At 45.9% G+C, this 1,153,433-nt stretch overlaps 1 protein-coding gene, 1 long non-coding RNA gene and 1 pseudogene across 4 annotated transcripts; 1 reads left to right on the top strand and 2 right to left on the bottom strand.

Annotated features, from left to right (window-relative positions):
- Window positions 1–472,390: 472,390 nt before the first annotated feature.
- On the bottom strand, window positions 472,391–512,697 carry LOC138488722 (uncharacterized). Its single transcript, XR_011274703.1, has 4 exons — window positions 512,592–512,697; window positions 511,309–511,400; window positions 504,198–504,383; window positions 472,391–474,099 (listed from the first exon to the last, which is right to left on the bottom strand). It is a non-coding gene; the product is annotated as an uncharacterized lncRNA (long non-coding RNA).
- Window positions 512,698–517,784: 5,087 nt separating this feature from the next.
- MLPH (melanophilin) lies at window positions 517,785–1,050,722 on the top strand. 3 transcript variants are annotated; one of them, XM_069615980.1, is made up of 17 exons: window positions 517,785–517,862; window positions 545,453–545,582; window positions 655,935–656,156; window positions 683,536–683,672; window positions 765,659–765,697; window positions 774,220–774,317; window positions 811,940–812,065; window positions 818,998–819,199; window positions 836,221–836,441; window positions 860,428–860,511; window positions 867,193–867,375; window positions 961,534–961,689; window positions 972,503–972,595; window positions 974,038–974,145; window positions 995,937–995,994; window positions 1,042,197–1,042,294; window positions 1,044,512–1,050,722. In XM_069615980.1, the coding sequence occupies exons 2-17, from the start codon at window positions 545,473–545,475 to the stop codon at window positions 1,044,533–1,044,535; spliced, it is 1,959 nt and encodes a 652-aa protein (XP_069472081.1). In that variant the 5' UTR covers window positions 517,785–517,862; window positions 545,453–545,472; the 3' UTR covers window positions 1,044,536–1,050,722. The 3 variants fall into 3 exon arrangements, with proteins under 3 accessions (XP_069472081.1, XP_069472083.1, XP_069472082.1); XM_069615982.1 differs by lacking the exon at window positions 811,940–812,065; XM_069615981.1 differs by lacking the exon at window positions 860,428–860,511.
- LOC138487420 (large ribosomal subunit protein uL11-like) lies at window positions 519,980–527,150 on the bottom strand (annotated as a pseudogene).
- Window positions 1,050,723–1,153,433: the final 102,711 nt, after the last annotated feature.

The raw sequence follows: 1,153,433 nt of genomic DNA, 5'->3' as shown, positions 1-1,153,433 counted from the left end.
AGAGGAGAGAAAAGGAGAGGGGATGAGAGGAGATGAAAGGAGAAGAGAGGGGAGGGAGAAGGACATGGAGAGGCAGAGGGAGAGGGGATAACTGCATTGAATGGTTTCAGAGTGACTCATGTGATATTTACTTGTGATTTGTCTTTGTGAGAATAAGACAACAGTGACTGGGTCACTGAAAGAAAGGGAGGGTCTGTGACAACTAATAGATTACAGGCATGTTGTTTTGTCAGGGAACAGAAACTCAATGACTGAAGGATGTTGACTCATGCATTATTTTCCTAAAGGAGCAGAATATCTTTCACTTCACATGTAGACCAAATCAAAAGAACTATCAGTTCGCCAACATGTACAGAGACCCCAAATGTGCAATCAGAAGTGTCACGGTTGGGATGCACCTAACTGGCATATCAAACCACCACTGGGGATGCTGCATCCAGGCGGGATATCCAAATGATGCATAGCATGCCTCCGCCTGTGAAACAATCTGTACTCTTTGGCACTGCACTAGTCACTCTGGTTTGCAACAAAACAAAGCAGTACATGCAGAGGGGCTGCATCCTGATCACGTGACAGTGAGGCAGGGTCAGTATACTTTGTCAGGGTCTGAAGCAGAAGAAACAAACTGTGTAGAGGAGTAGGATATCACAAATTTGCCATGTCGCTGCTCCACAAAGTCCGGCAGTGGTGATGGATAAGACAAATATTATAATTCTTCCTCTAGGGCATGCCTACACCCCTGCATTGTGGATACCACTGATGCTGAGCAGTGGTAAAAGTGTGCCAAAAAAAGTAGTGTGGTCTCGCAGGGTAGAGGGTAGGTGGAAACACAGTGCAACATGTGGCCGGGGCATTGCAATAGTCTAAGTGACTAGTAATTAAGGCTCCTATTACAACTTTACACTTGCACAAGAACATAAATGGACAAACACTAGAATGGTGAATATGGTCATAAAAAGTAGAGGAATGGTAAACAGAAAAAAAATAAAAGTAGTGGAACACCGCTCCCGACCGCCCCCGCTCACTTCCATCACTGATGCTGAGGTGGAAAATTCCACAGACAGCAGGGACTGGTGGATGAAGCAGTAGCACAACCTGATGGTTCAATCACGGTGCCCGGGCAGATACTCGTCCACCTGTATACAGTCTGCTTTATAAACAGCACCACATATCTGACAGTGCTAGTGCAAGTTGTTGGCATGTGACATCAGCACCACCACTGCAACATGTGCATATTACACCAAAGAGAACTCCCAGATGAGCCTTTGGCATAAATCAGCCCAGGACACTCCATCACCGTGTGGAATTTCTTTAAACTGGAAAAACAATGGCTGCATATGCCACCAGAACCATCACACACAGTGTCCATTGCTAAGGAACATGAATGGGCTAATGAGTCAGAAGCCTCCTCGAGTCTCATGTTGAATGCACTGGCATGCCATATAGTTAATCGACAGCACACCACGGCAATCTGTGGCAAGAAACTCTGCTCTAACCCAACAACATGACAGCAGAGAAATCGCGAAATTGGAGCACGATGATTCGAATGTTGCCTTGTTCAAGTCAGGTACAGACAAGTGGAGCAAAGGGGTTGGGTAGCGGTAGTGACAGTAATATCAGCAGCACTGGTTTTTGGAACAGAGTAGTTTGACAAAACTCCTTATAGCATTGGCAAATGGCAAGCTGCCTACCTTATTCCGACTGGTTCCCTGGGCATTTACAATACAGTTACTCTCTCAAAGGGTTTTAGAGGCTCACCCATAGGGCACGCCTACACCCTCAACATTTTATGGCACGCCTGCTGGAAATACATGGAGTGGTGAGAGCAAAGGCTGACGCGTTGCTGAGGCTCATTTGCAGAGGATGATGGCCACTCGGAACACCTATTGGGCCATGGCAGAGAGCTATACAGGGAAACAAGAGGCCTAGACTGGAGTAGGGAAAAGTGGCAAGGGAAGGTGATGGAGCTCACGTGACCCAGAGGAGATGGTAACATGGTCTTTTATTGCTAGTGCCAGACCGCCTTCCAAGCCTCCTGATTAGCTCCTGCGAATTCCAAGGGTGGTCATCTCTTTTAGCACCTGCAAGCAGGGGCGCAGCCAATCAGGTACTGCAGATTGCTGAATGAAACCTGTAATCTCAGCCCGCGTTTCACATAACCCGCAGGCTGCCTCCCCCGCTGCGGGGTGCCATCCCCACAATGTTGTAAAAAAGAAACCATCCCCAAATATCTGCTTGTGGTGGCGGCAGAGCGGCCTGCCGCCACCACAGCAGCTTCCCTTTTCCAGCCGCCATGGTTATAGAAGAGGGGCTCCGTACAGAGCCCCTCTTCTATGACCAAGCAGCCATCTTGATTAAGTATTTTTATTCATTTAAAGTGACACGCGCAGCATTCCGTTGAATGAATGAAAATACTATTTTCTTTAGCACCCCGGTTTACCGTTTTGGTAACCCGGGGTGCTAAAAGCGTTAACCCCTCGTTCCGAGGGCTCGAACGGGGCAACAGGCCTGTCGTAATTGGGCTGCTGGCGCGTTACAGCTCGTTCTAGTCCTTGGAACGTGGGGTTAACGCTATAGTATAATTCTTCTCCTAGAACATTCATTTTGTCTCCTTTGTGACTTGCTTTTTTAAAAGGAACATTGCACCTTCAAATGGTGCAATATTTTAATGGCATTATAGCTCTCTGCCTCTGTCTACAGCGGCCATCAATGCCATGGCACACAGACTTACAAGTGTGTGCCAATGAGTACACGGAACCATATGCACACTTGCGACCACATCCCATTTGCATTCAACAACTCTACAGGGTTTGCACCGGCATATTCCTCCAACCCACTTTGCCACAATCGCCCATCCACTGTTGCGTGGATTGTGGATTTCATGTTTCATAAGAGATGGGTTGTTTCCCAGAGGTGTACTTTGCACTGACATTTTACATTTCAGTGCAAAATACTGCATAACTTTATTTTGCACTGCCAACACTCGTTTTGAGACCTCCGAGCACAAGTCTCCACGTGTGTCCGGCAGTTCAGAAGAAAAGCCTTGTGAATTGCACAGTAAAGTGACACGCTGTACAAAAAAGATGCCTTGTTCGTGTCAATCAAGGTGCGCGGGGGAGGGGGTGGAGAAGAGGAGGGCAGGGGCCACGGCAATCATTGCTTTTGCACGCTCCACCTCCCTTTGTTATGTTCCCGCGGCAACGCCGACCCCCCCCATCAGTCAGTCCTTAGAAAACATGCGGCCCGATCAGCATTTTTTTGGTGAGAAGGAACTGAAAGGGAGATGCATAATTTCCCTATGTGGCCTTCCTCACCAAACAGATGATGCACCACGCCCACAGCATGAAGCGTCATCCGTGTGCACTCCACTGCTGCCACGGGCTATTGTGCCGCTTCTATCAGCCCCGGCCAACAGGGGCTCACGGCCCCCTTTAGGAGACTGCTGGTGTTCGGCCCTGGCTAACTCGTTACCCCGGCTTTAAGAGGGGTAAGAAATCGAGGGGGGGCCCTCATCTGGGGGAGTGGCTTGTGGGATGGGCGTAGCCTTAAAAAAGCACACAAACCATAGTAGGGTACACAAACAAATTTATGAATGCATGCAAGCATTTATATATTTGTATGCTTACCTTACTATGGTTTGTGTAATATGCAAGGTGAGGTCGTTCTTGAGAATCTGCCTGTCCACCGCAACCACAACAGTCCTCAACCTAGGCTTCCCCCAACTGGACATCACCATGAAATTAATGCAAAATGTCCATGTATTCTGCACCATCAGTGTGATATTGAAAGTCCCATCCTCCCATTAAGGCAATTCAGACTTACGTCCTTCGTTTATTAATTTTATTCCATGGGCTACTGCATAAAGCTCTATTATGGCACAGTTAATGAGGAGCGATTTTGGTCCCCTATATAAACGTTGGAGGGTAAAGCAACGGCTACATCTACTTGGGCGAAAAAGAGGACAGGGATAAAAGCCCCACAGTCTAGATTGGTTCAGCAATACCCATCTAGTGAGTATTGGAGACCGTTTTTAGATGAATCATTGTATTGACTGTTGACTCGTTCTTTCTTGTTCCCAGTCCTATCATGGAATACTAGTGGATTTCGATTGTTTACCTCGCAGATAACCCGCTATGCTTCTCTAAGTCAGATATCGTTCTCTTGCAAGAGACTTGACGACAACCTTCATTATGGATGGCTACCAAATATTCCTACAACCAGCAACCAGAGCTCAGAAGGGGAGGACTAAGGGTGGTTTATGCATTGGCCTTCGACATGGTTCTGAGGCAGTGTGTTACAGTACTGGGGTAGAATGTGAGAATGGCTTAGCTGTTGAAATTAAACACTTCCCTAACATGAACTGTTGCAATTTGATACTTATATGATACCCCAGATGGAATTCACACCGATTTTTTGTTGAAATGGGTGACAGAGGTGGAAGCTAACCAATACAAATGGATTTAGGATGATAGCTGGTGATTTTAATGCTCAGTGTACAGACGTAGAACGTGGAGTGATAACTGATGAACAATGGAGATTATTTCAGAACATGCCCAAGTATTAATTCAGAAGGGCTTGAGGTGGTCTCATACCCTTGCTGCCCTGGAAGAATGAAACAATGCGAGAGGCTGTCACGTGGACTAATGGCACCAGTGCTTCATGCCTGTATTGCACTTTTGTAGTATGAGGTTATATTTACATTGCTTAGTGTCCATGCAATGCTGAATGCTATGTTTCACCTGTATAATCAGAAGAAGAGGAAGGTAGAACTAGGAAAAGTGTCAGTCAATTCCCAGGGCAATAGAATTGTATGGACAGAGGCTAACCTAAAAAGGGCCAATGAATACATTGCAAATGTAGCTTGTCCTCCAGTAGAAATACTTAAACACTGTAAAAGAGATCTGCTTGAATTATTTGCAATAATAAAGCTTGGGCTTCATATGGCAGGTAAAATAAGTGTTCAAGGAAGGGATAACTCCCCAATTTTTTATTATAAAATATATATGGAAAAGTGTCATTTGCATAAGAACTCACAGGAGGATCAGTCTTGAATATCGAACTAACTGATATATTGGACATCTTGGCAAGGCTAACACCTTCCAAGACCCCTGGTCCAATCCCCAATTTTGGGCCAGAATATTGCACGAATTGTACACTGAAATGTTCATTTTTGGCACGCTCCCCCCTAGTTGGCTTAACTCAATACTGGTCCCGATACATAAAGGTGGTTCCTACACAGACCCCAAAATAAACGTGCTGGATAAGTGGACTAGCGCCAAACAGCTCCTTAAACCCGACCAGTTAGGATTTAGGAAGGATTAGTCCACAATACAAGATATTTAGACATTGCGCTTTTTAACAGCTGATGTTCTAAATGGGTCTGATGGAGACCTTTACTCATGTTTTGTCGATAATATGACTGCATTTGTCTGTGTTGATCGGTATATTCAATGGTCCTAACGGGAAAGATGGAGTATTGACAAGCACTTATTATACTTCACATAGACCCTTTATACTGACACAACAGTCACAGTCTGACACTCCTAAAAGGGGGCTATTTCTTCACCCATGCCCACAAATAGGGCTTTGCAGCAGGGGTGCGTTCTTGCACCCCTGTTATTCAAACTCTATGTGGCAGATATGGGAGAAAATCTTGGATTGACACAAACGTTCCCTCCTCGTATTGGTGGGGTGAAGGTGCCATGGATCATGTAGGCTGATGACACGGTTCTAATTGACCGTACGGCCCTTTTATTTTTCATTTATAATGCGCACATTGAACCCATAGCCGTTAGGCGCAGACAAAAAAACAACATAAAACATAAACAGTGCAAAAATGAAGGGTAAATTCAACATGGGGAACACAGTAATTAACTGCAAACATGACAGCATGTCATGTTTGCAGTTATCAGCTAGTTATCAGCTGTTTGCAGCTAGTATCAGCTATCAGCCAATTAATCATCATCACAATTGAAGGAATAGTAGAGAGCACAAAAGAGAGTTCCTGAAAAGGATAAAACATTTTAAAGAATTAAATTGCAGTATGATGCACCTTTGGTTAGATAATTACACCTTCTGAGAAAGATAGGTAGGGTACTAGCCCCACAGCCCACTATTATACAATCAGAGTTAGGTTGAGAGCACCAATCGCTCAGATCTATCCTACGAATGATCGTCAAGTCAGAGCATCTGACCACCCCTTGCCCTGTTCTCTGATGAAACCAGGCAAGAACCTTGTTGCGCAAGGCTTCTTTCGACTCTTTAATTTTTGGAATGCTGGTAATGATAACATTTCTCTGGTCCACAATAAAGTCATTTGTGTTCGTATCCTTTAGTGGTGGCATTTGTGACTTTTTTATTTGAAAGTTCCGTGAGAGAGTTCTCTTAAGTTTAGTTTTCAGTGTTGTAGGCTGTTTAACCTCTTTATGATCATGATTAGACTTTAATGGCGATGACGATGGGGAGGTTTCCTGTATTCCAACTACTTTGGGGATGAAAACCTTTTCCTTATGAGTTGTGCCAACCCCAGAGGGCATCAGAGATTCCTTACTATAAGAGTCAGTTTGAGTGGCCTGGTCTATCAATTCCCTTTGAATGAGGGCTTGACAAGCCATATTCACTCTGGATGCCTGTAACGGTACGCCTGTCCTCATAGGCTCATGCGTCTGGGAGGCAGTGTTCACTTTAGGTGGCCATAGGCTCAGTGCCCAATCATTCAAAGCATTGGCCAACAAACCAATGTTAAATGAATACTTGCATAAGAGTAATTCTTTGGCAATGTTGGCCATAAGCTCAGGCCACTGGTGTCAACCAGCGGACTCAAGTTAAGCTAAATTAGGAACAACCCTCCCTAGGCAGGCAGGGGTTTTTAGTGTTGTAGGCATCTCATGTCTTACCGCGAGTGAGACATCTAAGAGCGATACTGGCACCATGTGGTCCATGGTGCTTGTTGAGGGTACTTGTGCTACGGGACTGGACTTCGCAAAGGGGGTATCCGGATCCTGCATAGAACTTAATACTTCATGATGGGAAACAAGGTCTTCACAAAAAGACATTTTTATTTTGCACTCTCAGTCTCCTGCGCTCACTAAGCGCTAAGACCTCCTATACCCAATCCCTGTTAATCACTGGAGATGAGGCCATAGAGTCTGCTAAGACCCCCATAGCCAACTTTGTGATAGGGTTAGCCCCAGTCTTCTTGTATGCAGCCATCCTAGTATTCATATTAAACGTCAGCCGGACGCTTAGCCAACATCATCCATGGATTTTAGCTGTAGAAAAACAGACTTAAAACTACCCTCCTACAGGGAGGGCTGTGACCCCAGTAAAAAACAACAATGCAGGACTCTTACCTCGGTAAGACACACCATGCCATGCGGCCAACAGCAGGTCCCCCCGGGCAACCCAGCAGAGAAGTTCTGCATTCCTCCACACTCCGCCCAGGCAGGTGTCCGGAATGCTGGTATACCGGAAAGCCCGAGCTGCCAGGGGTGTATGGTGGTGTATGGGGGACGAGGGGATAACTCCTTGAAATCACGGCACTCCCAGGATTCACCGCCCTAGGCGAGCAACAACAGCAGCATGCGCCCGCCGCACACAGCCGACGTAAAAGGCTAGAAGAAAGGACCTAACCTAGCATCAAACCGCACGGCAGCCGAGAGCTACCGCCGCTTCGGACGTTGCATCTTGCTTGCAAAGAGCCATTGATATGATGGCTCAATTTGAGGAAGCTAACCAATTAAAAATTAACTATGTAAAGACCAAGGTTATGCATATACAGGGAAAAGCCCATTCATCTACCAGATTTAAAAGGCAAATTAATGGTATTGGACTGGAGCAGGTTAAAATGTACATTTACCTTGACTTACCGCTCTTTAGTGCCCCTACATCCTCGCAATAGCATGCCTATATTAAAGCCAAAGCTTTGCGCCGATGGCTGGTGTGGAGGAGCTTTATTAAAAGAATGGGTCGAAACTCAATAGAGGGACTCATTGAAGTGTATACCAAAGCAATTGTCCCCTGTATTTTATATGGCACAGAAACGATCCCAGAAAAGCATGTGGGCTGGCTAAACCAATTGAAAGGGAAAATACTCAGGTCACTTCTGGGCCTTCCGACGTCAGTCCCAGTGGCTGCTATCAGAATGGAACTTGGTACTAAGTCCTTATATACCATTAGAAAATGTACCTATAGTAAATTATTCCTAAAAATAAACAGAGCCAGCACCACATTGGATACATTCAACATATTTTCAATGTTTAAAGCACATGCTTAATACCAAAGGGGTAATACAGCACATCTTGAACTGGTTGAATCAGTTCAAGGCCATTTGGAATATTGGATTACCTCTGGTAGGGGCAGTTAACATTGGTTACTACTTACAAAAACTAAAGTACAAAACACAAGAATGAGATAGAGTGAGATTTAGTGAGACACTTGTGAAAACACAGTGCTATGGGGAGTGTGTATAGCAAAGTTTTTAATATCTTAAGGCTCGTAATTATTTGATTAAGGCCTGTACCAGTGCTCTAAGGTGCTTTATTATGTATTTGCGCCTACATATTTTGCCAGTTATGGAGTATATTGGCGCTTGGCAGAAAGGTCCTTATGAAAAAAGATTATGTCACCTGTGTGCAAAGTTTGTTGCAACTAGTAGACACATATTGGCTGCATGTGAAAAGTCAACAAAGCTTTATTTTAAAGGATATGAGTGTTTTTGCATGCAGCCAGCCTTAATTGCAACAGATATGTTTCGGTCCACGATTCTAGTCGCTGATACTTTAGAGATTACTGCTGCAGCAATGCACATTTGGGAGACCATTCAACGCACGCTATTAACTAAGAGCCACGGATTTGACTGAATTGTGTAATAGTTAAAATGTCCCATGACCATCATGTATAGCTTTGGCACAGAAATACATAACAGCCCAGTATGCTTATGGTTAGAGGGGTTTGTACATTTGGTGAATAGATTCTTAATAACAAATGTTGGGTATTACATAACAGTAAATTAGTTGTATTTGACGATTTTTAGTTATTGATGCTATTACATGTATTTTTAGCAGTGCATGAAATGTTTGATTATTTTTTCTTGTATTGTTGATTTTAGATGCAAAGTATATTTTGCTGTTTTTTGAACTGCTCATTATTCTGTATTGTATGAAAAAGGCTTAATTTATTAGCCAAAAGCATTAAATAAAAACATTTAAAAAATTGATAACAACTTTGGCATTAAAGCAAGTGGTTCGAGGACAAAACCCAGGATTGTGCCTCTAGTTTATCAGTCAATACTATTTTATACCTCTTGCCCTCTCCTCCCAACTCCACTTTTACCTCTTCTCCATTTATATGATACGGTACCTGGAAGAGATTAGTTTGCTGTAGGTGCTTTACAAATTACAGTAAATAAATACAATATGTGGGGTATGTGTTTTACTCTTGGGATCAGAGCTTTCAGTGCCCCTGAATTATTTGGGACCCAGCACTAAACCATATCAAACCTTTATGCACGTCAGTGTGTGCAAAGGTACCAGCAATTGTTTGGAAATGTGGCTGTGCTCTTGGCCACATTGTCCTCTTTTGGGACCACTATCCTAGGAAATCACACTAGCCTTCCTTATATTTTATATTCCTATTCTCACAACAGAACCGCAACAGACCGGAACAGTCCACATCTAGGCTACTTTCTAGAGTATTTCTTAGCATTATAATTACACTTATTTACTTTTTTTGTAGTGTAGTAATGTATGACTGAGGTCCTTTGGTTTGCCAGATCAGCATTGGTTAGTATCTCTGTATGGGTTCAGCTCTTTTCTTTCTTTTTGGATAGTAATTCCTGGGCTAAGTGGATTTGTGGGTCCCTTCACCCCATATAATATACATCTGAATGGATTCCGCTCAGGTACTCTGACCTATTTCTGGAGGGCGGATTGCAGCAGCATCAAGAAGAGCTTGTCCAGAAGAACTCTCTATCAAGACTGATGGAATGGCTCCACTAAACAAGAAAACCCACTGCAATACGGTGGATCCAAGAACTCAAGGCTCCAGAAGATCTTCGCCAGTTGACTTGGCATGAGCTTGATCTAGCACCGGTGTCTGCAACCTGAGGCTCTCCAGATGTGTTGGACTACAATACCTCACTGGTGAATATACTGGCTAGGGCTGGCAGGAGTTGCATTCCAAAACATCTGGAGAGCCAAAGGTTGCAGAACTGTGGTATCACAGAAGTAGTGAAGAAGGGAGAGAGGTAGCAGTAAAAGTCCAACACCACCCTCAGTTCCAAGCTGTGACAGGAACAGTACGCTGCATCTACAGCCTGTCAGCCTGAATTGTGGGCTGAGGCATCTCACATCAGGCACAACATTACTCATGAGCATTCACATCGCAGCTGTTTTGTTGACAATGTTTTTCACATTTTGCAGAAGAACCAATATTTTCTGAAGAAATCAACAAACCTTGCTCTTAGCGAGAACCCAGCTATAAGAGTCTGCCGACTTAAGTCTTGTTTTTCAGCATGCAAAGCTCTTCCATCACCACTCCAGTAATAGAACCCAGCATTGGAGTAAACAATAAACCCGCTGTACCTTTTATTTACTGACAGCACCCAACACTGCAGCAAACAATAAACCCTCCCTACCCATTATTTTGTGACAGCACCCAGCACTGGCGCAAACAATAAACGATCCGTACCCATGACAGCCCACAGCACAGGAAGAAACAATAAACCCACCCTACTCATTATTTAGTGACAGCACCAAGCACTGGCACAAACAATAAACCCTCTCTACCTGCACACAATTGTCCCAGACATGAGGGGAGACAATTCACATATAATTTAAAAAGCAAAGGGGCAAGTACGCGACAATGATGGACTCTCATGCCCACTGCTATATGCTATACTGTCAGTTACCGTGCCATCATTTCCATATCGAATTCTCGCTCTTGTGTCATCTTGGAGAATTTCTAGGACTCTCAGCAGAGGACCAGAGGACTTTCATCTCATCCAAAGATCTCGAGTGAAGACTCCTATCTATGTGGTCAAAATCGGAGCTTAAATTCATAAAGGCCACGCAGACGGGAGTACACAGAATGGTAACACACTTAAGAAGTAAGCCCCAAGAAGGGGGGGGAATGACCACTTCAGGTAATGCCCCGGGGCCCATAGTTACCTGAAGTGGTAATGCCCCCTTTGAGAGGGGCTTATTACTATTAGTAGCCCGGCCCATAAGACCTGGGTACTAAAAGCTTTTTTATTTCTGTTCGAAACGCCCTGGCGTTGTGGAACAGAAAAGAAAAGTTACAAAAATGGCCGCAGGGGAACGGAAAATGAATTCCATTTTCCCTTTCCATGGCGGCCATTGAAAATAATAAAAAAAGTAGACAAAAAATGGCTGCCATGGAAAAGGAGAAGGGATTACACGTGGTCCCTTCTCTCTTTCCATGGTGGCCATTAAAAAAAAAAGTAAACAAAAAAAATGCCCGCTATGGAAAGGAGAGAAGGTAATAGGTGTCGTCCCTTCTTCCTTTCCATGGTGGCCATCGCAGATCGGGAGTGGACGTGCTGGAGGCAGAAGTGTTTCCAGTGCGTTCAATCCTGAAAATCAGTTAAGTGTGGGTGGGTGGGGGAATGTTGGAAAGGGCGAGGATTAAGAAGGGAGGGGGAAGGTGGGGGTAGAAAACGTACCTCATTCCCCACCGATACGAGATGGTAGCCACCAGCCCTGAGGAGGCTCAGGGCGGCAGCATTACCATCTGGTAACGCCTGTGTTCTGACCCCTCCCATAGCCTGGGAGGCCACCACACCCCCCTCACGGGTACTAATATAAAGTAATCAGGTAAAGATTAATACACTGGTCAATCAGCCCCAGTCCAGGCCTGGGTGCAAGTTGGGTATCTAATATAATATCCTCATACTAAAACCGAAGAGTAGTTTGGAATTTCCATCCAAAAGTGTGATTGGTCGATAGGAGGACAGGGTACATTTAGTTTCCTTTTTTAAAATAGGAACGATAGTTCACACTTTCCAGCTCTCTGGCAGTCAACCAATGGACAGCATGACGTTCAAGACCTGTGTAAGGAAGGGAGTCCAGAGCCACACACAGGTGTGACAAAGATCATTGTGCACTCCCAGTGACATTTAGCAATCCCCCGTTCCCGCCAACTAATTCCTTTTTGTGTTCCATTATTTGTTGCCTAATGTTTCTTTCTCTTTTTGCACTCAGCGGACAGCCAGGACTTACAATATTGATTACAGTTCTTCATTTTAAATAGTTCCCACATGATGAAATGAGTGAGGTAAAGACCCAAAAATCAGATGTGGTAGAGTAAAGTTTAAAAAGATCCACATATTGTCCATATTGCATTTCACGACTTTAATCAAGTAATCTGTGGCTAAGTCCGGCCTCCAACGAAGAGAGTGCCCCTTGGTACATTTTGTCAGTGTGACAGGGAAAGGGGCAGCATTAGCAGGGGTTTTGCCCATTTCCTATAGCCCTAATGACCACTGTCACATTGGTCGATAATATCAAAACCTTTGATGATTTTCCAGCTAGACATTAGAAACAAAATATAGTCAATAATACTTTTCCAATGACCGTTATTGAAAGTGTAATTCCCTGCAGACAGTGATTGAAACCTTCCACACATGGCACTAAAGACTGAATGAATCATAACATTCCCCTGAAATGGTCTTCTGCTGCTGCCCACCCAAGAAGAGTGTTTGATCATTAATAAATCCTCACCTGTTGTGAGTACTGTACCACAGATATTTTTGGCAAAAAAGATGACTTTATTCATCGGTCATTTTGCTTCAACCTCGAAACATTTGTTAAAACCACAACCAGGGAAGCCGCTTGCAGTGGCAGTTTCAAAATAAACCCATTACCGTCCAGGATGATAGGGGGATTTGACTTTAAAAGAGGCACCTGGGAACTTTGTCCCTCAGTTGACCCTGGTCTAGCCCCCCTGTGTTGCCAGGAAAACCTGCAATGATTGTATCGCCACATTGGGCAGACAATGTACTAGTCAGGTCAGGTAGGTGGGGACATTTCTTCAACCTTTTCCCCAACGGTTACGTTCCCTTAAGGGCCCCCTTTATAAAGAGCAATCCCCCCCACATCTCTTACAGCTAGCTACATTCACAATCAGCATCGGATCTTGTATGTTCAGTGAGAGGACTGGATTGCCCGGTTGGCCACCCTTTTAAGGATGAACTGTCATGTCACTATTTAATGGTTTACTAGATGCATAAAGCTCCAGTAGTTTGTTTATCTTGGAGCCTAGCCTCAGGAGGACCTCATGGATGCTAAGAAACTCCTTTTCAATGATGGCCACACGTTTGCCAGGTACATACTCAGGGTAGGTTTCCCTCCGGTTATTAGAGCTTTTGCTGGTCATATCACTCACCCTCTGCAGATTAGACGGTTCACAGTGCTCCTTACGACCCTGCGTCTTCCGTTATTCACCAATCTAACCCCCCACAATCATAGGGATAGTGGCAGTGCTCAAATTATCTAAATATTGCAGAACAACTTCAAGATCATCAGAAATCAATTCTGAGGCCACATTTTGACTAATCGATTGTTCAGCTAGCATCATTATTTCCTGCTCTTCTAAGAAAGGATTCAAGGGTACCAGGTCTATTGGCCTTAGTGATAGTTACTTTCTTTCCCGCCAGACAAGTAGATTTAGTTTTAAAGCCCACGACAGTTTTGGCCAATTTATACCTTTTTGTTGCTGATGGCCCTGAGTCAGGCCCCATGACATCACAAGCCTTGCATTTAACCATGATGTAGAAAGTACAATGTGCAGGGTACACAAGTAACATCCTAAAATGATAATATACTAAGGTGCTGAGGTGCTATGGTTGTGTGCAAGAAAGCGACAATAGCTGAAATGACAATTCATATTTAAAAAAAACACATTAAAGAACAGATTACACTTTGAACTATAGTACTAAGGTGCTGTGGTTCAGAGCCTGATAGTGTGCAAATAGCGTTAGTCTATAAAGTGGCAATTAATATTATAAAAATAACACATTAAAAGAAAATTTAATTTACAGACAGTTTTGAGTATACAGTTCTCCAAAACAAAAGGAATAATATTAATCCTTATCAGGGACAACTGTGGTGAGGAATGCTCGACCAATTTAGGGGGCTGCCAAAGTCTGGCTCCCCCCTCACACACAGGTTAGCTTGATTAAGTTCAATTGATTGTTAGGGGAACAAGGGTAAACTGTTTAATCGGGTAATTCAGGAATACAAAAGAGTAACACCCTAGTGATTACAGCGGGAGTACTCTGGTCGTACGCAAATCATTTCTCCTTCTCAAGGGTGCCACCAGTTGATAATTAAGGATTGACTTTGCCACCTCTTCCGATCCGAATGAAGAGAGAAGAAGCCTTCTGGTACAACATCAACTCATCAAGTGCCCTGAAAAAATCAGGGGTTCTGGCAGAGGTCGAAAAGTCACTAATCAGTACAAGCAGAAAGCAGCAGAAAACAGCTTAAGCGCCAGACCAAGCCAAGTCAAGCCAAGGCCGCTGCCCATAAGCTTCCTCAGCCTCCTTGGCTCGCAGCCCTCTGGCGCAGGAATAACCAAACACCTCTGAGAGAGCACCTATAATCAACAATGACGGGGGCGATGGAATGACGGGGCAACAAGAAAGCAGAACAACAGTGCACTAGTTAATTTGCCCAAATGGCATGAGCCGGCGCACAGGCTATTATAATCACACGGACCCAACAGGTGCCACTGTCTCGACAGGACAGTCACCAATTATCACGGACCAGGACCCCATAGGGGGCTAGAGACTTTTTACAATAGCCTTGATAAAGACCCACGGGTCGAAACACGTGTCGGCTGACAAACAAGGGACACAATTGTTTAGCAGAGCTCGAGACAAGGATCATGGAGTCCCTTCAGGAACAATTCTCCTCCTTATAGTCAGACTTTAAGGGAGCATTGCAGGAGAGTAAGGGGGGGACTCTCAAAACTGGGAGAATGAGTAGACACAAATGAGAGGGCCCTCCAGGAATTGGCAGAGGATTCTAGAAAGAACGATGAGGTGCTGGAAAATCTGGCAGGGATGTCGCACAACCTAGAGCTCCAGTGTGAAGACCTTGAGAATAGGTCACAACGGTCAAATATATGCCTCAAGAATGTCCCAGGGATAGACAAAGAACTCAAAATGACAGTTCAGTTCCTTTATGCCAAGTTCCTTCCGGAGACGCATCCACCCTGGATGGGGTCCACTTGGATGAAATTCACTGGGTGGGTCCTGTAAGGAAAGAACCAGGAGCTCGCCCGAGGGCCGTTCTAGAAGCATTTGCATCCTACAGCCAAAAGGAGGAAGTCTTGAGAGCCGCCTGTACCACCACCTCAATGAAAATCAACGGCACAGAGGCCCAACCTTTTCAAGACCTGGCACAGTCCACTCTGCATAAAAGGAGACTGAAGGGACGAGTTGTTAAGATCCTCTACCAAGAGAAGATCCGAAAAAAAATGGACCTTTCCATTTGGCTTACTGTTCACATGGAAGGAAAGACAGTGCAGGGTGACCACTTGTGAAGAAGAGCTCAGTGTGGTGGCACCTGAAGGTGGCAGCAGGGCCATGGTCCCAGATGACTCGGGTGTGGGCAATCAGAGGAGACTGCAATGGGAATGGACGGTGGTGGCGAGAGAGAATAAGCACTCCCGAGCAGCAAAAGACTGGAACAAACCAGCGAACATGCCAAAGGAAGGGGGGCGTTAATTGAGAGGAATCAGAATCGTAGCGGCCAGGGAGGTTTTCCCTGGGAAAATTGGGCAAAGCAATAGCACGTATGAGGGGATTGAAGGGTATCACTCCAAAGATTGCTATTCAGGGTGGGCTGCAGCGATGGAGCTTGGGAATTCTGAGTGGTGATATGAGTTGAGGGCGGGGGCAGGGATCCAGTTGTGGGAGGTTGCATTTTTGGATTCTAATAGAGAGGCTTAGTCTGATCTCGCTGCAGTTTTTGTGCATAGGTATTATATCGCTGCATGGTCGGGGGAATGCCCCTATGTTGTCACTAGGATCCATGGACCCGGCCTGCGCGGTTCCTATGGTTTGGGGAAGGGGGTAGAGGTGATGGCGGGGGAGCTGCCGAACGCATGGTTTAACAATTTGCGATCAGGGACGCCAAGAGGAGAGGAACGGGGTGGAAGGGACTGACACTCGGGTCTCGGCCACAGCAAAGTTGGGGGGCCGACAACCTCTGAAGGGTCATGGGAAGCGGCAGGAAAGGGAGGTCAAGGGGAGAGGTCGGGAGCATGTGACTGGGGGCTAAATGTAGGATTCAAAGTCCTCACTTATAACATGAGGTGATTCAATTCCCTGCAAAGCGAATTACAGTGGATCATTTCCTGAGGTTCGAGAAACCCGACTTTCTCATAATCCAAGAGACCCACATTTGTGAGAGTGATAAACTGATTTTCCAATTACAGAGGTATCCCCACGTCTACCAGTCAAATGCACAGGACAAGACAGCGGGGGTCCTGATAGCTTTCAGGCACAGGCCACATTTGGTGGTCCTCGAGTACAAGGGGGATAAACAAGGGAGATACCTCTTTGTCAAATTCTGCATTAATGCGGATACTTTCACCCTAGCGATGGTAAATACACCGAACTCCGGACAAGACGGGTTCCTTCGGAGGATATTGGCAGAACTCGAAGGGATGGCTGACGGGTATGTTATCTTGACTGGATATCTGAACATGGCATGGGTACCGGGGGTGGACCGCAGCGGGACAGGGCACACAACCCAGGGTACACCATCTCAAAAGTTAAAAGAGAGATTCAAGGGAATGGGCTGGTGGATGTCTGGAGCTCAAGCAAGGGTACAGAATCAGGACAATTATTCACACATCCATAGGGTACAATCTTGCATATATTACATATGGGTGTATGCCCAGCAAGTGGGGTGGGTTTGGGAGGTCTCCCTGGGAACCCTGGCCCTGTCTGATCATGCCCCCTGAGCGCCACAAAAGATATACCCCAAGGAAAGAGGGAGCTCTGGCATTGTTCCCTTCCAGACGGGATTCTGTCAGGCCAGGTCATATCGGCAATGGTAGAGGGAAACACCCAGACCTACTTTAAGGAAAATGCCATGTCAGATACCTCCCCGGGAATCTGGTGGGATGCATTTTAAGCAGTTATTAGGAGGGAGCTGATTGCTTTCAGAGCCTCCAGGGACAAACAGAAAGGGAGACTGGAAGAAGAGTTGAAATCTCAATTTAAAGATATGCCTAAAATGGGAAATTGTACAGCGAGAGCCACGTTGAAGAGCTATAGTGCAATCAGAGGCCAGCTGGTTCTGTTAAGGGCCACGAAGGCAGAGAGGAGTCTCCTTAATGCAAAGCAGAAGTACTATGTTAGGGGGAATAGAGCGGGGAAGCTACTGGTGAGGCAACTTAGGCAGAGCGGAGCGGCCCAGACAATCCTGAAAATACGGGACAGAATTGGAGGACGTAGTGGATACAGAGGGAATTCTTAGGTGCTTTGGGTGCTTCTATCGGGTTCTCTACACCTCGGACAGACCTACAGAGGATCCACAGAAAGCATGCCTGAGCATGTTAGCACTATCGACTCTTACAGGGGAAGACAAAGAGGCACTTTAAGGGGATATCACGGAGGAGGAGGTTTGCATAGTCATCGGGGAAACTCCCTCTGAATAAAGCCCCAGGCCCAAATGGCTTCACTGCCGCCTTTTATAAGAAATATCGATCCATTCTCACCCTGCACTTAACGCAACTATATAATTCCTTTGAGGGAGCAAGTGGCACCACGGAATGCATGGACCAGGCTAAACTGGTGGTATTCCCAAAGTCGGGTAAAGACCCGGGGGAACTGTGGATTATATCGCCCGATAGCTCTCATAAATACTGACACATCGGTATTACCCAATCTGGTTGTTTCAAACTGATCGTATGGTACATGTGGCTGAATTCGGCCAGTACCATTTGATCGCTTTGAAACGATTAAATTGCGTAATCATTAACATGGGGACAGTGGGTTGCGGGGGTGTCCCCCGCTTGCAATGTTTGGTAGTGATGGCCTTTGGGAAAAGATGAATAAATAAGAAAAGAGGACCCTGCGGCACTAGATCTGACCCATGTCGGATGGACGGAACTGACACTCCAGGGTCAGAAGAAAAGCAGACTTCAAAAAGGTAAGTAGTGGGTTAGTGGGGGGATGGATTGGGGGCCGTGGGAGGCTAAAGTTTTGCTGGATTTGGCCGTGGCAAAATTGTCTTCGCAGCTAAATTGTCCATGGTCAATTCGGCCGTGAAGAATTCTGCCACAGCCAAATTGTATACATCCGATTTATCAAGTCCTGCCAGACTTTCCACAACATAAGGCGGGTCAGCCATCTGGCGGAGAAGGTCATGAAGCAGGGGATTCCGGCGGGATGCCAAAAAGGCGTTTGACCGTATTAAATGGTCTTTTCTATTCCTGACCATGCACACATGGGGCTTGGGGAGCAGCTTCTTCGGCATGTCTGGGGCAACTATCAAATGCCAACTCTATGCCTGTCCATTAATGGACAACTTTCACATCCCATTGTTCTGGAAAGGGGGACCAAACAGGGCTGCCCATTATCTCCCCTACTGTAAGCAATCTTCCTAGAAACTTTCTTGTAGCGCCTCCTCTCGTTTAAGGGTATCCTGTTTGAGGGGACAATCCATAAGACAATGGCATTCTTGAATGACATGCTTCTGGCCCTCTCAGAGCCGGTGGCCTCAGAGATAGCGCCTTTTGGGAAAGTGTCGGGGCTAAAAGTAATGTGCACAAATCTGAGGTGCTGAACCTCACGTTGTCGAGGGAGGCCCTGGGAGAAGCACAAAAGCATTCCCTGTTCTAATTGGCAAAGGAGAACATTTAATATCTGGGGGTCCATATAACGAAATTTCTAGATTCCTTGTATGAAGCCATATGAAGCCAACTACCCTACACTACTTAGCACTCCTTAAACAGACCTGACATGTTGTAACCCTCTTCACATATCCTGGATGGGGCGGATGGCCTTGATCAGAATGATGACCCTCCTGCACTTTCTCTACTACTTTCAAGTCCTGCCAGTTTCTCTACCAAGGAAATCCTTCAGGTCCCTCAATTGGCATCTTTCTGATTTCATATGGAGTAATAATAAGCCGACCAGTAAGGGGGTACTGGTGGTACCAGACTTAAGACAATATTATCAGGCCACCCAACTGTGTATACTGAAGCAGTGGCTGACAAGGGATGAAAGTAAACTATAGGTGGGCATGGACAGAGAGTTGGTGGGGGCCCCGCTGGAAGAGGTGTTATGGTTGGATAAAGGGGATCGACCAGAAAGCATACAGGCATCCCAGATCACAGCATTGGTTGGGGAGATGTGAGATGGTCTAAGAAAACAAGGGCGGATATCAACAAAGCTGGGCCTTTTCACGACTTTATTTGGGAATCCACAATTCACACCAGGATTTTAAGCAGAGGCATTTGGGAAGTGGAAAGCAGCGTGGTGTAAGAGACTCAGAGATATTCTGCAAGGCCAGAAATTAAATTGTTTGAGCAGTGTAAGCAGTCCTTTGGCCTCACAGAGGGACACAGGTTCTGGGATTACCAGCTCAGGCACTGGGTAGTGCATCCTCCCTCCAACCAGGCGGCAAGGAGGCAATTCACAATTTTCGAGAAATACATTACATACAACTCACGGGACACACACTTCATTTTTGCAGTTTACGCCTTTACTGCCAGGTGGGCTACGAAGACCACATGGCCATACATGGGCAAATGGGAGGGAATGCTGGGTCGGCAAATTTTGCAGGAGGAATGGGAATTCTTGTGGGGTAGTATCCCCAAGCTTACTCGGTCTATCCAGCTGAGAGAAGCGTGCTAGAAGGCTCCTATCCAATGGCACTATAGCCTGGTGAGACTAGGGGCTGTGTATACAGAGTCTTCAACGATCTGCTGGAGATGCAGCGTGGGGCTGGGCAACTGGGCTTATATTTGCTGTTCTTGTCCAGCTATAATTCCCTGTTGGGAACATGTGCAAAAATACATCAAAGAGATATTAAACACAGATCTTTTGCTGGGGTTGGAGGTTTGTATGTTGGGTCTCTGGTGGAGGGAAACAGCACCACACGGGAGAGCTCAGTTCAAAGCTTGTATAGTTATGTTGTTGGCGCCCTTGCTCGTGGTAGATCGTAAATGGAAAAACAAGGACCCCCCCACACTTCACGAGTGATTGTCTAAGATATGACATATTCTAGCAATGGAGTGGGTAACGTACAAAATTCAGGGGGATTATACGAAATTCGGGAGAATTGGGGGTTGGCATTGACATAACTGCAGGAGGACTACCACCTTCAAATGTGCCCTCAAAACCTACGGATTTTGAACACTGGCTGATGTTGTCGCAATGGTCATGAGATTTGGGGCTAAATGTTACATCAGAGCACTATGGGGGGAGCATCTCCGGGTCAGGGTGTGGGGGGGTATGGGGAGGGACAGAATCTGGGCATGGGGGCACTTTCAGTTTGTCATTTATTGTAAAATGTTAATAAACACATTTTTTTTAAAAGATTAATTATTCAGTTACCTGGTTTGCCAATCTCCCCAACTGAGTCTGCAGATATTATTATTATTTTCATGCTTCCCATACAAATATTTGCCATCAAACCTTCCACAAACACCAAACCTTGATGGGTGATTTGTGTCATCTGATGTTTTTAGCACCCCTCAAGTGCTTGCATATTAGAATATATCGCTATGCAAATTAGTCGAGAATATGTGCTCTTAGCATTTATGGGGCTACAACAGGATCTGTGCAGGAACTTCAGTGATGCCAACCTGTGAAAGAATTCTAGACCAGTCGGGATAAATAGAAAACAGTAACACCAAGTAACAACCAATTATCCTCTGGCAAAAGGAAAGTTCTCAGCTGTGAACTGGAGATATTCCCTTTGCTGTCATGGAAGACGTGTCAGCAGGTCAGTCAGTCAAAAGTAGACATTGCCAGGCAATTTGGATCCATTGTCCCCAACAGACAACCTGTGTTCTTAAAATATGAATGTACATTTTTCTAAGCATCTATTACCTCTGAAACCAGAAACGGTGCTCTCTGAATAAAGCTAAGATATGCGTCTTTCATGGACTGCTTAAAAACAAGTACAGTGACACACACAATGTTATGTCATCTCCAAAATATGTATTGTTCCTAATAATTATGACACCTTTTAGTCTAGCTTTTTCTTACTGACAAGTACATAACGTTCTTCCTACAAACATAAAGACATATTCCTCTACCTAGGTCCTCCAATAGCTTTCTGAAAAGGAGGTCGAAGAATGTGGATTCAGGCGATCTTGTGTCTAATAATTCTTCTAAAACATTTTTTAACTGTATTTATATTTTGCATTATTTTTTATATTGTACTTTTTCTTAGCTGTTGAATGATTTAATTCTCAAGATGCACCCTGTTTAGAATGTGAAACATATTCTGAGATTCGGGCAAAATATATTTAGCTAAAGGAATTCTTTAACCTGTTAATTTGACTTGATTCGCTTTACTCAAGAAAATCTCAAAATGTAAATACATACATTCTGTTTTGCTGTGAACTGCATGTTGGAGATCACTGTAAACATGCTTTTGAACTATGCCCATTTTTATGAAGCTAAAATAACTTCTCCCTTTCTTAATTTGTTTTGAAAGTGTTAGTGCAACATCCTCTGTGCAGATGATTTTAAACATAAATGGGAAATTTAGGGGAAGCCCGAAATACGATGTAGGGTTTATTTTCTATTGGTCATAATTTTTCCAAGTTGAACTTCTGGAGGAGGCTACCCACTGGAGGGCTGTGAAGTTCTCGCCTGATGCATTTGATCGCGAGGGGATGTCACGGGACTACTAACAATGCATTCAATGCAGTTTTGTTCTGCCGAAATAAAAGGATTTTCTGAGAAACCATCAAAAAACCACCATTTCTTCAAAGCGTTTGCGAGTTTATATGGCTCCAAAGGAAGTTGTGAAGGAGGGCAATGGATATGGATGATGGTCGTAGGTTGAGTATGAGGCGGTTGGCCAAGGCAGATACAATGAGAAAGACATTGGTAGGGCAGATGGAACATAGGCTGATTGTTGACGAATGCTATGGTGGTGACTGAGAGTAGTCCACAGAACTGTGAGGGTGGGTATATTGCGGGCACTTGGTGGCTGGAGGTGAACGGGATGGGGAACTGTAGAGCTGGGGGTTCACTCTATCGTTCCAAAGACCACCATTTAATTTCAGGGACTTCATAGTTTTTTAGTGGACTGGGTTCCCGGATGCCATTAGTGGGTAATCATAATTGCACTTTGTGATTAGTGTATGATTTATCGAGGGTGCTGTGTTGCTGCCACGGGATGTTACATTATTGGAGTGTTGCAGGCATGAAGGGTGTTATGCCAGGCTAGTGGGTTTTATATCTCACATTGCTGCCATTTGCACGAACAATCCCTTGGGTGAAAGGGTGGAGATTCTGTAAACTGAGGAGTTTTTTTTTGCAGATCAAACTTTTGTCAATTGCTATGTTGAGCGTCTTCTACATGGCCTTTCAAGGTATGTCTCTACCAGTATATGTCATTTTTACCTATGGTGGTCTCTCCTTCAAAAATCCTTCCAGAGTCAACTGACCTTGGATGAAGCAAAAAAACTCTTGCTCTGGTTACAGGAAAATGGGGAAATTATCTTGGTTTACAAAGTACTGGCAAATTTAAAAAAATCACTAATTAGAAATGTAATGGCTCAGAAAAGAGCCTCCTCCAAGACAATATATAAACCCTGTTCCGTGCACTGTGTCTAGGTAACACCTGGAGAGTTGCTAATAACCAATCACAATGCTGGAATTCAGTCTTTAAAAACCGTTAAAAATATGCTTTGCCTGCTTGAACGCTTCTGTGAACTGTGCTATATATAATTCACTACCGACGTTTTCCATCTCGCTAGAACGACTTACTTTGTCGCTGGTGCATCCTACGCATGAGGGCTGAAATAGGAAATAGCAAGTGGAGTTGTCATGTTTTAAAATTAATCGTTTGCACACAATTGGCTGGCCTAACTCAAACCTGGTCTCTTCTCTTTGAACGTTATTTTCAAATATGTCCGTTGGGGGTGGGTCAGACCAATCATTTTGCGAGTCTGGCTTTTATGGGACCACTGTACCACCAGCTTGTACTCTGTATTCTGCCGTTAATATCCACGCATTATTGAAAAACACCAACGAGCCTCGTGCTCTGTTCAACCCTGGCACCGAGGGATGTACGTCACCGGCAAATTGAAACATTCTGCTCACTCAAAGAACGAATTCTGCATCTGACAAGGCCAGCGCTCCTGGAGTAATTCTGGCAGCAGTCTCTAGCCCCATATTTTATGCGGAAAATTGAAGCCATATTTCCACTGGCTGCCGTCGCCGTTGGCCTCAAACGGTCGGAAAATAGAAACGGTAACCAAGGCAGCAGTCATCCCCCTCCTCTGCTGGGGCCGGTAACGGCCACTGATTAATGTACAGTTGACCTACGGGGAAATGTGGATATTGTCTGACAGGCTGGGGTCTCTGAAAGGCTGCTGGGCTGGGGCAGAGTCATTCACACGAAGCACTCATGGGAAAGTGCATGGGCAGAATCATCACATGGGAGTTACCCCATTGTAGCCTTTGCAGCCTATCAGGGGCACCAGCCTCCGAGTTCCCCCCTAGGCCAGCTCATTGATGGTGCGAATGCATTCGTTCCACAAGCCAATAGAAAAGCATTGCATCGTTGTAGGCGAGGATCATTGACCATTGAGTATCTCCCTCCTAACTTCTCGTCCTGCTCTCCCTAACTCTTCCTTTCTTACATTACTATCTTGTACCTGCCCCTACCGGCGTCCTCAGCTCAGGACATTGCCTGCTTGGGCCTGCTTGGGCCTGTTAGGCAGCAAGGGCCAGAACCCCTGCCTCCCCAACATCAGCCAGACATTACAATGTGCCTCCACAGCCACACTCCATTCCCATACCCTTGAGGACAAAAGTTCACAATAAATAGGTGCACCAATGCACTGAAAAATCCTCACAATCACACCCACATCATCCACAGTATCCCAGCGTGTCCGCCACCCCACCTCTCTCGCAAGCAAACTCACACATCCGTCATGCTGCCCACATCGCCAAGCTCATCACCATGCACAAACTCAATGCCAGTTTTATCACAGAAACCTCTCCCCGCGTCTTTGATGTCTATTCATCTCGCCCGGGTACAGCATTGAACGTGTTGCCCGCAGGTGGGTAGAGGAAAGAATAGCATTTATGCACAAATCAGATTGGGCCTTTACCACGCACAGTCAAACAGGCATCATAAACTCCTTAGAGCTTCTCTCATGCCATCCTCCACTATCCCATAAACAGGCAGCCACTTTCCAGCTAATATACTGCCCACCTCATAGGTGGGGCTCAGTTCTCAATGACATTTACCAACCTCATACCCTCAGCATCAATAGAAATACAACAGACATATTTGATGGCAGCCTCCATCTGCCAGTTAAATAAGCCGCTAAAAGCACCACGGATGCTCTCCTCCATCGTATAGATCCCGTGGACATAAATCAACACATTCTAAAACCCACCATCACCAAAGTAAACATACACACACTTGTCTTCTCATCATTCTCTCGATAAAATAACTTAACCTTATCCCTCTTGAATGGATAAGACCACACCGCCATCCTCATTCTCTTTACACACACCTTCAAGTCCATCAAGGGAGTTTGTAAGCCCATCATCTCCTTGAGTCACTCCTTGGAGGACATTTCCTTGCAAGTACTAGAACTACCCCCAGCAACTCTAACCAAACTCACCACACCCACCGTAGATGCTACCTTATCAATTCTCAACTAACCTATAATGGAACTTCTTAATGCATATGCTCCTTTGAAAAGACATTGCCTCTGCCCCGGGTACATGGAAGAATTAACAAATATTAACAGCATCATCTGCTCACTCAAAAAACACTGCTATAAAATACAACGGAGAAAAGACATCCCCACTCTCATGCATTACATACCGGTCCCATGTCATAGAAATGGCAAATCCTCAAATTAATCATCAGTTATCTCGGTGGCAGGAGTAAAGCTCTCTTCATGGATGTCAGACACTGCTCAAATCCACTGGCCAACCCAGTAATCCCTGTGTTTACAGAAAAATGTAATGATATTTCATCACCAAGATAGATAACATATGGCAGCAGATCAATACGGCAAAATTGATTGCTCCCCTGGTCCTCATTTTACAGCCTATAACACAAAGCTGGACATCCTTCATTCTTCTAACCCACATGGATCTACCAACAAACCACTAGCCTCCATTCATTGGAAAAATCATTGAGAAGGGAGTTGCCCTCCAAATCTATGATTGGGTTAGCCGACACGGCCTGCTCCATGATTACCAGTCTGGGTTCAGACCAAAACATAGCACTGAAACAGCCACAATCCAGGTCATAGATGATACTTTTCAAAACATGGACAAAGGTGACTATACCTCCTGGTCCTCCATGACTTCTTTGCAGCGTTTGACCACCTCTCACTGACCAGCCTACTCACAAATAGAATAGGCCCCTCAGGGAGAGTTCTCAACTGGTTCACATCTTATCTCTCTGACAGGCAGGCACCAAATTATCCAGATGGACAACTTCAGGTCAGACCAGTGCCCAGTCAACTACCAGTGCTACACAAAAAGATGACTGCCCACCTGTGCAACGCACCCATAATTTTTCTACTTTGGCTTCCTGTGAGTGATGTGACATGCTGCCCCAAGACCTCACCACACCAAAGAGAATGTGTTACCTGAAGCAGATCAACGCACATGTGAAGGTGAGTTTCAAAGTGCTTGTATGCGTGCATGCGTGTTTTGATTGTTATGTCGTTTATGTGTATGTCTAATTTTTAAGGCGTGTGTGTGTGTGAGCAAGTCAGCCTGTGCTCCTGAGTATATTTTCGTGTGTGTGTGTGTGTTTATGCATCTCTGTGTGTGCGCATGACTGTATGATTGTGTGTGTGTGTGTGTGTGTGTGTGTGTCTGTGTGCGTGTGTTAGAGTTCTTGGGAGAATGTGTTTTGGTTGGGGGGATGGCCACATGTCACATACGCATCTTTCAAATCAAAAACAATGACATTGCATACATAAATTGTGAGCACAATTTCTTAAAAATGATATTTTAATGACAATATTCATACATAATGTGGGCACAGCATCACAAAACAGAATAACAGTGACACTGCTGATGCATACTGTGGGTGAAGCTTCCTGAAAGTGCAATGCAGTGACAAGGCTATCTTTTATTGTGAGCACTGCTTCATGAAAGTGAAATACAGTGACAATATAGATAGATATGTTATGCGTGACTTTATGAGAAATATGTACCCTTGCAATGTTGGCATATATTGAGACTGCAGTATTATGAATGTGATCTAGAGTAAGAATGCCTACATACATTTTGAACGCATTTCATGACAGTGACTTACAGTGACAATGCTGACATATATTGTGGTGGAGCTCAATGAAAGGAATTTCCCTTGGCAATGCTGGCATGTACTGTGGGCGCAACAGCAACAAAGTGAACGATCATGACAAAGCCAGCATATATTGGGAGTGCAAAATAGTGAAAGTGATTTACAATGGCAATGTTGGCATATATTTTGGGTGCATTATCATGACCATGTTATAAAATGCTACTGTGTCTCGGTAGGATAGCTCAGGGGCAACGTGTCGCCTTGGAAGCAAGACAACACGGAGCACCACAGGTTCGAACCCCGGATCCGTGCTTAGAAACCTCTGGGTATTAAGCGCGTTATAAATAACCTATCATATCACATCATACTGTGCAACAGTTGTTGACCTGCCAGCTTTTTGATTTGTTCAGATCTTACCCTAGATAACACCTTATATATTCAAATGCTTTATACATACATTTTCTCTGAAATGATGCTGTCAAATGCACAATTTCAAACCAGTATTTCCAAAACGTTTTTTTGGGCTCTCTCACTATGCTTGGTTGCTTACTCTAATTTGGGGAGATAGGTCCATAATCCATTGAAAATATTTACCAGCAGTGACTGACTATAAAACATTTACAGTGCTGTTCATGGTACCCAATCAGGATCAGCCCAACCCCACCTAAAAGCTGGCTCTGCCACTGAAGCAGTTAGAATATGGAGCAGCTTTGAATGCATGCTTCCTGTGAGCTCCTTTGAAATGTACATACATAAGAGGGTTTCCTTTGCTACATGAAGTACAGATCGCCCTTTCAAGGTTTGCCATGCACTAGAGTCTGAAGCCCGCAGATGAAGGTGCTTCCATGAGCGGCAATGCACACACAGAGGGAAAGGTGAGAGGTGTAGATCCGGTGGGCAGAGGGCAAGGAAAATCATTCCTGGGACCAAGGGACAGACAGGTCTGGGGCTTGGTAGTACTCACGAGAAGGGTGCATCAGCCTGGCAGCTGGGCCAGAACGATCTGGAATGGCCTGAATGCCTTTGCCACTGGAACACACCTTTCCAAGGAGATGAAGACACTCCAAGAATGCTCAGTGGTGGCTAAGCTTCTTTTGTAAAACAATGAGAGACACTTGCCATCTTCGGTTGAGTGCGCGCTGCCCGATACAGCACCGGCTCAGGGAGAATATCATATGAAGACAGGGTGTGAGAGAAATGGCAGAGTGGAGAGACTGGCCAGTGCACATCAAGTGCAAAGGACTGCTTAGGCCAAACATTACTCATCCGGCAGCAACAACATATCATTGCATCCTAAACAAGAAAAAAGAAGCCCAGGCACGCTGCATAGCCAGAGCAATGTATGGGCAAGAAATACTTAATTATCACGATAGGGCATTTAATTAGCGGGTATAGAGAAGCCCATGAAAAGGAAAGTGTGAAGACAGGTTAAGAGGTGCACGACCACACTGCCCCTGCATTTCCCTCACATGGGTTTTCATGGGAATCCCAGCGAAACTGGTCAAATACAGTAACAATTTTAGGCACAGAGGGCCAAAGTGCCAATTATGCATAAGATTAACCGTTATTACGTGCCTCATCAAGGGCCAGCCATTGGGATTTGAGTAACAAACCGGGCACTGGTGAGGCAACCACAGGGGCCAAGCCTGGTGTTGGAAAAAATAAAGCAGACATCACACCGAAGGACACAAAATATTCTTCAGGCATGCAGAGTCTACTGCAACCCTCCACACTCCTACCCATGCCACGTGCATACATTCGGCCTGTGTAAAGAAGTACAGTGCCAAGAGGAAGAAGTTCCTGCTGATGCCATGTCTGCGGATGGGGGCAGGAAGCATTTGAAAACATTCTTGGCCTCAGTCAAGATGAAGCGGCAGGTCTCAAACAATTCAAAGATTCAAGTGTGCAAGAAAAAGCTGGATACAAATGCTTCCCTGTGTAGGGCACTACCAGGTAGTGCCCGGGCCAGTTGGCAACTTCTTTGAGGGAATTTGCCCTCATTGCACTCTCTGTACTCCCATCACCTCTGTGATCTTTGTGGCAGCCACCTTAAAAATAGAAGGTCCTTGATAAGAAACTGGTGTCAACACTATATCACTTTATCAATACACAAGAAGAAGAAATCAAATGGACATACATGAAGAGATGGGAAGACACGCTGGGGGAAGAGATATCCAGACAGCAATGGGCGGAATTGTGGGCGGGTATCCCAAAACTCACCCGGGCAGTCCAAACCAGAGAAATGTGGCTTAAAATAATCACTGAATGGCACTACACTCCAGAGAGGCTCAAAACTATGTATCCGAAAACATCTGATCGCTGTTGGAGGGGATGCCCAGAATCAGGCACGTGGAGGCATATTTGGTGGGACTGCCAGGTGGTCAAGGGCTTCTGGAGGGAAGTGCAAACGGAAATAACAAAGATATTCCCTGAGGCTGACCAAATGGGGGAGCGGGTGTGGTTAAGCGGATTCAAGGACCCACAGGCCAAGAGTCTACACAAAGCACATGGGCCTAGTCATGGGCCTAGTCATCGCGGCTTGCAACGATTGCTCAAACCTGGAAAAAACAAGACCCGCCAATGGTATTCACCTGGCTGCAGAAGGTGTGGTCACAAATGACCATGGAAAATATTACGCACCACCTACAGGACCAGAAGACCTCCCTCACGAAGGAATGGGGGGCAGTTTTGGAATACTTTAAGTCGGACTATATGGAACAATGGTGCCCGCATAACATCAAAATTTCAGACATACACAGCGCATAAACTTTCCAGAAGCAAAACCGAATGGGGCCCTAATCGTCCGGTGGGGGGAGGGGGTGAGGGTTGGGGGGAGTTAGGAGGGATTAATGTGTTGATGTTTTTTTTTTTACATGGAAAACAATAAAAATATGTTTTTTAAAAAAATGGAAGGTCCTTGGTCCTGGATGGGAGAAGAGTGGGCCACACACCAGAAGCAGCTGCCGAGGGCAGGAGCCCCCGCCGCTGCAAGTGCTGACTCCTGGAGGAGCAGCTGCGTCTGCCCGCACCCTTCATTACGCTGGGGGTAAGCTATTCAGCATAATCTGCCTCCCCTGCATCTGCCGTGATATTTCATGTTTGCCTGCCCATCCACGGTAGAATCTGCGATCTGCCCAGTTCATCTGCAGGGCTCAGATCACCACGAGGAAGCCTAAGATGGCGGCGTCCCGACCTGCGTTTTGCTGTTTACTAGTTGCCTAGCAACGAACCCATGGCAGCTGATTGCCCGCACCGAAGCTCTCTCGCATACATCTGGCCTCCACCAGCATCGGAAGGCATGAGCCGTGTCCACATACCAAGGACCACTACAAAGGACAGCATGCCTGTCTTTGCCTGTCCTTGCCTGGATGTGAGAAATATAAAGTACAGATTGACTACCCCTCTCTTTTAGTCCTGTATGGAACACAGGTAAGGGTAAAAGTGCACTTTTTTTGTTTTATTGACAAGGTGTTTACCTTACTGAGAATAAGTTGTTCAAGCAATACAACTTTTACAAAAAAATCAATCTCTTTTTATTTTCATAAAACCATATTAAAAAACATTACAAACATCTGTCAATAGTGATACTCAATCATACCATTCAGTCATCATATTTCTGTTCTAACAGGGGAGTGCTAAAGTTTGAAAAAAGTTTTGGCATAACAATAATTGTGAATATGCGTACAAGACATAGGAAAAAGAAAATGCGATTTTCCCTTATCAGTCGACATATGTTTCGGCCCATTATAGTATACCACTTATGTCAACAGTGATTACACAAATAGGTGTTAGGCCATCTTCAGGACAACGGTTAATTCTAGAAGATCAATCTTGTTCCCCATTTCACAAAACGGCACATCTGTGATCCGTAAACTGTGATTTGGACTATTGAGCTTAATTGGACACTTGGGTGTTGCAGTAATTTGACATTGCGTGTCCACTTTCAAAAAAACGCGCTCGTCTATTTAAATGTCTTTTTGACCCGTCTCGATTTATGCCGGATTCAGCAAGGGTCCATTCAATGGCATGTAACCTTGATTATTTGAAACAGCACGGACAATGGTTCCAATGGCTGATGTTCTGCCTTTGTCAGTAACGAATACACATCAGAGTGGAACAACGTCTCTTCTCTCGACCGGCGGATGTGCCATTGGCCGGACACCATGCCGATCTTTCCCTTGATCTATATCTGTGAGTATTGCCCGCAAGTCCTGCCCGACTTATTGTGCACACAGTGTCCGCACCTACTCCTCGTCTACAGGGCGATGCAAGTCCTGCTCTCCCCACACTCTATCTCGCCTCCTGCGGGCCCCTGTGTGGCCGTAAAATCGCACACATAGCCTCACCTACCTATGCATCTTGTTGTGTTCATGTTGACCTGCACTGTTTTATACCAACCTGCCATTGCCCCAAGTTGTGATTAGATAGGCTGTCCTGCACCATTATATGCTAGCTCACCTACCTATGCATCTTGTTGTGTTCATGTTGACCTGCACTGTTTTAAATCAACCTGCCTTTGCACCATGTTGTGATTAGACAACTTGCGCTTCATAGCTGGCTTAATCTGTCTTAGCCCAAGCCTATGTTTCATGCCACATTCACCCAGCTTTCGAAACTCACAATGTTTATTTGCTTTATACCTTGCTAACTTGCTTACACAGTGTCTCGTGCCTTTCCAGCCATCTGCTACAACATAAGGATCTCAGACCTTCAATTGTTATCTGAGTGTTTACTTGCCATTACTAGCCAATATATTTTCTGGGTTGCGCTTAACTAACCTGTGCACCATGATTTGAACCCTGACATTGTGATGCACTAACCTAGCCTGTGGACCACGCCTTACTTGACTAGCCCTTGCTTCATACTATGTTGTCCTGCATCAGACTATGCCAGATCTCCTAAGCACCTTGCTGTGCCCAGGCTGTCCTGCTTTGTACTATACCTACATAGCCCACAACTACCAAACTGTTACACTCATAGGTCCAGCACCGAGATTGTGCACCCTGACCTTGATCTACACTAGGCCTCCCAGGACACCTCCCCAGCCAACAGCCTATGTAGTGTCGCCTAACTTAAAACCCCACCCAAGCTCCTCGCTTACCTCACGATGAACAGGGCGTCATTAAGGACCAGACTAGTGCAGTCCACCCCCAAGACATCTCATCTGCCCTCATGGCAGCCCTTCATAGAGTGACTCTCACTATGGCCTCAATTCTCCCTCTATTCCAAGGCATCTCGCCTACCATCTTCCTCCCACCATTCCAGACTGCAAAAAACCACACACATGTAGTCAACACCTATCTCAGTGATACCCTTACCTATCAACTTAGTCCCACAGAATGGATCCAATGCTTTGCCTCACACCCTACACCGCTATTGCAATGCCCCGTGAATATCAGAAATGAGAGACTGGGATATAGATTCTCCAATCACACAATCCCCACAAGACAGCATCCCCAAACACCTACCTCCAAATCTAAAAAGTGTTTGCCCACCACTCACTCAGCAGATTCTACAGAGAAACCTAACCTACCAACTCAGGCCGCCCATATTAGGGAACCATCACCCCCTGATTTAACAAGCCTGCATGGATCTATTACTGCATCAACGCCATCCATCAAAGGTGCACTGATCAATGCACAATCCCTAGTTGCCCATGCTCCCAATATTGCAAACATCATCTCTGAGAACAGCCTGGACTTTTTGTCCATCACAGAAACCTGGCTCCGCCAGGCAGCAGGCCCTGCACTTTCCCTAGCCCTCCCAGAGGGCTATACTATTATCAGAGTCGACAGAAACACAGGCAGAGGAGGAGGACTCGCCCTCATTGGAAAAAACAGTCTGGGCCTCAGAGATACCACTCTCTCGAGCATACCATCTGCTGAGCTCTTATCAGTTAAATTCCTGCTGACTGCCATCCAAACCATACTATTGCACCTTACCTACCGCCCTCCAGGTCCCATCTCCTCCTTTGAGGAAGACATCACTGGCCTCCTAACAGCCAATGTGAAATTAGGCTCCCAAATCATACTACTTGGAGATCTGAACCTTGGGTTCCAGGACCATAATGATCTCATCGCCTTAACTCTTGAAAACTCTATCTCCCAACTCGGCTTTAAGCACCGTATTACGGAACCCACACATGTCAAGGGTAGAACCCTAGATTGGCTATCCGACCTCAATTACTCCATTAAAATACTCCAGAATAAGCCCATTGCTTGGACAGACCACCACTACATATCCTTCGATATCCCCCCCCCCATCATTCCCCCCCTTCTCTTTCCAGGAACTCCCGGAACACAACACTGCCCAATTTATGACCATTAATCAATAACATCCTGGATGACACCATCTACAAGAACCTAGACCCCATCAATCTAGTAAACCTCTATAAGAACACCTTAGAGTCAGCTCTGAACAATATCGCACCACTCAAACTAAAAAAGGCTAAACCAACCGCCCACCTGAACAAATGGTTCACACCAGAACTAAAAACCCTGAGGAATGAGGAAATAATGGTAGAAACCATCTGGCGTAAATCACCTACCTCTCACAATAAAGCACTGTACAACATAGCAGCAGCCTCCTACAAAACCTCCATCCTCACTACCAAAAGAGAAACCTACAATAATAGAATTCTCAATGCTAAATCAAGGTCTAAGGAGCTCTTTAGCATCCTAAGAGAACTGGGATCCCCAACCCCACGTCAGAGGACTGCAAAAAGGATGCGGCCGGGTGTGCCAAAATTCAAGAAGCCCTAGCTGACAAAATAGCTTCCCTTCAAACTAAAATAGAAGCAAAAAACAATAGCCTCTCGAGCAGCATATCCTTTAAGCACTCACACGAGCAACAAACCCCGCAATGCCCACCATTTGCATTCTCCCCGGTCCGTCCTAAAGAAGTGGAAGACATCATTAGAGGCCTAAAACCCTCAAGATGTCAAGGAGATATCTGCCCGGCTCCCATCATAAAGGAAGCTGCCAAAGTGCTGTCCCCCTTCATCGCCACAGTGATAAACGCCTCCTTTAATACCAGCCACATCCCTAACAACCTCAAGAAGGTCTGGGTCATGCCCCTGCTAAAAAAAAACGCCCTATACCCCAACATACCAATAAATTATAGGCCTATCACAACTGTTCCCTTCTTTCTAAAAATTCTGGACAGAGTTGCATATCTGAAAATCCAGAAACACTTGGAGGACAATAATTTACTTGGCCTCCCCCAATCCAGTTTTCGACCCAGACATGGGACTAAGACAGCCCTCCTGGACATGAAAATACAGATGGATGAGGCTAAAGACAAAGGCAAATTGGCTATCCTTATCCTGTTAGACCTTTCAGCTGCATTTGATCTGGTTGATCACCAGATCCTCACTGAACACCTGACTACGGCAGCAACGTTCTCCATTAACGCCTCCAATTGGAAAACATCCTTCGTATCCAACCGCACCACCAGAGTCTTCTCACCCTCAGCCTCAGCAGATCCGATACCCATCCACTGTGGAGTGCCCCATGGCTCACGTGTCTCACCAACGCTATACAACATTTTCACGAAGCTCCTCTTCAACCGCCTTGACAACATGGGTGTCATCTACACTAATTACTCAGATGACACTGAGGTTCTCATCACGTTGTCAGGACGTTATGAAGATGACTCCAAGTTAATTAATGACATCTACTTAGAAATTCAGGTATGGATGGGTAACCACAGCCTCTGCCTCAATGATGGAAAAACTGAGCTCTTGATTGTCAGCACACAGGCTTGCCTAAACAAACTCGACCCGCAATACTCATCCTTTATCATAGACGGGAACCCGATGAAAGTCTCGAAGGAAATAAAAACTCTTGGATTTTATCTGGATTCAACCTTATCCTTACAGAAACAAGTCAGCTCCATTGCATCATCAACATCCTACACCAACAAACTGATCAGTGCTTGTAAATCATACCTGTCCCCCACCAGCTGCTCGACGTTAGCCAGGGCCCTAGCGCTCTCTAAAATAAACTACTGCAACATGCTCTTCCTAGGATCCTCAGAACTTAATCTCAACAGACTCCAAGTCTTACAAAACAACTCACCAAGATCTGCACTAAGCATTCCTAGATCCAGCCACATCTTGAGTCTGAGAAAGAAATCCAACTGGTTAGAAGTGCGTGACAGAATAGCACTACGCACTTTGGCAATCACTCACAAATGCCTGTCAAAATCTGCTCCTAGATACTTGTCAGACAAGTTCTCTAAATACCAACCAACCCGCACTACCAGATCCGCCCAATCACATCTCCTCGCAGTTCCTAGGTTTAACCTAAAAACTGCAGGAGAGCCAGTGTTCCAGTCCAAGCTGCCAAATATTGGAACTCTTTGCCTCCCACCATCAGAATGGAAATCTCCTTGTGTGTTTAGAAAACTAGAGTAAAGAGCTGGCTCACAGATAAGTCTAACATCTGAAGCCTTAGTTGGTACCATCAGTAAAATGAGCCCAGTTGCTCCATTTTCATATCTTCATCACTTTTGATTCTATGCTACCACTTGTTTTTATTACCGTCATGTCTTCACCTCTCTGTATTTGTTGTTTGCCAGACCTACCTGTAACCTTGATCGACCCTAATGTTGATGTCCTATGTATGTATACCTGTAACATGCTGAAGTTTTTCCAGTGCCCAGTTACCTCAGGGTTAGGTGCGCAATATAAATAATAAACAAATACAAAATACAAAATTTTGCTTCAATATATTCACTGCATTGTTGTGAGAGACCGAGTCCCATAATTGGTGCCCTGGGGGATTTCAGTGTCACCAGAAGTCACTGTTGCGTTAACGAACACTGAGTTGGACGGGAAGTTATGCAGCGGAGCTACCAGTTGGCAGGGGGCCAGCCCTACACTTCTCTCCTGGTCAGTGAAGAGCATCAGACAGGAAATGAAGGAGACATGCATTGAGCAAGGGGAATTTAGTTGGGGCAGGCCCAGCACTTAATGGGCCTGCAGCTCCTTGGCCTGTAGTGAGGGATGAGATTTCTGACCACCCAGAACATTTGGGGAGTGGGCTGTGTTGTAGGTGAGATGAAAGAGGACGACCTTAAGGGAGGAACAACCTTAAGGATCAAACAGGAAGGGGATGGCATGGGAGGAAGGGAAGAAGAGGAAGGGCTAGCAGAGTCTGGTAAAAAGGCAGTATGCTGTTGAGGGAAATAAAGAATGGTTGTAACCTCCAATGTCTTTGTCTGGTTTGTGGTCCTAAAACCGAGCCGTCCACTGCGTACTATGCTGCTCAGTTAGAAAGGGTGGCAACAACTGTCGACGAGGAGAAACGTACCCACATATGCCCACATGATCCCAAGGGCATCCTGGTACGAGTTCCGCTGATCCCGGCCTCCTGATGCAGAAGAAAGGGGTTCTCTGAACCTCAGCTGATCCTCGCATCCTTTGATGGGTCTGCCAATCCCAGCGTCCTGAATTTCCAAGGAAAAAGGGGTATTCTGCCCCCCGCTGATCCCAGCGTCCTGTAATGTTTCCCGGCAATCCAGGCATCCTGCAATGAACTTCACCAATCCTGGCGTCCTGCACCGAACCTCGCTAATCCTTGTGTCCTGCACTGAACTTTGCCAATCCTGGCATCCTGCACTGAGCTCCACCAAAAATAGAGATCCCAGCTGCAGGACGGATACCTGCTTCCACTATTCCAGCACATTATATTTCACAGTTTGTTCATGTTCCTTTTTCGAGACAGGAAGTGAATACGATTAAGCTATCTATTCCAGATATCAGAAAAAATCCTATGGGGTTCTACAAAGAGATGGGATCAGTTTTGAATCTGTCCGTTTTCACCTTAGGGGATATTGACCTATTTTTTCCCGTGATGCTATCTGCAGATTTATGGAAGCAGATTAGGACTGTAGATGACCAAGCAGGTATGGGCGATACTTGGGATTCCGTAACACAAGCTGATATTGATATTGCCTAATAATATAGTGACCAACCTAAAGACTTTAGTACCGGAGAAGAGAATTATATGGAACAAATTGATAGCATGCATGCAAGGAAAAACTGAGGGTGCGACTGAGTTTTTCAACAGGTTTGAACAAGTGTTCTTGGATTTTAGTGGGCAAAATTTGAGTACGGAACCGGAAAAGAGATTATTTGTTGACACATTTTTACGAGGATTGATGCCTGACATCCAAACTCAGATCATGACATCTGAAAGTGCATGGCAAGCAAAATCACAATCCGAAGTGCTGCACATGGCCCAGTATTATGAGAACAGAGTAAATACAGAGTAGGAGAAGTCCCTCTGCAGCAAATAGCACAAGGATCGAGGGGCAGGAACACTCAAACAAGGGGTCAGTTTGTGCCGCAAATGGGACCACAAATGGGTCCTGTACACATGAACCAATGTGCGTATTGTAGACAGGAAGGTCGCTGGAGGGCACAGTGTCCGTACCTCCAACAGCGAGCTAATAACCCATATGGTACGATTCAGAGGTGGTCAAGGTGTCGTCTGGTATTGGGGGTCCTGGTAGATGCCAATTTACAAAGAATCAGCAGAATCAACCACAATACATGAATGTGGGTAGCCAGGAAGGTGGACGGCCACTGAAATCGAGTAGTGGGAATGTCTTTGATAATCCTACTCATGCATATTTCACTGAAGATTTTACGTCTGATGATGTATTGTTTTGCTAGGACAGCCTGAAGCAGGGTCTGGAACCAATACCTATTCCCGTAGATCAGAAGGGGCCCTACGTTGAAATGAAGGTGGGGAATAGGGAGCATATCTTTCTAGTAGATACCGGAGCACAGAAATGTTCCATTGACCATATGCAGGTTCCAGATATTCCACTGTCAGGGCAGAGCAATGTTTCCATAGGATTCTCCGGTATGCCAGTAGTCAGTCCGGTCTCTCGGCCAGTAACAATCACGCTAGGGCCATTTACTGATTCATGTCCATTCCTGTTGACAATGAATTGCGGCAAAAACTTGTTGGGATTAAATTTGTTGAAGAAATTGAATGCTGTGATTTATTGTTCTCCAGATGGAGTGTATTTGATGATCCCTCCTCAACAAAATTCTGCTTCGCAATTCTTATTTATGCCTTTGCCGAGTGAGTTGAGTAGAGTACCCACACATTTATGAGTGGTGAATGATAATGATGTGGGGATCTTGAACGTTGAACCGGTACAGATAATCTTGAAATCAGGTATTACGCTGCCACATATTCCACAGTATAAAATATCAGTAGAAGGTGAGTGTGCTTTGAAGAGTATTGTTTCAGATTTTAGACACTGAGCTGTGATTGAAGAGATTTCTGGGAGTGTGTGTAATAGCCCGATTCTACCTGTATATAAGAAAGGAGATAATATCTTACCCTACCGTTTTATAATTGATTTGCGTGCGATTAATAAAATTGTCGCTCCACAGTTCCCGATTGTCCCTGATGTTATGACTATTTTGACTATGATTCCGGCTATGGCCACATATTTTAGTGTTATTGATTTGAAGAATGCTTCCTTTAGCATTCCCGTACACACAGAAAGTAGGTACTTGTTTGCATTCACTTTAAGAGGGCGCTCTTTCATGTTCACACGTGTTCCTCAAGGTTATACTGAAAGCCTGAGCATATATAGTAGGGCATTGAAAGAACAACTTGATATGCTTGTGTTGACATTAACTTGCATGTTGCTGCAGTACATCGACGATCTGCTCATTGCCGCAGATTCTGAGGATGCTTGCAAGGAGGGTACTATTTTGCTGCTTATTCACTTAGCTACACATGGTCACAAAGCTTCATTGAAGAAGTTTCTGTATTGTCGACAGGAGGTCGCCTATCTCCTGTCAAAGGAGGGAAGGTGTCTGACACCTGAACGCATACAAAGCATTTCTGACAAGTCTGTTCCAAACACACAGAAGGAAGTCAGAACTTTGATTGGCATGGCTTCTTATTGTAGACAGTGGATTCCGAATGTTTCACTTTTGATCAAACCTATGCTGGCATTGACAAAGAAGGATGTTCCTGTTCCGCTCACCTGGCTCCCACAGGGGCGTCGATCTGAACTGGAGAGCTGTGGTCTCCACCAATGTGACGCGCAGTGCCGAGATGACGGACTGGACTGACCCACCTAGCTTCGTTTGCTTGGCCCGTAGGAATATTCTTCTGCAAATGGACAAAGGGAATTAACCACCCGTGGAGCTGAGCGTTAACCTCCCCCCACTCCCGCTGTTCTCCCCACTGATCACCTTTGATGTCCCCTCTTATAGTCTCACCTGATGGTTTGGAAAGATGAGCTCTCCATCCTGCATTGAGCGCAGGGGCGCGTAGATAACCAGTTGCTTCACTGGCTCAAAGGAATTGTTGAGTTCCAGAACAATATTGACTCTGAGTTTCCCGGCAGGACGCCGTAAGTATGTAGTTCGTAAGAGTTCAAATGTCTGACTTTCACTCTTGTCCGATTCCTTGCAGGTTGCAGCTTGACCCTAGCAAAGAGTTCCTCGTGGCAACCGGTAATATTCAGGTAAGGATTGGTATTATCCAACACAGTTCGATAAAATAATGTCAATATGTAACCTGTTGCTTTCTCCCTTATTCAGGCACTGAGAGAAAGTATGATGTCTCGGGGAATAATGCCTCCGGCGGTAAAATCAGGTAATTCTATTGTGGTGAGGAGGTTTCCCCTTGTTTGTCCCTTTGTTTCACCTTGCTGTCCTTTTGTTTCCCCTTAGGGGTCGGGGTTCTGCGAGGATGAAGTGGAAGCTGTGCCGACCCGTGAAGAGGAATAGTACCCCCGGTGGTAAAATCAGGTAAGTCTATGGGGGGTAACTAGTATTGCCTCTGTGTATTCCCTTGGCTCACCTTGCTGTTCTTGTCTTCCCCTTAGGTGCCGGAGTGTGGCGGGAAAATGCAGAAGGATGCGGTGGAATGTGAAGATGCTGCGAGGCCGGTAAGTTCAGCGCGGCGCTGCAGCAGGCGAGGTGATGCGCATAAAATAACTTCTTTCTTCCAGCTTGAAGGCGGGAATTCAGGTAAGGATCAAAGGTATTGCTCTTGTTCTAACCTTTTCTCCTTCTTTCTCCCTTTTTCTAGGAGCTCCAGACTCGAGGCGGGCGTGGCAGAAGACTGGATGCAGACTTGCAGGCACGGTGAGCGTTATGCTGCTGGATGCAGAATAACGCAAAGCGTGTGCTGCTCTTCGGGCGTGGTTTAAATAGCCTCCAAAGTAGTCCCAGGTAAGTATTCCTCCACAGCCCCACCCGAGTAAAAAAATAGTCCCTAGGTAAAGTAGTCCCTTCCAAGCCTCTTTTGGCTTGGAGCTCTTGCAGCATGGTCTGCATCAGGTGAGTTTGCAGCATGGTCTGCATCAGGTACGTTTTAATCTATGAGCCTGGGGCCTATGGCGCCAGGACTGACTCTCCATATGTGCCTGGCGCCATAGGCGCGAGGACTGCACCCAAATAGCCCCTAGCAGGGGTTGTTGGGCTGCTTAGAATAACTTTATGCCTGCTTCCGGGGTTGCTGGACTTGGTCTGGGTCCCCGGGGGTAGGCATCATGACAGTTCCTTTGCCTTTGCCATGGGACATAGATTGTCAGAATGCTTTTTATCTGCTCAAAGCTGCATTGTGTTCCGTGCCAGTATTGGGCACACCAAGTTATGGAAAGAATTTTGTTTTGTATGTGCATGAGCGAGAGGGTTACGCTTTGACTTTATTGACACAGGAACATGGGGGAAAGAGCAGACCATGCAGCTATTTTTCCTCCACGTTAGACCCTTTTGCATGCGCTTTGCCAGAAATGTTTGAGAGCTGTGGCTGCTGCTGCCGCATCAGTGAAACAAATTGAGGGTATGGTTCTAGGTCATTCTTTAACCGTGATAGTATCTCACTCTGTTGACATTCTACTAAACAGAACACAGACTCAGCACCTCACTTCTGCTCGATTAATGAGATATGAGTTGATTCTATTTGCACCGCACATCCAAATTAAGAGATGCTGTACTTTGAATCCGGCTGAACTTTTCACATCTCCACAAGAGGAAGATCGCACTAATGCCATGTCCCACGATTGCCTATATGTTACAGAACAAGATACAAAAGGCATAATTGATTTGAGCGATATAACTTTGAAGTCTCCAGATGGGGAACTATTTTGTGATGGTTCCTGTTTTAAGTTACCTGATGGTACTTCCGCTGCCGCCTATGCAATTACCACATTAGACACTGTTGTTGAGAGCAGAAAGATACCTCATAATTCCGCCCGGACTGGTGAGATAATTGCATTGACCAGAGCATGCAAGATTTCTGAAGGACTTAGTGTAAACATCTATACTGACAGTCAGTACGTGTTTGGAGTGGTTCACAATTTTGGTCGATTATGGGCAGAGAGGGGATTCTTGACATTGGATGGCACCAAAATTCAAATGGTACTCTGATAGTACAATTGTTATCAGTTTGCGCCTCCTACACAGTTAGCAATAATGAAATGCACCGCACACCAGAAAGTGATGGACGATGTAGGAAAAGGAAACACTTTTGCCGATAAAATTGCCAAGCAGACGGCTACCGATACACACTCAGGAAAATATGTGTTGGATGCGGCTAAATGGGTTACTAACACTATTTCGATGGAAGAAGGGGTCAATAGTGTGAAGGAAATTCAGGCTGAAGCAACAGCAGAAGAGATTAAACAATGGGGTAATGATCTGGCAGGAGTGGATGTTGAGGCTTGTTGGGTAGACAATGAGAAACAAAGATGGATGCTGCCCAATGCTTATGTCACTGCTGTAGTTACTATGACTCATGGTCCAGCGCACATATGTGTGAAAAAGATATGTTAGCATTTAGATCACGTACAATGGCAATATCCCAAAAATTGCTGAACGTTTAGTTCAGAATTGTATGATATATCTGCAACACAACATTGGGAAGGATACGTCTGCACCGAAGGGGAGTTTTGGGCCTCCCTCCATGCCATTTTAAGTGATTCATTTTGAATTTATCGAGATGGAACGCTCCCAAAACTACAGACACATACTGGTTGTGATTTGTGCCTTTAGCAAATGGGTTGAGGCTTTTCCCCTGAAAGACAACACTGCACTATAGACGGCCAAAGCCATGCTAAAAGAATATTTTCCAAGGTTTGGCCTGCCGAGAGTCATTTAGTCCGACAACAGGCCGCACTTTATCGCTGATGTTATCCTGCAAATATGTGAGGGACTGCAGATTGATAAACATTTTCTCTAAGCAAGACATCCTCAGAGTGCCGGTTTGGTGGAATGCCACAACGGTATTTTGAAGAATAAATTGGCCAAGGTGTGTGCACACAGTAATCTAACATGGCCTGACACTTTACCAATAGCCTTACTTTCAATGAGAACATCTGCACAATCAAAGACAGGACTTTTCCCATACGAGATTGTTATGGGAAGACCTGCAAATGTATGGAATTCACTGAAACCTAAAAAGTTGGCTGAAATTGAGTATCCATTACTGTCTGACTATTATGACCAGTTGACTCAAAACTTATGTTTGATTCACCGACAGGTTCGAGCAGCCTTGTCTGAGAAATATGAGGGCCCGGGCCATCGAATTCGGCCTGGGGAATTTGTTCTGTTGAAGAACTTCGAGAGGAAAACGTGCCTTGCACCTCGCTGGAAGGGGCCGTTCCAAGTGCTACTGGCCACACAATATGTGTGTCTGGAAAGCTTCATTGGATCCACGCCACGCACATGAAATGAGTGCCACTGCTTTCGCCTCTCAACGAGTGTGACAAAAAGGAAATCTATCATCATGTGCCTGTTCTGTACGCCACCAAGAGTAATACGAAACCACTTCCTGAGTCTATGGGGTTTGGGGAAACAGTTCTTTCTTCTTCCTCTGCATCGACCAACATTGTTTCTTCAGAGATCAACAACCCTTTGTTCATCAATCATTCGGTACCTGGAGCTTTAAAGTGCAACCTTCAATCAGAAAATCAGATTTAGTTCAGGGATTGACATTACGTTTTGTAATACAATAGGAAAGTTTGGTAGGACTACTGCACCAACAAGAAACCAACGTTGTGCCATTCCCTCGTCATTCCCCTCCTGACAAGCTAAGGGGCAGGGAGCGGCAAAGAAGACTACAAGCAAGATTGGCCACGTGGTCAGGTGCCTCCAACGGATGAACTTATAAAGCCTATCAGTGAGACTTCTTAACAGACGCTGAAGGACTATGCCCACGTTTGGGGATGCTCGAATAAATGAGGACATGGTGTATTTTCAGATTGATGGGCCTGTATATCAAGGGCCATGGTCCCTGAGGACAAAATGGATAATAATTTCTGTGATAACCTGGTCACATTGATACCTGTACTATGGTATTTGGAAAGTGCGCATCCACTCCATACTCTGTTACCAACTGTCAGTGCATCCACAATGTCTCCCCTACACGTGTACGCCCACACCCCTCGTCCACGTGACCTCAGTCATAGAGGGGGTTATCGTAACAACACCCTCATGATGATAATGAATGCAATACAGGCTATTCTGAATAAAACAAATTGTTGGGTTTGCTCACATCTGCCACAGCATGGTGAGAAATGGATAGGTTGGTATATTCATCCTCTCCCTCTGTCTACTGCATGTTATACCTCATTTAGGGCACTGTTCTTTGGACAATGGAATGACAATGCGACTGGTAACTTTGATGGTACAAATGTTAATGAATTAGATCAATTTGTATTATTGCCGCTAGGATGTTCGGTGTTCACAAACAAAAGCACCCTCAATACTGCTACTGCCAAACATTCTGACAAATATTCCAGACCTTACCAATCGATGATCTCTTTTAAAATGACTCCAGTAGGAAATAAGGAGGTCACTCCTCCATCATACACCATCACTCATGATCCTGAAACTGTCCCGTTCTGTTTGCGAAAGGAATGTTCCCGGCCTATGGGTTCCTATGATAAATACATGAACACAGATTTTCTGGTAAAAGAGGATAGACCCCTGTATATAGGGGTTCCATCTATTTCGTTTGTGGGAGTGAAGCTTATCCTTGGTTACCTAAAGACTGGCAGGGTACATGTTATTTGGGAATACTTTTACCTGTGGTATATATCACTTCTACTGCCAATCTATTGAAAACTCATCCTAGAAGGAAAATAGAAGGTGACACTCCTCTACAGGTATTAGGGGACATTGCTAGTTCTATTCTGTTGCTGCTGTATCCAATCTTTACCTGTCCTGGGTTCCATGATAGGGGATTGTTCTGCATGTTCAGTGGTCAAACTGAAGCCAAGCCCACACTTGCCCGTACACATCACCAATGCACTGATCATGCAGGACGTTGCTATAAAAGAGTTTATGGCCATCAGTGTTTATAAAAGTGATGATTCAGGGAGTTCTGATGATGACACTGCATTCTGGTCATCTGAGGATGTCATGTTTGGATAATGCTCTTGGCTTGGGCCAAAAGAAGGGTTTGTGAAGATGTATTCAGTTTAGTGTCCTATGCAGTATGCATATTGGCCTAAGCACATTCACATTCACATCACACTACAAATCTTATGCTGCAATAATGATGGTCATGTTGCCATTTTGTTTTATTCGCCATCTTGGATGCAATGTTCAGTGCCCTGCTCATTTAGCATTTTTCGCTCTGAACATGGTAGAAGACTGCGGCATGAACCTTCGGACAATTACGATACAGGAATGAATATTCTGCTGAGCGTGTGTTTGTCTTACACTGTAGAACCTTGAAGCCTTTGCAGGAGCATAGCTAATCTACAAGTAGGTGCCCGCCTGTCTCGACCATGTTTTCCCAGCTGAACCAATAGGTGTAATAATGTTCATCTGAATCCGTGTTCCTCTAATGAAAACCCTATTTCCAAGCTTCAGAGCCGACTGACCTTAGGCTCTAGGAGCAACTCAGATAAGCTGTACAGCAAATGTTACCTTGTACCAGGGAACACGATATGCCCCCACGCACTGCTTTGCCCTGCTGCCAGACCGTAAATTGTCAGTAGGAGGACGGGGGAAATATTCTAAACCGTTGTCTTGGTAATGACATCTGCATGGAAAGGTCATGAACCCTATGAACCCTATCATATAAGGGGGCTGGACAAGTGTTTCATATGTGATCCTGAATGTATATATGTGTGTGTTTTTGGTGACTCAGGGCTCTCTCCCGCCACAGTGTTTGTATGCATGCATCGTGGAGTACTGAGACCCGGTTGCGACTGTAATAAACTTTGTTCTATGACCTTGTGACTGGCTATTTCCATGTCTTTGTAGTAAGCCTCATTTTGTGGTCTTTCACCTAGAGCTTGAAGGATACCCCCAGTGGCTGCAACAATCGGTCAACCCAGTAGATCTACAAGGTTCTTATGAAGTTTGAGAAGCAAATATAAGCCACATTGTATACCGATGACATCCATCCGGCATCTATACTCAAGACCACCCCAAAGGAAGCTCTCCTTCCCTACCTGGAGATCATCAACAGCTGCCTAACTCAAGGCACCTTTCCATCGACTAAAGAAACCCACTCTGAATTCAAATGAGCTAGGTAACTATCGCTCCATCACCCATTCTAGGTAAGATAAGCAAGAAAGCAATTGCCGCGCACCTGCAGCATCACATCAACATCAACAATCTCCTCCATACCTACCAAACTGGGTTCAGACCCAGATGCAGCATAGAGATGGCAACCATACAGGTGGGCGACGATGCCCTCAACATCCTTGATGATAGCCACCCCTGCCCCCTGGTTCTACTCGACCTCTTGGCTGCTTTCGACACACTAGACCACCAGGTTCTCACGACACCCTACATCTGTGCTAGGGGATCAGCAACCTTGTCCTACACTGGTTCAAGTCCTACCTCACCAACCACCAGCAGTTTGTTCAGATGGACTCCTCTAGCTCGCCAATGCTACCTGTCACCTGTGGAGTCCCACAGGGTTCCATTCTCTCCTCAGTAACCTTCATTCTATCTATACATGGTGCTGCTGGTAGCCCTCCTAGCCACACACAACATCCACCAATACACTGACAGCACACAGCTACACCTCAAGATTGACTCCATCAAGGATATCCACAGACTCAAAACCTGTCTCTCGCTGATCCAGTCTTGTATGTCCAGTGTGTACTTGAAGCTCAACCCCTCCAAGACCAAATTCTTACTCGTCACCAACAACACTGAACACCCAGACATACAGACCTGGCTATCAATCATGAACCGTGAGGGCGTCACACCCGAGCTCACCTTCAAGCCATATCCCTCGGGTTCCACATCAACAAATGCCTCTCTTTCAAGACACACATAGGTAAGAAAACTCAGACAGATTAGTATCAGCTCTCCCTCATGAGCATTTCTTTAAAATGTGCTACCATTTGCGTACAAACTCCAAATTTTCTTTACAGAGGGTCGGTTTGAGGGGAATGTGTAATCCACAAAGGATTATTTGGGCTCTATAATATCGTCCTGAAGAAAGCATGTGAAATTTACGGTTAATTACATTACATGTTGACAACTTTTTTCTTTACTTCTGCTGTCTTTTATTTCTTATCTTGTTTACTTCCCTCTTTGTATCATTGTTATCTTTTTCTTGCTTAGTTACTTTTTATATTGAGCTCATGTAGGACAGTATTCATTTACGGACATTGGTCGTGCATAATCTGGAGGTAGCTTGTCTGTGTGTGATTTTTCAGATGTTTTATAATGGAGCTATTGTGCAGAGGTTTACTTGTGGTTGTCCTTTGATTTCCATAAAGGAGCATGCTTTGTTGTCAATTACTCATTTAGTGGCCTTTAATTGAACTATTGGGGCGATGTGTTCTCGTTCACAGTTAAATTTTTTGTTTTGTCATCGCAACATATGAACCAGGTGTCACGTGTCTTGGGTTTTTTTACACCAGCGCTACATTCATGTAGCTGCAGTACAGTTTTTCTTGCCGGATCACCACGCAATGTATACAGCGTGCATAACATGATTACGATCACATGATTTGTAGTATATGTATACCTGGAGATCTTTCACACAGTCACACTTAGCCCAGACTTACTGTGGTGTACCACAGAGTACTTATTGTTATCTATGCCTCCAGGTAAGCGTGTGCCAAACATTTTCCTTTTTACCAGCACCGGCCCACTGCAGAGGCTAATTTCATGCTCGTTTTTCTTGCAGAGTGTATTCTCAGACCAGCGTCCTGGGTACTTGATTTCAGTTTTACTGGCATGGTAGTTGTTATTGTTGCCAGGCAGTCCTTCCGCATCATTTTTTCATTATATGTAATTTCACCTTTAATAACACGTCTAATGGTGTTTTTTTCATGCTATTTCAGATCTTCCTTCTGGTGTCTCGCAAGAGCGTACACCAATCTGGCAGCAAGTTGTTTTCTATTCTTCCATCACATTGACTCTTCTTGTTTTTCTCAACTTTATTGCCACTGAGTGTGACCACTTTGGTTCATTAGGAACTGACAGGTCAGTCCTTCCTTTATCACTCAGTCTGTACTACGGCTATGCCTTCTTCATTCCTATACAGATGACTTTGACCCTCCATTGTTTATAATTTTTAGCTTTCGTTTTCTGCAGAGTTCCCTGCGGATATTGAACAGAGTTTGTGGGCCTTAGAATTAGATAGGAGCAGCACTAGTGTAGCTGTCCACTTTCTTGTTAAGATTGTTAAAGTTGTTTTTGTAACATATTACTTGAAAACCATGTATTGATTATCTGTTTTTTCTTTTTGTTGTATTTTGCCCATTGGGTTGGCCCATATTATGTTTTTATTACTGTTTGCGCCATTCCTTGAAATGTTACATATTCTTGAAATGTTTTCGCTGCTAATGGATCATATATATTTGCTCTGTCTTTGTCATGATTTTTTAGGATTTTGCCCGGATGATGGACCAGAAACGTGGATAGTTTGAGCCGGACGAGGAGTGCTCCAAAGAATTTAGAAAGGTGAGAACAATCACCGGATAGTGTTCCCACCGCAAAAAAGACCAAATGGAAGCAGAACCATAATCAGCACACGTGTGAGCAACATACGTCAAGGAGCAATTTTAATGCTGGTGGCGGACAGCAGATAAGAACAGGTAGTAGCTTTCACATCAAGGCGGATAATGGGGGCCGAGTGAACATATTCCATAATTGAGAAAGAACTATTGGCAGTGAAGTGGCGAGTGGAAAGGTTTCATTGATTCATGTAGGACGTGAATTTTGAATAACTGGTGAACTATAAACTGCTTTATAAAATGTGTTTAGTAAAGAGCTGGACAAAGTGTCATTCCATATCCAGAAATAGGGTGTAGCTTTACAAGAAATACATTTGATGTGGACTACATTCTGGGCTTAAAGAACGCGTTGGGTTAATGTCAAGGGAAAAAGAGACCTCAGTGGAGAAACAAGCAGGTTTTGATCATAAGGCTTGTGGTGACCAGACAAAAATGAAAAGAAGCCATACAGTCAATGTAAGGGAAGCCTTTTACACTGGAAAGATGTCAAAAGTATCAACGAAACAGCTGGAATGTGAAAAATGGTGGCCAGTAAAAGACAAACTACATAAACGTTGACGATTAAACAGTCTGGAGAGGGGAGATGGTATTTCCTTCTGGAGGTGTGAGAAACCGAACTATTTAGTTGGGATACAGGGGCTACTGAGGTAGAGTGAATGCCAAGCAGCAGATCAGACTACTGGTAGTCAGGTACAACAAACAGAAGGAGCGAAGAGTATGGGAATGTCTAAGTGTGAAAACAACAATAAGTCATTTGTAGACCTCACTGTGCCCATTACAGTCATGAATATACCTGAAATTCTAAGGGAAAGGGTTGTTCAGACACTCTGGGCCCCATCTACCACAATGATCTGAGTGAGCAGTGCCTCAGGCAGATTGACCATCTATCGCCTTGGGAGAAAGTGAGGTTCACCAAAGAGATCTGCACCAGTAACGTGATCAAATTCTTGGATTCTTGTCACTGAGAATGGGGTGCAATTCATGTCTGGTGAGATCGAGGTGTGTGTGTGCATAAACAGAACTGCCCACAAGTGTTGCAACATTTACCACCCATTGGGGAATGGTACTGTTAAGAGGTAAAACAGAATGCTGAACGATTGTATACACAGAGTAATTGGGTCCAGGCAGAACAGGTGAGGTGAACTGATGGAGAAAGTCACAGTCACTGCCTCACTGAGCACTCAACCATGCGGGTGAGCCCATTTAAAACGCATGACATCAAAGAGCAAAATTAGTTCTGTTTGATTATTGGGCAATGGGTAACATAATTCTTAATATCGGAAAGAGAGGTGGTTTGACCGACAAAAAGCAATAATAGCGACTAAACAAGTAGTGGACGAGTGGAAGCAGATAAAGCTACCCAGTGTGTGCAAGACATTCGCAGGAAATTGGATGAAGGAAGTTAAGGTTATAGGGTGGTTTTATAATTCCATCAAAACATCTGGTATGAGAGTTTGGAAACACAGCAGGGTGTCCGCACACAAAGAGAGCCCCGGGGGCATGCATACGCATTCCCCCATCGGTATTTGGGTGCTGCACAGGATGCAGCAAGCTGTCTCCTGGGGCTAGAGAGCCTCTGCACTATAAGAAGGGCTGGGGAAGGTTCGGAAACAAGCTTTGGTTAGTGAGAATGTTGCGAGTTGCCAAGCTTTCTCTGGCCCGTCTGTGTAATTGTGCGGCTGGTAGGAGTTTGCAGGGGAATTGCTGTTGGTCTGTTTTCCTTTCCATTTGTCAGGTTGGTTTGTTAGGGAGCCGAGTGGGGTTTATTATTTGATTAATAATTGGTTTGCGCGGCACCAGTTTGAGTGGGTGGTTGTTTCACGGCGGGAGCGGTGTGATGGCCGTTGCTATCTTATCCTGTCTTGTTGGGCTCCACCTTCAGGGTGCGTCAGGGCCCAGTGTGTGGCGTTGGGTTTCAGCAGGGTCTGCCCTGCCCTGCGTTCTGGGCCAGCATTCGGCAGGCTCTTCTCTTTCATACCGTTCATGTATCTTGGGGCGAGGCAGCTCTCATATTAAGGTTCATTTTCTCCCAATAGGGTAATATATTCTGCCTGCCGAGTCCGGCAGTTTAAGATATTGTTCCTGGCAGCATTTACCTGTTTCGGGTGTGTTGGGTGTGGTGCGTCCTGCACACCAGCAAGGGGCAGTAGTTGCTCCTCACCATGCCGTCCCCATGTGTTGCAGGGTGGGGGATGTACTTCCAGGATCAGCAGGGTGTGTCCATGTTGTGCTGTTCTGTTCTTTGCCTTTGGGCACTGTGCACATTTTTCAACAAGAGGGGCAGCTGCCCCGTTTCTCCCGTTCCAGCCTTCTCGGTTGTTGGGTAGGCTAGGTTTCATTTTTGGGGGGTTTAAGTACATGGACATGATTGTAAAGGTTTTTATGAGTTTTGGGTCATTTGAGTCAGTGAGATATGACAAGAAATGTATGGCACGAATAGGAGCGGATCAGAGTGTGGTGTGGGGCGAGATTGACATGGATCCGTGGCTGCAATGGATGGAGCCAACGCTCCTGCTTCCAACATTGAATACAGCAAATGGTCTGCCCATGCCTTACCGGTCCTTTCCTAGTTTCCCAGTACTGGACGGAGTGGAAGCAGTAGGCAGGTGGCAGCCACCAATAGCATGCTGGGCCTTCAATAAGGAGGCTTCTTTCATCGTGATTTGTAAATTCTGACATGAGTGCAGCAGCTGTGCGGGACGGCACCCTGTTACTCAATGTTTCACGGCAGGAGAGAGGCGTAGGTGATGGGTACAGGTAGAGTGAAGGGCCAATATGCCATTTAAATAGGAAAGGTTGGAATAATGGCTCAATCTCTAGCCTGATAGAGCAGGTGCAGAGATTTTGGGGGATGGTTTTAGCAAGGGATTTAGGTTGGGGTATCAGGGGCACAGGGTGCGAAGATGGGCAGAGAATTTAAAGTCAGCAAAGGAGCAACCTGAGAAAGGCTGGGTTCCCAAGGGGTGTCACATTATTTGGATGATTTCTTGTTTATCGTTAGGGCGGGAAAGGAGGAAGAGTGCAGGGCTATGTTGACTTCGTTCCAGGGAGTAATTGAAGAGTTGGGAGTTCCCCTGACGGAGGAGAAAACGGAAGGGCAGTCTTCGGTACTAACATTTTTAGGGATAGAATTGGATTCAATGGCTATGACATCCCACTTGCCAGAGGACGAAGTTAGCAGGTTAGAGGGGATGTTGGAGAGTGCTGTAGTAGCATGTAAAATGGCATTGAAGGATATGCAGAAAGTGCTTGGACACTTGAACTTTGTATGCTGAGTGATTGCTCGGGGCGTATGTTTTGCAGGAACATGGCACATTCCATGTAAGGGGTTAAGCAACCGCACTACAGAATACGGTTGTTAGGTGCCCTTACGGAGGATTTTAAGGTTTGGTTACAGTTCTTGAGAATTTCAATGGTGAGTCTATGTGGCTCCCAGGTGACCAAGTGTCTTAGGATGTGCAGATCTTTTCTGATGCATCAGGGGTGCGAGGTTGTGGTGTGCAATGGTGAGGGAGGTGGTGCACAGAGGGGTGACTACTGCAGTAGCAGGGCATTGCCTTTTTGGAGTTCTGTGGTAGTGGTGGTGGTGAACAGGCAGTCTGCCTGGGATCAGAGAGTGCCCAGACTGTTGAGAGAGTGTGTACATTCTGCATAATATTTTGTGTAAAGCTAAACATGTCATGGGAAGGATATCGGCATTGCTGATGCCTTCTCTTATTTTCAGTGGCAGAGGTTCCATATGTTCCGGAGTGACTTACATGAGAGCATGGTTGGAATGTGTAAAGGGGGGATGTTGCAGATAGGTTTGGAAAGGGGATGCAGGGGAAAGAAGGAGAGAGGAAGTGTTGAATTACATCATGGATATGATTGATAGAGGCTTGTTAAGGGTAACTATAGCGAGGAAACTGTCAGGAATTGCTTTTTATGGAAAATGGTTTTGATGCGGAAGAGGAGGGACGCCATTCCCACCGGTGAGCTGCAGTGCGGGAGGAACTTGGGCATATCCTCCGGAGACCGATAATGAACAGCGGAAAGGGTGCAGTGTGGCCCTCAGGCATGCAGAAGGAGTGGAAGAGGGTGGGACACCCTTATCAGTTGGCATGGAGGTTGCTTGGATGGCTCCCTCTGGTGGAGGATGCAGGAGCATTGGGGTGGATGCCCCATGCTGGGAAGAAGAAGACCAACCAGAAATTGGTATACAGCAAGGGGTTAAAGCTGGAAAATTGGGGCAGGAGCAGTGTGGACACAGTGGAGGTCCAGTTTTTCTGCACAAGAATGGGGCGGTTGTAACTACAGGGCAGGATTTGGGGGTAATGAGGAAAGACCTGTCAGCTTTGGGGGAAGATGGGAAAGCGGTTGGTACTCACTCGTTTAGAATAGGAGCAGCATCCGAGGGGAAGAAACGGGGGGTGAGTGGCATTAAGAGATTGGGGCAATGAAATCAGGGAAGTATAAGGATTGCATTAGGGACTTGGGTAAATGTCAGGATTAATGTTTGAGGTAAGGAAGTCTGGGGATTATGGCACAGGTCTCACAATGTATCTCTATTCACAGATGCGGCATGAGGGAGTTGGGAGGTTCCTCGAGTTTGGATTTGAGGCCACTCCTCCGGGAAATCAGCAGGGAAACAACCAGGGAAGCCGGTGTTTTGGATGCAGTTGGGGTGTAGTTACAATAATCTATTGGTAAAATGGTTGGGGTTTGGGCGGCTTAAAGCGGGACCAATTGTTACCCATGTTGGCAGGGCTGCAGAAAGATAATGGAGTGCCGGCGGCAGTCGTTAATCATGCAGGGGAGAACAATCTTGGAAGGAACCAGGGGTGGCCCTACTAAAGAAGATAAAAAGGCACTTAATGTTTTTGAGAAAAGGCTATGCTATATTTGACAGAGCTGTTGCCAAGGAGAGTGTGGAGAGGGGCTTTTAGAGAGGTGACAGTAGAGGAAACAAGGAATAAAATTAATTGAGAGATATGAAAATGTTGTGCCAAGTGGACATTGTGCAAACTGAAGCATTCAGAGATAAGATATGAGGAGTTTGATTTATTTAGAGAGGATGGCGTTCACCTATCCATGAGGAACGAATACTGTGTGCTAGACATTAGAATGGCAGTGGAAGAAGTAGTGAAGAGTTGGAAATGAAGGTTTGGGGGTGGGCCAGAAAGAACACCTCTGTTCTGGGTTTTTCTGTGTGCCGGGGACATGCTCTTTTGGAGGATGGTTGAGGGATGGTGCCTGGGTTATTAGCTTGGTAAGGGAAGTGTTAGCGCTGTTTGGACCAACAAGCTGGCCCAGGTGTACAAGAATGGGGAAGATGTATGGAAGAAGGACAGGCGTTGGTTCAGGAAGAGGATGGGGGAGAAAGGTGCGAAGACTGGTGAGGGGTGTTGTAGGGGGAAGGGAGGGGTGAGGAAGGCCTGAGGGAGAGTTGATGAATTCCTTGTTTTGGTATATTTGTTAATGGTTTGTAGTCTGTAAGACCAAGGAGCCTGGTTAGTGTGGTTTGTAAGCTGTGGCCTGTCGCATTAAAGCAACCTTTTCCCCTATACGTCTAGTCGAGTCTGGTGCTTTTGTCAGTCTAGACCAACGGGAGTCCCGGGGGGGATTTGGGCATTGCACAGGAGGCAATGAGCAATCCCCTAGGGCAAGAGGGCCCCCACACTATAATAAGGGATGGGAAAGGTTCGGGAACAAGCTTCAGTTAGTGAGACCGCTGCGGGTTGCCCAACCACTCACCACAGTTTTTTAAATCCCCCTTTTAAGGGTAGAGTTTTTTCTAGGTGGTGAAAGTAGGCAAGGGAGGGAGCAATAAAAGGGATGGCTGATGGCCTTATTGTGACAAGCTTGGGCAGTAGCGGGGTATGGTCATTTATGAAGAAAGTTATTTGATGCTGATGCGGCAGGTTAGTCTGGCTGTGCTGCCAAGAGTAGGTCGAAGGAGGACATGTAAAGAAATGTGGGGTGGGAAGAGTGGGAAGGGAGCCAGGGAGCCAAGGGCACGGTCCTTTGGAGGATGGTTGGGGGAAGCCGACAGGGCTATTAGCACGGTAAAGGAGGGGGTTAGTGCTGTTTGGACAGACAGGCTAGCCCGGGGGTGCAAGAATGGCGAAGAAGGATGGGAGTTGGCTGGGAGAGACAATGGGGGAGGAAGGTGGGAAGGATGGTGAGGAGAGTTGTAGGGGAAGTGAGGGGTGAGGGGAGCATAAGGGGGAGTTGATGAATTGTTTTGGTACATTTGTTAATGGTTTGTAGTCTGTAAGGCCAACAAGTCAGGTTAGCATGGTTTGTAAGCTGTGGCCTATCACATTATATTGACCTTTTCCACTATAAGAGAGTATGGTGTTTTGTGCTAGTCTAGACCAGAGGGAGCAGGACTGAAGGTGGAAATAGGTGAATCAACTGACCCTCACCAAGGTGCTAATAGTACATTAGTGCTAATAGTACATTAGTTTCAACCTGCCAAGAACTGCCAGGGGCCGTTACTGAGAGAGGCCGTTATTGCCTGAAGAGGCTACTCTAGGTCCAAGGGCAAGAAGTGTGATTAGGGGGCCCAGCACATAAAGGAATATATGTATGGTACAAAACCCCCAAACAAACTCACGCAGCTGCAGAATGCAAACTACATGTTATTGTGTATAGCTTCTTGTGTTTTTTTGTTTAATAAACGGAGAGTAGGCTATGAAGAGGGGGTGGACTTTGGAGAAGAGGTTTGAAGTGTGACATATTGCTGTTGTCATAATATGATATGAGAACATGTGTGCCTACCGTACTCAAAGTAGTTAGATGGTGGAGCAGCTGTGAGCATATGCTTCCTGTGGGTTCCATTGTAAACATGTCTGCAAACAGTCTTGCTTGGAAGGGTGGGAGTTCGCTTTCACACTTCACGTTCCATGTGGGAAGCAGGAGCAGCCTTTAGCTGGGCTGGGTATAACAAGGAAGGGGAAGCGCCACAGGAAAAGGACATGCAGACGCTCTCCCCAAATCACTCAACATGCCAGGAAGGGTCTTACGTGGACCGGGACTAGCTAGAGTATAGCCCAGTAGTTTATAAAAAACTGCTGTTGAGCTGGGGATCTCCCGGTGCTCCCGATGTCCCACCAGTATGAAGTGGGGCATTTTGTTTCTCCAGCATCGTGCATGATAGGGAGCACGCTGAAACTCCCACGAATCATGCAGGCCCTACACTCCGACTTCCCCCATTGAACATCATTTTTTCACAGGGGAGGAGTTGCTGCTGGATCATTTACGCCACCCGAGACCTGGGGACAACAGAGCACCATGTGCCAGTTTGCCACCATTAATTGGCCCGACGCCCCCCCCACCGTCTGGGTGAGTTTGGCTGGAGACCTGTCCAGTTCACTGCTGTGTGCGTAACTGGTTTGTTTGTGTCCTGCAGACCAGTGTGTTTGGGGTACCTCCGACGTGGTGGGCTCAGCAGGCGAGGTGGTGGGGCATCCCAAACCTCACAAGGACACATGCCATGCGAGGTTTGGGATGGAGGCTCTGGAACATCACAAGGACACATGCCACCCCTGCCACAGCTGATGGTGTCAGCAGGTGGAACAGGTGGAGCACTGCATGGCACTTGTTCAGCTGAAAAAGTGGAGAATGGGGTCTAAGATCTGGCAGAGGGCTTTCCACAGGGTAGGGTTTATTAAAATGGTCAGCAATTGAGGGTCCCATAAAATGAGCAAATAGATATATTGAGGCTAATGAGCACTGTGGGGTCCACTGTAGATTCCCAGACTTACGTCCACGTACACAGTATATGCACAGCCGACCTTCCTGGAGTAACATCACTTCTACAGAGAGTCTACAGACCGTGCACATGGCAGTGGTGTGTGGTATAAATCCTAATAATACAGCATAACATACTTCATTCAGAGTCTTCTTTCATAAAGATATGCAACAAGAGAGCTCTCAAACAATTTTCTGCAAATCCTGGCTCTTTGAGCACATTTCATTTTGGATACACATTATAAATGTTCCAGAATCCAATCTGATATTAGCCTATAGTCAGGGAATGAGTGACATTTTCACAGCTGGCATTGAGCAACACGAGCTTTGTGTAAACTGCCCCTTGGTCTTACTGAGTTCAAGACTTAAACACACCACAGAGGAGCCTGTGTGATAGAATCATTTGCTTGTAATCACTCTTTCACAATGTCACGCATCTTGTTGTTATGCTAATGTGCACACAATGTGCACATCAAACATTCAGCATTAACACTTACCCGGGGCTGAGACTGAGGGCCTCATTACACGGAAGGCGGTAAGGGTTAACGGTCACCGGTAATGGTACCGGTGACCGTTAACCCTTACCGCCTGATTACGAGGTCCCTTTGTGGGTTGGTACTTTAACGCCTGCTTTTTAGCAGGCGTTAAAAGCCAACCCGCAAAGGGACCAGGTTGCTAATTACGGTACCGCAATTTGCGGTACCGTAATTAGCACCTTCCCCATTCCCATTATGCCCTATGGGGCAAAAATGGGAATGGGGAAGGGCAATGGGGGAAGGGGGAATTACCGCCCCGCCAACCTTGGAATAAGGTGGTAATTCCCCTTTCCTCCAAGGCGGTGCCGGTATTTTACCGGCATGGACCAAGGTGCTAAAAGCACCTTGGTCCACCGCCTACCGTGTAATGAGGCCCTGAGGCTGTTAACTTCCCTCTATGTGAAAGGCAATCAGTGTTGTGAAGAAGGTGTTAAGTTCTGGTAACACCCTAGCCTGGCTGAGGCCAGTGTTACTGAATCAGAAGGTACTGCTGGCAGACATCAAGATGACACCTATAATTTGGAAAAGCTCTGAATGATATGAAGGTCATATAATACTGTTAGCCAACTTTCTAACAATGACTTAATATTTCCTGTCAAGCTGTGAGATTGGCCGGCTTTTCCACTAGACTCTCCATCTCCATTTTAAAGAGAGCTCTCTAAAACATACAAGTCAATGAAGTTGCATGGCCTACTTTCGACAAGGAGCTGGGAAATAACTCCTCCATCCTGTGTCAATTCACTAACATATGTCTGCACTTTTGATCAGTATTTGAAGAGACAGTGTTTATCAAATCCAGGTTCAGTCCTCTTACTGCCCAACCCCATCTTCCCCTATAAGAACCTTCATGAATCAGTAGTCAACTGTTCACTATGTTGGCCAAGAAGTTCCATCTCCTGGGATCACCCTTTGAATTTTCGCTGGTCATTAATTCCTTCATGAGTGACGAGTCCTCAAATTCTTGTCTGTGCAGGCCCCTACCCTCTGAGCTTACCCTTAGACATTGTTTGGAATCCTGGTGTCTCCTGCTAGTACCTGGGAGGATTTTCTCTCACCATGACTGTTGCCTCCAGTGCGATCAATCCACATTTGACTGCTGTCCTCATTGTGAAAGAACCTTGACGTTCTGATCGCTGTTCAAGAGATGAAGATAATGGCACCTGCAATCCAAATGTGTGCAACACAGCCTGCCCCTTGACACAGGATCTGCAACACACTTCATTTAGATTGAGAGCTGGTGGTGTTCTCTATAGTTTTTAACACAAAAGAATGGTTAATGGAGCAAGTATTTTAACACAGAATAGCATTATCATTCGTACAAGCAAACCGATAAAACATACACGCTGTCCCTGAAAGAAGCACAAACTGACCCTGTCAGGGGATGCTCTCCCTAGGTGGCCGGTGGTGCGCCACCTATCTAATAGGCATAGCAAGAGAAAAACTGTCCCTCATCGCCACATATCACATTAATTGAATCGTACTTTCGATAAAAGTCCAAGAAGGACCAAAGAATAATGGGACAGGACTTATCATTAGATCGTGTCTCATCTGCGTTGGTTGGAAGCGGCGCCTGCCAGGGGATTTCCTCTAGATTTTATCCACCCTCTGGGCTGGAGACTCCAAACAGCGTCAATTGGTACTCTTGGATGCTAAAATATCCCTCTGTGTAGGGACAACCTAAAAGGAGTACTCACTACAAGTGAGTGTGTCTAATTTTGAATGAATCTTAGATCTACTCTCTAGATATCGTAATGATACACCCTTTTAGCCCTGTAGTCAACTTGGACGTTGTCTTCCTTTTGTGAGTTTTGCTTTGAGTCATTGGGCCTCATTACGAGGCCGGCGGTAGCTGTGCCGGAAAAACCGACAGGCTGCCGCCGGACCGGTAATACCGTTCCGTCTCCGTGATTGCCGGAATCACCAGGGCATTACAACTCTAGTGACCCGGTAATTCTGGAGTCGGAATTCAGTAAATCCTCATTCCCATGGAGTCTCATAGGTCTCATCGGGGATGGAGACCATGGAAACACTGGTCCCGTCCATGACAGAGCGGTGTTTCCATGTCCGCCCGCAGGCGGGTAGTGTTACTTCCGCCAGGTCAGACCTGGCGGGAGGGACGCCTCCAGCCTGCAGGACTCGGAATCAGCCGGTCCGGAAACAACGGTGGCGGCAGATTTACCGCCACCGTTGTTTCCGGACTGGCTTACTTGTAATGAGGCCCATTGACTGAGGTGTTCAGTTTCAACACAACAGCCTAAAAAGGCTGTACAATGCATAAGTGAATACCAGGGGTTTGCATGTGCTGTATTTGCAAAACCCCTGAAACTATGGGTAGTTAAAAGACAACCCTAACTCACTCTGGAAGTATCAACAACTAACTCTGGCACCACTCCATAAATATCCTGAGTCTCCAGCGTTACTAGAGACTGCTTAGGTGCTTATAACTGGCGTGTGTGTTTGGGAGACGCTGTTCACAACCACTATTGTTTAGCCGGATTTCAACGGTAAAATGCATTTGTATTTTTAAAGGTTATTTTAAGACCAGTTACAGCTTTACAGATTTATATGGGCTTTGCTAATCCATAGTTTTTCTAAAGTATTGTCAATGTGCCAGTCCCTTGCAAATCCCTTGTTTGACATTAGATTAAGAGTTGTGTATTCTGGGGCATCGAGATGTTTAAGAATTCATATTTTTGGGTCTCACTGATGCCATTCCCACAGCAAGCACTGGCTACAAGGGTTCATATTCCACTCCAGTGCCCAAAGTTTACAACAAGGATCGCTGGGGTATGGAAGCTGTAGCTGGGCCTTCTTTTCTGGCATTGGAGGCCAGGGAGCAGAAAATAATATTGGGCCTCATTACAAGTTTGCCAGTCCTGAAAGAAGGGTGCCGGTAAACTCACCGGCACCCCTGTTTCCAGACCGGCAAACTAGGAGTCTGTCTGCTGGGGCTGCTGCACCTGACAGGTCTGACCCTGCCGGGTGCAGCAGCCATGGTAGGCGGATCATTCACGGAAGCACTAGCACCGTTAGCAATGGTGCCGGAACTACTGAGTCCCCACTCCCATAGAGTTCTATTGGACTTTATGGGAGTGGGGATTTACATTTTACCGGCGCCTGATTTCCTGCGCTGCCGGATCTGTAATCTCCCCGTAGCACCATGAAGTCAGGCACCAGAAAAACTTTAAGAATCCGGTGGCAACCCGCCGGTAGCACCGGCAGGGTTACCGCTGGACTCGTAAGCAGCGCCATTGTCTTTGATATACTAAAGAAAGTAAGCTCTCTCTATATACAACAGAACATCTGTTAGTTCGTTCCTTATACAATTCCACACCTTTTCACCAATTTGCACCAAATTTTGGAAAACATCTGCGCAAAACATCAATGTGTTCATAGAAGGCCCGGACAAAGCTCATTTTAAGCATTTCATGATGAACGAACCTCAGACCTTGAAAACCACGTTTCAAGGCCTTACAGTGCACCGTTTCAGAGATATTTGCATCGCAACGCACTGCACAGCGACAGGGGCTGGCGACAGGTGGGGAGCGCGCACAGTAGGTACCAATATGTTGCAGCAATCCAACTCTCTCCTCCCTTCCACGTCTGCTCTGGGGTAAGTCAGCCAGCCACTCGCGCCCATTCTCACTGCAGTTTACTTCAGAGTACAAGATCATTGATTTTTAACAATTGATGAAGAGTTTTATCATGTGTGTTTAAAGAACCTGTGCAGAGTACGGGTACGTTTTGCTTGTTCTAAATACATCTGACATGTGTTTAAGGGTCTCGCATAAAGGTATTTCGAAGATCTGAACTGAGTGTTTCTTATGTTATTCCCAGCACAACTAAATTGTAATTTTGGGGCATTTTAAGCAATAGTAGCTGTGAGAAGAAATTTCCAAGTGTTCACAACAGTTCGCTATTTTACTGTCTGCTGTCTAAGCCATTATTGCAAATTTGATTAGCCTCATTAAAGAACAATGGGCTGTCACCCAGCCTACACCTGGTGACTGTTAGCCCCCTTCACAGCAATTCCCCATAAACTCTGCACATTTTTTAGATTAGTTGTACCGCATGCATCAAAGATGTGGCGTTAATTTAGTGCCGGCATTGCCTAAAACTCACCCCATCGCAAACATCTTTCGCTGGCTGTTTTATAACACATGTGATATGTGTTTCTAACAAACTCACATAACCCAATGACTGTCGAGTTGGAATGGATCCCATCGCTGATCATGTGGAGCCACATAAGGAAGGGCAGGCGTCATCGCTGAGCTATTAAGCAGGGACCCCACGGGCACTTGTGCTCAATGCTCTGCGATGATGTAAACCACATCAATGTACTGATTTGCTAGGATCCCAATAGATCATCATGTCTGCCCATCTTCTATGGTGCAGGGATCAGTGCTTTATTGTAGCAATCATCCCCACATCAGGGGGTTTACAGTGCCAGGTAGTATAATGTCAGTTCTCACCTGCCTCAGCCACCTGATTGGCTGAGAGCCCTTCCCCGGGCACATATAATCTATGAGTTCAGCATGCATCATGTACAACTTACCTTCAGTGCTGCAGGAACATCCCCAAACAACATACTAGATCTCTGTAGTTAATCTGCACCAATGGTCTGCGGTTCTGGACTTACCTGTGCACATATCCCATTGCTGTACTGATGCCCCAGAACCCCATGGACCATCAAGTGCAACCCCTGATGAAGAAATGGAACCATCACTATATTATTATACGTATACCCTTGAATAAATAGGTCCAATGTCCCCTCGTGATGCAGGGGCCCCTGATGTACTTATGCACTCGCGCCCCATGGATTTTTGTAATCATCTACTTGCTGCGTTGAGAAATCATCGGCATAGTAAGATGTTGCATGAATGCTATGTTGAAGCTGTCACCCTTCAGCATCCTTGCATCAGAGGCTCCTCACATGCAACTGATGTGGTGTTGTGCAAGTGGATTGCTATGGAAGATGCCGGGAACAGACAAATGCCAATTTCTGGTCAGAGATATTTTTTCATTGGGGAAAGGCAGAGGACACGCCTACTCCTGTCTCAGAAGAAAGCCACAGAGTATTTCTGGCCTAGTTTTGCCCACCCTGCAGTGGAGGCTCAGGAATATGCGTACAGCTGAAGGCAAGCATAGCCTCCTCTATTTAGACCAAGCATTAGAGCAAAGGGTGGGAGCCAAATTGTGTCAGGAAAGTGTGGTTTTGGAGGGGATCTCTTCCTATAGAAACCATGAAAATAGTGTGGGGGGGCCGAGGGGATTAGCAGCACAATTTGAATCCATACTATAGAATGTATGAGCTGCTTTGAAGCCGAAACCAAGAGATGTTACACAACTTGAAAGGCCAGGTATGGGAACGGGAGCATTTCACAAAGGAAGCCAGTCATGTCTGAGCCCCTCACACAAGGGTGCACCTGATAGTACAAATGTGTGTGACATAGCACTGAAACAGTTCACAAAAGAGTGTGTCACTACCCCCTAGTAAAATAATGCTCAACAACGCATCGTATTGCAATATGAAATATTGTTCCAGGAGCTATAACTCCACCAATCTTAAAACCATGCCAACCGATATATAAAATCTGTGATTACACCTGAACTACTTTTTAAAAAAACGAATAGCCTCCAGAAAATAATATAAGAATTTCTGTCATCCCAGTAACATAGCTTATTATGTGTCAATGTGCTCCCACAATGACAGGTTAAGTCCAGGCTGTCGGAAAATCTGAGTGCTACTCAACTGGGTGATGTTAGTAACACCAGGTAGGGCGGGGGGAGTGATGTTTAACTATTAGAGAGTGATGCTCGGTGTCCTAACTTGCCAGCAATGCTGCTCAAAAGTGCCTTGGTTGTCCCAAGTTATGTCAGAGTACAGCTCAATGTGGAAGCGTGCCTATGTCCACACTGCCATGAAAGTTTCATATTGCCGACGTTAAGCATATTGTCATGCCACACCATTGCCCTCAGGAAATCACCAAGCCAAATTTACTTTGTGAACAAAAATGTACAATGCCAGTTTCACTTTGCATAACCCGTGTTGGTCAGCATTGTCTTGCATCCAAGGGAAGCACGCTGCCCATGAGCTATTCTCCCTTTGCCTGTAGAATTATGTCATGCCAGTTTCTCATTACTTTAGAAAATGCAGTTTCACATTGTTTCCCACATTGTTTCCCAAAAGATGTTATGCCAGTTTCAACAGCCGTGACAGGGTAGTTTCACATTTCTTCAGTTAAGCAAATTGCAATTAAACGTCATTGTCCAGGAATAATACCTTGTCTGTTTCACATTGCCCTTAGAAAATTACGATGACAGTTTCTCATTGCCCTGAGAAAATTGTTCCATGCAGTTTTGCATTTTCTCTATAAAATTACCATGCCAGTTTCAATTGTTACATGCCATTTTCACATTTCCGCAATTAAGGATTCAGTCATTTTACTTCATTGTCTCTGACATAATAACCATGGCAACTTCAGTGTTAGTTATGGAACGTGTTATATATGAAATCATGTAGAAAATACTTAGTTTAACTACCATTGCCTCTGCATATTGTCAATAGTGGGTGCATGACTTGCTGTAGTGAGACACAAGCAGACAGAAAGGTTGCTGATGTTTGTCGTGCAGGCAATTATTCATTTGTAAATCATGTAGGCTATAAATCCCTCTGTGCCACCCTGATGGATGGACTGCTTTCTGATGGCTCGAAGATCTCTGGGGACATGTTTCACATGATGGTTGCCCCCCACTATCCTTGCTTAGAGCAGAAAACAGTCTGTGGCACTGATGGGGTTCATACAGTATAATGGACACAAAGAAAAACAGCCAGTGGTTAATAGCTGCCGATTATCATGAGACAGCCAGAAAGCAGGGAGCTAGAACACTAAATGCCCATTGGAAAGCTATACACCCTTCATTGTCAACAAGTGGCTGATGTGGAGGAACCTGGGTTAAAAGGCATCGACCTGATAACACTTCTTTTTTTTTACTAAAGTGTATTTTTTATTAAAAATAGCCTTTGACACTATATAATATTACAAATACCCATTAAAACAAATCACAAATATTTCCATAAAAACATCATAAAAACCATATAATTTCCCAAACTTAATCATATCTCACAGTAAATATCTAAAAAGCATACCTTTTCCTCATTGTATTATCATCAGTATCTTCTCTATATCAATCTGTATATAATACATCACATACTTCAATATCTGCCATAGTAAAGGAAAGCCCATGTCTGATCTGTATTAAATATATCCAAGGGATAAGAGGTGTATAGGGGGTTCTATACCCAATTTACACAAACTGCATCAGTGTTCCTCATAGAGCATTTTAGACCAGGCTCCCAATCTGGATAATGTGGGTAGTAGTTCTAATCTCAATAATAAAACAAAATGTCTCACTCTATTATCTTTAGTGTATTTCAAATAAATGATTGGTTCTTTATAAGGAAAAGCCTGGAATACATATTTTTAAACTGAATCTTAGCAGACAGCCAAACAAAAAATCTTGTCTGTATCTCAAGTATAGGCTTTCTCTTTAATCTATCTCATGGCAAGTGTCAAATTATTAAATGTATTCATCTCAAAACCAATATCATCTAAATAGGTTACTATCTCCTTCCTACAGAGAGCTATAACCGGTTTGGAGGCATCTTCCTTAATAAGATTTTTAAAATGAATCACTGTTATTTTCCTCCAATCACATTTTCAAATAAAAAACAGCGCTATTAATTTTCTTTAAAGTGCTGAGTGCTGTGAGACCAAGTTCACGCGTATTGCTTCCAATGGCGTACATTTAGGCAGGCCCATGCCATGTCTCCACATCTTTGCTCCCAAGGCTCTGAGCTAGCTTGTTTCCTTACCTGTGTACATTTCCAGTCCATATAATATTCCTGCTGCAATACTAGCATTATGTATTTTGAGTAATCCTTTAACCGAAAAGCCTCCTAAATGTTTTATATAATTTTACAAGTCTTATTTATAACTGAGCATCCCAGCTTATCTGCGTAGAAGGGAAAGCCCATATATATATATATATATATATATATATATATATATATATATATATATATATACCTGTCAAGCACCTCAATACATTGTTTATGGTCCAAAGGTATTGTGTAATCTGCATATAACCAAGATATATGTTGTGAACCTATGTGGGGCGGAGGGGGGGTTGGAAATTAGGTCAATCTAACATTTGTTCATTTAGATACGCAACATACAGATTATAAAAGAGGGGGCAAAGGTTTATGCTCTCACTAAGTTCACCCTCCTGATTTATGCAGATTCTAACTGCTGTGTTAGTAAACAGCTCTTTTAAATAATTGAGTATGACTGGGTTAAGACCCCAGCTCTAAAGTTTCTGACATAGGCGAGATATAATTATAGTATCGAACGAGGCTCTGTAGTCCGCAAAGCAGACATACAGAGGCCGGCTACTGTTTCTTTTGGTCCTCCACGTATTTCAGTATTCACAGGCTCGATAGGGTACCAAAGCCTCTTCTGAAGCCAGCTTGTTGATTTTTAAATATGTGCTGTTGCTTAACCCACTGGTTTATTCTCTCTGTACGTATTTGCGCAAATATTTTGGCGCAAGCATCAACCATATGCGATACTTTGAGGGGTCAGCTCTGTTCCCTTTCTCATAGATTGGGATCATAATTGAGTTTTTCCAATTTTGAGGTACAGCTCCCGAGATAAATATTATGTTATAAAGATAGTGTCATATTTTTGGCCAAGGATCTTGGTCTGCTTTTATTACAATATTTGGACTCCATCTGGTCCGGGGGCTTTGGGTGTTTTAAGTTTTAATATTAAGGGTTTGATATTATCAATCCAATAGTCAAAATTGGTAATCACTTTGCTTCCCCAGTGGGCTTGAGAAAGGGCCTCACTTCTGTTGCAGAATTATACAATATAGTTATATACTCCATCCAACTTCGAGCTCGATATGGGATTAATTTATTTTCCATTACCATCCATTTTCACCCACGAGTTGTATAGTCACTGAAAACATTGTGAATCTTTTTCACAAAGAACTCTATAGAAATGAAACCATTGGGTAGTGGCTAATAAAGCTTTATGCTCCTAAACCATGTTTTTATATTGCATGTGCTTTTTCCTTAGGATTTCAGTCTCAATTTCCAGGACCAGCTTTAACCTCTTTATATTGCGTATTTCTTTCTTAAACATTTTTTTCTGTCTAGCTATAATCTGGTCGTGGATACGATGTTCATCTTCTCTGCACACATACCTCATCTTTTTCCCGTATGTCTGCGTGTATTCAAATGCTTCCTTCATTACAACGCTAAAATGTCTCTCCTTCTCTTGTTTAAATATTTTGTTTTTGAAAAGTAGAGATGACAGGGTGGAATTACATGTTTTTATATTTTTATCTGTCCAGCTAATTTTATTTCCTGTCCTATTAGTCGTGTGACTGCCTTTTAATTGGATTTTCCCTATTAATTCATAATTCAAGGTTAATTTATTAATAACTTGATTGGCACACCCCATACAAATCAATTCAAATGCCGTGATCCTTAGGAAAATGTGCCACGGTACCAAAAAGTAGTCCAACCACGAAAAGGATCTACCATTTGTCCAGGTGTATGGTATATTACCGTTCACTTTTAGTGTTATAGAGTTGGTATAAGCTATATAGGTCTATAAATCTATTCCAGTAATCCTGGTGATCAATCTTTTTGGTGTCTTCAGGGATAACAGCCTGATCCCCAAATCTATTCATGTAAATTGTATCCACATCTGATATAGAGGGTCTTTGGTAGTTCAAATCTCCCACAACTATAAATAAGCCCTTTTCATTATCTTGTAGCCATTCATGTATTATGTTATCTATCACCTGAGTGTTTTTGATCATGGCTATATTACCAGGGGGTTATAGATGTTTTGTAATAGTAGATGAATCTCTGTCTCAGACGCCATCATCCTAACAATCCCCACAGTATATGAGGGTTCGGAACATTCTGTAATACTTAGATCATTTTTGCCCCTATAATCAAACCCACATAATGTCTTCCTGTTGAGTTTCGTCTGGCGGTCCCTGGATGGTTATTTTTTCTCTTGACCATGTTTCTTGTAACAAGAACATTTCTGTATTAAATAGCTGCTTTAAACCCTTTCCCTCCAGCAAAAATGAATTGTAACCCCTAGTATTCCAAGATAACAGACACAGGTTATTATGCGGGGATCAATCGACTTCGGTCAAATCATCCTTACATTGGTTATCATGGGTCGGAAAATTTAGATTTTTATTGGCTTCATTTAAAACACCAGCCACCCTAATGGGAATTTTATCTATGGCCACCTCTGTTAGCTTAGAGCCATTTCCCTCATTTTTTGTATTTTTATGCAGTTTCTTATTAATCACCAATGGTTCCACATATATCTTGAACTCGTAAACCGAGCTCAAGGAAATGTGTTGCATAATGCATTATTAATTCAAATACAATCAGAGAATCTATGTGTAACCATGCCCAATTGGCTTCCCCGGCAGTCAGGTATTTCCACAAGCACAAAATCAATGGAGGTTACCGCTCCAAGTTGAGGTAAACAGTGGATAGGGTCAGGCATATTGGCCCAATTTACAAAAGGGATATTATTTGTAGCATATATGTAGACAAATTTGATCTTCCTTATATTACATTTATTAATATCTATCTGCTTTAAAAAATCATCTGTGCTAGTCTTTGTCTCCTTCGGTATCCAATATTTCTCCGCAACCGATGCTCCAAGCCTCAAAAGGTCTGTCTCTAGTGTGTCATCCTGCCTAATGTTTGTGCTCATATCAATAACTCTTGGTTCGAAATCTCTGTGTTTGTCTAGGGGTAGTCTATTTTCTCTTTGGTTACTTATCCATTTATCCATTGGTCCCACAATATTCCTAGGTCCCATATCTTTCCAAGAGACCCTCCGTTGTCGAGCTGCAGTTAAGTCAAACCCATTTTCGGTCTCCTCGCATCTTATATCTTCAGTTAATGTTGTTGCTAGTGACTGCCTCACATTAGAGAATGGTTTCTTTATTAGTCGAGTGGTGCTAGTGCACTGAATCAAAGAAAAATTCCTTTCATTCACTTTAGTTCAGCATAATAGGTATGGTACACACAAATCCTAAGTTTAGTTTAGTTAGTGAATTATTGAAGGTAAATTGGTTGGAGAGAGTGCTGACACAACATGTTTCGAGCAACAAACAGGTCTTTATCAAGCCTGGGATGGGTATCTGGGTCGCAAAGTAGGTGGAGGCATTTAGCCTAGGTCTGTGTTGTTGCAATATTCATGGTGCTGAATATTGCAATCACAGATGGCAATCTCCGCACCAGAGGGAATACTCTACCATATACAGATGACCCTGAGCCAATAAGGATTTCTTCTACCTCCAGGCTACACAGCACCATGAATACTGCAACAACACAGACATAGGCTAAACACCTCCAACTACTCTTCCTACCCAGACACCCATCCCAGCCTTGATAAAGACCTGTTTGTTGGTCGAAACATGTGTTGGCACTCTCTCCAACCAATTTACCTTCAATAATTCACTAACTAAACACAACTAAGGAATTGTGTGGACCATACCTATTATGTACAACTAAAGTGAATTAAAGGAATTTTTCTTTGACTCAGTGCACTAGTGCCACTCTAGTAGAAAACCAACACAGTTAACCTTACCTACGCTTTGGGCTCCAAGAGCACGGGCCCTGCAGTTTCTACTTACAGCAGCAAGTGCAACGCAATCAGTTTTAATACATTGAGTCTGGGTGCAGCCATCTCTTCTGAACCTGTTTTCTTTATTATATTCGTCTTCTTTTATTGCCCTTTTTTTGGAATGTTTTCCTGTAATTTCTTACCTCTTTGTCTTCTTGTATTTTTAGGTTCATTCTTTAAGTAAGGATTTTTTGACACATCTTGATTGGCCTCTTCTAAACTATCTTGTGGTAGCTGTATATCCACAATGCTTATAATGGCAGAGCCTAAATTTGGTTCTGCAGTGAGTCTCCCCGATTCACCTTGTTCTCCCTTAATGGTTATATCACGAGTCAGTACTACATCTCCCAGTTTAAGCAGCCCTTCTTTTATTATCTGTTGTTCTCACCCCATTTTAATACATAATGTTAATAGGGCTTTCAACACTGTGCCATAATCGGGTGTTGGAAGATGAGGAAGACTCATTTCCTCTCGGACGTGATGAAACAGACGTTGTCGCTGCTATAGCTTTTAAGTCCAAAGTAAGGGAGAGATCATTAGTAGGACATGGTACGATATCAGCTAATACCATTGGGTCATTGTTTCGCTCCTTGGTCAACACCCTCTCGGATGAAACCCCGGCGTCGCCTTGCAGGCCATGTACCAAGTTCAATAGCAAATTATTGTCAATAGGAGGTAAACCTAGGGAGTTCTCAATGTCTTTTGTGTGTGGTTCCCCCGCTTCATCCATTCAATCGTATGTTGTGCCAAAAATCTTCCTACATTCAGCAATTGGTTTTAGAAATCTGGTAATTTTCCTGTATGCCGTGTTGTTATTACTTTGTTCGTTACCAACACTGTGAATCAGGTCAGTTGGTCTGACCTTTGTTCTTAAGTTTTTTGCAAACTGTTTGTTTGGTTTACTAATAGCATTTTGGCATTCATTAACAGTGTGTTTGTCCCTGCACAGTTGGTATCTTTTGTTGCAAACTGGCATAGCAAGCAACCAAGATACAGGGTACTTTTAAACCTGCTTACTTGTGTGTCGTTCGGTTCGCTCTTCCCACTCATCATCCGCAAACCACTGCAAAATGACTAATGCCTCCACTTCTCCTGCATGCCCACACTACCCACAACTATTCCAAATAGGAACCACTGGTACTTAGAGGTTTCAGGTCGAGTGTCGGCCAAGTGTAGCTTCTTCCTGCGCTATTGTAGAGCTATTGTAAAAACAAAGGAATACCTTCCTTAAAAATATTAATGGCAACAGGAACTGCCTGCTCCAAGGCAAAAGTGAATTGCTAAGGTAATTCAATGAGTAAGGAGGGGGGGGAATGGTTCAGAGCCAAGAGGGTCCTAGAGAGCAAAGTCTTCCGGCAACGCAGGACCACCTCACTGTGGTGCTGCCCCTTTAAGGGACTAGCACGCGGCGGAGTGACTTTGCACCCTGCCGCGTGCCCTAAAAATAAAAGAGGCCTTCCCGGCTGCAGCATTGCGACCGGGGAGCCCGAGCCTGACGCATGTCTCACTGTGAGTGCTTGGTACTGCGGGGGCTGGGGGCTCACGGAACAACGCAGTGGGAGCCTGGGATTCCCCCACAACAGTGGCAATGAAGTCAGAGACATGCCCAGACCCGGCGGTGATCTTTTTGATACATTTTTTTCACCGAACAAGGGACGGATCTCTCGTTCTACGCTTGGGGGAGGGGCAGCCCACGCGGCAATGGTCATTTTGTCCCTCATACACAGACATTTCACAGAGCTCCGGTGGGGCCTGTGAGTGCCATCCAGGCACAATTTTTGGACATATGGATAGCGGACCGCTATCCCTACAGGGACATACCTGAGATTTGCAATTATTATGATTTTTGAGGTATATTTCACTGAGTGAAGATGAGGCACTGGGGGAGACTAGCTATTCTGGAACTCCTACCCTAGGCCTCGCTGGCTCAAATTTTGGACACTCCTCAATGCTGGACAATCTGGTGACTGGCCACTGGACCACTGCTAGTCCTGGATGCTGGTGAGTGCTGTGTGCACTAGTGAAGGACTGGTGGGGAGTTTTGAAGATCAAGGAGGCCTGGAGGCCTGTGATCCTGGTGTGGAGGTTGGAAGATCAAGGTGGCTGTGTGAAGAAGAATCAAGCTGGGTGAGTTGCGGCCCCTATGCAACACTGAAGGGGTGCTCGTGCGCTGTGATCCATGAGAGAACCAGCAAACCAGGACGGGGCACAGGCTGTCCCGCAACAGCAGGGATTACACCCACCCCCACCTCCAGCAATGATCCAGATGAGGGCCCCGGCAGCTCTCCCACCCATACCCGAGTTTTACATGTCTGGCCCCCCATCCAGTCTGGGGCCTAGGTAGAAGCAATGGATTGATCGCCCTGACATGTACTTTCGGGCAATGATGGAAACCAGTGATGACAGCAAGCTGGCCATGTTACTGTATGCTGCAGGACCGGCTGTATATGAGATTTGTGACTCCCTCCAGCCCACAGACACCACCTATGCCACAGCAAAGACAGTCCTGCACAACTTTTTCCTTCCACTGGCTAATACGGACTACAAGAGGTTTGTCATGCTGTCCACTAAACAGAAAGAAGACAAGACCCTTGACACATTTCATGGTCCTCTCAGGAGACTCTCAGTGGCATGTGCATGGGACAACGCCGATGACATGGTTAGAAATCAGCTCATCCAAGGCTGCTCCTCAGGCAAGTTGAGGAGACAGGTGCTGAGAGAACCAGGGATCACCCTTCCTCGCATCTTGGAGCTGGGCCGCTGCCAGGAGATTTCCAAGGTATGTGCATCAAGGATGGAGGCGGGGTCCTGCGCGGGAGAGGTCCAAATCAGAAGAGGTTTGCGCTGTAAGTCATGGCGGCAGGGGTGCCCGGAGGCCGGCTGGCAACTTCCGTGACAGTGGCGGTAAGCCGGGAGAAGCATGCCAGAAGTGCAGGTGCAACCTGCCCCACCCCGGTGAGTACCCAGCTGCAGGGAGGCTGTACGGACAGTGTGGTCAGATGGACCATCTCGCAAGGGTGTGCAGAGGGTCCCTGCCGGTGTTGGTACCGAGAGGCCCAGTGCAATATGGGTTTTTCAGACAGTCTCACCCTCCAAATGTTGCACAGGTAGATCAAGGGGAGGAAGGTACCTAACCTGACGAGGAGGAGGAGGAAGAGGAAAGCATCTTCTTTGTTTCAAGCATTGACGCCCTCCAGTTCGAAGGGCTGAAGACAGCCGAGGTGCATCGTGGCAGTCAATGAGTGGGTGCTGGTGGACACGGGGGCATCAGTCAACTTCATGGCCCGTCAGCATTATGATGCCATGCCCTGTCCCCCCCAGGCTATCAACCCCGAAAGCTTGCATTTTCACATTTGGGGGCTTGCATCCTATTCCCCTGCACAGTGCATTTGTGGCTCAGGTGGGGCATGGAAGCTCGAAGATCAAAGCATGTTTTTATGTAACGCCCGTCAGTACCAACACCGTACTGAGCTGTGCGGCGGCCGAAGCCCTCGGACTGGTGAGCTTTGCGCACTCTGTATATGTGGAGGACATTCAACCGCTGCTGGAGAAATATGCAGGCCTGTTCAAAGGGATTGGCCACATGGTGGGGGATCCAGTGAGACTGCACATCGATGAGTCGGTGCAGCCAATTGCCCTCAAACACTGCAGGGTGGCATTCCAACTGAGGGAGTTGGTGGACAAAGAAATGGACAACTTGGTAAACCTTGACATCATCAAGGAGGTGGAAGGTCCAACACCCTGGGTGTCCCCAATTGTGGTGGCCAGGAAACCCAAGCAACCCGATTCGGTAAGAATCTGCGTGGACATGAGGCTTCCCAACAAGGCAATCAGGAGGGAATGCCATCTTACACCAACTATTGATAATATCGTTCCAGAGCTGCAGGGAGCTTGCTTCTTTTCGAAGCTCGACCTCAGGGTGGGAGACCACCAAGTCCTCCTGCATCCAGAGTCGAGGTATATCACAACATTCACGACCCACCGGGTTCTATACCAGTACAAGTGACTCAGCTTCGGAGTCTCCTACGCGGCTGAGGTATTTCAAAACATTATTAGAGGGGTGCTGGTGGCCCTTTAGGGTGTTCTGAACATCAGTGACGGTGGTCCACTTCTGACCTGGTGTTCACCAGGTCAGAAGTGGACCACCTGCAGAGACTGGTGAAAACCTTCGAGAGGCTTCAATCATTGGGCCTAACACTCCACCGTGAAAAATGTGAGTTCCTGAGGACGAACAAAGAGTTCTTTGGATTCATGTTCAACGAGGGAGGAGTGTCTCCATACCCCAGGAAAGTAAAGGACATCAAGGAAGCGAAACCCCCAGAAAATGTGTCTGAAGTGAGAAGCTTCCTGGGAATTGTCACCTATTGTGGCCGTTTATCAAAAATCTGGCATCCAGGTCCTAGCCGCTACGTGCCCTCACAAAAAAAGAGACTGAGTGGCAGTGGGGTCCATTGGAACAGGCGGTGTTCGAGGACATTAAAAGCACCCTCATGGAGGAAGACACAATGGCCTTTTTCTGACCCTGCTCTGCAGTTGGAGATCATTGTAGATGCCAGCCCATTTGGCCTGGGTGCAGTACTAACGCAAGGGGGGCAAGACTCCTGTGTCTGGCCCGTGGCCTATCCCAGCAAGGCTCTGTCTGACACGGAGCAGCGGTATTCTCAGATAGAGCGAGAAGGAGAAGCGCTGGCCGTCCTCTGGGGGTGCAGGCATTTCCGGCTGTACATCCTGGGAAAGCCGGTGACCGTGGTGATGGACCACAAGCCCCCACTGTCGATTCTGGCAGGCTCATCCTCAAAACCATCAGCAAGGATTGAGAGGTGGATGCTGGCCCTGCTGGAATACGGGGTCTCGGTGGTGTATTAGCCTGGTGCCTACAATGTACTCTGACGATCTCTCTCGCCATCCGGGGAGTCGCCAGGATGGAGAAGCTGATGGCTGCGCGGAAGAGGCCAGTGATCACATCCAACTGGTGGTGGAAGCGGCCACCCCGAATGCCCTGCCACTCGAAGAACTGGAAGTGGCGGCTGCAAACGACGAGTGCTTCTGCATCCTCAGAGCAGCATAGGGGTAGCAGGGGTTGTGGAAGAGTGTCTTGGAGTCGCTGGCTGTGTGCACACAGGAAGCAAAGGTGGTGCTCGAGCAGCTGTGGAGAGTGCGGGAGGAGCTGTCGTTCTCAGAGAAGGGACTATTGTTGAGAGGTGATTGGATCATGGTCCTGCAGGCTAAAGTACATGAGGCCTGGCATACCAAGGCCATCAAGGGGCTGCAAAGACCAAAGCCTGGCTATGCCTAAAGGTGTGGTTCCCCGAACTTGAGAAACGAGTGGATAACATTGTCGCCTCATGTGTGTGGTGTCAGGCAGCGTCACCCCCGCCCAGAGGGAGCCTGCCATCGAAGCCATGCCACTTGGCTTGCAGCCCTGGGAGGTTGTGCACGCTGACTTTGGTTCCACATCACAGGAAACGCACTTCCTGGTGGTGGTGGATGAGTACACCAGATACCTGCAGGTGGAGTTCATCCAGTCGGTGGCCTTCGAACACGTGGTGGTGGCGGTAGAAAAGGTATTTGCGGCTCATGGTCTCCCCACAGTACTCTGCTCTGACAATGGGGCTCCATTCCAAGGAGAACGGTTTGCTGCCCTGATGGAAGGCTACGGTGTACATCATAGGAAGGTCACCCCCCTGTGGCCGAGAGCCAATGGAGAGGCCGAACGGATGATGCACATGTTAAACAAAGTCTTTCGGATTGTGCAAGGTCAAGGACAGTGCTTGGAGAGGGCCCTCTACCAGTTCTTGCGGGTCTATCAAACAACCCTGCACACCTCAACGGGAGTGGCCCCAGACAAAGCCCTCTTCAAGCCGTGCCCGAGAGGTTTGCTGCTGGATGTGAGGGAGAAGGAGCCGGGGGTCATCAACACTCAACAAGTGGAGATGGAGAGCCAACTACGGACTGAGCAAGAGAACGAAAGGAGGGGTCTCCGCCCTCAACAACTTGTGCCTGGGGATGAAGAAACAGGCACCCCTATGGGAAACTAACCAGAGCTGCTAGACGTGATAGCAGTCAAGGGTTCCATGGTGACTGCGTCAGACGGCTGACCTTCGGTCACAAGGAACGTCAGTTTCTTCAAGAAACTGGGGGAGCCCAGGACCGAGGCGCCCATGGACCAGTACGTTGCAGACATACCGGATGACGGCGGGGGTTCAGAGCCCCCCCTCGATCCCCTGTGAGAATGCCAGCTGAGGGCGTGACTCCCACCCCGAGGCGAGCAGTAGGTACCCCCTGAGGACAGGGTGAGGGAAACATGCTTGTGACTTTGTCTTGGAGCCACAACGTAGTCCGACCCGGAGGGACCTTCCCAGCGGGGAAGGGGGGTGGCTATGAATAAAGGGGCTCATTGGGGATATGGTTGTTTAGGTTAAGGGTGTTAGTGTGTTGTAGATTTTAATTGTAGTCATGCCATGTGTTGTTTTATTATTTGTTGTCCTCATAAAAAAGGAGGCGTGTGGTGCTGCCCCTTTAAGGGACTTGCACGCCGCGGAGTGACGTTGCACTCCGCTGTGTGCCCTATAAATAAAAGGGGTGTTCCTGGCCGCGCCATTGCGACCAGGGAGCCTGAGCCTGACGCATGTCTCTGTGTGAGTGCGTGGTACTGCAGGGCCCGGGGCTCACGGAACAATGCAGTGGGGGCCAGGGATTCCCCCACAACTCTCACCAGCCTCCCCCACGATCGCCAAAGTCAGAGATAAGTCCGACAGAAATCAACTAGCTTTATTTACCATTGCACTGGCTTTAGTTATTGAACCAAGCAGCAGAATTTCTTGTTCCTCGAAGGTTCAAATGCACAGCCCTTTCCCTGTTAATAGTAATTGGCAATGTTTCGTTATATCCAATTCCTCATGTAGAGTACCTTATGACCAGGCCAGCATCAAGCTGCCTTACTGCCAAACCGATATGGGTCTCACAGGAGGATAGCACAGGTATCACAGGGGTCTACAGGACAGAACGGGGGCACAGCAGTGAGATAAGACACCATCGATATTTGTTAATCTTTTTAATGGCTCTCAGACTCACAATGCCTATAATGTGGGCACACAACAGCGTACTAGCGCGGGTACTGCAGCGAGGTTAACGAGTCTGGCGAGGTTGACATGGTTCATCTCCACAGCTTCCATGACTCTTTTGCAGCAGGGGAAAACCACGGCTCACACCACACAGCAAGCCCACGCCGCTAGCACACGGCTCTCTGAGTCTTCCGCAATCTCCAACAATCGAGGAAAGAACCTCTCAATGGCGAGTGCAGCAAAGCACACATTTAAATTCCTAGAAGGAAAAGAATATATTTTCGTGTTATAAGACTGCTGCCTGGCAACATTGGGGCAGTGGCTGCCCTTCCACCCCCGAGGCTTCAGGGCCCTTTCAATAGAAAAAGCTGAAAGGCCGTCGCTGACTTCTCCCATCACAAGACCTGTGTTCTCGGTCAAAATGTTGGCCCAACGGCCGTGAACACCAAGAACTAAAAGTTGGCATGTTTGCATGTGCGCGCGCACGTGCAGTGGAATTTGTGACACCTCTGTGTGGAGTGGTGTGAGTTTGTTTGCGTGCATGCATGTGGGCGCGCTTCAACCTCTACTGTACATGCATGTGATGTAAAACTCGCAGAAGTAAAGGAACCGCTGGGCTGCATGTGTTCGCACGACAGCTATTCACGGAATACATTAATTTGAACAATGTGGTCTTGATTTAAAGAAGAATTCGAGTTTTTTTGAAAAAGGGAAATTATCTAAAAAACAAACAGCTGTTGGTAGCCGTGAAGAAAAGAGTCTGCAAGTATATTATTTTCCAAATAATTAAAAGTTACTTCTTTATGATGGCCCTTAATCCGGAAATATCTCCTGCGTCACTGCAGCTCAGTAGTGGGCATTTTTCTTATCAAAAATGAAGGAGCCTTCATTTCCCCCCAGGAGCCAACATCAAGGGGAACTAGATGAGCGAGGGGAGATAAATCTGCCTCCCGAGGCCCGGCTTTATGACCTCTTCACATGGACTTAAAAGTTGGCAAAAGAGAGAGATGACAGACGGCTCTAAGACTTTGAACTAGGACATGCCTAAATACTTTGAGCAGGCCAGAAATTGTGTGCATTTTTCAACTAAAAATAAAAGAAAGACCCAAAGCTGACATGTGGGTCCCAGCTGGTGGTGAGGTGATGCTGTGAGCCAAGAATGTTAGATAGGAGCAGGGGGGCTCTGCTGTACGAGAGGGTTGTACACCAGGAGGACAGCCACGGAGGAGGCTGAAGTGGGAAGGGATGATTAGAGACCTGGGAGAAGGGCATTTGAGTGGGTTCATTGCTTCAGTGGGGCAGTGATGGCGCAAATCTTGCAGAGAGACTGTGGTGAGGAGATGTGTGGGTGCATTCAGCGCTTGAATGGGGCAGTGTTTGCAGAGAGAGGGGTAACATGTCGGGTGCAGTCAGGTTTGGGACAGCGCTTCGATGGGAAGGTGCTGACGGGGAGGTTAAGGGACCTCGAAGTTGAGTGCATTCATTGTTTGGATGGAGCTTAGATCAGAACGAGCTGTGGCAGTGCCCACATGAGGTGCAATATGTTGGGAGCATTCAGTGTTGGATGGGACTCAGATAGTGAAGGGCTGATATTAGGCCAGGAAGAGGAGAGTTATGTTTGGTAATTCAGGGATTGTGTGAGGGTCAGATTGGAAGAGTCTGGGGTACAAGCCAGGAGGTGCTGCAATATGTTGTTTGTGTTTTGAGGCTCAACAGGGATCAGCTCTGAGGGAGAGAACTTGAAGGATGTAATTTGTTGGGGGCCTTTCAAAGCTTTCATTTGGCTCAGATGGGAGCACACTGGTGCAAAGAGATTCCTGAAAGCGGTGTTATATGTTGGTTATGTACTTGGGTGAGGCTCAGATTGTAAGCCTGGTGGACAGAGCTAGGAGTGTTAGACTCTGTTGGATATTAGGCCTTTGGTAGGTTTTACATAGGAAGAGACTGGATGGGTTGTGTAGAGATGTATCATCTGTGTTTTAGTTGTTTTCAGTTGTTTTCAGTTGTTTTAGGTGCTCAGAATGGATGATGCTGGAGTACAGGCAGAAAGTGATTCAACGGCTTGCTTGACTAAGGCTAACTAATGCATCAGACACATTAAAATCACCGCCTTTCCGAGCAACTCCCAAAGCATGCCCCATGTGTGTACAAACACAAGGATTTTCTGACATTTTGGTCTCGGACTTCCCATCCCATCCCTCTCTCGATCTCACTATCTGCCTATTTGTCTGTTTTTCTGTGTGCATAAACTCTGCCACCGGTGGGTAGTTGCAAATCTAGGGAAATGTAGGTATTGTATAGCAATAACAACACAAAAATGTTTTTAAAACAGAAATTATGACCGGATAAATATCAACATGTTCTTGAGCCTGTCCAAATCCTCAAAAAATATCGAAAGCAAGCATAACGTAAACACACCCTAGACAAGCATACTATTTAAAAGGTAAATAAGGAAACAAGTGACTGACATTTGAAAAAAACAAGATATTGTTTTTGTAGTTGTGAACCTTCCATGTTTCTCTAAAGGCCACCGAAGAGGAGAGGATGGAAGACAGAAATTGCGGAAGGTAGGGGGAGGTGAGACCAGGTGGGGCTGCTGAAACTGAAAAATAGTACCTGTTAATATCTGTGAACCTACTCCCAAACTGAAGAGGGTACAATAACACGTGTTAGCACATGAGGACCATTATTGACTAACTCTCAGCCAATCAGAATGCAGGTATGCAGTCAGTAACTACTGGTATTGACTGCATTCTGAACACTCTCACTGCCAAAGTAGAGAAGGAAACAACAATTCAATTTCCAGAACACAATTCTAGCAACAAGACGCTCACTGTTGGGGAGGATCTTTATTTCACTGCAATATCATATTTAATGCACCAAAAAGAAAAGCTGCAGAGAAAATGTTTACCTTTTCATTGATCCTAATACATGTTCATGTTATACCTTTTTCAGTTCGACCAAGTTTGTAATTAAAATGCTTATATTATGAAGTCAACCTTATTATTCAAATAGGTCAAAATAAAACCATATTTAAATTTGCTAGCAGAGTGTGCTATTTTCATTAATTACTATTTAGCTAATGCGTATTACTTCTCCAACAAAACTGCAAACCATGTTTTACTATTACCACTATGTTCTAATAGCCTTATAAACTTTGTGAGGGGTAATTATTGCTTGGGATACTGGCACTTCCCCAATTTATGGCACGAGCATAACCTGTGGGTGGGTCATTATCATGCAAAAATGCCCCCTCCCTCTGTCCATAAGGTTAAAATCAGTAGAGAGAGCAGGTCAGCTCTTAAAAATGGTAATGATTTGTCTGGAAGGTAAATATTCTCACAACCCCATTCCCAAAAAAAAGAACCTTTTGGAAAAACACCAAAAATGGGGTGTCATCAACTTTTTCTCCTAACATCTCTTTCCTTAATATGTAGTCAATATTATCAAATAAAGTCTTCTTAGTTCCTTTAAGAGTAAGGATTATCAGTTGATGATAGAAATGTCACTGCTGCCTATTCTCTGTCGTGGTTTTTAGAAGGGGTGCTCGAACTTCCCTAAATGTATCCTGTGGGAATCCCCAGCATTTGTGGTTGTGGTCAACCTACACTGTGGGATTCCCTTGGGTTTTCTTAAAGATTGGAATCCTGCTTCAGGACTCAAGACAGGGTTTGCGTCCCGCCATTCAATCAGGAAGCCAGGCTTGTGAGAGAAGTTCAACCATTCAATTAGAGGTCTTGAGCCACTCGAATGAAGTTTTGAGAGCCTTCAAAATGCCCAGCTTCCTTCCTGCTTCCTTTGTGTGGTTTGGTTGACGGTCGAAATACATAACCTGTCCTCGAGAGTTGTAATATTCATCAAAATATGATGCACCCTTTGCCTTAGTGTGAGACTTGCTGTCTTGACAAGTGACCTCTGCTTGATGTATTGCTTTTTTACCATCACCAATATACCTAGAGAGAAGGCATCGCCACAATGTGGCACTAGATGGAAACTGTGTTGTCCATGTGCAAATGTGGGCAGTAAAGGTGAGCAAATTGGTGGCTTTGGAGGAGTTCTGGAGTGTTTTCAGAGAGTTTTGGAGAAGTTTATTTTTTTGGTGCTTGTGATGTTTGTTGAGTCCTGCTTGAAGCTCTTTTGCCTGAATATCATTTTATGTTGTGCATTGGCTGTTTCCTTTTTTAACCTTAACCCTTTATAAAATATGGTAAACAACGCAAAAAAGTTCTTCTTATTCATTCCCCCACTGCTTTGTGTCCCTTTGTGTCCCCTAAAAAAATAAATGTCCTATTGTACTTTCCTTTTTTTAATTTTTTAATTTTTAAAATTTATTCTTGTGTTTAATCAATAAGATTTTTACAAGTACAGTAAAAGAAGAAAAATCTTTGGTACTGTGGACACCACTTGATTAATGAAAAACAATCTGTTTTTAGACAGAAAGAGGAATCACGATGCAGGTAGTTCTGAGAGTATCGTTTGCTGTTTAGTCTTTTTTAGCGCTAATTCTAGCAATTTAGCAGTCGCCATGGTCCATCTGGCACTTTCGCCAGCCATAAGGCGACTCCAGTAAACTTCCTCTTCCACGATGATCGAATCTGTAAAAAGCGGTGCCAAGTATGCAGCTCTCTCCTTACTCAGTTGAGGGCATGTCATGAGGAGATGTTTTACAGTTTCTGGTTGCTCTGGAGTATCACATATTCGACACTGATTCGAGATCGTTGATGATCTAATGGCCAAGATTTCCTGCATCGGGAGCAAGTTCAAACGTGCCCTCATAAAGAGATTCCTCAGAGGTTTATCCTGGAATTTGCTGCAGTACTTAAGTGGAGTTTTTAACTTGTTAAAGGTCGGAGGAAGATGCTTTAGCAATTTATTGGCTATGGCTTTCTCATTTGTGATAATCCAATCTTGATATTCTATTTTGGACTTTACTCTTTGAGGGTTGCCAATAAGAATGTTTTCCATACAAGCTAAATCATTTAGCTTGTTTTGTAGGGTCTTTACCTATCCATTAAGCACTTTACAATGTCCACTCTTGATTTCTTCCGCAACCACCTGATATACTGGTAAACTGTCGACCAGCAAAGTATTTCTATATAGTTGCATTGAACTCAGCTCCACCACTGCTGCAAGGGACAACAGTCCAAGCTCACGCCTAATTGCTGCCATAGAGGCGGACTTCGGCAGACCCAAGACCGACTTCCACAGATAGCCCTCCAGTTGTAGCCATATTGATCTAGGCATATTAAGGGTAGCGTTCCTTCCGTATGCCAACGATAGAACCACTTTGGACTTGTAAAAGTGAACTGCAGGAATTAGGGAAAATTTGCCAAATTTTTTATCGACTGCTCTTGTTTAAGCTGTGAGAGTTCGAACTTTGTCCCAGAGTTTTCTGCATTGTGGTCTCCCTCAAAGAGCTGTCAATCCAAATACCTAAGTATTTGAAATGGTCAACGACTTTGATTTTTGTTTTGTCCAAGAACCAGGTTGAGTGCTCTTTGATGTTACTTTTTTTCCTTTTTTGTTGCGTTTTTTTCCATCACCATAATTTTGGTCTTAGATTTATTGATTTCCAAGTTGTTATTTTCCATATAGTTGGCCAAGTTAGTTAGTTGGCGTTGTAGACCAATTTTGGTCTGATCTAATAAGATCAGGTCGTCGGCATACAAGATTCTTGACAGGGTGACCTTACCTACTTTAGGGGGAAAGGATCTGATTTTTAATTCTGAGTCTTTGAAATCTCCCAAGAAGGCAATGAAAAGTGCCAGAGCAAGAGGACAGCCTTGCTTTACTCCTCACTCAGACGGAATAGTCCGACAGTAGGCCCTGTTGGTTTAAACGGGCATGCATGGTTGTATTTGAATGGAGGGCTTTCATTGGTTCTAGTATTGCACAAGGACAGTCCCAGGCTTTTAATTTGGACCAAAGTTTATAACGGTCTACTTTATCGAAAGCCTGTGAAAGGTCGACGAAGGCAAGGAAAACCTTAAGAGCACCGGTCTTGATGTTAGATTTTATTATATTCAAAAGTAAGACGTTTACCGCAGTGCTTGCATCTTTTTGGAAGCCTGTTTGGAAGGGGTCTGCACTAGGAGATACTCTAACCTATTTTTGAAAATGGGTGAGCAAAAGAGTTGCATATATCTTTCCAATTATATCCAGAAGAGCAATCGGTCTGTAATTGGCCGGATCTTCTCTGCATCCCTTTTTGAAAATCAGAATGATTACTGCTTCTGTCCAGGATTTAGGTACCAACTTTGTTTTCTCACATTGAGTGAAGATTTTGCTAATCAGAGCCGCCCATTCTTCCAGATGCTTTTTCACGTCAATATTTGTTAGGCCGTCAGGGCCTGGTACTCTTGATGACATGAGCATGAGTATGACTCCTTTAACGTCCTCTCCGTCTGTTAGATTGACCCATACTGTTTGAGGCACCAAAACCGGAACTTGTTGTGATCAGAAGGGTGGCCAAACAGCGCAGAGAAGTAGTTGACCCAATTTAGTTCTGAAACAGAGTTGAGAAGAACATTATCTTTCTGGCAGTTAACTCTTTTGATCAAAGCCCAAAGTTCACGCAATGTTTTGGTATTTAGTGTCTTTAGCATATCTTCTGGGTAATTTTGATAGAGAGTGAATCTCTGATGTTTAAGCCAGGACTTATACTTCTTTGTTTCGCTCCAGAATTGCTGCCCACGCTTCTTCTGTCCTACAGGTCAATGCAGTTCTTTTCAGTTTTCTCAATGTTCTACGATTCAAAACCACACTCTTATCAAAGACGTGTTTAGTTGTGTGTGGATTTCTGTTGACTCCAGAAAATCAAACTCTATGTGCCTTAAGGAGGGGCAAATAGTCTGGTCTTGATGTTTCTGCCTGAGAAGAGTTCGCCGATATAGCAGAGATGAATTTCTCATTTATCTCTAATAAATTGTCTGCTGTTAGACACAAGTGAGTTTGCTGCTTATTTGTTACAACACTTGATCCGTAGATTTGTTTTTCTGAACAGTTCCCAACCACGACATGGTTAACAAATTATGGTAACTTTCAGTAGGTCTCTGCACTTCAAAAGTAGCTACATAGGAGATCAAGGTGAGAGTTATGAACATATAGTCAAGAGTGGCTTTTGAATTTTGTCGTTCCCATGGTGGAATCAAAGGCTGATTAGTTATCAGCCATGCCGCATTGTGAACGTTTTTGGATTTCATTAATTTCATCCATACCTGGCCCCTTTCGTCAGCTGAAGAGCGCGTTGTCAAGGTGTTTGTGTAGGTTGTGTGGTCTACGCAGTTTGCATTAAGTTCACCACATATTATTATGGTGGTGACGTCATGCTCCAAGTATATGGTGTCAATGACATTGGCCACTGTTGCACATCATTTTTTAGTCATTGATCTCTGGGGATTCCAATATAAATTAATAATAGCCAACTGCAAAGTGATCCATGATTTCGATCCTGGGTCTTGATGGAACCACAATGTTAAAATTGCCAGAATTTCATAAGATTCCACCAGTTCTTGTCTTATGGTAATCCCTGAGCCCACTCGAACCGCAGTCAAAAGACCCAAAGAAGGACAGCCCAGCATTGCCCTTGAGGCTGGAGAAAATTCAATGTTGAAGCTGTCCAAGTATGTTTTCTCCACCAGCCAAGTTTCTTGGAGGTATAAGATGTCGTAAGGCCCCAAGTTCACGTCACTTGGACTTGTCAGGTGAGTGTATCCTCTGGTGTTCCAAGAGCCCATATATGTTGGTTTCTTGAATACTTTGGCTGGCGCCAGTTGGTGTGGGATGTTAACTGTAGAGGCCTTTGGAGGTTGTTGCTATCTGCCTTATTTGGTGTTGAAAGCATCTTGGAACCAATTACACTGCCCTTTTGAGGAATTCTCATCAGAAGATCTTCTCATAAATTTAGCTGTCGATATGTTTTTTGATTTGTCAGCCACTGATTCATTCGATGCAAATTTCTGCAGTTGGCAGGGCAAGGACACTTTGGTACTTAAAGTTCTTGTACATGTAGGGGTCTGATTGGTCCGGTGTCGATCTCTTCTTCTGTAGTCAGCTTCGTCGCCTCTGTGGAAGCTATGTGGCTTTGGCTGATCTTCCTGAGATTTACTTGGTTTGCGGTAATAGTTTTCTATACGACTGGCACTGGAAGCCCATCGTTTGTGCTTATACAAATCTTCAGTGCGTGATACAAAACGCTGGTTTCTAGGCGTTTTATTGCTGGCGTTTTGAGGTTTAGGGAGTTCTGTATCGGAATCTCGCAATTCCAACAGAGAGAAGCCCTGATGTTGGAGTTCTTTATGGACTTCTGTTAGGACGTCTCATAAAGCTTTTTCCTTGACATGCAGATAGGATTTGGCTTTATGTTCTCTGTGGTATGGTTCAATCAATATGAAAGCGTTAGTATTCAGTAGTCGAAGGTTGTCGATTTTGCTTAAGATTTTTAGAACTGTTTTCCTATTTAGAACAATGTATCCATCTTTGCTTGAGATTTGCTCAAGTTTAAAAATGCAGATTTCATTTGACTTCCCGTCAGTCATGTTTAAGGAAGGAGTTACTTTACTACTACTTGACGAATCACATGACAATTGCTTTGTTGGTTTTTGAATTTTACGATGTTCAAGAGGTTTTGAAGGCTCGCCACTTGAGTTCGCCGGATGGTTTAGCTGCAGAACCTTTTTAGGTAAAATGTTTTCAATAGGCCGATCAGTTGTAGACTTCGGTTGGGCCGGTGTATCAATTTCAAGGCCTTTGATGAGATTATTATCTTGCAGCGGAATAGAATGTAGAGGACGGAGGCTTTCTTCGGCACTGTCACTGTCGGATGACCTTTTTGGCTTATCGGTTGAAGCCTCGGGGGAGTCCCAATGCTGAGACAAATGTATCAAATTACTGTTAGTCCTGAAGTCTTCTACTGATCTGGGGGACTGTCCTGGCATGCTCTGATTCTCGGTTATTTTGATTGAGTTTTCTTGCCTGCCCCCCGTGTTGACTGTTTTCGGCTGACAATCCTCTTTTCGGCAGCTCGAGCTACAGCGGCTACTTCATTTGACTGTTGTCTCGATTTCTGCTTTTTATTACTGTCTTGTTTATCCTTTATTTTAGGTGTGGCTGAGATCTTGTTCAGTGATGTGCATGTCGATCTAAAAGCCCCCATGGTGGGTTTGGTGAAGATGGGGGCCAATTCACAATGAGAGTGGTCAGTTGATGTTTGTGTGTCCCTCGTCACTTTGTTTATTTGAATTTGAGTCATCACGTTTTTTGTATTTACAAAGGTAGCGGGCGCCCCTCTCTCGCAAGAACAGACATGATAACCTGTTCAGTGGTTATTAACCACTTGAGAGTTCGCAGCCACTGCTTTTACTCACTGTGCCTTTCACAGATGGGTAATATCCATTTGCATATCAGTCTTTGTCCTGCCCAGGGGCAGTCCAGCACCGAAATACAATGGCAATTCCAATCTGAACGAGAGTACCACCAGCAACCCCATACACGTGTTTCACCCTTGTTGGGGATCATCAGTGAGGTGAAGCTGATGCCTCTCTAAGCACAGTGAGAGGGAGACCACGTCTGGTTGCCCCCAGGAGACCTAGGGTTACGAATCCCAGGTTCCTTAAAAAATAGTTTTACAAAGGTAGCTGGCGCCCCGTTTTTTGTATTTAGTTTTTCTTCAAGTGTGGCGATTTATGATTCCAATAGGCTTTGGTGTTCAGTGGCTTTAGTCTCCAGAGCTGTTATATATCCTTCTACGAAGGTGAGTTTGGAGGTCATCGTGGCAATCATTGCTGTATTGGGCCTCATTCCGAGTATGGCGGTAAGGGATAGCGGCCACCGGTAACGAGACTGGTGGCGGTATTCCCTTACCGCCATACTCCGAGTTCCCTCTGCGCCCTCGCCCTTAACGCCTGCTTTGAGCAGGTGTTAAAGTCGAGGGCGCAAAGGGGCCTGCAAGCCAATAACGGTGACCGTAATGAACGGTCACCGTTATTTGCATCTTCCCCATTCCCATTGAGCCCTATGGGGGCTCATTTGGGAATGGGGAAGAGCCTTGGTGAATGGGGAATCACCGCCCCGCCAACCTTGGAATGGGGCAGTGATTCCGCCATCCACCAAGGCGCTGCAGGTCCGGGTACGGCGACAACCAAGGCGTTAATAGCGACATTGGTTAGCGCCGTACTCGGAATGAGGCCCATTGACTTTCAAAGAATCATTGATTGCTTCATAAAGTTTTCTGAATGGAGCCAAAGTGATTGTCACCGCCAACATGATTGTTAATAAATCTGGCTTTTTGCTAGGAGAATCCTTTTGCACTATCGATGATATTTCACTGAGGCGTCTATTTTTCACAGTGTGCGGACGGCCGATGTCCAGTGGTTAGATTGTAGAGAATCCAGTGCTGCTGTCTTGACTTCATTGTTTACCTCTGGGTCTAAAATGTGAAGTGTAGATACTTTGAGATTTGTAGTTCTCTACAGTTGGGCCCGAAGCTTTAGTTCCGGGTCCCACCTGTATATGTGCTTTAGTCCATGCGTAACAACCTTTGCTGTTCGTGTACTCCTTTGCAGACCTAATAGGTGTACTTGTTTCAGTGGCTGCAACGGTTGGTAAGTTAGTTGCAGAGCCCAAAGGAGACGGTAGGCGTTCTTTGTTGTAATTTTCATTTGCTTCTAATGTATCTGCGGGATTGTGTTGGTTTTTAGTACACTTTCCAGTTTGGGAAGGTATTTGATTTTCCAAGATATCGACTCAGAATGTCTCGGCTTGATGTTGTGCATCAAAGTTGGTTGGTACTTGGTTTAGATCTTGGTAGTTCCCAGTTAGATCTGTTTTACGTGATTTATTTACTGGTGGCGTTTCTTGAATCGCCTCCAAAATCTCTGTGTCTGACAATTCTGCCTCAAGGTCAAATTTCCTTTTGTGCTGTTTAATAAAGTAATCTTTTAGAGACGACGAAATCAGCGGATTTGACAAGGACTTAGTCTCTGCAGCAGGTTTGTTGTGTAGTCTATGATATTGTTTTCTAGAAGTTTTATTTGTTGCAATTTTCAGCACTTGCATGTCGGACTTAGAGATGTTTCCCTTGGCATTAAGGCTCTCCTTTCCTTTACTATTCTTTGAGGTTTTTTTGAGAATGGGCGTGGTTCGTGTCTTTGGTCTTGAGAGAGACTGTTTGGATGCCAACGTAGAGGGATCATGGTTAAGGCAAACGTCATTTTTAGGTTTATCAGGAGTGGCAAGATCAATAGAAGCCTCCTCTGGTGAATCAGATTCTACCTCTAATTCTGCTGAATCTGCAGAGTCACTTGTGGCAGACTGGTCCGAGGCATTGCCCGAAAACAGATAAGATCCTCTGTGGTTTGTTCTTCTATTTCATTAGTCTGATCCGTAGCCATCAGAGTGCCATTCCCTACACTCTTCCACGCCGCCCGACAACGGTTCAGCTGAAGCCGCCCCCCGATAGCTTCAGGCGGGACACCACTAGCCACTGGGGTAAGCGGGCGGGGTGGCAATCAGGAAACACAAGCATATGCCGAGAGGCAGGATTCACTAATTGAGCCAGCACTGTTTGGCTGCAGCTAAGCAATGCGACAGGCGTTGCTTCTGCCGGAGCATGCTGACTTGCGTGCAGACTTACATCAGCACCCTGAGCGGGCGGGGAAAGAACAGGAAGCGCTGCAGGAGGAACAATGATTTCCGGTAAGAGGGGGTTAAGTGGGACAGCTACAGCACACATATTACCCTTTCCTAGTGTGGGTACCTTCTCTGACAAGGTACAGTGACTTCTTAATCAGCGCTTCCCTGAGTCTGCATCAGCGCCAGTAGTCGTAGCAGGTTCTGCTGGCTCCTCGATCGGGGCGGGAAGGTCCATTGTGCCCTTGGCTGCCGCAGACTGCAAGAGACTGCTCACCCCTCTGCCCACGGCTCTGCGTCCCGCTCCATGGTGCCGTTGGGGTTTATGACGAAAAGTTGCAAGTGAGGACAGACTTCACTTTACAGGAACACATGCCGTATCAGACTGCCTAGTACTTTCACCTGCTGTTCCAAGAATCTTTTTGCCTTGTGTGAGTCTTGTGCAAATCCCTTCATTTGTCCTTGTCAATTTTTATTCCGTTTTGCTCATTGTCACCCTAAGCAGCATGCACCTTAATTTGGAGGTAGTGCTGGGAGGAGAAGATGAGGGGCTGCACTACTCCTCAACCTCCCTGTTAGAGGGCAAGACAGAGACTGAGACAGAGCATGAGGTGGTTGAGAGGGGTCAGACAGAGATTGAAAAGGGGAAGGCAACGTTTGAGGACAGACAGGGCTGAGGAGGAGAGTGTGGAAGAGGCTTGTTCTTTGAAGTGGGTCATGTCTAGGGGTGGGAGAAATGGCTGAAATGTGCTCAGTGAAGAAAATGCACAAATTCTGAGCAAAATCCAGCTGCTCTGACAATTCCTCCCACAGAGCAAAATTGGCCAGCTTTCCTGCCTGAAATTTCATTGGTTGCCTATAATTTCAGATTCTTCCCTGAAATGTCAGCCAATTAGGACCCTTCAACATGATTCACACTCCTATTTGGACACAATTTCAGGCAAAAAACTAAAAACGAAAATTATGGATGGAAAAGGTCATTTCACCCACTAGTCATATCGGGGCAGGCAGATGTTTCACCAGACTGGTGTTCGAATGAGCTAGTGAGGTGCATGACAGAGAGGTTTTTGTAGCTGAAGAGGCACACTTCAAAGTTTTGCATAATCTGAACAATTATACTGAACTTGGAGCTGGCAGGAAGGTAGTAGTACTCAGGCTCAGTAGGGAGAAGTGGCTCAGAGATTAAGGGGGACAATGGGCAGATTGGAGAGCAAGGTTGATGGTGCTGCAGGAGTCTGATTATCAAGAAGAGGTGGAGGCAGAGATGGTTCCGCAGCAGATGTCTCAAGAGGAGGAGACTGGAGCCAGTGCACCATTACCCTCCAGTGTGGGAGGGACAAGACAGGCACAGAATTTCCACATGGAGGTGAAGGTGGGCCAGAGATCATCCCTGCATGTGACACCACCGCTCATCTGGTCATAGGTGGTGGACTTCTTCAGTTTGGCAGGTTTAAGACTGTCAGGGATGGGACAGGGCAGAGTAACACTCAACCACTGCCAGAGGAGAGTTAAGCTGGGTAACCGAACCAAGCAGGCTCTGTAGGATGTGACCTAATGATGTGTACAGAGAGCATGCATCACATGCCATATACCCAGCTACTAGGATTTTGAGAGTTGCACTGCTGGTTGGCAGAGCCAAATAAATTGAGACAGAACTTCCAGTTTGTGAGCATTCTACTAAAACCTAGTAAGTGGCCCTGTTGATTGGTACTTGGCAGAGACAAAAAGATTGAGACAGAAGGAAAAACAAACCTTTACTTGTGCATTGCACCCAAGTGCCTCAGAGTAGCTGACCCCACTGAGTGTTGCATGATCATGGATTTTTGTATATCAGCCACTACTGTCTGAGTCAAGTTCACAACCATCTTTTCCCATGCCCTCTCCATGCGACTGATGGCTTGCACATGAATCATCATGTGAAGAGTCTGTTGTTTGGTCTCTTAAGTGATGGGCCTGTTTTTCTTCCCACCAAAGTCTTTGACAATAAAATGCACAGTAGTTATTTTGAAGGTATGCTCATCGAGGCATGTGTCATCAAGACATTTCATGAGTCTGAGACAATAGCCACCCCAATAGGTCTAACAACTAATTTACACTGCATGCTAAGTAGGGGGCCAGCTTCGGCTACAGAAGGCTACAATGACTGCTTGCTAAGCCAGAACTGCAGTGAATTGTCATCACTCCCCAGGTGGCACATGACAAGAACATAGGCATCAACCATCTTGTGTGTAGTGGGCCTACTTAAAACAAAACAGACCGGAAGACATTTTTCCACTGCGTAAAGAGCATCATAGTGCCACATGAAATATTGTCAGACGTTGTGGCGAATGTGTCTGCATTGTCCGATAAACTTTCTTACAATAGTGGAGGCCTTCACTAAGTTCATGATCTCTGAGCATTGGTTAGAGTTAGATGAACTGGGTGAGGATAAACAGAGGGAGTATGGTGGGTGGTTCCAGTGGGGAGGATGGGGTAGGTTGAGTAAACTTAGAGAAGGTGGGATACAAAACAGTCACAAAGGTAGAAACACTACCCATGGCCCCAGTAATAAGTACACAGTGATTACGTCAGAATTTGCACTACAAAGAAGTGGCCTTTAAACTGTTCCATCACAGAGCATGGGTACATCTGTTCTTATTAAACCTCTACTATAGGTCCACTACAATAATGTTGAAAATGCATAAAGGAAGGCCCATGAGCACACTAATCTGAGAATGCATGCACCTCATTCGTTATGCCAGCGAGTATCTGCACCTCCTCCATCAACACCTCCATTCACCATCGCAACACCTCCAACCAACATCAAAGCCACAACTTCTACTAGTACCTCGAATCCACCTGCTGCCATTCCACCGGCACTCAATCTTTCAGAAAATCCAATGCACTATATGCCACGATTGGATTGTCACAGCCATGGCCACAGTACTATCTGCATATTGATTATGTCATAATTTGCGCTTCGCCATCTGTAAAAGAAAATATATATAATTAGTTAGCCAACACACTTTCTGATTGCAAAACATGTCTACAATACTGGTCAGTAGAACTTGATGAGAGCAGCTTTACTATAGTGATACAACATGTAATCTATTAGCAGTGCTTATAAAATAGTGTAGCTTTATATATAGAGAAACATGCCAGATTTTAGATACAGCTATTTTATAAGAGCATCGGAATATAATACTGCCAATGTGTAGCTCTATGAACAAGAGTAGCTATATTAATAGCAACCCAGTAAAACACTGTCAATGCATTGGTGCATGAGCAGCAATAACATTTTTTCAATGATATAAAGGTGAAAAGAATGCACTTTCATGGTACAATAAACTGCCACTTAATCTGAGCAGGTGGAAAACAGTGGCAATATATACCATTTGAAAGCAGTGGTTAAAATAGCTGACACACACAGCACTGCAAACAAACCTTTAAATAAGTAAATATTTACAGGCACTTGCTTTTACAGCAGCCACACACTCGGAATGTGTACAGTATGACTTCTGCAAGCAAAATGAGAAAATTGGCCAAGAGTGGACAAATGGCGGTTTTTATACTTATACCAAAAAAAGAGGACTGCATAATAAGCAAAGTACTAAAATGGCTGACACATTTTCAATGTAACCTATCACAGAAAACTACTCAAGTACGACAGTAGCAGCAACCAATTACAAACACCAAAACACATAGAATTCCCCTCCCACCATCTTTGGTAGCCACAGCTATTCAAATGCAGCTACAAACAGTCTCTTGTAGCTGCGGATGCCTGCACATTTTTTTTCTAACTAAAAAACAAACTTTGCCAACCTTTAAAAGTTCAAATAAGACAAGGGTAAAATTGTGTGGTCTAACATCCACAAAATAATATGATTATTGCACAGAAAATCTATGGCTTAATACATGCAGCTATTCGTATAGCTGCGTCTAGAACAGCAGCCAATCAATTGATACGTTAACCCGACTACGCACAACTGCCTGCCCACTGTATACCCCATAGAGAAAAAAAATAGATTGCAGCCGTTTCATTTCTAAAAAGCCTCTGTTTATATATATATTGAACAAAAAGGAGGAAAGATGAACCGCACTCCCGTGAGCCAGACATAGGTTGCAAAACTCCAAAATTCTGGATGTAAACAAAAAAAGCACGCTGTGTATATAATACGGATACCTTTAATGTTCAACAAGAAAAAATATACTTGTACACACAAACATGTTGCACAAAAATGCAACAAAACACAGACAAACAGAGGCAGGACGCCATGGTATGCGACCTGCAAACAACGTGTTTCGCGCTACACTGAGCGCTTGATCACGTATCGGGGAAGAAAAAAAGACTGGTTAAAATGCACACTGTGGAAAACAGTCCTATTACTCTGTTAGTTACAATGACAAGTCATAGCTGAGGATAGAAAAGCAGGCGGCCATGATGGAAAGGGGTAAAAGTGCATGACATAGTATAGTTGAATGCATGGGCGAGCTAAACACAGCCAGTGTTGAAAATCAGCACAGCACAAATAATAAAATAACAGACTAAACGCATAGTGCACAATAATGGTCGGATTCTGCATGGAGTTAGAAATCAACGACCCCCACGTATATTCTGATGTGCAGATGTAAGTGCGTAGTCTTTGGATATAGCTGGTCTAATGCTCGAAATGACAACATTGCATAAATACAACTAAACATGCACATAATGAAATATAGAATCTCAATTTGGCAACCAGGACAGAATAATACACGGTGGGTGAAAGTTAGATACTAAAAAAACATCCCATCTCATGCAAGGCATATCCATAATCATAGATTTGTACAAAATATATGATGGGTGCCAACAACCAAAATAAAACCTTTGTTTTAAAAAGGAAACATAATGCTAAAGTGCAAGTGCATGGATGACAGTAAGCTAATTATCATGGAGGGTAATACAGTACTAAAACCAACATGCAGCAAACAGCAAATACCAAATATAGCATTGCTAAAATTAACACATATATATATAAACAGTTGTAGCAAAAGATTAAAAACCGTATATATAGATAATAAAAATCCAATCCCTAATCATATAGAGAAGCCAAGATTTCAATGCCTAGCAACCTCAAAAGACCACCCAACCTCGGCTTCTGACACATACAGAGGTGGACGTTGTTGTGTTATATGGTAAAGGCAAGTGTTATGTGTTGTATAAAGTGCAAGTCCAGGTAATATTACCAAATAAAGTGCATATATAGCAAGACAACAATGTGTCTATCAAGCCTCATGGTGGCGAAGCCACAGTAAAGTGTGAGTGCAAAAGCAGCAAGAACGGGTAATATTCCCAAAAAAGCAGCAAGTAAAGTGCGAGTGCAAAAGCAGCAAGAACAGGTAATATTCCCAATATAGCAGCAAGACACCAAAGTGTCCATCAAGCCTCATGGTGGCGAGGCCACACTAAAGTGCAAGTGCAAAAGCAGCAAGGACAATCCTAATTGGTAATATAGGATGCACACAATAACACACTAAGCCAATGATAACATTAGATAAATCAATTGATGAAATGGGCAAAGCCAACTGCAAAGAGCAGAAACACAACACAATAAACATAGACCACCAGAGAAAGGAGAGATACAAAAGACCGCAGATAAAGCCCAAAGTGGGACCACAATTATGTGCAAAAACAATCCCCATGAATTGCAGAGTGCATGGCCAAATCAAAATTAGAAACAGCAAATATTTAAACAGATGAAAGAAAATTTAAACAAAACATCCCAAAACTAAAGAAACTAGTGAGAAACAAGAAATGAAAGTCCAACGGGACATGCAGATCAAAACAATAAGGAACAAGAAACAACAGAGAAAGGAGACAATTCAAGAGTGGTAAAAGAATGCCAAGGATGAAGGGCCTAAGTGCCCAGGAAAGTGTATAACTCCTCATCTATATTGTGACCCCTTGGGTACTTGGTGTCGAAATCCAGAATAAATCTGGTTTCTAGCTGTCTCAATTTCAAGACCCAGTCACCACCCCTGGGATGAGCAGGTACATGCGCCACTGCAGAAAAGGTTAACAGTTTAAAATCATTCTGGTGTTCCAGTTTAAAATGCTTGGCCATTGGATACGCCGGATCAGAGTTCCTAATGGCTCTCAAATATTGCAAAATTCTCAACTTCAATTTGCATGTGGTGCTCCCAACATACCATCTCATGCACGGGCATGAGAGCACATATACAACAAAGGTGGTATCACAGTTGATCGAGAATTTTATCTTCTGCTGGATTTTAGTCACTGGATGTATAAATGATTTCTGTGCAGTGGCATGTGCACAAACTTTGCACTTCATGCATTTTGTAAACCCAAAGGTGGAGACAGGTAGCCAAGTCGTAGATGACAAGTTTTTGCCACCTGGCGATAAGAAACTGGACACTAGTTTATCTCTCGGGGAGGGCACACGTTTGTATGTAAGAGTAGGACATTCGCCAGAATAGGCCTAATATCATTGTCTAGAGTGAGCACATACCAATGTTTCTCAATGATTTTCCGAATGTTATTTGAGGCAGTATCAAACGTAATGATCAATCTTGGGTCATCATTGATTTTGGCTTTGGGAGTGGTGTCATGTAGCAATTTGTCTCTGGACATTTCACGTGCTCGGATATATGCCATTTCGATGTTTTTCTTATTATATCCTTGTCTCGCAAAGTTAGCAGCTGTCAGTGCACATTGGTCGTCAAAACACGTAATATTGGTACAGTTACAGCGGTACTGGATAAATTCACCATATGGAATAGATTTCTTACATGGCGGAGGGTGGCAACTATTGGCATGAAGTGGCAAACCGGTATTGGTAGGTTTTTTGTGGAGTGCTGTATAAAAACCTGTACTGTCCAGTATGACAATGACGTCCAAATAGACAATCTCAGAATAGCTGTGACATTCAGTAAAGCAAAGGTTGACCTTGTTGTTGTTAATGCTTTTGACAAAAGATAACCACTCATTTTCTGAACCCTTCCAAATAACAAACACATCATCAATGTACCGCCACCAAGAAACAATCTGTGTTGGAAAACAAGATGAAAGCAAGTCAGAAAGAAAAGTAGCTTCCCACCACCCCATCGTAAGGTTAGCATAAAATGGTGCGAAGGTACTTCCCATGGCAGTCCCTCTGACCTGCCGATAGAAAGACGCTTCAAAGAGAAAGACATTGTTTTGTAGACAGAACAAAGGCATATCTAAAATCATAGAACTGTGCCCAAGATAGTTGAGAGAGCGAGTGTCCAAATAATATTTGCATGCATTAACACCGACAGTGTGGTTAATCGAGGTATATAAAGAAACCACGTCTAGTGTAGCCAAAATTAAACCCTCTTCCCAAGGTGTGTTAGTGATATTTTGAAGAAAATCCTTAGTATCCCTCAGGTAGGATGGCAACACTGATACGAATGGAAATAAAGTTTCGTCAATGAATTGGGCCAAATGTTCCAACAGTGAGCCACATAAAGTAACAATAGGCCTGCCTGGGGGATAGTTAAGTGATTTATGTATCTTCGGAAGGAAATAAATCTTAGGTATGGTGTAACATGCAGGGGTGAGAAACTTAATTAGATCATCCTCCATTAAATCATCACTCGCCCATTTGGTACACAAGGCAATAAGTTCTGTTCTTATTTCTTCAAAGGGGTCCTTAGAGAGCTTACTATAACACCGATGATCATGTAATTGCCGATGTGCCTCTGCCACATATTTAGTTCTATCCTGGATAACAATGTTTGAGCCTTTATCGGCTGGCTTAATGACAATATTCGATAGTTCTTGAAGTTCATTGATAGCCAAACACTGTGCAGCAGTGAGGTTCTGCTTAGAAATACTGTTTTTTTTGTCGCAGTTTTCTGAAATCACTGATACAAAGGTCTTGAAATGCCTCAATGTATCCCCCCCACCGGAAATTGAGGGTTGAATCTCGATTTGTTCTTTAATTTTGTTTGTATGTCCCAATTAGGATTAATATCGAAATAAAAGAAATCAACATTCGTGGGGTCAAATTTATCATCATCGAGGCATGCCAGATCCATGAGTGAAGGAATATCCGAAATGAGAAGATCAGTACCTCCAGTGCGGGGTGTAGAATATTTAGGAGTGATTGAATTGATGGCAAAAAAACATTTTTAGTTTAATTTTTCGCAGAAATTTGTCAAAGTCCATGCGTGCTTGTACATAGTTGTAGGTCATTGTTGGACAAAAGTTGAGCCCTAGAGACAAGAGCGAGGTTTGTGGTTTAGTAAGGACATGGGATGAAAGATTAATAATTTGGCAGCACTTCATGTTGTTGGTTATTGATTTTTTGCCCCAGAGCGCGTTGATCTGCCCTGTTGCTGCCCCTTCAGACCGGTTCCCACGTCGGCCTCGGCGAATAACTTTCTTGCCTGTGATTTCTGTCCTTTTCCTTTTCCTGTTGGTTTGCCGCGACCTCTGCCTCTTTTTTGATTTTTCCCATCCTGACACAGAAGTCGCATCTCGTCTAAAAAATTCATTTTAGGTATAGGTTCATCGGTCTCTGATGCAGAGATGTCCGACTCAGATGTGGCAGGACCTGGGTCGCCAGACGGTGCGAGTACAGACTGTGTAGCATTAGTTTTACGGAGAGAGTCAAAACGTTTAGCAAAGGTGAAAACACGACCCGTCTCATAATCAATTTTATCTCTGAGAAATTTCCGATGTTTCCGTTGTTTTATCTCATCTTCATATACAGTTAAACCATCCTCAATTTTAGTGCGCAATTGCTTGCCTTCCTCTGTGGTAGGAACTTTGGTCAGTTCAGTCTCAATTCTAGCTAGTTCCTTAAGTGCCAACTCACGGTCTAATTTGGCATATTTAACCAGAATTGTCAGAAACTTAGCAGAACAATCCTTGCTGGCTTCACCCCATTCCTGGAGCATCAAAGGATCTTGATCCTCAAAAGAGGGAGTAGTCATGAAGCGCAGGCCTCGTGGTATCCTACCGATGTCCAAATAATTTTGGAGAGAATGCTCCTCCCACCACTTAGATATCTCCTTCCTCCGAAGTTTCTCAAGTTCCTTAAGTAAAGTCACTTCTTTGCTAACATTAATGTTAGCCTTTTTGTTTGCCTCAGTCATTGGCAACGTGACTGCAGACTCTTGTTCCTCGCTAGATAATATATATACATATTCCCAAAGTACACTTTATTGTGCTGTAATTTCTTTAAAGTTAATGTATGGTCCACAATGAGAAGTACATACAAAAATGAGTACAAAATGCAAAAACTATGTTACAGTATGTAAAGATTCATTTCCCTTGGCTTGTTATCTGTTAGAGTGCGACAAAAGTCAAAATTAATTTAGAAATGAAATAACTGAAAGTAATATAAATGCAATTACATTTCTAAAAGTAAATCTTCAATTTCTAAGCTTCATTACTTATGTATATATGTATTTATGTAGTATTGATATTTTCTTAGAATACCCATGCTTACAATTCTTATAATATATCACAATACATAAGTGCATATATATGTGTTTTTTTAATCCTACTAATTTAGAAAACAATACGTTTATGTACTATTTTATAATAAGCACAATAGAATATTGAAATGTGTACATTTAGCATTTTCCCAAAACTCTGGATTCAACATGCTTCTATTTCTATCTACTCCTATTATCATATATATTTTTACTACTGTATATGCATATTATATTATCTTACAAAAATCTAAAGTTTATTTGCCGCAATCAGGTACATTCTATTGAATGGGCTATTTTAATTGCTTGCTATTACATGAAATGAAAGATATTTCTAAAATATTTAATATTTATATTTTAAATGTAATTCTTTAATAAATACTACAAAATAATGTTGCGAAGTATCGATATCGTACATGTGTACCCACCTAGTGTTCTATGTCATGTCCTTATTGTTATTAAGTATACTGAAACAACATGTGTACATAGAGTGACCCAAAAATATGTTAACATACATAATGAGTGATCACATGTCTGATGTCATCAGTGATGCAATCAGTGATGTCTTATATTATGTCATTAGTGATGTCACCAATGAAGTAATCTCTGATGTCATCAATGTGGTCATACGCAGTGCAACAGGGTGCGAGTAGTTAAGGTGGCTTTTCCTGAATTGATGGCTTGATTTCAATGATTTTGTTGTGTTAACTTTCACCTTAACATCTCTTTGACTAAGGCTTTTTCACTGAATTTGAAAGGTTTTGTTGCAATGTATTGTTCATCATAATAGTTTCAAAACTAAAAGTTTTTCACTGAATTGCAAGGGTTCTGTTATACTATAGTTTCTTTGGGGCCCACTAGCCATGGCTTTCAGCCATGTTCAGTAGCCACTGTAGACGTTCCACAAATAGGTTTCTTTGGACCCATAAGCCATGACCTTTTCACTTGGCCACTGTTTGTTGAACCAATAGCTTTCTCTGGGACCCACTATCTATTGCCTTTGGCCTTAACCATTGGCCACAGCTGGCGGCCTTCGCCACTGTCCATGTTGTACCAATATTTTTCATTGGGGCCCACTACCCATGGCCTTCTGCCATGACCAGTGGCATGGCTATAGGCCGGGGACACTGCACATGTTGCACCAATAGGTTTCTTTTGGGTCCATAGCCATGGCCTTCGGTGTAGCCACTGTACATGCTGCACCAATAGGTTTCTTTGGGGCTCACCAGACATGGCCTTTGACCTTGGCCACAGTACATATTGCACTAATAGGTTTCTTTGATAGCTATGGCCAGTAATCACATCACACATGACATCACCAATGACATCTCTGATGGCATCACTGATGACATCACTAATATTCGTGGTTTGATTAATTACATTGTTTCTTTAAATGTTGTGTACAGTGCACATTATGTACTAATTTGTGTTTGTATATTAACCAATCTTTTAATTCTTAGATTCTATAATATAACATTGCACATGTGCACACATTTTATATTATATGTGATTATGTGTTTAATAAAATGTGTCATTTAGAAAATGTGTTCATGTAATCTTATTACAGTAAGAAGAATTGTAAATTTAAATATGTACATTGACTATTTTCATAGTCATAACACTTACTATTAAACATGTTTGGAATACCGGAAATAGATGTACCTGACTCATGCACCTTCCCTGTAATTAAGTATTGTAATTGCTTTCTAATACATTATATTCAAATCATTTGTATAGCATTACCTATTTGTATTTTACATTTTCGACAATTTTTAAGTATTATAAATATAATAATCATATGATACATCTGTATCAGTGTGTTGTCCTATGCTATTTTGTTATTATTTTGAAGTGTAATAAAATAAAATATATATCAAAAAAGATAAACAGAGATTTTCAAACCAATATGAACAATAATGTCATACATGATGTAACTGTTGATCTCAACAGCAATTTATTGTATGATGTAATTAGTAACACCATCAGTGATGTCATCAGTGATGCCACTTGTGATGTAATTAGTGCTATCACCAGTGATGCCATCATTGTGGGTATATGATGTGCAATAAGGGCCGCATAGTTTAAGTGCACTTGCTTGAAATGCAAGTGCTGAATTTTAGGGGTTTTGTTGCGTTAAAGATGATCACCTTAAGTATCTCTTAACTAATGTGATTTCACAGAATTTCAAAGGCTTTGTTGTATTATATTTTCCTCAGGGCCCACTAGCCATGGGCTTTGGTCATGGCCATGGTCCACGTTGCACCAAGAGTTTTCTTTTGGGCCTATTAGCCATGGCCAATGGTCACAGCTGAACATGTTGCATAGTTTCTTGAGGTCTCTCTGGAAAAGACCTTTGGCCGTGGCCTCTGTACATGGTGCACCAATACCTTTTATTTGGGTCCACTAGCCATGGCTACTGCCCATGTCAAACCATTAATTGTTACCAAGCACCCATTGCCCAACGCACAGTAGATGTATGCACTGCATATGTGCAACCTTATTCCCATACATACTCCATATTCCCTCTATAATTTCACAGCAATCATTTCCAAGAACAGAAATTCCTGCGGTAGAGTGGTGGTTCGACGAATCCTGTGGTAATGGGAAAAATGGCTTGGAATTGATAGGTTGTACGTCCTCATGTGCACACAACATGTGCCCCCTTCTTTTGTCCTTGTCCCCTGGTTCCACTCAATTGTGTTTACCCTCCTTAACTCTCTCCCATTATCCCCATCACTCATCGCTTCGTGTGACGCATATTGTATTCTGAGAGTGTCTTGCAGCAGTGCCGTAGTAATCTTGTGAGATTCCTGTGGTCATCCCCAGATAAACCAAAAATGTTCTACCCGTACCTGCCCCCCAACCAACCCCCAAATCCCAAACTTCACATGGTGTGGCGTCTTCTTCGCCACTCTCGATCTCTAGCCTGATGTGATTGCAAATGCTATTGCTATTGGTATTTAAATAGCATCTATGGCCAGGTCATTGAAGCACTTTCGCTCAAAACAATCAGTGTTCCCCTAAACAGAAGGGTTTTGAGTCTCTTTCTGAAGTCAATAATGTAATTAGACTCTGTAAGTTCATGGGGAGTTCATTCCAATGTTTGATGGCATCCTTTATCCTGCTCCAAATAGCTTTTTGAGTTCTTTCATTTGTGGCTTCTGCCAGTGATATAGAGGGAATCACTTGCATTGAACAAAAAAGAAATGGTGGATTTTCATTTCTGAAAAGTCTCAGCTTGAAAGCACCAAGACCGATATGTATGAAGGTTTTAAGGAACTTGTCTCTGTTAAATAATTTAAAAACTACTGGATGGATTTAACCCAAACCAGTCAAGGAAATTAAGTCAATGCTGTGTGCCCAAATGGTTTCTTATTTGGTCCAAATCTGCCAAGCGGCATTTGCACTAACCTGTTCAAAAACTGCATTTTTTCTCTAAGGGAAAATTAATGGGAGTAAGCTGAAAACTGTGTTTTTAGGTTTTCTTAACAACATTTTCATTTGTTAACAAATTGTTCCCAAGATTTCCAGTTTGGGGGGCCCTTAACAAACATTTTGTTTGGAAAATGTCATCCAAATCCTTCCAGAAAGTCAAAGGTTATTAGCCTCGCTCAGCCTCTCTGCTGCAAAGCACCAAGGCCGATATAAAGTTTTTAAGGAGCGAGGGCAACCCCTTCTCTGTCAAATGTTTTAAAAACTATAGGATGGATTTACCACAAGCCAGTCATGGAAATTAAGTCAACACGCTGTGCCTAAATTGTTTCTTATTTGGTCCAACTCTGCCTAGTGGTATTGCACTACGGCTGTTCAAAAATTACACATTTTATCTATGGGAAAATGAATAGGCCGAAAACAGTGTTTTTTTATTAATAATGTTTTCATTTCACAACATATTGTTCCCAAAATGTATAGTTCGAGTGGGACGGTGGTTGGCGGGGGTGGGGCTTGACATACATTTTGTTTGGAAAATGTCATCTAAAAACATCCAGCGGAGGCCACCAGGGGGCGCGGGCAGGATGGACGCCTGAACGTCGAGCTCCGCACCCAGCCCCGGGTGAATCACGATTTATCGGCGAAACGAGGGTCCCATATACTACGCGACCCCCCCCAAAAGACGTGGAAGCCTGTGGCCCCCACCTGGGTCCAACTTTGGTTCCGATCCGACGCTCCCGTGCGGAGTTACACGGACCAAGGCGATATCGGCTGCCCCTCCCCCACGACCTGGCGCGGAGTGGCGCAGGAGACAGCACGAGCCGCGCCGCCCACGAATAGGCCCGAGAGGGTGAGCCCGCGGCGCTTCCTCCCCTGGGCATCCTCCGACTTGAAGAAAACCGTCCACCCACACAGGGAACGCACGCCCGGCGCCTCTGGTGCCCGAGGCCCGGCCTGACCCGGAGAAAGGCGGCGTCCGTCGTAAACTGGCCGACACGAACCCCTCATGAACTGGAGAGAGAACTTGCTGAAATATCAGTTTGTTCCCAAAGAAAGGACCATGGCCGCCGGTAGCCCCACCGTCCCACCCCCGGATCTGGGGGCTATCCAGAACAACATCCAAACGATTCTGGAGGAGATACGAGGTATGAGGACAGACATGGGGGCCAAACTGGCCGACCTCACCACCAAGGTCGCCACCCTAGAAGACCGCGTGGAGGGCGTCGAGAATAACCAACTTTCGGCGACACTCCTCGAAACCCAAATGGACATGAGACTCCGAGACATGGAAAGGCGCGAGGAAGAGCTTCGGTTCAAGGTTGACGACATGGAAAATAGGGAGAGGAGGAACAACCTTCGAATCTTTGGCCTGATGGAATCTGAGGGCGAATCCGTACAAGGACTTGAAGGCAAAGTGCACGATATCGTGAGGATCGCCCTGGGAACGGAAGACGTGGGGGCGACCAACTTCGACAGGGTGCACCGAGCGGGGGGGGGAGGCAGAGGCCCACGCTCGGTTCTGGTTCGGCTGCACTACTACAGGGACAAGATCAGAATCCTGGAAAAGGCGAGACATCTTGGCACCATACAGTACGGTGATTCAAAGGTATCCATCTTCCAAGACCTCTCGGCCCTAACCCTGTCAATGAGGAGGAAATGCGGCACACTCACAAGATGGTTGCAGGGAAAAGGAGTCCGATATCGGTGGGGTCACCCCTTCTATTTGGAGTTTGAGTGGCTAGGTGAGAAACACCACCTGGTGTCGGAGGAGGACATACGAAGAGCCACGGACGATCTGGTGAACGACCAGGCGGGCCATTCGGGCGCCCAGGAGGGAGGACCACGGGACCCCCCTAGGGGTCCCGACGGCCCAGGAAATCACAGTGGGAAATCTAAGGTCAAGGGGGCCCGAAAGTTTCGGAAAACCAGACACCCGTCGATGAACCCGGAAAATCACACTGACTCATGAAAATGACGTTCGATTGGAAGGAGAGAAAATCATGAGGTGAGAGACGATTCAGGGTACGGACGCAGGAGGCCCCGGGCCCACGAACTGCCTTGAACGGACACCGCGGCGGTGTTGCGTTTGGCCCACCGGACCTTGGGTCGGCAGACCATTATGTTAAAAAGTTAACTGTTTATTTGTGTTGCCCCGCGTTTGGGTTTCTGGTTGTGGGTTGAGGGCCCGGGCGGGGTCTCTGGTTTTTGTCTCGGTTAAGTGCACCGAAGGCCTGCAGGGGCCGACCTGAATCGGACTTGCGATCTGGGACTCTCCAGACACACGAAAACCCCGGGGCTGGGGTTGGAGTCCTTGGTGGTTCGTTGACCGGCCCCAACACATGTTGGGGAGGGTGGACGGACGCCTCAAGGTACAAGGGTGGGGAGGGGGGAGGGAAGACACGGGGAGGGGGGTCAGTTGCAAGGGGGGAGGGGATGGGGGGGATAACGGGGTAGTTTGGGGGACTCAGGGGGAAATTCAGTTCAGACCGCAAGAATACGCTTGGCAAGGGGCACTAAAATTCAATCACCACGAGGGGTTCAGAATACGCACACGGTATGATGACAACGATTGAAGGGAAGGTGGGCACGTTAAATGTCAAGGGTCTAAACTCTCAAAATAAAAGATCCCTCACGGGCAACATGTTCCGAAAACAACACCTGACGGTCCTATTTCTACAGGAAACACATTATAAGCGCGGGAGGGAATCCAGAATCAAGGGGAAAGACATCGGTAGCAACTATTGGGCTTCACACCCGACCTCGAAGAAGGAGGGGGTGGGCATTCTCCTGGGAAGGGCTCTCCAACTAACGGGGGTGGAAACCAAGAGGGGGTTTGGGGGTCGATTTCTGGGTGTCAAGGGGCTTTGCGAGGGGCAGCGAGTTACTCTCGCCACCGTATACGCGCCCAACACGGGCCAGGTGGAGTTCCTCACACGGATCTTTGGTGTCATGGATGAATGGGCCGAGGGGGCCATGATTCTCGGGGGTGATTTTAATCTCATAGCCGACCCCCAACTGGACTGGTGGTCCGCCAGAGGTGGGGTACCCAAGGGGATCACGAGGGATAACCTGGCCTTGCAGAACCTCTTGAAGGATCACTACTGGGTAGATGTTTGGCGCAAGGCGTACCCGGCCCAGGGTGGTTACACATTCTTTTCTCCCCCGCACTGCACCTACACCAGAATCGACCTTCTGTTGGCCTCAGAGGAGGGAGATGGGGCGATGACCCAACCAAAAGTCGAGACCATAACGTGGTCGGACCATGAACTACTTATAGCTAACTGGTCCCTGCCCATCGCCCCGAGATCGGCTCGATGGCGGTGCAACGACACGCTCCTTAGGGATCCAGTATTCCGTGAGTTCATGAAGCAGGAAATGCTGGCCTACTTCGAGACAAATGACACGGGGGAGACGGACATGTCCATGGTATGGGAAGCGGGGAAGGCCACCTTCAGAGGCCTCCTCATAGCGGAGGGCTCGAGGCGTAAAAGAGAGAGGGGCCTGATCGAGAGCAGACTCCGAGGGGAGCTGCAGATCTTGCGGGCCAGACTGGGAGTCCCGGGAGTGGACCGGAGGGCACTATTGGACGAGATGCAGGGCAAAAGACAGGAGCTCCATACGGTTCTCATAGGGGAGGTGGTTAAGAGGATGCGATATACCAAACAGAGATACTACGAACAGGGCGACAGGGTTGGCACTCTGCTGGCTCAGAGGTCGAGGGGGTGTAGAGTGGAGAGAGGGATTACCCGGTTGACCGACGAAGAGGGCAGGGTTCATGGGAACCGGCATGAAGTGACGGAATGCTTTGCTGAGTACTACAGCAAACTCTATTCTAGGCAAGCGGGCGAATCTCGGGAGGACATTGCCTCCTACCTGGCAGAACACCCCCTCCCCAAACTGACCGACCAGGACTTGGAGGCCCTCGAGGGGGAAATTTCAGAAGAGGAGGTGGAGGGAGCCATCAAGAGACTGAAGGCCGGAAAGGCTCCTGGCCTTGACGGCTACACAGCGGATTTCTATAAACAGACCCAGTCCACCTTAGTGAAGCCCCTGACCAAATTGTTCAACCAAATTAGAGGCAACGACACGATCCCCCCGACTTTCCTACAGGCCCTCATCACCGTCATACCTAAACCTGGTAAAGACCGGGCAGCTTGTGGGTCTTACAGACCCATTTCACTTCTCAACTTAGATGCCAAGATCTTTGCTAGGATCCTGGCCTCCAGATTGGAAAACTCCCTCCCACGCCTGATACATCCTGATCAGGCGGGATTCGTCCTCAATAGACAGGGTTCCGATAATTTAAGGAAGACCCTCCATGTATTGGCCACGACCGAGGCCAGGAATGAAGGCGCTCTCCTACTGGCTCTTGACGCGGAGAAGGCCTTTGACAGGGTCAGCTGGGCTTTCATGAGGGAGGTTCTCTTGTCAGTGGGGATGGGTCCAAGGTGGTTGGGATGGATATCCGCGCTCTACTCCTCCCCCTCGGCCAGAGTGGTGGCTAACGGGATTGAGTCTAGGGAATTCCCCCTTGAACGTGGCACGAGGCAGGGATGCCCCCTGTCTCCGTTAATCTACGCATTGGTGATGGAACCGTGGGCAATCTCGATCCGCAATGATGCGGACATCAGTGGTGTACAGATGGGGGATATGCACTGCAAGATCTGCCTCTTTGCGGATGACGCCCTGCTCTATGTCACCAGACCGTCCCAAACAATCCCTCGGGTTCTGCAGGGCCTCGCAAGATATGGAGAACTATCGGGGTATAAGGTTAATTTGGACAAATCGGTCGCATTCATGGGTGGGAACCTGCCAGACACGGAGGTGACCTTTGTGGAGGGTCTCCCCTTCAAGCGGAGCGATGAGGGGTTCCGTTACTTGGGAGTCCAAATCACACGTAACCTTGAGGACCTGTATGGGGCCAACTTCCCCCCCCTCTGGTCAGCAATCAGGAGAGACATAGAAAGGTGGGCGGGAACGGGTCTCTCATGGATGGCACGCCTTAACCTTATAAAAATGGTTATCCTCCCAAAATTTCTGTTTCTCTTTCAAATGCTCCCGGTCCAAGTCCCCAAGGCCTTTTTTGACGAGACAAAACGCATCCTCCTTAGATTCCTCTGGCAGGGCAAAAAACACAGGATTTCATACGAGGTTCTGACTAGGACCAAGGAAGATGGAGGGGTGGGCTACCCTGATCTCGAGACGTATTATAGGGCTTCCCAGTTGAGGATCCTGGTCGATCACTTCTCACCGGGACCGAAAAAACAGTGGGTAGCCATGGACAATAGGCCCCTGGCGCCCGTCACACTAGAGGAATGGCTCTGGGTCCCAAGGAGAACGATCCCCAGATCAGTCTTGAACCACCCGATTCTAAGAGTACTGTGGTCCCTGTGGAGAGAGGGAGGTTACTATAGATGGCTCACGACATGGCCCTCCCCCTTGAGCTGCATCTGGGCCCCTCCTTTCCTGGCCAAAATAGCGGAACCAGCAGCCTACCAGACATGGTTCGAGGCGGGCCTTAGTAGGACCGGCCAGTTGTGGGTGGGGGGCTCCTTCCTCCCCTTGAAGGACCTTGAGGAAGCCCTGGGAATAGGCACGCTTTCCCCGTTCCGATATCTTCAGCTTAAGGGTGCCCTCACGGAACCATCTTGGGGTGATACCCTCAGGAGGGAACTCACAGACTTTGAAAAACTCCTTCTGACCGCAAGGGGCTCCAAGGGGATAATCTCCCGCCTATACAAGCTCTTTCTGTTCTCCATCCCCCGAGACCCGCCACCAGCACGCATACAATGGGGTAGGGACCTGGGCGAGGAAGTTGATGACGAGAGATGGACAGAGATGTGTAGACGGGCCAATCGATCCACATCCTCCCTCCAATATCGCCATCAGGCCCTCAAGATATTACATAGATGGCACTACCCCCCGCAAAGAATAGCCAAAATGCGTCCAGGATATGACCCACACTGTTGGAAATGTAGGACAGAGAGAGGTGACTATATCCACATGTGGTGGGGATGCCCAGTGGTCCAGAAATACTGGGACAAGGTGCGGACCTGGATCAAAGGGGTAGATGGGATAGAACGAGTATCCTGCCCGTGGCTCTTCCTCTTCGGGATTAGTAACGAAGAGGACCGGGGTAACACTCATGATCACATGCTCCAGGTGATGCTGGTAGCAGCTAGATGCTGTCTAGCGCAGAAATGGAAACACCCGAGAATGCCAGGGGAAAAAACCTGGGTGACCAAAGTAAGGGCCATCTACGACATGGAGTTCCTCACACACCTGCTCGATGAGTCTAAGTCCAGTATCGAGGAAATTTGGCTCCCCTTCTTTGATAAGTACGGCCGAGTGGTCTAGGTCCTGAAGACTGAGCTGAGGGATTCCCCTCCTCCCCACGGATGTGGGACCATGGGCCAAGGACCCGGCTGAGAACTGAACTCGTTTGGCCCATATGACTTTGGCGTGCCACACGCATATTGTATTGACGCCTCCATCATTAAGAGAGCCCGTTGTGCAAGTGTTTATCAAGGCTATGTAAGCGCGAACTGAAGGGGGGTGGGGGGAGGGAGAGGGAGGGGGGGGGGCATGGGGTGTGTTTCGTCTGGTTTTCTCTTTATGTTAACTCACATTAATAAATGCAATGCAAGAATGTAACCTCGTTATGCACCAAGGAAACTTAATAAAATTGATTTTCAAAAAAAAAAAAACATCCAGCAAGTCAAAAGTTATTAGCAACAGAAGTTTGGGAAAATATTGCTGCTTTTTGTCATTTGTGATGTCATCTTTGATGTTCTGGATGTTAGTCTTAGCAGTGCATGGCGGTAGTGCTAGTTATGGTTGCATAGCAAACCATAACTGGCGTATTTCTTGGGATTTTTGATTTCACTTTGTAACCATAATGTCCCTTTAACAAAGGTTTTTTCACTGAATTTCATGGGGTTTTATTAGTACAACGTAACCATAATGTCCCTTCAATTAAACCGCTTTCACTGAATTTGATGGTTTTTACCAGTGCAACTTAACCATAACGTCTCTTTAACAGGATTTATTTCAGTGAATTTGATTGGTTTTTCTTAGTGCAACTTAACCATATCGTCCATTTAACAATGTTCTTTCTGGACATTTCATAGGTTAGTGCAACTTAACCATAGTGTCCCTTAAGCAATGTTTTTTCAGTGAATTTCAATGGTTTTAATAAGCGTAAATGTTTCATGATTTTAGACCACTGTATATGAGTTATTAATAATTCCTCTTTGAAACTTATATGAAAAGACTATAAACCTCCTTTAACAAACATATGTTTTGCAAAGCATAGTGATGTGTGTCGTTTTCAGCAGTGCATGCTGGAGCTGCAAGTTGTGTTTGAATTGCCTAGGCCATGAGGCTCGACCATGACCCTTGCCCCACCAAACCACCCCCGTTATCCATTGCACCTAGCCTGCATCCTAGTCCAGTGTCCACTATACCCGCATAATGTAACCAATAGCCAGTGATCATGCCTTGCAGCCATTGCCATCTCAACAATCCATGGGGCATGGGCTTCAACCATGCCATAGGCCCCAATAACCAAATCAAAGGAGACAACCCAATTGGCATTCCCATAATTTTATTCCCATTCATGTCTATCCCGATTTTGAGCATTTTACCACATACTCTGTCTCTGGTGGCCCTGCCCCCTTTTACCCTATTGCCATACCCAGAATCTTTTTTCCCATTCAAGCCTATCCCGATTTTAAAAATGTTACCACTGGTGGTCCATTACCTTTCCCAGGTGGCCATGGGAAGTGGCCAGAATGTCCAGGTCATGGCCAGAGGCTATGCCTCAGTCTACACTGTTATTTCACATTTTTTTGTACCGATATTATGACACTTTTCTTATAATAAAAGACGGACATATTTGCAAAAGCATGCTTGGGACCCCCTCCAATTGAACCCCTTCCTGACAGAATCCCACTAAGGTTTGCAAAAACATTCAAAATTGGGTCTAAAATAATTTTGTAAACGTGTGTACAGATTCATCAAATGGCACCAAATTTATAAGCCATTCAATCATTTTGGGACCACCCCTAACATTGCCCCGTATTGGCAAAACACCCAATTTTGGGGTTTTTATGGCTGTATCCCATCCCGTCCTCATCACTCCTAACCTCCGCAGAGATTGTTTCATTTGTTTAACAGCTGTAATGTTGTGTTTTTAATATGTTTTTACTGCGATGTCTGCAGACTATGGGCGCAGTTTGCGAATCGAACATGGCATCCATTTCAAATGTTGTTATGCACCTCACATATTTAATCGACCAATCAGTGGGTGCATACGGTGTCTGAAAATATTACGCAGCTCACTGAGTAGTCCTGAGGTGTCCACGGACACTGAATCAGGTGTGAGTCCATGGACCGGATGCAGATATCACTAATTTTTTTACTTATCTGTTGGCCATTTTTTAAAAAAATCTACTGGACAGAATAACACCAAATTTGCAAAAGCACACTTTTGGGACGAGGCTGCCGTATCTCGCTCAAGTTTGGTGAAAATACGTCCAACGGTAGGCGTGAGCAAAAATGTTTCCCATTCATGTATATCTGGATCTCAAAAGTTTTGGGACCCCGCCGTAACTTTGTCTCCCCTTAACGAAACCGCACAACACTTTGCAAAATAATTCAGAGGTGGCCATACACAGGTTTTGTGCAAATTTGTTGAACAGCACCAAAGTTATAAGCCTCCCAAAAACTGCTCTTCATAGGGGTTGAGCAACTTAACCATAATTACAGGCTGCTACCGCAGACCCTGTTTTATATTTATGTAGTACTTTGATCATGTATAAAGAGCATTACACCAGACTCCTCCAGCTTTTAAGTGCTGAAATAATCAGTCACTATTATTTCCTACTCCTCGTGGGTGCTCAATTTATAACTCTTGGGGAGGTGGAGGGGGGAAGGGCAGAATCTACCATGCTGGAGTATCAAACCTATGAGGCGCGGCATCATCCTGTTAGCAAGGCGAGCATGTTGCGCTTGAGCTATCCTCCCAAGAAGAATAGTCAGCTGGTGTGTACTATTTACCCTCCTTTGTCTGAAGGTCCACCAAATTTCTGGTACTGACAATGTCAGAGGCCTGGAACTGCTCTAGGCTAAAGATATTCCAGAGAGAAATGAAGATCCCCACTTACTGCCTTTTCTCATCCTGCTGCAGCAACATCTTCTGTCCCCTTTGTATCCTCTGGGGTGTCCCCTGATAAGGGCAAGGAAGATGACCCAGAGATGCACAGAGAACCCAGAAGGAAATGTATAAAGACACCCACCCAGTGGTGGCACTCTCAGTTTAAAGTTGTACCCATGCTCGACTCAATTTTTTTAAAACACGCCCTTTCATTGTTTTCAGCATTCATTTTAGAAACCCCTTATGCTCAAAATCAAGGAGTACGCAAAATGCTTGAAAATGTCTAACCTGCACAAGAGAACCAGACATCTCAGTGTATTCGCCTACTCGTCTTGACATCACAGAATTGTTTTACACAAGCACCTTCTGAATAAAATGTGCAAGTGTGCATGTAATACACTGTCTCAGGCTCATGTGGTGCAGCCATTTACTGTGGCAAAAAAGGTAGAATGAGGGGCTTTGGATTGCCCCTTCTCAGTGAGATGTGAATTGTCTGGGAAGCGGGCATTTAGCACTCTCCAATTCACACAGGTCTGCCCCGGCCAATAATAAAAGATAAGACATCAAAGAAAGAGGCTGGGAGAATGACCTGGGGACTTGTGAAGCTCAGCTATGGCTTTTACCATAGCTTGGCTTTGTTACTTCAAAGCCCTTGTTAGTGCCAACCTGCATTAAGCACAGACAAACAACCGTTTTGTTAGGATTTCAAGGAGGCAGACCTCTGTGTATTACACATCAAAAAGCACACTTTTCCTCATTTTCGGGGACGGAATGCGTACCACACAGCAGTTTAAGTGCCACCACCGGGAGACATTCCCTCAGTTCTTTCCTAATTGGAACTGCAACAATATGATCCTCAGCCCAGTACCAGTGTACTAGCAGTTTCCTCATCATTCCACACTAAAGCTACCAATGAACGCTTTGATCACGGGTGCTGCAGTCCCCATTGATGATGCATAGTCCGGACAGTGACTGAAACAATCCAGGGGCATCCTCAAGTCCCCTTTTCATGGGACTCCATATGCTTTATTGAGCCATTAGACTAAGTTTCCACAGACTTAACGAACTGATCACATTTTTGCCATCTTGGCAAAGCAAACAGAAGCCTCTGTAAAGCATCCCCCCTGCTGATCTATTGGTCAAGATAGCATAGGCATCCTTAAAAACCCATATTCTGACCGGTGCGACATCCTTTCATCGCAGGATGACATTTCGCTGGGTTTTTCTCTGCGGATATTTTTTAGGGGGGGTAAGAAAAGTATATATATGGGTTGTAGGGGTTTGGGAATAGATACAAAATTAAAGGGACTGGGGGTTGGCAGGGGCTCAAAAATAAAAAAATAAAAAATGTGATGAGTTTTTTCATTAAAATATCCGCAGAGAAAAACCCAGCAAAATATCATCCGCGATGAAACGACATGGAACCATTCTGACCACAGCCTTACTCCTTGTTCAGGGACCTATGTGGTTTAGACCTTCCTGTCTTTCATGAAGTGTTTTCAGACCCCATTTGCAGGTCTCAATGGCATGTTAGGCCTGGACAGAAGAATTGTCAACCATCACAAGGCTACCACCATCTGAATTGGGTTTGTTCTCCCCAGATTCATCTGGGCTTGTGGGGGCATTAGTCCAAGGATGTACAGTTTTATCCACCTGCAGAATACAGCCCCAACTAAAGGTCTCAGTCATGCAGTTGTGATCTTGGGCATTTAACTGATAGCTCAGGACTCCATTTATTTTTTTGCTCCGAGATGTTTTCGAGTCTTAGTTGGATGACTTGGTATATAAACCCCACAAGGACCGTAAGCCTGACAAGCCTTTCAGATGCAAGACCGTGCCCTCAGCCGGAAGGTATTCATGTCCCACCAAACAAGCAAAATCCCTATTATTTGTGAGATTTCCTCACATCATTTTTAGAAAGGACTGACACGTGGAAATGGGAATTGGAGTAATGAAAATTCTAGGGAGTAGTCAGAGGCCTGCGTAAAATACTTGGTGCAGAAATAGTTCTATTTGTGAAAGTTTCTGATGTTATACCTGAGATTCAAAACAAAATAAATATTATTTTTTTTAAATAGTTGACTGCTATTGAGACTAATCAGTCAAGTTCTAATACGCAATTCTTTAATAATGCAAAAAAGTGATTTCATATTTTTTGAAGAGCACCGTTTATCAGGATTTTCACAGTTGTCTGCTGCAATTCTTCAAACCCTATGCTGGCGAGACATTTTAAAACGAGTAAGGTGCGTGGCAAATATCCCCTTCCCAACTCCCAAGGACTAGCCCTGCTTCTGTGAAGATGTATTTTCAAAAGAATCAATTATTTTTGACCTAAGTCTCCATGCACAACCCTGAATAATTATGTACTTTCCCAGGGCAGTAATGAATGCTGGGTAAATTATTACGGTTGCAAAATATCCTCAGAAATACTGTTTAAAGCAAGAATCTAAACGTGTAACATCTGCTTCTGTTTGTGTTGGCCTGCCACAGTGATAATAGGAGGGGATGCACATTTAATTCAGAAACAACCGGAATAAGAGTGCTAAATACCTCCCCTGCGCTAATAGAGTCCATCATTCTAAGCCCCGATATTACCTCACTGGCCGCGACTATATAATTATCCTGGATTCACAAGATGAGATGAAACAGCTGGACCATCAATTCTTTCCTGCTATGAGTGCTGAGTCATGTTCCCTAAACCTTCCTTTCCCTGTAATTTACAGAATAAATCCCCACCTAGCCATCTATATATGCCCCTAGCCCTATTGGAACCCTCCACCCCCTTTGGCTGTAATTGCTGACAGCCTCCCTGTTGATAGATCAGCGTGCATTAGGGCCCAGTCACCGGCACAATTGTGGGGCAGCACAGAAGGGCCACCTTCAGGAGGTAGGGCTTCTATGCCCTTCTGTGCCTATCATGCAACGGTCACAATAGAAGGCTGACAACCACCCGCTACGCACTAACAGGAGGTAGTCCTTCTATGTTGGATCTGCGACAGGTCTGGAGATTGGGCCCTGATGCACGCTGATTGATAAGTAAAGCTGGCGGTATCGGGAAGCATCTTTAAAAAAGATGCACTGCGGTCTGGCCTCTCCTTATTTATTGATGTATGTATAGGTGCTTAACCTTGTAGGCGTCAAAGCCACTGTAGGGCTTATAAAAATAAAACAGAAATTCGGGTCGGGGGTTCCAAATACTTTGTGAGCTCTAGGCATCCATGAATACTCACAAGTTGACCACATTTTGAGGGTCAGACTCAGGAATACTCAGAGATTCTTTTTTCCAGAGTCTTCATGGTTTCATGAAAAGTATTAATGAATGAAGCAATGCATTATTCCAACAGCTCTTCACTTTAAAGAGAGATGTCTCTTATTTTGTGTTCCTTCCAACACCTGCGATGAAGCTACTTCATTTGGCAATAAGTGATTAATGAAAAGAACCTGGTGTGAGGAAGGACAGAAAATGTCACCTACCATTACAAGCAAAGATTCCGAAATCATCCGCTGTAAACGTTTAAATACTGTGATCTCTGCCTTTGGTTGATAAGGAGTGGCATAACAAGCTACAGAACTGACATTGAGGATCCTGTGCAGGTCCCTTCCACTGTTGCAGTGAAGGCCAATTGGATGGTCAGTCAGCAATGGTACAGTTCCTTTACAAGGCAGAATTTAAGAGGTATGACATCCATTCTGAAGGAGACACTGGTCTCTATGAAGTTGTGCCATAAGGGCGAGTTTGCAATCAAAGTGGCAGCCAGTGCAGAAAGCAGTGCCCTTGTCATTGAAATTTGACGATATATGTTGTGTGTCAGTGAGCACCCAGAGGTCAATGTGTCCGCTAGTGTGTAGAGTGTGGTGCTCTTGTCATTGAAATTTGGGGCTTGGTTATGCGTCAGTAAACACCTGGAGGGCAATGCAGAGACAGTGTGCAGAGCGGTGGTCTTTTCATTGATGTTTGGTTGCACAGGTCATCGACAGTGAGCAGCAGGAGCCGGCCATAGTTTGGCAGCAGTCTGAGAAGCGAGTGTCTTTGTGGTGGTGAGGCGCACCTCTTTGCCAATGGCAGATGGATTGAGAGGCTGGCCAACACGATGCAACTGGAGAATGGTGCAATCTATCCAGGAATATTCAAGCTCGAAAGCAAGTTCAGCCACCATGGTTGGTTGTCCTCTTCAGCTAGTGAGGAGGCAGCATCGGAAGTACAGATGGAATAATCTACTTGAGCGTGCAGTGCCATATGTTGTTTCAGTGTTCCACAGTGTTACTTTAAATACACACACCCCAGTGTTCTCTCCCACTGGGGTGTGTGTTCCAGTGTGTAACAATTCATAGTGTCTTGATAGTTGAAGTAATGTGGCAGAAGTCCACTGGTGAAAAGGACGCCATTTGGTGCGCTTTCGATTCTGTTCGAAGAAGCTGTATCTAAGTGCGCACCAAGCTATTTTATGAGCATGGGACAGTTGTGTGGTGTATTTATTATGCAGCTTCCAGAATTTCTTTAATGGCTCTGACATGAATTACTACAGCAGTTGTTTAGATTTTTTTGCAGGCTTACTGAAGCTTGTATTTTAGAGAATCACTGACAGATAGGTGTGCATAATTTTATTGTTACCTGTTAATGTTATTGCAGCATTATATGTTATAGCTTCCCTTGGTCTACAACGTGAACACCCTCTTCCCTTGATACAATGGCCATATGAAATTTCACCAAGCCTTTTCTTTCCGACATTACTTCCCTTTTAAAGTATGTTTCACATTTATTCGTTCCACACTATTACACTGATTACATGCTGTTTCAGTTTATCTAAATTCTCAATGATTATCAATTATTTGGCAATCATGCAACACAACAATTTCAGACTTTCAGATTCTTCTTACGTATTGGGTTATTTTGATTTATTTTGCATTTGCAAAAGCGTTGGTGTATTCTTTGTTCCTTGTGTAAAATGCTTTTTTAATTGAACTGGGTGTGGTCTTGCCACGATCACAGTTGCTGTCCTTGTGTGCAATCTTAGTCTCCAGATCGTATGTTCCCTATACATTGTGGGGTACATTTAAAGCCCTTGCAGACATCCCCTTCAAACAGAAACTGCATGGAAATAATGCGTAAACACGGTGGCGCTTTTCTTTCCATGGCGCATATGTGTGGCGAGCACTGAACACAAGAATGCCACCAAAAGAAGTGCTTTGCATTATTTTACCCCATTTAAATCATCTGAAAATGACCTACATGCAGAACAGAACCACATTTGCTGTTCTGTTTTCTGAATACTAAAGCTGCACACATGACATCCAAGATGGCTTTGCAATTTGCTCTTGATTTCATTTTAAAACCTCACAAAGTCGTGCCCTTCCTGGAAAAACATCCTGGTCTGTTTTATTTCTGCTGAGTATCAAGAAGTGAGGCAAATACATTTTTAGAACAGCTGATGTACTAGGAAATCACTTGAAAGGCAAAGAATTCGACCTTCCACTTAAACACGGTTTGTGTTTTCTTTTGCTATAAACCATCACGCACAAACTGCAGTAAATGAAAGAAAGAACGCAGTGTTTCTTTTTCTTATGTCAATTTCAAATAAATGTTTGGCAGTATATCTCTCTGTGTCCAGAAACTGACCATATCTGTAAAAGCGCTCCAGAAGGTTAATTAACAAAAAACTGTGTGCTGTAAAAAAACACATTGGTAAGCTCAAAATGAACTGAAATAAACACACGTGTGAATTAGCTCATCTGGAAAGCAGGAAAATGCAGCTTAAAAGTGTAATGACAAATGGCAGCATTGCTCGCACAGAAACAGTATTATATATGTGGGGATGAGGGGTTTGGCTCTAAAATGTATATTAAATTTATTCCCAAAAATACTTGGTTTCTGAAGAGAGAAAGAAAGAAAGAAAGAAAGAAAGAAAGAAAGAAAGAAAGAAAGAAAGAAAGAAAGAAAGAAAGAAAGAAAGAAAGAAAGAAAGAAAGAAAGAAAGAAAGAAAGATCTTTGAAACTACAGAACAGGTTTGGCCTAGGCATTCACTTCAAAGGTGCTCTGCCCCCATGGGAAAAGGATTACCTCAACAAGTGGGCGAGCCCTCATCTGCATATGAAAGGGCCTAAGTGTGGAAGTTCGCGGCCTCGTCAGACTGACTGCCAGCCCTGCCAGAATGAACAAAGGAGGCCAGTTGGGCTGGGCCTAACAGTTAGGTGTGATTTCCTCCAGCACTGCTCTGAAGTCAGAACTGTCAAAAATTTCAAAATACATCATAAAAGCTCTTTGTTTAGTCCATATCTGTTAGTGCATTCCTTTTATAATTCAGTTATCTGTGTAAGTCCTTAGTAACATTTTGCAGTAAATGAATTATTTCCCCTTTAAGGAGATTCACGGGGTGAGCTTGTTGTCATTTGAACTCAACCACCTCATGTCCAGTACTTTTCTTTAATCATTAAAGCCATTAAAATATTGCCTCAACTAAAATAGTAAGTGAAACAAAACCGAATTTGCCAGTGTATTTTGCTTTTTTTTCAAAATCCGATTTGCATTTCCCACAGAACAACCCATATTATCATCCTATAAAGAGTCATCACTTCCCCTAAGTATCCTATCTGTTCTTTTCCTGCATCTCCGACCTTAAAAAACGATTTCTGATTTTGCCAGCTAAGCCCATTTTCTTACCTGCTTGTCATTCTAAAGCCCCGGTCAAATAAGAAATTGCAATTCTGCCAAGTGTGTTTTCTGGTGCATTGTCTGCCTCCCAAAATAGATTTTCGCATCGGTGTTCACGTTGCTTTGGTGCCCAGCTCCGTAGCCTGTAAGCTTGCTTGTCTCTTAAGTGCGGCCACACACATTTCTGTCCTAGCTATCCTACCACCACGGTAACTGGTCTATAAGTAGCAAGTGAAATCCGGGTATGTCAGTTTGCTCTTTTTGAGGGTTTTCCCATTTGCCATTTCCCCGGCCTCCCATTCTGGGGTGCTGGGCTGAATCTTAAATCTGTCCCTCTTCTTTATGACTCCTTGCCACTGCTTTCCATCCACAAAGAATTTAGTCAGCATGTGTTTGGGGAAGTGCTGCAGGGGGGTGCATAACCTTTGTGCCATCTGTCATGCAGAAAAACGATTGTGCTTCTGTTTTCTATTAAAGATATTTGTATATCTTATGTTAGGAGTTTGAAGTAACTGTTGTAGGAATCTTTTGAATTATATTGTCACCACACTAGTGATTGCTGCCCATATCGATGATTTACTTGATTTTCTTTGAATTCGAAAAATTAATAAATATTTCATTGTTACACACTGGCCTGGTTCATAGTCCCTTGCGACACAGGGTATTTGTTAAGGTAGGTGTGAGACTGGCTGGGTGCCTTCTCAAAGTAGAATCTGAGAACCAATAAAGATAAAAAGCATTTTTGTGGGCGCCACATTCATTGTCAATGGAAAGAGTCACTGACGGGGGTGTGCCATGTATAAAACCTTTACAACATTGGTAGTGAGTAATATGATGGAACATCTTGTACAGCACACCTCTGCCATTTCAGTGGCCTAGATGCACATAGCGCTGCAAGAAAGGTAAGGCTGTAGTTGCTGGGGGGTGGAGGAAAGATGTGAATCCTTTAGTGTTGGTACTTACACGATGGGGACCCCTCCCAACCTGGGGCAGAATGCCTACCATGGGGTTGGCCAGAGCCAGTCCTGCCCAAGAGGTGGTGTGAGAGATTGTGCAGGCCGGAGTCACTAAATCCCCTTGCCTGGTGCCTGGCTACAAATGAATATTAACACTGGCAATCACTCAATGCCTGCCTCACACCATCCTCCCCAGTGTTCTCTCTTTGCATTTTTGGAAGTACAATGGGCAGAAAACAGGGCCTGAGAGACAAAACCCTGACCCACGAGAGTGGTGAGGAATCCCGAGCCGACAGAACATAACTTATAGTGCACAGGCCGAAAATACACCTCACCGCAGCAGGATATGAACTCTGAATCCCACAGTTACTATACCGAGCCACCATCATGAAAAGCCAACAATCCCACATTGACAGAAGGGGCAGCACTTGAAGAACAGGTAGAGAATGGCCCAGGGAAGTAGGGGAGCAAGCGAGCCAATGGAAGAGGGGGAAGAAGCAATAGACAGAAAGTTGGACCACTGGGATAGGGAATAGCCAAATCAACACATTTATCTTTTTGCATATATCAATAAATGCCACATATTAGATTTAAAAATCTTTTATTATAATATCAAAATATAAAATTAATTTCCTTAAAACATTTCAACAAAAAATAATTACTTTTTTTATATTCAACTCATACTGTTTCACTCCTACCATTCATTCACTATTATTATCAAGGTCAAACAAGTTTATTCGGATTTTCAAAGAAATCCATCAAACACAAAAAAAAAAAAAAAATGCAAAAACATCACGAATAGGCAATTACAATCACTACTCCCGAATAGAAACAATAACTCAACAGTTCATTAAATCCCTAATTCTGTCCCAAAATGACCCTTTACGGTGGCCTCTCCCTCAAGGTACTTGACCGATCACGACCCAGAGGGATAAGGTTAGCGCCGGACAGTGGAGATGACCTCACAATTGGCCGCCAGGTGCACCCGGACCCTGTATCCGGATATGGACTAATTAAAATCCCACTCCTGGGTGTCCTGCCGGCTCCCTCACGTTGTCCCAGCACTTCGTTTGCGACACTCGGGTCCCTAAAGGCCAGTACCACAGTATCCCAGGGCTGATTCCCCCGACTAGGTACTCTGACACAACCCACCATGGATTCCCTCTGCACTGAAGCACAACCCTTAGTGGACCGTAGCCAGTGTAAGGTTTTATTTAACAGGGCATCCTTTGATTCATACACATCCCTCGCCAGTTTAGGAACCCCATGGAGGCACACCCTAGCGTGTTTGAACTGACAATGAGGTAGGGGCTGGAAGGGAGCCCCACTACCCCGTGGACCATAGACTTTCTTTTTCCCTGGGTAGGTGCATTGTGGGCCCTCTCTTTGTGGAACATAGGCCCGCAAGGGGGTAGGCTTTACCTTGGAGTCGGGCAACCTGTGGGGCTCTTTAAATTTAGCACTTCTTGCACTGGGGTTGATGGCCGTTGCTGGTCCCGCGTTCCCCCGCCCCAAGCTAAGGGAGGCGATTGTAGGAACTACAGTAACAGGGATCAGGCTAACCTGTTCCCCCTGATATACCCAAGGAGGGTCGGGGGGACCCTTGCCCATGTTTGGAGTAATCAGAGGCACCCCATCCCTCAAAGCCCACCCCTTAGATTCTAAGAGGGATGAGAGCAATGTTCTGATAGCTGCTAGCTCCACCAGCACCTGATTACATTTACAGCCTGCCCCCCTAGGTATAGAGACACCCCAGACTGGGGTGTTAGTACCTGTTCCAATGTCAATGCTGGTGCTACTACATGGTCGATCGATGGGCCTGAGTGGGGAGAGATGGAGATAAGGGCTGGCTACTGAACAGGATGAAGACCCTTGCTCATTACAAGGGTTACGAGAGCGGAGGAGATGGTTATGCATGGAGCCGTCGATAGGCTGTCCCTCCTCTGTGGGAACGGGGGCAGGAGAGGAACTGGACAAACCCACAACCATTCCAGAGCCAAGGTTACAATCGCAGTCCTCTACAACATCCTCTACAACATCCAAAGCATGAGCAAGTTCTGGACAAAACGCACCCAATGAGGTACCAGGGGAAATGCCAGAGGGGAGGCTGGATGGTTGACAGCCACTGGTAAACTCTGAATGTCGAACCAGTTCCCCCTCCGTCCCCGGGCATGGTTCACCAAGGGCAGGAAGCGGAAATGATGGGCAAGATGACATAGTGGGGGCCCGGAACTCCCCTGCAGCGCGGGTTGGACAAACTAACGTGCCGCCCTTGTTTCGGCTATATCTGCGAAGTCTCCCAAACTCAGCCGTCCGTCCGTGGTAACTTCTATGGTTAGAGATGGCTCCTTGGTTACCACCTTAGTTGCTACACCCCCTCCTCCTCCGAGTAGGTGAGACAGGCCAGCCTGACCACCAGCCTCTCTATCACCTCCAACACAAAGACCTTCCAGATCAGTTTTGCTGTCCCTTATGTCTTGGAGAGTTTCCTGGGCTTCTATTTCTGGCGAGAGAGAAGTGGGGTGGCTAGAAGTCACTTCCTCAACAACAGGGGCAGTGTCGATGAGCGAGGAGACTGCAGTAAGGGCCTTGGCTCCAGTTGTTCCTCCTTGGTGGCTCAGTCTCTTAATAGCCACAATTTTACGTACTAATGACTGCTCAATACTAATAGGGGCGGGCTCAGAGCAGCACAGGGGTGGGGTGAGAGGCAAGGAGGGTGAGGGTTTCTTGAGTACAACATGGCCCTTGTGGGACCTTAATGACTTTAGTAGGCGCATGGCGGATCCCCCCAAGCCAAGACCTCAAACACGAAACAGTTCCTGGCTTTTACTCCTTTACTCCTTCGGGCACAGTCACAGAAGCACTCCCCTGCACTTTACCTGCTCCCCAGCTGCGCCTGGAAAGAGCCTCCCACCACGAACGCCGAACACCTGCGGCGCCAAACACCGCGCCCTTGCCCCGCCGCGGGCTTCACCGCTGCGGGGCCGTGGAAGAAGGTTTATGAGCCTGGGGGCGTGGCCTGGGAATCAGGAAGCAGCTGGATGTCCCCGGCGCCAAACACTGCGCCCTTGCCCCGCCGCGGGCTTCACCGCTGCGGGGCCGTGGAAGAAGGTTTATGAGCCTGGGGGCGTGGCCTGGGAATCAGGAAGCAGCTGGATGTCCCCGGCGCCAAACACCGCGCCCTTGCCCCGCCGCGGGCTTCACCGCTGCAGGGCCGTGGAAGAAGGTTTATGAGCCTGGGGGCGTGGCCTGGGAATCAGGAAGCAGCTGGATGTATTATCCAAAACAGACAAATAACACATATCTTTCTGACCAACTAGTCAGCGAAAAAATCTTCTTGCACTGTAAAATGTCCTCCACCAAATGGTCTGATGGTTCTATCCGTGTACTCCTAGTCACACCGATCTTTCTGTCTACACGTGTTTCAGTTGTCTATTGGGATGTCATACACCTCTGCCCACTGATTAATGCAACCTTCGTCAGGACCAATATAGGGAGTTTCCTCATCCCCATTAAAAAACAAGTAGGCTGAGTTACACCACCTAAAAAATAATACACAATATCAAAATCTAGAAACATATTGTACAAATATTCAACACCACAAATATAACAAATATATGGCCATTTGTACAATATGTTTCTAGATTTTGATATTGTGTATTATTTTTTAGGTTGTGTAACTCAGCCTACTTGATTTTTTAAATGGGGATGAGTAAACTCCCTATATTGGTCCTGACGAAGGTTGTATTAATAAGTGGGCGGAGGTGTATGACGTCCCAATAGACAACCAAACCACGTGTAGACAGAAAGATCGGTGTGACTAGGAGTACACGGATAGAACCATCAGACCATTTGGTGGAGGACATTTTACAGCGCAAGAAGATTTTTTCACTGACTAGTTGGTCAGAAAGATATGTGTTATTTGTCTGTTTTGGATAATAATAGTGAATGAATGGTAGGAGTGAAACAGTATGAGTTGAGTATAAAAAATGAATTATTTTTTGTTTAAATTTTTTAAGGAAATTCATTTTATATTTTGATATTATAATAAAATATTTTTGAATCTAATATGTGGCATTTATTGATATATGTAAAAAGATAAATGTGTTGATTTGGCTATTCCCTATCCCAGTGATCTAACTTTCTGTGTATTGCTAATAGATTAAGCCTGGAGGACCGGGGATTAAGACCAGGCACCCCTTTTGTTTTGAAAGAGTGGGAAGAAGGCAAAACCCCCAAAAGGACATTAGAAAAAGGAGCAAGCAGAGTGGAGGAGAGGAGTGTGGGTTGTTCAGGCGAGGTCAGGTGGAGAGTTAACGGACCAAGAGACCAGGCGAAGGACAATGGAGATGAGCGTACAGGCAAATGAAGGAGTTTTTTAAAGGTGAGGTATTGGGTGTGAAAGAAAGTGGTAGTTGAATCTGAGAGCACATGTAAGATGACTGAGGTGTATAAGTGAGGGTAAGTGAAAGAATAGAAGGATAAGTGCGTGAGTTACCCGTGTAAAAGAGAGGGTGAAAGAAGCCAAATGTAAGTGGGAGGTGAAGTGTGGAGGAGAGTGGAGATTGGGAGTAGAGGAGAGTGGAGAGTAGTGAAGAGGGGGATTAGAAGAGAGTGGAGAGCAGTGGAGAAGGGAGAGTGGGGGAGAGTAGTAATTTCAGGGATTTGTGACACTAAATGGTTCATGATTTACTGTTGTACCCTGTTAAGATTTTTTACCCCCGAGCTCTTAAACCTACGGGTGATTTAATCCACTGGGCCGCATTACGAGGTTGGAGGTAGCCTTGCCTGTTTTACCAGCAAGGCTACCCCCAAACTCGCATCTGGTTCCGGCAACCACGAAAGAAGAATCACCAGGCCATTCCGACCTCAGCGGACCCGGTAATTCCCCTTGCGTGGGTGCTTTGCGCGGGTGCCGGAGCTGGTACGTCCCCATTCCCATTGAGCCCCCATTGGGCTCAATGGGAATGGGGAGGATGGTAGCAGCGGTACAGTTTATAACGGTACCGTTGCTACCATCATGTGCAAGGGCACCCGCGAGCAGAAGTCCTAGAATGGCGTTACGGTAGCAACGGTGCCGGTAGCGATAACGGCGCCGTTGTTGCCTTACCGCCATACTCCTAATGAGGCCCACTGTTTTGTAACTACACCTATGCAGTTTGTGTTTATCATTTTCAAAACATGTAGGCTCACAACATCTTTTATGGATGTTTTTTAGTTATTATTTTCTTCCCTTTTTTCTATTGTCTCTACTCATGTTCCAGTTTCTTTTAATAATGTCTGTTTAATTATGTTATTTACCTCAATTTGTTTTGCTCTTATGCAGTAACACTTTTGGCTAACCCAGACCACAGAAAATAAGCATGTCAAAACATTTTAATGATTACGGATTGCGTTCCAGAGCATTTTGGCTTCAGAAAGCGGTCCTGCTCGAAACACGGGACACGTGTCAGCACATTTCTCTAATCAGGAGATGTTAAACCTTTGGAGCATCTTTTCTTTGTTGGCCAATTACATTTTGCAATAGAAATTGTAGGCCTTCATTGCTTGGCTTTCATTTAGGTAGTACCTCTTGTAACGATGTCAATATTGTGATTTTGATTCAGTTCAAATGGGCGTAACTGTATTATGTATTGCCCATAACAAAACTGCCAATTATAAGCCAGCTGTGACTAATTAGGCACTTTGACCTTGTTGCCACACCATTTAAGTACTATACATAGCCAAATCTAGAAAAGTCATCACCTTAATTCGAGCATAGATCCGGCTATTGAATGCAAAGAAATAGATTTTTGACTCTAAATTCCAGCATTTCAAGTGTCTTCTCATTGTACATTAGATAGCTTGCTGACCTGTTTTGAAAAGAAATGTATATTTAATATTGAATCTCTTAACCTGGCTCTCTTCGGTGTGTCTGTCTAGCTTGTTGAAATGTGTAGTGAATATAGAAAATCGATTACTAACAATACTTTTAATAGAAATAGAAGCTACAATTATAGTGTCAGACTTTTCTAGCTGGCTGCCATGTTTGTTCAACATCCAAAAGGTGCTAGTCATGCATGTGCATTGCATGTTTTTCATAAACATAGCAGTTAAAACTGTACTTCCAAATGTAGTTGTTATGATAAGAAACGAAAACAAGAACAAAATGCATTTGAACACTGTGTTAAAAAAAACCCGACAACCTGATATTACACTAGGAAATACGTACTAATAAAATAAAATACTGATTAAAATGCAACATTACTCCACAAAAGCATAAATAACTCGGAATATAAGGATGGATCCCATCATGATGAAAAAATAACAAGAACCTGAAAAAGGTGTTAGCATTCTCATAATGTAAAGGGCAGATTACATTAAAGACGAAATCTAACCACTGAATGGCTCAGAATGCGGCGATGACAAGGCACTGGTTCTAAAACAAAAAAGTGACATGAAAAACTCGGTAACGCGGGAAACTTGCATGCAAGCATAAAACATACTTAAAGTATCTAAATCTGTACTATATGCAAGAAATTGATGAAATCACACATGTGTGTAGCATAAAGGGCCGACCTGTTAGCTAACAGTGGCCAGCCGAAGGAACTGGTTCAAAGTACCCCACACGTCTATCAACTAGGTGTGAAACAGAGGGATGCTACATACATCATTCATGAAGCAATCCTTTGCAAGCAATAGGCCTGCAAACACGGAATATGAACACAATAAATCCATGGGGATTTAAGTAGATCTTTAACTCCCAGCAATAGTATAAGCCTATAGGATCTATAAAACATTCACAAGCATTGACATATTTTAATTTAATCACTATCTTCTATAATCTATCCCCAGTATCCCATCAATATCGTATTTATTTGCAAAAAAACAAATGTTGTGTTTCACTGGTGCCAACAATAAAAATCACACCAGGCACATGGCTTTCGCAACTTCAGGCAAGTGTTTACTGATGAGGCTCTCCAAAGCAAAGCCTGAAGCTTTCTCAAAAGCAACATGTGGCTAAGCAAAATGCGAGCGAAGTCACTTTCATCTATTACAAATCTGGTCACGTGATATATGCTATTGCATGTATTGGCCAACATCTTTATTTGGGAAGAATCCTCTGACCTCTGAAAGAAAAAGGCATGAACATTACAAAACATTAAATCAAGGGAAGATGAAATAATGAATAGCTGCACACAGAAACATGGTACAGCATGCATTGGCAGCCGGCTTGAGCCGGATCTCCGCAAGTTCCACAAGCACCTCAAGACTTTCCTCTTCTCCTCTTCCTTCCCTCTCTCCCTCCCTTGCTAAACCCCCACATTCTGAGTGATTGGTGGCCTGGGCCCTTATGTGTCCTTCTGGGTCCTGGCCTTCTGTTCCATCGCCCGCAGCATTGGCCCTCCCCCTGCACTTGCCTTCAGGCACTAACTGGCTGTGATGTCTATCAGGCCCTGCACTTATTGTATTGGCTGATGACCCCTCTTCCACCAAGTGGTCACTGCCTGGCATGTATATGTTGCCTTTCAACTGGCTCTCTGGCGTTTCCCCCCTCAGTTATATCCTCTAGCACTTACCACCCTGCCTTATCCCTTCTCTCTCTCTGCACTTGCACGCTCCGAATGTTCACAAGACCTAGTAGAACCACTATTGTATTTGATCATCGCTGTTATCATATTCCATTGTTGCTGCTCCCCTGTTCCCTTACTTTTGCCTGTTCAAACACAATTTCTTGATGTATAAGTGCCTTACAAATAAATAAATCTAAAAGAAAAAATTCATTAACATTACAAAGCATTCAAGCAAGGGGACATGAAATGCCTCGTAGGCAAACCCAGGCATTGGAACACCACAGAGGCAATCTAGTTGCCATACAATTCATTGGGATTGCGTGTGTTCCCGAGACAGGTAAAGGATGCAACATATCTTTACAACTGTGTGAATGAGAAGCAGTCTGGATCCGTCGACATAGGGACACTGAATGAAGCCTGAACCTGGAAAGTGAATGTCAGGACATTCTGCACTCATAAACCGCAATGCTCATATGTATATATGCATCTGCACGTTTTCCTATAGCAATTCCCACCTTGTGCCTGTCTATACTGTCTCTACAGATCCATTGATTCACAAACGTGTGCAGGATAAATAAAAACGCTCGTTCTGGTCCACAACAACATTATGTTCTGTAAATTAACTATTTTCTACATACATAAATCACCATAAAACCTATGTGTCTGCACATAAACTCTTTTCTACGTATATACATCATCATACAATACATGCTTAACATCCTTCAGTTGACAGTCCAAAAGCAAACCACAAAATGTTTCCAATCTACACTGATTGAAATTAAATCTTTTCCCAAAATAAACTCTTTTTCCACATGAAACGCACAGTAAATACTAAAAAAAAGAATATTGAGATAATACACAAATACAAAAACCCACTTTTTTTTAATCATAATTAAGAATGGTACAATCATTCTAAACATGTTTGCCTTCTTCTTTACACAAGAGTGCTAGATTGATTTTAAATACCAATCAGCATGGTTACCTTGCCCGATTCTGTACCCATGATGTCAGTTACTGTCAATTCAGTTAATGCGTGTCACTTCCTGTTGTATGGTCAAGCAAGTTAAGTAAAGGTTTAAAGAAAAATATATACCAACCAGCACAGTGCCCTATAAACGATTTAGAAATGTAGATTGGAAACATTTTCTGAAGCAATGTGTTTATGTTCATGGTGTAGAAGAAATCATGTATCTTTTTTCTTCTAGCAAAACGATATCAGCACTGCAATTTTACTTTCTACATCCATGAAAGCCGTGCTACAGACATGTACAAAGAATAACTTTCTTACATTAATCAAAAAGTGCTGCTCAGCTAGAAATGCCCAGCCTCAAAATGACAATATTTTCTATATCTATTACACGTCTATTAAACTTTAAGAGATAAGACTGAATGCAGAGAGTTTTCTTTGAAACAGCAGTTAACTTTATTTCTAACTGTTTTATCTAATGCTGTGCAGGTGTTCTGTTTCATTTGGGAAAGACTAAAGTCAGGACACTGTTCAACATCAAATTAAAAAGCAATTATTTTTTTCCCCAGAACGTTTTGCATTTACACTCCACTCTAACCTTCTTGGAGTACTCTCTGTAAACACAATGACAATGCTAACACCAAAGTCAGTAAACTTTGTATATTACATTTCTCTTCTACTGTTATACATTCATGCAGTTATTCCAATGCAACTATTTATATTCATGTTTTCATGTTTTTCTTACACATCCTTTATTGTCAAATTGTATACATTATTACAACGAGCCTTGCGAAAGAGCATAATGTGTGAAACATGTGTTTGCTTAGTTTTTGTAAAGAATATGAATTAAGTAAACTCACATGGATGAAATCTAAAATGTATTCATTTGCTAAATTACGTGATCCTGTGACATATTTGTTATATACAAATATTCATGGATATTGGGGTAAAGGATAACATGTTGTGGGACAAGTCCAAAATGCTATCAAGCTGCATTTGCATTTAGAGAAACAATGCAAATGTAAGGACTGGTTGACAAAGTGACAAATATTTACATAAACATATGAACTGTTCATTTCAAACATTTCAAGTGACCACCTTAGACACATTGAATGACAATCTAATGCTATGTGCACATAGAAAAGATACTTCCTAGAAGGTCATGTACCAACATCAAAGAAGCCAGAATGATCTGGGGCCACAAGAAACACATCCTACAGTGGCTTGTGAACATATTGCTGATATAGCAGCAGGGGTAAGCACCCCATTCTGAAATTCAGTATGGATGTAGTCAATAAAATAGTCCATTTAAGCCTGAGGAATGTGGCTGCAGGAGACTCCCCAGCATTGCCACCCTCCTCCTGTCCTATTGGCTCGTGAGAGTGGGGGCAAGAGGATTGGAGTGGCCATAGCCTTGCTGGTCTGTGGCCCTCTGCTCCTACGCATGGAGCTGTAGATAAGTCAAGAGAACTAGGGTAGATCCCTCACCGGTGCTCTTCATCTCTCCATTTAAGGAAAGTTGGGAGTAGGGGCCAATGTTGGAGGGATCATTAAGTGCCTCATCCTCCATTAGAAAGCCGTAAAGTAGTGATAATGTATTAACAGAATGTCTGTGAAATGTTCTGTAGTGCAGTGCAAACGGGATGAACGCTGCAGGACAACTTCTGTGGTCATTTTACCAAGATTCACATTATACAGCAATGGATGCAACGGGTCCCTAGTAGGTTATATTATTTACAATTGCTGACCAGGTACATTCTGACAAATTGTAGTCCTGGTTTGAATTAACACCCTCCCACCATAACCCTGCTTCAATTCAATCTGACAATGTCATTACCCCAATTCCTATCTCAAAACCTAGTTCTTCTATGTCCATATATATCACTATGTATGTACACACCTACAGCAAATGTCAACACTGTATGGTGCAAAAGATGAACTCTGCATGTGGCTTCGCTGATATAGAAAACCTGACCTGTATCAAATTCTATTTCACAAAGAACCCGAGACACACCTGTCAAGTGTGCCCAGAAAAGCTGACCTAACTGTTGACATTGTTGGTGCCTTCTCCCATATAAACATTGTAGGTTAGGTCCCGTGCCTTTGCCATTTTTAAAAAGCAAAGCATAATCACAAGCGTTCTTGCATGTACTGACAATGGTCGTCTGGGTGTTCATTCATATGTGACAGACAATAGCCACATAAAGACCTGCAGCTCTTGGCCACACAATGTGTCACATATGCCACAGACATGTAGGGTCAAGGTCAGTGAACAAGGCATTTGAAATCATTGCTTCACCTGCCTGCACGGCCAAAGCCAACCACCCTATAAAACAAAACCAGCTTTTCCTCCTAGTTCAAACCATACCCCAATAATCAACAACATCTGTGCATACACACAGGCATCCACAGACAAAAGCACCCATACGTTGGCTTGCTCCCTTCTGCAAGATTTCACTTTGTATCTGGAGCAATGGTAGACCTTCATCAACGACATTGCAAGACCTCAATCCGCATCCGTTGCCTGGCCTCCACTATATCACCACGGATATTTTTTCACAATCTCGTATCTCCTCTCCTTCACCAATGAGCCCAGCAGGACAATGCACAATGTACGTCCCAAATCCTCTTCATCATTCACAATTACATGCAGTGGTGGTTGTGGATAGGTGTAGAGCATGACTAGTTCATGTCATAATATAATGGTGGAGACTCTGGTGATCTTGGCTGTTGTCCATTGAGTGGCCATCCAGTACCTGCCTGATAGTGTTTGTTCTCCCTTTCAGTAGTGAGATTATGCCTGGGAGAAGCTCTTCCATCTGTGTGGGGATGGGGATGCGGGGTGTGAGGCGGCAAAGATTGCTTGTTTTCATTCTTCAGTCTAATGATGGAGGGATGCATTATGCAAGAGTTCAAGTTCTAGGGGTTGAGGTACCGGAAGGGGACCGCTATGTGAATCTCGAAGTTATTACCTGCCATGTATTAAGACAAAGGGCCTCATTACGACCCTGGCGCTAATGGGTTAACGGTGCCGAAAAAGGCTGTGGAGCCGTTAACCAATTAGCGCCTAATTACGAGGTCCCTTTGCGGGACCCGACCTTAACAGCTGGTCTAGACCAGCTGTTAAAGTAGGGACCCGCAAAGGGACCTTCGCGGTAAGTATGGTACCGCAATTTGCGGTACCGTACTTAGCGCCTTCGCCATTCCCATTATGCACTATGGGCCAAAAATGGGAATGGGGAAGGGCCATGCCGAAATGGGGAAATACCGCCCCGCCAACCTTGGAATGGGGCGGTAGTTCCCCATTTCACCATGGTGGACACGTTACGATACCAGCACCAACCATGGTGCTAATAGCGCCATGGTTTAGCGCCGGTATCGTAATCAGGGCCAAAGACTGATATTACCAGGCGTCAATGAGCCATTGATGTGTGGTCTTAATACTAAGAAGAGTTATGAAGACAAGAGGTAGTACACGTTTGGTACAAGTTTTGTCAGTGTGGTAAAATAATTAATTAGTGTCTATAGTGATTCCAATATCATTTAGTTGCTTTAGTGTGTAGGCAGGAATAGGGGACTTGTATTGCAAGCAAAGTGAGGAAATGATTGTGATGCTGGAATTGGTTTGTCATCCAGACAACTGTGGAGGGAGAGGTTTGGATGATGTTCCTGAAGAGCTGACACCTTGAGAAGGGTTGAGTGAGACCACAAGAAATGTGTTCCACCTTTATACAAGGAATGGGCCGGTGGTTGGGTAACCTGTAAATGGGTACCTAGGACTTGGGTTCAGAAGATGCAGTGTGGGGGGCTCATCGTTTTTTATTAAGAAGTGATCTTCTCCTCTCAGGCCCCCCTCCCGCTCCTAATTAGCCTGATTGCTCAGTGTCTCATGAAGCCCATTTCACATTAAATAACGCATCTTTATACCAGAAACAAAAGCTTTATGTCCTCCAACGCGACCTTACCTTGAGATTCAGAAAATAATAGCGCTTATCTATCTTTACATTAAAACGTAGCTGGACGCAGCCCTGGATGGATGGAAGATTGTTTTCCCAGCCCACAATTAGCTTCTTAATGAAGCCCCACCACCCACAATAACAAATTAATATTATTATAATTTATAAGCCAACTACATGCCACCACTGTACTGAGGGATTGCCCTTTTCCTGAGAGTTAGGGCCTGTGCACTGTTCTTAAATAGTTTTGCTGGCTACTTTGATGTTCCAGGCATCTTCCTTTGGATGCTGTTGGATGGTGAAGACTCTCAGGTCCTGATTCATGCAATGTTTAGCGTGGAGCAAAGTGACTTTGCACTGCCAAACAAACACCCTGATTCACAGAGCGGTGCAAAGTGTAGTTTTGCTGTGCAAAGTCACTTTGCACTGCAAAAATACATGTTGGCGTCACCGCAGTACATGGGGTGCAATGCTGCTTTCGCACAGAGCGCAGATGGGTGGAGCTTTATCCATAGCGGCCATTGTTATCCATTCAGCATGATATTAAAAGATTTTACAGGCATTAGATTATCTGGTGAATTCCACCATCCTGCCACAGAGAAAGGATCAAAGAGGGGTAGGCCCCGTCTGTTTGCTTCTGAGATGCCCAAGCAAGTGCACGTTTTGGGCAGTACGTATAGCAAATCTGAGGTAGTGAACATGGGAGTTCACCAAGGCAAGCATTATGTGTGCTGTAAGATTTGTCCTATGGCAATTGTGGGTGAGCAGGTGACCAGTGCAGAAGGCCAAGGGACAACATGAGTGTAATGCTTATCTGTCTACGCTGCGAGAACATGACCCGGATCCATGGGCGCTCTATCAAGAAATTAAATACTTAAACATTCAGGAGGAGTAGTACTGTTTGAGGTTAGCAGATAGTTGTGTGAGGCTGGTGATATAAAAGTTCTGTTTGTTTTGTTAGGGATCTGCTAGCTTCCATGAGGAGGTTAAAACTTGATGTTTACTTTAGCGAGGCCTGTAATATTATTTTGTTGTGGTGGGGTTGTAGTGACCACATGTTAGGTTAGGTTGGGATTGGAGGATGGACAAAGTCTCATTCAACATGTGTTTGGATATGTGGGTGTGATATGGCTCGTATTATATCATAATCTGGAGTTGTGGGTGCAGGGAGGTCTGCATTTATCGGGATCAAAATTGCACTGAGGGGTTGCGGAGTTGATTGCACTGGAATTCTGAGGCTAGTGTGTAAAACACATGAATTTGGACTTGAGGGTGAGGAGCCGACCGCACAATGGATTTTGAGGGCTGAATATATTATTTCTCCTTGCATGGGAAATCTGAGAATTTGTTGGGAAAGGTTGAGCATTGCTGACAGGTGGTCTCATGCCCTACTGTCCGCCTCAGGTGAATGCCGGATAAGTCCCCCTGGCGGATGATGTTTTGTATGTTCCAATGTCAGTTGTATTTTGGGGTTGCAGAGGTGTGCAATAATGGATACGGAATAACCGGTTAAGGTCTAAGTGCTTTGGGATCAGGATATGGTAGCAGCCACATAAATCAGTAGGGTGAGGCCTACATGGTTTGCACGGCTGGGTCAGCGACCTGTCAAGCGGCAGTGAGGTGCTCCTAGGAGCCTAGTAGGCAGTGTCTACAAAGTTTATGGTTGGATTCTGTGTGGCCAAATGCCACACGGATCACAGTCAGTGGTTTACATTTGCTTAGCATTAAATCCACATAGTGTATGATTGGATTGGATGTGAGTTACAGACAGTGGTTTATGGCTGTTTAGCCTTACATCTACATAGTTTATGGTTGGATTAGGGCGGCCGAATACCACATGGATCACAGGCAGTGGTTTATATCTGTTTAGCATTAAGTGCGTCTGTTTGCTATGGTTTATGTCTGTTAGTGAGGGGGAGTGGGTTTGTTGTATTCCCGTGTATGCTAATGCATGTTGTAAGTTCATGTTGCAATATTGTTGCTAATGTGTTTCTGAAAAAAGTGCAGTGCAGTGTAATGTGGGTTACTGCACCTTACTGTGGTAGTGTTTTTCTGGATGCACGTGTTCTGTGTGTGTCATGCCTTAGAGTGTGTGACATGTGTTCAGGATATCATAATCGTTGGATGTAACTCATTTGGTGGCCTCTTGTGAGTTGATATGTGGGGATTTGTATGATATGTTCTAGCAGGTGGTGGAATAAGTTATATGTAAGCTCATACACTGGTTGTGTCACCAAGGATGTTGGTGTGTATGCGGAGTTCTGTGTCCTGTGATAGTGTTGTGGTTTAGTAACACCTTTTTGTAGTGTGTTAGCATAACCGAGGCAGAGGTGTAGTGGTCTCACGCATTTGGTGGCATAACTGAGGCAGAGGTGTAGTGGTCTCATGTATTTGGTGGCATAACAGAGGTAGATGTTAGTGGCTAACATGGCAAGGTGCACATGTCTGTGATGTCAGTGTGGAACCCTGGATGCGGGTGCAAGGGCAGATTCCAGGAGTGACAGTTGGAGAAGCAGTACTGGACTGGCAGGGGTTGGTGGCCAGTGGTCTGTAGCCCATAAAAGCTCATCTGGAATACCTGTTTGTTTTATCTTGGACTTACCTTATGTATCTGCAGTACCAGAAATACGCCAACTGTATACTGAAGCTTTGATCTTGTATCTTGCGTACCTATCATACCCACATTACATCACATGGTCAATTGAGAGCCCAAACAAAAGCCTAGATATTTTACAAAGGTGGTAAACAGAAGGCATCCACGGCTCAAGGGGCACATAAAACAGACCTTAATCTTGGATTTCAATTTCAATAAATAGTCTGCTGACCACCCCTGGACTCCGTCCGAGAAGGCATGAACATCTTCTGCCCTAGAAACCCAAATGTAAAGCTGGGTGTCCCCCACACACTGTGGATCTGGGATTCTGCACCCTGATCAGATCTCCCAGAGGCGCTGTGCAGATGTCGAATATAAAGTGCAGACAACATCTACCATTTGCTGCAATGAAGGGGCGGGAATCATTCAAGACATGGGCTGTTCCATTCAGACTGATGGTGACAGGTCCACTAGGAAGTAGATGAACAGCGCCTACATGGTGCTGCCAAGTCCCACGTGGTTCTGCATGCTTTTCAGCAGGATGCCTTGCTTGAGTGCATCGGCGGCTGCTGAGATACGGGATATAAGTAGGAGGCAGGCGCTCATCTGCACTCTTTTCACAAGAAATAAATTCGATAGTTGGCTTCATTGATGCTTCTGGGTCTGAATTAGGTGGTCCAGGCTGAAGGGTCAGCTAAATAGCAACCGCTCGCTCCAGAGCCTTGCCCAGGAGAGGCAGGGCAGTGACTGCGGAGTAGTTTTGGTTCCCAATGGGTTTCAAGTGTTTTTTTTTTTCAAGGGGTTGGCCGCTACGGCAGACAAATGTGAGAAGAGGGGGTGTATGCTAGATGCAGGTAGAGCGTCATCAGCATAAAACCTTTGTTTTATGGATGGCATAATTGTTTGCAAGATCCTGCTCACTCCAACGTGTGTGTGATGTCCATTGCTGGTCAGTTTTGAGTTCATAATGTGATCCAATGTGTGTTTACAGTGTTGTCATGTAGAAGATAAACATGTAACAAGCCACAGTGCAAGTTCATTGCATTTTTTAACAGAAGCAGGAACTAATTAGGCCGTATGGCAATGATTCAGTTTTACGAAGACTGGCGCAATATTCAAAGTCTGGGCATAGAATAAGGATTTGCCCAGACTATCACAGTCTTGCATTCGGGAATAGATTCCAGAGTATAGAAAATTATTTGATCAGATCTCCAATTTCGCTTGTGCTTGCATTCTCCTTGTTTAGGACCATTGGTTGGCATGGAGAAGGCCAAGTAGGGTACTGACGTTTGCGACCTTTGGGGGCAAGGGATTCAACCATAGGCAGCCTTTAGATGGTGTTATCTGATATGACCATAATATGTGTATCCCTTTGGGGATATGCACGAGGTGACCAAAGCACATGCAGGGCAGGAGACAATGCATTTTGAATTATTTTAGGACACTTCCCCATTTTAGATGGCATCGGCTGAACCTTCACATGGGACAATTCCCAAAAGAGAGGAAACAACAGATCAATTGGACAAGTCCACTAGGGAGGGAGTCCATGAATAAGGAGCGATGCGTATTATAAGACTCCAACCTGGCCAGATACACCCGAGTCCAGGGAGTTGTCCTGTTAGGGATGCGGTCACTCTTGTATTTTAGGATTGTCTTTATGCCAGGGGACACTTTTCAGCGCAACGTAATCTCCAGTGTTAAAGGGCAGCTGGTCATGCAATCAATCCCTGTGTTCCATTATTTCCAATGGGTATTCATTCCTAACGATGCTTTAGTCCTTTCAATTCGTACACTGTTGATACATTCTGATGCAATATCATCCCATCGCAAACCTTCGAGTCAGTCGCATTATCCCTCATCTCTCTAGGCCTGGAGATCCTAATATTACTCCTATGTGCCCCTGATCCCAATGGAGTTTAAGAGGAGCCTTTATCTAAACCGCTCTGGTGAGCGCAGGTAGAATGCATTGTCCCTGTGTTTGCATTGGAATCTCTCCAATGCAGCATTTGCAATGCACTGGTAAAGCAGACATAGATGGGATGCAGTTCCCCTACTGTCTCGAAATGTATACCATATGCAACCAATCCTAACGCTACCATTCCTTTAACATTGAATATTTTACGCCACTTAAAGGCCCTTAATGTATATTCTGATTCGTGTCTTGGTGTATGAGTGCTTATGAAGCACACAAGTTAATGTTCAATGTAATTGATACTAATTTGTATCAATCTGGGGACTATGAAAGCCTGAATAAACCTCAGCTGGAGATCGAGCTGTGCTGGAGGAGTTGGCTTGTCCTCACTCTAACAGCTGATGTTATGGTGATGGGATTTCAACCTACACATCATACACTCCCTACGTTTGGCTTATTGCAGGGTTTGGTCCAAATGGTTATGATAATCTAAATCAGACCAACTTCTTACATCTCAGAATTCACATGTGTCATGCCGAACACAAATTGTCACAAATCCACATATCACAAAGATCACCATTTGGCACTCAATGCAGACCCCTGTCTCTCCCACTGCAGAATGTGAGCTGCCCCTCTCTGAACAAAAACTCCCTTTCTCCCTAAGTGTGGGATGCGATTCATGTTGCCTCCCTCAGGACAAACTCTTCGCAGGACTGCATGTCCCAACATGCACTGTAGATGTATCAATAGAGAGCTTTGCATGACTACATGACCCAGAATACAGTTGCTTTACATGGCGGAGTGTCACCCTTCACTCAGTCTCATTAGACCCTCAGCCCTGTCCCAAAAGCCCCAGCAACCCCCAACTTCTATTGGTTAACATCCCGGGCTAGGGGTAATATGAAGGCAGGGCTAAGAAGGCCCTGCTTTAAAGTTCTCTTGCTAGGAAGGATGAAAACTGAACTAATGTTAGGCAGAAACCTGTGCAGTTCCCTTAGGGACCACTGCAAAAAGTTTAAGACTACAGGAGTAAGAAGTAAACCCAATTGGTAGCAGTCTGCACCACCCAGATTTACCTGGTAGCTGTGGCTGAGCAGTCAGACTTCTCTCAAGAAGAGTCAGGCAGTATATAGAGTATACACAATAGGGCTAAAAATACAGTAGCACAAGCAAACACTGACCAGAGCTTTGGTATAAAAGAATATTATTATTTATTTAAAAACACACTTGTAAAAATACACTGGCACTAATATGTAAAGCAAGTTCAAACACAGTCACTATAAGTATATACACCTCCCTAGTTAATTATTTGACAAGTCTAGGTTAAGACACCACTTATTTAGCCAAGAGAAGGGCTCTTCGTGATTTTACACCTGTGGTTACGGGACAAGGACCTGAAATATTTATGAGGATTTCCTTTTCCAGTCATCTGTACCCTTAATGGAGAGCACTGAACCATCTCAACAATGCAGGAAGCAATGACTATCATGAATCCATCTTCACGCTCTCCATCAACCTCCATGCCAACCCTGGAAGAGGACCAGCCTAATGGTCATTCATCATTTTCAGCTGCTTGGTCTAAGGTCGGCAGTTCAGGGGGTCATAGCAAGCCGATTAAACCTACAGCTTCTTCCTGTGCTCACTGTATGTAAGTTTATTGATGAAAAGAGGCTCCTAAGGTTGCAATTCCGCATACAGTGGAGCTGACTTGATAACTGCTCCTTGGGTGCCGATATACTGTCAGGCTTCGCCTCGAAGATGTTGCAAAAATGGATGGAAAATGGGGCACATGGATTATGTTTTTCGATGCCTTAAATGTCAAACATTTTGATAAACAATTCTAATTATTTTTTCAAATAGTACGTGGACCAAATGCCGGCCCTACACGTGCTACACCCATGGCACACATTTGTGACTGGCGGGTTATAGGCTTCCTTAGTTGGGATTGGGGTATGGGCTGGATTTGTTGGGTTTGGTCTATTTGATCAGGTTTGTGGGTGTTGTGTGCAGTAAATATTTGGCCGATTGCCTATTTTAGTGGTTGCAGAGTTGGTTCTCTTTCCAGGAACCTGCCTAATGTTCTATGCCCTTGCAAAATGGGCTTGAATGGCTGAGACAGAAACGTTTAATTTAGCGACCCTCAACACACAGGCCTACACTCCGCTGTCAAAAGAGGAGGTTGATGTTGGGTAGGCTCCAGACGTCCCGCGTTCACATAGTTATTGTCCAGGAAATTCATTTGACTCAGCAGCATCAATGCAGGCTGAGATCCGGAGCATTACCAAAACAATACTTTGCCACACCCGCAGTAAAGAAAAGAGGTGTGTTAATTTGTATAGCGAAAGACATTGCCTTTGTCAAAAAGGATATTTTGAGGGACGCTATGTTTCTTTTCCTGAAGGGAACCTTGTTCAGATGCCTAATGACCTTGGGTTCCTTGTACCTCCCAAATAACAACCAACTGGAGTTTTTGAAAACTTTACTTCCTACCCTTGCAACAATTGTAGAGGGTGAATTAATAAATGGTGGTGATTTCAATTTCATTCTAGATCCTGCATTGGACAAAACATTTCCCCCATCAGTTACAGACTATTCTATGTCAGTTGGGTTTGGCGGATGTCTGAGGCTTCTCCACGGGAACAAAATGGAGTATTCACACAATGCGCATGTGCACAAAGGTTTTTCCAAGGTCAACTTCTTTTGCTTTCGGCTAATTTATTTCCCTATGTTTTGGGTTCTGATATTGGCCCCACATTGTTTTCAGATCACTCGGTGGTCTTGTTACAGATCAAGGTTAACAGATTACGGCCACTTTGCAAACGCGAATGGAAATCTACTATCCCCTGCTTCAGGATGCCATAATCCACACAAAAATAGCTTCGGCCATTGTTAATTACTTTACAGATAATGATACCATATGACATGATGGATTATGGGTGAAAAATAAGAGTGCTACGCGACCATACGAACCCTCAGGCATCTGAGCGCTGCTTATTGCTACCCACAGTGTGTGGTGTTCATTTATCGACCTCAGAAGGATAAAAGGAAGAGTTTGACTTTGCCAGGATTGGAACCAGCGTTGGCAGGTTCTGCACGGATGTCAAATCAAGCGCCCTACTCACGGTGCTACCTGACCGGCAACAGAATAATATGATACAAGATGTTTGTGTCTAGGTCTACTGTTCTGTTCTGCTGTTTGCACCAGGCTGTTCCGATATTCATCCATGAGGCACACCTCATCAAAATATGCCTGATAACACTATCCCATAATCCAATTCATGTCATGATACAAAGTGCTATCCCAATATGCATCCCACCTATAATCCTCTACAGGGAGAATGTGCTGCACCCTATGAAGCTGCTGCAAACTGTTTTGGCCCCAGTGGGAGGGAGGCGTGGGTTCATGGTGGGCATTAGGTTCTCTGATCTGAGCCCTCCTTAATTTCTCTTGCTTTGTTCACGCCTGTTAAGTCAGGATCCCGGCACCCAATGTCTGCTATGGGGGGCCAATAATGCTTAAGTATACTTTTAAAAGACTGTTACTCAGACATGACATTGCATTGCTGCCAGGGACACTTACAAATAGCATTCTTATGATGATAGTTGACGCATTCATTGCATTGTTTTACCAGCCAACTCTGTGCAAGGCCAGTAATATTAGGCACAGTAACAATACTCTAAGAAAACGTGTTCATGCTGGCTCTGCCAGTATATGCCAATGTCCCCAGGTATGAACATTCTCTTGTCGACTTGGCGCTTAATGCCAGAAAAATCTACCGCCACAGGACAAAACAGGTTATTGCTGCTGCACAAACTCATACCTAACCCCATACCACAATGTAAGAATAATCTTCATCTTGACTTTGCCCTCAAAGCCATTAAAACATGCAATGCTACAGTGAAGAACCAAATCCTTGTTTGACTGCAAGAATGCCTCCACCCATGACCCTTCATGTAAGAACTCATCATGTTCACTTTACCTTTAACACCTGTAAAACAAGCAATGCTGCAGTAAGAAATCATGAATTTGCTGACTGCACAAGTGCCCCCAACACACTCCATGTAACAACACACATCATGTTGGCCTTCCCCCTTATGTGTGTAAAAATGACATGCTACAGAAAGAAAATGCCAAGTCTGCCTTCCCAATTGTCCTATAAACCCCCACCCCAAACCTGCCTCCATGTAATAACATTCATCAAGTTTGCTTCGCCAAAAACAAAGTAAGACATGTAAAAAAACATCCATGATTAAATACCCCTACTGGGCCCCAGACTTGCATGCACACATTCAAACCCATTTACCCACCAGCCACTCACCAAGTGGTGGCTGGTTATTTTTTACTTGGAGGGGGTGTGAACATTACCCACAAATATGACTGAGTGTCTGAGTGTAGTGAGACAGCCCAAACCAACCAACTAGGGGCCAGGGGGGTTTCCCCCACTAGAACATGTTTTATGGGTTAAATGGTGCATTTTAAAGCACATTTTCTTTGACAAATTGGGTAAAAAGCCAGAGAGTTTGGAAATTATTTTATAGGGTAACTCCATCTTAAAACCCAATAGATGCAATTCACCAACAGACATCTCACAGGAGCATTTCTCAACACATTTTCATGATACTTTTGCCCACAATATATGCCAATATTAAAGCATTTTCAAGCTGGCTGTGCCCGTTCATGTCCATGATGGCTGCACCAATTCATGCCGGCATTCCCATAGAAGAACATACTCAGCTTTGCTATACGCATAATGCATGTAATGATACTATAGGAAAACATGTATGACTGACTGCAACCCCATGTAAGGACATACTCCTTTTGGCTTTGTCATTAAAAAGGCGGTGCCGCAACAAGAAACATGTCCAAACTGGCTGCATCAAAATGCCAATCTAGCCATGTAATTACACATATCATGCTTGCTTTATTATATATTCCCAGTAAAAAATGCTGTGCCATGGTAAGAAATGGTTAGACTGGCTGTACCAAAATGCTATTCTTTCCAGGTAATAACACATATCGTGGTTCCTTTACCATGGTTGGATGGCCATTAAAAATATCATGCCACAGTAAGAAATGGCTAGAAAGGCTTAACCAAACTGCCAGTCTAGCCACGTGAACACACATATCATGCTTGCTTAATCCTGGTTGGAAGCCTATTAAAAATATCATGCCACAGTAAAAAATGGCTAGACTGGCTGCAAAAAATGCCAGTCTAGCCATGTTAAACACTTATTATGCTTTCTTTATCATGGAGAGAAAATACCATAGCAGTGAAACGCCCCCTGCTACCCTACTCATTCTCCTCCTGCCCCACCAGGCTCTTACCCCATACCGAAATCATCTCCCCGATAGCCCACCCAGCACAAGCACGCACACAGCACACATATTCACACATCATTCACTCACTCATTTATTCACAACATTCAATCGCTCATTTACACAGGCACCCATTGAATCGCTCATTCACACCTGAACCAGTCATCATTCACACACACATTACAGAATACCTAACACACCCTTGCATGAATGCACGCATACATACAAACATCATAAACGTCCAACATCCACGCACACACTTTAAAGAAGATATTTTTTCTTACCAGCTGCCCAAATCCATCTTCCCTGAGGGACTCCAGGCCTCTGGCTCCCACGCTCCAACACACAGACAGGAACCAGGAAGCATGATGAGCATCTTGGCTCTGCACTTGCGCCGCGTAGGTGAAGCCAGAGCACCTCAATCCCATACCACAACTGAAACATTTATTGTTGAAGTCAGAGTGGAAGCACTCCATATTCAGAAAGAAATCATTTCTTTCTGAAGCTGGATGGGGCAGGATCCCAGGACATGGTGCGGCAGGGCCCTCCGCACCATAGGGCAGCGCGGGCCCCACTACACCAGAGCTGTCACTAGTAACATTTGCTCAGACACCTTTCTTTAAAGGAAATATGAGTTTGTGATTGGACCTCATTAGGAGTTTTGCAATCAGGCTGAATCCACCTGATTGGAAGTGGCAGAATAGCAGCGTTCATTTCATATTTTGGGGTTCATAGGACTCCATGGGATTTTTGAGGAATTAATGCAGGTGGTAATTCGGCCCTCTGAAATTCCTCCAATTTTTGGCAGTAAAGTGGAGGACTCCTCCCCATTACCACCAATCACTTTGGAGGAAATTGGTGATGAGGCAAAAGTGACAGAAAATTAGTTACTGCCAAAATAGTGGCTGTAACGGAATTGCTAACACTTTTTTTTTACTGCACCACGAAACTGGTAATGAGTGTGGTTAGTAGGCAGAATTAAATAGTTATTTCATTATTGTCAGGGGCGCAATACGCTCACAGTGTATTATAGCGAGGGGGATCTATTCACACATGATAGTGTGACTAGTCCAGGGACATCATTTGGGGGTCGCCAGAGGTCGCAAGTGCGACCTCGGAGGTCTCCCTTGCGACCCCTATGGTCTCACTTGCGACTTGTAAAAAAAAAAAAAAGGGGGGGGGGGGGTTTTGCAATGCAAGCTCCTGGGCTGTGGCCAGCACCATGTGGCTCTTTAATTCTGGAGTGGCTGGCTTTCTTGTGCAGGTCCCTTAAAAAAGAAGAAAAATAAGAACATGAGGGCCACACGTCTAACACTTTCAGCACTGAACCTAAATAAGAAAGAATAGGAATGCCAAAAAATGTGTCTTTCTGGAATTCTATACAATAATTGCTAGACTCAATAAAGGTTTATTTCAGGCACACTTTAGGGGGTGAGTCACTGATTTAGTCTGTTCTCAAACGCCTCAACTCAGTCTTTCATCCTTCTGAGGTCGATAAATGGGTACCAACACAGGTTGGGTTATATTGGGCGTATATTTCTTCTATGTAAAGCGTTTAGGCGTAAGTGCTATATAATAACAAATCATTATCATTTGGTCATGGACGTCTGCTTGCAATCACAGCAATTTGGCAATATGGGCCTATACACACTGATCTTAACTATATATATGGTGATCCATTCAGGTATGAAATGTACATCACATTATAGTGATATCGTAACCATATTTTTCGTAGTGTACAATGCTATGTGATGCCACTTCCTGTTTTGTCAACGGGTGAAAGGTCGTGTTCCATCGCTTCCCGAGATATCACTTCGGGGTGGAGTCAAATGACATCACTTCCTATGATGTCATCAGGGGGTCAAGGGTCGTGTGCTGTCACTTCCGCTACCCCTGGCATTTTGGTGAAATGACGGCCCTGGACTAGTCTTATTTGCGCACCCATCCTTTTTACTATGACCCTTATTCAAAGATAGAGAGCCTGATTTACAAACGCGGCTTTAATGGGAATTTCCCATTGAAAAATGCGTTTGTAAATCAGTTTTTTACAAGGGACGCATAGATTCACTGTCAGGACTCTCGGTGCACTAGCAACTGGGGCACTTAATAAGGCACAGCGCTGTTGCTATGGAAATTCGGACTCGTGTGTGTCCTTTAGGGCTCCGGGTTGTTAAAAGGGTTGTAACCCCCACCCCGTTCTCATCCTCTGCTTGCCAGACCATAGACACATGATGATTTCACTATCTTTCATCCCTTTCTTCTCGAACTCAGGTTCCCACTAATGTGACCTGAATAAGAAGCAGATGCGAATCAAAGGCGCCCCTTGGTTGCCTCCTCCATATGGGGACCAGGCCTCACCTTCCGTCACTGGGGCCTGGAAGCAATCCACCCAGACGAATGTCCAAGTGAGAGGTTTTCAAACCCGGCTGGATCAGGGCGGCAGCCGCCGGAGGCCTCTGCCAGGCGGCCATGCAGCCCACGTGTGTCAGCATTGTGCAACTACAAGGCACCATTCCCCCGTCCTGAAGGAGAATGTTAAGATTACAAATGCCATTCCCTACGGAGGACAACTGCACTTTCAGCAAAGGGGGTGCTTTGCCAACAGACCAGAACCCCAGAAATGTGGGAAGTGATAAGGCGGTGGTGGTCACCTCAGGGCTGCCGAACATGTGACTGGCTTTGCTCCAGCCTCACCGGTCATTCACAGGCACTGGCCTCATTACAAGTATGGCGGTAAGGCAACAACGGTACTGGTATCACTACCGTACCGCAATACTAGGAGTACTGCTTGCGGGTGCCCTTGCAGCCGCCATGTATGACCTGGTGGCCGTACCGGCACCCACGAGCAGAACATGATGGTAGCACCGGTACCATTATTTAACGGTACCGGTGCTACCACCCTCCCCATTCCCACTGAGCTCGATGGGGCTCAAATGGGAATGGGGATCTACCGGGCCCGGCACCCGTGAAAGGGCAATTACTGGATCCGGCTGGGCTGGAATAGCCCTGTAATTGCCCATTCGCAGGTGCCGGACCCGGATGCGAGTTTGGAGGTAACTGCTACCTCCAACCTCCTAATGAGGCGCACTGGCTTGTGTGTAAATCAGCCGATGTTACTTCTGTAATAGCCGTGTCAGCACTACAATGTTAAGTTACAGAAAGCCATTACTCTAAAACCGTCTGTATTTACAGTATGCCTGTTTAATTATATATATCATTCATTTTAGTTCAAAGCAACAAGATCGTACATGTTATGGGGGGCTGGGGGCCCCGCCCCCCTCACGTGGTGAGGACACCCAGTCGCGCGAAGCGGCACGGTGAGTGCATTGTCTACATGCCACTCGGCGCGGCAATAACCAGATAGACACTGCTTCGGCTTGCAACTGAGTGGAAGCCTGTTCGAAACCTTCATTGGTGCGGGCACATGCTCATGCATGTGACCCTGAACATGTGACTCAGTAGGAGCAATGTGGCTCATTGCTGATGTTACAACATCCCATGCCAAGGGTAAAAACAAACAATTGACACAATAACAACAGCATCACATGGCATGCGTTGTAGAGACTTCTAAAGCTCACACTGCACTCGGGTGTCATCTTAGAACACTGCTATATACACTCTTTACAGGGGGTCGACAACTAACGTTTGGCCGGTTCAGTGTGTTATTTCGTGAGTGATGGTGGTAACTACTGGACCCACTTGCAGATCTGGCCAGCACTGATGACATGCTATTTTACTGGGCCTACTTTGAGCCGGAAAATCATACGCAGGATCACAGCTTCTAGTGCACATTACTACTGAGTCAATTTTATACGTAGCATCTTTGCAGTATCACTGCATTTTACACGCCTTGTTGTCATGGTATAAATGTACTGTGCAATAGCACCTTGAAGTGTTTATTATGCGCAGAATGGAATTACTAAACTAAATTACCCTAGACTCAAATAACCGGACGGACCCAAAGAATATGGATAAGTTCCTCTTTATTGTCAGTGCAAAATAAAGTAGGGCAATCTGGCGAACCACAAGCAGCAGTCACACTCACACACAATTTTAATTACACAAAAGCTTTATACCTCGATATGTGTCAGCTATGACACCATCCTACGTGGCAAACTTAAAACGTATTGAAGGGCGGGGTTGATTAGGGAGCATATTTACCTGTAGTAGGATATTTCAGGGGCAATGTGTTTGTCTTGGAAGCAAGACAACGCAGCGCAACACAGGTTTGAATCCCGATCCTGCGCTTATAAATCACTTGCTGGTATTAAGCACATTATAAATAAACAATTATAATTATAGTATATGTAAGTGTTAATAACTTCATTGGCTGCCCCATATCTAGTAAGCACCTTGAATTACCTCTAAATACTTTAAATACAGATTATAACAAAAAACAGTAGCGGATTGTCCTGTGCAACTTTGTATAGCATGGACTCATATGATTGTTTGGCATCCTCTCCCAACCTTGGACTTTTGCACGTGAGCAAAACTTAACCCAGGTGCAGAGAACAACTTCAGAGTGCTACCCACTTGCTCCAATTAGTCCATCATCTATCATCGATCAGGCCGTTAGTCAAAGTTTCTCCTTTGTAGTTGACCTTGCAGCCTGTTCCTTGCTCTGGGATATTTGAGGGAGTGTGGGTACACCCTTATCTTCATCCGGAACTTAATGATTGGCCCTTGTTTTCACCCTCTGAGTCACGTGTGATGAGACCACAAATATGTCCTTTTCAACCTCTTATTTACTGCTATTTGATTTAATTGTGCTAGGTGCTATTACTCCTCTTGGTCTCTGGAGACTTGATCACTCCATCTCACATATGCTTTCTGCATTTTTTATTTTCCAATACTTAGTTTAAGGCTTTTGGCTAAAACATGGCGCCTGTGTGTAGTGCATTTTGGGTGTGCCCAGAGCCATTATGGACATTTGCACCAGGCCACAGTGGAAGCTGCACTTGATGCAAACTCTTCTCATATTATTCCACTGGTAAACATGTTTTCAGCGCTGTCTATTGTTTATGCTATTTTGCATTGCTACATGGACACGTTGGAGATAAGATAAATGCATAGGCCGATGCCAGCTGGTACCTGATAACATTGTTATGGAATTTGCTAAAGCCGAAGAGCTGTTATGTAGTTGTTTTTTGCTGCTTTCTTGAGAAAGGGAAAGAGTTTTGCCTCTTGGGGTTACCATAGGTCAATCTGGCCGGGGGTCCATGAGAACTGTCAACAGGTAGAGACTTGAAAAGCCAGTAAGTTCTGGAAAATGGCATTACGCATTTGCGGATGGCTTAAAATGAAGAGTGCTAAAGCAGGCAGACAGAAAGGTTCACTGGAAGATGGTCGCTTCGCTCCAGGCCGTTGATGCCAAGATCTCTCTGCCTGCCTGTTTGGGAGCATTTAAGGGACTGCTGGTGAGATGAGAGTGTGCCTTGCAGCAGTGTTAATGATGATGTATTTTATTTAGACTTCTTTAATTCATGTATTCATTTATTATTCCTGTTGCCTTTTTATTTATGTATGCTTTTGGTGGATACAGAGGCCATATAAGAGCCATGTTACAACCTAGCTGAGTGTCTTTGTGAGTAGATACTTGCCCTTCAGTGTTCACATTTTTCATTCAGTGTTCTGGAGAGAAAAATAGAAATACATCTGTGCACTCTGTGAAAAGAAAAACATTTGGCGCTTTGAGCAGAGTGCCTTGTGATGAAGAATTCCAGGCATCAAGGGATCTGTGCTTGAATGCTAGTGGGCGTGATTTATAGTGAAAGTTAGTTTTTCTCTTTGTACTGGGAGTCAGGCTGCGTTAATAAGTGTTTTGTGTGTGCATTTTGCGTGACTGCATTCAGGTTGTAGTGAATAAGTAAATGTAGATAGATTATTGTAATTTATTGTAAATATGAACACTTTGTTTAAGAAAAAATATAAGGGGTCCTTTGCTGGAGGAAACTGCCTTAGTGTTATGACCCGAGGGTGGGCAAGCATATGATATATTGGCCCAGGAATGAGAATGCAGAGCAGGATTGAGTGAACAGAGGGATGAAAGTCCATGTGAGGCAGGACCCACGGAGGTCGTGTTTTGTTTACATCAGGTTTCAGTGGAAAAGGGAAAGGAATTTGCCGCATTAGGGAGGCAGGGGTGGATTCTATTGCATGCCCACATACAAATGCACCATAGAAAGGTTGAGCTGAATGAAGATATTTTGCATTTAGATAAAGAGTTAGCTGCTGAAAAGCACATCTCACTAATGCAGCAATTACAAATGTAACTTTGGCATGATGAAGCAGATAAATACAAGGCAGTCGCTGAGCAGGCAGCTATCAGGGTTGCTCAATTTAAAAACAATAAAATGACGAGGTCATTTAAACAAATGGAAGGTGGCAGGTGTAATTGCCACAGTATGGGTGGATTATGACCCCCGATCAGTGGGATGGTGATAGTTGGAATTCCACTGACCCAGAGTGTAGCCCAGAGGTGGATGCAGAATCTAAATCGAAACCTGACAAAAGACACTGGGCCTCATTACGACCCTGGCGGAAAGTGACTGACCGGACCGCAACAGCGTAAATAGCGTTTCCGCCATTGCACGAAGGAGCAAAGTGCGGCTAATTACGACCCATCGGGCACGAGCATTACGCCATGGCGGAATCCGAAAGGCTGCGATGGCGGAAATGACCCCAAAACGGCCCTTACCGCCGCCGTACGCTGCACCAGGTGCAATACCGCCACCCATCTTAGCGGTCACCGTAATGAGCGGTCACCGTAACGAGCGGGCACCGCAAATTACGGGCACCGTAAATATACGGAAACGGAAGTAAAAGCATGTGGCCGGAACGGGAAACAGCACGCCGCACAACTATAAAATCCGAATCCCAACACAACCATTAAAAATCCGACCCTGACACACATCCCAACCCGTTAGCAACCCCAGTTAAAAAAACAAATATGGGAAAGGTAGCCAAGAAAGCGTGTGATCGCAAGCGGCAGGTACACTTCTCCTGAGAGGAACTGACCGTGCTCACCGAGACCCTCCAGGAAAATGCCGCCGTCGTCTTCTCCAGTCAAATGACCAGGACGGCCCTTGCCAACAAGAAGGCCATATGGGCCCTGGTGGCACAGCGCGTAAGTGCGGTGGGGACAACACCCCGCACGCCACAGCAATGTCGCAAGCGGTGGGACGACCTGCGGATCCGCGTACGCAGCATACTTTCTGCGAACAGGAACATCGCCACAGCTACCGGGGGGGGTTCAGAGTCGCCCATCAAGTTGACCCCCTGGGAGGATATCTGCGCCTCCACCATAGGAATGGAGAGCATAGAGGGAGTCGGAGGGATGGAGAAAGGAGTGCCGACATCCGGAGAATCAGGTAGGTTGGCCAAGAGAAACAATGCGAAATCCACAAAACACGAACATGTGCAGTACCATGTGACCCCATAGTGCAATACATACTTTGCCCTGACAGCGCCCTCTAAAAGTCAGAATGAATAAACAAATCAATCAAGATGCCATAAACAACCCCTACATGTGCAGCATGCACCCCCTAACTGCAGGCAGCCAAATGAATGCATCCTCAATCCACACGAAAATGAGACCACCTCCAAGGCCCAGTCCCAAATCAGCCTCATGTACCACCCCAATGCATTTGATACGTTGCCATTCCAAATCCGACAGACCCATAACTAACGCTCGCCCCTCTTTACTCCACCACAGGGTCCGATACCAACGACGAGCTGCAGGACACCCCTACCAGCACGCCTGCAAAGAGGGCCAGGACCAACGTCCCAAGAGCCTCCACCTCAGGTGCAAGGATCAAGACACGGCAGCAGCAGGAATCAAGTGGCAGCACACTGGAGGGGACTGCAACAGGCACCCCAGCAGCCAGCAAGTCCACAACCCCAGCACCACAGGTCCCCCCAAAGAACGTATCTGATGGCACTGCCTCTGGTGGTAGCAGCACCATAGGTGACACAGCTGTCATGCCAGCATGCTCCGACACGGAAAACAGTGCTGGCGACGTAGGTACCATCCATGACCTTTCCCAATCCCCCTGCATGTTCCATCCCCTACACCATGACGAAACCACGCAGGGGCACCCTGAAGACGACGACTGGCCAACCCCCACAAGTCCTGTGCCAAGGCAACATGTGTTGAGCAGCCCCCCTGTCACACCACCGCAAATGTCCATGGCCCAGCAGAGGCAACAGTCCCTCGACCTGCTGATCGAGCAACAGCAGGAAGTGTCCACGCTACTCAAGGACCATGCAAATGAATGCGGGGGTTCCAGGGCAGCCATGGAAACATCCACCGAGACACTCAGGGCACAAATAGAGAAAAGTAGTGAGAGCCTCAGGGGAGAAATGGAGAGAAGCACCGAGAGCCTGAGAGCACAAATGGAGAAAAGCACCGAGAGCCTGAGAGCACAAATGGAGAAAAGCACCGAGAGCCTGAGGGGGGAACTGCATGCGACGTCCAAAGACGTTTGTGCTGAACTTGCTGCTGTGCGCCGTGTGCTCTCGGAGCTCTCACAAACCCTCAGAGACATGCATGGACGCGAGCAGGCAGAGACATCATCCGTGGCAAGTTCCGTCCAGGGCAGCCCCCAACGCAGATCTGGCAGGAACCTGCGCTCCACGGGCAGGGGTGCCCCTGATACCCGTAGAGGGGGCTTGCAATAGCGTCTACCCACGGACAGCATGCATATTTGGACACTGGTGTTGGGGGGGGAGGTAGTAGGGTGGAGGGGGTGTGTTGGGCTTCACTGGGTGGCGGGTCCATAGGGTGTATAAATCAAATCACATTAACAATACAGCACCTCATTATCATCCAATGACATGTGTGGACATTGATATTTGCGTACGAGGCCTTCATAGGCGTACAGTCCACAATGTGCCTGTACTACACACACACAGTGCCACAGGTCCCCTTTCCGTGTAATAGGCACCATGCGTGGTTGCTAGAAGCATGCATCTATGATGCTCTGTCGGATTGCACGTGCATCCTGTGCCTCATGGACTCCTTGAGGTGCCTCCACATCCCCACCCTCATCATCATCATCATCTTCAGGTGCATGCAGTACAGCGTCAGGGGGCATGGGCACATTCCTACGTATGCACATGTTGTGCAGCATGACACATGCCATGACCATCTTAGAAACCTTCTCATGGCTGTACATGAGTGCCCCGCCAGACCTGCTGAGGCTGCGGAAACGAGCCTTCAGTAGGCCGAATGCCTGTTCAATGACCACACGGGTACGTGAGTGGGCATGGTTGTAGTCCTCCTCATGCTCGTTCTGTGGGTTCCGGATTGGTGTAAGGAGCCATCTCTTCAGTGGATACCCGGCATCACCTGTATGAGACGAATAAAGGGTGTCAGTGGAATGATAGTGCTAAGTAGCCCCCCCCCCTCCTGCAAGGTCATTGACGCATCAAATGGGCCACGATGTCATGCATGGAATGAGACTCACCGAGTAGCCAGGATCTGTGCCCTGCGTGTCGCTCCATGTAGCGTGGTATTCTTGTGTTCCTCAGGACCATAGAATCATGGGTAGATCCTGGAAATCTGGCACAACAATGCGTAAAGATCTTGTTGGAGTCACACACCATTTGCACATTGATTGAATGAAATTGTTTCCGGTTGCGGTACTGGACCTCCATGGCATGTGGGACAACCAATTCAACATGGGTGCAGTCGATGGCACCAATGCAACCCGGGATGCCGCCAAGTGCATGGAATCCCACTTTTGCGTTGGTAATCTCCTGGTACGTGCGTGGTAGTGTGATGTGGTCGTCGGCGTGCTTCAGGAGGGCATCGTGCACTTGGAAGAGTGTCCGTGAGAACAGTGGCTGTGAAATGCCATGCAACTGTCCCACTGTGTGCTGGTAGGTGCCTGTGGCCAGGAAGTGGAGTGCAGACACCACCTTCAGTAGGGGTGGGATGGCGGTTGGGCTATCTATCATGCTCACGAGGTCAGCATGTGTCATGTCCACAATGGCGATTATGGTGTCCCGGTCCAAACGGTAGAGGGTGTGGATCTGCTCAGCAGTGAGGTTGAACGGATCGGCTCGGAGGCGTGGGATTGCGGGCCGCCTGCGTGGTGGTAGTGGCAGTGCTTGTGGGCCTTGCTGACCCTGCCTTGCCCTCCTCCTCCTCCTTCTCCTCCGTCTCCCCTGTGCGCCCGGTTGTTGTACCTGTTGTTGTTCGTCGTCTTCTTGTAGTTGTAGCACTTGCAGTGCTATCTGGTCCCCCAGGCCCAACATCGCTAGTCCTGCCGGTAGCATTTTGGAGTGGGAGTGGTTGTGGGAGGGGTTTGGGTCTGCTATATATGTGCTGTCGGCCTGTATGGCCTCCACCTGTGCTGATTGAATGAATCTGTGGCAGATGCAATCCCTTCTGGCCGAGCACGTCCCGCACGTAAGGCTGCATTTGGCCGCATGGCATCTTGGGATTGGAATCATGTATCAAATCCCGATGGCAGTGTGATGTACTTTGACTGATTTTCATGCTATGCTCCCATTGTTACACATGCTATGATTGCAGCCGCTTACATACCTGTGAAGAGTCAGTGGTATGTAGGGCTCGATCGATGGCCGACCCTCATGCAGCACAGTAACGTACTTCACCGACGGGCGTGGCGTCCCATTTGTGATTGCAGCCAGTTAGCATTATGACACACAGCCGCACTACATTGATGTAATTGTGAATGCAAGCGTTCACAGAAGCCTTTTCGACGTAATGTTGCAAGTGAGGAATTCGAAGGCCAGCATTTTTGGTTTTGAAGTAGCGGCGAGGATACGCCCACAGGTCTGGCTGGATATGTAACGTTCTATTGTAGAATGTCCTTGGGACATGGCCCATAACGAGCAAGCAATGAATGATATGAATTGAATGGGATGCACAATAGCGTAGTGGACGATAAGGCAGGACGTTCCCAAATCCATCTTGCTTCACAACACTACAGATCCGGCCAGGAGCACAGTGGTTTTTGCAGACTGCATTACGCACAGACGCGATGGAAGTTTCACATATTATGTGAGTGAATATTCATGCGTTTTCATTGCGGGATGAGGGAATGATGAATGGATGCATGGACAGATGATTCCGTTTAGGGTCTGCCATGTACATGGGTTTTTTGAATCACTCCCCTTCCCCTGCGCTATGTGATGCAAGGCTGCCATAGTGGGACTTACGTCTATCTGCCCTTGTCGGATCCTCCCTGTCTCGACGCGCCTTCATACACTTGTGTCTAGGCACGTTACTGATCCCATGTCATGGGTTCTATCTTGACGGACGCATGCACAGTAACCGACGTTGCCAATGGTGTATTTACCTCGATTGATTTCGTTATGAATCGATACTGATTTAGGGGTCTGTATATTCCTTTGGAGTGGGCTAGCATGCATATGGGTGTGGATTTGGTGTGTTGAATGAAGATTGTAATGCATCATGAGTCCCGTAATGCAATCGGTTAATTTGTGTTTCATTTGGGTGACAGGTATCTCCTGCCCTATTGCAGATGCCATCTCTACGCCACTCCTCCAGATGGGTTTTACTCTCGACACCTGCAGCTTCGGGTGAATCAGTGGAGCACCATTTCGATCTTATGGGACGATCGCCAATGGGCCACATGCCCTTACGCTGTACTGGTGGCTAGGTGCAACATTTCGGCCTTTCAGCTCGACTAGTGCCTGCCTCATGGGACGGACCTGCGGTTCTTGCCGCTTCCATGTTGCCTTTTGGAACGTTGATGTAGGCCCTGTGTGCCATGATGGTACAGGGCGTCACACAAGTGGAAGCTGGTCAATTATTGCAGATGCAGCCCTCGGTGATGATGGATGTTTTGGTGTTATTTTGCAAATTGCTGTGGGGCCTTTGTCATTTGGATGTGCATTTAAATTGTATTCCGATATTTGTCGTGTTGCGTTATTCTTTGCAGGTGATGTGGCGATTTTCGATTTGTGGCGGTATGTATTGCGAGATGATCTGCATTGTGTTCCGCCTTCTGAGTTGAGTTGTGTGGTACAGTACTGGCCGCGTTTGCCTACGTAGCACAGTATGGTCACGGATAGGGGCTGCCATTGTGACTGTTTACATGATGTGCTGTTCAGGGGCGGGGGATTGGCTTTTGGCCGACTGGTGCCTGTCAGCCAGGTCGATTGGTGGAATGATGGGATGTTCAGAATGTGGCTGGTCACAGGTGACTGTGTTTGCGTGCGTTTGTTGGAGGGGGACTGGGGTCATGTCCATTGGAATAGCTTCTGTATTCATGCCATCTGTGCCCTGCAGCTCCCATCGGCCCCTCTTGGGATGAGCCTGGCTGCTCAGTCACTCTGCCAACTTGTGTGGTACATGCTTCTGCTGATGGTTGGTTTGTTTACTGGCAAGAGTACAGGGCTGGTGCAATCCCCCTCAGGATGCTGTTTTGGATGTTGCCTTGCGCTGGTGGCAAGCGATGGGGGACTACTGTTGTTTTGTGTCATGTGTTCTTGATTTTCATTTTGATGTATTGTACCTTCACATGCCTGTGCTGAATCAGTACGGCTATGGTGACATGCCGTACATGGATGCCCACTCACGGGGCGCTTTGAGCCCCTGCATGCATTTCTACGTTGGCATGCATGGGTGAATTGTAGATTTCACTGGTTGCATAGTGTGAGTACATTGCGCCTGCCAGGAGTTGTGCAATGTGGCCAGGGAGTGGAGTACAGGCACTCAGTGGGCCATTTACGGTTGGTTCACGATGCCGTATTTCTCGCCATGGCGGAATGGTACTTTACGACGTGCTTGATGGCGTTCAGTACATGTCCGCTAGGGTCAGAATTCGCGTACCGTTGCGCCATGGCGGTGATTCCGGTTTTGCAAGGCGCGCGTGCGCGTGCTTGGTGCAGTTAGCGTTGCCGTTCACTGCGGTGTCGCTAATGGCATCGTACTTTACGGTGACGGGTCATAATCGCAACGAGCGGTGTTCGATGGCGGTATTGCATTTCCGCCATCATTTTTCCATTTCCGCCAGGGTCGTAATGAGGCCCACTAACTGTCAAACCAGTAACGACGCGTAGGACTGGCCCCCACTCCCATAACCCAGGAAGGGGAGTTGTGGATTTGATAAAGCTAGAAGATTACACACAACAAGAGGTTGGGGAGATTATTACTTGGTTGAGGCAGAGAACAGGCGAGCCCTTGCTTACATGGATGATGCAAATGTTTGATAGGGATGCCGGGGGCCTCCAGATGTAGATGGCCAAGCTTTGCAGGTGTCTCTGTTGCACCTAGTGGCCCAAGGGTCTAACCGTAAGTATCCTATCACCACTGACCGGCCCAGTGAGGAAAATAAGTGGAACACATTGAAAGAGGCAACTCAAAAAATAAGGGAGCATGCCATGAAGGGGGCATTCATGTAGATTAATCAGTAAATATGGGGTGGTGTCACCTTCAGTGTCAAACAAAGATATGGTTATAAGAACCACCCAACCATCATATAAAATTGTCATTATGACTTTGTTAGTAGGTATGACTGGAAAACCAACTGATGAGGTGGATGATACAATTCGGCAACTATCAGACCTGGATGAATGGGTGTCATGACCCTTGGCCCTGGCCCTCACTGGCAAGTCAGCCTTCCAGTTAGGGCCAGGTCAAAGGCCTTAAAACCTCATCCAAGACTCATAACCATCATGAGGACCAACATTAGAATGGTACTATTTACTTGGGACTATTGAACTTGGGGGGGGGGGGTTCAGCCAACATGGAGGCACACACATAGCTCAGTAACAAGGAACTGAGCTATGCAGTCTAGTCTTTTGGGTGTGGCAGGCCTGGGACTACTTTACCTGGACTACTTTGGGTGTGGCAGGCCTGGGACTATTTTACCTGGACTTCTTTACCTGAGACTATTTAAATCGCACCCAAACAGCAGAACATGCCTTGCGTTATTCTGCTGTGGGCAGCGTAATGCTCACCAATGTCCAGTTCTTTGATGCCAGCTTACATGAAACACAGGACCTGCAGAGAGAGAAATAACACTACGAAACTTACCTGGAACAGTGTCCTGTCTTCAATCCATCGCTGACTTCAGTTCCACTCACCTGAAGGCAGGAACTCCATCATCCGGCACCGCATGCATCCTGGAATACCATAACCTGGAAAGAGGAGAAAGAAAGACAGGATTAGTAAGCGTTTACTCACGTTTCCTCCTGAATGAAGAAAGCCACACAATTCTTACCTGGGTAGTCATCTCCTGGTCAGTATCATTGCTGGAAGATTATGGCGCTCGGCGAGGAACATCGCAACCTGCAAAAAGAGAAAAGACACAGGTTAGCAATATAAAAGACGAAACAGCGCAGCGCATCGCGCATTACTCACCGGACAGCATCGCGCACACCGCGCTTTCACCTACCGGCCCATGCTCATTTTCAAACTGCATGACAACACCAAAATACCTTTCCATACCTAAAAGAAAAGAAGCAAGACATTATTATTCGAACTAAGAGGAACATAAGAACTGCATATAAAGACTGTAAAGCAGCAAACCTACAGAGTCGCAGCAGGCCTGGATTCCCACAGGGGAGGCTTGCAACAGTGAAGTAACTTGGTCGCTGCTCGCCCCCCACATCTACATGCCCCTGTCACGAGGAGCAGGACGGAGAATCCACCTTTCACAATATTAATACCCATCTTTAACCAGAGGCCTTACCAAGGGACCAGGAGAGGGTTCGAGAGTGCAAATCATCCAACCAGTGCTGGGTGGCGTCCCTGTGGATACCAGGTGAGCATAACAATGGGACGAAGTTAAGGATAGACAGAGAGAGAGAGAGGGGCACAGTGAGAGAAGAACGGAGGGCGGGAGACAGGATAGTAGAGACTCCTGGGTGTCAAGAACAGACATGCATTAATTTGTACACCGGTTATTGTAGGCAAATTGAAAATGTACCGGTGCATGTGCCTTTAGCCACAAAGTGTGTTTCTATGAAGCAATACCGCATTCCCGGTGGACTTAAGGAGATTTCAGACTCCATTAAGGGATATGTAGAAGCAGGAGTGTTACGCTCTGTTACTACTGTTTGGAATAATCCAGTCTGGCCTGTGAAAAAGAGGGAAGGGAGCTGGAGAATGACAGTGGATTATAGAGAATTGGAAAAATACACTCCTCCTTCAGTCCCTGCAGTCTCAGACGTTATCACTTTGAATGAGAAAGTACAAAAGTTTGAGGGAACCTGGTATGCCGTGCCATATTAGATTTAGCACATGCCTTTTTTCACTGTGCCAATTGCTAAAAAGTGGCAGGAGCAGTTTCTATTTTCTTGGAATGGGCCTCAGTATACCGTCACAAGGTTTCCTATGGGGTACTTGCACAGCCCAACCATTTGTCACCGGTTGGTGGCAGAACATTTGGAACAAAAAACATGTAAACCTGATGTACAGATTGCACATTACATTGATAACATTTTGATTGAGGGCAAAGATGAGCGAAGTGTGCGAAATCAGTTAGAAGTAATCATTGATGGGTTGAAGAAGGAAGGGTGGGAGATTAACCCTAACAAAATTCAAGGATCAGTTGAGACTGTGGCATTTCTGAGAATTCAGTGGCATAATGGGCATCGAGAGATGGTGCCCAAAGCCTGACAAAAGATACTTGAGTTTACAATGCCTGTGAACAAGAAACAAGCTTAGCAGTTCATGTGGCTGTTTGGGTTTTGGAGACATGCATATGCCACATTTAGGGCAAATATTTGCTCCACTCTAAAAAGTGAGGCGAAGGAAGTATGAGTTTCAGTGGGGAGAGGAACAACAGAGAGTATCTGACTTGGCAAAAGACACTGTGCAGCGCACATTTGATTTGTGGCCTTTCAAGTCAGGAGAAGTTGAGCTGAATGTGTCCGTACATGACAATTATGCTAACTGGAGCTTGTGGAAAAAGGAAGACAGAAATCAGGATCCCTTGGGATTTTGTAGTTGCAAATTACTCGAGGCTGGTTATAGATAAACTCCATGTGAGAAGCAATTTCTAGCTTGCTATTGGGCTCTTGTTGATACCGAGCAAATGACAGTGAGTCATGATGTACTGATCAGGCCTGAATCCCAATTACGCAGTGGGTTTTGAGTTCACCCTTAATGCGATTGTTGACGCTTGCATTGCAGATGCAACCTAATTCAGCTGAAGAGACTTTGTTATACTGGGAGATAACACCAGGTGCTTTAGCTCCATTTCGCACAACCTCAGAATCTTCAGGGGTAGAATTGCATTATCATCAAGAGATCAGGTTAGAACCAAGAGGTACAATAGCAATTGAAAGTGGGATTGGAGTACAGATTCCACCAGAACACATGGGATGGATTGCCCCTAGATCCGGATAAGCATTAAAGGGCATCCAAGTACTGGGAGGAGTAATAGATGCAATGAGAAATTAAAGCCATTTTAATGAACAGCAGAGACCAAGTGCTACCTATTCATAAGGGAGATAGGATAAACCAACTCATTGTCATACCTGTTAAATTGTGCATGATCAGAAAGGGGGAACCCCCTACACTGTTAACTACTCATGGGGATCATGGTTTTGGCTCATCAGACAGCATAGTACTGGGTGCGAAGGTGTGGGTGGAAAAACCAAGTGACCCACCCGTACCTGCGGATGTCATAGCGTCAGGCAAGGACCAAGTAGTCTTGGTAATGAAGCCTGGCAAAGAGAAATGGGACTATGTGCCAGAAGACAAATGTTATTTAAGAGAATGATTATTAACACTGATATGTCTTGCCTACTCGACTGGAGACTGGGCCTGAAACACAGGATTGGTAGAGTTTAACTCCCTATTGTCTCTGTGTGCTTCAACCCCTTCTTCTCCGGGGTCCAACCCTTCTCTTTGATCCACAGCTCACCTTGTTTTCTTGGAAAGTGCACTCTCCATCCTGCTTTCAGCGCAGGGGCGCGTTGATTGATGTGGGCTCGTTGCTGCCTAGTTACTTCACTGGCAAGAGTCTGACAGGTAAGTATAATGAGTCTTTTGAACAGTTCTCTAACTTTGTTCCTTTCCTTCCTTAGATGATGGCCGTTGTCCGGGGATGGCGACGTGCTGCTGAGATGAGTAGCTCTGAAGGTGAGTGAGAGCACGATGCGCGATGCGACCCTTTCGTATTTGTATTGAACAGAGTTCTTTTTCTGTGTTGTATAGGTGCTGCGACGTTTTCAGCATGGATGCCGGTTATGAACAATAAATGCGGTGGGTAAGCACGGTATGCGGCGCCTCTAGATGTTTCCACGCTAACCTGTAGTGACTTTTCCATCTTGCAGATGGATGAGAAGTTCCGGAGACAGAGTTCCCCCAGAGCGACTGAGATTCAGGTAAGCGTTTGAAGCTCGTACAGTCTTTAAAAAATAAGCGAAGATTTGCTGAATGCTTACTAATGCCTTTTTTCTGTTCTTTTCCCTTTTCTTTAGGAAGCGGCGTGCCGGGATGGGAATGACACCGCCGAAGATGCACGCAGAACAGAAGGAGCGATGAATGATGGGCAGAAGCGCCGCAAGGTGAGGCTGTTCCTAACGGTGTTCTTGTTCCTGCAGGAGCTGAGCGCAGAAGAAAGATGCAGGCCTACTGGAGACCGATCCGAACACGGTGAGTGTCACGCTGCAGGTGCAGAAAACACAAAGCATGTATCTCAGCCTGGGCATGGCTTAAATAGTCTCTGAGTATCCCAGGTGTCTCTGGGCTGAACCACACCCAAAAGACTAGACTGCACATGCAGTTCTGGGAACCGAAATATGTGGGGGCATCCAGCTTGTCCCCATCAATGCACTACAAGTCCAATCCCCAATGTTATCCTATGGGAGTGAGTAAGTCTGGTGCCACAAACTCCAAGTCTGACTCCAAGTGGGTCTTTGGAGGGATGGAGAGGCCCTTGAGGGCCATGTAGGTGATCGTGGCATGGCTCCAGCCTGACATCTTGTAGGGCTGGGGACATGAGGGGCAGGGATCATGACACTGACGTACAAAATGCAGGTGACTTGCTGACCGCATATCTATTAGCGGTGCTAATGCCTGCTTCAATTTTGAGACAGATTTTTTTTAGTTTTGCAGAATGATTCTTTATTGGAGGATTCCAATGTGCGCCAATCATTCTCTGTTTACAAATAGTGTAGGTGTTGCCAAGAAATAAACCAAAAGTGGAGAAACCTTGCTCAGATAGTGACATACAATGGAGGTGATTACGACCCAGGCGGTAAGGGTTAACGCCGTCGTTAACCCTTAACGCCTGATTCCAATTTTAACGGCTGCTTTAAATGTCATACGGCGTCTCCATTACTATTGATGCCTGGACGCCTTTGAGCTGTCAGGAAGATATAGTGTTCCCAACAGGTAACCAGTTGGGGACACTTTAAATCTTCTATCGATCTTCTGTCTATATCTATAGTTGTCAAAGTGTGTTTGTATGTTGGGGTTGGCTCCAGGTTGTGCATGGTTGTAATGCATTTGAAGGCATCTGTTTAATCCACCTAAAGACTGTGGAGAATTCATCAACCTTGTGGTGCAATTAGATCACAGATTACAAGACCGAAAAGTGGACCGGATAAGGTTAGACACTTGAGCTATGTATGTCCGGTCAATGGATAATGTTTCACGTACATTGGAAAACACGGTAGAACCCATGCAAATCCGAGGTGTACGGCCCCCTTTAACTAAAACTGAAAGAGACAAGAGAAGGCAACAGCAATTATGCTTATATTGCGGAAAATCAGGCCACTTCCTCAAAGAATGCCAAGTGAAACCACCAAGGGGAACTGTTGGAGCCACAGAGAAGGAAGATAATAACACAGAGTTGGAAAACTACCAAGCCCGGCAAGCGTAGGGGTCCGCTTGTCGAGCGAGAAGGATGAGCCACAGACCTCACACTTTGCATTACCAGCAATTTTGATCAATCACCAACAACCGTCTCGGATGCATGCTGTCGAAGCATACATAGACAGCGGAGAAGTTGGGAATTATGTAGACCAAGATCTGGCAGCAGTTGGGGCTTCCCATATGCTCTAAGTCGACTACTGAAAAAGTTACTACTGTTGATGGGACAGAAATAGCTTCTAGACCAGTAACCCAATGCACAGCAGCACTAACCCTACTGTGTCAGGATGGACACCGAGAATCTATTGCATTCGATCTCATCAAAGCTCCTCAGTTTCGACTAATCTTAGGGATGCCATGGTTGGTAGCTCACAACCCTCTAATAGATTGGCGTGCCAAGAAGTTGGCCTTTTCCGATTATTTTGCTTGCACTTGTTATTACCAAGAAAAGGGTAAAACAGACTTATGTACATCTGCTACTCCCAGTACGGCAGGCAATTGTACTAGGTGTGACTAGTACTCTACCAAATTGTGACTAGTACTCTACCAAATGAATACCAAGATTTTCAAGACGTGTTCCAGAAAGAACAAGCCAATACAATACTCTACCACCGCACAGGCCCTACGATTGTCAGATCGTCCTCATACCTGGTGCGCAAATTCCTTGTGGTCGAATCTATGCACTTATTGAAACAGAAAACTTCCATTTGAAATCTCATCTTGATCAGTACCCGGCAAATGGATTTATCCGCCCATCTAAATCACTGGCAGCCAGTCCCTTATTCTTTGTACCAAAGAAGGAAGGAGATTTGAGGACTTACATTGACTATCACGCATTAAACCAGATCACAGTAAAAAACCGTTATCCACTGCCCCTTATTCCCGAATTATTGGATCAAGTCAAAGACACCCAAATCTATACCAAACTGGACCTTAGGCGGGCGTATCATCTTGTTCGAGTGAAGAAAGGAGACAAATGGAAAACCGCCTTTCATACCAAATACGGCTTGTATGAATACCAGGTAATGCCTTTTGGACTTTGCAATGCTCCTGCTGCATTCCAGTACTTTATGAATGATGTTTTGCGGGACTTAATAGACGTTTGCGCCCTGGTTTACATTGATGACATCTTAGTGTATTCTGCTACAAAAGAAGACAATGTCAGGCATGTCGGCTCCGTCCTTACTAAACTCCGCCAACATAAACGGTATGCTAAACTTGAAAAATGCTCTTTTCATGTCACCGAAGTGGAGTTCCTCGGTTTTATCCTCACACCAAAAGGTATCAGAATGGATAGGCACAACACAAGGTAGATGCCATTCCTAACTGGCCATCACCAACTTCATTTAAAAGAATCCAGAGTATGTTGGGCTTTACAAACTGTTACCGGCGATTCATCTCAGATTTTTCCCAAATAGTGCATCCAATTACATCACTATTGAAAAAAAAAAACAATAAAAAGTTGCATTGGACCAAAGAAGCAGAGAAGGCCTTTCAAGAACTTAAGAAAAAAATCACTTCTGCTCCAGTTCTATGGCATCCTCGCCCAGACCTCCCTTATATAGTTGAAACAGATGCCTCTAGCATGGCATGGCTATGGGAGCTGTTCTCTCACAAAGGGACCCAGGAACTGGCCAGTTACACCCTGTGGCCTTCTGGTCACGAACATTCTCACCTCCCGAACTCAACTATGCTATCACAGACAAAGAACTCTTGGCTATAAAATCAGCTTTCAAGGCATGGTGGCACTATCTCCTTGGTGCTAGACATACTGTCACGTTCATAACTGATCATCGAAACCTGCAATACCTAAAAACAGCAAAGGCTCAATCATCCCGTGTGATCACCTATCGGCCAGGAGTCCGAAACGGAAAGGCTGACGCCTTGTCCCACATGGGTGTTGATGAAAAGGTATACATAACTCCAGATCCAGTAGCCATCATTCCAGGAGACAAACGCCTGGGTCTTACGACAACATTGACACAGGGTGAACTCCAAAACAAGATCCAACTCTTAATGGATCCCACTTTCTCACAAGAGTGGTGTACTGAAGCAGAACATTACACCATTAAAAACCAGTTACCTTATTTTAGGAACCGTCTATACTTGCCAAGTAAAGATTTACAAGAGCAGGTTATTTTGAGTTATCACGACTCCCTGATTGAAGGTCATCCTGGAATTGCCAAAACTCTATCTAAAGTAAAATGAAACTATTGGTGGCCCACATGGTGTAAAGACATCATACAATTTATCCAATCTTGCGGTGTGTGTGCACAAAACAAATCCCAAAGGCAGAAACCAGCTGGTCTTCTGCAACCATTGGAAATTCCTCCCGCACCATGGCACACACTGTCCCTTAATTTCATTACAGATCTACCTCCCAGTCAAGGATTCAACACCATCTTAGTAGTTGTAGACTTGTTCTCTAAAATGGCACACTTTATTCCTTTTAAGGGTCTTCCAAATGCATCCAATTTAGCAAAAGTATTCCTGGAGGAAATCGTATATGACTTTCCATCGGTCTTGATCTCAGATCGAGGTAGTCAGTTCATATCCAACTTCTGGAGGAAATGCTGTTCAATGGCCCATATTGACATTCAACTATCCACAAGTCACCATCCTCAAACAGATGGCCAAACAGAAAGAACAAACCAAACCCTCGAGCAATACTTACGTTGCATGTTACATCAAGTGGAAAGAAATTGGAAGGACTTGTTTTGGATAGCTGAATATGCCTATAATAATTCATTACACACCAGCACTGGACAAACCCCTTTCTACACTATATATGGTAGACATCCACGTACTTCAGAATTGGATCACCCAACCCCTTTGGAAAGGCCAGCCGTTAAAACCCTACATATGACTATTTCCCAGGCCTTCAAAGAATCAGCAGAACATTTACTCCAAGCCAAGAACATACAAAAGAAATTCGCTGACCAACATCGTAGTAAATCTCCAGACTATCAAATTGGAGACAAGGTCTGGTTAGCATCAAAATATGTGCCCATAAAAGGGACTCAGACCTTTCGTCCCCGATATCTGGAACCTTATTCTATTGAATCCATAATAAATCCAGTGGCAGTTAAATTAGCCCTACCACCCACTATGCAGATTCATCCTGTGTTTCACGTATCACTCCTGAATCCGGTACAAACCGGGACTCAGGTTACAACACCACCAAAACCAGTATTAGTTGACAGAGAATCAGAGTTTGAAGTAAAGGATATCCTAGACTCAAAATATACCAGATCCAAACTATACTACTTAGTTGATTGGAAGGGATTCGGTCCTCAAGACTGATCATGGGAACATAGTGAATACATCCATGCACCTCGCTTAATTAAAAAGTTCCATCAGAATTACCCAGCCAATCCAGGACCAGACAGATGTGCCACCGTGAGAGGGGCCTTGGGGGGGTGTGCTGTCATGACCCTTGTCCCTGGCCCTCACTGGCAAGTCAGCCTTCCAGTTAGGGCCAGGTCAAAGGCCTTAAAACCTCATCCAAGACTCTCTTGGAGTCAGTCCTGGCGCCTTCGGCGCCAGGCTCATAACCATCATGAAGACCAACATCAGAATCGGACTATTTACTTGGGTATATTTAACTTGGGGTGGTTAAGCCAACATGGAGGCACACACATAGCTCAGTTACAAGGAACTGAGCTATGCGGTCTAGTCTTTTGGGTGTGGCGGGCCTGGTACTACTTTACCTGGACTACTTTGGGTGTGGCAGGCCTGAGACTATTTTGCCTGGACTTCTTTACCTGAGACTATTTAAACCGCACGCAAACAGCAGAACAAGCTTTGCGTTATTCTGCTGTGGGCAGCGTAACCCTCACCGTGTCCAGTTCTTTGATGCCAGCTTACCCGAAACCAAGGACCTGCAAAGAGAGAAAGAACACTACGAAACTTTCCTGAAACGGTATCCTGTCTTCAATCCATCGCCGACTTCAGTTTACTCACCTGAAGGTACGAATTCCATCATCCAGCACTGCATGCATCTTGGAATACCATAACCTGGAAAGAGGAGAAAGAAAGACAGCATTAGTAAGCGTTTACTCACGTTTCCTCCCGAATGAACAAAGCCACACAATTCTTACCTGGGTAGTCATCTCCTGGTCAGTATCATTGCTGGAACATTATGGCGCTCGGCGAGGAACATCGCAACCTGCAAGGAGAGAAAAGACACAGGTTAGCAATATAAAAGGCGAAACAGCGCAGCGCATCGCGCATTACTCACCGGACAGCATCGCGCACACCGCGCTTTCGCCTACCGGCCCATGCTCATTTTCAAACTACATGACAACACCAAAATACCTTTCCATACCTAAAAGAAAAGAAGCAAGACATTATTATTCGAACTAAGAGGAACATAAGAACTGCATATAAAGACTGTAAAGCAGCAAACCTACGGAGTCACAGCAGGCCTGGATTCCCACAGGGGAGGCTTGCACCAGTGAAGTAACTTGGTCGCTGCTCGCCCCCCACATCTACATGCCCCTGTCACGAGGAGCAGGACGGAGAATCCACCTTTCACAATATTAATACCCATCTTTAACCAGAGGCCTTACCAAGGGACCAGGAGAGGGTTCGAGAGTGCAAATCATCCAACCAGTGCTGGGTGGCGTCCCTGTGGATACCAGGTGAGCATAACAATGGGACGAAGTTAAGGATAGACAGAGAGAGACAGAGGGGCACAGTGAGAGAAGAACGGAGGGCGGGAGACAGGATAGTAGAGACTCCTGGGTGTCAAGAACAGACATGCATTAATTTGTACACCGGTTATTGTAGGCAAATTGAAAATGTACCGGTGCATGTGCCTTTAGCCACAAAGTGTGTATCTATGAAGCAATATCGCATTCCCGGGGGACTTAAGGAGATTTCAGACTCCATTAAGGGATATGTAGAAGCAGGAGTGTTACGCTCTGTTACTACTGTTTGGAATAATCCAGTCTGGCCTGTGAAAAAGGGGGAAGGGAGCTGGAGAATGACAGTGGATTATAGAGAATTGGAAAAATACACTCCTCCTTCAGTCCCTGCAGTCCCAGACGTTATCACTTTGAATGAGAAAGTACAAAAGTTTGAGGGAACCTGGTATGCCGTGCCATATTAGATTTAGCACATGCCTTTTTTCACTGTGCCAATTGCTAAAAAGTGGCAGGAGCAGTTTCTATTTTCTTGGAATGGGCCTCAGTATACCGTCACAAAGTTTCCTATGGGGTACTTGCACAGCCCAACCATTTGTCACCGGTTGGTGGCAGAACATTTGGAACAAAAAACATGTAAACCTGATGTACAGATTGCACATTACATTGATAACATTTTGATTGAGGGCAAAGATGAGCGAAGTGTGTGAAATTAGTTAGAAGTAATCATTGATGGGTTGAAGAAGGAAGGGTGGGAGATTAACCCTAACAAAATTCAAGGATCAGTTGAGACTGTGGCATTTCTGAGAATTCAGTGGCATAAGGGGCATCGAGAGATGGTGCCCAAAGCCTGACAAAAGATACTTGAGTTTACAATGCCTGTGAACAAGAAACAAGCTTAGCAGTTCATGTGGCTGTTTGGGTTTTGGAGACATGCATATGCCACATTTAGGGCAAATATTTGCTCCACTCTAAAAAGTGAGGCGAAGGAAGTATGAGTTTCAGTGGGGAGAGGAACAACAGAGAGTATCTGACTTGGCAAAAGACACTGTGCAGCGCACATTTGATTTGTGGCCTTTCAAGTCAGGAGAAGTTGAGCTGAATGTGTCCGTACATGACAATTATGCTAACTGGAGCTTGTGGAAAAAGGAAGACAGAAATCAGGATCCCTTGGGATTTTGTAGTTGCAAATTATTCGAGGCTGGTTATAGATAAACTCCATGTGAGAAGCAATTTCTAGCTTGCTATTGGGCTCTTGTTGATACCGAGCAAATGACAGTGAGTCATGATGTACTGATCAGGCCTGAATCCCAATTACGCAGTGGGTTTTGAGTTCACCCTTAATGCGATTGTTGACGCTTGCATTGCAGATGCAACCTAATTCAGCTGAAGAGACTTTGTTATACTGGGAGATAACACCAGGTGCTTTAGCTCCATTTCGCACAACCTCAGAATCTTCAGGGGTAGAATTGCATTATCATCAAGAGATCAGGTTAGAACCAAGAGGTACAATAGCAATTGAAAGTGGGATTGGAGTACAGATTCCACCAGAACACATGGGATAAGCATTAAAGGGCATCCAAGTACTGGGAGGAGTAATAGATGCAATGAGAAATTAAAGCCATTTTAATGAACAGCAGAGACCAAGTGCTACCTATTCATAAGGGAGATAGGATAAACCAACTCATTGTCATACCTGTTAAATTGTGCATGATCAGAAAGGGGGAACCCCCTACACTGTTAACTACTCATGGGGATCATGGTTTTGGCTCATCAGACAGCATAGTACTGGGTGCGAAGGTGTGGGTGGAAAAACCAAGTGACCCACCCGTACCTGCGGATGTCATAGCGTCAGGCAAGGACCAAGTAGTCTTGGTAATGAAGCCTGGCAAAGAGAAATGGGACTATGTGCCAGAAGACAAATGTTATTTAAGAGAATGATTATTAACACTGATATGTCTTGCCTACTCGACTGGAGACTGGGCCTGAAACACAGGATTGGTAGAGTTTAACTCCCTATTGTCTCTGTGTGCTTCAACCCCTTCTTCTCCGGGGTCCAACCCTTCTCTTTGATCCACAGCTCACCTTGTTTTCTTGGAAAGTGCACTCTCCATCCTGCTTTCAGCGCAGGGGCGTGTTGATTGATGTGGGCTCGTTGCTGCCTAGTTACTTCACTGGCAAGAGTCTGACAGGTAAGTATAATGAGTCTTTTGAACAGTTCTCTAACTTTGTTCCTTTCCTTCCTTAGATGATGGCCGGTGTCCGGGGATGGCGACGTGCTGCTGAGATGAGTAGCTCTGAAGGTGAGTGAGAGCACGATGCGCGATGCGACCCTTTCGTATTTGTATTGAACAGAGTTCTTTTTCTGTGTTTTATAGGTGCTGCGACGTTTTCAGCATGGATGCCGGTTATGAAGAATAAATGCGGTGGGTAAGCACGGTATGCGGCGCCTCTAGATGTTTCCACGCTAACCTGTAGTGACTTTTCCATCTTGCAGATGGATGAGAAGTTCCGGAGACAGAGTTCCCCCAGAGCGACTGCGATTCAGGTAAGCGTTTGAAGCTCGTACAGTCTTTAAAAAATAAGCGAAGATTTGCTGAATGCTTACTAATGCCTTTTTTCTGTTCTTTTCCCTTTTCTTTAGGAAGCGGCGTGCCGGGATGGGAATGACACCGCCGAAGATGCCCGCAGAACAGAAGGAGCGATGAATGATGGGCAGAAGCGCCGCAAGGTGAGGCTGTTCCTAACGGTGTTCTTGTTCCTGCAGGAGCTGAGCGCAGAAGAAAGATGCAGGCCTACTGGAGACCGATCCGAACATGGTGAGTGTCACGCTGCAGGTGCAGAAAACACAAAGCATGTTTCTTAGCCTGGGCATGGCTTAAATAGTCTCTGAGTATCCCAGGTGTCTCTGGGCTGAACCACACTCAAAAGACTAGACTGCACATGCAGTTCTGGGAACCAAAATATGTGGGGGCATCCAGCTTGTCCCCATCAATGCACTACAAGTCCAATCCCCAATGTTATCCTATGGGAGTGAGTGAGTCTGGTGCCACAAACTCCAAGTCTGACTCCAAGTGGGTCTTTGGAGGGATGGAGAGGCCCTTGAGGGCCATGTAGGTGATCGTGGCCTGGCTCCAGCCCGACATCTTGTAGGGCTGGGGACATGAGGGGCAGGAATCATGACACTGACGTACAAAATGCAGGTGACTTGCTGACCGCATATCTATTAGCGGTGCTAATGCCTGCTTCAATTTTGAGACAGATTTTTTTTTGTTTTGCAGAATGATTCTTTAGTGGAGGATTCAAATGTGCACCAATCATTCTCTGTTTACAAATATTGTAGGTTTTGCCAAGAAACAAACCTAAAGTGGAGAAACCTTACTCAGATAGTGACATACAATGTCAACCAAGGCGATGTTTGTTATCGTATGACCTGTGAACCAAAAGAGGTTTGCAAATGTCAACAGCTGAACGTAACCAAAGAGAAAAACCTAACTGTTTTTGAGAAGCAGCTGTGTTCACATGCTCCAAGCTCATGTACCAGTGTCAATAACACCATGTTTTGCAATCATACAGTTGTAGCTGCTAGCCAGTTGAACCATGTGAAACTTCTGACAGAATGGCTTTTTTCATGTGGCAACACTAAATACATTTACATTCCAGCTAATATTTCCAGAGGACCATGTGCTTTTGCATGGCTTGGTGTAATTATGTTTCCTTTGCAATCAGCATTACATCGAATGTGAAGATCAACTTTTGAATATATAAGGATATGCCTAGACTGTGATTCAAATGGGCACCTGTTGTCAGAATCCAAAGTTTTAGCTCTTGCATATTAATTGGTGGGAGTTTGGGAATTAGCTGTTGGGGGATATAAATCATTAATTAAGCTAGCATTTTTAGTGATAAAAGGACTCAACCATACCTATCAGGTTTTAGAGGAACTGCTTCAAGATAACCAAACTACCAGAAAGTCAGCCTTGCAAAATCAAGCTTCTATTGATTTGTTGTTGAAACATAACCTAGGTTGTAATGCATTTGAAGGCATGTGTTTTTTAAATCCAAGTGACCATTCCCACTCTATTGAAAATCACATTCAAAGTGTGAAAGACTTAATGCAAGAGGTAACCCAACATCATACTTGGAATTGGTGGGATTGGTTGTTTTCTTGGATTTCAGATGCTGGAGGGACTCTGCGTTATGCCTTTGCTTGTATTTGTGTGATTATAATAATTTTTTGTTGTTGTTGTATTCAATGTATTTTTAACTTAGTTATGATGTTTTGTCGGTTTTAGAAGCCAACTCTAGTGCCACTGAGTTATGGAAGTCAAATGTCCAAGGGTGGATTGTAATGCTTTTAACTAAAAGATGGCACCTATGTGTAGTGCATTTTGGGTGGGTCCAGATCCATAATGGACATTTGCTCCAGGCCTCAGTGGAAGCTGCAATTGATGCAAACTCTTCTCGTATTATTCCACTGGTAAACATAATTTCAGTGCTGCCTATTGCTTATGTTATTTTGCATTGCTCCAAGGACACGTTGGACAGAAGATGCACACATAGGCTAGAATTTGCCGATGCCAGCTGGTACCTGATAATGTTGTTATAATAATAATAATTTAGCATTTATATAGCGCTACGAACCCTCAGGTATCTGAGCGCTGCTTATTATTACCCATGGTGTGTGGTGCTCATTTATCGACCTCGGAAGAATGAAAGGCTGAGTTTGGCCCAGCCGGGATTCGTACCTGCATTAGCAGGCTCTGCACAGATGTCAAAACGAGCACTCTACTCGCTGTGCCACTTGACCAGGAATTTGCTAAAGCCGAAGAGAAGTTATGAAGTTGTTTTTTGCTGCTTTCTTGAGAAATGGAAGAGTTTTGCCTCTTGCGGTTACCATGGGTCGCTCCGGCCGGGGGTCCATGAGAACTGTCAACAGGTAGAGACTTGGAAAGCCAGACAGTTCTGGAAAATGCCATCACGCATTTGCGGATGGATTAAAAGGAGGGGCGCCAGAGCAGGCAGACAGAAAGCTTCACAGGAGGATGGACGCATCGCTCCAGGCCTGTTGATGCCAAGATCTCTCTGCCTGCCTGTTTGGGAGCTTGTCAGGGACTGCTAGCGATATGAGGGTGTGCCTTGCAGCTGGGGAGGCTGGTTGCAGCGTGTGCCAGCGAGACCAGCTGCAGCGTGTGGATCCCAGCGTCATCAACAGTTGTCATAGCGGCAGGGGTCTCTTCCCCCCCATCCGCATGGTGAGGATGCCCCGTTGTGGCATAGCAATAACCATGCAGTCACTGCTTTGGCTTGCAACTGCCGAGCGGAAACTCGCTCGACACCTTTATTGGTGCGGGTCATCCTGAACATGTGACTCAGCACGAGCGCAGTGGCTCGTTGCTGACATCACAACAGTATACAGGACTGAACACGGAACAAAAAGTGGCCCTAGATCTTTTTTTCCCCAAGTGGCCCCATCTCACACTGTGGGAGTGAAAGTACTGAAAAAGATCTTGGGAAGAGTTAGGATGTTCTCTCTCCATGAAAAAGGGGCTCAAATGCTGAACAGTAATCACATGTGTCTATATCTATATGGATTAAAAGTAGCATGGCGTAACAAAAAATTGAAATGTAACATCTATTTACTGAGAGGACGAACATGCTGGAAGCTTCAAACACTTTGTTTAAAAAAGATTGAAGGGCATTGTGCAATGAAAAGAGGGGAAGGAAAGTGTTTTTGATGGGAAGAGAGTGTAAGAGGCACAGAAAAACAGGCAGCATCCACCTTAGTTTGCTGATGCAGCACTGAACACTCCTGAAAGGCTACTTTAAAGCGCTAACCAGAAGAGTGCTCAGAGAAAGATCACAGGCCTTGCTTGTAACCAGTGGACCCATATGCAGACAGAAGGAAAGAAAACACAGACCTGGGTGTAACATACATATCCCCCTCCCCAGGTAATACACGACAACATAGGGTGAGTGTTGGCAATAAAAGTCTGTGAAATTTTGTTGCACAAATTGTGGTAATAACCAACATAATCATAATTACGGTAACCATAATATGATGTACTTTTGGGCACCGGGTCCTGAGGTTGCCCCCTCTGACCCGTGCCGCCTTCCTTGTCCCATGTCAGTGTGGTCACCGTACGGTGTCCTGACTTCTTTCTCTTTCTTCTCTCCCTTTTTCTAGGGTGGGAGAGTAATGGGAAAAAGAAGAGAGAGACTCTGCATGTGCAGTGTACCTTATGTTTGGGTTCCCCGTGCAGGGTCCCAAACTGATTTCTGCCTTTCTGCTACAACAGCAGCTCCCTAGATTGCACCCAGGGGTTGGCCCTGGGTCTTTGTTGTACCTGTGTGGGGTGCTGTGTAGCCAGCCTCCCGGCCGGCTGGCGCCAACGGCATCTGCACCCTGGGGTGCTTGGCCTAGTTGCTCCCTGCCTATTTCCTGGCTCTCTCCTGCCTCAGGTGCTTAGCACCTCTTTGTGTGGAAGGGCAAGGTGTTGTTTTCACCTTGCCCTTCATTCTTCCTGTTCGGGTTGGCGGCGGAGTGGCTGCCCTCAGGGGGGACATGAAAGCGCGATGATGGGGAGAGGGGGAGCAGCACCATGTGGTGCACCCATGCTCGGGCTGCCCCCGCCCTCTCCCTGGCTTGTGATCCATGGGGCACAGGTTACCTGCCCCCACCTGGTACCCTTGCGGCGCTGGCTAGTAATGTGATTTAAGGCTATTTTCCAAGTGTCTGCTAGTCATGGGCCTAACCTTCAAAGTGACCCCAGAGAGACTATATCTGCGGTAAACTCTGCCCGGAGATGCAATAGCTGACAGTAGAGACTAGTGATGATGGGTTTAAGTAATAATAACAATTGTGAAATAGGCAATCCCTGGCAGAAAGTGAACAATGACTGATAGTTAAGCAGTGTGTGTTTCAGAGCAAACAGTGTCTGTCTGACATGCTAGACTTGTGAATGTGATGCATCAGAAGGCCTTCAAACAGGAAGTCTTCCCAATGCAAACTCCAGCCACTGGAGGAGTAGAGTGACAGGTTTCAGCTAAACAGGGGCTCTACTTTTGGCCTCATTCCCAGTTTGACCCAGCGGTAAAAAAGTGACACTAATTATGTTACCAACACTTTTTTGGCATTAACAGAATTACCACAATTTTTACTGCTCTGCCAAATTCCGAGTTTGGTATTAAAGTGAAGGATTTAACATGGGTAAATACTCCACTTTAACACAAACAATTGGTGGAATTACCGGAGTGAAATTACTGCTCACAGTAATTCTGGCAAAATCCCCATGGAGTCCTCTGGGCTCGAATAATGATGACTAACACTGCCTTACCACCACTTGTAATCCCATGCTAAACCTCTGGGACCAAGTGGCAGTAACGGTAACAGATTCTGGCGATAATTCAACACAATTACCATGGAATTGCTACCAAACTCGGAATGAGGCTTTTTGTCTTGGTATCGCTGTGGTTCATATCCCATAAGTGTGCGCTTGCTCATTGGTCCCACCTATATTTCCACTCTTTAGGGCAGGTTCAAAGATCCTTCTTCTAGCTAGGGGTTTGCCAATTGGCCTTGTTTGTATGGGTAGAGGTGTCCCTAACCAGGGATCTGCTAGTTTAGGCCAAGCCTTGGTTTTTAGTAGGTCAAAGTACCCTTCTGACTATTCCTCCTAATAGTGCTTGGTGCTTAATGTCACACCAGGGAGTTCTAGAGCAACATGCAGTAGCATGCAATTTCTGCAAACTGAGCTCATGCATGTAGCACTTGTTCTCTCTGTGACAGATCAATGGTTAAATGATATCATTGGTCTTTAGTGTATCACACTATGTGTGTTTGCATTTGCATCTGCTACAGCCACACACCATCCTCTTAGAAAAGGTGCTTCGCATGTTCCCGTGACTATAGTTCAGCAGCAACGTGCGCTCTGTGGAAGCAAGACGACACCAAGCAACAAAGGTTCGATCCCTGGGTCTGCACTTAGAAACCTCTGGGTGTTTAAGCACATTATAAATATGCAACTAAGACACACACAAAAAAAACAATTACGCAACTAAAATTTTTAAAAAAACCATTGCTGTAACAGCGTTAAAAATGTAAAATAAATAAATAAAATGGTAGGGGTGCATCACTGCTAAACCGACATGATTTGTCTACAGCGGTGCTACACTCCACTCGACTCCACTGCACTGTTCCCCGCAAACAGCAACCACCAATCTCCCTCAACCAAGGGCTCAATACTGTATGCATGTAACAGATTGCTTTGTTATATACTTGCTCTCTGGCATAACCAATTGGTGTTGGGGGTATGAAAATATGAATAGATGTCTGACTTAATAAACAAACTAGATTCATGTGTGTGGAAACATTTCATTATGTCTACAATGGGCCCTATTCTTGTGCTAGATGGCATCAATTATCAAAGATGATAAGCAATGTTATTATGTGTTACTTAGGGGATGAGTCTTGCCTTTGTATTATACACTTGAGTTAGCAGTGTACAAATAACTCAAATCATCTAATACAAGCAAATTAGTTTGCAATACAAGTATGTTCCAGGCTAGTATTTGGATTCCCATTTTTTCTGAAAGCTCCAATTGATATAAAGATTAAATCCTGCTCTGCACCGCACAGAAACCATCATCCAGGCTCTCCACTAGTTTTGCTCTTAAGTATCCCTCTTTTGCAGGGCTGCTGAAAGATTGCCTACCGTAGCAAGTTAGGATCCATCAAAGGACAATTCCCTTCCTTGCTGGGGTCCACACACAGGAGGTTTGTAATACTTGACTCAGTTGTTTCGGTGGATTTCTAAAATCTGTCCTGGTGGACAGTTTTTAGGAGGCCACCCTAGTTACAGTGAAGAGGGGCACTCTGGGAGGTTAGCCAAACTCAATCAAGGTAAGCGTGGAGAGTAGACAAGGCTAAGTCTCAGGGGAGGTGAGTGGGGTCAGGGGTCCACAATGAGTCCACACAGTGAAATATGATTAATGTTGATGAGTCTTGAACCGCACATTGTTGCCACTTGTGTGGTCCCTTCACGCCTTGGCAGCTCTGCAATGGAAGGTTTGTTAGTGTGATTGAGAGGGAGAAGATCTAGAGAACTTTGGTCTGCTGTTGGCAGCTTAAGTTCAGAGAAACCGGTGATTGAGCGTGTGACAAATCAACTTCCGGGGCACCAGTGCTCCAGGGATAAATATAGGTTTCTAAACCATCAATCATCCCTACACCTCGAGTACACCAGAAGGGATCTGAACAGATTGGAACACAAGTCAATTATAAACCTCCTTGTACAATTTTGGTAACGTGGACAGAACGGCAGGCTTATCTCTGCAAGGTCGTGGATCGTTAGTTAGTTGCAACACAGCAAAAATACAATTATTACCCAATGATAAAAGGGACTGTCGAGTCAAGGTTTTACTACAACAGACAGTTCTAGCATATTACAAGATACAACCAACCCTTTAAAGGAACACAGAGGACAGACAGTTTCACGAAGGAAAGGGATGCACTCTGGATACTGACAGGAGGGTAGTTGGTAAAGTAATCAGTCTTACTGTTCAAGGTTATTTGGTTTTAGCACCAAGGGGCAAAGGGTCGTAACTGTCTCATGGGGCCTTCAGAGAAGGACCAGGGGTCAGAACCACAATGTGCCTGGTGCTTAAGATGTTCTTGATGCTCAACAGCATTGAGGCGGTTTCACTGCGCTTTGCAGCTCTTGAGACAGAATTAGAGGCAGGGAGACAGCTGTGAGCATCAGGCAGCAGGCAGTTCGACAAGCGAGACTGGACGGACGGCCATATGAGTCCTTCTTACTCCTTTCAAAATTGTCGATGATCTGCTAAGTGAGGGGTTCAGCCCCATTTTAAAGCCAAATGGGCCGCAGTGATTGGTACTGGCTATCTCAGCCTTAATGACCCATTCCTGGGTCCCCTCCAACAATCTTCTGTTAAGCATGAGGTCAGGACCAGAGTGCTCTGCAACAGGAAAGGTAAGGGGTGACAACATATACCTAAGTCCCACCCATCTTCCTGTCTGTTGTAGATCAAAGTGTCTCGCTGGTTAACTGAGCCCTCTGTGACTTTTGATTAAAGCCCCGGTCTCTCTTGAAGTTTGTGACAAGAGCAGACTTCCTGTCTCCCTCAATTCACATATTTCTCCCCTCTGAAAGGGGTCCACTCTGCAGGGGTACCTTTCAAACAGAGGGGTGGTAACTAGCTTCAAGTTGACACATAGCATACCAAAGGGGTGTTAGACCCACTGACCTGTTGTCTGTCCAGCAACCAAGCACCTTCCACCAGCTTGCCTCAATTATGTCTCATTAGTATGCACTGCCACCAGCCGAAATAAACAATAGGAAAGCAGATCCAGGGAGCCTTTGGTATTTTAACTAGGCTACCTATGGCTGGAGGAAGGTGTGCCTTCCCCCTTCTTGAGATGCTTTGATGTACCCATGGCTGTCACATTCTAGCTGAACGTGACAGGGGTGGACGGCGCCTGTAGGCTGTGTCCTCCCAGAGTACACATGACTATGCATTTCGTGCGGTGAGCAGAGAAAATGTGTCCAGAGTGGTCTCACACATTTTTGGAGGTTGAGCTCCCATCATTCATTTTCATTATCATTATCAAAAAGCCCAGCCGAGCACACATTCCCTGTGCAGATGGTCGAATTCCTCACAGAGCGTAGGTGCGTTTTCAGATTGGTAGCCGTCATGTGGTGGTGAGGTATGTTTGTCCATGGTTTGGTTTCATATTGGGTGTTGTGAAATGTGTGTGGTTTGTCGTGCGGTAGAGGTATGGTTTTGTTTAGTTCAGAGTTTGAGACCGAGTATGTAGAATGGTGATATTTTAGTATGGTTAGTTAGGAACAACACAGTTCCAACCTTCAACAACGCATCCAAGAGCGATACATTTCCTACCCCCAACAGCCAGTTAAGTAAAGTGCAGCACATTTCCTGCCCTCGGTAAACCATCCAAGTGAGATACATTTCCTACCCTGAACAACCAGTTAAGTGCATCACATTTCCCACCCCCAGCAAACATCTAAGTGCAATACATTTCCTGCCCCAAACAACCAGATAGGTACAGCACATTTCCTGCCCCCAACAATCCATCTAAGCATGATACATTTCCTAGCCCCAGCAATCCATCTAAGTGCGATACATTTCTTACCCCCAACAATCCATCTAAGTGTGATCCATTTCCTACCTCGGCAATCCATCTAAGTGAGATACGTTTTCTACGCCCAACAATCCATCTAAATGTGATACATTCCCTACCCCCAACAATCCATCTAAGTGTGATACATTTCCTAGCCCCAGCAATCCATCTAAGTGCGATCCATTTCCTACCTCAGCAATCCATCTAAGTGCGCTACATTTCCTACCCCTAGCAATCCATCTAAATGCGATACATTTCCCACCCGCAACAATCCATCTAAGTGCAATACATTTCCTACCCCCAACAATCCTTCCAAGTGCGATACAATTCCTAACCCCAACAATCCATCTAGGTGCGATATATTTCTTACCCCCTGAGAACTTTACAACACCACAAGCTGGGACTTTGTTTTATATTTATATCTTGGAAAGGAACTGAGACCTGGGGAAGGGAGTCATTCTTCTTGACCAAGAAGATACACTACCTCTTTAATATTAGTTACAAGTGTGATGGACAGAAGAAGGCATTTTGACACATGACGGTGAACTCTTTTCATTTACTTGGACATTCTGACAGAATCCTTAGTTTATTAGTTGAGGAAGTGAAACTCCTCTTGGAGTCAGGGAGGGATAGGTTTCCTCTCTATTTTTGCAAAATAAAGGTTTATGCAACAAGCAGGCCACCTGTGTGTCAGTCTGCCCGTCTGCACACTTACAACTGACTGTTGCTGTAGTGTTCCCTTTCCTATTGGTGTCTTGGGCAAAGGTTCATGGCAGAGTACTCTCATCTGCCTTCAACTATCTCAATTGGTGGCGGTTCATGCCCACCCAAACCAGTGGCTGGCTCCAACTATCTTATGGGTGTATATGCTGGTTTGAAATGTGGTTTTGCAAATTGAGTTAATATGGAAATTTTTACTTTACCAAAACAGACAAAATGTAGTTAGGAGCAGTGGAACAAAATGTAGTTAGGAGCAGTGGTAGAGTGCAGGTTTCGGGGAGTAATTGTCATTCACTTCCAATACAGAGCATGTAATTTTATAGGTTTTGTTGGGAGGGATTTTCAAAGTCACTATCTGGGATAGGACCTGGAAAAGTCAACCAAAGGTTAGCAAGTTTTGTTACAGCCCCAGTTGAGCAAATTCATGCTCTTAGGTAGACGTGACCAAGCTGAACTAAGGAGGAAGGGGCACTATTGTGTAGCACAGCTACCACTCACCAGAACAGTTAAGTTAAAGACCCACACAGAGAAGTTATACAATAACAATCTTGTATTACTCTATTACTCTAAGGCACACTTTAAATATCATAAGGTCAGTAAAAAATACTTTAGAGCATGTACATAACTCAGGTTACTCTACAGTGGGTTACACTCTACTTTAAATTATCATCGCATAAAACACATACATTACATGCAATCTATGAAAGTAGGGAGCAAGTGATGTTATCTCATTGTATATGGTGTTTGACTTACATAACTTTGGAAGTCTAGCGCAAGTTTACCCCAACTCTGTTTTATGGGTGTCCCCAAAGGTTCCGGAAGATGGAGGCGAGTTGCCAGGAGCACACACTCAGTGGAGGTACAGTACCAAAGTTCAGTTACTGTAGGGCACTTGCAGCAATGCAAAGATGCAGACTTGAGGGATTTAAGTTCAGCTTCAGTGAAGGAAGGAGCAGCAACCATCCTGGGGGTTTTCAAGAGGACCCCCAGAAATACTGACCTGATCAGGACATTTTGCCCAGTGCAAGCCCTACGGGGGAGTGGGGCAGGGAAAGACATATGAGGGCCCTCAGGCCCCGAATCCCCTAGAAAGTTAAGAATGATCCCAAACAACAGTAAATCGCTGGCGGAAGCAAGCCTCACTCTTGATGTGCAGGGTTGCCTAGTCACGTGTTCGAGTCTGTAATCCCTGGTCGTCTTGAGAATACTCTGGAGACATCACATTGTAGTGAAAATGCACATGGTTCACAGCGAAAAGGGACCATCACAGAGATCTGCACGGATGCACTTCTCATGTTGCCTCTGGCCAGGGTCAGGAGGCACTCTGCAACCGAGAGCAGGAACTTCAGTTGTACTGCAGGGATTACTCCTGGTGGAGGGCATCAGAGCGGATCTCCAGAGCCCCAGCAGAGCCTTGGAGATGCCCAATATGAGTTCCAGCCATTTGGCCAGCAGGAAGTCCTTGCAGCATCAGATGTCTGGTTTTGGGCCTTGCATAGCAAATGCAGCAGTGCACTCTCCATCATCGAAAAACAAGTGACAACCACAAGCAGGACAGCTGACTGGTTGATGCCAGCAGTTTTAGGGAGGAAGGCACACAGTGGTACTTACTCGGCCAGTACTGGTCCCTGCAACAGTCCTCTGGTGTCCCTTGGTTGTCTTCTTTGGATATCTTCAGTTCCAATGGTTGACTTGGTTCCTGGGTCCTGGGTCCAGCTAGTCTCCTCATATCCAGAGACCCCAGCCCTCCAATAAGGACACTCTGCAACATTATAACCTGGTGGTGGCTGTCCAATTGGGGACAGCCAGCCTCCCAGAATCATCCAGCAACTTCAAAGTCCCTGGAGGAATGTGAATTGGGTGCAGACAGGCCCCTCCCCACTTCCTGCCAGCTCACACACAAAAGAGAGCCTTTGTGGGCTTTCTACTAAAAGCCTTCAAGGTGCTTGAAGGAAGAGAGCCGTCCCCCGCCTGGAAAGGAAGGACAGCTAACAAAGGACAGGACATCTTGAACGGGGCTGAAAAGGATACGTGGTGCCAAAATGAGTATATTGTCCCCTTTAGTGCATTATCGCAGCTGCGGCAGCAGCCTGGGGTGATGTGCTCAAGCCTGTTTGTAGGATGCCTGAAAAGTTGCAAAACTGCTACTTAAAAAGAGGATAAGAGGATACAAAGTGTCGCCACTGCACTCCAAGACGGCTTGTGCTTTAGTTAGCAAAATGCAACAGACACAAAAAGAGGACTATTCCTATACTGGGGAGTCCAGGGACTCGCCAGTAAATCCAAAATGGCATTGTGCTAGGGACACTGGGGGTACCTCGCAACACCCCACATAGGGTGGGGGCTGCTACCATAGGAAAGCTTGAGCCACAGACAAAGGGGAGATGTCTCCCTTTCAATGGATCCTAGTAAAGAGGGGTCCGGTGGTCCCAAAACTAAAGAGTCCAGGAGTATTGCTGGGAGACTCTGGATAGAGAGGTTAATACTTGCAAAACAAAATCTCCCTAACCAGTTTCGATTTTGAATAGCTTAATAAAAGAATTCAAGACATTTTAAACATACAATGGGTGTCACTCACTGGTGAATGGCAGATGTTGACATAAATAGTTACAAGAAAGATGTTACATTGAAGAAATAAGGAGACTTCTTAATTCGTGTCGGGGAGATCCTTGACCTAGCAATGGTAAACGTGAGATCCCAAGTAAAGCTATAAGGGAGTCTAGAAAGATTTGATAATGCACACAAAAGGTAATAAAAACTGAACATACCCTTGTGCCTGAAAATAGCTCATTGCGTAAGTGAAAACTATTGATTGCAATTCTTTAAAAGCTTGAGCTGGCAGATCCTAGGGAGAAACTGCAGACAATGGATTTGATTAACGTGTAAGTAGAGAATGTTTCTTTAATTTTGAATTAATAGCTTGGACAGAGGGCGTCTTGAAAATTATGTAATAGAAACTGCTTAATTATCAGCCAGGTAGCCCTATGGAGTAAGTGACACCTCAAGTCAGGCCAGGTATTTAATATTGCATGCCGGGAATTATATGAGTATTGTTGTACAAATGCCATCATGCAATGGGGAAAACTGTCTTCAGGTTAACACAGGAACACTTATGCAGCTATTGCGTAGAGACAAAAGACTTGATTGATTTGTTTAAGGGGGAGTGGAGCAAGGAGAGGTTACTTGTATTTTTTGTATTTTATTTATTTGTAAAGCGCACCAAGCCCTGAGACATCTGGATGCATTTCTTGCATATACATAAGTTACGTAGTTACATACAGGTTAGTGAAATACAGCAGGACCAGTGAGAGTGCAAAACAGGATTACAGGCAAATAAACAAGTGGAGCGAAGAATTGCTAAGTCTCTTGCGCCAAGAGCCACATTTTTGCATTTTTTCTGAATATATGGTAGGCAGGTTCTATTCTTAAAGTTATTGATAGAGAGTTCCACAATCTAGCTGCTACTACAGGAAAGTTACTACCTCCTGCCCTCTGTAGTTTGAACCTGGGGATCTTGAGGCAATGTGACTTGTTACATGTGCCAAATCCTGTTATTTTGTCAACGAATACATCCTGCAGACTTGATTGTGCCAAGGTCTTACCGATCCGCCCAACACTCTTCAGCTACCATTGGATGACATTCATTCCTAATAGCCAAATGTTGTAAGGGATTACAACGGATGCTGAAATACCTGTACAGCATTTTACAATGGTTCCATGTCGTTTCCTTGACAGTAATTACTTTGTGGTAATTTACTACGAGTTAATTACTTTGAATAGTTACTTTGAATGTTTATTTTTTATTTTTGGGGGGTCCCTCCATGTCCCTCTTCCCCTTCATTACTACCCCTATACAAAACTCTCCTGCCCCCGTTTTACCTATAACTATCCATATTTTTCTAAATAATTGCTTAGACACTTAGACAGTAAGTACACAAATGCTCTATTTATTATTGGCCAACAAACACACTATAAAAATGAATCAAGCAGGTAATATTATCACACGACACTCTACATATAAAACATATATACTGTGATAGTTAGTTCATGCAATGTATACAGTTCACCATATACCTGAAAGGAAGTCTAAGTAGTTATGCAATTGTATTAACAGTCCACAGAAATAGAAGCCCTAATTTTATGAGTCCAACCCTAAGTGGAATGGGTCCCTGTGCCCAAAAGTCCACAAAGTACCTTTAGAAGTTGGAACAAAGTTAGGAAATGTTCCTGTGGTGTGCAGATTGCTCCAGAAGTAGTTCAGAAGGATTTACAGGTGAGTAAATGACTTGTCCTAGCTTCTAAAGCAGCTTTTTCAACAAACGTTTGAAAAGCAATGGAAAGGAACAATAAATCAAAGTGCTTCACAAACTTAATAATGGAGGAGATGGGGTAACTGGTAAGTATTGCGACTACTCATCGTCCACACTTGATTTACCCAAAGGACTTGGGGATCGCTGGTGGTAGGTGTTCCCGCTGGTGGCTCCAGGAGCAGGTGCCCAGGAGCTGCGGGTGCAAGCAAGTATCCGGTCGGGTCCAGGAGCTGATTGCAACCCTTTCAAGTGAAGAAATTAAGCAGGCACCAATGCAGGACTCTTCAGGACACTCTACCAGACGGGGAAGGCTGGTTCCAGCGACAGTCACCCGAATGATCACATTCCCATTCCTTCTTCTATTTTCCTGCCCCACCTCCCTTTTAATCCCTGTTTGTCTTATCTGCACCCATCTCCCCCCACTACTTCTCCCCTTCCATCGTTCCTGTTATTCCACAGACAAAGGTGTAATGCCATGGGTGACTTAGTACTCTGAGGCCGTGACAGCCGTAATTTAGTACAATACAAAAGATTTTTGACATAATATAACCATAGTTTAATGGGAATAATGATGGCACCTGATGTCATCCTTGCGTGAGATGGTGTCACATGGTTCTTTCATGACAGTAGCTCTCACCAGGGAAGAGGAGAACGATGATATCTGGCAGTACACCCTGCCCGTTCTCAGTGGTCCCCTGGGTTTTTGCAGATCCAAAAGTGGGTGGATTATGGAAGTTACGGTAAACACCATCTTCCTGAATCGGTTTGAGTTTCTGCTGACATATGTTCTTACGGTTATATGATTCAAACCCAATGTAACAAACATTCTATTATGTTCAACCTCTGTTAGTAAAAAGATGCATTGGAATATTGGAGCTATTTATCATGTCAAATCCTGACATAGAGCAATCGCATAGTGTTGAGCATTGTCATTATACGGAACATGTACAGGCCGACCTGGATATCCAGATTTCTTCTGATGCTGCAGTAAAACCCAGGGGAAATCAAGTTCATTATTTGGGGGAACTCTTGATGTTCTTTCCATTACCTCTGTGCCCGTCTTCCTCACCACAATCCTTACTCTATTAGGCGAATTCACATTTCAGAAACATGTAATACATGTGTTGTTTATAAAAAAAAGATATACTTACTGAGTTTTGTTTAAACTCTCCCACACCCTTCTCCTTAATTTGGCTTGAAACCGTTATAACTTACTGAGACTTCCTGTTTCCTCTGTCTCCCTTGAAGAAAATGTCCTGATGTGCTGCTTTCAATGAAGTTACACTGGCTGGCCTCCATCAGGCACAGATTGCTCTGTCAAAGGGACCCGGAGAATTGTGCAGTGGACCTGGCCCACCTGCCGACAATAGGGCATGACATATTCCTAATAAGTGCTTTTGGAGCCCTCAAGAGGGCCGGGTGTTACTAGCAAGATGGAGTGATATTCATGAGTACACTAGGTATGCGGCATGGGGACTTTACAGGAGGTCCACCTCCAAAGCATGGCAGAGTTACTGGGAGATCCTAGCTGAGAAGCATGATGCCGCAGTGGGGAGCCGCAAGGATTACCTGCCGGCGGTGAAGGCCGCGGCAGGTGTGATGAGCGCTCCAACCTTTAAGGACAGTTGGACCCTCAACAACTGCCGAGTGGCCTGATTTGCACTCCGTATGGGAGTAAACAGATGGTTCCTAGTATAAGAGACTACCAGAGGCGGAGTTTTAAGCTGGAAGGATTTATGCCTGGCATTGACGCAAAGTCACCTGGAAGTATTTTACATTGGGAGGACATTCGTCCCCAGATGTGATGCAGGGGAATGGCAGAGAAGGAATGTTTACGAGCCTCGTTCACTTGTAACCAGGCAATTACTGGGATTGCGTGTAAGTTGACTTCGAAATAAATGTGGCTTGTGTTTGAAACCAATAAAAATTAGTGCTCCCATTACTAACTGGTTGATTTCTACCCCCACCAAAAGGGGACTAAGTAGGGTCTAGCCTTGCTAGGAAGACATCGTAGGGGGTTATAAAGGTGCAGACTACATAGTGGGCTGCCTCTTTGTCCATGGGAACTGCGGGAGTGGAAGCATCAATGGACCATGATCCGGGGGCGTGGCCCCAGCTTTCTGGATAGTTGACTTCAGGGGTGGGGGACAGTTCACCTACCCACCAGCATCCTGGGGAAGGGATTTATAGACACATTATGACACTACCCATTGTAGGGAGTGTAACTTGGTCATATCTTGTTCTTTCTCTTATGGCTCAGAAGCAGAGTTGCCTGGTGATCCCAGCTGAGGAGTGCGTTTCCACGGTGGGCAGCCACAAGGATCAGCGCCGGCTCAAGGAGCGCAACCGCAAAACGGCGGATCCACAATAAAGGGCACATTACTTCCAAATTAGTGTCTTGTAAACAGCGCCTATTTTTGAATCACGTCCTTATTCTTTAATAGGCGCTATTTACTTAAGACTGAGCGGTTGGCAAAGCGCCCTTAAACACACTTTACAAGATCAGCAGGGGGCTCAGTTCTGTTGTTCGATACCCTGATGTCCTGCATTTGTGGTGGGCGGGACAGGGATTGGTGGGCGCACCAATCTCGCACAGGGCGATGACAGGCCTAGAGCCTGCACTGTCAAGGATTAACCCTGACCGTGGAGGCTGTGGTGGGTGTGACGGGTGCGCTCAACCTTCATGATAGTTGGATCCTCAACAACTTCATAGTGGCCTTGTATCGGGAGTATGGGATAGTTCGTGGTAGGATTGACTACCAGAGGCGGGGGTTTTACATCATAAAGCCTTATGCACGGCACTGACGCAATGTCACCTGGAAGTAATTGACCCTGGGGTGACATTCGCCCACAGATGTGATGCGCGAGAATGGTGGAGGACCACCCGGAAGGAATGTTTAGAAGCCTGGTTTGTTTTTCATGTCTCCTCCACCGCAAGGGGCCTACATAGAAACGGGCCTCGCATTGATGACAAGACGTCTTTCACCTCATCATGAGCCATTTTCAAAATCTCGCGAGACAAGGAAGGGCATCCGAAGTAGACCATCAACACAAATACCGGGCCCTTGCAGGTACACTTAGCGCGGAAAACTTGTTTGCTGGACCTTGGATGTAATAAGGTCCGCTCATTGTTTCTTGGTTTTTTTATGCATTCATTCTTTGGAAGCCGGCAGGCGGGGGCACAGACAGGCGGCAGGAGAGAGTCCGTTTTTACCTGGTTGGGTACTGCAGGGATAGATTGTGATGGCTGGCACTTGGAGATACTTATGATTGTGGCGTGCACTGCAGATCCCGTGTTTACGCGCCGCTTCCACCCTTGTTTCCACACGAGACATCTTTATTTGAGATTTCCACTGTTTGGCAGCTGCTGCCCTACCATACCCTGTGCTGTTGGTGGCGCACAAGCTGGAGGGGTGCGCGTCTTCTACTGCTCGCCGAAGAGTCTCACTGTCTGTGCAAGGCCTGTGGCTACCAGGAGTCTTATACATTAAAAGAGCTGCCAGTAACATCAGCTGAATGCTAAGCTCGTCTGCTATTTCAACAGAATGCCTATTATTATTATTACTACAGTATTTATTGAGTGCCGACCTAGCTCCTGGAAGCAACAGAGCACTTTACAGAGGTATGCAACAGTACAGATGCATAACGTAGCGCATCATGAATAAATAGGCTTGCTGGCCAGAATTCCTTCCTTGTGTTTTCCCGTGTCGCCCCTCAACTTCCCTTTTCTGCCCCCTACACACATCCACAAGGTACCCGTGCTTCTTTGCAGACGAATCCCAGAGGAGTTTAGTCGTGAGCGGTGTTATGAGTTGGGGGCTGGCTGCAGGTACTCTGAGGCTACTGTCAGCCAGGGAGAGCTGGTTTCGTTTTGTGTAGCTGAGGCCTTCCATTTCTTCTAAATGAGATTCCCTCCTGTTTACCAGGTGACCTGGCCACTCCAGCAGCTGCAATGAATCTGCTAATTAAGCATGGTCATCGAAAGTTCAAAAGGTAAGACTTGAATGCATGTGTGGTTTGATTAGTCTTGCTTCCTGCTAAGGTGTTATGCGCTGTCTTCCTTCGTTCCATAAATTCATTCCCGTGTAAGGCATTAGTCGGCTGCTGTGTTATATCTTTTAAAGTGTTCATTAGCGCACGAGTTATTTTGAGTTGTAATGTTAGCTTAAAGGGTTGAGAAATGACTGTGCCTGGTGTCTGCTCAAATGTGTGCTGGTACAAAAACTCAATGCTCCAGGGTAAATTCTGTAGCTCAGTGAGGTGAGCACGTGTTGCTAAATTCGGTATCTTAGCCGATGGTCAGAAATGTGACTCCAGGCTGACTGGCTATGTGCCCCCCCTGTGCCCCTCCAAGAGGATACCTTGAGTGCAATTACATTGTTAGACCGCTTATATGTGACAAGAATTCCGCCTGCTTTTCTGTGCACCGTATTTAGTGGATGCCTCCAGGGCCTGGTCGTCCACATCCCTAGTAGTCAAATTGCTAATTCGGAGCGCTATATTTCCAGGGATGTAAAGCAGCAAGGACTGTGGTGGGAGGTGATGAATGGAACACTCGAGTGGCATTAACAGCCACACAGCTTCCAGTGATCACTGATAAGCATGTCCTGCCTTAAACAAAACTTGCAGATGTTGTGGTGTTAACAAGACGTGTTCGTGGGTGTTCATGGCATGTATAATTTCATTTTGTGTATAGCCAGCGGTATATCCAGGACACCTCGATTCAAGTCTTACCTTCCCTGGGTGACTGGGGTGTTTAGGACAGGCGTAGGTGGTATTGTAGTAGCGTGTAGTCCTCATGCCAAATAAATAAATAAATGAATGGAGGCTGGAAGACAGGTGTGGCAGGGTTCCGTTTCAGGGATATCTTCCTTATGCACTTTTCAGATCTCTTTTCCCTAAGATATCAGCCCCACTCAAATCCATAGTGTTTATTCATGTTCTTTTCTGTTGGCAGACTCTGGTTAGGTGAAAACCCTTTTCCCTGTTGGCAGTGGACAAGTAGCATACTATATAAACTCATGGTCGGACTGAGACAAGAAATAGGCCTGGACACCCAAAAAAACATGGCCCACCCCACCTCAAAAAGTGGCCCACCCCTCAAACCATCATCCGTGTATCGCGTCAATTCACGACTTTACAGAAAATGCTACTTATCTAGGGTTCATGTGTCTGTTGCATGTTGTTATGTTTTGTGTAAACACTTGAGAAAGTGATAACATTGCTTTTGTTCTTTTTAAAAAGAAATCATCATCACGTAGTAAAATAGTTATTTTGCAGAACCAGACTCAAAGCATGACTACTCGTTGCCACCAGTAATGAAAATAGTGTTGCATTAAAAAAGCAGTACAGTCAAATGATGACACAAGAACAACACAACTCATAAAATAACATAACTTTGCATACATTTCTATGACAGGGTCCACAGCTCCTGGAAATCCTGCTTCCAGCTTCATGAAAATCCTGGAAATCACTCAATCAAGAGTTCCTGCAACAATGCACTTTTATGTGCAAGCAGGTCGATTATGTCTGGATTTTGCAATTGGACAAGCACATTCCACTCCACAGACATGAGCATAAAGGCTACGAGGTTGTCCTGGCAGAGGTGGTTTCTAAGGCGGGTTTTAATATTCTTTAATTTCAAAAAACCTCTTTTACATGCTACCTGTGTGCAAGATAAGATCAAGATGAACTTGTATGCCAAATACAATTGCCAGTAAACATTATTAAAAAGTTCATACCTTTTTAGAATTGCATAGAAACATATTGCACAGTTACGGCATGTATTGTATTTCTGAACTAAAGGTAGCTCTCTAAAGTCTTGTAGTGCTGTATCTTCACTATGTAGGGCTTCAAAGGCATACTCTTCTGGTAGTGTCCTCCTCAGTTTAGTCCACTTGCTTGCAAAGTTATGGAGTCATCCAATCTTTCAAGCAAAGAGCAAATATTTGTAAGAGCATTGTCGGGTAGACTTTCATTGAAATGTTTGGTATCCAAGCATGCTATATTTGCGGCAAGAGAGGAGTGGGTTTTAAAAGGACTAGTTAGGCTTTGAAGAATGTTGTCCATAATGGCATTATGTACAGTAACTCTAAACCGGTCTTTAGCCAAGGTGATTGGCTCATCCCTTGCATTCATTCCAGGCATCCTCTTTTTGTGGGGCACTCTCCCCTCTGGAAGTGCAGTTTCCACTCCTTTATCATAGCCTCTCTCTTTCAAGCCCACGTTGGCCCATTCTGCAAATTTTTCAGCTGCAGAATACACAGAATCAAAATGTCTTGACAGTGCAGCAAGCACTTTTGTAGTGTCCGCGACTATTCTTTGTGCCTTGAGGATGTCTATTCCACTTGTCGGGAGGTACTTAGATAATGGGGTTGTCGAATTAAATACTCTGAGATATAACTGGGCTGTGAGCACAGTTTGGAATTTGCACGGAGCCTCAGAAAAGTTTAAAGCTTGGTAACGGACGTTTGCATTGAATTTATCTGTATTTGAGCCAATATTATTGAGTGCAACAACCACATCAATGAACATTGCTTTGTTTGGTTTATTAAAGGAGCCAAAAACTTTCCGTAGTGCTGCATCCTTTGCCCACCACCTTGTTTCTCCTATTATTGGACTGTGTGGCCTTCCACAGAAGCTCACGCCACACATCCGTCCTTTTGTAGGACTCCCTGAAAAAAACGGCACAGGAGTTTAACAGGCCAAACAAAGACGTGGATTGATTTGATGCTTGTGTCCCTTCTACAAGTACAAGATTTAAAACATGCGCATAGAACTAGACATGTATTTGACCAGGGGATTCCTTACTGAGCCAGGATGTGAGACCATTGTACTGCCCCTGCACATTGGATGCACCATCGGTTGAATTTACAATGCACTTGCGTAGGTCCAGACCATTATGTTTAATAACACTCTGCACCAACTCAAACAGCCCCTTTCCAGTAGACAAAGTGCAGCTGGTTACTGCTAGCAGGCGTTCATGTACAGTGTCAGTAACATATCTAATAATTATAGAGCACTGATCGGTAACACTCACATCTTGGGTTGAGTCTATCTGAATGGAAAATATTCCTGCTTCCTTTATTTCTTGACAGATTACCATTTTGATCAGTTTGGAAATTGCTTCAATCACATACCCAACTGTAGTCTAGTCATGAAGGTCACAGAAGCACCCCGTCCTTGCCCAGTTTTCTTTTTGGATTTGGTTTGAATGGCCTCAATATGTTCCTTTAGAGGTCTGTCATATTTACTTAGGGGCAGAAGGATTTCAAGGAAGTTGCCATGATCCAGCTCTTCGTTATCCAGCTCAGACATGGACTCTGATTTCCCACGAAAAGTGAGTCCCCTTTTCCCAATGACTTTTACAACGTCAATAACGCGCTCCAATATGTCTCTCCTTTTTCTGATTTGCTCACTTCGAGCTAATTTCTGTCGGTGAAAGAGTAAACTGCCTATATCGACCCCAGAAAAGGTCCGCATATATGAATCTCTGCACCTCCGGTGACCTTGGCCTGCCTCATGTTCTGCAATGCGCTGGTAAATACGCCTCTAGTTTTTCATCCCGTTGATGAAAAGACGCCCCTCTCCATGTTTAGTAAACGCTAAACAAACTGTGCAAAAAAGGGCCTTTTGTATTTCAGAGTAACTTAACCAATCCGTTTTCCCCCATCTTTCCTGCAAAAGGCTAAACTTGCTTTAATGTGTCTATGTTTGGGAGGTTGAATTGGATGGTGCTGAAAGAAATAGGAAAGTTGATCTGGTTTTGGATGTTGAAACAAATAATCTGCCACCTGTAGATCATCTTTCTGTGCTCTCTGCTTCACACCCCCATTCCCTGAGTCTTCAGTATGTTGTAAAGCAGATAAAGATTCTTCCGAATGACTAGTACCTGCCACTCCCCTGGGGGGATGATGTTGTCTCCAATTATTTCTGGCAATCTTCATTCTGACACTTCTTCCTTGGGAGAATCTTGAATTGTTTGTGGCAGACTGGTACCACCACCGGCTGCCACTCCCTTGAGATGGAGGGCCTCAATTATTTCTGGCAGACTTGATTCCGACACTTCTTCCTTGTGGGAATCTTCAATTGTTTGTGGCAGACTGGTACCACCACCGGCTGCCTTTTCCTCGAGATGGACAGCCTCAATTATTTCTGGCAGACTTGATTCCGACACTTCCTCTCGGGGGGCACCTTCAATGATTGCTGACATTGTAGTTGCTGCAGCATCTGCCTCTGTGAGATGTCTGCAATAACTGCAGAGACTCTGGTTTCTAGTCTTCTCACATCTTGAGCTCTCTTTGATGGGTCCGGTGAAGAACCAGGTTTAACACTTGTACCTGAAGAAGATGACAGGTCACCCTCATCCACTTCTCTCTCAACAATACCACCACGTGACATTTTGATGGTCTGACCTGTAAACAGATCTTCCATTTTTTGTTTTGCCGGATTTCCTCTTCAATTCGCTTTTTATTCTTTTCTGTTCCTCCCTTTCTTTTTTTTTAATCAATTTCTCTCTTAAAAAATAAAATTAGCTTAATTGTGCATCGGATTCCTACCTTTATAACAGTAGGTCTAAGTAACCTGGCTGCCAACATCCAAAATATCATTTCATTAAGAGGAAACAAGTGCTTGTCAGCATTTTCAGATTTGACTGTTCCCCAGCCTCACCATAACCTCCCTCCCAAAAAAGAGAACAATATCCAGCTGGGTCTATAAAATGCTGAGTCTAACAGTAATCCAGTCCCATGGCATGGTAAATTAACTGGATGCATGCATGTTATTACTCCAGGCCACTATGGTATGACATCTCAGAAAAAAATAGTAGCCAAAAAAGGAAAGCTGCATTGTAATTAACTTATGAAAAACACCAAGGGTGCATGCAGCAACATACATATAGCAAGTGAATTCCTGCTGCATGCACACAAATGCCCAAGTTTGTGTAATCATCCTACCCTGCACCCCAGTGTTTGAGAGAGGTATAATCCAGGTTTTCCTTTTGCCCTAGCACACATTAGGTCTGGATGCAAATTCACAATAACAAAACGTGGCCAGATTGAAAGAGGAGGAATAGGATCTGCCTGGTCACTGTGCTGCTTATAGGCTGGACTGGAGCCTAGGGTGGCCGTGCTTCTGGGGGGATACAATAGGTGTGTATAATAAAGGCTGCCAAAGTGGTTTGAGTGTGCTATACAGGTCCGCCTTACATTGCACTGCATTGAAGATGTACAGTCACTAGTGGTTACTTACCCACAGGGATGGGCTCTCTTCTGGCTGGCTGTTGGTAGCTCCGCACTAAGGCCTGACTAGAGTGTATACTTGAGCAGCAACCTTCCTGCAAAAAGAAACAAGGTAAATATGATGAAAACCCAATAAACACAGTATATAGTATATAAATACAGTGCAGGGCTTGTAACAAAGATATGATGGGTGCCGAAGCACCCCCCAATAGCTAGGGACTAAACCACAGTCTGTCACAAAAAAGGAGTAGAGCATCCAGGTCCATAAAGGCTGTATACAAATTGAGCTAAAAAACAGTACAGGATGATTTGTGATGTGTTGTTGTATTCCTTGTTTCATTTGGAGGATGCAAATTGCTAAAGAATTTCCAGATAGTAACATGCTAGTGAAGGGAACTGGGATTGCAGTAAACAGGTAAAGGTCATTTGAATATAAGCTTTAAAATAGACATCAAATGCACGGGCTTGTAAAAAACAATGTGTGTGAGTGAGACTTGATACAGAGTGAACACTGACTGAGGAATCTGTGCCAGCAAAGCGCAACGCTATGAAAAGGAATGCAGTGCCTGCCTACCACGGTTCTCACTGCGCAAACACAGACGTTTCTACAGAATCAGTGCCATTAATGAAACACTACCTTTCACCCCTTGACAAAACAGGAAGTGGGCATCAAATAGCATTGTTCCCAAGTACACTACAAAACAATATGGTTATGATTTCACTAATGTGATATACATTTCATACAAGAATGTATCACCATATGTATCATTAATATCTGTGCGTATAGATCCATATTGTCAAATTACTTTGAATGCAAGCAGACGTCCAAGGCCAAATGATAATATGTTACTGTATAGCACTTACGCTTAAGCCCTTTTTTATAGAACAAATATTCATACAATATCACCCAACCTGTGTTGGCTGAGATGGCCTTGCTGGAATTCGAACCTGCAACCTGCAGATCACACACACATCACAGCAGCGAGCGCACAACCCACTAAGCAATCACATCATCTATAGTAAATGAGCATCTGCGGTCTGGTGCAAATTTGGCCGCATGTGAATAAGGCAGGCTGAGCAGAGAACGTGGACGACTTGGTAGTGAAAAGGTGAGTTGGGTACTGAATGAGGGAGGCTGGCAGTAAATGGGGTATGCTCAGCAGTGAATGCTGCAGCGAGAGCAGAGACTGAAGCAGGTTTAGCACTGTGAGTTAGGCAGTGGGCAGCGAATGAGGACAACAGCAATGGATGATGGCGTTGAGCAGTCGATGAAGCAAGATGGCTAGTGAATGCCTACAATGTTCTACTCTTGATGCCCATCCCCACTCAAAATGTGCCTGACAAGCCACGTTTGAAAAATCTATTTAAGATATGATAGTGAAAAGAGTTCTTGTAATACAGATTCATCCTTGAATGTTTCTCTTAGGTGAGCTATGTTATAATTCCAGGAAGTTAGTGGGGGAAATGTATGTAGCAAAACAAAAAGGTGCCACTGATGGCTGGACAATTTTGCATGAATCATATCCACTGGAAATGCTCTGGGAAATCCTCCAGACAACCTTTTTTCAGCCTTCCATATTATTTCAAAAGGGGAAAGACCATATGCAATTCAGGCATGATCCTATCCAATAGGGACAGCCCAGCCTAAACTGCTTGGTTATGTCTCTTCTGCACAAGGCCACAAGGCACAAACAAGCCCAGACAAGTTTCAGGCTCATTGGCCATTGCCAGCGAGGTGTAGCTTGGGTCTTGAGGCCCAGCAGGTTTGGGGGAGAGTGAAGCACACTGCCTTTGACCATGGTACCTCTCTCCCTTGCGGGACCCATTTCTGGGAACAACCCACATCAGTGAAGCAGGGAGCCTTGTTGTTCATTTGCCTAGCCAGTGCCACCCTGTGCAACACTTCAGGAGCAGTGGGTTAGCCCTCCAGCTGAGCCCATCCACGCAAAGGTAGGCGCCCTGCCTATTTTCCAGCCCCTTTCCTGCCCCTTTGAAAAAAAAATATTCTGCACGAAAAGTGCATCATCCATGCCCATAATTAAATATCAGTAGCACAAAATTTGTTTTAAATGCAAAAACGAGCTACATAGTGCAATTTTAGCACTTCTCTGGAGTCTCCATTGGAACACACAAGGTGTTCCTTTCCATCGTGGCCGCCGACTTCCTTTCTGCTGCTACAGTGACCACATGACCTGCATCTGTGTCCCTATTGGCCCAATCTACCTATTCAGGGCCAATCACGCGCCAGCAGGTGAACAGCCGGCCCTCGGCCTAAGGATCCCAGGGCAAGAATCTTTTTCCTGTCTGGAGCCTGTCCGGAGGCGACTGAGGCCAGGGCCAAGGACCCTGCCCGCATTTAACCAGCCCTGCCTACCTGCTTACACCCTGGTAAGCTTGCAAATCCCCCTACCATCGTAAGACATTGCTGACTATCGTGCATCTCCACTAACTGATTAGATGCTCAACAGAACCTTGGGGCAGCTGTTACACTAGTGCACAGCCTTAACCCGCTTTGCATCCTTGTAATTATATCCCTGCATCCACATGTCCCACGTCAGTGACCCCAGCCTCGCTTATGGCATCGATTACAAATGCCCTTTGTGACCCTTGATACATGTGAGTCTTTATTTGAAATACTGCATGCCTATTTTCAGCCTAATGTATTGCACTGTGGCCTACCTGAAGCTCAGCTATATTGAACTGCATTATGCCTGCCCAAGTTGCCTCTAGCTCACATGTTGCCTTCCACTTGACTGCTGCACCTAGCTCATATGTGCCCATTAGATTGTTGCACCTAGTGCTTATGTGCCTATTAGATTGCTATAGTTACTTCATACGTGCCCATTGATTGCCGCACCCAGATCATATGTGTCCATTAGATTGTTGCACCTAGTGCTTATGTGCCTATTAGATTGCTATAGTTACTTCATACGTGCCCATTGTTTGCTGCACCTAGTTCATATGTGCCCATTAGATTGCGGCACCTAGTTCATATGTGCCCATTAGATTGTTGCACCTAGTGCTTATGTGCCTATTAGATTGCTATTGTTACCTCATACGTGCCCATTGATTGCTGCACCTAGATCATATGTGCGTTGATTGCTGCATTTAGCTTAAGTGGCGCCCCATTTGACTGCTGCTTCTACTAAGCCCGGCATGAGGTCTTAGCACTGACCTCACCTTTCGGGAGTGATCCTTGCCTCTACTCAATACCACTATTAGCTTGCCACTCACTTTAGCCATATATCCCATAGTAAGCCTATCTCCACCACTTACTAGTATGATCCTTACAGCTAACAGCCAGACTGTATATTTCACAGTCCTTATACATAGCATTACGCCCTACAGTATGCTATTCCACACAACTACCTCTAGGATTCCACCTACATTGATGTCTCCCATTACCTTAAACAACTCCTCCTCCAAATTAATCTCAGATATGAAAGCATCTATACACCCCATACCAAGCAATCCCTGCCCTACCACGGTGAGGAACTTACGCCTCAGAGCTAGGCAAGCCAAAATATATGAGCCCCCTATCAGCTCTCTCCCTACCATTATAGGAATAAGAACTCCTAAAACCTTGCATACCCGAATGACCACAAGTACTAACCTAGATCACAACTGTGGCCCTAGGGCAATAAACAGCATAACCAAGTACGGCAAACCTAAACTGTCACAAGCCCTCCAACCTACAACAACAATTGCCATGAGCCCTCAGATCAAAGGAGCTCTCATAAACTCTATATCCCTTGTAGCACATGCCTCGGAAATTGCTGACCTGATCCAGAAAGATGACCTAGACTTCATTGCCATCACTGAGACATGGCTACACCCCGCTGCAGGTCCTATGCTTATGCTAGCAGTCCCTGACGGCTAAGCTATTTTGAGACAAGACAGATTAAAATCCAGAGGAAGAGGCATTGCTATCATCCACAAATGTAGCTATGAGATTAGCCACCCCGATTGACGTCCATTCATATGAATTATTGTCAGTTAAATTACCTCTTACCAATGCTCAAACCCTCAACATCCACTTGATATATCGCCCCCCGGGCCTTCCCGGGACATTTTAGGATGATATTAACACTATCCTTTCTAGCAATCTCAAAAGTTCAACGCAAGTACTTCTTCTTGGAGACTTCAATATGGGTTTTAATGGCGCATCAGACCAGCCTGCCCTAATTACAGCCAATATCCTCTCAGAACTTGGATTCACCCAAAGAAGTAAATCCCCCACCCATAACAAAGGCAGAATACTTGACTGGGTGGCAGACCACAACTGTCAGGCCAACATCCACGCAATCTCACCTCTAATCTGGACCGACCACCACCTTGTGTCATTTATACTTTCTACTAACAGACCCCCACCGCCTCCTGCCATTAGGGCTCCACCCACACTAACCAGAAACAAAAAGAATATCACTGTGGACCGACTCATCCCGGCCTTACTTCCTACCCTCAGCCTGCTGCCAGACAACACCGACCCTGAGAGCCTGGTCGAGGAATACAACAAAATTATGAGCACCTCTCTGGACCAGACGCCCCCCTCAAACTCAGACCAAGTAAGTTGAAAACCCACTTGAATAAATGGTTTACACCCTTCCTAAAAAACCTAAGGCAACAAAAAAGAAACTGTGAGGCTACCTGGAAAAAACTTCCATCAGAAGCCAACAAGACTAAACTCACCAAATTGTCCTCCCTTTAAAAAAAAGAAATATGTCTAGCCAAACGAAAATCCTTCGACACGCGCATATCCAAAGCCAAGTCCAACATGAAAGAACTGTTTACTATTCTTAAAGAAATTGAGACCCCTATAGCATTACCTGACACCTGCACTAAAGATATAAAATGGTGCTCAGATATCCAACACACGCTAGTCAATAAAATACAAAACCAAATCTCCTGTAAAAAAGCTTCTCTAAACGACCTCCCGCCACCCAAAACATCTGAAAAGACCAATGCTGATGAATCCACAAGATTCAATTTTACCAAAGTTTCTATTCTCGAAGTGGAAAGAATCATTCTGTCTCTTAAACCCTCCAACTGTCAAGGTGAGCTCTGCCCTGCGCAGCTCATTAAGGATGCGGCTAGAGATTTATCACCCTTCATAACAAAACTCATCAATGCGTCCTTCTCTACTGGCACCATCCCTACCAACCTTAAACAATCCTGGGTACTCCCTCTCCTAAAAAAACCTACGCTTGATCCATCTACACCTACTAATTATAGGCCAATCACGACAGTGCCCTTCCTTCTACAAATTCTGGATAAGGTTGTGTATATACAAATTCAAAAACACCTGGAACAACACTACCTACTAGGAGCCAGACAATCAGGCTTCTGTCCCCAATATGGAACGGAGACAGCCCTCATTGATCTCAAGACCCAAGTGGATGAGCTTAGAGATAATGGCAAATATGCCCTACTCCTCCTCCTAGATCTCTCAGCTGCGTTCAACCTTGTTGACCACACTATTCTATGCAACCATCTCGGCACAGCAGCACACTTTTCTGATGACACTATCACCTGGATTCGATCCCTCCTAAATGGTAGAACAATGAGGGCCTTCTCGCCTCTAGCAGCGGCCGACCCCATACCTATCACCTGCGATGTGCCTCAGGGCTCTTGCGTCTCGCCTACGTACACTCTACAATATTTTTACCAAGCCCCTTTTCGAGGATCTGGATCATCTCGGTATCTCCTACACTAACTATGCAGATGATACCCAGATCCTCCTCCCGCTTTCAGGGGATTATGAAAAGGATTTGGCCTTGGTGAATAGAGTGTACATCATCATCCAGGCATGGATGGCCACGCATGGTATAGGCCTGAATGAAGATAAAACCGAACTCATCATCCTGCGCACCCCCCAACCTAAAACAATTAGGCTCTGACTGCTCTGCATTCATAATTGATGGCAACAGTATCAAAGTAGAAAACAAGGTAAAAACACTAGGCTTCTACCTTGATTCAAATCGGTCTTTTACCAAACGGGTTAATTCCCTAGCATCGTCCACTGCGTACACGTGCAAACTCATTCACAACGGCAAGCCATTTCTCTCTGACAGCAGCTGCACCATCCTGGCCAGAGCCCTCATCTTATCTCACCTGGACTACTGCAATGCCCTCTATTTAGGATCAACCAAAGCTACCATCAGAAGAATCCAAACACTACAAAATAATGCCCTCAGAGCTGCACTAGGCATTTCCAGAAGAGACCACATCTCCAAGAGTAGCCGACAAAACAACTGGCTACCAACCAATGACAATCCTTCTAAAAACCTTGTCGCTCACCCACAAATCTCTCAATAATGCTGCCCCCAGCTACTTGGCCGAGAGATTCCATAAACAGACATCCTCGAGACCACTTAGATTAGCTAACAGAGATCACCTCCACATACCTAGCTTCAAACGTTCCACAATCGGAGGCAACAGCTTCCCCGTAAAAGCAGCCAAACTGTAGAACTCCCTCCCCCCAAACTGAGATCAGACCAATCTTACCATAACTTCAGATCTAACATCATCTTGAAGCTGAAATCTAATGGCCAGTAAATGTTAAATCTTGCTCAACCTTTGTATATATTGCTTCTGTAAAATCTCTGTATCATTTGTATATTACCCTTGTAATTAGGTACTGTCTGTATATACCTTCTTGGATTAATAACCTGTATGTAGATTGTATACCCTCTCTGTTATAACCAAGCTTTGCATATACTTGTAACCGCTGCGCCCTGTTACCCCCGGGTATGATGCGCATTATAAATAATAAAACAAACAAACAAACAAACCCTCCCCAATCCCACCTGACCTCCTATGGCAGTGCAGCTGGTTTGCTTGTTGAAGCAGGGGAAAGTAAGTAGGGACGTGTGTGTTCGATTGCCGCCTCCACGGTTCAGTCGGTCCATCTGCCTGGCTTTGGTTGGTTAGCTTTATTTCAGGTGGGTCTGCATAATTGCAAAACAGGAAGGCACAATGTGTGGCAGGTGGCAGCAGCATCCTGACAGAGGGTGGGGCGACTGTGGTGGATTCACTGTATCTGTTGCAGGCCTTAGGCTAGCCAGTTCTCTCACCTGCTCGCTCTGCCTCTGGTAATGCAAAGGAGAAAGGTGGGGGGACTGTTTGAAGTACCAAATCACCGTGAGGCTCTCTCTGTCAGCAGACAGCAGAGCTGGAAGTAAGGGAGGAAAAGACCACCGCTGCATGGATTGGGGGACTGCTGCTGGCATTGGTAGGGGAGGAAGAAAGCATGGCTGCATCCTGGCCAAAAAGTAAACATGGGCAAGTAACATAACAAGCCTTAGCACAAATGGTAACTGAATGCAAATGATCCCATTGCCAAACCTGGTGCCCACTTCCAAACGCTCTGATCCAAAGGGTGATCTATCTGCTACCGATTATCACCCATTAGATATTGTAAACTCCTGCATAGTACTGAGCATAACATTGCTGGCAACATCTAGTAGTTATATAATCAAGGACAAATGGGTATATTAACTGCAATTCACAGTACTTCAATTCTCAAATTGCTGATTACACCTGCTAAATATGATGCATTTCTAAAGGCAATTAGAAATAACTGATTTATGCGAGTAAGCACAAGCCACATGTGTTATGGCAATCAGTAAACACTGCAGCACACGAATATTAGGGCACCCTAAATCACAGTTAATTCTGCTGCGAATGATGCCCGAATTGGGTGCATTTCGGCCATTGAGCACTGGGCAGGCACCTTTAAAATGATAATCATCATGAAATGACGATAGTTGCTTCTGAAGAAGAGACGGCCAAGATTGATGCATGTTCGTGCATTAGCAGATTGCTTTGATTATGCCCAGCTGAGGCTGTATAAATGCACAAAAAAAGACAAAATTGGTTCCCCATTTAGTACTACACTTTGTTGCCCTGATAACAGGTGGGCCTCACCCTGCTAGGCCAATACCATCCGCCAATGATAGGTTTTGAAGTGCAATTGTGCAAATAAAATACACCAAGTTAGACCTGGTGGGACCCTGTTCTCTCTTCTCTTGCATAGCTTTACTTTGTCATGAGCAGCCTATGCACTCCTGGGCTCAGGATCCCTGACAGATCTATATTTCGAACAGCAGGCATTCACTCCGACTCACTTCGAGTGCGAGTGGCACAACACTGGTCGCGGGCCGCCCGCGGCCGGGCGATCTGTCACCCGTCACGCAGCCTGACAGTAGCCGGCAGTGCCAGTGACAGAAGGAGCCACTGCTTCAAGCTGCAGTGCTGTTTATCGTTATTCAGGCTATAATATGGCCAGAAAATCATATACATATAATATATTTTTTCATTCTATTATCGTCTTGTATCACGTTCAAAATCATCTGCTACAAAACATTTGTTATCTCCATGCAGACCACAATGTAGTAGTAATGGGTGATGACATGTGTCTGCATCACGGGGAATTCTGTGTGTGAAAAACACAGTGAGCTTACTCTGATGTGGCTTGTAGGGAAACGGGTAACACGGTTAAACAAATGTAGTAGAGGCATTTGTGGCTGGCTGCTGGCATCTGGCATGGAATGTCTTACCTCAGGTCCAGTGTGTGTGTCCAGTCAGAAGAACTTCAGTCTCCATTTGCTTCATTCAAGTCGTCTCGTCGACGTCGGTCTCGTTGTGGCTTGTCTCGACTCCAGACTGTCTTCGGGCCAGGCACGGCGCGCTGACTTTGAGCTTGGCTGCCTGGGTTAGTTCTCAGGACAGTCTACTGCTGCCTGTTGCTGCTGTGGTGTTCTCAGCCCGTGACCCACTGACCGTGACTGGGCTGGGTGGCTGCTGCTGCCTGCTGCCGCCGGTGTCACTGTGGCCATAAGGCCCAAAATCATCATGCCCAGGGTTTGGAGGAGGCCCAACTATATCCTCTCTCTCAGAGAGTCATGTCACGTGTGGTAATCAATTGCGGCGACGCTGAGTCTGCGTGCGGCCTGAGCTGCATCCCCATTCCCAGGGCCCGGCCAAGCCCCCCCAGTCACAAGTTGCATTCAACTTTGCAAAGGAGGGCAACACATACGTGGTTGCTACTTCCTGCAATTGCAAAGTTGAAAGCAACGTGTTTTTTGATAAGGTGCTGGGAAGAGAGGCCCGACTGTGTGCTTTGTCCCGGGGCCCAGGGCCAGCCCCCCCAGCCCAGCCCTGTCAGGAGGCAACCAGGCCTGCCTGCCGAAGGTGTTCATTTTTTACATTAGCACTTCAGAGGCTTGGTTTGCTAATGTAAAAAACTAACAGCGAGCCAGGGGCGGCTCGGGCCCCGAGGTGAGCTGCGAGCACTCAGCACACTGTAGTGGCTGGCTGCACGGCCGCCACAGCAGCGCGGCCCTGAGCTGAGAGGGCGGGCTGAGCTCTGAGCCTCTCAGTCATGCAGATGTTTGATGACCATTTTTGATGAGCCTAGTTGTTGATTTTGTTGGTTTTTCTTCAAGTAATTCAGTTCTAGTAAGAGGATCTGTACGAGTTACCGCTTTTTCCAGGATCTCATCAGGGAATCCTCTCGCTTTGAATCTCTTCTTCATGTCCTCATATTCGCCTTTTAAATCACCTTTACTGTAACCTACCTGCCCTGTCACCTGCCCTCTCATTTTTAATTTTCCACAATGAAATCTTTTCCATGTTCGACAAATCTTACCCAGCCCACGCCGATGTAAGACTTCCCTTATACTTCACAGCACACATTATACTTCGTTTGCAGTATCTCCACTTTACATTTTTTACAAATACTTGAAGAAAAACCAAACAAAATCAACAACTAGGCTCATTCACACCATGAAGTTTTCAAGTCAGAGTTATCAAATTAAGAAGATTATCACGAAAAATTGGGACCTTATAAAATCTGACTCAAATTTGAACAGACTTTTTCCAGAACCCCCGATGTTGGCCTACAAAAGAGGGAAGAACTTTCAAGAGAGCCCCATCAAAGCTGAAAGAAGGAAAATCCCTAGTCATACTACATTGACAAAACAAAAATTGAGAATCCACCCATACCACTAGTGCCAACACTGTCCCAACATCATCAAGGGAGACCACATCCACCATCCCAGTAATGGCAAATAAATCTTTCTGCATGATTTTGCCACATGTGATAGTAAAAACATAATATACGCCCTCAGATGCCCCTGTGGAAAATATAACGTCGGCAAAACAATTAGAAAGGCAAAAGAATGTTGGACGGAGCACAAGTCCAACATCAGAACCAAAAACGACAAGTCCCCAGTTTGTTTGTTTATTTATTTGGTAATGCGCGCCAAACCCTTGGGTAGCTGGGCGCAACAGTGTACAAGAAAACTTAAACTTGTTACAGTATTTGGCATGAGTATGTAAAACACATAGGCAAGACAGAGCAAATATATACAGAAATATATACACACATATGTACAGGATTAGGGCATATTTTGGGATATCCGAGGCACTCTAGCGAGACTGTCTACATAGATGGTTGTATGATCAAGTTTATAGGTCAGGCTTTAAATCTGGAGTCATATAGGCTAGGTAGGTAGGGGGGATGTGTACTCAGCTATTTTTAGGAGTGGGGAGGTCCAAGTGAGCCCAAGATACGGTATGGGCAAAGGTGGGAATATGCTAGGTGTTAGTCAGGTTATGTGTCATTGGCACGCAGCCATTTAATTATCTTGAGTCTGAATTTAGGGTACGGTTGTTCCGTTCTAAGGTCGAGTGGTAACTTGTTCCAGCAGTGAGCAGATTTGACCGGAAAGCTAGTTCCTCCCGCAGTTGAACATTTAAACCTGAGAGTCTCTAATTTAAAGGTGTTGGCAGATCTCGTGGGTCGCGTGGAAGTTTTCCTAGTGATTTTTCCATAAGGTACGGGGGGGCTAGGTTGTTTAGACATTTAGAGGTGAGGGAGGCTGTTTTGAGTAGGATTCTATCAGTTGTTTTAGCCAGTTAACCTCTTTCCTGTATTTAGTGATGTGCTCTTTGTAGGGGATGTTTAGTGCTGCTCTCAGGGCATTATTCTGCAGTCTTTAAAGTTTGTCAGTGACGTATTTATTGGCTCCAGAGTACAGGGTGTTGCATTAGTCTAACCTAGACATAATAACAGCATTGGCTAGGGTGATGCAACTGGCACTGGATAGGTACGGTCTGGATGCGCGGATAAGTTTGCAGGTGAAAGTAGTAGAAGAGGCAAGGGAGTTGACTTGTTTCTTGAGCGTGAGGGAGGTGTCTAGATAGAATCCAACGGTTTTAACCACAGACATCACCTTGATAGGGTTGTTATCAATGCTGAAGGATGTGTAGTTGGGGCTTAATTTTTGGATGTTGGCTACAGAGCCTAGGATTAGTATCTCCGTTTTGTCGTCATTCAGGCAGAGGCCATGTGAGGCCATCCATGCCTGAATGAGGGTGTATATCTTGTTCACCAAGGCTGAGTCTGCCTCGTAGTCGCCCGAAAGGGGTATGAGGATCTGAGTGTCATCTGCGTAGTTCGTGTAGGTGACACCCAGTCTGTCCAACTTGTCAAACAAAGGCCTGGTGAAGATGTTGTACATGGTAGGGGAGACACAGGATCCTTGTGGGAAACCGCAGGTTATTTTGATAGGGTCAGCAGAGTCAGAGATGAAGAAGACTTGCATGGTGCGATTAGCTATGAAGGATTGGACCCAAGCTATGGCGTCTCCTGTGAAGTTGGCGGCAGATTGGAGATGGTTGCATAAGACTGCATGGTCCACTAGGTCAAAAGCTGCCGACAAGTCCAGTAGGAGGAGCAAGGCTGTCTTTCCATTATCCTTTAGATCCTCAATTTGTGTCTCGAGGTCTAAAAGAGCTGTTTCCGTGCCATGGAGTGGGCGGAAGCTAGATTGCCGTGAGCCAAGCAAGTGGTTAGCTTCCAGGTAGTCTTGGATTTGTATGTAGGCAGCTCTGTCTAGGATTTTAAGTAGAAATGGCACAGTGATGATAGGTCTGTAGTTGGTGGGGATGGCATGGTCCAGGGTTTGTTTTTTTAGTAGTGGGAGAACTCATGATTCTTTGAGGTTGACGGGTACCGTGTTAGATTTAAAGGAAGAGTTTATGAGCTTGGAGATGAAGGGAGCTAGGTCCCTAGCTGTGTCCTTTATTAGTTGTGTTGGGCAGGAGTCGCCCTTGCAGTTTGAGGGTTTGGAGGAGAGTATTATGTTTTCTGTGTCAATTATGGAGATAGTCTTGAATCAAAACGGTGCAGTAGTCTTATTCTTCTGAGATTGGGGTATTTGTTGGTCCAGTGGTGACAGTGTGGCCTTTTTTTTGCAATTTTACATTGAAGCGAGGAGATTCTGTTAGAGAGGGGGTTTTGTATGTTTGTGCACCAAAGGGCCTCATCACGACTTTGGCGGTAACCCTTAAATCTGGCGGTCGCGCTATTACCGCCGGATTTAAGGGTCCACCAAATCAGGACTTCGGCGGATTTCACCCTAGCTCTTGCCTGGGGGGAAATCCACCAAAAATTTGCGCTATTACTGCCGGCGGGAAATCCGCCGGCAGTAAGAGTGCCAATTTTCCCCATTGAGCCCAATGGGGAATGGGGCATTCCCGAATGGGCTCAATGGGGAATGGGGAATTACATTACTTCCGAACTTTTGATCCGGCGCTATTAGCCTGGGGAGTTCGGCGGTAGGGCTAATACCGCCGGCGGTAATGATCAGGCCCTTTGTTTTTAGGGGCATTGTCTATTGGTTGAATAGGGGATTCCAGTTCAAATGGGATGGCGAAAAGCTCTTTGGTATTAGAGTTAGCTTTTGCGATCCTGTCATTAAAGGTATTCTTCTTGGTTTTGATTATTTCTTTTTTATAGGATTTGGCAAATTCAGTTAGGTTATTTTTGTTGTATTCAGTAAGAAGTTTGACTTTTTGGAGACATCAGAGATGTGTGCAGAGAAGGAGTGTGGAGTCAAAGATGACCCCAAGGTTCTTAGCTTTGCTGGTAGGGCCAGGAGAAGGGCCAATGGAGGCCGGCCAGAGAGTGACGGGAAAGGATGGAGGAGGTCTACCAATGAGGAGGATCTCAGTCTTGTTGGCGTTTAAACAAAGATAATTTGCGCCACACCAATTTTGAATGGCGATTAGGCAGTCAGAGATTAGGGAAGGTGAGGAGGTGGCCGAGGGAAGCCTGAAAATGAGTTGGGTGTCGTCAGCATAGCACTGGAAATTTGAGCAGAAAATGGAAATGCAGTAGGCGAGAGTTGCCAGGTATTCATTAAAAAGCCAGGGTGAGAGGTTAGACCCCTGGAGAACACTGCAGGTAGAGAGGGAGATAGAGGATAGGAAGGACCCAAGTTGTACCTGGGAGGGTCGATCAGAGAGAAAAGAGGTCAGCCAGGCCAGAGCCTGATTGCTGATACCCAGGTTGTCACAGAGACGATTTAGCAGGGTGGTATGGTTGACCGTGTCAAAAGCAGAGGAGAGATCAACTAGAATGAGGACAGAGGAAATGTTAGAGTCAAGGTTGGAGAGCAGGTCTTCACGGATGTTCAGGAGAGCAGTTTCCATACTTCTGGCAGCTCTGAAGCCAGATTGGCGGTCATTTGTCCCGGGAGGATAGCTCAGTGGCAATGTGCTCACCTTGGAAGCAATATGACACAGAACAACACAGGTTCGATCCTCGGGTCCGCGCTTAGAAACCTCTGAGTATTAAGCGTGTTATAAATAACCTATCATATCATATATCATGGAGAGAGCCAACTGAGTCAGAATGAAGGTTAAGCTGAGAGATGGCAAGCTTTTCCAGGAGCTTACTCAAAAAGGGAGTAATGGAAATTTGGCGATAGTTAGCCGGACAAGAGGGATCTGCTGCTGTGGGTTTCTTGAGGAGAGGATGCACAAGGGAGTGCTTCAGAGGAGAGAGGAAAGTTCCACAGGCAAAGGAGAGGTTGCTGAAGTCGGCAAAGGCTGGAGCAAGAGTATCGATGTGGTCCTAATAGTTTTTGGCGGAGCGGGGATGGACCTGTCTTGAGGAGGCTTTCATAGATCGGACTTGTCTAGCACCTCAACAGGGTAGAAAAGAGGAAAGGCAGAGAAAGAGGGAGGGGGTAGCTGAAGGTGGGTCAACAAGCAGAGAGGGAGAGGAGCGGGGGAGGAGGAGAGTGAGGACAAGATGTCCTGGGTTTTAGAGATAAAGTGGGAGGCAAGGTAATTGCAAAGAGCCTGAGAGGCAAGAGGAGGGGTGGATACTGCCTCAGGGTTGGCCAGCTCCTTACAGATTTGAAAGAATTCGGCCGAGTTGTTTGATGCCGCAGAGACATGGCTTGATTATGGACTCGCTTCTTGGTACGTACAGAGAGACGGTATTGCCGTTGGAGTAGGTGGCAGGCCAGTTTGTCAGAGGATAAGCAAGAGGCCCTCCATTTCCTCTCGGCCGCCCTACACTTACGTTTCAGTGTAGCTAGGTTGGAGTCAAACCTAGAATTATACTTCGTTTTGCGCTTAAAACGGATCCTCATGACAGGGGCAAGAGCATCAAGATTATCAGAAATAGAGGAGTAGAGGAGAGACAGGGCTGTGTCAGGGTGTGAGTCAGCCAGGAGTGGAGGAGGGGTGAGAAGGTGGCAGCGAAAGCCTCGTCTGACACACGTTTCTTGGGCTGCATGTCCGAGAAGGTAGGTGGCAGTCTTGGGGTAGGCTTGGCTTGAGGGGAGGAGATGGGAAGATGATAGGAGAGGAGGCAGTGATCGCTCCAGGAAAGAGGAGTGGTGAGGGGAATAGATAGGGGGAGGCCAGAGGAGATCAAGACATCAAGTGTGTGGCCAGCAGAGTGAGTCAGGCCAGAGGGGAGGATAGAAAGGGAGAGTGAATTGCAGAGGTCATGAAGGAGCACAGGTGAGGAACAGGGAGAATCAAGATGGATGTTAAGGTCACCAAGGAGGAGGAGTTGAGAGGTAGAGGATAGGCGGGCGGAGGAGAGATCTGCCCACTCAGAGAGAAAAGAGGTGAATTGACCAGGTGGCCGGTAGAGTGTAGCAACAGTAAGGGAGTGGCTTGGAGAGAGGGAAAGCCTACAGACAAGGCATTCAAAAGAGAAAGAAGTCTGAGTGGGGATGATAAAGGCAGGAATCCACTCAGGGAAGATGAAGGCTACACCACCTCCAGGCCTGGTGGATCTGGGGGCGGAGAGGATCTTGTAGCCATCAGGGAGGAGAGTGTCAAAACTTGTGACAGAGCTGGCCATGAACCATGTCTCGGTAAGACCGAGGACATCGAGGTCAAGTTCTTCAAGGAGGTGGCAGATGTCAGAGGAGTGTTTGACAGCAGAGCGAGAATTGAGGGTGGCAAGATGAAGAAGGTTGCTAGCCTTAAAGACCTTCGAGGGAGGGGTACATATTAGGGGTACGCCCTGCTGAGGTGTGGAAGGAGTAGGAGATGGGGCAGAGGAGGCAGGAGAAAAGGGCAAGGTAGCCAAGGGAGAGGAGTAGGGTACAGCTGGAGATGAGAGGAAGTTGATGAAGTGAGGGAACTGCCTATCAAAGAGATGGAGATTGGCCTGAGGGCCTTGCACCATGACAGTGCTACTTAGGTAGACATTTATGATGACTCTGGAGGAGTCGAAGGAATCCATACGCACTTCCCAGCACGTGCCACCATTAATGGGAGAGGAGGAGACAGGACAGAGCACAGAGATCATATGAGGGGTCCATAGATCTGGCGAAGGAACGACAAAGAGGATGTTGGTAAGGGTTTTATATGGCAGAAGCGCTGGAATAAGTATCAGCAATGGGGAGTCCTGGGTTGGAGGCCAGGATATCCTTTTTGAATGTTTTCTTACCATACTTAGTGAAAAGGGAAGGATAGTTGATAATGTAACAGTTTGAGTAGATAGGAGAGACAGATAGTGCCATGGTCAGGTAGAGAGGGGGCAGTAGGAGGAAAATGCAAGTACAATGGTAGGGAACAGTCATTACAATAGCAGGTTACAGTTAAGGTTCAAAATGATATAAAACAAAAATGAAAACACATCCAAATTTTCTCACAAAAACACACCCAGATTTGACTTTTTAAACACACGCAAATTTGCTTACAAAAACACACCCAGATTTGACTTTTTATACACACCCAAATTTGCTCACAACAACACACCCAGATTTGACATTCAATGGCATAGGCTGGGGTAACAAAGGTAAGTGAAATTATGTAATAGTAGAGGAGAGTGTTAGAGTGAGAGCATTAAAGAGCAGAGCAGATAGAAAGGTTGGAATAGGCAGAGGGGAGAGTGAAGGTTCAGGAAGAGAAGAGAAAGGGTAGGCAGAAGGAAGAGGAAGCTGAACCCAGGAGAGGAAAGTAGGGGTGTCTTGGTAGTCCAGTTACATAGCTGAGAGAGATGGAGGCCCCAGGAAAGGGTCAGGCTGGTGTAGTAGCGGCATCATGCGTACCGGTAAGCAGACAGGGCCCTTAGAAGTGGTCCTTGGAGTAGGGGGCCAGCTACAAGCCTTCGGTTCCCAGTTGGTTGGGGAAAAACACTCTGATGCCCAGTGGGAGTACAGGTGGAAACCGGGGAGGCCAGCCACAATGCCTTCAGCACACAGGGAAAACGGACGCCATCTTGGAATTCACCCAAGAAAACACAGAGAAAGTAGGCAGCAGGAACACAAAATGCCTATATGCTGCTAGGCATTCACTTTGAAGTTGCAGCATACATATGGAGGGTGGTGCGGTAAAATGCGCACAAAGTCCCGTTGATTTATGACAAAATTTAACTTCAAAATGTTTCTTTTTTCCTCCAATCTTGATTCCATAATTCCCCACTAGGTGCAATTGGTGGAAATATTTGGAGATACGTCAAGAGGGAACCTCAGATGGCTGACAAGGACTCAGGACCGACAGAACAGCTGTTAGGAGGAGGAATGGAGGGCTGGAACCTCGCGCTCCGTGAGGCAGAAGAGGTATGCATACAGCAAGGCAGTAACCAGGATGAGGGGACCAGCTACAAGCCTTCCGGTCCCCAGTTGATTGGGGAAAAACACTCTGGTGCCCAATGGGAGTACAGGGGGAAACCTGGGAGGCCAGCCACAATGCCTTCAGCACACAGGGAAAACGGACACCATCTTGAAATTCTCCCAAGAAAACACAGAGAAAGTAGGCAGCAGGAACACAAAATGCCTATATGCTGCTAGGCATTCGCTTTAAAGTTGCAGCATACATATGGAGGGAGGTGCGGTAAAATGAGCACAAAGTCACGTTGATTTTTGGCAAAATTAAACTTTTACTTTTTTTCAAAATGTTTCTTTTTTCCTCCAATCTTGATTCTATAATTCCCCACGAGGTGCAATTGGTGGAAATCGGGGTACATACCTCAAGAGGGAACCTCAGATGGCAGACAAGGAATCAGGTCGACAGAACAGCTGTTAGGAGGAGGAATGGAGGGCTGGAACCTCGCGCTCCGTGAGGCAGTTCCTATGAACTGTTCTGGATTGTAGGAGAACAAAGAACTATTGCCCGATGGGTGGGAGTTTGATTCTAATTTTCTGGGTTCGGCTTGTCTTTTTTCTTCTTTTTTAATTTTATCATGGTTAGTAATGTGAATAGTAAGAGGAAATATTTTATTTACGCTTTTATTCTTCTTTATCCTTTTTATTTTCATTTTTTGTGTTGCTTTTTTTACTCTATGAGATTTAAATGTAAATGTGTAAAGGTTTGATTAAACCAAATACAATAAAAAAGTAATTTAAAAAAATGATCCTCTGTGAAGCTGTTATGCGAATGTTCCTTTTGTGGGATTATATGCCCTTTTATGCTCTGCCCTTATATGCTGTCCTGGAAGGATGCACTGCTTGAGTAAGGCTGAAAGGATTGGCAGCAATTACAGCCGCGCATCATGGCTAACAAGCTATTTCATATTCATTTCCTCCATCCAAGGGACAACCTTCTTTCACTTGTGATTTTAAAATTAAGCAGTGGCTGTTGTGTAAGGGACATTTTCACTTTTCACGACCCTTAAAATGTCTCTGTTTTGAGATATATTAATCAACGGTTGATTTTGGGATTCAGACCTCTGTTTTCTCAATGATATCTAATTGCATCATATTATTATTATTATTAGTATGATTATTATGATTATTATTGTCATCAGGTTTTTGGGAGTTGCAACTCATGCCCTGTATGTGTTTTCTGTGGTTGGTCAATTAAGTTAGATTCCAGGGTTTAATGTTCTCTGTATTCCACAGGGGATCACTCTGGGCAGTGACTAGCCTGGAAGTTCAGGGTTTGCACAGATCACTGGGACTTTGGTCTTCATCCTTGCTTTTTGCGACCTTGGCGGGAACATGTTTTCCTTTTCTGAACAGGTTCTTTGGTCACCAGAAGACCCTGTTTACCTTCTACCAGGTTCCCTTGGGAATTGTCTTCAGGTGTTGTGATTGGTAGCAATCCTAGATGCTCATGGCCTGGCGAACAAGGGGCACTTGTTTCATATATGTTGTGCATACATACGTTTATCTTCTAGCACTGAGTGTATGTTCTGTGTGCTGGGAGTTTCACTTCTATTCCGACCAGTGGCAGGTCGAGCCTGGCATCACCCAGGCAGTGGAAACGTGTTATCAAAGAGGAGGTGGACAGCAGATCGTGAAGCAAAAGGTAGGGTTATTGGAGGAAGACCCCCAGGTATGGCTGCACTAACACTGCAGGGGACGCCGGTTACAAACTGCTCCCCTATATCATTTGTGAACGCTCACAGCGATTGAACGATACAGGAGGTCAAACCACAACACTTTCCCCCATAACAAACAAAGAAAAGGGGATGCAAACCGGAGGAAAAGAAATAAGGTAAACCTGAATGGAGCGGGGAAAGCTTGAAAACTTAGCATAGCGAGGATAGAAACGGCAGGACTAAACACACCAGTACAACCAAACAGATGAGCTCAGTAATAAACAAAACCGTCTCTCAAATTCAGTGTGTTCTTCCTCCCTTTGACAGACGCATCCATGAAATTGGCACCAAGACCAGACTCATTTGGAGAAGTCTCATCAGATGACAGGTCACAATCAGACGATGGGTCCTTGCTTGGAACATCTCTCACATTGGGGGAGCATTGAACAAGGTTGTCAAAAGACCACTTCTTACCATTCCAGTACCATATTCTTCTCCCCTACATTTTCAACTCTCCATGGGCTCCCATATTTGGACAAACCCTTAAGCACTTTCCTAGGTTTTCTTTACTCTAACCAATTCCCCTTCCTTAAACAATACACCCTGGGTGCCTCTGGGGAGATCATAATGTTCTTTGTATTTAGTGTGCTTCTCTCTGACTTTCTTTAGCACCTCCACCATGTTCACAACCTACGATATTCCTTGTTGGCAACCAAGCTGGACTCAAACGGCTGCACCCAGCTCTCCCTCTCATCATAACAGTTCAACCCCAATGGTGGAATGCTGAGTCATCCAATGGCCATTCAATGACTCCTTGAGACCCTTTCTCGATGGTAGTGAGTTTGCAAGTACCTGCTGTATCGTACCCTTCATGAACCCATTCATGCGTTCTACCAAAGTATTCGTCATGAGGTGATAAAGTGTGGTGCTAATTTGTCCAGGTAGTGGTCTTGAGATGGGACGTTTGGTTCTGCTTCATGTACCCTTATGCCAGAGGCCTGCAACATGTGGCTTTCCAGATGTTTTGGACTATGACCCCCATGGTCCCTCAACATTGACTAAGCTGAATAGGGCTGCTGGGAGTTGTAGTAAAAAACAGCTGGAGAGCCAAAGGTTGCAGACCCCTGACTTAGGTGTTAACATTATTAGAGGCTATCATTCCGGAGTCTCTGGGTTGTGGATGTATCTTACAAAGAGTTGTATGAATGCCATGGCAACGTCTACATGCGTCTGTTTTAGCCACATGTATGATATGGTCAGGATTCAGGCAATGCGTGCCATACCCTCTTCAGTATACCAGGTCCTAGACCTCCCTGTTACAACTCTAGGCTACCTTCATACCCCACGCCCAGTACGTTTCTTAAGCTACATATCATATTACTGCTTACAGGAAGTCCCGGTGAGTCAAAGGGATTTCCATTGCCAGAAAAAGGGAATCGGGGAAGTTAGTAAAAAAAGAAAGAAATCAAAAAAGTTTAGAAAAATATTTTATTTGAATGTAAGAGGGAATCAATTGTCAGTCTCGAAGTGATGATGATGACGCCCCACAGAGTAAAGAGTGACAGGGAAGGGTTGGACTTAGAGTAATGAAAATGTCTCAAAAGTAATCAGGGCAATACAGCTCACCCAACAGGTGACTGCGCTTGCACTGGAAACATGCACACCTTGATCATAGTTGAAGTCCTGTGCACGTGAATATCCAGCCACAGAAAGGACAGCGGTAAAGATAACTCTGAAATAGCCCAGTGTGTAAAAGGGACAGAAAATATAATTTGATTTGATTGTATATGACTTATTAAGTGCCTTACACCAAAGTACTGGACAAAACGAGCGGTACAATAACAGAAAGTGTAAAATGAGCATGAAAAGTCAGGTCAGGAAGATAGAAGGTAGTCCTTGAGATTAATTCTAAACAGAGAAAGGGAGGAGATTGAGTGAATTGAAAGGGGGAGATTATTCCAGAATTTTGGAGCAAGCAAAGAGAACGTTCGGAAGTGAGTGGGTGGGGATGGGGGACAGATCGAAGAAATTGGAATTGAGACAGAAGAGAGCAAGTAGGGGAGTAGGAAGAAACAAGAGAAGCAAGATAAGGAGGGGCAAGGTGTTTCAGACATTTATAAACTATGCAAAGAAAATAAAACCATAAACGCGATTCAAAGGAAAGACAATATAGAGAGAAGAGCAGGACAAATTGATTGGCGAGGAGAGAAAATTAGACGAATTGAAGAGTTTGTAGCAAGGAAGGCCAAAGAGGATAGAAGGGCAATAGAATAAGCAGGGAAAGTGCAGTGAAGAGAGTAGTAGTTTATTAGCATGAGTGATAAGAAATTAGTGAGCCTTCCGTATATTATACAGCTGATGCCAACATGATTGTAAAATAGAATATGTATGGGAAGCAAAGGAGAGAGATAAATAGAAGATAATGCCCAGGTTACAGGCCATGGGGGAGGGAGTAATAGAACAAGAGGGGGAAAGATGATGGTAGAAGGAGGACGCGGGCAGCAACAGTGGAAGCAGGTAAGAAAATCACCTTTGTTTTTGAGGGATTAAGTTGAAGAAAGTGAGAAGCCATCCAAGACTGGATAGCAAGTAGACTAGCAGAAAGATTACAATTGATTTCAGAAGAAAAGGAAAGAAAGATGTAGGGGTCACCACATATAGGTGATGGGAGACTCCAAAGGAAAAAGTAATAGCAGCAAGGGGGCTGGTGTATAAAGAGAACAGAAGAGGACTAAGAACAGCACCCTGTGGAACGCCATAGGTGAGTGGGTTTATAGGGGAAGATTGAGCCAGGAGACAGAGAAAGTACGGCATGATAGATAAGAAAAACCGTACCACAAAAGCCAAAGTTATAAAGAGAGGAAAGCAGGATATAGTGATCCACCATGTCAAATTCGACAGAAAGATCGAGAAGAGAGGAAGCTTGGAATATCAGGCAGTAGGAAGAGAATTAGAGACCACAAGAAGAGCTGTTTGTGAATTATGAAAGCTAGATTGGTGAGGGGGTAGAAGAGAATTAGAGAGGACACAAGGAGAAATCTGTGAGTAAACTATGTGTTCAAGGAGTTTTGATAGAAAAGGCAGAAGAAAAATAGTGCAGAGGTTTGCAGGAGAGGCGGGGTCCAAAGAATTATTATTATTTTTTTTTGGATAAGCGTGTTTAAAGAGAGAGGGGAAAATGGCATGCAAAAGAGAAGAGTTAAAAAAGTCAGTGAGAAAAGGGATGTGAAGGGGATAGACTGATGGAACGCTGATGAAGGGAGAGGGACTGAAGGTGCAAAAGTGGGACTGGCCCTTGAGAGAATGGTAGAAACATCAGAGTCACAAAAGGGATTAAATGAAGACATTTGCATGGGCGGAGAGGGAGAGTTGGGAGAGGAGAAAGATCCAATATGGGAACATAATAGAAAGATTTTAGAAGAGAAAAAATTAGCAAAGTCAGAGGCTGCAAGATTAGAAAGAACAGCAGAATCAGGATCAAGGGGAGAGAGGATGCGATTAATGGTGCGGAATAGGTAACAGAGTTGAGACAAAAAAGAATCAAGGAGGTTACCGAGGTATTCAATTTTCTACCATCAGTAAGAGCAAGTTAAAGGTAAACTGGTGAGAGCAAAGAGAGTCAGATCGGCAAGCAGGTGGGCCTTACACGAGCTGCATTCAGTTTTTCATTGATGCTGTTTAAGAAGACGGACAGAGGGGTTCATACCGGGTAGAGAAGATTTGTGGGGAGGGTAAAAGGGAGAGGAATGATCTAGAGAAACCAGAGTGTCAAGAAGTGCCGAAGATAGGATGAGGTAGCAGGGTCAAAGTGAGGAAATAACATCAAGAGGGGGAAGAAGAGAAAGGAGAACAGAGATCAGAGATGAAAGAGGAAAAGTCAAAGGACCGGCGGTCCCGACAAAGAATGATCAGGGCTGGAGATGGGACGTCCAGGGGCAGGGAGATCGACAGGGAGAAAGAGTGATGAATATGATTGGAGCAAGGGATTGGAAGAGCAGATATGGAAAAAAAGGTGGAATAGTGGATACTAATCAAGAGAAGGGCCAGAACGATGCAACGGAGGGGTGGGAATATAAAGATGATACAAGTCAACAATAGATGGTGCAGGAGAGTTAGGGTGAAGGGTAGCCAGATGCAGATAAAAGTAAGCCTGGAGAGTCAAGGGTGACTCAAAGGGAAGAAGAATAGTTAGCAGAGAGTCAAGATCATCGCAAAAGGACACACAAGTTCCTGGGGGACGGTAAATAGTTAGAAAAGCGAAAGGGGATGAAGAGGAAAGTAAGCTAACTGGTATTCAAAAGAGGAGAAAGCAGAGAGATTGGGTAAGGCAGAAGGGGGAGTAAGAGCAGGAGAAAAGAGGGTACCCATGCCCCTATTGGGCCCAGAGGAACGAGTGGTATGATAAAAAGAAGATGAGGCAGATGATAGAGCAGCAGGGGTTTCGGTGTTAAATGATGACAGACAGGTTTCGGTTAGGCAGATAACATGGAGATGTAGGTGAAGGAAGGTGTCCAATACAGTATGCACTTTGTTGCACAAAAATCGCACGTTGCAGAGTGCTATGTTGAGAGTGAGAGAGGGATCGATTGAGGGTGGGTAAGAGAATTTTCTTTAATTGTTTTTATTTTAGTATCATACAGTTAAATTAATAACTTAATACATTCATCATCATTACATTACCATCAATTCATCACTTTAAAAAGATGTTCACGCCTCTAAAACTAGTATAGCTTCATATATCACTTTCTATAATTTTCTAAAAAAGATAACACACCCCTCATATTTCCAGACATAAAAAATTCCCAAAACACATCAGAAGGAGCAGGAATGTCAAACCCTGACACTCTGGTCGCTTATCATAGGGCTATCATTGCCCTACATTCAAAACGAAGATGACGAACAGATTCCAATTCTGATTCACTGCTGAACCGACCAAATCTGTATTTTCTAGGGATTTTATGCCATCCCCCAGTAATCTCAAAGGGTTTTACTATATTGAATTTTAAGCTCAAGTAGTCCCAGACAAAACTGTTGCCAATTAAGTTATGATGTATGAGGGAACCAACTGTCTTTCAGTTATTTATGGAAAGAACCATTCAGCTGTGGATTTAGCGGCCAAATGGATGGTCAACTGGTCATGGATGGAGGCATCCAAGGATGCCCTCATAGTTCTTTTGTAGTGATTAAGGTCCATCTCTGATGGATCACCCAAGGATCTCTTGATCCATGTATCAGTTAATCGCTTGATGGTTGCTAAGGGGCAAGACTTCATGAAAGCAACTTTGGTGAAAAACACCTCAAACAGCTATCCATTGAGGGTATTTCTTGGCGTATATGGTAGCTTCCTGTACATCACCAAGCAATTCAACCTAATGCGTTCTCTGATTGGGAATAGACCTAACTCCATATAAAACATTTCAGATGAAACATAAAAGGGTAATCTTAAAATCCTCTTGAGAATTGTAATTTCAAGTCTAGAGACAGCCTCCAGAGACCCCAAAGCCCACATCTTTGCAGCATAGGAGATAAGGGGGAACATTTTCATGGAATGCAATTTTACCAGCAACCCACAGAGTAACCCCATCCCTTTGGAGGGAGCAAGTGAGCAGATGGCCCCAGATGATTGTGCAGAACGCACCTTGAGTTTATTCAAGTGAAGAACACTCATAGGTTTCGCATCAAAGAAAATACCAAGGTAAATATACTGAGTGACAACTTCAAAAGTTTCCAGTTAACTGGGGCCGCTCGTTTGCATTGGAACTCAAACATCACGATCTTAGTTTTAGAGGTGTTCACTTTAAGTGAGTTTTCCGCTGAGTAGGAATTAAGATTATCCAGTGCTGTTTGCAATCCACATGGAGTTAGATCAAGGATAACAATGTCATCTGCATAACCCATCCATTGTACAACTTGATCCCCAAGTTTAGAAGGAATGCAATTCGGATCGACCAAGGCTTTCCCCATGTCGGATAGATACATGTTAAAAACAAGGGGGCTACTATGCAGCCTAGCTTGAGTCCCCAATTAGTGTGATTCCAGCACAAAGTCCTATTGCCCTCCAATCGTACTTTAACCTGAGTCTCGTCGTGTAGCATCATGATTATTTTTAGTAGGCCAGATGGAATCCCCCATCTAGTCAACTTCCCCCACAGCCTTGCACGATCAACCATGTCAAATGCGGCACTTTAATCTATGAATGCCATGCTACTACAGATCTGCCATAATTGCTGGATAATTCCTGTGAGTGCTAGACCGTTGACAGTGGTGGAACAGCCCTTTCTGAATCCGGTTTGGTTCCGTGGTATGATGTTTTCGGCCTCAACCCAGCTAGTCAGTTCCTCAAGAAGAACTCTAGTGAACACTGTAGATGGGACATCCAACATCGCCAAAAGGCGATAGTTGCAGGGTTCAACATGGGAACCTTTATTTAAAACCAGAACCAGGATGCTGTCATGCCAGGATCAGGGAAGTGTTTGAGTGGCGGCAATGGAACCAAAAAGTTGATGAAGGACGTCTGTCATAAGCTAACATCAGTTTTAATCAAAAGATTGCAAAGGCCATCGGGGCCAAGGGCCCGAGATGTCTGTAACGCTCACCTGATTCCCACGGAGGCGCCGACCCGTTCTGGACTGCTACAACTTCTTCCACGGTAAAGCGTAGTGCTTGGAAGATGGACTGGATTGGACCCCCAAACCTCGTCTGTCTGGCCCGTAGAATAATCCTTCTGTAGATGGGAAAATGGAGTTAACTGTCTGCTAGATTGTGTGTGAGATTCCCCCCTTTTTCCCCTTCTCACCCTCCTCGAACCCTAGCTGTGCCTTCCGCAGAGTCTCACCTTAATTTCTGTATGGACGAGCTCTCCATCCTGCTTCTGACGCAGGGGCGTGTAGATTTCCAGTTACTTCACTGGATCTCGGATTTGGCGAGGGTTCGATTTCTGCTTGTCTTTACCAAAATCCTGCCGTAAGTATATAGTTCAAAAGATCAAGTCTTATTTGTCCCTTGGCCTTTGTTTAATTTTCAGGGACTAGGTGAGGAATCCGTGTGGAGGAATGGATTCACTGAGGTAAACTTAGGTGAGTACTTTTAATGAAGGTGTGCCGTAGTGGTTTGCTCCGACACCTTAATGAGTGTGTCTTATTTCCCCATAGGGGCCGGGGTACGGAAAAGCCAGAAAAGCCGCTCCGACCCGAAAAGGGAACTGAGGTCCCAACAAAATTCAGGTAAGACTCAAGGTGAGTAGTCTGTCCTTTTGCAATTAGTTCGTTGCTCACCTTGTTTTGTCCTTTTTCTCCGTAGGTCTTGAATGCGACCGATGTCGACTATGGGCGCTGAAAAGGTTGCCGGCGCCACGTGAAGGTAAGTGGAAGCAGCGCGGCAGCGTGAGAAGCGGAGCGCTTCTAAATATTGTCTTTCTTTTCCGTAGGTGCTGGGATGCGGCCGATGTCGCCCATGACCGCTGAAGAGCTAGACAGTGCCACGTGAAGGTAAGTGGAAGCGGCGCTGCAGCGAACGATGAGATGCGTTTCTAACCCTTGACTTTCTTTTGCAGGATCGACGGAGTGAAGAATCCGGATGCTGGATGAAGGTAGGTAATGTCCTAATGCTTGCCTTTCTCTCCTTGCAGGTGTTCCAGGTGCTGGTGGGCGTGGCAGGAGCCAGGATGCAGGAGCCGACTCGGTGAGTGTCCTGCTGCAGATGCAGAATAACGCGAAGCACGTGTGGCCATCCGGGCGTGGTTTAAATAGCCTTGGAAGAGCTTCAGGTGAGTGTTCTTCCACTGGCCCCACCCGAGTAAGAAAATAGTTCCTGAAAGAAAATAGTTCCTCCCCAGCCTTAGTTGGCTTGGAGCTTCAGACAGCATGGTCTGCCTCGGGTGAGTATGCAGCATGGTCTGCCTCAGGTGAGTTCACCCAAGCATTACCACATGTTCTGCCATGATGAGCCTGGCGCCTATGGCGCCAGGACAGATGCCTTTTATGTGCCTGGCGCCAAAGGCGCCAGGACAAGGTCCAAAAGAGCCCCTATAGGGGTTTGCTGGGTCCTGCTTGGTGAGTATGAAGTCTGCTTCCGGGGACGCTGGGGTGACCTGACTCCTCGGGAGCAGGCATCATGACAGCACTCCCCCCCAAGGCCCCTCCCAAGGTTGTTTTCCCCAGGGATTTTGGTTTGTCTGGGAAGGTCCGGTGAAATGTTTTAATTAACCGAGGAGCATGTATATGGTCATGGGATTCCCATGACCTCTCTTGAGGCCCGTAACCCTTCCAATTGATTAGATAGAAAAGCCTTGATCTTATCATTTTAGAAGCTAAAATGATCTTCACCTCAAACTCAGGTTCTCCCTCCACTTGAATGGGTTCTGGAGGCTTGATTAGTCTGGTTCCAGGTTGCACAGGTTTCAAAAGTGACACATGAAAAACAGGATGTATTCGCATATGAGCTGGTAAATCCAGTTTAACGGCCACAGGATTGATTATGGCCGTAATGGAATATGGTCCCAGGTATTTGGGATTAAAAGTTCGAGGTCCTTTGAGTGATAAGTGTCTGGTAGCCAGCCAGACTTGGTCCCCAATCTGCTACTGAGGTGCCTCAATTCGATGCCGATCAGCACTTTTCTTGTATCTTTTCTTGGCTTGTTGTAAATGTTCAGTTGCTTCTTTGAAGGCTTTGGTAATTGCGGTATGCAGCTGGTCCACTGCGGGTGTTCCGAGATCATGAGGTGGATCCAGGTCAGAGGTTCGAGGGTGAAGCCCATATAAAGTGTAAAAAGGACTTTGCCCAGTTCCAGAGTGCACAGAATTATTATATGCATATTCAGCTATCCAAAGAATGGCTTTCCAGTTACTTTCAGATTGTTGCAGCATACAACGTAAATATTGTTCGAGAGTCTGGTTCGTTCTTTCTGTTTGACCATCGGTCTGGGGGTGAGGACTGGTTGATAGTCTTACATCGATTTGTGCCAATTGACAACATCTACGCCAAAAGTGGGAAATAAATTGGCTTCCTCGATCTGAAATCAGCACAGACGGAAATCCATGTAACCGGACAACATTTTCAAGGAATTCTTTAGCTAGAACCGAAGCTGAAGGTAAACCTTTTAATGGAATGAAGTGTGCCATCTTGGAGAATAAATCCACAATAACAAGAATAGTGTTATATCCTGAACAGGGGGGTAAGTCCGTAATAAAATCCAATGACAGGGTGTGCCAGGGCGATGGTGGAATGTCTAACGGTTGAAGAAGACCGGCTGGTCTTTTCTTTTGGACTTTATTTTGGGCGCACACACCACAGGACATCACAAATGATTTTACATCTTTTCGCCAAGAAGGCCAACAGAATTGTCTTTTCACCTTTTCCTCAGTTTTGGCAATGTCGGGGTGTCCCTCTATTAGTGTATCGTGATAACAAGAAACAACTAGCTTTTGTAAATCTGTGTGTGGAAGAAATAATCGTCCTCGGAAATAAGGTAAATCGTTATCTATAGTAAAATCAGATCCCTTTTGAACCCAGTCCAGCAAGTCTGTTGGGCCCAGGAGTTGTTTAACTCTAGTTTGGATATTTTCTAGCCATTGTGAAGAAGTCACACCTAAGATCCTCTGTTCGGGAATTATCGGCACAGGATCTCGGATTTGGCGAGGGTTCGATGTCTGCTTGTCTTTACCAAAATGCTGCCGTAAGTATATAGTTCAAAAGATCAAGTCTTATTTGTCCCTTGGCCTTTGTTTAATTTTCAGGGACTAGGTGAGGAATCCGTGTGGAGGAATGGATTCGCCAAGGTAAACTCAGGTGAGTACTTTTAATGAAGGTGTGCCGTAGTGGTTTGCTCCGATACCTTAATGAGTGTGTCTTATTTCCCCATAGGGGCGGGGTACGGAAAAGCCAGAAAAGCAGCTCCGACCCGAAAAGGGAACTGAGGTCCCAACAAAATTCAGGTAAGACTCAAGGTGAGTAATCTGTCCTTTTGCAATTAGTTCGTTGCTCACCTTGATTTGTCCTTTTTCTCCGTAGGTCTTGAATGTGACCGATGTCGCCTATGGGCGCTGAAAAGGTTGCCGGCGCCACGTGAAGGTAAGTGGAAGTGGCGCGGCAGCATGAGAAGCGGAGCCCTTCTAACTATTGTCTTTCTTTTCCGTAGCTGCTGGGATGCGGCCGATGTCGCCTATGACCGCTGAAGAGCTAGACAGCGCCACGTGAAGGTAAGTGGAAGCGGCGCTGCAGCGAACGATGAGATGCGTTTCTAACCCTTGACTTTCTTTTGCAGGATCGACGGAGTGAAGAATCCAGATGCTGGATGAATGTAGGTAATGTCCTAATGCTTGCCTTTCTCTCCTTGCAGGTGTTCCAGGTGCTGGTGGGCGTGGCAGGAGCCAGGATGCAGGAGCCGACTCGGTGAGCGTCCTGCTGCAGATGCAGAATAACGCGAAGCACATGTGGCCATCCGGGCGTGGTTTAAATAGCCTTGGAAGAGCTTCAGGTGAGTGTTCTTCCACTGGCCCCACCCGAGTAAGAAAAGAGTTCCTGAAAGAAAATAGTTCCTCCCCAGCCTTAGTTGGCTTGGAGCTTCAGACAGCATGGTCTGCCTCGGGTGAGTATGCAGCATGGTCTGCCTCAGGTGAGTTCACCCAAGCATTACCATATGTTCTGCCATGATGAGCCTGGCGCCTATGGCGCCAGGACAGATGCCTTTTATGAGCCTGGTGCCAAAGGCGCCAGGGCAAGGTCCAAAGAGCCCCTATAGGGGCTTGCTGGGTCCTGCTTGGTGAGTATGAAGTCTGCTTCCGGAGACGCTGGACCTGACAAGGCTCCACGGGAGCAGGCATCATGACATGTCTTGCTGATGTCAATCAATTTGGTTACTACTTCCTTGCTTTTTTCAAACGTCCAGGCTCCAGGCAGATGTGGGATGTTATTCTGTTCCAAACTGGGACCACCTAGAGTTTCAGAGACACATGTTATCCATTCAGGCTCGGAAACTCCATTGATAATGGAACAGATCTTATTATTTCCATTAATGATTTGCCAACATTTCCATGGATCATTGGTTAAGATGGTCACAAGGGATTCCCTCCACTGCTGGCATTCTCTGAACTTTCAAAGGAGTCTGAGCCATTTATTATATTTTGCCCTGCCAGTTCTCCTGCCAATAGCGTACTTAGCTTGATCCAGAACACAAAGGGCCAAACTACATCACTCTTTTTGGATGATTATTTGTTGTCCCTAAATTATTTATCATAGACATGTTTGTGAGTTTTATTCGGTTTGGTTGCCCGTAGCTTGTTTCCCATTATTTTAGGGAAGATACTCTTGTTTATCAATAAAACACACTCCTCATATTTTGCCATTGTCAGGAGGCTCAAATGCTGATCCCTGGCAGGTAGAGAAGTAGACCCGAATGGAATAAAACCTTCAAATACCCTAAGGGCGGTATCCGAGGTGGCCTCTTTTTAGTAGAAGTCCATACTACACAAGTCAATGCATTACTAATCAAGATTGACCCCATTGTGTGGTCTCCAAAATTGGGCTTCTCAATATCGAGACTCACAACAATTGCCAAATGGTTTCTTTCCGTATGGTGGCATATACCCATATCAATAAACAGAGAGGGGTTGTTAGCCACAAAAACATAATCGATAATGCTGGAGCTTGTGGTAGTTGACTTTGTATACTGCGGAGGGCAGTCAGAAGGATGAGCTCCATTCATCATGACAAACCCTGTGGGGTAGAGCAATGTCACCCAGTTGATGCCACGTGGGCAAGAATGATCAAGGCTAGATTCAGCGACTGGTCCTGAGCAATGTAAATCATTTGCCTCGGCCACTGAGATTAAGTTACTAGGGATTTAAGAGTTGAATTCACCACTCAAAATAATGGGAGAGGCACAAGGCACAGAATCGAACCATCCCTCAAGGTCCTTAAGGACTGCTGCATGTGACGCAGCATAGAGGAGGTCATAAACATTAACAATGATGGTTTCTTTTATCTCAATTTCTTCAGTAAACGTCATTCTACCTACAAGAATGTTAGGAGAGTTGCAATAGATTTCAGTAAGTATGAGAGGCTTGTTTACACCCGGACTAGGCCACCCTTCGGTCAGCCTATTTTCCCCTTAGGTGCATGTTTTTGAATTACGGCCCACCCATCCAGACCCAAAGGTTCCACAAGCCAAGTCTCCTGCAATCCGGCGTGTTGCCCATTGTAGTTCCAATTATACAGAAACAATCAAAATGGTCTAGCAAGCCATCTTGTTCATAAAGATGTTGGTGCCCCATGGTATTCCAGCTGAAAAATAGAAAGATGCTGTTAGGGGCCCTGAGATGTTCTTTGGGGTGGGCAGTCATAATTTCGTAAAAAAATGTCGACAGACAAAAATGTCGACAAAAAAATGTCGAAAAAAAAAATGTCGACTTTCGTTTTTTTTTAATTATATATTTATTTTAGGGGTTCGGGAGTTAAAAAAAAGGGAAAAATTTAAAAAAAATTAAAAAAGGGGGGTTGGAGGGGGAACCCCCCCATTTCGAAAAAAAAATGCATTGGAAAAAAAAGTCGACATTTTTTTTTTTGACATTTTTTTTTCGAAATTTTGACTTTCGACATTTTTGTAGTCGAAATTATCACTATGAACCGTTCTTTGGTGAACCAACCCAGCCAGCCATTCCCAATGTGCATCGCCGCCTCCAGCCTCTGTCCCTGAGGGACTAAATAAGAGCCCCCAGAAACAGCTGATGAAGATGTTGATGATCGTGAGGAGACAGAGGGTTGGCTATATTGTCTTGGGCATCTGTAGCTGCCTTGCGCCGTCCACCTTGGTTCACCAGATTAGGGAGTTTTTTTACAGTGCAAAACAAAGCATTCGTATCCAGCTCTAAAAAAGAGCTGGATATTTTCAGCAACATAGTCAGCCATCCCATCCAAGGAGAAATACACTATAGATGTGACGAATTCAGCTTCCTCGCATTGGTACATGATTTTGATATTGCCCCAATGGTGCGTAACGGGATAATAGAATGAAACAGCTCCAATACCTGTGCCAATTCAGGTGGTCATGCCGATCTTTCCGAAAAAGTCTTCTACTTTGCAAAGCCTTCTCCGGATTATCAGCATGGGAACCAAAATCAGATGTGTGAGATCCAGCCAAAGTAGAACAGATGTTGGTTTGGACCTCTGTAGTAGTGACAAATCTGCCCTTGGTTCCAGTAATGGTGGTTGTTGGGGCGGGACCGGTGGCCATAACCGCCGGGGGATTATTAAACAATTGTTTCAGGCTGTAGATAGGAACTGAGTCACATTGGCGTTTGCTGCCAATCACCCCAACCTTTTGTTTATTTTGACGTGCCTAACTCCTCTTCTTACCAACGACCAGCGGAACAGAGGGAGACGAAGTCAAATCTAAAGTATTTGTCTTTGACGGCAGAGTGTTCATGTGGAAGGCCGCACCGATAGAGGCAGTCTGGGGGGGGGGCGCTCAGGTTCATGATGGTGAAGGATGGCCGCAGAGCACAATTAGACCTGGGTGCTCCTTCATAAGTGCCTTCTTTGTTTCGGTCTACAGGCCCTCTATCCAGAGTTACATCCTTACTCATTACATCCAGTGATCCAGTCAAAGTCATGTCGGAGCATTACTCTTTTTATGGATTTTTAGAAGCTGGGGTCCTTTGATATCTTATGCCTGCAGTAAACATTGCCCGAGAAAGACTTCATTTTTTTCGGGAGATGTTTCCAGGAATTGAGATCTTTATAGTGAAAGCAAGTAAATCTCTGAAGGTCAGATGGAGAAGGGGCCTGGTCTCACTGGTGCATAAGTCACTGTCATGTGTAGCAGCAAAATGCATAGAATCCAACGTTGTACTACAAAATCTTGGTCTGTTTAGTGCAGAACTAAGGGAGAAACGGCTCCTCTTGAATATGAATGGATATGTTCCTCCAAAAGTAACAGAGTTGGGTATAACTGGGGAAGGATGCTCCATAAGTTCATCCATTGAAAAGACACTGGAGGTCAGTTTACTAATACTGGGGGATCTAAATGCTAAATTGGAGAGTGAGTTGATGGTGAGGGAAGAAGTAATGTCACCAGAGGACATGCTGGGGATACCAAGTAGGAATTTGCCAAATGTAACATACGATGCAAGGTGGGGGGTCATAGTGCACTTTATGCATTCCTTTCACCTGATCAAACTGAATGGCCGGTGTAAAGGGGACATGCTGGTCAAATATACATTTAAGTCTGGTGACAGGAAATCAATTTTATATTATACTATTGGGGACTCTCTTTCTTTTAATAAGGTCAACTCCTTCCAACTCATAGAGAGGTATGAGAGCGATCCCAATCCTCAGTTATAGGACACTAAGGTATTATACACTCAGCAGCAAGCTGTACTGCTCACAATTTACAGAATGGGGAAAGTGGGGAGAGAAGAGCTAGCCCTGCCTCTACAGAACCCAGAAGTACAAAGGCTAAGCATGCTGATCCTGAATGATATGGATCAAAATCATCTAATATCCCCCTTCGATGCCTTATAGGTTACATTCGAGGCAAATTAATGGTTCCCTTGGGTTGGTGTTATGATACGGAAATAAGGGGCACAGGCGATGCCCAATGGTTTGACACTCAACGTAGATATGCAAAGTGGTGTCTAAATCAGGAGGTAAGGAAAGGCTTCATTAACTCTAGGGCCCTCAAGGGGAAAAAAGTAGCTTATAAGAAGTTTTTAAAGGATAAGAAACAGCAATATACAGGAAAACAGTGGGATTAACGACATGGGGCAGTTGAAGAAAACAATGTTAAAACCTCCTGGGGGTTTGGTGGAAATGAGAAAGAGGACACTAGTTCTGTCTGACCTGATAGCTGGATTGCACTTTATAGTTGGGTGTTGAATGACCATGAGAAACCTGAATTGTGTGAAAACCCCAGAAAGAATAGCATTAGAAAGATTAACCTTTCCCCGCGAAGAAATAAAGAGGTACATTTCTTCCTTCAAAATTGGTAAAGCAGCCGGCCCAGACGAGGTTCAACCAGAAATATGTGTCGGAATGGTGGGCTCCTATATTGACACAGGTATTTAATCCGATAGTCATCGCGCAGAAGGGTCCAAAGTCTTGGAATAGAAGTTTATAAATATCAATCTTTAAGAAAGGCAAGATTGGGGTGGTAAACGACTGGATACACGCAGAGCCCACACTCCCCCACATCCGCCTTGAAATAGAGAGCATGACCCCACTAACCCCACTACAGATTCTGTACGCCACCCACGACCAACCTCCGTTGTTACCCAAAATGACACGCCACATTAGCCGGGCCTGGCGGGACGCGCACAAATTAATAGGCTGGAAAGGAAAACCAACACTATCCCAACCCCTATGGCACAACGCACTCCTCCCGGAAATTGTAAAGATGGGCCCCTTCGGCCACTGGTGCGTGAAAGGGATACATACACTAGCGCATGTGATACAGGACGGCCACCTCCTTGACTTTGAGACCATGCAAGAGCGATTCGACCTCGCACCCATGGACCGGTTTCGACATGCGCAACTGGCCCACGCCATCCGCACACAATTCCCTGATACGACAAAATACCCCCCTATACTCCCATTGAGACCAACATCCTTTCGCAACACATTGACACCAAGGTCACTTCCACGCTCTATCAAGCCCTCAACTCCTTTGGGGCGACGCAGCTAGATGGGCTCAAAGAAAAATGGGAAAAGGACATAGGTCAAATGGAACCAGAAGACTGGGTAGAGCCATTGATGTCCCCTAGAGAAATAGGCATAGACTCCAAGCTCAAGCTTATACAACTGAGGATCCTCCACCGCACATACTATTCACGCACTGACATGGCCAAATGGGGGGGACTGGAAGACGGGACATGCCTCAGGTGCAAAACAGAACCCGCCACATTTTACCATATGTTATGGGACTGCCAAGTCTTACAGGTTTCTGGGAGAGCTGTATCAACAAGATCGCAGACACCCTGGCGACAACAATCCCCAGGGACCCCAAAATGATACTGCTGGGAATCCGAGGGGAAGTGGACCTCTCGAAATATGAGAAAATATTTCTGACACTGGCATTGGGGGCAGGCAAAAGATTGATCGCGGCTAGCTGGGGCTCTGCCGACCCTCTATCCGTGAACCGCTGGAGCAATGAGCTGGACAGATGCGCGGCCGCGGAGCGCCGGATTTATAATGCACGGGGTTGCCCCCGCAAATTCGGGAAAATATGGGGTAATTGGTTGGACGCTAACTGAAATCTGCCGTTGAAAATAGACTGCCCTATCCCACACATGCCTGATGGCTCCTGACCCGACTGGGTTTCTTTTGCCTTTTGTAAACTGCCTTGCTACCATGATCTGATGTATACCTTTGATTCATGTTTGTTTGGTTGTTTATGTTCCTAAAACGTAATAAACAGAATTATTAAAAAAAAAAAAAAGAAAGGCAAGATGACGGATCCACACTGTTATCGTCTAATTACCCGTTAGATATCTCAAGTAAAATATTTATAGGCTGTCTGGAATCTCAACTCCAGACATGGGCAATGGACAGTAACAAGTTACTTTCCTGGGCCTGACCAAAGCATTTGATTCAATTAATAGAAAGCATTTATGGGAATAATTGGTAAAAATGGGCATTCTGACAGGTATATTAAAGATGATACAGCTGGCGTATGATGACATATCAATAGCAACTGTGAGGGGGCAAATAAATATTCCAGACGCAGCAACAAAATCAGGGGAGTCAGGCAAGGGTGCCCGTTGGCAACTCCTCTTTTTTCTCCGATTCTGTTCGGCTTCGACCTGCATGACACTACTCTTAAAATCATGCCGGCACAATTGAACGAGCCTCGTTACAATGCCCTGTTATATTCTGATGATACAACTTTCATAGATCTTACTGAAGGTGGACTCCAGCAGAGCCCTTGGAATGCAGATGACTTTCTTAAGAATCATAACTTGTCATTACATTTATCAAAAACAAAGACTATGGTCTTCGGAAGAGGTAAACCTCGGGGTAGCTGGAGAATAAACGGAGAAAGAATAGAGGTTGTCAAAGATACCTTGGTGTAGTGTTCTCGATGGAAGGGCGATGGACGAAGCATGTCAAACAGAGAGCTAAACAGATGGAAACAAGTTTAAGGGGACGCCAGAGATTCTATCACATTTATGGGGGGAAAAGATTAGATAAATGCATTGAAGTGTTGAATGTAAAGAGAAACATAGCAACTTTATATGGAAGTGAGCTATGGGGTTTCACCCCTTGCCCAAAATTGGAAACCATACAGAATGTCTTTCTGACGAGGCTGGTGGGCTGCATTAAGGAGTGAGCTGGGGTTAATATTTTGGGAAGCTAGGCCTGTATACACTTTGCGCAGTTCGTTTTGAAAGTCCACTTAGATACCCCAACGAATCCCAATATAAAGAATGCTCTGATGGAGATGAGAGGTTGCACCGGGAGGGGCAAATATAGTTGGTTCTCAGAAGGAGTGACATTGTTAGAAAAGTGGGGGTTCAGCAATCGAGAGTACTTGAGACCATTGCCCAATGGGCAGCCGAGAAGGTTGATCTCAGAGCAGGCTGGTAAAGAGGAACAGATTAATATTAGGAAGGCCATCTCGAGATTTCCGTCGATGAAAATGTGTAAGGAGTATTGTTCCACGGAAGACCCAGGTCATTTTATCACAAAGATGAATTCACATGAGTGCAGACACATCCTGCTAATGGTTAGGTTGAATGTTTTCCCGGTACGCACAAGAACCCCATGGCTGGGACTGGATGGGGTGTGCCCATGTGGGCGAGGAAAACATGGAAATCTCATACATAGAAGGAGATGGCTGAGGCCACACTTTGTAAAGAACAATAATAGACGTTGTGTGAAGGCCATGTCCACGAAGATGTTATATTTGATATGTTCTTGTTTGTGAAGGAATCAGTGGCGGGAGTTACATATTTTTTTTAAAAGAAGGACAACATAATTAGGACCGGTCCTTTTATCAATTGTAGACATATCAAATGTTGATGTTTTTATTGTTTTTACCTTAAGTCTGATTGATTTTTTTGTAATTTTAATGGTGAAAGCCGAATACACTTTGTTTTAATATGACCAAACATAAAAGATCATTGGCTGCCAGAGGCGAGTGCCAAGTAACACCATATTTACTTTGTGACACTAGGCGACCTGTTAGAATCATTGAGGTTGGAAAGCTGGAGCTCAGAGACCGCGCGCGCATGGACACTGCTTCTGCGTCTTCCCTTACCTGGGTGAAAGGCCACGGTGTGCGGCAAATGGTCTCTGTGCCATCTGAATAGCCATGGAGCATGTACAACCCAGTTCTACCTATATTGATCGAAGTGTGACGATCGTAAACACGCCCATGTGCTGACTACGTTTTGCCCGACATTTATCTGTGAAGTTCCGGTTCCAAAGTGTGACTGCTGAAGGCAGAGCGTCAACCATTCACACATTTAACAATAGCAGCGATCAAAATGTTTCTATGTGCTGCTATTGCCCTCTAGTGCCCATCTTTTAGAAGTACATCACCGTGGCTTCCCTTTCTCTGCGGGCACGTTACAACTTGCCCTTAAACATCGTAGAAAATATGTTCGACCGAACGACTTATTTCTTGCCACAATAGTGTCACCTGGAATCGAGAAATGTATGCAAATTACAAAGAAGTATGTCAGGTTCACGCTGTGACAACAGGTGAGGGAAACTGGTTGCAATAATTAGCCCCATGGACCTTACCAGCCATGTATCCCTCTGCTTCTATGCATGCCTGGGACTATATCTCCATGCATGTATGTATTTGTGTTTCCATGGATCTCTCTGACTACCCGTCTATCTATATTGGGACTCGGGTCTACATGGAACGGCGCTCCAGTAAGACCATTTTTGCAGGCGCACACCTCCATCTTGTGCGGCCCACTGTCTTCCCTAGCTATCTACCTACAGGTGTATCGTATCTATCTCGATCTCTCTGTCACACTCCATCTGCCTTCCTGTCTCTCTCCTTGTCTGTCTCTCTTCTGCATGCCCATTTGTCTCTCCCTGCCTGCCAGTCTCTCTGCATGCCATCTGGTCTGTGTCTATCCATCTATCACTCCGGATGCCTGGCAATATCTATCTGACTGTCTATCCACCTGTCTATGTATTGGTCTCAGTCTTTTACTTGTATGTCTTTTCCCTGTGCATTAATATCTGCATACCTACCTCGTTTCAAGCTACAAAAATCTGGCGGGATCAGTTTCCCAGTCCTTGCTGCGAAACTCTGGAACTCACTCCCAAATCCTCTCAGAGCTGAACCATCCTTCCCGCCTTCAAGAGCAAGACCAAAGGCTGGCTGTCTAGCCAAGACACCTGCCCGGCACTAACCTGCCTTCACCACTGCTGCTTTACTGGCTCAGTGCACAAGCTGCTCTTATCATCTGCAACCTTACTGTACCTCATGCATTACCAGTACTTACCTGTTGCGTACTTGGTGCCTGATAACCAACCTGTTATCACTATTGTTTTTGCTAGCCTACCTGTCTGTACATTTCTTGCGAGCGTCTCCTCCCCACTGTATATTACAATGTTTACCCTGTTGTTGCTCAATCTGCTACGTATATTGTATTATTGTACACTTAATCCATGTTGTAACTCAAATTTTGCGCCCGGATGCCCTTGGGCCAGGTGTGCTTTACAAATAAAGAAATACAAATACACGTGTATCAAAATCTGTCGCCCTGTCTCACTGTGTCTCCATCTTCCTGCTTTTCGGTCTGTCTCTCTGGCTGCGTTTCTATCTCTCTGCTTGCCTACCTCTCTTTGCCTGTCTCTGACTGCCTGATGGGGCAGTTTGTCTGTTTCTCTGCATGACTCCGCCTGTCTGTCTGCCTCCGCCTGTATCTCTCTATATAATTGGGCTTCAATATCTACCCACCTGTGTATAGGCATCTAGCACTCTGTCTCACTGTCTCTGTAACTTCCTGCATGTCTGTCAGTTTCTCTGCCTGCTTTCTGGCTCTGCTTGCCTACCAGCCTGTTCCTGCCTGTCTCTGCCTGCCTGTCTCTGCCTGCATGTAGCTGCCTGCCGGCAGCTTGTGTGTTTCTTTGCCTGTCCGTCCCTCTGCCTGCTTCTCTATCTATCTATCTATCTACATTTGTATATTTCCATATACGTAAGTATATATCGGGTTACTTAGACAGGTTACTCCCGGTGTAGGCCCAGGTGATCTGTGCAGGAAATCTGCCGCCGAATCCACTTGAGTCAATCTGAAACAAACAGAGGAAATGGCTCCACGAGGACACATTGATCGCCTCATCGTCGTGGCACAAGTCCTAAAAAAATCAGTAATCGGCCTCATAATCATATGCAATACGCAAAGCCACAGGAAGTGATGTCAGAGACCGGACGCCACATCAAGGCTAGGCCTGCCCTTGGGTGCTCCTAGCCCCTTGGGATACTTTTACCTGACTGGTAGTAGAAAATGTTTACTCTTCGTCCCACAGCAGTAACCTGCATGGAAAGTCACTGCCGAGGAGGCCATCTTGAAATCCAATACACCTAGTAATGTTTGCAAGCGACTGGTCACCATTCTCACCTAACATCACTCCTTGATCATTCACACGTATTGATAAACTATTCAGAGTCTGCAAGTGATACCCTGAGCATCCTGAATGTTGCTGCTTATGCTTTTTATTCCAGTAATGTACTGGTAGTATTAATTTCCCCATACATATGCTGAGGAGTTACCAGGATGCAAGGTTACATGCTCTTTAAAGCCAGGACTGCCTCAACAGCAAACACCCGACAAAGGGCAACTCCAGATCTCTGTAAAGTGTCCTCTATGTGTAAACCTTTTAAAAGAGCGTGCAATATAGTCACCTTGAAGGGTCAGACTGAGGCTTAAAATTGTCTCAGGAACCAAGGAAAAAGTGGCCCACAGTTGCCAATGGCTATTCGTTCCTTTTGTGACAGACTGTTTGAGTAGTACCCTAGGGGGAGGTTTTTGATAAAATGTGATGCAAATTGTTTATTTTAAAGAATATTCATTCAGTAACACTGGTCAAAACTACTAGCTGCATGGTGAAGTAATTTATTTCATTTTATTTAATATAGATTTAGCCAAACCGGCTTTGTATATACAAAGACATACATATCTCATTCCATTAAAAAAAAATATTGTATACATTAAAACCTAAAATAACATGGGCAGTAAATTCTCACAAAGATAAATAGTTTTAGACAAGTTAAAAGTGTGCTTCATGACAGTATTTCAAATATGTCTAAACATTTTGAATAAAATATGACTATATGGTATATACAGTTGATGTTGTTGCCCTCTAATAACATTTCCAACATGTAAACTGAGTCCCCACAATTTATTTTATTGGCATAGGACTTCACATATTTGTTTAGACTCTCACAATAGATGAGGATATGTTTCAAAGATTCAGTTTCTTGACAGCCACACAAGCGACACATCCGATCTTCTCGGGTAAGGCCAATTCTGGGCCACTGGATCTCAAGAAGAGGGGTAATATTAAACTTCAGCAGAAGGTATTGCCTTCCTACAAAACTATCGGGATAGGCTATTGTGTAGCTGGGTACCTGCTCACGATTCATCAGGTACTGAATAAAGGCACCACTGGTAACATGTGATGCCAGCTGTGTAAGATCAGTAGCATATCCATACATGCAAAGACGGTATTTCAGCCGTGAATTTATTGCTGCTGAGCTAGTTTCAGATGATTCTTGGTCAGAACTAGATTGCCAGGTCGTGTTCACTCGCATGACGTTATTCAGGGGGCAAAAACGATCCACATTATCTAACTTCGTATAGGCTTTAAAAATGTCTACCATAATGGTTACATTATCAAGATTTTTTCTTTTCTGGTAACACATAGCCAACCTGTAACTGTAGTCAACGACAATACCTTTCTGTTTGAATTCCAATCTAAGATATTCAATAGACAGATTGTGTGGCATTCTAAACAAGATCTTTAATATTTTTGATTCATGTTTGTTTAGTCGTGACTGGAAGTTCGCGCCCCATGCTTCAACACCGTATAACATGCAAGGAACAATTTTCGTCCAGTACAGCAACAGAATTGTTTGAATTGACCAGCCAACCTGCCTGCCAATAAATGCACTGACGGAATAAGTGATCCTCAGACAATTTAGTACATTAGCGTCCCAGTGGTGATTCCATGTAAGGTTATCATCTATATAAACTCTGAGGTATTCGTAAATACTTACAATTTCTATACGCTCTTTATGAATGTACCATGAGGGGCGAAGTGGCGTTTTTTGGGGTTTTTGAAAGACCATTATTTTAGTTTTGCTCGTGTTTATTTTAAGCCCATTTTCGGTGGCATAACTTCTGAGGGCACCAAGCAAACATTGAAGACCCTTCAGAGTATAATCGAGGAGGAGCAGGTCATCTACGTAACCCAGCCAGTTTAGTGAGAGCCCTCAGAATTTTACTGGGTGGACATCAGTTCGACAGATGGTTTTTGCCAAGTCAGCCAGGTACAAATTAAATATCATGGCGGCGAGGATACAGCCATGTTTAACTCTTCGATTGGTGTTAATCGGGTTTGAAAGACACCCTTGTCCGTCCAAGCGGACTTTAATGCTGGGGTCTTGATATAACAATGATATCATGGTTAATAACCCGTTTAGAATATGCCAGTCTATCAGTTTCTCCCATCGCTGACTGCGCAAGATGGTATCAAAAGCTGCACTGAAGTCAACGTATGCTGCCTATACCAGCAGTTGGCGTCTCTGCCAGGTATATTCCACTATTGACACCAATGTAATGAGCTTGTCAAAGGTCCCTGATTTTTTTCAGAATCCAGTATTATTTTCCCCATACAAATGCTGAACGAGTACCAGGATACAAGGTCACATGCTCTTTAAAGCCTGGAGTGTCTCAACAGCAAACACCCGACAAAGGGCAACTCCAGACCTCTATAAAGTGTCCTCTTTGCTTAAACTTTTTAAAAGAGCGTGCAATATAGTCACCTTGAAGGGTCAACCTGGGGCATAAAATTGTCTTGGGCTCCAATGAAAAAGTGCCCCACAGTTGCCAATGGCAATTCGTTCCTTTTGTGACAGGCTGAGTGGTACCCAAGGGGGAAGTTTTTGATAAAATGTGATGCAAATTGTGTATGTTAAAGAATATTAATTCAGTAACACTGGTCAAAACTACTAGCTCCATGGTGAAGTAATTTATCAAACTGGCCCACATGGGCCAAAAAAGTGGCACACTTTGACCAAAATAACTGTCCTACACTAACATATGTGTTTTTGGTTCGGGCATTGCCCTGTGGCCCTATAGGCCGGTGAGAGCCTGCCTTCTTGTGATACTACATTGACACAGGCATGCATTGTGTTATGCATGTTGTTATGCATGGTCAGATAAAACCGACAGATCAACAGAGCACGTGTTTTAACCTTTGGAGCAAGCAGGCGTCATAGAACTAGCAACATGAAACTTTGAGGAGCTTATTATGTGTATTCAGCCTGTGTTTTCTTGAATGATGCGACCTACTGAGAACATGACTTGGACTGTGGGGCGTTTGACTTTGAGATGCAGAAAGGCAGAAAACAGACGCGACCCAAAAGACTGATTCAATAGTTCGAATTGCAGCCTGTATGAGACTCTGCTTGGGATGCTCGCCTCCACAGACTCGCTCTATTGGACATTGCCCTCTCCTCCGTTTGACTGCCTATATTGGCGGACTGTGTTCGCTCTCTAAAAACAGTGCTGTGGCTCCGCCCACTTGCATTTGCGTGTACCTGCGAGTTGCGCGCTGGATACCGTGCAGTTCATTTGCTCAGTGCCACGTGACCAGAAAATGAAAAGGTCCGCTCCTCCTCCACTAGTGCTGGAAGCAACGTGCTGTGCTGTGGCATCCAGCCCTCAGATGCGGAACGTCACCCAAACCCTAGCGTCTCAGACAATAGTTCCACTTCTCTTGTTTGAGATTATTTCTGGAAGCAGTAACCTCCCCCAACAACATGATTATCCTCTCAACTCCCGCAGTCGTTACGTGGTAGGAATTTATGTCCAGTGTTTCTCTGTTTTACCTCCTTACAGCATCTCTGGGGATGGGCGGGGCTACGCCAATTTTCATCTATTCTCCTCCACACCTGAATGCAGAGGTGTTGCTAGGTCTGGAAAAGATCGGGGGTATGCTAATGTCGGGACTGTCGGGACTCGGGGGTTGGTAGCCTTTTGGTTGTAGCCCCTGAGCAGGGCCGGCCTTAAGGGCAGCAGCGCTCTGAGTGAATTGGTGCCCCCCCCTCACCCACCGCGCCCCCCTGGTTAACATGGGGAGGGGCGGAAGGGGGCGGGGCCAGGAGGGGCCACTTTTTATTTTGTTAACCTCCTCGCTCCAGTGAGGAGGTTAAATAGGGCGCGTTAGCACCCCATTGCCATTGAATGAGCCCGTCGCCGCGGCAATGAGGTGCCTGCCACTACGCCAGCTCGGCCCGGAGCTGGCGTGGTGGGGGGCTAATGGCGCCTATTCTTGTGAAAAATGCCTGCGGCGGAGGGGCGCATTTAAATGCACCCACCACTGCGGGCACATTTTACAGTAAAAGGCCACCTGCTGAGCCTTCTCCCACAACGCCAGCTCTGGGGAGCCCTAGAAAGACTCCCCCGAGCTGGCGTGGTAGGGGCAAAAGGTGCCCTGGGGGGCGTGGCGCCCCGGGCGGTCACCCGGCTCAACCCCCCCTAGGGCCGGCTCTGCCCCTGAGCTTCTATCTGGGGCTTGAACCAAAAGACCCGGGGCTATAGCCCCCCAACACGCCCCTAGCGACACCTTGGCCTGAATACTAGGCACTGCAGTCAGTACTCAAGCATCTTGCACAACCCATCAAGGTCTGCTCCCTGCTCAGCATCATGGGCTATATTGAACGTGAGCACCTCGGCATATTCCACTGGTCGTCATTCAACAGATCACAACAGCCATATGCAGCAAGAAACGCTAGCGTTAGGACCGCGAGGGTCTGATCTGCAGGCACCGCCAGGCAATGAGTTAAACTCCACACACACCGATCAGCTGACAAATAGCTCTAGAGAAAGTGAGCATCACCTGCTTAGCCCACACAGCGATCAGCCGATAAATAGCTGTGGAGAAAGTGAGCATCACCTGCTTAGCCCTACATTTTGTTCTACAGTTTATTTTATTTTATTCTACTTTGGGTGTTTATTGAGCAGTATTGTATTGCTTCAAGGTGCATTGGAGCACTGTGGAACAATGGGTCAATAGGAGTACCGGCAAAGTAGCACAAATTCCTGCAGGCCTGTGTTACGTTACAGTTATGCAACAGAAGCAGTAATTAGAGGTTCAGGCCAGAGCATGTTTGGGTTGCATAGAGTACTAGGAGCTGTGTAGGATTGCCTGGCCTTGTCCAGGTGTCCAGCCCTAATCAAGGTCCCCCCTGCACATTGCCCTCACTTCAGGTGACATCTGCTAAGACAGGTGGAGTAGAGCATATTCACTGACCCATCCTCAAACTGGGGTCAGAACACCTAACCATCAATTGCCCTCCCCTACCCCCACTGTCACCTCGAGAACATGTGCTAACTCTCTCTTGGACCATCCGTCACACCACAGTGGGCAGCCAAGTTGATGTATGTATGCTGCATGTACTCTTTTATATATTTAGGTAAGCATATATCTATGTTTATATATGTGGAGTTTGGTTACCTAGTACCATGTTAGCCAATGGTAAAGTAAAAAGTTTTGCTCCAAAGAAGACAAGATGATACCTTAGGCTATCAAAGTCATTTATCTGCAAGCTTCCGTACTTTTCAGATTGCTTCATCAGGCCTAGGAAGAGAATGATGATTTTAGGAATAGCAGGGCAGCTCAAGGATTCACCTCTGGAATGGTGTGTCTGTTCGTGTCTGCTTCTGATTGGTGTCCTTCACAAGGAGCCTTACACCTCAGAAGTTCCCCCCAAGCATTCTAGTTGCAAAGATGTAAGTGGGGCACTGAAAACTAGATGCAAGCAGGCAAGAGAAACAAAGAAACAGTGGTGGGCTGCTCTCAAGGGGGCGTGAAGGATTGGGGGTAGTGCCAGCCATAGCATGCATGTTTTAGACATAGTCAGTTGCGTGTCCATCTCCACTAAGTCTGTTGCCCACCATGCCCTCCTACGTTGGAGCTTGATTTAAGCAGGATAGTCCATTTGTGCCAAGTCACACATTCCGCAACACCACCTGGTAGCCACTCCTGAAAGATCACCTCCAGTTCTGAGCTGCATCAGCAGGGCTGTGTGGGTATACAAATTATCCCAAATGCTCACTTTTTTTCTCCAGGAAAACGCCTCTGCCTTAGAGGGCAGTGCTACTTTATACATAGATTAATCGACCCAAGACAGTATTTTGCAAGGCTCTCATGACAACTGGTTTCAACCTTATTAGGAATCATCACTGCAGTACAGTCCTGACAGCCTTGTGGTTGGAGCATTGGGCCGTGTTTCAAAACACCAAGATAGTTATGGTGGGTTTCAAAAGACTTGGAAAATCAAATATTGCACCTAAAAAAAAAAATTAAAAAAAGATATATATATATATAACAATATATATGTTCGCGTATTTAATGTTACTTCTCGTGTATGTTTTTATGAATTTAGTTTAAATTCCTGCTGTGGGCTAGTTAGCAATATGTGTTGGTATGTTCAATGTTTGACTTTTTACAAGATGGACAGGGTTGAAGATTCTATATTTGCATTAAACATATGCAGGCAATGATGCATCTATGTTGCCTTATATGTGTGTAGCCAGTTGTCAGTGTCTGCATATTAACTAATGTATCTGTCTTTGCAGCAGCGTTAGGGGAGGTTGGTCTTTGCTCAGAGTGTGGGGTATCCTGGGGGGAGGAGGCAGCGGCATCCCATCTCCAGAGCTCAAGCAAAATCCTAACAGTCCCAAGGGGGAAATGGATGTGGCGGAAGTTTAGTCTGGGAGGTCAAGGGTCAGGACACGCACCTTTAACCTTTTCAGAGCGTGTCAAGAGGCCCCGGGCCCCTGCTGCCTCTAACCTTGTAAATGGTGAAAGGAGACCTGTCTGGAGCATCACGAGCTCCCTGGGGTGGCTCTGTTTTCTATTTTTCAAAGACTTCTGCTGCTACTTAACCCCCAAGTGAGAGGGGTTAGCATAACTCGTAAGCAGAACAGCCCTTCGGCTCAGCTGCTCTGGGCCTAGTCGACCTGCTAAACATGCGAGCTTTACTGCAGCTTCACACTGGTGTACATTTCCCACGCGCACGTCCTTTTGCTGAGCCGGTGATGATTGCCTCACCTCCCCCATTAACACTTTCTCTATGTCTGTCTCCCTCGCTTGCTCCTTATTGTATTTTTCCGTTTCTTCTGTTGTTTTTCGAGTATTGAATCCCTCCCCCTGCCTCATTCTGTCGTCCTCTCTCTCTCGTGTGCATCGCATTCAATTGTTCGCTGTCCTTTTCTCTTTCTCCCTGTCCCTTCTGTATCTCTCTCTTCACATACACACACTCTCTCTCTTCCAACGTCTCCCTCAAATATTTCTCTTTCCCTCGCCCTGTTGCCTAGGGATCTAGGCCCAAATGAAGGACGCACACACGGAGAGATAAGAGGAACTTCTTTATTCTTTCACAACCAAACTGGAACTGGCACTCGCAGCGCACGTGCCCCATAACCCCCTTGCCCAGTCAAACTCCGCCTTTCCAACGGAGGGGGCTCACGAGCGTTAACCCCTTGAGTCCCGGGTAACACTACCCCCGGACAATATGTCCAAACATCAACTTGACACGCTGTGTCTCAACAAATAACTCAACACTCTTCAACAAGTCTCATCGGCTTCTTTATGAGCCGTCTCGGCCTCTCACCTCGAGTCCCCAGATCAGGCTCCTCTTCAATCACTTCACTCTGGGCCATGTCCCGGGGGTCCCCTTCCGGGGGAAACCACTCATCATCCCTCGGCATCCGTGGTTCCGGTGAAAGTGCCCTTTGGGTTCCTTCCGTGGGCTCTCTCCTTGTATATGGCCTGAACTGCTGACAGTTTCTGGTGATGGTCCTGTTCTCATCTTCCGCCGTCACCATCGTGCCTTTCATGGCAACAATCCTCATGGGGCTTGGAGCAAACCGCGGGTCTGTCTTCCTGCTTGCCGGCTGCTGTACCAGGACTTCGTCTCCCACCTGGAGCTCCGGCAGCACCGCTCCTCTTCGTGCATCGGTGCGACGCCTCGCAACCTCTTTTGCCACCGCATCTCTCTGGAGCAGATCTTGGTCGGCCGGCTCAGCCTGCACCGTACTCCTCGGGATGCGAGTTCGCACCACATATCTGAACATGAGCTCTGCAGGCGTCTTATTTGTGACCTCGTGAGGAGTGTTCCTGTAGTCTCTTAACAAGCGGCATAGCGCTTGGTGTGTATCAACGGCGTCCAGCCGTGCCCTCTGAATGGTCTTCTTAATCGATCCCATAAATCGCTCCGCCATTCCATTAGCCTGGGGGTGACGTGGTGTGATCTTCATGTGCCTGAACCCCAGGTGCTCTGCCAATGTCCCAAATTCGTGTCCACAGAACGGTGGTCCGTTGTCGGATTTGACCCACTTGGGGATCCCCCACTCACTAAAGACCTCTTCTATCGTTGCCGCAACTTGAGAGAACGCTGTGGAACTGACTCTCTTGGCAATCGGGAATCTTGAGTGTTCATCCACGAAGAGCAGAATGTAGTCGCCCGCTTCAGTGGGCCCGTAAAAATCCATGGCTACTCGTTCCCATGGGTGCTCAGGTATTTGAGTGTGTTGGAGCGGGGGCGGACGTTCTGCAGGGGCTGTGCACTGACAGGCGTGGCAGTTCTTCACCCACTCGTCCACAGCTGCGTCCAGGAAGGGGAACCACACATGGCATCTGAGCTGCTTCTTTGTGTTCTCCGCTCCCCTGTGACCTTCGTGCGCTATGCTGACCACCTCGCTCCTGAGTGTGGCAGGGATGACGATCCTGCACCCTCTGAGCAGAATGTTATCGTCCTTTACCGCCAGTTCACCATGGACCCTGGCTAGCCGTTCGATTTCTTGCTTGTTCACGCCCGGGTGAGCTAGGGTGGCTCTCTGGTGATCTTTCCACTTGTTGGCCGTCGTGAGGCTGATCGCCAGGGCTGTCGTGGGATCGGCTGCCGATGCGGCCGCTACCCTTTCAAGTGATAGTGCCGGGGGCAGCGCCTGAGCCGCCACATATTGCACATACGCAACGTCACCCTTCCGTGCCAGCGGGGCCCCTACTGGGTGTCGGGAGAGGTGGTCAGCGGGGTTAAGGTCGCCCCCCGGGCGGTGTACGATATCGTAATCATATTCCTGGAGGCGGATGCCCCACCTCTCGATCCTCGGTGGCATCTTGGTATGCGGGTTCCCAAACAATGAGAGGAGTGCCTGATGATCGGTGATCAGCGTAAACTTCTTTCCGATTATAAAGTTATGAAAATGCTCACACGCCCAGACGGCTGCCAAGCTCTCCTTCTCGGCTTGGGAGTAGGCTAGTTCAGGTGTTGATAGCGCTCGGCTCGCGTATGCAATCACGTGTCTGGGGTTAACATCCGCGCCACTGGTTTGGGCCAGAATGGCGCCGAGGCCTACGGGGCTGGCGTCGACTACCACCTCGGTGTGCCACTGTGGGTTAAAATATGCGAGGCGATGAGCCTCGGCGAGGGCTTGCTTGATGTCCGCGAAAGCCTGTCGGCAGGCCTGTGTCCATTCAAACGGCGACTCCTTCTGTAGCAGTTTCCTCAGCGGGTCTGTGATGGAGGCATAGTGGGGGATGTACCTCGCACAGTATCCTGCCATGCCAAGGAACGAGCGGACGTCCGCCACTTGTCGGGGCTCGGCAAGGTTGGTGATCGTCTCGACCTTCTCAGGGTCAGGCAGCATGCCGTCCTTGGAGAAGATATGTCCAAAGAACTTGAGTTTTGTTCTGCTGAACCGGCATTTTGATATGTTGAGCGTGAGGCCGGCACTCTGAAGGGCTTCGCATGTGTCGTGTAGAGCCCTGTCATGGGATTCCTTGGACGATCCAAAGACGAGAATGTCGTCGCTGTAATTGAGAGCCCCCTTGATAGGTCGGATGATCTGGCGTATAGTTTCCTGGAAGATCTCAGCGGCAGATGAGATTCCAAAGTTCAGCCTCCGGTATCTAAAGAGCCCATCGTGTGTCGCAAACGTGGTTATGGGCCGGGAATCAGGGTGGAGCTCCAGCTGATGGTATCCCTGATTTAAGTCCAGTTTGGAGAACATTTGGGCACTGTTCAGCAGCACAATCATGTCCTCAATACATGGTCCCGGGTGTCGCTCCCGTTGAATCGCCGTGTTGGCCACCCGCATGTCCACACACAAGCGGATCTTACCCCCTTCCTTGGGTACCACCACAAGGGGGGACACCCACGGCGTCGGCCCCGTCGCCGGTTCAATAATGTCGTCGCGGAGCAGTTGCTGGAGCGCCTCCGAAACTGTCTCCTGAAGGTGGAATCCGACCCTTCTGGGATGTTGCGGCACTGGACGCACGTTGGGGTCAATGTGGAGCCGGATGGGGGGTCCCTGTAGTTTTCCTAGCCCCACGCAGAGCTTGGGGAAGGCCTCCGCGATGTCTTCTTGTGAGACGAGCGATTGAGTTTGATGATAGGCAATCGCATCTACCGTGTTCCCCTGGCCGGGTTTGGCCGCTGCGGCAGTGATCACGTCTCCCGCATTCACGTGAATTTCGATCAGTCCGAGGTGCGACGCCGTGTGGTAGCTAAGGAGGCATCGGCTCTTGGCGAGGGACCGTATCACGTGAATGGTCGCATCGACTTGCCGCCCGTTCAGGAGAAGGCACTGGGTGAATTGACCCACCGTTTGGAGCGGGGTGGCGGCACCCCACTGGAAGATTCTGGAGCGAGACGGACTGAGCTGTGGCGGGCATGGTATCCTGGCGTAGTCTTGTTCACCCATGATGTTCACTGTGGCCCCAGAGTCGATCATAAATTGAAATTGGCAATTCGCCATCTTGAGCGGGATCTGCGGGGCCTCCCTGGCCTCTTTGTTGTCGAGGATGAGGTTCACGAACTCATCCTGGTCGTAGTGGTCCTGCGGCGCGTAGTAGGCCGCCGCCTGGTCGTCTTGGCAGAGGGTTTCCGGCCTGTATTCTGCAGGCGGGTTGTCGTATTCGTCTGTGAAATGTCTGGGCTGTTCGGCCTGGTCATACGGAGGGGCATATCCTGCCGCTAGGTATTCGTCCATCGCACGAACGTAACGCCTCTGGCCGAGGCCCTGTTGATATGGTCTCGGCTGGCTGTATTGCAGGGGTTGCGGGCGGAACGGCATTCTGGGGGCCGCCTGGGGCCGCATCGGTGGAAATGGTACGCCCTCCCTGCAAACGGAGTGAAAGTGTCCTTCTCTCCCGCAGTTGGTACATCGCTGGGACAGGGCTGGGCAAGACCCTGAGTGGGGGAAGGACATCCCGCAGCGGTAGCACTGTCTTTGCAGACGCGGGGTTGACATCGACGGGGCAATCGGTGGTCTATATGGCTGAGGGCCCCTGTCGCCTTGACGGGGGGGCAGTATGGCGGCCACGAATTCCCCTGAGTCCACTTTCGCGTTGTTGGAATGGCCCATGGCTGAGGCCTGCGCATCCACCCTCTCGTGGATGCGGGCGAGTTCACTGACCTCGGGCATGGTGAGCGGTTTCTTGAGGAGCTGTTTCTTGAGTGCGGGGGAGAGGCATCCCCCGATCACCCTCAGCCGGATAGCTTCCTCTAACGAGAACGCATCAAATTGGCAGTTCGCCCCTTTCACCCGTAGACGTGTGATGAATTCGTCGACGGTCTCTTGCGGGAGTTGGGTGCATTGATTGAACAGGTATCTTTCATAGTCCCGATTGACTTCGATGATAAGCAGTTTGTCCAAAGCGCCGATCAGCTTGGGAAAAGTGTCCTGGTCTGTGGGCGGAATGGCCTTGACGACCGTTTTGATCTCTCCCCCTACCAGGTTAAGGAAAATGTCTCTCATATTGGGGGAGTCCCCGTCGCCGGAACCTCTCACGAAGTGTCGAAAATCGTCCATCCAGTCGGTCCATCTGGGGCCTTTGGTGGCCTGAGGAGTCATAGTGAACGGCGGGGGCAGTCGTAGTTGAATCGACTTCGCCACCCGTGGCAGTTGAGGCGAGCCCTGGCTGGACCCCGGGTTGGAGGTGCTCATGGCGCCTGGGAGAGAAGGCCCACGGGTGCGCGGGCGGGGTCGCTTCCGCGGAGGTTCGACGGAGGAGGTCCGGCAAGGCGGATTCGGCGGAGTGCCGTGTTGCGCGGAGGTGGAGCAGGAGGAGGGGGCTCGCTGGATCGGCCACCACAGGCGGACTGCCGTAGGAGGAGGACTCCGGTGCGCGGGAGAGATCCTCGTCGCCAAATGTTGCCTAGGGATCTAGGCCCAAATGAAGGACGCACACACGGAGAGATAAGAGGAACTTCTTTATTCTTTCACAACCAAACTGGAACTGGCACTCGCAGCGCACGTGCCCCATAACCCCCTTGCCCAGTCAAACTCCGCCTTTCCAACGGAGGGGGCTCACGAGCGTTAACCCCTTGAGTCCCGGGTAACACGCCCTACTTTCCAGAGCCCCGTGTGTTGTGTTCATAAGTACAGCCTCTGCTTGGCAGCATCTTAATTCGCTTCGCAACTGAGATGATGCAGCTGGCCGCATCATAAATGACCGAAGTGTAAATACAGATCAGGCGTGGCCGGAACCATGAAACTCTGTCCGTGTGCTTCCTTTGTGCAGCGACGTGCTTAGAGGCGCACTCGCAACGCAGCAACGATGACCCTGGTCCGGATCCACTTGAATGCAGTGGCCGAAGTGTACAAAAAAAAAGTAGTGGAACGATGTTCCCTCTGCCCCGCCCCCTTTTCTGCTCCTTTCACTCCCAAATACTCACCACCATTCCCCCCACTCCCCGGGACCCCAATTCATACCCCAAACGGGGTTCTTCCATTCCTCCCCTAGACCATACACCATGCTTTTTTGAAGAAAACACAGTGAAGGAATATGCATTTAAATGGACTGCTATTAGTGGGTCATTGTCCTCCGCCCCCTCACCATGCAGTTTTATGCAGGCCCCCCTACCAATCACTCACGATTTACACCTCTCAAATGACATGCCCAGGACTATAGCCACTGCCACACCCTGCCATTACCTGCATACTCCTCTCTGCCCACACGGCCACTGCAGGTGCCTGCAGCAATTCCCATATTGCTGCCTGACTGCTTGGGGATGGGCTTCAAGCACAAGCAGTCCATTGCAATAAACAAAGCTTAGCCAGCACTTGTGAAATGTCCAATGAGGTTTGACACAGGATTGTTACTGGCAGAGAGTAGGATCTGTAGAGGAGGAGTCAAGTACCCCCACCTAAAGCTCCACCCCCATGCTGACTATAAGTCGGGAGCCGGAAATTGCAACACGGGCAGTGCCAGTAAGGATGCCTGTACCGCAGAGAATCATGGAAAAAAGGTATCCCTTGGGAAAACCCTACATACATGCACAAAGACATAGTGTCCTTTTGGATAAAGTCAGAGGCAGGTGTGTATTTGAATAATAAAGAAGAATGGTGACGTCATGCGGAGCAGAAGATGACGCACCTGGAGAAGATGCACGAGGCAGAAGAATATAGACATTCTATAAGCTCTGAAGAGAAGATGGTAAAGATGAGCAACATTTCGGGCTCGAGATGAAGATGCTCATGCTACAGAAACGCCAAAGAATATGTAAATCAGTTTACACTTGTACAGACGCAGTAACGCAAATAGACAAAGTGATCTTAAGGCTGGCTACGTAGGGAATAGTTTTGCGGCAATGCGCCAATGTATATCCATAGGAATGTATAGAACCTGGATATTCCACAGTGCACTTTAAGCAAGGCTGAAACCCCGTGATTGAAAAGAGTTTTCAGGGTGACGTAGTTGTAAAATTACTGATGGCAAAAGAGAAATTCAAGAAAGGCTCGGCTGCCCAGCGCCAAGAAGACGAGGCCACTGTGAGCCTGGGTGTCCATCCAGTAGTTACATGAACGCGAGAAAGAAACAAACTTCTGATTGAAATGGAATGGAAAAACACTCAAGGCGTCAAGAGTTCACCATTTAATAGAACAAATGCTGCAAAAGGCTTGAAAATGCAGTCTCTCAGTCACATGGTCAGATCAAAATTGACATTGGGTCGAGCTACACGGAAACCAAGAAGATACTCCCTTTATTTCTCAAGCGCAGAGAACCTCTACAAGGCCAAGTTCAAAGCCTAATTGATTGGCAGACTGCAAGAGTGATGATAGATGTGGGGTTAATTGGAAGGGGAGTCATGATCACGCCGACCTTCCATGCACCTGGTATGGTAGCCTGCGTGCTACTAGTGTGTGGAATATTCGAGGAGGGTACAAAGGTGCCAAACCAAAGGTAGGGGGCCACGTATCAGAAAGCCTGATAGTTTGTATTACCAATGAAGTGTTGAGTATTAGAGTGACACGAAAGATGGTTTGCACTTGGGATGGGCTTAGTTGCCATCCTGTCAGTAGACTCCCAATGACTTCCCCCGTCAGTATGGAACGTTAACTTAGATGTTCCCTGTAATCCTATCACATCCCTAAGTAGGTTGTTGTAGTTTGTCACGTAGTGTGATGTCACTTATGACAAGTTTTTACTATAAAAAGTGTTTTTTATGATATGCTCTGAGAGAAATCGAGCAAAAAGTCTGTTGATGTCCATTGTACCTCCCTGTTTTAGACAATTGTAAATAAAACAGCAGCCAGTTTTGCCAACTTCCTGAGTCGGTTTGATTATTGATGTTTGAGTAACTTCTGAATCCCCATCCATCTTAAAGTATTGCTACCTCGTCTTAAAGGGCCCTGGGTCACTGGGTTCAGATCCATTCCTGGGGCGAAATTGTTTATAAAAAAAGGGGCCTTTCCCACCGTCCTGGAACAGTACTCCAGGTAGCATAAAGTAAGGGAACTATGACGGATTTCCATGAGAAGTAATGAACGTCATACCCTTTAGTTCCCTCCCATTTTGACCTCTGCTTGTATGCTGCTTCGCAAGCGTTCATCCACACAGTCTGGAGGGAGGCCCCCGCATTTGTTTGTATTTGTATTTATTTGAGGAACTGGGTTGTCAATTTCAAACAGAAATGACTCAAAAATTCATTTACGAAAACATTCCTACACAGGGTGCCTGTATAACCTTTGGTGCGGCCCCAAAGGGGCTGAGGGTGCCAAAGCTTAATATTGCAGAGAGGCGGAGACCCCCCACCCACCTTCTTCTGCAGGGTGAAGACACAGGAAGTAGGGGGTCACTGAGGTGGTGACCCCCAGAAAGGTGGTGGTAACAATGGCTTTTTTGACCAGTAGGGCACCTGGCTTATCTTCAGCATCCAGCTGGAGGTGACCCAGGTGCCCCACTGGCACTCCCGTAGTCGGGCAGTCCGGTAAAGTGTCAGTATCATCGGATACCAGCACTTTTTTACCAGACCACCTGACTCAGAATAAGCCGCAATGAATTGACACTCAATAAAAACAAAAGACTACATTTTTGGCTATATCTTTTAAGTCACAGACATAGCACCTTATCCTAAAAGAGTGGACATGGAATTTGCTGCTCCATCCACATTGTCAATCAAATTCAAAGGTGTCATAAGGATGGTGATATTTGGGGGCGTGGCCAGCACGCATGGAGTGAAGACGCAAATCCACGCAGCTCCCGTTTGAGATCCTGTAAATGATCCTGTAACGGCGGACATAGACTTATCCGGCTGCAAGCAAACACAAATAAAGTTGGCGGAACCATTTTCCTACCCTCCGGTGCCCTCCCGGAGAGAAAACGGACCAGGGAAACTGTGGTAGCGGCTGTTTTGCAGGACCCCCCTGCGTCCTCCAAGATGGCGCAGAGGGCTCCCCGAGGCGCATAAGACCGGGCGGGCCATCTCCGTCACCCCAGAAGCCGACCGAGCGCCTGAGACAACAGAGGCGGCGGGGGGCGAGCCCTGCAGACTTCGGGCCCGGGTCCGACCACGCGCCTGCACCTTGCGGCCGTCGCCGACCCGCAGGCTGACGGGCCTAGGCGGGCTGGTGGAGAGGCGGTGACCGAGGAACACACGAACGACACGGCGGGGAACAGTGCCCCCGGGGCGAGCGGGCTCGGACGGGCCATCGCTGTCACCCCTGACATCCGGGAACCGACTGAATGCTTGAAGCAACAGAGGTGGCGAGGAGTGAGCCCCGCAGACCCCCGAGCCTGGGCAATGCCTCCTGCACCTCGCAGCCGCCGCGGACTTGCCGGCTGGCGGGCCCGGGAGGAAAGGCGGCGGACGAGGAGCGCATCAACGACACAGCAAGGAGCGGAGCCCGCCCTGGGCCGCGGTCTCGCCTCCGGTGGAAGGAGGCGGAGGGAAGACGCCCGACCGAGGAGAACAGATCGGGATTGCAGGTACTCGGAGATCCGGATCGCCCGGAGCGCCTGTCTTGGGGTGGCGTGCCCGTGTGCTGCAGCCCCCTGCTAGTTACAAACCGGGCAGTGCGTGCCGCGGCCCAGGGGGACACTAAAACACCTGGTGGCAGCGGGCGGGAGGCAGCTGTTCCCCACCCATGACAGAGCTGGAGGTCCCCACGAGATTGCATACGAGACTATACAACCCCCCGGGAAGAACGGGCAAAATCTGTTCCCGCAACCTCCACCCTAACGGCGCAAGAGACGAACAGGACCGCCTCACCCGCCAATCCGGCTGCCACGGCTGATAACAGCGGTTTCGAATTGAGAGCAGATCATGGGTGAAAGGGACGGGAGCAGAGCCATACCTAAATGCCCATATACAAACAATGCCTACCAACAAGAAAATAGAAGTGAAATCTAAACAAGCCACCATGGACACTTTCGCTACAGCACCTGGGAATAAGCAACCAAACGTGCAGGACGTGGTGGCGGCGGAGGCGAGCGCCCCACGCCAACTAGTCAACGGGACAAACAGAGAGGTCCTGGAGGCAATTGCTTCCCTAAAGACGTGTCTCAAAACAAAATGGACATGGCTAGAGGTGCCCTGAAAGCATCCCTGGAACAAAAACTGGACACAGTCTTGGTGGATGTGGGCCTCCTTCGGCAGGATGCCAGGAACTTGGTGGACAGGGTGTCAACAACAGAGCAGCAGTTACAACAAAACACTGCAGATCTCACGGTTACAAGGACAGAAATGTCAGAAGTGCTGCAGAAAGTCAGGCTCCTAGAGCGGAGGGCAGAGGATGCGGAAGGCAAGGCCAGGAGGAACAACGTCCGCATATTTGGAGTTCCGGAGGGAAAAGAGGGGAACAACCCCACAGAATATGTAGAAAATATTCTCCTTCAGGAAATCAGAGCGGGGTCGTTATACCAGGGCTTTGTGGTGGAACGAGCACACAGGGCACTATCTAGGAGGCCTCGGCCCGGGGCCCGACCGAGAGCAATGATCGTCAGGATAATTAACTTTAAAGACAGAGAAAGGATACTGGCATTCTCGAGGGGAGGGGAGAGATCATCAGAAATTTCTCCAGGATCACAATATATCCGGACTATACTGCCACCGTCCAGAAAGAACACCTCAGAAGGGCAGAGATAACATACATGCTCCTTTTTCTGGCCAAACTAAAGGTTGCCCGAGCAGAAATAAAACAGCTTGAGGGAGAGCCTTTGCTCCGAAGGCCACCAAGGAGTTGGTAGATCATATCCATTTTTGCCTTATGAGAACTGGAGGATCCAGGACATTTTACCTCCTCATCAACCCCTAGGTGGACACCCTATCATTTCAGCTCCCTGACAACAACCAAGAGAAGGACCGGGGGTTTCCCATCTCACTCTGCTTGTGGCAAAAGGGATTCAGGTGGGATGTAGGGAATTTAAGAAGAGAAGAAAAAAAACAGAATATGTGGGGAGGGGCCTGTTTTTAATCCTGGAACTGTAGGTCTATTAGAGAGTCTTGCTTTGAACCCTGCACACCAAGGCCTATGAGAGGGTCTTGCTGGGAATCCTGGAACTCACGTTCTATGAGAGGGGCCTGCTTGGACCCCTTCATCCCTAGGCATTTAAGAGAGTCTTGTGTGAATCCATGAACCCAAGACCTACGGCCGAGGTCTTCTGTGAATCCTGAAACCCCAGATCTATAAGAGAGGCCTGTTGTGGATTCTGGAACCTAAGAGCCTACAAGAGAAACCTGCTGTGAATTATGGAATCCAAGGCGTATGAGGGAGGTCTGCTGTGAATCCTTAAACGCAAGTCCTTTGAGAAAGGCCTGTGTGAATCCTGAAAACCAAGGCTTTTAATAGAGACCTGCTGTGAATCCTGAAACCCAAGACCTATGGGAGAGGCCTGCTGTGAACCCTGGTTCTCAAGATCCATGAGAGAGACCTGCTGCAAATTCTGGAACATGAGGCCTATGAGAGAGGTCTACTTTAAATTAGGGAACCCAAGAACTATTAGAAACACATGTTGTGAATCCATAAAACAAAGGCCTGTGAAATAGGACTGCTGCAATTCCTGAAACCCAAGGCCTATGGGGGGATGCTGGGTTTGGCAGGCAGGGGGCAGCCAGGAGAGAAGGAGCAGGCGGATGCCTGTTGGAACCGGCTCCCCAGTGGAGGGCCGGTGGAGGCGGTTACACAGGCTCAGGTGCGGAAGGCGAGGGTGCTTAAATAGAGCTCTGGGGGGATGGGGTGAGCATAGGTCTTTGCCTCATCCTACCAGATTTCCGCCACCATGCCTGCACCACCAGCTGGAGCCCTCGAGACACTTTGAAGTTCTTATCTTCTTCGCTGCCCTGGACATTGACCCCGTTGCCGTCGCTGCTGCGCTGTCCCCAGACATAGAAGGAGCCTGCTTGGAAGATTTTGTTTGTTTTGCTGATCTCTGTGCCAGGGACAGTGGTGCAGCGAAGAAAGGAGTGGTCGGGGGAGGGGGGGAGGCAATAGACTTGGAGTGGTGTTGTTGGGTCAGGGCTGGGGGCGCTGTGCTGGGGCTGGGTATTTGCTTTTGTGCTTTTGTGTGGCGCGTTGCTGATAGGCCGGCATTACCATTCAGTTTACTCTGGGGCATTATTTGTGCTGCGCGTTGCTTGTAGGGAAGCTTTGCCTTGTCAGTTTACCTGAGTTTGGGTTAGGTTCATTGTTTCGCCTGGCAAGAAGGGACACATTTGGCTTTTCATGCGGAAGGGAAGTTGCATTGAAGTACAGAAAGCAAAGTTGGTGGTTTGTTTGTGCGTTCCCACATAGACACTATTAATGTTTTTTAGGGTGAGGCAACTCTAGGCAAGAGAGCTAGGTTGTCTTGGGAATGAAGCACGGGTCTTGGTAGACCTTCTTGTGTTAAACAATTAGGCTGCTGCAGGAGGTGGTGAACAGATATGTGATTAGCCCAAGAGGTGAAGGGATAGTTAGTTGTACATTTGTACAGGAAGGAAGGAGTGCTGAGTCAGTATATGAGCTCGCATGTGAGAGGCAAACAAAGTGGTCATTGTGTGCGGTCATATATTTCGGTAAAAACACAAAGTGGGAGGCTTGTGAAGTAAGAATGAAATAAAAATAAAAACAGTTAAGGAAGAGATGGACCGGCAACATTGGCAACCATTCTCGCTCTGCTGCAGGGAAAGGAGTTGGGATCAATGCTGGGATCTCTGCCCGGTGGTGGGGGTGCAGGACAGTCAGTGGGTTACAACTGGGACGGGGTGTGAAACAGTGGATCCCCCACCCTCTAGGCCACGGAGGAAGAATGTGGCCCCCAGGGTGGATTTTCGGCTAGCAAAACAGATGAGGGGGTAGGAAGGCTATAACCCCTACAAAAAGGGCAGCAGTGGTGGAGTCCACTCACACTCAACCTGCCGGCATTGGGAATATGGCAGGGTGCTCTGGCAATGTCAGGATTGAAGTATTGAGGGGCCAGGTGACCCAGGCAGGCAGTGCCCCAGGGGCAGGGGCAAGTAGCCCAGCAATGAATGCAGGGGTCATTGGAAACGTAGGGGCTTCAGGGTCCCATTGGGGCCAGGGGTGCTCGGGACAGGTGGACCCCAGGGAGATAAGTAATGGGTTGGGGATGGGTTTTGAATGGGGCTCCTGACCTCAGGTTCACAAGATATGGAGATGGGGGGCCACCCGGAGGAAATTGGGAGGGCTGGCAGGGAGGGCCCCAAAAGCAGGACTGTGTCGCTCCAGCCGGGGTTGTCCCATTGCCATAAGTACAGCAACAGAGGGGGTAGAGTGCTCAGGGTAAGCTTGTCACGGGGTGGTAAATCCAGCCCCACCGGTGATATCAGGAGGGCCGGATAACCTCATGAGATCAACGATGAGCATGCATGTGGGAGCAGGTGAGCATTTCCAGGTATCAGGGAGTGTGGTCAATAATGCAGGAGGGGTGAGAGCACAGGACACAACAACAGCGGGCGCTGGGGCCATGCTTCAGGCAGGCCTCCGATCCACTCCAGGCAACTGTCCCGGGTTTACTGACCTGGCACGTGGAAACCAAAGAGAAAATATGGAAGGAAAAATACATTGACATATTCTCACTCTTGGATTACAGAAGGGTGGAGGAGTGCAAGAAGATAAAGAGTGAGGGGGAAGGACAAAAGATGCTCTGTGGAGAGCTCAATGGCCAAGTGGGTGACTGGCTTTTAGATATTTGCAGCCATACTGTTGGAAAAATGTACGGAGCTTAGTCAGAAGTCAGGGTCATAAAATTATCTAATTTCGTCAATGTCCAATGACAGTATATTTGGTGCTTGGTTGGTGTGTGACGAGAGATTCAGGAGTGCAAAGGCAGGCAATGCTGTGCTAGATTGGGGCTCTAGGGCAACAGACTTATGGGCTAGCTGCACGGCAGCATGCCCAGCCAGCAGCAAGGGGTTCACACTGGGGAGTCCGGTGCAGCCCTTTGAGAACAGCGGGGAAGTAGGGACAAAAAGGGGACATGCTGGGCATACAACAAATCCTTGTGATCTTGGCCAGTCTGCATATTGAAGCACGTCTGTTAATTCTGTGCGATGTCGGGACATAGGGAAGCAAAATGCATCAAGTGCAGCAAAGAGCAGATGTAGGAGCGTGGGGCTTGGTTTGCCACAGACAGGACTACCCTCACCCATACGTGTGGAGGTGTTGAGGGCATGGGCAAATGGGTACCCTCGGGTGAGTGATGCAGGATGGTTAGTAAATGGGTTTTCACAAGGCTTCTGGGTACCGGTGGAGGGTTTTCACTCACCCCTCCTCCCCCCGGTGCCGGAGAATGAGAGATCTGCCAGGTCACTACCATCGATACTGATGGACAAAGTTGCAAAGGAGGTCAAGTTGGGGAGATTTGCAGGTCCATTTACGGGACTGACTCTGCAGGGGTTGGTATGCGCCCCACTGGGGATTGTCCCAAAGAAAGAGCCTGGGAAGTATAGGCTGATACATACCTTATCTTTCCCAAAGGGGACATCAGTTAATGATGCCATTGATAACGACTTTTGCTCTGTAAGGAATGCCCCTTTCGACTCAGCGGTGGCACGGTTGCAACAAATGGGTAAAGGAACACTATTGGCAAAGGCGGACATTGAGGCCGCCTTCCGGTTGCTGCCAGTACACCCTGAGGACTATCACTCGCTAGGCTTCAAGTTGGGGGAACATTTTACTATGACAGGTGCTCATCAATGGGGTGCTTTATTTCATTTGCTTGCTTTGAGAGATTTAGCACATTTCTAGAGTGGGTGGTAAAGAAGGAATGTAGGGGGCAAAGGTACTGCATTACCTGGATGATTTCCTGTTCATGGGAGAGAGGGGTGCCGAGGAGTGTGTCACAGTCCTGAGAACATTTCAGGAGGTGGCAGAAGAGATGGGGGTGCCCTTGGCAGCTGAATAAAGAGAGGGCCCCACCACCTCTTTGGCTTTTCTGGGCATTGAGATTGACTGCGAGGCGGGTGAATGCTGTCTACCGGTGAGAAAGTGCGGGACTTCAGGGGAGCAGTATCTGACTGCCTGAAGGCCAAAAGGTAACCCTTGTGTAGCTGGCGAGTTTGGTAGGGCAGCGGCATTACGCTCTCCGAATCATTCCAATTGGGAGGGCCTTATCCCGTTCCATAGCAGGGTTGAATTTGGTCTTGACAAAACCACATCACCACAAAACAGAACAAAAACAGGACGTGGTAACTTGCGCCAATTTTCTAAGGGAGTTTAACGGGGTGCGGGTCTGGCCGCGAAAAACGGAATACAATGGTCAGTTAGGCCTATACACAGATGCAGCAGTGAGTGTGGGTTTTGGGGTGGTCTTGGGCAACAAGTGGTGCAGTCAGAGGTGGCTAGACAGCTAGAAGAAGGAAGGATTGTACAAAAACATAAAACTTTTGGAACTCTTTCCCATTATAGTAACACTGATGATCTGGGGAAAGGAGTTAAGGGCCAAGAACGTAGTAGTATGTAGGTGGTCTGCTCAACCAACAGCCAGAGGGCAACATGCCCAATGGTGTTGAGGATGCTAAAGAAATTGGTGTTACTGTGTTCAAAGGCAAATATTTGCTTTTGGGCAAAACATTGGAACGTGTCCTCAATAATGCAGCTGATGCTTTGGCCCGTTTTAATTTAAAATGTAGGAGTTCCATCGATGGTTGCCTGGGGCGAACCTATTGATGGCAAATTTCCCAGAGGCTCTTTGGGAGCTTGGTGCCCGGAACTAGCATCTCTGATAAATGTATCGGTATCAGGGAGGACAAAGAGGGTATATGAGAGAGCATTTGTGGAATTCTGGGACTTTTGCGGTGGACAGGACCTTGTTGATATTTTCCACAAACATGGCGCAAGACATTTTCTGGGTCACTTGCACGCTGGGAGGGCAACAGTTGGGGTAGCCAAAACAAAGATGGAAGTCATTCATTTCTTTGCAGGGCTACAACGAAAGTCCCCGCCTTCCACCGATTTCACGATAAAAAAGGCATTAGCCAGTTGGAGAAGGGCAGTGGCACCAAGGAGGGATGGCAGGATACCTCTAGACCCGAATAAGATAGCAGCAATAGTGCAGGTACTGGGGGAATCTGTAGGGATGCCTGGGAAAGGGTGCTGTTCAGAGCAGTTTTTGTAACAGCATTCTTTGGGGCTTTCAGGATCGGAAAACTGGTGGGGGGTCCACGACCGACTTTACAGGAGGTTTGTCCAGGAACAATTTATCATTTGAGGAGGGGGGGGGCTGGCACACATTTGGGTGAGGAGGTCAAAAACACCAGGAGGGCGAGGGGGTGGCGCTATTGAGCAGCCAAAAATGGCTGCCTAGCTACTTAGCTCTGTGTTACGCCGCAGCAATCCAGCTGTAACTGGGGCATCGCTGGTCATTCTTCCCTGAAAAGATGACTATTTAACAATTACAGTGTGGATCACTCCTGTGTGGAGTTTCGGGGGTGTCGTGCGCCCTGGGTCAGAGATATGAGCTCTTCCTAACGAGGCGCGGCCTGTGCCTGCCGTCTCCCTCTGACCGTGCTCTGCTATGGGAGCGGGTCCCGAGGGGACGCCTGTCCGCATACACAAGCTGCTGCTGCTGTGTGGCGCCGAGATCGCCTGCGGCTGTCGACCCACTCTGGAGGGCCGAGACTGAATCTACTGTGGCCTGCCGAGGCAGACCACCTTGGGCTGCGCGGCCAATGGGTGTGCGCGCCTGCCCTCTCGCTTCGCCCCCGCAACCCACGCTGCATCCTCGCCGGGTGGGGAGAGGTGAGCTGGCGCTGCTGATCCATGGCATACATGCAGCTGCCATATACCTGCGCCTCTGGACTGGAGCTGCTCAGAGAGGCCTCGCCCAGTGCTGGACTTCCGTGGTGCTGCGGCGAATACTCGGCAGGAACCGGGGCGCCGACAATGATTCATATTAAAATTAAGCAGGTGAGCCTGGGGGGCTGGGGGGTGGCCCACATAACCTCCCACCATACACTGGAACTGGCCTGAGCTGTGGCACCTGTCGCCCATCTGGGACTCTCCAGGGGCACTGGTGCCCGCCCTGAGGCAACACTTTGAGTTATAAATATAATAGACCTGGACACCTGCTAAACATCCTATTCTGGGAAATCGGGGGGCCCGCGGGCGAACACTGTTGGCCCGGGCTGCTCTACTGACCTTGACTGGCCCTCCTACGGCCTTCTCTACACTGTAATCCTGAACTGAGCGGCACCAGCCCACTCTGGACTGCTGCAGCCCTCCACATCACACGGACTGAGGACTACATACCCCATGGTAGTTGGCACATCAATCCAGCCTCTGTGAGCCCCGAGACCACCAGAGGCGCCACAACTTCATGTCTAGCCCACCGCTGGGGCCCCACCTCCACTATGTAATCAAGGGGTGCAGAGTATTCTGTGCAACAAAAGGTGTGACAATTAGGGGTGCCTGGGTGGTTTGGCGATTGTGCCCCCAATCTTTGGCCTGTGACTGATGCCTCAACACATATCATCTTGACCTCCCCACCGCTGGTGCTAGGAACTCCGGGCTGGCCAGTGTTACATCATCCTACGCCCGTCTTCGCAGGCAGAACCTGGCCGCTGAGGTGCTACTGGAAGACCATCGGCTGACCCTACACCACACGCACAGTGCCATGCTCCTGATCGCCCAGCTGCCCAATCTCTAACCAATCCTGAACCCCTGAAACGAGGCCACTGCGCTGCCTCCCGCCTTGCGCCACTCTGAGGGAGCCGGAGTCCCGAGGCTGTGCTGAACTTCTGCGATACTCCAGAATGCCCCACTCCAACCACGCTGTCCTGTGCCTCCCTTAGCTTGCAACATGGCCCGGCCGTTGCACTCGTGGAGACTAGCCCAGCTCAGTCACTATACGCCCAGCTGGTGTACCTTTGCCTGCCTCAATAATGTCAAACAGGTCTTGGGGGGCTAACAAGGTTGGCACCATGGATAAATTTGCCAAAGCAACATTGAGGCCAGATCAGGGGCAATCCTCTGCCGGCCAGGAGGACGAGTCAGCACCTGCAGAGGCTCCAGCTCCAGATCTAACTACTATGATGGAATCCATGGGCAAAAACTTTGCATCTTTCCACGAAAAACTGGACGACATGAATGCAAAAGTGGCGTCACTCAAATCTCAACTAGATCACGCAGGCACCAGAATCACAGATGCCAAAACTAGAATCGGAACGAATGAAGATGGAATACATACACTTCAGGAAGTGGCCTCCCTCATTAAGGATATGAGATTTGTCAAGGCAAAATGCGATGATTTAGAGTCCAGGTCACGTAGAAATAACATCTATATTATTGGCGTGCCTGAGAACGCACTTAAGGGAAAGATGGAGCTTGCAACGGAAGACCTGCTTAAAAAAACAACCAGACAATCCTGCACTATCTCCCTTCTTCACTGTTGAGAAAGCTCATCACGCTCTAACTGTGCCGCCTAAAGCAGGAGATTTCCCAAGACCTATAATTGCAAAATTGCTAAGTTACAGAGACAGTGATCACATACTCCGCCTTGCGCGGGAAAAGGGAGAACTCAGATTGGGCTCGCAAATTATCAGACTCTTCCCTAATTTCTCTGGGGGTGTGTAACAAGAAAGACGCCAATTCACTGGCGTGAAGAAGATGCTTTGTGAACGGAACATCCCCTACGCAATACTGTTTCTCAAGTTCACTTTCAGCGATAAGCTCTATTTCACCGTTCCGGAAGAAGCAGTGAAATTCATCGAAGCACTTGTCCCTCTGAACAATCCTGCCATGGACCTAATGGACAATGACTGAATTGGGGCCCCCTTGTCCTTTGTGCCCCACTCCTGTGCCCATCATTCTACATCACTTGTGCGATCCGCTGCTTGAGCAAACGTCGCCCATTCACCTGTGACACACTGGGGGCCTGGAGGTAGGCTGAAACCCACAGAGTTGTACCTTGTTGGAGACTTCCCACTGTACTATGGCCCATATGATGTCACAACTCGCATTGATACTTAATACTCGCCGTAAACCGCAATGTTTGTATTGACTAACAGATGCAAGTTTTGTACAATGGCTCCGCATTTACACTGTACTATCCTTCTTCTCATGAGTCTACAGAAGAACCCTAAGTGTATATATCCAGCATATGTATCAATGTGTGGTGTTCCGCCATGGATCCTAAATAGCTGGCCGCACAGCAGCAGCGCACCCCGGTGCGGCTGCAATGTTTGTCACTGTCACTGAGGTTTTGTTACACGGGAGCCCCTGTTGGGCCCGTTCCACAGGTGTGCCAAGTTGGGGATGGACCGCCGATACCTGTACTGAGGGGGAGGGATATTACACTGCTCGTTTTGGGGGGGCGGTGAGGGAGGGGGAATGTGTTTGGGAAAGTTATGTTAAAAATGGCAGAGGTGATGCAACCCTGCACATAACTGGTAGACTATCTGGTGACACGATGGAAACAGTACTAGATGCACACAGGCGTGGTAGCTGGGATGTCCCCTAGGAGCTAACATGGCGTTACGATTGATGTCATGGAATGTCCATGGTATAGGCAACTTCACAAAGGCCCGTAAGATCACGGTGTACGCCCAGAGACATGGGGTTAAGATATTCATGCTACAGGAGACCCATGCCCGGGGTCACCTTGCATCTGGGCTTGCCCCTTCCTGGGGACCGAATAGGTTCCATATGACATATTCCATGCAGGCTAGAGGAGTCTTGACATTAATCCAGAGTGGCTTCGTCCCAGCGCGCTCGACTGCGCTTAACATCAGGCGTCTTTTCAATGTTATGTCCAGGATCGATCAAAATATAGAGGCCGTGGCAGTCACGTTGGACGCCCAAAAGGCCTTTGACATGGTCTCATGATGATACATGTGGGAGGTCCTGGGGAAAATGGGGGTGGGTCCAAATATGATAGGATACGTTAAGCTGCTGTACACATGCCCCACAGCTAGGGTCCTGGTCAATTCCCTGACATCTGCATCCTTAGCCCTATTCAGGGGCACCCGGCAAGGCTGCCCCTTCTCTCCTATTCTCTTGGCATTGGTTATTGAACCAGTGGCTGATTATGTTAGAGCGCAATATGCCCGTAAAGGAATACAGCTGAGGGACACCCATGAAATAATATCACTCTACGCAGATGATGTACTGCTTCATGTCAAATCCCCCGCTACTCACCTGGACTCCATCCTGCGTGATGTGACACGAATAGGCACATACTCCGGTTTCACAATATCTACTCTAAATCTGAAATATTCCTGCTCACGAGCATAACGCAACAACCCATGTGTGAGTACCCTCTGCGCTGGTCCCCGGGAGGAATGAAATATCTGGGAGCCCAAGTCTCCCTATCTAAATCGAACCTGCTGGCTGATAACTACACTGCAACTGTAAAATATACTGAATCCAAAATAACGCGATGGCATTCCCTCCCACTTTCGAGTGGGGAAACTTTCATTGGTCAAGATGGTCCTGGTCCCTAAGCTGCTCTATATATTTGCAAACGTACCGGTCTGGCCAGGAAAACAATACTTCAACAAGTTAAACAAATTGTGCGCACAGTTCCTGTGGCATGCCGGTGTGGTTTGTAAAAAAGTGGGTACACATGACTTTGCCCTACGAGAGGGATGGCTTCACTGCCCCCAACCTTGCATTATACTGGATATCAGCACAGGCTCAATATGCCACATACTGGTACTCAACGGTATTTGCCCCGCCTCATCTTAAACTAGAAAAACTTGTAGCTGCCAAAGTGAATATCATGTCCCTAATTCTCCATCGCAACTATGAGGTTGATTATCCTTCTGATACTGTTTCAACCACCCTGCTGGCATGGAACCGGCTACTACGCCCAACCTCAGACCCACGCCCCTATTACAAATGGCTCCCCATCTGGTGATTCCACAGGCTTGAGCCTACACACGATAAACTCCTGACCCAGCACTGGTTGGCACTAGGCTACCAGACCCTGTTCCCAGAAGGGAAATTCATCACTCCACAAACGTGGTGGCCTGGCCATTCTGGGTCAGCTGTAGAACTCTTGAAATACTACAGACTCCGGGCAGCTGTTAGGGCCATGTGGTCATCCTACCCGAACGAGCCCCCCGATTCGCCCGAAATATGCTACATAGCTAACTCGGGAGGTGCCCGCGGAGTGGTCTCTACCCTGTACAAAATGCTGCTAGCAAAATCCCCAGACCAACCCCCCGCTGCACGTGATGCATGGGCTGATGAACTCGGGACCGAGATCTCAGATGACGCATGGAAGAAACTCAGCCTCCACACTCGTCGGGTTTCCCTCAACTTTAGGTTTTGCTGCATGCAGTACAAGCTACTAAACAGGTTATATTATACCCCACATAAAATTGTCAAGTTCACTCGAAACCGCGCACAGGCCTGTGCAAGGTGTCATATTGAAGGGGCTGATCAAATGCACATGTTTTGGTCCTATGCTGAATTTACCCATTCTGGGACGAGGTCCTGCAGGCCCTCTCTGACATTGTGGGGGCCACGGTTGAACCAGACCCGTTATCTGTGTTGTTTGGTCTATGGGGAAGCGATAGTACTAAGAAAATGTCTACATTTTTTAATGTCAGTTGCATGGTGGTCAAGAAATGTGTGTTACAATGTTGGTAGCGCCCCTTCACCCCTACCTTTGACATGTGGCTGAAAGCACTCACCCGGGCTCAGACTTGTGAGGAGGAATACGTCAACTCCCTCCCCATACACTCTCGCCCCAAAAATGTATGGTCTGCATTTTGTGCCTATATCATCAGGCTGTCCGAAGGTAACTCAGAACCAACATCACCGGGAGCACCACAAGGGTAACCCGTATTGCCAGGATATCATGTAAAACTGTGCTATATTCAATGCATTCAAGAACGTCTGTTTGTGTTAATTGCCACTGTGACAAGTAACCTGCGTCTACCTAATTGTATGGAAAACTTTCATTGATTGTGATTGTTGTAAACCTATAAATAAAGGTTTTAAAAAAAGCAAAAAACACCAGGAGGGTAAAGGGGCCAGGGTGATTATGACAGCACATAAGATAGTGAACATCTGCCCGATAGGTGGGCTACGGGCATACCTGGGGTACACAGATGAGCTGGCTGGCCCGTTATTCTTGCACAAGGGTCAAGCCTATCCAGGTTCCAGTTCAGAAATATCTTTCGGAAAGCGTTGAAGGTAGCTGGGCCAGAGGGGATGGGTTTTGCCCGGCAGGGGAGTTGCTGGGTCTGGAAAAGACCCAGGGCTAAGCTGATGTCAGAACTGTCGAGACTGGGGGCTAGCTAGTCTTTTGGCTGTAGCTCCTGAGATTCTATCCGGGGCTACAACCAAAAGGTCAGGGGCTATAGCCCTCTTAGCCCCCCTAGCAACGCCCCTGTTGCCCGGGATTCTTTTAGAATAGGGGCAGCCACCACAGCCACAAGTAATGGGTACGGGGAAGGACAAATAAAGGCATTGGGGCAGTGGAAATCCCATGCTTAACAGGGATACATCCGACCACAACTCCTGTATTAAAGTGGCAAAGAGGAGATTGTGGGGATCAGGGCACAGACGATGTGTCGAAAAATAAATACACATGCACTGTGATATTTTGTAATGCACTGTCCTTTCTGTCATTCTAAGGAAGGAGATGGTGAAGCCAGTTGTATGGGTCCTGGGGCACTCGTTCATTCGGAGAATGGAGCAGAGGGTGCGAGAAAGACCTGGGTTGCTGTCTGAGGTGGCGTCCATAGATATTCACTGGATTTTTTGTGGAAGATTGCAAGTGTGCCAAGTGCCTTCATTGGTGGAAGGACCAATGAGGAGGGGACTGCCAAATCTTGGGTTGGTGATTGTGCAAATTGGGGGGAACGACCGGATGAGATGGGCAGAAAAGAGCCCATCAAACATTTGACTTTCTTGTTTGCCTGGTTTGGTCGGGTATGCCCAGGGGCATTGCTCACTTGGTCTCAGATAATTCCCAGACTATCCTGGAGGTGCCCAGGGCCGGCATGCATGTTTAACATGTCGGCACGGAGTAATTGAAAAGTGAACTATCCTGGTTGGCAGGCAGCCAGGGGGATATGCATATCATCAGGAACGGCCTATTGAGGGGCCCAGGAACTTCTCACCAGAACAGGGTGTATCTATCTCAGCATGGAACTGAACTACTGTGGCAGAACATTGTGGCCTGGATAAGGACATTTGCAGGTGTTCAGAGGGGTGGGGCAGTGGGGGAGGACCATGGGGACACTGAGTTCTCCTTACGGGGAATCTGGAGCTGGAATGGGGAACAGTGACCAGAGGCTGCCAGTGGGGAAAGAGGGCGGCGGGACCGGAGGCAGCTGGGCGCGGTAAGAAAGGGGGCTGCCTCCCGGTAATGCCTCCATGAAGGGCATGGTGGGAAGGGGACAGGGCCTCACCACAATGCATCGCTCCGGTGCCTACAGGAAAGGTTGTGAATTATGTAGGAATTGTTGATATTGCCTATATAAGTAACGTAACATTTTGGGAGTACATTTATTATTTGCTGTGAGATTAAAAAAGGTGGTCGGTTTGGCATCCAAAGAAGATATGTGTCACGTGTGTTCACTCTTCGCCTAGGCATAGCCCCTTGCTCAGCCCATCCGGCAAGGATTGTGGGAAGTGCACCCAGAATTGTTGTGCTAGCCTTGAATAGGGTCACCCAGACGTGGACCCCGTGCTCACTGGGCTCAGAGAGGCACAACTCCACTTCACTGATGAGGCCCAACAAGGCTGAAACACGTGTCGGGGGTTGCTGTTAGTACTCTTGTTCAGAATAGAATTGCCATAGCATTTCAGTGCTGGACTGGCCATGGGGCCGGGACAAAGACTGATATGCAAATGGATATTTCCCTTCTGTGAAAGGTCCAGAGAGCTAAAGTGTGGCTGCGGATTCTTGAGTGGGTAACTTCCCAAAGAACAGGTCATTTAGCCGTGTTCGTTCTCAAAGAGGGGCGTCTATGGACTATATTATGATTGTTTAAGGAACTTAGGTTTAGTCACCCTAACTTTCCTAGGGTCATCCAGACGTGGACCCCTTACTCACTGTGCTCAGAGAGGCACAGCTCCACCTCACTTATGAGGCCCAACAAGGCTGAAACACGTGTCTGGGGTTGCTGTTGGCACTTTTGTTCAGAAGAGAATTAACATAGCATTATGGTGCTGGACTGTCTATGTGGCCTGGACATAGACTGATATCCAAATGGATGTTTCCCTTCTGTGAAAGGTACAGTGAGCGAAAGTGTGGCTGCGGACTCATGAGTGGGTAACTTCCCAAAGAACAGGTCATTTAGCCGTGTTCGTTCTCAAAGAGGGGCGCCTATGAACTATATTATGATCCTAATCCAGACACGTAGAGTTTTGTGCTGTATGGCGCAGGACACTGGGAGATCAGGAAGCAAAAGGAGCCAGTTGACTGTAGTTGGCAGGGAAAGGGAGACAGTGTTGGAATTGCCGGAGTTTGCGAGGAAGCGTCAGTGGTCCTCTGGCTTTTGGCGGCTCCTTGCATGTTCTCTGCTGCTTGCCGGGCAGTGCTGGGGATGAACTGGTAGGCCAATGAGAGCCAGCCGAAAGGGGTTCCCAGCTACAGGAGAACACTGTCGGTTTCCGCCAGGTGGCCGTGTCGGGTGGTGGAGCGCAGTGGTCTAGGCAGGGGGGCCAGTTGGAGCTAGCCGGAGGAAGTTTTGAGCTTGCTGAAAGCGCAAGTGCTAAAGCGGGGGCAAGGCACTCATGGCATCCAGGGGCATCACGCTGTGGCAGAAAAGGCCGACAGTTGGTTGAAGGATGAAGTCTGTGATGTTCCGCTGCTGAAGGTGGACTGATGACATTGTGTAGTACGGACGGTGCGCAGCAACATCATCAATTAGAGCATGGGCCTTTGTGTTGGATCACGGATTAGGTACTGCCTACTGTAAGGATAGAGAGGAGATTTCAGCATTTTTGTACCTGGTGGTGACAGAGGAGTGGCAGGTTTCCCCAGTCTGTGGCATGTGTCTGCAAGGGGAGTGGTTGATTTCTGAGGTGTACGACAGGTTTCAGCATGTTTCAGCCAGAATGAAGCAGCTGGATTTCGATCTCTCTCTGGTTGAGGGTTATGAACCCCGGCATGTTTGACTGTGGGTAGTGCAAGCCTGTCAGTTTAGTTATGTTGGCATTGTGACGGTTTTATTTGGATTTTGTTTGTCTGTGTTTTCGTGTCATAGCCTGCTGTTTGGGTTTAGGTCTAGTGGCCCCTTGGTCCGGTGTATGTTTAGGTTTCAAGGCCTGTCTTACTTGAGCATTGTGATGCATTTATGTTGTTGCCTTCATTCAGGGAAGTTAGGAGTTTCTCTATTGAGACTTTTTACCATGGACACAAGGGTGCCGGGTTTGCACAAGGTTTGTCAAATATGTGATACTAAGGTTGTTAAGTGTTTTTCCTTTACAGATAAACTTGGACTTGTAGGTGGGTGGTGTTTACTTTCTCACTTCGGTTTCAGCAGGTACATTTATGCCTGTGACCTGGAGTTTTGCTCATGCGGTTGCGGGGTGGTGGTTATGACTAGGGGATTGTTGAGAAATGTATATGATGTATGGTATTCAAAAAATGTATCATCTGTTGTCTTAAATCCCAAGACTTTGTCATCTGTGTAGGTTTTGCATTTCTCTATGGAGTAGGGAAATTCCAGGAGGGTTTCCTGTTTTCCTTATGGCCATAGCACAAGGATGTGCAATGTGGTTGCAGCATGGCTGGTTTGGTGGTTTTGTTCTGGCCGGTTCACAAGTTATATGTCATGGGCCAGCAGGTTCCGGCACAGCGATTTTGGAGAATTTGTTGTGGCCACAGCACTAGTATGTGCCATGTGCCAGCTGTTCTAGCATAGCTGGTGTGGCAGATTTATCTGGGTCTAATACATGGATGTTTCTATGCACCAGGTGGTTTCAGCATTGCTGTTTGGTGGTTTTGGTTTGGCCATAGCGCTAGGATGTGCCGTGTGCCGTGGTTTTACTCTGCGTTGTTGTGGGTTCATTTGTCCAATTTGTAATGCTTCAGCGTTACTGGTGTTGGATTGGGGCGTGTTATCTGTGCCGTGTTTCCATTTTCTGCTCTGTGGTTATGCATATTTTTGTGCCCTCTGTTGAGGTTGTTGGCTTCAGGCAATGATTGCAGTTTGCTTTCCTTGGTATGATTTCCCACGGTTTTAAAGTTTGGCTGGATAGTTATGCTCACAGGAGAGCATTTAGTTTGTGCTCGGATGTGACAGGCCTGAGGCTTTGGGAGTGGCAGTCCCAGGCAGAACGAGGGTCAGTTCTTTTGGTGGTTAGGTTTGTTAGATTGTCAAGTTTGTGCTCGGACGTGGCAGGTCTGAGGCCCTGGGGCTCAGCCAAGGGCAAAAGGAGTTTTGTCTATTGTTGGTCAATTCTCTGTCGGTAGCGCTGGCAGTTCTGCTGTGCTTTAGTTATTTCGGTGGGCATGGTTTCTGTCGTAGCTCCTTGGTAGGTGTAGGAGGGAGGGATGTTGGTTTTGGTGTCAGTCTGCGGAAGTTGTGGTTGGGGTCAGCTCACTGTGTGGTATTCTGGTTGTGGGAATGTTTGTCTTTTGGGCGTTTTGGTGCTTGTGTGTGGTGATATTTTCATCTGGTTATCTCACACCAAGTATCACGTCAAGAAGTGTAGTTTCATCTTGTTTCACATTTTCTTGGTGGCTACTGTTGTGTTGGGTCACGGTCTGATATTGTGGTTTGCTTTGGGTCATTGGGCTCCTAAGCATATTCCTACATTGGCAGCCACTTTGTATTGGGGTGGTCAGGTGTGTCATGTTCGTGGGACAAAGGGGGTCTTGGGGTGCTGGTCATGTGATGAATCAACTTCCGGGGCATCGGTGGTCCAGGGATGAACATCGGTTTCTAAACCATCAATCAACCCCACACCTCTAGTACACCAGAAGGGATCTGAACAAATTGGAATACAAGTGAATTATAAGACCTCATTGTCCAATTTTGGTAACGTGGATGGAACGGCAGGCTTATCTCTGCAAGGTCGTGGATCGTTGGTTAGTTGAAACACAGTGAAAATACAATTATTACCCAATGATAAAAGGGACTGTCCAGTCAAGGTTGGATACAAATATCTACTTTATTATTACTACAACAGACAGTTCTAGCACACTACAATTACAACCCACACTGTAAAGGAACACAGAGGACAGTTTCACAAAGGAAAGGGATGCACTCTGGATACTGACAGGAGGTAGTTGATAATGCAATCAGTCTTACTGTTCAAGGTTATTTGGTTTCAACACCAAAGAGGCAAAGGTTCGTAACTGTCTCTAGGGACCTTCAGAGAAGGACCAGGGGAGCAGAACCACAAATTACAATTAAGACGTTTTGGTGCTCAACAGCATCGAGGCAGATCCAGGGTGCTTCACAGCCCGTGAGACAGAGTTAGTGTCGGGAGACCGCTGGGGGTACCAGGCGGCAGGCAGTTCGCCAAGCGAAGCTGGACGGACATCTACAGACTGTCCGGCGTGGTTGTTCCTGGCAAAGAATTGCTGTCTCTCTGCTGTTTGGTGGATATGGAATGCTGGTCGAGGTGTCTCGGACGGCTCTGGTCACTGTGGTGTGACAACAGTCTGTGGTGCAGCCGGATGTGGTTCGAGGACTCCACTGTCTCGAAATTGTCCTTACAAAGGTGGACGCTGGATGATGCTTGTGTGGCACTCCTCCTAGCTTCTTTTCAGGGCTAGTGTCCTTTCAAGGCGGACGTCCCAAAGCTCAGGAGGTTGTTAGCAGGCAACAGCCTTGTCCTTTGTCCAGAGTCTCTCCAGCACTTCCCACCTAGGAAGCTTTGTAGAGGAGCAGTTACATGCCTCTGCAGGAAATCCCGCCCCCTACCTCCTATATGTTGGAAGTCTGAGATTGGGCCATGCTTAACACCAGCTGTTGTGACCATACCACGGTGAGTATTCGAAAGAAGGTACCCACTGAGAAAGCCCTATCAACTCTATCCCCGAAGAGATGATAATCGGATGGAGGAACTCCCTGAAGGAATATGAAAAGGACCAAAAATAGGAGCTGGTGATGTCACGAAAGAGGAGCGTGACGGACTCAGGAAACTGGAATGTGTGGATCTTACAGAAACTGATGACGTTAAGTTAAGAATCAAGTAAGCTTTCATATGCAAAAAGAAGATTGCACGTGTGCGAAGCTCTGCAGAAAATGCAAGCCGTTCAATAACTGTACAGATGCTGTAACGCAAGTAGATTAAGTCATTTTAGAAACTGGCTATACGTAGTGAATAGACTGCGGGCGAAGCCGCCATTGTGTAGAAACTGGGCATCAGTGTAATGAATTTAGTAAACCAGGACCCATGGAGAGAAAAGGCGAGAACTGTGTTGCAGCAATAATAAGCTGAAATCGTGAAAACGAATGGCGAGGATGTCTGGCCTGGTATCAAAACTGTAGCAGCCAACGTCGGTTATCTATTCTTGCAGGCAGTGAACATACAAACCTAAATCATCCCTTGTAAAGGTGCAAAGAAAGAACACAAAGCGTGTCAAGTTTTATTCATTTAATACATTTAAATGCTGCGAAATTGGCCAAATCGTGGTCTCCTGTCACGTGAGCCAAGGATGGAAATAGAGTTGAGCGTGCTGTCCTAGAAGAACGATAGTGAATGCATGCACTACCATATATTCCCAGAGACAAGAATACTTTGCAAGGCCATGTTCAAAGACAATCTTCATGTCAGAAGGCATAGGTGATGAGAGATGTTGGGCTAATTGGGTGGAGAGGTAAAGTCAAGTCCACCTCCTGGCACCTGGGTCTGAGCTTAGGTGATGCTAAATGAACCGAATGTTCCAGACATGGCACGAGCGTGCCAACCAATTATAGAGGGCCGTATAACAAAGGGCCTTATAGTTTGAAGACCAATGATAAACTGTGTAATTAATAGTGTTGAAGATTACATGTTTTTAGAGGTGGTCATCATTTGTCCACCTGACAGTGGGCAGCCAATCACAATCCTAGTTCCTATGAAATGCATACTTACATGTTCCCCTCAAGCCTATCACAGCCTTTGATAGGTTTTCTATTATTTGCCACATAGTATGATGTCACGTCTGATGTATTATTTGCATATAAGGATTTTTTTATGAGAAATGCATTGAGTGCTCAAGTGAACGTCCATTGTAACTCCCTGTTTTAGATAATTGTTAATAAAACAGCACGTTTGCCATCTTCCCGAGTTGGCTTGATTATTTGGTGTCTGAGTTATTCTGCATCCTCATCCATTGCATGCACGTTACTAAAAGTGCCATATGCTCACATGGTTGGAAAAGATCAAAACGAGTTTGTCTCCAGATTTTCGGACAATCTGGCCTCCTCCACCATTAACCAGAAGATTGTGGGATTTCCAGTGGAGAGCTGCCGATAGAAATAAACTTGCAAGAAAAACCTGGGCGGTGGGCAGGTCCCTCTTTGACGAAATCCCTGCCCAGTTTCCACGGGCGCTCTGTGGACGAAAGGCAAAGTGGATGGATTGGAGGAGGAGTTGATAGCAAAGGCCTCGAGTCGATTAACAAACGAAAGGTGAGTAGACTAAGTGGAATAGCAAATGAAGGGGATGGGATTGTGATAATGTTATGAGCCGGCGTTGGGGTTGGCAGCACGATTGGTCGCTATGGAAATGGCATTACGTTGCCAGTGTAGAGAAGGTCCCAAATATAGCCTGCACTCCAGTCACCCATTTTGAAGTACCAGGAATGTTCACAAAAAAACCACAATTTGTCATTAAACAGACTCTCCTTTGCCAAACCATTGAGTTGTCCTTATTGATTGGTTTTGGAGTAAGAGACCCTGCACCCTCATCCATCTCGAGATGCAGCTATCTCGTCTTAAAGTACTGTAGGGCAAAACCCCGACTTTATGGGCTGGCTGGGGGCCCCTCGGTACACCAGTATCCATACTTTCCTTCCCAAGATGGCCCCTGTGTGTTGTGCAGCATTCTATGCACTCCGTCAAGGTCGGAAGTGGTAGCTCCTCCCCCTTTCCCAGGACACAGTATTTCAGTTCTGGCATACATCACAACATTGCGTTGCTACTGCTATCAGAGGCTACGCTCCGTAAGTTCGATACTTAGGTTTAAGTCCTGAGCTACGCAGACTCTGTCACGCTAATACTCTCACCCCTTTCTTGTGTGTTTAGGGTTTCTCTTTTTCTCAACGAGGATTCACCGTCCACTCTCACTCTCACTCTCACTCTCATACTTCAAAGCAGCCCGACCTCCCCATGCAAAGTAGGTGTTCTCATTAGTCACTCTATTTTCCTGTAGAGCCAATCCCTTTCTGCAATAACATTGCCTTGTCTTCCGCAGTCACCCTGCTCCCTCAATTCAGACAGCTCGACATCTCCTGCTCAGCTCAAAAAATCCGCGGCACTGACGTACTCTACTTGCTCCTCCCCAACCCGGTAGGTGAAATACTACGGCTCTTACAGGGCACAGGATTTTGTAGTACAAATCCTACTAACTCTGACCATTTCTACAAAGGCGAGCTCCTAGTCAGCAGCTCGACCGCCGCTCCACCTCCTTTCACTCCTACATGAGTTTCGGAAGTTTCGTAAGCAACCTAATAGGTATACATCATTCTACAAGGGTGTAACATGTGTCACTTTCCCTTCTAACTGTTGTCTCTTTTCTGCAGTCCATACCTGTGATTAAACTTTACGAGTCCTGACGGTTTCCTGACTACTATACCACATTCTCCAGTCGTTGAAGCCGTTCCCAGACATCTCGTCCTACGCACCCCAGCCTCACAGGGTTTCCTCCCCCACAAAGGTTTCCCTGGGGCTTTCTCACAGTGGCAGTCTATTTAGGCATGTTGAGAGAGTACTAGGTGAGCTTTCCTATCTTCATTTTCTACACAGAAGATCAGGTTAATGGTTTTGCTTACTATTGCATATATATTGTCACTGTGAAGGTCTGTCATAACGTTTGTCTAACCCATAGACCAAAGGAGTCAATCAGGTGGCATAAGTAACAGATCATTTTTAAGAAACAGGAAATATTGTGTGAAGAAAAGGTAGCGCCTAGGAGTCCTGGCGCAAGGGAGTTTCAGAAGAAGTTTCAAATCCCAACGGGGTTAGAGCAGAAATATATAACGCATAAACAGGTTTACGTAAGGTGACGTCTCAAACCCTGTATGGGGTATAAAGTAAAGGCGAGGGAGAAAAAGGTGATCACTGTGTTTATTTATGTGAAATGTCGACTAGTCTGTATGTTGTTTTTTTTGAAAAAATATCAAAGAGCGATAGAAGTTGTGAAGTAATTGAAAAAGTTGAGGAGCAATACTGATTGAGCATAGCGAAGTGATTGGTACCAATCAAAAAGTAGAGATACCTAAGCAAGAAATTAGAAGCTTGAGCAGTGATTTATGGTGCATGCTCATATTTGTTGTTTTAAAAGCATTGAAAAAATGGTGATTTAAGCAAATGTATAAATGTTATTTCATAAATCTTGCAAGCATTGACAGTCAATTGAGACTTCTCATTATGGGAGATACTGCTGATGCACTTAAGCAAAACTTTAACAAAGCATATGCTCAAGCTCAAACAGTATAGTGCGGCATGGATGAAAGGTACGGCAGATAAAATGTTCATGCCATGGCCACAAGGGGGATCATTGTCAAAAGCGGTATTGCAACACATGACCACATACTTGCACGCTGCGTACACAGGTAAGAAATTAGAGAAAAAATTAGCGATTTTAAAGCTCTGGAAAATATACCAGGAAGAAAGGGAAGACCATCCACCTGAGGAGTGGATGTTTAGTCAGAGAAAGGAGGAAGGTATTGCACCTTCAGCTCCCCTTACCTTGTCCGAAGTAAAAGGCGCTAGCATGGAAGAAATAGGGATGTACCCTTTAAAGGACACGGGGTATAGTAATCTGATATACGAACCCCCAGTTTACAATAGTGATGATAGTCCAGAGGACAATAAGAGGAAAGGAGTGAGCGGTCGAATCTATCAATCTGTCAACAGAAATAGACAGGGAAATTAAGAGTTGGGAAGGAGAAAAGGATAAAGCTGATGAGAAAGCGGTCGTGCAGAATGAATGAATGGGAGGACAGATATTACTTAAAATAGATGGGAAAAGCACTGAGGAAGTTAGGCAAAGAGAAGATAAGGACGAACAAGAATGAAAAGACAAAGAACGAGAGAAAAGATTGAAAGAAGACGAGCAGAAAAGGAAGAGCAAGGAGCGATTAGAACATATATATCCAGAGGAGTAAGAGAAAAAAGAAGAACAGACAGAAGAACAAAGAAAGTATGACAATAGACAGAGAGCGATAGAAGATAGGGATAGAAGAAAAAGGAAGAGAGAAAAGGAGGAAGCACAAAGATTAAGTGACAAAAGGTTACAGAGACGAAGGGAAGAAGAGGAAAGAAGAGAAGGAGTAAGGAGAAGAAGAACGAAGGCAAGAGGAAGAAAGAATTAAAAGGGATGTGAGAAAGCGAATAGAACTAGATGAAGAAATAGAACGAAGAAGAAGACAGTGGGGTCTTGATACCCGTCTCATTTGCAAGGAACCAGTAGGGCCAAGCCAGAAATATGATGGGACAGAATAGAAGAGATTCCGCTGATGAAGGAAGCAATGCCAATGGCATCTAGAGTACTATTGGAAGAAGAAAGCTTTGATGTGGTGAGCATCGGAGAAAAGATCGATAAGGCCTATCAAGAATTATTGGAAGGAAGCATGTATGGAATTCAAGGGAAGAGGGATCAATCCCTAGCATTTAAATCACGAAGCAAAGAAGAAATTCCATTCAGTCACGGATGTCCTTAAGCAGACTGAACCTATACAAAGGTGAGGAAGATAATAGTCACACTAGTTATGGACAAGATATGTCAGAAAAATAAGGGTGGTCCTGGGAGTCCCTCTGCTAGAAATTAGTTTTTGTTACAAGGGCCTTACCCAGATAAATATCCAAAGCATATCAGTCTTTGTCCTGCACTGGACCAGTCCAGCACTGAAATGCTAGGCAATTCTCCTCTGAACAAGAGTACCAACAGCAACCCCAGACATGTCTGGCAGAGGGACTCCCAGGGCCCCCCTTGTTAATTTGACAAGATATGTTAGACACGGAAAGAGAATTCAGTCTTGGGGTAGAAGGAGGGAGCGTGTGCGTCCCAGAAGGAAACCTGTAAATGGATAAAGAAGTAAGATGGTCAGATCTGGAACAACCTAAGGATAGGATGCCAGATCCCATAGCTTATCCAGTGCATCCCCAAGGACGATCATCATATGTGAGCAGGTTAAGGTTGTTACCGAGAAGGAGACAGAAAGCGATTATCGTCCTTGCCATGGATACACTAATTATGGTATGGGTTGGGATTCACACAGTTTCCCTTATTGGAAAAAGGGGGAGCAAGACCACAGTATATCCCATGGTCGCAGATGGGCAAGGATAATTTAAGGTGTAAGCACCTGAGTTTGACTTTCAGACGCTGGGAAATGGATATATGAATTAGAAAAATGACAGGAGGAAACATGCTGGCCATAGGGGACCTAAAAGGTCTCCTGGCAGCTATTCCTGGGGAAAGGGCTCATGACAAATGGAGGAGAGCAGGATATTCAAGTGTGACAGCACAAAACAAAGTGCATGACAAAGCGCTGTTTAATAATTGTAGAGCAGACGTGTGGAGGGCTCTCCAATACGTCAGATATGGGTGCAATTATAACACATAAGATGAAGGAAGATGAAGACCCTATTGCTTACATTCAGGATATTCAGGAGGAATGGCAACTTGAAACTCATGAGCCATGGGAGAAGACAGTGGACTTATTTTACCACATTTTATGCCAGGGGTTGCCTGAGCCAGTACAGAGGCAGATGAAAAAACAAGTAGGGATGGAAGCAAAGCCTTGGACTGAGCTACAGTTGACAATAGCACACCATTGTTGGTTATTACAAGAGGGAAATAGGAAGAAAGATGACACTAGGAAAATAGAGGAAGCCAGGTTAGTTCAGAAAACATTGTCTAAATTTGCCATCGAAGGGGCCGTATTGACAAGTGGAGAAGGATTGGGAATGCAGGAAGCAATGGGTGCATCGCAGGTGAGAAATCAATGCCCGATGGATCAAGGGGGATATGGGTTCGTGCCACGAGGCATAAGTATGGGCTATAAAGGAAGAGGAGGTGGATTCCAAAATAATCAAGGTGTGTTTCAGAATACACAGAATGAGAATCAGAGTACCCAGCAAGGATATAACCAAGGGGGACTTGTCAGACAGGCACCCGCAGTATGTTGGACTTGTGGGATGACAGGGCATGTTACACGTGTATGTGGAAGCCAATGGAATGTACAAAAGGGTCCATATTCAAGAGGGAGGACAGTTTATCCTCCACCATATAGTACACAAACTAGAGAAGGGTTCGCCCTAGATCACACATTTTATCAGACACAAGCACCGTGAGTACAACAGGTACAGCAACAAGAGTGAGTGCAAATGAATCCACCACAAGGGCAGTCGCAACACACCCCTATGAAGACACAGCAGTATGTAAACACAGGACAAGTGCGGACACCCAGTGTAGGAGGTGTCACTGTGGTACGAGGACATTCTTTCACAGGGACAGGGATGAGCCTGTACCCACAAAAGGAAAGCTCACAGGGTGACTTGATGTGTTTAGTACTATCTGTGACAACAGACCCCCAAGAGGAACCAAGGGTCGATGTGACGATAGGAGGCATATCCTTTTCTTTTCTTGTTGACACTGGAGCAACTCGTTCATGTATATGTGAAGGAAAATATCCAATTTAAGGAATTGCAATGAATGCTCAAGAGTTCTCTAGAGCTATGAGTCCAGTTCCTTTTACCAATTAATTACCAATCGCTATAGAAGAATGTGACATGTTTGTTCCTTTGTCATATTTACGACAGACACCGGTTAACATTTTGGGAAGAGATTTGATGACAAAACTAAACATGACAATTTCATTCACTAATCTAGGAATAGTGTGTTCCACTCCAGGAATAGACTATTTAAACATGGGCACATGTATACTGGTATTCACAGGACCAGTGGCTCTGCGAGGCGTTCCAGTAGATCCAGAGATTTCTCTATATGGTGTGAGCATTCTACTGGCATGGCTATCTGGCTTGGTGGGAAAAATTGTGAGGATACCTGATGAGTTTTTGTATAGACCACAAATACCTATGGATGAAGAGGGGGCACAGACTATCCTTATAGAATTGGAAGCTGCCATAATACGAAGGGAAATGGCAATGCTCAAAGGAGTAGATGATGAGGGTAGACCATGGAGAACAGTAATTGCTCTCAAGGAAGGGTACAAATTGACTGACATAATGGATGACGACATGTTCAGGGAAGACCAAAGAGATGATGAAGTGGTGTTCTTTATGAGCATCACATACTGGATAAGGATGGAAAAGTGCGAAGTCCCACAGCGAATGGTGATAATGCGGCAGCGTCCAGCATTTTTTCAGGAAGACTTGGAGAAGGTGGCAAGCGTCCTTTGGACCACAGTCCCTTATGATGTAGGTTTATTAAAGAGAATAGCGGAAGTTAAAATAAAGTTGAAGCCAGGAGCGATTTTACCTCGAGCAAAACAGTACCCGATGTCTCGAGAGGCTGACAAAGGTATATTTCAGACCATTTCAGCATTGATGAAACAAGAGATTTGGGTGCCATCGGAATCATCATGTAATAACGCAGTGTTTCCTATCAAAATATCTAAAGGAGGATCATGGAGATTTATACAAGATAAGAGACCGATTAACCAGATTATGGATGCAAAGTTTCTTCTAGTTCCTAATCTGGCAACAATACTATGCAGTATCCCGGTGGTAGCTCGATTTTTCACAGTGATTGATTTTTTAAAAAAAACATTTTTGTAATCCTGTTGCACATAGTGTCACAAGACTTGACTTCCTTTACATTCCGCCAAACTCGACTGAAACATATCATGCTGCTCCAGGGGTGCTGTGAGTCCATATTGATCTTTAACAGAGTCTTACAGATGGATTTAGGCAATATTGATCTTAAGAATGCAGTGATACAATACGTTGATAACATTTTAATTTGCAGCACCACTGAAGATGAGTGCAGACAAGATTCTAATCAAACTAGTGGAAAAAGGCATTCAGGGGGCGCAGTAGTGAGACACAGATTAAATGGAGAATTTAAAGTTGTAGCAAGTGCAATGCTACTCTCTCACTTTTCAGCGTAAGCAGCAGAATTAATAGCGCTTATTGTCGCGCTCGAGAAACACGAAGGGCAGGAAGTGACAGTGTACTGTTACTCCAATTATGTGACGTCAACTATACACGCAGGATTAGCATGTTGGAAAAGGAGGGACTGCATGTATGGGGACGGCTTTCGGGTGCAGCACACATCCTAATTGGACAGGCTTATTAAGGCACTACAAATACCAGTGGCCATAGCGGTCGTTAAATGTGCAGCGCATACTAAGCAAACAGATTTTATCTCTTGCAAGAACGAAGCCGCAGACAAAGAAGCAAAAAGGGTTGCATAGCCCCCAAATATTTTGAGTTTTGATACTGAGTGTATTAAAGAAAATGTAGTTATAACCATGTTAGTGCAAGAAGGGTTTAATAAAATGTCGATAACACAAGTAATGGAGATTCAAGGGAGTGCACCACAGGAAGAGCAGTTATTGTGGAAATGAAGGGGGTGTTCTTTATCCCCCAAAAAAGCATTATGGAAACAAGACAGCACTGGAATGCCGGTGATGCCAGTAGCATTATTAAAGGTCATGCTTGAACAGCTCCATTACCCCGCACATGTAACTAGGGAGAGTCTTGCTGCTACAATTGCGGAAGACTGGTTCATTCTGAATTTGATGGAGCATGTTGCACTATTTATGGTAAACTGCATTGTGTGTCGAAAGTGTACTGCTGGGCATACACTTCGAAGAATTAGAGGATTAATACCTCGACCAAATGGTCAATTCCAGCATTTTCATATTGACTATGTCGATATGCTACAAATATATAATGGATATAGGTATCTATTAGTGATGGGGTGTCCCTTCTCTAGATGGATTGAGGCAAGCCCGTGTACACACCCTGATGCCACTTGCGCAGCAAATTTTAGTGCGCAATGTTTTCCTGAGATGGGGTGTGTGTGTGAAGTTCTGAGATCCGACAATGGGCCACATTTTGTTAATGAGATATTTGAACAAATAGAGCTTCTATTGAATATAAAGCACATGTTTTCTTCTGCTTATCACCCGCAAGTGTACGGGATATGTGAGAGGTGCAACGGCCACCGTAAAGAAAGGATTGCCAAGGTTAAATTGATTTTGAAGAAGGGATGACTATATTGCCTACACCGAGCTTTATATGCCATTTGGAATTACACAGGATCAGACCACCACCTCACCCTGCATGAACTAGTGATAGGGCGTCAAATGAGAACTCCCCTGACTCCTCCATCTAGAAGTAAAAGTGATGCCCAGAGTGTAGCTAAAACCTTAGGTGATGAGATGCACGACTATTAGACATGTACGGCCTCTAGCATTTCTCTCATTTCAGATCAAGTCAAAGGCAAGGGGGTTGGTCTCAGAACACAGAAGAAGACAATTCAATAACCAACCCAATTCAACTACTATCGCCACCTAAATTATATTTTGGAGACCTAGTTCTCATTATAAACTTTACTAGAAAGTGGCATGAGCCACGATTCAATGGTACCTTTTGCGTTGAGAATATAACCCCTTCAGCTGCAAAGGTCCAAGGAAGATGAGCTTTGCTTCACCTGGGTGATGTAAAAGTCTATAAAGGTGAGACCTGCCCTCCCACGGTTGCTGATCCAGAAGCAAGGAAAGAAGAAGAATGTCAGTGTGTGCAGACTTGATCGATGACGAACAAGAAGGACGATGAAGCAACAAGCTGATAATACAGATTTCGTGGTGAACTGAAATTCTGTGGACACTCCTTATAGATATTTTAGCAGGAGTCCAAAGACTTGCCGAGAATTTCAGGAATTTTTAAAATTAACTTTTAGAATCACATTGAAGTATCAAAGTTCTTGATCAGAAATTGGAAACGAGATCAGTATCCAGATTCATTTTGGGTGAATACCTGTTCTAAGCAGTTAAACATATGGTACTTATGGACAGCGATGTTCATCAGCTTGTGCTTGCTGTGTTTATACCTCAAGCTTATCCTGCTCTTGTCAGAATAGACGTTGATATTCACACTTTTTTACCGGATCCTAAAAGTGGCCCAGTGATAAGAAGGCTTCTCATTGCAATAATTGAGCAGATTTTACAGTTGCAAATATAAAGAAATTTGAGGATTGTATTAAAGATGAGAAATGTAGGAGCCAGCACAGTTCTAGAGAATGAACAAGTGCAACAAGTACCAGGATGGCACAAAAAATTGATGCTTATATATATGCATGTACGATTACTCGCTTTGTCTTTCTGTTCCTCATTTTTCATAGTCTCTATTATGTTAGTACTTCCACTGAGGTAGAAGTTGCTATAGTTCTTCTTACTATGAGAACTTCCTTTGATATACTTCATGAATGGTACAAGGCCTCTAAAAGACATAGGAGAGGTGCAGAGGAAGATAATGAGGGGATAAATACCTATCTAGATAATGCAGCACACTTGTGTAATGACATGTGGTACCAACACGTGAGGGAAGTAGGGGAAAAACATCTAAGGAGAGTTGCTGGATGTTGGGAACAAATTCAAGTCTTTGTCTATGGACGAGTGAAGTCCAAGAAGGGATGAGAAGGAGGACTGATGTCCTGTGCAGCTCATCTACGGAAGTCAGAATATGTGCAAGAGGTGCAGAAAATGAACAATGGATGTCTGAAGTCATGGGCTGAACATGCCAAACACTTGTGTATAGGTGCGTTATAAATGCCATATCATATCACATCATATCATATCAAACTGACATGGGTAGAAGATTAATCAAGTTCAATGGCTGTGATCCCATTATCGAATGCGACATTGTGCTTCCGAAGACACGGAAAGAATCCTGTGGGAGATAACAAAGACTGCAAAACTACAGTTGAAATTTCCAGGATAGGAGAAGGGACAGCTGTCCTCATGGATCAAAATTGGGCTTGTGGTCCTAGTGCCTACATGAGGGTACCCACGGATTGAAGTGGAGTATGCTCCTTGGTGCTCATCCATGTTCCAGCATTAGTGATTCCGCAGAGTGACCTGAACATTGTAGAATTTCCAAAAGTAGATGCCCATTTGAGAAAAAGAAGATCGCTTGAATTTCTCAATGGAACCTGAAGATAGAATAACTCCTCAGCCAAGTCAATCAATAGATGTATATAACTCCATTCCGTATGAACACAGGATGTTCAGCAAGACTGCTTCAATATGTATGACTATATTCATGCCTGGGATCCAGATAATGGCCAATGCCACGTGGTTGTAGATTACGAGATGGGAGCTTCTGCAGAGAATCAACACCATCATAAAGGGATTCAACGCTATCAAGGAAGAGATAAGGGCCATACGACTAATGACCCTGCATTTCAGATATGTCCTTTATATGATCACAGCAATGGAAGGAGGAGTTTGCACTAAAATCAGGCCATCATGTTGCATATTCATACCTTCTCACAATGACGAGAATGGGACCTTGACAGAGGCCATAATGTTGCTAACGAACCTGCATAACAAGATGGAAGACATTACGGATGACCGTTGGTTTGCATCCATATTCTCATGGATTCCGCAGTGGATGGAAAACATCTTCAAGTTTCTCAGAGCAATATTGATGATGGTGATGTTTGGATTCTGTGTAATCAGGATAGTGATTGCCCAATGCAAGGAGATGGCAAAGAAAGAAAGCAGTAGGAATGAAGATCATGATCGATGTTGAATCTGGGTTTGGACCTAAGGAATTGACTGATGAAGATGTCAGAAAATACAAAGAGGCCATCATCGTAGCAGACAAAGGAACAAAGCTCCTGTATCCAAAGAATCATAAGAAGTATGTGGGATGAAGGGTCTATTGTAATCTGAATGGACTGTGCAACTACATGACCTGGAGTGTAGATGAGCATGTCAAATAAGCCGGCAACCGGAGGGGGTGATGAAGATCTTTACTCCAAAGAAGCGCTTTTTCAAGAGAAAATATCAAGAGGTGGAGACAATTGAGGAGGTGGCGGAGGACTCGACCAGAGGGGGGAATGTAGAAGAGCAGTTACATGCATCTGCAGCAAATCCCGCCCCTACCCCCTATATGTTGGAAGCCTAAGATTGTGCCATGCTTAACACCAGCTGTTGTGACCACACCACGGCAAGTATTCGAACAAAGGTACCCACTGAGACAGCCCTATTGGATGAATCCCCAAAGAGACGATAATCTGATGAAGGTACTCCCTGAAGGAATATTAAAAGGAGCCAAAAGAGGAGCTGGTGACATCATGAAAGACGAGTGTGACACCCTGAGGATACTGGCTGAAGAGAATGCATGGATTTTACAGAAACTGATGACGAAATTATGAATCAAGTAAACTTTCATATGCAAAGAGAAGATTGCATGTGTGCGAAGAACTGCAGAAAATGTAAGCCGTTCAATAACTGTACAGATGCTGTAAAGCAAGTAGATTATGTAATCTTAGAAGCTGGATATATGTAGTTAATAGACTGCAAACAAAGCAGCCATTGTATAGAAACTGGACATCGGTGTCATGAATTTAGTAAGCCAGGACCCATGGATAAAAAAGCAAGAACTTTGTTGCAGCAAAAATAAGATTAGATCGTGGAACGAATGGTGAGGCTTTCTGGCCTGGTATCAAAGCTGAAGCAGCCAAGGTCGGTTATCTGTTCTTGAAGGCAGTGAACATGCAAAGCTGAATCATCCCTTCTTAAGGTGCTATGAAAGAACATCAAGCATGCCAAGTTTTATTCATTTAAGACATTTAAATGCTGCAAAATTTACCAAATTGTGGTCTCCTGTCACGTGAGCCAAGGATGAAAGTAAAGTTGAGCGTGGAGTCCCAAAACAACGATATTGAGTGCTCACAATCCCATATATTACCAGAGAGAAGAATATTTTGCAAGGCCATGTTCAAAGACAATCTTCATGGCAGAAGGCATAGGTGATGAGAGATGTTGGGTTAATTGGGTGGGGGAGGTAAAGTCAAGTCCACCTCCTGGCACCTGGTTCTGAGCTTGCATGCTGCTAAATGAACCGAATGTTCCAGACATGGCAACCAATTAAAGAGGCCTGTATAACAAAGGGCTGTATAGTTCGAAGACAAATGATAAACTGTGTACTTAATAGTGTTGAAGATTACATGCTTTTAGAGGCAGGCATAAGTTGTCCACCTGACAGTGGGCAGCCAATCATAATCCTAGTTCCTATACAATGTATACTTAGATGTTCCCCTTAAGCCTATCACAGCCTTTTATAGGTTTTCTATTATTTGCCATTCAGTATGACGTCATGTCTGATGTATTTTTTGCATATAAGGTTGTTTTTATGAGAAATGCACTTAGGGCTTGAGCGAACATCCATTGATGTCCATTGTAACTCCCTGTTTTAGATAATTGCTAATAAAACAGCACCTTTGTCATCTTCCTGAGTTGGTTTGATTATTTGGTGTCAGAGTTATTCTGCATCCCCATCCATTGCATGCACGTTACTAAAAGGGCCATATGCTCAGTTTGCTCAGAGCTGCTGGACGGGTCCTCTGAGTCCGGTATCTCCCTCAGTTCCCTGGGAGATGTTTAGGGGAACTCCTGGCCTCCCTTCACTGGTGGTAGATGTAAGGTAGACAGTACCTTCAGCTCAGGTCCAAATGAGTCCTTGTTCTTACTCCTTGTGATGTCTTCAGATGATCTGATCAGTGAGGGGCTCAGCCCTCTTTTAAAGCCAAATGGGGTCCAGGGATTGGTGTAGGCCAAGCCTAACTTAAGTGAGCCAATCCTGTGTCTCTAGCAACAATCTTCAGTGATTCTTCAGATCAGAACCAGGGTGCTTGGCAACAGACAGGGGAAGGATGACAACATATACTTCTAAGTCCCACCATCACCCTGTCCGCTGCACATCAAAGTGTCACCCTAATTAAATGAGCCCTATGCAGCGCTTGATCACAATACAGGCATCCTTTGACGTAGGGGGTGGCAGGCCTGCTAATGAACATTCTTCAGTAGTTGCCGCCACCAGCAAGGTTTGACAATGGAGATGCAAATCCATGGGGCCTTGAAATTCTAATCAGGCTGCCCATGGCCCAAGGGGTCAGCTACACATGACAGAGGAGGGTGGCGCTGGTAAGCTACGTCCTCCTAGAGAACATGACTATTCTTCTGCTGTGTGGTGAGCGTGAAAAATATGTGCGGGAATGGCCCCATCATTCATTCTATTAAAGCAACAAAAAAGCCCCCACTCCTCCCGTGCGGATGGTCGAATTCCTCACAGGTCATCTCTGGCGTTTCGTCCTCATAGTTGTAATGTCAGTAACAGGGGGAGGTATGTGGTTGCCTGGTCTTGGTGGTAAGGGACTGGGCTGGTGTCATAGCGTGGAATGTTGTGGTGACTGGGGTGACTGGAGCGTTCAGGTCGAGCGGTCGTTGGGTGGACGGTGGACGGTTTCGCCATGCAGTTGGAAAAAGAGCTGGCTCAAGGATGTGAGGTAATCTGTGTTTGCTGTATTTTACCATCCATCTAAATGTCTCTCTCATGTACTCATCCCACGTGCTTGTAGGCCAAGGGGGCAATAAAGCAGCACTACTATTGCACTTACCTGGTGTAACGTGTCTTGCATGTGGCAGCGGCGAAACCACAGCTACCATTCAAAAGATATCCATGGAAGGTGATGACCGCAAAAGAGCAGCCACGCCACTATCACGCTTGGGTCATGCAACCTTTGCAGCGATTGTATGCTGGGTTATGTTATTATTTGGTATGCTAATTTATGGCTGGCATGTTTTGCTATGTAGAATTTAAACCATGCACAGTCACACTGCGCTGACTTGAAATTAAATGTAATCTAAACACCCAGCTGACACGTGTTTCGACCTTCTAGGTCTTTTGTCCAGGATCGATATATCCTTTAAACACATAAGTCCACATTGTACACAAATTCATAAATGTATATAGTATGTCCACCAATAATTCCATTGCCATGGCGATTAGGCCCATGAGCAAACATAAGCAGGCCAAATCAGAACATAAATGACATCATATTGCATCATTTGAATATAACTAAGGGCATCCAATTCAGTTGCATTTCCATGTGAGACAAGGATAAAATATTGACCCGCAAAATTAGACGAGAAAAAAGGAAAAAATTAGAAAAACAAAAAAACAAAAAACACAAGAAACACTGCATTTATTTTTCCATTAAATACAGATCGTTTAGTTCAAGTGTAGTTTTCCACCTTTGCCATTGCCACACCCTTCGTGTTCATGCATGCCTATGTTCTATCATACATTATGAGTTCCACCACCTTGACGTGCCTTATGCGATTTCACCATAAGTGTGGATTAGGAATTCAAGTATCAGTCTATGGTGTGCCATGTGTCAATGGATGATTCCCTCTATAATGCAATACTAAAACCAAAAACAAAGGGTGAGGGGAGACAGTATATAATGGGGGTGGGGGGTTGACATAACTACCCATTAGCTCTTATGATGAGGTCTACCATTAGGTAATGATTCACCAGACATGTATACATTAAGTCCAACTTGCTGAAACCTGATAGTGAAAAGACCTGTATTAAAACCTGTATGGGGCCGCCAGAAAAGTCCCCCTTAGTGATATGCCAAAAGTTAATTGTAATTGTACCTTGAAAACAAAATAGTTAAGGGAAGGTTTCCAATCCCAGCACTGCAATTTCTGGAAAACATGTAAAAAATGTTTAAGACCAAAGGAGCATTGATTAGGATTAAAGTGAACAAGAGCGCCATTTTAGCGTGGAGTGCTGGGTCCCAATCTGTTAGTTGATGGATCAAATACCATTAACTAATGAATAACAATGCCATAAAATCTGAATACTTCTCTGTACCTATTCAACATTTACTATGGAGTAGATCTCGGAACCGTGCTCGGATGGATAATCCAGACCGCCATTGCGGGTCACTAGGACAATTAAAATCGCCTTTTTGGCATGAACTAAATGTTAAAGTCCCCCTGCATTAAAGTGGATCGCACAAACCTTTTGTGCCACCACTTTCTTGGCCATGAGTTACAGAATCGCAAATAGGGGGACTCTCCATCACAACCTCACAGATTCCCTGAGCTTGTGACCCTGTAGTCGGGCACCCTGACATTGGCCCAGATGTAAGCTATGATGATCACACCTTCATAAATATACATAATTGTAATAGAAATTCATACACACTTGCATGGCCCAAATTATTCTTTCTGATATTATGAGGGAAAGGTGAACATTGATGGTGCAACCTTGAACCAATTTCCAAATATAGCCATATAAATGTTCATTAGGACTCCATAATTAACTTCTCTGGCCATTCATGATTGTGGACGAACAAGCAGTACATCATGTGTCCTATCTATATGCATCCACAAATAACAGTTTACTTGTACCAACAAACCCCCATTATTAAAGGAAAACTGAAAACGTGTGGTCAGTGTTCAGACCTTCATTAACATCTTGTATCTGCAGATTAATCATGCTTCCAGTTGTCTTAATATTAGCTCACAATCACCTCCTCTCTTTGGCTTTGAGACTGGCATAAGTCCCACAAAACAATCCTCTTTTTTATCAATTTGATGACACTTTGCCAATGCGAGGCCAGTGGATATTTTACCTTCTGGTGGCCAATTGTGCTGAGATGCTCCCGAATCCTGGTCTTGAGCTCCCAAATGGTACTCGCAATGTAGTGAAGTCCACAAACACAAATGATACAATAAATCACAAACTTGGTCATGCAATTAATAAAATTGATGAATATGGTGAGACCCCAATTTACCAAAATTGACAATATCAGTGTTAAGCACATACAAGCTGTGAGAAACCTGGAGGTATTCTCCCATGTAGACCCCGAGAACCTTCTATTCAGATGTCCAAGAGAGGGCCATCACTTTTGGATCCCACCCCTGGGTGTGGACAAGCGAGGGAGGATCACCTGGATTGGGGAGTCCGGGGTTATACCCCTGGCGATACACCAGACGAGATGTGGTATATACAAGGGATAGTAGGAGAGGAGGAGGAAGTCCGAGAGGCCTTTATGGAATATGCTGGGTCTGTTGTCCCAGATCCAAAGGGGAGATGCAAGAGGTACAAGTACATGACATGGGTGTCTATTAAATGAGGAATGGGAAGAACCGGAAGAAGATATTGAGACTAGGAGTGCATGTTACTGTGACATCCCCACTACATCTACCCATGAACCTGCTATAGTGAATGGGACTCCAGTACAAGCCCGTATGGATTTAGGGAGAAGCAAACTGCAATTCAGTGTGTTTTGATTCCCCTTGATAACCTTAAGAAGACAAAAAAAGTTAGAATGACATGTGTCCATGAGGATCTATATTACTGGCAAGAAGAGAACCTTTTATTCCTGATTCCGATCTTTGGACACGGCGTACAATTGAGAAAGATAATCCAATCACTCCATCTTTAATTAACAGCCCTACAGCGGGTGGCTGGTATTCTTGGGGAATGGTATGTGAGAAACCTGGGGGTATTCTCCCATGTAGACTCCACTAACCCTCTATTCATATGCCCATCACTTTTGGATCCCAACCCTGGGGGTGGACAAGCAAGGGAGGATCATCTGGATAGGGGAGTCCAGGTTTTCACCCATGGGGGTACCCCAGGCGAGATGTAGCATATCCAAGGGACAGTAGGAGAGGAAGGAGAGGATGAGGAAGTCCCGGAGGCATTTATGGCATATGACGGGTCCGTTGTCCCTGATCCAAAGTAGAGACATAAGACGTACATGTTTATGAAACTGGATAAAAAGGAAGATCAAAAGAGACAGAGACATGGCGTTAACATTAATATCCCTTTATATCCCAGTAACCCAGACTCGTGCTGGCAGAACAGGATGTCAGGGGTAAAGAGTAATCTACCACAAAAGGAAGCCACTCTATTCAGTAAACACAAGGCTCAGAGATTGCCCTCTCACCTCTGTCAATCATACAATGTTTCAGTATATAGACCTACCCTCCAATCTCATTCCATCTCCCCGTCCCCATTTCAAATAAGTACTGGGATGAGGAAGAGGTGATCAGGAGCAATGAAGATCACCCACAGACGCAACATGGGAATAACAAGTGAAGTTTACCATCTAATGACTTTGAATTGTCCCACTATTAGAGTCAGGCAAGGTCAGGCACTTTTCCCCAACTGTGCACACCTGACTCCAATTGACTCTCACTTGCAGTATAAAAAGAGTGGTTCTGCCAGAATCCATGAGCTAGCTGGGGTTGCTGGACGGAACCAGGAGGCCAAGGAGCAGAAGGCTGCAAGTAGAGGAGCCCAGAAGGACCGGTGGACTGTGGGACATCGAGATGCTGGCCCAGTGTGTGTTAGGGGCTTCAGAGTGGCGAGGGAGCCCTGTCTTCAAGAAGCCGGGGAGGGACTCAGGGCAGTCTATCGGCCTTGTTTAGGCCAGTGCTCATTCACCTGGGATGTGTGTGGGTCCAGGGATGTCTGAGGGGCAAGTAGTGAGACCCTGACCTCGACCCAAACCCATTTGACCTGCTTGCCAGTGCTGTGCTACTGTTGGTGAGTTTCGTGAGCCAGAAAGAAACTCTGTAACGTACAGGTTGCTGGAGCGGTAGCGTTGTTGAAAGTGAACATCCCGCGAGCGAAAGCGGGAAGAAAGCAATTGAAAGCTAGAAAGTGGTGAAAGAAAGCAAAGCAGAATGACAGAAAAGGTACGCTAGAGGTGTGGAAGTAAAGAAAGACAGAACAAGTGCACTGGCAGCACGGAAACAGCCAAGAGTGACTGTGAATTACCCGAAAGTAAGGAGAGGGGTGCAAGAGACCCGAACTCGAGAGAGACAGCAAAGAGATAGAGAGAAGGAAAACGGACAGTCAAGAGAGGGTGAAAGTAAGCTGAAAGTGATAAAGAGGGTGCAAGCCAAAGAAATACAGAGAGTGCAAGAGGCACGTTAAAGAGAGAATGAAGGTGCAAGAGAGCATGGTGAGAAACTGAAGGTACAAGAGAGCACAGTGAAAAGCAAAGGGAAGTGTGCAAGAGACACAGAAAGGTGGAAAGAAGGTGCAAGTGTGCACAACAGGAAAAAAAGGTGTGCAGGAAGCACACTAAAGTGAAAAAGGACAGAGAGAAAGAGGCACAGAGGAGGAAATGGTGCAGAGAATAAGAAGAGGGGCTAGAGGTCAGAGTTGTCGTGCCTAGGAGGAGCAAAGAACCCAGCATTCTCGAAAGTCTATGACACTACCCATGTGAAAGAACTGTACAGTGAAAGGTACATCCTGACAAGAGGAACACTTTGTTTGTTTGAGGCGATGGGGAAGGGAACCTTAAAAGGTCCACAAGAGACATTGGTGAACTTCTTAAAGATCTGCCTAGGCTTGGGAAAGAAAACCCTAGGAGTCCCGCTAAAGACATTGGCCCTCATTACGATACTGGTGCTAAACCATGACGCTATTAGCACCATGGTTGGTGCCGTTGGTGCCGGTATCGTAACGAGTCCGCCAATGTTCAATGGGGAATTACCACCCCATTCCAAGGTTGGCGGGGCGGTAATTCCCCATTGAACATTTGCCCTTCCCCATTCCCAATTTTGCCCCATAGGGCTCAATGGGTCTGGGGAAGGTGGTAAGTACGGTACCGCAAATTGCGGTACCGTACTTACCTCGAGAGTCCCTTTGTGGGTCCCTACTTTAACGGCTGGTCTAGACCAGACGTTCAGGTCGGGTACCGCAAAGGGACCTCGTAGTAAGGCGCTAAGTGTTTAACAGCGTCGCAACCTTTTTTTATGGCGCCGTTAAACACTTAGCGCCAGGGTCCTAATGAGGCCCATTGTTGATCTTCGTGAAGCAAGCCCTAGACATAGGGAAGGGAACCCTGAGAGGCCTAACATGAACTTTGTCTTTTGTTTGGAACTAGAAGGATTGAAGCTTGGGTAAGGGAATCCCAAGAGACCCAGAGACATTTTGAACTCTACTGACGTACTGCAAGAGCCCTTTTGAGTTGAACTATTTTGAACTGGCAGAACTGCACCTATTGGTAAAACTACCTTAAACAAGCTGTGGTTTACATTTCTTTCTTTTGAACCACTATTTTTCTTTAAGAAGACTTCCTGTCACATTTTGTCAAAGAGCGAGGGCAAGCATAGGTTCAGACACAGACGAATTTGGTTTTGTACTTTCAGAAATCGACGGGCCTTAGAAATATCAGTTGAGGGAGCAATCCCTTTAGAGTTAGGGCCAGTTAGGTATTAGAGTAACGCCAGAACTTTATTAAATGAAGGTGTTGAAACGGTCACCTTTGAGTGTGTCTCTCTTGATACCATGCCTGTCTCACATAGCACATAGAACAAGTGCCACATTTGTTGAACCTTACAGGTTGTTCCTTCTGTAGCCAGTGCATGGTACCTTTAGGTGAATCTGACATGAAAGAAGGACTCAACATTCTCCTTAGAGTAGGTGCTTTACTGTGTGTGATGCTAGGTTTTTCTTCTATCCACCCTTTCAGGTCTTTGTCAATTAGCAGAAGATGGCAAAGTGTTTTCAAAATATTATATTCTTGATTTCTATCGGTCAGCCCTCCAGATAAGGGGCATAAGAAGCCTTTTTACGCACTTAAATAATTTGACTATGATGAACTGTACTTGTATATGCATATTGAATTACGCACAGAAATTCTTAATGAATTACTTTCCTCGTTTCTCCAGTAGATGGCACTGCAGAGCCAGTAAATGACATTGCAGCAGGGCTTTGGTTAACTGTGCAGTCCCACTTTCAAATTCACTGTTGGACTATGGAGCAGAAAACAGGTCCTGCGTGTGTGAAGGACTCTTTAAAAGGCAGGTATTTAATGTCAGATGCAGAGCAGGCAGCAAAGCCATGTATGCAAACATTTCTGAATTATGCCTGATAGGGGTTTTAAAAATCTGACGGACGTTATAGGCCTCCTGTTTTACACATTCTGAGGGAATGTCAAGGTGGAAGGCTTGGAGTGATGGCTGTGTCTTCTCGAATGAAGCTAATGGCAGAAGAGGGATGAATGTAAAGCTTGGCTCATGTAACGAGAAGTAGCCATAAGGTATGGCACAGATTCCATCCCAGTGTGAGACCAATAAAGAGTGTGGCGTGATAAGCCTGCTGGGCCCGCCTAATGACAATCCCTATGCAAACGGTTACTTTGCAAATGGCGCTGCTCTGGTCAGATTGGCACGCCACCTCAGCCGTGGTGCACCTGCGGCCTGGTCTCTTACCAACAGTCATCCTCAGAGAACCAGTTGTAAGCAGTGAAACGAGGGGGGCCGAAAGTATGAACGGAGCAGGCAGAGTAGAAACAGGCCATGTTGCTTGTGATTGCTTGAAGTTCACCCTTAGAAAAAATGATGTTATTACAAGTGTACAATATGAGCTGTGGTGTTACATCTAGACTCCCACCCCTATGCTACTGCTTTGCTCGTGGAACATCAGCAAACTGCTGAAGCTGGAATATTTTCTCAGATATACCTCAGGCAAAGCATCTGAATTTTCCAGGCTACTTCCCACAACGGCATTTACAACTGGGACGTGGACCTTTGTGTTGGGTTGTAACATCAATTTCAGTTTCTGTATTAAGGAACCCATCCCCCAGATTATGTCATTGCATTTGTCTTTCATGTAAGAGTTGTATATCAATGCACAGCTTGGAAATAAGTGCATGGAAAAGGAAACACGAGGAGCAAGATATGTAAGCTAAATGAGACAGAGCAACACCTGCAACTACTCTGGCTCACTTCCGGCTGTGGCAGGAGGACGCAGGCACCCATGCATCAACCAAGGCTTGACTGTGAATTTGCCCATTCATCCTGTTATAACAAACTTGGCTGTTTTTGTATTCAAGCACAAGAATTTGAACCTTCTTCAAGGTGTCAGTATGAAGACACCAGATCACACTGCACCGCCTCTGGAGTGTGATTTCATTCGGTGCCTTTTTGGAACGTGTCGCTTTAAATATTTTACTTCCTCTGGATACCCATAGGTATCTGTGGGACGGATCAGAAGCATTCTGCAGACGAACAGCTGTTGGGGGTTCTGTTTTTCACTGAACTAACTTCCGTGTTTTTTTAAAGGCACATACACTTTTTAATAGCCTTCACTCCTAGGGCAGAACAATAGGTTTAAAGCCTTCATGAGAATCTGTACAGGGCTACCAAGCTTCCTCGTGCCATGCGTGAGCAAATCATCCCGAATTCCTCTTTTTCTATGCATTCTTGTAATCCTAAATTGAAAATGGGAAAATCATACTACAAGTTCTCGACTGCAAAGAATAAAACGAGGATTGGAATGTGTGTTCTTACAGCCTTTGTGTATTCAGCAATCCTCAAAAGGTGCAGTTGGTAGTACAGTCAAACATACCCCTTAAGCCTCACCCGCAAAGCCAGAGGGTCTCTGCTTGAATTACGGCAAGATAGCCTGAAAGCGGGTGTCAAAATCAAGGGTGGATTGAGAATGCAGAAGAGGCTGGGTGAAAAGCATGGCTGCATCCTTCATGCGTCGTGGGCCCTGGCACCTCTCCGTATAAGAACCAGAGGCTGGGTACATTGCGCCTGGGCTTAGGGTTGGCATTATGCCTCTTACCTTGGTTTGTTGCTGCAAAGCGCGGAATAAATACTGTGCCCAGGAGCTACTGCACTGGAGAGAAGGAGAAAGCCTGACAGTAGGGTAGTCTGGGATTAAAATGTTGTGTAGTCCACAGTGAACAAAACATCTTCCATTGTCTGTGCAAATTTCTGCTCACATTCATGAGATGTTTTAACATTGAATGTATTCACCTTATGCCAGCATTCCTTCTTGACTGCGCTTCTTTATGGTCTTTCTTTGGTCCTTTCCTTCTATGGCACTATGGCTCCTTTTATCTTCCCTGACTAATATGGTGGCCAAAGCTATGATTCCCAAAGTCAAGATGCCAGTGCAGGCTTCATAAAAGGAGGAGGCCTAAGGGAAGAGGACGGACCTTCGCTTGTCTCGGAGCAATCCATTAGGATTGAGGTCAGTACAGAAAGCTGACAAACTGTCTTTATGTCATTCTAGGGAGTGACATTATTTGCAAGGTCATAGTGGAGAAAGAAGGTATCAGAACCTTAGGGAGTATTGTCACACAGAATAGAAAATGGCCATAACAATGTACAGTATTTGTACATATTTTTGCTCCTTTGGACGTATTGCAAATACAGCATTTGCACTTTCCATCAAATGAAAGAAAGTCTTCTAAGTGCCTTGTGCTGCATCTGCACTCAGCACCCTAACAGCAAACGGCATGGCTGGGTCTCCCTTCACCGATGAGCAGTAATCAAGCTCTGCAAATTTAAGGGCCTGGATGGCCAGTCCTTATCCTCTGCGCTGTCACACTGTTGCGTATGGATCTCCCAGTAGGAAAGAGCTGCCAATGGTATCTTTATGGAGCATCCGCTGAAGGGGAGCATGGCAGAGAGGAACCAATCAAATGAGAGACTGGTAAAGGAGCAACGCATGAAGGAGGAGGGATTCAGACCAACAATAGATGGGAAAGAAAGCAACACAAAGCAAATAACAGGAGACTTACAAGAGGGAAGTAAGAAGTGAAATAGAAAGAGCCATGACAAGATGTCTTGAAAGCAAAGATGTAGCGACTTAGGAAGAGGGAGATCGATAGATGGAGACAACATGAAAGAGAGAGAGACTGCTACAACAGTAAATAGGTTATAGATTAGCTGGAGACCAGCAGACACTGCTAAAAAGACAGCAGCAGAAACAATGAATAGAGCAATAGGAAAGGCGACATGTCTACATGTGCTTCTGTTTTGTTAACTGCCTTGCCTACAATTTTATTTCAAACTGTGACCATAAACTAGCCTACATCTCAAGTAGTTCTTAATCAAACTCCTGTGCCCAGGCATCATGAAGATGCAGCTGTGTAGCAAGCAGCTACAAGTTTTTGTGCGGACAATGTTTTCGGTGAGAGAAATTGATTATTGAAGAAGGATAACATTGCTATTCAGCACTTTTCATTCTGTTGTTTTCTAATAGTTGTATTCATGGATTTGATGTTGTTAGATACTTTTTACTCTCCTGTGAAGGAGAAAACTAATTTGTACTCTCCAGAAATGAGATTTACTCTCCAATTCTAAAATAGGTAGTAAAATACCCCCACATCAGAATCCTAGCTGGAGCACTGCTATCGGTGTTATACCTATTAATGAACATTAGCTTATTGCTTTCTGAGGAGACCCCTTTTTCTCTAGGTATCAAAAGAGTGGGTCTCTATATTCTTCCACTGTTGCTCCACCGTGTTCAAAATGTCTCCAGAGTAGCCTCTAGACAAACATCTACTTCGTATATTGTGACATTCCTCCTCGTAGACCATGATCTGATATGGCTACAGTTACGCTTGGCTCTAATATATTCCCCTTTGGAGATATTGCACACAGCTGACCTACTGTGGTAACTGGTCACATGCAATAATGAGTTCACAGTAGTAGCTTTATGAAAAGTATGTGTAGAAAAGCCTGTTGGTGTAATGGTTAGCGTGAGGTCTAGAAAGTCAATATTAAACCTGCTTGACAAATGAGTAAATGCTATGCCCTCACAATTGGCATTCAAATACGTGACACATTCAGATAATGCATCCTCAGTACCTCTCCAAATCGTTATCACATCATCTATGTATCTCTGCCACAATTGTATGTATGGTAAAAATGTGATTGATGATCAGAGAATGCACCCCAGGCCCCGTTTTTGGGTTTAGTATTGCATTAAAGAGGGAATCCTCCATTGAAACAAGGCTCTCGTAACCAGGACTAATGTCTGGCAGAGGGCCTCCCAGACCCCCCACCCCCTTGTTATTTGCATATTTTAAGTAATGTTGGGTCTCACCCTAAGTTACTAGGGGAATACAGACTTGGACCCCTGGCTCACTATTCTTAGAGAGGCACAGCTCCACCCTACTGATGAGGTCCAACCAGACCGAAACACGTGTCTGGGGTTGCTGTTGGTACTCTTGTTCAGAGGAGAATTGCCTAGCATTTCGGTGCTGGACTGCCCCAGAGCAGGATAAAGACTAATATGTTTTGGACATTTCACCTCTGTGAAAGATAGTGAGCCAAAAACCCTGGGTAATGTTCTCATAACCAGGACTAATGTCTGGCAGAGGGCTTCCCAGAACCCCCCTTGTTATTTGCATATTTTAAGTAACGTTGGGTCACACCCTAAGTTACTAGGGGAATCCAGACATGGACCCCTTGCTCACTATTCTTAGAGAGGCACAGCTCCACCCTACTGATGAGGTCCAACCAACCAACCAGACCAAAACACGTGTCTGGGGTTGCTGTTGCTACTCTTGTTCAGAGGAGAATTGCTTAGCATTTCGGTGCTGGACTGTCCCAGGGCAGGACAAAGACTGATAGGTTTTGTATATTTCTCCTCTGTGAAAGATAGTGAGCTAAAGACTCTGGGTAAGGCTCTCGTAACCAGGACTAATGTCTGGTAGAGGGCCTCCCAGGACCCCCCTTGCTATTTACCCCATAGACTGATACTTGAATTCCCAATTCACACTAATGGTGAAATTGGGCTAAGGCACGTCCAGGTGGTGGAACTCATAATCTATTATAAAACATACACATTGCTTGAACATGAACGGCGTGGCAATGGCACAGATGGTACACTACACTTGAACTATGGACATGGTAATGATCTGCATTTAATGGAACAATAGTAATGGAGTGTTTCTTGTGTTTTTTCCTTTTTTTCTTTTTCAAATTGTTCTCCTTTTTTCTCATCTAATTTTGTGGGTCAATATTTAACCATTGTCTCACCTGGAAATGCAGCTGGTTTGTATGCCATTGTTGTTATATTTAAATTATGCAATATGATGTCATTTATGTTCTGATTTGGCCTGTTTATGTTTGCTCATTGGCCTAATCGCCATGGCAATGGAATTATTGGGGGACATACTATATACATTTATGTATTTTTGATGTAGACTATGTTTTTGAATGATATATCAAGCCTGGAAAAAGACCCTGAATGTCGAAACACGTGTCAGCTGTGTGTTTTGATTACATTTATGTTCAATCAGCGCAGTGGGATAGTGCATGATTTAAATTCTATTTGACTATGGATACTGCTGGACACAGGGACCCAACAGGCACTATTACCCACAGCAGATTCTTTGCATTGTATATATTCAGACTTGACAAGCGCGGCTGGTTCAACACCTGAGTGCCACGTGTTTTGCTATGTGGATGCACTATCCTATCTTGCTTATGCTCTGCCTTGCTTTGAAATGCTATGCTCTTTTAGGTTGGACAGGGTACACTGTGTCATGTTAAGCTATACCATGGGTGTCATCAGGGGTTGGGTAAGCGGCAACAATGCGTCAGTAACGCTATTACCGCTGCATTAACGCTCCGCCCAATCATGAGTTTGGGCCGAAAATGGGAGCTTTTTGCTGGAGGTAAAAATCTCCACTTTCCGCCCATTTGTGGCGCTATTTGCGCCAGCAGATTTGCTGCTGGAATACTGCCATGGTCGTGATGAGGTGTAAAGACTGGAGGGGGTATCTGTACTTCTGCCCTCTATATTGTAGGGTAAAGCCACCGAACACCCCAGCAAGGCTCTCAGTTTGGTAAAATGTGGCGAGCAGCCAGGCTTAAGCTTTCAGCAGGTGATGCAGGCAGGTTTTTAAGTACAGTGTTTCCCCAAAGCCCCCACAAAGTAATGTCCACACACTATGTTAGGTGATAACACAGCTTCTTTATATAAAGTAAGGTTCAGTAATATATATATAACCATTTAAATAATAACACTTTGTACTTTGGCAATACTTATTCAAAGAATTGCAAATATATGTACTTTATGCTGTACCACACATTACTTGAATCCAGTAATAGATGCACTGCTGACAGTTTTAAATAGGCAGGTGGATTCTTAAGTTAGGTGTAACAGCATAGAATAGGAAAGAAGGGCAGGTTAGTTATTAACGGAGGCAGAATGCTTTCCTTCAATTAGACAAGTAATTCTGTGTGAGGATCCCCTCACCTGGGCAACCTGTAAAGGAAAAGTTAGGGAGTCACTTATGTTGTCTTTTGAAGCCCAGTCCAATAATATTCAATAACTTTGTGCTTTCTTTTAAAAGGTTTTACCACCCCGAAAGTATCTGAGAGGCCACAGGAGAACAGGATCCAAGATGAATCTGGGGCCCGTGGACGACTCCTAGCCTAGAAGATGCCCCTCCTCGTCACAGGAGCTTTGGTGCCTTTCCAGGTGAAGTGGCAGAGTTTCTCGGTTTCACTCAACTATTCTCCCCGAGGATGGCCCCCGCTTGGAAGAAGGAGCCACTGGGATGCTAAGTCCAAGAATAAAAAGGAACCAAAGTCTTTCTGAAGTGCAGGAGTTTGGCTCTTCGCTGTGCTCTCCTTTGGTAGACGATTTCTGTGACTGTAGATTTCAATGAAGATGAAACTTGCTGAGGGCTTCTTAAAAGCTTGGCAGATGAAAGTTAGCCCCCTGGAACCTTCAATGATTTCTGTCGGCGACGGTGATAGGTCACTTTTGGTGTGGGGTTTGGTAATATCGCGTTTTTCTGACTTTCGGTTCTTAGGTGCTGCAGCATGGACCTCTGGGTGGCTTCTAGTGACCTGAACTCAACCACTGGAGTGCACCACAGACCCCCACCCAGTCTGGACCCTCGGTACATCTTCGTTACCTTCTGGTGGCGGGAAACCCACCGGGGGACCTTTCACTGCACAACTCTGGGCTCTCTCGGGAGGAAAAAAGTGGTCAGTGGTGATGGCAAGGAAGCCCTTTCAAATGTTCTTAGCCAGTTTGGAACTTTCACAGCTCCAGGTGTCCAGCAGCACTTTGCCGCCAGGGTAACCCCTCTTCCATGCGGTAGACAGCAACGGCTTCCAGCAGTCACGAAATGCACCTCCGGACTCTGGGTGACAGCAATGGGCTTCTCAGGCTTGAGATGTCTGGCACTCCTCTTTTATACTTCGAAGACCCCTTCTCCGGATGGCAGGCACACAGAACTGGCTTTCAGGATACTTTGATGAAGAGTAGCAGTTTTGCAGATGGTCCCTCGTAGCTCAGGGAGAGGTCTCCTTTGCAGGTCCTCTCTGGATCAGTCCTTGGGATACACAACAGCTTTCGGATTACATTTAAGAAATGCAGCAGCAGACTTCTCCTCCAGCTGCACTTCAAGGAACAGCTTATTCTTGCTTCAGCTTTGGCTTCAGCTCCTGAACAAATTGGTAAGTGAGGGGTCTCCAGTTATACACATTTCCTCCTCATTCACTCTGGCTGAGCCAGGCTGAGTCAACCAGTCACGCAGAAGGGCATTTATGCAGGCAGGCAGACAATCAGGCTCATAGGCATTCAAGCCATTCACTCCACCCAGACATCCATAACAAAGAATGTGGATTGGGGCAAGTACCCAGCCTTTCAGCACACTACACTGCATTCATGTAAGACATTCATTGTGTCACACACACAGAAACCAGACACCCACAAATGAGAATGTGAGTTGACTCCCAGCTCCATTCACACAGGTCCCACAGCTGTACCCACAACACACAACACCTGGGAAGGCTCCAGTCAGTCGGACAGGAGGCAGCCCCAGAGCCATATGTGGAATTTCCACCAAACAGCTAGTCAGGGGAAAAGTGAACAACAGAGATATATATGGTCTTTCCACCCAACAACCTTTCAGGAGGAATGGACAAAGTCTGAGCTTCCCAGGACTTTAGGAATCAAGGTAAAATGCAATAGAAACTAAGAGTCCAAGGGTGCCATCTTGCCTTCTTGCAGGAATCCATTGATTCCTATGGCAGGACCTGGTATCCCAAAAATGGAGGACAATCAGAGTCACTGCCAAGTCAGCATGTCGCTGCCACCAGCCCATAACCTGCTATGTGGGCAACACACAGCTGCCCAAAAACACACCTAAGAGGTTCAAGGGTGTATCCCCAGCCATGGGTGCCATAAGGGTATCCCATGGTTGTTGTTCACTAAAAGGTAAAATGAAGAGCTGCACTGCCAGAGGTCAAGGCTGGACATCAGTGGCAGAAAACATAAGGAAAACACAAACAGAGAATTGGTAGGACAAGGACAGGAGGCCCTGTCCCTCCGTACAGCATTTCCAGCACCACATGAGGCCTTGTCATGATTTAAGCTGTAGGAGCATGTTGTGCAATGTTTATCTGTTAGGGTCTGTGTGGTTTGTTCGCAAACCTTAATGCCCGTTAATTGGAAAATTGCCTCAGTTTTGCTTGTTTTTCAGTTGTAGTTTTAAGTTTTTATTTACCCCTAATTGTTTATATATTTGTACTTTTTTGAGGCATGATTCCAGTTCCCATGTGTACTAGCTGGTAAGTTCATGTTATGTCAGGTTATATTATCTGATGTTTGATTATGTCATTTTGCTTTAATGTCTAACGTTCAAGCGCCTAGAACAGGGGTCTGCAACATGTGGCTCTCCAGATGTTTTGGACTACAACTGCCATGATCCCTCACCACTGACTATACTGCCTAGAGTTGGTGATATTTGTAGTCCAAAGCATCTGGAGAGGCAAAGGCTGCAGACTCCTGGCCTAGAAGCATCCATAAGGTGGCAGGCAACACTTCCCAAACGCTCAATTAAATAAAAAACAGAAGAGCAGAAAGTACATGTGGGAAGGTAATCTGGTAACCGGACTCTGCGCCTTTATTTTGACCTAATATTTGCATGCTGTCATCTACTAACTAACCATAGAGCCTACTCCTCCCAGAGTTGGTTTTAACTTGGGTCTACACAGATAAAATATGGGGATACATATGTGTCCATAAGTAACCACTTTGGAACATCTACCCAGTGTTTTACTTGTAAAAATATTGTTAATTAGGCACTTTTGGAACAACTAAAATACTAAACCCAAATGGATGGGATGTCCTGAGTTACAGAACAAAATTATCAGGATTGCGTGTTTTGCACAAGTATGAGTGGTGTCTTTTGTATGTATGGGGATGAAAGAGTAAGTAATGAATAATATGTGATTTGTGAGCTTTTTTTGTTGATGTGATAAAATATGTGTTCTTGACAACTGGTTTTTTATAGATGTGTTATTAATATATTTGATATGTTCTTTTGTAAATATTTTCCATAATTAAAAAATGATCAAATAAACTTTAAATAAATGAATTCTGACATGCTTTCTTGTGTCTAAAACATACACCCTTTAAATAGGGTTGCTGTCTTGGAGGGGATTATGCAGCATCTTCACGCATGAATTTACATGAATCAATAATAGGAGGGTGTGCACTTATCCATGGATAACTGCAGTTTCTGTTTGGTCATCTACTAACAAGACAAGGGACCTCATTCTAAGTTTGGTGATATTCCGTCAGAAAATCCAGCAGGATACCACCAAACTGAATTACCATTACCGGCACTCGGTCTGGCAGAATTTCTGCTGGTGGACTGCCCAGCTGGAGGGGATTCCGGCCACCCCACCAGCAAACTCGGAGTTGGCAGTGCAGTGATATGCTGGTAAACAGAATTACTGGCACATTACTACTGCACCGGCCAACTCCTAATGAAGCCCACGGTAACTGCAGTGCAAGTTGAGAAGGATATAAAAAGGCTGGTTTATGCAGATTTACTCCAATAAGAGGTCAACCTCAGCCTGATAGGATTCCTGCATCGCATACCACTACAATCCTTCTCATAAAGGTCCTAGCAGGCCTGAAGAACTTCCAGGATACCTGGTGTGGGGCTTTGCTCCCAGGCTAGCCATGGCTGCAAACCCACCCCCCTTTTAAAAAGGCCCATATTTCCTTTCGGCTTTCCTGTCTATACACGCTGGCTGTTTGTGTCCCAGGGGAGTAAATATCAGAACCTTGACCTCTGTGTCTGCTTGGGCATGGGTTTATTATGCCAAGGCTCATAAGGGCACCCTGGCTCTGTCAAAGGCTAAACGGTCTCACCACTCATGAACCACAGACATTGTTCATGTCCTTAAGGGTTTTGTGTAAAAGAACAAACCTTGATTGCTCTGGAATTACTGTGTTGGTGACTTGGTGCAGTGTAAAATCGTTCTTGTTAACATAACATAAAGGGGAAAACACAGAAAGAACAATTTTCCTCATTTTTCAGGAAATTGCAAGCATGACAAATTCACATTTTGGATATACAACCCCTCCCGTATGTTGTTATTAAAAGGATTTCCAACTGTCAAGCTCCCCAGATCACTATTTCTCTTGCTTGTGAGTCTATTTTGGGACACATTCACTACTATTTTATGATGATGCACTCCACTTTGTCTGGCTGAGAGGCCCCTCAGTGCTAATCTTTGGTCATACTAGTGTTCACGTTTGTTGGCTTGTGACCTGAAAGCTCCCCCCTCCCCCTGTCCCTCAGCCCTGTGAGGTGGATTTAATGTGGCTCACTGTGCTGTACAAAGCTTGCCATAGCCTCATGTTAAAGGACCACGCATAATAGCATAACATAAGAGAAGGGTACTAGTGTGTCACTGCATGCAGACAAACAGAAATATGGCCCTTCCCTTCCCAATCCCTGTTTGCTTGACCCTCCACCTTTCTGATAGTCTAATGAATACAACCTACATAGGGAACTCAGGGTATACGTTCTCACCCTCATCAAGAGTTTGCCGGTATTCCGGTTATAAATCTGCCAGAATACTGCCAAACAGAATTACTGGTACTGCCACTTGGTCCAGCAGATTTACAGCTGGACTACAAGTGGTGGTAGGCAGACTGAGCCCCGATTTCCTGGAGTCCATAGGACTCCATGGGGATTTTGGCAGATTTACCGCTGGAGGTAAATTTGCAGATTTTGCTGATTTTATGGCATAATTTCTCCACTCCAAGGCCAAACTAAGAATATGGTGGAGTGGTAGAAGTGGCAGTAATTCCGTTATTGACACTTTTTTATCATTCCACCATACTCGTAATCAGGGCCTAAGTATTACTATACTCCAATAGCTTGTTTGCAAGTAGGGCACGAACCTGTCACACTGCAAACTAAAATTAGGTCTACCATGATGTGGCATGGAGCAAACTCTTAATAATAACCATTTTGCTGTCAATTTTCCAGTCCTTTTTTTAATTTTACTGTGACAGTAGTTGACCACGGCGCTCCCTTATCTTCTGTTACCAACAACCTTCGCCTTTGCACCAAGTCCATTCTTGACTATGGCACTCTTGTCTCAAGCTTGGCAGTCACAGAATTAACATTCTGGTGTTTGCCCAGAGGTGCAAAGTATGGAGACGCCCGGGACATATAAGCCAGAAAACTTCCAGGATTGCCACTCCGTACACTCCGAGCCCCTCATGCATCCAACATTACAGTGTGTACTAACTCACAATTCTTCAAATCACCTTTGGAAATACAGCCCAATTATTCCAACACTTAAGAACATATTCACACCCGCTCTTTTGCGGAACAATGGTCCACCTAACAGGAGTAAGCTACAGCATGCTTTCACACAATATTCTTCCACACTGCATCTCTTCCTGTCTGTGTTTGTAGCATCTACATCCGGCTTTCACATCCTACTATCTTCCCCTCTCTCATTTTACTTCTTCCAGCACATGGCTGGGCCACAGGACACCACTCCACGAACAAACATATGTGCCCTGATACTAAGACAGTGGTGATGTGGTGAATTAAAAAAGAAAATTAGTTTAACATAACGTAAACAGCTCCATGTTAATTGCAACTGACAGGAAACAAAACACACAGAGAAAGGCAATTTAGTTCTAGAAGTCAGCTATTAGCCCACAGCTGGAACAGACAAATCAGGACAGTAAAGATGACATAAACACAAGAGAGGCAACTGCTGAATCAGAGAGAGGTAACCCATAGAGGATGCCAATTGACCACAGAGAGAAACAACTTTTAGACCACCCGCTGAAGAAGAATTGAGGGAGGGCAAAAGTCCCAAAGCGGTGAGGCGGGTTGTTATCCAAGGCGCACGCTCAGGTCCCACAGAGGTTTTAAGGATCAAGGGTCATTTTCAATTCACTTGAATCATAAAAGTAAGGCTCTGAATCAAGGCATAAGTGGTTTAGTCCCTGCTCTTATGCTTAAAGGTATGTTGAAGGTGTTTTGCAGGCACAGTGGGAGATGGGGGAGGGGCATGATTCCCCCTGCCTGCAAAAAAAACCTGCGGCCTCATTTTATTGCAAAAGTTGCTTACATGCAGGCGACCATTAAGGTTAGCACGTATACTCGGTGGAGTCCCCTGAATGCAATTATTAACATTCACCTGGTAGAGGGGGAAAGGAAAGAGTGAAGTGAGGCGAACTTGCTTTTAATCTTTCGTTTTCCTGTCTTGTGAAAAAGTAAACACTGCCTGAAAAGTACACTTTTACCGACTGCATTTACAAATGGATTCCAAAAAAATCCACCTGGTCTATAGCAGGCGATAAACCAAGGCAGATTCCATAGAAATACATTTGTTTCGCGTCTGCATGAACATTTCATGCAGGCGTGCAACCCAACACACTGAGTGGAAAGAGGAGGAATGCACAGCAGAGATCTCGAGCCTCATTACAAGTGCCAATGCCGGAAATAATGCTGTTACGGCCGGCTTCAGCATTGTTACCGTACTGGCTTACTCCGAGTCTGACCTGCCGGTAGTTCAGGCCTCTCTCGCAGAGAATTCACTGAAGCACCGGCACTGTTACAACAGGTGCTTCAGTGGTTCCATCCCATGCAGTACTATGAGACTCCATGGAAATGGGAATTTACCGTTACTCCACTGCCCGTAACATCTTGGTAATACCGGGATTGTGGGCGGTGGAAACATTAAACCGAGATTGACGGTAAACCCAGCAATCTTGGAATTGCCCCCTCTCTGCACTCCTTGCATTCCCCTTTCTCAATGCTGTTTGAAAATGGGCTAGAGGATTCAATGGATGCCTGAAATCAACGTGCCTTGCTTTTAGGCCACCATTTAATGCACCAGTCATTTTAAAAAGAGGCTGCTAGTTTTATGCTTGCATGAGTTTTTCAGATGCCATAAGAATAAAAGCAGAAATATGCCATAGGAATTCATTTTCAATGCTGTCTACCAAGTTTAATTTGCTGGTAGCATCTACATTTGTGACAAATGGAGAGTAAAAGGAAAACCGGATTTGACTGATTTTAATCTTTCCTTTTGCAATACATTTTGTAAAAGTTTTTAAAAAATGAATGCAGGGGAGTGATAAGTGATAGAAGCAATTTTGTGTATGCTTTGCAGAGGGCTATTATCTTCACGAGTAAGGCCTCCAGGTCGCAACATGTTGATGGATTACACATGCCAGCCTGATGATGCAAGAGGCATCATCACGCTATAAGTTTAAGTAAAGGGGCAGACACTTTATTCAAGCAGGCACCTCAGTCTGTGTGGGTCCTCTGGGGGGCTGCGTGAGCCACCACCTCTTCCCCAGATTTTACAGTAGTTGCTGTCCATCCAAGTGCTAATGCAATGGAATTATGGTGTCTGTTACCCGGAAGTGCTCCCAGTGTCCATTCCTTCCAGGCAACTCCTCAGGATTAGCAGAGTTTGCAGTGGGCCTCTTTCCAAAATGAAGACATTTTGGTGGTAAAGCTTCCGTTACCTCCACTTGGTCTGATGGGTTTACCACTGGATTACAAGTGGTGGTAGGGCAGTGGTGGTAGGGCAGTGCTAGTCCACATTGGACTCCACTGGGGATTTGTAGCAGAATTACCACCTGCAGAATTACCTTATGGTTATTCCAAACAGTTTTAGAGGAAATGTGGAGGATTTACCTCCAGCATCATTCACATTTCCTCCAAAAATCGACGGAATTACCACGCGGTATTTCTGCGGGTGGTAATTCTGACAAAACGTGTAAATTGGCAGTGCGGGAAAAATTGAGGTCATTCCGTTACCACAAAAAAAGTGGCAGTTACGGAATTATTGCCACTTTTTTTTCTGCACCACCAAACTTTGAATAAGTCCCAGAGCTTTTAATGTAACCTTGATATTTCTGGAGGTCTCCCACACCTAATGCACTTAAGGTATTTTGAAGGACAATGCACAGAAGGCTGGCATTTGTTAGCACGTGGTATTATTAATGTGTTCCTTGAAGTGAGAAACGCTGTAGAGTCTGGAAAGCAGATGCGAGGAGTCTGCAGCACTCACCTCGTTTTTGAAGTATCTTAATGGATTTTCCAGGTTTTATGAACTGCAAATGTCATTTATCCCTCACGTGTCTCTGGGGGATCAAAGCACTCTCCAGCTACACGAGGGCGGATGCTCTCGCCCAACAGTCCTGAAGATCATTTATCCAGGAATTAAATGAGGTGAACACACGCATGGCATTCTTGATTCCTATCAGCCCTCTCTACAGTATAGTTTCGGTTTTTATGGGGATGTACATTTAGGGGGTCATTACGACCTTGGCGGTAAGGGGTTAACGGCACCGGTAATGGTGCCAGAGCCATCATCCCCTTACCGCCCCATTACCAGTCTGCTTGCAGGACCCGCAAAGGGTGCCTGGTAAAACCAGGATCCCTTAGTGGGTCCCGCTAGCAGACCAGGGTGCTAACAACGTTCCGTTATTACTGGCCCCATTATTAGCTCCCTCCCCGTTCCAATTGAGCCCTGTGGGGACTCGAATGGGAATCGGGATGTACCGGGTCCGGGTTCCTTGAATAAGGAACCCGGACCCGATACAGGTCGTAATGACCCCCTTAGTCTGAAAAAAACAGTGATGACTGGTGGTTTAATTGGAGGTACATGCTTCCCAACATACTAAAGAGACCGAGCAAAGCAAGGGAGCCTGAACTACCCACCAGGGTAACACAATAATGGGTTAAAATTGTGTTTTGCAGAATACATTTGGTGAATAATTGGGTCAAAAGCCACACAGTTTGCATTTGCATTTGTAGGGTAATGCAGTAGATGCAAGTCACAAACAGTTCACAAGAGCATTTTCTGATTTGTTTTCAGGATGACTTTTCCCTTAATATATGCCAACATAAAATGTTTTCCTGTTAACTGTGAACATACATGTGCAAGCAGGCTGCACCAAGATATGCCAGTATTGTCATATAAGAACAAACTCCTGTTGGCTTTGCCAATAAAAAAAGCCATGCTCTGGTGAGACAAAATATCCAGATTAGCTGCACAAATATAGGCAAGTCTAGCAACATAATAACATTTGGCCTCATTACGAGTCAGCCGGTCCAGAAAGAACGGTGGTGGTAAATCCGCCACCACACTTCTTTCCGGACCGGCTGATTAAGAGTCCTGCAGGCGGGAGGTGTCACTCCCGCCAGGTCTGACCTTGTGGGTTTAACACCACCCACCTGCAGGTGGACATGGAAACACCGGCACAATTACAGCATGGTGCCGGTGTTTCCACTTCCCCATCCCCATGGAGTCCTATGGGACTCCATGGGAATGGGGATTAACAGAATTCCACCTCTGGAATTACCGGGTCACCGGGGTTGTAATGCCCCGGTGATTCCGGCAATCACGGAGGCGGAATGGTAATACGAGTCCGGCGGTAACCTGCTGGAATTTCCGGCACGGTTACCGCCGTACCCGTAATGAGGCCCATTGTGTTTGCTTTACCCTTGATGCCCAGTAAAAAAAAATGCCATGTCACAGTAAGAAAATATATCCAGACTGGTTGCACCAACGAAAGCCATTCTAGCAATGTAATAACGCTTATGTTTGCTTTACCCTTGATGGCCAGTAAAAATGGCATGCCATAGTGAGAAACTGTAACTGGGCTGGCTGCAGCAATGTAGGCCAGCCTAGCAACATAATAACTCTTATAGTTGCTTTACCATTGATACCAGTAAAAGATTTCATGCCACTGAAGAAAATATAGCCATACTGGCTTAAAATGTTATGATACAGCAAGAAAAAATAATACAGCTGGCTTGCACAGCCTGCTGTACAAAGGTAATCTTCCCTCCCCCCAAATCAGAGGCCCAATCCCCACCACACATGCAAGCAAACAACCACGCACATTCATTCAGCATTCACAGGCATTCGCTCGCTCACCCACACAGCATTGATACATTCTCTTGCAGCCCGGAACCCATACAACATATGCGCTTTCATTCGCAAGCAGGCATTCATAGATTTCTTTTGTACCTACAGCCCTGGTCCAGGACCTGCTCCAGGTCAGAATCCTTCAATGGCTCTGCAGCCCCCGAACAGCACCAACTTCAATCAGGAAGCAGGGAGAGCTTCCTGCACATGAACAGAGGAGCCAGAGCACTCCCTTCTTGACGCATGAGGCAATCTGAGAGGGAGCGGATGTGCAGGAGTGCCTCCTATGCAATTCAGAGCTGTCGTACCCCACGCTGGGTGCCCCATGGGCCATACAAGACTGGGGAAGCAAAAGGCCCCAGTATTGAATGGACAGTCAACCTGAGGAACAAGGACTGTCAAAAGACAGCAAAAGCCAGCCCAGGTGCACCCCTCAGCTGCTTGCTACAGCCTCGGGAGTGCTCAGTGTGAGCTGGTTTAGCTCCTCCATAATGAGTGATGGGCTGGTGCCCCGTCGGCCATTATGGACAAGCCACCCCTGGTAAGAATACATTATGTAAAACACAAGCTAGTTTTCTTTTTTAAAGTATGCACCATGTTAAAATCTCACTGCTATTTTAAAAACGACTGGCTACTTGTCCTGTGATAGTACCCATTGAAAATGTTATCACTTCTTATTAAGTTATGCAGGTGACATAATTGAAAATATAATTCAAGCAACATTGCAATGGTTCATTCAAAATGAAGGGGGTGCTAGGCAATTGTTTAGGGTGCAGAGAGGCACTCCTTGGTGTGATTATAGGGATCACGGTCAGGGCGCAAAAATGTTTTATGGCGTAATGAGCCTCTACCAGTTTGACACTATGAGAAAAGTCAGCATAAGTAAAATGGTGGCAATTCCATTGCTACCATTTACAGTCACTTTCTCGCACTGCCAAATTCCAAGTTTGAAAGTAACGTGGATGTTAAGATATCTCCTCTACTTAGCTCCAAAACTGGAAGTCATACAGGCCGATTCATGGAAGTAAAGTGCGCCAAAAAAACGGTGCATGCATGCGAAAATGTGCGATTCGCAGTGAAATAGCGAAAATCGCAGTGCAAGTGCGATTATCGCACAGAAAACATCGCACATCAATTCATGGAAGTCCGTGCACGCGCGAAATGTGGGGTGTGCGCTGAAAAAGTGCGCGGCGCACGCTGGCGCACGCTGGCGCACAGGTCATCTGACGCCGTGCGATAAGGCCACAGCGAATTCGCACATAGCGCGGCGCACATAACAAAAGTAGACGTAACACGGGGCGTCACACGCAGAATGGGGAACAACTCGTGAAAATGTGGGCGTCATAGGGGAATTACAGGAGGCAAGTGCGCAGAATGCCCACACGCTCGCCTACAACACGTATTCATGGAATCGAATAGGGAAAAACAGCGCACGGCCAAAGACGCACACAGGCCCATACATGTCCGCCACACGAAAGCAGGCGGTAGCATCCCTGCGCAGGAAAAAAATGTGCGCCAAAGTCCTACACGCGCGAGAAGGCCCACACGCGATCGGGCCTGGGGGAGCGTGTGCATGTATTACAGAGGTGCGCGAGAAGTTCCACACGCGAATGGCCTGGGCGCGTGTATTCCAGAGGTGCGTGAGAAGTTTCACACGCGATTGGCCTGTGCGCGTGTATTTCAGGGGGGCGCGAGAAGTTCCACACGCGATCGGGCCTGGGGGAGCGTGTGCGTGTATTTCAGAGGTACGCGAGAAGTTCCACACGCGATTGGGCTGCATGCGGGTATTTCAGGAGTGCGCGGGAAGTTTCACACGCGATTGGGTTGCGTGCGGGTATTTCAGGGGTGCGCGAGAAGTTCCACACACGATCGGACCTGGGGGACCGTGTGCGTGTATTTCAGAGGTGCGCGAGAAGTTCCACACGCGATTGGTCTGCGTGCGGGTATTTCAGGGTGCGCGGGAAGTTTCACACCCGATTGGGCTGCATGCGGGTATTTCAGGGGTGCGCGAGAAGTTCCACACGTGATCGGGCTTGGGGGAGCGTGTGTGTGTATTTCAGAGGTGCGCGAGAAGTTCCACAAGCGATTGGGCTTCGTGTGGATATTTCAGGGGTGCGCGGGAAGTTTCACACGCGATTTGGCTGCGTGCGGGTAGTTCAGGGGTGCGCGCAAAGTTTTACACGCGATCTGGCCTGGGGGAGCGTATGCGTGTATTTCAGGGGTGCGCGTGAAGTTCCACACGCGATTGGCCTGGGCGCGTGTATTTCAGAGGTGCGCGAGAAGTTCCACACGCGATTGGCCTGGGCGCGTGTATTTCAGAGGTGCGCGAGAAGTTCCACACGCGATTGGCCTGGGCGCGTGTATTTCAGGGGTGCGCGAGAAGTTCCACACGCGATCGGGCCTGGGGGAGCGTGTGCGTGTATTTCAGAGGTGCGCGAGAAGTTCCACACGCGATCGGGCCTGGGGGAGTGGGGTACGTGTATTTCAGGGTCTCGTGGGTGTTTTTACACACGATCGGGCCTGGGGGAGCGGGGTATGTGTATTTCAGGGGCCCGCGGGTGTTTTTACACGCGATCGGGCATGGGGGTGCGGGGTACGTGTATTTCAGGGGCTCGCAGGTGTTTTTACACGCGATCGGGCCTGGGGGAGCAGGGTACCACTCACCGTCTGCCTTGCGTGTAGAAGAACGCGTAGCCAACACCCACCCGCTGTGAAGTAATAGCATGTGAACCCCAACGCCTGCAAGACACACGCACCGCACCCCACGAAAAGCAACGCCCGTGCGCGATACGTCACAGACACGCATACGTGCTAAGGGCCTTTGGTCCAATGGAATCGCGTATGCGTGCTGACGCGCTTACGCGCTAAGGGCCTTTCCTCGATTCACACGCTGACGTGCAGAATTTTCACGTGCCAAATCACTCCGTATCAAGCTGGCCACGCGTAAGCACACAGAAGACCACGCTCCTGCCCAAAAGGCTGAATTACTGCCCCCCAGAGCCCCGAGCAGCCTCCCACGAGCCATCTGCTGCTGCCTGCCTGCCTGCTGCCACCGTGCCCTGCCATTTGGTTCCTGCACATCAGCCATCTGCAGGGGTCCAGTTGCTGTGTCCACCCCTGCTGGAACAGAACACTCCCAACTGGGATACCATCGCTCCACAGCCCAGCCCCAGGACCCAGTTGCCCACCCACGCCTGCCTCGGGGGTCGCCATGTCGGGGCAAACACCATCCGAGACCACTGGTGACCCCCAGCCAGAGGGGCAGAGGGCCACCAGCTTCAGTCAGAAGGAAGTTGGTGTCCTGGTGGAGCTTGTCCTGGCGCATTATGATGCCCTCTTCGGATCACCACGCGCCGACAAGGAAGGACAGGACAGGATCTGGGATGACTTTGTGGTTGTCATCAACGCGGAGGGGGTGGCAACCCGCAACATCAAGCAAGTCAAGAAGCGCTGGGAGGACTTCAGGTCCAGGACCCTCATAAAGGCCCGGCGCCTCGTGGAGGGGGGCCGGGGCAGCATGAGTACCATCCAGCTGAGGGTCCTGGAACGCGTACGCCCAGCGCTCCATGCCCAGATCCTTGAGAGGCAGACCCGTCTGGAGTCGAGCGGTAAGTGGGCAAGCATTGCTGTGTGAGACAGGGCATGTTGCAGCGTGCTGGTTGTCTGATACTTGCCTGTATGTGTGACATAGGCCATGTACGCGTGTGTGTGTGCAGGGACTTCATGGTCATGCATGTGAGACCAGTAATGTGTGAAGCACCCGGTTGGTGTATGTGTTTAAATGCAACATGGGGAGCTCTATGCGGAATGGACACATGAGAGCATGCCAGTCTCTGTTCCTGGACATGGGTGTGGGTGAGGGATGGGTGCTGATGCCATGTACATGTATGCTGTCCATGTCTGTGTTTCTGACCTGCGTGTCTGTGACTTGTGGATGCCATGGATGCATGACACATGTCTGTGACAATGTTCAGATTCACTGATGCAGCCTAGTTATCCTTGCATCCACTGTGTTTGGGGTGAACGAGTCCAGATGGATGAAAGTACATTGAAGTGTGTGCATGTGATAGGCATGACCCATGATGCATGTGAGTCCAAAAACAACATTGTATGCTTCAAGAGTCCCTTGGACATGTTTGCTTATGTCCATAGCATGCGCCATGCCTGTTACTGCATGTGTTTTGCCTGCACTGACCCATGTGTTGTGGAGGGACATGATGGAAGTGATCTTTGACAGTGCCACTCATCTGCTGTTGCTTGCTGTCTAGGGGACCATTGTACAGTACCCTGATGCTTGTGTTCTATGTCTCCCTCTACACAGCGCAAAGTGAAGAAGAGGGCGGAAACGGCACTGTGGAGCTAAGCGGCGGGGATGCCCCCACGGCTGCAGCGGAAGGGGTGGGTGAGCCCCCACAGGGGCTTGCAATGGCGGAAGATGGTGTGGAGCCATCCAGGTTGGTGGTTTCCACAGAGGAGGAGGAGGCCGCTACTGAGCCGCACATGGGGCCTGGTGGGGGCATCCCTGCTGGTGCAAGTGGTGCAGTCCAGGGGCAGGAGGCAGCACAGGTCGCCGTGGAGGTGCCTGTGCATGTCACTGTCCCTGACACTGTGACTGCACCACCATGCACCAGCAGGGATGCCCGATCCCAGGCCCGTCCGCAGGTAGGGGGGATGTCCATGTCATCTGCGGGCAAGGGGACCCCTGGCCGTATGGAGAAGGTCCTGATTGGTGTCACGTTGCGCACGGCTGTCATTCGTGATGAGGTGCGTGCTTCCCGGGGGGAGCACGCACGTCATCACGAAGAGCACCGTGCCAACGTGGCCCAGTTGGGAGCGGTCATGGTCGGGGGTCTCGTACATGCGTCGGGCACTCTGGCGACCCTCTCCTCCTCTGTGGAGGCTATGCGCCAGTCGTACTCCATGCCATCTTCCGGCCCAGATGCCACCAGGGTCCTCTGTGGACCTGCCCCGACCAATGCAGCCACCTCGGTGGGGATCCCATCCCTGCCACAGTCGGGAGTCGGAGGTCCAGCAGGGGTGGACACACCAGCAACTGGACCCCAGCAGATGGAGGATGTGACGGCATCATCAGGCAGGGCACGTGCACGACGGCGTCGGTGGTTTCCATCAGCCTGGATGCCGTTGTGCTGGCACAGGCAGTTGCGTCGGAGGCAGCGGCAGGCTCGACGTGGGAGGCATCATGGCTCGGGGCCATCAACATCAGGGGTGCAGGCATCGGCCGGAGGGCAGGAGAACCCTGGAATGGGAGTGGCTTCCGTGTGGGAGCGGTTGGGCCAGCAGATAGGTGCGGAGCGGCAGCGGGCAGAGGAGGAACGGCTCACAATGGTCAGGGCGGAGAACTCCATGCGGAGGGCGCTGAGGCGGGCTGAGTGCCTCGAGGCTCTTCGCAGGGAGTTGGAGCTGGACACTGCATTATCCCTGCGGGACCTCGGGGCCAGGGAACATGCCCGCCTCCAAGCCATTGAACAGGAGTTCGATGATGCCCTGGCCCATGACAACAACCAGTGAGCCGTCGGACTAGCCCGCTGCCCTTGTAAATAGTTATGTAGTTAGTGTAGGTTTCCTTTGCTTTTTTATTTATTTTGGACCTTTTGGACAATGGGCCACATTTTTGTATATAGTTTTATTTTATTAGGTAGTATTTTTATGTAGGTTTCATTTCTTCAGTTGGGATCATGGACCCTGGTTTGTTTATCTGTATATAGTTGACTGTTGGATTTTTTTATTTTTTTTGGATTTACCCTTGGAGCAATGGTTTTCGGTTTTGTTTTGACCTTGGATTTACTTTCTTGAACTGTGACTTTGGACACCTTTCCTTTGGATTATGATTTGTCGTTTTTCATTATTTTACGGACATGCTGCTTTTGGTTTTTGATTCCCATTGTCATTTGTTCATTTTTGGTTCCATTTATGCTGTTTTTAATACATTTTTTTCATCAAACTTCAATGTGTAGTATCATCTCATTGGTATCATGCATATCATGATATGGGTTTTGACATTCACCGACACCCATTGGGTGTATGTGAGGGCCATGTGTTCATTTCCAGACTTGCTATTGGGGTTCTATCATGTCATTGCCAATTCTAAGTGGGTGGATGCAATACTCGAGTGGGTGTTTTGCATTTGGAGGCTAACCATAAGGGCCAGGGATCTAGATTGTGATGACATGTTGGCTGGGGGACATGTGTGGAGGCCTGCTGGCAGGTGCCCCGCAATGTTGGGGGGTGGGGGTGTAGGGGGACATGAGTGGGACATGAGTGGGGGCCTGCTGGCAGGTCCCGCAATGCTGGGGGGTGGGGGTGCAGGGGGACATGAGTGGGACATGAGTGGGGGCCTGCTGGCAGGTGCCCCGCAATGCTAGGGGGTGGGGATGCAGGGGGACATGAGTGGGACATGAGTGGGGGCCTGCTGGCAGGTGCCACGCAATGCTGGGGGATGGGGGTGCAAGGGGACATGAGTGGGACATGAGTGGGGGCCTGCTGGCAGGTGCCCCGCAATGCTGGGGGTGGGGGTGCAAGGGGACATGAGTGGGACATGAGTGGGGGCCTGCTGGCAGGTGCCCCGCAATGCTGGGGGGTGGGGGTGCAAGGGGACATGAGTGGGACATGAGTGGGGGCCTGCTGGCAGGTGCCCCGCAATTCTGAGGGTGGGGGTGCAAGGGGACATGAGTGGGACATGAGTGGGGGCCTGCTGGCAGGTGCCCCGCAATTCTGGGGGTGGGGGTGCAAGGGGACATGAGTTGGTGATCATTAGTGCAAGGAGACATGTGCCTTTGCTGGGGGGCATGCCCATGTTGGGTGGGCTGCCTGCGGCACATGACCAGGGATGCAGGGTAGTCCCCTGTAGTGTGGGCTGCCTGCAGGGGCCGTGGAGGGTGTACAGGGAACACCTGGGAGGATCCACACTGGCAAATCACACGTAGGACTTCCCGGCACCCCTGAAATACACGTACCCTGCTGAAATCGCGTGTAAAACTTTCAGCGCACCCCTGGTATACACGCACACGCTCCCCCAGGCCAATCGCGTGTGGAACTTCACGCGCACCCCTGAAATACACGCACACGCTCCCCCAGGCCAGATCGCGTGTAAAACTTTGCGTGCACCCATGAAATACCCGCACGCAGCCCAATCGTGTGTGAAACTTCGCGCACACCCCTGAAATATCTGCACGCAGCCCAATCGCGTGTGAAACTTCCCGCGCACCCCTGAAATACACGCGCACAGGCCAATCACGTGTGGAACTTCTCGCGCACCCCTGAAATACACGCGCCCAGGGCAATCGCGTGTGGAACTTCTCGCGCACCTCTGAAATACACGCGGCCAGGCCAATCGCATGTGGAACTTCTCGCGCACCCCTGAAATACACGCACACGCTCCCCCAGGCCAGATCGCGTGTAAAACTTCGCGTGCACCCATGAAATACCCGCACGCAGCCCAATCGTGTGTGAAACTTCGCGCGCACCCCTGAAATATCTGCACGCAGCCCAATCGCGTGTGAAACTTCCCGCGCACCCCTGAAATACACGCGCACAGGCCAATCACGTGTGGAACTTCTCGCGCACCCCTGAAATACACGCGCCCAGGGCAATCGCGTGTGGAACTTCTCGCGCACCTCTGAAATACACGCGGCCAGGCCAATCGCTTGTGAAACTTCTCACGCACCCCTGAAATACACGCACACGCTCCCCCAGGCCAGATCGCGTGTGAAACTTCTCGCGCACGCGTGTTCCCGAAACACGTAATATGTGTTCCCCGCTTTGCGTTTGCTGTTTGCCAGTCCGGTAAACTGGTACAGGGTTGGCACAGCCCTTTGCGATGGTTTTGCGATCTTGATGGCTTTTCCTTGCGCGAGGGCATTCCTGGGGGCGTAACTGGCGCTGCTGCAGGGTCGCTGCGCCACTCTGCGCCACGTCTGCTTTTGGAGGCGAGAATCCATGAATACGCTGTGCGCGGAAATTGATTTTATCGCACGCGGCTGGCGCAGACATTCGCACGGGCACGCTGTGCGCCAGCCGCGTGCAACACTTTTGAGAGGAATTACATGAATCGGCCTGATAATGTGGGCAGAATTACCACAAACGGTAATTCCTCCACAATCCCCATGGACTCCTGTGGCCTCTGACAATGGGGATTAACATCACTATTCACCACTTGTAATTGGGCAAATTTTACCTGATTACAAGTGGCATTAACAGTAATCAAGTTTGATGTTAATTCCTCAGACCCAATATGCTTAGAATGTCATAAAGGTTCTTATGTCCCATGCTATTATGGTTTATTATGGACTTGGGTCTTTTAAGAGTGGAGAGGCTGGTTATTAGGCTTCTTCCAGTTAGATTGCTTGTCTAAAGTTCGCCCATTCCCTGGCATGGCTCCAGGATTCTATATCTGGGTGGGGGCATAGGTTTCAGCATAAAAGTAGGTCTCCAACATCTACAATTTTATTTATTTATTTTTTTATTTGTATTTAATCAAAAAGATTTTTACAAAATGACATTTTGTCATAAAATTCACATAAAACGGATGGTCTCACTAAAATGTGCCCTTGTCGCGGGCTATGTCCGTGGCAGATTTACTGATTCCAATATTTTGTACGTAGCTATCTGCCATTTTGTCTTGTCTCCTCCCATTAAGCGAGCCCAACAAGTATCTTCATCAGCTATAATAAAGTCTGAAAAAATATGTCTTAAGTAACGACTTCTTGTTGGTTTGCGGCACATTTTAGAAGTAAATGTCGTATCGACTCTATTTCATGCGCATTGCAAAAACGACAAAAGTTTGATGCGCCTTTGCCTCTTATTGCCAAGATCTCGTTTGTAGGCACGTAACAACATGTCTCTCCCCTTCCTGCAAGGGAATTTTTTGATATATTCTTGTAATTCGTTTAATCTTTTAACATTTGGCGGCAGGTGTGTAGTTAATTTATTTTTTCCTGCGATTTCCAAAGTTACTATCCAATCATATTCTCGTATTTTTTGAGGACTTTTTTTCGGATTGGTGATTAGTGAATCTTCGTTCTCCTGTATTTGTTCCAACACTCGGATGTTATCTTTTTTCCATTTCATTAGGCTTCCGGTAGTTACTCGTTCAATTTCCTGATTTATCAAATTATCAAATTATAAATTGATGGAGGCTCCACAATCCGGCATTTCCTGTAAAGCATCAATTACGCCTGTTCCACAGAGCTTTTAAGTGACGGCAAACTAAGCTCTTTACGAATTGAAGCACCAGGTGTTGAGTTCGGCAACGTGAGGACTTTCCTCCAAAACTTTGCCTCCATTTTGGTCCAGATATCCAATGGCAAGTTTATCATGGCGTCACCACCATATGATAGTGTTGGCATCACCTTTTCCTTATAAAATTCTCGCACTGGCATCAGCGAGTATCTGCCAAACTTTCTATCTATGGCCCTGGCTTGGGCTGCCATTTTATTTACTTTCGCTATTAATGATGTTTGCATAGCTTTATCTTGTTTTGTGCTGTCTAATGTGACTCCTAGATATTTGAAGTCAAAGACTGTTTCAATCGGCTTGCCCTCAAGATTTAAGCATGTTCCTTTTCTTTTTCTGGTCGACGTCTCGAATCTCAGCAGTTTTGTTTTTTTAACGTTAATTTCCAGCATATTTTCTTGCATATAACTCTGCAAACTTGCCATTTGTCTCTGTAATCCCACGGGATTAGGTCGTCCGCGTAAAGGAGCCTCGTGATAGGCGTTTTGCAGAGTTTTGGTGGAAAAGATCGTGTTGCTGTATCTGAGCTATTTATGTCACCAATGAATGCCAAGAACAAGGCCGGGGCCAATGGACACCCCTGTTTCACACCTCTTGCTGTTGATATCGGGTTTGATAGTAATCCGTTTTGGTCCAAACGGATCCGCATGTTGGTGTCTGTGTACAGTGCCTTAATTGGATTTAGCAGGGTAGCTGGACAATCCCACGCCTCCAGTTTTGACCAGAGCCTGGACCTGTCTATGCGGTCAAAGGCCTGGGTCAGGTCGATGAATGCAACAAAAATGTTTGGACCACCTTCCAGGACTTTGTTTTTCAGCACGGAAAGAAGTAGAATGTTGGCCGTCGTACCCATATTTTTCTTAAATCCCGTTTGAAACGGGTCTTCGCATGGGGCGTTTGCTGCCCATAGCTTAAAGTGATCTAACAACATTGATCCAAACACTTTCCCTATGACATCAAGCAACGCGATTGGTCTATAATTCGCTGGGTCCTTTTTGTCACCTTTTTTGAAAATTGGTACCACTGTTGCTGATTTCCAGGACGGCGGTATGGTTCTCAAATCCGAGCATTTTCTGAAGATTTTAATCAGTAAACTTGCCCACTCTTCAGGGTTTGTTTTTAAATCCACGTTAGTGACCCCATCGGGCCCTGGGGCTCTTGAGTTCTTTAAACTTAAGATCTTTAGTCGGATCTCCTCACGATCATCCACTTTTAGCCATGGGCCAGGCTCACATCCAAAATGTTTGGTAGTGGGTTTCGTTGGAGCCAAATACATTGTTTCGAAGTGTTTTACCCATGTAACTTCACCAACCTCACTTATTAAGGATTTTTCTTGTACATCCATCGTGGCTCTCAAAGTGCTCCAAAATTCCCTTGTGTTTCTCCCACCTATAATTTTTAAGATGTTTTCTGAGTCTTGTTGATAGAGTTTTAACCTGTGTTCTCTTACCCAGGATTTGTAGTGTTTTGCTGCCGCCACTGCTTCTTCGTATGCCGCAGGTGTATCTTTTGTTTTTGCTCTACGTTGAATTTTTGGAAGGATACAGCGTTTCTCCACCAGAGATTTATCGAACACGTGTTTTGGTGGATTTCCGCCAAACTTTTTTACAAATGCAGTTTTTTTGTACTTCGTTAGAAGCGGGATATAGTTAGTTTTATTTGCATCCGCTATCTCCGTCATGGAATTAAATCTGTTCTCTATTTTCACGATGTGCTCCTTTGATAGTTTTAGACGATTTCCTTGTCCATTGATTGCAATGTTGGCTTCCATATGGTCGTTCAAGGGGCTTGATGCCTCCCAAGTGGTTGAGAGCGGATTATGGTCACTGGTACTTGTTCTAATTATTCCAAAATCTTTCGTTATGGCCAAAATCGGTTCTGTAACAAACATGTGGTCTATTGTTGCCTTTGAATTGTTTCTTTCCCATGATGGCAGACGCTTTGGGTCTGGAAAGGCTTCATGTAAATTGTGTAAATTTCTCGATTCCATCAGACGGGTCCATAGTTCTCCACGCTGTTCTCCCAGTGATCTATTTACTTGTCTATTTCCAGTCCCTGGGAATGCTGAGCAGATTGCATTTAAGTCCCCACAGATCAAGAAGTGTTTTACTAAGTGACCTGCCAAGGCTTCATCCATTGCTTCTTCAACTTTTTCCAGGAAGGTAGTTGTTTCTGTGGCCGCTGGATTCCAATAGACGTTTGCTATTATTAATGGTGTTTTCCCCTAACCCTCCTTGTTATTTGTCTTGCGGGTCCATGAGGCTTTCACCATCAATATAGCAAGGTTACTGATCAATGTCTCTTCTAGTCTGATACCGCATCCATTTTTACAGACAATCAGAAGCCCTGAAGATGGTCTTCCCAAACGACCCTGCTTAGCGGGTGCCAGGATTAAATCAAATCCCCTCATGGAGGGTGGTTCACACAACCAGGTCTCCTGAAGGCATATTAGGTCATATGCTCCCAAAATCATGTCACTTGCAGATAGGAGATGAAGATGTCCTCTCGTGTTCCACGAGCACATTTTTATGGACTGCTTCTGTTGTCCTAACTTACATTTTCCTCGTTGAATGTGCTCGTCTCCAATAAACTGCTATTTTTGCTTCTTTTCTGTTAACGCTTTTGGCAACCAGGACCATATTCCTTTCATTGGGACACATTTTGGTGGAAGTTCGCTCTCGGTTTTGTTTTGTTGTTGTTCCTGATTTTGTTCCTTTTGGGCTGTTGTTTTCCTAACTCTATGGGTCTTTCTTGTATCTTCTTGTTTTTGTTCCTGATTTTGGTCCTTTTGAGAGGATGTTTCCCTGACACTATAAATTTGTCTCTTATCTTCTCTCTCACTTCTTCCGTGGTGGATGGTTTCCTTCGGGCTCAATGGCTTTTGCCCTTCTCGCTTTTGCATTACTCGCGTCTTTTCCTTTACTCCGGTACTTGTATGACTTTTCTTTGTTTGAAAATTGAAATTCCGCTGTTTATTCGACTTTATGTCCGGAGATTCTTTCCTCTTCCTTTCTTTACTTTCAGGGTTCTGCCCTATCTGCGTCACCGGATACACTCTTAGGTCGTATCCCATATTTTCTAATTCTCTTTTATTTTCAAAGAAGGTGTTTTTTAGCTTCGTTGACGCTATATGCAAGTAAGTTCTGGCCTTGGTGTTTCTATGGCTTGGCTCTACCACAAGTAACTCTTCTGATTTGATATATTTTAAGTTTCGGATGTGTTTGAACAATTTTAACACCGAATTTCTATTTAGTGTTACCTTGTCCTCATTTTCTTCCACTTGAGTTAATTTAATCTGCCATTTCGCTTGATCCCATTTCCTTGATTTTTGATTAGACCATTTGGTCCTAGCTCTGTACTGTAAACTCATTTCCCCTGAGACCCTTGATGAATTCGCAGAGGTCTTTTCATTTTCTCCACATTTGCCATGTTTGGGTTTCGTGTAGACGCGAATTGGCGTATGCCCTCTTGAGCTTTTACTTTTATGCTCTTGCTCATCTTGGCGATACTGAAAGTCATCACGCTGTATCCGGTTGGAACGTTCACCCTCACGGGCCTCTGATCTTGCATGGGAATAATGAACTACCTTCTCTAAGTTTCTGCTACTCCGATTTTCCGGTGTTCTTGATCTACCTCTTTCTCTCTCCTTTTTTGTTTCCATCATTTGTTTTAAAAAATTTTGTCTCGAAGTTTCAGTTACCTGGGTTTCTTTTTTGTTTTGACTGCTGATCTTTACCATTTTTTGTTTTTGGCGTTGTTCATTTCTTTGTGAATTTACCTCTATGTTGTTATCTGCTTTATTTGTTTTGCTGGCAGATTGTGGGTTCGAAATATTAGAAGTTTTCTTTGGGCTCATGCCTGATGTAGAGTCTTCCGACACATATTGACTCAGGTTCATCAATTCCTCGTTTGCCAGAAAATCATTAGTCGTCGTAGGTGATGGTGTCTTGTTCGTTTCCGAGCTTTCTTGCCTTTTCCTGTGTTCTATATTTGAATCTGATCTCTCCCCAAGACATACTTTGTCTTTGTGGTTTACTGGCCTCTTAAAAACTTGAAAAATCGCTTCTACTGATTGAATACCAGGCTTGGCCAGCCTAGGTGACAGTGTCTTTATTCCCATTTTTTTTTGGACGGTTTTTCGCCCTTGAAATTTTCCTCCTGGTACTTCAATTATAATTTCTGGTTTATTTGAATTCAGTATAGTGTCTGAATGGCCTGGTTGGGTGTTCGTCTCTGCTACTTTGGTAGCATCTTCTACTAATGATTTACTCTCTGTTAAATCTATCATGGTAATTGTTTGAGTCTCTATAGTTTTCTCGCTACTGTCTGAGCCTCACCTTTCCGGCATGCTTGTTTAGGTGTAACTGATGAGTCTTGGTTCGCTTCTCGGTGGTTTGTTTTTCTTGCTTCTAGGGCCATGATGTAGGCTTCTAAAAAGATGACTTTGCTATACATCATTGCTTGAATACTGGTGTGGTCCTTCAATGAGTCAGCGATGGCTTCATAGAGCTTCATAAATGGAGAGAGTGCTATGTTTACCGATGACATAATGGAGAGTAGATCAATCTTTTTGTTTAAATGTTCCGCTGGACTCGATGAGTGTTGTTGCATTGAGGATCTCCTTATTGGGGCATCAGTTATAATTGTTGTCATATTTCCCCGCTGATTTTTTAACGGCCCAGCTATGTCCAGTGAGCACCTTCGGTTCCCCGTCATATCGAGTCAGGGGCTAAGTGGTTCATGGCCCCACGGGTTTTGATGATGGTGCTGCAAATGTTTCTTCGTTTCAGCCTGAACTGGTATTGTGAAGTTGGACGGGGTTGGTAGGTCTACTGAATATATATTTTTCTCCATCTTGCTCAGATGTCGTTCCTGTCTAGTCCCATCGATTAGTTTCGAATCGGGCTCCTGAAATGGTTTAGTAGGTGTTACGTAATCTGGTTCAAACATACCTCCTTTATCAGGCTGTGAAGATGATGTGGTATCTCCTTCCAGCAATGTTTTATTTGACTTGTCCGTCCCTGTTGGTGTGCCACCAGAGACTTCTACTTCATCCCCGGTGTCCGATTTTTCATATGGACTTTCTATTTCCAGTTGGATTATTGATTTTTCCTGCTCCCTGCAATCGAATTATCCAGTTTCTCCCCCTCTTTTCCCTTTTCTGTGTCGGTTTGGGGATGCAAATCGCCATTAGGCGTCGCCGTTTCTTGTGAAGTCGTTAGGAGGAGTAGTGACTTGGATGTCTCCGGCTCTTCCCTTACTCCTTTTTCTAGTTGGTTCAACAACCCATCTTTCTCCTCCAGTGGTGAAACGTCCCTGGCACTTTGCTTTTCACTGTTTTTACAATCTAGTCTTCGTAGTGTAGAAGGGGGTAAGCATTCATTTAGAGCATCGAGAATCTCCATATCCGATAGCTCCATATGATGTTGTCTATTAACTGCTTTTGTGTTTACTCGAGACGTAAAATAGTTTGTCACTGAATTTTTTTCATTTGTTGTTGGCCTTTTTTTTTTAAATGTTTACCACCATTTTTACTTTTGGTGGTAATTTTAACCATTTGTCTTTGCCTTTTTTTGTAATTGGGCGTTTTGCTGACTTTACTGGCCACGAGAACTGCTTCTGTGTCAGTTTGATCGTCCTTATCGTCTATGCTGCCCTCCGCCTCCACGTGGATCACCGCCACCACTTGGACCCGGGCCGGCGTCACCTCCGGAGGCAGAGACCGGGGCGTGGCCAGCTCCCACACGGCTCCCGCCGTCCGAATCTCATCCCCAGGGACCCGCTCCTCCACGTCCTCCACAGATGTCGTCTCACCCCTCGAGCAACTCCTGCCCTCTCCCCCAGCACCCGACACGGATGGGGGCCCTCCTCCGAGAGACTCCGCCATGCTGCGCGGCTCACCCTGTTGGGCCGCGCTGGGAGGGATTCGGCTCGGCTCGCCGGTGGTGCGCTCTGCAAAGACTCCACAACCTCCCCACCTTCCCCGCCTCCCTGGTTGCTCCCCTCCCCACTCATGGACGGGGGACCGACTCCATGCACCCCCGGCATCCAAACCGAGGGATCCCCGCGCAGGTCAACCAGGTCAACCAGGACCGGGACCGGCTCCAAGACGGGATCGGGATCAGGCTCAGGTAACAATTGCGATGATCGCGATGACTCCGGTTGTAGTTTTTTCATTTCGTTTAGTGTGCGCGCCCATTATGAAGTCTGTGACGATTTTGTAGATTCTGTTTGTTCTGTTTGTACAGTTTGTTCCGACTGCGTGGCCAAAATCTGCTGTACCGTTCACTGAGTCTGCCATTTTCGTTTATCTTGGGACTACATGTCAGTATTCCCTCCTGACTCTTAACCCTTTAAATGCGAGCAACGAGCCGGCTCGTCGGTAAAAACCGCTCCAGGTTGCCACCGACGAGCCGGCTCGTCGGTGGCACTTAAGGGGTTAATGAGGGGGGAAATGTTGGCGGGTTTGGGCGGTGAATACCGCGATTTAAAAAAAAAGCCATTGGCACTGGGGGGAACCTCAATGGCACTTAAGAGGTTAAGGGTAATTCCCTGTTGTTTTTGTATCATTTTCGTACTTCTCAAGCACCGACCTTCGTCTTCTTCTCGGGGGGATTCATTTAGCTCAATTTTTCTGTTTGCTCTTGCAGCCCTGATTGTCATGACTGCAGGACTGCCACTCGTTGTCCACTCCGCGTCCGCTCCGCGGGTGGATGGTGATTTTAAGCAGGACCTCCCACAATAGTCCAGCAACAGAAAGAGGAGAAAGACTCTCCCGCACAGCACTGCAGGACTGCCACTCGTCGTCCACTCCGCGTCCGCTCCGTGGGTGATGGTGATTTTAAGCAGGACCTCCCACAATAGTCCAGCAGCAGAAAGAGGAGAAAGACTCTCCCGCACAGCTACAATTTTACACAATCAAAGAATACATGAGCAATTTTAAACAGGCCTAAAATTCAGTCGCCCATTAAAAATTATATTCACACATCCATAAATGTATAGTATTTCCATGTTACTGTTCCATTTTTTAATAAATGTGAAATCAACTCTCTATGAATACTGGTACGCAAATATGCCATCATCAAATCGGAATTAATATTATATGAGGCTGTGACAAGACATATGATCTGCAGCATTGACAAGCAATTGGAAGCACTGTGAGCAGCAGTGTTAAGCAAAATGAGGATGCAAGAGCAGCAACAGATATAGCACAATAACCAGTAAATTGGAGGTGTGGGATTCCCTTAACATATTGTGCAATAGCAAATGGAGCATTCCAAGTGCCGAATGGGATTACCATGATAAATAATCTCAATAAATTGGGAAACCTGACGAACAAACAGATTGTAGCTCAATCACTCTCAATGCATTTCAGTTACACAAAAGGTGTTATACCTCGACATATGTCAGTTATGATGTTATCCTATGTGGCTAACAGTAAAAACCTACTGGGTGGTGGAGTTGGTTAGGGGAAACGTATACATATACTTTGTATAAATGTTAGTATCATCACTGGAAGAACCCTTATCTGGTAGGCATGCCTTGAACTACCTCTAACTACGTAAAATACAGATTATAACTTACTAACAGCAGCAGAGAGGCCCGTGCAACAATGTATGGTCCACCATTACAGAGACCATCATGGTTGGTTGGCACTCTCTTACCAACCTGGACATTTGGATTGTTAGCAGCACGTAAACAACGAAATCTAGGTGCAAGGGAACAATGTCAGGCAACTGCCTGTCTTAGCTCATTAGCCTATCATCTCTCATCAGTTAGGCCCTAGCCATGACTTCCTCTTTGTAGTTGACCTTGCGGACTGTTCTCTTCTTCTGAACTTTAAAGGGAGTGAAGGTATATTGCTCTCTTCGTCTGGAGCTGCATGAATTGGCCTTGTCTTGTTGTTTTATATCACATTTGAGTAGACAATGATTTTGTCCCTTCTGTCCTTCAATTTAATGCTATTTCATTCAATTATATTGGGTGCTCTTACTCTCCTTGGCATCGGAGACTTGGTTGCTCCATGTAACATGTACTTTCTGCATCTTTAATTGTTCAATACCTGACACTCGCAACTGTTCACTCCTTTACTTAATCTAAGAGAACTATGTCATGCGTATGTAGCTTATCATCTTCTACTCCTTTCCCTTCTCAAGGCTTCTTGATTACTGTTATACAATGCCGATGTCCATTTTCTCAACATGGCTGCTTAGCAAGCTTCTACCTTGTCTTGTCTACCTTGCGTTCCTGTGCATATACATCAGGCCACATTATAAGTTTGCCGGTCTGGTAACAACTGTATCAGTAAGCTTGCCGGTACTGTTGTTACCGGACTGGCAAACTACGAGTTCTCCTGGCGGGTGCCTTCGCACCCGCCAGGTCTGACCTGGCGGGCGTACCGGCACCAGCGAGCAGAGCTTGTCGGATGCACCGGCACCATTCACGAATGGTGCTGTTGCATCCAACCTCCCCAGTCCCATTAGAGCATTTCATTCCGGCTCCCGCGAATGGGCAATTATTGGGTCTGGCAGGGCCGTAATTACCCGGTAATTGCCCATTCACAGGTGCCAGAAAATAAATGATACCGGTTTTACCAGCACAGCTACCGACGGTCTCATAATGAGGCCCATTGATTACATCTCTTAACACTTATCTTCTTTGTGTAAATGGTTTTCCTTTTCATTCGTATATAGGTTTACTTTGTGGCTTCAATTACATTTGAATTCTTTAGATATCCATGTATCAGGTTTAGTGTCCACATATCTTCTCTCTTTAGTGGCATCACTATACATCTGTCAGACTTTACTTATAGTTATTCTATATTCAGTGGTGTCTACAGGTTCATGTCTACCACATCAGTTTGAGGGAACATTCGGTACTGTTGCCTGAGCGCATAACGTCTATCATACATTTGATGTGGTATTGGGATGATACAAGGTGTCAAACATGGTGCTTTCTTGCAGTTGTTCCAATATGACGGAGGTGAGGGGGTGGGCACTATAAATGACATGTGCATCTGCCACTCTATATTACCCCCCTGGTCGAGTCCTTGACTACCTCCTGAATTTTCTTCACCTTTTCTTCACACAGTGGTTTCTTTAGAATCCATATCTTTGTCACCCTCCTCATGTCACCTGCATTCTTTGTGTTCATCCACACTCCAGGTTATATGACAACACTCCCCAGTTGGAGTACAGAACACCCAACATCCCACATAGTTCTTATGGTCCTTGGGATAATTAAACTTTGTTTGTGGGGGTGCCATAGGGCTTTCTTCCAGGTGCTCACGGGTGGTGTTTTTCGGTCTGTGTATGCTCCTCAGCCACAGGATTTACATTGATCATTATTTTCATCCCAGCAGATTTCTTTGCTGTCTTCTAACACTGTCCTATGATTATTCTTAGAAGACAGAATCCCAGCAACACTAACACTAGTATTGCTCCCAACATTTTGAAGACATTCACCAGCCAGGTTGGAACCCATGATAACAGATATTGAACTTTAAAGTCCTTTTGGTAACAGGCATGCAATTGATGGGATACAGAATAACTCTAACACCAAATAATCAAACCAACTCAGGAAGATGGCAAAGTCTTGCTGTTTTATTAACAATTATCTAAAACACGGAGGTTACAACAGGCATCAACAGACGTTCGCTTGAGCTCTCGACTCAAAGCACATAAACCCAGTTTTGTATACTAAAAATGACTCAGAGGTGACATCATACTACTTGGCAAATGAAAAAAACCTACGAGAGATTGTAATATGTTCAAGGGGAACATCAAGGTTGTAATAGGATCTCTATTGTCAGGTGGACAACTCATGCCTACCTCTAAAACATGTCATCCTTAACCTTCTTTAAGTACAAGGTATACCATTGGCTCCCAAACTATAAGGCTCTTTGTTATGTGGCTCTCTACAATTGGTTGGCACGCTTGTGCCATGTCTGGAACATTCGGTTCACTTAGCAGCACGTCAACTCATATGCAGGTGCCAGGGGGTAAACTTGGCTTCACCTACCCACACAATTAGCCCATCTTCTCTCATCACCCATGCTTTCTGCCATGAAGATTGTCTTTGAACTTGGCCTTGCAGTGTATTCTTGTCTCTTGGAATACAAGGGAGTATGAGCAGGCGCTATCGTTGTTCTAGAACGCCAAGCTCAACACTATTACCATCCTCAGTTTACGTGACTGGATACCATGATTTGGTCCATTTTAAAGCATTTCAATATTTTAATTGAATATTACTTGGCATGCTTGGTGTTCTTTCTCTTCACTTTAAGAAGGAATGATTCAGCTTCTCATGTTCACTGCTTTGAGAATAGATAACAGAGCTTGGCTGGTTCAGCTTTGACACCAGGCCAGCCAGCCTTGCAGTTCTTGTCCACGATACTCAGCTAATTCTTGCTGTGAAGAAGCCTGTGGCCTTTCTCCTCTGTGGGTCTAAGCTTACTAAAATGTGTGAACTCAATGTTCAGCTTCCTATACAATGGTGGCTCCTCCTGCAGTCCATTCAATACATAGCCAGCATCTATGATTACTTGGTCTACTTGTGTTAGAGTGTCTGTACAGTCATTGAACAGTTTGCATTTTCTTCAGTGCATTACACATATGCAATCTTCTTTCCGTATACAAAGAGCTACTTGATTCTCCACTCCGTCATCAGGTTCTATAAGATTCATATATTCTCTTCAGCCAGTATGCTCAGGGCGTGACTCTCATCTCTTTTGACATCTTTAATGTGCACTTGGTCTCCAGGATATCAACGGAGTAGTTTCAAAAGTTCAGTATGGTTCATCGTTTGGCTGTCTTCTTCAATCTTCTTTGACCCTTCCCTACAATTTTTGATCTGTTGGGAAATAAAAGAAACACTAGCGGTCATATTTGTCAAATAATCATGCATCTCATCGCCTAATGTTTTTGCTACACTATGGGCATCAGTTTCTATTCGAGTGGGAGGAGCAAAGGGTACTCTCATGTGGCGTCCAATCACCAATTTACGAGTAGTCATGTGATGATCTAAGCCAGGCTGGTTTCTTAATGCAAATAGGGCAAGGGGTAGGCAATATAGCCATCCCTTCTTCAAAGTCATCTTTATCTTTACTATCCTTTCTTTGAGGAGTCAGTTTAAACACTCACAAATACCATTCACTTGTCGGTGATAAGCAGATGAAACCATATTCTTTATGCCTTTTAGAAGAGTTATTTGGTCATAAATCTCATTTTGCAAAATGTCGCTAATTATCATATCGTAAAACTTCACATTCACTCCATATAGGAAACTCCTCACTGACGAGAAACTTGGCAGGACATGTGGCATCGGAGTGCGTGCATAGACCTGCCTCAATGCATTGAGAAAAAGGACACACTACTATTAACATATATCTATAGCCATTTCATGTTTGCAACATATCCACATAATCTATGTAGATGCTGAAAGGGGCCATTAGGATGGGTTATTGCTCCTCTCACTGTTCGCAAGGAGTGCCCTGCTGTGAATGTTTGAAAAACAATGCTATTCACAAATAAATTGTGCAATGTGTTCTAACATATTTGGTGAAAACCAGTCTTTGGCGATCATGGCAGCAAGACTCTCTCTGGTTATAAGCGCAGGATAGTGAAGCTGATCCAACGCAACTTTCAAAAATGCTAGATGCATAACTGGCTTTCCAGCACTACCTGGTCTCCATGTAGCCTTGTGTGGGATAAGGAACACCCCTGTCTTTTCCATAAATCTTGTTCTTCTTGTGGAACTCTGCCTTGCAGCTCGATTAGCTGTACATTGGATAACATATTAAAGCGTTCTTTTATCATCATGCATCGCTGTGTGATTTTCTTAACACTTTCTTCTTCAAAATTATAAATGTGCGGAAAATATGCTGCTCTTTGTGCTACAATGTCTGTGGCTTTGTCACTGCGAGAAATCATATCTGCCCTATTAGTATGAGCTGTACATTTTATCATGGCGATAGCAAACAGGAGCTTTAGTACCTCAATAAGTTGGTCCAATAGTGATGCATGTTGCACTGGAGTGCCATCTGCATGGAGGAAGCCCTCCTTTTCCAGCGGGACAATCCTGCATGTACGGTTGACGTCACATAGGTGGAGTCAGAATTCACTGTCACTTCCTTATCCTCGTATCTTCTGAAGTGCGGCGATAAGCACCACTAATTCTGCAGCCTATGCTGAACAATGTCGAGGCAATCTTGCACTTGTCAGTACTTCAAATTCACCATTCGTTTTTAACTTCACTACTTCCGATCCCATATGTCTTTGTCCTGTTATTTTATCAATTTTCAAAGAGCATTCAATTAATAGAATTGCCCCCCCCCTCCACAGCATTTACTTTAATGTGGGGAAAATCATCTTAAACCTCAGTATAGTTTGTACAATCATTTATTTAATCCTGTTTTTCTACTGGTTCTGCTATAAATGTTGCTGGACCAGCTAATGCTTGTTCACAGGTGTAATGCCCTCTAATTACTAGGACAAAAATCCCACTGTAATAAGCTAATGGTTTATGCCCATGTCCTAATGTTGCCTTCTGTGGAAGGACTGCTGTCATCACCACTCCATTTCAATGTGAAAATAAGTAAATGTACTCATTATAATCTGGAATCCCTAACACAGGGGCTGTGCAAATTGCCCTTTTTAACTCTTCAAATACTTCTGCTATCTTGTATGTCCATATTATCTCGATTTTATCTGTGCTTCCTTGCGTCCTTTTAAAAGGGGGCTAAAATGTGTAGTGTAATCAAAATCCCAGGCCCTATAATAATTACATAGGCCTAAGAATTGCTGCATTTCTCTCTCTGTCTCAGGTTGTACAGTTTTCCTGATTGTTTCGGGTCTCTCAGGTGTCACTTTCCTCCCCTCTTGAGAGATAAGCTGTCCTATATACAGGAGCTCTTCCTGGCAATACTGTAGTTTCTCTTTGTCCACTTTGTATCCTTTTTCCGGTATTACTGTCATTAAGGGGAATCCTCATTAATTGGAATTTTAATTTTAAATCTACTAATGTAAAAAAAGGCTAGCTGTAGCTGAGATGTTGCATAATATCGCAGCTGGGTTCAGAACCAAAGGAAACTCTGCTTTGACAATATGATTTAGGGGGCATGGGTCCTGAATAAATCTCCATGACCACCCCATTGATTTCTTAACTGGGTACACAGCCGTGTTACATGTAGAATCTGATGGTACCATTATTCCCTGCTGTATTAAATCAGAAAAAAAAGTCTCAAATACACCTTCATCTGCTTCTCTGGACACACGGTACTGTTTTGCTCATGGTAAAATTGTTCCTGGCTTAAGCTTTATTTGAATTGCCCCATCTCCACTCAATAGACCCACTTCATATGGACTGTTGGTCCATAAGATGTTTGGCACCTTTTCTAAAACTTCATGAAAAAATGACGGTTTATTTTTTTACCAATGCCATTCTGTGCCTATTCTCAGTTTGTTTTACAAAGGTAGCGGGCGCCCCTCTCTCGCAAGAACAGACATGATAACCTGTTCAGTGGTTATTAACCACTTGAGAGTTCGCAGCCACTGCTTTTACTCACTGTGCCTTTCACAGATGGGAAATATCCATTTGCATATCAGTCTTTGTCCTGCCCAGGGGCAGTCCAGCACCGAAATACAATGGCTGTTCTGCGAGAGATATACTGTTCTTGCGAGAGAGGGGCGCCCGCTACCTTTGTTAAACTATTTTTTAAGGAACCTGGGATTGGTAACCCTAGGTCTCCTGGGGGCAACCAGACGTGGTCTCCCTCTTACTGTGCTTAGAGAGGCATCAGCTTCACCTCACTGATGATCCCCAACAAGGGTGAAACACGTGTATGGGGTTGCTGGTGGTACTCTCGTTCAGATTGGAATTGCCATTGTATTTCGGTGCTGGACTGCCCCTGGGCAGGACAAAGACTGATATGCAAATGGATATTTTCCATCTGTGAAAGGCACAGTGGGTAAAAGCAGTGGCTGCGAACTCTCAAGTGGTTAATAACCACTGAACAGGTTATCATGTCTGTTCTTGCGAGAGAGGGGCGCCCGCTACCTTTGTTAAACTATTTTTTAAGGAACCTGGGATTGGTAACCCTAGGTCTCCTGGGGGCAACCAGACGTGGTCTCCCTCTTACTGTGCTTAGAGAGGCATCAGCTTCACCTCACTGATGATCCCCAACAAGGGTGAAACACGTGTATGGGGTTGCTGGTGGTACTCTCGTTCAGATTGGAATTGCCATTGTATTTCGGTGCTGGACTGCCCCTGGGCAGGACAAAGACTGATATGCAAATGGATATTTTCCATCTGTGAAAGGCACAGTGGGTAAAAGCAGTGGCTGCGAACTCTCAAGTGGTTAATAACCACTGAACAGGTTATCATGTCTGTTCTTGCGAGAGAGGGGCGCCCGCTACCTTTGTTAAACTATTTTTTAAGGAACCTGGGATTGGTAACCCTAGGTCTCCTGGGGGCAACCAGACGTGGTCTCCCTCTTACTGTGCTTAGAGAGGCATCAGCTTCACCTCACTGATGATCCCCAACAAGGGTGAAACACGTGTATGGGGTTGCTGGTGGTACTCTCGTTCAGATTGGAATTGCCATTGTATTTCGGTGCTGGACTGCCCCTGGGCAGGACAAAGACTGATATGCAAATGGATATTTTCCATCTGTGAAAGGCACAGTGGGTAAAAGCAGTGGCTGCGAACTCTCAAGTGGTTAATAACCACTGAACAGGTTATCATGTCTGTTCTTGCGAGAGAGGGGCGCCCGCTACCTTTGTTAAACTATTTTTTAAGGAACCTGGGATTGGTAACCCTAGGTCTCCTGGGGGCAACCAGACGTGGTCTCCCTCTTACTGTGCTTAGAGAGGCATCAGCTTCACCTCACTGATGATCCCCAACAAGGGTGAAACACGTGTATGGGGTTGCTGGTGGTACTCTCGTTCAGATTGGAATTGCCATTGTATTTCGGTGCTGGACTGCCCCTGGGCAGGACAAAGACTGATATGCAAATGGATATTTTCCATCTGTGAAAGGCACAGTGGGTAAAAGCAGTGGCTGCGAACTCTCAAGTGGTTAATAACCACTGAACAGGTTATCATGTCTGTTCTTGCGAGAGAGGGGCGCCCGCTACCTTTGTTAAACTATTTTTTAAGGAACCTGGGATTGGTAACCCTAGGTCTCCTGGGGGCAACCAGACGTGGTCTCCCTCTTACTGTGCTTAGAGAGGCATCAGCTTCACCTCACTGATGATCCCCAACAAGGGTGAAACACGTGTATGGGGTTGCTGGTGGTACTCTCGTTCAGATTGGAATTGCCATTGTATTTCGGTGCTGGACTGCCCTGGGCAGGACAAAGACTGATATGCAAATGGATATTTTCCATCTGTGAAAGGCACAGTGGGTAAAAGCAGTGGCTGCGAACTCTCAAGTGGTTAATAACCACTGAACAGGTTATCATGTCTGTTCTTGCGAGAGAGGGGCGCCCGCTACCTTTGTTAAACTATTTTTTAAGGAACCTGGGATTGGTAACCCTAGGTCTCCTGGGGGCAACCAGACGTGGTCTCCCTCTTACTGTGCTTAGAGAGGCATCAGCTTCACCTCACTGATGATCCCCAACAAGGGTGAAACACGTGTATGGGGTTGCTGGTGGTACTCTCGTTCAGATTGGAATTGCCATTGTATTTCGGTGCTGGACTGCCCCTGGGCAGGACAAAGACTGATATGCAAATGGATATTTTCCATCTGTGAAAGGCACAGTGGGTAAAAGCAGTGGCTGCGAACTCTCAAGTGGCTAATAACCACTGAACAGGTTATCATGTCTGTTCTTGCGAGAGAGGGGCGCCCGCTACCTTTGTTAAACTATTCTCAGTTTGTATCCAATATGTAAGGCTTATGAAAATTAATAGTTTATCATCTGAATTCTCATCTCCGAGCAATTCTTCATCAGTCAAGCCTGTTAGTTATATCCTTCGTCAAGAGCTCTTACCGTTCTCCATGCTTTTCCTTCATCATCCGTCCCATGAACAACCACCCTTTCCTCTCTTATTACGGCTGCTGCTAGTTCTATGGGAATAACCTGTCCTTTTTCGTCATACATAGGTATTTCTGGTCTATACAGAAATTCATCAGGTATTCTTAGCATTTTACCTATCAATCCAGGAAGCCATGTCATTCAAAAATACTTCTTGGTCTTAATTAACTACTTGCAATGCCATTTAGCCTGTAAATGCTAATATAAATTCTCTTACATTCATATAATGTATCCCTGCAGTGGAACATATTATTCTCTTGTCAGTAAAGAATATTGGGCATCATTAAAAGTTTGGCGGTTACCTTGCCGGTAAAACCGGTAGGCTGCCGCCAAACTTGCAAATTTTTCCGGTGCCCAGGAATGAGCAACTACCAGGGTATTACAACCTCAGCAGACCTGGTAATCGCCCATTCCTGGGTGCCAGAAAATATTCTTCCCCATTCCCATTAAGGCACAGTAGGGCTCAATGGGAATGGGGAAGCTGGATGCACCGGCACCATTCATGAATGGTGCCGGTGCATCTGACATGCTCTGCTCGCGGGTGCCGGTCCATATGCCAGGTCAGACCTGGCGGGCATAATGGCACCCGCGAGCAGAACTTGTAGTTTGCCAGTACGGTAACAACAGTACCAGCAAGCTTACCGGTACCATGGTTACTGTATCGGCAAACCTGTAATGAGGCCCATTGTCATGTTAAGTTTGCTCATGAAATCATCAAATCATGTCCTAATATATTAACAGGTGTCTGCTGAGAAAACATTAGTAGCATAGACATGTCATATTCTCATATTGAAATTGGTAATTCATCAGTAAAAGAAACCAAACTCATAGCCCTACAGAATCACCCCACTTTCATGGCACTGAACAAATCAAGTCACTTTCTGGGCCTTCCTATTGTGGATATAAATTCATCCCGGTACCCGTAAAAGGATTTCCTCATACTACTGTCACATTCCCTATCCTGGCTAGGTGTTTGTAGGGCTCCTGTATTCACCTTCCATTGTGGCATCCTCACCTTTTGTGTATGTATTTGTTATGTTTGCATAGGTGCTTGCTGTGGTTGCCCCTTTGGCGATTGTGATTGCAGCAGAATCTGCTGCATTTGCTGCATTTGCAGAGATTTTGTCTGATACTGCAAGGTTATCTTGGGCATAAACCTCTAATGATTCTGTACTACACGGTGGAAAATAACCTGTCCCCCTTCTCTTGGATTTTGCCAGTTCTGCTGCATGCCTCCTCTAATTCTACATGCTTGGGTAATATGTCCTGTGCTCCCACAATTTCAGCACTGTTGTGGCTGTCTTCCGGTAAACCCCCCCTTGAGGGTTTTACTTTACTTTACTTTACTTTAATCATTTCTACCGCACCCCGAATGACCCAGAGGCTTATGAGCAAAACACAAACAACACAAATCAGACAGAGGGGTTCCTAATAACATCCGATTAGCTGGTCCAAGAACACAATTAAAAACTGATGAATCCAATCTGAACAGCAGAGTCTTCAATGTCTTCCTAAATAGTTCAATAGAGCACTCCGCTCTCAAATCCGGAGGAATGGAATTCTAGGCTTTAGGGGCGGCAGGGAAAAAAAGCGCCCTTATTGATATTATTAGATCTGAGAGTTCTAGCGTTTGATTTATTCATAGGTTCTTCCAACAGGTAGCATGGGCTTCCACCAATAAGACATTTGTGTGTGATTACCAGCAGGCGGAAATCAATCCTAGCCTCAATCAGAAGCCAGTGTAAGTCTTTTCTTGCTTTAGTAACATGATCTCATCGTCCAAGGCCAACTATAGCTCTGACAGCATTATTCTGTCCAACCTGTAATCTGGCACTTTCTGCTTTCTTGATTCCTACTAACAGGCTACTACAGTAGTCTATTTTGGATCCTACAATTGCTCTTGCTACTGTCTCACAGGTAGCCTTAGAAATATATGGGCATATTTGAGCTAATAACTTCATTTAATATGCCAAGGCAGAGACCAGACTATTCATTTGGGCATTCATGAGCATATATTGATCCAAATGAACCCCTGAGGTTTTAACTTTCTTTTTAGTCTCAATCTCACAACCAGCCACCTCAAATATCTGCTCCTAGATTTATGATTTTGTTAGGAGTTCCTACAACCATCAATTCGTTTTTTTTTTCTTTATTCAGTGCAAGGCCATTCTTAAACATCCATGATTGAATAACATCATAGACCTCAATGACCCTTTTAACCTCTTCCTCTTAAGAGTCAGATAGTGGAATGACACACTTGGTGTCATCGGCATAATTTGTAAAACCAATGCCTTTCTCCTCCAGAAAGTTAAAAAAGGGAACTATACAAATGTTACAGAGCTGTGGCAAAAGGCAAGCTCCTCGCAACAATGCTGGTGAAGCCTCTGCCATTTCGCTGCAGACCCTACACAGACTATTGCTAAGAAATTAACAGATCCACTCAGCTGCCTTATTTGAAAAAGCAGCAACTTCTTCCAACCTGGTGATAAGTAGTGGATGGTCCACCAGCACAAAAGCTGCAGATAAATCCAATAACATAAGTAGAGTTGTTTGTCCATAACGTGTAAAAGTCTTGACCTCTGCTCCAACACTGCCATTTTAGTACTGTGTCCCTGCCTAAAACCAGATTGCCTTTTGTTTAAAATGTTAAAATCATGAAGATGTTTTAAAATCTGCCTATGAGCTACACGATCTAACATTTATTTTACAGAAAATTGAGTATTAGTAATAGGCCTGTAGTTATATGCCTCTAATAGGCAAAGGCATGGTGTTTTAAGTAAAGAGGAAATCCATGCGCTCTTAATTTCATCTGGAACATGGCTTTCCCTAAAAGAAGCATGACAACATTTTGCTACAATCCCTATCAAAAGGAGAGAACATGTTTTAATAATACTAGAAGGGCAAGTATCTACTTTACAATTAGTTGGTTTTAGATTACCAATAATGTCTGACACTTGAAATCCGCCTCCTCATCCTCCATACAAATTCCCTCTACCACATGGCCAGAAATGGTACCCACCCTGATCTACGGGGTACCCTACATTGATTGGTTGTGTATGCAGTAACTCCTGTGTGACCACTGCTTCGCCGCTCGTCAGTACTGCTTCTTCTATGGTGAACTTCAACAACTTTTTCTGAACTAAATTTGCTTCCCCAAGCTTCCTATTCGTGGCATTTTTCTTATTCTTCTCTTGTAACAATCGACAATGATGTATGATAGTCAACTGTATTTCTGCCCATGGCTTGGCTTCCATCCCATGTTTTTTCATCTGCCTTTGAACTGGTTCGGGCAGTCCATGACATAGAATATAATAAAATAATGCTACAATTTGATCACACAGTTCCCTTGTCTCAAGACGCCAATAAACTTGAATCTACTGAATATAAACAACAGAAGCTTCATTCTCACCTATTTTCCACTTCATAATTGCACCCATATCTGCCATATCAGGATACTGTACTCTAAGTGCTCTCCATACGTCTGCTCTTCAATTATTAAATGGTGCTCCATCATGTGTCGTGTTTTGTGCCATCACACTTGCATATCTCGCTCATCTCCAAATGTTGTCAGCTCTCTCCCCTGGAATAGCTTCTAGCAGGCCTTTTATGTCAATGACTGCTAATGTCATTCCTGCTGTCATTCTTTCTAACTCATAAATCCATTTACCTGCTCCTCATGTTAATTTAGGTAGTTTGCATATCAAATTATATTTATCCATCTGCAGCCACATTACATATTGTGGTCGCTCTTCCCCTTTATCTAATAATGGGAATTGTGTAAACCTTTTCTACAATTGTATCGACCCATGCATGCTTCTTGTCTTCCAAGTCAGGCTACTTTCACCTGCTCATCTTCGTCCTGGCTATGGCCTCAATCTACTTATATAAGGCAGGGACAGTTCCCTTATGCTATGCGACCATCCTTGTGGACCAACAGGATATGATATAGGTTCTGGTGTTTTTCTTTCTAGTTCTCCTAAATCAAACCATTTTACTCCTTTTCCTATGTTTAGATCTATCAAAGATCCACATGCGCTCTCTCCTTGCGCACTCTCATTTTCTTCCCTTTCTTCGGCTGACATCATTATACCCCAATGATAACGAAGCCCACATGATATCATTGTGAAGAGTAACAAAAACAGAAACATGTTTTTACATTGCAGTGCAATACGGGAGGAAAATAGCACCATATCCCACTCAACTTCAGTACAGCAGCTCAAACCACCCACCTCAAATCACACCTTTGTATACCATATTTATGGTGGATGAATGAACATCTTGTCACTGTGAGTTAACGTGGCCTCGAAGTGTCTAAAAGCCCTAAGAACAAACCATCTTTTGCCTCGAGAACAAAACTCTCGGGTGTCCATCTTTGCTCTAAAGTGCTGTTTCCATTATTTACCTCCATAGCTAGATTACCTCACTGTATTCGCCTGCGTAACTAGATTGCCTCTTGGTGTTCACTTGCGCAGCTATATTGTTTCAATTTATTAACCTGCATAGCTAGATTACCTCACTGTATTCTCCTTCATAGCCAGATTGTCTCAATATGCTCACCTGCATAGCTAGATGTCCTTACTATATTCCCCTGCATAGTGAGATTGTCTAACTGGACTCACTTGCATAGCTAGATTGTCTCAGATTTTTACCTGCCGAGCAGGTCTACATCATTGGGTTTACCTGCATAGCGATATTGCCTCACTGTGCTAACCTGCATAGCCAGATTCCCAAACTGTACTTATCTGCATAGCAAAGATTGCCTTATTGTGTTCACCTGCATAGCTACGTTGATTCATTGTCCCTCATTACGAGGTTGCTGGTTCCGCCGCCTGATATCACAGTAAACCGGTATATTATGGGTGGCGTAGGAACGGTAAATTCCCATTCCCATGAAGTCTGATAGGACTCCACGGTAATGGGAACATTGAAGCACCGTCACCATTAGTAACCGTGCCGGTGTTTCAGTGAAAAATCTGCTGGTAGGGGCTTGAACTACCGGCAGGTCAGGTCTGCTTTTAGTTCACTGCCCCTACAGGCCGACTTGTAGTTTGCTGGTCTGGAAAAGGTGCCAGTAAAATTGTTACCAGCAACTTATTTCTGGACTGGCAAACTTATAATGAGGGCCATAGTGTCCCTCTAGCTAGCCAGATTGCCTCACTGTAATCACCTGCATTGCTCAATTACCTCACTATGTTTAATTGCTTAGCTAGTTTCACTTATATTGCAACCTGTATAAGTAGACTGCCGTATTGTGTCCCCCTGCATAGCTATTTTGACTCAATGGGCCTCATTATGAGTTTGTCGGTACAGAAACAACGGTACTGGTAAACTTGCCGGTACCGTTGTTACCATACCAGCAAACTACGAGGTCTGCTCGTGGGTGCCTTTTCCGCCCGCCAGGTCTGACCTGGCAGCCGGCCCGGCACCCGCGAGCAGACCATGTCGGATGCACAGGCACCATTCTGAATGTTACCGGTGCATCCGGCCTCCCCATTCCCATTGAGCCCTATTTGGCTCGATGGGAATGGGGAGCATTTTTTGTCCGGCGCCCGGGAATGGGCAATTACCGGTTCCGGCGGGGCCATAATGACCCGGTAATTGCCCATTCCCGGGTGCCGGAAAAAAATTATACCTGCGGCAGCCGCCGGTCTCATAATGAGGCCCAATGTGTTGACTAGCACAACAAAATAGAAGTACTGTCCTTCACTTCTATAGATAGATTACCTTTTTGTGCTTCCCGCACCGCTAGATTGACTCATAGCACTGCACGCAAATCATACCACTTATTGTATGAACCTGCATAATCAGATTTGCCACATTGTGCTTGCTTGCTAAATCAGACTGATTCATTGTGTTCACTAGCATTGCTAGATTGACTGATTGACTCAATATCCTACCTGCATATCTACATTGCCTCAATATTCTTACCACGAAAACCAATTGACTCATGGTGTTAACCTACATAGCTAGTGTTGACTTACATAACTAGATAGACTCATAAATTCCCCAGAAAATCTAGGCTGATGCAGTGTGTTCACTGCATAAACAAATTAACCCATTGTATTCACCTGCATAACCGCTGTCAAACTAGAAATTATATCGTGCCTCCTATTGCTATGAATATATGTATATTGGCCTACGCCAAGCTGCTAATAAGCTGCTTATAAACTACATGTGAATAAACTCGCATTGCAAGGTCCTGACCTTAGAAACCATGTAAACTGTCATTTTGGGTCAAGCCGCCATTTTAGGTTTTCTTGCTCTATAAAGTCACCATGTGAGCTAAAATGGTCGCCTATGTTATTCAGAACAGAACTCGATTGTCATGACCTCTGTACAGCTAATGTATAACTTGCCTGCAGGCCACTTGTTAGGGTCATGAGCTGAGACCTTGTCCTTCTGCTGACCTGTGTGCAATGGATTACCTGTATCACCGAAACTGATCTAAATTGAATGAGAATACCTGCTTAACTATATTGTATAAATTAAGTCCCGCATTGTAATGTTAGGCCTAGAGCATATATTATTACCATTTCTTCTTGTTAATGTATAAACCTAAGATGAACTAGATTTGACCTGGCAAGGGACCCTAGAGCAGTAACTTATTTATGGAATGGTTAACCTGAAGAAAGGCTGGACAACAGGCTGGAGAAATGTATAAAAGCCTGACTGTTTCAATGAATATTTGCACTCAATGAGCACACCGAACCACGCCGGAGTTCGCTGTGTTGTACTGAGGGTCGATAGCTATCTGAATTTTGTTCTATTCTTTTGTAACTGGATTCAGTATAAAATAAAGTGCTTTGTATGTTCCTTTGTAACCTGTGTTTGGTGTGTTTCCTTTTTGGTTACCCTGCCTCATATTATTTCCTTCTTTTCACAGTTGGCGCCCGGAACAGGGACCCTCAACATTGATGATGGATTATTGAAGGTTGACGCACGCTATCGGACGGGGATCGGATGGTGTGACATAACGGGCCCGACTGAACGAGACGCGACACCTCAACAGCGCTGCACGATCCGTTCCCTGGACGATAGCCGTGTGGTCTGAGACGGCATCTTGACGAGGGTCAATTTTTTGAGGCGGGCAGATTTGCCGAAATAACCATACACAAGGTAAAATTTGTTAGGTAAGTCCTTTGTAAACCGATCGGTCCTCCTTAGGTTTGGTCAGGTGAGTCGTTACCCGACTATTAATTCAACCCTGACAATTTGAATTTGGCGCATTGTATCTGCAGACACAATTATTGACCAGGTAACACCGAGTATTTGAGAAATGCCTGGGAAATTGTCTAGCTGCTTTAGGGCATTATTCCGCAGCGATAGACAATCTTTGGAATTTCGCCGTCCGGCACCACAGGAGGGGTCACCGGCATGTACTATGTACTGTAAGCATGGCATTGGAAGTGTAGTATTTAATAAAATTTGGCACAGACAAACCGGACATGCCTCCGAACTTCAGTAGCCAGTCAATGGTAGTTTTGAGATCCCTCGTATTGAATATTTAGAGTCAGTCTTGTTAAAAAAGAAGGCCAGACCTGCAGCATTTGATGTTTTGCAAAATTGGAAAAGAGAAGCGTTGCAGCAGCTTAAAAGTAGGGAAAAACATGTGCGCCGTCATAAAACAAATGCTGAAAAGGCGTTGTTATATGAGCAGGACAAACAGTCTGAGTCGGTTAGGAATATGGACAGGGCTTTCTCACTCGGTATTCAGAAAATCTATCCTTCTAAAGATCTTCATGTACCTGATGAGTTTATCGACAAATTGTTAAATGAACGAAGGCCTGGTGCCTCTGCACCACCTCCGTATGTTCCTCTTCCTCCTGCTGTACCTCTTCATGCTGTTATTCCTGCTCTTCCTGCTCAACCTGTTGTTCCTATTCCTCCGGTTGTTGTTCCTCCACCTGCTCCTCTGCCTCTTCCCATTGCACCAGTAATAGTACCTCCATTGAATTTGCCTGCACCTCACTCCCAAGTAGTTCTGTACTGCTTGTAGTTGATCAGGGTGCGGGGTCAAGGATTGTTACTCGTAATACTGTTCCTACAGAAAAGAAACAGGATTTGTTTGCATGGGCTAAGCATTGTATGGAGAGAGATGATCGAGCTAATGTTCTTGCCACACTTTCTAATATGGATAATTTTCCTGAGAAAAATGTTTTCATTGAAGGTTTAGGGATTCATTTATGTGTAATGTGGGGTAAATTAAATAATGCAGACTTCCCACAAGGGTTGAGGGACCTGAATACTTTAGCGTTTTCAAGAGACACTGTGGAGAAGGTACATGAGCATGTTGAGAGGATATTTGAGTGTAGAAAGGAGTTGGAAAGGTTACGGAATGAGGATGACGAAGAAGAAAGTATGTATGCACAGAAACGATTTCTTCCGTGTCGTAAATCGACATCTGAGGAGGCGCGAATTTGTACAAAAGATGCGATTAGATGGATTTCAGACATATCGATAACTCCAGTTGAGGTATATGACGCATACAGTCAATATATGCTAGAAATGCAGAGGAAAGTGATACAGGTAATGGTAGAGTACCTGCAGGATGAATGTTTAAAGAGAAAGGTTAGTTGTCCCACAGAGTTATTGAGCATTTATAGGAGAGCTTTTTCACTTTACACTTCTTCAACTGCTTTAGCGGTCGACTTAGCTCTGTTGCTTAGTAAGCGTTCGGAGTTGCCTACATCTCAGGTGCCTATGAGAGAGGTTCCTACAACATTTGTCCCAAGGGTTGAGATTCCTGCTAATGCTGCAGCAGGTACACCTGCTGTGGACATTCCTGCACATTATGTATCGCAGTTTGTTCACGTCCCGTTTTCACGACAGGAAGTGAATACTATTAGACAAACTATTCCTGACATTAGGAAAAATCCAACAGGCTTCTATAAAGAGATAGGGCCTCATTACGACCCAGGCGGTAAGTTACCGCCTGGGCCGTGACTTTACCACCATGGCGTAAACTACGTTTACGCCATGGTGGTTGGCGGATTTACCGCCCCATTCCAACCTTGGCGGGGCGGTAAATCCCCATTTTCCCATTTACCCTTCCCCATTCCCATTTTGCCGCCAGAATTCAGTAATGTACCAGAGTGTTTGTGGGCAGTTGATGACAATGATGTCAGTGTTTTGCAGATTGAGCCTGTTAAAATAGTTTTGAAACATGGAATTAAGCTGCCCCGTATTCCACAGTATAAGATCTCAGTTGAAGGCGAGCGAGCTTTGAAGAGCATTGTTTCCGATTTTGTGCATCGTGGGGTGATTGAGGAGATTGCAGGAAGTTTGTTAGTCCGATTTTACCCGTGTACAAAAAAGGTGATAATGCAATTCCATTTCGTTTTATAATTGATTTACGTGCCATTAATGAAGTTGTTGCTCTGCAATTTCCAATTGTGCCTGATGTGACGACAATATTAACCATGATTCCAGCTACGGCTACTCACTTCAGTGTTGTGGACCTAAAGAATGCTTTCTTCAGTATTCCTATACATGAGGATAGTAGATACTTGTTTGCGTTCACCTTAGGGGGACGCTCATTCACATTTACTGGTGCACCCCAAGGTTATACTGAGAGTCCTAGTATTTATAGTAGGGCTTTGAAAGAGCAGCTTGATACCATTGGATTGCCCCCTACTTGTACGTTGCTTCAATATGTTGATGATTTGCTTTTAGCCGCTGACTCTGAGAGCTCTTGTAAAGAGGGCACTGTGTTGTTGCTCATCCATCTAGCTAAGCATGGTCACAAAGCTTCGCTCAAAAAGTTTCAATATTGTTGCCAGGAGGTCACCTATTTAGGCTATCTCCTGTCAAAGGATGGAAGAAGATTGACACCTGAAAGAATAAAACACATTTCTGGCATGTCTGTCCCAAATACACAAAAGGAAGTTAGAGCCTTGATAGGTATGGCTTCTTACTGTAGGTTATGGATCCCAAACTTCTCACTAGTGATAAAACCGATGTTGGCCTTGACGAAGAAGGGTATTTCTTCGCCATTGCCATGGAACACGGAGCATCAACATTCATTCGAGTTGCTCAAGACTGCATTATGTTTGGCGCCAGTTTTGGGCACACCGAACTATGAGAAGGCCTTTGTGTTGTTTGTGCATGAATGTGATGGATGTGCTTTGGCTGTATTAACGCAGGAACATGGAGGGAAGAATAGGCCATGCGGTTACTACTCTTCCGACCTTGATCCTGTTGCATGCGCTTTGCCAAGATGTTTTCGCGCTGTCGCTGCTGCTGCTGCATCTGTAAAACAGAGTGAGGGAATGGTCCTAGGCCATGATTTAACCCTGATGGTGCCTCACTCTGTAGATATTCTATTGAACAAAACTCAAACGCAACACCTCACTTCCGCACGACTGACAAGATATGAATTAATCTTGTTTGCTCCCCACATTCAAATTAGGAGGTGCTGCGTTCTTAATCCGGCTGAACTCCTACCTTTCCCGCAAAATACTGTTTGCGGTGACGAAGAGTCACATGACTGCCTGTATACTACTGAACAAGATACAAAAGGCAGAGTTGATTTGAGGGACACTCCTTTGGATAACCCACAAGGGGAGCTGTTTTGTGATGGCTCCTGCTTCAAACACTGGATGGTACATCCACAGCTGCTTATGCAGTCACTACATTGAGTATGGTTGTGGAGACCAAGAGAATTACGCATAACTCTGCGCAGGCCGCAGAGATTATAGCATTGACTCGAGCTTGTGAGCTTTCCGAACGGCTAACAGTAAACATATATACTGATAGCCAGTATGCCTTTGGGGTGGCTCACAACTTTGGGAGACTTTGGTCAGAGAGAGGGTTTTTAACTTCGCATGGCACCAAGATCCAACATGGCTCCCTGATAGTACGATTGCTTTCAGCGCTTCCGCTCCCTAGTCAGTTAGCAATCATTAAGTGCGCAGCACATCGCAAGATTATAGATGATGTAATGAAAGGGAATGCTTTCGCTGATCAAATAGCTAGACAAACTGCCTCTGATCTCTTCACGGAGATGTATGTTTCAAGGGAGACTGTAGATGCCTATGCAATGGATGAGGGTGTTGGGTCTGTTCGGGATATCCAAGCCGATGCCACATTATAATAATCCAAGAGGTGGGCTGAGGGCTTGGGGAAACTCGATGATGATGGGTGTTGGGTGGACATGGTTGAAGGGAAATGGTTGCTTCCTAATGCCTATATAGTAATGTTGGTTACCATGGCACACGGTCCCACACATGTGTGCGCTCAACAGATCACGAGAATGTTAAAGAAAGTCTGGGTAAATGATAAGATTTCAAAAATTTCCCAGCATTATGTCCAAAATTGCGTGATTTGCCTACAACACAATGTGGGAAAGGGGACAGCAACTCCAAGAGGTAGCTTTGGGCCTCCTTCTGTCCCGTTTGAAGTGATTCACTTTGACTTTATTGAAATGGAGCGATGTAACAATCTAAAATATGTCCTTGTGGTCATTTGCGCCTTTAGTAAGTGGGTCGAGGCTTTCCCTGTTAAAGACGCTGCAGCCATGACCACTGCAAAGACCATGTTAAAGGAATTCTTCCCACGGTTCGGTTTGCCGAGAGTTATCTGGTCGGATAATGGTCCGCATTTTATCGCTGCTGTAATTCTACAGATATGTACGGCATTGCAAATTGACAAACGATTCCATTCGGCCAGACATGCTCAGAGCGCCGGATTAGTGGAAAGACACAATGGTATCATAAAAAACAAGCTCGCTAAGACGTGTGCCGGCACCAAACTAAAATGGCCGGACGCCTTACCGATCGTGTTACTTTCAATGCGGACAACCCCTCAAACTCCGACTGGGGTCTCTCCCTTTGAGGTGGTAATGGGGAGACCTGCTAATATTTGGGGTTTGCCTAAAAGCTGCGCATTGCGCGATGTAGAAAATGTACTTCTCTCCGACTACTGTAACCAGTTAACTAAAAACCTGTATTTAATTTATCACCAGGTGTTTTCAGCTTTACCTATACAGTTCACGGGCCCAGGACACGATATACAGCCTGGAAGTTGGGTCCTAGTAAAGGCCTACGAAAGGTCTTCCTGTCTCGCTCCTCGTTAGAAGGGACCCTACCAGGTGCTGTTGGTCACTCGGACAGCAGTGCGGGTGGCTGGAAAGAAACACTGGATCCATGCGACGCATGTCAAGAAACTTCCTCACCCGACGCCACATGTTACAGAAGAAGCAGAACCCCTCGCTGATGCTACAGTCCCTGATCTTGGAGTAGCAAACAGCGCTGTGAGTGCGTCGGAGAATTTCTCTGAGCCGTGGAGCTTGGGGAACAGTCCATTTCGTCTCCGCACTCTTTTGAAAAATCACTTCCGGAAAATACTGTTTCAAGCTCTGCGAATTCCGTCGCCTCCGATACGTCGCTTCCCTCAGGAAGTGACGACACCTTATTTTCAGACCAAACAATCTTGGGTACCACCAGGTACAACCTTCGACGAAGAAAATAGAACTACGGCGCAGGTTTTTCCGTGCATTTGAGAAAGAGAAGTGATCAAAAGTTTTCCTTTGTATAAGAAAGTTTCTGTTGAACAAAAGGGAAAAAAAGGGATTCTGGTGGCTAGGGTTGGGAAGGACTAAGAAATTGCGCGACCTTAGCGTCGCCAGCAACGAACATTGGGGTCGTCGATTGAGGAACTACAATGCCTGCCACCTCCACTGCTGCTCCCCGCACTGGACTTGTGAATAAGGGGGGTGACCAACTTGGACAATGAACAATGTGCCTGGGCCCCGAAAACGTACTGCTGTGTTTTGATAACGATAATTGTTATTTTTTGCAATTACTGCTGTAGGACTTTGGTACTTTGAAGAAATCTATCCTCTAAAACCTTTACTACCGACCGAGATTGTACCGACTGCTTTGACTCCCTCTGTACACCTTCACACTCTGTCCCCTAGAGACTCCCAACATAGACAAAAGTATCATAATAACACTCTAATGATAGTAATGAATGCAACGCATGCCATTTTTAATAAGAGTAATTGTTGGATCTGATTGCATTTACCGCAACATGGGGATAAGGGGCTAGGTTGGTATATTCACCCTTTACCTTTGACAACTGCTTGTTATGCTTCACTTAGAGCACTGTTCTTTGGCCGATGGAACGATAGCATCTCGGGAAACTTTGATGGCACTAATTTGAATAGTTTTGAGAAACGTGTTGTGACTCCCCTGGGATGCTCACTTTTGGCAAATAGGAGTAAGCTCAATATTGCTTCTATTAGGCCTTCTGATAGACTGTCCCGTCCTTTCCAATCTTTGATTTCCTTTAAAATGGCTCCGATAGGCAATAAGGATGCCTTGCCTCCTTCTTATACTGTTAACCATAGCCCCGATTCAGTTTCTTTCTGCATAAAGAGGAATGGCACCCGGTCAATGGGAGATTTTAAAGGTTGTGCCAACGTTGCAAATTTGACTGGGGAAGACAGACCTTTGTATGTAGGCGAACCTATCTATTTTGTTTGCGGTAATGTAGCATTTCCATGGTTGCCCAGGGATTGGCAGGGAACTTGTTATCTAGGAATCCTGTTACCTGGGGTGTTTATAGCAAGTACTGTAGAGGTTTCGAAGGCTCGTCCACGGTGGGACGAGAATGGCGACACTCCAGCACAGGTTTTAGGAGATGTAGCGAAATCATTCCTTCCATTCTTTGGGCAGATAGCGAATTCCGAGGATATCAGGAAACTAGCGAGAGTACTCGAGAGAACCATCAACGGGACCACAGATATACTCTATAATATGACTTTAGAGCAGAAAGCGATCAGATTGGTAGCGCTTCAGAACCGGATGGCATTAGATGTCATTCTGGCTGAACGTGGTGGAGTATGTAAACTCGTGGGGTCCCCTTGCTGTGTTTTCGTACCGGATTCCTCCCCAACTATTTTTAAGGCAATACAGAATCTGCACATTCTTAGTTCAGAAGTGCATGTTCCCGAGGGAAAGTGGGATCTTAGCGCTTGGTTCTGGGACTTCTTGCGGTCTTGGGGTTGGAAAGTGCTTTCAGTCTTGCTGATTATTTTGGGAATTCTGCTATTTCTTTGTTGTTGTATCCAATGTCTACCAAGTATATGTTCAATGCTAGGGGGATGTTGCGCTCAGGCGATAGGTACAATAGGACATAAAGTGTTTGCCCCGGATAAAACCTCTAAGGAGTATGTACTGAAAGAGATCTTAGGAAAAGATCTAATGGCGATAGATATTTCTGACAGCTATTCAGGGTGTATGGACGATGACACATGGAGTTATTTGCAGGGAGATCAGAAGTAGTTTAGCACTTGGCATAGGCCAAAAGGAGGGTTTGTCAAACTAGAAATTATATCGTGCCTCCTATTGCTATGAATATATGTATATTGGCCTACGCCAAGCTGCTAATAAGCTGCTTATAAACTACATGTGAATAAACTCGCATTGCAAGGTCCTGACCTTAGAAACCATGTAAACTGTCATTTTGGGTCAAGCCGCCATTTTAGGTTTTCTTGCTCTATAAAGTCACCATGTGAGCTAAAATGGTAGCCTATGTTATTCAGAACAGAACTCGATTGTCATGACCTCTGTACAGCTAATGTATAACTTGCCTGCAGGCCACTTGTTAGGGTCATGAGCTGAGACCTTGTCCTTCTGCTGACCTGTGTGCAATGGATTACCTGTATCACCGAAACTGATCTATAATTGAATGAGAACACCTGCTTAACTATATTGTATAAATTAAGTCCCGCATTGTAATGTTAGGCCTAGAGCATACATTATTACCATTTCTTCTTGTTAATGTATAAACCTAAGATGAACTAGATTTGACCTGGCAAGGGACCCTAGAGCAGTAACTTATTTATGGAATGGTTAACCTGAAGAAAGGCTGGACAACAGGCTGGAGAAATGTATAAAAGCCTGACTGTTTCAATGAATATTTGCACTCAATGAGCACACCGAACCACGCCGGAGTTCGCTGTGTTGTACTGAGGGTCGATACCTATCTGAATTTTGTTCTGTTCTTTTGTAACTGGATTCAGTATAAAATAAAGTGCTTTGTATGTTCCTTTGTAACCTGTCTTTGGTGTGTTTCCTTTTTGGTTACCCTGCCTCATATTATTTCCTTGTTTTCACACCGCATCCACTCATTATATTTGCCAACATTACTAGATTGACTCACTGTTCACCGGCATAGCTAGATTGTCTCATTTGTTTCGTTGTGTTACCTGCACACTGAACTGTTCCATATTGAATTCCGGATTCCTGGTTCTATGGGCTCTCAGACCTAGATCATACCTCTGCCCCTTAGGTTTTCTTTGCATAGGTCGCGCTCTGTCGCACTCTGACACACCTGTGTACGAGCGTGATGCAAATAAAATATCATATCATATCATAGGCGTGCTGCGCTGCTCCACACTATATTTCTGCTTATGGGTATTTTTTTAAGTAGGCACACTGCTTTGTCCAAGCTCCTACTCTGGGAAACAGACACACTGGTTCTATATTGCATTCCTGCTTCTGGTTACTCTCAGACATAAGCACACAGTCATGCCGGAAAGGAAATAGGCATGTTGGGGGTGCTGCAGCACCTCCTGCATTGATGGAGAAAGGTCAAAAGGTAGCTGAATAAAATGCTCCCTTTGAAACGGTCGTTTGTTTAAGGATAGTGAGCTGCATATTGGCTGTAACAAGAATCAATAAATGGTATCTTCAGGCAAATTGCTGGCACTTCGCTTTTATCTTTCAGCTCTCTCTTTGGTTAAATCTGGGCATTTGGGATCTCGATTCTAGGCCACTTTTGCAAGGCTCTGGCCATGGGGAGGGTGTACAAAAAGAGGATCTTTCAACAGGTTCTTCATGCATGCTGCCTGGCACAACAACCCACTCACATAGGCAACTATCTGTTTTTATACTGAACATCTTTTCTTAATATGAACATGTACTCTCTATAGTTTTAAAATGTTACATACCTGAACGGGTAAATGCAAACTTTCTGAGTCTCAGCTGAGAGGGCAAGGACTGACTGAGCATGCAATCCATACTCACATTTTATCATGGTAGTGTGAGCCTACCATCTCAACTTAGAAAGGAAACTATGCATTTTATGTGATAACACCTGCAATTTATAACAAGGCTCCTAAAATGTGCGTGCTGTTCTTTCTGCAAACACTAAATAAGATGAGCAGTGCGGTTTGCATTTGTTTTGGGTGTCAACATTTCTCAGAAACTCATAGCTGGATTGATGTACCTCTTAATGTAACAGTACATGCGCTTAACAGAGCTGACTTAATGGCAGACTGCCACCGCTTACAGGCAATCGCAGCAGTGAGTCCAAGCAATGAATGAGCATACTGTTTGATTTCTCTTCGTACAGTCTTGGAGAAGTATAACACACATCAATAGATGGCAGCAAGCTGTTACTGCTCTGGGAGACTTTAGGTTCTAGTGCTTTCAAGCAGGCCCTTATCCTGGCCTGTTTCGCTATCCTATTGCTATTTGAGCCGTATCAGCCTTTCATATGCATATGTATTGGTCTGTTTGTAATGGATTTTGCCCCAAATAAATGTGGTGTGGGTGTGTGGCTTCAGACTACTATCTGATGTAGGAAAGTTAAGGAGGAGGCTGCAAGGGGTCTCCCCCCAAATATTTGCAGCAAAATCTACCAGTTAAAAAAAAAAATCGATATATCTACTTCAATTAAATGTTTTCAAGCATATCAGAACTGTTGGGAGGAAATTATAGCTGACACAGGTGTCCAATTGTCTGACTATTAAAATCTATGATCTGATATTTTCAGATAATTTTTGCAGAATGAAAGCACTTGCTTTTAAGTGGTCAGAAGTTTGGCCGTATTCCGGCCAGTGGATTGTATTCTAACCAGTTTTTTTTGCTGGGTAAAGTTAAAAACAAAAGAATAGCAATTGCTAATGTTAGGGTCTTGTATGGGAATGGGGGTGTCCGCTTCACTGACTTCAGGTGTTATCACAATGCTTTTCTTCTCAAACAATCACATACATGGTGTACTCCATCTGATGTTGATGACTTCCCTGCTTGGTTTTCCCTTGAGAAACAATTGGTTTCCCATGTTAGATTGTGTGATCTGGTGTATGTTTTTGGTCCTTTCATGTCCAAACTCTCAAGTACCATTAAAGCCTCCACAAATGCAGATAGGTGTTTTTTATTCACGGCCAGTACTTCCCCCTCTCAATGGTTCTCGACGTACTCATGGCATAACACATCTATCATTCATAATGGAAACATTTTATATCCGAAACTATGGATAAATAAAAAGATTCGATTTTTTTCATCATATTTTTCAAGATTCCAGCTTATATAAATTCCATTTTTATAACAGTCTGGTTAATGCTTGTCTTGACAAAATGGATCATTTCATGATAAATTAGCTTGTTTCTGACCCTGCTAGACTACTTATGTTAATTATGTCTCCCGATGCTAAAGCTGCCCTTATGTATAAAATCTGTTTGGTGGATACAATTCCCATTGTAATATAGTCTATTCAGCAAGAATGGGAAAATGACTGTGACATGGTGTTTGATGACAAGACATGGTGTTTGATCTGGACTAAGGTGAACCCTACATCCACTTCCACTAACATTGCACAAAATGTGTTTGTTTTCTTACAGAGAGCATTTATCATCCTGTTGAAGCTATATAGGACTGGTCATGGGTCTGATGGCAATTGTTGGTCCTGTGGCAATACTTTGGGATCCTTCAAGCACATGTTTTTGATTGTCCATTTACCTCACACTCTCCTTCGCCAATGTTTTAAAAGGCAGGATCGCTTTGCGCGCGCATCTGGGTGATGGTACATGTATATTATATGCCTTATGCATTGCCATAGCTATTAAGTTTATTACTGCTAACTGGAAACAATGTCACAACATTTATCTTACAGGTTGGTGGAACAATGTGTGTTGGGTACAAAAGTTGGAACAGTGTATGGCTAAGCGCCTTAATGTAATCTCTAAATTTCACACCACATGGGCCTCTGTCAACAATTATCTGGCATATCACCACATATCTGCTCCTAGCTCATAAAGTAGTATCCTCTCTTATGTATTTCAAATTATCTCAGGCAATGTTGCATTATCAGATGGTTTGTGCACCAGTTTACACTTAAATAAGCCTAACATCCCCTTTCCCGTTTTTCTTATTGTATCGTGTTAGTCTCTTGTCGTTTGTCTCCCCGTTAGTCCATTTTAAACTCCATTCTGATTGGTAGTCCCGAGTTACTGGCTGCAGTTAATTCTCTTCTATTTATCCCAGTTATAGCTGCATCCTAATTAAGACAATTTAGGATCATTGTTTTTCTGGATGCTGACCCGACTGATTCTTCATGTTTTAGATGTTTTATGAGTGTTAATGCTATTACAATTCATTCCCATGATGTATAACTTTTTTAAAATTGTTATTGCTAGATTGCATTGGACTTATCCTCTTTTAATGAACTACTGTTATGATATGATATGGCATTTATAACGCGCCTATACACAAGTGTTTCAAGGTGCGACGAGACAAGGGAGGAGGAACAGAGTGAAGACAGAGACAACGATCCTACTAGGCCAGGTGTCATTCAGATCGCACATGGGAAGGGGGAAGGGGAAAAGTGCAGAGGGCAAGGGGGAGGGAACAGTGCAGTACATGGGATAATAGAATAAATAAACAATAAGTACAAGTATGGCAAGCTGGTGGCAAGTGCAATGGTAAGTGCAGACATCAGGTATCAAGTACTGGTAGTGGGACTGTAGGGATACAGAAAACAGTCCCCAAGTGCAGGGGTTTGCCGGGAGGCAGTGCAGGTGTGCGACTGGCATGGGAGAGGGCCTGGGCCCGAGGTCAGAAGGTGGCCAGGTAAGCAGTTCAGTTTCAGTTAGGAAATTGAGCAGGGGAGACAAGGAGAGAAAGCAGAAGCAAAGAGGAAGGTTTTGAGATGCTTCAGGAACCGGAGATGGTTCTTTTCAAGTTTCAGGGATGCAGGGAGGCTGTTCCAAAGGGAGGCCCCGGCTGAAGAAAGAGATCTACCACCAACTCGTTGCTTGGAGAAGCGACTGACCCATAGGGAGTTGGAGGCGGATGAGCAAAGAGTTCGAGAAGGAAGATATTTAGGAAGAGGGAGGCCCCAGAAGGCCTTGTGGACAATGCAGAGGGTTTTGAACTTAATCCTCGCAGCCACTGGGAGCAAGTGCAGAGATTTCAGTCCTGTTATTTCATATATCTTTTTGCTTTAACTTTAATACTTTTATAAAAATTATTAAACAAAAAAAAGTGATTGGCTCACGCTTCCCTTGTTCTGACTACTTGTATAAGGCGTTCCTCTCCGGAGCATAACAGTTATAAAAAAAATGTAGTTTGAATAGTAATATTCTCAGTACATAAATCTTTCATCTTTGCTTGGAACTCGGATTCAGCCCCACTTATTAGAAATTGCGGTATCCAATTAAAACGGCTGTGTGGAGAGGAAGGCAAAGCTACCGTACAATGCAGGCAAACTATATGATCGATGTATATGATGATTATTCTGATAGGTAAAGCTACCGGTGTGTTTAGTCAAACATTGGGATATCAGTCTGTTCTCTTATATTGTGCTTCATCCATCCGACAAATCTGATTTGCCAGAGAAGTCGATAGACTCAAAACCATTGCTGCAGGGAGTCTGAAAGAATGTACTGATGTTCCATTCTTTCTGTCCAGCCACACAGAGACACACACAGGACTTTGTCCTTTAATGGGGACCTTGAAAGGTGAATTCTCAATGTGCCCTGCGGAGGTTGCAGGCATGGTCAGGCTGACCCTTAAACAGATTGGGCCTCATTACAAGCATGGCGGTAGCCATGCCTGTATGGCAGGCACAGCTACCGCCATGCTCGCTACCGGCACCGCCTCGATTGGGCAATAACTGGCCCATTACGAGATGAATGGGCCGGTAATTGCCCATTCGCGGGTGGCGGTAATGCCGGGCACCCAATCCCCAGTTCAATCATGAGTTCTGCTCGCGGGTGCCGCACAGGCGGGCTGTCAGGAACCTGTGAGCAGAACTCGTAATGCGGTGGCCCGGTATGAATGGTGCCGCTGCCTTACCGGCACCGTTCATACCGTGGCCGCCACCCTTATAATGAGGCCCATTGTGTGTTCACTTGGTGGGCCGGCAGCATCACCGACTTCAGAGCTGGTCCGGCTGCCTTGCTTCATGCGATCGCCACCCTCGCATCTTCCCACGCAAGACAAGGGCTGCCTCAACAGAGACAAAACAACTAAAATAACACAGGAGCAAAACTTAAAGACCTGTGAGACTTTCTCCCGCACACCCCTCCTACAGCCATCGATGTTAACACTAGCATTTGCACAGCCCTTGCTCACTCCCAGGGAAAGTAGCTCACTGTGTGCGCCGCTGAGATGCATCGCTACACTGCAGATAACATGTTAAGGTGCTTTAAGGTGCTAATCGGTCTCTCTTTCTGGGATTCAGGACATGTAAACCTTTAACATGGCTAATGTGAACACCAGTGCAGTGTAAGAAGGACGATGTAGAACCATGATCGATTACATTTATGTTCAGAGCAAAGTGTTTGACAGGGAACATCAATCAATACCCTTGTGTCACAGCCATTTTATCAATGGCTGTAGAAGTCTTCTTTTGTGGCAGTGCTTCTGAGAGCAGGGGGGTTCACAATAGTGTGTATGTATGTAGGGGAATATTTTATAGGTTTTAGACCTGGGCTGGAGACCCTTACTCCATGGGATACTTGTGGCAGCCCATCGTTGCAGGGGTGTCAATAACGCCCCTGATTTCCAGACATCTGCCTCCAGTTTAGCAGTATTAAAAAAATGTAACTGTTGAAAAGCGGCCACAATCACTTTTGTAATAATGCCGTTTAACCAATAGAGGGCGTGCATGCTCCATCTTTCCACTAGAGACAAGGCGACCTCCGCAGAGTTTACGGTGGGTTCGAGTTTTGGGACTTCATCATCACATTCAATGTTGTGCCAGCCCAGGGCAGTTTCTAGACAATAATACGCTCAGGGCAACACACTGGAGTAAGATACCCCCACACCTTGGTCCCATACTGCAAACCCTGCACTGCAATCCCACCCAACACCATCAAATTATTACAATTTCAAGTTTTATTGAGCTAGATTTAAAAGTAACAGACAACATAAGCAATTTAACAAACGGAAATTCATTTTCACCATCTCATGTTTACATTAATTTTCTAAATTAAAGGCATGCTTCAAGCTTTTGTTACCTTAAAGTTATCTATTGCTGTTGTGTAATATATTTCCCCAACCATTTTTGTCTCATTTGAAAGTTTAGTTGAAGCAAATAACTTCTCTTCAGCCTTTGAAGGCCACAAATATGTTTTGTTTCAATTTGATCAAATTCTCCTCACCGCAACAGCAATTGGAAATGTTCCCAAGCCAAGACAAACCTCTCCCAAGTACATGTGTATGATAGACTGATTAATACATCACCCATAGGCCTTTCAAATGCTCCAGGGGAAGAAAGGAAGGTTACAGAAAACATGTCTGTACCTTACAGGCACATCTACCCTTCTACACATCACTTTCACAGAATAAAGGAAGTGTACAATGCCAAACTAATACATACACACAAGAATCTCGGGCAGAGTTGGTACTTCATGCAGACGAGGTTCTCTGTGGGCCAATGTAGATGCTCTGCTCATCTCCACAGTCCAGCCATTAACATATTTTCTCTCATGTTTTTGTATAATCCGTTGCCTAGGCTACAACTATTACATGTGTGCAGTATCCATCTTATAATTACTCCTGTGCTTGCTCCAAAAGGGCACCTTCACACTGTCTCCCTTTACACTGCACAATGTTCAGCTCTTCGGTCCTGACGGGCTTAAGTGCCTCCCCCCTCTTTTTAAAACATGTCCCAGCATTTTCTCTTTCCCTTTCGCCCGTCATGTGGAAGTGGCTGAATGAATGCAGAAAACATCCTTTCCTATTTGACTCTTTCTCTCCCAACATGTTTTATGAGTGCTCCATTCCTGGGCTTCTTTAATGCCCACACCAGCAACTGGAGACAATGGCCTCTGCTCTACATGACGCTCATGGCAGGAGACGTCTGAGGGTCAGCATAGATGCCAATGACAGTGTTCACTTCTTTGCTTCCCACATAAGGCCTTGCCAGAAGAGAGGTAAGTGTCTGTCCTTCTATTTGGCAGCCAGGGAGAGAGGGAAGGGCAGAGTCCTTCCCCCAAGCTTCAGTAGTGTGACCAGGCAGGGCAAGAGAGTGGGGATAGGGTTCCCTTGGTGTGACCAGAGTGGGTGCCTGCCTCTCAAGCTGCCCAGGGGTGGCCAGCCAGGGGGAGAAACTAGGCACAGAGTCTTTGTCTCCAGCTTCTCGGGGAGTGCAGACAGGTGTAGCTCAATGTTGCTTTCTCAGAGAAGGCCTTCCCTGAAAGGAAGGCATTGGCAGAGTCCTAACATGTTGCAGCTACCCAGAAGTTGTTAAGGTTGAAATATGCCTTTCGCCCCTGCCTTTTCTTCTTCCCCCAAGTACTAGCTTCCAGATCATTCCTGTACAGCATTATCTCCCACGTGGGTGAGGGCATGCACTAGCTTCCAGGGTCATTCCCGTACAGCAGTAGTTTGTTTGTGCCTACACCTCTTTGCGCCAAATTTCTGATGTAAATGAATAAAAGTACGTAGTCAAGTTTCTTCAAGTATATTTTCTTAATTTATTTGATATATGTTCTGCCCATATGGATGACACGTGTTTCGGCGTTCCATTGGCGCCTTTTTCAAATCCGGGCTGAATGCAAGCGTAACATGTAATAAAACAAAACACAAAATATAACATATGAAATAGCATTTTAGCATATTTTATAACACATTTAGTAGTTAGAATAGTGACTTAGGCTGTGTAGTATATCCTTTTAGCATTCTCAAATTGCATGAACACCTAAAAGTGCAGCACCTCTTAGTTACCTCAAATGGTTAAAAATAAATCCATTACAGTGACTATGTTAGTTTTTTAAAATTAAATTTGTGCAATCCGAAAAAGAAGTAAGTATGGGATGGCATGGACCTAACAATTTTTGGCTGTCAGAAAAGCATGTGAATTTGTTTTCTTACCCTTATTGAATGTAATGCGAATCTCCCTTTCCTTATTTCCGGGAATTCGTTTTTAGTTGAAGTGTATCACGGTAGTTCCAGGGTTAAATCCCACCTAGAACAAATTTGGTTGTTCTGTTATGCTAACATTAGCCTTTTAACCTTCTATCGGATTGATTCTTTATGCATGATTCCCTAGCATATATTTAGACACATTTTAAACTCTAGTAAGCATGACTAGTAACATCTTTCTCATTGCATTTGTGTAAAAAGTGCTATTCATATTTACAATCCTCCAATCGCATTACATATCCTTGGTCTCATGCATTCTGTTACTCTAGCGGTCACTAAGAATTACTTTTTCAGTTACAATGACTGGTAACCGATTTGCTCCCCATTTGTGTTTACCAAAACACCCTTTCGCGTGAGTTTGAAATCCCAACCAAAATATATTTTGTTTATGCCACTCGGCATCAAGCGTGCTGAATTCTACATTGAGCATGCTTGTAGCGGTGGTCTTTCCACCCCTTAAAAGCGCTTACCTACAAAATTCTCTTGCTCATGCCTCAAGCATCGGGGGTCCTGTTATGGTTCTGGCAAATCCTTGTTCATAAAGAGTTACAGATTGCTAGTCCCTCTTTCCTTTTGTTCATTTACAAAATTCGGCGGCCATACTTTGGGCTGAGTTTTAGTACGTAAGTCCTTTTTTCCTTTTTGATGTTTAAAATGATCTGTTGCATTTGTGTTTAGTGTAACATTGATTTGAATTTAAACTTCCGTATTTATCTTGCGCGGCTGATCTGTTACTTATTATTATGTCCAAATTTACAAAAATTAAAGTTAAAGGAGTAACTAATTTTTCCTTTATATTATGTATACCTAAGACAGTTTCCTGTTGGGAATGGTGCATTATGGTAACTTTAGTTTTCTTCATTGACCATTATTTTCTCACTATATTTTATTAGCATTCTTTTCACAATTTCAGAATGGTGCATTGTGGTACCTGTGGTTTGATGTAAATTTCGCCTCTCTCATCTGTTTGACTTTCATCTGATTAGCGGTTTCGCCCATTTAGGATCTCCCCATGTGTATATCTAAAACATATGATTTAACAGTGCACATTCTTTTCACAATTTCAGAATAGTGCATTGTGGTACCTGTGGTTTGATGTTAATTTCGCCTCTCTCATCTGTTTAACTTTCATCTGATTAGCAGTTTTGCCCATATATAGGATCTCCCCATGTGTATTTCTGAAGCATATGTTTTAACATTGCAGTGTTCAATAATATTTTTCTATGCAACAAATTATAATTGAACAAAATAGAAAACAGGAAAAAACATTTTTGTAATTAATGAAAACATTTGCGATATTCATAACAAGAGTCCTGTATATTATCATTTTTTTGGGTTTTGTTTCTGCTATTTCTCTGCTACTTCTCCAGCATCACAAAAAGTGAATCATTCCCGTACAGCATTACTTCCCACGTGGGCGAGGGCATGCACTAGCTTCCAGGTCATTCCCGTGCAGCATTACCTCCCACGTGGGTGAGGGCATGCACTAGCTTCCAGGTCATTCCCTTGCAGCATTACCTCCCACGTGGGTGAGGGCATGCACTAGCTTCCAGGTCATTCCCATGCAGAATTACCTCCCAGGTGGGCGAGGGCATGCACTTGCTTCGAGGTCATTCCAGTGCAGCATTATTTCCCACATGGGCGAGGGCATGCAGTAGCTTCCAGGTCATTCCTGTGCTGCATTATCTCCCAGGTGGGTGAGGGCATGCACTAACTTACAGGTCATTCCCGTGCAGCATTACCTCCCACGTGGGCGAGGGCATGCACTAGCTTCCAGGTCATTCCCGTGCAGCATTACCTCCCACGTGGGCGAGGGCATGCACTTGCTTCGAGGTCATTCCAGTGCAGCATTATTTCCCACATGGGCGAGGGCATGCACTAGCTTCCAGGTCATTCCTGTGCTGCATTATCTCCCAGGTGGGTGAGGGCATGCACTAACTTACAGGTCATTCCCGTGCAGCATTACCTCCCACGTGGGCGAGGGCATGCACTAGCTTCCAGGTCAGACCCGTGAAGCATTACCTCCCCCCACGTGGGCGAGGGCATGCACTAGCTTCCAGGTCAGTCCCTTGCAGCATTACCTCCCACGTGGGCGAGGGCATGCACTAGCTTCCAGGTCATTCCTGTGCAGCATTACCTCCCACGTGGGCGAGGGCATGCACTAGCTTCCAGGTCAGTCCCGTGCAGCATTACCTCCAACGTGGGCGAGGGCATGCACTAGCTTCCAGGTCATTCCTGTGCTGCATTATCTCCCAGGTGGGTGAGGGCATGCACTAACTTACAGGTCATTCCCGTGCAGCATTACCTCCCACGTGGGCGAGGGCATGCACTAGCTTCCAGGTCAGACCCGTGCAGCATTACCTCCCCCCACGTGGGCGAGGGCATGCACTAGCTTCCAGGTCAGTCCCTTGCAGCATTACCTCCCACGTGGGCGAGGGCATGCACTAGCTTCCAGGTCATTCCTGTGCAGCATTACCTCCCACGTGGGCGAGGGCATGCACTAGCTTCCAGGTCAGTCCCGTGCAGCATTACCTCCCCCCACGTGGGCGAGGGCATGCACTAGCTTCCAGGTCAGTCCCGTGCAGCATTACCTCCCAAATGGGCGAGGGCATGCACTAGCTTCCAGGTCATTCCTGTGCAGCATTACCTCCCACGTGGGTGAGGGTATGCACTGGAGACTTTGCAAATGCATGGGTAAAGCTGAGAGAACAAACACCAATTTTAGGATTTGATAAGTGTTCTCTTGAAAAATGCACAAAGCTTTCTCATAGATTCACAAAGTGTTTTTCAATTGGAGAATCCCATTAAAAAACACGTTGTAGATCAGGCACAAAAGACTGCACAGTTCCTAATGATGCATTAGTAGGTACCATTCCACACGCAGTTTCGATTTTGCTCTTTCATTTCACTGCAGCCCAACATTGAGGGAAGACATTTTCTGCCCCCTGCCCTCTATAATCTCACTGTTTCTTTTTCATGGGTGTATGTAGTGTGTGCACCTATGCGAATGGCTGGATTGTGGAGATGGGCAGAGCCTTTATGTTGGCCCACAGAGAACCTCATCCAGATGAATTGCCAATTCTGCCCGAGATTTTTGTACTTCAAATCACAATTGAAGAGGAGAGAAGCAGGAGGGTTGTGAGGTAGAGAACCCATGTTATCACAGGGGAATTCTACAAATATCTGCCACCTTGCTTGAGTACACTGGCATTTAATGGGAAATCCTGGCATATAGAGGGAGTACCTGAGTATATGATGCAATTGTCTAGACAATGCTTGTGAACCTGGGATCATGAAGGCAAACTTGCAAATTGTGTGATAATCCGGGCCTAGAATGCCAATGTACACCAAATGGAGGCCATGCCTAGCATAGGATGCATCTACATATGGAAATCATAAAAATACCGAACATAGTGTGTGCCCTGTTGGCATCTGATGGCAAAGGTTTGCAGTTTGAGTGTGTGCCTGGTAATGATATGAGTACCATGCTAGCTAAAATGGCAATACCTGTCATATATCAAGGCAAATCCTGACAAATGATGGTAACCTCATCGGATATTCATAAATAGATTAGATGGACAAGATCTCTGTAATAATTCTACCAAGATGGGTGCACTGGCCATACATACATGTGAGAACCCCTAGAATGCTGCACTCTGGCTGGAACTCTTTGCTGCCTGTACAAGTCCTTTTCCTGCTGTGACGAATCTCAGGGTTAATATGGATTCTGATTTGTCTATGGTACGATTAGTCTCCTCAGTAGCGAAAACATGTTTCACTTACAAAAATGTAAACATATGCTCCCATTTCCTCTTTCCCACACAAAGTCACGGCTGTGAAAGCCTCTGCATCGTCAAGGTTTGACTTCAGGGATAGCATTTATCTGGGTCACTATCACGATTGGAGAGTGCCCACAATGCTGCTGCCAGGCTGATGCAGTGGGATGCTATCTGCACAGAATATAACATGCATTGACAAATATTAAATAATGAAAACACATTTAATGAATGGGCCTCAAAATGTAAATCATGTCAATTATATATTATGTGTGCATGTGTGTATGTATGCTAGATATGTATATGCAGTAATTTCAAATACAGGCTTTGTAAAATACACAGTCAAGTGCCAAATGTATATTTAATTTTAAAATGTCTGTTCTTTAAATAACCATTTGTTCTCAAAGAAAGGACCCATACATTTAGAAAACTATGTAAATAAGTGTTTCTGTTCAATGGAAACTGTCCTATTAAAGCTCATTTGATGTGTAGGAATCAGCATGACATCAAGATAACATGGAATTGGCATGTTCTTTTTCGAAGGCAAAACAGATGATCTCATAAGTAGCTTAAGGCTTGGTCCAATGTTTAAAAATATGTTGATTAAATCGCATCTTATTTTTGTCATCTATATGCTTGACAGGTTAAGTTTTATTTAATGACTGATTATGTGTGGAAAACCTGCCCATACATAACCTATTCATTTTCTATTAATTGCAGGTCAATAACCAAAGATAAAAGAATTCCCGGAGCGCAAATAACTTTTCAAAGCAAACCCTAATCGTAGAGATGCTGTGTATCGATGCCACATGAGAAGCAGCAAATAGGGAATGGGATGAGAGAAAATAATTTGAATCTTAGCATATTGTGGGGTCAACACAAGATATGGTGAATTTAAATCTCTTCAAATTTTAGAACCACCTAAAATACCATATCTCAGCCTCCCAATGTCCTCTTCCAAAAACAAACGTATGTGCAGCATCGTGGTGTAGTAGGCCATCAATTCAAAGGCATATTATTGGCATGAAGTAAGGTTTAGACACTAAGATATTAAAAGCATAACTTTGCAACTGTACATTCTAGAGAGAAGGTGCTGATTGGGATGTATTCTACACTGTGAGCGGTCAATAACACGTTATTTTATAAGCTGTGAGAACCTATATTTCCCAAGAATTAAATAAATCTGCGACAGCATTTCAAGCTATATGTAAGCCCTGTTTAAAAGTTATACCACTGAAAATGGAACATAGCACAAGGTGTATGTGCTTTGTTATTATAATTTTTGTATTGAATTTTATTAGTTTTACAACAGAGTAAACTTAAATGAGCAACTTCACACTACATGAGCACATTATCTGACTATATCCAATCTTGCAAAGAGTAGATGCAACCGTGCTATTAAGTCGTGAGATATACATATCTCTGAAAGTCAGCATTAGATTCTTCCTAGTGCATCTGTGCGGTTAGTGCAAGTTCGGATAAGCGCTTGAGAAAAGAAGGAATACAAATAAAATGGAACAAACTGTTTCCCTCCCCCCACCCCCCTTCGCCCCTATGGCGTACATGTAAAAAATAACCATCCTGAGTCAGGACCAAAGGTTTATTCGGTATGAGCACACACCTAAACTGCGAGAAATGGTTACGGTTTGAGCCTCAGTTCGTTCTTGTTGGACTGGACTATGACATTATCATTACTATATTAAAACTTATGACAATACATATGACTGTTCAGATATGTCCCTACTTTGGTCTACATTCTTAGAGAGAAACGATCATAATCTAATATTTTATAGAGTGACATTTTATTGGAAATGTGCTGAAATCCTGAAACTACTTTGTAATAGATTTTAAGTCTAACACTATTTATCCCTTTTTACTATGATATGTTTTAACTGATCTTATGCTGCTTAGTGTTTTTACGGCTTATCAATTCTATGCTATGTCTTGTCTTATGATTGATGCCTGCCATAGAGAGTAAAGTAAGTGTCGTCTATTCTCTAATTAACACTTAGAGCCTTGGTGCTCTGAGGCGAATTTTGATTCTCAGGGAGTTGTGCCACATTGTTCCTGCATTCAAAAGAAACAGAAATCCCGAGATACCCAAGCGTTTACAATTGTTTGCACAAATTCAACATTATAGAAGATGCAGTCAATTAGTGTTTGTGCCAAGATAGGAACCAATAGTTTGTCATAGATGAGTTCGAACTGCATTAAATAGTGGCTTTAAGGTAAGCATAGTTATCTGCTGCTGTAGATTGTTGATTTACATTTTGGTAAATCCATGCTGGTCAAGTTGTCTGCCCACATGTAGAGAAAAGCAGATTTTTAGATTTGATTTACATTGAGGTGTGGTAGCGATGCCATTGCAAATGAAGAGGGGAATCACCTGTCAGAAAATTGTGATGCTATTTTATTCACTAAAAGAAACTGTTATTTCAAACCAGCTTGTTTCTTGCCCCAAAATGTAAGGGGTTCATTTTTTCATGCAAAAGTATTAAACCCAGGGTTGGCAGGGACGGCAAATTGATAGATGGTGATTGCGCTGTTCTTATTCGGGGTGGGTTTTAAGCTTCATTGAATAGGGTGTCACCCAGTTGATACATGTATATATTTATGTTCTGACAATAGCACGGGTTATGACATTTGAACACATCTCATGAGGACCAGTATCAGTATACTGGTAGCCAGTGAAAAACAGGTTGACATTCAAGGCTAGGGGCCTAGTCTACACGGCCATCATTTGCAGCAGAACATCCACATTATCTCACAGATTGCACCGGTACCATTCACCAAGACGTCTGAGATCACAATTCATATATCTACTCATTGTTCCCGGATTTAGAAGGACAGGAACAAGAGGTGGATTCTTCTCATAGCAGGCCTCCTCCCACCAGCGTCGGACTGGCCGCATCGGCCATCGGCCACTGGCCGATGACCTTTGAGGTCCTGGGGGGCCAGTTTTCATGAGGCCACCCCAGGGCCGTTTTTTTTGCCGGTAATGCAGCGCTGCTCACAGCGACTGCTGTGGGGCGCGTGACTCAAGCTGGGCCTTTTTTTTGTTAATCAGCCAGCTCATGCCTCGTTGTGGCGCTGGCACGACATAAAGCGGATGTATTCATTAGAGAAAGGTAACATGCAAGTGTTACCTCTCTTTAATGAATGCATCACCTAGGCATGCTGGCCTGGCAGTGCCCTTTGCCCTGAGCCGATCTGGCGACGGCGTAGCGGTGGTGCCAGTTCTTGCAAAGGCAATGAATCGCAAAAGAAGTGGCTCCTGGGGAGCCGCTCCTTTTGTTGCGATTCATTGCCTTAGCGGCAAGGTAACAGTCAGGACTCTACTCTCAGGGAGACAGCTGGTGGGGTGGGACTATTAGGGGAGACTGATCCGGGTAGGGGCCGGGCAGACCCAGCTGGGACGGTTGTGTCGCTCTCGTCTCTCCATCCTTGGTCTCTCCATTCATTTACGTGTTGGACTCTGCTATCACTTTCTGCAGACTGCAGGTGTGGAAATGACCCCGGCCCCCGGCCCTCCCCCAGATGAGGCGCATTGCCCACTGATCCTGGACTGCCGAGCTCGGCTGCAGGCAGCACTGACGGGAACTTTTCAGGAAAAGTCTCCCGCCAGTCCCGCAGGCACCTTCTGCAGTGCCGACTGCCGCCCATTTCCTATCTTCACATTTATGTTCCTGACTCTCTCAACTGTTCCCCACTTCTCCCCGATAACTGAGCATTGCATTTCCATCCTGGTACCGGAACTGGTGGATTTTTTGGAGCTGGACTGGTTGCAGACTACAGTCCGGAGCTGCGTGGCGCAGGTTGGTCATTAAGGTAGAGTCTAGGATCGCCTCTCTCTGGGGTGAGTCCCGTCCATGGAGCTGCAGGTGCTGTGTTGTGTCCTCTACTGGCTGCTGTTACCCCTCTCCGTTCTGGCAGGTAAGTCATATGTCTTCAATGTTTCTTCTCCGACCACACCAGTGGCGACTACCCTGAAAGCCCCTTGCTCCGACATTATTTAATATATTATATAAAGCACTCACAACATTGTTTCTAAGCACTATAACTGCCAGGGAGAGGAAGCTTGACACATGGGGTGGCACCCTGTAGTCGAGTGGTAAAGCCGGGCTTATATTCTTTGATCCAAAGCTTTCCCCACAGCCACGGGATGACCCAAACCAGCTTCCTTACAAACACCATAAACAAATGGATGTGGGGTAATGCAGTTACCGCAGGTTCAAATCCTGATAGGTAAAAAAAAAAGTAAGACAGCCCAGGTGGTTGCTGCGATGAACTTTGCAAACCGTGTGAGGCTGACTAAATCTTCCCATCGTCACCCAAAGTTGATTAGAATGTGTGGCAAGTGTCAGTGCGCACTATGCAATAGGGCTATAAAGAGAAAGTGGTGATTGTCTGATATGCAAAGAACAATAACTGAGTGGGTAAATACTCCTGTAGAAGATGTTTGTAACGTGTTCCTCATTGGCCTTTTACCATTCCACGAGTGGTGAAACGTACCCTGCTGCGTGAATGGGCAAGAAAATCACATGTTAGAGAGAGTTGAGTTTGTGATGTGCACTGTATAAAGTGCTTGGCAATGATATTGTGTTGTCAGGATGTTCTGTTTCTGCAGAGGGAGCATATTGCATGGGATTAAGCATACAGGTCTACTGCTGATGTTCTAGGGCGTGAGGGAGAGGGCATGTAATAATAAGGGCACTAAAGAGCTGTGGATGAAAAGGAAGACAAAGAAACAGGCTGGGTATGCTGGAGCAGCCCTTCAACTCATGAAGGCTGCTCACACTGCAAAGTTTGACGGTAAGGCTTGATTAAAGCAAGATGAAAGAGTTCACATGGAGAGGTGTTTTGGGCAGGCATGGGCAAGAACTGGGTGGTTATGGCCATAGTGTGCAGGGAATGGGTGTATGGGTTTGCTTGCTGGTGTAGCAGTGCATGTGTATTGTATTTGGTTATTTATATAGCGCTCTTTCCCCATTTGTATGGCCTCAATGCGCTTTGTGATTGGAACGTCCTTGGTGACCGCAGTCAATGTGGTGGTAGGTTCTAAGAGTTTACATTCAGAGATGCTTGTGTGAATTTTCGCTGGCTTAGGACTTAGGTGGCTGGCTAGGCTCCACTAAGCAGCCCAAAAGGTCAGGCACGTGTGTGTAAGGGAGGTTTGTCTAGTGGTATGCATGTTAGGGTGTGTCTGCTTTACCAGCAATGCCAATGGGCCCGATTTACAAACGTGTTTTTCAATGGAATTGTGCCATTGCAATACGCTTTTGTAAATCCGGCCAAATGTGTTTCCAGCTAGGCGTGTGTGTGTGCTGGGGACTTGCATGACTGACTGCAACTATTCCAGGCACCTGTTTCTGACGAGGCAATTATCTCACAGATGTGCGATAACATTTATGTTTCATGAATGTCTACACCGTCAGGTGTGCTTTGATAGGTGTTATGCTATTTTAAAATGCTTTTATATAGCGCCAAGTCACCACTGTAGTACTCGGAGCGCCCTGGCTTGTCCGTTGAGTGACGTTTTGTACCCGCGCGCCAGGAGTATGTTTTTTCTTCCTGTGTTTTTAATAGAATGTGTGCCCAATTGCGTCAGTTTTGGGAATGTATATTTGTATTTCAGCATTCAGAATGTGTACCTTTATGTGCGTGTGTGTTTCCGATACGTGTCGGGCTGTGTGTATGGGTGTGTGTGTCTTTGCGTCAGGAATTTGCGTGTAGCAATATGAGTCTGGCTCTGAGTGTGTTTGGAATGTTGGTTGGGAGTGTGTTTCTGACTGCCTATGCACACCGTGTATTAGAAATGTGTTAAATAAGCGAGTTTCCCAGACCCCTGGCACTCTGTCTTCACATCCATGGTACAGTTTTAGCATTTCCCAATCATATTTCAGTATTTCCCTGATATTTCAGCTCATTTGTATTTCTGTTTAATTTGCCACAAACAGGGTCGGGCGTGCGACTGGGCCATAAAATTGTCTCGGGCACCAATGAAAAAGTGTCCTACAGTTGCGAATGGCAATTCCTTCCTTTTGCGACAGACTGTTTGAATAGTAACCAAGGAGGAGTTTTTTTTATAAAGTGTGATGCAAATTGCGCCTTTTAAAGAATATTCATTCAGCAACACTTGTCAAAACTACTAGCCGCAGAGTGAATTAACTCATCAAACTGGCCTAAACTGGCCAAAAAAGTGGCCCAATTTGACCCAAAAAATGGGCCCACACCAGCATTTTGTGTTTTTGGTTCGGCCATGGGCCTAGTCCCCTATAGGTCTGTCCCAGCCTGGCCTCAAATGAAGTTGGTCCAGCTGGTACACGTTTCACGCGGTAAGGAACTTTTTCAAGGCTTGTGTTATTTCCTTTGCTCTCAGGAGAAGGAGTTCCACTGTGGACCTGTCGAGTCCTGCTGGACATGGCACTAACCCAAAGAAACCCGTTCAAGGTGACAACAGCACAGTAAAGTATACAAGTCTTGGAAAAGTGCCCAAGTGCGCAAAATGCACGTCCTGTGTGGAAAATCAAAATAAAAAGCAAGTGAGCTTAAAGGAGGGGTGTCAAAAAATATATATTTAAGTAAACATCAGAGGCATACTGTAGACTAGCAACAGAGTATATGTAAATGTGTATATACGCCCCCAAAAAGAGCTCCCAAGTTGACTCCTGTGGGGGGCGATTCCTGAATGAATCTGCGCCACTAGGAAGCTGCCAAGGCTGCATCTTGGCTCATCGATAGACATTACATGTTCAGTTATATGTTCTACAATGATACAATCTGCCCCTGTGCCCTTTCAGACAGGGTTTCGCCTCAGCCGAACAATGTCAGGAGTGCTCAAACTGGGGGCCAAGTTATGTATTTACATATAGTCTGTTGATATTCTCCAAGGTGCCCCAGTTGTTTTATTCAATATTTTCTTTTTTTTTGCTATACTTGACACGTTCAGTAATTGATATTTGAGAAATACTCAAGCGTTACCACGGATGCTTGGTTAGAGTACTTGGCTCGGGAGCCCGGCCACCTGTCCCAATTTGTGATTTCCTTCCTTTTCCTCAAACTGTCATGCGAGGGAATGCAGACAAGTTGCGTAGCATAGCCATGGGCAGTCAATGGGTGAGCAAATAACTAAACAACACCTACAAGCTGTGTTTTCGTCCTCATTTACCATTCTCCCTATCTGTACTCTAATGCAATAGTTTTGGCTTAAAGCGGCACCTAATAGCCCAAACTAAAAGAAAAACAGTGAGCTCACAGCACACGAGATATGGACAGTGTATGCTATGCTAAGTACTCAAATCATAAGGCCCACCCCCCTCTCTGCCACGCACACATAACCACACTGTCTCTGGTGGATCAGGGTGCTGGGGCAACACCATTTTGCCTCAGGTTTGTTTCCCCTGGAGTTGTGGTGTGGCCCGAGTCCGGAGGGCACAGGCATTAATGCCCCCTTCCATGTATTACACACCCATGGACACATTATGGCAAAACGAGACCAAAAACACACCTGAAACGGCCAGGCCTAAAATACATGTGACATACAAGAATGGCTAAGCCTATAAATAATGTGCACTAGATGTGCAGTCATCAGTCAATGGTCGACTGCTCTGCACCCAGAGTGGACAGGACTTTTAAACATCACAACAGTCATATCTAAACAAAAGTATCCATATGTTGGTGCGAACAAATGGCGCTGTATAAAATCTTGCGTGCTACAATTTACAAACCATTTTTGGAGCCTCTGCGCGTAAAGTGTCCTGCAAAGCCATTTTGAAAATGTGGCCACCCTATTGCAAAGGGCAATTTATCCAGGTGTGAGTTTTTGGGATAGAATTTCTGTAAAGTTGTGAATTGATGCGATTCATGGATAATGGTTTGAGGGCCACTTTTTTGAGGCGAGGGGTGGGCCACTTTTTTGAGGCGAGGGGTGGGCCACTTTTTTTTGGGTGTCCGGGCCTATTTCTTGTCCCAGTCCGACCCTGCCTCCCACTGGAACAAGCTTCTGTGACCTCTCCGATGGTAATCCTAGTGCTTACAACCTAGCTACTTAGAAACTAATATTCTAAACCCCTGTTATTGACTTCTGTTTTACTGATCTGCTTTTACAGTGCTATGTTAGTTTTGGGTGACACAAGGGCTTTATAAAAATAGAAAATAAACGAATACAATTACAACCTGTCCATACGATACTAACACCAGGATAATAATGTGGGTATCTTGGCTTGTGATGTCGGCAGCAACAAAATAAACATTTTCACTGTTGAAAAAGTCAAAACTGTGGCTATTGTTATTGCTTGTTTTCTACTCTCAATAAGCAGCACCTACTAAGCCAAAAAATTGCAGTTATCCATTCTCGCAACTCTCTTTTGTAACCTTAATCTGTTATATTCCACTAACGTTCTATTTTTGCAACTCCTGGCCTCTTCAGCTAATGTTTGATGAAAATCAACAAACATAATAGGTTAGCGCTTTTTTCTACGTGTCGCCCAATAAATAGCATAGGGTGGTCAGGTGGTGCCATGCAAGAGGAGACCTGTTTTCCCAATCCCGGGCTTACATTTAACAAATAAATCAATGATATCTGGAAGTTGTAGCCTTGCTGGTTTCAGCTGGAAGAGTACACCACAAAGCAATGATCTTCAAAAGAGACTCCATGTTTGCAGATGTGGTGTCCAGATGTCAATGAGTGACTCATCAGATCACCCTGGGCCAGCAAATGCAAAAGAAAAATGAGCCTTGTCACCTTTTACAGGAGCATGCTATTTTAATCTTTCCTTATTTATTATGCCTTTGTAAGGCCCACTGCTCCTCTAGGCAACACATGGCCCCTTTGTTTAAGCCAGCCACAAAAACAAAAGCTCTTGTTAGCTCTCCCTAAGCCTCTAATCCATGGGTCTGCGTGTGTTGGCTCTCCAGATGTTTTGCACTACAACCCCCAATAGCACTTGATAGTGCTGATGGTGGTACGGAATCATGGGAGCTGTAGTCCAAAACATCTAGAGATCCACAGGTTGCAGACCCGACCTCTAACTCTTCATTTGGTCAGGACATTGGGCCTCATTACGAGGTAGATGGTAAGGGATTACTGGCACTGGTAAGGACCCCGGTGCCGGTAATCCCTTACCACCCTATTCCGAGGCCCTTTAGCGGGTCCGTTCCTTAACGCCTGGTTTTATCAGGCGTTATGGATGGGACCCGTTAATGGACTTCAGAGCTAATAACGGTACCGCAAATTGCGGTACGGTTATTAGCTCCATCCCCATTCCCATTGAGCCCTATGGGGGCTCGAATGGGGAATGGTTCCCGGAATGGGGAGTTACCGGGTCCTCCAAGGTTGGAATGACCCGATAAGTCCCTATTTCGGGAACCCGGACCCAGAATGCGGTAAGGGGGTAGCCATAGTGCTAATAGAATGATTGCCATCGGAAAAGCAGCATTATATCCTTTCATACTGTTTGTGATTTTGCTGAGGCCTGGTTGTAATGGTAACAAACATTGGAAATGCTAAAAGTTTTGGCTTTTGTGTAGACATGGGAAAGGCATTTGCCAGGCACTGCTGTAGTGGTATTAACTGACCATTGATGGTAGCAGCTGCAAAATGGTGCGCACACCTGGGCATATACTAGCAGTGCCTAACAAATGCCTAATACTGGCATACAAGGCAATCAGTTGGCTTTGCAATGCTTGTTTTTAACAGGATTTCAGTGTCGGATGCATATAGTGCTTATACATAGAGTGGCTCAAGGTAGCCCAGATTAAGACATTTTTATTACACCAGTAGCACCCTTACAGCTCCAATTAAGTCATTCACTTTCAGAAGACTGTTTTAAAAAAACGCTTGCAGGCACATTGAGCTCAAAGTTTGATTGTGAGGCTTGATAAACATTGATCAAAGAGATCCTAGGAGGATGTGTTTTGGGTTGGGAGGGGAACAAAGTGTGTGGGAATGGTCACAGGGATTGACATGTCCGTGGGCACAAAACAATACCTACAAACGTTTTATCCCTCTTCATATGTCATTTCTCCATAGCTATTCTCTAATGCGTTAGTTTCACCTTACTCGCCACCTAATAGCCAAAACTACAATTGACAAGCTCTCTCCTCTGCTAGGTGAAAGATGCATAAGGCTGTTGTAACAGCGCCCCCTCCTGAACCTGCCTCTTCCGCTTTGCCCGCCCCTAGAAGCAGCTTGTGCCAGCCCCACTATTGTCGAGCACACAGAGACTCCAGCTGCAAAAGAATGAAATGAAGCTGTCAGTCATTTTTATAAGTAGTAAGTACTCCCAGTTTTGGCATTTGAAGGGACTGAGGCACACAAAAATAAATTGACATGCCGATATTCACAAAACGTGGTTACAGAAAACCGAATTCGGAAAACATTCTATAGTTGGCTGGCATTTTTTACTGACTAAAAAGCAACCGCAAAAACGCAAGAGGCTATTTGAAAAAATAAAAACTGTGGAGTATTTGTGCCAACAAAAGCAGTGACCTGTGGTTGGCCCTCGCTGCTTCCTGGACCCATTGTGTTTGCTGTGGATGGCTGCTTCTTAAAATGGTGAGAAAATGCAGACAAAGTATAGCTGAAAGAATAGAAGACAGAACACATTAAGAGTTTTGTTCAACCGCTTCCCACCATAACTTCACACATCATAACAACATGTTTTTCTTTTTATGTTTCTTTTTTATTGGTGCATTGTTTTTCTGAAACTGAAAAAAATGATTATTAAATAGTTCATACTATGTATATAATGTAAGCACAAACACCAGTTTAAATAGAATTTCAATTTTAAGTTTTGCAAAATGTGTTATTAATCATCACCATCAAAAGTGTTATTTTGGGAAAACAAAGTATACCATAATAACACAACAAAATTGACAATCAACAATATTACAAATGAAAATGAAAAATGTTTAAAATTACTTTGAAAAATCCTTAAAATCACAAAATTCAAAATCCAACAGATCTTAGTGGAAAATTCTCTCAAAAACAGGGCACGCCTTAAAAACATCAAAACAACCCAGCCCACCTGAACAGAGTCCACCCGTAACAGATAATACAATGTGAAGTCGTAGCATCGAGAGCCACGACCCTGCAATACGGGTTTCAGCGTGTGCTCTCTGATCGCTGCAAAAGCAGGACAGAATTTAAAGAAAGTGTGCCATATCTTCTTTGGGCATTCCACAGAGAACACATGACTGTTCCACAATCCCCTTAGACCAGGCCTTCAACACTGCTCTCAAATGTATACAATTAAATCGTTCCCTTGAAACAAGAAAGTGCTGGGACGGATGGAGAGCACACCTCAGATATTTCTGAAGATGGGGAGATGAAATAATCAAGTGTTTCCTATTAGTGGCTTCATAATCTCCAAAGTCTCTTTTCTAGCCAGAAAAGACTGGAGAAACCTACCTTGCTTTCACAGATTTTATAACCTTGGGGAGAGTAAAAGGGATGCATACTGATTGACTTTTTCAAAATTGATCGTGGGAGAATTGACCTTTTCACAATTGATTGTGAAATTAAGGTCAATTAGGACATATAAGTGGGGGGAAACCCCCCGCAACCACCCACTCAATCCAAAACCCCCCGCAGACCCCTACCCAATCCCATTATATTATTTATTCCCCAAACCCACCCCACACATATGTATAAAAAGTAAAATAAAGGTAAAGGTCAATTGTGCAGAAGGTCAATTGGGACCACTATTATTAGGTCAATTAGGACAAAAGGTCAATTGTAAAAGGTCAATTTGGGTATTACCGAGTAAAGTTGATGTGGAGAAACAGTAACCCACGCCCGTGTCAGTCAGCGAGGCGTTCATGTACCTGAGCTAGGGGATTTTTAGATGGGAATCTCTAAACACCAAATAACTAATTAATTCCTGAGTCAATGTCGCTTTGGTGTTCCCCCAGATTCGTAGCCAATGACTGACCAGCAAAAAAGGCAGCCATATTATCCAGAAACTAACAACCCAGTTCTTGGTGAACTGCGAAATTGGGGGTAGTGCCAGGCAGCCCCAGGATGCTCTTAAAAGTGCATTCTTAGCCACCTGCATAGCCTCCAGCTACCCCCCCCCCAACAGCCTGGATAAATATTAAGGACTGCTTCTTTACATGTGCCTCCACCCCAAGATTTGCGGAGAATCTCACCCCCCAGATAATCAAAATGGTCCACTCTTGGGATTAGCTCCCCCTAACAAAGAAATATCTGAACTCCTCGGGGGACACCTCCCGCTACAACAGACCATAATGGCTGATTTCTGAGCATTTATGTTCAACTGCAGAGTATCCATAAAACAAGAATAATCATCCACAATGTTGTAAAGGTCCGGGGGTGCGAGCTATGAGAACCGTATCATCTGCATAGGCGAGTAAAGGCAAACGCCTGTTGGCCAGCCTAGGAAGGTCAGAGGTTGATTTTAATAAGTGGTCATATGGGGCATTAGCATAAAGGCAAAAGAGCAGAGGGGCCAACACACAGCCCTGGTGCACCCCACATTCCACCTGAAAGACAGGGTTACACTGACCGGCCACTCCACTCTTGACTTGAGCCACTATAGAAAGTGGTAATCTCTCCACGAGATCCACCACAGAACCAGGGCAGTTCATGAATCTGAGCACACTCCACAACACAACACGATTAACCTTTTTAAATGCAGTGGTCAGATCCACGAAAGCCCAAAAGATAGGTGGCTCCTTAATAAATAGGGAATGCGCTGCCACTAAATAAAGATTCAGGACCTGCTCTGCTGTCCCCAAACCCAGTCTCAAGCCCAACTGAATAGGGGAGAAGATGTTTGTGCTCTCAGACTAAGACTCCAGTCTCCCTAAAATGGCCCTCCCTAGAATCTTAAATACAGAATCGAAAAGGGAGACAGGTCTATAAGACGCTGGAAGCTCCCTTGGCCCCTTTTTTATATATTGGGCAGATTGTCGCACGAAACGAGGAGGCGGGGATAGAGCCTTCAGCACAAACAGCATTGAACCCCAAGATCAAAAGTTTGACATTATTACTAACAGAGAGTTCATCCATTCTTCCCAGGTCTTTACTTCAATTTCATACTTTCTGCAAGAAATGGCTTTTTTATACGCAGCTCGAGACCTGGCTATATTGAGCTTTGTAGACAAAGGGTTCTTCAAAGTTCTGAAAAATTAAGACTTAAATTTTGCGCACTCTGTTGTGAACCACCTAGGATGCGGGGCTGCCCTTCCTTTTGCCCTCCCTCCGAGTAAACATAGCCGACAGATTGGATACAAGAAGTAAGAAGTCAGACCAAAGAGCATCCTAGTCTGCATTATCACAAAAAGAAAAATTCCATCTGCCAATTATTTTTGACCATATCCCTCAACATGGTCTCAAGGTCCACTGATTGCCATTCCTGCCGACACTGCAGAACACCCAGGGACACCTCCCGGGAACAAAATGAGCCTGCGGAAAATACCTGCCCTGAGGCCTGCATTCCTGCTAAATAGGGAAGCGAGCACTACCTAGATCATCCAACACCCTAAACCCACAAACATAATCCCAGAATTCTACTGGGACACAGAAATAATCAATAGTGGAGCCCCAGAGCCTGAGCCCCCCTTCAGGTTGTGACATCCCTCATAATGGGGGGCAAAATGCCAGCCAAGTCATCTTCGATAGGGTCAGATAAAGTATTGCCAGGTGCATTACCCAACATAACATTGAAATCCCCCCCACCCCAAAATAAGAAATACATCATTTGCAGCCACCCAACTAACCAGACCCTCCATCACGGAGGCTAACATTGAAAGGCACTTCTTACCAAATTGGGCATGGGGGCTATTATAAAAAAAAATTACCACCAAAACGTCACAGCCGACCACTCTGTCAATTCTTACTGCCTGCAAAAAAGGTAAGGAGGGCTCTAGATGAAAAAGTTTACTCACAAGTAGTGATTTAACCAAAATACACAACCCTCCATGACAGCGCCCCCACTTACTTCTCAATGCCGGCACAGAATAAGCCATAAACTCCTCCATAACCACAGCCTCCTTCACCCAGGATTCCTGCATTAAAATAATATCTGCCCCTTCAAAGAGTGACAGGGATTTGGGGTGGCTTAATCTAGTGTTGATACCCGCCACTTCCAGGAAACACACACCAGAAATTCTGTGAACTGGGGGCAGAGTGATTGGGCAGTCCACACATCAGAGAAGCAGGCGCTTATCGGGACAACCCCGAGCCCCCCTCTCCGCTATGGTCCTGACATCCCTAAAGCTGCTTAGTTGGGAGGGGGTGCTGAATGGTAAAGGCATACACGCTATCCTGGGCCTGCTGTGAAATCTGGACGGGTACAGAAGAAGGCTGGCTCGACCTTGTATCCAGTTCAGATCTAGTCAGATCAATGAGGGGGAGATAAGGATCAATAAAAAGCTCGGAAAAGCAACCAGGCCTAAAATATTGGGGACCCACAACCGGGAACCTAGAAGAAGGCGAAAAAGCACCCTCTCAGCTTCCCCCATATCCTGCCAGTGATACCCGGAATCATGAATATGGCACAGTTCACCCTTGGTATGTATCTTCAAAAACTTCAATCCCCTCGGATGCCAGAACCTCAGGACAGTTCCAGATGCAAGTACTGACATTGGCATTTACAAAAGAAAACCGGACATTGCACCCTTTACAGAACATACAGTCAGATAAGAGGCAGACAACAGGAAACAATGTAAAGGAAATATCATTCACCCTCAACACCTCCGCTAGTAGTCTTTTGTCTGCGTTTTTATTGCCATGCGCGAGTTCTTTGAAACAGCATATCAGGTTCAGATCTCGCCAGCCTCTCAGGGGGTCCTTCTTTGCAGTTCTATGACCCACACACAAAACAACACGGGGGACAGTCTGAGGAACCTGTGGTCAAAATGTTAGTACTTTTAGGACCTTGAAGTGTTCTACTAGACCTTTCCCAACACCCAACAGCCGGGGTATCAATGGCCAGATCTGGGCAAATAGAGCAAGAGGGGGCCCATGTGGCTCACCACCGGGCCATCAGTCTGAGAAGAATTGGACCGTAGCCTCCTGGAGGGCCTCAAAGCTGTGGAGCGAATAACTCTGCTGGCACAAGCCCTCCGGCACGCATCTGCCTCTATGCCCTAAGCCAGCCCCCATAGCTTTCCCAATCAGCTTACAGGCTGAAACTTGATCGAAATATCCAGTAGCAAAATTAAAAACTTCAGGGGCCCTGGATGCTGTGACAGAGTCAGTCAGAGGTTTCGCCCTAAACAGGAGTCCATTCTCCCTGCATCTCTATCGCACCGATCCGTGAGAATCCTGAATGCCTCCTTCAATTCCCCAAAGGTTCTAATAAGTTTGTTAAGATGCTGAACAAAAAAACGTATTTGAGCTGTTTAAAAGAGTGGTGCCCAAGAAATTCTGGCCAGCCTGTAAATGCTCAGAACACTCAGGTTGAGGACTGCCGCTGTCCCTTATGACTGATGAAATACACTGAAGTTCCCTGAACTGGCTACTCCCCTGGGAGCCCACATTACTAATGGAGTCTACCAGGCAGCCTGGCTGAGTTGAATGGCTAAGGCCCTTTGGGGAGTTACAATCCGCAGCTCACCCCGAGACCGCCTGAGTAAAAGAAACCGCCTCTAAAACGGTTTAGGGCAGACAGACCCTTGCCTCTGTTCCAAGGTCGAACAGCTCGGGCATGCAGTTCTTTGCGTAATAGCGGTGAATAGAGCGCTCAAGTGCCTCCAAAGACGCCCTAGACCAGTGGTATTCAAACTGTGGGGTGGCCGCGGCCGCATCACTGGGGGGCCGCGAGAGCCCAGCATGAAATGTAAAAACATTTTTTTTTTTAAGATTGGAAGAAATGGGCAGGGGCGGCTCACATGGTCGGGCTGAAGCATGACACTGTCTCAGGCACCAAGGAAAAAGTGGCCCGCAGTTGTAAATGGATATTCATTAACAGACTGAATAGTACCCAAAGGGGTGCTTTGGGTTAAAATGTAAGTACATTGTGATATTTATAGAATATTTATTCAGCAACAATGGTCAAAATTACTAACTGCGTAGGGAAGTAACTCATCAAACTGGCCCACATTGGCCAAAAAGGTGGCCCATTTTAACTGGCCCACACTAGCATTTAGTATTTTTGGTACAGCCATTGCCCTATATGATATGATATTTTATTTGTATTGCGCTCGTACACAGGTGTTTCAGAGCGCGACCAGGCACAGGGAATGGGAACAGGCCAGTAGGCCAGTCCGAGCCTGGCGGCTCATCCACATTGGCGAGGGGGTGCCCACCCAGTGGCCCCCTCACCCATTATGGAGGAGCTAAGGAGCCAGCCCAGTGAAACAATGAGCACTCCCTCCGCTGCTTTTTCCAGCTGAGGGAGTGCTCCTGGGCTGGCTCTAGACGGAAGGTCAGTAACATCACCCAGGGCGGCAGTTTGGCTGCTATCAATTGCAGCCTTGAGCCCGGAATATTCTGTGGAGCCACTACAGATGATTCCCGGACCAGGGGTGGAGGCACCCGTGAGAAGAATAAGATCCCATTCACGCCTGTTTGAAGACTCCTCTGATACATCCATAACTTCGGCAAAAAACGCCTCTATGGCACTTGGATCATCATCTGGGCCCAGACAAAGCACATCATCCACTTGAGTGTCTATTGGTGCCATCACCAGGATTTCATCTCTTTCCTCCACTGTGGAACCTGAGGGTGCTCCTGCAGCCTGATGGCTAAGAGCCAACTAGTCAATAGTGGTCTGCCTGGACTGCCTAGATGAATTACAAAGCCCAGAAGCCTTGCTGCCCAATGGGCTAGCTTTTGCAGCATCCTTCTTCAAAACCTTGTGAGCATGAAGTTTGGCCACCATGGCACCCTGCTAGACCACCAGAGAATACCACCAGGAAATAATTTACTGGGTAGGAAGATGTGCTAAAGCAGAGGAAAACGGACAACCCCCCTGCCATAAAAGTCTGGATGCTCTCCAGCAGATGCACATACCACAGAAACACCTCCCCCCCAAGCTGGTGGCGATAGCGTCACTGGAGCCACCAGACACAGAGTGAGGCAGTGTAAGGCAGAGTAGGGCAGAGTAAGTCAGATTAAAACCGGTAGTGTGAAATAAAGGACTTCAGAGGTCAGGGCCTCCCTGCAGCCCAACTGCCACGGCCACCACCCTTTTTTGTTGCTCCCCTAGAGGCTCTGGTCTCCCATTATGATTAATTACTGAGCGGGAGAGCAAGGAAAGTAGGAGGACAGTGGACAAACCAAGCAACAGACTCGCCCAGTGCACGCCAGGGGGAAGATTGAGATCAGCACAGCAGCGCAGGGAGCCAGCCCATGCCACCAGTGGGTTTCCCAGAGCTCAGTGACTGACTGTGCTGCGATGATTAGGTCAAGCATCTCGCCCTCTCTCCCTGATGTGACCTGTCGGCACCTCTCTGGCATACAGCGGGGGTGGGGGTATGGCTTGTTTCTGCACCTCTCAGCTCCCAGCCTGCTGCACTCCCGGCTCATTCTCTCGCTCGCTCGCGCTTGTAGGACAGAGGGAGAGAGTGCAGCAGCACACGCAAAGAGCATAAGCAATGAGCGGCCGCTTCCAATTCACAAGCTTGCTGGTTGATCAAGGTTCACTCCCTTACACAGCCACGGTATTATTACTCATTGGACCTGATTTACAAAAATGTTTTGGTAAAGTACTCTGGCACGCAGAAGAGAGATAAGAATACTTATATTTATTTAGTATTTATAATTACAGGAAATACGTTATGTATTTAAATGGAAGCCCCATCGGCATTAGCCCCTTCAGGCTCCTTCCAACTGTCACTCTCTGTCTCTGTTCCACCCTCGCGGACTCCTGCATGTGCAGGTCCTACAGGATTGGCTGACGAGGAAGCCGACGCTGACCCTACACATCCCCTCTTCTTAACAAAGACTCTCCAACAGTATGCAACACAGAAAACAAAAACTTAGTGAATGTAGTCTCTGAGGTAAGTTGGTCTGTGGGAAACTCTTCCATTCCTGGACCGCATCAGTTCTGTGGCTGGTTCTGTGGCTGCACCAATTTGTCCAGGGCTGCAAGCTCTTCTACCATAGATAGGCCTCCCATCTGAAACACTAGGCAAGGAAGAAACACCAGAGCGCTTGGACCCCACCCCTTTCTCAATCATCACACATTCCAAGTTTCATAGTCTGTTGTCCTCAGTCTTAAGCGGAAACTTAAACACCTCTTTCACTCTGATGGGATCAGACCATGTACATGCTCCAACCTGAAGTGCCAAAGGCAACTTGATTCTGACCACGTCCCTAACACATGGCAAAACTCTCCCTCTTACTCCACTCCGATCATACAATAACTTGTTCCTCAATTGACTCCTTTTAATGTTCTCTCTCACACTACCCAATCTCTCCACCATCATAACAGGCCGTCCCATCCATGAGGGAAAAAGTTTAGTATTGGCTGTCCACCCTCTGCTGAGCTCAAACAGCGAAACACCAGTGCTACTGTGTGGAGTGAACCTATGAGCTTTCACAGCCTCCTGTACAGCAACTTTCCAATCGTGACCATTCACCCATGCCCACCTGATCGCTTCCTTCAACACCCTGTTAAAACGCTCCACCACCCCATTGGTCTGTGTGTGGTAAATAACACTGGTATTGTGCGTGATAGCATACACCCGACAGTAGTCACTCTATTCCTTTGACCAGAATTGGGTACCATTATCAGTCACTATCACTCTGAGATAGCCCTCTCTGGCACACAAATATTTAAAGAAATCCACAACCTTCTTCGATTTCACACTATCGGTCACTAACACTTCTGCCCACCTAGTGAGCAGATCCAACACCACCAAACAAAAGGATGAACTCTATTGTACCAAACAGGACCCAAAACATCCATTCCTATTGTGTCCCAAGGTTGTGAGGGAATGTCAGTCATTGCCATGGGGCACTTGGCCCTCACACGTACTTGATCACTTCCTTTGCAAAGGATACAATCTCTAACTGCCCTCTGAATGTGAATATCGCAGGCTGGCCACCAGTAATCATTGTGGATCCTTTGTTACGTTTTCACTATCCCCTGGTGTCCTTCATGGCCCTGCTCTACCAGACGTTTTCTGATGCCTTCTGGTAAAATGATTTTATCACCTCTCCACAGATGTCCACTCTGGATTGACAACTCGTCCTTTTACCTCCAATAAACTCCTTAGATTCAAAAACTCTGCTTGATCCTTGCTGAGGTTCTGCTTGACAGAGCATCCATGAATCGTACAAACCTCTCCTCACATTGCATTTCACTCTCCCATTCTTCTCATGAAACAGAACTCTCACTGACATCGAACACTACTCACTACTCACTACGTTTCCTGCATTCTCAACTCCGCCCTCAACAATACATGACATTCTCGATAGACAATACGCTACATGGTTCTCTACACCTGGGAGGTTTTTTACAACACAATCGTCCTCTGGCAGATGGGAAACCCACCGTCTGATTCTTCCTGACACTTTATCCAAGCCTTTTGATGTAATAATCTCAACTAAAGGTTTGTAGTCCATGTGGAATTCAAAACGAGTGCCCCATACAAAACTACAGAACTTTTCGGCAGCCTACATAACAGCTAAAGCTTCCTTCTCAATAGTGGAATAGTTCTTCTCCGGCCCTTTCAACAGCTTCGAACCGAAAGCTATCAGGTAGTCTGTGCCATCTACTGCTTAAGTGATAACAGCGCCCAAACCCATGTTGCTAGCATTAGTCGTGATGACTGTAACTCTACCTCTCTTATAGTTCTGCAGAGCGAGAGCGCTAGCTAAGGCATCCTTTATGAAAGTAAATTCTTCTTTGCAGGCATCATTCCAAATATATCCTCCTTTGCTCTCGAGAGACTCCCTCATATTGACGGTACGAGAGGCAAATTTGTTCATGAATTTCGAATAATACTCAGCCATACCTAAGAATCTCTGGAGCTGATCTCTGCTCGTCGGAGCAGGCATACTTCCAATGGCATCTGACAATATTTTTTAGGGCCAATGCCCTCCTTTTAAATGACATGTCCAAGATATTCAATTTTAATTTTGTTAATCTTGCACTTTTCCTTACTGAAAGTCATTGTTGCTTTCGGTAGTTTCCTAAGCACCTCTTCAAGGATTTTGCTGTGCGTCTCCAGATCGCATAGACCAGAATGTCATCCTGGAAGAACAGAACTCCAGGATCTCCATCAAAAATACGATGCATGACCTTCTGAAACACTGATGCTGTGGAGATGAGCCCGAAAGGCATCCGTTTGTACTGAAATAGACCTTCTGGCGTTATGAAAGCAGTTAGATGTCTCGATGTCTCGATATCCTGTGCAATTTAACTTGATGATAGGCTAAATTAAGGTCTAATATGGAAAATGAACCCGCTGGCCCCATGATGGAGATGATTTACTGGATGTTGGACAATGGATGTCTTTCTTGAACAATGCACTTGTTTAACTTTCTCATATCCACACAAATGTGTATCTTCCCTGAACGTTTTCTCACTACAACCAGTAGTGAAACCCATTCTGAAGCATCAATACGTTCGATTATGTCCTGCTCCACCAACTTTTTAGCTCTAATTTGACTTCATCTCTCATAGCCAGGGGTATGTTCCGCTTTGTTTGTGCTACTGGTGTACAGTTATCGTTAAGTATGATTTGATGAACAAATCCCTGCAGGCAACCATTGAAAAATCTCTTCCAACACCTTTGCACCAGTTGATGCACCTCCCACTGCCAGAACGAAATCCTTAGCATTAGGATCAAGCTTGACTGATAACCTTTTTTTGGTGTGTCCAACTTAGCAGAGGCACAGCACCCTTCTTTGAGATGTAAACCTTTCCAGTGGTATTCCTCCCCGTGAAACTCAAAGTGGCCGGGAACCAACCTACTATGTCTATAGTGTCTCTCCATAGGCTCTTGGACATAGGTTCACTTCATTCAAATACTTGGGTCCCATATTTTCCCAGACCTTCTTTGGCATCAAAGTGTATTTGGCCTCGGAATCAATCATCATCAAACTGGGCACTCCATTTACAAGAACAGACGATTTCGGACTATCTAGCTCTTCATCTTCATTCATGACTAAATGAACAGTCTCTTCTTCTTCTCCCTCACTGTGATCACTCCCTATCCAATTAGTGAATCTTTTGACCTGACTGCATCTCGCTAAATGTCCTCACTCTTTACAAATTCTGTAAATGATTCTTATGGCCAGGCATTCTGAATCATTCGCCCAGTGGGATGCGCTGTCACACTGGAAACATCTTCTGGAGTCGCCCTGATCTCTTCCTCAGGAGTTAAATCTTTCCCTCGTTGCAATATTTCTTCTTCCTCTAAATGGTCTCTCATACAAACTCCTCTTTCCATCAGCACAGCCACTGCTGCCCACGTCACCAACAGCATCTTTCGAGGAAACTGGGGTGCTTAAAAATTAGGGAGTCTCGGCTTTCACAGATGACTACCAGAACCTGGTTTCGAGGACTGTGACACAATGCTCTGTGTGCTCAACTTCTTTTGCAATTCTTATCACTGTATCAAGGGGTAGATAATCTTCAGACCATAACTTCTCTCTGACTTTACCACTGCTGCACTCCAACATGAATGGGTGCCTTAATCTTTCGTCTAACTGTTGGTTGAATTTACATGTTCTTGTAAATTTCCTTAAAGCTGTAATATGTTGTTCCATGGACTCTCCTTCTTCTTGACTGCGCTTCCCAAACTTATAGCATTCCAAGATGCTGCTTAACTTTTTCTCATAATGCTTTTCTATCGTCTTGACTGACCTTTCATATTCATTCAAATTTAGACTTTCACCAGGTGAGAGTTCAGGTAGGTCCTCAAATTTGTCCTGACCTGCTGAGCCCAGACAATGCAGGAGAAGTGACTTTCATCTTTGCACGCTATAATTCATCCCACACACAACATTGGCAAAGTGGTCAAAGGACTTAATCCATCTGTACAAGAGCAGATGTATACATCCACAGGAGATCACGCCTCCCTACCTCCTTTGTATTGGAGACATGAGACCGTGCCTTGCCTGACACCAGCTATCGTGACAATACCGCAGCGAGTATTTGAAAGAAGATATCCATTGAGACAACCATATCGAATGTATCCTCAAGTTGATGACTAGCTACAGGAGGAACTTCCTGAAGGTATATGAAAAGAACTAAGAAAGTGGACTGATGGCGTTATAAGAAAGTGTGCACAGCATTCCAAGATATTGAATAAAGACCGTGTATGGATCCTAGACAACGGATGACGAAGTAAAGAATCATGTAAACTATCAAAGTGGAAAAGAAGATTACACATTAACAAAGTGTTGCAGAAAACAGAAGTTCAATGAATGTACAGACGCTGAAACATAAAGTAGATCAAGTCATCGTATAGGCTAGCTATGAGTAGTGTATAAAATGCAGGTGAAGCCGCCATTGTATAGAAAATGGACATTGGTATCATGAAATAGTAAGCCAAGGAATCATTAAGAATGAATGAAAAGCTGTGTTGCAGCAGAATAGCAGGCAAGTGGAGCTGTTTGGCAAGGCTGCCTGGCCCGAAGTCAAGATCTTAGAAATTGAGGTCAGCTATCTACTTTGAAGAACAATGAGTGTGCAGAGGATGAATCCTCTCAAGTTAAAGTGCAAGAAAGAACACAAAGGATGCCAAGTTTTAATTAGTTTAAGACATTTAATATCTGCAGAATGGACCAATTCATGGTCTCTCGTCACGTGAGCCAAGGATGGAAATAGATTTTGAACTTGGAATTCCAGACACAATAACAAGTGTCCTCACGCCCATGCATTCCCAAGATGAGAATACTCTACAAGGCCAAGTATAAAGACAATTTCATGGCAGAAGACATGGGTGATGAGAGACGTTGGGCTAATTGGGTGGTGAGGTGGCTTCATGTCCTATCTCCCCGCACCTGGATCTTGGATTATGTGCTGCTAAATGAACCAAACGTTCCAGACATGGTACAAGCATTCCAACCAATTGTATTAGTCTGTATACCAAAGGACCTTATAGTTTAGAAGATCAATGAAAAACAGTGTAACTATTTTTTCTTAAATGACATGTTTAAAGAGGCATATGTTGTCCACCTGATAAAGGACAGCCAATAAATATCCTAGCTCCTATATGATTGTATATATAGATGTTTCCCTTAACCTATCCCAACCCTTTGTAGGTTTTTCAGTATTGCCACACAGTATGACGTCACTCTGATGCATAATGGAGTAAATGAAGTGTATTTTTTGTGGAAATCATTGAGAGACTGAGTGTACATCCGTTGATGTTTGGTGTAACCTCCCTGTTTTAAATAATTGTTAATAAAACAGTAACTTGCCATCTTCTTGTGTTTGTCAGGTCATTTGGACTCAGAATTATTCTGGTGTAATCCCATCCATTATAAATGCACGTCCTAAGGGCCTTAAGCTCACCTCTTTTGCATGGGATAGCTGGTCCCCCCGCCTCTGGCAGGATGAAAGGGGGGACGGGGGAACACTGTGGAGAGACACGTCTCCAACACCTGTACCAGACAACGTGTTTGCAGGCTCACATGCTGTTGGTTGAGTCCTGTGTGTCCCATGGAATGGTTGAACCACAGTAAAACCTGGTATGGGCGAGTAAAGTTAGTGGAGGAATATACATTGCACTTAAAAAAGGTAGCTGGAGAACAGTTCAGTACTGCGACAAAGATGATTGGATTAATAATCAGTATATGGCCTTTCCTCTAAATCATGCAGACGAGAACAGTTCAGTACTGGGATGAAGAAGACTGGATCAGTGATCATAATATGGCCTTTTCTCTAAAGTATGCACACGATGGGCAAGAGCAGTAACGTGATTCGCTGGTGAACAGTTGTTGGTTGGGACTTTGCAAAAGTAACAAGTGGTGTGATTATTGTTGGATCCCCCACCCTGCATGCACTATCACAGGGTCTGAATCAGCTGCTCGGGGAAGGCGAGGCACTTTGGATTCCGCCTGTACAAGCCCTTCAGGCTACTTCAAACCGTCACTCTACATCTCTGTTCCATCCTCCGTTTCTGTTCCATCCTCGTGGGCACCTGCGGATGCCAGGCCTGCAAGGCTGAAGGATCGGCTGACGAGGGAGCCACCACCGACCCTACAGTTTTCAATGGGTCTTTTCCATGTTAAAACATGTTTGTAAATCAGGCCCATTGTATCAACCTCAGAAACATGAAAGCCTGTGCCAGCCCTGTTGCTTTTAAACCTGTGACCTCGAAGTTGCACCTGCTGTTCAACCTGGCTGTCTCGAGTCTTACCATTTAGGTAGAGTCTGCATAATTGAAGGGGCAGATCCAGCTGCCAATGTTTAGGCTTGCTTAGAGGTAAAGTTAAACGTGCATTACAAATAACCAAACAGTACCCCTTAAGAGTGTCCACAAACAGCTCACATTGTCATTAAGTGCTCTCATGTACTAATGTCCCACATTCTCGTGCACCACCATAAATGTTGGGTAACACTTAATATGCCCATGTTTTGCTCAAAAACAGTAATCTGCATATGAAGTAGCATGGCATAACTGCTGATTATTAAAATGCAAAAGCACCTAAAAGCTTGTAATTCTGTCAAATCACTGCCCACTTTTCGCACCTTGCATCACCAGTCAGAAGCGGATGTTGATGAAACAGCCTGCAGAAAAGCTGAAATGTCTTGTTTTTTTATTTTTTTATATGTATTGAATATTTATGAGCCATACTATACAGCAAAAGTGTTTCCATGTACCACAAGGAGGAAAGGGGGAGGGAACAGGGGATATAAACAACAAAATAAAGGTCCTGCTAGGACTTTTAACATTCGGATCATACGAGTGCAGTAGGGGGTAGGGAGGGTAGTGATGGTCAGGGAAGGTGCATAAGGGCAAGGGGCTAGGCAAGTGCTAGTGGTGAGCCAACGGGTGGAGGAAAAGTACAAGGGGAGGGCAGGGGTGGTCCGCCCTCTAAGTGGGAGCACAGCGGTTGACTGTCAGCTAAGTGCGAGGAGCAGGGGGTGGACCAGACTCAGGAGGGATGCCTGACCCACCAGACAAGTTAGGGATGGGGCCTGGAAGGGGAGTGCTAGTTAGGGATGTGCTGATAGACTGGTCAGGGAGGACATGGTACTCTGTGCGACTCGTTAGTGACCATGCTGCCAATCGGAGCAGCAGGTGGGGGTTTTAACAAGGTGGGGGGAAAGGGAAGGAGGTAGAGAAGAGCAGGGTCTTGAGAAGCTTCCGGAACTTAAGAAAGCCTGGCTCAAGCCTGAGAGGGGCAGGGAGGCCATTCCAGAGGGATGTTCCTGCCGAAGAGAGAGATCTACCCCCCCACTCTCTGTTTGGAAAATCATCTGATCTGCAAAGAGTTCGAGTTGGATGAGCGAAGGGCTCCTTCAGGGAAGTATTATGGGAGAGAGAGTTGGATGTAGCGGGGTCCCAGACCCCAGACGGCCTTGTGGATGATGCAGAGAGCCTTGAATTTGATCGTTGCAGCAACCAGGGGCCAATGGAGAGATTTATGGCTGAAGAGATGCGGTCCCTGGGCTTGAGGCCAAGGATAAGTCTTGCAGTCCTATTCTGGATTAGTCGAAGAGGGCAAAGATCGGAAAGAGGCAGATTGAGGAGGAGGATATTGTAGTCAAGCCTATTGGAGAAAGGGACCGTTAAGAGATATTGCAAGCAGCGAGGTGGAGGGATTGTGAAGGCGCAACCTGGGAGGGGCACTTAGAGTAGGAATTGGAGGGGACAATTAGAGGGGGCCCAGTAACAAAGTCAAGGTGCCACGGTGCCACAGAGTGAACGTGTAGTCTAACTGGGTCAAAGTTATTGCAGGAATCTGGATGAGTATGAGTTCATGGAATGCTGTGGCGAGCAGGGAGCAGAGCCCCCTCCCGCCCCGGACAGGTTAAGCCTCTGCCCTTGAAGGTGGCCCTTAGAGGAGGACGGCTTCGCCTGCCAGCTCCTGGGCCCATATGTGAGATAAGTCTCACAAGACCCAATCAGGGGGTGGCTGGAGGACATGTCGGAGAGAAAGGGAGTTGGGTGTCTGCTGGGAGAGTTTGTGGAAGTGTCTGGTGAGTGCGGTGGGTGGGGAATGTCTGCTACAAGGGTGTGTGTGGGGAAGGTGTCTGGCAGAATAGGATCGTGTCTGGCAACGGGGGAAGTGAAATCAGGATGGTCTGGGTCTGCTGGTGGGACTGGGTGGAGGAGGTCTCCGGAGGAATAGTGGGATTGTTAAAGGGATGGTCTAGTAAAAAATGTTATTTCAAAAATAGATAGGCCACATTAAAAAAAAATACTAGCATCCTCCGTTTTAAAACTTCCTATGTAAAATTTTGAGCTATTCAAGCTCAAAATTCGAAAAAGCAAGCACAGGGGCGCCGCCATTTTGTGAAATGGAGGCCCTCCTGTGCTGGCTTTTGCTTTTGCGGCACTAATGAAGGAAAAGCCAGCCAGCTGTAGTAAACAAAGTCTACCGCTGGGTGGCTTTCCCTTCATTAGTGCCTGGACTCGGAGGACGCGGACCGGAGACCAGAGCAGGAAAGCTGCAGCTGAATCTCGGTAAGTGCTATTTATTTTTTTTACAAAAAATAAGCACTAGCTGCGGTTTTTTTTCTAAGTTTTCCGGGCTGGAGGAGCCCGGAAAACTTAGAAATAAAACCGCAGCTTTAAAAACGTTGTATTTATGTTTGCGGTCGCTTTTGAAGCGACCGCAAACATGAATACAACGTTGTGTTGGAAAACGCTGCGGTTTTTCGTTCCAAGTTTCTCAGGCTCCTCCGGCTCGGAACGAAAAACCGCAGCATTTTCCAACACAACCGCGTGTGTTTCTGCCTGCTGTGGCTATCACTTTGGGTCTCCGGTGCTCCCAGGAGCACCGGAGACCCAAAGTGAAAGCCACAGCAGGCAGAAACACACGCGGTTATGTTTACATGCCGCGTAGTGTTTCTACCTGCAGCTGATTTCCCATTTGGGGCTCTCGGGCTCCCCGTGGGGAGCCCGAGAGCCCCAAATGGAAAAGCAGATTCAGGCAGACACAACGCGGTTGTTTTCTGCAATGCCGCGTTGTGTCTGCCTGAATCTGCTTTTCCATTTGGGGCTCTCGGGCTCCGCCCCGAGAGCCCCAAATGGAAAAGCAGATTCAGGCAGACACAACACGGTTGTGTTGGAAAACGCTGCGGTTTTAAAACCGCAGCGTTTTCCAACACAACGTTGTATTTATGTTTGCGGTCGCTTCAAAAGCGACCGCAAACATAAATACAACGTTTTTAAAGCTGCGGTTTTATTTCTAAGTTTTCCGGGCTCCTCCAGCCCGGAAAACTTAGAAAAAAAAACGCAGCTAGTGCTTATTTTTTGTAAAAAAAATAAATAGCACTTACCGAGATTCAGCTGCAGCTTTCCTGCTCTGGTCTCCGGTCCGCGTCCTCCGAGTCCCGGCACTAATGAAGGGAAAGCCACCCAGCGGTAGACTTTGTTTACTACAGCTGGCTGGCTTTTCTTTCATTAGTGCCGCAAAAGCCAGCACAGGAGGGCCTCCATTTCACAAAATGGCGGCGCCCTTGTGCTTGCTTTTGAGCTTAAATATCTCAAAATTTTACATAGGAAGTTTTAAAACGGAGGATGCTAGTATTTTTTTTTTAATGTGGGCTATCTATTTTTGAAATAAAAATTTTTACTAGACCATGCCTTTAAGCAAGCAGAAGGGCAGCCCTCTAGGGGAAGTGCAGCGTTTGGTGGGAAGATATGGGACGACTTTTTTTTACTCCATGTTCTTTCAGGGGGAGGGTTTACCTGGTTCAGGGAAGAAAAGGTGACTGGCAAATCCTTATCCATAAAACAGAATACAACTATTATTTCTTAAATAGTAAATATTCTCCCCGGACACCAAAAGCAACAAATAGAGATAAAGCATATGTTTCTTTGCAGGTTTTGTAGTGCAGTGAGCTACTTTCAGAGAGCCATCTAAGTTCTCCCTATTGCAACCTATCAACTGAACTAGGCAACTGCAGCTCAGGGAAGTGCTTGGAAAGGGGTAGTATACATGCAGATTATTCCCAGAGGAACCCAGCAACTTCCTAAGAGGGGCACAGTCTCATCAACGTCCCATAAATCCTCATATGTTTGCTGGCAGTCATCCAATGACTGTTCGGGCAGCAGCCTCATGGCTTTATTCTCAGCAGGAGACATGCATACTGAATATCAGCCGAACATGGCAGTGTCCTCAGGGTCGCTTACTTATTCCTACTAAAGAACTGGTCGTTCGGGACCGGTCTGGGCCGAGGGGCCAAGGGGTTCAAGCGGAGCACACCTATGGGAGCACTAGCCAGGCACCTCCCCTGTCAGATTGTAGCGATTTCCCAAATGCTAAAAAAGGTGCAAAATCGGCCGTGGTTGAAAAACTGCAAAAATGTCTGTTTTTCCAAAACTGATGTTAAAATACACAAAGCCTTTTAAACAATCAGTTTAAAAAAAAGTAATAGCTATGCTATGGGAAGGGAACAAAAGAGTGAGGGAGCCGGTGGGCAAAAGGCCAGATACGGAGCAATGGGCAAGAGGCCAGAAAGGGAGCAATGTGCAAGAGGCCACGGACGGAGCGATAGGCAAGAGGCCGGCGAAGAAGCAGTGGCCAAGAGGCCAGTGAGGGAGAGATGGGCACAAGGCCAGTGAGGGAGCCAGAGATGGAGCAGTGGGCTAGAGAGGGAGTGATCAGCGTTGGGCCAGAGGCCAGATTGGTAGTGAAGGGCCAGAGAGGTGGTGACTCAGGGAAAGAGGGAGCCAGCAGCAGATTGGGAGAGAAGTTCATTTTAATGTTAAAGGTAGTTGTATCAGTATTGTACTTTTTTTACCGAATCTAAAAGTTTGCATGTACAAAAAACCCGAAAAATGCTACCATCAAAGGTTGGAACACCAAACGTTTGAACCTTTGGTGGTAGGTAAGTAAAACATTTAAAAAAAGACTGCAGGGGCTGCGGGGGTGTCCCCCGCAACACCCCGCTCACTATATTGTATGGTACAGTGAGCGGGGTGTTGCGGGGGACACCCTTGCAGCATACCCGAGAAAAACAAAAAACAGGGGCTGCAGGGGTGTCCCCCACAACACCCCGCTCACTATACTGTGTGATATAATGAACAGGGTTTTGCGGAGGACACCCTGGCAGCACACCCGGGAAAAATAAAAAAAAACGGGGCTGCGGGGGTGTACCCCGCAGCACCCCGCTCACTATACTTTGCACTATAGTGAGCGGGTGTTGCGGGGTAACCCCTGCAGCCCCGGTAAAAAAAAGAAAAAGAAAAGGTGCCTGCAGCGCCGGTTCCCGATCAGGGAAGTGAAAGGGAACTGGCACTGCAGGGACACAGCATGAAGAGAAGGTAAGTAGGGTTTGTTTGTTTTGGGGGCCTGGGTGGGGGGTGTGTTGAGGGAGTTGGTGGGGTGGTTCATGGTTGTGTTGTGGGTGTGGGTATGTAGGGGTTTTGTACGTGTGTTCGCATGGGAAATGTATGAACCTTTTGTAAAATCATCCGTGGTCGAATCACGTAGATCCAGTTGTATCACGCACCGTCACCACCGGAGTGGTCCCCAGGCACTCTGGGAGATCTGAAAAGGAGAGAGTGGAAAAAAGTGGGGAGTGGAGGGTTAGTAGGGTGTAGTGGGAAAAGGAAAGTGAGAGTTCTGATTTCCTGTTGGCAGCTTCATTTCGGTTTCCAACGTTCGCTGAGTTTAAGGGCAGTGTTCGGGTCGGTGCGACTTCCCATGTGCTGTTGTGAGGGATTCTGTGTTCTTAATCTGTTGTTGCAGTGTGGTGAAGTAAGTGTGTATTGCTTTGCAGAGATGTGGTTGTGTGAGTTTCTGTATGGGAAGTGTATGTGGAAAGTTGAGGTTTTAGAGTTGGGTTAGCAGGTTTTTCTTACCTCCTTGTCTAGCAGTTGTTTGAGCTAGGTTTGTAGCTGGTCAGGGCAAGTGGGTCGAGGGAGATATTCTTGAGGAGAGGCTTGATGTAGGAGGTTTTAAATTCTGCTGGGAAGGAACCAAAAGGGTGTGGAGTTGACCATGGATCTTGTGAGATGGCCATTAAGATTTTAGCGGGGGGAGCTTGTGTCCCCAGGGGATCTTGCAGCCCACCCGAGTAACAGCAACTTAAGGAATTCAGGGAGGGGAGAGTGGTGAGAAGGTAGAGAAGAGTGGGAGGATGGAGGGTGGTTCTGAAGGTGTGGGAGAGGTAAGTGGGCAGGGGAGAGAGCAATGAGTTTTTAGAGAAGATGGAATTGTTTTGCTTGGACTGGGAAGGAACCAAAAGGGTGTGGAGTTGACCATGGATCTTGTGAGATGGCCATTAAGATTTTAGCGGGGGGAGCTTAGGTCCCCAGGGATCTTGCGGCCCGCCCGAGTAACAGCAACTTAAGGAATTCAGGGAGGGGAGAGTGGTGAGAAGGTAGAGAAGAGTGGGAGGATGGAGGGTGGTTCTGAAGGTGTGGGAGAGGTAAGTGTTCAGGGGGGAGAGCAATGAGTTTTTAGAGAAGATGGAATTGTTTTGCTTGGGCTATATATTCTTTTTAAATTAATATATTTATTAATTTTATGTACATTAAACCATTAGATCAAATGCATTAACAATTGAACATTTAAATTCATCACAACTGGTATCTCAAAATCCCACCACCCCCCTCCAAATGGGAAATTTTCAGGAAACGTCAAAGAGACAATAGTATTACACATCCAGAAATCTACCCCATATTTGATCAAACAAGTTGATCTTTTTATCTCTGCAAAGAACAATCCTCTCAAACCTGGAAACTCGTCTCAAATCCTCCACCCACTCTGAATATGTTGGTCTCTCAACACATTTCCATTTCCTCAAAATGACTTTCTTAGCAGAACTCGCAGCCCTGAAAAACCAACACCTCTGTGGGTAAGTAAGTTCTTCCACCATATCGTCCTCACCCAAGATGACAGTATTATAGTCAAAATCTTCTTGCAACATTAGGACCTCATTCATCCTCATGGTGACCCTCCTCCAGAATGACCTCAATTTGTAACAGTCCCAGATCATGTGTTCAAAGGAACCAACGGCATGCTTACACCTCCAATATGCCTCTGAATCAACCATTCCTCTTGCATGAAGTATCTGGGGTGTCCAAAAAACCCTGTTCAGAATTTTTATTTCACGGCTTTGCTCTTCCAGATTAATAGATGTCAGAGCCACATTTTTACAAATATTCCTCCATCTGTCCTCAGACATCTCCGATCCAATTATCTCTGACCATTTTGATAACAATTCTTTATTTGGCTCACAGTGTTGGCCCAGATTTGTATACACTTTAGATGCCATACCACCTCCAGATTTATATTCAGGTAACCAGATCTGCCAACCCTTCCCACCAACTGCACCTTCATTCCGCAGTATTTTCTTCAGCTTCCTGTATTCTCCCATAGTGCAGTCCCTGAGGTCTTTAACTCGTGCAAGTCTCTTAAAACAGACCCATTTACCATCTTCAATAAGATCATCCAGCCACTGTACTCCACCCAGGAACCAGTTCAACCACAAAAGCGGCCTTCCATTCAATTTTATTTCTGGATACAACTATTATCACAAACCACTCTTTTACTCTTCTTCCAGAGCTCCTTCCAGCATGATCTTAGAAATGCTGTTCGTGGAAATGATTGATATTCAGACCCATCCATCGTGGACAGAATAGCCCTAGGCAAAAGTGGAGATGATCGACTTGACTCCGCCAGCGTCCAGACATCAGTTGAATTTTCTACGAAAGGAACCAGATGTCTAGCTCCAAACGCCAAGTGGTAATTTTCAAAGTCTGGAACCCCTAAACCTCCACAATCCTGAGGTAATTGCAATTTCCCCAGCTTAAGGCGTGGTTGTATATTCTCCCATATAAAGGACTGGATCAGATTCTCAATTTTCTCCAGAAAACACTTTTTTAATTTTTAAAGGGATCATACTGAGCACATAGTTAACACGTGGTGTTGCTGTCATTTTGATTTCATGCACCCTTCCCCAAAGACTCATCCGAAGTTCACTCCATCTCTTCAAATCAAAATCCAAGGATTGAACCACATGAGTTAGGTTGACATCCATTATTTTAGATACATCATTAGTCAACCAAATTCCAAGATATCGCATCTTGACCGGACACCAATTGAAACCAAAGTTCCTCATTTTCAAAATAGCATGAACTGGATGCTGGTAGGGCTTCGGTTTAGACATATTGATCTTGTACCCAGATATTCTGTGAAACATATCAATTTGCTCAATTAGCACAGGAATGGAATTCTCAACATTTTGAACCACTAGCAACATATCATCCGCATTTAGCCAGACTTTCTGACAGGCCTCACCATATTGAATACCTTAAATTCACTCATCTTCTCTTATTTTCACAGCCAGGAGTTCCATAGCAATAACAAACAAGATCGGCGATAATGGACAACCCTGTCTTGTCCCTCTTTCAAGTTCAAACCTGTCTGAGACCAAACCATTTGTTCGAACACTTGCTATTGGTCGTCTCTTGGGCTATATTGTAAAAGTGATCTGAGAGGATTGGGTGTGGTTGGGTGTGTTGGTGGTGCAGGCAGGAGCATTGAATTCAGAGAGCAGCTTGAAGAGTTCCTCGATGGGTGCAGGGATGTTGACAATCGGTTACAGTAATTCAATATTTTGGCTTTGTGTATTAATGCGTAATAAACTTGACCTGGGAGGCCATTCTGATGGTGATCGAAGTTAGAGATGGTGATCTGTCCAAATGAAGAGGGGTAGAGGTCACGGAGGCTAGTAGGGTCTCTGCCAGGTCCAGAGTCAATTTCCTTCCAGAGGCGGATTGGGGCAGTGACCCCAGAGCTGCCAAAGGCACAGGTGGGTCCACAGAGAGAGTGATGAGGAACGCAGAGTGTCAGAGTAGACAAGCAGTCATGGTGGTACTGAGGCGTGGTCTGGTAAACCGAAGATTGAGTATAGGGTGTGACCAGCAGAGTGGGTTGGTCCTGAGACTAGCTGTGTTAGATGGAAGGTTTCCAGGTTGTCCAGGTGGCATGTCAAACCAGATGTTAATATCCCCCAATACTGTGAGGTGGGGGTGAGATCATGAGGGCTGCCATGGAGTCGCTTAGGGATTTTACAAAGCTTCTATTGTATCCAAGGGGTCAATGGAGGTGCAAGAAGCTGTGAGTGAGCAGGAATTTTACCAGGAGGGATTTGCAGTCTATGCTGTGGGCTAGTTCATCAGAGTGAGGCGGATCTGGGGGCTTTGTGGGGGATGGCAATGCTGCCTACCCTGCTGGCCCCGTTTTGCACATTAAGTTTGTAACCCTGTGAGAAGGCTTCATGTCAGCCGGAAGTCTTGAGAGAACCAGGTTTCGGTGATGAAGAGGATGTCGGGGAATTCAGATGAGATTAGGTCATATATATTGTGATTCTTTGTGACGGATCTGGCATTGATGAGAATGCAATTCAGATGACTTTTTTTTTGAAGACATGGGTGGGGGTTAGTTTCTGGGAGGGTGCTGGGAGAGAAGGCGTGGCTACCAAGGGATGGGGGTGTCCATGAGGAGGCAGGAGAGGGTAATGGCTGGTGCAGTGATTGAGGATGTGATGGGGAGGGAGGGCTGCAAGGTGCAGGGGGTTGGCTTGCGGTGTGGCCGTAGATGGAATCAGTGCCTGGTCCAAGCTGTGTGTGTGGTAGGGGTATCCGTAGGGGGAGGCAGTTGGTTTCTGCTGGAGGGTGAGGGGACAGAGGCTATACACGTTATTGGTGGATGTGTGGGGAGGGCTAGGATGGTGAATTAGTTTTGGATGTTGGATGGCAATATGGCTACAAGGGATGGGAGTGTATGCGGGGCAGGGAGATGATTAGTGAGCCGGCACTGGGGCCACGTGGGTTAGTGGAGGTTGATTCTCTAGTGTTGGAAGGGAGGTGACGGAAGGTCTCTTGTGATGGGGATGGAATTCAAGTCACGGTTTGCGGTGTGGTGGGGGTAGGAGTCTGGTGACAATCTCGAAGTGCGCGGAGAGGAGTGCTTCGTGTGTGGGCCTAGCGGGGCTATTTAGCAGGTTAAGGAACAAATGTCACAGGGTTAGGGAGTGCCGGGAAGGAATTGAGGGTGTAGGTGAGCTATTTTGGAAGGAAGAGTTCAATAGACTGGCAGAAATTGTGTGAGGTGCAGAAGGAGCAAGTGCAGGGGTGGACTGGGAACCACAAGAGGCCCTGGAAATCATTTTCAAAGTGGAGCCATATTACACACTTTCAGCAAGCCCAACCCTTTTCCTATCAGCAATGGTTGAAATAAAATAGGTTACCTACCACACAGGCGAGGCCCAGGGTGCAGAGGTCTGCCAGGAAATCTCCATAGTTCCCTATAGTTCCCTATAGTTCCCTATAGGCCAGTGCAGCCACTAGTTAATCTTGCTATGGAATAGGCATGCCTGCTAGCGTCGTGCTGACATCACTGAGCCCGGCATGGCTATGCTATGTTGTGTTATGTTACTGAGGGCTTTACTTGTAAAGAGCAGAATTGGTCGTGTGATGTCTCCTGGATTCAGGCGGAGACACATGTGACCAGAGAAACAAATGAACAAACAGGTGTTCACCACCCGCCTCAGTCACAGCAGGTAGAAAATCACAAACTATAATGTGTGAAAACAGGAATATAAATAACAGGCAAAAAACCTAGGAACACATGTAGCTTGTAAAAATAAACATCAGGAGTTCATTTATCAGCCCACACTGTCGGTTGAGTTTGATTAAAAAGCATCACCACAAAGAACCAAGCTTGTTTCCCTTTGCACTCGTTTATATTGGGGATAATTATAAATGCCAGGTTGTGCTGCTATCACGATAGCTTTTATTTTTGGCCTACAGTGAAAGGGGGAGGCTTCAGGGCAGGCGAGGGTCTCTCTGCGCCACTAGATTTCGAGCAGCGGGTCACGTCATAGGCCGATTCCTCGGTTACAGTGCCATGGAAATCTCCCTGTGCGTGCGGCGGTCACACGGTGGGTGGAAGTTGCCCCAGGCCGGCTCATGTGATGCCTGCCCCCACCAGAGCAGGTCTGCCTTGTGCGGATACCGTCAGCAGCCTTCGCATTTCATGGGGGTCACGAGGGGCGGGTGGGGAGCAAGTTACAATGTCCTATTACTTAGAACATTCGGGCCACGGGGTACGTCTGCCTGCTCATAGAAGTGTAAATAGTGGGTGGGGGTGCGTGCGGGGCTGGCAATCTGTAGGCTCGTCCATAGTTTAGGGGTTCAGGCATTGGGGTTAAATAGATTTTACGTCCCAGCTCCTCAGTGTCAATCACTGTGCCTTTGGACAATTCCAGTTAGTTTCTTCACACCAGTACAAGTCTTGGGTCTCCAGGTCACTAGTTACAGGGCTGACCGTCTGTGCGGCTGGCCAGTGCCTCTCGCGGTCATGGGGGCCCCGCAGGCGCCAGCTCCCTGCATCCAGCATATAAAGGGGCATTGCTTTCAAAAGGGTCTGTGCTGCCTCCATGTGCGAGGTTCCCTTTTTTGTTGTCCTAGTGAGGCAGTCTGCCATCCCCCCAGCCTCCTGCTGTGATGCGCTGGAGACAAGCACCCCCTCCGCCAACTGCCCCCACATAAGTGGTGCTCATCACTTCCTTCCTTCAAGCACAGCATTCAAAGTGGGAGTGATCCACAAGTGATGGCCCGTTTAAGAGACCATTGTTTTGGACAAGACGTTCTTAACGTTTCCGTGTTAAGAACTGTAAAGGGACATTTTTATTTTGAAATCTCAAGCAAAACACCAGTTCTCGACCTAACTATATGCCCTCCTCCAGGACAATTACATATAGCACACAAAACAGTTTAAAACGATCTACTTTATTTTCACAAGTTCATATTTAACACGCCAAAAAACGTTTGCATTAGGCAGAATATTTGTGTGATCTTTTTTAAACAGTATTGTTGAAAGCCAAACGTGCAGGTAAGAGGGAAAAAAAGGATGAGAGGGTAAGTGAGTCATGAATAATTTGCCCAGGATGTGGAGAGGTTACAGTCCGGTAGACTGAAGGGGTATTTTCTTTGCTTCTTACCCTGTGCTGATTTTCAGGGCACAAGTCGAGGATCCATGTGGGGTGGACATTGTCCACCCACTTTTTACAGAGGGCAGACGCAACCCCTGTAGACTGTTTTTGAGGCCAGCATTATAAACAAAAAGAAAGTTTGCTTGCTCAAGTGTTCGGCTACTAGGATTTCAAACCAGGCTGTGATGTTTCCAGTGCAGACGCTTACTCACAAGACCACATAAAAGTGTCATTAAAGCACACGTCTCATTTTTGGATGCATAAATTGTTGGGTTTGAAAGGTGGGGCCTTTTATACTTTGCCAGCATACTTATTGAAAATTCTCCTCGCTCAGATTATTTTTCCAGTTTGATAATTTTTTTTGAAAGACAAATGCTAATTTGTCTTCTGCACTTTCTTCTAAGGGGAAGGATCAAATCAACTAAATTTGTATATCTAATGTTAAGATCTGTTCACTTACTGTGTATATATTAATGGGGGGCAGCTTTTGAATTTGTGCTGCAAGTGGCACAGATCCTCACACTGAGTGATGCAATGTAGCTATAGTATCCAGGTTGAAACAATACATTTTTCAGCACATTTTGTAGCAGGAATTGGAAAAAAGCCAAACGATTTAAAGGAAGGTCTAAAATTCAGTCTCTGCAACCGTCACCTAACCTTCTGGGTTGTCTTTGCAGCATTTTGCTATAGGATATAACGTTACTCGCGCACCTGCAATACAGATTTGACCTGCCAACCGCAGCCAATCAAGGGTCAGGTGGTCCATTAATCAGGCCCCCTTTTCATTTTGAGCAGCAGTTGGAGTTTTGCAAGATGCATGCTAACATGTCACCAAACCTGAACCCGACAGAAGAGGATACAGAAACCATGCTTAAACCAGTGATTTAGATGAGCATGGCAAGAAGAACGGGTGAGCCTACACCCTCTACCCTATGTGATCAGTGCCTACACATACATTATTGAGAGTCCCCCCACTTGTTTTCTTTAGTACTGGAGCCCTGGTAATTTTGATAAAAATTGAAGACCTGAAAAATTGCCTACTTCGCTGCCTCAAGATCTCTCAGGTAAATAGGCTATATCACAATATAAGGCAATCCTGCAGAAGTGTGTGCAACCTGCCCTGTCGGCCCCAAACCCATTCCCTACCCTGACATGACATCCTTAGAACTTGCTTGGAGTTTATTTAATTTGACAGCCAAAACAATCCTTATCTTATTCTGAAATAAAAGCATATTGCTAGTTTGGACAATGTGGCCAAATATATACACAATAAAACAAAATTGGGAAACATCTGCAAAAACAGTAGCAAACTCCAATCACCAAATCTTTGCAATGCCTTCCACAGTCAGATGGTGTTTTCAAACTAAAGTTAAAAAAATACCTTTTACAAACAATATTTCTACCAATTACATCTGGGGAGAGATGTATGTGTTCAAGTTCCTAAATTGCAGACTGGTCTCAAATCCCAGCTTCTCCACGTAACCAAAGTGTGTGCTCCTGGTCAAATCCTTTATCCCACTATGCCTTATCTGCCAAAATGTAAACGTCTATTTAAGATATCCCCACACTGTCTGCTACTTCAAAAAAAAGACTCACATAGGTAAATATTATCAGTGCCAATTGATATATCGGAGGTCACAGTTTACTTCTCTCCTACCTTACTCATGGCAACCTGTTCTTAATTTAACTTCCCATGATACCGTTGCATATTGAAGACTCATTCTATAATATATTTCTGTAATATCACTAGTTATGCAAGCCCTGCACAACTTTTGCCTCCCAGGCCCCTGACTTGAACACGTGGGACTAGCAATTTCTTTTCTCAAAGTCCCATTGCATTTCTAATGAAAAATGAATGGCCCGCAGCCTTTATTTTTCACCAAGTAGCTACAGTGTTCAGTGCTTTCACCACAGGTAGACACAGAACTCTCCAGCGCCTTTCCTGAAGGAAGGCGCAGGGGAGTACATGGAAAAGAGTCCAGAGTGGGAGGCATGTGAGTGGGGTGCTGGGCCACCCACTGAAATGTTGGGCATGGGGCTTTTACACCATGGTTTGTGAAAGGTCGGGTGGTCCCAGTACCCTGAAGGCCGGGGTTCTGATTATCTGTTGGGTTTTATAGAGCACGACCACCGCTGCTTAGCAACGGAGCGCTGTAAAACAAGGGGGAACGGAGATGGGTGTACACAAATAAGGAAGTGATTGGAAGGATAGCCTATTAAGGGTACAATGGGAAGGCCATGGGGAGAGGGGATGCAGAGGGTGACAGGCATTAGTAATCGTTTGTAGCAGTGCTGATAATTGAGCGGAGGCATGTCACACCAGGGGCCAGATTACAGAAACTTTGCACCGGTGCAAGGGCAAAGTTGCATGGTATGAGCACTAGGGCAAAGTTTGCCCTATTTTTAAAAATACTAGGACATATTAGAAAACTATTGCACTATGACAAATGCACCTTGGCAATGTATAGGCACCTGGGAAAAAATTGCCCTAGTGCAAGAAAGATACATTTTGGATGTGTTTTTTCACCAGGGCAAAGTTTGCCCTAGTGCTAATACCATTCCGTATTAGCACTAGGGCAAACTTTGCCCTGTTGCAATAATACCGTGAAAATCTATCTTTTTTGCCCAAGAGCAATTTTTGCCCTATGCCTACACCATGCCCAATTGCACTTATCATGATGCAATCGTTTTCTAATATGTCCCAGTGTTTTAAAAAATAGGGCAAACTTTGCCCTAGTGCTAATACCGTGCAACTTTGCACTTGCACCGGTGCAAAGTTTCTGTAACCTGGCCCCAGATTTGCCCCTCGTGTAATCCCAAATGGAGGAAACAGGTTTTGCCCCAATCCATATCGCAGATATTTTTGAACTAAGGTGAAAATTAATCTTGCTGATTTTTTTGATTATTTTTGCTCCATAATAAAAGGACCTTTGGGCAGTATTGCAGAAACTTTGCACTGGTGCAAGTCCATTTGCCACTAGGGCAATTATTATGATGATTATTATTATGCCCTAATGCCAAAAGCATTTTTTCAATGCATTTTTTCACCCCGGAAATGTTTGCCCGGATGCAAACATTCATTGAAATAATATGCTTTTTGAGCTTCAGCAAACTTTACCCTAGTGCTTTTTACACTTGCACAAATGCAAACTTTCTGTGATATGGCACAAAACCGTTTAACAGAGTCTCATCTTTCACAATGGAAAAGTAGAGCAGCATTTGTTGTTTTTCTTGTATGAACAAAAAACTGAAAATGAAAACTCAGATTCTGTGCCCAGTTTACTAGCCTAGGATCAAGATTGTATGTAACAAGGTCCTTGTTTAATAGAAACCGAGTCAAATTTGCTCTCTTCCCTGTCACACCGGCAGAAAAAATGGGCAAAAACATTTCACCGCACTGAAAACATTTTTATGCAAAATGGATATGGGCAAAACCCTTTTCCGTATTTCACTACCACTGGAAGGATGAGGCGACTGAGGGATTGCGCAGCTGTGGAGCGGCAAAGGGAGTACATGACAGCACCTCTTTCAAAAGATATACTTTAGAACCCCTATTAACTCAGGTGAGGTGCTCCATGTATTATTTGTTTAGAAATTGGTAAAAACAAACACGCATCTGCATACAGTGGAAGGGTCATTGTAATGTGCTGTGTGGGCAGAGGCCCCTTCACTACCACTGAACCACTGCTCATGAACGCTCTTCAGTGTGCAGTGTGGATGTTGCAGTGAGTCCCTGTATATCCCATTGGACTGCAGGGAGGATGGACCTCCTGCTTGCAGAAGTGCATCAACTAACGTGGCTAGTGTGTGCCCCTATGCCACTCTCATATTAATTCCCTTTGTTATGCCTGAGTGGCTGGAGTGTGTAAGTGATGGAGTGCACAACTCATGGGTCTATTCTCCAATAGATGTCTGAGTGGCAGAAGTGTGTAAGGGATGGAGTGCAGACCACATTGGTCTATTCTCCAATAGATGTCTGAGTGGCAGGAGTGTTTAAGCGATGGAGTGCATAACTCATGGGTCTATTCTCCAATAGGTGTCTGAGTGGTAGGAGTGTGTAAGGGATGGAGTGCAGCACTCATGGGTCTATTCTCCAATAGATGTCTGAGTGGCAGGAGTGTTTAAGCGATGGAGTGCAGAACTCATGGGTCTATTCTCCAATAGATGTCTGAGTGGCAGGAGTGTTTAAGCGATGGAGTGCAGAACTCATGGGTCTATTCTCCAACTGATGTCTGAGTGGCTGGAGTGTGTTAGTGATAGAGTGCATAACCCATGGGTCTATTCTCCAATAGATGTCTGAGTGGCAGGAGTGTGTAAGTGATAGAGTGCATAACCCATGGGTCTATTCTCCAATAGATGTCTGAGTGGCAGGAGTGTGTAAGTGATAGAGTGCATAACCCATGGGTCTATTCTCCAATAGATGTCTGAGTGGCAGGAGTGTGTAAGTGATAGAGTGCATAACCCATGGGTCTATTCTCTAATAGATGTCTGAGTGGCAGGAGTGTGTAAGTGATAGAGTGCATAACCCATGGGTCTATTCTCTAATAGATGTCTGAGTGGCAGGTTAATGTCAGTGGGCATAACCCATAGATCAGCTCCCTGATTGATGTCTCAGTGGCTGGTGTGCCTTTCAGCGCCAGCGAGTGCAACTCTTCGATGTTATTCCTTCATTGATGACTGAGTGGCTGGTGAGTGTGTGTTCATACTGAATCCTCCAACTCTCTGGGATTGGCTTTTCCTGTATATGTGCATTACACTCACTTCGGCAATGGCACCTAAATCGCACCCCATGTTTTAACCTGGTCAGTGAAGCGTGAGGTCTGGTAGCTAGTTAGTTATGTTATTGGGAAAGGCTCCCAAGATGAGAAGAGTGTGTGAGGTGTTAAATTGCAAGGGAAGGCACTTTCATTGTGGCACCACTGAAAAAACGCTACCAGAGTTGCACCAACTCGTTGTGCATTTCCTCTTACAGGATGCATGCGAAATGGAGCATGTGCATGCAGAATAGGGTAACATCAAAGATCACCCCAAGCAATGCTGTGCTTGGCAATACCGACTATTCAGTGTATGTATTAAATAAGGGTTTCTTCTTCAGTATGTCGAATGTTCTTTATAAAAAAAAACACACACACATATACATCTTTCTGCTCAAAACAAATCCCAATTTGTGTCACATTTTCCTATTTCCTTGGTGATTTACTATCTATCTATCTATCTATCTATCTATCTATCTATCTATCTATCTATCTATCTATCTATCTATCTATCTATCTATCTATCTATCTATCTTTCTCATTATCCATCTATCTAAGGACAGGGTCAGACTGGGGAATACAATCTGTCCAGACACCAATGAAAAAGTGTCCCACAATCACACATCACAATTCATTACTATCCAGAACAGACTATTTGATTACTATCCAATGGAGTGCTTTTGGTCAAATATGTTGCAAATAATGCATTTGAAAACATATTTGCTTATTGGGTAACACTAGTGTAGTAACTTATGACCCTGGCCAACTCTGACCAAAAATGTGGTTCATTCTGTCAAAAACAAATGGCCCATGCTACAATCATAGGCTAGCACTTCTGACATTGTCCAATTGCCCTCTAGATCAGTTTCAGGTTGCATACTCTAGTCTCTGAGCCACTAAGTCTCCTTTAAGAAAGCATCATTTTTTGCATTATGGCATGGCGGTCAAATGTGTGATGGATGAAAATGCATCTGGGAAAGAGCAATGCCGGATAAGATCCGCAAAAACGTTGGTCTCTCGCTCTCTGAGCCATTTGTAATGGAAATACAGAGAAACAATATTTTTATAACAGTAATGAAACATAAAAAATGCTTCCCAGTTCCTCCCCAAGTGCAGCTCAACTTAACAGTTTTAGTATTTTCATGCTAACAATGAGATTTGAAACTGAAACCTTGCCATTGGTAAACCCATGCTCTAACATCTGAGCCACTCTGTCTCTGTATTAAAAGTATAGCTTTTTCCCATAACAGCATGGCAGTCAAAGGTGTAATTAGTGAAGATGCATCTGGAAACTAGTAATGCCGGTTGGGATATTCAAAGATGCTGGTCTCACTCTGAGCCATTTGTAATGGAAAAAGATAAAACAATATTTTTATAACAGTAAAGAAACACTGCCATGTTTACCTATTTCTTCGCAATGCACAGCTCAACCTGCCAATTTCGATATTTTCATGCCAATCAGGGGTTTACGTACAACCTTGTGAAGCACGATTGTCTGTGCAACACAGTGTTCTTTCTTTTGGCATCCGTTTTCTTTTTAAAAGTGCCCTGGGCCGAGAAAAGCTTCTTTCTACATGTTTGTAGGTGCTTTGTGGGCACCTTACAAGATGTTATATTATGTTATGTTATCCAGATTTATAGAGCGCACAAAGGCCCAAAGGCACCCTGGCGCTGGAGATGTGAATAGAAAAGCCTAACAACCAGATTAAAACACAAATGTCTTTAGCAGGCATCAGAAGGCAAGGTGGTCACTGGTCTTGCACAATACCAGAGGGAGGGCATTCCAGGCCTTGGCGGCAGCAACCCAAAACGCCCGTCCTCCAGTGCGCATCAGTCTAAAGCAGGGAATCACAACAAGAAATGAAGATTGAGAGCGGAAGCAACGAGTTACAACATTGTGGGTAAATTTGTCCTGGATGTATTCAGGTCCCAAGCCATTAAAGGCACGGTGCACCATACACATGGCCACCCCTGCCTAGTCAAGAGGAGCCATTGACTGCCTTCAGGCCTACCCCCTTCACCTATGGCTACCTCTTAGCATTTGGGCCAATCACGGGCACTGGCAGGTGGAAGCCGGCCCCTACACCAAAGGACCACAACTAGGCCTTGTCTGGGCTCAGATGGGCCCACACCTTATTGCCCCTCCACAAACAATGCTTCAGCCTCCTGTGCACGTCTTGCTGCTGAACGAACCTGGACCACAGCGCCCCAGGCTCACCTTCCTGGGCAAATGTGAGTGATGGCTGAACTGTACCATTGCCTCCTCCAGCTATCCCCTTGAAGCTTTATTCTATATCTATTCTGCCATTCTCCTTTGACCACCTTTTTTCATCACTGCAGTCTGTGTTCTACAATTGGTAAATTCACTCAACTAGTGTTTCTCCTTTTCCTCTCGCATCCCTGTGTGTTCTACATTCAGATTGTGCCTTACGTCTCGCATCCTTTTTTGTGCACTGCTTGTAATCCATTTTAAAATCGAATCTAGGTGGGTGTGCTTTTCATCTCGCATCCTTTTTTGTGGACTGCTTGTAATCCATTTTGAAATCGAATCTAGCTGGCTGGGCTTTTCATCTTGCATCCTTTTTTTGTGTGCGCTGCTTGTAAACCATTTTGAAATTGAATCAAGGTGGGTGTCCTTTTCATCTCACATCTTTTTTGTGTGCACTGCTTGTAATCCATTTTAAAATCAAATCTGTGTGGGTGCGCATTTAATCTTGCATCCTTTGGTGTGCACTGCTTGTAATCCATTTTAAAATGGAATCTAGGTGGGTGTGCTTTTTATCTCGCATCCTTTTTTTCGTGTGCGCTGCTTGGTATATATTTTAAAATCAGATCTAGGTGGGTGTGCTTTTCATCTCGCATCCTTTTTTATTTTTGTGTGCACTGCTTGTAATCCATTTGAAAATCAAATGTAAGTGGGTGTGCTTTTCATCTCGCATCGTTTTTTGTGTGCACTGCTTGGAATCCATTTGAAAATTGAATGTAGGTGGGTGTGCTTTTCATCTCGCATCTTTTTTTGTGTGCACTGCTGTAATCCATTTTAAAATCGAATCTATTTGGTGTCTTTTTCATCTCGCATCCTTTTTTCTGTGTCCACTGCTTGTAAACAATTTCAAAACCGAATCTAGGTTTTGTGATTTTCATCTCGCATCCATTTTTGAGCACTGCTTGTAATCCTTTTTTTTTTTTTTTTTAAACTTTTATTTTTATCGGCAAAGGTTCACAAGGTACAAACATCAAGGCAACAGGCATATGAATCATATACAACATGGAGGTGCCTACAGGCTACCTTATCAACATTACAGCAGTGACTACAATGTTTTGCAAATGGGGGAGGAGAGCTGAGGAGATCATGATGCAGGAGTGATGTCCGGGGACAGACAGGTCTCCGACCCAGCCTCGGACTGAATATTGAGATATGTGTGAAATTCACTCCAAATGTTCTTGGGACGAGACTGGGCCGGCAGCATGGTCAAGTAGTCCTCCTCACAGTTCCGTGACCAAGTAAGCAGGCCCAACCATCTCTGCGGGGTCGGGGGAGAGGGGCACCTCCAACTCTGGAGTATACACTTCTTGGCAATCATACAACTTATATTTAAAAACTTTTTCAGGCGTTTAGTTTCCTCAGTGCTCCACACCCCAAATAGGACTGCCATAGGATCGGGATCAATAGTGGTCTCAATTACTGCACTAAGTGTCTTAAGGACCCCGTCCCAAAAGTTGAACAAGTTCGGACAGGTCCAGAACATATGTAGATGATCAGCGTCCGAGGCCCCGCACCGTGGGCAGAGGTGCACCTCCAAACGAGCAAACCCGGAAGTCCTGCGCGGTGTATAATACAGCCTATTAAGGAGCTTATATTGCATGGCCCGAAAGCGGAAGTTGAGAGAAACTTTTTGGGTGTGGAGACACATGCTCTCCCATAGCTCATCAGTTATTTCTAGGCCCAGTTCATCTGCCCATTTGTTGCGCGCTCCGAGGACCGGAGTAGAGGGGACGTCTTGCAGGATATGATATAATGATGAGATGACGCCTCGTGCTCCGCCCGAGTTAGCAATGTACGCTATTGCTGGGTTATCAGGGGGCTCATCAGGGAAAGAGGGCCACCTAGAGCGGAACGCAGCGCGGAGCCTGTAGTACTGAAGAGTTTCTAAGGGGGATCTAGTGTGACCCGGCCTCCAAGTCTGGGGGTCTATGAATTTACCCTCTGGATAGAAGTCTGACAGTGCACTATACCCCAGAGCCTCCCAGTGGCGGGCCAAGGCAGCGTCCAGCGTGGGCTCTAACCCGGGACAGGCCCATGCGGGCAGCCACTTGTAGTACGGGGAGATCACATCAGATGGGCCTAGTATGCGTGTCCAGGCAAACATGGTAGCTGCGACGGGATCAACTGGGGAGTCCGGGGCGTAGTGTCCCTGTAGCACTAGGGACATTAAATTAATGCCAGCGGTTGCCAACCGTTCCAGCTTAACATGAGGGCGCACTGGGGCGCCCGGGTACCAGTGAGTGGCATATTGGGCTTGGGCCGCAATCCAGTATGTAGCAAAGTCAGGGGCAGCAATACCCCCCCGTCTGTATGAGAGTGCCATGTCAGTCCACTTCTTGCGCACCGCACCTGAGTGCCAGAGGAATTGTGCGCAGAGTGTGTGCAATTTAGTGAAGTATGCCCTCCCAGGCCAAACGGGTATGTTACTAAAGGTGTAAAGGAGCTTGGGGAGCAGAATCATTTTAATCAGTGACAGCCGACCCGCAACGGATAACGGAAGAGTGCGCCATCGTGAGATTTTGGCCTCAACTATCAGCGCTACCGCAGAGTAATTCTCAGTGAGTAGGGTGGGTTTAGTCAGGGATACATGTACACCCAGGTATTTAATGCCCTCAGGGGCCCAGCGCAGGGGATATTCGGAGACGGGCTGTATGGTAGATTGAGTGAGCAGGAAGATCTCTGACTTGGAGTAGTTAATTGTAAAACCGGAATGGGTGCCAATGCGGGTGACATCTCTCAATATGGGATTGAGATGATTTGTGGGATCTCTAATATAGAGTAGGACGTCGTCTGCGTATAGGGATATAATTTCAGGCTCCTCTGTCAATCTTATTCCCTTATGAGAGTGTCTTGAGCGGACATAGTCCGCCATTGGTTCTATCACTAATGCGAAGAGAATTGGGGAGAAGGGGCAGCCCTGGCGGGTGCCTCTGAATAACGTGAAAATCTCGGATGTTAGTGAGTTAACTCGAACCCGCGCACCGGGGGAGGTGTATAATAGTCTGATAAACCCTATCATGTTTGGGCCAACACCCATTGTCTCGAGAACCAGCCACATGTATTTCCAGGAGACCATGTCAAAGGCTTTCTGGGCGTCCAACGTAACCGCTACCGCCTGGGCGTTCTGATCTATGCGGGACATGACATTGAACAATCTCCTGATATTGTGGGAGGTGGACCTACCCGGGACGAAGCCCGCTTGGTCCTCATGCACCAGGTGCGTCATGATTGGCAAAAAGCGATTGGCAATAATCTTGGCAAAGATCTTTGTGTCGAGGTTCATGAGGGAGAGAGGTCTGTATGACCCGCACTCATCTTCAGGCTTACCCGGTTTGAGCAGCACCGTGATGACCGCTTCGCGCATGGAGGGGGGGAGGATGGAGGCCTGGAGGGCCTCATTCCATACCTCAAGCAGCCGAGGGGCCAGAATAGCTATGTGCTCCTGGTAAAAGTCTGCGGTGAGCCCATCCGGGCCAGGTGCTTTGCCTTTGGGCAAGTCAGAGATGGACGACACTATCTCGTCTAGCGTGATTGGGGAGTCTAGCTGGTCCCTGGTCTGTTGGGAAATCTCTGTAGTGGGGATCTGCTCAAGGAGCTCGCGCATACGTTGCTCAGTGTGTTCTACGGGTCGGGAGTAGAGGGAGCTATAAAATTCAGTGAATGGCCCTCATTACGACCCTGGCGGTAAGGGGTTTGCGCCAGCGTTAGCTGCGCCGACCCCTTACCGCCAACTACGAGTTCCCATAGCGCCATGGTCACTTTTCCGCCCGCTTTTTTGCGGGCGTAAAAATCCATGGCGCTATGGGACCTTGGTGTTAATTACGCCACCGTAATGTACGGTGGCGTAATTAACGCCTTCCCCACTCCCATTGAGCCCTATGGGGCCGAAATGGGAATGGGGAAGGGTAAATGGGTCAATGGGGACTTACCGCCCCGCCGACCTCGGAATGGGGCGGTAAGTCCGCCATCCGCCATGGCGTAAACGGACTTTACGCCATGGCGGAAAAGTCCGCCGATGGCGGAAAAAATCCGCCAGGGTCGTAATGAGGGCCAATGTGTCTAGTATTTCCCGGTCCGCCCACTTAACCTCACCATTGCGATCTTTGATAGAAGAAATCTGTGTTCGACCCGCCTCCCCTCTTACAAGTGTCACAAGCGTTTTCCCAGGCCTGTCGCCCTCCCCATACCTCCTGGCGGCCTGAGGGCGGCTAAAGTAACGGACTTCGGAGGTAGCCAGTGTGTTGTATACCTGAAGTTCATCAGAGATTTGGGCAAGAATGGTGGGGTCGGATCCGGTAGTGTTGCGCTGCTCGAGTTGTTTCAGTTTGATCTCCGATTGCCCCAGAGCAGCCCTGATGGCCCTCAGTACCCCGGCCTCCCGAGAGATGGACATGCCCCTTATGTATACCTTAAAGGCCTCCCATCTGATCGCGGCAGTCGTGTCCCGAAGTAAGTTAAGTTCAAAGAACAACCCGATATCAGCTAGTATTTCGGACTTAAACACGATGTCTTTTAGGGCTTCGGACTTAAAGCGCCAAGTGCTGGCTATTGGAGCAGGAGTGCCCAGTCTTAGGGACAGTGTGATTGGAGCGTGATCCGACAGCGTGCGGGCCAGGATGTCCGCACCCTCCACTCCGCCCATTACCTCGCTGGAGGCCAAGAACAGATCTATCCTGGACGAGCTGTCGTGCACCGATGAGTAGTAGGTGTATTCCCGCTCCTGGGGATGGAGAGTTCTCCAAGCGTCACAAATATTGAGCGACTGCATGTGGCTCCGTAGCCTACGCGCCGTGCGAGACAATGCTCTGGGACCCGTGGCGGTTCTGTCAAGAACAGTGTCCAATATGAGGTTCAGATCCCCTCCCCATATAATATGCACCCCCACAAAGCCCAGTAGTATGGTGGCTATTGTGTCAAAGAATTCCGGAGAGTCCACGTTGGGACAGTAGGTGTTAACAAGCAGATATTCCCTGTTGGCTAGTGTACAGTGTAGTATAACGTAGCGACCTTCGGGGTCAATGTAGCTTTTTTGCAGCCCAAATTTAATCGATTTGTGAATAATCGTGAGAACTCCCCTTGATTGCGTGGAATAGGAAGTGTAGAATCTGGCGGGACCCCATGCCGGGGCAACCGCCCTTGGTATAAGTCCATTGGAGTGTGTCTCCTGTAGGAGCAGGATCTTACAGTTATGCCTGTTGGCATACGCCATGATCTTGCAGGCTTTGGTGTGGTTGCTCAACCCCCAGACGTTCCAGGACATTATGACAGTAGACATTTCAGTGATAGCCATCCCCCTAAACAATCTCCATCCCTAATGAACGTCCCAACACCAATGACCGTGTGAGCTCCCCAAGCAAAAATAGCATGTGTGCTTGTGCCACCTCAGAATGCACCTCGCGAAACCTTGTATGCCTTTTTGTGAAACAACCCCATTTCCACCCCCCACCCGCACCACTAACCATGAATCAGCAGTGTAAACATCACCCACCCCTAAAAGCACGCAGATGGGCCAACACCCACCTGGCCCGCACTTCCCCAAGGCCCAACAGGGGCCAACCCATAGCAACAAAACGGAAGAGAACAGTGCAATCGCAATGGGGTGCGCCGTTGCCACGCACCAGCACGCTTAGAGTCAAGTGGCTCTGTTGCAAAACGAACAGTGGCAATGGACTCATAACGCAAGTCCCGACCCGCAGGGCGGGATGTCGGGGATCGCGCACAAGCCTCCGCGGTTCCCGTAACTACCACAACAGTGTCGACAGTCATATATCATCTCCCCCCTGTGTCCCAGAGAGGGGAATTGGGCCAGACTCAAAGAGGTAAAAGACCTGCCGCTGTGCAGTTGGAAGAGGAAGAAGAACAATAAGGCATCAAAATAATGTTACATTGGCTTCGCGTAAAGCATCATAAATGTCCCCAGAAGGATGGGCACCTGAGCAATGTAGCCAGGGCAGTCAGTAGATACGTAGGCCCTCTCAGGGGGGAGCTGGCCCCAGAGTAAGTATCCGGCTCACAAGCAAGCGCAACGCCAACAGGAGATGGCAGGATAGAGCGTCTCATCGTGGCCAGCCACATGGGCATACCACGAAACAGCGTGCACTAGGTGAGCCGAGTAGTGTAAACAGTAATAACTTGTAATTACAGAGTCAACAAATGCAGCCAATATCCCCACTTCATGACACTCAATTAACCTTCCTCGGCGATAGCATCTCCAGGGCCCTAAAGCGGTATCTGCATCTCAATAAATTTTACCGCCTCGTCAGGGATGGTGAAGAAATAGAGTTTGCCCCTGTGGGTGATTTTGAGTCTAGCAGGAAATAGAATGGCATATGGGACTTTGCGCTCCCTGAGCATCTTCTTAACGCCAAGAAACTGACGCCTCTCCTGCTGCACAGCCATTGAGAAATCCGGGAAAATTCGAACAGTATTGGCCTCCAGCCGCAACTCCCCCTTCTCCCGTGCCAGGCGGAGGATAAGGTCTCTGTCACGATAATTGAGAATCTTGGCTATGATGGGCCTGGGCCTGGGGCCGTCTCCAGGCCTGGGACGCGGAGACAGGGCCCGGTGAGCCCGCTCGACCGTGAAGTAGGGGGAAAGGTCAGGATCACCAAGCAGGTCCTTGAGAAGACGTTCAACCGCCTCCTCCATACGACCCTTCAGGGCAGTCTCTGGTACCCCAATAATGCGCAGGTTGTTCCTGCGAGAGCGGGATTCTAAGTCGTCGCATTTTGCCTTTACATTCTTCATGTCGCGTGATAAGGTAGCCACAGTATCTTGTAGTGTGTGTATCTCATCCTCATTGGTGGATATACGGTTTTCGGCCTCCGTGATTCTGGAGCCAGCCTGATCGACGCGTGTTTTGAGTGAGGCCACGTTAGCATTGATACACGGTCACCTCCCCTAGGATGTGGAGGTACATGTGCCACTGCAAAGAAAGTTAACATTTTCAAATTATTATCATGTTCAGATTTAAAGTGCTTGGCCATTGGGTACGCCGGGTCAGAGTTCTTAATAGCTCTCAGATGTTGCAAGATTCTAAGCTTCAGTTTACATGTTGTACTACCGACATACCATCTCGAGCAAGGGCATGAAAGCACATACACAACAAATGTCGTGTCACAATTAATAGCAAATTTGATCTTTTGCTGAGTTTTCGTAACTGGATGAACAAATGATTTCTGTGCCGTGGCATGGGCACATGCTTTGCACTTCATACATTTGGTGAACCCCAATGGAGAGACTGGAAGCCAAGTGGTAGAGGACTGATTCTTGCCAGCAGGAAGTAGAAAACTGGACACAAGTTTATCTCTAAGGGACGGTACACGTTTGTATGTCAGAGTCGGGCGTTTGGCCAGAATAGGTTTCAAATCGTTGTCTAAGGTGAGGACACGCCAGTGTTTTTCAATGATTTTACGTATGTTGTTGGAAGCAGTGTCAAAAGAGATGATGAATCTGGGGTCATCTTTGGCAATATTTTTAGAATTAATGTCATAGAGCAGTCTGTCTCTGGACATGCCACGTGCTCGAAGATAGGCCATTTCAATAGTTCTCCTATCATACCCTTGTTTCAGGAAATCCCTAGCTGTCAATGCACAGTGATGATCAAAACTGGCAATGTTTGAGCAATTCCGTCGATATCGAATAAATTCACCGTATGGAATGGACTTTTTGCATGATACCGGGTGACAGCTGTTTGCATGAAGGGGTAGGCCAGTGTTAGTCGGTTTTTTATGAAGCGCCGTGTGAAGACCTGAGTTATCCATCATTACAATGACATCAAGATATACAATCTCAGACCGACTATGACATTCTGTAAAGGCAAGATTGGCCTGATTACTGTTGATGCTTTTAACAAACAACAACCAATCACTTTCCAAACCTTTCCAAATAATAAAAACATCATCAATATACCGCCACCAAGAAACAATTTGTGTTGGAAAAGAAGATAGCAATAAGTCTGACAAAAAAGTAGCCTCCCACCACCCCATCGTGAAATTTGCATACGTTGGTGCAAAGGTGCTGCCCATAGCAGTGCCCCTCACTTGTCGAAAAAAGGAACCCTCAAACAGAAAAATGTTATTTTGCAGGCAAAACAAAAGCATATCCAAAATCATAGAGGTGTGCCCAAAATAATTAAGGGAGCGAGTGTCCAAATAATATTTGCATGCATTAATCCCAACCGTGTGACTGATGGACGTGTATAAAGAAACTACATCCAGTGTGGCCAGCAGCAGACCTTCCTCCCAAGGTGTATTTGTCACATGTTGTAAAAAAATATATATATTTTCAAACGAAAATTGTGCCCCTGGACAGAGCAAATCCAGCGGGTTGCACTCCCAAGAGCAGCTGAGAGAAGGAAGTCCATCCCAGAAAGGAAAAAGGCTTGACAGCAAAACCAGGCAGCACAAAGTATTCTTTTATTAGTAAAAGTGCATGAAAAAGCCTGAATAACAAACAACGCATTTCGCGGTGCTCCGACCGCTTGTTCATGTAGGTAGGGAATGACACAGAAAAAGGACTCCTTAAAAGAGCTAAACAAACTCTATGGTAGCAGTGCATAGAATGTCCCTAAACACAAGTCAGTACCATGTAATAGACACTTGGCGGCCATGTCGTAGCATTAGAAAGCACCACACTATTGTCTGTACCATATAAATAAAGTACATTCCATAGTCATCAAACCATTAAATAACTGCTTAGTAATTGAAAATACTTCAACAAGTGCCCTGGAAATCAAAAAAATCAAAAATGCGGGAACTGAAGAGGAGACGGCGAACGACGCGAGGAAATGTAAAAGGGAAAAAAGAATACAGTGAATTCGCCGCTCCGTGAGAAAAGACACAATATGTCAGATGTCTCAGAACACCAAAGATATAACAAGATAAAAATATGGTGTTAGTCACAACTAATATCTGTGAGTGGCAACAGAAAAGTAAAAATAAATGTAAAAACTCCCACTATAACATGCCTCTAAACGATGCAAAATGCAAAATATTAATAAGTAAGAAGCCTAGTCCGTAAATGCCTTCCATGTAAGTAAACATTGCATCTACACAAAAAAATCTGCGTCCATGTCGTTATACAACCATCTCCTCAGTTCAGTCCCACAGTCTGAATATCATACGTGCCATTTACTGACTAACGTGTAAGCATGCTCCATAATTATCTTAAGTCTCAAGAATGCATAAAAACATGGTCTACATCATGCCAATACAAAAATACAAATGGGACATATCAAGCATGATAATACAGTGTATAAGCAGTGTAAAGTGCATAGCGCTTTAGCAGCAAGGAAAGTGTAAAAGAGCTTAGCAGGAAAATAAGGGAGAAAGGGAATAGAGGGTAGGGGATGAAGGTTGAAATCTCTACAGTAGTAGTAATATGCACAGTGCTCTACGTCCATGGATGCACTGATGTATTCCTTGATATGCTGGTAATGAAAATCATAAAACCATACAATGAACTACCAGAGAAGAATAAAAAAATCACTGAATATTAAAATGACATAGTATCTAAAATATTCAAAAATACTCTCCTCTCTGTAAAAGGATACATGACAGAAAAACCGTGCAAACATGGACAACTGTAGAATAATCAACAAATTCATCCACCATAAAGTGAAAAATGCATACAACCACAAAAAGGCCAATATTTAAGGGTAACTAACTTACTAGTAAACCTTCTACTGCAAAAAAATAATACACATGGGCTAGAGCATCCCAATAAAGATATTAGGCAGGGTGGACCCACAAAGGAATATACCATGACTGGGTGATCCCTACGAAATAAATATCTGCATCTAAAAAGATGTAAAATATCCTCCAATATGGAAAGAAGGAAAAAAAGGGGGGGGGACAAAATAAAGGGCAGAGTAAGAAAGCATAAGGAATCCAAAAGACATTCTGTGTAAAAATATTAATCGCAATGATCAATATTAAAAACAAACCCTACTACTGACCATGTTAAAAACAATGTTGTACAAGATAAGCTGCACAGTATCATGAAAAAACAACCTGAAAGAAACGTCAGAACAAAAGTAAATGTACATGGTAGCTAGAATCAGGAGAGAATACTCTAGGACAAGAATGGACATTGAAGGGGTCATACAAAATCATTAAAGGTACCTGTAACATCAAAGTAATTCATCAAAGATAAAAAACAAGTGTATACTGTTAGGTGCCTAAAAACGTGTATAACTCTTTGTCAAAATTATGACCCCTATGTTTCTTAGTTTCGAGGTCCAAAATGGACTTCGTCTCCAATTGCCTCAACAGTAACTCCCGATTACCGCCTCTGGGTGATTTTGGCACGGTCTGAATACCAAAGAAGGAGAAACCCTCCAATCTGCTGTCATGTTGGGACTGGAAATTCAAAGCCATCGGATAGTTTGAATCAATATTTCTTATGGCTCAAATGTGTTGGCGTATTCTCAACTGCAATTTGCCTTTCGTACTGCCCACATACCACATATTGCATGGACAGTTCAATACATAAACCACATGATCCGTATCACAAGTGATTCTGGATGCGATCTTAATATTGCTACCCAGGATAGGTTGTATGTAACAAGTCTTGTTAACAGCATACGTGCAAGCTTTGCATTTGGAGCACTTGTAGAAGCCACATGGTTTGGTGTTAAGCCAACCATTAGTCAATGCATTATCAATAGGCCTCATAAAGCTGGGAACTAATGTATCCTTAAATGAGGTAGATCGCCGAAAAGTAATGTTGATACGATCACCCAAAATTGTGTTTAAATGTTCATCAGATTTAAGGATATGCCAATGTCGCTGCATGACTTGTCGAATGTTATGGGCATTGGCTCCATATGTCAAAATAAGCCGTGTTTCACTGGTATTAGTCGTTATGTGTTCCGAAGTGTCTGCTAACAGAAGCTGAGAGCGGTCCTTGTTTCTAGCTTTCAAAAAAGCTCTCTCCAAAACTTGCTTAGGGTAGCCCCATTGCTTGAATTTATTAGCCATGAGGGCGCATTCGCAATCGAAGGTTTCAATCTTAGAACAATTTCTTCGTATGCAAATGAACTCCCCATAGGGGATACTCCATTTAAGGGCTGTGGGGTGGTTGCTCTTGGCATGAAGTGGGATATTAGAACTGTTGGGCTTTCTATACAGGCTAGTAGTCAATTCACCCTGAGCCATAGTAACAAGAATATCCAAGTATGTGATAGCAGTCTTGCTGTGGCTCTCAGTGAATTGTAGATTAAGATTATTGGTGTTAAGAATAGTAACAAAATCCAACCATTCTGCACTGGTTCCTTCCGAAATGATACACAAGTCATCAATGTATCTTAGCCAAAGAGCAATTTTGGATGTGTGTTGACTGTTTTGAGGATGCCATACCACAAATCTCTCCCACCAACCCATCAGCAAGTTCGCATACGATGGGGCAAATGTAGAACCCATAGCAGTCCTCTGTAACTGCATGTAGAACTGCTTATCAAAGAGAAAACAATTGTTAGTTAGACAAAGCAAAATCATCTCAAGAATCATTTGAGAGTGTTGGAGATAATTCAAGGATCGTGTATGCAAGAAATATTCACAAGCTTTAAGGCCATCAGTGTGTCTTATAGACGTGTAGAGAGAGACCACATCTAGTGTTGTTAATAGATAGGTAGATTCCCATGGTATACCATCTATGCGGCTAAGAAAGTCTTTGGTGTCCCTTAAATAAGAAGGCAGAGTGGTAACAAACGACACCAAAGAATCATCTGTAAATCTTGAAGTATTCTCCAACAGGGCCCCGCATAGTGTGACTATAGGTCTGCCCGGAGGTCTAGTGTGACTCTTATGTACTTTAGGCAGAAAATATATAGTCAGAATCACCGGGAACTTGGGATGTAAGTAAGAACAAATGTCCTCATCCAACAAGTCTTTCTCCTTCCATGTCTGCAAAAGATGGCCAAGTTTATCGCTCATGATTTCTGATGGATCTTCAGTTAATTTAGCATAACAGTCCATGTTCAACAATTGTCTATGAGCCTCTTTGATGTAGTCGCCACGATTCATAAGGACGATGTTCATGCCTTTATCTGATGGTTTGATAATGCACTCAGTCATCGCACTCAAACGTTCAATGGTGCATTGTTATATGCCATTTGTCACCCCTCATGTACAATTGCTGTTGGGCACATTGGTTCAGAACCCTGAATAAGTTAGGATATAGGCAGTAGAAATGAACACTTGAGATGTCTGAGCTCAAATGATTACCGAGCAAGTCCCACTCAGCTAACATTGGAGATTTCACCATTCTAACAGTGGTAACATAGTTTTGTATTTGCACAATAGGATAACATTGGGCATTGCAGCATATAAGCTTTGCAGACATTTCTGTATAGGTACATTTCTGTTCCATCATATGCAGACCAATAGGTATAAGTAGCTCTGGTTGACCCACTGTACGATCCTAGCACTGCATGGAGACTGGAAATATATGTGCTTGCCTCTGACAATGTTGTACTTTCAACACACTTGTTCCATGTGCCATTCATTTACTGTACAACAATGATTGCAGATGATTGTTTGGGTGTGCCAGGAAGATGCAAACAAACATTGTATTTGGAGAAACTAGAATTTGGTTGAAGCCTTGGAATTGTAAGCCTACTGTATATGTGAATGATTTTAGACTGTCTCGGGTGAGATAGGTGTGAAACAGCACATGTTATTTTGAAACTGTGTGTTCTTGAATCTTTGGGAGTGGGACTTCTCTACAATACCATCAATGTTTGTTTCATACTGGATTCCACTATTTAGACTCATGGTTAGGTGTTTGGATAGATTTCATGCAAAACAAGGGGTGAATAACATGGCCCTGCTTAAAATGTAATTTCACCAAAACATGAGGTGATGGCTATAAGGTTTACAATTAACCATAGCGTCTGGCATTGCTCTGGGCAACCCTCCAGACCATCGTTTCCTCACCTGTCAAGCCATTACAGAAGGGGAAAGACCATATGCAAATCAGGTTTGGTCCCAACCCCAAGGGAGCAGTCCAGCCCGAACTGCTGTGTGCATCTCTGCTGCAACAGACCACAAGCATCTCCAAACAAGTTTCGGCCTCGATGGGCATCATCAGTGAGGAGTAGCTTGGGTCTCTCGGCTTTCACAGCACTGGAGTTAAGAACTGTCTTCCGATTGGTTCTAGAAAAGACTCCATCCCAGGACTGAATTCCTTGCATACGGTTTCATGCATCCACTGGAGTTTAAAGGGTAAGATTATTCTTTCTTTGCAAAAGATATTTTGCGTTACCGTAGATTTTGGTGAATACCATTTCACCTAATGAGATTTCACCAAATTTATTTCCCCGGAAATGGTAGGGGAAATGGTATATGTGTAATGCATAATAGGTGGGGTGTGGGGTAAGCGTATAAGTTACAGTAGGGAGGGGTGAGAGGGGCTGCGGGAGGGTCTCCCTCGTATTAAAAAATAAAAAAAGAAGACAAACTAAAAAGTAGATTTTGTTTTTCAGTGAAATGGGTTTGGTGAAATCTACATTAGGTGAAATATTTTTGAAGCAATCACATACATCCTTTGTTTCGTTGGTCATTTTACTGTGTGACAACCAACTATTGAAGAAGTCTATGGGACTGTGAAAGCTTATGCATCTGACCATCCCAGCAAAATATTTTCAATCAGTCAAATAAAAGGAATCAAAACCTGAATTTTGTTTGTTGCAGTTTTAAAAATATTATTTGAAGTGTTTTGTTGAAAGATTAAAGAAATATTGAGGCTTAATACCACTTGTAGAGGAGGTCCCAAGTACAGCTGCACTTCACCGTCCCTTTTGACGTACCAGGAACGTTCACGCCGAAATATGTGACGTTTGATGAACAAATAAACCAGCAGAGAGCCGCAGTGGGGCTCTGTCCAGTACCTATCAGAAGAGCAGCACCTATTGAAGTACCTATACCTAAGAAACAATGGATAGTAAGGTACCCATTGAGGAAACCATATCAACAAATGAAACAAAACGAAGATCGTTTGAGTACAATCCCTGAAGAAACCAAAAAGGTTTTGATGGAAGACGAATGGTGACGACACAAGCATCTGGACTGACTCACATATAGAAGAGATGACGACCAGAGACTGACGTAAAGAGATGAAACGCCATGAACAAAGGTCATCGTGGATCTACAGTGAAAGGACAATGTCAAATGTAAGAAGCTTAAGCTGTAAGCATGACGAAGATATTCAACTAGTTTACGAATGTACGTATGCTTGGAACCGCAAGAAAGCTAAGGAAATCGTTTGGCTTGCTATGCTTAGTAGAAAGATAGAGTGCGGCAAGCACCACCTATACATACCTACCTCAATAGAAGCACGTCATATAAGTATACTACTACTTTGCACAAGAAGAAGAATTAACCAGAGGTTACTAAAGGCCACTCAAGGAGATATTCATATTTAACAAATTGAGAATAAAAGGAAGAACGAAACTCAGCAGGGGAAAATCACGCCAGGAAAACCAAGGACATATCAGCTAAAATAGAAGAACAGTAGCTACAGTTAATGAAGCGAGGAACAGAATATCCTGCTCTGAAAGGTCGAGATAAGAAGCCTAAGGCAGGTGGTGGGCAAAATGCAAATCAAATACACAAAGTACATGAAGAAGAGGCAAATTCACAGTGTCTGAAGCACGTGACCAGCCGAGCGAGGAGAAGTGAGACTTTCACACCTACACATGGCAGTGGGCCAGGCGAAGATATTAGAACCTTTCCAGACAGAAGATGAAGTCTCAAGGCAAACCACAGTGAAATAATTGACACATGGCCACTAAAGTGATGATTGATTGTAACAATAATTGGATGAAGGCCGGGGGAGCTGAGGGGCACCCTGTACCTGGTCGACCATGCTGCATGCTGCTAAGCCAAGGGGAAAAGTATGAGTGGAGTTGATGCCAACCCAGTCATAGTGGACCAAGTAATCTTGGGCCCTATAGTTAGCAGAACCAATGAGACGTACTTTTAGTGACGTTTAAAGTAGCCATTTTAAGGTAGGGCTTAGATGTCCCACCTGACAGTGTTTACCCAATCCCCATACTCTGTTACCATATACAGATATAGTAACTATATTAAAGTTACCTTTCTAGAACCAATAGAATTGCCTGCTAACTTTTAAGCGTTAAACGTCAGTGTTGATGAGTTTTTAGTATAAATGATGTGTTTTTTATGAAGTTCGTTGGAGTTGTGAAGCGAGAGAGAAGATCACACATCCGCTGATGTTCATGAGACTCCTTGTTTTTTGTACTTGTCATTAAATGGACTCCCTTTGTCAAACCGTTGAGTTGTCATTATTGATTTGGTGTTGGAGTATTAATCTGCACCCCCATCCATCTCATGGGTGCTGCTATCTTATCTTAAAGTACTATTGGGCAAACCCCAGCTCTATGGGCCGGTTGGGGGTCTCAGTGTACACTTGGTGGCAGAGGATGGTTATCGATGATCGATTAGATAAGACACCCATTGACCGTCGACATAAAGTAACTCTAGGTCCTCGGCAATATATCGAGTCCTTTGCCATCCGGCTGAGTAGACCGTGAAGCTCCCCGTAGACAGTGGTTAGAGTAAAAAGCAGAACCTGCAGGCAGATGTCTGAAGGGACCTATGTTTCCCCACGTAACCCCTTCCCACTCCTACGGGCAGCTGAGCGGGTGAACGGCAGGAGAGGCGGTGACGAAGGCGGTGATCCAGAGCATCCAGACAGGAAACATGCGAACGGTGAGTGAAAAAGACTAAATGCTTTGGCCAAAATATATATGGGAAAGGATATAGATATCAGAGGGTGACTAAGTAATAAAAGAGGATACCGTGGAGGACACCCGAGAAGAGAGAGGATACGCCCAAAATTCCTACACTTTAATATAGCGGCAAGAAGAGACCTGCATCCATAGTCCTGAATAAAAAATAGGAACAACTAGAAAATCACAGCGGTTAAAGACTCTTGTGAAAGGGATGGGTTTACACCCCATGTCGGGGTAAACGTTAGGGGCTGAGGTGTGTTAACGGATGTCTTATGTGTTGTTTGTTGTGACTTCATAGGATGACATTTTTCCTTCGAGGAACTAGCATAAAAATTAAGCAATTAAGTAACTAAGACATTGTGGAGTACAAATTGATGTTTGTTGATTAAAAAAGGAGATATAAAAACTTTGCGGAAAAACAGAATTGGAGCTTGTGAAGATTGGTGCTCGCTCATATTGTTGAAGTTGTTTGAAGAAACGAAAAAAACATTGACAAGTGTGATATAAAGAGAAGGTGAATAGATTTAAATATGGAAGACATTACTCCATTAGTACATCTGTGCAAACAGCTGCCAAAACATGCACCTAAGCTGAAAAAGTACAGTGCAGAATGGGTTAAAGGAACCGCAAACAAAATGTCTATGCCATGGCCCCAGGGTGGATCGTTATCTAAAACGGTCCTACAGCACATGCTGACATATTTGCACGTCACAAACACGGGCAAAAAGTTAGACAAACGCCTAGCTAGTCTAGAGCGTTGGAAGATGTATCAACAGGATAAGGAGGAGGAGCCGCCATTAGACTGGATACTTAATGTATACACAGAGGGGGGTGAGACGCCTTCAGCGCCACCCGCCCCATCTGAAACAAAAACTGAGGGCAGTAAGGACAAAGGGTTATACCAGCTAAGAGAACTTAAAGCAGCTACAGGGTATGGGGTATGCAATCCAGCATATGAGTCACCTACGCAAAGTAGTGACGAAATCCTAGACAAGGATAAAGATAGAGATATCACCTTCAAAGTCCCGAGGGACAAGGAGAGATGTGAGAACAAGAAAAAGACCAGGCACAAGCAAGTGCATCTCTCAACACGGAGAGAGAAGGCAAAAGATGGAAAGGAAGTGAGGATAGAACTGATGAGATAGCATTCACACAGAACGAATGAACGGGAGGGCAGATTTTATTGAAACTCGATGGCAAAGCCATAGATGACGTGAGACAAAAAGAGAAGCTAGATGATTTACAGAGAAAAAAGAAGGAAAAAGAGAAAGGATTGAGAGACGAAAGAATAAGGAAAAAAGATAGGCAGAGACAAGAACAGTTATATCGCGAAGATCAAGAAAGACAACGTGATCGTAAACAGAGAGCAGCCAATGATCAGGACAGACAGGAGCAGCGAAGGATAGAAGAAGAGAAAAGGATACAGGAAAAAAGAATAAAGAGACGAAGGGATGAGGAAATCCGAAGGGCAAATGAACGTAGAGACGCAAAGAAAGAGGAAGAGGACAAGGTCAGAGAAGAAGCGAGGCAACGTAGAGAATTTGATGAAGATGTAGAACGTAAGCGAAGACAGAGAGCACGCGATCTTGAATATCTTGAAAGGGAGGTTAAAAAACCAGAGCCAGTAGTAGATTGGGAAGACATAGAAGAATTATTTCCCAAGTGCGATTCAGCACCAGGCACTTCTAGGGCGAATATCGAAGATGACGTCGACACCAGAAGCATCGGAGAAACGATCGATAGAATATATGATGAAATGGGGCTCGAACAAGTACCCTAAAGGCAGGGGGAAGACGAGCGCCTGGAGAGCAATCAGCTGTACGATGCTGAGGACATCTCCCGAAGTAGTAGAAATAGAGAATTGTCCCTAGATAGGTTGGAAATCATTAGGAACAGAGAGGATGCAAGAAGTTGCATGAGTTGGGCACAAACAATGTCAGACACAGAAGGAGAGGAGTCAGAGGAAAAGGAGGAAGAGAGAAGACATGAAAAACAGCTCTCAGGAGGGAAAGGGATAAGATGGTCAGTGGGTCTGCACCGAGGGCATCAGAGTCAGGTACATAGTCAGACCGACACGAAGAAGTATCTCACGGTCAGAGAGGGGTGTTCTCACCACCCTATGTGAGCCGGTTAAGGACATTGCCAGGGAGGTGCCGATGCAGGAATATTACTCCTGCGATAGACAGAAGAACAATGAGAGAAGAGAGAGAGGGGCCATGCGTCCCAATTTCCGTTGCTCGAGAAAGGGGGAGTGAGACCACAGTATATTCCATGGCCACACATGGATCGGGAAAACCTGAAAAATAAGCTTCCAATGTTGACATCGGGAGCCGGAAAATGGATACACGAGCTAGAAAAATTGACAGGAGGGAACAGTTATAGGGGATATCACAGTTCTCTTAATCGCCATACTCAGTGACAGAGCAGACGATGTGTGGACACGGGTAGGTTACCCTGGTGTGACCACAGTTAATACTGTGCATGACAGAGCTCCATTTAATAATTGCAGAGCTGCGGTATGGAAAGCATTACAATCGCTATATCCGGATGCTTCCGACATGGGAGCTATAATGAGACCTAAGATGAAGGAGTCAGAGGACCCTTTGGTTTACATCCAGAATTAAGACGCTTAGGTACTCGAGACTTGGGAATCTTGGGGGAAATCTATACCCGTGTTTTACCATATATTATGCCAAGGGATACCAGAACAGGTACAGAAACAGCTCAAGAAATTTCTAGGAATCAAGGCCAAACCGTGGTCTGAAATACAGTTGACCATAGCACACTATTGCATGCTGCTGCAAGAAAAGAATTGCAAAAAAGAGGCTGCACAAAAGGGTGAAGAGGCAAAAAGAGTGCAGAAGAAATTGTCAAAATATGCCATGGAAGGGCAATGATAACTAGCACAGGCGGGTCGAGCATGCAGCAAGTCAATAACCCACTGCAGAATAATCAGGGCAATACGGGCTTGTATCCCAGGGGAAGAGGATTCAGAGGAAGAGGATGGCAGAGTAATCAGGGAGGTTTTCAGAATAATCAAGGAGGCTTTCAGAACATGCAAAATGGCAATCAGGATATGTCAAATGGGCAAATAATCAGACCACCGCCAATATGTTGGTTGTGTGGGATGACAGGACATCTAGCACGCACATGCAGAAATCAAGGCATGATGTAAAACAACCAAGGATCAGGAGCAAGTATGGTAAATCCATCTGTGTTTTTACAACAGGGAGGAAATGGGATTGCACAGAATCACACGGTGCAACAACAAACGCCAGGAGCACAGCAAAGCTTGCAACCTCAGAATTCGATATGTTTTCCACAAGGACAGTCTCAACAGTCACTGATGCAACTGTCACAGACAGTAAGTACAGGACAGGCCGTGAACGCTGGAATGAGAGTCAAAACTGGTGATGGGGGAGTCCATTCACACAAGGTGGGACAAAACTATATATGGACTAGGACAGCTCACTCAGAACCCTGATGTGTTCTATCCAATCAGTGACACCAGACCCTCACCAGGAACCAAGGGTGGATGTTGTTATAGGGGATAAAGAATATTCCTTCTTAGTTGTCACTGGTGCAACACATTCCTGTATACATGAAGGCAAGTTTTCCTTGTGCGGCGATGCTATAAATACTCAGAGTTTCACAGGAGCTACAAGTCGTGTTCCTTTTACAGACACACTTCCGGTCTCGAGAATGTGATATGAATGTACCGCTATTATATTCACGACAAACCCCAGTAAACATCTTGGGTCAAGATCTAATGACGAAATTAAACATGACAGTCCCGTTCACGGAGGAGGGCATAGTATGTTCAACTCCAGTAATACACTATTTGAACATATGCAAAATGATTAGAGCATACGCAGGACACACAGCTATGAGGGCTGGGCTGTACTGTTAGAGCCAGCAATATTTGCGTATGGAGTATGCATGCTAATGGCAGGGCTGCCAGGCTTTGCTGAGAAAACCATGAGGAGCCCAGATGAATTTAGGCCAAGAATACCTATGCACAAGGAAAAGGGACAAGTCTTTCCCTTGATGATACACACAGCCGCGAAACAAGGGAAGATGGCTTTGATTGATGTTGTGATGATGAAGGCCGACAATGGTGCCCAGTAATCGCCATTGAAGAAGGGTACAGATTGACTGACATCACTGATGACGATCTGATTGACGTGCATTTTGGGTGTATTTGTATTTATTTATTTGAAAATGTATCAAAAAGTGCCTCAGAGAATGATGTTGGCACAGAACCGTCCTGAATATTTCGAGGATGACATGGCCCAGGTGCCTGTCTCAGTGTGGACCACAGGCCCCTATGATGTAGGCTTATTTAAAGGAGTCGGAGAAGTGAAGAAGTGAAAATTAAACTGAAGCCAGGAGCAATTCTACCAAAAGCACAACAGAGGAGAGATGCAGACACAATTCTGTTCAGCTTTTGACTATATTGGCTGAAAAAGGATTTAAGGTTGACAAAGAAAAGTTACAATACTGTCAACAAGAAGTTGACACTATACATAGGTCAGCTGATCTCACATGAGGGGAAAAGGGTTACCCCAGAAAGGGCTGAAGCCATACTGAACACAGCCAAGCCACACACGATAAAACAGATGCAGAGCTTTTTAGGTCTTTGCAATTATGTCAGGGCATGGGTCTTCGACTGCAGCTCATATACCAAGCCCTTGCTACAGGCCCTAAAGAAGGCACAGGTGACGAAAGAAAAGATTGAATGGTCTGAGACCATGGAGGAAGGGTTTGCCAAACTCAAGAGAGCCATCTGCACGGTGCCAGTTTTAGGGATTCCAAATTATGCAGAGGAATTCTACCTGTTTTCACACACGAATGGCAGCGTTATGACGGCAGTGCTCACACAGAGAACCACATTGGGGTACAAGCCCCTGGCATATTATAGTGGAAATTTGGACCCAGTGATGAGAGGTCATTTCCCTTGCGAACAAAGTTTAGCTGCTGCCGCGTTCGCCATAGAGAAAGCTACAACCATTGTGATGGGATGCTCCATGACGTTGTACGTCGAGCACTTGCTATTTGCTATTCTAGAGAAACTGAAGGGCACATTGACATCTCAGAGAGCTTCTGCCTATGAAGTGATCATATCAAATCCATCGATTAAGGTTGTTCGATGCAAGACAGTGAACCCAGCTATGTTTGTAGAAGAACCAGTCACTGAAGGAGAGCCAATAGATGACGGTGCAAATTATGAAGAATTTTATGACGAAATTCCCAGAGTAAAAGAAAATGCATTGGCAGAAGGAGAAATTGTCTTCGCTGACGGTTCCTCGAGAATCGATCAAAATGATGGACAAAGATATACAGGCGCTGCTGTGATGAAGCACACAGCAAATGGAGAGTTTTGAGAGCTTCTTGGTGCATGATTACCATCTCATTGTTCAGCACAGGCTGCAGAATTATTGGCGTTGATACTCGCGATTGAAAATCACGCAGACCAGGAGGTAACAGTGTACAGTGACTCCGCCTATGTGACATCAACAGTGCACGTAGGCTTAGCGTGCTGGAAAAGGAGGGGCTACCTCTGAGCGGATGGCACGCCAGTACAACACGCAGCCCTATTGGATAGGCTGATTAAGGCACTACAGCTCCCAGTGGGCATAGTGGTTGTGAAATGCACCACCCACATGAAGGGGACAGATGTTATCTCACGTGGAAATCAAGCAGCAGACACGGAAGCCAAACGTATGGCATCCAAGAGCGAGACGATCATGAATGTGGAAGTCACTAATGTAAATGAAAAAATTATTGTTGCACGGATTGAACCTGAAAGCTACAATAACAAGGGACAAACGCAGTTAATGGAACTCCAATGGGAGGCACCACAGGAAGAGAAAAATCTTTGGAAGCAGCGAGCGTGTTCTTTAAACCCCTCCGAAAACTTTTGGTGACAAGACAGCACTGGTAAACCAGTAATGCCTATAGCCCTGTTAAAAATAGCACTGGAGAGTTGCACTATCCAGCACACATGACAAAAGAGAATCTCGCAGCAACATTCGCTGAAGACTGGTTCATACCGAACTTAGCAGAGCATGTTGCATTTTTTCATGGTGAACTGTATAATTTACCAACAGTTCACGGCTGGGCACACACTAAAAGTAATTAGAGGAATCATCCCAAGGCCCAAAGGACCTTTTCAGCACTTGCATGTTGATTACTCGATATGATTCAATTATGTAACGGGTACAGGTATCTAATTGTTGTGGTGTGTCCATTCTCTAGATGGATAGAAGCAGGTACATGTACACACCCAGACTCTACCTGTGCGGCCACATTTCTAGTGAGAGGTATTTCCCAGGTGGGGAGTATGTGAAGTCATGAGATCAGATAATGGGACTCACTTTGTAAACAAAGTTTTTGAACAGATTAGCTTGTTGCTTGGTATAAAGCACAGGTTCTCGTTAGTGTATCACCCGCAAGGTAACAAGATATGTGAGAAGCTCAATGGCTTGTTAAAAGAAAGGATAGCCTTCCTTTGGCACTGTATGCTTTCAGAAACCAGCTTGGTTCTGACCACCATCTTACGCCGCACGAAATAGCAACAGGAAGAAGAATGCGTACTCCCCTCATACCCCGAGACAGAGCTAGATGTGATGCCCAGCCGATAAGAGAAATCTTAGGGTCTGAAATACAAAATTACTTGAATTGCATGACATCTTGTCTTACTGTAATTTCAGGCCGGCTGCAGCGACGACGAAAAGGGTTCAGGGCAGCACGGAACACAGAAGGAGATACTACTGCAGGCACAGCTCAGAGCCAATGTATTCCATCAATCTTCCCTGGAGACACCGTCCTGGCAAAGAACCACACGAGAAAAAAGTGGTACAAGCCGAGGTTTAATGGTCCCTTTATAGTGGAAGACTGCACTCCCTCTGCAGTGAAGCTAAAAGGAAGAAGAGCTTGGATCTTTTTGGGTGACATCAAGCCATACATCGGAGAAGGCCCCCTGTCTGCACCCCAATGCGAAGAGACTACAGACGATGGGGAAGAACCACAGCACGTGCAGACGTGATCCATGACGAGGAAGAAGGACGCATGACCAGCAGCAAAGCAAAGACAAAGAACTTTTGTGCAAAGTTGTGGCTTCCTATTGAACATTCCACTGAGCAAAATTGAGGATAGAAAAAAAAACAAAAAAAAACATGAAGGGTGAAGAAGAAAAGTGTCTGACCACACGTTAAGGACGGGACCCACTGAGGGACCTCGTAGTAGGGCGGTAGGGGATTACCAGCACCGGTGCCCTTACCGGTGCCGGTAATCCCTGACCGCCATCCATGTAATGAGGCCCAGTGACTTTGTTCGGAATCACTTATGGGCCCTCATTACAACACCAGCGCTAAACCATGGCGCTATTAGCACCATGGTTGGTGCCGGTTTTGTAACAAGTCCGCCGAGGTGAAATGGGGAAATACCGCCCCATACCAAGGTTGTCAGGCGGTATTTCCCCATTTTCCCATGGCCCTTCCCCATTCCCATTTTTGCCCCATAGGGCTCAATGGGAATGCGGAAGGCGGCAATTACGGTACCGCAAATTGCGGTACCGTAATTGCCTGTGAGGTCCCTTTGCGGGTGCCTACTTTAACGGCTGGTCCAGACCAGCCGTTCAAGTCGGGTCCCACAAAGGGACCTCGTAGTAAGGCGCTAAGTGGTTAATTGCACTGCAGCCTTTTACGGCGCCGTTAACCACTTAGCGCCTGGGTCGTAATGAGGCCCATGGTGTCCCACAGTAGCAACATCACCAAGGAAGTACTGATATATTTTGAACTAGTACTGAGATCATACCCATCATTGGTGGGGACACTCACCAGTATCACTGACTTTCTTCAAGATCCTGAAAACGAAAAGACAATAAGGAGGCTGCTCACTGTAATTGCAGCGCAATTCCTCCTACTTCCAGAATACAGCGAAGAAAAACCAAATGTCCCAAGCGGAGGAAGAAGCGAATAGGCTTATTAACGTACTGTTCTTTCGCCTAATTGAAGACTGTCCGGATCTTGTCTGGAGAACCACGGGCGTATTGACATTTCTTCGAGATCCAGCAAACACAGAACGTTTAAGTATAATCCTGAACGGAATTATTATCCAAGTTGCACTCCACGCACACCAAAATTGTAGAAACTGTTCACCGTGAGTGAGGGCCAAATAGGTCCAAACTTTAGCAAGGACAGGACAAATGCCCCTGTCACCAGAAGATAGCAGACTGGCAAGCAACGTCTTTTTCCGCCTAATCGAAGATTTCCCAGAACTTGTGGGGAGACCCGCCGGTGTTGACGTCCTCACATTCATCAGTTACCCAGCCAATTCTACACAGATGAGCATGCTCTTGCATGGTATAGTGATGCAAGTCGAACTTTCTAACCATCAGCAGAACTACCTGAGAAGATTTTAAACTTTCCGCCGAGGGACAGATCGAGAGAGTAGTGCAAGAGACTTCGGGCCTCATTACGACCCTGGCGGAAATCGTGGCGCCAAATGCACCATGGAGCACGGCGGAAAGCTGCCGATAGCGCCATGGGGGTTGGCGGATTTACCGCCCCATTCCGACCTTGGCGGGGCGGTAAATCCCCATTCCCCATTTTACCCTTCCCCATTCCCATTTTTGCCCCATAGGGTATAATGGGAGTGGGGAAGGCGTTAATTACGCCACCGTAAATTACGGTGGCGTAATTAACAACAAGGTCCCGTAGCGCCATGGATTTCTCCGCCCGGAAAAACCAGGCGGAAAACGCTCCATGGCGCTACGGGAACTCGTAGTAGGGCGGACGGGTCTGCCGCGAATACCGCTGGCGTAAACCCACTCCGCCAGGGTCGTAATGAGGCCCTTCACCTTTTTGTTATACTGACAAGGACATAGCATGTCTTCAGGAATGAAGCAGATCAGAGGCACCGACTGGGAACTAGTGTATTTTGAACATGCACAGTAAAGAGACTTGCTGAATTATTACCTGATTTTGACATTGTCGTATACCAACAGGAGAACTGGTTCTAGAGACAAGAGACAATATATTACTGAAGCAAAGAAGGACAATTGTTCCCATACCTACAACTGACACACAGAAGCAGCAGAATCCAGAGATACTAGTACATAAATGTATTAAAAGTTATTTTCCTTTCCCTAAAATGATAGAGATGGGTAAACTAAGGAGAAATGTTGTCATCCCTCAAGGGGAAAGGCGCTCACACTGCTCCAGAACGAAGTGTTGCCGCCTAAGCTACAGAAGCATAATGTACATATGTATTGGCCCTCATTACGACCCTGGCGGAATCCGCGGTGCTAAATGCACCGCGGAGCATGGCGGAAAGCCGCCGATAGCGCCATGGGGGTTGGCGGATTTACCACCCCATGCCGACCTTGGCGGAGCGGTAAATCCCCAATCCCCATTTTACCCTTCCCCATTCCCATTCTTGCCCCATAGGGTATAATGGGAGTGGGGAAGGAGTTAATTACGCCGCCGTAAAGTACGGCGGCGTAATTAACAACGAGGTCCCTTAGCGCCATGGTTTTCTCCGCCCGGTAAAACCAGGCGGAGAAAACCTCCATGGCGCTAAGGGAACTCGTAGTACGGCGGACGGGTCCGCCGCGATTAGCGCTGGCGGAAACCCACTCCGCCAGGGTCCTAATGAGGGCCATTGTGTTTATTATTATTCTACTGTCACTGACAATTCGAACTGCATTTTTTATTGGTGCACAAAGCGTTCCGATTTCAGTGCACCCACCTAATGATGTATGCATGACACCCACCAAAGTACCCAGACCTTTTACAATCCTGCCAGTACCTAGACAAGCTGACAAAGGGGTGAGTGAACTTGAAATGGATGTGATTAGCAATGACACACACACACACTTATGGTAACAATATAACAAACAAATTGAAAAGCCGGAGAGAGGGTTGGCAGAGTATGAATAGAGAAAGGATACTGACAACCACACGCATGCAAACACTGAATGCACACACACCAGGCCTAGAGTCAATAACTGCAAAACCACAGACCAAAGAAAAAAGGAAGGTTGATACACCAACAATGAGAAGCTCCACTAGTAGTGAAGTTAAGAGTCACATGAAGGAAGCTGAGCCCCTGAAGAGACAGGTGGAACTGGAGAATAAACCAACAGAGACAACATTGACAGGCACACGTAATCCAATGAAGGGGACAAGTACAAGTTCTACACTACAGCCATATACTGGACCAATGGCAGAGTGGATGATATGGACATTTCTAACCAGAAGAAAAAAGATGCAAGAGGACAAGGAAAGAATTGCCAGACTCTTGTCTACTCAAATGGTACAGATGAAGAGGCCTGCACCATGGACCAAGATACCTGAGAATCCTCCAGCAAGAAGGAGCCATTCGGATGCATTCAGGGATGTAGTCATAGCGAACTGCATGAAAACCTTAAGGATCAAGAGAAGCATACAAGGAGACGACAGTGAACTAAAAGATTACTTGGACAGCTCATTTGGGAAACAACATCTGGTACCAGCACATGAAAGAAGTTGGAAGATGCAGTTCAGAGGGGGAATGCTTTGTTTGTGCACTCCTACCTTACAACATGGGGAAGTCAAAGATCTTTGTAGCTGTAGAAATTGATGTCCAGACAGCATACTGTCTATCACACGTGGTAATGTGCAAGACCAGTGGCCAGTTCATGGAAAGTGACGCCTCGCTGAAGTGGGCAACTGAAGCGACCAATCCAAATGAAAATGATCATGTCCAGGACATAAAGTGCAGAAACAATGGAAAGACGAAACACATTGTGATAACATAAGAGAAGCCTGGAGTTAAAGGGGCAGAAATCAGAAGAGAAGCAAATCAAAAAATGAATGTCCAAGGGAAAACTCCAGAAGAGGCTCGAAGTTGGAAGAACAGAGGCCAAATGTAGATTTGGGGAACAGTGCTTTCACGAGATGAATGGTAAAAAGGAGTAGTGATTTGGAGAGCCTGGATGGTCAGTGGAGCCTGCAAAGAAGTGATTGAAAATTCACAAAGGTTATGCAAGCCATTGTGGCCAAAGCTAGCTAAACTATTAACATGGGTCGAAGATAGAGGAGGCCCCCTGCAGATAGTACCACTGGAAAGCTCGAAATTGTGCTTCAGGAATAATGGCACAAGGAAGATGGGAGACAATCAGAACTGTGGGCACATTTTTGATGCTCCAGGAATTTCACATGGAACTGCAGTAATTAAGGATCATTACTGGGCATGTGGATCCAAAGCATACATCAGACTGCCAATAAACTGGGGAGGTGTATACACATTAATGAATGTCCATGTTCCAGCATTGGTGATCCCAAAAATTGACCTGAACATTGATAGTTTCCCGAAAGCAGATGCTCACCTGAGGAAGAAGAGATCTGTGGAACTGCTAAATCGAATGAACAGAGAGAATTACTTTTCTGCCAAATCAGAAGAAGCTTTTCATGCAATCCCATATGAACACAGGCTGTTCAGCCTCACTTCATCAGTGTTCACGCCATCTTCGTGCCAAGAATTCAGGTTGGAGCAAATACTAAATGGTTGCAGATAACCAGATGGGAGTTACTGCAGACCATCAACACAACCATACAAGGATTCAACGCCATAAAGAAAGAGCTAAGGGCGATTCGATTTATGACTCTCCAGAACAGATATGTCCTTGACATGATCACAGCTAAGGATGGAGGTGTTTGTGCAAAAATTGGAGAATATTGTTGCACATTTATACCATCTCATGACGAAGAAAATGGAACTTTAACAGAAGCCATAGGTATGTTGACAAAACTACAGAATCAAATGATCGATGAAGCTGACGAAGTTGATGATAACAGCTGATTTGGATCACTATTCTCATGGGTTTCACAACGGATGGCAGATGCATTCAAATTCCTAGGAGCCATGCTAGTGATAATATTGCAAGGATTCTGTGTTATCAAGATAATAATCTCTCAGTGCCAGAAAACTGCGAAAATGGCCATAGGGATGAAGATCATTATTGATGTCGAACCAGGATGGAAGCCCAAGGACCTGACTGATGAAGAAATAAGAGACTTTGTGAAGGCCAGCATTCATGCACCAGAAGGAACAAAGTTTCTATATCCCAGAAAGCATAGAAATTATGTAGGAAGATGGATTTACTGCAGCCCAAATGGACAAGGTCAACTGATGACTGGAACAACGATGAACACGTGAGAACTGCAGAAGTTTAAAAGGAGCCATAAAAATATGGACCCCAAAGAGACATTTTTTCAGACCATCATGTACAGACCCAGAAGATGAGGGCAGAATGGACCCAAGCAATGAAGCAAAATGGAATATAGAGGAACCAAAGAAGATGGATCCAAAGAAAGAGGTGAAAGTGGTCGATGCATCGCCCAGAGGGGGGAGTGTAGAGGAGGTCCCAAGTATAGCCGGCACTCCAACCGTACATTTTGAAGTACCAGGAACATTCACGCCGAAATATGTGACGTATGATGAACAAATAAACCAGCAGAGAGCCACAGTGGGGCTCTGTCCAGTACCTATCAGAAGAGCAGCACCTATTGAAGTACCTATACCTAAGAAACCATGGACAGTAAGGTGCCCATTGAGAAAACCACATCAACAAATGAAAAGAAACAAAGATCGTCTGAGTGCAATCCCTGAAGAAACCAAAAAGGTCTTGATGGAGACGAATGGTGACGACACAAGCACCCGGACTGCCTCGCATATAGAAGAGATGACGACCAGAGAATGACATAAAGAGACGAAACGCCATGAACAAAGGACATTGAGGACTTAAAGGGAAAGGACAATGTCAAATGTAAGAAGCTTAAGCTGTAAGCATGACAAAGATATTCAACCAGTTTACGCATGTACATATGCTTGGAACCGCAACAAAGCTGAGGAAATCGTGCGGCTTCCCATGCTTAGTAGAAAGATAAAGTGCGGCAAGCGCCACCTATACATACCTACCTCAAAAGAATCATGTTATATAAGTATGCCTCCACTTTGCACAAGAAGCAAAATTAACCAGAGGTTAGTAAAGGCCACTCAAGGAGATCTTCATATTTAACAAAACGAGAAAAAAAGGAAGAACGAAACTCAGCAGAGGCAATTCATGCCAGGAAAACCAAGGACATATCATCTAAAATAGATGAACAGTAGCGACAGTTAATGAAGCGAGGAGCAGACTATCCTGCTCTGAAAGGTCGAGATATGAAGCCGAAAGCAGATGGTGGGTAAAGTGAAAATCAAATACATGAAGTACATGAAAAAGAGGCAAATTCACGGTGTCTGAAGCATGTGACCAGCCGAGCGAGGAGAAGTGAGACTATCACACCTATGCATGGCAGTGGGCCAGGCAAAGATATCAGAACCTTTCCAGAGAGAAGATGAAGTCTCGAGGCCAACCACAGTGAAATAATTAACACATGGCCACTAAAGTGATGATTGTTTATAACACTAATTGGAGGAAGGCCGGGGGAGCTGAGGGACACCCTGCACCTGGCCGACCATTCTGCATGCTGCTAAGCCAAGGGGAAAAGTGTGAGTGGGGTTGATGCCAACCCAATCATAGTGGACCAAGTAATCTAGGGTCCTATAGTTAGTAGAACCAATGAGACGTCTTACTTTTAGTGATGTTCACAGTAGCCATTTTAAGGTAGGGCTTAGATGTCCCACCTGACAGTGTTTACCTAATCTAGAAAGAAAAGGCATGTATTACTACCTGCCAACCCTTAGTGCACTCCCAAGGGAATACAATCCCAAAATGTATTAGGGTCGCAGGCATGTGAGCTTTAATGGGATTCTCACTGCTTGCAGTTCTGAGTTTAACTGAGGATATAGTTTCTTTTCTCAGGGTTTTAAGTTACTAAGGTACGAGGGGGTTGAAGTGGGTGTGTAGCCACTGCTTAACTGTTGAGTTACCAAACAGTTGTGTTTTACTTTTTTGATTCAGTTCACAGGGTTTCACAATTCATAGATCAGTTATTTGATATAAAACATTACAACTTTAGGAAAAGTAGAAAAACCCTTCATGGGTTGTTTTAATCAAAATATATAATTTTTTCAAAACCTTATTGTTAGACACACTCTAAATCATAAGACTTTTTTTCTCTCATACATGAATTCACAAGATCCCTTTTTAAGTAACGACAAAATAAAGTCAACAAATTTCTTGGTTAAAGTCACCAAACCAAAATAGTATCAAGATTTGTCAATGTGTTGCCAACGCGTTTCGGACTTTTCTGACAGTCCATCTTCAGGGCCAATGACACTATTTGTTCCAACAATACATATGTTCTTGAATTCAATTCCTACGGTAAAAACATAGACAGTATTTCACTATTAGGCCCTCATTACAAGTCATGCGTTAAGGGTTTAACGGCGCCGTCGGCGCCGTTAACCCTTAACGCCTGATTCACACTTTAACGCCTGCTTTTTGCAGGCGTTAAAGTCCAAGGTGCTAAGCGACCTTGGTGCTAATTACGGCACCGTAATTTACGGTGCCGTAATTAGCGCCTTCCCCATCCCCATTATGCCCTATGGGGCAAAAATGGGAATGGGGAAGGGCAAATGGTGAATGGGGAATTACCGCCCCACTCACCTTGGAATGGGGCGGTAATTCCGCCATCCACCATGGCGGAATCCGGCTATTAGCACCATGGTCCACCGCCTGACTTGTAATGAGGGCCTTGGTGTTTTATCAATTGTTCAAAATTGGAAAACTCAACTGTAGGAAATGATAGCTTGAAAATTTACATTTCAGACAATTCAAAACATTTCTCTTAACGCACCTTCTTCTGATGCCACTGGCACCTTGCTTTCTGATTCTTGGACACCCTCTTGTTGATAGGTTTAACTGCACCTAATCTGCTCTGTAGCTGGACAATAGTACTTCAAGGAGATTTGTTCTCAAAGAGTTTCTAGAGAAAACAACAGGGGGAAAAAAATGTACACTCAGTATACTTTTCTCAGGAGTGTATTTGTAAATTACTGTAGTGAACCGCTGTGTGTTAGTGGAGTAGAAACAGGGGGGTACCTCTCCCCCATACTGTTGGTCTGGCTGTATCATTCTAACTAGACCAGTGGTCAATCTAACCTCTTAAAATGTGCATGGTATTCATAAAGTGATACGGTGTAAAGACCAGGGCTTCACCCGTTAAATCAGTTCTGAAGCTATTTCTCACCTCTATGCACTGCGTGCGTGTGTGTTGGAAGTCCTTGGGTATCTGGAGCATCAAGCGGTTTTCTCCGGTCCATAGCGTTTCCCAGTGATTACTGTTCTAAATAGTATTTAGAGAGTCTGTGCGCATGCCCTTGAGCGGGCCGGACCGCTTCATTCTTGCGCATGCGCATGGTGGAAGCTCGTTTTTAATGTATTGATTAGTGTATTCGTATACGCGTGAGCAGGCTGGACCGCTAACTTCTCGCGCATGCGTGTAGATAGGAGCTGAGTGGCATCTCGTAGGGCATGCACGGGTGAACAGTGTGAAACCTCCGCCGCGCAGACGCTGTCAGCGTCCAGTCGCAACTCGGTTCAGGCACACTGTGCCTCCACGCATGCGTGTATGCATTCCTGATGTTACCCTGGAGGGAACTACACCGTATCCTGACTTGCAGCTTCGGGAGCTGACGGTTTCCAAGTAAGACCACTTATCTCATCCATTGGGAGTGATAAGATGAATTATTTTAGTCGATCTGGTTGTATTGAAAAATTGACATTTAAAAGTCCTAACAAGGATATGTGTCGTAGGGCCACAGCATGAATGAGTGGGGAGTAACGCAGACGACTAGTCTGCTTGGGTCCCCTTGTATTTCATGTTGCGGCTGAAATGTAGCATGATTATATGTGATTCCACTGCAGTTATAGAAATAGGCTACAAAAATAGCCTGTTCTGTTCAAAAGTATTGCCTGGTTTAATTCTTGGTTTGTGTCGTGCTTTGATCTAATGAGAGTCTTTCTTGTCTCGCTCCTGCCTCTCTGCTACCTGAAAGGCCTGTCGTTTAATATTTAATACATTGATCTCTGCCAATTTGATGGCTCACATTCTAGAGTGGCAGCTTTTGTGCCTTAATCTCCCAGTCTCTTTCCTTTAAACAAAGATAATCTATTGCAACTAGCATCAAGACATTTTAGACATATGCATCAGTCAGTCACCATATGGCTTCAGGTTAAGGTACATTTATACTGCCAAGTCCGGTATCAGGAGATAAGCTAAGATATGTTAAGGAGAGGATACACCTTCACATATTTCTTGCTTTGAACCGAATTTTGTTTTTACATATAATTAAACATAACTGGCATCAACACATTTTGGGCATGTGCATTAATCAGTCTATACTACCGAATCAGGTATCGGGAGATAAGGTAGAGTATATTTAACAGAAGAGACATCTGCACATTTTCTTGCTTTAACCCGAACTTTGCTTATACATACACTCAAAAATAACACATTAGATCAAACTCTACGTTCATGCCTTTAGGGCTAAGGCAGTCAAGGGTATCAATCCATATTATCTCCCTCTGATGGAGAGTTCTTACAATGTCTCCGCCTCTAGGGCCAAGTTTTACATGTTGAAGTATCACACATTTCATTTGTGCTACCGAATGTCTAGCTTCTGAGAAATGTATTGCAACGAGTGATTTTTGACTCTTTGTTCTGATGTTAGATTTGTGCTCCGACCATCGGATTTTAACTTTTCTGGTGGTCATGCCCACATAAAATAGGCCACAAGGACACTTGAGTCCATACATGACGTTTGATGCATCACACGTGCAAGAGTGTTTCAGGGGGATAGGTTTTCCTGTGTATGGGTGGCTGATAGTGTTGCCCTTTAGTATGTTGCCACAATGCTGGCAGTTGTGGCAGGGGACAGTACCCTTGAATGTATTTCCCAGTTCCCATGGTAGTTATGTCTGCTCTAATCAAGCTGTTACGTAAGGATTTATTGTTCCTGTAAGCGAACGTTGGAATCTCTGGAAAGAGTTGTAGAAGTTTCGGATCCATTTGCAGCAGGTGCCAAATGTTTCTGAAAAATCCTTTTAATCCTCTTACTCTGGGTGGAATATGTCGTAACGTATACCAGTTTTTGTTGATCTCGGTTGGTTCTGGGGGTAAGTAGAGTATCTCTTTGGGTCAAATTTACTTTCTCTTCGATTTCAGAAATTAGATTTCTGTCATATCCCCTCTCAATGAACTTCATCTGTAAGGTTGATGATTGTCTGGAGAATTCTGTCATTTGCGAGATGTTTCGCCTGTACCGTAAGAATTGGCTCAACGGTACACTATCCAGTGTTCTTTGTGGATGAAAACTTGTCGCTAGTCGTAAGCTGCTCCTGTCCGTCTCCTTTGTGAAGATCCGTGTTTCTAGTTTTCCTTCTTTCGCGTAAATTTCGACGTCCAGGAAGTGTATTCCTGTAGTGACTCACTAGTAGCTGATTTGAACTTAATTCTGGGGTTCAACAGGTTCATCATGGTGAAAAATTGTTCCAACTCGTCCACTGGACCTGTCCAGATTCCAAAAATGTCGTTGATGTATCGTGTGTAGAGTGATAGATGTCGAGACCACCTTGGAGGGGTTAGGACGTTTTCATATTCTAGATAGAACATGAATATGTTGGCATAGCATGGTGCCATGGCGGCTCCCATGCTGGTTCCTGATACTTGTAAAAAAGTGTTTACCTAATCCCCTTACTCCGTTACCATATACAGATATAGTACCTATATTAAAGTTACCTTTCTAGAACCAATAGAATTGCCTGATAACGTTTAAGCGTTAAACGTCAGTGATGACAAGTCTTTAGTATAAATGATGTGTTTTTTATGAAGTTCGTTGGAGTTATGAAGCGAGAGAGAAGATCACGCATCCGCTGATGTTCATGAGACTCCCCATTTTTTGTACTTGTCATTAAACAGACTCCCTTTGCCATTTGTCATTATTGATTTGGTGTTAGAGTATTAATCTGCACCCCCATCCATCTCACGGGTGCTGCTATCATATCTTAAAGTACTATTGGGCAAACCCCAGCTCTATGGGCCTGTTGGGGGTCTCAGTGTACACAGTAAATAGAAATACGCCAGGCATGAGCACAATGGTACAAATACACTTTCATTTTGCAGAACATCTGTCTAGTCTCTCAACACCTCGCAATGTGTGGTAATGGACACCGTGAGATGAGAGAGTGATGGACATTACAAAGGCACGGGTTTATATACAGTTTTCCTCAATCCCGGTTACATCGCCTAGCCTACCTTCGTGGCCAGTTCACATCACCACTAGGGTTCGTGGCCAGTTCACATAACTAATACAGGTTTAAACATTATTGAATAGCTAGTTGTTTTCTGTTAAACACTTCATATGCTTTTCAACCATTGGGCACAAAGGTAACAGTCCTTGTTTCATTTACTCATATTTGTCTACCGTTTGTTCTTAAGTTTAAAGTCAGCTTAGTTTCAAGGAGCAAAAAACACAGATTTCTGCAAAAGCACATATTCAGCTATTCAATATTCTGTTTTGCTGTTTGAACGGAGAAGATACTATTGATACAGAAGGTCTCTAGATTACTGTTTAAATACGGCTCTTGTTTAGTTCGAAGGTTTCTTAGTGCAGGACAAACAATTCCCCCTTAGCAGCTTCAACATGTTTAGCTATGTTGCCATAGTACAAAGTTCATTTTGCTCTCCTGAGACAAAAACACAATTTCTAACAAGGGGCAGAAAGCAGGAGTTAATCAAAATGGCGGATAACCTAAGATGGCGGCGTAGACAGCTTATTTCCAGGTTCACGCAAATGTGATTTGTAGTATGATGCAAATGCGCTTAGGCCAATGTTCATTATCAGGCGGTAATATGCGAAACATGCTTTTACAAACCCTCCTTTTGGCCTAAGTCAAGAGCATTAAACATTAGCATCATCCGAAAACCATATCTCAATGTATGAACATCATTCGTACAACCCTCAAATGTACCCATTCATTGGGAACCTTCTCTTTGTATGCAGAATGGAACAGAGTTTGGAGTACGGTTGATGGTATAAGGAGGGAGGCATGGCATCCCTATTACCTACAGGACCCATTTTTAAGGTAATCATTGATTGGAAAGGTCTAGAGAGTCTGTCAGAAGGCCTAATAGAAGCAACATTTAGCTAGCTCCTATTCACAAACAGAGAACATCCTAAAGGTGCTAATACTCGTTTTTCAAATTCATTAAGATTAGTTCATCGAAATTCCAAGTGACACTATCGTTCCATCGGCCAAAGAATAATGCCCTAAGCGAAACATAACAAACATTAGTTAAAGGGAGAGGATGTATATACCAGCCCAGTCCCTTTTCCCCATGTTGCGACCGATGTGAACATACCCAGCAATTGGTCTTATTTAAAATGGCATTAGTTGCATTCATGATCATTAAGAGTATGTTGTTATGATAACCGCATCTATGTTGGAGGTCTCGAGGATGAAGAGTGGAGATACGTGCAGTTGGCAATAATACATCAAGCGGATGTGCATTTACCAGATACCAAATCCCAAATGTCAATGCAATTGTAATACAAGCTGCTATTGTAACCACTATCCATTTGATCCTACGGGACCATGACTCTCGATGAACGGATTGATTATCAACAAAACGAACAAGATCCTTTTTAGTACAAGTGGCCTCTAAAATAGCCATAGTTTCTCAGTGTCCGTTAAGAAGCCTCACTGTTAGGCTCTTTTAGTTCATCCGTGGGTGGCACTTGACCATGTGGCCTATGTTGATTGAAGGTAACTTTGCTGGTCCTTGCCTCTTAATATATGCAGCAGAGGAATAACGAGGGACTGGCTCAAAGGTGGTTTCTTGTGGGTTTCTTGTGTGCACAGCCTAACTTTACTTTCCTATTCTATTTACATTATTGTAATGTCAGCAATATCTAAATCTAAATCTGGTTCCGTGGTCACAGATCGTACCTTGTGACTCCGGGTACGGAATGATCAGTGAACAAAGCATCATTGTGTCCTGAAGAAGATGAAGAAGCAGAAACAAGATTGCTCGACGATGAAGAAGAAATTTAAGAAGAAGCAACAATCTCCCCAGGCCCCACAGGCTCATGAAGGACTTTCAGAGAAGTAACAACAATCTCCCCAGACTGCACGGGCTCAGGAAGAATTTTCGTGACACCCTCAGAGTCAATCAAAGCAGGCTAGTTGTGAGCGTCGTGATCATCAATTCCCTTCTCCTCCCCTTTGTCATATGGTAGAGGAAAAGGAATCCTCTTCACGTGTCGCATGGATCCAGTGCTTATTTCCAGCCACTCGTACAGTGGTTTGCATAGCCAAAAGGATCTGATGTGGTCCTCTCCAACGAGGTGCAAGGCAGGTGCCCCTCTCAAAGTTCTTCCGTAGGGCCCACTGGCCAGGTCAAATTCGATGACCTTGACCCTCGTATTTTACAGGGAGGGCTGGTCGTACCTGTTGATAAATGAAACACATGTTTTGAGTCAACTGGTCACAATAATCAGACAAAAGCGGATACCCATTGTCTTTCAACTGCTTGGGGTTTGGAACATTGCATATATTTTCAGGTCTTCCCATTATAATTTCATAGGGGGACCAAAACTGCACTTTGGTGTCGGTGTTCCTTTCCCAATGTTATGTTGCAAGCATACCATGCAACTTTGGACAAAACGTTCAGCAGTTTTCTGAATATTACTATTATACCAGACAGGATCTAACTGTTTGCAAATCTTTTTGGCACATATGTGTGTTTGGCCATGGGCCATAGTAACCATAACAGTGACATAGGCATTGGGTAGCATCCATCTTTGTTTTTCACTATCCACCCAACAACCCTCATCATCTAGACCCGCTGGACCCTCAGCCCACTGTTTGATTTCTTCTGGAGTAGCTTCAACCTGAATTTCTTTTATACAGCTAATCCCTTTGCTATCATACAAGTGTCAGTGACCCCTTTTTTTGCATCCAACACGTACATTTTTTAAGGTTCAGTAGCAGTCTGTTTGGCTATTCTGTCAGCAAAAGCGTTTCCTTTTCCCACATCGTCCGTCACTTTCTGGTGTGTGGCACACTTCATTATTGCTAACTGTGTAGGAAGCGCAAGTGCTTAAAGCAACCGGACTATTAAAGTACCATGCTGAATTTTGTTCCATGTGAGGTCAAGAATCCTCTCTCAGCCCATAGTCGGCCAAAGTTATGAACTACCCCGAAGGCGTATTGGCTGACTGTATATATATTTACACTAAGTCCTACAGAAATTTCACAAGTGCTGGTTAATGCAATAATCTCTGCGGCCTGTGCAGAATTATGCGGAATTCGTTTAGTTTCCACAATAGTGCTCAATGTGGTGATTGCATAAGCAGCAGTGGATGTACCATCCGGAAGTTTAAAGCAAGAGCCATCACAGAACAGATCCCCTTGCGGATTCTTTAAAGGTGTATCAACAAAATCAATTCTTCCTAGTTTCTTGTTCTGTGGTATAGCGGCAATCATGTGACATTTTGTCACTACAATCTGTTTCTTGTGGGAGAGGCAATAGTTCAGCCAGATTTAATGAGCAACATCTCTTAATTTGAATATGCGTAGCAAATAGAATCAGCTCGTACCTTGTTAGTCGAGCTCATGTGAGATGTTGCGTCTGCGTTCTGGTTTACAGAGCGGGGTACCATCACGGTTAAAGAATGACCTAAAACCATATCCTCACTTTGTTTCACGGATGAAGCAGCAGAAGCTACAGCTCTCAAACATCTTGGCAAAGCGCATGCTACAGGGTCTAACGTGGAGGAAAAATAGCTGCACGGTCTATTCTTGCCCCATGTTCCTGTGTTAAAACAGCCAAAGCACATCCATCACATTCATGCACATACAACACAAAGATCTTTTCGTAATTTGGTGTGCCCAAAACCGGTGCTGAACACAACGCAGCCTAGAGCTAATCAAAAGCGTTCTGGCAATCCATGTTCCACAGTAAAGGCAAAGAAATACCCTTCTTTGTCAGTGCCAAAATAGGTTTTATCAACAAAGAAAAATGTGGGATCCACTGTCTACAATATGAGGCCATGCCTAATAAAGCTCTGACCTCTTTCTGTGTATTTGGGACAGACATACCAGAGATACTTTGTATCTGTTCAGGTGTCAGTCTTCTTCCCTCCTTCGACAGGACCTCCTGTTGACAATATTGAAACTTCTTCAACAAAGCCTTATGCCCATATTCTGCTAAATGAATAAGCAGCAACACAGTGCCTTATTTGCAAGCAACCTCAGAATCAGCAGCTAGATGTAGAACATTTTCAACACTCTACTATAAATGCTTGGACTCTCAGTTTACCCTTGCGGCACACAAGTGTATGTAAACGAGCGTCCCCCTAGGGTGAAAGCAAACAAATATCTGCTTTAAACATATACAGGAATACTGAAAAAAGCGTTCTTCAAATCCACAACACTAAAATGTGTAGCTGTGGCTGGAATCATAGTCAATACTGTAGTAACATCAGGTACAATTGGAAATTGTGGAGCAACAACCTTATTAAGTCAATAATAAAACGAAAAGGAATCACATTATCCCCTTTCTTATAGACTGGCAAAATCAGATTATTACACACGCTCTCTGCAATTTCCTCAATTACGTCTCGATGTACAAAATCAGAAAAAATACTTTTCAAAGCCTGTTCACCGTCAACTGAAATCTTATACTGCGGAATACTCAGCAATTTAAAACCTGGTTTCAACACAATTTTAACTGGTTCAGTTTTTCAAATTACAACTTCATTATCATTAACCGCTCAATTCAATTCAGTTGGTAAAGGGCTAGACAAAAATTGTGGAACAGAACTTTGCTGGAAAGAAATCGTTCTCTAGACTGGAGAACAGTAAATCACAGCATTCAATTTCTTTAATAAATTCAATCCCAACAAATTTTCCCCACAATTTGTTGTCAAAAGAAATGGACATGAATCAGTAAATGGTCCCAGTGAAATCGGTACGGGCTGAGAGACCGGACTAACCACTGGTGTACCAGAAAACCCTACAGAAATGTTGCTCTGCTCTAACAGTGGAATATCAGGAACCCGTGAATGATCAATAGAACACTTCTGTGCTCCTGTATCTATCAAATGCAAGATCCTCAGAAAAATAGACAGTCGAAGGATTATCAAACGTTTTCCCACTATTAACATTCTGTTGCTGACTATCTTGTGAAGGTGTCTGTTGATTTTGTGCAAACTGACTTCTACCAGGACCCCCTATCGCAGGAAGGCCTCTGGATCGTCTACCCATGGCACCATATGTGCTATTTGATCTCTGCTGTAGGATTGGGCATTGTGCTCATGTGTGCAGGACCCAGTTGTGCGCTACCCTGTGGTGTAAATTGGCTTCTGAACTGTGTATTCCCACCTCTGGCTCCTCCAGCTATTTGCTGCAACAATACTCTAGTTTTCAGCTCTCCCTTCTTTTCCACCTTCTCCTTCTCTGTATTAACCCTATTCTCATAGTACTGTGTCATATGTAACACTTCAGATTGTGATTTCGCTTGCCAAGCACTCTCAGAAGTCATGATCTGTGATTGGATTTCAGGCAATAATCCATGAACAAACCTATCTACAAACAACCCTTTTCCTGGCTCTGTACTTACATTTTGACCACTCAAATCTGGAAATAATTGCTCAAATCTGTTAAGATATTCTGTTGTACCCTCTGACTTCAATTGTATGCAAGCCATAAGCTTATCCCATATGATTCTTTTTTCAGGAACCAGAGTTTTCAATTTAGTCCCTATTCTGTCTGGCAACACCAGTATCACCTGTGGCGGTTTCTCACCAGCATGTCTTTCCCTATCTATTCATACTAAAGCATCCCATGTATCACCCATCCCTGCCTGATCATCTACAGTTGTAATCTGCTTCCACAAATCAGCAGGAAGTATCACGGGAAACAACAAATCTATATCACCCAGCGTGAAAACTGACGAATGCAGGACAGATTCGATTTCTTTATAAAATCCTGCAGATTCTTCCTAATATCTGGAATTGATTGCCTTATGGTATTCACTTCCTATCTAGAAAATGGGAGGAACCTCCCTCATCAGCAATTGTAAAGTAGGCAAATCTGAACGTCTATTAAGCAACAAGGCTAAATCAAATGACAAAGTAGTCAAATCAGTCAAATCAGTATCGGGCGAAAATGCGTTTTTATAAATGACCATCAAATCTGCGGGACAACAAACCTTTTGCTTCATAAATTCATCTTGAAGATACTCTACCATCACCTGTAACACTTTCCTTTGCATTGCCGGAGCATACTGACTAAACGTGTCATGCACTTCAATGGGAGAAATTGAAACATCTGAAATCCATCTAAGAGCGTCTCTTATGCAAATGCACATTTCTTCACTCATTGGTTTCAATGGAGGGAGAAATCGCTTCTGCACATATGAAGCTTGCCATTCATTATCATCCATCTCATCTTTCTGTAACCGATCTGGCTCCCTTTTAAACTCAGATACCTTCTCTACATGCTCATATACTCTCTCCGCAGTGTCCCTTGAGTGGGCAAGGACATTCAAATCCCTCAACCTCTGTGGGACATTCATGTCCGTCAAATCACTCCATATATCAACTAAATGCATTCTCATCCGTTCTATCAAAATAGTCTGTTCAGGAATACACCTTGGACAGGAATCGCAACTAAAACAGCTGATTCATCACCCTCTTCTATGTATTTTTTAGCCCATGTATACAATTCTCTCTTTCTGTCTTTAGATACTGTACCACGAGTCACTATTCTTGAATCAGTTCCCGCCCCTTTAACCACTACAGGTGGAGCAGAACCTGGTAAAGAATCAATAGGTAGCAGAAGTAATACCGCTGGCGGTGCAGACGGAATTATGGGGACGGCAACTGTCGGCAAGGGTGGAGGTGCAGGAGGGGGAACAACAACAGGAAGAGGAACAACAACGGGAGGAGGAGGAATTACAATGGGAGGAGGCACATAAGGAGGCGGTGCAGTTGAAACAGTTCTACGTTCATTTAACAATTTATTAAGTAACTCATCTGATGTATGAAAATCCTGAGAGGGATATATTTTTTGCACATCGAGTTGAAAAGCCCTGTCCATACCTCTAATGTATTCTGATTGTTTCTGCTGATCATGCAATAATGCTTTCTCAGCATTCGTCATGTGGATACGTGCATGCTTTCCTTTACTTCTAAGTTGCTGCATAGCTTCCTTTATCCAATCTTTAACTTCATCAAATGCTGCAGGCCTAGCCTTTTTTCTCAACAATACAGATTCTAAATGGTCTAGGTGGGCAATTTCAAAACTACCATAGAATGGCCACTGAAGTTTGGAAACATGCGTGGTCTGTCTGTGCCAAATTTCAATAAATACGATAGTTCCTATGCCATACTTACAATACATTAATAAAGCCAGCAACCCATCGGGTGGCACCGTTTGGCCTTGTTCCAAAGATTGTCTATCTCTGTGGAATAACACCCTGAAACAGGATGACAGTTTTCCAGGCATATCACATCACTGTTCTTACTTGGCATCGTTTGTATTTGCAAATACAAAGCTGCAATCAATATCAGGGTTTTTAGGAATCGGGGTACGACTCACCTTATTTCTAACAAAGGGGTTCGATTGGATTACAAATCGTCGTGACTGGCTTTTTCACAAAACTTGCCTCTATACGGGGACCCTTGTTGTGATGTCTCACCAAATGCTGCTCAACGTCCAGGGATCGGGTTGTGCAGTACTGCGGAAGAATCGCATCTCACTTTGCAGGGGCCCCCTTCACTCTCCGATCCCGGTCCGGCAGCCTCGTCCTTGTCTTAGCGATGTGACATCAATCCTGACGGTCACTATTTGGGCGCCATATGAAAGATTAAATATCGATGCTTAATATAACTTAATAGAAATATGGCAGACACAAGTACAATGGTACAAGTACACTTTTATTTTGCAGAACAGCTGTCTGGTCTCTCAACACCTCGCAATGTGTGGTAGCGAACACCGTGAGATGAGAGTGCTGGACATTACAAAGACACAGGTTTACATACAGTTTTCCACAATCCCGGTTACGTCGTCCAGCCCATCTTCGTGTTATCTATTCACTAGGGTTCGTGGCCAGTTCTCATAACTTATACAAGTTTAAACATTATTGAATAGCTAGTTGTTTTCTGTTAAACACTTCATATGTTTTTCAAACATTGGGCCCAAAGGTAACAGTCCTTGTTTCATTTACTCATATTTGTCTACCATTTGTTCTTAGGTTTAAAGTCAGCTTAGTTTCAAGGACCGAAAACACAGATTACTGCAAAAGCACATATTCAGCATTCTGTTTTACTGTTTGAACGGAGAAGACACTATTGATACAGATGGTCTCTAGCGTACTGTTTAAATACAGCTCTTATTTAGCTCCAAGGTTTCTTAGTGCAGGACAAAGGATTCCACCTTAGCAGCTTCAACATGCTTATCTACGTTGACATAGTACAAAATTCATTTTGCTCTGCTGAGCCAAAAACACAATTTCTAGCATGGGGTAGAAAGCAGAAGTTAATCAAAATGGCGGATAACCTAAGATGGTGGTGTAGACAGCTTACTTTCAGGTTCACTCAAATGCGATTTATAGTACGATGCAAATGCGCTTAGGCCAATGTTCATTATCAGGCGGTATTATGAGAAATATGCTTTTACAATGTCTGCAACATAACATATGTGATCTGACAGATCCTAAAGGTTATTAAGGAAACAATCTCCATTTACTAGGACTTTGAGAAATCAGGAAATCTGCATAAACTGGTGTGGCGTGTCCGGTGGGGTTAGGCTGCCCACGTTGAAGGCCTGAGGGAAAGTGAGGTCCATTTGTCTGCCTGGAGGCTGAAGTAGTTTAGTGCTGTGCTTGAGGTAGAGGAAGCTGTCCCCTGTTGACAGTCTGTAGCAGAAGGAGCTTGGCAAAGGGCCTGGTGGAGCTTGAAGCTGGGCTGACTCCACATCTCTTTGGGATTGGGGGAGTGACCTTTCCTAGCAGTGCATGTCTGTGTCACCTGCTCCATGAGTACCATGAACACAAAACTCTTAGGGGCAGATTCTCAAAATGTAACACAAATGAAAGGAGTGCAAAGACTGCGCTCCTTTCATTTGAGCTACTTTTAGAAATGTGCAGGTCACCTTATTCTCAAAGGTGTCCTGCGCATTTCAGGAGGGGCTGCACAGTAGCGCAAATATGCGCTGTCCAGACCTCTTGCATATGCTAGTGTTGGGAGCATTATCCCAATACAAATGTATGATAGGCTCCAAACAACCGTGCATGTCACAGTGACGGGCTGTAAACGGCCCACCTCTGCGAAATGCTCGGGGAGTCTTCTTTTGGGCAAGTTATGAGATGTGTTAGCGCATCTCATCGCTTGCTCCAAAAAAGGTTTGGAGAATATGGTCCATTGTGTCTCATACAAGAACATACTCTACCAAAAACGAACAGCTGTCTGTGAACCTGCTACTCTCTGCATCTCCTGCCAACTGAAGCACTCATCAAAAAGTGCAGAAGCGATTGAAGTGAATGCCTGTCTGTGAATGCTCTGCAGCAAGCATAAACTGTTCACTGAAAGTGCACATTTGACCAGTTGCTACAGACATTCACATCTTTATAGCCAGACAGATAGACAGATAGAACAGAGGTTCACACTGATATAGCTCTAAAACACTGACAGTGTATTTCCAGAGGAAGCACGCAGCTGGGGAACTATAGAGCTCTTTACTAACCTGCCACACCATGTCAATTGCCTTTCAGGCAAGAACTAGGGCTCACAATCACTGTTGTCAGAATGAGACAAGAGACATTCAGCCTGTCATATTCAGTATAGTAATTCATTGGATAAATGGTCAATATTATTCTCACCTATCAAGCAAATGTGTAGTCCACAAGTGAGTCTTTTTGGCTAGTGCACATTTAAAATAATCAATTTAGATTATCTCAAGGTTGTCAGCCATGGACAATTGGGCACATTGATTTAAAGTGGTTTTGATAATGATCACATGGTTCAGTCAAGTGAGGAAGCTGGGATCTGAGCCCAGGTTTCCGGGTTCTACTGTTGACAAATTAGGCAGTAGACTACATTTACTGATGTCCCCTTTTTATTTTTAGACCGACATACAATGCTTATGCTTTGGCCATAGCTAAATAAGTACTCTGGTGAATAAAAAGGGCTTGTAAAGCATCAAACCACATATTGAATACGTCTCACAATGTATAAGAAATCTTTATACTAACATTTTCAGTAAAAAAAAAAATATTGTATCATTAAAAAGCCAAAAGAGCTCAACGGAGAATTCATCTCTACAAAATGAATACATGGTAACCCAGCAATGTATGTGCTTTGAAATGCATGCATGTCGTTCTAACACAATAACATGTCAAAAACAATCAAGGGAAACCACTGTGTTCATTGTTTCAGATCAGCGCTGTCTTCGGACACTAAAAAAAGTGGTGAAAAAATACTTGAACATGTGACCTAGTGGTCATTTAGTGTGGTATGTTTAGCATATATGCGCAGCATATAAAACGCTACCACAAACCAAATCCTCACTCAAGTACCATCTCCTTACCCTAGAAGGAGCACCTTCAACTATCCCTCCTCCCCGGCCATAATATCCGGCACTGGCACACCTTACTTTGTACATTATATCCTGTATATAGCCAGTCCTACTGTCATCCTGGCTACTGTTGTCTGTCTTGTCCCCCAGTTCCGCACCATGTTTTCCCGATACCCACCGTTCAATTATTCACTACCCATCCCACTAATGTAAGACGCTGGATTCAGGACTGCCCGGAGACTGTTTCATTTGCAGGTGTTTCCAGGCAAAACACCATGTATCCTCAATACATAAAATAATTGCAAATACAAATCTATCCTAACATGCATGATGATGATGGTAAGGTAATTCAGTGGGTTGAGGGCCTGCTGAAGAGATGTGTGCAATTTCTAGGTCACAGGTTTGAATTGCTTCAAGGCCAACATGTTGTTTCAACGTTGGAGGTCGATGAAACAATTACCATCATGTCAACTAATATTAACTTACTTAAACAACTTTATTTCGGAACCATAAAAGTGCATAGAAATAGAAAAATAAACATTACATTCATGATAACATGGCAATGTAAAATTCAGGCTCAGGCTAAAACAGCGGCTTTATGTAATCAGGCATTTTAAAACAGTCAGACCAGAATATTATAAAATCAGTTCATACAATAAAATGAAAACAAAAGTGAGAGGTCATTCCCACAAAGTGCAAGTGTTTTTTTTTTTTTAAAAGAAAAGAAAAAAACTGGAAAAGAAATCAGCGGTTGTGGCGAGGAGAGAATTAATCTCGCAGCCTCACCTACATAACATCAGAATGCAGATTTAATACCTAACTATTTCGGAGAAGATTGCACTCTGGGCAGCCAGGCTCTGTGAATGTACTGGGCAGTTAGTTGCATAGACAACATGCAAATCTGAGCATTGGCTCAAAAACCTCACGGCCAAGGTAGAGTGACGAATCTCCGACTCTCTCAAAATCGGTTTTAAATACATTCTTGTCAGATGGATGGCCCTTCTACAGAACAGAAAGCGCGTCATTGTCTCTCTACCAGCCTTACATCATGGACACAAACCGGAATTAGTAGTAGCCAGTTCCGGGAAAAAGAGGCCACCAGAAGAACGCCCAGTCTAAAGCGCAAATATAATGCCCGTTCGCATGAGGGAAGATTTCATCCAGGCATAGCTTAAATCTGGGATGGATCCTCCATTCAAGATAATGCCAGCCTCGCTTGAAATAAGGCATCAGCCCTAAAACATTAATTGCTTCTCAGGTTGCCATTCTCTTAAGGTTCTTTATCAAAGGATAGTTTGCGGCACTAATATTAACACCTATTCGTGTAATGAAGAAGTAGCAAAGACTTGGGGCCTGTTTATAATGGGAACAACCCACACACATGCAGGCACATTACTTTCCACAAAACGCCACCAACCAAGACTGGTCACCAATCGCCAAGGCTCATGGGAACACACCGAAAGGCGGATCCCTGAACACTCCTGCCGAGCCAGGCACTTTGGGAGGGTCATTTGGGTAATATTTCTCAGCTAGCAATGCGGTACTGCAGTATCTCTGGCACTGATTAGCCACAAACTAATAGTCTACATGTAAAGAAACTACTGCCTGGAAACATGCTGAAGGCCAGGGAAACTCGGCCTGTTAAAAAAGGGGTGCAGACTTTGTACTCTGGCATTACTCCTTCTTATACATTGTTTTCTTACAAATGTGCAGAAACAGAAAGCTTGTGCTGTCCAATGTCAATGGCTTGTTCTGCCAGTGGCATTTCTTCTCACAAGATTGTGCTTTCTTACAAAATATTTAACATTAACCAGCTGCACCCGACATATCATACACTGATCTGACCTAGCACACGCTCGCGCCCTCTCTCACTCTTTCTTTCAGTGCTCTCTTTCTCTCTCTCTCTCCCTGTAACACTCTCTGTCTCTGCCCCTGCCTATGTGGTAGAGAGTAGCTATTTCAGGTGTGTGTTTGCTAGAGCCAGTCCAGCTAGAGTTGCCACCCATCTGGATTTAGTCCCGACTAACTGTATTTTAAGAGCTGGGTCCGGTTTAGAGACAGCACATCTAGACTGTGGGCCTCATTACGCGCAGGGCGGCAGGGATACCGGCACCGGTAAGGAGACCGGTGCCGGTAATCCCTTACCGCCCTACTACGAGTTCCCTTAGCGGGTCCCTCCTTTGACGCCTGGTCTGACCAGGTGTTATGGACGGGACCCGTTAAGGGAAATCAGAGCCAATGACAGTACCGTAATTTGTGGTACCGTTATTAGCACCTTCCCCATTGCCATTGAGCCATATGGGGGCTCAAATGAGAATGGGGAATGGTTTGTTGAATGGGGACTTACCGGTCCAGCCAAGGTCGGACTGGATGGTAAGTCCCCATCCCACCAAACCGGACACGGTACCGTTATTGGTGGTAGTCATGGCGCAAATAGCCCCATGACTACCACCAAACTCGTAATGAGGGCCACATCTCTCCCATAGGTCTGCAGCCTTAGTTCAAAGGCTCGGAAAACCAGAGATGTAGCAACAGGCGCCTGGGGTTTTAAGGTGTGTGACAGCCTGCCAGGCTGCACCTTGCATTTTAATTCTCCGTGTTCTCCTTGGAGCTGTCATTGAGAACATGTAGTAAGATAAAGGTTACCAAGCAGGCAGCAATTAATCGAGAATGGATCGGGGGGGCAGGTTCCCTTTCTGTGACCTGTTCATGTGAATAACTTGGGGGAAGTTAATGTCGATGGAACACATGCTTTGTAAAGCAAAGCCCAGGCAACATGTCCCACCAGCGGGTTGGTTTATTTGTGAAAGGAAAAGCAGCCTTTGTATGTATAGAATTTAGAAAGTCGCCTGCTTGTTTGAAAGCAAAGAAAGTGCTCTTTTTTGCAAAACTGCACATTTCCTGTACACCTATGCACAACAATATGTTTGATGCCTGTTTCCCATAATTGAAAAAGCAAGCAACGTGCATTAATTATACCACCAACCTGCAGCAGACCTCGGGCACCTGAAGTTGTTGCAATTTCATAGGGAATATACAGCTCTGCTTCACAACCACCAAGAGCAAGGAAGCATGTGTTGGTAAGAAGCTGAGCGGCATAACATTGAACACTTTGCAACCTAAAGAAGCACATTTTGTGACACAAAAGTATATTGATTGCAGCATGTTTGCTTCACATTTTCTCATTGACAGGAGGGTGCTAGAGAGCTAGGGTGTATGAGAGCCAGGTTGCAAGAAAGGAGTAGTGTGCGAGAGGCTGCAAAAGAGCAAGATCGTCATTAATTGCACCTGTTATATGTAGTTTCTGCTTTCAAGTTAATAGAGTCCCCGATGACCCAGGCGAGAAAGAACAGAGCTTGTTTTGCTCTACTTTTTTGGTTTATTGCACAAGCCTATTTTCACTCTGCCAGTCATGCGCATACTTATTTGCTCTTTCACACTGCTAAGCAACAACTCACACTCCTCAACACCCTGCTACACTCCCAATCAGGTTACCAGCTCAACTTACACTCTCCAGTTCCTCCTGCAGTCTACAGTGCTTCATTCTTTCCCACTCCCCCTCCCTCTCATATCTTTCTCCCAATCTGAGGCTGGCTCCCGCTCTTTCCAACCCACTGCTCGCCCTCTAACCCACCCCTCTCTCTCTTTTTTCTGTCCCGCTGCTCCCCCTCTTTCCCACCGCTCCCCCTCAGACCCACCATTCACTCCTATCTCATCTGACAAAATGAATATGATTCTGGATGGAAAATATTATCTTGCTCGATGTCATGCCTAGCCTATGTGTCTAAATGGTTGGTAGAGAGTGGGAAGTGCTAGCCCAATGCTAGATGCACCTAAACCAGCTTTTAAACTTCCATGCTCACATACAATTTATTTGTTTGGGCAATAATGGCAACGTTTCTTAAAAGTTGCAGCAGACCCTTCTGTTATTGGTGTCCACTTTATGAATGGTTAAGGAATCACTCTCGCCTTTTCTCCCCGTAAGATTCTTTGGGAATGTTGGCTTGGTGGGTTAATGTGCCTACTGCAGTGATTTATGTGATACCTGCAGCTAGAGTTCTGCTAGAGCTGTGCTGCATCTTCTTAAACCACTCCGGAATCACTCTCGCCTTTTCTCCCCGTAAGATTCTTTGGGAATGTTGGCTTTGTGGGTTAATGTGCCTACTGCAGTGATTTATGTGATACCTGCAGCTAGAGTTCTGCTAGAGCTGTGCTGCATCTTCTTAAACCACTCAGGAATCACTCACGCCTTTTCTCCCCGTAAGATTCTTTGGGAATGTTGGCTTGGTGGGTTAATGTGCCTACTGCAGTAATTTATGTGATACCTGCAGCTAGAGTTCTGCTAGAGCTGTGCTGCATCTTCTTAAACTACTCCGCTATTCAAAGGACTCATTGCTTTCAAAGCTTAAAATAAATCTTACAGAATGTTTTTGCAGATGCTTTAAAACTACAAACCTTTTCAGAAACAAATAGATCAGTGTCCCCTATTGATCTGGCAAGGTGGACAAGTAGGTTAATAAACATCTTGTTAAAATCTGAACAGCTTGACAGTCACTGTATCCAATTTTGTCAGAACCAGCTTAGCCTTTCAGCTTTTCTAGGTTTTAAAATGTATGGTATATAATTTAGTGAAATGTGAATTCATCCTTAAATAATTTATTTTAATGATTCAGATTGCTTTTAAAAAAACGAAAATAGGTATATTTAAAAAAATAAATGCAATTATTGTTTTTTTTCGTCTCTTGCTATTATTGTACTACAGTTTTCAAATCTATTCAAAGGGCGTGTTATGGGGCGGGGCTTCAACAATGTGGATGGGGCTTCAAGTCCGGTTTTTGCTTCAAACAAAGGTGGCAACTCTTAAGTCCAGCCGTTTCTGGCAGCGGCATGATGAGAAAAAACACTGCTATCTTAGGGAAGAGTTGTTTTCTTTGTTTGCAAAAGCAGCTGTTAAAAGACAAAGAAGCATGCTATTGCATTGCAAATTGGCTCTTTTAAAAATGTTACAATGTTAATTTCTAAAATTCACTTCCAATATATCTTTTAGTTATGAATGCAATGTTACACTTCTCTTACTGAAAAAAGCTGATTACCAATACCTAGAATAACAATACACATTATTTTATGATAGAAGGTTATCATTCCAGTATGGACAGTGGTACATAACTATTGTGCTCTTTCAAAATGTCCTCATGAGCAAGGGACCGCTATCAACTAGCACCAGTGAGGGTTCCAGGATGCTTTGCATCAATAAAAGACCATGAGCCTCATTACACGGTAGGGGTTTACCGGTACCGGTAAGGGCACCGGTACCGGTAAACCCCTACTGCCTTACTACGAGTTCCCTTTGCGGGACCCGACTTTAACGGCTGGTTTTACCAGCCGTTAAAGTAGGGTGCCGCAAAGGGACCTCGGAGCTAATTACGGTACTGCAATTTGCGGTACCGTAATTAGCACCTTCTGCAAGGTTTAGCACCTATGGGGCAAAAATGGGAATGGGGAAGAGCCTTGGTGAATGGGGAATTACCGCCCCGCTCACCTTGGAGTAGGGCGGTTATTCCGCCATCCACCAAGGCGGACACGGTAAAATACCGGCGGCAACCATGGCGCTAATAGCGCCAGGGTTACCGCCTACCGTGTAATGAGGCCCCATGTTTGGAAATTGGAATGACCACAGGTTTTATATCAGGTTAACATGTCTTTCATGAATCACTATGTGCATAATGCACAGAGGACATGCTGCTAATTTCACAACACTAATCCTAACATTAAAATGTTTGTAACAGAGGCCACCTCCGTCATCCAGAACACGGAAATGTAAGTGAGCCCCAATTTATGGTCCCCCCGGGACTGAAAATAGTGTGACATGCAGAGAGAATACCCAAAAGGGCGCATTTGACCCTAACAACCAAAAGAATTGGACGCATACGAGGCGAGATCCGACTAGCAGAACATAACGTTAGAAAGTGAAAGTGATTTCTCTGTTGCGCGGCTCTCGCTTGGTTTTCAGTTTACAGTGTAAGAGCACTGGAGGGCGCATCCGAAAGATCCTGTGATGCCTATACGATCAAACCCCCCCCCCGCCCGGTATACCCAGGTCGGACCTGGCGGGCATACCGGCATCCGCAAGCAGAGCATGTCGGAGGCAGCAGCACCATTCTGAATGGTGCCGGTGTATCCGACCTTCCCATTCCCATTGAGGCCTATTTAGCTCAAATGGGAATGGGGAGTGAAAGTTTCCAGCTCCTGGCAATGGGGAAATACAGGGTCTGCCTGTGTTGTAATGGCCCTGTATTTCCCCGTTGCCTGGCAGCAGCCTGCCGGTTTTACCGACAAGGCTACCCCCAAACTTGTAATGAGGCCGATCTCTGTTAGATAAAACACAACGGCAGGCACGCCAGATGGTAGAAAAGCAGAAAGGTGCCTGTAGTGGCTAAATCTGCAGCGTGCAGGGGACGTATGAAAATTGGGAGCCCAGGTGGAAAAGGGTGCAGACACCACAGTGCCTGGGCCAAAGCTGTTGTGAGTCCATAAGAGAGGTACTTCCTGGGAGGTGTGGGCCCCCAGAATTGGGGCATGTGCCCGCCTCCCCGTAGCCTGGGTCGAGGAGGTGTAAATTACTGAGAAAATGTCTGGAGTATCAAGTTGCGGAGTAGGAGGTGACGGATTATGCTTTTGGAATATCTAGCTTGCAGACTTGGAAAAATACCAGAGGGGCCTGGAATAACCCATTGGAGATAGGTATCGAACCTTGAATACAGTGGGTGCCCAAAGAACCCAGTGACTATGCAGGTGACTCTATACTGGGTCCACATTAGAGGAGACTTTGCGGCAGGTGTGGGTCCATGATTTAGGGGTATGTGCCTGCCTCGTCTATGTCTCAAACAATTAGAAAGGGTGTTCTCGAAGAGGCCATCTTGAACTCTGCAGGAGCCAGCTCGGAGTGAGAACTAAAGATTTCGGGATGGGGGATATAGTTAGGAGAGAATAGCTCACTCCTGAAAACCAGAAGAGGCCACTGGGAGTCCAGATTCGGGTGAATGTCGGGTTGACCCCCCTCACGTTGTGACAGACGCCTGCGCTAGACAAGTGGTAGGGAGAAAGGATCTGCCTCATTGAAAACTCTGTAGATCTGTGAGCCTGGCTGAGTCACGAGAGCCATAACGTGTCTTCCCCCAGGACGAAGGGGGTACTGGGTGTGAACTGATCCTCTTGGGTGTTTCACTTTGGCCCAGTGTTATATGGAATTTAGATCAAAGCTGGCTGAATTTGCATACCCGGGCAGACCTGACTCTACAGACAATAACACAGGGAAGAAAATGGTGGCTGGAGGGGATGACTCGATGGCACCCAAGAAGGATGTTGTCTTGTTACTTGAAGAGATCAGGATCATGAGGGCTGATATTTGCGGTAAAGTTGACAAGATCAACACTAGACTTGATAAATTGGAGGAGAGATTACAGGAGGTGGAACATAATCAATACTCATTGGACACCTTGGAGACTCAAATAGATGTGAGGATGCATGAAATGGAGAGGAGAGAAGTGGAGATTGGACTGAAAATGGATGAACTTGAAAATCGCGAAAGGAGAAATAACCTCAGACTCTTCGGGATACCACAGAAGGAATGGGAGACTGAAATAGGCCTCTGGAGAAACATACACAAAGTTACAAAACTCCTCTTTGATGATAATACGATTGATGAAATGAAAATTGAAAGAGTTCACATGGCTGGTGGCTCAGCTAGAGGCCCGAGTTCAGTTCTTGCTCGTTTCCACAACTATGCGGATAAACTCAAGATTTTGGAGAAGGCTAGGTCTATGGGTCCGGTGATGTTGGGCACAGTGAGAATTGCAATTTTTCAGGATCTGTCCTCACATACTCTCACAAAGAGGAGATTGTGTTTGCCTCTGACAAAATGGCTGAATGGAAAAGGAGTCCGATATAGATGGGGATTCCCGTTCTCTTTGAGTTGGAAGGGCATAAGTACAGGCTGGTTACAGAAGAAGAAATAAACAGAGTGTCAGGAGAACTATTTTGGGGGGATGAATCGACTTCAGGACCACAAGGGGAAAATGAAGGATCAAGATAATTTAGGAATCTGAACACTTCCCCCGGCCAACACATCCTATACACACTTTTGCCGATGAGGTTGTGAGAGTGACACTGGTCATATTTTAGACATGATCATGGCATTATCATGACTTAAAGGGGAGGGGTTGAATGTAAATTGAAATTGATAAGTATTGTTGGGGCATGTAGAATTGCAGAGGTTCAAAAGCAGTTTGTGGCTATTGCGTTAGTTTAATTTGCAGGGTTTTGGGGTGGGGGCTTTGAGGATTGAGGTGAATATCGCCTAGTGTTGCTAAGTAGGAGGGACTGGGCACCTTTTGGGAGGAGGGAAGAGGGTTCAGTGGGAATGGGGGGAGAAGGAGATTTAGAATTTGTGATATGGCTTTTGCAATGTTCATTTACTGAATTGTTCAACACATTTTTTGGGGGTTAATTTTGAATTAGAGAAGTGGTTTGGGTGAAAGATCTTGTTATGGCTGCCTCAGGAGAGGGGACTAAGGGAGACAGTTTGCGGCTATTTACATTGAAAGTAAACGGCCTCAACCCTCCGACTAAGAGGTGTTTGGTTACTAGGGAATTTAGAAGTTGCAAAATCAACGTCCTATTCCTTCAGGAGACCAAGTATCTGAGGGGCGAGGAACGTAAAACCAATAAGGCCATTCCCTGTGGCCTTATTAGATGTGAATACTGGGGATCTGGGATAACGAGAAAAGCGGGAGTTGGGATTTTGGTCCATAAAGGACTCAGAATGGATGTTACTAAAATATGGTCAGATGCTGAGGGACGGGCCATGTTGATCTTGGGTTTGATTAAGAAGATAAGATTCACATTTGTCACAATTTATGCCGCTAATCAGGGTCAGATGAGATTCCTACAGAGAACCCTAGTGAAAGTAATGAACAAAGGACTGGGACACTTTATAGTCGTGGGGATCTTTTTTGTTTGATGGATGTTACTTTGGACAGGCAGACTATGTATTCATGGGCACAGGAATCCCCAAAACAGGGCTGTAGGGAGTTCTGTACAGCTATGCAACTATACGGGCTGTGCGACATATGCCGTTTCTTCCAATCACAAGAAAAGGGGGTTTCCTTCTATTTTGCCCCACATGTAACCTCAACGAGAATAGACTGTCTTTATATCTCAAGGGATTTATGGTATTTGGCACAGGGATCAGCGATTCATCCAGTTAGTTGGTTCGATCATGAAGTCGTATCAGTCGACCTTGGATGAAGTGGTTGGTGCCCTAGGAATTCTAAATGGAGGTGTAATAAATCCCTCTGGAAAGACCCCATGTTTAAAGAAGAAATAGAGAATGAAATTAAAGAATTTTGTATTATTAATGACACAGGTGAGGTGTGAAAGGGTTGCAGAGAGGAAATGGCGTGCTTCATGTTCATCCTCTGACAAACTGGCCTGCCGCCTGCTCCAAAGGCAGTACCGGCTCTCCGTTCTCACCAAGAAGAGAGCCTTTATCCAAGCCCGCATCTCTGCGGCATCTAACAACTCCGCCGAACTCTTTAAAATCTGCAAGGAGCTGGCCAACCCTGTTGCAGTCTCTACCTCTCCTGTCCCCTCCCAGGCCCTCTGCACTGCACTGGCCTCTCACTTCATCTCTAAAACTCAGGACATCCTGTCCTCGCTCTCCTCCTTTCACCTCCCTCCCTCCCTTCCCGGCTCTTCCTCTGGCCCTTCTGCAGTCACCCCTCCTCCCTCTTTCTCTGCCTTTCCACTTTTCTCTGCTAACAAGGTTTCCAGACAAGTCCGATCTATGAAAGTCTCGTCTAAACAGGTTCACCCCTGTTCCTCCAAAACTATCAAGGACCACATCGACTCCCTGGCTCCTGCCCTGGCTGACTTTTGCAACCACTCCTTCGCCTCTGGAGTCTTCCCTTCCCCCCTCAAGCACTCCCTTGTGCACCCTCTTCTCAAGAAACCCTCTTCCGACCCCTCCTGCCCGGCTAACTAGCCCTATCTCCATCACTCCCTTCCTGGGCAAGCTCCTGGAGAAACTGGCCATCTCCCAGTTTAACCTCCATGCTGAATCTGTTGGTAGTCTTCATGACCATCAATCTGGCTTCAGAGCTGCCAGAAGCACGGAAACTGCTCTCCTGAACATCCGTGAAGACCTGCTCTTGAACCTCGATTCCAACACTCCGTGTGTTCTCATTCTGCTCGATCTCTCCTCTGCCTTTGACACTGTCAACCATGCCATCCTGCTCAACCGTCTCCGTGAAAACCTGGGTATCACTGGTCAGGCTCTGGCGTGGCTGACCTCTTTCCTTTCAAATCGACCCTCCCAGGTCCAACTGGGGTCCTTCCTCTCCAACATCTTTTTCTCCACCTGTGGTGTCCCACAGGGATCTAATCTCTCTCCCTGGCTGTTCAACCAGTATCTGGCACTCCTTGCCCACCGCATCGCCGCTCTCTGCCCTAATTTCCAGTGCTATGCGGACGATACCCAGCTCATTTTCAGGCTACCCTCAGCCTCCCCCTCTCCTTCCCTCATCTCTGACTGTCTGTCTGCTATCCAGGAATGGTGTGCCGCCAATGACCTCTGCCTTAATGCCAGTAAGACTGAGATTCTACTCATCGGTACACCCACTCCCTCCTTCCCTGCAGCTCTCTGGCCTGCCTCCCTTGGCCCCCTCCCTGCTCCTACCTGCAAGGCAAAAAACCTTGGGGTCATCTTCGACTCCACACTCTCCTTCTCTCCTCATATTTCTGACGTCGCTAAGAAGTCACACTACCAGCTGCACCTCCTCAGAGGTATTCTTCCCTTCCTCTCCTTCCCCCAGAAGCTCACTGTCTCCCGAGCCCTGGTTCTCTCGAAGCTGGATTACTGTAACAGCCTCTATCTTAATCTGCCTGCCTCCACTCTCCGCCCTCTGCAACTCATCCAGAACAGAACTGCGAGACTTGTCCTTGGCCTCAAGCCCAGGGACCGTATCTCTCCAGGACTGAAATCTCTACACTGGCTCCCAGTGGCTGCGAGGATAAAGTTCAAAACCCTCTGCATTGTCCACAAGGCCTTCTGGGGCCTGGGTCCTAAATACCTTCAACTCTCTCTTCCCAAATATCTTCCTTCCCGAGCCCTTCGCTCATCCGCCTCCAACTCCCTCAGGGTCAGCCGCTTCTCGAAGCAACGAGCTGGGGGTAGATCTCTCTCCACGGCAGGGGCCTCCCTCTGGAACAGCCTTCCTGCCTCCCTGAAACTTGAGGAGAACCATCTCCGGTTCCGGAAGCACCTCAAAACCTTCCTCTTTGCTTCTGCTTTCTCTCTCCCTCTCCCCTGCTGAACAGCTAATATCCTTCACTGAAACTGCACTGATTCTGCAACTGGACCACTCTTAACGGCCTCGGTCCTGGGCCCAGCCACTCTCCACTTGCACTGATGCACTGGAACCCCTCTGCACTGCGGGACTGTCTCTGTATCCCTACAGCCCCCCCCCCTTTCCCACCACTTGTTCTGCACTTACCTTGCACTTGCCACCAGCTGGCCCTATTTATTTATTACTTTACGCCACTTACCTTGTACTGCACTTCCCCCCTCCCCTTCCCCTTGCACTTTTCCCCCTCCCCCACCCCTGCACTTGCGCGATCTGAATGACACCTGGCCTAGTAGGATCGTTGTCTGTCTCCCCTTGTTCCTCCCCTCCCTGCCTCGTCGCGCCTTGAAACACCTGTGTATAGGCGCGTTACAAATGCCATATCATATCATATCATAAATGTTTGGGATGCTGCGAATGCCACCTGGAGAGGCATGTTGATCAGAGAGGGGGCCATACAAAGACGGAACATACCCTATTCGAGAATAGACTGCAGAACAAAATAGGAGCTTTGGAAAGGCTTGCACAGTCATCCACTAATAGAAGGGAGGACCACATTATGGAGGCTAGAGGTATGAGAGAAGAGCTGAGACTGTTGGAAGAAGGGAAGATAGTTTGTAACTTAGTTTCTGAAACAGAAATTTTATGAAAAGGGAGATAAAAGCATCCTTCTTGCCGCAAGGTTAATGTGACAACGTGCTGAGAGATGGGTTTCAGAGATAGAGGGACGAGCCTACGGAGGTTTCAGTAGAAGGGATCCAGGAGGCATTCACTTCATTCTATGAGTTTTTATACACGTGTGAAGGGAAGGCCGATATGGAAGAGATGAATAGTTACTTAGAAGAGACACGCCTCCCATTGTTAACTGAAGATGAGACTGGTGCCTTGGATACTCCACTCACAGGAGAGGAAATTAAGAATGCTATAGGCCGCCTCTGGTTGGGAAAAGCACCAGGTGAAGAGGGTTTCACCTCTGGATTTTACAAATCGTTCTTGTCTGTCTTGCTCCCTTTTTTTACAATATTGTTTAATGATATCATGGAAACAGGCAGAGCGTCAGATTAATTTTTCCAGGCCCCCATTACAATAATACCAAAGGAAGGCAGGGACCCAAGGTCATGTGTTACATACCACCCAATTTCTCTTTTGAGTATAGATGCTAAGATATATGCTTGGGTCCTTGCGGCCAGGTGGGCGGTGTACTTACCGAGACTGGTATATTCTGACCAGGTGGGATTTGTTAGAAGGCGTCAGGGGGCAGACACTATAAGGAAGTCATTGCATTTGATAAAATGAGGCTTGAGATTGGCCAGGCGATTTCATGCTCCTCTCCATTGATGCCAAAGAGTCCTTTGATAGAAAAGAGTCAGACTTTCTAGAGTCAGCGCTTACTAAATTTGGGATAGGCAGGAGATTTATATGTGGTATAATCGTGCTCTATTTCTCCGCGAGGGCATGTGTGGCTGTGAATGGAGGTTATTCACAATGGTTTGGACTTGGCAGAGGGACAAGACAAGGTTGTCCTCTTTTCCCAGCTCTCTTTGTTCTTTCCTTGGAACTCCTTGCCCATATGTTGAGAGAGGGCCGCTGAGTGGAATGATATGTGGTGGGAGGGAAAGAATACAAAATTGGATTATATGCAGATTATATGGTGCTGCACGTGTTAAACCAACTGACATCGGTACCAGCGGCGGTTAGTTTGCTTGAACGATATGGCCAGAGGGCAGGGTTTAAAATTAACACAGATAAATCAGTCCTTTTCCCCCTTGGACAGAAATAAAGATGATGATATGGGTCGTTTCTCATGCCTAGGAATGAAAGTTAACCAGGGAATACTATGTAACTTGGGTATTAACGTCACAAATTTAGGGGACTATATGAAGCAAACTTCCCCCTCCTGATGTCTGAATTGGATAAAGAACTAGAGAAGTGGAACAAGCTGGCAACCTCTTGGTTGGGACGTTTGAATGCGAAGATTTTAAACTTATTCCAGATGCTGCCCATTCAGATTCCAGACTCCTAGTTCAGAGTAACAAAGGGGACCCTCTTACAATTTTCGTGGCAGGGGAAGAAACCCAGGGTTTCTAGTGATGTCTTGAGTCTTCCCAAGGAAAGCATGGGGATGGGATTGCCAGACATACATTTGCACCATAAGGCCACTCAGCTTAGAATTCTGATTCCACAACTTAAAGCTCAAAAAGACCTACAATGGGTGGGATTGGACAATTTTCATCTACGACCGGCCACCGTAGGAGAATGGTTATGGGTACGTAGGGCGTAGTTACCATGTAGGGTACGGGAACACCCTATTCTGGGAACCATCTGGAGTATTTGGCGACAAGGAGCGGGGTTAATCGGCGTTACAACGTGGCCTTCACCGCTGGGACACCTCTGGGTAGTGGGAGTTAGGGATGCTATTCTGAATGCAGATAGGTTTCAAACCTGGTATGAAGCAGGACTAGAAAGGGTTGGACAGATGTGGAGGGACGGCAGATTAATTACAATAACAGAACTAGAGGAGGCCTTAGGAATAGGTACGCTGTCTATTTTCTCATATTTATTATTGAAGGAGAATTAATGAGCGAGGCTTGGAGAGAACAGATACAGAGGGAGCTCAAATCCTTTGAGGCGCTCTTAAATACCGTTTCTGATTCCAAGGGAGTGATTTCTGCATTATAGCTGGCTCTGATGGAGATAGGAAGGGGCTCGTCTGACAGGCTGAGAGAGTGTTGGGAGGGAGTCTTGGGAATGGAGCTTGACCCTCAAACGTGGCAGAGACTATGCAGGGATGCCTTCCAGACGTCAATTACCTGTTAGTACATACTGCATGCCATTAAATTATTACACAGATGGCAATATGGCCTGGTTATGTTCTCCAGAATGTATCAAAGTGTGAGCCTGATGTGCTGGCATGAGTGTGGATCAAGGGCTGACTATTGCCACATGCGGTGGGGATGTGTTGTGGTTCAATCATATTGGGATGAGGTGTTCAGCAGGATTAGAGACCTGGACGGGATTGAGGCAAAACCGTGATGTTGGTTTTGTTTGGTTTATACGAACTTGAGGGAGAATATATTAGGCTACTGAAAATGGTCCAAAGCTTACTCCTGGTGGGAAGGGCATGTCTGGCGACACACTGGAAAATAGTGTTGCCACTCGGAAAAAAAGAATGGATGAATACAGCTCGAAACCCATATATAATAGAACGCTTAAATGCGGCAATCCATGGAGATACCGATCTGTTGAAATGGAATGGTCAGATTTGTGTTGTAGATACATTCACCCAGAGGGAAGAGAACCCAATCTGACTTCTGAATTAGGGGGACAGATTTGACGCATTGTGCAAACTATACGAAAGAAAATGGTATTTAAATTGAAAGTGGTATTTGTTTGTGAGAATAATGAACCCACAGAAAAGGTTGGAAAGGGAGAATGAATATGTGAGTGCCAGATAGAGGTTGTTATAGAGCTGGTGTGGGGTGTAGATACGAGGGTGGTGGGTGGGGAGGAGTAAGTTGAAAGATGCATGTTGTATTAGACTTGGAGACATTTTTAGTATCTCCGTGTTTACTGATTTATTGTGCTTGAAGTAAACTGCGTTTTTCTTGCAAATGTAATAAAGTCGAAATAAAAAAAAAAATCTCAAATTGTTGGTAACATGGATCCATGTGTCGTGATTCGGACAGCCTTAAGACTAGACTGTGATGATACAGTGGCTGCACCATCTGCCTGCCCAGTGGCGTTCACATAGAATTGTGGCCTGGTCTTGCATAAGAATGACTGTACACATGCTCAGTTTCTAAATACACAGACTTCTTAAGAGAATTATATATTTGATTCCCACATTATAAATGCAATACTTTAAATGGTGATTTAGACCTGTAGGTCTGGGCTTCTGGGGTTTCTCTCACTTGTCATGAGGCAACCTGAAACATCTACAGACAGGGGACTGCATTCTAACAAAGGTTTAAGAATTGTTAAGTTGTCGCATTACATGTCTGACACGTTGACATAGAAATGTTTTTTAAGTCTACACTTGTTTGTTATCACTGACTTGTAGATTTACTTTTCCAATACATGTTTGGTCTACAAATACTGTGAAGCTAAAATGAAGACAGCCAAGTCCCTACCTCTGCCGTCTTAAACTGTAAGGGGGCTGTAGAGCAGCAATGCATTCTCTCCTACTATGTCAGTCATGTGTGAAACAGTCTGACTTTGTGTTATTTGTTTGCATTAACGCACCAGTGTGTCATTCCTATGTCATTGTAAATGCAGAACAAGAGGTGCCAAAATGCATAGGAAATAGAAATTCTGGACTGGATGGGCTGGTCATATGCGGCCGCATTGGGCTACTTGTGCTGTCTGTAATATTCGGCAGGAAATGGTGCAGAGCACAATTCAAAATATGGTGGGTGTAGCAATTTGATTACCCAAAGGTTCTAACTATGCCCCATGTCAGAGCGAGTGGCATATCCTCTATTGTTACTTTGCATTGTGGTATTCGTAGTTTTGCTTTTTTTAAATAATAAATGTAGTTACTGGTCAAAGAACGCAATGGTAGGAGGCTGGCTGGTGGTGCTATTAAGAACTAAAACGAGACAAAATTAGATGTTTTTTTAATTCTCTCCAGGTTGAATTAGCAAAACACGTCACCTGCGTTTATCATTGCTTGAAACGGGCATACAGCTTGTTGGTATTTATAGAAAACGTGGTATGACAAAAATATGCAGGACTAAAGGAAGAGTACGCTTGCTTGGTGAACACCATGGTCAAGTGGGACAGATGATCCAATACAAGTGACGACGCTATCTGTGACCCTACATTGGGTACAGACGCGAGACTCTGTTCCGTATCCAAGTACCAGAATGCACCACTGGCGTCCAGAGAAGGAGTAGCTACACTTGATTCAAGAGTGAACCGGAAGAGAAAGTTGGGTCCGTCAGGACTGATTATACCCAGTTTTATCGAGTTGAAGATATTGTAGGATCGTTTGGATTAATAAATAATGTCCAGAGACTGTCGACAAGGAAAGCAGGCGACAGCAACCCCCTGAAGAAATTCCTGTAGATTATTTTTAGCAATAGAGAAAGGAATGAACCATGTTGGGTGCATAGAGTGTGATTTGTATGAGAGGGCATACTTGAGTGTCTTTGAATGAATGTACAGTGTTGTGTAATTAACCATAAAGTATTGTATAGCACAAAGCACTTTGTTTATTCTATCGTGTTGTATTGCTGCAGTGACTTCCCTGTTTGTTTTATCTTAGAGAAAACGAATCAAATAAAATATATTTTTGTATATTAATAAAAACGACTTGACTCAGTAGCTTTGTTGTTTTAGTAAGGTTAGTAACTTGCAGAGGGGCTGCTTAACTGGGTTGTTAAATTTCCCTCCTGTCGCAATGTTGTTGCTGTAGAATGACACAAATATGTAAATCGAGCAAACATAGAGAATGTATCTAACCTTAATTCCACCTGTTGGCTGATCAGAGTGTTGGCTTTAAATGTCAGCTGACCAGTCACAATCATAAGAACAGTAGTATTAGCACTTTCTTACGAAAGGGTCACTGAAGAGGAGTTTGCTCTCATGGCCTGTTTCCCATTAATAACTGCCTTTTGGACAGCCCTTAACTTGCATACAACCTCGAAAATATAGCACAGAGCAAATCAGATAGAATGGAAATGGCATTGAGTTCACAGCAGGAAGCGTTGATGGAGGGGCACCAGTCATGACAGCTCTGGATCAGACCACAAACCTTCACAGGCCTTACTTCACTTGACTGCCAGAAATAAGGGGGAAGGGTGGGTGGAAAGGGGGGCACATTATCAGTGCTCTGCTGCAAACAGGAAGCCATGTTGAAGGGGTATTTGCGCTGAGGTCCTGCTGCCAGGGCCAAGGGTCTCTGGCCACAGCAGTGAAGGAACGGGTGGAAGAGTTAGGCAGGCCAAAGGGTACCTTTCTAAAATGGAGGGGCACAGGCTCCCCTTATCTGTCCACCCTGATGGTTGTGCTTATGGCTAAGGCTGTGCTTTCTTATAAATTAATGACACTCAGGTACTGAGTCACTTCTCTCTTTGAAGGCTGTGGATGTTAAATGTTAGATATGTGTTTTCGCTGTTTTGGCTGTTCGCAAACATAGACTGTTAAATTTCAACAGTGAAAATATTAGATGTATATTTAAGTGGCTGCTCTGGACTAAGGGGCCTGAAGGTTTTCTTGTATTACTCGTGGTCATGCTCCATGATTGTGGAGACCAAGTATTAAAGGATGTGAGCTACTCTCCCTTTTTGAGACTCTGGATTTTGGCACTGTCCAAGAAAGGTGGCCAACTTCAGGGACGGGGAGTCTTTTCACGTGAAGTGGGGAGTTTGCACAGCTAACTCAATGCATGGCTACATCCTGCTGCACAACAGTGACATGTAGGGTACACTTTTTAACCCCGATGCAGGCGCCCTTGTCATGCTCACTGAGACATAGTCACAGATCTCGTGCCTGAAGCGCCTAACAGCAGACTGGCTATCTGCAATCATGTTTTGATGGGACACCAGCTGACTGAGGATGATGAGGGACCTACCTTTGGTGCAGCCATCTTGGTGGGACATTACATTGCAGGGGCTTTCATTGGGGGAAATAGTATCTTCTTCAATTGGCCAGAAGGAAATTTGAGATTCAATGGTAAAGACCATCAAATCTTCAGGAAATAACTTTATATGTATCTCTACCCTGAATAGTTTAGAAGGGTAACTTACTTACTGTTGGTGTATGTTCCCAATCTTAGCACAGAGAAGCCACCCAGCAGTTTCTGAGCACTGCAAAAGTTGGATGACATAACATTGAGAATCTGTTTTGAGGAGGAGATGAACACCACACCGACGATTTCACCGTGAAGGTTGCTCTGGAGAGGCCGCTGAAGGTCCCCCGAGCTTCGCCATATGGTTCCCCCCTGTAAGAACCTCTGACAAATAATGTGCAGCTTCATCAGCAGCTCATTCCTGGGTCTTCTACACATCAGGACTTCTTAAGAAAGCTTCTTCCCAAGACTTCTTAAAATGACTAGTGCAATGCCTCAGTATGTATAGAGAATCAGAGTGGAGGGGGTGCCTCAGGCCACAGTTAATTCAAACGCACACATTTGTGTTCAACCAGAATGCAATGGAGCCCAGCATCACTACTGAATCCTTGCAGGAGTTTCTAACAGGACTCCATGGATTGCAATGTTACGTGAATTCCACCAAGAAAACCGTACCATGTCAAAAACATAATAGATGTAGTTTGAACCAGTCTGCATGGCCATGTATAGCCAAATACATATCTTCATGTAGTATTTTGTAAGAAACAATGTACAGCTTCTGAGAGAATCAGGATTTTAAGGGGGAGGGGGTTGGAAGGCATCACACCAAGGTCAAGTCAAGTCTGAACCACCAAAAGCTAGTAATTCACCCTATTACACAGGAATCCACCTAAAGTTAGTCCTTTTGATACAAGGAGGAAAGACGGTGTACAGTGGAAGCCTAGGCATATTGAGGATGAACACTAGGAATCTGTCAGAAATCGGTCCCAGGTTCGCAACATCCCTCCAGTTACCTTGTCCGCTCGCAGGCAGCAGCGGGTGCTTTTACCGGATGAAAGACGGGGGGCGGTGGTGTCTTGTCCACGAACTACCTTTTGCAGACCCCTTCGTCGGAAACCGTGTTTCCGACGCTTTGTGTGGAAGTTACCATGGAGACTACGGCAGTGGACGCGTAGTTTCCCACGTGATTCTTTACGCAGTGGGTCACGTGATTGACTTACTGCCGGTAGCTCGGTATTTAATTCTCCCTCGCCCTCCAGTCGCTGCTTCTGATCGTGTTTTGACAGCAGCTTTTGTTTATGCTTGGATTTCTGGTTTCTTCTGACCTCGGATTACGTATTTTGGATTTCTCGCCCGGATTGCCCTTCTATATTGTTTCTAGGAATTTTGACCTTGGATCGTTCTAGGATATTCTTGCCCAGTGATTTGTGTTAGTAGGTTTTGGACCTTGGAGGCTGGTGACCGCTTCCTCTCTGATACTTCCTTCTGTTTTCTAATCTCCCTGGGGATTACTTGCTTTCTTGTTTTCTTACTCTCCTATCCTTTGTACCACTGTCCCTCCTTCCCGTGTTGTCTTTAGGCGTCCTCGTGCCGGCGGGCACAGGTTAGGTGCTGGACTAGAGACTTCCCTAGCACTCTAGGCGTCCTCGTGCCGGCGGGAATAGGTTGGGGTGCTGGACTAGAGACTGCCTTGGCACCATAAGCGTCCTCGTGCCGTCGGGACAGGCGATTGGTGATTTGGACACAAACCCGGAACTGGATTGGAATCCTGAGAGACGACAAGGACAAGTACTCGCCTGGGGTCTCACACATCCTGAGAACACTGGTAAGAAAACATTCACTCTCTTGCCATTTCTCTGTACCTCTTGTTACCTTATTGCTAAATACCTTTTGTTTTCTTGTGGTCTCCAGAACTCATCAGTCTTGAGGATCAATTTGTATGGGACTTCTTTGCTTAATGCCACGTTTCTCTGCAGGTTAGTCTTTTGATGATTGTAGATGATTGTAGATCTTTATTAGAGGGTTTCTATATTAGCTGGTAATCAGTTGTACTTCTCTGCAGTTATCTGGAGTACCTGGATATCCTCGAGAGCGTGAAGCAGTTGCGGTTTCAACGAATTTACACCATCTTTCGATCAATTAGTTTCTCAGTTTGTCCTCTTGTACCCCTGAGAATCACATTGATAGGAAGAATTAAATACTTCACGACGTGTGAACAAGGAGCACTTCGTCTAAGGGTTCTGACAGAATCACCACACTGTTGGTTTCGGGAAATCAAATCCAAACAACACAACACTGGATACCAGGACGATCCAAGAGGGTGAAAAGCAAAACACTACAGGGGCGATGCGAGGTATATCACACTTTAGTATTTTTGTCATCACAGTCAGGAACCGATGACCCGTGGTGCAAGCTATCTCCCAAAAGCCCCCCTACTCATCATAAGTTCTTCCAGACTAGTTTATCAACATATTGGCAGAATTTTCCATATTTCATCCTCCTTGACAGGGACCCCAAGCAGACACAAAGAAATGCCATTAACGACTGGGACCAAGAATCCTCCCCAACACCTAAAACCAACCTTCACCCCTTGCCCACTCGTTCCCCTAAAACTAGATACGCAGTGCTGTTACAGCTCTGTATTTGCATCTAATCAAATTACATACAGAAATAATGTTCCAACCTCAGCCTTAAGCATCCCAGGCAGAGGATCTACAAGCGATTTACATTCCCCAGACCTTTTGCCGCTGCCACGAGTGACGAATGCTGAAGCTTAGGTTTTTGGGAGAGGGCCTCTGGGCAGCATGCCCTCACTCTGAACTTTGAAGACATATTTGGACTACAATCGCACTGATTCATGGGTAAGTGAATGCCCAGTCCCATGTCGCTTGCTACTGTTTCCTCTACCATTCATTTGTAATGCAGTCACCTGCCATTTGTATGGTTTTGCAGCACTGGGGGCAATCGTGGAGTGCAGAATTGTTTAGATCGGGTATTTCTGAGGGACCCTAGTCCAGCTTGTGTATAAGTAATGGCCTTTCTTGCGGAATGGCATGCAATTCAGCAATTGAAGTTGGGTATTACACAGTCATCAACCAAACAATGCATGAACAATTTAATGACAGGGCTGTGTCATTGAGGGCTATCACCCATGTCTACTTGAATAAACACCATTTGTGAGCACCGCAGTATTTACAGAATCTGCCGGTATTGCCTAATAAACATAGTGATTTCAACAAGAAGGTATAGCAGGCAAATATTTGGAATTGAATGGTACAGAAAAATCAAAGGTGTTAAGAGGGATTTAGGAGATGATCAAGTTGAGGGAGGAAAAAGAAGAAGCAGACGAAATGAAGGGTGGAGGGAACATGGGGCGAGAGAAGGAGGAGGTGAGGCAGAGTAAAAGAGAAAGAAGGCAAGTGAGGTGAGAAGTTATATGTGGAGTATGGGGGATTGTGAGTGCGAGCAAAGAAGAGAAAGGGAGGGGAGGAACTGATGAAGATGGAGGAGGGTGGTACGAGGCAAGAGCTGGGAAGAGGTGAAAGCATAAAGGTATAAAATGCATGAATGGCATAAAAGGCGTAGATGGAATAACAAAGTACAGACAGCATTAGAGGACACAGAAGGCCCTAGAAGGCATGGGAAGCAGACGAAGGCATAAAGGCACATTAGAATGCCAGAAAGGAATGAGGGCATAAAAGGTACAGTGACAGATCAGGGAGGCAAACCAGGGCACTGGGAGTGTGAAAGTCATGGTAAGCATAACAAAAAAGAGGCATAACCCCGCAAAAAAAGTGTTTTTGGAAGGCTTGGAAGTAATTAAAGTCTTGAATGGCCCCAAAGGCATGGAATACATAAACCTGAAGAGGGCATAAAGGAACTGAAGGCATATAAAGGCCTGGGGAAATGTCTGACCTTTGTGCAGTGTGCAATTAATGCATCCCTTCACTCCAAGAGGCCGGTGGAGCAAGAATGTCATTGCGCAATCCAATTAATAATTAATGCGTACTTCCTTTTATCACTGTCAGCCATTTTAAGACTCACTGCCCGTAGAGAGGGGTCACTGCATTGGCTGGAACACAGAGGGTTATGTGTAGATGTTATGATAAGGCACCGAATAATAATAACCGTTTACATGTGGAAAGAGTGGAGGGTGTTGTGGAAATACAGGATGCGTATGCCTTGGTGTCAGGACGCAGAGAAGATATTGCTCTTATGACGTGTTAAAAAATGCTTATATTAAAAATGAATACTTTGCTGTTGTTCCTCCTTCCCCTTATCTAAGTAGAGTAAAGCAAAGCAACTCTAAAAATCAAGTTGAAAGCTCTCGCCTTCCTGATGCTTGTGCGGAAACTAGCAGCAAACCCGTGACTCATTTTAGACTTCAAACCTTTGAGCTCGAGATGTAATCTTATTCTAATCCTGTTTGGTTTTTGGAAGAGGCCAGAGCTGGGGATTAACAGCGAGCTAATGGCGTAAAATCTTTTTCTGTCTCTGTCTTAAAAGTTATGGATGACGTATGCCAAGTTGAAGAGCAAAAAGAAAAGTAGATGTTGATGTTTGGAACGTCTATCGCAAGGAAGGAAGTCGCTCTGGGATCCGGAAACCAAAGGACTGTAAACCCACCCACATGTACCAGATAAGGCACAGAGCTTTGCATTCAGACTACTGCAGCCTGTTGAGACCTGGTAAACCGCGTGACAGAGTGATCTTGGCCAATGTATGCTTTTATATTGTGCCTCAATTTCAAGAAACGCTACTTATGTTTATGTTTATTGAATTTATATAGCGCTTAAAGCCAAAGCGCTTTACAATATAACAACTGGTACAAGAGTGAGAGAAGCATATTTACAAACATGAGACAAGTCATTAGAACAACATGTAGAACAATTTACAAGGAGGAGGGGGATAGTGGGGGAAGGTGAAGGGGGTTCCAGAGTCTGTTTAGTGGTCTGGGAGTGGGAGGAAGGGGGAGGGGAAGGGAAGGGGGAGTGGTCCGGTGTCCTCAATGGTCATAAGTGGTATCAGTGGTGAATTTGAGGTCCTGAGGGAGGGGAAGGAAGGGGAAAAGGGTTAGAAGGGGACAGGGGTAGGGAAGAGGAGTTAGGGGGGAGTGAAGAAGAAGGGCTTTCAGGGAGGAGCGCAAGGATGAGTAGCTGGGGTGGAGCGGATGGAGAGCGGGAGGGAGTTCCAGTGTAGGGGGGCCAAGAGTTGGAAGGAGCGGAAGCTCGAGGAGGCAAATAGGGCTTGGGGTACAGTGAGGAGGTAGAGGTCTGCTGAGCGGAGAGAGCGGGAGAGTGAATAAAAAGAGAGGAGGGAAGAAAGGTAGGGGGGGGGGCAGGTCATGGAGAGTTTTGTAGACAAGGCAGAGGAATTGAAATGTCAGTTGTGAGAGGAAGGGAAGCCAGTTGAGTTGAGAGAGAGAGGAAGAAATGGAGTCTCGAGGGCCGAGGATACAGAGTACGAATAGAGGAGTGGTAGATGGATTTTAGGGGAGTTAGGTGAGAGACAGGGAGTCCAAAGAGGAGGGAGGAGCAGTAGAAGAGGCGGGATAAAATAAGGGAGGAGATTAGGAGTTTGGAAGCATGGAATGTGAGAGAGGGGCGGATCTTGCGGATGTTGAAGAGGTGGTGATGACAGGCTCGAGAGATTAGAGAGATGTGGTTGGAGAAGGAGAGAGAGGAGTCGAGATGGAGGCCAAGATTGCGGGCATGGGTAGATATGGGGAGGTTGGAAGGTGGAAAGTGGATGAAGGGAGGGAGAGGAAGGGAGAGAGTGTTGGGAGGGAAGAAAAGCACCTCAGTCTTGTCAGTATTGAGGGAAAGAAAGTGGGATGACATCCAGTTTTTTATGGCTGTGTGGCAGGGGGAATGAAAGAGTTGGGTGTCATCAGCGTAGAAGTGGTGGGAAATGCTGAAAGAGGAGATTACTTGTGAGAGAAAAGAAAGGGTCCCAGCACGGATCCCTGAGGGACACCATAGTTCAGGGGGAGGCTGGAGAAGGTACGGTCGCCCCAGGAGACAGTGAAGGATCGATTGGAGAGGTAAGAGGAGAGCCAGGAGAGAACAGAGCCTTTGAAGCCGAGGGAGGACAGAGTTCTGAGAAGTAAGGGGTGATCTACGGTGTCAAAAGCTGCTGAAAGATCAAGGAGGATGAGAATTGACGATTGCTTAGCATAGTGAGCAGTAAGGATAGAGTTGAAGACGTAGGTGAGGGCAGTCTCAGTGGAGTGTTTAGGGCGGAAACCAGATTGAGAGGTGGGGAGAAGGGAGTGCGATGAGACAAATGCAGGAGGCAAGAAGAGGGCTAGCAGAAGGTTTCTTCAGGATAGGGATTATGGTGACGTGTTTGAAAGCTGAAGGAAAGGTGGAGGAGGAGAGACAGGTGTTGAAGAAGGCGGTTAGGTAGGGAATAAGGAGAGGGTACATTTTGGGGATGAGGGAAGTGGGGATGGGGTCAAAGGGGGCGGCAGTGGGGTGAGTTTTGGATAGGAGAAAGGAGACGCATGCAGGGGTGATAGGAGAGAAGGTGGACAAGTTGGCAGAGCTGGGAGAGGGGGAGGGGGAACGGGGGGGAAAGGAAGGAGAGGAGAGGATGTTCTGGCGAAAAGATAGAATTTGGGATGAGAAGAAGTTAGCAAAGTCAGAGGGAGAGAGGGGAGAGTTAGTGGAAGGGTCAGAAGTAGGAGGGTAAAGAAGGCGGGAAAGGGTCTGGAAGATACGGCGGGGATGAGAGGCTTGTGAATGGACGAGGGAAGAGTAGTAGGAACGCTTGGCAGATGAGAGGCAAGAGTCGTAGAGAGAGTGATATGAGAAATAAGAGGATTGATTGGTCATAGAAGGGGATTTGATCCAGCGTCGTTCGAGGCGGCGCATGGACAGAAGGTGGGAAGAGAGCCAGGGTTGGGAAGGTTTGTGTGAGGGGGAAAAGGAAGTAAGAGGATAGAGTTGGTCAAGACCGGAGGTTAAAGAGGAGGACAGTGAGGAGAGGGCGTCGTCAGCTGAGAGGGAGGCGAAGTCAGAGAGAGGGGGAAGGGAGGGAGAACAGAAGTCGAGGAAGAGAGAAGGGTTGAAGTTGCAGAGGTCACAACGAGAAAAGGAAGAGGAGGAGGGGGAAGATATGGGGGGGGGAGTGAGGGCGAAGGAGAGCAAGGCGTGGTTGGAGAGATAGTTGGGGAGAGACGATACAGGGGAGGAAGAGTGAGAAGAGAGAAAGATGAGGTCGAGCGTGGAGCCTGAGAAGTGGATGGGGGGTGGGAAGGGGAGAGAGGCGGTAGGAGTAAAGTAGTGATAGGAGAGGAGAAGAATGAGATGTAGATGAGAGAGGGAGGTTGAAGTTACCGAGGACTGAGAGAGGTGTAGGGGAGGGAGAGACGAGAGAGAGAAGATGGTCCAGGTCTTCATAGAAGGAGGAGAGGGGGGCAGGAGGTCTGTAGATAATTAAGAGGGAGATGCATGAGGATGAGTGAAATATTTGAAGAGAAATTCAAAGGAAGAGAAGGTGGGGATGGTAAGGGTAGGGGATGAGGAAAGACATTTAGGGTGATAAATGAGGCTGACACCGCCTCCGCGACCAGAGGGGCGTGAGACATGAGAGAAGGAGGAAGAGGGGTTGGAGAGACGCAGGGACAGTGGAATTGAAGAGGGGGATCCAGGTTTCGGTGATGCAGAGGAAATGAAGATTGAGTCGGAAGAACAGGTCAAGGGTCGCAGTGGCTTTATTGCAGATGGAACAGGCCTTCCAGAGGGCAATGTTGATGATACTGGAGGGGTTGGCAGTGGGGAGATGGATAAGATTGGGGTGAGAAGAAATTGTGTGGGGAGGGCAGGGGGGGAGGATAGAGGAGGGGGTGGACATTAGGATGAGGGGAAGGTAGAGGAGGAGGGTGAGGGGGAGGGAGATGGAGGGAGGCCGACGAAGGGAGAGAGAGATAAGGTGCATGACAGGGAGGGGAAAGGGGTACGCGCTGGCGGATGTAGGAGAGGTGAGAGCAGCAGGGGCCTAGGATAGGGGTTGCAGCAAGATGCAATCAAGGCCAGTTGGGGAGATCAGCAGAGCAGCAGAGCGTCTAGGGCATTAGGCAGCAGAGCGTCCAGGTTAGAGAGGTGGATAGCAGAGGCCAGGAGGAGGCGCAAGGGGCAGGGGCCTGGAACAACAACAGCAGGGGTCGAGGATAGGGGTTGCAGCAGGATGTGATCAAGGGCAGAAGAGGAGAACAGCAGGACAGCAGAGCGTCCAGGGCAGATAAGGAGAACAGCAGGGCAGCAGAGCGTCCAGGGCAGAGAGCATCAGGGCGTCCTTGGTAGAGAGGTGAGTTGCAGAGGGCAGGAGGAGGAACAAGAAAGCCAGTCCGGTGTCCTCAGGAGAACTGGGGTGAAGGCAGAGGTGGTCAGGTCTGGTTCTGGAGTGCTGGCCAGGAGAGTACTGTCAAAGAAGTAGGTTCGGTGTCCTCGGGAGGAGGAGGAGGAAAATCTCTTAAGTAGCGGCCCAGCAGTGTAAATAAGGCGGTCGGTCGTAAGGCAATTGTACCTGCAGGTGGTGAGCTCAGGAGAGCACCAGGGGCAGTGGTGAGGCGGCCCAGCAAGCGGGCGAAGGAAATCCAGAAGGCGGCCTGGAGGCAGAGCTCAAAGGCACCGACAGCACCAGACACTGGTGGATCCGGCGAGGGACTAATAAAGTGCACAGTCCTAGGAGGGCAAGGCAGTCAGGAGGCGGTCATCAGGTGAAGGCTCCTGCAGGTGGTGGGCTCAAGAGAGCACTAGAGGCAAGGGTGAGGCAGCCCAGCTGGCAGGCGAATGAAGACCACCGACAGCACCCTGATACTGGTGGTTCCAGCGAGGGCCCAGCAGTGTGCGCAGTTCGGGGAGGGCGGGTGGCCCAGGAGGCAGTCGTGAGGCGATAGTTCCTGCAGGTGGTGGGCTCAGCAGAGCGCCGGAGGCAGGGGTGAGGCAGACCAGCAGGAGGGTGAGTGGGTAACAGATGGTGGCCTGGAGACGGAGCTCGAGGGCGCTAACAGCACATACAACCCGGATACAGGTGGTACTATACTGAGGAGGGTGCAATAACACCCAGACACTGGTGGTTCTGGCAAGGCGGCACAGTGTTGGGAAGGGTGAGCTGTATACTGTATACTCCAAGGACTCAGCAGAAAGCAGAAAGAAGAGAGCAGCTCAGCAGGCGGGCGATTGGAGCCCAGATGACAGCACGATGCAGGAGAAGCCCAGATGGTGGCCCGAATGAAGCACAGGTGGTGGCCTGTAGGCAGAGCACGAATGCGCAATAACACCCAGGCACTGGTGGTCCTTGCGAGACGGCACAGTCCTGGGAAGGGTGAGGCAGCTCGGCAGGCGGGCGATTGGAGCCCAGATGGCGGCTCAGTGCAGGTGAAGCCCAAATGGTGGCTCTGTGAGGGTAGAGCAGCCGAGCTGCGCGCCCGGTATATGCAGATGACCAGGTCGATCCAGGACCTCGCGGGAGGAAGAGGTGGACGGACTACGGTCAGATTGCAGCCTGGAGGCAGAGTGTCAATGCCGTCAGGCTCTGCGCGGTGGCTGTCCGGGGCACGGTGGGGCGGCAGTCCGGGGCGCAGTGGAGACAGGTGCGGGTTGCAGCTGCGAAGGCAGATCCAAGATGGGACAGAGGAGAGCTCCCGAAGCGGGCAAATGACTCAACGGCAGTGCGGGTGTTCCGGTGGAGGGGGCAAAGTCACGAAGAGAACAGTGCTAGAGGCAGGAGAGAGGCAGCATGGCTGATGAGAGTTGGAGTCAGGCTGCGGGAGGAACTCAAACAGGCAGGAATCCAGGTCCGGCGCGGAGAGCACAGTCGAAGCTGGAGATGACTACGCTTAGATTGCGGCCTGGAGGCAGAGTGTCAAGGCAATCAGGCTCTGCGCAGTGGCAGTCGAGGCTGGAGATGACTGCGCTCGGATTGCCGCCTGGAGGCAGAGTGTCAAGGCTATCAGGCTCTCCGCGGTGGCTGTCCGAGCACAGTGAGGCGGCCGTCCGGGGCGCAGTGGAGACAGGTGCGGTTGGCAGCAGTGAAGGGAGATCCACGATGGGACAGAGGAGAGCTCCCGATGCGGGCAAATGACTCACCATTAGTGTGAGTCAGGTTGCGGGAGGAACTCGAGCAGGCAGGAATCCAGGTCCGGAGCGGAGAGCGCGGTCGAGGCGGGAGGCCGTAATGGCCTGGAGATGGCGGGAGGTTGTAATGGCGCCGGTGCAAACTCCAGATGAGTTTGTGTGGAAGGAGATAGTGTTTTAGGAGGAAGTTTGGTCCGGTGGTGACAGGCGGGGTGTACTTCGATGTATATATTTACAAGCTCAACCCAAAAACAATAAACACATACCACCAACATTCCTCAATGCAAGAAAGACAAAGAAACATGAATGAAAAACAGAAACAGAAAGGAAAACGCACCCCAACATAACAAACTATCCACCTGAATTCACAACACCCAAAAGCCCTGTGGGGACACCACTAAATGGACTAAGGATATGGACCAAGAAAAGAGAAAACACAGAAAACATCCATGCTACCTCTTCACTTACAACTCCAACTCAACGGAGAACAAACAACCAACAAAGAACCCACAAGAAAGAACCCAAACAAACTTGGATTCAAACAGGATGACAAACCAAACATACCAAAACACAAAACACAGCCACCCACAAAACATCTTCGGCAAGACCCCAATAAGAATCGGGGGCAAATTGAATCCATAACCCTTCACAACCCCTACATAATCATAGACCGGAAAAAATGCCCCCACATGCAAACAACCAACCACCATGAACCACCAGAACTAAATAACCCTGCAGTCAACCTAATAGAGCTCCTAAAGGAAGAGACAGTGCACCCAACAACAATCTCTGCAAACAGTCTCACCTAACGGAATCCCAAGAATCGAAAACCCGACAAACACCACCCTGGCAGGGACTCATGAAAGGATACACAACAAACCACAAGGGAAAACAGACACACTGCAGTGCAGTGTCCTCACCGTAAGATCCATGGTGAAACACAGAACAGAAATATACAAATCCTAAACGAGGGTAGCAGAGGCACATTCTTCTTCACAGAAACATGGCTATCAGACAACTATAAGAAAATCGCCCACAAAGTCATACCAGACAACTTCCAACTATTACATGCCAACAGAGAAAACTGAAGAGAAGGCAGAATCGTAATGGCAAAAAGACCACATCTGCACCACGTCAGTCCCCTCAATGGACATAGAAGACTGAATCTCTCATCAAGATCAAACTCAATGACCAAGCCAACTTAGTGTTCCTTCTGACCTACAGACCGCCATCCTACAACCCAAACTTTGCAATGAGGCTCACTGACTCCATCGCCAACCTTTCCACCTTATCATGATAACCTTATCATCCTGAGAGATTTAAACATCTGGTTCGAAAAAGAGACTGAAGCCAAGGCAAACTCACTCTGTGCCCTCCTGGAAACACTCCACTTCAAGCTAATTTTTAACGGATCCACCCACAATGCTGGACACACCTTAGACGCAACCTTCTGTAGAGACAGCAGTCTCTCTACCAGCACCCCACCAGTACAAATGATATGTAGTGACCACCACCTGATACCATTCTCTGTCAAACTACTTACACAAATACTGCTCACAAAGGAAACTGGAACAATCTGGACCTGGAATCCTAAACAGAACTGTTGCAATCAATTCAACAAAACATCACTGAGCTACACAGAATGACCCCTGACTGGATGGAAAAAAAACATGACGCCTGGATCACCGAAGCCCTAGACCAATTAGCACCATCACAACTTTTCAAAGCTGCTGCAAAAAAATAGCAGCAAGGTGGTTCACAAAAGAGCTGAGCGAACTCAGAAAAACAAACCGCAAACTCAAAAAAGTATGGAGAAACCACTACAATCAGTCTGACAAAATAAAGTACCAAAGACAACTCAGAATATACAAATCAGCAGTCTTCAAAGCAAAAAAAACATATTATGCCACAAGAATCCAAGCAGCAACAAACCCACAAAAAGAACTCTTCAAAATCATCAAAGAAATCAAAAACCCTACATCCTACAACAAAGGCGTCATCATATGACAAGCACTATGTTACAACATCACTGACTACCCATGAACAAAAATAGAAGCAATCCAGCAGACCACTGAAGCAAACCATGCAACTGTAAACACAAATACAACCACAGAACTACCAACAACTGACAATCTACCAACAGCAGCAACACTCAACAGAATTGAACCCATAGATGAGGAGGTTTTCTCTACACTAAAAAATTACACCAGCCTCGCTGGATCCCCAAGCGATCCATGCCCCACAGGCATTTACAAAGAAATCCTTAAATATAACACCCCAGCATTTTACTTCCAGCTACTGAAGAACCTATCCTTAAACACAGGAAAATGACCTAAATATATCAAAACAGCTTACATCAGGCCACCCCTAAAAAAATGAAATGGGAAGCGCGGAAGACCCCACCAACTACAGGCCTCTATCTAACCTACCTTACCTGGAGAAACTACTGGAGAATCACAGATACAAAATCCTTCTCAACCAGATAGAAATTAATGGAATACTCAACCACTCGCAAGTCGGTTACAGACCCATGCGAGGAACCGAATCTGCACTCCTATCCATATGGCACGAACTAAAAATAAATGCAAACAACAGCACATAATCTGCCTTTTTACTATTGGACATATCAGCCGCGCTCTACATAATCAGACACGCAACACTAATTGAGGAGCGCGGTGTAAAAGACTATGCTCTACAATGGCTAAAATCTTTCCTCACCAACGGAACCAAAAGAACGTACCTACCGCCATTTACCTCTAATACCAAAAACATCTCCTGTGGCATTCCACAATGCTCAAGCCTCTCCCCTCTCCTCTTCCACATCTACATGTCCCCCTTAATGAAAATCATTGAAAACCACAGACTGACCTACAACTACACAGATGATACCCAACTCGTCATCAAGATAGCCACAACCCAAGACTCAAACAACACCCTCAACGACTGCCTCACCGACATATACAGATGGATGACAACTAACAATCTCAAGCTAAATCCAACCTAAACAGAAATAATGGACCCACCCCCAGAGGAAAACGCAACTGACACATACCTGGACTTGCCGTCAGCATGGGAACACAACCGGAAGCATTGGCCATGGTAAAAAATCTAGGAATACTCATGGACAATGGACTCTCAATGGAACCACAAGTCAACGCTATAGCAAAGAAATGTTTCTACCACTTGACACTACTTAGAGAGTTACTCCTGTAACTCTCCTTCCCACACAGAACAGCCTCTACCTCGGAATGCCAGAACGGCTTACCCAAAAACGCATCCAAAATACTGCAGCAAGCATACTCCTGAGACTAAACAGAAGAGAACACATCACACCAGCCCTGAGAAGTCTACACTGGCTCCCAGGAAAACAATGCATCAACTTCAAAGCCCACTTCATCGCCCACAAATCACTGCACGGACAATGAGCTGAATTCCTCCAGGCCAAGATCAACCATTACCAACCAGGATAAAACCTAAGATCAAGCGACGGCCTCCAAATCGAACCAAAACAATACGAAAAAAGGGAATTCAGGGGGAACCGCATTCTCATGTCTAATCACTAATCTGTGGAACACAATCCTGAAGGAGCTAAGAATGACAGAAGACCACCTCACCTTCAAACAACAACAAAAAACCTGACTATTCAACTCACAATGATTAAGGTAAAATGGGCACCACCAGTGATTCCAAAGGGGACCCAAGATAACGCAATGACAATACTAATTGCGGAAACTACAATAAAACTAACACAACACATCAACTACTAACTCTCCCCGTTCCTGACTCCTGACTCCTCTCCAGCATACCCTTCGCCTACCTCACACGATCTAACTGATCAATCTAATCTCACAAAAACACACAAAACACACATCCACCACAAAACTAACTGCCGCAAACAAACATGCCAACCACTGGACGTTGCCCTTCTATGAAACAATAACCCAAATGCATACAATCAAAGCACACCTAGAAAGCAGCCTTGCACCATACGCCTGTTGCTTCTGGTTCTACAAGCACCAACAGAAAAGGGCAACCTCTATCAACTACCTCTGCCCCCACTAATCTACCCAACTCACTTTGTTACAGAACCACGTGAGTGCCTGGAGACCATGCCAATGCTAATGGTGCACGGTATAAGACAACTTAACATACCATAACATATTTAATTGACACAATGTACTCCTCACAGAAAGAGCCTTTGCTGTGCCCTGTCCTGCAGTCACAGTGGTACCCAGCTCGTCCTTGTGTATGCACATAAGCTTTATTGATTGACAGGAAGATGGCGTTCTATCACATCCATCCTCTCCCATATTTGAAAAGGGTGGCCACACTGAATACTGCAGAAATAATAGAAATATGACATTCGGGTCAGTTTAGGGAATTTTGTGAGAGTTGGCCATGTGATCTACCACTGCCCCCCTCTGTTTCCTCCCCTGGTTGCTTGAAGACCCTTTCTGCCAAATTGCCCACCATCCCCTGTTGTTATCTCACCACTGCCATTATCTCTGCTTTCCTCAATGTGTTTTTCCCCCTATGACTTGTAAAGCACTCTGGTGCTTCCGAAAGATGGGTCTCACTCAATAAATACCCTAATAATAATAATAACAACAATCAGTTGGACACCTCTAAATGTCAGGAGACTAGGATTGCCCAATTGCTTACAGTTTCGGTTTTTCCACTTAAACCACTAGGTTTATAAAATACAGTCAAGCATTTCTCTTTGGGGTTTTAAGATGATATGCTATGTCAAAAGGCTGTTGCATTGCACCAAGTCACCAGTGTCAAGGCTTGTCTGGATTGTCATATTGTGCCCTCGACCAGGGTATCCTGACCGTATAATGAGGAAGGGAGTTCAAAAGAGTAGGGGTTAGAGGAGAGGGAAAAGCGGATAGAGGGGTGGTATTAGTGATAGGTTGGTTGCATGTCAACCTAGCTTATGAGGTCCTGGTGATCTTGCATATTGACTGGGGTATCCACCGCCTCACAGGGCACCTCACTGTTCACTTGGGCCCCCTCAAAGTGGCCACCTCACTGCAGCTTGCTTCATCACTGGCTCTGGGAAATGTAACCACATCACCCCACCCTGTGCGAATTACACTGTCTTGCCAACCCAGCTAGGATCTTGTTCAAAATCGTGCCCATCACCTGTAAGGAACCACTGTCAGTATGATGGCCTACCTGACAACAAAACTAAAAACATTGGCCAGCCCACAGCCATCACATAGTAAAACCAGGCTCGAAACTAGACTGTCTCGCAAGGAGAAAACTAGGAAACAGTCCTTCCATGCCAACCTCCAGTCCTCAGGAACCCGATCATAGTGGCAAGCCTCACTGCTCCAACTCTCCTTCAGTGTAGGAAAGAACTGAGGAGCTGGCTCTTACAGTAACACATTGGTGTAACCTAGATTCTGCCTATCTTGTGCACGCCCCATCTGTATTTTGTACTATGATAATTACCACCAATGTTTGCTTGATAGCTTGTTGAATTCTCACTACCAAGGTTTTGTTCTGCTGCACCGGAACTAAGCTTGCAGTACAAAAATATAATAATAATAATAATAATAATAATAATAATAATAATAATAATAATTATAATAATAATAATAAATATGTACGAGTGCCAATTATAGGAAAGTGACCCTGCGGTTGTGCATCATGTCGCTGAGTATCCAAAAGTGTCAACATTAGATACTTGGTTCTAAACAATTAGCTGTCTTGAACTTTGAAGTGTTTTAGGCCTCTCCCATGCCCTCAACTTGCTCACCACTATACCTATCTCATGTCCTCAACTCCTCAATTCCTTAAAGTGCCCCTTATCTGGTAGCTCATTAAGTGTGGAGGATGTACAAACAGATAGGCCCAAAATCGACAATACAGTTTATGCAGGCTTGGACTGACCTTTAAGGTACTACTCAATGAGCTGGCTTCCAAACCTAGTGTGGACCAGTTTGGTGGGCCAGTTAGTACACTGTGCAGCTGGTGATTTTAACCAACCTTACTTTGTTTGGTCCCTACGCCTAATGATGTCCTTTGTCTCTTCTGCTACCATCTTTGAAGCCTCTCTCAATGCAGATTTTGGGAAGTTTTATTATTTAAATGTTTTTATTTATTTGTAATGCGCTGCAGCCCGCAGGAATCAAGGTGCAACATTTAGACAGAGACGAACATGAAAGGCAGACAGGACAACTGGGTTCAAGAGGAGAGCACTGCCTAACTCCAGATTACTTAAAGAGCAGGGTCTTCAAGGTTCTGCGAAATGCCAATGTGTTTTTCTCTAATCTCAGAGTCATGGGAAGTGAATTTCCATAGCTTTGCAGCTCTTACTGCAAAGCTATGGAATTCATTCCCCATGGCTCTGGGAAGTCTGGGAAGTCTCCCTAAATGATAGCATGCTTTGCTCTTCTACTACTATTACTCCTACTAGCGATATGCTGGAGGCACCTGCCGAAAAATGCCATTCTTTTCGTTATTTGTAGTTCTCAGAGAATGTCTCTGCACATGGAGTTCGTCAATGGTAGATGAAGAGCTATTTGAACAGGTTTTAGGAGCTTTTTTACTACATTTAATAGTAATGGTATGGATATTTCCAGTTCACCAGCTGTGGTACCCATCATGGCACCTTCCTCATCCACTTGCTGTGACCCTGATCTGGTTACGGCAGTACACAGCATGGGGCTTGTGACCATGATTTACACAAATCAAATGTGTAGACAAAAAATGAAATATGGCAAATCTTTGCCCATTTCTTGGGAAGAAATCGTAGAGTAGTCTGGGAAATAACAATATTAAGCTGCTACAACTTGAAGCACTCCCGGATGGATGTACTATCATTTGAACTACTGATGGATCTTATTGACCTGATTACCGTCAGTCAGCCAAAATAGACTTTTATTCGGCATTTTTACGTTCAAGTTCTAAAAATACAGTTCATACAGAAAAAAATACTAGTATAAAAGTATTAGCAGTTGATAAAAGGATCCATACAATATATTATATTTATGACATACGGGGGAATAGAGCAGAAAATTACCGTACACGGGAGTGTAAACGCTGGACTTCAGGGTTAGAATCCCTGCTGTAATGGGTTGGTATACGGCTGTATTCCTGACAGGATAAAGTGCAGTAATTGTCGGGGAGAGCGATACTTGCAGCCACCGACTCTTACTCACCAATATCCATGTTGTCAGGGCCAAACTTGATGGTCCCGTCTCTCAGCAACCATGCCCTATGAATAAAACGTACAGTGCCGGATACCACATATGGGAGGAGATTCTCTTAAAAATCGCACAGCTGGCATTACTTGACAAATTCCTGCACTGTTCAGAATACGTTGCAGGTACATGGGTCTCAAAAGGTCATTTTTTTTACATAGTAATAAAAAATGCAGCATATTTTCTGATCCAGAACCACACATTGGGCCCAGCTCTGATTGGGACCCCTGCCACCTCTTAGTTAGACAGGCTACCGTAGGGATCCAAGCCTAAAGCGGCTGTAGAGGGATTTCTCAAAGGGCACAAGGTTGAAGTCAAGGTAAGCCCTGAACCCCAGTTCTACTATAGTATCAGGGTATTCCACACCAAACTTCAATTTTGGTGCATCGATTCTAAGTTTATCATACATGCGTTTTTTAACCTTGTTTCTTAAGTCAATCAAATGCCATACCAATGGTACCTGGGGTTTAATCCATAGCTCAGCCAAACCCAATTCTAGGAGACAGTCCTTCACAGGTGCTAACCACTTTAGGCTTTCCCCCCCCTTCATGGCTCATTACATGTGACAACGCATTCCTGTGTATTTCCAACCCTTCCCCATTCCAGATCCTGGCCCAGAACATAACAGGTCTGTACAAAATCCAATCTGTGACCCTGTTGTTATCTAGTTCAAGATGGACCAGGACTGATGGTGCTGACACAGGTAGGAGTAGCAATTTCTTTAGAAATCTATTTTCGAGTAGACATAGATCACGGGTGTTGGTATGTCCCCATAATTCTGAGCCATACATAGCTGCTGGGACTGCTTGTTTATCTATAAAGTTCCAGGGCAGGGGAAATTGCCCCCCTACTATGTTTCATAAAGAAAGATGAGATTACACCACAGTATTTGTTGAGAGATAGTAGTGATATTTTAACCTGTGGTTCCCAGCTTACAGATTCCTCAAACCGCACTCCAAGGTAGTCAAAATGTGTGACTTGTTCAATACTGTCACCACAAGCACGCAATCTTAATATTCTGCTTTTTGCGTGCTGCGGTCTGAAGACCATGACTTTACATTTTGACGTATTTAGTGAAAGGTGTAATTCAGAGCATGTGTTTTAAAAAATGGCCAAAGCACACTTGAGGCCCTGGGGTGTTGTAGCCAGGAGGACCACATCAGAGCAGAGAGCGGGATATTTATCTGTGTCTATCCTGGGGCTGTCCTAACACCCACGCATCAATTCATCGATCATTTCTTGTATATAACAATTGAATAGAAAGGGGGCCAGGGTACAGCCATGCCTTATTTCAATATTGACCCCAAAGTCATGTGTCTGTTCACCCCTAGCCCCACATCAAACAGTAGCAGCATTGGCGGAGTATAGTGAATGTAAGATAGCATCCAGGTCAGACGGGGCATTTCGCTTCAACAGGATGTTCCACAATTGCTCTCTTGAAACGGTATCAAAAGCGGTTTCAGATCTAAAAAGACAGCATGAAGATACATTTTCATTAATAAGGTGTATTTAGCGATGATCAAAAACAGGATAAAGCAGTGCTCTATCTTACCCCTGTTTGACCTGAACCGCGCCTGAAGATAAGTGATTACATTTTCACGGTCTGCCCATTCCTGGAAGGAGTTTTAAGTATTAATTTACCAAAAAGCTTACTGACTCCACACGAAAGCGAGATGGGCGATAATTCCCTGGGGAATCTCTGCCACCTTTCTTATAAATGGGTACTATTGTTGCTCTACGCCAAGAGGCTGGAATCTCACCACTGCGCAAGTAGCATCAAACTTACACAGAACTGGGGCCCATATCCCAACCTCATCCTTAAAAAGGTTGACTGGGTTCAAATCAGGGTGGTTGCTTTATGGTTTTTCAGATTGCTAAGGGCAACCTCCACCTCCCCAATAGTGAAGACAAAGGGAGCTGGAGTGAGTGGTTTCTAAACTATTGAGATGCAGGCTGTTCAATTTCATTTTGATAGAGATTAGAAAAATGGGTGCGCCATCCCCTCTCGCCGATATTACATGACGGCTCACTAGCCTGAGTCAGGTTCTTCTCACTAATCAGTTTCCAAAAAGAACCAGCATCCCTGGATTGCAGGGCGCCATATTGCTTGTCCCATTGCTCACGTCCAAATTCTCTCTTTTCCACCCAATTAACTCTTTATAATGTGTCCTTAATGCTCGTAGGAGGACTCTGTCACACCCCTGTGGGTTGTCAAATCAAACCACAATCTCTTTTTTTGCACTATGACAGGCAATGACAGGCAATGTCATACCAACCCACATTCAACCGAAAGTCTCCCTTTGTATCATAAGCTGGCTGGGATACCAAGGGAGCTAAATTCCTTATAAGATGTTCAAAGATGACCTCATTACTTACTGGGAATGTTCATATCTTCCTTGTCCTAGTTCTAACAAATGAGGGGTCCCACCCCAAGACATCGCCAAGACAGAACTCTGGTAACAAGGAACATCTATAGTCTCATTGGGCCTCATTACGAGGTTGACGTTAAGGGGTTAACGGCGCAGGTAATGATGCCGGTGCCGTTAACCCTTTACCACCGCATTACGAGGTCCTTTAGCGGGTCACGCTAAGGGTGGCTGGTTTTGCCAGGCTAAAGGACCAGGGAGCTAACAACGGGCCCGTTATTAACGGGCCCGTTGTTAGCTCCTTCGCCATTGTTAGCTCCTTCGCCATTCCCATTGAGCCCTATGGGGGCTCAAATGGGAATGGGGATGGGTATTTTGAATGAGGAATTACCGGGTCCTCCAAGGTTGGAAGGTAATTCCTCATTCAAGGAACCCAGACCCGGTATGCGGTATGGGGGTAGCCATGGAGCTAATAGCACCATGGCTACCTCCATACTCGTAATGACCCCCTTTGATTGTATAGTTTCGTCCCCTGTGATGTGGGTCCATAATTTTGATCTTCCCCCTTTATTTCCTGTACCTTGCAACTCAAGTTCGAAGTCTTGCAGTGCACCAAGAGGGGGTCAGGGAAAAGAACTAGGAAGAGAAAGAAATGGTCTCAGAGTATCAAAGATTTCCAGCAAGTAATCAGGCCATTACCTCATCACTCAATCCTCCTTGTCCCACTGCACCTAGACAAGTTAGGATGTAGCAAGGTCCTAGACTCTGATCTAGAGGACCAAAGAGAGACAAATAAAACCATTTGTGCTGACACATTTCATATCTGACTTCCAAAGGAATAACCTTCATAATTACAAACAGAAACTGCCCTGCAGTACCAGTTATGATGGCAAGAAAACCTCTCCTTCAACCAAAAGGGGAAGAAATGTGTTACTTATATGTAAGTATAAAAATCAACATAGAAGGGAAAACCCATGATGGCGAAATCGCATGAAATAGATGGCAGTACAGTTCGTAATACGTCATATGATGTGACAGATTCCTCTGTACAAAATGCCAGCATGACCCACTATTGTGGCTGGGTCAAAAGTCCTACCATGAAAACCCTTCCTGAAATTCTCCCCATTGCCTTGGCGAGGGGGATATAAGCATTCAAAAATCTCAAAGATGAAACCCAGGGAAGAGCCGTTTAGCCCTAAAATACCCTGACAAATGAAGTGCTCTGGGCACCAATTGGGCAGTTAAGAGCAGGGGTGGAATGGCCTATAGGGAACGTTGGAGATTTCCCTATAGGCCTCTGCACCCTGGGCCTTTTTTGCGTGATAACCAAATGCTCTCATAGTTAAAGGGTGGGGCCACTTTGAACATTATTTCCAGGGCTTCTTTTGGTTCTCAGTCCACCCATGCCTTCAAGGGCTAATACGATAGCTTGACCGCAAAGACTTTAATGATAACATTAAAAAAGACATGACCCTGGGGCACATATAACCTGCAAGGCCAATCGCACAGGAATTAGAGAGGTGTGCAGGTCTGCAACATATTACAATAGCTAGAAACAAAAAACATTGTCTCAACATTAGGAGGGGCCTTAACAGTAGTTTCAATGCAGCCCACACAGCTAGCATTTGCAGCATTCTGGAGTGAAATGATGTCTCTTGACGTGACCGTCTATCAACAGGAGATCCCCAGCGCTACAGCAGTCATTATTCCTGTCAAGAGAGACCCAGAGGCCTTGGCAGACAGGGAGTCATTTGTGAGGACAGACACCAAACAAGAATTATTGATGTTCCTAACATCATTAAATCAATGTGTACAGTGGACTGTGTCTGATAATCAATTTTACCAACAGAATGCCACAGGTAATTGGCAGAACAATGAACCACAGTGATCAGTAACATTGTACCAATCCAACTGCCTATGGTGTCTTAGAGCCAGCTACATTTCAGCAGACAAGCTAAACTTAACACACCCCATGCCCCACTGAGGGACATAAACAACTATAGTGCTGAATGGCGCAGTACAAATACAATTTAAAGTAACACATGTAAAAGAAACCAGGCATGGATTATTGAAATTCATTTATTTATTTATAAATTAAGAATCTAACTTGCAATGTTACCCACTCTGCTTACACATCTCTGGGTGACAAGGGTGTACAGACGCGCCTGAAATTATTACTATATAGGCCAAGCAGTACCCTTACTGCCTGACTTACACACACGTTTTCAATGGGACTTCTCCATGTTAATTTGTTTTTATAAATCTGGCCCTTAGTGTCCTCAAAGACTGCTAGCTCCACAGACATGCAAAGGACCTATACCTCTAAGGCACACATAGAATCTCATAGATCGAGAAAAATACACCCCCTGGCCCCAGTGTGCCATCTCCCAGCCATCTTGTGCTACAAAAGGAATCGGGTAAACTGAAAAATTGGAGATCTTTATAAAGGAGCATAGCTCTCAGATGCAACTACTTTTCAGAAGCAATCCACAATACACAGAGAAACTTGGTAAATGGTGCCACCCAATAACAAGGCGAATGCCTCGTGTTCATAAAAGCGTAGAGATGTGGTACCTGGGCTTGAGGCTTGTTGATGACTTGGCATCTAATTAATTGACTTTTTCATGTCTTACGCTGCAAAACTGATTGCAAACTGTGTGGCTTTTAACCTAATGTAACATAAAAGGTGTACTGTAAAATTCACCATTTCAACACCTTATTTATATATTTTTCTCGAAGGATGGGGGGTCCCTCTCAACCCGCCTTGGTCTATATGCTCTCTCGCTACGCTTGGTAGCTCCTATGGATTTGGCCGGGGCAGAACAAGCCCAGTTCCCTCTTCGGGCTCCCCTTAGAGTGAGCCCCACTACATTAGCTCCGTGCCCCGGTTGTTGCACAGTCCTGACTACTCCCCTGGTGAGTTGGGGCGAAAGATGCATGCAGGCCAAAGGAAGACGTAATATCTATTCAGCCTCCTGGCATCGGGTGGGGATCAACAGCGCAATAGGTTTAATGGCCACACTCACTACCAGCTTTCAAAACTGCCATCCAGCCCAGGCCCCCCAAAAAATGGGTGGCTGGCACTGGCTCCGCCCCTGCGTGCCGCCACGACTTCCACCGTGATCATCATCTCTCTTTGCTGCCAACACTGACAATAGGGTGATAAACTGAGGTGAAGGACTTACTAGCAATTCAAGGACGGGCACCGCAGGAGCTGTTTAACCCCTTTATAAACCTTGCTACTGGGGGCGAATAAAGAGCGGAGCTGCGCTCTCCTGACACAGATTGCCAGCCAGTAATTCTGCCGTTCACACCCGTTCCACATACGTAAACAGTAGACACAGAGAGTGTGCTGAGAAGTCATACACCAGGGGGGCCCTCTCAGGTGTTTAAGATACTTGATCGGGACAGTGCCGTGTGATGTCTACGAAAGAATCCACCATACACGAGACCCGCTGCCAGGGGGTGATTGTCACGTGTCAAAATGTCTTAATGTTAAGTAGGGCTGGAGAAAAGTCGGTCAGTCACATCACATGTCAATCGGGGTACTGCTCGGGCAAGGTAGGGTTGTCACAAGCTTTCCTCTGGAATGGAGGTAGGGCCAGTCGAAAACCAGACTCATGCCTGTAAAAAGACAGCAATGGGCTGGGCAGAGTCAATGCCTGACATAAGAATGGCATTGCACCAGACTGCCAGGACTTTCAATATCTTCCCGGTTTCCTTGCAGGCAAGTCTCTCTTATCTGATTTCACCGTGGCTGTGACAACACCCCTCCCTCTACTCTGCCATTCGCAGCAGGTGCCTCCTAGCTAATCCCTCCCACCCCTCCTTGCCTGTTGCCAGCCTTGGACGGTCCGGACACCAGCTCCTCCTAGAGGAGTGCCCGCAGACGCTCCTGGCCCTCTCCCGCCGTGTTTTGCTCCACCAAAGGAAGTGCGTTTGAGTGCCAGACTCGGGCTAATCAGGTATGTGACGTGGGTGGGTGATGTGCGAGGTGGACCAGCACAGACTTGGACATGCTAGTGATTGCGCCAGCCGCCGACTGCCACCGAGCCAAGGTAGGAAGCACGTCGGGCACAACTTGCAGCCAATCGATATACAACCCCGGGCAACTGCATGCCGTTTAATGCAAAGCGGGCACGGGTTGCAGCAGGCTCACAGCTTATGCATGTGCACTTCTGAGCTATGGCATTTCATATCGACCCGCTCCGGTGCCCTCGGGCCGGGGACTCGGCTGACACAATTAACAATAATGCAAACACCTCACCTGTAACTCTCATTGGGAGCAAGGCACAAGCTAGAAGCTGGAGCTTTTCACAGTACTTGTTTTAAAGGTATACAGGCCAAGTTGGTAAAGTCCCCTGGTGATTCCTCCCGAATGCTGGAAAATTAGTACAAAAATATATGTTTTTAAAGTCCCAATTGACACCTTTAATAAATAAGAGAACGCAGAACTTCCAAGGCGGTAACGGAACTCTGTCTCGATGCAGTTAAAGAGGGCGATGAACCGGGGCAGGGGTGAGAATGCTCATGAAAGTCGAGTCTATGGGGTACTAGAGTTCTCTCCATGGGAGCCTGTGTGGGCAATACATCTCTCTTGTTCAATTTCTATAGAGTAGCAGAGTTTCCTCTTAGCATCTTAATACACATATTTGGGGGAATGGAAATCTGTGGGGCACTCGGGTACTCTTAAGGAGTCGGTGGGAGCAGTAGAGCTCTCTAATTGCGAGTCTCTGGAGGCAGTGACACTTGCTCCATGGAAGTCTATGGGGTACTAGAGTACTCTTAAGGAGTCGGTGGGAGCAGTAGAGTTCTCTCAGTGGGAGTCTCTGGGGGCAGTGATGCATGCTGCATGAAGTCTATGGGGGCACTAGGGTTCCCTTAAAGGGAATTTATGGGATCAGTAGTACTCCCTAAGTGGGAGCCCATGGAAGCAATGAAGCTTAGTCCATGGAAGTCTACGGGGGCACTTGAATAGCAGGAGAGCTCTCTGCATGGGTGTCTATTGAGCCGGTGAAGTTTCCTCTCTTGAAGTCTATGGGGACACTAGCGTTCTCGTAAAGTGAGTTAATGGGATCAGTAGAGCTCTCTCATTGCGAGTCTCTGGAGGCAGTGATGCTTTCCCCCTTGATGTCTATGGGGGCACTAGGGTTCTCTTAAAGCGAGATCATGGGAGCAGTAGAGCTCTCTCAATAGGAGTGTCTGTGAGCACAGATGCTTTTTCCATGGATGCCTATGGAGGCACTAGGTTTCTCTTAAAGGGAGTTGGTGGGAGCAGTAGAGCTCTCTCAATGGGAGTCTAAGCGGGAGCCCATGCAAGCAATGAAGCTTACTCATGGAAGTTTACGGGGGCACTTGAATAGCAGGTGAGCTCTTTCCATGGGAGTCTATTGAGCCGGTGAAGTTTCCTCTCTTGAAGTCTATGGAGGCACTAGCGTTCTCTTAAAGGGAGTTTATGGGAGGAGTAGAGATCTCTTTGTGGGAGTTTGTGGCAGCAATGCAGCTTTCTGTGTGGAAGCCAATGGATGCACTAGATTTCTAGAGTCTACCGGGTCAGTGAATCTCCCTATGTGAGAGTCTATAAGGGCTCTAGAGTTCTCTTGGTGGAAGTTTATGGAGGCAGTAGAACTCTCTATAAGCCTGTTCACAGTGTTGTGGGGTTCCCTCCTTGTGGGGAGCATGCCCCTCTCTGTGCAAGTTAGCACACAGCTCTTGCTACGCGAGTCAAACGATAATACATTTCCCAGAGTGAAAATGCAATGGCGAAGAGCGGAGTGAGAGGATGCAGGTTCAAATAGACTAATTATGTGATAAGTGGGAGTGCATGCCAACATGGGGCCTCACCGAGTAGCATAACTTTGGATTTTGGGCACATGTGCCCGGGGACATCTCTACCAGTTAATCAATAATTTCTCTTGTGAACAAAAAAGGTAGAGCCATTTTCATATGTAGTTTGGGATTTCATTTGTTCTTAGTTCATCTGTTTCACATAGTTTATATTGTGAGCGAGTTTATATTATGTTAAGAAAGTAAATCATTTCAAATGTATGTCATTTCTTTATGTCTAAATTGAGTATAAATTAATCGATATCACATTTTTTAAAATAGTGACACTTTTAAAATGTTTTTTGTTCGTGAATTGAACATTTATATACAATAATTCCATCAATAAAAGAAAGATATAAACAGAGCTAAGTCCTTGGTGCCCTATAAAACCTACAGCACAAAAACAGGCAGCGGGGGTTTGGCGAACAGACAGCAAAGGGAACCCATATCCGTTCTACTGCCACTAATCCTTGTCTTGTTAAACATTTGATGATGGGGTTCCCCTTATTTTGGAGAATGTGTCCCCTAAAAGATTTCTATAGTGAAGCACTTTCTCTTATTCTGATGCGAGGGTTCATCTTGACTCCTTCCGTCCCACCGGCTCTCTGCTTCTTTCTATCCAGCTGTCATGAGGCTACGGGTTACCAAAGCCCTTCCCAAGACAGCTGTTTCTTCCCTGTTTTCCCATATCAGCATCCGGGTACTTTGTATCAAAGCTATTAATCCCTGATACCAAAAATTAATATTCAGCCACGCTCAGCTTTTTGCCTAATTTTGAGGCCCTTTGTGAAAATATGCCCCCAGGTGCCTTTTTTAGCTTCACGTCTCAAGTAAACAATTTCGGCTCCTGGGAGCATTACTGAGATGCTCTCCAGGGGAACCACATGGCAGATATATTGAAAAGAATTGGATCTGCCTTAAGTGGCGCTCAATGGTATGGAATGAGAGTTGATACACAATTTCACAATTTTCACAATTTCCACCATCCCTCGGCACTACACTGGATCCTGATGAACGTAATACCTCTTGAAGTTCTGACCTGTCCACTGCCTCGGATCTGCCAAGATCTGATAGCCGTGCGAGTTATTACCACAGTTATCTACCTCGGATGCATATGCAGGAAGTCCCGGGGAAGCGTCAATTTTCACCACGCTTTCTTGTAGAAAGCTGCGCTGTTGCAAATCCCTATAGAATGGTAAACTCCGACCTCAATCCGGACCAGCTAATCTCCTGAGTGGCTTAATTTGTGGATCATTATATAAATCCCTGACAGCATTGATGTCAGTTGCAGTCTACTTTGGGTCCGCCGGGCTAAATGCAGATGGAAAACTGGGATTATCCAGGGTGAGGTGGAGGTTTAATAACGTTTACCAGGGCTCTCATCTTCTGCCTCATTCTTCTTCAAGAGTAGGCATATTCCTTGATCAGCCTCAATTTAAATGTTCCCCTTTCTTTCTGACAATCGACAGAACCGCCGTAAAATTCCCCAAAATCAGTTTTATCATCTGTGGAGACCTTAATATACATCTGTATACTGCAGAAGGCGTAAGGAGACAATCACATTTACTATCAACAAGAGCTCTTCGCTGGTCAAAAGAGATTGGCATGAGGGATCTAGAACTAATAAATCAGCCCTATGATAAACACAACTATCTATTGCTGGCTGGAAACTGCTTTTTTGGAACTTAAGCCTACTACACGTGCCCGCAGCACTGCAAGCTTTCCTCTTGCTGCTGGCCGCTCGCTTCCTCAAGGGGCGGAGCTTCACTTTGTCACGTGACGCATCACGTGTCACGCACCCAGTGAAAAGAACTGCACAGCCGCCCGGGCGGTGTATCCATTGCTGGCTGGAAACTGCTTTTTTTTAACTTAAGCCTACTACACGTACTCGCAGCACTGCAAGCTTTCCTCTTGCTGCTGGCCGCTCGCTCGCTTCCTCAAGGGGCAGAGCTTCACTTTGTCACGTGACGCATCACGTGTCACGCACCCAGTGAAAAGAACTGCACAGCCGCCCGGGCGGTGTATCTATTGCTGGCTGGAAACTGCTTTTTTTTAACTTAAGCCTACTACACGTACTCGCAGCACTGCAAGCTTTCCTCTTGCTGCTGGCCGCTCGCTTCCTCAAGGGGCGGAGCTTCACTTTGTCACGTGACGCATCACGTGTCACGCACCCAGTGAAAAGAACTGCACAGCCACCCTTGCGGCGTTAAGCCCTGGAGGCAGTAAGGGCTGGAGACGCTGTTATGCTGTTTGGCTGTGACCTGTGAGTAAACTGGTCTGGGTTCGAGAGTTGTATATACCTCTATACCAGCATTACAAGGGTTAGGGGTGGAGAGTCGGACTCTGCCAGCTCCATAAGCTGTCAGGCGTTCCCTAACCTGTGACTGAGTGCTGTAATAACCTCTATGGAAGAATGGAGTCATTTTAACTTGATTATGCTCTGTTGCAAGGACATTTTGAATATCAATTTATTTTAGACTATATTTGCCATCACAATTTGCTATTTTTACACGCAGAGATCCATTTCAAATTGGTATCTCTGATCATAAGAGTGCTTACGGGGCAGTTTTAGATTTGCTGATGCTGTATTTAGTTTCAGTGCAATATTTTATATATTAGTGTTTACTACCCTATTGACTACTTTATATGCTATTCTCTGTTTATCACTAATCTAATTGTTGCATACAGAAATTTTTTGAGAAAGTGTTACTGTATAAGGGTAGTCTGTGGCTGTCTTGGGCTGCTGGAGGGCTACTGAGGTTCTTTGTTTGATTTACTTATTATTTTTTGTGTTCCTTCAACCTTGAATTAGATTTTTCCTATAGTTGTATTTTTTTTTCTTCTTTTTTTTAAAACTTTTTTTCTTTTTGCAATCATTCTGATTTGTGTTTATTGTAAAGGTTAGCAGTACAATGCAACATGTACTTCCGACGCTCAAAACATGCATGCCACCCACAAATATTCTTCAGAATAATTTATTAAATTCATGTTCTCTAGCTCGTACTAGCCAAAGACCCCTGTTCAAGGCATCGAGTTCCACGCCTAATAAAAAATGTACGCCAAAGATAAAGAAGCCTCTTTCTAAGATTGAGGTTATGGCGGACATTCGTAAATACTGTAAAGAGTCCCCAATAGCACAGAAGTCACATCCAAATGCGGCAATGGCGATGTGTAAGTCTACTGTAATAACAGCGCCCCACTCAATACTAACAAAGGCGACTGTTCCAAGTATTACGGAAATAGGTAATCTGGCAGCTGCCTCAATAAAAGAACCAGCTGCAGTTGTGCATCCCTCACCGTCGGACAGTGTAATGCTGATAAACGCAGGTGACTTAGGGGAGTCAGATGAGGTATTACCAGTAGTATTGCCAGTGCCACAAACTGGAGAAGAGCAAGTGGCTACTGACATAGAGGCACATAATATTAGCCATTTAAACGAAGGATCCAACCACAATCTGTCTAGGTCTCCAGTGATGTTTCCAGACACCTCAGACTCCTCTATCAGCTCTATTGAATCTTATACGGCACCAACACCCCATAACCTAAAGAAGGCGGGAGAGGTAGCTAAGAGTGATCAATTTGATCCAATAACGAAAGTGCTGGAAGTGACGTTCACTACGATGAATTTAGCACTACAAACAATGACAAAATTATTTGAATCACTAGAGAGTAAAATAGCAGTGCAGCACACACAAATGGAGCAAATATTACTTTGGCAGAAGGAGACGTCTGTGCTATTACAAAACAGGAAATGCATGTGTCACAAAAATCATGATAATGAAGGGAAAAAGTTGCAAACAAAATCTTCTCAAACCATGCAAAAAGCGGTGGAAAATACAGATATGTTCTGTGCTGTACCTTTCATTCCCGGAAACATTTATGAAGTACTTGAAAAATCTAAACAATCTAAATCAACGAATATGTCTGAAGCAGTGTTACCCCAATCAGAAATAAACTTTAGCTGTGTGACTGTTGATTCACAGTCAAATACAGCAAGTCCTCTTACTTCTAACATAAACAATAACAAAAAAACAGCATACACAATGTTTTCCAAATCCAAAGCTATAGTTAATAAAGCACCGAATCCAAGTAAGTCATCAAAAAATCTAAAAGATCCTTAAAAAAAGAATACGTCTATGTCCAAACAATTCTTTAAGGCATTATCCATGCCAAAACCAGCAAAAAATACTATCTTGCTTTCTAAAGCAATCTCCAAAAAATATCAAAAATTGGAAAAAATTAAAAAAACAGTCTCTATTTGCATCCCAGGTGGGGAGAAAGTGATTACTGCCTATGCTCCACTAGACAATTTGGTGGAAATGTCAGAGAAGCATAATAAACATGTGTGAGAACCACCCACAACGAGCTTGGGGGTAACAGATTCAGTATAAAGCCACAGGTCGTAAAACCTCTAGACAATGCAACTTCCAAGAGAACCAAGAACTAATTGGAAGGGGAATCGCCTAGAGTAATCTATACTTCAGAACTAAACGTGATTTCTGATAAAGTAGATCCAAAACATGTACTCACGTAAAGCAAGCCAAGCAACGTGAAGGACCAGGAAAACCAGGAGAGCTGATTCGATGTTGATTCGATGTTGGACGGTTAAAGGCTTTCTTAATAGAAGTCCGTCTGATAATGCCAGTTCCAGGGTAAGGACAATCCAACCTAAGCCTATACCCGACGGCACGAGGACGCCTAATAACAATCCCAATTCCTTATAGCAAGTTCCAAAGAAAGTCCAAAGCAAAGTTCAAAGCAAAAGTTCAAAGCAAAAGTTCAAAGTGCAGAAAAATCCAATGCGCCAAATCCAGAAATGTCAGACAAGAAACCAGGTCGTTCGTTCCGAGTTCAAGGGAATATTCAATCACAATCCGAGGGACAAAACAGGGTACAAGATAGATAATGCGAGGACAAGGTGGTGAGCTCCAAAAATCGTAAATTCAGAAGCAGCGTTCCGACTACCGGGTGGAGATTTAAAGAAATCACGTGACTCTGCGTGAAACATAGTTACGCCGCAATCGTGCGCGAGCGTGCTCAGGCAACCAACGTCTCCACGGCAATCCCCAACGTTGTTTGATCCGCTGGAAGTGTTTCGACTCCGAGGGTTTTGGGATTGTGGAACGTGTAGTTCTGCCATAACGCTTGAGGGGACGTGAAGCAGACGCTGATTTCTTGACAGTATCCTCCCCCAAAGATGTCTTCACCCCCTGAGAGGCCAGAAAACGAGCCAAAAGCAACGGAGCATGTACATTGGACTCAGGCTCCCAGGTACGATCCTCTGGACCATAACCCTTCCAGTCAATAAGGAAATACCGAACACCTCGGGAAACCTTAGAATCTAGAATCGCCTTCACCTCATACTCCTCTTCCCCCTGTACCTTGACCGGAGGCGGACGAACGGGGAGCCTGGTTCCCTCCGAACAGGGTTTCAGAAGAGAAACGTGAAAAACTGGATGGATCTTCCAATTATACGGCAGTCCGAGTCTCACAGCAGACTGATTGATTATATTCTTGATAGGATACGGACCAACGTATTTAGGCTTTAAACAACTCCTCATGGGAATACGGAGATGTTTGGTGGAAAGCCAGACCAACATACCAGGACGGTAATCGGGCGCTGGAGACCTATGCCGATCGGCGTATTCCTTAATACGGTCTTGAGCTTCCTGTAATCGGGAATGCACCTGTTGGTGTAGGGAAGCAATATCTCTGAGACTGTTTTGTACCGCAGGATTGTCTGAGAAGACTGGAGGATCCAATGGCAAAGAACGAGGATGAAAACCATACAAGGCAAAGAAAGGAGAAACACCAGTAGAAGTGTGGACTGAATTGTTATATGCAAATTCAGCAGTAGCCAACGCCGACAACCATGATTCTTGAAGCTGCATGGTAATGCAACGTAAATACTGCTCCAATGTAGCATTCAAGCGTTCCGTCTGACCGTCCGTTTCCGGATGATAAGCAGAAGAATACCTTGCGTCAACACCCAGAGAAGTAGTAAGATGTTTCCAGAACCGTGAGGTAAACTGTGAGCCCCTGTCAGATATAACAATATCCGGAAGACCAAAACGACGGAACACATGGCGAAGAAATAGGTCCGCCAAAACCGGAGCCGTGGGCAAACCTTGACAAGGAACAAACACAGCCAGTTTGGAAAAGTAATCTATGACCACCCATATGGCGTCAAACCCCTGAACGGGCGGGAGTTCTGTGATGAAATCCATAGACACCATGGACCAAGGTTTGCTTGGAACGGGAAGAGGACACAATAGACCCACTGGTTTTGTGGTTGAGGACTTACACTGGGCACAAACGGCGCAGGTAGAGATATAATTCGAAACATCCTTCTGCATTGATGGCCACCAGCACCATCTCTTGAGTTGTTCCACAGTCTTGCGTACACCAGAATGAGCTGAAACCAATGAATCATGACTCCAATGTAAGGCAGTTTGTCTGGAATCAACATCTGGAAGATAAAGACGATCTTTGACATAAGGCAAAGAGTTGATTATTGTCATATTCAATTTCTCAATCTCTGAAGGATTCTCCGAAACCCATTCTCTAATGGATTCCTGTAGTGATGGATTCAAGGTACAAGAACATATTACCTGATTAGGCAATAACAGACCACCAAATTCCCTGGAGGAAGAGTCATTCCCGTCCCTCCTTGAGAGAGCGTCTGCCTTAGAATGCAGAGCCCCAGGACGGAATGTGATCTGGAAATTGAATTGCGAAAAGAATTCGTGCCACCTGGCATGCCTGGCTGTGGTGCATTTCACTGACTGCAAGGCCAGCAGATTACGATGATCAGTGTAGACCTGTACTGGAACAGCAGTACCCAGAAGATGATGTCGCCATACCTTAAAAGCGTCACGTATGGACAATAATTCACGCTCGGTGATAGTATAGTTAGCTTCATATTTGGTAAGCTTCCTGGAGTGAAACGCCACAGGATGAAGGAAACCTGTGTCTTTGCAAAACTGAGACAAAACTGCCCCAACCGCTTGATCAGAAGCGTCAGCCTCCACACAGAATGGCAATGAAGGGTTAGGATGTTGGAGGACCGGTGCGGTGGTGAACGCTGTCTTGAGGCTCTCAAAGGATACTTGTGCTTCAACCGTCCACTTGAAACCATTCTTAGGACTAGTAAGGGCAGTCAAAGGAGCCACTATAGCAGAAAATGAGCGTATAAAACGTCTGTAAAAGTTCGCAAACCCTAAAAAGGACTGCAAGGATTTAACAGATGTAGGAGCTGGCCAGTCCAATACAGCCCTTACTTTGGTATCACTCATGCCGACTCCCTGATTCGTGATGTCGTATCCTAGGAATTCCACATGCTGGGCATGGAAAATGCACTTTTCTAGTTTAGCATAGAGATGATGGTCTCTGAGCCTTTGTAATACCGTAGAAACATGTTGTACATGAGTCTCATAGTCTGGAGAGTAGATCAGGATATCATCGAGATATACGATGACATATTGGTCGAGTAAATCACTGAAGACATCGTTAATAAAAAACTGGAATGTAGCTGGTGCATTGCACAACCCAAAGGGCATGACTAAGTACTCATACAGGCCATATTTGGTTTTAAACGCCGTCTTCCACTCATCCCCCTTCCGTATTCTGACCAAATTATAAGCGCCCCGCAAATCCAGTTTGGTGAAGATGGTAGAAGAGCCCAACTGGTCCAGAAGAACCGAGATGAGTGGTATTGGATATTGATTACGGATGGTGACAGCGTTTAATGCACGGTAATCAATACATGGGCGCAGATCGCCTTCTTTCTTTGGTACAAAAAATAAAGGCGATGCCGCTGGAGAACGTGATGGTCTGATGAAGCCTGAAGCCAGTGACTTGTCCAGATACTCCTTGAGCACTACATCCTCCTTGTGGGTCAATGAATAGATGCGGCCAGATGGTATATCGGCATTTGGAACCAGATCAATAGGACAGTCATACTGACGATGTGGTGGGAGGGTCTCTGCACCTCGCTTGTCAAATACATCTTTGAAGTTACGGTACTCCCCAGGTAACACTGTGTTCATGACTGTCCCAATAACCAGAGCGGAATCCAAGAGATGAGTACTGGGTCCCGAAGACAGGGATTCTGCTGTCCCACAAGATTTAGCACAATATTGAGACCAAAAAGAAACCGTCCCTTTAGCCCAATCCACTAACGGATTATGCCTTCTTAGCCAAGGTAGTCCAAGGATTAACTTGAACTGAGGTGCTGAAATAACGTCGAAGGCTATGGCCTCAGTATGCCCAGAAGAAGTAGTCATGATGAGATCTACCGTTTGTTCTGTGACCAGACCAGATAACAAGGTTGTGCCATCAACAGCATTGACCAGTTCCGGCGAAGACTTGGGAATAAGAGGAATACCAAGACTCTTAACAAACTGGCTGTCAGCATAATTCCCAGTAGCCCCTGAATCCAATATAGCATCCGCCATACAAGAAACCATGGAAGAGGCACAGACTTCAACAGATATGGGAAACAAAACCATGGTATTAGAGCCCGTATTTGCGGGACTCGACAACGGGGCTCTCTCTATTGCCGAGCTTTGGAGTTTCCCTGTTTTCGTGGTTTTTTAGAACACTGTCTTAGGAAATGTTCCGAGGAGCCGCAGTAATAACACAAATTGTTCTTTCTACGGTGCTCTCTTTCTTCAGCCGAGAGTGGAGCTCTAAGAGTACCTATCTGCATAGGCTCGGGCGAAGTATGGCTCTGCTCCGTGGCTACGGGTGTAGGATAGGGAACCGGACTCTTTTCCCCTTTGCGTTCTGCCCTCCGTGCGTCTATTTGCAGGACTAGATCTACCAATTCTGAGAAAGCAGTAGGAATCACTGGGACAGAGGACAAAACATCCTTGAGAGAGTCTGAAAGCCCTTTGTAAAACAGAGCCCCTTTCTTTGCCTCAGGCCAATCCGTTTCTGCGACCAATTGGTTGAACTTGGCTAGATAGGACAGCAAGGGCAAATCCTTTTGTTGTAAGGAGAGCAGTTCCAAATCTGAAGCCTGGGATTTATACCGGGTGTCAAAGACACGAGACATCGCTGATATGAGAGCATCACAATCATACAAAAGATGACTCCCTTGTTCCAGTAACGGGTTAGCCCAGACCGCAGCGGTACCCCCAAGGTAGGACAAGACAAACGCCGCCTTGGTAGTGGCATCAGGGAAAGATGTAGGACGGCACAAGAAATGCAGTCTACATTGATTGATGAAGGTGCGGAACGTTTTGGGATCCCCCATAAAACGTTCCGGAGGGGCCAATGGAAACTGGGCCGTCATGTACACGGGCGCATTGCCCTGTCGAGGAGCGCCCGCTCCAAAGGCAGAACCAGAAGGAATAGCACCAGCACCATCACCCGCCTGCAATCCGGCCTGAAGGGCGTCGATCCGGCGCTGGGTGGCATCATGAGCCGCAGTCATGTCTGCGCGTAGACCAGCAACCAACTGAACCATAGCTGCCAACGGATCGTCGGCAGTTTCCATATTATGGATATAAGGCTTCTGAATATGTGAGAACCACCCACAACGAGCTTGGGGGTAACAGATTCAGTATAAAGCCACAGGTCGTAAAACCTCTAGACAATGCAACTTCCAAGAGAACCAAGAACTAATTGGAAGGGGAATCGCCTAGAGTAATCTATACTTCAGAACTAAACGTGATTTCTGATAAAGTAGATCCAAAACATGTACTCACGTAAAGCAAGCCAAGCAACGTGAAGGACCAGGAAAACCAGGAGAGCTGATTCGATGTTGATTCGATGTTGGACGGTTAAAGGCTTTCTTAATAGAAGTCCGTCTGATAATGCCAGTTCCAGGGTAAGGACAATCCAACCTAAGCCTATACCCGACGGCACGAGGACGCCTAATAACAATCCCAATTCCTTATAGCAAGTTCCAAAGAAAGTCCAAAGCAAAGTTCAAAGCAAAAGTTCAAAGCAAAAGTTCAAAGTGCAGAAAAATCCAATGCGCCAAATCCAGAAATGTCAGACAAGAAACCAGGTCGTTCGTTCCGAGTTCAAGGGAATATTCAATCACAATCCGAGGGACAAAACAGGGTACAAGATAGATAATGCGAGGACAAGGTGGTGAGCTCCAAAAATCGTAAATTCAGAAGCAGCGTTCCGACTACCGGGTGGAGATTTAAAGAAATCACGTGACTCTGCGTGAAACATAGTTACGCCGCAATCGTGCGCGAGCGTGCTCAGGCAACCAACGTCTCCACGGCAATCCCCAACGTTGTTTGATCCGCTGGAAGTGTTTCGACTCCGAGGGTTTTGGGATTGTGGAACGTGTAGTTCTGCCATAACGCTTGAGGGGACGTGAAGCAGACGCTGATTTCTTGACAACATGCTTCTCAAAAAAATAATAAGGACAAGAATAACAAAGTGCAGTCCGTTGATGAAAAAGCTTTACAACGAAAAGAGATACGAAAAGCAGTGGACGCTTATATGACGGAACGTGTCCTTACCGAAATACCGTTCACTCGCCATTTCTTAACTAATACAAAGCCTGCTAGAGTAATTGAAACACGTGATGAGAGTTTCAATGATAATGCTGATTCACAGGGCAACAACGGAACACACCCGTGTAAGTCTGTCCTCAGCAAGTCCGCACTGGTGCAAAAAAAGCAAGTGAGCAAGTTATCAAAACAAACAATCGAGCTGGAGCTCACTCCAGATCTGGAAATGGACCCCGGATCAAGAGCTGCTTTCTCTCTGCAGAATGAGACTAATGCTGTACAAACATCTATGAGTTCTATGCAGGCATTACAACTTTTGCAGACGGCACTTGCAGGGCTCTTACCTTGTGAAATCCAAGAGAATTTGAGAATGCCTAGTGCTAAGAATCCAGAATTAACACAAACAAATCTGTTTCCAACTGGTATTAAGCGTCCGGCGGCATATGCATTGATTCTCTCATGCCGTCCAGCGCCTTATCCACAGTATGATATCAACAGACATACTGCTTTAGCTATTTTTTCTGATTTACCGCAATTAGAGGACATATTGTCCACTGATTTAGCACTAATAGAATTCCCTAAAAACAAAATAGCAACTACAGTAAAAATCTGAATGAATTCGAGAGTGGTGCAAAACACAATATGGATGGGAAAAGAGGCTTTATTCAATTTGGGTTTATAATTTCAACAGAGGATCCACAAGAAACGATTCCTAGTACAAAACATAATAAACCCTATAAAGGCATTAGCCAAGAGCAAATGATATTTGAGGAAAAACGATTCAATAAGCATCATTTGCCCACTAATACTGAGAACTAGCTAGGCTCCAAATTTCCATGTGATACACTTGCATTAATTAGTTGGAACACAAGGGGCTTCAAGCATTTAAATCAAAGCTTTAGTGATCTAATTAATTATGACATCATTATGCTGCAGGAAACATGGTTACAGGTAGTACCTTTGATGGATGACTATAATGTATGTTTAAATCCAGCTCATAAAGCTGAAAATGGTCGCCCTATGTCAGGCCTTCTCATTGCAATTAAAATTGTTTCAGATTCGGTTATTGATCCATGGTTCAATCCAAATAGATTTATTCAAATGGTCAAACTTAAAACATCTGAATATACAATAGCCATCATTAATTTGTACTGGAATTCGGCTGGTATTGCTGAGACACGATTTATTGAAGATCTGTCTGATTTAATGCTAAAGATATCTCAAGACAAATCTATAATGCATATAATTATGGGTGGCGATTTGAATTTGAATTGTCTTTACGCAAGGTCATCTAAGTCCCAACCAAGACTAAAAGCATGGAACCAATTTATAAAATGTTATAATTTTGTGATGCTTAATGGCTCATGCGCGTCTGATATCCCCGCACATCCAACATGGAGGCGGGGGAAAACAGAATCTATAATTGATTATCTATATGTGAGCACTTCAGTATTCCCATGTATTGTTGATTTTTGTGTTTTGCAATCGGATTATAGTGATCATGATCAGCTAACAGTTAAATGGACAACGTGCAATCCATCTAGGCAGACACAAAGAGAGCATGGTCTAACAAATCTGACCATCAATGCGAGAAGCACAAGACTATGATGTTCGGATAGGCAGCTGCATGAATATCATGATTATGTACAGAATTGTGTGAGCTTGACCAAACAGGGTGAGGCATTGGATGATGATTATTATACAATGATGCCTTATTTTCTTCATGATAAGAAAAGAAACTTGGGATTTGCAAAACCATTTATACACACATATAATGATGAAGTAAAAAAGCGGAAAACTTTGTTTAGGATGGAAAAAAGAATTGCTGGCAAGCTCCCTGTGATACTAAGAGGGCCCACACTAAACAAGATAAAGACACGGTATAAAAATTGGCTGAGAGCTAGACGGGCTAACCTATATCAGATTGATGGTCAAAACATGCTTAGTTTAATACAATCTAAAAACTCTGCAAAAACATGGTCAATCTTGAATGGTGCTGTGAATGGACCACAGGGGCTCATACAAGGCAATAGCATTATGGAGTCTGACTGGATATCTTATTTCACTAACTTACATGCTAAACCAACAAATAATGCAAGTTTGGATTCAGTCGAGTTCACAACTAAATTTAATCTGGAATTTGATTTATTAGATATCCAGCTGTGCATCAATTCTATAAGTCGGTCGAGGGCGTGTGGTCCCGATGGGCTGTCAAATCAGACACTAAGACAAAGCCCTCAAATATGGGTCCAAATACCTTTATGATATCTTTACTATGGTGAATGTTTCTCAAACTATCCCCCAGTTATGGAGACATTCAATTACAGTACCAATTTACAAAAAGGGTAATCGTCAGGCTCCTAACAGCTACCGGCCAATAGCATTACTAGACGCACCAGGGAAGATCTTTACACGTCTCATCTTGAAAAAACTTAAACATTGGGCACAAAAAACACAAATGGTGGATCCTCTTCAAGCTGGCTTTGTAACAGGAGTGGGCACAATTCCTAACATAATGATATTGAACTTAATTAAGGATAAGTGTGCAAATCTTGGTCAACCGATTTATCTAGCATTTGTTGATTTCAAAATAGCTTTTGATTCTGTCGACAGTTTGCTACTATACAAAAAGCGCTACAAGTGTCCCGATACTCTATTGGCTTTGATTGGCTTGCTCCATTCTAATACTTTCATGTGAGTAAGATTGACTCTAGATGGAATTCTATCAGGTTATATCCGTATACAGAGAGGTTTGAAACAGGGATGTATTCTGGCATCAACACTGTTTAATCTGTTCACTCTAGATATAGGCCGTGTGTTTCAGAATATAATTTGTGATGCTCCAAAACTGGGTTTGTATTCGATAAATTATCTGCTTTATGCAGATGATCTCATTTTATTATCCAGACCAGTGGTTTACAAAACATGCTGAATGCATTAAACTTATATGCAGTAGACAACAATTTGGTGATTAATACAGCAAAGACGCAAGTATTGGTGTGTAAACCAAAAAAGCAGTTGAAGGTTAGCTCCTATCAGTGGTACCTGGGAAGTGAACAACTTGAAAAAGTCAATACGTATAGATACCTGGGCATTATGATATCCAACTCTCTGAGAAAGAATGAAAATTAAATAGGAATCACTCAGAAGTTACTTCCATTAATTGCCCAGGCAAGGTTATTAACATATAAATATGCACAATTTTCCTACTCCCATATACTGCTATTCTACAGACAAAAAGTGACTCCTAACCTCACGTATGGGGTCGAATCTACACTACCTAAACAACGTAACTTTTCGGACAGGAAAGAATCCAAGTTTTGGAAAATAATCCTAAACATTCCTATGTCCATGTCCAAAGCTATATTGCGTTTTGAACTGGGTTTGACATCTTTGTATGCACAGGATCAATGGAAGAGATGTGCGTTGTTTAGGAAATGTTTGTTAAATATTGGCTCCTTAAATGTTGTTGGAATATTAGCAATGTATCTAGCCACCACAAATGATTCTTACTCCAAGGTATGGACACAGAATATTATAAATATTCTAGCAGATGCTGATATTTCTTTAGACATTCTGCTGACTAATCAAGCTAGAGCAAAAATTAAGTTATTCCAAATGAATTGGATTATAACAATAGAACAATGCTCTAGAATGAAAGATTTTGATATATCGATATTTGGGCAGAAAAAACTAGGAATAATGGGTGAGTATCTACAGAAATATCCTTCTCCGCAGATGCGCAATCAGTATCTGCGCTTTAGATGCAATTTATGGCATACTAGATCGGTATTGGCAACAAGAAAGTAAATTCCGGAGAATGAACATTTTTGTAGATGGTGCAAAGTACCAACACAGGAACAAACTCTAAAGCATTGTTTAATTGAATGTCCGAATCTTGATATTATAAGAAAAAAGCATTTTTTCAGAATCACCCGTGATCTATTGCCTATGAACCACTCTGATGCATGGAAATGGTTATTTGCGACTAACAAACTAACGGTTCAAATTGCCACTGTTCAATATCTGAATGAATTATTTAAAAATGAAGAAATTGTGAATTAAGAAATATACTAAGAAATGTAAGATATGATATGATATGGTATTTGTAACGCGCCTATACACAAGTGTTTCAAGGCGCGACAAGAAGGATCTAAGCTAGATGGAAATCGTTTTATAGGATGTAGATATGATGTATAAAGCAAATATTTGATAATGTTTCTCAAAAGGGAATTGTAAATATGAAATTAATTTTATAAGATTGCTATGATACTCTCTGATGAAATTATGTATTTTTATTTTTTTATTTTTTAATAATGGATATAAATTGATAAAGCTGTATGTTTGACTATGCTGAAAATAATGTCTTTTTTATGTATTTTTGAAAGGTTCAATGAAATGAACTAACCAAATAAAAAAATAAAAATAAAAAAAATAAACAAAACTGCCTTCTGCCAACCTGGTCATCCAGAAAGACGACAGCAATTATTTATTACATATACCTGACTTCAGATATAAACAATAAGTTAGTAGGATTGCAAGTATTCCCTACCATCAAAAGCGACCACTCAATGCTCGAGATCTCAGTGGCAGGAGGAAATGTAACATATGCGGCCCCCCCTCCTACCTTGCTGGAAATAACAGGAGCAACATCCAGATTAAGAATCAGCAACAACCAGTTGGCCGCCATCCCACAGCTCTTTCAACAAACAGATGCCAGACGAACTTAAAATAAACTATGACTGGACCCTTATTCTGTATCAAATGAACAGAACACTATAGAGAAACCAACTCACCGTCATTATTATAATCCAGAAATAGTATTAAAAAAAAAACCTTTGACAAAACATTCGGAAGTGGTCAAAAGATTCCACCGAAGAAAATCTTAAAAAGATTAAGAATGCTAAGCAAGCCTATAGAAATTGGAATAAAACTAATGCGTTTAAGTCACAACAAGATGACGCAGAAGCTATGCTAGATACACTGCTAAACAACAATACAAGACAGCATCATTTGATGGTAGCCAACGTCACAGAAAACCACAGGATCACACATTTCGCAAATCTCTATAAAGATCGAACCCAAATTGAACACCTGGATAAAATTCCCAGCACAAACAAATGGACCATTACCTGGGAAAAAGAGCCATTTGTAGAGATGATCCACAATCTAAATGTATCCAGAGCACCAGGTCCTGATGGATTATCTAATGCCGCCTTGAAACGAGATCCAGAGACTTGGGATAACATTCTGGACCACATTCTAACTTTGGTCAACTCACTAAAGGTGCTACCCACCACCTGGTCTAAAGCGGTATTGATACCGATCTATAAACAGGGCAACAGAGATGATCCTGCCAACTTTAGACCCATTGCCCTGTTAGACCCTTTAGGCAAATTATTTGAAAGCTATCTCCTTAAAAAGCTGTCCGCCTGGGCTAAAGCGACCAACCGCTTCGATTGTCGACAAACAGGATTCACTCCAAAAGTTGGGACGAACGTGAACCTGTTTATTCTAAATGTTCTAAAACATGAAGCATTAACATCTAAAACCGCTCTTTACGCGGCCTTCATAGATCTGCATATGGCCTTTGATGCATAAATAGGAATATCTTGTGGAACAAGCTTGCGAGTTGGAAATGCCCTCCAGAGATATTGGAACCCATTAAGTTACTCTATTCCAATACTACAATTTAAATTAGATTAACGAAAGAAGGAACCACTACTGACTCTATAACAACTTGGCATGGTCTAAAACAGGGCTGCCCTCTGGCAGCAACATTATATAACCTATATACAGCGGACTATTCTTCAAATATCAAATCACATCTTCTGAATCCACCGAAAATCAACTCAGTTCCGATCCCATATTTGATGTATGCTGATGACATAGTACTCCTTGATAAGACACCCTCAGGATTACAGGAAAATCTATGTATGACAGAAACATACATGAAAGCTAACGAATTACAGATCAATAAAAAAAAAACTAAAACTATGTCATTAACTGCCTATCAAAATACAAAGCATCGATATAGGACACTGAATCTCACACTAGATAACAATCTACTGGCCAGTGTAACTACCTTCAAATACCTAGGTGTTGTGCTGAACCAACATAAGGCAGAAATAGCCTGGGCAACTACACTGGAGACTAAAATTCAATTGCTAGCCCGACAAGGGGTGATGCTACACAAGCGCTTTGGCAAATTTTCGCTCAAACCAATTGTAGCCTTTTATCGCCAGAAGGTTATCCCTATAATTATCTATGGGAGTGAAGCTATGATTACACCTACCCTCATAAACTGGCAAAAGCTTGAAGCTATTTTCTGGCGTAAGATCTTGCATCTCCCCAAGAACTTTCCTATGCCCCAAATTTGCTTTGAGGTAGCATTGCAATCTCTCGCCTCACTAGTTCTTTGGAAGCAGTTAGATTTCCTACGAAAAATCATAAATGGGGAACACATTCCAGCCATACAAATTCTACATGAAATGCCTCAGGCGATGAATAACAGTGGAAGTCAAGACTTTTCTTGGCCATGGTAAAAGAAGACATTACTGTCGAAATGCTCATCAAACGGCCACAACATGCAAAGATTAAGCTGCAACGCAATGATTGGACAAAACAACAGAAGAGAAAACTAGGTATAACATGAACTTACTTTCTCCTTTTGACATACGAGCCCTGAATGAACTTCCACAGTATCTGGCACTCTTTCCTGATCCTACTATCCGGACAATCTTCATGAAACTTCGCTTTAACATCCTGCCGACGCGACAAAGACTAGCCCACATCCACAAAATAACAAAAGATGAACAATTCTGTCGATATTGCAAGGATATAGATGCCACAGAATCCCCCAAACATTTAATCATGGTATGCCCTGCACTATCCGCCAAGAGAGCCTTCTACGGAGAAGCATTTAACATTGCCCAGCATCAAGAGGAGGGAGATAACAGATGGCTAAAGCTTCTTGGAGGCAAAAACAAAAAATTAATTTTCACAATCGTCCAATTCCTGGTTGACATTCTAGATTATAACCAAGAATGAAGCATATAGTCAGCACTGTGAAATGTATTTATTTTGTTTTTTCTTTTTTTTTCTAAATCTTGTAAACTAACGATAAATGAAATGTGTATGATAATTTAAATGAAAAGTTTATATATAAACTATATCATTTTAATAAAAACTAAAAAAAATGTTCCCCTTGTGCTATGGGGTGCGCAGCAAAATAGGAAGCCCTGTTTTTCATAGGGCTGTACTAATCAGGGATCAGCCAATGAATCCTTAAATGGGATACACTTACTGGAACAGATTAATCTGCGTAAATATCCAGCGTCCATCACTGAATAATATCTCTCAAAATCTGGACGTGCCCAGCCGCCCTGATCAAAGAGGGTACCAGTCTGCCCCTGCTGATCTGGCTGTTAACCAGACTGTATGAAAGTCATTATTCAATGAGTACATCAAATAAGAAAACTATTTTTGATAGGGATTGTTTGGAATCAAAATAGGCATCAAGGCAACACTGCCCATTTAATTATGTGAATATGGCCGATCAAAGCCAAGTGAATCTCCTGCAACCTAAACATTTGCATGTTAATCTTTGCAAACAGTAATCATTCTGTGTAAACACAACCTCATTAGCTTAAGAGACCTTAAATCCCAGATATGTTTTGGGAGTTTCCAAAAATCTCCCAGCTACAAAGGTGCCTTTTGTGTGCATTTATCAAGTTGGGTTCTGTCTTCAGTGTGTTTATTCCAAACGCTGCAACAGATGAGTAGGCCCAACCACTTTTAACATGTTCCTTAAGTTCTGTTCCACATACTTGTACAATAAGGAAATATCATCTGCATATAACTTTATCTCGGGGGCAGGATCGAGTAGGAAACCTTTGATCTGGTCATCAGGGGTAGTGCCTCAATGTAAATTGCAAATGTAGAGGCGAGAGAACGCATCGCTGTCAAGGGCTACACTCTACCAATGCACCTCTGGCACGCTTGCCGTTCGGCAGGATTTCTGCATGAGTCCCATGGCACAGAAGGGGCCTGGTGAACCGTGAGGGAAAACTAGATCTTTTCAGAACTTGCCCTTCACCAGGTCAGATACCTTCTCTGGAGGGGTTAAAGTATGTTCATCAACCTTCTGTACTCTTTAATAATGAGAATTTGCTGCCAATTGTCGACCGTGTATCAACTCTGCCTGGTCTTTCCAGATCAGCGCAGAGACCGCCTCTGATGAACGATCTGCTGAAATCTTACTGTATATTTTATAGTCTTCATTCAGCAGAGTTGCAGGGTGGTAAGAGCCCCCCATTTTTCAGATCTCTCTCTCTTGCTTCACAAATGAAAATCATTCTACCTGTTTAAATGATTCTGGAACATAATTGCCTACTAATAGTTGGTGAAATAAGGAAGATAGTCTCGGAGCCAGGGGGTTGCTGAGTTTTTTGGATACGTCTATGACGTAACCCACCAGGGCCTTGAGATTTACCTGCTAAGTATTTGACTAGGTGGACTCTGCCATAGGATGTTTTAGGTATAACTAGACTGCTTTCACTCTCTGAAAGGAGCAAAGGTAATCTTACTTTATCCCAAAGATTGTAAATCTGTTCATAAGTAGCATGTGATGTATTTTTATTAAGTTGATTTTATAATGTTACAAAAGTCCAGTCCATCCAACATCTTCACTCATCACAGCTCGAGAGACTGGGCCAATAGCTCAGTTTCCCAGGTACTAGTTTGCCATGCCATTGTTTTGCTAACTTTCAATCCATCCTTATAGCCCTTTGTATTTCTATATGTTTGTTCAATGTTCCTCTCTTTAGTAGTAACTCCTTTAATGTGGACCGAATATCCGTGTCCTTGATTATACCTCCTTTTTATGCCCCTCATTAACTTTTTCCTGGAGTAGCACAGCCCGTAGCTCTTTTAACTTCCTCCTTCTTTTTACAAATATTCTGTGTGATCCCCACTCCCCTATACTTGCAGCGTGACCTTGTAAGCACTTTAGGTCTTTAACACTTGCTAATTTTGAATGATTCAAGGCCTAGCAAGAATGTTTCTACTGTAGTGACCCTTTCTTCCCTTCCCTGCCTTGAATCGCTTACACACACTGTTTTTGTGTAAAGGCGATTTACAAATGACCAACAAAATAAAATAAAAATAAGTGTCACTCCAGGGAAGAGGACGCATTAAAATGGAAACACATTTATGGATCAGTTTATTTAGTTCTTCTAATTGGTATTCTCCTCAATTCCTGAAGGGTGCACACACTGGGTGCCTTGCATTCCCTTATAGTTAATTACTACCTCCAGCATAGAATGGTTTGACCGTAATTTTGAAAAAAAGCCTCTGTCATCAAAGACCCTGTATTATTTGACATAAAAACAGGGTCGGACTGGGACAAGAAATAGGCCCGGTCACCCAAAAAAAAGTGGCCCACCCCTCGCCTCACGACCCTTGACCTCTGATGACATCACCAGAAGTGATGTCATTTGACCCCACCCCAAAGTGACATCCCGCGAAGCGATGAAACGTGACCTTTTATCCCTTGACAAAACAGGAAGTGGCATCAAATAGCATTGTTCCAAGTACACTAAATTACTGTGAATCCAAGCAGACGTCCAAGGCCAAATGATATGTTATTGTATAGCACTTACGCTTAAGCTCTTTTTTATAGAACAAATATGCATACAATATCACCCAACCTGTGTTGGTACTCATTTATCGACATAAGAAGGATGAAAGGCTTTTAGAAAAAAAAAAAAAAATGAAAACGAAAATATTTTTTTAAAAAAAAGAAATGTCTTCTTCCAAACCGGCCCAGGCAGGGCCAGACCCGGCCCCCACTCCCCAGGGACAATTTCGGCCCGGCCACGGGCTGAAAGGCCGAGGGACCAATCAAACCCTGCATAAAAAATAATCTAATCGTGTGCGGCTAGAAGGCCTTTTGGTAAACAACTAATTGTCCAGTAAGTCGGGTACTGAACCTACCGAGTGCTCTCTTGCTGAAAACCTCTGAGCAGTTTAATAAGCACTGCATGGACTTGCTTGCAAGGGCCACCGAGCCATGTGGATGATCTGTCTTTATCGTTTAAAGTAGTATGGTTGTGGGAATGTCGCAAGTGTGATCAACCGTCCATTTAGTGAGGAAGGGTTGTCACAAAATTGACCCATAAAATGAGCAAACCATACATTGTTGCCCATCAAAGCTGCCACCCATCTGCCACGCCGAAGCGTATCAACTTTAATTTAGTGCACCCGACTGGAGGCCAGTGAACTTTGGGAATGATCGGCCAGCCCAAGTCAAAAAGGAAGATCTTCCTGTAATCATTCTTGAGTCATCAGGTGACTCCATCCTAGAGTCATCCATGACTAGTTCAGGGAGATCTTCCGAAACCATCCTGAAGTATGTGTATAGACCGAAATATTCAAATGAGAGGACTCTAGAGTTATCACAGAAACTACTCCAAGAGGAGTTCTGATTACTTCCAGTGATGATCTTGTATTACTCCAGGATGACTCCCCATGACAACTTCAAGATAGGCGGGGTATTACTCCAGGATGACCCTGTGACAACTTTAGGATGGGTTTGAAATTGTGAAAGATTATTGCAGACAACTTCAGGAGGATGTTGCTTTCAAACAATTTAGGAAAAGGGTTTTGATTCCTTGTGTGTACGATGGGTGGTATTACTATAGGGTTAGACTTATGGATAGTGTAATGGAAAACATGGAATTTGCAGCCGTAACTTGCCATCTTTGGCTTCTTTGCTAGAGCACTCAAATGTCATTAACTAAAGTTTGCTGATTTAGTATACAAAACTAAAAACCACCCCACAATGTCACAAACCAACCTCTAAACTCCCTCATTTCATATCTCACACCCAATAAACTCCCACAATTACAAATCACTGCACTAAAATACTTTGTGATCTAAAAAGAAACCGTTAAAGGTCTACCTGCATGAGAAGACTGCTGATCACTTCACCCAATTTCACTTTGAGCAGCTAGCAATTAGTTCGACCATTCTCTGCACCCAAGAAAACATTAGCTGACCACCCCAAAAGAAATCGAATAGTACAAAAACATGTACAATTTACAAGTTGGCACCAACCTACAAATTCACCATATCAACTATAATAGTTCTACACACAAGAGCACTTGCATCTTCAGTTTCACTGAGGAGCGTGTGATCTACAATTACATTGTAGATTAGTAGTAGGGGCTGACATAGCAACCAAACTCGGTTGTGGGGATGATCCAATTCCTTTTTGTTTTTTTAAACGTAATCTGAAAGATTGCACAGGTGTGTGGTAACATGTAGGTGTCACTTCATTGTCCAAACAGGCATGGCCGTCTTACTGTAACAAGAACACACTGTTAAGAAGATGTGGTGATTGAGTTGAGTTTGTCAAATTACATCTGTCCGACAAAAAAAATGTGTAGCAGACAATTGACGTGTTACTTTATAGTCCAAAATGTTGCAGTTGTTGCGCAGCTACATCTCTGGGAACTGCAACATTACACAGACATATGCCGATTTAATGCTGTGTCTATCAATTGTCCAGGTGAAATAAGAGGCAGGTTCTGAGGAAGGAATGTAGGAGGAACGAAGAACACTAGCCATCCCTGCCAAAAGACTTAGGTTTTCCAGCTTTTGTGAACAGCCATACGTTTTGGAATAGTCAGTTTTCACCCATCAGCTTTGACAATATAATTCTCTTCTTTTCTTCACTGCATCTTCTTTTTCCAGGTTCCACCAGTAGCTAATTTTTCTCCTCTACCTTTATTTTTAAAGCCTCAATTATAGTTTTTCGTTATTTCATCAAATGTTTCCTGTGTACTGTTTCTTGGCTGCGGGTATGAACAAGGCAAGTTGAAACTTCATAATGTGACTACCAATACAACAAAAATGTTGCCTGAGCTGTACACTGGGGTGATTGCCCTTAAGCGCAATCCTATCCGCCCCCTTGGAGTTTTGCTAATTCTTGCTCTCCTTGGCTTTTTCCCTCCCTCGCCATGCAGCTACCCACAACTCAGTGTAGCTGCACAGTTTGTATGGGTACATACCCTTGAGAGTGCGCTGTGACCACGATCATTTATAAATAGTGGCGAGCTGCCTCACCAATTCCACAAGGTCAACGCATAAAGACCTTGCATGAATAGGACCGAAAACGGACTGGTATTTGCGAATCGCGCTCTATTGGTTCCCCAACCCGTAGACTAAATTTTCAGGATTGCATCCAAGGTAAAAAAAAAATCAAAAAAGGTAGTTTAGGAATTTCGATTTGGGGAACCAATCCAGGATGTCCAAGCACCACTAAAGACTTTTAGCACAACGCGCCAGCCATTGACAGGTCTCTTGGGACTCAACCCTTTATCATCAAGTACTATCAGAAAATTGTTTCAAGATATTTTCACAATCAACTTCCAAACCTGGTCACCATACCAGGTGTTCAATTTCAAGGCCTTGAAGACGGCTAAGGCCGAAACATGTGTCGGCTGACTTTATGGGACTAAATTCACCTACAGATGAATAACCTGATGATATTGTTTTACTTTCATTCTAAAAGACTGTATACCTAACTTTAAGGATGTAGAGTGTGATTCGCCAATACCAATCCATTCTCTGTCCTAGCTGCACACATTCTCTGACCTGGACTATGGTCCCCGAGGGCGTTCCATATCACTTTCCAATAACATAAGAGAAATCAGTAGACCATCTATACTTTAGAGAGTTACTCTAGGGGAAAGAGGTACTGTAAATGAGGTGGGCATTTGCAGCATTCATCTGTATGTGTGAAAAAAGGGAATGACTGCCTAGGGACGTCAGATGTACCCTCCTCCCCCAAACACCAAATAGATGAACAAAAAAAATACATTGCTTACCTAACTAGAAAAGCATGACTGCGTTGAAATCCTTTTCTTCACGTTTTGCTCTTCTACATTCGTCGATACCCTCTATCAGCAATTTACAATTAACTTCACCAGGAATTGCAAAGGCTCAAATTCCCCATCCTTTCAAATGCACAGATCATTGTCGGAATGAAAGAGTGGCATGATTTGAGTTATTGTCTAAAAGAAGAAATAAAGAAAAGTAAATTTAGCATGCGCCAAGTATTTGTGAACCAGATCTGTACCCAAAACCATCAATTTATAGTGGGCCTGCTATAAAGCTAGACACAGCACTCCTAGACCCACCAGAACGCCCTACTTGCACCAGCTCAAGGTCCCTAAATTCAATCTAAAAACAGCAGGAGGTTCCAGCTTCCCGGTTCTTGCAGCTCAATGTTGGAACACCCTCCCTCTTGCAATCAAATCGGAAGCTTCCTTCTGGCCATTCAGATCCATGGTGAAATCCTGTCTCTCTGCCTAACACCGTACCACTTACTCACGCATCCTAGGTCTTAACTATACCTTGAAACGGATCACCATGTACCCGGGTTTGCCATTTTCTATTGTATTTTTTGCTTATTTTTTTCTTCACCATCTGTCTGCACCATTGAATGTATGTACTTTTCCTGCTGTGCGCAACGATATGTAACTATGTTGTCCATATGATTATGCGCCCAGCTACCCGAGGGTTCGGTCGCGCTCTATAAATAAACTAACTAAACTAAACTAAACTAAACTACGGATATTCCTGCTTGACGTGTCCCGATTTATGAGTGAAGCGTCTCTTCGTGCTTGGTGAACTTCCTCCAAGACTTCCACCCATTGTGGTTTTAACTAGTTGCATCTGTTCGCAAAATTAGAGGTGGGTCTTCTGGAGAGGCAATACGTTCTTAACTGCAGAGCTCTTGTACCTAAAATGCTGCAGTCATTTTGTGTGTGTCCTTTAAAAGACAAGCACCTGTTTCAGTTTCTTAAATGTAAATATCAACCATAGAGAGCCCCAGCTTGCAGACAGCAACATGCACAGGAAATAGGAGGGTATGCAGGGACAGAACCCATGACCAAAGTGCTCTTTACTGGGGGAACAAAAAGTAAATATTATACCTTAGCAGGAATGCCTTTGCTAATATGAGCCAGGCACTATCCTCCAGAAGGGTCTGAAGTCTCCCCCAAACCCCATAAGCATCGCTAATGTGCAATAAATTATGCACTACCGCTGAACTAGTGCAGCGCTCAAAGCAGTGGAAAAATCCTGCAAAAAAGTAAACCAAGCCATGGGTAAACTTTGCAGAGGCATGGTTTCTCACACATGCACCACAGCTGGATACATGTAGATAACCTATTACATAGAGGGTTGGGTGCACCTATCTGAAGCAGGCATGGACTATTTGTGTGGAACATTGTGGGGTCATTGGAGCAGCAACAGCATTAAAGCCAGAGAGGGGCAGCCAGTAGGAGCATGTATCCCCTACTTGGCTACGGTTTGAAAGCAATCAGCCTGATCAGTACAACAGTCACTGTGTGGAACAGGGAAGCAGTCGCCCCACCAACAAAAAGGGGGCCTCTGTATGCTAAACAGCTAGGGCACCTTATGGCAGAGGCCTTCAAACTGGGAGGCCCAAAGGATGCCCGGTGGTGGGGGGCTTTAAGGATTATGGGGAAGGGCAGACATTTTTTTACTCAAGGGAGCGCTCAGCATAAAAAGGCTTGAAGACCACTGCCTTAAGGGAATACAGTGACCTCCCACTTTCAAATAGCAAAGCGATTTACAGCACTCCTTTCACGCCCAGGTCGGAAAACTCCTGCTACCACGCCAGTCCTCTTATACACAAGGCTGCTGAAAAATCCAGACAAGCAAGAAACTAGCTCAACATCATCTAACGAGAATGAACTATTCCCATCATTAGAGAAAAAGAAAAACCATAAAAGCATTCACCCCAGATCATCATAAATAATTATCAAAAAAGATATCTTCGGGATCACTATCCCTAGCAAACATTCAATAAAGTTTACAGGCAAACTATCTTCAATTAACTGATGAGGTCAAGTGGTTGGAAAAAAACAAACTGCATTGAAGGGGCAATAAAATCCCTCCGGTGTCTTCATCAACCCATATAGAGAATGTGACATAAGTAGAACTAGAACATGCAGTAATCCTGAGTCCCTGAAACGTACGTTTGTATCTATTAAATCATGTAGCGATTTCCCCAAGGTGTTGACCAAATTAAACGTAGATGGAGTGGAGTATGAGTCATGGGAGGAATTAGAACACAGTCCCCTGCGCATAAAGGCTGGCACAACTAGCCCTACTGTGAACCGAAAAGGCAATGGAAAACAGGGGTAAACAAGCCATCTATGTGCTCTTTAAAATAAATGGCGTAAAAAGCTCTGCCTTGCGGGTATAGCATCCGTAACTTCCAGCAGTGAAAAAATATTCAAAAGCATTACAATACAAAATGAGTCTTTGAATGTCAGACAGTTCACTTTTTATGGGGGGCAGCTTTACAGAACCTCTTTAGGGGTGCTTTGACCTTGAACTTCACAGTGTACCTGCCCTGTACACTTTTCACATTACACAAATCTCAACAATCTTCCCAGCTTGAAAAGGGGAGGGGTGTTGAGACTCTCCTTTAATGCAAATTCAGTTGCTGGACAATTAATGGATGCCACTTTTTTTGAGTTGGCTGGTGTTCAATGGCTTAAGTGAAAGCAATTATCAGGTTGGAAAGCATGGTTGAGAGGAATAAATAGATGGGGGGGGCGCCTCTGTCCAATGTTGGTTAAAGGAGTCTTTTTCTCTCCCTTTTTCATGAGAGCTTGGATGGCCAATAGCTGCAAACATTCTATGTGTGCAGAATCACAACAGCAAATGTAAGCCCAAAGCACCCTGTGCCACCAGAAGGAGGAATGCAGGAATTAAAGAACTCATTCATCAGGGCGTTTCAACCATCCCCAGCCTGAGACTACACCTGGCAATGTGTGCATCACACCCCGTACCACACAGCGGCTCAAACAATCTGCCACACAGTTCAAAACTTAGCCAGCCTTCATTCTAGCCAAACAAAACTTTGCCACTTGGCACCCTGCTTCAGAATTAAGCAATATTAAAAATGCTGTTAAAGTCACACACGCTTCACACAAGCCACACATCAACAATCCCCACACAAGGGAAATCTATGCCAGCGGGTGTCTGTGCACTGGCATGCAGCTGTCTGGGCAACCTATTGAAAATTACAAGCATTGTGCCCTCTATATACAATAAACACATTCTGACAGGGGCTATGTGACACTGCAATGTTCTTAAGCAGACGACAGAGTCAAATCTTGAGTATCGCTGGGTTCATGCAATTCTTTCCTTGACAGTAAAGCACTGGAATGATTTTGTATGTACCCACTGAAGGTGCGGTCATGTGTACAAGTTGTATATGCACCTTAATGGACACATAGCAACGTCGCACACAAGGGCACAGCAAGCATGTGGCTAATGGACCACTTTAAAGCAACCAGGGATTTTGCAAAGGTTTTTTTAGTACATTTAGCGTCTGCTGTTTAAGCCCACACATGCACTGTCCCCTAGGGACCAGGGAGGATAAGTACTCATCCAAACTAGCAATCAAAACATTTGTAACATATAGCAGTGCCAGCAAGATAGCAATTAGGTTTTTTGCCTTTTTTAAATAAAAATAAATAAAAAACATTCTTTATAACAAGATAGTCACTCTACAGGCAGTGGTCATCAAACTTTTTGACCCCCGAGCCCTCCATAAGAAAAAAGGTACCTGGCTTTGGCCCCTCTACACACATGGACTCCAAAATGTTTATCTGATGTAGGATGGTGCCAAATTGAGTTGTGGGTGCCAAACAGCATTCTTTCAAAATCCTTGCTTGCAATAACTCAAATTAATTAGAGGGCAAATATTTGTTGCTACAGGGGACTTAACTAAAAGTACAACTTGATTATCTATCAATGCAGTCACTTGCAAGTTGGACAGTGGCATACTGGAGAACTAGTGTGAAGGGTGGGCCTGCCTTTCAGCAGCCAGCCATCACTATTGGGTTACATTTTTTCAATAACCAACCACAGGTTTTCTTCCAGCTTTGACATATATTTAGTCTTTAGGGCTGCAAGTGTTGAAAATCCAATCTTGCAAAGGTACGAGGTGCTGAAACGTAACAGTACATTGATTGTGCATTTGGATAAAGTAGGAAACAGCATTTTGCCAAAATCCACCCAAGGACAATTGTTTTAATTGGCTCTCCAGTAGGCGGTCACTTTGAAGTTCCATTAGTTCCTCCTGGAGGTGTATTGGGAGGTGGGCAGGCTCCTACGTCTGCTAGAAAAGGCTGAACCACTCAGTCATTGATGCTACAATTATCCTCTGGAAAGTACTTTTGAGAGTGGTTCTGAGATGGTTTCCCATTAGTTCAGCAACACAAGAAAAGATCATACTCCTGACTCCTCAAGAGCATCTGCTAATAATGGAAACGCATCGGAATGCAGACATTAACCCTCCTCCTCCAAAGCTCCAACTTCTTCTTGAATGCTGACATTTTTGTGTTCATAGCTAATGATGTAGTTTCTTTTCTGTGCCTTGCAGGGAGAGTTTTAAAAAATGTAGCTTTTCAAAGAGGTCCCCATAGTAAGCTAACAGTACAAACCAGTGTGAATCACACAGAGGCTCTTCTTTCGTCTGGTCTAAACCCAGGAGAAAGCATCTCACTTTGTTCCCGGTGTCCAAACACAATTTAAACCCCCCCCCCCCGGAGAGCAACCTGACCTCCGTGTGAAACAAAGCATCATGTTCAGCTCCCATTTCTGCACATAATGTGGCAAACAGACGGCTCTTGTGCGGTGCATCTTAATAAAATGCACAATCTTTACAACAGAAGTCAGCACCTCTGAGAGTCCATTCCCCATACTGCGCACAGGCAAAGCTTCCCGGAGGAATCACGCAGTGCGTCCACAATATATGTGGAGCTACTACCAACACTTCACTTTTAACCCAGTTCCAGCACCAGACATTGGGCCTCATCACGACTTGGGCGGTAACGGTAACGCTATTGGCGCGGGCGGTATTAGCCCTACCGCCGAACTCCCCGGCGCTAATAGCGCCGGATCACGAGTTCGGCGGTAATGTAAGTTCCCATTCCCCACTGAGCCCATTCGGGAATGCCCCATTCCCCATTGGGCTCAATGGGGAATCTTCGCGCTAATACTGCGGGCGGATTTCCCGCCGGCGGTAATAGCGCAAATTTTCTGCGGATTTCCCCCCAGCTCAGAGCTGGAGCGAAATCCACTGAAGCCCTGATTCGGCGAACCCTTAAATCCGGCGGTAATAGCGCTACCACCGGATTTAAGGGTTACCGCCGAAGTCGTGATGAGGCCCATTGAAGGAGCACCATCCAAGCAAATAACAACACACGCCAGTGGTAACTTAGGAAGTAGTTAACAATGTCAATGACTATAGATGCAGTTGCTCTGCCCTGAATCGGTTTACACAATATTTCTCCAATATTTCAAGCACGATATCAATTCTGTACTTATAGAAGAGGACAGGTCAGTGATGTGGCGGAAAATTGTGGTGTCAGACATGAGGATACTTTTGCATTTCTCTCCTGCACCGTCACTAAGCATTACCCGGTTGACAGCGAGAATTGTTGGCAGAATTACTCTCAGCATCTGTAAAGGGCTTTTTCCCCCCAGATAATGTGGTAAGAAGGTTCCAAAGCTTTTGCAGGTACTGAGGCCACATTTTAACAGTGTCTTTTTGCTTGTGTATGCCTTGCAGCTGCCGTACAAACAACTCCCTGGTCTGCTTTGCTAATGTTTTGTTTCCAAATGCCGCCTTAATAGTGTTGGCTTCAGGCTTGCTAATGCAGCGCCACAAACCACACACTACAGCTTCACAGCAACTGCGATCCATGTGAACCCAAAATGCAAAAAAAATACATATTTCCGTGTTTTTGCATTTCTCGTGTGCTTTTCCACCTCTCCTTCCGCTTTTCATTTGAGATTGCTACCATCTTTGGGCACTAGGAAACTATCCAGCTCTATGTGTTATTTCTGCATTTTAAAGCCTGAATACAAAAAAGAGTGTTTTTTTTCCAGCTGTTTTTGTATGAAATCACATGCTGCCTCCCTCCTTCCCCACCTGCTCATTAACTCGTCAATCAGGGGGAGACCCCCCAGAACACCCAATTTCCCCACCCCACAACACACGCATCCTACCCACATGCGCACACACATACAGTCCAAAACTCACCTTTGCCTCCTGTGATGACTCTGCTGGGGCTCACAGCAACGGGCAGCCCCTGCGCACACTTGTGTGCGACTGGGGTTTGACAAGTATGATAGTTTGAGTTAGAAAGACTGCTCTGTGTGGTCACAAAGCGGTCTTTCTAAATCAATCCCCCCCCCCAAATCGTTACAGTGAAAAAGATATTTTCACTTAGTACCAACGATCCATCTAAAAAAGGAGCCTGACTCTGAAAACATTGCAAACCTCCACGTTAATTTATATTATGTTATTTTTTTTAACCCTTTAAATGCCAGCGACGAGCCGGCTCGTCGGTAAAAACCGCTCCAGGTTGCCACCGACGAGCCGGCTCGTCGGTGGCACTTAAGGGGTTAATGAGGGGGGAAATGTTGGCGGGTTTGGGCGGTGAATACCGCCAATTTAAAAATAACCCATTGGCACTGGGGGGGAACCTCAATGGCACTTAAGAGGTTAAACCATATCAAGTTTTCAAAAAATAAAAATGCTTTAAAAGATTTAAATTGACAAACACCACATAAGGTTTCAAACAAACCATGTGAAAAGGCTGTTGGGGGGGGGGGAATCCCCGAACGAAACCATGTGATCCACTTGGGGGGAAAAAACTCGGCAGAAATGGGTCAGAAATGCTGCTTCGATTAAAAAACACCACATTAATACAAGTCTCAGAAGACTCCCTGTTCAGATCGTGAAGTTCTAGCTCAAATTTTTTGTTGACGTGTGGGGTCCTGGACTAGGCCACAGACTGGCAGCGAAAACCCCACCTGGATGCACATTGTACAGGGCTGATATAAACCTTCAGCACTTACATAGGGTAAAGAAATCCTTACTTGCCTGCGTGACTGGGTCAAGTGCTTCACTGGATTTTTCTTGCTGCGACACAGGTGGTTAGGTTGACACACCGACGCTTGGAGCGATGCTGCTGCAATGACAACAGTTAGTCAAGGATACATGGGTCTACCTGCAACCTGACCTGACCTAGGATTGGTCTCTTGATAAACTCTTGATAAACTCCCACAAGTTGACCCTCCAAGTCATCAGGAGGACCTGACCTCTGGCATCAGTTTGGAACCACACATGCCCTGGGCTCCAAACCCGAGGACCTGACAATCGGTCCTTTGGCCGAGGCCACCAATACATCAGACTCCGGTGGGGGTCGCATTTGGTTGCTTTGCCCTATTACACAAAATCAGGATGTGTTGGGATTCTGCTTTTTGTTGTTTTATTTTCCTCATTTTGTTTTTTCAACTCATCATATAGATTGTGGATTTAATCACACATTGTGTGGATGGTTTTTTGTTTGAAAATGTTTATTTCTTGTCAAATACCAGAATGTATGTTCCATAGTATTTGATGTAATCCACTGTGCATTTTAATGATCATGGTTTCGATTTTTGAAAGTACCACTTTTTTGTAAATGCTCCTTTGGGAGATCATGTTTATTTGTTAAACAATAACTGCATAATTAAAAATAGCCATTAAGCTATCACAGCAGTTTTCTCTATATATTTTCTTTTGCTCCAAGGTAGTAACACTCGATGCTCCGGGGTAGCCTGAGATATCAAATTAATTAGATATCCAGAGCATTTGGGTTCAACATTTACTGTTTTATAGGCGTACTAGTTTTCAGCCTTTGTTTGTAGAGCACCACACGAAAAAACAGTGTGTGTAAAAAGAGTAATATTTTTGATGGGATATGGTCAGTTCCTTGTTTGTATAACAGCAGTTTTGATGCCCTTAACCTGACCTTCCCAATACTTAGGGTTTTCCCTCCAGTTTACTTCTTCCTGCTGCAATGACAACAGTTAGTCAAGGATACATGGGTCTACCTGCAACTTCAAAAATGAGCAGGGGTAAAAACCAGCTCTTGGGCATTAGACATCAGCTAGTAAGCATGACGCAACGCTGGGAAACCAGGAGAAAGTGCACAGTGCACTGTAAATGCAACTCCCACATGAGACGAACTTTCAATACTGCCCCAAACTGGACATGAGAAAGGAACAGCCTCAATCATAGGTTTGAAATCCCCGATTGTGACTCCTACAATACCTTTAAAATTACCTGACCATCACCCACAGCAAAATACAGTTGTTTTTAAAAAAGACATCCTTACCGTCGGCAAGTCCTAATACAGATGTCAGGATGTTTTTATGGTGCCACTGCTGCTGGGGACTTTGCTGTCCAAGATGGGATGATTGAGACAATTTGTGTTCCTGCACTTGAAAAAGTACAATAAAAAATTATTATAGACTTACCAAATTGACCGTACCAATATTTCCGCACTACACTCTGCCAGTCAGCACACATCCTCCCCTGCACACAAAAGGGACCTAGGGTGCAGGGTCCAACCAGGAAATCTCCAAAGTTCCCTATAGGCCAGTCCACCCCAGTTGGCAGAGAGAGCAGTCAGGGCACATACCTAAAAACGTGACTCATACTCAGTCACAGAGACAAAAAAATAATAGAGCGAGCGAGCGAAAGAGCATCAGCTTGTTATATTTTACCCTTAACAGTTGAGACGTCCAGCCTGCTGGCATTCAAATCATTCATCTACATATCTTGCATAGAATACGACACAGTAGTTCTTAACTCACCGAGCTAACTTTCAGAAAAACATTGAGTAATAGCCATGTAGCTTATGCTTCACTTAGGTGAGAGCACTGACGTAGCAGCAGACTGCCACGGCTGGCATGTCACACACGAGGGCCCCTGGCTTCTCTGCAACATATGGTGCCACATGCAAGCAAACGCCTGGCACCCACAGCAGGATGATATACATGAATTCCACTTTAAATCACTTCTATGGCAGCGGTGCACTTAATGTACTGTTGGTAATGCAGTGATTTTAGTACATCAAGGGATGCATAGACTTGCTCTATAGTAGATGGCTCCCGGGGTAGCTCAGCAGGTTGACAGACCATTGCTGCGACTGTGTTTAAGGTTGAATTTAACCAAAACAATAAAAACAAAAGAATATATGCAAAACTTGAATAAAATGACTTTTTGCAAATACTCATAAAAAAATAAGGAAGTGCTATAAAATGTGTTTGGTCAAGGGATGGGTGGGGTATTTCTGTCTCTGTTTGGCACCCATGAACCCAGTTTAATTTCCTAATTTATTTGTAAAAACATAACATGTTTATAAACATAACCTGTGATAAAACACAAAGCAAGGGGCACACAAATTAAAGAGAGTATTGGTGTGGTGCTCAAAGAAAACTAGTGAACGCAAGTTTCAGCAGCGTTATTGAGTTTGGAAATTACTTTTTTCCTTTGAATGTGTAAAACGCACATTTGAACAATAATGTGTTCAGCATGTAGGTTGCCTGCTTTCAACAGTGACCACCCCCCTCCCGCCAAAGTGATGTTCACGGCCCATTGATTTCCGTGGTGTCCCCTTCAGGATAGAAAAAACTAACGGGATGAGCAAACAGACCCAGGAAATGCGAGTATGACGGCTGGGGAAAGGAGCACTGCTTAAATTTGGCCACCAAGTCCCCAGCTTCCCTCTTCAAAGCTGGAGGCTTGGTAAAGCCTGGTCATGGCTGAGGCAGGCCGGGTCCCGAGATCCAGCCAGACATCTGATGCCAGATCTCGGAGCCGGCCAGCGCCGTCCTATGTACCAGAGGGGTGACGAGGCAGAGGGACAGCCAAAGCAGGGGGACCGGTGTTGTATGATATCTGGATCCCCCATGACAGATTGCTGAAGAGCCCAGCCATCTGCTGTGGGGGAGCTGGATATCATACAGCACTGGCAATGTGTGCTTCCGTCGCCGTGCGCCTCTTCTTCCCCCATGGCCAAGCAAGATGGGGAACAGGGGGGTTCAGTGGGAACCAGCATTGCAGTGATCCAGACCCCCTGCTCACCTTTCCCCACGAGTTAGTGTTTGTGGGTACAAAGGGGGAGAGGGAAGCAGAGGGACTGACAAAGGCCTGAAACGCTTGCTTCCCGGCACTCCCTCCAACTGTGGTGTGGCGGTCTGAGCCAAGAAGCGGCATCCCTCACCAGGCAATAAGACGCTGACGGCACCAGCAGGAAGCAACAACGCAGCGTGGACACGTGATCCAAATGCAGGAAAGCGCACTTCCAGGCTGCATTTATTTCCCGCGCCCCCATCACGTTACACTGACTATGTATTTTCTCTTTTCTCGCTGTCCTGGATCACAAGCCCCACAGATTGAAGACCTCTGCCTACAGTATGGCTATTTTTTAGGGCTAAATACTCATTATCTTGCTGGCAAGACTACATAGTAGTTTGCATTTTCATTGTATACTAGTGAGACAACAGAGGTAAATCAAGGAAGTTCCAGGGAAATGAAGGAGGTCGGTACTATACAGAGAGAAAGAAATATGGGGGATCAAGAAAGACATCTTGTGGTACAGACTCTGGCCGGTACAGCTCAATGCTCTGCCGGGCAGCACTGAACGGTAAAGTCAGGCACATCTCCCTGCAATGTTCAGAACCGCTCACCTCGTAAACGGCAGTAAAGTTACAGAAATCATACCAAGGGAACTGCATGTCGATGTAGTGCGCTCATTGCTGTTTTAACATGGAAAGCTGTGTTGCGCAGATAACGCAGCACTGGTCATAGGTCCGGCTCTCGCCGGATCCGAGATCCGGCACCAGATGCGTAGCCGGATCACAGGATCCGGCCAGAGTCAGCCGCCGCAAACCCCAAACCATGCTCTACAATGGGTTACTTTGGAAAAAAAAGAAAGCAGCGGCACATAGTAGGGGGCCGGAGAAGGTAATTGCCGCCATGAGCACTCTGATGGCTCTGCCCCCCTACGTGTACACAGCAGGACTTTGATACAGCTCAGAGCTGCAGGAAAAGCAAACTAACTTCCTCTGGTGACCCCGTGCAGGGTGCATGGGGTCACCAGAAGAAGTTACAGACTACAGCCACGACCCGGTTTATTTATGCAATATTTGTTGGATACTTGTATCCGACAAACATTGCATTAAAAAAAATATACAGGTATCCGACAAACATTGCATGAATAAATCAATGCCCCTATTATCATTGAAACTATCCCACACGATGCAACCACCCAACTGCTTTCAGAGGGGAGCTGCGCCGGGTGTGGTTCAAATGAAAGGAAACGTGCTTATGACGAACAGAAATCAGCAGGTTTTAAGAATGAGGTTGCAGGACAATCCCTCAGTTTAAACCAGGATTTCCCCACATTTATCTGTTCTTTAACCATTAGCTAGAGTAATTGCTCTTCTTAACGATTCTTTCACAGTCTGCTTAAAATACTCCTCTGCATGAGCTCAAATCACAGTGTAGACTATAACGTTGCTGTTGGTAGTTTAAGTGCACAGATGGCTGGTACGGTTTGCTCCCGTGTACATGTGCGGTCGGACTGGCCATAAAATTGTCTCGGGTACCAATGAAAAAGTGGCCCATAGTTGTAAATAGCAATTTGTTCCTTTTCTGACCCTGTTTGAATAGTACCCAAGGGGGAGGTTTTTTTTAATAAAATGGGATACAAATTGTGCATTTTAAAGAATATTTACTCAGCAACACTGGTCAAAACTATTATTCACATAGTGAAGCAACATCACCAGTGCCATGGAAGTGGAATTGATATAGTTTGGAAAAGAAGCAGCATGAAAGAAATTGCGCCGTTTTAAACTATTATTTTGGACATTTCCTTTGATTGGAGGCCAACTGCCAGCTCCGTCCCCCCCAAACCCCGCCTCGTTGGGTACTGCCCCCTTCCACTCTGCCCCCACGTCCCTTATGGGACCCCCCACCAAATTGTTTCCATTTCCACCACTGGATAAGGGTGAAGATGGCATACAAACCGACTTTCTGCTGGCAGACGAATCTGCCCTGAAATTCCCTCGGTGTGTGCGGCACGGCCATAAAACACTTCTGTGGGGGTGGGGGGAGCTGAGGATGGGTATACCAGTCAAGAAGACACACAAAGATCCGCTGTTGCTGCAACTAAAATCAAAATAGGAAAAACAAACCCATCAGTGTTTTGTTCCCCCCTCTTCCCCTCTCTTGCCATGTCGCGCTCTGAACCACCTGTGTATGAGCTCGATATAAATAAAGATATCATCATTAAATATACCCGCCGCTTCTCCGAGATAAGCGCATTATAAATGCGCAGTAAAAAATAAATAGCTGCCCGTGCACGGCATGGAGCGCTGCTTCCTCTGTAATCCTCTTCCTAAGCACGTAGAAGTCCCAGGTGAAAACGCCACGATGACGTAACAGAAACACGTCATTGCGCCGTAAAGGCATTTCAGAAAGTATCTGCAAACTTTTAAACAAACACACAATGCTATCGGGTCTCATAGGGACTTTAAATGTGTGATTGATAATGAAAGCAATACAAGGTCTCTGTTTAGCCTTCTCTGCCACACATCGCAAAGGGGTAAATGAACAATCCCCTCCCGGGGAATGCCAAATTGCCACCCATGCAGGAGAAATAAATAAATTAACTGTTATGCTGGAAATTCGTACCCAAATGCGTCTGTCTGCATAAGACACATGTCCCCATCTGCTGCACATACCAAATCCTCCAACCCCCTCCAGCGGGGGGAGGATAACGAACTGTTCGCTGGTACAGTGGAAGTCCCATTGGGAAGAGAGGAACGCATTGTGCCCAGCCCCACTCCATAAAACACATCTCCCCCTTGCAAATCTCACACATAGCTCTCAACCATTTGTGCCGCAAAGGCAGGTGAAAACACGCAATTTTGTTTTGGCGGGTGAGAGGCCATTGAAACGAATGGGCGTGCAGGAGGCTTGGCGGGTGAGTCAGCTGTTTACAAGGCGGGTGACACACGCCAAAAGCGTGTGAGTTGCGAGCTATGTCTCACGTCTGCATGAGAAAACCCCAAAACGAACTGAATCCACCTGTACTTTAAATAAATATGAACCGATGCACATTACAAACCCCAAAATACACGGGAATAAGCCCTCCCCAATGTCGCCTCACCCCTTTGATGCACATTACATATCCTCAAAATACACTGAAATAATGAGAACAAAAACTGAATCCACCTGTACTTTAAGTAAATCTCACCCCATGCACATTACAAACCCCCAAAATACACAGAAATACCACCTCCCCAATACTGCCTCTACATGAAAGTAACAATCAACAAGAGATAACTTTAAGACTTGCCAGAAACCAAATAGCAATCAACTATACAAATGTGCTTTGCAACGAAGTAATCGCTCCCACAACGCCTTGCCTTCCCGCTCGTGCCAAAAAGATGACATGTTGAACGTTCAAACCCACGTGATGCAGAGCAGCCCACGTGATGAAGTGGGGGCGGGCCTTGCTATGGTCCGTTTCTCGAATGGGAACTAGACACAACCCTTTGCGAGCTGCTCGTGTCCAGTTTCCAAGCAGCATCAGGTGAGTGCATGCGATCCAGCTCGTGTAGTGAATTTCATATGCATTTATTTTAGCATCCATCAACTTTGACGTTATCACCCCTTTGTTGTTATATTGTTAAGAGGAGCCCTTTTACAACCTCTAGGAATGCACGTTGAAGCTGTAATTCCCTGTATTGTACTTATCACTTGTTGAAATTAAATATTGTAAGTACGTGATTTTCGAAACATCTGGTTTTGAAATTACACGGGCAGCCTGTTGTTGGCATTATAGACACAGCAGCTGCTCCGAAGCTCATTTACCGCTGCACCATGCACAGGTACCCACGCACGGGATAAGATCTTTGGTTCATTTGCCCACTCGGGCAGTATTCTAACACTCATACCAACAACAACAATAACGATAAAGCCGCGAGAATATAGATGGGAGTTCCAGCAGACCTCAGTCGCCTGAACAGTAACATTCTGACATGCCCCAATAGCATTTTGAGTTAACTATTGGGCACTCGAGTATGCCTTGGTGCCAACAACATGACCACATGTGAGGTCTTTCCTAACTGTATTTTATGCACTTTAATACAACACAGACCAATGCCCAGGCAATATTGACAGCACTTTGCACCCGCAATCAATGGTACGTACATCTTGCACTTTAATTGGTAGCTTATATGTACTTGCACCTAAACTACAGTATTCATCCAAGCACCATTGTCACGTATGCGTCTATGGCATGACACCGACAGAGGTATTTTTAACGGTACGACGTCCTTTCATCGCCAGGCATTTCAAAGCCTGCAAATTAAACATGTATAATATAACGAAAAAGTTCATTGAATTCTTTTTTGGGGGTGGGAAAGGGCAGGTAAGTGGTTGGTGGTGGTCGGGTATAGTTCAAAATAGGTGCAGGAGAGTGGGTTTGGTGGGGAACCCCCCCCCATAAAAATAAAAAAAATGGATGAACTTTTCCGTTGTTTCATACACGTTTAAATGCCAGACTATGAAAGGACATAGAACCTTTTTAACTGTACCTCCGGGGCTTGCACTTTAATCTCGGTTCGCAACAATGTGGTATTTTCCGATGCATTGATAACATGGATTGCACCGGGCATTCGCAAACTATGGAATTCTTGCATTTTATCTAGCATACAGTCTGCACTTACACTTTAACTATAGCACCCACACCAGGTTGATTGATACGCACATAACGTCATTCGCTCCCGGCATTTAGATCGCGCCAGAGCGCATCGCGGGTCAAGTATGTATGATACGCCATTGTGTCATCGGGTCCAATGGAAGTAACCCATGAAAATGCAGCCATTGTTTTGCGTTATGCAGCAACGAAGGCTTCAACGGATATGCCCAATATAATGGTACACCCCTATCTCTTCGACTATGGGGGCTCGCGAATGCCCAGTGCCTTTATTGCATCCTAACATTTTCATTCTGGGTAATACTTTTCTCCTGCGCACTTTGCACCTTACACTGTTTCAATACGGATATAATGTCCCAAATGGGCAAATAATTATTCAAGATGTTGGCTAGCGATGCTGAGGAAACAATCCATTAAGCAGTCCAGGCTTTAATGGTGAGTGATATCAAAGGGCGACAAGTCGTACTATGTAAATGTGATCTGTGTGCATTGCAAACAATGAATCTGACGTAGCCCGTGTACGTGAAACGCGTTGTTTTTCTGCCCCCCCCTTATCCACCGTGACTTGAATAAAGGACTTCTTTTCACATAGGAGTCGGTCTACATTTGTTGGGAACCCATTGCATGGGTGCGGCTGTGCTTTTTGACTGCTATGCAGCCTATGTTCACATATTTGTACATAGATGCATAAATACTCTGTAAGGCACTCCAAGGGTTAATGCATTCCTTGCTGTCTTAGTAGTTTTAAACGTTACGACAGTATAAATCCAGATGATGCCTCCAATTTCACTGCTTACTTTGGGCGAACCTCTGCCTGGCACATCTCATGAATCAAACGGAACACGGTAGCCAGTTCAGGAGATCTCACTGAATCCAACTAAAACGACTCTCAAAACTCATGTGTGAGTTTGGTGGCTTGGGTTCAACTTCAGTATATGTTTTCTTTTTTCTTAATTCCTCTTTATTTATCTCTGCATCTTGTGCCAACTTCAACTAAATGCGCATTCGACTGCACCACTATTTATTTCGTCAGTAATGTCATTCTGTCATCTATCTGCAACATTGCAGCCAACTGATTGAGTAGTCGCACAAATTTCTGTGACGGTAACAGAAAGTTCCCTGGCAATGGACCGGTTCCTCATGTGTCGGGCCGTTGAAATGATCTTGTTAATGCCGACACTACCACTGTGTTTGTTGTATTTTCTGCTTCTTTCTGTCACATGGGGGCTCCTTCAGGGCTTTGATGATCAGGGAGGAGGCAGATGGAACAACTTCGATCTGAGCTTGCCTGTTCTGTATCATGAGTTTGATTGTGATCCTGGAACCCTTCCAGTAGCTGGTCGCCTTAGCAATGTCATCACCACATATTTTGAGAGATAAACTCAGGGAGGCGATGTTAGGTGCCAGAGCAGAAGTGGCCCCCACCTCACCCCCAGTGCATCTACATTGAACGACTTTGATTTCGGTGGAGTCGAACTTGGGAGGCGTGGTGTATGGATACTAATATTGTCAATGGCAGGGACTTTGGTTGTGTTGTCAGATGAACCCAGACTCGGGACTAACAAAATACAGTTGCATCTCAACCAGCTAAAGAGTGTCAGAGAAGGAAAAACCTCAGTTTATCTGTCTGAACCACTGAATCTCTTGCATGGATTTGGTGGGCTGATGAGAGCCGTACACTCTATAGGGAGTTGTGTAGGACCTACAAAAGACTCCACTCGCTTTCACTTCCTTTTCTGGCTGTATGAGTGGGATTGTACTGGGCAGATTCGCACCTAGATGTTTTTAGTGCTTGTTCATTCTTATTTGCTCCCCAGTTGCTGTGTTTTGTAAAACTCCCTTTCTCATTCTCTTTTCTTTACCTCATAAATGTTTTAAAAAACATAAAAAAAACATTTGATCTGTCTTTTCCCCTATTTCATGTCTCATTCAGGTCATCTAAGAAACTATTAAAACTCCTGCAGGTTTCCCAATGACTTTCACTTTACACCTCAAAAAGAATAAAATCTGATTTGTCTGTGTATAATTCCTGCTAAGACTTGTGGACTTCATCCATTTGTTTCTCTTGCCCAGACTTTTTCACATTTCCTTTTGTATTCTTTTTTTGTGGTAAAAATAAAAGAAATTGCCATTTGCTACCCGTCACCAGTGGAGTTGCGCAGGGTTCCATCCTCTCACCAGTGATCTTCAATCTATACATGGAGCCGCTGGGAGCCCTCTTAGCCATACACAACATCACATCCACCAATACGCTGACGAGACACAGCTACACCTCAAGATCGACTCCATCAAGAACATCCACAGGCTCCAAACCTGCCTCTCACTGATCCAGTCTTGATGTCCAGTGCATACTTGAAACTCAACCCCTCCAAGACCGAATTCCTACTCCTCAACAACAACACCGAACACCCAGACATACAGACCTGGCTATGAACCATGTACCCTGTGGGCATCAAACCCGAACTCATGTCCTGCGCTAAGTCCCTTGGGTTCCAAATCGACAAACACCACTCATTCAAGGCACACATAGCTAAGAAAACTCAGACAGCTTGGTATCAGCTCTCCCTCCTGCGGAAAGTCAATCCCTTCCTCCTTTTGGACAGCTTTAGATCCACTGTTCAAGCACTGATCCTATCCCACCTCGATGGGGACAATGCCCCCCTTGTAGGCCTCCGATTGTCCTCCCTTGTGGCTCTGAGAAGTGTCCTATATGCACCTGCACGCCTCATCAATGGTCTACTCAGATAGAACCACATCCTCAGCGTCCTTCACTGGCTTCAACTGCGCGCACAAATTACCTTCCACTCTTGCTGCATCATCTATAAGGCGCCCAGCTACCTCGCGGAGAAACTCATCATCTCCGGTGGACATTAGACCACAAAAAGCCAGGACATGCACAGACTTGAAATCCGCTGCTGCAAAAAAGAAGGCACCAGAAAACAAGTGTACTCAGCCTACGCCCCAAGACTATGGAACCTCCTCCCCATCAGCATCAGACTCGCCCCCACGCTCTGACAATTCAGACAAGAATTGAAGACCCACCTCTTCAAGGAGTCTCTCCTACTCAACACCTAGGCCATCATGTTGCCACCCGTGCCACCTAACTCTCTAGATGCCATCCGCCCCTCTCTTCCCGCCACACTGTACTGCTGGAACCCTCCTCTGCGCCCCGCTGTATGCTACCCCCTGCTGTATATCTGTTGTTACCTCTGAAAAGCACTCCATTATACAAATGTACTGTTTTATACCCCTGTAAAGTGCTCCATTGTGTATCTGTATTGTTATATACCTATGTAAAGCGCTCTGTTGCTTCTTGGAGCTAGGTCCGCGCTCAATAAACACCATAATAATAATAATAATAAGTTGTTTGTGAACAAGAGTATCATTCCTGATTTTAGTCACGTTTTCTGTGAGCCTGAGAACCCTTTTCAATTTTTGGTCTGAGTATTATGTTAATCCATGTTTTTGTCAAACTCACCTATCTTTGTTGTTATTGTCTTGAGTACTTAGAAAAAGGAATTGAAATCATGAATCAGGAATTGTACACGAAGGGAGGGGGGGAACAGGAGCTAAACGTAAACATTTGGGAAGACTTGAATATTTGACAGGTTGTGAAGGAGGGTGGTGAATATGTTGTGGTTGTGTGGAAGGTGGTACTGCCCATCAGCCGCAGCTACAGAAGGTTTTGCTTGAGGTGGGGGAGTCATAGATGGATGTGAGGCGAGGCAGAGAAAAGGCCTGGCTGAGAAAAGGACGGTTTGCCATTGCCAGAGGAGGAGGTAGAGGAGGAAGGATTGTCTAGGTGCTATGCCAGTGCAGATAGTCTTTGTGCCAGTGGTGGTGGAAGAAGCTGGCAAAGCATCTCGGTAGGCTGTAGCAATAATCGCAATGCAGGTGGGGGGAATGGTAGCTGCAGATTCACTCAGGAGTTTCTGGAGAGTGCCTCTCAGTGGTTGTGCATTGTAGTTGGAGAGAAGGTGCTGGTCACCTGGTAGGGATAGGGTGCTGTAGAGGTGTGGGCACATTCGGACAGAAGAAGAAAGGGTGCAGGTGATGGTGATACAGGGGACGGAAGAGGTGATGGAGACAGGTGTGGCTCAAAACAAGGAAGAGACTGAGGCCGCAGTTCCTATTCCTCCACTTGCAGATGGGTAAATGCAGGCACAAGTGTCCCCTCACAAGTTTCAGGCAGGGACGAGGACGCCCTCACCCATGATAGTGCCCACCTCATCATGGTTCTTGGGTTACTTTAACTTTCTGGAGCAGACAACCAGACAACTGTCAAAGGGTCAGAATGAATAATAAATACTACCTGGGAAAGAGTATAGTCAAGCTGGATAGGACTGGGAAGCATTGTGTATTGAGAGCCATGACAACAACCGCATTGGATGGTAGCATGTTTCTGGCTACAGAGAGCACATGTCAACTTCTACTGACCACACCTCCTAGCACCCCCAGCAAAACACCTCTACCCCCCATGCACACCATACCAGTGGCATATCCACCGGCAAGGCCATGTTGCCACAACCACAGCAGCCTGTTGGTTATGGTTGCAGCATTCAGCGTTGCGCTATTGTCTGCACGGTTGAAAAATTGAGTCAATCAGGATCAATTTAAAGGATGCAATTTCACCGAATCCCATCATAGGTCCATGGAAGCACATGCTTGTGATACTGATATAATGTTCTCTGAAGACAGACATCCTGTACATTATATCCTCCCTGTTCTGACTTGGTTGCAGTTTTCCTCTGCAGCATGCAAAACACTGTCAGCTAAGAATGGGAAACCTTCATTATAGAAAACACAATGAACATTTGAAATGGTGTAGACTTCATGAAGTGCACTAAGACACCAAATCCACTATAGATATTAACTAAGCTGAAAAAAGGAGCCAACGTGTAATACTTTGAAGAGAATGTGATGCAACAGTCGTAACATCAGATAGTGTATTAAGACCGCATGAACATCATACTTGATTAGTTCTGTGAATGTGCTGTTTTGTCATTGATGTTGCTGACAGGGTGTTTTCTGTAGCAATTATTCCAATGTTTGCAATTCTGGAAGTGTACAAGAAAGCAGGTGATGCCACAAAACAAACAAATGAGCTGCAGCAAAATACTGCAGTTAAAATTAGATTGAATATACAATTAGATAATGTTGCCTTAAAATATTTGATCAACTTGTGTTGTGATAACAAGCTTGACATAAGCACCAGCTAAAAATCAGACGAACTTTACTGTTAGGTACATTTCTACAGGATGTCAAATTCTAGTAACTTTGGCCGTTGTGTAGCTGGGAGAATCACAATATGTTTATGTTTTCAACTCTCATTTAATAGGTAGAACTCAAAAAAATAGCATGGGGTACTGGCTTCCTGTTGGAAGGTGGCTGCCTGTGCTCTAATGTGATTGTAAAATAGGAGGCACATGACACTAGAGAAGAACAATAATAACAAAAATGCTAATGTTATCTCATATAAATACACTCACCAGCATTTAGTCATTAGAGGTGTGGCCCAGAAGCAGCATTTTATGAGGTAACATCACAGGCTACGGGTAGTCTGATGATAGGCTGCTGATAGAAGTTATTTCTGGATTCACGCCAGTCTTGTGTTTTATCATATGGCATGATATGATATGATATGGCATTTGTAATGCGCCTATACACAAGTGTTTCAAGGCGCGACGAGGCGGGCGGGGGGGGCAAGGGGAGACAGACAACGATCCTACTAGGCCAGGTGTCATTCAGATCGTGCAAGTGCAAGGGTAGAGGGGAAGGGAAAAGTGCAAGGGGGAGAGGGAGAGGAGAAAGTGCAGTACAGGGTTAAAAGCATACAGGATAAACAACAAGGGCCAGCTGGTGGCAAGTGCGAGGTAAGTGCAGACAAGTGCTGGGAAGGGGGGCTGTAGGGATACAGACACAGTCCGGAGTGCAGGGGTTGCCTGGGAGGCAGTGCAGGGGAGTGTGGCTGGGCCAAGGACCGAGAACGGTGAGTGGCCCAGTTGCAGATTCAGTGCAGTTTCAGTAATTTTAGCAGTGGAGAGGGGGAGAGAAAGCGGAGGCAAGAGGAAGGTTTTGAGGTGCATTGCAAATATGTGATACCCAATTTGAACCAAGCGTTTCCTCGACCTCCGTTTTCATGTGCAGAGTGAAAGTTCCAAGATGCTGTTTTTTTTTTGTCCTCTATAAGAACCGTCCATGCTTTGGGTTTTGTTGTTGGGCCAATATACACATTCCTTGATACACCTGGCCCATGGTGTGGCTGCCACACAGACATTCCACAATAACAGATCTCCTAGCCTGTGTTTCAAGACAAACCCTGTGTAAAGGTGGAGGAGAAGCTTTGTCCTTCTCTTCATTCTCTGTAGCTGTGGCTTTGTTCTCCTGCATGGCATCACTGGTACTCCAGAATCACATGTTGTGGCCTGGACTTGGTTAAGTCATAACCGTTGCATGCTCATCATCATCATGCACAGACTCATCAGTGGTTGTGTTTGGTGGTGGTGAACACTATCTTCCCATATCCTGATCTTCAAAATGGTGGGTTGTTTGTCCAGGCTCATCATCGGTAGATATCATCTTCAATTTTTTGCACCACTTCTACCCAAGACAGTCGGCAGAAACTAAACTCCTCCTTCTCCAGAAACAATATCCAAGAATGTAGTACCGTATCTTGCACACCAGACTGATTTGTGGCAGGAACCGCTATTGCTGAATTCAATACTGATGCCTTGAATTTACCATACACATTTCTGACATCCCTGATCACGCAGGATCAAATGTGGCCATTGAAAACCCCCCTATAGCCTCATACTATTGCTCCGCCCTGGCACGTGTAGTTGCTGTGGACATGTTGGCACTCAAATTGGTCACTTCTCCTTTCTAGCCGCAGGAAGGTTCCGTTTGTGATGCACACTCAGCCACAACCACTGGAAGTATATCCTAACTGCAAACAATTCAAAGATTTGTTTTTATTCAGAGCTAATATATTGTCTCCTCACACATCTTCACAATAGTGTGATGTCTGATCCAGCTCAAAATGTTGGCACACTTAGTTACAGCCATTAATGTATATTCTGCTTCCAAACATCTCTAAGCAATTTTCTTCACAACTAATATTTTTTCTCATCTATCACAAAAGGTAAGTACAGTCAGTTAAAGCCAATGAATATACACCCTGTCACAAAACAAAGCAAAGTATTTTTCTTGGCCACTTAGTTTTGTCATCCCACAAACCTACACAACTAGAATTTGGTCTTCTCCATCATAAAAAGTTGGCACACTCAGTTATACATTCTAAATAAATCTCCTGACTCCAAACAGTTACAGGGTGTTGGAATGGATCCCTACCAACAGGTGGGTGAAGCAGGGATGCATTCTGGCCCTGGCTCTATTCAATCTGTACCTTGCTGACTTGGATGCTGCTTTGGATTTACAAAATACCTATCCAGTAAAAAGATAAAAAGGAGTTGGGCTAATACCTCATCGAGCTTGATACCTTGTATCTTGTTCTGCAATTGCTAGTAATTCAGAACAGGTGGGTGATCAACATGCATTGGTCAAACACGAATGACACTAGGCCTAGGTCATGAAATTGATATATTCGAACAGTTGTTGACCAATTGCGCAACACCCTAATTATTGAGAGAACAACTGGACAATGCTCTTTTCCTTTGCTAGTACTTTGGCGGACAATTAAACAAAGAAACAGTGCTCAGTATATTCTTGGTACATATTCTTCTTTACTAGGTTGCCACCAACACGTGTTTCAACCTATACAAACAGGTCTTCGTCAGGACTGTTATACCATTGATCCAATCCAAAATTTAACATTGGTACCACAAACATGAATTGCAACAAAATAAATGATTGCATATTATACATTACCACCGAATTTAGAAATTGAGATCCATATGTAGAGGTACATCCATAATTGTTTGCAAAGCGTGGATCAATTATTATTCCCAGTGTAGGTTACAGGGAAAACGGAGAAAGCAAAGAAAAGGCTCATATTACTTTTCTGTGTCAGCATTGCATAATATAGAAACACGTGGCACTTACGTTAGAAGAGGCCGGTTTTTCAACTATTTGCAAAAGGTTGAGCGCTCCTCGCCATCCCATCTCTTCGGTCTCCGCTGTGTTTCCAGGTATTGTGCACATCGAGAAATCCTCCCACTATGTACGACATTCACTGCATCATTGAGGAGCTGTGCTGCAACACCCTGGCTTCCCCAGCGCATAACCTTGAGTCCTAACGCCAGAAACATGCGAAAGAAATACTGGCAAGATTCAGTGTGGCAGAAACTCTGTCCCTTTCTCCTGCCCGCTCCATCTCAAAGGGCTCCATCCCTACAAAGAGGACGGATATCATTCCTGCTTACAGGAACGAGGGTGCGCAGGTTGATAAGGCTCCCATCACGCCCTCCGAACCACTGTCTTGCAGAAATATTGTCCCTTCACTGATGCCCACCGACACCTGTGTCTTAGGCAATGTCCATCTTAACAGCAACACTATAAACCCTTGGAATGATCATACTCTATCTAAATTAGACCCCAACATCAGTATCCAGGATGCTAAAGGGTCCCCCGCATTCAGGTCTAACATTTCACCTGCCTCCTCCTCTGCAACACCTTACATCTCAGGCAGCCCAATCCATTTGGGTTCACCTCTATGTTTCTCCTCACTTAATACATGCTCCATTCTTCAGAATGGTTTGGAAATAGATGGCACCTCCCCTGACCTTCTTGCTGTCAAAGATACCTAGTTGAGCAACTCGAAACCCACTGGCCATTCCTTCTAACTGTCAAATCTATCACGCTGACCGCATGGTACAGAGGGGGGAGGGGTATCCCTCCTGATTAACAAACAGCTGAATTGCCATAAACTTACCCACGTTCCCCAAGAAAGCTGTGAAATTAAAGACGACATAACCCTGATTATCTTAGTTACTTACAGACCGCCCAGAGATATGCCACAATTAAAAAAACAATTCCATGGCCTTTTGAATAATGTCACCAAAGTCAACACCCCCTTGATCATTCAAGGTGATCTCAACTTTTGGGCCGACGACCCACAAGACTAACAAGCTGCCTTCCTTCTTGCCTCCCTGGACACCATTGGATATACACAGTGGGTCAAAGGGTCAACCCACAAGGGGGACAAATGCTGGACTGGGTTTTGTTGCACCGCCTATCCATTTCAAACACCACCACTATCGACTGGCCCTGGTCTGATCACTACATAGTGAACTCTTTAGCTCACCTACCAGCACCTCCAGGAACACTGGATGTGCTACCCAGAAACCTTAAGAAAACGAGAAACTTGAAAAATATAACACCTCTGAAATACTCCAATGCGCTTGTGGCCAGGCTAGAGCCACTAGACTCTTTCAGTAATGCCACCTACCTTACAATGCATCTCAGCCACCCTTGATCGCACCATTGAGACCCTTGCCGCACTACGGACTGAAATGATTAAACCCGGGATTAGTAGAAACTCCTGGTTTAATGACACTATCCTACAACTAAGACGCATAAAGAGGGCGTCCGAAAGGGAATGGTCGAAGCACCCGTCCCCTCAATCTCTCCTTCTTTATAAGCAATCCGTCAAAAATCTTAAAACAGCCATTGTTGAGGCAAAATCTACCAGTTTTAACAACAGCATAGCCCAAGCAAAATCCAGCTATAGGGAGCTCTTCACAATTTTGAGGGAATATGAAGGAAAAACCGCCAGGAAACCCACACCTAATAGCCTCAGCTTGGTGTCAGGAGAAACATGACAAATTCTCCTCGAAAATCTTAGGACACCAGCAGACCATCCTTGTCCAAAACGAGAGTCTCATAAACACAAGCAAATTTCACCCTGCATCTCTCGGTCCCTCCATGCCCCAAGACAAGAATGTTTCCACTAAATTCGAATTCAAACAGTGCTCCTAATTCGGAATCCGGCCGATATTATTAGATATGAAACCTACCTCCTCTCATGGTGACAGCTGCCCCTGCAGTATTTTTAAATGCTGCCTTGATGTACTGGTCCCCTGGGCCACTAAATTGGTTAACTTCTCGTTCAGTGAGGGCAGTGTTTCGCTCTCATTATAGGAATTATGGATTACCCCCTTACTGAAAAAGAGAAACCTGGACCTGTCGATAGTCAAAAACTACCGACCAATAACTAACGTAACCTTCTTGTTAAAGATTATGGACCATGTGGCACATATTGAATGTAACAATATCCTTGGCCCAGGGCAGTTGGTCTTTAGAGCCAGGCGTGGCACTGATACCGCCATGCTGGATCCCAAGTCCAACCTCTGCAGCATTGTGGATGGAAGTCAACCAGCCCTCATGCTTCTGGATCTCTCAGAAGCCTTTTGATCACTCCATGTTGGTGACCAGATTGAGGGACCAGGGGACCAGGTCGCTTGTTCTAGTTTGGCAACACAGAGTAGCTACTAGAGTAATGCTAGAGTCGCTATTTCTGATGCCAGCTCCTCCCCAGTGCCCATAACCTGTGGTGACCAACAGGGTTCATTTATCACCCCCTCTCTATTCAACATTTACATCATGCCCCTCCTGGATGACCTGGGTTTGCAATAGACCAACTATGCCTCATTGAGCTGTCAGGTACTTACATACAGTGCTACCATGCCATTAACATTATTTATAAGTCCATCCAGGCGTGGATGGCATCCAACTCTCTTGTCCTTAACAGGGATAAGATGGAGCTCCTAATTGTCACATCAGGGTCATGACTGAAAAAACCATCCTCCGAATATAAATGTTTCAACATTGCTGGCAATAGAATCACAGTGGCCAAGAATGTGAAGATGCTGGGCGTCCTTCTTGACGTCGAGCGCACAATGAAATCACAGGTCGCACATATTCAGGCCACTGAAGAGTAGGTCCTGAGTTCCTTCCTTCCTGAACTGTAAAAGCATTGGTGCAGTCCGGATTGCCACTGGGGATGCTGTTTCAGTATGCAGTGGTGTAGCAAGAGAAGACTTGTTCTATGTGTGTCAGTTTCTCCTCAAAGCTAGCAATGACGTGGTTCCTGGAGAAGCACACGCTTTGCAGGTGTGCCAGGTGTGTGAGGAGTGGTTCCCATATAGGTAATGCAGGCAACTTCTGGTAAGGATGGAAAGCCAGTGTAGTTCCCTTAAGATGGGAGAAATGTGGTTTAATTTCTTGCTTCCCATTGTGAGTTATGTTGCAGTGAGTTGGGTGACCCTACATGGGACAGGGTGAATCACTGGAGCATCAGGGAATAGGGGTTTGCCCCATAAATGTGGGAGATTAAAAGGCCCTGGACTGTGGTTCTGAAGTCCTTAGGTTTCAGAAAGGGATTGATCTGCTGGGGCTTGGTGGGGTATTTATTGGTCCTCGGGGGATTAGGAGATTTGGTTGTAACTTGGTGGAAGGACAGAGTTCTGTCTATTGTGAATTCAAAGGTTCTGGCAGTCGGCAGCAGGTGAGGTGTGAAGTAGTCAAGGTGCAGTTTGTTTAGCCACAATACACACATAAGTGCATGCCGTTTAGCAGATCCATACATATGAAAACTGGTCATGGAAGTAGAAAGTGTAAATGCTGGCCAGATTCTATTTCAGAAATAACATGTTCGTTGTTCTTTGAAACTTTTTAAAGTAACGTATGATGTGAAAATGCTTGCAGTTGTATTGGTGGAGCCTCCAATCAGATTTTAATCAGCTTCAGAACTATGAACAATATATACTTAACATACTGAATCACCCAAATTTGTATGATTCAGCAGATCTGATTTTCCCAAACATCTTTCGGGCAACTTGGAGCTAACATGCTTTAAATAAGACATGTATGGTGCAAGTTCAAGATCAGCTTTGTGGGCAGAGGCAGTGTCAGGAGGTTGCTAAAGCAAACTTGGGATTGGATTCAGCTGAGGGAGAGTTAGAAAATTAAAATAGCATTTAGTTTAGAGCGACGTAGATACATAAAATAAGATAGGTAATATTTGTATTACTAGTAGGGGAAAGAATCCCAGCGACCACCTTGCATGAAGGAAGGCTATGAATTGAACTGTAACTGTGTATGACAACCATTTGTGATGCATAAGACAAAATGCTAGTTGTGATGATTTGTGGGGAAACAGAGTACTAGTTGTATTTAAACATTATTTAAATTGTTTGGTGGCAGGTGTTACAATCAGAGGCTGTCAGTGAGTCTGCTAACTTATTGTGAGAGATGAGATAAATAATTGTTGTGAAGGTTTTTGAGGAGGCAAAATGCATGTCGCAGAAATCATTTTAGAATTGCTTGGTAGCATATACATTCCGTGGCAGTAGTATATTCAGGCCACATGTGGGTATATCACTAAACTACTCAATCACATATGTCCCTACATTTCTACTAGCAGCAGGCCCCTTCTACCATTGACCTAGTGAACTCACAACTAGACTACTGCAACAGCCTGTTGCTTGGCATGTCACATGCTAACATCAAAGCCCTCCGAGTTACCCAAAAAGGTGCTGTTTGTTCGATTCATGGTCTCTCTCGAGGAGACCACGTAACCAATGCTATGAGGGACCTCCATTGGCTCCACATAAAGCACAGAATCACACACAAGCTCCTAATCCCTGCCTACAAATGCCGGAACAACAAGGCTCCCAACTACCTCACAGACCTCCTCAAGGTTAGTAAACCAAGCCGTAATTTACAGTTTCAAGACCAGTTCAAACTGATGCAACCTATGTTTAAGCTAGCCAGATTTGACGGCACCAGCTTTGACGTCCAGGCACCCTCAATGTGAAACAGTCTCTCTTTGGGTCTGAGAACAGCTAATACCCTCGAAGAATTCAAAAGAATGACCAAGACCCACCTGTTCAAACTTAAACTGGGTCGATTGATTGATTGATTTGTTATTTATTATGCACCTATACACAAGTGTTTCAAGGTGCAACAAGGCAAAGGAGGTGGAACAAAGGGAGGACGTGACAATGATCTTACTAGGCCTTGTGTTATTGAGATCGTGCAAGTGCGTAACAAGAAGTGCAAGGGGAGGGTACAGGAAGAAGTGCAGGGCGTCTGAGTTAATTGCAAGGAAGGCTGGGACTAGAGGGGGGCAATCCCAGCCCGGTAGTGCAAGGTTAGTCAGGCGGCAGTGCAAGTTGGGCCAAGCGGCAAGTGCAGGAGACTGGTCGGGGGGGGCTGGTGACCTAAGACTCAAAGGACACTGAGAAGCCAGTCAGCACACAGGGCAGAAGCAAGGGAAGGTTAGCGAGGGGGCGAAAAAGAAGAGGAGAAAAGGGAGGTATTGAGGAGCTTCCAGAAATTAAGGAGATCCGGCTCATAATGGAGAGCGGCCGGGAGTCCATTCCAGAGGGATGCACCTGCAGAAGAGAGGGATCTACCCCCCCATTCTCTGCCTGGAGAAGAGACTCACCAGCAGAGAGTTGGAAATAGACAAGCTAAGGGCTCTAGGATGAAGGTACTTAGGACAAGAGAGTTGAACGTAGTGAGGGGCATGACCCCAGAATGCGTTGTGGACGATGTAGAGGGTCTTACACTTGATCCTTGCAGCCAAGGGTTGACTCCTTTTCTAGTAATAAGACTGCCCCCCTTGATTCCGCTATCTCTCTCTGTTGTCCCATCTTGTCTGTGTTTTTCGTGCGCCTTGAGTCCCATCAAAGAGGATGATGATAATGATGATTTTTTATGTGGACAAAGTCGTTTTTATTGACTGTAAGTACATTAAATAAATAAACACAATCTTTACAGTTAGTATTTAGTCGTGTCCATCACAAAAGGTTGGCACATTCAGCTACAGTTCTTATATTTAGGTCCTGGATCCAATAGAATTTGTATTCAAAATTAGCATCACAAAATGCTCACACACTCCGTTACAACCACTGGATGGATCTCCTGACTGTCAACAGTTTTAGAAATGTATCTTTGCAACTGGTATATTGTCTCTGTGCAAATGTTGGGAATTCATTTTTTGCCTCATCTGTCAACAATGGTTGGAAACTAAATTACATCCACTAAATGTATCTACTGCTTCCAAACCATTCTTAGGTTTATCCATTGCAAATAGTACGTTGTCTTCTATTAAGTACATCACAAAAATGTATTGCCTGCTTGAAACCAATTGTTTACACTTTTTTCTTAACAATTCATATGTTTTCTCTTTAACAATCTTTGCAACTCATAACAGTGCGCCTCACTCAGTTATACCAAATGAATGTATGTAATTCCTCAAAAGAAATCTGAGGATTTTTTCTGTAACTAGTATTTTGTCAACTCAGAAATCTTTACAACTATAATTGTATCTTATATGTTACAATACGTTGGCACAGTTACTTACAGCCAATGATTGTATTACCTTCCGCCAAACAATTCTCCAAATGTTTAATCAAAATTAATATTGTGTCTACCTATAAATCCTGCTACTGGTATTTTGTCTCATCCTTCGAAAAACGTTGGGACACTCAGTTATAGCTAAAGAATGTATCTCATGCTTCCAATCCACTCTAAGAACATGTCTTTGAGGTCACTGTATTGTCTTCTCACAAATCTGTGCAAGTCGTTTTTTGTCTCATCCATCAAATAAAGTTGCCACACTAAGCTACAGCCAGTGAATGTATCTTGCCCTTCCAAACAGGCTTGTCTTTTCAAGTCGTATTGTGTGTCCTCACAAATCTTTGCAACTGGTATTTCGCATCATCTGTCACAATTTGCTGTAACCCTCAGTTAGAACAACTGAATGATTTCCTTCTTCAAGGAATTCTTAGAATTTGTATTTGCAATTAATATTTTGTCTTCTTACACATTCTGATACTGGTATTTTTTCTCAATCATCATAAAAAGTTGAAACATCCAGCTGCAGCCACTAAATGTATCTCCTGCTTTAAAATAATCATACGAATGTTTTTGTTCACAACTAGTATTTAAAAAAAATTTATCTCAACTATTGTGTTGCTTCATTAATCACAGCGGGGTGGCATAAGCAGTTACAGCCACGGAATGTATATGCTACCAAGCAATTCTAAAATGATTTCTGCGACATGCATTTTGCCTCCTCAAAAACCTTCACAACAATTATTTATCTCATCTCTCACAATAAGTTAGCAGACTCCCTGACAGCCTCTGTTTGTAACACCTGCCACCAAACAATTTAAATAATGTTTAAATACAACTAGTACTCTGTTTCCCCACAAATCATCACAACTAGCATTTTGTCTTATGCATCACAAATGGTTGTCATACACAGTTACAGTTCAATTCATAGCCTTCCTTCATGCAAGGTGGTCGCTGGGATTCTTTCCCCTACTAGTAATACAAATATTACCTATCTTATTTTATGTATCTACGTCGCTCTAAACTAAATGCTATTTTAATTTTCTAACTCTCCCTCAGCTGAATCCAATCCCAAGTTTGCTTTAGCAACCTCCTGACACTGCCTCTGCCCACAAAGCTGATCTTGAACTTGCACCATACATGTCTTATTTAAAGCATGTTAGCTCCAAGTTGCCCGAAAGATGTTTGGGAAAATCAGATCTGCTGAATCATACAAATTTGGGTGATTCAGTATGTTAAGTATATATTGTTCATAGTTCTGAAGCTGATTAAAATCTGATTGGAGGCTCCACCAATACAACTGCAAGCATTTTCACATCATACGTTACTATAAAAAGTTTCAAAGAACAACGAACATGTTATTTCTGAAATAGAATCTGGCCAGCATTTACACTTTCTACTTCCATGACCAGTTTTCATATGTATGGATCTGCTAAACGGCATGCACTTATGTGTGTATTGTGGCTAAACAAACTGCACCTTGACTACTTCACACCTCACCTGCTGCCGACTGCCAGAACCTTTGAATTCACAATAGACAGCACTCTGTCCTTCCACCAAGTTACAACCAAAAGTCCTAATCCCCGAGGACCAATAAATACCCCACCAATCCCCAGCAGATCAATCCCTTTCTCAAACCTAAGGACTTCAGAACCACAGACCAGGGCCTTTTAATCTCCCACATTTATGGGGCAAACCCCTATTCCCTGATGCTCCAGTGATTCACCCTGTCCCATGTAGGGTCACCCAACTCACTGCAACATAACTCACAATGGGAAGCAAGAAATTAAACCACATTTCTCCCATCTTAAGGGAACTACACTGGCTTTCCATCCTTACCAGAAGTTGCCTGCATTACCTATATGGGAACCACTCCTCACACACCTGGCACACCTGCAAAGCGTGTGCTTCTCCAGGAACCACGCCATTGCTAGCTTTGAGGAGAAACTGACACACATAGAACAAGTCTTCTCTTGCTACACCACTGCATACTGAAACAGCATCCCCAGTGGCCATCCGGACTGCACCAATGCTTTTACAGTTCAGGAAGGAACTCATGACCTACTCTTCAGTCAAAAACTACGTTCACGCAGGCTCACTGTGTTTCCATATCACCTACTGCCACCAGAGGTGGAACATGCCATATCACACATTGTAACCATAATGTATATTCAATAAGGCTGACTTGGCCCAGGAATAATGTTGCAATTTATTTTTTACTTTGGAGCCAAATTTGTTTCTCCAAGTCTGGTCTATCTACAACACTGGGAGTAATTAAGAGCTGTTAGCAGTCCTTCCACTCTGACAGCTCAAGTTCTTGATGTCCAACCTTGTATATATGCTTGAAATGTACAAATGCGTTATTGTTAGGGTGACTTTTCTTTTAAAACGTTTTTTAAAAAGCAAAGTCTTACCAAACCCAGCGTGCTTTAGGTATTTAGTAATTCAGTCATACAACTCTTGCAGATGTATATGACCGATATAAAGCTCTTTGGTAATTCTTTTTCTTCCCAAAATGCTCTTTAATATGCAAACAGCCAAAACCTCATTGGTGTTATTGGTGCCACTTCACATTTTCTTTAGAGTTCTTTCTAATCAATACACACATACACTATGTTATACAATCACTTTTATATTCAAATGCATTACATGCATTTTTAAAACCGTTGCAAATATGAGGGTGTTCGGTTCAGAAAAGTAAAGGTTAAAAATGATGCATCATTTTACAATATTAAATGCATGCATATGCTTAAGTCAAGCACAGAGTTTTCACAGTTGGCCCTAAAACGATGTTAAGAAGCAAGAACTAATTTCCCTCCCCGATCCCACATTTCGGACGTCTGTGGCCGCCCAAAAGGCACAAGTATGAGAAAAGGTGCATCAAGAAACCTATGAAAAGATACCCAAAGCCATAGAAGGGTGAGAACAAAAACTGTGTGTCCAAGGTACACACACTGTTTCACAGCAGTGAAGGTGTCCCGTACAGTCATCCATTCAGCCATCCTTACAGAAGCTGCTCAGTGCTAAGCAGGCAAATGGCATCCCTGCTGGATTTATCATGTATCTTTGATGACATTCTGCTGCACGCTCAGTACTATCAGGAGAACCAACTGCAAAGTATGTCACATAATGCATAATTGTGATGTTTATAAAAAATCTTTACATACATAATATTTTGAATACAAGGTAGGACTTTTACTGCAAAACCTGTGAAACAGTATGTCCAACGACAGCAAGACGTCTATACCCACAAATCTCAAAATGTTACTATGTATTGTACAGTCCAACTCTATGGAGTTAACAAACATTTTAAATCACCTTAAACAAAAGCTGGCAAGAGCCAAAGCCTAAACCACAACCACAAAGGTAATATTGTGCGAGAATGCCCGATCTGTTGCTCAGTTTTACTCTTGTGGGGTTGGGTATTTTGACCAATTATACAAACAGTGATGATGTAAACATTATGTACCACTTCATTTGTTCTTAAATGTGCCTGCATTGTGCAGCTACGAGGAATGCTCTTGCTGCCCACACAGTGAGAATGCTCAGCCAGAAATTCCAAGAACCTTCTCCAGCTGTCTTTACTCTACTGAGGTGTTTATGCCCAGGCAGAGTTCACAAACTTCACTTGTACATTTTCCATATTCTAATGGCGTTCCAGCCCAAGGGATTGGAGGTACATCGGCTGCAGTGGGTAACTTGCCTTATTTCCATTTTGCCCCTGCTAACACCAGAGCTGTAACCATAAGAAGGGGGTTGAGTTCATTTTATTCAACATTTGTATAAGATGTGCCTGTACCACTTGCATATATTTCATATGTAAACTTTATCATTTGACAAGACCGGATTTACACATTTTGTTATGTGGCATTGACAGGCCAGTCTAGGCGTATCTCATAGAGTAGCAGCAGGCAATTTGTGTGAGAAACCAGATATTAGCATTGAAACCAAAATTCCTCGTTCCATCCTCCTCTCACTTGTGTCCAGTTGGCAAACAGCTTATGTTCTTATCACTTCCTCTAAAAGGTTGTTTTTTGACCTAACCAAAATTAGATAATCAGCCTTAACAATTGCCTTTATTGCACTCAACTGTAGAGCACACTGCCTTCTTCAAATCTTGGGCAGCAGAGATCTGAAAACACTCTTTTAACTAACATAACATAGAAGATGGCATGCTTGTATTAACAGAGAAAGCAATAGGTTTCTAACGTCCTTTTATAATGTTCTGGAGCCAAAACGGGGGCTAAAATGGCGCTGAAGGGGTGTAGTTTGGATAACGTGGACAGAGTTTGTTGAAGGGGTGGAATCTGCTGACGGTGCAGAGTCTGGCAGAGGTAGAGTAAAGTTAGGGGGGTGGGCGCATGCACTTATTTTGGCCTAGGGCAGCAGAAAGCCTAAATACGCCACTGATTGTAGCACCCCTATCCTTACCTCATAGGTTACCTTTAATGTTTGCAATATATAAAACCCAAATAGAAATTCAATCTGACAATTTGATACTGTGCTAAAGCCTCGAGCAGGATGGGTACATGAGTATAGTCCCTTCCTCCCATTGAACCATCTGTGCCCGCATGTATAGATAGATAGATAGATAGATAGATAGATAGATAGATAGATAGATAGATAGATAGATAGATAGATAGATAGATGCTTACTAAAATCTTTATTCTCTCTTTGCCTTACTCTCAGTGAGATAGTTTACTAAGCTGTATGAAGACAAGAAACCTTATGCTCTTTGTAGATCTCCCGTTTGGTCGAATAAGACCACTTTGTTTGCATACATTAAAGTATAAGCCGTGCCTATCCACTAAATGCGAAGGGGAAATGTACCCTTCAGATATACATTTGATCGATCAGAAATGAACATGTTACACTGTAAGAGACTAAGACACACCGGTATCAAAATAAGGTTGTCTACGTAAGTCACCAGGAACATCTTCATTAGAAGAAGAAATTAAGAAACTTGAGGGTTATGTTCAACGAACAACATCGCAGAGTCAGTAGGTGATCAATTTTGTTACACAGTTAACAGTGTTGTCTAAAAACTGTGAGCACGAACACGTGGTAGACATAATAATTGGGTATCAAATTGTGTTAAGAATAGGGAATATTAAGACCAGCATAAGGGCGCTACAAGAATGACATTGATCTTGGCACACATGCATCGATACTTGCAGAGCCAGCGATACACCATAAAAGACGATTCACAGGCCACTGGCCCCATTAAGGTACAACTCCAGGAACAGACAAATTGTTACTCCACTACCAAAGAGAGCAAAGGGGCGGGTAGTGTTGCCTGTGAGGTTTGCATGGGGGGGCTCTCCGTGCCCAAACAGGCTAGCCATTAAACCCACAACAAATTCCCCTGCAAGCACAATGCTTCTGGAATCGCTCTATGTCTCATAATATTATCAACCAAAGCCGTTTTACGTTTCGGCTCTAAGGTGTTGCTTTAGTGACAAAAAACCCTATTGTTATTGATAGTTGTAGATGGCAATTGTGTAAGAACATAAATCCCCCTTAGGGATGTGTCGTTAGTCCCTCCATATGTATGTTTCTGCAGTGTGATTTACTGAAAGGTTACCATGTTGCATGTGCCTTACTTGTTGCCTCTGCTGTCAGTCTAAAACAGAGAGTCCTGGATGTCCAAGGTTTGAAAAAACAGTCTGTGTTTTGTTTTACTTTTAGTTGTATGGCGTGTGTTCCTGTTTTGTTGTTACATACGTTAATGTGTGTTACTGCTTATCATGGTGTGAATGCTATTGGTTTCCTTTACTCGTGGCATGAGGTTTAATGGGGCATCTAAGGCTGCACTTGGCACCTGACAGCCAGACCCTATTGGCTTTTCCAATTCTTGTTTAAATATGGCACCTTGTTTATGTAAGTGCCAACAGACAGTTCTATTGGTGATGTGTGCTCTATAAAAGGGCGGTGTGCCAACATGTGATTCAATACTGGGCAATTCACAAATCCCCAGCCTGGCTACAAGTGTTTAGGTTTTATGGGCACCCCACGCCCCACACAGGATGAAGCCTGATGCTGGCAGACATACAGTTCTCGGGTCCTGTCCTGCAATCAATAGCTTCCTTTGAAGGGAAGACGGGCAGCTGAGGATCAGCTGAATTCCCTGCCTGCTAGCAGTGTCCAGGAATAGCAAGCTAGGCTGCGGCCCTCCGGGGCCCTTGAAAAACACCATTGTTTCGGTGCCCTGAAAGATGCCATTTATGGTGTTTGCACTGAACACGTAACCCATGCCGCTTTCTGGGATCTTGAAGACCAGTGTCCTCAAGCATGCCCAATGCTGGGAGGGAGCACTTTGCATCTTCCCCCGCAGGATGTATGGTTTATCATACATCTCTTGTTGGTGGATCAGATACAAACTGGCCTGGAGCAGGATCCTGAGATCTCCTGCAAGCCGGGGTCCTCTGACAGCACTTTTCTAGTTGGTAACATGTTGAGCTCTTATTACATTAAGAGCCAAACCCGAAATGCGCCCCAACATTTCAATTCACTGATGATTATGTTGCTCCCAACACTATGTGTCTTACAACAATTCACACAGTTCTTTATGCATAACACAAAGGATAATTACTAGGAGGCCCAATGTCACCTGGACAGCATGATCTGGGCTTTCCTTTTACTAACTACTATAACATGACACTTTTGCCCACTTGAATTTGGTTGAAATAAACAAAGACCACAACTCAAATGAATAAATGAGGTTGTTAGATAATAGCCGAGAATTTTAAATAGGCACTTCCCGAGAGTTTATTTATTTTATTTTTTACATTTGTATAGCGCACATACAGCCCTTGGGCATCGCGGCGCTGTTACTTGTGAGTAGCTTAGGTACATATAAAACATTTGCATTTGGCTCATATATACATTACATACAGTTGCATAACATGCATTCCCTCATTCAGATCATGTGGGAATGAGTATTAGGTCAGCTATGGTATGGTGAGTACTTAAGAGAAAAGCAGTGTTTTAACCTCTTTGCGGAATGCCAGATGAGAGGTTTCTCCGCGAAGGGGTGGCGGTAGAGAGTTCCACTGCAACGCTGCTAGGTATGGGAAACTGGCTTTTGATTTTGGGTACTGTGAGCGTGTTTGTGTAGGGTGTTCATGTCGGTCTTGTGGAAGAGTCTGTCCTTGTTTGGTTCCCGTAATATGATACGAAACAAACTTTAATATGATTTAGTAAAAAGTAACAGAAGTTATTTTGGTAGGAAATAAATATGCACAAAATATTCATTTTTAAGAACAACTCCCTGTGTGTTAAATCTCAAGCACATTTTAGAAATCTCACTTTCACAAAGTGCATAGGTAAAATACTTCGAACAGTACATGTTTTGCACTTGGAATTTACAAAGGTATTGGACTGACGCATATGTGATTAATCCTACTGTATGAGAAAAGGCAGAGGTGGTGAATTAGTGAGCTTACTGCTTTCAGAATGGTAGGAGTATGACAGACAATAGGGATCTTTGGATCTTCATATGTCCATACTGCTTATGGATGTACAGTAGTTGCAATTAACTTTACAAATGCGGCCTTCTAGGTGATGGCCTAAGTTACTGGATACTAGTCTAGCATCTATCTAGCATCTAGCTAGCATCTATCAACTACCCTTCTCATTCTATCAACATCTTGCTGAATGAGTGTCTTCACAAATCGCTTAATTGCTCAGGATATTTGCACTGATTGCTAAATGCAGTAGCCATCTTTACTTTTGAGTTCATCTGCTATTGCAGCTGCTCTGGATAGTGATGTGTGTGACTTACAGTAGTGAACTACTCCCTTTTTACCCCAAACGTCAGGTCCACCTACTTGATATTGATATTTTATTTGTATCGCGCTCGTACACAAGTACTGATACATGAAGTAGCTTCTGTATTCTGTGGCATAGCTTTTCATTTAAAAGTACAGTTCATAAACCTTTAAAGTCTCTCACAAAATATTTCCAAAGTATGCCTAGCAATCTCTGCAGGAAACATGTTGTTGGAAATGCACCCGTTCAAGCGCATTAATGCATGTTGATTTTTGAAGATGACGAACACCTTCTATTCCTTCATCAGTCATTTCGCTTGCATGCTTTATGGAACCATCTTTCTGTGTGCCATTTATCTGACAGTGGATAAGAATTGTACAGTAGTCAACGTAAGGACACAGAGACTTGGGGAGAGAAGCTTCTTAGACATGAACAAGTGACACGGTGATGGCAGCTACCACATGGAGCAAAGTGCTGGAGATTTCATCCAACGCTTTGGTTACGGTAATGTGTCAAATCCTCCAATATGTTGTTGGATAGTAGTGACACCACTGGCCCAGATGAGATAGTGTGAAGCAACAACAAGAACTTCATTGATACTTTAAACCTTTTTCCATTGACTACACACGTTTAAATACATCTTGTACTTGCAATGGAAAGAGCGGTCCCCGGCATTGTCCTGCCTCCTCTCTTATTAGTGATATGATATTGTCAAAGTTTTACAGCGTGCTACTTGCCGATGTCCCCCAAGAATCACATTTCAGGGAATACATCTTTTTAGAGGAAGACAAAAGATTGTCAGCAGAGCCAAATCCGCGCTCACTTGATGTGAGGTTGTTCCAGTTGCATATCCAGAGCGATAGGAAAATGGACATACTGTGAATGATCACTCACGCTTGTTGGACCCAATGAAAATATGAGTTGTGGGATTCTTCACTTGGGTTTATTTGATGGCATGCCCTACAAAGAGAAGAAGACATCATGCGTGTCATGCTTTATTTTCACACTTTATCAAGGCTGAACATGATATAATATGATATTTTATTTATATCGCGCTCATACACGAGTGTTTCAGAGCGCGACGTGTTTCCTGTTGATCAGAATAATTTCAGTATTGTGTATTGTCATTATTCTTTTTGTTTTTGATGTTTAACCCATTCTATGAGAATCGAAATCCCAGTACTGGTGGTACTGGTTTATATTCAGAAGAGGTGTTTTTCATCACTAAGACAGCAACTACTGTGCAGACCCCAATGATCACATTTGAGGATTTCTGCTCTGTCCGAGCTCTTGCTAGTAAGGTAATTGAGCCCAACATTCGTGTGGTGGGCAGTAACATGCCTCATAAGCTTACATCTAGTGCTTCACAGGGCACTATGCTAGTTGATCAACATTAAGATTCGCCATTAATAATGTCAAGACGATGGCATTGGACAAACGTTACTGCGACAAGACCAGCATGTCAGGCGAATGGTGCTCTATTATCATTCCAGTGTGGAGTGGGACTTCTTATCGCACCTCTATTATCATTCAAGTGTGGAGTGGGACTTCTTATCACACCTCTATTATCATTCCAGTGTGGAGTGGGACTTCTTATCTCATCTCTATTATCATTCCAGTGTGGAGTGGGACTTCTTATCACACCTCTATTATCATTCAAGTGTGGAGTGGGACTTCTTATCACACCTCTATTATCATTCAAGTGTGGAGTGGGACTTCTTATCACACCTCTATTATCATTCCAGTGTGGAGTGGGACTTCTTATCACATCTCTATTATCATTCCAGTGTGGAGTGGGACTTCTTATCACACCTCTATTATCATTCCAGTGTGGAGTGGGACTTCTTATCAGACCTCTATTATCATTCCAGTGTGGAGTGGGACTTCTTATCACACCTCTATTATCATTCCAGTGTGGAGTGGGACTTCTTATCAGACCTCTATTATCATTCCAGTGTGGAGTGGGACTTCTTATCACACCTCTATTATCATTCCAGTCTGCATAATGAGCCATTTCCCCCTGGGAGACTGAATTGTGGAGTGTTGCCACTGTAGACTATATATGTGGCTCAGACAAGCTTTACAGATGTTCCCTATCGGTGCCACAGAACTGGTACATTGGGAATTTGGCCTGTCTTTAAGTTAAGCCACGGCAAACGTACTCTTAAGTGATCCGCCGACTCCTGCGAATCTCATACTGAGATACAGGTAGGTATGCAGGTTCCTGAGGACACATAATCTGTACATTTTTTATTTGCGTGACTTTTTTGCGAATTTGCCACTAAGTGTTTTTTAAAGATCACAATGTTTTGCGAGCTGCAATTAATAAGTTAATTTTTCTTTTCATATTAACAAAATAGGTACAAGGCATTATTCGTTTAGACACTTTGCCTTATTTGAGCATCCCTGGCAGGAAACACCCTAAACTTCTGACCTTTTCCATTAAGTTTATGATTTCTTTTCTTTGAACATGTACCAGCAGGAAAAGGTCTGACCTCCTGAACCCGATGTGTACAGCAACCTTTAATTAGCTTGAATGTCATCAGCGAAACCCAAATCTGTCATCGGAATCTCTTAGTTGTTTGGCCAAACCCAAATCACCAGAATACAGTGAAAACGTGGGTGATTTGGGGGTTCAGCCGAATGCATTCACTCAAGCTTACTTTCACTGATGCTGGCCTTTCTGAGGCTGCTCATATACTCAAAATCAGAAACCCAATAACTTGCCCCTTAGATATTAGCTAACCTCCTTTTCACAGTCCTGCAGTGTAAAAGTGAGGAGTAAACCCGAAATGTAAGCTATGTACCCTTTACATTTACACTTCGGGAGATTTGCATTTAATGCTCTGCTTTGCATTGTTTCTCATCCTTCAGGTGCATCAGGGTTTTATGCCTTTATGAGATTTTTCGAGATTTCATGCGACCGTAAAAGCAATGGCGTCCCTTAGAATCTGACTATTTTTAGCACCCATTAAAATCGGGAATATTCCATAGGAATCCATGGTAAATGCTGCCCACCAAGTATATCCGCCAGACAGCGTTTACACGTTTTGCAAAACAGAGTACAACAGCAAGGCGTTATACTAGTTTTTACTCTTTGATTTTCCACTCCATCTTGCAAATGATTAAAATTGCATGGCACGGAACAGCATGGAACTGCTAACGTTGGAGGTCCCTCCATGCTCCAATGGCTTTCCTCAATAAAGGAGCACATCATACAGCTTGTTTTCGATTCCTGCACCGCAGATAGGAAAAAGATAACCTAAGATGCTATAAATCAGATAGAATACATGTGCCCTCATAAAGGTCTGATCAGAAACGTTTTATTAGGGTGGGGGTTATATCTTCACTGGCACATATGTTCAGGTGAGCACTTCCGGCTGCAGGTCGCCAGGCTCTGATGTCACCAGTTTTAGGAGAGGGAGAATGAGGGAGAGGGAGAAGGAGTACCTTTGCCCTCATCCCAACTCTCGACCTGACTTTGTTTCTCTCCTAACACTACTGAATGTTCTATGAGACTCCTCCTCTGCCTCTCCGACAGGCAAAGCATTTCGACGCAATAAACTATGTCCGGAGGCGCTAGAGAAATACCAGGTAACATAACATAAGCAAGTGGATTTTAGTTGGCGCAACTGTCCTCAAAAACAAATATCTGAAATGGCTTTCATGGTCCAAAACAGCGTCATTTTCGGTAATTACAACATATCCAAATCTTCACTCGCCTTTGTCCCACCTCCCAGGATTACCACAGGCTATTGTGCTCCATATCTGAATGGAAGGATTGTTTTTTAAACTATAGCGACCAATTCTAAAATGTCTCATAAGGATCATTTGCCTAAACCTGGAAACTATCTTGTAAAGGTTCCCCACTTGGGAGAGAACAGGCCAAAACATATTGGACTGTGAAACTACCGCGTGGTGATGATGGAATGAGCTGTGGTTAGCCTCTTTTAGGTACTGTATTATGTGCATGCATTTTATGTAATCATCCATATTGTGGATTACTATAAAGGCATTTACAGATTACATACAAATGCACTTTATTGGATAGGGAGCGGCGTGCCCACTGCTTATTATGTAACCGAATACTGCACAATTGTTTCATCTACAAATTACCCCTTCTCTTTATTTTTATGTTTGATTGAAACCAGGAGTGCATTGCTGACATTTTATTAAATCTTCTATGATTTTCTGCTCCACATATTGAATGTTTAACTGGAGGGCGTGCTGAAAATAGATGTATTCATTCATTCATTCATTGCAAATGTGGCCCCTCTCTCTAGTTTATCCTGTTCCAGTTTTCAAACTTGGCCACTAGTGATGATGGCTGACCCCTTTGCCTCGCCTTCACTTTGTAATGCTCTTTTCAGGGAGTTCGAGCTCCTCCGCCATGGGGCGCAAACTGGACCTATCCAAGCTGACGGACGAGGAGGCGCGACATGTCTGGGACGTCATTCAGCGCGACTTTGACCTGCGGAAGAAGGAGGAGGAGCGATTGGAGTAAGTGTATCCAGTGATGAGAATTTGTTTTCACAATTGTGGAACCCGTTGCACAGCCCTGATGTTGCCTGATGTTGCCAGCAATCCTCACATGATCTAAGATGAAAGGGTTTCATCCGGTCTGGATAGATGCCGCTGGGATGAAACCGGCTTTGTTGTCAGTAATAACCTTAGAAAGTATAGCTGCCAGTGATTGCAATGTGTTCTGGAGAAGGATTGTCACGAGGGCCTTTTGAGTGCATGTCATGCATTCCTAATGCAGAAGACGATGATGATTCAAGTGACACCATGCACAGTTGTGGGTTGCATTTAGTCTTACTTGATGTAGGCTAAACATAGATTCTAGCACCATTGGACAAAGCCACGGCCGCGCGGTTGGTCGGCCGATCATACTCCTCAACCCACAATATAGATCACAAACTGAGCATGGGTGCATAATGTTGTGCTGGTGTTTGGAAGTCACTGTGTGCTTTATCCTAACTTGAAATGTTCTTTTGGGGCAGCCATAGTCCATCTTCCCTTCTACGTTAACAATATCATCATTACTCATTAAGAAGCAATTGATGTCACAGTGCCTGCTTTCTAAATGGCCCCAAACCCTTGTGCAGACACGCATCTTTTTGGTGGCATAAAATGCCTGTTCAGAGTAGTCCATAAACAGGGGGATTCGGAGTGAAGAACATGAGGCGAGGTTATCTTTCTGTGAGTGTGATAGCTAAGACGCCATTTCGGTAGTGTACACACGTCCGCTATGGTCCAGCACCACAAAAAGTAACACTTGGGAACTTGGGGGGAATGTGGCAGAAGGATGTTTGAAGCTGTATCGGTTTTCAGAGCGCCCCTGCTTTCTTTTCTTTTTAGCCAGTTTTCTGCTGGCAGAGGTGGCGTTTGATTCGCTTGCTTCAAGATACAAACTCGTCATACAGTGTTCCATAGGAAAGGCAAGCTTGGATCAATGTCACAGAGGTCGCCATGATGTTACGAGCTCCCTTTGCTGAGCCATAGAAGGAAAACAGTCAACCTTTCTTGCAAAGCTACTTCCCGGGCCAGGGAGTAGTCTGTCCCTCGAATGTACTGGGAATGGACTGCACCTTTTGTAAAGGGCTTTATGCCGGACTCCCCCAGTTATAAACACTCTGATTGTGTTAACTGCTGTTATTGTTACCCTATTTGAAAATAACATACCGTTTTTACAAGAACATTTGTTGTCCCCAACTGTTATTTTATCTTCTGTATATTTTCTAGTGAAAAATGTCCAAACTATTTTATTTTCAACATTCTTCCAAGCATTTTTCTTGCTATAATTGGCCTCCATTTTATGAGCTGCTTTCAAGCCCTTTATGCGGAAGTGACATTAGAGGAGGAGAGGGAGTACAGTGTGCAGAATATAGCAGCAAAGGAGAAAGGTAAAAGGTTGCATGTATGTACTTTACACCAAATGGACTTGCCAATGAATCTCAGCCTACCAAAATGTGTACCAGAAATACTAGTATTACTATTCATAGTATTACTAGTACTATTGCTGACAGTAGGATCGTCACTGTCAGCAATAATTCTACTACTACCAGAAATATTGCTGCTGTTACCAGTAGTATCACTTTTAGAAATACTAGTATCATGCAGGTACTACTAGTAATACTGCTATCAGTAGTAGTAGTACTGCTTCTCATACTACTGCAAGTAGTAGTCATGGTACAATTTCTAACAGTTGTAGTCTCTACCAGCAACAGTACTGTCACTACTACCGGTAGCTGCAGCAGTATTAATAATACCACTTACAGTATCTGAAGTAGCATTTCTGATACTGGTGGTAATATTACTGTGACGACTACCATCAGTATAACTAGCGGTACTAGCTGTAATAGTAGTAATAGTGGCAATACTGCTTAAAATAGGCCTTTAGTAGTAGTAACAGCAGTAGTAGTAGTAGTAGTAGTAGTACTAGTAGTCATAATAGTAGTACTGTCAGTAGTGTTAGTGCTAGTGGTTGTAGTAATATTAATGCTGTCAGTAGTAGTGGTACTACGACTGCAGCTAATAGTGATATTGTTGCTGCTGCTGCTATTACTACTTCTACTGGTAAGAGTGCTGGTACGAGTAAGGGCAGTAGTTCTGTTACTAATATTAGTGGTAGTAATGCTATTGTAAAAAAAATATTAGTACTAGGAGTGGCGATAATGTTACTGCTACTGGTAGTAGTGCTACAACTGCTGGTATTAGTGGTATGACTGTTGGCAGTAGTACTATTATTACTAATAGTATCACCAATATTCTGGTACTACTGCCATTGGTGGGGTGGGAATAGTAGGTAAAAAAATGTGTTGGTGTGAAGTCAAAGAAATTCAACTTCTTAGTTTGCTCCTTTGTTGCTATATTGGATGTATGGACTGCACATTCTCTCTTGCTATGATGTCACTTCCTTTTTAGGGGCTCAAAATCAGCTCAGAAAATGGAGGACAACGCTAGCATGACAAATGCTTACAACATGTTTAAAATGTGATATGTGGAACATTTGTTTTCATTCAAAATAAGCTGCAGATAAAATATGAACAGGTAGCAACAACATATGTTATTTTTGTAAACACTGTATATCCCAATTTTAGTACTCAAATTATCGACGTTGGAGGGATTACAGGGAGTTAGCATGGACAGCCCACACTTGCGACCCCCACAGACACATGCTCCGTCCCCCCACCAGTCATGCCAGACACCAAACTTGTATCCGCGCTCCCCTTATCCCACACCCTCCCCAAGACCTCTTGCGTCACCCTGAATGAAGAGGCAGAATCAGTTGCCAAGGTGGAAATTAACATTGCTGCAGCAAGCTTTACTGAACATCAAGCCAGGAGTTAACTTACATGTGATCCGTTTCTCCACCACACCTCAGGATTCTGCGCAGAGTGGGGCTTCTTTTGTTCCTCCCATTGGCGTCCAAGAGGTCTCTGTTGGGTAGACCTCTTCCCTACCTTGACCCATCCCCCTTCTTTAAAACCCCCAGTGCTGTACATTCACTGAGTCTTTCATTTCCCCAAGTCTTCTCAATCCCGCAATGATTTCCTACCCCATTCTGTCCATTCCCCCTACTATTCCCTTCCCCAATTCTTCTCGTTCCCCATTACCTAGCATTCCCCAATTCTTTTCATGCCCCACTTCTTTTATCACCCCATGCTTCACCTGCCCCAACTCCTTCCGTAGCTAATAATTCCATCCCCAATTCCTTCCTTCCCCAAATCTTTCAATACCCCAAATCTATTAGACCCCCCCAATTCATTCCAGTCCCAAACTCCTTAATTCCCCCCAATTCATTTTCTATCCCCAATGCTTCCCATTCCCATGTGCTTCCCATTCCATGGCTGCCATGATATTATGAGCTCCCTTTACTTAGCTATCGGAGGAAAACCGTCAACCTTTCTTGCAAAGCTCTTCTTCTGTGCCCTGGAGTAATCTGTCCCTGTAATACATTGGGAATGGACTAGACCTTTTGTAAGGGCTCCATGCCGGACTCCCCCAGTTATAAACACTCTGATTGTGATAATAGCTGTTATCATTACCCAATTTGACGATAACATAAAGTTTTTATCACAATGACATTTGTTGTCCCCAACTGTTAATATTTTATCTTCTGGATATTTTCGGGTGAAAAATGTCCAGACTATTTTATTTTCACTAGTACTATTGCCGACAGTAGGATCTTCACTGTCAGCAATAATTATACTACTACCAGAAATATTCTTGCTGTTACCAGTATTATTACTTTTAGAAATAGTAGCATCATGAAGGTACTACTAGTAATACTGCTATTAGTAGTAGTAGTAGTGCTGCTACTAATATTACTGCAAGTAGCAGTCGTGGTACAATTTCTAACAGTGGTAGTGTCTACTAGCAACAGTACTTTCACTACTACCCGTAGCTGCAGCAGTATTAATAATACCACTAACAGTATCTGAAGTAGCATTCCTGCAACTGGTGGTAATGTTACTCTGATAACTACTGTCAGTAGCAGATGTATTGACTACACATTCAATCTTCCTATGATGTCACTTCCGTTTTAGGGACTCAAAAGCAGCTCAGAAAATGGAGGGCAACCCTACCAAGAACAATGCTACAATATGTTTAAAATGTGATAGGTGGAACATTTGTTTTAGTTCAAAATAAACCGATGATGAAATATGAACAGGTGGTTAATATGTTATTTTTTGGTAAAATCTGTATATCCCCATTTTAACAGTACTCCTATGGTCGACGTTGGAGGGATACAGGGCTGAGTTGATCCTGCCGGGATTGGAATTCGCCAGGGACAGGCTTGCCCCTTGTCAGAATTGATAAAATGGTAGCGCCCGAATGTTGGAGTGCTCCATTCTTAACTGAAATTGAGAAGATGAAATCAGCCCTGCATGTCAACAGAAGGATTTATAAATACAGGGCAGCAAGAAAAACACACACACACACACACACACACACACACACACACCTCCCTCCCCAACTACCCCCCTTACGATTTCCATCTGGGTTTTCAGCCCTTCGTTGTCTTTCGTGATTGGTGCAGTTACCATTTTGTGAACTGCTTTGCAGAGCCCTCTCTCTGGACTGTTATCAGCCACATGCGCACTCTGTTTTACATCAGCGACTAATTGACAGCGTGGAGAGGAGTGCGTGCGCAGTAAAACCAGGCCCACAGAGTGACAGAACTGTAACAAAAGTACCCGCGCGCAATGTTCAGGTCTTGCCTGTCTATATGTCCTCGTTAAGGCCCGGTTCGTCGTGGATTTACGAATGCACACGGGCTCATTACAGGTTTGGTGTGGCAAAATTGCTGACCAAGGATAGTTAATTTCTGTCTATCATTTGTTTGATCAATCTTTCTGTATAAAACGAAAGGAAAATGCCAAATGTTTGACAAGCTAATACCCATGGAATAGGATATTTGAAAGAATGAAGGTACCCATTTGATCAAAATGCGTCACTACACAACAAACACTGTATAAATCCACTTCGACACTGTTGTTCTCTCAGTCTTTTCTGTTTTTTCAACTGTTTTCATTGAATGTCAATGTTGTTAGAAAACCCAGAAATAGGAGGTTACAACAATTTGAAATCACAACAATAGATGTACTACTAAATGCATTGTGAACAAGAACAAGATATATTGTCTTGTAAATTTCACTTTATTTTCATTTTTTTTAGTTTTCTAAACATGTACATGCCGTTGTATTCACCATGTCTATATGTGTAAACAATTACTGCAGGGAGAAAAGAGAACCGCAGGATAGGGAGACAGAGAGAGAAATTGAACGCGCCTGGAAGGCGAGCAGGGATAGAACACAGACCCGCAAGCAGGGAAGGCAGCCTGCCTCGAGCAGGGTAAATGAAGGAAGCATGCCGGCGAAGGTCAGACGAAAGGAATAAGCGACGGACAGCCGAAAGAGGAAAACACAGCATATAAACCCAAAGAGGGAAAGAAATCAGGGTTACAATGCGCCGACCACAGGGAGGGATGGGAATAAGAATCTCCCAGCGGCAGCCTTCTTGGAAACACCTAGATAGTACCGGGAGAGCGGCGAAAGACCATGATACAAGAACAACCTTGCGAGTGAGCGAGTTCAACAATGAAATCTATGGATATATGACTCCAAGGACGGAACAGCAGCGGTCCTTGCTCGATGAGCCCAATGGGCTTTTGAGTGTGATGTTTGCTCCGAGCGCAGATGGGGCAAGCCTTGGTTTATTCCTCGGCATCTGTTGACATGCCTGGCCAGTAGAACGAATGTCTCATAAGATCCAAAGTACACATCTTTCCATGATGACCCGCTGTGCGATTGTCATGACACCACGACAATACTGACTGACGTAAGCTCTTATCAGGGATATACAATCACTGGTTAACAAAGAGCAGATAGTCTTTCTCTTCTACCTTGTCTAGAAGCATGTTATGTCTTAGTTCGGGATCCCGGACTGTAGCTTCTTTGACATCTTGGAGGAATGAGGAGACCAATGGCTCGATCCTATTCCTTGGAAACAGACATTCAGATGTGGTGTCGGAGGATCTGTTGTGAGAATAGCGGTGAGAGCGGGCATCAGCCAAAGTATTGAGATTCCGGGGAGGTAGGTAATGGAGAAGTCATATCGGGTGGAAAAATGGGCCCATCTGGCCTGGCGTGAATAAACACACTCCATCCGTTGGAGTACGTTCAGGTTTTTATGATCCGTGTGTATGAGGAAAGGGTGAACCCCTCTTTGGAGCAGATGCTGCCATCCTTCGCAGGCCAATTTCATGGCCAGCAGTTCCTTTTCGATAACCAAATAATTTCCCGGGCTGGTAGTGAGGGTCTTAGAGAGATAGGCAATGGGATGCTCAACGCCCTCATGTTCCTGTAGTATAGCTGCTCCCACAGCCGCTGAGGAAGCATCCGCTTCCACAATGAAAGGCCGAGATTGATCAGGTTGACGGAATATGGGAGCAGAACAAAAAAGTGCCTTAAATCGAGCCATACAAACCCCAGCCGCTTCAGTTCACTTAAACAGTGTAGCTGTCTTCTTGAGCAGACTCGTTATGGGTTGCACAATGTTGGAGAACTCAGGGATGAACTTTCGATAGAAGTTCGCAAGACCCAAGAATCTCTGGACTTCCTTTACCGAGTTCGGGGCAGGCCATTCCAGAATGTCAGAGACCGTTTTGGGGTCCATCATGATCCCTTGGCTAGAAAGGATGAAACCCAGGTACGGGATAGTCGAAGCTCCGAATATGCATTTTTCATGTTTAACCAGGAGGTGGTGAGTCTGTAGTCTGTGGAGAACTTCCCTCAAATGGGATTGGTGGTCCTGTGGCGTAGAAGAGAAGACAAGGATATCATCCAGATATATGATGGTTGAGTGGAACAACAAGTCGGAGAATAGCCTATCTATGAATCTTTGGTAAATCGCCGGGGCATTGACTAACCCAAACGGCATGATTTGATATTCATAATGGGGTCCGAAAGGCCAGTTTCCATTCTTCTCCCATGCAGACGCGGAGAAGATGGTATGCGCTCCTCAGATCGAGCTTGGAAAAGATGGTTGCTCCCTGGACAGCTTCGAGGTTGTCAAATATGACGGGCATTGGGTAGCAATCCCGAATGGTGACTTTATTAAGTCCTTGAAAGTCTATGCACGGTTTCAGCTCCTTGGAATCCCTCTTAGGAATAAAAAAAGAGGGAGGCTCCAGGAGGGGAGCAGGATGGTTGAATCAGACCGTTGGTAAGATTGGCGTCCAAGTAATCTCGAAGAGCCTTTTTTTCCTTTAGCGAGAGGGAGTACATCTGTCCGAAGGGCACCAGGGCCACAGGAACCAGATCGATGGCACAATTTTCAGGTCGGTGAGGAGGCAGGTCTTGAGGAACCTTGTCCACAAAGACCTCCTTGAAATCCAAGAGTTCGACCGGCATGCAATGTACCCCTACTGGTTATGCAACCGAAACCACCTTTACTGTCTCGTACCTGGGTTCTAGTAGACAGTTCTTCTTACAGAAGGCAGAATTGAAGCTAACTTGGTTATGGGTCCTGTGGATAATCGGGTTATGCTTGCGTAGCCACAATATCCCAAGGATGACTGGGAAGTGGCCCACACGGATAATGTTGAACCTGATCATTTCCGAGTGTTGGAGGACGGTAACTTGGAGGTCTTCCGTAGTGTGGGTGATCAGACAGGAACTAAGGGGCGATGGCGCCCAATCTTCTCGGCCCAGATGGTGTGCACAAAGTTCTCGGCAGCTCCGCAGTCGAATAGCGCTAGTGAGTCTATCTTCTGTTCCTTTATTCTGAGCTGTATGGCCACTACCATGAGACGAGAATCCTCAGGCATTTTAGGGGAAGCAACTGAGAGAGTCACATAGGGACTGGTCTTGGTACCTCAGTAGCCCGTCCCTCCTAGGACCAAGGTTGTCCGTTTCCCAGACGTTGAGGAGGCACCTCAGGACAGTCTCTGAGAAGGTGACCATCAGAACCGCAGTGCATGTGTAAGCTTTTGTATTTCTGCCATTTCTGTTCCTGCGGGGTCAGAAGTGCTTGGGCTGTTCTGATTGCATGTTTTTTTTTTGTCTGATGAGAGGTGGACTAAGAAGTTGGAACGTAGTGGTCGGGAGGTAAGTGGAAACCTCTGACGTTCTTCCTCTTGATTTTATGCTCTGACAGGCAGTAATCGATCTGGAGGACAGCTGACAACAGGTCAGAGAATGTGGGAGGACGCAGTGTTCTAGTTAGCTCGTCCTTAATCTCTTCTTTAAGGCCCCACCGGAAGATGGCATACTGAGCTTGCTCGGACCACCCTGCTTCAGAAGCGAGCTGTTTGACCGTTATGATATAGGAAAGCAGGTCAGCATTTCCCTGATGTACATCCAGCAGTTCCTCACGGGCCACGAAGGTGGTCTCAGGCCATTCAAAGGTTTGTTTGAGTAATGACACATGACACAAACCCCCTGTAATCATGGAGGACAGGGTTGGCATTGGTAACCAGCGTGGTTGCCCAAGCTAGGGCGTTTCCCACCATATCAGATATCATAAACCCGACATGGCATGTTCAGATGCGTAGGTGCTGGCTCTAAAAGTGAAATGCACCACACAGGCTTCTACAAACTCCTTCAACTTCTTGGGAGAACCGTTGAATTTCCCAGAGGCTAAGGCCATGGGTGGTAAATCTGCTGGATGATGTTTCCTGACTAGCTGGTGGAGAACAGTGTTTTCCGTCTTTAGACTTTGTACTTTCTGAGTAAGTCCTTACACAGCTGCAACCAATTCCTGAACTTGCTCAGCTGTGGCCATCGCTACTTTGTGGCATTACAAACTGTCAACTTCGGAAGGCTCAGTATCAGTTTCGAAGGAGTCCCCCTCCTCCTCACCTGAAGAGCTGGAGCTTGGAGATGGCGCCTTCTTCCTTCCTCTGACCGTGTAGTCTTTTTTTATGTCGATAAAGTCTACCACGAAAGGAAGCCACAATGGCCGTAAGGTATCAGCAGGCCAGTGATCTTGCTTCCGGGATAACCAAAAAAAGGGGAAAAAGCCTCTCCAGGCATTGAAAAACCCTGACTGGCGATGGCGAGAAGCAGCAGAGAAGAGATTCCAGAAGCAACATAGTGAAGTCTGCACTAGGGAGAGCCCTTGAGGAAAGCCCGTATCCGGGTCTGGCTGCAGGGATCAGAGGCCAGTGTGCAGAGCAAAGAGTTCCAGAGGAAACAGGTAGGTTCCCCAGCAAGTGAGAAAAATGAGCCCCGCGAGGCAGGGACAGCAGTGGTAGGATAGACAAATGTACCGGAGCCGTATGGGAGGCAGAGCCAAGGAACAAAGAGAACAGAGACAGGGAGACCAAACAGGGCGAGAACTGCAGCGAGAAAAGAGAACTGGAGGATAGAGAGACAGAGAGAGAAATTGGATGCACCTGGAAGGCGAGCGGGGAGAGAACAAATATCCACGAGCAGTGAAGGGACTCTTCCGCGAGCGGGGGAAATGAAGGAAGTGTTCGAAAGGAATAAGCAGCAGACAGCCGAAAAGAGGAAAAAACGTATATAAACCCACCGACGAAAAGCAATCAGGGTTGCAATATGCCGACCGCCAGGAGAGATGGGAATAAGAACCTCCCAGTTGTGGCCATCTTGGAAACAACTAGACAGTGGCGGGAGAGCGGCGAAAGACGTGACGGCACAAATCAATGGATGCAAGTCCTCCATTGACTCGAGAAGCACCAAAACCACCACGGCGTGTGACACCGTTAAAGCACAAGTTTGCCAGTGGGGGTACTGATTTACCTGCAGCCAAGAGCTGGAGGTAAATCAGGCCCATACCGGTAAATAAATGGCAGAATTACCAGAACCATTATTACTGGTGCTGGTAATTCCAGCAATCCCCTGCATGGAATCCTATGGTACTTCATGGAAAGTGGATTTACCGCCCTTTCCACCGCCTGTAAATATCCCAGTAGTTCTGGGATATCATACTGTGGAAACGGTAGCAGCAGTTTACCACTATCCCGCCGGAATTACCAGCAGGATACCAGCAAACTTGTAATGAGCCCCATAGTATTGGTGGTGATAAGATATAGGTGAAGCAAGAGGCTATCAATGCCCCCAGAGAAAAAAAGCCTTTGCAATGGCAACAGGACTTTTGTGTAGGCATGAGAAAGGCAATTGCCAGACACAGCCGTAGGGGTATTAACTGCCCATTGATGGTAGTAGGTGGAAAATGGCTTGAGTATCTTGTCATCTAACAGCAGTGCCTTGCAAATGACAAATACTTATACACAAGCCAAAACTGTTGGCTTTACCAATGCTTGTTTTTAAGAGGACATCATTGAAAGACACACATATTGCATATAAATCGAGTGGCTGACGGCAGACCTGGTTTAGACATTGTATTACACCAGTAGTCTGTTTACAGCACCAAAGTCATTAGCTCTCGGAAGATAGCTTTGAAGAAACACTGGCCGGCATTTTCAGTGCAAAGTTTGATGGAAGACTTGATTAAAGTGAGCTGAAAGAGTTCCCATGAGATGGCGATGAGGGGCAGGAACTGGGTGGAAATGGCCATAGAGTGGGCAAAGAACCAAACAACACTTGCAAGATATGTGTCCCTCCTCATATGCCAGTTCTCCCTATCTGTACTCTAATGCAATAATTTCGGCTTATATCCAAACTAATAAACACTCAATGTATGGGAGAACAGGCCTTTCCCTCTTTTGTCAAAAAAGGACATAAGAATAAATACAGTATATACAACACGATAGGGTGCCTTCTTCAAGACAAAGCATAATAACTTCATTGGTCCAATGGCTGTGACCACACCCGGCACCGAGCACGGCAACTACTGCATGAGTAACCATACCATCTTGCTTACATTCAAATGTTGACATGGGGAGCGACCATGACCATCCATGGATACCTTGACCTAACATCCAGTGGGCAATCAAGGGGTAGGAACCTTGAGAGATGATTTTAAGACGGTTCCACACATTGGTCTTCTTGTCTCTCCTAACATTTTCAAAGGGGTTTCATGAACTTCTGCCAGAGTGTTGGTCGCCTACCGGCAGGCACACAGTCCCCCCATAAATGTGTTTGTCTTCCTGGTCCCCAACAAGCTTGGCAGTGGTTCTTGAAAGGGCCCTTACCATCATTAGATTCAAACCATTATCAGAAAGCTAAACTTGTTTCTATGTTCAGCAGTGATATGTGTGTGTGATAGTGGACCTGTGACCTCGGTGGAGGACAGGCTAGGTGAGAGCATAGTGTAACACTTGACAAGGCGTTGTGGCCAGGCGGGTTGAGAGCCAAGTGGGTGGAACGGGCAAAAGAAGGAAATGCTCCTGTATTATTTTTATTTTATTTTTTGTCAGTTAATGGGAACATTTATACATTGCCTAGACTCACTGTTCGTAACTCCACTAGAACGTATACCTAACATCTACCTGAATAGATGCTGCTTCAACAGGGGCCTGGAACTAGAAAAAGCTTATGTTGTCAGGAATGGAAGATTTTAATTTACTCCAAATACAAGAATGAGAGTCTTTTCTCCTTTGGCCTGACAGAGAGTTTTAGGGATGAATAGTCCCTGATCCTCCATGGACCAAAGGTACTATCCTGGGCTATATAACGTGTGATGTTATCTTGAAGATGGGCAGGAGCAGCCTGAAAAAGATGCAAAGATTTGTAACCTGAATTCTCTGCTCTAATGGAAGTCATACATGGTTCCTGTGAACAGCTAGGGTGTGGCCCCTTTTCCTATGTCCAGAATCCAATCAGTTTTTAACCCACTGGATTCTGTTAAGTTTCATTGAAGTACCCCCACTAGCAGTGAGTCACTAAAGCTCCTAATACAACTGTATACTCCTGCAGGGGCATAAAGGGGCACATCCTATATATCCACCTGAGATTTAAAAAGTATCCCTTGCGAATGGCATGGATCTTGAGAAACTATATTGCCTTGAATTTACCCTGAGATGATAATCGGGGGGGGGGGGGAGATGTTGTCTGGGGAGAGATTCCTCAGAGTTAGCAAGACCTCCATCTTCCTCTGACTAAGATGAAGGCAGCTAGAATCAATCCAGGCTATGCTAATTGGACTTCATAAATGTACTGTCAGATTTCAGTTCAGCTGCAGCTGCTTTAAGATGGTAAAGTGAAGAGGTGTGCTTTAAATTGCAAAAGTACAGATCCCAAATGGGGAATATGGTGGCAAAGTAGTAGCACTGCTAATGATAACATTCCCACTCACTTTGAGAGAAAGAGAGAGAGAGAGATTGATAACCCAAACAACCAACATTTTAGGTGGTTCCAGGTTCCTCAAATTGTTTGAAGTTTGGCAGAGATGAATCTAGAATATTTTGAGGTCACCAGTGTGTATAAACATATGCTTCTGTGTGGGAATGGAGGCTGCTGCCATTCCCACAAGTCCCTTCAGTATAACAGGCCACAATGAGTCCTGGCAGCCTCTTTCAGAGAATATTGAACATTTCTCTTTCTATTTCCAGTGCTCTATCTTTGGAAATAGAACAACGTTTAAACATTGTATATAATGTTGTGGGGCTGGGAGCCCAAACAGTGCAAGAATCTATGTCCGAAAGTGGGTAACAAAAAGGCTTACCTTGTGGATTCTAGAGCAGAAAGGCAGGATTTGCACGGTCAGTCTTTTGTTACTGGACCTTCCCCTGTCCCTTTCAGACTACCCCGCCACTTACTTACTGTGGGCGGGGTACCTACTCCAACCATTCACATCCTGAAGAGCTTGAACCTGGAAGCCTGATACGCAGCACGCTGTACTTCTGTATGCAGCCTTTGACTTGGGTTTCCGGATTCATGCTTTTTAGAATGTGAACGGGGGTGCAGTGAGGTGGAAGTATAGGGACACTTTAGGGGTTCACCAACCTCAAATGTGACAATATTCACGGATCTCTGTTGGGGGAATTTCCCCTGGATTATTCACTTGGTACAATTAATGAAATTGCTTATGTCCATATTGTGTCTTGTGCTAGTAGAGAAGTCTGTTTTCTGCATAAATGGTGGTCCTACAACATTTGTTGTGTTGCCTTTCTTTTCCTTACATTTTTTATCATTTGGAAAGTACCACGGGTGCCTCGTTTCCTTTAATTGAATGCAGCTGGTCAATATCCACTTTCAGAAGTTAAGATGTCCATAGAGACGTCTACTTGTGTTGTGTCTCATTTGTGCTGTATCTGGATTGTGTCTTGTGGATCTTTATTATCTTCTCCAAAAGGCCTTCTTGACACCCCATAGGTGACGGAGTAGACTCCCCTGGGCCTTATGATTCCTGGGACGTACATTTTTATCATTTGTGTGTACGTTATTTGCATTCAATTCTGCCTTGCAATGGTAGCATGAAGAGCGGGTACTATCACAAAGCATGGAAAAATGTTTGATGTTTCACTGGTATCGCTATTGGGGGTCCCACCTGGTGGCTTAAGCAGAACTGCTCATGGTCTGATCCAAGTATTTGTACTGTAATGTTTGCTGAGCGCCTTCCCCTGATTTTCATCTCTGAAAGAGTATCTACCGCGACAGAGGTCCAGCCTGTCAGCCTCTTTACTTATTGATCTTTGCAGTCACACATCCCTGACTTAAAAGGGACCATTGGTTTCCGCGCCCAATAGTTTGGGATTGGAAGTTTTAGGAAAGGAATGGCAGTGGCCAAATCCTCTTTATTTGAATGAGACCCACCACAGCGAACGTTCACTACAAGCAGGCATTCAAAATGGCTCAATGTCCCGCCATGTTCCCTTACCTTATTTAGCTTCTCCATCTATCTCCCAGGCCTGGATTAACATCTAAATGGGCCATTTTATAATTGTGCATGGTTTATTTAACCCATATATACATATATATTTGATCGATTTAAGGGAGCTTGGAGGGCCAGTGTAGACATTTCTTGATGAATCCGACGAATTAGATCATTTAAAGCGGCATTTCATGCATTATTTCATGGTCATTTAGAGCAGGGCATAATTCCTTTCTTAATGCCTCCACTTAGTGGCCCAGAAAGACCACAAAGTGGTCGCCCAATCTTCCACATATGTTCTAAAGACCAGGCTATGTGATCTCTTCCCAATCCCCCACTTATGTTATCTAAATCCTTACAGAATGGCCTGTTTAGTCTTCACCTCACTTAGGTGTTTAGGAATGCCACAGCGAGTCCACACCCAGTCCACACCCAGAACCTTACCCTGCACCCCTTTTCCCATTGTGCAATCCTCTCATCCACACGTAAGGGCATTTGTGTACAGACTTGTGTACAGGTGCGTTATAAATGACTTATATCATATATTACTCTGCCAAACCTGTAGCCATAATCTTGTATCCCCTCACCTGCTCTAAAATCGTGCCCATTCCCTTTCTGCACCTTTCTGCACCTTCCTACTTTCTGCCCCCTTACAAACTCTATGGCTCTCAATGCTGTGGCTCCGTGCATACTTTGTCCTGCTGACCCTGTCTCAATTCTCTCTCCCTCGACTCTTCTCGGATAAATCTGACCTGTCCCAATTGAGACTGAATAACTATTATATGGGTCTTCCCGAATTTGTGGAGTATACCACTGAGAAATCTGATGAATACTTCGCAATAAACGCAGGCACTGTAGAGGACCCAGTCATACTGTGGGAGGCACACAAGGCAGTGCTTAGAGGGCAGATGATCGCTTGGACAAGTAATAGAAGGAGAGAGCACCATCGGAAGGCTGAGGCAGAGGGGGAGGTGGAGGAAAAATGGGAAACCACCTACATATTAGATGTCTCCCCAAAGACACACCGCTCTCTTATAAAAGCCAGGGAATCCCTTCATAATACAGCACTAGACAATGCAAAACAGGTGCACAGGGAAGCAAGGACTAGGCTTTACGAATGTGGGGATAAGGCGGGCAAGTTACTGTCCTGGTTGGAGAAACGTGAGGAGGGACACAGATATGTCAGGCAGATTGTCAACGACCGAAATAGAAAGGCCCAAACAAACTCAGATATAACACAGGCATTCGCTAAATTTTACGCTGATCTGTACAGGGCTCCAGCCGCCCCAACAGACCCGTCCTTCCTGGATGAAATCGTGATCCCACAACTATCGGAGCAGTATAGAGCAAACCTCGATAGGGAGCTAGAGGAAACCGAGATAGCGGAGGCCATAGCCCAGCTACAACCCAGGAAGACGCTGGGGCCCAACGGATTCCCGACCGAGACGTGGAAGAGACTGGGCAGCGATAAGATGGCAACACCCCTCCATAAAATGTTCCTCGCAGCTAGAGAACAGGGCACTCTCCCCATGGACCTTAGAAAGGCCAGCATTGTGGTAATCCCTAAACAAGGAAAACCCCCGGAATCATGTTCATCATACAGACCAATATTACTTATCAACGGCGAGGACAAAATTCTCGCTAAAGTATTAGCCACCAGGCTGCAAGCGGTCGTATCCTGTTTGGTTCATCCTGATCAATGCGGCTTCATGCCACACAGGTCGACTAGAAAGAATCTACGCTGACTCCACATATTACTGGAACGCGCTCCAATTCTCGAACCGCCACTCGCTCTTCTAGCAATCGATTTTGAGAAGGTGTTTGATTCAGTGATATGGGGAAGTCTGTGGGCGACGATGCAACGCATGGGGATCGGAGAAGCCTTTATCAGATAGGGTCCAGCTTCTATATGAGGCACCACAAGTAGAGGTCAGGATAAACGGCTGGTCCTCCAGAACCTTCCCGCTAAGCAGGGGCACAAGGCAGGGCTGCCCGCTATCTCCCCTCTCCTTTGCGCTTGCAATCGAACCACTGGCAAGTGGCTTCGACAGGTCACCACATGGAGTGGGTTCTGATGGCTGGAAGGACGAGAGGATAAGGTCTCCCTCTATGCGGATGACCTGTTACTTTACTTGAGTGACCCAAATCATGCAAACCCGATAGTGGCCCCGATGTTGACGGCCTTCAGGGAATTTAGCGGTCAACTGTTTGAGATACCTAAGAGAGCAGATACCTCCTCTCTTAGGTATCTGCTGTGGGAATGTCCCCGGATAAAAACTTTTTGGACGCAATGCTGTCAAAGGCTGACAAGGGTCTTGGGTCGCAGAGTGGCACTGGAACCTGCAAAGCAGTTATTAGGGATCCCAGATGAAAATGACTCAAATAAATGGAAAGCTATATTTCTGTCTAATGATATGGGTTTGATAAAACGTAATATTGCACAAACATGGGGAGCCCCGGACTGTCCAACCCTGGCCCAAAGGTCTGCTGAAATGGATGCCTGTGCAGTGAAAGAACACAGAATATATACCGCACGGGGGTGCCCAGCCAAGGCCACCAAGATCTGGGGGAAGTGGGAAGAGTGTGTGAACTGAAATCCAGTGTGATGAAGCGGGAAGATGAAGGGGAGAGTATTCTGTAATGGAGCATTTGGTTACACAGCAGCAGAGACAAGTGCAAAGCGGCACAATAAAACCTGATGAACCTGATATGGCGGCAATGAAAGGGGGGGGGAATAGGGCGGTGTTTATAATTTGTATGTTGTATATTGTTATTAAAACCAATATAATGTTACATTAAAAAAAAGAGTGAGGTTAGACCACCCCAGATACAGTCTCATTTGAGCATAATAGAAGCTCAGTCTCTTACACTCTGTGGGAGATCTTTGAGACATTCATCAGAGGAACATGGATTGGGTTTGAAGGGGGGTTCTCACAACCATCAGGAGGGATCTCACTAGTTTGAGGGCTTTCTATAGCTAAAGACGAAACACTACTATGTACCATTAAATGTACACTGGATGAATTCCGCTCAGCCGCGGACTGAGAGATCAAGTTTCTGGCCAAACCTGCAATGGCTAGATGGTATTGTGAAGGGGTAGGCTGGCAGCATTTTGGTGTGGCTGCTCCATGGGGATAAAAGACCACCCCACCGATTTTGGCAATTAGAGGTGGCATAGGCAATGTCCACGCTGATCCTGAGCCGATTAACCCGACATTTAGAAAGTGCTGCTAACCTCTACTATGACAGAGACGTGCATACAATATTTAGAAACCGTGCCTCTCAGGCAACCAGATGAAACTCTGTTGGCAAACCAATGAATGTAAAGAAAATTCTCTGTATAATCGACATCAGCGACGGGAGAATTTATTTTATTGGATGGACAAAAATATTTCCAATGAAGGTGTGAAAGGGACCAAGTGTAGAAAAGAGGTCCAAGGCATCATGGAGGGTTGGGCAGGCAGGCCCTATCCACCAGTGAATCTTTTTAAATAAGTGTTTAAAATTGTGCATTTTACTGCACACTTTTTGTGAAAATTTGGTTAAAAAGCCATGCAAATTACTGTCATCAACAATGCCCAGGACATCTTCTAATTAATTTTCATGATGCCGTTACACGTTACATGCAATATATACCAGTATTTTGGCAGTGGAAGAAGACCTTTTCATACTGGTTGTGTCCAATAATTTCAGCATTTTCGCTATAAAAAGCCATGTTCCTTCTGACTGGGCCAATATATGCCTGTATTGCCATGTAAAAACATACTCAAGTTGTATCTGCTCATTATGCACTAATTCCAATGTAAGAAGACATTTCCATGCAACTGTGCAAATATATGCCAGTTTTGTCACATGGAAATTCGTTCATATTGGCTTTGCCCATACTCTACAGCAACTGTAATAAGACTAGCTCCTATGCTAACTGTGTCAATGCCCACTGGTATTACCACATAAGAACACACTTGTGCTCGCTTTGGCCATAAAACCACAGTAAGAAAAAAAGATATGTCCTAGCCGTGACCATATATGATCAAGCTTCATATCAGCCCAGCTGGGATTGGATAATTTCAGGCTGCAGATGATTGAGGCTGTTCAGTTGGGACATTAGTACTGCAAGCATGAGAGCTTTCTATTGGTCCGAAGGTAACAGTGGTAGGATGCCGTGCATTTGCTTATGAGTGCAACCACTTGCGACTTGAAGGACGTAACAGTGTCAAAAATTAAGCTGAGGTTGCAGAACTGTTTGGGAGAGGGCACGTCACATAGATGATGGCCAGTTAAGCAGAGATTTGGAAGCGGTTTGGTTACACAGTACACCACCAGTGTGTATGCCTAGTACACAAAAACTCTGCCCTTACCACATTTACTCTCAGCTGTTTATTGCTTCACCCAGATATGAATGTGGATTAGGTAGGCCGTGACCTCTACGCCAGTTTCAGTACCTTCTTTGTAATTAGGGTGAATCTGGATGCCAGCAGCAGACATGTGCATCTCCAGTTGTTGGCCTTTGGAGACATGCACTCATTCAGCAGGGTATGTGGGAGGGGCAATCACTGTGGTTCCTCTAATTTGCTATAGTGGTAGTTTTAGGGAAAAAGGTAGACAAGTTAACCTGGAAGATTTGGTGTGTCAGGGAGGCTGTGAACCAGCTCATTGGTGTGGCCACAAGGACTATATCTGCTTGAGGGTGCAATGGAAGGATTGCATGAGCTACACTATTTCATGCTGTCCAAAGGTCAAGGAAGAAGAACGTCCTCAGGTTTTTCCTGGTTGTCAGGAGTTTTTTCCTGGAAGTTCAAAAAGGTGGCCTCAGTCCCTTTCCTGAGTTGGAATTCTGATCAGAATCCATTTAGGAGCCTGTTTACCTTTTTATGCATATTCAATTGTTCAAAGCGCACTTGCTTCAGTGAGCAGGTCTACATCGGTTTGTAATTGAAGCACCGACCCAGCACATAGACATGCATCTATCAGCTGTGCAAGGTGAGGGTGATAACCTGTAATCTGAGTTTCGTGATGTTGCCATTGCTGGGGTCAGCCGCACACGTTGGGAATGTAATGATCAAGATTTAAGTTGCTACCGTAGTGATGGTGGCTGGTTGAGTGAGTTTGGGTGTTTTAGATCCCAGAATTTCAGGGGAGCCTGAGGACCGGATATTAGCACAAATCATTATGATCTTCCCTTAGAGAAATTCTCACACGGCTTCAAAGTGGTGCCCTGAGGGGGTTCATTGAGGAAGTCTAATGCCACGTTGCTAACTCTTGGAAAAGCAGAGGAGTTCCCTTAATGAATTGTTGGCACTGGTTATGTGTTTTCTTGGCTCCAAGTTGCGCTTGCTTTTGCTACAGATACGGATGAGGTCATGCGGTCTTGTCACATGGACGTATTTTTAGCCAACTTTGTTTTAGTGCTCTGCATTGTCCAGTTAATGTTTGGAGGTCAGCAGAGTACCAAAAGCTATTCATTTAAATTAAACACAAACACAGACAACCACAAGACATCAAAAGTCCCATCTGCACCCTATGAATGGGCTAACTGATGCCGGGTTGCAGGGTTTGTAAGTAATCATCTGAATGCCACTGGAGCAAACATGGACCCTACCGTACCCAAACTACCCTCGTTCTTCCACACGTCACAGACAAACCTATTGACATCTCGACCATGCCCACTTTTATGTGGTTCGGAAAAGATGGGGCGCATGTGTCATAACCATGGGCCCTCTCTACGTGTGCAAACTTTGAGGCATTAAAAGTCACGTCGCACATAACATATCCATAGTCACGTGGCTAACCCCCTTCCAAATCCCTACGTTTATAAATTTTGTTCTGCAACAGGACACAATGCAAAGTAAAAGATTTGGACATGCCTAGATGTGGCATGGCTTTGCCATCAAGTTGCCTTTAGCCAACAGTAAAGACCTAAGAGCAGAAACTAGTCAATAGTGTGGTCACTTTTCAGCTGATGGCAGGAATAGCTTATTTTCCCAGAACGTTGGACAATTCCAACCAGACATCCACTGCCAAAGACTTGCCTTGACGGAGGGTGAACACTTGTGGCTAGGTTGTCTTCAGAGTGAAGGCCTGCTCTGCTTTATGCACAGGGCATGTACCTGAGGCCCACCCGTGCCCCATGTGAACAGCTGTGACTGACATTCCCCTAAAATGGAGACCTGCTTCGGTCTGTGCCCAGGGTAAACACCTGGAACCCACCTGCTTGCTAGAGAGACACGTTATATCAGCACTGGGCGAATGTTATCCCCCATGAAAGATTGGAGATCGTCTATGAGAGGCATCTGATAAACTCCTGTAATAGTGGCCAGGGGGGCTATTATCAGCCTTCCCATCTACATGCACGAGGGACTGGGCCCTGTAAATCCCCATGCACCAAGAATGGAGGACCCAGCCATAGGACAAAGGTTTACTGTCTTTATTACAAATTCAAATGACAGGGATTGCAGCATGAACAACATAGCCTTCTCCACATGCACTTGTTCGCCAGGAGCCTGTCGTCTGGTTTTGTTAACCTGTGATGTCACACAAGTGAAGTCACATCCCAAAAACCTAACAGGGCAAGGGATTGGTTAGTGAGATGAACTACATATCTATTTTATAGGAGCTTAGTGCACTCATTGGTTAAACCATATCAGATGGTTCCTCCTGAGACCACCTCTAAAAGTTTCATATACTAAGTTACAGGTTAGTGGAAGGTGGTTGGCCGCTGCAACAAAGTGTAGCTTAGCGTGGAAGGTGAATAGGGATTGGACAGAAAGGGTCTTCTCGGCCTTGGCATTTTGGACTGTTACCAGTCCAAGTGCACCAACTCAATGTAATGGGAACGACCCTGAAGGTGCTGCATGTTCCCAATAAGTTACCATCTCCGATCTCATCGGCCTTGAGACAGAACATTCGGCTTTGCACCTGTGTTCCTTTTGTATTCTTCTGCCTTCAGCCCGATGGGAACAGCCATCCCTATCTGACTCAAATGAATAGGCTCTGTCATGTAGGTGTTGATCATTTGTGTAGGGACCACAAAATGGATTTCTCTTGTCTCTTATTATAAGGAATTTCGGCTTGTGTTCCCTGCAGGTCCTCTGTCTTTCCTGCTAACTGGAAAACGTTCCTTCTCTGTGTCCTTGGCTGGCTGTGCATGACAGCCACGCTGGAAGCCTCTTCTGCACACTTCAGCTGGATAAGCTTGTCAGCTTTCTCTGTGTCTCAAGTTCTCAAAGCTTCTCCCATTCACTCCAGTGTACCTGTGGCTTCCACATTTACTTGCATGACCATCCGTGTTAGTTGCGTTAAGCGGCAGCAAGCAGCTCATATGTATTCTCATGCGTCTTGCAGTTTTCGGCGTAGCAAAAGATATACGTGTGTCAGTCCTCTAGCTATGTGAGTCATAAGCATATCCTTTGTGTCTATCAGCAAGAAAGCTAAATGTCTGCATAACTTTGTGCAGGGATGCTTATGTGCTTCATGTCTAACATATCTACAGCATGGTGTCAGTCGAGCCATCATCAGTGTTCCCCAAAGTTGTAGTCAGTCAAATTGTTTGATGGATGGCAACTGTATTTCTTCTATACTGTCATCCGGTTATGGTCTGAATGGTTGTCTTAGTGAGTAGCGCTTCTCGCATCTGCGATACATCGATGATGGAGACGAGGGGCCCACAAGCAATGTACATCTCTTGTTTCTTTGTCGCCAAGCTGGGAGCAGGATGGGTGCAACGAGGGCCATGTTTAGGTCCCTCTCTTCACTCCTCAATAAGAAGAAATAAAATGTTTGCCAATATCAATAGCCTTGTACCAAAAAAGTTAGTCTGGGTGAACACAAATAGCCTGCAGTGAGCACACGCAGAAGTGTTTGGGCGAGAACTAATGTGTTGTGGGCTCTGCATTCAATGTTAACGCCAGCCACCGGTCTGCTCCATGAGTTAGGCAGTTCAACTATGCCTTATTGGCATTTCATATATTATGAATTGTAAAGTTCCATATATGCCGTTAATAGTTTTGGTGACTTTCAGCATTATTCTTATCCATCCATTGGAGACACCTGCTTTGACCAGCCTGCACCAAGTATCCTGCTAATGCAGTGTACAGTTTAATAAAGTCACATTTCACAATGGGGTCCTCTAACATAATGCCCACAAACAAAAAATAATACACCATGGGATGTGCATACAAAATGAAGGTACATGAGGCTAGACAGGGTGGCAAGGGAGACTGTGGCACAGGGCCTTGTTGCACTCAACACAGATCAGAGGGCTCAGTACGCATGCCTTACTGCAAGATGAAGCCTGCATTCAGAGCCCACTGATTGGCTGAGGGGCACCACTCGGGTGCTACTGCTCCTTATGCTCAAACCAACTCCCACACTTAATCCATCCATGACCATTGATGATCTTACTAAAAATGGCCAATCAATTTTCAGAAAGTAGAACAAAAAGCTGTAGGATAGGATGGTTGCTCTACCATCTTTGACTGACCTCCACAGCCAAAGGGATTGTCCTAAAAATATGTTTGTTTCAGTTAAACACACTGTCATAATTGATGCCTGTCCCTCCACAGAAGAAAAGAATCAACCAAGTCAAGAGCATGGAAAAAAGAGGCACACCCAGAGGATTACGATCTGTTGAAATATCTTGATGCAGGATCTGTCATTAAAATGTCTTGAACAACAGCAGCTTTGGAGAAACAAGTCCAGATCACAATAGCAGTGGTTCACAACTGTGGTCCTCCAGGTTTTCTGAATAGCCACTAAAAATGTACCTAATTCGCCATCAAGATCCATTAGATGCATATATCTCATGAATATGCATGGTGGACCTTTTTGCGTCTATCAAGGACTGGGTAGCGCTTTTAAGAAATGTAATTGGCTACCCGTTGTGAGTTGTGTGATCTTCATGTGGGCCTGCATAGTTCATAATTTTACTGCATAAATGTCAATGTCTCAATCTATGTTCCCACTAGATACTTGCTCATCTGATGTAATTCCCCTTATCATGACAAAATCAGTTTTTATATTTTGACGGTGTTCCACGATTATCTGTCATAGGATACAAATATTGGATTAATATCCCATTATCCCTTTGGGATACCATCTCACACTCGGCCTTCTGAAAATCAATGAAAACATGTTTGTTTATTAAAGATCACGCGCGCACACATTAATCTAATCGATTCAATGTCCAGGGATGGCCAGCACATAGAGGAGATTAGCTGTGCGCTGAGAGGGCCCCTTGCCTTATTGTGTATTTTATGACTCACACAGGAAACTTCAAAAGCAAACGTGAAACGCCTTTCTTAAGTGATCGTTCAGGACTTCAGCTCCCCTGCTGTGTACCTGCTTTTCTTTGTTCTTCATCCCATTTGCAAGAAATGTCCCCACTGATAGTCTGAACAGTAACATCCCCTGCTGTCCTTTATTTTGGGTTTCCCCATCCTCACTCCAGCAGACAATTGGCAATCAGAAGCGGTGTATACATATCTATTCACTAAAGATTTCCAAAACTATTAGGACGCAAAAACAAAACACCTGAACATTCCACGTTTTTGACAAATTGAGTTGCTCCAAACATAATTAGTGGTTTGGTCCAAGTGTTTGGAGGGGTTTGCACTATAGTAATGTAAATATGGCTTGGTTTGATTTGGAGATAAATCTTGTTAGGCAGAGGCAGGAGGTTGCAAGAGCAGTTGAGGCACTAGATTTTCCTAGAAGGAGAGGTAGGAAAGGAATAGAAATCAGTTAGGGGAGAGAAAGAAAGTTAGTTGAGGGACAGGTGGACATTTGAAATAGGATTTAGTTGAGCGACAGGTAGACATTAAAATTATATTTAGCTGAGGGAGACGTATGACATTGAAATAGAAAAGGCTGCCCTTGTGTCTGTATATAATGGCTTTACTATAGAGCAGTGGCCATACTGTACGTCATAAACGCATGATACATTTCTTTTCATTGTGAGAAGAACATCACAGACATTTTTTCAAGCACGTCAGGAGATTAGACTACATCCAATGACTGTAAATCAGTGTGCCAACTTTTATCGGACAGACCTAATAGTAGTTCATTATTTAGTTGCAAATAGCAAATCTTTTGAGGAAAGAGAGAAAATTAATTTTCTTTAACTGAGTGTGTCATCTTTTAGTGCCATACTAAATATTAGTTGCAGAGAAAAAGCTTTATATTTCTTGGTAAGCAATGAGATATTATGTTCATTGGCCCTCATTACGACCCTGGCGGAAAGTGACTGACCGGACCGCCACAGCGTAAATAGCGTTTCCGCCATTGCACGATGGAGCAAAGTGCGGCTCATTCCGACCCATCGGGCACGAGCACCACGCCATGGCGGAAGTGCAAAGTCCGCGATGGCGGAAATGACCCCAAAACGGCCCACACCGCCGCCGTACGGCGCCCTAGGTGCAATACCGCCACCCATCTTAGCGGACACCGCAGTGAGCGCCAACCGGAAAGTACGGTGACCGTAAATATACGGAAACGGAAGTAAAAGCATGGTCCCGGAACGGAAAACATCACGCCGTACACCTATAAAACCACAAAATCCACACAACCATTAAAAATACTACCCTGAGACACATCCCAACCCGTCATCCACCCTAGTGAAACCAAGAAAAATGGGAAAAGTAGCGAAGAAAGCGTGCGACCGCAAGCGGCAGGTCCACTTCTCCCGTGAGGAACTCACCGTGCTCACAGAGACCCTCCAGGAGAATGCTGCCGCCGTCTTCTCCACGCAAATGACCAGGACGGCACTTGCGAACAAGAAGGCCATATGGGCCCTGGTGGCACAGTGGGTAAGTGCGGTGGGGACCGCACCCCGCAACCCACAGCAATGCAGAAAGCGATGGGACGACCTGCGGATACGCGTCCGTAGCATACTTTCTGCCAACCGCAACATTGCCACAGCCACCGGGGGAGGATCGGAATCACCCATCAAGTTGACCCCCTGGGAAGAAATCTGTGCCTCCACCATAGGAATGGAGAGCATAGAGGGAGTCGGAGGGATGGAGAAAGGAGTGCAGACATCCGAAGAATCAGGTAGGTGGCCCAAATAAAACAATGCCAAAACCACAATGTCCAATCATGTGAAGTACCACGTGCCCACATAGTGCAACAGTAACACATGTCCAGGAGAACGTCCACATACATAGGCCTGATAGCACACTTCAAAACTCACATCAAATACATAAATAATTAAAAATCCTAAAAACACCCTCTACACGTGCAGCAGGCACACCCTAACTGCAGGCTGCCAAACAACTGCACCCTCACTCCACACACAAATGAAACCACCTCCAAGGCCCCGACCCAAATCACCCTCAGGTACCACCCCAATGCATGTGATACATTGCCATTCCAATCCCCACAGACCCATTAATAACGCTCGCCCTCCTTTACTCCACCACAGGGTCCGATCCAAACGACGTGCTCCAGGACACCCCTACCAGCACACCTGCAAAGAGGGCCAAGACCAACGGCCAAAGACCCTCCACCTCAGCTGCACGCATCAAGACACGGCAGCAGCACAAATCAAGTGGCAGCACAGAGGAGGGAACTCCAACAGGCACCCCAGCAGCCAGCATACCCACAACACCACCACCACAGGTCCCCCCAATGGATGCCACAGTAAGCACTGCTTCTGGTGGCAGCAGCACCATAGGTGACACTGCATTAATGGCAGCATGCTCCGACACAGAAAACGGGGATGTCGAAGTCAGATCCATCCATGACCTGTCCCAATCCCCCTGTCTGTTCCATCCCGTACACCATGAGGATACCACGCAGGGGCACCCACAAGACGACGACTGGCCATCCCCCACAAGCTCTGTGGCAGGGCAACATGAGGCGAACAGCCACTCTGTGACACCACCGCAAATGGCCATGGCCCAGCAGAGGCAACAGTCCCTCGACCAGTTAATCGTGCAACAGCAGCAACTGGCCACGCTCCTCAAGGACCATGCCGAGGAATGTGGGGGCACTAAGGCTGACATAGAAACATCAACTGAGACACTTAGGGCAGAAATGGAGAGAAGTACAGAGACACTAAGGGCACAAATGGAGAGTAGCACCGAGAGCCTGAGAGTCCAAATGGAGAGTAGCACCGAGAGCCTGAGAGTACAAATGGAGAGAAGCACCGAGAGCCTGAGGGGGGAACTGCATGCGACGTCCAAAGACGTATGTGCCGAACTTGCCGCAGTGCGCCGTGTGCTCACTGAGCTCTCACAAATCCTTAGGGACATGCATGGACGTGAGCAGGCAGAGACATCATCCGTTGCAAGTTCCGTCCAGGGCAGCCCCCAACGTAGATCTGGGAGGAACCTGCGCTCCACAGGCAGGGGTGCCCCTGATACCCGCAGAGGGGGCTTGCAATAGCGACTGCCCACTGACAATGAGCATCTTTGGACACTGGTGTTCGGGGGGGAGGTAGAAGGGTGGAGGGGGTGTGTTGGGCTCACTTGGGTGGCGGGTCGATAGGGTGTTTAACATGATATCACATATGCCATAAACAATGCACGATCAACCAATGAGATGTGTGGACATTGATCTTTGTGTACGAGGCCATTATAGGCGTACAGTCCATATTGTGCATGTACCAGACACACACAGTGCCACGAGTCCCGTGTCCATGTATCAGCCACCAGGCGTGAGTGCTAGAAGCATGCATCTATGAGATGCTGACGAATGTCACGGCCCTCCTGTGCCTCGCAGACTCCATGAGGTGCTGCCACATCCCCACCCTCATCATGACCATCTTCAGGTGCTTGCAGTTCTGCGTCAGGGGGCATGGGCACATTTCTACGTACGCACATGTTGTGTAGCATGACACATGCCATCACCATCTTTGCAACCTTCACATGGCGGTACAGGAGTGCCCCGCCAGACCTGCTGAGGCAACGGAAACGAGTCTTCAGTAGGCCGAATGCCTGTTCTATGACTACACGGGTACGTGAGTGGGCATGGTTGTAGTCCTCCTCATGCTGGTCCCGTGGGTTCCGGACTGGTGTGAGGAGCCATCTCTTCAGTGGATATCCGGCATCACCTGTATGTGGACGATAAACGAATTATGTGGAATGCCATTGCTACGGACGCACCCCCCCCCCCTTCCTGCCAGGTCATTGCCGCATCACATACCCCACATCATCATGCATGAAATGAGACTCACCGAGTAGCCAGGATCTGTTCCCTGCGTGTCGCTCCATGTAGCGTGGTATTGTAGAGTTCCTCAAGACCATAGAATCATGGGTTGATCCAGGGAATCGGGCACAACAATGTGTAATGATCCTGTTGGAGTCACACACCATTTGTACATTCAGAGAATGAAATTGTTTTCGGTTGCGGTACTGGGCCTCCATGGCATGTGGGACGACCAATTCCACATGGGTGCAGTCGATGGCACCAATGCAACCCGGTATGCCGGCAAGTGCATGGAATCCCACTTTTGTGTTGGTAATTTCCTGCTCTGAGCATGGTAGAGAGATGTAGTCGTCTGCGTGCTGCAGGAGGGCATCGAGCACTTGCAATAGTGTCCGTGAGAACAGTGGCTGTGAAATGCCATGCAACTGTCCGACTGTGTGCTGGTAGGTGCCTGTGGCCAGGAAGTGGAGTACAGACACCACCTTCAGTAGGGGTGGGATGGCGGTTGGGCTATCTATCATGCTGACAAGGTCAGCCTGTGTCATGTCCACAATGGCGGTTATGGTGTCCCGGTCCAAACGGTAGAGGGTGTGGATCTGCTCATCCGTGAGGTCGAACGGATGTGCTCGGAGGCGTGGGATTGCGGGCTGCCTGTGTGGTGGTAGTGGATGTGCTGGCGGCCCTTGCTGGCTTTGCCTTGCCCTCCTCCTTCTCCTGCGTCTCCTCCGTGCGGCCGGTTGTAGTTGGTGTTTGTCTTCTTCTTGAAGTTGGAGTACTTGCAGTGCTATCAGGTCCCCCAGGGCCAACATAGCTAGTCCTGCCGGTAGCATTTCGGAGTGGGTGTGGTTGTTGGAGGAGACTGGGTGTGCAATTTATGTGTTTTCAGGCTGTATGGCCTTCACCTGTGGTGATTCATTCCACCTGTGCAAGCTGCTCTCCCCTTTGGGCGAGCACGTCCCGCACACAACGCTGCAATTCGACGAATGGCATCTTGCCATTACAATCATGTATTTGTACCCGATGGCAGTGTAACATTGGTTGATATGTTCATTCGGCTATGGTCCCATTGTTTCACATACTATCTTTGCAGTCGCGAACAGACTTGTGAAGGGTCAGTGGAACGTAGTACTCGAGTAACAGTGGACCCTCATGCATCACTGTACCAAGGTTCAACGACGGGCGGGGCGTCCCATTTGTGAGTGAAGGCAGTTGCCATTTTCACACACAGCCGCACTAGATGGATTAATTTGTGATTTCAAGCGGCCACAGATGCCTTTTCGACGTAATGTTGCAAATGAGAAATTCGAAGGGCGGCGCTTTCGGTTTTCAGCTAGCGGCGAGGAGATGCCCACAGGTCTGACTGCAAATATAACGTTCTATTGTTCAATGTCCTTGGGACAGGGGCCATGGCGAGGATGCAATGATTGATATGAATAGTTTGGGATGCGCAATAGCGAAGTGGACGATGAGGCCGGACGTTCCCAAATACATGTTACTTCACAACACTGGAATTACGGGCTGGGGCACAGTGGATTTTGCAGGCTGCATAACGCACAGACTCAATGGAAATTTCACATGTTATGTGAGTATGGAAACAGGCGTTTTCATTACGGGATGAGGGAATGATGAATGGATGCATGGACAGATGATTTGATACAGAGTTTGCCATGTACAGGGCTTCTTGGAATCTGTCCGCCTCCCCTGCGCTATGTGATGCAGGGCTGCCATAGTGGGACCATCGTCTATCTGGCCTTGTTGAGCCCTCCCTGTCTCGACGCGCCTTCAGACACTTGTGTCTATGCACGTTACCAATCCCATCTGATGGATTCTGTTTTAACAGACGCATGCACAGGTACACTCGTTTGTGATGGTGTTTTCACCTCGATATAGATAGTTATGATTCGCAAGTGGTTTTTGGGTGGTGATGATCCTTTGGAGTGGGCTAGCATGCATATGGCTGTGGATTTGGTGTGATCATTGAAGTGAGTAATTCAAATGTAGTTCTGATGGCCATACTATTCTTTTTCATTTCATTTGGTTGACAGGTATCTCCTCCCCTTTTGCCACTGCCATCTGTATGCCACTCCTGCAGATGGATTTTACTCCCGACACCTGCTGCTTCGTGTTAATCAGTGGAGCAGCATTACGATCTTATGGGACGATCGCCAATGGGCCACATGCCCTTACGCAGTACTAGTGGCTAGGAGCAACATTTCGGCCTTTCAGCTGGACTAGTGCCTCCCCATTGGGACGGCCCTGCAGTTCTAGGCGCTTCCATGTTGCCTTTTCGTACGAGAATGTAGCCCCTGTGTACCATGAAGGAACAGGGCGTCACACAAGAAGTAGCTGGTCATTTATTGCGGATGCAGCCCACAATGGTGAAATGTGTTTTGGAGTTCATGGCCTAATGGCTGTATGGGCTTGGTGAATTTGTTGTGCATTAAATTTCTATTCTGATATGGACCGTGTAGCGTTCTTCTTTGCAAGTGATGTGGCATATTCCTATTTGGGGAGCGATGTATTGTGAGGAGATCTGCATTGGGTTCCAGCTTCGGAGTATAGTTGCGTGGTACTGTGCTGGGCGCGTTTGCCTACGAAGCCCAGTGAGGTCAGGGATAAGGGCTGCCAATATGACTGTTTTAATGATGTCATGCTCAGGGGCGGGGGATTAGCTTTTGTGTAACAGATGCCGGTCAGCCAGGTGGATTGGTGGAATGATGTGATTTTCGGAATATTGCTGGTCACAGGTGCCTGTGTTTGCGTGCGTTTCTTGGTGGGAGACTGAGGTCATGTCCATTGGAATAGCTTCTGTATTCGTGCCATCTGTGCCCTGCAGCTCCCATTGGCCCCTCTTGAGATTCATTTGTTCGTTGGCAGGCATGGATGACTAGTACATTTCACTGGTTGCATTGTGTGACTTCATTGCACCTACGGGGAGTTGTACCATGTGGCCAGGGAGCGGTGTACAGGCACTCAGTGGGGCCGTTTACGGTTGGTTCGCGATGCCGTACTTCTCACCATGGCGGAATGGTACTTTCCGCCGTGCTTGATGGCGTTAGGTGCATGTCCGCTAGGGTCAGAATTCGCGTACCGTTGCGCCATGGTGGTAATTACGGTTTGGCATGGCGCGCGCGCGCGTACTTGGTGCAGTTAGCGTTGGCGTTCACTACGGTGTCGCTAATGGCATCGTACTTTGCGGTGACGGGTCATAATCGCACCGAGCTCTATTCGATGGCGGTGTTGCATTTCCGCCATCGTTTTTCGATTTCCGCCAGGGTCGTAATGAGGCCCATTGTCTTTTAATGAGTGTGTGGTCTTTCAGTAGCAATACCCAATACTGGTGGCAGAGAAAAGGTTGCATATTTCTTAGCAGGGAGGAAGAGATAATATTCCGTGGCTGATTCTTCTGGTAGCCATGCCAAATACTAGTTAGCAGTTTGGGAGAAATTGTATTTTAATTCATGATAGGCAGTAGGAGAATATATTCAGTGTCTGTAAGCAGCTGCACAATCTTGAATGGCCAGATCTAATATGTTGTTGCTTGCGAACAAGCAAATAATACATTTTAGAATTCTGTTGAAGTAAGAGTGTGCATTCAGTGCCTGTAATCAAGCGTGTCATCGTTTGCTGGCCAGAACAAATACTAGTTGCAGATCAAATGTCTTATATTTCTAGGGAGGCAGAAGGATATTATATTCAGGGGATTGTGACTGGGTGAGTTTCCTTTTAGTAATTATACCAAATTATCGTTTCAGAGAAAAAAATCCTATATTTCATGGGGAAGTTTATATTCAGTGGATGTAAGCGACTTTGCTGTATGTTACCTACCAGACCAAATACCATACTAGTTGTAGATAAGTTGGGCCTAAGCCCTTAAATGTGGTGGTAATGCTATTGCCGCTGCATTTAATGGTTGGCTCTCTCATGAGTTGGGCCGAAAAGTTTGGAGGTTCGCCTACAGCTTTTAGCTGGAAGTAAAATTCTCTGCTTTCCTCCCATTTTGGTCGCTGTTAGCGCAGCGCTAATACCGCCCAAAACACCCATTGGATCCAAATAGGGACTTACATCTATACCGAAACTCGTGATCTGGCGCTAATAGCGCCAAACAGAGTAGCAGTCACGCTATTTGTGTTGGCGGTATCCTGGCACAATTACCGCCGGGATACCGCCAACCTCCTGATGAGGCAAGTCTTACAATTCCTGGCAAGTAGAAAATGACATTCAGTGTCCATAAGTTAGTGCATTGTCTTTTAGTTAACAAAGGAAATACTAGCTTGAGAGTAAAAAGTATTTCATATCTTGATAGTCAGGGGGACATAATATTCAGTGGCTTTAAGTGAATGTGATGTCTTCTAGTGGCCAAACCAAATACTAGTTGAAGAAAAAATGTTTAAGGTAGGCCGGGGGAAATTATATTCAGTGGATTCAAGGGACTGAACAATCTTTTAGTGGCCAGACTGAAATCGTTTTTGATTGTGAAATTGTGAATAAATAATCTTTAAATTCCTTTTAGGCAAGAAAATGCATTCAGTGTCTGTCACAGAGGGTGTCCTTCTTGAATGGCTTGACCAAACTAGTTCAGAGAGAAGGTATATATTTCTTAGAAGGCAGGAAGATAATTTAAATAAAATGTCAGCATCTGACATTTTAGCCACTTTACCATCTCTCATTGCCCTCACATCCGACACAGACACAGCAGGAGCCTGGTTCACTCCTTCTCTACTACCTTTCTGGACATGCTGGACCGAATAGCTCTTATCCGGACTAATGTGGACAGACCAAACCTCGGTCACCAAAGTTGGTTTTCATCCCAACTCAGAGTTCAGAAGAAAGAACTAAGGAAATTAGAAACTGAGTGGCAGAGGTGTCCTTCTGCAGACAAAAAGAATGCTTGGAGAGATGGGGAGAAACTTTATAAACTCAACATTGTTGAAACTAAGAAATCATTTTTCAACGAGCAAATAGATCTGGCCTCAAATCATACTGGCAAGCTTTTTGAGATCTTAAGAACACTTGAGAAGCCGAAGGCATTGTCCATTTCTGTTCAGCCCTCAGCAGAGGATTGCTTGAAGGTTCAGGTAGCCTTTGAGGTAAAAATATCAAAGTCTAGGAGCACAATTAAAGAAGCCTTGAAGTTGTGCCCCCCGGCCGTGGAACCCATTACGGTAAATAACACTTCCTTGCACCACCTTAATTTCTCATTTTCAGCCATCACTAATACCGATATGAGAAAGATGTTATCGTCTATGCGCCCTACTTCCTCTTCCGAGAACATCCTTCCCCTCCAGAATAATTCTTGAGCATCATGAACGTTTCGCTCTGTTTCTTACACAATTGCTGATTTCTTCTTTTTTGGGACAACTGTGTCCCTGATTCCATTAAATCAGTCATGGTAACACCCTTGTTTAAAAAGCCTGGTTTGGACCCGAAAGATCCTAGTAATATTAGGTCAATCACTAATTGCAATTTCCTCCTGAAGATCCTAGACAAATTTGCCAACTCTGGGGCTTTGTGGAAACTCGGGGGATTCTCCATAAGCAACAATCCGGGTTTAGGCCAGCACACCTTCGGACCAACATGCTGAACATCGTAGACTGCGGGAACACTGGAGTGCTGGTCTTACTCCACTTATCTACAGCCTTCGATATGCTTGATCATGGTCGTCTTTTCCAGGCATTCGAACGCCTGAGCAACTGTTCAAGCGAAGCTATACAGTGGATTCAATCATTTTTGTCAAACTGGACATATAGAATCCACAGGGGTGACAATTTCTCTGCCTGGGCTCCAATTCTGTGTGGTGTCCCACAGGGTGCCAGTTTGTCGCCTCTTCTCTTCAATCTATATTTGAGGCCACTCTGTGCACTCCCTGAGGCTTCAGGCATGTTCTTTACGAACTGCGCTGATGACCTGTATCTGGTCTTGGAGCTCAGGGGCACTTACACACTACTAAAAATCGGATCTTTAACTAAACTAACGCACACAACTACTAAAAACACTATTCGCCTGCCACTGTAAGGAAAAACACAGAGGAAACAGATCGTAGGAATAAAGGGTCTCTCTGGGTTTGTAGGCAGGGGTGCTTAGGTAAAGTGTTCTGCACAAAATGCCAAAGTTAATGATGGTGTCTTTTAGAAAGGTACAGCATGGTTATGGGCTCAGAGGGAGAAGGTTCCACAACGAGTCTTACACCATGGTATACAGGGCTTATATTGGGACATTTTGAAAAACCAAAGGAATATGAAGATTGTCACTACATGTCTATCACCGTTGAGCCACACCTGGGCCCCCCTATACAGGTCGATTTCCCAGATCCCCTTCGATTTCAAACGTGGTTTGAGACAGGTTTAGAAAGGGTGGGGCAGTTCTGAAGAGGACAGGTGTTCATCTCAATGCAGGAATTGAAGGAGTGCCTGCATATAGACAGAATGTCCATATTTAGCTACTTACAACTAAAAGGGATTCTGACAGGGATTCTGACAGCTAAGAAATGGAATGGTAACTTCCAGGGAGAGCTGACTACAACAGAGGATATTCTTAATACTAGTGGGGTTCTAGAGGGCTGATTTCCAGGCTCTATGCGGACCTGGTGTGGATGAAGTTGGGGGCAGTGACAGGGAAAAATGGGAAAGTGATCTAGGAATGACTTTCATTGATGGGGAGTAAAAGCAACGGTGTATAAGGGCACACAACATCCATAGCTTGCCAATATAAGCTGCATGGCATTAAGTTACTTCACGGGTGGCAGTAGGATCCGGTCCAGTTATCAAAGATGTTCCAGGTAGTTAGCCCCTTGTGCTAGAAAGATTGTGTGAAAAGGGCACATGTGGTGGTCATGTGTAACGATGAAACAGTATTGGAATGAGGTATTGGGATGGGTCAGGGACCTGGAGGGGATTCATGGGGACTTGGATCGGATTCTGGTCCTGTTCGGTTTGGAGAGGGAGAAGTTAAAATGGATAGGCCTCACGCACATGGCCCACTTTTTACTGGGGGCAGCCAGTGCCTGCTTAACAGTCCAAATTAAAAGGAATAGTTTACCCATGGAAGGCGAGTTGGCCAATAAGGCGGGGAAGATTTTTGAATGAGAAAATATGACAGGAATGTTACATGATGTGAGTAGTTCTAGAGCTATGGAAGAGTTCCCCTTCATGACTAAGTATGTAGTGGGTTATTACCCAGAGGGACTAGGATTCTGGTAGTATGTAGCCCTGGGTTTTGGTATCCTCTACTGACCGAAGGCCTAATCTTGGTTGGAGGCCCTGGAAGTGGTATTGGTACCCATGAAGTGCTGGGGTAAAATGACTTTCGATGGAAAGGCCAGGAAGTTCTATTGCAGTATTAGTTTACACAGTATTATTTCACTGGGTTAGGAGTGGTGGGCACAGAGAAAGATTCGGCAATGGTGGTTATTGTTGAAGTGCATTTGTGAGTATTGCTTATGTCAATTTGAAATGCCAATAAAATATGTCCTACCAAAACAAAAGGTATAAAAGGCAGGCGTATCAGCCAAAAGGGGCGTTTAAGGTGGAATAGGGAGACAGGACCACTTCAAATACCTTTTGGTTTTTTATTTTTGGGACTCAACAGCATCAAGCCAAGCTTTTTGGTGTGAACCAAAAGTCTGGGCGCTTTCAGGGCCAGAACATGGCTGAGTCGGGGTACATTGGTAATGGATTCCTGAGATCTGCCAACAGATTCATGCTTGAAATCCCTAGATATAAACGGACTATGACGGGAGGATCTAGCTTCCCTGTCAAAGCTGCACAATCATGGAACACACTCCCACTTGACCTCAGACGCACACTACCCTACACCGGATTTAGAAGTAACGCTCTCAAATGGCTTCACACTAACCATATGTAACCCCCTAGCCTGATCCTGCTATGCATATGTTAAGATCTCCTTCTATTGCTGACCCTGGCAACTGTCTGGACTGTATTATATATTGTAATTTACCCTGTACTTACATGTATGTACTAGCCTGTGGTAGGCATTATAACTAAGCTTTGAGACTTCTTGTACTGTTGCACCCAGTTGCCCAAGGGCTTGGTGTGCATTATCAAATAAATAAACAAATAAACAAAACAAATAAACACATGGCTTATTTCAAAAGGGTGTCTATGATTACAGAAGTAACCCCCCACTACATGGAAGTTAGGGTTCCAGCAGGGCTGCACTCAAGAATGTACATGTGGATTTTTGATGTCTATGTTGCCACTGCAGTGCAGTTACTGGTGGTTTTTAGGAGACTGTCCCTAAAGAAGGTTACATGGGTATACTATGGTTTTTAGGATGTACCATTTATAAAGATGAGTCTGATTAGCAGAGCTCTCCTTGCAACGTTGTATTGCTAAAAATAAAAAAAGCTCAGGATCTGTCATCCTTTGCAGTTGGCATTCCCTCCCACCACGGTAACCAACACTTCAGTTAGAAGATAATCAGAGGTGTAATCCCTTAGATTAGAGGGTCAGCAAACTCAAATTGGGAAGTCTCAGTTTCAGAGACTCTCTGACTACCAAACCTCGGTTTTCAAAACTCTTTCACTAGTAAGGTCTATGAGGGTCAGCACCCATCAGATTAGGAATGTTTCAGTCTATAAAACTCTCTGACCACGATGTGTCTGAAAATTCATGGTTGTCACTTTCTTGTTTCCCTTATATAAGTGGATTGCTTGCAGTTATGATATGATATGATAGGTTATTTGTAACATGCTTAATACCCAGAGGTTTCTAAACACAGACCCGGGGATCAAAACTGTGTTGCTAAGTGTCGTCTTGATTTCAAAGAGAACATGTTGCTCCTGAGCTATCCTCCCGAGACAGTTGTGAATCACTGGTCAATTGGGACTTTCAACAAACAATAAAATGATTTTTGTGTTGGGACTGATATGGGACTGTCTCAATGGGGTGCTGGCTTTTTCCAGTTTTTTTGCATTCTTTCCTTATAATAATAATGTCAGATTTTACGTTTTGAATGGCACTTTAGCACCACCTAAAAGTTGAAACAATTGCATTGGAGTACAGATAGGAAGTAGAGGCATTGTGCGGAGGGACAGACAGCTTGTGGTTGTTGTTTTACTTTTTACTGCCACACACACTCCTGGATCTCTTTGAGCTAGCTCTATCATGCAGTAGCATTAGGCATTGTGCTGTATAGGGCCTGGCAGTGTTATTTTTAAGCCGTCTTGTGAGAGTTAATGGCTGACTTGTATCTGTAATCAGTTCCAGATGTAATAAAAATGTCTTAACCAAGGGTGTCATTAGACATTTGAATTATATGGATCATCATCAAAAAGTTTATTTTGGTAAAACAAAGCATACCATAAAACACAACAGAATTGACAATCAACAATATTACAAACAGAAAATAAAATTATTACAATTACATTAAAATATCCTTTAAAACAAAACCATAAAATTCAAAAACGAGCAGATCTTAATCAAAATTCTCTCATAGACAAATCATGGTTTAAGAACATCAAAACAGCTCACCCCACCTGAACAGAGTCCGCCCGTAACAGATAGTACACTGCTGGCTCATAGCGTCAAAAACCAAGACCCTTCAAAACAGATTTCAGTGTATACTTTCTGATTGCTGAAAAAAACAGATAAAAGTTTGCCAGATCTTCTTTGGGCGCCCCACAGAGAACACATGAATGAACAAACTGTCAACACAGCTCTCAACTGTATACAATTAAAACGTGCCCTTGAAACAAGAAAAGCACTGAGATGGGTGGGTGGTAAGTCCAACTCAGATATTTCTGAAGGCCATGAGACGTGATAATCAGATGTTTCCTATTATCTAGCTTCATAATCTCCAAAGACTTTCTCCTATCCAGAAGTAGCCTTTGCAGATTTTATGACCTAGAGAGATAAGAGAGGTGATGTAGAAAAACAGTGACCCACGCCCGCCTCAGCCAGCAAAGCTTTCACCTACCTGAGCTAGGGGATCTTCAAATAGGGGTCTCTAAACACCAGATAATTGATTATTTCCTGGGTCAGAGTAGCTTTAACTTTCACCCAAATTCTGAGCCAATGCCTGGCCGGTAAGGATGCAGCCAGATCGCCCAGAAACCAGCAACCTAAACTGCAAAATTGGGGGTGTACCCAGGTAACCCCAGAATGCTCTTTAAAAAAGCATTCTCAACCACCTGAATAGGCTCCATTTTACAAAATCCCCTCAGATCCATTCCATATCTCGCCACATGAGCGGCTTTCCCATGATAAACCTTGAGCACAAGCTCCATCCGCTTTGTTTAAAACGTGCCCCAGCCTCTGGCTACCCCCCCCCAATTGCCTGATTAAATCTTAAAGACTGCTTCTCAACATGTGCCTCCGCCCCAAAGTTCGAAGAAAATCTCAGCCCCAGTTAATCAAAATAATCCACTCTCGGGATTAACTCTCCCTTGCAAAAAATAGCTGAACACCCTGGGGGAGGCTTCCCTCTGCTATAGGCCATAACAGCCGATGTCTGGGAATTTATCTTGAACCCCAGAGTATCCATAAATCCGGAATAATCATCAACAAGACATTGTAAGAATATGGGGTGCAAGCTAGTAGAACCGTATCATCAGCATAGGTGAGTAGGGTCAAACGCCTATTACTCAGCCTAGGAAAATCAGAGGAGGATTTGAATAGATGTTCATATAGGCCATTAGTGAAATGACAGAAGGGCAGAGGGGCCAAAACACTGCCTTGACACACCCCACATTCCACCTGAAAGAGGGGGTACACTCTACAGCAACTTTGCTCCTAACTTGATCCACCATAGAAAGGTGTAATCTCTCCAGAAGATCCACAAGAGCACCAGGGCAGTTCAGGGAACTGAGCACACTCCACAGCCTAAAACGATTGAACTCGTCAAACGCAGGGCTCAGATCCATGACAGCCGAAATAATAGGCTCCTCCTTTATAAATAATGAATGTGCTACCACTGAATAAAGATTCAGTGCCTGCTCTGCGGTTCCCAGGCCAGGTCTAAAGCCCGGCTGAAAATTCATGGTTGTCACTTTCTGGTTTCCCTTTTATAAGTGGGTTGCTTGCATCACTCCACAACTGTTATTTCAGCTTCTTGAATTCTGAGTTGTGAATCACTGGTCAATTGGGGCTTTCAGCAAACAATTTAATGATTTTTGTGTTGGCATCGATAGTCAATGGGACTGTCTCAATGGGGTGCTGGCTTTCCTACCAGTTTTCTTGCATTTTTCTAATAATAATAATGTCAGGTTTTTTGTTTTTAATATTAGGTGTCACTTTAGCACCACTTAAAAGTTGAAACAATTGCATTGGAGTACAGATAGGAGGTAGATGCATGGTGAAGGACAGACAGCTTGTGGTTGTTTTACTTTTCACCACCACAGCCTCCTGGATCTCTTTGAGCTTGCTCTGTCATGCAGTAACATTAGGAGTTGTGCTGTATAAGGTCTGGCAGTGTAATTTCTAACCTGCCAGTTTTAAGCAGTCTTGTGAGAGTTAATGGCTGAATACTATCTTCTTTAAACAGTTCCAGATGTAATAAAAATGTCTCAACCACGTGTATCTTCAGTCATTTGAAGTATATGCACTATGTGTGCCCTCACATCTTTTCTGTGAACTGGAGTCATGTTAAAACACAAATTGACAGGGCCAACAGTTTTGTTTTGTGTATAGGTATTAGATTTGTTTTGTGCCAATGTTTGTTTTTGCCAGGCAGTAATATCGTTTGCCCATCTACTAACACCATTTTCCAGCTGTTGTAATCTTATTGCCAAGTAGCTCTTTATGACAGTGCCTGGCAAATGCCAATCAATGCCTACTCAAAAGCCAAAAAACTTCCTTTGCCCATGCTTGTCACACATTGCTACAGGCCACATTCCTCTGTCGTCTAAGAGTGGTTATAGTAGGACTCATTATTACCCAATTTAATGGCACTCAATGTATTAACATTAAAGGATGAAAGGCTGAGGCAGCCCTCCTGAGATTCAAATGTGCAACTTATCTTGTCAGAAGGGGGTGCTTAACCCATGATTTATTAATCTCAACTAAATAAAGCAGGTGGAAACGAGAATGGAGGATGGGATTAGTGTTGGGGTTTGAGAGAAAGCTGACATCTGCTTTAGAGAAAGTAATCTTGAAGCAGTGTGAAGCCATTGAGTGGCAGGTGGCGGAGAGGCAGTGGTGAAGCACTGAAAAATAGGGGCAAAGGGGGAAAAGGACAAGAAGATCTAGGTGTTGTCAGCGAATAGTTGATAGCTGAAATCAAAACAAAAAATTAGTTTATAGACGGAAGAGGTGTAGAGGGGTAAGAGGAGTGAACCTAGGACAGATCCTTAGGGGAGAGCCCAAGGATGGCTGATGAAGAGAAGTTATTGGAATTCCAAAGGACCAAGAAGGAGCAGTCAAAGTTATAGGTGGCCACCCAGTCAAGTACTGAGCCCTTAAAGCAAGGGGAGGAAAGAGTTTGAAGGAGGGATGGATGGTCCACAGTGTCAAAGGCTGCAGAGAGGTCAAGTAGAATGAGGATGGAGGGCTGATTGGACCAGAATTAATATTGGAGGGGACCATAGAATGATTGTACCTAGAGATAATTGTCTATGTACACAGTTGTGATAGCCGATCTATTGAGGACAAACATGGTTCAAATAACCTGTTTTATGGAGTGTGGCCGACTCAGGAGAGTCTCCAACCATGCCTAAACTCACTGCACCCTGCACAGAGTAGAAGAACAAGTTACTTACCCCTGGTAACATTCTTTTGACTAGATGTTCCTCCCACATATTCCTCATCTTTGATATTCGATGTCCAGGTTGAGCTGCTTCGGAAATCTTTTTCTTCGGCAGAGGGCGCTGTGCGTTGATGCGGTCGACTCAATGTATCTCGAGGGCCTCTGTTTCAAGGATGATGTCATTGAAGTTATATAAGGCACGCACAGCACCCGGTGGCTTCATTTATGTTTTTATTACAGTAGAAACTACCCGCATAACCACGGGTTTGATCATACTAAGCTTTGAAGGAACGAAAGCTGTAATAGCACGGGAAATTCTACTGTGGAGTAGGCTGGGAGGGCGATGCAAACTACGTAGGAGGAACATCCAGTCAAAATAATGTTACTAGGGATAAGTAAATTGTTCTTCGAATGGATTGTGTCCTCCCACGTATTCCTCATCTTTTATAGACTCACAAAGCAGTATTTGTATTGGTGGAGGGAGTAAGAATTTAGTTTTCAATGGTTTCCATGAACCGAATGGAGGACAGCATTTGTAAAGCTTCCATCCTAACCGAGGGAAGACTCAAGGCATTAATGCTTTGTGAACATGTGAATAGACCACGTAGCTACCTCACAAATGTTTTTGATCAGTACACCCCTTTGCAGGGCTGTAGAGGTAGCCGTGCCCTTAGTGGAATGGGCCATTAATCCTTCAGGCGGATCCTTGCCTGCCAGCCTGTAGCATTCCAAAATTGCCAGAATGATCCATCTGGATAAGGTCTGTTCGTCACAGCCGGACCCAATGTGTTACCTGCATAGCCTATAACACCTGATCATCAATACGAAGTTTGGATAGTCTAGATAAGTAAAAGCTCAGCGCTCTGTAATCTCTTCTCCTCCTTAACAGGATGAGGTGGAGGATAGAACGCGGGCAATACTACATGTAAATCAGAAATTATTTTGGGTACAAATGAAGGCTTAACCCTCAGAACAACTCTATCCTTGTGGAAGATAGTAAAGGGTGGCTTGGATGAAAGTGCCTGCAATTCACTCACTCTTCAGGCTGAAGTTAATGCTACCACGAGAATGGTTTTAAATGTTAACAACCTTAATGGATATGAATAGAAAGGTTCAAAGGGTGTGCACATTAGATATTTTAGTACCAGATTAAGGTCCCAAACTGGAACCTGAAAAGGAGATGGGGGGACACATTTGTGAGCCCTTTTAGAAATTGTGTCACAAGGGGGATTTTGAAATATGAACATTCTTCTGACGAGTGCTTAAAGATGGATAGCACCGCCAAATAGCCCTTAATTGTTCCAACCTGGAGCCCCAGATTGCCTAATGATAGTAGAAAAGATAACACTTCTGGTATTTTGCATAGAAAAGGGTCTAACGGCATGTGTACCAAACGGCAACAGTACAAGGACTTTGTTGCTGGCCTTCTGGCCGAATGCAAAATCTCCATTACGTCATTCGGGAGGTCCCAATCCTTGTATCTCAGCCTCTCAGAAACCATGCGTGAAGGCTCAGTGTCTTGACCCTTGGATGGAGAACCCGACCCTCCTCTCGTGAGAGAAGGTCCTCTCTTAGTGGAAGACGTATTAGAGGGCAGATGGACATCTCCAGAAAGTCTGGGTACCACGTCCTCCTGGCCAATAGGATCATGTTAATCCTGAACTTTCTCAGCCTCTTGATTGATCACGTGAGAAATGACAGGGACTGGAGGAAATGCGTACAGGAGTGCAAACTCCCAGTCCACTACAAACGCTTCCCCTAGAGCTCTCTTGGAGGAAATTCCCTGCAGCAGGACAGTTCGCACTTCTGGCTGACACTGGTCGCGTACAGATCCACCTGAGTAGTTCCACAAAGGGTGGAGATCTCTTGAAGGACTTCCTGAGCTAGTTCCCACTCCTGGGAGACTGTGATTTGCCTGCTCAGAGCGTTCAACGTTGTGTTCTCCTCTCTGGCTAGGTGAACTGCCAATAGGGAGATTCTTTCTTGAATTGCCCAGTACCAGAGCTGCAATGCCTCTCTGCACAGTGGTAGTGACCCTACACCTCCTCTCCTGTTGAGGTAGTATATGGCCACTGTGTTGTCCGTCGTTATCAGGACAGTCTTTCCCCATAGAGAGGGCAGAAAAGCCTTCAGTGCACGTCTTATTTCCCTCACCTCCAAATGATTAATGTGTAGTTTGGACTCCGATGGAGACCAACGACCACTGATTGTCAGATCTTTGGCGTGGCCTCCCCACCCCATGAGTGAGAAGCTGTCACTGCTATTATCTCTGGCCATGGTTGCTAAAAAGATTCTACCTTCAGAATGTTGTCCTTGCAGGTCCACCACAGGAGATCCTGTGCGACCCTGCTTGGAACCTGAAATAGGTCTGACATATTTTCTGAGAACTAGGACCATTGTGTCCCGAGGGCCCATTGAAGGCATCTCATTCTCAGGTGAGCCTCTGGCACCAGAAAAATGCAGGATGCCATGAGGCTGAGCCCCCTCAAAAAATTGAAGGCCGGGAGACGCTGGGCACTCTGAAATTCGGGTGGCGAGCTCTTTCCAGAGGATGTATCCAGTACAGCCTAGATGAACTGGAGCTTTTGAGAAGGTGTCATATGGGACTTCTTGTAATTGAGGGAGATGCCCAATCTGTGAAGAGAGTGGCAGGTGATGTTGAAATGATCCAGGATTTGTTCGGGAGAGCACGCCCTGATCAATCGTCCAGGTAGAGGTAGACATGAATCCACCCTTCTCCTGAGACTTGCTGCTACCACTGCCATCTGTTTGGTGAAAACCCTTGGGCGGAGGTCAGCCCGAACGGCAGAACTCGAAACTGATAATGAGAACTGCCAATGGCGAACCTCAGGTATTTTCTGTGCTTGAGATGGATAGGCACATGAAAATAAGAATCCTGAAGGTCCAAAGACACCATCTAATCCTGGAGTTGAAGGGCCTGAAGGATCTGAGAAAGTGTAACCATCTTGAATTTGTCCTTCCTGAGGAACTTGTTCAAGTATCTGAAGTCCAAGATGGGCCTCAGTCCTCCGTCCTTTCTGGGTACTAGGAAATAAGGAGAGTACCATCCCTTGTTCCTTTCCACTACAGGCACCGGTTCTATAGAGCCTTTCTCTAGCAGGGTCAAAATTTCCTGCATAAGGAGCGGATCTGTAACCCTCAAAGAGTGGCTCCCCGGGGGATGGTTCTGAGGTCTCTGAATGAAAGGGACGCAGTAACTGTGTGCTATGTTTTCCAATGCCCAAGTATCTGAAGTAATATCTCGCCATTCTTTCAGATGCTGAGACAGTCTGCCTCCCACTGGTGTTTTGTGACTCAAGAACTCAGAGAGGTGCTTGAGCAGCCTTCACACCTCTCCCTCGTCCACCACGAGGGAATCTCCTTTGGCCTCTTTGACCAGCCATTCCTCTCGCTCTTCCAACTGAGGAGTACTAGCGAAAATATCTACCCCTCCAAGGCTGTCCACTAGGGCGAAAAGGCTGAGGCTGCCTAATAGCGGACCTAAAGATTTGGCTGCTACCTTTGAGGTCTGCAACTTCCCAAGGCTTTTGTTAGCCTTGTTGCCAAAAAGGTGAGAGCCGTGAAAAGGCATGTTGCGGTGTCGGGATTGCACATCCAGCGCAAATCCCGACTTCCTCAACCACGCAAATCTGCGTATTACAGTGCTTGTTGCCATGCCTCTGCTGATGCTGTCAGCAGAACCCAGACCCGACTGAAGAGACTCACACATGGCTTCTTTGTCATCTCTAACAATTAACAAGAACATGTCTATTTCCTCCCCTTTGGGAATGTGCTCTGCCACCATGGAAATACAGTCCCATAGAGTGAATGAGAATGTTGCTAGGGCACATGTGGAGTTGGCTGGTTTAAGAGCCATGCTTCCCGCAGAAAATACTTTTCTGGCCCATCCATCTACTCTCTTGTCATCCCTATCTGTAGGAATAGTTGGATACGCTGCCTGCTTGGAAGTTGCAGTAGCTGCCTGTACCATCAGACTCTTTGGAGTGGGGTGCTTTGACAAGTAGTCAGGGTCACTACTGGAAGGGTGCTATTTTTTGGTTAGGTGGTTGGTGTTGATGGTACGGCTGGCATCGAGGGGACAGCTGGTGTCAATGACACGGCTGGTGTTGATGGCGCAGCTGATGTCTATGGTGCTGCCAGTGTTCAGGGCGCATAGGGTCGAGGGCGCAGCTGGTGTCGAGGGTGTCGATGGCGTCAACGGCCAAGTCTTATCTTTGGACTTACAGCTCGAAGGACCCTTTCTTGACTTGTCATCACTTCGAGGCCTCGTCGGCTCTTGATGAGGATCTGTCCTTCGTCCCAGGCTCGAGGGCGTGCAAGATTTGGCTCAAACCCTTTCCTTACTGGCTTTTTTGGAAGGCGCGGTAGGAGCATGGGTTGCCGAGGGGTTTTGTTTTTTAAATATTTTTAGTATTTCAGATATAATGCTTCCCATTCGGCAGGTGTGGAGCCTTTCGTGCGACAACATACCCTCTCTGGGGAGGTGTCTGATGACGGAGTCGAATAAGAAGACTTGTGGTGCCTCTTTTTACACAATGATGAGGAGTGGTGGGGGCCACTCCTCAACCTTGATCTTTTAACCTTCTTCCTTCGAGGAGAGTCCCATTTCGGCTCATCGGACGAAGGTTTCTTCAATGTGGGTAGTCGATGGGGATTTTTGGGGGTGTCTACTTACTGCCAATTTCCCCATTCGCTCCTTCAGAACCTTTCCAGTCATTGACTGGAACTTGAAGCAGGCCGAAGTCTTATGCTCCACCCCGAGACAGCGCAGACAAACTCAATGTGGGTCGGTTAACGACATCTTAGAATCACAGTCCCGATATTTCTTGAACCCGGTCTTCGGGGGAGTAGGTGTCGAGGAAGAAGACATCATTGCGAAGAACAAAAGAAGAGCGTCATGGTTTCTCGAAGCGTAAGCTTACTCAGAAAACCGGAACTGAAGACAACGGCCACTGAGCATGCCATATATATCTTTGATGACATCATCCTCGAGACGGAGGCCCTCGAGGGACATTGAGTGGACCTCATCAACACACAGTGCCCTCTGCCGAAAAGAAAATCCGAAGCAGCTGAATCTGGATATCGAATATCAAAGATGACGAATACGTGGGAGGACACAATCCATTTGAAATAACTATTTGCATATCAGTCTGGTCCCAGCTACGAGGGCAGTGCAGTACCAAAATGCTAGGCAATTATGCTCTGAACAAGCAACCCCAGAAATGTGTTTCAGCCCTGTTGGACCTCATCAGTGCGGGTAAGCTGTACCTCTCTAAGGCACAGTGAGTAATGGTTCCACGTCTGTATTCCCCTTAGTGACTTACGGTAATACCCCAAGTTCTACAAAATGTACACAGCTGTGGGAGCCCCTCTGCCATTGACGAACATGGTTCAAATAACCTGTCTATGGGATGTATCCCACTCAAGACAACCATATTTCATCTCCATGCACCCATCTCAGAGGAGAAATATCGATTGGCATATCATTCTGGTCCTACCTACAAAGACAGTCCAACACCGAAATGCAGAGGAGTTTATTGTGTGGGTTAAGAGAGAGAGAGAGACAGGTTGGTAGAATCAGGATGTATAAAGTTTGGCAGTGATTTTTAATTATAGGTAGACTGTGGCTATTTTGTAGCCAGTTGTGCAGATACAAGATGAAGATGAGTTTACAAAGGGTACAAAGGGGAGAAGTGCAGTTTGTCAATACTTTGAGGTGCCACTGAATTGCTAGGTTTGTGGTATGGGGTAACAGAGTGAAGGATGGGTAAGAGTTTATTAGGTGAAATGGAGGGTTTTTATCACTGCCCCCTAGTTACAGGTGGGAGTAACTAGTTCAGGCAAATCCCTGCACTCAAGAAACCGAGAAGTCCAAAAATGTTACAAAACACACAGTTTATTAAGAGATCTCATAACAGGTTAAACATAGACATCACAGGATTTCCAGTACTCTCTCGACTGGTTACAGGCTTGTCATTGAGTTTTATTCAGATATGACATCATAAACAAATTACATTTCACAAACCTAAGGTAGGATGGGATTGGTTAGTGAAGTAGGCTACATATAGAAAATATATAGGGTTAGTGCTTTCATTGGCTACAAGCTATTTAGTGGCTCCACCTGTGACCACCTCCTAAATGTTGCACACAAAGGCATGTCAGGTTAGCGCATTACAATTGGACCATGCAACGAAGTGTGAGTTAGCGCGGAAGGTGGATAGGGATTGGTCAGTGATTGTCTTCTCAGCCTTGGCGCTTTGGCTGGTACCAGCCCATGAGCAACAATTCAAGGTGATGGGAACAGTCCCAAAGGTGCTGTCTGTGCCAATAGGGTTAACATCTCCGATCCTCTAGACCTTGAGACAGAACATTTAGCATTCGACCTAGTATTACTTTTGTATCGCCTCTCCTGAGCTAAATGGGAATAACGATCTCTGGCTCGAATTAATAGGCTTTGTCTCCACGTCTCAGGTCACGTGTATAGAGATCATAAACTCAATTTTCCTGCTCATATTTACAAGGATTTCTAGCTTTCACATGTGCAGGTGTCCTATCTCATCTGCAACTGTGACATTCCCCCTCTCTTGGAACCCTTGGCTGGAATGTGCTCACTGGCTATACAAACAGTCTTGTCTGTGATTTCCTGCTGGATCGGCGAGTCAGGCCTCAGCCTGTATTCTTGAGACTTCCCAGTGCTTTGCATTTACTTGAATGTGACTGCAGCTTCCATTTTGATTTACATGGCCTCTCATGTTATTTGCATTTAGCGACAGCAAGCAGTTTACATGTGTTCTTGTGCTTCTTGCATTACTTCGTGGCAAAAGTATATAGGTCCTCTATCGAATTGGATCATAAGCATGTTTTTCGTATCTAGGTATAGTCTAATCTACTTGTGTGTGTAACTTCATGAAGGAATGCATATGTGCATCATGTCTAACGCATCTATGTCATGGTTTTGGTCCTGACGTCATTGGCTCTTGCATAGCTGTAGACAGTCCACTTGCTCCATTAAATAAAAACGTACCTCCTCTACGACGTCATCAGGATAAGGTCTAAACAGTTGTCTGAGTGAGTAGCGTTTGTAACATCTGCGGTACAGCAGTGATGAGGAGGTGGGGCCAGGAACGATGTACACCTTTAATTTCTGTGACGTCAAAATGAGGGAGGGACCGGTGCAACAAGGGCCACATTCATATCTCTCTTTTCATAGGGGAGGTGGGAATGAAATATGATAGTAAGGATACTGTGGGGCAGGGCAGGTGATATGGGGTGTGGGGGATAGAAGGGTGCATAAGGTGTTGCATATTTTGATGATATTGGAGGAGAAATAGGAGGTGAAGTCATCAGCAGTGAGAGAACAGGTTATAGAGTGTGAGTCTTGGTGGGGGGGGAGGGGGGTGAAAGCATGGCCTGAAGGGCCATAGATAGTGTCCAGCAGTATGAGCATGGAGATGATATTTCCTCTCTCTGCTCGCACCTGTGAAAAGAGGACCTGGCAGAGTCAAAGGTACTTGTGAATTTAAGAAGAGAGTCTTTGTAGGCTGTGGGAAGATTGGAGAGCAATCTTTACACCATCAGAGTAGGCAGCTTTGCATTGCTATCCTCCTGGATGACTGAAGAAATCCATAGCAATCATGGGAGGGAGGAGGAGGCGAAGGAGTGGGTAGCATAGGGAGCTTTAAAGAGGCAAAAGGTGAGTCTGGTCGAGTAGGCAAGAGGAGCGAGGCTTTCTCTGGGCTGAGATGGAAGACCATGGAGTCAGATTTGCCTTTTCATTTGGTAGTGGATGAGGGAGCCAGGAGCTGGAGTGGAGTGGAAACGGAGAGAACCACCATCTTAAGGGACAATAATCACCCACTTGCTGCTGTGTCTGCAGCCACCACGTATATTGTACTTTAATGTACACAAAGACAAACGTTAGCTGGCCTGAGATCAGAAATGGTCTGATCGTTGCAGATGCAGCCTGTGGCAGCTTGTGCATAGCCTTTTCGTTTACCCAGATTCGGAATCTGGGGAGACACTTTTTGCGGGTTTCCGGATCCTGAGAAATCTGGCACAGTTCGACCACTGCTGCGCACTCACTGTGCTGAAGTGACAGAGTGAAGACCCCTCAGAGAGGCAGCATATGTTCCATTCTGTTACCACCACCTGCTGCCCTCCCTATGCCTCTGCTGCACCTCCAGAGCACTGCACCCATCCCTCCAATGCCATCACCACCACCACGAGCACACTTTACTCACACCACTGCACCACTACCACCTTAGACCATGCACCCTACATCCTGTTTCCATGGTACATGGCTCAAACCATCCCATGCCAGTTCTTCCTAAAATGGAGTTATTTGTCACATCTTGTTCGACTTCCTTCGACGGCTGCCACCTTTTTGTCAGGACATTCCACGTGTCTCATTCCTCACATTCCTTGCTTGCATTTCACCTGCCCTTGCTCCCTGACCCCAATTTCCCTTCTCGCCGTCGTGCCCCTCCCACTATTTGTAACATTCTGAGTACAAGGCAGAGCGTCTGTGGGTTGTGTACACATGGGAGGGCCCAGGGAACCTGAACAGCCGTTTCAGCATGAGGACATGTACCTATAAATGAGGTATTGTTTGAGTGTGCAGTCTGTGCCAGCGAGAGAACATGGCCGCCAGCCACATTCTCACGCTCTAGCTCCTATAGAAGCGCCCTCCCTGCAGCATCGCAAAATGATTAACCCAAAGCGAGCAACTGAGGCGTGGTAAAGACCAGGTGAGGGAAAGACGTTTCCTTAAAAGAGTCATTTTACTCCCATTGAATCTTAAAACAGGGAGGGCATGGGCAGGCCCTGAACAACAAAACGTGGAACAATAAGGGAACACGTCCTGAAAAAAGGGTGGGGGGGGGCAAGGAGTCTTAAACATAACATAAGTAATGGCAAGTAACTGCACAGGAAGTGAACCGATGCTAAAGTGTAATATAGACCTTTCCTTCAGCTGACCGTCCTCCAATCGAAGAAAGTGCATAGGACAACTAAGCATCTGCCTCTCAGAAGATTATTCACGGGCCCCCGAAAAATAACGCAATCCTGGAGCGTGTCCTATTATGCAGCTGGCAAAGTACAAAAGCTGTTCACCTCATAGACGCAATGCGCTGTATTATTCTCTGCAGAGTAAAATACTAATACAATATTTCCCAAGCATTGTGAGCAGACCTTGATGTGGGCTTGTGCATAAGTCAGACACCATTTATAGGCAGAAGCCGGTTTTCTTTTATTTCTCAATTGCCAAGGGGCGGGCGCCGCCCTCTGAAAAAAATTGCAGACATGTGTTCCCTCGACTTGAGCCTTGGGTACAACATACTTGCCCACGTGACCCGTTCCAATCTCTAGGTGCTTATCCAGTTCTATTTTTTTCTGGAACTTGTCCGAGTTTTATAATGGGAAAAGTGGAACTACAAGTCGCAGAATGAAGTGGAACTACAAGTCGCAGAATGTAGAGAAACAGGATTGCATAGGCAGGTACGCATTGGAATGGGTCATGTTGGCAAGTATGTTACGAAGCAAGTGACTGGCGCTCCAAAGCTGAAAAAAATGAAAGTAGATCAATGTTTTTTTACATATGCGTCCATGCACATATGGAACATACATGCATGCATTCCTAGGAAGAAGGCACTGTATCTGTCTGATATGCGTACCCGACTGCAGGTGGACATAGGTGCTGACCCTCAGCAGAAAGGAGGTGGAAGAGAGGGATAGATAAGGAGGTGTGGATATAGAAACAAGACTGTGTCAGACTCCATGCTCAACATGCCTGGTGGGGGGGGGCGCCTCAGCACTCATCAACATCCATGCGTATTACAGAAACACGGAGCCACCATTCTCATCAACCTTCCTTTATTCCTCTTCACAACGTAACTGCCCCCCTCTTACACTTGTCCCCTCCCCTTCCGCCCTCTTCCCGCTTCCCTGTGTGTGTCCGTTCTTAAAGGGGCTGTGTCCCTTTTCAACCACGTACAACAATGCCATCTCTAAACTATGAGCTTGGCAACGTCCTTTGCTATGTTTTTGCAAATATTACTCAAAACCATATATCCCTTGCCTAGCTTAATAGTATTTACTCCGGTTGTACATAAAGTGCAGTACTCGCCAGCAAGTACTCACAGTGCCATTGTGATCAAAGACCCACCCAAGGCCTAGTTTAAAATATCTACAGGACCGTTGGTGCAAGACTGTTCTATCTTACTGCACGACTTTAATGCATCCAAGTACAGCTGTCTCTGCCCAGAAGAACCTATGTTTTTACATACTTCAGGAGAACACAGTGGCACTGCCAGTCTTCCATTTTGCACAAAAGCCTGATTCATTAGCGCAAGTCTTGCTTTGCTGTCAAGTCCACTCTGGCCACTGCCGCCTGGTTGGAACATCTACAGAAAGTCAGTCATTAGATCTGCCATGACTTATGTTGGATGATCCGACTCCCATCAGGAGAACTCAGTGCAACTGCTAAGCTTGCCCTGTTCACCTAAAGACCACGGCTATTAGTCCAGTTGTTAAATGACTCGAAGGGTCAGTGCAGAGATGCCCTTTTGAGGTTTCCTCAGCCAACACTGTGCTGTCCTGAAGATCCCACTGCACTTTAGACCTGCCAGCTCCTGCCCCTCAAGAGGGAGTTGCCAGGGGTTCCATCCATCCCACTTGCACCGGGAATCTTGCACAATGGTAGTCTCAAAATGTTTCCTTCATTAAACCACACACCCAAAAAGCATCAAGCCCCTTAGCTCCTCGCCCACGTGATACGTCCAGAAGAGTCGGTACCCCGGCCCTTTGTCCCTCCTGAAGCGCCATTCACCTAATCAGGGTGCCACCTCCAGAACCCCTGCCACTTTCTCAAATTCTTCATCTCCCTAACCCACCATCCTCCACTCCCCAGTCTGCTTGCATGCTTCTGGGCATCCATTTCTCTTGACCTCACCTCTTCCTTGTCACTCTGCTGGCCCGGCCCATTCCTCTTCACACAGCATGGAAAGGACCTTTTTACACTGGGTTATGTGCAATGTCCTTTTTCTGCAATGCATCCCAGGGACCGTTCTATGTGAACCATAAGCAGACTTAATTCAGAAGCTTGCTTTTAGGAATCAGCAGAACCTTCCATTGCATTTAGATAATTACTATGGGCACAAAAATAAGGGGATTTTGCACTGAAAACCAATTAAAAAAACCTTACCACTTAGAATGATATACAGCTTCAGCTCCCTAAGGATGCAGGCACACTCATTGTTGTCTGAACATTATTTCAGGTCATTGAGCAAGTACGATTGTGACTCGATTGCCTTTTTCTTTTTCGTGGATATGTTTTAAGTTATGTAAAAAGCTGTTTGTTTTTTGGTGAATAGCTTTGAGAAATATTCATTTGGTTTATTGGTTATTCTACTGGTGTGCAGAACGCCAGCCTTGAGGGTGGACTGCACTACCTGACATATAGCAAGACACTTCAGGACATTCCAGTTCTGCCTTATGAGTCAAGTTGACGCTACTACTGAGTAATGACCCAAAGGTTTGGGTAACACCACCTTTGTTAACTATGTGATTAGGTCCATAAACCATACACAAACTTACAAGCAGCACAACTCTCCATAACCTGAAAAATGTATTTCTCCAGCATGGGTCTGGCATGGATTCACAAGCTCATGAATATTCCCCGTCGTCAGGCCTGGAATCCTTGGTAAAGAAAAAAACAGTATCAGTTTTGTTGCTGATCTGTCTTTCTTAGTAGTAACCAATCACTGGTCTCTGGGTCATACTGCCCCCAGCCAATGACTGCCCTCTCCTTAAGCCCCGCCTCTGGCAGCCGTCCTCAGATTTTTACCACACGCTCAAGTGTTGGGAGTCCTCGTGTTTAGCTCTTGAGCTTTTTGCTGCGTTTTCGTGCTTTTTCAAAGAGAGTTTCTCATTTTTCGGTCAAATAGAGCCTCAAGCTCCACCGTGTCTACATCCGATCAACGGGGACCCGTTTCGGATTTTCTACGCCCCTCAAGGGTGAAGTTTTTGTCGAGTTACGCTTCTTGGAGGAGTCCAGAAGTTTCTGCGGCCTACCCGGACATGGCCCAGGAGAAAGGAAGCTCGACGCCCGGAAAGCTGTTCAGGGTTTGCCCTGGATGCCAGCTGCAGAATGTGTTCAAGGAGGACGAGCACTCGAAATGTCTCTACTACCTTCATGAGGACAAAACGCACGTGGAGAAGGACTGTGCGTTTTGCTGGAACATGTCGGAACGGACCATCAGGGACCGACACCTTCGCCTCTCCAACTGGCTGGAAGGAAAGAGCCCGTCAGGTGAGAGGAAGAGGAAGAAGTCAGAGCAGTCTTCTAAGTCCTGTGAGGGGGCCCCGGCGACGGGGGCCCAACAGAAGGCAAAGCACCGCGAGTCTGCAGGCACCAGGAACGCCGAACAGTCAGGCTCCTCGGCTGCCAGGCAGGGCGCCTCTCTCCAGCGCCATGAACCACGAGCCAACGCTCTGGCTCAGGGAAGAGGAAGGCCGAGAACCCGGTGAAGCTTCTGGAGAGGCCCCGGTCGATCTCGAAGGATCCAGTCAAGGGGGACCAAGGCAGTGAGCCCCCCCAAGGTGAAGGCCACAGCCCCGCAGAAGGTGGTGAAGGCCTTGATTCACCCGGCAAAGGCCCCTATCAAGGAAGTCGCAGCGGTCCTGTTACAGCCTGAAGAGGCTACACCAGTGGAGGCGACCTCGGGGCCCAGAGTTTCCCTGCCACAGCGGAGGGAAGCCTCTTTCAGGCCCATGAAGAAGACCTCCATGAAGACCCCAGCGGAAAAAGAGGGGGGGGGGCGGTGGCCATTGTAGACACAGACACAACCTCCGAGTAGGAACTGGTGAAGTCTTGGAGGGCCTCGACGAAGGCGTCGATGAGGCCCGGTCCCACGGGAGGGATCCCGATGAACGGGACGACAGGAGCGACGGCGGCGCCAGTGAGGTTCCTAGTCAACCGTCGCTCCCGGAGCCGCAGGACAACTCAGCGGCCATTTTGTTGGCAATACATTCCTTATGTTCGGAGATAAGGGCGAGATTGCCCTTACCCCTGACGGCAGAGCCGGAACCAGGCCCGATGGATGAACCAGAGCCAGGCACGTCGGGAAGTCCCCCAAACAAGAGAAGACAGACCAATCCAGCCCCACCTTTTCAGCCCTTGTGGCCTGCTCAGCCTTTGCCCACGTCCCCCGTACCTGGGGATGACACGGGAACGGACACGGCTGTGACGGTACGGATGACGACGGCGGCAACAACGGTACGGAGTTCCTATCGCCTCCAGCCCAGGCCTCCCCGGCCGACGAGATTGGGTCTTTCCACGCTATGATCGCCAGGGCATCTGAGCTTTTTCAGATCTTCCCCGAAGAGAAGAAGAAGGAAGGTTTCCTTTACCAATGGCGCAAGGCCAAAAGGAAGACAGTCCTCGCCGTGCCTCTGCTGGATGACATCTAGGACGAGGGTCTCACCCTTCTCAAGAACCCGTCTACGACGCCTGCCAAGAGGGGTCGGTATGAGAAGAAGTACCGGGTCCCCGATGCAGCACCTTTGTGCCTTAGGGCGCAACCGACCCCTGACTCGGTCGTCTCAGCGGCGGCCAAGAAGAAAGCCTGGGGGGCATCGGCCACAACATCAACTTCCCCGCCGGACGGCGAAGGAAAGAAGCTGGATGCAATGGGACAACGAGTTATCTCGTCGGCGCAACAACGATTAAGGCGGCCAACGCCCTCGTGATCGTGGCCCACTATGACAGGGAGTCATGGTACAAGATCGCCCCCCTGTTGGACTTCCTACCGGACGACAAGAGGGCTGAGGCCCTGGAGATCTTGCAGGAAGGTGGGGTGGCGTCGGACCAAGCCATAACCGTGGCAACGGACATTGCTGACACCGGTTTCGCCAGCTAGGCAACAGCGTTTGCCTCAGACAACGAGGGTGGCTCAAGGTGATGGATTTCCGCCAGGACGTACAAGCCAAGGTTTTGGACATGCCGTTCGACGGGAACAACCTGTTTGGGAAAACAGTGGACGAGTCCCTCCAAGCCATCAAGGCAGACACAGAGACAGCTAAGGCCCTAGGAGTTCTCCAGCAACGAAGGCCATCCTTTTGGAGCTCCGGAGGCAAGCAGGGTGCCTCCAAGGGATTCGGCGGTGGCTCCTCTCCTTTCATGCGAGAGGCCTTTGGCTCCCGGAGGAGAAGCCGCTCCACATCAACATCCTGGAGCTCCAGGCAGTGTTCTGGGCCCTCAGGTCCTTTCTCCCGTCCCTCAAGAGCAAGGTGGTGAGGATCTTGACCGACAACACCACCACGATGTTCTACATCCGGAAGCAGGGAGGAACCAGATCCCCGGCCCTTTACAAGGAAGCCCAGGACATGTGGCATTGGGCCATTGCTCAAGGGATGTTTCTGGTGCCGTTTCATCTGGCAGGGATAAAAAACACCATCGTCGACTCACTCAGCAGAGAGCTGCGCTCGTGCCATGAGTGGGAACTACGCCAGGATCAAGTGGACCGACTCTTTCAGCGATGGGGCAAACCGCAGATCGATCTGTTCGCGACAGTGATGAACTCCAGGTGCCAGAGGTTCGCCAGCAGGTTTCCCCAACCGAGGAGCATGGGCAATGTTTTCTCGTTCCCCTGGGACGGCCTGTTCCTATATGCATTTCCTCTGTTGCCGTTGCTGCTCCGACTCATCAACCAGCTCAAGAGGTCCCGGTGCAGAATGATCCTCGTCGCACCGGCGTGGCCGAGACAGATCTGGTTACCGGACCTTCTGGACTTGTCAGCGTCCCCACCAGTCAAGCTGTCGACGGACGCAGATCTTCTCTCCAGAGAAGGAGGCGCAATTCTCCATCACGACCCAGAGTCGCTGAACTTGCAGGCCTGGCTCCTGCAGCACTAGAGTTTGGAGGTTACGATATCCCGGCCGACTGCAGAGAGGTTCTTGCGAAGGCCAGGACGTCCTCAACTCTTAAGTGCTACGGACATAAGTGGAAGAGGTTCTCTATCTGGTGCCGTGCACAGAAGATTAACCCTCTACGGATTACAGCCCCTCAAGTATTGCCGTACCTTCTGTCGCTAGCCAAAACTGGACTAGCTCATGCTTCAATCAAGATACACCTGGCAGCGATTTCCCGACACACCAGGACTACAGGGCGGTCATCCCTGTGGTCTCATCGCCTGGTTAAGGAATTTATGAAGGGACTATTTCGATCATCCCCACCGGTGAAGGCGGCAGCCCTGGCGGGGAGCTCAACGTGGTGCTGACCAGGCCCATGGGTCCGCCATTCGAGCCATTGCATTGGGCCGTGTTGAGGTATCTGTCATGGAAAACAGCGTTCCTGGTGGCCATCACCTCCGCACGACGTGTGGGAGAGATCCAGGCACTATTCTGCAAGCCTCCTTACCTGACCTTTCACGATACAAGGGTAGTGCTGAGGACGCACCCCTCCTTCATGCCCAAGGTGCCATTGGACTTCCATCTCAACGAGCCCTTGGTGTTACCAGTCTTTTTCCGGTCGCCTTCATCGCCGGCCGAGAGGACTTTGCACTCGCTGGATATAGCTAGAGCGCTGAAGTTCTACGTGGACCGAATGAAGAGTTTTCGGAGGACATCACAGCTGTTTGTGAACTTTGGACCTGTGAACCAAGGGAAGGCTCTCTCGAAGGCTTCCATTTCCAGATGGCTCTCCGGCTGCATCATGCACTGTCATCGGTTGGCGAACCGAACGTTGCCCGGCCGTCTAAGAGCCCATTCGACCAGAGCGGTCACTGCTACCACAGCGTTCTTGTCTGGTGTGCCCCTGCTGGACATCTGCAGGGCTGCTACGTGGAGGTCGACACACACCTTCACGAGATTCTACTGCGTCGACCGGGATTCCAGGGAGGAGTCCAGGGTTGGCCAGGTAGTGCTGCGCAACCTGTTCGCTTAAGGTGAGCCTGGTGAGGAGGTAAGAAATGCTTAATGTTGAGTTTTGATGTAATGCTTAATATTGAGCCTTTGCCACCTCCCATGGTTGTGCATGTGTGTACTGCTATGTATTCTCATATTCATGAGCATGTGAATCCGTGCCAGACCCCATGCTGGAGAAGGAACAAGTAACTTACCTGTAACTGTTGTTCTCCAGCATGGGTCTGGCATGGATTCACATGCGAACCCTCCCTCCTACCCCTCTGCGGCTCTTCACTTGGTCATACTACCGCTTTACGTGCTACCAAATCTGAGGACGGCTGCCAGAGGCGGGGCTTAGGGAGAGGGCAGTCATTGGCTGGGGGCTGTATGACCCAGAGACCAGTGATTGGTTACTACTAAGAAAGACAGATCAGAAACTAAACCGATACTGATTTTTTCTTTACCGAGGATTCCCGGCCTGACGACGGGGAATATTCATGAGCATGTGAGTCCATGCCAGACCAATCCTGGAGAACAACAGTTACAGGTAAGTAACTTGTTCCTTTGGTAACAAAATTTAAATTGTAGCAAAAGCACAGGAGGGGGACAAGTTCAGGCGAAGATGGTGGGGGAGAGAAAGTGGAAGCCCAAGTGAACATGGGGTGGGAACCCCCAAAAGAGCAAGGAGAATTTGTCCATTTAGCCCAATCAAATTTGATTCAAAGTGTCCAGCCAGCAATCATTTGGGAATAAAAGACAGTCATTCACAACTAGCTCTGCTACAGACCAGTGAATCCCTGGCAGCACTGCACTGGGATCCCTTGAATGCCCCCCCACAACCCCACATACACATATCCAGGGCACCCCTGTCCCACATGTCTGAGTACTGTTGTTCCTTATTTGCTCCTAGTTGGGAGGCATGCGGTTGCCGTGGAATGTGCGTGCTCATAAACATACCCACACGGATGTACATTAGAAGGAAGTCCTTCGACCAGCAAACCGACTTAATGACAGCTTCCGGGCAATGTTGCTTATCTTGCTACTTTGTTGGTTTGCTTGGCAGCAGTTTTTCTAAAAGCTTCCCATGTGAAATGATGCTGACTTCTTGTGACTCCTTCCCCTTCACTGCTATTGCCACGTGAAATGCTATCCCTGGTCGTTATTGCCCTTTCTTAACACGCTTTGAACATGAGTGCACAGTGCAGTGTCGGACTCAAGTTTTCCAGCATGAAAAAGACTGCATTTGGCAGGAAGTGTAAGCAGGCTTTGTGGTCAGACGCACCGCGCCCAGTAGCTCAGTTTGTGATTGCACATTCACTCATGCACACAGCAAAATATACATCATTCTAATGTAGCACAAACTCACTTTGCGGGTCATTTCCGGGTCATGCTGATCAGTAATATGGCAGTGAAAGTGGCTCTACACTTTGAACACCTTTTTGACCAATCCGCAGGATTTTCCGCAATTTATCAGGGAGAGTTGGGGAACAGGACAGACTTCACCTGACAATGTGCCTCTGCATTGCCGCCAGCATATATTTTCATTCAGGTGGTAATGATATTGACTCCTATGGAATCTGCACGAAATTAACACTTGGTAAATTCTGGCAGATTCCATAGGCATCCATTGTAAATACCTCATATGCGAGCAGTGTTTTACACTTTTCCACAAGCGTAGTGCAAATGTGATGTATAACGGGAATGTTGCCCTAGCTTTACTTTTGGAAGTTAACAATTGCACGCAGAGGATCTTTGGCATGCTGGAGAAGGAACAAGTTACTTAACTGTAACTGTTGTTCTCTAGCATGGGTCTGGCATGGATTCACATGCGAACCCTCCCTCCTACCCCTCTGCGGCTCTTCACTTGGTCATACTGCCACTTTACGTGCTACCAATTCTGAGGAGGGCTGCCAGAGGCGGGGCTTAGGGAGAGGGCAGTCATTGGCTGGGGGAAGTATGACCCAGAGACCAGTGATTGGTTACTACTAAGAAAGACAGATCAGAAACAAAACTGATACTGATTTTTTCTTTACCGAGGATTCCCAGCCTGACGACGGGGAGTATTCATGAGCATGTGAATCCATGCCAGACCCACGCTGGAGAACAACAGTTACAGGTAAGTAACTTGTTCCTTTGGTAACAAAATTTAAATTGTAGCAAAAGCACAGGAGGGGGACAAGTTCAGGCGAAGATGGTGGGGGAGAGAAAGTGGAAGCCCAAGTGAACATGGGGTGGGAACCCCCAAAAGGGCAAGGAGAATTTGTCCATTTAGCCCAATCAAATTTGATTCAAAGTGTCCAGCCAGCAATCATTTGGGAATAAAAGACAGTCATTCACAACTAGCTCTGCTACAGACCAGTGAATCCCTGGCAGCACTGCACTGGGATCCCCTGAATGCCCCCCCACAACCCCACATACACATATCCAGGGCACCCCTGTCCCACATGTCTGAGTACTGTTGTTCCTTATTTGCTCCTTGTCGGGAGGCATGCGGTTGCCCCGGAATGTGCGTGCTCATAAACATACCCACACGGATGTACATTAGAAGCAAGTCCTTAACCGACTTAATGACAGCTTCCGGTCAATGTTGCTTATCTTGCTACTTTGTTGGTTTGCTTGGCAGCAGTTTTTCTAAAAGCTTCCCATGTGAAATGATGCTGACTTCTTGTGACTCCTTCCCCTTCACTGCTATTGCCATGTGAAATGCTATCCCTGGTCGTTATTGCCCTTTCTTAACACGCTTTGAACATGAGTGCACAGTGCAGTGTTGGACTCAAGTTTTCCAGCATGCAAAAGACTGCATTTGACAGGAAGTGTAAGCAGACTTTGTGGTCAGACGCACCGCGCCCAGTAGCTCAGTTTGTGATTGCACATGCACACAGCAAAATATACATCATCCTAATGTAGCACAAACTCACTTTGCGGGTCATTTCCGGGTCATGCTGATCAGTAATATGGCAGTGAAAGGGGTCTACACTATGAACACCTTTTTGACCAATCCGCAGGATTTTCCGCAATTTATCAGGGAGAGTTGGGGAACAGGACAGACTTCACCTGACAATGTGCCTCTGCATTACCGCCAGCATACATTTTCATTCAGGTGGTAATGAAATTGACTCCTATGGAATCTGCACGAAATTAACACTTGGTAAATTCTGGCAGATTCCATAGGCATCCATTGTAAATACCTCGTATGCGAGCAGTGTTTTACACTTTTCCACAAGCGTAGTGCATATGTGATGTATAACGGGAATGTTGCCTTAGCTTTACTTTTGGAAGTTAAAAATTGCACGCAGAGGATCTTTGGCACATAAGTGCAAACAGAAGTGATCCTTTGGTGCAAATCACATGTCTAATTAAAATGATCCCCTCTCTCTGATTGCAGCCTTTTCTATGTTTTGGAAACCCTTATTTTTTAAAGGTTCCACTTCCCTCTTCGCTCGGACTGCGCTATATGAATACTTATATACATATAAAATACATATATGGACCAAAAGGATTGACACTCAACATGTTCATTCTACTCCTTTATTCTTAGCTAAGAAAGTGAAACCGTCAGACCTGCGAAGACCTCACAAGTCGCCGCCGGGCTCCCTGCATTACTTCCCTTTAGACACCACATTTCACAGTCTCTTTGTTGACAAAGCTTCTCCGTGGAGGATGCAAGGAACCTTTGGGTACCTGCTGGTCTCCACTCTGTTCTCCTCTTGATTCGTCAATGCTGCCCTTTTCTTTTAAGCATCTCTTGTACATTGGATTGGTTCCTTCAGTGAAAATTCTGACATCAGCTCAACACTAAATTCTGACGAGCTCAAATCAAAAGGTTTTATTAAATGTCTTTCTAGATGGTCGATTTGTGTCACTAGAATTCCATTTACCTTTCTTAGTCCTTCTTTCGCTTTCCCTGGTTGAACGATCTTACTCAACGACACCCAAGATCTCCATGTCCTTACTTTCTGGATCGGATCCTGTCCAACGTATCCTATTGCTCTTTTCTCCTGTGGAATTCTAGAGCCAGAGGAGTCTGTACCAATAAGTGGGTGAATGGGCAGCTTCTTCACGACTTGCACTTTCTTTTCCACTAGTGTCAATTAATTTCCCCCATGCACTTGGCTAATTCTAGCGCCTGTTGTTCAATTTGTCTGAATAGATCACTCCTGCAGGCCTTCCTAATGCTTGCTTTCTTCTGGAGTCAAAAACTCTCTTTCCCATTGTCACCTCTGTTAGATTACTTCAAAGAACCCACGTATCCCACAATAACCAACATTAAGGCACTACTTCATTCCCTTCACTCGATTCTTCCTAGATATTTCTTGCTTCTGCTTTGGGAATGTCCCTTTGATGATTCCTCTCCATGCTCCTTTATAACCCCAATTCTTCTCCCACATTACAATTCACTTTGAAGCATCAAAACCCAAGTTCCCACGATTCACTTCACCTTTTCACTGAGAACTGCAGATGAGCCAGCAAAGTGACTGATTTCAACACATCTTTTCACTGCTTTCGTAATAACTAATGAACACATCCAAAAGCAATTCACTTTTTTGCAACAGCCATCAGTGCCCAGCTGTCTGGTAGTGGCTTTTTCACTCTGCTCCTTAATCAGCAGCTTGCTCTCTACCAGTCAATGGAGTAACTTTGCTGAAAATGTTGAGGGGATGTGACATCTAAATGAAAGGGCCCCCTGCCAAATGAGTGGGACAAAATGGTGTGCCACAAAAGTTGGGAGGGGCAGAACCACCCTTGCCCCCCACCCCCTAAAATTGCGCCCAAGCTACTAGTTCCTCTTCTTCTTTTTCTTCTTTCAGGAGCCCAGTGTAGACTGATCTGCTCCATGCAGCTCTCTTTTATATGTACAAATCGCTCTCCCTTAGCTCAGAGGTTAAGGAGACCCACCTCATGTTTGAATTCATTGGCTACCCTTGTTCCTCAAGTCCGCCATTCATCTGGCTGCAGTGAGGCTTTATAGGATGGGAGGCCATCTTATATATAGTTTGCCTAGGTGTATTCCCAGGTAAGTGTCTACCTGCAATTTTCACCTGTGCACCAAGTTCTCTTTTCCCAGCGTGTGCAGGGTTAACAAGCCTTGTTTTTCGTGGACACCTCACCATGTGCAGATCTTCCTTTCTGTGTTTTGTCACTGCTCCCATCATTGCCAAAACAATCCATCTCTCTCTCTCTCTCTCTCTCTCTCTCTCTCTCTCTCACGCTCTCTCTCTCTCTCTCTTTCTCTCTCTCTCTCTCTCTCTCTCTCTCTCTCTCAGATCTCCAAGAGTCGAATGCACCATAATTCTGCAGGTTTCAATGAATTCTCCCTCCAGGGCCTTAAGGGGCGGCATTGCCACCCATTGCAGTGCCTTTCTCTTCATGGTCATTATCTGCATGTCCTGGTGGCTCTGCTCCGGCACCAGCATTGTCATTATCAGGCCATAGAGCACAGATGCATCTTCCACTCAGTTACAATGCAATTCAACGCAGAATGAAAAGGTTCACTGTACAATGAGGGTCAGTGTTGCAGATACATACTGTTGACCAAATAGTGAGTAATCCTCCGTTGAGAATAAGCAAAAGTAAAAATGGCTTTTTCTATGTGATGTGACCCACTCCAAAATTGCATTCTTTTTTTTTAGCTCTCTCTGCCTTTCCAATGGAAACCAGCGATTTACATGGCACTCTCCTCTGGCCCATGAAGGCACCCTAGCCAGTAATCCCAGGCAAATCTCTTCCGGGCAAGCACGCTAACAGCAACCCCAGAAATGAGCTTCTGCATCAGCAGTCAGATGCAGCGGCCTCTTTAGGCACAGAATGCCAGGAGTCCACATCTAGATTCCCCACCTCACTTAGGGTGATACCCAAAGTGATAGTAGCTAGTTAACATTAGCCAACAATGTAAGAATGATAATGAAAAAAAGCTTAAATGGGTTGTTCCTTGGCCTGTCACCACTTCGGAGGCTTTGGGCTTGATCTGTTTTTGTTTTGGGTGGGAGGGAGGAGTGCGGCTGATTATATCACAGCAGGCAATGCCATTTTATTTTCATGAATACATGTTTCTGTTTATTAGTTGCTTTTTTGTGTGCATGAGCTGATCTGGTCAATCAGTATCTGGGATTGTGTCTGTCTCCCACTAAATCCTCTATGCTGTGACTGGCACAAGCATTCATTTGTGCAGGTGAACAGTGAGTTGGGTCATTGGGACCTATGGGGTCAATGAATGTTACTTAAGTGGCAGTCTCGCCAGTTACAGCAGAGTGCAAACGTGAAGAGCAAACTGAGGCCAAATCGCCCTTACTCTTCACTTTTACTCTCCACTTTGAGAGAAACGAAAAGCTGCCTGAAAACTACGCTTTACGGGCAGTGGTCGAAGTGTATGAAAAGAAGCAGTGGAATTAGGTTCCCTGCTCACCTGCCCCGCTCCCCACAAACCACACTGCCATGCCCCCTCCCATGCGCAATCCACACCTAAACAAATGCGCCTGCTGTTTAAAGGAACGTTCAGTGCAGTGCACTGAAGTGCAAGTTGCAACTGCTGCCTACATTTTTATTTATGTTTTATTTATTTATTTGTAAGATTTACACAAAGATAAACAAGCAAGTCAGTTTATACAATCAAAACAAAACAGTTAATTACACGCAGAATATAATATACAAATATCCATCAAAGAACTAGTATAAACTCAGAAAGTCATCCCAAATCTTTTCATGTAATCTTAACTTCCCTTGTCGCTTCTACATTTTTATTTCAAAATGAGACCATTCCAAAAGTATAGGAACTGTAAAAGTCAAGAAAAAAAGTAGAGGAGCAGCGCACCCAACCGCTCCCACCCACTTCGACCAATGTTTAAGGAAAGCATTTTATAATGGATTCCAATGGAATCTGTCTGCTATTTAGCAGGTGTAAGTGCAAGGTGTATTCCATTGGAATACTTTGGTTTTACGATTGTAGGGAAATCTCAAGCAGGAATAAAAGGAGTCTTCCACAAGGATGTAGAGGAAAGCGAAGCAGAGATGCTGCCCTCCTATACCTCGGACGATCTGGACAATGGGGCATACATCTAGATGGAGGCATAAAAGCATTGCGCTTTGCTCTTACACCTCCATTCAATGTAAAAAATGCCTCCCTTTGAGTTTTGAGAGCTCTAGTGGAGAGCTGCATCTCTTTCCCTATTGTTGACTGGTGGGGGCGGCTGGGGTCCTCCTCCTGCTGGGCTCTTCCTAGAAGGTAATCTAGCAGCAGCGAGACAAGAGGACCCCCTTCCAATTTGAGAGAGGGGGGCCTGCACACACTTTTATGTGGGTGGGAGGGGAGGCGCCCCATCATATCGACCGCCCCTCTTCTGGTAGAATGAGATAAGTCTGCACCTACACACAACAAATGGCAACAGGAAAGAGCTTCTGACTCAAAGACAATAATGACGCTCAGCCTTTTCTTGGTGTAGCACTATCTTGGTTTCTAGTAACTACTAATTTACACTTGACCCACACTATACCACTACCTGCCAAAACTCTCTTTAAATATTTGGTAGCTCACATCCAAAGTGAAGTGAGGCTTGTTAAGAAGTGGTGTATTGAGAGTTAAGGTTGCACTTGCGGGGTGTTGAATTTTGATTATCACCACTGCACCCCCCCCATACTCCAAAAAAAGAAATCCAGCACAAATCTTCCCCACTCATCTCTGCATGGAAATAAGACATTAGGGGATAAAGACTGTGTATGTGAAAAGCTAAAAAGAAAATCTGCTTTGTGGAGTGGAAGGGAGTCACTGTGGGAGGTCACAGTTCCATTAGTGGTACTGGATTCCATCTCGGAATTTTGCACCACCTGTGGAGTGAAATCGAAAGGATTTTGGTCTGCTCTTTTGCCAAGTGGCGAGGGCAGACAGAGAGAGGGTGGCTTGGATTGGCTATGATGCAATAGAATCCAACCAATCACAGAGGCCGAAGTTTTCTGCCCATCTGAATGACGTGAGCGTACCTCATCTTGTCGCAACATGGCATTAGGTTATTATAGAGCCATTATTTACTGGAACATCTCCAAACCATGAAGGTCTGATGCACCCAACTGCCTCCCTTTCTGGGTGAAATGGCAGACATCACCCTGAGAGGACTGGGATATGGGACCAACCTGAATACTGCATCAGCTTGCAGAATAACAGAATGGGCAGATTGCCTTCCAATGTTGCAGCCACATCTACTGTACACATATTTCACCCATTCCTGCTTATCACCCTTGACCCCTCAGGGCCGAAATTCATGACAATGTCTCATGATAGCATTCATAGTGAGAAGTAGTGATCTGGGAAGAGAATCTAGAGACAATGAGAAAGCGTGTGAGCAAGTGAGTGCTAGTGCTTTTCTTGGCAAACATGAAAAACAGGAACGAAGAAGGGATAAGAATGGGGTTAAAACAGTATTAAAAAAGGCAACATATGCATTTCCCAGTGAGCTGAGTTCAGTACCCCGAAGCATGCCTTTTCTCTGCTTGTCAGAGTTCCTAGTCTTCTTTATGGTCACAGGAAGCATTCTCCATCTTTTCACCCATCAGCAGTCCTCGATTCATCTCTAAATGTCACAGGCCCTCATCGCCCTCTCAGAGTTTAATTCCCTCTTCTCTTCCTTCGTCATAGGTCCTTCCTTTTCTCTCTAGCAACCCGTGGGTGTTCCCTTTGTGCACTAGGACCCCAAACGGCTCATAAAGCTGGGGGTTTCCCAATAGCACTTTAAGATGAGTAGCAGCACCCGTGAGATACATGGGGATGCAGCTTAATACTCTAGTATCAAATCAATAATGACAACTCAATGGTTTGGCAAAGGGAGTCAGTTTAATGACAAGTACAAAAAACGTGGAGTTCATGAATATCAGCAATTACTCAATCTTTCTTCTTGCTTCAACAACTCCAATGAACGTCATAAAAAGCACATCTTTTATACTAAAAACTCGTCATCACTGACGTGTAACACTTAAAATGTTGCATACAATTCTCTTGGTTATAGGAAGGTAACTTAAATATAGGTACTATATTTGTAAATGGTAACAGAGTGAGGGGATTGGACAAACACTGTCAGGTGGGGCATCTAAGTCCTACCTTCAAAATGGCTACTGTAGATGTCACTAAAAGTACGACATCTCATTAGTTATACTAACTATAGAACACTAGATTACTTGGTCCACTATGATTGGGCTGGCAACAACCCCACTCATACTTTTCCACTAGCTTAGCAGCGTGCAGAATAGCTGGCCAGGTGCAGGGAGCTCATCTGCACCCATAGCCTTCCTCCAATTATTGCTACAATCAACCATCACCTCACTGGTCATGTGTCAATTATTTCTTTGTGGTTGGCCTCGAGACTGCTCCTCGGTCTGGAAAAGTTACGATATCTGTGCATGGCACAAGGCCACTTGTAGGTGTGAAAGTTTCATCCCTTCTCGCTCGGCTGGTCACGTGATTCAGACACCGTGAAATCGTCTTATTCTTCATGCAATTCGTGTATTTGATTTAGTTTTGCCAACCATCTGCCTTCTGTAACTTATCTTGACCTTTCAGAACATGATACTCTGTTCTTTACTTCATTAATTGTATCCACTGTTGGTCTATTTCAGCCGATACGACCTTGGCTTCTTGCCATGATTTGCATGCGTCTGAGTTTCTTTCTGTGTTTAGTTTTCGATTTGCTTGCTGAGGGGCTCTTCTACTGAGACCTTTAGTAACCTTTGGTTGATTCTGCTCTTGTGCATAGTGGAAGTATAATTATATAAAGTGCTCTTTTTGAGGCAGATATGTATAGGTGGCGCTTGCCACAATCTACCTTACTACTAAGCATAAGCAAGCCTCCCCATGTTCTTAGCTTCTTGTGGTTCCTTGCATTTGTACACATGTAAACTGGCTGAATATCTTCATCACACTAATGGCATGAGCTTCTAACATTTTGACATCGTTATTTCACTTTTAGGTTCATGATGTCCTTTATCCATGGTGTTTCATCTCTTTTCGTCATTCGCAGGTCGTCATATCTTCTATTTGTGAGTCAGTCCAGGTCCTTGTGACATCATCATTTGTCTTCTTTTAGTATCTTTTTAGCTTCTTCAGGGCCTGTGCTCTGACATTCTTCATTTTGTTTCATAACCCTCTGGGCGATTCATCGACCACTTTCACTTTTGTGTCCATTTTTACTTCATCCTCTGGATCCACTTTTACTTCCTCCTCTGGATCCACACATAGAGGTTTGAAGAAGTACATCTTTGGGCTCCGTATCTTTATGACTCCTTTCAAGCTTCCTGCTGTTCTCACGTGTTCATCTTTGTTCCATGTCATTAGTTGACATTGTCCATTTGGGCTACAATAGATCCATTTTCCCACATAATTTCTATGTTTCCTTGGATATCGAAATTTTGTTCCTTCTGGTGCATAAATGCTGGCTTTCACAAAGTCCCTTATTTCTTCATCAGTCAGGTTCTTGGGTTTCCATCCTGGTTCGACATAAATCATGATCTTCATCCCTATGGCCTCTTTTGTAGTTTTCTGGCACTGGGAGATTATAATCTGATAACACAGAATCCGAGCAGTATCATCACTGGCAGGGCTCCTAGGAATTTGAATGCATCTGCCATCCATTGTGGAACCCATGGGAATAGTGATACAAACCAACTGTCATCGTCCACTTTGTCAGTTTCATCAATCATTTGATTCTGTAATTTCGTCAGCATACCTATGGCCTCTGTTAAGGTTCCATTTTCTTCGTCGTGAGATGGTATAAATGTGCAACATGATTCTCCAATTTTTGCACAAACACCTCTATCCATAGCTGTGATCATGTCAAGGACATCTGTTCTGGAGAGTCAATAGACGTATTTCCCTTAACTCTTCTTTGATTGCGTTGAATCCTTTTATGGTCGTGTTGATGGTTTGCAGTAACTCCCATCTGGTTATCTGCAAACCTTTAGTATTTGCTCCAACTTGAACTCGTGGCATAACATTTGTTGTGAACACTGATGAGGTTAGGCTGAACAGTCTGTGTTCATACGGGATTGCATGAAAAGCTTCTTCTGATTTAGCCGTAAAGTAATTCTCTCTCTTCATTCTATTCATCAGTTCCACAGTGAGCATCTGCTTTCGGGAAGCTGTCAATATTCAGATCACTTTTTGGAATCACCAATGCTGGAACATGGACATTCACTATTGTGCATATATCTCCCCAGTTTCTCGGCAGTCTGAAATATGCTTTGGATCCACATGCCCAATAATGATACATGATCACTGCAGTACCATGTACCATTCCTGGAGCGTCAAGAACTCGTCCACAGTTTTGATTCTACCCCATTTTCCATGTGCCATTATTCCTGAAACAGAATTCTGGGCTCTCCAATGGCACTATCTGCAAGGGTCCCTCCCTGTCTTCGACCCATGTCAGTAGTTTAGCAAGTTTTGGCCATAATGGCTTGCATCCATTTCGCGCTATGTTAATGGTGGGCACGCAGTGACCGAAGACCATCCATGCTCTGCAGATCACCACTCCTTTCTCCCATCCGTCTGGTGAAAGCACTGTTCCCCAAATTTGCATTTGGCCTCTGTTCTTCCACTTCCTGGCTTCTTCTGGAGTTTTTCCTTGGACATTAAGTTTTTGATTTGCCTCTCTTCTGATCTCTGTTCCTTTGACTCCAGGTTTATCATATCTGATCTCAATGTGCTTTGTTTTTCCATTGTTCCTTGTCTTTATGTCCTGGACATAATCGTCTTCATTTGGATCAGTTGCTTCAGTTGCCCATTTCAGTGAGGCATCACTTCCTATGAACTGACCTCTGGTCTTGCACATTGCTACATGTGATAGACAGTGTGCCATCTGCACATCTATTTCAACAGCTACAAGGATCTTTGATTTCCCCATGCTGTAAGGTAGGAGTGCACAGACAAAGCATTCCTCCTCTGAATTTCGTCTTCCAACTTCTTTCATATGTTGGTACCAGGTGTTATTTCCCAAGTGTGCTGTGCTGTCCAGGTAATCGTTTAGTTCATTATCATCTCCTTGTATGCTTCTTTTGATTCTCAAGGTTTTCATGTAGTTTGCTATAACCACATCCTTGAACACATCCGTATGGCTTCTTCTTGCTCCGTATGGCTTCTTCTTGCTGGGGGATTCTCAGGTATCTCAATCCATGGTTCAGGTCTCTTCATCTGTACCAATTGGGTAGAAGACAGTCTGACAATTCTTTCCTTGTCCTCTTGTCTTTTCCTAGCTCTGGCTATGAACGGCCATAATGATTCTGCTATCATTTGTGCACATGAGATTTTCTCTGGGCTTGCACTTGCCTCTTTCAGTGCTGGATCAGGGGTGCTTATCAATGCTGTCTCTGTTGGTTTCTTCCCCAACTCCTTTTGTTTCCTTAAAAGTTCAGGTTTTTCCATTTGTAGTTTCACTTCACTTGTAGTAGAGCTTCTCATTGTTGGTTGTCCAACCTTCTCCCATTCTTTGGATTGTGGTTCTGCAGTTATTGACACTAGACCTGGTGTATGTGAACTCATCGTTTGCATGCGTGTGGGTGTCAGTAACCTTTTTTCATTCCTACTCTGCCAACCCTGTCTCCTGCTTTTCAACTTGCTTGTCACTGCATGTGTGTCATTGCTAATCACATCCATTTCAAGTTCACTCACTCCTTTGTCAGGCCTTCTAGGAACTGGAATCACTATAGAGGGCCTGGGTGCTTTGGTGGGTGTCATGTGTACATCATTAGGTGGGTGCACTGGAATCGGAACACTTTGTGCACCGATGAAAAATGCAGAACAACGATGAATACAATGCATAGATACATTATGCCTCTATAGGGTAGACGGCAGCACTTAGTTCTGCAACAATAAGAGCGTCTCTCCTCCTGAGGGATGACAATGCTGCTATTTTTGATTTCCCATCTCTATCATCTAAGGAAAGAAGACTAACATTTAATACATTCTATGCAACAATATCTCTGGATTCTGCTGTCTCTGCTTGTCGGTTGCAGGTACTGGAACAATTGTCCTCCTTTGTCTGGACAATGGATTGTCTATTGTCTCTGGACACAGTTCTCTTTTCTGTATTCGAAAAATGTCAATTAAGACAATAAGTTCAGCAAGTCCTTTTTTACTGTACGTATTCAAAATACACAAGCTCCCAATCTATTCCTCTTATCTGTTTCACTCCGGAAGACATGTCGTGTCCTTGACAGTATAAACAAGAGTGAAGTCTCTGGCAACACTTTCTTGGTCTGTCCCTCGGCAAAAAGTCTTACAGTCTCCTCCGTAAATTCTGATGATGATTAGAAAGTTCATCTTGCATCACAATACCATGCAGGAGCATGCTCATCTGTGTAGAATTAGCTGGGTCTCTGATGAAAGTGAGGACTTCAACACTGGAGGGTCTCCCCACAAGTTTTGGAAAATCCTGAATTAGGCGGAGAAAGACATTGCTCGCCAATCTGCTGTCTTCTGGTGACAGGGACATTTGTCTAGTCCTTGCTGAATTCTGGAACTGCTCTGTACTCACTGTGAGCAGCTTCTGTGATCTCGATGAGTGTGAAGAGCAACCTGAATTATGATTCTGTTCAGGATTACACTCAAACGTTCTGTGTTTGCTGGATCTCGAAGAAATGTCAAGACGTCAGTGTGTCTCCCGACAAGATCTGAGCAGTCTTCAGTTAAGCGAAAGAACAGCACGCTGAGAAGCCTATTCACTGTTTCTTCTACTTGGGACATTTGTCTTTTCCTTTCAGTCTTGCAGAAGCAGGAGGAACTGCTCGGCGATCACAGTGAGCAGCCTCCTTATTGTCTTTTCGTTTTCAGGATCTTGAAGAAATTCAGTGATGCTAGTGAGCCTTCCTACTAGTGTTGTGTGCGATCTCAAGACTAAGTCAAACTAGTTCAGAACGTCTTTATTGATGTCGCTTCTGTGGGACACCATTAGTGAGTCCAAACAGTGCTCCTGTTCGGAACAAGTCTGGATACTGTATTTTCTTCCAATTTGTGTGTCCTCGATCAAAATTTGGCATATCCTTTTCTTATCAAGGCTTCAGTGTGCCTCAGTCCAAAGTTAATAACCTTTGTTGTGGCTTATGCATGCAATTATCTTCTTCACCCTGCAACTAGGATGCACAGAGTGTCCATTTTCTATGTCCTTACCCCCTTTTTTGCAAAGAGGAAATGTCGAAAATTAAGCCACAACCTTGCACAAAAGTTCCTTGACTTTGCTTTGCTGGTCATGCGTCCTTCTTCCTCGTCATGGTTCTTTTCTTCACGTGCTGCGGTTCTTCCCCGTCGTCTGTAGTCTCTACGCATTGGGGTGCGGGCAGGGGGCCTTCTCCGATGTGTGGCTTGATGTCACCCAGAAAGATCCAAGCTCTTCTTCCTTGTAGCTTGACTGCAGAGGGAGTGACGTCTTCCACCATGAAGGGTCCGTTGAACCTTGGCTCGACGCACTTCTTTCTCGTATGATTCTTCACCAGCACCGTGTCTCCAGGGAAGATTGGTGGTACACAAACTCTGAATTGGGTTTGCAGTAGTATCTCCGTCTGTGTTCTGTGCTGCCCTGCACCCTTTTTGGCGTCGCTGCAGCTGTCCTGAAATTACAGTAAGACAAGATGTCATGCATTCAAGTAATTTTGCATTTCTGATCCTAAAATTTCCTCTGTTGGCTCAGCATCACATCTCGGGGTGTCAATAGAGTGTGCATCCTTCTGCCTGTTTCTATTTTGTGCAGCGTAAGATGATGGTGAGAACCAGGCTGATTTCTGAGTGTGTACAGTGCCAATGGAAGGCAGTGCAGCCATCCCTTCTTTAGAGTAAGCTTCAACTTAGGTGTCCTTTCCTTTAACAAGCCGTTGAGCTTCTCATATATCCATTTACCTTGCTGGTGATACGCCAACGAGAACTTGTGCTTTATACCAAGCAGCAAGCTGATCTGCTCAAATACTGCATTAACAAAGTGAGGACCGTTATCTGACCTCATGACTTCACAAACTCCCCACCTGGGAAATACCTCTCCCAACAGAAAGCTGGCCGCATAGGTAGAGTCTGGGTGTGTACATGGACCTGCTTCAATCCATCTAGAGAATGGACACACCACAACAATTACCCGTTACATACTTGAATCATATCGACATAATCGACATGCAAGTGCTGAAAAGGTTCATTGGACCTTGGGATGACTCCTCTAATTACTCTTAGTGTATGCCCAGCCGTGAACTGTTGGCAGATTATACAGTTCATCATAAAAAATGCAACGTGTTCCACTAAGTTCGGTATAAACCAGTCTTCAGCGATCGTTGCTGCTAGATTCTCTTTTGACATGTGAGCTGGATAATGCAATTTTTCCAATGCTAATTTTAACAGGGCTACGGGCATCACCGGTTTACCAGTGCTGTCTTGTCGCCACACGCTTTTGGAGTGGTTTAAAGAACACCCTCACCGCTTCCAGGGGTTCTTTTCCTCCTGTGGTGCTTCCCCTTGGAGTTCCATTAACTGGGTTTGCCCCATGTTACTATAACCCTCAGGTTCACTTCGTGCGACAATCATTTTTTCATGTACATCAGTTATTTCCACATTCATTATGGTTTCGCCTTTGGTCGACATAGCTTGGCTTCTGTGTCTGCTGCTTGATTTCCTTGGGAGATAAAATCTGTCCCCTTTGTGTGGGCGGCACATTTCATTACCGCTATGCCCACTGGGAGCTGTAGTGCCTTAATGAGCCTATCCAATAAGGCTGCGTGCTGCACTGGCATGCCATCCTCTTGGAGGTAGCCCCTCCTTTTCCAGCGTGCTAGGCCTGCGTGCACTGTCGACATCACATAGGCGGAGTCACTGTACAGTCACTTCCTGGTTCGCGTGATTCTCGATTGCGAGTATCAACTCCAATAATTCTGCAGCTCGCGCTGAATAATGATATAGTAATCGTGCACTAATTTGCTCCATTTGCTGTGTGCTTCACTATGGCAGTGCCTGTGTACCTTTGGCCATCATTTTGATGGATTCTCAAGGAACCGTCAACAAAGACAATTTCCCCTTCTGCCAATGCATTTTCTTTCACGCTGGGAATTTCATCATAGAATTCTTCATAGTTCGCGCAGTCATGGATTGGCTCTCCGTCAGTGACTGGCTCTGCTATAAACATAGCTGGGTTCACTATCTTACATCGAATTATATAATCACTTCATAAGCACGCAGAAGCTCTCTGAGATGTCAATGTGCCTTTCGGTTTTTCTAGAATGGCAAATAATGCGTGCTCGACGTACAACGTCATTGAGCATCCCATCACAATGGTTGTAGACTTCTCTATAGTGAACTCTGTGGCAGCTAAACTTTGTTTGCAAAAGTGACCTCTCATCACTGGGTCCAAATTCCCACTGTAGTATGCCAGGGACTTGTACCCCAATGTGGTTCTCTGTGTGAGTACTCCCGTCATAACACTGCCATTCGTGTGTGAAAACAGGTAGAATTCCTCTGCATAATTGGGAATCCCTAAATTCTTGATTTCAATAACCCATTCTTCCATGGTCTCAGACCATTACATTTTTTCTTTCGTCACCTGTGCCTTCTTTAGGGCCTGTAATAAGGGCTTGGTGTATGAGCTGTAGTCAAAAATCCATGCCCTGACATAATTGCAAAGACCTAGAAAACTCTGCATCTGGTTTATCATGTGTGGTTTGGCTGTGTTCAATATGGCTTCAGCTCTTCCAGGGGTAACCCTTTTTCCCTCATGCGAGATCAGCTGGCCTATGTACAGCATTTCTTGCTGACAATATTGTAATTTCTCTTTGTCTATTTTATATCCTTTCTCAGCCAATATAGTCAATATCTGAACAGAATTGGGTCTGCACCTCTACTCTGTCGTGCTGCAAATTATGATGTCAGCCACATATTGCAAGACAACACTCTCTAATGCAACAATGCTTAAGTCCATCTGCAGGACTCTGTTGAAAATCGAAGGAGACTCACAGTACCCCTTGGGTAACCTTGGGCTTTTCACACACATCTGTCTGAATGTAAATGACGTCAAACCTTGTGAGTCTTTGTGCAATGGGATTGCGAAAAATGCGTTTTTCAAGTCAATCACCGTGAAATATTTCGCCTCAATGGGTATATTGCATAGGAATGTGGACGTTTAGGGACTAGAGGGAACTCGGCCTCTACAATTTCATTTATCGGGCATACATCTTGAATTAGTCTCCACGACCCTCCCTTTGATTTTTTAATTGGATAAACCGCGGTGTTGCATGACGACTCTGACATCACTAAGATGCCCTGTTCCATCATAGCAGAAATTGTCTTGAAAATCCCTTCATGTGCTTCCCCAGATATTATCGTGCCTTTGGCAAAATTGCTTCTGGTTTCAATGTAATCCTCACTTCTCCGACTCCTTTCAATAAGCCTACGTCATAGGGGCCTGTGGTCCACACTGAGACAGGCACCTGGGCCATGTAGTCATCAAAATATTCAGGACGGTTCTTTGCCAGCATCATTCTCTGGGGCACCTCTCTTTTGATCATTCTCACCCAAAAAATGAGATTTACCTCAACTGTTGTTTCCTCAACATCTGTTTGTTCATCAAACAGATCGTCATCAGTGACGTCAGTCAATCTGTACCCTTCCTCAATGGAGATTATTGTGCACCATTGCCTGCCTTCATCATCACAACCATCGATCAAAGCCATCTTTCCTTGCACTATGGCTGTTTGTATTGCCAAGGGAAATACTTGTCCCTTTTCCTCATGCATAGGTATTCTTGGCCTGAATAGAAACTCATTGGGGGTTCTCATGGTTTTGTCTGCAAGGCCTGGTAGCCCTGCCATTAACACATGCATTCCATATGCAAATATTTCTGGTTCCAATGGGACAGCCCTCATAGCTGTTTGTCCCGTGTATACTCTAATCATTTCGCATGTGTTCAAATAATGCATTACTGGAGTCGAACATACTATGCCCTTTTCCGTGAACAAGATTGTCATGTTTAGCTTCGTCATTCTGTCTTGTCCCAATATATTTACTGGGGTTTGCCTCGAATATAGCAGTGGCACATTCATGTCACATTCTCCTATAGAGACTGGAAGTTCATTTGTAAAAGTAACATGACTTGTTGCTCCTGTGAAGCCCTAAGTATTTATGGCATCGCTGGACAAGGAAAACTTGCCTTCACGTATACACAAGTGTGTTGCACCTGTGTGAACTAAGAAGGAATATTATTTATCCCCTATAATGACATCTACCCTTGGTTCCTCGTGAGGGTTAGGTGTCTCTGATAGGATAGAACACATCAGGTTTCCCAGTGAGCTGTCCTAATCCATATAACTTTGTCCCATACTGAGTGAATGGACTTCCACCATCACCAGTGTTATTTCTCATCCCAAAATTCAGTACCTGTCCTGTACTTGTTGTCTTAATCGATGGATTAGATATGATCACTTCATAAGCAGAAGCGCTTTTTGCATCTTCTCTCTTCTTCCTTTTCCTCATATTCCTCTCATTCTGCGTCTGATATTGTTTGTGTCCAACTCGTGCAACTTCTCTCATCCTCCTCATTCCTGTTTAGCATCAGCCTATCTAGGGACAGCTCTCTGTTTCTGCTACTTCGAGAGGCGTCCTCAGTATCGTTCAGCTGAGTGCTCTCAAGCCACTCGTCCTCTTCTCTCCCTTGGGGCACTTGTTCTAGCCCCATTTCATCATATATTCTATTGATCGTTTCTGCGATGCTTCTGGTGTCGAAATCATCTTCGATATTTGCCCTAGACGTGCCTGGTACTGAATCATACTCAGGAAAGAATTCTTCTATGTCTTCCCAATCTACTACTGGATTGGGTTTTTTAACCTCTCTCTCCAGATATTCAAGATCGCGTGCTATCTGTCTTCACTTACGTTCTATATCGTCATTGAATTCTCTGTGCTTCCTCGCTTCCTCTATGACCCTATCTTCTTCCCATTTCTTTGCATCTCTACGTACATTTGTCCTTCATATTTCCTCATCCCTTCGTCTTTTTATTCTCTTCTCCCTTATCTTTTGTTCTTCTTCTATTCTCCGTTGTTCCTGCCTGCTCTGATTGTTAGCTGTTCTCTGCTTATGATCGTGTTTCCTTTCTTGCTCCTCACGATACAACTGCTCTCATCTCTGTCTATCTTTTTTCGTGATCCATTTGTCTCTCAATCCTTTTTCCTTTTCCTTCTGTTTTCTTTGTAAATCGTCTGGCTCTGCCTTTTGTCTCATGTCCTCAATGCCTTTACCATCGAGTTTCAATAGAATCTGACCTCCCATCCATTCGTTCTGTGCGAATGCTATCTCATCAGTTCTATCCTCATCTCCTTTCCATCTCTTGCCCTCTCTCTCTCGGTATTTAGAGATGTACTTGTTTGTGCCTGGTCTCCTTTCTTTTTCTCGTGCCTCTCCTTGTCCCTCAGGACTTTGGAGGTGATATCTCTATCTCTATCTTTGTCTGGGTTTTCGTCACAACTTTGTGTAGGTGACTCATATGCCGGGTTGCTATATCCCATGGCTGCTTTAAGTTCCCTCAGCGGGTATAATCCTTCGTCTTTACTGGCTTCGATTTTTTGTTTCAGACGGGGCGGGTGGCGCATAAGGCGACTCACCCCCCTATGTGCATACGTTAAGTATCTAAAGGCGGTTCCTCCTCCTTATCCTCTTGGTACATCTTCCAAAGTTCTATACTCGCTAGACGTTTGTCTAACCTTTTGCCAGTGTACGTGGCGTGCAAAATTGTTGTCATGTGTTGCAGGACCGTTTTAGATAGCGATCCTCCTTGGGGCCAATGCAATAAGGATTTTGTGGGTGGTTCCTTTAACCCATTCTGCACTGTACTTTTTCAGCTTAGGTGCATGTTTTGGCAACTGCTTGCACAAGTGTATTAACGGTGTAACGTCTTCCATGCTTAAATCTGTTCACTTTCTCTTTATATAACACTTTGTTATGCTTTTACGCTTTTTAACTAACCCCAACAATATGAGCGAGCATCAATCGTCTCAAGGTCCAATCCTGTTTTTTTCACAAAACATATTTTTTTCTTTTTCAAACAACAACCATCAATTCATATTATACAATATCTTTGCTAAACAATCGTGCAATTTTCACGCTAATTCCTCCAAAAAATGTTCTTATTCTATGACGTCAGAAAAAACAAAATAAAAACACAAGACAGACGTGACAGACTAGATAGACTCCAGCCGGCTACACAAATCTCCTGCCCCTATTTTTATTCCGACATGGAATGTAAGCCCATCCCTTTCAGATCACTTCTTTCATCGATTCTGGTTTTCTACTGCACCCTATTTTTTCTGGACTTTGAATGCAGGCTTCTTCTAACCGCAATATTAGCGTAGGTATTTGGGCGTATCTGGGCGTATACCCCCAGGGCAGCCTCCTCCTCTTCGATAGACATTTCCCGCACCTCATCAATTTCCTCTCTTCTCCTGCTGTCCCCTCTCCCCCTCCACGGCCTCCTCGGCTTCCCTTGCTGCCTCCTCTTTGGCTACCTTGCCCTCTCCTCCTTCCCTTTCTGCCCCCTCTTGGGCCTCTTCTACACCTCCGCAGGGTGTACCTCTGATGTGTACCGCTCCCCAGAAGTCTTTCAAGGATGGCAACCTTCTCCATATTGCCACTCTTAACTCTCGCTCAGCTGTCAAACACTCCTCCAACATCTGCCGCCTTCTTGGGGAACTTGACCTTGATGTCCTCGGTCTCACCGAAACATGGTTCACGGCCAGCTCTGTCACTAGCTTTGACACTCTCCTCCCTGATGGCTACAAGATCCTCTCCGCGCCCAGGTACAACCACTCCGGAGGGGGTGTAGCCCTGATCTTCCCCGAGTGGATTCCTGCCTCTGTCATTCCTGTGCAGGCCTACTCCTCCTTTGAATGCCTCATCTGCAGGCTCTCTCTCTCTCCTAGCCACTCCCTTATTGTGGCTGCTATCTATCGGCCACCTGGTCAGATCTCCTCCTTCCTCTCTGAGTGGGCGGACCTCTCCCCTTCCCTCCTGGCCTCGAGCACTCAACTCCTCCTTCTGGGAGACTTCAACATCCACCTGGATGCTTCCTGTCCTTCCTCAGGACTCTTTTGCGACCTCTACGACTCTCTCTCTCACTATTCTCCCCTTTGGCCCGACTCACTCTGCAGGGCATACTCTGGATGCTCTGATCTCCTCAGACCTTCCCCTCTCTATCCCTCTCACCACTCCTCTCTCCTGGAGTGATCAATTTCTCCTTTCCTCCCAGCTCACTCTCTCTACCCCTCAGGCCAAGCCTACTCCATCACTGCCTCCCACATTCTCGGTCATTTGACCCATGAAGCGCGTGTCTGTTGAGGCTTTCGCCACCACTTTCTCACCTCCCCTTCCTCCTTTGGCTGACTCACACTCGGACACAGCCCTTTCCATGCTCCATTCTGCTATATCTGACACTCTCGATGTTCTTGCCCCTGTCATGAGGATCCGTCTGAAGCCCAAAGCCAAGTGCAACTCCTGGTACGACTCAGACCTCGTCACCCTTAAATGCAGGTACAGGGTGGCAGAGAGGAAATGGCGTGCTTCATGCACATCCTCTGACAAACTGGCCTGCCGCCTGCTCCAAAGGCAATACCGGCTCTCTGTCGCACTAAGAAGAGAGCCCACATCCAAGCCCGCGTCTCTGCGGCATCCAACAACTCGGCTGAACTCTTTAAAATCTGCAAGGAACTGGCCAATCCTGCCGCACTCTCTACCTCTCCTGGCCCTTCCCAGACCCTCTGCACGGCACTGGCTTCTCATTTCATCTCTAAAACTCAGGACATCCTGTCCTCTCTCTCCTCCTCTCCCCTTCCTTCCTCTACTCCCTGCTCTTCCTCTGGCCCTTCGTCAGCCGCCTCGCCTCCCCCTTCTCAGCCTTTCCCCTGTTCTCCCCAGACGAGGTCTCTTGACAAGTCCAATATATGAAAGTCTCGTCAAAACAGGTGCACCCCTATCCCTCCAAAACTATCAAGGACCACATTGACTCCCTGGCCCCTGCCCTGGCCAACTTCTGCAACCACTCTTTCCCCACTGGAGTCTTCCCTCCCCTCTGAAGCACTCCTTTGTGCACCCCTTCTTAAGAAACCCTCTGCCGACCCATCCTGTCCGGCTAACTATCGCCCAATCTCCATTACTCCTTTCCTGGGCAAACTCTTGGAAAAGCTGGCCATCTCCCAGCTCAATCTTCATACTGAATCTGTTGGTTGTCTCCATGATCATCTGTCTGGCTTCAGAGCTGCCAGGAGCACGGAAACTGCACTCCTGAACATCCGTGAAGACCTGCTCTCTAACCTTGATTCCAACACCCCTTGTGTCCTCTTCTTACTTGATCTCTCTTCTGCCTTCGACACGGTCAACCATGCCATCCTGCTCAACCGTCTCCGTGATAACATGGGGATCACAGGTCAGGCCGTGTTGTGCTGACCTCTTTTCTCTCTGATCGACCCTCCCAGGTTCAACTTGGGTCCTTTCTCTCATCTATCTCTATCTCTACCTGTGGTGTCCCCGAGGGGTCTAACCTCTCTCCCTGGATGTTCAACCAATACCTGTCACTTCTTGCCTACCGCATTGCCGTGCTCTGCCCCATCTTCCAGTGCTATGCGGATGACACTCAGCTCATTTTCAGGCTACCCTCAGCCACCTCTTCTCACTCTCTCATTTCTGACTGTCTGTCCACCATCCAGGTGTGGTGTGCCACCAATGATCTCTGCCTTAATGCCAGTAAAACCGAGATTCTGCTCATCGGCTCACCCACACCCTCCTTTCCTGTCACTCTCTGGCCGGTCTCTCTTGGCCCTCTTCCTCCTCCCACCTGTGAAGCAAAAACCCTTGGGGTCATCTTCGACTCCACACTCTCCTTCTCTCCTCACATCTCTGACATCTCTAAGAAATCACACTACCAGCTGCACCTCCTCAGAGGTATTTTTCCTTTCCTCTCCTTCCCCCAGAAGCTCACTGTCCCCAGACCCGTGGTTCTGTCTAGGCTGGACTATTGCAACAGCCTTTTTCTAAATTTGCCTGCTTCCACCCTCCGCCCTCTGCAACTCATCCAGAACAGCACTGCAAGACTTGTCCTTGGCCTCAAGCCCAGGGATCGTATCTCTCCAGGACTGAAATCTCTGCACTTGCTCCCAGTGGCTGAAAGGATTAAGTTCAAAACCCTTTGCATTGTCCACAAGACCTTCTGGGGCCTAGGGCCTCAATACCTTCAACTCTCTCTTCTAAAATATCTTCTTTCTCAAGCTCTTTGCTCTTCCACCTCCAACTCCCTCAGGGTCAGTCGCTTCTCCAAGCAACAAGTCGGTGGTAGATTCTTTCTTTGGCTGGTGCCTCCCTCTGAAACAGCCTTCCTGCCCCCCTGAAACTTGAGGACAACCAACTACGGTTCCGGGAGCACCTCAAAACCTTTCTCTTTGCTTCTGCTTTCTCTCCTCCTCTCCCCTGCTGATTTCCTGACTGAAACTGACACTGCACTGGCTACCTGGCCACCCTCTGAGCTTGGGCCCAGGTCCCCTCCACAGCCACCTGCAGTACCTTCCTTGCAACCCCGCACTTGGGGTCTGTTTTTCTGTGTCCTTACAGTCCCTTTACCAGCACTTGACACTTAATGCTGCACTTACCCTTTACCCCTGCACTTGCCAGCTGCTGGCCGTACTTTTCTTATTGTTATTTATTCTATTATCCCTTGTACTGCACTTTCCCCTTCCCCCTTCCTATGCACTTGCGTGATCTGAATAACGCCTGGCCTAGTAGGATCGTTGTCTGTCTTCCCTCTGTTCCCCCGCCCTTGCCTCATCGCGCCTTGAAACACTTGTGTATAGGCACGTTATAAATGCCATATCATATCATATCATATCATATCCTCTCTCTGCTCAGGTATCCTCCTGGTATCCTCTCTCTAGCTCGGATAACCTCCCGATATTCTCCATGCTCGGGTATCCTCCCGGTATCCTCTATGTATTGCTCGGTCACCCTCGAGTCACTATTTCCTTCCCCTTATATATACATTCTACTCTACCTCTAACTTTATTTTTGTCCCGCCTTCCTCCGTTACTTTCCCTTACTTGTTCTAAGGCATGCAACTTTTTGCTAAAGCGTTCAATCTTTTTCACTCACTGTTCGCATGTTTTCGTCTCTGGATGCTCGGTATCACCGCCTTTGTCACTGCCACTTTTCGCTCGATCGGCTGCTCGTAGAAGTGGGAAGGGGTTTGTGGGTGAAAACACAGTTTCCTTCAGACCGCAACCTGCAGGTTTTACAATTTAGTCTAGCCACTATCTACGGGGAGCTTCTCATTCTACTTAGCTGGATGGCAAAGGACTTGTGATATTGCCGAGGCCCTAGAGTAACTTTATGTTGACGGTCAATGGGTGTCTTATCTAATTGATAATCGATAAACCATCCTCTGCTACCAAGTGTGCACTAGGACCGCAACTGGCCCATAAAGCTTGGGGTTGCCCAATAGCACTTTAAGATGAGTAGCAGCACCCGTGAGATGGATGAGGATGCAGATTAATACTCTAGCATCAAATCAATAATGACAACTCAGTGGTTTGGCAAAGGGAGTCCGTTTAATGACAAGTACAAGAAACGGGGAGTTCATGAATATCAGCAATCGATCAATCTTTCTTCTCGCTTCAACAACTCCAACGAACTTCATAAAAATCACATCTTTTATACTAAAAACTCATCATCACTGACATCAACGCTTAAAATGTTGCCTGCAATTCTATTGGTTATAGGAAGGTAACTTTAATATTGGGACTATATCTGTATATGGTGACGGAGTGTGGGGATTGGACAAACACTGTCAGGTGGGCCATCTAAGCCCTACCTTCAAAATGGCTACTGTAGACGTCACTAAAAGTACGACGTCTCATTGGTTCTACTAACTATAGGACCCTAGATTACTTGGTCCACTATGATTGGGTTGGCAACAACCCCACTCATACTTTTCCACTAGCTTAGCATCGTGCAGAATAGCCGGCCAGGTGCAGGGAGCTCGTCTGCACCCCCAGCCTTCCCCCAATTATTGCTACAATCAGTCATCACCTCAGTGGTCATGTGTCAATTATTTCTTTGTGGTTGGCCTCGAGACTGCTTCTCGGTCTGGAAAAGTTAAGATATCTGTGCATGGCACGAGGCCACTTGCAGGTGTGAAAGTTTCATCCCTTCTCGCTCGGCTGGTCACGTGATTCAGACACTGTGAAATCGTCTTATTCTTCATGCAATTCGTGTATTTGATTTCGTTTTGCCAACCATCTGCCTTCTGTGGCTTATCTTGACCTTTCAGACTAGGATACTCTGTTCTTTGCTTCATTAATTGTATCCACTGTTGGTCTATTTCAGCCGATACAACCTTGGCATCTTGGCATGATTTGCATGTGTCTGAGTTTCTTTCTGTCTTTAATTTTCGATTTGCTTGCTGATGAGCTATTCTCCTGAGACCTTTAGTAACCTTTGGTTGATTATGCTCTTATGCATAGTGGAAGTATACTTATATAAAGTGCTCCTTTTGAGGTAGATATGTATAGGTGGCGCTTGCCGCAATCTATTTTACTACTAAGCATAAGCAAGCCTCACAATTTTCTTATCTTATTTCAATTCCTTGCATATGTACACGTGTAAACTGGCTGAATATCTTCATCATGCTAATGGCATAAGCTTCTAACATTTTGACATCGTTATTTCACTTTTAGGTTCATGATGTCCTTTATCCATGGTGTTTTGTCTCTTTTCGTCATTCACAGGTCGTCATATCTTCTATGTGTGAGTAAGTCCGGGTCCTTGTGACATCATAATTTGTATTCTTTTAGTATCTTTTTAGCTTCTTCAGGGACTGTGCTCTGACATTCTTCATTTTGTTTCATTTGTCGATATGGCTTTCTCAATGTGTACCTTACTGTCCAGGGTTTCCTAGGTGTCGGTACTTCAACAGGTGCTGTTCTTTTGATAGGTACTGGACAGAGCCCCACTGCAGCGGTTTATTTGCTCATCACACGTCACATATTTCGGCGTGAATGTTCCTGGTACTTCAAAATGGACGGTTGGAGTGCGGGTCGTCCTTGGGACCTCCTCTACACCTTGCCATCTCCATTTCTCTCCTTCTGTCTGTCAAGGTCCTATCTCACCAGGCACCAGAGATCCCGTGCCTCCTTTCAGTTTTGGAAGGCCTCCCCCTGCTCTCTAGCCATCAGAAATCCCCCACTGCACTCCAGTTATGAGAGGACCGCACCCTCTTTCCAGACATTGGCAGTTCTCTCCTTCCCTCCATCTGTGTTCTTTTTCTTTAAACCTCTCTCTCTTTCTTTCTTTCTCTCTCTCTCTTTCTCTCTCTCTCTCACCTTGTGAGGAATTCGACCACCGCATGGGTAGAGTGCGCTCGCCTGGACTTTTTTGACTTTTTAATAATGAAAATGAATGATGGGAAATCGGCCTTCGAGAAATGTGCGAGGCCAATCCATGCACATTTTATCTGCTTCTTGCACAAAACGCATAGTCACGTGTACTCAGGGAAGACACAGCCTAGAGGCGCCTTCTTCTCCTGTCATATTCAGCTGGAATGTGACAGCCCTGGGTACATCAAAGCATCTCAATAAGGAGGATAGGCACACCTTCCTCCAGCTATGGGCAGCCTAATTTAAATATCAATGGCTTCATGGGTCTGCATTTCTTTTGTCTAATCCGACGGGTGGTAATGCATACTAATGAAGTAACTGAGGCAAGCCTGAAGGGGCTTGGTTGCCGAATAAGACAACAGGAAGACGGGACCAAAACCCCTTTGGTATGCAATGTTTCAACTTAAAGCTAATTCCCAACCATCTGTATGAAAGGCAGTTAAATGCATGTCTGGGTCCACTATTTACCTGCAGAGCTGACCCTTTTCAGAGGGGAGAAGTATGTGATTTGGGGGAGACAGTACGTCTGCTCCCACCACAAACTTCAAGGAAAACCTGTGCTTTAATCAAGAGTCACAGAGGGCTCAGTTAACCAGAGAGACACTTTGATCTACAACAGACAGGGAGATGGATGGGACTTAGGTATATGTTGTCACCCCTTGTCTGTCTTGTTGCAGAGCACTCTGGTCCTGACCTCATGCATAACAGAAGATTGTTGGTGAGGACCCAGGATTGGTTCATTAAGGTGGGCTTAGCCTGCACCAATCACTGGGGTCCATTTGGCTTCAAAAGAGGGCTGAACCCCTCACTTAGCAGATCATCTGATGACTCTGAAAGGTGTAAGAGGGACTCTTTTGGATCCAGATTGAAGGTACAGTCTACCTTACATCTTCCACCAGTGACGGAAGGCAAGGAGTTCAAAGAGGGAAGCAAGATCCCTCCCCTAAACATCTCCCAGGGAACAGAGTGAGATACCAGACTCAGAGGACCCATCCAGCAGCTCCAGAACCAGTAGCCAGCCAGCACACAGTGGACCTTGCTAGGTTCTGCCAGCACGCTTCCTAGGTGGGAAGTGCTGGAGTGTCTCTGGACAAAGGACAAGATCATTGCCTGCAAACACTCTCCTGAGCGTTGGTCCGTCTGCCATGAAAGGATGATACAAGCCCTGCGAAGAAGCTAGGAGGAGTGCCACACAAGCATCATCCAGCGTCCATCTTTTAAGGTCATTTTTAAGACAGTCTAGTCCTCAAACGGCATCCAGCTGCAACACTGACTGTTGTCACGCCGCAGTCACAAGAGCTGTCTGAGCCGGACCGGCATTTCAGAACCGCCAACCAGCACAGAGATAGCGAGCCTTGGACCGAGCCACTGTGCTGGACAGCATGCAGACGTCCGTTCAGCCTCGCTTGCCTGACTTCCTGCTGCCTGGTACCCGCAGCTGTCTCCTGCCACTAACTCTGTCTCAAGGGCTGCAAAGGGCCATGGAACTGCCTCGACGCTGTCGAGCACCAATAACTTCTTCAACACCAGGTACATTGTGGTTTTACCCCCTGGTCCTTCTCCAATGGCCCCTAGAGACAGTTTTGCAACCCTTTGCCCCTTTGGTGCTGGAACCAAATAACATTGAACAGTAAGACTTATTACTTTACCAACTACCCCCCTGTCAGTATCCAGAGTGCATCCCTTTCCTTCTTGAAACTGTCCTCTGCATTCCTTTACAGGGTGGGTCATATTTGTAGTGTGCAAGAACTGTCTGTTTTAGTAATAATAAAGTCGATATTTTTATGCAACCTTGACTGGACAGTCCCTTTTATCATTGGGTAATAATTGTATTTTCGCTGTGTTGCAACTAACCAACGATGCACGACCTTGCAGAGATAAGCCTGCCATTCCGTCCTCGTTACCAAAATTGGACAAGGAGGTCTTATCATTCACTTTTCTTCCAATCTGTTCGGATCCCTTATGGTGTACTAGAGGTCTGGGGCTGATTAATGATTTAGAAACCGATATTCATCCCGGGACCACTGGTGCCCCGGAAGGTGATTCGTCAAACTCCTATCTCTCTCCTCTTTCCCCCTCCAGCAGAGTTCCTGTGCCTCTATGTGGCCATTGGATGTCACCTCCTACACTTCTGTCTCCATCGTCCTTCCACATAGCATGCTCCAAACATCCCCCAGCAATGTGATGCGCAAATGAACACGGGACCTCCAATTACGGTAGGCAGTGTCGGCCTTATTGGCTGCAACGCCCTGGCCAGAAAAAGGGCAATTTGGCACCCCCCACGCCCCAGGTCAATTGGGGGTGGGGGGTTGAGAGCGCCAAATGTTTCTTTTCAGTGGCAGTAGAAGAGCCCTTTTGAAATTAAATGCGCTTGCTGGAGCGGGCGCATTTCACAATAGGATGCTTCGGCATCCACCCTATTAAGATGATTTTCTCCCCACTCTCAGCTGGAGCAGGGAGGTAATTATCGCAATAGGGTGGCAGCACCCTATTGTTGTTAAATGCACACGCTCCCGCGAGCGCATTTAATTTCAAAAGAACACTTCTCCCACCACGCCAGCTCGGGGGAGCCCTTAAAAGGCTCCCCCGAGCTGGCGCCCTGGGGGGCTATGGCGCCCCAGGCGGTCGTGCGGCCCACCCAGCCCTATGGCCGGCCATTTCGCTAGGACTTAATGAGGTACGGCGAAAAACAAGATGAGGCACGTAGATTCTTGCTGTCCTTATGCTGTGTTCTCATGCTGACCATACATACTTCCACATACCACCTGTGCGCTAATGATAAATTGGCGAAATCTCTGAAAGGTCTTACGCCATGAAGTGAAACTACACAATGTGCGTGTCTCCGAAAAGCAAGCGTGGGCAGTTCTTTGGAAATCTGCTCTTTCCGCCTATCATTCGTGCCACGCCTCATCTAAGCAGGCTTTGCCTGTGCCCTGCTGGAACAGGCTGCTCAGCCCTCCAGGCGCATGTGCCCTGCGGGCGGAACCCTGGGCCTCCGCACGGGGCAAACTGGGCAGTTTCTTGAAGGGATTTAAATCACCTGTGGAAGGTAAACATTGTTCCCCCAGCCAGTCTGAAGTCAGGCTGTACGCGCGCGCTGTTTCACGACATATGTATGTGCAATGTTGACATTCCTGAGCTGGGAGGACTGGGCAAAGGTCTTGCAGTCGACAGAGAAAGTGTGGCTGCTGAGCGAGCGTAACAGGACAGCCTGGCACGGTTATGGTGGTTGCAACCACAAAAGTGTGTGCCAGAGGCGGATGCACACACAGTGCTGCATTGTGGTCTTAACAAGAATGAAAGAAGGAAAGTGAACAGGGGGTGTTAGAGACATGCGTCAATATCGCGACAATACCCCCCAATCCCTTCCCGCCTAATATAGAGAGCACAGGCTACTTGCTTCAGTGTGGCTGGCCCCATTAACTAATTTCGAGAACATAAATAGATTAATATATATATCAGTGAAAGGTTTTAGCCCAGATGAAAACGTGACAGTTGCTTTCTGAGAGCCGAGGGCAGAGGTTCCTCGGCATCAGGCACCATTACACATCTAAAAGACACCATGGGGGGAATGTTCAGAAAATGTCAAGCGCTAGATTGCCTCGTCTCTGCTTCTTGGGCGAACTTCGGTGCCTAGATGCAGTCTCTGCTCGGTTGCTCACGGATTTGCAAGATATAAATCAAAAATCAAAATCCGAGGTACACAAATCCGTGTTCCGATGAAATGTCTCTGAGTGTGCTCAGGTTCCAGTAGGTGCATTCATGAATTGCATTGTGTTAAGGCTCCGGCATAGTCACTGTTGCAAGTCCCGGCTTCATCTTCCTCAATGGCGGTGTTTGCTTTTTCCACATCATTTATATAGCGTGTCGCGCTATATACATAAAATAAATAAATAAAGCACTGCTGCTCCCATGCCTTTGAGCCATGCATCACGTTTAACTGTCAATGGTTTTGCTAGGTTGCATTATTTCAATAGTGGGAATCAATTATATTACCATTAATCATCTCAAATGGCACTTTGTGGGTTGCAGTGCAATCTCATGAAGCTTCCTTCCCAGGCCAGGGGGGTGTAATGCTTCACCCGCTTCTGAGGGAACTAGAAAAAGTTGGCAATACCCAGAACCACCGGACTGACTCCCTTAAAAATAGCTGTGTTTGGCATGTTCTCAATGGCCTTCTTTTTACCTGTGTCAGCTCTGAGTTTCTTGGGCAACAATAGCTGAACAGTATATAAGGCTTACTTTTCCCTCAACTGCAATTTCTCTAAGTTCAACTGAATCTGTATTTCTCTACATCTCTCGAACAACATCTGTAATTTTGCGTAATGGCCTCTTTCTCCACGCCTGATTTTCCAATCAGCAGCACGTGGTCCAATTCTTACTTCTGTGGAACGGCTGATAGCACCCAAAATCCTAATTGAGTGTGAAAGGCTGTCAAATGACGAGTGTTCCTCTAATGCAACTTGCTTACAGACGTTCTTGACATCGCTAAGTGTAAGACTAATGCCACCTGTTTGCAATTCAGCTGCCTTCACCTAAACGTGGCCAATAACGAAGCACGTATGCTGAATCTGTGATCCCCTCTGTGGCGCTTATTCTTCTGGAATCCCTGTCTTGGCCTCCCTCTGTCCCCTTCACAAAAGTCAAGAACATTAGGGTTTGTCTGGATATCGACCAGCCCAACGAGTCAATCATATAGACAGTGTGAGGTTCAAAGTGCTCAGCTGAGCACCACAGACCTTTTTCTCCTGCTTTAGCCACTTCATAGGACACATTGACTGTAAGTAGATTTCGAAAAAAGGACTAAATATGAATGAAAGGATATATTGTGTTGCTGCAGGGGGATGCTCTTGCCAGGAGGCCTAGTGATGTTTTGCAGTATGTTCTTAGTTGACTAGGGGGCGGGTCTGGACAGCGGGTCAGGCTACGGTGGTCAGTTCCCTACTGATCTAGTTTGCTGTCTTTCTTGTCTTGCAAGACAATAAAGCGATCTGTTTGTTATCACCCAAAATTGATGTGTGAGCCCGATTTCTTGTGAAGTTCGCGATTTCCTCCTCCATGTTGAAATACCCACTTGAAATCGAGCAAAGGAAATGTTGTTTAAATCTTCATTGTAATGATCATTGTGCCATTGCATCACTAGTGGACATCTTGTGTCACCAGAACTCACTGTGTAGTCATTTTCCAAGATTCTCTTTTTCACTTATCATATTGTACTCCCAATGTAAATCTTCTTGCATACAAAAATGACAGCGTTATTGTTATGATGTAAGTTCCAGGCACTTTAAGTTCACTTCAAGTAAGTTTATTTCCAGGTTCTTAGTTACAAATCCACATGAAGACATAAAGGACATTAGCTGGGACAACACCGGCTCCCATCACCCAGGAGAGGCCAGCTGTAACTGCCACTACACAGAACACTCACTCAGAACATTCCATCATCCACTCATAAACATTCCACATGACATCACACTCTACCTCACATCAGACAGGCACAACACAACCGTTATATTACAAATGTTGACAAACGGTTTAATATTCACCTGAAAACCATTTGCTCCTACAATTTCATTAATCTTGTCTTTTGCAAATTAACAAACAGAGCATGTCCCACATTTGTCAAAGCCCTCTAATTTCTGGGATAACCAGGTTTGTTGTTAGTTAATAGTTGTGTTCAAATAACTGGGATTGATTTTGCTCTTGATTGTTGTGGCCCTTGTGAATGCATATTATGGTTGATCCTCTATTTAAGATATGCCGGTATTTCCATTTAATATGGTGTACTGTCTTTGATGATGATGACCACTCAGTAATGAGCCTTACTCTTTCTTTAGATTCTGATGTTGGATATTGAATTGGATTGATCAGATTGGTTCTCATGCATCACTTTTGACAATGGCTTTATTAGTTTCACTTGCTTTATATCTCCCAGAAAGGCATCTATTGGTGATATGTATTTTTGTTTGCTGTATAGTTTTTAGCTCTGCTGTACTTTCTCTTTGCACACATTAATTCCCTGGCAGGAGTGTGTTGGCCAATATGTGATTTATGACAGCTGGCGGCATGAAGATCTGCATCATCCTCTGTCAGTTTCTTATAGGCCTGTGTGACTATAGCATTGTTTTTATTTCAGATTTGGAGATCCATAAATATGATTAGTTTTTAGTATGTTGTGATGCTAATTCAATATCATAGTTATTGTTATTAAGATATTGAGTATATTGTTTTAATGTGTCTTCATTGCCATTACAAATGAAAACAAATATTGTGAATGTATCTGGGCCAATACGTTTTGTTTTGAGCCAGTTCTTGTTTTGTGATATCCATACGTTATTTCCGAATTTAGTATAAATACGTTTGCTAGGGATGGGCATACTTAACACCTGTAGCGACTCCCTTAGTCTGTTATAGTGCTTGCTGTTAAATACAAAACATTGTTTTTTATTGTAAATTCGAATATTTCTTTGATTAGTGTGCAATATTGTAGATATGCTACTGATTTTTTATCAGTGAAAAACTCCAATGCATCCAAAGCCAATTTATCGTCATGGGAAGTGTATAAAGCACTTACTTTACTTTATTCTATTCATATCGCGCACCATATATCCCAGAGACATGAGGGAGCAGAACAGAGAGTAAAGCATAAACAGATCTATAGAAGTATGAGTTTCAACGTTGGGAAGTATTTATTAAATAAACAAGAAGGTTTTAATTCCTTTTTTCTGAGGTCAAGATGAATATCGTTCCATGCTCTTGGTGCTGGAATATAAAAAGCACCTTTCATCACTTGGCTAAGATTACCTTTTATTATTTTCTGTTGATTTAAGGTATTAGACCTCAGAGTCATGGTATTTTCTTTTCTCTGGAGCACTTCTGTTAGGTAATAGGGTCCATTATCCTTTAAGCATTTGAATGTGCTGGTCAGTAGCTGATACTGCATCCTGGTAGATACAGGGAGCCAGTGCAAGTTGCGTCTGGCCTCTGTGATGTGATCTCTCTTTCTCAATCCCGCAATAATCCTGACTATAGAATTCTGGAGAGTTGTAAATGTGCAATATCACAATTTGCTACCCCCACCAATAAACTACCACAATAATCTATTTTAGAGCCAACAATGGCTCTCTCCACTGTCTCAAAGTTTTTTTGCGAGATGAATGGTCTGAATTGAGTCAGTAATTTAATGTGATAGGATGTAGATGAGATAAGGCTACTTAAGTGGCCCTTCATATCCAAGTTTTGATCCAAAACTACTCCTAAGGTTTTCACCTTTTTTTTAGTTTCTGTAGTGCAGCCTGCTATTTCAAAGTGTTTGTATTTATCATCTAATTTGTTAATTTTATTTTTCGTGCCTATTACCATAAGCTCCGCCTTTTCCTTGTTTAGTGCTAGGCCGTTTTCCCTCATCCAGTACTCGATAGTTTCATAGACTTAATTTATCCTTCTCTCCTCTTCTTCATGTTGACATGACATAGGTATGACACATTGCGTGTCATCCACAAAATTGGTAAAGCCAATTCAGTTTTTCAAGTAGATTGAAGAATGGTGCTGTAAATATGTTGTATAATGATGGTGATAGGCAATCACCTTGTGATACCCCGCATTGAGTATTATAGGGGTTGCTTTAGCATCCCCACTCCACACTCTACAGCTCTGATTACTTAAAAATGATTCGACCCACATAGCCGTGCTCTCTGAGAAGCCTGCTACCTCCTTCAATCTGGTGACTAGTTGAGTGTGATCCACCAGATCGAAGGCGGCAGACAGGTCCAACAACATTAGTGTCACAGCTTGTCCCCTGTCCGTGTATTGCAATATTCGCAATTTTAATCCAACAATGCTGATTCTGTACTATGTTCTTGCCTACACCTGATTGTCATTTATTCAGGATATTAGTTTCCTTCAGAAATGTCGACAGCTGTAGATACGCAACCTGATCAAGGATCTTAAGTAGAAATGGTGTATTCGTGATGGGTCGGTAATTTAGTGCCGTCTTAGGACATAAACCTGTTTTTTTAATCAGTGGGGTGAGCCAAGCTTCTTTAAGTGTATCTGCCATGTGATTTTCTGAGCAAGAAGTCTTTTTAAATTTACAGATTACACCAATCAGTTGTGGGGTGCATTCTTTTATAGTCATAGCTGGGCATGCATCCCCTTTACAAATCGTCAGCTTGAGTGTGGCAATGATTTTCCCCAGTTATTCTGTGGTTTTATTGTGTTGTCTAGTCTCCTCTATATGACTAGCCTCCTTAGTTAGAGGGATGCCATTTTTTTTAACTTACGTTGAATGTTACTAAATGGAATTGCTGTTGCCAAGTGATATTTTGTAATATCTTGAGTACATGGCTAGAGTACCTTATGTTTGAATCCACTAAATGTGCCGATTGATTGAGGAATCTGCCTATTAGTTCAGACATGGGCTCTTGTCATAGGCCTAATTGGACGCAGTCCTGTATATTAATTCTGGTCTGGATTATTGAATGTTCTATTGTTAGATATTCCTTTTCTTCATCAGTCAAAATGCCTGTCTGGTACCATTTGCCAATCATTATCAGTAAACTGTTTTGATAACACTGTAAAACAGTTTACTGATAATGATTGGCACATGGTACCAGTCAGGCATTTTGACTACTGATGAAGAAAAGGAATATCTAGCGCTAGAACATTCAAGAATTCAGACCATCTATTTGGATGTAACATCCTGGTGTCGTAAGATGCTGGGTCGACCATAGTTTGGTAATCAACCTCGTCAATAATAAATGTGACATCCCTTGCCTGCAGGGTGTCTGGATTGATTTGATGTATAACTTAGCCAAGGCCTTTCTCTTAAGGTCAAATTGTGGTTTTGAATGTTTTTGATTCGCCCTGTGATAGCTGTAAGACATTGTAAATCTTTTGACAATTAAAAAAATATTTAAATATGACTTTCTGGCTATAACTGTGGGATACCTTTAACTTTTATTTTATTTATTTTATATATAGGGAGGAAAAATGCTCTTTTGATAATAGATAAGAAATCAGATTTGATGGGAAGCAATGAGCATCTTACAATGGGGTCGTTTGAGTGAAATTCGGACAAGTTTGTGGAGGGGAGTAAGTCGGACCGTCACCAGTGACAATACATCGGCGGACCTACATAGAGTAAGGACAACTAGCATTAGATATGTTTTAGTGCAGGAAGGCGGTACGGCCAGCTGTGTTACAGATGTGACCATGCTGGATGAAGAGCTAGAGTGCAGGCAGAGAAAGTGAGGTGCAGAGGCAGGTTAGAAGCGAAGGAACATTAATAGCTAGAAGGCAGATGAGAGGTAGGCTGAGAGGGTAACTCAGAGCTGAAGAGGTAGGCTTTTATTTGGGTTTTGAACAAATCCATGTGAACTGTTTCTCGGATGTCCGGGGAAACCGAATTCCATGCAAGTGAAGTAAGAAGAGGGAAAGAGCGAATGTGAGAGGAAGCACAGGAGGGTGAGGAGCCGTCAAGGATGAAGAGCAGCTCTTACGAGAAGGTTTTTAGAGCTGGGTAGAGGAGGATTGATATGGTGCTGCCTTACCGTGGATGGATTTGTGAACTAGAAGTAGAAAATAATTAAGATTGTGGGATATTTCAACCCATGCCAATGCGCCACACTACATCCCTTTGCCAATGGGGGAAAGAATCTGCCAAAAATGGAGGCGCTAACCTCTGTGCACGCCAAATCTGCAAAACTGTGCATGGTTCAGAAATCACAAAGAGGCTGCACCACCTTGCCACACACAGGCAAAGTTGATGTCAAAACAGAACTCACTGAGCAGAATGCCAGTGAGTGCTGTTACCAGTTACATGAATCAAGGCCACAGAAGTGGGTTCAAATCCGAAAATGCCTTGAAAACACAGTTCTCTTAGTCAATTGCAACCTTCAAAGTGATGTTTTGGCGCTAAGTTCGGTCATTTTCCCAGTGAGCTATTGAAATGAAAAGTTGCTGAAATCACAGATTCTACAGGTGGCTCAGAGAAAACCGGGCCTCCCTGCCTGACAGCTGCTTAAGGAAATTAGCTGTCAAACCCAGTTTAAAGGTGTTCTTTTTCTAGAAGAAATTGCAAAATCCACCTGTTTATACCATATTTGTGAAGGGCTAATTCTTTTAAAATGTCCAAATCCCTTATAAACTGTGCTTATATTTTATATGTGTGAAATGAAAAGACTTTAATTTAAAGGAACCCAGTCTGGAGCTAATCAACTATTTAATTCTGATCTGATAGCCCAGCCTGGGAAAAATTCACATTTCAGCTTGACACTCAATTGCTAGAGCAAGGCTAATGGCAGCAAGGCTAATGGCTGCTTAATGGTTCACGCATATTGAAAACTAGGAGCACAATGAGACTTCATTAGACATTCATCTTGTGGCTGAGCCAAGAACAAAGGACAGGCTGACACACCTCCCTGATCAAAGGGATCCGACAGCTGTTGAGTGTTGAAAGGAAAAAAAAAACAGTGAACTTATTGGTGTTTAAATCTGTATTTGTGGTTAAGTTTGAAAATATTTAGCTGTGCAACCTGGAGGAGTATAAATCTAAAAATTGGAAGATGTTAACCTAATTTTAGGCCAATGCTTTTAAGACATTGATGAAATCTCTACCACTTAAGGAACCAAAGTTACGAAAACATTCTTATGGTAGCAGAACTATTAATGTTGCAAGCCTAAGATTGAATGTACATGATCCACTGATAAGCGCCCAGAGGTGTACCGAATTAGAAATTATTAATCCAAACTGTTATGATTAAAATTGATGAAATCCCATGGAATGAGAAAGACAGCTCTCACCGAAATGGGAATTGGATGCCAAGAAAAAACATAAAAAATGTAATGCATGTGTCTGATTTTAGCAGAGGGCATAATTATAAAAATGTGTATTAATGGGAAAGCTAAATTGTGATCAAAATCAATGTGCGAGTTCCTAAATCGCATCATAAAGATGACAGCTCGGTTCAGACTGCCAACCAGGACAAGGCAAGTGCCTGTGGCCACTCACAGCCGTGGGGGCGTGTTGTGAAATTCCGCCCACACATAAATGTAGGTGATGGCATTTGATAGTATAAATATAGGAACTTCACTCCAAATAGACTCTGCTTCCAGAACCCATCCAGATTTCCACACAGCACCTTGTTTCAGAACTCTTCATCTTGTAGCTGACTCCAGACTTCTTTGAAGATCCAGATTTCATTGCAGAATCTAGACTTTAGCATTGCTGAACTCTTGCTAGCTAGACCCAATTTCAAAACATCCAAAACTTAAAAGAATAATTCTGATTTAGCTTGGCTTCCTACCATTAAGGTTTGCCCACTGAAACTTGCATCTTGTAATCTGCCGTATCCGGTGACCAGAAGGGCCCATCCAAACCCAGTTTGAGGCGCAGTACAAAATTGACCAGAACCGCGCTGCTGATCCAATCCCTCCAGAGGTGCCCTGCTGCCGGTAGACCTGAACCGATCCAATGACCAGAACCGGACGGTACAATTTAATTACAAAGGACTGTAAGTATTAACAGGATGAACAGTGACCCATAGTATATCTGCATTGTATTATCCCAATCTCAACCCATCCCATCTTTAAATTCAGAACCCTAGTATTGTTAAAATCCTTCTTGTGCTGATTTTTCTCATCAGTGTTATTAAACCATAACCCCTTAGTGATTTTGAGTAACTAAAGTAAATCCCAGAAAGAAATTGAGGATCCTCCATGTGAATGGTTGCGCTGGCCACGTAGCTGTGAAGATTCATGTGTGGCCTCCTCTTTTTCATAGTCATTAATATAGTGTAATAAAACCTATCTGTCACTTTCAAAACCGAATTCCTGTTCCATTTTCGCGCCTATTTTCTAAAAACACCTCTTAATAAAACCTCTATAACTTCTTCAATTCTATAGATAGCAATGAAATGTCAACTCTCACCGATACCTAGGACCCCTAGCTACACCCACAACTACAAACCACATTGCGGAGTAGTGTATTTGAGCCGTTTTTCTCAAATATTTCATAGTAAAGGATTGCAGCGAATTTGCAGTTTTCAAAAGTTTCCCACGTGTCTTTTCCCCTCCAAAGGTTTCTTCAATCCCATCCTGATCTAAAGTGTGTACTGTTGTTTATATCATAGCTCATGTGTGTTAGGACCTGTTTAGTGTTGCTTTCCTCAGAATTCTTCTCCATGTACGCATTTTTGCACCCTTTTGCATTATTTTACAAAACAATTTTCATGTGTCAGTTTAACAGTGTCATTTTCCAAAAACGGTTTTCTCTCTTGTTTGGGGAGGGAAGATTGTATCTAAATTCTAGACCTTGTCTTTCATTCCTGAATACCTGCTGATTACTCGCATTTGGGTAGGATTGCTCATTTGTATTTAAACAAAATTTTGCAGGGGGAATATTAACCTAAACGCTATCTGTTCACAAATCAAAACTGTTCTTTTTCCTGCATTTTCTATGCTGCATCATTATAAGTGAATTCAATTGCTTTGCTTATTTTCTGAATTGGATTGTCGCCGTTAGGTGATGGCTGTCCTATATATATATATAAAACGTATTTGTGATTTGAATATTAAATAAATAAATAAATAAATAAATATTTACCTTTACAAACTAGCCTGATTCTTGGTTCAGTGTGACCTGGGGGGTATTTTGAGATGGGTTTATTGAATATTGAATATTGAATTTATAGACACAAATAAATAAGGGTTTCAGTACGCACTACATTCTAGGCGAGACCTGGATGTGTGCCTGTTTGAATTCCTTAACAAGATGGAGGTTTCAGAATGCATATGTGTGGATGATCAGCTGTGCACTAGGTGTTACTGGCTAATCCTTTCAATTAGGCTCTATTCCTTTTTCTGAGGATAATGGTGATCTAGTATGTATTTTCAATATCTTTCATATTATAATCTGTGATTGGGCTCCGACCAGTACTAGATCTTTCCGAATATGTTTTGTCATGGAAATATGTTTTCAATTTCAATTTTCTTTTAAATTTAAATACTTCCACATACTTATTTGCTAGGCATAACCTACTGGGTGCACACGACATACATTTGTTTGATAAATTCAGATTCACATTGTAAAGTTGAAGGAGGTATACATTCATGACTATATTGTGTCGCTTGTCTCCATCTGTATGACGACTTGACGGTAATTCTGTAATCCTGTGCTGTTCCTGATCCTTTCTGTGCTCTTTCCTCTATGTACTTCTCATTTTGATATTGTGCCTTCTTGTTTCTTTAAAGTAACCCTTTTTATTTGTTGTATTCTGTTGCCCTTTATTTAACACTTGATTTAAAAAGGTTTTGGATTCTTGTGCCTTGGGTTTGATTAGTGTGACATTCGTCATCACTTTTGCTACTTTTTGGACCCGAGCTCAATACACCTTTCCTACCATTTAGTCTCTTCTATTTCTAATGACTTTTTTGGACTTTTTGAGTTTTATTTCATCTCGAAATTGCCTTACAGTTTGATCTAGTGTCATTTAATATTTCTTAGTGGAATCTGGAATACACGTTTCTGAAAGTAACATTAACAGCTACATAGTGTGAGCACTAGAGATAGCACTAATGTTGCTTGCAGTAGTAGAAGTACCAAATAAAATGATGCCAGTAGCAACAGTTATAGTTATGGAAGTAGACCTAGTAGTTGAACTAGTATTAGTACTGATGTTCCTTCACCACTGGTACTTCCCAGTGTAAACTGAGTAGTGACACTAGATGATCAATAATAGTAGTAGCAGGACCTGCAAATCCAGTGGAAGAAATAGTGTTTGGTAGAGTAGTGATACAACTGCCAATAACTGTAGGACCGTAGTATTGATTGATTTGAGAAGTTGTGATCATGGTAGATGCAAATATATCTAGCGTTGCACCCAATATCTAGCGTGGCAGCCACAAAGGGCATGAGATAAGAGAATAGAACAGAGGGTGCAACTGCCAGAGGCAGAGGCTTGAGTGATGGAGAAGGAATAACAATGTTTTGTGAGAGCTGAGGTGCACGTGGATTCATTATGGAGAACCATAGATCAAGGTTGCAGGAGGAAAGGTATAATTTAACATGTTCAGAATCAAATGTACTGTCTAAGGGTTATATTTTCAAAGAATAACAACAAGTGTCTGGCTGTGTGATGGGCTCGTGATGTGCTCCAGCTGCCCTATTCAACCCTGGTAGCTTCATGACCCAGTATTAACTTTACATTTTTTCCACAGGGCAAACTCCAGAACGGTAAATCCAGGGCTTCCAGGCTTGGAGGCCAGGAATGGCCTGGACAAGAAAAGACTGTGTGAAAAGCGAAAACAATTGGCAAACAAAAATGTAGGCAGGGCTATCTAAGAGTCATGCTGGGTCATGCTGACGAGGATATGGGCCCCAGATAATAAGTGTGCACCGCACCGCAACCTGCCCCCTCCCTAGGCCCAAAAAAAAAGAGGTGATGACTGGAAGGTTTAGACTGAATCTTAACCACTGGCATTGCTCGGGGCAACCCTCCAGACCATCGTTCTTCGCCTGCCAAGCCATTACAGAAGGGGAAAGACCATATGCAAATAAGGCTTGGCCCCAACCCGAAAGGGGAAGTCCAGCCCGAACTGCTAGGTCACATCCCTTCTGCACGAGACCACAAGCATCCCCAAACATGTTTCACCCTTGTTGGGGCTCATCAGTGAGGAGTAGCTTGGGTCTCTAGGCCCAGCACGCACGGGACCCACGTCTGGGCATACCCGTCCCACTGGGAGTGACAAAGCAAAAACAAAGAGGTGATGACTGGAAGGTTTAGACTGAATCTTAACCACTGGCATTGCTCGGGGCAACCCTCCAGACCATCGTTCTTCGCCTGCCAAGCCATTACAGAAGGGGAAAGACCATATGCAAATAAGGCTTGGCCCCACCCCAAAAGGGGAAGTCCAGCCCGAACTGCTAGGTCACATCCCTTCTGCACGAGACCACAAGCATCCCCAAACATGTTTCATCCTTGTTGGGGCTCATCAGTGAGGAGTAGCTTGGTCTCTAGGCCCAGCAGGCACGGGACCCACGTCTGGGCATACCCATCCCACTGGGGGTGACAAAGCAAAAACAAAGAGGTGGTGACTGGAAGGTTTAGACTGAATCTTAACCACTGGCATTGCTCGGGGCAACCCTCCAGACCATCGTTCTTCGCTTGCCAAGCCATTACAGAAGGGGAAAGACCATATGCAAATAAGGCTTGGCCCCACCCCGAAAGGGGAAGTCCAGCCTGAACTGCTAGGTCACATCCCTTCTGCACGAGACCACAAGCATCCCCAAACAATAGGCCCGCCTCCTTATAACGATGTAGATGGCCACAACATAACACCTTCCCCCTTCTTAAACAAACAGTCAACATATTAACCCATTTCTTTGATAGGTTTTACAGGTTTGGTCCTGACCCGCTGTCGTTCTCGTGGTGGGCCTGGACTGCATCTTGGGGGGCTGATCTCCCTGCCACTCCATTCTTCATCAGACGCATCCCTGTCTCCCATGTAAGAACCATCCTACTCTCCCTGGGACCAGACACCAGCGGACTCATCACACTCTTCCATGATGCCTCTGTATTCCAAAATATATTCTAAGTGATATTGCATCCATCCTTGTCCTCTGCTGTGATCATGGTGCCCTTCACTCGCATGACCGTGAGGGGTCTTGGCACAAACCGAGAGTCTTCTTTCTGTTGCTGTGTCTTGTGTACCACCACTCTCCGTCCTACTTTAACTGTGCTTTCTCAAGCACCCCTTCTCACATCGGCTGCCACTTTCATCTTCATTTTCTCTCTCAAGTCCTTCTCGTGTATCTCTTGGTCAGAGGGTGTGGACCCATCTGCAAGGGGACCTTGAGGTAGCAGTATCCTCAATCTTCGTCCAAACATCAGATCTGCTGGGCACTGGCCTGTGGTGCTGTGGAGTATGTGCTGGTAATCTCTCAATAGTTGGCATAGAGTCTGTCCAAAAGGCTTTTGGCAATGCTCTCTTGAGGCCTTCCATGAAGCGGTCAAACATGCTGTTAGCCTGGCGCTTAAAGGGTGTGATCTTTCAGTGCTTTAACCCCATGTATTGTGCAAAATTGGCAAAGTCCAGGCTGGTAAACAGCGGACCATTGTCCAACTTAATGACTCTCAGAATACCATGCGCAGTCAGGATGCGTTCCAGAGCTGGTATGGCCGCTGCTGTGGATGCCACTCTCTGCGCCTCTGGGAATCTCGGAGTGGGCCACAGAAGTCAACCGCCAGCTCTTCCCAGACTCCTTCCGGAAGTAGGGACATCTGAAGAGGATTTGGCCATGGAGGTGGTGTTACTACACAGCAGATTGCACAGTGCTTCAGGGTGTCTTCAACCTGCTTGTCTAGGCCTGGGAACCATATCTTTTGTCGGAGCAGTTTCTTGGTGGACACCACCCCCCCATTGCCCCTCTTGTGCCAGATCACAACCTGCAGGCGTAGTGACTTGGGCAGAGCAATCTTGCACCCCTTCATGACAATGTGGTCTTCAGTGACTGTGAGCTCATTTTGCACCAGTGTCATGTTTTTGACGTTATCTTGAGACACGGTGTCCAGGTGTTTGGCCATGTCTTTTGCATGCTTCATTCTCCCGTGGCCAATGGCATCAGCTGCAGATTCTAGTTGGAGCATTTTCAACGCCACAGAGAACAGCTTCATCTGGTGGGTGACATAGTGCAAGTAGGCGTCTGCAATGAAGTGTTCTGGTTATCGAGTCTCTTCCGGATGGCATGAGAGGTAGTCAGCTGGATTTTTGTCCTTCCCCGGCCTGTGGCAGATTGTGAACTTATAGTCCTGGAGTCAAAGACCCCATTTTACAATGTGTGGTGGCATTCGTGCTTTTGGGTTTGCATAAATAATAAGAAAGGCTTGATGGTGTGTGGCGACCATGAAGGTCTTCCTGAAAAGAAAAAGATGAAAATGGTTAAAGGCCCAGACGACCGCAGGCTCATCTTCTCAGCCTGTGAGTACTTTTGTTCCGGGGTTGTGAAGCTGCAGCTGGCATAGGACACAACCCTTTTGATGTGCGTGGTCTTGGGGTCATATTGGGCCAACACTGCGTCAATTCCCACCGGCTGGCATCGACCGTCACCTCTTTTTCCTTGGACAAACTGAAATATGCCATATCAGTGGCGGATGCAATTTTTGCCTGAATGGTCTCGAAACTGGATTCGCAGTCAGTGGACCAGACAAATTCCTGGTTGTCTCTGGTAAACTCACGGATTGGAGCACTCACCGTGGCATAGCTTCAACTTTGTCTGGGTCGGGGCGCATACCTTGATCCAAAAATATGTGTCCAAAGAATTTCAGTGTTCATTTTCTGAACTCGCATTTATCCGTGTTGAGGGCAGCTTCCAGTACCATACTCACCCGCTGTAACGTGTCATGTTCCTGGGGTTTTTGCCAAATACCAAAATGTCATTGCTATAATTAAAGCAGTTTGAGATATGTTTGATGACCTGGTGGATCTCCTCCTGTAAAATTTCTGCTGCGGAGATCCAGAAGTTTAGTCTTTTGCAGTGATATAGCCCCACATGTGTCACAATGGTGGTGATGTACCATCACTCTGGGGCAAGTTCCAATTGGTGGTAGCCCTTGTTGAGGTCCAGCTTAGAGAATACTGTCACCCCATTGAGGAGGTATATCATGTCTGTAATTCTGGGGGCCGTGTGACGGTCTGGCTGCATGACTACATTTTCTCTGTGCATGTCCACACATAGGCAAAATGGACCCTTTGGTGGATTTCTTCAGGAAGGGTACAATTGATGAGACTCACGGGGTGGGCGCGACTAGTGGTTCGATGATATTAAGGTCTGGCAGATGCCTGATTTCTTCTTCCACCTGCTTCTGAATGTTTATAGGGATCCTCAGATAGTGCTGAGCAATGGGTTTAACTGTTTTATCAATGTGGAGACGCACCTTGCAGTTCCGTTGCTTGCCAAGGCCTTTAAAGAGCTTGGGGAATGCCTTCACAACATCCCCGTCCGGGGTCAAATATGTGTGGGCCATTATATTGTATAGAATGTGGACTAGACCCATGTCGATGGCAGTTCAGAAACTTAGGATACACTCGCTGTTGGCTTCGGTGGAGAGCATGTGTAACTGGATGTGGGCTGTGTGGGATTTGTGAACATCCCTTTGCTCTGCAGTGGTGTGTTGGAGCTGTATGGGTATATGTCCACTGCAGAAGGCCTCAACTTCGGTGGTTGTGGGAGCCGGTTGTATGCATCCTCACTCATGACATTCACTGTCGTGCCAGTGTCAATCAGGAATTCAGTCGGGGTGTCATTTACTTGAAGCGTCAACATGGGGATGTGTTCCTTGGTGATCCTATTGCCCAAGGCCCACACATAGCCCAACTTCCCTGATCATCTGGGGAGGAGGAGGATTCACTCCCTGAGTGGGATCTTACTTCCACATATCCCACATTCTGTCTCATTCTGTAGGTCCCCCTTCTGTCTGGGGATCTGTAGGACCGTCGGGACTGCTGCCTGTCATCCTCTCCTTCAGCCAGGTGATATTTCCGGTACACACGCTCAGACTTGCTATCCGCGGGATGGCACTTGGAGTGCTGCCAGATGTTCTTCAGGGAGGACCATTGTGGAGCCGGTGTACGGGCGTTTCTACATACAGCCTAGACGTGGTCATCGCCTCCATAGGCAGCTCACTTTGGACCCAAGGCAGGTCATGTGCCCTCATGAGGGACCTCGTACCCATACCAGAAACATGTTTTGTTGGTGCTCTTGGTGTTGTCTGGAGTTGCCGGTGACAATCTCTTGACGGTCTCACTGGTCTCTCAGCGATGAGGACATGTTCACTCTACCTAAGTGGGCATCTTGCTGAGATATGGCAAGGTCAGTCCATGCCATGGCCAAGATCTCCACTAAAGTCTGTTGTTTCAGGAGCAATTTCTTCTTCACACCACTATAACTTCAGAGCACCACGCTTCTTCGTTTGAGTAACAGTGAAATAGGCAGTGTTTGATAAGGATAGAGAGGCGCTTTACAAAAGTGTCCAGAGTTTCACCTCTCTCCTGCATGGTGGTATGGAAAATGTGCCTCTCATAGACTACATTGGTTTGGGGGGCAAAGTATGTGGCGAAGGCTTCTTGGATCTCTTGGAAAGTTGCCTTTTCCTCATCAACCAGCTTGTATAGGATGTCTCGCAATGCAGCCCCTACTGCCAGGGTCAATAGGTTCTTCTTGCGCTCATCGGCTATGGGGCCCATTGCTCCCACATAAAATTTAAAGTCTTTGGCCTAGCGGATCCAGTGTGGGCTGAGGTTGCTGGTATCTGTGAGCTCAAATGCTGTGGGCAGTTGCCAAGGAGTGACATCCCCTTGTGCAACTTGAACACCTCAGACGGGCGGGGTCGCACCATGGCTGGTATGTCATCATACGACATTGTGGCAGCGGTGTGATCCTGTATTCCCTGTTCTTTTTAATGTATACCCAGGGTGCAGTGGGTGTCCTTCAGGTTGTTATTAATAAAAGTCTTGAATGCAATTCCCTTGGGCAGAGTGGAGTCCGACTCCTCACCTCTGCAAGCTTGGACACTTGACTTTGTCATGGTCAATTGCAATAGCAGCCCTGAAAGGCCTTCCGACCTGCTGGCCCATTTGTTGGCTGTGTATGTGCTGGGGGTCCCATGTGGAACAGCACAGCTGTTATTGGCCCTATATGTCCAGTGCGTACCCGTTGTCCTCGGGTGACTCACGGCTTCAAACACAGCGCCGTAGCTCACTGCCACCTCCTGGGGGGCAAATTGAATGTAGCTATTCCCTGCTCACTGCCGCCTTCCGAGTTGTGGTGGGAATACACCTTCCACTGCGCGAGTGCACTATGAATCACTGCTGCAGCCCGGGCGAGAACATTGTTGTGTACACGCTTGCTGCCGCCGCCCAGGGCCAAAAACAAATGCCACCCGTGCCTGCAACGAGCACCGGGTGATGAGCTGTGTCACCTGCAGGCCTGCCAACGCATTGGGCTCAGGCCCTCTTCGTTGCCAATGTAAGAGTCGTGCTGGGTCTCGCTGACGAGGATATGGGCCCCCGATAATAAGTCTGCAACGCGCACAAAGGAACAGAAACCCACACAGGTTCACCTGGCTTCAACTCCAACTTCATTCTGATTCACCTCCCGAGGTTTCCTGCCTTAACGTCACTTCCCACAACCTGCCCTTCCCTAGCCCCACCTCCACATAACGATGTGGATGGCCACAACGTAAGAGGCTACTATAGAGCTGTTGACAAATTCCACCATACCTTGCAAACCTGACACTCCCAAATGTGAGAAGCTATCTTGATCAGAATACAGCATTGTTCCTCCCCGAGATCTCAGCTCATGCTAATGCAGCAGCGGTCAATGTCTGCCTCACTGCCATGTTACACTGTCCCCCTTAAGTGCTTACAGATAGTGAAGTAGCCGGGTTCATGGCGAGGAAAGTGTACAATTTGGTTGTAAAGATCTAATAAGTGTAGGTACCTTTTAAACAGCCACAGAGAAAGTAAAGCGTGATACAGTGATGCAGACGAATGCACGAGAATGCTCTGCTCAGGAACCACAACCCCTCTGTCCCCACCCCATCTCCCAGTATGGAGCTCAGCTCATCAGCCCCCTTGTCAGATTGGGGCTGCTGAGCAATTTAACACACATGAGTCCTGAAGAAAAGTTACTCTCCAGTAGCCCTCTAATAAAGGTTCCACATCTAGATGAAGAGAGCAAATGTTTGGTTGTTGTTTGGCTATATGCATTTTAAAGACAAATCCCAACCACAGCCTCAATTACAGATTGCCTAAAATCAGGGTTGTCCAACTCCTGGCCTCGAGGGCCGGATCCATACCGGGTTTCCAAGATACCCCTCATCAATATTCATGAGATAAAGTTGCATACAATGATTCTAAATGTATGCACATTTTTCCTCATGAATATTAATGAGGGACATCTTGAAAACCTGTCAGGAATCCAGTCCTCGAGACCCAGAGTTGGACAACCCTGGACTAAATTGTGAAGAAATGGTATGCTAAGCACAATTTGGAAAGCTTTCTGCTTGTTTGACAAGAAAAGAAATATGACTATTCTACAGGACTGCTTGTTTTTTTTTCACATAATGCATAACAAGCTGCATGCACACTGAACCTCCTTCGGCCTCCATGCCCAGCAGGTAAGTGTTGGGTTTCCCTGCTACCACAGCACTCTTTCCTCCGAAGCTAGGATCAATCCGTGACTCTATCAAAAAAGAAAAAGCTTGTATTGATATCACATTTGTTACTAAACCATGTCATGCAGACTCCTCCATCCTTCTTGATAAATGGGTTATTCCTTTTGTGGGTGGGAGGGTGCTTCCGACCTGCTGCAAAAAGAGGCTGCAAGACATTTTTAATATTCCTTGCTGAAAGTCCTCTCTCCTCCTCCCAAGGTCCCTTGCCCTTTCTTTCTTCTGGGCTCTTCCTGCACTCCTCTGTTTCCTTTTCCACAGGCTAAAGTGGAGATGCATTATTAGGGTATTGCGAGTATTTTACAATCATAAGGGGAAGAACACGGTGAGGGAAGCAGAGAACCAAGGGGGCAGGGAGTTAACATCAAGGTGTCGCTTCGTGGCAAGAGGGGCAGCCCAAGGCCTGTTCGCCTGGTGCTCCTCTGTCACCCACTGTAGGGGCTGGAGTGTATCCTCAGTGGACAAGCCCCTACCGCAGCCATATTTGTGAAGCCATACACACCAAGTTCCCTAGTGGTTTCATTGCTAAATTTTTACCACACACATTTTACAGGGGGGGTAATACGAAATTCATCTACAATATATCATTTTACAAAAAGGTACAGATAGTACGTTTGGGAATGGGTATAGGATTTTTAGGGGTCGGCTTTGGGGATAATGGGTGGCAGCGGCAGGGGGCACTTTTTTCTGCAACACTGAATTCAGAACCAATTAAAATGAAACAATGAAACATTCAATGAAACACACATAGACCCACATACTAAATAAGGCAGAGCAGACATCCATAGTTTTAAAAAGGCTACTGTTTATATTCTACAAGGGGTATTTTATAAGTAAACCTAGAACTGTCCGAACCGTATGTGAACCAAGCCCCTGTTAAACAATTGTTTTACTTCCCGGGGACACAAGTCATTTCTGGGTTTAATTACTGATAGGAGTCCGGGGTCACATCATTCCTGGCACTTAATTACCTCCAAGTGACTCCTTTGCTGGTATAAGGCAAAGTTATTGAGAATCAAGAGCGCACCTCAGGAAGTTGGCCCGACTGGCAACCATTAATTTACAGAATGGACACGAGTTGTAACAGAAAAAGTGCAAACAAACAAAACATATTAGACGGAATCTCCCAAGACATTGTGTCACTGATTAGACACACATCAAAAGGTTGGTGATTATCTGACGCTGAAAAAATTGCAAATTAAGAATGTTTGACAGAGAAATAATTAGAAAAAGTAACAGGAACATATTTTCTATTACCTTTAGATGAATCATTGAACATATCTGTTATCTACATCTGAAGAAGGGCTTAGGAAAGCCCGAAACGCGTAATGTAACGTAGGAGTTGTGTCTGTAAGGAAGAATCAACTTGAACAGGACATTGAGTTAAAAATCCTATCAAGATATCACATAAACCTGGAGTCATTTAAGTGCAAGATAAAACTCTAAGTTATTTGTAAAATTCTTTTTTCTTTCAAATTGTTGAACACTTAACAAAATTTGTCATATATTGTTTCAAAAAGAAGGAATGTTACATACAATGTAATGATTGACAATTACAATGTTAATGTTTTATTGATTGTGTTTACTAAAAAGCAGATAGAACAGTTTGTTCTAAAAATAATTTTGTTTAATTTAAGAAATCTTTCCTTTAAATTAATACTGAAAAACGCTAAAGTGTATTTGAATTGAATTTCTTCCGATTAAAGTGTGCCCTGGACATTGCCTCTCGTGTACCACGGGAAGCCATCATTTCACATAGTTTTTAGTCTGGTAGCACATACACAGAGCACATCTTCACATTTTATCCAACCATTAATTTGCTCCCATACTCCAACAGAAAGTAGCCCTCGCAGCGCTCCATGTGCTGAGGAGTCAGACTGCCCCGATTGGTGCAAGCTCTTGCTGTAACTCCCTCGGCCTCTGTGGCTGAAGTCACTGCTGCGACAGGAAACATTTTGTGTTCGCGTTGCATTTGTTGTCCTATTGATTCAGAGAGCTTCCTACCTTCTTCTTGCTACATCAGTTAGCTGTGGTGTGGATGCACGGGTGCTGCGTGAAAGAGGCTTTCCTTGTGGTGGCAGGGCTTTTTAAGCTTCCTGGCCAGAAGTTATCTCTCCTCACTCCAGTGTCCTTTTCCTCCTGTCCCCTTCCTGCTCCTTGCCTATCTTCCTTTCCTTTCTTTGGGGTGGGGGAAGGGGGTCAAGAGGCTTGTTTAGCTAAGGGGGCAGCCCCTCATGCTCATGTGTTTTCTGTCTCCCGCTTGTGGGTGCTGAAGCATAGCCCTTGTTTTTTCCCAATGCACATTACTTTTTCCCTCCTCATTCCCTGACTCCTAATTCTTTTTATTCAGTCACCAAGAATATTTCCCCCACCCTCGCCTCTCACCTGGTACTTCAGGGACTCCTCTTGAGGGCTGAACCAGGCAGTTATCCTGTTGGCAATGTGCATGAAACAACTTTATAGCCTCACAGAGCCTACTACAAAACCTCATACAGCCACCAACTGGACCCCACATAGCCCCAAGAGAAGCATATGACCCCCCCAGCGCACTGTCAGATACCCTCAACAGATCCAAAAACAGCTCATAACTGACCCCTGCATATCGCTATCAGACTCACTGTTACCAACTGACTGTCATATAGCCCCAGCAGATCCCATAACACGCTCTCTCCCTCTCTCTCTGTGTTTTGAAATGGACGCCACGTTGGCTTAGCAAACTGCGTTTTAGCCCGTGGACATCGCGGTATAAAAAAGTTCTGAAAAATACATTTATGGTAGTCAGAGGATGAAAGAGTGTCTGCGGAAGGTGTGGCAGAAAGGAAAGGGAACAATGTATGCATTATTATGTGCAAAGATGGTTGTAGGGTTGTCACCGTGCACGCAGTCATTTTTCCTGCCGGCGGCCAACACGGAGAGCAAGAAGCACCCGCAGATAATATCCATTGAAAATTGTGATATTATGTTATATGCTACAACAATAATTAATATGGGTTCAGTACTTATGTAATGAAACTAGTAAGTTTCACTGACTTGTCACTGTGGCTATAGCCAAATTGTTTAGGGCATGCATGGTTACAAAAGTACATTTCCTTTGGGTTTAACATTCCCAACAATCTGGCCAATGGCTATGGTGAGAATACTTCACTTTCCTTGGGTCTAATAGTAATGTAGTTTGAACAATGTGACCCCTGGCTAGAGGCAGAACAGGACTTCTAGAGTGTGGCTATAGCAGTAGTAGTAGTCACAGTACATACTGGTGTGGCCATGCTCAATGACCAGTTTGTTCATATACATCCTTTTTAAACCAACCATAAATGTTCTGGTGTTTGCTACTCATGCTGCAATACTTCAACCACTAGGCTGTCAGATACTGCACTGCTGACCTTTAATAAGGGTGAAAGCGGTATGCAACTGTCTGCAGCCTTGAGCACTGCCTGTCTTAGGTCAAGGAGGCGATGCATAAACTAGGACTGGCCTGTAAGACAAAGATAATTGTCTGGAGCTAAAGGCTTGCATTTGGCCTAATTTGCATAGCCCAAATGCTTTGCCCATGTGGTTCTGAACTGGAAGTCAACTTCCAGTGATGGTTACTGGTTGTCGCTGGTTCATGTGTGACTCGGTTCAAATGGCTTTTTTATGTATGTATGTATATATATATATGCACAGAAAGGTTTCTTTATGTTAAAAAAACACCGAAATGCATGTATCCTTTTCTTAGTTATCCAAACAGAGGCCAGATAACTATATCTTTATTACCATTTAGAGTACTCCAATGATATCTATCTTGCTCTTCCAAATTATCTGATTAGTCAACTGCGGTGACTACAAAATGCAGCAGCATTCGGCTACTATCCAAAGGAAGCTGGTTCGAGCACAGATGCCTGGTGTTCCAGTCTCTCCATTGTCTGCCTTTAGAGAATACAGTGACATTTCAGGCTCTCTCAATGGGCCAGAGTGCTCGGTACTGTTTGGGACCCAAGTTCATACATAACGCTCCTGCTCAGAGCTTGCAATATGACTCCTCCCTTCTCTCCCCTGATACCAAAAACCAGGATGTGGGTAAGAGCCAACTGTGCATTCTCAATAAAGGCTGCTGTGCTCTCGCACTCTCTGCCCTGCTCCTTCTGGGGCCTGGTGGACCATCTGTAGTTCAGGATGGTCCACAAGACCTTAATTTAACATGTTAAATCTCTTTCTCTTACCTTTAGTCAAAGTAAATGCTGGCCTTCATAGGAAAGTGTCCCTGGAATGTATGAGTTGGCTCAGGCCTAGCACTAGGAAGTGTCCTTCCAGTGTTTTCAGTGCACTTAAACGTCCTCACATAAGAGCTCTATAAGCGATCAACTTAGCCATGTTGCCTACTTCCCTCCCTTCTCCTTACTACCTCCCTGCTCCTCTTATGCCCCTGCTTTCCCCTCTTGCCTCTCAGCACTTTGAGGGTGGTATATGCCCTCTACAAGCAGCCAAACCTTGCATCACAAGAGTGCTGAGTGGAGTGGAGTGCTGAGTGCTTTGAGTGCTCTCCTTCGACATACGAACCCCTGGCACAGCTGGCACAGCCCGGCATCTTTCTGACGTCGATAAATTGAGCACCATTAAATAATAGCCACTATTAGTACAGTGCTTAGAAGTCTGAGGAATCCAACATGAAGCTTTATGAAAAATGCTGATATATTATGAAGAGCTCCTGATCGAGGCCGAAAGCAAATTTGCTCATAGCAATGAACCCCTCGCCAGTCTGCAAACCCAGTGTATACTGTACAGCAATATCCAAGAAGTTGCTTTAAGGCTGACGTGGAAAACAAGCTCCTGGCTGCCAGCCACACCTGCTTGTGGGAAAGCAGTTGTATCAAACAGCTGGCGCCGGCGAGATGAAAGTTATGACGTGAGTTGATTATCATGACCCACTGGTGAGCCGCCATGCCGTGGGTGACTTTAGGAGTGTAGGAGGATTCTTAGCGTTTGGGATTCTCTGAGCACCTGCCCAGTGAGAGGTAATTACCTGGGAGGCCCATCCTGCAAGACAAACACTCAGAGCAGGCCCCTCCTATCTCCGGCCCCGAAAGCAAACAAGCTCAGGTATGCCGGGATACTTTGCTTGCCAACCTCAGAACAAACACTGGAATCCGGACTCCAGTGCCTGCACGCTTTGCCAGGCCCTGGCCTGCACAAAAGAATTTGGGCCTCATTACGAGTTTGGCAGTATTCTGGTAGTAAATCTGCCGTAATACCACCCTACTGAATTACTGTTACCACTACTTGGTCTGTCGGAATTACTGCCAGATTACAAGTGGCGGTGGCAGAGTTAATCCCCATTTGACTCTATGGTACTTTTTTTCGGCAGAATTACTGCTGCAGTAATTCTGCCGATTTAGCTGATTTTTCATAATGCTGGAGGTAGATCCCCCCACTCCGGGGCCATACTCATAGTATGGTGGTGCTGGAAAAGTGACGGTAATTCCGTTACCACCAAGTATTTTCCACACCGCCATACTTGTAATGAGCCCACGTGAAACCACCTACAAGGCTATAAAAGCGCTAGAGATGCATAGCTAGAACCGTGTTAGATCAGCCAGAAGGAAGAAAAGAAATGGCTAGAAAAGAACAGTCTCCAGTCTTTACCGGAACACAGGAAAGACCGGTCATAGGTGGCTGTGGTGCATAGATTATAATGGAGGTGTTTCCTAAGGCAAAGGGTAATGGGGGATTTCTATAGTTTTATCATTGAGGCTGCATAACAGGAGCCCCTCCTGGAACTTCATTAATCTCCAGGCATATTCCCTGCCCCACGGCAAAGAGCGGAGAGCAGTGCAGATTGATGATAAGTGAACACCTCTTGAAGAGGGCATACTTGGGCTGGCAAGTTCACATTTAAAGTGGCACAGCCTTTAGTTTGTGTAGACTGATGATCACCACTAACTTAATCCTTCCTCCCTCTTACACATTCTAGTGCCAAGAGGCGGCCACGCGGCACAATTCACAATATTATTATTGTTATTATTATCATTATGGTATTCAATGATCAGGAACCTAGAATCAGGAAGCAATTGAGCGCTTTACAATCATAGGGGGAAGAGCACAGTGAAGCAAGCAGAGAAATAGGGAGCGGCGAGCTAACAGGGGAGGGGGTGCAATTAGCAAGGGATAAAGGAGCCCGTTGCATTACATTAGTTATTAGGTTTCTCAGTGCATCAGATTCCACATGCATCAAAGTAAGATGGGGTCCTATGACCGTTGAGTGGCTTTATGGGCTAGGCTTCTGAACCCCTCTTCAGGCCCCAGCTGCAGTAGGATAGCTTCCATCAGGGATGATTGTCTGATTTGAAGGTAAGACTCCCAAGGTTCACTATCACCTGTTCATAGTTTCAACAAATCTGCTGGCGAGTGGCATAGAAGCAGAGGAATGCTGCTTGTGCGTGCTTTTTCTTCCGTAACTTACGCTATTTGTGACGCGTGATCCGTAATACTGGTTAATGCCTGCACCGTTTATTTGAGCCTGATGTAATGGGCATTGAAAATTATTATTCTAGTTTGGCACATGAAAAATTCTGAAGCCTAGGTTTTAATAGTTGTTGACCATTTATATTTTATTTGATTAAATTTATAAAGGAATAATTGCAGTGCCATGTGATTTTAGGAAATGGAACCTGCCATATTTGTTTATTGACTGAAAAAAATCCTAATGGAAGACCAATTGTCTAGCAGAAAAACTGTGGGTGTATCTTGGCCAGAAAGCAGTGGATCATTTCTCTGCACCAATCGTTAGTTGGGCTGTGAGGAAAGCTCAGGTGCCGCGCGTTTGTCTTGGAAGCAATACAATGCAGAGCAGCACAGGTTCAAATCCCTGTCCTCCGCTTAGAGATGGTCTATGGTATTAAGCGCATTATAAAAGATTAATTAATATAATAATTCGTTAATGGCCATAGCTCCTGTTGCAGGCCCACATTTTTCCTGCAAGGAAAGTGTTATTCGACTTGCCTTCTTTTCCAGCTGATGCGAAGGTTGTGCTCAAAATGGCTGCAGTGCGGACCCACAGGCTTGTTAAGTCCCCTATACTACCCAGTGCAAGCCCATCCATGTCATAGCATCTAGCACCTGTCAAAAAGGCTGTTTCCCCACTCCTAGATGTGTTGCACTTTGAGAAGGGAGATGTGGTACAACAGGGAAGCTGATGACCAGTGTCTAAGAGAGCGTCTTTTTATTGTTCCTCAGCGATCTGAAAGGCAAGGTGGAGAAGGAGAGCACGAAGCGGGAGCTCATCTCGAACCAGTCCCACTTGAACGAGACGCACTGCCTGCACTGCCTGCAGCCCTTCAAGTTCCTGGTGAACAGCAAGCGGCAGTGCCTGGACTGCCGCTTCTACGCGTGCAAGAACTGCAGCCGCTACAACAAGAAGGAGCAGGGCTGGGTCTGCGATGCCTGCCGCGTGACGAGGTAAGGGGGAGCAGGAGCAGATAGCGGCCGGGATCCAGAAGGTGCTCAGGCAGACTAGGAAGTGTTTTGACCTTTGCCCCTTAAACATACACGCCAGATTTGGCAGGAACTGTAGAAGTATAGTTTTCTATTTGCATATCCTTTTGTTTGGGGATGTGGGGGCTGGGGGAATGATCTCACAGTGGATAATGAGCTCTTCCGTTTATCAACAGAGCAGAAACCACCTGGGCATGCCAGCTACTTTTCCCCTTGGTGTAAAAGGGGGAATTCAATGTTGCCCACCTGGGATGGAACAAGAGAAGGGGTGTAGTGTCCATAAAGGGTTTAGCAGAGGGTTGTCCAAATCCAGGCCCCGAGGGCCGGAATTCTGATGGGTTTTAAGGATATCCCTCATTAATATTCATGAGGAAAAATGTGCATACATTTAGAATCCAGCATACTCATGATTCCTGAACTTGTGATAACAATGTGCCTTACCCAACATTTGGAGTAAGGAATGATTGGTAAACCCTGGATGTACCATAAATTATCAGTACACAGAACTGCAAAGTTTACCCCGGACCATGCATGTGAGTATCCCTGTCCTGTGTTTTTCTTTAAATTCTGGGGCTTGTAACCCAGAATTTTAAATTCAAAAGACAAAAGAAGACCCAGATTTCATTAAAAAGTCAGAGGACTGGATGACCTTTGCACGCATAGTGCACTGGGTACGCCACAATTGGTATTTGCATTGCACTTAGCAATGGCTTAAATTGAAATAGTCATATATCAAATAACAAGCGTAGGAGAGCTATGCTGTCACCAAATCATGGTATCTATAAGGCAGCACAAACTGCCTGATAACAGCAGCCATGACGTATTGACACCACTGAGCCAGAGTACCCTTCAACAGGAACCTTGTGCTCTCCCCAGATGTGATGGTTACATTTCCTGAACACACCCTGAGGTACCAAACAGCTCATGCTCTATCACTAAATCCTGGCTCCTCAATGGCATATCTGGTGCTTCAGGGCAGAAACGTAGGTAACACACATAGCAGGAGACCATATAGGTAACCTGTGGCTGTCAGATGTTCGGATGTACAACTCCCATGATCCCGCATCACTGACTAAACAGGCTAGGACCAGGGCCTTAAGTGGGCTGGGGCTAGCTAGGGCAGAGCCCCGGTAGGATCAGAAAATTGTGTTTGAGACAGGCCATGCCGGGGCCCCTGAAGTCCCCTGCTAACCCCAGCCCACCAGGTTGGTAGTAGGCAAGGATTTATTATGTAATGTCTGAAGCTCTCGCATGTAAGCGAGAGCTTCAGGCTTTAGAAGAAAAGCTTTGCCTTGTGTTTGTGTCACTGACCTCTCTGCATCGCTAATGAAAGGGGTGTCTGTCGGGGGGATCAGCGACACAATCAAAAGGCAAAGCTTTTGTTTTTGGCGAAGCCTGAAGCTATCACGTGAAAGCGATAACTTCAGGCTTTACAAGAAAAAACTAACTTTTTATTGCGTCTCCGACTCCCTGCCAGGCACCCTTTCATTAAGAGGACGATGGTCCCCGCATCTACAATTAAAGGTGTGCCTAGCAGGGGTCAGTGCCACAATAAAAGACAAGGAAACACCTGACCTGAATGGTGCCCTTGCCCTTTTGCCCAATCAAGCCAGGGCTCTTGTGGGGTGTGGCCTAACAGGCAGCATTCAGGTGAGGTAAGTGTTGCCACCTAATTGCAGCACCAGCCCCCTGTCAGGCCACACCCACTAAGAGCCGTGGCTCGAGAGTGCAGGCCACTTAAAGCACTGCCTAGGGCTGATGGGCTTTTTAGGCCTGAACATCCGAAGAGCTGCCAGGTGCCCTGCCCTAATAAAGATAGTAGGAAGTGCAGTCTTCTGCCAGTCTCTGAGAGAAACACTTGTGGACAGGCGCATTATAAATGCCACATCATATCATATCATTCAGCAAGTGTTTCAGCACTTACAAACATGTCACAATGTGGTCCATCCCATTGCCAACTTTACCCAACTACATATATAATATCCCATGTGATTAGTATTCCCCCCTGCCTTAGCAACAGCCACCATTTTGATCCCACAAGCCACTCCGGCCCTCCCAGTTCCAGTTCCATGTCTTCTTCATGACCTCATGGTTATGTTGGCGTCACAACCCTCATCCAGCTGCCTGGTACCTCTCCCCCTGAATAAATAACGTAATCTGGCAGCAGAAAGAACAACAACCTCCTGGTACCCAACAAAACCAGTGTGTGTGAATTGTTCCTCTCCCACAAATTATACAGGTACCCCATGCTACTCAAACCTTCTTTGCGGGCACTACATGCCATTGTTTTATGAGCACTGTCCTGCCCCCAACCTTTTGGCAAAATCCCCCAATTCACTTATCCACTTTGCTCAATGCTTCAACAATAGATTAGCGCTTCCTGGCCCCTTTCCCCACCTGCCTGGGAAGGATGGTCGTCGACGCCCCCATAGCTTCAACCTAGTCCTCCTTACTCTGTCTCGGAATCTTCTTAATCTTATTTATTTAGGTGTTTATTTAAATTATTTATTTACAGTGCACATAATACGCAGGTATCTAAGTGCTCATTTCATTGTGGAAGGGTAGGTTATTTATAACGTGCTTGGGTTTTTTTTCTTGGTTTTTTTGTTTTATCAAGCGCGGGTCCGGGTTTCAAACCTGTGTTTGCTCAGCATGATCTTGCTACCAAGACCCGCGTGTTGCCACAGAGCTATCCTCCCATCCAATCCTTATGATAAATGCCACCCCCGCGTCCAACCCCAGGTAATGCCCAAGGTCTACTACCAGAATAAATGTATGCCCCAACATCCCACCTTTTCTCATCTTGGACCTCTGCCTACTAGTGATAGAGTGGCCATGCACATTAATATTCCTACAGCTCCCTTCTCTCCTTCCCCTCCGGCCCCTCTCAGCGTCTACAGTGGGCAGAGAGGAAACCATCAGCCTCTGTGGTTGCCCCAGCCAAGCTTCTGTGACCTTCACCCTTGCCAGCCTCTGGATTTCATCCCCAGCCCAGCCATTTCTGATGTCCAGTCCTGAAAGAATGGACACCAAATGATCTGCCGTCCACGGCCAGGGGCCCTGGCATTTCCTAAACGGCCAATCTTCAAAAGGGCTAACCCCAAAGGGACACAAGTCATATTTAATGACATTCTCACTGTACCTGAACTAGCTTTACTTGAAAAGGAAAAGTCACAGATGTTGGGAAGTTGTGCTCACACCCCTGCATATCTGCTGGCCACACAGTTAACAGCACATACACTTGCACTGCCAATTCTGAATGCTTCCGCATACCACCCCCACAATTCATCACCGTAGGATCTTACTGAATGAGGAAACAGATGGCACTAAACTGATCATTATAGAATTCAAGTATTTTCAAAGTTGCAATCCACTATATGGTGCCAAATATTTTGACAAATAAGTGATGTCTGTAGTTTTGTGTTTGAACCTAGCTAGCACATCATTACCAGTTTACATTCTGCTTAGTGCATCATTGCCAGTTTCCAGGAAACTCACCTAGCACATCATTACCAGTTAAGATGACGCCCTCTCATCAAATTACCCCGGTGGTGGCACTTAAACTGCTGTGTGGTACGCATCCTCGTCCCCAAAAATGAGAAAAAGGGTAGGTTTTTTTGTGTCTGACCCTGGAAATCCGAACAAAAGGGTTGGCTTTTTTGCATACTGCAGGTTGGCACTAACAAGGGCTTTGAAGTAACAATGCCCAGCTGTGGTAAAAGCCACAGCTGAGCTCCACAAGCCCCCAGGTCATTCCCCGAATCGGTTTTAAATCTGTTGTTTAGTAGGTCAGTATAAACATGTCTTCAGGGCCAGTGTAATATGCTATTTCCTAATATGTTACGTCATGATAGGTCGTGTCACAGTATGTCATGTCAGTCATGCCATGATATGTTGTATCATGATACATGCCATGATATGTTATGGCATGTCATGATTTTATGACGTTATGTCATGTTTCAGCTGACTCAAATCATAGTAGGTTCCCAGTTTGACTTTCCCAGTACACTAGAAATCCACAATAAACTCTCAGTTTCACATTCCCAACACTCTCCCAGTTAAACATTTGCAGCAATGTCACTGTTTTGCATTGCGAGTAAGAATTACATTCCCATTAAGCTTTCCAGTAAGCTTGACATTCTCAGTAAGCACACAGTTTAACATTCCCACATAGCTGTATATGCCCTGTAAAGCTCCCAGTGTGACATCTCCAGGATAGATGACATTCCCAGAAGTATCCCAGTGTTCCCAGTATTCTTGACATTCTCAGTGAATTTAAAGTTTGGCTTTACACATAGGCTTAACATTCTTAGTAAGCTCCCAATAGGCTTGACATTCCCAGTAAGCTCCCAGTTCCACATTCACAGTAGGCTTGACGTTCTAAAAAAAACTTCTAGATTGACATTTTTAGTAAACTGCTATTTTGGCATTCCCAGTACGGTTTCAGATTTAAATCCCCGGTCGGCTTCACATACATAGTACGTTCCCTTTTTTACATTCCCCAGAATTTCTTAGTTTGCCATTCCCAGTAAGCCTGACATTCCTAGTACTGCGCCAAGTTTGACATCATCAGCGAACTTGACATGTCCATTACGTTCACAGTAACCTTGAAATTTCGAATAAACTCCCAGAAAGTTTAACATGTCCAGTAAGGTACCAGTTCGACATTCCCTGAAAGCGTTCATTATGTCATTTCTAGTAAGGCTGACATTCCCAGTAAATGAGGAAAATGTAAAGCCTCACATGACGCCTGTGTGGAAGATGATGGCACACTGTGGACAACTGAAAAAGAATCATTCCATAAATTCAAGGAAGGATAATTTTGTTTTTCTCCACAAACATTGTGCTGGGCTGTCCCAGGCAGGTGCTATGTAGAGCGTCACATTTTCCTAGTTTTCTCCCACCTGTCCCCAAACAAAAGGGGTTTCTGAGAGTTTGCCCCATAACAAACTCAAACTATCAATGACCTGATTACAAATATTTGAAAATATGGCTGTGGTGGCTAATATGACACACCCTTCAAATTCCAGCCAAGTGCTCAGATTGACAGTCCAAATAGATGTCTGTTCGACATTCCCAGCAAGCCTCTAATTTGACACTGGCAGTTACCTTGACCTTCTCCGTATGCTCACCGGACGGCATTGCAAGCAAGCTCTCAATTAGGCATTTCCATTCAACTTGGCATTTCCTATAAATTCCCAGTATGCTTGGCATCCCCAGTGTGATATTTTGTTTATCCGACCTCCGGTGCACAATAGGTGGTCGGATCGCATTCACGCACGTTCCATTCACACCAGACACGGAGATTGCACAAAACACGTCGGAGTTGTTTGGATGCTTACTCGGCTGTGTCCTTCTGGGGCACCGCCGTCTTTATTCCTCCCCTGTCACGCGGCGCTGGTCTCTGCTCGCTCAAGTGACCGGAGTCACAATGTATACACCACACCCAGTATGCTCACAGTTGAGCATTTCCAGTTAACACCCAGTTTCACATTTCCATTAAGCTCTTAGTTTAATAGTCCCAGCAGTAGAAACCAAATTGATGCAGTGTACTGCTCTGAATCCTTCATGGGGGACCAAGCTGCTGTTGGAAAATCCATCTGTATGCAGCTCAAACTGAAGAGACACAACACTTCCCTATGCCCATAGAACATAACGACAGGCAAAGCGAGGAAAGAGGACTGTAACAAATCAACTTCTGGCCACCAGTGGTCCAGGGATGAATATAGTTTTCTAAACCCTCAATCAGGCCCACACCTCTAGTACACCAGAAGGGATCCAAACAGATTGGAAACACAGGCAAATTATAAAGCTCCTTGTCCAATGTTAGGTAATGTGAACAGAAGGGCAGGCTTGCATCCTGAGCAACCTCGCTTCCCTTTCCCCCTCACATTACCCCTCCCCCTGCCACCTATGGAGTCACATCCCCGCTCATCCTTTCACTCCTCCTTCTCCCCTATCACATCTGAGGTTGTCACTAGAGTTGTCCGCTCTATGAATGTTTCTTCCAAACAGGTCTCCCCCTGTTCTTCCAGAACTATTAAGGACAATGTTGGCTCTCTTGCCCCTGCACTTGCTGATTTCTGCAATCGCTCTTTTGCTACTGGGACTTTCTCCTCCTCCCTCAAGCACTTTCTTCTGCGCCGCATCCTGAAAAAAACGTTCTGCAGACCCGTCTTGTCCGGCTAACTACTGCCCCATCTCTATCACCCCATTGGTTGGGGCATATCTTGGAGAAGGTGGTTTTCCCCCAACTGACCCAGAACACTGAGCTTGTTGGTTGCCTACAGTACCATCAATCTGGATTACGAGCATCCAGAGGCACGGAAACTGCTCTTCTGAACACCTGTGACGCACTGCTTGCATCTCTTGACTCTTACTCCCAAGCTGTTCTCATTCTACTTGATCTCTCCATTGCTTTTCACACAGTCAACCACTCTATCCTCATAAAACGGCTCCACAATACCTACGTATCTCGGAACGGGCATTGAACTGGCTGACCTCCTTCCTCAATGACCGTCCCTCCAAGGTTATACTGGGCTCTTTCACCTCTCCCACCTCTATCTCCACCTGCAGTGTCCCCCAGGGCTCCAACCTTTCTCTGTGGCTCTTTAACATCTATCTTGCTCTGCTTGCACACCTAATTTCCACCATCTCTCCACACTTCCATTGTTATGCAGATGACACACAACTCTTCTTCAAACTTCCCTCTGATCCTCTCCTTACCTCCTCCATCATTCCTGACTGCCTATCTGCCATCCAGTACTGGTGTGCCTCCAATGATCTCTGCTTCAATGCCATCAAGACTGAGATCCTTCCCATTGGGACTCTTGCTCCCTCTTTCTTCCACTCACCCAGGCTATCAACTATGGGCTCTGCCCCTTCTCCTTCCTCTGAACCAAAAACCTTGGAGTCATCTACGACTCCTCTCTTTGCTTCCTCCCTCACATCAGGACCTTGCCAAGAAGTCCCACTTTCAACTCCACCTCCTCAAAGGAATCCTTCCTTTCCTCACTTTCCCCCAGAACCTCAATGTATCTCGAGCTCTGGTACTCTCCAGGCTAGACTACTGCAATAGCCTCTTCCTTAACCTACCCTCTTCCTCTCTACGACCCCTCTAGCTAATCCAGAATAGGGCTGAAAGATGTATCCTCGGCTCAAGCCCAAGGACTCCATCTCTCCAGCCCTAAAATCTCTCCACTGGCACCCAGTTGCTGCAAGGATCGAATTCATATCCCTCTGCATCATCCATACGACTGTCTAGAGTAGGGGATCACGCTATCTACAACTGGCTCTCACGAAATACTCCCGCACCCCAGATCTTTACATTCCTCCATCACCAACTTTCTGCATGTCAAGCACTTTGCTAAACAGTGAACTGGTGGCCAATCTCTTTCCTCGGCTGGCTCCCTCCTATGGAACAGCCTCCCCTTCCTCTTCGTCTTGAGCCGGATCTCCTCAATTTTCGTAAGCTCCCCAAGTATTTCCTTTTCACCTTCTTCCATCCCTCCCTCTTTTGCTAAACCCCACAGTCACTGAGATTGGTCACCAGGGCCCATATGTGTCCACCTTGGTCCTGGCCTCCCACCCTAATTGCCTTCAGCCTTCGCACATCCCCAGCACTTGCCTTGCCACCCAATGGCATGTGCTCTCACAGGTCTGCACTTATTGGCAGTTGACCACTCTTACCAAGTGATCTTTGCAGTCACTTAACAGTTGCTTGCAACTTACTCCTTAGCACTTCTGTCCGTGGTACTCCTAGCACTTACCCCCCTACCTCATCCCTTCTCTCTCTCTGCGTGTGCATGTTCTGAATGCTCGCAAGGCCTAGTAGGACCGCCTCTCTCTTTCATTGTCATGTTGCCTTTCATTCCCATGTTCCCTCCCTGCTCCCGTGTGGGCGCTTTGAAACACAATTTACTTGATGTATAATCACCTTACAAATGCACAATAAATAAATAAAATTAAATAAATGAAATCTCCAAAAGGTTGTGGATTATTGGTTAGTTGAACACAGCCACAATACAATTATTAACCCACGATATAATGAACTGTCCAGTCGAAGTTGTATAAAAATATCTACTTTATTTTTATCACAGTGGACAGTTCTAGCACAGTACAAAATACAACACACCTTGTAAGGGAATGCATAGGACAGACAAAGAAGGAAAAGGGATGCACTCTGGATACTGACAGGAGGGTAGTCAGTATAGTAATTAATCACAATATTTCAAGCATAATTGGTTTCAATACAAAGGGAGCAATGTATCGTAAAATGTCACTAGGGACCTTCGTAGAAGGACCAGGGGGACAGAACCGCAATGTACCTTGTGCTGTAGGAATTCTTGGTGCTCAACAGGGTCTAGACAGTTTCAGGCCCTTTGCAGCTTCTGCAACAGAGTTCAAGACAGGAGATAGCTGCATATATCAGGTAGCAGGCAGTTCAGTGAGCGACGCTGGACGGACGGCTGCAGGCTGGCCTACATGGCAACTCAGGGTCAGGAATCGTTGTCTCAGTGCTGGTCTGCATTTCGGAAACACTGGCTGAGGCATCTCGGGTTTGGCTTTAGTGACTGAGGCCTAACAACAGTCGGTGGTGCAGTCGGTTTCAGCTAGAGGGGCTCAATTGTCTCAAAAATATCCTTTAAAGGCAGAAGTCAGTAGATGATTGTCAATGCACTCCTCCTAGCTTCTTCATTGGACTTGTGTTGTCCTTAATGGTGGACAGCCCAAAGCCGAGGAGTGTTGCAGGCAGCTGCCTTGTCCTTGGTTTGGTTCTGAAACGCTCTGGCACTTCCCACAAAGGAAACTTGCTGCAAAGCCTGGCAGGGAACTGGCTGGGTACCGGGTCTGGAGCTTCTGCAGGGTCCTCTGGATTCAATATCTCCATCTGTTCCCTGGGAGGTGTTTAGGGGAGGGATTGCGCTTCCCTCTTGCAGGTCCTGGCCTTACTTCACTGGTGGAAGATGTAAGGCAGACTGTACCTTCAGCCAGGATCCAATGATGAGATCTTCCTTCTCCTTCTGATGTTCTGCCAAAAGAAGGGCTCAGCCCTCTTTTAATGCCAAATCGACCACCGGGATTGGTGTAGGCTAAGCCTACCTTAATGAACCAATCATGAGTCCCAATCAACAATCTCCTGTATGCGTAAGGCCATACCCAGAGTGCTTTGCAACAGAAAAGCTAAAAGGGGTGAAAACATGTATTCCTAAGCCCAACCATTGTGGGTAACAGGTCTCTCTGGTTAATGGAGCTCTCTGTGGTTCCTGATTAAGGTGGCAGGTCTCCCTTGAAGCTGAGGCGAGACCAGACTGTCTGGCTCGTACATTCTTGTTCCTTCTGAATGGGGCCCCTCTGCAGGGATGACTACTGTAATAAGCACAGTCCCACACATGACATTTCACTGTCAATCGATACTGAGTGAGGGAGCTGGCTTCAGGTTGACATGGTGCATCTGAAAGGGTGCTGGGGTTTCCTGTCTCCTTTGTTAGACTCTTCAGCCAGGACCTATGTGGGCCTCTGTGAATTAAACTCTGATTAGTATGTGAATGCTGCCACCAGCTGACAGGATCAACAAAAGGACAGGGTGGATCCATGGAGCTTTTGTTATTTAATTAGGCTGGCCAAAGCATGGGGACGGTCTGCCTCTCCCCCTTATGGAGATGCTTTGTGTACTCCTCATGTCAGATCCTAACTAAATCCGACAGGGGGACTGCTGTTACGCTCACCTGGCTCCCACAGAGGCGTCGATCTGAACTGGACAGCTGCGGTCTCCACCAATGTGACACGTAGGGCCGAGATGACAGACTGGACTGGCCCACCTAACTTCGTTTGCTTGGCCCATAGGAATATTCTTCTGCAAATGGAGAAAGGGAATTAACCACCCGTGGAATTGAGCGTAAATTCCCCCACCCCCACTGTTCTCCCCACAGATCACCTTTGATGTCCCCTCTTATAGTCTCACCTGATGGTTTGAAAAGATGAGCTCTCCATCCTGCATTGAGCGCAGAGGCGTGTTGATAACCAGTTGCTTCACTGGCTCGAAGGAATTGGTGAGTTCCAGAACAATATTGACTCTGAGATTCCCGGCAAGACGCCGTAAGTATGAAGTTCGTAAGAGTTCAAATGCCTGACTTTCACTCTTGTCCAATTCCTTGCAGGTTGAAGATTGACCCTAGTGAAGAGTTCCTCGTGGCAACCGGTAGTATTCTGATAAGGATTTGTATTTTCCAACACAGTTCGATAAAATAATGTCAATATGTAACCTGTTGCTTTCTCCCTTATTCAGGCGCTGAGAGAAAGTATGAAGTCTTGGGGAATAATACCTCCGGCGGTAAAATCAGGTGAGTCTATTGTCGTGAGGAGGGTTCCCCTTGTTAGTCCCTTTGTTTCACCTGGCTGTCCTTTTGTTTCCCCTTAGGGGCCGGGGTTCGGCGAAGATGCAGTGGAAGCTGCACCGACCTGTGAAGAGGAATAGTACCCCCGGTGGTAAAATCAGGTAAGTCTATGGGGGGTAACTAATATTCCTGTGAGTATTCCCTTGGCTCACATTGCTGTTCTTGCCTTCTCCTTGGGTGCCAGAGTGCGGCGGGAACATGCAGGAGGATGCGGTGGAATGTGAAGATGCTGCGAAGGCCGGTGAGTTCAGCGCGGCGCTGCAGCAGGCGAGGCGACACGCATAAATAACTTCTTTCTTCCAGCTCGAAGGCGCAATGGATCGGGAATTCAGGTAAGGATCAAAGGTATTGCTCTTGTTCTAACCTTTTCTCCTTCTTTCTCCCTTTTCCTAGGAGCTCCAAACTCGAGGTGGGCGTGGAAGATGGCTGGATGCAGACTTGCAGGCAGGGTGAGCATTACGCTGCTGGATGCAGAATAACGCGAAGTGTGTGCTGCTCTTCGGGCGTGGTTTAAATAGCCTCCAAAGTAGTCCCAGGTAAGTATTCCTCGCCAGCCCTGCCTGAGTAAAAAAATTGTCCCTAAGTAAAGTAGTCCCTTCCAAGCCTCCTTTGGCTTGGAGCTCTTGCAGCATGGTCTGCATCAGGTAAGTTTGCACCATGGTCTGCATCAGGTAAGTTTTAATCTATGAGCCTGGCGCCTATGGCGCCAGGACTGACTCTCCATATGAGCCTGGCGCCATAGGCACCAGGACTGGACCCAAATAGCCCTTAGCAGGGGTTATTGGGCTTGCTTGGGATAACTTGATGCCTGCTTCCGGAGTTGCTGGACTTGGTCTGGGTCCCCGGGGGTAGGCATCGTGACAGCACTCCCCCCCCAAGGCCCCTCCTAAAGTCGTTCTTCCCTGTGGTTTCAGTTTGTCTGGGAAATTTCGGTGGAATCTTTTCACCAATCGGGGTGCAGGAACATGGTCACTAGGTTCCCATGACCTTTCCTGTGGTCCGTAACTTTTCCAGTCGATTAAATAAAAATGTTTTGACTTTATCAGCTTGGAGTCCAGGATGTTCTTAACTTCAAATTCGGGTTCTCCGTCTATAAGGATGGGGTCTTGTGGCTTGGTTAGTCTTGTCCCTGGTTGCACTGGCTTCAAAAGTGACACATGAAAGACGGGGTGAATTCGCATATTAGCAGGTAAATCCAACTTGACAGCCACCGGGTTGATAATGGACTTAATAGAGTAAGGTCCCAAATATCTGGGGTTAAAGGTCCGTGTTCCCTTTAGAGGTATATGTTTTGTGGCTAACCATACTTGATCCCCTATCTGGTATTGTGGAGTATCACTTCTATGTCGATCAGCATCTTTCTTGTATTTTTCTTTCGCCTGTTTTAAATGTGTAGTTGCTTCCTTAAAGGCTTGTGTAATTGTAGCATGCAGATTGTCCACTGCGGGCATTTCTAAGTGTTGGGGTGAGTCAAGGTCTGAGGTTCGAGGATGATGCCCATATCAGGTATAAAAGGGGCTTTGTCCAGTTCCAGAGTGTACTGAATTATTGTATGCATATTCGGCGATCCAAAGAATGTCTTTCCAACTACTCTCAGTCTGATGTAACATACAGCACAGGTATTGTTTGAGAGTCTGGTTGGTCCTCTCCATTTGAGCATTGGTCTGGGGGTGGTGACTGGTCGATAACCTCACATCGATTTGCGCCAATTGACAGCATTTTTTCCAAAAATGTGAAATGAATTGACTGCCCCTGTCAGAGATTAATACGGACGGAAATCCGTGTATGCGAACAATGTTTTCGAGGAACTCCTTGGCCAGGATTGAAGCTGAAGGTAATCCCTTTAAAGCAATAAAGTGGGCCATATTGGAAAAAAGATCCACAATAACTAGAATGGTGTTAAATCAATTGCATGGGGTAGATCAGTAATAAAGTCTAACGATAAGGTGTGCCATGGTGTAGACGGAATGTCTAAAGGTTGTAAGAGTCCAGCTGGTTTTTTCTTTTGACTTTTGTTTTGGGCACAAATGCCAAAGACATCACAAATGATTTAATATCCTTTCGCCAGGTGGGCCACCAGAATTGTCTTTTAATTTTAGGTTCAGTTTTTGCAATACCTGGGTGCCCCTCCATTAGGGTATCATGATAACGGGAAATGACTAGCTCTTGTTGTTCCTTGTGTGGCAGAAATAGCCGCCCTTGGTAATAAGGCAGATCATTGGTGACAGAGTAGTCCGGGCCTTTCTTTACCCAGTCCTGCAGGGCTGTAGGATCAAGGAGTTGTTGGATCTTTACCTGAATGTCCTCTAGTGTCTGTAGAGAAGTCATGCCAAGAATCCTTTGTTCGGAAATTATAGGTACTGGTTCTGGGTTCACTTCTGCCTCTCCCATCCCTATTCGGGATAAGGCATCTGCCTTACCATTCTTCCAACCTGGTCGATAGGTTATCACAAAATCGAATTCGGCAAAGAACAATGCCCATCGGAGTTGACGTGACGATTGGGCCTTGGCTGTCTTTAAATACTGTAAGTTCCGGTGATCGGTGATCACAGTAATGGTATGCCTGGCACCGAGAAGATAGTGCCGCCAAGCCTTGAAGGCGGATTTAATGTCTAATGACTCCTTGTCGGTAACCGCATAGTTTAACTCGGGTGCAGAGAACCTTCTGGACCAAAATGCTACTAGGTGAAGCTGGCCAGTTTCAGGGTCCTTTTGTGACAGGACAGCTCCCATGGCTAGACTGGATGCATCAGTTTCCACTATGTATGGAAGTTCAGGGCGCGGGTGCTTTAATACAGGTGCAGACGTGAATTTCGCTTTCAGCTCTTGAAAGGCATATTCAGCTTCTTCAGTCCACATAAAGCGGATGTACAATATGTGAAAAATCCGGGATGAATCTGCGGTATAAATTGGCAAAGCCGAGCATGCTTTGTACTCCTTTAACTGAACTTGGTGATGGTCACTTAAGGATTGCGTCCACCTTTCGTGAGTCCATTCAGACTCCCTTTGGGGTCAGGATAAACCCAAGGAATTCAACTTCTGTGGCATGAAAAACACATTTTTCCAGATTTGCATATAGTTTGTGCTGGCGCAATTTCACTAGGACTGCTTGGACGTGCTTCACATGGTCAGATTCTGAAGAGGAGTATACTAGAATATCATCGATATATACGACAACACAAACGTCAATGAGTTCACGAAGGACATCGTTCATGAAGTATTGGAAGGCTGCTGGTGCATTGCACAACCCGAGAGGCATCACCTGGTATTCGAATAACCCATACGTAGTGCGCAAAGCAGTCATCCATTCGTCGCCCTCTTTTACACGTACCAGATGGTATGCCCCCCGGAGATCTAATTTAGTGTATATGCGAGCGTCCTTCACTTGGTCTAGTAGTTCAGGGATCAGAGGCAATGGGTATCGGTTCTTAACAGTTATCTGGTTCAATGCGCGGTAGTCTATGCACGTTCTGAGGTCACCTTCCTTTTTGGGCACGAAGAACAAAGCTGAAGATGCAGGGGACTTGGATGGGCGAATAAAGCCATTGGCAAGGTACTGGTCTAAGTATTGTCGTAGGTGAAGGTTCTCTGGTTCCGTAAGGGCATAGATCCTGCTACAAGGGGGTTGTGCACCGGGTATGAGATCGATTTGACAATCGTACGATCTGTGAGGAGGTAAGGTGTTTGCCTGTTCTTTTTGGAAGACATCCTGGAATTCTTGGTATTCAGGAGGTAGTTGCATGACTGCTGTGGTTACTGTGGCCAGGCCTGCGTTCAGATTTTTCTTTGGGTAACAGGTTTGTGCACAATCCGGGAAGGTTATTCTCTTCTCTCGCCAGTCAATAAAAGGATTATGTGTTTCCAACCAAGGTATCCCCAGTATTATTTGGAACTGTGGGGCTTTGATTAGATCAAACACAATAGTCTCTCAATGCCCATCTTGACCCAATAGTGTCATCTCTCCGGTGGAATGAGTTACAGGCCCAGAGGCAATTTCAGTTCCATCGACTGTGGTGATGACATCTGAGGTGGTTTTTCGGCAGAGAGGTAGATTCATCCTGGAAGCCAATTCGTAGTCCACATAGTTTCCTATGGCCCCGCTATCAATGTATGCCCTTACTGCGTGCATACGCAATGGCTGCCCTCGATCTACGAGGACCATTGGTATGATAAAATGCGAGGTCTGAGTATCCTTCCTCAAGCTCGGCAAGCGGACCTCTAGGTCCACTTGTCGGGCGTGGTCGTTTCCCGAGTCTGACTCCATATGGCTTTTATCAGCAGCTCCTACCACCTTCTTGGGTGGTTTTACAGGGCAATCCCGTAGAAAATGCCCAGAAGTTCCACAATATAGACACAATTGCATTTGCCGTCTTCTTTCTCTTTCCTTCTGGGTTAAGGGTCCTTTAACCCCTCCAATTTGCATGGGTTCTGAAGCATCTGCTCCTTTGGGGTTAGCGTGGGTTTTGACCAACACCCGATTCTCAAACTTGGCTCGATCAGCCTTTCTGTTCTGAAGTCGGTGATCTAACTGGACCACTAAGTCTGTATATTCAGCGCAGTCTTGAGGTGGGTTCACGACTTGAGCCAAGACATCCTTGAGTTCTCCTTGAAGCCCTTGATGAAATAACGTGATTGGTTTTACCTCAGGCCATCCAGTTTCCACTATCAACCTATTGGAAGGTCGCGATGTAGGATAGAAGGTCCTGGTTACCCTGTCGTAGGGACAAAAGTTCGTTATCCAGGGCCTGTCCTTGGGAGTGCCGGGCAAATAGTCTTTCCATGCTCATTTGAAAGCCCTGAAAATCCCGAAGAATTGGGTCGTCCTGAGTAACAAGTGGAATTGACCAATCAGCTGCACTGCCGCTGAGATATGACAATACAAAGGCTACCTTGGCTTGATCGTTTGGGAAGGCTCCAGGTCTGCATAAAAAGTGCAAGCGACATTGGTTCATAAACACGGCAAACCTTTTGGGATCTCCGGCAAAGCGTTCGGGTGGAGCTAATGGAATATTTCCTGGTAGGTTTATTTGCACAGGGTTACTTGATAACACAGGAGCTGGATTTCCCCCAGAACCAGGTAGGGGTGCTTGTCCAGCCTGGTTTTGCAATAGTTGCCTAGCAAGGTCACCCGTTCGCTCCTTTGACAAAATCAGTTCTCTCCTAGGAGCATTGGTTTCTTGGCGGGCGGAATGCACTTCAGCCCTCAGTTCCCCTAGTAATTGGACCAATTGGTCAGTTTCTGAGGTATGCATAACGCCCGGGTGGGAATTTGTAGGTAGGCTTTGCGTTCTGTTACGCTCACCTGGCTCCCACAGAGGAGTCGATCTGAACTGGACAGCTGCGGTCTCCACCAATGTGACGCGTAGGGCCGAGAGGACAGACTGGACTGGCCCACCTAACTTCATTTGCTTGGCCCGTAGGAATATTGTTCTGCAAATGGAGAAAGGGAATTAACCGCCCGTGGAGTTGAGCGTAAATTCCCCCACCCCCACTGTTCTCCCCACAGATCACCTTTGATGTCCCCTCTTTTAGTCTCACCTGATGGTTTGAAAAGATGAGCTCTCCATCCTGCATTGAGCGCAGGGGCGGGTTGATAACCAGTTGCTTCACTGGCTCGAAGGAATTGGTGAGTTCCAGAACAATATTGACTCTGAGATTCCCGGCAAGACGCCGTAAGTATGAAGTTCGTAAGAGTTCAAATGCCTGACTTTCACTATTGTCCAATTCCTTGCAGGTTGCAGCTTGACCCCAGTGAAGAGTTCCTCCTGGCAACTGGTAGTATTCTGATAAGGATTTGTATTTTCCAACACAGTTCGATAAAATAATGTCAATATGTAACCTGTTGCTTTCTCCCTTATTCAGGCGCTGAGAGAAAGTATGAAGTCTCGGGGAATAATACCTCAGGCAGTAAAATCAGGTAAGTCTATTGTGGTGAGGAGGGTTCCCCTTGTTATTCCGTTTATTTCACCTGGCTGTCCTTTTGTTTCCCCTTAAGGGCCGGGGTTCGTCGAAGATGCAGTGGAAGCTGGCCGACCCGTGAAGAGGAATAGTACCCCCGGTGGTAAAATCAGGTAAGTCTATGGGGGGTAACTAATATTCCTGTGTGTATTCCCTTGGCTCACCTTGCTGTTCTTGTCTTCTCCTTAGGTGCCGCAGTGCGGCGGGAACATGCAGGAGGATGCGGTGGAATGTGAAGATGCTGCGAAGGCCTGTGAGTTCACCGCGGCTCTGCAGCAGGCGAGGCGACGCGCATAAAATAACTTCTATCTTCCAGCTCGAAGGCGCGATTGATCAGGAATTCAGGTAAGGATCAAAGGTATTGCTCTTGTTCTAACCTTTTCTCCTTCTTTCTCCCTTTTTCTAGGAGCTCCAAACTCAAGGCGGGCGTGGCAAAAGGCTGGATGCAGACTTGCAGGCACGGTGAGCGTTACGCTGCTGGATGCAGAATAACACGAAGCGTGTGCTGCTCTTCGGGCGTGGTTTAAATAGCCACCAAAGTAGTCCCAGGTAAGTATTCCTCCCCAGCCCCGCCCGAGTAAAAAAATAGTCCCTAAGTAAAGTAGTCCCTTCCAAGCCTCTTTTGGCTTGGAGCTCTTGCAGCATGGTCTGCATCAGGTAAGTTTGCAGCATGGTCTGCATCAGGTAAGTTTTAATCTATGAGCCTGGCGCCTATGGCGCCAGGACTGATTCTCCATATGAGCCTGGCGCCATAGGCGCCAGGACTGGACCCAAATAGCCCCTACAGGGGTTGTTGGGCTTGCTTGGGATAACTTGATGCCTGCTTCTGGGGTTGCTGGACTTGGTCTGGGGCCCCGGGGGTAGGCATCATGACAACTGCACATGTGGGCTGTGTCCAGCCAGAGTACACAGGTCTGTACGTATGTCATGCGGTGAGCATAGGAAAATGGTGTGTGGATGATCTACCATCATTCAATTTTATTTAACATTTCAAAAAAGCCCACAGTGCGGATGGTAAATTCCTCACAGGGACTCTGGCAGGGATGTCAATTATGGGTAGAGAATTACTAGATGCTACCCCTGACAGTCCATTTGGTACCAACGCGACTGCTTCTGCGACCCTGTCTTACTGGCCATAACACTTAAGTGTCAAGCAACTGTTTTATTGGTCAGCGATAAATATTGACACTTGTGTATAGGCACGTTATAAATGCCATATCATATCATACTCTGGTGTGCAGAAATAAATCAAGTTGGTTTTGACAGTCTTACGTATGTGTGGCCATATTCACCTTTTCAGAATTACGAGTGGCTTGAACAGTGGGAGCCCACCCCATAAGCAATTCCTGTATGAGTGCAAGGTGTGTCTGTTGTCATAAAGCACTTAAACATTTTCCACAATGTGTTTAATGTTTTTTCATGAAGGCCAAATGATCTGTAATATTTCTAAGGAAGGGTGGTAGACAGTACCAAAGTGTTGCCGCTGGGTAGCAGAACACGCAGCCTCCTGCTCGGACTTTCCAGAATTTGGGTAGGAACAAACGATTGCAATTAACCAGCTGCAATGAGAGGTTGGGCTGATAAACCGATTAAATCTGTGAAAATGTCTGGTCCTTTACAGCAAAGATATGGTGCTTCTTTATTTAAATTCGATTTAGCTTTATTTCGATTCGAAATCATAAAAGCATTGCAATATCACAAATCTTATAAAATTCGAAATTTTCAAACAATCGAGTAAAAGCGGCACGTGCAAATTTCATTCGGTTTAATTAAGTCATTGATAATAAGAAGACAAATTCACAGAACAAAAAAAAGCAGGATTTGTTTGCACTGTAAAGTGCACAAGTTGTGGGATAAGGTTTTGAATATTGTATGATAATTTACTGATGTACAACTCAATAGCCAAGTCACCTCTTCCAGGTCCTATATAGGAAAGCAGACACTGTGGTTATAACGCACACATACAGGGCGGACCGACATAACAGTAGTGCACTATAAATATCACGGATCTCGCAGTGGTTCTTGTAGATTTCTAGAACATTCCTCCATAAATCTGCTTATGAGGAGCAGAGGAGAAAACAAACAACACACATCTCAACATCCCAGTGGCAAATGGCAATATTCCGTAGCGGAATCTAATATAAATCATTCTCGCTGTGTGATTCGACAATAGGTCCGGATACGCTTCCTAGCAGTATGATTTGTTTTGTCAGATAATCTGCAAGCAATGAACTGCCAGGGTTAGTGTCTAAGAGCTTTCTCAGCTGATGGAGAGCAAACGTCTCCATAACCATTGATAAACTGGACTCCTGCGGCCACCGGTAACCAATGCAGGAATCCAAAGGCCGGGAAACATGCTCAAATTTTATGGCCTTATGAAGCATGACGTCCACCACCTCCTTGCTCCTATGTAGGTGATACAGCAGATATTTGGGCATGGCCGTAGAAATACTATTGGCATTCTCCTGGTGTGACATAACCAATGTCAGAATGGCCTGTACCTTGCAAGGTAAGGTCAGTAAGGGAAATATATTTTTCTATATTTTCATAGTGGAGAAACATTGTTGCGCGTCTGCGCGTCTGCTAAGATTTATGAGGTCATAGATAAGCCTGCACCTACCATGGCTCCCAAATGTCTTAATTTGGTTGCAGGTGTGGGACTCTCCTCTAGCTTTTGCTGACAGGGCTTTACAGGCCATATCTCTGGCATGGTTATGACTTGACCAGAAGGAATTTATAACATGTACATGTGGTGTTAAATCGTGAGATTTAAGAATATTACTCAAGCAGGGCAACCCCCCGCCCCCCTGCTCTGGTAATATTGCTATTAGAACCCCGGCACCTTTGCTGTTTTGCAACTTAAAAAAAAAAAGAAAGACAAGATGGATGCCATGGATCGGGGAGAAGGGAACTACATATCGTCCCTTCTACCTTGCCAATGCGTCCATTGCTGGGTCGGTGACGTGCCAGGAACATTAGTCTTCCCAACGTCAGAGAGGGGCCAGATCGTGCAAGGTAATTAGTGTGGGGGTGGAGAGGAGAAGTGGAAAAGGGGAATGGGGAAGGGGACGCGGGCAGCACTCACTTACCTGTGATCCAGCAGAGGAAGATGGCGGCCTACTCCTCCGAGGAGGCTCGGAGTGAGGGCTGTACATGCATTAAAGCCCCATTCTGAGCCTCCTTATTGGCTGGGGGGCCTAAGCCACGCCCCTGATGGATACTTACAGGATAAAATGACTGACAATGTCAGATAAAGCTGATAAGTCATCCAACCAGTGCCCACCTCCCATCCAGAGTGGCAGAGATGGGTAGATGCATCTACTGGCATAAGGTAAACCGTATCCACCACCAGAGTTTAAAAGTAGATATTTGAAAGAGGGATTGTCCTATGGAGTTCTGGCCAAGACCCCCTATTTCCTTCAAAATTCAAACAATTGGCAACTTGGTCCAAAGTGCACTATTAACATGTACTGTGACAAAATGCAATCTGCAAAGGTGTACAATCCTGAGCTGTTTTGTTTTTTGGGATGCAAAATGTTGGAATTATTCTCTCCCAGACAGCGTGCTCTGAAGAATAGAGCCAACTTTCAAATGCTGAATGCTAAAAAGTATAGTGCACACATGTGTAGCCTGCTGTGCCTGTCTACCGATACACCAGCAGCTGCACAGTGAATTTGTACCACAGCAGTTACAGAGTTAATGCGTACCTTCCTAAAACAACCTGCTGCAATGAAAATGAATTCCAAAAGTCATGGACTGCCTTTAGATGCACTAGCACCCCATGTTCAAAGTACCTTCAACTGCATATCCGAATTTGGCCTTTTGGCTTTGGCCAAATATAAAGGTAAGTCTTTTTCTGGTTGCATATAGTGGCTTATGGGGAAATAAAATGACACTTGCAAAAACCCAATCTGATTTCATTTATATTATCAACTTGGTTCCCACTGTGACCAACAGCTGCAGAACCATTTATGTACTGGGTCTGGTCAGAGGAGTTTTACCCACAACAGATGGTGACTTTGCAAGGTAGCCCTTTGTTCGCTTCTAGGAAGCTCTGATACCTGTCACATCAAAATAGGACCTACCTCCTCTAGGGGTGGGGTGGGAGCTACGAGCTTCAAAGGGGCCTCTGAAACAAAATGAGGAAGTCACAGCAGGAAGATACTTACTGGAGTCCCTTTGTTCCAAGGCAGACAGGGGATAGAAGGAAGGACAGTTTAGCTGGCAGAGGACCTACACACTGGAGAAGGGGCCAGCCATCTTGGATATTCCAAGCTCCTTCTTTCTTCCTGAAAACCCCTCTAAAATCCTGCAAATTAGACACTTCGGGAGTTGACATCACAAGGAATAACTTACTTGTTTTATAACAGCAAATATTGGCTCCATACAGAAGACTTGAAATGGACCAATTGTTGTGGAAAGTGACTATACAAGGGGATGAGACCCCCCCTTAATTGAATCATCTTCTTGCAGCATCTTGTAGAATCTTCTTGGACCAGCTTGAAGAGGATTTAACTGGAAGCTTGTTGGGGTAAAGTCTGACTAAAGCTCCCATCCATTGGCAGAAGTCAAGGACCTGAAAGAAGGGTGCAGACCCTCTCCATAACCACTTCAGGGGAAAATCATTACTGCTGCTGGTTACTGGTACCCAGGACTCTGACGGCTGAAGTGAAAGCCCTATGGCTGTCCCTGGAAAACCTTCTTGCTGAGACAGCCAGAACACAGACTCACCTTTCCTCAAGGACCCAGCAAAGGGCCCTTCAGCACCACAAGGATGAAAGGAAGCTGACTTGGCTCTCTTGGTCATTTCAAACCACTCTAAGATGCTTTGAGCACTCGTACCTCCTGTCAGCTATGCCGATCCAGACATTACCAACAGATCCCTTGCTTCGTTGAGCAATGAGCCGTTGTCGCTTATCGAACTCCACTGATTTGTTGGATCCAGTCGAACTAGCTCTCCACTGATGCTGAAACCACACTTTCCTCACATCAATAAACCATAGAGCCTTCGTTCCATGCTGACTCAACATCGCCTGCCTGTTCCAAGATTCTTTCAGGCTGAACCCGTTGCTGTTTGTCAAACCACCTCCCTTTGTTGAACCCCATCAAGCCGGCTCACCAACTTTAACCTGACTCGATGCACCAGTAAGTGCCCAGAAACTCAGATCAACAATGTTTAGATTATGAAAGAAGATATAACATTATAAATCAGTGGTTCTGTTCCCCTGACCTTGTTCTATCACACTCAAAGCCACCATTATATGCCTTAAGGACATAGTCCTTGATTTGACTTTTTTTTACAAGACATTTTACCTTCAGGCACCGGTTCTTCAAAGCCCAGGGTGCCCTTTTTAACCAAATGTCTGAATTTTCAGTGTACCTCATTACAGGGGTATATTTTTAGTGTTTTTAATCATTTGACTGTTATTTCCGTTAAATTAAGGTCTTACTTTTAATAACCTTTGTTGTACATGGAGGGATTTCGAAGTATAAGGATTGGATTTCGTGTGATAAATAAAACCTGCTGTCTCTTTACATTAATTTGTATTCATTTGGGTGTGTGCAAGGAGGCCTAATGCACATAGAACACTTTCTTTCTTCTCTTACACTTGTCATGGATTCTATAATACTATGAACAGATGTGTAGCTATGATTAGTAATATACATTTAATCTCACAGCTAAATTTGTATTTATAATAACATATTTTATTAAACCGGACTCACACATCGTTAAACATTCTTTATTGAAATGAGATACACAGCATTTCAGCTCTAATGTGCAATTGGTCAGTGAAACATCAATGGGCCTCATTACACGGATGGCGGAGAACCATGGCGCTATTAGCGCCATGGTTCATGCCGGTAAAATACCGGCACCGCCTTGGCGGAAAGGGGAATTACTACCCCATTCCAAGGTTGGCGGGGCGGTAATTCCCCCTTCCACCATTGCCCTTCCCCATTCCCATTTTTGCCCCATGGGGCATAATGGGAATGGGGAAGGCGCTAATTACGGTACCGCAAATTGCGGTACCGTAATTAGCTCCCTGGGTCCCTTTGCGGGTTGGTTTTTAACGCCTGCAAAAAACAGGCGTTAAATCACCCAACCCGCAAAGGGACCTCGTAGTAAGGCAGTAAGGATTTACCGGTACCGGTCTTTTACCGGTACCGGTAAATCCTTATCGCCATCCCTGTAATGAGGCCCATTTAATGATTCACATTAAAATGGAATGTGTCACGTTAATCCCAAGAACAAACTTGCATCGAGTACTCATAGAGAAGAACAGCGAACACTGCATTCACTTTTTTGTCAACGCACTTGTGCACAATGGTATTTTAAGTTATAACACGCAACTTATAGGGCCTCATTACACAGAAGGCGGTAAACGAAGGTGCTAATAGCACCTTGGTCCATGCCGGTAAATTACCGGTCCCGCCATGGAGGAAAGGGGAATTACCGCCCTATTCCAAGGTTGGCAGGGCGGTAATTCCCCCTTCCTCCATTGCCCTTCCCCATTCCCATTTTTGCCCCATAGGGCATAATGGGAATGGGGAAGGTGCTAATTACGGTACCGCAAATTGCGGTACCGTAATTAGCACCCTGGTCCCTTTGCGGGTTGGTTTTTTAAGGCCTGCTAAAAGCAGGCGTTAAAGTACCAACCCGCAAAGGGACCTCGTAGTAAGGCGTTAAGGGTTAACGGTCACCAGTAGCATTACCTTTGACCGTTAACCCTTACCGCCGTCCGTGTAATGAGGCCCATAGTCACTGTGCAACACACAATCTCAGCTATATTCGTACATTGTGAAATAATAATCACTTTTCTCGCCTGCACTGAATTAAATACTCACACAATGTGCTGTTCTGATTTGGTGTGGGTTGTCAAGGCTGAATAAAGATATCATTGGTGCCCTCAGGGCTGCCAGGAATACGTCTACTATATTCTGTCTCACTACTTCGATTGACACTGCAGTTGCAGTTCTAGGGAAGCCAGCCATATTCATGAGGTCTTTGAGGCTTATCTCAGCTCTCCTTTTATTTGTAAGATCTTCAGGGATGGAATCCAGCTGGCCTTTCTCCAACTGCAGATGCAGGCCCCTCTTTTCATTTGGGAAGATGTCCTCCCCCAGTTCAGAATGCAGTCAAAAAGGGCCCAGAAACAGCCAAAAAGCTAGATGCCTAGAGCAACCATCCATCGCTCATGTGTATTCACTTTTTCTATAGTTACTTTCTTCACCCTATACTTGCTATAGGGCTCTATAAGTTCATCCAATAAGAATTCCTTTATTCATCCATCCCACAACATTAACACATAATAAAAAACATCTATATAAATATATTTCTGATTTGTCTTTTCTGCAGCAACATGCTGCAACCTGGCACCTTTTGCAGCAATAATGCCCTTGTCTAACAGCTGATGCATTGGGATAGTAGACTTGCTTGCAGTGTCCATATTACTAAACGCCGCATGTTCACGCAGTGCATCTCCCTTAAATTTCTCACCCATATCATGGTACTCCTTTCATCATGTGCCTTTTGTCCTGACATTTCTTTTATATTGGTACCTGCCATACTATTGTTGTTTGGGATGCTTTGGAGCCGTCTCAGTAGAATGAGCTGGCATTAGGCCAGGCTGGTGCCGGGGAAGTAGAGAATGAAGATGGAGATATGACGAGATTTGAGAATAGACAATACGCTCCAGGAGCTTAGAAAAGAATGGGAGCAAAGAAATAGGGTGCGAATTAGCAGAAAGAGAGGCATCGAGAGAAGGGTTTTTTTCATCATAGGAATAACTGTAGCATGTTTGATTGAGTCAGGAAAAACAGAGGGAGAAAGAGAGAGGTTATTAAGAGTAGTGAGCAAAGAAGGACTCTGAGGGTAACCCAAAGGGATCAGTGCAGGTGGCACCGGGTCAGATGCTGTGTGTGAGTGGCATGGTTGGTCTGCATGCGGTGTGTTTGACATGAAACATCAAGAGTGTTTGTGTCGGGATGTTGTGATGAAATTTAGTGCAGCCCACCGGTGTGTCAGGAGCGAAATGACAGACACATATTGCAATTGGACACAATGGTGCAAGAACACAGTGGGGGTCAAAATAACAGCGGGATATCAGGGAGAAAACTCACCGTGGGACACAAAGGAATGAAATCACCACAATTACACTGCGTCAGTTACCGTAGGACAAGCAGGAGGCAGATACTGCAGGGTGACTGCTAATACGGGTTGCAACAATTCATCTAGGGCAGACAATTCATGCAGTGGGCAACCACCCATCTACGATGCTAGCGAGCAAGTATAGGTAGCCAACAATGATTCTAGAGCAGACAATTCATCATACAGTGGGCAACCACACACCTATGTAGCCAACAATGATTCTAGGGCAGACAATTCATACAGTGGGCAACCACCCATCTACGATGCTAGCGAGCAAGTATGGGTAGCCAACAATTCATCTAGGGCAAACAATTCATCATACAGTGGGCAACCACACACCTATGTAGCCAACAATGATTATAGGGCAGACAATTCATACAGTGGGCAACCACCCATCTACGCTGCTAGCGAGCAAGTATGGGTAGCCAACAATTCATCTAGGGCAGACAATTCATCATACAGTGGGCAACCACACACCTATGTAGCCAACAATGATTCTAGGGCAGACAATTCATACAGTGGGCAACCACCCATCTACGCTGCTAGCGAGCAAGTATGGGTAGCCAACAATTCATCTAGGGCAGACAATTCATCATACAGTGGGCAACCACACACCTATGTAGCCAACAATGATTCTAGGGCAGACAATTCATACAGTGGGCAACCACCCATCTACGCTGCTAGCGAGCAAGTATGGGTAGCCAACAATGATTCTATGGCAAACTTGTAGAGGCATTAGATACGCATTTGCCAGACACTGCCATAATATGCCTAGGTACTAACACGATTTGCCCACAGTTCTATTTCGGAAGTGCCTTGAAAAGGCCTACCATATGCCCACACAAAAGCCAAAACTGTTGGCTTTACCAATGCTTGGTTTATTGTGCTGCAGGTTTTTAAAGACTGCTGCCAGTAAATTAGCTGCTTTGCCCATGCTAGGGTGAACAATCGAAAGGCTTCCAATTAAGGTTGCACCCTGGCAGCAGCTGGGTGTAAGGTCTGCACCCTGGCAGCAGTTGAGTGCCCCTTCCGCTGAATACGTGTGGGGGTAGCAATGTTCACAGCTGGGTGTGCCTAGTCACTGTTACAGATGGGACTGTCTCTTCATGCACCTGCTATCCCGAGGAATTGTCTGCCTTGCTACTCGTGTGCACTGCATTTCCAGGCCTGTGCCTTCATACTGTAGACATGCCAATCCAGCATTCCTTACTGCAGCCTCCTGCCAACCGAGGTCACGAGGAACCGCGCGGGAAATCCGTACCAGAAAATAGGATTTTCGACAAAGCATTCCAAATACCGACTTAACAACCCTGTACTGTGTGTGTGCTTGCTGGTTGGCAAGCAAAGCCTGCAGCTGGCCATCCCTTCCATGGAAGGTGCGCGGGCCTGGTGTCCCTGACATGTGGAGGGTTGCACAATTCATAAACACTAGGGGGCGCCCGACACCAGACAGTGATGGGAATCAAGTCAGTCAACTTCTAACAAGAGGAAGATGTCCAGGTCTGCCAGGTGGTGTGGGGGGGGGGGGGGTTGTTGGACGTTGCTATCGTCCTTTGGAGAAATTGCTTTATTTTGTATCCTGCGGAGAACCTTCCTGATATTATTGAAAAGTAAATGCCTTGTTTTGTTTTGTTTTGTTTTCTTTTACCCAAGTCCTCTCAACGGATATATGTGAAAATAAGGGTTAAAAAAAAGACTCAATGCAAAAATGGCAGTTTTGTTTTCTCGTTTCGCGCAATTATATGCGAGGGAGAACAGGCGAAGCTCCCCGATACTCCCATTGCCTCATTGATTACCCTTTCCCACCCCACACATATGATTGTAGCGATTTCTGAAAATAAGAACGGAGGCATGTTTGCATTCTGTATTTTTGCAGCCGCAGTAAACGAATGGTACTCTCTCAACCAGATACATGCGTGTGGTTGCTGTGCTGTGTGTGAGATGCTGGGTATTTCCTACAGTTCATTAGTGGGATGGACCTGAAGCCGAAAGGTGATGTGGGGGTGGGGGCAAGGGTCTGGAGTAGGGTTAAGGACTTCACAATTGGTGCCCACGCTTGGTCTGTGAGAGCTAAATCCAGCCCGTTTTCAGAATGTCCACACAAAGTACATTTTGATAGGTTGAATCTAAATGGCGTTTCTTGACACAGTCACGGGGTTCCCTGAAACCGGGTGTGACTGGGCCTATAAAGAAGCCCGCGTGGTGGGTGCGGGGGGGGGGGGATCCCTCTTCAAGGGTATCCCTAAAACCTGAGAGGAGGTTATTATCCGTTTCCTGCTTCACCAACTCGCCAAGAACACAGGGGGCCCTACCTCACATAGCGACCGTGGCTGGGCTGCTGTATACATTCTAAATATGAAAGGCCTATGAATAAAAACCCAGCCACGTCAGCATCCAGACATTATCAATCAACATTGGCTTACCTAGGGAAGTGGCCTTCAAAATGTGGGGCAGGTCCCACTAGGGGGGCCCGAAGGATGGCCAGGTGGGGACGTGAGGCTCTTCACAAAGGGAGTATTGTGACTACTTTCAATAGAAAATATAAGCAGAAATGGCGTCTGGGGGATTTGGGGGGTGGCAACACTATTTTTCTGACGGGGGGCCTTGACAATATTTTTACTCAAGGGGGGCTCAGCATAAATAAGTTTGAATACCATTGATTTAGGATAAAGCCCATGAAACACTACCTTAATCAGAAATGCATGGTGTGCTTCCTTCTCTGGCTGCCAGATATGTGTGCCAGAGGACCCCTTTATCCGGCCCGCGGGTCACAACCCTGTTACTCTGTACTTGCTTCTGGAGGTTCTCCAATAACGTGTCTCTCGTTGCTCCCTGGCAGGGTGGTGAAGATCGGCTCTCTGGAGTGGTATTACGAACATGTGCGCTCCCGCTTCAAGCGCTTTGGCAGTGCCAAGGTCATGCGCTCCCTGTACGGACGCCTGCAGCCCGGCCAGGGCATGGATCCAGCGCTCCTGGGTAGGAAGAGAGTTCTTTACTAATAGTGTTACTTCTCCACAGATGAACATAGCGCTAGAGTGCAGAAATGGAGGAGGTGCTTTTCCATTTCACCAATGTTTAGGATACTCCATGTGCCTTATTTCTACCTCCCACCCGCAGTATTTTCATGATTCCTCCATTAATGTGCACCTTGGATCTACAGTGCTCAAGTTAAAGAGGCAAAAAAAATAATGCTGAGAGGCATTTTGCAATAATACACACATATTATGAAACATATTTTCCGAAAGGAACGTTTTTGCGATCCTAAAACGCAGGTACACATCTTGCTGCAATGCAAATGCTGTTACAGAGGCATCCTTCAAAGTTGCTAATTATTTGATGAAAAACCAATGTACTTTTACAGATGGAGGAATTGTGACGGGCGCAGGAACTCCTGTGCCTGAGTCTGATGTAAGAGATTTTAAAAACTGTCCTACATTTGTCTGCCATGTCAGGTGTGCAGCTGGGTGCAAACACTACGACATGCAGGGTATCTGCATTGTCAGCCAATCCGATTGCCTATTTCTGTGAATCTGCCCTTTTCAGACATGAGCTTCCTGAAACTAAAACATTGATCCATCTGACAGCATCCAAGTGACGTTCTTGTGCAAGCTGCAGACAAGATTACTGAGCGCTGGTGCATAGCATGTAGTGTAAGCCTTCACAATGAATGTCTTTACTTGGTTTCCTGCATTCTGATATGCTTGACAATGTTTAGGAGACATCTAAGAACAAAAGATAATTAAATAAAGAGGTTTTTGAAGCTATACATGCCATTGTAAATGCAAATGTTCCTTTGTTATACAAAGAGCAAATACACCACCCAAAAAGATCTCAGTAAAGTTCTCATATTCATGGACATCACCACCCCAGTAGCGCTTGCCAGTAGCTCCCGCCCATTGCCCATTAACTAAAAGTAGCTCTTGCTAACGGAAATGTTGGGGACCCCTGCTCCATGCTTTCTTCATGCCTTTACAGCCTTCCTTGTGTCATTCCTGCCTTTCTTCTTTGCTTCCTTTCATCTTGCTCTCATTTTGTTTCTTTCTTCATTCTTTTGATTTCATATAGTGTCTTAATTTTGTTAATGTCTCTCCTGCTTATATTTCTCCTTTGTTAGCCAGCTAATTAGCTCCATCCAATGCCGGATGAGCACGTGCGTTTGGCGGGAGCTGCATGCTGCTCTACTGCCTGAAGGGCCACACATTGTTGTAAGGCTGAGCCATTAAGCTGCCTTCATGGCCACCCCTCCCCACTCCATCACCCACCTGCTCTACCATCCACACTGGCCTTTTGGAATCCTTTGTCCTGCGCCTTATCCTCAAATATGCTGCTATGGAAAGCAAAAAGAGACTCACTTCTGAGCAGCCCTTTCGCATTGCCATGGTGGCCATCTTAGTTGGGAGCACCAGCACTATAATCAAAGGCAGCCACTTAAAAAACATACACACGCATTATTTCACACCAAGAATGATGTTGGCATGCCAATATTGTTAATGGTCAGCTTTAGGGTTGTACACAGGCAGCATTGACCCCAAGCCCTTGTGGTGGCCCTCACTTTGCTATGCCCTGACAACTCAGACTACGGGTGGTTACCAGCTATGTAAGCCCCCCAAGGTAGCCATTCAAAGTGTGTTTTCCTTCCTTTCCTTTCCTCCCTAATATCTCAAGTCTCTTCATTCTTTCTTTCATTCTTGTTTCTAACTTTCTTTCCTTCTTTATTTCCTTCTGTCTTCTTTCATTCATTCTTTCGTTGTTTCTTTCTTTTGTTCTTTATTTATTTCTCTCCCTCCCCTTTTCTTCTTCACTTGCTCACCTACCTTCCCTTCATTCCTTGTTTTCCTATTTTCTCACTTATCTCCCTTCCTTTAACTTTTCTCGCTCCTTTCATCATTTCTTGCTTCTTCTTTCCCTTTCTACCTTCTTCTCTGATCACCGTCCTTTCTCCTCCCTTCCTCCCTCCATCCCTCCCTCCCTCCATCCCTCTGTCCCTCCCTCCCTCCCTCCCTTCCTTCCTTCCTTCCTTCCTTCTTCCTTCCTTCCTTCCTTCCTTCCTTCGCCTCTGCACATTCCTCCATTCGCCATTTACGTCGCTCATCTCCTCCTCTGTTCTTTTATTCATTATATTCCTTATTCTCTACTTTTATCCATCGGCTCTTTCTGCCCCTGCTGTCCTACTATTCTCACAAATCAGTCCCCTCTAGTGTAACTATTGACAACACTCTTGACCAGAGGACTCATTATGGAAAATTTGCTGTGGGCCTGCCGCCCTGCGTCCCCCATTCCTGCTTTGAGCTGGGTTTGTGTGGAGCCATGGACCTGGCACGTGGCCTGTGGGCTTTGAGCTGGGTCCGATCTGTGTTCATGCAGGCACAGTGGGCCAAGTTTGTGGCTCGCTAGCCCCATGTTGGTTCTGAACAGGGTCTGTAATGGCTTGCCAACCGGGCACGGGGCCTTGGATTTAGAGCTAATTCCGATGCACAGACTTGGCCTGATTTGTGTGCCCCGACATAGTGTCATGGAATTATTTCTGTGGAAAGATAACCCAGGCGAAGGCGACCCCTGAATTAACTGGGCCCAGTCTACACTGGGCATGGTCACAGGCCAGACCCAGTGGACAGAATGGGTGAGTTGGTGGTGGGCAGTGCATGGTGCAGGCTATGCCCTAGGAAAGCGTCCCCCGGTTATGGCCACAAGCTATGCCTGGTGACACTGTGGGTATGTGGATGGTGCAGAGACACAGAGAAAGCCGACTCTGCTGCCTTTTCTGTTTGTCGAAGCACTGCAGGCGCTCTATAGGAAACCCACTTCTCTGCTGGGGTGGCTTAATGTTTAGTGGCTTGTGCAGCTTCTGCTTAGGCAAGTTAGTAGGCAAAGTGAATCATGTTTTTTTCCATATTCAGCAGTCAATTCTTGCTACAATTCAAACAGTTTGGCCTGGTCGAGGTGCTACAGTATTCATTTTAGTAAGACAATCTATTAGTTAAATGTATCTACATGTATTTCAGGCCGGCCACGCAGAGAAGTCTTTATGGGAAAGAAAAAGGGGAACGTGCCCCAGGCTCCCACCCTGGGGGTGGGGAGTCAGGCACAGGTATGACTGATGGACTGCCCCTTTTGGGGTAGGATCAAGCCTGATTTGCATATGGTCTTTCCCCATCTGTAATGGCATGGCAGGCTGAAAAACGATGGTCTGGAGGGGTTCCCAGAGCTATACCCGTGGTTATGATAAATTCAAAACCTTCCAGCCATCACCTTTTTGTTTAGCTAAAGTGACCCCGAGTGGGACAGGTATGCGCAGACGTGGGTCCCGAATCTGCCCGGCCCAGAGACCCAAGCTACTCCTCACTGATGATGCCCAACAAGGCTGAAACATGTCTGGGGATGCTTGTGGTCTCGTGCAGAAGGGATGTGACATAGCAGTTCGGGCTGGACTGCTCCTTTTGGGGTAGGACCAAGCCTGATTTGCATATGGTTTTCCCCAAATTTAATGGCTTGGCAGGCTGAAAAACGTTGGTCTGGAGGGTTGCCCAGAGCTATGCCCGTGGTTATGATTAATTCAAAACCTTCCAGCCATCACCTTTTTGTTTTGATCAAAAAGGAGTCAGATCCCATTGCTCACAAAACTTAAATAGCACATGCCAGGGTATTGTATGGTGCGGTACTGAGGCTCTAAACCTATTGCCTCTCTGTTGTTACACGCTGCTCTGATCAATTCATCCTGTGAGGCGTTCTGTTTCCACTGTGCTATGCATAGTTTGCGTGTTCACTGCTGCATAACTCCTGTAGCATTCTCACAATCTGTGGGGATGATATTGCTCATGTGCAATACCCAACGTTGAAATGCATATTGATACATGTGGGTGCCACGATGGTCCAGACGATAGCTTTTTAATGGGCATTTGAGTGGAGGGGTTCTAGGAAGAAGAGGGTAGACCATATATCATAGGCCTCTGGCAAGCATCATTTACGGTCTACTTGTTTAACACAATTTATAATTCAAGGGGTCTCCTGCACATCATAAATAATGCACAAGCCTAGGTTTTGGGGGTATTTAAATCTTTCAAATACAAAAGAGAAACCCAAATGAAATCTTTTAAGATCGCATTAATTAGTATGCTGGTACTTGTATACTCCCCTTGATGGCACAGACAATGAAGCGAAAATCATTCCCATGTTGCATAACATGTTTCTATAGCATTTTGTTTGAAAAAATTGTGTTGGGTTATGTGGTTTGCGTACGTTACAAGTCTGTTCTATAAAATGTGATTTTTAGCTCATGAAAGTCAAAGATGATCAAATAACTGAACCTTGCTTATTGGAAGAACTGGAAAAGAAAGTGCTAAAGAGCAGAAATTGCAGATTCGGCACAAATCCCAGAATCACCGCTTAACCACTCTGTGCTCCTGGCTGCCGCCGAACTCGTAATGAGGGCCACTGTGTTGTGTGACCTGGCCTGAGATCACGCCCCTGAGCCCTGCCCCCTTCTCCCCCCACAAGGAGCAGAGGCTTACTAGAGTACTTTATGTCCCCTCCATTTCCAGCACTACTCATCAGCAGATCTCAAGAGAGACATCTGCGATGTTCCCAGGTGTGAGTGTTGGACACACTATTTTCAGAATATCTTTGTGTCTCCCAGTTGTCTGTATCCCCATCAGAGGGCAGTGCAGGACAACGGAATCGCTTGCAAACACTTTGCAATCAGTGAACATGCGACCATTTCCATTTTTCTTTGGTTTTCATTTTCAACCCTTAACAACAAGCAAGAAATATCATTTGGTTTTCTTTAAATAAGAATGTTTTTATTCATAGAATTTAAACAGAAATGTCTAATGTTATGAATGGCACATAGGGGAGTATTAAGTATTTGTTTTCTTTGATTCATTTTCAATCAGAAAGAAAAGAAAATACATCCCCTAATATTCCTCTGCTTATTTTTTACTTTGGCTCTATTTGAAAGAGCGCAAACCTGAACTTTCAGCCATACGATCCGTGGTACAGATCAAGAACACAGCAGGTAGACAATGAAAAGAACCCCTCATTAAGTCACCAAAGACTGTGGGGAGTTACTAAAGGAGAAACCTGCAAGGCAGGCTATGGAGAAGCCTGAACATCAGCAGTGCAGGGCTGCTTCTCTAGGAAATAAAACCAGGATGAACATATGTTACGAATGCTTATTTATAACGCACTTAATACCCAGAGGTGTCTAAGCGCAGACCCAGGGATCGAAACTGTGTTGCTCTGTGTCGTCTTGCTTCCAAGGCGAGCACATTGCCCCTGAGCTATCCTCTTGAGACCAAATTGAAAAGTCGAAAGCCAGGCGGCTGATCTCAGAGTTAGAGCAAGGGATTCCCAGAACCCGGAGCCTCAATGGAAAGGACTGCATTTGAGTTTGTTTTCTATTGGTGTAAACATGGCTGGGATGGTGCAAAAGTCGCCCTTGTCAGTGGGGTAACACAACATGTAGGGGTCCCCCGTGCAGGACTTCCCGATGTGGCCCCCCTAAACTCCACCCCAGAATGGTTATGCCCCACCCACCAAATTAGACCACACCTACCACCATATGCCACGCCCACACACATTTGCTCCACTCGTACATTTATGTTCCACTGATGCCATTCATCCGACTCAAACCTTGATGAGCATCTCCACTCAAGTACAACAAAGTCCCTTTTTGTAAACATTGCTACCAAATAATGTATATGTATTGTATCTAATACATAACACAGTCAGAATATAATGCAACACATATGTTATCCTATGACACTTACAAACTAAACAAATAGGCATAAAGAAGTGATAAAGATAAGCCCCAAAGCAAAGTATAGTGATTGAAGTCGAATATTAAAAAAATATATGCTTCTGCCTGCCAGTAACACAATATAGTAATTATTCCAAATCAGGTATTGGAAATTTGGAATTGCAGATTTCCAAAAATAAAACAATCTTAAAGACACGTGCATAGTGACGTATAAATACAGAGAAAAGGCATGCGCGCATGCCAATCTACAGTGCATAAACGTTCAACTTTCCCATCTAGAGAACCTGATCGTTTGTAGCTGTTCGGGGCTCAGGGGAGTAAGAAGAGGGGCTTTAACACTTTGGCCCTCATTAGGACCTTGGCGGAGGACCATGGCGCTATTAGCACCATGGTCCATGGCGCTAAGCTGCCAACTCCGCCATGGGGGTTGGCGGACTTACCGCCCCATTCCGAGGTTGGCGGGGCGGTAAGTCCCCAATCCCCATTTACCCTTCCCCATTCTCATTTCTGGCCCCATAGGGCATAATGGGAGTGGGGAAGCCGTTAGTTACGCCACCGTAAATTACGGTGGCGTAATTAACAACAAGGTCCCTTAGCGCCATGGATTTTAACGCCTGCTAAAAGCAGGCGTTAAAATCACCATAGCGCTAAGGGAACTCGTACTCAGGCGGTAAGGGGCGCCATGGTTTACGCCGGCGTAAACCCCTTACCGCCTGGGTCCTAATGAGGCCCTTTGTCTTTCTGGGCATGGTTTCGACATGCCTTGGCTCACCAATGCACGGTGCAAGGCTCAAATGTGAGATTTTTTTGACTCGCTTTTCATGGAGCTTTTGCAAACTTGGCAAATTCAGATTTCTGCCATACAGCCCCTACCAAATGTTGGGGTCTAGGGAAATAAGCAGAATGGCTTTGCCTTCTGTCTTTTCTTGTGCATGGCTTCAACATGCCCAGGCTCAGCAAACACCTCTCTCCAGCTATCTCTCCTGTTGCCGATGCACCGTAAAGAATGCAGTTGAGTCGCACTATAAATTCGATCCACTTGCCCATGTAGACCCTCCACCTTTTTCTTTTGATGCCTTCCAGAGCATCTTCTCACTCTCCCCTCTTCCCAACTGTCTACCCGGCGTTGCCCCTCCATACCACTACTGAATGTTCTTTAATACTCCTCCTTTTCCGCTCTGACAGGCAAACGTGCTTGAACACCATAACCTACGGCAGGAGGTGCCATATAAATGCAAGATAACATAAAATAACATCAGGTCCATTGGTTCTTTAAAACAAGTTTACTGGGTGTAATCAGCTTCCTGATTGGACACCGTGCAACCCAATCCTGTTCATTGAAATACTTAAGGGATATTGGAGAATGTTACCAGCTAAATAAACAGGGATCAGCTGCACCAAACACTCAGGCCAGGAATCTGACAAATGGTCCAAACTTCAAAGTTACCAACACAAGAAAAGCAAAGTATTCCTGCATTGTACTCTGCCATCATTAGATGCATGTTTCTTTGTTATAAAAAAGGCTCCTTCAGTGAATAAAGGAGGGAATGTTTATTTTATGAGTTATCCGCAAGCACAGAATGTTCATCAGGAAAATGTCAACTTAAGACAGGTGCAGTTATGGCAGCAGGAATAGTTCCCCTCTGACCAAACTTTCAGGGCCCGATTCACGGAATATTTGCCCGGTTCAAAGTGACTTTGCACTGCTGAAGAGTGACTTTGCACTGCCGAAACACACCCTGTTTCATGGAACTGTGCAAAGTTCGTGGCAAAGTCATTTTGTACTGCAAAAATGACTAGGCGCTGACTTTGCCCGGACTTTGCACTGCAAAAATACCCTTTGCACGCTTCCATGAATCAGGGTGTGTGTCGGCAGTGCAAAGTCACTTTTCAGCAGTGCAAAGTCACTTTGAACCTTGAAAATATTCCATGAATCGAGCCCTAAGTGTCTAAGTATTCACATCTGCTGCACATGTTCTCTTGTCTGTTAAATAAGCGGAGGGTCCTTTCATGGGGCACTGCCTCTTCCACGCACTGGGCATTGCTTCCCACTGGGCCATGCCAGGATCAGGACCTGGTAGCTACAGTCCACAGTAAAACAATGTGCTATTCGTCTTTAGCCATCAGACCGCTGCAGGGCCGTTACAAAGCTTCCTAGTTGCCTGATTTCCTCGTCGTTTTTTAATTACCGAGGCTCATTTGGGCAATCTGACTCTAGCCGAAAGGACCAGCTAATGTTTGCTAGGCCGGCCTGTTAAGGATTAATGCGGAGGAAACAGACACACTTCGAACCCGAGCACCTGATAATGTTAATTCATCTCTGGCTCTGGGCTTACGAAATCCATGTTAAGCTTTAACATAACAGCAGCCCGCTGCGCTTGCTAGATTTTTATTTCTTAAACGAATAGGTATTAAAGTGCAAGCGACTCGTGAGACACTTTTATGCTCAAAAGTGCATCAAGGATGATCCGCCCTGAGGGAGAGAATGCAATGCGCTACCGGCTGGAGGGAGAAGCAACGCACACAGAACAAAACAGAACTTGTTACAGAGCAGACAAAAAATCCCTCATCCAATTTGAGTCATGGCTTGTTCGAGTCAGAGACTCGCCTCTATGACAGGCTGCCTAGGCCGGTTAGCCTGATGATTAGGAAAGATAGATTTTGTTTTTCTGTGCATCGTCCGTGGCCGTACCATGCCTGCGAGCACGGGCAGGAGGCAGCAGCACAGCGATTGGCTCCTCTGTCTGTGACACGGTGTGGCTGTGCTCATGCGGCTCGCACAGGGGCAGGGTTTGACTTTTCGACTAAGCTGCGCATGTGTGCAGCATACGTATGCAGCAATATTCAAGGCAGGTGGTAGCCCTGCCTGACAGCCTGACCCTCACGGCCTTGCCTCATCCTGCTGTTACTGTGGCTTGCGCCCGCCTCAGCCACCGCAACCCTCCACCTGTATGGTGAGTTTGCCACGGCAGCAGTGCGGGATGTAGTCACAGCACAGCAGCTTTGCAGCACTACAGAGAAGCACCCCAGCGTGTCAGCAGAGAGGAGGAGCAACAAGCAGCAATGTTGCTGGGCTGGTAGCCACAAGATTCCCCCGCCCCTCAGCACCTTGGCATGGGGGCGCCCAGCACCACAGAGTCTGCGGGGGCCCCTGCTCTGCCACTGCTTTATATGTTAGGTATCCTATTTTGAAAAGAATCTTGGACTATAGAGGCAGCCAATGGAGGGAGATCAGAACAGGGGAGATGTGATCCAATGGCCAGACCCTGCTACCAATCGAGCAGCTGAATGGAAGGTAGATCAAAGTGGATACAAGATACCAGCAGCACATTGACCCCATCAATGTGGGACAGATGTAGAGAACATTATTCACATCTGCTGTGGCACTAGCTGAGCCTTCCTACATACATGGACCATCAAGGATTACTTTGAGTTCATCAGAAAGCCTGCGCACTCAAGCTGAGCCAACCTAAAATGGAGCAATGACCTTCTGAAAACATCCTGAAAACACGATTTATATGGATGAGCTAATCTTTCTGGGCTGAAGAACAGGAAATCAATTTGTAAGGTATTCAACTTTGTCAATGAACGTCTATCAGTAAAGAGGCACAGCGATAAAGCTGAGTCTCATCTGCATATTGGTGAATGGAGGCACAGTAGAAAGCGTCAGACTGACCGTTGGCTCCCTGCACCGTCTAAATAGAAGAGGTGAAATTATAGACTCCTGGGGTGCGCCACAATCTCTTAGGGAGACCTGGACAAAGCCATCCATAGAGATTCAAATCTGCCAGAAACGAAAGAACAAAAACAGTCCAAAGCGTTCCCTTCATGCCTATGCGCGAGCACAGGATTATTATTATAATTATTATTATTATTATAGTATTTATTGATCGCGGACCTAGCATCGAGAAGCAACTGAGCGCTTTACAGACCTATACACCAATACAGATACATAACAGAACGCTTTGCAGAGGTAACAACAGAACAGATATACAGTGGGGGTAGGATACAGAGTGGGACAGAGGAGGGGTACGGCTGTGCCAGGTGGCGGGGAGGAGAGGGGTGGGGGGTGTCTACCAAGTCAGGTGGTGCGAGGGGCGAAGCAATGGCCTGTGTGTTGAGGAGAGACTCCTTGAAAAGATGGTGGGTTATTTTCCGAATTGAAAGAGTGTGGGGGCAATTCTAATGCAGTCGGGGAGGAGGTTCCATAATCTTGGGGCGTAGGATGGAAAGGGTCTCCCAATGGCCCACTGTATCAAATGCTGCTGAGTGGCCCCACAGTACCAGCAAGGCTGCCTGAGCCCCATCAACAGTTCAGAGGGCTTTGCCCCACCAGCTGGAGAGTCCCTTACTCAGTGCCACGGCCCGAGCGAAAGCTGGGTTTGCGGGCTCCAAGAAGGTGGTTTGTTTCCATCTGGGTCTGCAATGTGTGCCCTCTGGTTTTTAATCAGTTTGGCAGTAAGTTGCTTACCAGGCTTTTGCAGTAGGAGAGCACTCAAGCCCTGCTTTAGTGGGTGTGGGACTAGGTCAATGGAAGCAGACCTGGACTGCTCAGGAAGGGAGCAGTGCGACTGCTAGAAAACTGCTAGGTACATTTTGAATGGATCATATCCTCGTTGGTGGTTGTGGGTTTGAGATTGCTGTGCAAAATAAAAATAGAAGAGGGATCCAGTGATTGGAAGGAGTCCATTGAGAGAATAGCGCCGGACAGTCATATTATTACAAATTGACTTCAACTTAAGCTCCTTTTATGTTTTCGGAATTCTTTTTCATAAAGAAAGCACTGATTTGATTGCATATTTCAGACGAGCGTTATGTGCCAGGGGCGGATTACAGCAGTGCTTAACAGTTCTGGCGAAAGTGAGTGTTCTGTCCTTTCCCTTCCCCCGTCACCAATCGGCAGCCTCTTATTAGCCTCTTGTAGCTCAGGGGCAACGTGCTCACCGTGGAAGCAAGATGACACTGAGCACCACGGGTTTGATCCCCGAGTCGCTCTTAGAAGCCGCTGGGTATTATGCGCGTTATAAATAACGTATCATATGACAGTGTGCAATAAGCTCAGCATTTCATGCCCGGCCTCTCAGTCTGCAGGAGATTGGACTCGGGCAAGAAGAACAGGAATGCAAGCCAGCACAATATCCATCTGGTGAAAAGGAGGAGTCCGGGTGCGTAAAAGTGATGGGTCCCTGCAACCTCCCATGGTTGGAAGAAACCATCATAAAGTTATAAAGCGGGGGGGGGGTATACACTGCAGAGGGAATAATATTCACCCCAGTGATATTATAGAATCATGACTTTCTGACCTAACTACTAGGAACTCTTGCAAGTCTACGGCCTGGCGCAGAAGCTTCCTGAAACGGTGGCAGGAGAATGCACACAAGGTTTCCTTCCAAAGTGATGAAATACAGCAGCTTTAGACCAGTCGGGCGCCATAAGGGCGAGTTTCCAAGCTAGCACCCAACAAAAATGCTTTGTAGAGCCTCGCACCCCTAGAGGACTGTGCCCCAAAAAGGTAATGGCCATCCCAGTTTCAGACACAGCCCAAGTGGCCCTTCTACGGAAAGTTGGAGATAGAAATTGTTGAAAAGGCTCCTAGAGGAAACGAATATCTTAGCGGATGAGCTCCTCAAACTATGCACTGCAAATGCCTGCACGTGTCTGTGTTGTAAACAAGTGCCCTGGGGTGCATCAGGCCCGGTCACCCCAGACTATGCCCATACAGAATAGGTAGATTACTGCGCATGAGAATTCGTGGAATTCAATTTTTCTAAAAATGTTGTTATCGGTTTTCGCCGCAAATATATGCGGGTGGGTGACGGTAATAAGAAAGGTCGTTGGTGGGAGTGGCGGAGCGGGGGTCTCCCCCGGGATATATTTGCGGCAAAATGGTTAACGAAAAAAAAATATGAGTAAAAATCGAATTCGGCAACTTATTCTCGACCAAATCACATTGAACCTACCTGCCCATACACTTCAAATGGCGTTTCACTGATCTGCGTTCCTCCAGGAGATTAACGTTGCCCACTGCGGTTTTGGAATTATTTTCATCCCGCCCAATTGTCAATTTGTCCAGCAGATGGCAGTGCAGGATAATATAATGGCGTTGCTCCATTTTGTTTTGGCATTGATTTTAAACCGTTTATAACAAGAAAGAAAAAAAGCTTTTAGAATCGTTTTTTTTTTAAAACACGAATGCATTCTGCCAAGGGCAGGCACTTAATGAGAGGCACTTCAGTGCGAGACAAAGCCAGCAGAGAAGAGGCACTACAGAGAATGTCAGCTTCACAGGCGAAAGGGGAGAATGGAAACGGGCAGAAGGCCCACACGACGGCCTTCGTTGGCTCCTAAAAGGTGTGTGCTCAAGTGAATATCTTAAAACAAAAGACATTATTTAGAAACAATCATGCATGTGCCAGAGGAAGGAGGAAGGCGCCCTGCTTGATTTTCAAGAGGCAATGTTACAGTGTGGAGGGGGCGTGGGGCAGTGCTTTAAATGGGAAAAAAGAAGTACAGGTACTCACCAAAAGGCCAGGCCAGCCACGCTGAATTAAGAGGTAAGACACTGGCTTTCGTGATGCTTCTGGGGTGAAAACACCTTAACTCGAGTAGACAGGACAGTATCATGCGAAAATACGGGGGGGGGAACGGCATTTATTTATTTATTTCAGTTTTTATAGAGCGCCACACGCCTGTATGCCTCAGAGCGCAAGTTTGTTTACTGCGCATTGGCAGTAGAAAAAAATGCCTGATCCACATATATCGCACAAGGGGGTCAGGGGTTGCCCCCCGTTCCCTGTGTGCAGTAAGCAGGTTCAGGAGTTGCGGCGGTGTCCTCCGCACTTGCAGGGCATGGATTGTGCCATTTTACAATGGCACAGATATATTTGCTATCACTGCGCGCCTGCATTTTTGCATTTGGAATTTCCTAATGCGGTATTTTCAGACGCGCAGTGATGACACGGATCCGAAAGGACAGCACAAAGGGCGAAACAACAAATGCACCCTCACCAAACATGCCCCAGCATAATAAAAGCACGGCAGTAAAAACAGATGCTAGTTTTATTAATTTAAGTGTTTTCTTTTTTTATTTATTTATTGTGTATTTGTAAGGCACTTATACAGCAAGTAAATTGTGTTTCAAAGCGCCCCAAGGCAACAGGGAGGGAACATGGGAATGGGGAAAAAAAAAGATATAACAATGAAAGGTAGAGGCGGCCCTACTAGGCCTTGTGAGCATTCAGAACATGGAAGTGCAGAGAGAGAGAGAAGGGATGAGGTGTTGGGGAATAAGGGCAGGTGTACCAGGAGGGAAGTGCTAGGGAGTGAACAGCTGTAAGTGCCTAGGGGAGTGGATAACTGCCTATAAATAAGCGCAAGCCTATGGTGGCATAGGCCAGTGGGTGCCAAAGCAAGTGCTGGGAGCGGTTGGGGGCTGAAGGCGATTGGGTGTGAGAGGCCAGGGCCCAAGCGGACACATAAGGGCCCTGGTGACCAGTCTCAGCAACTGTGGGGTTTAGCAGAGGAGGGATGAAGGGAAGGAAGTGGTGAAAAGGAAAGTCTTGAGGAGCTTCCAGAATTTGAGGAGATCCGGCTCAAGAGGAAGGGGGAGGCTGTTCCAAAAGAGAGAGCCAGCCGAGGAAAGAGACCGCCCACCAGCTCGCTGTTTAGTGAAGTGCTTGACACACATACCTTACATACTTTGAAAAGTCCTTGTACTGAGGAGCGGCTAGGGCTGAGCAATTTAAAGCACTGATAGATACGTGCTGATTATGTGCCCCAGACCTTACACTAAATCAAGCACTAATCTTAGGAAAGCTCTTTGGGAACCCCTCCTTTCCCCTCCAAACCAGCAGATGGTTTCTGCAGCTTTCATTGTGTCATTTTCCAATGTATTGAGAGGCAATTGGTCATCTTTGCACTCATCACATCTGAACCACCTATTTATTGCCATGAATTCATCTAGTGCTTCATGTCTTGTTGTTGAACGTTCCATGATGTTAACAATCTGGAAATAGGGTCACCTTAAACTCTTGTCTTGGAGCCCATCCCCAACAGATGAGAAATAAGCAGTGCTTTAAGTGGGATTTGAAATGGAGGGGGCTTCTGTAAAGGAGGAGTGACCAATACATCATGATGTCCTGCAAACCTCTACTTTGGGTTAATCAGCCCCCTCTCAGGTGGTCGTGTTTGCATCGTGTAAATGAAACTCTGTGTGGTTCTATTTCTAAATAAACTGCTGTCTATGAATAAATCCCTTTGTGACTGAGGACATAAGCAATTCAATCCGCGAGGAAATCACCTTAAGTCTGTAAATAAATAACCCAGGCCCAGTGTGCTAAATAGCTCTTCTTTAGTGCTCACATAGCGTGTCTGCCTGTCCCATGACAATCTGTAGCTAAAAGGGCTAATAATATGCACATATTCTATTGAGAGGCACCAATCCTCGCAAACTAAAGACTGTATGACTTTAAGTGTGCTTTTGCTGATCAAAGGTAGGCCTCAAAGTGTAAACATATACACCTCCAAACGTATATATGCTTGCAGACCTTTCCTGTCCACAGACAGTTGCATCACGCTTTCTAGAGCTCTTATACTATCCAGGATTTACTATTGCAAGGCCCTCTATGTAGGCTCAAATAATTGCAACATCAAAAAACTTCAGGTAATCCAGAATAATGGCAGCTCTCAACAGCCGGATTAGGTTGAAATTACCTAAAGAAAATGGTTGCATTGACCAAAAGTTCTAAAAATGCTACCACCAAAGGTTCGAACACCAAAAGTTTGAACCCTTGTTGGTAGCATTAAAAAAAATGGGGGTTGCGGCAGTGTCCCCTGCATCGCCCTGCTCACATACTTTATGGTATAGTGAGCAGGCGCTGCGGGGGGTACCCCCGCAGCCTTCCGTTACAAAAAAAGAAAAGTTCCCTGCAGTGCCGGTTCCCGATCACGGAAGTGAAAGCGAACTGGCGCTGCAGGGAACCAGCGTGAAGATGAAGGTAAGTGAGTTTTGTTTATGTTGGGGGTGTGCTGAGGGTGTGGGTGGGGGTGTGTTATGGGTGTGTTGTGGGTGTGTTGTGTGTGTGTGGGTGGGTGTGCAAATGTATGTGTGTTCGCATGAGAAAGGTGCAAACTTTTGGTAGTTCGCACCTTTCTCATGCAAACTATTTTCCTGCTGTACTTTCAGCCGCGGGCAAATGAGTCGGATTCCAAAAGCCTGGCCAACACTGCCCCTGAATATTTAGCCACCAAATTCAACAAAATGCAATCCAGTAGACCCACTAAATCAGCCTACTCACACCTACTCACCATCCCTAGATTCAAACAACAGAAAGCATGAGGCCTAGCTTTCCAGTGGTAGCTGCCAAATACTGGAACACCCTCCCACTACCACCAAGATCACAGGGCGCGTTCTGGTCTTTCCGTAAAGACCTCAAAACCTGGCTCTTTACACAAGATCTAAAAAAGTAGCGACATTCTCCTCAGCTTACTCTGAAGCAGCACCTTGTCCCGAACTAGTAACCTTATGCATTGACCAAGCTCTTTGACCAAAATCTATGTGTGTTTCTCCAGCATGGGGTCTGGCATGGATTCACATGCTCATGAATATTCCCCGTCGTCAGGCTGGGAATCCTCGGTAAAGAAAAAATCAGTATCAGTTTTGTTTCTGATCTGTCTTTCTTAGTAGTAACCAATCACTGATCTCTGGGTCATACTGCCCCCAGCCAATAACTGCCCTCTCCCTAAGCCCCTCCCCTGACAGCCATCCTCAGATTTTTACCACACGTTCAAGTGTTGGGAGCCCTCGTGCTTTAGCTCTCGAGCTTTTACTGCGTTTTCGCGCTTTTTCAGGAGATTTTCTCATTTTTTCGGTTTAATCAAGCCTCAAGCTCCACCGTTTCCACTTCCAATAACGGGGACCCGTTTTGGAATTCTTCTACGCCCCTCAAGGGTGAATTTTTCATCGAGTTACGCTTTTTGGAGGTTCCAGAAGATCTGAGGCCTACCTCAACGGACATGGCCCAGGACAAGGGAAGCTCGACTCCCGGATCCAAGCTGTTCAGGAGATGCCCGGGATGCAGATTGCAAAATGTTTTCAAGGAGGACGAGCATTCGAGATGTCTCTTCTGCCTTCAAGAGGACAAGACGCACGTGGAAAAGGACTGTGCGTTATGCAAGAACCTGTCGGAACGGACCAAGCAAGATCGTCGTTCCCGCCTCGCCGCCTGGCTGGAGAAGGGCACAGCAGGTGAGAAGGCGAAGAAAAAGTTTGAGCGGTCTTCTAAGTCCTGTGAGGGCGCCCCCGGCGACGGGGGCCCAACAGAAGGCCAAGCACTGCGAGTCCGCGGGCACCGGGAGCGCCGAAAGGTCGGGCTCTTCGACTGCCAAGCAGGGCGCGACTTCCCTGGCACGATCAACTGCGAGCCAGTGCTCTGGTTCGGGGAAGAGGAAGTCCGAGAACCTAGGTAAGCTTCTGGAGAGGCCCTGGTCGATCTCGAAGGGAGCCGAGGGGGAGCGAGGCGATGACCATCCCCCCAAAGCGAAGGCCTAGGATGCACCTAAGGTGGTGAGGGCCTTGATCCACCCGGCAAAGGCCTCTATCGATGTTGTCGCAGTGGCCCTGGCAAAGCCGGCAGAGACTACCCCAGTGGAGGCGGCCCCGGGGCCCAGAGTTTCCCTGCCACCGCAGAGGGAATCCTCTTTCCAGCCCATCGTTAAGATCCCCGTGAAGACCCCAGTGGAAAAAGAGGGGGGGCCGGTGGCCATTACGGACTCAGATTCAGCCTCCGAGGAGGATCTGGTGGAAACTGTGAAAGGCCTCAACAAGAGGTTCGAAGGCCTCAATGAGAGGTTCGAGAAGGTTCGATCCCAGGGGAAGGATCCTGCTGATGTGATCAAAGATAGCGACGATGGCGACGACGAGGGCCCAGTAGAGCAGCCATCCCGCCCGTCGCAGCCATTGCCCGAGCCCCAGGATAGCTTGGCGGCCATTTTGTTGGCAATCCAATCCTTATGTACTGAGATAAGGACGAGGTTACCACGGACCCCGATGGAGGATCCAGAACCTGGACCGTCGGGAAGCCCTCCGAACAAGCGAAGGAGAGTCCACCCCGCACCTCCCTTCGTGCCCTCAAGTCCTGTGGACCCCTCATCCCCCTCGCCAGACCCTCGGGATGATACGGCGATGATACAGCGACAGGGACGGATGACGACGGTGGCGATGATACAACGGACATTCCTTCATCACCCCCCTCAGGCCTCTCCACCCGACGAAATTGGCTCTTTCCACGCCATGATAGCCAGGGCATCCGAACTCTTCCAGCCCTACCCTGAGGAACAGAAAAAGGAAGGCTTTCTTTACCAACGATGGGAGGCCAAGAGAAAGACGGTCCTCGCGGTACCGTTGCTCGACGACATCTGGGACGAAGGGCTGGCTGTCCTGAAGAACTCTTCCACGACACCCGCCAAGAGGGACAGGTATGAGAAGAAGTACCGGGTCCCCGACGCCGCCCCCTTGTGCCTCAGGGCCCAGCCTATGCCGGATTCGGTCGTCTCGGCAATGGCCAAGAAGAAAGCAGTGAGTGCGGTGGCTTCAACTTCCACTTCCCCACTGGACAGCGAGGGCAAGAAGTTGGACTCCATGGGACGACGAGTCATCTCGTCGGCGGCGACAACGATTAAGGCGGCCAATGCCTTAGCGATTGTGGCCCGTTACGACAGGGAGCTCTGGTTCAAGATAGCTCCCCTGCTAGACTTCCTACCGGATAACAAGATGGCGGAGGCCCTACAGATTCTGCAGGAAGGTGAGGTGTCGTCGAATCACGCCATTACGGTGGCAACGGACATTGCCGATACCGGATTTCGCCAGCTGGGAAACGGGGTTTGCCTTCGACGACGAGGATGGCTCAGGGCTACGGACTTTCGCCAGGACAGCCAGACCAGAGTTTTGGATATGCCGTTCGACGGCAACAACCTGTTTGGGAAGACGGTGGATGAGTCCCTCCAGGCCATCAAGACCGACACAGAGACAGCCCGAGCCCTAGGAGTCCTTCAGCAACGGCAGCCCTTTCGGAGCTCCGGAGGCAGACAGGGAGCCTCCATGGAATCCATCGGTGGCTCTTCTACGTACCGCCAGGCGGCCCACTCCTCGTCCCATGAAGCCTACAGAGGCCGCGGCAAGCAAGGAGGGTCTCGCCGCCGTCATTAAGGAGGCCAAGGCGGCAAGGCCTCTTCCAAGCAGGACTGAACCGGCCGTAGCGTCGGGCCCCCACCGAAGCATCACGGTGGGAGGCCGGCTGACGAAGTTCGTCAGCGTGTGGGAGTCCATCTCCACCGACCGTTGGGTGCTGGACACCCTGGCCCGCGGACACTCGCTAGGGTTTCAAAAGAAGTGTCCTCGCATTCCTCCCGTGGCCAGGAAGGAGAATCACGTCCCTCAACTGCTGTTGGAGGTAAGGACGATGCTCAAGAAAGGTGCCATCGAGCTCGTCCCCAAGAGGCTCCGGGGCTCCGGAGTATACTCAAGGTACTTCCTCGTCAGAAAGAAGACAGGCGGTTGGCGCCCCATCCTGGACCTGCGTTGGTTAAACAAGTACATCAAGGCACAGAAATTCAGGATGGTCACCCTCCAGCACATGCTGGGACAGCTGGAGGAGGGCGACTTCCTATCGTCGTTGGACCTGGAGGATGCTTATTTCCACATCCCCATTCTAAAAGGACACAGAAAGTTCCTCACATTCGTAGTCCAGGGGCGTCACTACCAATTCAGAGCCCTGCCGTTCAGATTAAAGTCGGCACCCAGGGTGTTCACAAAGTGCCTCACTCCAGTGGCGGCGCGGCTGCGCCTGCAGGGGATCCACGTCTACCCCTACCTGGACGACTGGCTAATCCTTGCAAGGTCAAGAGAACTCGCCGTCGAACACACAGCGAGGACCGTCCGCCTGCTAACGGAACTGGGATTCGCCATCAACTACCCCAAATCCCACCTTGTTCCATCGCAGGTAGCACTGTTTCTGCGAGCGAAGCTCAATACAGTGGAGCGATTGGCATCTCCGTCGGAAGAAAGCACGAAGGCCATTTTGGGCAAGGTGCAGCGCCTGTTAGCCACGGATGTGGCCAGGGTGAGGTCCATCAAGTCCCTCCTCAGGATGATGTCCTCATGCATCTACCTTGTGTCCCTTTGCAGACTTCGGATGCGTCCGCTGCAAGAGTTCCTGGACGCCCGCTGGATTCAAGCGGCGGGCAGCTTCGAAGACAGGATCCTGCTCGACGAGGAGTTCCGTCAGGCGATTCTATGGTGGGGTACCCGTGCGCACCTCACGGGAGGCATGGACTTTCAGACCCCAGCGTATCAGGAGACGGTGACGACGGATGCCTCCCTGGAGGAATGGGGGGCCCACACCGGAGATCTCCACGCAAGAGGCCTCTGGCTCCCGGAGGAGAGGTCTCTCCACATCAACATCCTGGAGCTACGAGCCGTGTTCTGGGCGCTCAAATCATTCCTTCCGTCCCTCAAGGACAAAGTGGTGAGGATCTTCACCGACAACACCACCACGATGTTCTACATCCGGAAGAAGGGAGGCACCAGATCTCCAGCCCTATCCAAGGAGGCCCAGGATCTGTGGCACTGGGCCATTGCCCAGGGATGTGTCTGGTTCCCTTCCACTTGGCAGGAATAAAAAACACCATTGCCGACTCACTCAGCAGGGAGCTGCGCTCGTGCCATGAGTGGGAACTACGCCAGGACCAGGTGGATTGGCTCTTTCAAAGATGGGGCAAACCCCAGCTCGACCTGTTCGCGATGACGACGAACTCCAAGTGCCAGAGGTTCGCCAGCAGGTTCACACAGCCGAGGAGCATAGGCGATGCTTTCTCGTTCCCTTGGGACGGCCTGTTCCTGTACGCGTTCCCTCCGTTGCCGTTGCTGCTCCGTCTCATCTACCAGCTCAAGAGGTCCAGGTGCAGGATGATCCTCGTCGCACCGGCATGGCCGAGACAGATCTGGTTCCCGGACCTTCTGGACTTGTCAACGTCCCCACCTATCAAGCTGGCGACGGATGCGGATCTTCTCTCCAGAGAAGGAGGCGCCATTCTTCATCACGACCCGCAGTCGCTGAACTTGCAGGCTTGGCTCCTGCAGAACTAGAGTTTGGAGGATACAATATCCCGGCTGACTGCAGAGAGGTTCTTGCAAAAGCCAGGGCGTCCTCAACTCTCAAGTGCTATGGACATAAGTGGAAGAGGTTCTCTGTCTGGTGCTGTGCACAGAAGATTAACCCTCTGTGGATTGCGGCCCCTCAAGTATTGCCGTACCTACTGTCGCTGGCCAAAGCTGGACTGGCTCACGCCTCCATCAAGATACATCTGGCAGCCATCTCCTGATACATCAGAAATACAGGACTGGCGTCCTTGTGGTCTCATCGCCTGGTGAAGGAATTTATGAAGGGACTATTCCGATCGTTCCCGCCGGTGAAGGCCTCTGCCCCAGCGTGGGAGCTCAACGTGGTGCTGACCAGGCTCCTGGGGGGCCCCATTCGAGCCTATGCATTCGGCGCCATTGAAGTTCCTGTCGTGGAAGACAGCATTTCTCGTGGCAATCACCTCCGCACGACGAGTGGGAGAGATCCAGGCCCTATCTTGCAAGCCTCCATACTTGACTTTTCACGACACGAGGGTGGTGCTGAGGACTCACCCCTCCTTTATGCCCAAGGTGCTGTCGGACTTCCACCTCAACGAGCCCTTGGTGTTGCCAGTTTTCTTCCCGTTGCCTTCGTCGCAGGCCGAGAGTACTCTGCACTCGCTGGACGTAGCTAGAGTGCTGAAGTTCTGCGTGGACCGCACAAAGAGTTTTCGGAAGACATCACAGCTGTTTGTGAACTTTGGACCTGTGAATCAAGGGAAGGCTCACTCGAAGGCTTCCATTTCCAGATGGCTCTCCGGCTGCATCATGCACTGTCACCGGTTGGCAAACTGACCGCTGCCCGGCCATCCGAGAGCCCATTTGACCAGAGCAATCGCTGCTACCACGGCGTTCCTGTCTGGTGTGCCTCTGCTGGACATCTGCAGGGCTGCTACATGGAGGTCGACGCACACCGTCACAAGATTCTACTGCGTCGATCGGGACTCCAGGGAGGAGTCCAGGGTCGGCCAAGCAGTACTGCGCAACCTGTTCGCTTAAGGTGAGCCTGGTGAGGAGGTAAGAGATGCTTAATGTTGAGTTTTGATGTAATGCTTAATATTGAGCCTTTGCCACCTCCCATGGTTGTGCATGTGTGTACTGCTATGTATTCTTTTATTCATGAGCATGTGAATCCATGCCAGACCCCATGCTGGAGAAGGAACAAGTTACTTACCTGTAACTGTTGTTCTCCAGCATGGGTCTGGCATGGATTCACATGCGAACCCTCCCTCCTTCCCCTCTGCGGCTCTTCACTTGGTCATACTGCCACTTTACGTGCTACCAAATCTGAGGATGGCTGCCAAGGGGGGGGCTTAGGGAGAGGGCAGTCATTGGCTCGGGGCAGTATGACCCAGAGATCAGTGATTGGTTACTACTAAGAAAGACAGATCAGAAACGAAACTGATACTGATTTTTTCTTTACCGAGGATTCCCAGCCTGACGACGGGGAATATTCATGAGCATGTGAATCCATGCCAGACCCATGCTGGAGAACAACACTTACAGGTAAGTAACTTGTTCCATTCATGCCTCTCAAATTCTATGCATGTTGATATGTATGTATGTATACTATTTGGTTCTGCAAACAAGCGCCCAGATGCCCGCAGGTTAGGCGCGCTCTACAAGTGACAAAACAAACAAATAAATAAGCAAATATTCCTCACACTTTTTACCCTGCTTTCAGCTTTTTGGTGTGGGGCAGGGAGTACGCTTGGGGAATAATGACATTGAAGGTGGGCTCATGTTACGCACCCCCAAAGATAAGCCCAGAGATGTCACACTTTGTAGTTTGCATTAGGAAGCATCTCGTTTATGATCTATGCAGCACTCAGCTGCTTTGGGGGAAATTGCAGGTGGATCACCAGCAAGAATCCCATGCGTCTCCCACCGTCCCGGAAATCACCCAGGAGAGCATCCGTGAGAAAGGAGAGGACAAATATCACCCACATAGGTTGCTTGGCATGAAATCAAAGACCATATATCTGAAGAGCAAACACGCATTTTTACGTATGACAAATCTGTGACAGTAATTCAAGCTTGCAACCCTTGTGAGCACATACTGCACACGGGACTTTCTGTGTAAATTAATTTATGACAACGCCTCAACAGTAACGTGGCGGCAAACTATGAGTCATATATACTCATTTGGAGAGAGTTCGGGAGTTTGGGTAGTTAAGTGCTGGCTCTCCTGCTCCAGCAGGCACACGGCTGCATTTCTTTCACAGTGTATTTATTACTTTCTCCGTCCCTATTTCTTTGACAGCGTTCTTATCTCTCCATCCTTATCACAAGTATTCTGTGAGCGCTCACAGTCTCGTGTTGTTAAAATCGCTCTGGGTGCTTATCGTGGGGGCTGAGGCAGCCCCAGCAGCACCCTGGCTCAGTGGCAGTTTCTGGAAACTTCCAGGGCTCTGCCCCGGCTAGACCGTGCCCACTAAGAGCCCTGGAAATAATACCTGAGACATTTTCCAGTAAAGTTCCAGGTTCCAATACAGCGACATACAGGAGTGGAAAAAAAAGATGGATGACAACTCACTCTGAGGTTAGGCTTGAAGGCAGTAAAAACACTACTCAGGGGACCACACAGCAAACGCATTGGCACAAAAACAGAGGGCCTTGTTACGAGTTGGGCGGTATTCCGGCGGTAAATCTGTCAGAATACCACCCAATGGAATTACTGTTACTGCCACTTGGTCCGTGGGAATTACCAGAAGATTACAAGTGGCGGTGGCAGTGTTAATCCCCATTTTGTGAGAATCCATTGGACTCTATTGGGCATTTTTGGTGGAATTAACGCCAGCGGAATTATCGCTGCAGTAATGTCACCGATTTTGCTGATTTTTGGTGGAAAGTGGGAGGATTTATCTCTAGCTTAATGCTGGAGGTAAATCTCCCACTCCAGGGCCATACTCGTAGTATGGGAAAAGTGGTGGTAATTATGTTACCGTCAATTTTTCCCACACTGCCATACTTGTAATGAGCCAGTTCTAAACAGGAGCACTTCATATAGAATAGAAGCAAAAGTTGAAGGAATGAAAACGAGAGGGGGCGGGGGTAGGATAAGCCTACTAACATTGAAGGAGGCTTCAGCTGTTCTATCTGTTACGTGAGCTTTGTATTGCACCTCTGCCCCGTGCATGATCTTGTGGCCCCGAAATAGTGTTCTCTCAGTGCGCAATGAGTCAGTCATTCTCAAGAACAAAATGTTTCTTTTATGAAAATCAATCACAAAATATGAAACCATTGGCAAAGCCGATATGTCTTGCTTTTTTTAGAGGTATTCCTGTTAAAATCGCTCTTATGTATAGGTGGTTGGATGGATGTGTTTGATGGTGTGTATGGAGGATGGGTGGGTGGATGGATATGTTTGATGGGATGGATGGATGGATGGATGGATGGATGTCTTTGATGGTGTGGATGGATGGATGTCTTTGATGGAGTGGATGGATGGATGGATGGATGGATGGATGGGTGGGTGGGTGGATGGGTGGATGGGTTTGATGGTGTGGATGGGTGGATGTTTTTGATGGTGTGGATGGATAGATGGATGGATGGATGGGTTTGATGGTGTGGATGGGGGATGGATGGGTGGGTGGAGGATGGATGGCTAGGTAGGTGGGATGATGAGTGTGATTGTTTAAATTAATTCTTGATGTCATTGTGCTAATAAATGTGATTGGGTGGATGTGTGGTTGTATTTGTGGGTATGGGCAAATAAGGTGGGTGGGTGGTTGGGTGGATGTGACTAATACATTGGTGAAATTGTGTTAGTGCCTTGATGTGAATGGGTGTGAGTGCATGCACATGATTAGATGAGTGGTTGCATTTGAATAAATTAGTGTAATTAGGTGGGTGGTGGTATGAGTGTGAATACATGGATGGTTGTGATTGTGTGACAGATGAATGGGTGTCAGTGCAGTTGATGTATGCGATTGTGTTGATTGGTGAATGGGTAAATCAGGATCCCTGAGTGCAATGATACATGAGGTGTACAAGTCACAGGTTTTGGGTAGGTGCGGATTGATAAGAGAGCTAGGTAGTGACATAAGGAGCCAAATAACCCCTCTCCCCTCTCTCTCAACACCATGGTGTGTAGGGGGATGCCTTGGGGTCTGCAGGCATGCATCAAAGGAGATGGATGTGGCAGGGGCATGCCCACTGTCTATCTCCTCTCCTTTGACACAACTCAAAACCTCTGGCCCTCCAAGAGAAAAACACAGATCTCCAAACAGGGCAACGAACCAGGAGGGAAAGGGGGGTAAGGTCTGCATGAGACTCAGCATGAACACTCCCACAATTCCAGTTCACCTGGCACTTGCCTCATGCACCCTTTTCTTGCCAGCACCTCACACCTTTGTACCACTGATACTGGTGCTGGATACTCCATAAGCACTTGCAAGGTGCGCAAGCATGGCAAAGTTGATTGCACCTTCCTGTCACCCTAGCAGTCTCCCCTCCCTTCTCCCAGATGAGTACCCCAGAGTCAGCAGTGTATTCAGCAACCTAGCATGCCTCCTTGGAGCAGAAGCAGACATTGGTGAGGGGAATGGCATAACCACTCTGCCACTGGGCAGCCTCCACACACCCTCCGGGAATACATTGCAGAAGAATGAAACTGGACGCCACAGGGCCCCTGGGCATGCCAACTGCTGTCATAACAGTCGATGCATTTTACTTGCAATGCATGTGTGTTTCATACCTCAACTGTGTTACAAACCTATGGGGATCGGTGGTGGCTGATGTTTTGGGATGGAAGGGTGCCAGATGTAGATTTAGTTAAAATGCTCAACTTACATGTTTCACCTGGTGATGCAGAGAAAGTTGGGTGGCTGGTTATGGGCACCAGTGAGCTTGCTGCTGCTTGCCTGATAGCTATATGTGCCCTGCTACAGAGATTGGCTTAGTTATTAGCACCCTTGGCGGGAGCATCAGCCGTTTGGGTTGCTCAAAACCCAGGCTGAATCTAGCGATCCAAGCCGGGGTTCTGAGTAACCCGATCAGTGGAGGAACCTGCCGGCCATCTTCTCTCCCACTCCCCACGCTCCCCGGTCATCACCTTCCCTGTTCCCAGCCAGCCCCCTGCCGATCCCGCCAGCCCACACCCACCTGTTGCAGCGCCGGCGTCACACTGCGCCCAACTCCACAGAGGGCGGCATGGAAATGGAAGAGGGGCTCTGCACCTGAGCCCCGACTTCCAGTTCAATGGCAGCCATGTTAGGTGAGCAGGATGCCTTTGTATGAATCAACAGGTTGTGTGCACGCCGTGACCTGTTGATTCATACAAATGTATTACTGTTGGCGCCCTGAGGGTGCTAATAGCAATAAGCACCCGTTCTGGCGGCTTCACCTGGTGGTAACGGTGCCGGGGCCAAGTATTAAGGCCCTCACTGTGCTCAGGCCTATAACTTAGGCCACTGGGCCGTTACCACCCAGTGGAGGCTCCAGAATGGGTGCTTATTGCCATATTAACATGAAGCCCAAGGGCTCAATGCAGATGCCGCAGAGCACAATAGTGAGAGGCTAGCAGGCGTAGGAAGTCTGGTCACAAATAGCATGTGTAACACACCCTTACTCCAGGAACGGGGGGCTGAGGGGGAGAGCAGATACGTCTTGAAACAGCTTTTATGGCTTTTTGTACTGTCATTATGTGCAAATCGAACAGGAGTAGGTTTTTACGTGGGGATTCTGGCATATGTTAAAATAGCCAGGTTGGACATGTTTTCCTATTGTATTATTACTGGCATTATGAGCAAAGCAAATATGAGTATGTTCTTTGTATGAGTATGACAGAATGCTGGCATATTTTGTGGGCAAAGGCCTCATGGAAATGTGTTTTAACTTGTTTGGGTGCACTGTTGGTGACTTGGTATCTGTTGGATTGTTGTGTGTGTCATCCTCCAAAACCAATTGTAAACTGCTTAGCTTTTAATGCATTTCTTTCACATAAAGTGTGCTGTAAAATGCACTATTTTAAGCCATTATTTAAGAAATGTTCTCTAGTGGACAGCTCCACCAAACCTTTCTTTCGTTGGTTTGGGCTTCCGCTCTACGCTTTGTTGCTCCTGTTTACACATGGGAACTGTTTCCAGCCCTCCAATTAAAGAATCCACCAGCCACCACTGATCAGAATGCTACTCAGGTGGGTTAACAATCTCCTTGATTCTGAACGTTTTCACCACAACTTCTGGGGTGATCGTGAGCACAAGGTGAGCATGGCCATCGGCTGATCCTGAGAGGTACAGAGGAGAGCCCTTGACTAAGCCATGCCATCAAACCATACTTTAAGAAAGAAGCCCCTCTCTGGAAAGGGATCCGCCGCAGCTGGGAAGTTACCTTGTACCTCCTGCAGAAAATTATTCATTTGCATTGCAATCCATCCGTTCAGGTGGCATGATCCTTTGGCTCACACAGCCCATAAGCATGAGGTCTGAAGCCAGACACCTCAAATTTAAAACAATACTAAAAACACAGACAATGCAGGCTTTTTGAGAAAGGGACCTCTGGGATGACGAGCAAGGGTGTTCAGGCAAAAAATGTAAGCAGCATTTTCAGTGTTCTTGAATATCTCTTAAAAAGTTGAGGAGTGGGTCTGAAAAGTCACTAAGGTCCATTAAGGTGGACCAGGGCGACAGAGCATATCCAAATACCTTTGGATGCTTGTCTTTGGGGGGCAATAGCGCCGAGCCAGTGTTCTAGGCACCTGCTCAGGAGGTAATTCAGCCTTGGGTTGGTGATTGACCTAGTTCAACACGTGGTCCGGTTTAATCAACAACAACACGTAGCACAAAGAAGCCTGGGCCAGGCTGGCGATGTCCAGGTGGGTGCAGCGCACATGGCGATCGAGGTGGAAACCAGGGCACAAGGCTATAGCTTGACTGGGTTGCTGGGAGGCCCGGTCCAGGATCCCCAGGGGCAAGGTGAGTCCTTTTTCTGCCCTTCCTAACCAGGAAGGTTTGCCGAAGGCACCTTTAAAGATTCTGTCAGATCCATTGGCAGTGTCATGAATGCGAGTGCCTCAGTTACTTTAGGACTTGTCCACACAGCAGTTTCACTCCAAATGTGCCCTTGGGATGGGTGGAGATCAGAGCTTGCCTCTGCCTTGGAGCCTTTTATCTTCCTCTCTATGGCAGAGGACTTCGGAAATAAACTGTATCCCAAATGGAGCTCCAGTGAATCAACTAAGGAGAGGGTCTCCTTTCCTAAAAAATGCAAATTGTCTGCCTGGCAGACCTCCTATGCACAAACTTAGAAAAAATACAACTCGCTAGGGAAAAACACCAAGCACACCTTTTGCAAGGAGAACAAGGCTTAATCACACCAAAGAAATAATAAATGCCAGCAAAGAGCTCTGCTAACGGTGCGCACTGACTAATTCAAGCGAAACAGTAGGTTTTAAGAGTACACGTCGTCAGCTATGACATGTATCACATAGGGTACAAATCCGGGTAGCTGGTTGGTGCGACCCTATACATAGGAAGCCTGCATCCATAAGGGATGCCAGGCGATTGGTCCCAGCTTCTGCTGTCCATCTTCCTTCACATGGGGTTCTCCTCCATACGTCATAAGGCGTGAAACTCCTAATTGGCAATTATAAGCACAAATCATTGTACCCCATATCTATGGTGTAATGTGCACTTGGTACTGCAGACATGGGCGCCGCTCAACGTTCTCCCACCCTGGGTTTAGATTTGTGACCTTCCCCCCTCACACCTCGCAGCACAAATCACAGGGACCCAGTTGGACGAACTATTCATACGTCTGTGATCTTTCGGTAGATTGATATGGTAACAGTTTGATGGTCAGTGGTCTGGGGCTGGCTGGCACACTGTAATGCTGCGGTCTCTGAATGGGTGTATCTGGCCCCTATAACCTTAGGATGTGGACTGGTGAAGGTCAGAGGCCCGTACCCTCCTTCTAATGGGATGACCTCTCACAGGGAGGTCTCTGCCCTCTCATGGACTTGCAGGGCGCATTCCTTTTGGGATACATGTGCTAACAGTATGAAACAATGAGTTGCTTATGAACCTCCATGTGTTTTTCCTTTCTCACTGCTGCCCACGCTGCACTCATGTATTTGTATATTCTGGGCCCGGACCTACTGCGCTGGCTGCAGCACGGTGCAAGGCCTCGATTTCAAGATGGCTGTTGTTTCCTAAAATGGAATTTCACTCCCTGCGCAATCTACAACCAAACATATATTACACTACCCATAATGCAGTTTCTAGCGGCGCTCCCTATATCCTACCCAAGCACCTACAACACACTCTTATGTCTCCTCCTCATCCGGAACCTCTTGGGGGAATGGGATGATCACCCACGCACCCCAAAATCCCCCCTTTCATTAATGCTACATTAACAAACTCCCATGCTAGTCCTGCTTGGTACTCCTTCAACATTTTCTCCCTTTCTAACGTTTGAGCTTCCTCATATGGCCACGTTCCATTCTTTGGCACCCATGCTTTACATATAGATTGCAAACTTTCTCCTGCTTGGGCATACTGCTCCGGGGTAGATGTAAGGTAAAGACACCCACCATTAGTGGTAAGATCTACCCCATGCTTGTCATAGTTTTTGGACACTGGTGGGGATGATGGTCGTGCCTGGAGGGTGCAGGGGTAACTCTAACCTAACCATGCAGGGTTTATTGGGGTCATCTGTTTGTACATGGCTGTCATTCGGGACTACTACACACAATTAGGACTACAGGGGTTAGCCAAACCAACCTTTGGTATAAGTCTGTACCACACAGATTTTGGTAGCGAGCTGAGCAACCAGGCTTATCTCAAGAGTGAATGTAAGCAGTACAAGTAATTACACAGAGGACATTCAATCACAGTGGTTCAAGTAAACACTTATACTCCAGTTTTCTTGGTAAAACACTTATTAATTTATTATACAATCATTTAGAAAACTTTTCATTAGAAGAGACAACTTAATATTATATACCAATACACTTCAATACAAAACTCCAAGATTTTGAGACAGTTTGAGCTCCCCTGAAATAGGATCAAAATGGCAGTTCAGTTACTTAGAAGTGAGCAAAAGGGACATGGTAAGTAAAATAGATCACATATACTTGTTAGACAGTGCAAATAGTTTCAGTTCGCCAGTCAATTCAAGTCAATACGCCAGGCAAAGTCAATGGGCTAGTGTTCTGGATAGGAAAACGCAGTTCTGGTATCAAACGGTAAAGTCTTTGCAAAAGTTCTCAGAAGTAGTTTAAGCGAAAAATAATCATATGTTGGGTCACAAGCTGATTAGGCCTGCAAGTTGGGAAAGTTTCACAAACTGTCAGCGTGAGAGTGGCGTTCTCTCAATCGGGTTGGCAAAGTACCTTAGTGTGAAGAACAAAATGCAGCTGAAGACGTTAATTCCTGGCAGGTCCTGCAGATCTCACTGTTCCTGAGCCTCAGTCATGGGTACAATAGGGAGGATGTCGAGGGACTCCTGAACTGCACGGGATCGTTGAAAAAGCAAACAAGATGGAGTCAATTCAGTTCCAATAGCTGTAGACTTAAGCGCACAAGCTGGTGTCCCTCTCCCTGGTTAATCCTAACCAGCCTTGAGAATGATATCTAGGTGGTTTACGAGTTGATTGGTCCCACCAACTCAAAGGAAGAAGTCGTCCTTGAAGGGGATTCTCTGTCGAGATGAACTTGGCAATTCGGACCTGCAGCCAGGCTTCACTGCGCAAACCAACGGTCCAGGAGTTGCAGCAGCCGTCCTCTTCCAGCTCTTCTTCGGTTCTTTCGTTCCAGTGGTCGACTCTGCTTTCCAGTCCAAGAGACTCGCCTTTTAAACAGTTCTCTTCCTTTCATTCCACCCTAGCTGTCACTAACCCAGCAGGGTGGCTGTCCTTGCCGGACAGTCAGCCAGCCAATCACGCCAGAGTGCATTTGGGTCTCCTAGGAGACCAAGCACAGGTAGTTTCAGGCACCTCCCTCTCTTCCTGCCCACCCCAGACACTCAGACGCCAGAGACGGTCTTCAGTCCTGAAGCCCACCAAAGGCATACGAACAAAGGGACGAAACCTGGTTTGGCGCGCAGAGACAAACAAGATAAGGACCTTTCCAAAAAGAAACAGCGAAAAAAGAAGACTGGGACCTGTTTTAAGAAGGGGGCTTAAGGTGCCATCTTGAAAGACATGGCTCCCGTGATTTTTAGCTAGCGGTGTTCGCGGTCGAGAAAAATTACGGTAGTTTGTTGTAAAACCACTGCCACCAGCCTTTTCAATAGGAAAGGGTAACATTTGACTGCTACATGAGTATTTAGACACAGGGGATACTATGTAACCCCTCCAGCATTCCATTGTAAAATGGTGTGTGCTGGGTCTAGGAATTTGGAAAGACTAGTAAAGTCAATTTCACTTTACATTCTCTGGGAAACAGTAGTTTACCCCAGAGAAGGTATTTAAACCTTTGGGAAGTCTAAAAGACATCTGTGTCACTGCACTGAGGGTGCTGTGTGACACAAATAAAAAAGATGATGCCTATGGAGTTGGTTACAACTCCATAACCAAAGAAATAAACACAGAAAACAAACAGAATTAAAAAGTACAGAGGCCCAAAGTTCAGCAAAAGAGCTGGGGGTCTCTAAGGTAGAGAGGAATTAGCACATTTTGAGAACTCTCCCTAAAACGCTATGTGCACCAATTGAAGCCATCACCATTGCCCATCACCAGAGCCCCAGTTGGCAGGTGCAGAAGATCACCAACACGAACACCACCACTGGTACCAGAATCTTCACTATCACTCCCATCCATGATGGTGCCCATGAGAGGAGGTTATTGAACCAGTCACTTCTTTTGATGCCGGCCTCTGTTTGCATATGGGTGCCCAGAGTGTGAAGGGCCCCTATAATTTATGTGAGGGACCCACTGTCAGCATTGTTTGGGGGGGTAGTATGTGCAGCAGGAATCCCCGATTTATTTCACAGACGCCCCCTCCATTGCTGTGATCAAATCCAGTATGTAGCGGTTCTGCAGTGTCATCAGCCTGATCACTCGCATCTCAGCCTTTTTCGCATTCAGCCCTTGTTCAGTGTAATCTGCCAGCTGTATCACTTCCCAGCGCACTATTTGAAGCCACTTGGCGTTGGCAGCCGCTTGTACCCCTGGCAGTAATAGCGATGTAAATAACATCTTGTTCGTGCTATACAGTCTGTATTGGTCTGGTATTTCTTTAAGCAACTGTGATGAGGGGTAATTGGATCTCCGTCTCCTGCACAATGTGTTGTTCTTTTCCTTCTTGGGCAGGATACGGAATATGGAGGGTGGCGGCAGAATCATGTTGGCTACATCTGACACTGGTGCTGCCATTGGGGCGAACAGTCCCCCGGGTCCCACTATTATGTGTGCTTCATGGACCATGAAGAGAGCGGAGTGCAGTGAGGCCAGCTAGCCGGTGCCCCTCCATAGGGGTGGGAGGTGCAGGAATGCCTGCTGGCCACAAACCCAGTAACTGTCCATTACTGCTGCTGTCCCTTTCTTGAGATCTGGGATATATTCTGTCCTTTTGCACTTGTTGTTGGCCCCCACAGAGACACTTCCCTCGTAGAAGCACAACTCATATTCTTCTTGCTTCTGCACTTTCACTGGTTTTTCCATCACTTCAATCCATGTGAGCTTTGGCACATGCTCATTCGAATACTGTCTGAACACCTCGTTCACCTTCTGGATAACCTCTTCTCCAAACGAGGCCTCCTGCCATACATCTAATTGTAGTCTCTGGCCATCGATTTGCAACAAACATTACGCCTTCCAGCTTCATGTATGGTCTCTGTAAACATTGCAGGCTTTTGGAATTACGGGCCCATTGCTGTTCATCCGGATCCATCATGACGAGTTTTATGCCACGTGCCTGGAAGGTGCTTCACAGTCTACACAATGTCAGATGAACCAAACATTAATCCTGCAAGAGAGGAGTTTCCTGCGGCATTAATACCTTGGGGCACCCGACGCGTGCAGTATCAAGGAACAAATATAATAACACCCATTAACCCTCCTTTTCCCCACTGAGGTCATTTCTGCGTACCCCCTATTACTCAATTCTGGGTGGTGCACATCTTCTATCACATCCAAACCTAATCCCCTATACTCATCGTATTTATTCTTCTTCACTTGTCTTTGAAAGCTTTTAAATGCGTTGAATTTGTAACTATTTTTCGAAATACATTGGGGAAAAACAGCAACATGGCAAGTTTAGTAAGGTTTCCCATTTTTTCCTGAGTGGCATTTGTATCAATAACAGTCATGTTGTCCTTCCCAATTCCCACATGCAGAGATGAAATATTGATATTAAGTGATGAGATACTGGCATTCAGTAATTACATATTGTCATTCCCCTGACCCCCCCCCCTTTATATGCTCTCCCCATATAAAACTGCACACCAAATATATCCCAAACAAGAACATGGATAAGGCGAAAAGCCCAGCTACACAATGCATAACACACATGTAAGTAGAAGAAAGTGAAAAAAAAGTTGCATATTGCTCACCATGGGGACATTGTGAGGGTACGCCAAACACATTTGTAGGCATTTCAATATCCATCATGAAAGGAGGGCAGGAAAAGATAGTGTGAGGAAAGAAAAGTGTGAATGGGGTTTAGGTGTGTTGAAATTATGTGGAGGTAGCTTGGTTGTATGAAGACAGTAGGAGTAATACTGTAGAAGTGTTTAGTCAATGGTCATTTTCATATGTACACAGATATATAAAAACTTGACATGTCAATTTGTACCACCATTCTTACAAATCTACTGCTGGTTCTTTCTGAGCTGGGGGTGAGACATGGGGGACTGTGGACATCCAAAAGGTGTATTCAATACCACAGCTCCTGAACTTTTACCACAAATGGAGTGACATAGATGACCATAAAAGGGCTGTTGTACCAAGGCTCACTCCACCTGTGGACAAAATTCTTTACAATAATCTTATTGCCCGGGAACAGCTGGAGAGGAGGCGATGCCAGTGGATGAAGTGCAGCGCTGGTTGTATCTTCGGACCGTGGTGGCACTATCTGTTGAGAACCTAATGTTTTTGCTTTTGTTAAGGCAGAAAGATATTCTTTAAATCCGTCCCCTAGAACGGATGCAGCCCTGTGAGCATCTGATGCTTTTCTGATACGAGATAGCGTTGTGTGCATTTGCCGCCCTGTCACCACCTCATGGGGTGATAAATGATGATCCTTACAGGGCTGCGTGCGCATGCTAAATAACATCAGAGGCAAGCAGTGCACCCAGTTTATCTTGAACCTGGTGCACAGCTTGCACAGCTTGCTTTTCAATAGACCGTTGATCCATTCTACAACCCTATTGGCAGGGTAAATTATACACATCCGATGCGTGATGCCCAGTAGAGCTGTTACTTTCTTAAACAGCTCATTAAAGACGTGTGTGCCATTGTTTGACCGTAATAGATTGCACACAACCCAGTGAGGAAACACCTCCCTCACTAAGAATTTGGCTGCTCACTTAGCGTCTGGATGTGCAGAAGGACCTGCCTCCACCCACTTGGAGAAGGTACACACAATTAAATAACGACACACATTACACCTTTTCCCCCATGTCTGTGTAGTCAATGTGCAACTCACGAAATGGGCCAATTGGGCATGGTAGTGTACCTCGAATAGTTCTCAGGGTGTGGCCAGTACTGTAAATTTGACAAGGGGTGATATGATATGATATTTCTCCAGCATGGGGTCTGGCATGGATTCACATGCTCATGAATATTCCCCGTCGTCAGGCTGGGAATCCTCGGTAAAGAAAAAACCAGTATCAGTTTCGTTTCTGATCTGTCTTTCGTAGTAATAACCAATCACTGGTCTCTGTGTCATACTGACCACAGCCAATGACTGCCCTCTACCTAAGCACCGCCTCTGGCAGCCATCTTCAGATTTTTACTGCACGTTCATGTGTTGGGATCCTCGTGCTATTGCTCTCGAGCGTTAGTGCTATTTTTTTCACGTTTTTTCTCAAAAACTTCGTTTTTTCGGTCAAAAGAGCCTCAAGCTCCACCGATTCTCCATCCGATCAACGGGGACCCGTGTCGGATTCGTCTGCGCCCCTCAAGGGTGAAGATTTCATCGAGCTACGCTTTTGGAGGACTCCAGAAGTTTCTCAGGCCCGGTCATGGCCCAGGAGAAGGGGAGCTCGACGCCCGGAAAGCTGTTCAGGGTCTGCCCTGGATGCCAGCTGCAGAACGTCTTCAAGGAGGACGAACACTCTTTTTGTCTTTACTGCCTACATGAGGACAAGACGCACGTGGAGAAGGACTGTGCGTTTTGCGGCAACATGTCGGAGCGGACCATGAAGGACCGCCATCAACGTCTCGCCAACTGGCTGGAAGGGAAGAGCCCGTCCGGCGAGAAGAAGAGGAAGAAAACCGAGCGGTCTTCTAAGACCTTTGAGGACGCCCCGGCGACGGGGGTCCAACATAAGGCCAAGCACCGCGAGTCCGCTGGCACCGGGAGCGCCGAACGGTCGGGCTCTACGGGCGCCAGGCAGGGCGCACCCTCCCCGGCACCATCAACCACGAGCCAACGCTCTGGGTCGGGTAAGAGGAAGGCCGAGCACCCGGCGAAGCTCCTGGAGAGGCCCCGGTCGAGCTCGAAGGCGGAGGGGGAGCGAGGCTGGGTCCCCCCCCTCAAGGATAAGGCGGTGAGCTTACCTAAGGTGGTGAAGGCCTTAATCCATCCGGCCAAGCCCTCTATCGAAACTGTCGCGGCGGCCCTGGCTCAGCCTGTGGAGGCTACACCAGTGGTGGCGACCTCGGGGCTCAGAGTCTCCCTGCCACCTCGGAGGGAGTCCTCTTTTGTGCCCATCGATAGGACCCCCGTGAAATCCCCCGTGGGGAAGAAAAAGGGGGGGCAGGGCGTCGTCGTAGATTCGGCCTCAACCTCAGAGGAGGAGCTGGTCGAAGTCTTAAGCCACGGCCTCGGCGTGGAAGAAGACCGGCCCGTCGGGATGGATCCCGACGCAGGTGACGACGACATCGTCGAGGGTACCGACGGGGCCCCTGATCGCCCGTCGGATTCCCCTCTGCCGGCGCCGCGAGACAACTCGGCGGCCATTTTGTTGGCTATACAGTCCTTATGCTCAGAGATAAGGACGAGACTACCGTTGCCGACGGAACCTCTCCCGTCGGGGGACCCAGAACCGGGACCTTCTGGTGTTCCCCCTACCAAGAAAAGAAGGATCCACCCTCCGCCTCCTTTTCAGCCGTCGCGCCCCTTCCAGCCCTCCTCCCCGTCCACCCGAGGGGATGATACGGGGACTGACACGGCAGCGACGGGTACGGACGACGAGGTATACGACGAGGATGTACTGTCGCCGCCTCCCACCAGGGCTTCTCCGCCCGACGAGATTGGATCGTTCCACTCCATGATCACCAGGGCATCCGAGCTTTTCCAACTCTGCCCTGAGGAGAAGAAGAAGGAAGGTTTCCAGGAAAAAAGCGGGGGGAGGTGCGGCCTCCACATCGACTTCCCCACCGGACGGCGAGGGAAAGAAATTGGACGCTATGGGACGCAGAGTTATCTCGTCTGCGGCGATGACGATTAAAGCGGCCAACGCCTTGGCTATCGTGGCCCGCTACGACAGGGAGCTCTGGTACAAACTGGCTCCCCTGCTGGACTTCTTGCCGGACGACAAGAGAGCAGAGGCCCTGGAGATCCTGCAGGAAGGTGAGGTGGCTTCGGACCACGCCATTACCGTTGCGACGGACATCGCCGACACTGGGTTCCGCCAGTTGGGCAACGGCGTTTGCCTTAGGCGGCGTGGATGGCTCAAGGCTACGGACTTCCGTCAAGACGTTCAGACCAGAGTCCTGGACATGCCCTTCGATGGGAACAACCTGTTTGGGAAAACAGTGGACGATTCCCTTCAGGCCATTAAAGCGGACACCGAGACGGCCCGGGCCCTTGGAGTTCTGCAACAACGACGGACGCCCTTTCGGAGCAGCGGAGGCAAGGGCGCCTCCAAAAGTTCCGGCGGCGGTTTCTCCACCTACCGTCAAGCGGCCCGCTCGTCGGCTCAGAAGGCCTACAGAGGACGAGGCAAGTCTGGCGGACCCCGCCGTCGTCGCCAAGGAGGTCAAGGCGGCAAAGCCTCGTCGAAGCAGGATTGAACCGGCCGTGGGGTCGGGCCCCCACCGAAGCACCCCGGTGGTAGGCCGGCTGGCGAGCTTCGTCAGCGTGTGGGAGTCCATCTCCGCCGACCGTTGGGTGCTGGACGCCTTGGCCCGGGCCCACGCGCTCGAGTTTCAAAGAAGGTGTCCGCGCGTCCCCCCCGTGGCCAGGAAAGAACTTCACGTCCCTCAACTTCTCCTGGAGGTAAAGGCGATGCTCAGGAAGGGCGCCATCGAACTCGTCCCAAAGAGGCTTCGGGGCTCCGGAGTTTACTCGAGATACTTCCTCGTGAAGAAGAAGACGGGGGGATGGCGCCCCATCCTGGGCCTGCGACGTCTGAACAAGTTCATCAAGGCGCAAAAGTTCCGGATGGTCACCCTCCAGCACGTCCTGGGTCAGCTGGAGGAAGGAGACTTCCTGTCGTCGTTGGATTTGGAGGATGCCTACTTCCATATTCCCATCCTAAAGGGGCACCGAAAATTCCTCAGGTTTGTGGTCCAAGGGCGTCACTACCAGTTCAAAGCCCTCCCCTTCGGACTACGGTCGGCACCCAGGGTATTCACCAAGTGCCTTGCACCGGTGGCGGCGCAGCTGCGCCGCGAGGGGATCCACGTCTACCCCTACCTGGACGACTGGCTCATCCGAGCCAAGACGAGGGAGCTCGCCGTGGATGACACGGCAAGGACCGTCCAACTTCTCACGGACCTGGGATTCTCCGTGAACTACGCCAAGTCCCACCTGGTACCCGCGCAAAACGCACTGTTTCTGGGAGCGAAGCTCGACACAGTGTCCCTTCTGGCCTCCCCGTCGGAGGAAAGGACCAGGTCCATCCTGGGCAAGGTACAGCAGATGTTGGTTTCCGACGCGGCCAAGGTGAGGTCCATCAAGTCCCTCCTCGGAATGATGTCTTCTTGCATCTACCTCATTCCCATGTGCAGGCTCCGGATGCGCCCGTTGCAGGAGTTCCTGGACGCGCGCTGGATCCAAACGACGGGCGGCTTCGAGGAGAGGATCACACTCGACGAGAGTTTCCGCCGAGCGGTCCAGTGGTGGGGCATCCGCGCGCATCTGACGGCGGGCATGGACTTCCAGACCCCAGACCACCAGGAGACAGTGACCACGGATGCCTCCCTAGAAGGGTGGGGAGCGCACACCGAAAATCTGCACGCGAGAGGCCTTTGGCTCCCGACGGAGAAGTCCCTCCATATCAACGTCCTGGAGCTCCGTGCAGTGTTCTGGGCCCTCAGGTCCTTCCTTCCGTCCCTCAAGGGCAAGGTGGTGAGGATCTTCACCGACAACACCACCACCATGTTTTACATCAGGAAACAGGGCGGAACCAGGTCCCCAGCACTGTCCAAGGAGGCGCAGGACCTATGGCATTGGGCCGTCGCCCAAAGGATGTTTCTGGTGCCGTTTCATCTGGCAGGGATAAAAAACACCATCGCCGACTCACTCAGCAGGGAGCTGCGCTCGTGCCACGAGTGGGAACTACGGCAGGATCTAGTGGATCGCCTCTTCCGACGGTGGGGCACACCCCAGATCGACCTGTTCGCGACGGCGACGAACTCCAAGTGCCTGAGGTTCGCCAGCAGGTTTCCCCAGGCGAGGAGCATGGGCGATGCTTTCTCGTTCCCCTGGGAGGGCCTGTTCCTCTACGCGTTCCCTCCTTTGCCACTGCTAATCCGGCTCGTCAACCAGCTCAAGAGGTCACGGTGCAGGATGATCCTCGTCGCACCTGCGTGGCCGAGGCAGATATGGTTCCCGGACCTTCTGGACTTGTCAGCGTCCCCGCCAATCAAGCTGCCGGTGGACGCGGATCTACTCTCCAGGGAAGGAGGCGCCATCCTCCACCACGACCCGAAATCGCTGAACTTGCAGGCCTGGCTCCTGCAGCGCTAGAGTTTGGAGGATACGACATACCGGCCGACTGCAGAGAGGTTCTTGCAAAGGCCAGGGCGTCCTCGACTCTTAAATGCTACGGACACAAATGGAAGAGGTTCTCTGTCTGGTGCCACGCACAGAAGATTAACCCTCTACGGATTACGGCTCCCCAGGTACTGCCGTACCTGCTGACGCTGGCCAAAGCTGGACTGGCACACGCGTCCATCAAGATTCATCTTGCTGCGATCTCCCGATACACCAGAACCACGGGCCGGATGTCCTTGTGGTCTCATCGCCTGGTGAAAGAGTTCATGAAGGGGCTGTTCAGATCGTTCCCGCCGGTGAAGGCTCCGGCCCCGGCGTGGGAGCTCAACGTGGTGCTGACCAAGCTCATGGGACCTCCGTTCGAGCCTCTGCACTCGGCCCCGTTGAAGTTTCTGTCGTGGAAAACAGCATTTCTTGTGGCCATCACCTCCGCACGACGGGTGGGAGAGATCCAGGCCCTTTCCTGCAAGGCCCCGTACTTGACTTTTCACGACGCGAGGGTAGTGCTCAGGACGCACCCCTCCTTCATGCCCAAGGTACCGTCGGACTTCCATCTCAACGAACCCTTGGTGTTGCCTGTGTTCTTCCCGTCGCCTTCGTCGCCGGCTGAGAGGACTTTGCACTCGCTGGATGTGGCTAGAGCGCTGAAGTTCTACGTGGACCGCACAAAGTGTTTTCGGAAGACGTCACAACTCTTTGTGAACTTTGGACCTGTCAATCGGGGAAGGCTCTCTCGAAGGCTTCCATTTCCAGATGGCTCTCCGGCTGTATCATGTACTGTCATCGGTTGGCAAACCGACCGCTGCCTGGCCGTCCGAGAGCCCATTCCACCAGAGCGATCGCAGCTACCACGGCGTTCCTTTCTGGTGTGCCCCTGCTGGACATATGCAGGGCTGCTACGTGGAGGTCGACGCACACCTTCACGAAATTCTACTGTGTCGATCGGGATTCCAGGGAGGAGTCCAGGGTCGGCCAAGCAGTGCTGCGCAACCTGTTCGCCTGAGGTGAGCCTGGTGAGGAGGTAAAATGCTTAATGTTGAGTTTGATGTAATGCTTAATGTTGAGCCTTTGCCACCTCCCGTGGTTGTGCATGTGTGTACTGCTATGTATTCTTTATTCATGAGCATGTGAATCCATGCCAGACCCCATGCTGGAGAAGGAACAAGTTACTTACCTGTAACTGTTGTTCTCCAGCATGGGTCTGGCATGGATTCACATGCGAACCCTCCCGCCTACCCCTCTGCGGCTCTTCACTTGGTCATACTGCCACTTCACGTGCTTCCAAATCTGAAGATGGCTGCCAGAGGCGGTGCTTAGGTAGAGGGCAGTCATTGGCTGTGGTCAGTATGACGCAGAGACCAGTGATTGGTTATTACTACGAAAGACAGATCAGAAACGAAACTGATACTGGTTTTTTCTTTACCGAGGATTCCCAGCCTGACGACGGGGAATATTCATGAGCATGTGAATCCATGCCAGACCCATGCTGGAGAACAACAGTTACAGGTAAGTAACTTGTTCCTTTATTTATATTGCGCTCATACACAGGTGTTTCAGAGCGCAACAAGGCAAGGGAGGGGAACAGGGAAGAACAAAACCAACTATCTTACTAGGCCCAGTGACATTGAGAACGTGCAAGTGCATGGGAGAGGGGGAGGGCAAAAGTGCATGGGAGGGAGAAAGTGGAAAGTGCAGAGCAAAGGAGAAACAGGATAAATAATAATAAAATAAATAAATAATAAAATCAGCAAAAGCGGTAGTGCAGCCAAGGGGCAAGTGCTAGGTTTAAGGCAGCAGATAAGGTGGGTCTGATAAGTGCAGGAGGGAAAAAAGGGGGGGGCAATATGGGTACAGATACAAACCCCAGTGCAAGGGGTGGCCCGGAGGCAGTGTTGTAGGGTGGCAGGGTGAGCAGGAACCTGGGACCAGAGGACAAAGGGTGTCCAGATGCACGGTGCCAAGAGAGAGCAGATCAGCAGGGGAGAGGGGGGGTGAAGGCAGAAGCAAAGAGGAAGGTCTTGAAGTGCTTCCGGAAACCTGAGATGGTCTTCCTCAGGTTTTAGAGTGGCAGGGAGGCTGTTCCAGAGGGAGGCCCCAGCCGAAGACAGAGATCTACCCCAACTCGTTTCTTCGAAAAATGACCACCCTGAGGTAGTTTGAGGAGGAGGAGCGAAGAGCTCGAGAGGGGAGGTATTTAAAGAGGATAGCTGAAGGTATTTTGGACCCAGGCCCCAGAAACCCCTGTGGACAATGCAGAGGGTTTTAAGTGTAATCCTTGCATCCACTGGGAGCCAATGGAGAGATTTTAGAGCTGGAGAGATACGATCCCAGGGCTTGAGGTCAAGGACAAGTCTTGCAGTCCTGTTCTGGATTAGTTGCAGAGGGCGGAGAGAAGAGGCAGGTAGATTTAGAAAGAGGCTGGTACCATAGTCCAACATAGAGAGAACCAGAGCTTGGGAGACAGTGAGCTTCTGGAGGAAAGAGAGGAAAGGTAGAGTACCTTGAGGAGGTGCAGTAGGAAGTTTGACTTTTTAGAGACCTCAAAGATGTGGGCAGAGAAGGAAAGTGTAGAATCAAAGATGACCCCGAGGTTCTTGGCCTGACAGGTGGGGGTAGGAGGAGGGCCAAGGGAGGCTGGCCAAAGAATGAGGGGAAAAGATGGAGAAGGTGTCCCGATGAGGAGGATTTCAGTCTTGCTGGCGTTCAGACAGAGATCGTTAGCGAAACACCATTCTTGAATAGCAGTAAGGCAATCAGAGATGAGAGATGGAGAGGAGGTGGCTGAGGGAAGCCTGAAGATGAGTTAAGTATCATCAGCATAGCACTGGAAATTTGAGCAGAAAGTGGCAATGCAGTGGCCGAGAGTTGCCAAGTATAGGTTGAAAAGCCAGGGTGAGAGGTTAGATCCTTGGGGAACACCACACTTAGAGAGGGAGATAGATGATAGGAAGGACCCAAGTTTTACCTGGGAGGGTCGATCAGAGACGAAAGAGGTCAGCCAGGCCAAAGCCTGATCAGTGATACCCAGGTTATCACGGAGACGGTTCAGCAGGATGGTATGGTTGACCATGTGAAAGGCAGATGAGAGATCGAGAAGGATGAGGACATAGGGAATGTTAGCGTCAAGGTTGGAGAGCACATCCTCACAGATGTTCAGGAGAGTCTTTTCCGTGCTTCTGGCAGCTCTGAAGCCAGATTGGTGGTCATGGAGACAGCCAACAGATTCAGAATGAAGGTTAAGCTGAGAGATGGCCAATTTTTCCAGGAGTTTGCCCAGAAAGGGAGTAATGGAAATTGGGCGATAGTTAGCCGGACAGGTAGGATCAGCTGTGGGTTTCTTGAGAAGAGGATGCACAAGGGAGTGCTTCAGAGGGGAGGGGAAGTATCCACAGGCAAAAGAGTGGTTGCAAAAGTCAGCAAGGGTTGGAGCAAGGGTGTCAATTGATTACCATTTTAATAAGTGTCTCTTGCAGATTGGGGACATACATGTCCCCCTGATGTCTGCAGAAATATGTTCTTTCAATACGTGGGATGGATGTCACAGCTGGTCGAAAAGCAACCACCAGCAGCTCTTGCAGCATAACCTCTTTGCCTGTTCTTTCCTGCTGCCATTTTAACTCTTATGGGGACTGTTTACACCCTCTCTTTTGCCACAGATCCTTTTCTTCCTGTGGGGCACGCCCTTGGAGCGCTATAATTTGTGCAATTGGTAATGAATTGTATTCTCACCTGCGCTATCACTGGATATTCAGAAATTCTTGGGAGGTACGCCACCTGTTTGTTCGCTGCATCCGCTGCAGTGCCGAGGGAAATTTCATCAGTGTCAGTAGTATGGGCGGCGCATTTCACTACCGCCATCATGGAGGGCTGAAAAAGGGCATCAATTAGTTTGTCTAACAACACTGCTCTCCTAAACTATCTTCATTTCCACCTGGCAAGCCCAGAGTGCACTGAAGTGGTCACATAGGCAGAATCAGAATAGATAGTTACACCACACCCCTGGGACGCTAAAAGTGCTGCGATGAGCACAATGAGTTGTGCTGCTTGTCCTGAATAGTGCATGGGTAATCTCTTCTGCAGTAGTATTTCGTATTGGCCATCCACTAGGCGAATGACTGCTGCACCTGTATGTCTCTGGTCCATTCCCTGATTAATAGTTGCTGACGCTTCCATGAAAAGTACCCCTGAGCCCAAGTGGGCTGTCCTTCGCATTGGGTATGTCGTCCTCCTCTCCCTCAAAAGTCACACAGTCATGTTTAATAAGATCTTCTTCCGTACACATTTCTGTTAAAAACGTAGCTGGATTCTCATATGCAGATGCTCGTTGTGTACTAAATGTAGATTTACAACACTCTAGTATGACAAAAACTGCATGCTCCACATTCATTGTGACTGGACACCCCATGGTAATTGTGGAGCTTTTTTCTATTGCAAATGTAGCGGCGGCAAGCGCCTGTCCGCAAGGGAATTGGCCCTACATCATTGAATCTAGCAGTCCATTGTAGTGGGCCAATGACTTGTGGCCCTAAGAGCTCTTTTGAGTATGCACTGCTGTCATCATTTGGCCATTTGAATGAGAAAACAAGTAGTATTTCTGAGTATAATTTGTGGTCGCTAGCACTGGATCAGTAGAAATCACTTATGTTACTTAATTAAAACTGGTATGCATGCTTTCAGTCCATGTTATTTGGTTGTCTTTTTACCTCTTTGAGGCCTTGTAATAGGCGCCTGTTATATGCTGCATATTCAAAAATCCATGCTCTGCAATAATTGCACAGAACAAGAAACATCTTTTTGACAGTTTTTGGCTGAGCCGCGCTGCGTACTGTTGCTGCACGTGCTGGGGTTATTTTATTACATATATTAACTGTCCTAAAGAACTTCCCGGATGCAATACTGTAACTTAGCCTTATCTACCTGAAGGAGTGTGATTGAGCCACGCATGCACTGTTGCTCATCATTACTGCACAGTAGCAAGTCGTCCACATACTGAATGATGGTGCTGGGTACCTGTATGCTCCCTACGTCTACATGCAAGATCCTGTTAAAGATGCTGGGGGATTCACAGTACCCTTGGGACAGTCTTGGGTGTTTGTACTGCATTCCCTCATGCATAAACGCAGTGAGGTACTGGGAATCCTGTTGTAAGTATATGGAAAAGAAGGCGTTTGTCAAATCGACAACAGTGAAATGCACTGCTTGCTTTGGTATACTACACAAAATTGTTGCAGGGTTAGGAGCAACTGGAAATTCTGCTTGTACAATGTCATTTAGGGGGCATAGATCCTGTATCATCCTCCAACTGAGCAAGGTTGCCTTTTTTATCGGGTAGATCGTCGTATTACTGGGCAAATTAGAGGGTACGATAATTCCTTGGTATAAGAGTGCAGCAATGGTGTCTCTTATCCTCTCCTCTGCCTCTCTGGACAATGGGTACTGTCTCAATCTGGGTAGTACTGCACCTGGTTTTATTGTGATTCGTATACGAGTCACTCCCTGTAAAAGGACTGCATCGTGGGCATTAGTTGTCCATCATTTCTGTGCTAAGTCATTCTCAAAAAATGAAGGGGTATGCAAATCGCCAACACTTATTCTCCCTCATCATCCCTGTCTTTAAACAACTCCTCATCTGTCCTCATCTGTCAATTCATTTAAGGGGATAGTCGGAGCTATGCACAATACGGTGCACTACTGATGTCCATATGGGTCTCTCCCAATGACCACAATTGTTTCCTCTGACATCACCAACCCCTCCAAATCCAATTAAATAACCATTCCTGAAACAAGTTCTGGGGACACAGCTGATCTAAAGATGAAATCAGACAGCACCCACCAAAAACACCTTACCAATTTGGAGCTCTGCATTCAATAGCACTGTAATTCCATACACAAACATATCAGGGTCAATAGGCATACCACGGACCACCTCCTCTCTTCCAATTGCCTGTATTATCATCATTGCCCACACGGCACACATCCCTGAGGTAGCACAAACTATTCCCTGATCTGTGAAGGAAATGTTCATGTTCAATTTACTCAAGAGATTCCACGCTAACAAATGTACTGGGAAGGTCTCTGAATAGAGCAACAAGGCATGCAGCTCTGTGCCCCCTATTTTGATGGCTAATTCTTCTGTATAAGGAACCGTTGCTACAGCCCCAGAGAACCCCTGCATGTAGAGTGTTTCACCCAATTAATGGAAATGTGCCTACACTGATGCATTTTTTAGCTGCACCTGTGTCAACTTTGAAAATAAATTGTTTTCTATCTCAACGCCCAACAAGGATTCCTCTTCTGGTTGGGTAGTCATGGACAGGACTGGGCACGCAAGAGATTTCTTTGGGCTGTCCTAGTTGAGATATGTATGTGTTCCTGGGAACGTGAAGGTGTTCCCCCGCTATGACGGTCACTCATCAGTAAGCTGCCACTGTCCCATTCGGGATGACGTTACTGTTGGGTACCTGGGCGACATATGATTGGACTGGTAGTGCTGGCTGTGGTAAATTGCCTCGCGGGCGGGCATCTGCGCATGAAGGGGGTTGTGGTGGTAACTGTGTCTAAGCTTGAGGAATTTCATATGGTATTGATGTGGGCATAGGGGTACTTGGAGGAGTTTCTGCTGATGGGCTGGGAACGCGGGGCATACAGGTTATAACCAGGCCAAACTCTACTTCTACATTCTCTAACGAAATGACCCAATTTACCACATTCCCAACATTAAACTGTTCCTGATCCTCCTCTCGGTCCTATTCCCCTAAAGCCACCTCTACCTCCTCATCCTCCTTGGAATCCCCCTCTTCCTCTCTGCTGACTCCCCTGATACCACTCTTAGTACTGTGATTGGGACCCACCATTCCACTGACCTCTGTTCTGCCAAATTGCTGCTATTCTTGCGTCTGCTTGTGGGGATGCCTGCTCTGCTAAATCCATCTGGGTCACTGCTACAACTGCCCCTTCTACTGACATCTGTGCTAACTTTTTCTGCACCAGTTTCGCTTCCTCAGCCTGCATCCTCTGTGCTGTTTCCTTCTCGCGCTCTTTAATTCGCTTGCAATGGTGTGCGATTATGGTCTGTATCTCGGCCCACCCTTTTGCTTCTATAGCCACTATTCTGTCAAGCGCCTTCTGTACTTCCTTGGGCCATCTCTCTTGATGACATAGTAGAAAAGCAGAACCAACCAGTCCCACTGCACACCTATGCCTGCCCGCCATATCTCTTGCACTAATAAAATGTATTGGGTGGGGTCCTCATCATCCCCCGGGGTATATTGCATTATACATTGCAGATCTGCTGTGTCGGGGTATGCACGCCGCAGCGAGACCCACACCTGTGCTCTAATAACATTGAAGTGTGCCCCATCATGAGTCATCTATCTTTACACCTGGGTATTCGGCCTTAACTCTAACATCCTCCGCCTGCTCTCCGATGATTGCAAAAAGCAAGCTTTTTATATCTCCCACTGCCAAAGGCATGTCCGCTGTGTGTTTTTCAAATGTGTATATCCATTTCCCAGCCCCTGCAGTGAGGGGAAGGTGCGCTTTAATAAGGTTGTTCTTATCCATCTGGGACCAGAGGACATACTGCACCAGCCAGGGGCCTTTTTGTAGTAATTGTTTTAGGTGTATTTATTTTATTGCTATTTGGTTATAAATAACCTTTAACAAAGTGTAATATATCATTATTACATGGACAAAATTGCAAGTCTGTTAATTAAAACATTTACAAATCAATCACAGCCTAAAACTTCAAATAAGAACATCCTAATGAAATTCAGACAAAAACTTCTTTTAAAAAATTACAGCCTTCAATTTCAATACAAAACAATTAAGGCTAGTCAACACTGTGCTGTTCCCATTACTGCCTAAAAATAAAGGGATTTAATATCAGTCTACGAAGTTTGGTACCGCTATCACAATCACAGTCATTATCCCAGATAAACATAGTTGCCACAGAGACTCATGATCACTCAGGGAAAATAAATCCACATAGCTGTGGAAATACATTTGTCTTTTTGCATCAATGCAGGGCAAGGAGTAATTAAATGCTTCAAAGTTTCCTTTTCATTTTCCACTTTACAAAATCTACAAAAACCCATCTCAGGGAGCAATTGCCCATATCGAATTAAAACATCGGTGGTTGGTAGCATATTACTCCGAAAGCAGAGAAAGTTACCTTTAAATCGAATGTGGGTATAGATACATTTTTTTTATCAGCACTCAAGTGGCTCAAATATTTGTACGCGTGCATCTCCTCCATAGTAGTAGCCCAGTCGTAGCGTAATAGCTGCAATTTAACTTTCACAGGATTTGTCTCTTATTCAGTCACGGATGACACAATTTGGTTAAGAAGATTGCTGCAGAATGTTAAGTGTTAAATAATAAAAATGGTCACCTTTATTCTCAAACATTTGACATAAGTCATCATATAAAGTATCCTTCAGCGGATTTAAAATGTTATAATAAAAATGTAAACATTTCCAATTGGCCCTTGCTTTAAGAGAATAAGTGTCCAGTTCGAAGCAAATAAGTGCCATCAGTGTCTAAATTGGTTGCCGCAACAATGTTTTCCAAATTAAACTTTCCAATGAGGGTAATAGATCTAACACACAAATTGCCTACATTTCTGAGCCAAAAAATCTTGGATCCACTTTTCCTCTCATAAAATCTCAATGCTGGAATGAATGAGAATTTGCCATACAGACTATCAATTCTGCGCAATTGATTAATCAAATGTGTCATCCGCGTCTTCAACCATGCTTTAATAAATTCTGTTTTCAGGCTCGCTACAATAGGAAAACCTAAGAACATAAAATTATCAGCCAACTCTATAGGGCTAGTTTCAACGTACCAGACACATTTTTGAGCAAACATACGCCACACCCATTGAATAATTTTAGTTTTCTCCACATTCACCTTCAGAGAGTGAGCATTTGCAAAATTCCAAAAAGCATTAATTAGGATCTGTAGTCCTATGTGTGTACAGTAGAAAATGATAAAACCGTCTGCATAGGCCAACCATGTAACTTTCAAGTTACACATTTTGTGAGAGGCAAAGGCGGCAGAGGTTAAGAATTTGCCAACATCCGACATATATAATTTGAAAAGGGTCGGCGCCAGCACGCTCACCTCCCTTACACACCGAACTGTCTTGATTTTTATTAGAGACAGAGAACTCTGATTATACATTCTGATTTGTACATTCGATCCTTCAAAAAGACCCATAATGAGGTGCGGTAACCCTTTAGAAATACCCCATTGATCCAATTTGGTCAATAAAAGGCCACAATCTACCGCGTCAAACATAGCCGACAAATCTATGGTAGCCAGAAAGTTGGAATCATACTTTAAGAACCATGCCTGACCAATAACCCCGATTCAAAACAAATCCTTAATAGATGTTACCTGATGTTTGCAGAACCCGTGTTCAACTTTAAAATACTCCCTGTTCCTAACTGCCACTGCTCGAGATGGACCAACAGCAAGGCCAAAAAGACCTTGCTGTCAGTGGGCCTCATTCCAAGTTCGGAGGTAACCACGCCGCTATTTGCGGCATGGCTGCCTCTGAACTCGTCCAAACTCCGGCCTGGTGAATGGAGTAATTACCGGTCCATTCCGAGGTCGGAAGGACCGGTAATTCCCCATTCACCAGGGCCATTCCCCATTCCCATTTGAACCCCCATAGGGCTCAATGGGAAGGCGGCAATAACGGTACCGTAAATTACGGTACCGTTATTGACCCCGGAGTCCCTTTGCGGGTCCCGTCCTTAACGCCTGCTAAAAGCAGGCGTTAAGGAAAGACCTGCAAAGGGAACTCGTAGCGCAGTAAGGGTTTAATGGCACAGGTCTCGTTACCGGTGACCGTTAACCCTTACCGCCCTACTCAGAATGAGGCCCGTGTCAGGAATAGCAATAGGGTGGTAATTAAGAGGAGCCAATCTTAGCCCTTTTTTGAAGATTGGTAGAATGAATCAGTAAACTAGGAGCAGGGAAACTGATAGGAGGAGGCAATCTGATTAAAAAGGACTGCCAAAATCTTTTCCCATAGCTCTGGATTGCCTTTAAATAACAGATTAGATCATTTGTTTGGGCCAGGTGCACTTGAGGAGCTAATTTTCCATATAATATCCTCAATCTCACTAGTGACAATTGTCAGGACCCAATACTTTCCTGTGTAATCATAACCCCAGATCCATTTGCCAGTTGAGCTACGAGGCTGAGCAAAGAAAGCGGTAAAATGAGTCGCTTCTGAAAAAGGAATTATTATGGTCACTGATTCAGGGGAATCCATATCATTAAATGTCTGCCAAAAGGGCCTATAGTTTTTATTGGCCAAAATAGACAGCATGCGTTCTGCTTCACGTTGACCCCTCAAAAATCAATGGGCCTCATTACAAGATGTGCGGAATGGGTCTAACGGCGCCGGTAATGGTGCTGGCACTGTTAAACCCACTCCGCACGATTACGAGGTCCCCTCGCGGGACCCGCTCTGGACGTCTGGTAAAACCAGACGTCCCGATCGGGTCCCGCGAGGGGACCAGGGAGCTAACAACGGGCCAGTCATAATTGGCCCGTTGTTAGCTCCCGCACCCATTCCCATTGAGCCCTATGGGGGCTCAAATGGCAATGGGGAAGGTCCGGGCCCGGGTTCCCTGAAGGAGGAATTACCGGGCCCTCTGAACTCGAATGGCCCGGTAATTCCCCATTCAGGGAACCCGGACCCGATTTTGGAGGCAGCCATGGCGCCAATAGCGCCATGGCTACCTCCAAAGTCATAATGAGGCCCAATGACTCTTAAGCCAATTCTTATGTCTGACTAGATTTTTTTATAATCTTGATTTCTTTCCTATACTTAAAGCTTATGGAATCGTTTTATTACTCTAATTGCTGTCCTCAAACCTTTCCTTCAGCCAACTACTTCCCCATCATAAAGATGCAGATGTTTCCTCGATGATCTTTGGTAGAAGTTTTATGTAGTAATGGCAGCTGAGTACCTAAACCCCTTTTCCTTCTCCTACTGTCCCCCACTTTTTTCCGTACTACGACCGTCGACCAAATCTATGTCTCAGCTGCATACCCCACGAACTCTCTACCCTTGGGGTGATCACCGGCACTTCCTCGTAATCCTTTAGCTCATCCATCGTGTCCCACTCCTCCTCCCACAGTTCCCTATTTGGGTCTCCATCCGACCTCACTGTCTCGTAATCTACGCTTCCAGCTCCTCGCTCCTCACACTTTCCCTTCTCCTACTCAATGTGCACATCCTTATTCATGGTACTATCCAATCTAAATAAAATGTCTCCTGCCCTCCACTAATCTAGTCTGCTCCCCTGCTTATTCCCCTCCTCTGCTTTTGCCACATGCAATGCCTCTTCCAACTCTTTTTGTGATTTCCGATCCCCCTTTTTCTCAGCTTTCACGGGTATAGCAGGATTGGTATTCCTGTTGTAAGGGTTTGTGTGGTTGCTGGTGGGGGCACATATGTGGGGTTGATATATCCGGTGGTGGGAAGGGTGGGATAACATCCTACTGGGGCGGAGGTAACGGCCTCTCTTCAGATGGTGCTGCCATATTCAGTACTAGGCTATATCCCTTCTTAGATTTGCACTCATCACTGTTTTCTAAATCCTCCACCATTTTCCACAATTCCAAAATCTCTTTCCTCTTTTGGAGCTTTTTACCCTTCTATTTAGCAGCTAAGATTGTGTGCTGTGTACATGTGTTCCAATATCCCTCAATTATTCATGCCCTACTCTGGCCATGGGCAGAACATCCCCCCTTGTGTCTCTGCCACCCATTGTGTGTGGTACTTTTACATTTTTTCTTTGTACAAAGGCAATGTACTACACACGTACTCCAGTGAAGTAATCATCCCCATGTTAATACAGCACTATGCACAAAAAAGGTAAGAATGTGTACGCAATGTGATTTGTCTTGCACAAGTCCTACCAGCCGACCGCACCCTCCTCCCATTGCCCCTATTTATGTTCTCCTCCCCTTTCTATCTCCTTCACGCCACAAACATACACACTCTCCACAGGCACCACACCTGCATGTTGCTCTCACAGGCCCTACCTTGGCCTGCTCCTGCTGCAACACATACATTTAAACACCGAAGCAACACGCTAAAACAACAATCACTACTTCACCTTATTCCCCCACCCACGATAGGTTAGGAACAGGAATTTGAGCCCTTTCATCATACAGAGCCCCAACGTTTTTACCCTTTTCTCTTTATACAAAATATGGCGCCATCTTCTTCCCTAACTCAGAAAGGATTTCCACTTCTCTGTTCCTCTTCTCATATATAATAATAATAATAATAATAATAATAATAATAATAATAATAATAATAATAATAATAATAATAATATGTAAAACTGCAACATGGTCTCACACTCAACACACCGCTCAACAATACCATCTCACCTTCTCTTGCTGGCCTTACTCTCACATCCACACACTTCTTCCCTGCTTTACCCAATCCCCTCTCAAAGTCCTCCCCCGTTGTTCCCACCCACAGTAGGCATACTCATGTGTTTGTGTCCACCAGCGCTCCTCCATCACGAGGTCCCATTAATGGCCTGTACCATCCTAGGAGCTGTGCCCCGCTTCAAAGAGCCGGCAGGAATTCTGTGAAAACAGCTCCTTTATACCACTACAGAGTTGCACGCTTGGGACTGACCACTGCAAGTAGGCTCGGCACCTTTACATGTGCGGCCAGGAATCCTCCTTCTCTTCAGAGAAATCGGGGTATTGCGTCGGGGTTACCAATTTATCTGGCAGACCGCCAATGCACACACTTAGAGAAAATACAACCTACTAGGGAAAAACACCGAGCACACCTTTTGCAAGGAAAATAAGGCTTAATCACACCAAAGAAAAATAAATGCCAGCAAAGAACTCTGCTAACACGGTGCGCACTGACTTATTCAAGCGAAATAGTAGATTTTAAAAGTACATGTCGTCAGCTGTGACGTGGATCACATAGGGTACAAATCCGGGTAGATGGCTGGTGCAACCTTATACATAGGGAAACTTCACCATAAGGGATGCCAGGCCATTGGTCCCAGCTTCTGCTATCCATCTTCCTTCACGTGGGGTTCTTCTCCATACGTCATGAGGTGTGAACCTCCAAATTGGCAATTATAAGCACAAATCATTGTACCCCCTATCTATGGTGTAATGTGCACCTGCTACTGCAGAAAGGGGCACAGAGGATACTTTCGAGGTCACGATAACTTACAAAACCCTGCTCGATCCCAGACACAGCGGTACCGCTCCAAGTTCTCCCACCCTCGGTTTAGAATTGTTACCTTCCCCGCTGGAACCTTGCAGCACAAATCACAGGACCCAGTTGGACGAATTCTTCGTACTGCTGTGAACTTTCGGTAGATTGAAATGCTAACAGTTTGATGGTCAGGGGTCTGGGGCTGGTTGGCACACTGGAATGCTGGGGTCTCTGAATGGGGTATCTGGCCACTATAACGTTAGGATTTGGACTGGTGAAGGTCAGAGGCTCGTACCCTTCTTCTCGTGGGATAACTTCTCACAGGGAGGTCTCAGCCCCCTCATGACCTTGCAGGGTGCATTCCTTCTGGGGTAAATGTGCCAACAGTATGAAACAATGAGTGGCTTATGAACCTCCATGGGTTTGGTCTTTCTCACTGCTGCCCACGCTGCAACCAGAAACTTCAGGCACTCTCATATTTCTATATTCTGGGACCAGTCCTACTGCCTGGGTGCAGCGCGGCAATAGGCCTCGATTTCAAGATGGCTTCTGTTTCTTAAAATGGCATTTCACTCCCCGCGCAATCTGCACCGAAACATATACTACACTACTCATAATGCAGTTTCTAGCAGCACCACCTTACTCCTATATCCTCCCAAAGCACCCACAACACACTCTTATGTCTCCTCCTCATCCAGAACCTCTTGGGACCTGGGAAGATCGCCCCCGCTCTCAAACATGTCACAGGACATTGGTCCAAGGAAAGCCTGCTGACATGCAATCCAGGCTATTGTAACAAGTGTTCTTTGCCTTCTGGCATCTTACCCACAGTGCATTGTCTGTAGGAAATTGGAGGCAGGGAGCAGGAAGTTGTAGAGGGCCCTAGCAGAACCCAAGATGGTGGAATGCCTTTCTCAGCCTGCTTCTTTCCTCTTGCTACTCTGCTAATCTGCCTCTTCCCGTGCCTTCTGACTTCAAAGGGGCTGCAGTCGTCTGCACCCTAGTGTGAGAGTGTATTTATTATGTCAGTGCAGCCTTTCAAGCTCTGATTTCCATTTCTGTCATAGCTGAGCACTGCTCACAAAGCTGACACTTGTATGCTATCAAATTGTTGTGGATTTAGAATTGCGTAACCCTAATGGCCACCATGGTATACACAGGCATGGTGCATTTATTGTAGTTTTAAATTCCACCAGGCTGATTATGATACACAATTATTATAATTTGAATCAGAGGTGCAGACAATTAAAAGGCCATCTCTGCCTGCTGTAACTGTGTGTTCTTAAGCTGTCAGGAATGCACACATGACCTTTGAACTTGTCCTGCTGCAAGTACAGGTCTGGTTCTGGTGGCGTCAGGAGACTGTCTCAGCAAAAGCAAAGTGCACTATACTTCTAGTATGGTGTACTATTAAAGAGGGTTCTGATTAGCATGCTTCTTTATCAGAAGCAGAATTACCTGCATCATTGTATTGAAAATCAAAAAAAGCGTAGGCTTTTACGACCACACAGATGGCATTCTAACACAGTTCTGATCTATAATTTTGATCAATTTACTGTAATGATGTAATTGATATCTGAAAAGCAATGACTCCTTTTATGCATTTTATTGCATCCCTATACTAGGGGCTTAGGCCCCAATCTGGTCTTTAGTGAGAGCCTATACAATGCTAATAATTTCCAGTGGATGATATTCATTCCGTACCCTCCAACTCACCGCAGCTGTTTTACCACATTTTTTGAAGGAACATTTTGCCATATTTCTCTGGTGCATTTAAAAGTAAAGAGGTAGAGGAGCAATGGGGTAGCAGAACGAGGGTGTGGCCTCACATAAATATGTTGTGGTAGAATGCTGTGAAATGCATGCTCAAACTGGCCTAAAGGGCAATAGGCCCATGGCCGAAACAAAAACACAAAATGCTCGTGTGGGCCAGTTTTTTGGGTCAAAGTGGGCCAATTTCTTGGCCAATTTGGGCCAGTTTGATGAATTAATTCACTCTGTGTCTAGTAGTTTTGACCAGTGTAGCTGAGTAAATATTCTCTAAAGTGCACAATTTTCATTACACTTTATCAAAAACTCCCCCTTGGTTTCTATTCAAACAGTGTCACAAACGGAATGAATAGCCATTTGCAACTGTGGGCCACTTTTTCATTGTCGCCCGAGACAATTTTATGGCACAGTCCGACCCTGGTGAAATGTCCACAGTGTGGCAAGATATCTTAGACCCCTTCTTTCAGCTGGGTAGATGCGGGCCACAGCAGTACTCAATACTTATCTGTAACCGGCAGTGAAGACCCCGAGTTAATTCTGTGTGCTTCACGGAAAGGTACACAATTGGGTAATACACTTAATATGGCAGCGATATGGGGAAATTTGATTCTTTGGAATATGGGGACATACGTAATCTGTCAGAGAATATTTCTAAAATTACTGAGTCTTTAAGAAAGGAGAGTTAAATATTTTGGAAGGTAATCCTATTGAGGTGGAAAGTAATACAGGTTTTCTGCAACGGCAGGCTTAAAAAATGTTAAGCTGAAGTTTGTCTTATTGGATGGGTGAAGATGATCCCAAGATGGATGTGTCCCATCAAACGACAGCATGGTTTTCCTTTCAATGTTTTTCAACTTTTTGATAAAGCAAACTCCTGACTAGACGTTGGTAAATTCACACTCCCAGGAAACCTGATGGTTGGCTATATTTGTTGACTAGACTAGACCCGATCCTGGGAGTGAGTGGGTGGCTTCTAAGCTAATTTTGGGGACTAACCCTGAGGGCTTTGTAGAAAAAGTTCCTGAACGGATCCTGTGGACTAAGATCATTGACCCAATGGTGACCATAAAGGACGTGTTGTAAATAATTGATAGATTGTAGCTCCAGTCACCACCATGAGCAGTAGGGCAGAGTGCAGGTTTGCATAGCAAAGAGTGTAGTATCCTGTTATAGGTTTAAATAAATGGCTTCAGATTTAATAAACTTTATCAATCTCTTGTGTCTTGTAACCAACAAATGGAACCCCAATAGGGTTAACTGCTTTATCCAGATCTACCCTTGCTGCAAAGGCTGCAGAATGGCGTTGTGCCAAAATGATTCAAACAATACCCATTGTTGCATGCTAGCTTATGTGAACTAGATCGAGATTAGATTTAAGTGCATTTCCTCACTAGATAAAAACCTGCCTGCAGTTGTTTATTACAGGCGAGACGGTCGCAGGTGCTGGAACGTATGTCTACGTGCAAAGGGTTTGGCACTTGTTGGAGCAGGCGTCAGTTTTAGATCTTCCCGTGTAGATTGTGTCTGTGATGCATGGCTTGCCATCTCAGAGGGTGGCTGTTGGATGATAAGGAGTATACTCCGAGACGCCCGACCGGCCCATAGAGTCGGAGTTTGCTCAGAAGCACTTTAAGATAAGATGGCAGCACCTGTGAGATGGATGGGGGTGCAGATTTATTACTCCAACACCAATCGATAAGGACAACTCGAAAGGTTTGGCAAAGGGATTCCGTTTAATGACAAGTACAGAAAACGGGGAGTTATGGATATCAGCAATGATGCGATCTTCCTTCTCGCTTCGACTCCAATGAACGTCATACAAGTTGTAACATTTATACTCCAAACTCGTCATCATTGACGTGTAACACTCAAAACTTAACATGCAATTCTATTGGTTAGGAAAAGGTAACTTTACTATAGGTACCATATCTGTATATGGTAATGAAGTGACAGGATTGGGTAAACACTGTCAGGTGGGCATCTAAGCCCTTCCTTCAAAAATGACTACTGCAGACGTCATTAAAAGTACGACATCCCATTGGTTCTACTAACTATAGGACCCTAGATTATTTGGCCCATTGTGATTGGGTTGGCACCAACCCCATGCATACTTTTCTCCTTTGCTTAGAAGCACACAAAATGGTCGGCCAGGTGAGAGGTGCCCCTTAGTTACCCGGCCATCCTCTAGTCCTTGCTACTATCAATCATAACTTTAGTAGCCATGTGTCAATTATTTCTCTGCGGTTGGCCTCGAAACTGCATCTTCTGTCTGGAAAAGGTTATGATATCTTCATCTGGCCTGGTGCCATGCGTAGGTGTGAGCTCTTGTCTCTTCTCTCTCGGCTGGTCACGTGATTCAGACACCGTGAATTCGCCTTTTTTCCATCAATTCGTGTATTTGATTTTCGTTTCACCCGCCACCTGCCTTTGCCTTCTTATCTCGATCTTTCAGAGTCAGGATATTCTGTTCTTAGTTTCAATTAAATGTAGCTACTGTTCGTAACTTCTATTGGTATGACCTTGGCTCTCCTGGCACAAGTTGCCTCTGCTGAGTTTCGTTTCAGCGGTCTCTTCTTGTTTTTACTAATGTGAAGCTTTTCTCGTATGGTCTTTAGTAACCCGGGTTACTAAAGACCATACGATAATAAGGTGCTTTTTGAGGTAGATTATGTATAATGGCCTCTGCCGCACTATTCTCCTACTAAGCATAGCAAGCCGGACTGTTTTCTTAGCTTTCTTGCAGTTCCAAGCATATTTGCAGATGTAAACTGGTCGAATATCTTCATCTTGCTTACAGCTTAAGCTTCGTTCATTTTGACATTGTTCTTTCACTTTAGGTTCATGATATCCTTGTTCATGGCGTTTCGTCTCTTTGCGTCATTCTCTGGTCGTCATTTCTTTTATCTGCGAGTTAGTCCGGGCCCTTGTGACTTCACCATTCGTCTTCTATTAAGGCCTTTTTGGTTTCTTCAGGGACTGTGCTCAGACGATCTTCATTTCGTTTCATTTGTTGGTATGGTTTTCTCAATGGGTACCTTAATGTCCATGGTTTCCTTGGTATTGGTACGTCAATAGGTGCTGTTCGTTTAACAGGTACTGGGCAGAGCCCTACTGCAGCTCTCTGCTGGTCTATTTGCTCATCATACATCACATATCTCGGTGTGAACGTTCCTGGAACTTCAAAATGGACGATTGGAGTGCAGGCTTTATTTGGGACCTCCTCTACAGGAGCGTAAATGTGAATCATGTTTGGGGAAAGGCACCATTGGAGAGTACTCAGAATTTTTAAGTTTTTAAGTGAGCTGTTTTAAAGTGTTTAAGTGATTTGGACTGCTGGCGAAAAGGACCTCCTAAATTCCCACAGAAGACTTAATGAGTTCCACTCAACAAACAACCTCAACCTTTCCTACTCTCCAGAAAAAGTAGATTTCCTCGACACCACCATAACAATAAAAGATGGCCATCTACAGACCACAGTATATCGCAAACCAACTGACCGTGCTAGATACTTGAAGAGTAACAGCTTCCACCCAGTGCACACAAAACATGCTACAATATTCAGCCAAGCATTAAGATGCAATGAAATTGCTCAGACACAAGGGACCGGGATAAAAACATACAAAGTTTGAGATCAGACTTCATAAACCATGGATAAAACCACAGAATTATGTACAGCCAGATCCACAGGGCAACACAGATCGCCCCTGGAGCAACCTCTTAGAATGCAGAGCGAAAGAGACACAAACCCGGGTGCCACTGGTAGTCACATACAATTCAGAGCTCAAAGCCCTCCGCAAGATTGCTAAGGAACTCCAACCCAACCTGCAACAAGATGAACATCTGAGAGAGGTTTTTCCGGAGATGCCCCACCTAGCTTTCAGACAACCAGCCAATCTGAAGGGAATGATGGTCAGAAGCAAGCTACACACAAATAGAACAGATTATTGAACTGTACCTTGCAGAAACAAAAGATGCCTAACCTGTACGCATATCAACATTTCAAACACAATCAAGATACCCCACACAGGGCAGGACTACAACATTATGGGATGGATTTCATGTGCATCCAGCAGTATTGTTTACTTGGTTATGTGCATGAAAAGTCCCGGACGTGGCTACTATGTTGGGGAAACTAGTCAACCTCTACATAAACACATGAGCCTCCAACATCAAAGCGTGAAGCGATGTACTAACGAGAGTCCAGATGGTGAGCAATTTTCAGAAGCTAATCATACCCTTGATTATCTCAAGATTGATGTGCTCCGGGGTAATTTCAGGACTGACAAAGCCAGAAAGACCTATGAATTCAAATGCATGCACATTTTCAATACACTGGCAGAGGGCTTGAACAGACATTGCGGTTTCGTGAGTCACTATTACTCACAGACGTTCACCTTTTTTTACTGACAGAGACACAAGGATCACAACATCCAGACCTGACACTTTCTATAATTTTTTCCAAAGCCATTCACAGACATTCAACTGGCACTGCACCAGCCCCACCAGCCTCTCTAATGCAATTAATTGTTTTTCCTTCCAACCCAGACCCATTTGCCAAAAGCTTTCCATGGCTCTTGTCCCTATTAAACCCCACCCTTCCCTCTTGATTGGGATGTAACACAATCCCGACATGGTATTTGACACAATGTTACCACACTGGATTCCACGGGTCACAGGCCTAAAATATAAACTGGCTGTATATCCCCTCTTTCAGACCTGTAGAGGCACACGCCTGATATGTTGATGATTGTGCTACCACTGATCTTGTAAAGGCAATGTTCTGGCATACCGAGCTTCAACTGGACTGCACATACAATGACGGACACCGTTACCAACCCATCTTTTCTTCCTGAGAGCACACTAACAGGGTGGGCTGTGTTTGCATTTCTTTTCCCTGCTCTCCACTTTGCCCTATTAAACACAGTGTACCATTTAGGCCTTGGAGATTGCAATGTGTGGGGTAGCTGAACATCCACATGTCTTTCTGGGCTTAACTACAAATCAGGTACAGACAGACACAGCTAACGGGGTATCTGCAGGAGGGGCTATGAAAGCTGTAATGCTGTCATGTTTTCCAAATACTTCATTTCATCTCTGCCTGAGGAAGTGTAGACATTCCATGAAAGCTTGCAAATATGCAAAATAAATGACTTTGTTAGCCTAATTAATGTATTGACTCAGTGGTTTCTTCTAGATCAACATTCATTTCAACCCTTTGCTAACACGGTACAAATGCACGGAATTATATATCACTTTATAATGACTATTTGTCTGCCTGTCTATCGCTGCTAAGTCGACATGTTTACGATCTAATGCACTTGCACTTTATACTGTAGCCTTGGACTTACGCCTTTACGAAGATCTACATTTTGCACTTTATGGTTGTTCCCTGAAACATGCTTTTATTCCAAGGGTTGCATATATTGACTGCCTGTAACTGTCAATAGAGATTCCACATTGTACAGTATTATTCTGTCCCTGCTGTTCTTTTACTGTATATTGTTACTATGTTGCCATGTTGAGCTAGATATGCATTTGCACTTTATTGTATAGCCATTATGTTGTATTTTTCATGTACTATGTTCACATGTGCGCATAGGAATGCACTTGCACTTTATGCTACAGCTGTGGATTACTAAATTATTTTTACTGATTGAGATCTGTTGACACCTATCTCATTATGCGTCCCTTTTTATTCATTAGTATCATCACTTTACTTGTTTCTTGATGGATTCCAATGTGCTTTTGCATAATACTGTTATTTTTAACCTGTTTCTCCAATGGCTAATGCAGGATTCTGCTACACTCTAATATGGCCGCCATGGTTTCGTAACAAAGCTGTTAGCTTGTGGAGTTAGGCAACATGGGTAAAGGACTAATCTGCAATATCTACTGTGATTGTTTTCACATCTCCCTAACGTGAACAAGCGCTCGGGGAAGCGCGAAACGCGTCGTTCAGGACACTGCCCTGGCGTCCTGTGTTGTTTTGCTGTGTGTTTTGCTTACTTTTTTTTACCACTTATTAAACTCGTTTTTGCTTATTTGCTTCGAGTTTGTCACTTTTTTCCTGGGACTCTCAGACCTCATGCTTGGAGTTTTTTTTCTCCTTGTCTCACTGATATATATATATATTATATATATATATATATATATATATATATATATATATATATATATATATATATATATATATATATATATATATATATATATATATATATAAAAATATATATTCAAGGAAAACATTTTAGTTGCAGGGATGCTAAGGTGAAATTCACCTAAAACCACCTTAACTTCACGCCCGCTGTTGCACAGCCTATGACCACAATGATGACATCACCAGTGACATCAATAATGACATCATCTATGACAAACACACAAGTCAATGTATTAAAAAATTGGATACTATTTAAAGATTACTTTTACTTCGTGCAGCATGTGTTGTATGTCAATTTTAACATGTTAATCACTTACAAAAGACACACATAAAGAAATATACATCTATTTACATGTTTTCAGGCAAATGTTGAATTTTAAAACTTCATTTCTTTTCTATACATTTAGAGTAATAAACCCTTTTTTTTAAATACCCATGTATGACAATTCTTAAAATATATCTGAATACTTAGATGTTCCCTGTTTTAAAGCACTTCTCATGTTATTTAGGAAATGGTACGTGTATACATTTTACTTACATACGATTATTTTAAAACATTGTAAATAATTAGGGTTCAACATGTGTTGCTTTCTATTTATTTCTACTAATTTTGTTAGTACATGCATATACAGATTATATTATATTAGTACCCAGCGGGGGGAGGGGTGGGTGGCAGCCTCCTAGCCATTGTGGAGGCACAGAATGGGGGAATCACCACATGGTAATCACCCTACTCCGAGCCTCCTCCTAACTGGTGCCCACCATCTTCCCCTGCCGGGGATTCAGGTAGGTGCTCTGCTCCCCTCCCTCCTTCCACAGCCCCCTCCACAGAGTTTCCTTCCCTCCCCCTTCCCTCCACTAACCTTCTTTTTGCTCCTTTTAAGCAGCAGACACATTGGAAACACTTCTATCTCCAGTGGGTCCGCTCCCGATCTGCAGCAGGCCACCATGGAAAGGAAGAAGGGACTACACGTAGTCCCTTCTATCCTTTCCATGGCAGCATTTTTTTGTTTACTTTTTTCCTATTTCTTTAATGACCATCATGGAAAGGGAAAAGGGATTACCTTCTCCCTTTCCATGGCTACCATTTTGTTAGTTTCTTTTTTTATTATTTTCAATGGCCGCCATGGAAAGGGAAAATGGACTTTGTTTACCCTTCCCTGATGGCCATTTTTTCCTTTTTTTTCTTCCCTTCCGAAACATGGTCCAACAGCCGGGGTACTAGTAGCAATAATCCCCTCGCTGCGCTAGGGGCATTACCGAGTCAGGTAATACCGAAAGGCCTTTGGTAAGGCCTTCACTATGCTCGGCCTTAACTGTGGGCCTCGGAACATTACCTGACTCGGTAATGCCTCCACAGCTCGGGGATTATTGCTTTAGTGAACATGATTTAGATGTATTTAGCATAAACAGGAACATGCTAAGCAGTGTACTATTTATAATTTAGATATCTTTGACCAAGGTACTACATAGTTCAGCTTCACAAGTAGTGGTATGGTTCAAGTGTAGCTATTTACTGTTTTCAACAATGTACTCATTGTTATGAATTTTTCTAAAAATGCTAATATCACATTTGTAGAAACGTAAGGGTGGTCTAAATATGGGCAAATACGTAGAGCGATCTTATGTCTGATTCCATTAGCTAAATAATCATTAATGTAATTTATGATGCTATTAGCGATGTCACCAGTGTTGCCATCCGTGAGGTCATCAGTGATGTAATCATTGTAGTCATAGACTGCATAACAAGGGGCATGAAGTTAGGGTGGCTTTAGCGGAATTTCAGGGTTTTGGTGCGTTAAGTTCTCACCTTAACGTCCCTGCAACTAATTATTTCCTTGAACTTTGAGGGTTTTGTTATTCCCTAGATTTTTAGAACACTACCAGATCACTAGCCATGGCCTTTGACCATGGCCGGTGGGCACGGCCATATTTTCAAACACTTGCAACCCATTGATCAAAGACGTTCATCAATCACAAAGTTTTTGACCTGTTTTGACAGTGGTACTGCTATGTATAAAAGATTGCAAGCTTTGAGAACTCACAATGTTTTTAGGCAATGCACAGGCAGATTCAATTATGTGTCACAGACCACACACTTTGGTTAAGCAGCATGCTACATGCCCCTTGTTTATGGCCGGTCTCTTGGTGACTGTTGTGATACATCGCACAACCCCAACTAACCGCTTTTAAGCATCATGGAAAAGGGAAAAAAAGACCAGCTGCAAGAACAACATATGCCCAGATACCTTTGCCCCCATAGCGAAAACCAAAAGCTGGCACCCATGTAAATAGTAATAGTAAGTCAACATATATCTTAAAGTGAAATATACAGATGTAGTCCATTTGACTTCCCCTTAGAAGAAAGTGCGCAAGACAAAATAGCATTGAACTTTTTTTTTTACTTTAAAAAAAAGTCATGAACACCAGAAAAATAACCCGAGAGATTAAATGTTCCAATAAATATGCTGTCAAAGTCTAAAAGGTGCTCACCTTTTAAACCCAGCAATCTGTTGTGAAATATTCCCTGGTAAACAAAATTCCAATACGAAACAAGTGCTTGCGGTCTTGTGGGTAAGCGTCTGCACTGGGAACACGACAACCTGAGTAAAATCTGGTAGCCAAATACTTAAGCAAGCTTGTCAACCTAAAAAAAAAACAAGGGGTTGCGTCCACCCTCTAAAAAAAAGTTACGCTGTCCACCCACCCATGTCCTTTACTTGTACCCCGAAAAGCAGCCACAACCAGGAGAGATTAACTGCACCAGTGTCCAGGATTGCAAACTCTATTGCCACATCATGGGCAAATACCCATGACTTACTTGCCCTCTCATCATGCTCCCTCCTCACCCCCATGTCTGCCTTTCAACAATACTCTTTATAAGGATAACTTGAAAAGTACACATTCCATAGAGTCCCTCAAATATATAAATCCTAATATATAAAGTCTACAATTGTGGCATTATTGCCCCCATCTTCCATGGGAGACTGCAAACATATAGAATGCAATTCAGCAAAAGGCAAGAAAATGGTCCCTGAGTGCAATACTTTCAAGGAGTGACAGTAGTACAGTTTGAAAAAAATAATGTGGCTGCCTTGTGTTTTCTTAGTGTGTTATGAGATACTTTAAATGAAGAAAACACACCACCCTGGACTGTGTACTGTCTTCCATCCATGCAGAAACTGGGATCATCCCAATTTAGCTTCAAAATGAGGAAGGGACTGGTCTCCTCAGGCCATGTTGCTCTAAGAGGTCTTGTAAGTTATGCTTGTTTATTGGGCAACATGGCCTGAGGAGGCAGGCATTTTCCTCACTTTGAAGCTAGGCAGGTTCAGTTCTGGTTAATGCATAGATGGGAGCCCCGGATCACCAGTAATTTTCATCCCCCAATGTCACTATAGCCGTAAAAATATCTTTTTTTGAAATTATGTATAAAAGATTCCAGGCTTTGAGAATTCACAATGGGTTCAATTAATGTGCTGTGCGATTAAACTGTTAACCAAGGATCACACACTTTGGTTAAGCAAGATACTGCAAGCTCCTTGTTTTACGGCTGGTCTCTTGGTTAATGTTGCGATACATCTGAATTTAAGCAGCACAGAAATGGAAAAAAACATGACCGGCTGCTTGAATAACATATGTTCAGGTACTTTTGCCCCCATAGTGAAAATCCAAAGCTGGCACCCATGAATATACGCTCAGTAAGTGAACATATATCCTAAAGTGAAATATACAAATGTAGTTCAATTGACCTTCCTCTTAGAAGAAAGTGCGGAAAAAAAAATAGCACTGCACTTGTTAAAATAGGTAATGAACACCCACAAAATAACCTGAGCGAGGAAATGTTCCAGTACATATGCTGGCATAGTATTAAAGGTGCTAACCTTTTAAACCCAGCAATCTGTTGTGAAATGTTCCCTGGAAAACAAAATCCCAATATGAAACAAGTGCTTGTAGTTTTGTGGGAACGTATCTGCACTGGGAACATGACAACCTAAGTATAATCCTGGTAGCCAATTAATTGAGCAAGCTTGCCAAATTCAAGAAATCCAAAGGAGTTGCGTCCGCCCTCTGAAAAAAAGTTACGCTGTCCACCCACATGTGTCCTTGACTTGTGCCCTGAAAATCAGCCACAATCAGGGGAAAATAACTGCACCAGTGTCCAGGATTGCAAACTCTCTTTCCACATCGTGGGCAAATATCAATGACTTACTTGCACTCTCATTTCCCCCTCACCCACATGTCTTACTTTCAACAATACTCTGCTTTATAAAGATAACTTGAAAAATGTACACATACCATATTGCCATTCAAATATATAAATCATTATCGAACTATGTTGGGCAAAAAGTGTACATTTGTCCATTATTCCCCTCATCTTGACTGGGAAACTACACGTGCCAGAATGTAATTCAGCAAAAGGCAAAATAATGGTCTGTAAGTGCAATACTTTCAAGGACTGACATTAGCAATTTTTTTTTAAAAGATAATGCGGATGCCATCTGTTTTCTTACTGTGTGATGAGATATTTAAAACTAAGAAAAGAAATGGTATCCGAAACTGTGGACTGTCTCCCATCCATGCAGTAACCGGACCAACACTGCTTAGCTTTGGTGCAAGCAAGGTGCCTGCCCCCTCAGGCCACATTTCGCTAACTGGTCCTTTGACTTGTGCTAATTTATTAGGCAACATGGCCTGAGGGTGCCAGCTGCTACTTTGCTTTGAAGGTAAGCAGCGTCTGTCCCTGTTAATGCCTGGATGGGTGTTCCGCATACCTGTTGTGTAACTTGCCTTTGGCCATGGCTAGTGATTTTTCACCCCCGATGTCACTGTACCTGTCAAAATATATTTTTTCATTTTTGTAACTTTTATTCTGTAGCCGCAGGTACAGAACTACAGATAACCTTGGGTATCTGTAGTCATTTTATGTTTGAACTACAGATAGCCACGTTTATCTGTCGTTTATTATAGCCGTAAATGTCGGAAAAGCATCCAGGAAGAAAATGCTTTCTTGCACCCCAGGCCCTCACCAAGTGCCCCTACCACCTGTACCATCTCCCCCCTCTCCTAGGATGGCATACTCACCTACCGTGCCCTCTCCCTTTCCCCCCCACAACAGAAGTTGTTTCTGTGACCCAGTTTGCTTTGAGACGTCAGCTATTCGCTGATATAGCCAAGGTTACAGAAAAGCGTTGTCTTGCAAAATCAGTCCCTAGACCCACTCCAACTCCTACATTTCACTTGGTGCCCTCTAGCCACAACCCTACCTCTAGACTGATGGCATTTGCATGTTAATTACCTGAAAATGGCTTTGTTCCTGCATTTCATTTTCCAATAACCACACCTTTAACCACCGCTAAAGCTTGCATTGAGCAAAAACAAAGATGGCAGCATTTCTAAAAACCCTCGGTTTTGTCAATTTACCCGAGATATAGCTATTGTTTAGAAGGAGGCACCCTCTTCACTGTAAAATATTTAAATAATTACTGCACGGAATAACCCCAAACCACAAAAAGGCCTCTTTTAAATACTTTGTGCCCAGGTTTTTACGTACCTGGTCCAAATCCATTCAGCGGTTTGGGCTGTGCAGTCCGGCAAAAATGGACCTTGTTTGTATATCAGAAAATGAATGGGAAGTGGTCAGCAATTTTGGATTTTTGTTTTGTCTTAATAACTTATTTTTTTAAAACTAATCTTTACTAAACTTTGCTTTCAGGGTTGGGACGTGAATCCCTAACCAACTTCAGATTTTGAACAAATCCATTACTCAAATCAAAAGTTCTTAGCAATAGAATTTTTTGAGGTTCCAATTGAAGTCCCGTCCGATTCACCTTAACTATAGGGCGGGGACTGCCTCCCTATAAAACACACATATATATATATGTGTGTTTTATAGGGAGGCAGTCCCCGCCCTATAGTTAAGGTGAATCGGACTCCAATTGGAACCGCAAAAAATTCTATTGCTAAGAACTTTTGATTTGAGTAATGGATTTGTTCAAAATCTGAAGGTGGTTAGGGATATATATACATATATATATATTTAACAACAACAAGAGCATTACAATTAAACCTGCAGTTGTCATAATGAACACCTGTTACTATGTGCAGGAGGCGCCCAGGCAACTTTCTGACAGAAGATATTACAAAAAGCTGCAGGAAGACCCGACGAAACAATACAAAAGAGAACTCAACAAGATCATCAAGAAACTGCCAAATGACATCCAGCTGCACATTTCTACATGCTCCCCAAAATACACAAAAAAGAACACCCAGGACACCCAATCATCTATGGGGCAGGCACTCTGACTGAGAATATCTCTGGCTGGGTCGAGAACATATTGAAGCCACTGGTAGGAGCTACACCCAGCTGCATCCAGGACACCACTGATCTACTCAACACACTGGATGATATAGGCCCATTCCCGATCTGGACTGCTGGGGAACAGGACCTCAGAAACTTCCACATAAATTGGACTCCCATAAAGTGAAAGAGAGTAAAAAAAATAAAAAGGGCAGCACTCATACAGGGGCAGAAGGTTTAGCAGGTGCAGGAGCCCATTGCAAAAGAGGTGCTGTGGAAAGGCAACCGCCATCCCACAAACTATCAACTAATTTCATCATTAAGCTGGCAATGGTGGCCAGCTAGAGGCACAGGCCTGAACGTGAAAGCCGCTCTCTTAAGGGTTCACTTTGGAATGCCACATTCAACCATGACAATTTGGAAGTATGCTCCATTTAGGTAAATTCACTTTTCACACCATAAACTATCATTTTAAATCTATGTGACTATTCACACTGAGTCCCGAAGAAGAGCATAACACCTCAAGACTTGTTTGGACTTTGCAATTAGGCGTGCCAAACTGGATGGGATGTAATACATATCCCATTACGTTTACAGCTGTGTGTCCGTACGTAATTTTCTTTATTTAAGTATAAACTATAAATCTATAAAAGAAATCCTGCCAACACGATAGAAGATGGGAACGGGCAGCAGGAGGGGCAAAGATGTTCAGGGACCAAAACTCCCTGAAATATCAATGTTCCCTCCCGTTGAAGGCTACATCAAATTGGCCTAAAAAACGCTGCCTTTTGGTATGAAGCTTTCAACAGGTGGGATTTCTACATAGAATAGACACGATCACCCTTGATTGCAATTATGAACACATGGGGCTGTACTGATGAAGAGGCTGGTAAACGTAGTCCACACACAATGAAATATCATTGAAGGTATTTGCATTTTTTTATTTGAAATCTGAGGAATAATTTATGTTGCCCACACTGCAAAATCATTAGCTCTTAGGCACTCACAGCGGGGAAGATATCCCCACATATAAAGATATCGAGCAACACACCTCACCTCAAGAAAAGAAAAAGGTCCTAACAGACTTACAAAAGGTGGGACCTAGACCAAATATCCAGGGGAAGAACATTCCAAAATGAAGGAGCCTGAAAAGAGAATCTTCTTATCCCTCAAGTGATGCACCTTGCTTTAAGTAGAATCTGTATCTAACTCTCTGATAAGGATCAGGAGGAGAGAAGAATAGATGTAACAGAAGACTGGAGAAAGTGGGAATCCCAGAGGGACTCCACAATCCACCATCACAGAACGAAACAGAAAATACCCCAATTTCACTCTCTGCTCCCTTTCCGGAAGGAAGAATCAGAGCCATTCCAGAGCTGACTCTGACACACGCATAGCGGAAAATAGCACATCATCAGTTACAGTGTCAAACGCGGCCAATATGCCTGACTTTACCAACAGGCATACATGGCCATCATCAGCCTCGTCCAGTCAGAGATAACGACACTCTTTGTTCCATGCCTAGGGCTTAAACCTGATTGAAAGGTTTCCAGGATCCTTTTTTGTACAATAAATGCAAGAGGTTGAACTGTGAATATCGATGGCCATGGTAGGCCAGCCATGGGTCTGAAATTGTTCAAGATCAAGGGATGAAATTTATGTTTTTTCAGTTGTCAGTTCTTATTTCTTCAGTTTGTGAGGGGACTTTCCAGGTGGAAGGGGGAACGGTTTGCTAAGTGAGTGGTATAAAGATCGCTTTTAGCTGCATGCGTTTTCGGTGTTATTGCTGGAATAGTGCCTTTATGATGAAAGGTGGGACAAGGAGAGAAGAGTAGGGTAACCCTGTCAAACGACTTCACGTTATCACATTCAAAAGTTCTGCTGTTGGAGGAGGGTTGAACTGCCAAAATAGATTCCATTTATATCAGATCGAATGCTTCTAATATCAGTAAGAAAAAAACGGCTTGAAATCAATGCAGCGCTTTTGAGGCAGTTCCTTTTCCCTTTGGACAAACAAGAAGGACGGCCTGATTCGAAAAAGTCATCTTGACTTATTTGAGTCAGATTGAATTTTAAACTTGAGGGCTAATATATTTGTCTCAAAGATTATTTGTTTTTAAAGTTGAACAAATAGGGTTTTTGCTTGGAGAGGTCAACACACAATGTAGTGAGATAACAGATCCACTACAGGAGATTATTCATAAACTTAAACACATCTTCTATGCTAACCAGATATTTGCTGCACCAAATAGAACGAAAGAGTTCTCAATTAATTGAAAGGGGACACTTCTACTGCTAATAATGCAGTTCATCACAAGAACTGTGTGACCCCCCAGCATTCTTTTTACTAATACAGTAAGATACATTTGCGACAGTATTGAAATACATACGCTGGACCTTCATCCAGATGCTGAGAAACCCTTGCAATATGCTGTCTTGCAAACCTATTGTCTCACAATTCTGTCCAATTACTACTAAAGTAGCTAATGCTCGTCTTCTGGAATGCAAGCCTCCCTGGGGACACCTTCATTCCTATAGCATACATGGAGGGGCGGCTGGCAAATGTTTTAATTGAAGAGGTATAAACATTTCCCATGAATATGTGTGAGTGCCAGAGCATAGCAAGGGAGCACAAATCAAGATTGGGGATTTTGGGGGGTTCTCCCCCTGAGAATTTATTTTTAAATAATGAGCTAAAATGGTGAATCCTACAGCACATTTTCTGTGAACAATTAAGTCAAATGTCACATATTTAATAATCAATCTTGAGTGTAAGATGGGGAAAAATCCATGAGATGTCAAGTCACAAACAGTGCACAGGAACATTTTCCAACACATTTTCATTATGTCTTTCCCCACTATATGTGAGTGTAAACATTTGTTCATGCTCACTGTGTCCATACATGGCCATGCTGACTGCACCAATATATGACAGTATGTCCACATAACATCTTGCTCAGTTTTACTTTGCCCATAATGCCATGTATGATACTATAAGAAGCCACATCCACGCTCGGTATGCCAATGTATGCCATTATCCCTTCATACAAATATGCCCCTATTGGGGTTGCCCTCAATGCCAGTAGAAAATTCCATGCCATACCCTATTAAAATAAACCTGCCCAGACTGGTTGCACCAATATAGGCTAGCATGGCCACATAAGAACACTCATCATGTTGGCCCTTAATACCAGAAAAAAGCTGAGCCACAATAAGACAACATATTTTTGCTTACTGCTCAAGTGCCCCATCCCCATGCTAAAAAACTCATAATGTTCACTTTGCTCTTAATGCCAGTATAAAATGCCTTGCCACAGTAGGAAAACATGTCGTCAGTGGCTGCCAAAATACCCACCCCTCCCTCTAAGAATGGTCTTTGCCCTTAATGCCAATATAAAATGCCATGGCAAAGTAAGAATTCATGTCCTTGCTGACTGCACAACTGCTTTGCCATTCATGTAAGAACACTCATCATGTCGGCTTAACATGTATTCCCAATACAGTCATGCAATCAGCAGCATTCATTCACTCTCATATTTACCAGCATCAATGCCTACATTCCCCATTCATACATTCATTCAATCAGCAGCATTCATTAACTCATTCACTTGCACATACAGCAATCATCTGCATCATTCATGAGCACATTCAAAAGCATTACACCCTCATTCACACCTATGCAGTATGCATAGGTGTGAATGAGGGTGTATTCATCATGCAAGCAGCCACACACCTATGTTCTCACATGCACACAGTAAAACATTCACTCTGATTAAAATGAACTCAAATGCATTCCTCAATCAAACACTCACACAATCAGCATTCAACTTTCACCCTCATATTCACCAGTATTCACTAGTGCATTGCATATTCATACACTCACGCAATCAGCATCATTTATTCACTCATTCACTTGCAGATTCACTAATGATTTCCATTCATTCAGGCGCCCATTCAAAAGAATTGCACAGTCAATCAATCAATCACATACATACACTCACGCATACATACACACCTTAAGATAAATGCTTACCTATTTGTTAGCTCTCTGCAGGATCTCTCTCACTCTACAACTACTATGGAATGTCCTACCTGCAAACCATCCAGGCGGGAAGAGGTATCAATCAAACATCTCTCCTTGCTTTCTGGTGCCTGGAGAGCAGAGCGGAGCGGCAAGCACTAGGCGCTGCAATCCCTCTTAATCCACAGGAGCACCCCTTAGACATTTTGAGGGTACAGTACCCCAGCCAGCATCGCCAGTGGGTTATGCAAGGCTGGGGAAGCCAAAAAACCCAGCCTTGAATGCTCATTACCCATGTACAGCTGGGCTATCGCACCCAAGGGGAAACCACAAAGCCAACCCAGGAGCGCTCCCTCAGCTGCACGCTGTAGTTGAGGGAGCATTCAGGTTATCACTGAGCTCTGGCTTTGGCTCCTCTATAATGTGGGAGGGTCGGCACCCCACGGCCAATTATAGAGGAGCAAATGTGGACTAGCCCTAAATTTTACATTCATGAGTAATAGAACACAATCCGTGACCTTAGTATCCTATAAATCAGTTCCTATGAGTCTGGCATGTGGAGTTTCCCAGGGCTAGATATTGTCACCCCTTCTCTTTAACTCATAACTTCATCCTCTGGCAGCTCTTCTGCACTCTTACAAAACATCTTATTATACATATGTGGACGATACCCAAACCTTCCTCATATTGGTAGAGGTTCTGGGTGACGCCCCATCTAACTTTAAACATTTATGGAGACGACAATGTCCTGGATGCACAAAAACCTATTGAAATGCAATCCATCTGAAACATAAGTTACTGTCTCCGGTACAAATTCATCATTTGGACCAACTTCTGTCAGTGGAGGTCCTAGGCCCTTGGCCCAAAGCAGGTTCTCAGGCTTGCGATTTTGATATTCCCTTAGATTCTGAGCCCTGAAAAGAACCACAAATTAATGCTCTTGTAAAATCATGTTTTTATGAAACTATTTCCCATTTAGCCGAGAATTGTATAACTGAACGCCTTTTATAGCAGCTTGGTTAGACTACTGCCAAGTCCTCTGTGTGGGCCTTCCCAAAATTCAAATCAGCCATTTCGATGGGATTCGGAATGCATCTTTCCATTTGATGAGCAGCCTAGAAAATGGACACAGTATTTCTGAAGCCATGGCACAATCTCATTGGCTGCCCATGGCAAAGTGCTTCAATTTTGAAATTGCTATATCTCGCTCAATGTGTTTGCTATCAGGTGAGACTTCCTTTTTTTGCAAGGATGGCTTCATAACCATTCTCCCTCTAGAAAGGTTTGCTCATCTCCTCTCGGAATGCTGTCTGTACCTTATATTCAGAAGCAACACTTGGGAGGCTGCTTTTTACTTACCTTGCCTCCATGTTAAGGAACTCCTTACATGGCCATATTAGATTTGTTGAGGATCATTTTGTGTTCTGCAAAAATCTTAAATATTGGCTAAGAAAATACAACCCAACTATTACAACACTTTAGGAGCTATCCATGTCTCCCTTTTGCAGAACCGTGGTCCACCTAACAGGACTGATGCACACCCAGACCATCAAAAGCATGTTTCCCTGCTGCATCCCTCCCTCCCTGTGTTCATAGCATCTATTTCCCACTTCCCATCCTCCCACCCTTGTCCTTGCTCATTTTCTTTTTTTCCAGCAGGCTAACATACCCCTGGTGAGGGCCCAGTTTGCCACTCCTCGTTCAAGCCTAGGCACTCTGATGCTACTACGATGGTGATTTAGCACAGTATAAAAAGTATTTATTTTATTTATTTATAAGAGCATAATAAGAGAACATATTTCAGAAACAGTCAGACACAAATCACCTGACCTCACTGCCACCAAGATTCTTTCGGTTGAACGCTGTGCTTTACAAATAAATATTGCAACAAAATATTGTAGATTTCCTCCAGTGGATCTTTAAGCACCGACACTCTTCCTTTTTTTGCCAATTTAGGAGCCAACCAAAAGGCCCATTTTGTCTCTGAATGTCTTATTTAAATGGGGCATACTGAGCACTAGCAGCCAAGAGAAGCAAACAAACTTTAACAAGAAACCTCATCATCGCCATTAATTTAATGTTGAGGTAGTCTACAAGTTCCCTGTAATTATGGAGAAGTTATTTCCTCCTTGACCTGGAGATTGTAGTGGAATTGGTAATGTGTCCAGAAGGAGTGCTGTGAGGATTCATAATAAATGTTATCTGGAAAGGGTACTTAAGAGTGGACACGAATTCTAAATCTAGGTGCCTTTCACTATCAGGTCCAGATGACCATTAAGATGGTAATCTTTTGCCTACACTATTGCAACAGTCTCTAGTTAGTTCTCCCCAAACTCCTAATGTATCAACTCCAGACAGTTCAAACTAAGGTGGCCCGCCTGCACCTGGGCCTGTACTTGTGACCGCATCGCTTCAGCGCTGATAGATTTGCATTGGCTTCTGGTAGTAGCTCACATTCTATTCACATTCAACTCAAGACGCCATGCATCCTGCACAGATCCTTGTGGTTTCCTCAGCCTTCTGGTTTCCTTATTCAGACAGCAAAATAATACCGCGTCGCCAGTCCTCTGAGATCCTCCACTTCCAAGACCCTGATAGTAGAGACCTAGCTGGAAAAGAAAGAGGGAGGAAAATGACTAGCGACTGTGGGAGCATCTGCCTGGAATGTAGTGGAATGAGGGTAGTCCAAGTCGGATCCACGCAGAGCTTGTAGCGGCACAAAGGGTGTGTTTTTATTATAGGCACAGAGCTCAGCAGGCAGTCAAGCCTTAGACGAAGAGAAAGGCTTCCACCATGTAGCATATCCTCTCCTGCGTGGTCCCCAATCGTCAGTCCCAAAACCTTCAGATGCTTGCAATCTGCATTCCACATGCTGCAAGCAGCTCAGGCACACAGGATGCAGCCCACCTCCCTTTCTCAAACACACAGAGCTAACCCTCAGACAGTAATGCAACCAACTACACAAAGAAAGCCTTACAGCACCATCTAAGAACATGGGTGTCACAGGGATCAAGAAATACCTGCAACGACAACCGTGCATAGCTGTACACTAAACGCCTGTAGAAATATGGGATTAGCATACTTGGTCGAACAACTTTTCACCGAATTCCTTTGATTTTTTTTTCGAAATTCGGTCAAATGTAATTAAATATATTTATGGGGTGGGGTAAGGGAATAGGGGGGTTGCTGGTGGTCTCCCCACGCATTTTTGACCGAAAAAAGAGCAAAATAAATTCGATCAGATGTGAAAATGTCAAATATTTTCGATCAAGTTGACCCAAACCTAGAAATATAGAGTTACAGGTGCCAACAGAAAACATTCAGAACCATCAGAACTGCACAAGACTCATACAACACAAACGAGGGAGGCCTGGTAGCAAAGGGGTAGCAAATCACACCACTCAAGCAGCATGCACAATCACAGAAGCAACCAAGGGTACCTCAACCACCCAAGCTCTCCTTTCTCAAAGACAGATAGGGGTGAAAGGGTGTTGAGAGGATCACATTCACAACAACCTTAACAGTAAGGGTACGTTGAAAATAGCATACATGAATACGAATTAAGCAATGTAGGGTTTACAAGGATAACTAACTAGTCAACACAATCATAGATTACCTCCCAGTATAAGTACTTGCAAAAACTCTAAAATGTACATGTGCACACACACACACACACAATTAAGCATTCATGCCCGAACCAGTTCTATGTACAACATGACATAGAATTTTGCCCCACAATGGTAAACAACATAGCATGTGGGTAGGTAAACATCATTCCGATATAGGTATGAAATACATAGAAAATACATGGATAGCTCAAACCGGAAATGTGTGCAGGGCAGCCACAATACGCAATGTTCCCGCAAAGCAATTACAAAGACATTCTGTAAGCGGGCCTCGATATCACAATGTAATTGACATGCACGTGCAAGTGACCCAGAGACGTAATGCCAATGTCTGTATGCATTCCACAGTGGGAGTATGACATGTATATACATTCCAGCCAGGGCAAAGTGAGAAATGACTGCCGTAAGCCTAGAGCAACTCACATGCACCTCAAACACATCCAATGAACTGGAAAGTGCAAAAAACGAACATTAAATGATGGACTACAACATGTAGTTTGCTTTATGCAAATTAGTACACCCCTATCCCTTAACAACATGCTTAAGTGTCCACTCAGATAGGGTACACCAGAATATTCGATTTATGTGAAAAAAGCATTAAGTCAACTCCTAAAATGGGAAATATGAACAGAACAGCTGTTAAATATGTGTGCAAAAGTGTCACCCTCTGGAAACAAACAACCGCTATCTTATACAACTATAGAAGGATGAAGGCGAAGTCCACCTGTGGTGAGGAAACTCCTATTATTTGCAGATCAAACCATAAAGCATCAGGGAAACGTATAATAAATAGTCCACTTGCGGAAACAACATACAAATCCCCGCTGTAAAATCAATATGGTGCAGCCCGGGGGTACACGCAAAGCATTCGGCACATGTATAACAGTCACCGTCATAACACAACTCTCAATAGGTTGATGACATAACCCGTGTAGATGTATAGACCTGCCTGAATATCAACAGCCTGAAACACATGGGAATCAAACTAGAAAATGAACATAGCTCTGATTGGCTAAAGACAGCACCAAGAATGGCCAGAGATGGTACACAAGCAAAAGAGTTCCCGGCCAGACGCTGGCACTGTGCATTCACTGTGTAATACCAAGTTAAAGGATGAAGGAATCAAGTCCTCCAGGAGGTCCAGTCAGTCAGCGAGGCCAAAGGAGTTGTCTGCCACATCCACACACGCCAATCACAGGATGCGACATCTGACCAATAGCTGCCATTGTTAAGTTGGAATCAGCACAGTGCAGTGCATGGAATAATGTCGGGGTACTTGTAAACTGTGTTAAAGGATCTGCTAGGAAGAAACACTGTTCCGTCCAAGGACAACCTAGATACTCAGCAGATTAACAGAGGCAGCGTGTCTATAATGGGTGTGGGGGTCCGACTAACCACTACCCTCGCCTATTAAGGAGGAACTGAGCAAGGCCAGCGTAAACACTGAGCACCCCCTCAACTGCTTAAAGGAATGCTCCTAGGATGGTTTAAACTGTCAAAGGGAAGCATGGCTTTCCTTTGACATTTTCTTTTCCCCAGCATGCATGTCCAATGGACCATGCAAGGCCAGGGCATTTCGCTTGCATAGCTTTGCATAGCCCATTGGGAATGCAGGTGGGGATCTGTACTTCACTTCTAAATGTGCATTGGGGCGCACCCTCACCTCCCCACACATTCAGACTAGCTGGGGTGATGAATTGGTAGCACTCCGGCCCCTGACGCATGTGCAAGACCCAGGAAACGCTCTTTGTATCCTGGTTTCTGTTTGTGTAGTGTGGTAGCCAGAGGGCTTCCAAGTTTCTGGGGAGGCCGGTGCACGTCGAGGAGCAGAGTGGTAAAAATATGAATATATTAAATATGTATGTGTGAGTGTCTGAATGAATTAGTGAGTGTATGATGCATGGGTGGGTGCTTTGTGGGTATATGAGTGGGCGAGTGTATGGGTGCAAAATTGAATGTTGCGTGAATTTGTGTGCTTTGCGCTTGTGTGTTTGTTTTGCATGGCTGATTTTTTGGAGAGTATGGGGTGGAGATACGACAGCATCCGCATCATGTAATTCAATTTTTAATGGGCATCTGATAAAGCAAGAGTGGTAAGTATTATTACAAATGACTAGACTGGCATTTTGGTGCAGCCAGTCCAGCTTTTTCTTTAGCATGGCATTTTTTACCGGCCAGTATAATAAAGCAAGCATGATAAGTGTTACTACGTGGCTAGATCCTATTCTGGTGCAGCCAGTCTAGCTATTTCTTACATTGGCATGGCATTTTATTACCTCACATTTATGATAAAGCCAGCATGATTAGTGTTATTGGCTAGACTGGAATATTCCTGCATCCAATCTATTTTTTATTACTTTGGCATGATCTTTGTTATTGGGCATCTGTGATAAAGCAAGAATGTGTTTATTACCTGGCTAGACTGTCATTCTGGTGCAGAAAATGTTCATGTATCGATAAGAAACAGCGGCCCATTTGTATAACGTGCCTCCAGCAGTATATTAAGGTTTACTATGCTGCTGAAGGCACGTTGGAAACGTACTATATTCAGCTCTCTATTCGGCTTCGGGCAAATCATTGTGCCAACATTTCGCTATCTGGATGAACAGTAATTTCACTATTCGGTAAACCCCTAGTTGAATCCTGTATTCCGCTTGGCATGATGTACTGAGACCAGACACGTGTTCTTCCTCGGTGCCAGTATAGCATAGCCTGCATAGTGGGTGAGTGAGTAAACCAAAGAGGAAGGGAGTAAATAAAGCAAGTGCAGAGTGCTGCATGGCACAAAAGGGCTTCATGGCACCTCGTTTGCGAGATTGTAAACTGCTTAATTTTCCAAACACGTATATGCAATGATTTGCATAGTAATGTGTTGAATGAATGTAAGTTTAATATTAAGGGCGTAGTGCCTCAATGACATTTTTATTAATTGGCAAGAAGCATCAGAACATGTCTACATTGTCTGCATGAGCTACATGCATAGATTAGATCAAATGCAAGGGCTGGCGACAGACCATTCAACTTTCACCGGTGACGTTCCTGGATGGAATAGTCACTGTAAAGCCTTTATGTTATAAGTTATATCAGTTTGCATAGCTCTGAGAACCCATAAGTATTTACGTGCTGTAGCAACCGTGGGAATAACCCGAACGAAGGACAATATCACCAATAAAATGAACCCAATAAGCTGTAGGAGATGGTTAACCCGCACAATTCTGATTAAAGGGGTTGGTCTTAAGAAGTTTATGAGGACATTAAGATCAAATTGAAGTTTGAGTTGAAGAGGTCAATGGTTGCATATAGCCAAACCCTGAACCATTCCCCAATGGAACTGATAAGAACTCCGTAGTAAGCTTTGAATCGGTCATGGAATGCCTATATGGAAAAGGGTTCTCAACTTATTTTCTGTTTCTTGAGGATTCACAGAATTACTGCAAAGAAATCCTAAGAAATGGCATGGAAGCTTGTTACCTGCGATTTTTCATGAGACTTACTGACACCACAGCATTAACTGCATCTTAACAGTGTAGTTGCTTACACCTGGTACATGAAAAAGGGGTCCGCTAGCCTAGAATAAACGACATTTGTGTTAGCACATGGGCACTTATCATGGAGGACTCGATAATAGGAGCAGTCACACGGCTCTGTCATACAGCCTCTTCTTGTTCATGATGTGTTGCCTTGCATATAGGTTCCGTGCCGGCATTTCATTGAACAGATACAAAATTCGGTCTCATCACATAGCATCCTTCCAAGTCCTTTCAAATCTTGAGAAAGATTTGGGGTATCACCCGTGCACATAAATGTGCATTGTTAAATAGACACAAACAACACTCACTTGTCGATACTGAAAAGGGGCACATGTGCAACTGCCCTAAGTGGAGACGCACCACACAAGCAGGAGTTGTTGCCGCAAGATTAATATCCGTTTTGGGTGGTGATATGAAGTATTCTTACAACAAAACATGTAAACCAACTCATGACCACATTGGACCAACCCCGTCTCCAGCCGAAAGCCACAAGAGACTCTCCTGACAACACCAATCAGGAAGAAATCGCCTCATTGCAGCAACAGCAGGGGCAATATTAGCAACACCAACCACTGATAGACTAGGCGATCAGGTGACAAGAGCGTGTATCATTCCTTCTGGTTTTTGGCTTCACTTTCTGTCTGGAACTTGAGTGCCAGTGGCCATCTTGGATTGTTCACTGACATCACTTCCAGCGGCTATCTTGGATTTGTGACATCACTTCCTGTGGCCATCTTGGACCATCTCCAGCTGAAAGCCACAAGATGCTTGTCTGGCAACACCAATCAAGAACAAATCCCCTCATCCCATCAATAGCAGGGACAATATTAGAGAGACCAACTACTGATGGACTAGGCGATCAGGTGACAAGAGCGTGTGTCATTCCTTCTGGTTTTTGGCTTCACTTTCTGTCTGGAACTTGACTGCCAGTGGCCATCTTGGCTTGGTCACTGACTTCACTTCCAGCGGCCATCTTGGATCCATGACATCATAACATCACTTCTGGTGGCCATCTTGGACCATCTTCAGCCGAAAGCCACAAGAGGCTTGTCTGGCAACACCAATCAGGAAGAAATCGCCTCATCCCAGCAGCAGCAGCAGGGACAATATCAGAGAGACCAACCACTGACTACTTTCACTCCAGCCCTCCTCCCCTAGACCTTCTTGCTATCAATGAAACCTGGATTTTTGCATCTCACACTGCCACTCTGGCATCCCTACATGACTCCAAACTATCTTTCGTTCACTCTCCTTGACCGACTAGCAGAGGTGGAGGCTTTGGACACCTACTCTCGTCCCATCTCAATGCCTCACAAATCTCCAATGGCATGTCCTCTCCTACCTCTTTTGAATTCACCATCTCTACTATTGATCTGCCTCACTCGGTTTGCATCATCTCCATCTATCGCCCTCCTGATCCCACTGGACCGTTCTTTGATGATCTTGGGCAACTCCTTGATTGTCTTTCCACTAAACATCACCTCATTCTTTTAGGTGACTAACCTTCCCTCTCCAACCACTTTTCAGAAATCTGAACTTCAATCTTTTCTTAGTGACCACACTCTCCACTCTATCCATGACCTACCTACCCACACAGCGGGTAACTCTTTGGATCTCTTATTCATCTCCACCACTGTCAGTCACTAATACTACTGTCACACCATCCATATCGGATCACTCAATATTTTCCACCACATCTCCTTTCCACCCTCTGACCTTTCTTCACCACTTGCTTCAACTATTATTAAAAGGAAATTTAAAACTTCTGCCAGTGCCTCCTTTCTCTGCGACCTATAGTTCTGACACTCCTCCTTCACACATGATACCTCTTCCACCAACACTGCATTCTCCAGCTTCCAATCCCTATTACATGGCTCATTCTCCTCTTACTTACCACTGCTTACTTTCACCCCTAAGTCTCAGCATCCTCAACCCTGGGTCACCCATTCAAATGTTCTCTCCTCACAGACATGCGTCAGCTGCTGTGCAAATGGAAGCGTACCCACTCGCATGAGGACCTGCAACTCTATTTCTCTGCCCCGAACTCTCTCAAGTCCACTCTTGGTAGAGCTAAAAGGGAATTCTACCTAACCCTCACTGACTCTCACTCCAACCACTCTCGCCAGTTAGAGGGCACCCTAAACCCACTCCTCACTCCTCCTTAGTCTATGACTATCAACTCCAATCTCACAGCTAATGACCTAGCTGAATACTTCGCTGCAAACATTTTCCAAAATTAGAGACTCTCTCCTGACCTTCCTCACACTCCCTCCTCCTACATTTTACACTGCGCCTACTCTACCATCATCCTCTGACTCTATGTCCTGCTTTAGTCACACTAATACTGATGAAGTGCTATCTCTATTGATGAAGGCTAACCCCTCTTGTGCCCCATCAGACCCTCTTGGTCCTCAGCTAGTTGAGCCTATTGCCCATATACTGGCCTCTCACCTCGCTGGACTCTTCAACCTGTTCTTCAACTCTGCTTGCTTTCCCTCTGTTTTCAAAACAGCCACGGTCATCCATCTCCTAATAAAAGCAAGGGGCTGACCCGAACGTACTGGCTAACTTTTGCCCTGTGTCTCTCCTTCCACACTACTCTAAAGTGTTTGAAAGGGTTGTGTTCAACCGTCTTACCAATTTCTTAGTCATCCAAAACCTTTGAGATCCTCTACAAGCTTGTTTCCGCTCCTGTCACTCCACAGAAACTGCTCTCATGAATGTGTCCAACTTCATCGCCTCTGCTAAGCACTCAAACCTCCGCTAAGCACTCAAACCTATCCTCTATCCTAAATCTCCTTGACCTGTCTACTGCCTTTGACACTGTCGATCACTCTGATCTCCTTAATACTCTTTCTTCTTGGGTCCCGCGATCAAGCCCTTGCCTGGATTGAATTCTACCTGGCACCTCACCAATTCTCTGTCTCCAGGAGCCACAACATCTCTCAACACACCCCTCTAACTGTTGGTGTTCCACAATGCTCTGGCTTGGGGTCGCTCCTCTTTACACTCTACTCTTCTTCTCTTGGGCAATAATCTCCTCCTTTGGGTTCTTGTACCAACTCTTTGCGAAAGACACCCAAATCCTCTTCTCTTTTACTGAACTCTCCTCTGATCTCTCTATCAAAATTTCAAACTGCCTCTCTACCATTAAATGTTGGATGGCTTTGCACTCTCTGATGTTAAATTCTACCAAAACAGAGGAACATGTCTCCACCGCCAAAAGCTCTCTCTCATCCCTTCCCCTGACTACCCAGTCCCCACCTGACACTCTCCCCTGCTCTTCTTCAGCTAGAAACCTTGGCGTCATCTCTATAACCCTTCTCACACCTTCTCTACTTTCATCTCCAAAACTGGAACAGTTACTCACCCCAACCTCCTAAATATTAGAAAAATCAGGTACCTCCTTCCTTTCAACACCGCCAAGCATCTCTTAACCACTCATGTCTTCTCTAAACTGGACTACTGTGCCAGCATCCTCTTTGGTATCCCCAAATATACTTTTGTCATGTCAACAAGATCATTAACTTCGCTACCAGGACTCTCTTTGAACTCCCTCACTTCACACATAATTCCTTGTACCGTCACCAGGCTGGATGGCTGAGGATGCAAAACAGGGCCAGATTTAAATGTCTTCTCCTGGTTTGAAAATCTATCCACGCAAAGGCATCACTGTATCTATCCTCCTCTATATAACTCTATAAGCCTTCTTGTAATCTTCGGCCTCCCTCCTCGACTACCCTTGTGGCTCCTCACCCTCCCTGAGCTTCCTCTTGCTTCTGCTCTTTCTCTTTTATTGCTCCACTTGCATGGAGTTCTCTCCCCCTGGACATCCAAGAAGCAGTCAACAAAGAATGTGTTCAAAACCAAACTAAAAGCCTACCTCCTCACCTCCGAATTACCGTCTTTGCCTCCTAGCTTACATTTTTCCTCGCCTCTAACCTGCCTCTGTCTCTCACTTTTTGTTCCTCCACTCTAGCACTTCACCCATCATGGTCATTTCCCGAGCACAGCTCGCCGTACCAACGACCTGCACATAAAAAAATGTGCATTGTTGCTTGTCCTACATCTATGTATTTCCAGTTATGTATTGTCCCCGGTGACTGTTCAATATACTCCCTTCCACAACCTGGTCAAAATGTCCCTCAAACTTACCCCATTGTAAGAAGCTCACTGCTTTCCCTCAAAATCGGATTTCTTATCTATTGTACGTTCTTTTGTGATCAAAGGAGCATTGTTGCTCCTGTAAATAAATAAATAAAATTATCAAAAGTGGTAGCTGGGACTCATGGTTTACCCTGTGCCACCCCTTCCTAAGGAACATATATTGCAATATTACAAGGTTATCAATCAATGTTCACCTTAAGGGAAGAACTTCAAATCCCACATGAACGGTTGTATGTCATTTCATCGTTGTATATTTCAATGCCTGGCATTTAAACATGTACATTATAACGAAAATGTTCATCAAATTTTGTTTTTTAAGGGGTCCCCCTCCCAAACCTTCCTTCCACCACCTATTTTTACCTATCCACCCAAACCCTTATCTGCCCTTTCTTACCCCCCCCTAAAAAAGTAGAGGAACATTTTCGTTATAATGTGCACATTTAAATGCCAGGCTTTGAAATATACGGCGATGAAAGGACTTCGTACCACATGAACCTGAGTCAATGAGCAAATTGTAGAAGATCTTTTCTCCGTTCACTGGAAATCCCAAATATCACCATTTTGGAACAGGGACAAATGCAGAACTGCAGCATGTGGGCTCATGTTACCAGTTAGTATGATCATTTCATAGACATGGGGTGCCTCTACATTGATCCACAATTCAGCACGCCCAGTGCAAGAATGACCCTCAACGGTCCTGCGACCTGCTCCCCACCACTTCCATGGGCCCTTAGCATTATGATGGCCATCTGACAGGAACTATTCTCCCAAATGTAAGGCATGTTTTCATGTTTATTGTTCAGTTTACCACTAGAGTCGAAATACGACCCAGACTGCTTATTACAGCCCCTATAGACCAGCCAGATACCAGCGGGGTTCTGTGCTATATAACCACAGTGAACATATCCTTAACATAGCCGAGCCCTTGGGGATGCCACAACACCTGGCTGCAGCCACGGGGGCGTGGATGCGCTTCTCCAGTTTACAATATGTATCGTATCCATCACATGTCACCAGTGCCTGGATTCTCTCCATCTTCGCTGTGGTTTTGATTGGTCGATTTGTTTGGAAGAGTTTGTAGTGAGTTGTTTAGCACCTTGGTACTTCATCCATCCTTGGTTTGTAAAAAGAAGTTAAATAATTACCTACGGTTTGTCAGTAAAATATATTTTGTTTTTCAGGTCTCCATGATAGATTTTCCAGTTTGCCAAACATCAACAGTAAGTTGTGCTTATGTTTTTATGTTGTTAAGCTTTTTCATGGCATTGACACAGGGGTATTTCTGTTGAACAAGTGACAGTGTGATGCGCAGAGTGGTATCTCTAGGAGTGATTGATGAGGAGACGAGTAAGGGGACTGTGGGGTACCCCGTATTTTCCTTTACCCATTTCCGCTCCAATGCTTCCCGAAGCTAGGTCTGTGCTTAATAAATACAATAATAGTAGTAGTAATTATAATGTCCAGGAGTAAGTAGACGGGCAGCAGGCACCTGCCAGTGGTGTGCGCATGCAGGCGCAGCAGCAGTTGGGTGTTGCATGTGAGGATCCTGCAAAGCAGAGTGACATGCCTGCACAATAGGTGGGCTTACTGGTTAGGGGTGGCCTGGTCATGACTGTCAGCCCTTCACCAGCTGGTTTTCCCCTATAAGAGCCAACATCAGTACCAGTTGTATAATCTGCCCCAGGGCTAAGTTTTGCATCACCGAATTCCCGTGGCAGTGGCTTTTGGGGAAATGTGGGACCGTCGCAGCAGAAACGCACACTTTTGCACACACAGTCAGTCGCACGAGTTTGGGTGAAAGCAAAACACAATGATACTAAATTGTCCAGACGGGAAAACTATGCATTAACAAATGGTCTTTCACATGAGTCGCGCCTCACCCCGCAATCCCAAATCCCAGCAAGGCTGATTTAGCCCTTCACCCCCCTAAGATTGATAACTAGAGTGCCACTGCATTTGGGTGATACTACTAGTACCTATTATTGCAGCGGTTAGAAGCAGGAGCAATCTGACATGATGTGGTGTATACAAACTTAAGAATATTAAATCCTCTTGTGTCTGGTTAATTGCTCATCAGTCTTATACATGTTTTTGCTCAGAAATGAAAGATCAGAGCGCCCAGGACACTGGTCCATTGGTACCAACAAGCTGTCTGCTCTAAAAGGTTCTTGCATTGATCAATTGGTACTGTCCATCAGTTTCACAGTTGATCATTTCACCACCCTGGGTGTGGAGACAATTACTAGTGGTGCATCAATACACAATGTTCAAATACTCGAAGACCCCTCAACAATGCACATAAAGCCACTCACCATAATAAGAAGCAGCTGGTACTGAAAGGCCTCTGATGCACATACAAAATATCACTGTAGCCTCTTTAGCCTGCACACAGATCAACAATTAACAGGTTTTAAAGCATGTACTTGTGAATGCAAACCAATCTAGGTCTCATTTACTTTCAAAAGGATACAGACATCCGTTTCAAACATTTATAAATATAATAAACACATTTAATACATTTTTACATTAGGTTATATTTTTGTATATTGTGTAACTTCATATACATATACTTTCAAATGCATACCAATGATCATAAGCACTTAGATACATTGTATTAATTAAATGAAGTCCGCTTTAGCCTGAATTTCTAGACACATGGCAATATGAACTTAGAGAGGCTCATGCAATCGCCAGGCATCACTGGCAGAATAATCAGCTAGAAGCAGAACTACTAGAATGATCAGCTAGAAGCAGAACTACTAGAATGATCAGCTAGAAGCAGAACCACTAGAATGATCAGCTAGAAGCAGAAAATAGTAGATGTGAACTACATTTGCCCCACAAAGTCTTCTCTGTCACTGCAGTCTGAGAAATGGCCATGTTGGTGTTAAAGGGTACACAGAGGAAGCACAGCAAACCTCCCCAGAACAGATTCTATTCTGGTCATAACTTTGAAAGAATTTAGTAAATTAAAATCCGAATAAGTGAAAATGATAAATAATTTAGGAACGGATGTAGAGGCCATTGTCTGCACTGTCTTTGAGAACATAATGCAGATGAGAACAGGCTACCCCACCCTTTGACACTGTTAGGTACTGATAGTGAACCACAGTTTAACAGACATATCAATTAATCTGTCTTTATATGACAGGTAATAGTCACAATCTGGTAAAACAAATGTTTATTCATAATATAACAAAACACCAAATTTAAAAGAGGTAGATCAAAATCTAACAATAATTCTGATGTATTCAACTTGTATAAACACCTTAAGGTTGAACAAACATCAATATTGTAAGGTTAGTACAAGTGACTTAGTGTGTTGTATTATAATACTATTGATGTTTGTTCAACCTTAAAGTGTTTATACAAGTTGAATACATCAGAATTATTGTTAGATTTTTTATCTTATCTAGGTGCTGTAGGAGGATAAAACACAGAGAGAGAGAGAGATACAATATAGTAAATGATTATGTCAGATGGACAGACCTACATTGTACATTGAACAAAATAAATAATTCTTCAAAGCTTTCCCGATTGGCAATCATTTAGCTATCTGTCTACTCCTGGAAGGAAGGTTTTTCCAGAATGTGGTTACCTTTAGCCTGAAAGTCTAACCACCCATGCCTACTTTACAATACTTGGGAACTACTAAACAAAAGTGTTTCTTGAGAGGGCAGACATCTTGATGGGAGGTAAAGCTGTATTCTTTCAATCAAGAATATTTGTGGTGGACATTTACCATTGTATGGATCAAACACATACTTTTTAATAAGATTCTTTGCTTTGCTACAGGAGCCGAGAAGATCAAGCATTATTATTCGTTTCTTTATTACGCGCAGTCATAGCTTCAGAAAGTAATGGGGTGCATTACAAAATACAGGGGGAATGGCACAGTGAGGGAAGCAGAGATAGAAGGGATCAGGGAGCTAACAACAGGGAAGGCAAGGGCGGGCACTTTGGCAGCAAGGGATCTACAAGCAACCAGTGGAAGAAACAGTGGGTTGCAGATCACCCAGTCATAGTCCGGGGGATATACAATCATATTTTCTCACAGCAAGTAAAGGTCTTGCAGTTGCATTTTGCTCCCGTTATAATCCGGAGATATGTGTAGCCCTAAGACCAAGTTAGGTGCTATTTCCAAAATCCAATTGGAAAGTAATAAACCAATTTATAATCGTTTCTTGGTGATTAGATGAAATCTTAGTTTAAATAGAACAAAACAGGATTTCGGAACGGCAGAGACTTGCACTGAACGAAAGAGTTCAGAAATGAAAATGATGCCAAGATATCTCACATGAGGATAAAGCCCAGGGCAATTTCCGAATGATTTTGGCCAAAACCTGTGGTCCATAAGGGAGATGTTCGCATTGACAATCATGATTTCTGCCTCTGTTGGATATATTTTGAGATAGTTGTTATCCATCTAACTTCTAATGGCTAACAAGCACATTGTGGATTCTGCTTCTCTCTCTGCAGGGAGCTTTATAAACAGCTGTATATCATCAGTGTAATTCACAAAGGACATGCCATGCTACGAATGATTACACCGAGAGGAGCCACAAAAAGATTAAAAAGCAGCAGCGAAAGGGCAGAGCCGTGGGGAACCCCACATGTTTCCAATTTGTTTGGAGGATACATGGTTCTCCAGTTTAGCAGAGTCATGGCAATCTGTCAGAAAGGATTCAATCCACTTAACGGCTTGACCTCTTTACCCCTCTTCTCTCATGCCCCTCTTAATGGGAACACCTGATACCATGGAAACCAGTACTATCCCCACATTCAAATGTATTGCAAAACTCCATCCCCTCTCTCTAGAATGGGGCATAGCTCTAATCCAGGACATATTCCCACGCCCTTTTCTATATCCTCTCCCCACCAGTGCTTCATTTGTGAAAAAATAAGTGGTAGGACTCAAATATTTTCTAGCACACCCATGACACATCGGGACGGGTAACTTCCTGCTCACGGTTGCCACCATCCACAGCTACTCCCCTGAGTGTCATGATGTATGGGGTTAAAGCTGCAACTCCTACTGGCTCATTGGGGTTGATGGATGTGCTAGTCATGGCAGGTGTGCGATTTACAAATTCCAATCAACATAACATAAAAGAATGTACTTGTGTCTTGATGTGAGTACAATGTTTAAGTGTGTCTTTAAACAGAATCATTGTTAACATTTTTCTCTGATGTTCTAAGTTCTCATTAGGTGACTGACAGTTAAAATAATAAAGTTGCCAAAACACCATATCATGATTAAACAGAGCCTGGGTCAATAAGTGCCGGGGCTAAGAAATAGGTGCCAGGGCTAGGCCCTGGCAAACGCCCACATATATTAAGCACTGCCACACTATACATAGTTTATATACACCTGTGCCTTTTGAATATTTAATGTTTACATTATTTAAGTGCCGGGGCTAAGAAATAGGTGCCAAGGCTAGGCCCTGGCAAACGCCCACATATATTAAGCACTGCCACACTATACATAGTTTATATACACCTGTGCCTTTTGAATATTTAATGTTTACATTATTTAATTGTCTGTCAGTATTGTCCCCAATTCAAGTCCCATTATGTCCAGTGTTCTCTACTACTCTGCTTTCTGTAAGGCACCCACTGCTGGAATTGTTCTTAACTATGCTCTGTGCTATTGTACAATTTTTCTTTTCAAAGCCCCATACCCTGCCTTTAGTAACTATAAGTACAAATAGCAAAAGAATGTAATAGAAAAAAATCTATCCTTCCTAGCTGGTGTCGAAGCACCACTTATGGGCCAAAAACAAGCAGCCGATGGACATTTTCCAACCCCCACAATGCCCCCCATCACGCTTCACACTCTATACCAATATTTTATTTTCTTCACATGTGCTGAGGAGGCAGCAGGTTACTAGGGCCCTGAAAAGGGGCAAAGAAAATGCCTGATAGAGAATAGTAATGGTGGGCGGTTTTAGCGTGTGCTAGTGCATCAATAGCCGCTCAGTGGAGAATAGGGCCACGCAGAGAGAACATGGGACTGGGACCCAGCTCGGGGGAAAGGTATGGGAAAGGGGAACAGGGAATGGCATACCACTCAGTAGAGAAAGGCAGCGAGAGGTGAGATGAGCAAAGGTGGAAACACTGGGAAAATGTACCCAGTGTCTATAGTAAACTGATTAGAAAAAAAGCTAAGAAATGTTTGCAATTATGGAAGAATATTGTTTGGAAAAGTGGATCGATAAATCTAAGAGAGCTTTCATTTAAATGAGTTACACAAATATAAAAAGAGGTAATAGAAATAATGTTGTGTGATTCTATCCCGGATTTATAAACCAAAAGGTAGCTGAAATGCATTTCAAATTATGAAAGGACAAAAATGCTGGCAGTGTGAAAACATTACTTGGATAATATGGTTCACTGCTAGTGTAGCCTCTTGTGGAGCAGTAATATTAAGTCGCTAACATTTTAGAATAGACGTTGTCAGCCATACGAGGTTATATCAGTGGCGACTGCTGAATTCTTTAATTGGAGGGGCGTAAATATTCCCAACCAATCTCTAAGAGCGACCAAGCCTAGTGAGGGAGCCGGATATAACCGAAAAAGGCATAGGGGGGTTCTCTCCCACAGACACTTTTTAAAATAATGGGTTACCATGGTGCATTATACAGCACACTTTCTGTGACAAAGTGGGTGAAAAGCCAGACAGCTTGCAGTCAGTTTTGTAGATCATGGAAAAATACTATGCATTTTCATGAGGCCTCCCCCACAATATATGCCAGTGTAAAAACATGTTCACGCTTGCTGTGCCGTTATATTTTATGCAGGCTGCACTGCTATATGCCAGTATTACCATATAAGAACATATTCCTGTTTGCCTTGCGCATAATGGCATTATCTCAAAAACATGTCGAAATTGGCATCACCAATGCGGGCCACTACAGGCATGTAATAATATTTAACATACTTGTTTTACCATTGATGCCCAGTAAAAAATCACATACCACAGGAAGAAGTCATAGCTACAATGGTGCACCAAAATATGACAGTCTAGCCATATAGTAGCATGTATCATGTTTGCTTTATCATAGATGCCCTGAAATAAATCTCATGCCACATTAGAAATGACAGCTAAACTTGCTACAGCACATTTTTGCTAGTCTGGCCATGCGATAACACTTACCAAGCTTACTTTATCATAGATGTACAACAAAGAATTCCATGCCCTAGTAAAAGAACATGTTCTTGCTGACTGTGTGCACTGCATGCAGCCAGCAAGAACATGTTTTCTTACCTTCGTATTGCCCTGAACCAATGCCCCCTCCAAGCCCCAGCACTCCAGCACCCCCTGAAACAGACACACACGAACATTCATAAAAACATTTGCACAAGCATTCCTCACCGATACAACTTCCCAGTCATTCACACAGCACCCACCAGAACACTTCTCTCACACGCATTCACACCCTGTATGGGTGTGTGACTGCATGTCTGAATGTGTTTATGAAGGGGTGTATCGGTGTGAGGGAGTGTTCTGGTGGGTGCTGTATGAATGCCTCATTCACACCTAATTCACCAGAACGCCTATTCACGCCGATGCACACATTCATATACACAGTTGCACAAGCAGTCACACACCCATACAGCTTCTCCCAACCATTCACATGGCACCCACCAGAACACTTCTCTCACACACATTCACACCCTGTATGGGTGTGTGACTGCACGTGTGAATGTGTTTATGAAGCGGTGTATCGGTGTGAGGGAGTGTTCTGGTGGGTGCTGTATGAATGCCTCATTCACACCTAATTCACCAGAACGCCTATTCACGCCGATGCACACATTCATATACACAGTTGCACAAGCAGTCACACACCCATACAGCTTCTCCCAACCATTCACATGGCACCCACCAGAACACTTCTCTCACACACATTCACACCCTGTATGGGTGTGTGACTGCATGTCTGAATGTGTTTATGAAGGGGTGTATCGGTGTGAGGGAGTGTTCTGGTGGGTGCTGTATGAATGCCTCATTCACACCTAATTCACCAGAACGCCTATTCACGCCGATGCACACATTCATATACACAGTTGCACAAGCAGTCACACACCCATACAGCTTCTCCCAACCATTCACATGGCACCCACCAGAACACTTCTCTCACACACATTCACACCCTGTATGGGTGTGTGACTGAATGTCTGAATGTGTTTATGAAGGGGTGTATCGGTGTGAGGGAGTGTTCTGGTGGGTGCTGTATGAATGCCTCATTCACACCTAATTCACCAGAACGCCTATTCACGCCGATGCACACATTCATATACACAGTTGCACAAGCAGTCACACACCCATACAGCTTCTCCCAACCATTCACATGGCACCCACCAGAACACTTCTCTCACACACATTCACACCCTGTATGGGTGTGTGACTGCATGTGTGAATGTGTTTATGAAGGGGTGTATCGGTGTGAGGGAGTGTTCTGGTGGGTGCTGTATGAATGCCTCATTCACACCTAATTCACCAGAACGCCTATTCACGCCGATGCACACATTCATATACACAGTTGCACAAGCAGTCACACACCCATACAGCTTCTCCCAACCATTCACATGGCACCCACCAGAACACTTCACTCAGGCAGATACACACACTGTCACACACGTGCACGCCCACTGTACAAATAACATGTCCCACACGCACACAGATGCACACACACATGCACGCACACACATGCACAGCATATCTTTTTTACTTCAATAATGTACCTGGGTGGGCCGTCATTACATTGGAGGAATAGGGTCAGGGGTCAGGAGACACCATTCACCCCTCCTCATGCATATTCTTGCATCAGGCAGAGGGCAGGGTCAGCATTCTGACACTGCCGCCGGCCTGAGACAGACGAGAAGCGGAAGGGCTGAAGACACCTTCAGGATGCTTCATGCGCTGGATTTTCCAGCACCCCCAAAGCATCCTGAATGGCATGGCGTCGCCCGTGGTCTCCCTAATGCCTTTCACAGACCTTTGCATGAGTGAAAGCATGGGTGTTTTAACCCTCAGCCTTCACCAATGTAAAGTACTGTGTAGGGCATAAGGGGCACCTCCAGTCTCTGCATTTACAAAGAATCTATATGTTGTTGGATTCATTTCAAACGTAAAGGCTACTTTTACATAATTATGGAGCGAGTTAAAATCACGTGCTCCATAATGCAAATGCATTTTGTTTTTTTGGGGTTAGGGGAATTGTCTTTGTATCTTCAGGGGACCTGGAGGGTACCAAAAATTAAGGGTGGGTACCACCCTAACCCCCTCGATGAATGAACCCCCATTCGGTCATATATGAAATTTGATCTGTGAACAAAAGCTCTCTGACACTGGCTATACGCAATTATAGCAAATGAAACACAAAGGGGTTATGGGTGGAAAACTGAAATTAATCATAACCACTCGCAACTACTCTGTGAAGCCTTCAATTCCATTGTCCTGAAACAATGTTGGAAAAGGTAAGACAGGTGATGTTGCAACTCCATTGGAAGAAATCTGACAAAACGTAAGTCTTTTCTTCCTATACATGTTCCCCTGAGGACGGCCACAATGTGTTTGCAGCCTTGAATTTCATAGGTGTGCAGTTCTGTGTGTAACAAACAGTTCTCCTTCTACCCATAGTTCTCCAGGACTGATGCCTGCCTTAGTGGCACATGCAAATTCAGCTGAAGGAACAATCCACTTTAATGGCGGCAACGTGTGCATCTCTTTCTTTCCCAGGGGAGTATCAACGACAGGTAGATGCCGGAATGTTTCCAGATGACGAAGAGGAAGATGGTGATGTGGTAGACAGCGCTGAAGCACAGCGCTACAATCTGGTAACCCTCTTTTAGAATTTCATCTCGCCTTGCTTTATTTTCCCTGAAGCATTCAGATGCTTGCTTTTGGCACTTTCATTGTGTTTGCTGGGCCCTGGTTCTGTGATGCAAAACAACTCAATATGTGCTAGCGAAACTCCAGCATATCTGACTCACCAGGTGTATACAAAGTGCCGAGGTTTATGGGTACTTGTGCCGCAGGTAAAGGCTCGGCTGTTTTCCCTATACTACTTCATTTTTTAAAATATGGTTTTGACAGAATGGTAGGACCGTGAAGCGATGCCTGCATTGTTTTCTTTGATTCACCTTTATGGAAGAAGTACACATTTCCATTTTGATGCAGCAGTCAAGAGGATTTCCAGTATCTTTTTCTTTGAGACTGTCACCGATCTTGTGTCAAACATCCTGCAATGGGCTGGTGGTGGTGATACAAAAAATGTAGACATTGGTTTTATTTAGCAATAAGGTCAAAACATCTGGCTGCTGAGACTTTGTTTAAAAAGTCCCAGTGCAGGACCACTTTGAATCTTTACGTGTAGGTCCTCTGTGCTACAATAACGTGTATTTTTATTATCATTTTTCTTTTATTTAGTGCTTATGACAAATTCTTTTTGACTTTTGCACTTATAGAAAAAAACATTACAATCATAATCAGTAACAATTAAAACATTACATTTACCTGTCCACTACAATATAACATTTTGCATTTCATGAAACACAATTATCACTCAAATACACAATCCATTATTTTCAGTCATACATGATCCTAAAAGAGACAGGAGAAAATATAATAAAAGGGCAGGGTGTGTATTTGGTAACTGAATTTATGAAGGATAAAAGAGATTGTTATGGCTTGTAGAAATTTCCAATCCGTGTAATATTAGCCATTGCAGTGGCAGCTCAGCTATATCTTCTTTGGAAATTCGATGTATTAAGAACATGATTCCTGCCAGGCAATAAATATCTCACATCTGTTATGTCCCCACCCGCCCCCGGCTGCACTATAATGGGTTGTGCTGTGATTACAAATTGCCGAATCGAGCCTGAAGTAGCTCAAGAGCTGCACCAGATCTGGCTGTTCTCCTTTCCGTGTCTAACACCAGATGAACAAGTCATTTACTTATTACCAGTCGCCCTATGGCTATGCAGCTGTATGCCACTCATTAAAGGAGTGGTGACCCACAGCATTGTTTTAATTATAGAATTAATCCTCTGTGGCACCTTGGAGAATAACAAAAGACTGTTTGTAAATATGTAAATTATCTCCCAAACGAAGCACTAAAAATTGACTACTGTAAGAAGCCACTTAAAAATGTTTTTTTGCCAATCTGTAGCAAATGTGACAAAGTAAAAGGAATATTTTAATGACCAGAAACCTGACATCTTGTCTGAAAGTAAACACACATCCATATAATCCGAGTATACGGAATTAACTAGAAATATGTGTTGACCGTAATGTAGTCAATAGTAAAGATACGAAACAGCAAGAATGCTTTCAGTTTAAATTTGATTGGTGTATAGATACAAAGTTAGTCACTTTTTATACTAAATTACACATAACCCTTGAAAATATTGTTTGTCTTCTTTGGCAAAGTAATAGCATATATCTCCAGAAAGCAAATACACCAATGTTATTTACTGATTACATATAGTTCTAGAAAGGTTTACTGTTCCAAAAATGTCATTGAACCGCCAGCAGCCATAACACTCAAAAATGTTATTTTGTCTCCGACACGTGTTTCGACCTGCGGTCTTTCTCAAGGCTGTTACCTAAGCTGTTATCATATTACAATGATCGATATCTAGTATATATTCATATTTTTCCCATTTCAAAAAGGAAAGGTAAAAGAATGGGAGAAATGACAAGGACAAACAAAAGGAAAGAAATGTCGAACATAATTATAAGCCAATCAATAACAATTATTTTGGATTCCCCCAATACATAATCTAAAACAGCCCTTAGTGTTGTTATCACCCTAGATATCCTTATGATGTAGACTTGGTGAAGCAACCATAATCCACAAACCACAATTGGAATGAATCTTGTGGGCTAGTCCAATCCAGGTCAGTTATTCACCCATGCAATGTGACTATATGGTGAGTGAGTCCATCATCATTGTTGTTAGTTACGATTCACACAATTGTTTCTCTCCATTTAGCTAATTCATGTGACAATACTATTACACTCATGGGTAAACTTAATAACCCATGACGTTAGTCCTATATAATAGGCCTTGTAATTGGCCTTATTGTGGGAACCAGCGTAATGTAAGCGATTATCAACTCACCACAATATTCATATCAGTTTATTCTATTGATATTGCATCATAGTGGCCATAAACCAAACTTCAGATTCTGAAAGTGCATGAACATTGGGGTTTTTCCTGTTCTAATGGCAAACTTGTCCACCCCTAAGCTCTATTTGGTTGGGTCGCAATTGTTAACGTACCCCATGTAAATTAGCAGATCATCCAGCATGTCTGGAAAATCCCATCCTGTTCCAGTTCATTATGTTTCATGGTGAAATTCTGGAATGGCAGTATCAAAATATGTGTTGGCTATAGTGTCATTCACCACAATTCTTAGTGCCCAACTGTATTATGTCACAATTCGGGACTTACCCCTTATTGGTTATTGTTTTGTTCAGTGTTTCTTAGAATTCAAATATGTCTTAGATCTCCATGTTTCATTTAGTTCAAGCTAAAAAATAGCAGAATCATAAAATTATATATTGGTTATTGTGGTTGTCCAGAAAGATGCTTGTTATTCTGCATTTGGTAATTAATTAGCTGTGCTTCCTCTACTTGACCAAATCCCTTTATATCAAACTTTGAAAAATGTCTTCGACCTTGAAGTCGGGCATAGGAGCTCACAAATTAAATGTTCAGTGTCGCTATCTGACAAATTGCCCGTCTCGTCACCATCGCAAGCAATTTTTGAGGTTACGCTTAAATGCGTTGAACACCAAAGAGATTTTGTGGCCACGACATAACCATGAAATAAAAGACAATCTTTGCCGTTATTGTGAGCTTGAAATCAAATCAATACAAAACCTATTAACAGTTTGCTCAGCCACTATTTCACAATGGTCTTGTCATCTTGAGGGCTTTGCACCTGTTGATAACAATATGAACAACTGGTGGGCGTACGCGTCTGCGGGACACAACATTAAATTGAGTTGTGCAGTTGTGGATTATATGGACTCGTTACTGTTGAATGAAAAAATCTTAAATTGACGAACCCCTGTTGAAAATTCAGATTAATAGGGCATCTAGGATAGTCTTTTTTGTGCTCACTCTTTTTCTTTTCCTTCATTGGCGGTATTACGTCAATATGGTGTCTAATTTGTTTTTTTGTGTGTTTTTTTGGTTTGTTTTATTTGGAAGGTTTGGATGTTATTGATTTGTTTGTAACAAAAGCTTAACTTTCTTGGTTGCTTGCAACTAAAGTTCGTTGAACTGAAGTTTCAATAAAAAAAATATATCAAACTTCAGATTATTGGATTTAGGATGCCTCTACCAATGGGCTCCCACTATCAGTGCATGTCCATCTACTGCCAACATGAACATATTCTATATTATTTGTAATAACTGCTATCCTATATATATAATATGGCATCTTTTCGCCCCAAATTATTACAATTACTTGATGATTGTAAAATGTGTCAATTTAAAGACATTAGTTATATGGAAGTGTAAATAATGATTCTATCATCATTTAGAGAATTATTGGCTCTGAACTCCCATAACCATCCTTGTTTTCTCGCGCCGGTTCCATCTTCTTTCTGCACACACAAACGTGTGACGTCACGCGCACGCCGCGTCTGACATCACTTTCCCGTAATTGGGGAACATAAACAATACTTTGTTATAAACGGCGGTCATTCCGCACTGTTGTTATAAACTATATTAGAATTAGTTTCAGAAGAGATAATAGCCCTTAAACACATCCATATAATATCACTGTGCTACACAGAAGACAATATAACTGTAAATACATTTCTAACAATACCTACCTTTCTTTCTGGAGGGGTGTGTGTGTGTCTGTCTGCGTGCATGTCTGTGTGCATGTCAGGACTCGCATGCAGAGTTACAAGTGTGCCCACGTTCAGAGGTGCATGTGGGCATGCAATCTGTGATACAAATGGGTCACCTTGCAGAGTTGCTCATGAGCTGGCACGTCACACAGACATTTACATGGATCCATTTACCTAGTAAAGGTGTGTGCACTTGCACATTGAGGACGCATATGGGCCCATGGTGTATATAGGGAGTTTTTCATCGAGATAGAAATCATCGGGCCTCATTACACGGTAGGCGGCAAATTCCAGCCATTACCAGCATGGCGCTATCAACGTGTCCGCCTTGGCCTGATGCCGCTAATAGCGTGGCATTATGAGTACGCGGACACGAGCGCAGCACCATGCCGGTAACGACCCTACCGCCATGCCGCTAAAGACCCCAAAAAGTCCCTTACCGCCATCGACGAAAGTGCTGATAGCACTTCTGCCTTCCTACTACATGCAAATAGCGGTGACCGTTAATAGCGGTCACCGCTATTAGCGGCGGGGGCTTGTCTGACGGGAACTCGCAGAGGAGGAGGTGCCCGGTTGATCCTGTGTTGGGGGGGGATATTGTCGCTCCATGGCGTCCGCAATGCGTGTGAGGAACTGCCTCAGTTGGGCCATTTCCTCACACATCCGGTTTGTGCAGGCCTCCATGCCCTCTCTTGTCTGGCTTGCATACGACCTAAACTCCTCCCTCAGACGGGTTGCCTCTTCCACATGCTGCCAACCAGCGCAGTGATTTCAACCTGCCTCTGGCTGATGGTTGCCAGGTCGTGTTGACTGCGTCCAGCTCTTGGGGTGGCTGCTGCACCCTGGTCCATGCCTCTGGCATCAGGTGAGGACACCTGAGGGCTCCAGCGCCCTTCCACGGTGTTGTTGCCTGATTGTCCATGGCTACTCGATTGTGATGGTGGCCGTGGGCTTGGCTCAATAGATTGCGGGGGGGCTTGGGGTCTGCCTTTGCATTTCAACATCAATTGCCTCCTCCACGTCCGACAGCTGCGCAGTGGCTGCTGCCTCACCAGTGGGACTGGTGGCAGCAGAGTGCAGGCCCTCTGTGCTTGTTTCTAATGACAGGGGGAACACTGCCGTGGGTGCAGCAATAGGGGCAGCCGTGGCTTCAGGCCATGTTGCACTGGCGCTCTTGCTGCCTTTACCCCTCTGCTGCTGCTCACTCCTCCCGGTGCCCCTTGAGGTGGTGGCGGTGTCCCTTGTCTCATGTGTCCTGGCCTTTTTCTTTGCTGGGGGAGCAGGTGTCACAGTGCCCGGTTCATCACTGTCTGTCTGTGATCCTGTAGGGGACAAAAATAGGGAATATCATCGGTTATGGTTCTACGTGCCTTATGCAGAATGTTTACGTCATGCTACTCTATTCATTGGGACCTCTTTAGTTGGGAATCCAGTAATGGGGATGTCGGGTGGGTCATGCACGTCTGTGTTGCACGTGTATGTGGTGATGCGTGCATGTATGTTTATGGCTGGTTCCATGGGCTGATTGTGGACTCAGATTTGGGGGGCCCCTCACCCTTCACAGTGCATGTTTCATGTGTACACTCACCTCCATCTGATGAAGTGGGCGCACCATGCTCCATGTTTCCGACTCCCTCAATCGATTTCACGCCAATTGTGCTGGCGCAGGTCTCCTCCCACTCCCGGAGTTTTATTGGGGAATCAGCGCCACCTCCTGTGGCCATAGCTAGGTTGCGATTCGCAGACAGAATTTATTTTACATTTAGAATGCTGCGGACCCAGAGCCATAGGTCATCCCACCGCTTTCTGCAGTCCTTGACAGTGCTGGTGGTGGTGCCCAACGCACTGACTTTGTGGGCAACCTCTGCCTAGATGGCCTTTCTCTTGACGAGGGTCTCACGCTGCATTTCATTGGCGAATACTACATTGGCATTTGCCGCTAGGGTCTGTGTTAGCATGATCAGCTCCTCACTGGTGAATTTTTCTTTGCGCTGCTGATCTGCGCCTTTCTTGACGGCCTTTGGCATCTTCTGGGTATGCAGGATGATTTGGTGTTGGAGTCATGTGGAAACAGGTCCTGGATGCAGAGGATGGCAATGGATTGTGTTTTTAAAGATGGCCGCCGTGCTCTTTCCCGTTCCTGTGCGATGACGCTATTTCCGTTTCCGCAATTTTACGGTCACCGCTAATAGCGGTCATCCCAACCTCCCAATGGTGGTGGAGGGCAGGAGAAGTAGGGCCAGCAAGAACTAGCTGGCACATGTGCACCAGGACACCTATGCACTACAAGCCACACATGGGGGTGTTGTGGGGGGAGGGGGGAACAGGTGTTTTTGGGAGTGTTTAGGGGGAGGGGGAAAGGGTGTTTTTGGGAGTGTATTGGGGGAGGGGGAAAGGGTGTTTTTGGGAGTGTATTGGGGAGGGGGGAAAGGGTGTTTTTGGGAGTGTATTGGGGGTGGGGGGAAAGGGTGTTTTTGGGAGTGTATTGGGGGTGGGGGGAAAGGGTGTTTGCACAGTTGGGGCCATACACTTTTTGTTCACAAATTATTCATAATACACTGTTGACAAGTTGAAGCACAGGCTTGGTCTTCATCATTGTGTATGTGTAATTTATTGGGGACAGGGTCAATTTGCGCCTCACCACATGCAGCAGGGCAACAATGCCCATCTCCATCCAAAATTGTTGGCCCTTGTCTCTCAAAATATTCGATATATCAGATGCTGACGCACATCATGTCCCCCCTGGACATCGCCTCTTGCATGTCCTGGCGGCCCATTTCCCCCATCCTCATCCCCATCAACATCATCTTCATCAGGTGGTTGCATGTCAATGTCAGGGGGCATAGGCACATTCCGTCTCATACACATTGTGCTGCATGACACATGCCATGGTTATCTTCGTCACTTTGTCCTGGCCGTACAGGAGGGCCTCACCCGGCCAGATTAGGCACCAGAGCTGTGTCTTCAGAAGGCCAAATGCCTGCCCAATCACGACGCGGGTATGGTTATGTGCAAGGTTCTATTCCTCTTCGTGCCAATCTGTGGGTTCCGTATAGGGGTAGGGAGCCAAATCTTCAGGGGATAGGCAGCATCACCTGCACGGCTGGGACAACGGGGCCTTGTAACTCGTCACCTCAATTGCAACCGGGACATGTTAGCATTCTGATTGCCATCCAGAAATCCCAGCATGCATGGAGACGATCAGTGTAACTGCAATGTGAGAAGGTAAGCTGGTCCCTGCAAGTGGACGTGCACCATGCATGCCTCCGGCAGTATTTCCCATCTCCTGGGTGTGGATGGGTCCTAGGTGTTCATGGGCACAGACAACCTTTGTACGACAATGCTAGTGTACTGCCATTAGGATTCCAATATCCCCATGCTGTGAAGCGGTACATCAGTAGTAGTGTACGTATGTAGTTCTGTACAATGGCTACATGTGATCCATTTGCATGCACTCAAGGGCACATATCTGTTGTGATGTTGTTCAACGCACATTTAGATTATGCATATTTGCTGAATGTAGCAGCTTTGTGTCATGTAGGATATGGTATGATCTGCAATGTGCATGTGGATAGATGTGTCATGTATTGAGTTAGGGATTGATGTCTTTGTTGTGCAGTTTGCTGCTTGCATGTGGTTTTGTGTCCTCTACATTGTGTGCTGCGTTGGTGGACATTGGTGTACATCTGTATGTCCCTTTATTGTACGGACGACAGTCCACAACCAGTTGGAGTATGTATCTCTACCCCCCAAACAGAACCCACATCACACTGCCATGTGCCTGCCCATCTACTTAACAAGTAGGCACAAACTTTGTCCAGCATGGCGCTCCATCTTGCGTGGTATCATTGAGTTCCGCAGGACCATTGATTCATGGGTTGATCAGGGGTATAAGTCACGGCAATGTGTTAATCTCTTATTTGAGTCACATACCATTTGGACATTGATGGAGTGGTAATGCTTTCTGTTTCGTTAGACAGCCTTATAGTGATGTGGGGGCACCATTTCCACATGGGTACAGTTGATTGCCCCGATGTTACGTGGGATGCATGCCAGTGAATAGATGCCACGTTTGTCGTTGGAGATCTCCTGGGCTGTCCGTGGCAGGGCTATGTGTTCACTTGTGTGCTTCAGGGGGGCATCGGGCACCTGGGTCCACGTGTGTGTGAATACTGGTTGTGAAATGCCATGCATCTGCCCTACCATGTGCTGGTAGGTGCCTGTGGCCAGGTAGTGGAGCACAGTTACCACCTTCAGTGGAGGGGGGATGGCAGTACGGATGTCTATGTGGCTCACTATGTCGTTGTGAATCATGTCCACAATGCTGGTGATGGTATCCCGGTCCAGGTGGTACAGGGTGTGTCTCTGCTCAGGGGTTGCATTGAATGGGTTGGCTCGAATCCTGGGGATTGCTGGCTGCCTCTGTGGTATGACTGGGTGCACTGGTGTGGCTTGCTGGGCCTGTATCGCCATCCTTCTCCTCCTGCGACTCCTCTGTGCTGCCTGTTGTTGTTGGTGCTGCAATGCAATCATGTCCTCCAGCCCATGTAATGATGCAAGTATTGCAACCATCTCGGTGTGGGAAGGGGTGTGGTGTGCTCCTTTTGTGCTGCCCCAGTCTCCATTGCCTCCACCTGTGCTGTTGTGGCCACCTGTGGCAAGTGGGATCACTACTCAGGTCTCTTAACGTGTGGTTCGCGATGCCGGTATTTCCTCCATGCCGGTATGGGCTTTTTCGGCCAAGACCATGCCGCTATCTGCATGCCTGCATGCCTTGTAATAGCGTGCAAATAGCGCCTTGCTGCTATTTCCGACCTGAGGGGTTGCATGCCCACGGACTGGCCGCTATTAGTGGCACCGTTCTTAGCGGGCACTCAGGGTCGTGATTAGCTAGGGAATTTAGCGGTACCGGTAAACCATTACCGGTACCGCTATTCCCTTACCGCCTACCGTGTAATGAGGCCAATCAAATTTATTACAACAGATAGTGACGCAAATATATGTGGGGGGTGGGTTCAGGTGAATAATGAATGTAGGGGCATAGGGGGGATTTGCAGTGATCTCCCCCCACATATGTTTGCAGCAAAATCTTCTAGTAAAATATACAATCAATGATTTCTACTTCAATTAAAAACATTTGAAAAAATTACACAGAACCGCCCTATTTATACATTCATACTGGATGTAGATTCCTGGTTGGAACTAGATTTCAGGATGTGCTTTCCAGTGGGAAGTACATGTATAGTTGTAAACAGAGGTAACAAAAAGTTACATGTTTAAGTGGGTTCGGTGGTGAGAGCATATTACCACTGTGTTTTTAAAAGTCTAATTAATGAGAAAATGCCTTTTAATAGATTTTAAGTGTGTCCACGGGGAATATAGCTACGGTTTGTCGATTTATAGTCCCGGAGGGCATTTGATTCAGTTTTCCCCACAGATGCTCCTAAATTAAAGGTGCAAGATGCAAGTAAAGAAATGTGTTACCAGACTTTGGGCCTCATTATGAGTTTGCCGGTCCGGTAACAACGGTACCAGTAAGCTTGCTTATTACCAGATCGGCAAACTACTAGTTCTGCTCGCGGGTGCCTTCCCGCCCGCCAGGTCTGACCTGCCGGGCATACCGGCACCCGCAAGCAGACCATGTCGGTTGAACCGCCACCATTCTGAATGGTGCCGGTGCATCTGACCTCCCCATTCCCATTGAGCCCTATGCGGCTCAAATGGTAATGGGGAGCATTTCATTCCGGCGCCCGCGAATGGGCAGTTACTGGGTCTGGCAGGGCTGTAATGACCCAGTAATTGCCCATTCGCAGGTGCCAGAATAATTTGCAAGTTTGTCGGCAGCCTGACGGTTTTACCAGCAAGGCTACCGCCAAACTTGTAATGAGGCCTATAGTGTGGTGCGAAGGGCGATGATGTGATGACGAATTCCTACAAACAGAAGCAAGGAGTGTGCCGGAGTGAGCATGCATCTAATACACCATGTACATGAACGATCTTGTAGTTCCATGGGGGAAGTTGCAGCCCCTTGATCAATCCTCGAAGAGGCCATTGTCATCTGCCTTCTAGACACAGCTCACTGGCTTCTCGTGTTCCCCAACAAAGAATGACGTGCAGGAGAACCAGTGTAATGCATGGTTCATTCTGCCAAATAATACACAGTTCAAGGACCAAAATTATGTTTTCCAGAAAGAAAATTAAGAACCACCAATTGATAATTTCTGGTGAATGCAAAGATAATTTCGCCCATTTGACCCAGGGGGGTGCTCGGCCCAGCCCATTTCTATAATAGACCTCTGCACCCCCTCCAGTGAAAGTAAACATAATGAAGGACCGCCCCTCTGACGGACTCCATGGTGCAGCTAATATTGAGCGGGTTTCTGTGCCTCAATCATAATAACAGCCCTTCCTACCAGGAAGGTGGGGAGAAACAGAAAGCTAGAAAACCACCATTAGGATTAGGGAGGGCAAACAAGTTTGGGCATAACTCAAACCAAATACATTTTTGGTCATTCAAGTCTCACAGACCTTACACATTTTTCTGGAGTCATCTGGGAAGGTTTGGGTTCCTCGAGAGGTAAAGATACAGCCCTAAGATATGCAACATCCATCCTGACAGGTTACTATAACATGTCTCACTGTCCTTCTGGGGCCTGACAGGCCTCCATGCCACATTTTGGCTTGTTAATCTTTTTATCTTTTTTCAACACTCTTAAGCTGGAACTAGAACACTTGTGCAGACCATTCTTGTGGAGCGTGGTGCAGAGAGAAAATGGGGAGCAACAAAATTGCTCAGGTCTCCAATCCTTTGAATTGGTCACCCACAAAATATCATGAGTTACTTTTGAGGTACTTGGGAATCTCACACTTGAAAACCTGAATGATTTCCTACCATTTAATACCTCAATGTTCCTTGATCTGCTAGGAAGTGTTGTCAAGTAGGAGCTGTATTTTGAAATACCAAACTAAAGTGACTACCTCCAAAAACTCACAGGCGGTGACTGCAGACAACAGACCCACTCCAAAATGAGTACGGTATATACAATTAGAATGCTAAATAGGAAACCCAGAATTCACCTGGCTGCTAAAGATGCATTGTCTTGCAAACCAGTCCCAAGTCTCCTAAATGCCCCAATCACAGACACACTTGCAGGAGGAGGATGGAGACTGAATATCAATATTAATCATCGGCCCAGAATCCCCCAAGAACTGGGGTCTGCAACCTTTGGCTCTCCCGATGTTTTAGACTACAACTCCCATCATCCCAAGCCTGCCTTGTCAATAGCCAGATATAATGTGAATTGTAGTCTGAAACATCTGGAGAGCCAAAGGTTGCAGGCTCTTGCCCTCGAACATCAACCAGCATACACCAACACCTAATGCCTCACAAAGGGATAGAGTAAATTGCATTATTATGTCAATCTAAAGGGATACCGTCAGGATGGAGTACCATCTGCCTCACGCCGAATAAAGATGTCAAGCTCTGTGAGGCATGAGATCCGACAAAAGATTAATAAATGGTGCAATGCCAGAACCTATAGCAGAGCGACTGCCATCCCTTTCGAGATGGGCGGCATTTCTGAATCTCAATATTTAGAGAGCAAATAATTTGCTTGGACGACAAACATCCCAACCAGTGTTATCCAGAGCTTGAACCACTGAGAGGAGACAAAACACCTGGCATGAACGAAATCCACAGCACAATTGATCCATGTCAGCAATTTCTTTAAAATACAACATCTTAAAAAAGATAAACGGATAAACACTGCAGGATATCAGCAGGATAAGAGCAACTGAGCAGACCAATACAGCTAAGTAAAAAAGAAGGTCTTCAAGGCCTTTTAAAAAGATAAATGCGAGGAATCCAATCTCAGGTTAACAGTTAATTTATTCCAGCTTGTCGGAGCTAAAACACTGAAGGATCATCTTCCTGCTCTCTCAAGTTTGGCTCATGGTATCTAGAGCAGCAGACCTTGACTAGATCTCGGCAATCTAGAGCATTGCCTCTCCTCAATACTATTTTTCATGTAGATCGGGCTTTTACCATAAATACATTTATGTTTGATGGCCAGGATTCTAAAATTCAGGCGCTCTTCTACCGTGAGCCATTACAGTGGCCTACAAGCTGAAGTGATGTGTGCTCTTCATTGAATATTAAACCCAATTTATCAAACCGGAGGCTCCCAAGGCTGAAACAGCCTTGGGAGCCTCCTGTTTAACATAACCAGGTCTGAATAAGCAGCCATTCATAGGAAGGAGCCAACGATACTAGTAAAGCTCATCTGGAAAGCCAAGAGGCTACAAAAAACATAATTTCAAATACCATCTCTTGCTGCGTGTCTCGCCTGAAAGGGTGCAATACATGCCATGTGTTCCCTTACCTGTAAATCCGGCCCAGTAGGATGCCTCAGGGGCAAAGTGTTCCTCTTGGAAGCAAGACCACGCAGCGCAACAGAGGTTCGACTACTGGTCCAACTCTTAGTGACTGGTTTCCAGTATTAAGCACATTATAAAAGAAGAATTCCTGAATTAAGTGCACTAGGCCCCCAAGTACACCAGAACATAGGCACAAAAAGATGGAGGTGTATGCACAGAGAATGGGGAACAGGGGGGGGGCGCACAGAAAATGAATATAGTGGCCTTGTGATGTGAATCTGAAATATCCTCTTATGGCTTTATACAAAGGCAAGATGGAGTCATGTCTCCAATAGACACCGCTCCAGTACGCCAAGATTGAGTCAATGGGTTCTCAGAAGGGATAAAGAACGGTGTTTATATACCTGCAGAGAAAGGCCTTCATTCCCAATCAATCCGAAACAATGTGTAATCAATCCTCCTGGACTAAAGCTGCAGGGGCCCTGTGCCATGAATCCTAGGGCACTCTGTGCATGGCCAGGAACCTCAATAACACTGTGATGTGGCACCAATCCAGAATCTCTAGTGGGGCAGAGGGAGGGGAAAGGGGCTAACAACCTGTCATGGGAAAAAGGCCAAACAATCTTGACAGCCTCTGGTCTTATCTGCACCTCTGATGTTTTGATCTACCTGGACCATCTGGAAAGCAAAAGCCCAGATACCTTTTGATATGAGGCTAGTGCCGCCTTCATAAAAATACACTTATAGTTTAAGACTTTGAGATCCCCATTGACTGTGAAGAACACTGTTCTGAGGAACACACGAGTGAAAGCAAGATGGACTTCCAGCATTCTGCCGTTGTCTCCATGCATAACTTCTCATAAAACATAAAAACCTTGTGGTACCCACACGGCATCAGTCTCATCCGGCCGGCTGCACCAATCCCAGGCCCCCTCTTCTGTCTTAAATGAGATAACTGGGAGAAGCATCAGTGGCTAGGCACATGACGGGGCTTTGTGTACTCGATACAACGATTCCACTCTTGTGTCCTTCCTTCATTTATTAAGAGGACCATTCCCGTTGCCTTTATTTGTTTCTGTACAGGACAGCTTCGTTACCACGAATCAGGGATTGGAGATTTCGCCTTTCGCATGGAGGTTCTGCTGCAGCTCTCTATATCAGACCCCTTTGAGAGATAGCCCTGACATCATGGATCTGCGTCCTATCTATCTCAGCAGAATGGCTGGACTGAAAGTAGCTCAAGGCCACGTTCAGACAGATTAACTTCATAGCCAAAGACAAAAACAATCCTTTAACAAGGGCACAGAAGAGTGTTTCCAAAGGGTCCCCGACTTCAGACCAACCGCCTCACTCACAACAGAAGATTTCATGCCCACCACCAGGTCTCCAGATGGGATTTTGAAGTGATTATTTTACTCCCTATTTGTTTTGAGTTGGTAGTAAAATTATTTTTAGGCAGTAGAGAAGTAATTTCCATTCTCAATGTGGCTAGTCTTTAAGTGAGTGAGTGATAGCATATTGTTAACCCTGAGACAGATTTCTTTTTGTAAACCATACTTTTCAAGGTAAAAGATGCCTTTTTATTTAGCGGTCTTCTTCAGATCGGGCAGAATTAACACTTTAGTGCCTTCGTGGGCAGCTGCTCTGCTGATGCAACTGATGGGAACATATCCAAAGAACTCTCGGATGGAGGTAGTGAGGAGCCTCCTATTTTTCTGTTCTTCTCTATCTTTTAATTATGCCTTTGTTAATCTCCATATGTGCTCCTTACACATCTCAATCTCGCAACATACACATATCTGTTGCCCATGGCATGTGCTGCCATGTCTAAAAGCTAACAAGGGTGGTCAGAGGACTCCGGATGTCAGCCTAATATGGTAGTCATGGACCCTCTTTCAAACAGAAGTTGTCACGGAAATTTTAACAATGGAATCCAACGACAACTTCATCTGAGTGGATGCACTGCGTTTACCCCATTTCACCAGGCGGTTTGTTCTACTGCATTTGACCATAGCCCTTCTATGGGGCGGGGCTCCCGAAACCCTGCAGTCTACCTTTCTCCAACCTGTGCTCAGTATATCGTCTGTTTTACCCCCTTCCACCAGTACCGGTCTTGCATCAGTTGGGCTTGGGGTTAGCTCAGGGGCAACGCGTTTGGCTTGGAACCAAAACAGTGCAAATTGACAAAGGTTTGAATCCCGGTTAGCACTTAGAGACGAATCTCGGGTGTTAAGCGCCTTATAAAAGATTCTCTGGTAGGTCTTTGTACATCTCACCACATGCCCCCAACCTGGGCCCAATGGCCAGCAGGGTCGCAGGGAAAACTCGTCCAATGTTCTGCAGCAGTTATCCAGGACCCAAGCCTGGCAGATGCCATGGAGCTCAAGTACGGCAGGAGCACCCTCCTAAAATGCAACAGAACAACCTAGCTACAGAGGGAGACATGAAACAAAGAAGAGGTTTCTGTGTAATCTGGACCTTTTATAGTCCCCCCTGGTGGAGTGGGTTTAAAAAGCCTTGTAGAGGGCTGAAGAGTATTTAAAGCAACAGGAACACCTGTGTCAGGGATGGATTCCACTTCACGTTGTAAGCATTGCGACTATGAAGAGGGATTTGGTAATGGATTTCACGCTTATGAGTAGACAGTCAGCGGCTTCTGCTCAAGGTCAGATGCCTGCAAGCAGAGAAATATCCCTGCCTCTACACTCAGGATGTTGGCCGACAATTCCTTGGTGATGTAATATTGCCCATTTCTAGGAAAGTTGAAGTAAGTAGATCTTTGCGGCTCTGGCAACTGTTGACAACTTCCATTCACGTTAGCCCTTGTTTATGTTAATGTTAACCGGCCTTGAACCGTGCACTGCCGCCACTTGGTTGTATCTTGGCGCTCTGGTGGATCTGCTATGGAAGGTGGGTTGCGGGATTTTTAGTGGGTTGAGAGGGAGAAGAGCAAGAGAGCTTTGATGTGCTGTTGGCAGCTTCAGTTTGGAGAAACCAGTCACTGAGCGTGGGTCCAGTTTTGGTTGGTATCCATCATGTGATGTTGAGGTGTGATTGCTTATGGTTTGTTTTCTTGTCGGATGTTGTGAAGTGCATGCGGTTTGTGGTGGGGTAGAGGTATGGGTGTTTAGTTCAGAGTTTGAGGGTGAATATGCAGAAAGGTCCGTTTTTAGTATGGTTAGTTAGTGGCAATACTTTTCCTACATCCGCCATTCCATCTAAATGTGGTACATTTCCCACCCCCAACAGCTCATTCCAGTGCAGTGCATTAACCTCCTCTGGCAATTCATCCAGGTGATACCCATTCCCTGCCCCCAGCATTCAATCCTAGTGCAGCACGGTTTCTGCCGCCTACCAATCCCTCTTAGTGCCATGCATTTCTCACCCCCAGCAGTCCTAATACTGAGCATATACCAGGAGACACTGTATACAACAACAAAGAAACAGAAAACCTCCCAAGATAATCAGTAGGGCCGAGAACAACTTCCATCCCCATGACCGTAGGAGGTCCCAAAACCATGTACCAAGTTCCCAATTTCCCTCAGGAACAGGTACTTCTGAACTAAGGACATGTAGATTTTGGATCGCCCTAAAGATCGTGGGAGAGGAGTCTAGAACGTAAACGCAGCAAGCGGACCCCACTAATTTAGATACTCCTCCTCGCTCTGCCAGGATGACATCTAATGCCATCCGGTTCTGAAGAGCCACTAATCTTATCGCTCTCTGCTCTAGCATCATATTATAGAGTATGTCAGTGGTCCGATTGATATGATATGATATGATATGGTATTTGTAACGCGCCTATACACAAGTGTTTCAAGTGATGGTTCTCTCCAAAACTCTCGCTAGTCCCCTATTATCTTCTGAATTCGTAATTTGCCCAAAAAATGGTACAAAAGAGTTCATAATATCTCCTAAAGTTTGCGCCGGAGTATCCCCTTTTACACCTCGTCATGGACGAGTCTTTGAAATTTCTGTAGTACTGGCAATAAATACCCCAGGTAATAGAATCCCTATATAACAGGTTCCTTGCCAATCCCTGGGCAACCACGGAAATGCCACATTACGCAAACAAAATAGACAGGTTCGCCTACGTACAGAGGTCTGTTTTCACTAGTCAAATTCGCAACGTTGGCACACTTTCTAAAATTACCCATTGACCGTGTTCCATTCCTCTGTATGCAGAAGGACACTGAATTGGGGCTGTGATTAACAGAATAAGATGGAGGCGTGGCATCCTTATTGCCTATAGGAGCCATTTTGAAAGAGATTAAAGACTGAAAAGGATGGGACAATCTATCAGAGGGCCTAACAGAAGCAACGTTTTGCTTGCTTCTATTTGCAAAAAGCGAGCATCCCAGGGGCATAAAAACATTCTTTTCAAAACTATTTAAATTTGTACCATCAAAGTTCCCTGAAATGCTGTCATTCCATCGACCAAAAAATAGTGCTCTAAGAGAAGCGTAACAGGCAGTTGTCAGAGGCAAAGGGTAAATATACCAACCAAGCCCTTTATCCCCATGTTGCGGTAAATGTGTACAGATCCAGCAATTGGTCTTATTAAAAACTGCATGAGTGGCATTCATGATTAATGAAAGGGTATTATTCGGATAATTCCGTCTATGAAAAGAGTCTCTAGGCAACAAAGTATGTAATTGCACAGAAGGAGTGGGAATCACAGATACATTCTCAATGGGTAAAAAGTCCTCTAACGGATATGCTTCTTCCAGATACCATAACCCAAACCTAAAAGTCATTACAAATCCAGTAATTAGTACGAGAAGGCAACAATACACTTTGGGGGTCCCCTTACATACTTGATCATTGTCTCTGCTCATTATATTTTTATCTAAAAGTTCAGTACGAGCAGTAGCGGGTGCAGGCATCATAGTCTTCAATCGAAAAAACACCAATTGTTCGTTTGCTGGCGACTCCTGTCGCGCGTCTTCTTAATGTCTTTCCCACAACCCTTAGCCGACAGAATCTTTCCGTACAATCGGGCCAAAAAGACAAGCCCTCAAATGATTTTTTTCCAGTCGCACAGTCAGACCATGTTGTACATTTATTTCCGTGGGCGTAAATTATATTTTGCCGTTTCTGGTGAGAACAAAGTGTCGTCACTTCCTCCTGGAAGTGGTGAACGGAAGGAAATGGGATCAAGAAAGGATTGATCCGGAAGTTCCACTGTTGGGGAGTGCGGAGACAAGATGGCCATCTTGTCTGGCCCTGTGGATTCTGAAGCGGTCTCCGATTCTCCCTTGTTGGTTGTTGCTGTTTCAGGCACGCAAGTTACAGCAGTGGGAAGAGATTCTGTGTCTTCTGTATCGCATGGCACGGGCTGTGGGATCCGTTTGGTGTGCGTTGCATGGATCCAGTGTTTTCGACCTGCTACCCGCACGGCAGTCTGGGTGACTAGCAGGACCTGGTAGGGACCCCTCCACCGAGGTGCAAGGCAAGATGACCTCTCAAAAACCTTCGTGAGGATCCAGTCCCCTGGTCGTAGACTGTGACCAGGGCCCTCGTAGTGTACAGTTAATGCCTCTCGCACCTGGTGATAAATTGAAAACAGATTTTTAGTCAACTGGTTACAGTAGTCTGAAAGAAGCACATTTTCTATATCCCGTAGTGAGCGACTTTTTGGCATACCCCAAATATTAGCAGGTCTCCCCATTACCACCTCAAATGGAGAGAGCCCAGTCTTAGTTTGAGGGGTCGTTCTCATCGATAATAACATGATCGGTAAGGCGTCTGGCCATTTTAGCTTGGTGCCAGCACACGTTTTAGCGAGTTTGTTCTTTATAATGCCATTGTGCCTTTCCACTAATCCGGCTCTCTGGGCATGTCTAGCCGAATGGAACCATTTGTCAATCTGTAGTCCTTTGCAAATTTGCAGGACTACAGTGGCAATAAAGTGTGGCCCATTATCAGACCAGATGACTCTCGGCAGCCCGAACCTAGGAAAAAACTCTTTCAACAGAATTTTTGCCGTGGTTATGGCCGTTGCATCTTTAACCGGGTAGGCTTCAACCCAGTTACTAAATGCGCAAATAACAACCAATACATATTTAAGATTGTTACACTGTTCCATTTCAATAAAATCAAAACGAATAACCTCAAACGGAAAAGAAGGTGGAGCGAAACTTCCTCTAGGAGTCGAGGTACCTTTCCCTACATTGTGCTGCAAGCAAACCATGCAGTTCTGGACAAAACGCTCCGCAATTTTGAAAATCTTATCATTGGCCCATACACTGTGCAGCATTTTCGTTAGTTTCCTCGCACACACATGTGTCGGACCATGAGCCATAATAACCATCATTGTAATGTAGGCGTCAGGGAGTAACCATTTCCCTTCAACATTGTCTACCCAACACCCATCCTCATCCAATCTTCCTGCACCCTCGATCCATCTCTTAGTTTCCTCTATAGTAGCATCTGCTTGAATATCTTTTACAACATCAATACTTTCTCCCAAAGTGCAAACATTTACAACTTCTTTTACAGCGTACATTTCTGAACTGAAATCAGTGGCAGTCTGTTTAGCTATCTGATCGGCGAAGGCATTCCCTTTTCCTACATCATCTGTAACTTTTTGATGTGCTGAACATTTTATGATAGCTAACTGAACAGGGAGTGCAAGTGCTGAAAGCAATCGCACTATTAAAGTGCTGTGCTGGATTTTCGCTCCGTGCGAAGTCAAGAAACCTCGTTCTTTCCAAAGTCTACCGAAATTGTGGGCTACCCCAAAGGCATACTGGCTGTCAGTATATATATTCACTGTACGCCCTTCAGAAAGCTCACAAGCCCGAGTTAACGCTATAATTTCTGCGGCCTGCGTAGAGTTATGCATAATTCTTTTGGTTTCCACAACCGTGCTTAAAGTAGTGACAGCATAAGCAGCCGTGGATGTACCGTCTGGAAGTTTAAAACAAGAGCCATCACAAAATAGCTCTCCTTGAGGGCTATTCAAAGGTGTGTCTTTCAAATCGATTCTGCCTTTAGTCTCTTGTTCTGTCATATAAAGGCAATCGTGTGACGTATCGTCATCATCAACAATATTTTGTGAGACAGGTAAAAGTTCAGCCGAAATTTAATACGCAACATCTCTGAATTTGAATATGGGGAGCGAACAAGATCAGTTGATATCTTGTCAATCGTGCAGAAGTGAGGTGTTGCGTTTGAGTTCTATTCAATAGAATATCTACAGAGTGAGGTACCATTAGGGTTAACGCATGACCCAGGACCATTCCCTCACTCTGTTTTACAGATGCAGCAGCAGCAGCAACAGCGCGCAAACATCTTGGCAAAGCGCATGCTACAGGATCAAGGGCGGAGGAATAGTAGCCGCACGGCCTATTTTTCCCTCCATGTTCCTGCGTTAACACAGCCAAAGCACATCCATCACATTCATGCACAAACAATACAAAGGCCTTATCATAATTCGGAGTTCCTAAAACCGGCGCCGAACACAGCGCGGATTTGAGCAAATCGAATGCTGTCTGGTGTTCCAAGGTCCATGGCAATGGCAAAGAAATGCCCTTCTTTGTCAAAGCCAACATTGGTTTAATCGTTAACGAAAAATTTGGGATCCACAATCTACAATAAAAAGCCATACCTATCAAGGCTCTAACTTCCTTTTGCGTATTTGGGACAGACATACCAGAAATGGTCTTTATTCGTTCAGGTGTCAACCGTTTTCCCTCCTTTGACAGGAGATAGCCTAAACAGGCGACCTCCTGGCAACAATATTGGACTTTCTTAAGTGAAGCTTTGTGGCCAGGTTTTGCTAGATGACAAAGCAGCAACACGGTGCCTTCTTTACAGGCACTCTCAGAATCTGCGGCCAAGAGGAGGTCATCTACGTACTGTAGTAACGTGCAAGTAGTAGGCAACTCAAGGGTATCAAGTTGCTCTTTCAATGCCCTACTATAAATACTTGGACTTTCAGTGTACCCTTGTGGTGCACGAGTGAATGTAAACGAGTGTCCACCTAGGGTAAACGCAAACAAATACCTGATATCCTTGTGTATAGGAATACTGAAAAACGTGTTTTTAAGATCAACAATGCTAAAGTGAGTGGCAGAAGCCGGAATCATGGTTAATATCGTTGTAATATCAGGTACAATAGGAAATTGAGGAGCCACAATTTTGTTAATAGCGCGTAAATCAATTATAAAACGAAAGGGAATCGCATTATCACCTTTTTTGTATACTGGCAAAATGGGGCTGTTACATATGCTACCCGTAATCTCCTCAATTACTCCATTATGTACAAAATCAGAAACTATACATTTCAAAGCCTGTTCGCCTTCAACTGAGATCTTATATTGCGGGATGCGAGGCAATTTTACTCCATGTTTCAAAATAATTTTAACAGGTTCAATTTGGAGAATGCCCACATCATTATCATCGATTGCCCATAAGCATTCTGGAACATTACTAAATTCTGGCGTTAAAGGTCGAGTCAAAAACTGAGAGGCGAGTGATTGCTGGGGTGAAATTGTTAACCGAATTCCATCCAGAGAACAATGAATTACTGCGTGTAATGCCTTCAACAAATTTAGCCCCAGCAAGTTCTCCCCACAGTTTGTGGTAAGTAAAAATGGACACTGTTCCGTGAAGGGACCCAGTGTTATCGGTACCGGCAAAGAGACCGGACAAACTACAGGTGTGCCTGAAAACCCTACGGAAACGTTGGACTGCCCTGACAGGGGAATATTTGGAACCCGTGAATGGTCAATGGAACATTTCTGTGCTCCCGTATCTACTAAAAATAGATGCTTCCTATTTCCCACCGCCATCTCAACGTAGGGGCCTTTCTGATGAACGGGAATAGGTGTAGGTTCCAAATCCTGCTTCGGGCAATCCTAGCGGAACAAAATATGATCAAAAGGAAGTTCTTCAGAGAGGTACGCGGCAGAAGGGTGATCAAAAATGTTTCTATTATCCACATTCGAAACTTGCTTATCTTGTGAAGGAGATTGCTGTGATTCTGGTGCAAACTGACCTCTGCCAGGGCCCCCTGCACCTGGGCGACCTCTGGATCGTCTACCCATGTTCCCAAATGACCTTTGCTGTAAGGTCGGGCATTTTGCACGCCAGTGGCCTTCCTGCCGACAGTAGGCACACTGGTTAATGGTTACCCGAGCCAAGGGCGCACTTCCCTGTGGAATGTACTGACCTCTAAATTGATTACCCCTTCTAGGGTTTCTAACGATCTGCTGCAATAAAACTTTAGTTTTCAAGTCACCCTTTTTTTTCTCAAGCTTCTCTTTTTCAGTGTTTACACGATTTTCATAATACTGAGCCATATGCAATACTTCTGATTGGGACTTCGCCTGCCAAGCGCTTTCAGAGGACATAATCTGTAACTGGATGTCAGGCAGCAATCCACGTACAAATTTGTCGACAAACAACCTTTTCCCTGACTGTGTGCCAAATCTTGTCCACTGAAATCTGAGAATACCTGCTTGAACCGATTGAAAAAATCGATAGCACCCTCTGACTTTCCTTGGACACAGGCCGTAAGCTTGTCCCATATGATTCTTTTTCTGGAACCATAGTTTTCAATTTTACAATAATTCTATCAGGCAAGGTTAATATCACTTGTGGTGGTCGTTCGGCAGCTGGTCTTTCTCTGTCCAGCCTAGTCATGTTATCCCATGTATCTCCCAACCCAGGTATGTCATCTATAGTCCTAATCTGCTTCCACAAATCAACTGGCAGGAGTACGGGAAATAATAGGTCAATATCACTTAGAGTGAATAGCGATGACTGTAAGACCGACTCTATTTCTTTATAGAATCCGTTCGGATTTTTTCGTATATCAGGAATAGATTGATTTATGGTGTTCACTTCCTGTCTTGAAAACGGGACGTGAACAAACTGTGAAACGTAATGTGCAGGAATTTCTCCAGCTAATATACCTTGTGCAGCATCAGCCACAATCTCAACTTTTGGGACAAATGTCGGAGGGACCTCTCTCATAGGCAACTGAGAAGTAGGCAGCTCCGAACGCTTACTAAGCAACAGAGCCAAGTCAAGCGCTAAGGCAGTCGAAGTAGTATCAATCGAAAAAGCTCTCTTATAAACACTCAACAATTCTGCGGGACAAGAAATTTTTCTTCTTACACACTCATTCTGCAGGTGCTCTACCATCACCTGTATCACTTTCTTTTACATTTCTAACGTATATTGACTGTATGTGTCATATACTTCTTCTGGGGTTATCAACATATCCGAAATCCATCTTATCGCGTCTCTGGACAATGCTAAGGCGTTCAAATCCCGTAACCCTTGTGGGAAATCTACATCATCTAGTCAATTCCACATTATACTTAAATGAGTCCCTAATCCTTCGATAAAAACATTTGCCTCAGGAATATCTTTTAAATTTTCGAGTGTGGAAAAAACATCAGCTTGTTCACCCTTCTCCATACAATGTTTAGCCCAAGCAGTCAATTCATTCCTCTTGTCTGGCGATACAGTATTACGAGTTACAACCCTTGGTCTTGCTCCCTGGTCTACTGCAAGCGATGCAAGATCACTTGGAAGGGGAAGAGTAGGCACATTCTGAATAGCAACAGGTGAAGGCAAGGGGGCAGGCAAAGGGGCGACGGCTGGAAGAACAACAGGAAGAACAACAGGGAGGACCAGAGGAACTATGGAAGGGGGTACTACAACAGGAAGGGGCAAAGCGCCAGGAGGAGGAACATATGGAGGTGGCGCGGAGGCATCGGGCCTTCGTTCATGCAAAAGTTTATTGATCAATTCGTCTGACGTATGAAAATCTTTTGAAGGGTAGATTTTCTGAATGCCTAATTGAAATGCCCTATCCGTGTTCCTAACTGACTCCAATTGCTTATTTTGATCATATAACCGTGCCTTTTCGACACTCGTCATATGTCGACGCATATGTTTCTCTCTACTCTTTTGTTGCTGCAAAGCTTCTATTTTCCAACTATGCAACGCGTCAAATGCTGCAGGCCTAGCCTTCTTCTTTACTAATACAGACTCTAAATATTCTATACGAGGGATTTCAAAACTACCATTGGTCGTCCACCGAAGATCAGAATTATGTCTGGTTTGTCTGTGCCAAATGTCATTAAATGCTATACTACCAAAGCCTTTCTTACAGTACATAGTACATGCCGGCGACCCCTCCTGTGGTGCGGGACGGCTATCTTCCAAAGATTGTCTGTGACGGCGGAAAAATGCCCTAAAGCAGGCAGACAATTTCCCAGGCAAATCAAATTTCTGGTGTTACCTGGTTAAATAATTGTGCTCGTGAGTACAATGCTCCAAATTCAAATTTGTCAGGGTTAAATTAAGAATCGGGACACGATTCACCTGACCAAAGGACTGGGAGGCCCGATCGGGTTACTAAGGACAATGCAAAGGACCCACGTGTCTGGTGATTTTCGGCAAATTTACCCACCTCAAATATATGGACCCTCGTCAAGACGTCATCTCGGGCTATAGCTCACCATCCAGGGATCGGATCGTGCAGTTTCGTCGAGGAATTCATTTCTCGTTTTAGAGTGGCCGGTTCTGTTGACACCGTCCGATCCCGGTCCGATAGCCGAGCCAACCTTCAACGAGACAAAGTCAATCTTGAGGGTCCCTATTCGGGCGCCATCTGTGGAATCAGAAAAAATACAATATTACGGCTGTTACACCGAGCAGAGGAAAATACACCGACACGGGCTTATAAAGATTCCCAGAATCTTTATTACAAAACTGAACAGTATTCAACAAAGTACACAAATAGCTGTTTGGCTGTCAATACATCACAGAGACCACCAGCAGGTCCAATATGAGCAGTGAGGGAATTTCCTAGCTGGACATCGGTGCTTTTATACAATTTGTAAAATGATGTCCAGCCCCCTTACAGGTTAATCATGCAGTGGGCTAGGGTCGCGCCGGGTTCACTTTCCTAATTTACATATCGCGTGCATGCGGTTTACTTTTCGATACATTTACTAACACTACATTATTCTTCAATTTAACATTTACACTCTTTATATATTGCTTTAATACAGACCAAACAATGTTACGCATATTATATTCAGATAGCCTTACTGTTCTTGTATACTTGTAGTTTAACATTGCTAATTCAAGTAATCCCCTGCTCCGAGGTCAACAAAGGACAAAGTCTACATGGCCCTAACATGTAGCCTGAAGGCAGATTGGACATTAACTTCCCTACAGAGGTTGGAGAGGTTAATGCAAGAACAAGGACACACGAGACGGCCATTTTAGATTACAGGGTGACTTTGTACAAAACCCCAAAATGGCGGTTTGTAACCTAAAATGGAGGCTTGATTTAAGATGGCGGCTTACATCAATTTCTAAGGTCAAGACCTTGCCGCAGAGAGTTATTTTCGTACAATTTTCAAGCAACTTGGCGTAGGCCAATATACATACAAATCGTTTGTAATAAGAGGCATAATTTAATATCCGGTTTGACAGGTAGCCAATCTGGTCAGCATGCACAGAACTTCTTCTCTTGCTTCACTGTGACAGGGTGCTGGAGGGATTGGGGCCTCTCCTTTGTAGAGCTTTACATAATTCAGACACAGCCAGTCTCTTCTCCCTTGGATTTTAACAGCATTGGGGATAACCACCTTGACTAAATATGGACCTTTGAAACAGGGTTTGTTCCAGGTTCTACCAAAGGTCTTCATAAGCACCTGGTCCCCTGGACACAGATTAGGCTGTTTTAGAGATAAGAGAGTCAATTAAATCAGTGGTTTGGTTATCTTCCTCAATCTTCTTTGACCCTTCCCTCTGATTGTTGATTTATTGTGAAATAAAAGAAACACTAGCGATCTTACTTGTTAATTAATCATGCATCTCATCACCTAATGTTTTTGTTAAACTGTGGGCATCAGTGTTTACTAAATGGGAGGAACAAGAGGTACTCTCATGCAGCGTCTAGTCACCAACTCATGAGGAGTTAGGTGGTGATCTGAGCCACGCTGATTTCTCAGGACAAACAAAGCAAGGGTAGGCAATGTAGCCATCCCTTCTTCAAGGACATTTTTATTTTTGCAATCCTTTCTTTTAGTAGACTGTTTAACCTCTCATAGACACTGTTTGCCTTTGGGTGATAGACAGAGGAAAATCTATGTTTTATTCCAAATAGAAGAACTATCTGTTCAAACACCTCATTTACAAAATGTGGGCCATTGTCAGACCACAGGACTTTGAACACGCCCCATTTCCTGAAACACCTCACTCATGAGGAACTTTGAAGCGCATGTGGCATTGGTGTGCATGCAATGGCCTGCCTCAATCCATGTGCAAAGGGGGCATACTACTACCAGCATGTACTGATATCCGTTGTATACTTGAAACATATCCACATAATCTATATGTAGATGCTGAAACTGACCATTGGACCTAGGGATTTCCCCTCTCACTGTTCACAAGGTGTGCCCTGCTGTACATTTCTGGCACACAATGCAATTTACAATAAACTGTGCCATATGTTCTAATACATCTGGTGTGAACCAGTCTCCTGCAATTGTTGCAGGAAGACTCTCTCTGGTGTTGTGCGCAGGGTAGTGAAGCTGCTCCACTGCCACCTTCAATAATGCTAGAGGCATAACTGGATTTTCAATGCTGTCCTGTCTCCATAAAGCCTCAGTGGGGGATAACGAATACCCCCGTCTTTTCCACAGATCCTGTTCTTCTTGTGGGGCTCGACCTTGCAACTCAATTAACTGCACAATGGATAATGTATTAAATCCTTCCTGCATCAGCATGCATCACCCTGATCCTTGCTTAACATCTTCTAATTCCAAATCAATAATAATTGGGACAAAATGCTGCTCTTTTTGCCTCTATGTCTGTGGCTTCCTTGCAGCATGAAATTAGGTCTGCTCCTTTAGTATGAGCGGCGCATTTCACCAAATTGAGCTTTAGTACTTTAATAAACTTTCCCAATAGAGGCGCATGTTGCACTGGAGTGCCGTCTGTCCGGAAGAAACATCTTCAAATCTCTGAAGCACGCGGATGAGCGCCACTAATTCTGCAGCCTGTGCTGAACAATGTGAAGGCAATCTCGCACTTGTCACTACTTTAAATTCACCATTCTTTTTTAACTTTACTACTGCCGTCCCAGTATGCCTTTCACCAGTTGTCTGGTCAATTTTTGAAGAAGCGTTAATAAAGAGGACCTCTCCCCCTTCCAGAGCATTTTCTCTAACATGGGGAATATCATCATAAAACTCAGTATACGTTGTGCAGTCATGTACATTGTCTTCCTTTCCTACTGGTTCTGCTCTAAATGTTGGAGGATTCACTATTCTGCATCGAACAATTTTGACTGCTGGATTCAAAATAATCACCTCCTATCCACATGCTCTTTGTGTAGTCAATGTACTTTTGGGTTTCCCCAAAACGGCAAAAAAGGAGTGCTTGACAAATAGTGTTATTGAGCATCCCATTGTAATACTGGCAGCTTTTTCAATCACGATAACAGCAGCTGCTAAAGCTTGTTCACAAGGATAATGTCCTTTCATTAGTGGGTCTAGAGTCCCACTATAATAAGCTAGTGTTTTGTGTCCATGTCCTAATGACGTCTTCTGTGTGAGTACTTCTGTCACTACCTCTCCATTTGAATGTGAAAATAAGTAAATGTCTTCATTATAGTCTGGTATTCCTAACACTGGGGCTGTGCAAATCGCCCTTTTAATCTTTGAATCCTTCAGTCATGTTATCTTCCCATACTATTTTACTTTTACCTACCTGTTCTTCCTTAAGTCCTTTTAAAAGTGGTCAAATATATGTGCTTTAGTCAAAAACCCAGGCCCTGCAATTATTACATAGGCCTAAAAACTGATGCATTTCCCTAACTGTCTCAAGGTTTAGAGCTTTCATGTTTGCCTCTGCTCTCGGGTGTCACTTTTCTCCCCTCTTGAGAGATCCTGTCCTATACACAGTACCTCTTCCTGACAATATTGTAATTTGCCTACCTTGTATCCTTTTTCTGCTAGTATTGTCATTAGTCGAACTGATTCCTCTGTGCATCTTTCCTCTGTCTCACTGCACACCAAAATGTCATCCACATACTGAATTATTATGCTCTAAAGTTGTACATTGCCTAAGTCCATCTGAAGAACTCTTTTAAAGATTGATGGGGACACACAGACCCCTGAAGCAGTCTTGTGTGTTCCAGGTGCTGGTATCTATACGAAAACAAGAAAACAAAGTTAAATCCTGTAAGTCTCCATGAAGGAGAATTGAAAAGAACACATTCTTTAAATCTATGACTGTTAAATATTTGGCTCTAGCTGGGATGTTACATTATATTGTAGCAAGGTTCGGGACCAAAGGAAACTCTGCTTTAACAATATTGTTTAACGGGTGGAGATTCTGAATAAATCTCATTGACCCCCACCCCCAATTGATTTCTTCACTGGATACACAGCCATGTAACATGGGGACTCTGATGTCACTAATATTCCCTGCATTATTAAAGCAGAAATGGTGTGAAGCATGCCTTCATCTGCTTCTCTAGACATAGGATACTGTTTTACACCTGGCAAAATTGCTCCTGGTTTAAGCTTGATCTTCACTGCTCCTGCTCCACTCAATAGACCTACGTCATTTGGACTATTGGTCCATAAAATGCTTGGCACCTTCTCTAAATCTTCCTTGAAAAATGACGGTTTCTTTTTTACCAAAGCCATTCTCTGTGGTATTTCTCTATTCTCAATTCTCATCCAATAAGTAAGACTTGTGAAAAACACTAATTCATCATCTAAATATTCATCTCTAAACAAGCCCTTGTCTGTCAAATCTGTCTGTCTGTATCCTTCCTTAAGGGCTATCACTGTTCTCTATGCTCTTCCCTCATCATCTGTCCAATGAACAACTACCCTCTCTTGATTTACTGGTGCTGCATCCAGCTTTACAAGAATGACCTGTCCCACCTCATCATCCAACATCATCATTTTGGTCTTAACAAGAACTCATCATGTTTTCTCAATATTTTCCCTGTCAATCCAGGAAGCCATATCAACAAAATAGTCATTCATAAAAACAATTTGCTGGTTCCAAGGGAACCCCTCATAATGCTGTTTGGCCTGTGAAGGCTAATATGAATACTCTCACGTTCATATTATCTAACCCTGGAGTCAAACACCCTATCCCTTTGTCAGTAAACAATATTGTCATGTTAAGCTTTGTCATCAAGTCACGTCCTAATATATTAACCAGTGTCTGTCAAGAGAATAGTAGTGGCATTGACATGTCATATTCACCTATAGTAAGTAGTAATTTGTCAGTAATAGGAACCCAACTAGTGGCCCCAGATGATCCCTGCGCATTCATGGCGATCCCAGACATTTGTATTTTCCCTCTCGAACACAAAGAAGTTGCTCCTGTGTCCAAAAATGGCTTGCCTCCTATTGTCACCCTGACCCTTGGTTCCTCCTGTGGGTCACAGATAGAACTGAACACATCAGGTCGCTCTGTGGACATACATTCATCCCTGTTACCATAACAGGATTCCCTCCACTACTGTCACACTCCCTTTCCTGGGTGTGGAATCCTATGGGGCTCCTGTATTTGCTTTCGATGTGGCACTGCTGCTAGCTGCAGTGATGTGTACTGTGGTTCATGTGCTTGTGCTTGCCTGGGTCTGCCTGGGTGCTTGCTGTGGTTGCCCTTGTGGTGATTGCATTTGCTGTGGGTCCTGCTCTGCTTGCTGTATTTGTGGCACACTTGTGTGATACTGTGTGTGATCTTGGGCATAATATTCCGGTGATTCTGTGGTGTCCTGTGGAGAATAGTCTGTCCCCTCATTTGGAGCTTGCCAGTTCTGTTGCATACCTCCTCCTCTGCTCCTACATGTTCGGGCTATATGTCCCATCCTCCCATAATTCCAGCATTGTTGTAGCTGGCCCCATTAATTCCTCCTCTTCCTTGAGGGTTTTGAAATCCTTCACGTCCTCTAGGTGCATTCCCTCTATTTCTTGGCCAAACGCTATACCCAGTCTAATCCATAAAGTGCACTACATTACTTTGTTGTACTGACTGTGCTACATGTGTGGCCACACCTTCACCACTCATCAATACTGCTCCTTCTATGGCGAACTTTGACAATTTCTTCTGAAATAACTTTACTTCCTCCGGCTTTCTATTCTCAGTTTTCTTCTTATTTTTCTCTTTTAACAGTCGACAATGATGGACAATAGTCAACTGTAATTCTGGCCATGGCTTCACTTCCATCCCTACCTGTTTCTTCAGTACTAAGTGAAAAGATATTTTTTATAAAGATCTTTCCCCCAAAAAATCAACTTAGAAATACCGCTCTGTGGCCCCACATAGCGGTCTTTTTAAATTGAACTGTCACGCCCCTGCTGCACTTGAGTGCGCACAGGGGCTGACAGGCTCAGCAGGACCCGGAAGCGCAGGATGAGGAGAATGGGTATGTGTGTTTGTGTTGTGAGTGTTGGTGTGTGTGTTGTGTGTGTTGTGTGTGTATGTGTTTTAGATTAGTGGAGTCTAGGGTGGGGAGGGATGGTGCGGGGGCTGACAGAGTGGAGGCACAAAGGGGAGTTCGGGGGTGAAACCCCCAAATTGTAAAAAAAAGGAGTGGCGGTTCTATGTGAAAAGACCTAATTATTAAGGTTTTATGATGTACGATCAAAAGAAAAACAGCAATTTATCTCATGAGACCTTAATAATGAGGTCTTTTCACTTAGAACCGTTCTTTCATCTGCTGATGCACTGGCTCGGGCAGGACCTGACATAAAATATGATAAAAATAATGCCACTATTTTGTCCCACGGTTCTCTCGTTTCAAAACGCAATCGCCTTTGAATCTCTTGAATAAAGGCAACAGGATCTTCGTCCTCTCCCATTTTCCTAGTCATAGTCGCACCCATGTCTCATGTGTTGGGATACTACTGTACTCTAAGCGCCTGCCATATGTCTGCCCTGCAATTATTAAATGGAGCTCCATCATGGGTCGTGTTCTGTGTGGTTACGCTCGCATACCCTGCTCATCTCCAAATGTCGTCAGCTCTCTACCACAGGATGGCTGCCAGTAGGCCTTTTATGTCACCCATTGCTAATGTCATTCCTGCTGCCATTCTCTCAAACACTTAAATGTATTTTCCTGCACCCGCAGTCAAACTAGGTTATTTACATTTCAGATTTTCCTTGTCATTTGTGGCCCTGGAATATACTATGGTCATCCTCCCCCTTTATCTAATAATGGGAATTGTGTAAACCCTTGTCCAAAATCATATCCCCCTACACTTCGCGTCTTCCAGGTGGGGCTAGTTTACCCATTCATCTTCTTCCTGGCAGTGACCTTAGCCTGGCAGTGCAGGGGACAAATCCCCTGCACTGTGTGACTCTGCTGGTGGTCATTCCGAATATGGTGTTGGCTCTGGTGTTTTATTTAGGGTCTTCTAAATCTAACCATTTCACCCCTCTCTCTATGTTTGGATCTATCGAAAGGCTGCATGCGCTTTCTCTTCACGCTTTCACATTCTTCTCCCTTTCTTCGTTTGACATCATTATACCCCAAATGGTATTGCTGTCATCTCTTTCCTCATCATCAGGATCTAGTCTGCTTAGGGTCATACTTCAACAATCACTTTAGGCCAGCAACATCAATCGCTGCCCGTATATCAAAAAATCCAATTTCTCCTAACAATTTCCAAATCTATTCAACAATATCCATGTTTATCTCTTCATTTATAGTTTTTGTCAATTTGTATTATCCTGTTATTATTTTAATAATCTTAATATTTATCTTATTCTTCCAAATATTATCCCTCCTATCTTTGATCAAATTCTGCTTTTCTTTAAATACTCCCCTCCTGAGTTTGATTGGTGCCAATCGCTTTCTTTTCTATAGTCTTATAATTTGTCAAATTGTATTGCTATTGTTCTTATATTTTTTAAGTCTTGAACCTATTTTATCACCACTAATGTAAAACAGGTAAATATATTTTCTACACTGATATTTAAAAAAAAACCACAAAACCTGTGTGCACACTTTTTCTACGATTGTCTTGTCTCATCCTCCTGATAGAGGTATAGTGTGTCGTGCACCCTTCCTTGGCTGTAGCTGCCGGAATCCCTTAAATAATACTCAGTTCCGGAGTGTGGTGCAGGACCTTTTTCCTCCTTGAGGATCTCCTTTTCCCTAACAAATATCATTATGTTCTCCCACTATATACATGCAATATGACTCCTCCCCTTTTATTTGCCACTTTCGATGTTTCGATTTACATCTGTTGTTCAGCTTGAGGTCTTCGATATCGACTCTTCCCCAATCAACTAGTCCCCCTTCAGTCCATGGGGCTCCTGTGGGGACGGACAGGAATTTCCTCATTGATCTCGGGTCACAAGTGTTATAGCGCTGCTCCTCACAGGAAACGCTGCGGTCTTCCGGCTAATGATGGAAGACGGTGAGCATCCAATGGTCTGGATCTTGAACCATCCACACCACTACCAAATGTGCAGTAGCACTTTTTGGGCATATATGTGTGCAGAATGGAATTACTAAAACAAATAATCTTGGAGCTAAATAACTGGACAGACTCAAAGAATATGGCAAAATACTACTTTATTATCCATTTAATAACATAGGGCAATCTTTTCCCTCTCGAACACAAACAAGTTGCTCCTGTGTCCAAAAATGTCTTGCCTCCTATTGTCACCCTGACCCTTGGTTCCTCCTGTGGGTCACAGATAGAACTGAACACATCAGGTCGCTCTGTGGACATACATTCATCCCTGTTACCATAACAGGATTCCCTCCACTACTGTCACACTCCCTTTCCTGGGTGTGGAATCCTATGGGGCTCCTGTATTTGCTTTCGATGTGGCACTGCTGCTAGCTGCAGTGATGTGTACTGTGGTTCATGTGCTTGTGCTTGTTGTGTCTGCCTGGGTGCTTGCTGTGGTTGCCCTTGTGGTGATTGCATTTGCTGTGGGTCCTGCTCTGCTTGCTGTATTTGTGGCACACTTGTGTGATACTGTGTGTGATCTTGGGCATAATATTCCGGTGATTCTGTGGTGTCCTGTGGAGAATAGTCCGTCCCCTCATTTGGAGCTTGCCAGTTCTGTTGCATACCTCCTCCTCTGCTCCTACATGTTCGGGCTATATGTCCCATCCTCCCATAATTCCAGCATTGTTGTGGCTGGCCCCATTAATTCCTCCTCTTCCTTGAGGGTTTTGAAATCCTTCACGTCCTCTAGGTGCATTCCCTCTATTTCTTGGCCAAACGCTATACCAAGTCTAATCCATAAAGTGCACTACATTACTTTGTTGTACTGACTGTGCTACATGTGTGGCCACACCTTCACCACTCATCAATACTGCTCCTTCTATGGCGAACTTTGACAATTTCTTCTGAACTAACTTTACTTCCTCCGGCTTTCTATTCTCAGTTTTCTTCTTATTTTTCTCTTTTAACAGTCGACAATGATGGACAATAGTCAACTGTAATTCTGGCCATGGCTTCACTTCCATCCCTACCTGTTTCTTCAGTACTAAGTGAAAAGATATTTTTTATAAAGATCTTTCCCCCAAAAAATCAACTTAGAAATACCGCTCTGTGGCCCCACATAGCGGTCTTTTTAAATTGAACTGTCACGCCCCTGCTGCACTTGAGTGCGCACAGGGGCTGACAGGCTCAGCAGGACCCGGAAGCGCAGGATGAGGAGAATGGGTACGTGTGTTTGTGTTGTGAGTGTTGGTGTGTGTGTTGTGTGTGTTGTGTGTGTATGTGTTTTAGATTAGTGGAGTCCTGGGTGGGGAGGGATGGTGCGGGGGCTGACACAGTGGAGGCACAAAGGGGAGTTCGGGGGTGAAACCCCCAAATTGTAAAAAAAAGGAGTGGCGGTTCTATGTGAAAAGACCTAATTATTAAGGTTTTATGATGTACGATCAAAAGAAAAACAGCAATTTATCTCATGAGACCTTAATAATGAGGTCTTTTCACTTAGAACCGTTCTTTCATCTGCTGATGCACTGGCTCGGGCAGGACCTGACATAAAATATGATAAAAATAATGCCACTATTTTGTCCCACGGTTCTCTCGTTTCAAAACGCAATCGCCTTTGAATCTCTTGAATAAAGGCAACAGGATCTTCGTCCTCTCCCATTTTCCTAGTCATAGTCGCACCCATGTCTCATGTGTTGGGATACTGTACTCTAAGCGCCTGCCATATGTCTGCCCTGCAATTATTAAATGGAGCTCCATCATGGGTCGTGTTCTGTGTGGTTACGCTCGCATACCCTGCTCATCTCCAAATGTCGTCAGCTCTCTACCGCAGGATGGCTGCCAGTAGGCCTTTTATGTCACCCATTGCTAATGTCATTCCTGCTGCCATTCTCTCAAACACTTAAATGTATTTTCCTGCACCCGCAGTCAAACTAGGTTATTTACATTTCAGATTTTCCTTGTCATTTGTGGCCATGGAATATACTATGGTCATCCTCCCCCTTTATCTAATAATGGGAATTGTGTAAACCCTTGTCCAAAATCATATCCCCCTACACTTCGCGTCTTCCAGGTGGGGCTAGTTTACCCATTCATCTTCTTCCTGGCAGTGACCTTAGCCTGCTTACATAAGGCGGGGACAAATCCCCTGCACTGTGTGACTCTGCTGGTGGTCATTCCGAATATGGTGTTGGCTCTGGCGTTTTATTTAGGGTCTTCTAAATCTAACCATTTCACCCCTCTCTCTATGTTTGGATCTATCGAAAGGCTGCATGCGCTTTCTCTTCACACTTTCTCATTCTTCTCCCTTTCTTCGTTTGACATCATTATACCCCAAATGGTATTGCTGTCATCTCTTTCCTCATCATCAGGATCTAGTCTGCTTAGGGTCATACTTCAACAATCACTTTAGGCCAGCAACATCAATCGCTGCCCGTATATCAAAAAATCCAATTTCTCCTAACAATTTCCAAATCTATTCAACAATATCCATGTTTATCTCTTCATTTATAGTTTTTGTCAATTTGTATTATCCTGTTATTATTTTAATAATCTTAATATTTATCTTATTCTTCCAAATATTATCCCTCCTATCTTTGATCAAATTCTGCTTTTCTTTAAATACTCCCCTCCTGAGTTTGATTGGTGCCAATCGCTTTCTTTTCTATAGTCTTATAATTTGTCAAATTGTATTGCTATCGTTCTTATATTTTTTAAGTCTTCAACCTATTTTATCACCACTAATGTAAAACAGGTAAATATATTTTCTACACTGATATTTAAAAAAAAAAACACAAAACCTGTGTGCACACTTTTTCTACGATTGTCTTGTCTCATCCTCCTGATAGAGGTATAGTGTGTCGTGCACCCTTCCTTGGCTGTAGCTGCCGGAATCCCTTAAATAATACTCAGTTCCGGAGTGTGGTGCAGGACCTTTTTCCTCCTTGAGGATCTCCTTTTCCCTAACAAATATCATTATGTTCTCTCACTATATACATGCAATATGACTCCTCCCCTTTTATTTGCCACTTTCGATGTTTCGATTTACATCTGTTGTTCAGCTTGAGGTCTTCGATATCGACTCTTCCCCAATCAACTAGTCCCCCTTCAGTCCATGGGGCTCCTGTGGGGACGGACAGGAATTTCCTCATTGATCTCGGGTCACAAGTGTTATAGCGCTGCTCCTCACAGGAAACGCTGCGGTCTTCCGGCTAATGATGGAAGACGGCGAGCATCCAATGGTCTGGATCTTGAACCATCCACACCACTACCAAATGTGCAGTAGCACTTTTTGGGCATATATGTGTGCAGAATGGAATTACTAAAACAAATAATCTTGGAGCTAAATAACTGGACAGACTCAAAGAATATGGCAAAATACTACTTTATTATCCATTTAATACCATAGGGCAATCTGGCGAACAACAGTTTGTAGTACATACACCCAGACTGTAGATTGATTACACAAACACTTTGTACCTCAATATGTGTCAGCTATGACATCATCCTACGTGGAAAATAATAAAACCTTATTAGACCTGGGGATTGTTTAGGGGACATGTCTACTTATAGAGTCTATAAGTGTCTGTTACTTTATTGGCTGCTTCTTTCTAGTAGGCAAACCTCGAACCGCCTTATAACCATGTATTATACAGATTATAACAGTATAACAGCAGCGTATTGGCTCATGCAACATTGTATGCTCATTGTTGCATAGGCCCTCATGATAGGTTGGGATCCTCTCCCAACCTTGGACACTCAGCTCACTAGCAGCACATAAGCAAATCGAAACTCGGGTGCTGAGAACAACGTGAGACTACTACCGACTTGCACAATTAGTCCACCATCTCTCATCAGCCAAGCCTTCAGCCAAGGTCTCTTCTTTGTAGTTGACCTTGCAGACTGTTCTTTTAAGGGAGTGTAGGTTCACCACTATCTTCATCTGGAGCTTAATGAATAGGCCTTGTTTTTGGGTTCTGAATCACATGTTGCAGACCACGATTTTGTCCATTCTCGACCTTTGATTTAGTGCTATTTGATTCAATTATTTCAGGTGTCATTACCCTCCTCGGACTCCAGAGACTTGGTTGCTCCGTCTCACGTAGGTTTTTCTACATCTTTATTGTCAATACTGGGCACTCGTAAATGTTCGATCATTTACTTAATCTAAGAGAAATATGTCCTACTTACGTTGCTTATCCTCCGTAACTCCCTTTGTACCCTTGACTATCTTCTTGCTGTGGCATCCTTGATCTCTGGCCAGCAGCTATTCTTTGTTCATGCACAAATGTGTATTTTAAGCCTCTGTCAGTTCTGCAGCTCTGGTCTCTCTCCTTCGAATTCTTTGCTTACCATCATTGAAAGCCAGCATCTATCTTTTCAACATGGCCACTTCACCAGTGTTATGTTTTCTACTGCAGCAAGCTTCTATATGGCTCATCTACCTTGTGTTTCTGCGTATATATATTCAATACTCATCTGATTGCTTATCTTCTTTGTGTATATTGTTTCTTCTTGCTTGTATGTATGTTTACTCTTGTTTCTTCAGTTACATATTCTTTCTTAAGTACTCATATCGGTTCAGTGCGTCATTGTAGCTTCTCCTTATGACATCACTTTGCGTCTGTCAGATCTTTTTTACAAGTCCTCAATATTCAGTGGTGTCTACAACTCTCCTGCTATCACTTCAGTATGTGGGTACATTCGATATGGCTGTCTGAGTGCATAGCGTCTCTCATACAGTCAATGCGGTATTGGGATGACACCTGGTGTCATGCACAATGTCTTCCTGTCGTTCAATCAGTATGACGGAGGTGTGGGGTGGAGCCTATCAGTGACGTGCATATCTGCTCCTGAGTTTCCAATGCGAAGCCAACATAATTCTGCCATGGCTCGGGAGTGAGCAAAGGTGCTCACCACCACAAGTGGCAAAATAGCCTACAGTAGGACAAATATGCTCTTATTAAGTGTAATAAACTTGTACAGGAGTAAGCTGAATGTCTTCTAACTTATAGATACTTGAAGCTTGCTTACACACACCCCCCCTCCAGCTGCAGGAAAGTAGCAATGCAAAACCCAAAACTGTGATTTGTTTTAGAACTTGCAATCAAAGGGCAATCAAAGTACCACCACCACCAGCCCCTGAAAAGATCTCACAGATAGTGAGTTGCATGCCTACGATAAGACAGATGTAGTATATACATGCAATGCTGCATACAATTGTTCAACCAGAGAAGTAATGTAGGCGAACAAAAATAAGACTTATAGAGAGCGCAGTGAAGCTTGATAGAGCCTCAACCATCATATTGCTTTTTTTTCTCAGAATGCCCGATTGCAGCTCGCATTGATGGATGCAACTGTGTCTCACAGTATAACATTTGAATTACATTAATCAATTAAACATTTTACAATGTTAGTGGGCATTATTTCAGTATTCATGTTTCTGTTCCTGACAGAAATTGAGATTTACTATCTCACAAGGGTCACTCTAAAGTCTGGGATACTTATTGTTGTTTTTCATGTAAGTATGGGCCAACAAGTGTCGGAGTCTAAAAAACAGTTGGCAGGTAGGTACAGACATGTCAGGGGCCCACAGTCTCCTGAGCCCTCTTGTACTGCCCTCTGCCGGTTTCCTTTGCTTTTGCTCCTCCCCCATCTGCTGTTGGTTCTGTACTAGATAAGCTCTCTTGTCTGTTTCCGTGTTCTGCTTCATCTGCTCTCTTCACCTCTCTAAGATGCGAAAGACGAAGCGCCTGCTCTCGGTCCACCCCTTTGACTTTGAACTGGACTCTGAATATTCCGCCCAGTCTCGCCGGCAGTCTGTACAGCTCTCTCCAGCTCCTATTGATCATGATGTCCAGGTATTTGGGAAGCGGGCTTCTCTCTCTCTCCCTCTCTCTCTCTCTCTCTCTCCCTCTCTCCCTCTCTCCCACTTTCTCTCTCTCTCTCTCTCACTCCCTCTCTCCCTCTCTCTCTCTCTCTCTCTCTCTCTCTCTTTCTCATGTACTATGCTATTTTCTTCTTTCTCCTTGCTTTCCCTCTTCTCTGAAATGTATATATTTTTATATGCATGTATATGACTTTATGGAAAATGTATGTAAATATGTGATATTATATATGTTATACATATATATATACATATGTATGTATAATATAATAGGACACAATTGGCACTCTATTGTTAAGATAAAACCAATTTGTGTCGACTTATCCCACATTTTTATTAATAATAACTTTTGACTCACTAGACGGAACTCGCTTAAATTTTCTAAAAAATAAAAGTCTGTCACGCCCCCTCCCAAGGTGTCAGCTGGAAGTTTAGTTGAAAAATTGTTCAATGGATCAAAGGTTATTAGCAAATAAAAGAAAGCTGTTCCATTAATTTTCCAATAGATGAAATGTTTCTCCCATTGAACACGTGCACCACGAAAACCATTGGACAGATTTGCGCCAAATAAGAAACAAGTTGGACACAAAGCATTGCAGATATTCCCTTTTTTGGGCAAGGTGAAAATTAGGCCACTAGTTCTAGAAACTATTGATGGAGAATCGGGTGCCTCCCATCCAAAGAACACTATATAGCTCCCCATGCACATTACAGCACTGAGGCTACTCAGAAAAGTAAAGTCATCATTGTTTTTGTTTAATCTGAGTGATTCCCGTGGTAATCCTATTGGAAGGTGAACAAGAAAAGGGCTCAAAATTATGTTTCTAGGAGGGAAAGGGCCCTTTCACAATAGGGTAGGGTTGGGGAGTTCTGAGTCAGTTTGATTTCATGTTACCACTGGAATCCAGTGGGATTCCCCCTGTAGGCCCACCAGTAGATAACAAGACTCAAATGAAAAAAGTGTGTCACTGGAAAGAGAGGGAGAAGACGATAACAGGAGAGGGTCATGTGGGATTTACTCAGTGGATGAGGTGGAGGGGACCTAAAAAGGAGGAGGGGTGCACATAGAGTGTAGCAATGTGGGCGAAAGGACTTTTAATGTTTGAGGGTTTGGCCATTACCACAGTATTGGAAAAAATGTTGCTAACACACGAATAATTAGACCGGTTTAACACAGCGGTGACAGGGTGATTGTAGCTATGTTTCCGAGGGAAATTTGGGGGGAATCCATTGTGGAAATGAAAGAAGGAGAAAGAAAGAGTAGCGCGTAGGCCACTAGCCAGTGTGATCTGGTTATTTACTATTGAGGGGGATAGAGGCCTCAATAGAATACAGTCTCAATGTAGTCTTTTATCTTAATTCAGCCATAGCCAGTGTGCAACGATCTTTTATTCTAATTGATGCAACATGGGCAGAGGTCACGACCGGGCCATGGTGGGTGGGATCTAGGTATTTAGTAGTAAGGAGTATATACCAGTGGACCACAATCTTTCCTCCTCATTGTTACACAGTGGACAGTGGCCACAGCCAAAGGCCATGACCAGCGGACCATGAGCAAAATGGATAAGATATAGCATAGCATAACCCTTGAAATTTAGTGAAAAACATTTACTTAAGAGTTAACTCAGAGTCAATCCTGTTGCTAAGCCCATGACTGCATTGATGACATCACAACAGGGAATCAACAAGGAAATCCAAAATCACCATGATGGTTGACATCTGTGGGATAACTCCGAGTTAAGATTGTTGTCATTTCCCACACCCGCCAAATTTAATGGCTTTGGTTGCAATAAGTTGTCTCATTTTACCTTGCTTTTATCTAAAGTTGTTCAGTGGATGTATATATATATATATATATATATATGCATATATGTATATAGTTATTCTTATAGATTCATTTTCATATGCACATTCGTATACATTCATGTACACATGTATACATATAGTCACTAAAAATACTTTGGTTAAGGGACTTCATAGTTGCAACCCAAAGCAACAGAAAACCTCAAACTCACCAGTAATGGTTTTTTAAGCAAACTCTGCCTCTGCCATTGGAACACAAACATAACTCATGCCCAAGCCACCTGTTGTGGGCAGTGGGCATGGCCGTCAGCCAAGTCAGTGGTCACCTGGCCTGGGGAATTGTTATGGTTCCTGGACATTACCTATGGCCACGGCCAGTAGTCAATTCACTTATGGCATGGCCTTCAGCCATGCGCCAGGCCCCCGCCAGCCCCCCGCACCTCCATATTGGGATTGGGCACTGCCCTTGGCCTGCAGCTATGTCCAGTGACCACCTTGCACAGGGAATGGCCTTTTGTTGTGTTTTTTAAGGGAAACTCAATCTTAATTTTCCTTTAACCCACATTTTCCACTGAATTTGTATGTGTTTTTATGATGAAACTATTGTTTCTCCAGTGCCCAGTGGATACTTTTTCTGCAGCATGTCCTCCTCCATAATGAATTGCTTACTAAGCCTGGCTCATCTGGCCCCTAAGCATAGCCATGGCTTAAAACCACTTTAGGCCATGGCCAGAGGTCATGTTGCCAAGGCATGACCTGTGGCCCCAGTGGCCCCGCCAGCCAACCAAAGTGGACACTGGCCATAGCCTGCAGCCATGACCATTGTTCACTTTCCCCTGGGACATGGTTTTCAGCCATGGTGATATGATATGATATGATATGATAGGTTATTTATAACGTGCTTAATACCCAGAGGTTTCTAAGCGTGGACCCGGGGATCAAACCTGTGTTGCTCTGTGTCGTCTTGATGCCCAGGGAACCTCCAAACCATCCATAGTGGGCCCTGATCATGGCTTAGTTCTTGCTTTGCTTGGGTCATGGCCTTTGGCCATGGCTAAGGCCCCCAAACCTACCCATGAAAGGCATGTACCATCCTCAGTTGTCATTTTGCCTGAGGCATGGTCTTCAGCCATGCCCCAGGTCCACCTTAGCCCCATGTAGTGGGTACGGTTACTGTCCATGGCCTGCAGCCGTTGTCAGTCATCATCGAGCACGGTTCATAGCCTACAGCTTTGCTTCAGACCCCCAAAATGGTCCATAATGGTTAAGGCCATGACTTGTGGCCATGGCCATTGGCCTAGTGCCCAGTCATGGGTTTCTTTCAGCCTCCTTAAGTTGCCATCTGCCCCCATTGCCTGTCCTCAGACCACCAGTAGCCCCACATATAACCCTTAGGTCTCAGGCAGAGTCTGAGACCTGTCTTCATCCCCCGGTTCCATTTGGTGGCCCGTGGGTCTTCAATGACCGATGTCCAGTCTACAGGGGTACTGGTAGCAGCAGCCCAATCTGTGGACTCCTCACCCAAAATCAGCTTTTTTTTCTTTTTTTTTAGCTACATTCCAACACTTTGAGGACAAAAACAGAGCTGTGCTTTGACAGGATCAACGGACTGGATCAGTGAGCTATGCAGGGCAAAAGCCGGGGTTACACGCGGGTGGATAGATTCCACCCACTTTTTTCAGAGGGTGGACTCAGTCCCCCCAGCAAAAATGAGAAACATTGAAAGTCTTACTTGAATTTATTAATTAAAGCCAACCTTCCACCGCAGTCGTTAGGTTTGCAGGACGGACACTTCACCACTGCACTATATAACCTGATGAAAGATAACAAACAACTAAAGGTGAAATGTCACATTGCGGTACTGCACGTACAGGGAAAACATTTGGTATTGGTTCTTGGAGTTTAAAACATGCACAACTATTAGAAGAAAATATCCTCTCTTGGTTTTGTGTGTGTGTTGATTTTATGAAAGGCAAATGCCATGTGTCCTGTTCAATTTGGGTGGTTATGCAAAGTCAATTTAATGAAATGTGCATATTTCACCTTGATATGCTAATTTCTGGTAACATCACATCCCATTGTGTTTGTTGATGAGTCCCCCCACTCATCAACAAAAAAAACAAAAATAAAAAAACATTATTTTTAGGACTTGACCCCTGGAGCTATGTAGCAGGAGGATAGCTCAGCGGCAGCGTGCGCGTCTTGGAAGCAAGACGACACGAAGCAACAACAGGTTCTATCCCCGGGTCCGCGCTTAGAAACCTCTGGGTGTTTAAGCGCGTTATAAATACGTAACTAAGACAAAAAAAATACGCAACTAAGAAAAACAAACAATTCCTGTAACAGCGCCTCGATGCCTACGGGCTGTGTGAGCGCTTTATAAATGTAAAAATAAAAAAAATGTGTGAATCTGGATACAACTATGCTCTTTTTGAGGGTCATTTTGCCATATCACACACTTTTGGAGGCTACCCAGAAGGCTGCCACATGCCCTATTGCCTTATTGTTTGCAGTAGAGGGTCCAAAGGACTCCACAAAAACTCAAAGACTACCTTGCATTCTGAAAACAAGTCCGGTCCTCAAACTAGCTAGACTGGCTATTTGACAACAAGCCAATCTGAGTGTTCCTCACTAAAATGTGCAGATTTTTTGATGATCTACCAACATCAATTGGCCAATACGGGCCTTGGAAAGAACGCACACACTTTGGCCAAAATCAGATAAAACTAACAGTATTTTATCAACTTTAGTCTAGAAAACAACTGGAGAAATGTGTATCAAACAAGCAACAGCACTTTTTCGGGAATAGACGTCCGCTGCTCGCGCCAGCTTCGTGCAAATCTGCCCAGCGGTTTGGGCTGTACGGTAAAGTTTGCCCGTTTTGAAACTTCATGGGAAATGAAAATTTTGGCTCCCCCCATACCGTTGTCCCCCAATTGCCAGAAGTCACGAAAGATTTTAAAATAATTCAGAGTCAGGTGACGGTCTATCTTCCTATGAGGAGTCCAATGTAACTATTACGGCTTGATCAATATCAATGACTCTGTAATATGCATGTATGAATATATACATCCTTTATGTCTCCTACTTATACTGATGTCTAGCTGATAAAAAGGATAGATGTTTGCTTTTTTATTGTCTCCCCTTCTGCGTGTCTTCTATCCTATCCCTCCCTCTCTAGCTTCTCCTCGTCTGTCACTGATGCACGCTGAATGGTGGAGTGTGATATTCAAAAATAATGTCCATGTTAATCAGTGCATGATTGTCATTTAAGCAAAGTTTTGAAACGTTTACACCACACGATAGTACATGATGATTCCATCAGTCATTCGTTAACATCATTACCCTTTTGTTTAGTGCATGATTTTTTCATTCAATTGTGTCGCTATTTCTCCATTGATTAATTTGGGGTGATGTCATAAGGAAATAGCGACATAGGGCCTCATTACGAGCGTGCTGTTCCTGACACCAATGGTACCGGTAAGCAAAAGTTGTGCTCGCGGGTGCCTATCATTCCTCCAGGTCTGACCTGGCGGGCAGAGAGGCACCTGCGAGCACAGCATGTCGGATGAACCAGCACTGATATAAACGGTGTTGGTACATCCAACCTCCCCATGGGGAGCATCTTTTTTCCGGCGCCCGCAAATGGGCAATTACCCGGTCCGACAGGGCCGTAATGACCCGGTAATGGCCCATTCGCAGACGCTGGAAAAAAATGACACTCATGGCAGCTGTGCCTGTATTACTGGCATGATTATGGCCAATGTCATAATGAGGCCCTTAGTGTCTAAAATCACCAATGCGTTATGTCATCAGGCATTGGAAATAGTGCATGATAACATCACCCAGCATTACTAAAGCACCCACTCCATAGGACCAGAGGCGTAGACAGGGTAAGGCCTGAGTGGGCAATGCCCACCCAAAATCTGTACATGTCCACTCAGCAGCACTGTGGGCACAGATTTACAGATGTACAGATGTTAATGTCACTACGGTGGGCCCAACTACATTAGCTTCAGGCCCCACTTGTTAAACAATCCTGGCTACGCCTCTTCATAGGACAGATTGTATCAATATTATGAAGCGATGATGAAGCAGTGTTTCCTTTGGCGATAATCGTTCATCAGTGAAGTGGCCACCTGTGTCATTTACTCTAGGTGTTTCACCTACAGGTTACATAGGGCCTCATTCCAAGTTTGGTGGAGTGGTAAAAAGGTGGTAGTAATTCAGCTACTGCCATTTTTCTGGCATTAGCAAAATAACTGCCCTTTTTACCACTCTGCCAAATCCCGAGTTTGATGTTGAAGTGGAGAATTTAACTCCACCATCATACTTGAGGTAAATCCTCCACTTTAAAGACAAAAATCGATGGAGTTGCTGTGGGAGAATTACTGCTCGTTGTAATTCCACCAAAATCCCCATAGAGTCCAATGGTCTCCAAAAATGGGGACTAACACCGCCCTACCACCGCTTGTAATCCCACAGTAAACCTACGGGACCAAGTGGCGGTAACGTTAACCGATTTTGGCAGTAATTCAGAGGAATTACCTCCGAATTACGTCCACATTTGGAATGAGGCCCTTAGTCACCTAAATAAACTGGATATTCTGGTGTCTTTCCTACTAGGCATAGACTGATCACGTGAAACTACCACTGGTGATACAGCTGAAGTTCACTGGAAGCCCACAGCAGGGTTCGCTTTGCACCAGCAGTTGATTAGTACCAGAGAACAAGAGAACATCACTCATTTGTACTGTGGGGGGACACATCAGTCACCCAGAATGGTCCCTATAAACCCGTTTCCACCTCGATTCAGGTCTTTTCCATCTCATAAAGTTTCTGGTGCAAAGGTATGTTGGTACTGTACATAGGGCATATGTGTTAGCAGAATGCATTGTGGGTGGGTGATACAGAGCACAGGCATCAGTGTTAGAGTTGATCAGTGTCAACATTTAGAATGTTCTGAACCAGCCATTCCCATTGTGGGCCTCAGTTCTCATTGGCGGCAATTGTGTGCAACTCTGACATTTAGAGATATATATTTGTTTCTATGTTTTTAATGCATCGCTGACTATACTGTACTATTCATTCCTTTACCCTCAGTCGTTCTCTGAGTTCACCGGTCCAGGGAGGGACACCTTGCAAAAGGAGTCCATGATCGCGGAAGCCGACCTCGCGGCTATGTTTCATCATATCCTGCAGGAACAGGGCCACAATCTGGATCCTCCGGAGCAGGAGTTCAGCACTGAGGTTCGACTAACCGTGAACTCCCGCAGAAAGAGCATAGAGAACAACCGTCGGTCTGGTAGGTGACCAATTTAAGAGTGAGATTATTGCTTGTGGATATCATCAACATGCAAGAGATGCGCAACCTTAATCAAATTAAGATTCTCAGAGAGATTGGGGTCACAATAACAGGATGGACCAGGTGTGGGAGGGCTTAAGAACAATGCATACTCACCAACCCTTTGTGTTGTAAAGATACATTAATGGAGGTCCGCTTTGAGCCCTTTGAATTGCAAAAGAACCCTCAAAATCTCACTCTATGCTTCATTCACAAGGATTGGAAGAGCAGATTGTAGGGTCTTCTCCAATTGGTTACATTCCCCCCAAACCTGTTTTGTCCCTCTCATGATGGAGTCCTGGATTTATCAAGGCAGGGGCCCAGTGCTCTGTTTCACAAGCAATACTACAATACCTCTACAGTGAATGAAGAAACTATAGGCTACTAATCAACTTGTTTTTTAGCATTCCCAAAACATCTCCTCGAGTTCTGTATAATGCACACCAACAGGCTCATTTAGAGCCTTGGGAAATATATTGACCAGTTAAGCAATAATCCCGCGTTCTGCAGGCTTCAGCGGCAAGTAACGGCCCAGGGCCCAAGTTTCAGGGCCGAGCGAAGTGAGGCCTTAACGCCAGGCCCTGGTGCCGTTACTGGGCCGATGAAGCCTGCAGATCACAGGATGATTGCTATTTGCACCCCGGGGCAAACCATTGAGGTGCTAATAACAATAGAAGAAAAAAACACCTGTGCTGCTTCGTTCGAAGCAGCAGCCGGGGAGAGTCAGGATTACCATGGAAATGGAAGGCGGGGCTCTGTTTGGAGCCCCTCTTCCATGTCCATGGCTTCAGCAGGAAGCCATGCAGCCAGGGCAGAGGAGCCCTTGATATAATGGGTTTGGGATAGTGTGAATGGATTGGGGATGTGTGGAGGAGTTGGATGGGGAGGAGGAAAAACAGCAGTGCCGGGTGCAGCAACCACTCAGGTAGCTCAGAACCCAGGCTTGCATCGGTACATTCAGCCCGGGTTTGAATATACCTGATTGGCTGCTGCACCTTCCAAGCATGCTAATAGCCCATCGGCCTTTCCCAGAGGCATTTTAAGGTTCCACCAGAAATAGATGAGAGAGAAAAGGGAGTCACTGCAGAATTGTGGCAACTCCCCATCAAATGGACCTGTCACCACTCATGACATCTCTGTCATACACTGAGCATATGTAAGGCGGAGACGTGCAATGGCATTCAACCTTCTAACCCTGCCCCCACGCCACACCCCCATGTAGTTTGTGTTTATACCTGGTTTAAGCTGGTGGAGCAAAACTGGATGCAATTTACCAAAAAGCACCAATATTATGGGCATTGGAATCTGCTTGCATTAATACATGTATTGACTATAAGTAGTTGCAGTGACAGTGCATATGTGTTTTATCTATGTTTTGATATGTATTGGAATGTATTCATTTGAAACGAAAAGCTACTCACCTAGAAGCATTGTTCAAAGGGCATATTGATGGCAAGAATGATTGCCATTGCTGGGTGCCTCACAAAGTCTTGACGTAGTAGATTAAACCTCATGGTATCGGGGAAGTAGTTGGAATCAGACGTTAAATATTTCTTCAGTAAATACATGATCCAAAGATGTATGGGGACAGTGAAGTTGATGGTGGTTGAGGGGTCTTTGAGATGGAGACACTACTCTGTGAGTCTATGGCTTCTTCCTGGGAGAGGAGGATATTCTAAAGGGTGATCTTGAAGCCAGTCCCTGCTGGAATAATGATCATTTCTGGGCTTAAGGAGCTCCAGGGATTGGCAGCCAGGGAATGTTAGAGGCAGCCCAGGGTAGATGGTGGGGGCAGGTAGGCTAAGAAGCTTGCAGTCTGAGGGGAGAGGAATTGTGCATCAGGGCAACCCAGTGCCATCCAGTGATTGATAGCAGATAGGCAGTTATTGAAGAGAGAGAACAGCTCAGCAGTGAAGGTGGGTAAGGAGCAGAAGAAGAATGAGTAGAATCAACAAATGTGATGACATTAGAAGCCAAAGCTAAGAAAAGAGTTGCATTGGGTGAAGACTGGGGGGGAACAAGGACAGACCCTTGCAGGATCACTACCGATCAGGAATGAGGAATGGCAGGAAAGCTCACATTATTTAGTGAGTTGTAAAAGGAATGATTAGGGGGTGTCCTGAAAGCTAAGGTGTCAGTGGTGTATGAAGTAGAGAGGATTTTTTTTATTTATTTCATTTAGTTTATAAAAACTTTTTAAAAGAAGAATGAAAGACAAACCAAGGATGAGACAAGGTAAACAGATCAACAGAAAATCACAAACCCTTTGGATGTCCCATCTCTCCCTTATCCCTGAATTTCTTTCAGTCCTGTTGGTTCCCTCTGCGTGATGGACCTTCCTTGGGGCTTTTATCTTGTTTTTTCTGTTACCAGGACACATCCTACTTGACATCTTTGACATCGACCAACTGATTTCGGTCTGTTAACATTACTTCCAGTTTACGCAAGACGTTTATCAAACCATAGACGTCTTTTTCTCTTGGGTTAGCAAATTTCAACCACAACTCTTCTCCGCATAAGGTAGGGTACAGCCTAACCACTTGATTCAGATGTTACGTTCTCAAGGATTTCAGCCCTACACAATATAGCATTAAGTGTTTTAAGGTCTATGGATGGTTTTCACAAAAAGGACAGGTCAACATCACTGGTGTCTTTCTAAACCTCCGTTTTTGACTTACTCTTGTATCAAATAGATTACGTCAAAATTTCATAAAAGTCTTTTGATAATTAGCATTTGGAGCTTTCACCAAATATTGAGGGAGTTTTTCTAGTTTTTTTCCCTCTTTTAATGCATCTCCCATTAGATTATAGCGATTTCTGTCATCTACAGTCGAACACCAATCTCGTTCCCATAGGTTTTTTTTCACGTGATTCGGGTTACTCTTCAATGTCTCGCGATCTGTGAGTAACACTTTGAGATGGTTTTCACAGGCGTTCAGCCACCTAACCAGTATTGACTCTGGGTTCCCGTTTTTTAGGTCAGATAGTATTTCAAACTGAGGTGTACCTTTGTCGATGATGGTCTTTCTATACACAGACAACATATTCCAAAGAACTCTCGCATTCATTGATATCATGTTTAATTCATTGTAGAATGCGCCTTCAATACTGATTTTCTAGTTGTGAACACAGGTTTGCAGGTGCTCCTAGGGCACTTTCTGCACCATAGATTAATGTTGGCACAGCCTTCTGATTGTAATGAGCAAGGACCGGTTGCAAGGAAAACTTTCCCTATGTTTTATTTATAACTGCAGCCTGGCAAGCTAGTTGTTGGCTTTTTTGCTTAGCATTTTCGACCCAAGGCGCATCATTTATATTGCTGTTGATCCACATCCCAAGATACTTTACCTTTTTTACAAGGTTCAACCCTTCGTTGTTCAACCTCCATTTCGGTTCATGGTTTTTAGTTAGTTTTTTTACTCAAGTAAGATCTTGAAGGATTAGTACTTCCGACTTTGCAGGATTCATTCTTAATTTGTTTTTTATGACATAGCTCTCAAGGGCTACTAACTTCCGTGTCAAGCCAATCACCGTGAGGTCCAGTAAAGCAATGACATCAGCATACAGCAGCCAATTTACCACCTCCCCACTGATTTTTGGTGGATGAGAATTAATCACTCCGTGTCTCTCCGATGTCTGATAGAAGACAGGGTAGCCGCAAGTGGGCAGCCCTGCTTTACACCATGGTTAGTCGATATTGGTTTGCTGAATGTTCCGACATTGTCCAGTCTGATCTTAATTTCCATTCCTGTATGAAGTTCTTTAATAGGTTGTAATACATTTTCTGGGCATTTCCATTTTCTCATTTTTTCCCAGAGCAGTTCCCAGTCAATAGTGTTGAATGTGTTGGACAAATCAACAAAAGCTATGTAAATTTTCTTGTTTTGTCGAATCGCTTCCAACTTTAGAAAGTTTATGATTGTTAGGTTTAAGCCACATCCAACTCCTTTGACGTGGGTCGAATCTCGCAGCTTCTGTAATCCACTTTAATAGTTGACATTGAAGCTGGGTGGCAAAGATTTTGCCCACCACGTCAAGGAGTGCAAACGGTCGATAGTTCTTTGGCTTGGCTCGATTGCCTTTTTTAAAAATAGGGACAGCGATTGCACTCCACCAAGAAGTTGGAATTTTTCGATTTTGCAGGATGGATGTGAACAGGACATAGCAAAAGTCAGCCTATAGTTCTGGTTGTTGTTTTAACAGATGGTTCGTCAGGCCATCTGGCCCAGGCGCACTTAACGTGCTAAGTCTCAAGATGTTTCTTAAGATGTCGTCCTTTTCAATTGTAATTGATCACTCAATTTCCAACTCGGGTTGCTTGATGACATTTGTATTTTTGATGAAAAATATTTTCGTATAGTAGTCAACCCACATTTTCTCAGACACCATATTGTTTATGAGCGCACCTTGAGGCACAGTTACATCATTCAGATAGTTCCAGAAAGCACTTGTATTTATTTTGGCTAGGGTTTCCATCATCAGTTCAGCATTACGTTGCATCATTACGGATCTATGACTGATCAGCCAATTTTTGTAAGTTTGTTTTACTTGTTTTATCATTCTTGCACGGTCATCTTGCACATTTCTTTTGCATTTTCTTATAGCTTTGTTTAGACCTTTTTTCTTACTTGATATTTCATTATCCCACACATGTGTTTTTTTAAAGTCAGACTTAGACTTCATCACGTATGTCTCACAATAAGCTTCTAGAAGAACTGTATATTCGGTTCTCTCAACATCTTGCTTATTCTTAAGCGGTTTTAATAGGGATCTTATATTGGAATCGTCAAGCCGTCGGCGGTTATGACCTAGTGCAGCAGCCAAATGCTCGTAGTTTATGACCCCTCTTTTTTTTGGCTGATGTAACTTCAGCTGGATTTTTAGCATGCAGTGGTCGCTTTGCTCCATCTTGATAACTTGTAACGTTTCGACCTGGCTCCTCACTTTTTCTGTTGCAAACATATAGTCAATAGTTGACCTTTGTTGTTTTCTCTGCCAAGTAAAATGTGCAGGAATGTCTCCAGAAGTATTTCCATTCAGCATCTTTATGTTCCACACTTTCATTCATGGAGCCACGAGTCAGCCGCTGCTACTCCGTTTCCCATTCGATTGTCTTGAACATTTATAGTGTTTTTTTGTGAGCAATTTATGTTGAGATCTCCACAAATCAGTATGTTCACTTCTTTCTCTTTATCATAGATATCACTTATTATTTTGGAGATTTGATCAATGAATTTGTCTTGTCGCGTGGCCTCATGTTGCCTGTTTTTCTCAGTTGCATCAGTAGTAAGATCTTAACTACTTATAAATAAGGTGATACAGTTTTGTCAAAGAGGATACGTGCACCACTTTTGACTTTTACAAGTGTTCAGAGACCAGTCATGGGCCTTCCTTTCACTCCCTTTATTGCAGGATTAAATGCGGTCTCAAATCCATCAGCGATTAGGTTTTTCAGAAGCAACGTCTCTTGGAGGCATAGAATATCTATGCCCCCTTGTTCCATTGATTTATCTCCAAAAAGGTGCGTATGTCCTCTCGTATTCCATGAGACTATACAGAATGTTTCCAGTCGACCACTCTCTGAACGTTAACTCTCATTCATACCATTGAGGGTTTTAGCCCCCCAGGTCCAGTTTTGCTCGTCACTGGAATCATAGTGGATACTGCGGTTTTGCGGGTCAGACTTAGCAACTGTAATTCTGATCAGGTCCTTTTTGGAATCTCATCTCCTGTTATTGTCACTGCCATTTTGTATGACTGGCTTCATTGCCAACATGTTTTCTTTTGCTGGATTGGCAGCACCTTTGCTTTGTACTGATCTATAAGCAAAGGATATATCACCACTCTTGGTCAACTCCTGCCACTTTATTTCACTGATTTCAATGATATCAAACCCCAGTGAATTTAAGAGAGTGCAGGTATTCAGTAATGAATCTCGAATAATTTTTGACACGATGTGAAGAATTACACAGTCGTTTGTCTGTTCATCCTCAAATTCGACTGTTTGGATTTGTTCTGAAGCAACCGTCCTCAATTGTGGTATGTGATGGAAAAGCTTGAGAGCATTTTTTCTATTTAATGTCAAGCCATCTTTTTCTTTTTCTATTTGCTCCAACCGTAGCGGATATTTTCCGGCTGTTTTTGTATTTAGAAACATGACAGCTTACGCCTTTACTGACTGATGGACTAGCTTTTTGCTTGATCTTTTGTTCCCCTCGCTTAGCTTTATATAGATCAAAGGTTATTTTTCTGGATCGCTGTTAACATTTGGTTATTTGTTGACTATCTTGATCATGTTTGTTTGAGTCATTGATTCGTTTACCAGACTCCATCTTTTGCACTTCTGAAGAGTTGGCAGCTTCAATTAAAGCTCTTCTCGCATCTAAAGTGAGGAACTTGATTGAGCTCTCAACAGCTGGCTCAATTAACGAGATGCTACAGTTTCTGGATTCCACAATAACACATCTTCTGCTTCTTGTTTCCGAATCATCCACAGTAGGCGGCCTAGGATATATGTTTATAGGAGGGTTTAACAGCCCATTCCATGCGTTCATTTCAGAATCGCGTATCTCACTCCCTTCATTTTGTTCACCTTCGCTTGCTTCGTACGTATACAAATCTAAAAGGTCAGAGGGTATGCTATCTTCCGCTGGAATGTTGATCTTTTCCAATGGATTAGGTTCCGATATCACACCTGGTATTAGCGTCGATTTACTGTTTGATCCAGTGTTACATTTTTTTGCACAGATGTTATTAGATGTTGTCGTGATACTAAAGGCTTTAATGTTCCTCAGAAAGGATCGCACATTCGATCTTTGTGGCATTTTTCTTTTTTTTCATATTTTTAGATTTCTTCTCCATGATTGAGTTATTCAGAGCTTTTTTGTCTGTCAGCTTTTTTTGGATTGAAGATTGAAAACAATCCAACTTCCATTGGAGTGCAATCTTCATGCGAGCAGCCTTGGTCGACTGTCTCATAGCTGTTTCCCGAACTTGTCTGGGACGGGCCCTGGCCCTCTGGGTTACCCACCAGTCCTTCTACAGTTGCTGAGGTAGACGGTATACTTTCCCTTATATCCCCCTGTGTATATGAGTTCTGAGGGTGTTTTTTGGATACGAATTCTGATGTTTGTTTATTCAGCTTCTCATGTCTCACAGGTTGTGATTGGTCACCCACAACTACAGTTGTGCACACTTATTATCTCACTCTCCAAGTATAGATTGGTCATGTTTTTCAGTCATAATTACATCCGTACATGTATTTTTCTTTTTCTCCTTTCGTTTTCGTAATTGACTTTCAATTATTACTTCTGTAGATGGCTCAACATCAGTCAGCTCATTATTTTTACTCATGTCTATTATGCCATTTTTGTTTCGTAAGGGAATTTGTTCCTTTTGGTTAGTATAATTTTTACCAACTGCCAGCTCACAAAGGGCAGTATTGCTAACAACAAGAGCACTATCCGATTTCTCAGTCGTTACAAGGTCATATTTTTGCATTTTCAGAAGGACTATTGCTTCTCGTGCTAGTTCGGCAAAGAAGCGCTTGTCTACCGCACTGTTTTTGGTGTGTTCTAACATGACTCTCACATTTGCTTCAGATCTCGAATTTTCATTTATCAGAGCTTGTTTACTCATAGCGATTTCCTGCTCTACAGCTACCATTTTGTGTTAAGCGGGGCTATTAAGGTTGTCTGGTCTTTAATATTCCCGTTTAATTGTTCATATAGTTTAGTGAATGGAGACATGGCTATGGTAAGAGCAACCATTATCAGTGTTTTCAAGTCTTTAATAAGCATGTCAGAGAGATTTTGTGCCAAGTTTTCTGTCGGATTAAGGCTTTTACATTTCAGTTGATATTGTGCAGCTGTATTCATCTTCCTGGTGTTTCTGTACTTCTCAGACAATTCTTCTATAATTGAGCTTTCAGATGAGGAAGATGAATAGGAATCCTCTATGATAAAATTCTGAGGCTCAATTAGAGTTTTGTCGGAGTGTCTTTTTTGTGAGTCATTTACGTAATTGTCCATACTTGACACCAGTTTTCCTTTTAGCCGGTGGTTTTGGTGCCGACTTCTGGTTTCTTTCACTGATGTTCACCTCCGTAGACACTTGGGGAACATCATTTCCACTAGTGATATGAATACTGAATTGAACCTCTTGTGGTTACCCACCTTTTGAGACTTCACCAACAGTCTCAGTACTTTGTTGGTTTCCGATTCTTGCATTTATTGCAATTAGATCTTTCAGGACATTATCTACAGCTGCTATCAAACTATGTCTATTTATACTTGCAGAACTACTAGCAGAACTATCCTGTGGCTTTGTGGGTGTTGTCCAGTGTGCGCTGTGACCTACGGCTGCTTCTACATCAATGTGTTGCTTAATTGTATGGAGGCTAAAATGATCATTTACACTTTCTCTTTGGACCATTCTTCACTGTCCATTTCTCCTGCCTCAATAAGCATTTTTCCTTGTACTAGAACTGCACTGTCACATATACGTATCGTGTAAGGTCCATTTTTTGTGGCTCATTTGGGTATTGTGTGGCTCGTGACGCTAATGTCTGTAATGACAAAACTATCGGATGATCACAAGTCTCTTTTGAAGCGGATGTAAGTACATTCACGTTCATGCCAGCAGTTGGACTACATAATCGTGACACGATTAACTCGTCAGTTGAAATAACGGCCGTGCAAGGAGAATTACGACTTTCATAAGTCTGACTGCATTCTAGCATATCCTATTGGTTCTCTAATGCTAGAAACACAGGGTTGCTAGCAGTACAGTCAAGGAAAGTGTCAAAAGTTAGAGAGGAAACAGAAGCACAGGTCCTTTTGCGGGACACTACGCTACTTACCAAGGGGGCCGCACAGTATCCAGACACCTCTCCGATTCTCGCAGCCAAGAAGCGTTGTTGTCGCTGAGTAAGAGCTCGGGCACCTGCCCTTTCTCCAGCAGGGTCTGCACAAGCCAGATCAGCACCAGGTCATATCACCATGCTGCTGGCAGATTGAGACGAATCAGTTGTGCAACTAGGCATGCAAATCTTCTTTGCTTTAACACAACTTGCCATATTGCTTAGGTGAAGCCGTGAGGCGCACCCCAAGCAACACAAACAACACTCCTGCAGACTCTGCATCGCTCCACGACGGGGGCAGAGTTTTTGAAGTTGAAAGCGACTTCCTCCTTGCAACGATGTCGATGAGCACAAAACCTTGTTTTGCTGGCAGTTCAGGCAATTCCAGTCATGGCAGCAAGAATCCCCAACACAAACAACACTCGTGCGCAGAGGAATGTTCAGGATATGTCAAAGGCAGCAGAGATTACAAAGACAATGAAGTTAGATGACTGATCACACTGGTGAGCAATATTGGGGGAATTAGAAAGGGTGGTTTTAGCGCTGTCTCCTGGGAGTATCTTCTATGAAACACAGATTGGATGGTGTCATTGATTCTGTTCGCCTTCAGGTAACCAGGGACTGAGTTGAAGGACACTTGTTTGAGAACTTTGGAATAGTGAGGAAGCAAAGGCATGGGACGATAATTGGCTAGGTTGTTTCAGCTGTGAGTTTCTTCAGAAGGGGCAGGACAAGCGGCATCTTGAAACCGGCTTGGAAGACACCAGAGTAAGTGAAAGGTTTAAGAGAGGGGAGAGGTAGGAGCAGGTCAGGGGTTGCCAATCCTTCACTATTTCTCATGTGAAACGTTCCCCTGAAGCACATTAGGGGTTAGCAGCCTAGAAGGTAGGTGCAAGCTCAGCCATAGTGGTGGCTGCAAAGTCTGACAGGGAGGAGAGTGTGAGAGTGGAGGAAGATGGCAGGGTGTCCAATATCTTTGAGATTTTGGAAGAGAAGAAGTTGGCAAAGTTATCAGCTGATAGTGAGATTAGAAAGAGCTGAGTTAAGGGTGGGGGAAAGTATGGACTTAAGGATCATGTATATCTTGTGATGCTGTAAGTGGAGAGAAGATACAAGGTTAGTGTAACATTTGGTCTTGCTTCCAAAATACTCAGATAGAAGACGGCGCCAAATCCAGTATTTCAAAAACAAGTATTTGTTTTATTATATTACAGTTGCCCTTGTTGATGACACGTGTTTTGGTTGTACTAAAAAGCCTTTTTCAAATCAGGACCTAGTCGCTCTTTATCCATGCAAACTAATAGCAAAAAATAGTAATAAATAATAATAAATAATATTGATAGAATTGGACAATATACCAATTTCGAAATCATACAAATTAACAACATTGTTGATTGCATTGATCAACATATTTCAACATTTTGTAGGTTAAACCACCGAACAGAAAAATAAATAAAATAGGAACATGAGAAATAAGCGGATGGGGAGAGAGGGTTTAGGAAGAAAGAAGGGGTTTTGATAGAGAGACAGAGAATTAAATCACATTCATTATTGATAAGATTTGCACCCGTATTCAATAGACAATCACAGAAAAACAAGGGCTGGTAATGGGGAGGATTCATAGGGTATGGAGAACAATTGAATATAGATGAGGCAAAAGAGAAAGAAAAAATTGTAAGAGTATAAAGTTAGTCCATATACTTCAATACTTTGTTTCTATCGCCGTACTACAAGGGAGTGTGCCATCTTTTGGAATTACTTTGCTGTGTTAACTGTGCAGCCTGTGCTTACAATGCCCAAATGTCAAGTCTAAGTTAATCGACTGTTGAGCTTATCACGAAGTATCAATATTTAGATAAGAAGAATAATTAGATTCTTAAATTGCTAAATCCAAGTGTTAGTGGACTTTAGTTCATTTCAATCATTGTTGCATAATATTGCCATTAGTACTTATCATATTGCATACAATGCCGTCAGTTCAACTCAGACCGCTGTATGCTGGCTACTGTTAATTAATTAATGTGACGCTGTGTTGTGTAACGTTACTGGCCATCTGCAGTGTATATTGGCAGAGAGATGCTAATTCACAATTTACCATTTGGTTGGCAGATGCAATAAAAATGCACAATTAAATTAGCAGCGGTCCCCATTTACTTAGAGCACTCTTAATGAATATTAAGGGCTCAAGGGTAGTTCATTCTGTCCGCAATGTATTATCAAAGGACTGTTAATTCAAAATTGCCCCATTTAATTGGCACTTACAATAAAAAGTGCAGAATTGTGTTAGCAGCGATCCCCATTTACTAAGAGCACTCTTAATGCATAGTAAGGGCTCAAGGTACTTTATTCTGTCCACTATCAAGTTTGTATTGATTGTACATAGTTCAGTGATTAGGCTCCCTATTTCCTAGGAGCAGTCATAATATAAAATAAAGGCTCAAGGATGCTTCCTTCTGTCCACGATCAGAGCTATGTTGGTAGTTCACTGATTGTGCTCGTGTGTGTAAGTATTGTATGTATATGGGTAATCTCATCTAGGATGAGCATGTCATGGACAAGCCTAAGATGGATCTTAGTGATTTCCAAGTACGGGTATATTGTTTCCATGTAGGTAATCTCAATGGAAACTAAGCACTTCTTATAGTTTAACACAGTTGCATGTAAATAGGTTAGTTACACTATTCAAAATAATTTGGAGGGTGGATGGTTATAAGAAAGACACCATTTCATTGTCTGTGTTGAGGCCCCGAACAGTGCAATTAAATGTACAGATAATTTGGGCCTTTGCTTGACGTAGTTTTCTCTCCTTGCCTCCTCTCCTGCCCATTGTAATTTTTTGGAGTCCTATAAATCTGATGTCTGCTTTGTTTGCCATTTGGTGTTTATCTTGCCAATGGCAGGACAGAGGAAGTCTCGAGTCTTGGCTCCCGTTCTCGGACACGTGTTCTAAGTTCTCTGATGGTACTACCTATGTAAACCAGGTTGCATACACAGATAATGCCATAAACAACATATTTCGTTTTGCAGTTGATTGGTTGTTGAATCTTGATCTCGTTGTTAAACAGATCCTTAAATATATTTGTTTTATCATGAGCATATTTGCACATTGTGCAATCTCCACATTTCCTAAACCCGTTGCTGGGGGATTGTAGCCAGTTTGCTGTGTTAGTTTTTTCTGAGTCAGCTAACAATCATTTGGTCTTGTATGAGTTCAAAGCAGAAGGAAGAGCAAGGAATTATTGTTTGTATGAAGCAAGGAGAAAAGGAGAGCCGCTTAACGTTGGTGTCCAAGGTTAAGGCGCATATGTGTCCTCAGTTGCTGAATGGGTGGGGTGGACCACTATCAAATGTGGAAAACGGGGAGAGAAGGGTCAAGCATAGTAATGGTGCCCAAAGGAGGATGTCAGTGTCAAAATGAACTCAAGAAATGGAAATCGAGCATCTGCATGAGGTGGAGAGAGCATGAAGTCCTGAGTCGCACTAGGTAGGGAGCCATAAAGTCTGTTTGAATTTTCCTTTTGGAATTTGAGAAGGGGCACAGGGACAATGTAGGGCGGGGCAGAAACTAGTGAAACGTAGACTATCATGATCAGAGGGCTGACTGATCAGCAAAGGGGCCAGAAGAATTGAGTGACATGGAGAGGAATGTGAGATTTAGAAAACATCCAGAATACTGGGTCTGTAGGTTATGGATGGTGAGTGACAATGGTAAGAGACTGTGCCACTGAAGTTTGTGAACCGCTGTCATGTTGGGTAGGTTGAGGTCCCCTTGGGTATAACTGGGACTTCATTGGGAAGAGCTTTATAGAGAATGTGGTCAAGATCAAGAAAGAAGAGGTTGAGGGTGGCAGGGGAGTAGACGAAGACAATACTAAGCGGGTCTGGAGCTAGACGTTGGAAACTGATGTGTCAGAGACAAGGTGGGAGAAAATCAGAGGGAGGCAGATGGGCTTGTGCTATTAATCATGCAGCCAACACTACTGATTTTTGTAGAGAAGAGTGAGGAAAGGTATCAGAGTCAGTGTGTAAGTCTGTAGAGATGGTTGGGTCAAGTGAGGGATCCAGGTTTCAGTAACAGCCATCACTTTAGAGTGGAGTTGGTGGGAGACAAGAAAGGAAGTTTTGTTATTGCGAGATTGGGAACTCCAAAGTCCCAGAGGGATTTCAGTGGGGGAGAAGAAGGAATTGGAGGGGAAAAGGGGATGCCTCCTGTGGGAGCTGAGAAGGGTAAAGGGATTGGAATGAATGCAGGTTGAGAAACCAAAGTGTCACCATGCAGAGGGGAGGTGGATTCCGATTTGGTGGCATGAGGCAGGTGAGAAGACGAGTGTGGGGTCCATGATGTGTGTGTGCATGGACTCCCTAGGTGAAGGGTAGGGAGAGTGTGGAAAGGAGCATGAGGATATACAGGTGCATGGTATTAGAGAAACAAAAGAATTAAAATAATGTATGGATAGGTAGATAGCGGAAAGCCCAAAGGGTGACGTTTACTGGTACCAAAGATGCCTATAAGCTCTATAGCTGTAGGGAGCTGTGGATGTGCCCCTTATTTTTATTTATTTATTGAACACTTGTATGGTGCCTATACAGCAAAAAGTGTATCCAGGTTCCACAAGACAAAAGAGGGAAGGGGTCAGAAGAGAACAACAACAACGGTCCTACTAGGCCTTGTGACATTCGGATTGTGCAAGTGCGATTACAAGAAGTGTTGTGGGAGGGGGAGGAGGCCAGTGCTAAGGGATAGGATATAGAGAAAGAAAGGGGGAGAAGTACAGGAAGGCCAGGGCCCAAGGGCTGAGCAGGTGCTAGGGGGAGCCTTAGAGGGCATGTGCCAGGGGAACAGGCGTAGGGGTAGTAGTGCGAGGAAACAGATGGACCAGACTCAGTGAGTAAGTGCTGGTAGAGGGGTTAAGGGGAAGGCTGTTCGAAGGAAGGCCTGGCCCCAGCAAAACTCATAAGGGACACAGACAACCAGTTGCAGCAACAGGAGGAGGCAGCGAGGGAGAGTGAGAGGGAAGGAGGAGGAGAAAATGAAGTTCTTGAGAAGCTTCTGGAACTTAAGGAGATCCAGCTCAAGTCGTAAAGAGGCAGGGAGGCCATTCCAGACAGAGGTTCCTGCCAAAGAAAGAGATCTTCCACCCACTCTACGCTTGGAGAAACGTCTAATCTGCGGAGAGTTGGAATCAGATAATCGAAGTGCTCTAGCATGGAGGTATTTCAGGAGGGAAAGTTGGATATAGCGTGGTCCCAAGCCCCAGAAAGCCTTGTGGATGATGCAGAGGGTCTTCAATTTGATCCTGGCAACCACTGGGAGCCAGTGGAGAGTTTGTGGTGCTGGGGAGAAGCGGTCCCAGAACTTCAGGCCAAGGATAAGTCTCGCAGTCCTATTCTGAATTAGTTGAAGAGGGCAGAGAGAGGAAAGAGGAAGGTTGAGAAAGAGGCTGTTGCAATAATCCAGCCTGGAGAGAACCAGAGCTCTGGAGACATTGAGCTTCTGGGGGAAGGTGGGCAAAGGGAGAATGTCTTTGAGGAGGGGAAGTTGAAAGTGGGCCTTCTTGGCAAGGTCAGCAATATGAGGTGAGAAGGAGAGAGAGGTGCCTAGGATGACACCCAGATTTTTGGCCTCACACAAGGGTGAGGGAAGGAGGTCCAAGGCAGGCAGCCAGAGAGTAGAAGGGAAGGAGGGGGCAGGAGTCCCAATAAAAAGGATCTCATTATTACTGGTCTTAAGCAGAGATCATTATCAGCACACCATGCCTGAATGGCAGTCAGACAGTCAGGAATGAGAGATGAAGGAGAGGAGGAAGAGGACGGCAGCTTAAAGGGAAGCTGTGTGTCATCAGCATAACACTGGAAATGAGGAGAGAGGGTGAAGGAATCCCTGCCAAGCCACAAGTTCCATGTGGCAGGGGACATCATGTGGGATCTGGCCGATGGCAAGTCTGGGTCATTGGACATCCACATGCCAGTGGAGCTGGGAGAAATGGTGACAACAAATGGGGTTGTTTATGCAAGTTATGAACCTCTTAGTATGCCACATTTTATTTCTTTTTTATATGTTCTGGTTTACATTTTAAACCTTTCATCTTTCATTGATAACATATGAATTGTCTTAAAATTACAAATAACTACTTTTAGTTTTCTTACAGTACCATATTTAAAAAATGAACAATTGTAAAAAGTTCCTTTTTTGTGACCGCTTGAAGGAATTTATCCCATCTATCTTCTGAGTCAAGTTGTGTTGTTGTGGTCAACAAAATATCTCTGAATTGTGTCTTTCTTTCAGTCGGAGCAGGGCAAGCGATGACGATATGCTTCAGAGTTTCAAGCTCATTTTCTTGTTTGCAGAAGCAGCAATTTGCCATATCTGCTGGCAGCAGTTTCCTCTTTGTCATATGTTCTCGGGTGGGTAAAAGGTTCAACCGAAACCGCAAGAAAGTGTCTCTGATTTGAGAGGAGGGGAATCTTAGTTTGTTGAGTGAGTGTCAAATTTGCATTCCAAGTTTAGTTTGTATTTTTCTTTCATCTCGATAGTCTCGATCCAGTCGTTCTGCCGGATCTTTCTTTTTTCTTTTTCCGGACGTTCACATAACATTTCTATTGAGATGTTAGCTGTGGTTCTGATGTTGTCTATATGTGTTTTCCATGCCTTCAGGGTGGTCGCTTGTGATGAAAGTTATTTTTCTTGGAATATATGAAGGGCCGGGATGGATGTGTCTGAGAGAATTTTCCTTCCTGTAGAGATCAAATGTTCTCCATATATTGAGTGATTTTAATGATTGAAGGGTCAGTTCGTATCTAAGCTGTGCGATTGGGAGTGTCGCTCGTAGAGACAGCACTTTCCTCCAAAAGAGTCCCTGTAGTTTCTGCCATATCATTAATGTTAATCATCGTTTCACTGTCGTACAGGAGGATTGCCACGACTTTTTGTCTGTAGAATGATATGCATTGAAAATTTCCCACATTTCTTATGTAAATAGCGACCTTGTCTAGCTAGAGATAGAGCTTTTGCTTGTAGATGGTTACTCCAGTCTTTTTCTGTAGGTGATTGATTCAACCATATTCCAAGATATTTCACAGTTGATGCTAGCGCTAATTTAACTTTTGATTGCACAAATACAATGTTTTCATGGAGAGTTTCTTTGCGTGAATCGGGTATGCCACATTTCATTTAAAGACCTGTTGAGACAGTTCAAATGCAGAAAGTAAAGCTGATGAAAGGACACACATCAGAAAAAGGGCATTAATTCTTATTAGCAGTCTGGCGGGGGTGCCAGCCAATCAGGTGGCTAGGAATGCAGGCTTGAACGGCTGGTGAAAGACTGCGTTCCATGCCGCCTGATGGCCGGTACAGGCCGCCGTCATCTTCCCCCCACCCTCCCACCCATTGTTTTTTAATTACGCTCTACCCCCCTCCACAACTTACCTTATTTCGGCTGCAGCAGCACTCACCGCTTCAGCCACACCTTCCGCTCTGCTCAGAACTGCCATCATGGAAAGGGAAGAAAAACCCTTTCCGTGGTGGGCATCTTTGTAAAGGATTTTCCTTTGTACAACGGGACGCCACACACGTCCCATTGTATGAAGGAAAATCCTTTTTTTCTTAGCACCGCTTTGGCAACCTGGGGTGCTAATAGCCTTAAGCCCCCATTCCAAGGGCTGGAACACGGATTAACACTTAACGCCATATTAAAATATCAGCCAGTCAGATATTGTCCTTTTCACTTGACACAACGAGGATTGTCCTTCATGCCCACACATGCTGCAGGGACAGGCAATCACACACAAGGAGGCAGTGGAAAAGCAGAAGAAAATGCTTCTCAGCTAGTGGAGATGGGCCCTCTCGACCTAGAGGGAAATCCTCAGATTTGCTGCCACTCTGGTGCTTCTCCCAGGCTGGAAAGAGACAGTCATGTGTCATGACCTTCATGTGTTCAGATTCATTTATCAAACCTTGGTTCTAGCTTAATTACCTTCATGCTTCAGTCATTGTCAATCTATAGTCACTGGAGCCCATATTTACATATGTGTCCTGTTAACTATGTTCTTTCTGTGTCTTTTATTTTACCCTCTCCCCATCCTTCTGTTTACTCCCATCCTACCATCACCACATCACCCCAAGAAAACTGCGCCAGTTTGGAGCCGCCCCAGCAGGCCCGAGCTACCCCTCTGCCCAGGGGCGGTCCCCTCAGTGCCCAGCAGCGGTCTCAGTACGCAGCAGACATGGACACCTCCGAGGAGGAGGCCTCCGGGGCCCCCAAATTTCCAATCTATCACCCCCACCACTTCAAACGGCGGAGCAGGTCCTCGTCGCAGGAGGGTGTTCCTCACTCCACGGTACAGGTATGATATGGGCTGAGGTTGTCAGCTTTTATCTTCCTGAGTGTTGACTGGGTGGCAAAAGCACAGCTTAATCAATAAAAAAATGGTATCCCCATTTCAGCAACAAAGGGTGCAAAAGTCTATCTACCTGCTACAATCAGCATATTTAAGTTGCAAGTTGGTGTACATAAGGAACTGCATAGTACACACAGTACTCGGGAACAGTAACCCTGAATGAAGTCCCTGCCTGTTAATGTGATATCTGAAATTAACTATGTGTGAATCAAATGTTTTTCAGTATCTGTTGCTTTCTCGGATTCCTCATCTTCCCTCTCCAACTAAATAGCCTCCTCTCTCTGCCCCTAGACCACTTTGTTTCACATCGGAGACAGTCCTCTTTCCCTTTTTTGCAATGGAGGCGAATGCTTTCGCGGATAGAATGGCTTCTATCTATTGTAAAAGGGCGGTGCTCAGTGGCATTGCTAGGGGAGGGCTCAGGTGGCTGTAGCCCATGGTCCTTTGGTTGTAGCCCCAGATCAGGGGTGTTGCTAGGTCTGGAAAAGGTCTAGGGCTATGCTAATGCCGGGACAGTCGGAACTCGGGGCTAGCTAGCCTTTTGGTTGTAGCCCCTGAGATTCTATCTGGGGCTACAACCAAAAGGCCAGGGGCTATAGCTCCCACAGCCCCCCCATAGCAACGCCTCTGCGGCCCAGATAGAAGCTCAGGGGCTACAACCAAAAGGCTAGCTAGTCCCGACAGTCCCGCTATTAGCGTAGCTCCAGATCTTTTCCAGATCTAGCAACACCTTTAGGGCTGTGCGTGCTTGGAAAACCCCTGAGTGCTTTGGTGTCCAGCTTGTGCCTCCTGTGGCTCACATAATTCAAGCCTTTATAGTCAAGAATTCTTAAGTGGCATTGAATACTAAGAAGGTAATTACTCTGAATCTAGAACCGCCAGTACAGAATGCTCAACATGTCAAGTGAAAACTCCCCATAGTACAAGATCTGTAATTTCAAAATGAAGAATAAACAGAAAAGTTTCATTTAAAACTAAACATCCAGAGGCTGTATAAATGAAGTGTGGGTGGGGTGGGGTGAGGATTCCAGGAACGGGTAGGGCTTGGGAGAAGGGTAAGGAAGTAGGTCGTGTTAATCCCCTTCCATCCCCGGTTAAAGAAGAAGCTCATTTTACAAAGTTCTAAAATGGTACCAGTCAGGAGGCAGGGTAGTGGTAAAGTCAACCTTTAAAGCCTTAAAAGGGAAGAAATGTCTTTTCTTTAAAACCATTCATATTTAACATTTTAATTTTATGTTACTTATATTATATGTAATGGCATTTATAACGCGCCTATAGACAAGTGTTTCAAGGCGTGATGAGGCAAGGGAGGGGAAACAGAGGAAAGACAGAGACAAGGATCCTACTAGGCCAGGTGACATTGATATTGTGCAAGTGCAGGGGAGGAGGGAAGGGGAAAAGTGCAGGAGGAAAAGGGAGGGGGCAGTGGAGTACATAGGATAACAGTAAAATAAATAAAGACAATAAATAAAAGTGCAGCCAGTAGGTGGCAAGTGCAAGGGTGAGTGCAGACATCAGGAGTCAAGTGCTAGTAAGTGCTGTAGGGATGCATAAACAGTACCCGAGTGCAAGAGTTGCCAGGGGGGCATTGCAAGTGTGGAATTGGTGGGGGGGCTGGGCCCGAGATCAGAGGGTAGCCAGGTAAACCAGTGCAGTTAAGGATTCAGCCAGGAGATCAGCAGGGGAGAGGAGGAGAGAAAGCAGAAGCAAAGAGTAAGGTTTTGATGTGCTTCCGAAACCGGAGATGGTTCTCCTCAAGTTTCATTGAGGCAGGGAGGCTGTTCCAGATGGAGGCCCCAGCAGAAGAAAGAGATCTGCCACCAACTCGCTGCTTGGAGAAGCGACTAACCCTGAGGAAGTTGGAGGCGGTTGAGCGAAGAGCTCGAGAAGAAAGATATTTAGGAAGATAGAGTTGAAGGTATTGGGGTCCCAAGCCCCAGAAGGTCTTGTGGACAATGCAGGGGGTTTTGAACTTAATCCTTTCCGCCACTAGTAAAAGGTACCAGTTCTATCATTTAAGAAATTGTCTTTTTGCATTTCAAATTTGCACTGTTTTAGCTTTCTACTTTTAAGATTTTCAAATACAACTAAGAACCTGGTATCATGCCTCCCTTTCTGGGTGGACAAATGCCAGGCGTGTTCTGCTCTGATTGGCTATCCTTGCCAATGCACCTCAGAGAGCTACGTCACCCTAGCTAACCCCCAGGGTGTTACCACATTTCATTAAGGAAGATTCCCAGATTTCTGCCTCTGGGAAAGTGCTCTCCAAAGTGTAGGACGTTCTTGTCCGTGGGGTGGGGAGGGGGCCAATTGATGAATCAGAGGTGTTTCTCCCAGAAACCTGGTCTGGTACTCTTCTCATTTGACCAGGGAAAGGCAGATGCTTCCTGATCCTGACACTGCAGGTGGTGTTCTGCGGGAGGATCACATGGGGGACAGAGGGATTAGGGCAGGGGGACTGGTAGAATCCTTCACTAACGTTCCTATAGAGCCTACAATCTTAATGGCCTAATGTGCCATATAAACTCTGAAAGAAAAAGATCATTTGAATATTGGGGACTTCAAGTCCCACAATGCCCAAAGTACTTGGACGAGGGAGAGGGACCTAGAGGCACTGAACTGCAAAGTGCAGTCTAGTGTTTCTAATGACCCACACCTGAATCAGACTTTTGAATATATAAGACCCCTCTGGTGCCGGCCATGAGAAGTAGAAGGTGAAGTGGATGCAGAGACTCCACGCTGCAGTGGCATCAGAAGAAGTAGAAGGAGAGAGATGCCGGAATCGCCACGATCTTCAGAGTAGATGATGGTTATGAGAGGGTCTCTATCTTTGATGACCTTGAATGCAGAAGTTGCACTTTGGGAAGCGTGGTGAAAAGCTTTCCCCACTTTGATGGCGGTGAATGCAGAGGTTGCGCGCTGGGAAGCGTTAGAGTGAAAATCTTTCCCCATAAGTTGTACTCCGGTGGCAGGTGAGTACCGGAATGTTCATGGAGTAAGGAACGCTTATTTCCCGACTGGCGCAGTCTGCCGGAAGTGAGTCGAAGCTGTTTTCTATGCAGGGAGAGGCAGAGGAACCAGAAGACACTGTGGCAGCCGAGGGAGCCGCCGCGTATGCAGCAATCAGTGAGTTCACCAATGCTGGGTAAACCCCAGCATGCTCCATAATTGCCCGCTGGCCACTAAGATTAATTTTGAATACCGAACTGATGAAAGAAGTTAAAGCGGCAGAATAAGAATGTTGTGAATAGAAAAGGGTATTGGCCGAAAATATCGGTAAAAAGAAAACAAATGGTTGAAATGATCGGATTTTGGCTTTACCAAAATTACGTACAGCCGAAAATGCCAAACATTTCAACTATTCAGTTTTCGTTATAGCGAACAAGGGAAGAATGGGTTGCTCGGGTGTCCCCCGCACCCTTGTTCTCTATAATGGAATCGGAGTTGCGAGGGGGTCTCCTATATCCAAAACAACATTTTGAAAAAAGAAAAGGACCCTGATGCGCCAGTTCCCATCTACGGAAGAGAAGGGAACTGGCGCTGCAGGTACTCGGTGGCACACAGCAAAGTGTGCTGCCAAAAGGTAAGTAAGGGGGTAGAGGGTGCGTGGTGTAGAAAGGCCAATTAGCAGTGGGGTGCTTATTTCGAATACGAACATTTAGAATTTGACATTTTCGTCTTCAAAATTTTTGTATTCGAAATGATCACGTACATCCTAGAAAAGAAGGTTATAATTGTACTTATAAAAGTCAAAGTAATTGCCAAAGCCAAAAGAGAACAATACTAAAAGAAATTAACAATAACCAACATTGTAAAAGCTAAAAGAGGGCAATACTAAAAGAAGTTAACAAGAACGATCATTGACAGAGCCAAGAGAGGGCAATACTGAAGCAAGCTAATTATAACCTTTCTGGCTAGAATGAGGAAGAGGCAATAGTTGCAAAGAACCTCAACAAGCATTGTCTAAGTCAAAGAGGAGAAAGTGTGACAGAAATATACTTATGAGGCTTAGCCCCTTCTGCCCCCAGAGCCTCTGAAGGACCTGCAGACCCTTTAGCATGACAATCAGCTATGCCCCTCACAAGACGGTCAAAAGCAGAAGCCAGGGTATTATTAAGGTCCCACAAGGCATCGTTAACTGACTCCTGGACCACTCTACGAAAGCTACTATCTCCATCCTCCAACCTATGTCCTGAAGCCCCATGTTTAACTGGGACCTCATTCACATCTGAGGAGCTAGCCTTGGCTGATTAAAATGTCCCCTTCATTACGCCCTGTCTGAAGCTCCTCACCCCTAGAAGCTGACATGGTTTACTTCAAAGCTAATGACAGGCAACCCAACCAAATGGGACTCAGGGGCAAAACACTGCCTAAACACATGAAATACAGGGACCACCTCGAGCAGAGATTGCTCCTCACCCCAGCAGGCATCCGGCACACCACACAGAAGAGGGCAAAAAACAGGACTAGAAGCAGGCCGACTCGCAAACAACACTGCAGGTACTTATCTACGCTCTGGTGCCGAGCAGCTTCTGCTCAGCTAAACGCTGAGAAAACTGTGCTCGGCGGACACCAAGTATCAGGAATTCAAGAGAGTGAGGAAACAATGTTACCGAGCGCGGGTGCACCAAGTCAGATTGGGCACAAGATGGCTCTTCTATGCGCCCTGGAATGCATGACGGAGCGAGCCTCTCCCGTGAGGACTTGCGCCAAAAGGAAAACAAATGGAAAGCCGCGCACTTCAGCGAAAGCGAGCAGCGTTCCTCCCAGATGCCGAAGATGCAAGCTGAGGTTACACGCGCAAATAAACAAGCGATCTGGCAAAGAATTGCACATATGAAAGTATAGCTATAATACCAGATCCACAGAGTTCTTTAAAATATGCTCACAAACACAACCTCATTAATACAAAAGTAAGCATCATATCAAATACCCATAAGACATATAAGAAATATAATGCTTGCACAAAAGAGAAACAAGTAACCCATCGAGCAGCAAATAAGAGGATGAGGGACTAGCTGCATGGTACCTTATAGGAGGGGAAAGACTCTGGTTGGCTGTCATGCCACGACTGCCATCTTGGATCGTGGTCTTTTGTGTTTTTTTCTCGTGGTTGGTTTATTGTTTTAAAATGTTTTTGGTGTTTGCTGCTGGTTGTCAGTAAAGGAGTTTATTGAATTATAGGAAGCCTCCAGTCTCGACATACAATATTGAGTCCAAAACAAGCCTCTGACTCTGCCACAATAAAAGGACCTCGGACATGAGGAAGCAGACCACTGTCCCCAATGCGCCAGCCACCTAAGCATGCCCCTCGTCTCTCCCTCATTTGGATGATATTGTCCTGATTGGGACTCGTGTTTGCCCTCCAATCAAGCCAAACGCCACCTATGGACTTCATTTGGATCACCATAAAAACATCTGATTCCCCTCCCCATTTTCAGAGCTCTAGATGAAGGTGAGTGCAAAGCATCTTCTCAGCCATCCCCTGTCGTCAGGGGCAGGAGGGTGCCTCGGTACACCAAATGGACTTAACAACTCCACTCCCTCTGCTTCTCTGCCAGCTACCCCAATGACGAGGAGTCAGTGTGCTGGTACAACCTCAAAAGACTACACTCAAGGAAGGTTTCGCATGAAAAGCTCCGGAGGCCACGGGTCAAGAAACACACATAACAATAGAGTTAATTGTGGGGGCCTTTGTTGTGCACGCTAAGTTATTCAGATGTTTATATAGGATTTACAAATACGGCTTGGAGGACAGTTATCAGACTTCCTATTGAGAATTGCAGGAGATCAAGAAATGTAATGGCTGAGAAGAGGACGGCAATTAAATGCATTGACGCTCAGGGATACCAAGCAGAGTGAAACAGACATGAGCAGGGAATGGCCAGAGGTGTTATCACAATACAATCTAACTATGTAATAAAAGGCCAGATGTATGTTTGTCCAATGGAGTAGCTTCGCCTATTGTCACCGCTAGAGGGAGCTGTTGCATTGGGACTTATAGAGACAATACCAAGTCATGTAACTTCGCCTGTTTTCACTGCAAGAGGGAGATGTTGGCTTAGGATATATGGTGGTCCTTCTGTGTCAATGAAAACCTGCACTTTGGATCGTGTACACAGGCCTGTATACTAGTTTACAACAAATGGTGGTGAAAGACTGTCCCCCTAGTCTAGTTTTGAATGCTGTGTATCCAACCAGACCGCTATTTCATTCCTGGAATAGGGGGGGCAGAGGGGTGAAACGATACCTGGGAATCCAGGCTAAGGTATGAGATCGGGTTCCTAGTTTACGCCGCTCCTTTGGTGACGCACAGTAGAGGGACATTTCCAGACGCACATTGGAACCGGCTGCTCCAACTTCTACTGATTACTTTCTGCACATCCACAGCAGCCCAGCACTGAAACTCAGTGCGGGGCCTTCTCCTGGTAGCTTTCCATCTGATATTGCACTGACATTCGATTGAGCCTTTCAGCAAACTCTGAAACGAAGGTAATTAATCTAGCTTCAGCACTTATCTACTACCGTAGACCTGGATGTAAAACTGGTTTATTTTCAAATTATTCAATCTATGACCTTTTTGAATAGTTATAATACACGCCTCACATCGAGAGGTGGATGCTGTCGGTGATGGAATATGGGGTCAAGCTACAGTATCGACCAGGCACCCACAACCCGGCTCACTATCTATCCAGACATCCAGGGGCGGGACGCTCTCGAGAATCTGCTGAGGTGGTGGACTGCATCGAGATGGTGCATCATGTTGTAGAAGCAGCCCTGCCGGTGGCCCTGGCACGCCCGGCGTTTGCGGATGCGTCAAATGTGGATGAGGTGTTCCTGGTCATCAAGGAAGGCATGGGCAGCGGAGAATGGCGAGAGGTCCTCTCCAACAATGCCAGGAGGGAGATCGGAGCACAAAAAGACCTTCAAGCACTGTGGAGGGTGCGCAATGAACTGTCAGTTGCAGACAACAGACTTTTATTGAGAGGGCGTCAGATCGTCATCCCTCGAGCCCTGGTGATGAAGGTGCTGCAGCTGGCCCACCATGGCCACAAGGGGACTGCAAAAACAAAGGCCCGGCTAAGATTGAAGGTGTGGTGTCATGATGCATACCCCCGGGCATCCAGACCACGTCCATCAGCCCCCGGAGCAGGCATCATGTCGCCTTGAGAAAACCCAGCAACCCCTGCTGGGGCTTTCTAGGTTCAGTCCTGGCTCCTATGGCGCCAGGCTCATATGGGACATCAGTCCTGGCGCCATAGGTGCCAGGCTCATAGGTGCACACTTACCTGATGCAGACCATGCTGCAAGAAGATCCAAGCCCATGTGAGGCCTGGAAGGGACTACTTTACCTTAGGGACTATTTTGTTACTCGGGTGTGGTCAGGGAGGAATACCTACTTGGGACTACTTTGGAGGCTATTTAAACCACGTCCGAAGAGCAGCACACGCTTCGCGTTATTCTGCATCCAGCAGCGTAACGTTCACCGTGCCAGCAGCAGCATCCAGCCTTCTGCCACGCCCGCCTCGAACCTGGAGCACCTAGAAAGAAGGAAAGAAGCAAAGGTTAGAACAAGAGTATTACTTGATTTCTTACCTGATTCCGGATTCATCGCATCTTCAAAGCAGAGGAAAGACTTTGTTTTAAATGTGTTGCATCGCCAGCAGCAGCGCCGCGCCATACTCACCGTTCCACACAGCATCTCTTCGATTCGGCGCTACCTCTATCTTTACATCGCCGAATCCCGGCACCTAAGGGGGACAAGAAACAACAAGGTGAGCAGAGAGAACAGACAGAGACAATCTCTTTAGCTGCCATATGCTTACCTGATTTTACCACCGGAGGTATTATTCATCAGCACGCCAATCTTCTTATGCCGCACCTGTAAGAAAAGGAGAAAGCAGCAAGTTTAACCCTTGGCATTATTTACCGGACAGTGTTGGGTAACACAGACTTTTACCGGAGCGCTTTCAGCTGTCAATCTTCTCATTGGGTCAAAGCTGCAAGATAAAAAGAGGAATTGGACAGGAGTGAATTCCAGGCATTTTGAACTCTTTCGAACTATATACTTACGGCTCTTTGCAGGACCTTTTGGAGTCAGGATTCGTCTACAACTCTTCCAATATCTTCAGGCCAGTGAAGTAACTGGTCATCAACGCGCCCCTGCGTTCTTCGCAGGATGGAGGGCTCATCCTTCAAAAACATAAGGTGAGATTGCTGAGAGGGCACTTCAGAGGTGATTAGTGGGGAGGACAGTGGGGGTGCTATCACTTCAATCCACAAGTGGCTAAATCCATCCCTCCACTTGTAGGAGAATATTTCTATGAGTCAAGCAGACAAGATTAGGAGGGCAGATCCAGTCAGTCATCGCTGCACTACGCATCACGTGGGTGGAGGCCGCAGCAGTCCGGGTCCGACCGACGCCCCTGTGGGAGCCAGGTGAGCGTAACATGTGGTTCCCGGACCTGGAAATGAGGGTGGACGAGTTTGGGCGCTCATGCATTCCGTGCCAGGGGGCCAATCCTGTGGAGAGAGGACCGCCCATCGAAACAATGCAAAGAAGTGAACAGCCATGGGGGACAATGCATGCTGATTTCGGCTCCACGGGCAGGGGACTATACTTTCTTGCAGTAGTCGACCAGTGGTCGTGCTATCCTGAGGTGGAGCTGGTGGAATCCACGGCCAGTGACCACACCATTCTGGCCCTGGAGAAGATGTTTGCCACCCATGGGTTCCCCACTGTGCTGTGTTCGGACAACGGCCTGCCATTTCCTGGGCAACAGTTCACCCAGTATTGCGTGGAGAGGGGGATCCAACACCGTAAAGTCACCCCGCTCTGGCCGAGGGCGAATGGAGAGGTTGAGCGTTTCATGCTGATACTCAACAAGGTCTTCAGAATTTCGCTGGATGGGGGAGGGGAGATACGTCGAAATCTCTTCGAATTTTTGCGAGAGTATCGCACAACACCACATCAGTCCACCGGGGTCTCGCCGGCCGAGGCCCTATTCAAGCGGTGCCCCAGAGGACTGCTACCGGACATGGAGGGGCGCCGCCCTGGGGTGATTGACAATAACCGAATACGGGTGGAGCGGGCCATCAAGAACGAGCGGGAGAGCGCCCCCCGGAACCTGCCCGAGAAGTCTATTGCAGTGGGGGATACCGTTCTGGTCCGGAACCGAAGGCCGGAGGGCAAGCTGTCTCTCCCGTACAAAGCCCAGCCGCTGGGAGTAACTCATGTCAAGAGGTCCATGGTCACTGCAGCTAATGCCAGGGGCACCGTGACGCGGAACGTGTCCCACTTCAAGAGGATTGAGGCCGCACCTCCCCCCACGCCACCAGAGGCACCAGAGGCACCGAGATCCAGGCCTGGACAAGGGTCGCCGCCGAGGGACGAAGAATCTCCCAAAGTCCCAGGGACACCGGAGAGACCTCGAGATGAGTCCAGGAGGTACCCGAGTCGTGCGGGGCAGAAACCCCCGCAGAGGTTCCAGGACTTTATCATGGACCCCGCATCATAACGGGTCGAGAACTGTTCTGGAGTTCCAAGGTTGCAACTGTTGTTTGTTAATGTTATGGTTATTCACTGTTTGGGGAAAAAGGAGGGATGTTGCATAATAGATACGCATTAGGCGCATGTGAGAGCCTTGTTATGAGCCGCGCATGCGCATGTTCAATAAAGGAGGTCCCGGCCGGCAGGTGGAGCCGGGACCCCGTACTGACAACACGCGTCTCGTGTGTGTTCTTGTGTATGCATACGTGCGTGGGTGTGAGTGCCCGCGGGGCCTGGGTATGCCCCACGTTCCATAACAACCGAGGAGATTTAAAAGTATATATAGCATTTGTTTTATAACATGACGCTGAGTTGAGCCTTCTTTGTCTCCTTGCGAGTAAAGCAGCAGACTGCGATTGCAAAGCAATAGCACCTGTACTTCCTAGTGGCACAGACAGGGAACTAGTCAACTTTTCGGCCTGCGCTTCATGTGTGTAGAGGGTCGTTTTTGCGGTGGGGCCACTGGCCCCGTGCTCAGAGCTTCATTATGATTCTACTTCCGCCTCATGCCTCCAGCTGACGCAGCACTGTGCTTTGCTTACTGCTTTGTACTGTGTGGGCCTTACTTATTGTCTCCTTTCTTTCAGGGGTCTGTACTTGACCGCTGGATCCATGAGTTGCCGAAAGAGTTTCTCCCTTCTCTCAAGAGTTGGCCACAGCTTTGCTCTTCCCGCCTCTTCAACAGGCGCCATATCCGTCTGGGCAACGTTTGTGCTTCTTATAACATGAATGTCTCCATTGATTTCCGCCTTCCTTACAGAACAGCACATCCCGCTCTGGTTCTAATTGGGATGGCTAATTAAGAAGCTCTGTGGTGTGAAGTGGCCATATTGTATACATTTCACAAAGTTTGTTTTTTTCTTTGTGGTAGTCGTACCCACTCAATGCCCAGAGGACTTCAAGGCTCTAATTAGCTAAACATGAGACAATGAGTAAGGGCCGTGAAGGACTGGGCGCAAAGGACGATGAGGTCTACAAGGCCCTAATGATAGAGAATCATAGGAAGGGCCGAGACCAAGGCTTTTATTCACATTGAATTCATTAGCTGGAGTTTGTATGGCCTTGGGGTTTGACAAAAGGCCTTGGCAAGTCAAGCACGCCCAGTCACAGGGCGCTGCCAACTGCCATCCCGCGGATGAGTAGGGTATGGAGTGTGCGGCACACAATGAAGAGAATCACACTCTACTAGTGGCTCCATATTTCACTTCCATGCAATTAATTTGTTCAAAAGTGTTGCATATTAGTATTACTATTTTATGTTGTATTTATTAAGTGTTATACGCCAAAGAGTTGTATGCTATGGGGTGTGCAACAATCAAACGGCCGGCGTACTTAGGTACCAAGCGCTCACTCTTGCACTTCGGTTATGCTGGTGTTCCTACATGCACAGAAAGGTTGAATGATGGGCCCTCCCCCCCACAACTTCAGCTAGACCTGGAGAGAGGGCACTTAAATACACCAATGAGGAAGAAAATGTGGGCATCCGTATCTTAACCCTCAAAGTGAGTAGCATGTGGGAGAGCACATCTCACACCTCCTCCATACAATTATGGGTTGTTGGCCAAAACACAGACGTAGACTGTGTGACTCAATCACCAGCCAGTTCTTTGTTGGGGTCATCCAGGGAACCTGGGGATAATTTTAGGGGGGGGGACAATGATGTTTGCCACCTCCTACCCCCCCCCCCCCGACTTTCACGGCACACCATTTGTCCCTCTCATTTGTCAGGGGCCCCTTTCCTTTAGAAGTCCTGTTCCCCACTCTCAACATTTTCAGCAAAGTTACTCCACTGCCAGGGACTCACACTGGCACTGCCACACCGCACCCAAAAGCAAGGCCACTAGGCCCCAGTGCCATGGCCAACACTCAAGTTTAATGCTAGAAGCTCTGCTACTAAATCTTTGATGGTTCCCCAGACAGTGCCATCCTCACAGTTAGTTCATAAAGGTTTATGGCCCACCCTTAGGTGCAATCGTTTATGGTGAGGGCAGGGGGCGAGAAAGAAAACTAGAATTTCTTTGGCACCTGTGTTGAGCAGTCAGACTATGTTCCCAAGTCTTCTGGAGAGCCCCAAGCACCAGGGCAGACGGTGCCACTTAAGACAGGGGTACTATGTCCCCAAAGAATCGTAGGATCAATGTTATGTACTTTATACCAAACAGCGAATTGTATCCGTTTTTTTCCTTTACTGTGAGGATCCCTAGCCCTGGGCAAGGACTTCAGTAGTTGCTCTGCTTCTAAACCAGCGTCTGCACTGAACAGCATCTGATCTAAAACAGCTTTTCCGAAAGACACTTTTGTTAACATTCCAATTGGTTCACAGTCATGAACTATCATTATCGTGGTTCAGAAGCTCCTATACCCGTCTCCATTAGTACCTTATGAGATATGTCTATTATGTCGGTATTTGGCACCACTTATAAGCCAAAATTGTTGGCAAAGGGGTGCATTTAGAAGGGAGATGAAATGTCAGGAGGAAGGCACTGCCCATGGGTGGTGTTTAGATTTATACCCACACATTGAGCAACTATGGACATTCTACACCCTATGACCATCCCTACCCACTAACCACCCTCCCCACCCAAATCCCCCTTTGTGGGATCTCTCTGAGCTAGCTCTGTTGCGCACCAGCATAAAAGTGTGGACTTTTATAGGATTGCCATTGTTATTTCTAAACAGTCTACAGAGTATGTAATACAAAAATATTAATCTAGCGTGCCTTCAGCCACTTCACTTATAAGCAATACGTGCCCTTGCGTATGTTCCGTGCATTGAAAGCCTGCCAAAAGCAGGCATTGGCAAATCCAACAGTGTTGGCTCTTTCATCGACATTAGATGCCATCATATGCCCAGGTACGCACACCATTTGCCACTTGTTGCCGTCTAATGGCCAGGGACTACCATTATGGCAGGGGCTGGCAAATGCCATTTCCATGCCTACTAAAATCAAAAACCGTTGGCTTTGCCAATGCTTTTTTGTAGCAATATCTGTTTCCCTGAGTGGGCAAAGCATTTCCTCCTGCTGCCCTGCAGGGTACCCCACTACCACAGTTCTGTCTATCGAATGTGTTTAGTTCTGGGGATGTGGTGACTCATTTCCGGTCTATAAAGCAAACCACATTATATTCACTTGCACGTTCCAAATGTTTCAAAGACCTTTTAAGAACGTTTCGTTTTTGTGTTATACCTTTCGTCCTCATACCGATGCCCGCCTTGGCTTGATGCACTTTGAAACACAATTTTGCTGAATAGTGTGCATTACACATAACCAATACATAAACCTTAAGAAAGCCATACAGCGTTCTGGGCTGTCTTTTCAGCCACTGTCACGCTAGTCACTCTGGCTGCTCTATAACAAGCAAGCAGACAGGTACAGTGGATTACCCAACTGTAGTGTCCCTTAGGTGGACCTCCTCACACTCCCTGCCGTTCTCTCACACAAGGAATGGGCCAACACAGGAGCCGGGGTGCAACACCTCTTATCTTTATTGAATCTTGACACTAACCGCCGCTCTGCGCGGTAACCCCTCCCCTTCCTGACACGTGGGACGCAGCCCACTCGGCAAGTGATAACAGAGAGAGAGGACTGTTCCTCTCTTCAGTAATACGGTGACGACACCACACCAACTCTCGTACTCACCTCCAAGTAATGCAGTCCTTTAATGGAGTATTAACAGTGATCACTGGAGGAAATTGGTCTGTCTGTCATCCGCAGATCTGGCCCTTATGAACACCCCATGCAACTGCCATCCTCCTCATCTTGAAGGAACATTTGTAATGCTCACGTATAGTGCAGCTTACCCACACGAGACATAGGAAAAGTCCTCAACATCACCCAGGACAGAGTGTTTCCAAAGCCGGCTGGCCTAGAATAAAAATCAGGCCATCGCCCCGATTATGGGAAAATGTGCGTCGCGCTGTGCGTCCCAAATAAATGCCCGTATGTGCGTCCCAAATAAATGCCCGTAACTCCTCAAGTAATGATCACACGTACTGTCGGCTCTTGCAGTTAGACCGCTCGCCGCCATCTTGGCACGGAAGTGAAAGTTAGAAATCACTTAGAATTCTCCTCCAGGTGACACCAGGAAGAAAACAGTAGCTCTAGCAAACTCCTAACGGCACACCTGATCTTAAAATACGGACACGTGGGTTCAGCAGCAGCTAGTGATGGTCCACGATTCCAGGCCCACTCTCCAGCACCTGCTGCGTCATTAGCTAATTCGACTGGAATTGGAAGCAACACCCCGTCCAAGATGCGGAAACAGCGAGCATACTTTTATGCACGTATAATCTGAGCGCAGTCACGTGGCACAAGCGGTAAACGAGGATTCCCCAAAACTTAAGCCTTCCCTTACCTGCAGCAATGATTTGCCAGCGCTTTCTTGCTGCGTCATCGGCCCATGGTTGTGATGAGGTGATGAATTACATTTTTTCCTCCATTAATAGATTTTATCGAAAAGTGATAAAGTGCTTACTTGAACTCACCAGCATGTGAGGCGTCCCTTCTCTCAGAAGACAAGTCTTCAAAGCCCTGGCATGGTGTTGCTGTCTGATGAACTGAATGTGGCCATTTCTGTGGCAAGCTAATGGCAAACTGCCAGCCTTTCTGAGTTAAGCTGCGCACAGGCCCCAAAGAGTTAACTTTGGGACACCTCTCGCCCTTAATCATCCAGATGAAATTTCTATTGCGAGTTGTCCCTATTTGTCCATTTACTTTTGCAGCATTAACTGCAAGCAAACTTGAAATATGAAAGCTTCGGAGCAGGGTTTTAAAGTTGACCTTAAAGTATGCGCCAATTGTAGACAGTAAGGCCAGTCCACGAACAGCATATGTTGACTTGTCAAACAAAGTCAAAGTGCAGGACATGTAGTGCAGATTGGTCAATGTTCCATGAAATGAGCCAATCCTGGATGAGTATGAAGTCTTTAGCATCTTCTTGGAATAATATCACTAAATGGAACATGATTGTGACATCCAAAAAGGATGAGGGTGAGCGGTAAGAGGGCCCTTTTATGCCAACCAATCCATCTAAGACCAGCTGTTTTCCTCTAATTGAAGTGTCATGGTTTATAACAAGGCACACTCTAGCCAGGGACTCCTTCCCCGACAATGAATCTGGCGTACAATGAAGCGCTTTATTCTAATAAACCACAGATTCTTTTGAGTAGGCCTCCAACCCGTCTTGCACCCAACCTTCACAAACAACCTGTGTCACAATGGACTAGGAACCAGGCCGTGTGTATCAAAAAGATTGTCCCGGGAGGATAGCTCAGCGGCAACGTGCTCCTCTTGGAAGCAAGACGACATGGAGCAACACAAGTTAGATCCCTGGGTCCGCGCTTAGAAACCTCTGGGTATTAAGAGCGTGATAAATAACCTATCATATCATAACATATTTATTATTTAATAAACAAGGAAAAATACTCAATATACAGCAGCCACCAATATGTGGCAACACAAATGCAATGATTCATACAGAACAATTGGTTCAGATATCCTATCACAACTTACATGGATCTTTAATGGCAAAACAGAAAAAAGAACAATTTTTAATCAAATGATAGCACCAAAGTTTAGCACAACCCCTGCAACACTCACCCCCAAACATCAGCTAACTTAATTCCTTTGAATGGAAGGCAGTGGCAAGGAGTAAGGACAGAGAGAGAAAATCAGATTTGGAATGAAGCCCACCACCCCAAAATGGGAAGCCGGAAAAGAAAGTGAAAACCCATTTTTGGAGCAAAACAGCAGAATCAGATTTTGATTATTACTCACATAGGTACTCACAACTACTCGGGGACAGATTGAAAGGAAATTAGTTTTGCTTACACTTGAGGAGATAGTAAAGCTTGAGACTACTAATCAGCACACCAGGGCAAAGAAGAACGAAAAGGGAAAAATACAAACGGCAAATGGAAATTTATTTTACAGTAGGGTTCACAATGACAAGCAGCTAGGGAAGGGATTTAGCTTTCAAAATCGGAAATCGGTTTTCAGGGACAAGCAAGGACAGAGACACATAACAGATAAGACTCTAGGCAACAGAGGTTGCACTCAATGGGACTACGGTTTGGGTTTTTAACAGGACAGATGCAAATTAGGAGTTTGTGGCGTAATGAACACAATACTCAGGTAAATTCGGTTTTCAGTACACGGAGACTCATTCTTTTGAGGCAATACTTTAATGACTATAATAATCAAATAAAACACTTGACAAGATTGTTGATTTCGAATGGCAACCATTTTTAACATGAATTTCAATGGGGAATTAATTCATTTACTTCAAAATAATGCTATGCATTTATACAGACAACTGAGAGATTTATCAAAGGGAATCCGCTAACATACACATGCTAATACCGATTCTTCCATGGGAAGGTGAATTAATTATATTGGCAATTTGGGGCTTTCAATGGGATTTCAATTGGGTTTCAATGGGGTTTCAATGGGGGAAATATTGGATGCAATGTTACAAAAAGGGAAAGGTTTAGGCAATTTAGGGCTGGGGTTATTAGTTACTTACAAAGTACGTCTTGGTTTAGGATTCTGGAAAGCCAGGTGGATCTCAGGACACTCTGGACAGCTAGGGCAAGGGGCCTGGTCTCTGCACTCTCCTGGATGTGATTCCGGGCAGCCAGCTGGATCTCAGGACACTCTCGACTGCTAGGCAAGGCGTCTGGTCACTGCACTCTCCTTGGTATGGTTCAGCTGCCTCCTCTCCATCCTCCCCAGATTTTGGTGTGTCTGTGTGTCTGTCCTGTGTACAGTCCCCCCTTATATAGCACAAATGACATCACTCATTTTACAATCTAGGGGGAGTACTCTATAATTACTCCTGCCCTTGGATAGGTCAGCTTACCATTCCTCTCTCCACCCCCTGGCATTATTGGTTCAAGAGGAGAGAGCACCATCTGTCTTTTTGGCATTTATTACAGTTCCCTAGTCAACATTTTAGCAAAATTAAGTTATGCCTCATAACTTCATACTTATACTCGCTCCGGCCATGTGAACCAGCTATGCAGTTGTGGCTGTTCATGGGGAATTAGATAAATCGGTTGCCAAATCCGTACGATGTAGCATAGCATTTTGGCACATTTTTGTCCTTTTCACACAATGTATAACAGTTATAAATCTGCAAATGATCAAGCATATTCATAATGTCCATCTCCATCTTTCCACCAACAGCCATATTTGTCCCATTTTTAAATCAGCCAGAAACAAGTCTTTACTGGCCATTTCAGTCCACAAAGTCCTAGGAACATGCACTTAGTCTCTAAAAATAGCCTAGAAATTGCATGGAGAAATAGCATAAAACAAAATGATTTCTTATTCTGAGTGCTGCAAAAAAAAAACTACATTGAAATCAATCTTAAACTGTCACTTGAAAGGATCTGTCCTTCTCTGTGGGTTGAGTGCATCATCCCCCACAGCCCACTGTCTTCCTGGGTCAGCTTGCAACCAAAGATTTTATGACCCTCTTTGAAGTTTGTCAGTTCATCTTTAGTAGGGGGTGCAGAAAGGGCTCACCACTCCTAGTCATGCTCCATCCACCCTTTGCTTTCTTTGTCCCCCCTGAGCCCCTGCCTTAAAGTCGGGCAGAGCAGGGAATTATGTCACCCTTAATCACATCACATGTTACTGCGGAATGGTTCACTGGTAGGTGCGACTTTCAGTGAGAGCGGGGCTTTTACTTGTGAAGTTTCAAGCTTTAGACCAAACTGGTTTGTCCAGAGTGGTGGGCCACTTCAAAGGTGATTGAAGTCTTATGGGGGAAAACATAATGTACCTTGCTTTAGTGAACCTCCCCCCACAACAGATTTCACTGAAGCTGTGCTGTCTTTTCACTGTGGCTTTTGAAAGTCATTTTTCATTTGCTGCGTTTAAAGTGCTGCAGTTCACATATAAGGAAAAACAAAGCTGTTTTCGAGTTGGAGTGTTGAATTTCTTGCTCCTCATGTGAATTAAAAGTCAAACATGTAGTGCATACTTCTTGTCATTTAGATGAAATCAGAGCAACGCAAGGCCGTTTTCAGTGAAATGCGTAACATTTTGTCATTCAGATGGAATGACAGCAATTCAGGGCCATTGTTGGTGAAATGTTTCACTTTTTGTCATTCAGATGGAATAAATGGAAACACAGAGTCGTTCTTGGTGCAATGTTTTAACTTTTGCCACACATGTGCCAGGGAAAGCAAAGAACAGCCGTTTTTGGTGGCGATGTTTAATGCAGCTTTTCAGGTGACAGGGATTTCTGTTTAGGGCCTGTAAATGCACCCCACAGATTCCCCCCCACACCCCCTGTGCTCTTCCATGGCTTTTTGTTGGGGAAGAGTAGGGCAGAGTGGGGTTTCCTTCGATGTAATTTTCCTTCATCAGGGGGTGGCACTCCAGGATCCCCTTCCGTCTTTGGGTTGGAGAGTGTGGTGTGGCACCCTCTTTCCTTCCTTCCTTCCCTTCCAGGTCCACGGGCGTTCCTCTCCAGTCTGGAATTTAAGGATGTTAATTCTCTAATAGAAGATAGAAAAAAACAAGTTTTAGTACTTTTTATAGACATTTTTCCCAGAAGATTTACAAGGAATTTACAACGACAATAACTTGCAAATATGATTTTCTTCTATCCTGATTCCAGTTCCTTACCGGTATCCTTTGGAGGATTCCTGGGCTCTACCCTCATGGGCCTCTTCAATCAGCCACATGTCCTGCTCTCTTAATTCTTAGGGGGATGGTGAATTGTCAGACCAGGCCTGGGATGGTGACCTCTTCTCCTTTTTGAACTTCAACTTCCTACCGTAGCAATGGAGCTGACCGATGGCTTTTTCAGGATTGTCAAAGCCCCTGGGGTTACCCGCCAGTTGGGAACGGGCTTGCCAATTAATGAGGTCCAAATTAATTGCAAATCGATTGAGAATGTCACAGCCTAAGTAGAAGGCAGAGGGGACATCTTGCATGACCCAACAATTATGCTCTATGCTTTTACCAGAAATAGAAAATTTTAGCATGCACCTGCTAAGCAGGAGATGTTTGGAATAGGGGATTTGCAGACCCCATACCCACTGATAAACCGACTCAACAGTGGGAATGGTCTGATCTTTTGGGAGTTTCCTGAATAACGCTTTGCTGATGAAGCTTTCCTCACAATTCAGGCATACTCTGGCGAGAACAGGCCCCCCCCTCATTTACCTGAATGGGGAGGAACAGCTGTTCACCCTTTTTCTGAATATCGGCCAAGCTTTGAGCTGTTTTCTCATTACTTTTTATCATGGGATCTCGGTTTTCAAATTTTGAATCAGTATAAAATGTCAGGGTATTTCCTTCCAGTGTAGAATATCACTTAAAACTGGCAGGAAGGTTGATTTTCAGGAATGGAGAAAGGTTCCTATCACCAGTGTGTTGTCTTACAGCACTTGCAGTGATGTCAGGGACTTGATTGTTCCTAACATGGAACTCAATTTTGTCAGACCGCTGCTCAACCATGTGGCATGTGCCATTTAGGCTTACATAGTTAGTGCTCTGTTTTAATTTTATTGGCCGGTTAGTCAGGGTTCATGGCTCTGAATTAGGTCATTCCCTAAGAGACAGGGGGTCCCCTCTGGAGTAATGACTATGAACGGGTGTTTCACCTTGTATCGCCCAATTTTGATCTCCAGATCCACAGTCCCCTCGACAGGAATGTCATTCCCTTTGAAGTTCTTGAGCTGTCCAGGAAGAGGTGTGAGGGGAGTTTGGTGACTCCCCCCCTTCCTGAATTAAGATGCTCAAATGCTCTTTTGGACAGAAGAGTGGCTTGGAATCCGGTGTCCACCAGCGCTGAAATTGCACACTGCCCTTGCACCCGGACGGGGGCATAAAACCTACCTTCTTTCTCCTCTAGGGGGCAAAGGAAATGGGCATTTTGGGCCAGCTGGGCAGTTAATTTCTTTATTTTGGACTCCGACACCATAGGATCTTGGGACGTTTTTTGTGTCGGAGTTGGGAATCTGTGAAGACAATTTGGCATCCTGAGATTTGTGAGCTTTTGTAGTCCCCCTTTTCCCTTGATTCTGTGCTGTCCCCCTTTTCCATGAGACAGTTACATGAACAGGTTTGGGGGGAGGATCCCTCATACATTTCTGAGTTCTCTGGATGACATTTTTGGGGTTCAGGGATAGGCGGTCCTAGGTCAGTCCCCATACCGACCCAGTCTGAGTTATGGTCTTTTGGGATCCATTATTTTTTGGGAGGAATCCCCCCCATCTTTGAACGAGAAGACTTTCTTTCCAGAATCCTCCAAGTATTCTTCCCCTTCAAATTGGAGGACGCAGACTTCCTCCACAAAATGTGTCTTCTTTGTCCCTGTGTTTCTCCTTCTTACCCTCTGTTCCCTAGGTTGCAACTTTTCGGGGGTAGGAGATTTGGGGTCAGGTTCAGAGGCTTATAGGGGCTTTTCACAGGTGGGGAAGGATGCTTCCTCTAGGGATTTGCATCCCCCTTCCTCCTGAGACCCCTCCTCTGGAACCTGCTGGTTGTCGGGGTTCTCTCCCCGTCATTGTTCCAGGGTGCCAGACCCTGGGTTTGAGCTGTTTTGGGCAGCCATGTTCATCTGAGTGTTCTGCTGAGCCCTCAACACGCGACTCAGGTCTTGGGTCAAGCTCTGGACATGGCGCTCCAGTTGTGACACCCTCTCTGGCTGACATGGGGGTCTTGAGTCAAATCTTTGCTGCTCTCAGGACGGATAACTATCCCTTCTTCCAGAGTAGCCTTGATTTGGAAGGTTTCCCTGGTAGCCCCTCCATTCTTGGTCTTCCTTCTCCCTGATTTGGTGGTCTAGACTCCTGAAAGCGGGGAGAGAAAGGAGGGTTGTTTTGAATGTTGGAGTTTTGAGGGTACCTGGGGAAGAAACTTAAACTAGAGGGTGGAAGATTACTGCCCTCCTGAGGGAAGTTCGGAGGGAGGTTTCCTGGGGCTGTACCCATCTGATTGAATCCCCCCTGACCCGTTAACTTGCCACACCTGAAAAGGAAATAAAGACACACCTGAAAAAGCAAAGAAACACAGCCTTCCTGAAGATTGATGGAGTCATGAAAATGTGCGTTTGGAGGAGAAGTTAATGCAGGAAAACTTGACTGGCAACAGAGCGCGTGCCTTGTCACTAATTCTTAAACATTGTTCCAGGAGTCCTGGGCTCAAAAGGCAGCAGCAGCAGCAGAGCCATCATGCCTTACAATGGAGAGCCACAACCATGGCTTTTACTCTCCCCCCATCAAGGGGAAAATTTGTAGTATGGAGGCAGTTGTTTCCAGCCACCTGCAAGAAAAATTAAGTGTGAAAAATACAAGTACCAGAATCCTTAGATTCAATTAACGTTCCACACCTGAAAAGGAAATGAAGACACGCCTGAAAAAGCAAAGAAACACAGCCTCCCTGAAGATTGATGGAGTCATGAAAACATGCATTTGGAGGAGAAGTTAATGCAGGAGAACTTGACTGGCAACAGAGCGCGCACCTTGTCACTAATTCTCTAATTTTATGATAGTCAGTTCCTGAAAACAGGACTCACTTTTCTCCAGGTCTATTTTTAATTTGCACACTTCCTGGCATAAGGCATCTTTTTCCTGATACAGGGTGCCAATCTGTTCAGTCAGGTTATCTCTCTGTAGTTTTATAGTGCCTAACTTCTGGCTTTCCTGGTCAAAATCTGTTTGGGAATGGACTTCTTGAAAGATTAATTTATTATTCTCCTCTTCCAATTGCTTGATCTGATTTTGTAAAGTGTTTATCTCGTCTGAGCAGGCTCTATGGTATGTCACTTGTTGGTTCAATTGTAGTTGTCTCTCTTTCAGGGAATCAACCCTTTCCTGGCACTCCTCTTTCAGTGCAGACAATTGTGCCTCCTGTTCTGAGTTAGTTTGTTGCTGAACTGCCAACTCGTCCTTTAGCTGTTTGATGAGGTTTCCTAATTCCAACTTAGAATTTTGTCCCTCTCGCATTTTCTACTCTACGTGTCTTAACTCACTCTGTGTTTGATTTAAAAGCTTAGACTGATTTTGCACAGATATTACACTTTCTTGGTATCTTTCTTCCATGACTATCATGTGGAAGTACATGTACGCAGTTAGCTGCACCATATTAATCTGTTCATCTTTGGTGGTCTGCGTCACGTAGAAGTCAGGGCTTCATGTAACAAGCCACTGTCCTGCCACATATCCATGTTCATAGAGGTCACCTGTTGCATCATGCTGGATAGCTATGCCTCCTGCCCCTGCTCTGCCCATTCCCATTTAATGAACAACTTGGACAGAAGATGCTGCCTAGCCATGTTAATTTCCATGGTGCTCATTATGAAGAGTGTTCTTCATTTGGTTATCTATGCAAGGAAAACATGTCTACCCTGCTCTTGCCTAGTTTATGCTTACAATATTCTATTTTGATACACGGTCCTGATACCTATGGTACAGGTTTTTGGATGGCGCCTTTACAGTGTAACACAGCTTTCTAACCACCAAAGGTAACACTACCTTCAATGGGTTAGTCTGCTGTGTTGGACTGTCACGGGTGAAAACTCTAAACTCAATCCCGTACGAGCACCCACTTTGTCACGATTTATAACACGGCACACTCCAGCCAGGGACTCCTTCACCGACAATGAATCTGGCATACAATAAAGCGCTTTATTTTTAATAAAGCACAGATTCTTTTGAGTAGGCCTCCAACCTGTCTCGCACCCAGCCTTCACAAACACTCTGTGTCACACTGGATTAGGAACTAGGCCGGTGTGTATCAATAAGATATTTATTAATTTATTATTTAATGAAAAAGGAAAAATACTCAAAATACAGCAGCCACCAATATGTGGCAACACAAATGCAATGATTCCTACATAACAAGTAGTTTCAGATATCCTATCACAGTTTACCCAGATCTTTAATGGCAAAACAGGAAAAAGAACAGTTTTTAATCAAATGATAGCACCAAAGTTTAGCACTCCCCCTGCAGCACTCACCTCCAAACATCAGCTAACTTAATTCCGACAGCAGCGCCACCAAAGCAATCCAAGAGCAGGGTGGGCTTTGGTGCTAATACATGTATTGTAATACCTGCTCCCCCATGGACTGGGCATGCTGTAACTAGAAAGCTTCCTGCCCAGCTTGGAAGGGTATAGGCGGCAAGGAGAATGGAGGAGCTGGTCTCAGGTGCCCTCTAATAATATGCACATTTTATAAAATGTGGCCCAAGTATTCTGCTTTAATGTCATATTGGGATTTTAAACGTGCTATTGCAAACCCAAACTATCAATAAAGATTATTACAAAAAAATAATCTGCCCCAAAATGATTACATCAAGCTAGAATTAAAGAATGTAACGCTATTGTCAAAGGTTTTCACGTGTGTTCCTCTCCAAAATCACTTATTAGTGTCTCTGTGTCCCAACTGAGGCCAGGTCCTTTTTAAGCTTTTCAGTTGAGAGCGCTCAGTGCTGCTGTCACTGGAAGGCTGGCTACTGCGCACAATGGCTATTGGCTACTCAGTTGTCATAGGTAAGACTCCCGGATACGCATATCAAATAAGCATTAGACATTTAAAATCAACTTATCAATGTTACATACATTTTCAAAGGAATTGTTTGTTTTTATGTATCACTTTGCCCAGAAGTGGCAGCAGCATGAGCCCATGGCTCAGTTTTCAGTATGTCTTTAAGAAAATTAATGAGGCTTCCTGTGGGGGGTGGGGTAGGGATATCTGTTTCCTCTAAATATATGACACAATCCTAAAGTCTACAATGCAGACTGTACACGCGCCCCTCATCTCAAGGGAGGCTCTCGGATTGGCCGGTGATTGCGACTGTGCATATCCCTGAGATGATGCAGGAAGTCCAGAACTCCCTGTCCTGAAATATGGGCCTAATTCCCAAAAGCTTCTCCAAATAGCTGTCCTCCACTCCTCAGACCCTCGCCCGTCCCCACTGCCAAACAATCACTGCCTCGCAAAGGTAAACATTATTGGGACTGGAAAATACTTCCATGGTTAAGAAAATAATTAACATTTGGGGCTAACCCATTTTTACAGCGTCGCTGACCTTGGTTTTCCATATGCTGGGGGCCTTTTACTCCTCTTCTGGGGCTATGTGTGCTATGTGTGCTATATGTGCTATGTCATCTATTGATCCTGAGGTCTTCGCCATTTCACTGGAATCATCTAATGAACCATGGGATCTCTGTGATTTTTGTTCTTTCTTTCCTTCCTGTGTGATTGTTCTTCCTGTAATAACCTTGCAAACCCTATGAGGGTGGTTAGGGTGCCAGGACGGGGGCTGTTGTTTTTGGGTGTCGCTGGTGGGCCGGTGTTTTGTCTTTGGTGATGGTTTCTGGTCCTTCGCCCTGTGCTACTCTCTGTCCTCTCTCATAGATGACCGACCTGAATAGGCGCATGTTTGCCATCGAGCGGATGCTGAACCGACTGGAGGAGAAGATTTCAGGGCACTCTGACGAGGTAATGGCTGCTGCGTGAGGTTCTTCTGCTGGTTTATCTGTGCTGCCCTCTGATGCTTTCCAGCGTGTTCTGCTCCCTGCATGTGTGGGTCTCTCTAAACAAACTGCTTCCTTTCATATTTGTAATGCATGTTTCTTTTTTCCCAAAATCATACCGTTTAGTGGCTGAATTGGCCCTGTACAAATACTGATTTTAGTGCACCGTGATAGCTCAGGGGGTTAATGCAACTGCTAAAAACATCTTCCAGCAAGCTGAAAGTGTGGGATCCATGTCAAGGCTCACCCAGCTTTTCTCTTTTCTAGGGTAGCATTCAGTTGGATAAAGGTACAACTGTTACTTATAGCACTATGGAACCCCACTGCTCCATATCAGAAAAATAGAGACCACAAAAAGTTTTGGAACCAAATCAAAACCTCCTTTCTCACTCAGCAGGCCCTTGGCCTATCACCCTTCTGAGGCTTCGTAGTTTTCAGCACTTTAAGACCACTTACATGGTGGGCGTTACCCTTAATTAACAAGTACTGCCAGCTTCATAGTCTCCTTGTAGCTGAAGAGGAAGAGAGCCCCTGGGCAGCTGTAGCTCCATTATTGTGGGCGTTACCCTTAATTAACAAGTACTGCCAGCTTCATAGTCTCCTTGTAGCTGAAGAGGAAGAGCGCCCCTGGGCAGCTGTAGCCCCATTATTTGTACTTTCCTCGGGATACACTCACCTGAGACTGAGTCCACGCTGCCCTGTTTACACCTCAGAGAGGAGTGGAGTGAAAGGGAGGATACTATTGCACCGGACACCTGAGGCCACTGGGCCTCTATCTATGCCGGGGTACATTAAGGACATTCGCACCCAGGGAAGGGCGCTCAGCCTATAAGGTGGCTGCAACAGCAGGCGAGAATACACAGTGTACCGCCCGCTGTTTCCAGTCACCCCAGGCCTTTCCTCAGGTGGCGCAATCTTGATTGTGGGGAGGCAGCAGGGAGCATCTCCCTGTTGCCTCCCTATGCCCCCCTTCCACACACCAAAAAAGAAACCTTCCCCGCCCCCCTCCCTCCCTCCTCACTTACCTGCTGGACCAGAGCCTTGTGCTCTGGTCCGGCGCTCCTCCCGCTAACGCCATGGAAATGCAAAAGGGACTAAGCCCCTTTTCTCTATGGCGGCAGCTATTTTTTTTTCCTCAGGTGTTTGGCCTCCTACAATACACGCAGAGCCCATCTCCGAAGGTGAAAATAGCTATCACACCCCAGTCGGAGTGCCTACATGGCCATAACGGGCCACAACCCTCATCAAGGTCTGAGGCTGGTGGGTCATTACTGGCCACGTACGTTCCTCAACTTAAGTGTGATTGCTGCATTCTGACATATTTAATTATATTAACAGAAAGGGGATTCATTTATAATTGGTTACTTATAACGCACTTAATACCCAGAGGTTTCTAAGTGCAGACCCGGGATCGAACCAGTGTTGCCCTGCATCATCTTGCTTCCAAGGTGAGCACGTTGCTGCTGAGCTATCTTCCCGAACCAATATATACACCAACCATTATGCAAAATGCCAGTGAATAAAGCGTTTTAAGATGATTAAGAAGCATCCTTCGCACCCACAGAGAGGCTGCCTATGCATACCTGCCCACTAAGGAGATTCTATTATCAGAAGACTTCTTAATTTGCATTGTGTCCATACACAGGGTAAGTGAACTGCGGGCTCCTGTTGGTGAACTAGGGTGTACGCATTTATTTCTTTAGAGACAAGGTCATTTCTAATGCACAGTGACGTTTTCTGCCTAACATTGACCTTTTTTATGATCTCGTTATGATATCCACAAGGTCAGATTCTGCTCTTCTGGACCTTCATTAAAAAAACGGCTGTTTTTCCCTGATGCCAGTGGACTCCTGCGCACACCTGCGTGCTCCTGCAGTCCTATCGGAGGAGCAATTTCTGACCCATAGCTCTGGAAAGCCCCCCAGGGAGCGGGACATGATTCTGGACTGTGCAGTGCTTCCAGCAGTGTGAGATTTCCAGGCCACACAGCCTAATTCTGGCTCTGGATCTGGCTCTGGATCTGGCTCTGGCTCTGGTTCTGGCTGGTCATCATGCTAACTGATTCAATAGCTCTGGTTGCCACCCAAGTTATGGAAAAGGATATTCTTGCAAATGTGTACCTACACCTACCTGAGCTGCTTCCTTGGACTCATATCAAAGGCAACACCTTTCGGCCATGATCGGCACAGCCCTTGCATTACTAAAGGTCAAGGTGGCTCTCCTGATCCCTCTCCCTTGGGAACATTCGCTTCTCCCAAACTGTTACAGTGCTGCTCTCAGCGTCCAGCAAGCTCACAGTGCCCTTACCTGCTCCCTCACGTGAACAGAGAAACCTTTCATATCGAAATGTAATTGGATGCCACCCACAAATTTACACTGCACAGTTGACACCTACAAATGGATCATCTCCCTGGTGTACATCTGAGTGTGCCTCAAGCAACACACTTCACAATGTTACCATGTGTCTGTGCCATTTGTGCCACCTCCCGTGGGTCCAGAAGGCATACGGGTGAAGTCTTTTTTGGGGCAATGCCTGGCAGCTTTTTTCAGGCAGAAGTGTTAATGGCCTGGTCAACTACCACCTTGTCTTCAGGGGTCTTTTTCTTAAATGTCCAAATGTTTCCAAGCCTAGGGAGATCGTTTGTTCTCGACCAATGTGTCTTCTCACACACTTCGAAACTATTGCTGGGATCTTTTAGAGAAATAATTCCTTAATGCCCTCGTTACTTGGTCTAAGCAGCTGTTCTTGTGGCATACATTTCACACACTTCTTAGAAAGTTTCTCCTCTTGCCTGCTATCCACAAGTCAAAGTGCATTTTACTTTGTAAGTGAACCCTAAGAGAGAGCATGTTGTGCGCCCGGCTGCCTTTTGACATTAAAGACAAAACCTTTCGGAGACACAGAACTTTGTAATGGCACATGGCTTAACCTGTAGGAGTCTAGCAGCAACGTCACTCTGACATGCGCCACCAGTTCTTAGCATTCTGGGTAGGGGATTGAACTGGCAGGGTCATCCCTGAGGGCAGTGGCGGAGCCAAGAAGGGAGTAGGGGGGCGGCTTTCCTCTGCGCCCACCCCTGGTGCCTAGCGTGCCCCCCAGCCTCCCACCGGTCCCCTATTATTGTCCTAAAGTGTATTCATACCATCATATTAACATTATCAAGTCTTGATGTATCGCTTCCTTCTCCCACTACTAAGCTCTGTAAATATAGCTCTTGCTGTTACCTACTGAATGCTTCTCAACTTCTCAATGTATCGACCTGGCATGGATGAAGAACTGGGTTATCCCGGGCAGGGGGTGAACTTGCTTCTCAACTTCTCAATGTATCGACCTCGCATGGATGAAGAACTGGGTTATCCCGGGCAGGGGGTGAACTTGCAAAGTCCCAGCTGGCCCCATATCAGATGCAAGCGCTTAACCAATGAGCTATCCACAAGTGCCAAAACAATACAACTTGTGTAAAGATGAGAGAAGTCTAGTTTGCCTTCCTCGTGCTCACCAACCATATTAGCTGTCCTAGGATATCTCAAGACACTGGAATGAGCAACCTAAATACTGCTCTGTGCATTCATGTATGTTCACACCACTGTTGCCATGAGACCACCTGAATGAAGAGAGCCCTGTAGCACAAAGTCCCCATACACAAGCCTTTGGTGTTAGGCCACTCCACTTCAGCCAATGTCCCCTTGAAGGTTAAAGATGGAGAGATTGGGGAACAACCTGCCTCCCTGAAATGTAACTCTCCACAGGCAGTGAGCTAGTGAGTAGAGGGCAGTGCGCCATCTCTGTATTCGTTAAAAAGTAGTATTTACTTAGCTGTGTTGCCTGGCAGCGGAACTTAGTGTTGACTCATACCTACTGGTCAGTCGGTTTGTGAAAATTCAAAAAATGGGGCTGCTAGGTTCAGGTGCCGCCTGGACTTTTGTTGAGGAACCAACCGTAGTCGGATTCAGTCTTGTGTTTTATATTTGTAGCGATGTACTTGACTTCTTAATGGCGCCATGTATAAAATACTTTAAGAAGTCAAATACACCTCTAAAAATATAAAACACAAGACGCAATCTGAGGTAACCCAGGCAGCATGTGTCCCGCGCTCACTTTAGAAAGGGCGGAATGGATGTGGGCATCGCATTGACTATGATACCTTTGCCATCCCGAGGCCGTGCCACCAAACTGATATGTGGCCCAGATATTCCAGTCTGGGAAAAGGAGGGGCTTGCAAACGAGCAGCAGGGGCTCCTGCTGAATATATTGATAAAAGGAGGCAATAATTCACCCTTTGGGGGAAGGAAGCAGACTTGACACCTTGAGGCATAGTTTGCAGGTTACAAATAACAATGTAAACATTGAGGTCAACGTATCCCACGTTTGGCATGGACACGTGACAAAGGAGAGGCACCAGGCTTTCACACGCTGAGCATGAGTTCTTCATATACATAAGGGCGTCCATCTTACACACTGAGGGAACAGTAACACCTCACACATTGGGCTAAAGGGTCGCAGTTCACAAAAAGGAGGAAGCGCTCTCCTACCCCCCTGCCTGCCCTGTCACGCCTGACTCATTAGATGAAGCCAGGGCTGTCTGCAATGGCCCCACCATCCGAGGTCTGGCTTCTGCAAATGGCTGCCGATCGATGAGCTTTGGAATTCTCGCATCCCCGTCCATTCATAACGCGAGACCTGATTCTGAAACGTCTCTTTGAGTCAGTCCTTTATGGAATTCCTTGAGTCTAGCGGTGCAGGAGGATAGCTGGGTGGTGAGACACATCGGCCCTTTGTGCTCGGTCCATTGACAGGTGGCAATTAGCTGAAGTCTGAACCCTTAACAAAGCCGGGCGAGACCATGGTCCTGGAAGGCGCTGCACAGACAGGCCCAGAGGAAGGGTGGTGGGAGATGGTACGCAGGTCTGGGCATGCGGGGGTGGGCTCCCGGAGATAATGGGAAGTTACAAAAAGAGATACAATAGTGCTGGGCAGAAAGTCTGGAACTCCAGAAACACTTGGGCATCAGAAAAAGACCACCAGGCCCATCCAATCTACACATACACCTCCCTACCATTGACACACATACCCTACGTGGTTTCCAGCTTTACCCTTACACGCAGCATTGCACAGTGCCCATGGTTGCCCATGGTTTCTAGGCCATTTGAATGTTTTTATTATTTTTCCTTCCCCCTCCCCCACTTCTGCTGGAGCTTTTCTAGGCATCCCCTACCATTTCAATGAAAAAGATATCCTGTCTCATATGGAAACCTGTAGTACTCAATTCTCTGAGGGGGGGGTGCATTATTTAGTACTTCTCGCATGTAGAAGATTGTGGTGATCAAGGCCCACCTGACTACTGCTGGTCTTCTCAGTATGCAGGTTTACATCGAAGAGCCTCGCCACACAGAACCTGGTTAAACAGTGCTCCATCTTTGTGTCCCATCCCACGGGACTGTGTCCAATCAGATAGATAGACAGACAGACAGACAGACAGATAGACAGACAGACAGACAGACAGACAGATAGATAGATAGATAGATAGATAGATAGATAGATAGACAGACAGACAGATAGAAGGCATATAGATAGATAGATGGATAGATAGATAGATAGACAGACAGACAGACAGATAGAAGGCATATAGATAGATAGATAGATAGACAGACAGACAGACAGATAGAAGGCATATAGATAGATCGATGGATAGATAGATAGATAGATGGAGGATAGATAGATAGATGGATAGATAGATAGACAGACAGACAGACAGATAGATAGATAGATGCATAGATAGATAGATAGATAGACAGACAGACAGACAGACAGACAGATAGATAGACAGACAGACAGACAGATAGAAGGCATATAGATAGATAGATGGATAGATAGATAGATAGATGGAGGATAGATAGATAGATGCATAGATAGATAGATAGACAGACAGACAGACAGACAGATAGATAGATAGATAGATGCATAGATAGATAGACAGACAGATAGATAGATAGACAGACAGACAGACAGACAGATAGACAAGACAGACAGACAGACAGACAGATAGACAGACAGACAGATAGAAGACATATAGATAGATAGATAGACAGACAGACAGATAGAAGACATATAGATAGATAGATAGATAGACAGACAGACAGATAGAAGACATATAGATAGATAGATAGATGGATAGATAGATGGATGGATAGATAGATAGATAGATAGATAGATAGATATTATATAGATAGATAGAAGGCAGATAGATAGATAGATAGATAGATAGATAGATAGATAGATAGATAGATGCATAGATAGATGCATAGATAGATGCATAGATAGATGCATAGATAGATAGATAGATAGATAGATAGATAGATAGATAGATAGATAGATAGATAGATAGATCCACTGAGCCATTACCATTCCCCAGCAAGAGGCCCCAGCAACCCTCACACAGCCCCACTCTCCATATCGTGTCTGCGCGTGATCACCTCCTCTACTCTCAACACGCCTTCTTTTATATCCACAGTCCAAGGTCTGATGACACCCTGGTGGGGTCTCAATACGCCACTTCTCGGATACGGGCAGGCACTCTAAGACCACAGCGGTAGTGATGGGTGCAGTCTAAATACTGAATAACATAATCACTCTACTCACCTCCAGTCCCCAGGTCCTGAGCCGCAGACAGACGCTGACATAGAAGAGGTGACTTTGAAGAGGAAGCTGGGTGAGCTCGCCAGCAACATCAGCGACAAGGGTGCTTCCTCAGAAGAGGAGGAGAAGAAGGTCCCACCGAGACCGGTGCTGAGCTCCTCCAGCGATGACCTGCCCAGCGATGCCCAGAAGGTACACTGTTTCTTACTAGCCACTAGCCATCGTGCATGCCTGTAACCGCTGTGCTCAAGGCTCTGCATGGCTAATACCCCTCCATCCCGTGCTGCAATACCTGAGACCAACCCGCCCCAGCCCGATTGGCAACACGCAGAGTCAATGTATGAAGTAAAGCCAAGAGGAGGGACGCACACCATCAGGGAACAGGGCAGAGTGGTTAAGAAGGAACAATCCATCATAGATACCTGGAATGGCACAGCTACAATGTTGGCACGTGCAATGGAATGAAATGACAGTTCTGCATCCATGACTGGGGGAGGGACTGCCAGCCAAGGGACTCTGCAGGGCTAAATGTGGGTGTAGCTTAGATGCAGAGGATCCACTATCGCTCTTTCCATGGCCTAGGGGGCTCTATGTCATTCCATTACAGGGGATTTTTCTGATTCGTTTTTTGCCGCCGATTGTTGGCCAAAAAAACTCCTCAAATGTATTCTTTTTTTAATTGGGGGGAGGGTTCAAACCTCAATCCCACCTTCCCAGTTTTTTACTACTACCTATTCCCCACAACCCTCTACCACTTATATCCTTTCCCCGCCCCCCCATTTTCCGATGAGTTTTTTCATCCAAAAATCAGCTGCAAAAAACCTGGCGATGAATGAAAGTTCTACCGGCCTAGGAATGCATGTCTGCTACCATATAGACTCCCACGAAAGGTGAAATGGATGCCTCAGGTTTATTATATCCCAGCAGCTCTCGGGCAGCCGTATCCTCTTTTCTGCTAGACCCTTTCCTTGCTGCATACAGTGCACAATGGCCTCATTACAACGCCGGCAGTAGCCATGCCTGTACAACAGGCACAACTGCCGCTGGAGTTGCATTTTTTCTGGCGCCAAGAAACGGGCAATTACCGGGTCATTACGGTCTTGCCGGACCCGGTATTTGCCCATTCCTGGGCGCCAGGAAAAATTCTTCCCCATTCCCATTGAGCCACATAGGTCTCAATGGGAATCGGGAAGCCGGATGCACAGGCACCGTTATCATCGGTGCCGGTGCATCCGACATGCTGTGCTCGCGGGTGCCTTTCATGCCGCCAGGTCAGACCTGGCGGAATAAAGGCACCCGCGAGCACAACTCGGAGTTTGCCGGTCCGGATACAACGGTACCGGCAAGCTTACCGGTACCGTTGTATCTGTACCAGAGCCGGTTTTAGGGGGGTGTGCCGGGCGACCGCCCGGGGGGCCATGCCCCCTAGGGCGCCATTAGCCCACCCCAAGCCAGCTCGGGGGAGTCTTTCAAGGGCTCCCCCGAGCTGGTGTAGTGGGAGGAGGCGTGGCAGGCGGCCTTTTGCCGACAAATGCGCCCGTGGCAGCGGGCACATTTTATTTAAATGCACCCATCTGCCGTGGGCACCCCTAATGACAAAAGGTGCCATTTGCCCCCCACCACGCCAGCTCAGGGGAGTCTTTCAAAGGCTCCCCCGAGCTGGCGTGGTGGCAGAAGGCATGGCAGGCGCCTCATTGTCATTGAATGCACCGGCGGCGGCTGGCTCATTCATTGACAATGGGCTCCTGACGCGCCCTATTAATATCATTACCTCCTCGCCGGAGCGAGGAGGGTAAAACAAAAAAAAGTGCCCCATCCTGGCTCTGCCCCCTTGTGCCCCACCCCCTGTTAACCAGGGGCACGCAGGAGGGAGAGGGGGGGCGTCAATTCGCCCAGGCCGTTGCTGCCCTTAAGGCCGACCCTGATCCGGACCGGCAAGCTCGTAATGTGGCAGAGCGAGAGAGAGAGAGGGTGAGAGAGAGAGAAAGAGAGAGTGTGAGAGAGAGAAAGAGAGAGTGAGAGAGAGAGAGAGAAAATATCTCTGTGCCAACGTGAGAAAGTCAACACTGGAACTACCTGCAGTGGCCCTCTTGGTAGGAATTGGGGGAGTATGGCATGATGGTCCCTTGTTATGTCTGTTACACTTTTCACACCTTGTTATGCCTTGTACTGCCATGTTTTAAGTCTTTTATGCCTTGGCCTGCCTTTTTGGCCATGAGCGTGTTATGCTCCATTAGCCTACATTATGCAATCAAAGCCTGTGTCAGGTCCCGCTATGCCTGAGAGTGAGGTCAGGGCCTGCACACTATAGTCCATTTGATGAGCTTCCATTCCAACTGCCCACTGGAGCCTCGCAGATTCCCCACCTGCAGCAGCATTCAGCCCTGCATGGGGTAATGATACAACATGGCCAAAACACGAACTTTTGACTGGCAGTTGACATAGCCAATCACATCCATCATCACAGCCGCAGCATTACCATGATGGACGGTAACAGTAAGGGGCAGGCATTTGGATTCTGACTACCTGTTATGCTTTTCTATGTACAATGTTGTGTTAATATCCACTTGTAAATACAATGCATGTGCCAAATGTCTGCCTTTCCAACCATTCTGTCGTGCGTTACTCAGTGGACCTTATTGTGAAACACATGGGCGCCACTGGTTGGTTACCCGGCCATCCAAAACCCCTTATTAACACTGCAAGCCGAGAAATGGCTCCAACACAGGGGCAGGTTGGGATGGCACCTGCAGCCATGATGTTTCTCTTTAGAGGCAGCGCTTGGTCTGGTGGCGGAGGAGTTGGGGTGCCTACTACGCCACCGAGGAATCCGGCAATCACACTTCACAAGCCCTCGAGGCCTTTATTCGGCCAGCAAAACGTTATTAGCCTGTTAGGTTAATGGTCAGTGCACCCTTGCTCCAGCCTCACTGACACACACCACCACCCTCCTTTGAGGAGCTGTCCGTCGCTCCAGATGTCCTAACCTCACATCTGGCAGCACTATTCAAGAACTCACGCAGACATACACATCGGGCCTCATTACGACATTGGAGGTAGCCATGCCGCTATTTGCGGCATGGCTACCCCCATTCCAGGTACCGGCTCCGGGTTCCCTGAATGGGGAAATACCGGGCCATTCCAACCTTGGAGCGCCCGGTATTTCCCAATTCAGGGAACCCAGACCCGGTACATGCCCATTCCCATTGAGCCCCCAGAGGGCTCAATGGGAATGGGGAGCATGCTAACAACGGGCCCGTTAATGCCGGGCCCGTTGTTAGCATCCTGGACCGCTCGCAGGACCCGCTAAGGACGTCTGGTAAAGCCAGGCATCCTTAGAGGGTCCCGTGAGGAGACCTCATAATAAGGCATAATACTGGCCCCGTTAACCCCCTACCGCCTTCCTCGTAATGGGGCCCATCATCTCATCAAACCCAAACTGGAAGGTGACGGGAACTGAAGGTCCACTAGAACACTGATCCCTCTGCCCTGAGAACACCATCACAAACTCGGACAGGAAGCTTCATGGGGAGGAATGGTGGATTTCCATCTCCTACCATCACCAAGCCTCAGTCCTTCACCGTGATTGGCCACAACAGTGCAGGACTTCAGCCATCATACAAAAAGTGCCACAAGATGGTGTAAACGATAGAGATGTGCCAAACAAAGGTATCAGGTAATATTATCCCCACCAAGAATATCGCCATATATATGGTCGTCGGGAACGGCCATATGCGATATTATTAGTGGGGATCATTTTTGGGGTAAATGGGATCGGGGATTGTAGGGGTGTCCCCCACTCCCTTTAAAATAATATGGGGATTGCAGGGGTGTCCCCCACAGGTTCAATGGGTTAATATTGCTGCAAAAATACGGTGCCATTCTTGTATGGCAATATTTTAGCAGGGATATTAACACATGGAACCCAAACAAATCCTACATAGCACCTCTCTACCATGACTACTTTATCTGCGACACAGTATATTCATTATGTATGTATTGGTGATATATAGCGTGACGGACTCCTCTTTCCTATAGCAGGCGGAATGGATCCCTTTCTCCAAATCATAAATTATAATTGTTCTTTTAAACACGTTGCCCCTGAGCTATCCTCCTGACAGAACACATAGCTACAATCCCTGCTTTCAGGACAAAAAGAGAGAAGACATACTTTAGATAGGTACATTAGAAGCAAATGATGCAGAAATGCAGCGTCTCCACACACACCAGGCGCCACAAAATCATACACCCATGTCGCCAAAAAAAAATGTGCACAGCTCACACTGTGGAAAAGGTGCACTGAGCACGGGGATTGTACTTGTTTTTCAAGGCTTGCCTATGTTATAAACCTAGAGCTGCACTCAAATGGTCAGTCCCCTGCGGGGAAGATTGGTTACAGGTATGGAGGCGTAAATGCCCATTAAGAAGCACAGACAAACAACACTTTCACAAGGAGTGGCACATTAAAACCACCTGATGCATCCAAGCACTAAGATTCGTTAGAGAGTAGTTACCAGATTCACCCGCCTTATGTGTTCTGTATGTTGGCCGCGACTGACATGAATTAGGCCCTGCCGTTGCTCCAGCCATTTCCCCCTTTATCAGCAAAATTCAACAAAAACCTTATAATGTTATGTGTTTTCAGACATCATTTATAAGACATTTATAAATGTCTCCCCACTTTTCTTTCTGAGATCTCTGAAGTTTTTGAGATACTGTTCTGTGGTGTTATAGAACTTCCTTGGCCGGGCCGCTTTCATGCTCTCATAAATGGGCCTTTCCTCGGGAGCTAACTGAAGATTAGCATCAGTCTCTGGTGTCGGTAAGTGTCATCAGGGCTGCACCCCACAGTACCTTGTCCACCTCCTGTAGCTGAAAAGCCAGCTTGAATGCTTGAGTGCTTCAGATCAGTCAAAAATATCCTTCCCAACATCATAAGCCTGCACTAAGTCTTTGGGGATGTGCCACCGGGGCTTATCCCAGGCACTCTGGTTTGAGCCACTACTGCTGCTTTTGCTAGAGCTGGATCTGTTGGTCTCCTTCTTCTCTTCAAGAGCCAGCTTGTGCAGCTCTATGGTGACCTTGTCCCATTGTTTCTCTTCCTCTAGCTCTAGTCTCATCTCTAGCTGGAGCTTTCTAGCCACTACCTCCTTTACAGCGGGAACAATTACAGAGCCACTTAAAGGCTGTGCCGAGGCCTGTGACCTGCAGGATGCCTCACTAGCCCCTGGCCTCACTGACACTCAACCGTGTTGAGAAACCACCCCGGCCCCCAACAGGATGGTTGGGAGAAACACTTCTCATGCTATCTTCCTCATCATCTTCAACTGCCAGTCCCGGAAGGTCTTCTTCATTCGGGCACAGAGGGTCTAACTCGCCCCCTGGGGTCTTCTCCCCAACCGCCCTCGCTTCTACCCAAGCTTGGAGGCTAGTCAGCAACTCAGGATTATTAACCTTAGTGCTGTGGGGAAGTCCTCTATCTTGACAGAGGACACGTAGGACATCCATGGCCATTCCTTTCACAGTCTCTATGTCAAGATCCATGATTATTTAACAATACCTAGCGGTGTTGCCGGCAACAGTACTTTTATCTCCAATAAGCAGCTTGATCTCCAACTTGATCCGACTGCCTGCCACCAATATGACAAATCAACATCCAGGGCACCAGTGGTCCAGGGATGAATATTGGTTTCTAAACATGTCTTATGTGTCCTGTTTGTTGGCCGTGACTCACGTAAATTAGGGCCTTGCGTTGCTCCAGCCATGTCCCCTATTATCAGCAGAATTCAGCAAAAACCTTATAAAGTATGTGTTTTCAGACATAGCAAGTGCCACTTGGAATGAGGCTAGTTTGACTAATCAACTTCTGGGCACCAGTGGTTATGGGAACAATATTGGTTTCTAAACCATCAATCAGCCCCACACCTCTAGTATAACAGATGGGATCTGAATAGATTGGAAACACAAGTAAATTATAAACCTCCTGTCCAATTTTGGTAACATGGATGGAATGGCTGGCTTGTCTCCGCAATGACACGGATCGTTGGTTATTTGCAACAGAGCAAAAATACAATTATTACACAATGATAAAGGGACTGTCCAGTCAAGGTTGTATAAAAATATCTAATTTATTATTACCACAACAGACTGTTCTAGCACACTACAAAATACAAACCACCCTGTAAAGGAATGCAGAGGACAGGCAGTTTTCAAAGAAGGAAAAGGAATGCACTCTTGATACTGACAGGAGGATAGTTGGTAAAGTAATTAATCACAATAGTTCAAGGTTACTTGGTTTTCACACAAAGGGAGCAATGGGTCATAAAATGTCACTAGGGGCTTTCAGAAAAGGACTAGGGGGACAGAACCACAATGTACCTTGTGCTTGCAGAATTTCTTGATGCTCGACAGGGTCGAGTCAGTTTCAGGGCGCTTGGCTGCTTCTGTGACAGAGTTCCAGGTGGGAGACAGCTGCGGGTATCAGGCGGCAGGCAGTACAGTGAGCGAGGCTGGACGGGAGGCTGCAGGCTGGTCTACACAGCGGTTCGGGGTCAGGAATGGTCTCAGTGCTGGTTGGCGGGTCTGAAGCACCTGTTGAGGCATCTTAGACAGTGTTAACGACTGTGGCATAACAAAAGTCAACGGTGCAGTCGGTTGCAGCTCGAGGGGTTCGACTGGCTCGAAAATGTCCTTTAAGGCAGACGTCAGTAGATGCTTGTCAATGCACTCCTCCTATCTTCTTCACTGGGCTTGTGTCCTTTAAGGCAGACAGCCTAAAGTTGAGGAGAGTGTTGCAGGCAGCTGCTTTGTCCTTAGTTTGGTTCAGCGACTCTCTGGCTTTTCCCACGTAGGAAGCCTGCTGCAGTGCCTAGCAGGGCACGCTATGTGCTGGCTGGTTACTGGTTCTGGAGCTGCTGGAGGGTCCTCTGGATTCAGTATCTCCCTCTGTTCCCTGGGAGATGTTTAGGGGAGGGATCTTGCTTCCAATTTGCAGGTCCCGGCATTCCCTTCACTAGTGGAAGGTGTAAAGCAGACTGTGCCTTCAGCCAGGGTCCAATGCTGAGTTCGTCTTGCTACTCCTTCCAACATCTTCAGGTGATCTGCCCAAAAGAGGGGCACAGCCCTCTTTTAAAGCCAAATGGACCACAGTGATTGGTGTAGGCTAAGCCTACCTTAATGAACCAATCCTGGGTCCCCACTAACAATCTCCTGTATGCAGGATCTAATAACCAGAGTGCTTTGCAACAGAAAAGGTAAAGGGAGAAAACAGGTAATACTATGGCCCACCCATCTTCCTGTCTGTTGTAGATCAAAGTGGCTCTCTGGTTAATTGAGCTCTCTGTGGTTCCTGATTAAAGGGCCAGTGTCCCTTGAAGCAGCGGCAAGACCAGACTTGCTGACTTCTGCAAACCACATTCTCATATCTTCTAAATGGGAACCCTCTGCGGCGATGACTACTGTACACAGTAGTAGACAGGTCAGTACCCTTGATACTGAGAGGCAGGAGCTGGCTTCAGGTTGACACAGATGCATATCAAAGGTTGTTGGGGTTCCTGTCTCCTTTGTTAAACTCTGCAGCCAGGCCCCATGTGGGCATGTTTGAATTAAAATCGGATTAATATGTGAAGCTGCCACCAAAAGGAGAGCCTAAACAAAGGGAAAGAGTGGATCCATGGAGCCTTTGTTAGTAAATTAGGCTTGCCATGGTAGGATGAAGGATTGTCCCTCCCCCCTCTGAGATGACAGGTGTAATCCTGGCTGTCATATACCAACTAAATATGACAGAGGTGACGGCGCCTGTAGGCTGCGTCCACCCAGAGTACACAGGTCTATGCTTTTGTTTTGCAATGAGCCACACAAATCTTCCAGAGGTTGATCTACCATCATTCACTCTTATATACAATATAAAAGAAAAGCCCAGGTGACCGCACTCCCACCGTGCAGATGGACAAATTCCTCACAGCTGCCACAGACTGGTCAAGGATGTAGTCTTTCTTTGCGCAAATGAGATGTATTAATCAGTCCTAGGATAACTTTGGCCCACCTCCCTTTCTGAAGACTGCTTCATACGGCTGGATCTTATTGTTGTTTTTTTTTTGCCAATTCCAACTGTGATGACTGGATCCTTTTACATGACCCTAGAAAAGTAATTCCCTGCTAAAAATTATAAATTATTGAAAACAATGCATGCAAGTACAACTTTCCTGTTTACTGAGCAAGATATCTGATAGGGAACACTTGCATATTCTCTTTAGAATGTATTAATAAGGATCATTGTACATGTTTGTATTATTTGTAGTTTGGGCCGTTAGTTGGTGCTTAAGGACCAACAATAAGCCAAAACTATTGCATTGGAGTACATGTAGCGGGGAGATGACATGTGAGGAGGGACACACAGCTTGTGGGTGTTGTTTGGTTATTTACCTGCCCATTTACTGCCCATGGTGATGTTGCTGCAGCAGCAGTGTAACGCAGAGTATGCAGGCTGTAGGCGTTCTGTTGCTGCATGTGCAGGCTGCAGAGGTGTTGTTGCTGCAGCAGCAGTGTAACGCTGTAATGATATATCGAGAGACCATCCTTAACCTTGGAAGTTCCTTCCCCCAATCAAGGTGCCCCACAATAATTTGTTGAAGCTTTTTAGCGCTAGCCCTAATGACGACTCATACAGAGCCATGTAAATCTCTCCCCCTCCCCATGCCACAGTGAGCCAAGAACCAGGCCGGGGCAAAAGAAAGAATATATATTTATTTCAATTATAAGCTTAATGAATAATGACTTTAGCTGAGTATACGCACCACCTTCTCTGTGGCAGAAAACAAAGCTTCAATTACACAACACACTTTTTTAGGATTTTACTTTTAATAGCACTTTTTCTGCATTTTGCTTTTGACACACAAACATGGAACACCGGTTAAAAAACTGGTTCAACACTCTTGTTCCACGAACCCCTTTTGTCAAATTAAATAATACTTTGTAACATGACTAGAGCATAAACATCAGCACTTCTTGAGAAGGATTTACCTTTAATCACATACACATTTTGCAATCTTACAGCAGCATTTGGTAGGTTAATTTCCCTGACCGCTGAAAAAGGCTTGCAGTTTCGAAACACTGATTTTGACAAATACATGTGGCAAATAGCACCCTGTTTCCTTTTCACCCCAAAACAATCTAAAATCGTTCTGCTAGCATGGTCACTTACTCCCAGGAGAGAGTGCATGTTGTTCAATGGAAATTGGACTAATTTCACTTTGCAAAGCGCCTCTCCCCCAGCACCAAAAACACAGGCACCAGTGATATGCAGCCCCCCTCTGTTTAAAGGCCAGGTCTAGGGAGTGGGTACAGTGTAGGAATTTCGTTTGGGGCCATTGGTACCCCTTTTGTTTAAATACAATGTTTAAGGAGTGGTGACAATTAGGACTTTCATTTTAGAATAAGTATACATCTTATTTAAAAGCAAGTTTTGAGAAGGAATATCAGTTGGGAATTTCGTTTTAGGGGCAAGGACCTTTTTGTTTTAAAGGCAAGGTTTGGGAATGGTGACAATTACAAATTGTTTTTCTGGCCAGGTCAGGTCACCCCAATTACTTTATGTGACTATAACATTATTCCTGCTAGGAGAGAGGGTGAAAGTTTCTAACTCTTCCAAGCTCCCCCTGCGTCAATCTATTTTGGAGATAATTAAATTAATATACAGTCGAATATGCTAAGGGTCTACACAATTACCCCCCCCCACCCACTATGAAGGGAATATATTAAGACAGGCAGATTCCCCACACATGTGGTTTTAAATGGATCAGTTCTACTTACATTGGACATCTATTTTGGGGGCCCTAGGGGTAGACAGACAGGCTCCTGTTTGGACAGCTTGTGGTCTGGTCACTTCAGTCAGAGATCGTCACCAGCTTTCCTCCCAGATTGGGCTCTCCATAAGAGTCAGGGCCTAGTCAGCTGTTAGCTTCCCCCAGTTTCTCTCTTCAAGGCAACGTTTAAGGCCTTTCATTGTGAAGGCCTCTCCGCACAAGATGTCAGGCAGCTGTCTCAGGATAACTCCAGGTGGATTGAGGGCAAGTCCTGGAAGATGTTTGGCGGTTCTCCCTCAAGGATGGCTTTTAGGCAGCTTTTCTCCTTGTCCAATCCCTTTATGCATAGAGCAAATGCTTTTTAATGTATAAGCTACACCTCCAATTATTACAATTAGAAGGTGCCATTTTATTGGTGCTAACTTACCCTTTGGAGGATCATTCTCTCTTCCTCCTCCCAAGAGCCAACCCTTCCCTGTGGATAGGCTAGGGGAGTTCTAAGATTGAATAGAAGTGAAGAGGTACACTCCTCCTATCAAGTTCTTTTTTTTAACTGCCAGTTTATTTATCCAAAAAGTCCCTACATGGAAAAATGCTTTAATTTATCAATAAATGCCATGATATATCCATATGCATATTCCCCTCCACATGAATCGTGAAGCTTAGTTTCATTTTGGCACATTATTGCAGGGGTGCACTGCAATTATTTGCCCTTCACACAAAAGTATAATAGTTATGAATATGACATTGTATATCCAGATATCTAATTTAACAAGCCATCAGCTAGCCAATCTTTAGATTCATGACATTTGCTGGGAAGCTAAAAACACATTTGAGGTGGTAACTGAAATTCCCCAAAACACACATCAATGACAATAATATCATTGCCACTGCCTTGAAATCAGCATAAAAATGACATCCGTCCAAAGTCTGTAAGTATAACCATTCACCAATTACTGAATAAAATAGCATTTCCAATGTAGGTATATGGCCACATTAACATATATAATATTTAGTTTCACATCGCAGTTCCCATTTCTTGGTTTTGTTTCCTTGAAACCATGTTGTTCAGAGTCTGGGGGCTGCAATGTAGACAGTCTGCAATTAATCCATTAGCTCTCCTCTGTCCAGGGCTAATGGTTATTTTATTGCTCCTGCCAGAGACCAGGCCTGTGTAAAGTCCTTTAATCATGTTCTAAACATTCTGCCCCGCAACTGGATCACATCCAGAAATGAAACTTTCAGTGTTGTATTTTCCTGAACTAAGGAGAAATGTACATGTAGGGCATGAAAGTAAATAGCCTCCTCAATGGTCATATTCATGTTGTTCCTATGCCGCCTTGATTCCTTGAAATAGCTGTCTATTTTACTATCAAGGTTCAATGTGCTTTTGAATCAGTGGATTTCTTTTTCTTTGCACAAAGTATTTGTTTTTCAATGGGGCATTTTGAAAGTGAAGGGCTGCTTCTGTGTTGGAAGGTGGACCTTTGTCACTTTAAATGAAAGATATTACTGGCCTTTAACTTTCATATGCAAGGCCTAGTCTCCCTTATTATCCGGTGTACACAGCATTTTGTTGTGTGGCAGTTTCAATGAACAATGCTGTTGTTTGTCTTTCAGCCAGCACTGTGATGTGCCTTTTCCATGTTACAATGTTCCTTGTGTCAACTGCAAAAATACATACATTTATCATTGGTAGGCACATGTAGCAGTATTGAAGTTTTACGTCAGGCTTTTCATTCATCAGTGGGCCGAGCCATAAGAACAATGTCTTTCGCATTGAGGCCTAACCTGGGCTTTGAGTTAAATCTGTTGGCCCTGTGATTAAACCCCACAACGCAGAGCAGGTGCAGGCCACAGATGTGCTGGTGCTGCAGGAATGTAAAACAGCATGTGCACACTTAAGAGGTGCTGTGCAGAGTAAAAGAGCATGAGCAGACTATTGATGTGATGTTGCTGCAGCGATGTAAAACAGATCATGTGCAAATTGCACAGGTGCTCTTGCTTCAGTGAATAACAACAGAGCATGCATACAGTGCAGACATGTTGTTGCTACTGCAATGGAGAACAGAGCAGGTGCAGGTTGAAGATGTGCTGTTGCTCCAGTGGTGAAAAACAGAGCATCTGCCAGCTGCAGAGGTGGTTTTGCTCCAGCAATTCAAAACAGAGCATGTGTAGGATACATGCATGTTGTTGCTGCTGCAATGGAGAACAGAGCATGTTCAGGCTGAAGATGTGTTGTTGCTGCAGGAATCCAAAACACAGCATATGCAGGCTGCAGACGTGCCATTACTGCAGACATGTGAAACACCAAAGGGGAGCTATGGGCTGGCATCTACGGAGACTCATTAACCTTGATGTTCCTCTGGAACACTTAACAGTACTTTCAATGCAGAAATCCCATATACAAGACAGTGTAAGTAACAAGTCTTTAATAGAATTAAATTATCACAAAAAGCTTTAGCAATTACTGACAAAGCCAATAGGTTTGAGAGGGGTGTAAGTAGGATAGAGGACCGTCAAATTGAGATGTGAGAGGATGAAAGAGGGGTTATTAGAGGAATAATTGAGAATGTGAGGGTGGATAGATGAGTTTGAGGATGGATGAATACATTCATTAAGTGTTAAGATGGATGAATGAGAGTGAGGATAAGGGATGAATAAATCAATGTGGGTGACAATCCATGAATGAGGGTGTTGGATTCAGCAAATGAATGAATGACAATTTGAAGATGGATTCATTGATTAGACTGGAAAAAGAGAGGGGAGTGTGTACGGATGGATACATGAATGCATTCATGATGGTTTGGCAATAGAGAGATGGAATGAATCAATGAGTGGGTGTGAGGAGGGACAGATGAGTGAATGTGTGTGAATAATGTATGTGTGAACTGAAGAGATTGTGAGGATGGATAATTCACTAAATAATCATAAGAATTATTAATTGGATGCATTCTGGCTCGTGCACCACTCCAGGAAAGAAGACCAATGGCAGACATATAACCTTGTAGTAGCTTGTTACGTGATAGTAGTGTATCACCTAAGCTGTTGCCCCCTGGGAAAGCCTAAGCTGCATAGACACCTCCTTTTAACCTCAAAGCCAGCAGTCCCAAACAGGATACTGGAGGGTCACCAGGGATCATGGACCTAGGAGGTTATGAAACAATACCTAGCATTTAGACCAAGGGCACCTCCACCTTTCTGTTAACATGGAACCAAGACCTCCTGTCCCAGAAAGAGCCACCACTTATCAGAGCCGTCTCTTCATTCATGATCTTGGCTAGTGCATTGCGGATCAACCTGAAAGGAAGAAAAGCATAAGTCAGACTTTGCAGACATGGCACTGAGAGTTGGTCCAGTGCAAAAGCATGAGGATGCAAGTCCAGAGAGTGATTTGGAGTAGGATGAAAACAAGACCAGCAATAGAGTCCTGAAGGTCCTAAATATATTGTGAACTGCCGCTCTGGATAGGCAATATTTGAGTGACCACGGAAACTCTACTCAGTTGGTTGTATGCAATGTTGTGTACACCTCTGATGTGTGAAGCCATCCGGGATAGCAGATTGTTCTCAGGCCACTCCAGCATCAGCTGAGCTTGGGTACCTAGAGACTTGCACCCTGTCCCTTCTTGATGTTTGACGTATGCTACGATGACTATGTTGTCCATCTGAATCATGGAAAATGTTTCTCTTATTAGGTCTGAGAAAGGAAGTAGAGCCTAGGAGTTTGCCATGATCACTATCCATTTGGAAGAAATTTGTTGTGAGTGGTGTCACTTTGACTGACCCTTAGCTGATAAATCGAGGAACACGGCCCCTCATACTTTGCTACTCGCATCTGTGGTTATAACATTCTGCACTGGAGGGAGAGAGTGACACATGCCTACAAACTGCTTCCAAGAATTAGACACCACAGTAGTTCCTTGAGAGGTTCCTGCATCAGAGTAAATCTCTTGTAAGTTGCTGATGCTGGATCCAAATATTTCGGCATGTGATTTACTAGAGGTTTAATATAGAATTGAGCCCAGGGAGCGAAGAACACCATCACAGCCATATTTCCCTGGATCGTAAAGCATTCTCTGGCTTGTGCGTGATCTTGATGTAGCAGATTCTCAAGCCTTTGTCTTAACTTCCATATATAGTGAAGAGGCAAACACACCCCTCCAATGTCTGCCCTGAACTGGGCCGAGATGAAACACAGAGCCTGTGTTGAATTTTGAAACATTTTTTTATGATTTATCAGCAATTCCAGTTGTTCAATTAGGGTGCAGGCCTGGTAACGGTTATCAAAACGTTTTGCATTTCAGATGCATGTAGGTGACATTTGTCCAGATATGGATATAGCATGATGACCCTCTCATTAAGGAACACTGCCGCAGGAGCCGTAAACTTTAAGAATACATATGATGCTGTCTTGAGGTCAAAGGATAAAGCCATGTATTGGTAGTGACACCTGTGAGGAATTCTACCATCCGCACGGTGGGTGTGCGTTCACCTGTACTTTTTTAAAATGTTCAATGAAATTGAATGATGGTAGATCAGCACACATTGTCCTATGCTCACCGCGCGAGAAACGCTTAGATGTGTGTCGTCTGGGTGGACACAGCCTACAAGCGCAGTCCTCCCTGTAATATTTAGTTGGGATATGACAGGAGGAGTACACGATGCATCTCCGGAAGGGGGAGCACCAAACCCTCCCCAAACCATGGCCAGCCTTATTAACTAACAAGTGCTCCATGGATCCACCCTGTCCTTTTGTTGGGCCCTGCATCTGGTGGCAGCAATTAAAATAATTAACATACTAATAGAGTGTACATCAAACATGCCAACATGGGGCCTGGCTGAAGAGGCTTACAAAGGAGACAGGAAACCCGAACAACCTTTTATATGAAACTGTGTCAACCTGAAGCCAGCTCCCGCCCTCAGTATCGATTGACAGTGAACTGTCATGTCTGGGGCTATGTAGTCGTAAGGTACTAGGATGTGGTTTGCAGGAGCCGGAGAGTCTGGTCTCGCCGCAGCTTCAACGTAGACCTGCTGCTTTAATCAGGACCCACGGAGAGCTCCATTAACCATAGAGACCATTTAATCCACACCAGACAGGAAGATGGGTGCGACTTAGTATCACATGATTTCACCACATTACCTTTCCTGTTGCAAAGCACTATGGTTATGACCTCACACATACAGGGGATTGTTGGTGGTGACACCAGGATTGGTTCATTAAAGTAGGCGTAGCCTAGCGCAATCTCTGTGGCCCATTTGGCCTTAAAAGAGGGCTGAGCCCCTCTTATGGCAGAGCATCTGAAAACTTCACAAGGAGTAGCAAGAATAACTCATCATTGGACGCTGGCTGATGGTAGTTTGCTTTACATCTTTCGCCAGTGAAGGAAGGCCAGGACATCCAAGAGGGAAGCAAGATCTCTTCACTAAACATCACCATGTGGAACAGAGGGAGATACCAAATCCAGAGGAACCTCCAGCAGCTCCAGAACAGGTACCCAGCTAGCACACAGCGTGCCCTGCTAGGATTTGCAGCAAGCTTCCTAGACAGGAAGTGCCAGACCCAAAACCAAGGTCAAGGCAGCTGCCTGCAACACACTCCCCAGTTTTGGGCCGTCCGCCTTAAAGGATGGCACAAGCCCAGTGATGAAGCTAGGCGAAGTGCATCGATAAGCATCTACCGACGTCTGCCTTAAAGGACATGTTTAAGCCAGTCGAGTTTCTCGAACTGTAACCGACTGCAGCGCTGACTGTTGTCAAGTTGCAGTCACTTAAAAACATCTGAGACGCCTCGACCATTGCTTCAGAACCGCCAACCAGCACTGAGACAACAATTTCTGACCCTGAGCCACTGTGTCGGCCAGCCTGCAGCATACATCCAGCTTCACTCGCAGAACCGTCTTGCTTCCTGATACCTGCAGCTGAACTCTGTCACAGAAGCCTACAAAGCACCCTGAAGCTGACTCAACCTTGTCGAGCAGTGAGAACACCTACAGCACAAGGTACATTGTGCATCTGTCCCCCTGGTTTTTCCTGGATGGCCCCTGGAGACATTTTAAGACCCATTGCGCCGTTTTGTGCTGAAGCCAAGTATCCTTGAACTGTTGTGATTATTTACTAAACTGACTACCCTCCTGTCAGTATCCAGAGAGCATCCCTTTTCTTCCTTTGAAACTGTCTGTCCTCTGCATTCCTTTACAGGGTGGGTTGTATTTCATTGTGTTGCTCAAACTGTCTGTTGTGATAATAATAAAGTAAATATTTGCATATAACCTTGACTGGACATTCCCTTCTGTCATTCAGTAATAATTGTATTTCCGCTGTGTTGCAACTAACCAATGGTCCACGACCTTTCGGAGATACCAAAATTAGACAAAGAGGTTTATAATTTGTTTGTGTTTCCAATCTGTTTGGATCCCTTCTGGTGTACTAGAGGTGTGGGTCTAATTGATGGTTTAGAAACCAATATTCATCCCTGGACCATTGGTGCCCTGGAAGTTGATTCATCACACCACTGTTGCATGGAGAACTGCAGATATCCGTAATTCTTCGGCTCAATTGGAACATGTTTGTAAGCATCCGGTATATCTAGGGATGCCAGGAATTCCATTGAGCTGATCAGAGGCTGAGTTAATTCAAGAGACTCCATCTTGAAATGTAATGTATCTCTGATTTGGCCATTTCAGGTCCAGGTCTAAGCAGAATGCACCTGAGGACGTCTTCACTAGAAAGACTACTGAATAGAAACACATGACCCTCTCATTACACTTTCTTCATCAACAGTTCCAGGATGGCCCTTCTCACTGTTCTGCTCTTGGCGGGAAGAGAAAGAACTCTATTGCATATCCCTCCTTTACTATCTGGAAAACCCATGTGTCCTCTATCATCAGTCCTTCTGGGCAGTGCAGCCCTATGTTATGCATCAATATAGACCAGGCTGCCGTTGTTCGAGTTAGGCTAGATAGACTTCATCTATCCCTTTCCTGAGGAACATATTTGCTCTGATAAACTTCTTAATATATCTGTCCACTTTTCCATCCATGAAATAATTGGGAGAATTTTTTCTCTGCAGCCATGAGTGGTTTGCCGGCCAGGTTTGGTATCATGAAGTTGACATGAACCATTTGCGACAACAGAGTCCACAGCCTAGAATGGTAACATTTTGAACAACAATGTGCGACAAATAACATTTTTGAGATCTTTATACTCTCTGGATGGCAGCTTCCAGATGGTATTTAGTATTGGTACTTGCTCCGAGGAGGTAGAGTCGTAGACTAAGACAGTGCTTCCCCTCTGGATCCTCAGACGTAGGTAGAGGAAAGTGGAGGTTTGCCCCTTCCTGGAGAAGGATCTCTGCTCTCCTTTCTCTGTCAGGTGATCTGCCTTTGGTAAACACTTGCTGTTCATTTGCCCCTGTTGAGGAGAATCTCTGGCAGACTCGTCTTCCTATCATCTGAAAATGCAGAGGAGACTGTGACCTGAGTCATCATCATCACCATCATCTCCTTCCTATATTGTGGCTGACCAGGAGAACAAGATCATCTTTGGGAGCCCCGGTGTCTGCCACTCCCGGAGGAAGGCTCAATTTCTAGTGTGTTTAAGGGATGAAGAGGAAGAGGCAGACAATGAGCCCCATTGTGGCTTCCTGTCCCCTTGGGTCTTACCAATACACTTCTTACAACTGTCCATAATATCACATAAAAGGCAGCCAAAAAGTGGGCGATTGCTCCAGACCCACAATCTCTTGCATACTTGTATCCTTAGAGATTGTCTTTGTTTCTGAATCACTTGAATCAGTGGGACTGTGACAAATTAGATTGCTCTCCGCAGGAGTACAAGGATCAGTAGTGGTAAAATGGCCCACTCAGCACTCACACTTCTACAAACCAAAACACAATCCAATGATAAAGGTAAAACAGGGACAGTTAAGAAATATATCTCCTTCACCTCTTGTGGTGACATGGGCCGAGGGAAGGCTAGCGCTCAAGAGAGATATTGAAGGTGAACCAGTAGTGACCCAAACAACACTGTATCACAGTCCAAAATGAAGGCAATATCCAGTCAAAGTTCTATAAAAAAATATATACATATACTTTAGTCAAACACACCATCTGTACGTAGACCAAATAGGGAATACTGCACAAAAATCCACTCCAAAGTAAGAACAGAGAAGATGCAACAGACTGGAGAACGTAGCATCTGAGCATAGGTCCAGTGGTGGTAGGTAATTCACTAGCCACAAAAAGGACATCTTGGGTGAAAAGCAGGAGCAATCATGAACTAACCAGTCTACAAGCACCAGGATTCAGTTATTGGTGGGCTGATGAAGTCAGCCCCGGTGTTGAAAGTAGATGCGAGTTGATCAAGCTCAGTTTGGGCACATTGGATCATGGGGGTCCAAGCCAAAAGCAGGAGTCAAGTTGGGGTGAAGGTCGGTGCTCTGTGCGGTAGAAGGGTGGCTCTCAAGGATGCAGGTCAGGGAGGTCCCAGGAAGGCTTTGCAGTTGACTAGGCTGTGTCGGGATTTAGCCACCTGGAGGGGTTGATAAATGAGGCTCCAGCAGTTCAACACAGCAGGTGACGGTCGTTGAAGTGGTGATCTTGGGTGTGTTTTGATGTACCAGCACCGCCGACTTCCCTCTTGTTCCAGGTGCAGTGAATATGGTCAACCGGTTTGGTGCGGTAGAACAGGGAGCTTTGGCTGGTCTGGTCCTCCAGTTGCTGTGAGGCCCACTCAGGGGGAATCAAGTATAGGATGGTTCCATTCAGGGTCTTCTCTCCAACCTTAGAATATTCTGGCGTAGAGTGATAGGTCCTGATCCACAGTAGAGGTCACCCCTTATGTGCCCTTGAAGTGGGTATGGAACAGATCTTCCTTCTGTCTTGGATGATTCTTTCTTCACCTCAGGCTGAGACTTTGGCAAGTGCAACTTTCCCAAAGGAAGTCCGTGTGATCTTCAGAGCGAATCTGCAACCTTAAATGATCCAAGAGGGTCTGAGCAAATCTGCAGACTGGGTGGGAGACCCCTTCTTTTAAAGGACAAAGTCCTCATGTGACTGGACTAAATCTAGCTTGCTTTAGTGGTCTATTCCCTGCTCTTGAACAAAGTGGTCTTTGCCCTTCTGATGTCACACTCAAAGTGCTTTGCTCCAGAGGAAGTGGAGGGGACAGGAAAGAAAGAGATGGACATTGAGAATCAAGATGGTGAATGTCTTCCATTGACCAGAGCCCTTCTGCCTATAAAAATCCCACCGCCTTCTCTTCTCACTGAGAAAAAAAGACACTTAGAGATGTAGCACCCTTGTGTGAGGCTACTACTTTTGAATGTGTATGCTCCTTTTATGCCCAGACCCAGGGTGCTGTGTGGCTGTATCTGGCACAGGGTGTTACCTGCCGTCACAAACAGATCAAAGAGGAGGCTCCACCAGGTCCCTGTCCTGTCATTTGGCGGGCTACATCCGGCTGACAAGAATACACATCATCAGAGCTGCCTCACAGAAGCTGACACATATGCAATATCAATGTGAATGTGGCGGCCGTAATCATAAGTTGTACCATGCATAGCTCTATTTTAGAGATTATCCTGTCACCATCATGGGCTACTTATGATCATTGTTGTTTAGGTAGAGAGGTGCATATCTTAAATGTGCCCCCTGTAAGAGGATTCAATCCAGCACTACAGCTAAGTCAATGCCTAGTCTGGGATACTGAATGGAAACCCTTATTGATATTTCTTTATGTCCAGTTCATGAGTTCTGGATGACTACCCCTATCTAACACCCCTCTCTTGGAACCCCCCTGACCCCACTGAGCCAAGAAGTAGTTCTGTTTTGTAAATTTAAACAGTTTATTTGAGAATGTAAACAATATATTTATATCACACTTTATAATAAATTAATAATTAATATCACACTTCAGAACATGAGCAGTTAACAACAATGGGTAATGTTCTACTAATAAACTGATTTGATTACCCAGGAGTAGTATAAAGGATGAGGTAGCACGCTTGGGAATAGGAACAGAAGAATAAGGTGGTAGAGAATGCTTTATCTAGTTTCAGATGGATGCAATGTTGAATGAAAATGCAATACAGAAAATACTCAATATGATTTCAACAAAACAATGTAATCACTTTTCTCTGGCAATCCACTCCCCCCTTATGCAATGTAAGTTAATGAAGAGGAGAGCACACAGTTCTTAGAAATGCAATCAAATGTAATTCAGTTCACCCCAGCAAGCTTAGACTACAGAAGTTTGAAACACAGGCCCAAAATGCTTTTATATGTGCTGGCAATGAAGTGAGGAATATGCTGAAAATGGTTTTAATTCCCTTTAGGAGGTTCAGGGTGAGTGAAATATACTTGGGATGAGTTCAGGCTCACTTTAGCAAGGATCTAGGACTAACTAGCAGGTTAAACGAATTTTTGGCAAAGGAAAGCAAGGGAGCTGCTGTTTTCACACGTGGCTGGATATTTAACCAAATCGCGAATCGCGTCAAAATTCGCGAATGCGTGAATCACGATTACGGCAAAAGTATAAGGAGTAGCAAGTCGGTTCTAAGCTTGTTGAAAAGCTGAGATTCTAAGCTTTCAGAGATACAGACGATTAAATAAAGGTCGTTTTTCGGATTTGAAATTTTAAAAGTTCAAAGCGACAGGTTACAGCTTGCAGCTAGAAGATGACAGGTGACAGTTCTACTTAGGTTAAATAGATTGAATTATATTATATTAAACTAAGGGATAGGTTCTGAGTTTTGCTGAGTACTCACAAGAGATTTTGGACAGCAAGGCGACTTTGTCACGGATCCGGTCACTGCGCACAGCACTTCACAGCGATCTGGTCTCCGGTTCCGGTCTCGGCACTTCACAGTGATCTGGATCAGCTCTCTGGTTCTGCTAACAGCGGTATGGGTCACTCTGGATCTATGGCCTCTGGTTCTGGATACTGCTCTGCTTTCTCTGGGTACAGCACTGCTTCTGTATCTTTCTGGCACAGAGTTTCAGGCCAGAATCAACACCTGGGTCCGGCTGTGAATAGTCTGCAAATGATTTTTGGGCCTGCTGACAAATACTTTAGCTTGCAGTGGGCTTTCTTGGTTCAAAGTTCTGTAGTCTCTGTTTAGCTTGGAAGTCTAAGTGTAGGATCTCTGGATGTGAAGGCGTCGGTCAGCATGCTCCGCAGCAAATGGAATAGAATGTCTCTACCTGTCCCAGCAGTCTCTTTTTATGTGTTTTGAAAGTGGGTGGAGAGGCTAGCTTTCTAGGCCCAACCCCTTCAGAGTTCTGATAGGTTGGAGAATTCTTTGCGTTCTCACTGGAGAGCAGGATTGTGTGTCAGAATGATGTCATTTAATGGCTTGCAGAAAGGACACTCCCCTGTCAAATTGCACACAAATCTATATTTGATCAAAATACACATTTCTCAAATACATAGTGGTTTGTCATTGCATGTACATATTACCTATCACATGAGGTATACTATGTTCAAACTCTGCTCTTCCTGAGGGCTTGCATTCACAAATGGCAACTTATTTTCGATTTTAGTGGGTTATGCAACCTTGGTTCTTCATTAAAAATTATACACATATACACGGCCTGTCCATACATACTTCAGTAAATTCCCATGTCTCTAGTTTAAACACAGAGTCGGTAGTATCAATAAATGGCGGGGTTTTGCCCCAGAACATCACACAAATTGGAGTTTGGGCTTGAATCGAAGGTACATTTTTTAAATTAAGGCTCTCAAAGTTATACATTCCTGTCATTTGATTACAAAGAGTTATCAGTGTTTCTGTAAATTATATATTTTGCTTTCAATTCAGTTCTCAGAGTGTTGGAGTCCGCCTCCAAGACTTGGGCGGGTCAGTGATCACATGTGTCTTGTGCTGGGAGCTCTTTGTGTACAGTCAACAGTCAACATCAGCATATTCTATTCAAGTGCAAGAGCCTATTGGGTGGTCTCCAGGAGTCTCCCAGCCAGTCTGCCTTCTATCAATCAAGAGGGCATGTGAGATTCTAACTCCTGGTGTGAATCTCTGGAGGTGAGAGGTTTCCCATCCTTTGGCCTGTTAATTAAATCAGATTGTCTTCTGGGAACAGCATGTGGTTAAGATTTTAATTAACTCCCAGCCTTTGATGTAAAGGCCTCTCCTGCAACTCCTGACATGCAGTTTCCCTGTCAGAGTTTAGACCGCTAGCACCGCCCTCAGTCAAAAGCGGGTACTGCATACAATTTTTTTTGGATCAGTCTTGAATTCAAGCATTTCAAACAAGAGATATTTCATGGAAGTATATTATCCAGGTTCAACAAATGGCATTGGTGTAGTTCTGCAGTAAAATACTTTTGTGCCCATAAATTAGCCATGTTTGACCTGAAGAAAACGAATTCCCACCAGTTATGGGTTGCTTTTGGCAATCAGCATTACCCCTTTTACAATGGTTTTAGGCTCTGTGCCCTTCTGTGCTCACAACATAGGCATAAATGGGTGGCAGCCTATTCTTCATGCATTTCCCTGTGCATTTTCTGGGAAGTTCTGGCCATCATGATGTTTTCCATGCCAGTACTGCACAGTTTTTGTGGTAGGGCTCGGATGCATGGGTAAAAACATCCCACAAGCCCCCCTCTTGCGATGGCCATTCTGTTTCACTGATGGAACTCGCAAGATCTGGGATGTTCTCCTCATCTTCTTCCGGTAGATGGCACAGTTCAGCATCTTTTCCTCCATCCGGGACTGATCGATCGGTTCTCCTCGCCGGTCCTGATGGGAAGATTGGGCGGTACCCCGGGCCCCTCGGGTCTCTGCTCCCGGTCTCCGGATCGTCCTCCTTGGCCAGTCTCCAGGTTTTCTTTCTCCTAGGACGACAAAGGAAGAGCGGCAATACCTATTCATGGACATTTCTCCCCCACCATTGATATAGTGGGGTGGCATATATATTTTAGAACTCAACAGATATGAACATGCACATTTTTTAAAATTAAGCGACAGGAACACATAAACTTGAGAAACACAGAATTTGATAGGCTATATGTAGGATCTTTTAGGGTTGGAATTGAATTACTCTGGAGCGGTACCCTCTGGGATTGCAGAGCTCTCCTCCAGTTGCTGCAAAGTGTGCCTGGGATGGCAACACTTCAACTGGTTTATGTGGATCCACTTGTCTTCCCCCTCTGCCAAACCGCCTTTGGGGATGCGGATCTTGTAGGCCACAGGGGAGATCTTGTCTATAATCTCAAACGGTCCCTTCCATGTAGGCAAGAATTTTCGCTGTTTGGCCTGGTTCCTTTGGAAATTGTATAGATAGACCCGGTCCCCCACCTGATATTCCATCCTGGAAGTTTTCAGGTCATAGTGGGTCGTCATACTCTCAGCTGATCTTTCTAGATTCCGCTGAGCATAGGCAAAAGCATGTTGAAGGTGTTTCCTTAAATTCTCCACATACTCATGAGTAGTGGAGGCATTTATTAAGGTCTGCTCTTGGGTCCTTTAGAGCAAATGCTGAGGAAACACCATCTTGCGTCCAGTCATCAACTCAAATGGTGACATTTTGGTTGCAGATGAAGGGGTAGATCTGATGGCCATTAGGACCAGAGGTAATTGGATATCCCAACTTGGCCCAGAATCTGCCACAAACTTCTTTAAAATGCTCACAATGGTTCGGTTATAGAGCTCTACTGCCCCAGAGGAAGCTGGCCTGTAAGCAATATGTAGCTTTCTTTTGACCCCCAGTATCTCCCACATCTTTGTCATTACTTCACTGGTGAAGTGGCTACCTCTGTCTGACTCAATCCTTTGAGGTAGACCAAAACGGGAAAAGATGTGGTTAATCATCAAGGCAGCTGCCGTTTCTGCCTTGCAGTTTGGGGCTGGGAGACATTCCACCCACTTGGTAAACAAGCATGTCACAGTCAACATGTACTTATTCCCCCTAGCGGAGCGAATCACGGGGCCTACAAAGTCGATTTGTAAATCTGACCATGGGAGTGTCATTCCCCTCTTTTAGAGAGGCACCCGGTGTGTGAGGGATGTTGGCTGAAATTGTGCACACACAAGACAACCCTTCAAATATTGGTTGAGGTCCTGGCCCATGTGTGGCCAGTAGGCAACCTCTCTTAAGATTTCCAGTGTTGTGTGAAACCCCCTATGACCGGCAGTGGCCGCATCATGGGCGTGACTTAACATCAGGCTTCGGAATGAGGTAGGAACCACCCACTGATCGTGGCCAGCTTTGGATTTCCTTACCAGCAAGCCGTCTTGGATTCGGAACATTTGTGGACATTTCATCAACACTCTTAGGTCCTCTTTCCCAATGTAATCGGTATCCGTCAGGGGAAAGTTCTCAGGGTCCTCAAGGTGTTGGTAAAACTTACCAATAATTGGATCCCCCTTCTGAGCTGTAATCAAATCAGCATCAGGGGTCTCCTTACTCCATTGGGCAGTTGAAAGATCATTGTGAGCATTTGTCTGGGATCTAGTGATAGCAGTGACCTGGATTTCCCCCAACAGGGACTCTATTTCGATTAGATCCCCTTGGATGGCCCCGGTTTTGGCCAGCTGATCAGCTAAGTCATTTCCAGCTTTGTCTAGTCCCTCTACTTTGGAATGACCCTTGATCTTCTTCCAATAGATGGTCATCCCCTTCAAGGTGACCAGATCATCAATGTTTTGGATTAACTTCCCATGTTTCAGGGGTTTGTTATTAGCACATAACATGCCTCTGGTTTTCCAATTTACCAGGTGCTCCACGAACCCGTTCCGTACATAATCCGAATTGGTGATTATGACCAGTTCGTGGAGTTGATGTTGGACAGCAGAGGATGGCCTGATGCACAGCCATCAATTCTGCCACCTGACTACTTCGGGGACCAATTTTGTATCCGGCGGAGGGTTCTGGGAACTCCTTCACCCATGCATTCCCTACGCCAGCCACCAGTTCTTTCTCCCCGTCGTTGTCAACATGGTAAGAGCATCCATCCACATAGACAGTGGGCATTCCCTCACACTTGTCCTCTTCAAAGACTTTGTGCGGGGAATTAAGGTATGCCTCTGTGTTGTCCTTGATTTTTAGACTTTCGTCCTCGAGACAGTTTTCTCTGGCACAATCATGCAAGTCAGCCAGACCTTGCGCGAGGAGACTCTTCTTGTTTTGGCCATATCTGACCTCCACAGGAAAGCCTTGCATTGACAGAATCCAGGAAGTAATTTGGGAATTACTCACATTTCCGGCCCGGATTCTGTCACTTTGGAGATATTGCAGAGGCTGGTGTGGAGTCTCCACTATGATGTGTTCCCCCTGGATAAATGGGTGGTAATTCTTCAATGCCCACACCGTTGCCAGGAGTGCCTTCTCACAATTGTTGAATTTTTCCTCCACAGAGGATAAAGTTTTGCTCGCATAGGAGATTACTTTATTGACCTTGTCATGCTTTTGGTATAATACTGCCGTCAAGCACTTATTAGAGAACCCCGTCTCCAGGAAGAACTCCTTGTTTCTGACAGGGTAAGCTAGGCAGGGCGCTTGTGAGAGGCTTCTTTTGAGTTGTCTTACTGCCTCGGCTTGTTCTGGACCCCATTCCCACTTGACCCCCCCTTCAGGAGATGAATCAGGGGTCTGGTGATCTCTGCGTAGCCCTCAATGAACTTTCTGCTGTAATTAGTCAGTCCAAGGAGGCTCCTTAGTTCCCGCAGAGTTGTGGGGTCTTTCAGTTTCTGAAGTGCTTCCACTTTCTTTTCCTGGGGACAGAGACCCTGAGGAGTAATCTCATGCCCCAAGAAATTAACACGGTTTCTACACCACTGTGCTTTCTGAAAGGAAAGTTTTGCTCCGGCGGCCCTCAACTGGGTCAGAACATAACGGATCTCCGCTATGTGTTCCTCCACAGATGAACTTTTGATGAGGACATCATCTACATAAGCCAGGTTACCCCTTGCACCCAGGTCGGGCATGGCCTTGTGTAGGAAAATGTTGAATTCATTGCCGGAGTTGAGGTATCCGAAGGGAGTCCGGGTCCATGTGTACTGCTGGCCCCCAAAGGTAAAAGCCAGCTTTTATTGGTCCTCCCTACTGACAGGCACAGTCCAGTATCCATTGGTCAGGTCTATTGCAGTGAATACCTGTGACCCCTGGATCTGGGCCAGTCCTTGGTCAATGTAGGGCAGAGGCCATCGGGAAGTATGGACCCGTTTGTTGAGCTCCCTGAAGTCGGCGCAGAGTCTCCACTGGCCGTTTGGCTTCAATATTCCCAGCACCGGATTTTTGAAGGTGCTGTGAACTGGACGGATTATTCCCCGGGACTCAAGGTTCTTAATTATTTCAGTAAGGGACTCCATGGATGCGAGAGGCAAACGATATTGCTTCACAAACACTGGAGTCATGCCAGGGTCCGTGGGGATTGTTGTTGTGTGGATGTCGGTGCGGCCACAATCATATGAGTCTACCGCAAAGAGATCTTGGAAATCCAAGAAAACTCCGGCAAGAAAACTTGTTTCAACTTTTGCTTTTGTTCCAGAGTCACACAGGCATCAGCTAGGTTGACTCTCTCTTCCACCATCTGCCTGAAGCCTGGAAAGACTTCTGGTTTGGCTATCTCAGCGGCCTCCTCCAGCTGGGTGGAGAAGTCCCTGGTCAGAGTGCTGATTTGGACTGAAGGCTTCAGGTGGGAAAGGCAACTCTCATGGACCTGGAAAATCACCTCATCCCTCCTTCCTGCCCTTAACATAAGGGCAGGAAGTGTACACCAGGAAGTTCCCCCCATGCCGGGTAAAAATCCTTTCTGGTGTTGTATTGTCCTCACTGTCACTGTCAAAACAGTCCTTGGGGATTGGTCCTAACAGTTCATTTCCTAGATCAATGGAAAAATGTTGGTCATCAACCGCCATTCCAATAATGGTGCCTGTGGCTAGAGTAATACTCTTTAAGTCGCTGTTATCCACCTCTATTGGAATGGTGTCATGTTCTATGTTGACTAATGGAGTTGGGTTTACCCCCAACCCTTGCTGTTGGAGAGAAGCATTTAGATGTATATAAGCATCAGGGTTTTGCAGATATTGTCCTCTTTTAACTTTCACTTCCAGGGAGAATTGTCAGGTCCTTTCTGGGATGGTGACTTCCTCTTTAATCTGAATTTCAACTGCATAAGGTAGCAATTGAGCTGACCTAAATGCTTTTTCTAGATCATCAAAGCCCATGGGATTATCCGCTAATCGGGACCAAGCTTCGAAGTTTATTAGGTCCAAACTAATGGCAAAGCGATTGAGAATGTCACTGCCTAAGTAAAAGGCGGCAGTGACGTCTCGCACGACCCAACAATTATGGACTATGCTCTTGTTGCCAATGGAGATTTTGAGCATACACCTGCTTGGCAGGAGCTGTTTGGAATCAGGTGCTTCCAGGTCCATTTCCCATTTGTCTATCAGTTTGAATGTGGGAATGGCTGGATCTTTGGGGAGTTGGCAGAACATGGCTTCGCTGATGAAGCTCTTACCGTTGTTCACGCACACTCGAGTGAGAACAGAGTCCTTCCCATCATTTAACTGAACAGGGATGAACAACTGCTCTCCAATTTGCTGAATATCAGCCAGGCTCCTAGCTTATTTCACATCTTTCTGGACTATAGGAGTGGGAGTTTCTGATTGTGGATTAGTAAAGAATTTCAGGGTGTTTCCTTCCAGTGTGGAATACCACTTTAAACTGGAAGGAAGGATGATTTTCAGAAATAGAGAGGACCCCCCATCACCAGTCTGTTGTCCTACTGCTATTACTGTCACGTCTGGAATTTGGTTGTTCTGGAAGTGAAATTGTACTTGGTCAGATTTTTGTTCAACCATGTGGCAGGTGCCGTTTAAACTAACATGGTTGACACTCTGTTTTAATTTTATCGGTCGGCTAGTCTGGGTCCAGAGGACCTTGTTTACACATTCTATTAGGGGTGACAACCTTCTCAGGAGGTCATTCCCTAGTAAACCAGGGGTGCCCTCTGGAGTCACTACTATGACTGGGTGTCTCACCTTGTGTCGCCCAATTTTAATGTCCAAGTCTGCAGTCCCCTCAATGGGAATTTCCTTCCCGTCAAAGTTCTGCAGTTGTCCAGGAAGAGAGGTGAGAGGAATTAGGTAATTCTCCCCCTTCCTGCATTTAGTTCCTCAAAGGCCCTTTTGGACAGAAGGGTAGCTTGGGATCCAGTGTCCACCAGTGCCAAAATTGTACCCTGCCCCTGTACTTGTACCGGGGCATAGTATCTTCCCTCCTTCTCCTCAAGGGGGCACAGATAATGCACATTTTTGGACAACTGGTGGGCTAACTTTCTGGTTTTGGACATTGCTAGCGAAGAGATTTGGGCAGAATTCTGTGGGGTGCTTTGGGAATCTGAAAGAAAAAGTTGGCAACTGGAGATCAGAGCCATTGTGGGTTCCCCTGGTTCCGGTTCTGGGCCGCCCCCCCCCTTCTTGGAGGCAGTCACCAGAATGGGTTTGAACCAGGGGATTTCGGTATTGTGGGTTCTGGGATGAGATGATGGGCGGCGGTAGCTCAGTCTCCATATCTCCCCAGTCTGAATTGACATCCTTTGGGACCCATTTTTCTTTGGGAGGATTTCCCCCATCTCTGAAGGAGAAGATCCTTTTCCCAGGATCTTCTCAGGATCCCTCTCCCTCAAATTGGAAGACCTGAACATCCTCCACAAAGTGGGTCTGTTTGGGTCCTTTGTTTCTCCTACCTCCCCTCTATCCTTGGGAGGCAGGCTTTCAGGGGTAGGAGATTTTGTTTCCGGTTCCTGGTTTTCCAGGGGCTGTTTACAAGTTGGGAAGGAAGCTTCCTCCAAGGCTTTACACCCCCCTTCCCCTTGTGACTCCTCCCTGGGAACCGGTGGGTTATCGGGGTGCTGCCCCCGTCATTGTTCTGGAGCACCATGTCCAGAGTTTGGGGCATTCGGCGGTGGTATGCTCATCTGAGGGTTCTGTTGAGCCCTCAGTATGTGACCCAGATCCCGTGCCATATTTTGGACCTGGCGCTCTAACTGGGAAACCCGCTCAGGCTGATACGGGGCTCTATTTACTCCCCTGGGCTGATCCCGGGAAGGGTAGCTATCCCTTCTCTGGTAGTACCCCTGGTTGGGAAGATTTTGGTACCCCTCCACCCTTGGCCTCCCCTCTCCCGGATTAGGTTGTCTGGGCTCAGGGAATTGGGGAAAGAAGGATGGATGATTTTGTGGCTGGAAATTGGGCGGATACCTGGGGAAAAAGTTCTGCCCAGGATTTGGAGAATTTCTGCCCTCCTGGGGGAAGTTAGGAGGGAAGTTCCCTGGGTCAGGTGCTTGGCTGGATCCCCCCCTTGGGCTGGAGGAGTCCACACATAACTCAGGATTGGTCGGTTTCCCTTGTAGCGGGGACTTACATAGTCAGGGGAGCGGGGGACCCCATTTGTGGGACTACCTCGTCGACTCCCTGTCTGTGACTGGCCCGAGGGATTTCTGGGTTTAGCATTATTAGGTGCAGGTAGATTTTTAGACCCCCCATCTCCAAGTCTAAAACGGGGGCAACCTTTACCACTGCCACCTTGGCAGCAGCAGGGGTGCTGTTGGTTTTGGGGTTTTTCGGCGCGTTATTTTTATTTTCGATAGGCTTCTGCACCTCATAGATCCGGGTAGCCTGTTCAATGACCCAGTCTAAAGATCTTCTCTCATGAAAATCTCTCACGAGCTGGGTCATTATGTATTTGGGCAAGGCATGGAAAAATGTATTGACAAATTCTCTGCTGTCTGTGCGCACCCTTCTGGTGGTCTGTGCAAAGGCACGTTTCAGTTCTTGCACGAATTCTTGTGGGGCCTGATCCTCCCCACATTACAAATTGTAGGCTGCCTTGCGAGCCTCTTGGGGATTTCTGTGCACAGAAAAATGTTTCAAGATGGCCGCCCTATAGGTGGACCACCTTGAATGATTTTGGTCCTCCAGCCCCGCAAAGAAACTGGAGTACTCTGGGGAGAATGTCCACTTTACATACTGAATACAGCTTTGGCTGTCCTTCAAATGAAAGGTCTCCATCATTTGCTCATAGAGCTCCAAGTGTTCCCAAACAGAATACTTGGCGTTCTTATGATAAGGCGTGATGACACTCTTGATTGCCTTAATCTGTTTCAATGGGTCCTTAAGCAAGGCCCTTTTTGCCTTATTGGCCTTTTTGGTTCGGGTAACCCTGGTCCATTCATCCTCTGACTCAGAGGCACGGCACACAGAGGTTCCTGTCTGATCTTCCAGGTTTTCCCGGATTCTGCGAGACTGGGAGTGGCTGGCAGAATGTGGGGACCTGGTCTCCTGTGTCCTCTACCGCTCAGAGGAGTCTTCGGATCCCTCCTCGCTGCCAGGATTTGATGGGTACCCCCCCCACTGACCTAACTGGGCAGAGGTTTTCAGGATGCCCTTAATGGGCCTACTCTCCTGGGGTTCCCCACTAAATTGCACTGTGCTTGGGTGCCCATACCCGGATGCCCGCCCATCCATTCCTGGGAGGTACTGGCCTATGAACCCCATGCTTCTGGCTGGATAGTAATCCGCCATCCCTGTGGCCCGGCGCTCATGTGCGCCAGGGGAAATGGGGGCGGCAGAGTCCAGGGACTGAGAGAGATAAAGGCCTCTGGTACTAGGGCTCCTGAGGTTATGCTCAGGTGTTTCCCTTTCCCAGCGAACCTGGTCTCTATCCGTCCCTGCTCCCTGTTGCAATGCAAGAGCCTGCGCCTTCAGTTCCTCAGTTAAGGCCTTACTAGACTCTATCAGTCTCTCCTGCATCGCTACCTGTTGTTGGAGCCTATCGTTGTGCTGGCAGAGAGCCTCATTCTCTCTCTGCGTTTCCTGATTGGTCCTGGAGCACTGGGCCAGTCTTTGCTGCAGGAGGGTTACCTCCTGAGTCCCATCCCTACTGGCCTGCTCCTGTCTTGCCAGAGCCTCCTCCACCCTCCTGGTGTACTCTAGCAAGTCCTGGTGTTCTTTTTGGAGGTCACCCAGTCCCTGGTGGGCCAGGTGATTTTCTTCCATTTTTCTTTTTAAGTGGCAGACTTCCTGGCCTAAGATGTCCCTTTCCTGACTAAGAGTCTGCATCTGTGCCGTCAGGTCGTCCCTTTGCCTTTGGAAGGCACCAGCTTTCTGGCGCTCCTGATCAAACTCTGCCTGGGTATCCAGGTCTTTCAGGATCAGTTTATTGCTCTCCTCTTTCTCTCTGTCTAGTTGGATTTGCAGGGTGGCTACCTGCTCTGTGCATGCCCTGTTGAAATTGATCTGTTGCTCCAGCTTTTTCTGGCTCTGCAGTAGGGAGTCCAAACTGTCTTGGCGTTCCTTCTGCAAGGCCAGAATTCTGGTATCCTGGTCTGTCTTTTCCTGTTGCAGTATATCCATGTCCTCTTTTATTTTAATGATATACTGCCTACTATCATTTTCTGCCTCCTGGCTCCTCTGCAGCCTCTGCTCAGAAGAGATCAGGTCAGATTGGACCTTCTGTAATGCCAGCAGTTGCCTACTCGCCAGATCTTGGCCTTCAGCACATTTGTCCTGCATGGCTCCCATATGTAAATATAAATATGCCGCTACCCTGGCAATCTTGTAGTGCTCATCCTTGGCCTTAGGGGCCATATATAGTTCACTCAGGGCCACATGTAAGGGACCCTGGTCTCTCCATATATCTGACCCTGTTTCAGTGATCTGGGGTGCGATTGCCTGCAACCAGACCATCTGGTCCTGATGGGTCCACTCACCTCTCACAAATAGCTTATGTAAGAAGTGCTCTCTGGCTATTTTCATATCTACCAAGGTCATCATTCTGGAATTTGAGTTCCTTCCTGACTTACAGAAGTTTGTATTTTATTTTTTGCAAAAACAGACCTTTTCCTTAGAGCGTTCCTTTGAGGAGTGCTTTACAGCGTAACACAGCGTGGTGATCCGACCGGATATGTGTATCTGGTCAGCTGGCACACTGTATTAATCTGCACAAGTGATAGATCTAATCCAAACGTCCGGCTCGAGCCCCCAATTTGTAAGAGGATTCAATCCAGCACTACAGCTAAGTCAATGCCTAGTCTGGGATACTGAATGGAAACCCTTATTGATATATCTTTATTTCCAGTTCATGAGTTCTGGATGACTACCCCTATATAACACCCCTCTCTTGGAACCCCCCTGACCCCACTGATCCAAGAAGTAGTTCTGTTTTGCAAGTTTAAACGGTTTATTTGAGAATGTAAACAATATATATATATATCACACTTTATAATAAATTAATAATTAATATCACACTTCAGAACATGAGCAGTTAACAACAATGGGTAATGTTCTACTAATAAACTGATTTGATTACCCAGGAGTAGTATAAAGGATGAGGTAGCACGCTTGGGAATAGGAACAGAAGAATAAGGTGGTAGAGAATGCTTTATCTAGTTTCAGATGGATGCAATGTTGAATGAAAATGCAATAGAGAAAATACTCAATATGATTTCAACAAAACAATGTAATCACTTTTCTCTGGCAATCCACTCCCCCCCTTATGCAATGTAAGTTAATGAAGAGGAGAGCACACAGTTCTTAGAAATGCAATCAAATGTAATTCAGTTCACCCCAGCAAGCTTAGACTACAGAAGTTTGAAACACAGGCCCAAAATGCTTTTATATGTGCTGGCAATGAAGTGAGGAATATGCTGAAAATGGTTTTAATTCCCTTTAGAAGGTTCAGGGTGAGTGAAATATACTTGGGATGAGTTCAGGCTCACTTTAGCAAGGATCTAGGAGTAACTAGCAGGTTAAACGAATTTTTGGCAAAGGAAAGCAAAGAAGCTGCTGTTTTCACACGTGGCTGGATTTTTAACCAAATCGCGAATCGCAGCAAAATTCGCGAATGCGTGAATCACGATTACGGCAAAAGTCGGTTCTAAGCTTGTTGAAAAGCTGAGATTCTAAGCTTTCAGAGGTAAGTTAAACCAAGTTCCTAGCCCAAACAGTTCCAGAGATACGGACGATTAAATAAAGGTAGTTTTTCGGATTTTAAATTTTAAAAGTTCAAAGCGACAGGTTACAGCTTGCAGCTAGAAGATGACAGGTGACAGTTCTACTTAGGTTAAATAGATTGAATTATATTATATTAAACTAAGGGATAAGTTCTGAGTTTTGCTGAGTACTCACAAGAGATTTTGGACAGGAAGGCGACTTTGTCACGGATCCGGTCACTGCGCACAGCACTTCACAGCGATCTGGTCTCCGGTTCCGGTCTCGGCACTTCACAGTGATCTGGATCAGCTCTCTGGTTCGGCTAACAGCGGTCTGGGTCACTCTGGATCTCTGGCCTCTGGTTCTGGATACTGCTCTGCTTTCTCTGGGTACAGCACTGCTTCTGGATCTTTCTGGCACAGGGTTTCAGGCCAGAATCAACACCGGGGTCCGGCTGTGAATAGTCTGCAAATGATTTTTGGGCCTGCTGACAAATACTTTTGCTTGCAGCGGGCCTTCTTGGTTCAAAGTTCTGTAGTCTCTGTTTAGCTTGGAAGTCTAAGTGTAGGATCTCTGGATATGAAGTCGTCGGTCAGCATGCTCCGCAGCAAATGGAATTGAATGTCTCTACCTGTCACAGCAGTCTCTTTTTATGTGTTTTGAAAGTGGGTGGAGAGGCTAGCTTTCTAGGCCCAACCCCTTTAGAGTTTTGATAGGTTGGAGAATTCTTTGCGTTCTCACTGGAGAGCAGGATTGTGTGTCAGAATGATGTCATTTAATGGCTTGCAGAAAGGACACTCCCCTGTCAAATTGCACACAAATCTATATTTGATCAAAATACACATTTCTCAAATACATAGTGGTTTGTCATTGCATGTACATATTACCTATCACATGAGGTATACTCTGTTCAAACTCTGCTCTTCCTGAGGGCTTGCATTCAAAAATGGCAACTTATTTTCGATTTTAGTGGGTTATGCAACCTTGGTTCTCCATTAAAAATTATACACATATACACGGCCTGTCCATACATACTCCAGTAAATTCCCATGTCTCTATTTTAAACACAGAGTCGGTAGTATCAATAAATGGCAGGGTTTTGCCCCAGAACATCACACAAATTGGAGTTTGGGCTTGAATCGAAGGTACATTTTTTAAATTAAGGCTCTCAAAGTTATACATTCCTGTCATTTGATTACAAAGAGTTATCAGTGTTTCTGTAAAATATATATTTTGCTTTCAATTCAGTTCTCAGAGTGTTGGAGTCCGCCTCCAAGACTTGGGTGGGTCAGTGATCACATGTGTCTTCTGCTGGGAGCTCTTTCTGTACAGTCAACAGTCAACATCAGCATATTCTATTCAAGTGCAAGATCCTATTGTGTGGTCTCCAGGAGGCTCCCAGCCAGTCTGCCTTCTATCAATCAAGAGGTCATGTGAGATTCTAACTCCTGGTCTGAATCTCTGGAGGTGAGAGGTTTCCCAGCCTTTGGCCTGTTAATTAAATCAGATTGTCTTCTGGGAACAGCATGTGGTTAAGATTTTAATTAACTCCCAGCCTGTGATGTAAAGGCCTCTCCTGCAACTCCTGACATGCAGTTTCCCTGTCAGAGTTTAGACCGCTAGCGCCGCCCTCAGTCAAAAGCGGGTACTGCATGCAATTTTTTTTGGATCAGTCTTGAATTCAAGCATTTCAAACAAGAGATATTTCATGGAAGTATATTGTCCAGGTTCAACAAATGGCATTGGTGTAGTCCTGCAGTAAAATACTTTTGTGCCCATAAATTAGCCATGTTTGACCTGAAGAAAACGAATTCCCACCACTTATGGGTTTCTTTTGGCAATCAGCATTGCCCCTTTTACAATGGTTTTAGGCTCTGTGCCCTTCTGTGCTCACAACATAGGCAAAAATGGGTGGCAGCCTATTCTTCATGCATTTCCCTGTGCATTTTCTGGGAAGTTCTGGCCATCATGATGTTTTCCATGCCAGTACTGCACAGTTTTTGTGGTAGGGCTCGGATGCATGGGTAAAAACATCCCACACCTCTGCCTGCCAGAGACTTGTCTGTTACTGTCGCTGTCACATGGACATCTATGGCCTCTGGACCTGCGAGGTGCCATGAGTAGAGCAGGTACTGCGACTCAGGATACTTATGCAGCAGTTCACAGTTACAGACTGTGTTTTAGCATGGAGCTGGCGAAAGGGGAATCTGATCAACAGATCAGATTCTGAGATGGAACTACATAAAAATAAAAAAAGCCAGGGCTTTGTAACCTTGGCAGATGCAGTTCCTCACAATGACCGTCTGATGATATCATCGGATGCATGTCTCTGAGCCTTGCACCACTTCCTGGCCCATCTGCCGAGGATCTGGTCGCTCATTTTATTTCAATCCCATCATAGCCCAGAGCTCCACCATTCGCTGTAGTGGGCCTCAACCAGCAGAGAGGGCTTGTGCCCGCCTCTTTGGCATCATTCAAACACCCATCCCTGAACAAGCCCTTTTTAGGGCCCATCCTACAGACAAGGAACAGCTATGGTGCCAATTCCAGGGCCTGTTTGCTAAAAATCATGCTTGAAACATGGGTCTGTGATCATAGCAAGAGGCCTCTTTTGTGGTAACGGTGAGAGGGATGGTGACAAGCTTGATAATGGTTGGTTGGGTCTTGAGACCTAGATAGAAGCCATTCCATGGATGGCCCATATTAAAGAGCTTATTTGTGGCAGACTGCAGCATGCACCACCTTTGAAACAGCCTCAATAAACTGATGAATCCTTGGTTGAATGGCAGATGAGATGGAAGATCCATCTCGCCCTATCAATTAGACAGAAGAGCTTGTACCATTTAAATGCTGCTGGCTAGCGGAACAATAGAACTGCTCGCTGCGCCTCACACACTGAAAGCATAAGAAATGTAGCCGCGGATGGCGTCATTACGCTGCATTGGCAGCGGAGGCAGTGTTTTTCTGCTCACCTCCATTAGTACGTGCATGAGGTGGCCACACTGGCCGCACCCCACTCTCTGCTAATGGGCTCTTTGTTTCGTGCGTGCCTTTCTTCTCCTGATCATCAACAGAGTATTATGCAATGTTCTTGAGCTACACCAGCAGCAGAGTGCCGGAAGCTCCCTCCAGCCTCCCCATTTATTCTTCCTTTTGCTTCCTGGTTGGTTTATTCTGTCTTAAATCATCATGCTCTCTTTCTATTCTTCCTCCCTCCTTCCCTTCCACATACCTCCCTCCCTTCACTCTTACCTTCCTTCCGTCCCTCCTTCCTTCTTGCCCTTCTTCCATCCCTGTTTCCTCTCTCTCTTTCTCCCTTCCTCCCTCCCTTACTTCCTTCCCCACTTCCCCTCCTTCTCTTCTTCCTTGCTTCCTTCCTTCGTCCTCCACTTCATCCTTCCTTTTTTCATCCCTTCTTTTTTCCATCCCACTCTCCTGCCTCCCTTCTTTGCTTCCTTTCTTCCCCATCCCTCTCTTCCTCCCTCCCTTCCTCCCTCTCCCCCCTCCCTTCCTTGGATCTTCCTTCTCCCCTCTTACTTCCTCCCCCCTTCCTCTCTCCCTGCCTTCCTACTTCTCTTCCTCCCTTCCTCCGTTCCTTCCCTCCCTCCTTTCTTCCTTCAGTATTGATATATAAGCAAACCACTACAAAAGCGAAAAGGAATGGAAAACTCATTACCCTTCCTATCAAGTCAATAAACCACATTAGCACCACTGTGTAGCATACTGGGGTGCTAATGGCGATATGCCCCTCGCTGGTAGGCTGATCCTGTAGGAAAGGCCCTGCCACCCTCCTTAAGGGACCCTCGCTGCGCTCAGGCCTTTATCTTGGCCAGCGGGCCATTACCTACCAGGTCGGCCTGCCACCTCGGGGCATAACCCCTCATTATAAGTCTTGGAAGGGACTATGAAAACTAAAAATATCTACATCGAGGAGCTCGTATTGGTCCAATTTAAAAGTAACTTCTGACGTGTGCATGTATCATATCCAGATATACTACCTCTATTTAGTACCAATAGACAAATTACTATTTTTCCCTATCAAAATCTCAACATGAAAATATCTCCAAAATCATTTCATTGTTCTAGCTGGGAAATACGCTCCCTCATGCACAAAACAGGTCCAGATCAGACAAAAGCCCCTAAAACATCACACATGTTTTATTATTTATGTATTTATTTATTTATATGCAGGAGGAACACTGATCTTTTGATCACAAAAGAACGTATAATAGATAAGAAATCAGATTTGACGGGAAGCAGTGAGCTTCTTACAATGGGGTGAGTTTGAAGGACATTCTGACCAGGTTGTGGAGGTGAGTAAATTGAACAGTTACTGGCAACAATACATAAGTAGACATACATAGATTAAGGACAATGAACACTGAACATTTTTGAGTGCAGGTAGGTCTTACAGCCAGCTGTGCTCGGGTGTGACCATGATGGGTGAAGTGCTAGAGTGGAGGCACAGGAAGTGAGGGACAGAGGCAGGTTGAAAAATGTTAGCTAGCAGGCAGGTGAGATGTAGATTAAGAGGGTAACTCAGAGACGAGGAGGTAGGCTTTTAGTTTGGTTTTGGACTGTTTCTCTGATGTCCGGGAGAAGAGAATTCCATGCAAGTCGAACAAAAAGAGAGAATTAAGGAACTTTTATAGAAGTTGATGTGTAGACTTCAGGATGTCACCTACTAAAAATTTCACTGACGAGTCATTGATTTTGTACTAGAGATGTTCTTTGTGCTAGTTTATGGCATCTATAAACTAACTAAAACTTAAATCAGTGCAATTACTTTTGGTTTATGGAGCACCTTCATAGAGGTGAATTTTCATATGTTTTGGTCCATAGCAAGCCTGTTGTTAAGGGACCAATTCAGGCTGCTGTAACAATTGACAGGTGCCTTCTGATGTCATAGCCAGAGTGTTTTATCTGCAGGTAGTTTGGGAGAGGTACACAAAGTTTGGAATCCCTAGCGATATCTAAGATGGCGCGACCCCTCTGTGGATAGAATCTCTCTCATGGGCTTCTCTAAATCCACCTCTACCTCTCCTCTATCTGTCTGTCGTCCCCATGAAAAGGACTCCAGTCATCGGCACCCTGGTGAAAGTTGTCCATTGTAATAAAAGGGCTGCCTTTGGAGTACCAGTTCCTTGATGAACACCCTGGAAGTGTTCCTCTTCCCTGGAGGATGTGACCAGCCTTCTCAGGGCGATCAAAGGGGAGGCTGGGTGGGACCCATATTGTTATTGTCAGTTCAGCCAACCCAAACAGCTTAATGCTCACTAGGTCCCATCATTAATTATTTACGGTCCACCAAGCGGACCATAAAATTACATCAAATGCTTGTGGCTGTATAATTTTGTAATCTAAGCAGCTACCATGTAAAAACAAGGCATGGCTTATTTTTAGTTTTTAATACTTGCTGCCAGACTCCTGTGATACACAGTTATAATCTTTTGAACCAGAGGTATACACAGATAAACAGCCACCTCTATCTCTTGGAACTCTGGGTTCTAGTAGCTGTGTCAGGAAGGCACATGTGACATTTGAACCTGTCCTTTTGCCACTGCAGGTGCAGGGGATATCAGCAGACTGTCATAGCAAGGTAAATTGTTGCATTATGTTTTTTAAGCATGGGAGCATTATGAATGTGGAGGTGTGATTAGATCACACCTTCAGAACCAAAATTTCCCACATCATTTAATTATTAAAAAATCAAAAAAGTGTACAGTATCGCACCCTCAGCAGATGGCATTCTGTCACAGAGCCACCGCTCACAAGTTTCACCCCAACACTCCCCATCTCTCTTAACGCCATCTCTACCTCTGCTCTCACATGTCCTTATCTAGCAGTTTAACCTCTCACCTCTAGCTCTTGATTTCCCCCGCTCTCGTCAGCCATCACCTCTCATCCCCTTCACCTCTCTCCAGCTCTCACCACCCTCTTTCTTTTTCTCGTTTCAGTTCTCCCTTTCTTCGTTTCCTGCCTGATTCTACCCCTCCTTTCTATGTTCCCTCCTTATCCTCTTGTGTCCCTTCTTATTATATCCAGACATATCAATTCACAATGCAATCGTCTTAAATACAATCACTTATTTCATGATAAGTGTATAAATAAATTGAATTATCATTATAATACTAATCGACAGATATGTTTTAAAAAATTAACATTCCCACCATATGTTTTCGTCTGTGAAAACCTGTCTGTCAAAAGTTTTTAAGTGTGCAAGTCACCGCCAATGAGCTTCAGTACTTCAGAAACGGCAACCCTCGTCTACAATGGGAAAACTTGCAGCTTCTTCAAATTGGGGTAATTGTGTCTCTGTGAATGTCCCTATCTAGTGGGTAAAAGAATAATAGATGCATTAGGGATTTAACAGATGAGGGAAAAAATGACAACGGCAATCCCAGATTGATTACCTCAACCACCTGCTAGTGTTACTGTTCAGTTGTAAACAAGAACATGCTTGTTATTTGGGTGCAATCTTTTGAGACGGGAGACCAAGTACAGTAGCAACACATTTGGTAAAGAAATGACCCCTGGGGTTCTACTTGTGGACTTTCTTAATTCATCATGCCCCCTGTCAAAACTTGAAGCCATTAGAAGCAATGCCTTAACCTTAGCGACTACAGGCTGACAGATACAAGTAAAATACTCACGTCAAGAAGGGCCAGAACATTTTTGTAACGTGTCCAGGAAATCACACTATGCCTAACATCAAGCAACATTGTTTGCAATGCAGTAGCTTTTGGTTTCTGGCCAGATGTTTAATAATATCACAGTGGGGCTCATTTTCAGAGGTCACTCAGATATTTCGGACTCAATTTAGAATGCACGCCATATGTGGGGGCCGCAGGAAAGAAACCGAGTATGCAGTGACACAATCTGTTTCCCACCAGCTGGATATGCTTTCATTCGGCGAAACCCCGAACTCTAGAACTATATAAAGCCACTGTCACACCACAAGGAGCATTTTTACTGATTGGTGATGAAATTTGAATACTTGAAAATCCCACTGCCTAGAGACATGATGCCCCCCCTTTAAAATGGAAGCAAATCTCGCTCAAAACACACGACAGGCTCAATTGCTTAACTCTTAGATTTAAAAATGAAGCAATTGCATTTCCGATCTTTCTATGACAACGCTAATATTACAGATTGGCAACGTGTATCGTCAAATCCAAAAAAGTCATACAATTAGTATAAATAGTAGTCAAGAATTCCAGTATTCATAGGGTACATGCAAGCACAATTGTGTAAGCAACACTGTGTCATCCATGACCACCAAAATGGATATGGGTAGTCTGCCTACATAGGGGACACCAGCAATGATCCCGCTACTTCTTCTCATCCATCTCCCCTCTCGCTCCTCATGTCTTCCCTTATTCTCCTTTTTCCTCCTTTCTTACCCTTCTTTCCTCTCTCCCCTCCCCTTATTCTTCCCATTTCTTCTTATAGTGACCCCCGTCCGTTCTTTCCATTCAAATTCACTTTGTTTTGCCCTTCCATGTTCCCTCCTTCCCCTCATTGTACCTACATTGCCACATGATATTTGAGATTCCAGTTTAAAAAATGCCATGCCAGTGTGTCCCCAGTAAAACATATTATCATGTTAGTGGGATAATGTGTTTTACTGGGATAAACTGAAATTGCTTTGTTAAAACTGGCATCCTTATTTGGCTTGGAGCAAACTAGAGGACAGCCTGATAATGTGATTTGCTGTAGCAAAACTGGCATCACTTTGTTGAGACTGACAAAACAGCTTTTGGAGGGTGTCTAGTCAAAGGATCGAATCTAAAGAGTTGACAGGTCAAAGGATCGACACCAAAGGGTCGACAGGTCAAAGGATCGATTTTTTTAAAATTAATTATATATATTTTTTTAGATTTTAGTTTAGGGTAAAAAAGTGGTTTTTAGCAAAAAAAAGGTGGATAGGGGGGACCCCCCCAAAAAAGAAATACGTGGAAAAAAAAAATCGATCCTTTGACCTGTCCACTCTTTGGTGTCGATCCTTTGACCTGTCAACCCTTTCACTGTCGATCCTTTGACTGGCAACCCTTTTGGAGGTGTAGAGGAGGAGCCAAGTACCCCCACCTCAACCATGTCGCCTATGTTGCCTATAGATTGGAAACCAGAGTATGTGACATACACAGAGCAGTTAAAACGACAAAAGGCAGAGTATGAAAACCATGCAGTACCTTTTAGGTATCTCAATACCTAAGAGAATCCTAGATGCAAGATTCCCATTGAGGAAGCCATACCTGCATACAAAGAAGTATGATAGCCGTTTAAATGAGATTCCTGAAGAAGCAGAGCAGATAAATGGTAAAGACGAATGCATCTTTTATATATGTCAGCTCGACTCAGTGGGACATCACCAGAGACATAAGAGAATGAAGATATTCTATAAGGCATCAAGAAAGTATCAAGGATAAGTGACATCTTGGGATCAAGGTAAAGAAGCTTATGCCACAGAACTAATGAAGAAATCAAGTCATTTTACACGTGTACAGATGCAAGAACGCAAGCAGACAAAGTAATCATGAGGCTAGTTTTATAGTGAATAGATTGCGGCAAACGCCAACATATATATATAAATGCATACGGACAAGTAAAGGATGTTTCCACTACGCATTATTGCAGTGCTGAACAGTAACAAGAAGGCCTCATTTCAGTGTGTCGCAGTTAAAAAGCAGCTGAATTAACAAAATGAATCTCAGAAGGCAAAGTCAGATGAGCGAAAGAAGCCAAGGTCTTATCAAACCGGAGCAAACTGGCATTGGATACAAATCGTATGAAAGAACGGAATTCCTGTTCTGAAAGCATGAACAAAACAAAAGACGTCCGAAGTCTATTCAGAATTTGTATTTTAAATGACCCAGAAGCTCGATTCCATGGTCTCTAGTCACGTGGAAGGATGAAGTTGGACGAACGAGATGGTCACACCTATGCACGAGGGCAGACCGTTCTTTCACTCCCTGAATTTCTCAGAGTTAAGAACACTCTCAAGGACGAGCTTGATGGATTAGTATGCTAATTGGTGGGAAGATGGTGCTAAGACGAGCTCACCAGCACCTCAATGTTCAGCCTGCCTGCTGCTAGATGTAGGTGGAAAAGTTCTGACAGAGGTTAGAAACCAACCAATTGTAGAGGACCGCATAATTAAGGGTACTATAGTCTTTGTAGCCAATGAGACGTTGTATATTTAGTGATGTTCATAATGGCCATTTTGAGGGGAGGGCTTAGTTGCCTCACCTGATGTTAAGTACCCTATCACTTTCATTCACTGACCCATACTAGTATAGAGTGTATGCTTAGGTATTCACTTAGAACCTATTACTACTGCCTATAGGTTTTTGCAGTTTGCCACGTAGGAAGACATTGGTTGTGATGTAGGTTAACGTCACTGATGACTACTTTTGGGTATAAGAACCCAGTTTTTTATAAGATGCTTTGAGTAAGAGGATCGTTGATGTTCGTTGTACACCCTGTTTTAGACCATTGAGAATAAAACAGTTATCCTTTTGCCAAACTACCTGAGTCGTTTCGATTAGTGATTTATGAATAAAATCTATATCCCCATCCATCTCCAGGGTATTGCTACTCGCCTTAAAGAGCTGGGATTATCTGGTTCACGTGGTAGCAGAAGATGGTTTATTAAAAAATCCATCGGCACTAGTAAACTTTAGAGTCCTAGAAATATCACACAACCTTTGCCATTCAGCTGACAGGAGGTGAAGCTCCCCGCAGATAGTGGTTAGTGTAATTACCGAAAACCTCGCAAGGCGGGTGTGATGGGTCTCCTGGTTTCAGACAAGATCCCCTCCCACGTCTACGAGAAGCTGATCAGACAGCAGTTTGAAGAGGCGGTAAAAGAGGCGTACGATCCTGATAATCGGAAGACGAACATGCGAATGGTGAGTAAAAAAACTAAGGAGTGTGGCAAATTGATGCATGGGCAGTGAATGAAAGGAAGTATTAAGGGAAAAGAGAGTAACGGAGGGAGACGTGATAATCGTAATGTGAGAATAAGAGTGTTAAATATTGAGTAGAACTTGACTTGAGTGTGGCCGAGCAAATAAAAGTTATCGTGAGAGAGGCCATGATAAAGAGGATATTCCACGTGCCGATGTTTTAAAGAACATTAGAAGAAATCTTAATCTAGAGTCCTGTAGCGGATGACGTAGAAGACGAGTCTGGTTAAAACAGACTTAAAGAGATTTATTTGAACGGCGTAGGAGTATCCTAGGGCGTAAGACAGGTCCCAGAGAAGGGCTGTAGAGAAGAATATATGGGACCGGTCAAGTATGTTTGTTTGTCTGTTCGTATTCATGCATTGGTGATGATGTCATAATTGAGAATAAATTGGTGATAAATAGAGAAGTGCGAAGTTGAAAAAGAAATTGATTGTTTTTTAAATTGAACTTGACGGTTGTTTTTTAGCAAGATTAAAGTAAAAATTGTGATCGAAGGGATTGGAGCTGCGACGATTGGCGCATGCTCATGTTGTGTTCATATTTTTAAACAAACTTTTAAACCTGTGATAAAAGTAAATAAGCGTTAAGAGTCAAAGAGTGATGAGGTTAAGAATGGAGGAGGTTACTCCACTTATGCATCTATGTAAGCAATTGCCAAAACATGCACCTAAGCTTAGACAGTACAGTGCAGAATGGGTTAAAGGAACCGCAGACAAAATGTTTATGCCATGACAGCAAGGAGGGTCACTATCAAAGGCAGTCTTGCAGCATATGATGACATATTTGCAGGTAGCGTCTACTGGGAAGAAGCTAGACAAGTGACTTGCGAGCTTAGAGCTCTGGAAGATGTATCAACAGGAGAAAGATGAGCAGCCTCCTTTTGATTGGATGCTTAATGTATGCAAAGAGAGGGGTGAAGAGCCTTCTGTTCCACCCGCCCCGGTCAAAATTGAAGGCGATAATAAGAAAGACGATGGGTTATACCATTAAGGGAGCTTAAAGCAGCGGCAGGGTATAGCAACCCGGCGTATGAGTCGCCTTGGCAAAGTAGTGACGAGGGCCCAGAGAACAATACTGAGAAAGATGTAATCTCTAAGGTCCCGAGGGACAAGGAGAGACATGATAACGAGAGAAGCGATTGAGCAAGCACATCCCTAGATCTAGGAAGAGAAATAAAGAGATGGAAGGGAGACAGAGATAAAACTGATGAGTTAGCACTTATACAGAAAAAATGGATGGGTGGTCAGATTTCGCTTAAACTCGATGGTAAAGGCATCGAGGATGCAAGGCAAAGGGAAGATCGAGACGAGCAAGATAAAAGACAAAGAAAGGGAGGAACGATTGAAAGATGAAGGGGCAAAAAGGAAAGATAGGCAGAGACGGGAACAATTATATCAAGATGAGCAAGTTAAAAAAACAAGAAAGAGCAGAGGAGCAAAGAAAACGTGACAACAAACAGAGTGCAATCGATGGGCAGGAAAGGCTAGAAAGAAAAAGAGGAAGCGCAAAAGTTAAGTGACAAGACAATACAGAGATGAAGGGATGAGGAGATATGAAGGGCAAATGAAAGAAGGGATACGAAGAAAAAAGAGGAAGATAGAGTGAGAGCAAATCTAGAAGATGAGTTTGACTCTAGGAGGAGCATTGGGGAAGTGATCGATAAAGTATACCAGGAAATGCGAGATCAAAAAGAATTGAAGGGGAAGGGAAAAAATGATTGTCTCGAAAGCACACAGTTGTAGGAACCAGAGGGAGCCTCATGTAACCCAAGGCCAAAGGAGCTGTCTTTAGATAGACTGACACTGAATAAAGATGAGGAGGAGAGAAGTTGCACGAGTTGGACGCAGGAGATGTCAGACGAAGACAGAGATACCTTTAATGGGGAGGAGAGAGGTGACGCATGTGGTCCTGAGGGATGCTTTTCTATGAATAAAGAAGTAAGATGGTTGGATCGAAACATACCTGTATCTAGTGCATCAGAACCATTGACACAGTCAGACCGACCTAAGGGGCTATTCTATGGTGAGAGGGGGGAATCACCACCATATGTGAGCAGACTGAGATCATTGCCAGGAAGAAGGCAGTGCGGGAATATCACCCAGCAGTGGATAGACAGATGATGAGAAATGAGAGCGAGTTTGGAGTGTCACAGTTTCCGTTGCTAGAGAAAGGAGGAACTAGACCACAGTATATACCTTGGCCTCAGATGGACAGAGGTAATTTAAGGTGTAAACTCCCGAGCCTGACTTCCAGCATTGGAAAATGGATACATGAGCTAGAAAAGATGACGGGAGGAAATACATTAGCTATAGGGGACATTAAGGGTCTCCTAATCGCCATAATTGGAGAGAAAGCTGATGACGTTTGGACAAGGGCAGGGTACCCTGGTGTTACTACTGTTAACACTGCCCATGACAGAGCATCGTTCAATAACTGCAGAGCAGCAGTGTGGAAAGCGCTTAGAGTGCTATATCCAGACATGTCCGATATGGGAGCTATAATAAAATCAGAAGGGGGAGAAATTGACACTGATATAATGTCAACTTCAAAATGCCCATAAAAATATTTTGAAATGAAATGGGAGCTATAATGACAAAAAAGATGGAGGAAGGAGATGATCCGTTGGTTTACATTCACACTTTTCAGGAGGCATGGCATGGGCCTTAGAAATGCGCAAGGCTTGGGGAAAATCTGGTATTCTATCATATATTGTGGCAAGGGCTGCCAGAGCCAGTGCAGAAGCAGCTCATGAAATTAGTGGATATGGAAGCAAAACCGTGGTCGGAGATTCAACTCCTGCAGGAAAAGAATCGCAAAAAAAGACGATGTAAGGAAAGGCGAAGGGGCAAAGCTAGTGCAGAAGAAATTGTCCAAGTATGCCATTGAAGGGGCAATGCTGACTAGTGTAGATGGATCAAATTCACAGCAGACAGCAAACATGCGCAGGTGAATAATCAAAGGCAGTTCTATCAAGGTAATAATGGGTTTGCTCCACGGGGAAGGGGAGGATTTCATGGAAGAATTTCGCAAGGTAACCAAGGGAGTTGGCAGACTAATCAGGGAGGCTTCCAGAATAACCAAGGTGGCTTTCAGAATATGCAGATTGAGAATCAGAATATGCAAGATGGGCAGGGTAGGAGACCTCCACCTATATGTTGGACGTGTGGGATGACAGGGCACTTTGCTTGTATGTGTAGAAGTCAAGGTTTCGTACAGAACAGCCAGTTTTCAAGAGGGCGGATGTCACACCTGCCTGCATATTCGCAGCAAAGTGGTGATGGATTTGCTCAGAATCAAACGATGCAACAGACACAAGAGCCGAGAGTGCAGCAAGGCTTGCAAACATAGCAGGTAGCAGCCAATCCCCCACAAGGGCAGCCACAGCAGTCACCTATGCAGCTTCGGCAGAACATGAGTACAGGACAATTGATGACTCCTAGAATAGGGAGTGTCACTGGCAACAGAGGGAATCCTTTCACATGTAATTTAATGAGGCTGTACCCGCAATAGGACAGCTCACTGGGAGACCTGATGTGATCAATACTATCTGTGACGCCGAATCCTCATGAGGAACCAAGGGTTGACGTCAGTATAGGAGGCAAATGTTTTTCGTTTTTAGTAGACACGGGTGCAATGTGCTCATGTATATGAAAGGGAAAGTTTTCAATGTCTGGCAATGCCATGGATATTTAAGGTTTCACAGTAGCTACTAGCAGACTTCCTTTCACTGAAGAATTACCAGTCTTTATAGGAGAGTGTCTGTCTCTGAAAGGCACAGGGAACCCCACTCTCTAGATTGGGGTATTAGCGTAATAATTCATCTCAGAAAGAAAATCCAGAGGAAACAATTTACAGAAAAGCGTATTAAGGATTTTATTGTACCCAATACATTTTACTCTGTGAATTTAATCACAAATTAATCTGCACTCAAGCAATTATTTATTTTACAAAGCAGGAATATTTTAAAAATCATCCTATTAAATCATTCATACATTTATCTGCATCCATACAACATCCATCAAACTACTCATACAACTCATACAACTCATCAATAAGTACAAGATAACAACATATAACAAATATGACAATTCATCCACAATTTCATTACTATACAAAAAGTTTTTGTGCAAAACACATAGTGCAAGGCAACAATAGGTTTTTTAAGTGGTCAGCAACAACAACACACAATGCATGGCCATGGTAGATTTTAGAAGAGGTGGTCAGCAATCGGGATAGGCCAAAAAGAGACTTCACAAGTGGCCTTATCCTGGGTTTCTCTCTACCGGTTTCGACGTGTAAGCGATGGTTTTGTTACGTCTTCATCAGGAGATTAAGGGTAGTTGTCTACAAACAAAACAAGTATATGGACCCATCAGTTCCCTATCCAAAACTAAGATCAAGTGAAAGAGAGGCCAAGTGAAAGGAAGGTGGAAAAGAAAGTGCGAGTACATGACTTCACAAAGCTGAATTGCAGACATGAAATATTCTCCTTTTTTGAAAACTTGCAACTACCTACACAAAATCAAGGGTCATCGGGTGAGGCTCTCCTTAGATTAAAAAAGAAACAGTTTTGCACTGAAATGCATGGCCATATATTAAAGGAATACATAAGATCCAGTATTATCCCGCAAGGTCTGCAAGTAAAAATTACCCCGTGTCTCTTTTTAGACGATAAGGATTATAAGGTAGCATTCAGCAAGGTGGCCACAAAATGCAGTCGTGATTTATTAGTTTTAACTATCACGACTGCCCAAAGAGTCAGTTCCACGATCCTTGAAACCTTATCTTAACAAGAAAAAGCTTTTTTGACAAATACTATGATTACAGAGGCTAAACAAAAATTGGAACAAATTAATAAATCCCTTCAAGATTTTAAGACTTTAACAATTGAAAAGAAAACAACTAAGTTAAAGAAAGATATCTCCCTTTTTAAGAAAGAACAGGTCTACCCATATTTGGCGGACGATTTCAATCCCCAAACAGCTTGGAAGAATAACTCCAGCTGGAATACAGGGGGACCAAATGTTAACTACCCTAATAAAAAAAGATTATTATGAGTCCAATAATCAATCTTTGAGTGACACCCCTTTTCGAGGAAGGGGCGGCCAAAGAGGCCGCAGAAATGGCCCCCAAGGGCGAATGACTCACAACATGCCCCCCCAGAATCTTTCAGGGCAGGGAATGATGCATCGCGATTTTCAAACCCGCAATCGCGCTTACAGGTGGTAAATGAACAGTCCAGTGTCTCTGAGCAGACACTACCCATCTTCAATCTTTCTTCACGTATTCTTACATCAGCGGAAATGTCTATCTTGGAACGGGGATTATCATTTGTTCCTTCCTAGAACCCTAGTGCGATGTCAATAATAAATGAAAGCAAAGGTTTTTTTAAGAAAATTGAGACTACGTCTCTATTTTCAGAATAATGTGATATCCAGGGATATACTTGTTTTGTTTGTAGACAACTACCCTTAATCTCCTGATGAAGATGTAACAAAACCATCGCTTACACGTCGAAACCGGTAGAGAGAAACCCAGGATAAGGCCACTTGTGAAGTCTCTTTTTGGCCTATCCAGATTGCTGACCACCTCTTCTAAAATCTACCGTGGCCATGCATTGTGTGTTGTTGTTGCTGACCACTTAAAAAACCTATTGTGGCCTTGCACTATGTGTTTTGCACAAAAACTTTTTGTATAATAATGAAATTGTGGATGAATTGTCATATTTGTTATATGTTTTTATCTTGTACTTATTGATGAGTTGTATGAGTATTTTGTTGCATGGATGCAGATAAATGTATGAATGATTTAATAGGATGATTTTTATCAAATATTGATGTTTTTAAAATATTCCTGCTTTGTAAAATAAATAATTGCTTGAGTGCAGATTAATTTGTGATTAAATTCCCAGAGTAAAATGGATTGGGTACAATAAAATCCTTAATACGCTTTTCTGTAAATTGTTTCCTCTGGATTTTCTTTCTGAGATGAATGATTTATAGGAGAGTGTGACATGTTGGTGCTATTGCTATATTCAAGGCAGACACCTGTCAATATATTGGGTCGAGATTTAATGACAAAATTGAATATGACAATTTCGTTTACAGATGAAGGCATAGTATGCTCGATGCCAGGAATGCACTATTTAAATGTGTGTGAAGTTATCATGGCATTTGTAGGACAAGTAGCCATAAGGGCAATGCCGTTAGAACCAGAAGTCTTTCATTATGGAGTACGCATTCTATTGACATGGCTACGAGGCCTAGAAGGCAGAACTATGAGAATATCTGATACATTTTTGTTCAGACCAAGAATACCTATGCTTGAAGAGGAGGGACAAGTCTTTCCCTTGGAGCTACAAGCAGCCATAGTACGAGGAGAAATGGCTTTGCTTGATGGAAATGATGATGAAGGCAGACAATGGTGCGCAGTAATTGCCAATGGGGAAGGTTACAGATTGACGGATGTCACTTACGACGATTTGTTTGGAGATCAATCATCTGATGACGATGTAATATTCGAAATTAGCATTACATATTGGGTGCGAACAATTAAACAAGAAGTTCCTCAGAAAATGAGGAAAACACAAAAGCGTCCTGAGTATTTTGATGAAGATATGGCGAAAGTGCCAGTTTCATTATGGACCATAGGCCCCTATGTTGTAGGCCTGCTGAAGGGGGTTGGAGAAGTGAAGATTAAATGGAAACCAGGAGCAATTTTACCTCAAGCACGACAGTATTCTGTGTCTCGAGAGGCAGATGAAGGTATTTTTAAGACGATTTCTGCCATGATGGATCAGGGCATCTTAGTGACGTCAGAGTCACCCTGTAATATGGCAATTTATCCTGTGAAAAAGGGGAAAGGGAGGGCTTAGAGATTAATTCAAGATCTAAGGCCGATAAACCAGATTGTAGAGGCTGAGTTACCTCTAGTTCCTAACTCGGCTACAATTCTATGTAATATACCTGTTGAGGCATGATATTTCACTGTGATTGACTTGAAAAAAAAATTTTTCTCAATCCCATTGCACAAAGACTCGCAGGATCTGACATCATTTACGTTCAGACAAACTCATCTGAAAAACACTTGTTTACCACAAGGGTATTGTGAGTCTCCATTGATTTTCAATAGAGTCCTACAGATGGACTTAAACAATATTAATTTAGAAAGCGTTGTGTTGTAATACGTAGATGACATTTTAGTTTGCAGCACTACAGAGGAAGAGTGCTGACGCGATTCAGTTTAGTTGATGATTAAACTCGCTGACAAAGGATATAAAGTTGACAAAGAGAAGCTACAGTATTGTCAACAAGAAGTGCTGTACATAGTCCAATTGATTTCACATGAAGGAAAGAAGGTTACTCTTGAAAGAGCTGAGGCAATTTTAAAAACAGCCAAGCCACAGACGATAAAACACATGCATAGATTTCTGGGATTATGTAACTACGTCAGAGCATGGGTATTTGACTACAGCTCATACATAAGGCCTTTATTGCATGCTTTAAAGAAAGCCCAGGCAATGCAGGCAAAAAATGTGTGTATTGAGGAGATTGAAGAAGGGTTTGACGAATTGAAAAAAGCAATTTGCACAGCTCCAGTTTTAGGGATGCCTAATTATGCCGAGGAATTATTTTTGTTCTTGCATACAGATAGCACTGTCATGACAGCAGAACTCACACAGAGAACCGCGTTGGGGTAAAAGCCCCTTGCATACTACAGTGGGATTTTAGACCCAGTAATGAGAGGTCATTTTCCTTGCGAACGATCTTTAGCAGCTGCTGCGTTCGTCATAGAGAAGGCTGCAAGCATAGTGATGGGATGTTCAATGACGTTATTTGTTAAGTATGAATTATTTGATATTCTAGAGAAATCAAAAGGTACGTTGACATCACAAAGGACTTCTGCCTAAGAGATCATTATATTGAATCCAGCCATTAAAATAGTCTGATGCAAAATAGTGAATCCTGCCATTTTTGTAGCTGAGCCAATGACAGAAGGAGAGCCTGTACACAATTGCACAAACTATGAAGAGTTCTATGATGGAATCCTTAGAATAAAAGAGAACGCCTTAGCAGGGGGAGAGATTGTTTTCATTGATGGTTCTTCAAGGATTGATCTAAATGACGGACAGATATATACAGGTGCCGCTGTGGTGAAGCACACGGCTGATGGGGAATTTCGGGTGCTTATAAGTACACGATTACCATCTCATTATTCAGCACAGGCTGCAGAATTATTGGCGTTGATACTCGCGCTATAGAATCACGCAGACCAGGATGTGACAGTGTGCAGTGACTCCATCTATGTGACGTTGATGGTGCACGCAGGGTTGGAAAAGTAGGGTCTACCTCTGAGTGGGCAGCACGCCAGTGCAACACGCTGCCTTATTGGACAGGCTCATTAAGGTACTACAACTCCCAGTAGGCATTGCAGTCATTAAATGTGCAGCTCATACTAATAAGACAGATTTGATTTCACGTGGAAATCAAGCAGCAAACAATGAGGCCAAGCACGTAGCGATTGCAGATAAAGTGATGATGAATGTTGAGACGCCTGATGTGTATGAAAAAATGGTTGTCACAATGAATATATCTGAAAGGTATAATAACCTGTCAGAAAATGCAGCTAGTAGAGGTCCAGGGTTAAAGCACCTCAAGATGAAAAGAATTTGTGGACGCGAAGCGGGTGTTCTTTAAACCCCTTTGAAGCATTGTGACAAGACAGCACTGGTAAACCGGTAAAGTCTGTAACCTTATTAAGGGTGGCGCTGGAACAGCTACACTACCCCGCACATGTAACTAGGGAGAATCTCACTGCAACTATTGCTGAGGATTGGTTCGTACCAAATCTGTTAGAGCATGTTGCATTTTTTATGACAAATTGTATAGTCTGTCAGACATTCATGGCTGGGCATACACTGCGCACAGTTAGTGGAGTTATTCTGAGACCTAAAGCCCTTTTCAGCATTTGCATATCGACTATGTCGACATGATACAAGTATGTAATGGATATAGATACCTGATTGTAGTGGTATGTCCCTTTTCAAGGTGGATTGAAGCAGGTCCGTGTACACACCCGGACTCCACCTGTGCAGCAAGATTATTAGTGCAGGAAGTGTTTCCAGATGGAAAGTATGTGAAGTAATGAGGTCAGATAATAGTCCTTACTTTGTGAACTAGATATTTGAACAGATAAGCTTGTTGCTTGGTATAAAGCACAAGATTTCTTCGGCTTATCATCCACAAGGAAATGGGATCTGCAAACGGCTCAATGGTTTGCTTAAAGAAAGAATAGCCAAGTTGAAGCTTACCTTGAAGAAATAGTGATTGCATTGCCTACCACTGCCATTATATGCATTGAGGAACCAGCCAGGTTCTGACCACCATCTCACCCCCCCTGAGATAGTGACTGGGAGGAGAATGAGAACACCCCTAATGCCTCCATCCAGAGGTAGAAGTGATGCTCAGCCAACTGCAGAAATAGTAGGGTTGGAATTGCGTGATTATTTGAACTGTAAGACTTCCAGTATCTCTGTCATTTCAAGTCAGCTACAGCGATGAGGGTGTGGGGCAGCACGGAACACAAAAGGAGATGCTTCAACAGACAAATCTAAAGGATTACGTGTTCCCCAACAATTCACCAGAGATGCGGTCCTAATCCGCAAACATACGAGGAAGAAGTGGGACGAACCCCGTTTCAACAGCCCAATCATTGTGGAAGACGTCACACCCTCTGCAGTCAGAGTTCAAGGCAGACGTGCTTGGACTTTCATAGGTGACGTAAAAATGTATGCTGGAGAAACCCCTCTGCCCCCACACCCATCAGAAGCAAGTACAGGCATCGGGGGAAGAACCACAGCACGTGCAGACAAGGTCTATGACGAGGAAGAAAGACGCAGAAGCTGTCAATTAGAGTGAAAGAGTTCATTGGACTGTAGCTTGTTTCGAATACTCTGTGCAGTCATTGCAGGGTTAAGAAAAGATCTTTGTTCTTGTGCCACAGAGGAACTTGTTAAAACTTTGGACTGAGGCATGCTTAAGCCTTGATAAGAAGAGAAATATGCCAGATTCTGATCGTGGTTTTGACAATTGGAAGAGAGTACAGTATCCTGATTCATTTCACACTGAGTTCCTGTTTGGATTTGCCCATGGTGTTACCAAATGACAACGTTTGACGGATCATTCTTGCTTATTTTGAGTTTGTGTTGCGTGCATGCCCTTCGATTGTGGGGAGAACTAATCGCATTCCTGATTTCTTGCAAGATCCTAAGAATGGCCCAGTTGTGAGAAAGTTGCTTATAGTTATTGCTGAGCAAATTTGGAAGTTGCCCGAGTACAGTTGGGAGAGCACAAATGCCCCTATCAACTAATGACGCACACAGACTGGTTAGCGTGGTGTTCTTTCGTTTGATTGAGGAGTACCTGCATCTTGTTGGAAGGCACACAGATGTGTGTACATGTCTAAGGGATCTGAGAAATGCTGCAGACGTGAATATAATCTTGGAAGGCATCATAATCCAAGTGAGTCTATAATCCGAGCGTACTCTGAGGGCAGAGTAAAACTTTCCTTCGAGGGACAAATCGAGAGGGTGCTGATAAAGAAAGACTTTTGTTTCATGCTGAAAGAAGATTCATCATGTTGTCTGGTCTGAGGCAGATTCAAGGCATATGGGACCTGATATGTCATTGAACTTGTTTAAACAGTGGAGCAAATGAGAACATTCTAAAAGGAGACTTTCTGGAGAAAAGCATTTAAAGTACATTGGTGAAGTCATTTTCTTCATGCTTGAGAGATAAACACATTTCGTCGGATGAAAAGACTGGTTCAAGGAGTTTGTTGAGAGTCTTGTCCTTGATTAGCCAGGACAAAGTGCTGAGTCAAGTCCACAGTTTCCAGAAGCAGTACATAATGTTGCAGTATTAAAGTTTGGGTTTTTTCCTTCCTTAGGCAATAAAAATGGGTACTGTTAGTAGTAATGTCGTCATGTCTGACCGAGAAAGACGTCCACGTTGTTCACAAAGTAGATGCTGTAAGATTTCCTACTTGTGTATAATCTACTTTTACATTTTGTTCATAATTGTACTGCTTTCACTCACAGTGCGAATGTTGTACTACATAGATGTACATGGAGCTAAGACTCCAGTGAATCTCCCTGGACAGAAGGAAGGTATGAACGTGGCAACTACTTGGCAGCTGATACCCTATGTAATCATTCCTGTTCCAAAGAAAGATTAACCTATTACAGAAATGCACTCAAATGTCTCTACTCCTGAGTTGGACAAGTCTAAGTTACCTTTTGAGGAAAGGTCACGTACAGATGTTATAGTAGATTCCCTATGGCCAACCTTTGTGAGGACAAAACAGAAAATTCAAGTTAGAAACAAACTTTTAGAGCTTTCTCCTACACAAGTAATGCATGCAAACACACCTGGTCCTGTTATGAATGATCCCAGTATAGTCCCTAAAAGGAGGTCACACATGGAAATTTTGTAAGACATTTTTATACCTAAAAGGTATGTTGAGAGAATGAAGCTTTCTGACCTTTCTCCTACTCAAGTAGCACCGGTGAACGTGCCCAGACAACTGATAAATGTTTCTAGGATTGGTCCAATAAGAAAGAGTTATGCTGAAGTTCTTCATGAAATCATTATGGAAGGTCACGAGAGAAGAATGAGATCGAAGAGAAGTACCAAAGAGGATAACTTCAAGCTGAATGATTACCTGGACAGCACAGCACACTTGGAAAATAACATCTGCTATCAACATATGAAGGAAGTGGGAAGAAGGACCTCAAAGGAGGGATGCTTTGTGTGTGCACTCCAACCTTATAGTATGGGAAGTCCAAGAACTTCATAGCCCTCGAAATAGATGTCCAGAGAGCACATTGCCTGTCACACGTAGCACTTTGCCAAACCAGAGGCCAGTTCATGGGCCGAGATGTCTATCTCAAATGGGCAACTGAATGGACAGATCCAGATGAAGATGATTATGTGCAAGATACAAAGACAAGAGACAGAGAACACACCAACAATCATGTGATAAGATATGAAAAACCTGAAGAAAAAGAAGCTGGAATCAGATGAGAAGTGAACAAGAAACTTGAAAGCCCAGGGGAATCCGCAGAATAAATTCATAGATGGAAGAACAGAGGCCAAATTAAGATCTTGGGATCAGTGTTATCACCAGACGGATGTGAAGCAGCAGTGGTGATCTGCAGAGCCTGTGTGGCTATTGGTTGTTACAAGCCTGCCATTGACATTGCACAGAATGGTTGCAAGCTGTTATGGCCAAAAACTTGCTAAGCTACTGACGTGGGTCGAAGATGGAGGAGGACCCTTGCAGATTGTTCCATTGAAGAGTGCAAATTTGTGCTTCAGAAATAATGGCAAAAGAAAAATGGGAGAAAACCAGAAGTGTGGACGAATCTTTGATTTACCAGAAATTAAGATTGTGACAACAGTGATCATGGATCATACTGGGCCTGTGGATCCAGAGCATATATAAAGTTGCCAGAGAATTGGGGAGGACTTTGCTCAAAAGTGAATGTTAATGTTGCAGCTGCTATGGTGATTCCAAAGAGTGACCTGAATCTAGACAGTTTCCCGAAAGCAGATGATCACCTGTGGAAGAAGAGATCTGTGGAGCTGATGAGAAGAATGAAGAGAGAGAGAGCTATTTCTCAGCAAAGTCAATAGAAGCCTTTGATGCCATTCAATATGAGCACAGACTGTTCAGCCAGACAGCTTCAGTGTTTACATTGATCTTTATGCCAGCTATCCAGGTTGGAGCAAATACCAAGTGGCTGCAGATTACCAGATGAGAATTGCCACAGACGATCAACATGACTATCAAAGGATTCAATGCAATCGGAGAGGAAATGAGAGCCATAAGACTGATGACTCTCCAGAATAGATATGTATTGGACATGATCACACCTATGGATGGAGGCGTTTGTGCAAAAATTGGAGAATCATGTTGCACATTCATTCCTTCTCATGATGACGAGAATGGAACCTTGACAGAGGCCATAAACATGCTGACTACGCTCCATGGTCAGATGATAGACGAAGTTGAAGACATTGCTGATGACAGCTGGTTTGGATCACTCTTCTCTTGGATTCCACATGGATGGTAGACATTTTCAAATTCCTTGGAGCCCTGATAGTGATGACATTGCTTGGTTTCTGTGTAATCAAGTTGATAATCTCACAATGCAAGAAGACAGCAAAGAAAGCAATGGGAATGAAGATCATGATCGATGTTGAGCAGTGATGGAAGGCCAAAGATCTGATAGATGAAGAAATCAGAGACTTTGTGAAGGCCAGTATCCATGCACCTGAGGGAACAAAGTTCCTGTACCCGAAGAACCATAAGAAATATGTGGGAAGATGGGCCTACTGTAGCCCAAATGGACAGTGTCAACACATGACATGGACCAAGGACGAGCATGTCAAAAACAGCAGGTTGCCTGAAAGGGGCCATAAAGATATGGGTCCCGAAGAAGTTCTTTTTCAGAAGAGGATGCCTGGATGTAAAGGATGATGAAAGAGTGGTCGATGAATCGCCCAGAGGCGGGAGTGTAGAGGAGGAGCCAAGTACCCACACCTCAACCACGTTCCCTATGTTGCCTATAGATTGGAAACCAGAGTATGTGACATGCACGGAGCAGTTAAAACGACAAAAGGCAGAATATGAAAACCGTACAGTACCTTTAGGTATCTCAATACCTATGAGAATCCTAGATGCAAGATTCCCATTGAGGAAGCCATACCTGCATACAAAGAAGTATGATAGTCGTTTAAATGAGATTCCTGAAGAAGCAGAGCAGATAAACGCTAAAGACGAATGTTGATGTCACACTGAGTTGAGCTGACATATATAAAAGATGCAGAGACATAAGAGAATGAAGATATTCTATAAGGCATCAAGAAAGTATCGAGGATAAGTGACATCTTGGGATCAAGGTGAAGAAGCTTCTGCCACAGAACTGATGAAGAAATCAAGTCATTTTACACGTGTACAGATGCAAGAAACGAAAGCAGACGAAGTAATCCTGAGGCTAGCTTTATAATGAATAGATTGCGGCAAGCGCCAATATATATATATGAATATGGACAAGTAAAGGATGGAGGTTTAGAATACGCATTATAGCAGTGTTGAACAGTAACAAGAAGGCCTAATTTCATTGTGTCGCAGTTAAAAAGCAGCTGAATCAACCAAAATGAATCTCAGAAGGCAAAGTCGGATGAGCCAAAGAAGCCAAGGTCTTATCAAACCAGAGCAAACTGACATTGGATACAAATCTTGTGAAAGAACAGACCTCATGTTCTGAAAGCATGAACAAAACAAAAGACGTCAGAGGTCTATTAAAAATCAGTATTTTAAATGCACCAGAAGCTCGATTCCATGGTCTCTAGTCACGTGGAAGGATGAAGTTGGATGAACGCGATTGTCACACCTACGCACAAGGGCAGACCGTGCTTTCATTCCCTGAATTTCTCAGAGTTAAGAACACTCTCAAGGACGAGCTTCAAAGCCCTAATTGACAGTGGACCATTGAGGTGATGATGGATTAGTATGCAAACTGGTGGGAAGCTGGTGCTAAGACGAGCTCACCAGCACCTGGATGTTCATCCTGCCTACTAGTAGACGTGGGTGGGAAAGTACTGACGGAGGTTAGAAGCCAACCAATTATAGAGGACCGTGTAATTAAGGGTCCTATAATTAATGTAGCCAATGGGACGTTGTACATTTAGTGACGTTCATAGTGGCCATTTTGAGGGGAGGGCTTAGTAGCCTCACCTGATGTTAAGTACCCTATCACTTTCATCACTGACCCATACTAGTATAGAGTGTATGCTTAGATATTCACTTACAACCTATCACTACTGCCCATATTTTTTTGTACTTTGCCACGTAGGATGATGTTCGTAGTGATGCAGTTTAACGTCACTGATGACTAATTCTGGGTATAAGAACCCAGTTTTTTATAAGATGCTTTGAGTAAGAGGATCGAGCGAGTGCGTTGAAGTTTGTTGTACTCCCTGTTTTAGACAATTGAAAATAAAACAGTAATCCTTTTGCCAAACTACCTGAGTCGTTTCGATTATTGATGAATGAATAAAATCTGCATCCCCAACCATCTAGGGTATTGCTACTCGCCTTAAAGGGCTGGAATTATCCGGTTCAGAGGCATGCTCTACACCAGCAAGATAATGTATGGTACACAGACAATGGAGATGCATCTACATTGTCCTTGAAAATTCGGATGCTATTTTTAAAACTTCAATGTGTATGTTGGTTCAGTAAATCACATTACCATGCTGGCATGATAATATGTTATTGTGAGGCAACACTAGCATTTTTTTTTCAAACTAGAATCACAGTTTTATGGGGGAAATGCAGATGCCAACATTAAGGTTGTTTTAATTGGGCAACATTAGCATGGCTTTGTGAGAATGGCATCATACTATTCTGTGACCAAAGTAGATATGAGCGTGATGACGTGTTTTAGACGGATTACAATAACATAGCATTTTTGAGGCTGGCATCTCAACTTTCTGGAGACAATGTAGATGTGTCTACCCCTAAAATGAATCAGCATCTCACTCACGACTACCCCGTGCATTTACCTGTGAATCAGTGAGTCTGTGTGTTATGAGAGCTCAGCAATCGTATGTTAAGCCTTTTCCATTCCCACTTCTTCCTGCCCAGTGACTGCCTCAGAGGTGGTGCCCATCCGGTGAGGTCACTTCCTGTGATGTTATCTGGATCAAGGACTGAACGGTAAGACTTGCCAAGGCCCAGCCAAATCATTGAAAAAAATTCCATCCATGTCCCATAGCCACCTAGCCGATAGAGCAATTTCGCAGCAGAGCGCGCAAGGGGTCGAATTTTTGTGTAGGCAACTTACATGCTGTCTTGCATATATCCTTTCTGTTGTTGTCTCCTTGTCTGTGCTTTTCACCCGTTTTTCACTTTGATCGTTCTAGTTCATTCTTTCTTTACCAGTATCAATATATTCAGAGAAACTTCAACTTACTTTTAGGAAATGTTCAGTGATTAGCAAGACGCTCTGTCACAGATTTATCAACAAGAAACCAATTAATGCCCCAGTAGATTGACCGCATGTACACTTAACTTAGAACTTCAATAGAACTGATTCAATTTAAGCTGTTAAAAAGGTTGGACCGGACTGTACAACTTAAATACATCACTAAAAAAATGCTATAACTCACTCTAAAGGACAACTTCACCTCCACTCTATTCACACCTGGGAGAATGTGCTCTGCCAAACAGATGGCAGGGAATGTGGGGGTGTAATCAGGGTCGGACTGGGACTAGAAATCGGCCCGGACACCCAAATAAAAATGGCCCACACCTCGCCCCAAAAGGTGGCCCACCCCTCGCCTCAAAAAAGTGGCCACCTCTCGCTCCAAAAAAGTGGCCCTCAAACCATCATCCGTGAATGGCGTCAATTCACAACTTTACAGAAAATGCTACTTATAGAGGGTTCATGTGTCTGTTACATTACAACACAACTCATAAAATAACATAGCTTTGCATACAGTTCTGTGACAGGGCCACAGCTCCCTGAGCCTCCATCCAGGGCCATAACAAAAGAAGACCCAGGGCTACAGCCTCCCCAGATACCCCACCCACCAGCAACGCGCCCGCTCATAGGAACTCCCCGAGCTCACCCAATCAGGCCCCATCAACAAACCTTGCACGCAAAGTGCCCCCGCCAGCCAGTTCCTCAAAGCATCCTCTGAGACCCAATAGCTCAATTGGAGTTGCAAACCGCTACTGGTACAATAAAAATGTCTTAACCAGGTCATCCCAGCGCCACTTGACCCATAGGCATTCTGTGTGACCTGCTCTGAAGTCCTGTCAAAAACAAACACTGGCAAAGCCAACAGCACTGACCTGTGCACAAGTGGCATTTCTCAGGCACTGCTATTATATGCCCAAGTACTCGCTCGCACCATTTTGCACGTGCTGCCATCAATGGGCAGGTAATATCACTACAACCGCGCCTGGCAAGTGCCTTGGCCATGCCTACACAAAAGCCCAAACTGTTGGCATTGCCAATGTCTTACACTTGCATACAGAATGCGGCCCAGGACTACTCCCATCCTTCAAAAGGCCTTTGAACATTTCACTCAAATCCAAGACTTGTTACTTTACTGGCTGAAACCCTTATGAATGCGATTGGCAACCGCATAAAACAACTTTACAAATTCAAAGAAGCAACACCCCGTGGGCCAAAGGAAAGGGAGAACCCTCCTGCCCCCTAGGTCACAGAATCCGACCACATCTCCTTCAGAATATCACAAGGACAGAAGCTTTGCCTTTAAAATGACTATATTTGTCAATGGGGTCTGAGTAAGTATTTTTGTCCGATCCAACCACTTTATTCTCATGTTATCTTTTCACTGCTAGCACGTCCCAAGGCACCAATGGTAACAACCACTGGCACCCAATGACCAACTTGGTGTCCCGTCATTTCCCCCCCATCACCTCCACTGTACAACGATCCATGCCACCTGCCTTTTGCCACAACTGCTGCACCCACCCTACCTCTGCACGTTCTCCACACAAGCGCGTCACTCCACACAACGCTCGTATAAATCTACAATAAACAAATACAGCGAGGGATTTTCAGCACACAATGCTGCACTTACTCCAGTGATACCAGGGTGACTACAAGCTGCATTCCCTCTATTGATAGTGAGTGGCTCACAACTGCACTCACTACAGTGGCACCCGAGTGACACACAGCTGCACTCACTCCAATGATACCAGAGTGACTCACAAGCTGCATTCAGTCCATTAATACCCAAGTAACAAACAGCTGCACTCACTCGATTGATTCACAGCTGTACTCACTTCAGTGATACCTGAATTGCTCAGATCTGCACTCACCACAGTGGTACCCGAGTAACACACAGGTACACTCACTACAATGATACCAAAGTGACTAATAGCTGCATCCACACCATGATACAGGGGCGATTCACAGGCGCATTTACTCAGAGCGCTCAGGTTTTTCGTAGTCATGCGTGAGAAGGCAGTCCAGACCTGTTTTTACCTGGAATTCTGGGGATTGAAGTTTTCCATCCTTGAAATCAGAAATAAAAAACGAAAAGTTCCAGAACTCAATGGGGAAAAAATGGGACTGGATGGATAACTGCAAACTCACTGGCTGACTGAAGTCACGGCTGATCAAACCACTAAAACAGAAGTAACCCACAAATACTCACACTAGTGCCCCCTCCCTCACCTTCCACAGTAGTGCCAGAGTGCCTCATAGCTGCGCTCACTCGTCCCAGTGATTCTGAGGGGACTCGAAGCTTCCCACACTCTGCAGTGATTTACAGAAGCTAGGAATATACCAGCGGACCCCCGCCTTGAAGGCAGGCATCAGCTGAAGGCTGACTACTACCCCAGTGCTGCTCCAAGTTGGTTTGGTCAAAGTATGCAAAGAAGCTGCCTGTAAATTCAGCTCAAGCCACACTAGCACTCACCCTAGCGTCAGTTCCTTACAAAAATAAAAAGCACCTCTAAAAAATAATAAACAAACACACACACAATTTTCCTGCTCCGGTCTCCTCGACTCTTTGGAAGGCGGAGGGCATTGTTATTTGAGGCCCTTACCTTCTCCTGGCCGGTAGCCTACATTTCCAGGAAAGAAGCAGGCCCAGGAACAGCAGCTGAGGCCCCCAGCCCAGCCCAGGCAGGCATCAGCTGAAGGCTGACTCTCTGCACATGGGAAGGAGCGAGGCCAGACCCTGGGCTCCTGGGTCCAGGATCCCTGGGCTGAAGGCTCGACCAGCGCTCCATCAAGCGAGATGTAGCGGGCCCAGCTGGGAAGCCTTGGATCCTGGTCCACCACGCAGCTCACTGCTGCAACTTGTGGCGGGCACTGGAGGCGGTCGCGGAGAGCAGAGTCTGTGTAATATAAAACACTGGGAGGGAGCAGGCCAGGCTGAGGCAGCCCCGCCCAGCCCTGCTGCTCCCTCCCAGTGTTTTATAACACTGACTGCTGCTGGCGCCAGGGTGTCGCGAGCCGCGGCAGTTGGCCGCCGGCCCGCCGCATTTATCAAAGAAAGGTAACACTTCAGTGTTACCTTTCTCTGCATCTGCGGTGGGCCGGCTGCGGCGGGGCTGCAATTGCAAAGGATCTGTAAGTTACTTACTTACAGATCCTTTGCAACTTGCATCTGTGCGGCAAGGCAGAGGCCCTGGGGGTTGGTTCCTGAAGTGTGAAGCCCACGCCTGGGCCGAAACCGGCCCGCGTGGGCTTCAGGAACCGGCCCCCAGGTCTCTCGCCATGAGTTTACATCGGCCACGGGCCGATTGGCCGACGCCCCAATCCGACCCTGGGTGTAATCTGTTAGTGACTGCATGCATCCTCTAGGCCACCTGACTGCCTCACTCGGATGTCCGTCATTTTTTTGCTGTTGTCCCCTCCTCTTCCATCTCACTCCACCCCCACCCTTCTTACCCCAAACCGACTTACCTGTGGCATGTAACCCTCCCATGTGTATTGCCCTTTTAGATGGGCCATGACTGTATCATGGCCCAAGCTGATAAAAAAGTATCAACTGCAGGCACGTGGCTCAGGCTGGCTGCAGACTCTAGAAGGGAATGACCGAGTCTGTGTCTCATTTAGGCAGGCAGGCCCACACCGTGTGAGCACGGGCCTGCAGGCCATGATGCCGTGGGGCCCTCGCGCCAGCAAGGTGGCTACGGTCTGCATGGTCTGGGTAAGGCCCGCCCTGCCCCCACATAAAACTGCGTGTCCCCGGCAAACCCCGAAACACTGGGCCTCCAGGGTGCTGGCGTCCATAGCACCAATGGGGCCGGATGGGTGCCAATAGCCAGCCCCCACAACATTACCCGCACACCCCGGTGCCCTCTTCTTTCCAGCTGCCTGCACTCCCTCATCACATGAAAATAGAAAAGAGACATATTCACCTTTTTTTCCCCATCGCATCAACCATCGTTGTTTCTCTTTCCTTTTCCCTTTTGTTTTGATGTGAGATTTGGTATGTATAATACTTGCAGGCGCATATCCCATTACAAAAAAAATCCTATAGAAGTATTTGCACCCTGGAGGGAGCTCCATGCTGTGCACAGCGATCACCCCTGTATTTGGGTCCCTGCAGTGCTGGTAACAGCCCTGTGCACCCCGGAACACAGGACAGGAGTGATCACTATAGTCAACAAATGCTATATGCTATAGTCAACCAAAAGAGATCCCAAGCTTTTCGAACCACTAAAAAGCTGAACTTACAAGCAGCTGCCAACACTTCGTCCTTACACACAACTCAGTGCCTTACAGCAAATAAGACTAAACGACTGCTCGGCAGGTCTCGGCACTGGGGCTGTGTGAACACGTCAAACCAGCCATTAAGACCTGGCATTGATTTCAGGCGTGTAATAGGCCGCTGTGCACAAGCACAATCAAACATCACTGGGGCTTTCTAAGGGATAGATCTACGCGTGCAGGTGTCGGAACAGTTCCCCGTCATTATAATAGCCAAACAACACTCTGCTGATGAGAGCCTGAGTGGTCGTGTGCCTGAAGACGTGATGCGTGTTCCACGGGCCCTCTGACCTGCTGAACTCTAGCAAGGGGGAAGCATTAGTGTGGGAGAAGTGTCCCTGGTGTTCTTCTGAGAGCAGGTTATGTGACGGCCCGGCACAATCTCGCCTCCTCGGAACAGGCCGCCTCCGCCCCTCCACCCCCACACCTCTGCAGAACTAATGCTACCAACAAGGAACACGCCTGTGATGGGCTAATGGGCTGCCTGAGACACTCTGCTTTGTATGAGTCTCATTGAACAGCTACCATCTCGAGATCAAAGTGGCACTCCAGGAGCGTGTCCATTGTGGGCGCCAAAGGCGCCATTAATCCCCCCAGCCCCTCGGCAGCTCCTAACCTTCTGCCTGCTCTCTCTCTTTCGCGCACTTTGCCTGGCTGTTGCACGTGTGTTTGTTGAACTAATCTTCCCTCTGGCTTTGTCTGGCGTTCGCAGAGGTCAGCGGCTCGCGCTTTGCGTGACATCACTACCACGGCCCTGAGGGCCCTCAATGCCAGCGAGAGAGCCGCAGGCGAGTTCTTTGGCATGGACGACCTCCACACTCTCGCCGCGCCTGCCCTCCTTCCCCTGGCCCAGACTGTGAAGGACAGCAAAGAGGCGGAGGAAGTCTTCCAAGCACTCGAAGAAGATGTAAGAACATGACATGGGCGACCACGGCGTGGCTGTGCGAGGGAGAGGAAGGGTGTGGGGCGAGGCAAATCATCCATCACACTGCTGAACCTCAAACTGCTGCATGTCGGTGTTCACCATAGCCCTCAATCCAATCTCTTTAGCAGGTGTGATGTCTCACTCGTCACGTTATCGTCCTGTAATGCTGTTCCGCAATAAGTTGAACATATTGGTATCTGAAACGGACAACCCATTTCTTTTACATATCAATGTGGCTACATGTATGATTATTCAATTGTCTTCAACACTGTGGACTGTACTCATGTCATGGTTTGTGGTTGGTGAGCACAGGTGTTGCTAGTGGTGCAAATGGAATAAAATGTGGTGGGAGATCCCACAACACAAGGGCCGGGGTGGGGGAGGAGTTTGGGGCGGTGCCCGAGAGGGCGTGGTCTAGATGGGGCGGGGCTCGTAGTGGACATCCAGCAATGCTGGAATACGTAAAAAAAAATATATTTTAAAACGCCCGCGGGCAGCATTGCCTTTTACCGCCGGCTTTGGCACTGGTGTGTAAAGTACAATGCTCGCTACATGTACAACTGAAAGGAATCAGTTGCACATGTAGCGAGCATTTTGCATTACACACCAGTGCCAAAGCCGCAGTAAAAGGCAATGCTGCCGTCGCGTGCGCTTTTCTTTTTACATTTTTTTTAACTGTTCCAGCGCGGTTCATGGTCTTGGGCCGCTGACTCTGGCCGGATCCTGAGATCCGGCTCCATATCTGCTGTCGGATCTCAGATCCGCCGAGAGCCGGCCCAATGACCAGCACTGGGTGTTGCTAAGGCCCGTGAAAGATCTCGGGCTACGCTAATGCCGGGACTGTCAGGACTCAGAGCTATCTAGCTATTTGGTTGTAACCCCATATCTTCTATCCGGGGCTACAACCAAAAGACCCAGGGCTATAGCCGCCTTAGCGCCCCCCCTAGCAACGCCTCTGGTGGTGAGCGTTTAGCTCTGTGTATAGAATGCAATTAAAAATACATACCTATGAGGCATGGCCAGCAGGAACAGGAAACTTCTCTCTGCTTAGCCCAACTGAGACAACCCATTGTCTAATTGCCCAAATGTCTTACAAATAGAGATCATGTTTGTAGTTTGCTTCTCTCCCTCAGAGGGACTGCATCATGACAGAATTGAGCCCCCTGTAGTCCACACAAAAGTGAACTTCAGTCTTCCTACCACTGGTCTTTTTAGGGACTAGTATCACTGGGCTGGCGCAGGGGCTGTGGGATGGCTCTATCACTACTAGGGAATGCATCTTGGAAACGTCCTCCTTGATGGTGTCCCGGACATTATTGGACATCTAGTGAATCCTACTCTTCACCGGCTTACTGTCTCCAGTGTCCACATAATGGGTGCACCAATCTGCACAACCTGGAATCAGTGAAAGCAGACCGTCAAACTCTCCCAGTAAACAGCAACAGTCTGTCAGTTGCTGTTCTGACAGGTCTGTTGAAAGGTTGACACCTTCAACTGACCCATCTGTGGCTTCAGTGTGCAGGGGGTCTGAGAGGGGATTGGTCTCCTCCTCAGTCTCTCTGTCAGTCACTAATGCAATGACCAAGTCATCCCGGCTATAATGGGGTTTTATCTGGTTGGCATGAAAGACCCTGCACATCTGTTTAGGTCCTTTTACGTCAATGAGATAATTCACCTCACTAACTTTTTCCAGTCCACTTGTCCTGAAGAGCACTGGGTTTCACAGGCTCCATAATCCACACCCACTGTCCTGGAGAATCGACCGTCACTGTGGCCTTCTGGTCGTGCCAGTACTTCATTAGCTCCTGATTAGCCTTTAAGTTATCGTTGACTGTTCCATGTACTTTGCCATTCTAGACCAAAGGCCAAGTACATAGTCTACCACATCTCCATAGGGGATGAGGGGTTGCCCTCCATTCCCTCTTTTGCTTGACTGGGGGGGCCTTGTACAGGGTGCCCAAACAGAAGCTGAAAGGGGCTAAACCCTACTCTGTTATGTTGTACCTCCCTGTAGGCGAACAGGAGGCATGGCAGGAGAATATGCAATATTCTCCGCAGGTGCTCTTCCAAGCTACCTATCATGCCTTTCAGGGTCTTGTTGAACCGCTCAGCAGCCAATTTGTTTGTGGATGGAAGCATGTAGAGAACCGGTAGGTGACGCCACACTCTTACCACATAGCCTTTATATACACGGATATGAAGTTTGATCCCCTGTCAGAAAGGAGAGGCATTGTATACTCCACCCATCAGAATCCAACTAAATATGACAGGGGAGGGACTGCGCCTGTAGGCTGTGCCCACCCATAGTACACAGGTCTATGCATATGTCATGCAGTGAGCATAGGAAACTGTGTGCGGTTTGGCCCCACACATTTTCCAGAGGTCGATCTACCATCATTCAATTTCATTTAAAATGTAAAAAAAGACTTGGAGAGCGCACATCCACTGTGCGAATGGTCGAATTCGTCACACATGTACCATCCCAAAAGGGTGGACACAAGTGCAATGTTACAATCGCTAAGTTCAGCTCTTAGCGATTTTATAATCAATGTATTCTTCAAATGACCCCTTGAAGTTTGGGGAGCACTTGGTGAATTGGCAGGATTATTTCAAAACCACCAGAAGAGTATGTCTCAGCTACGTTCTTGATATAAATGTATACTGTATATACCGCAAACACACAGGGAAGTTGTCTAATGGTTTCAATTATAGGCAGGGCGTGGGCCGGAAGTATAAACTATGGCCTTGTCTCGTCTCAATCGTCCCCACATCTTCTGGGTTAGGGTGACACTCAGAGGTACATGGATGGACTTGTTCTGTGCTGCAAACACCATATTGGTTTTCCCAGCGCCATTTATTTGACCACAATTTATTTTGCCACGATGTTGGTGGGGCTGAGTGATTGTGAGGGAGAGGGTTTGACGAACCAGCCATGGTAGCACCCACTTGGTAGTTTATTGTCATCTGTTTCAGTATGTGGATAGAGTGACATGTTTAATGATCAAGAGGCGTTAATACTCAGAACAAAATGGTTAAAGTCCTGCCTCTTTCGCAGAATGAAGAAAATTGACCTTGTATGTATTCAGAAGATACATCTACTTTAGAAAGACTGTAACAGGTTGCGACCCAAACAATCGCCAACACAATGTTGTGCTTTGCCACTAGAAAGGAAAAGTGGGGCTGGTATCCTTCTGGGCAGGCATTTCTCTTCCCAGGTTCAAGACAGGATATCTAAGAATATAGGCCAATATGTTTTGCTTGACAGAGCAATTGTTGATCTTCCTCGGTCAGAGTGCCTACAAAGAGACTTTGTACTCAAGCTTGTTGTATTAGCCAAAGGAGACATCATCTGACAGGAGACTTTGATGCGATATGTGATTTGGGTGCTGACAGATTCCGTGAAGCAGGCTGGTGGGAAGAATGAAGGGAAAAGCACCATGAGCTTCAAGAGTTCTACTGTTCCCATGAATTTGACTCCTTTTTCGGATCTGCGTGAAATGACCGAGTTTTAAAATCCGACCATCAAAAGTCTGAATTTTTCCCCCCATTTGTTTGCATATATATATGTGTATATATATGTGGGGGGAGATCCCCCACAGCCCCCCCACCTTACACCTATACATTTTATATTACCTTTACTCCCCCCCATACATCTATGCAAACAAATGGGGGTCGGACTTTTGGTGCTCGGACCTTTTAACATCGGTCATTTTGGCCTAACCCCCTTTTTCGCAGTTTGAACACATTTGGGATTCGAGGGAAATGCTTCTCACGCAAAGTTTGCGTTGGTACGATCCCATTCTCGGAGGGTATTCCAGAGTTCATGGAGGTAGAGATGGTACAGAGGGAGGTGAGACCCCACACGTGGAAACAGTGTCCATGACTTTCATGCGAACCATTCATATGCCAGGAAGAGGCAGATAGTGTTGCAGAATTTCTGCCAGATAAAAAGGTGGGAGTACTGCTTTCGCCACTAGATGGGATGCAATGAAGGCTACAGTGGGAGGTTTAAGAGTCTCACCACGTTAATGTGGCTCAGCTGAGCTGCATACATCGGCAAGTGAGGTTGAGATATTGGAAACGGAACATTGGAAGCCAGTACTATGAACCGCATGCAGCAAACTACCCTTGGTTCACGGACAGCTTACCGCCATTTTAACAATCAAACAGAATGTTCTCTCCAATGAACCAATCAGAGGTGCTATGAAAAGAGTAATGAGCCAGAGAGGCGGGATGCACAGATGAAAAGAAAGAAAAGGGAAAAGGTAGCAGACTTTAGAGAAATGTATGAACACGTATATAAAACTGACTGGGTGAAAGTGGAGAGCATGCACACTTTTATATAGGCGCCATACAAATGTCCAATAAAATAAATAGATAAATGTTAACCGGCACTCCAAACCTGAATGTGATAAGGACCAACTAGAGAAATCTTGCATTAGGTGAATGGGCCAGAAACCATACACCGCAATACACTAATGGCAGCATATCACGTCGACATTGTAACATGGCGCACAAGGAAAAGGCTGCGATCCTGCGGCTAGCTGGAATCTGGATACGGGATACGAGGGACTGGTGTGAGGGTTTGGGGATGGAAGGGAGAGATGGAACATGGCACAACAAAGTGGACAATGCATAGGCAGCACTGAAGGATGCTTCCAAATTGTTTGTGGAGCGCCCTGTGAAAGCAAAAGGGAAATAAAGGTGAGAAAGGCGATAATATGCCAGTGCATATTTGCAATAATGCTGGTGCATAACACACTCGTTAATTGGAGGTGCCCGCGCAAGGAACAGCAATGATGTTGTTTTGAATCTGGTATTTCGACGCAGTGTGTGATTTACCAGCAGTGTGGTTTCCATGGCCAAATTACATAGAACCAAAAACGTATTATAAAAGTAGTAGTTTTCGCCCTCAAACGTAATAAAGCCCTTAGCCTCGGATGGTTCTATGGCCCAAGTCTGTGAAGCCTTCCAGCATGTGCTCATAGATACTATAGAGGAATCGGCCATGGACTGGTCTATAGGACAATAGGCCCAGGGCCGAACCAAAAACACAAAATGCTGGTGTCGGGCCGTTTTTTTCGGCCAATTTGGGCCAGTTTGGTGAGTTAATTCACTCTTCGGCTAGTAGTTTTGAACAGTGTTGCTGAATAAATATTCTTTTAAATACGCAATTTGCATCACAAGTTATCAAAAAGCTCCCCTTTTATCAAAAATTCCCCCTATCCAAACAGTGTCACAAAAGGAGTGAATAGCCATTTGCAACTGTGGGCCCCTTTATCATCGGTGCCCCAGAGTGGCGTAATCACTCACGATAAAGAAATCAGTCACAACATCTATGGGTGATGCCATGAGCTCGGTGTTCTCTAAGACTGGCAAGGATCCTATTGGGGATGGGCGATCTGGCTCGTAACAGATTAGAGCGTAGGCAAACGATGTTGGTTCGACTCAGCGTGACAGAGTCGCACCATTTGAAGGTGAAGCTTGAAATGTTTCAAAATTTCGAACACAGAATTCGAGCTGCTCATATAGATGCAAGTTTTTGATGGTTTTGACGTGGCTCGAATACAGCTCTTTCATAATACTGATTTCTAGGATACCGAACCAGGCACGTGAAGTGCAGTTACTTAGAGGAGATTGTCCCCCGGGCTCTGTTCTTACACAGATTTTCCGCGTTTACTACGCCAGCTAAACCTAGTAGTCCAAGAGGAGGGTCTATAAAGCTGGAGCCCACTCATGGAAATTCACGGGAAGTGCAGTTACCTAGAGTCGCCGGTGTGTGTAAGCAGCGCACCAGACGCAGCAAGGTGTGCAGAAATACGTTTCCTACATGTTTCTAAGGGAAAGCGTATACTTCTTAGCCGCTCTTTTGATATAATCTCATTATCGACGAGGTTTTTATGCTTGTCCCTTCGTCGATTGTTTATGCTCTAAAAAGTATGAGCTAAGACGTAAAAATAGTGCACAGCTGCAAAAGTTGAAGGCATATGACGCTGGCGCAAATTTTAGAACCGCATGTGACGCTCCACCTAAAGAGGTAAAAACGGGGTCCACTATTACTGCTTCCTTTGCTACCTAAACTCCAGCTGATACCCGGAAGTTAAATCATAATGTCTCTGTGGCAAATGTAGAGATACGTAAACCGACTGTTAATGTGTCTCCCGGCGCGGAAAATGGAACCGCTGTGGATAATATGGATGATTTTTGGAAGTGATTTGAGACCTCTAACCTTTGCTCTGAAAAACGCCCAACAAGAGGTCCTACAGTCTCTGACTTGGATTCACCATGCCTGTTTCTGGAGCAGCTTTCCGTGGCTCATTCACCTCTACTTAGTCAATTGCAAACTCCCCCACAATGTGCCTGCTCCCAGCTCTTAGGCTCAGTGGGTGATTCGTCTTGTTAGGGCGTGTCTTCCCTGGCTGCATTTCATCTCAACTTGAACTCACTGGTCCGTTTATGTGGCAACATAACAGTGGCTGTAAACACCAACAAGGAAATCCTGTTGAAAGTCTTGGGGAAATGACTGGTGCTCGACACCGCTCTGATGAACCAGAGAGGGACTGATGGGTCAACGAGTGTGGCAACGCTCTAATTGCAGAATGATTTGGAGAATGGAGAATTCACATGCAACTCACCAAATTCTCTGGCATCCGTAGTTTGGGACCAAGACCTCTCTGTGATGGAGATCCAGGAAGAAAGCGAGGCAGCAAAACAAGTGAACTTGTAAAAAAAAAAAAAAAGGAAAAATACTGATTCAGTATCAAAGAATTCAGCCCTCTTGCTTGCTTAGGAACTTATACAATAGGGACGGGCAAATGAAAAAAGTGCAGACGATGTGCTATTTCATTTGCATTCATTTGAGAAATGCACACATCACCTTACCTACAAAAGTGACCTGCACATTTCGGCGCGAACCATGTGCTGGTAGAAATGTTAAAAAAAGTAAATCTAACCCTTTTCAAGGGATAGAAATGCAACCGCTGCTGTTCCATTTGAAAGTAAATGCGTGATAGGGATGGCAATGACTGTGTCGTGCATTGTGCATCACCTTGTGACTATTCCAAATAGGCAGGGTGAATTTGACTAAATTCTGTGCATTTCAAAACAATTATATTTGTAGATTCAGGTTGTGTTTGAAATGCACAGACACGTCCCGTTATATGGAACACTCCAAACAGATAGGAAGGATGAAATGGAACTACGGAACGGATAGACTAGTTTATGTGGATGAAGGATCGAGTGATGGAATGGATGGAAAGACTAGTAAATTAAATGATGAACCAGATGAAATGTATGAACAGACGAAGTGGAATGAACAGACATAGTAAATAAAACGGATAGAATAGATGGTACAGATGGCATGATCGATCTCAAGCGCCTTACTGGTAAGCACCATATCACACTACCACGCTTACTCTTTCCTATACACCACCACTCAACTAGAACACAGCGATGCTATGACACATTTGGTATAGCTGTTCTCATACTAACACCCGCCACATACTCCTCATCATCCTAATTAAACACAGCAAGCTGAGCACACACAGCCAGCTTAAGCGTTCTCCTCAGGACTAACGCAGCCGGAAATCAGTCTGGGTTGTCAACCCCCCAGAATGAGGACATATACATGACCTCCCAACCACCACACCTACCGCTAAAAAGCAGCTATGATGCAACTGCCACACCGGCTGCACACATATCCGGTGCACCCAAGCACCTTATGACCATCTCTCTCTCTCAACTGACTTGAACTACGGTTCCCGAGGGCGTTCAACCTACCAGCGCTTTGAGATCATACCAATGATACATAAGGCGCTATATAAATGCAAAGTAACATAACATATTGACAAATGTTCAAAGGAGGTCATAAAGGGCATTGTGAAGGTGCGCATCTGTGATGCACACATTCAGACTCCCTTTGAAAATAGGGTGCACGTTTTTTGGCGCAATTGATAAGATGCGCATCCCATCACTTGCACACAAAAAAAACACCTTATCCGCAGAGGTGATCTGCACATTTCAGGCGGGTTGTGCAGCACATATGATGGGCTGGTCAACCCATTGCATGCATTAGCGTTGGGAAAGGCTCCCAGCACGGACGTGAATACTGGGAGCACATTTGACAGTGGTGGGCCCTTAAATGAAACATTTCTCTTCATGTTCCGGGTAGACAAATGAAACTGGGACAGCACAGGTTCATTCTGCTGCTGTTCCTTTTAAAAGAAGATGCATGATAGGGTCAGCAAGGAGCTTATCATACTTTGATCATTTCCTTATGACTAATAGACCAAGAGGGATGTGTCTATTTTCTGCACATTTCAAAGAACATTCTGTTTGAGGATTTGGCATGTGTTTTGAAATGCGTAGAAATATCCTGTATAACAAAGGGGGTGAATTCAGACCTTTATTAAAATCAACATGATTTTAAAGGTTTTGTAACCAACTTCGAGGCATAGTGAAGGCTCAAACGGTTTCAGGCGATTTGCACCTTTTCTCCAAAGGTTCGGATCAGCAGACAAGTAGAGACCTTCAAGTCCGCCCTATCCATGGATCCTATGCTTTGCTACTCACATACACCGACTCCATTACTTAATATCAAGGCAAATGTATACGCTAAAGTCTTGGCCAAAAGCCTAGAAACACTACTCACCCAGGTAGCTGGAGAGAATCGGGTGGGATCCAAGTCAGCCAGCAGGCCATTGGACAATATATAGCGCATGGAGGTCCGTAGAGATATTACTCACAGACTTGAAGAGGTATTGTTCTCACCCGACACAGAATAATCTTTCGATTGCATTGAGTGGCTCTAGCTACAAGAGACTGAGGTGGAAATTCTGCCGTAAATGAACAGGGCCATAATATTGACTATCTCTCCATTTCTTCTTGACTAGAAGCACTAGAAAGGAATGTCCACTTTCACCACATTTCTTTGCCTTTGCTGCTGGAACTCTGCTGCAATCGGTGAGCAAGAGTATATTCAGGAAGTGTGATTTGGAATAGAGCACTACCAAATGTTTCTCTCTGCTGATGATATTTTATTAACTATGTAGTGTGTATCCTAATCACTGGTTAGCTGGGTCCCCGAGATCTTGGAAGACCTCCAGGTGTGCTTGATGAAGGACCTTTCGACTTTATATGAAGCTAACTAACCTGAATCGCTGGGAACGTTAAAATGAATTTACATTCATGGAAAAGCATGGTCCGTTAGATTGGCCTCAGGCAAACATAATATTCTACTGAGAATCCTGTGTCTTTCTCAGGTTATACCTCCTCATATCCATAATACTGTAATTGAAACCCTCCAACCAGATATATCGCTCTATATATGGTGCAGGTCTGCCGAGGAGTGTCTAGGATGGTACTTACTTGACCCAAGGATAGCTGGAGCTGTCATAACCAGATTATCGGTAATAGTATGCTGTGCACATGAGACCAGTTAGTGAAAGGCTGAGCACAGATTCCAGCAGTAAATTAAAATGTATTGAGGTTGACATAGTGGGAGGCAGATTAAGACATACCATTTGGTGTCTAAGACATGAAAGGCCCACATCTATGTTGTTTCCCAGCAGGCCGATTTCACCAAAGCCCTGTTCCCTGAGCCCAGTGTAGGATCTGCAGGGATACGTCATTTCCTCAGAGTGCCCCCTTCCTTGACCACTCCCAATGTGGAGGACACCCCCAAACCCCCTCTTTCTCCCCTGCCATCCTCCCCCACGCCCTGTCATGTGTTCCACGGGGGCCACCCCCCGCCACCCTAGACTCCCCACCTACCCCCCACACCTGAAAGATATACACAACACACTCACAAACAGCACACACATGCATGCAAACGTATGCACACACAAACCAACACCCCCAGCCCCAATCTCTAATCCACCTCCTTACCTCACCTGCCGCCACTTCCTGGTGCATCAATTTCTGAGCAGTACGCACATGCGTTGTTCCCCCGACAGGCCACTTTTCGGTAAAAATGTCCTGTTGTGGAAATGTGTTTGATGAAACTGGGCTGAACCGAAAGGGCCCTGTAAATGTATGAGGCACCTGCCACGACAATCTGGCATTGAATCTGGGACACCTCGGCTGTTGGGCTTGTCTTGCCCTGTCTACTTTCCCCGGCCATGCTATGCCAATACTTTGTAATCCCAGTTTTACTCCTCAATATAAAAAAAGGTGGATATGTGTCTCAAATGTTCGACAGATGATCTATCAAACTATTCCAGGAGCGTAGAGGACTTTCATGGACCACGTCCACCCTCTATAGATTAGAAATGTATAACCTTTGACAAATAACAATGATCAATCACCTGAACACCTCTAAAAACACCTTATTAAAAGCTTTCCACAAAGGTTCATGAGTGGATTTGGGTGGGAAAAGGCTAGAAGACATTATGGTATAGACTCAAAAGCAACCAAAGTGCACAAAATCAGGAACAAATGCATAAAGTGCGATACCCGTAATATTTGGTTCCCAACAGGCTTCTGTACATAGGCAACCACATGCCTTTGCTGCCGAGGTTGTGGAGTGGAGGCACCTTTCTTCATATCCGTGGCTGTGTCCCGACTGTAAAAGGTAGTGGGAAAAGGTAGTGGCTGTGATTGGTGTCACAGGCCAACTCGCCACAGTAGAACCTGATCTACGCTTCCTGGACAGACCAGTAGAAGATGCTCTGCCATGATGTCATAGAGATACCACAACAATCCTCCACTTGCTTCTGGTTTCTACTCAGTCAACTGCTGTCGTCGGGTGTACAGAACAGGTGCCTTATCTGAATAATAAAGCCTTATAGACAGAGGGGAGGATCATCGCTGCCACCAACTTATGGCCAGGGGCAAAGCTGAGGGCCATGCGTTGGGAAAGGTCATTATCCCAAACAATAGGGACCTCTCCCAATGTCTATAATGCTATTAGCAAATGATGGTATTAGCAGTACATGTTTTAGAGTTTTCGAGGTGAAGTAAAACGTGGTGCTTTAAGAATGTGTAAAGTAAAATGTGGTTTTATTTTGGAGTATTTAAACAATATGGTTGTCTTGCAACTTGGTTGAACTGGAACAGATTTAACATGACAAGCATTCGGTGTCATGGAAAGTAAATGGTTTCTCTATAAGAAAGTTAAAGCATTTTCCAATGTTTTCTCTTTCGTGTGTTAAATAGGATGCTGGCCCAGAAACATTTCCTCCCCAGAGAGAAAGTGTCTTCTTGAAATAAAATCTTGCTTGGAAATTGCACTGGTGTTTCTCTGCTTCTCAAGACAGAATGTTCAAAATGCAGTCAATACCAGTAGTTATTGACTGCGCTCTAAACATTCTGATTGGCTGAGAGGTGGTCAATAACGATTTCCATGTGCTAACACTTGCTATTTCTTCTGTTACCTGAGACTTTGGAAATTTCTGGATCTCACTGAATACTTGCGTGATGAGAGCTGTGCACGACGAGAGCATGATGAGGGTTGTTGAGAATTTCTGTAAAAAACCCATTTGTAATGATGTGGCTACAACAGAAAATACACACCTATGCCTAATAGCAGTTTTGTTTAACACTTTTTAAACAGCTACGTTTGCTTGAGTGTATGTTTTTGACCAACCTTTCCGTATTGTGGATTGGAAACTATGTGTGCAGTTGTCTAACAACTAATACTGCAACTAGGTTACGTGTATTATATTAGCAGAATGGACTCATCTAAGCAGCTTACAGTTGTACATTGTGTATCAGTATGTATACAGTGTCAATATCATACTAAGCAAACTATATTTTCTGCAGTGTGTGTGTGTGTGTGTGTCAATGGTGGCTGATGAAATTTCCAACAAAAGGAGCATGTTCCATTGGGCTGGGCAGATCTGTCGCTCTACTTGGGGGCTTTAATATGCATGCCCGTGGGTCCCATAAAATGCCTTGTCTTCTTACCCCCTGCCGCTCATTGGGACAGAGACTGTGCCTATGTACCAGGGGCACACAGTTGCCCACAGATATCAACACCATTGTGCTTTTGATTAAATGGCAAATGTGCTTAGCCCTTTGTTTAACAGACTAATGACAACTTTAGCAGCTGGCTTGGCACAGGGCCTGGGGCCTAACCCCTCCACAGTTTCTAAAGAGATGTTTCTGCTGAGTGCCACAAGTCTGTATTTGTACTGTTTGCCTGCGGATGAAAAACATGTATCTTCGGGTACTCCCCAAAGGTGGGGAGGGAGCTTTGGATTTTGAACTCGAGGGAATGTGTATGTGAGTGCTCATGTATGTGGAGCCAGAGAGGGGTTGTTTTTGAGGGAGCTTAGTATGAGTCTCTTGGAGTTCTTGAGCAGGGTGATGATGGGAAAGATGAATTCTTGGATGCCTTGTGGTGATGCCCCATCGATGACCTTGTGTTTAATCATGTAAACATTTGAAGGATAAGAAGGCATTGAGTGGTTTTCCATGACATTGAAGTGGCCTGTGTTTTCTCGTTGTGTGGCTTTTAGTCTGTTGTCCTTTGAACAACAAAAGCTGCATAATCTACATTGAAGTAATTTGTGGTAAAATCAGCAGAGTTTAAAATGATCAGATATTACCTTGGAGGCTGGGGGACCCCTCTGGTTATGCCCTGCTGCCTAGGTTAGGCACCAGAGAGAAGCAAGGGCACTTGAAGTGGGCGGCATTGCTGCCACTGGCTGTGCCAACCCGCCTGCAAGGGGAATAGTGCCATTAACGGCTGTGGTAAGTAGGCATGGGAGCTAATAGTCTAATCTGAAAAAGATGTCTTTTGATGCAACACTGTGCACAGGTTGTGGCGATGCATCATAGAAAAACGGATTCCATCTCAAGATAGCCACTAAGTGAGAAGTGAAAAGGGGCTCCATACTGAACCCCTTTTCACTGTCCATGGTGTCCGAAGGGAACATTCAGGCGCTGTCTTCTGGGTGGAGCCTGGTGGTGGCACAAGTGAGAATGGGTAACTGCTTGGGTGTACACATGGCAGAGCGGGCATAGAGGGGATCGAGGGAGGTGCTTTGTTGCAGGTTTCAGGTGCACACAATTAATCAGAATGTAATAGCATGCAGCCTTGCTTCGGTGAATGCCGCCCCCATTCTCTTCCACCTGGACTCATTAGACAGTGTGATAGGGGTAGGTGCCTTGCTTCATGGTCATGGAGGAGTCGATTGCGGTTGTGTGCTGTGGTGATTTGATGACACGCAACAGTGGCGACTGGATATACACAGGGAAAGGCATTGCTGTTCAGATCTATGTTGTACAGCTTGTTGGGCTCAAGAAGTGGCATCCCACTGAGGATGGCAGTCCAGTACAATGGGGCCAGATGCTACCTTTCATTTATATATAACTAATGCACATCTTAGATACACGAAAGCAAATCCGTGTCCCTTCAGGGTCAGTCTTTGGTCCTCTCCTCTTCTCCTTTTGTACCTTCCCTCTTGGCAAAAGTATCTCCTCCTTTGGATTCTCATATCACCATTTGCCGGTAACACCCACATTTATTTCTCCTACCCTCTGTCACTCATGTGCTTTCCTCCTGCAGAACGGCCATTTTACACGAGATGGTGCTTCACTTTTTAATGCTCAATTTCACTTATATTTAGGTAATTAACATCCAGCCTTCCAGCCACTCATACCCTTCCCCATTTTCTATCCCCCAGATACTCTCGCTACATACCCCTGGTCCGCAACCTGGAGCCCTCTCCAACAGCCGTCTGACACTCCAGCAAATCATTACTTCCAACTCTATGGCTTCCAGACTCAACCTCCTCAAGATCTGAACAAGCCGCCCTGCCATCAGTCTCATTTCTACTCTTGTTCTCAGTAGGCCAGGTTACTCCTCCAGCCTCCTTATCAGACGCCCCCTTCACTGCTTTACCCCACTGCCCCAAGCAGCATTGCAACGCGCACCATAGTTAATCGCGTGCAAGCTTCCTCCACTTCTGCACATCATCCCGATGCAGGTTGGGTGCATATGTGAAACAGCTCCCTCTTTAAATGTCTACTTCCGGTCTTTAAATTGGTTCATGGGTTCACCCTCCTTACCAGCCAACTCCCCTTTCCTAGCCAACTACCTCCTCGCACTCTGCATTCTCAAGCTCACCTCTACCTCTATGTGCCTCATGCCCCTTGTGCTACCTCTCCGCACCTTCCTGGGCTTCAAAACGGCCTCATTCAAAGGTGCATCAGAGTTACAGGTGATATTCTCCCCCCACCAACCCCATCCTCACCTGCACATCTGTGCATAGAATGCAGATGATCATTTGGTACTATATGTGTGTCTCAGTTGTGTACTGTTGGCGGTGGGCCCTCTTCCTGTCACGTTGCCGGCGTACGGCTGCTGGTTGGCACCCTGGGAGGGGCTTTCCCAACCAATCATAATTACTTAAATGTAGAGCTTTTGTCAAAGACTTCTTTACGGTTGAAAAAAAGACATATATGCAATAGAAGCAACTTTGCTTCCAGGAAATGCACATGTCCAGAATTCAGTACCATGGGCAAGGGATACACACATTCCAGCACCTCTCAGCAATCAGGTCATGTTGCATAGCAGCTGGCTGTGTGTGCCTCTGTCTCATTCTGTGTGCCTCCTTGCAGGTGTGAATGATTTGGTTTGATTTGAAATATTTATTTTGCGCACCGGGCAGACTAAATTGCACCTGGTTGCAGGATTTTCGAAAAAGCAGAAAACAAAAATGCACTACCTATGAACTCTAGCGAAGAAACACCAGAGCAGAAGAAGGGCTGAATATAAGATGTCATCTAAAAAGATAGGTTTTTAAGGCTTCCCCAAATGCCCCAAAGGAGGTCATACTTCATAAAGGTGCTCCCGAGCCGCGGTCCATGAACGGAGAACTGCCTCTCTCCCCCACAGACATAGCGTGAGGGAGGTGGCTGCAATCAACACTTATCTGCTGAACGAAGTGGGCAAACCGAATGGTACCAAGATACCCGATCTGCCAGATAGGTGGGTGCAAGATGCACTTAAATACAAGGCAGAGGATGTTAAAATCGATTTGCTGCCTAATTGGCAGCCAATGGAGAGATAATGGTAGAGCAGAGATTAAAGAGATATTGGGTAGCGTATATATTAGTCTCACTGCCTCATGAGTGGGTGAGGCGGACATTAAGTCTGCATCTCTGTGTTTTCTTTCCAGACCTCTTTATTTTGGATTGGCCTCCTTCGCCACCGCCCTATTCTATGAGTACATGTTATGTCCGTCTGGTGGTTGGTCTACCAGCAATTCAGCATCATCTCAATCCCAAAATCATCATCTTTCAGCCCTTTGATTTCTTACAGGGATTTTGTCAGGGTCGACATCTACAGTCAGAATCAAAGCTCTCCTCATTAAAAGCCCTTTTCATGTACTATACCCCACACGTATCAATTGCACATATCTCCGTAATGTTCCATCAGAGGGCTGGCTGTTAAAAACAATGTTTTCTCAGAACTTCCTACATTAGCAAGATCCTCAGCCTCCATCATATGCTAATACCATTCATAGATTTAAGAAAATATGGGGTCTCCCTGGTATCCTAGGTCATTACCCTTGCGTGTCATGCACAGCACCTCCTTATACGGAAAGATCTAGAGAGATCATGAACCCCATGGCGTCAGGTCAATTTTACTAAATGTGATACCGCACGTGATATCTATCCTTTGTCCATGTAAGCAAACATATATTGGGCAAATTAAACGTTAAGTCAAAATGTGTATATACTTGGTGCATCATTTTACAGCGTTAGGATATTTCAAACATGATATCAATCCTATATATGTATAGGTTTCTGTTAATAAGTGAGCAGCGGCTGATATTCATAACCGCTACACAAAAAAATATGGGCGGGAATGATGACACATTATGGCAAAATTAATAAAAGACAGTTTGCAATTCCCCTGCAGATGGTCTATTGGTTTTAGAGAAATTGATTGACTAGTTGGAAGAGAAAAGTATATGTCAAACAGCAAGAGGTATCTGTTGAAAAACTGCACCCACGTGGAACAGGAGCTTTAGAGGGAACCACCATGTTAGCTATATTTATATAACAGCATTTCAGTGGTGCTTGGAGAAAAGCACCCTAAGTGGTGTGCCGCCAAAAGAGATCTTCGTCTGGTAGTAGCATGTAGGTGTGTTGCCATAGAGCTTGGTGTCTCACATGGAACACACATGCTGGTCTCTCACGCAAGCACGCAGGAGCATATGATATGACCTGCATGTTCTGTAGCACAACGAAAAAAAGTAACGTAGGAGCAACAATGAGGATATTTTTGAAGTGAGTAATGACTTAAAGGATATCTCTAGTGAATGTCTTTTTCTTTTGGTTAGATGTGGTGGTAATATGCTCAGTTGGTAAGACACAGTGTCTGTTTGACAAATATGACTAATTTGCTTCTTGTTATCCCCACCTCTACCGCTCTGTGATACACTCGGGTCTGGGCGCTACACAAATGTAATAAATTAATAAACAGTGTTGTTGTTACTACTGGGTCCAGAAGGGTGGAGCTGTTAGCACAGGTTAATATGTGGTATTCAACGGTAATACCACACGTGGATGAAGTATTCACACAGGCGTGCACGTTTGATATCTGCTAATATTAATATACTGTAATGTCGGTATTGTTGTAGAGCGCCCTTCAGCCACTGCTGGGGGTCCGCTGCGCGCCAGGCTAGGTGCGCATGGGGTGCCATGTTTCCCTCATGTAACACTGAAAACGCTGGTACCATGGGAGAGTGGCCTTACTTCACCTCTCATGCATTGACATGATATGCCACTGCCAGTCAAACTGGTAGCTGCTCTGTACTTCTGAACTCAAAGTGGGGATGTCACCGGTCTTGCTGTCACGGACCATACAGCAGGCCCTCGATATTACCTTGTCCTCTCCCTCTGAACTCATCTCTTCCCCCACGAGGCCTGAGTTGGGGCAAGGGAGGTGGGCTAATCATTTGATCTAGCTGGGTCCCCAAATGTGAGTGGTGCAGCTGATTCCACATAGACTCGACATACAGTGCCAGGCTAGCCTTGGACACAGAACATCAGTATAGGAATAGGAGACACTGGCATGCCATCAGTGTCTAAATGCTATGTGAGGCCACCTACATCATCCTGAAGGTCAGTGCCATGTTTCCAGGATTCATTCCAAAAGACAAATACACAAAGAAGCACTTGTGTGGCAATTTGATGGGAGTGACATGTGACAACTGGGTTATTGGTTTGTGCAGCTTGAATAGAATTGACAGAAAGTCACTGATCATTGCTACAAACACAATGGACATGGGGCTCTAATTCAGAGTGAGCGAGAGATGCTGCACCCTGAAGAAACGGTACGGCGTTGTTTCATCGCCTGCTGTTTCATCGCCAGGCTTTTAAACGTGCACATTACATCGTATGTGCTCATCTAATTTTTTAGGGGGGTTGGGAAAGGGCAAATAAGGGTTTGGGCGGGTGGGCAATAGTAAAAAATAAGTGTGGGTGGGTGGATTGGGGGGACCCCCCCTAAAAAAAAACTAAAAATAAAACGATGAGCACATTCGATGGAATGTGCACGTTTAAAAGCCTGGCGATGTAAAAGCAGTCGATGAAATCACATGGAACCGAAGAAACATGTACTCATATCATAATGAATCCCGACTGGCAATTGCGAACGGAGTATAGCACAGGGGCAACGCGCTGGTCATGGAAAGACAACCACCTAGAGCAACAGAAGTTTGAATCCCGGATCTGTGCTTAGAAACCGAACTCACGTAAGATATTCGGTGCGTTATAAAAAAATTATTAAATAAATCCTTTTTTGACTCGGGATTTAAGCAAGTGAATCAGTGAGTAAATCACCTTCATTCTGTAAATAAAAGACGCAGGCCACGTGTGCTTAATAGTTCTTCTTAAGTGCTCATTTCGGTTTTCAGCTGCCCTTCTGTCTGTCCTATGATAAACTCTAGCTAAAAACCCTTTTCAAGAAAGGGCAAATAGGGTGCACCCATTCCGTGCGCAGCCCCCAGTCTTCTCAAACTAAAGGCTGCGCTGCTGTGACACTTTAAATGGGCGTTGGCTGCCCGAAGCCAACCCTCAAGGTATCCCACGCAGCTTCAGCTGGTCCTGAAATCGCCCAGGAGAGTGCCTTTGAGAAAAGGAGGAAGGACAAATAGCACCAGTGCAAACTACTTGCATAGAAAACAAAGAGCATTTTGGGAACATGAGAACAAACGCACCTTTTTATGTATGGCATATCTGTGACAATGATTCAAGCCTGTAGCCCTTCTGAGCACACAATGCACACTGGCCTTTCTGCTCATTTCATTTTTGACAACATCCTAGCAGTCAAGTGACGTCAAACTAAAAGCCCTAGAGATACCTTGGGAGAGAGTTCTCCCTTTGAGAGTCAGGTCCTGGCTGTCCTGCAGGAAGACAGCGTTCCAGCATGCAGTTCCTTCATGGCGTATTCATTTCTTGGGCCCTACCACACTCACAAGGTCTTGACTAAAATTGTGGCATGGGCTACTCATGGGGGGGTTAAGGGAGCCCTAGCCCCAGGACACTTTGGAGGGGGCAGTATGGAGACAGCTGGGGCTCTGCTAGAGCTAGCCCTATAGGGCTCACCTAAAGCCCTGGAAATATATTATCTGGGACCAACCACAGCCGGATATTTCACTCAGCCATGCGGCGCATTCTCTATAGAGACTGGAGATGCTGCGCCATGCTTCTCCAGGGGCACACAGCCCTCTGGCTCAGTGAAGTTCTTTTGGCAGCAGCCCTCATCGCCATCCTTGCCCCCTTCTTCTCTTTCAGTGAATACGCACCGGTACATGTGCAGTGCACAGAGTCTCCTGGGCCACTTCCTGTTCTTCCAGACAAGCTAATTTATGTGCATGCACACATTTTCTGTGTCTGCGCATTCAGTGAATAAACAGATCTGCACCAGAGTCATACGTTTCCGATGCATCTCTTTGGGGTGCACACTTTTCCCATGCATCTCTTTGGGGTGCACACTTTTCCCACGCATCTCTTTGGGGTGAACACGTTTCTCATGCATCTCTTTGGGATGCACACTTTTCCCATGCATCTCTTTGGGGTTCATACGTTTCTCATGCATCTCTTTGGGGTGCACACTTTTCCCATGCATCTCTTTGGGGTTCATACGTTTCTCATGCATCTCTTTGGGGTGCACACTTTTCCCATGCATCTCTTTGGGGTTCATACGTTTCTCATGCATCTCTTTGGGGTGCACACTTTTCCGATGCATCTCTTTGGGGTGCACACGTTTCTCATGCATCTCTTTGGGGTGAACACGTTTCTCATGCATCTCTTTGGGATGCACACTTTTCCCATGCATCTCTTTGGGGTTCATAAGTTTCTCATGCATCTCTTTAGGGTGCACACTTTTCCGATGCATCTCTTTGGGGTACACACGTTTCTCATGCATCTCTTTGGGGTGCACACTTTCCTCATGCATCTCTTTGGGGCGCATACGTTTCCCATTCATCTCTTTGGGGTGCACACCTTTCTCATGAATCTTTTTGGGTGCACACTTTTCCTATGCATCTCTTTGGGGTGCACACGTTTCTCATGCATCTCTTTGGGGTGCACACTTTTCCCATGCATCTCTTTGGGGCGCACACGTTTCCCATGCATCTCTTTGGGTGCACACTTTTCCCATGCATCTCTTTGGGGTGCACACTTTTCCCATGCATCTCTTTGGGGTGAACACGTTTCTCATGCATCTCTTTGGGGTGTACACTTTTCCCACGCATCTCTTTGGGGTGAACACGTTTCTCATGCATCTGTTTGGGATGCACACTTTTCCCCTGCATCTCTTTGGGGTGCACACTTTTCCCATGCATCTCTTTGGGGTGAACACGTTTCTCATGCATCTCTTTGGGGTGTACACTTTTCCCACGCATCTCTTTGGGGTGAACACGTTTCTCATGTATCTCTTTGGGATGCACACTTTTCCCATGCATCTCTTTGAGGTTCATACGTTTCTCATGCATCTCTTTGGGGTGCACACTTTTCCGATGCATCTCTTTGGGGTGCACACGTTTCTCATGCATCTCTTTGGGGTGAACACGTTTCTCATGCATCTCTTTGGGATGCACACTTTTCCCATGCATCTCTTTGGGGTTCATACGTTTCTCATGCATCTCTTTAGGGTGCACACGTTTCCGATGCATCTCTTTGGGGTACACACGTTTCTCATGCATCTCTTTGGGGTGCACACTTTCCTCATGCATCTCTTTGGGGCGCATACGTTTCCCATTCATCTCTTTGGGGTGCACACCTTTCTCATGAATCTTTTTGGGTGCACACTTTTCCTATGCATCTCTTGTTTCTCATGCATCTCTTTGGGGTGCACACTTTTCCCATGCATCTCTTTGGGGCGCACACGTTTCCCATGCATCTCTTTGGGTGCACACTTTTCCCATGCATCTCTTTGGGGTGCACACTTTTCCCATGCATCTCTTTGGGGTGAACACGTTTCTCATGCATCTCTTTGGGGTGTATACTTTTCCCCCGCATCTCTTTGGGGTGAACACGTTTCTCATGCATCTCTTTGGGATGCACACTTTTCCCATGCATCTCTTTGGGGTTCATACGTTTCTCATGCATCTCTTTGGGGTGCACACTTTTCCCATGCATCTCTTTGGGGTGCACACGTTTCTCATGCATCTCTTTGGGGTGAACACGTTTCTCATGCATCTCTTTGGGATGCACACTTTTCCCATGCATCTCTTTGGGGTTCATACGTTTCTCATGCATCTCTTTAGGGTGCACACTTTTCCGATGCATCTCTTTGGGGTACACACGTTTCTCATGCATCTCTTGGGGGTGCACACTTTCCTCATGCATCTCTTTGGGGCGCATACGTTTCCCATTCATCTCTTTGGGGTGCATACCTTTCTCATGAATCTTTTTGGGTGCACACTTTTCCTATGCATCTCTTTGGGGTGCACACGTTTCTCATGCATCTCTTTGGGGTGCACACTTTTCCCATGCATCTCTTTGGGGCGCACACGTTTCCCATGCATCTCTTTGGGTGCACACTTTTCCCATGCATCTCTTTGGGGTGCACACTTTTCCCATGCATCTCTTTGGGGTGAACACGTTTCTCATGCATCTCTTTGGGGTGTACACTTTTCCCACGCATCTCTTTGGGGTGAACACGTTTCTCATGCATCTCTTTGGGATGCACACTTTTCCCATGCATCTCTTTGGGGTTCATACGTTTCTCATGCATCTCTTTGGGGTGCACACTTTTCCGATGCATCTCTTTGGGGTGCACACGTTTCTCATGCATCTCTTTGGGGTGAACACGTTTCTCATGCATCTCTTTGGGATGCACACTTTTCCCATGCATCTCTTTGGGGTTCATACGTTTCTCATGCATCTCTTTAGGGTGCACACTTTTCCGATGCATCTCTTTGGGGTACACACGTTTCTCATGCATCTCTTTGGGGTGCACACTTTCCTCATGCATCTCTTTGGGGCGCATATGTTTCCCATTCATCTCTTTGGGGTGCACACCTTTCTCATGAATCTTTTTGGGTGCACACTTTTCCTATGCATCTCTTTGGGGTGCACACGTTTCTCATGCATCTCTTTGGGGTGCACACTTTTCCCATGCATCTCTTTGGGGCGCACACGTTTCCCATGCATCTCTTTGGGTGCACACTTTTCCCATGCATCTCTTTGGGGTGCACACGTTTCTCATGCATCTCTTTGGGGTGCACACGTTTCCCATGCATCTCTTTGTGGAGCACACTTTTCCCATGCATCTCTTTGGGGTTCACACGTTTCTCATGCATCTCTTAGGGGTGCACACTTTTCCCGTGCATCTCTTTGAGGTGCACACTTTTCCCATGCATCTCTTTGGGGTGCACAGGTTTCTCATGAATCTTTTTGGGTGCACACTTTTCCCATGCATCTCTTTGGGGTGCATCTCTTTGAGGTGCACACTTTTCCCATGCATCTCTTTGGGGTGCACACCTTTCTCATGAATCTTTTTGGGTGCACACTTTTCCTATGCATCTCTTTGGGGTGCACACGTTTCTCATGCATCTCTTTGGGGTGCACACGTTTCCCATGCATCTCTTAGGGGTGCACACTTTTCCCGTGCATCTCTTTGAGGTGCACACTTTTCCCATGCATCTCTTTGGGGTGCACAGGTTTCTCGTGCATCTCTTTGGGGTGCACACTTTTCCCATGCATCTCTTTGGGGTGCACACGTTTCTCATGCATCTCTTAGGGGTGCACACTTTTCCCATGCATCTCTTTGGGGTGCACACGTTTCTCATGCATCTCTTTTGGGTGCACACTTTTCCCATGCATCTCTTTGAGGTGCACACGTTTCTCATTCATCTCTTAGGGGTGCACCCTTTTCCCATGCATCTCTTTGGGGCCCACACGTTTCCCATGCATCTCTTTGGGGTGCACACTTTTACCATGCATCTCTTTAGGGCACACACGTTTCTCGTGCATCTCTTTGGGTGCACACTTTTCCCATGCATCTCTTTGGGGTGCACAGGTTTCTCGTGCATCTCTTTGGGGTGCACACTTTTCCCATGCATGTCTTTGGGGTGCACACGTTTCTCATGCATCTCTTAGGGGTGCAAACTTTTCCCATGCATCTCTTTGGGGTGCACATGTTTCTCATGCATCTCTTTGGGATGCACACTTTTCCCATGCATCTCTTTGAGGTTCATACGTTTCTCATGCATCTCTTTGGGGTGCACACTTTTCCGATGCATCTCTTTGGGGTGCACACGTTTCTCATGCATCTCTTTGGGGTGAACACGTTTCTCATGCATCTCTTTGGGATGCACACTTTTCCCATGCATCTCTTTGGGGTTCATACGTTTCTCATGCATCTCTTTAGGGTGCACACTTTTCCGATGCATCTCTTTGGGGTACACACGTTTCTCATGCATCTCTTTGGGGTGCACACTTTCCTCATGCATCTCTTTGTGGCGCATACGTTTCCCATTCATCTCTTTGGGGTGCACACCTTTCTCATGAATCTTTTTGGGTGCACACTTTTCCTATGCATCTCTTTGGGGTGCACACGTTTCTCATGCATCTCTTTGGGGTGCACACTTTTCCCATGCATCTCTTTGGGGCGCACACGTTTCCCATGCATCTCTTTGGGTGCACACTTTTCCCATGCATCTCTTTGGGGTGCACACTTTTCCCATGCATCTCTTTGGGGTGAACACGTTTCTCATGCATCTCTTTGGGGTGCACACTTTTCCCACGCATCTCTTTGGGGTGAACACGTTTCTCATGCATCTCTTTGGGATGCACACTTTTCCCATGCATCTCTTTGGGGTTCATACGTTTCTCATGCATCTCTTTGGGGTGCACACTTTTCCGATGCATCTCTTTGGGGTGCACACGTTTCTCATGCATCTCTTTGGGGTGAACACGTTTCTCAATCTCTTTAGGGTGCACACTTTTCCGATGCATCTCTTTGGGGTACACACGTTTCTCATGCATCTCTTTGGGGTGCACACTTACCTCATGCATCTCTTTGGGGCGCATACGTTTCCCATTCATCTCTTTGGGGTGCACACCTTTCTCATGAATCTTTTTGGGTGCACACTTTTCCTATGCATCTCTTTGGGGTGCACACGTTTCTCATGCATCTCTTTGGGGTGCACACTTTTCCCATGCATCTCTTTGGGGCGCACACGTTTCCCATGCATCTCTTTGGGTGCACACTTTTCCCATGCATCTCTTTGGGGTGCACACTTTTCCCATGCATCTCTTTGGGGTGAACACGTTTCTCATGCATCTCTTTGGGGTGTACACTTTTCCCACGCATCTCTTTGGGGTGAACACGTTTCTCATGCATCTCTTTGGGATGCACACTTTTCCCATGCATCTCTTTGGGGTTCATACGTTTCTCATGCATCTCTTTGGGGTGCACACTTTTCCGATGCATCTCTTTGGGGTGCACACGTTGCTCATGCATCTCTTTGGGGTGAACACGTTTCTCATGCATCTCTTTGGGATGCACACTTTTCCCATGCATCTCTTTGGGGTTCATACGTTTCTCATGCATCTCTTTAGGGTGCACACTTTTCCGATGCATCTCTTTGGGGTACACACGTTTCTCATGCATCTCTTTGGGGTGCACACTTTCCTCATGCATCTCTTTGGGGCGCATACGTTTCCCATTCATCTCTTTGGGGTGCACACCTTTCTCATGAATCTTTTTGGGTGCACACTTTTCCTATGCATCTCTTTGGGGTGCACACGTTTCTCATGCATCTCTTTGGGGTGCACACTTTTCCCATGCATCTCTTTGGGGCGCACACGTTTCCCATGCATCTCTTTGGGTGCACACTTTTCCCATGCATCTCTTTGGGGTGCACAGGTTTCTCATGCATCTCTTTGGGGTGCACACGTTTCCCATGCATCTCTTTGTGGAGCACACTTTTCCCATGCATCTCTTTGGGGTTCACACGTTTCTCATGCATCTCTTAGGGGTGCACACTTTTCCCGTGCATCTCTTTGAGGTGCACACTTTTCCCATGCATCTCTTTGGGGTGCACAGGTTTCTCATGAATCTTTTTGGGTGCACACTTTTCCCATGCATCTCTTTGGGGTGCATCTCTTTGAGGTGCACACTTTTCCCATGCATCTCTTTGGGGTGCACACCTTTCTCATGAATCTTTTTGGGTGCACACTTTTCCTATGCATCTCTTTGGGGTGCACACGTTTCTCGTGCATCTCTTTGGGGTGCACACTTTTCCCATGCATCTCTTTGGGGCGCACACGTTTCCCGTGCATCTCTTTGGGTGCACACTTTTCCCATGCATCTCTTTGGGGTGCACACGTTTCTCGTGCATCTCTTTGGGGTGCACACGTTTCCCATGCATCTCTTTGTGGAGCACACTTTTCCCGTGCATCTCTTTGGGGTTCACACGTTTCTCATGCATCTCTTAGGGGTGCACACTTTTCCCGTGCATCTCTTTGAGGTGCACACTTTTCCCATGCATCTCTTTGGGGTGCACAGGTTTCTCGTGCATCTCTTTGGGGTGCACACTTTTCCCATGCATCTCTTTGGGGTGCACACGTTTCTCATGCATCTCTTAGGGGTGCACACTTTTCCCATGCATCTCTTTGGGGTGCACACGTTTCTCATGCATCTCTTTTGGGTGCACACTTTTCCCATGCATCTCTTTGAGGTGCACACGTTTCTCGTGCATCTCTTAGGGGTGCACCCTTTTCCCATGCATCTCTTTGGGGCGCACACGTTTCCCGTGCATCTCTTTGGGGTGCACACTTTTACCATGCATCTCTTTAGGGCACACACGTTTCTCGTGCATCTCTTTGGGTGCACACTTTTCCCATGCATCTCTTTGGGGTGCACAGGTTTCTCGTGCATCTCTTTGGGGTGCACACTTTTCCCATGCATGTCTTTGGGGTGCACACGTTTCTCATGCATCTCTTAGGGGTGCAAACTTTTCCCATGCATCTCTTTGGGGTGCACATGTTTCTCATGCATCTCTTTGGGGTGCACACTTTTCCCATGCATCTCTTTGAGGTGCACACGTTTCTCATGCATCTCTTAAGGGTGCACCCTTTTCCCATGCATCTCTTTGGGGCGCACACGTTTCCCATGCATCTCTTAGGGGTGCACACTTTTCCCATGCCTCTCTTTGGGGCGCCCACGTTTCTCATGCATCTCTTAGGGGTGCACACTTTTCCCATGCATCTCTTTGGGGTGCACACTTTTCCCATGCATCTCTTTGAGGTGCACAGGTTTCTCATGCATCTCTTTGGGGTGCACACTTTTCCCATGCATCTCTTTGGGGTGCACACATTTCTCATGCATCTCTTTGGAGTGCACACTTTTCCCATGCATCTCTTTGGGGTGCACACGTTTCTCATACATCTCTTAGGGGTGCACACTTTTCCCATGCATCTCTTTGGAGCGCACACGTTTCCAATGCATCTCTTTGGCGTGCACACTTTTCCCATGCATCTCTTTGGGGCGCACACGTTTCTCATGCATCTCTCAGGGGTGCACACTTTTCCCATGCATCTCTTAGGGGTGCACACTTTTCCTATGCATCTCTTTGGGGTGCACACGTTTCTCATGCATCTCTTTGGGGTGCACACTTTTCCCATGCATCTCTTTGGGGTGCACACGTTTCTCATGCATCTCTTAGGGGTGCGCAATTTTCCCATGCATCTCTTTGGGGTGCACACGTTTCTCGTGCATCTCTTTGGGGTGCGCACTTTTCCCATGCATCTCTTTGCGGTGCACACGTTTCTCGTGCATCTCTTAGGGGTGCACACTTTTCCCATGCATCTCTTTGGGGTGCACAGGTTTCTCGTGCATCTCTTTGGAGTGCACACTTTTCCCATGCATCTCTTTGGGGCGCACACGTTTCCCATGCATCTCTTTGGGTGCACACTTTTCCCATGCATCTCTTTGGGGTGAACACGTTTCTCATGCATCTCTTTGGGGTGTACACTTTTCCCACGCATCTCTTTGGGGTGAACACGTTTCTCATGCATCTCTTTGGGATGCACACTTTTCCCATGCATCTCTTTGGGGTTCATACGTTTCTCATGCATCTCTTTGGGGTGCACACTTTTCCGATGCATCTCTTTGGGGTGCACACGTTTCTCATGCATCTCTTTGGGGTGAACACGTTTCTCATGCATCTCTTTGGGATGCACACTTTTCCCATGCATCTCTTTGGGGTTCATACGTTTCTCATGCATCTCTTTAGGGTGCACACTTTTCCGATGCATCTCTTTGGGGTACACACGTTTCTCATGCATCTCTTTGGGGTGCACACTTTCCGCATGCATCTCTTTGGGGCGCAAACGTTTCCCATTCATCTCTTTGGGGTGCACACCTTTCTCATGAATGTTTTTGGGTGCACACTTTTCCTATGCATCTCTTTGGGGTGCACACGTTTCTCATGCATCTCTTTGGGGTGCACACTTTTCCCATGCATCTCTTTGGGGCGCACACGTTTCCCATGCATCTCTTTGGGTGCACACTTTTCCCATGCATCTCTTTGGGGTGCACAGGTTTCTCATGCATCTCTTTGGGGTGCACACGTTTCCCATGCATCTCTTTGTGGAGCACACTTTTCCCATGCATCTCTTTGGGGTTCACACATTTCTCATGCATCTCTTAGGGGTGCACACTTTTCCCGTGCATCTCTTTGAGGTGCACACTTTTCCCATGCATCTCTTTGGGGTGCACAGGTTTCTCATGAATCTTTTTGGGTGCACACTTTTCCCATGCATCTCTTTGGGGTGCATCTCTTTGAGGTGCACACTTTTCCCATGCATCTCTTTGGGGTGCACACCTTTCTCATGAATCTTTTTGGGTGCACACTTTTCCTATGCATCTCTTTGGGGTGCACACGTTTCTCATGCATCTCTTTGGGGTGCACACTTTTCCCATGCATCTCTTTGGGGCGCACACGTTTCCCGTGCATCTCTTTGAGGTGCACACTTTTCCCATGCATCTCTTTGGGGTGCACAGGTTTCTCGTGCATCTCTTTGGGGTGCACACTTTTCCCATGCATCTCTTTGGGGTGCACACGTTTCTCATGCATCTCTTAGGGGTGCACACTTTTCCCATGCATCTCTTTGGGGTGCACACGTTTCTCATGCATCTCTTTTGGGTGCACACTTTTCCCATGCATCTCTTTGAGGTGCACACGTTTCTCGTGCATCTCTTAGGGGTGCACCCTTTTCCCATGCATCTCTTTGGGGCGCACACGTTTCCCGTGCATCTCTTTGGGGTGCACACTTTTACCATGCATCTCTTTAGGGCACACACGTTTCTCGTGCATCTCTTTGGGTGCACACTTTTCCCATGCATCTCTTTGGGGCGCACAGGTTTCTCGTGCATCTCTTTGGGGTGCACACTTTTCCCATGCATGTCTTTGGGGCGCACAGGTTTCTCGTGCATCTCTTTGGGGTGCACACTTTTCCCATGCATGTCTTTGGGGTGCACACGTTTCTCATGCATCTCTTAGGGGTGCAAACTTTTCCCATGCATCTCTTTGGGGTGCACACGTTTCTCATGCATATCTTTGGGGTGCACACTTTTCCCATGCATCTCTTTGAGGTGCACACGTTTCTCATGCATCTCTTAAGGGTGCACCCTTTTCCCATGCATCTCTTTGGGGCGCACAAGTTTCCCATGCATCTCTTAGGGGTGCACACTTTTCCCATGCCTCTCTTTGGGGCGCCCACGTTTCTCATGCATCTCTTAGGGGTGCACACTTTTCCCGTGCATCTCTTTGGGGTGCACACTTTTCCCATGCATCTCTTTGAGGTGCACAGGTTTCTCATGCATCTCTTTGGGGTGCACACTTTTCCCATGCATCTCTTTGGGGTGCACACATTTCTCATGCATCTCTTTGGAGTGCACACTTTTCCCATGCATCTCTTTGGGGTGCACACGTTTCTCATACATCTCTTAGGGGTGCACACTTTTCCCATGCATCTCTTTGGAGCGCACACGTTTCCAATGCATCTCTTTGGCGTGCACACTTTTCCCATGCATCTCTTTGGGGCGCACACGTTTCTCATGCATCTCTCAGGGGTGCACACTTTTCCCATGCATCTCTTAGGGGTGCACACTTTTCCTATGCATCTCTTTGGGATGCACACGTTTCTCATGCATCTCTTTGGGGTGCACACTTTTCCCATGCATCTCTTTGGGGTGCACACGTTTCTCATGCATCTCTTAGGGGTGCGCAATTTTCCCATGCATCTCTTTGGGGTGCACACATTTCTCGTGCATCTCTTTGGGGTGCGCACTTTTCCCATGCATCTCTTTGCGGTGCACACGTTTCTCGTGCATCTCTTAGGGGTGCACACTTTTCCCATGCATCTCTTTGGGGTGCACAGGTTTCTCGTGCATCTCTTTGGAGTGCACACTTTTCCCATGCATCTCTTTGGGGTGCACACGTTTCTCATGTATCTCTTAGGGGTGCACACTTTTCCCATACATCTCTTTGGGGTGCACACGTTTCTCATGCATCTCTTTGGGGTGTACACTTTTCCCATGCATCTCTTTGGGGTGAAGACGTTTCTCATGCATCTCTTAGGGGTGCACACTTTTCCCATGCATCTCTTTGGGGTGCACACGTTTCTCATGCATCTGTTAGGGGTACACACCTTTCCCATGCATCTCTTTGGGGTGCACACGTTTCTCATGCATCTCTTAGGGGTGCACACGTTTCTCATGCATCTCTTAGGGGTGCACACTTTTCCCATGCATCTCTTTGGGGTGCACACGTTTCTCATGCATCTCTTTTGGGTGCACACTTTTCCCATGCATCTCTTTGAGGTGCACACGTTTCTCATGCATCTCTTAGGGGTGCACCATTTTTCCATGCATCTCTTTGGGGCGCACACGTTTCCCATGCATCTCTTTGGGGTGCACACGTTTCTCATGCATCTGTTAGGGGTACACATTTTCCCCATGCATCTGCATTGGAAGCCCATGTTGCCCACACATCAGCATTGAATGGCCACATTTCGCAAACATCTGCTTTGGACACACAAGCTGAAGCATGAAATACTTGCACATCCGAAGCAGGTGCCTGGGAAGCATAGGCATAGGAAACAGCCAAGAGAGGAATGTGCATACCTGATGCAGACAGATGTGTTATTCACATGTAATGTTAGCTGTTTGAACTCCATGTGCGCAAATTAATGAGCATTGTGACGCCTGATTCTTCATGCATCAGCACCATAGAATGTAAAGAATCACTGGATCCCTTTTTTAACCACGAGCCGTGTGATACAGGCTGCATTCATGTTAAGGGTTAATGTAATCGGGTGGATCTGGAATGAATAACAACTAAATAAAACATGAGAGAGGCTACTCAGTAAAACGGAATATTCTTCAAAATTCCTTTGATCCTCTCCGCTGCACGAATTTATTGTAGGAGAATCTTTAAGGCTTCTGAATTTTTTTTAAGACATCTCAATCCAGAACATGGCATGGGTCATAGAAAGGAATGCCAGGACTCGAGGGCACCCAACCCGCCTTGCCCGTCTTTTAATGGGGTCATGATATGTGTGACTGCAGCGCTGACGTTGATTGTGGAGCTATTTATTTTATTGAAATGTGACTGACAAACTATGACTAAACTTGCTAATTTGTAAATGTATTCCATTATCATACACTGATTTCATGAATTCCTATTAGCCCTTGTTAGGATGGCTAGTGATGTGTTTCCTGTTCCTTTATATACAGAAATGCTATCTGTGCCCTTTATCGTCCCATTTATTGGATTCTTTGAGGATAGCAGTAGGATCTTAAAAACATGTTTCTTATGCCTCCATTGTTCCTCTCCTAGATTTTGACCCCTAAGCTAAATCCAGCTGTGTCCTTGTTCTCAGGTGTACTTCACCGCTGGTAAGACATATGGCCTGGAGAAAAGACTGCGGAGCTTGGAGGAGCAGGCCCAGCAGAGTGGCACGACCGACTCAGAGCTCTCTGAACTGGAAGTTGGTGTGGCATCAGCAGCTGTCTTGGTGCAGCACACTGAGAGCGAGGTGAGGCCTGATTGGTAGTACTAATAGAACTGCATAGAAATGAGAGCGGTGAGACCTGATGGATAGTCCTACTAGAACTACATATAAATGAGAGTGGTGAGACCTGATGGATAGTCCTAATAAAAGTATATAGAAATGAGAGCGGTGAGACCTGATGGATAGTCCTGCTAAAACTACATAGAAATGAGAGCAGTGAGACCTGATGGATAGTCCTAATAAAAGTATATAGAAATGAGAGCGGTAAGACCTGATGGATAGTCGTAATAGAAGTATATAGACATGAGAGTGGTGAGACCTGATGGATAGTCCTGCTAGAACTACATAGAAATGAGAGCAGTGAGACCTGATGGATAGTCCCAATAGAAGTATATAGAAATGAGAGTGGTGAGACTTGATGGATAGTCCTAATAGAAGTGTATAGAAATGAGAGTGGTGAGACCTGATGGATAGTCCTAATAGAAATGAGAGTGGTGAGACCTGATGGATAGTCGTGCTAGAACTACATAGAAATGATAGTGGTGAGACCTGATGGATAGTCCTAATAGAAGTATATAGAAATGAGAATGGTGAGACCTGCTGGATAGTCCTAATAGAAGTATATAGAAATGGGAGGGGTGAGACCTGATGGACAGTCCTGCTAGAACTACATATAAATGAGAGTGAGGTGAGACCTGAAGGATAGTCCTGCTAGAACTACATAGGAATGAGAGTGGTGAGACCTGATGGATAGTACATTTAGAACTAAATAGAAATGAGAGCGGTGAGACCTGATGGATAGTCCTTCTAGAACTACATAGAAATGAGAGCGGTTAGACCTGATGGATAGTCCTGCTAGAAGTATATATAAATGAGGGTGGTGAGACCTGATGGATAGTCCTTCTAGAACTACATAGAAATGAGAGTGAGGTGAGACCTGATGGATAGTCCTACTAGAAGAATATAGTAATGAGAGCGATGAGACCTGATGGATTGTACTTTTAGAACTAATTAGAAATGAGAGCGGTGAGACCTGATGGATAGTCCTTCTAGAACTACATAGAAATGAGAGCGATTAGACCTGATGGATAGTCCTACTAGAAGTATATATTAATGAGAGCGGTGAGACCTGATGAATAGTCCTACTAGAACTACATAGAAATGAGAGCGGTGAGGCCTGGTGGATAGTCAGCGAGGATGTGGCAATCCATGGGTCTTGGGAGCAAGGCCACTCTGAGCAACACAGGTTTGAATCCTGGATCTGCGCTTGAAACCAAGCGCCTTATAAATTACCTGCACTTGCACAATCTGAATGAACAAGGCCTAGTAGGATCATTCCACTGTCACCCTCCCCCTTTCCTTGTTGCGCCTCGAGATCACACGTGTATAGGGTGCATAATAAATGACCTATAAAAAAATTAAAACAATAGTCCTGCTAGAAATATATATAAATGAGAGCGGTGAGACCTGATGAATAGTCCTGCTAGAACTACATATAAAGGAGAGCGGGAGACCTGATGGATACTAGAACTATACATACATGAAATTACACAGCTTATAAGTGTGCTTAATCTAATATTATAAGCTATCAGAGCTGCAGCACAGGAGGATAAACTGTTTTTCCCTAGATCACACACCTTGGCCAACGGAAGAAGTTGGTGTTAGCATTCACATTTCCAAGCTCTACTGTGGGTAACCAATAGACTACACCTCAAGCTATTGAATGTGAGCATCCCCCAAAAACGCACCCCCCCTTAGTGAGAGGCAATAAAGGACACACCCCAGGAGGGGAATGAGACCAGGACCAAGTATCTAAATCAATGTAGGGCATGCAAAGGACTCTGCAAACTCCGAGAGCGCTCTGTCTGACAATCGCAAAGACAGACCTACTTATTACAAAACTAACGTCACACATGACACAAGCTATAGGGGGCACATAGTCTTAGGGACTGGGTGGTGAAGGCTAGGTGGTACACATTGTATACAGTTGCTGTTCCAGGATTGGCGGATCTCCGTGCGGTGCCACGCGGGGTAGACGGGTCAGCTGGTCTCTTCGGGTTGGAGCTGCCGGCCGGACATAACTTGTATTGATGATTGGTGGCTGCTCTAACACTTGCCCTTGTGGCCACACATTCGCAATCATTCGTCACATTCTACAATGTCAGGTGTCTGGTAAATCCTGTGACCCATTCACCTTAGCTCAAGGAGGAGGACAGGGACATGGATATGTGATAGGGGGTATCCCTATCTATCTGTTGAAGTGACATTTGGGTTCAAGTATGGTAGTCCCATGAGTCCATGTGCAAGGCCAGGGGTACAGAGGGGGGGCCGGTTATTCGATCGCCCTATCCTGGTGGCTATAATGAAGGACAGTATTACGATCTGTTAGTACCGGGGTGGGCGCCCCCCTTCGAGGGCCATTAACTTGGTGTGAACGGGGATACCAATGGGCCATGGGGGGCAGTAACCGGTGCCCGGGAGATGGTGGTATTTAGGACCAGGTAGCTCGTAATTCATAGAGTTAGGCTGTGGCGGCCTCTTGACATGGGGGAGGTGGATGCTTGAAGCGGGTCCAGCAAGATTGGGAGGGGAGGCGAGGATGTGCTGTTCGAACACCAGCTATCCCTGGCGGGCCTGGGAGGGAGGAGGGGGGAGACGACCTTGCAGCTCTGGGCCTGTTTCCCTGCACAGGGCAGCTCCCCGTACTATTGGCAAGGGTGGGTGGCAACACTTGGAGCTTCTGGTATTATACACATATGTTTACATTAATATGGGAACACAGGCTGGAGAGGGTTTCGCCATTTAACACAGTATTTCACATCAGTAGTTGACATACGAACATGAGGTAGCATTAGGTTGGGTTGTGTGTAAGAGAGAGAGCGCTGCATATTACATCACAGTACAATCTGGCTCCACTGCCTCGGCTGATCATCGTGCATTACAAATGCGCTTTGTTACATCATGCACAGGAGCGATCATATATTACTCTTAAATCACACATCTCCAGAATAGCAGCAAACGTTAGTCAACACAACATATATTACACAAGTGCTTATTTCGTTATGCAAGGTGCCTCGGGGTTGGTGGGGGTGAGGGGCGCCACACAGTCCAATTTAGAGGGCTTGGTACAGGGTCAGGGCATGCAGGATTGGGCTGGTTTCAGTTACCTTCTAACAAACCCGGTCACGGCTGGGGCAAATGATGTACTGCGGAAGGCCAAGTGATACAGTGTTTATTTTGTTGTTTGTTCGTGTCTGGTTGCTCGTGGGAACAGGCCTTCAGCGGATCCACCATGAGGTGGAGGCTGGGGGGGAGTGTATACTCCTTTGAGCGCAGTCAAGCGGGGGTCAGGCTGCATCTTTCTGTGTGTGCGAGTGTGCAAGCAACTTTGCATGGACTGGATTTTAGAGCCTTTTTACACAAGATGGAGTTGTCTTAATACAAAATGGGGTCTATGCTATGTCTTATACTGTAGTCGTGCAGCCTCACGTGTCGATCCGCAGCCCCCCCTCCTCCTGGGCCCTTAGGGTGAGGGGGCCGCCGACGAGTCATGAGTCTCCACCTGAGTCATAGATGTATGTGTGGGGGGTTCTAATGACCTATCTTCCCCTACACTATCTTTTTGAGGGAGTTGCCCCCTAGACTGCAATGTGGTAATGACCCATCTGTGAGCCCTCCAGTATCATATGCAGGTGGTCTCCTGGTGAATGATGGATTGTGGCAGGCAGCTGGCAGTAAGGAAGGAAGCATAGCACTAATCATACAGCTCCAAGCAGTTAAATGTTCTAAAATGTCACTCCCTGTGTTACATATGCAAAGTGTTCATTAAATACTCTGTTTTTAATTAATCACGCTGGTGTACCATTTGTATATGTTTTAACCACATACTGATCTGCAGTAGTCTGTGTTACAAAAGAGGGTCAGTAGGAATGTGAACAAATTCAAAGCAAACAGTGTTCTCCATATCTTTTCTGTCTTGAATAGGACTAATGGCATCCTCCCCCTGTTACACACTTAAGTGTGTGGTGGCCCCTGTACAGGTAGGGGTGGCAGTGAAATGCTGAGACTTCCAGAAGCTGGATTACCGGCCCAGCCCAGGGGAGATTTACTGAAATGAAGTGTTTTGGGCATGGAGAGAGAATGAAGGAGAGGGAGAGAGAGAGAGAGGCAGAGAGAGGGAGAGAGAGAATTCCCACGCGGATCCTGCCCAGCCGATGTGAGACCATGCACAACCTTTAACGGAGGGCATCATCCTTAAGGAGTGCTCTTGGCCACCTCCCCGATAAAGCAGGGAGAGCTCTCCATCACCATGTTTCCAAAATAAGTTACTACCAGCAAAGGAGTGGTCTGGCTCCTTCAGGGCAGCCTTCCAAGACAGAGATAGCGAGGCGGACAAGGTAGCCTGGACTGAGCCTCTGGGGGGCTTTATGGCTCTCAGGGGGGACAAGTCACCAAAAGAGTGGATGTGTGCATGTACCACAGAATGTTGGGGTTGCAATTCCCCCATGCCAATTGACATAGGCCAGCGTAGTTTGGCAGTTGTGGGAGTAGAACGAAAGTGAGGTGAAGTAAGAGTCTGGTATGGTTTCCCCAAGGCCAGTCTGATATCGGCTGCCCACGGTGGTCTGGGATTTGCTGAGACTTTCCCCATGTTGCTTGCACCAGTTCCTTTAGCCCCCTATAGGGTCCACACACGCATGTTTCTGCTGTCCTGGTCCAAGTGTGCCTCAGCCTCATGTTAGAAGCATCCTTCAGGCTGGAAGCCTTCCATGTTTCCCATGGGTATCTCATGAAGGTAACATGATCACCCGAGAGAGCCTGGGTAATGACCACTCTTTACTGTGAAGCGATGGTAAAGCCGTGTAGATTGGTGGGGGTTTAGTAATCACAGAACACGGAAGGCCATAGGCAATAAAGCTTTTATACATACATGTCCCATGTCTAGTACTGCCATGAAGAAAAGATCAGTCACAGTCAGCTGTCCTTCACTAATCCTTAATGGATGGGCCGAAACCAGAATCCTTGGTTATCTCTTTAAGGGTCCCTTTCAGCCGAGTGGAACAGGTAGAGGCCCTATAGCATAGAGTAACGCACAAAGAGGGACGTAGGGTGGTGAGAAGGGGGGCAGTCAGGCATCCACAGACACTCAGAAGGGCATTCATGATGCACCCGATATCCTGTTTAACCGGTATCAGGTAACAATGTGCCCATACATAATGTCCCGTACATAATGTCACCGGGAAAAGCCATGGGCAACATTACATATGGTGACATTATGTATAGGGACCGGTTGCAGGGATGTCCACTGCTCCCATTGTAAAAAAAAGAAAATGTGGAGGAGTCAAGGGGTTGTCCCCTGCATGTTCAATGTAATAATGTCTCTGCAAAAAACAGCGACTTTTTTGTCAAGAGACATTATTACATGGAACCGTTTAACCACACAGGCAGCGCCGAGACGCCATGAAACCAGGGCTACATCTGCACATATGTTAACCAAAACCTGTAATGGTAATGCCAGATGAATATCAGCAATCAGTCGGAACGGCTGTCTACCTAAATGGCCATTCCCCTGACAGCGCACACATCTGAAACATGGTAATCCCCGAAAATAACGAAGAAAAAATGCGGAATGTGTGTTTAGTCTGCATTCGGCATGGACGAAAATCCTGTATCCCACAATGCCGAATAAGGGGAGCAGAAGTTGCTGGGGGGTGAGGGGGCTATAGCCCCTGGTCATTTGGTTGTAGCCCAGGATAGAATCTCAGGAGCTACAACCAAAAGGCTAGCTAGCCCCGAGTCCCACCAGTCCCGACATTAGCATAGCCCCGGATCTTTTCCAGACCTAGCAACACCCCTGGTGTACCCCACGCCCCTTGTTCGGCATGATGGGTTCGGAGGATGCGGGGGTGTCCACCGCTTCCATTACATGGAAAGCGGGGAACATTTGTCAAATTAATGCATTCGACATTTTCGAAATGCGAAGCTGTCAACTCCGGCATACAACACTGCGTTGTATGGGGCTTCAGTAAACCGGAAACATGGCTTATGCCGCTTCCTCCCCACTAGCATAGAGGAAACATCCCCAGTGCGGAATTCCAAGGCTCCAGGCAGGGCACTGTGCAGCTCTCCCTCCAGAGCAGAGCATCACCTTGCCAAGCTGTCCACCCGCCCAGCACCTTTGCCTTGTGGGGCTCCACGGTTTACTCTTCGCAGTTGGTGCTGCTGGCACAATTCACCTGGGATCAGCACAGCCGGCATCTGCATGTTCACTGAATAGCAAAACAGTGGCTCTTGAAGCTCGGGCAGTTCCTTTATAGAGGTGGGCATCAGGTTGGCAAGTATCTCCATGTCAAACTGCGCCTAGATGATTCCATCCCAAGAACAGAGGGCAATGCAAACCTACATGCAGCTGCTTTGCTTTCAGAGTGCCAGGGCTGCCTCTAGTCCTATGGCACGGCTGCAGCATTCACAAACCGTCCTCGATAAGGATCGCAGTGGCAATATGGACGACTGGTCCACAAATCGGAGCACCAGTAGAAATGACTATTAAAGAGAGAATGCATGGATTGTTTCTATATTCTATTGGCAAAGTAGGTTTTGAGCAGAAGCAGAAATTGTACGTCTTGGTCCCAGCCCCCATTGGGTTATGCAGAGAGAGCATGTCTGGAGAAAGTCTTCAAATAGGCTGTGTGGCCTTGGAAACTCATGAATGTGAATGCCACATGGATGGATTCACTGTGGGTTGCGATTTTACCTCTATCTCCCGGGACCCTTCCTAGAGTTTTTTGCTAACTCCATAACAGTGTCCATGAAAAAAAAAACTGGAAAGTTGGGGATGGAAAATGCCTAAAAATCCTGGAAACGCATTACAAGTGTTTATAAGAGTAGGAAACTCCTTCTCTAAAAGTCTTGGAAACTCAATGTTGCCCAATCCGCCCTCAATGTCATTAGCAGACCCTGATACCTTTTGCCAATGCACTTCTCTGTTCAGGTGAAATTCAATACCCAATAGGTCCTCTACAGCCACCCTGAATGTCGCAAGTGGAAGCTTTCTGTCACTTGGTAGACAGCACAAAATTATTGTTAGGCCAAAATGTGTTCTCACTGTTCGTGGTTAACATCTCACTATTTCAGTACTTAACTTGTTCCAAACCCTCAAAGGGGATGTACACCTTTGTGTCCTTGCACCTCGATTGCACCTTGACCCCAATAACCAGTTGGGGCTCAATGACCAGTTCCCAGGGCTTTACATGGGCTGGGTCTAGCCGGGTGGGAGCCCTGGCAGTCTCCCAAAGCTAGAAACAATAAAGATTAGAGTGTACAGCTGCCCCTCCCTCTTCTGTGCAGGTCTAGTGATCTCTCTCAAAGTAAAGTGAAGCTATTGGAGATAATACTGCACTAGGCAATGTGCATTCTTCTAAAAAACACTAATTTATTAAACAGTTTTTCATAAATGTAAATACAAAAACTGAATACAATGAAACATAAATACACTTAAAAAGTGTGGGGTTAGTCGAAGTGTGTTGATTACATCGGTAGGACAGATTTAGATGGTTCGGACATAGTAGGTCTAACAAGGTATGCTTCTAGGGAAAACAATAGCCAATACTTTTGTGTTCCAGTTTTAGACACAAACAGATGAAATGTGTTGTACACAGGAGGTTCTTCCAACGCATTAACCTGCCAAAAGCCCAGCTGTCATTAAGGGACTGCCAGGACTCCCTCGCTGCCCCAGGAGTAGTACCTGGCAGGATTTTAGTTAAGAGCCTGCGAGTGTGGTAGGGAAGAAATTAACACACTGTGAGAGAAGTGCATGAGGGGAAGCATTAACATGTAGTGAGACAAATGTGTGCAGGGAAGCCTAAACATGCCCTTTTGGAAATGTGTCCATGGAAGTCTTTACATGCTGTGAGAGAAGCACGTGCAGGGAAGTGCTCTGCATGATACAGCAAGAAAGCCAGCACCAGATGCCCAAAGAATAACTATCTCCTAATGTTTATAATTGACTGGGCAGCTTGCTGTCACTTCATTGGTATGGTGCTATCACACATGAAATAAGCAGAAAGGCCAGTGTGCACATTGTGCTCAGAATAGTTGCCGGCTTGATTCATTGTCACCGATATCTGATATATATATACAAATTAAAGCTTGTTCTTTGTGAGGAATTCGACCATCTGCATGGTGGGTGGGCACTCACCCTGGCTTTTTTGAAGATTTTATATGAAATTGAATGATGGTAGATCAACCTATGGAAAATGTGTTGGGCTAATCCGCACACATTTTCCTATGCTCATTGCACAACATACACATAGACCGTGTACTCTGGATGGACACAGCCTACAGGCGCAGTCCAACCTGTCAAATTCAGTTGGAATCTGACAGGTGCACGATGCATCTCAGAAGGAGGAGGGACACAACCTTCCTCCTACCATGACCAGCCAAATTAACTATCAAAGGCTCCATGGATCCGCCCTGACCTTTTGTTTACCCGCTGCAGATGGTGGTAGCAATTAACATAATTAACATATTAATAGATTATACCTCAAACAGGCCCACATGGGGCCTTGCTGCAGAGTTTAACAAAGGAGACAGGAAACCCCAACAACCTTTGATATGCACTGTGTCAACTTCAAGCCAGCTCCCACTTCTCAGTATCAAGGGCAGAGACCTGTCATGCCTGGGACTATGTGTTTACAGTAGGCATCCCAGCGGGGGGCCCAATTCAGAAGGTGTGAGTATGTGGTTTGGCAGTGGCCGAATGTTTGGTCTCGCCACAGCTTCAAGGGAGACCTGCCGCTTTAATCAGGAATCACAGGGAGCTCAATTAGTCATAGAGATCCTTTGATCCACAACAGACAGGAAGATGAGTGGGACTTAGTATTACATGTTTTCACCCCTTCAGCTTTTCTGTTGCAAAGCACTCTGGTTATGACCTCATGCATACAGGAGATTGTTGGTGGGGACCCAGGATTGGTTCATTAAGGTAGTCTTAGCCTACACCAATCACTGTGGCCCATTCGGCTTTAAAAGAGGGTTGAGCCCCTCTTTTGGGAAGATCATCTGAAGACTAAGCAAGGAGTAACAAGAACAACTCAGCGTTGGACCCTGGCAGAAGGTACAGTCTGCCTTACAGCTACGGCCAGTGAAGGAAGGCCAACATTTCCAAAGAGGGAAGCAAGATCCCTCCCCTAAACATCTCCCAGGGAACAGAGGGAGATACTGAATCCAGAGGACCTTCCAGCAGCTCCAGAACCAGTACCCAGCCAACACACATGGTGCCCTGCTAGGCTCTGCAGCAAGCTTCCTAGGTGGGAAGTGCCAGAGAGGATCTGAACCAAACCAAGGACTAGTCAGTTGCCTGTATCACTCTCCTCGGCTTTGGGCCATCCACCTTAAAGGACAACACGAGCCCAGTGAAGAAGCTAGGAGGAGTGCATCGACAAACATCCACCGACATCCGCCTTAAAGGTCATTTTCGAGCCAGTCGAGCCCCTGGAGCTGGAACCGACTGCACTGATGACAGTTGTTATGCTGGAGTCGCTCACACGTTCGAGACACCTCGACCAGTGCTTCAGACCTGTCGACCAGCACTGAGACAACGATTCCTGACCCGGAGCTGCACTGCAAGCCAGCCTACAGCCGCCTGATACCAGCAGCTGTCTCCCATTTTGAACTCTGTCACAGAAGCTGCAAAGTACCATGAAACCCGACTCTACACTGTAAGCACCAAGAACATCTACAACCACAAGGTACAGTGTGGTTCTGTCCCCCTGGTCCTTCTGCGAAGACCCGTAGTGACATTTTATGACCCATTGTTCCCTTTGTGCTGAAACCAAGTATTCTTGAACTATTGCGATAAATTGTATTTTTGCTGTGTTGCAACTAATCAACGATCCACGACCTTGCAGAGACAAGCCTGCCATTCCGTCCGCATTACCAAAATTCGACAAGGAGGTTTATAATTTGCTTGTGTTTCCAATCTGTTTGGTTCCCTACTGGTGTACTAGAGGTGTGGGGCTGATTGATGGTTTAGAAACCAATATTCTTCCCTGGACCACTGGTTCCTCGGAAGTTGATTCATCACATTCACATGTTCCCAAAATCCTCTTTGATTTTATGCAAAGCACCAAGGAGTTTACATTAGTGTTCTTTGTCCTCCTTCCCTTTCTCATGGGTGATTTCAGGGCAGGATGAAGCTGTCAATGACAAGTTAACACCAGGGATCTGTCTTTGGTCAGCAAAAGCACACTTAAAGTGGCAACGACTTTTGTATGAGAAGATTGGTGTCTCCCGAGGGAATATGTGCATAATATTAGCCCTTGCTTGCAGGGGATTCTTTGCTACAGCTTATCACCAGCCTGGCAGACAGCAGGGGAGTTGAAACCCTAAATGAGCACTAACAAGCTGTTAAGCACACTGGGACTGGGCCATTTATTTGGAGAATTAAGGTGATTTACTTACTGATGTAATTGCTTATATCCCGAAAGCGAATTCTTTACAAACAGCAGCTTATTTAGAAACGAAACACAACAGGAGTTTTATTTACAGTATGCAGAATGACTCAATGCCAGCAAGACACATCAGACCATGCAGAGTGGCACAAAGTGCATGTTTGCAGGGCTTCATGATGTAGTGTTTGTTTGAGGAATGTGGGCCTTGAGTAACTCACCGGGCCCTTCTTTAGGCCACACCCTGCACAATTTGGCCAAGCTCCCTTTCCAGAGCCCCTTCAGTTTCGTATCCCACTTAAAGCACTGGCTGTCCCTTTTCATTGTCTCTCTGCCAGTGCATCCACCCATTGTAAAGTGTGTCACCTTTTATTTGCTTTCACTTCCAGGTTTCAGACATCGAGTCCCGCATCGCTGCTTTGAGTGCAGCTGGCATGACTGTTACTCCAGCGGGCAAATCCAAGAGACGGTCCACCCCACAGGTAAGCACTCCACTTCATTTCCAGATCAAGGTTGGCAGAGGTGAATTGGGGGCATGCATTGGTCTTTAGTGATCGCCTGATGCCTCAACTGTTTCTGACCAATGGCTTCCATTTGGCATAACTGTACAGGGAGCATGACCTCAACTGAATATAAGGTAGTTCTCTAGGGGTACAGATTTAATATCCCTAAGCTCACGAAGAACTGGGTCTCTGTGCATCCAATGCAGGATCCTAGAATTCCTGCAGGACAGTTAGTGCCGATCAATACACTGAATTCCAGAACTTCCTGCTGGTTTTTAGTGCAGGAGACTGTGCCTTCTACTGCATTAAATTCATTTTCCGGAATGTTCTATGGGGTCTCTGCCCATGTGCCATAAATGGCATACTTTTCTGCAGGGGTCAAGTCCTAAAAATAAAGTTGGGGGACTCCTTAACATACCAATTGAATGTGGCGTCACCAGAAATAAGCATATCAAGGTGCCCTCTGAAAAAAGTGGTGGGGCTCCGTCCACCCGTGCGCACCCTCGTCTTGAGCCCTGCTTTTCTATAGGGTTTCTGTTAATGAGAGTGTGGCTTCCATTGTAATAATTCACATTTCTGTAAGCTCAGTGTGGCTCAGTGCCCGGGACCGTGGGTTCCATGGTGCTAAGTGAAGGGTTCTAAATTCCTGCGAATGCACGCACGAGCTGGAGAATACGTCTCCCACTTGATTAAATGCACCCTTTTGCAAGATCCTGCCGAATCTCAGTGCAGTCCAGGGTGCCCGCCGTGCCAGGAAACTCAGGACTTTGCAGGGTTTTGCAGGACCGCTTGTGAAGGCCACGTGTTCAAGGGATTCAATGCAGAATACTAAGGTATCAGGTAATACTGTCTCCATGAAAAAAGTCGTCAGGTTGGCAACTTTAAAAATAAAATGCATTAATGATGCACCCTCTAGGCTATCAAACACTTTCCCCAGATTTTCTAGGGCTGGAGGTAATAATATATAATTATACCCCTCCTAGAATATTTGCGGAAAGAATATTGATAGCTAGGAAAAAGACGCCAGAACAGGGACATTATTACATGGAACCAATACTAAGAGTTCCAACAGGAACATGCTTCTCCACTGTTGATGAAGCAGATATCTGGCAGTTGCCAGGAGATACCGAGTGTGCATTTGTGTCAATCCTTACAGGATCCCGGGGCAGCAGACCCCTCTCCACCCCTACTGTCTCTAATGAAAGGCAAGATTGTGGTCTTCTTACAAGAGGCCCACAAAGTTGTTGCAGAATCCTGCAGTGCATGAATTGGTGTAATTTAGTGTTCCTAGCCAGTACCTCAAGGCATTTGTTTCAGACCTCCCATTTCTGAGCCTCTCTGTAGCCGAGAGAAGGGCCCAGGAGAAAGAGCACCTTTGCATATACCATTGTTCACCTGTTATTTAACTTCTATCCTATTAGACATCGAAGTGTTCCAGCCCAATAAGCCCAAGCCTTCCTCAATTCCCAGTATCAGGCCAGCAGGAACCTCTGGAAGTGCCGAAACTGTCTTCGCCGGATGAGGCCAAGGTCAGTATTTGAGATCATCTAGGAAGCAATGCCATCTTCTGCCCAAGTCTAAGGGGCTTAAGAGTTCCTGCAAAGAAGGGGCATAGCTTCCATGCAGGGGTACCAAGCACCAGAATTTTGTGGGCTGGATTTTCCATTACCTGGGGTTTTGAGTGATAACTTTGGCCCAGAATATGTGAGTGCGATGTAAAGGTTGGCATGAACGTATACAGTGGGTATTGAGCTAGGTGTGAGGAATTCCCACCACATGTCCTGCTTAATAAAGTCAGAGACACAGTGGCTTTCGGGTAAACTCAGTAGACCCTTGCCTCATAAAGTTCAGCACCACATGGCTGGTGTGCAGTCAGAGTTTGCTGAACCCTGTATGGCCTGTCTCCAACCTCTTGTCATTTCTCTATATGCTTGTTGGACCCTGAAAATTAAGGTTTTTCATAAGTGTTAACCTTAGAATAGGCAAATGCTATAAACAATAAAATACGTGCAAGACTTGCCTGCTCCAATGCTCCCCCCACTGTCACTCCCATGCCCGCACTTCCCCTCACGCCCACCTCTAAATAATTGTTCACACTTGCCTGATACCTCTTCTAGATCCACGTTTCCATTGCTGTCCGGCCCATGGAAATAGAAAAGGGACTTCCACAAGAGCTTTTCCTTAGATGTAGCTATCTTGTGTATATGTATTTTACATTTAGGGGTCATTACGACCCAGGCGGTAATTACGCCAACTTTACCACCATGGTAAACTACGTTTACACCATGGTGGATGGCGGATTTACCGCCCCATTCCAAGGTGAGTGGGGCGGTAAATCCCCATTTCCCATTTACCCTTCCCCATTCCCATTTTTGCCCCATAGGGCATAATGGGAGTGGGGAAGGCGCTAATTACGCCACCGTAAATTACGGTGGCGTAATTAGCATCATGGCAGGTTAGCGCCATGGATTTTAACGGCTGCTAAAAGTGGCACATTACATGGTCTGGCTCAAATAAAAGCACAGAGGCCTATAAGGAAGAAATGTTGATGAAACAATGGGGTCAAGACGAGGGCACTCGCATTAAGCCAAGAGTCTTGATCGAACTCTCCTGGATATTCTGTCGGCAGAGCATGGGCCAGGAAAAGTACACTGAGCAGGTAGGAGCAGAAGGGAGATGGGGTAGGTGCAGGGTCCTCATGCAGGTTCAGAAACAAGGAGTTAAAGGTCCTTACCCACATAATCTCAGAATAGACCAGCACATTTACTCTGAAACATTTTCATTAACTTGAACAACCTGATCTTCAGGGTAATTCATAGAATTCAGCGCACAAGTGGCGCACGCGGCTGGCGCACAGTGTGTGCGTGCGACTTTCTGCGCCAGCCGCATGTGCTAAAATCCATTTCCGCGCAAAGCGTATTCATGGATTTTAGCATCCAAAACCAGCCATGGAGCAGAGTGGCGCAGCGACCCTGCAGCAGCGCCAGTTACGCCCCCAACCCCTCCCCATGCGCCATGCACAGTGCACAAATCCCGTACATGGCGCACAGGCCCCGAACCACAAAAACTCCAGTAAAACTCCCCGTGGACCCCTCCAAATACATGTACACCCCGGCGCGGAGAGTGTCGCACGCGATTGGCCTGAACGAGCAGGGTACGTGTGTTACTGGGTGCGCGGGAACTTTAATCACACACGATTGGCCCTGTGCGAGCGGGGTACGTGTATTACTGGGGTTAGGGGGAGGTTTCACACGCGATTGGCCCTGTGCGAGCGGGGTATGTGTATTACTGGGGTGCGTGGGAACTATCATACGCGATTGGCCCTGTGCGAGCGAGGTATGTGTGTTACTGGGGTGCGCGGGAACTTTCACACGCGATTGGCCCTGTGCGAGCAGGCTCCCTGTTTTACTGGGGTGCGTGGTAACTTTCACACGCAATTGGCCCTGTGCAAGCGGGGTACGTGTATTACTGGGGTGCGCGGGAAGTTTCACACGCGATTGGCCCTGTGCGAGCAGGGTATGCGTGTTACTGGGGTGCGCGGGAACTATCACACGCGATTGGCCCTGTGCGAGCGGGGTACGTGTGTTACTGGGGTGCGCAGGAACTTTCACATGCGATTGGCCCTGTGCGAGTGGGGTACGTGTGTCACTGGGGTGCACGGGAACTATCACACATGATTGGCCCTGTGCGAGTGAGGTACGTGTATTACTGGGGTGCGCAGGAAGTTTCACACGCGATTGGCCCTGTGCGAGCGGGGTACGTGTGTTACTGGGGTGCGCTGGAACTATCACACGCGATTGGCCCTGTGCGAGCGGGGTACGTGTATTACTGGGGTGTGCGGGAACTTTCACACGCGATTGGCCCCGTGCGAGTGGGGTACGTGTGTTACTGGGGTGTGCGGGAACTATCACACGCGATTGGCCCTGTGCAAGTGGGGTACGTGTGTTACTGGGGTGTGCGGGAACTATCACACACGATTGGCCCGTGCGAGCGTGGTATGTGTGTTAGTGGGGTGTGCGGGAACTTTCACACGTGATTGGCCCTGTGCGAGCGGGGTACATGTGTCACTGGGGTGCGCAGGAACTATCACACGCGATTGGCCCTGTGCGAGCGGGGTACGTGTATTACTGGGGTGCGCGGGAGGTTTCATACGCGATTGGCCCTGTGCGAGCGGGGTACGTGTATTACTGGGGTGCGCAGGAACTATCACACGCGATTGGCCCTGTGCAAGCAGGGTACGTGTGTTACTGGGATGTGCGGGAACTTTCTCACGCGATTGGCCCTGTGCGAGCGGGGTACGTGTGTTGCTGGGGTGCGCGGGAACTTTCACACACGACTGGCCCTGTGCGAGCGGGGTACGTGTATTACTGGGGTGCGCAGGAGGTTTCATACGCGATTGGCCCTGTGCAAGCGGGGTACGTGTATTACTGGGGTGAGCAGGAACTATCACACGCGATTGGCCCTGTGCAAGCAGGGTACATGTGTTACTGGGGTGCGCGGGAACTTTCTCATGCGATTGGCCCTGTGCGAGCGGGGTACGTGTGTTGCTAGGGTGCGCGGGAACTTTCACACGCGATTGGCCCTGTGCGAGTGGGGTATGTGTATTACTGGGGTGCGCGGGAAGTTTCACACACAATTGGCCCTGTGCGAGCAGGGTACGTGTTTTACTGGGGTGCGCGGGAACTATCACACGCGATTGGCCCTGTGCGAGCGGGGTATGTGTGTTACTGGGGTGCGCAGGAACTTTCACACGCAATTGGCCCTGTGCGAGCGGGGTACGTGTGTTACTGGGGTGCACGGGAACTTTCACACGCGATTGGCCCTGTGCGAGCGGGGTATGTGTATTACTGGGGTGCGCGGAAAGTTTCACACGCGATTGGCCCTGTGCGAGTGGGGTACGTGTGTTACTGGGGTAAGCGGGAACTTTCACACGCGATTGCCCATGTGCGAGCGGGGTACGTGTGTCACTGGGGTGCGCGGGAACTATCACACATGATTGACCCTGTGCGAGCGGGGTACATGTTTTACTGGGGTGCGTGGGAACTATCACACGCGATTGGCCCTGTGCGAGCGGGGTACGTGTATTACTGGGGTGCGCGGGAGGTTTCACACGCGATTGGCCCTGTACGAGCGGGGTACGTGTATTACTGGGGGGCGCGGGGGGTTTCGCATGCGATTTTGCTGTCAGAGCGGGTTACGTGTATCCAGTGTGGTGCGTGGGGAATCCTACACGTAAATTGGCAGTGTGGGTCCTCCCAGGTGTCCCCTCTACCCCCTCCACGGCCCCTGAAGGCAGCCCACACCACAGGGGACTACCCTGCACCCCTGGACATGTCCCGCAGGCAGCCCGTCCACCATGGCCATGCCCCCCAGCCAGGCCACGTATCACGTTGCACTAGTGATCACCAACTCATGTCCCCCTGCACCCCCACCCCCCATCAGTGAAGGGTACCTGCCAGCAGGCCCCCACTCATGTCCCACTCATGTCCCCCAGCACAGACACCCCCAGCAGTGAGGGGCACCTGCCAGCAGGCCCCCGCTCATGTCCCCCAGCACCCCCACCCCCAGCAGTGAGGGGCACCTGCCAGCAGGCCTCCACTCATGTCCCCCAGCACCCCCACCCCCCAGCAGTGAGGGGCACCTGCCAGCAGGCCCCCACTCATGTCCCACTCATGTCCCCCAGCACAGACACCCCCAGCAGTGAGGGGCACCTGCCAGCAGGCCCCCGCTCATGTCCCCCAGCACCCCCACCCCCAGCAGTGAGGGGCACCTGCCAGCAGGCCTCCACTCATGTCCCCCAGCACCCCCACCCCCCAGCAGTGAGGGGCACCTGCCAGCAGGCCCCCACTCATGTCCCACTCATGTCCCCAGCATCCCCACCCCCCAGCAGCAGTGAGGTGCACCTGCCAGCAGGCCCCCACTCATGTCCCACTCATGTCCCCCAGCACCCCCACCCCCATCAGTGAGGGGCACCTGCCAGCAGGCCCCCACTCATGTCCCACTCATGTCCCCCAGCGCCCCCACCCACCAGCAGTGAGGGGACACCTGCCAGCAGACCCCCACTAATGTCCCACTCATGTCCCCCAGCACCCCCACCCGCCAGCAGTGAGGGGCACCTGCCAGCAGGCCCCCACTCATGTCCCCCAGCACCCCCACCCCCCAGCAGTGAGGGGCACCTGCCAACAGGCCCCCACTCATGTCCCACTCATGTCCCCCAGCACCCCCACCCCCCAGCAGTGAGGGGCACCTGCCAGCAGGCCCCCACTCATGTCCCCCAGCTCCCCCACCCCCCAGCAGTGAGGGGCACCTGCCAGCAGGCCCCCACTCATGTCCCACTCATGTCCCCCAGCACCCCCACCATTCAGCAGTGAGGGGCACCTGCCAGCAGGCCCCCGCTCATGTCCCCCAGAACCCCCACCCCCAGCAGTGAGGGGCACCTGCCAGCAGGCCCCCAATCATGTCCCCCAGCACCCCCACCCCCAGCAGTGAGGGGCACCTGCCAGCAGGCCCCCACTCATGTCCCACTCATGTCCCCAGCACCCCCACCCCCCAGCAGTGAGGGGCACCCCCCAGCAGGCCCCCACTCATGTCCCACTCATGTCCCCCAGCACCCCCACCCCCCAGCAGTGAGGGGCACCTGCCAGCAGGCCCCCACTCATGTCCCCCAGCTCCCCCACCCCCCAGCAGTGAGGGGCACCTGCCAGCAGGCCCCCACTCATGTCCCACTCATGTCCCCCAGCACCCTCACCATTCAGCAGTGAGGAGCACCTGCCAGCAGGCCCCCACTCATGTCCCACTCATGTCCCCCAGAACCCCCACCCCCCAGCAGTGAGGGGCACCTGCCAGCAGGCCCCCACTCATGTCCCACTCATGTCCCCCAGCACCCCCACCCCCCATCAATGAGGGGCACCTGCCAGCAGGCCCCCACTCATGTCCCACTCATGTCCCCCAGAACCCCCACCCCCCCAGCAGTGAGGGGCACCTGCCAGCAGGCCCCCACTCATGTCCCCCAGGACCCCCACCTCCCATCAGTGAGGGGCACCTGCTAGCAGGCCCCCACTCATTTCCTCCCCCCAACATGTCAACATGACCCACAATCATGGCCCTCATGGCCACCAAAATCCCATGGCACGCCACCCCTGCCCAAATAACCAACCAAGCATAGCATACATCCCACATTCCAATGCCCATTACATGAAACAGCCCAAATGGCATGTATGTACATCAACACATGTCTGTCACACACACACAATGGGTGCCAGTGAATGTGAAAACCCACATCGTGACATGCATGAAACCAATGAGAGAATACCACACATTGAAGTACGGGAACAAATGTATTGAACAAAAAATGTGGTGAAAGAAAATCAAATACCAAACAATGGACATAAGGAAAACAATGCAGAATGTCACATAATGATAAAAAAAGGAAATCATAATCCAAAATATATGAAATCAAAAATGTCTCAAGTCTCCTTCCAACAAAGCAAATCCAAACAGAAATGAAAAAGTAAAATCCATTGCTCCATGGAAAAATCAAAAAAGAAAACGCCGACAAATCCACACTCCAACTATTTACAAGGATGAAATCCTGGGTCCATGAGCCCAACTGTCCAAATGAAACCTACAAAAATACACTAACAAATGAAGAAATATATACCAAAATGTGGGGTATTGTCCAAGCACCCCGAAAAAAAAAATGAAAACCAAAATGAAACCTAACACTAACTAACTAACTAACTATTTACAATGGCAGCGGGCTAGTCCGACGGCTCACTTTTGGATGTCCCGGGCCAGGGCATCATCGAACTCCCGCTCAATGTCCTGGAGGTGGTCCTCTTCCATGGCCCCGAGGGTTCGCAGGGACGATGGCATGTTGGCCTCCAACTCCCTGTGAATTGCCTCGAGGCACTCGGCCCGCCTCAGTGCCCTCCGCATGGAGTTCTCCACCCTGACCATTGTGAGCCGTGCATCTTCTGCCCGCTGCCGCTCCGCAACTATGGCGTGGCTCAACCGCTGCCACACGGAAGACACATTTCTCCCACCATGTTGCTGCTGCTGCTGTGTCTGCGCCCTGGCTCTTGCTGCCTGCACATCCTCCTCCGGCTGAGGTGCAGTTGTCGTGGTGGCCACCCCTGCTGGACGTCCGACTCCCGACTGTGGCAGGGATGTGTCCTCCACCAGCCTGGCCGCTGGGTCAGAGGCAGCTCCACAGGGTACCCAGGTGATACATGGGTGGGAAGATGGCATGGAGGACGACTGGCGAGTAGGGGGTTCAGGTGAGGAGGGGGTCGCAAGAATGTCCAGCACACGTGACCCGTCCCAGTAGGTCACCGCGGTCAAAGAGGCATCCGAGATGACGTGCAGTGTCTTCACGAAAACACTGCAGGTCAATTTGCTTACCCCGTTGATGCAACGCTATCCCAGCCAGGACAGGCTCAACATGGTCCCGTATAGCTACGTCCGCAGGGAGAGGAAGGCCAGTTGTTGTGCGCCCATCCCCTCCCTGAAAACTGGTCTGGACGTAGGCATCCCTGCTGCTGCCGGATGATGCAGTTACAGGATCAGGGACAGCATTACACACAGGCACCTCTGCGGTGGCCTGTGCTGCCTCCTGTCCCTGCCCCTGCACTGCACCACTGGCACCAGTGGAATCCCCACCGCCAGACCCTGTGTGTGTCCCTTCCACGGCCTCCTCCGTCTCCAAACCCCCCACCAACCTGGATTACTCCATGCCATCTTCCTCCGTCAGACCCTGTGGGGTCTCAGCTGCCCCTTCTGCTACCGAGGAGTCCATCTCCAACCTCCGCCTTTTGGACCTACCCTCGGCAGCTGCGGCATGGGACGCGACAGCAGACTCCTCACTCCCTGAAGAGATGACAATCTGGGAGGGGAGCCGGGCCTTGCGTCTCCGGCTGGTGGTGCGATCCCTGCCGCTTTGCTCCACAGCACCCTCTCCGCCCTCTTCATCAGTTGACGCTGCAGACAGGGAGGGATAGAACACAGGAATCAGGGCACTGTACAATGGACTTAAACACACATGACAGTTGTACATGAGTGGCAGTGTCAAACTTCAGACATGGCATTACACTCCCTGACACACATGTCATTTCTACTCACACACATGAGCTATTCCACATCAATATTGCACCACGCAGCACCAGCAACATCCATAAACATACATCAGCATCAGCATCCGAAGGTGCGCCTTGACGTCACATGAAACACGGGGAGTACACAACACATGCACACACACCAACACACTTAAATGCATGTGTGCATGTCCACCAACTGTCAGAGTGATGAGATCGCCATCCATGTCACATCTGGTATTCAGCCTTCTACATGTCAGTGCCACATGCATCCATGTTGCATCACAGTTGCACACTTGTCAAATACACACACATGCACATGTACACAGTGAAGATACATGCAGCTGGAATAAACATCCATGTGTGACACCACAACCATGCCAACGTACATACACAGTGTGCTCCCACATCTGCATTTGGCCTGCATGCTTACCCACACATACACCATCCATGTGTCTCACACATGACAGAACTCGCATGTGTCAGCCTCACGCCCCTGTACATACACATCCATACATGGCCCTACAAAAACACATGTGCAACCTGCACACTACTGGCACACCACGACACGCACAGCGTCCTATCAGTATGCATGTACACTTACCGCTCGACTCCAGACGGGTCTGCCTCTCAAGGACCTGGACGTGGAGCGCCGGGCCTTGTCGAGGGTCCTGGACCTGAAGTCCTCCCAGCGTTTCTTGACATGTTTGAAGTCGCAAACTGCCACCCCCTCCTCGTTAATGGCAGTCACGATGTCCATCCAGATCCTGGTCTGTCCTTCATAGTCGGCGCAAGAACTTCCAAAGAGGGCATCATACTGCCCCAGGACTTGCTCCACCAGGACACCAACTTCCTTGGCACTGAAGCTGGTGGCCCTCTGCCTCTCTGGCTGGGGGTTGCCAGTGGTGCCAGATGGTGGTGTGCCCGACATGGCAACCCCAGAGGCAGGTGTGGGTGGGCAACTGGGTCCTGGGGCTGGGCTGTGGACTGATGGTATCCCAGTCGGGAGTCTTCAGTTCCAGCAGGGGTGGTCACAACAACCGCACCCCTGCAGATGGATGATGTGCAGGCAGCAAATAGCAGGGCACGTGGGCATTTACCAACTGCGCTTGCCCCGTGTGTCACGTACCCCTTCAGAGGTCATTGTAGGCTGCGTGTAACACGCGTATGCATATTTTTGTGTTTCTGGGTGCCACAGCGTAGTGCGGGTTCATTTTTCCACGCACGTGGTCTAGGAGGGGTTGCGTGCACGTTACTTTTTGTTTTCGGGGTGCCTGTGCGTTGCGTAACCTGTCATCTTCCCCCAGGGGTCACAGACAGCCTTGCGAGAGCACTAGGGTACGAATTCCATCTAGTACCCTACCCCTTTCACCCCCAATTGCCCAGGACAATTGTTTACTGCAACTCCCATACGCACAACAACATCAGTGCCATGGTTGGGAGGCGACCAAGCGGTAAGGGAGGCAAAGGTGGCCGACCTCCAAAAGGTGGGCGTGGTGGGCACGGTAGGGGATGTGGCCAGGATTTGCAGGGTGCCCCTAGACCCCCATGTGTGGAGGACCAATCAGGGACACCCATGCTCCCCCGCCCATGGTTGAGGGAAATGTGGCTGACACCATCCCAGCTCAGCCCTTGTTGGACCAGCCCATTGTGGCACCTGACCCGGCACAGGATGACTCCCAGGCTGACTTCCATGTCAGCAAGTATAAGCCACATGTGCCGGTGCAAGTTGGTGTCACCAGGCCACGTGGATCTGGGGCAGCGATGTCATCTGCTGCCCCAAGTAGGCAGGGTGGGGAGGCTGCAGGGGCAGCTGCATCTCTATCCACCCCAGCTCAGAGTCTCCCAGCCGGGACAGTGTCGGTCCTGGTCCATCAAACTGACGTTGCCCCTGCCAACATCACACCTCAGCCAATGCCTGCACCAAGACCTATGGTCATTGTGCCTTCGCACACTCCCAGTACCCAGTCCACCTGCGCTTCTGCCCCTACTGACCAGAGCGGCGCAAGCCACTCAGGCTCCGCTCCACCTTTGAAAAAGAGGAAGAAGGGTGCTCTGGCACTACAGGCTGAGACCCCAGACACTGCTACACAGTCCGGCACGCTTAGAAGCCTAGCTTTAATGATGCCAAACTTGATGCACTTGTGACCCATGTGTCAGCACATAGCCGCAAAATGGTGGTGACTGCAGGGTGCAAGACCATACCTGGTCAACGTAGGGCACACTGGCAGACCATCGCAGACCGCATAAGTGCCCTTGGATTTGTGAGGCGCACAGCTGATGATTGCTACAAGTGGTGGAATGACCTGAAACGCAGAGCAAAGAACAAGCTGGCCTCAAATCATGCCACTACTCTGGTGACTGGCGGTGGGTCTCCACCAGAGGACAACAAACTCACTGAACATGAGTCTTTTGCTGGGACCTTCGTCACAGAGGAACAGATCCAAGGCGTGCCAGAGCTACCTGATTACGACGCATTGTCCAGTGAGTGCGCATGCATGTGTGTGTAATCCATGTGTATGTTGTTTGGGTGACGGGTTCTGATTGAGTGCCAGGTGAGGGTGTGTACTCCTGAGTGTTATGGGTCACCCATGTGCTTCCTCCAATACATTCACATGCCTTTGATTTGGGTATGACAGTATCCCTTCTGCCCACAGTAGCCAATTAGCCCCACATTACTGCTGTTGCACTTGAACTTTCATCTTGCAACAACATTGTTCTGATTTTTTCTGTGTTCATTCAGGCTGATTGTTTAGATTATCCCATTTTTCATATGCTTTTTTCATCCCTAATGCCACATATGTGACATGCTTCTGTCATTGTTTACACCCCACATTGTGCCACTTTAGTTACTTGGTTATGTGAATGATTAGACCATTCAGGGCGAGGGAGTATTGGCCTGCTGAAATTTATTTTTAGGGCCTGTTTGCATGTTGAACATGATAGTTGTTTCCTGTCATGTTGAAGTGACCAACCATTGATGTGTACATCTGCCTACAATCACTGCCTTATTGTACACTGGATGTGTTGCACTGTGTGGCACATGCATATTTTGCAACACTATTCTGCATTAATCTTCTCATCATGTCCATGTGACATGGATGTGTGACAGTACTCATTCGCTGACATATCGCTGTAGTTGTCTAATTTACCATGGCTATGCTACATGACATCTGTGTGCTGGCATGTGTCATGTATGTGTATTGGACATGCCACTCACAGGCTAATGTGTGATGCCAGTGCAACACGACATGCTGCGAATGTGTTGCTTTTCCATCTTGGTGTCCTCATTGTCTGCCTTTTTGACTCCCCTTCAAACTCATTGACAGTGCATGCATGCCAGGGTTATAGTCATGTGGGACATGTGTAAACCATGTACAGGATCTCTGTCTTGTCAGTCCTATGTATGTGCTATGGTGCTCATGCCTGTTACCATTTCTTGTATTTCATGTTTTTGCAGGTGACAACGCACTTGATGCTGGTGAGGTTCAGGAGATGGTGCAGACCCAGGAGGATTCTCAGCCACGACCAGGCACCAGTGGGGGATGTGGTGTGGTTGTGGGTGAAAACACTTTGGTACTGCAGACCATACTGTCAAGGGGTGTCTCTGGGTGCAGCTCCCCAGACCACTATTCAGGTGCTGAGTTGGATGATGAGACGTATGTGCTGTCGCAGGTCAGTGCTTCTGGCAGGGATTCTGTTCTGTCCAACCCACCTGCACCAGGGGTAGAACCCTCTATGCAGGGTCACACTCCACAGCATCTGATCCTGTTCCTGGGCCAGCAGATCAGAGGGGGAATGCAGTCCTGCAGCCTCAGGCAGTGCCAGCACATCAAGGTGCAGATAGCCTTGCCCCGAACAGGTGTGGTGCCCGCCGACGCGGTGGCCATGCGCCACCAGGCAATACTGAATGGGGAAACTCCATGTACGGTATGGCAATCCAACAGGCAGCATCAGTAGAAATGATGGCTCAGGCAATGGAGAGGGTGGCCACTTCCATTATCCCCCCTGAAAGGCAGATGGAGCAACAACAGCAGGCAACAGACTCCATTTGCCAATCACACAGGGAAGACATGTTGGCATCCAACAGGGACCAACGGGCGGCACTGGAGACTCTGCGCGAATCCATATCAATAGTCACAGGGCCACAGGGAAGCTCTGAGGGTGGAACTCCATAACCGCAGGTAGAGTCTGCTTGAACTTGAGGCTTTCCGAAATGTTAGGGCAGAACAGCAGCTGGAGCAGCTCACACGTTCACTCTCAGCTGAGCTGCAGGCAACACGTGAAGAGATCCGGGCATCCCGCGAGGCCATGCGTGCAGAAGTGCAGGCAACCTGTGACGTGCTGCATGGGGATCTCCGCACTTTAATCCTCCAGAATCAGACCTTCCAGACCCGCATGCTTGCTGCCATGGAGGACCATACCAGGGCTTTGCGTGGGCTGCCTCCCATAGTGCCACCACCTCCTGATGCAGCAGCAGAGGGTGAAGAGAGCGACAGCAGTTCTACCACAATGGCATAGCCGTGCAGGCCATGAGCCCATGGAGGTATTTTTTTTCTGCAACATCCACGCAGTTGGGTGTTGGTGTGCACCCTGTCTTCGAACCTCCTGGGTGCCCCCCCGGCCCTCACATGGCCATTTTAGATTTTTTTGTTTTGTTTTTACAGTGTGTTGCCTTGTGTGGCTCCCGTGGGCCTCCACTGTATTCCGGCTGGGCACATGCAGGCTTGTCCTGAGTTTGGGTTAGATGCTTGGGTTCGTGACACACACACCCCTCCTGCTTCCCATTTCCATGGGCTTGCAAAGGGTGTGACCAAGTGACAGTGACTTACACAGTGACTGTGGGCTCCCATGAGCTGTGTGGGCAGTCTGTAGTCAATAGTGTGTGTACATCCCTAGTGGGTATTGTTGTTGTATTGTACACTGCATGGTGTATTGATATGTGCTTGTGCATCCATGTCTTCCTCCTAATTTGCAGGTTCCTTCCTCATGTTTTCACAAGGCCGTCTCCTTTGCAGATGGAGTTCATGTTGTATGCAGTGCACTGACACATTTGTGTGGCAGCAACACTCTACAGTTGGAAGGGGTCGATGTGCTGGCTTATTCAGGTTGTAAGACTACCACTACTTTGACTTAGTACTGTCATGTTTTTGCAATGTTTCATGGTGTGTTGCTGTATTGTGTTGGTGGTAAGTATTTGTTCATGTGTGCTGTTTGTTACTGATTATTGGGAGCATATTGTCTGTGGGCAGTTTCCATTTGGGACAGTGCACTTTGTGACACTTGTGTCAGGTCTTGTGCATTGCTTTGTTTGCTTTCACATTGCATGACATGCCATGATGTGTTAGGTGGCGGAGCTGGGGAGGGGTTGGGTGACATGGCACTATTTCCATGTTGTTTTTTGCAAGGGGGTAGTCATTCATGCATCATAAATGTGTGTGTTTTTTGTGACACAGCATTGGTTGTCTTTCAGCAGGTAGGGATGCACACAATGTAACAATTCCAGGTGACCAATGTCAGGCTGGTATGGTTGTGACAGTTGACTGTCCCTTATGTCATCATCATTGATTGTCAGCTGGTATGTGCCAGGGCTGTGTGCACTCCACAGGGGTGTGATTTTAGGTGAAGTAATTATCCACCAGCTGCGTACGGGCTGCCTCACCATGTGCCCTTTCCCCTCCCATGCGCAGGGCCCTGGCGTGTTGCAAGATTGTGCAGGACACATGCTGCCACTATGATCCTGCACACTACTGGGGGCGCATATAGCAGCTGCCCACCAGAGTGGTCAAGGGAGTGAAAGCGTGACTTGAGCACTCCGAATGTGCGCTCCACTATGCCCCGGGTTGCAATATGGGCTGTGTTGTATCTTACCTCGGGTGGTGTAGTGGGATTCCGAATTGGCGTCATCATGTGGGTGCTCAGTGGGTAGGCACTGTCCCCTGGGGAGGTGATGATGGGTATCATTAGTGGGTTTGTGACATTACTCAGTATCTGACATGCATGCATGTGCAGGGGCATTTATACTCACCAAGCAGCCATGTATCGCCATGCTGCCCAGCTTCTAGGTCCCGGTTTAGGGTTGACATTCTGTAAATGAAACAGTCATGGGTGGACCCTGGATAGTTGGCATATACTGAGGTGATGATTCCCTTGTCATCACATACTACTACTGCACGTTGATGGAATGCCAGTGCTTGCGGTTTCTGTAGATGTGCTCAGTTGCCCTGGGAGGACGTAGAGCCACATGGGTGCAGTGAATGGCTCCTAGCACTTTGGGGAAGTGTGCCACCCTGTAAAATTCCTGGACGACAGCCTGGCTTTCTGCAGGTGTTCTGGGCAGGTATATGTGCCTGCGAACTGATGGGTGTGCAGTCATGATGGCCAACACCTGGTGCAGGCAGCGTGACTGCGTGGCCTGTGAGACCCACCCCCACTATGGCACTTGTCCGCTGAAATGAACCATTGGCCAAGAAGTGCAGTACATTGAGCACCTTTTCCAAGGGGCTCAGTGCTTGGGAGCACAGGGTGGGTGATGTGAGGTCATCCTCCCACTCACTCACCAGGTCGAGTATTATGTGAGGTGGAAACCTGTACCTCCCATACACCTGGTCATCAGGCATCCCAAAAAGGCTGGTTCTGGGTGTAAATATTCTAGCTCTGACTATCCTCCTCCTGCGGTATCCCACGACCACTGCTGCGAGGAACGGTATATTCATCTTGGCGTCTGAGCTTGTTTGTTGTTTGCGCGCAATTTTATGCTGCACGGGTCCACGTATGCCTGCTTCCTGCTAGCGTACGTGTTTCCGGATTAGCGCGTCTTTTTTGGTGCACGCGTTAGCCCCGTTCGATTCCATGAATACGTGTTGTAGGCACGCGTGTGGGCGTTCTGCTCATTTGCCTCCTGTACTTCCCCTGTGACGCCCACATTTTCACGCGTTGTTCTCCATTCTGCGTCTTACGCCCCGTGTTACGCCTACTTTTGTTGTGTGCGCTTTGCTATGTGCGCTTTCGCTGTGCGTGTAGCGCACGCTGTTTGAAGACGTGTGCTCCAGCATGCGCCACACAGGATTTTAGCGCACATCCATAGATTTACACGCGCACGGATTTCCATGAATAGCTGTGCGCGGGTTTCGCTGTGATTTTCGCACTTGCACTGCGATTCGCACGCTTTCGCACGCTTGCGCGGGAATTTTCAGCGCTCATTAATTCCATGAATCGGCCTCCTTATATTTTAAACAATGCTGGAAGGGTTTATTCCGAGCGGACACCACAAATTATTTTCTATTGCGTTTGCTCTCAAGTAGATGTAGTACATATTTATTCATGCAACTCAAAAACGACTTCATGAATAAATTGACTTTATTTTGGGTACACACACTATTTGAAAGTTGAAATTATTTCTATTAAGGGTATTCACAGCTGCAAGCATTATGTTGCGTTTCTTGGTTGGTTAACAAAGGAAAGATGCCCAATTAATTTGTGATTGTCTGCGCAAACCTTCTAAGCAATACTGAACTGTGCTGGTCAAGCCTTGCTGTCTGTACCATCATATTTTTATGCAGTGCAGGTTATAAATCCAGTATAAGCATGCTGGCTAAGAATATGTGCACGTTGAAGGTGAATGCATAGCACTCAGCCTATCAAAGGTTTATGTGGGACTTCTGGTGCTAAAATGCGGGTCAAACATTGAACTTACAGTGAATAGTATTAAATCAATTAAACATTTTGGAAGGTCAAACTTGCAATTTGATGGTTGAACAAAACAAACTCTGACCTTCCAAATTGATGTAAAAAGCACAGGACCAGAGCAATTAATAAGGCACCACCAGTTAACATATGGGATGCTTATGGCACTTTGTCAGCTGTGCACTTGCCCTCCAAAGGGCCACATTAGCTCCAGCGAAACTGCACTGCCCTGCAGTCTTAGGACTTGCTTTCTGGTTGTCCCTTCCCACCTCCTTGTATAGACCGAGATTGGCTAGAGGGCAGACTTGGGGTGGGGTCGGGTGTGTGTGTGTGTGTGTGTGTGTGTGCGCGAGCGCGCGCTGTCGTCACTTCCCCACCAGCACATAGTACCCAGGAAACGTTGCTGATTGGGGTAGAGGTTCATATGAAAGCAGAGCTCTCCACTGGCATGTGAGATAGCAGGCTGTATGGCTCTAGAGCTCATGCTGTACCTGTTCTTTGCAAATGAAATGTGCACTGTCACATCCTGTTGTGCAATGTGTCTGTTGAGGGAGCATGCATGGCTCTGGCCATGCTACACCTATACTAGTTTAGGATGAAAGTCTGCTCTAGCTTTGCACATTCTGTACCTGTACCAGTATGTGAGGGAAGCTTGCAGTGATGCTTATTGTGCCATACATGAGTGAAATTAGCACAGGCCTTGCAATCAGCTTCTCTGCCACAGCTGTACTTGTGCATATTTATGAGGTAAACTTGCACTGGCCCTGGCATGCTATGCTAGTACCTGTTTGCACGGGACTGGCACTGTCCTTGCCCATGTTGTACCTCTTTCTGGGAGAGGTTTACAGTGACCCTGCACATAATGTATCTATTTGTGAGGGAAGCTTGTCAGACCCTACCCATGCTGTCCATGTATCCACTTGTTAGGCAGAAATGTAATAGATGTGTCCATGCTGTGATGGAAACATGCACGTGCCTGTCCACTCTTTACCTATACTTGCTTGTTTGGGACGCTTGCATACATTTTGTGAGACCACTTAAACTTGACCATGCTGAACTGTTTGCAAGAGTTTTGTCTTGTATAAATGCTGCCTCTGTTTGAGATGAAATATTGCACTAGCCCTGTCCATGCTTTACGTATAATTGATTGGTAGGGACGCTTGTTGTGACCCTGTGCATGCTGTACCCGTTTGTGGAAAGCATCCTCTGGCCCTGCCCATGCAGTACCTGAACATTTTTGAGGAAAGATGCAACTCCCTGGTCCATGGTGTACCTGTTTGAAGAAAGCCTGTGCTGGCCCTGCCTAAGCGGTGCCTGTGCCTGTTTTTCTCTGTGCATATAGTAACTGTATGCGCTGCATTTGTGAGGAAGGCTTGTACTTTTGAAACATTACAGCACTGCTGCCTAGACTGTGACTTGTGGGTTCCTGGGATGGAATTTGGACTTGCTGGTTCCCATGTTGTACCTGTTTGGTGTGTGATAGTAGCTTGCAGTGTTTCTGAGCATGAATCATCTGTCCAATGTGTGATGAACGTTTTCAATCCTGTTTTTTGTGTGAGTCACGAACTTTGAGAATCCATTTGAGCAGGATTGCATTCAGGCATCCTCTGTGCTACTTCCGTTCATTCTCCCATAGTCAGAGTCGGGCTTCTTCTTCGCCTTTGCATCAGTGGTGGAGAGTTCGAAATGAACAGTACTGTGCTTGTAGTCAATGAGGCTCCTCCCACTTACCAATTGTAAGGGTTGGAAGGCGCTGATGAAGCTGCAGCGCAACACTCAGGTCAGGGCTTCTGTGGATCTGCACAGCGGAGCGGTCCTTGCAGTGCTGTTTTGGCTATTTCTACACACAGGAGGGCATGTGCACAGTGTCAAGAAGCCTGTACCCTCCAATTTCCCACAAGCACTGGCCAGGAGCAACAAAGTAGAAGGCACAGTTGCTTTTCGTGTGACTTCCCCACTGAGGCAGTCTGTCTGAAGATGTGTAAAGTATACATGTGCACGGCTCTGGGTGTGCTGTGCATCACTTAGGGTGTGGGGGAATGGCAGAGGGTGTGCAGACCATGGCTGAGGATGTGCAGGGCATCACCAATGGTATGTGAGGCATGGCTGTGGTGTCCTAGGGCAAGGCTGAGGGTGTGAAAAGTGTTGCTGAGGGTGCGCAGGGCATGACAGAAGTCTTGTAGGGTGTGGAAATGGGTCTTTCGTCCATCACTGAGTTTGTGCAGGACGTGGCCGAAGGTATGTACGGCATGGCCGAGGGTGTTTAAGGCCATCCCAGAGAATGTGTGAGGCATGGCTAAGGGTGTGCAGGACATAGCAGAGAGTGAGTAGGGCAGGTTTGAGGGAGTGCATGGCATTACAGACGGGGTGTAAGGCATGGATGGGGTGTGCAAGCATCACAGAGGGTGAAGCATGCCAAGGGTTTGTAGGGCATGGATGACGGTGTGCAGGGCATCACCAAGGGTGTGTGAGGTATGACTGTGGCTTTCTAGGGCAAGGCTGAGGGTGTGAAGGGCGTGGCTGGGAGTGTGCAGGGGTTGGCAGAGGCCTTGTAGGGCGTGGCAAGGGTCTGTCACCCATCACTGAGTGTGTGCAGGACGTGGCCGAATGTGTGTGGGGCAGGGCCGAGGGAGTTCAAGGGCACACAGAGAGTGTGTGAGGCATGGCAATAGGTGGGGAGGCCAGGCTGAGGGTGCGCATGGCATCACCAAAGGTGTGTAAGGCATGTATGGGGGTGTGCAGAGCAGGGCTTTAAGTGGGCCGGGGCCTGCCGGGGCCGGGCCCCGGCAGTCTCCAAAAAGTGGGACTGAGCCGGGGCCCTGCCGGGGCCCCCCCTTCCACTGCACGCAACATTGGCGGGATGCATTATCCCGTCGCGGCGGCAGCCGCGACAGGAGATGCGCCTGCCATGAAGTCAGGCATCTGACAGAAGTGGCAGCCAACCACAGCGATGCTGTGCCTGGCTGCCACTTCTGTAAGTCATAGTAACTGCCTCTGGTGACCTCTCGCGCGAGGGGTCACCAGAGGCAGCTACTGTCCCTTTGTTTCCCCAGGTCGCCGAGGCGTCTTTAACCCTCGGCGAACCTGGGGATTCCCCGACATTTTTCGAGGTTTATGAAAGATGGCTTGAAAAGTACACAATTCAAGCCATCTTTTATAAATCTTTGCCGACGGACAATTTTGTCCGTAGTCAAAGTTTTATAAAAGATGGCTTGAATTGTGTACTTTCAAAGCCATCTTTTATAAAACTGAAATGTTTAAAAAAAAAATGGCCTGAAAGGTAGGCAAACCGTAAGGTATGCACACACACATATATATGCATGTTATATATCTGTGTGCGTACCTTACTATGGTTTGTGTACTTTGCAAGCCATCTTTTCTAAACATAGAAATAAATATGTTATAAAAGATGGCTTGCAAAGTACACAAACCATAGTAAGGTACGCACACAGATATATAACATGCATATATATGTGTGTGCATACCTTACGATTTGCGTACGTTTTAGGCCACACCCCCCACAAGCCACGCCCCCAAATGAGGGCCCCCCCTCGATTTCTTACCCCACTTAAAGCCCTGGTGCAGAGCATCACAGAGGGTGTGTTAGGCATGTTGAGGGCTTGTAGGGCATGGCCAACTGTGTAGATGGCATGGCTTAAGGTGTGTAGGGCATGGCCGAGGGCTTATATGGTATGACTAAGGATATTCAAAGAGTGGTTGAGAGTGTGAATGGTGTAATTGAGGGTGAGCAGAGTATGCTTGATGGCTACCAGCAAATAATCTTACTTTCATTCGTGGTCCATTCAATTCCTTCATTTTGGTCCCGCCTATGCTCACCAAATATCCCACTCTCATTTATCATAAGACATAGGTGTTAAACATAAGGAAAGACGTTTTGTATCGTATCTCAGTTGAATTCTTTGAAAGGTGCAATAAAATCATTTTTTTCTGTTTGAATATCCTGGTAAATATGAAAATTAAGCTGGAGATGGGCGGCAGCCCAAATGACCATGGAATAAGGCTTGGCTGTCTTAATCCCGACCAACCCTCGTTGCCCCTGTATGTTTCTAGTCGCCCCTCATATCCTAAAACCTTTAAACTCTCATCATTCTTAGAGCTCTTCTAGGGACCTTGGTGAGGCAAATATTGCAACCATTCACCAGTGTATCAAAAAATAAATAAATAATACTGCGACAATAGCAAAGGAGCCAATCGGGCCACGTCTCTGTAGTATCGGGGATGGTAAGAAGACATCTGGGTTCAGGTAAGGCACAGGAGACCAGTATATATAAAAGGAGTGAGTTTATTTATAAGTTACAGAGTTACAAGGCTAGTTATATAGAAAGGGACAGGGAGCTAAACAGATGACATCCTTTCAGTAAGGTTCTCCCATCCTGTGTTCCCAACTGTAGTTCTTGGAACCTTCAGGTCCCATCACATTCCATATGACATAGCTGTGTTCTACCATCAGCAGCACTGTGTGCACCCAGTGCAAATAGATAAGTACAACACTACACATCTCCCTCTCTTCAATTGAACACCAAACAAAGTATCACAACCCAAGCATTAAAAGAGGCTCTCAAAATTACACACTCCTGCAATCCGTAAAACCATTACAACATTCACAACCAAGAAAGCGTATCCACATTCACGTAACTAACAATCAAAACAACCAATTACACAAATCACCACCTGCCCGGGACTGCCACTCCCGGGCCTCAAAACTGCCACTTGCGAGCACAACGTTCCTTGCCACACTCTCACCCATCGAAGCGTATCTCCTCCCACTCCACCTGCCACATGCAGACAAGGGTCTGCCACACCCAGCACTACCGCATACTCACGCTCCCACCAGGAACTATCTAACTTTCATACAAACCATATATCCTTATCACAATTGCCTCACAACCATAACTCAACATCACCACCATTCCTCGCGGAAACACCTGTCATTTGCACCATCAACTTCACATACACACCCTGCCATAAGAAATAATGAAAAGTGGGAAAATGCAGAAAATTCAATTCAATTGAAGAGAGGGAGATGTGTAGTGTTGTACTTATCTATTTGCACTGGGTGCACACAGTGCTGCTGATGGTAGAACACAGCTATGTCATATATGTGATGGGACCTTCTACCTGAAGGTCCCATCACATTCCATATGACATAGCTGTGTTCTACCATCAGCAGCACTGTGTGCACCCAGTGCAAATAGATAAGTACAACACTACAGTCTCATTGCACAAATAAATGTCACCAACAAGTAGCTAAATCTTTTTAGAACTTTGGGGACAGGTGTTGTCAAAACAGGATATATTTTAGAGAACGAATTAGAATGGGCCTTCCACTAAAAACCCATCAGGCGCTGGTGGAAGAATATATAGTCATAGATGTCAGGCACCATTGCCCAATAATTGCCCCTACCAGCCCCACTCGTGTAGCCTAGGTTGGTTAGGAGAAGAACATCTCTGGGTGGCAATAGTGGCAGTGGAGAGTGTCAGAGCCATTCAACCTGGGATGGGATAGAACATTGCTGGGCCTGGTGAAGGCCAGAAGGGAGGGGGAAATAGACACACCATGCAGATCTTCAAGGGGTTTGCGGACAGCTTTGCTACCAGGGCTAATGCACATGGGTGAAGGAAGAAAAGCTCTAGGTGGTCAAAGGTTAAAAAGCCTGTACGTTGCACTTTTCTGCTCCCCGGCCATATATCTGTGGAAAGTTAGGGACTACACGCTACATGACCCTCAACATTTCTCTTCCCCTCACAGACACAAATTATTGAAGGGCTTGGTCCAGAGCATGCGGTCATGGTTGCTCTGCTCCATCTTTCCCTCTTGTGTACTCAACTCCTAGTAGCTGTCGCACAGTAGGAACTGCTAGCCCATATGAAAAACTCTATGACTACGCCTAATGTCAAACCCTGTTGTGTCACAAATATTAGTGCCATTTTGCAGCCGACCATACATTTAGAACTACCCCCTCAACCCCTTTCTCAGAGATTCACGTTTTACCCCGAAAAAGGTAAAGGGGTGCATGCCAGGGTGGATTGGGGGCTAGTGGCTATTTCGCAGCACAGAGGGTTTTTTTGTTGCCACGAAGCAGTGATTCACGGGTGGCAGGAGTGGTGTTCTGAAGAGTTACCCCCTTAATCCAGACAGGGTTGCATGTTGTATGCTTACTTGTGTGTAATGTGGCCCTGAGCCTGTTGACTCTTGTACACTGTGTGCTTGATTCACAATTGCATTGTTGTCTCGAAGACATGGTTCATTGCTTGGGGTTTATGTTTCTTCACCAGTCAGAGATACAGCCCCTCTGAGTTTTGGGTGTTTGGAATGTTTCTGCTACTGCTGTTTGCAACTGAATGATATCATTCCTGTTCTTGCAGCTGTCTTCTCACCCCCCCCCCCCCGCCTCACACAGAATTACTTTCCAAGTTTCTGCGGGGTATGAGAGCTTCCTCGGGGAAACTCAGATATTATTTAAGTACTGAGGAAAACGGTGGTCACTAACTTGTGCTTAACTCGTTTGTTCTCCATGCAGGTGACAGCCATGCAGCAAGCCCTGAGAAGAAAATTCCATATGTCCCTGGAAATGGCAGGTATGTGGAGTCTGTGGTGAGTGGCTGAGCAGAGTGGGTGCCAGTGTGTGGGGCCATGGTGACCAACCTATCACACCCTACCCACCCAGTTCTCATTGTCACTCTTGTCATCATACTGTTCCTCTCTGTGCTCACCAACACTTACTCGTCCACCTCAGTATTCCTCCACAGGGATGTCTTGAGTATATTAGCTGAACAGATTGTTTTTTCAGGGAATTAATCACACTACAGCCTAGGTTTGCAAGATTCACTGTAACTATATGACTGCTGCAAGCTTAATAATGTTTAAAATCAGTGTTGTGATGTAGTGGTGTAGTGCGAGTTAAAGTCTGATATGCAATTGGATTGGCTTTGATTTTCTTTATGTTTAGGACATAGTTGATGTGGACTGATTGTATTAGCTTAGCCTTAATGTTGGCATTTGCTATACCTGGAGACTTAACTTTTTACAGGTACTGATCTTAAATACCTGTAAAAAGAAAGTGTTTTTTGTAAGGGGGTTTTTATGCTAACAGCGGAAAGATGATGGCCAGCTGAGAGGCACGATACAAGGGGGGGTGTCCTGACGACAGTATTTCTGGGGTTTACTTTCGCATTCCTGTAAACCTCCAACTATTCAGTCATGTAACATACATTCCAATTATTTCTGTATGTAATAGTATTCAAACAATTGAGCGCACAGACATAAATAGAAAATAAAGTCAGCTTTTAATTATTTAGCTGTTCATGAATTTCATGTTCATGCATTTTTTTTTTAGAAATTTCAGTTTACTGAAGGTAGATTGTTTCATACATTCAAAAACCTTTTGTAGACATATTGACAACAAAGTTTAAACGTGCAAAGTAGATAACATATTTTGTGCTTTGCAATTAGTGTACAACCACCACCTATCGTGACTCGTGATAGTGAATGTACAGGTAACAACCTAACAGAGAGCAGTTTACTAGTGTCACAGTTGGTTGTATGGCCAGGCTAAAGGGTGACCTAACACATGGTCACAGCTGAGAGGCACGGCCGTAAGCAGCTCCTAGTCTCCCACGATAAGCTATAGATCCAGTATCGAAACCCTGCAGTTAGATAAGAGTAACTCTCCGTAATGATAACAATATACTGACAAACTGTACCAGAGACAGAAATATGCAGATGGTTGGCTGTAAAGTATATTTGCTGTTTGTGGTGATATGCATAAATGACGAGACACACCTAGGTCTTGAGTGGGCTTGTGTCTGGTCGGCAGCCTTAATGCTCCAACCATAGAGGAGCCACTCCATAGGCTGGGTGGCAAAGCTATCATTGATGTGGAAGAAATTGTGGATCAGTTTGTAGTACAGTTCCTGGCCCTTGAGGCTGTAGCAGAAGCAGACACAACTGCTGTGGTGTGTATCATGGGCTTCTTGGAGCTCTCAGAGTGTGGAATGGGCCCAGACATTCCTGTTATGCCAGTGGTACTGGAATTACTCCATGCCAAACTCAATGATGAGATAGACAAAGTAAAATGCAAAGTTTGGCTTTATTATCATCCACATAAAGCAGGGACAGCATAGAAGCATCAACATCTTAAGTCTCTCACCAAATTCATAAAATAAACACTTTAAGTACCTCTGGCGCATCATCTCTCGCATCATACATCATCACAATTTTACAAAACCTACGGGGAGTAGGAATTGGTTAAGGGAGGTGGCTACATATGGATCATATAAGGGTTACACAGTTAATTGGGTAAATAATATCTGGTGGCTCCTCCTGAGACCATCCCAATAATGATACAAATAAAAATATGTCACTTCTAAGAAAACAAATTGTCTGGCATAGTAGATGGTGGGCCGCGTGACACTACGGGATTCTATTGGTTGGCACCTTTCTAACCAACTTTGGACATTTTGACAGGTTGTCAAGATATGCACCAGACAGGTAGTAGGGGGAGCGAGGCCCATGAACTGTCTTCTATTCATTAAAGAATTACCATCCCTCCTTCCTTAGACCAGAGCTTGGGCAATCTCTGTGTTCTTGACCTTGGGTCTGTGTGTACTTTTAGGGAGTTCTACACGTGTTCTGTCTTCTGTTGGCACCCAATGAATAGCCAGTGTTTTCCAATTACAAGTCCTGTGCTAGAGGACCGTGTATGAAGTGGAATTACCTCCTAATTATTGAGATTTTAGCTATTATTGATGTGTGTGCCATGTTTTCTGTTGACTCTTGAGTTATTCCCCATGGGGTCCTTTTGGGTCATTGTGCCATTGCCTTCGGCTAACAAAGGTTGTTTGTGGTCTTCTAAGCTTGAAATAATTGGGGAGTATCCTGCCTATGTCCTGGGAATAACTATCTCGTTCCTTTTATCTGCCGTTCCCCTCCGACACAATAATCGCCTTCTGACCTTGGCACTAACTGTCAACTACTGCCTGATGTCTGCACAGCTCTGTATTTCTGTGGATTCACCCTTTTGAGTTCTCTGAAAGCGCAGAGGTTTTTATCTATGTAAAAGCATGCTGCAGCATCAATTCTAAAGAAGATGGCTGCCCTATTCACTCTTATTTCTATATTAAACAGCGTATCATTTGTGTTGCATTCAGCTTATGTATTGGTCATGCTCGTTTTCTTCATGTCCTGTGGTTGCTATGTTAATATTTTTCATCTGGAGTGCATATGTACTTTGTGTATAGTGTGTGCGCCTATTGATGCTACAATGTCAGCTTGACTGCTTTTGCCACCTTCAGCTTAGATTGTCTCTATGTCTTCTACCTGCCTGCAGTATGCTTGTTTGACTGAGTAACGCTTCTCACATGCACAGTATTGGTTTGGGGGTAGGGCAGAAGCTATGCATGACCTATTCATATGTCTCCCAACAAGAGGACCTATGGTGTCTGGGGGTGATATGAGGCTAGACAAGGTTGTACATGGACCACAGAACACAGACGTGCTGATGCTAATGTGTGAGCGTCCACATCCTGTGCTTTGCTCCATTTTTGCGCTGTGGACATGGAAGTGAGATACAGGTTTGGAATGTCTTGTGGGGCAATAGGGCAATGTCAAAGGGCCATTTTTTATGCAAAAGTGGAACCATCTTTTTGGGCCAAAGTGAGTAAGTTTGATTAGTTACTAAACTAGTTTTAGCCAATGTTACTAAGCAAATATGCTTTAATATGTACTATTTGCAACACATTTTAACAGAAACTTCCGCTTGTAGAGTAATCAAAAATCTGCCCCAAAAAAGTAATGAATTGCAATTTGCAATTGTGGGTCACTTTTTCATTGTCCCCTGGATGATTGTATATCCCAGTCCGACGTGGTGGGATAGTCGTCTGATTCCAGTGTAAGCCAGTGTTGGTGGTCGTGGGCTAGAACACGGACTGACAACCTGATGAAAGGAGTGACTGTGGAGACTCACCAACGAGTGGAAGCAGGTGCAAGAATGTACCAGTTTCCTCATACTGTCACTCCAACCTATGTAACATTGACTCACAGGGGTATATAAGCTCAAAAGAGGCTCAATCCATTCATTCTGCAAAGTTAGTTGGCTCTGGAAAAACACTTAACATAAAATAATTTGAGAGAGGGTGGGAGTGAGCTTAAATCAAATCTTATTTGAGAAAACGAAGGGATTGAAAACCTTAAGTGTGAAAGCTTTTATCTCCACATGAAAGATCGAAGAGAGAGACTGCGCTTTTATTTTAAGCAGGCGGGGTGGGCCACATGTCATTGGAGATTTAAACCCAATATACATTTTTTTACAAAATGACAGTGGAAAATGCAGCCACATGCTTACTTGCTAATCGTTTATTTATAGATGTGTTGGAGTCCTTGAGTGGCTTCACAGGGAGATGTGCGGATGGAAAACAGTGTTTTAAGTCAGATGTGAAATTGTGGTAGGTAGGCTCCAACAAGTGGGCATAGCCCGAATGTCCGGGTGGCCTATATATTGATGGGAATGTATAAAGGGGGCCCTTGACACACACAATACACCATGAGACCCTTCAAACATATATGTTGCGTCACTCAGCATGGTTGAAGATGGTATTGTTTGCATTCAGTCTGCATATTGTAAGTTCATTTCTCTAGGGTTTCTAAACGAGTCACTCTCTGATTCAATATATAAAGGATTCAGTCAGTGAGTAAATCACCATCATCGTGTAAATAAGTCACCCATGAGAAAAGGGAGTGGGACAAATAGCAGAGATTTGGTTTCTGGGCGATTTGCATAAAATCAAAGTGCATTTTGGGAACATAAAAATGACTATATAATCTTATATTTGAAATCTATCTTTGATAGTGATTCAAGCATGAAAACCCTTTTGAGCATGTAATACACAGTGGGCTCCCCGCTAATTTCATTTGTCACAACTCACACCCTAACAATGAAAAGCCTGCAAACAACAAGCCATATATTCTCATTTGAAAGTGTCATCTTATGGATGTGAAGCTTTGGCTGTGTTTTGGTGTGGCTGGGGGTGGGGCATGGGCGAGGTCAGGTGCAGGCACAGGGGGGGGCAGGCAACTTCTCATTTCCTTCAATTCTCAGTCTTCCTCACTTACTGCAAGTCAAAAATAGCGCCTTCAGATGGAAGAACAGCGCAATGAGGAGAAATTAAATGGACTTCTTATGAGCGACAGTGGGACCACCAGCTCAGGGGGGGTCTTTAGCCTCAGACCACCTAAAGCCTTACTAGGAAGGTAATCTAATTGTATGTTGTTAAATCTTTAACAAAATAACTGCACCATCTTGGTCGCATGCTGCTTCACTTAATCTGTAACGAATGTAGAGTGGCAAACTTTTCATTTGGACATTTTTTTTGATTTGTCTAAAAGTGAACTTCAGATTAATTCATCCAGTATTTGTTAATTCAGATTGTTATTACATACATCTTCCACGTAAAATATTTTTAATTTAGCGGTTGGTAAACATGTGTATTCTGCTTTCATCATGTAATTAACTGTGTTCCCTTTACATTATCCATCATTCGAATATATAATTAAAAAAGTATTAAAGTAACAGTGACTGAACCATGATTCAATCCTTTTCTTGAAATAGGTTGACTTTTGTAGTCCATGTCTGGATCTGGGATGTCCCATCCGGGCATGTGTCAATTGGTAGCTATTGATAATATTTGTTGGGGGTGAAAGAGAGATGTTGTTTGAAAAGGACACCTAGATGTCTGACTTAGAGTACACAGGTAGGATTTCCTTGTTATAATGAATAGTTAACCTGAGGTATGCTATAGTGTTCCGACAGGGAAACGATGCAAAGGAGTAAGGGACCACAGAGTGACTAAACAGCAAGTGGATATGCATCTGGCAACTTCTAAGCAAAGCTTTGTTGCAAGGAGGATAGCAATAGAAGCAGTGCTCCAGATAAGATTTTGAAGTGGGTGTATTTTACTCCCATATTTTTTTAAGTTGGAAGTAAAATGATTTTGTAGGGAGTAAAAATGTAAGTCCAATTCCCAATGGGAGTATTTTATAAGTGATTAAAAATATGTTTTAACTGGGAAACGGAAATGTTTTTGTAATAATAATTTTTTTGCACCTAGTTATTCATACACATTAAAGATACATGTTTACGTCTTCCCATCAGGCAGTAATAATAGCAATGTCTTCCTGTGGTACCACATTGCACTGCTGGTCCAAACATATCCATGGAGCACAAGGTCATATGTGTCTGTTTCCCATTTTTTTGTTAAGAGTTTTTTTTACTCCCCATTTTTATTATTTGGGAGTATTTGACAATTTTTAGGGAGTAAAAGTGCTGATACACACCTTATGGGCCTCATTACGACCCAGGCGGACTTCGCGGTGCTAAATGCACCGCGAAGCATGGCGGAAAGCCGCCGATAGCGCCATGGGGGTTGGCGGATTTACCGCCCCATTCCGACCTCGGCGGAGCGGTAAATCCCCAATCCCCATTCTGCCCTTCCCCATTCCCATTTTTGCCCCATAGGGTATAATGGGAGTGGGGAAGGAGTTAATTACGCCACCGTAAAATACGGTGGCGTAATTAACAACGAGGTCCCGTAGCGCCATGGTTTTCTCCGGCTGGTAAAACCAGGCGGAGAAAACCTCCATGGCGCTACGGGAACTCGTAGTATGGCGGAGAGGTACGCCATGCACTACGCTGGCGTAATACCCTCTCCGCCAGGGTCCTAATGAGGCCCTATGTGTAGGGCTGAATATAAGTATCCAATAAATCTGGGATTCCGATCGTTAAGATGAAGACATCTGTTTGATTACAGCCTTAGTAGTGATGACTGTGAGAGCCTGGAGAAGAAGGGGTATACATAATTAGTACAACTGGCCCCGATGAATTATGACATGGTGTGGGGCAGATGTCATAATGTGGTTTTAAATATGGTGCTAGGTACGTTTTAAAAAATTTGTGTTAAAATATGGCTCAAAAGATAGGCACAATTAAGAGAACATACAATAAAATGGTTGAAGATCTCACGTTGATCAATGAATGGATAGCAGAGGGGCTAGGGCCCAAGTCGGCTACATTTTTCACATTAGAATCAACTATGGTCAATTTGTTTTGTTTCATTTTTTTATTGATTTGGTTGAATTATTTTACATTTTCAACCTTTCAATTTTTAAATGGTCAATAATTGATTGGAACAAATGTTTTCCCAGCTTTTTGATAGTGTATGAGAAATTGAATGTCTACCAATGATGTTTCTGGAATAGAGCCTATGTGGCGAATATTAGAGAGTTGTGTACAACAGTGGTCTCTGGATGGTAGCCCTCGTCGAAGCTAGCTCTTCTATGAATTCCTAAAAGATCTGATCAATCAGTTCCTTGAGATCAATACAGGGTTTTCTATGCCCTGGGATAATTATGCAACAGTGCTCTAGAGTAGAATCCTGCACTATGCAATGTGTAAAGGGCAGGGGATAAACAAGGGGTATTGACATGACAGGAGAAGGTAACCAATCTGGAACCAGAACCTATATAGCTTTGAAGTGATTGTGTAAGGAAGTACAGAATGAACTGTGTAAGAAGCAGTAGGCCCTGAAGGATGTCATGCCTCCTGCTCTAAGAGAGTAACGAGATCTAGTGACGCTATTTGTTTGGTCATCCCTAAGAGCAAATGGGTAAATGGACTGGGCAGGTCATTTCAAGCGCAAGCAGCACGATTATGGAATAGCCTTCCGAAGGATCTGTGTGCAGACAGAAACCCCACGATGTTTAGGAAACGCTTGAAAACAGTGCTTTTCAAATCACTCCCTGACCTGACCCTTTGCAAATGAATTGACCTTCCCGCTCCTTTTGCGCACTGATGCCTGCGGGTTCCAGCACACTAGAAGTAAACAAATAAATAAATGAATACGTAGGGTTTTACAGTAAGAATAAGGGCTCTCTACCAGGTTACCAGGGTAATAGTAACAATTAATGATGACTTAGTTTTGAATGATAGGTGAACAAGGCATGGCTGCCCCTGGACATGCATCCTCTTTGCTAAATTTCCATGTCATTATTTTGTGTCCGCATGTGCCGGCAATCTTTTCATCCGCACAAAAAAACACTTTATTTCCCGTACCCCTTCTCTTTTTTATTTTGTATTCTCTTAAGCATTTCTAAAAAAAGTTTCTATAAAGGGCTTTCTAAATGGTACTCTTGTACCAATAAAAAGACACAATTTAGCACAGACACAATCACATGTCACCTTTTGCTGTATACCCAGTCACTCGTATCTACTTTTATGTACCTGGCCAACATAACGCCATTCATCAGTGGTGCTGTGATTTAGAAAATATTGCTATATGCTGGGGGTCTGGTCATTTTCCTCTGGGACATAAGCAAAGGCAGGCGGAATAGAGCAGAGATTGTGTATGAGTTAGTAGAGTTGCAGAATTTTGCATTGATGGGAAAAACAGATCTCTGGGCTTGAACATAGATCCCAGTATAAGGGTGGGAATTCAAATGAGATCTGGAATCCAGGTTATGTTGTTTGTTCTTTAGTAGGTACTCATAGATATTGGAGCCCGGGAGAACTACTGCGAAAACATAAGCAAGGTTTGTAGCATAATAAAAGAAGTAAATGGGTTAACAGCGACTAAAATCGACAAAACAGAAATATGTTTAGATTATTCTTCAATGAAACGTGGTCTGGGTTAAAACGGGGATAATATGCGACAATATTCCAGAGCTGTACACTTTGAACTGAAACAAATCTTCCTCCAGCAGAAGAAAGATTAAATCTATGCAAAGTTAACAGACAAGCCTTTTTTATGTTAAATTGTGAATGGGCTGGTAACAGATGACGGACGCACTTAATTAAGAAGGGGCCAAATCAAACAGAAATTTAAGAGCCAGAACTGCAGTAGTACACAACATTCTCACATTGACTGGTTATCAGAGAATGCCCTGAAGTAGAGGCGAGGTATGAAAAAAGTAGAAACATTAGTGTGATGTGTGTTTCTTGTTTTCAAAGATTAAAGTTTAATGCTAGGCATTTTTGGGCAGCCCGCCAATAAGGAATTAGCATGGTCAAGTGTGGTGACACTGAGACATGGGTAATGTGGCTTAAGTGAACGCGAGACAGAAAGGGACACGTTTTCTTACGTAGATAGAGATAGAATATGGTTTTAACCTGTGCTTTCATGTCCATCAGAGGATCAGAATAGATGACTATGTTTGTAATCTTATTGAGAATCTTAATCTCATTATTCTCTATGGAAAAAAACATATTTATTTAATTTTATTTAGATTGGTTCCAGTGATGGAAAGTTCTGTTTTTGAAGTATTAAGACTCAGCTAGTCTCAAAGTTAAGTTTTATGTGATTGGCTGTAGAATCCTGAAAATAGAACTGAGTGTCTTCTGCTTAACATTGGAAAACTAGGTCTGGTGTGAGTAATACAGCATGGAGAGGCTTAACATATGCATTAAATAAAATCAGGACGAGGGGCGAGCCATGTGGAATGCTAAAAAATGCTCGTCCCCTTGCAGATAACAAATTGTTTAACATGCTATCGGAAGTCATATTGGAAAGAAATGATGGGACCCATTTAAGGACTGTGTCTGACACCCGGGTCACCAAAGACAAGAAGTCTAAATTGATTGTGTGGTACAAAGTGTGAACACCATTGATAAATCAAACATTATCGAGAGAGTATATTGGTGGTCATCCTTATTCCATAAGAGTTTCTCGCGAATGTCGAGCATGACTGTCTCCATGCCTTGACTAGCCCAGAAGTGAGATTGTCTGTCTCTGAATAGTTGGACAAACTCAAGTTGAGCTTGAAGCTGAAGGATAGTGACTTTTTCAATGATCGTAGACAAAAAAAGTTCTGTTGGCAATGGGTTTATACTTGGAGAAGCTATTAAGATCAAAGAAAGGCTTTTTCACATGTGGCATAATGGCCGATATTTTTAGTCCTTGGCAAAGTGAAGGGTAACAAAAGATGAAAGGAAAGGCAGTATCATCCATACAACACAAAGTAAGAAAAATGGAGCAAGAGTTATCAGAGCAGAGAAATGGGGCAAGAGTTAACAAAGCAGGAGGAGGGTTTTATGGTAGAGACAGTAGCACATTTTAATTGAGCGTAAGTACATGATAAGAGGAAAACAGAGCTTTGAAATGGAAAGTTAATTTGAATTTACAAGCAAATATTTACAATTAAGTAACAAAGACAGTGGGCCTCATTACGTGTTTGGAGGGAGCCATGCCCTTAATAAGGGCATGGCTACCCCCAAACCCGGGTCTGTGTCCGGGTCTGGGTCCTGCAAAAGGGGACTTACCGTGCCATTCCGACCTTGGAGGGCCATGTAAATCCCTTTCGCGGGACCCGGTATGTCCCCATTCCCATTTGAGCCCTTATAGGGCTCAATGGGAATGGGGAGGATGGTAACAACGGCCCCGTTGACAACGGGGCCGTTGCTGCCATCTGGTACTGCTCGTGGGTTCCGCTCTGCACGCCTGGTCTGAACAGGCGTTCCAGAGCGGCACCCGCAAGCATACTCAGAATGTTGCAGTGAGGTAACAACGGCACCGGTAGCACTACAGGCGCCGTTGTTGCCTTACCGCAACACTCCAAATGAGGCCCAGTATATAGAAGACTACAGATGTTATGGTCTTAATATAAATTGGATGGTAGTGTTTCATATATTTGTTGCTTTTTAAAAAAAAGTGTTTTGTATGTTTGCACTATTGTTTCTGTGCACAATAGGAATTAATTGTTTAGGCACAATACTTCACTCTTCTCCACATCTTTCGTCTTTTCCCTGTGAATGTGTCCCGTATTTGGACATTGAATTTCAAATGAAAAGGAAAGCATGTTTGTATTCCTTTTAGTTGCTCATGATATGATATGAGATGTCATTTATAACGCGCCTATACACAAGTGTTTCAAGGTGCGACGAGGCAGGGGGGGAACAAAGGGGAGACAGACAACGATCGTACTAGGCCAGGTGTCATTCAGATCGCGCAAGTGCAAGGGTAGAGGGGAAGGGAAAAGTGCAAGGGGAAAGGGAGAGGGGAAAGTGCAGTACAGGGTTAGTAGAAAAACAAGATAAATAATAAGGGCCAGCTGGTGGCAAGTGCAAGGTAAGTGCAGACAAGTGCTGGGAAGGGGGGCTGTAGGGATACAGAGACAGTCCCGCAGTGCAGGGGTTGCCAGGGAGGCAGTGCAGGGGAGAGTGGCTGGGCCAAGGACCGAGATCGGTGAGTCGCCCAGTTGCAGATTCAGTGCAGTTTCAGTAGATTTTAGCAGAGGAGAGGGGGAGAGAAAGCTGAGGCAAAGAGGAAGGTTTTGAGGTGCTTCCGGAACCGGGGATGGTTCTCCTCAAGTTTCAGGGAGGCAGCAAGGCTGTTCCAGAGGGAGGCTCCTGCTGCGGAGATAGATCTACCCCCAACTCGTTGCTTGGAGAAGCGGCTGACCCTGAGGGAGTTGGAGGCGGATGAGTGAAGAGCTCGAGAAGGAAGATATTTAGGAAGAGAGAGTTGAAGGTATTTTGGCCCAAGCCCCCAGAAGGCCTTATGGACAATGCAGAGGGTTTTGAACTTAATCCTCGCAGCCACTGGGAGCCAGTGTAGCATTTTCAGTCCTGGAGAGATACAGTCCCTGGGCTTGAGGCCAAGGACAAGTCTCGCAGTCCTGTTCTGGATGAGTTGCAAAGGGCGGAGAGTAGAGGCAGGCAGATTTAGATAGAGGCTGTTACAGTAGTCCAGCTTCGAGAGAACCAGGGCTCTAGAGACATTGAGCTTCTGGGGGAAGGAGAGGAAAGGAAGGATACCTCTGAGGGGATGTAGCTGGTAGTATGACTTCTTAGAGACGTCAGATATGTGAGGAGAGAAAGAGAGTGTGGAGTCGAAGATGACCAGGAGGTTTTTTGCCTTGCAGGTAGGAGCAGGAAGAGGGCCAAGAGAGGCCGGCCAGAGAGCTGCAGGGAAGGAGGGAGTGGGTGTGCCGATGAGTAGAATCTCGGTCTTACTGGCATTAAGGCAGAGGTCATTGGTGGCACACCATTCCTGGATAGCAGAAGAACAGTCAGAGATGAGGGAAGGAGGAGAGGAGGCCGAGGGTAGCCTGAAAATGAACTGGGTATCATCCGCATAGCACTGAAAGTTGGGGCAGAGAGCGGCGATGGGGTGGGCAAGAAGTGCCAGGTAGAGAAAAAGATGTCAGACACGAAGGACCCCAGTTGGACCTGGGAGGGTCGATTGGAGAGGAAAGAGGTCAACCACGCCAGAGCTTGACCAGTGATACCCAGGTTATCACGGAGACGGTTGAGCAGGATGGTATGGTTGACAGTATGAAAGGCAGAGGAGAGATCAAGCAGAATGAGAACACATGGAGTGTTAGAGTCAAGGTTCGAGAGCAGGTCCTCGCGGATGTTCAGGAGAGCAGTTTCCGTGCTTCTGGCAGCTCTGAAGCCAGACTGATGGTCATGAAGACTACCAACAGATTCAGCATGGAGATTAAGCTGGGAGATGGCCAGTTCTCCAGGAGCTTGCCCAGGAAGGGAGTGATAGAGATTTGGCAATAGTTAGCCGGGCAGGAGGGGTTGGAAGATGGTTTCTTAAGAAGGGAGTGTACAAGGGAGTGCTTGAGGGGGGATGGGAAGACTCCAGAGGCGAAGGAGTGATTGCAGAAGTCAGCCAGGGCAGGAGCCAAGGAGTCGATGTGGTCCTTGATAGTTTTGGAGGAACAGGGGTGGACCTGTTTTCACGAGACTTTCATAGATTGGACTTGTCTCGAAAACTCGTCAGCTGAAAAAAGGGGAAAGGCAGAGAAGGAGGGAGGAGGGGTGGCTGCAGAAGGGCCAGGAGAAGAGCAGGGAATAGAGGGGGGGAGGTGATAGGAGGAAAGTGAGGTCAGGATGTCCTGAGTTTTTGAAATGAAGTGAGAGGCCAGTGCCGTGCAGAGGGCCTGGGAGGGGACAGGAGAGGTAGAGACTGCAGTATGGTTGGCCGGCTCCTTGCAGATTTTAAAGAGTTCAACCGAATTGTTAGATGCCGCAGAGATGCGGGCTTGGATAAGGGCTCTCTTCTTGGTGAGAACGGAGAGCCGGTATTGACTTTGGAGCAGGTGGCAGGCCAGTTTGTCAGAGGATGAACATGAAACACGCCATTTCCTCTCTGCCACCCTGCACTTGCGTTTAAGGGTGACGAGATCCGAGTCATAACAGGAGTTACATTTGGCTTTGGGCTTCAGGTGGATTCTCATGACAGGGGCAAGGATATCAAGGGTATCAGATATAGCAGAGTGAAGAGTGGAAAGGGCTGTGTCAGGGTGGAAGTCAGCCGAAGGGAGAGAGCGGGGCAAGAAGGTGGCAGCGAAAGCCTCAACTCACACGCGCTTCATGGGTCGGATGACCGAGAAGGAGGGTGGCAGTGATGAGGGTGGCTTCGCCTGTGGGGTAGGGAAGGTGAGGTGGGAGGATAGGAGAAAGTGATCACTCCAGGAGAGAGGAGTGGAGAGAGGGACAGAGAGGGGAAGGTCAGAAGAGATCAGAGCATCAAGAGTGTGCCCTGCAGAATGAGTCGGCCCTGACGGGAGAATAGAGAGTGAGAGAGAGTTGCAGAGGTCGCGAAATAGTCCAGAGGGGGGACAGGAGGCATCCAGGTGGATGTTGAAGTCTCGAAGAAAGAGGAGTTGAGTGGTTGAGGACAGGAGTGTGGAGGAGAAGTCCGCCCACGCGGAGAGGAAGGAGGAAATTTGACCAGGTGGCCGATAGATAGTAGCCACGATAAGGGAATGGCTAGGAGAGAGAGAGAGTCAGCAGACAAGACATTCAAAAGAGGAGTAAGTCTGCGTAGGAGTGAAAGTGGCAGGAATCCACTCAGGGAAGATAAGGGCTACACCCCCCCAGCACGGTTGGGCCTGGGCACGGAGAGGATCTTGTAGCCGTCAGGTAGGATTGTGTCAAAGCTGGTGACAGAGCTGGCTGTGAACCATGTCTCAGTGAGACAGAGGACGTCAAGGTCCAGTTCCTCAAGAAGGCGACAGATGTCAGAGAAATATTTGACGGCAGAGCGAGAGTTAAGAGTGGCAATGTGGAGAAGGTTGCCAACCTTGAAGGACTTCCGGGGAGGGTTACAGATCAGAGGTACACCCTGCAGAGGTGAAGAAGGAGCACAAGAGGGGGCAAGGAGGGAGGGTGGAGGCAAGGTAGCCGAGGACAGAGGAGGGGGGACAGCAGGAGAGGAAAGGAAGTTGATGAGGCGCGGGAAGCATCTATCAAAGAGGTGAAGTGAAGTATGTGCGGAGACAATGGAGTCGTAAAAATGATTTATTTTCAAGTGTGTAATAAACCCGGCGCCCCGCACTACGACTGCATACATCCACTCCTCAAGCCTCTCTCAAAGGTATCTCCGAATCCCCCAACAATCAAATAGCATTCCACACAAACATTCTATGCAGATGCAGTCAGGGAGCCCCATGAACATTAACAATAACAATATGAATACAACATCACCCCCCCTTTAAATATTGAAAAGCAAACAAAGTTACCTGTATAATTATACATCACAGTGATAACCAACCATATACACAGTCTGGAAACCAAATGAAATGACTATAATATTAGTCAGCAGGAAACAACAAAAATAATTAGAATTCAACTTTGCATAACATAAGCGCTGGTCCAAAACGGTAATCTTCTTTCTCTTGTATTACGCACAAAACTATGTTCAGGAACATCATCACTTTGAGAGATATTTGCTTCTCGAGTCGGTCTGACTATCCCCCCATTCACATCCTCCAACTCATACTGAATGTGATCATCACCAAACAAATCTGTCGCTCTTCTCTCACTTCTGAATTTCCCAACTCTTCCATGCTTCCCTTTCCACATCCATTTACTGACCCTATCCAAATTCCACACAGTCCACCAGCAAATCTAACAGCTCTTCTGAACACTTGTACCGCCTCAACCGGACTGCTGTATTTAGAGTCACCCTTTCTCACGTTTCTTCCAAACTTAATTCGCACAAAATCTCCTGGTAAGATTTTTAGCTTGGGCTCTCCTGTGGAGAAACTACTCTTAACCCGATGTCTGACCAAACTATGATTTCCACTATGTAAAGCTTTCCTGTGATTAACCCATTCTGGATTAAGCAAAGTATTAGGAGCTCTTCCCCTCATTAATTCAAATGGAGAAACATCCATTCCCCTCTTAACAGACATCCTACTACTCCATATCCTCTCCTTGAGAACCTCATCCACCGACAAATTATTACTCAAAACCAACTCTACCGCCTCCACAATCACACGGTTATACCTCTCCACTAATCCGTTGGTTTGTGGATGATATAAAGCTGAAAACCTCCATTCAATTCCCGGTCTCTTTTCAAAATCTCTCACTTCTCTACTTTTGAATTGAACTCCATTGTCACTAATGACTATTTTGGGAAATCCTTCCCTCCTGCAAATTTGCATAATACATTTTATTATCTCTTGACTATCAATTTTACTCACTGCCTTGACTTCAGGCCACCCTGAGTAGTAATCAACCAAAACTGTCAAGAACTTCTTCTCACCAATCAACTTTGGATATGGCCCAACAATATCAATCCCTACCATTTCCCATGGTGCTTCACCCTTACAAATGCTAATAGGTTTAGACTTGACAATTCTACAACTCTTGTCACTGTTCTGACATGGCCAGCAATTTCTAACCGCTCTCTCTATCATCAGATCCATACCTGGCCACCAGTATTTCAATCTCACATTGTTCTTTGTGCCCGTAATGCCAGGATGACCCTGGTGTGCTTTTTCAATAAGTTCATCATATAAGTTACGTGGGGGAATTAGTTTGTCCCCCCTCACTAGAAATCCATCCTCCATTAACAATTCATCCCTCACCTCCCAGAATCTCAAACATGCTTCGCTAACTGCCTTCTTTTCAGGCCATCCAGATTTCGTGTATTCATTGATTTGCAACAGTTCAATATCTTTGCCCAACTCCTCAATCCAGGTATCCCTGGATGTGACCTCAAACACAACAGCCACCATCTCATCATCCATCTCCACCATTGTCTGCCTACTTCCCAATGGTAATCTAGATAGAAAATCAGCAACAACATTCCTTTTTTCAGGCACGTACTTCACTACAAAGTTAAAATCTTGCAGTTTAAGACTAAGGGCCTCATTACACGGTAGGCGGTAAGGGTTTACCGGTACTGGTATTTTACCTTTACCGGTAAATCCTTACCACCTTACTACGAGGTACTACAAGCTTTTTGCAGGCGTTAAAAACCAACCCGCAAAGGGACCAGTGGAGCTAATTACGGTACCGCAATTTGCGGTACCGTAAATAGCGCCTTCCCCATTCCCATAGAGCCCTATGAGGCAAAAATGGGAATGGGGAAGGGCAATGGTGGAAGGGGGAATTACCGCCCCGCCAACCTTGGAATGGGGTGGTAATTCCCCTTTCCACCAAGGCGGTGCCGGTATTTTACTGGCATGAACCATGGCGCTAATAGCACCATGGTTCACCGCCTACCGTGTAATGAGGCCCTAAGTCTCGCCAATCTCGGCGAGGCTTTGCACATTCCTTTGACTGTAAGGACTTCAATCAATGGCTTATGGTCCGTCTGAATCACAAATTTTGTTCCCCACAAATATTTCCTGAAATAATTCACTGCCCAAGAACAAGCTAGTAATTCCTTTTCAATTACTGAATATATACTCTCTGCATCTGAAATGGATCTTGAGGCATGACTGATTATTTTCTCATTGGCATCTTCATCTATCTGTGATAAAACTGCTCCTAAACCATTCACGCTGGCATCCACTGTGATCTTAGTCATCCTACCAAACTCAAACCCTCCCAACTCCAAAGAGTTACATATTTCTGTTTTTATGCAACCTACCGCCTTATCGCAATCATCATTCCACAGAAACTTAGCATCCTTTTTCAACAATTTTCTCAAAGGCTCTGTGACACTCGCAAAGTTTTTAACAAACCTATTATAATACTCACATAACCCCAAAAATGATCTCAACTCATCTTTGTTCTTAGGATTAGTAGACTCCTTGATTGCTTCCATGGCATCCCTTTTTGGTTTGTACCCTTTGCCATTTACAGTATGTCCTAAATATTCTACTTCATCAACTCCAATTTTACACTTGCTTTGCTTAACTTTCAAACCAACATCTTCTAATCTTTTCAACACATCTTTCAACCTGTTATCATGTTCGTCAACTCCTTTTCCAAACACAATAATGTCATCTTGATACACAAAGATCCCACTTAAACCCTTAAGAACATGCATCATAACCCTTTGAAATACAGCTACCGCGGACGCTAAACCAAACGGCATGCGTTTATACCTATACAGACCATGTGGCGTAATAAAAGCTGTAATGTCTCTGCAATCCTCAGTAAGTGAAAGTTGATGATAGGCTTTTGAGAGATCTAACGTAGAAAACACGTCCGCATTTCCAATACAATTCAACATTTCAGAAATAATGGGAAGAGGGAAAATATCAGTTATTGGGCCTCATTACGACCCTGGCGGAATTCGGAAAACGATGGCGGAAATGCAATACCGCCATCGAATAGCGCTCGGTGCGACTATGACCCGTCACCGCAAAGTACGAAGCCATTAGCGACACCGCAGTGAACGCCAACGCTAACTGCACAAAGCACGCGCGTGCGCGCCATGCCAAACCGTAAACACCACCATGGCGCAAGGGTACGCTAATTCCGACCCTAGCGGACATGTACCTAACGCCATCAAGCATGGCGGAATGTACCATTCCGCCATGGTGAGAAGTACGGCATCGCGAATCAACCGTAAACGGCCCCACTGAGTGCCTGTACACCGCTCCCTGCCCACAAAGTACAACTCCCCGTAGGTGCAATGAAGTCACAATGCAACCATTGAAATGTACAAGTCACCCATGCATGCCAACGAACAAATGAAACACAAGAGGGGCCAATGGGAGCTGCAGGGCACAGATGGCACGAATACAGAAGCCATCCCAATGGACATGACCACAGTCCCCCACCAAGAAACGCACGCAAACACAGGCACCTGTGACCAGCAATATTCCGAAAATCACATCATTCCACCAGTCCACCTGGCTGACCGGCATCTGTTACACAAAACCCAATCCCCCGCCCCTGAGCATGACAACATTCAAACAGTCATATTGGCAGCCCCCATCCCTGACGGGCTTCGTAGGCAAACGCGCCCAGCACAGTACCACGCAACTAAACTCCGAAGCTGGAACCCAATGCAGATCTCCTCACAATACATCGCTCCCCAAATAGGAATATGCCACATCACTTGCAAAGAAGAACGCTACACGGGCCAAATCAGAATAGAAATTTAATGCACAACAAAATCACCAAGGCCATACAGCCATCAGGCCATGAACCCCAAAACACATTTCACCATTGTGGGCTGCATCCGCAAGAAATGACCAGCCACTACTTGTGTGACGCCCTGTTCCATCATGGTACACAGAGCCACATTCACGTACGAAAAGGCAACATGGAAGCGCACAGAACCGCAGGGCCGTCCCAATGGGGAGGTACTAGTCCAGCTGAAAGGCCGAAATGTTGCTCCGAGCCACTAGTACTGCGTAAGGGCATGTGGCCCATTGGCGATCGTCCCATAAGATCGTAATGCTGCTCCACTGATTAACACGAAGCAGCAGGTGTCGGGAGTAAAAGCCATCTGCAGGAGTGGCATACAGATGGCAGTGGCAAAAGGGGAGGAGATACCTGTCAACCAAAAGAAAAGAAAAAGAACAGAATGGCCATCAGAACTACATCCGAACAACTCACTTCAATGATCACACTGAATCCACAGCCATATGCATGCTAGCCCACTCCAAAGGATCATCACCACCCCAAAACCACTTGCGACTCATAACCATCTATATCGAGGTGTAAACACCATCACAAACGAGTGTACCTGTGCATGCGTCTGTCAAAACAGAATCCATCTGATGGGATTGTTAACGTGCATGGACACAAGTGTCTGAAGGCGCGTCGAGAAAAGGGAGGGCTCAACAAGGCCAGATAGACGATGGTCCCACTATGGCAGCCCTGCATCACATAGCGCAGGGGAGGCGGATAGATTCCAAGAAGCCCTGAACATGGCAAACTCTGTATCAAATCATCTGCCCATGCATCCATTCATCATTCCCTCATCCCGGTATAAAAACGCCAGAACATTTACTCACATGACATTAGAAATATCCATTGAGTCTGTGCGTTATGCAGCCTGCAAAATCCACAGTGCCCCAGCCCGTAATTCCAGTGTTGTGAAGTAACATGTATTTGGGAACGTCCGGCCTCATCGCCCACGTCGCTATTGCGCATCCCAAACTATTCATATCAATCATTGCTTCCTCGCCATGGCCCCTGTCTCAAGGACATTGAACAATAGAACGTTATATTTGCAGTCAGACCTGTGGGCATCTCCTCGCCGCGAGCTGAAAACCGAAAGCGCCGGCCTTCGAATTCCTCATTTGCAACATCACGTCGAAAAGGCATCTGTGGCCGTTTGAAATCACAAATTAATCCATCTAGTGCGGCTGTGTGTGAAAATGGCAACTGCCTTCACCCACAAATGGGACGCCCCGCCCGTCGGTGCAACTCGGTACAGTGATGCATGAGGGCCCACCGTTACTCGAGTACTACGTTCCACTGACCCTTCACAAGTCTGTTCGCGACGGCAAAGATTGTATGTGAAACAATGGGACCATAGCCGAATGTACATATCAACAAATGTTACACTGCCATCGGGTACAAATACATGATTGCAATAGCAAGATGCCATTACCGAATTGCAGCGTTGTGTGCGGGACGTGCTCGGCCAAAGGGGAGAGCAGCTTGCACAGGTGGAATGAATCACCACAGGTGGAGGCCATACAGCCTGAAAACACATAAATTGCACACCCAGTCTCCTCCCACAACCACACCCACTCCGAAATGCTACCGGCAGGACTCGCGATGTTGGCCCTGGGGGACCTGATAGCACTGCAAGTACTCCAACTCCAAGAAGAAGACGAACACCAACTACAACCGGCCGCACGGAGGAGACGCAGGAGGAGGAGGAGGGCAAGGCAGGGCCAGCAAGGGCCGCCAGCACAGCCACAACCACCACGCAGGCAGGCCGCAATCCCACGCCTCCGAGCACATCCGTTCAACCTCACTGATGAGCAGATCCACACCCTCTACCGTTTGGACCGGGACACCATAGCCGCCATTGTGGACATGACACAGGCTGACCTTGTCAGCATGATAGATAGCCCAACCGCCATCCCACCCCTACTGAAGGTGGTGTCTGTACTCCACTTCCTGGCCACAGGCACCTACCAGCACACAGTCGGACAGTTGCATGGCATTTCTCAGCCACTGTTCTCACGGACACTATTGCAAGTGCTCGATGCCCTCCTGCAGCACGCAGACGAATACATCTCCCTACCACGCTCGGAGCAGGAAATTACAAACACGAAAGTGGGATTCCATGCACTTGGCGGCATACCGGGTTGCATTGGTGCCATCGACTGCACCCATGTTGAATTGGTCGTCCCACATGCCATGGAGGCCCAGTACCGCAACCGAAAACAATTTCATTCCCTGAATGTACAAATGGTGTGTGACTCCAACAGGATCATTACACATTGTTGTGCCCGATTCCCTGGATCAACCCATGATTCTATGGTCTTGAGGAACTCTACAATACCACGCTACATGGAGCGACACGCAGGGAACAGATCCTGGCTACTCGGTGAGTCTCATTACATGCATGATAATGTGGGGTATGTGATTCGGCAATGACCTGGCAGGAAGGGGGGGGGGTGGTGTGCGTACGTAGCAATGGCATTCCACATAATCCGTTTATCGTCCACATACAGGTGATGCTGGATATCCACTGAAGAGATGGCTCCTCACACCAGTCCGGAACCCACGGGACCAGCATGAGGAGGACTACAACCATGCCCACTCACGTACCCGTGTAGTCATTGAACAGGCATTCGGCCTACTGAAGACTCGTTTCCGCTGCCTCAGCAGGTCTGGCGGGGCACTCCTGTACCGCCATGAGAAGGTTGCAAAGATGGTGATGGCATGTGTCATGCTCCACAACATGTGCGTACGTAGAAATGTGCCCATGCCCCCTGACGCAGAACTGCAAGCACCTGATGATGGTCATGATGAGGGTGGGGATGTGGCAGCACCTCAAGGAGTCTGCGAGGCACCGGAGGGCCGTGACATTCGTCAGCATCTCATTGATGCATGCTTCTAGCACTCACGCCTGGTGGCTGATACATGGACACGGTACTCGTGGCACTGTGTGTGTCTGGTACATGCACAATATGGACTGTACGCCTATGATGGCCTAGTACACAATGATCATTGTCCACACATCACATTGGTTGATCGTGCACTGTTTATGGCATATGTGATATCATATTGAACACCCTATCGACCCGCCACCCAAGTGAGCCCAACACACCCCCTCCACCCTCCTACCTCCCCCCCGAACACCAGTGTCCAAAGATGCTCATTGTCAGTGGGCTGTCGCTATTGCAAGCCCCCTCTGCGGGTATCAGGGGCACCCCTGCCTGTGGAGCGCAGGTTCCTCCCAGATCTACGTTGGGGGCTGCCCTGGACGGAACTTGCAACGGATGATGTCTCTGCCTGCTCACGTCCATGCATGTCCCTAAGGGTTTGTGAGAGCTCAGTGAGCACACGGCGCACTGCGGCAAGTTCGGCACATACGTCTGTGGACGTTGCATGCAGTTCCCCCCTCAGGCTCTCGGTGCTTCTCTCCATTTGGACTCTCAGGCTCTCGGTGCCACTCTCCATTTGGACTCTCAGGCTCTCGGTGCTAGTCTCCATTTGGACTCTCAGGCTCTCGGTGCTACTCTCCATTTGTGCCCTTAGTGTCTCTGTACTTCTCACCATTTCTGCCCTAAGTGTCTCAGTTGATGTTTCTATGTCTGCCTTAGTGCCCCCACATTCATCGGCATGGTCCTTGAGGAGCGTGGCCAGTTGCTGCTGTTGCACGATTAACTGGTCGAGGGACTGTTGCCTCTGCTGGGCCATGGCCATTTGCGGGGGTGTCACAGAGGGGCTGTTGACCTGATGTTGCCTTGCCACAGGGCTTGTGGGGGATGGCCAGTCGTCGTCTTGTGGGTGCCCCTGCGTGGTATCCTCATGTTGTACGGGATGGGACAGACAGGGGGATTGGGACAGGTCATGGATGGATCTGACTTCGACATCCCCGTCTTCTGTGTCGGAGCATGCTGCCATCAATGGGGTGTCACCTATGGTGCTGCTGCCACCAGAGGCAGTGCCTTCTGTGGCATCCGTTGGGGGGACCTGTGGTGGTGGTGTTGTGGGCATGCTGGCTGCTGGGGTGCCTGTTGATGTTCCCTCCTCTGTGCTGCCACCTGATTTGTGCTGCTGCCGTGTCTTGATGCGTGCAGCTGAGGTGGAGGGTCTTTGGCCGTTGGTCTTGGCCCTCTTTGCAGGTGTGCTGGTAGGGGTGTCCTGATGCTCGTCGTTTGGATCGGACCCTGTGGTGGAGTAAAGGAGGGCGAGGGTTATTAATGGGTCTGTGGGTATTGGAATGGCATTGTATCACATGCATTGGGGTGGTACCTGAGGGTGATTTGGGTCGGGGCCTTGGAGGTGCTTTCATTTGTGTGTGGAGTGAGGGTGCAGTTGTTTGGCAGCCTGCAGTTAGGGTGTGCCTGCTGCACGTGTAGTGGGTGTTTTAGGGGTTTTTAATTATTTATGTATTTATTGTGAGTTTTAAAGTGCGCTATCAGGCCGATGTGTGTGGACGTTCTCCTGGACATGTGTTTCTGTTGCACTATGTGGACACATGGTACTTCACATGATTGGACATTGTGGATTTAGCATTGTTTTATTTGGCCCACCTACCTGAATCTTCGGATGTCTGCACTCCTTTCTCCATCCCTCCGACTCCCTCTATGCTCTCCATTCCGATGGTGGAGGCACAGATTTCTTCCCAGGGGGTCAACTTGATGGGTGATTCAGGACCTCCCCCGGTGGCTGTGGCAATGTTGCGGTTGGCAGAGAGTATGCTGCGGACGCGTATCCGCAGGTCGTCCCATCGCTTTCGGCATTGCTGTGGGGTGCGGGGTGCGGTCCCCACCGCACTTACCCGCTGTGCCACCAGAGCCCATATGGCCTTCTTGTTTGCAAGAGCCGTCCTGGTCATTTGCGTGGAGAAGACGACGGCAGCATTCTCCTGGAGGGTCTCTGTTAGCACGGTGAGTTCCTCACGGGAGAAGTGGACCTGCCGCTTGCGGTCGCACGCTTTCTTCGCTACTTTTCCCATTTTTCTTGGTTTCGCTAGGGTGGATGATGGGTTGGGGTGTGTCTCAGGGTAGTGTTTTTAGTGGTTGTGTGGTTTTAGTGGTTTTATAGGTGTACGGTGGGATGTTTCCCGTTCCGGGCCCATGTTTTTACTTCCGTTTCCGTATATTTCCGGTCACCGTACTTTCCGGTAGGCGCACACTGAGGTGTCCGCTGTGATGGGTGGCGGTATTGCACCTAGGGCGCCGTACGGCGGCGGTGTGGGCCGTTTTGGGGTCATTTCTGCCATCGCGGACTTTGCACTTCCGCCATGCCGTGGTGCTCGTGCCCGATGGGTCGGAATGGGCCGCACTTTGCTCCTTCGTGCAATGGCGGAAACGCTATTTACGCTGTGGCGGTCCGGTCAGTCACTTTCCGCCAGGGTCGTAATGAGGGCCATTATGTTTTCGTTGACATCCCTCAAGTCCACGCAAATCCTGAGTTTGCCGTTTTTCTTTAGTGCCACAACAATGGGGCTCACCCACTCGGAAGACTCAATTTTTTCTATAACACCTTCAGATTCCAACAATGTCAACTCCTGCTCAACCTTGTCAGCAATGGCAAATGGAACCGGTCTAGACTTCGTGTGTCTAACAGGCACAGCTCCTTTCTTGAGGTGAATTCTGTGCGCAAAATCCTTTGATAAGCCCAAATTTGACTTAATTTTATTTTTCTCCGCTGACACTTCCTTTCTTCATTGTTGACTACTATTAACCAGTAGAATCTGTTCCTCCGTACATGGATCTAACCTGATTCTCAAGCCAGCTTGGTCTCTCCATCCTATGATGTTCAAACCTTTTTCTGCCACATAAACTTTAACCTGGGCTTGTTTGTCTTTAAATTGAATGATACAAGAAAACCACCCAATCATTTTGATGTTAGATCCTTCAAATCCACCCGGATTTCTAATGTCTGGTGAAATCAACTCGCTTTTGAGACCATGTGTCATAAGGTTCTGCCATGTTTTCTTAGTAATAATTGTCCATGGTGAACAACTATCCACCTTCACTCTAAGCTTCCAATTATCTAGAACCACCTCGCAACTCGGGCACTTAAATTCTCCTTCCGGAGGTTCATGTATGAAGAACACCCTTTCTTCCTCTGACTCTTCCTCTTCATCCATGATGACAGAAACTTTCTTCTTCTTTCTACATACAACTGCAAAATGACCTTTTATGCCACAATTTCCACATTTCTGTCCCAGTGCCAGACACTGTTTTGCATTCGCATAATGACCAATTCTGCCACAGTTAAAAAGACCTGTTTCCATCTCTTGGTTGGGTATTCTGAAATCTTTGATCATATTGCGTACGAGGTTCATTCTTTGACCAATTTCTTCCTTGAACTTTATTTGAACTTCCTCTGTACTCTGGATTTTTTGCTTTATTGCTCTTTCCTGGAGTGGCTTCAGTCTTGTCTTTGGATCGCAGTGCATTAACCTGGCCTTGTTCCTCTTGTTCCTGTACTACCTTGGTAGTGTGATGTTGCATGCTCTGTACAGCTTCTTCTTTCTTGTCTTTCATCTCCTTGGAGCATAATTGACTATGCTCCACCCGCTTCGCAATGGCTATAGTCTCGGTAATGATGGATTACCAACCATCCACAGTCTGTCTTGAACTATATTATCTTTTGAGTGAATAATTATCTGATCTCGTATTAATTCATCAAGGGTGATGCCATTGCCGAATTGACAGGTCCGCGATAAGACCCTCAATGCTGAAACATATTCCTCAATACTCTCGTTTTCTTTTTGCACTCTGGTGTAAAATGTATATCTATTTATAGCCACATTAGTTTCCGGAGCATAGTACTTGTCCAATTGTCTTATGGCCCTGTCATGTTCGTCAGCATCTCCAGCTTCATCTCTCGTCAATTCTGGAAGTTCTCTATACTTCTTCTGACCCTCTAATCCAAGGGCATGCAACAAAAGCAGCTTCTTCTTGTGCAATGTGAGTTCTTCATGTTCCACAGCTTGAATATAGTTTAACCAAAACTCTTTCCACTCTGACCAGACAACTGCTGGTTGTCCTGGAGTCGGCAAAAAACTTGCTGGAGGCTGAATACTTATGCCCTGCATTCTAGTAACCCAAAAGGCTTCTCCAAAGTTGTGCAAGTGTGGAGGTATAGAGTTACTAAGACACTGTCTTACAATTCTTTGTTAATCTTTATGTGGGCATCCCTTCTTGAATCTTCATGTAGGGAGAAGAGGGAAGAGACACATTTTGTTTTCCAAGTACTGGGACGAGGATGAAGGTGCCTAATCCTCATCCTCCCCAGACTTCCTGGTCCACAAAGTGGGCGATCACATGAGCGCTGGAGGGTGGATCCTTTATTCTTATGATGCGATGCTGATCCTGGTACTGAAAATGCTCACGATCACCTGACCGCGAGCCAACAAAAGGTCCTTTAATCTAATACACGCGATGCTGCGCGCGTATGACTGGAAACGATCGCACTTTCGATCGAAACTTCCCTTATTTACCCGTCCGCAACGGGAACACTTGCCTTTGACAAATGGCTTTGAATACTTCTGGGAGGCCCTCCTACTCTCAGCACAAACAAACGCGGATGCGGTCCGTTCGGAGCTCCAGCTCTCTCTTCAACGTGGGTTCTCGTGGGACGCCGGGCATCCTCGTCGCCAAAATGAAGTATGTGCGGAGGCGATGGAGTTGTAAAAATGATTTATTTTCAAGTGTGTAATAAACCCGGCGCCCCGCACTGCGACTGCATACATCCACTCCTCAAGCCTCTCTCAACGGTCACTCCGAATCCCCCAACAATCAAATAGCATTCTACACAAACATTCTATGCAGACGCAGTCAGGGAGCCCCATGAACATTAACAATAACAATATGACTACAACATGAAGGTTGGCCTGAGGGCCTTGGACCAAGACGGTCCCATTAGCGTAGACATTAATGATGGACTTAGAGGAGTGGAAGGAGGCCAAGAGGACATCCCAATGGGTGCCACCATTAATGGGAGAAGAGGAGAAAGGAGAGAGCACAGAGACCATATGAAGGGTCCATAGGTCAGGAGAAGGCACGAAAAAGAGGATGGCAGTGAGAGTTTCCTTTGAGGAGGCACTAGTGTAGGTGTCATGAGTGATAATAAATTAATAGAAACACGTTTTTTCATGCCTACACATTGTGTGTTGAAGTATTTGTTGGCTCAAGAAATGTGTAGACATTATTGAGCCCTCACCACCCTGAGTAAAGATATTTAGAAGGCAATCCAGGCAACCCCCCTGAGGTGAGCATGGGTGAGGAGAAGTGATGACTGGTCAACAGTGTCAAGTGCAGCAGAGAGGTCAAGGAGGATGAGCATGGAGGGTGTGTGAGAGTGATGTTGGGTAGTGTGGAAGTTCATTACATGGGTGAGGTTGTTTTCATGGCGTGTGCACAGCGTAACCAAGACTGGAGGGTTTGTTGAGTCCATGGGCCTCATTATAAGAATTGCGGAATGGGTTAACGGGTGCCGCTAATGGTGGCAGACCCGTTAAACCCATTCTGTAATATTACGAGGTTCCCTCGCGGGACCAAAATAGACGTCCTTACTGGGTAAGGAATGGGTTAACGGGTGCCGCTAATGGTGGCAGACTCGTTAAACCCATTCTGCAATATTACGAGGTTCCCTCGCGGGACCGAAATAGACGTCCTTACTGGGTCCCGCGAGGGGACCAGGGAGCTAACAACCGTCCGGTCGTAATCACCCCGTTGTTAAATCCCGCGCCCATTCCCATTGAGCCCTATGAGGGCTCAAATGGGAATGGGGAAGGTCCGGGCCCGGGTTCCCTGAGGGAGGAATTACAGGGCCCTCCAAACTCGGAATGGCCCGGTAATTCCCCATTCAGGGAACCCGGATACGGTTTTGGAGGCAGCCACGCCCTTTTTAAGGGCATGGCTACCTCCAAAGTCGTAATGAGGCCCCATTTGTCTCTGGGTAAATTGCGATCAGATTGAACACCATACCTCTGGATTTTAGACCATTGAGGGCGAAGGGAAACAGGTCAGTACTTAGAAGGGTTGTTTGTGGTCTGTTGTAGGTTTTTAAGGGGGTGGTCATATGATAGCAGGCCTGGAAGATACAAGTGGACACCAAGAGGTGAAAGAGTGGAGAAAGATAGAAGCAATAGAGGTGTGGCAGCTCCACAAATGGGACAGGCATGTGCATTCACCGCCGCCAACTGTTCCTGCCACAATGCAGAAATACATAACACGGCCACACCCAGAGCACACGGAAACACGGAAACACATGGAAAAACCGAGCACGCATGCTCATACACATCACCAGCTGGGCTTAGGATGTGAATTAAACACACATTTCAGGCATGCACACAACACCCAGTGAGCACACAATTACCTACTGGAGCTGAACACACATGCAGAACATTACATTTCACTCCTTATTTAGGAAAACTATATCACACGAGGACACAGAAACATCTGCACATGACATACCTAAATTACGGCAGACAAAGAAGAAGAAAGAAGGATGTGAACGTTAATTCAATCAGTAATACCAAATGAACTATGTCCCAAATATAAACAAAGGCAAAACAATTATACATCAAAACTATCATCTGTACATAGGAGTCTGGTTCTTATTCTCTCTTTCTCACACATTTATGACGCTCTCTCTTGCGCACTCTCTCACCTCTCCCCATTCCATCTTTCATTCCATGCGCACTCAAGACCCTGCACGCGTGCTTAAAGTTCACACTGAATAAAACCATCCCACCTTCAGCCTCCAGGCGACTTTACCCCATTTAGCGCTTATCTGAAACATGAACGCCTCGTAAATTGAAGAGCTGCTTTACGGATCCCGGGGGACCTGGATACTGTCACTGCTTTCCTAAGCACCCCGGGGCACTGCCCGAGCCGCTCTGACCCCAATGAGCCCCAATTAACCTCTGGACCGCCCGTTCCACGAGTTCGAGGCGATATGAGGCGCCTGGCGGGGATGACGCAGAGCATTATCAGCGGCCCTCGTCGATGTCGATGTCTTCCTCAGCGTGGGCTCCTGGCTCTCAAATTAAGCCGTCAGCAAGGACAGCAGGATCCTTCTCCAGTGTCATCAAGTGAATCAAAGCTAATCACCTGCATCGAAGGCCGTCCTATCGAATAACCACACTCTCCGATCCTTCAACTTCCTGTGGCAACGCACCTCGCAGTGACCACGTGACATGCTATGCTTATCCACTTTCCCACTGCCCCATCCGTCAGCACTGACATTACCGTGGCGACCCCTGTCTAGATAAGGAGCCTCTCCCCGTGAAAACGACGTGCGCAGTAACTTCTCAATTTCGTCATTTTGTATATGTTTCCCTTTGTATATGTGCTTGTGTTTAACCTTCGTCCTCCTGGCTTTCTTTCTCCTACCTCCTGCCCCTTCCCTTTTTTTGTGCACAGTTAAGCTGTTCCCCTTGGCTCAATATGTTGTTCAGGTTGACCTTATTAATGAAGATGTTATTGAGAAAGATATTTTTTAGACGCTATTTTCACACTTTACTTTTATATGAGGCAGGTATGATATGATATGGCATTTATAAAGCGCCTGCACACAAGTGTTTCTAGGCGCGACAAGACAAGGAGGGGGAATCATAGGGAGGACAAAACAACTATCTTACTAGACCTTGTGTCATTCAGGTCGCGCAAGTGCAGGGAAGTGGAAGGGGAGGAGTGCTGAGGTCGTGTGGGGGGAGGGAGAAGTGCAGGTAACTCAAAAGTGCAGCCAGTGTGTGGCTCAGTGCAGGTAACTCAACAAGTGCAGCCAACGGGTAGCTCATAAGTGCAGAGAGAAGGGACTGTAGAGTTGCAGATACAGACCGTAAGTGCTAAGGGCTCCTGAGGGCAGTGCAAGGTTCAACTGGCCATGCAGGAGCCTGGACCCATGTTCAGAGGTTAGCCAGTTGACCAGTGCGTGGAGCAGTCGGGACATCAGCAGGGGAGAGTAAGAGAGAAAGCAGAAGCAAAGAGGAAGGTCTTGATTTGCTTCCGGAACCAGAGGTGCTTCTGCTCAAGTTTGATAGAGGCAGGGAGGCTGTTCCAGAAGGAGGCCCCAGCCAAAGATAGAGATCTGCCCCCAACTCTCTGCTTGGAGAAGCGTCTGACCCTCAGACAGTTGAAGGTGGATGAGCGGAGAGCTCGAGAAGGGAGATGTTTAGGAAGAGAAAGTTGGGGATAGTGCGGACCCATGCCCCAGAAAGCCTTGTGGATGATGCAGAGGGTCTTGAACTTGATCCTTGCAGCAACAGGGAGCCAGTGAAGAGATTTTAGAGCTGGAGTGATAAGATCCCTGGGCTTGAGGGCAAGGACACGTCTTGCAGTCCTGTTCTGGATAAGTTGTAGAGGTCAGAGAGTAGAGGCAGGAACATTTAGAAAGAGGCTGTTGCAGTAGTCCAGCATAGAGAAGACCCGAGATCTGGAGACAGTGAGTGTCTGGGGAAAGGTGAGGAAAGGAAGAATACCTCTGAGGAGGTGCAGCTGATCGTTTGACTTCTTAGAGACGTCAAAGATGTCAGGAGAGAAGGAGAGGGTGGAGTCGAAGATGACCCCAAGGTTCTTAGCTTCGCAGATAGGAGCAGGAAGAGGGCCCAGAGTGGGCAGCAGAGAGAGAAGAAAGGATGGAGCTGGTGTTCCGATGACGAGGATCTCAGTCTTACTGGAATTAAGGCAGAGATCATTGGTGGCACACCATTCCTGAATTTGCGTTCAGACAATCTGGAATGAGAGAAGGAGAAAAGGCGGCTGAGGGGAGCCTGAAAGAGAGCTGGGTGTAATCCGCATAACACTGAAAGTTGGAGCGGAAGGAAGTGATGCGGTGAGCGAGAGGTGCCAGGTATTGGCTGAACAGCTAGGGAGAGAGGTTAGACCCCTGGGGAACACCACAAGTAGAGAGATAGAGGAGAGGAAAGACCCCAGTTGGACCTGAGAGGCTCGGTCAGTGAGAAAGGCGGTCAGTGAGAAAGGCGGTCAGCCAGGCCAGGGCCTGATCATTGATACCCAGGTTGTCATGGAGGCGATTGAGCAGGATGGCATGGTTGACCGGAAAATGGTGTAATATAAAAAGAGGGAGTGCTGTCACCAGCAGGGTGGTAGCATGGGCTGCTGTATTGTCCTTAAAATCACCATATGTGATCCCATTACATGGGGTAGGTGCCACCATGGCATTTGACCTCAGCCACCATAAATCCTTGCATGGGCTTTACCCAGTCCAACATTGCACATGCGCCTCTATATAGAGGAATCCCAGTGGAGGCTAACAGTAAGCCATTGGGCACTATACAGAAGTACTCTCTGGTTATGATGTTTTCTTTTGGACTGCATCTCATCTGGTGGCATGAACAGGCTTATTTATCACCACAAATGTCTGCACGGCTGTAAAGGTGGTGCCCCTCGGCCTAGCCTTCTGCCAAATCACAAGGTTGTCAGATGTAAGCACCTCTAGAATTCAGGTTCCATTCCTCTATGCCTACTCTGTTATCATGTCTGAAGACACCAACCTGTATTTGGTAAGTGTGATGAAATGAGTACGGCTCTGCAGGAGTAATGGAATGGGGAGTGAATAAAACCCCTACTCAGCCCCACATTATTACTAAACCAGCAATGATCCCAATCATAAAGATGAATGAAACAGCCACAGCCCGCCAAATACACTTCCTTTACCTATTATGGTAGCGCAGGCCGAGTGCAGGTTGTACTCTTCAGGAGAGGTCTGAGCTAGTACAGAAGCAAACCATCCAACAATAATACTGAGGTATCAACCTGTTCACCCATGGTTGTTTAAAAATAGGATATTTACCTAAAACAAAAAAAATGCACATTACTAATAAAAGCACTAGTGACCCACTCAGCAAAGGAAAACACAGTGAAAGCAGATTTTCGGATACAGGTGCACTCCTGTTTTTTTCACAGAGCAATTGTCAACGTTAATGAATATGTCTTAAACAAGTCACAGAAGGGGGCTTAAAAGTCACTAACTCCCTTAAAGGCAGGCTAGGGGGAAAGGACCACTTCAAATACCTTAGTTTCTTGTCTTTAGGACTTGAAAGCATCGAGCAAGGCTTCTGGGCATATTACTGCAGCCAAGCTAGTGTTGAGACTGTCAAGCTGTGCTTTCCCCAATGGCGAATCAGCGTTGAGACTATTTGAGGTGAGGGCTCTGAGTAGATTAAGCCAGTGTCCCAGATGGTTTGAGTTGATGGCAACCAGTGAGTCAAGTCAACAGTCGAGTCGGCTTCGAGACAATACTTCTGCTGGGTTGAGTTAGCATTTAAGAAAGGTTGAATTGATGGCATTGCAGTCAGGTCAAGACAATGCTTCTATTTGATTGTGTAGGAGGTCAAGATGCGGCGAGGAGGCTGCTTCCACAGTCTAGTCGAAGTAAGACACTTGGCTTCAATGAGGCGAGTCAGCAATGAAATGACTTGAAAAGCAGTTTGAAGCATTTGACAAAGGCAGGCTTGAAGTGAGTTGAGCTGGCTTTAAAAGTGTCTTGAGGCTTAAAATGGGCTTTGGACTGCTTCTGGGCTTCTGAGCTGCTTGAAGACCCAGTCCAGGGTTTTCAGAAGTAAAGTGAGTCCTTTATTCTGCACTTCTACACCTAGAGTGAACTGGTTCCTGTGTTCAAGCAGCAGACAGGCCTTGGTCCACAGAAGTCATTCCAAACATTCCCTTGAGGTGGTTTAAGAAGAAGCGCTTGCCTCTTCCTTGGGGCTCTGTCTTCACCTCTATGTGCGAGGACTCTGAAGCAGGCTGTTCCCCCAACAGAGTTCCAGGTGAATCCTTCTCCAACAATTGCCCAGAGATGAATCAAGTAAGGGGATGTTCTCCCTTACATAGGCAAAACAATGCCACAGCGGATTGGTCCATAACAAGTCTATTTTTAAGGGACCGATCCACACTGCTGCAACAAGTGTTCTTTGTCTGCTGCTCATCATAACCAGAATACTTTGTCTGCAATAAATGTGTTTGGGAGTCCTAGCAAAATTCAAGATGATGGGACTCCTCTGTGGGCTAAAGCTCTCCTGGACTACTCTAACTCCACCCCTTCCTCTCTCTTCCTACATGTCAATCTCTTCAGTAAGCAGCGCACTTGAGGTGGTTGCCTGTTGCCTGCAGGTTGAGTAAATGTGCGGTAGCACCGGGAGCATTCTTAGTGTGAGATGGAATTACCAATAAACAATCTCAGACTTGTAAAGTGGTGAACAAACAAACTGCAGTTCACACTCAGCAATATTTTGATTATACAAAGGCTTTATACTTTGATGTACGTCAGCTATGACACAATCTTACTTGGCAAACAGTAAAACCTATCGGGTGGAGGGATTAGTTAAGGGAACATATATACCTCTATATCGTTTAGGTTTTAGTAACATAATTGGCTGCTCCTTATATGGTAGGTACGCCTCGAACTACCTCTTGGTTTTTCCATCTCACATATGCTTTCTGCATCTTTAATTGTTCAATACTTGACACTTGCAAATGTTTTCTTCTTTAATTAATCTAAGAGAAATATATCATGCGTACAAAGCCTATCCTCTTTGACTCCCTTTGTGCCTTGCAATTATTCCTTGATGTGGCATCCTTGATTCCAGGCAAATAGACATTCTTTGTTCTTCGCCCAAAGCTGTTTTTCCAGCGTCTTTCAGCTCTGCAGCCTTGGTCTGTCTCTGAGGTAGTTTAACCATTTTTAACAGGAGTCCGACGTCCAACTTTTCATCATGGCCACTCTTATTGCATTATGTTTTCGTCTGCAGCAAGCTTCTATATTTCATATCTACCTTGCATTTCTGGGTATATACATGTATTGGGGAGGAAAGATAGCTCAGGGGCAACACGTTTGTCTTAGAAGCAAGACACCGCAGCACAACACAGGTTCCCATCCTGTGCTTAGAAACCAATTGCTGGTATTAAGCACATTATAAAAGAACAATTTTTGATCATCTCCTCAATGAATATGATTTCCTTGTCTCTGCATACATGTTTCTCTAATTACTTCAATGATATCTTTATTTGTCAGGTATTTACATATCGTTTCAGTGTGTCCTTGGCCCTCATTAGGACTCCGGCGGAAAACCATGGTGCTATTAGCACCATGGTCGATGCCAGAGTCCGCTATGGCGGAATGGGGAATTACCACCCCATTCCAAGGTTGGCGGGGCAGTAATTCCCCATGCCACCATGGCCCTTCACATTCCCATTTTTGCCCCATAGGGCATAATGGGAATGGGGAAGGCGGTAAGGACGGTACCGCAAATTGCCGTACCGTACTTACCTCGAGAGTCCCTTTGTGGGCCCCTACTTTAACAGCTGGTCTAGACCAGCCGTTAAGGTCGGGTCCCGCAAAGGGACCTCGTAGTAAGGCGTTAAGGGTTTAACGGCGCCGATCCCGTCATACTTAAGCACGTTGAGTGCTAGACTGGCACAACACCGAGGCAGGACCTTCGTGTGGGGGGGAGACTTCAACTGCGTCATGGACTTAAGCAAGGACAGATCGCGCCCTCCTCCTCAGCCAAGCAATCCCGCATCCACCTCCTTGACGGAAACACTCGACCAGCTCAACCTGGTAGACATCTGGAGAGTGCAACATCCAGAGGCCAGAATTTACTCACACTACTCAGCTCCACATGGCGTCCACACAAGGATCGACTACTTGTTTGTTGATAAGGAACAATCTCCACTGGCCACATCCACTGAATATTTGGGGAGATCGATCTCCGACCACTCCCCGCTCGCCATGCATTTGCAGCTGCGTGGACCCAAACCTCCAATTCCCATGTGGAGGATGCCTACAGCAGCGTTGGATGATCCAGAGTTCAGAGAGGACCTTGCTGAGAAGCTAGAGGAATATGTCGAAATCAATAAGGGATCGGTGGCTACCTGGTCCACACTGTGGGAGGCCATGAAGGTGGTTACCAGGGGAGAAATCATTTCAAGAGCGGGTGGAACCCGCAGACAACTACAGTCCTCTCTTGAGGCCCAGGAAATAGAGATCGCAAGACTAGAGTCCGCCCCTGACATTTCCCCAGAGTCCGAGAAGATCCTTAAAACAGCCCGTATAAAATGTCAGGAATCATGGGTCAGACTGGAGAAATTTGACTTCGCAACACATACCGCCAGATCCCACAGCGAGTCTGACAAACCCGGCAGATTGCTCGCCTGGCTCTGCAAGCGGGAACACCCCAAACACCTGCCAACGGAGATAAAGGACGAAAAAGGAGTAACACACAAGACGCAGATGGAGATTAACGAGACTTTTGCTAAGTTCTACTCCAAATTGTATGCCCACGAGTCCCAGGTGCCCGCCGCAGAATTAATCGAAACATTGGAGGAGATAGGCCTCCCTCAAATCTCCAGCGAGCAGAGGGAGGAACTGGACTCGGAAATCACTTCCGAAGATGTGACAGCGGCCTCGCTAATGGCAAAGCCCCCGGCAGTGATGGTCTCCCGCCCGAATTCTACAAGACCTACGAACCCATTCTCACCCCCATCCTGCATGAAGTTTATCAAGAAGCCTACACAAATGGCATCCTGCCCAACACCATGAAAGAGACCATAATTATTCCAATGCTCAAGCCGCACAAGTCACCCACCGATTGCGATTCTTATCGACCTTTGGCCATGCTGAATTACGACAGCAAGATCCTCACTTCTATATTAGCCAACAGACTCGCCAGAGTGGTAGGATCCATAATTCACGAAGATCAAAATGGATTCGTCCCAGGACGCAACACCACGGCCAACCTCAGGAGACTACAACACATCATGGCCGAAACCCACGACCGAGAGGAGGACCTGGCGATACTGTCACTTGATGCCATCAAGGCCTTCGACTCTATCTATTGGGAGTGGCTTGTGGAGGTTTTGAGGGGCTTCGGCTTTGGTGCGGGCTTCATCAGATGGATCCAGGTACTTTATAATTCGCCAATGGCAAGGGTTAAAACAGGCAGAATTGTCTCGGGATCCTGGGCAATACAAAGGGGCACGAGACAGGGGTGCCCACTCTCGCCCATGCTGTATATATTGGGCCTAGAACCAATAGCCATATACTTTCGCCAACAGTTTTTTGATGCAGGCATTAAGGTGGGCAACGTTTACAACATAATTTCATTATACGCGGATGATGTACTTCTCTACTTGAGGAACCCTGAGCTCAACGCACCCACAACGCTAGAAGTTCTCGACAATTATGCAAAGTACTCAGGGATACGATTCAGCAGACACAAATCAACTGCATTCCCCCTAGCTAGCCTGAGGGGCATTGCAGTAGACAACCTCCCGCCTATCGGAATACAGTGGCAACCCGACAAGTTCCGGTACCTGGGAATCAATGTGGGTCACACCCCGCTACTCACACACGAACATAACACTATAGCAGCAGTCACCGGCCTTCGGCGTTCAATCAAATTTTGGTCCAAACTACCACTGTCAATGGTGGGTAGAGCGGCGATTGCCAAAATGATAATCCTTCCTCGATTCCTGTACTTCTTTGCCAATATTTGCCACTACGTTCGCCCGCCTTTCTTCAAGACACTAGAGGCCATCATCAAGGACTTCTTGTGGGGTCCGCGCAGACACAAGCTCACACTGGCCACGCTGTCTCTCCCACATAAGGAAGGCGGAATAAAACTCCCAGACCTTCACCTTTACTACTTGGCGGCCCAGCTCAGTCACATTACGAAGTGGCTGTCTGATGACACATCGGCCGAACTGGAACTACTCAGGCAGTCTTCCACAAACTTAATCCCCAAAGAAACTCTATGGTTTCCCCCTCGGCTACCTCCCGAAACTCCGCTGATTGTCAAGCTGGGCAGGCAGATATGGGCCAGGGCCTGTCACATAAGGCAAGTGAAACATCCGTACTCACCGGATAACCCCATATTGGTGGATGTGTGCAAGTCGGAGGCGGAACTTCCCACACCCAGGAGATGGGAGGAAGCAGGCATATATACATGGGGAGACATGTTCACTGATGGGGAATTCAGGGACTTCGAGTCGTTACAGAACATTGAAGGACTATCCAAGGGCCAGTTCCTCTGGTACCACAGGATCAAACGGATCGCTAAGAAGCAGTGGAACAGCTGGCCGGAAGAGCCCACCCCAGACCCACTGCTACAGGAAATGCACGACCTCTCAGATGGATGGAGACCAGTTTCCAGACTTTACAACAGACTCATAGACAAGCCTAACCCCAAAGGTCAGGCACTGAAGGCGAAATGGGAGGCAGATCTTGAATCACCACTTACTGACAAGGAATGGGAGAGAGCACTGATCTACCCCAAGAAAGTGTCCCGGAATTCCAGATTCGGACAAATACAGCTGAATGTCCTTTACCGGACATATATGACTCCCCACAGGATTGCCTCATTCAACCCGAAAATACCCCCGACGTGCCCATGGTGCGGAAATGACAAGGCAGACATGATCCACATGTTCTGGTCCTGCATCAAAGTGAAATCACTCTGGTTCAAAGCCAAACAATCCTGCGCAGAAGCTGGCATGGTAAGATACGACTGGACGCCCGGAGAGTGCCTACTAGGTATATATCCTAGACCGGGCAAATTTAAACATTTGGTGAAACTAATGGACATCTCATGCATTTTGGTCAAGAGAACAATAGCGATGGCCTGGAAGACTCCAGCGGGCCCCAGCCATGCTCGGTGGCTGAGCGAACTGGCGAGATGGACGATTGCTGAAACCAGGGCCTGGCAAAACGGGATCACAACCAGCGGAGAAGCCACAAGTGGAACCCTGGACTCCTGGAAAGCCCTCCTGAGTGACATGAGCTTCAAGGCAGACTATAAGCCTCCCTGAGGGACTGTAGCGTCCTACAACACCCGATTTTTCATACTGATACAGAGAAGGAATTACCCGAATCTGTTCCCCTCGCTTCCTGTAACATCGGAACTATAATTTTTACTTGCCACCAAACATCTCATAATTAACGCTACATGTAGACTGCTGTTGTTTTGGTTGTTCTCACGTTACTTTTTTTGTTGTATTGTTTCTTTATTACCACACTTGTAAGTTTGTAATGTTTCTCACTTTCTTGAAAAAACCAATAAAATACTTTACAAAAAAAAAAGGGTTTAACGGCGCCGACACCTTTTACGGCGCCGTTAACCCCTTAACGCCAGGGCCCTAATGAGGGCCCTTGTGTCTTCTCTTCACTTTGTTCTGATTTCTCTTATAACTCTGCTGTGTCCAATGGTGTATGTAGATATCCTTCCACCACGTCAGTGCAAGGGTACATTCGATACGGTTGTCTGAGTGCATAATGCCTTTTGTATCTTCGATGCAGTATAGGGACGATACCTGGTGTCACACACACTGCTCTCTTGCTGCTATTCCAGTATGACAGAGGTGAGGGGGCGAGCGCTAGAGGTGACATGTACCTCTGCCTCTCTACAATAAGCCTTCTCATGGGATCAATGGTAGGGCTTCCTGGGCAGGACACACATGGTTGTTGTGGGTACAGCCTACCCAGACCACTTAAACTCCCAGGCCTGTACTTCACTACAAAGTTATAATCTTGCAGTTTAAGACTAAGGGCCTCATTACACGGTAGGCGGTAAGGGTTTACCGGTACTGGTATTTTACCGTTACCGGTAAATCCTTACCACCTTACTACGAGGTCCCTTTGCGGGTTGGGGAATTTAACGCCTGCTTTTTGCACTGTTCATCAAGCTGACAATACAATGGCATCAAGTGCTTGGAGACCATACATTTATTTTGATTTATTTTTATATTTATATAGCGCTGTAGACCGCAGGCATCAGAGCGCTACAAACAAAACATAACCAAAAAAACAACAGAGAAGAAAATGGAATAAAAATATTCTAGCCAAGAAAATAAAACCGAAATCTAATTAACTATAAGATTTAGGTTTAAGGACCCTCTGGGCAGGTATCGCCAGATACTGAGAAAGAAAGGTAAATTGCTAGTCCCACATCCTTCCAACACACAGTCCTTATTTTCTTGGGTGACCTAATCATTTATCTCGAGTATTCGCGAGATCTTCAGGTCGGAACTTCTGACCACTCCTGGCCCAGTTCTTTGCCGAAGCCATGCCAGTACCTTGTTCCGCAGAGCTTCTCTTGGTTGATTCCCACAAGGCTTCTCAATATCTTCAATAAAAAAAATTCCTCTTGTCCATGACTAAATTCCTAGTGGTCATCTCTATGGGCACCGGCATGAAGGATTTTCTCATTCTCAGACATCTGGACATAGCCTGGGGTATACGCATTTTTGCCAGGTTGTAGACCCCTTCAAGGTCGGGTTTATCTTTAATTCCAACATCCGAACATGGGGCGTTAGACGCTAGCATTCACTTGCTTGCTTCAGATTGTAGAATATGTGAAATGGCAGTAGGAGGAGACACTGTATCAGTGACCATACCATCAGGGACATTTAGTATAGATTGTGAGTACAGGTTAGTTATTCCTAGTTGAATCTCTGTCTGGCAGCAACTATCAACTTCATTCAGATGTCGAGGTTCCCCCGACAAATATAGAAATTCTGTTTGTCAAGATCAATCCATTTTGATTGGACAGTGATCTTTAGCGCGTTTGTCGATTACGTCCATCCATTTACAAACGTCAGAAAAACTGTTACACCTGAACAGTTCTTTGGGCATGTTTTCCTTTAATTGTGACCACTGCTCAGAGGTATAGTGCGGCTGTGTGTCCTCCTCAGAAACATACAGCAGCGGCACTATAAGAGGCACAGAATTGGCCTTCAACTCCATTTCCCCCGCGAGTGATATAACAGTAAGGGAGGAATTAACACAATTTCAGGATTGTCTGACTTATATTTATTTTTTACCAACGGACACCAGGCTTCTGGAGCACACAAGTATGACATTTTGAACTAGGGGTGCTTACAGTTAAGAAGCCACCCTTTTCTGTTGAAATTTTGGGTCCAACAGCTGTGTTCAGGAAATGCACATGTGACATTTGAAACTGCCCTGTTGCCACTGTAACGCAGCTGCTGGGTGATGTCTGTAGGTGGTAACAGCAAGGAGCGAACATGTGTGCACTGTGCCTTTTGGAATGGAGCATTATGAAATGAAAGGAGCCCCTACGGGTCCCTAACGTCTATGGAAACAAGGCGAGTCATCACACACGATAGATACGCCAGACACGAGGTTGTATTCCCAAAGCTAGGGTTTATTGCAAAGCAAATGTCTCAGTTGGCCAACTCAGTCTCACGCCCCGCGACGTGTATCTCTAGACCTCGAGGGACGCAAGAGAGCGAATTACATACATCAGTTACATATATACAAAATGCATATCAAACAATCAGCTATGGCATGTTTAACACCCCCCTTTATTGGGTTTCTTTGAACTTGGTATGATGATGGATATTTTCGACAACTATGACACCTTCAAACATCTATTCTAGTAACAATTTGCAATTTGTGAGTGCGAAGGCATCTTTCAGTTGCTGAACAGAACACAGCGCTTCTGTTCTTGGAAGCGAGCTACATAAGGGGGGGAGAGTTGCATTCCAGACCTTGCTATCTATGAGGTGCTATGCGTGTCCTGGGAGCCGACACGCTCTAACGGGGCTCAGCAAAGGGGGGCCATAAGAAGAGCATAATTCAAGCCTTTAGCTGCTTTATTCTAACATATTCTACCATATAACGAGACTGGCTGGCAGCTGTGAAATGATTAAATGCCCTGCAGCTCTGCTTCAAGGCTACATTCGGGAGGGAGCCGGCATTCTTCCTGGCGCTGCCTACGTTGTGTTTCAACGAACTCTTGTTATCCTCGCGGCCCTGCGGCCTTGTCCTTTTACGTGCAGACAACAATGTTTTACAGTCGAGCAGTGTAAGCGGAAAATGTACTGCGAAGCAATAAGAACAGAAAGCAATGAGCAATGGTTAGAAAACAAAATGGCGATTCTTGTTACATCAAAATGGCCGTTCATTGGCAAACTCAAAAACCTATATTCTATCAAAAATGCTAAGGCTATAGCACCTTGACCAGATTGTTTTCTGTGACAGCCTTTGCCTACAGTTTGTATTTGTTCGCATTAAGGTATTCTGTGAGTTTGACATTTCTCACAAATCATTTGTGGTGATCTTGTTTGTTGTGCTGCCTAAAGTACAGCACCAGGACGTGGTACAGAGATTTTCGATACCCTGTTTTGCATTTCTGAGCACCACCCTCGAGCTATCTTCCTAGGATGGGAATTTGTAAGCTTCAGGATAAGAATTAAGCAATAGAACCCGAGCGTCGGGGGCATAAAAGCTTTTTTTTTTGTCCCGAAACGCTGCAGCGTTTTGGGCGCTGCTGCGTTTCGGGAGAAAAAAAAAAGAAAAAGAAAATGGCCACCGCCATGGAAAGGGAAAAGGGAGTCCGTTTTCCCTATCCATGGCGGCCATCAGGAGCGGACGCGCTGGGAACACTTGTGTTCCCAGCGCGTCCGCTCCTGAAAAAGGATCAAAAAGACGGTAAGTGGGGTTGGGAGGGCGGGAGTGGGGCGGGGGGAAGAAGAAAAAAAAAATGTATCTGCGTCCCCGGCGGGGGACGAGGGAAGCCCCCAGCCGTGTGGAGGCGCAGAGCGGGGATGGCCCCGCTCCAAGTCTCCACACAGCTGGAGGCTTCCCTCGTCCCCCGCCGGGGACGCAGGACCAAGAAGGCAAGTTGGGGGGGCGGGTGGCAGGGAGGGAAGGGAATTAAAAAAAAAAAAGAAAAAACATACCCGAGTCCCCGGGGGGGGGCGAAGACAGCCTCTCAGCCGCGGGGAGGCTCAGAGCGGGGATGGCCCGCTTCGAGCCTCCTCATTGGCTGAGGGGTTGCCACGCCCCCCGCCGGGGACAAAGGCTGTGGAATCCCGACGGAGGGATTCCCGGCCGGGTAGGGACCCTGCGAGAGCCAATCAGAATGCTTGTTACATTCAGATTGTCTCTCGCCGGGTTACTAATAGTTCTTTAGCAATGACTTGAACACCTCTGCCCGTATTACATCAATGGGAACATGCATTGACTTGTTTCGATAAAAAAAAATTTATTTCAGTTTTTATGTGGTAGATTTTTCCGCTATGTTGCAAATAGATTTGTATCACTTTTATAACATGCGTTGTAACAAAAAACTTGAATGCTTCTGTTAGGCTACTACTGTAGTTACATAGGCTAAGCTTCTTACAAAGGTTTGTTAATTACTTATGCTTCTTAGAGCACTTCTTAGACCACTGGCCCAAATAAATATTGTTTTGTGACGCTTCAGGCCCCCTGCGATTTTTCCATCCACTGATAGCACTGGCTTCAGCCTGCATTGGTTACATTTCATATCAGTGGTAAATCGCTGTATTCTGAAAACACTGGACAAAACATATTGTTTTCTTTTGCATCAATGTTGCATCTACACAGAGCATGTCCATGTAAATAACATTGTTCCAATAATGTAATCTAGACGTTATTCCTAAATCGATGCCTCATGCTTTTCAATGGGGTTGCCCCCCCAATACGCTTCTCCCTCTCACCCTCACTCCCAGTAACACGGGACATCCGCCATGCGCACACACAGTTCCACACACCACCACGACCTACCACACAAACCGCCAACATCTAAAAAAATGGCTTTGAACATTGAATTTAGATCATTGTGGAAGCTCCTGATTCCGTTCCCAGTCAATTCACCCTTCACCAGCCGGTTTCATTCCTTCGGGCAGACATCATGTGCAAAGGTGGGACAAAGCCAAGGATGTTCAAATGCTACTTTCATTGCTACAATGTATGATTTAGTACCATTTTCTTTTGTTTGTTTTTGTATTGGTCATTTATTATGTGCCTATACACATGTGTCTCAAGGCACAACAAGGCATGGGGTGGGGGTAGGGAAGAGCAATCCTTCTAGGCTTTGTATATTTGGATCATGCAAGTGCAGGTTATTTATAACATGCTTCATTCTGAGATTGGTTTCAAGCACGGATCAGGGATTCGAACCTGTGTTGTTTAGCGTGGTCTTGCTTCCAAGACCAGTGTGTTGCCACAGAGCTATCCCCCCTTCTTCATTGCTAAAGAGCGTTGTTTCTTTTCTACCTTTTTTTCTACAAAAAGTGTGGGCCCCTGTTTAATGAGACAGTGGGCCTCATTACGACCCTGGCGCTAAGGGATTACCGGTACCGGTAAGGGTACCCGTACCGGTAATCCCTTAGTGCCTGATTACGAGGTCCCTTTGCGGGTTCCCACCTTAACGGCTGGTTTTACCAGCCGTTAAGGAATGGACCCGCAAAGGGACCTTGGTGCTAATTACGGTACCGCAATTTGCTGTACTGTAATTACCGCCTTCCCCATTCCCATTGAGCCCTATGGGGCGAAAATGGGAATGGGGAAGGGCCATGGAGGAAGGGGGAATTACCGCCCCACCAACCTTGTAATGGGGTGGTAATTCCCCCTTTCTCCATGGCGGAGTCGGTGAGTTACCGGCATGGACCATGGTGCTATTAGCACCATGGTTTTCCGCCTGGGTCGTAATGAGGCCCAGTGTATCTTGGACAGGTAATATCACCAATACCTATGTCATGTCACGCAGAGCAACTAGGGGTTCATTTTGAGCCCCGCATAACAGGAAACAATAGTGTAAAAGCCTTGCGTAAGGCTTTTACACTGTTGATTCCCATCACAGCTCAATTTCCTGCATTTGTATGGTGGAGAGGAGAAGCGGAACACAACTTGCATTTCCACTGCTCCCGCATTCTCTGCCATACAAAGGGCCTCATTACACGGAAGGCAGTGAGCCATGGCGCTATTAGCGCCATGGCTCATGCCGGTAAAATACCGGCACCGCCTTGGCGGAAAGGGGATTTACCGCCCCATTCCAAGGTTGGTGGGGCGGTAAATCCCCCTTCCGCCATTGCCCTTCCCCATTCCCATTTCTGCCCCATAGGGCTCTATGGGAATGGGGAAGGCGCTAATTACGGCACCGCAATTTTGCGATGCCGTAATTAGCTCCGAGGACCCTTAGCAGGTTGGTTTTTAACGCCTGCAAAAAGCAGGCGTTAAAGCACCAACCCGCTAAGGGACCTCGTAGTAAGGCGGTAATGGTTAACTGTCACCATTACCATTAACGGTGGCCGTTAACCATTACCGCCTTCCGTGTAATGAGGCCCACAGCCTCCAGCATTTGCAGTGGCGCAAATGCTGAGGATCCCTATGGAGTCCGCCGGCTTTTTGTACCAGCTGAAAGTATGGATTCAGTCCAAACGCTGCCTGCCATGTCTACATGGCAGGCCGCATATACCCAATTTGCACAGCAAAGTACAAAAGGGGAGGGCAAAAGGTGATGGGCACGCTTGTATGCCGCTTTGTGCCCTCCCTTTTTGCACTCTGCCGTGCAAATGACGAAAGTTCGGCAACGCTGTCCTGGCTACGTCTGAGTGCAAACATACCGGGTCTCCACCGCCAAATTAAGTGGAACAATAAAAGGAGCTCCCTAGTCTTATCACAAGGCCTAGAAACTGACTCGTCTTCGATCAACAAAGTCTCAGAATTGGAGCCAGCCTGAACCCCTTAACGTTCTTGCTTCCTGCCACACTGGAAAAGCAGAATAGTGGGATGGCAAAGGCAGGAACAGACGGAAAGCTTTGCATGCACCCTATGGGATGCACCAAAGAGGCGCTGGGAGTAATTTTTACAGCTGTCAGATAGGGCATATTGTGAAGGGTGTTTGTTATATGTTGATCAAGTCCTTTCATTTTTACTTTTCTGTTGGCAAGTGTGATGTAAAATGAAAACTTTCATGTGTAATAGATCATTTCTTTTGACAAGTGGTGAGCTGTGGATATGTGGGGGTGAATGAAGGGCAGGGAATATGTGGTGGTGAATGGAGGATATTACTGATTGCTCTCTGAGCTCACTGAAGTTGTGATCGTATTGTTCCTGTGCACTGACTGGACTCTCTATTTCAGCCCCAAAACCCCAAAACATCTGGCGGAGTGGGCATGTTAAAATGCAAAGAAGGCCAGAATGGAAGATGAGTGACTGAAAGAGTGACCAGTGCACACATTTGCCCTCAGGGAGGCTAGAGAACACATAGTTAATTAATTAAGTAATATTTGATTACCCGCTAAATACTGGAGACCAGTCTCTAAGCACAAGACCCGCATTCTAACCTGTGTTTGCTCTGCATTGACTTGCTTCCAAGACAAATGCATTGCCATTAGCTATCCTCCTGGTCTGGTACCGTTTGTGACTGGGCCCTGCTTGGTTCCACCTGCTTCCTCACAGGGTCACTGCATTACCAATTGATAAGCAATTAGATGCAAGGAAACTAAGCACACCAGTAACAGAGGGAGCCTTGCATAGAGATAGGATCATAGAAAGAGAGAGAGAGAGAGATTCATTAAATAGCGAGAAGTGGGATTGGAAGTTGAAACAGTGTGAAATGCAAGGGTTTATGCAGATTATACTATACTAATACATTAACAGAAAGGTTTAGAAAAACCTCCATTTGATCACGGAAAAACATCCAGAGGATACAATTTGAAAGTAAGTATCAAGGGATTTTATTAGACCTGATACAATTTAAATATATGAGCTAAATCATGATTTAATCCGCACTTATGGCGACAATTTACATAGCAGGAAAAAACTTTTAAGAACACATCTATATAAAAAGATTATTCATTCTATTCAATCGTTCAAACATTCATCCCCTAAAAGTTTTTTCCTGCTATGTAAATTGTCGCCATAAGTGCGGATTAAATCATGATTTAGCTCATATATTTAAATTGTATCAGGTCTAATAAAATCCCTTGATACTTACATTCAAATTGTATCCTCTGGTTGTTTTTCCGTGATCAATTGTTATAGTAATACCCTAACCCAGAGCGTGGGGTCCCCTGTGTCTTTCAGAAAACTTAGAAAAACTTCCAAGCATACCTATTCTAATTTATGGTTACGTAAACATCTTAATTATCCATTATTTCTCAATTTCTGGCCCTCGGTAACTATGGTTTGTCAATTATATTGCCAAAAAATGTGATGGGTGCAAAGTTTGGAATTAATCCTAATCACTGCCAATGCTCAGGGCAGCCTTCCACATCATTGATTTTTAACCCGTCTGTGCCGTTGTAGAAGAGAACCAGCCAGATTCCAATCAGTCTGGTACTGTAACTAATGGGGGTAGTCAAGCCCCAACTGCTAGGCCACGTCCCTTCTGCAGAGAAACATGAGCAAGCCAAGATATGTTTCAGCCTTGTTGGGCCTCATCAGTGAGATGCAGCCTGACTCCCTAGGACGCTCCAAACAAGTGACCTACAACTATGCAGACCCTCTCTAACATAGGGTCACACCCTATCACCAAAAATGTGATGGATAGAATGTTTGCAATTATCCTAAATCACTGACAATGCTCTGGCACACCTCTATATTTTGACCTGAAAAACAATGGTCTAGAGGGTTGTGCAGAGCAATGGCGACAGTTATGATTAATTCAAAACCTTCCATCCATTAACTTTCTATTTTGCGATTTTCTTTATTTTACTTGATTTTTTGTTCAGCACTGGCCCTACACAGGGGGTCTCGAAGGGCCTTAGATTGTTCAAATGTGGAAAAGGTTGGAGTTGAAACAGAAGTTACAATTGACCATGATATTGACAATAGATCGCCTTAGGGAAGCTGCCGGTGAAGGCAACACTGAATGATCTCCAAAAAGCAGCCAACTTTGGTACAGCAGAAGTACCGAGAGCGGTCAGCGTTATCTTGAAAGTTTATTAAAGCAGAGCATGACGTCAGCACCCCACAGGAAAAATGTCTGCTCCAGTTATACAAATAAGGAGCCTAACTTAGAGACAATGGGCCTCATTACAAGTGTGCCGGGCCAGAAAAAATGCCAAAAATAATGCTGGTAATTTCTGGCTCCTGCATTCTTTCCGGAATGGCACACTTCAAGTATGCCGGTTGGAGCCACGAATCTCCCGGCAGGCCTGACCTGCCAGTAGCCCTACCGGCAAATATATGCCTGAATCACCGGCACTTTTACTAACAGAGCCGGTGATTCAGGCAATCCCATGGAATGGGAACTTACTGGCTCTCCGCTGCCCTAATATCGGGTGGTAGAGACAGTAAGGGCAATTTGCCAGTAACACCGGCGGGATACCGGCAAACTTAGAATGAGGGCCAATAACTCCCTGAGAGTGTCGGACGAGGGGAGAGACACTTCACTTCTGGCCAAGAGGTCCATCACAGCATAAGCCCAATGTCGAAGGCATCATCAGCATGGAATTTCCAGAACGACAAGACACCTGACGTGAATTACTTTGCCGGTGCACTAGCAAATATATAAAGCGGCAGCCTTCAGGATTTTAGTCTCAATGTGTTAAATGCGTAAAGGATTTGCATTTTATACTGGCTAAGTGTTCTCCACTGCAATACTTTACTGATGGATTCTGTTCTTTCCCTCGATAGATGGTCCTGATGGCTTTGGACGCAATTCACTATATAGAGGATCCCTGACCCAGCGAAACCCCAATGGCAAGAACAAGAAACTGGACAGAGTCTTTGCGGTAATTAATCGTCACAGATGCTGTGATTTTACTGATGGTAGACACTTCAGGGAAGAGTGAAAAAGTTAATAGAGATTTCTGGTACCTTGTTGAACAACACATTGAAAAATCATCACACGTTTTATAAAAGATATCCAACATGCTTCAAACATCTTTGGGTACATGAAATACCTTAACACTGTTCATCCCGTAAATACCTTTCGATTATATTTCAAGCAAAAAACAAAAAGCATTATTTTTGTCACATCAACATTTTTACAAATATTTCCTGTGGTGCGGAGTCCTTACTGGGCACTGTATACTAGAGGGATAGTTATAGTACGGAAATATCCCTCTTGCGTATATGGAGAGAAAAGTTTCAAATGATACATTTTAGAGCATGGGTTGAAGTCAAGCCTTCTATAGGATATGTCATCAGAGTTTGAGCAGACCACCACTATCCAGAAGGGCATGCACCAGAGAGACCAGGTGAACTTCCTGCTTTAGACTAGCACTCAGACCATTTCCACATCTCATTCACCCCATCAAAGGTGTATAGCTATGCATGCCAGCTCCGAAGAAGAATTGCAGAGATACTGCTTCTTCATACATGTTATGTAGGGCGACGTAAGTAGTTAAATCTATATATTCTGCGTGAGAGAACATAGGGTGGAGAGATAAAAGAATGCCCTGCCTGATGAAAAACTTCAGTGAAAAGTTGCAGAGATTGGATTCTAGAGCAACATATCATGAGTAGAATGATCAGGCGGAGGCTTACAAGTGACTTAAGAGGGTTCTTCTCAAATGGTACATACATGGAAGTGCCATGCACCATGAGAGGTGGGATAGCTAGGAAAGGGGTCACTGAATAAGCTCAACTAGACCACACTTATATATCCCCAGGGTCTCTCATCCCCAATATCACAACTTCTCCACTAGACATGGCCTACTCCATGTAAACCACAACTCAGAGAGCACGCTGCATCTCCTCCATTGAACAACATGTCCTCCACTAGGCTGCAGCTCCGTCACTCCGCCATTCCTCTCGCACTGTGTAACAGTGTTTGCTAGGTCACAACTCCTCCACTAGACCACACATCTTCTGTTAAGTCAACTCTCCTCTACTAGACCATAACTTCTCCACAAGACCATAAGCACTCCTCAAGTCCAAAATGCTAAACCATGACTGTTCCTCGAGCTGATGCACAAAGCTTCCCTCTTAATGTCATCTCATCCATTAGTACATCCACCACCCTAAGAGCACATCTCCACCAGATCCCCCACCTACACTAGACCGCAAGCCTCTACTAGACCACAACCTGTCCCCAACAACTTTTATACCAGTAGATCATAGTGTTTTGATTCAACAATATTCTCTTCCTTACACCATACCACAGTAGCTAAGCCCTTCCCAGTTTACAGTAAGCCAAATCAAGTCCACTATGCAACCCATTGTAGATGAGGCCACACGCAGTCCACTAGAGTATACTGCATCCAATAGATGACACCCTGCTTCTGGATCACAAAATCGCCACCTTTCTCTACCCTCTCCATGAGGCCATAGCGATATGTCAGGGGCAACGTGCTCGCCTTGAAAGCAGGATGACACGGAACAACACAGATTCGATACCCGGGTCCGTGCTTACAAACCTCTAGATATTAAGCGTGTTATAAATAACCTATCATATCATTTACAGCCCCCACCCCCTCTCTCTACAAATCGTCCTGTGAAATGCGAAATATAGGCAGGTGTTTATGATCCCAAACCAGAGTGCGCACAAAACCATTTTGCAAACAGTGCATCCTTCGGAATAAGCTCTTCAGCTAAAATCAACCCCTACATATATAGCAAACAGCAACATATTTCCAATTTTTAGAGGAAACCTATAAGGTAACACAATGATGACACGGTTGCAGCTCACGCGAAGAATCCACTGGGTGATTTGTGACTTCAAGTCATGAAGGAGTGGTGCCCAGAATTAAAATGAATAAATGCACATGGCTGTTCCTTAATAATTCCTCTATAGATTGGGTTGTTTTCCAAGTTGTGCTGTTAGCATTATTTCACGAATGAGACCAAAAGAACTGTCTGGCTGTAGTGTGGCTACATCACCTCTAGGCTTTCAGAATTGATGAGAGTCTGGTTGTCTTTGTCCAACCTGTTGTACTGTGTGATTGATTGTTCAGTGTAGTTCATCATCTTTCAATGATGTGACATGTGATTTGGTGTTTTTCTAGAAACCTGTGCTGACCAACCGATAAACTCCAAGCTCATGAAGTTGACTCCGGCCAGATGAAGAATGCCTTCGATCGTTTCCCAGTGTTTGTCACCCATACTTGAGCATACAGTGCCTTGGATTCCCTCCATCCCCATGTACTGTCCTTTAGTAGGATGATCTCATTCTACGTGGTCCCCATTGTGTTTGGTCATTGTGTAGCACTGCATCTCCCAATACAGTCCTTCAGAGAAGACATAAAAAAACACTGTGTGCCACGATTCCATGCAAAAGGCCCTCTCAGCCAGTAGTCCACTACAGAGTGCCAACAAGCCTTAGCTACATCAATGTTTTAAAATATTGTCTTGGACAATGATCACAAAGGATTGACCTGAGGGCTGATGACAGAGGATCATCATAATGGATCATCTTGAAGGTCATCTTGAAATACTACTTGAAGGATTGAATTAAAGAATCATTTTTTTTAAGGATCATTGATTTTCTATCTGTAAAAAGATGTATATGTGCCATACACACAGAATAGTCACCTACCGCTGGTAAACGCCCTTTGCAGGGCTGCACTGCAATTGAAACGTCCTCAAGAACCTTTGGTGTCATTACAGAAACTGTGCACAATTTGAGATCACTTTATTGTTTGAAACCTACTACCAGGAAATGTGAGTGTGGCGTAGGTAGTAGTGAGCGATAAAAACATAGCCAGGGGGAGAGGCCATAAAGCTGGGCAGAGATCTGGAGTATCCACCAGAAAACAACACGAGACTCAAATGACCCCCATATGTAATGAAAACCTCGAGTCAGAATCACCGTACAAGCAATTAAGAAGGTAGCAGCCTATCAATATGCTACTAGGTCAAAAGACCTTTTTCTTTTTTCGAAAAGGAAAAAAGACTAATTTAGAAAGACTGCTCTGTGACCGCAGAGAGTGACCTTTCTAAATCAAACTGTCAGCCCCTGCAAAGCACACGAGTGCGCACAGGGGTTGACATGCACGCCAGGACCTGGAAGCGGCCTCGACGGTGAACGGATATGTTTATGTGTGCGTGTGTGTTTGTGTGTGTGTTGGGTGTTCGTGTTTGTTTGTGTGCGTTATGGTGGAGGGGAGTCTTGGGAGGGCAGGGAGGCGGAAGGGGCTGAGGGAGGGAGGTTTAGCGGCGTGAAAACCCCCTATTTCGAGCAAATCCTGCAAGAGAGTGTGGGGTCGAAGAAATGTAATTTTTTCGATTTTTGTTGGCCGCCTACAATCGGCCGAAAGAAAACTGTCTTTTTGTTAGGCGACCTACAGGAAAGGAGAGGGAGGGACTTAATACAACAAAAGGCACATGGCGAGAAAAGGGCGCAATTTAGCACAACACAAGATGTGTGGAAAGGAGAGGGGGACGCCTAGCAAAACAAGGGGCACAGGGAGTGGAAAGGACGAGACTTAGCACACCATGAGGAGCGTGTAAAGGAGAGAGGGGGAGGCCTATCAAAACTAGGGCCACATGAAGTGGAAAGGATGAGACCAAGCACAGCAGGAGGCATGTGGGAAGGAGAGGGTGGGACTTAACACAACAAGAGGCACATAGCGAGTAAAGGGTGTGTTTTAGCACAACACAAGATGTGTGGAAAGAAGAGAGGGGGAGGCCTATCAAAACTAGGGGCACATGAAGTGGAAAGGATGAGACGAAGCACAGCAGGAGACATGTAGAAAGGAGAGGGAGGGACTTAACACAACAAGAGGCACATTGAGAGAAAGGGGCGTGTCTTAGCACAACACAAGATGTGTGGAAAGGAGAGAGGGGGAGGCCTACCAAAACAAGGAGCACATGAAGTGGAAAGGATGAGACCAAGCACAGCAGGAGGCATGTGGAAAGGAGAGAGAGGGACTTAACACAAGAGGCACATGGCGAGAAAAGGGTCCAACTTAGCACAACACAAGGTGTGTGAAAAGGAGAGAGGGGAGGCCTAGCAAAACAAGGAGCACAGGGAGTGGAAATGGAAAGGACGCGATCAAGCAGAGCAAGAGGCAGGTGGAAAGGAGAGGGAGAAACATAACACAACAAGAGGCACGTGGTGAGAAAAGGATGTGTCTTTGCTCAAAACGAGGCGTGTGGAAACGAGGGAGGGGGAGGATTAGAACAAAAAGAGACACATTTAGAGGAAAGGACATGACTTAGAAAAACAAGAGGCATATAGACTGGATAGGGAGAGTTTGCTCATAGCAAGAGACACATGGGGAGGAAAGGATGAGACTGAACACAACAGTAGGATGTGGCAAGAACATGGTTTGAAGCTTACATTTAGAGAAGGGATGTTTAGTGGTGGGGGAAAGAACAAATGAAGTAGAACAACTGAATATTGTGGGAAGGGAAAATATTTAGAAAACGGTAGGCCACTGTAGAGAATGGCTGAGAAATAGAAACTATGGAGAAGGAGAAGTGAGAATGACCTCCTCATCAGACGGAATTCCCCTGTGGAGAGTCCAACGTCCTTCAAATGATGATAGGAAAGAGTGTAAATGATTCTAAGGGCAGGACAAGAAGAACTTGGGGGGCTGAAGATGAATGAAGATCCACACAATGTAAAAGAGGGGACATAGAAATAGGACAGTGAGCAGTAGAATGAGCGATACAATGGGGGAGACTAAGGTGGGTATACAAAAAAGACAAGGTGAAAGCAGTTATTTTCAGAATTGGAATGAGAATTTCAGGCAAGCTATACTTAGAGAAATAAGCACTGTGAGAAGAGAGAAGGAGCTAGAGTCTCATGGAAACAAACACTGTTTATGGCGAAATTACAAGAAACAGAGTCCATGGGAGTGGTCAGAGAAGAAGAGATACAGGGATAAAGAACCCTGGGTAGAACAGACGGTATTTAGAGAAACAATATCTGGGAGTACAAGCGAGAGGGTTTGAGAAAAAGAGGAAAAGAAAACAAAGTGAAATTCAAGAAATAATGAGGGAAAATGAATCCGTGAGGAGTGAAGTGAAAGAGAGGAAAACAGAAACCACACACATCGAGGAAGAGATGCAATGTCCAGCCAAATCCACAGTGCTAGGGGGAGAGAGAACAAGAGAGAACTAGAAACGGAGAGATAGTGATGTACTTAGGGAAACTGGAACTGAGTGGAATTAGACATGAGAGAGATAGCAAAGACAGGTGCTAAGTGAGAAGAGGTTGAATGAAGGATAGTGGGAGAGAGAGAGAGAGAGAGGTATGAGAAAAAAGCACGTGCTATAAAGTAAACAATAGAGGCTTAGGAAAATATTAATACATTGTGTCCTCATATCGTGCTTCATGCCAATTCCTACAGCTTCCAAGCTCTGTATTAACAGGTGTTAGTATTACCTCATCTACATGATACTGGTAAATTATAACTATAGAAAGTCAGGTCTGCAAGAGATACTTAAGGAGACAAATCCTGCGGCGTTGAGTGAGGGAGGGTGAAAGATAAGGATCAAGAGAGCTGTTGAGTAAGTCTAGGTTTAGGGAGTTCTAAAACAGACAACTAAGCATGAGCAGTAGGGACACAAGGGGGCCTCATTACGACCCTGGCGGTACGGGGTAAACGGCGCCGTAAAAGGTGCCGGCGCCGTTTACCCCGTACCGCCTCATAACGAGGTCCCCTCGCGGGACCCAGGAAGCAACCACGCCTGGTCAAACCAGGCGTGCTTACCGGGTCCCGCGAGGGGAAAAGGGAGCAAACAACGGGCCAACTTGTAATGGCCGTTGTTTGCTCCCTCTCCCATTCCCATTCAGCCGTATGGGGGCTGAAATGGGAATGGGGAAGGACCAGGTCCGGGTCCTTGGAGGGAGGAATTACCTGGCCTTCTGAACTCGGAATGGCCCGGTTATTCCTCATTCTGAGGACCCGGACCTGAACGCGATTTCTGCGGCAGCCATGCCGCCAATAGCAGCTTGCTACCGCCGAGGTCGTAATGAGGCCCAAGGACTTACTCCATCGACAGTCTAAGGAAATTGAAAGAGACTTTTGAGCAGATTCACAAAAATGACCTCAGATGGAATAAGTGCAGAGGATATGCTTTTTCATTTGCGCTCATTGTTTACAGGGCACCTTGTTCTCAGTGGTGGCCTGTGAATTAGAGGGCGGGGGGGGGGCAAGACCGCACTGGCCAACCCCCTTTTTGACTAGCTCCCACAAACCATAAGGTTGCTGGGACCGCATTTCAAAGAGATCAGCCTGTCACTGTGAAGCATGAGAAGAAAAACAGTTTCTACCCCTTGTTGAGGGCTAGAAATGCAAGTGGGACAGCAGCATTATGAACGGCTGCTTTCACACTTAAAAAATAAAATACATGACTGGGTCGGGCAAGAGGAAAGGAGTGAAAAAGGGCATCTGAATGTGTGCATCTAAGACGTGCACATTCTGATGCCCTTTGTGTATTCGGATGCACCTTTTTGTGGCTCAAGTGATGAGATGCCCTATCATCAATTGTGCACACAAAGTTTTAAGCGTTTGGCCCTTTATGTGCAGTAGAGCAGTAGAGACAGACTGTTAGAAAGAAAAGCCACGCAGAATTGATTGTGAGAGAGAATTAGTCGTATTCCACTACTAGTTCTTCCCAGCACCATGTTTTATGATCTGATACCTTAAGGTTTATTCCAACTTTAAAGAGCCCTCTTAAAAACTGAAATGCATAATATTACACACAACTGATGAAAAAGCAAAAGCTTCATTCGGGCAACAGAGAGCCCTATGATATCTTGGGGGCGTGGCCTTCAAGGCCATTATTTAGGCTAATCATTTCCAGAACCTTGGTTGAGTCGAAAGCCGGGTCGTACCTCCGCTGCAACCCTTGCGTGCCCAGTGATCGCTCACTCTGTGTTCCCCGAGTAAGGGATGTGTATATAGGAGAGATCCTGGTCCAGGCACCTGGATCGGGAGAGCGACATGGTTTTAGTGGAACAAAATACAATATGGACAGCGAAGAAGACCGGGCGATATATGCCAGAGACTGGATAGACACCTGTCACCCTGAAGTACTAGGGTGTAGGATGGCACCCCCCAAACGGTCATATCATCGAACGAAACCCCAAAAAGAAGGCTGCTGCGCCTCTTCAAGACCCTATCAATATGCGGATCACTCTGGATCCTAATCGGTTTGAGTATTCAGTGGTGTTTGCTGGCGCCCTTCGATTTACTGCCAATTCTCAATGCTTTGAATACTGTACTCCCTGCAAGACGAGCCTAACAACGTCTTCCCTCTTCCCCAAATGCCCAGAAATGCGATCCCAGTCCTCTTTAGCTTCACTTAGTACCATGTACCCCTGACCAAAACGGGGTCAATCATTCCAGCATCGCTGTGAAATGGCTTTATTGCTTACAGGAGTGAAGGAATAAGCCACACATTTTTACAGTGACCGATATGACCTACATATATCTGCCAAAGCTCCCAAATATAGTACATTTCTAGATTTCATGTGTAGCTTTTCGATATTTTTTGCTTTCACCAAGTGCCACTGTTTTGCTCAATTAAACACTATGGGCCTCATTAGGACCCAGGCGGATTTCGCGGTGCTAAATGCACCGCGAAGCACGGCGGAAAGCCGTCGATAGCGCCATGGGGGTTGGCGGATTTACCGCCCCATTCCGACCTCGGCGGAGCGGTAAATCCCCAATCCCCATTCTGCCCTTCCCCATTCCCATTCTTGCCCCATAGGGTATAATGGGAGTGGGGAAGGAGTTAATTACGCCACCGTAAAATACGGTGGCGTAATTAACAACGAGGTCCCGTAGCGCCATGGTTTTCTCCGCCTGGTAAAACCAGGCGGAGAAAACCTCCATGGCGCTAAGGGAACTCGTAGTACGGCGGACGGGTCCGCCGCGATTAGCGCTGGCGGAAACCCACTCCGCCTGGGTCCTAATGAGGCCCTATGCCACGTATATCATTTTTGGTGGTACTGCCTATTAAGCTAAAAGACGCTTAGCCACCACATAGCCATTCCCATTACTTGTAGCACATTATATATAGTGACGTGTGTGTGTGTCCAAAAGCTTCTTCTGCTGTGCACCTAAGCCAGCTGCAATATGTTCCCAGCCCCACTGATGTGCACCCATTTGTACAAAGTCAAAAGCTCAAACTTTTTTTTACTGTAATCTCTCTTTAATATCAATGGTTATTGTTTACAATGTAGAGTTTATTTCCGAAAATTCACATGAAAATAATTTCTATGTTAAAACCAGGAAGAGAATAAAGAGCATCTCTTACTTGTCCATGGCTCCTTGTATTTTTTAACCAAAGAAAACGGGTGTGCTTCACTCGACGCATTGCGACATTAATAGTTGGGAACTAATGTCTGTTGTGGAACTCTGAAGGGACTACCGGATGCAAGGGCAGTAGTTGACCTCAGATGCAGCTTACACATTCCCCCCCAAAAAACTTTTAATGTACCATGGCATGGGTGCCTCCGGCAGAATAGTGTGTGGCCCATGCAGGCCTCATTCTGTCGTGTCTAGTGACGAGGGCTCAATGCCAACTTCACCTATCACCCATAAGTGTCTACAGGCATCTGCTAAGGTTTTTCAAAGACATTGGGCCTCATTACGAGTACAGCGGTAACCCGCCGGTGCTACCGGTGGGTTGCTGCCGTAACAGTAACACCGGATAAGCTGCATGACCTCCCGGTGCCACCGGGACATTACAAGTCTGGGCAGAGCAGGAAGTCATGCAGGGGATTCTGTAAATCCCCGCTTCCCGTGCTGTCCCATAGGCACAGTTTGTAACAGTGGCGCTGCTTCAGTAAAAAGTCTGCCTGCAGGGGCCATTGGACACGGCAGATCTGACCCTGCCAGGCACAACGGCCACTGCAGGCAGACTCGTAGTATGGCAGTCTGGAAACAAGGGTGCCGGTGAGCTTACCGGCACCCTTGTTTCCAGACCGCCACACTTGGAATGAGACCCATTGTATCGATTTTCAAATGTATGCCAACCATACTCAACTAGTTGTCCAGATCAGGTGGGAGTTATTGACTGCTTCACTGACGTTCAGGGTTGGTTGCCAAAGAGCATGTAGGTTCTAATTTTGGAAAAAAATTCCCTGGTCCAGCGGCTCGCGTTTTTTGGCGGTCATCTTCTTTTGGGCTGGGCCCACTGACAACCACTAATGTTAGGAACATATGTGGCTGGTATGATTGTGGCCTATCAAGTAAAATACAGTTCTCTGAGTTTGTGAAGGTCTGCAATGTTCATCTACTTTTGTACAAGCGAATCCCCCCTCCTTATTTGGATACCCTACTGAGCATCCTTCTAAATAAAGTAGGCTGTGTATTGCTCCGACGTCCTTCTATGCCTTCGATAGGCTTCGAAGGATGTAAAATAAAGCTGCATGAGCCACCTCGAAGCTCCACCCAAGAGATCACATTGTTCCGTAGTTGGGCAATTGCACATATATCCCATCTGAGACCAGGGCCCCGTATATCTCCACAAAGCAGTCAGCAAGCAGGAACCGTCCAATATTCCCAGTACACCTACAACTAGAATCTTACAGTGCTACGGTTCAACAGAATCCAACCACGGGAGGTGGGTGTACCTTGGAAGGCATAGGGGCGCAAGTCTGGAGCAATTTCCTCCCCCCACCCCATACATTCAGAAAAGGGAGGAGCCCCAATCCTTTATGCAGGAGGTTACCTATTCCCTATTTAGCAGATTGCAAGAACTTATTATGTCATGAAGTATCCGCACACCAAAGTGGATTCTGGGTGCATGCTTGTGCACAATAAAACCCAATAACACAACACAACATAACATAAGGGGTTATTTACATAAGGAGAAATGGTAGTATCTAGTGTTATCATGGAGAATCATGCATAGTCTCAGAGTTGTTGGTGCTGCAAGTCTCAGTTGATCCTCCGGTATTTCTCTGCTTGGTAAGTAGCCCTGCACAACCATTTCACAGTTTTTTCCTCCATCTGACAGACTTCACTAATTATAATTTGCATCTTTTATTTGCCACTTAGTTATGGAAAGACTGTGTTTTTTCATGTTGGGTGTTTCATCTCCGCCCAGTTCAGCGTTACACTGGTTTGAAATCCTTTCTCTCTTTGGTTACTCTTTCTATGGTTGTTAATGCTGCATTAGATCAACATTTTCCAGTCTATATTGTTTTTTTTACTGTCAGTTGATGCTCTTCAAGGCACTGTAGAGTCCCTGTTTAGTTGTCTCTAACTTTTCATCTTGTGTTGTGCCATTTTCCCACAGATTAATATGATACTATTAAGTTTCTTTACATCTGATTTACATTGAGGTACATTTTGTTAGTTTTTAAAGTTTCCTTTCAGCAAAGCATGTTTCCCTCCTGTTGGGTCGTCTTGGATTTAAAGTAAGAAAGCAAAGTGGCCTTGTACAGCACCCTGCTCCCACTTTGGGGGCCTCTCTGCATGACAAGCCTTTATGTCATTTGCAGTAGATGAGTCCAGCATTTCCTGGATCGCTTTCTTTTATGTAACCAATCGACATCTCCCCGAAGCTAAAGAATTCTACAACTGAACGCAACTACCATTTGACAGACACTCTGACCGCACATGCGCGCAGTCGTCATGTTTCCTGAAGCTGACTCGCCGATCAATAGCTTTCGTCTTGGCTTGGCCGCGGCAACAGGCTGGGAAGAGCAGATCTATTGTTGAGGCAGAGAGTTTCAGTCCACAATGAAGACATTGATAATTGATTTCAAAATGGCAGCCAATGCCTCTATTGGCTTGGTTTCCATCAACAGCAACAACAGTCTGATCAGGGAGGCTCTGGGAAAAGGAGACAAACATTAACACTCCTCGGTCCACGCTGGGAATTGCCATCCAGATCATGTTGCCCATAAGCGGGGGTAATGAGTACAAAAGGATGAATTTTGTTGTCCGAAAATAAGGGTGTCAATCCTTGTGACCTATGCATCACGTAGGTCCAATCCTGCTGTCCAGGTAGCAGCCCGAATCCTAAAGCAAGGTGAACAGCACTTTTGTTTGTCAGAACCTGCTCCTTTCCTATCCAGAGTGCAACACAAACGCCTGCCTTGATTAGGGAGAGCTTGAACAGCCAAGGAGAAAAATCTAGACAATGTTTGTTGCAACTCACCATAATTGTACTCACCAATGCCAGAACAGCAAGTGCCAGTGTGACAAGGCACTGACAATTCAGAAACTAACGACAACAAAGAACATGACTTCCACAAATCTATTGCTGCATTTCTACACCTAACTCTGAACCGGACGAACCCCATGAAATGTAAATGAAGCAATAGACTAATTAGATATTTGTGTCTACTACATACATACAATCTCTATAATACAGACAATATTGAGCACATTGTAATCCTTGAAATTTCAAACCTCAAAGGGACACACATATTTCAAGCCACAGAAACGCTGATATCAGGATTACTGCATATGAGTAAGAGATTGATTGCATTGTATTCCTTTTAACTGTATAATTTTTATGGGTGTCTTTTATGATATGATGAATTTTAGTGCTTAAAGTTTTTTTCATTTTTATATTTTAATTCCTTCTCCTAAATGCGTTGTTATATGTTAGTGCTTAAGGTTTGTAAAATCTAACCAGATGCACAATAAAGACACATTGTATGAGTAAAACGGGGTGAATATGTTGAGCCGAACTCAGAATCAACCACGTTTGCACTTTCGAGACTTTCCAAACTTTTAGCACTTTTAAAACTTTCAGATAATAGAGTTCATGCAACCAGATTCACCTAGCTATATAAGCCCTTGCTTCTGAAGATTTTTAGTAGTTTCTGGGATTTTTTCAGAGAGGAAGGGGGGTTGATGTCTGTTGCTGTTTGAGACCTGGAGCATTTTACTTCAGGCAAGGCTTTTAGACGGTATCCAGTTAAAATGTCGAAAAAAAATGTCAAATGCAAAAATGTCGAAAAAAAGAATGGCGAAAAAAAATATTTCGAATGTGTTTTTTTTATTTATATGTTTTTTTGGGGTTTAGCTAATAAAAATACATTGTCAATTTTTAAAAAAGAGGGGATTGAAGACCCCCCCATTAAGAAAAAAAAAAAGAAATCATTTTTTTCCGCTTTTTTTTCCGACATTATTGCATTCGAAAATATGTCATTCGACATATTAACTATAAACCCTTTTAGACATTGGCATTAGAGGGGATTTTAGGCAGTGCAGAATGCATTTTTTTGTTTTGGAAACGTCTTTAAAATGAAAACTATATTTCATAGAAAAGGTGGGCTTGGCATCAGGTTTTTTCAGACAGATTTCACTTTGACTAGCAGAAGCATAAGCAAGTTGCTTGTACATTTTCTGGGTGTTTCTTAAATGAATGCACGCTCGCACGTGACTTGGTTGAGCAGAATAGCTGACACTAGAACCTGATTTCCTTTCAAAAATGTATTTGCACATTTTGCAGAAAGCAGGGAAGTCTTTGGGCATGCTGAGACATCATTATTTGCGGGGCAGTGGCATTATTGAAATGGCAATTGTGTGTGTGTGTGTGTGGTGTGAGAGTGGTATGCAACACACCACATGCCTGGACCGGGGAAGAAATTGCTCTTTGGTGGCTTGATTGAGCACTTGCTCAGACACAACTTGAGTGCAATAGCTGAAAAGAACACTTGAATTTCTTTTGAAATTTCTTAGCAGTCTTGCAAAGAATGGGAAAAGTCCTTGGAGCATGCTTTGAAAAAACTGTCTACCGGTTATTGCTGCGCACTCAGACTGTGGCATTAGTGGGTGCAAACTTGCTTTCAAGGTCTTGCTGGTTACCAAGTCAAGGCATTGGCGGCAGGGTTATTGGGTGTGGGATGCAACACAGCACCTCCCTGGATAGAGGAGCACTTTGCTATGGGATGGCTGAATTGTAGACATACTCACACATGATTTGGCTAAGGACAATAGTTGACACTAGCATGTGGCACATTTTTAGGGAAAGGGAAAGGTCTTTGGAGCATGCTGGGAAAAAATGCTTGACAGGTTTTACTGGGCACTCAGGCTTTGGAATTAACAGCTGCAAGATTTTCTTTTCTTCTTTTTTTCTTTTAATCTTTTTATTAGTAAACATTGTTTTCAGGATCTGTCTGATCAATAACAGGCACATTAGTGGAAAAAAGTTATAGGGCTTTTGCTGCAACACACAACCTGCATGGATGGAGGAGGAATTTCCTCCAGTGTTGTGAGTGGTGGTGGGGGTAGGGGGTTTGTATTCGAAAACATCATTGGTTCACAATAGCTGAAGCAAGTGTTTGAATTTATTTTAAAATTTTAAGCACACTTTGAGAGAAGGAGAAAAGTCGTTGAGGTGCTCATTGCATCTACTGCCACTACAGTCGCGCCCACAGCCCATATCTTCTGTGTGGAACATATTTGTTCAGTGTCAAGAGCTGCATTTTTCCACCTACACTCTATATTGTCATGGGATGCCAGCATCTGTTCTGGGCATCTCATCAATGATTGGTGATATGCAGCACCTTAATGCGCAGGCACAGAACCAACATACACAACAGCAGCCCCCCAGATATCACCTGACACTTAGAAGCAGCCCAGCTCTACCCCACAGTATCACCCTGGAAGCGGGTGTTGTGTTAAGCCGAAAGCAAAGCACTCCCAGCAGCAATTGAAATGGTAGTACTGGATGGGGAACTATAAGCATGTTTCAGCCCAGTCTCAATGAGTCATTTGAGCACAGCCAGAAATATCATCATAACCATCCACAAGTACAGCTGCTAAATACCACATTGGTGTAAATGCTGGCAGTAGGCCTTATTCTATATGTCTTTGTTAACCATATTCTTTAGCCATAACTATAATGCCTTCAGAATTATGTTACCAGCTAGAAAGCCTTTTTTCTAATAAAAATTAATTCAATCAAATTCTTTGAATGTGTTGCTACCATCTAACCATGTTGTCTTCTTCTCGGTTAGATTTACTGAGATTGAAATAGTACAACATGCAGAATTGGTCTAAAAGGTAAATGGTCAGGCTAGCTGTCGGATATTGGTCCACCTGCCCTTCTCAAGAGTTTTCCCTTCCTTGACATAATAGCTGAACAACTATGACAATTAAAGACTGCTTCTCCTTTTTAAGCTTCTGTACCTCAATTTACAAAAATGACTTTAGTTACCCCACAATTAAAAAGAAAATGAAAATGCAGACATTAGTGAGTTGTCAAACCTTCAGCCACTCCCCAATCTGCTCTATTTGTATTTGTATTTATATTTTGTTTATTTATAACACGCACCATCCGGCCCGGGGGCATCAGGGTGCAACTTAAGCATATATACATATGAGGTTATTATACATACATAATTATAAACATGTGAATGTGCAAACATGAATATATACATAAATTACAATAAAAGTTAACAGGTACGGCATGAAGGCCGAAGTGCCTTAGTTCTGATAGAAGAGCCATGATTTCGATTTTAGCTTGAAGGTGTTAAATGAATCTTCAGATCTGATGGTGACAGGGAGGGTATTCCACAGCTTGGAGGCAAGGACAGGGAAGCTCGTACCGCCCGCTTTTTGGAGTTTGAACCTAGGAATTGAAAGGCTATGGGACTGGGCAGTTCTTTGAGGTCGGGTGTATCCTGCTGAACTTCTTCAGAAGGCAATAACTTATCAATTTCAAAACCTTCTTGAATGGCATGATCTACGAGACCCTCATCAGACAGAATTCCACCCATCCAGTGGAACCAAATCCGTCTTCCTGTCAGTTGAAGACAATCTTTGCTGCCAGGTCGATAAGGGAAACACTGCTGTTTTGATTTTACTCTACCTCTCCACGGTGTTCAGTATGGTGGATCATTCGTGGTCTGTCATAGGCCTGGATCGAGTAGAAAATCATCCACTTCAATGAATTGTTTCATTTTTAGAAAACCAGTACACAGTGGTATAATTACAACCTTATGGATCATATTTTATGTGGCTATATCACAATGTGGTGCAAGGGTCTGCACTCTCCCCTCTTTTATTTAATGTATGAATCCTACCCTTATTGAAAATAATCAAGAGCTTCGGCCTGAGTCTATACAATTATGCTGATGAGACTCAGTTGATTATAAAATTATCTGATGCTTTTCTGTCCCTACTTTATATTTACTCCATGTATATTAGTCATAAAGCAGTGAAAGAATACGAACCTATTTGAAACTAAATCCTTCAAAATTCAACATGGTGGTGGTTTGGCCCAAGCCCAGATAAATGTTTATCATCCCTTTGGCCAACAGAGTTAGGCATATGTCCACAATCTGTGACAAAGTCGTATTATCTTTGATAATCTATCATCTTTAATGTCTTAAATCTCCGGGCTGGCATGGCAGGGATTTTGGCACCTCAGGATTCTAAAAAAGAGCCTCCCTTTGCTTGAACCACCTCAGAAAACATCAGCAAATCAGACCTCAATCAGTATTGAGTATGCCAACAGGTTTTATATTGGCTTACCTGCAGCAGGCCTGCAATGTTGCAGTGATTACAGAAAACATAATTGAGTGCAATCAGTCCTTGATGCCAAAAGTTGACATCCTATCACCCCTCGCTTAGAAATCTACATTGGCCACTAGCCTCATTTTCTGTGTCATTTAAGGTCCTGTCATTGCTCACTGCAAATTCTACAAAGAAGGCTCCCTAAGCATTAGAAACAAGTTGCAACAATATGTCCCCGTGAGGCTGCAGAACTCCGTAAGAGTGAACGGAAATGTCACAAGACACATCCGGGCAGTAGGTCCTTCATTTACTTGACCCCTCGATTCTGAAATCATTCCTCTTTCAATGAGACACATTTCAAACATTTCATATTTTAAGAAACTTAAAACCTTTCTTTTTTATGGAATGTTTTGCTTGTTATCCTCCAACCCTATTAATATGACTCTAGCTAACTATAATTCGCATCTGAAAGGTTGAGAAGCCATGTGTGGTGTGCATACACTTTAGAAATACATAAGCATATGCATAAACATTTGTTGAAAACAAAGATTTTAGGGAGATGATGGCAAGTCGACACCCACTGGAAAATGTTCAGCCAGAGCTACTGTGCAGCTACCTCATGTGCATTACAGATAAGTCCTTTATTCCATTTCCTCTTAAGTCCTTACAGTATAGGAGAGGAAGCCACCGGCTCCCACTACCCAGACTCAACGCCAGCACACAAGCATTTCCTCATTCATACATCAACACTCTCACTTATCAACATTCTTTCTGACCACAAGCATGTCAGTCCAGCTTGCATCCATCCATCTAGCAAAGCACTTCACAATACACTTCCCGTCCTTGCCAGACACACCCACAACTAAGCACTTCACAGCAGACCTCCCTTCCTTACCAGACACACCCACAACTAAGCACTTCACAATACACTTCCCGTCCTTGCCAGACGCACCCACAACTAAGCACTTCACAGCAGACCTCCCTTCCTTTCCAGACACACCCATCACGCAAACCCAGAACATATTCATACAACAGACACCGAGTCACAGGTTCACACATTTTAAAGAGTAGCGGAGATCGCTCTGTAAACTGCTCTTGACCCTCCTCCACGTATATTTCCATCTCATCTTGACCCACCTCGATGTACAGTCAACCATCCATATCCGGGAGCACTTCAGCTGCTCTATATTCATAGACAAACATGTCCGTCATACATACATTCAGTACCAAATCGGTACATCAACAACTTTACACTCTCCATCCAAACATCCAGTACTACTTCAATGTCCGGCCCTATTCACATAGCACACATTCATCCGGAACAACACTCACATAATACAAAAACATCTGGTGCTACTGTTCACCTACCACAAATTCATCCGGAACTACAACTCACATAGTATAAAATGTCGGGTACCACTAACATAGCATATACATTACCAGTACCACACACATAGCACATACATTTCCGGTACAATTCACATGGCACATACATTTCCAGTACCACTCAGATGGCGCATACATTTCCGGTACCACTCACATGGCACAACATTTCCAGTACCACTCAGATGGTGCATACATTTCCGGTACCATTCACATGGCCCATACATTTCCAGTACCACTCAGATGACGCATACATTTCCGGTACCACTCATATGGCACATACATTTCCAGTACCACGCACATACATTTCGGTACCATTCACATAGCACATAATTTCCGGTACCACTCACAAGGCACATAACGTTTCTGGTACCACCCACAGGATATAACATTTCCGGCACCACTTCCATGGCGCAACATGTTCGGTACCACTCATATGGCACAAAATTCCCAGTACCACTCACATGGAACATACAATTCCAGTACCACTCACATGACGCAACATTTCTGGCACCACTCACATGTCATATACATTTCTATTACCACTCACATGGCTCAAAGGTTCCGGTACCACTCACATGGCAGATACATTTCTGGTACCAATCACATGGCACAACATTTCCGGTACCATTTACCTGGCACAAAATGTCCAGTACCACTCAAATGGCACAAAAACTCCTGTACCATTCACATGGCAAATGCATTTCCTGTACCACACACGTTGCACATACAATTCCGGTACAACTCACATGGCACATACGTTTCTAAACACCATTAACATGGCACCACATTTCCGGTGTAGGGTAAGACCCAAAAATCAATATACAATAACCCAACGAGTCAATAAAAGTTTATTACACGCAACCGCGGTCGGGAACAATCATTCGACAAGCAATACAAAATGATGGTGTTTTATAGTCGAAAGTAGAGTGACATTGCCAAACATAGGGGGTAATTCATAGAATCCAGCGTAGAAGTTGCGCACGCGGCTGGCGCAGAGAGGGAGTGCGTCCCAGCCGCGTGTGCTAAATCCCATTTCCACGCACCGCATATTCATGGATTACCCAAGCCATTCCCAGCCGTGGCGCAGCGAACATCCAGCAGCACCAGTAACGCCACCAAGAACACCCCTTGGACCAGAAAAAGCCATAGAAAACCCAATATGGCACAAAGGTCCGCGCTAACCCTGGACCAGCTTACAGGCCCCCTACACTGTAATTGTGTGAAAACTACACGTACCCCAGTCGCGGCAGCCAAAACGAGTGAAACTCTCGCAGCGCACCCCCTTCAATACGAGTACCCCACTCGCGGCAGCCAAAAAACGTAATAATCTACTTGCGCACCTCCTTGAATACGGGTACCCTGCTCGCGCCTACAATATCGCGTGGAAAAGGCCTACCGTAACCCTGTGAATATGCGTAGCATGTACGGGCAGCCAAATCGTGTGAAAATCTCCTCATGCACCCCCTGCAATATGCGTACTGTGCCTGTGCCAGGCAAACCACTTGGAAAAAGTCCCCCCTGTGGTGTGGGCTGCCTGCGGGGCATGGACAGGGTTGTAGGAGGGTCCCCTGTGGTGTGGGCTGCCTGCGGGGCATGGTCAGCGGTGATGGACCTCTGCAGGGCATGGACAGGATTGTAGGGGGGTCCCCTGTGGTGTGGGCTGCCTGCGGGGCATGGTCAGGGGTGATGGGCTGCCTGCGGGGCATGGTCAGGGGAGATGGGGTGTCCCCTGCGGTGTGGGCTGCCTATGGGGCATGGTCAGGGTTGTAGGGGGGACCCCAGTGGTGTCGGCTGCCTGCGGGGCATGGTCAAGGGTGATGGGCTGTCTGCAGGGCATGGACAGGGTTGTAGAGGGGTCCCCTGTGGTGTGGGCTGCCTGTGAGGCATGGTCAGGGGTGATGGGCTGTCTGCAGGGCATGGACAGGGTTATAGGGGTCCCCTGTGGTGTGGGCTGCCTGCGGGGCATGGTCAGGGTGTAGGGGGTCCCCTGTGGTGTGGGCTGCCTGCAGGGCATGGGCAGGGTTGTAGGGGGGTCCCCAGTGGTGTGGGCTGCCTGTGGGGCATGGCCAGGGGTGATGGGCTGCCTGCGGGGCATGGACAGGGGTGATGTACTGTCTGTGGGGCATGGACAGGGTTTGTAGGGGGGTCCCCTGTGGTGTGGGCTGCCTACGGGGCATGGTCAGGGTTGTAGAGGGGATCCCCTGTGGTGTGGGCTGCCTGCGAGGCATGGTCAGGGGTGATGGGCTGCCTGCGGGGCATAGCCAGAGGTGATGGGCTGTCTGCAGGGCATGGACAGGGTTATAGGGGGATCCCCTGTGGTGTGGGCTGCCTGCGGGACATGGTCTGGGGTGATGGGCTGCCTGCGGGGCATGGTCAGGAGAGATGGGGTGTCCCCTGTGGTGTGGGCTGCCTGTGGGGTATGGTCAGGGGTGTAGGGGGGTCCCCAGTGGTGTGGGATGCCTGGGGGCATGATCAGGGGTGATGGGCTGCCTGCGGGGCATGGCCACGGGTGATGGGCTGACAGGGTTGTAGGGGGGCCCCCTGTGGTGTGGGCTGCCTGCGGAGCATGGTCAGGGGTGATGGGCTGTCAGCAGTGCAAAGACAGCGTTGTAGGGGCGGTCCCCTGTGGTGTAGGCTGCCTGCGGGGCATGTTCAGGGTTGTAGGGGGTCCCCTGTGGTGTGGGCTGCCTGCGGGGCATTGTCAGCGGTAATGGACCTCTGCAGGGCATGGACAGGTTTGTAGGGGGGTCCTCTGTGGTGTGGGCTGCCTGCGGGGCATGGTCAGGGTTGATGGGCTGCCTGCGGGGCATGGTCAGGAGGGATGGGGTGTCCCCTGTGGTGTGGGCTGCCTGTGGGGCATGGTCAGGGTTGTAGGGGGAGTCCCCAGTGGTGTGGGCTGCCTGCGGGGCATGGTCAGGGGTGATGGGCTGCCTGCGGGGCATGGCCAGGGGTGATGGACTGTCTGCAGAGCATGGACAGGGTTGTAGGGGGTTCCCTGTGGTGTGGGCTGCCTGTGGGGTATGGCCAGGGGTGATGGGCTATCTGTGGGGAATGCACATGGTTGTAAGGGGGTCCCCTGTGGTGTGGGCTGCCTGCAGGGGGTGCATGTGGCTCCTCACCACGCAGGTGCGCGAATATGGGGGTACGCCAGTGCGCTTTTCATGCGATTAGGCTGGCACGAGCGGGGTAGTGTATTCCGGGGTACGCGGATGTGCTTTTCATGCGATTTTGCTGGCGTGAGCGGGGTGTGTGTATTCCAGGGTACGCGAGTGTGCTTTTCGTGCAATTTTGCTGGCGTGAGCGGGGTACGTGTATTCCGGGGGACTTGAGTGTGCTTTTCACACGATTTCGCTGGCGCGAGCGGGGTACATTATTCCGGGTTACGCAAGTGCGCTTTTCACATGATTTAGCTGGCGCGAGCAGGATGTCGAATATTGCAGGGTACGCTAGTGTGCTTTTCACGTGATTTCGCTGGCACGAGTGGGGTACGTGTGTTCCGGGGTACTTGAGTGTACTTTTCACACGATTTTGCTGGCGCAAGCGGGGTACGTGTATTCCGGGGTACGCGACTGCGCTTTTCACGCAAAAATCAATATACAATAATCCAACGAGTCAATAAAAGTTTATTACACGCAACCGCGGTCGGGAACAATCATTCGACAAGCAATACAAAATTATGGTGTTTTATAGTCGAAAGTGGAGTGACATTGCCAAACATAGAGGGTCATTCATAGAACCCAGTGCAGAAGTAGCGCACGCGGCTGGCGCAGAGAGGGAGCGTGTCCCAGCCATGTGCGCTAAATCCCATTTCCATGCACCGCGTATTCATGGATTAACCAAGCTATTCCCAGCCGTGGCGCAGCAAACATCCAGCAGCGCCAGTAATGCCCCCAAGAACGCCCCTTGCGCCAGAAAAAGCCATAGAAAGCCCAATATGGTGCAAAGGGCCGCGCTAACCCTGGACCAGCTTATAGGCCCCCTACACTGTAATCACGTGAAAAACTACGCGTACCCCAGTCGCGGCAGCCAAAACCAGGGAAAATCTCCCAGTGCACCCCCTTCAATACGCGTACCCTGCTCGCGGCAGCCAAAACACATATTAATCTACTCGCTCAACCCCTTGAATACGCGTACCCTGCCCGCGCCTACAAAATCACATGGAAAAGGCCTACCGTAACCCTGCGAATATGCGTAGCATGCACAGGAAGCCAAATCACGCGGAAATATCCTCACGCACCCCCTGCAATACGCGTACCGTGCCTACACCAGGCAAATCACATGCATAAAGTCCCCCGTGTGGTGTGGGATGCTTGTGGGGCATGGACAGGGCTGTAGGGGGGTCCCCTGTGGTATGGGCTGCCTGCGGGGCATGGTCTGGGGTGATGGGCTGCCTGCGGGGCATGGTCAGGGGGATGGGCAGTCTGCAGGCATGGACAGGGTTGTAGGGGGGTCCCCTGTGGTGTGGGCTGCCTACGGGGCATGGTCAGGGCTGTAGGGGGATCCCCTGTGGTGTGGGCTGCCTATGGGGCATGGTCATGGTTGTAGGGGGGATCCCCTGTGGTGTGGACTGCCTGCAGGGCATGGTCAGGGTTGTAGGGGGTCCCCAGTGGTGTGGGCTGCCTGCAGGGCATGGTCAGGGGTGACGAGCTGCCTGCGGGGCATGGCCAGGGGTGATGGGCTGTCGGCGGGGCATGGACAAGGGTGATGGGCTGCCTGCAGGGCATGGCCAGGGGTGATGGGTTGTCTGCAGGGCATGGACAGGGTTGTAGGGGGGTCCCCAGTGGTGTGGGCTGCCTGCGGGGCATGGTCAGGTGTGATGGGCTGCCTGTGGGCCATGGCCAGGGGTGATGGGCTGCCTGCCGGGCATGGAGAGGGTTGTAGGGGGGTCCCCTGTAGTGTGGGCTGCCTGCGGGCATGGTCAGGGTTGTTGGGGGTCCCCTGTGGTGTGGGCTGGCTGCGGGGCATGGACAGGTTTGTAGGGGGTCCCCTGTCGTGTGGGCTGCCTGCAGGGCATGGACAGGGTTGTAGGGGGGTCCCCTGTGGTGTGGGCTGCCTGTGGAGCATGGCCAGGGGTGATGGGCTGTCTGCAGGGCATGGACAGGGTTGTAGGGGGGTCCCCTGTGGTGTGGGCTGCAGGGGTTGCATGTGGCTCCTCACCATGTGGGGGCGAGAATATGGGGGTACGCGAGTGCGCTTTTCATGGGATTAGGCTGGCGCGAGCGGGGAACGTGTATTCCGGGGTACGCGAGTGCGCTTTTCACACTATTTCTCTGGCACGAGCGGGGTGTGTGTATTCCAGGGTACGCGAGAGCGCTTTTCATACGATTTCACTGGCGTGAGCGGGTTACGTGTATTCCGGGGTACTTGAGTGCGCTTTTCACACGATTACGCCTGTGCGAGCGGGGTACGTGTATTCCGGGGTACGCGAGTGCACTTTTCACACGATTTCTCTGGCACGACTATTTCAGGGTACGCTAGTGCGCTTTTCACGTGATTTCGCTGACGCGAGTGGGGTATGTGTATTCCGGGGTATGCGAGTATGCTTTTCACGCGATTTCGCTGGCGCGAGTGGGGTACGTGTATTCCGGGGTACGCGACTGCGCTTTTCACGCGATTAGGCGGTGGGCGGGCCCTCCCAGGGTGGGCCTCACCCGCCCCTCCCCATGCCCCGCAGGCAACCCATTACCCCTGACCATGCCCCCCAGACAGCCCATCACCCCTGACCATGGCCCGCAGGCAGTCCACACCACAACGAAGCCCCCCAACACCCGTGAGCATGCCAGTAGGCAGCCCACACCACAACAGAGCCCCCCAAGGACAGCAACCTGCCAGCAGGCCCCAACTCATGTCCCCCCACCCACACCAGTGATGGCAATCTTCCAGCATGCCCAGACTCATGTCCCCCCACCCCCACCAGTCACGGCAACCTGCCAGCAGGCCCCGACTCATGTTTCCCCACCCCCACCAGTCACGGCAACCTGCCAGCAGGCCCTGACTCATGTCCCCCCACCAGTGACGGCAACCTGCCAGCAGGCCCCGACTCATGTCCCCCCACTCCCACCAGTGACAGCAACCTGCCAGCAGGCCCCGACTCATGTGCCCCAACCCCACCAGTCACGGCAACCTGCCAGTTGGCCCCGACTCATGTCCCCCCACCCTGGTGATGGCAACACAGACCCTAACATTGTATGCACACCCAAATGTAACCCCATATCAACCTCCACAATGCAAATCCATGACCAACCATTGTTGCCACTCGCCAGCACATGTCCCATCCCACGTCAATCACAGAAGCACACGTGCATGCACCCGTAGACATGTGCAACATAGGCACACAGCAGTGACACATGACTGAGCCAATGACAACTGACACATGCATTAAGCAAATAATAGCAGACCACACCAACACTGGACATGAATGAAATGCATTCAAAATAAAATAAATATGACAAAATGAAAAAGAAACATGACTATGAATAACCAAATAATGAAAATGTAAATGAAAACAAAATCCAAAAGTGGAAATAAATCCATGAAAAACATGACAATGAAAAATATGGTCCATTGTCCCTCAGCAAAACCGCATATCCACGATGAAAAAAAAGGGGAAAAAAATAACCATTACCGCATGGCAAAAAGAAAATTCAAATCCACAGAACATCCAACTATTTACAAGAAATGTCCACAAGGGTCCATGATCCAAAAAAAAATAAGCAATCAAAGGTCCATGAAAAATCCAACTATTTACCAATAGTGGGGCAATGTCCAGTAACTCCAAAATAAAAGAAACATAAAGGAAACTTATACCTAAAGAACTATTTACAACGGCGGCGGGCTAGTCCTCCTGTTGTTGATGTCTCTGGCCAGGGCAGCATCGAACTCCATGTTGATGTCCCGGAGGCGGGCCTGGGCACTGTCCTTGAGGGCTCGCAGGGACGGTGCCATGGTCTCCTCCAACTCCATGCGAGTCTCCTCAGGGAACACTGCCCGCCTCAATGCCCGGCGCATGGAGTTCTCCGCCCTGACCATCGTGAGCTGTGCCCTCTCCGCCCGCCGCTGCTCTGCATCTATCTTCTGGCCAAACCACTGACACATGGAAGACACACATAGTCCAGGGTCCTCCTGCCCATCGGCCGATGCCTGCCCCCGTGATCTAGATGGCTCAGAGTCCTGATGCCTCCCACGTCGGGCCTGCTGCCGCCTCAATGCCAACTGCCTCTGCAACCATGACTGCTCCCGGGAAGATGGAAATACCTGGGCCGTGGTGCATGTGCCCTGATTGATGGTGCCTGCACATCCTCCACTGGCTGGGGTCCAGTTGCTGGGGCGACCACCTCTGCTGGATCTCCGACTCCCGACTGTGGCAGGGATGGGATCTCCACAGTGTGGCCGTGGTGGCTTGGGCAGGTCCACAGGGGCCCCTGGTGGCATGTGGGCTGGAACACGGCATGGAGGACGACTGGCGCATAGTGAGTAAAGAGGAGGAGAGGGTCACAAGAGCGCCCTGCACATGGAGGAAACCCCCGACCATGAGCCCTCTCAGCCAGCCCACGTTGGCACACATCTGTTCGTGATGACATGTGTGGTACCCCCAGGAAGCAGGCACATCATCACGAATGTCACGAATGTCACGGATCGCCACGTCCGCAGGTAGAGGAGTGCCAGTTGACATGGGCCTCCCCACTACCTGCGGACAGGCCTGGGACGGGGCATCCCTGCTGGTGCATGGTGATGCAGACTCAGTATCAGGGACAGGAACATGCACAGGCCCCTCCGTGGCGACCTGTGCTGCCTCCTGCCCCTGTCCCTGGACTGCACCACTTGCACCAGTGGAACCACCCCCACCATGCCCCATGTGTGGGTCTGATGCGGCCTCCTCCTCACCCACCACCAACCTGGATGCCTCTGCACCGTGTTCTGCTGTGGACAGCCCTTGTGTGGGCTCACCTACCCCTATCACTGCCGAGGAGCCCACTTGCCTCTTGGGCATCCCTTCGGCAGGCCCGGCCTTGGACGTGGCACCAGTCCCCTCGCTCCCGGAAGATGACATGTCCTGGGAGGGTGACTGGGCCATGCGTCCCCGCATGGTGAAGGCATCCCCACTGCTCTGCTCCACAGAGCCGTCTCCGCCCTCTTCCTCAGTCGCCGCTGTAGACAGCGAGAGATTGAACACAAGCATCAGGGTAGTGAACGATAGTCTCCTAGACACAAAGCAATTGCACATGAGTGGCACTGTCAAACGTCACTTCCATCATCACCCTCCACAACACATGGGTCAGTGCAAGCAACACACATGCAGAAACGGGCATGGCACATGCAACAGACATTTGCATCCATGTCCAAGGCACCGTTGGAACATCCGATGGGGGGCTGAACCTCACATGCATCATGGGACATGCTGATCACATGCACACACACCACCGGACAGTCATGCATCTGGCCATGTCTAGACAGATTGGATTCACGGAGAAGTAGGCCGCATCAGTGAATTCACACATCGTCATGGACATGTGGCATGCATCCATGGCGTTTCCCAGTCAAACAGACACTACTCAGACACACGCACATATACACCATGCATGACAATGACGGTGACAGCAACATCCATGTCTCACACCCCAAACATGGCCAAGTACAGACACAGGCATGCAAGCATGTGTGCATTCTCACATGCTGCTGTGCATTATGCATTGCAGCACCTACACCATCCATGTGGAACACGCCTGACTGGACTCACATGCAGCACCATCATGTCCCTGCACACACATACATACATGGCCCGTGGCACACATACAGCCAAGTTGCAAACTCCTCCCACACTGCAAAATGCACTGTGTTGTACGAGAATGCATGGGCACTTACCGCTCGACTCCAGACGGGTCTGCATCTCAAGGACCTGGTGGTGAAGCACTGGTCGAATGAGCTTCAGGACCCTCATCTGAGGCCTTCTTGAGGGTTCTGGACTTGTAGTCCTCCCAGCGCTTCAGGATGTGTTTCAAGTCGTGAGGTGCCACCCCCTCCACGTTGATGCCACCAATGATGTCCTCCCAGATCCTCCTCCGTCCTTCCATGTTGGCGCGCGATGGTGTGAAGAGGGCATCATAATGCCCAGGACTTGCTCCACCAGGATGCCAACTTCTTTTGCACTGAAGCTGTCAGCCCTCTGCCTCTCTGCCGGGGGGTTGCCACTAGTGTCAGATGGTGTTGTGTCAGACATGGCAACTCCTGAGGCAAGTGTGGGTGGGCAACTGAGTCCTGGGGCTGGGCTGTGGAGCGATGGAACACCAGTCGGGAGTGTTCTGTTCCAGCAGGGGTGGTCACAGCAACTGGACCCCTGGCGATGGCTGATGTGCAGGCACCAAATAGCAGGGCATGTTGGCAGCAGGCAGGCAGGCAGGCAGGCAGCAGCAGATGGCTTGTATGAGCCTCCCCAGGGCTCTGGGGGGCAGGTAAATTTCCTTCTGCGCAGGAGCATGGTCTTCCGTGTGTTGTCACGTGGCCAGCTTGATGCAGAGTGAATCTGCATGTGCAAAACCAGCATGTCAGCGTGAAATTGCATGAAATCCGAGTAAAGGCCTTTAGCGTGTAAGCGCACGAGTGACGTTATGCGCACAGGCGTTTCCCTCTGCATGGGTTAAAGGTGAGCGCGGGCCAGCAGTTCGCTGTACCTACCGCGTGTGTTTCTTCTTCTTGTGGGTTCACACCGATTACTTCACACCGCTTAAAGTTTGTACTTCTTGTTTGGCGCGTGTGTTTTTCTTTTCCACACAAGGCAGAGGGTGAGTCGCGCACACTTATTTTTCCCACTGTGGTTGCCCCTGTGTGTCGCGCACCCATTTGCAAGGTCAGAGTAGCCGGCATGTTCCACGCGTACGTGTTCTTTGTGTCCCTGGGTGCCACAGCGTACTGCAGAAGGTTTATTCCATGCACGTGGGCTACCGTGGGTTGCATGCACATTTAATTTCGGTTTTTGGGGTGCCTGAGGGTTGCGTGACCCGTCTTTTATCAGCAGGGGTCACAGACAGCCTTGCAGTACCCTGCCCCCTTCACCCCAATTGCCCAGGACAATTGTTGTGTGCACCTCCCATTGGCTACATACCATCTGTGCCATTGTTGGGAGGACACCAAAAGTGAAGGGTGGCAAAGCTGGGTGACCTCCCTAGGCTGGGCATGGTGGGGCACGTGACCGGGGGCCAGGGAGTCCAGGGAGTCCCGGGAGGCCAAGGTGGACGCGGAGGGGGACGTGGCCAGGGTGTACCACCGGGGCACGATGTCCAGCAACTTGCTGGGACAGCCATGCAACCACTCAATGTCATCTGCTGGCACGGGAAACCAGGTGGTGGAAGCTGCAGGTGCAGCTCTGGTGACCACCACCCAAGCTCGGGGTCAGCCAGCGCAGGCTGCCTTGCCACAGGACTCCCAGGCAGATTTTCAGGGCAGAAAGGCCAAGCCACGTGTGCCCAAGGTAACTGTGACCAAGGCACATGTTCCTGGGGCAGTTTTGACATCTGCTGCCCCAAGCAGCCAGGTGGTGGGAGCTGCATGGGCAGATGCAGCCAACACCACCCCGGCAATGAGTCTGCCAGCCAGGACTGTGTCGGTCACAGCCCTTGGCACTGAGGCAGTTGTGCTGCTGGGTCCTGGCAACAGCACCCAGCAGCCAATCCCACTATCCAGGCCTTCCGTCCTCATGCCAAATCCTACCACCATTGGCCAGCCCACCATCGCCACTGCCCCAACTGACCACAGTGGCATTTGCCCCTCAGAGTCCGCACAACCGGCGAAGAGGAGGAAGTATGCTTCTGCGCATGAGGCAGGGTCCCCAGACACGGCATCGGCCTCCAAAACGGCAAGGAAGAAGCCCTTCAATAAAGAGGATCTGGACTTCCTTGTGGACTACGTGTCGGTACAACACCGCAATATGTTGGTGGGCACAGGTTGCCATTCTACGCCTGCCCAGTGCCGGGTCCACTGGCAGTTCATTGCAGATGGTGTGAATGCAAAGGGATATGAGAGGCCCACAGCTCAGGAATGCTACAAGCATTGGACTGACCTCCGACGCTGTGCAAAACAAAAGTGGACCTCTAATTACTCCCTGACTCTGACGACTGGCAGTGGGCCTCCACCAGAGGAGGATGAACTCAATCGCACGAGGAAATCAATGCAGAGTTCATCGATCAGGGACTTATCCAGGGAGTGGGAGAGATGCAGGATTATGACGCAAAGTCCTGTGAGTCTTGATGCGTGTGTGTCCAGCCCATGTGTGTTTTGCTTGTGTGATGTGTTGTGATTGAGTGCCAGTTCGGGCTATGTATTAATGAGTGACATGTGTGACAAATGCAATGCTTTACTGATGCGTGGTTGTCATCATGCAGTCTGCATGCTGGATATGTGCCGCACACAGTGGCAGTCCTCATCACCACACATGCACCCTACTTACATGCAAGTGACTAGGCAGCCTCTCCTGTCCATGTACAGGTTCCCTGACATGTTTGCATGTAGTCTGTGGTGTAGTTGCACCCAACACTCAGCCTATGTCGTCACATGACTGACGGCTATGTGAGGTCACCCTGCAAGCTGCTCCTCCTCCCGGGCATGCATCCTTGCCTCTCCACCACCCTGCAGTTCACTGTCACCATGGTACTGGCGATTTCCGTGTTAGACTACTGCTATGGGCTGTTCCCCTTTCCTGTGTATAGGCACACTTAACTGTGCAACCCTGCCATACATGAGCTGTGGGGTACATCTTTTGTCCTTGATGCAGGGTGTCTCAATTGGACCATGCAGATGGCACAGACTCGGAGTGCACATGAGTGATCATTCATGGACCATTGCATTCCTGCAAGCCCCTATGAGTCTGTGGCAGGCTACTCATTGTACCGCATCTCCAGTATTTTATCCGTCTCATGGTATTTGCTCATCCAGGTCATGCTCACTCAGGGTCACTTCATCATCATGCACAAGTTTATGGAGCCCTTGTCTGTGTCGGGCACAGGCCTCCCTCTGTTACAGCCACCCTGCTTCCAGGCGACTGGTGTTGTGTCTTCTGCCTGCATAGATGTACTTGTGATAGTTCCTCATGTGTCCTGCGTTCTGTACCCTTCTCATCTGCTGTAATCTCAGTTGTCTCAGATGATGCAATTGACACCTGCATACACTGTCTGCTACTCCACAGTACTGTGGTCAGCCATTCAAAGCCATGCACTGGCTCCCTGCCATTCCCCGCAGTAGAAGAAGTGGCGGGGGTAGGGGTGCAGTGCATCCCTACAACCCAGTGCAGACACTTTGCACATGATGACTGCACTTGCCCTTGCAGTGCCGTCATGATACAAGATTGACATCACTACATTTCGGGTTCTGTTGATGGTAGAGGACTTACACATGTGCTGACTGCACCCACGCACCTCTGAGCCATGTTTCACCCTTCAACATGCCTATTCACTGGTGTGTTGTCAAAGTGACCTGCCATGTATGTATCCATTTGCCTCCCTTCACTGTATTTCACGGCACTTGCGTTGTTGCATCCTGTGAAACATGTGCTTTTATTGATATTAATGTTCATGTAGTGCATGTTGACATGCATTTTGCATGTGTCATGGACACTTCTATTTGACATACTGCTGTGGCAATTTAGTTCACATCTGTACATTTTGGCAGAGATTCATGCCTGCCAGAAGGTTGTGTGATGCAGTTGATATGCAACATGCAGTACATGTGTGGGGTTTGCTTTTGATACACATCCATGTCTGCTTTCAGGGTCCCCTTCCATTTCATTGCCACTGCATGCATGCCAGAGTTTGTGTCGTGTGTGACATGGCTGCCTCATGTGTTGACCCTCAATATTGTGTTGTGTATGTGTGTGGTATGTGCTGCTGACACGTGTACTTATGTTTATTTTAATTTCTTTACAGGTAATGATGCAACAGAAGCAGTGGAGCAGGAGATTGCAGACAGGATGAAGGGTTCAGGTCACCATCCTAGCACCAGTGGAGGTCGTGGTGTGGTAAGCCACAAACATCCCTCAGTGCTCCAGGCCACCCTGTCCAGGCCTGCCTCTGGGTATGGCTCTGACAATCTCTCTGACTCTGATGTTGAGTCGGATGCTCATGAATCCATGCCGTCGACGGTGGGTGATTCTGCTATGGATTCTGTTCTGTCCACCACACCTGCAGTGGGGGTGGAACCCTCAAGGGGCCAGTCAGTGTTGGTATGTCGGCCTGTGGTGGTTTCAGGTGCAGAGTCACACTCCACATTAGTTGCTCCTGTTCCTGGGGCAGCAGATCAACGGAGGAATGCTGTTCTGCAGCCACATGCTCTGCCAGCACAGCAAGGTCCACGTCTCCTTGGACCCCGCAGGTGTGGTGCCCAGCAACGCGGTGGCAGTGCGCCACCGGGGAATACTGGGTGGGAGCAATCCATGTATGCCATTGCACAGCAACAGAGGGGAGCAATTGAGGTGTTGGCTCAAGGCATGGAACGGATGGCTCATTCCATTCTCCCCCCGATAGGCAGGTGGAGCTCCAGCATCAGGCAACGCAGTCCACGTGCTGCTCACTCAGGCTGGGCATGGCGGCGCCCAACAGGGCCCGCCAGGCTGAACTGGTGGCTCTGCGCTCAGCTATTGCTGCTGAGGGAAAGACCAACAGGGAAGCCCTGAGGGAAGATTACTCCTCCCTCAGAAGTACTCTGGGTGCTCTCATCATGGCCCAGGATGAACGGGTAGACCAGAGGATGGTGCAGCTTGAAAGCACACTCTCGGCTGAGCTCCATGCAAGCCGGGAGGAGGTCTGTCTGGCATGTGAGGCCTCTCTGGCAGAACTCCATGTTACACGTGAGGAGGTGCATGCGGGCCTCTGTGCCATATTCATTCAGAACCAGGCTCACCAGGCCCCCATGCTTGCTGCCGTGGAGGGGCTTGCTGGGGCTACGCGTGGTCAGGCACCTGTGCCTCACGCACCTCCTGATGTACAACCATGGGGTGACAACGATGACGACCTATCTCTCACTCAGGTCATGCCGTGAAGACCATGAGCCCATGGAGGATTTTTTTTTGTCTCAACATCGACACATGTCTATTGTGCATTTATGTTGCAGTGTGGTGCTATGTGGCATCCGATGGCATCCATTGTGTGTTCCGGCTGGGTCAATACTGGCTTGTCTTGTGTTTGTGTTTGTGGTTTGGGGTCCAGTCACATATGCCACTCCTGCTTCCCCTTTCCATGGGCTCACAAGGATGGCACCGTGTGACAGTAACTTACACTGAGGCATTGGACTTCCGTCATATCTGTGGCCAGTCTGAAGTCCAACCTGTGTATACACCCCTAGTGTGTATTCATGATGGTTTCTCCAGTGCATGGTTGGACTGCATTTTGGTGAGTATATTGTTGACTGTGCATGATTTAATTCTGCTAATTCATGTATTGCCTTGTCTGCATACATTGCTGACGCACTTCGTGCTGTATACGGTCCCATACCCACTTTAGCTGTCAAGGCCACTCTCATGATGGTAGGGGGACATTTGGTGGCAATGTCACACTGAGGGACTTGTGCTATGGTGTTTACTCACTTTCTGACATTGTGACTGTTGGGTCATGTGTTCATGATGTGTTATGCTGGTAAATTGATTGTCCTGTGTTGCCTTTGCGTATGATGTGTCATAGGATCAGCAATATGTTTCGGTTGCAGGTGTTTCCACAACAGAGTGGTTAACATGGAGAATTTATGCTACACTGTGTGTTCATACATTTCCCATGCTAACATGCATTCAATCACCCAGCAAACACCACCCCCACAACACACACTACACACCTCTAAGCCCACCTCCACCCCAACATCAACCCACCTACTCACTACTTGCCTTCTGAGACATGCTGTGTCCCTGCTGCACATGTTCACATTGCCTTTCGTGATCGTGGACTGGCGCCGCAGGCTAATTTTTTTTAATGCAACTGCAGGGGTTTCCAGGCCACTGATACCACTCACTGTACTGTGTGGTGTAGTGAGCGGGGTATTGCGGGGGACAACCCCGCAGCACCCCCATTTTCTTTTATGTTTTTGGGATTGCCTGAAATGCATGCCACCAAAGGTTCGAGGATTTGATGTTCAGGCATTTGGTGGAATGCATTTACATACTTTTAGTATATTTGGATGTTTTTGCTCACTATTTTCTTCAGAGTGCGTGTCTGAGGGGATTGTCTGTGCACTGTTTCCATTTGGAACACTGTGCTTTGTGACAGCTGTGTCATGTGATTTGATATTTTTATTGAGATTTTCACTTTGCATGCCATGCCATGGTGTGTGGGGTGGCTGACCTGGGGTTGAGGGAAGTTTAGGTGGCATACCAGAATTTGGATGTGCTATTTTGCATGGGGAGTTTTCAATCTGTGACTATCATGTGTGCCTTTTGGTCACACGGGATTGTGATTGTTTACGTGGCTAGGGATGCACACAATGCTGCAATTCCAAGGACACATTCTCAGGGTGTTTAGGTTATGACAGTTGACTGTCCCTTTGTCATCATCGATTGTCACATGGAATGTGCCAGGCCTGTGTGCACACCACAGGGGGGAGTTTAGGTGAAAAATGTAGCCACAAGCTAGGTACAGGCTGCCTCGCCACGTGCCCTTTCCTCTCCCATGTGCAGCGGCTGTGCGTGTGGTTGGGGGTGTTGGGGGCACCACCATGTCTACCGGTACGCCCCGCTGGGTTGCAACGTTGTGCAGGACACATGCTGCGACAATAATTCTGCACACTACTGGGAGCGCATGTAGCAGATGCCCACCAGAGCGGTCAAGGGGGTGGAAACGTGACTTGAGCACTCCGAATGGCCGCTCCACTATGCCCGGGGTTGCAACATGGGCTGCATTGTATCTTACCTGGGGTGGTGTGGTAGGGTTCCGTATTGGTGTCATCATGCAGGTGCTCAGAGGTAGGCACTGTCCCCTGGGGAAGTGATATTGGTTGTCATTAGTTGGGTTTGTTTATTTGTCTGTGTGTGACATGCATGCATGTGCACAGGCATTTGTACTCACCAATGAGCCATGTGTTGCCATGCCTCCCAACTTCCAGGTCCTGGTGTAGGGCTGACATTCTGTATATGAAACTGTCATAGGTGGACCCAGGATAGTTTGCATAGACAGAGGTGATGATTCCATTGGCATCTCATACAATCTGCACGTTGATGGAATGCCAGTGCTTGCAGTTGCGATAGATGTGCTCAGTGGCCCTAGGTGGACGTAGGGCCACATGGGTGCAATCAATGGCACCAAGCACTCTGGGGAAGTGTACCACCCCGTAAAAGTCCTGGACCACGGCCTGCCTTTCTGCGGGTCTTCTGGGCATGTATATGTGCCTGCAGACAGAGGTGCATGTAGTCATGATTGCCAACACCTGGTGTAGGCAGCGTGACTGCGTGGGCTGTGAGACCCCCCCCAACTATGGCAGTTGTCTGCCGAAATGACCCAGTGGTCAAAAAGTGCAGGACATTGAGCACCTTTTCCAAGCGGCTCAGTGCTTGGGAGCAAAATGTTGGTGATGTGAGGTCATCCTCCCACTCAGTGACCAGATCTCGGATGATATGAGGTGGAAACTTATGCCTGGCAGTGACCTGGTCATCAGGCACCCCAAAAAGGCTGGTCCTGAGCAAAAATATGTGGGGCCTGGCTATTCTCCTCCTACTGCGGTGTCCCACGAGCACTGCTGCGAGAAATGGGACATTCATAGTAGCTATATATGCTTGTTTGTTGTTTGTGTGCACTTTTATACTGCGCAACGGCGCTTCTGCCTGCTTTCACGAAGCGGACGTATTTACGCGTGTGCGTGTCTTTTGGCGTGCGCATGTTTTCCCTATTCGATTCCATGAATACGTGTTGTTCGCGAGCGTGTTTGCGTTGCGTGTATTTCCCAGCGGTACTTCCCCGTTACGCCCACATTTTCATGCGTTGTTCCCCATTCTGCATCTTCCGCCCCCTTTTTAGGTTTGTGCGCTAAAAGTTGTGCGCTTTCGTGTCATGCACAGCGTTTGGAAATTCGCAGTGACTTTTAAGGTAAGCGTGGATTTGGCCCTGCTCCCGGAAAAGCCACGCGCATGTCCATGCGATTTGCATGCGTGCACTGTCTTTTTCACGCTTGCGCCACACATTTCGGCACACAATCATTCCATGATTTACCCCGATAGTTTCAGAATACTTTGAAAATATTACTCGCTGATTGGTCAGCCAATATTGCTCTGTAGGGGAATCTATACAATCATTAGCCATATTGGCCTAACCTAACCTCCATGACGATTCTATTTGCAACCTTTTAATAATTACTTCATGGTGGTACTCTTGGTTTCTCATGACAGTGATTGGACAGTGACTATGCTAGTTTGTTTCATATACAGTTTGATATTTGATTGGTGGAGCTCCTTTGGCCAACCCCGGGCAGGGCACCCTGTTGACCAATACAATTATGAGGTGGAAACAGTGTGGCAACAATAACATTCTTTGCATTCTGTTCTCATGCAAATGTAACGTTGGCACCATCTTACTGTTCTCACCCTTTGTGCTGCGTCAATCAGCAGCATATGATTGTGACTTCTTATTGGAAACATGCAACTCCTTTCCTTCCTTTCCTATGGTTTGTGTGTATAACCTCATGTGATGTCCTCTGAGACCATGCACTTGTCTAAATAATGGGTTTTCTAACTATATGTAAATGTGTGGTTTCATTGCTTATGAAATTTCTCTAATTCATAGGTGTGTCATAATCGATGTACATCCTTTAGTTCATCGTATTGCTATGCGCTAGGGTCTTGGCTTTCTCTTAACTCTACATACTGGGTTCTTTCTGGACGGAGGGTTTACATTATCCAGTGTATGTGTCTCCATTCCTGAGTGGATGTTTTCCTACAGGGGTGATATGCCACTTTTGTCTGAATGGCTCTATCCTGTGCATGTCTCTGTACTTAGCCTTGTTCCCACCAGAGCTACAACCTTGTGTTTGTTGGTTTTTTAGAACACAAGCAGAAACCTTATCAGTTATATGTTTCACTTGCCGAATGTGTTGGACCGAGAAGAAGCATTCTTATTCATAGCCAATCCCTGCACTGCATTTTAAACCTTCCCCTCACGGAGTCCGCTTCTAGTAGCAACATCTAATTATGCTTCCATGGCTTGTGCCTGGGAAAAAATTTCACCTCCTCCTCCTAACCAATCGCTGCACGCCTTTACACTGTGTTCAAGACTGCTGGCCTTGCCAACAAATTCCTCATGTGCGTACTGAAACTGAGTGCCTTTTGCTTTGTCGAACTAGCCATGATGTTTTGAGGCCTACCATAGTCTAAATGGCCTACGAATTACCTTTAATTGTGAGACCAATGCTTTATGTGCTTATGAAGTGTTAATAGATAAATATACATATATTGCAAGGCGTGCTGTAGCGGCCTGTAGTTATGGTTAAGTTGCTCAACTCATAGAAACAGCACTTTATGGGTGGTTTATAACTTTGGCGCCGTCCAATGAATCCTCACCAGACTTCGCAAAAACAGCATATGGCCACCTCTGAATTTGGTGCAGTTTCGTCTGGGCGGGGGGCAAAGTTACAGGGGGATCGCAAAAGGTTTGAAATACTCATAGACGCAATGGAAAACAAATGTGGCTCGCACCTACAGCCCAAACCGCTGGATGGATTTCCACCAAACCTGCGCAAGAAGCAGTGGCTTGGTACTGAAAGCGTGCTTTTGCAAATTTGGTGTAAATCCATCCAGTTGTTTTTTTTTTTTAATTGGCAAAAAGTAGGGGGAAAAAATGTGTGATATCAGGGTCTACGGACTCATTTCCCGATTGAAAGTCTGCGGACACCCCCTCCAACAATCGGAGAGCAGCATGACATTTGTGACGATGTGCGTTAAAACTTTTTAAACGGTTGCCATGTTGGATTCCTGAACTGTGCCCGTAGTCTGCAGACATTGTGGTAAAAATATATTAAAAAACACATCATTGCACTTGTTCGGGAGCATCCATGCATGTTTTTGCATTATAGGGTCAGTGAAAAGCCTTTTTGGATGGCTTATAACTTTTGCACCACTCAATTAAACTGCATAAAATGTTGCAATATCATTTTAGACCCAACCCTGAATGGTTCTGCAAGGTTTGGTGCTGTTTCGTCAAGAGGGGGCAAACTTAGAGGGGGGTTCCCAAAATAATTGAAAGGCTTATAAATTTGGTGGTGTTTGACGAATCTGCACAAACGTTTGCAAAAGCATTTTAGACCCGGATTGAATGTTTTTTGCAAAGTCGGTGGGATTTTGTCATGAGGGTGTGAAATTAGTGGGGGGGCTCAACATTTTTAGATGGCTTATAACTTTGTTTACGTTTGTTGAATGTGAATGTGCACACAAGTTAGCAGAAAGATAATAAACCCAACCTTGGATGTTTGTGCAAAGTCTGAATGGATTTCATCAAGCGGGGGCTAAGTTATATGACTATTTGCTGTAAGTACATTTTGACACTTTTCAAAAAATAAAACATAGACCACGTGCAGCAAACTCGTGCAAAGAGCATTAGCAAGGACTCAAAAGCATGATTTCAAAAATGTTTCCGTGTTTTATTTTTTGAAAAGTGTCATAATATAGGTACAAAAATAGTGATATACCTTTGGTTACCGAGGTATAGCCTGTGGCCATGGGCAGTGGGCAGATTGTCTGGTCATGTAATGACCCGGACAATCTGGCCATAGACTATGACCACGAGGGACCGGCTATGTGGGGTTAAAGTGGGCATGGTCACCAGGGACCGGCTATGTGGTAAAGTTCTTTCAAAATCAGGATAGGTTTGAATGGGAGAAAACAGCTGCTCGTGGCTACAGCCCAAAGTGCTGGATGGGATTGCAGCAAACATGCACAAGGAGCATCAGCACGGACCTCAAAGTATGGTTTTGCAAATCTGTCCTGTGTTTTATTTTTTCCAAAGTGTCAAAATGTAAGTACAAAACAAAGTGATACATCTTTGGTGCCTGTGCAGTGGGCTTGTCCCTGAGCCAGGACAAATGTGCTTATTGGGGCATGCAGCATGGCCAAAGCCCTAGGCTTGAATAGGAACAAATATCCTGCTTGCAGCTGCAGCCTGAAGTACTGGACAGGATTGCAGCAAATGTGCACAAGGATCATCAGCAACAACCTGAAAGCATGCTTATGCAAATGTGTCCTATGTTATATTTTTTCCAAAGTGTCAAAATGTAAGTACAAAAAATAGTGATATAAATTTGGTGCATCGACAGTGGGCCTGTCCCTCAGCAAGGATGAATGCCTACTTTGATTTACTTATATAACTTTGCTGCCTGTGCAGTGGGCCTGGCTCTCGGCAAGAACAAATGTCTACTCTGATTTGCTTATTGGGGAATGCTGCATGGCCCCATGCCCAATAGATTGTGGAGACTGGCCATGGCTGCAAACCATGAGCACTGGCCATTGGTCACATTATGAGGGTATAGTAAACACTGAACTAGGATGCAGAGTAGGTGCACTGGATAAAGTGGGTGGCTTGGTGGGGCTGGGGTCATAGTCGAACCTCATTCCCTAGGCAATTGAACCATGACTTGCATCCCCAGCATGCGCTGCTGACAACGACACACATCAGTATGTGTTGCAAAAAATATATTTGGTAAAGGAGGTTTATAGTTCTTTCATATATGTTAAAAGAGGAATTATTAATAACTTATATACAGGGATGTAACATCATGAAACATTTTCACTCATAAAAACCTATCAAATTCACAGAAAGAATAGGTATAAGGAACTTGTTTGTTTGTTTGTTTATTTGATAATGCGCACCAAGCCCTTGGGCAGCCGGGCGCAATGGTGTAAGTAGATTCAAAGCTTAGTTACAATGCCTGACACAGGCTAATACATACATACATACATAGGTAGGTACACAAAGTAAGAGGCGGTACATAACAAAGCAAATGTCTAAGATAGCAGTCATGGAGAAGCTGGATATCTGCGTGGTCGGAACAATCTAGGGTGGATGTTACAGGTCATTTGTGTGAAGCCAGTTGAGTGCATTGCTTCTGAATCTAGTATAGGGTGATGGGCGTCTAATGTCAGTTGGGAGAGTATTCCATAATTGTGCAGCTTTGACTGGAAAGCTGGATCCTCCCGCCGTGGTTAGTTTGAATCTAGGGATTTCGAGTAAGAAGGTGTTGGCAGTTCTTGTGGGCCCGGAGTGTGGGTCTCCTGTTAATTTATTCAACTAGGTACGATGGTGCAAGATTATTTAAGCATTTGGCTGTGAGAGAGATAGTTTTGAGGAGGATTCTGTCCTTAATTTTTAGCCAATGGGCCTCAGTCCGGTATTTAGAAATATGCTCTCTGCGTGGGATATTCAACGCAGCTCTTAATGCGTTGTTTTGCAGTCTCTGAAGTTTGTCGGTGACTGACTTATTAGCTCCTGACTATAGGGCGTTACAATAGTCTAGTCTAGACATGATGAGGGCATTAGCCAGGGTGAGGCAGCTGGAGCTAGATAGGAATGGTCTGGCCGCTCGGATGAGTTTGCAGGTGTAGGTTGTTGTAGAGGCGAGGGAATTCACTTGCTTTTTGAGGGTGAGAGCAGAGTCGAGGTAGAAACCTAACGTTTTGACCTCTGGCATGACCTTAATAATATTGTTGTCAATATTAAATGATGCATAATCCAGGGGGAGTTTTTGTAAATTGTGGTCAGATCCGAGGAGTAGGATTTCGGTTTTATCGTCATTCAGGCAGAGGCCATGTGTGGCCATCCATGCCTGAATGAGGATGTATATCTTATTCACCAAGGCCAGGTCTGTTTCGTAGTTGCCCGAAAGGGGTATGAGGATCTGGGTGTCATCTGCATAATTTGTGTAGGTGACACCCAGTCTGTCCAACTTGTCGAACAGTGGCTTGGTGAAAATGTTATACATGGTGGGTGAGACACAGGAGCCCTGTGGGACTCCACATGTTATTTGGATGGGATCAGCGCATGTGGATGTAGAGAAGACTCTCATAGTCCGGTTGGCAAGGAATGATTTGACCCAGGCTATGGCTTCCCCTGTGAAGTTGGCAGTGAGCTTGAGGTGGTTGCATAAAACTGCATGTTCCACCAGGTCAAAAGCTGCTGACAAGTCCAGTAGGAGTAGAAGTGCTGTTTTCCCATTATCCTTTAGATCCTCGATTTTAGTTTTGAGGTCTAACAGGGTGGTTTCCGTGCCATGGAGGGGGCGGAACCCCGATTGACATGAGCCTAGAAGCTGGTTGGTTTCCAGATAGTCTTGAATTTGGAGATAGGCTACTTTATCGATGATTTTAAGTTGGAAGGGTACCGTGGTGATGGGCCTATAGTTGGTTGGGATAGATGGATCAAGGGTTTGTTTTTTTAGTAAAGGGAGAACCCAAGATTCTTTCAAATTGACTGGTACTGTATTAGACTTGAAGGAGGCGTTGATGAGCTTCGAGATGAACGGGGCTAGGTCTCTAGCTGCATCTTTTATTATTTGTGCTGGGCAGCTGTCGCCCTTACAGTTGGATGGTTTCAGAGAGAGGATAACCTTTTCTGTATCGATAATAGAGATAGTTTTAAAGCTAAAAGGTGGGATAGCATTAGGTTCAGTGGTCACTGGTGTTAGTTGATCAGTAAGAGGAAGGGAGTCCTTTTTGTTGGTTATTTTGAGTTGGAGGGTGGAGATTTTATTAGATAGGGCGTTTTGTATATTAGTGCACCATCGTTTGTCCTTGGTCACAGTGTTAGCTGGGGGAATAGGGGATTCCATTTCCCGGAGGATGGCAAAGAGTTCCTTCGTGTTAGATTTAGCATTGGTAATTCTGTCATTCAAGAGATTTTCTTTGGTGTTAATAATTTCTTTTTTGTAGGATTTGGAGAATTTGGTTAGGTTTGCTTTATTTTAGTCAGTAGGCGCATTACGCCAGATAGTTTGGAGCTTTCTTTTCTGTTTTCTGAGGTCCTTAAGTTGGGGCGTGAACCAGGCATTTAGATGGGCTTCTTGTTTGCCTTTGCATAGTTTGGGTGGTGCAATGGTATCTAGTGCATAAGTCATGGCCTTGTTGAAGGTGCCCACTAGGACAGCTGGGTCAGTGTTGTTCTCCAGGTTGTTAATCATAGGCAGGAGTAAGGGGATAAGTTTTTCTGTGGTGATATCTTTTTTACTTCTAGTGGGGAGAGGTGGAATCATTTTGATAGTTTTGGGGCTGATGAGATCAAGTGAGGCAGTGAAGTTTATTAGATAGTGGTCCGTCCAAGGTTGAGGGATGATGTCAGTAATGATTATGTTACAGTTAATTTCGGAGACCCAATCAAGGGTCCTTCCTTTAACATGTGTGGGGGCGTGGACTTTTTGGGTAAGCCCGTGGTCATTAAGTAGGGCAGTTATAGCATGGACATTTTTGTTGTCTAGCTTGTTGTCGCCGATGTTAAAGTCGCCCAGCAGCAGTGTTTGAGAGTGGTTTTGGGTGTTATTAGCTATAAGGCTGGTGAGGTCGTCTTCAAAGGATCCTAGGGGTCCTGGGGGCCTATAAATCAGATGGATAGTTAATGAGCGGTTGTTAGATAGTGCCTGTTTGGCTGACAGTATTTCACAAGATGCACAAGGGAGTGAGGCAGTTAGTCCAATGGGCAGAGATTCTTTGGAGATGATAGCTAGACCACCACCTTTTGCGTTGGGTCTGTCTACTCTATGGATTTGGTAGTTGTCAGGGATGGCTAGCATCAAGGTAGGTAACTTGTAGCAAATAAGGGTGCTCTGGTTAAATCCTATGTAATTCAGTGAAAAAGCTTTGTTAAAGGGACTTTATGGTTAAGTTGCACTAATAAAAACCTATGAAATTCAGTGAAAAAGCTTTGTTAAAGGGATGTTATGGTTAGGTTGCCCTTATAAAAACCTATAAAATTCAGTGAAAACACTTTGTTAAAGGGACTTTATGGTTACAAGTACAACAAAAAAAAACTTGAATTTGCCAATTATGGTAAGCTAAGCAACCATAACCTGCGCCACCACTGTCCACTGCTAAGACTAACACCCAGCACATGCAAGAGGACATCACCAATGTCATTGATGACATCACTGATGACATCACATATGAAATACATTTTGATGAACAGTCTCTACAAGGGGTTGTGTTTACAATGTTGGTAGCAAGATGGCAAGGGTGATCAGGAGACCTCTCATGAACTACTTAATGGATTTAAAAATGTACTCATCTAAACAAAACATTATATTGGATTGTTGTTGTTAATACAGGAACTTAATAGTACATACACATAGGCAATGGGTGCAGCATGCAGCATAGAAGTACAGTATTTTTAATCTGGTAATATTGGCCACTAAAATAATAAATGCAAACCTATCAGAATGTTGACTAATGTTAAACTTGGAATTAATAGCTAGCAATACAAGACTTACTGCACACTTGTGTTAGTACAAACAATATTTCTCCAGCATGGGGTCTGGCATGGATTCACATGGTCTTGAATATTCCCCGTCGTCAGGCCGGGAATCCTCGGTAAAGAAAAAATCAGTATCAGTCTTGTTTCTGATCTGTCTTTCTCAGTATTAACCAATCACTGGTCTCTGGTCTCTGGGTCATACTGCCCCCAGCCAATGACTGCCCTCCCCCTAAGCCCCGCCTCTGGCAGCCATCTTCAGATTTTTACCGCACGCTCAAGTGTTGGGAGTCCTCGTGTTTAGCTCTCGAGCTTTTGCTGCGTTTTCGCGCTTTTTCAAAGAGAATTTCTCATTTTTCAGTCAAATAGAGCCTCAAGCTCCACCGTCTCTACATCCGATTAACGGGGATCCTCGTCGAGTTACACTTCTTGGAGGATTCCAGAAGTTTCTGCGGCCTACCCGAACGTGGCCCAGGAGAAAGGAAGCTCGACGCCCGGAAAGCTGTTCAGGGTTTGCCCTGGATGCCAGCTGCAGAATGTGTTCAAGGAGGACGAGCACTCGAAATGTCTCTACTGCCTTCATGAGGACAAAACGCATGTGGAGAGGACTGTGTGTTTTGCAGGAACATGTCGGAACAGACCATCAGGGACCGACACCTTTGTCTCTCCAACTGGCTGGAAGGAAAGAGTCCGTCAGGTGAGAAAAAGAAGAAGAAGTCTGAGCGGTCTTCTAAGTCCTGTGAGGGCGCCCCGGCGACGGGGGCCCAACAGAAGACAAAGCACCGCGAGTCCGCGGGCACGGGGACTCTTCGGCTGCCAGGAAGGGCGCGCCTTCCCCGGCACCATCAACCACGAGCCAACGCTCTGGTTCGGGGAAGAGGAAATCCGAGAACCCGGTTAAGCTTCTGGAGAGGCCCCGGTCGATCTCGAAGGATTCAGCCGAGAGGAAGCGAGGCGGTGACCCTCCCCCCAAGGTGAAGGCCTCAAGCACGCCCAAGGTGGTGAAGGCCTTTATTCACCCGGCCAAGGCCTCTATCGAGGAAGTCGCGGTGGCCCTGGCGCAGCCTGTGGAGGCTACACCAGTGGAGGTGACCTCGGGGCCCAGAGTCTCCCTGCCTCGGTGGATTGAAGCCTCTTTCAGACCCATCGAAAAGACCCCCGTGAGCACCCTGGCGGAAAAAGAGGGGGGGGTGCGGTGGCCATTGTGGACACGAACACAGCATCCGAGGAGGAGCTGGTAGAAGTCTTAGAGGGCCTCAACGAGGGTGTCGAAGAGGCCCGTCCCCACGGGAGGGATCCCGACGAAGGTGACGACGAGAGTGACGGCGGCACCGGCGAGGGTCCTAGTCACCCGTCGCTCCCGTCGCTTCCGGAGCCGCAGGATAACTCAGCGGCCATTTTGTTGGTGATACAATCCTTATGTTCGGAGATAAGGACGAGATTGCCCTTACCACCAACGGAGGATGCGGAACCAGGCTCGACGGAGGAGCCAGAGCCGGAGCCAGGCCTGGCGGGAAGCCCCCCGAACAAGAGAAGACGGATCCATCCAGCCCCGTCTTTTCAGCCCTCGCGGCCTGCTCAGCCTTTACCCACATCCCCCGTCCCTGGGGGCGACACGGACACGGCCATGACGGGTACCGACGACGATGGCGGTGACGACGGGACAGAGCTCCCATCGCCCCCAGCCCGGGCCTCCCCGCCCGACGAGATTGGATCTTTCAATGCAATGATCGCCAGGGCATCCAAGCTTTTTCAGCTCTGCCCCGAAGAGAAGAAGAAGGAAGATTTCTCCAGCATGGGGTCTGGCATGGATTCACATGCTCATGAATATTCCCCGTCGTCAGGCCGGGAATCCTCAGTAAAGAAAAAATCAGTATCAGTTTCATTTCTGATCTGTCTTTCTCAGTAGTAACCAATCACTGGTCTCTGGGTCATACTGCCCCCAGCCAATGACTGCCCTCTCCCTAAGCCCCGCCTCTGGCAGCCATCTTCAGATTTTTACCGCACGCTCAAGTGTTGGGAGTCCTCGTGTTTAGCTCTCAAGCTTTTGCTGCGTTTTTGCATTTTTTCAAAGAGAATTTCTCATTTTTCGGTCAAATAGAGCCTTAAGCTCCACCGTCTCTACATCCGATTAACGGGGATCCGTGTCAGATTTTTATACGCCCCTCAAGGGTGAAGATTGCGTCGAGTTACGCTTCTTGGAGGATTCCAGAAGTTTCTGTGGCCTACCCGAACATGGCCCAGGAGAAAGGAAGCTCGACGCCCGGAAAGCTGTTCAGGGTTTGCCCTGGATGCCAGCTGCAGAATGTGTTCAAGGAGGACGAGCACTCGAAATGTCTCTACTGCCTTCATGAGGACAAAACGCACGTGGAGAAGGACTGTGCGTTTTGCAGGAACATGTCAGAACGGACCATCAGGGACCGACACCTTCGTCTTTCCAACTGGCTGGAAGGAAAGAGCCTGTCAGGTGAGAAGAAGAAGAAGAAGTCTGAGCGGTCTTCTAAGTCCTGTGAGGGCACCCCGGCGACGGAGGCCCAACAGGAGGCAAAGCACCATGAGTCTGCGGGCACCGGGAGCGCCAAACGGTCGGGCTCTTCGGCTGCCAGGCAGGGCGCGCCTTCCCCGGCACCATCAACCACAAGCCAACGCTCTGGTTCGGGGAAGCGGAAATCCGAGAACCCGGGTAAGCTTATGGAGAGGCCCCGGTCGATCTCGAAGGATTCAGCCGAGGGGGAGCGCGGCGGTGATGCTCCCCCCAAGGTGAAGGCCTCAAGCACGCCCAAGGTGGTGAAGGCCTTGATTCACCCGGCCAAGGCCTCTATCGAGGAAGTCGCGGCGGCCCTGGCGCAGCCTGTGGAGGCTACACCAGTGGAGGCGACCTCGGGGCCCAGAGTCTCCCTGTCTCCGCGGAGGGAAGCCTCTTCAGACCCATCGAAAAGACCCCGGTGGAAAAAGAGGGGGGCCGGTGGCCATTGTGGACACAGCATCCAAGGAGGAGCTGGTAGAAGTCTTAGAGGGCCTCGACGAGGGCATCGAAGAGGCCCGTCCCCACGGGAGGGATCCCGACGAAGGTGACGACGAGAGTGGCGGCGGCAGCGGCGAGGGTCCTAGTCACCCTCCGCTCCCGTCGCTTCCGGAGCCGCAGGATAACTCGGCGGCCATTTTGTTGGCGATACAATCCTTATGTTCGGAGATAAGGACGAGATTGCCCTTACCACCGACGGAGGATCCGGAACCAGGCTCGACGGAGGAGTCAGAGCCGGAGCCAGGCCTGGCAGGAAGCCCCCCGAACAAGAGAAGACGGATCCATCCAGCCCCGCCTTTTAAGCCCTTGCGGCCAGCTCAACCTTTAACCACGCCCCCTGTCCTTGGGGATGACACGGGAATGGACACGGCCACAACGGGTACCGACGACGACAGCGGTAACGACGGGACGGAGCTCCCATCACCCCCAGTCCGGGCCTCCCCACCAGACGAGATCGGATCTTTCCATGCAATGATCGCCAGGGCATCTGAGCTTTTTCATCTGTGCCCCGAAGAGAAGAAGAAGGAAGGTTTCCTTTACCAACGGCGCGAGGCCAAGAGGAAGACAGTCCTCACCGTGCCTCTACTGGATGACATCTGGGACGAGGGTCTCACCCTTCTCAAGAACCCATCTACGACGCCTGCCAAGAGGGATCGGTACGAGAAGAAGTACCGGGTCCCCGACGCGGCCCCTTTGTGCCTTAGGGCACAACCGACCCCTGACTCGGTCGTCTCAGCAGCGGCCAAGAAGAATGCGGGGGGGGGGCATCGGCCTCAACGTCAACTTCCCCGCCGGACGGCAAAGGAAAGAAGCTGGACGCAATGGGACGACGAGTTATCTCATCAGCGGCAACAACGATTAAGGCGGCCAACGCCCTCACGATCGTGGCCCGCTACGACAGGGAGTTATGGTACAAGATCGCCCCCCGTTGGACTTCCTACCGGATGACAAGAGGGCCGAGGCCCTGGAGATCTTGCAAGAAGGCGATGTGGCGTCGAACCACGCCATTACGGTGGCAACGGACGTTGCTGACACCGGTTTCCGCCAGCTAGGCAACAGCGTTTGCCTTAGACGACGAGGGTGGCTCAAGGCGACGGATTTCCACTAGGACGTACAAGCCAAGGTTTTGGACATGCCGTTCGACGGGAACAATCTGTTTGGGAAAACAGTGGATGAGTCCCTCCAAGCCATCAAGGTGGACACGGAGACAGCTAAGGCCCTAGGCGTTCTCTGGCAACGAAGGCCATCCTTTCGGAGCACCGGAGGCAAGCAGGGTGCCTCCAAGGGATTCGGCGGTGGCTCCTCTACGTACCGCCAAGCGGCCCGCTCCTCGTCGCAGGAAGCCTATAGAGGACGATGTAAGTCGGGTGGACCCCGCCGTCATCGCCAGGGAGGCCAGGCGGCAAGGCGTCCTCCAAGCAAGATTGAGCGGTGTCGGGCCCCCACCGAAGCACACCGGTGGGAAGCTGGCTGGCGAAGTTCGTCAGCGTGTGGGAGTCCATCTCCACTGACCGTTGGGTGCTGGACGCCCTGGCCCAGGGGCACGCCCTCAAATTTCTAAAAAGTACCCCCGCCTTTCACCCGTAGCCAGGAAGGAAAATCACATCCCTCAACTGCTATTGGAGGTAAGGGCGATGCTCAAAAAAGGTGCCATCGAGCTCATCCCGAAGGGGCTCCGAAGTATACCAAGGTACTTCCTCGTAAAAAAGAAGACAGGAGGATGGCGCCCCATCCTAGACCTGCGACGACTGAACAAGTACATCAAGGCACATAAGTTCCGGATGGTCACCCTCCAGCACGTGCTGGGACAGCTGGAGGAGGGCGATTTCCTGTTGTCGTTGGATTTGGAGGATGCGTACTTCCACATCCCCATTCTAAAAGGACACCGAAAGTTCCTCAGGTTTGTGGTCCAAGGACGGCACTACCAGTTCAAGGCCCTCCCGTTAGGATTGAAGTCGGCACCCAGGGTGTTCACCAAGTGCCTTGCACCGGTGGCGGCACGGCTGCGCCTACAGGGGATCCACGTCTACCCCTACCTGGACGACTGGCTCATCCGAGCAAGGACAAGGGAGCTCACCGTAGATCACACAGCGAAGACCGTCCAGCTGCTCATGGACCTGGGATTCTCCATCAACTTTCCCAAATCCCACCTGGTCCCGTCGCAAGTCGCACTGTTTCTGAGAGTCAAGCTCGACACAGTGGCGCGTCTGGCATCGCCGTCGGAGGAAAGGACGAAGGCCATCCTGGGCAAGGTGCAGCGTCTGCTGGCCACGGATGTGGCCAGGGTGAGGTCCATCAAGTCCCTCCTCGGGATGATGTCCTCCTGCATAAATCTTGTGCGCCTGTGCAGGCTTCGGATGCGCCCTCTGCAAGAGTTCCTCAACGCCCGCTGGATCCAAGCGACGGGCAGCTTCGAGGACACGATCCCGCTCAGCGAGACCTTCCGACGAGCGATCCGGTGGTGGGGCACCTGCGCTCCTCTGATGGTGGGCACAGACTTTCAGACCCCATCCCACCAGATAACGATGACAACAGATGCCTCCCTGGAAGGGTGGGGAGCGCACACCAGAGAACTTCATGCGAGAGGCCTTTGGCTCCCGGAGGAGAAGACGCTCCACATCAACATCCTGGAGCTCCGTGCAGTGTTCTAGGCCCTCAGGTCCTTTCTCCCGTCCCTCAAGGGCAAGGTGGGGAGAATCTTCACCGACAACACCACCACAATGTTCTACATCCGGAAGCAGGGAGGAACCAGATCCCCAGCCCTCTCCAAGGAAGCCCAGGATCTGTGGCGTTGGGCCGTCGCCCAAAGGATGTTTCTGGTGCCCTTTCATCTGGCAGGGATAAAGAACACCATTGCCGACTCACTCAGCAGGGAGCTGCGCTCGTGCCACGAGTGGGAACTATGTCAGGATCAAGTGGATCGACTCTTCCGTTGATGGGGAAAACCGCAGATCGACCTGTTCGTGACGGCGACGGACTCCAAGTGCCAGAGGTTCGCCAGCAGGTTTCCCCAGCCGAGGAGCATGGGCAATGCTTTCTCGTTCCCCAGGGACGGCCTGTTTCTATATGCGTTCCCTCCGTTGCCGTTGCTGCTCCGCCTCGTCAACCAGCTCAAGAGGTCCCGGTGCAGGATGATCCTCGTCGCACCGGCTTGGCCGAGGCAGATCTGGTTCCCAGACCTTCTGGACTTGTCAGCGTCCCCACCAGTCAAGCTGCCGACGGACGCGGATATTCTCTCCAGAGAAGGAGGCGCCATACATCATCACGACCCGGAGTCGCTGAACTTGCAGGCCTGGCTCCTGCAGCACTAGAGTTTGGAGGGTACGATATCCCGGCTGACTGCAGAGAGGTCCTTGCAAAGGCCAGGGCGTCCTCAACTCTCAAGTGCTATGGACATATGTGGAAGAGGTTCTCTGTCTGGTGCCATGCACAGAAGATTAACCCTCTACGGATTACGGCCCCTCAAGTGCTGCCGTACCTACTGCCCTGGCCAAGGCTGGACTGGCTCACTACTCCATCAAGATACATCTGGCTGCGATCTCCCGATACACCAGAACCACGGGACAGGCGTCCTTGTGGTCCCATCGCCTGGTGAAGGAATGTATGAAGGGACTGTTCCGATCGTTCCCGCCAGTGAAGGCCCCTGCCCCGGCGTGGGAGCTCAACGTGGTGCTGACCAGGCTCATGGGGGCGCCATTCGAGCCCCTGCATTCGGCACTGTTGAAGTTCCTGTCGTGGAAGACTGCGTTTCTTGTGGCCATCACCTCCGCTCTACGAGTGGGAGAGATCCAGGCCCTATCCTGCAAGTCTCCATACTTGACTTTTCACGACACGAGGGTGGTGTTGAAGACGCACCCCTCTTTTATGCCCAAGGTGCCGTCGGACTTCCACCTCAGCGAGCCCTTGGTGCTACCTGTTTTCTTCCCGTCACCTTCGTCACCGGCCGAGAGGACATTGCACTCGCTGGATGTGGCTAGAGCGCTGAAGTTCTACGTGGATCGCACAAAGAGTTTTCAGAAGACATCACAGCTATTTGTGAACTTTGGACCTGTGAATCAAGGGAAGGCTCTCTCGAAGGCTTCCATTACCAGATGGCTCTCCGGCTGCATCATGCACTGTCATCGGTTTGCAAACCGACCGTTGCCTGGCCGTCCGAGAGCCCATTCGACCAGAGCTATCGCTGCTACCACAGCGTTCTTGTCTGGTGTGCCCCTGCTGGACATCTGCAGGGCTGCTACGTGGAGGTCGACGCACACCTTCACGAGATTCTACTGCGTCGACCGGGATTCCTGGGAGGAGTCCAGGGTCGGCCAAGCGGTGCTGCGCAACCTGTTCGCCTAAGGTGAGCCTGGTGAGGAAGTAAGAATTGCTTAATGTTGAGTTTTTGATGTAATGCTTAATGTTGAGCCTTTGCCACCTCCCGGTGGTTGTGCATGTGTGTACTGCTATGTATTCTTATATTCATGAGCATGTGAATCCATGCCAGACCCCATGCTGGAGAAGGAACGAGTTACTTACCTGTAACTGTTGTTCTCCAGCATGGGTCTGGCACGGATTCACATGCGAACCCTCCCTCCTACCCCTCTGCGGCTCTTCACTTGGTCATACTGCCACTTTGCATGCTACCAAATCTGAAGATGGCTGCCAGATCCGGGGCTTAGGGAGAGGGCAGTCATTGGCTGGGGGCAGTATGACCCAGAGACCAGTGATTGGTTACTACTGAGAAAGACAGATCAGAAACGAAACTGATACTGAATTTTTCTTTACCGAGGATTCCCGGCCTGACGACGGGGAATATTCATGAGCATGTGAATCCATGCCAGACCCATGCTGGAGAACAACAGTTACAGGTAAGTAACTTGTTCCATATGCAGAGCTACAATGCATATAAATATGAGGCACATACAGGTAAACTCCAGTAAGGAGGAAAGAAACAACATCACCAGAAAATGACAATATCATAAGAGTTGGTCATCATGGACCAAATGAATTGTATGTTAGAGGTCTGCTTATTGCCCCATGTATGTGCACCATGAGCTGAAGCCAAACCGTACGCGGTTAGTACTTTAACAACATTCCGCAAGGTTAACATCTAGATATTTAGCACCTTTTGAATTTGAAAATTGTTACTGTCAGTGAACAAAAACAAGTGGCCCCGATATGTGATGTCATCATCATCAATGCCATTTGTGATGCAATCTTTGATGTCCTGGGTGTTAGTCTTTTACAGTGCACCATGGTGGTGCGAGTTATGGTTGCTTAGCTTACCATAACTAGCAAATTAAAGGATTTTTCGGTTTTACTTGTAATCATTATGTCCCTATAACAACGTTTTTTCATTGAATTTCATAGGTTTTTATTAGTAAAACCTAACCATAACGTCTCTTTAACAAAGTTATTTCACTGAATATATATATATATAGGTATATATTTATATAGTGTGACACATTTTCTACTCCTTAGTGTTTTCAACTACACACTCATATAACTGCTTGAAGTGTTTCTTATTTCTTTTGGTCTTTGTTGATGCATGTGTGTTTGTGTATATCTGGTTAGGGCTAACCTCTGCCCCCATGTTACTCTGTCCTTGCTGTCCCTTGCATTGCTTAAGGCCTACATATAAATGCACGTGTGTGTGTGTGTGTGTGTGTGTGTGTGTGTGTGTGTGTGTGTGTGTGTGTGTGTGTGTGTGTGTGTTTTATTGCTGGCTGCTATCGTTTCTGTGCTGAAGGGAGCTAGCAGAAAGGCTAGTACATCATGTATGTTGTCTGAATCTGTTACTGCCTGCTCTATCTAATAAATACTCTCTCTATTGTCTAAAGTGTTCTCTCTCTCTTGGGGCCTATTCACTTACACCTATATTTGCTTGTACTAAAATGACTCTCAATGTGTAACTACCGGCTAATTGTGTCTGCCATCTTTCTATGCATCTAACCCCAAAGTATATATGTGTGTCTTGCTATTTATTTTTTATCTCTCAGCGAAGGGATATGGCGGGAATAACAGTGTGATCTACTTGCGCTCTAGAACTTTGGCCTTTGGTGTAGGCTCAGATTCGTGTTTTATGGGTTTTCTTAACATATATTTCCTCTCACGTGTGGGATATATAATGTTCATTCCAACATTCCCCCCTTTGAATTCCCTCATGAACTCTTTGTCCCGTAATTCGTGTTCATGTGCCCAATCATAGTTCTATTTTGGTACCCCTGCTCTCTTGCTGACATTTCTCGAATTTCCTCCCCACTTAGCATAATTCAGGAGCTGCATCCTAGAAAACTGCAATATCCATCTCCTGTTGAATCTACGTAGCATTCGAGGTAATTTTCTGGGTCTGGGGGTGGTGCCCAAAGTATTCCCGACTGGCCTATTCGGCGATCTATGGGTACTATTTTAGGTATGGGTTTTATGTCTACCTCGTCTTTTTGTGGGTTTTCATGTTTCCAACTAGAAGTAGCCTCTTCTACTTTTACTGCAAGTCATTTTGTAACATCTCCATGTGGCACACAACAGGCTCTTATAACTTAATAAATGCTCCAAATCAGGATTAGGAAGATCAGGATTGGCAAGATTATCCTGCAAGTGTTCAGTCTTTCAGTTTGGCATCCAATATATGATATGATAAGGCATTTGTAACGCACCTATACACAAGTGTTTCAAGGCGCGACAAGGCAGGGAGGGGGGGAACAAGGGGAGACAGACAAACGATCCTAATAGGCCATGTGTCATTTAGATTGTGCAAGTGCATGGGTAGGGGGGACGGGAAAAGTGCAAGGGGGAAAGGGAGAGGGGAAAGTGCAGTACAAAAAGATTAGTAAATACAAGATAAATAATAAGGGCCAGCTGGTGGCAAATGCAGGATAAGTGCAGACTAGTGCTGGGAGGGGGGGCTGTAGGGATACAGAGACAGTCCCGTAGTGCGGGGGTTGCCAGGGAGGCAGTGCAGGGGAGAGTGGCTGGGCCAACGGGAGAGTGGCTTGGCGAGTGGCCCAGTTGCTGATTCAGTACAGTTTCAGTGATTTAGCAGGGGAAAGGGGGAGAGAAAGCAGAAGCAAAGAGGAAGGTTTTGAGGTGCATCCGGGACCGGAGATGGTTCTCCTCAAGTTTCAGGGAGGCAGGAAGGCTGTTCCAGAGGGAGGCCCCTGCTGTGGAGAGAGATCTCCCCCCAACTCGTTGCTTGGAGAAGCGGCTGACCCTGAGGGAGTTGGAGGCGGATGAGCGAAGAGCTTGAGAAGGAAGATATTAAGGAAGAGAGAGTTGAAGGTATTTTGGCCCAAGGCCCCAGAAGGCCTTGTGGACAATTGTTGTGATCTGGGCAAAATCTTCCTCGGGGCCAGCCCTTTGAGAGCAAAAAATACCCAATTCAGCCCAAAATACAGGTTCTATTGTGCTGAGCAGTGATCTCATGCTAGTGACAAATGACACCTTCAAATACGTTTTAGCATATTTATTCTAAGCAGTGAATTTCATATACATTTGGGATTCAAGTTAGAGAATATTACAAAGCATAAAACTTAGAGAAATGCAAAATATAGTGAAACATGGAACTTAGATAAACATAGAGAAACATAGAGAAATATAGAGAAACATAGAGAAACACAGTCTTACGTCCCTTTAATCAGCACTGGGAGACCCTGGCCCTCATAAGCTAGCTGTAAACAAGCCCCCCTCAGAGAACAGTGCTGCAGGACGCCGTCAGAGCCAATTCCGGGCACTTGACCTTGCACGAACCAAGTCCACAGGACGATCTCCCCCCCGAGTCATGTGAGCATGTGTATTTTATAATCTCGTGCTGCCCGTCCGTGACGCACAGTTCCAGAACTTTCCCTGTGCAAAATATAGGCTGGCTCATGGAAAAAACCCAGCTCTGTTAATTTCCACTGTGCTTCTTCTGAGCCCCTCCCTGCCCCATCTGCGCAAAAGCTGAGGAATGTCTTATCAGTGCCTTCCCAGAGAAAAGGAAGATTAGCTCGGGGCCATGCAGGGTACCGTTAGTGAGGCAGAATATTCTAAGGGAAGCAGGGATGTATTAACCCCATCTGCAAGCTCTAAAAGGCATGCACTCATAGCTTAGTGTTTATAGCGCTTAAGACTGGCTATCTAAGCGCTATATAGGTGCCATAATGTTCCAAACACTCCAAAAATACCTATTAGCTACAGAGCTAGGGCCCTCTCCCTGCCTGTCTATCAACAATGCATAATGTGACCTATCACTCATACTAGGCCTGCATATTCCTTGTAGCTCACTACTGCATAATGGAAGTGCTACAACAGACTACTGTCAGCATTTTTAGCACATACTTTGAATACACTATTGGCTTTCAGCGGCTAATGCTGTCATCTAAAGCCCTGATTGGCAAGGTTGCAATTTCGTGTATCACTACATTCCACCCCTATTCAACGTGTGTGCGACAAATGCTGACTAATACCTATCAATATAGTATTTAGTGCAGTGATAAAGGCCTTGGGGCTTTGCAAGAGGTTTAAGCAAACTACCTTCTAGCGGTTAGTTAGCGTGGCATGCAAGATAAAACACTACCTAAACAAAAATGTACACAAAGTGAACAGTGACATATACCCTTGCCAAAACCTGGCCTACACAAAAATACCTACACAAAGTGAACATGGACATTTACTCTAGCCAAAACCTGGCCTACACAAAAATACCTAAATAATTATTGTATAACTGATTGTCAGTTAAAAAGCAGCATGCAGTTAAAATGTCAAGGCAATCCAGTGTAGTCTAATCTACAATGCACTATTGCATTTATGTATGGTTACCAATTCTAAAACCTGGCAGCCTTTAACTCTAAGGGCCTACCCTCCCCCTGATCCCAGGGCATTCAAACGTGACTATGGGCTGTGTGATTAGACACTTCCCCCATGTATGTGGAACCCAACCAGAAACCATCTAATTTCGTGAACAAGGTGAACTCATGGGCACCAGGTTATCTAAATAAAAACAATTCTACTAGTTTGCATCAAAGAATGGCATGTGTTATTCATGCAATCAAAAGCAAGCAATTCAATCCATATGTATGCCGGTAACTGTAGCTCTGCGTGCCAGTGTGTGGAGGATGGTCGCCCCCACTCAGTAAAAAGCCAACACCTGCTGATTAAACAATGTTTGCCATACAATGCATCGTGTGTATTTAGCAGTCTTGTTGACCTGCCCTATGGCAGAAAAAATGTCTTCATACCTAAAATTCTGCCATCTTCAGTGGTTGCCAATACTTGTAGCAGTGTTGGGCGCATCAATGAACCCCACTAGGCTAGAAGTTCTATAGCAGAGCTGGCATCAGAACCCATAGTGGCTAGCTTATTGTGCACAGTTTCTATGTCACAAGCATATAAAGCTCCTGCAATTAATGAATCTAGCTCCCTAGCTACGCGCACTCTAGTGATGGGCCATAGAAATGGACTCCATTTGTAGCAGTTTGGTAGTCCTAAGGAAACATTGCCTCATGATAAATCTATGTCTAAGTGTATCACTGTAATAATGGAGGTGTGCATTACCAGCCTACAATTTACACGTTGCCTTACTACTGGAAAATCTAACATGTTCACAGTGTCTACCTATTGTGACTTGGAGAATACCCTTCTTCAAGTGGGATATCTACCATATACAATACTAGTTTTAGCCACAAACACCATACTACCCTCCGGCAGTGGCTGTTTCATCACACCATTGTGTAAAATGCATTTAGTCAAGTTATAGTCCATAAAATCTTGGCGAGAACACTCGCTGCAGTTCTTGGTCAGATAAACATCACATTAAACAAATCGTTGTATCCATTCACTGAAACATTTGGGCCTATGACTTCATAGACACCAGTCATATGAGTCAGTGACAAAAGATGTCTGACAATGTGCCAGGCCAGTACGCTGCCAATTCCATGTGGATACTCATTTGTAGCGCTTTTCCAAAGAATTATTCGAAATGTCTACAATCAAAAGGTGACTCTTTGCATTAGTATGCTGGAGACAGCTGTCCCCACAAAAACATGAAACTGGTTGGTTTAACAAAAACCGTGTCACATACTGTGTCATAAAATCAAACATCAAGTCAGTCATGGTTTCATTTACCTGCCTTAAGCTGGCTGTAAAAGTATCCAGTGTTTCAAAGGTTACCATCTCAAATTAGAGCTCACACACTTGGCAGCATTACTTCAAATTAAGAATCTTAACCTACGCACAGGTGACTTTGATGTGCGCACTCAATTTATCTCAAAATAAATTACGCTCCTGCTTGCATAATCCTGCTGCCCCAACAATTCATAAATCATTTTCCTGCCTACGTGCAACGTAGAAGTTTTTTTTTTTTTTTCAAAAAGCAAAACATCTCTGGTTAAAGCAATTCAGTTGGAAGAGCAAAACCATTTCGTTTCAGATTCATCTCAAAAAGTTCATTTAAAAACCATTTTTCAATGTGTTAGCATTGTGGTGCATGATCTTACAGTCCACAACTCATTGTCCATAGTCCTTTAAACAAGAAAGGCAAGACATGTCAATTAAGTTATTTCCAGCAACTGAATCATTTGAATGTGTAGCATCAAATATTTGATAATTAGCCAAGTCTGCACCGTGCCAGTTCAGCAAAAGTTATTACTCTGTTGGACACCTTTCGCAGGTTGCAGAACAAATAGCAGCATTGAGTGCGGTGCAGGACACGTTTAAAGTTGACTCGCATCTCGCAGTAACTCGCATATTCTCTGAGACCAGTGTCACCCACATACTGCACACATTTACGCCAATAAGGACACGCTATTGTCTTGCTTTTTTGCCTAGGCAAAATACAAACAGAAATGTTAGGATTTCATCAAAACTTCAATGTCATTATTCTTCAATATCAGCGTTATCCACCCCTTCCCTGAACACCACCCCCATTTTCAGAAGTCTCATCAGGTAACTACACACTTTATCATTGCTACTGCAATTATTTATCACCCTTCTGCATGTTTCTGGGGGCTTATTTGCACTGAACCATACGGGGTGTAACTGCCTAATCACAAACTCATTCGTGCAATGCGATCATAGTTGGTCAATGGTACCTCAGACTGCTCTGTGATTTTTACAAAAGCCATATAATAAGTACCCAGGTCGCACAATGCTTTTCTTTTTCACCAAAGCGATCACGAATGCCAGGCGCCAACTTGCTTCCAGTGTCTCATGATCTTGATTTAGTTTGCCCTGCTGGCATCACTCCATTTTTCAAAGGTAAAGTCTTTCAGTCCAATACCGCCTGCAGTTGCACAAGCAGCTTTGTTTATTTTTCTCCATACAGCTAGTGTCTTTCAAGCCTCTGGTTTTTCACTTGTCATTTTCTCAAAGGGTGTTTGCTGTTTCTTGGACCACCCCTTTGAGCGCAATAGTCTAAGTCAGTTTCTTTTGTTGCTTCAACAAATCATTCATTCTTGCACTAAGCCGTGAGGCTTCTGGATCATGGCTAATGTGCAGTGTTCATGTTGTACTCCAAAGCCCCGCTCTGCATGTTGTCTCTTGCAAAACGGCTAAGCACTTTTGTCAGTTTTGCTTCCATCTGGAATGCCATAATATCTTTGTCAGTTACTCCATCCCTGGCAATGTAGCTTGCAGTTTGCCAGATGTGTATTCTCTCTTCTCAAAGCGCCTAGAGGTTTCTTCTCCAGTGCACAGCGCTTTACTTCAGTTCACATCACATGGAGCACTGGAATGCAGCTTGCACAGCAATAGCGTTTCACTTCACATCACATCACATGGTGCATGGGAATGCGGTTTGCATAGCAATGTCTCTTGAAATGGGCAGCTGTCTTTTCTTAGCCCATTCACAGATGCACAGGTTCCCCAAATGTTCAGATGTGATGTGCCCGTCTGCCATCCTGCATGCAGCCTTTGTTTTCCTACCAGTGTTACTGGGCAAATTCTTTACTTCTGATCAGTTCTGTTATTGCATGCCGTTAGAAAGTCTCTTTTCTGCCTTTGCACCCCCTTCCTCAGTTTTCTGCTCACTGACGGTCTTTTCACAGGGGAAGGAATGCAGGAATGTCATTGTTTATCTTTCGTGTGCACCTGGCAGCGCCATGAGCACGCAGCAAGCTTATCTCTTTGCTCTATAACTCTTAAACTGTGGCGGCTTCAATGGAAAGGCACTCGTTTCAGACAGTTCATACAGATTGACTCTTTCTTGCACTGCTCTTTTCCAGCAACTCAGAAAAGCTCCCATATCTGAAGCATCATTTCACTAAACAGAAGTGCAGTATTCTGCTTTTGTCTGCCTTCCTTTCGCGCACCTCGCCCAAGACAGCTTCAAGGCACAAGCTCTGCACACACAGCAAGACTCTTATTTTCAAAAGAGGCACTTTTCTTGTCATCAGATTCTACTCCATGTAATTTTGCAAAATGTCAAAGCGTCTTTAGCCTGTTTTAAACTGATTAATGTCTCATTTAAAAGGCATACTTTTTTTTCTCCTTCTTCCTCGTAACCTTGTAGTTTTGCTTCACAAGCTCAATCCAATGCAATGTGCGCCTTTCAAGAGAACCCACAACCTAATAAATCTTTGTGCTATCTTATCACACACAGATTTTTCATTCTGTTGTACCATTGCCAGAATATAACCACTTATTTCAGTGCATTTAAAAATAAAAATGCCATGTTTAGTGCAGCTCCCTGCACGGTTTTTTCCTGCAAGAACAACCCACACTCTGTATTGCTTGTGGGCTGTTAAATGTGTCAACAACATTTTTCACCATATATCACAGTCAATAGGTCACTATTTCCAAATCATACATCACTTATAAGGCAACAGTACAAATCCATGGCATAACGTGGGAACAGTCAAAAATACTCCAGGGGCAATTTAGAGGCAATTTAGAAAAATATAAATTGTTTTTTCCTCCCAAACCATTGCAAACTGATTCTGCAATTTCAAATCAATACACAAAAATCGAAAATCCAAATAACATTCACTCACTTTCTTTTTTAAGTGAGTCTCTCACCCATTATAAGTATGGCACAGCTTAAAATGCAATATAACCATTTTAGTGTGTTTCCTTAAAAACAGAATTTGCCACCACTAGCACATGGAATTTACAGTTGCCAAAAGAAAAACAAACCCTTTAGGCTCTCAGCACAGATGTTACTCTTTCTCCTAAGCACGGCTCATTCCCCAGGTTATTTTTCAGGAATGTCAACACTTCAAAAGCATACATCAAAAAAGCGAACCTTCGCCTCCGAACATTACAACCCCCCACTCGCTAGCACACTGGGGCTGAGTCAATGGTTAAATTACTATTCACAATTTGCATGTCAAATCCTTGCAATTATTTTTCCCTGCCCTCATGACAGAATAGAGATGAGAACTCCGTCTCACTTTGCATTTCAAATTACAACTTTAAACTGGGGAAACCGCATGATAAAATTCTTTTCTAATTGAGCATACATCTTTCTTGACCATTCATCGGAGCGCTTTAAACAAAGCCATTTCCCGCTTGTTTATCGCCTTGTACTCCCTTGGCTCCATTCCCAAGCAATAAGTCAGTCACGACTGATTTACTGAAGGGAGTCTTAACCACACAAGCTATCGGCCACGGCAAGCCGACACAACGCTGCTGTCTTTTGAAGTCTCAGAGCTGCAGTGAGACCCCCAAGGAAATGCGACAGCCTGCTCTTCACTCTACACTGTGTTCTCTCACACAATTTGTCATTTCACAGCAAGGCACTGCTCTGCACAAATCCCCGAGCTGCCACCAAATGTCGTGATCTGGGCAAAATCTTCCTCGGGGCCAGCCCTTTGAGAGCAAAAAATACCCAATTCAGCCCAAAATACAGGTTCTATTGTGCTGAGCAGTGATCTCATGCTAGTGACAAATGACACCTTCAAATAAGTTTTAGCATATTTATTCTAAGCAGTGAATTTCATATACATTTGGGATTCAAGTTAGAGAATATGACAAAGCATAAAACTTAGAGAAATGCAAAATATAGTGAAACATGGAACTTAGATAAACATAGAGAAACATAGAGAAATATAGAGAAACATAGAGAAACACAGTCTTACGTCCCTTTAATCAGCACTGGGAGACCCTGGCCCTCATAAGCTAGCTGTAAACAAGCCCCGCTCAGAGAACAGTGCTGCAGGACGCCGTCAGAGCCAATTCCGGGCACTTGACCTTGCACGAACCAAGTCCACAGGACGATCTCCCCCCCGAGTCATGTGAGCATGTGTATTTTATAATCTCGTGCTGCCCGTCCGTGACGCACAGTTCCAGAACTTTCCCTGTGCAAAATATAGGCTGGCTCATGGAAAAAACCCAGCTCTGTTAATTTACACTGTGCTTCTTCTGAGCCCCTCCCTGCCCCATCTGCGCGAAAGCTGAGGAATGTCTTATCAGTGCCTTCCCAGAGAAAAGGAAGATTAGCTCGGGGCCATGCAGGGTACCGTTAGTGAGGCAGAATATTCTAAGGGAAGCAGGGATGTATTAACCCCATCTGCAAGCTCTAAAAGGCATGCACTCATAGCTTAGTGTTTATAGCGCTTAAGACTGGCTATCTAAGCGCTATATAGGTGCCATAATGTTCCAAACACTCCAAAAATACCTATTAGCTACAGAGCTAGGGCCCTCTCCCTGCCTGTCTATCAACAATGCATAATGTGACCTATCACTCATACTATGCCTGCATATTCCTTGTAGCTCACTACTGCATAATGGAAGTGCTACAACAGACTACTGTCAGCATTTTTAGCACATACTTTGAATACACTATTGGCTTTCAGCGGCTAATGCTGTCATCTAAAGCCATGATTGGCAAGGTTGCAATTTCGTGTATCACTACAACAATGCAGAGGGTTTTGAACTTAATCCTCGCAGCCACAGAGAGCCAGTGTAGCAATTTCAGTCCTGGAGAGATACGGTCCCTGGGCTTGAGGCCAAGGACAAGTCTTGCAGTCCTGTTCTGGATGAGTTGCAGCGGGCGGAGAGTAGAGGCAGGCAGATTTAGATAGAGGCTGTTACAGTAGTCCAGCTTTGAGAGAACCAGGGCTCTGGAGACAGTGAGCTTCTGGGGGAAGGAGAGGGAAGGAAGGATACCTATGAGGAAGTGCAGCTGGTAGTGTGACTTCTTAGAAACGTCAGAAATGTGAGGAGAGAAGGAGAGTGTGGAGTCGAAGATGACCCTGAGGTTTTTTGCCTTGCAGGTAGGAGCAGGAAGAGGGCCAAGAGAGGCTGGCCAGAGAGCTGCAGGGAAGGAGGGAGTGGGTGTGCCGATGAGTAGAATCTCAGTCTTGCTGCCATTAAGGCAGAGGTCGTTGGCGGCACACCATTCCTGGATAGCAGAAAGACAGTCAGAGATGAGGGAAGGAGAAGAGGAGGCCAAGGGTGGCCTGAAAATGAGCTGGGTATCTTCCGCATAGCACTGAAAGTTGGGGCAGAGAGCAGCGATGTGGTGGGCAAGAAGTGCCAGATACTGGTTGAACAGCCAGGGAGAGAGGTTAGAACCCTGGGGGACACCACAGTTAGAGAAAAAGATGTCAGAGAGGAAAGATCCCAGTTGGACCTGGGAGGGTCGATTTGAGAGGAAAGAGGTCAGCCAGGCCAGAGCCTGACCAGTGATACCCAGGTTATCACGGAGACGGTTTAGCAGGATGGTATGGTTGACAGTATCAAAGGCAGAAGAGAGATCAAGCAAGATGAGAACACATGGAATGTTAGAGTCAAGGTTCGAGAGGAGATCCTCATGGATGTTCAGGAGAGCAGTTTCTGTGCTTCTGGCGGCTCTGAAGCCAGACTGATGGTCATGAAGGCTACCAACAGATTCAGCATGGAGATTTAGCTGGGAGATGGACAGTTTCTCCAGGAGCTTGCCCAGGAAGGGAGTGATAGAGATTGGGCGATAGTTAGCTGGGCAGGAAGGGTCGGAAGAGGGTTTCTTAAGAAGAGGGTGCACAAGGGAGTGCTTGAGAGGGGATGGGAAGACTCCGGAGACGAAGGAGTGGTTGCAGAAGTCAGCAAGGGCAGGAGCCAAGGAGTCAATGTGGTCCTTGATAGTTTTGGAGGAACAGGGGTGGACCTGTTTTGACGAGACTTACATAGATCGGACTTGTCTCGAAACCTCATCAGCGGAAAAAAGGGGAAAGGCAGAGAAGGAGAGAGGAGGGGAGGCTGCAGAAGGGCCAGAGGCCGGGCAGGGAATAGAGGGGGGGAGGTGATAGGAGGAGAGTGAGGACAGGATGTCCTGAGTTTTTGAAAAGAAGTGGGAGGCCAGTGCCGGAGAGAGGGCCTGGGAGGGGACAGGAGAGGTAGATACTGCAGCAGGATTGGCCAGCTCCTTGCAGATTTTAAAGAGTTTGGCCGAATTGTTAGATGCCGCAGTGTTGCGGGCTTGGATAAGGGCTCTCTTCTTGGTGAGAACAGAGAGCCGGTATTGCCTTTGGAGTAGGCGACAGGCCAGTTTGTCAGAGGATGAACATGAAGCACGCCATTTCCTCTCTGCCACCCTGCACTTGCGTTTAAGGGTGACGAGATGAGAGTCATACCAGGAGTTGCATTTGGCTTTGGGCTTCAGGCGGATTCTCATGTCAGGGGCAAGGATATCAAGAGTATCAGAAATAGCAGAGTGGAGAGAGGAGAGGGCTGTGTCAGGATGGGAGTCAGCCGAGGGGGGAGGAGGGGGCGAGAAGGTGGCAGCGAAAGCCTCAACTGACACACGCTTCATGGGTTGGATGACCGAGAAGGAGGGTGGCAGTGATGAGGGTGGCTTTGCCTGTGGGGTAGGGAGGGTGAGGTGGGAAGAAAGGAGAAAGTGATCACTCCAGGAGAGAGGAGTGGAGAGAGGGACAGAGAGGGGAAGGTCAGAAGCGATCAGGGCATCTAGAGTGTGCCCTGCAGAATGGGTCGGCCAAGACGGGAGAATAGAGAGTGAGAGAGAGTCGCAGAGGTCGCGAAAGAGTCCAGAGGGGGGACTCCAAGAAAGGATTTCTGATACCCAATCACTTTCTCTTTTAATCCCTACTTTGTTTCCCATTTTGGCCTTTATTGCAACGGTAAGGAATCCCTTGTCCTGGTAATTTTGGGAAATATAGGTGCATCAGGAACTGCCAATCCTTTTACAAACCCCTCCCTCTGTGGCTGTGAGGAGGTTGAGGACCATGCAATTCTAAAGAGCCATTTCTTCCTGTGCAGTATTTCTTCCCATGCAGCGTTGAGTCCATGTTCAGTTGCATTTTCCCACTGGACCAGGTTCCATTGTACAATTTTCAGCCACTTCACATTTGTGGCTGCTTGTATTCAGGGGCTATAAACAATGCATTTTCGAAAACAAATGTTACTGGGTCGTAATTTCCTCCAGGGCTTTATCTACCTCCTTGTTGAGGTAATTCGCTCTCTTCCTACATTTCAGTGTCAGTGAGTCATTCTGTCTTTGCACAGCTGGGGGCACAGTAGGAGACTGGGGCTTATTCTTAGGAATCAACAAATGCAACCGTGGGTATTGATAGTACTAGGGCATACAGATTCACCAGGGAGTACATCCCATTCCAAGATGATGGTAGATGGAAGTAGGCATTGGATCCACATTGGCCGAAAAGATCCATAATCACAGCTGTGACATCTTGAAGTGCTGTCATGGTTAGGGTTCGACTGCATCTCTTGTTCTGATCCATGGGTGCATTTCCTTTGCCTCTGAAACAAAATGAAGATCGAGTGAGTATATGTGCTTTTACTGGTTGCTCATGTTATTTCAAACTGGTTGGGTTAGTCACATATGATGCCCACACTTCCCACATTTTCCATCTGCACTTTGATGACGTCTTCTTCATACCCCACCTGTCTCTCTGCTTTAAACACTGATCACCCCTTCACCCATTGTTTATTCCAGTATGTTGCCACTTCGATACACATCTGGGGTTTGTTTGAACATTTGTTGTATTCTTGTCCCTTCTTCCCTTCACATTTGCTTCTATTAATCTCCTCGAGCCTTAGTTGAACTAGTTGAACTGTGTGTCTCTGGAACTGCCCTTGCAACTTGCAGAGTACTAAATGTGCCAAGCACTGTGCTTCTAACACTGGTATTTCTTGGGGAATAAACAGTCTGGGGGTGCCACCTGCATGCGGGATAAGCCCGCACACAAAACATGAACATTATACTGAGCTCTGCCGATTGCTTTCGTGGCACTATAGCACAACTTATTTCATTCTGAATGATGTTCATCTATCATATTAGCATGTATGTTTCCTTCTTTTTGTATACTTGATCTATATCTGGTCACAAGGATACCGCTAATTTCTGTTACAGTTGTTATTTTGGTTACATTTCTATTCCTATTTCTAGCTTCTATAGTCATTCATTTGATCATGGAACAGGAAAGAAGAAGAGAGAAAAACAGACAACAAATTGCATTCAACAGTTGTTTTATTCTACTTGATTCTATTACTTGAGTCTCTAGAGTCTCGGTCGACCTCTCCATTTTTGTTTGCCCAAATGGTCATACTGTCCTGAAATATGATCTCATAGTCTTTTTCTACTCAACTTTGGTTAATGGTGTCGGTTCCAGCGTCTGCTTCTCATTTGGGCTCTGTTGCTGTGCTGGTGTCTTTTCTGGCATCCGAAATGTGGACCCATGCCTTTTGATTCTTCAACTTCACTTTGGTGGGAGTTGACTGACAATTTCATAGGGTCCGGCGAACTCGGGCTGGTGCCATTGGTGATTGTGCTGTCGCATGTAGAAGCTGTCGCCTAGGCATAGTTGTGTTGGCTGTGCTGTTCCTATGTTGTTTGAACTCTGGACCAAGAACTTCTGCGCTCCTGTGGGCACCTGTTAGTGACTCATTGGGGTTGATCAGCATGTGCATCCTCCTATCTGTCAACAACTCATGCAGTGACAAGTGGTGGACTTTGCTTGGCTGGTTGCACAAACTGAACAGTGCCTATGGCAGGCAATCGGGCCAGCTCTTTTTCAGTATGGCACACATCTTGGCCAATTGATTATTTAATAAGCCATTAAACCACTCAACAATTCTGTTGACTTGTGGTGGTGCGCAATGCATTTGATACCCAGTGATTTTATTATCTCACTGAAGAATTAATTTGCAAAGTGAGTGCTGTAGTCAGACCTCAAGACACTGCATATTCCCCACCTTGGAAAAACCTCCCTTGACCAGAGATTCGGCTGCAGGTCTTGCATCAGCGTATACACAAGGACCAGCCTCAATCCAACGGGAAAATGGGCATACTACAACAATCATATAACTATATGTACTGCACCTGTTCACCATGTCGATAAAGTCAACATGGAGTTCTGTGAAGGGTCCTGATGGGTGGGGAAATGTTGCCCATAGAATCTTCATGGTATAACCTGGGTGATACATGTGGCACATCATACAGTTGCTCACAAATGTAACCACTTGTTCTGAATGATTCAGTACAAACCAATCCTCGCTGATGTCAGCATTGATGTGCTGCTTGCGTGCATACATTGGGTACATTAGGTAATAGAGCTGTTCAAGGGCAACATTTAACAATTGTAGAGGCATTACTACTTTACCTGTGTGGTTTTGGCTCCACTGTGGATAACTTTGTGCATCCTCTTTTCACCCACAGTGCTTTTTCTTCTGCTGGTGCTTTTTCCTGCAGTTCTTTGATCTGTACCATTGACACTGAACTGTATAATTCTGGTAGCTGTTCCTGTTGAGAAATAGGAAGATAAGATGGAGGAAGCAATTGAAAAGATGGAGGTGAGGGAGGAGGGTGCTGGGAAAAAAGAACTTCAGTTTTTGAAGCATTAAGAATAGGAAAATGACTGGACATCCCGGCCTTAATAGCACAAAGATAGGCTAACAGATAACTGTGAATAGCAGACGTGAAAGAAGAGAAAGACAAAAAGAGTTGGGTATCGTCAGAATAAAGGTGATCCCAAAAGAAGAAATACTAGCTGCAAGATATGAGGTGTATAGAGAAAAGAGAAAGGGAACAAGGACAGAGCCTTGTGGAAGACCATGTAGAAGAGGAGAAGCCTCAAAGCAAACACCAGCCCATGAAACAGAGAAAGTGCAATTAGATAAGTAAGAGTCAAACCAAGAAAGCACAGATCCAGAAAACACAATAGAAGAGAGAGACTGTAAAAGTAAGACACGATCCACTGTGTCAAAAGCAGCAGAGAGATTCAAGAGTATGACAATAGACACGTGTTTAGAGTAATGAGCACTAAGCAATGAATCACAAACAGAGAGAAGAGCAGTTTCAGTAGAGTGAAGAGGATGAAACCAGGATTGAAAAGGGGAAGAATAGAATTTTCAGTGACAAAAAAAGGAACCTGAGAGTAGACAAGCCATACCTGATCTTTTGGCTCAATGGGTTGTGCTACAAATGATGTTGGGTTTAAAATGTGACATCTCACTATGTTGATGGCTGGGTTGGACAATATGATCTTGTACCCATATGCTCTCTGTAACGTGAAAGTGGGTTTGCTTTTTTCTAATATGGTGAAAACTGCATGTTCAACATTTAACGCTATAGAGCAACACATCATAATTGTAGCAGATTTCTGAATTGCAAGTGCAGCAGCTGCTAGAGCCTGTTCGCATAGGACATGTCCCTGCATGACTGAGGCCAAGAGCTCACTGTACTAGGCTAAGGGCTTGTGTTTCTGAGATGATTTCTGATTTCCAATACTTCTTCGCATGGCTTCTCCCTCATCATCTGGAAGAGTATCCTTTTGAGTATCTCAGCCACTTGCTTGCAGTGCCTTTCCCAACTCTTTTCTCTTTCTCTCAATTCTTGTCTCTTGTCTCTCTCTCTCTCTGTCTGGGGGAGTATGTCTTCTGGTAATCATCTCTTTCTTTTCATTTCCTTTCCTTACTTTCTATTTCTGATTGTGGCTCTCTATACCTTTCTTCCTTTTTTTTCCTTTCTCTTTCCCGTTCGACATCTCTCTGTCACTCTCTTTCCTTTTCTTCATCTCGTTTTCTTTCCTTTTTTCTGTCTGCCTCTTGTTTCTTTTCTCTTTCTTTTTCTTTGTCATACCTTCCTTCCCATTCTATTTCTTATTCAATTTCTCTTTGTTCCTGTTTCCTTTTCTCTGCCTCTTCCTTCTCCTGTCTTTCTCTAACTTCCCTTTCTCTTTCTTTAAAATCGTCTATAACGTTTTGTTCTAATGTAAGCATTATTTGTCCTCCCACCCATTTGTTTGCGGCAATTGTAATCTTTTCCCTATTAGCCTGCCTGTCTCTCTGTCTCTGTACCTCCTCCTCAGCCTCTGTCAGTTTTACCTGTAACTCACAATGCTCATCGTATTCATGGAATGTGGACACTGAGCTTATCTTATTTATTTTTACTCTGTTTTTAACATCTTCACTGCTGTACAGGGTGAGCGTATATGTGGTGTTAGTGTATTGTGCTGCTTCTTTTAATTCTCATGATGATTATAATCCCTATACAACTCTGGAGAGGAGGAGGAGGAGCCGAGGGTGCTGTGCCCTCCCATTCATGCTGATTAAGCACCCACTCTTTCACGGGTGGGTCCTCTGTCTCTTCCCCAAACATTTTCCACAGCTTCAGAATAGCTAACTGATTCTGCAACTGTTTTCCTTTGTATGTGGCACGTAAATATGTCATCATGTGTTGTAGTACTGATCTCGAAAGAGTGCCCTCTTGCGGCAAAGACCTACAAATCATGCCTGCAGTGTCCTAAACCCACTGGGTGTGGTACTTGACAATCTTGTCCTCGTGCCAGGGTAATGCTTTACATAAATGAATAAGGGCAGTGTCTCCCATTATGGCACATCACAATTTAGTCTATCAATACTTACCAACCTCTATTTCAATTCCAACTCACTCTCTGTACACCCCTCCTTCACACATTTCCCCCAACATTTTTTTCCCTTTACCCCCTATGCTTCTATGATTCCCCCCAAAACCACGCCTTCTGCATCACAACAAAATACCCGGGTGACAACACAAACGATGCCTATTCCTCAGAGTCAGGGTGATCAGCTTTGTAGTTAACCTTTTACATCACCCTGTGTCTGTATATATGCCTGAGGGGCAAAGCAGTTGTCTAATCTTTGTCTGTACTAATGAATAGACAGTGTTCTTGAATTATGGCTCGGGTATGAGAGAACCACGTTTTGAATTATTTCACCCTGCATTTATGAGAGTATTTTACCTAGTATTAATTCAAATGTTATAGTTTTCTCTGCCACTTGGGACTTGCTTGAGCTTACTCTTCATAGAATATTTTAACCTATAATTACCCTAAATCTGGCTCACAACAGACGCTTGCACTTTTCCAGACTTTAATGAATTTGGGAGCATACTTCTTGCATCCCAAGAATCGTTATCTGGTGTCTTCTCTGCAGCGTGCACACCCTTCCTAAGTTCTAGTGAGACCTTGAGGCCTTTTCTTCATGTTTAGTGAGCATGTGCTTCATGGTTAGTGGATGTGTGTATATAGCTCTATCGTCTGTCTGGTCATTCTCGCCATCTTTTTCTTACACTGTGCTCATCATTTGCTGCACCTGCTTGGGATATGGGCAGTACGGTTGCTTCAATAAATAACGTTTTTCAATTGGGTGGTAATGGGCCGGGGGAAGGGCATTAGCTATAGATGATTTATTCATCTGTCCCTCAACTCCATGCACCAACCATTCAGCTGGGCGGTCTCCCTTTAGAATGCACTGCTTTGTGCATTATGACATAGCCGACAAAGGTGTAATGGGTGAAGATGCCTTTGGTAAATAGATGGGGCAAGTAGCATAGCAAAGACAAGAGGAGGGTCTCCACAAGGTGAGGGGAGGAACGTATTGGAAGAGGTAATGAGCGGTACGTATATAATGAGTCCCCTTAGAAAACTAGATTTTGAAGACTGGGGGGATGATGAAGGAGATGAAAGTGAAGATACAATGTTTATAGATGGAGAGGAAAATGAGGAGGGGGAGGTTGCACAAGCCCCCTCTACAAGCGTGAGAATAAGGAAAGAAACAGCACGGTCAGATTTGAAAGAACCAGAAAAGAGATAGCCAGAGCCTGTAGAATATCCTAGATGTCCAAAAAAGCATTCAAGCAGCTTAGAAGAGAGAACCCCACACCTCCACACGTGAATAGGTTGAAGACTTCACCGTGGCGAAAGAAAGTTAGATTGACCGATGTGGCTATAAAGACGAAGGGTGCGGCTGCACTCAGACAAGGAGCAGGATTGACACAATTCCCATTGTTGGAACAGGAGGAGGATAGCTGCACTGTATTCCATGGCAACAGATGGAAACAAACATTTTAGTTGTAATCTGCCAAAGCTGACAACAGAAGTGGGCGCTTGGAATTATGAATTAGAAAGAATTACGTTAGCGGTGGGTGACATCAAAAGCTTGCTTGCTACAATAATAGAGAGTGGATGCCATTTGGAAACAAGTGGGCTATCCCGGAGTGACAGCCCAGAGTACCACTCATGATGCAGCACCTTTTAACAACTGTAGGGCTAATGTATGGAGAGCACTTAGGGTTCAGTATCCTGATTCGTTCTGATGAGTGCAATTATGACACACAAGTTCTGTGATGATGATGACCTGGTTGCTTATATTCAAGAGATTCGGAAAGAATGGTGGCTAGAAACAAGAGAGCCGTGGGACAAAAACTATAACTTTTTTTTATAGGGACATCTCTGCCACAGAAATCTGCCCCCAGGGAGGGCTACATAAGGAGCCCCCCTTCCACTTAGGGTGGGGGGCACCCCTTCTTTCAAGCACAATACATCCTGGTGGTCTAGTGGGCCCCCCAAAGTTCCCCACCCAAAACAAGTCAAAATAGTTGTTTTTGCACCTTCCCAAGAGGCAGATGGGCACATGTGTGTGCCTATCTGAGACCAGGGGGGGATAAACGTGTGGCCCCAGGCTTGGGAGAGCCTGTGCCAATATGTCTGGTGGCCTCTCCCCCCAGAAATCTGCCCCCAGGGAGGGCTACATGAGTGCCCCCATCCACTTAGGGTGAGGGGGAGAGGGCCACCCCCCTTTCAATCACAAAAACTCCTGGTGGTCTAGTGGGCCCCCATGCACCCTCCGCCTAAAACAAGTTATAATATATTTTTTGTTTTGTTTTGCCCCTTCCCTAAGGGCAGATGGGTGCATGTGTGTCCCCGTGGGGAGCGGGGGGGCGCTCTGCCAAAATTTGCAGTGTCCTCTCCCCCCACCCCAAATGGATGGGGGGCATCTCAATACCCCTTCCTAGGGTCAGAAATCTGCCCCCAGGGAGGGCTACATAAGGTGCCACCCCCTTTCAATCACAAAAAAATCCTAATGGGCTCTGCTGTACCCCCCACCCAAATCTTTCATTTCTTTAATTCTTTCCCTGGGGGAAGATGGACCCCCCCATTAGCAGAGGTGACAGAGGAGAGTCGCGGTGGACGAAATGACCTGAGGAGGAGGTTGGTTGCAGAGAAACGGAGAGGAGGACTCCCGGTGAGACAGACGATGCGAATAACAAGGAAGAGGAGCTGCCGGAAGGAGCCAACAGCTGAGGGTTTTCCAAAGGATGATGACCAATTGCGGTGAGATAACGCTATGAGGAATCCAAGTGATGCTGTGTGAGAGTGAGAAACAGCAGGAAACACAGTAAGAAGCGCTGCGGAGGCCCGCCCACCCAGAACGCCTTTGAATACCGAAGAAGCAATTGTGAGAGGACACAAAGCCACAGTGCGAACAGCAAGCAGTTAATGAGGGCACCAAAGGCACTAAAAAAAGTACTGTGAATAGCAGAATATATTGTAGAGGAGTTTTTAATACAGGGGCTCACCTACATTTTACAAATACTGTAAGCGCGTGCCAGCAACGAGAATTGCAAAATGATAATGTGCATATTATCAGTAACTGTATTATAATGTCTGTACTACCTGTAATGTTTACTACACTTAAGATGCCTGTAATACTTTGACTGCTTTGTAACCATGTCAAGCGCCTGGATGCCCCAGGGCCAGGCAGCACTATATAAATAATAAACTACACTAAACTAAACTAAAAGATAGAGGAAAAGACTCTGGGAAACGTCCTCTGCGTGACGGACGTATTCCTAACAATTGGAGGGTTGTCACAGCAACCATACGCTGCAGCCTAAAGAGTAATAAAGACCAAAGCGAGAAGTCGTGCTGTGCACACCATTTAAGAACGAAGGCCACATCATATGATAGCAATGCCTATCACTGAAAACGGCCTATACCAAATAAACATGAATATTTGAATAGATAATAATAAAAGCACAGAAGGACACATAAGCTAACGAAGGCTCCACACAACAAAACGTGCAAAATAATGAGATACAACAGAGGGCCTCCAGACTTAAACAACACTCAAGGGCAACTGTTGACTTTTACAAATCATGCCTTGCTTATAAACTGACAGCAACACACACAAACATCCAAGAAACACGAGAAAGGAGGGTGAACTCATCATAATAAAGACAGGCAACCATGTCTCTTTGTAGTGCGAGTGGAGATCAGCGCCAACTCAAAATGGGGTGGAGGCACCCACAAACCCAGTTAGCTGCTTACGCCGCCCCAACCCATTTACCCTTGAACCACAGGAAGATGAGGGGCAGCGATGTCAGGAGTGGATGGATGAATTTGAAGAGTTTTTAAGAGCAGTAGGGAACAAAGATGCCCCCAAACAAGCTGGATATATTCACAAATTTAGTAGGGAAAGAGGTGTAAAATGTCATTAAAACCATCCCAACTTAAGAAAGAACAACATATCAGCTCTTAACAGCTGCCGCCATCAGTGGACGACTTGGGATTACAAACGTTATATATTTAAGCAATGCATGCAGGCACCCCATGAAACCATTGCACAATTTGTTTTATGCTTACAAAGGAAGACCACATACTGTGACTTTGGAAACTTTGATGACGATGAAGCAATTAGACTGAGGGTGATTGAAGGGTGCATAACATCGCAATTTCGAAAACACCTTTTCAAAAAGCCTCTCCCTCTGAAGGATGTCTTACAGTTAGCAAGGATATATGAAAGAGTCGATACACAAGCAGTTAATATTGAAAACCCAAAGAAATTAGACAACATAGCCGCCTAGGGACCCAACATGCAAGGGCAATCACTGTACTCAAGCATGCCACCCCGTCAAGATACATGGAATGGCAGAAATCCGCCAGAGAGAATGTTATCGATGTGGGTTTGAATTTCTGCATACAGGCCAGTGTCCAGCTCTTGGTCAGATGTGCATGCGGTGTGGCCAAGAAAATCATTTGCAGATTATATGTAGAGAGAGAGCTCCATTACTACCGGCATACAGGCCCAATTGGCAGTTGTTGCCCCAATAAAAGATATAACATACCGAGACGATCCAATGCAAGGCCATACCAAGAGAGAGACAGCATATGGGCCAATCCGAATAGGAACGCAACAATGTAGTATGTACAGCCAGAATTTATCAGAGCAGTAAAAAACATGCAAATTGAGATGGCTTGTGAACCACTGGAGCGTGATCCTAATTCGCAATTATACCAAAGAGAAGATCAAGAACAAAGAAACATCCTCGGGAGATCCTTATGAAAATCCTCTGGGTGAAGAAGAACACTCAAATACAGCAGAACATTACTATGGATACGATAGGTATAGTAGAGAATATGTCAGACTTGTTTATGACACTTCTGATGATAGTGCTGCTCCGAAGGTAACAGTGCACATAGGAGGACACCACACACTGTTTCTTATAGACACTGTAAATGTAATGAATGAGAAAACCTACGAAGCCATAGCAAGCACATACCCTTTGCAACCATCACAAGCCCAGATCTTCCAATGGGGTCTGGCCTGGCCTTTGAAGTCCAAAGGACAATTCTGGTGCAACTTGGAGCCATCCTAGCCCAAGCAGATTTGAAAAGGGAAGTCTTTAAGGCGCATTGTAGCATATGCCAGCAGAGCTTTGACTGTTATTGAGCAAACATAATCGCAGGCTGAGCGGGAGAGCCTTGCTGCGGTCTGGGCGTGTAAAAAATGTCATCACTTTGTCATTGGAAGAACATTCGTCCTTATTACTGACCACCATGCTCTTCTGTACCTGTTTGAAAATCCCAAAATTAAGATGCCTCCTCGCATAGAGCAGTTTGGTATCCGCCTACAAGAGTATGATTACACCATAGTTCACAAGCCAGGGAAAGAGGCTAACCCTGCGAACTATCTATCACGGCACCTTAATGAGACACCTGAGAATGAGATGCAACTGGAGGCAGAAGCGTACATCACATACCTATCCCTCAATGCCCTTCCTCCAGCCATCACAAAAGAAATGTTTGCAGAAAGGAGCAAGGCTGACCCCACCATCCAAGCGGCCATTCAGCTCACTAACAATAACAGATGACGATGCCTGGCCACGGAGCACTTTGAAAATGGGGAGGTGGACAGGAGAGATTTTCAGAGATTAGCAAGGGTGCAAAGCGAATTGGCCACAACGGGTCAAGGGATACTACTCAGAGGAAATCGATTGATGGTCCCAAAGAGCCTGAGGAAAGCTCCTGTTATCATAGCGCATGAAGGGCATAGAGGAGTTGCAAACACAAAGAATATTCTGAGGAATCAAGTGTGGTTTCCACACATGGATACGATAGTGGAAGACGCCCTGAAAACTATGTGGCTTGTCAGGTGACCACATCAAACAGGCCCCCATGCCCGATCCACATAGTTCTGATGTACGACGGACCCTGGCAGAGAGTGGCAAAAGACTTTTATTGGCCATTGGAAGAAGGAGGTTATCTGCTGGTAACCATAGATGAATATTCCCGGTTCCCCATGGTCAAACACGGCATGTCTATGGCATTCTACCATGTGGTGACGGTGATAAATGAGTTATTCAGTGAATGGGGTGTCCCTAACATCGTCAAAACAGATAATGGCCCACCATTCCAGGGACAGGAGTTCAAGAAGTTTGCGACACATTTGTGTTTCCACCATCAAAAGATTACACCCTTATGGCCACGGGCCAATGGTATGGTGGATCGCTTCATGGCCACAATAAAGCAAATACGTCAGAAGGCTGATACAGATCTTATGTCCATGCCACAAGCAATCTCGCAAATGTTGAGAAGTTATTGGAATACGCTGCATGAGCAACAGGGTGCTCTCCCTTTGAACTAATGATACAATATAAGCCGAGACCACAGCTTCCTCAAATGGAGGACTAGTCTCCTGTGGAAGATGAAGAGATTAGAAAAAGGGAAAAGTGAGAAAAGAAAGAAAGCCAAAGAATGGACCAATTGCAAGAGAAGAACGGAAGAACACCAAATACCAGTGGGTGAGACTGTACTAGTTCAACAGAAGCAACGCAGGAAGAGGAACACCAGATACAAGCCAGAACCTCTGGTGGTCACAGCGGTCAAAGGACCCATGATTATGGCTCTAGGGGATGATGGTGAAATAACTCATAATGCCTCATTCTTTCGTAGGATGTTTCAAGATGATCCGGAGGAAGAATCACACGCTGAAGAAGAAGACGAAGAACCTAGTGTCACGTCACCTGAAGATTCCCCACCTCGACTGCTTAATGAAGAAACTCTTGGGGCAACTAGTCGCCCTCAGAGAATCATTCGCAAGCCCCCATGTCTTATTGAACAAATGTAGAGTGTGAACATATTGAACATATGTATAGTGGGAACTCCTATGGTTAGTAAGAGGGGGTTGTTGTGGCTGAGCAGAATGCAGCCCTGAGAAAAGAATGGAACAGAGCGCGAGAGAACTGAAGGACAGTGGGGGGAAGGGACGGGGCAGGGAAGGCAGTTGGCGGTGATGATATGATAATAAAGGAGTACAGAGCCATAGCCAGTTCCAGTGTCATCATTAAATTACATATAGATTGATGATATAATTGTGTACAGTACTACACAACACAAGCCCACATATTAGCTTGAAAATACTCTAATTAATACAGAGCACTAAACACTGGGAGAGAACAAGTAACATGTTTAGTTTTTACGGTTCTAAAATGTTGATTTACATATTTATTTCCATTACAAACAGCTATGAAAGAGAGAAGTGCCAATGTTTATCTGGCCCGCTTTTGCTAGTTCTGAGGCATCTCCACCCATTACACCCTTGATAAATATGTCATAATGCTGAAATCAATGCTTTCACAAGGGAAAATCCCACAGCTGAATCATTAGAGCAAGGGTCAGTGGCAAGGTTGCAAGTTAAGTCAACATAATACCTTGAAAATACTCAAATAACTATAGAACACTGCACACTGGGACAAACAAGATGACATATCTGTTTTTTACTGTTATACAATTTTGTTTTATATATTTATTTCCATTACAAATGGCTCTAAGAGAAGCACCTGTTTATTGGAACCGCCATTGCTAGTTCCCAGAGGCATCTTCCCACGTTATACCATTGATAGCTATGTCATAATGCTCAAAGAAGTATTTTATGAAGAGAGAAGCACCCCCACTCCCTCCAGCTGCATTATTAGAGCATGGGTTTAACAGTGGTATGGTTTCAGGTTAAAGCCTACTCATTAGCTTGAACATACTACAATGGCTGCAGAGCTTTGTATACTGGGACAGAGAAAATAACATTTTTAGATTTTTATTTAGGCAATAAGCCCAGAGTCAGTATGCCATTACCGCACCAGGTAATGCCCCCAGGGCCCCTAGTTACAGGCCCAAGCATGGCAAGTTCCTTAATGGGGGCATTACTGGATGTGATAATGGCTATTGCCATTAGTATCCCGGCCTGTTAGACCAGGGCACCAATGGTCTTTCTTTTTGGTTGCGAGACATTTCTCAGCCAAAAACCTAAAGGGGAAACATAGTCTGTTTTCCCTTTCTGTGGTGGCCATAGTAAGCAAAGAAAATGGCGGCCATAAAAGTAAATGGAAAAAATATAAACAAAAAAATGGCTGCCATGGAACAGGGGGAAGGGACTAACAGGCCGATTCATGGAAATACAGTCAAAAGTATCGCACGCGGCTGGCGCAGAGTGTTCCCGTGCGAATGTCTGCGCCAGCCGCGTGCGATAAAATCCATTTCAGCGCACATCGTATTCATGGATTAATCCTCCAAAACAAGCCGTGGCGCAGAGTATCGCAGCGACCCTGCAGCAGCGCCAGTTACGCCCCCAAGAACGCCCTCGCGCAAGGAAAAGCCATCAAGATCGCAAAACCATCGCAAAGGGCTGCGCCAACCCTGTACCAGTGCGAGAAGTAACACACGCGACCTGGGGGAGCGTGTGCGTGTAAATCAGGGGTGCGCGAGAAGTTCCACACGCGATTGGCCTGGGCGCGTGTATTTCATGGGCTCGCGGGTGGTTTCACACGCGATCGGGCCTGGGGGAGCGTGTGCGTGTATTTCAGGTGTGCGCGAGAAGTTCCACACGCGATTGGGCTGCGTGCGTGTATTTCAGGGGTGCGCGGGAAGATCCACACGCGATTGGGCTGCGTGCGTATATTTCAGAGGTGCGCGGGAAGTTCCACACGCGATTGGCCTGGGCGCATGTATTACAGGGGCTCGCGGGTGGTTTCACACGCGATTGGGCTGCGTGCATGTATTTCAGGGCCTCGCGGGTGGATTCACACGCGATTGGGCTGCGTGTGTGTATTTCAGGGCCTCGCGGGTGGTTTCACACGCGATTGGGCTGCTTGCGTGTATTTCAGGGGTGCGCGGGAAGTTCCACACGCGATTTGGCTGGGTGCGTGTATAACAGGGGTGCGCGAGAAGTTTCACACGCGTTTTGGCTGGGCGCGTGTACATCAGGGGTGCGCAAGAAGTTTCACACGTGTTTTGGCTGGGCGCGTGTACATCAGGGGTGCGCGAGAAGTTTCACACGCGTTTTGGCTGGGTGCGTGTATATCAGGGGTGCGCGAGAAGTTTCACACGCGTTTTGGCTGGGTGCGTGTACATCAGGGGTGCGCGAGAAGATTCACACGCGTTTTGGCTGGGTGCGTGTATAACAGGGGTGCAGGAGAAGTTTCAAACGCGATGGGGCCTGGGGGAGCGGGGTGCGTGTATTTCAGGGGCCTGCGGGTGGTTTCACACGCGATGGGGCCTGGAGGAGCGGGGTGCGTGTATTTCAGGGGCCTGCGGGTGATTTCACACGCGATGGGGCCTGGGGGAGCGGGGTGCGTGTATTTCAGGGGCCTGCGGGTGGTTTCACACGCGATGGGGCCTGGGGGAGCGGGGTGCGTGTATTTCAGGGGCCTGCGGGTGGTTTCACACGCGATGGGGCCTGGGGGAGCAGGGTGCGTGTATTACAGGGGCCTGCGGGTGGTTTCACACGTGATGGGGCCTGGGGGAGCGGGGTGCGTGTATTTCAGGGGCCTGCGGGTGGTTTAACACGCGTTTTGGCTGGGCGCGTGTACATCAGGGGTGCGCGAGAAGATTCACACGCGTTTTGGCTGGGTGCGTATATAACAGGGGTGCGGGAGAAGTTTCACACACGATGGGGCCTGGGGGAGCGGGGTGCGTGTATTTCAGGGGCCTGCGGGTGGTTTCACACGCGATGGGGCCTGGGGGAGCGGGGTGCGTGTATTTCAGGGGCCTGCGGGTGGTTTCACACGCGATGGGGCCTGGGGGAGCGGGGTGCGTGTATTTCAGGGGCCTGCGGGTGGTTTCACACGCGATGGGGCCTGGGGGAGCGGGGTGCGTGTATTTCAGGGGCCTGCGGGTGGTTTCACACGCGATGGGGCCTGGGGGAGCGGGGTGCGTGTATTACAGGGGCCTGTGGGTGGTTTCACACGCGATGGGGCCTGGGGGAGCGGGGTGCGTGTATTTCAGGGGCCTGCGGGTGGTTTCACACGCGTTTTGGCTGGGCGCGTGTACATCAGGGGTGCGTGAGAAGATTCACACGCGTTTTGGCTGGGTGCGTGTATAACAGGGGTGCGGGAGAAGTTTCACACGCGATGGGGCCTGGGGGAGCGGGGTGCGTGTATTAAAGGGGCCTGCGGGTGGTTTCACACGCGATGGGGCCTGGGGGAGCGGGGTGCGTGTATTTCAGGGGCCTGCGGGTGGTTCTACACGCGATTAGCCTGGGCGCGTGTATTTCAGGGGTGCGCGACTAGTTCCACACGCGATTGGCCTGGGCGCGTGTATTTCAGAGGTGCGCGGGAAGTCCTACACGCTCGCCTACAACATGTATTCATGGAATCGAACGTGGCCAATCCGGAAGCACGTACGCCAGAAGGAAGCAGGCGTACGTTGACCCGCACAGCATAAAAGTGCGCGCAAACAACAAACAAGCTCAGACGCCAGGATGAATATACCGTTCCTAGCAGCAGTGGCCGTGGGATATCGCAGGAGGAGGAGGATAGTCCGGGCCAGAATTTTCACACCCAGAACCAGCCTTTTCGGGATGCCTGATGACCAGGTGTATGGGAGGTACAGGTTTCCACCTCACATTATACTCGACCTGGTCAGTGAGTGGGAGGATGACCTCACATCACCCACCCTTTGCTCCCAAGCCCTCAGCCCCCTGGAGAAGGTCCTCAATGTACTGCACTTCTTGGCCACTGGATCATTTCAGCGGAAAAGTGCCATAGTGGGGGTGTGTCACAGGCCACCCAGTCACGCTGCCTACACCAGGTCTTGGCCATCATCACTGCACGCCCATCAGTCAGCAGGCACATATACCTGCCCAGAACACCTGCAGAAAGGCAGGCTGTCGCACAGGAATACTACAGGGTGGCACAATTCCCCAAAGTGCTAGGCGCCATTGATTGCACCCATGTGGCTCTACGTCCCCCCAGGGCAACTGAGCACATCTATAGAAACCGCAAGCACTGGCATTCCATCAACGTCCAGGTAGTATGTGATGCCAAGGGAATCATCACCTCAGTATATGCTGTCATCACCTCAGTAAACTATCCAGGCTCAACCCACGACAGCTTCATCTACAGAATGTCTACCCTAAACCGGGACATAGAGGCTGGGCGGCATGGCGATACATGGCTGCTCGGTGAGTATAAATGCCACTGCGCGTGCATGCATGTCAGATACTGAGTAATGTCACAACCCCACTAATGATACCCATCACCACCTCCCCAGGGGACAGTGCCTACCCTCTCAGCACCCACATGATGACGCCAATTCGGAACCCCACCACGCCACCCCAGGTAAGATACAACACAGCCCACATTGCAACCCGGGGCATAGTGGAGCGCACATTCGGAGTGCTCAAGTCACGCTTTCGCTCCCTTGACCGTTCTGGCGGGCAGCTGTTATACGCTCCCCCAGTAGTGTGCAGGATCATAGTGGCAGCATGTGTCCTGCACAACGTTGCAACACGCCGGGGCCTGGCCGTGGACATGGTGGTGCCCCCACATCCCCAACCACATGCACGCCCGCTGCGCATGGGAGGGGAAAGGGCACGGGGGGAGGCAGCCCGCACGCAGCTGGTGGCTGATTACTTCACATAAAATCACACCCCCGTGGAGTGGGCACAGCCCTGGCACATACCAGCTGACAATCAATGATGACTCATTCTGACAAAGATGATGCCTCAATGGAGAGTCACCTGTCACAACCATACCAGCCTGAGACTGTACAACTGGAAGTGTACCATTGTGTGCCACCCTACCTACACAAACACCACCAATGCTGTGTCATCAAAAGACACACTTCAATGATGCCAATATCACTACCACCATCAAAGATAGTACATGACAACAGTGCCATGTCACCCAACACCTCCCCCCCAGACCCCCATCCATGTCCCCCTGCACCCCCACCCCCCAGCAGTGAGGGGCACCTGCCAACAGGCCCACACTCATCTCCACCATGGCATGTCATGCAATGTGAGAGCAAACAAATTCATACCCCAAACATTACACAAGTGCCACAGAGTACAGTGTCCCAAATGGAAACTGCCCACACACAGTATGCCCACATACATGTATAAATAACAACAAACATGACCAAATACTAAAGGATACGTTGACCTACAACCTGATGATGCCAGCACATCGACCACCTCTTACTGTACAGTGTTGGTGCCAGCCACATCTGCGAGTGCACTGCTAACAACATGAACTCCATCTCCAAAGTAGACGGGCTTGTGAAGACATGAGGACTGACCCTGTAAATTAGGAGGGAGACATGGAAGCACAAGCACACATCAATACACCATGCAGTGTACAATACTACTACAATATGCACTAGGAATGTATACACAGTATTGACTACAGACTGGCCACATAGCTCATGGGAGTCCAACGTCACTGTGTAATTCACTGTCACTTGGGCACACCCTTTGCAAGCCCATGGAAACGGGAAGCAGGAGGGGTGTGTGTCTCACAAACCCAAGCATCTAACCCAAACTCAGGACAAGCCTGCATGTGCCCAACGGAACACAGTGGAAGCCCACGGGAGCCACACAAGGCAACACACTGCACCTCAAAAATCAAAAATCAAAAATCAAAAATGGCCATGTGGAGGCCAGGAGGGGTGGGGGAGGCCACCCAGGAGGTCCGAGGACAGGATGCTCACCAACAGCCACCTGGGTGAATGTTGCGAAAATAAAACACCTCCATGGGCTCATGGCCTGCACGGCTACTAATTTGTGGGAGAATCACTGCTAGATTCGCTCTCCTCGACCTCTGCTGCTGCCACAGGAGGTGGTGGTGCTATGGGAGGCAGCCCACACAAAGCCCTGGTGTGGTCCTCCATTGCAGCAAGCATGCGGGTGTTGAAGGCCTCGTTCTGGAGGGATATGGTGCGGAGATCCCCATGCAACACCCGACGTGTTGCCCGGACCTCCGCACGAGTTGCCTGCATCTCTGCCGAGAGCGTATGGGTGACGCGCTCCAGCAGCTGTTCTGTCCTGGTGACAGTGGAAGCCTCAAGGTCCAGTAGAGTCTGCCTGAGGTGCTGGACCTCCCCCCTCAGGGCTTCCCTCTAACCCTAGGCATCTAGAGAAATTGATTCCCTCAGATTGTCCAGGGCCGCCTGTCTGTCCCTGTTGGACGCCAACATGTCCTCCCTTACTGATTGGCAAATGGAGGCTGTTGCCTGCTCTAGTAGCTCCCTCTGCCTTTCTGGGGGGACAATGGAAGTGGCCACCCTGTCCATGGCTTGAGCAATCATTTCTGATGATGCTGCCTGTTGGTTGGCCATACCATATATGGATTGCTCCCATACGGTATTGCCAGGTGGCGGACGGCCACCGCGTTGGCGGGCACCACACCTGTCTGGGGCAAGGCAAACTGCGCCTTGCTGTGTCGGCACTGCCTGAGGCTGCAGGACTGCATTTCCCCTCTGATCTGCTGGCCCAGGAACAGGATCAGATGTTGCGGAGTGTGGCCCTGCATCCGTAACCACCACAGGCGCACCTACCAACACTGACATCCCCATTGTGGGCTCTACCCCTGGTGCAGGTGGGTCAGACAGAACAGTATCCCTTCCATGAACACATACCTGCGAATCCACATGGGTCTCATCCGAATCAACACTTGAAAAGAGTTCTGGGGAGGTGCACCCATATACAGCCCTGGAGAGAATGCCCTGCAGCAAGAGTGGGTTCTCACCCACCAACACACCACGTCCCCCACTCGTGCTCGGACGTGTCAGAGATACCTCCTGGGTGAGCACCATCTCCTCACCCTCAACAGCATCAAGTGCGTCATCCTCTGAAAAAACATGAAAGACAGAAAATGGAAACAGGCATTAGCACCATGGCACACAAATAGGGCATGCCAATAGTCACAATTCCATCCGAGTGTGGACATGCTAATATTCATGATTCTAACCAGGTGTGGACTTGCTAACATTCACATTTCTAACCGGTGTGGACATGCCAACATTCACAATTCTAACCGGTGTGGACATGCTAACATTCACAATTCTGACCAGGTGCAGGCATGCTAACACTCACAATTCCATCTGAGTGTGTACCTGCCAATGTTCACAATTCCGTCTGAGTACGGGCATGCCAATATTCACAATGCTATCCAAGTGTGGCCATGCTGATATTCACAGTTCTGTCTGAGTGCGGGCATGCTAATATTTACAATGCTATCCAAGTGTGGCCATGCTGATATTCACAATTCTGTCTAAGTGTGGACATGCTAATATTCACAATTCTGACTGAGTGCGGGCATGCTAATATTCACAACTCCGTCTGAGTGTGGTCATGCTGATATTCACAATTCTGACCAGGTGTGGACATGCTAATATTCACAATTCTGTCTGAGTGTGGACATGCTAATATTCATGATTCTAACCGGGTGTGGACATGCTAATATTCACTATTCTGTCTGAGTGTGGACATGCTAATATTCATGATTCTAACCAGGTGTGGACATGCTAATATTCACGATTCTAACCAGGTGTGAACATGCTAATATTCACAATTCTGTCTAAATGTGGACATGATAATATTCATGATTCTAACCAGGTGTGGACATGCTAATATTGTGGCAGTCTATGTTATTGGGAGGTAAGATAGAGTGCAGGGGTTTTCTGGAGTAGAGTGATTGATCTACTCCCCACCCATGCCACACTCACAGTTTTTGTTGGTGTCTGTTGACTGCTGGCTTCACTGGCTTCCCCTGCTGACACCGGCAGACACATTTTAGCAGACACATCTTGGAGCCGCCAATGTTGGAGCCGCCCTTAGCCACAGGGGCTGTTTTATATATTTATTTCCATGACATATGGCTCAGAGAGAGAGAAGAGCCAGTTTATCTGAACCGCCAGTGCTAATTCCCAGAGCTGTCTTCACCCATTACAACCTTGATAACTATGTCATAATGTGCCAATAAGCCCTGAGACTGTGGACAGTTGAGGGGCTTATTGCCCTTAGTACCCAGGCCCGTTAGACTGGTGTACTACAAGCATTTGTTTCTGTTCCGAAATGCTCTGGCGTTTCGGAACAGGAGAAAAAAATTCTAAAAAAAATGGCCGCTGGGAAAGGTAAAACAGAGTCCGTTTTCCCTTTCCATGGCAGCCATTAAAAAGATAGGAAAAAAAGTGAACAAATAAATTGGCTGCCATGGGAAGGGAGAAGGGACTACATGTAGTCCCTTCTTCCTTCCCATGGCAGCCATTAAAAAGATAGGAAAAAAAATAAACAAATAAAATGGCCTCCATGGGAAGGGAGAAGGGACTACATGTAGTCCCTTCTTCCTTTTCATGACGGCCTGTCCCAGATTGGGAGCGGACGCGCTGGGGACTGAAATGTTCCCAGCGCATCCGCACTCTAAATGGAAAAATGAAGGTAAGTGGGGGTGGGAGGGCAGGAAGAGAATTCGGGGGAGGGGGAATGGGGAAGAAAATGTACCTGATTCCCTGGCGAAGGGAGATGGCAGAAGCCAGCCATGAGGAGGCTCAGGGCAGTAGGATTACCATGTGGTAATGCCCGCATTCTGAGCCTCACCATCAGTTGGGAGGCCACCACACCCCCCTCGCTGGGTACTAATGCTCAAAGCAGTGCTTTCTGAAGGGATGCTCCCAGCTGAATGGTTAGAGCATGCTTTTACCAGAGGCAAGATTGCAGATTTAAGTCCATTCATTGGCTTGAAAATACCCAAATGACTCCAGAGCACTGCGCACTGGGAGGGAACAATTAAACGTGTTCGTTTTTACAGTTATAAAATATAGTTTTATGCATTTATTTCTATAGCATCTTCAGTAGGAGGAATCCTCAAGATGTAAGCAGGAACCACTCCAGAGCCAGATATGTGCAAAAGGTAAGCTTGCTTTATTGTTACAGTTACAGGGAGGAAGATAAGTAGGGAGAGCAGATAACAAGCGTCTACTCCCTCTGGCTCTCTCTCTCTTTTTACCCCCAAACCGTAATCCCTTGAACCTAGGTGTCACCTAGGTTCCAGACCCCTCACCACATTCCAAGCTTCACTCCACATACACACATATGGCTCTGCAAGAGAAGCGCCTATGTTTATCTGAACCGCCATTAGTAGTTCCCAGAGTCATCTTCACCTATTACACCCTTGATAACTATGTCATAATGCTCATTGGCACCCGGGTGGCGGGAGTCAGCCAATCAGGTGGCTAGGAGCAAGGGCTTGAACCGACGGTACAAGCCCGAGTTCCAAGTCACCTGACTGCTGGCTGCCCCGCCACCATCGACCACCCACCCACCTCCGTCTCTTTATTATTCTTTTTTTTCAACCCCCCACACCCTGCTTACCTTATTTCAGCAGCGGCAAACCGCCGCCGCCTCTGCACGTTCCCCTTGCTCCCGCAGACCGATATGGAAAGGGAAGAGGCTTCCACACGCATCCCATTGTAGGAAGGAAAAACCTTTTTCATAAACACTTTGGCAACCCAGGGTGCTAATGGCCTTCATCTCCGGTTCCAGGGGCTGGAACGGAGGATAATGGCCCAAATCCTTCATTATCAGCTCTCGCGGGGGATGAACAGCACAAAGCAGTACTCTCCGAAGAGCAAACCCCAGCAGAATGGTTAGAGCACGGGTTTACCAGAGGCAAGATTGCAGGTTCAAGTCCATACATTGGCTTGAAGATGCACAAATGACTACTGACTTACGCTTATAAAATATTATTTTATATATTTTTTCCATTACAAATGGCTCTGAGAGAGACAAGCGCCTTTGTTTATCTGAATCACCATTGCTAGTAAATAGAGGCTTCTTCACCCATTACACTCTTGCTAGCTATGTCATAATGCTCAAAGCAGAACATTGTGAAAGGAGACCCCCTAGCTGAATAGTTAGAGTATGAGGTTTGCAGTTGCGAGGGTCAGGTTCAAGCCCACTTATTAGTTTGAAAATACTCAAATGACTACCCCGGGCTGTACACTGAGGGAGAACAGATAAGGTTGAGATTAAACCAAAACGCAGAATAGTACTGATAGACCATCCAATATGCCCGCCAGGAACACATTGGCCACCGTCCCCAGATCTCAAAAATTACTTTGAATGTTACATAGATCCCAAAGCAGATGGCAATTGCAGTTTTTTAGGATGCAGTCACTGGGAATACGCTAAGGGGGGGAGGACATTTGAGGAACGTTAGCAAAATATGGGTCCCAAAAGATAAATTGATTGGGCACATGAACAGGAAATAAAAGATAAGGAGGCCATGAGGCCAGATGGAACAAAGGGGGAGAATGTTGGGAAGAACATCCTACACGTGAGAGAAAATACAAACTAAGAAAGCCCATAAAACACAAGTCTGAAATGACACTGAATGCCAGAGGCTCAGACATGAGGCATGGCATACTGACACTCCCACCATCCTCCCTTGATGTAAGATATATAGTAGATAGCAAGATAGACACATTTACATTTAGAATTGGGCTCATGTAGAATGATGACAGAGATATTTAGTGAGTGAGCGTGCATTAAGATTAACCAAGCGTGCGCACACACAAACACACGTATAAATGAGCAGGCCCAAGACACAAGGAATATTTCGAGTAGAAATGTGAACACTCATTATGAAATAACAGAGGTGAATAACTATAGGTAGTCTGTTTTTTGGCAGAAACCACGTAGCAAACAACAAGCTCTCCCAACAACCACTGGACCAACTCTCAAGTGCCTCCCACCTCCCATTCCACATTCCCTGTTCCACTCTAGAATGGCACAGGCCGGAGCCTGAGCCAGCCACCACACACCTTCCCCCCAAACCCTAAAGAAAAGGAAAAAGATGAAAAACAGAAAACAATGGTGCAAGCACCACACCATAAATTCAATGCAATAAAATGTAATATCATATGATGAAAAGTCACAAGCAATGTTCTGAGAACAAGAACCAATAACAGTGCATTTAACTTAAGTGCATCATCTAACATAATCCTTGAACCACACCGGCTTCCTCCTCCTCACCGTGCCCCCCATACAAGAGCCATTTTCTTTACTTTTTCCTGCAGAACTCACATCAACTACGTCTTTTACAGAGCTGCTACACCGCCACACCACTCCACATTCGTCATCACCATACATATCCACGAATCCGGGACATTCCAAAACCGACCTGGTATCCTTCACACCTTCACCTGCAACCACTCTATCCAAGTTCCAAATGGACCCATCCTCCACTCTCACAGCATTAGCCACCAATCCAAGGACCTTCTTTGGGTCTGAAAATGTGGTCTTCCTTTGGCTGCAAGCGTACCCTTCCTGATCGTCACCCACAAACCTTCCACCACTTTGGCACCCAGTTTGGTATTCATTCCCTACCTGGCATCATATTTCACTTTACTTTTCTACTGCGCCTCACACATCTTTCTCCTCATACTTACATCCCAATCCTCCATTTCTCTACTACTCTTAGCCACACTTATAACCCAGGTGGGGTTGAAACCAGTGTTGGCCTCCCTCATAATCTTAAACGGTGACACATGCTTGACCCCAATGGGATTTCACATTCCACAGCAGTTTCGGAACTGCATCCTTCACCTCTATGCCATTCCTCACTGCTTGTTCAATAATGACTACCAACACCCTGTTGAAGCGCTCAACCAAACCATTCAACTGTGGTCTATACAATGACATGACCTTCCACTTAATCCCTCTCTTCTCTGCATAATTCGCCATTTCTGCACTCCTAAACTGTGTACCATTGTTTCTCAACACCTCCAATGTGTAACCCTCACTCCTGAACACTTGCCCCACTACTCGAGATCTGCTTAACCCACTTCACTTCTGCCCATCTAGAAACATGATCGACCAATGCAATCAAAAACATACACCCCTTTCCAAAAATGTCATATGGGACCAAAATGTCAATCGCCACATGTAACTAAGCACCCTCAAGCAAGGGAGCCAATGACAATTGCGACACACTCCAAACTCCCTAATAACTCTCTCCACCATTAACATCCATTGCAGGTCACCAATACCTCTCTCTCAACTTCTTTTTGGTACTTGTAATTCTTGAGTGCCATTCAGGGGCCTTATTAACCAATTTCTCCCTGAAACACATAGGCACCACCACTCCTCCTCTCAATAGAAGATCAACTTCTAACGTCAATTTATCCTTGATCTCCCAGAATTCCTTAAGCTGATCCGTAACTTCTTTCTTGTTTAGCCATGCATACTTTGTCCACTCAACCACCCTACTGAGGACAGCATCCCCATCCAAGCCATCCTTTCATTCCTCCTTCTTAACTACAGCATATTCAACCACAAACACCTCCTCAAGAAAGGTTCCATTTCCTCCTCTTCCTCCACGGCTACCACATCACTTTTCTCTTACAATGGTGCCCTTGACAAAAAATCAGCAACACAATTCTTAATTCTGGGTATGTACTCCACCCTGAAATCATACTCCTGCACTCTCAAACACATTCGGGCAATCCTAGGTGTAGCGCTCATCATACCTTTTACAGAGAGCACCTCAGCCAATGTCTTGTGATATGTTCTGACCAGGAAGCACCTACCCCACACATACCTCCTAAAATACTCAATTCCCCACACACACACCAGCAACTCCCTCTCAATTACAGAAAACCCGCTTTTGCATTTTGTTACAGCTCTGGATGCATGACAAATTGTCTTCTCCTACTTACCAACACCTTGAGAGAGCATAGCTCCTAACCCTTTCACACTCGCATTAACAGTGACAATGCACCCCTCCTCCACCTTGAATCCACCCATATTTTTGGCACTACAAACTCCTTCTTTTATCAACGCCAAAGCTTCTTGACACTACCCATCCCATTAAAATTCTGCCCCTTTCTTTAATAATCTGCGAATGGGTTCTGATAATGCAGCAAAATCTTTGGCCAACTTGTTATAAAGTTCACTGAGGCCTAAAAAGACCCAACATCATCCTTATTTCTGGTTGCTGGTGCCTCTCTCACAGCTTTCATGGCATCCACCTTGGGGCAGTATCCCTCCCCACTCACCACAAGGCCAAAATATTCCGTGTCTCGCACTGTGAAATGGCACTTGCTCGGTTCAATCGCCAACCCCTTATCTCTTAATTTGCTCAATACCTCATGCAGACTCTTATCATGCTCTAACGCTTTCCTCCCATGCACCAAAATGTTGTCTTGGTACAACAGCGTACCCTCAATCCCCTGAGTCAAGGCTTGTCAACATCACAGCATCTCTGACACTGTTTCTCATCTCTGTAATCATAGGCAGTGGGAATATTTTGACTAGAATGTTCTTGTTAAGATCCCTGAGGTCTACGCACATTCTGATCTTTCCATTCTTCTTGCGTGCTACCACAATGGGGCTGACCCATTCCGCCGCCTCCACTCTCTTAATTATGCCCTCTTCCAGAAGTCTCTCCGTTCAGTTTCCACCTCTCCTCTGATCAATATCGGAATATGTTTTAGCTTGTTGCACACAGGTTTTGCTTCCGACTTCAACACAATCCTGTCAGCAAATCCCCACAAGCATCCACCTTATTATTGAATACTTCTGAAAATGGTTGTTCCTAAGTAGCTTTATTGTGTAGAAATAACACAGATTCAATGCTCCTGGGTCAAGTCTGATTCCCAACACTGCATGATCCCACCACTCTAAAATGTCCACAACTTACTTTTCCACATACACGTTGATCACTGCTAACCTTCCTTTATATTCTACCATAGCCTGAAATATCACTTTCATGGCAATCCTAGATCCTTCATATCCTCCAGGGTCCCTGATATTGGACCTTTTGAGCACACTTTTCAGGCCCGCCTCTTGTGGTTTCCTCCACCTGTCCTCAGACAAAATCGAATTAGGCGAGCAACTGTACATCATTACCTTCACTTGAGAGCCATCAATTCTGATCTTGCAACTTGGACACTTGATGAGAGAATAATCTTCTCTAGCTTCCTGCACAACCACCATGCGGTCTTCATTATTTGAACTCCTATGAAGAACTAGAAAGTGCCTTGCATTCAAGAAGGTGAAGAGAATATCCTCTTCACCTTTTTGAATGCAAGGCACTTTCTTCTTCCTGTGGCACATGACCGCAAAATGACCCTTTAGACCACAATTCAAACACTTTTGACTGAGAGCAGGACATATTTTAGAGCCGGCGAAATGACCTACTCGACCACACCTGTAGCATCTCCCTTTCTCGCCATCTGAAAACACCAAGGACTTTTTCTTTTCACCCTAGGTTTCGCTCTCTTTTTTGGAGTCTTCCTTCTTCGTGCTACCTTTCTTGTTCCTCTTTGTGATTACATTCACTTGACTCTGTTCTTTACTTGGGTCAGTTCTGCCTACTTCTGCCACACTCTTTTTCTTTTCCTATATTGTTTGGGAACACAACTGTGTGTTCTCTACCTTTTTCGCAATCACAATTGCTTCTCCGAGGGTGGGGTTCCCACACATCCACAACATCTCCTTAACTACTGAGATATTTGTGTGTATAATAATTTGGTCCTTTAGGAGCTCATACGTCCCATCCTGACAGATAATTCACACATGCTCGCAGGTGTCTTTAGAGCACTGACATACTCCTCAATTAATTTTCTTCTTGTTTATGTGTATAGAAACCGTAATGATGTATCGCTATATTCGTCTTGGGTGGATACTCATCCAGGTCACCTCCTCATTGAGCATCTGTAACTGGTGGTAATTCTCTGTATTTCTTTTGCCCTTCTTGTCCAAGAGAGTGCAAGATCATCATCTTTTTCTTGATAGGGGCCATACCATCATAATCTACTGTGCCCAAGTAGTTATACCAATATTGTCTCCAATCACACCATTGTGTAGTGGGTGCCCCAGGGTTTGGCAAGAAACTTTCAGGAGGATGCACTGTCACCTATATCCTCTTCCTGACTCTGGTGCAATCCAGTAGTAATAATCCTGCATACACTTAAGAATAGGTCCAGAAAATTACACACTGCATTGTCGCTTCGCTGGGGCACACTGGGCCAAACAACACCACAGTCACTTTGTTGGGATACACTGGACCAAGAACACCTATAGTTCTTGAATTCCTTGCCTGCTAATTATTGTTATTCTTTTTTTTTAAGTTGTTTCCTCTGTACTGGGATGAGGAAGATGCAATAATCTGCTCTGGCTTTAGTGTTGTTGTTACTGTTGTCTGCCCTAGTAACCAAGATGGCTGCCACATTTTCTAAAGCTCATGTGCGCTGTACTCTAACCCGCGAGCTCATGGATCCTTGTTCGCTTTTGTACCAGCCTGAAATTTGGCAGCACCGACAGCCCCCGCTGCAGACATGCCACAGGGTTTCTACAGCCACTCCTCAGTTACACACATGACACGCCGGCGGCGTGGGTCACTCGCTGCTCATCTGTTGGTCCTCCACTTTTAAAGTGACTTTGTCAGCACTCCAGTCACATCCAGCATTGGCATGGGGGATCCACAATCCGTCATCGCCAAATTAGGTAACAGAGGTGGAGAGGAACTGCATGTAAGTCCGTTTATTGGTAGAAGCCCTGCAGCAAACAACAAGCTCACCCAATGACCACTGGACCAAATCTCAAACGCCTCCCTCCTCCGATTCCATATTCCCTGTTCCACTGTAGAATGGCACCGGCCGGAGCCTGAGCCAGCCACCACACATTAGAAACATTAAGAGGTAGCAGATATAAAACACAACATAAACATAACTAACATCTTTAGGGCGTGAACACATAGAGTAGGCCTCAGAATAAAGGTAGTTCGTAGGCCATTTAGGTTTCAGTAGGCCTCAAAACCTCATCTCAAAACCTCATGGATTATTCAACACAGTAAAATACATTTGGTTGCAGCTCATACCAAAGAGACGCACAGACGAGGTCAGCAGCATCGAACAGGGTGTAAAGTCGCACTGCGATTGGTCAAAATTATGAAGTGAAGTTCTTTCCCAGGTATAGAATGAGAAATCATGATTTAATTAGATGTTGCAACTATGAGCAGACCCTGGGGGGAAGCTGTAAAAGTCGCACAGTGATTGGTTACAAACAGGAAGGTGCAGCAAGGTCCCACACATCTAACAAGCGAAAAACATAATAAAACCAATGAAGTCCCTGCCAATGTTCTTAGAAACAAACAAATACAAGGCCACAGTTTAGTGGGAACGTGGAAATGTGCAGAGACGAGCACATGACAAAGTCACCCAAACAGAAGACTCTCACAGGCCCCTGTAGGAACATGTTCACATAGGAGTCAAAGCAAAAGCACAATACAATATAAGCACCTTTATCAAGAACACATAGAGATAGTTAAAAGATTGAAGAAACCAAGAAATATATTAAACAATGTAGGAACATAACACATAGAGTGTCTTGGCATGTATTAAATTACACCTGCATTTAGATATACAGACCATGAATACGCAAGAGGCCAAGGAGCATGCCCCATGAGGTCATGTAGGACATCACGAGAAAGGAAATAGAAGGGTAACATGTTTCCAATGAGAAGTCGCAATATTAACTGTCCATTGAACAGTCACATGGGTGAGAACGGTAAATTGGGGCCAACCTTTTGAGTATCGTGATAAAGGATGTGAAGTATTCTTTTTGTTTCCACACTTCACAATTTTATTGGTCAAATTAGGATGGAAGCAACCCTCCCCAGAACATCCGGAGGGCTATAGCCAATCAGACATCAAATTGTATTTGAAACATTGTAACATGTCAACTGTCCAATCAAAAACTGTGTGACCCCACCATAAGATCATTACCACATGGTAGTCATTAGATTGGTTATGAGGGATAGAATAGGCCAATAGGGATAGGTATTGTATAGAATCACCTATGGAGCAACCAGGACTGTCCAATCAGCAAATATGAATTTAACTGTGTCTTGAAACATTGTGTAAAACTTCACTCCTCTTCTCATTATAAAAGCAGCCATTTTATGATTTAACATTGACTGATTCGTGGATTGTTCCCAGCTGCAGTTGCATGTAATAAACATTTGTTTTTCTTGCTTCTGTCCACTTTTTACTGTCTCATTGAATTACTCAAATATTATTGATTTTAACTGTTATAAAATATTGTTTTATATATTTTTTTCATTACAAATGCTCTAAGAGGGAGAAGCGCTTATGTTTATCAGACCCGCTGTTTCTATTTCCCAAAGACATCTTCACTCATTAGTCCATTGAGAGCTATGTCATACCACCCAAAGCAGTGCTTTTGGAAAGGAGACCAGACAGCTGGATGGTTAGAGCATGGGTTTTCCAGTGTCAAAATTGCAGATTCAAGTTCACATATTGGCTTGAAAATATTCTAATGACTACAAACCAGTGTACACTGGGAGGGAAAAGATAAACTTGTTAGTTTTTAATGTTATAAAATATAGTTTTACATATTTATTTCCTTACAAATGGCTCTGAGAGCGAGAAGCACCTATGTTTATATGATCCACCATTGCAAGTTCCCAGAGGCACCTTCACCCATTACACCTTTGATAACTATGGGGCCTCATCACGAGTTTGGCTGTATCCTTAAATGCGTCGGTAGCGGTATTACCGCCGCATTTAAGGGTCCGCCATATCATGGCTTTGGCGGATTTCCCCCCAGCTCGTAGCTGGGGGGAAATCCGCGACAAATTTGCCGATTTTCGGCGCGATTACTGCCGGCGGGAAATCCGCCAGCGGTAATAGCGCAAATTTTCCCCATTGGGCCCAATAGGGAATAAGGAATTCCCAAATGGGCCCAATGGGAAATGGGGATAATCCTTCCACCAAACCCGTGATCCGGCGCTAATAGCACCGGGGAGTTTGGCGGTAGGGCTATTAGCGCCCATCTCGTGATGAGGCCCTATGTCTTAATGCTCAAAGTAGTGTTTGCTAGCAAGCGAACCCTAGCTGAATGGTTAGAGGATGGTTTTACCAATGGCAAGATTGCAGGTTCAAGTCCACACATTGACTTGAAAATACTCAAATGACTGCAAGGCACTGTTCACTGGGAGAGAAAACGTAACACCTTTAGATTTTAATGTATGTACTGTTATAAAATATTGTTTTAGATATTTATTTCCATTAGAAACAGCTCTGAGAGAGAAAAGCACCTATGTTTATCTTAACCGCCATTGCAAGTTCCCAGAAGCATCTTCACCCATTACACCTTTGGCAGCTATGGCATAATGTGCAAAGCAGTGCATACTGAAGGGATGGCCTCTAGCTGAGTGTTTAGAGCATGTGATAATGTCACCTGGAAAAAGTCGCCAGGTAGGCAACTTTTTTTCCTGACCCTTAACATACTTTACCTAAATATTCTAGGAGGGGTATCATTTTATATTATAAGCTCCAATCCTAGAATATTTGGGGAAAGTGTTTGATTTTACTGATGGTGCATTTTTATGGGAAATGACACCCCCTGGCAGCCGGGTTTACCAGGATTTACCATTTGCAGGGTTGCAGGTTCAGTTCCACACATTGGCTTGAAAATACTCAAATGCACTGTGCTCTGGAATGAACATTATTTTGTTTCGTGTTTAATGCTTTTTACTGTTATAAAACATTGTTTCATATATTTATTTCCATTGCAAATGGCTATGAGAGAAGCACCTATGTTTATCTGAACCGCCATTGCAAGTTCCCAGAGGCATCTGCACCCATTACACCCTTGATAGCTGTCATAATGCTCAAAGCAGCGCCTTCTGAAGATAAGCCTCCTAGCAGAATGGGGAAAGCATGGGGTTACCAGTGGCAACGTTGCAGGTTTAAGTCCATACAATGGGTGGGAAATATTCAAACGACTACAAAGCACTGTACACAAAGATGGAAACAATTTACAATTATGTGAACCACCATTGCTAGTTCCCAGAGGTATCTTCACCATTTACACCCTGGATAGCTATGCCATAATGCTCAAATCAGTGATTATGTGAAGAAAGCCCCACAAACCCCCCAGGCTAAATGGTTAGATCCTGAGTTTACCAGTGGCAAGATTGCAGGTTTAATTCCTCACATTGGCTTGAAAATATTTAAATGTCTACAGAGCACTGTAGACTGCAAGTGAAAAGGTCACATCTTTAGTTTGTATTGTGTTGTACTGTTATTAAATATTGTTTCATATATTTAATTCCATTACAAATGGCTCAGAGAGAGAGAAGAGCCTATATTTATCTGAGCCGCTATTGCAAGTTCCCAGAGACACCTTCTCCCATTAAACCTTTGACAACTATGTCATAATGCTCAAATAAGTGCTTTATGAGGGGGGGACCCCCAGCTGAATGGTTAGAGCATGGTTTTACCAATGGCAAAATTGCAGGTTCAAGTCCAGACATTGCCTTAAAAATACTCAAATGACTACAAAGCACTGTACACTGGGAGGGATAAGGTAACGCCTTTTGTATTTACTGTTGAAGAATATTGTTTATATATTTATTTCCATTACACATGTTCTGAGAGAGACAGAAGAGACTATGGGCCTCATTACGAGAATGGAAGTAATGGAAAAATGAAGGCGGAATGGTAATAGCGGCATCGTTAATGGGTCCAGGACATTCCGACCCGACAACCCACCAATACCGGCACCGCCAGTACCGTGCCCCCTCATACCAGCATGCCGGTAATAGGAGGACATCACAACCCACGCGGACATGCAAATACTGGCATCCCGAAGGCGGTAATCAGGAGCTGCACAATGCCGGTCTTACAGGCATCGCGGACCACCCGCAAACAGCAATCAGCAATCAAGCCAACTGCCACAGGTGCACACAATCACCACAGGTGGAGTCAATTGAGGCTGGGCCAGTATAAAATCAGTACACCCACACACCACACCCCTTCCTACATCAAAATGCTACCACTAGCTGTTGCAACCATGGCGCTGGAGGACATGCCTGTACTGTTACAACTACAGCAACAACATCAACTCCAACAAATACAGCCGCAACAACAGGCAGCACAGAGGAGACGCAGGAGGAGAAGGAGGGCGAGACAGGGCCAGCAATTACCACCAGCGCAGCCAGCAGTGCCTCGTAGGCAGCCACCAATCCCTCGCATCAGACTAAGGCCATTCAACATAACCCCTGAGCAGATCCACACCCTGTATCGGTTGGACCGGGATACCATCACCACCATAGTGGACATGATACATAATGACATTGCCAGCCTCTTAGAAACACGCACTGCCATCCCCCCGCTACTAAAGGTGGTGTCGGTGCTCCACTTCCTGGCCACACGCACCCATCAACACATAGTGGAGCAGCTGCATGGCATTTCACAACCACTATTTTCACGAATGCTGAACCAAGTGCTGGTTGCCCTCCTGAAGCACGCAAGCACCCACATATCCCTACCACGGACTGCCCAGGAGATAGCCGACACCAAAGTAGGCTTCCATGCACTGGCAGGCATGCCCAATTGTGTTGGTGCCTGGACTGCACCCATGTGGAATTGGTAGTCCCCCATGCCATAGAGGTGGTGTACCGCAATCGCAAGCAATACCATTCCATCAATGTGCAAATGGTATGTGACTCCAGCAAGATCATCACACATTGCTCCGCCCGATTTCCCGGATCAACACATGATGCCATGGTGCTGCATAACTCCACGCTACCCCGTCACATGGAGTGACATGCTGGACCATGTGCCTGGCTGCTTGGTGAATTGCCGAACTGGCCCATGGCAGTGCTTTGGGCTACTGATGTGTAGGGATGCATACTCCACCTGGGTGGGAAAGGGGAGGGGATGCATACTCCACCTGGGTGTGAAAGGGGGGGGGTGCATACTCCACCTGGGTGGGAAAGGGGGGGATGCATACTCCACCTGGGTGGGAAAGGGGGATGCATACTCCACCTGGGTGGCAATTGACAGTGATTGGAGAATGCATGCAGAGCTAGACACTCCCGACCTGAATCTCCCAAACCCAAAATGACACTTCACTGGCAAACATTTTACCAATTATGCATATCAATGACAAAAAGTATGAGGCACAACCAGGCCACCATGGGTATGTCAAGCAATGCATGACTGAACAGGATTGCAGCTGTGCCAATGTGGCTAGTGTGACCATGCACAGTGTGTAATACACAACATAAATGGGAGGCTAAACATTGTCATACAACCACAGTACATCCGCCTCAGCATGCATTATTTCACCCTTCATCATCAATTGAACGCCATCCAGACTACCACACCTCATAGCAGTATAGTATGCATCTAGGTAACATTCTTGCATACGTACAGGGACATGTGCATGTCCACACCAAGTAACTGTGGCTATGACTGTGCTTCCTGAAGGTGGCAGCTCAGAGTAACACACACCTATTTGTATTTGCTTGCAGATGATGGAGAATATCCCTTGAGGCCGTGGCTACTTACCCCTGTGCGGAACCCGCAGAACGGCCATGAAGAGGACTACAATCGTGTTCACACCCGTACCTGTGTTGTGATTGAGCAGACCTTTGGCCTGTTGAAGGCGCATTTCCGCTGCTGAGAAGCTCTGGTGGGGCACTCCTTTATATGCCTGAGAAGGTGGCAAAGATCACCATGGCCTGTGTCATGCTGCACAACATGTGCGTCCAGAGAAATGTACCACTGCCACCTGACATTGACATGCATGCACCGGGTGAGGATGATGAGGATGGAGAAGGAGGTGAAGTAGCCCCCCTGCCAGTACGTGATGCACAGGATGGCCATGCAGTACGCCAAGCACTGATTCACAAATACTTCTGAACCACAGGGACTATGATAGACATGTGTCAGTGACACACTGGGTCCATGTGGACATGCACACAGGGGTTGTTGGGAGTTGGGCACTGAACACCATCACACATTAAATGGATACACACGAAATGAACAATGTCCAGCCATTGAATGTTTTATCTCACAACGGGTGTATTAGTTCAAACAGCAAAAATGTGACCACTCGCCCCCCAAACCCCAGGTGAACTCCCAAACCCAGCCAACAAACTCCAAAAACCCCCAGTGAACTCCCAAACCCACCCAACAAACTCCCAAACCCCCCAATGAACTCCACAAAATGCTCCCCTTCACCCCCAACCATGTGTCCAAATCCCATTGTCCGCCCCAGACTACTTGCGGAACTGTTTGCTGTCAGGGGGTGGCATTTTGGTGTGCCTTGCACTCCTTCGGGTCTGGCACACAGGGCTGGTGGGGACTGAGGAAGCAGGAGTGGTGGCTGATGATGAGTCGGTGGCAGGTTCCACCCCTGCTGCAAGGTGTGGCTGCTACATGTGGAGCAGGATTGAAGTAAGTACTTGTGTTCCTGCCCCCAGACAGTCCCTCATCAGCACAGCCGACACATTCACAGTGGCTGTGTTTGCTGCAATGGCCGCTGTGGTCCCCGCAATGGCAGTGGCGATTCCCCGTCTGGTGTCCTCTCCATTGGCAATGGACTGCCATAGGAGCTCCAACATGGCCTCCTGTCGGGCCTCCACCCTGGACAGACGTGAATCGAGGGTGTTGGTGGGAGCTGGAGTGGTGGGTGGTGCACTCACGGGGCCTGCCTTTTGGGTGCTGTCCTCCTCGAAGGGTCTCAGGTCCGAGTCATGGAGGCAGGGATCAGCACTGCTGCAGGTGGGTGAGGGTCGATATGGGGCGGGAGGGTGGACACGGGGCTTGGCCTGGGTGGACATGTCACTTCTGTGACTCCCTCCTGGTCCACATTGCCATCCATGCCATCCTCAGTGGTGGTCGGTGCTTGTGGGGACTCCCCTTCAACTGGTGTGGGTGTGGGCTGCTGGGTCTCAAGTGTGTCAGGCACACTGGCAGCAGGTGTTGTTGGCTGTGTCTCGGCTCGGTCAGGCACACTGGCAGTGGGTGTGGCCTGCTTGGCTGCACGGAGGTGGTGGTGGCGGTAGCCCTTTTCTTTGGGTGGGACGTGGATGCCCTCGTGGTGTTGTCTTGCCTGGCATCTACCTCATCGGTGCCTGGGGGGTAGAAGAGATGCAGGGCATGATGGTGTTACATGCCAGAAGCATACAATGGTGCTGTTCATTATTCATTTAATCATGCATTCATGTCTTACAGGTGTGTCACACAGGGTATTCTGAGGGGGCATTTTGGCATTCACTGCATGGCAGGTGGCATGCCGTTGATTTGGGTTTTGTGTGATGTGTTACATGGGCACGGTCCAGGTGTGTTGGCTGTGTGTTGGTTATGGGATTGGCACTCAGCATGCATTTCTGTGTGGCAGGGTTTGGTCCGCCATCTGGACTTGGATATGTTAATGTGGGTGTTGGGACATGCATTACCTTGCCTAGACTCTCTTCCACATGACTTGTGCTATGTCATGGTTTCCCCTACAGGGATCTGCAGATCCCTGCAGATCCCTTGCAGGGATCTGCAGGGTCACTCACCTCCTTCTGGGGATGATGCCGCAACCGTCTCCATCTCCCCGAATCCCTCGATGGACTCTGGATCTATGAAGCTGCTTGCGGTCTCCTCCCAGGGCATCATTTTGGCAGGAGAGTGGGGACCCCCGCCTGTGGCCATGTCCTGCCTCCTGTTGCTTGCCATGATGTTGCGGACCCTCAAGCGGAGGTCATGCCACCTCTTCCTGCAGTCCTGGACACCGTGCAGGCTACCTCCTACCAGATGTCCAACTTCTTCTGCTGCACCTCACGCTTCATGTCATGGGATTTCATGAGGTCTGCATGTGCAGCAAGGGTGTCTGCTAACACATTTAATTCAGCGTCGGAGAAACGCTGTTTCCGCAGCCGGGGGGTGGTCTTCCGGGTAGCCTTGGACATTCTCAAAGTATTGGCACAGAGCTCTCCAGGAATCAACCGGTGGTTTTTGAGGATTGCAATGGATTGTGTTTTTAAAGATGGCCATCGGCCCATTTCCCGTTCCGACGCGATGGCGTTATTTCCGAGCACGGTATTAGCATGGTGGTATTATCGGGTCGGTATTTAGGGGTTCCTCCTAGGCGGTGGCGGTATCGGCGGGTCCCGTGATGGTGCTATCGGGGGGTTGGAGGGCCTTTTGCGACATGCCGGTATGGCCATTATCGGCATGGAGGTTCGTGCATGCTCGCGCACTCGTAATCCCCCGCTATTAGCAGCGTCATACGAGCCCGTCCCGCTCGTTCCGCCATGCCGGTAATGACCCCATTTTTACTGCGCTACTCGTAATGAGGGCCTATGTTTATCTGAACCACCATTGCTAGTTCCAGTGGCCTCTTCACCCATTAAACCTTTGACAGCTATGTCATAATGTACACATGAGTGCTTTCTGAAGAGAGACCCCCAGTTGAATTTGCTAGAGCATGGGTTTACCAGTGGCAAGCTTGTAGATTCAAGTCCACACAATGGCTTGTAAATACTCATATGACTACAGGGCTTTTTACACTGGGAGGGAAAAGGTCACATGTTTAGTTTTTAATGTATTTACTGTTATAAAAATATTGTTTTATATACTTATTTTGATTACAAATGGCTATGAGAGAAGCTCAAAGCAGTGCATTTTGAAGAGACCCCACCACCCCCCAGCTGAATGATTAAAGCATGCGCTTACCAGTAGTGAAGTGATAGGTTCAAGTCCACACATTGGGTGGAAAATACTCAATTAACAACAGAGCATTATACATTTGACTTCACACTAACATGGCGCTTCTCCATCAGAATGCCCTCCTCCTTCCATGCGCACCCTGCCTTCAGCATTACCAGCAGTGCTATACCATCCATAAATGAATGCACAGACATATCAATATTGGCAACAAAGTGTAATGCTTAAGTCAATCCTAAGGATGAGTTTCTTTTTCTAAATTCCATGCCCATAGGTTTTTAAAATACAACTGATCCTGTCGGTAGGTGACGCTAAAACAAATTGGCATGAAGAAACCTTACCCTAAGATCCTGCACTCCCTGTGTGTGGCTTCATGTCACTGCAATAATTAATGGAGAGACTCCTCACAAATAGTAAGCATGCCTTTGCTGACAAATACTTCTGTACACCTTTGCTTTCAAAAGAGAAACTAATCTTATGCAAAGTGAAGTTGATACTCTGACTCGGGGACCGAAGGGGATATGTAATGGACGCACACCACTATATGTTAATACGGAAGATATGACTTTGTTTTAAAACAATCTATTGGAAGCACCCATGAGGAGGAGAGAACGGTCCCTGGTAGACGGCACCTTTTAATTGGTCAGTTTGAAATAGACGGCACCTTTTAATTGGTCCGTTTCCAAAAGTTCGACAGAATCATAATAGCATCTAATACTGACTTCCAAGCACAAAAGAAAAGGCAAGCGAGTGTTTGAATAGTCCGTTTTCATGACTGTCGCTGGAAGCAGTCGAGGAGTCCCTGGAAAATGGTGCAAACGGAGAGAGGGGATGAAGAGTCCCTCTGCTCTTAGGAGCAAGCTGAGCGCCTTCACGTGCTGAGCCTCGATGTGAAATGTCTTTCTAAATCTCTGATACAGGCGCATGCGGTCCTCCATAAAATGGTGCCTATAACAAGCCGAGGCTCTGAGATTCGCATGGGCTGGATGCAGTAGGGCTGAACATCCACTGCAGGGCTGCAATCACCAACCAATAGAGGGAGGGCAAAATAAAAAAAGAAGATGCTCTGATCCTTAACTTGGAGACAACAGCATTGAGGGTGCAGAGTGCTTTGACAATAAGATCTAGCCCTGTGACAATGATACGCATCCGATGGCTCATAATTTACATCCCACTGACAATTCTATGCATCCCTTTGACTATAACATGAATTCCATGAGCGATCAGTGATAGCACAGCAACTGTGATACGCAAGCCAAGGACAATAGTGATCATCCTGTTGTCAATAATGCACAGCCCATGGGCAAAAACCACAGCCCATGGGCAGTCGTGTACAGCCCGTTGACAATATTACACAGCCTGTGGACACATTTACAGGCTGTGGAAAACACTAGGCTGCGGTCAATGACCGAGCGCAACGCTGCTGAGTCCCTCGCTAACACGGGGACCAGTATACGATGAGAGAACAAAGGACTAAGAGTGCTACAAATGGCCTTTTAAATATATGCGATCTAAGGAGGAGGATTGTAGCATTACCTATAACTGAGCAATATTAGGCCCAACCTTGAGAAAGACCAGGTATTGGTCGAAACACCTCGGCAGAATGGGCATGTGCTAATTGGCTTGAATAAACTAGTGATTTAAGATGTAAATTATCACTGTTCGCAACTTATTGAATACTCCATGGGATACAAGACGAATTGGTACTATTAGGACATGCGCCAACCAGAAGTGCCAGTACTTTTTTGATTATTCACTTCAGAGGTTTTGGAAAAACCTCAGGCACCGTCTATGGGCAGCAGTCCTCTACTAACTGATTACACACCACTAAGCGCAGTGATGATACCAAGCACATAACCCACAATTACCCTGTGGAAAATACTACACAGCCCATATAGAATTCTGCCGACTGTACTACTCCTCGGAGCAATAGTCCCTGTACAGTCCAATGGACGCAAACTAAGCTTCGCCGGTGATTCCACCCCCAGCATAAATTCACAGGTCTGTGCTGCGGTCACATTTGAATTCTTTCAAATGAATAACCTCAAACAAACAAATGCTACTCTACACATGACCAGAAAACCACTCAAAGGCGGTAGGAGCACTTTTGAGCTCAAGCTAAACAGCTGCAAAGCACTGTAGGCAGGTCTTCTGATCTATCAAATCAAAAGGCAACACTAAGTCCAGAACGCTGCGGGTAGGGGTACCCGCCCACCTCATCTTAGCTATTTCACCACATTTCATTAAGCAGCTGTTTCTGCACATTGTTCACAGCATTTTTAGTGGGTGGGGGGGCATGGTAAGAGTGCATTTAATTTTGGTTTGTATGGTAGTTGGGTGGGTGGGAGCCTGGGAGAAGGAATGGCGGGCCTTCCCCATAAAAAAGGCACAGGAAAATGCAGTAAAACAGCCAATGTGATCAGATGTCTCTGATCTGCCAGTAGGCTCATCTTTGGTTTAAGGAAAGGCCAACTAGTGACTAGACAAGTCAACAGCATACATGAGCTTCCATGAAGGCCAGAATCTCCTTCAAGATCCCAACCTGTGTACAGAAATGCCTGGAAGTTTCCCGCCTCTCTACCTACAAAAACAGTCTCACCCGACTGAGCCAACAGAGCCCTATGCTCCTCAGGAGGTCAACCTGATTACAAAAATGTCATGCAAGACCTGAGGGGGGCAGAACATTTACTGCAATAGCTCCCCTCCTCTGGAATACACTCACTGAAGACATAAGTCTTACCCCAAAACTCAAAACCCCTGTGTTCTAATAAACGACCCGGGAGGAACCAATGCAGAAATCGAGCTCTATGCAAAAAAGCATCATGCACAGCCTATGCATAATGAAGAAGACCATAGAGTATCATAGCAGCAAACCTCGTCATCATAATGAGTAATCCACATGCACTCTATTGAGTGAGTAAAGCCCCTTTAGATATTTAAGGAAAATCAAGCGAATTCCAAAATAATATGTAGTCGCTCAGCCGACTTTTGTATATTGGTTTTGTTTGGTACATTTCCTATTCGGTTGATATCTGTGGTTAAGTGTGCTTTGCTTTTACCATACAGGAAGTTGCGAGATCTGTTGTAAATGTAAACACGTGGATACATCTTGCTCTAATTACCAGTCTGTGCAGGTGAGCAGTTTTACATCTTTCCTGATTTGATGGGCTTGCTGGAAACCTGAACGGCAGATGACACAGCTGATCTATGTATGTCTTGAAATCTGCAGAGAACAGAAGAAATACATATTGAATTTACAGACTCAGAAGTTTGGCGAACATACGTCTCACAACTATTGCAATTGTATTAGGAAGAACCATTGTGTGCATTTTTGAATGATTTGATGGTATGGTTTGAGTTTGCTTGAAACAGGATAGTTTACTATCCGAATCGCGCCGGGTATTTGAGATTCGAAACATTAATGTATTACTGCCATTATCTCATGCCATGTGCAGTAGAATGAGAATGATTCGAGTGAGTGTAGGAAAAACCTGTTATACCCTCTTTAAAAAATACACATTGTATAGCTAATGGCTTATTGACATTTGATTATGACCACTTCTGAGCCTGCCACCTCACCCTTCTTGTTGTCTGTCTTGTCCTCGTCCTCTTTGTGCGCTCTGAGGCCTACAGGCGTGTAGCGCTTTATAAACATTTAAATAAATAAAATAAATATATTTTTCTTTGCATAAAATCATTTTTGTGAAATGTCTTCTTAGTAAAATATTTCTGTATATTATGCAAAAAAACGTTTTCATGTTTAAATAACTAAAACATCTTTTTTGAACTACATTTTTGAGTGGTGAAAAATCATTGAATTGATATGAAGAAAGTGTTTCTATTGTACACATGTGTCTAAATATTATTTAGGAATGTGCTTGATTTTCCTTAAACATCTAACAGGGATTTACTTCCCCAATAGAGTGCATTTGGATTACTCGTTGTGATATCGAGTCTTGCTGTTGTGCTATTGTCGCTAGTTTCCCGTTGGACATCCAAGTGCACCTGAAGTGTCATGAAGACAATCGAAGGTGAACTTTGGAACCCTTAGGAATATACTGTTGTCCGCTCCCATCGAGATAATGTACAACATAGAGTGCTCAGGCAATATCCACACACCAAAAGAACAGCAGTTCTGCTCTGGATCATTGGTTTGTTCGACAAAAATTGAAAACTCTGCCTCCATAAAAACAAATCCTGTTTAAAGTTCTAAGTTAAACTGCCAACTCAGTCATGCTGCCCCAGTAGACTCTTCAATCTAAATTAGCTGTGTCGCAAACTCTAAATGATGCAATCTCTGTCATGTATATTGAGTATATAAGTGGATGGAAATATCTGAGAATCCAAGCGTGAAAAGGGCTCAGAGCAGTGCTTGTCATTTCTTGCAAAGTGCTGTGGGACACTGCTCACCAAGAGTAGCGCTACTTAGGTTGATCACAACTTATCAGGTAGGAGAAGGTAGAGATTGGCAGCAAATATATCCCCGCCTCCCTCGTCCAAACAACTCTCCCAAGAATGCATGCAAAGAGCAAGACAATTTACGTGCAATCAACTTTACCGCTCTTCTATTGTTCATAAATTCCCACTGGGTGCCTGGTAAATTATAGCTATTATGGGGGAGTCACGGGGGAGGCAGAGTGAGCGACTTCGCTGTCACTTAACCATTCCTGTTGACAAGTGCCTTAATGCGGAGAATTGAGGGCCATGGGGCTCTTCCTCTCACACCATTGACATGTTTGCTTGAGATCCAAGAGTTCCCCTCTGATAACATGCGCCGAGAGCATCTTGGAGATGCTTCTATGCACATGGAACTTGCTAATACACCATGCTTGAACAGAACAGCCCACTCATGCCCAACCCAATGCTGGGGTCCCCTTGTGTTCAGAATAAAAATTATTATTCAGTCCTGATCAGAGCTCGGCATGTTTGGGAACATTGTCAATTAGATTGGTTGTGGCTTTTTCCCACCTTCAGACTTCTGTATATCTCACTGGGCTGTTGGATCACTTAATAAAACATTAATTTGTATACCAAATAAGGAGTGGTCAAGCCCCACTGAAGGTCGGATATTGTGAGTCTGGGTATCTGCAACCATTGGTTCGCCAGACGTTTTGTACTACAACTCCCATGATACCTCTGCATTGGCTCTGCTGGCTAGAGCTTGAGGAAGTTGTAGTTCAAAACATCTGGAGAGTCAATGATGGTAGATCTCTGCTGTAGTGGGTGCTGCTGTGACATTGAGCCAAAGGGTTGCATACATGTGTTTTGGCAGTTTTCTTTGTACACATACTAATGTGATGGCCAGCACAGCGGGGAGGGGGGGTGGGAGGGGGTTGATGGGGGAGTTCATGTTGTATTTCAAGCAAAGTTCCAATTTAGGCGATATAGTAATGTTGTTACTATTATTGGCGTCCAAGTAGCTTTGCTGTGCAAATAGTTTCAGTACTTGCTGCAAATGTCCTTTTGCGGTCACTGGGAACTGAGGGCACCTGTATGTATTTTACTTTAGGCTGAAAATGAATAACTTCGTCATTTGCTTGTGATTAACGATTGATGGCTTTTTTGCAAAGTAAATGCGACAGGAAGTACCAATGAAAATATTGAAGGGCACTTTCGAAGCTGGATGGATGCACAGTGTTGTTGTGTGCCCAGTCCCAAGGGCTCAGCCTAAAAAGAAGCAGAGCAGAACACGCCGAGCTCACACACGTGTTTGTGAGATGTGTTCCACCTGTTTCTTGTTATGAATGATGGCATGAAGCCAGGGCACGTGAGAAGTGCGTGAGCTGCTGTGCCCTGAATCTGAACGCGCCCCTCTACTGCTCTGCATGTGTCATCACCGCAAAGCCTTTCCTTTACAGAGTTAAGCACCAATGCATTGTCAAGCTGCGGTATGTAGTGCCTGGAAGTGGAGCCAGAGAGCCTTGTGTGCAAGGGCTACGACTTTAGCCCCACCTCCTCCCCTTCTCATTAACTACCTGGCTAGACTTCTCCCCGTGGCCCTTCACCTGGCCAGACTTCTCCCCGTGGCACTCCACCTGGCCAGACTTCTCCCCGTGGCCCTCCACCTGGCTAGACTTCTCGTCGTGGCACTCCACCTGACCAGACTTCTCCCTGTGGCCCTCCACCGGGCTAGACTTCTCCCCGTGGCCCTCCACCTGGCTAGAGTTCTCCCTGTGGCCCTCCACCTGGCTAGACTTCTCTCTGTGGCCCTCCACCTGGCTAGACCTCTCCCAGTGGCCCTCCACCTGGCTAGACTTCTCCCCGTGGCCCTCCACCTGGCCGGACTTCTCCCCGTGGCCCTCCACCTGACCAGACTTCTCCCCGTGGCCCTCCACCTGGCTAGAGTTCTCCCTGTGGCCCTCCACCTGGCTAGACTTCTCTCTGTGGCCCTCCACCTGGCTAGACTTCTCCCAGTGGCCCTCCACCTGGCTAGACTTCTCCCCGTGGCCCTCCACCTGGCCGGACTTCTCCCCGTGGCCCTCCACCTGGCTAGACTTCTCCCCGTGGCCCTCCACCTGGTTAGACTTCTCCCCGTGGCCCTCCACCTGGCCAGACTTCTCCCTGTGGCCCTCCACCTGGCCAGACTTCTCGTCGTGGACCTCCACCTGGCTAGACTTCTCCTCGTGGCCCTCCACCTGGCTAGACTTCTCTCTGTGGCCCTCCACCTGGCTAGACTTCTCCCAGTGGCCCTTCACCTGGCTAGACTTCTCACCGTGGCCCTCCACCTGGCCAGACTTCTCCCCGTGGCCCTCCACCTGGTTAGACTTCTCCCCGTGACCCTCCACCTGGCTAGACTTCTCCCCGTGGCCCTCCACCTGGCTAGACTTCTCCCCTTGGTCCTCCACCTGGCTAGACTTCTCCCCGCGGCCCTCTACCTGGCTAGACTTCTCACGTGGCCCTCCACCTGGCTAGACTTCTCCCCCGTGGCCCTCCACCTGGCCAGACTTCTCCCAGTGGCCCTTCACCTGGCTAGACTTCTCCCCGCGGCCCTCCACCTGGCCAGACTTCTCCCCGTGGCCCTCCACCTGGCTAGACTTCTCTCCGTGGCCCTCCACCTAGCTAGACTTCTTCCCGTGGCCCTCCACCTGGCCAGACTTCTCCCCGTGGCCCTCCACCTGGCTAGACTTCTCTCCGTGGCCCTCCACCTAGCTAGACTTCTTCCCGTGGCCCTCCACCTGGCCAGACTTCTCCCAGTGGCCCTCCACCTGGCTAGACTTCTCCCCTTGGCCCTTGCCTCCAGTTCCAGAGAGAATGGAATCTGCGTAGAGCAGCAAGGAGAAGTCTTTCTTATCAGGTGCCATAGACAAACTGTGGCCCCTGCCCAGTGGTCTGACCCCTAACCTTCCCTTAAAGCGCCCCGTCTTCCCCTCCAAGGTTCTGGTGCCATTTGATTGGCACTTCCCTGTCTATGGGCTTAGTAGGGGCTATCAACTCCCGTTGCAGAAAGAAGGAACCCAACTACACACACACTACTGGTTGCAGCAATGATAAGGGGCTTCACCTGTAGGAATAACCCCCAACTGCTCCCACCCATCACTTCTAGTCACATTAGCCAATGTGAATCGCCTGCTATGGTACTGGCTCCTGTAGACTGACCTAATACCAGCACTTTCCCCTTTTTGATGATTTAGTCTTCCTGAGACACCTCCAACCATTCTAGAGTATTAGCTGGACACTGTTTGGACAATCATCCAGACTGCCTGTTATAGGGCCCTGTTGGAGATGGCAGAAGCCCACCCTACTTTGCAGTGCCCTAATGTTATACCCTTGGGTGGCCTTGATTCTTCTCGGGTCAAAATTCTGAATCATCACAGGATGCCAAAGCAACCAGAAATTCAGTGGATTCAGAGAATCCCTGCGTTTGATTCCAAGCAGACCATCACTCCCTATTTCTCACTCTTCTTCCGCAGTGCTATCTGACTTCTCGCTGGTGTTACCCACCATTTCAAACCCTAGCACAACCAACAAAGCACCACACAGTACATCAGAGCCACGCACACAGCTTCTGCCTATTGCCGCTTGCCAGAATTACTGTCGAGCCTTTGGGCAGTCTTTTAATGTTGTCATTAATCAGTCCTTATGAGTGCAGTTTGCTATGTTCAGATCGTGGTCTATCCGAAATCCAGTTAGGTGTGGCAGTGCACCACTGATGGCTATTAGACCACTTCTGCTGTACAAATATCCATATAACACAACTTAGAGACAATTCTGTTTCTCATTATATGAACTGCAAAGGGGCACCCTGTGTCGTGTATCCCTGTTTCTCCCATACATACCCCTTCGGGACTGGACTAGTGTCCTTGCTAACTCTAGCCTTCCCACCAGCTAAGTATGATATGCTATGATATGCCATTTAAAACGCATCTATACACAAGTGTTTCAAGGTAGATAGGATAACATGGAGATCCCGCCCAAGACTATGGCCTGTGTCAAAACAACTTTTTCAGAAGGGTGTCTTATGCCAGGAAAAAGATGTAACCTATTCACAAAATGGAATGTGATCTAATGTAAGTGCTCTTGTATGTCGCTGGTCTACTACTCCTGATGTCCTCTCTGAGCTTGGCGAGTGAGTTAGGGTTCATTAGTAGGACTGTGGGAAATGCAGATTAGAAAACCCTGTGGTGTTGATGGGTGCAGGTCGGAAATACCGGGTTCCTGAGTGACAATCTGCTTTCTATCGGTTTGGCTGAGACACTTGGAATTATGTTGACCATACGGAAGGATAGACGAAAAGTGTGTGCACCTGATTCACAAAACGATTTCCAACTTTTCTACTGATGACCGACTTGGCACACTTTGACTGGAGAAATGTGACTGTTGCTCCTCAAGATGATCTGCCAGACTGGGAACGTAGGGGGCCCAGGTCTAAGAAGCAAATTCCCTGTGTGGCGAGTCTAGCAACTCACACAGTCTGAGATGGGGACCAGGGGAGCTTAGCAGTGTCTGAGGGTTGCCTCCTATCCTACAGTCTTCCCACTGGCTAGCAGAGCCTACCCTTGTCCACAGGGACCTGGGCTCACAATTGCTTTCTTCAATTTCTTTAGCCCACTCTACTTCACAGGCTTCCCCTTCTCTCCCATTGGCTTCTATCAGTTCTTCCCTTTTATTGCGCTTTGGTGTTGGGGAGAGTTGATTTCCCTTTTCCCATGTGGTCTCTGCTCCACAGGTATATCAGTTACTTTCCTTAAAGAGAGCGCATCCTCTGCCCTGAGAAAGCAAATAAATGGTGGTGACCAGGTAGTCCTCACCATATCATCCCAGGTCCATCATCGACTAACTTGGTGAGACACCCGGCCACTTTGGTACCCGCTCTTTATGTCCCCAGGTTGAGGAAGGGGACTTTGTCAGAGTCGCCAAGATCATGCATTCTGCTGCTGCCCTCAGGGAAATCCTCTAGAGGGAGAGGGAAATGTCGGGTGTGGCCCGGCCTCATGGTGACCATGCACAAGATAGCTGCCCGTCCATCTGCTGGACAAAATGGCTCTTGGAGTTGCATTTTGAGTACTCCCCTGTGACAAGTGATGTGTGGCCAAAAATGCTCAAGACATCTGAGGCAGCGAAAGAGGGTCAGGGACCTATTGGGCTAGATGAGCAGTCCAGCCTCCTTGTCTTTGGGTTCGTCCTGGTGGTCTGCTTAAAGGTTGGGGCAGAGGTGGCCTACTTCATGGATGGGGCCTGAAAGTATCCTGACCTCCAGAGAAAGCCAGTGGACCCTGTTTTCTAGAACAATAAGTGGGGAATATACAGAGGAGCCGAGGAGCATTAGCATTTTCTGTAGGAACCCGTGGCTGCTCTTCTGGAACAAAACGTGTTAAATCAATAAAATATTAGAGGTAGACATTCTTGAGTTTTGAATCTAGGATTACACCGACCTCATGGCCCTGAACAATGACTGTTGATGGATGCTGTGGACCTTGATGATAAAGAGCAGGCTTGATTAGTGGTACATGGTAAACTGGATGTATCTTCATGTTGGAGAACATTTGTAATTTATAGCCTCAGGTCTGGTCATGTTAATTATGGCAATGATCAAACATATCTCGGTTGTCATTTGTAGCGCCTAATATCTGCAAATGGTACATTAAGGGGCAAACCTTATCCCCATTCTGATAAACAAGTTCTTTCAATATTTTTCTGTCAACATATTTCTTGTATGCTTTTGTCACTTGAGCTATGTTCCCTTGACCTTGCGGAAATGCAGACTTTGCTTAGTCCTGTCTACTGAATTATGGTGACATTGAAAACATTGGTAACAAATATGGTTGAGAAAGAGATGTAATGAACAATTGTGATGTTTTCAAGAACTCTGTATGTGCTGGATGAAGCACTGGACATGCAACTCCAATACTTGATTGGTTTTCTCCATCTGGCTATCTGATTGAAGATAGACATGTGCAGAGAGATGGAGCATTCATGTTTATATTCCAAAAGAATGCTCTTCAAAAGTGCGATAGAAATTGCAATCCTCTGCCTTAAATAACACCCCTAGGTACACCATGTACCTGGAACACATGCTGAAGCAACCAAGTGGATAGATCAGCTGTGTTTGGCGTTTCTTTGTATGGGATCATAGGTGCCATTTTAGTGAACACATCTACAATCACCTGACTAAATGCATATCCTTCTATATCAGGAAGGGCCAGTGTTAGATTAAGTGAGAATATTTGCCATTTTGCTGATGGAGCTAGTAATTGTTACAATTACCTGTTGCATTTTCAGTTCCTGATTTTGCTTGGGTGACTTGCTAACAAGGAACTGTGAGACCAGTCTCAGGCTTCTTCTTGCAAGGCCTGTGTAGGGAGGCACAATGATATTCCCTTATATGGCAGGCCATTCCGGGTGATCTTATCCTGACTTCCCTTGCCTATTGGTGCACAACTGGCATTGCAATCCTGATAATTACTCATTAAAAAAAGGATACTGTGATGCCAATCGCTTGCGATTATCGTATTACATGCTTAGGTTGGTTCAATACTCCAGTGCCATGTTCTTCTGGATGCTTTGGCAATATGTCAGCCTTTCTGTTGACCGGCGCAGGATGAAAAGTAACCATTTTTAAAAAAGCAGAAAAATTAAATGTCCAACTTAGCTGCAAAGGCGTGAGTGTCCTAGCAGATTTCAGAAATTACCGGTTACTGTGATCTTTCAATATCGTTAGAATATAGTGCACTCATAAAAGATAATCCCTCCATCTTCAAGTAATGTTTTGATCGTCAGAAGCTTCTTATCTGCTATACTATAATTTCTTTCAGCATCGTTCAACTTCCCACAGTAGTATGCTACTAAATGTAGCCTTTTGGTATCGAATATGCTGAAGTATCAATTTCTATGATACATGGAAGCGAGACATCCTGATGTAGCTAGACTGGGCCTGTATTAAAGGATGTTTTTAATGTCTGAAAGGCTACTTCTGGTCCAGATTCCAAAATATGCATGTTTTTTTCAATAGGTGGCTGATAGGCACAATCGAAGAGAAGTTGTTATTGAATCTTCAATATAAATTTGCGATACCCAAAAATGCTTAGACTTCTTTAACATTTATTGATGCTGGCAATTCTAGGATTGCTGCTATCTTCTTTGGCGTTAAAGCGTATCACTTCTGGAGATACAACAAGGCCAAAGACCTCCACTTTGGCATGATGTAATTCACATTTTTCTTCTCTGTCAGGTGCTGTGACACCACTTTACTATCTTGCTGATGGTCTTCTTCATTCTAGGAATAGATCAAGATGTCATCTATATAGTCTCCCTTGAAAAAGTTCAGGTATCCATGCAAACCTTCATTCGATCAGTGCTGGATGGCCAGAGGTTTGTTGCAGAATCAAAATGACATATACCATGGAATTCAGTAACTCAAAGCATGTTCTAAAGGCAGTTTTTCATTGGTCCCCATCATCACCCTCACTAGGCGATAACTGTCTCTCAGGTCCAGTTTTGTAGAGATTCGGAATGTCCCTACTTGGTCTATAAGGATGGTTGTTTAAAGGACAATTTTCACTATGCACACGTTTTAAGACTGCCTCGGAAAAGCACCATAAATGATACATTGCAAGGATGTGCATTAATTTATTTGAATAAATGATACAAAAAAGACAATCCTAAGAAACAGGTTAAAACAAATTTCAAACATGCTTCTAATCACAATCGGGCAGAATTATTCGAGCACACCGCTAAAGACAGTGCTTCTGAGCACATCGTTTGTGTTAACGCTCATTCCAATCTTTCAAAAAAAATTAAAAAAATGACCCAGAAACATTCAAAAATCAGGAACCAGATAGCTCCCAGCTCTTCAAAGATAACACCACTATTATGTGTCTATTGTAGTTTAGAAGACCACGGTTAGCCTTATATAGACTACTAACCAGTGTTACCTCTGACTGCAAAACAACTGCTGCCATACAAACATATATGCATGTGGCATTATACTTATGTTGGCCATTTGGGATTTCCATAAATATGCATCATATTTACATTTCTGAATGTGCTTTTTATAAGCTATGCAAAATTATTCATATGTTTGGATAAATTGCTCATGGGGTAAACGCTTGCTTCTGACATGGGGAAAGTCACCACTTTACATGTTTGAGTCGGTGGATATAAATGGAACCTAAAACATTCTACGAAAGCATGAGATATTGAAAAGCTACACTGCCTCTTACAGGTGTGGTGCAATTTATTCGACTGTGATGAGAAATATTTTGCCAATAAAGAAAGCAGATCAGTATCGCCTCTTGTAATGGACAGCACCCAACATATAACACAGAATTCACTGTACACTAAGTATTCGTGGAACTTCACGTTTTAACAGGAAACGCTTGAAGCCCCATTTCAAAATGAAACTATCTTCATTGTTAGAAAACTGTAATCTTGTTGCCTCCAAAACAATGTACATTAGTGGAATCTACAAACAAGAAAAGACCAGATCAGCATTGCATTTCATCAATAATCACATAATTGCTTATAAATCATGGAAGTGTATATCTATAAATGGGATAAGGCCAAGTGTGAAGAAATGTTCCAGTGTAAACAGTGTATTTATATTTTTCAACAGCAATTAAAAATTTGGTTTGTTCTCAAAAGAATATGTATGTTTAAAATATAACAGTTATATTTGTTTTAATTGATATAGAGGCCCATGCTGTTTATACAATACTTGGTAGATATGAAAATATTGAAATAGGCAATTGTATACTGTTTTCTTGTTATAGAAATCAATGGTTTTCTAATGTGGGCTTTGGCAAAGTTGGTTAGCTCTCCAGTGAAATCTGTGACACACTAATTTCTTCTGTTTAGCCCTGTATACATGATCAGATGGTGGGAAGGTTAAGTATCCCAGGAGATCTGCCTTGTCCATTTGGAAAGAACAGGCTTCATTTATCTTTCAACGGACAAACGAATTAAGTTTCACATTACAAAGAGACATCTGGACCAGGCCTCCAAGTTAATACAATGTCCCACCCCTGTGAGCACATCTT

This window comes from Ambystoma mexicanum, chromosome 9 (genome assembly GCF_040938575.1).
Source record: "Ambystoma mexicanum isolate Mex_15411 chromosome 9, UKY_AmexF1_1, whole genome shotgun sequence".
Taxonomy (NCBI): domain Eukaryota; kingdom Metazoa; phylum Chordata; class Amphibia; order Caudata; family Ambystomatidae; genus Ambystoma; species Ambystoma mexicanum.
The sequence above is the reverse complement of the archived record's forward strand: the minus strand, read 5'-3'. Positions and strand labels throughout refer to the sequence as shown.

Bases quoted from the DNA above. Each gene is read 5' to 3' on its own strand.
- MLPH (XM_069615980.1), top strand. From the start codon at position 545,473: ATGGGGCGCAAACTGGACCTATCCAAGCTGACGGACGAGGAGGCGCGA. The intron at 860,512-867,192 runs GTAATGGCTGCT...ACTCACCTCCAG, and splicing joins TTTCAGGGCACTCTGACGAG to TCCCCAGGTCCTGAGCCGCA. The intron at 972,596-974,037 runs GTAAGCACTCCA...CTATCCTATTAG, and splicing joins AGAGACGGTCCACCCCACAG to ACATCGAAGTGTTCCAGCCC.